At 36.2% G+C, this 1,153,433-nt stretch overlaps 2 protein-coding genes and 2 pseudogenes across 41 annotated transcripts; 1 reads left to right on the forward strand and 3 right to left on the reverse strand.

The window, feature by feature from the left end:
- Positions 1 to 10,046: 10,046 nt before the first annotated feature.
- LRRCC1 (leucine rich repeat and coiled-coil centrosomal protein 1) lies at positions 10,047 to 46,901 on the reverse strand. Of its 11 annotated transcripts, XM_072734383.1 has the most exons (20): positions 46,589 to 46,766; positions 44,023 to 44,228; positions 43,654 to 43,719; positions 39,678 to 39,845; positions 37,552 to 37,727; positions 37,252 to 37,458; positions 28,812 to 29,008; positions 28,387 to 28,534; positions 26,087 to 26,235; positions 23,699 to 23,903; positions 22,560 to 22,699; positions 20,386 to 20,587; positions 19,772 to 19,957; positions 18,781 to 18,955; positions 17,545 to 17,708; positions 14,026 to 14,234; positions 13,776 to 13,913; positions 12,297 to 12,432; positions 11,446 to 11,506; positions 10,348 to 10,564 (listed from the first exon to the last, which is right to left on the reverse strand). In XM_072734383.1, exons 1-19 carry the CDS (start codon positions 46,675 to 46,677, stop codon positions 11,477 to 11,479), a joined length of 2,991 nt encoding a protein of 996 aa, XP_072590484.1. In that variant the 5' UTR covers positions 46,678 to 46,766; the 3' UTR covers positions 10,348 to 10,564; positions 11,446 to 11,476. The 11 variants fall into 11 exon arrangements, with proteins under 11 accessions (XP_025868879.1, XP_025868886.1, XP_072590488.1 ...); XM_026013094.2 differs by lacking the exon at positions 11,446 to 11,506 and having other exon boundaries at positions 10,047 to 10,564; positions 46,589 to 46,836; XM_026013101.2 differs by lacking the exons at positions 11,446 to 11,506; positions 46,589 to 46,766 and adding an exon at positions 45,560 to 46,456 and having other exon boundaries at positions 10,047 to 10,564.
- Positions 46,902 to 115,508: 68,607 nt separating this feature from the next.
- On the reverse strand, positions 115,509 to 116,253 carry LOC112931509 (uncharacterized; annotated as a pseudogene).
- Positions 116,254 to 230,429: 114,176 nt separating this feature from the next.
- RALYL (RALY RNA binding protein like) lies at positions 230,430 to 929,237 on the reverse strand. 30 transcript variants are annotated; one of them, XM_072734397.1, is made up of 11 exons: positions 929,086 to 929,235; positions 719,582 to 719,734; positions 641,669 to 641,759; positions 599,459 to 599,737; positions 369,899 to 369,974; positions 344,089 to 344,121; positions 317,193 to 317,240; positions 306,026 to 306,189; positions 283,595 to 283,708; positions 268,589 to 268,761; positions 230,430 to 231,412 (listed from the first exon to the last, which is right to left on the reverse strand). In XM_072734397.1, the coding sequence occupies exons 4-11, from the start codon at positions 599,712 to 599,714 to the stop codon at positions 231,395 to 231,397; spliced, it is 882 nt and encodes a 293-aa protein (XP_072590498.1). In that variant the 5' UTR covers positions 599,715 to 599,737; positions 641,669 to 641,759; positions 719,582 to 719,734; positions 929,086 to 929,235; the 3' UTR covers positions 230,430 to 231,394. The 30 variants fall into 30 exon arrangements, with proteins under 30 accessions (XP_072590498.1, XP_072590499.1, XP_072590492.1 ...); XM_072734398.1 differs by having other exon boundaries at positions 928,995 to 929,100; XM_072734391.1 differs by lacking the exon at positions 929,086 to 929,235 and adding an exon at positions 928,494 to 928,742.
- LOC112930656 (dnaJ homolog subfamily A member 1 pseudogene) lies at positions 664,377 to 665,582 on the forward strand (annotated as a pseudogene).
- Positions 929,238 to 1,153,433: the final 224,196 nt, after the last annotated feature.

Genomic DNA, 1,153,433 nt, shown 5'->3' on the forward strand with positions numbered 1-1,153,433 from the left:
CAAGGTCACGCCCTGGGTGGAAGGCAGCACTAAACCGCTGAGCCACCCAGCCTGCCCAGTTAGAGGTGTTCCTAATGCCTATTGAAATCAGATTATACTGTTATTTAGAATATTAGGCGTTCATTGGTTTTGTGCCTCAGTGAAACGTCAAACCATTTATGCTAAATGAGGTGGCACCCAGATCTAAGGGGTTTTTTTTAACTTTTGAGGTGCGATCACAAACTTTTGAGAATAAGGTCTAAATTTTATTTTTTTTTAAAGATTTTATTTATCCATTCATAGAGACACAGAGAGGCAGAGACACAGGCAGAGGGAGAAGCAGGCTCCATGCAGGGAGCCCGACGTGGGACTTGATCCCGGCTCTCCAGGATCACACCCTGGGCCGCAGGGGGCGCTAAACCGCTGCACCACCAGGGCTGCCCTCAGGTCTAAATTTTAAATGAATTGTTTTCACAACACTTGGAACATAGTAGATGCTCGATAAATGTCTGGTGAATGGAAATTCCATGTCACAAAATTAAGAAAGCTTCATGCCAGATTTTACTTAAAGTAACAGCAAGCTAGCAAAAAAGGGGTCCCTAAAATGAAGTGAAATATTCAGGCAGCAGCATTCACAAGTAGAACTAGACAAACCATTTATAATAAATGTATGGTTCCTATTCATAGGCACAGAGCTTTATTAATAACCAGATAGTCTTTGTTTTAATGAAAGAACTCTAGAGGCAAAACTTGAAATTAAAAGTCTGAAGTAAAACATGAAAAATTCAGCTTAAAAAAGTCACACAACTTAAGTTATCTGAAAACGGTTTTTCCTGTGTGATTTGGCATTAGCAAAAGCAATGACCAGTTTTGCAAATTCATTTTATTGGTTAATAAAATTAATAAACAGTTGTGTTTCTTTCTTTTTTTTTTTTTTAACAGTTGTGTTTCTTAAGGAGGTTTTGGTTTTAATATGAAGAGGGAACGTTCTGCTATAGATGCTGCGATGGGAATTGATAAAAATAAAATTATTGTTATTTTTTTAAAAACTTACATTTATGTTGTGCCTTAGCTAAGGTTGCCATAACAAAAATACCATAGTAATTTTCACGGTTCTGGAGGCCAGGAAATCCAAGACCAGGGTGCCAGCATGGTGAGGTTTTAGTGAGAGCTGTCTTCCTGGCTTGCAGATTTTCTCCTCTTGTCCCCACAAGACAGAGACAGAAAGAGCTAGGAAGATCCCCAGTGTCTCTTATAAGGACACTAATCCTATCCTGAGGGCCCTATTCTCATGACCTCCTCTAAACCTAATACCTTCCAAAGGCTCCCTCCTCAAATACCATCACACTGGGGATTAGGGCTTTAAATATGAATTATGGAGGAGACACAAGTCATTCCATAGTCTGTAGTATTACTTTATAAAAGATATTTTGGTAATTTTGAAAATACCTTTTTTTAATTTCAGTTTTTAAAGGTTTTCTAAAAAGCAATTACTATACTGGTTTTTTTTTTAACATTTTATCCATCCATTCATGAGAGAAACACACACACACACACACACACACACACACACACACAAGCAGAGACACAGGCAAGGGGAGAACCAGGCTCCATGCAGGGAGCCTGAGGAGGGTCTCAATCCAGGGACTCCAGGATCAGGCCCTGAGCCAAAGGTGACACTAAACCGCTGAGCCACCCAGGCTGCCCTGTTAAACTGTTGATGATGCTAATAGATCACCTGAAATTTATTTTGCAGTATTTTTGTGTTTTTTGCTTGTTTAGATTAGCTGAGGTTCAACTAGAAAATATTCACAAATCAGCCATACTTTCAATAATTCTTCAAAATCTTGTGTCTGGGGCAGCCCAGGTAGATCAGTGGTTTAGCGCCACCCTCAGCCCAGGGCATGATCTTGGAGACAGAGGATCGAGTCCCATGTCAGGTTCCCTGCATGGAGCCTGCTTCTCCCTCTGCCTGTGTCTCTGCCTCTCTCTCTGTGTGTCTCTCATGAATAAATAAAATCTTTAAAAAAAAATCTTATGTCTGTCAGAGAAGCTAAAAATCACACCACTGGTTCCCAAATTTTAATGAGAAAAATGATCTACGGTATTTGTTAAAAATGCAGATTCTTGGATCCAAACCTCAAAGATGAAATCAGCATTCGTTACAAGAATTTGACTTCATGATCTGCAATTTTTAGTTTCAGGTAATTCTCATGCATATGGTCATTCTTTGAGAAATACTGAATAGCAACATGAAAATTAATAAAATCCTTTTCCTTAAAAACTGCTAAAGATCAGAGACTGATAATACAAAAAATCTCCTGAATATTGTTGAATCTTTTTTGAAATTTCTGCCAATGAAATTGTTTAGGAAACATGAAGTTAAAAAGTCAAAATACAGATAATCATAAAAAGAAAAGGGGTGCCTGGCTGGCTTAGTCAGTGGAGCATACATCTCTTGATTTTGGGTTATGAGTTCAAGCTCCACATTGGGTATAGAGATTACTTAAAAATAAAATGTTAAAAAAAAACAAAAAAACTTAAAAAATATTACAGTTATGTTATAACATGGTAGTTAAATGAGAAAATCCAACCCAAGTTTTTAATAAAAATTTTTAAAGATTTTTTAATTTTTAAATAATCTTTACACCCAATGTGAGACTTGAACTCACAACCCTGAGATCAAGGTCACAAGCTCTACTAGTTGAGACACCCAGGCGCCCCAATCAAATTTTATTTTCATCACTGATGATGGCATACTGATTTTTAAATGCAGGAACATACTCAGTGGTCATGATTGGTTGGAACTTCCAAATTTCAGGTCTCCTTTGCACTAACTTCCATCAGAAGGCTACCTCCAACAGCTTTGTTACTCTCTTGCTTAATCCATTCTAAGTTATTAAGAACACAATTTGGCTTTTTGTGGTCTTTTCCAAACCTTGCAACACTCAAACATCTATCTTCTGCACTTTTTAGGTAAAATAAATAAACAAGCAACACAATACTACCAAAAAACAACAAACTTAGTTAAGAAATATGTTTCAAGGATTATTAATCCTCTCATTATGATAAACAATATTATTCTTTGTCCACCAAAAACCTCTATGGTACAACAATATGAACAATAAAGACCTTGTTTTCACAAGTTTGTGCCCTATCAGTAGAAACAGGAAATGCAAATTACATTTTAACATATATAGAAATATGATTCACATACATTAGAATTTAAATTTGGTATGGTGACGTGTATTCTACTGTACTGCACTATCAAGGCAGTTTACAGAATGAGCACATATGTAAAAAATATGGGATGACATTAAAAGAAACAGGCACCTGGGTGGCTCAGGCGGGTAAGGGTCTGCCTTCAGCTCAGGTCATCATCTCCAGGTCCTGGGATTGAGGTCCTGGGATTGAGCCCCACATCCCTGCTCAGCGGGGAACCTTCCTCTCCCTCTCACTCTGCCGCTCCCCCTGCTTATGTGTGCGCTATCAAATAAACAAAATCCTTAAAAAAAGAAAAAAGAAAGAAAGAAAGAAAAGAAAAAGAACAAATAGTTTTCTCTAAAGTTCCTTAAAGAGCAATTCTTGGGATGCCTGGGTGGCGTAGTCAGTTGAGCATCCGACTCTTGGTTTCAGCTCAGTTCATGATCTCAGGGTTGTAAGATCCAGCCCCACATCAGGTTCTGTGTGGAGTAGTCGGCTTGGGAGTTTCTCTCCTCTGCCCCTCCACCACACCACCTCCCCCCCGCACTCTCTCTCTCTCAAAACAAAAATACCATAGTAAATATTTTTTTAAAATATTTTTAAAATAAATATTTTTTTAAAATTCTAATTCTCATCATCATAAAGTTAATGCTTATAATCTGATGTGTGGAGTCTGAATTACAACCATGCATGGTCAAATAGGAGAGCAAGAAATTCAAGTTTGTTCAACAAAATATAATTTGAGTATACACTGCAAGCTTCTATTTACGTATGCATGAACAGTCCTCCGACTACTCTTCTAGATAAAAGGGGGAGACAAATAGGGTCAAACATTTACTGAAATTGAATATCATTTAGACTCTTCTGAAAAATCAAGTCGCTTAGCAACTCTCGTCATTGGAAACATGATTGATAACACCATTTCTTTGAAATTTTAATAAGGTAAAAATGCTTATCACTATACTACCAAAGCTTAAGATGACAGCTTGTCCAAATAATGAGCCATCACATAAAGACCTCCTGTTCATAATTCATTGCCTCAATTAAGACACAAACTTATACATAGCACCCTCCAATACAAGCCCTTTGGCAATTAAAACCTTGTGTCAAATGAACGTTGAAAATTTTTGGATTTATTGCCAAGAGGGAGTGATTCTAAGTCAAAAGTGTTGTTGTCTAAACATAATTTCTCACCAGTAATGATCCCCACATCATTCAATTCCTTGTGCAGTACCAGGAAACCTATTCCCTAGAATGAAAAATAGAGCACTCTAAATAAATAAGTAAATCCTTCAAGATAAAGACAAGAAGTATCCAAGAATTATCTAAGCATAATATATGTACTATACTATTTTGTTCTGTAATTAAACTTTGTTTATAAAAATACATATATAATTATAAAACAATAATTTATTCAGCAAAAATTAAATTCGACTCATCAGTGGATATCTTCCACCTAATTCATGTTAGCCATAAACATTACCAAATCAAATAATATGTGATTTTAGAATCTCTGAGAAAAAATGCTTTGTAAGACAGAAAAAATGGAAAAGCCAAAATACTACCTTTGGGATCTTTCTTCAGTCCGTAGACCATCCCATAATTTGTTTTTCCAATGTGTGGTGCACATTCTACTAGTATTACACAGAATGATTTTAGATGGTCAAGTAGTTTTTAACTGTAATACTTGAGTGACTAATTTAATGTGAATTTGGAAAATTTTATTTTCCCTCAGTCTCTTTCTTTCTTTCTTTTTCTTTCTTTCTTTCTTCTTTCTTTTCTTTCTTTCTTTCTTTCTTTTTCTTTCTTTCTTTCTTCTTTCTCTCTCTTCCTTCCTTCCTTCCTTCCTTTCTTCCTTTCTTCTTTCTTTCTTTCTTTCTTTCTTTCTTTCTTTCTTTCTTTCTTTCTTCCTTTCTTCTTCTTTTTCTTTCTCTTTCTTTCTTTCTTTCTTTCTTTCTTTCTTTCTTTCTTTCTTTCTTTCTTTCTTCCTTTCTTTCTTTCCTTTTCTTTCTTGTATATGTTTTTATTGGAGTTCGATTTGCCAACATATAGCATAACACCCAGTGCTCACCCTGTCAAGTGCCCTCCTCAGTGTCCACCACCCAGTCACCCCATCCCCCCTCCCATCTCCCCTTCTACTACCCCTTGTTTATTTGAATTGGGAAAATTTTAAAACAAACACAACCAGAACATCGAAGTAGTGATTTGACTTATATTGGGGTGAAAAGAGGTAATTTTTAAAAAGATTTTATTTATTTGACAGAGAGAGCACAAGCAGGGGGAGAGGGAGAAGCGAGCTCCCTGTCAAGCAGGGAGCAGGGAGCCCAATTTCTATTGCCTGATAGTGATAAAAATCCTGGAAAGATTTCAAAAATTCTTGTGGTATTGAGGCCCTAAATTCTCAAGGTTGTAAAAACAATCATGTCTTTAGGTTTGAATAAGAGGATATTTCAAGAGTTTGATAAAATTTTTAAAAATCCAACTTCATTTATAAAGCGCTGCTTAATTAGATCTGTGTGTGTGAGAGAAGACTATAATTTGTACACTTCTTGAAGAAAGAGAAAGCAAAATTGAGTCTAATTACAGTTGTTGTAACTACCAACTAACTAACAGATATAACTACTCCTAAATATAATCTTTTTCCAAAGCCTGATAGGAGTCATGCTGGAAAACTGCACAGCAGCCTCTCGGAAAAGAATGTTCAGAAAAGAACATTTTGATGTGATGAGTCTCAGAGAAGACCGCATGGGTTGCTCCTCCTAAAATTCACTTCCAGTAAAACCAAAGAAAGCATACCCAGTATAAAAAGGAGATTTATATATATTACTTATAAATATTACATCTTAACTTATATATTGTTTCTATATTATATTTATAAATATATTATTTATATATTATAATATACATTTTTATATATTATTATATATAATCATTTTATATATATAAAATGATTACCATTTCCTGAAAGCCTGATCGTATCTTTCAACAAGAGCCCAAGGTAAGGATAAGGATCAGGGAAGATTTGTTTCTCTAGCTTTCGTTCTGGCTTTTGTCAAAGTTCTATTGTATAGGTGTTTGTTTTGCTTTGTAGGTGGCTGTGTGCCTGATTCGTCTTTCAGGGAGTGACAGTGGAGAGACTGGTCAAGGGACTTTAGCCAGGACAAGGCATAGCTATCTGACCGGAAGCAATCAGGTCAGACTGTGACTTATACTGCAGGGTGTGACAATAAATGTTGTAAACACCAGCATGACAGAGCCATAATAAAAGGATACAGTCAGACTCTACTCACTCGGAGCAGTAGTTTCATATTGCCAAAGTAGAGAAATAAGAGATAACTGGGGCCCACCATCAGTGGTAGTATCGGTAGCCCATAAATGACAAATCAGATGGGATAGCAAGACTTCTAGATGAAGTGAACTAAGTAGTCACAACTTTGGTGGTGGATTCCTCAAAATTATGGACTATTAAATGTTGCAGATTTATTTACTGGAACTTGTAATGATGAGCTCAACCTAAGGACATTACTGCCTCATCCACTGCATTGATGGTATTTAAATATCAGTGGGGTTTGGTAAAGGAAGGGTGGCAACTGCCGTTTATTTCCTGGTATCTCAACAAAAAAAGAGAAGATAAACTATCCCCCCAAACTCTCAGGGTTTGACCATGTGAGTGAACATTTTGGGATTTCAATGGATGACAGCAGGTAAAATATCTTTTCCAATTATCCCCCAGTATATTAAACTGGAACTTCTATGCCTAACATCCCAGCCTTGGAGGGGCTCAGTATTGAAGACCCAGATCTTGGTTTCAGGAACTTGGTGGCTGATACGTACTAACATAAGCTAGAAGACTAGTGAGTTTAAGCTTAGTACTTTTAAATCACAACTTTGGATCCAGGGGTGGGAGGGGGATTGAATGAAGGTGGTCAAAAGGTACAAACTTAAAGCTATAAGATATTTAAGTTCTGGGGATGTAGTATACACGATGAGTATAGTTAACAGTTGTATATTGCATATTTCCAAGTTGCTCAGAGTAGATGTTAAAATATCACAAGAAAAAAAAAACTGTGCTGTGTGGTAATGGATATTATTAAACTTGTGGCAATAACTTCACAATATATATACACATATGTCATTATGTTGTATACCTTAAACTTCTACAATGTTACAGGTCAATTATATCTCCATATAACTGGGGGAAAAAAAGATTTTTGGATCCAGGTTACAGTGTAGGCAGCTCTTCTTGGGCCCCACAACTCAGAAAGCCAAATGATTTTTTAAACCTCTGGAATCTTTCTTACTTATGCCATGCCCCTTCCCTCTGCCCCCAGACACAGCACGGGTCAATATACAGCCCATTCCTCTACCGTACCTTTTCTCTGTGATTTCTAATTTGACTCATTGGTTATTTAGAAGTTATTGTTTAATTTGCAAATATTTATGGACTTCTCACATTTCTTTCAGTTTCAGTATTTTTACTATGTGGGTGTGGCTATGAATTTTTCCTACTTTAAGTTAGCTCCTTTGGAGTGTAAATTCATGATTTTCATCAAATTTGGCAGGCTGAGGGCCACTATTTCTTCTTACAGGTTATATATTTTATTTAGAATTTACATATATCACTCTTTTCTCACTCCTCTCCTTTGGTATTTCGCTATATGATGGTGCACTTAATGCAATCCACATTTGATATTCTGTTAACTTTTCTTCAGTATTAAAAATAAGTAAAAATTTTTTTTCTTCAGTATTTTTTCTTTTCTTCAAATTACATAATCTCCAAATTCAGATTCTTCTGCTGGGTCAAATGCATTGTAGGACTCTTAAAATAGCATTTCATTAAAAAATATTTGTCTTTATTCTTTATTTGGTGAGCACTATTAACATGCCTTCCTTCACTTCTCAAGCATGCTTTTAGTCCTTTGAACACGATTGCTTTGAAGTCTTCTTTTATCTAACATCCGGGCCCTCTTACACATTATTTTCCTTGCCTGCTTTTTCACCGTCTGAAGGAGTCTTTTTCTATTTCTTTGCATGTCTTTTTTTTTTTTTTTTTTTAGGTGAAAACTAGGCATTTTAAGGAATCTATTGCTGTTCTTGCAGAGATTTAGTTAAGTTTTCTTGAAGGAATGTTTCTTCCTTTGCTGTATGCTCTTCAATTTTCAGACTTTAAATGGGTGCTTTAAAATATTTTACAGGTCGCCTGGGTAGCTCAATTGGTTAAGTGCCTGCCTTTGGCTCAGGTCATGATCTGGGGTCTTGGAATGGAGCCCCCTATTGGGCTCTTCCCCTCAGCAGGCAGCCTGTTTCTCCCTCTTACCTTCCACCTGCTCCTGTTCTCTCTCAAATAAATACAATCTTAAAAAGAAATAAAAAAAATAATAACTTTTTATCAGTTGTGGTTGTTTTGCTGGAAAATACATCCACAGAGTTCCTTGTGATGCCATTTTAAAAGTGGAAACTACTATGTTGATTTTTCTAGTATGATGGTTATTTTCTTAGTGGCTGTGTAGGAATTACAATATGCATTTTATCAGTCATCTTTAGCATTAATCTAGCAAAATAAATGACTTTAATAACTATTTCCTTCCCCCCGACTTTATGCTGTTTTGTCACACATCTCACCTATACATGCTGTAAATTCAATATAGTACTAAAGTTGTTATATACAATGTCTTCTAATTAACAGAAGAAAAATTATATAGTCGTATGAGAACTTAACTACATGTTTACTGTTCCAAATATTACTCATTTCTTCCAGTGGATTTGAGTTACTGTCTGGAATCATTTTCTTTCTGCCTTTAGAATTTCCAACATTTCTTTTAAGGTTGGTTGGCTAGCAATAAATTTTGTCAATTGTCTATAAACATGCCATTTTTTTGCATTTATCTTAACAGTTTTGCTGGATGTAGATTCTTTTTTGGGGATGTAGAATTCTCATACCTGAAGTATGTTACTCACTGCCTTCTGGCCTCTACTGTTTCTTTTTTTGGTCTTTACTTTCTGATGAGAAGTCAATAGTTAATTACATTGTTCCTTTGCATAAATCATATTTTCTTGCTGCTTTCAAGAATTTCCAGGAGTTTGACTATAAACTGTCTAGGTATGGTTCTGTTTATCCTGGATATTATTGAAGTTCTTGGATTTCTGGGTTAATCTTTTCATCAAATTTAGGAATTTTTTAGCTATTATTTTTCCAATTGTTTTTTATGCCCTGCCCTCCCACCCCCCCACTGTGCATGTTGGTATGCTTGATGTCATCCCACAGATTTCAATAAGAAGCTTGTTCTAACGAAATGGAGCCCTCTCTTTTAGAAGCCTTTACATTTTTTTTCTGATTGCATTTAATTTTTAAAACTTAGCTCAGGGGTGCCTGGGTGACTCAGCTGGTTAAGTATCCAACTCTTGATCTCGGTTCAGGTCTTGATTACAGCCCCACGATAAATAAAACAAAACAAAACAAACCCAAAAAACCCCAAACAGATTAGTTCAGTGGCTATTAGTTAAAAATGTGATATTAAAAAAAAAAAGTGATATTATATTCATTCTTTTAGAAATAGTACTTAGGTTTTTGTTCTGCATACATAGCAATGTAAGAGATGGCAAAATGAAAATCAGCTTTCTATACAGTGTGATTAGAAGGGAAAATAAAGGTGCAACAGTAGCATTCCTTTTGAGGAACGTACAATGTTTATAAAACCTTAAATGTTATCTCTCATGAAGAAGTCATATGCATTTATAAAAAAGAGGTCATTATGAGGGATGTGGAGATGTTTTGTTAAGAATCCCACATCTTTTATCATATAGACTTCAAATACTTTTCAGCTACACTTATGAGCATTTAAAAAAAATGGAGCTACATCAACTAAAGGATCAATAAATATAATTAGTTCTTCAACACAACAAAGTAACAACGATGAAAGTACTTTCCCTCATATAGTCCAAATACTAATGTTAATTTCCATTTACATATGTGAACGCAAATGTGTAATTACCAAACAATGTATAGCACAGAAACAAGAAAGTGTTGTAAGTCTAGTTATTTTGATAGGTTTTTCTAAAACACAAAATTAACAATTTATTATAAAAACCTACATATACAATTAAAAAATACTTCATCAAAAGTCTTTTAAAATATAATCAGAATGAAATGTGTAGAAAGAGGCATTTCAAAGTCATAGCAGTTACTACTATTACAATATTTAATAATTTTTACAATAGGTCTGCTGTTCCATTTCAATTAAATTCCTTCTCAGAACTATCACATTTCTTGCTGAATTTTAGTCAGAGCAAGAGCAAGTTGCTTAATTTTTTCTTCCATTGCTTTTTTGTTCTTGCATGTTTCTTGCAGAAGTTCACGCATTTCTTCTTCAACTCGATGAACCTAAATCAACATGTAAATTTTACATTTAAATTTTTTAAAGAAAATCTATTTTAAAAATGCATTCTGGGAAAAAAAAGTCAAACTTTACTCTCATGAATTTTGTAACTTGTAGTATTCATTTAAGGCAAAGAGGTAAGTATAACATAACTTGTTCAAATACTAATATTCTATACAAAGTACTTACAGTTATACTGTCTAGATCTCACAGGTTCTTGTGATGAGCACATGGTAATTTACTTTAACTGTATTTTAGAGCTTAGAAAATTTGTTCAAGGATGTGTAGTTTCTCAGCACATATGAACAGAAACTCAGTCTTCTGACTTAATCTTTCCATTGTCCTGTGCTACATATGAATGAGTCATGAGTTCAACTAAAACATCAGTTCCTTCTTATAGACTTGTAAAACCAAAATTACCTCCCTTCCCAAAGAAATGCTTTAATCTAGTCTATTGCATTTCTAAAATCACTGTTGGTTATATATTACCATCTTTTTGAGAGTTAATTTTATCATTTCTTCCTCTGTATTCTTCTAGGATTCTCTGTATTAGATACTATGAATTTCTGCTTAAAACTTTCTCCTATGACACAACATTCTGATAGTGCTATCAATATGACCATTCCTTTCTGTTCTGTTTCCTAATCTCTAATACAGATTTCCTAATCCTTTTCTCTTAGAAAACTAATATTTAAATTATCATCTTTATATAATAATTTATAATTGTTTTCATGATTATCACATTTAAGCTCTGGTACCATTTCTGCAACTCTCTAACAGATACATCCGTTTGATATTACACATCATAATGGCATCAGAGGTCCAAAATTAAACTCAGTATTTTCCTTTCAACTAAGGGCCTAATCTTATCTTTATTTGGTATTACCTGATGCACCCTTGTTAACACTTGGTAGATTTTAAAGAAAACTTCTGAAACATCTGTTGACCTGAAATAAAATAAAGAACTACATTTTGAACAAGTTATACTTCCTTATTGTCATTATTTCCAAAGATCTTGTTGCTGCTTTTTTTTTTTTTCACAGACTCCTGAGGGTAATGTCACCTAATCACACCACTGCCATTACAATTATATGGAGTTACAATTTGTTCATGAACTCTTTCCCAGTTAATTGATTTCTGAATCTCTGTCTCACAGCTCAGTTTCTAGTGCGATTAGTGCTGCTTCAAAATCAAGGGAAATTTATAACTGTCCACTCATCTAGTGGATATCAACAAAGGGGTCATATCAAACCAAACTGTTGAGTTTTAAAAATACCTGGATCTAAACAGAGACTTAAGAAATTAAAGTCTCTCAGGGGAAGCTCATGAATGTGTAATATTAAAAAACTCTATATAGATGTTTACCTCTGAGTTATAACATTACCCTAAATCCCTCTGTCAAATGATATCTCGATATTAAATGATATCATTCAAGATGATCAGTGATAGTCTTTTTTTTTTTAAGATTTATTTATTTATTTATTTATTCATGAGAAACACACAGAGAGAGAGAGAGAGGCAGAGACACAGGCAGAGGGAGAAGTAGGCTCCATGCAAGGAGCCCGACGTGGGACTTGATCCCCGGTCTCCAGGATCACATCCTGGGCTGCAAGCAGCGCTAAACCGCTGCGCCACCGGGGCTGCCCGATCAGTGATAGTCTTAAACCATAATTAATAAAATACTGTTTGGAAACTTTTTCTAAAATAGTGATGGACTGTACTTTTTGTTTATAGTACCTTTAAATTTGCAGAATCGATGTATTTCTGCTTTTCACTTGCCAGTTGAATTATTTCAGCGTGATGAGCTTCAACAATTGCATCAACTTGTTTTTTAAAGGCATCATCCATACTATGAAGCTTTTCCACCGCATCCCTTAAAAACAAAAAACTCATTTATCTTTGTGCATAAAATTAGGAATTTTTTCTTCTTAAATGGCAACTCTTATATTCAAATTTTAATGGAATTATAACTCCATTAAACAGCAAAGGGCTATCTTGGGTAACTAAAGATATAAGTAGTTCATCGTACATTGTACCATCTATGAAAATTTGTTACACTTTCTCTAAAAGTTAAGAGTACTTTGCTTCTCATTTATTTGGAGTCTAAGGATATGATTTATAAAAACATTCACAGATGACTATTATCAATCTTCTTTTTCCATGTGTTTGTAGTATGATAATTTAAGAGGTATATATTATAGGCAGGTTTAAATTTATGAATTATGTGTGTCTGACTTCTCTATGCTAAGGATTAACAGTTAACACCCTATGTTAGTCAATACATTAAGTAGTATTCACTAGGGCAGCCCTGGTGGCGCAGTGGTTTAGCGCCGCCTGCAGCCCAGAGTGTGATCCTGGAGACCCAGGATTGAGTCCCACGTCAGGCTCCCTGCATGGAGTCTGCTTCTCCCTCTGCCTGTGTCTCTGCCTCTCTCTCTCTCTGTCTCTCATGAATAAATAAATAAAATCTTTAAAAAAAAATAGTATTCACTAAATTTTAGTGCTAAGTTTCTTAGAGGCAAAAAACCAATTCCTTTACATTAAATATGAATAATTTTATTATAAAAAGTTAAGTCTAACGAATACATTTTCTGCTTTTGGAATAGCCCATAGTTAATAGTGGATTGAACATTATGTTCATGAATCAAGTCTTTTTTTTTTTTTAAAGATTTTATTTATTTATTCATGAGAGGAGAGAGAGAGAGAGAGAGAGAGAGAGAGGCAGAGGGAGAAGCAGGCTCCCCACAAGGAGCCTGATACGGAACTTGATCTCTGGACCCTGGGACCACACCCTGAGCCAAAGGCAGATGCTCAACCACTGAGCCACCCAGGCATCCCCAATCAAGTCTTTTTAAATCCCAGTTGCAACATTTAGTAGCCATTTGACTTAAGGGTAAGTTACAAGCTCTGCATTTAAGTTTTTCAACTAATGGGGCGCTGGGGTGGCTAAAAAACTCATAAAAGCTATATATATCTATATCTATATACATAAAGAAACATATACACAAAATTAAAACCTCACATCAAACATTTGAGGTAGGAATTGTAATTATCTTCATTTTATAGACAGAATAGAAATAAAGTACTTGGCAAATAACAAAGTCCAACATGTGTTTAGCCCTTTTCTCTTTCCTTCATTTTACATATCTCACCCATCCCAATTCAATGTATATTATATTAAAAGATCTCCCACATACTTTAGGACTTAGTGCTTACTTTTGTAGTTCAATACTTTTGTCTCTTTCTGCTTTAAGTTTCCTTTCCTTGTTTTCAAATTTTTCTTTCACTTCTTTTACTTGCATTTCAAGATGACTTAGAAGCTCTCCTTTATCATGCCATTTCTGATTAAGTGTACTAATACAAAAAGAAACAATTTAGAAATAAAACCGGTTATATGAAATTATTTAGCCACATTTTATTTCTCAACAGGAAATACTGCATAATACAGTATTACACTGTATAATACCTGTAAGCTTTTCTAATTTCCTCAAGTTCTAATTCCTTTATTTTCAACTGTTGTTTTAGTTTTTCTTTTCTTTCATTGTGTCTTTCTAGTTTTTCAATTATGTCATCCAGTTGTGAAGATTTTTCATCAAGTTGTTCTTGAGTACATTTCTGTATGTCAGTCATCTTCTCTTGTAATATTTTGATTTGTTCTTCTCGTTCTTGTAAACACTTCAAGAAAAAAATCAGCACTTTACTTTTATTAACCCTAAATGTCTCATTTTCTAATTGTTTAGATATGGCTTAACACTGTTCTAAAAATCTCAGATTAAAAAATTAAAATGAATTTTGATCGAATGTTTTCAAAGAGATTTACAGGACATTTTAAAATCACAATCAATAAGAAACATCACTACTACTTTAATGCTATTAAGAAAAATTAAATTTTTATCCCCTTCACATTTTTTATTTCAATAAGTAGCAATTATCAATCAATCACAGAGAGAGAAGAAAGGAAAAGAAAGCAGCACAATTACCACTTTTGCATTAGAAAAGATGCTTTCATGACAGAAACAGAAAATTCTGGGTGAGTGACTGATACAGCAAAGACTGATATTCACAGTTATGTATGGCACAAATTAAACTGCTATTTCAACTGTATTAAACAGAAGTGCTTTCTGCATCAGGATGAACAAATACTTTTCTTCAAAATAAAATATGATTTTATCACTATTAAAATGTCATAAAGGGCGCCTGGTGGCTCAGTTGGTTAAGAATCTGCCTTCAGCTCAGGTCATGATCCCAGGGTCCTGTATCAAGCCCCACACACCAGAGAACCCCACACATCAGACTCCCTGCTCTTTCCTCTCCCTCTGCAGCTCCCCCTACTTGTGCTCTGTCAAATAAATAAGTAAAATCTTTAAAAAAAAAATTAAAACATAAAATGTCACATAAAAACAGGTCTTATATCTCCCAAAACATTTTTTTTTTCTATCTTCTATACTGTGAGCCAGACTTTAGCCTGCATTTACATACAGGATACAAATCAAAGGATAATGAACGATCAAAACCACCGTAAGTACTGTTAAATGTTTGCAGGTACTAGGCTTCATATAGGTTATTTATTCCAGTGAACATTTGTTTGCTTTATGAGGGCATGACTGGATGCCTGAAATAGCCCTGTCAATATACCAACTACTGGTATCAGTCTCTGCGAGTAAGAAAAGATGAAATTGGTGGCTCTGATTTTTATAACCTGTTTTCTCTGCCCCCCCTTTTATCCTTCTGGGAAGAAGACAGAGGCAATCAAATATGGGAAAAGGCTAACTTAAGTATGTATTCATAAGTATTATAAGGAATGTGGTTCAATTCCTCGGTGTGTTACATATCTAAAAATTCTAAAGCGAAGATGTTGGATAGTCTTGTAGTCTTGACCAACAATTGCGTAAAAGTCATGAATTGTTTATTTTCTCCCCATGACTCTCTGAAGCACTTAAGAATGAGCAGTCTGGACACATATTACAAGAGTCCAAAAGAGTTATAAAAGAGTCTTATGAAATAACCCTATTAATAATAATAAAAAAAAAATAACAAGCATTGCATCACCGGAGAGTACTGTGAGGCATATATACAAAAAAGTATGAAAATAACATATGGGGAGAAAACAATTAAAAAAAAATTTCGGCTTCTGATTTCCATAGTCAGAAGCTAATTATAGAAACAATTTAACTGAAAATATCAAACTCCAAACTGAAAACGTCAAATATAATTATCATTTTCATTTGCCTTTTGAAGACTTGTTTTTCTACATAAACTTTCAGTCTGAGCCCCTACTTTCCCATTATTTTGGGCCAGAGACAAACCTGAGAAACATCAGTAACAAACTTGGAAAGACCAGGAGGATTTCTATTTTATGAACATCTAATTTAACAATGGTTAAGGGTCATTACTCATTTTAGGTATTAGTGATGAATTTACTGCTGAAAGAAATTATGCCAAACTATCTGTTATATGATTAGTGGGAAAGCACCATTGATCCTTTTATCTTTGAGGCTGATGCAATGTTCTTTAGAGTAAATGTAGTAAATTGTGGAAAAAAAAACAATGGGGTGAAGTCTTTTTTTTAAAAAAAAACTCCAAATCTAAAACTAAAACTCATCTGTGTTTCAGATCAACTGTATCATTCATTACTAGTCATTTCCTTCCCGCTCAGAGATTGACAAGACAGTAGTCTTCCATGGAAGTAGCTTTGTCAAAAACAATGTATTATGCCCAGCATATCATCTGCTTTGCCTTGTGAAATTTAAAAGCAAATCACAAGTCTTTGTGTTTCATATTTAGCTTAACTCAAAGGAAAACATGTTTGGCTAGGCTTCTAAAACAAGAAAAAAGGCTTACTGCACTTCAATAATTTTCACTGCAGTTTGGCATGTATGACCGATATATTTGAAATTATGGATATATTGAAGCCAAATTCAGCTGAGAGAATACTGATGTAATTATTTAGGGTGATACAGTTCAGGCATACACAGCCTAACTCTAACCATGGATATAGCAACACGGTGATAAATGTTTATTTTCTGTCTTGATAAAGTTCTCAAGGAGATTTTAAAAAAGGACTTAGAAAAAGAAAAGTAAATCTTAGGTAACCACTGCTACTTTGAAGAAAATTAATTAACTTCAATGGGTGTTAATCTCATTTAGAAGTTTCTTAAAAACTCTTCTCAGTTTTTATACTTTAAGAGAGAATCTCTTGAAGAAAATTCTGGAGCTCAATTTGATTCGGTGCTCAAGGTAACTTTCAAAAAATTCCCCTGGAAAATTTTCATGTCACATGCTTTTTTTTCTTTTTAAAAGATTTTTATTATTTGAGACTGTGTGCCCATGTGTGCACACACACTTGTACACAAACAAGGGGGAGGGGAAAGGGGAGAGAGGCAGACTCCCCACTGTGCAGGGAGCCTAACACAGGGCTCTAGCCCAGGACCCTGAAATCATGCCCTGAGTTGAAGACAGACACTTAACCAACTGAGCCACCCAGGCACCCATGTAACATACTTTGAAGCAAGGAAATCTCTCTTAAGATAGGCCATATTGAAGGAGAGAGTAAAAATGTTTTTCCCTGGGAACAAGCATGAATCTTTTACAAACTATGTTTTTAAATATAAAATAGTTTTTGAGAAGTGATTTAGCAACACTGGAAGATCCTAAACAATGCTCTAAAAGGGGGTGTGCAATAGGTAAAACATGAATTTTCTTAAGATTCCTAACCCTTTATTGACACTATTTCCAGTTATTTCACAGGCCACAATAATATTACCCCATAAAATTTTGAGGTAAAAGCAATTAAAAATTAATAAATAAAAGCCTTACAGTCTTTCTAAAAGGCAAAGGGCATATATTATACCAGGAAATACACGATAATCTGGCCCAAATTCTCCAACAGTCTGGATCCTTTGAGACAGATATTTATTGGATAATTTGATCCACAGATTTACAATCTGCCACATGCTCTTTTCCCAAAATAAGGTATCAAACTTACACTTTTTAATTTTCCAATGGTTTCAGTTTGGTCTTCTATGATTTTGCACTTAATTCTTAATGCATCATTATCACATTCATTTGTCTTTCTTAAAGACTCATTCTCTCTACATAAACTTTCAATTTGAGCCTCTAATTTCCCACGATTTGAGATGAGAGATGTACCTGAGAAATAAACATCATCAGTACCAAACTGTAAAAGACCCTGGAGGATTTGTATTTTATGAACATCTATTTTAACAATGTGTAATACAGTAAATAAAAAGAAAATCTGAATAAAAACTCAAAATATATAAAGCAGAATAGAAAGGGAAGGGGAAGAGAACCCAAAGGCCTTTTAAACACCTGTTGCTATTTGGAAAACCTACAACTACAAATCAAAAACAAGGAACTCAGACAGGTAATACTTAATTGGTCAAATTATGGCATTCAAACAAAAAAAATCATATTCAAGATTCTCATATGGAAAGGACAAATGAGCAAATTCTCCATTAAAATTAACATTTAGCTATTCATAATTTGTAAAGTATCTACGAATGCCATAAAACAGTGTCTATCTCTTGCTTTATAGTGATAGGAAAAGAAAGGAGACTAAGTAAATTTACCTAAACCTAAATTGGTTTTTGTTCATACACTATCGCACATTTCTCCACACAAGATAAATGTTACATTTTAGAAAAAAAATTTTTTAGAATACTGTATAATTTAAAATCACTATATTAGAAAGAGTTATTCCAATGACTTAGTTGTAGCACTGTAAAGGTATACCTGTTCAGAAAAGGAACCAAATTATATTGGGAAGAAAACCACCACCACCACCACCACCACATCAGAGCTCTAACTTCTTAACTAGTGTAATATATTCACACCTTAGGAGGCATATGATTTGGCTGTTTGGCTGGCAAATGCCTACTTACCTTTCCATATAAAGAGTCACCTTATTTTTCATGTGTATTAGGGCAGAGTTAATAAGCCCTCTTCTCATCAATACCCAGATTTTTTTTTTTTTAAGATTTTATTCATTTATTCACGAGAGACACAGAGAAGCAGAGACACAGGCCGAGAGAGAAGCAGGTTCCATGCAGGGAGCCTGATGTGGAACTCGATCCTGGGCCTCCGGGATCATGCCCTGAGCCAAAGGCAGACGCTCAACCGCCACCCAGGCATCCCTCAATACCCAGATTTGTTGGTCTAGAAGGCTTGGCTAAGTTTCCCTTTGAAAATTTGAAAATTTTACCCTGTTGTGCCAGCTCATGTCCCCATACTTTTCTTTCTGTCCTTAAACCATAAATTAGTGATTCCTTGGCAGCTAGCTCAGAAATAAGCTGGACTTTTTCATGCTTGAGAAGTTCTATTTGAATACTCTTCTGCTTGTCATCTTCAATCAAGATTTCAAGGGTGTTGATTTGATTCTGTATATCCCCAAAAACATTGGAGAAAAAAAAAGCAAAATAATTACTACATTTAATTACTTTTTCATTTTTTTGTGTTTATAAAAATGTTATTTGAACAAATACAAAGTAAATGCTCCTAAATTTTACATCAGAAAAAGTTTTGATTTTATTAAAGATAGATATGTCATAAAATAAAAAGTCAAATTTTAAGAGACCATTCCTTTAAGAACTCTTAATTTTTTTTCTTAATTTTATTAATTTTATTCTAATATCAGTATCTTAAAAAGAGCAACTATACATGTAATACTCAAATTTTCTCACCAAGCATTTATATTAATAATCTAAAGGTCACTTTTAGGAATTAAGTTCTCTTAGGCAAAATACCACTAATGTTTAAAATTGAAACAAGAGCATTAAAAAAGTTAATTTAAAAATTATTATAACTAGCTATATCTAAAACCAACCATCACCACCAAAAAATTATCTGCAATTTGTGTGGTATTTCTCAAACTTCAACCATCTGAGCATCACCATCACAATTTTTGCTGTTATACTGTACAAATGGCATCTATTTGCTTAGTACACATTTCTTAAATTCACTTATTTTACTTAAATACTATTACTTATACTAAATACTTACACTATTTTAGTGTAAGCTATACAATCTGTGAAATCATGGTTTAATATCCTGTATTACTTTTCTCATACACATCAAATACATAATTAGCATTATTTAAAAATTTATAATTTTGTTACTTTTTAAAATCATCACTATATACTTGAGACAACGATGTAAAAAAATCTAAAAAGAAATATAATGTTGTAATGTTTTACCTGTAAATTTGCTGCTGTTTCCTGTTTCAATTTCGAAACTTCTGCAAGTTTTGTTTTTTGCTCCTTCACCATACAGGTCAGATCTTTAATTAAAGAGGAAGATTCATTTTCTTTTCGTTGAGCCCAAACAAGAGCATGCTTGCTCTTTGCTAACTCAGTTGCAACATTTTCAAAACCATCTTTAACCTATATTTCAAAATTGCATTATAAATAGCAGTTCTCCAAATACTGAGAAACTATTTGTTTCTGTGGCTGTGTTCTAGTAAAACTGTATTTATAAAAATTGGCCCAGGGACTTTATTTTGCTAATCCCTGCTTATAGGAATAGAAAAATTCAGGCTGCCCCATTACTATCCTAGCACTTATTTACTTGACCATTTACAATTTCACTTATTGCAACAGCACTGAAGAGTGGCTATATTTATGTAAAGAAACTAAGGCTCAAAAAAAAAAAAAAAAAAAAAAAAAAAAGAAACTAAGGCTCCAAGAATTTAATTTGCTTAAAATCATATAGCCAACATGTAAATAGAGCTAGAATTCTAAAATGTAGTCCTCTCATCCAACTATATCTTGCTGATTCTGTTTTCAATAAAAAGCTAGATGCCAATTCTTACATCTTTAAATCTTCTGGCTTCAACAGTTAAAGCAATACGGAATTCATTTTCTAAATCCATATATTGTTGGTTTAACGTATCAATTTTTTCTTGGTATTCTTTTATATCTTGTTCATGCTTTCTCTCTTCTTTAGCTACTTCTTTAGCTAAGGCTTCCTGGAACTCGGCATCACTGAAAAACTCCCTTGTTTCAAGTTCTTTCCTGGAATGAAAAACAAATAGAAATCATAGCATTCTATTCACTTGGAAAGAAAAACATTCAAGGCCTTTAATTAGTTACTAAATATTCTATATTCTCTATTGTTAATTTAAAATCAGCTCCCCACTTTCAAGCACTGAAACTGCCACAGGAAAGTAGTTAGAGGAAGAATACAAGTTTTATTTGGTTGTATATTTAGTGAGGATGTGGATAAAAGGACTATGCCATATCTTAACTGAGATAGTTCAGAATTGTTGTATAGCTTCTAAAATTCTTTAGGTGCATTTGTAGAAATCAAGTTCTACTTCACTGTATCTTCTACTTTGGCTGAACCTTTGACATACAACTAATATAGTCTGTCTGGTACTGGTGGTTGGTTAATAGAAAAAAATCAGTTAAAGTGGGCAATTATTTACCAATCTTTCTTATCTTTTATCTTATATAAACTTTTTAAAAATTTAAATGTGAGTTCATTCTTTAGAGTTCTCCATTATTTTTCACGAATAAGTCAAACCCATGGTACAAAATTCACTATTTCTGGTTTTCATTTTTCTTTTCTTTTTTAAGATTTTATTTATTTATTCCTGAGAGAGACAGAGAGAGAGGCAGGGACACAGAGGGAGAAGCAAGCTCCTCGCAGGGAGCCTAATTTGGAACTCGATCCTGGGATCCTGGGATCACGCCCTGAGCCAAAGGCAGATGCTCAACTGCTGAGCCACCTAGGCATCCCTAGTTTTTGTTTCTTTTGAACTAGAACAAGAAGTTAAAAGATATTCCTAAAGGAAACTAATTGCAAAATTTTAGATTTTTACAATTATTTCCCCAACTTTTTTTTATAGTTCTTCTACCCTGCATACGATGACAATTTTCCCCAGTGCATCAAAATTTAATTTATACTTCAAAAATTTCATTTATGTAAGAGCAAAAACACAACAGGCTTGGGAATAATTAACCCATGGCAAATATACAATTCAACTGGTAGGGCAGTAAGTAGATAACTAGCTGTAAGTGTTTAAATTATCATGGAGTCCATAGAACAGGGCCAGCAAACTACACTGATGGACCAAATCTGCCTTGACAATTGTTTTTTGGGGGGGAAATAAACTTACTGGAACAGAGTCATGCCCATTTGTTACCTATGGCTACTTTTTTTAACTATAAAAATATAGTGAGTTATGGCCTGCAAAGCCTGAAAAGTTTTTTCTCTCTGGCCCTTCACAGAAAAAGTCCACTGACATCTGCAATTCAGAGGAATAGACTATTGATTAATTTAATAGGTAGTTACTCAGAGGTCAATTAAAACAGTTTTCTCTGTATTACAATGACCAACTTTTGGTTGAGCTTGGAAAAATGCAAAATAAGCCTGTTATAAGCTCTTACCTCAGTAAAGCCACCTATTTTTTTTTTCTTTTTTAAGATTTTATTTATTCATGAGAGCCACAGACAGAGAAGCAGAGACACAGGCAGAGGGAGAAGCAAGCTCCCTCCGGGAAGCCTGATGTGAGACTTGGTCCCGGCACCCTGGGTCATACCCTGAGCCAAAGGCAGACCCTCAACCATTGAGCCACCCAAGCGTCCTACCACCTATTTGTTTTTAAGCTACTAGTTCTTACTGTAAGACTGATTTTAATTAATTAATTAGTTAATTAATTAATTAAAGATTTTTACTTATTCATGAGACAGAGAGAGAGAGAGAGAGAGAGAGGCAGGGACACAGGCAGGGGGAGAAGCAGGCTCTGTGCAGAGACCCTGATGTGGGACTCGATCCCGGGTCTCCACGATCACGCCCCGGGCTGAAGGCGGCGCTAAACTGCTGAGCCACCCAGGCTGCCCTGTAAGACTGATTTTAATGCATACAAAAACATGTTATTTTCCATGAACTAGTTCTGTTAGATTTTACCACTGATCAATCAGTCTAGTTTTAGGTAAGAGAGAGCAGGGTTAAGGAGGAACTAAGCAGTTTGGTTTCATTTACCTGTGTTCTTGTTCTTTCAAAGCAAGAAGTTCATGAAGTTGCTGCACTTGTTCCTTTTCTTGATGAAGAGAAGTTCTAAGTAAGTTTATTTCTCTATCAGCAGCGGCAGCTTTGAGCTCCACCTCTTGGATAAGTCGCATCTGAGTAAATATACACAATTACTGTATTTAGATAATATTCTCCCTGCTTCTATTTTAATGCCAAAGAAAAGTACCTTCTAAATAATAGGACCTGGTGACTAAGTTGATTTTCAAAATTTACTAAGTTAATGATACTATGATCACATAAAAAATAGGCTTAGAAGCATCAAACATACTAACATTAACTATTGCTTAATTACATCATACATCTCAATCATTTCCACTCAGAAAGCATGAAAATGAGGGAGGCCTGGGTGGCTCAGCAGTTGAGCATCTGCCTTTGGCTCAGGGTATGATCCCAAGGTCCTGGGATCAAGTTCTGTATCGGTTTCCCTGAAGGGAGCCTGCTTCTCCCTTTGCCCATGTCTCTGCTTCTCTCTCTGTCTCTCATGAATAATAAATTAAAAATCTTTAAAAAAATAAAAAGAGGGGGGGGCAGCCCCGGTGGTGCAGCGGTTTAGCGCCGCCTGCGGCCCAGGGTGTGATCCTGGAGACCTGGGATCGAGTCCTATGTCAGGCTCCCTGCATGGAGCCTGCTTCTCCCTCTGCCTGTATGTCTCTGCCTCTCTCTCTCTCTATGAATAAATAAATAAAATCTTAAAAAAAAAAAAAGAAAAGGTATGAAAATGAAGTATCTATCTTCAAGCTCCCCAAAGAAACTTTTAAAACCTGGCTCTCAGAACACAAGCCTAACACCCTGTAATACTTCCACAGAGGGGGCAGGAGGGAGGCTCCTGACTGGCTCAGTCAGTAAACCATGAGACTCCTGATCCTGGGGTTATACGTTTGAGGCCCACGTTGGGTAAAGAAACTACATAAATAAAATATTAAAAAAGAAAAAAAAAAAAAAAGGGATTCCATAGGAATTGTTATGTTTAAATTAATTTTTGCATATAGCCTAATAACTTTTAAGTTTACTCTGTAACAATATAATGTTTCAAGATGAAAGTTATAATTTGTGTTAATTCATAGGACTCAGAGATTAAAGAAGAGAAATACCTGTGCTGCTTGCTGTTGCCCTTTCTGCCTCTCCATTTTTTCTAATGCTTTTTCCAGGGTTCTTAAGTGTCTAATGTGATCCTCTTGTTGATCCCTTGCTTTGATTAATTCAATAGTTAGTTTTTTAATTTCATTTTGAAGTCTGTGAACCATAACTTCGAGTTGTACTTTGGAATTTCTCTCTTTAAAAATAATTTCCTTTAGCCTAAAGCAGAAATCAAACATAGCTGTAAGTACATTATGCATACAAAAAGATAAAAATCATAGGTAAAATTAAAGATTACAGTAAAGAGGAAGATTTGAAATATGTTTCAGAAACTCTTTAGTAAAAATGGCTGAAAAACAGTATAATATGCTTCTCTCCCATCCCTGAAATTAACACTGTGCCAAAAGGGAAATTCTATATAAATTAATGAAACCTTATCTTATATGAACTTTACTATCCAACAGCAAAACTTCACTAAATACCTAATTTGTGTCAGACATTGTGCTAAGTATGGGCTTCAAAGCAAGTAAAACGGATTAAGATAAAGCCTGTGCCTTCAAGGAGTTCAACCTCTAGGAGAGGAATCAGACTAGAATACAGTTATAAAGCTGTAAGAGAAAAATGATACATAAAAAGATGACTAAAAGTTAACTTTGACTTCCTTGTATCTTTCCCAGACACAAAGTATTGATCCTAGCTTTCTATCAGTTAGAGCCCTTTGATTACAATTGAAAACTCTTAACTACTTTAAGTTAAAAGGGAGAACTTGGGGATCCCTGGGTGGCTCAGTGGTTTAACGCCTGCTTTCGGCCCAGGGCGTAATCCTGGAATCCCGGGATCGAGTCCTGCATAGGGCTTCCTGCATGGAGCCTGCTTCTCCCTTGGCCTGTATGTCTGCCTCTCTCGCTCTCTCTCATGAAAAAATATATAAAATCTAAAAAAAAAGGGGGGGGGGAGAGAACTTACTGACTTACATAACCTAATCAGAGGATGGGGTGCATTATTCTGAGGGACCACCAAAATCAAGGATGTGAAGGCCATGAGGACACTACTTTTTCTATAGGCTGGTTTCCATTTCTCCTCCTGTAGGCTTCCTTGTAAAGTATGAAGGAGAGAAGGAAAAAGCTACAAACATCCCTGGACTCACATTCTAACAGCTCTGAGGACCAAATAGAAAAGATTATCTTTCTCTAGTTCAGCTTAGAATTCTAGGAAAGGCTCTGATTAGTCCAATTTGGATCCTATGACCACTAGATATACCACTCTGGCCATGGACTAAGACATATTTACCCAGCCTGGGTCAGGTGTTTATCTCTAGACCAGTATTATAGGCAGGGAGGCGAATGATGATAGAATACAAGTCTAACTTTTGAAAATGAGACATCAAATAGCAAAGACAGCCCCACGAAGAAATTACTGAGCTAGGTAGCCACTCCTATATGCATCTACTGTAATTTCCAAGCCAAAATTGAAAAAGTCTATATATCCATCAGCTTCTGTACTAGTCATTTCTCCAATTCTTATCCTTACTATCTCTCATCTTCTTTACGATTAGTCTCTGAACTGGTCTTCCTTTGTTCACTCTCTCAACTTCAGTTTGGTATACTATAGAGTACTGGACTTTATTCTGTAGACTATATGGTGGATGGGGACAGAGTAGCTACAGAGCAGTAGAATTAGAGCAATCATTTAAGCAAGAGATAAGGGCCTAAATTAAGGCAGAAGTTTGGGATAAAGAAAACATAGTTCAACCTCTTTTAATAAGTAGAATAAAGAAGACATCAATGCCAACTGGTTATGGGATATGAGAACAAGAAAGGAAACAAACAAAAGATTCCTGAATTGCTAGCTTTAGTGGGTAACTAGATGAGACACCATTTATTAGGACAGAGAACACAGAATAAGGAGTGGGATAAGTATAGTTATGGATATGCTGATTTAAGAGACTTATGAGCAATGTACACAAGGTACTTCTAGTAGATAATTAGCTGATCATATCTCTTCATTAAGGAAGTCTAGATGATAAAGATTTGGGAGCTTATAGATTAGGTATTAAAAGCATAATAGAAAAGATTCAGTTTTTGAAATAATATATACTCATGGCACCTAGATGATATACTCTGTATTAGGGATGAGGAATGCAAAGTCCCTAACAAGTCACATAAGGGAATATGAAAACGTTTGAGGATCTAATGCCAAACATTTGAAGTATAAATAAAAGTAGAACCAGAAAAGACTGAAGCTGAATTTTCAAGAAAATAATGAATATGTAATATGGTAAATATGGACAACACAGACATTGCTTTTAATCTTACTATACCTAGTGTAAACTAAGGTATTCCAGTTCCAAGTTCAGTATTCTTTGCATTAGGAAATCTTTAGGTTTATAGACTTTTCCTTACCTATCTGTGGTAAGTAGAGCCAGGCTATGAAGATCTTTTTTTCCACTTGCATGTTTGTGCAGTTCGTCAATATAATCCAGAAGTTTCTTCTCAGCTTGTTCAGCCTTCCATCTCTTCTCTCTCTCTTGGTCTAGTTGTTCAACAAGTGACTGGAAGAAAACTAAAGTGTTATATGAACTTGGAAATGTTACCTAACTTTTCACTGCCTCAATTTTCTCATTTATAATATAGGAATAACAGTTATCTAATTCAAAGGGCTGTGGTAAGAATTAATAGAAGTATATAGAACAGTGCAGAACAGTGTGAGGTGCATAATAGGCACTCAATAAATGTTAGTGGTTATTATTGTTGTCCCAATGATAATTATTTTTCAAACATCAAAGTCTCTATACTTGAGAACAGGGGGAAGAATCCAATGGCATGAAAGGTTTGAAACTGTTAAAAAAGCAATCATACTATTGGAAGAACAGTGCACATTACAGTTGAAAGTGTAATTTGCACTTCACAAGTAAAACAAGGGCAAGTTAATGTTAGAAAAATACAAATCAATGTGTACTAAAAATTCTTAACATGAGGGGCAGCCCAGGTGGCTCAGAGGTTTGGTGCTGCCTTCAGCCCAGGGTGTGGTCCTGGAGACCCGGGATCGAGTCCCATGTTAGGCTTCCTGCATGGAGCCTGCTTCTCCCTCTGCCTGTGTCTCTGCCTCTCTCTTGTGTCTCTCATGAATAAATAAAATCTTAAAAAAAAAAAAATCTTAACATGAGGATTATTAAGGCAAATACTGAAGAATATTTAAATTCCTAAAGGCCTCTTCAGTTTTTTTTTTTCAAGTTCTACACCTAACATGGTGCTTGAACTGACAACCCTGAGACCAAGAGTCTTGTGCTCTAACGACTGAGTCAGCAGGGTACGCTTCTTGAAGGCCTCTTAATCTGGGATCCATGCACCCAAAACTAGATTTCAGCAGAGTCCATGAAAAACCTTGAAATTATACACATTTTTAGTGTTTGAAAGTTTCTCTGAGAAGGGATGCCTGGGTGGCTCAGTGGTTGAGCCTCTGCCTTTGGCTCAGGTTGTGATCCCTGAATCCCAGGATGGAGTCCTGCACTGGGCTCCCTGCAGGGAGCATGCTTCTCTCTCTGCCCATGTCTCTGCCTCTCTGTGTCTCTCATGAATAAATAAATAAAATCTTTATAAAAGGAAAAAAAGAAAGTTTCTCTGAGAAGACCCGTAAACTTCCTTATTTAAAAAAGGGTCTGAGACCCAAAAGTTTGGAACCACTGCTTTAAGAAGAATTTGAAAATTTTGATTTTTTTTCCTCCACAAGCAAATAACAAATGATTTCACTAAAATTTGACCTTAAGGGCAGCCTGGGTGGCTCAGTGGTTTAGTGCCGCGTTCGGTCCAGGGCCTGATCCTGGGGGCCGGGGATCGAGTCCTGAGTCGGGCTCCCTGCATGGTGCCTGCTTCTCCCTCTGCCTGTGTCTCTGCCTCTTTCTCTCTCTCTCTCTTTCTGTATCTCTCATGAATGAATGAAATCTTTAAAAATAAATAAATAAATAAATAAATAAAATATAATCTGACCTTAAATGTATAATTTCCATTCCTTTACAACTCAAAAAAATATACAAAATCTGGAAATCAGGAAGGGAAAAATAACCCAATCTATCACCCTAGTAAAAAAAAAAAAAGTTTTTTAAAAGACTTTATTTATTCATGAGAGATGCAGAGACACAGGGAGAGGGAGAAGCAGGCACCCCACAGGGAGCCTGATAAGGGACTCTATTCCAGGACCCCGACCTGAGCCACAGATAGACGCTCAACCACTGAGCCACCCAGGTGTCCCTCACCCCAGTAAGTTATACGCAATATCTTTTGCTCATAAAAACATGCATTATTTTACTGGGACTAATTTCATATTTAAAACTAAGATTATTCACGTTGATTTTTTTCTTAAAATTATTTATTTATTTGAGAGAGATGGAGATAGTGAGAGAGAGCACAAGCAGGGAGGAGAGGGAGGAGGTTCCTGACTGAGCAGGAAGCCGGGTGAAGAGTTCTATCCTAGGACCCCGAGATCCTGATCTGAGCCAATGGCTGACGTTTAACCCGCTGAGCCACCAGGCACCCCCCCCCCCGCCCTCTTTTTTTTAAAGTAGGTTCCACTCCCAGCATGCAGCCCAATGAGGGCTTGAACTCATGACTCTGAAATCAAGCCCCAAGCGGAGAGAGATCACAAGTCAGAAACTTAACCGACTGAGCCAACCAGATGCCCCCTTGACCTTTCATATCATACATACCCGGTAAGTGGTGTCTTCTGAACTACTCTTGTCTACTTTAATGATTTCAGTCTTCTGTTCTTCTGATTCTTCTAACATATTACAGTTTGCTAAAGATGATCTTACATATAATTCTTTAAAGAAAGGTTGTTTCATTTTACGATTACAACTGCAAAGAATAAAACATAGGTAATGACCCAAAGGAATAAACAGTACTTATACAACTTTTCACAACTTGGATAAATGGCAGTCTATCAAAGAAAAGGATCTTTTTGTATAATTTTAAATAAATATAGTGAACAAATCTGAATCAGCAAGGCTGAGAAGTCAAATCTCTGATATTAGAAGATTAAGAAATACCACTCTGAAAAAGCTTAAAGGAACAAGTTAACAGTATTAACTTATGCCTGTGTGCCTTATTGGATTTCTGAAACTAAAACAATTACCTCATAAAAGGGTTGTTGTTTTTAGTGTGGTGCTTAATAGTCTGAATAGTTTTGGAATAATATGGGACTTTTGATCTTCGAGAAATTCTTCTATTACATTCTTTTCTGTTGCCATAGTCGCTTTCAGATGTTATATCTGTATCTCTTTTTGGTCTGAGATCTTTCTCAGGAACATTATCTATGAAAGAATCGGAGGTCTAGAAAAAAAAAAGCCAACAAAGTTTGTTAAAAGTTCAATTAAGTGTAAAAGATTTAAATGTGAAATTTCCTAAAGTATTAGAACTTTTCACAAGATTAAAGGTTCATAATCTAGGTATGTTCAGAATTAAAGACAAGGAATTCAGCTTCTGGTATGGACAAGTAAGTTCCTAGAGATTGACTCTCAAGGTAACAATTATAACTCTAGGAAAAATATAAACAAACAACGAACAAAAGTATTTGGAGGCCCTGGACAGTGAACAAAAGCAGACTTATTCTGGAGAGGAGTTGACACTTGGAAAAATGATCAGAACAAGGTGCTTCTGCTTTTATGGTTTTTCACTTGAAAGCTTATCACAATCAGTGGTACACAGAGAGTCTTAAAAGTCAGGTAGACAAACCACAGACTTTTGGGCCTGAAGAATCATAGGACAGTACAGACTGTAAGAAGCCCAGTACAGGATGATTAAAAACAACAACAACAACAACAACAAAAACAAAAAAACCCCTGCTGCCTAAGAGACAAATTTATAGCTTAAGCGAAAGCAAGTTAAATGCCTGCTACGACAAAAGGATCAGCATTTTTTGGAGGCTATAATAGCATCTAAAACCACCAAAACATAACATTCCCAATGTCCAGGATAAAATCCAAAATTACTCACCATAGGAAGAACCAACAAAATATGACCTATTCTCAAGGGAAAACACAATCAATGGAGACCTACCTAATCTGAGAGGGCCCAAATGTTCAAATAAGCAGAAAAGAACAATGGAGTATTACTCAGTTATAAAAAAGAATGATATTGCCATCTGTGACAACATGGATGGATTCAGGGTATTTTGCTTGTGAAATAAGTTAGAGAAAGACAAACATCATGTTTTCACATAGAAGTGGAATCTAAAAAACAAAACATAGAACATACAAAAAACCCCATAAACAGACCCTTAAATATAAGAGAACTGGTGGTTGCCAATGGGAGAGGATGGTGGGGTGGATAAAATGAGTGAAAAGGACTGGCAGGCAGAGGTTTCCAGTTATGGAATGAATAAGTGAGAATAGGGAATATAGTCAATGGTATTACAATAACATTGTATAGTAACAGATCGTAGCTACAACTGTGATGAGTGTAATACATAGAGTTCTCAAATCATTATGTTGTACACCTAAAACTATGTTAACACTGTATATCAATTTACTTCAATAAAAAAAGATAAGGCCTTTAAAACAGTGATTATAACTATATTTAATAATATAAAAGAAAATATGCTTGTCATGAACGAAAAGAAAATTCAGCAGATAAAAAAATAAATCATAAAAAATGAAAATTTTACAACTGAAAAATATTAATATCTGAAGTAAAAATTGGCTAAGCTTGAGAAGAGAATGAGGTGATAAAAGAATAAGTGACCTTGAAGATCAGTTTATCAAAATTATTTAATATGAGTACAGAAGAAAGAAAGTCGATATGATGTATGGCCTCTCAGGGAACCATGGAAGAGTACAAAGGTCTAAGTGGAATGTGAGAAAAGGGAATATAGAACAGAAAATTATTTGAAGTGATGTCCAAAAATTTAATTGGCTAAAGGCCAATTTATAGATTTAAAATACTCAGAGAAACTTTAAGTAGGATAAAGTAGCCAAACTGCTGAAAAATAAAAGTAAATTCTTGAAAGCAGGCAAATAAAAATTACACATTACATATAGGAAATCAAGGATTCTCATTAATACTGACTTTGAATTCAAAACTATGGAGGCTAGAAGACAGTACTAAAAGAAAAAAAAAAGCTGTCAATACAGAATTCTATATTCAGCAAAAAATACCCTTCAAAAAGACAAAACAAATAGAATTTGTTGTTCTCAGATGGGTCCACTACAAGATTTGCCACAGAAGTTCAGGCTGAAAGTCCTGACTGAAGGAAAGTAATATAAGGAAATTTAATCTTCAGGAAGAAATAAAGGGTATCATATATGATTTACATCCAGGTAAATACAAATAATTTTTAAATATTTTTTTACTCTTAATTCCTTTTTTTTTTTTTTAAGATTTTATTTATTTATTCATGAGAAACACAAAGAGAGAGAGGGAGAGACACAGGCAGAGGGAGAAGCAGGCTCCATGCAGGGAGCCTGATACGGAACTCGATCCCAGGCCCCTAGGATCACGCCCTGGGCTGAAGGCAGGTGCTCAACTGCTGAGCTACCAAGGCGTCCCTACTCTTAATTCCTTTAAAGCAAAATCTAGAATATCTGTCTTCTGGAGTTTACAATGCATCCAAATGAAATACATATGGCAACTATGACTAAATGTAGTATATGCAAGAATTCTACATTTTATATGAAATAACATAGTATTGATATGTCTATTTTTAGAGCTACCACACACAGAAAAAAATGTATGACTAAAGAACCAAATACAAATTAAGATTTGACTATTAAAAATACACAAAAGAAGGTAGAAAAGGTGGAGAAAATGAATAAAAAAGAAGTGAACAAAAAGCAAACATGAAGTGGTATACCTAAATCCAACTTCATCAATGATTAGAGTAAATTTCAATGGACTATGGATTCTTCAAAGGGAGTGATGGGCCAGGCTGAATTAAAAAACAAGACCCACCTATATATAAGACTGACTTCGATATAAAGATATAGAAAGTTAAAAGTAAATGGATGCCTCAGTGAGTTACCACTTCATATCCAGTAGGATGGCTATAATCAAAACCACAGGTAATAACTAGTTGGTGAGGATGTGGAGAAATTGGAATATATTGATTGTAGGAATGTAAAATGGTACAGCTGCTTTGGAAACAATCTGATCATCCCATAAAAGGTTAAACACACAGTTACTATTTGCCCTAGCAATTCTACTATTAGATATACAGCAAAGAAAAATGAAAACAGATGTTCACACAAAAGCTTATACATAAATGTTCACAGCAACATTACTCCTAATGGTCAAAAAGTAGAAAATTACCCAAATTAACCAATCAAATGAAGAATGGATAAAATGTGGTATATCCATACAACAGATTACCCTACATTAAAAAAAACTGAATTACTAATATATGCTACAAAATTGAAAAAACCTAAAAAAAAAAAAAAACAAAATTGATAAAACCTGAAAACATGCGAAGCGAAAGAATAGTCATAAAGGGCAACATATCGTTGATTCTATCTACATGAAATTTCCAAAAAAGGCAAATCTATATAAAAATAAAATTCAATGGGGATCCCTGGGTGGCTCAGCGGTTTAACGCTTGCCTTTGGCCCAGGGCATGATCCTGGAGTCCCGGGATTGAGTCCCATATCAGGCTCCCTGCATGGACCCTGCTTCTCCCTCTGTCTGTGTCTCTGTCTTTGTCATGAATAAATAAATAAATAAATAAATCTTTAAAAAACTAAACTAAACTAAAATAAAATTCACTAGTGGCTGCCTAGGCTAGGGGATAATGGTAGTGACTGCTAGTGGGTATAAACCACTGAACTGTATGGTAAGTGAATTATAGCTCAATAAAGTTGTTATTCCAAAAATACTGACTGATGAAGATTTATCATATAAACTATAAGCATAAGGCTGAAACGGTTATATTAATATCAGCTAAAACAGACTTCAAGACAAAGATGGACATTTCATTAGAAAGACAAAGCAGCTATACACATGTATGTGCTTATTAACAGAGATCCAAATATAAGCAAATGTTAAGAGAATTAGGGGAGAAACAGACTAATCCACATTCTTAGATGGAGATTTTAACATTTTGGATGCAAATGATAACATCAGACAAGTAAAATTTTAAAAAATCAGTATCAGCAACTGATAGAACAAGACAAAAAAAAAAAATCAATAATGACAGGAGTCATATGAAAATACTACCAGCCATCCTGACTTAACAAGTGTACAAAGAACATCCACCAAGTTAGACCACATGCTGGGCTATAAAATAGATCTCAACAAATTTAAAAAGACTAAAATTATCCAGAATGTTCTCTGACAAAATATAAGCAATTTTTGAAAGAAGAAATCACAAGAGAAATCAGAAAAATATTTCTAGCTAAATAATGTTGAAAACAAAATTTTGTGAAATGTAGCTAAAGCAGTATTTAAAAATACTTAATGCTCTCTCTATATATTTTTAAATATTTTATTTATTCATGAGAGACACAGAAAGAGAGAGGCAGAGACCTAGGCAGAGGGAGAAGCAGACTCCATGCAGGGGGCCCAATGTGGAACTCGATCTTGGGACTCCAGGATCATGCCATGAACTGAAGGCAGAGAAGTTTAACCGCTGAGCCACCCAAGCATCCCAATATTTACTGCGGTTTAGCGCCTGCCTTTGGCCCAGGGCATGATCCTGGAGTCCTGGGATTGAGTCCTACATCGGGCTCCCTGCACGGAGCCTGCTTGTGTCTCTACCTCTCTCTCTCTTTCTCTCTGTGTCTCTCATGAATAAATAAAATCTTAAAAACAAACAAACAAAAAAAGATAAAAAAAAAAAAAAGAAGGGTAAATTCAAAGTAAGGATAAATAATAAAATGTCAAAATCAATAACAGAAAATAGAAAGCAGATAAAATTGATCTTTGTAGAGAGAAACAAAATGCTTGACTAAACTGACCAGGACAAAAACAATAAACAAAATGAGAAAGAGTGAAGACACAAATCATCATTATTAGTAATAAAAGAAAGGCTATCACTACAGATCCTATACATGTTAAAAGGACAATAAGAGAATAATATTGTAGTAACAATTTTATGTTGACACATCAGATGAAATAGACAAATTAAAAAACACAACTTGGGATGCCTGGGTGGCTTAGTGGTTGAGCACCTGCCTTCAGCTCAGGGCATGATCCTGGAGTCCCGGGATCAAGTCCCACATCAGGCATGGAGCCTGCTTCTCCCTCTAACTCTGTCTCTGCCTCTCAATGAATAAATAAATTTAAAAATCTTAAAAAAATAAAATAAAATAAAAAATAAAAACCACAACTCATCTAAAGCAACACACAATGAGATAGAAAATGAGTTGCCTTATTTAAATTTTTAAAAAGAATGAATTCATTATCATGAAACTTCCAGGCCCAGATAATCTTACTGCTGGACTCTATCAAACATTTAAGAAAGGATAATTCCAATCTTACAAAAATTTTTTTAGAAAATATAGAAAGGGACAACTTTAAACTCATTTAGGTAAACATTAACCTAACATCAGTATCAAATATGCTACTATAAAAGAAAAACAAATATCCCTCATGAGGAAATATATAAAAACCCTTATAAAATATTAGCAAACTAAATCCAAGAATACACTAAAGAGATAATTTACTATGATTAAATGAGGTTTATCCCAAAATTGCAGTATTTGTTCAACATCTGGAAATTGATCAATGTAATTCATACTATTATGTGAGTAAAAAAGAAAACCATATGATTATCTCAATACATGCAGAAAAATCATTTAACAGAAAAATTTAACATCAGATAACTCAGCCAACTGGGAACAGAAGTAAACTCCTTCATTTGATAAAGGACATCTATGAAAAACATAAGACTAACATTACACTTGTGAAATATAGAAAGCTCTCCTAAGATCAGGAATAAGACAAAGGTGCCCAGTCTCACTATCAATTGCACTGCAGACCCTAGCTATTGCAATAAAACAAAAAGGAACAGCATAAATGTCAGGGAATAAGGGGGAAAACTGTCTCCACATGACTGTTTATGAAGAAAATCACCAGGTATACACAAAATAAGGACTGGAACTAATAAGTAAATTTATTAGCAAGGTCACAGGATCCAAGCTATATATATAAAAATGGTATTTCACAAAGAAGTAGCAATCATGGGACATGAAACCACAAAAACTCTTCAATTTACAATTTATAAGACATAAAATACTTAGGAATGTATCTAATAAAAGGTATGTAAAACTTGTACACTAAAACAACTGCTTAGAGTAATGAAAAATATATCTAAAGAAAAGATATACAACACGGAATGATTTCAAAATGATGCTGAATAAGAGAGACCTTATACACAAGAGTGTATTTACTGTATGACTACATTTATACTAGATTCTGATAGAAGCATTCAATAATCTATAGTGAAAAAGGAAGAAAAGTGATTGCCTTGGGGGAGAAGACTGACTGGAAAGGGGTAATGTCGATGATGGCTATATTTACTGTCACAGAAGTTTGGGTGACAGGTATATTTTTTTTTATCAATTCAGGGAAAACACACATCAGTATTTTATATTAAAAAATGACTAAAAACATACTGAATCTATAGTTAATGATACATATTCTTAAGAATTTTGGGGGGGAAGTATACTGATGTAATTTACTTTGAATGTGTCATAAGATTGGTAACTGAATAAATGGATAGATATACGACAAAATAAGCAAAGTAAAATGTTCATTGTGGAATCTAGTTGGTGGGTATATTGGCATTCACTAAGAAATTCTTTCAAATTTCTTCTATATTTGAAAATTTCATAGTAAAACGGTATGAAAAAACTAAAAGACAAAAGTCTTCACAGACAATTCTCAAAATCGTAAAATAATTATAAATCCCATGGTTAAGAAAAATATTGTAGTATAGCACATTTTCAGTAATTTTACGATTTTTGCTTATAAATTGCTACTTTTGATATAACACTGAGTGTATACATCAACTGAAATTAAAACCGCATCATGTTTATCCTTCACACAAGTTAGCAAACAAGAAGTCATTCACCTAATTTTTTAATATGCAAAGCAATGAATCATGTTTCTCCCCCCAGATAGCTAGACTCGTATTTTTGGTTACCAAGTAGGAAGAATTATCACCATAACTGAGTGAGAAGCATGATGGTAGAAAAAATACCAGAATGGGTATCAGAGATTTGGGTCTGAAGCCTAACTCTGTCTTGCTAATAAAGGACACAAACTCCCGAGTTTCTTTTATACAAACAAGAACAATATATTAATCCCTAGCTACTTGACTGGGGTATTGTGACAATGAAAGAAGGATAGCATAAAAGGCGGCACAAAAGTTCACTTCAAATTTAAGTTACTAAATTTAAATCTAAATTCTGACATTGGTAGAAGAGTCAGCCATTAGAAAAGATGAACGATGAAATCTGAGGAAATGGAGAAGTCTAAGAACTCAGTGACATGTTATCAATGATGTCAAAGAATGTTTAGGCTGGCATTCTTATCCCAGTTCTATTCCTACCTACATCTGTGGCCCAAGTGAAGCATCTAGGGATTTGCAGCACACAAAGTCCTTACAGCTTTATTCATTTACTGACCTAGGGTAGACTTTTTGTTTATCCAGCATTGTTATGTTACTGTTATAACTATGATAATAATTCAGAATTATTAACAAGCCTCTGAACCATAATTCCACCATTAGTGTTTTCACTTCCCACCCCCACCTGATTTGGAGAAAAAAATTCTGAATATTAAAATTTAATTACAAATATGTAGGTCAAACTGACATTTGATTAATAGCTTCTTGGCCTGTACCACAGTATCTCTATCCTATATCCAGGTAGGGGCTAAGTAATAATCCACTGCATTCTGAGAGGTGTGGTGTTTAAGAAAACAGCTGTTACTGTACATCACAGTCAAGAATGCTAGCTAGAGCAAGGGTTGGAGACCCAAATAGCAATAAAATCTAGGCACTGTAGTACACCCACATAATTCAAAGATTCTAATAGCTAGTGGACCAGTAGCAGGGGTAAAAAAGAATTATCTAAAGAAAGTAGAGAGTAATTTCATGAGTTTTGATGTAAACAGAAATTGAAGCAGGACCTATATAAGTTAACCTGTCACTCAGCTATCAGTTCTAGAAGCAGTTTTGATCATTAAACAACTGAAAATAGTAGAGGCCCAAAGCAACTCACATATCCTCTATGTTAATAAACATTGAGTCAGAAGAGTTCTGTGTTTACTCAAGGTCAAAAAGTGGGTGCACAGAAATAATGTGAAGTACAGCAGAACAAAAGAATTACATAATCAACATTTGAAGGACAATAAGGAAAGTACATTTTTCTACTACTACTATTTTATAAAACATAATCCCATTTCTATAAAGGAAAAAATATATATACATATATGACAGTATGTTAACTATAAATTGTTTCAGGTTGGTTAGCTTGTACGCTATTTTTGTTTTACATTTTCTTTTTTTTATTTTACATTTTCTTAACGACTTTTTTATTTTCAACAAACACACTGCTTAGAAATAAAGGAAAAATAGTTACTTCAGTGAGAAGCTGTAAAATTTGATCATCTAATTTCTGAAGTTTCATGTCATTATGAAAATTGTTTTCATGATTAACTTTCTCCGGCTCAGAAGATGGACATATAGATATAAAGGATGTCAAACCAGTATCTGCTGGTGTTGCGAACTGATCCAAGGGAACTATCTCATCGATGGGTGGTGTTACCACTGGCATACTATCAATTATCTATGATACAGAAACAAACCAAAACCTTTAAAATTTATATTATTACTTAAAATTTGAAGGTATCTTTTATATTAGAAAAAAACAATACCATACCTCATCTTCACTTATATTTAGGGGAGAATCAGAAGAAACTAAGTTATCCAAAAGACCTTCTAAGCACTGTAGGCGTGATGAATTTATTTCTGATAGATTTACTGGCTCACCAAATATGTTCTTGCAATCTAGGATTCTAAGCTGTGGCAATGTCTGGAGCATAATTGCTCTGTACCCTGGAAACAAATCATTCAAAATGAAAAGTCAGGCATTCAAAAGTTAGTTATTTCTCAAATACACTAAATATATCACCAACCAGATATATCATCTGAATGATTAAATTAGTCCTGGAATGCAACTAATAAACGTGTAATAAAAGGTACTTAGTCTTTCAGTATGTAATCATTAAACATAAAACAAACAAAATACTCCCCATTATCCCTCTCACATAATCCTCCTGGTGAAGATCAGAAAGTTAGAAATCATTGCTGGATTTATCTTTCTAAAACTGCTTAAAGTTATAAATGCATGATACCAGTAACAGTTTATTCTGAACGGAAAGCCAAACGTGTCTTTTATTTGTAATATGATTAGCACAAATATAAATCAAGACAATGTGGGTAACAACTAGAAACCCAGAATTTTACTAATGAGGCCTTTAGTAAAATTAAATGCCCCTATCTTTCTCCCTTTTACATATAACTAAGTTTAAAATAATCTATCAACTATTCAAGAATATGCTTATTTCCCCTAAATACAGTTAAATATAAGAAATCTGACAAATTAACATCGATTTGGTGTTCATGCTAAAAAACTTTCACTTGCCTGACTATAATTTTAAAACCAAGTATGTAAACAAAAACAAAAACAAAAACAACCAAGTATGTCTAACAAAGGCCAATGATGTGATTGGAAGAATTCCAAAAGAAATAAAAAAGTCTGGCAAGTTAATATTAGAGATTTTGAAGGGAGAAAAGTAATTTTAGTAGTAAGTATCCCTTCGATTCTAGGAGGGAAGGCAACTGTGTTGAAATATCTCATTAAATAAAGTGAAAAACAAAGGTTCAAACTGTAGGAGCCAGAGATTCTTAAGATAAATTGTTAGGAAAAAATCCAACTTGGGTGGGTAAAGAAAAATAAAGTTGCTCTAGAAAAAAGGCTTTTTTTCAAAAACAGGGTTCCCCCAGAAAACTGAAATCTATCCTAATTCTTAGGGTGACTTGTATTATACGGCCTTAAGAAAAGAGTTCATCTCAAATCTATTATATTCTTCTGTGAAATAAAATTATCAAAACAGGTTTCCACTCTTGGAAAAGCCTTCATATAGTTGCATATTAAGGATAGAATGGAGCCAACTTTGTAGCAAACTACCCAAGCAGATCTTTAGAATATATATTCATATTCCACATTTGTTTCTTATTGCTAGGTTAAGCCATTGAAATAAGGGAGTTCTAGAAATTGCAGTCTGGTCTGCTTTGTACTTGCCAACTTCAGTGATTCTGAACTAGATCAAATGGCATTTCAGCAGCATCTTCTACATAGCATATTAAGTTTCCTTCCTTACAAAAATCATTAATAATTTAACACATTCACAAATAAAATTAAAAAGGTACACAGGAAAAAATTTTCCTGACATTTCCTGATTCTCAGCTCCCTTTCCATCCTTTCTCCATTTCCTGATCCTTAGCTACTTAATACTGGAATTAGCCATTGTTATCAGTTTTTTTTGTGTAGCCTTCTAGATATTTTATATATATATTCTGCAAATCCATTGCTCTTTGCACACAAATGGTAACCTATTATATGCAATGTTTTGTAACTTGCTTGCTTTTCTTTCTCTTAACATAAATATACCTTGGGAGATAATTGCCTATCAGTAGCTAAATATTCTATTTCTTTTTTTATGGCTGCATAGTATTATAAGACTATGTTATAATAGCATAATTTAATCATGAGGTCTTCACTTATCAAATATAAAACTGCCTAAAATTATTTATCTGTTTATCCTGTGTTCTTTAACCATAATTTATCTTAATAAGTTTATTTGCAATTATAATTTTCCAAATGTATAATAAAAAGTTACAAAGCTTAAGACAAATAAAAGGAGATCATAAACACCAGTTGCAGGAAACAAAGAAGTTTTGGATATTAACTGTTACAAAAAGCATTAAATTAATTGCTCATACCTGGTACACGACAGACAGGGTTATCTTCTTCATTTTTTTCCAAAATAAGATTAGTCAAGAAGTTTAATCCTACCACACACTGAAGTAAGTGATGGATACTATCTATACAATTACTATGTAGGTCAATGTATCTAAGTTTATGTTTAATTCCATGAAGGGGAATCAAACCTGCAGCAAGAAAAAAACAAAAAAAAAAACAACTCTTTTGATGCCACTGAAGTCATTTTTCCAATAGCTAATTAAAAATAATTTTTATATAGATTAGATTTTGATGCAAAGAAGCAGCATTAAGTTTCTGCAAACAGCTACATGTAATAAACTGAGTACGAGTAAAGACGATTGTTCTTTAGAAGAAACACGGGTTCAATTGTTCTTTTGAAGAAACACAGGTTCAGCATCACTTTTGAGGCCCTAGCCCACAGATTCCTGGTCTCTGGTTCTCTTCCAGAACATATGGATCTCCCAAGGCCAATGTACGTACTTCTATGAGAAGCATAAAGCTATGGCTTCAGGCTCTCAACACGTTATTCTTAATTAGCAGACATAAGCAAACACTGCAGTACCCTTCAATTTTATTGGTTTGAGCATAAAATACAAATTTGATTCAGTTCTTACATGAGTTTAACTAGAGCATGGCAATGTTAGGAACTAGGTTTGCAGCAGAGGTTACTGGTGCCTGGTACCACATCTCCTTGACCAGCCTCTGACTTCAGCTGCAGCTGCGGTGGATGGGGCCATGCATGCTGCCAGTCTGCCCCACTGCAGCACTTCATGTTTCTCTCTTTTTTTTTTTTTGCCTCAGAACTCTCCTCAAAATGGAGCTTTTGAGCAAAGGTACAACCGAGAAACGTAAGGGAGCCAACACCCTCAGGGGCTATCCTCAACAAAAGGGGAACTGTCAGTGTCAGTGAAGTCAGTGAACGAAGCCTTGGTCTCCCTTCTTTTGGAAGGACCGCTCTGAGATGCACTCTACACTGTTCCTCTTAAGATCTTATTTTACAATTTTGCTTCCTTTAGTACTCCATACATAAATTTAACTTTACCCACCTTCCCCTCTTTTACCCCAGTTTCTTCAACCTGACGGGAATACTCTTCTCTCCATCTTTCTTGGGTTAACTTCTACTTCTCTTCTACAGGGTTGCCTCTTTTCTTTTGTTTATAGTCCTCATCATTAACTTCTATTCATCCCTCATGTCCTCAGAAAAGTCTTCTCTGACAACTGTCTACAAGATCAGATTTCCTATCATGAGTTCTTATAAGCACTAGCAATTCTTAATTTACCACCGTATCTCTATGTTCTTGTTTCATGTTACTGTTTTTTTCTGTTTTATGTTCTTCTTACTATTCAATTTTAAAGTCTCATTCCTGGCTGCCCTTCTCTAGTCACATACTGTCCAGAACCCCTTATAGTTTCAGGTTACAAATACCACTGATGTGCCAAATCTACAACTCCAACCATAACCCACCCCAAACTGTGCATTACATATATACATATATACATACATATATAATGTCTTACAAGGTTCTCAAGTTTAAGATAGAATCCTTATTTCTCATCCTCTTATCTCTAAATCTGTTTCTCACCCAATTTTTCCTATGTCAGGAACCAGTCCCATCATCCACCTATTGCTACAGGAAAAACTCAATTATCCTTGATTCCTCTTTTCTTCATTTCCTTATCTCAATCTATCAGCAAGTCCTATGAACTCTACCTGCAAATATAACCATTTGCTCTTCTACCCTATTTCTACTCCAAGTCTCCATCATCTCACCTAGACCCCTGGAATAGTTTCCTAACTGGTCACCTGACTTCCACTCCTAGTCTCCTAAAATCCATTCTTGACCCATGCAGCAACCAAAGTGCTCCTTTAAAAACACATATATGTCACTTGTTTAAATCCTTCCTAAAACTTCCTATTTTACATAGAATAATATACAAACCTTTCTTTACCATGAGTGTGAAGCTGCGATCTGGCCTTTACCTACTTTCTCTTCTTTTTTCTTAGCACACTAATCCCTCATTTGCTATGCTCTGGCCATACTGCCCTTTCTGTCCCTTTATCAGGTTGAGGTTGGAAGTACCTTAGTGTCTTTGCAGCACTTAACAAACAAATAAATAATATTGAACATATAAAATATCATTTTAAGAATTATCAATTAGAATTTACAGCGTTACCTGTTGTATTTTCTTCATATTTATCACAATCTTATATAAAGTCACTAAAATACACTCTTTTTACATGTACAACTCAATGTATGTCAACAAGCACATACAACTGTGTAACCACTACTATAACTGAGATACAGACCATTCCATCACTTTTAATTCATGTGTCCCTCTTCTCATCATCAGATGTGCCAATCTGCCATTTGGATATCCTTCTGGGGAAGGGTCTGCTCAAATGTTTTGCTTATTTTTGAGGGGCTGACATGATCTCATTTTTTGTTTTTCTTCCCTACTACAATGTAAGCTCTAGGACAAGAACTATATCTATCTTTTTTTTTAATCTTTACAGAACACTATTTGATACAGTGATCTTCAATAAACATTTGCTGAGTAAATGAATGAGCAGTCTTATCCAAGATTCACATTTTTCAGATAAAAAAAACTGTATCCAAACAGTAATATTCTTTGCTCAACATCATATAGCAGTGACAAAGGTAAGGTTAATATTCAATTCTAGGGAAGCCCGGGTGGCTCAGCAGTTGAGCCTCTGCCTTCGGCCCAGGGCCTGATCCTGGAGACCTGGGATCAAGTCCCAAGTCAGGCTCCCTGCATGCAGCCTGCTTCTCCCTCTGCCTGTGTCTCTGCCTCTCTCTCTCTCTCTCTGTCTCTCATGAATAAATAAATAAGATCTTTAAACAAATTTCAATTCTAATACTTTCAGATCTTTTGGGGAAAATTTTTAAAAATTAAAATATTCTTGCTATTCCAGCTTACTGGTAGGGAACAGACTGCTTTAATTTTTTGTATATGAAATATCCGGCATAGGCTAGTTTTTTCCAAGCATGAGAGAAAAATAAACACATGGATAAGACTGCTTCCACTGCTGACAGGATGATGAAGGTAAGTAGAAGAATTTCGCTAATTTTGACAGATCACGAAACTGTGTTCGATTTATCAGTCTATCACTTTAATCAATTAAAAAATAGGTAACAATGTTTAACCTCCTCAGATCTGCTGAAGGTCAAACAGAAAGTCATTTGATGTTCAACGTATAACACGGCCTTTGGAGTGCGGTATGGTCCAATAAGCTACACAATCCAGTAGGACAGAATTAGTCACAAGCGGCTTCGTAAATTCAAGTTAAAATTTAATTACAAATCCAGTTCCTCACTGCGTTAAGTTGTATTTCCCGTGTTCTAAGGACACATCTGGCTACTTGCTGCCATGTCAGACGACACAGATATGTAACACTGTCATCATCGTAAAAGTTCTTTTGGAACTATTTTTAATTTAATTTAATTTAATTTAATTTACTTATTTAAAATGTTAAAGATCTTTTTTTTTTTTTTAAGATTTTATTTATTTATTTGAGAGAAAGAGAGAGAGAAAGAGAGGCAGAGACACAAGCAGAGGGAGAAGCAGTCTCCATGCAGGGAGCCCGATGTGGGACTTGATCCCAGGTCTCCAGGATCAGGCCCTGGGCCGAAGGCGGCACTAAACCGCTGAGCCACCCGGGCTGCCCTGGAACGATTTTTTAAATAACATATTGATCGATTATATAAGATTAAAACAGTATTCTCTTGAAGTAAGTCCAAGTTTTTTCTGTTACTGATCACCCTAGTTTGCATTCCTATTTGTTATTCAGCATTAGCTTTGGCACCAGCAAGAAAGAATTATGACTGAAGCACACTCTCTAGAGGTATTTTTGGTCAAAAACAGGATTATCCAGTTTTCAGCAGGCTGAGTTCAGCCTAATTCATCACATAGCAAACATTTAGCACTATAGAAAACGTAAGATTAACTACTTACCGCTAAGATCATTTATGTGGTTATAGGATAAATTCAGTTTAGTCAGATTAGTTAGTGCTTCAAGTCCTAAAATAAAATAAAATAAAGCCTTTACAGAATTCAAATAATTACTTAGAGCTATACAGTATTACGATACTATTTCAGATAGTTTTGAAGCAAATTTATACTCTGGTAACAGTGAATTCAATTTTCTTAGTATTTTGCAAAATACTTAATTGTTAACTTTTCTAGAAGAAAATTTTTTACGTAGTAAATTTTAAGGCCAGTTTTCAAAAGTTTATGATATTTGTTCCATTCTTTTGGGAAGAAGATAAGTGGACTTAAATCATCTTCCTTAAGAAAAGTATCACAGGAAAGTCACTTACAAACCTTCTACTCTTGTGATCAAATTGCAGGACAAATTTAAAGTGCATAGCTTTGTCAGTGTGCTTAGCCCTTCAATTCGACTTATTTGATTAGATGACAGGTCTAAGTGTCGTAAATTCCAAACATGATCAATGGCTTCGATTTTTGAGATGTTATTGCAATGAAGATTGATGGCATGAAGGGATGAATCTAAAGATAACTCTGACATGCTATAAGAGAAAATATATATTACCAAAACAAGTAAGAAACAGATTTAAAAATTATGACCAGATAATTAAAATTAACCAAACAGCATGTAGATGGTTAAGTATGTATTCTACTCATTCTATAATGAAATCCTTCCTACTCTTGGTAGCCTTTTAATATCTCGTAGGGTAGGTACAGTGCTTCTTACCACTAATTGGTATTTTAGACCATAAAGATAAACAAGAAACTCACTCAAAAGGGGTAAGAGACCCTGGGCATTTCTACCTTCTATTAGCAACCAAGTCATCAGCATATAAGGAAAGCTGTGATTCGGCGCCGGTCAAGGCCTTGGAACCCTAATACCCCAGTTCAAATCTGCATTCTATCACTGTTTTTCCTTTGTTAAATTACTTGAATAAAGGAGTTAATTTGTCTAAGCCTCCATTTACTCATTTCATTTAATCCCCACACCAATTCTAAGCAACGGGTATCATAAGGATACTGTAGTCTGCAGCAGAAATTAAATAAATTGTCCACGTTCTTGTCGTTATTACCTGAGGCAGTATAAATCCAGATCTGGCACTGTGGTTTATAGTCTTACTTTCTTTACGGACTCCAACACCTCTTTAACCCAGAATGTAGTTGATTTCAAAAGAAACCACTAGTTCTTGCTATTTCTAGTGAAAAAAATTTATCCTCCTTTCTATAAATCTGGAATGTACCTCCCCATTTCTCCATTCTCCCAAGTGCTGCCATTTATAATCTGAACCTCTCCTCAAGATGGTAGTTCCAAGAATAAAACCTACAGTGCATATAGTTCAGATATGCTGGAGGGAGGACTGTCAGGAATAGGCACACACAATGGCATGGGCATTTGTTCCATGTTCCCTAGCAGCTACTGTAGCGGAAGCTTAACTCTGGCAGCAGAGAAGTGAGAAGTTCAGTAGCCAGGGAGTAAAAGGGAAACAAGGAATTCTGGTATGCTTGCTTCCAAATTAGCATCGAGAATCTCAAATCCAAAATTAAAAAATCATAAACACTTTAAATTTGCCATCAGGTCATTTATCTCTTCCTTTAGGCTTCAGACTAATAACCTGGGGCAGATCAAGATAAAGCATTTGTCACTTTGAAACTAACAATCCCTACATGTGACTGAAATATTTCCCAATTACCTAGCTACTGTCACTTAACTGAGCTAGCCTTCTCTTATTAACACACGCTCTCGATGACAGCCACGTATGTTCTGACACATTGCAGTTTCTGGAAATCAGTACTGGGAAAATAATGCGGTACAGCAAAAAAAGGAAGACGGTGAAAATTAGAAACAGGTTTGGATTTGAACTTAATTGCTCACCAGCTGCAAGAAGTTGAGAACACGACTTAGATCCTCTGAGTCTCAGATCTGTCACTTGTGAAATTACTACGCGGCAGAATCATCGTGAGGGTCCGTGATAACATATATAATATGTACACGTGGATGGCGATCGGTAGGTGACATTTATTATCAAGTATATTCAATAATATTCCTCTATTATTTAATTAGGATTAAATACTTAATCCTAATTTAAATATTCCTTTAGAAAACATCTCCCTGGGGTCTTCTGGCCCATTTTTAGACCATGATCCGGGGCAAGATGGTTTAATTATGGGCAGCAAGGTTCTGCATGGAGCAGGGCGTGCCAGAAAGGAACAGTTAAGTGCAAAGCCAAGGAGAACCCTATTTACGGAACTGCCTGTAGCTCAGTACCGGCTCATCACAGACGTTAAATGGAGAAATGGTAAGAGTCGTATCCTAAGACCGAAACGATAAGGTAGGGGCCAGCCAGTAGGGCAAGAACCGAGAACCTCGCACGTCATGCACAGATTTGGGCTGCATCAAAGAGGGAATCCTTAGCCACGTATGGTTTAGCACTTTCACAAAGTAGATGGACGTATGCATCACAGCGCTCTGCAAAGGAGAAATCAGAATGGGGGGGGGGCAAAGAGAATTGGGTCAAAACCAAGGAAGAGCGGTAAACCTTCACTCCACGGTTGCCAGAGAGATGCAGGAGCGCCACTCTCTTGTGAAGGATGAAAGAGCAAGAGAGACAAGAGAGAACCCAGAAAACCGACCAGTGGAGAGCAGGCAGAGGAAGGCTCCTCAGGAAAGAAAGGAGAGCCAGGGAAGGGGGAGGACGGGCCAAGAGTGATGGAGGAGGAGGTCGGAGCGCAGCTTCCGGGCTGGAGGGCCCCGGAGCAGGGAGGAGGGCTCAGGGCACTTCCGGCGCAGCCCGGCGGCCGGAAGCCAGCGGCGCTGGGGCGGGTCTGCGCTAAGCGGCGCCGCCCGCCTCCGCGGCGCCCGGGGCGGGCGCGGGCCACTCCACACTGCGGGGCACACTCTTACCTCCGTAGGCCTTTGTCCATGAAGCACAGATCCCCGCAGCTGCTGTCGCCGTCCTCATTTTCGACTTCCGCCTCCACAGGCGCCTCCATGGCACCGGCGACGGGGAGCGTGGTCTTAACCGGCGCCCAGAGCTGGGTGGGAGAGCCCGGAACACGCCTCTTGAGTGGGCGGAAGTCCTGTCCGAGGGGGCGGGGCGACGATTCCCCCTCCCCCCGGCCCCGCCCTCCCTGCAGCTCCAACCGACAGCCGGGCACTCTCCCGCCTTGACAAGTGCCGCAAAGCGGGCAGCCTGCTTTCCTTCTCCAAGAGCTTCCCTCCCTTTTACGGCATCTACGGCGCGACTCTTGGGACTTTTTTGCCGTAAAGGGGAAGGTCGTCGCGCGCGCGCGCGTTTGTGTCGGCTGAAGAAGGTTGGGTCTTGCCTGCGAAACCCTTCGATGATTTCTGCTTTGGAGGCGACTGACTCCTGAAGGCGATTTAACAGCAGCGTGTCTTTGCAGAACTATGGTTGTACACACCTATCAGTTACCCGCCCCCCGTACCCCGCCGGCCGTTGCACATACTTCGGATTTAGTAAACACTCACGGGGTGTCCTGCGTGTGCCGGGCGGAATCCGTGGAAGGCCGTTCTCGTTCCTGGAGGCACTCGCAGGTCAGGGGAGGAGACGAAGCATCGCCGTGCGGCGGGGTGAGCGCTGGAAGTAGCCCAGCAGCGTTTGAGCCACCTGAGTAGCGGCGTGGGTAGCGGGGAGGCTTTCGAAAGAAGTTCTCAGGGACGACTGAGCAGAGCCTTGCTAGGTGAAGGGACGTTCTGGAAGCGAGGGGCATGCCAGGTAGGAAAAGAGTGTGGTAGGAAGGTGGAAGAGACCTGGTCGGGTTGCTCTCTAGGTCGTGGGGATATTTAACAGATGGAGGAGGGGCGCCCGACCGGCTCAGAGGGTGGAGCATCTGACTCTTGATCCTAGGGGAGTTCAAGCCCCGCTTTGGGCATGGTGCCTACTTCAGACAAAGGAACAAAAGGGCAGCCCCAGGGGCCCCGTGGCTTAGCGGCTGCCTTCAGCCCAGGGCATGATCCTCGAGACTCAGGATGGAGACCCGGGATCGAGACCCAGAGACCAGGATGGAGACCCAGGGACCCGGTTGGAGACCCAGGATGGAGACCCGGGATCGAGACCCAGAGGCCAGGGATAGAGACCTAGGGATCGAGACCCAGGGACCCGGGATTGAGACCCAGGATTGAGACCCAGAGACCCAGGATTGAGACTCGGGATCGACACCCAGAGACCCAGGATCGAGACCCAGAGACCCAGGACGGAGACCCACGATGGAGACCTGGGATCAAGACCCAGAGACCCAGGATCAAGACCCAGGATGGAGACCCAGAGACCCGGGATGGAGACCCAAGACCCAGGATCGAGACCCAGAGACCCAGGATTGAGACCTAGGGATTGAGACCCAGGATCGGGACCCAGAGACCCAGGATCGAGACCCAGGATTGAGACCTAGGGATCGAGACCCAGGATCAAGACCCAGAGACTCAGGATGGAGACCTGGGATCAAGACCTAGGGATCGAGACCCAGCATCAAGACCCAGAGACCCAGGATTGAAACCCAGGATAGAGACCCCAAGACTCAGGATGGAGACCTGGGATCGAGACCCAGAGACCCAGGATCAAGACCTAGGGATCGAGACCCAGAGACTCATGATAGAGACCTGGGATCGAGACCCAGAGACCCAGGATCGAGACCTGGAGACCCAGGATTGGACCTAGGGATCGAGACCCAGAGACTGGGGATCGAGACCCAGGATCGAGACCCAGAGACCAGCGACCGAGATCCAGAGACCCAGGATCGAGACCCGTGTCCGGCTCCCTGCGAGGAGCCTGCTTCTCCCTCTGCCTGTGTATCTGCCTCTCTCTCCATCTCTCACGAATAAATAAATAAAATCGCTTAAAAAAATATAAAAGGAAAAAAAATGTCAGCTCCAACCCCGTCACTATCTTGAACTAAAATCTTTGGTGGTCCCTGTTAGCACGCAAATAAAAGCCTAACCTAATGTTTCTAATCTAATACCGAAGGTATTTTCATACATAAATGTCGTCGGTCTCTGATTGTTTGGCTATACCTGTCACGTTCTAAAAATTGTAGCCACAATCTACTGTTTCCTATAATCGTGTGCTTTGCCATAGGTCTGCAGCTCCTTCCAACAGGAAGTGAAGGTGGAATTTTCTCAGTGGCTCCTTGATTCTGGAGTCCTTGTTTCTGACTTTTTTTTTTTTATTCCCCCAATAGACTTCATTTAATTCTAGTGCTGGACCTCAAAACACCTTGCATGCTTTTGCTCCCTGTCTTGGAAGTCTGGCTGACTTGCCATTCAAACAAAGCCAGGCTAGCCTGCTGGAGGAGGAGTGACTACGGGAAGCAGGAACAAGTCACTTTAGCTAAGGACACACATAACATGCGTGAGCCCAGAACTGCTTAGCTGAACCCACCCCCAAATTGCAAGTTAACAGAAATGTGAGCTAAATAAAATGTTTTGTGTTAAGCCAGTAAATTCTGGAGGGAACGTGTTCTGTGGGATTAGATGATTGGTAATAGTCACTGATCTAGGACAATCCATTAAAATAGAGATTTTCAGTGGGGATAAGTATTATAGTCTTATAGCCTTACCTAAAACAAATAATTGATACAAAAAACAAATCATGTTGTGATGATGTTAAATGTATTGGATCTTTCCTCCAAAATCATGGGCATCATTATTAATTGATTAATTAAAATATTGATTATTGTTAGTGGAGTTAAAAAATCCAGGTTGTGTCTGAATTGCCTTAGCACTTTAGAATTGACTTTTTAAAGTCAGAGTTTGATAAACTAATATCACTATTGTTTGCCTGTTTATTTTTTTTAGCACAAATGTTTGGAAACTGTGGTGTTGCTTCAAAATTCTTTATTTGCAAAACAGAATTTGTTAAATGTTTCCTTTTTTTAAAAAAAAAATATTTTATTTATTCACTAGAGAGAGAGAGAAAGGCAGAGACACAGGCAGAGGGAGAAGCAGGCTCCATGCAGGGAGCCCGACATGGGACTCGAACCTGGGTCTCCAGGATCACACCCTAGGCTGAAGGCCTAAACCGCTGAGCCACCCGACTTCCCAATAAGTTTCTATAGGAGACTTCAGTTCTCAAATTCAAAGAGCCTATCATTAATATTCTAATATGTGAACAACTTTACTATGTGCTTTATATTTTATTTTTAGCTTTATTTATTTATTTTTAAAAGATTTTTTTTGCTTATTTGAGAGAGCACAGGAGAGAGAGGGAGAAGCAGGCTCCCTGCAGAGCAGGGGCTCAATCCCAGAACCCTGGAATCATGACCTGAGTTTAGGGCAGACACTTAACAGACTGAGTCACCCAGGTGCCGCTGTGGTTTATATTTTTAAACAGCACTTAAGTTTGTCTTGGACTCACTTTTCACGCTATCTATAAAGTATTTGTGGGGTACAAAATGGGCAATATGTTTGAAATCTGTCTTACTAGTGTGAGATCAGGGATGAGATAGGCAGTCAGAAGGGGCAGCAAAGTAGCATTGTGGGGGAGGCAGAGATAATGGTCTATTCTAGAAATGGTAAGTTGTTTAGAAAGGCTGATGTGTGCTGAGGGTGTGTGTGCACATGAGAAAGCAAGAGCTGAGAATAGAAAGTTAGGCTTGACTCCAATCTTGGAGAACCTGCAATGGTCAGTTTAGAAGTTGGTATTTGGTGAAGGAAGGTGGTGATGGGGTAATAGTGTGATGGTTGCAAGCAGTTGTGAGTGAGGTAGGGAGGAGATGGAAGACCACAAGACAGGAGAGTATTTAAGTTGGGGTGTGTGTGTATGACAGGATTAAACTTGTGTTTTATGACATTATGTCTAGAAACTGAGTGGGGAGGCTGAATTGGAGGGAGATTAGAGGTATAAATTAAGGAGATGTTGCAGTAAACCAAGGGAGAAAAATGAATGGCTGGACAAAGTCCCTAAGAGTCAGAGTAATGAGAAAATACCTAAGGAGAAGTTAATAAGTTAGATTTTATAAGCTTTGTTTACTGATTTGAGCATAAGGTCTAAGGCAACCATAGTTGTTTCTCCTTCCTTTTCTTCATAGTGTTTGAGTGGCCGTTAGTGTTTTACTCATTCCTGTAGGATCAAAATGTAATGCTATTAATCTTTTGTTATCTCTATTTAGTCATGTCTATGCATGTACATATATGTGAACATGAGTATTTATAAAATTCATTGTAGTAAAATTAGACATTCACTGGACTACAAAGAAATTGTACCAAGTTCTAAAATTTATGGGACCAACAGGGTTCAGAGCAATCTCCTCAAAATGTGCCACTTTGGAATGTAGACTGTTTTGAGCTGAGGCATTTGAGACCCAATAGGCTCAAAACATTTTGCCCCTCCCTTAACTACCTAGAAGAATCTAAATTGGAAGAGTCTTTCCCCAAATAAGAGTTGAACAGAGGGATATTTTATCTGAATGGCCCATGTGTATGGCAGGGTAGACATCTAATTACCATCATCTGTTCTTATTGCCCTGTGCTTTAACCACCTCCACCCCTCTTCCATTCCTTAGTTCTGGATGGTATATATGTCTTCTTTAACCTTTCTATTTTTTAACTTCTCATGTTTGTGGGATTCCCATACATACAAAATTAAATTCGATTTTCTTCTTTAGGGAGAGGTTTCTCAACTGAAGGAAAAGAAAAAAAAAAAAAGGAGGAAAGAGGAAGTATTTGGAAATTGGACAAATGAAAAATTCTCTCTACAAATATTAGTAACTACAGATCTCTGTGTCTCTCTCTGTGTATGTGTATATATGTTTGTATATATATGTTATATATTGTATTTATGTGATATTTTTCTACAGATAGTATTGCCAAAGTTTGTACAGTAGTTCTATATAGTTGATTTGAAGGCAAGCACTTGTAAGGATTGGCTATTCTAAAGCCCTCAGAAATATAAAAACTAACCCAAACACTTTTTAGTTCATGTGATCTAGGATCAATCTTTAATGAATAAAAGCTAATTGAAGTATGTTGGTTTAATTAAAATAGACATGCCTTTAGAGTTATCAATATTAAATATAACACTTTTATGGTACTTGGGTTTACTAACCAAGTAAGTTTATATTATAACTCTTAAAAAATTTTAAACAGCAACAACAACAAAAACAAAAAAAAAAAACATTTTGGGAGAATGGTTGGCATTGTCTGATGTCTCATGTGAGTAATCTGAATGAAATTATTAGGAGCAATTAAATAGAATAGATGCAAATAAGATAAAAAAGTTTTTAAGTAAACTTTTAAAATAGTTTTACCAAACTGCTTTGGTAACTTAAAACTTTAAAGTTGCTAAGGTAAGTGATGAGTTAAGTTAAATTCACTGAATATCTAGATCACTTCAAAATAAGGTGAAATATTGAAACTTTAATTACTGAATATAAATTTATTTACTTTTGAATTCCTTATTACAGAGAAATTAAGGATAAGTTTGGATCTATTGGTAAACATGTTTTGTGCTTTATTGAAAGATTATACTATGAAGAAGCACATAGTAATGGTTCTAGAAATTATGAAAAGTATTAAAAAATTTGCCAATCTAAAGAAAGTTGGTATAACAGTACACAGTTGTTTACTTCATAGTTTTCATTAGAAATTAGGTTTCTAGGAGTTAAGGATTCTAATGTAATTAAAGCTACTAGAAATAATCATGGAAACATCGCTGTATGCAAAGAGAATATGATGTGTGTTTTTAGTAAGAAAGGATGTAAGGAGTAGAAATGCTTTTTTTTTGGTTAAAGAAAAAGAAAATAATTTTGTCCTAAAGTGAGGTTGACTTTGGGATGAAATTTGTCTCTATTTAAAAAGGGAAAACATAAGAAAAAATCTGACTTTAAAAAAGAAAATTGTAGAAGGTTTCAGGGAAAGGGATCTTCAGAAAGGAATTTTATGCATGGTCAGTGAGGTAAGAAACAAAAGCAGAAGAAAAACTATTAAATTTCTGTACTACCTATAGCCCATTGACAAGTTCTTGAAACAGACGTTCCTCTAAAAACTAAGCTGCTTCGTTGTTAATACTTTGCTAATAGCAAAGGCTATCTTAGCTGGACCCCCAGGACCCTTTTAAGTCTACTTTAACATATAAAAATTCCTTTGGAAACTTCCTTTATCTTTACCTCCCAAGGTATATGTTGGCAATCATCTTCCCAAGCATATGACCCATAAATATACATTGATGACCCAGGTTTTATTAGACAATAATAAATGACCTTTTCCCAACAATATCTAGCCCCTCAATGTCTTGGAAACCTTGCTTCCAAAATTCCTCAGAGACTTAATGCTATTCCCTAATCCCCTCCCAACTTGAAAATATATAGTGGGCCACTCTCTTCATGACCCCAGTGCAGCTTTTTCCGCCCAGGGGTCCAGTCCCTATGCTTTAATAAAACCACCTTTTTTTATACCAAAGACGTCTTCAATTCTTGGCTGTCAGCTCCAGGCTTTACCTACATTCAAAGCTGTATCAGTCAGGACTGGCTAAGATAGAAAGAATTTAGTTATGTAAATGAGCTTTACTATCAAAAGTATACTGCTGTAAGTTTAGAATTTTTTCTCTTTGTTAGAATGACAGTTTTCTCAGATTATTGGTCTATTCCTAATAAGATTGTAAACAAAGGTTTTTCTTTATCTTTAGCATAATATGTTTCAAAACAAAGATTCTATGTTTTATATTTATCAAGTTTTTGATTATTTAGGAAAACTGAATATCTTATCTTAAAAGAACTAAGTTTTCGGGGCACCTGGGTGGCTCAGTGGTTGAGTGCCTGCCTTAGGCTCCCTGTAGGGAGCCTGCTTCTCCTTCTGCCTATGTCTCTACTTCTCTCTCTGTGTCTCTCATGAATAAATAAATCAAATCTTTTTTAAAAAAGTAAATAAAAGAAATAAGTTTTGCTAACCTTTTATGTTAGCAAGGTTATGTATGTAACCTTCTGTAACCTATGTAACCTTCTGTGTTTGCCTTTAAAGTCTTTTATTGCCACATTGGTTGAATAGATAATTAAGTTTTAAGTTTTGTAATGGTCTCTGATCTTATTTAGGCAAGAACTTTAAAACCTTTTTTTAAAAAAATATTTTTGACAGCGTTGTCTGGGTGGCTCAGTTGGTTAAACATCTGCCTTTTCCTTAGGTCATGATGCCAGAGTCCTTGGCTCCATGGAGCCCTGTCAGGCTTCCTGCTGGGCTCCTCCAAGAAGAACCTGCTTCTCCCTCTCCCTCTGCCACTCCCCCCTGCTTGTGTGCTCTTTCTCTCTGAAATAAATAAATAAAAATAAATAAATATTTTTTTACAAACTTCCAGAAATCAAGTTTTGACTAAATTCTTTTTCATGTAGAAACTTACTATTGAGATATGAGATATTCCCAAGAGTCCCTGAAACATCTCAAAAGATTTGTTCTCTGACCTTATGAAGAGAGAGATTAAACTAGGTAAACTTATTTGGTATGTTAAATTATATGGGAAGCATTGTCAAATAAATAATGATAAACTGTCTTAGGTTATATTATATGAGTGAATACTAATATAATCTATTTATTTTTTTAAAGATTTATTTATTTATTCATGAGAGAGACAGAGAGAGGCAGAGACATAGGCAGAGGGGGAAGCAGGCTCCCCACAGGGAGCCTGATGTGAGACTCTATGTGGGACTGGATGTGGGACTGGATCCTCAGACCCATGATCATGCCCTGAGCAGAAGGCAGATGCTCAACCACTGAGCCACCCAGGAATCCCTAATATAACTATTTATAACATGTATGAAATTTTTAAAATTTTAATATGTCGTAGTATAATGAATGTTATCACTTGTACTTCTAATTACCGAAGTGTCGTATGTCACAGAGATAACCACATTTCCTTGTCAGGTCCATTATAACGAGTTCTCATCAGTTCTCTAATGATTACAATTTTTTAAAAAGTCTTTTGTCATATACAGACAGCTATTGTTTTACTCTGATACTTTTCCAAAAGCTTCCTTACAAAAGTGCTTCATCCTCAAGGAGATTCATGGAAAGAACTTTTGACAAATACAGGTTTTTCTTAACCTTAATGTCATACTACTGAACTGGGTAAGAATTTCCAGAACTGGTGGGAAAACTGGATTCAAACACAACAAGAATTAAATAACACAGGACTGAATGAACTGAAGAAGAGGATTATAATTTCTGTGACTTATTTGAAACATTGCTGGTTCTCTAGTGTTTACTTTTTCAGATCTAAAGAAACTTTTTCTTTTAAGCTATCTGTGACTTATAGCAATTTGGTAAAATATACCTTTGTAAACAAATACAAAACATTTATCTTTTTCTCCCTACTCGATCCCTCCAGAATTTGGACATTCTCAGAGGTTTTTCTTATTTTCATGGAAATATAGTTATTTGCATAAGTTCAATAAAATTGTGTTTTGTAATAGGATATAATTGGAGACATTGGTTATATTGTCAAGACTTGCCTATATTGTCACTTTTTAAAAAAGATTTTATTTGACAGAGTGCACATGCATATGCACAGGCAGGAAGAGCAGCAGAGGAAGAGAGAGAAGCAGGCTCTTAGCTGAGCAGAGAGCCGTATGTGGGGCTTGATCCCAGGACCCTGGGATCATGACCTGAGCCGAAGGCAGATGCTTAACTGACTCAGCCCCCCAGGCACCCTTAGATTGTCATTTTTAATAGAGATACAGAGACTCACATATGATCAGACAGCTTTAAGGAACTGTAGTGGACCTTACAGAGCCATGAAGCCCCGTGGAAAAATCAGCCTGGTACCTTGCTTCTCAGGTTCCCCTCAGCCTTACCAGGTGAGAAAGAAAGGTCACTTCCTGACAGGAACAGGTGCCTGACAGGCGCCTCAAGATATTTTGGGGACCTTGAGAAGAAGGAACTTACCCAAATATATAGATATTGCTGGCAAGTCTGATGGGAAGTATTTGGCTTAGGCCTCAGAGGCTGTTAAAAGTTCAATCTGAAGATTCTTTATAAAAAGTTCTAGCAACGTGGATTTAAAAAGAGCCTATATGGTCACTCACTCTTCTTGCTGCAATTATGTAAATAATCAGGCCAAGTTTTTTGAAACGAGACTTGCTTTGCAAATAAATTCGTCTAATTTGGCTATCTTTGGTGGAAATGAGGGTGATTTTAGAGAGAAAAACTGTGTTTCAGTAACACACCTTTGTGGATATTAGATCTTTGAGGGTTTGTTTTTGCCTATAAACTTGACTGGATCATGAATTCTGATTTCCTAAAATATCTGGCTAAGACTCTCCAAACTAAAATTTACAATTTCTCCTTTTTTAAAAAGATTTTATTTATTCATGAGAGACACAGAGAGGCAGAGACACAGGCAGAGGCAGAAGCAGGCTCCATGCAGGGAGCCCGACACGGCAATAGATTCCGCGTCTCCAGGGTCACACCCCGGGCCAACGGCAGTTCTAAACCACAGCCACCGGGGCTGCCCTCTCCCTTCTTTTTGACTTGGAATCATTGAGAACTAAAGGTGCCCTTTTTTTTTCCTGAAGTCCGGCAAACTCAGCTATATGACATGATACCAATGTCAGAGAAATCATCCCAACAGCCCATGTTTAGATGATCTTTGTACCTGTTACTGAATGGGCCACTCAGATCACCAGAGACATTCAAACTTCAAATCAGGAAAATCTTTCAGATTGCCACTGTCTGCCATTGCTCTCTCTGAAGATGCCTCTCGTCTGACATCTAGAAATCTTCTCACTGGCAGCACTCAAGACTCAGATCCTGGGTTCATAATTTGCACCAGTCATTAACGTTTGTTTTTATTCTGTTACCTGATTGCTTGCACAATATAGGCCTAACTTTGGGAGCCCACCTATAAGACTGCCTCCTGAAATGAGACACAATTATTTAACTTAACTGACTTATTTATTCTCAAGACTGAGGCTGATTTATTGAGATGGACTAATCTATCAGTTAAGCTTTTGGATTATGAAACTTTCTTCCAAGTTTCAAAGGTGGGGCTAAAGGAATTTAGAACAAGTTTCCCCAAAATGCACTGCTTTGGCAGATGTACTGTTTTGAGCAGAAGGTAATTGAGACTGCAGACTCAAGAGAAACTGTTGCCCCTTCCTAACTACCTAGAAGAATCTAAATTGGGGGATTCTTTCCCTGAATAAGAGTTATAACCAGAGATACATTTTTAAAAATTTATTTATTTATTTATTCATGAGAGACACACAGAGAGAGAGAGGAAGAGACATAGGCAGAGGGAAAAGCAGGCTCCATGCAGGAAGCCCACTGGGGGACCCAATCCCGGAACTCTGGGATCACACCCTGAGCCAAAGGCAGAGGCTCAACCGCTGAGCCACCCAGGCGTCCTAACCAGAGATACATTTTAGTGAACGGCCTATCTGTATGGCAGGGGAAACTTCTAGTTACCAAACATCTGTTCTTATTGCCTCATGCACTGACCTCCTTGCCTTTGATGCTATAGACTCCTATTCCATTCCTTAGCTCATGATGGCATGTATACCTCATTTTACCTTTCTGTCTTTGAACCTTTCATGCCTGTGGGGTTTCCATATATACAAAATTAATTTTTTTTTTTTTTTGTTAAACTGTCTCATGTTAGTTTAATTCTTAGACCAGTGGAAGAACCTTTAAGTGTGGATTAAATTTTTCTCCCAACAGGATACATTCACTGGCCACAATAATATACCTGAACAAAATAAAGACATGCTCATTGAAAAAAAGTCTGTGTAACTTGATGTTTAAAAACCATACTCCTGAATAAACGTAAATCACAGTTTATACTTTTATGATAATTAAAGCAATCCATTTCAACGTCTGTGGCATTTGGGGGCACTTGGGTGGCTCAGTTGGTTAAGCATCTGGCTCTTGGTTTTGGCTCAAGTCATGATATCAGGGTCCCGGGATCAAGTCCTGCTTTGGGCTCCCTGCTCAGTGGGGAGTCTGAGGATTTTCTCTCTCCCTCTGCCTCTCCCTCTGCTCTAGGGTGTGTGTTCTCTCTCTCTCTTTCTCTCTCTCTCTCTCTCTCTCAAATAAATAAATAAATCTTAAAAAAAAGATCAGTGGCATTTGGCCAAAAATTTCTCAGGAGAAAACCAGAACTTTGAATGAGTTTATTACATAACAATAAAACAGTAGGGACGCCTGGGTGGCTCAGCAGTTTTAGCGTCTGCCTTCGGCCCAGGGCATAATGCTGGAGTCCCGGGATTGAGTCTCATATTGGGCTCCCTGTGTGGAGCCTGCTTCTCTCTCTGCATATGTCTCTGCCTCTCTCTTTCTGTATCTCTCATGAATAAAAAATAAAATCTTAAAATAAAGACTGAAAATTAATGAACAAACTTAATTCACGGTAGAGAGGAGTGGCATTAGCACGATAGTGGAAAAGGAAGTTCCAGCTCTCATTTCCCCTCAGAGACACCGATTTAACAATGATAATGTGCCCAAAATACCTTTAAGTAAAGAGTCCAGAATGCAGTTAAGATTTTGCAATGTGGGCAGCCCGGGTGGCTTAGCGGTTTAGTGCCACCTTCGGCCCAGGGTGTGATCCTGGAGTCCCCGGATCGAGTCCTGCGTGGGGCTCCCTGCATGGATCCTGCTTCTCCCTCTGCCTGTGTCTCTGCCTCTTTCCATGTCTCTCTGGAATAAATAAATAATATTTTTTTAAAAAAATTCTCAATGCTTCAGAGTAGTACAAACCAAGAGCCACCATGTTGAAAAGGCTTAGAACAATCCACTTTATCTACTTCAGTCTCTCCCTAAGCCAGCACAGTACAAAGAAATCACGTTGGCCTCTTTCAGAGGAAAGAGTAGAGCATGCCACAAAGGTCTTGGCCTATCTGGGAGCTGTTGGAGGGGTTGGTTTCTGTCTCACCTCCATAGCACCAATGGACCTGCCATAGTTCATGAAGGCAGCTAAGAACAAAGGAAATGGGAAGAATGGCTTGCTGCATGCCCAGCACAGCTCTGCTAAATAGGAAGAAGTTGCAGAACTTGGGCTTCTCCACAGGAAGAACAATGGAGCATCTTTCCATGGCCTGGCCCTTGGTAAGGCAGTCAGACACCAGAGGGAGAAAGAGATTATAGGCTCCTCAAGAAAAAGACATAAAGGCTGGGTCGAAGGGGAGATCTATTTTTAACTCTTTGAGGAACCTCCACACAGTTTTCCAGAGTGGCTGCAACAGTTCACGTTCCCACCAACAGTGCAAGAGGGTTCCCTTTTCTCCACATCCTATCCAACATTTATGGTTTCCTGCCTTGTTAATTTTCCCCATTCTCACTGGTGTGAGGTGGTATCTCATTGTGGTTTTTTTTTTTTTAATTTTATTTATTTATGATAGGCACACAGTGAGAGAGAAAGAGAGGCAGAGACACAGGCAGAGGGAGAAGCCGGCTCCATGCACCGGGAGCCTGATGTGGGATTCGATCCCGGGTCTCCAGGATCGCGCCCTGGGCCAAAGGCAGGCGCCAAACCGCTGCGCCACCCAGGGATCCCTCATTGTGGTTTTGATTTGTATTTCCCTGATGGCAAGTGATGCGGAGCATTTCCTCATGTGCTCGTTGGCCATGTCTATGTCTTCCTCTGTGAGATTTCTCTTCATGTCTTTTGCCCATTTCATGATTGGATTGTTTGTTTCTTTGGTGTTGAGTTTAATAAGTTCTTTATAGATCTTGGAAACTAGCCCTTTATCTGATACGTCATTTGCTAATATCTTCTCCCATTCTGTAGGTTCTCTTTTAGTTTTGTTGACTGTTTCTTTTGCTGTGCAAAAGCTTCTTATCTTGATGAAGTCCCAATAGTTCATTTTTGCTTTTGTTTCTCTTGCTTTAATGGATGTATCTTGCAAGAAGTTACTGTGGCCAAGTTCAAAAAGCGTGTTGCCTGTGTTCTCTAGGATTTTGATGGAATCTTGTCTCACATTTAGATCTTTCATCCATTTTGAATTTATCTTTGTGTATGGTGCAAGAGAGTGGTCTAGTTTCATTCTTCTGCATGTGGATGTCCAATTTTCCCAGCACCATTTATTGAAGAGACTGTCTTTCTTCCAGTGGATAGTCTTTCCTCCTTTGTCGAATATTAGTTGACCATAAAGTTGAGGGTCCACTTCTGGATTCCTGGGGATTTACCCCAAAGATACAGATGCAATGAAACGCCAGGACCCCTGCACCCTGATGTTTCTAGCAGCAACGTCCACAATAGCCAAACTGTGGAAGGAGCCTCGGTGTCCATTGAAAGATGAATGGATAAAGAAGATGTGGTCTATGTATCCAATGGAATATTCCTCAGCCATTAGAAACGACAAATACCCACCATTTGCTTCGACGTGGATGGAACTGGAGGGTATTATGCTGAGTGAAATAAGTCAATCGGAGAAGGACAAACATTATATGGTCTCATTCATTTGGGGAATGAATTCATTTTGTTCATATAAAAAATAGTGAAAGGGAATAAAGGGAAAAGGAGAAAAAATGAGTGGGAAATATCAGAAAGGGAGACAGAACATGAGAGACTCCTAACTCTGGGAAACAAACGAGGGGTGGGGGAGGGGAGATGGGCAGGGGACGGGGGTGACTGGGTGACAGGAACTGAGGGGGACACTTGATGGGATGAGCACTGGGTGTTATTCTATATGTTGGCAAATTGAACACCAATAAAAAATAAATTTACAAAAAAAAAAGAAAGAAAAAGAGCAATAGATAAAATAGAAAAGCAATAGAAAAAACCAACAAAACAAAGAGTTGGTTTTTTGAAAAGATAAATAAAATTGATAAACTGTCATCTAGATTAGCAGAAAAAAAAGAAAATTCATTAAGCTAGAAAAGATCAAAATATACCTTAATTTAGTCGATTAAAGAAGAAATTGTAATTATCCTGAAAGAACCAAAGGTCATTTGGTAGGATCAATATTCTGTCATAAAGTTGAGAATAGGTGATGATGCTTTAATTAAAGGGCATTTCCCCACCACCTACAGCAAACATCATCCTAAAACATTGCAAGTATTCTCATTAGAGTCATGGGCAAGATAATGATTCCTGCTTTTAAAATGAACTTGAGGGGGATCCCTGGGTGGCGCAGCGGTTTGGCGCTTGCCTTTGGCCCAGGGCGCGATCCTGGAGACCCGGGATCGAATCCCACATCGGGCTCCCGGTGCATGGAGCCTGCTTCTCCCTCCGCCTGTGTCTCTGCCTCTCTCTCTCTCTCTGTGACTATCATAAATAAATAAAAAATTAAAAAAAAATTTTTTTTTTTAAAATGAACTTGAGGGATCCCTGGGTGGTGCAGCAGTTTAGCACCTGCCTTTGGCCCAGGGCGCGATCCTGGAGACTCGGAATCGAATCCCACGTCGGGCTCCCGGTGCATGGAGCCTGCTTCTCCCTCTGCCTATGTCTCTGCCTCTCTCTCTCTCTCTGTGTGACTATCATAAATAAATAAAAATTAAAAAAATAAATAAAATGAACTTGAACCAATGCTGTAAGAAAAATAGTTTTTTATTAAATTTTAAGAATTTAAAAAAATAAACTGCTTCTATTTGCAGACAATATGATTTTCTACATATATTCTTCTGGATTTTCTCAATTGACATAGTCACAAAAATTATAAATGTTTATGGAGTAAGTATAACAGGTGATGTGTAAAATTTTATGGAAAAACCTAAAGCTTATAAAAGGACCCCTTCCCCCCATAAAAGATTTAATCTAGAGAAAGCTATAATCATTTTTTTCTCTTAATAGAGTTTAATTTTAACACTTTTACATGATTTTCTAATGACAGCTATATTTATTTTTAGTTTATTACAAATCCATTGAACAGTCTGGAATGTATGGAGTCAGAGAGCAAGATCAAGAAAAATGGCTGAATAGCAAAAATTAGGAGTAAGTACAATTTTAATTCATAATTTATTTAGAAAGCAGTCATTTTCTTTGCTTTTTAATTTTTTGAGTGGTTTTTGGCCTCTTCTTTTTGAAATTTTTCTTTTTCTTGATGATACTTTTTACGTCTCTGTTATGTAGCCAGTCATCACGTTCAACCTCCCATCTAAGCTGTTTGAGACTTGCATTATCTTTGTTAGCCATGGCATTCATGCCAATGTTATCAAACTTGGATCCCATATTTTCATCCAACAGGTGGCCAAACTCTTCAGCAGTAAAGTTCTCCCCAAATATACTTCAAATAAAATTCCATCGTGATAAAAATCCCAACTTAATCTTTTATGGAACTTAACAAAATTATTCTAAAATGTATGTGATTTAAAAAATTAATTTTGGAGGTGAAAAAAGATTTTATATTTGAAATGACAATGCATTTTTTAAAAGATTCTATTTATTCATGAGAGACACACAGAGAGAGAGAGAGAGAAAGAGAGAGAGGCAGAGGGAGAAGCAGGCTCCATTCAGGAAGCCTGATGTGGGACTTGATCCCAGGACTCCAGGATCACGCCCTGAGCCAGAGGCAGATGCTCAACCGCTGAGCCATCCAGGCGTCCCTTGACTATGATTTTGATTTAATCATTTTTGATGATGGTGTCTTCAAGTTCTTGATGATCACCATCAATGAGAAACTTTGCTTACACAAGTAAACAATAAATTCACAAAATTACTTGTTTCACAGTCCTCTGTTGTGTACCTCCTCCAGCTCTATTCTAGCCTCTCTACTTCCCCAGCTGTGCTCCATGGACATCTAGAACCTTGCATAGAAGAGCTATGGTACATACATGCAGCCAGAAGGTAATAAGGTTGAGCAGCCATTCTTTAAGGATGAACAAAAAGTTTGATCCAAAGACTGAGGAAAGAAACAGAGGATCCAAGAGATCTTATGAAAAAATACCTTGGTGCTCTTCTTTTAGGGAAGGTTGTTCCCAGCCCTGCACGTCTAAGCATGGTGATGATAATCAGTATGGCACAAACAGCCAAAATACTCAGGGAGACAGCTAAGTTCAGTGAAGAATATTTTAATACTCTTTATAAGACACGCAAAGATTTCTGTCTCGTTGAGGCACTAAATATTAAAATATTTCCATGGAAGAGTTCTATTGCTCTATGGAGTTGCATATTTTTGCCTTTTTCCATTTTTTAAATTCTGAGAAGTAATTTTGAAACTTAACATGGATTGCAACTTTTTTTTACACTTTCTTTCTGTGTTTCTGAAAGGCTCTTCAAACATTGATGTTTCCTTAATTTAGCCATCTCATCTTTCCACAAGCATTTTATTATTGAATCTAATTTGGTTCTATAATGATTGATTAACTTGTGAATTGTTCTATGATTTTGTGATTTCTTTTAAGGCCATAGTTAAAGTGTTTCTCATGTTAATTATTATTATTGTTTTTTAAATCACATATGCCAGTGAACAAGTTAGTCATGGCTAATTAAGAAAGGAAGATTTTTAAAGTTCTGGGAAGAGAAGTCTCCTCTGGAGGTGTAACACTGATATTATTTAACCATGAAGGAATACTTTGTAGATGAGTACCAAGAGAAGAAATTGTAGTTTAATGGAAAAAATGTAAACTTTGCATTCAAGCGGGCAAAGATTTGAATCCCACTTTGTCACTTACCGGTAGCATGGTTTTTAGCAAGTTATGTTATTTTTTTTGGAATCCACATTTCTTCATTTATAAAATGAGGATAATAATTTCATATTGTGGGATGACTGGCATAGTATTGAATGAGATCCTATATGTGAAACATCTATTGGATTACCTCACATATTAGGATTAATTTATATATCTACACTGGCCATGGAAATATAACCTTGTCTAGTATTAAATGTATGTAGGCTAGTACTCTTCCCCTAATTTATCTCAATCTGCAGGTATTAGTCCACCTAATATGTATTCATTAATTTAAACATTTATTCATTCATTAATTTTGTAGCAGGATCAGCTATTCAACTTAATTTATTGTATTCTGCTTTTTTTCTATAATATTCTTGATGATCTCCATATTTCTGCTGCTAGATCTTGCCCTTTAGGAGATAATCAAAATTAAAGATTGCTTAGAACTTTTAAGTGTTTATTTTTAAATAGACGGATGACCCAGGTATGAATCAATGCAGCATATTTTTCTTAAGGTATGCAAAGAGACATACTGTGTATTAGAGGCCCACTTTCTTCAGGAGAATGGGGCAGTGTTTTCCCTCTGGTTCTGTGCAGCCATACATAAGGACATGATTTCCTCTGGAGTCAGGACTGCTAGGTAGGAAATGTTAACCAGTAGGTAAATCAGTAAAGTAAATTAGCCATAAGGGTAAGTGCAGTAATCTTATACGTAGGGATATTTTCACTGAGTATTTCAGCTCTCTTATACAAAAATAAAGGCCATTTATAAAAAATAACTTCTTACATAACCTTTGAAAGTGGCTTAACTATAACAAAAAATAAAAAAGAAGGTGACCTTGCAAACCTTATGAGCTTATTTGAACTTTTTTTTTTTGAACGCTTATCTTGTCCTGCGTAAATTATTTTTTCAAGAAGCAATGGAATCATGTTTTGTTCTGGAGTCTCAGTGCTATTTCCCTGATCCAAATATGAGCCTCTTAGATGAGAATCCAACAGCTTAGAAATGCTGGGCCATCTGAGAGAAGTGGGAGCTGGAGCTAAATTCTGAACTGTGGCTAACACGTTAGAATTGTAACTAACTGAAAGGAGAGTGTTGTCATGAAAATGGTGGAACAGGAGTTTTCTCCCATCTACCCCTCAAAGAACACTGATGTCACAGTCATCCATGGATGACAGAACCTTTGTGGAAGTCCAAGAATCCAGTAGTGAAGTTCTAGCACACTGTTGGAACAAGAAATTTCAAGATTTGACACATTCAAGAAGGTAAGATAAATAGCTTGACTCTACCCATGTCATCCCTCTGCCAGTACAGCACAGCTCAGGACTTCTTGACCTGTGATTTTTCCCACAGAATAAAGTGAGAGTGTGAGTGAGTGTCTAGCTTCAAGATACTGCCAAAGAGGCCCACTTGTCTCTTGCCTCATCCAGGTACTGAGTTGTGGGCAGAATGATGGGGAGAGTTCAGTGGCTGAGAGAATAGGAGCGAGGGTCCAGAATGTAACATATCAAAGGGATGTGGATCCTACTAACCACATCACAGTCTCCATCAGGAAGCCTGCCATGAGCTGCTGGGAATCCCCCCAACTCACTAACAGGTACTGTGTGTGCTCTGTGCACCTCACCTATACACAATCCCACTCCTTGGCTGGCTCCCTGTCCATGCTCCCAAGGGTGCAGAGAGCTTTTTCAGACAGCTAGTGATTATGTGCAGAAAGCTGGCTCAAACAGGAGGGCCTAGGAGAAACCACAAACTTGAGCACTCAGCATCATGCTAGGGAAAGCAAAGGGGAGACTGCAAGCCTGGCTTTTCAGGATCAAGAAAATGTGTACATGCTTGAGAATTCGGTCACAAGAGGGAATAAGAAGTGTGGGGCGGGTGTACCCATAGAAAAGGGCTGAGAAAAACCTCAGAATGGTTCTGTGCAGCCATACACAGCTAGTAGAGCTGAGAAGGTATTTCTTTCTCAAAGCCAGTCAATAAAGACTGAGGAGCTGAGAAGGTATTTCTTTCTCAAAGCCAGTCAATAAAGACTGAGGAGATGACTACTTCTTTAAATGCAAAGACAATAATTCAAGACTTCAAAGAACATGGAAAATGAGGATATATGACACCACCAAAGGAATACAATAATATTCTAGGAATCCAAAGAGTAGAGATCTGTAATTTACCTGATACAGAGTTCAAAATATCAGTTTTAAGGAAACTTATTTTTTAAAAGATTTTATTTATTTATTCATGAGAGACAGAGAGAGAGAGAGAGATACAGAGAGAGAGAGAGAGAGAGAGAGAGAGAGGCAGAGGCACAGGCAGAGGGAGGAGCAGGCTCCATATAGGGAGCCTGATGTGGGACTTGATCCCAGGTCTCCAGGATCACGCCGTGGACTGAAGGCGGCACTAAACCGCTGAGCCACCTGGGCTGTCTTTCTCTTCTGTCTTGACTAATATCTCTCTACGTCCCTTTTATAAAGATATATATTAATAATATATAAATATATCTATATATTTTTTATAAAATATATGTATCTTTTATAAAAGATATATATCTATATATATCTATCTTAGGGCCTATCCAGATAATCTAGTAAGATGTCCCTCATCACAAGATCTTTATTTTTTATTTTTTTAAAAAGATTTTATTTATTTATTTGAGAGAGAGAAAGAGAGAGCACACAAGCAGCAGAGAGGGGCACAGGGAGAAGGAGAAGCAGACTGCCTGCTGAGCAGGGAGCCCGATCCCTGATGCTGATGCCTGCCAATGCCTGCTGATGTGGGACTCCATCCCAGGACCCTGGGATCATGACCCTAGCTGAAGGCAGATGCTTAACCAACTGAGTTACCCAGGTGCCCATTTCAAGATCTTTAATCCCAACTGTAAAGACTCTTTTTGCTTATAAAGTAAGATACAGAGTTTCCAGGAAAAGGACCTGGACATTTTAAAGAATTAAAATGTAGTTTTATATAAAATAATTATATTAATTTCAGGTATATAATATAATGGCTTGAAAATTCTGTACATTATGCTCACCATGATAAGTCACCATCTAGATCTGGACATATGTTTGAAGGTCATGATTTAGCCTATTACACTATATAGAGGTGAACGCAAGGATTTGGAAATAAAACATATTCTTTAATTGGTATCACTATAAAGAATTTAGACAAAGTGAGTAAGAAGCAATATATAGTTTTTATTAATATAAATTTTGGACTTAGAATTATGCTTTTTTTTTTTGCAGGTGCATCTTACATTGATTTAATAAATGTTGATTAAAATAACTGTTATCTGTTAGACATTGTTCATCCATGAACTTGTCTTCCTGACAATGACTCTTTGATTTTGTTTGTTTGTTTATTTATTTGAGATATAATTGATATATAACAGTATATTGATTTCAGGTGTACAGCATTAAAATATTTTCTACACACAGAAGTAGGCATATTATGCTCTTTTATCTGGTGTGTGTACATGTGTGTGTGTTTGCTTAAAATTTTTGACCTGAAGGAAAGTGGTGAAAAACATGTTGTGCACTAGGAACTTAGGCTTCAATTACAAGCAAAAGAATTTGAATTGTAGGGATCCCTGAGTGGCGCAGTGGTTTAGCGCCTGCCTTTGGCCCAGGGCGCGATCCTGGAGACCCGGGGTCGAATCCCACGTTGGGCTCCCTGCTTCTCCCTCTGCCTGTGTCTCTGCCTCTCTCTCTCTCTGTGTGACTATCATAAATAAATAAAAATTTAAAAAAAAGAATTTGAATTGTAAAGAATTTGAATATGTAGCTGGAGGTGGATTTGATATATGTAGTTGGGGACTGGGCAGGAAGAAGGAGGTTTTGTGTATGAGTGTATACATTTTAAAGCAAATATTATCTTTAAAACTATACTTATTAGCCATTTAGAATTTCTTATTTACAAAAAGATTTCTTCAAGAATTTTTTTTCCTGTTAAAATACCATCATCCTGGTTTTCAGGTGGTGAAACATTAAATAGTAATTGTAGATAACAAATGATTTTGTCAAAACAAACATAATGTCAGTTAAGGTGAACATGAAGCCAGTAACACAGAAGTCCACTAAAAATGAAGATAAACCCATAGATATACTCTACTTTAGGATACTGAATCATTGGTGTCAAGATTAGAAACAAAGATACAGCTATGGATCCAAATACAAATGGCAAACGCACCTGAAAGTTTAAAAAAAAAAAGATTAAGATTAGTGATGACCTTTTCCTCAAAAGTTTCTGTAAACAACATAAGAACATTCCCTTTGTATTTGGAACAAATGTTTTCAAACACCAGGGAGAAAATTGCGAATATATTTTCACATAATATTTAAAGAGACAGGTCTCAGTATTATATTATAGAAAGTAAATCAGTGGCAGACTTAATGATTGTAAAAAAAAGTGGAACTGTATTTATTTATATTTATTCCATAGTTTTTATGAATGCCTACTCTATTCATCAGATATTGTCATTTATTTACTAAAATCAGTACTTTATTTTCTGGCATAGGAAAAAAGATACATTATAAGAAATCTTTGTCAAAAGTTAAAAATTAGCTATGTCATTCTAGTATTAGTTATTGAAGCTTGTTTAGTTTTGGGAATTTGGAAACCAGCCATGTTGGCATAACTGTATTTGGTTATAAGGCTTCTTTACTCAAGCACGTGCCAATTTTTCTTAGAGTGGCACTATTAAGTAATAAAAATAACAGAAACGTCGGAATCAGAAAAGTCTGATTGGAAATGCAAGCTCTGATATCTTTTTTTTAAAGATGTTATTTATTTATGAGAAAGAGAGAGAGAGAGGGAGAGCATGAGTAAGGGGAGGGGCAGAAGGAGAAGGAGAGGGAGAAGCAGACTCTGCTGAGAGCAGAGCTGGGTGCTAGGACCTTGAGATCTTGACCTGAGCTAAAGTCAGATGCTTTACCAACTGAGCCACCCAGGTGTCCAACAAACTCTGCTATCTAAATTGTTCATTCCTTCAAGAAATACTCACTTATTCCTATGTGCCATTTGCCATACTCAGACAGATAAAGAAGGTTCCTCTTCAGGAGCTTAGTGCCACTGTCTAGCTGTATAACTTTGGGCTATTTAATTAATCTGGTCCTCAGAACCATTTGCAGGAAGGAGCCAAGAGAAGACCCCCAACTGCCAGTCTTGTGGGTTCTCTACCACCAGTGCCCAGGTCACTGTCACTGCACAGTGAGACTTCTTGTTCCCTGTACTCTGTCTCAACTGAGGAAAGCTACGTGGTGGGTTGGTGAGTGCTACAAGATAATTGTGTTCATAGATTTTTAACAAAATATTCATGATATACCTGTGTTGTTGCCACTTAAACATTAAGTCTGGATGTTTGGGGGAAAAATGGGTCCTCTCAGACCCATATGCAAAATGAGGTTTTATTTAACGCTGATCTTTTGAAATCTTCTTGAGAATTGTATACAGGGTATTTCAGTAGAATGTGTTCAACAAAATGCCATTTCTTAATTAAATTTGTAACGGTGATTTGTATACATTTTTTACACTTCAGTGAGGCTTATAAGACTCTTGATTGAAAGATTCATTTTTATTTTTCTGAACTGCCTAGTAGAGTGCTTGAAACACAATGGATAGTTACCACATATTTCTTGAATAAATGGATGACTCAAATCCAAGATATTATCATTCACTGTTTTTAACAGGAGGCATGGCCAAAGAAGGAGCTATTATGAGGAGAAGAAAGTCAGGATTACCTAGACTAATGTTTGTTAAAATATGGTCAGTGGACTCTTGGCATAAAAACCCCCAAGGTAATTGATAAGCATAAATTCCTGGAGCCCAACTGACACCTACTGATTTAGAATCTCCAAGGGCAAATCTGAAAATTCAAATTTTAAAATGCACACTCAAGTGGTTTTTATGGTCACTGGCATGAAATATGGGACTCTCATTTTACTTTGCACACAATCCCTGCAGCCAGAAAGTATCTTAAAAATATCTTTAAAAATCATACCATAGTTATGATTAAAGAATAAAACAGACTATTTGAAACTTACTAGGATTTACATTATAGTAAGGTATGGCTTACATTATACCAAGACAAAATAAGTGAAAATAAGAAAGAGGCAAATAGACGTAGATAAAGAATGGATTTGGTTCACAAAACACATGCCACAAAGCCCCATATAGAGTCTGAGAGCAGGCCATCTATAATGTATAAGCAAATCAGTTATTTAGGGGAGGCCCAAATATTCCTGATGCTAAGATCAGAAAACATTTCTTGGTAAGTCCTTACAGAATAAAATATTCACCATTTTTCTTTTAGTAAATATAACAAAAATATGGGCTCTGGAATCAGAATGTCTGGTTTAAATTCCAACCCTGCTCCTTTTAGCTAGGATAATTACTTAATCTCCGAGTATTGGAATTCTCTTGGGTTAAACAGGGTGACGAGGTGAACCTCTGCAGGCTGTTTGGCCTGAATCTATTCATGCCTCCTTCTAATTCCTTCTCTACACTATTGTCAGAATGATCTTTTCAAATGAGTCTGATTTTATTTCTTATGCATGTGATTGCTTAGGTAGTCACTCCATACACAAGTGCTTCCATGTGAGGGGACTGATAGCTAGCTTGTGCTCTGCTCACTAGGCTCTTTGCCAGGGCACGGAGCTATGTCCACCTAGAGGAAGGGGTGCTTTTTTATATTTTACACAAAGATACTTTAGGCACCTGCAATGGCCCTACTGACATTACCTAGAAGATAGTGATTTTATTTTAAGTTCAGGTTCACAATTTTATAATCACCTAAACATCTTATAGAAAATGAAGACTCTATCAAGGACATAATCAAGAATGGAATGCCACATCACCTATGTTGGGTTGTGCACTGAAGGGATGATTTTGAATTGGGCCAATATTTCCCCCTCAAAAGCATTATTATCTAGTTTCTGAAAGATAGCAAAAATGATAACATCTATCATCCTTGTGGAGAATCAAGAACCATTTACTCCTTAAAAATCAAGCCAAAAGTAGCTCATACAGCCAATTATACATCAGTAAACTGGACATGCAAGTCCAGAGCAGAGGGTTCATAAATGAAACCTCTGCTCTGGACTTAGAAGCTTCTCCTATAGATTAAAAAAATTATATTCCTAGAAAGAAAGTAGAGATTTAATATTAACATTTTTATCTTGATTTACCTTATAAGGTCTGGGTAGATTGGGGTCCTGGTACCTTAGTTTAAGTAGACCTATCATACATAGCCCTTTTATTACCCAGGTTGCTAATCCTGAATATTTTATTAAATTGATTAAATCTGAGTATATAATAAGAAAGAAGCTAATATGATTATCTGGGTGGTAGCAACAGTTGGATTGAAGTACTTATTGAGCATAGAGAAGATCAAAGACAGTTGTCCTTCTTGGCTTGCTGTGTAGAACAGCCTTGAGGCTGAAAGTACTGTACAACACATGTTGCTAACTATTGAAGTTGAAATCCCAAAAGAGATGACCCATTCCATGGAAGGGAATACTTTGTTTATACAGGTGACAGCAACAGCATCTAAAAATTTTTTTCAAAAAAGTTAGTTACTTTTGCTTGATTGCAAATATGGAAATAATTCTTATTTCTTCTTGCATCTGTACTCTTTGTGATATAACTTTGGTCCTCCTTCCAAGAGGGAGAGCTTCTCTATCAATTCCTGAATATGAACTGGCCTTGTATATTTTGCCAAGTAGAATGCATTGAATGTAGTGGTTTGCCAACTATGAGCCTATGCCTTGAGAGGTATCATGGACTTTTTTTTGTTCTTTTGGGACACTGCTTAGCTACAATATGAACAAACTCAATCTAGTCTGTCAGAGACAAGCCGTAGTAACTCTGGAGCCATGAAAATGCACCTTACAGACTTCCAAATACAGGGAGCATAATTGATCTAGGGCCCCAGCTACTGCACAATGAAATCCACTGTGGCATTTCTACCAAAGCCATGCTCCTAGGTTGTTCCCAGCTAATGAGTGAGGTAGAGATACCAAGAAGTACTCATGTATCTGATGGCTGACTTTGGCTAATGGGCTCCCTGAGAGATGGCCAAACCTTCTCTATACTGCATATCAACCTAGGGTGTTTTTTACCTATCCTTACCTCTTTTTCTCCTTCACTTTGAGTCAAATTTGCCTTGTGGTTCTATGGCTCTCCTAGCCTTACCTGGTTTCCTTCTTGGTTTTTCTAACGCAAGCATTTCTCTTAATAAAATGCTTGCTTCCCTCTCTTTTAGCTTTACTGACCTTTCTTTCCTTTTTAAGATTTTATTTATTTTTTAAAGATTTTATTTACTTATATGAGAGAGAGAGAAAGAGAGAGAGAGAGAGAGAGAGAGAGAGAGAAGAGAATGAGCAAGAGAGAGAGCATGAACAGGGAGAGGGTCCGAGAGAAAGGGAGAAGCAGACTCCCCCCTCTGCAGGGAGTTGGACATGGGTTATGGGGCTCCATCCCAGGACTCTGGGATCATGACCTGATCTAAGGCAAGTACTTAACTGACTGAGCCACCCAGGCATCCCTTTATGATTTTAAATACTCTCTATACCCAATGGGGGTCTTGAACTCACAAACCCAAGATCAAGAGCATGCTTTATTGACTGAGCCAGCCAAGTGCCTCTGGCATTTGTTTTTCAAAGGACTCCAACTATCCTACCAACCAAGGCCCCAAAGAAATAGGAAAGCATGGCCAACCTCAATACAGCTGTTTACCGAAACTGCAGGGTATAGATACATGTATGACTTCAGCAGACAGCCAGAACTACCTCAGCATAAATTGTCCACTTGCAGAACTGTGAATCAACTAAGTGGTGGTTGGGAGCCAGTACATTTTTGAGGAGGCTTGTTTTGCAACAATAAATAAATGATACAGCCATAAATACTAGGATCAAAAATAAAAAAGGAAAAAGATTTTCAATGGGGGTAAGTATCAATGTTTAAGAAAAATAACTGATACTAGAAACATAAGTTCTGTTATAAGGGTATCAAATGTGCTGCAAAATTTCTCCAAAATTATTGGCTTTGGATTATAATTAAGTGGAGTTCAAAATTGTGTGATATGATTTCGTTATTTTACTACCTATGATATGCTGGTCTTTTTCATTGATAATTTGATGAATTCATAGTTCAGTTCTTTTCCTTCTTTTTCCAATCATAAGTGCTTGGACACCTACGGTTCTGCCTATATTTATTTGCAAAATTATAAGTGTTAAGCTTTGTTTCTATAGGTAATTTCTGTTCTAAGTTTTAGAGAACTTGTTATTAATAATGTTAACAATCCTAAAATTCATGGCAGGATAATTGAAATTTTATTCTATTTATTCATTATACTCCATTTCATGATTTTAAACTGCATTTCAAACATTTTTTTAAAAAAAGATTTTATTTATTTATTCACGAGAAACACAATGAGAGAGAGAGAGGCAGAGACATGGGCAGAGGGAAGAGAAGTGGGCTCCATGCAGAGAGCCCGATGTGGGACTCAATCCTGGGACTTCAGGATCACCTCCTGAGCCAAAGGGAGATGCTCAACCACTGAGCCACCCAGGCATCCCCATTTCAAACTTTCTAAGACTAGTTTTTGCATGGGATTTAGGAGGCACTTGTCAAGGTTCAAAGGATATTAAACTTAAACTCAACCTTACTAGTGTGATATCAATCACAAGGTAGGCATCTAAGTCTCTGGTGAGAGCATTGTGGGGAGAGGCTGAGAGAAGAGTGTCTATTCAGGAAATGGTAAATTGTTCACAAAGGCTGGTGTGTGGTGAGGCTGTATGTGTGCACGAGAAAGCAAGAGATGAGGACAGAAAGTTAGGCTTGACTCAGATCTTGGAGAACCTGCAATGAACAACTTAGAAATTGGTATGCAGTGAAGGAAGGTAGCTATGGGGTGGTTGCAGCAGTTGTGAAAATGAGGTTGGGAGGAGATGCAAGAACATGTGACAGGAGAGTATTTAAGCAGGGGAGTGACAGGATTAGATTTGTGTTTTAGGACATCTCTAGAGACTGAGTGGAGGCTGGATTGGAGGGAGATTAGAGGTAATTGTATAAATTAGGAGGTTGTTGTTGTGACTCAGATGAGAAAAATGAGGATCGAGGCATGGAGGGGGGGCATGCAGAGGGGGGAATACCTGATGAGCTGTTAGTGGAGTAGATTTTTATAGGACTTGCTGACTGGTTTGGAGGTGGATATAAGGTAAATTACAGTTCTGTCCCTCATTTTAATAGTTTTAAAAAACCTCCTTTGGTGTGTTATTGTATTCCTATGAGACCAAATTGTGGGAAGGTGTAATGGCAACATGTTAATGTTTACTTATTAAAATTTATATTTGCTTTTTAGAAGCAACATAACGTTTTTGTACTAGTGTCAGAGAAGATGCATAAAACCACCTTTTGACTTTTTGAAACTTGTGTAGTTTTTAATTTTTTTTAATTATTTTTTTAAATTAATTTTTATTGGTGTTCAATTTACCAACATACAGAAAAACACCCAGTGCTCATCCCGTCAAGTGTCCACCTCAGTGCCCGTCACCCATTCCCCTCCAAAACCCGCCCTCCTCCCCTTCCACCACCCCTAGTTCGTTTCCCCGAGTTAGGAGTCTTTATGTTCTGTCTCCCTTCCTGATATTTCCCAACATTTCTTTTCCCTTCCTTTATATTCCCTTTCACTATTATTTATATTCCCCAAATGAATGAGAACATACACTGTTTGTCCTTCTCCGATTGACTTATTTCACTCAGCATAATACCCTCCAGTTCCATCCACGTTGAAGCAAATGGTGGGTATTTGTCGTTTCTAATTGCTGAGTAATATTCTATTGTATACATAAACCACATCTTCTTTATCCATTCATCTTTCGATAGACACGAGGCTCCTTCCACAGTTTGGCTATTGTGGCCATTGCTGCTAGAAACATCGGGGTGCAGGTGTCCCGACGTTTCATTGCATCTGAATCTTTGGGGTAAATCCCCAACAGTGCAATTGCTGGGTCGTAGGGCAGGTCTATTTTTAACTCTTTGAGGAACCTCCACACAGTTTTCCAGAGTGGCTGCACCAGTTCACATTCCCACCAACAGTGTAAGAGGGTTCCCTTTTCTCCGCATCCTCTCCAACATTTGTGGTTTCCTGCCTTGTTAATTTTCCCCATTCTCACTGGTGTGAGGTGGGATCTCATTGTGGTTTTGATTTGTATTTCCCTGATGGCAAGTGATGCAGAGCATTTTCTCATGTGCATGTTGGCCATGTCCATGTCTTCCTCTGTGAGATTTCTCTTCATGTCTTTTGCCCATTTCATGATTGGATTGTTTGTTTCTTTGGTGTTGAGTTTAATAAGTTCTTTATAGATTTTGGAAACTAGCCCTTTATCTGATATGTCATTTGCAAATATCTTCTCCCATTCTGTAGGTTGTCTTTTAGTTTTGTTGACTGTATCCTTTGCTGTGCAAAAGCTTCTTATCTTAATGAAGTCCCAATAGTTCATTTTTGCTTTTGTTTCTTTTGCCTTTGTGGATGTATCTTGCAAGAAGTTACTGTGGCCGAGTTCAAAAAGGGTGTTGCCTGTGTTCTCTTCTATGATTTTGATGGACTCTTGTCTCACATTTAGATCTTTCATCCATTTTGAGTTTATCTTTGTGTATGGTGAAAGAGAGTGGTCCAGTTTCATTCTTCTGCATGTGGATGTCCAATTTTCCCAGCACCATTTATTGAAGAGACTGTCTTTCTTCCAATGGATAGTCTTTCCTCCTTTATCGAATATTAGATGACCGTACATTTCAGGGTCCACTTCTGGGTTCTCTATTCTGTTCCATTGATCTATGTGTCTGTTTTTGTGCCAGTACCACACTGTCTTGATGACCACAGCTTTGTAGTACAACCTGAAATCTGGCATTGTTATGTCCCCAGCTATGGTTTTCTTTTTTAAAATTCCCCTGGCTATTTGGGGTCTTTTCTGATTCCACACAAACCTTAAAATAATTTGTTCTAACTCTCTGAAGAAAGTCCATGGTATTTTGATAGGGATTGCATTAAACGTGTAAATTGCCCTGGGTAACATTGACATTTTTACAATATTAATTCTGCCAATCCATGAGCATGGAATATTTTTCCATCTCTTTGTGTCTTCCTCAATTTCTTTCAGAAGTGTTCTATAGTTTTTAGGGTATAGATCTTTTACCTCTTTGGTTAGGTTTATTCCTAGGTATCTTATGCTTTTGGGTGCAACTGTAAATGGGATTGACTCCTTAATTTCTCTTTCTTCAGTCTCATTGTTAGTGTATAGAAATGCCATTGATTTCTGGGCATTGATTTTGTATCCTGCCACGCTACCAAATTGCTGTATGAGTTCTAGCAATCTTGGGGTGGAGGCTTTTGGGTTTTCTATGTAGAGTATCATGTCATCGGTGAAGAGGGAGAGTTTGACTTCTTCTTTGCCAATTTGAATGCCTTTAATGTCTTTTTGTTGTCTGATTGCTGAGGCGAGGACTTCCAGAACTATGTTGAACAGCAGTGGTGAGAGTGGACATCCCTGTCTTGTTCCTGATTTTAGGGGAAAGGCTCCCAGTGCTTCCCCATTGAGAATGATATTTGCTGTGGGCTTTTCGTAAATGGCTTTTAAGATGTCGAGGAAAGTTCCCTCTATCCCAACACTCTGAAGGGTTTTGATCAGGAATGGATGCTGTATTTTGTCAAATGCTTTCTCTGCATCTAATGAGAGTATCATATGGTTCTTGGTTTTTCTCTTGCTGATATGATGAATCACATTGATGGTTTTACGAGTGTTGAACCAGCCTTGTGTCCCGGGGATAAATCCTACTTGGTCATGGTGAATAATTTTCTTAATGTGTTGTTGGATCCTATTGGCTAGTATCTTGTTGAGAATTTTTGCATCCATGTTCATCAGGGATATTGGTCTGTAATTCTCCTTTTTGGTGGAGTCTTTGTCTGGTTTCAGAATTAAGGTGATGCTGGCCTCATAGAACGAATTTGGAAGTACTCCATCTCTTTCTATCTTTCCAAACAGCTTTAGTAGAATAGGTATGATTTCTTCTTTAAACGTTTGATAGAATTCCCCTGGGAAGCCATCTGGCCCTGGACTCTTGTATCTCGGGAGGTTTTTGATGACTGCTTCAATTTCCTCCCTGGTTATTGGCCTGTTCAGGTTTTCTATTTCTTCCTGCTCCAGTTTTGGTAGTTTGTGGCTTTCCAGGAATGCGTCCATTTCTTCTAGATTTCCTAATTTATTGGCGTACAGCTGTTCATAATATGTTTTTAAAATCGTTTGTATTTCCTTGGTGTTGGTAGTGATCTCTCCTTTCTCATTCATGATTTTATTAATTTGAGTCTTCTCTCTCTTCTTTTTAATAAGGTTGGCTAATGGTTTATCTATCTTATTCTTTCAAAGAACCAACTCCTGGTTCTGTTGATCTGTTCCACAGTTCTTTTGGTCTCGATATCATTTAGTTCTGCTCGAATTTTAATTAACTGTCTTCTTCTGCTGGGGGTGGGGTCTATTTGTTGCTTTTTCTCTAGTTCCTTTATGTGTAAGGTGAGCTTTTGAATTTGAGATCTTTCCAGTTTTTGAATGGATGCTTGTATTGCGATGTATTTCCCCCTCAGGACTGCTTTTGCTGCATCCCAAAGATTTTGAACGGTTGTATCTTCATTCTCATTAGTTTCCATGAATCTTTTTAATTCTTCCTTAATTTCCTGGTTGACCTTTTCATCTTTTAGCAGGATGGTCCTTAACCTCCACGTGTTTGTGGTCCTTCCAAACTTCTTGTTGTGATTTAGTTCTAATTTCAAGGCATTATGGTCTGAGAATATACAGGGTAGTATCCCGATCTTTTGGTATCGGTTCAGACCCAATTTGTGACCCAGTATGTGGTCTATTCTGGAGAAAGTTCCATGTGCACTTGAGAAGAATGTGTATTCAGTTGAGTTTGGATGTAAAGTTCTGTAGATATCTGTGAAATCCATCTGGTCTAGTGTATCATTTAAAGCTCTCGTTTCTTTGGAGATGTTGTGCTTAGAAGACCTATCTAGTATAGAGAGAGCTAGATTGAAGTCACCAAGTATAAGTGTATTATTATCAAAGTATTTCTTCAGTTTGGTTATTAATTGGTTTAAATATTTGGCAGCTCCCACATTCGGGGCATATATATTGAGGATTGTTAAGTCCTCTTGTTGGATAGATCCTTTGAGTATGAGATAGTGTCCCTCTTCATCTCTCACTATAGTCTTCAGGGTAAATTTTAATTTATCTGATATAAGGATGGCAACCCCTGCTTTCTTTTGATGTGTAGTTTTTAAAATATAAATTTCAAAGCTTCTTGATTTTGTAAAGGCTTTGCACATCAGACTGACCTTGTTTGTGACCTCTACCTTGAAAATTCCTCCATTGCAGGTGAGTTCTAGTTACCCAAGTGCCCCACTGTCTTGGTTGTCATCACAGCTCTTCCTAAACCACACGCACTGTGTTTCTACATGGTCATATACTTCTGTGCATATCTGTCTATACAATATTTTTGTAGTTTATGTTTTTGTTGGTGTATTACTTGGACTTTATCTAGAATATTTAAAGAATGAGTTGCTCTCAGTAAATGAACTTTCTAGATAGCTTCTTTTCTTTCAGGAATAACTTCTTTAAAATTAAGATTTGTTGGAACTTTTTGAATATATTTCAAATACTACTCTGCCTTTTTAAAGTAAACTGAATATTGGGCAGCCCGGTGGCTCAGCGGTTTAGCACCGCTTTCAGCCCAGGGCCTGATCCTGGAGACTCAGGATCGAGTCCCACGTCAGGCTCCCCGCATGGAGCCTGCTTCTCCCTCTGCCTGTGTCTCTTGGTGTCTCTCATGAATAAATAAAATCTTAAAAAAATAAAGTAAACTGAATATAATTTAGCATTTTCTTTCTTTTTTTAAAAAAATATTTGTTTGAGAGAGAGATAAACAAGAGAGAGCATGAGTAGGGAGGATAGGAAGAAGCAGGCTCCCCACTGAGTAGGGAACCAGACTGGGGCTCCATCCCAGAACCCTGGGATCATGACCTGAGCCAATGGCAGATGTTTAACTGACTAAGCCACCCAGGCACCCCCATTTAACATTTTCTTAAAGACTTGGTGTCTTCATAAAAATTTATCATTTGAGTCTGTGGAAGTATTATTACTTGGCATTAGAAAATTGACATTTTTCTGATCCTAAGTACAACATGCAAATCATGGAAAGTATGAACAATATACAAAAAGAAATAAAATTAAAAACTGTAATCTTACTATTCAGATGACACCATTTACTATTAGCCTTTGTCATAGATCTTTTTTTTTTTTAAGATTTTATTTATTTATTCATGAGAGATACAGAGAGAGAGGCAGAGGGAGAAGCAGGTTCCCTGCAGGGAGCCGGATGCAGGACTCAATCCCAGGACCCCGGGATCCCATCCTGAGCCCAAGGCAGACACAACCACTGAGCCATCTAGATCCTGTAGGTACTTCTAACAAAATATCTCCTATCTTTGCTTTGCTTTCTTGCTGTGCTTGCTCCCGTTTCCCTCATCTCTTTCCCCTTTCTCTTCCATGGCCCTCTCCTCCTCTTCTTCCTCTTTCTAATTCTTGGTGTTTCACATTCTGCTACCCTTAGACCTTCATCCTTAGCATGTGCCCCTTCTTTATTTTATTTTATTTTTTAAGATTTTATTTATTTATTCATGAAAGACACAGAGGAAGGAGAGAGAGGCAGAGATACAGGCAGAGGGAGAAGCAGACTCCATGCAGGGAGCCTGATGTGGGACTCGATCCTGGGACTCCAGGATCATGCCCCTGGGCCGAAGGCAGGCACTAAACCACTGAGCCACCCAGGGATTCCCGTGCCCCTTCTTTATAGATTGTTTAGAGGATTGTTTTTCCTCTCCTTATAAAAACCAAAGCATGAACACATCATGTTTATATTCTTAATGGGTGTATCAAGCATATCTACAGTACAAAGAAGTCCATGTTTATTGAGGGTAGGTACTAGTAGTGACTAGTTCCCCTTTGTCTAGACGCATTCATACCTGCAGAGATGATTTCCTGAGGGGTCAAAACTGCCAGGTAGGATGTATTCACCAATATATAAATCACAGCCATCATGGGAAGAACAGTAATCAGAGATTTTGGAATATTCTCACCAGGATTTTTTATCTCTCCTGAAAAACATTAATAAACTAATCAGAAAAGGATCTATTACTGTGGGGCTTTTGAAGAATTCTTTGTAATGAAAAGGGGGAGAAAGTGTTGCTTCCTCATCTGCTGGGTTAATTCTGCTTTGGTCCACAGATTTTGCCTGAAAGCTTCTATTTCTTACCATTTTGTACCATTTTGTTGAAGATTATGATTCTGAACTTATACCATAAATAAAATGACTAATAGTTTTAATTGCAACTTTGGGAGATTATAAAGTTTCACATTAACATTACCACTTTTTTTCTCTTAGGAGAGAATAAAAGATAAAAAAAAATGCCTTAATTTGTGCCAACCCGAAGCTTTCTCATCTTTTTTTTGTTTTTATTAAAAGATTTTGTTCATTTATTCATGAGAGACACAGAGAAAGAGGCAGAGATGTAGGCAGAGAGAAAGAAGCAGGCTCCCTCCAGGGAACCCAATGCGGGACTCGATCCTATGACCCCAGGATCACAACCTGAGCCAAAGGCAGACGCTCAACCACTGAACCACCCAGGTGCTCCCACTTTCTTTCTCACTCTTTTCCCACCACTGTTTAAATGAACAGTATCCTTTGTAAAAGATTCCTTTGGGGATATTGTCTCTTGCAGTTTCTTACGATTGTCTCTTGGTTGCTTTTAATGTGGAAAATTTCTTGTGTCCCTAAAATGTCCCAGCTTGGGTCACATCCTTAGGACAAGGGAATATTGCCAAGTTTTAAATGTGTCCAGGGAAACAGTGGATTCTTAGTTTGTGTTTCTTGTCATAGCCTCTGATCTCCAGTCACAGGAGAGAGCAGCCTGTGGTAGGTGCCATGCCTACTTAGACTCTCCTACTTGGGTTTCCCATAAAACAAGGAGAAACTTTTGTCTAATGGGCATTTTTTCCCCTCGCATATGTACACTTCTGGTTCAGGCCAGAAATTGCCACTTGTTCTGAGGAACTGGTCACAAGGCTGGGGAACTGGTCTTTTTAAAAGTTACCCTAGATCTTGCTCTTCAGATCTTTGGCTGAGGGGTAGATGCAAATCTAAGCGGTGGTACCATAATTAATGCAACTTCCTTGGAGGGTCAGTCAATACTGTGTTTATCTATTCCCCTAAATTTCCTTAGTGCAATGGGAATTCTGGGAAGATTATGAAATCTGAAGATTTCTTTAATTTGATATGAAGAAATCACATCAATTGATCCTGATTTTCTAAACAGCATACCGTGTTATCTTCCCTAATGCTGTTTTGCAAGAGTCATACAAATCACGTTCTAGAAGCAAAGACCTTTTGTTCTTTTGCTGTTGAGTGGATAGAACTTGGCTCCTGACAGTTGTCTATGTCTAGAGACTCATTCCGATTTTGTCAGATCTGCCACTGGGATGGATGCACTGATGACTTTGAGGCCCAGTAGAATTCCTTATTTCAGAAGTAAATATAAAGGATGTGTAGTGGTGCTTGAGCTTCAGTGTTATCCCTTTCGGGGCCCTAGCTTAAGAATCTGGACACAAGCTGTCTATTCTATTTATACTTGATCAGGAATATGAAAGATCAGAAAATCTGAAGACCAAACTTGAGAGAAATAGTTCTTTCCAGCCAGGATTCCCCCCACCACACACACCTTTTTACATATATACTTATTTATTTACTTATTTTTTACATTATTATTAAAAAAATTTAATTCTGGTATAGTTAACATGCAGTGTTATGTTAGTTTCAGGTATACAGTGTAGTGATTCAGCAATTCTATCATTCCTCAGTGCTCATCAAGATAAGTATATTCTTAATCCTCTTCACCCGTTTCAGCCATCCTGACTTCCACTTTGGTAACCATCAGTTTGTTCTCTGTAGTTAAGAGTCAGTTTTGGGGGGTTTGTCTCTTTTTTATTTGTTCATTTGTTTTGTTTCTTAAATTCTACATATGAGTGAAATCAGGTGGTATTTGTTTCTCTGACTTATTTGGCTTAGCTTAATGCACTCTAGTTCCACGCGTGTTGCTGCAAATGGCAAGATTTCTTTTTTTTTTTTTTTTTGCTGAGTAATATTACATTGTGTATACATATCACATATTCTTTATTCATCTTTTTTTTTTTTGGTAACTATTTTATTTATTTATTCATGAGAGACCCAGATCAAGAGGCAAGACATTGGCAGATAGAGAAGTAGGCTCCCTGCAAGGAGCTTGATGCAGGACTTGATCCTGGACCCTGGGATCACACCCCGAGCTGAAGGCAGGTGCTCAACTCCTGAGCCACCCAGATGTCCCTCTTTTTTCATCTATTTTTTTAAAGGTTTTATTTATTTATTCATGAGAGACACACAGAGAGAGACAGGCAGAGACACAGGCAGAGAGAGAAGCAGACTCCATGCAGGGAGCCTGATGTGGGACTTGATTCCGGGACCCCAGGACTATGCCCTGGGCCAAAGGCCGGCACTAAACCGCTGAACCATCCAAGGATCCTCTTTATTCATCTATTGATGGATACTTGGGCAGTTTCAATAATTTGGCTATTGTAAATAATGCTGCAATAAACATAAGGATGCGTATGTCTTTTTAAATTAGTGTTTTTGTATTATTTGGGTAAATACCAGTGGTGGAATTACTGGATCATAGTGGTTGCACCAGTTTGCATTCCCACCAACAGTGTTCCTTTTTCTCCCCGAAGATTACCCCATTTTGAGACACGAGAAGCCAGATTTCTAAATTTGGTTTTGTGGACTTATAAGTAAAGTTAACAAAATGTTAGTTATGATAGCCAGCCCCATTCAACTAGCCACAAGATCTGATGGAATTGTTACCTCATTTCATTGGACCTACTGCTCTTAGAGTCTACAGAGCCAGAAAATTTCACTAGACCTTTCGAACACAACTGTATTGATATGAAGTCACTCACATTTCATTACCATTGCCAGTTGTGGGATGCTCATCCTTAATTTAAGGTTTACCTTGTTTGATAACAAACCAATGAGTAGGAGGAGAATGAGATGAGTACTCCAAATAGATCCCAAATTGGGTCTAAGGCTGCATTATGCTATATCTTCAGGTGATGATTACTATCAGGAACCTTTCTGTTTGCTGTAGTGAGATGCCCTACCTTAGCCAAGAGAGGCACCAACATCGAGGTAAGTCCCTACTGTAGAAAAGAGCTTTAAAAAATTGCTCAAGGAAATTGGATTCAGATGTGCAAGGACCATGGCTCATAACCCAACATGGCTGGGGGAGTAAGGTGACTAGGTGTCTACTTAAGGATGCAGATCCAGGTAGTGACCCATGAAACTCTGTCTTCACATATGTCCAGTATTTTCATTTTTAACTCATGTGCCTTTTTAATGTCCAAGCTAACTGCAAGATGATTGCTGTAATAATTCATTTGTGGTAGGTAGGTTAAAGCCTTATCATTATTTGGAAAACCTTGATATTGGTTTACTGCATTTACCTCAAATGCAGTAAAATGAGTTAATAACTGTCAACATTACATTTGTCAGTAAAGAAAGAAAAATGTTAAAAATCCTTAAAAATTATCTTAATTTTGGGCAGCCCAGGTAGCTCAGCGGTTTCGTGCCGCCTTCGGCCCAGGGTGTGATCCTGGAGTCCCAGGATTGACCCTGCTCCCTGCATGGAGCCTGCTTCTCCCTCTGCCTATGTCTCTGCCTCTCTCTCTGTGACTATCATAAATTTAAAAAAAAAAAGTTATTTTAAAAATATCTACATAAGTGAACAAAGTGTCTCAATAAATGAGGAATATCACAAATTTCAATAATTTGAGAATCAAGAATTTCAAGAAATCATTAAAGTTTTGATAAAATATTACAAATTATTCAAGTATAAAATCTATGATAGTGCTACATGTTGGGAAGCAAGCTCAGGTTTCTTATTAAAATTTTTGCAAAGATTTTGTCTGAAAGTTTTATACAACTTCAGTATTTAATATATTCCTTAATAATTCATATTCTTATAACTTTATAATGCAATGAAATATAGTGAATTGTTTTCTTTTTAATTCTTTTGTTTACTCTAGGATGCTGTGTAACTATTACCATATTCTCTTAGTACCATGACATTGACAGGGGGGCAACATTGCCCTACAGTTACAATGTGCACAGGGAAACATGGACATTACAATAATCCTTGTAATTGTGAAAAACTGGGAGCATTTTAAACACCCAGTAATGTGAAAGTGTGGTAAAGTCATACTTAAGAATATTATATAGCAGTTAAAAAATGTATTAGATAACCAGTATAGAAAGAAATATAGAACCAATATAGAAAGATTTCCATGACATGTTGTAAAATCAAAATTATGATGTGGCGTTTTTATCAGTTTTGGTAATACATAACAAATAATAAAGCAATAAAAAATAAAAAATGCTCTAAATATATACAAACACACACATATAAAATCTGTGATAGTTTTGTTTTTTACAAATAGATTATATTAATGTATTTCCTACATAATCAATAAAATGTTTTGAAAAAAATGTTAGAAAAAAAAGCAGTAAAGTCTGAGACTGGTCTTAATTTTCTTTTGAAAACTTTATAAAATTCCCAAGTTTTGAATAAGGGACATGACCTGAAGAATACTAATTTCCACATTTAAAAAAAAAAGATTTTATTAATTTATTCGTGAGACGCACACACACACACACACACACACAGAGGCAGAGACACAGGCAGAGGGAGAAGCAGGCTCCATGCAGGGAGCCTGACGTGGGACTCGATCCTGGGTCCCCAGGATCACGCTCTGGCCGAAGGCGGCACTAAGCCGCTGAGCCACCCAGGGTGCCCAATTTCCACATTTTCTATATAAATAGCTATATACTGAGCCTTAATGATGACTAAACTGTGATACATCCAACTGGTGCAGAGAAGAGTAAATCTGATTCCAAAATACAAACAAATCAGCTGTATCTTTCTCTATAGGATTATAGGCAATACTTTATGCTTTCTACAAAAGTATTTCAGAGATGGATTTACCTGCTACGTTGATCAGGATTTATGTACCAGCATATGCAAACAATCCTTGAAGTAAGGCTTCTGCAATCTGTGAGGCACCAGGAAATTCAGCGTCCGAAGCGTTCTCAAACCTGGCCACATTCTCCTTTTTCCCAGTCCCTAACTGCACAATCCCAGTAAGGGAAATGAAACAGAGGACAGCCATTTTCACCAAAATACTGATAGTTTGAAACCAAGCCACAGTTAGCACCCCTCGAGTATTCAGAAGTCCCAATGACCACAGAATGGCCAAAGCTAGACATTTCTTTGGTTGCTCTGGTGCTGGGCACCTGGTATAGAAAGGCTGAATTATATAGGTTGACATTATTAAGCTTTGAGTAGCTATTCCTAAGGGGTAAATAAAAAGTTTGATCCAAAGACTGAGGAAAGCGACAGAGGATCCAAGAGATCTTTTGAGGAAATAGTAAGGTGCTCCACTTCTAGGGAAGGTTGTCCCCAGCTCTGCAAGACTGAGAGCGGTGATCAAAGTAAGAACAGCACAAGCAGCCCAAATACTCAGGGAGACAGCTATGTTCAGTGAGGAATATTTTAATACCCCTTCAGGAGACACGAAGATTCCTGCACCTGTTGTGACACAAAATAATAAAATATTTCCATGGAAAAATCCTATTTCCCTCAGGAGTTGCATGTTTTTTTCTTTTCCTTTTTTTTAATCCTAAAAAATGCTCTAAAAATTTCATGTGGATTGATTACTTTTATACATTTCCCTCATGATTCTTCTGCAACACACTTTGTTGACTTAGCTATCATTCTTACATAAGCATTTTTTTGCACTTTGTTTTAGAAATGATTAACTTGTGAATTGTTCTAGGGTTTTGTGAACTCTTTTAAAGAGTTCCAGAGTTAAAACGTTTCACGTTAATTATTTAAAAATTCAAATATACCTCGTGATCGTTGCACAACATTGTGAATATAATTAATGCCACTGAACTGTACACTTAAAAAATGGTCAAAATGGAAAGTTTTAGGTTATGTATATTTTACTGTAAGTTTAAAAAGTTATTAATGTAATATACCAAAAATTCCTTCCAAGTGTACAATTTAAAGGGATGAATTGTATGGGTACAGGAATTTCAATAGTATAGGAATCTCAACAAATCTGTCTTAAAAATCACATATGCCACTAAAACAAGTTAGTCACAGCTAATTAAGAAAGATTTAAGTTTTGGGCAGAGATTTTTTTCTTTGGAGGTATAACATTGATATTATATGACTCTGAGCTAATACTTTTGAAAGTGTATTCTAAAGAGAGGAACTGTAGTTTAGTATAAAACATGTAAATTTTAAGTAGGCCAAGGTTTGAATCCCACGTCTGACACTTAGTAGCTGCTGCATGATTTTTTTTTAATAAGTTGTCTTATTTCTTTGAATCAATATTTCCTCATCTGTAAAATGGGGATAATAATTTCATTTTATTGTAGAGTCATTTCCATGGAACTGAATAAGTAACCTATGTGAAACACACATTGAAGTACTGACCTGTCATGGCTTAATAATTGCACTTGTGTGTACTGCTGCCTACTAAATTATCCCAAAAGTTAGTGACCTGAAAAAGATTCTCTCAGAGTTTCTGTGGGCAGAAATGTGGATGCTGGTACCTCGGACGCTTGGCTTTACGTGTCTCTTAAAGCTGGCTGGAACTGCAGTCATCTCAAGGCTTCTCTGGGGAAAAGTCCACTTCCAAGTTCATTCATACAGTTGTGATTCAGTTTACTGCAGGCTTTTGGACTAAGGGCCTCAGTCTCAAGCTATCTGCTGGAGGCCTTCCTTCATTCTTTCTGTGTGGGCCTCCTCATAGGGCCGATCATAGTGTGACATCTTGTTTGTTCCATCAGGGACAGAGAATGATAAGACAGAAGTTTTGGAAGTGACATCCCTTCACTTTTGCTGTATTCCATTAATTGGAAATAAGAATTCACAAGTCCTGCCCACACTCAAGGCTAGGGGATTACTTTAGGGCATTGATACCAGGAGGCAGAGGCCATTTCGGCCATCTTAGCAGTATAGATTAGGTTGTATATAATAAAATTATATTGTAGAAGTACTCATTCTTTTATTTTTTTATTTTTATTTTTTTTTAATTTTTATTTACTTATGATAGTCACAGAGAGAGAGAGGCAGAGGGAGAAGCAGGCTCCATGCACCAGGAGCCCGATGTGGGATTTGATCCCGGGTCTCCAGGATCGCGCCCTGGGCCAAAGGCAGGTGCCAAACCTCTGCGCCACCCAGGGATCCCTCATTCTTTTATTATAATTAGATTAGATATCAGTATTGGTAGATATAAACCTGTCTATTAATAAATATATTTAGGAGCTCCCAGGTCCAATGTAAGATCTCATATTTAATTATGTAATATCCGGGATCCCTGGGTGGCGCAGCGGTTTGGCACCTGCCTTTGGCCCAGGGCGCGATCCTGGAGACCCAGGATCGAATCCCACGTCGGGCTCCCGGTGCATGGAGCCTGCTTCTCCCTCTGCCTGTGTCTCTGCCAGTCTCTCTCTCTCTCTGTCTCTCATGAATAAATAAAATCTTAAAAAAAAAAATTATGTAATATCCAAAATATCCAGGATACAATAGAAAATCATTCATTATACCAAACACCTGGGAAATCTCAATTTGAATGAAGAAAGACAACAGACACCAATATTGAGATGACACAGAGTTTGGAATCATGTGGCAAGGATTTTAAAGTAGCCATCATAAAAATTCTTCAGTAAGCTTGTGCAAACATGCCTGAAAATAATGACAAAATAGAAGGAGCTGGATGAAATAAAATATATAAAGGGAAACTAAATGGAAATTTTAGAATGGAAAAAAATAATAAATTAAAAACTCAATGGATGGGTTCAACAGCAGAATGGAGAACACAAGGAAAGAATCAGTGACCTTGAAAATAGAACAGTAGAGGGATCCCTGGGTGGCGCAGCGGTTTAGCGCCTGCGTTTGGCCCAGGGCGCGATCCTGGAGACCCGGGATCAAATCCCACATCGGGCTCCCGGTGCATGGAGCCTGCTTCTCCCTCTGCCTGTGTCTCTGCCTCTCTCTCTCTCTCTCTCTCTGTGTGTGTGTGACTGTCATAAATAAATAAAAAAAAAATTAAAAAAAAAAAAAAAGAAAATAGAACAGTAGAAATACCCAGTTTGACAAAAGAAAGAAAATGGACTAAAAAAAGGAATAGAATCTCAGTGATTTTTGTGGGAATATAACACAATATCTAACACATTTGTCACTGGAGTTCCAGAGGAGAGGAGAAAGATGGTAGGCCTGAAAAATATTGAAAGAAATGACATCTGAAAATTTCCCAACTTTGTTAAAAGATACAAAGTTACATATATAATACACTGAGTCCTAAACATAATAAATCCAAAGAAATCCATCCCCAAATAAAATCATAATCAAACTTCTAAACACCAGAGATAAGGAAAAACGTTTGAAAGCTACAAGACAAATGACTTCTCACTTTTAAGAAGAGTTCAGTTTGAATGTATTTAGGCCACTAATGTCTAAATCACATGTGTAGCTTGTGTCGCGATACAAATGTTAATACATCCAACACATATTTTTTATTAACTTATACATTCATTCACCCATTATTTGTTTGTAGCAGAATAAACTATAGAGAAGTTAATTTATGTTTTTTTTTGTTTTGGTAAATTGTTTATTTTCTTTTAATTTTTCTTTTAGTAGATTTTTTTGTTTTCAACAAAAAGTTATTGAGCACTTGACTATATACAAAGCTCATAGCAGGCAAAGACTTTTTGTAATTCTAGTCAGGACAGACAGAAATACTTTTATATCTTAGGGGAAAGAGAAGTAAACACACAAGAAACACATGTGTATAATATGTCAGATGATGATGACTGATGAAAGATGATAGGGGTGGTAGTAATGGTGGTGTTTGTGTGGAATGAAAAGGTTAGCAGTTAATAGATAATATTTTCCTAAGCACAGGGATATTTGAGAAAAGTTTTATCCTTAATTGAACTTATTGCAATTGGAGATAATGAGCGTCTTGCTGATGTTTCTATTTGCTTATTTCTGATTGAAGGATGTTCTTGAGCATGCTGTAGCTGGCAGTCTGGGTTATTTCTTGTATAACTTGTAATTTTTTAATTAGAGCTTCACTCATGAAAGGGAGCTAGACCTGGGCCAGTCCAAGTATATAGAACTATGAAGTATTTAAGCTTAAGGGCAAGAATATTGGCATCGGAGGTTGAAGTGATTGAATATTCATATATTTTTAAAGTAGACACCGCACAATTGCTGATGGATTGGATGTGGGGTTGTGAGAGATGGACAAGAGGACTGACCAAGGTGTGTGAGCCTGGCAACTGGAAGAATGGAGTTGTCTTTATAGTTATCTATTGCACAAATACATCTATTTGCCTTTTGGAGAACATTTTTGCACTATTAAATTCAAAGCAGCAGTGAACATGCTTTACAGTTTATTCTTAGATACATGTTTGAGTTTCTCTCGGATATTCATAAAGGAGTGGAATTGCTAGGTGACATGGTACTGTTGTTTTATTAGATGCTTTCAAATTTCACCTCTGACAATACAATATTGTCAGACTTAAAAGTTTTTGTTGATCTGATGGATGTGAAATTATATTTCAAAAGTATATTAGTCTTTGCACATATTATACATTTTTATTCTATTTTCTGTATTTTCCATCTTTTCTCTTTTCATGCTTCTGTCTAGGTATTTTACTTGATGTTCTTCTAGTTCACCAATTACATGTTGTCAAATGCTTCTAGGGGAAAAGTGATGGTAAATGTCAGGTTCACCTCTCTAGGTCTCCTTTTTCTCTGGGACTCTGACTCCTTAAGCCCTTGCTGCTTTGATTTATTTCTAATGGTTTCAAAGAGACATTTTTATATTGAATACAGCTTTTTATTGTTTTTGGTGGGAGGTTTGTTTTGATAAAAGCTAGTTCACTCAGTTGGAAGCAGAAGTCTCTTTATCTCAAGCCTCAGTAAATTTCATTATCATGCCCAATTGATTAAACTATGTCCAAATAGCTTTGATACTTTTCCTTTACTCTTTATATCCAATCCTTCACCAACTCTTGATTCTATTTCCAAATCCTATCTATTTCTGATTAAATGTCTGATTCTCTGACAAGTATCTTGGTCTGAGCCACTATCATTTTCTTTTAGGTAATGGCAAAAACTCTTATCTTCCTGCTTTTAGCCCCTGTCTTTTCCTGATCCATTCTTCAGGAAAAGATAGAATATTCTAAGAGTAAATGTTTTAATGCCTTTTTATTGTTGTTGTTAAATTCAGGCTTAGCATCATGTTCATTTTGCTTTTATTTTTTAAAATTTATTTAATTTATTCATGAGAGACACACAGAGAGAGGCAGAGGCACAGACAGAGGGAGAGGGAGAGGCAGGCTCCTCACTGGGAGCCTGATGTGGGACTCGATTCTGGGACTGGGATCATGCGCCCTGAGCCAAAGGTAGACGCTCAACCACTGAGCCACCAAGGCATCCCCATTTTGCTTTTAAAGTCTAAACTTGTAAATTCTAAAAATTCGCTTGTCAATTTAAGCATATCCTTACTATTTGATGTTGGTGTATAATTAATAAGTGATCTTAAATTCAGCTTTATTACTTAATAATTATTTACCTAATGATAGAATATATTGATAATGATTTAGTTCATAGATAGTGAGTTTTGATGTCCTTTTCCTTTCTATTGTTTTTAAATCCTTTTATACCTAGATCTATCTTACAGAGACCAGTGTAAAAGAATGGTTATAGCAGTGTTGTTTGTCACTGTAAAAAATTTAAAGCCATGTAAATGTCCATCAGTAGGAAAATGAAAATATGAATTTTGCTACATTCACATGATGCAGTATATCAAAGTAGTCAATATGACTGAAGGTGAGATTAATGTTAGCATGTGTATATTTAAAAAACATAAAATTTAACAAAAAAGAACTTGCATAATATATATGTAGCACATAACCATATAATGTTAAAATGTTAAAAATGAATGTTATATTATGTATAAATATGTACATATGTAATAAAAATATAATGATATTCAACATAAGGATTACCTCTAGGGATACGTGGGGAAATGGGAAGGGAGAGATGGTGCATCAGGTTCTTCAACAATATTCGTAGTGTTTAATTTCTTGAGTGTTTATGGTATTTATTATATTATTGTTTATATTTTAAAAATGAACTATTACTTTAATCATCAGTTATATTCCCTGCTTCCAACTCTCCAAATGCTTCTATTGCCACTAGAATAATATCAACATAACAAGGTCGATGAGTTTCCTATTTATCCAGTATCCTCTCATTTTCTTCTCTTCTTGTTCAGACACTTCAATCACTTTATTCCTCACATCTTCCACCAATTCTTAGCTTTCATGCCTTAAGCAAGTTACTTCTTTATGTCTATTTGCTCATATGTAAAATGTGGATAATAAAAGTACCTATCTCATTGGGTTGTGGCGAGGATTAAATGTATTAGAATATAAAAAGTTCTTGGAACAGTACCTGGCATATAGGATAAACTTAGTAAATATATATTAACAGTTAACGTTGTTATTACAAATAACACTGATGACATAATTCAATCATGAAGGACATTTCAGGGGAAGTGATATATTTTTTTAAAATTTCTTTTTATTGGAGTTCAATTTGCCAACATATAGCATAACACCCGGTGCTCATCCCATCAAGTGCCCCCCTCAGTGCTGCCCATCACCCAGTCACCCCAACCCCCTGCCCACTTCCCTTTCCACCACCCCTTGTTCGTTTCCCAGAGTTAGGAGTCTCTCATGTTCTGTCTCCCTCTCTGATATTTCCCACTCATTTTCTCTCCTTTCCCCTTTATTCCCTTTCACTAGTTTTTATATTCCCCAAATGAATGAGACCATATAATGTTTGTCGAGGAAGTGATATTTAAACTGAGAATTTAAGTGGCAGAGAATGAGAGGGAGGAGAATTCTAGGCAGGAGGAAGAGCATATGCAAACCCTCTTAGATGAAAAACAACTTGGTGTGCTCATGTACTGAAAGGTGTGGCTGGACTGTAGAGAGTGAGGGGGCAAGTGACAGAGGAATAATCAAGTAGGGTCCTTTAGTTTATAGCTTACAAAATTACATAATAATGGGTATTATATTTGTACAGTAAGCTCAGGTAGGTCCTGATTGGGGTCATCAACCTCCAAAGTGGTCCATAATAATCCTTGCCTCCTGGTATTCACTATTCTTGTGTCGTTTTCTCTCATATTGTGCTAGTACCAGTGTTGTTCTGTGTGACAAAAGAATACAAAAAAAGAGATGGTATGTCAATTACAAGATTATGTTATTTTTTTTACAAGATTATGTTATAAAAGGCAGTGAAACTTCTGTTCCCCTTCCCCTCCTGTCCCATCCTCTTCCCTTTTTCTCTCTTTTTCCCTTTCCCTGCAGTGGAGGGGTCATGTCATGAGGACATTTTATGGGGAGATTCACCCGGTGAGAAACTGAAGCCTCTTGTCAGGAGAATGTGAATGAACCATCTTGGAAGATCTTCTAGCTTCAGTCAAGCCTTCAGGGTTGTAGTCCTAGCCTTCATGATTGCAATCTTGATATACTCTATTCAGACTCGCCCAGCTAATGGTCTTCAAATTCCTGACAGAAAATATGGGGTAATAAATGTTTGTTGTTTCAAATCATTAAGTTTTGAGGGTGGTTTGTTACACAATAATAAATAAATAATATATTCAGCATTGCTACAGTAGGAACTAAAGCTAATGCAAAGGGGACGGGATATGGTGAGTGTGATATGTAGTGGGAATTGGAAGCCATAAATTAGAGGTACCTTATGAGGTACCCAGGAAGTATCTCTGCATTCAATTAACAGTAGGATTTATTTTATATCTCCCTAGCTTGTGAATTGAAGATTGTGAATACATTCCTATTCTTGTTTCTACTGCTTCAAGAACTTGGCTGGCCATAAAAATGTTATTCTCAGCAGTTAGTGACTCCTTGTCAAGCCTCTTCCCACTTAAGATGACTAGACTTGGAACCTACCCAGGGGAGTAGTTGGCCATGCTGAAGTGAATTAGTTTTGTCCAGCTCTGGTATTTGTGTTCACTTGAGGTTATGGAATCAATATAGTATTAATCTCCAGAAGTCAAATGTTTGCATTTTTTCTTATTCTGTGGATGCTCCAAAAAGAGATAAAGGCATATATTGATATTTCACACCTATTTATGCTAAGAGTTGCTAGGAATTATTTCATTTAATCTGTATTCCAATCGACTTACTCTTATTTTAGAGATAGTAAATAGGCTCAGAGAACTTCTGTAATATGTCAGATGTCCACATATGAAGTCAAAGCCAAGTTTTAAACCTAGGTCTTTTGATTCTAAATTTCATACTCTAAACTGTTGCTCTATACTGTATCTCTATTGTGGTCAAAAACTCTTTCCCAGTAAGTGGCAAGATGGAAAGTTAATATATATCACTTGATCTGCTTTTCTTTCAGACTTTAAAATTATTTGTCTACACATGAACTTTTGCAAAATGATTTCTATTCTGTTCAAATTATTAGATCAGTTTCTTTTCTCACTATATGTTCGAAATATGGGCTGAAGCCAGATGAATAATGGGCTGAAGCCAGATGAATAATTTTTTAGTGATCTCTTCTGTATAGAGAAATTTTTTCTCTTGATCTTTTTTCAGTACCTCAGAACAGTTAATCTGCTGACTGTTCATATTTATAATGCTTCTATTAAGTTTTCTATAGATTTTTTAGATGCCTGGTTTGATGGTCTCTGGTCTATAGCATATATATGGCATAATAATTACACAGCATAATCATTTTAAGTGATTTAGTGCTAAAAGCAGAAGTACCTATTCTTTTTGTTCATTTGTACCTTGATTATTGGTTGGTGGTGGAGATAAAGGGACTGACTTTAAATTTTTGCTGAGCCAATTTTATATTTGCTTCAATGAGGATGAATTTACTTTATTTTATTATTATTATTATTTTTTCATGAGGATGAATTTAAAGGGAATACTAGAATCCTCATTACCAAACTCAGAGGCTTTGGACTTGTTTAGAGAGTATCTGTTCCCAACTTTTCCTCTATAAATGTATGAATCTTCAGAATATTGGGGCCTTTTCTGGAGTAGAACATTTGTACCATCCAGGGGTAAACACACCTATTCATAAAAATGTCAGGAGTTGGGGGAGCCTCAGGTATCCCATAGCACTGAATCTATAAACTTCTTTGACCCTGCACTGTATCTGTATCTTCTGTTATTACTGGCTTTGACCTGTGAACCTTGAAATATTTATGTGTGAGTCCAGTTTCCTGGTGAAGTATCGTGGCCACCCGAGATACCCTTTTCTTTTTAGTAAGCTATGAAATCTGGGGCCAACGGTGAACCATGGAGCAATAAACTAATTTGTATTTGCTCATGCCTGCTCTGGATCAACATTTTAACTGCCAAGTTCAGAATCTTTCTATACAGCTGAGTAATCCCCACCCTTTCACAACCTCTCTATAAAAAATGTGAAGTGACAGGTGATCAGTCCCTGTCCGAAAGTGGCACCCAGCCACTTGGTGCATCCAGCCCCATCTGCCCCATGCACAGCCAAACACACCTTCCTGGGCTGTACAGAATCTGTAAGATTACCTGTAATCTGCCAGTTTTGTACCTATAACTTAGTTTGAGTCTGCCACAAGTGTTAGATATGGTGTTTTCTTTTGACCTGTGTTTTAAAACGAGGCTTCCTACTTATCACTATAAATACCAAATTTTAACTCCAAGGCTTTGATTCTAGAGTATTTGAATCAACTTTCAAACAGAATATATGCTATCTGCTCTGCAAGATAACTGCTATTTATGTTTCTTTGCCAGACACATATCAATAGGTAGTAGCTGCCCTTTATTAAAATAAGGAAGCTCCCTTCTATCGCTGTTTTTTTTGAAAGGTTTTAGAAAATAATCAATGAGTGTTGGATTTTTGTCAAATGCTTTTTTATGAATCTCCAATATTATAATGCAATTTTTGTGCTTTAGTATGTTAGTAGAGTAAAACCTTAGTTGATTTTTGGATGATAAACCAACCTTGATGATAAATCTCCTTTGGTCATTGTTTATCATTTTTAAAAATATGTTGCTGGATTCAATTTGCTAATGTCTTTAAGAAGTGTTTCATTGTAGTTCATACAACAATATATGTTATATGTGGTATTTGTACGTAATTTTCTTTCTTCGTGTAAAGAATTATTCTGACTTTGGTATCAGAGTAATACTGGTTCCATAAAATAGATTGAGAGTGCTCCCTCCTCTTCTATTTTCTGAAAGACTTTGTGTAGGAGTAGTATTATTTCTTTCTTAAATGCTTGATACAATTCATCGGTGAAGCCACTGTCCTGGGATTTAATTTATGGGAAGATTTTGAATCAGTAATCTGTTTCCCTAATATGGATATATTTAGATATTATGTTTCTTTTGGAGGCAGTTTTATTAATTTGAGGTTTAAAAATATATATTATTTAGTGGCACAAAACCATTCTTTCTTTCTCCATGGCCATTCTCCTCCTTTTCCTCAACTGCAGGTATCTTGAGGGGAAGGACAATTAGGAATGTAACTGAGGTCTCCCTGGCTATACCCACTCAAATATTCTGGGAAACTTTGTGAAGGCTTTTAGATACAGGTTACAAAGTTATTAACAAACTTAGTCCTGTGAGCTACATGCAGCTAAAGGGATTTGGGTGGAATTCAATGTGGAAGGGAAGCCCTCCATCTGCAGAGGTTTCTTTGTTGATAAAGCCTTTTGGTCAATTCAATGTACTATATTTTTGTGACCTTCTCTGTTGAATGTATTATTGGTATTGGTATTTTATATGCTTGTAGTATGAATGATCAAAAAGTCCAGAGGTGATTCTCCTGTTCAGGTAAAGATGCATAAGGGAGTACTAGTGGGACATACAAGTTCCTCCCAAATTCATCTCTTTCTCCCTCATTATGTAGTTCAAATAGCTCAAAACAATGTAGAATCTGAGTAGAAGAAATATCATAAACTTGATTGAAGACTTAAAGGCAGCTGGAGTAATAAAAGATGCACATCTCAATACAACTGTTACTTATATGGCCAGCGACAAAAGCTACTGGGAGCTGCAGGTTTACAGTAGATGTATTGCCAACTGAATTCAGTTGTTCCTATAGCTCTGGTTGTTCCAGGCCTTTAGACTGTAATGGAAACCATTGTATAGATTGATGCTAGTTGGTATACAATTCGCATCTATTTGACAGCAAGTCACCACTGAGAGAATCCTAGAATATAGGGGTAAGGCTGAAGCATCCTCCTCCACCATGGAGATGAAGACAAACTACATTAGAAGGATAAGAGATGTGGCTACATGTTCACTGCATTGCCCTTCCCCTAGTCCAGTGCATCACCATGCAGAGAGGTCTCTCCTGAACCTCTAGTTCCTCTAGTGGGAAAAGAGAACCCCGGGGGACAGTCAGGAGTCCTCCGGTATTGTGGATCACTTTCTGAGAACTTTTACTCTGATGTTGCACCACAGAGATTTCAGAGGAATCTGTGGGGTTCAATCATTGGCAATATGAGTGTGATGAAGAAGTGGAGGACGGGCTTGCAACAACCAGCAATGGATTTTGGCAAACTAAGTTCATAACTGCCATACCCAAGGTATTAGTCCCAAGCAGTGGTTTTGCTCACCTGCAAGATCAAGTATGTAGCACATTCTTATCAGGAAACTCTTTGCGAGTGTAGATCTACCTGATTCAGATCCTCAGATGAGGAGTTTTGCCAGCCCTGGGTGCTGGTTTGCCTATGTCAAGATGGGGTGTGAGTCACAGCCCCACCTGCTGTGGAGAGTATCTTCCACCACTTCCAGCATCTGATCAGAGAGGCTGATGACCCAATGATACTCAAGCTAAGAGGCAGGTGGGCAGAGCTGATCACCCCCAGAAATAAGCTGGCACTGGGCATGGAGGCTTCCCAGGCAGGGGAATTAATTCATATCCCAGACTGAGGGTGGAGAGATCCTGTTTGGGAAATTGAGAGTAGCCTGGAATGTCTCCTTTCCTTCCTACCCAAACAAGGGGCTGAGACATAGGTCCACCCACTATAGAATGTTCCTTCTGGCTTCACCTAACCAGGAGGGCAAGTAACAACTCCTGTAAGCTGTGCAGCCCAAGGGTACTTGAGCTAAAATGAAGGTGGATCTGATAGTTTGCAGAGCAAAGCCAGTGGCCTTATTTGGCCAAGAAACTTGGGATGTAGGTTGGCTTGAGTTAAGACAACAAAAGCTTTACCAGCTTTAGAGTTACTTCCTTTTTTAATTAAATGTTTAAAAAAATATTTATTTATTTGAGAGAGACAGGGGACAAGCAGGGGAGGAGGGGCAGAGAGGGGGGGCGGCTCCCTGCTGAGCAAGGAGCCTGATGCAGGTTCAATCCCAGGATCCCAAGATCATGACCTGGGCCTAAGGCAGATGGTTAATCAACTGAGGCACCCAGGTGCCCCTAAAGTCACTTCTCTTCTGAGCCTGGCCAGAGAATCTAGTTTGTAGCCCTGCACATTGATGAATACAGCCTTTAGCCTATCTGGCCAGGAAACGTAAGCAGAATGCATGGGCAGCTGCGTAGCCCATTCAACAGCCCTATGGACAGTAGTGCTTTCACAGAGAGTACAGCCTGTGACTTCCCTCATCTGCAAGCAAAACCAGTGGCATCACCTGACCAAGGAATTCATTGCACATGATTGATTCAAGCCTCTAAACAATGAGTTGTACAGGTCACATCTGGCTGCCCTCCCAGGGTAGGGAGGCTAAATCATAGTCCCATCTATTACTGAATATAGATGGGACCCAGTCCGGACCATCTAGTAAGCCTGACTAGAGAATGCAGGCACCACAGAGCCCATCCTTCAGCCTCTGTTGGGTAGGGAACCAAGAAAACAGTCCTATCCACTTCTCAGCCAGAGGCACAACCTCTATCTCTGTCTTCAGAGCCCAAACGGTTGGCTCACTCCAAAATTGACCTTAATAGCAGGCCCCATCTCCCCAATGTCATCACCAGCAGACACACCCAGAAACCCAAACTGAGCTGGTGAAAAACTGTCAGAGTAAACCTGTAAAGTCTGGAAGAAGAGCCTGCTTACTCAAATGCACAGCTAACTAATGTGAGGAATAACAGATCACAAAAAAGTCAGGTAAATATGACCCTAAATAAATAGAGATCTATGAACTGACAAGAATTCAGAATAATCCTCTTAAGGAAATTTAGTGAACTATAAGAAAATGTAGACAAGTAAACAAAATTAGAAAAACAATGTATGTACAAAAAAGAGTTCGAAAAGGAAATAGAAATGATAAAACAGAAATCCTAGTTGAAAAAATACAATAACTGTGAAAATAGAGAGTTTCAAAAGTAGACTTGATCATGCAGAAGAAAGAATCAGCAACCTGGACTATAGGACTTTAGAAGCTACCCAGTCAGAGGATTAGACAGAGAAAAGAATGAAAAAGAGTGAAGAAAGCCTGTGGGAATTAGAGGGCATGCAGAAAAACCCCCAAATATTCACAATATGGGAGTCTAGACGGAGAAGAAAAAGAGAAAGAGACAAAGTATATTTAAAACAATAATAGTTAAAAACTTCCTGAACCTGGAGAAATGGACATCCAGTCAATGAGGCCCAAAAGATCCCAAATAGGTTGAACATGAATATGAATACATCAAGGTACATTATAATTAAATTGTCAAAAGTCAAAGACAAAGAAAGAATTTTAAGAGCAAAAAAGAAAAGAGAAATATTACATATAACAGAACTCTCATAAGACTGTCAGCAGTTTCTCAACAGAAAAGTTTGATGTTTGGATGACATTGTCAAAAATCAGCACAAAAATATTTCTGACTCTACCTCCCCCACATTCTTGTAGTCCACATGCCTTAGTCAGGTAGTTTAAACATTGAATATAACCTTTGTTAGAAAGTGAAACCATTCTTGGCTGCTTCCTGGGTAATAATCAGGAAGAATGGGATAGAGAGTTATATAGACCTATTCTGTAAATTTAGGAGGCTTTCCTGATCATTGCTGGTTATTATGCTACTTCCTTTCCTTACACAGCAACCTCAAGCTCACTTGGGTGGTATCACCTCTGAGTATCAGACTTGCCAAAAGAAAGCCTAGGGAATTCAAAATTAATCCTGGTTCATTTACCTGGATCCTCTTGTTGGATTGGCATGGTCTTAGACTATAAAGATAATGGCCACCTGGCTAAGTACACTGTTTGCTGAGTCTTTTCACAGTGGTCACTGTAGGTCTCCAGAAGAGAATATTTTAGATTCTGGAAAATATGGATGGATGGACAATAATAACTTTTTGTCTTCAGAGCCATTCCCGGGACCTTCCTCTTGGAGGAAAATACCCTGGTGCTTCTCTTTGAAACAGTTCCAAGCCAAATGGCTGACTATGATCTGATTGCTATCTCCCTTAACATTACCAAGAAGTCTATCCGAAACAGGAGGTGGTGGCCTCAACTTCAGTACCACCTATACAAAACAACTTTTAATATCTACAGATATCTTCTCTGCCTCCATCTCTATAATAGTTACTCAGCCATTCTGTTGGGATTTTTTTTCTTCATCTTCCTCCAACCCTATGGAGGAAGGGGGGGCAAGATTGAGGTCAGTACTACTTCATCTTGTTTGGGATCTTGTAAACAGCAGCCTTAATTAAATGCTCTGTGAGACAGAGCATGTGGTCCCAACCTCTGTTAGTTAGATTTATCAGAATACTTGATGGTTTGATATGCTCATGGGACAGTTCACTAGAAGCCAAATGTAGAAACAAATGGTGGGTATTACTGGGAGGCAATTGTCTATAGGTTTCTTGCATTTATGTAACATCTAGAGGGCAGAGACAATGACTGCTTTTGTCCTAGACTGTATTCTCAAGGATGTTTGTGTAGTGAACTGTCACAGACATAGAGATAGTGTTTCTATCTAGAAAAAAAGGCAAATTTGTTTACTATATAATAAAGACAGTGACTTACTTTGGGACAAAGGTAAAGGAGACTTACTATCCATTAAAAAACAATTGGATTCCCTAAGCTTTGGGTTCCTCTTTTGTCATGTGCAAGTCTTATTTGGCCTTCTTTACTTTGTCTTGTAGGAATTGAGGTGTGGGGAACCAACATAAAAATGGTATTTTTGCTACTGGTATTGCTATGAATTATAAATTGTTTTTGTCTCCAGTGCTGGCATTCATGAAATTGTGCTAGGCTAATGTGTGACCTTCCAAGTAGGGTTATATTGTAGATGCATCACAGTTCTTGAGAGCCTTTCTTCTTTGACCCATTAGTTATTTAGAATAGAGTTGTTTAGAAAAACAGAATTTCTTTCTGTTTTTTTTTTAGAGGGGGGAGGTGGAAAGGGAGAAGGAGAAGAGAATCTCCAGCAGACTTCCTGCTGAGCATAGAGCCCAACATGAGGCTCAATCTCACAACTGAGAGATCATGACCTGAGCCAAAATCAGGAGTTGGATGCTCAACCAACTGAGCAACCTATGAACCCCTAGATGTTTAATTTCTAATATTTGTGATTTCCCAAATGACATTGTTGATTTCTATTTTGATTGTGTCATGGTTGAAGAAATATTTTGTATGATATAAATCTTTTCAAATTAAAAAAAAAAAGACTATGTATTTGAGAGTGAGAGAGAGAGAGAGAGCAGGAGCAAGGGGAAGGGCAGAGAGAGAGGAAGACACAGACTCCCTGCTGAGCAGGGAGCCTGCCCTTGGGCTCAGTCCAGGACTCTAGGATCATGACCTGAGCTGAAGACAGACGCTTAATCAACTGAGGCACCCAGATGCCCCTAAATCCCAAGGCCCCCAGGTGCACCTAAATCTTTTCAAATTTTTTGAGACTTGTTTTATATCCTAGCACTTGGTCCGTCCTAAAAAATGATCCATATGTACTTGAAATAAATGTGTTTTCTGCTTCTGTTTGGTGGAGTATTCTCTATATGTCAACTAGATCAATTTGATTGATACTGCTGTTCAGATCTATATCATTATTAATTTTTTATCTAATTATTGAGTGATATGCTGACATCTCCAACTACAGTTGTTGAATTGCCTGTTTCTTCTTTTAGTTACATTAGTATGGCTTCATGTATTTTGGGACTCTGTTATTAGGTAGATATGCATTTATAATTTTTTTAAAAAGTATTTTATTTATTTATTCATGAGAGATAGATAGATAGATAGATAGATAGATAGATAGATAGATAGATGATAGAGGCAGAGACACAGGCAGAGGGAGAAGCAGGCTCCATGCAGGGAGCCTGATGCACGACTTGATCCTGGGACTGCCCAATCACACCCTAAGCTGAAGGCAGATGCTCAACTGCTGAGCCACCCAGGTATCCCATTTATAATTGTTATATCATCTTCATACATTGACCATTTTATCATTATGAAATGCCTTTCTTTGTCTCTAGTAATTTTTTTGTCTTAAATTTAATCAGTCTCTTGTTAATATCACTATTCTAGCTCTGTTATGGTTACTGTTTGCATGTATATCTTTTTCCATCCTTTTACTTTCAACTTAATTGTGGGTTTGAATCTATATGTGTCTCATTTAGACAGCTATAATTGGATGGATTATTTTATCCATTCAACCAATCTCTGCCTTTTTACTAGAGTGTTTAGCATATTCTCATTTAATATAATTATTGATATTATTGTATTTACATCTGGCATTTTGCTGTTTGTTTTTGATGTCAGTCTTTTTTGTCCCTCTATTCTTTTACTGCCTCCTTTACTGTTTTTTTTAAAGATTTTATTTATTTATTCATGAGAGACATAGAGAGAGGTAGAGACATAGGTAGAGGAAGAAGCAGGTGCCCCGCAAGAAGCCCGATGTGAGACTCGATCCCGGGACTCCAGGCTCACACCCTGAGCTAAAGGTAGACGCGCAACCACGGAGCCACCCAGGTGCCCCTGCCTCCTTTACTGTTAAACAAATATTTTTAATGTGCCATTTTAATTCTTCTATTGATTTTTTTTTTCTTCTATTGATTTTTTTAATCTACATTTTTGAGTTACTTTCTTAGTGGTTGGTCTGGTAATTACGATATGCACCTTTAAATTCATCAAAATAAGTTTCAAGTTAATTCTTACTAAATACCAGTAAAATATAGTAGCTTTGCTCCTCTCTAGCTCATTTCCTCATTTTTTTCTTTGTGCTATTATTATTTTTTTTTAATTTATTTATTTATGATAGTCACAGAGAGAGAGAGAGAGAGGCAGAGACACAGGCAGAGGGAGAAGCAGGCTCCATGCTCCGGGAGCCCGACGTGGGATTCGATCCCGGGTCTCCAGGATCGCGCCCCGGGCCAAAGGCAGGCGCCAAACCGCTGCGCCACCCGGGGATCCCTCTTTGTGCTATTATTGTTATGTACTACATCTGCATATTTTATAAAGCCTATGCTTATTTTAAACTTACTGCCTTATATAATCTCAGGGTTTTTTTTTTTTAATTCACAGAAAAGAGAAATATATATATATATACACAAGTGTGTACTCAGAGACCTGTGTACTTACCCATATATTTGCTGTTTCTGGTGCTCTTTCTTCCTTCCTCTTGATTTACGTTAGCTTCTTTCAGCTAGAAGAATTTCCATCAGTACTTCTTATAGGGCAGGTATGGTAGCAATAAAATTGTTTAGTTTTTCTTGTAATGTTTTTATTTTTACTTCATTTCTGAGGGGTGTTTTCACTGGATATCAAATTCTTGCTTGACAGGTTTTTTTTTTTTCTTCCCCTTTCAGCACTTTAACTGTGTTATTCCATTGCCTTTTGGTTTCCATTTTTTAATATGTCAATTGTCAATGATTGTTTTTCTGTGCAAATGCACAGTTGTTCTCTTGATGCTTTCCCTTTCTTTTTGCTTTGGTTTTCACAGTTTGCTTTGCCAAACCATTGAGCCACCCAGGGATCCCCTAATACAGTTTGCTTTGCTACATCTAGATTTGATTCTCTTTGTGTTCATTGTGGGTTCACTGAATTTCTTGGCTCCATTTATTGATTTTTTTCATAAATTTCTGGCATTTACAAGCCATTACTTCTCCACATATTTTCTCACGTTTTCCTTTCTTCAGTTTTTAACTTGCCTTGACTTAAACTGACATAATCTCATTTCCCTCATGATGTAAATCTACTGATGTGTCTGCTGATATTTTTATTTATTTATTTATTTATTTATTATTTTTTTAAAGATTTTATTTACGTATTCATGAGAGTCGCAGAAAGAGGGGAGAGACAGAGACATTGGCAGAGGGAGAAGCAGGCTCCCTCTGGGACCCTGATGTAGGGCTTGATCCCAGGACCTCCAGGATCATGACCCACGCCAAAGGCAGACACTCAACCACTAAGCCACCTAGGTGCCCCTCAATTTTAATTCTTTTTTTTTTAAATTTATTTATTTATTTATTCATGAGAGACAGAGAGAGAGAGGCAGAGACACAGGCAGAGGGAGAAGCAGGCTCCATGCAGGGAAGCCCAATGTGGGACTCGATCCCGGGTCTCCAGGATCACACCCTGGGCCAAAGGCGGCGCTGAACTGCTGAGCCACCGGGGCTGCCGACATTTTAATTCTTAATTTTAATTTTTATATTTGGATTTCTAGAGATTACTGTTGTATATTACTGCATATATTAGTTGTCAGTTAATAATTTGAACAGATGTTATGCTCAAACAGCTCAAGCACCTAAGACTTCCATCCTCACACAATCTGTGTGTGTTGAGAAGCAAATTAAAACTTAAGCCTTTTTGTTTTGTTTTGTTTTAGGGAGAGGGAGATGGAGACAGTGGTGGAGAGGAATGGAGGGAGAAGGTGGGAGAATATTAGGTAGGTTCCATGCCCAGTGTGGAGCCTGATGTGGGGCTCATTTTCATGATCCTGAGATCATGGCTTGAGCAGAAAGAGCTGGATGCTTAGCAAACTGAGCCACCCAGATGCCCCAAAACTTCAGCCAATTTTTTATTTATTTTATTTTTAAAAAATATTTTATTTATTTATTCATGGGAGACACACACACACACACAGAGGCGGAGACACAGGCAGAGGGAGAGAGCAGGCTCCATACAGGGAGCTGGATATGGGACTTGATCCCAGGACTCCAGGATCATGCCCTGGGTGGAAGGCAGGCACTAAACCACTGAGCAACCCAGGGATCCTCAACTTCAGCCAATTTTTAGGTCACCTTGGATTTTATTTACTGCTTGACTTTCATGGTCTTTCCCTGCAAATGTGTGCAGTTCCTCAGTCAATCAGAGATGTGTAAAGAATTAATCTAGGTCCTACTTTTATTGAAAACTGACTGGTTTGATGATAAACTCCAAATTGGACCACAAATTCAGGCTAACAAAGATGTGGGCTTTATCTTTATATTTCCTATTTAATTTACTACATCAGGCAGGCATTTTTGTGGGTCTTCACCTTCTGCCTAAATCAAGTCTACTAATATTAACATGTCTAAATTTTTTAATGTATGAAGCTATTTACTATCTTTCTATACTATAAATCCTGAGAACTAACAGGTCTGATTTCTTAACATTAAAGGGCTATTATTGGTGAAAAATATTACTCTCTTTTGGAGATTTAGGATCACTACAGAGTATATTTGTTCCTTATGTTTTGAAAACTACAACTAATGTAACTTGATTTTATAAATACTATAAAGTGATTTTTCATACTTTTACTTAATTTTCCTATGCAATATGAAAACAACAATTTTCCTCCCCATTCTGCTGACATTAAAATAGAAATCCTCATGAAATTCATAAATTTGCAATGTGTGAAAGCAATTTTTGGTATTTGGTCATTTTATTTCAGATATATGTCTGTTTTCATTAAACCATTGCTCTTTTCATAGCAGAATATTTGTGTGCTGTAGGAGTTCCAAAGTACCTTCACATATATTTTCACACTTGATTATCACCACTAATGTGTGAGGTGGGTGAATAATACATTCTTAGTTATTGAAAAGTTGCAAAGGGGGAGCAACAAGCTTGCATACAGTGTAAAACCTTATTTTTCTTTTTGATGAGAGCCTTTTACTGATTATCCTTTATTTTTAGGGCCTGATGATAACTGGAAATGTAAAGTTTAAAAGTATATACTTTATTAATGTGTCTGTGTGTATGTTAAGTTTAATTGAGATTGAAGCTCTTCAATTTACCTATCTTTAGGGCAAAAAAAATACAGTTTCTTTATCTTTGAGGTAGTAATTAAAACAAATTTTGAAAATCTGAATTATTTTTATAGTAAACTAAAATTATATGCTTGGAGATATATTGCAGAAGGATTTATACATTCAGTAATAGGAAAAGTTAAATAGTTAAGCTCTGTGTCCCCAGTAGGTTTTGAGGATATGCTTAGGAACAAAGCATATGACTTATATTTTCTAGGACCAAATGTTAACCCAGAATACCTACTGTGTCCTTACGGAGTATATTCTAATGAAGTTTGAAAAATATTCCCATAATTTCTATTCTTTTCTAATCAACTTAATCTATTCTGTTCTGCTTTTTTTTTCCTTTTCTAATTCTTTATGCTTTCCATACTTCTGCTGCTAGACTTTACGTTTAGTATATGTTCAAAAATAAGGATGGTTTGGCCTTTTAAACTTTTTATCTTTGAGTAGGTAAATAAATAACTGACCCAGACATGAGCTAATTTATCATAATTCTCTGAAGGTATGCAAAAAGAGCCACTGGATATTAGAAACTCCCATTAGGAGAATGGGACAAAATGTCTTCCCTCTGGTTCTATGTCACTATATCTGAAGAAATGATTTCCTTTGGAGTCAGAACTGCTAAGTAGCAACTAGTAACCAATATGTAGATCAGTGCCACAAGGGTGAGTTCAGTCAGTATTCACACATTTGGAGATATTGTCACTAGAATTTTTTAGCTCTCCTAAAAAAGAAAAAAGAAGAACAATCATGAAACATGATTATATAATGTTTGAAAGTGGTTTCAATATGACATACAGTAAGAAAAGGAAATGATTCTGCAAAAGAGCTCATTTTTGTTGAATGTTCATTTACCATGTCCTGGGTAATTTATTGATTCTAGTAGCAATAGTGTGTGTTAAATTCTGGGGTGTCAGTGGGGTATCCCTGAGATACTCAACATGAGCCTCTTGGATGAGAACAGAATGTTCAGAAACACTGAACTCTAGGCCAGAAGAACTGGAGTGAACCTTTTTCCTATCTATGGTCAACAGGTAGAATTATAACTGCCTCTTAATGAAGGGCTGGAATAGCGAATCTGTTAGTCTAGGATGTGAGTGGAGGTGCTCCTGTTCTTTTTATTCCTTGGAATAAGTCTGTAGGTTAGTTAAAACTTGGGTTAAATCTGAGTGTATATTGCCAACACCAAAACTGACACGGGTGTTTAAGTATTTCGAAAATACTAAGTTATATGGTTAACTTATACAACGCCCTCAAAGTAATTCATATGTAGTGAAGAGTAAAGTGTAAAAAATAAATTAAAGATACCATAAAGATTTAGAAAAAGAAGCAAAGATGTATATTAATCTAAATCTTGAAGTGGAGAAAGACTTTTCAAGTATGAAAACAATGAAAAAGTAAAAGATCAGTAGGGTGATACCATAAGTATTAAAATTATGATTTAAAAAAGTCTAATGAACAAAATTAAAAAACAAAACAGGGGCACCTGGGTGGCTCAGTTCATTGAGTGTCTGGCTCTTGATTTTGGCACAGGTCCTGATCTCAGGGTCATGGGGTTGTGCTCTGCCTCAGACTTTGCTCAGTGGGGAGTCTCCTGGAGATTCTCTCTTTCTGCCTCTCCCTCAGCTCATGTGCATACTCACTCTCTCTCAAATAAATAAATAAATCTTTTTTTAAAAAGAAAACAAAGAACAGATTGGGAAAAATATTTTCCTGTCTTCTTAAAAGGAAATAATATAAATCATCATGAACATTTGAAAAATTCGTCCTTCCCATTAATAGTCAAGGAAAAAGTGAATTATAATCCTGAGCTTTGATTTCTATAGACTAAGGGACAAAAGAATGAAAAAAGCATGATGATGCCAAGTGTAGTCATTGTAACTGACACTAATAGATTTATAGAGCCTTTCTGGAAGGCAACTTCTCAACTCATTTCTGAATATTTATATGTTTCACTTAGTAATTCTACTTCAAGATTTCTTTCTAACATAAGAGACTCCTAACTATGGGAAACGAACAAGGGGTAGTGGAAGGGGAGGTGGGCGGGCGGGGGGGATGGGGTGACTGGGTGACAGGCACTGTGGGGGGCAATTGACGGGATGAGCACTGGGTGTTATACTATATGTTGGCAAATGGAACTCCAATAAAAAATATACAAAAAATATTTATTTCTAATAAAGCAACATGACAATCCACAAAGATTTACATATAGGATGCTTATTGCAACAATAAGTTTAAAATTTTAAAGTGAAAAACTGGAAACAACTCTGGGATCCAACAATGGGAAAATGTTTGAATAATGGTCAAATTTCCTATGGTGGAATAATGTGTATTCATTAAAAGCCATTTATACTTGTTAATGCTTGTAAATTCTCACTAAGCACTTCAAATAAAACAAAGTTATTAGAGTGCCTGTGTAGTGTGATCCTTATGTGTGTACATACATACAAGATGATTGGTTACAGGCCATCTGTAATTTACATTTTTTGCATTTAAAAATTTTCCCCTGATGGGGTCTCCTGGGTGGTTGTTGGTTAAGTGCCCAGCTCTTGGTTTTGGCTCTGGTTGTGATCTCAGGGTCTTGAGATCAAGCCCCATGATGAGTCTGAATCTGACTCAGAGTTAGTGTGGAGTCTGCTTGGTTTTCTCTCTCCCTCTCCCTCTACCCTTGCCCCTGCCCCCGCGAGTGCTCTTTCTCTCTCTCTCAGGTAAATAAATCTTTTAAAAAATTTTCTCCTGATGAAAGTCTGTTATCATTAGGAAATATAGACTATTAAAATATTTGTTCAATGAGAACAATGCAATTGTCCTGCGGTCATTAAGTGGCTGGTTTCGTGTTTACTTGTTTGGTTAATATCTGGAAAATACTGTTTTCCGAAGTATGACGGCCACATTCATAGAGGGTTTAATGTGTTTCTACTCATTTGATAAAGTACTAGAGAGACACACATCATATGAAAACAATGTAGTATTTCTTTCTTAGATTATGGTGCTTGAGTGTTATATGTTTATAGTAGAGTGTTGGCTTTTATAATTTAAAAATTAACTTTTCCTGCTATTCCAACAAGGACTCCCAAGCCTGAATATGCATATAATCCTTGTAAGAAGGCTTCTGAAATCTGTGAGAAATCTGGAACTTCAGCATCAAAAGCTTTTTCAAACTTGGCTAAGTTCTCTTTTCTTTTTCTCAACAACACAATTCCAGTTAGAGATATGAAGCAGATAACTGTCATTTTCACAGTTGTACTGACAGTCTGAAACTAAGTCACCTCTTTCACTCCTCAAGCTTTCAGACTTCCCAAATACCGTAAAATGGCCCAAACTAAACATTTCTAAACATTTCATAAAATTTCTGAACATTTCATAAAACATCCAGGATGGAAAGGCTGTATAATGTATCCTGCTAGTAACAAGCCACGTGTAGCAATTCCTGCTGGGGTACTAAACAGATGGATCCATAGATGGAAGAAAGTCGTAAAGGATTTAAGAGATCTCTTGAGGAAATAGTACTGTGCTCCAGTTCTAAGGAAACTGGTCCCGAGCTCTGCATGACTAAAAGTAGCCATCATAGACACTATGGCACAGAGAGCCCAGACAGGAAGACCGCCCCCCACATTGAGTAAGGAACACTTTAATACCCCTCTAGGAGAAATCAATATTCCCGCACCTAGGATGATACCGAATAAAAATTTGTTCCATGGAAACATCCTACTACCCTTTGGAGCTGAGGACTTTCTCTCATTTTCATTTTCTTAAATCTGAAACTTAATTTTAAAAGCTAACATGAATTCACAATTTTTCATCTGTTGTGTTTCTGAAAGGCTTCAGCCAATCTTCTTATAGAAAAGCACTTTGCAAAAAAAAAAAAAAAAAGAAAAAAAAAGAAAAGCACTTTGCTTTTCTCCTCCTCTAGTACTCGAATATATTTTGTTACAGCACCTAATATAAAAAAATTAAGTTAATTCAACTAAAGTTTCTGAGGTCTTAATACTAGAGTTAAAGTGTTTTACATGTTAAGTATTTAAAAAGCTATGCACACTTAAACAAGTTAGACATAGCTAATTGAGAATGAGATTAAAAAAAAAAAAAAACCATTCCAAACCAGGTTATTTCTATGGGTATGTACCCTCATTAATTTTGACTCCTAACCAAATAATTATTTAAGAAAGCTTGTATAGGGGGGATACTTGGGTGGCTCAGCGGTTTAGGGCCTGCCTTTGGCCTAGGGTGTGATCCTGGAATCCCAGAATCAAGTCCCTCATCAGGCTCCCAGCATGGAACCCGCTTCTCCCTCTGCCTGTGTCTTTGCCCCCCTCCCCCTCTATGTCTGTCATGAATAAATAAATAAATAAATAAATAAATAAATAAATAAATAAATCTTTTAAAAAAAGAAAGCTTGTATAGAATGATAAAAAGTGCAAAGATCTGAATCACATATTTGCCGCTTCTTTGCAGATCTTGGTTTGAATAACATACACATCTGCCGCTTACTAGCAAATCTATGTGACTTCTTGATTTTGTTTTGAAAATGAAACTGATAATCCCTATTTTATCCCCTACCTTATTTTTTCTTCAATAAGATTAAATGAGATAAGAAGGCAAATACTATTAAAAAGCACCTAATAGTGTACCTAGTGTACATTAGGGATCCATAAATATTAGTTTTGTAGTCTGGTAATATTAATTATCATGACCTGCATTATAGAGAGACTGCATCAGCATCTCTTAAGGTGTTTTATTTATTTTTTTAAATTTTTATTTATTTATGATAGTCACACACAGAGAGAGAGAGACAGAGACAGAGACATAGGCAGAGGGAGAAGCAGGCTCCATGCACCAGGAGCCCGACGTGGGATTTGATCCCGCATCCCCAGGATCGCGCCCTGGGCCAAAGGCAGGCGCTAAACTGCTGCGCCACCCAGGGATCCCTCTTAAGGTGTTTTAAAAGCACTTTGTAGTTCATTGCAAACTAGATTCAATTTTGACAAATGCGTCACTTAGTATACATGTTTAGGGCTTTACATTTCCCCTATCAGTACTCTTACAGAGGCATGATTCATCTTTTCAACATTATTTATTTTTCCTATATTTACAGCTTCTTATTGATTAGGGCACAGTCTTTTGAACATCTGCCTTTTGCTAGGTACTATGCTATGTTAATCAATGCATGTCACAGAGATGATTGAGATGTAGTCTGGATCTTTTTCAACATTGTAACTCTGGCATCTCTAAATGATCTTGTTTGGACAATAAAAGTTGCAAAAGTGGAAACACCTATGGCTGGAGATCAGCATGCAGGAAGAATTGTGGTTCCTTTTTAAAATTTCTCTGTCTTGCTGATACCAAATCCAGACATGGTGATGAGAAAAACAGGGAGTAGAGAACTCAGGACAGGGGTATGTGTATGGTTGGAAGGGGAACTAGGAAAGATAATGTGTAGCTTACTTGGATCCATATGGTATATGTTCTGATCTCAGGGATTGGAAACTTTTGGGGAGATGTAGAAGCAGTGAGCTTGGGCTGAAGGTTCCTGTGTGCCTTCATCCTGCCAGAGAATAGACCTAAACAGAAAATCTCTGTAAAATAGCACTCATAGCAGGATGGAGAGGGTGATCATCTTGGGGTCACTTAATCAGCTCAATGGAGCAGATAGAGACTGTGGATTATGAATTAATACCCAGACCAGGGAGCTGAGGAAGGTAATTAAAATATTGCACCAAACTTTTGATTTCTGGTGTGGCATGTAAAAAGCTTAGACGTCTTCACTTTGTCCTAACAGCAGCTTTTACAGCTGAACAAAATTTAAAATCAACCCCTGTCTTTAGCTGTCAGAGAACTGAAATCACAGGGAACACTATTGCCCCCTAAATAGGAGAGGCATGTGGGCAGATACAGAGAATCACAACTTATCCAAGTGGAAATTCATGAGGAGCACCTTAACTAGGCATGCTTAGTTCAGTTACTGTTTCCTTAACTTGCTCAGTTTGTATATATAGTAAGTATCGTCCTCTGATACATTCTATATTTACTTATTTGTTTTCTGTCTTTTTATATGATTCTATTAGAATACAAGGTCTATAAAGGCAAGGGCATTTCTGATTGTTTTCTAATGTATCTCCAACTTCTAGAAGAGGACCCGGCAGGTAGAAAGCATTTTATATATATATATATATATATATATATATATATATATATATGTATGTATATATACATATACATATATATATACACATAATGTATATACATATACATATATATATACATAATGTATGTATATATATATATATATATACACACACACACACAGAGAGAGAGAGAGAGAGAGAGGGAGAGCAAATGTAGGAACAAAGAAAGGAAACTATATTTTGGGGAAACATATTTCCCTGTTGTATGAATCCAGACCTTCCGAGGTGCATATTCAAGGAATCCTTGGCCAGAAGCTTCCATACTCTTAGAGGCATCAGAAAGCTCATCACAGAGAACATTCACAAGCCTGCTCCAGACTCCTTTCTTCCTGTAACTGAGCACAATTCCAGTTAAGAAAATAAAGTGATGACATCGATTCCCGTACAGGTTGAAACTGTGTCTTGAAGTCTCAATCAAAATCCCTGCAAAGGGATCCCTGGGTGGCGCAGCGGTTTGGTGCCTGCCTTTGGCTCAGGGAGCGATCCTGGAGACCCGGGATCGAATCCCACATCGGGCTCCCGGTGCATGGAGCCTGCTTCTCCCTCTGCCTGTGTCGATCCTGGAGACCCGGGATCGAATCCCACATCGGGCTCCCGGTGCATGGAGCCTGCTTCTCCCTCTGCCTGTGTCTCTGCCTCTCTCTCTCTCTGTGTGTGTGTGACTATCATAAAAAAACAAAACAAAAATCCCTGCAAAATCACCAAACAAAATCCTGTCTTAGAAGGTCTACTTTAGAATACCAGGGATGGAAAGGCTGGGTAATAAACTCAGGTGGCAACAAAGTTGTTTAGGCACCACATGCTGAGAGGAAGGTAGGGGGAATCTAATGATAGAGAATCTCAGGACCAACTGGTAATGGAGCAGTGTGCTCCACTGCTAAGAAAGCTGTCCTCTGCATGACTGAATACCACTAAGCACACAGCCCTAACTGTTGGCATGATTTTCTTTCTTTTTTTTTTTTTTAAGATTTTATTTATTTATGAGAGACACAGAGAGAGAGAGAGAGAGAGAGAGAGAGAGAGAGAGAGAGACACAGGCAGAGGGAGAAGCAGGCTCCATGCAGGGAGCCCGACGTGGGACTCAATCCCGGGTCTCCAGGATCAGGCCCTGGGCTGAAGGTGGGCTAAACCACTGAGCCACCCGGGCTGCTTTTTTGGCATGATTTTCTTACTGACTGAGAAGTATTTTAATACTTCTTTCAAAAACAAAAAGATCCTAGCATCTGTTACTGAATAAAAGCCCTGCTTCCAGGAGAAAAATCGTATTGCTTTTGGGAGCTTAGTGCTCTGCGTTTTGTAATTTAGAAAAAATGTTAAGTGTCATTAGTTATAATTTTTTCTTATTTGGCTCTGAAAAGACCTTCCATTAACTATCTGAAGGGAAATACGGAAGCTTATTTTATAACTATTTTGTGTTAGGAAGTTTTATTTTTCTTAATTAGCATGCTTTATAAATAATTAAGTATGTAGAAGCATGTAGAATGGTAATTGATTCAGACAAGAATAATCAATGGCCAACAGTGCAAGAGGGTTCCCCTTTCTCCACATCCTCTTGAACAAGGGGTGGTGGAAAGGGAGGTGGGCGGGGGGGTGGGGGTGACTGGGTGACAGGCGCTGAGGGGGGCGCTTGATGGGATGAGCACTGGGTATTATGCTATATGTTGGCAAATTGAACTCCAATAAAAAAAAAAAAAGAATAATCAATGGCTTCTAAAATTTGGGTGAAAGTTTTATAACAGTTATTTAAACAGTTCCAAAATTTCTCCCTAGAAATTATTTACTAGTTTCAAAGGAAAAATAGTGACCACATTGGAGAAGGATCCCATCTTAGCCAAGTTTTCAAAGCTAACCTAACTAGTACTGCAATAACTGATAGCTATTGGTCATTCCTGCCAAAAGGCATGATCTGACTCTAACCACAAAGAAGCTTCTAAGAAACCTAAACTAAGGGACATTGTATAAAAGTGACCACACTTTTCAAAAATGTCAATGCCATGAAAAAAAGTTTGAGGTAATTTTTAGATTTAAGCACACTAATGACACATGACAAAGCAATGTGTGATCCTGGACTGGGAAAAAATGGCATAAGAGTATTACTGGGACAATTAGTGTTATTTGAATGTGGCTGCATATTAGATAACAGCATTGCATCAATGTTAAATTCCCTAATTTTGTTAAGTGAATTGTACCAAGTTTATGGAATGCCCTTATTCTTTGGAATTGTACTTCAAGTCTTTAGATGTAAAGAAACAAGTTATCTATGAGTAGGCTCTTAAATGATTATATATTTGAGAGGAATGATGAAACAAAGGTGATACAGTGTTAACAATTGGTGAGTCTGATTGAAAGCTATATGGGAATTATGTTTTAGTATGCTTGTAACTTTTTTGTGTGAACTTCCTAAAAATAAAAATATCACACACACCCACAGCTTCCAAAAGGTATTTTGTTCATTTGTTTATTAAAGGTATTTAATCTGCCTTTGACATCTATATTTACATTGTAGGGCTTGATATTTAGCTAATCTTTGAGTGATATTGGTCCAAATATCCAATTTTCTCTAAACTCTATTTAATTGAAGTTTTATGATGGACACAATCTAAAATCTCTATCTTTTGATAAATATTCGAGCAAATTAACTTAGTAACTTGTTTTGGAAAGATTAGAGAGAAAATATTTGGATCAATTATCACATTAAAAGGACAAAAATACATAATACTTTTTATTTGAAATGAAATTTACCTTTATTTATGCATTGTCTCAGTGAATCCTCTATGAAAAGAAATGATGGAAGGTTGGAATCTCTGTATTCTTTCTCTCTCATCTATTTTTTTCTTATTCCCACAAGTTTACTGGCTACATTTGACAAACTGAAAACTTATATTTAACAATTTGCTATTAATATCAAGTTATCTTTCTAAACTGATGTAGGAGTTTGAGAGTGATGGGAAATTTGTTTCAAAATTAACTTATAAATGATATCTCTCCTCTGCATATCTTCCTTAAAATGCATATAAAGCCAGAAAAGCAAAAGTATTTAAGAAGGAGGAAAATTCAAAAACTGTAAGATATTATCTTTGGTGGTATGTTATGTATCTATTGGTGTTATTTCACCATTTACTGGCTGGCAGGAGATGACTAGAGTATGTGTCTGGTGTGGGCTCCTGAACCTTACCTGGCATTTCATATAGCATTAGAAGGTTGCCCAGTCTGGCCCAATTTTATGTGACCAGTATGTATATCTGGTCTATAAAAAAGGACCTTTTTTCCTAGTCAACGATGTATTTAAGAAAGATTCAAATATATGGCCAGAGTATTTTTCCCCAGGGTATGTTTTTTGAGAGAGAGAGAGAGAGAGAGGTGCTAGCATCAGAAATTAGCAAATTAGAGATCTTTGAAGCAAATTAGAGATCCCCTTGTACCCTTGATTGATAAAAAATGAAGTGAAATTCTATTGTGCTGCAGTACATTTTAATAAATTAACTTTGCTTGATTAAGCTTTGGTGGTATTTTAGGAACTCAACGATGTGGAATTTCTACCAAGGTCCATGTAAGAAACCTTCGTAGCTATAGCCCAAGACTCTCAACTCAAAAACAGTATGCTCCCTGGAGCTTCTGCATCTCCTGCTTGGGGGCATCTGTGATCACAGTAGTGGCATGAAGTTCACCTTGGGTCTGACCTATGATTTGCTCTTTGTTGTGCTCTCAAATGCTAAATTAATTTTGCCTCCTCGGAAATTAGATCTCTTTTAAGAATCATTTGATTATGTGACCATATGTGAAATATGAGATCTGTTCTTCACGTCAGTCCTAGGACCTGGGGAGTTCAGATTTCTCCTTAGAATGGCATGGTTGCATTTTGTGTTTGTCACTTATCAAAAACCTTATGAAAACTGTTCCTATGCTTGTCTTATTTTGCCCACAAGAGTCTAGTCCTAGGAAAGATCTCTCCAATCTTGGAAATGAATATTTCTCAGGTTATCATGGTAGGCAGTCCAATATTTTGGTTGAGGAGACACAAGGTATGAGATGTGCAGGCCATATGTTCAACTGTTTTTGCCTAGAATATGACCTCTTTTCAGAGGCAAAATCAGCCCTCATGGCAGAACTTATCACACTTATTGCAAAAACATCCCCACAGAGGGAATGCAGTGGCCAGTATCCTCAAGTAACCATTGATGGGAAACAATTATAGAACTGGTGAAAGGTCTTTTGTGCTTGTCTTAAAATATTAAAAAATCTTGTCAGTATCATGTAATCAAGAGTTCTGGATGAAACCAAGTGAGGCTATTAACACTGGTACATTTTGTTTTATTGTATTGTATTTATTAATTGTTTTTTGTGGCTCTGAAAACTTTTTTCTTTATTGTTATTTTACAGTGTACCATGAACATCTCTTCCATGCACATGAGTGAAAAATCCCCTCCTGAAAGACCAAGAACACTTGTAATTGGATCAAAAGGCTGCTGGTAACAAGAGTGACACCTGAAGCGAAGGATCAGCCTGGCCAATGCCAGCCAGGGAAAGCAGGGTCAGCAATACTCTCATTAGAGAAGTTAGAATTGAAGGCCAAAGGCATTAAGGATATGGGATATCATGTAAACCCGTTTGGCCCCTACCTTGGCCCCTCATTCCTCTGACACTCCATTGCCTCCTTGGGGCAAATGGATCTTGTACATCTCTTTGCATCCAGTAAAAACCATCCCTTTTCTTTTTATTTTTCCTAGCTCTTCCTGAGCCTTTGACATATCTCCATATTCTCTCATTATCTCCTCACTGCTCAAATGCCTTTCCTGTAAGTCCTCCTGATGGTCCTTGGGGGGATTGTCCATCCCCCCTTCCGGTTTTCTTTTCTTTCCTGGGCATGTAATCTTCAGCTGGGCACTTTCCAGCAGCCGGTCGCTCACCCCCGGGCTTTGCCAATGATTCTGGCTTGTCCTCACCATCTGGTTGTTCCCTCATTCTCAGACTTGCCCTGCTTTTCCTGCTTTCCCTCATCTTCTGGTTGCCCCTCGTCATCTGGCTGTCCCTTATTCTGGAGCTTTCCCTCATGCCCTGACTTCCCCTCCACTTCCAGCTTTTCTTCCTCACCTGATTTCCTTCCTCTTCAGGCTCTCCTTCATCTTCTGGCTGTCTCTCAATTTCCAGCTTTCCCTCATTTTCATTGTAGAGTTTTTCCACGTTGAGATTTTCCCTTCTTTTCCTTGCCCTGCGGGGATTCTGGACAGGTTCTTCTTCCTTTTCTAGCCTTGCAGAGTGTTGGGGACAGACACACAGACTTGAGGGGCCTGGAGCAGGCCTGCACCTCCTCCCGCTTGCAGAAGCCCAGTCACCCCTCATGGGGCCCTCTGGTTCCATGCAATGCTGGTGCATCTTAGATAGAACTTGAAAATGTATTGTCTCATGCACCTCAGTGAGGGAATGCACAATGGGAAAAAAAGAAAAGAAAGAAAAATATATAAGATACCTATTTTTATTAAACTAATTAAAATTTTGTCTATACACTCCTAAATTACAAGTTAAGACATAATTAAGAGAAATCTGTCCTCAGTCACAGTCCCATTCACTCCTGATTCCTTCTCCCAGAGAAAACCACATTCTGTTCTTTTCAGACTTTGTCTCCATATTTTAAACGATATAATTTTATTGTTGCTTTAGAAAATTTTAATTTAGATATCCAAATATTTAGCGAAAGAAGTTAGCTCCTTTATATGCACCCACTTCTTCTTTCCCATGTATGTCTCTTCCCATCTTCTGAGTGTAGCTGTCACAACTGATTAAATCAATATTTAGTTTTTACATTACTATTACCTTTAAAAAAATATTTTATATATTTATTCATGAGAGACACACAGAGAGAGGCAGAGACACAGGTAGAGGAAGAAGCAGGGTCTCTGCGGGGAGCCCGATGTAGCACTCGATCACAGGACCCCGGGATCACACCCAGAGCTGAAGGCAGATGCTCAACCACTGAGCCACCCAGGGGCCCTATTATTACCTTTTAAATATTATTCTCAGCTGGGCCATTTATTGTGCTCATATTTTTTTTTCTGGCCTTTTAAAAATTTCTCTAAATTTTTTGTGTACCTATGACATTCATCCCCGAATATTCTAGCAGAGATTCGATATCTTCTCCATATATTTAAACAGCATTTTAGAAAGATTTTATTTATTTATTCATGAAAGACACACAGAGAGAGGCAGAGACACAAGCAGAGGGAGAAGCAGGCTCCATGCAGGGAGCCCGACATGGGACTCGATTCTGGGTCTCCAGGATCATGCCGAAGGCAGGTGCAAACCGCTGAGCCACCCAGGGATCCCCAAATAGCATTTTTGTTTGTTTGTTTCTTCGTGTCTTTTTCTTTTTTTCCTCTTTTTGATATTTCTTAGAGACCCTGTCCTTCTGCTCCAATTTACACTGGTTGCTTTCTTCACAAATGGAATCCTGAAATTTCCCTTTTTGACTATCCTGGGAGGGATGAGCCACCCAGGCATCCCTTTCCTTTGCTTTTTTAGCTTTCTCTAATGGCAGTGTGAGTTAGTATTCATTCTTCTCTGTTCTAACTTACAAAATTTTGTAATATCTCTTATCTGCTGAAATTTCTTATCCTATTTTATTTATCCTTAAATGTCTGTGCATATGTTATTCTTCTCCTGTTATTGTAGTGGGGTTTTAGGAGGGAGTAGGTGGCAGCATATTTCTTCAATATACCACATGAAACAGAGATCTCTCATCACAGTTTTAGTTATCAAAATTCTAGAATGACTAATGTCTATAAGGTGAAGGATAGAGGAAGCTGAAGAAAAAAAGTTATTCAAGTGCAGTTGATGCATTAAATTGCTACTGCCAGATGGAGATTATATATTTCTCACTATTAAGTATATTATGGGCTTTTTTTTTTCTTTTTTCTTTTGGCCTTATTTCATTTTAAGCATCAGTAAATAAAATGGACACTAGATGGCTCTGTAAAAGCATATATATTCAGAACATTCCATGTAGTTCAAGAATTTGAAGGCATCATAAAAATCTTTGATAGCAAAAGAAAATTAATTTTTTAGTTATAAAAAATGAGTTGTTTTTTTTAAAGATCTTATTTATTTTTTTGAGATAGAAACTGGGACAGAGAGAGAGAGTGCAAGAGCGGGTTGAGGGGCAGAGGGAGAAGCAGACTCCCCACTGAGCAGGGAGCTTGATGCAGGGCTGGTTCCTGGGACTCCGGGATCATGACCTTAGGTGAAGGCAGATGCTTAACTGACTGAGCCACTCAGGTGGCCCAGAAAATGTGTTTAAAATCACTGCTAGTTATTAAGGAGTGAATTCAGAAATTTGTGAATTTTCTAAGTGCTATTTGTTATCAATAAATATTTGTCAAATATTTGCCAAATGCCAAGTACTATGAGAAATAATGGGGCTATAGGGGTAAGTAAGATTGACATGGCCTTATCTATAGGGAATTTACTGGCAGTAAAAATTCAGATATGAAATAAATAATCACAAATGATATGTTAAACAATTTCAAGTATGCAGAGTTTTGTGAAAAGTTATAAAACGCTATTTGGAATATATATCAGGTTACCTAACTTAGACTGGGTCAGGGAATGCTTTGCTGAGAACATGAGGCTCAAGCTGTTTTGAAGGATAAATAGACTGTTAAGCAGTTGGCTGAAAAGATGTGTTTTCCAGGTAGAGGAATGGCATAATTCAGGCCCCAGTGACAGCGGGGGAGAACACAGAGCATGGCCAAGCTGCCACTTCAGGTACAGAAGTGGGCAGGGGGAGAATAGGACAAAGTAAAGCTGGGAAGATCCACAGAAGAAAATTATGAAAGGTCTGGGATTTCATAATGAGTCTAGGAGAGTTGAGAAGCTGTGAAGTGTTCTATGCACACTAATTATGTGATTGAATTTACATTTTTAACAGAGAGCTTTTGTTACCTTGTGCAGTATTATATGGATTCCATCTTGTAAAGTTTCCAACTTTTCTCAAGTTGTTCAAATCACTGGGTTGATAATGGTCACCCAGAATAACTGAAATCAGTGTATAGAAGCAGGGGCTTTGAGGATCTAACCTAGAAGACATAAAAGTCCCCAAAATGAAACAATCAAAGGGAACTTTAGAAGAGAAATATGTAGGAATGTATGAATATTTATTGTATGCATGTGTATGCATAAATGTATGAATATATAATGTGGTATATATATGTATATATATATATATATATATATATATATATATACACACACACATGAAGAGAGAGAGAGAACCTCGGATAAATGGTCACAGTCAACATGACCTGTATTAGTTATCATGATTTTATTTTTTCTGCTCTTACTTTATCTTCAATTGATATTTGGTTTGGATTATATCATGAGGTGGGAAGGGACTGATACTGAGTTACAATGGCATAAGTTTGCCTACTTTTGGTCATTTTTTTCTTTCTTTTTTTTTTTTTTTTTTTTTTTACAGAAATGGTCATTTCTTTTATAAGTAACATAATATTGTCCTCTGCTGTGTGTTTGTATTAGTTTAGCCTTTATCCTTTGAGCCTCCATGTGGTCTGATTGAACAACCCCAAGCATTAGGAACACCTTATAGCAATTTTCATCGAATTTTTAGAGTTGGAAAGAATATTAGTGATCATATTTTTGTGGATTTCACACTGTTTTGTGGAATCTTAAGCAGTTCCTTCAGAGTATCTCAGGATTGCCTAGGAGGTAGATGAAGGTTCAAGATGGCAATGCTCTACCCACCCTTCCCCTTTAACTGAAGAAGTTGTGCTTATCTGTTGAACTTTTGTGCAATATTTTCTTTGAAGAGACCTTTTTGCTACTGCAAAGATCTGTTATTGTCCAAATACTCATTTTCATGGGAGAACACAGAGGACAAAGATTGTAAATGGATTTTTCCAGGTCCTAATGAAAGAAACAAGACTTGCTCCTAGACTTCTAGTACCAGAAACTCACTAAGTTTATTCCCCACACAAATATGCTGGTATGTAAATGGATTTGTTTGAATTGTTTTATTTTATTTTTGTTTGAATTGTTTTAAAGAGAAAACCCTATTTTAATAATAAGGTTCCTATTTTAATAATAGAGCTATTTTAATAATAGAGTTCCCAGAGAAGATTGGAATTAAGAGTTATACAGTGGGCTCAAAAAACAAAAAACAAAAAACAAAAAACGTTGTACCAGTGCGTGCTAGAGTAGTTTTCTTTCTTAAATTATACTGTTTTGTTTAGGTCTATGATTAGGTATAATAGCACTTACCATCACCCCTTACAGGTAAATGGATGTCCATTAATTTTTTTCTGGTTCTTTTTAGAAGTATTTAGAAGGAAGCTGCACAGAAATTAGTAAAGAAGAAGGAGCAAAATATATCTCCGTTAAGAATTGACAAAATTGACAAAAGCCCCCAATTAGTGCACTGTATTATTTCAAAGTCACAATGTGTATATAAGGACCTCACTGCCCTTTTCAAATACTGGAATAACAGGATAAATACTCTTTTTTTTTTTTTTTTCCTAGAAGCAAATGGACTTCTTTTTGGTAGTTTTAAGAGTCTGGTTAAGAGCACCATGAAATATCAGTGGAGACATCCTGTGAGTAGGAGTAATAATCACAGTATTTAACCACGGTGGGATGTGGGCTTAAAAAATCAGAAAGTTTGTTGGCAATTGGGCTTCATTAATATTTATATGAGCAAGGTTTGGGGGATTCCCCTGCCATGTTGGATATTATCCTTCAGTTTTGGATACAGGGTTGACTAGGAGGAAGGGATGAGAAATTTAGGATAATAACCATTTACTAATAGAATAAAAATATTTCAGTATACTTATGTGTTCTGGATGAGATATAGCCCCCGTTATGGGAATAGTTTCTTTTAAAACCACTGTGCTGGAAATTTATGTGGATCTACCATATTTGTTTCTTAAAACCTCTTCACTTAGCCATTTGTGAATTTCTGGTTTTGCCCTTCAGATTCAGGTATCACTCTGACTCATGATCTCATTTTTGCATCTCCTCACATCTAATGATATTTTAGGATTTGGTGGATCAACTGTCTCTGCATTCCAGGTAACTAACCTCAGTTTATTTTTTTAAAATTTTTTTATTGAAGTTCAATTTGCCAACAAATAGCGTAACATCCAGTGCTCATCCCACCAAGTGCCCCGCTCAGTGCCCATCACCCAGTCACCCCAACCCCCCACCCACCTTCCCTTCCACTACCCCTATTCATTACCCAGAGTTAGGTCTAACCTCAGTTTATTGATTGTTGATTATTTTGCTATAATTTTGGCAGTTCAAAGTATGGTATTACACTATTCAATATAAAATGAGGAGAATATAGAGAGAGCACAGGGACCTTTGAAAGTTAAAAGATCCAATTAATGCAATTAATTCAGATGCAATTAATATTTATATTCCCATAAAATACTTAAGTGATTTAGGAGATAGTAAGTGGTCATAAATTTAGGCATATCTAAAAAAAGATTTGATAAACCTCCTGAGTTAAATAAAACCTAAATTAATGATTGTTTAATTAATTTAAGGGTACTCAAAACTGTATTTAGTTACAGGATTAGTTTCAGCCTTGCTTTAATGAAACACTTCCCAACTTACCTGATCATAAAAATCATGCAGCTTAGTGCTGTCTTCAACCCAGGGCCTGATCCTGGAGATCCAGGATCGAGTCCCACGTGGGGCTCCCTGCATGGAGCCTGCTTCTCCCTCCGCCTGTGTCTCTGCCTCTCTCTCTCTCATGAATAAATAAATAAATAAAATCTTTTAAAAAAATGTTTAATTTAAGGTCCCTTTCCATATATACTCAATGAGTCATTCCAGGGGACGACCTGGAAATGTGAATGTTAAAAAGTACCCTCAATTAAATCTTATGAATAAATAGTTTGGAAGACACCATTCTACTTTGTAGATTGTATTGTTTTAAGTCAATGTTGAAGAGTAATCAGAATATTTAGTAGGATAAGCAGAAAAAATACTAGCTCCTAAACTTTAGTGCTATAATATATCAATGCATTAGAAAGGTATAGGAAAAAATTGTGAAAGACTTAGAAATGGACAAAAAGATTGTTGGATGTCTTCGATGGAAAATTAGCATTGTCTAACACACACTTCCAGGTTATATACTATAGAGTGAAAGCTATTTTACAACTTTGTAAGTATAGAATATTGATAATGATTAAATGAATGATTATTTTCCATAGAAAGACAAATTGTGTTCTATGCAGATGTAGTTAGTTATTGTTTGACTCATTAATTCTTGAGAAAAAAATAGGGCAGGGAGAGGAGATGGTAGATATATAGATGATAAACAGTAGATTGATATGGACAGAAATATTGAAATAATAGATTTTCTTAAAACATGAAAAATTGGTCAATACCAATAGGACAATATCTTTGAGACATCTTCATTTAATATTTATATGACAGTCATAATTATATTCTTTAAAAATTTTCAGTGGGCAGTATGCTACCCACATCTTATTTATCCTCTCTGAAAAGAAGAAAAATCAAGCCATTAGTTTCTCTAATATTATTTTTCCAAAGGATCATGCATTCAAAGAGTGTGCATAGTGCCTGGGTGAAATTAACCACCTTAGAGCTTCCTTTTAAAAAGCACATCTAACAACAGATGGATGGATAAATATTACTCAGCCATCAAAAAGGATGAAATCATACCATTTATATCGATGTGGATGGAACTGGAGGTATTATGCTGAGTGAAATAAGTTGATCAGAGAAAGACAATTGTATGGTTTCACTCATGTGGAATATGAGAAACAGTGCAGAGGATTATAAGGAAAGGGAAAGAAATCTGGGAAGAAATCAGAGAGGGAGACAAATCATGAGAGACTCTAACTATAGGAAACAAACTGAAGGTTGCTGGAGGAGAGGTGGGATTGGGGATGGGGTAACTGGGTGATGGGCATTAAGGAGGGCACATGATGTGATGAGCACTGGGTATTATATGCAACCAATGAATAATAGAACTCTACATTTAAAACTAATGATGTACTATATATTGGCTAAGTGGACTTAATTTTTTTTTGTTTTTTAAGAAGATGAGGGGATCCTTGGGTGGCTCAGCAGTTTAGCGCCTGCCTTTGGCCCAGGGCAGGATCCTGGAGTCCCGGGATCGAGTCCCACATCCGGCTCCCAGCATGGAGCCTGCTTCTCCCTCCTCCTGTGTCTCTGCCTCTCTCTCTCTCTGTCTATCATAAATAAATAAATAAATCTTTAAAAAAAAAAGATGAAAAAAAGCACATGTAGGGTTAAGAGGTTTAAGGAATTGAGAAAACAGTTTCTAGGAGCAAATCTAGTCTAGTGTGATTTTCTCCAGTATGTCAGACAACATGACACATGGCAGTTTTCAGAACAGGAGGATCACTGTTAGGGTATTGTATAGAAACCTAAACTGGGTTTCCTGACATTTGTCTGTTTCCTGACCTGAAAGAGAAAAGCTCTAACATGTGCTCTGGTCTGGGTTGCCTGTGAATAACTGATGCAACTCTAATTCAACGTGTAGCCTCTCACATTTTGTTCATTCTTTGTAAGTTAAGTTCTTTGGCACGCTTATGGTGGAGATATATAGGACATTTTTCCTGTTTCAGTGACCCAGAGTAGAGGCAGATGCATAAACTTACTATGATATTAATAACAGAGGAGGGTACAGCTACTTGGTTAGCATAGAAATGCCATTGCATGAGCAAGGGTGAGTTAGGAAATTGTAACAGAAAAGTTAACGTTTAATGTGGTCATACTTTTTCTCTGGAGTACAATATTATTTAGTCTTTTAATTATAAAAGTAGTACATGAATACTTTCGAGATTTTAAAATGCCAAGCACTGAAGCAAGGTCTTTAAGGATGAATTAGGGAGATAGATGAATCCATGAGTAGGAGGTGAGTCTAGAGGGAAGAGGACATGCCAGGGAGTAGAAATGCACAAAGTGGAGCTGTAGGAGACCATGGCAGATTTGGGAAATAGGAATACGTAGTTCAATGTCAGTGGAACAGAATACTGTGGGGAGTGTTTGGAGATGAGATTACGATGAAGATTGAGTTAAGGTTGCAAGAATTCTGTATGTTTAGATGTTTATTTTTCCCCTTTAAGGCAGAAGAATAACTTTATTAAATCTATAATAGAAAGATCACTTTGAGAATGGGCTGAAGTCAGAGAGTCTGAAGGCAAGGAGTCTCAAGGAATTTTATACCCATGGTCTATTTTAAATCTCACGGAAATGGGATTTGGCCTCATGCCTCTTAGCCTTGCTGCTTTGGTGTTGTCTTTGTTGCCATTCTTCTGGAGAAGTTACTGGTTTTTAGGTAAGAAAGTGGATGGAAGGCATTGAAGGCAGGACAATGAGCATAAAACAACCAGGGCTCAGGTAAGTACAATAGTGGGTGTTACTGACTAGTTGTGGGATAGTGATCAGAGAGTTTTGGGCCTTGAATTCTTATCCTACCTGTGACCTTAACTGGGTGATTGCGGGAAGTCAGTGAAGCTATTTTGGAATTCCAACTCTCTCTCTCTCTCTCTCTCTCTCTCTCATGAGGAGGTTGATCAAGCTAATTTCTACTGTCTCTTCCAACCTTAAAGGTCTATGTTTCTTCATAAATATCACTGTGAGCTGGTATGTTTGGAGAGAGTGTCACAGAGGATATGAAGTTATTAACTATCATTTCCATTTCAATCTCGGATGTGACGAATATCTTCTCTCTCTGTTTCTGTGGCATTATATATGTGCTTTTAATATAGGACATACCACATTACACTGTAATTGCTTACAGGGGTGCTGTTTAAAGTATTTAATGGCCACTTTGGCATAGGTACTTACATAATAGAAGGAACCTAGCTATAAACAGGTGGGAAGGTCATTTGGTGCACACTAGTCAAGTATCAGCTCTGACTGCTTGCATGTCTGTCTCTCCTTCTGGACCATGAGTGAGTCAATGGCAGGAACTGTGTCTTTATAATTTTGGATCCCACATCCTAAGGCAATGCTTGCCTCATAGTAGATGCCTAATCAATATTTGTTAGATGAACGGACAAATAATTTTCAGTGTCTTCTTGGTGTTTGACAGGCTCATGTGCTCAGTGAGTGTAGCTATGTTGCACGAGCTTGTAATGAAAGGAAAACGATGCTTGAACAGCTTTGCTTTTAGAAGAAAGCTGACAACCCTGAGGGCAAGCAGTTACAAAAGTACCTAAGATACTGGGCACTCATTAATTTCCAATAATCTTTTATTCCTTCTTTCTAGAGTCAATTATATCATAAAACTGGGACGACTTTCATTTTATTTTATTTTATTTTTTTGTCCAAAAAAAAAAAGCATTTCAAGGGCAAAAACCTCATTACTTCTTCACATTCACTTTATAAGCTATGGAGTTTTCTAGTTATAGTAAAAAAAAAAAAAGTAATGTAAGTTTAAGTCTTATCAGCATCTCAAGGCTCTTCTTGCTTAATCTCTTCCTGACAGAAAGAGATTTCTGTCCTTTTCCTTATTATCTAATTATGTTATACTTTGATTGTGAGTCTTCCACAAGCACAGGATGGCTGACTCATCATTTTGAATTTATCTTGGAAGCAGCTGTAAGAATTAAAAAAAAAAAAAACAAAAAACAGAAAAAACCTTGGTCAAGACATGTTGGTTAAAACTCCTCTTATTTGTACCATGAATTGTACAATCTCCAGTTCTCTTTGTCACTAGAGTATCCTAACTATAGCATTGGTGCCTGGGTCAGACTGGTAAAATAGCTATATTGAACACATGGAGCTCCAAACAAATGTTTAGAAAATGCGTTTATTCAAACTGTAATGATTCCGTGTGATTTCTTTCATCTTGTTTTTAATTCTGTGAAATGAGGTTACTTTGTCCATTTCTCTTCTGTATTACAATATTTAGTTTTTCTCTAATGTAAACACTGGTGGATTTTTAATGATTTGAATATCTTCCACTTGTGCATTTTAGTATCTCTTATGGATTTTTCTCCAAATAGATTCAGTTCCTCCACTTTTTGAATTAATGGCATGTTTATGAGCTGAAACACGATGATGGATACATGACATGTGAAACAAAAGAATACAGGAACATAATTAAAGGTATGGGCTCTGGAATCCTCATCCTGAATTTAAATCCTGGCTTTGCCCTTACCCTCTCCTCCAACTGGTTGTACAAACTTGAGCAAATTACTTTACCTGAGACTTGGTATTCTGATATTTAAAGTGGGGTGGTAATGAAACCTAGGTCATGGAGTTCTTATAAAACAGCACAGGATTTGGAACACAGTGAGCTAAAAATAAATGTTAGCTTGAAAAGCAAAAACATAATGGAACTCCAAAGCTCATATACATACATATAACATATAAATAGTACTACCCAGCGAGAAATCATGGTTAGCTATTTCAAAATTCATTTAAGTGAATTTTATTCTTTGACACTGATTGATTCATTCCCATACTTTATTATTATGCACAGCACACTGTGAATACAAATGTAACCCCACTGGTTTACATGTGATTATTGCCTGGCTCTATCCAGTCTAGTGTTAGAGTTACTCTTCTTTTACTATTTATTATTTTTTTATTTTTATTTTTTTTAATTTTATTTATTTATTCATGAGAGACACAGGGAAAGGCAGAGAGAGAGGCAGAGGGAGGAGACACAGGCTCCATGCAAGGAGCCTGATGTGGGGACTCCATCCAGGACTCCAGGATCACACCCCGAGCCAAAGGCAGACACTCAGCCACTGAGCCACCCAAGCGTCCCTTCTTTTACTATTTAAATAGTAATGCCTTGGGGCACCTGGGTGGCTCAGTTGGTTGAGTATCTGTGTCTCAAGTCAGGCTCCTGCTCACCAGGGAGTCTCCTTCTCCCCCTCCCTCTGCTCCTTCCCCCACCCATGCTCACTCTCTCTCAAATAAATGAATAAAATATTTTTAAAAATATGTCTTGAATCCTTCCAGCCGTGATGAAGTACCCAACATCTTTCCCATGAACGTTTTTCTCGGGCCCTCTCTTGCTTCTACTTGTACTCCTTGAATTATTGGGTCCTCATATCTTGTTCTTTCTTACTGATCTTTTCTCTTCACTCAAGTCAACCCCAACATGTCACCATTCTTTTCTTTCTTTTCCTCAAAACACTACTCATGGAGGCATTTGTATGTATTAGATCTTTTATTTTCTGAAGGATTTCCTGTATCTTGGAATAGTCTGTTGGACATCCAAAACAGTATTTCGTATTTTTCTTCCCCGCTACAGGAAACTGACTTTGTTCCTAAATCTTCCATCCTTTTGCCTCGGGCTGCTCCAGGCTTTCCAAAAGGCTCACTACCCATTAATCTCCTTCTGACACAGACCCCAGGGCTCAATGTTTCTCCAACTCTATTATGTGGAGCAATTCAGTTCTATGCCTGTCTTCCTCCATTTTGGCCCTTGTCCTGAGGGCTTTATTTTTCTAAACAAATCTTTCCACTGCCAGCTTTAAAATAACATTCCATCATCACCCTTAACTCAAAGATAAACAAGCTACAATATTTGCTAATTCTCCACAGTTCCTTCTCAATAGAGTGAAACCTTAAAATTGTGAGTCAGTTCACTTAAGCCCTCTGGGGAAAAATGTGCCTGGCAACCAAACTCACTTAGAGTAAGTTAGGGTCTTTGTATTATTATTGAGCTGCAAGACCTGCCTGGTCAGCCTTCTGGCTTCATGTTGTCCTACTCTACTCCCCTCTCCTTCTTCTCAAGCACTGTTGGCTTTTTTGCTATTCCTTGAACACAAAATCTACTGGACACATATTTATCAAGAATATTTCTACCTCAGGACCTTTGTACTTGCTATTCCTTCCACCTGGAAAGCTCTTCACTGGAAAACTCTCCAGAGACAGAGGCAACAATATGTGTAAAGACATAGTATGGTGCTTTTAATATGGTCTAACTTAAGTTCTATATTTGTGTGCAGGGCAGCATCGATCCAAGTATTGGCTGCAAACCTGGTGTAGATTTGTGGATAAGCTAATGAAGTTTCAGCATCCCTCAGTTGCATGAACTCCTTTCGAGGACCTAAAGGAGGACTTATCAATGTATTTATTTATTTATTTTTAAAGATATTATCTATTTATTCATGATAGACACAGAGAGAGAGAGAGACAGAGACAGAGACAGAGACACAGGCAGAGGGAGAAGCAGGCTCCATGCCAGGAGCCTGATGCGGGACTCGATCTTGGGACCATGGGATCATGCCCTGGGCCAAAGGCAGGTGCTAAACCACTGAGCCACCCAGGGATCCCCTATCAATGTATTTAGAAGGTTATATGGTTCTGTAAAATTTATAAAAGGAAGATATTTTAACCGCAATTGGTTAGAACAGTGGTTTCTTTTCATTTTGACTCACTTTTATCACACTTCTCATGTTGAGTGGTAGGGATGGTTACAGGAGGTTTTGGGATCAAGTATCAGGGAAGATGGCTAGGGATTCTTTTATTTGACTTTAGTGACATTATGTGATTCACAGTCACTTCTCTGTATAGTTAAATTTTTGCTAGCTGTTTCTGAATAACGTCTGGGAATTCTACATACAATCCATTGTACCAACTCACTGAGCATCGAGACATGAAGATGTAGGGCTAGGAGGTCATACTGTCATGTGAGTGTGTCCTTTGGTGCCCAACACCAGCAGGAAGGTAGTAAGGAGGATCACATGAGAAATCATCAGAGCCAGAAATTAATCTTAGCAAAATTCATAAAATCTTCCAGCTTATATACAAAAGAAACTGTCATTTCCCCACATTTGAAAACAATCTACATACGTTTCCTACTAGCTGAAACAAACTCCATAAACTGCATTTTCCTTTTTTTCTTCCTTTCTGAATTCATAGTCCTGTGCTGCTGATGCTGGCAGGCCAGGTCCCAGGACCCAGAGGGGCTCCCACAGGACCTGCCAACAGGGTCCCTGACTGCATGCAGGATAGAAATCAAATGCAAACTGGCAAAAGGTGAAAGCAGAGTTTATTGAAGGTATAGAGAGAGTTCATGTCCAGATAGAGTGTTTGGGAGACTCAGGAAAGAAAGGCGGGGTTTTGGGGTCTGGGGTTTTTTACTGAGTATCCTGGTCAGGCATCAAGGAACCGATTAGAACAAATTCTTTGGAGCCAGGAGGTCTGGGCATAGAGATGTCTAGTTCTGGTGGTGTGAAATATGATGAATATGATCCAGTCATTCTCACATGGTCCTTCCTTAGATATTATCTCTTCTAAAGAAGTCACTAACTCCTTGATCCTTACAAGGAAGATTATACTATTTGGATTTTGAGGCATGCGTAAAGTAGAGGTGCAGGTCCTAGCAAAAATAGAAGCAGGAAAAGGAACAGAAAGCAGGTTTCTATGGAATCCTTCAGTTTCCCTGTCTTACTGCTGAGCACAAACCTGTGCAGATGACACTGTACTGAGTGACATTACAAATTCCAGCCATCTAATAAGATATAAAATAGCCCATCACTCTTACTCAGCTATTTATCCATCTTTGATGAACTATCAGGTTTCCTCATAAACTTATTCTAAAATTTCTTCCTTAATCTCACTGAGATAAGAACCCACACCCACATGACATCAGCAATTGACCCCTGATTATGGTTATCAACCATTCTGGTGTGCCCTGGACCAAGGGATTTCCTGAGGAATGGAGCATTTCAGGGTTAAAATGGAAGAGTCCTGGCTAAACTGAGATGAGTTGGTTGTCCTGTCTTATTTATCAAGAATAACAACCTAAGGGACAGCTTATGGGACTTTACCTTCTCTCTGCCACAAAATAATTTTTTCCCATCTGCTGATAATTTATTCCCACATGAGGAAAAATTTTTTTTCCTTCTTTACAAATATGATACCTACCGCCATGTCCTGATTTATTGGCCTTTCTTTTTGGAATCTTGCCTTTCCAACTGACATCTCCTTTCTGTCATTTTATTTTATTTTATTTTATTTTTATTCATTTATTTATTCATGAGACACACAGAGAAAGAGGCAGAGACACAGGCAGAGGGAGAAGCAGGCTCCCTTCAGGGAGCCTGTGGGACTCGATCTTGGGACCATGGGATCACGCCCTGGGCCAAAGGCAGATGCTCAAACACTAAGCTACCCAGGCATCCCTCCTTTTCATCTTTTTAAATGTTTCCATTTCACCAAGTTTCTGCCCTCCATCCATAAAGACTTCCCTTGGCCTTTTTCGTCTTAGCTATCATTTTTGTCTCTCTCCTTCCTTCTTACAACAGATTACTTGAGAGTAGGCTAGGATCTCTGAATTCCTTCATTACTTTTTCTCTTGCTTTTGTCCTCAGAATTTCACTGGAACAATTCTCTTAAGATTCTCTTAACAATCCTCTTAACAACTGCCAAGTGGTTCAACAAAGAGTCTTTGTTGTTTTTTATCTTTTTACTCATTCCATTCTCCAATGGATTTTCCCCTGTTGATTTTCTTGAAATGCTCTTCTATCTTGGCTTCTTTACACTGCCCCACCCTAAAACTCCCTTTAGCTATGATTCTTTCCTTTTGCTGCCTCTAATGATTTCTTTTTTTTCTTTCCATCTCCTAAAAGTTGGTCTTCATCAGTGTATTGTGTTTAATCTTCTCTGTATACAAACTACTCATGGCATTTTACCTATTATCATGTGTTTAAATTATTTCGAAGATGGTTCCAAACCCTGCATTTTTATGTCCAGACCCTTTCTTGAGATGGAAACATTTATTTCTAACTCTACCTTGGACATCTTTTACCAGAAATCCTTCTGAGCTCTAACTTTAGCATGTTTGAGTAGAGGATTAGGATATTTTTTTCTTCACATGAAAAAGCTCTTCTTCCTAAGTCCTCTGTTTCTTTCAATAGTATGTCTGGTTTTTTGTTTTGTTTTGTTTTTTTAAGAGAGGGATAAGAGGAGGATCAAAGGGAGAGGGAGAGAAAGACTCATAAGGAAGCTTTACACCCAGCTCAGAGCCTGATGTGGGCCTTGATCTCACAACCCTGATACCATGACCTGAGCTGAAATCAAGACTAAGTGACAGACACTGAGGTGGGAACTTGGTGGGATGGGCACTGGGTGCTACTGAACTTCAATAGAAAGAAAAAAAAAAAAGAGCTGGATGCTTAACCGATTGAGCCACGTAGGTATCCCAGTATGTCTGTTTTTATGGCCATTTGTGCTAAAAAAAAAAAATTGAGATTCCATTTGTCCATCCTAAAGAACTCCTTTCTCCTAGTGCAAATTTAACCAATTGTCAAACCATGTAGAGTCTGACTCAGAAATGGCTCTGGCATTTTTTTTTCTAATCCAGTCTTCCTGCCACTATCATCCTAGGTTAGGTCCTCATGACATATTTATCTCATGTTCTTGCCTGTATTCCTGTTTCTCATGTTTCACCCTCAATTCATTCTATGCTCTGCTTCCTTAGACTGACTTTCAGGCTTCTGAAATATGACTTACAACTACCTTTTTAAGCCCTTAGTCCTAGTCATCCCCTGAACACATCTGTATTCCTTTCCAAGTGGTCTTCTAGTTATTTCTTAAATATCTTCTATGATAAGTCACTGTATTGCCTTGTGCCCATGCTTCTATCTATAGTGATAGTATCCCATTGTAGACTTTTAACATTCATGTTTAAAATTCATGATTAAAATTAAAATTCCACTAATATCTTTGGAATCCTTCATCATCTGTGGCCTTCTGATCATTTACCTCTATTACTTTCTTCTGTTACCTTCTTTTGGTATGAAATTAAAATCCTGAGATAGCAGAGACTGTGTCAGATATTTTCATATGATCTTTATGGTGACCTGTGCCCAGTTGATAATCAGTGTTGCTTGAAATGTAATGGTATATTTTAACTTTATACGTTTCAGTCCTAGAACACTATTTCACAAAATCTTGAAATTGTACTTGTTTCTACTTGTTGATTAGAAAGGTGAAGCATAGCTGAACCAAAGAGTCACCAGGTGGCAGTGCTACAGAGCTGTTCTCAACCTGCTGCATTCTCTGATGTAATCTGGATAGAAATAATTTCCTAGGACATTTTCTGCCACAATCCATACAAAATCACAGATTCATAGCTATTAGCTTTGGAAGGGAGCTGAAAACCTTTCTGTCCTACATTCTAGTTGTAAAACGAGGAAACTAAGGTATATATATATATATATATATTTAGAACTAGAAAGGATTTTCAAGGTTATTTGGTTTTTTTACAGATAAGGAAACTGAAGAAGTCATGACCAAGGAGATGTATTAGTTGGAACACTTTGTATCACAAAGTCAACAGAAACTGGTCTTTAAAACTAAAAAGAAAAGAGGGTGTTTTTTAAGCCCAAGTATCTGCAGAGTACAGGGATAAGTCTAGCTTTTAGGCAAGGCTGGATCCAGGGTTACATTCTTTAGCTTTTTATTCTGCTTTCTGCTGTGGTGGCTTTACTTCAGGTTTTGCATTTCCCAGCCACTCTTGTCTTAAGCTATTTATTGGTGGGTGTCTCTGCAAAGAACATAATTTACTTTTCTAACAGTTTGAGTAAGAATCCTGGAATTGAGTCTCATTAGGCAGACCTGGGTCATGTTCCAGTTGGAGCAAAGGGAGGAGTTTGCCTCATTCATCTCTCTGAGGAATGGTGTGGGCAAGGTCAGCTTGCGTAGTTTTTCATGAATATTTTTGCATTTCAGGATGGTGCCCTGCAAGGCGATGACTAGGGACTGAAATCTAGCCTGGGCTCCACTTGCCAAGGCATGATACATTGGAGCTGTATCTGCTTGAATGGGAAACTTTTTAAAATTTGCCTCAGAACACTGTATTCAGAAGAATGAATGAAAGCTGAGTAGACCTAAACAAAAGAGTAGCAGTTTAAAAAAATCATGGGAGTGTTGGGTAGCTCAGTCAGTTGAGTGTCTGACTTTTGGTTTCAGCTCAGGCTATGATCTCATGGTTATGGGAGAGAGACCTGCACTGGGCTCTGTGCCAGCACAGAGTCTGCTTCAGGTTCTCTCTTCTTCTCCCTTCAGCTCACATACTCTCTCTCTCAAATAAATAAAATCTTTTCAAAATTATGGTTAAATTTGATTTTCTTTACTTCTGTTTTTTTTTTTTTAAAGATTTATTTATTTGAGAGAGGGAGAGAGAGAGAGAGAGGATGGAGGGTAGAGGCAGAAGGAGATAGAAAGAATCCCAAGCAGACTCCCCACTGAGCTGAGAGCCTGATCCAGGGATCCTGGAGATTATGACCCTCACCAAAACCCAGAGTCAGATGCTTAACTGACTGACCCCCACTTCTCTGTATTTCTAGATGGGAGGCAGTGTTGCATTATACAAAATGTGTGGTGATTTAGAGTCAGAATGCCAAGTTGGAATCTTGGTTCTGCTACATTTTAGTTGTGTGAATTTGGGAAGAGTTTTAATATTTCTCAGCTTCAGTTTACTTATGTATAATAATCACGTTTCAGGAAAGTTGGAGGATTAAGTGAAGCATAAAAGCCCATCATAGAGCCTGGGACATAGTAGCAGCTCAATTAATATTAATTAATTGTGGCAGTTTTTAAACATGAGCCCCAAATTCTTGAACACTCTTCTCAGAAAGGGATGGGGTCTATGTCCCCTTCTCTTGAGTTGGGGAATGCTTGTGACCACATCAACCAGTAGAACATGGAAAAGTGACACCATGGGACCTCTGAGCTCAGGTCATAAAATGTCGTGTAGCTTCCTCCTTGAATGCATCTTGAAATGCTTCTCAGAAGTTGCCTCTTGGGATACTCTCTCTTTGAATGAAGCCATTGTATTGTGAGAAGCTCAGGCCACAGAGAGAGACGGATTTCCCTGCAATCTCTCAGTGGGAGGAATGCCAAAGAATTTTAAAATGCCATATGTTGTGGTAAATACTATGATGAGTGTGATTTTCCTACAAGTACTTATTTCCTTGATTATGATAAGGATGTCTATAACGGTAATGGCTAAATTTATGTGTCAATTTGGCTAAGCTGTGGTTCCACTGGCTTAGTTAAACACCAGTTTATTTTTTTTAAAAGTCTTTTTTTTTAAATTTATTTATTTATTTATGATAGTCACAGAGAGAGAGAGAGAGGCAGAGACACAGGCAGAGGGAGAAGCAGGCTTCATGCAGGGAACCTGATGTGGGATTCGATCCCGGGTCTCCAGGATCGCGCCCTGGGCCAAAGGCAGGCGCCAAACCGCTGTGCCACCCAGGGATCCCTAAACACCAGTTTAGAAGTTGTCGTGAAGGTAGTTTTCAGAAAGATCAAAGATTGAATAAAGACTCTTGAGCTGAATTTGAGCTCAGGACCACAGCATCAACCACAGCACATTATCTGAATTTCCTGATGGTCTGGTTTATGGATTTCAGGCTTACGAGCCCCTATAAGTGCATGATCCAATTCCTTAAAATAAATCTCTCTCCCCCGCCCTACCCATAAGTGTCATTGTATCTATTATTCTTTTTTTCTGGAGAACTTTGACTAATACAATAACTAAATATAGTAATAACAAGACACAGACATCTTTTTAATATAGAATAATTTCATTTCCATCATCAGACAATTAAGGTACTTATTATCTGAACTCACATTTTTTCATTTTAATTTTTATTTATTTTAAATTTTTTGTTGAACTCACATTTTAGAACTTAGAGAGTACTTATGCAGTTCCTAAATTATTATACATGTGTTAAACTTTGTAGCCCTAATAAGAATTTTAGCCTCAAAAAAGAAAAAGAATTTTAGCCTCATGTCTCATAATGCTAATCTTATATCTCCTATAATTCCCATTGTACAGAGCTCAGCTCATTAAACCTCTGGGGATTATTCTTTAAAAGATGTGAAAAAGTTTGTCGTGTGGGGAGTAAAACTATCATTCTGAGGACTGTGTGCCTCCTTAAGCACATTTTTAAGTGACATTTTTTTTTTGTTGTTTCACTGTCTCATTGACTCATTATGTAAATGTCATTATCGGGCAATTAGTATTTGCAGATAGGTATGGGATAATAGTTTCCCCTATTGACATAGAGATTGGTGATCTGATGATTGGAGATGTTAGGTGACTCATTTACAAGTGTTCTCTTGGGGAAGTATATCAAAGATGCAGCTTCATGATTTAATGAATTGACTCAAATTATCTTTTTCCCACCTCTTACCGACCTTTATGAATCCTGTGTCTAGCTGTCTTTATTTCTCTCATCTGAGCCTTGCTGATGGAATCAACATAATCTTTTTCCAAATTTCTATGCAATCCTATTAAAATTTTCTTCATTTCGTTAAATTATACTGAACTTTTAAGAGGAGAAGCATGTGGTATAATGCAAAAATTAATCAAGATTCAAAAGACCTAGATTCTGATGCCAGGTGTTGGCTCTTTAAATTGAGAGGAGTCCCTAGACAAACATCCTCACAGCCTCAGTTTTTATCCAAAATGACAAGTTTGAAGATTTGGATTCTATTACTTGATAACTACAAAATTTTTTGCTTGGAACTGTTTCTGAAGAAATCCTTTTGCCAAGCTCCTACAGAGAGCCATCGCTAAGACATTGCTAAAGGGAAACAGCTGAGATGTGTCTAATTTATAATTTATTAATTATAACCAGCTGCAGGGAAAGGAAAGCAGCTATTAGCTAGTGGGGTGGGATGTAAGAATGAAGTTTTAGAAAGTAAAAGATGATAATATATATCCTCTAGACTGAGGGGTGACTGAAAAGTTGATCCAGAGCTAGGAGAGAGAATGTAATGAAAACATAAACTATTGTTAGCCAAGAAGATGAAAGATCTCTTTTAGGACTTTTAGACAACTAAACAATCAGTTGGAGCCTCAATAATACTACAGGAAATTCTTCCATCTGATGAAAAAGGCTGAAAGATTTGGTGGCATTAGGTTTATTGACTAAAGGAAAGCAGTACTAGAAACAACATGGATCCACATAAGTCTGCCTAGGATTTTTAGAATAAAAGGTTTCAGGACTGCTTCAGATAAAGATGGAACTTCTCTTCCTCCCATCTCCCTTATGATGAGCCCTTGCCAATTTTGTTTTTTTAGTGTCTGTCATTCCTGAGCCAGTGGCCCTGAGCCCTTTCTGAGTACCTGGCCCATCGCCTGCTCAAGCCTTGCATTTGGGTTTCAGTTCTCATTGGCAGTATTGCCTGCCCAATGGGCATCTGCATGATTCTAACTGATCTGGAGTCCTGCATGGTCAGTTCAGTTTCCTGATAGGGATAGGCTGTGTTGAATTAAAAATTCAGTTATGTCCAGCTGTATCTGTTGGAAGCAGAACATTCCCTTAGCCTGGTAATTAGGAAGACACTTGTAGCAGTCCACAACAAAAATTCCAAAGCTTGCTCTAAGCAGCAAATTCTCATTGAGAATATGAGATTTCTTTGTAGATGTCATGATGAATAGAGCCTATAAAGTGCTAGGCTCTTATTATGTATTGGTGTATCTTACAGCAACTTTGAAAGTATTTATTGCTATACACCATTGACAAAAAGCAACTAAAGGTCAGAGAGCTTAGGATGTCAGAGTTATAGATAATAAAAGGTGTCAGTATTCAAACCTAGCATGACTATCTCTTTTTCCCTTCTTTTCTAAGCCTGTATGGTTCTGAATATGCCACTTAGTTTTCTGTGCCATTTTACAATAACTAAATTAAAAATTGTGGTACTTGGTGTCTAAGGTTATCATTTCTTTACTGAAATGTATTTACTGTGGGCTAGGACTTGTAAGCCTAAAGATTGAAAGAACAAAAAAAGTAGAACTAAAAGATCAAGTACTTGGCTGAAAGAATGACTTTTTAATAAAAATTACTTCATGCCTCTGAAACATTTATTTATAACATATTTTGCAAAGTTTTTAAGTTTCAATGTGTTTAATGAACAAATTGCACCTCTCTTTCCCCATTCCACATCATCAACTGTGAAGGGAGCTCGTTTATTTTATTCTCTAGTTTTCTGGAAGAATCAATTTCTGATTCTGACAAACAGCATGAAACTGTTCAAATAACTGTCTCTAAAATGATAATTTTTATATTCATGGTACCTTTTGACTATCACTGACATATTCTCATGTGATGACTTGGATTGACAACACGAAAAAACTATGTTCCCTCCTGATTTGCTCTTTGTGGTAGACTAGGTTCCAAATGGATATGTTTACTTGAGTGCTGAAAGGTACTATTGAAATGATGTGAGAAAAATCCCATTTTAAGAACTATGTTACCAGATTACTTCAAATTTCTCCCAATGTGTTAATAAAATGCAGAGCTGGAACTAGGCGTTTTTGTGCTAGAGGCAATTTTTCTCTAGAGGTTTCTTTTCCCTCTGCTTTGCTTTATGGACCGTCAGATCATGGAAACTTCCTAGGAATCCTCAGTAAAGCTCTTTTGAAATAGGAATTGTTTCTTGCTTATCCTGGAATAAGCCAGTAGAGTGGCCATCTATCTGGCTTAAGGGACCTTAATTTTGGTAATCTTATTAGTGAATAATTGCCATGGACAGGTACTTTGCTAAGCACTTATCATGCATTATCAGATTTCTAGCAGACAGGGGCTATCGTTACCCTCATTTTATAGAAAATAAATCTAAGAATCAGAAATGTTGACGATTTGCCCAATTTTATGCAGCCTAGAAAGTGGTGGAGGTGGAATTTGACCAAGGCCTTTCCATGTCCAAGACCCAGGCCCCTAACTGTGCTGTGCTGTCATCCATGGCCACGGAGTCCCCTGTGTTTCTTCACAGATCTATTGAACTGTCTTCCTGAGACTTGCAAGAATAATTTTTAAATACGTCCTACGTTTTTAATTGAAAGTAATGATGCTATATTATTAGTTTTTCTCTCTCTTTGAACAAACTAAAAGAGTTTTTAGGATTCACGATTGATTTTAGAGTTTTACAAATGTTTTGCCTGAGCCTTTACACACTGTGTTTTTGGTTTGAGTACTGTCTTCCATGAATATTTTTATATGTTGGTCCATGACTCAATGAACAGGAAAATATAGTTACTGAATTGAAAAATAATACTAACAGCATAAAACTTAATGAGTTAGTTTAGGTCTTTTTGTTGGTTTGTTTCAACCAAAAGCTTAAAAAACTTTAGCTATTTCTGTAAAAAATATTCATGTTACAAGGAGAGTGAAGGAGCTATTAAAATATGAAGTCAAGTCATTAGCATTGGGTTATCATGTAAATTTTCCTTTTGATTTATTATGTGGGATTAGATAAATTTTCTTCTGCCCCTCTTACTTCTATTTCTCCTCTTCTTTCTCTCCCTCCTTCTAGTTGTTATTTCAATGTCTGAAAATTAGCCATGATATTTTTTCCAGTTTTATTGAGATATAAATGACATATAACATTGTATTATGCAACATAATGATCTGACATAGGTATATGTTTGCAAAATGATTACAGTATGTATAATTAACATTTATCACCTCACAGACTTACAATTCTTTTGTGTGCGATGAGAACTCATAAGATAGGTTCTCTTAGTGTAGCTTCACCAAATGAGAGTTTGTCCACCTGATTCACAGCAAGCCAATAAAAATGGATAGCAAGCTTTTGCAATGAAAAGAGACAAGCTATTTATTGGTGTGGCACTACCCAGGAGAATGGGGAGCTAATCCTTTAAAGTCCTGAACTCCCCAATGGCTTGCAAGTGAGGGTTTTAAAGGGCAAAAATTTAGGGCAGTGTTCTCCTGAGAGGGTGGACACCGTTGTTTGGAGACCCATGATTAATGCTAGCAGGTGCTCTGGTGTCACTTTGTCCGGTTCCCCAGAGGTCCTTTCCATCTTAAGAAACTTGGAATCTGAAAAATATAATTATTCACTATGTTAAAGATTTCATTAGGTACATCTGGTGATCATATCTTTAGAGTAGTGCTGATTAACTACTTGTAAGCTAATAGGATTACATTCCTATACATTCCTTGGCTGGTCCAGCCACACCTGGGGGAAATATGACCTTTAGTGTTCATTTTTTCATTTGAACTGACAAGATGGATGCTAGCTTCATTAGCAACTAGCAAATATACTGTATAGTAATATTAACTATAGTTACATCCCCAGGACTTATTTATAAGTATGTACTTTTTTTGTTTGTACTTTTTTTGTTTGTTTTGTTTCTTAAAGATTTTATTTATTTTTTCATGAGAGACACACAGAGAGAGAAAGGCAGAGACACAAGCAGAGGGAGAAGCAGGCTCCATGCAGGGAGCCCGATGTAGGGTTCGATCCCTGGTCTCCAGGATCAGGCCCTGGGCTGAAGGCAGCGTTAAACTGCTGAGCCACCCAGGCTGCCCCAAGTTTGTACTTTTGACAACCTTCATCCATTTGCCCCTGGTCCCTGCCCTCACCCCCTTGGGCAACTACTCATCTGTTCTCTGTTTCCATGAGTTGGGTTTTTTTTAGAGTCCATCTATAAGTGAGATCATACAGTATTTGTCTTTCTCCATCTGCCTTATTTCATGTAGCATAATGCTCTCAAGGTCCATCCATGTTGCTGTAATGACAGAATTTTCTTGACAGCAGAAGCAATAACAGCAGCTCATATTTATTGAATGATCACTATATGTCACATACTATGATAGATACTTTGCACGTGCTACTTAATTTACAATAATAATACAAGATAGGCAGTGATGGTATCTATATTCACAGATGAAGAAACAGAGACTCAGACAGGAAGGTTGGCTGGTAGAGGTACGCATAGTTCAGTCATTGGGACAGCCTGAAAAAGGACCCACATCTGTTCATTGCTAAAGATGGTGTTCTTAACCATCATGCTCTTCATCAAGGCTTTAAGAGTAGCCTAAAAGAACACTGGCACATCCTCAAATTAACCATCCTCTTTCCTTGGAATTAAATATGCAATTGGTAGTTCATTCCTATGAAATATGTTAAGACTATATACCAGAGGATGGAAATGTTTTAATATGTTAGAAACATATTTTATTGAAGAGCTTATTAACATGGGAAAATAATAAGCATTCAACTACTTTGAGTTAAAAAAATTTTTTTTTTTTTTTTAGATTTTAACAAACAATAAGTAAAACCTACATAAAATGTTCTAGCAACATTTTTAATGTTTGGAGAACATTAAGATTTGGAGGGACTGATGTTTCGTCACTACTGTTATAAAAGAAGCCCATGGCCAGTCCTGTTTACAGTAGAGAATTCTATTTAGTAATTTCAGAATGGAAGAAAAGCTTAGAGGCTTTTACAACTGGAAGAGACTTTAGAAGTCATTCAGACAAATAGTATGAAGTTTTCCAGACAGATGCTTATCTCATTTTTTCTTAAACACCTTCAGTGATGGAATATGCTTGTCTCCTGGGGCATCACATTTTATTTTAACAGATCTTGTTACTTCTTTCTTTCAATTGAGTCCAAATCTATATCTGTTATTTCCACCCCATTGCTCCCTTTTCTATCCTTTTCTTAACTACAGCCCAAATCTTCTCATTTTCTGGTCCTTTATCCCCCTTCCCCTCTTTTTTTTTTCTTTCCAGTTGCTACTTATGTAATGTGATTCTGGGTCACTTTGTCATTATAAAGGATTTTCACAGTATATCCTTCATTTAAAAAATGTTCATTTTTAAGTGTGTGGCTCCAAACCAAAGACAATACTCAAAGAATTGTTAGTAAACTGCAGAATGAAATAGTGCTGTCATCTTCCTTGATCTATATACCATGTTTTATATGAATAATTATACAAAAACTGAATGTGATAATTTCATGCAAACATTAAAAACTTTGGGCATTAAAAATATATATAAGGGATCTGGGACTGGAAAAAGAGAAAATTAGTGGAGTCAGGAACTAGGTTGTTGAGAAGTCTGAGAAGGAGGCTGCTGAGATGGAAAAAGCCTCTCTCATCTACCTACCTGAGTCTTGGGAAAATGTCCGTGAATGTGGTATCACTATTAATATCTCCCTGTGGAAAACTGAAGGCATACAAACACTATGTGAGTCACACTGATACCTTGGGACATTGTGAATTAATATTGATAAATCTGATTGTAAATGCCTTGTTTTTGTTGCATTTATAGCTGGCACTTTAAGGAATATTGTTCTGATTTACATACTTTTTACAGCACTGATAGTTGGTGTTAGCAAATATATTCCACCAAGCCATTCTAGAACCTGACAAGATACGAGGAGATTGTCAAGAGAATCAACAGTTGTTTTCAGAAAGCTGACTAAAATGTTTTATGCCAACTTTCTTTTCAAATTGTGACAAAATTTTGGAGCCAAGTTCTGATATGCTTTTGCTCATGGGATAAATTTTGGATTACATTATGTTACCAATTTAGCTAACCTACAAAATCTACTATCCATTCTTTCAGAGTATCTTTAAATTTAGAATAAGCCATTAACATGGGCTCCATGGAGACTAATATTCTAAGATCAAGCATAATGCTTACCTCTGGTCCAATCAAATGGTTAACTATAGTGAAGTCTGCTAAATAACACCATAACAGCTCAAGCATAGTTAGTTCACCAGGAGACAATATGGGCTTTACCACTGAGGCTGTGTCTGCAAAGTGGCTGGTGGCAGCAAGAATGTTCACCAATGGCAATGACTTGCTTCACTGCATAAATTACCATCCTGAACCATCCAGGCCAAAGCAGAGCTGGTTCTGTCTTTGAATTTGGTTTTATTTTTCTCATGTTGCTTACAAGTTTACTTGGCTTAAGGGGAGAATGCCCATCTTGCTAAGAAACTGAAAGAGGACTCAAATTCTTGGAAGCAGATAATGGCTCTGATATTGAGACATTTTCATGTAAATTCATGTATGTGTTGTTGTGTGTATCTTCAAAGTCTTGTCAGGAAGGCTGCAGGAGATGGTAAGAGACAATCTTGCAGATCTCTAGCCAGTAAGCTAAATCAGAAGAGTGACCTCAGAAATGTGTCTCTCAAATGACCATTCAAGTTTAATAGTATAAAATAGACAAATGATGACAGTGTAGTGTAAAAATTGGAAGGAAAAATGTTTGTGGATCATTTGTTTTGTGGTTATTGTTAGGTTTTGAAATCTGTAGTTTTAAGTGGAAACCATTTAATGAAAAAATCTTTACCAGATTAAAAAAATTATTTTGAAGATTTCCAAACACACAAAAGCTGAGAGAATCACGCAATAAACTCCCATATACTCATCCCTCAGCTTAATAGCTATCAACATCCTGCCATTCTCTTTTGCTTATTCATTTCCTTCCCTCTCATTTTCCAAAATATTTTAAACATATACATCATATGCATTTCTGATTGAGAGTTAATATTTCAGAAATTTCAGAACATTGAAACAAAGTTCAATACAAAGAAAAAAGAAATAGGTAAATATTGCTAATTATTTGCATGCATCATTCCATTTGAAAAAAATCAGGTGTTCTTTTTTTATGATCCAAAATAATAGCAGAAAATTAATATTATATTTTTTGAAGAAAAGAGATGAGAATACCACCATGCTTCCATGATGCATTCAGTTTAGAATTCCAGATGGTTTTTAAATCATATCATAAATTCTTCCACACATAAAAATAATTCTATATTTCTATAGGAGATAATTTTATGCTGAAGTTCTTTTTAAAACTCTACCATTGAATTCAGTAAAGTCACAGGATATAAAATCAAGATACAGAAATCTGTTGCAATTCTATACACCAATAATGCAGTAGCAGAAAGAGAAATCAAGGAATTATCCCATTTACAATTGCACCAAAGCCCAAAAGATACCTAGAATAAACCTAACCAAAGAGGTAAAATGAAAACTATAGAATACGTATGAAAGATATTGAAGATGACACAAAGCAGTAGAAGAACATCCCATGCTCATGGATTGGAAGAACAAATACTGTTAAAATGTCTATACTACCCAAAGTAATCTACACACTCAGTGCAATCCCTATCAAAATACCACCAGCATTTGTCACAGAGCTAGAACAAACAATTCTAAAATGTGTATGGAACCATAAAAAGACCCCAAATAGCCAAAGTAATGTTGAAAAAGAAAAGCAAAGCCAGAAACATCACAATTCTGGACTTCAAGCTATAATACAAAGCTGTTATCATTAAGAAAGCATGGTATTAGCACAAAAACAGACACATAGGTGATGGAACAGAATAGAGAACACAGAAGTAGACCTAAGACTATATGGCCAACTAATCTTCAACAAAGCAGGAAAGACTATCCAATGGAAAAAAGAGTCTCTTCCACAAATGGTGTTGGGAAAACTGGACAGTGACATGTGAAAGAATTAAACTGAATCACTTTTTTTACACTGTATAGAAAAATAAATGCAACGTGGATGAAAGACCTACATGTGAGAAGGAAACCATCAAACTGCTAGAGGAGAACACAGGCAGCAGCCTCTTTGACTTTGGATATAGCAACTCTTACTAGACACATCTCCTGAAGCAAGGGAAGCAAAAGCAAAAATGAACTATCGGGTCTCCATCAAGATAAAGGTTCTGCACAGCAAAGGAAACAATCACCAAAACAAAAAGGCTTCTGACAGAATGAAAGAAGATATTTGCACATGACATATCTGATAAAGGGTAGTATCCAAAATCTATAAAGAACTTATCAAACTCAACATACAATAAACAAATAATCCAGTTAAGAAATTGGCGGAAGACATCAATAGACAAAGAAGACATTCAGAAAAAAAAAAAAAAGACATTCAGATGGCCAACAGACACATGAAAAATGCTCAGCATCACTCATCATCAGGGAAAAACAAATCAAAACTACCATTAGATATTAACTCACACTTGTCAGAATGGCCAGATTAGCAACATAGGAAACAACAGATATTGATAAGGATGCAGAGAAAGGAGAACCCTCTTGCACTGTTGGTGGGAATGCAAACTGGTACAGCCACTCTGGAAAACAGTGACTGTTCCCCCCACCTTTTTTGGTTGTTTGTTTTTTCCTTAAAAAACTAAAAATAGGGCCACCTGGGTGACTCAGTGATTTAAGCTGCCTTCGGTTTAGATCATGATCCTGGAGTCCCAGGATTGAGCCCTGCAGTGGGATCTCTACTCATTGGGGAGTGTGCTTCTCTTTCTCCCTTCCCCTTGGCCCCTCACCCCATTTGTGTTCTCTTACCCACTATCTCTCAAATAAATAAATAAAATCTTAAAAAAAAACCCAAAATAGAATTACTCTACAATCCAGCAATTGCACTACTAGGTATTTACCCATAGGATACAAAAATACAGATTTGAAGAGGCATATGCACTCCAATGCTTATAGCAGCATTATCAACAATAGCCAAATATGGAAAGAGCCCAAAAGTGCATTGACTGATAAATGGATAAAGTAAAGGTGGTATACATATATACAATGGAATATTATTTAGCCATTGAAAAGAATGAAATCTTGTCAGTTGCAATGACATGGATGGAAGTAGAGTGATTATACTAAGTGAAATAAGTCAGTCAAAGACAAGTTCCATATAATTTCACTCCTATGTGGCATTTAAGAAACAAAACAGATTAGCATAGGGAAAGAGAAGGAAAAATAAAATAAGATGGAAACAGAGAAGGAGAGAAACCATAAGAGACTCTTAACTTTAGAGAACAAATTGGTGGTTACCAGAGGGAGAGGGTGGGGGGATAGGCTGAATGGATGATGAACATTAAGGAGGTCATTTGTTGTGATGAGCAGTGGGTGTTATATGTAAGTGATGAATCACTAAATCTACTCCTGAAACTAGTACTACACTATATGTTAACTAACTTGAGTTTAAATAAAATTTGGGAAGAAAGAACTCTGCTATTAGTCTTTTTCTTTGATTGTTGCTTTTTTTTTTTGTTGGGAAAATTGGTATGCCCAAGTATAAGTTCTTCAGCTTATTTCAAAAAGTTATCCAGGGAGAAACAATTTGTAGATATATTAAGTCCTTGTTCTATTTTAGGAACAATGAAAGAAACTGTATGTATAAATACATATATGTGTGTATATGTGCACACAGTTATATATGTGTATGTATCTATATATCTCAAGATACACATATTTCTACTATTATGTACTAAGAAGATGCACAGAGACACAGATACACACACACTGTCTTCTTGAATGTAGCATGTTTGCTTTGTTCTTGTTGACAGGTTGTATGGTTAACATATCTAACAACTTAAGAAACCGGGGAAACTCTTGGGCAACGTGTTTCTTTATTCCCAGCCCTGATTTCATCCCTGCATTCTTTCCCATGGTTCTACCTTGGCTATCCTTGCCTTGGCACTTGTGCCTTCACCTGCAGGAATTCCATCTGGGGACATCACAAGTCCCTTCTAGTGCATGTACTGACTGGAGTCTCACCGACTGGTCCCTTGTCTAAGGATCATGTGTGGAGCTTGGAGATAGTTAAACATTGGCTTAGAGATGGAGGGCAACAATGAGAATTCAGACAAAAGAGAAGCATATCTTTAATTATTTGCTGTATCTGTTTATAAGGTTTGATGAATGAAACTCTGATTTAAATTGTACATAAAAGGAAATCTATAAAACATATAACCTCTTTAATTCTGCAATTCAATTAATCAATGACAATGAAGTTTCCAAAGCTTTCAAAGACATTTTTGAAATTAAGGCACATGTAAAAGGGCCTTTTGTTTAAAATATTGTGATTTTACACTTACTCTGAAATTCCCTGTAGCTTCTTGTGATACAGAAATTAATCTATAACACCTTTTCTTGTTCTGCTTCTATGCTTCTTTTCCTATGATTAATGGCTTTATGGGATGAAAATCTGTTTCATTTAAAATTACTTTCTGTAAATGGTCAAAAATATTAAATTTTATTTGGCAAATCGTTCTGTTCCCACTCATGTCTATTTTTGCAAAATTACTTACTGTGCTCAAAAAGACCCTAAAAAAATCAAGTTAAAAAATTATAGCTACTTACTCAAAGATGATATATGTAGTTTCATAAAGAATCCAGAAATGACAAGAGCATTTAACATTTTTCCCATTTCTTCTCAAAAACCGATATAACTTTTGAATTTTACACATCAAGATCCAAAATTATATGATTATAAAAAGAAATGGGAGCATCTCCTGGGTGGCTCTGTTGGTTAAGCGCGTGCCTTCATCTCAGGTCATGATCCTGGGGTCCTGGGATCTAGCCCTGTGTAGGGCTCTCTGCTCTCTAAAATAAATAAATAAAATCCTTAAAAAAAAAAAAAAAAAGAAATGAAATGAGACTTTAGGGTAAGACATAGTAACCACAAAACACATAATAGGAATAATCAGTATGCTCTTTACTAAATCTATGTGTAACATAAAACTCAATTAATAATACAACAATACAATTGCTCTTTCCTATCAGTCCAGTATAAAAGCAAAATTTTTGACTAATGATAGATTAGTGGTAATTATAGATTAGGGATAATGCTTAATCATTAAAAAAAAAATGTTTTTAAGCTGTATGTGCATGCAAAAAACTTTTGTATTTTTCCATTATGATTTGTGATCCAGATTCCTCTCTTCTCACCAGTGCTTAATGATTGCTCATTATGTTCCTCTCACCTTCCCTGTCTGCTAGGAATCCTTCTATAAATATTTCAGATTTGAATAATCTTCCTCCTTCTTGAATTCCTGTGGAAAGTAAAAATTTTTGTCAAAAACAGCAGTTAACACCTACCACTTAAAATTATTAGTTAGTTGCTTTATGTTTATTTTGTGTACCATTTATTCATAACCTCAATATTATCATTTGTGAAAAAACTAAACATTTATTGCAAGAGAAATGTAAAATTCAACATATTACTGCTCTGTGGTTTTACAATGCAACCTATCATTTAATATTCCCAACTTGGATTAATTTTTAACACTTGAACAATGCAGCTTTAACCTCATAACTCAATTTTAAACACAATGAGTGAATAATTCTTAATATTAGGAATTCAGTAATTGGTGAATGTTATAAAGTAATGAGTTACATGCAATCAATTAGAACCATCTAACAATTCTTCCAGCAAATAATAAAATCAAGGCCCACAAGAATTTGTCTTTTGAGTTGTAAATTAATTAAAAGGCAGGCTGTGATCCCTTCCTTGTTTTCAACAAATATATTTATTCAATTCCTGCCAGTAAAAATTATTCTTTCTCAAGTATCCTAATTAAAATTCTATTTAAGTACTTATCCTTTTAACCTGTAAACAGTATACTTCCTTAATGTGTATTTGTCCATTCAAATTATAATTCAATGTGGGTATATAATCTCCCAGTGTAAATTGAAGTTTGCTTGGAAATAGTGTATTGCTTTGTCTATGGCAAGATTTCAGATGAGCATAGGGCCTGTAGCCCAGTTAATCTGAGTTAATCTGATGGGATGTTTATATTAAATATTTCTGTTTTGTTTATTTATTTATAGAGAGGGGTAAGGGCAGAGGGAAAGGAGAGAATCTCAAGCAAGTTCCAGGCCCAGCTTAGAGCTCAACATGGGGCTCAGTCTCACAACCCTAAGATCCCAACCTGAGCCAAAATCAAGAGTTGATAACTTGACTGACTGAGCCATGTAGGCACCCCGTGAGTGTATCTGTTTTATTCATACATATATAGTGCAATTTTGTCTTTGCCTGACAGATGATCTTTCTTATGAAAAATTTTGTCTGATAAATATAATTCAACCATTCTGTACCTCAATTTTTTCATCTATAAAATGAGAATAATAGTGGTTTCCTCTACATAGGATGTTATATATGTGACATATGTTTGTATAGAAACACTCTGAATGGAGTCTGGCACATGGTGAAGAAATGCAGTTATTACTACTGTTGTGGCTGGTGAAAGTGCTATCACAAAACAACACTAGTTAAAAATGTTAAATGATCAGCATGTCTAATTTTTTCCTCTTCACAATCTATAGTAATGAGGGTCATTTTGCTGGCATAGAATAACAATATTTTGGTGATTGTTTTTCTTCTCTCTGTTCCATGAAGACCTTTGAGTGAACTAAAAAATTCAACCTCCTATACAGAAGTATTTGAATTAAAGCACTATCAGGCAGCAAAAGTTTCAGTGGGTGGAAGTATATTAGAAGCAGAGAAGTTTGGTTATATCTTGCTTTTTTCATATATTTATATTTATTTTTATCATTTGCCATTAAAATTTTTATTTTGCTTAAATTTGTGTATTTATATCTCAAGTTATTCGACATCCTGGTCCATTCATTGATGCTATTGAATGAAAAGAACATTTTCTAGAGCTATTATGCACTGACCCAATCAGAGAGAAGCTGAGCAGTTAATGCAATAGTTTATTTTTAAAGGAATGAACAAAATTCTTCACATGAGAAAAAAATCTTATATTGGGTCCCAGAAATATTCCACATAGAATGAAAAGCCAAAATAATATCACTATTTTTAAAAAATAAGAAAGCAAAGTCTATTTTCATTAGGCTGTTTCACATGGACAGCTTCTGTGCAGTATGATACAACTACTACTAATTGTAATGAATGATTTACTTGCAAATGAAATAAATTATAAAAAAGATGTTATGTTTCTCTCCACTTGGCTATTGCATTCTCCATAATTAATTTAAAATATTATAGGTACTGTCTTAGGGAAGATTTACCCCAAAATTGTGGTATTGTATTAGCTGTATGAATTTAGAAAAAGTCAATTGAGAAACTCCTTGACTGCTTTCAGAAAATCTATTTGGTTCCTCTATTTCAGAGTTATTATTGTGAATGGGGATGGGAATGATATTTGCATTTTAACTTATAATCCTGACAATAGAAATCAAGATATGATGTGTCTCTATATTTGAATAGCTTTTCTTTCTTCCATCCATTTCTTTCTTTCGTTCTTTCTTTTTTTAACTTTTTATCAAATTCTAGTTAACATACAGCACAATATCGGTTCCAGGAGTAGAATTTAATGACTAGCCCATCCCCTTCTCCCACTTCCCTCCATGAACACCGAGTTTGTTCTCTATCTTTGAGTCTCTTAAGGTTTGTTTACCCATCCCCCTTCCCATAGTTAATCTGCTTTGTTTCTTAAATTTTGTTTCTTAAATTCCAAAGTGAAATCATATGGTATTCATCTTTCTCTGACATCTTGCTTAGCATAATACATTCTAGCTTCATCCATATCATTGCAAGTGGCAAGATTTCATTCTTTTTGATGGCTGAATAAAATTCCATCATATGTATATCCACCTCTTCTTTGTCCATACTTTGATGGCTGAATAAAATTCCATCATATGTATATGCCACCTCTTCTTTGTCCATACTTTGGCTATTGTTGATAATATTGCTACAAACATTGGGGTGCATGCATCCCTTTGAATCTGTATTTTTGTATCCTATGGGTAAATATCTAGTAGCGCAATTGCTGGATGGTAGGGTAATTCTATTCTTAACATTTTCGGGAAACTCCATATTATTTTCCAGAGTGACTGGACAACTTTGCCTTTCAACCAATATTGCGAGGGGTTCTTCTTTCTCTGCATATTCAAGGACATCCATTGTTTCCTGAGTTGTTAATTTTTAGCCATTCTGACCAGTGTGAGGAGGTATATAATTGTGGTTTTGATTTGTATTTCCCTGATGATGAGTGATGCTGAGCATTTTTTCATGTGTCTGGTTTTATAACATGCAACTTTGCTGAATTCAGGTATTAGTTCCAGCAATTTTTGGTAGAGTCTTTTGGTTTTCTACATAGAGTATCATGTCATCTGCAAATAATGAAGGTTTGGTTTCACCTTGCTAATTTGGATGCCTTTTATTTCTTTTTGTTATCTGATTACTGAGGTTAAGACTTCCAGTACTATGTTAAATAGTAATGGTGGGAGTAGACATACTTGTCTTATTCCTGACTGTAGGGGAAAAGCTCTCAGTTTTTCCCGATTGAGGATGATATTAGCTGTGGGTCTTTCATCTATGGCTCTTATGATGTTGAGATAGGTTCCACCAATTCCTACTTTGTTGAGGGTCTTTATCCACAGTATTTTGTCAAATGCAGGATCATATGGTTCTTATTCTTACTATTATTAACACGGTTTATCACATTGATTGACTTGCAAACATTGTATCACCTGGGCAGCCCAGGAATAAATTTCACTTGATTGTGGTGAATAATTCTTTAATGCATTGTTGAATTTGATTTGCCAGTATTTTATTGAGAATTTTTGCATCCATGTTCATCAGGAATATTGGCCTGTAATTCTCCTTTTCAGTGGAGTCTTTGGTTTTGGAATCAAGGTAATATTGCCTTGTAGAATGAGCTTGGATGTTCTCCTTTCATTCGTATTTTTTGGAACAGTTTGAGAAGAATAGGTATTAACTCTTCTTTGAATGTCTGGTAGAATTGCCCCGGGAAGCCAGCCCGCCCAGGCATTTTGTCTGTGGGGAGATTTTTGATTACTGATTCAATTGCTTTGCTGGGTATGAGTCTGTTCAAATTTTTCTATTTCTTCCTGTTTCAGTGTTGGTTATTTGTAAGTTTCTAGGAATTTGTCCATTTCTTCCAGATTGCCCAGTTTGTTGGCATATAACTTTTCATAATATGTTCTTATAATCATTTGTGTTTCTGTGATCTCTCCACGTTCGTTCATGTTTTTATTTATTTGGGTTCTTTCTTTTTTATTTTTGGTAAATCTGGCTAGAGGTTTACCAATTTTATTAATCCTTTTCAAAGAAACAGCTCTTAGTTTCTGTGATCTGTTCTACTGTTTTGTTTGTTTGTTTTATATTTTTATTCCTGTTGTAATCTTTATTATTTCCCTTCTGCCCACTTTAGGTCTTATTTGTTGTTCCTTTTCTAGGTCCTTTAGGTGTACAGTTAGGTTGTGTATTTGAGACTTTTCTTGCCTCTGGAGATAGGCCTGTATTGCTATATATTTCCCTCTTATGACCACTTTTGTTGCATCCCAAAGGCTTGGACTGACAAGTTTTCATTTTCATTTGTTTCCATGTATTTTTTTATTTTGTCTTTAATTTCCTGCTTAACCTATTCATTCTTTGGTAGGATGTTCTTTAGCCTCCATATATTTGTGTTCTTTCCATTTTTTTCTTGTGGTTGACTGCAAGTTTCATAGTGTTGTGTTTGGAAATACACATAGTATGATCTTGATCTTTCTGCACTTGTTTGGAGGTGATTTGTGACATAGTATATGATCTGTTCTGGAGAATGTCCCATGTGTTCTAGAAAAGAATGTGTATTCTGCTGCCTTAGAATGTTAGAATGTTCTTTTTTTTTTTTTTAACTAGAACAGTTGACAATTTTATTTTCACATTTCACAATACAAATGAAAATTGCCCTTTTTTTTGGTCCCATTACTCCCCTGCAAAAACTATTTTCTCTTTGATAGGAAGGGGAAGCAAGTCTTCCTTGTCATTCTGTTAAAAAACACCCAGAGTCCCAGCACCATGATCTCCTGGTGAAGTAGAACAAGTAATATAAAATGAATATAAAGAGGTTCCTGTCTCTCCTTATCTGTCTGGTTGAGTCATTCCTGGCTGAGTGGGCACCATCATGGGATGGGCAGGAAGTATCATCATTGCGGGCCCAGGCATCACTGGCATGTGATCTCCCATAGGTGGCCTCATTCCAGGAGCAGGTCCCACTGGCATCATTCCAAGAGGAGGAGGGCCCATCATTGGCATCATGGGAGGGCTGGCATCATACCAGGGTGAGGAGGACCCAGGAGACTGGGGGGAGGTGGGATCATTGCCCCTGCAGGAGGTAGAGCAGAGAATGGAGTAGGAGGTATCTTTCCTTGTTGAAATGCAGAAGTTTGTTGATCAGGCTCTGAGCCTGCTCTTCCATCCATTTCTGATAGTAGTCTTTCACATTATCTTTGTGTTTCCTACCACTGCAGTGTGTCTTCCTCACAGATGGAGAGTCATAGGTGAGGTGAGTGTCACAGTAGTCATAATAAAACTTAGGCATGTTGCTCTGCAGGCCGTTGGCCAGGATAGAATGTTCTAAGTATATCTGTTACTTCCATCAGGTCCAGTGTATCATTCAAAGCCATTATTTCCATATTGATTTTCTGCTTAGATCCATTGATGTAAGTGGGGTATTAAAGTCCCCTACTATTATTGTATTGTTATCAATGAGTTTCTTTATATTTGTTAATAATTTGTTTTATATATTTGGATGCTCCCAAGTTGGGGGCATAAATATGTTCAACTGTTAGATATTCTTGATGGGTAGTCCCCTTAATGATGATATAATGCCCATCTTCATCTCTTGTTACAGTGTTTGCTATAAAAGCTAGTTTGTCTGGGGGCAACTGGGTGGCATAGTTGGTTGAATGTCTGATTATTGGTTTCTGCTCAGGTTGTGATCTCAGGGTCATGAGATCAAGCCCTGCATTGGACTCCCCACTCAGCCCAGTGTCTGCTTAAGATTCTCTTATCCTTTCCCTCTCCTCCATGTTCTCCCTCTAAAATAAATAAATAAATATTCAAAAAATAAGTAAAATCTAGTTTGTCTGATATAAGTACGGCTACTTCAGCTTTCTTTTGACATCCATTAACATGATAGATGTTTCTCCATCTGCTTACTTTCCATCTGCAGATGTTCTTAGGTTTAAAATGAGTCTCTTGGTAGGCAGCATATAGATGAATCTTGTTTTTTTATCCATTCTGATACACTATGTGTTTTGATTAGACCATTTTGTCCATTTACATTCAGAGTGTTTATTGAAAGATGTGAATTTGGTACCATTGTGTTACCTGTAAAATTGGTGTTTTTGCTGATGTTCTCTTTCCTGTCTTTGTTGCTTTTAGGCTTTTCCCCACTCAAAGACTCTTCATTAATATTTCTTGCAGGGCTAGTTTAGGTTATGAACTCCTTTAGTTTTTGTTTGTCTGAGAAACTCTTTTATCTCTCCTTCTATTCAATTCCTTGTCCCCCCCCCCCCCGCCCCGCCACCTTCTCCTTCTATTCTAAATGACAGCCTTGTTGGATAAAGTATTCTTGGCTGCATATTTTTCCCATTCAGCACATTGAATATATCCTGCCCCTTTCTTCTGGCCTGCCACATTTTTGTGAACAGATCTTCTACCAACCTGATCTGGCTTCCCTTGTAGGTAAAGACATTCCCCCCACCCCCTTATTGCTTACAGCTTCTTTTCTTGTCTGTGTATTTTGTGAATTTTACTGATATGCCTTGGTGATGACTGATTTTTGTTGAATTTAAATTTAATGGGAGTTTTCTATATTTCTTGGAATTTGATGTCTGTGTCCTTCCTCAGATTAGGGATGGTTTCAGCTATAATTTGCTCAAATAAATCTTCTGTCCCTTTTTCTTTCTCTTCATCTCCTGGGACTCTTATGATATGACTGTTACTCCATTTTAGTATGTTGCTTAATTCCATAAGTCTACCTTTGTTTTCTTCTTTTCAGCTTCATTATTTTCCATAATTTTATCTTGTATATCACAGATTCATTCCTCTGTTTCATCCATCCTCATTGTTATGGCATCCATTTGGGATTGCATCTTGGTTATATCATTTTTAATTTCAGCCTGACTAGATTTTAGCTCTTTTATCTTTGCAGTAAGGGCTTCTCTAGTGTCTTCTATGATTTTTTTCAAGCCAGAATAGCATTCTTATAATTGTTGTTTTAAATTCTAGTTCAGACATCTTATTTATAGCCATATTGCTTAAATCTCTGGCCTTTGTTTCTTTCTGCTCATTCTTTTGGGGTGAATTCTTCCAACCTTCATGGGTGGTTTCTCTGTTTGTAGATATGCAGCTCTGTTTTGAAGATTTCTGATTGATTTCTTAGCTGTTCAGAAAAATTTCATATTTATCTAGCTGTCTTCAAGGTAGGAGGCAATTTTAGGGGCACCCTACTTCTCCACCATCTTTACTTCTTCCCTTCTCTTGCTTTATCTCTTTAGATAGAAGACAATAGAAAGAATGTACTGCTAACATGCCCACTCCTTCACATTGCACCACTCTTAGCCCACTGAAAAAAATCTTCCCCCCAGAAAACCAAACCCCATATCTGTCAAGTCTAGACTGGCATTCTGTTTAAGACTTGCAGGTATTTTAGCTTTTAGCTCTCAAGTTAAGATTTCTTTGTGATGAATAGACTTCTAAATATAATTCCATAGACTCCCAATACTTACTAGACTTGGAAATAAATATCTTTTTTATTGTTCCAAAAATAAAAAATAAAAGACTAACAAAAAATGAGCATTTGTCATCATTACATTCACTTAAGAGAATATGTCACAGACTTTGAAAGTAATTTTAAAAAGGGAATAGAAACAGCTTGAACAATAGAAGTGTTATAAGATTGTGTATGGTGAGCTGGCAACATCATTCACTTTTCATTTGTACATTTATATTCCACCTTATTTCCAAAAGGTTTGAGAAAGGCTAACACTTATTTGGAAATACAAGTTCTAATATCTTAAAAGAGAGTCACACAACTTTATTATAATATCACACATATACTGTAAGAATTTTTTACCACTGTGTATTAATAAGATAAATACAAGTTCTTTCAAACTATTATTCTTTCTGCTTTTGTTTTTGTTTTGTATATGGATTTATGAAAGCAGTACACATTGGTAATTTAAGTGATGTTATTTAAATTCTTTTGTGGGAGAGAATTAGATGAAGTGATTCATCTTTTTATTTGCTTGCCTTCATCTAAGCCAAAATGGTATTCATAGAAACATTACCTGTGAAGATCATTGTACAATCTCCTTGTTAAAATATTGTTTACCCTAGTTTACTAATAAAATTATTTAAAGAAAACTCCTGGAGGGAATCATACTTGACTTCAGTCATGACTCAAAGATGTTCTTTCAGGAAATTCAAGGATTATGTGTTATTGTAAAAGAATTTCTTTAATTCTATTTTAGCAGAACTTAACTGAGTTTCTTGTTTTTCTGTAATAAGTAAGAGGAAAACCATGATTAATGAGCTCCTCAGTCGCTCTTTGTCTCACCTGTGACACTGAAATAGTGCATTTGCTAAGTGTAAATTATTATTTTCCCAAGTTCAGTTATTAACAGATTAAATTTCTGTGAATGCTTCAAAGCAATTGAGGTAGATAAGGGTCATAATTCTCTGCCAGTTTTCAAATAACAAATGTATATTCATAGACTAGCATTAATAAGATACTATTCTCTATTTACAAACCCCTCAAAATTTTAAGGAATTCATCAAAAGCTTGAGTGTGTAGTAAGAAATGCTTTTTTAAAAATAAAAGATTTTATTTTATTTGTTCATGAGAGACACAGAGCAAGAGACAGAAACATAGGCAGAGGGAGAGGCAGGATCCTCGTGGGGAGTCTGATGCAGGACTCGATCACAGGATGCCAGGATCATGACCTGAGCCAAAGTTAGGCGCTCAACCACTGAGCCATCCAGGCATCCCAGTCAGAAATATTTTTCTAAAATAAAATTGAAAAAATTATTATTAGCACCAAAAAATTATCTTTTTAGAAGTGGTTGTTTCAGGATCCCTGAGTGGCTTAGTGGTTGAATGTCTCCCTTTGGCTCAGGTCATGATCCTGAGGTCCTGGGATTGAATCCTGCATCAGGCTTCCTGTGGGCAGCCTGCTTCTCCCTCTGCCTATTTGTCTTCCTCTCTCTGTCTCTCATGAATAAATGAATAAAATCTTTAAAAAAAAGAAACGGATGTTTCTACATGATTAGGATAATTCATATTTTTGAAAGGCCAGCTGATCATTGAATGAGTTCAAGGAGAACTGCATCACTGTAGGTTTACTGAGCTGGAAGCATCTGGTGGAAAAGACCCTGCACCTAGTGGGCTGTGCCTCTGGAAGTTTCAGTGAATGCCTAATTCTGCATTAATGTGATAATTTGATTAATATCTGTAAGCTTCAGGAAAAAAGGGCTATTGTGTTTTTGACTCAGCTGCATTCAAATACTTTGGTACAATGTCTGACACATAATTAATACTTAACAAATGTTGTTGATTGAATGCAATTGAGAGGAGATGAGACAGGAGCCAGATCACACCGGTCAGAATCTAGTGATTCTAGTATCAAAAAGACAAGAAATAGAAGAGTGGGGGGGCTAAGATGGTGGCGTAGTAAGAGGGTCCTACGCTTGCCTCTTCCCTCAAGCAAAGCTAGACGGCTATCAAATCATTCTGAATACCCAATAAGTTGACCTGAGGACTGAAGAACAAACTGCACAACTAGAGGGAGAGAAGAGACCACATCAAGGAAAGTAGGAACCACAATAGTGGTTTGGGGAAGAAATGGATTATGGGATTGATGCAAGATGGCAGAAGAGTAGTGGTCCGCTTTCATCTGGTCCCCCAAATTTAGCTAGATAACTTTTAAACCATCCTGAATGCCTATGAATTCAACCTGAGATGTAAAGAAAGAATGGCTGGGACTCTACAAATTCAAGAGTGATCACTTCTTGCAAGGTAGGAGTGCAGAGAAGAGAAACATTAGAGCAGGAAGTGAGTTTAAGTCAGTGAGCCCAGGAGAAGGCTCAGCTTGTTGTGCAATAAACTGAAAATAGGGGATAGATTGGGTGACTGCTCTCGGTGCTGGGTCCCTGCAAAGGACTGGAACCCAGCAACCCTCTGCTTTCTTCTGGGAGGCACTCTACTGGGTGAATGCTCTCCATGCCATGGCCCTGGGCCATGCCAGTCAGAAGCTCTACCCCTTCCTCTGGGAGGGGCAGAGTGGGTGCATGCACAGGTAGGCAAAGCCTCTCCCTGCTCGCACCCTCCACATTGCACAAATCAATGTTCCCCATCCCCTCCCTGCCTCCGAGGAGGATCTGAGTGGGCACTATAGATCTGCAGTTTGGCACATGCCAGGATCTCTTGGCTCCAGGGCTGGAGGTCTGGGCGTGGCTACTTTTGTTTTTACCTTTCACTCTCAAGAGAGGCACAGCTTCCAGGAACAAAGGCTTCACATGGCAAACTGCTTACACTGAGCCTGGCCACCTGGCAAGGGGTGGTGCATCTCCACCCAGGCACAGGCACCTGAGAATCAGTGCAGCTGGCCCTCCCACAGAAGACGAGCTGGAACAACAGGGAAACAGCAAGTTTACTGACCAAACAGCACTGGAAAACTCCAGGACTACAGGAAAATAGTATATAGAACTTGAGGGTTTTTGTTTGTTTGCTTGTTTGTTTGTTTTTAAATTATGATTCCTTTATCTTTCAGGTTAAAATTTTCCAATATTCTTTCTTTTTTCCCATCTTAACCATGATATTTTATCAACTCTTCATTTTTAAGTTTTTTTCCTTTTTTGACTTTCATATTTTACAATTACATGTTATAAATATATTTGTCATTTTGGCTTCCTTTCACTGTATTCAATTTTACTTTTGTATATATATAAGTTTTGCTTTTTTTTTTTTTTTCAATTTTGGATTTTAGTACCTTCTATCATACAGACCAAAATACACTCAGAACCAAGTGGATCACCATCTTGGTCCATTCTGTGAGATAATATTCTCTCCTCACTCTTTTTAAAATTTGTTTTTCTTTCTCTTTCTCTTTGTCTTTTTTCTTTTATTTTTTGGTTCCTGACCTCTTTGGAATTATGTAATGTGTATTTTGCTTGGGTTGTGGTTGATATTTTTGATTCCACTCAGTTACACAACCATTCTGCAGGGAATGAAATGACTAGAAGGAAGAATTCATCCCAAAAGAAAAAACCAGAGGTAATACTCTGCTACAGATTTAATGGATATGAACATAAGTAAAATGTTGGGGATAGAATTCAGGATTACAATTATAAAGTTATAATTGGACTTGAAAAAAAAAGCATAAAGGACTCTAGAGAATCTCTCACTGCAGAAATGAGATCTAATCAGGCCAAAATTAAAAATACTCTAACTGAGATGCAGTCTAAACTGGATGTTCTAACAGCTAGGGTAAAAGAGGCAGAAGAGAGAGTAAGTGACATAGAAGACAGAAGTCCAGGGAAAGATGGCTTCCCAGGGGAATTCTACCAAAAATTTAAAGAAGAAATAATACATATTCTACTGAAGTTGTTTCAAAATATAAAAATGGAAAGAAAATGTCCAAACTATTTCTATGGGGCCAGCATTACCTTGATTCCAAAACCAGACAAAAACTGGGTGATCGGCACTGAGGGGGCTGTTTGGCAGGATGAGCACTGGATGTTATGCTAAATGTTGGCAAATTGAACTCCAATAAAAAAAATTTAAAAATTTAAAGTAAAAAACTAAAAAAAGAAACGCAAAAAACAAAAACAAACAACAAACAAACAAACAAACAAAAAACAGACAAAAACCCCATCAAAAAGGAGAATTACAGACCAATATCCCTGAGGAACATGGATGCCAAAATACTCACCAAGATATTAGCCAATAGGATCCAATAGTACATTATAAGAGGATTATTCCCCATGACCACGTTGGACTTATCCCTAGGATGCAAGGGTGGTTCAACATTCATAAATCAATCAATGTGATAGATCACATTAATAAAAGAAAAACAAGAACCATATGATCCTTTCAATAGATGCAGAGAAAGCATTTGACAAAATATAGCATGCTTTTCTGATTAAAACTCTTCAAAGTGTAGGGATAGAGGGAACAAACCTCAATATCATAAAAGCCAAATACAAAAAGCCCACAGTGAATATCATTTTCAATGGGGAAACACTGGGAGCCTTTCCCCTAAGATCCCTGATCTTTCCCCTAAGATCCTTGATCTTAGGGGAAAGGCTCCCAGTGTTTCCCCATTGAGAATGACAGGGATGCCCACTCTCACCACTGTTGTTCAACATGGTACTAGAAGTCCTAGCCTCAGCAACTGGACAGCAAAAAGAAAGGGCATTTGAATTGGCAAATGAGAAGTCAAACTCTCACTCTTCACAGATAACATGATACTGTATATAGAGAACCTAAAAGACTCCACCCCAAATTGTTAGAACTTATACAGCAGTTCAGCAATGTGGCAGGATACAAAATCAACACACAGTAATCAGTTGCATTTCTATACACTAACAATGAGACTGAAGAAAGAGAAATTAAGAAATTGCAAATTTACAATTGCACCCAAAACTATAAGATACCTAGGAATAAGCCTAACCAAAAAGGTAAAGGATCTGTACCCAAATAACTACAGAACATTTATGAAAGGAATTGAGGAAGACACAAAGAGATGAGAAAACATTCCATGCTCATGGATTGGAAGAATAAATATTGTGAAAATGTCTATGCTACCTAGGGCAGTTTAGACATTCAAAGCAATCCTAACAAAAGACTATGGGCTTTCTTCACAGAGTTGGAATAAATAATCCTAAGATTTGTATGGAACCATAAATGACCCTGAATAGCCAGAGGACTGTTGAAAAATAAAACCAAAGCTGGGGGCATCACAATGCCTGACTTCAAGCTGTATTACAAAGTTGTGATCATCAAGACAGTGTGGTACTGGCACAAAAACAGACACATAAATTAATGGAACAGAATAGAGAACCCAGAAATGGACCCTCAACTGTATGGTCAACTCTTCTTTGACAAAATAGGAAAGAATATCCAATGGAAAAAAAGACAATCTCTTCAATAAATGGTGTTGGGAAAATTGGACAGCCACATGCAGAAAAATCAAACTGGACCATTTTCTTACACCATACACAAAGATAAACTCAAAATGGATGAAAGGTCTAAATGTGAGACAGGAATACATTAAAATCTTAGAGGACAACACAGGGAGCAACTTTTTTGATGTCAGCCACAGCAACTTCTTGCAAGACATGTCTGTAAAGGCAAGGGATACAAAAGTAAAAATGAACTATTAGGACTTTATCAAGATAAAAAGTTTCTGCACAGTAAAGGAAACAGTCCTAAGAGAACTAAAAGGCAACCTACATAATGGCAGAAGATATTTACAAATGACATATCAGATAAAGGACTGGTATCCAAGATCTATAAAGAATTTATTAAACTCAACGCCCCAAAACCAAACAATTGAGTCAGAAAATGGGGAGAAAACATGAACAGATATTTCTCCAGAAAAGACCTACATATAGCCAACAAGCACATGAAAGCTCCATATCACTTGCCATTAGGGAAATACAAATCAAAACCACAATGAGATACCACTTTACACTGGTGAGCATGACTAAAATTAACAAGACAGGAAACAACAAATGTTAGTGAAGATGTGGAGAAAGAGGAGCCCTCTTGCATGGTTGGTAGGAATGCAAGCTAGCACAGCCACTCTGGAAAACAGTGTGAAAGTTCCTCAAGAAGTTAAAAATAGAACTATCCCATGACCCAGCAATTGCACTACTGGGTATTTACCCCAAAGATACAGATGTAGTGAAACAAAGGGGCACCTGCACCCCAATGTTCATAGCAGCAATGTCCATAATAGCCAAACTGTGGAAGGAGCCATGATATCCTTCAACAGATGAATGGATAAAGAGGAAGATGTATAGATACAATGGAATATTACTCAGCCATCAGAAAGAATGAGTACCTACCATTTACATTGACATGGATGGAACTGGAGGGTATTATGCTGAATGAAATACATCTGTTGGAGAAAGAGAATTATCATATGGTTTCACTCACGTAAGGAATATAAGAAATAGTGAAAGGGACTGAAGGGGGGAAAAATTAGAGAGGAAGACAAGCCATGCTTCTAACTCTGAGAAGCATACATATGGCAGAAAAGGAGATGGATGGGGGGGATAGGGTAACTGGGTGAGGGGCATTAAGGAGGGTAAGTGATGAGATGAGCACTGGATATTATATGAAGGCAAATTGAATTTAAGTAAAAGAAAGAAATGGATTATGGGTGCTGTGGAGGCGAGGGAGTCTCATTCTTGGAGAGAGTGGAGCACACAGAGATATGCACAAAGGGAATACTTACAAAGCCATTCGCTTGGAAAATGAGAGGGGCTCAGTTTTGCAATGAGTGGAGTTCAAAGTCTGGAGTTTCAGAGGTCTCCTGGCTTAGATGGGACAGAGACCTGAGGATGCTGCCCTATTCCTGAAAAGCAGGCACATAAGCAAACCAGGGGCAAACCAGGTGATCTGAGGATTGCCTAAGGTGCAAGGGAGAGACTGTTCCTACTTTTTGGAACTCATCTCAGAAAGATGTCCCTGCCTATCTAGGGACAAAAGAGCCAATGAGGACCATTTCCTCCCTTGCCCCTTGGCATAGGTGCAGAAGCACCTGTTGAGGGTGGATAACCCAGATAGACTGCCATCTGGATCAAACCTGCATTTGTCCCAGTGCAGTGAGGCCCTTTCCCAGAGGACTAGTATAGGTCCTTACCACAACAGGTCCCTGAAGTTTGGAATTTTAAAAGCCAGGGGCCTGGATGGGGGTAAAGCCCAAGGGGTGCTGTGCTTCTCTAGACAGGCAAGTGACCCAGAGACAGAGAGCGTGAAATCAGCAATATCAAAAATGTCTATGATGTTTGAGGGGAAATTGTTTGCTCCTCTGAAACCACTTCCTTGAGAGCCTGAGACAAGCATGAACTTCCATCTTCAGGGGAAAAGGAGTAGTAAGCATAGACTCTCATCTCCAGGACAAAGTGCTATCTCCACCCTGCTGCCCCCACACCTCAGCATTAACCAACTTCAGTAAATGGCACAGCACCAACACTGGCTGCCTAAATCTGCTTACACCAAATCCCACCCCCTAAACTCTGTTGGTACTGCTTTTTCTCAGGCAAATGTGCCTAAGGACCAGAGCAGCAGGGTCCTCCCCCAAAAGACCAGCAGAAACAGCTGCATGCACCACATCTCCTGACCATACAATTCTGCAAAGTTTCAGTACTAGTAGAATTAGCATAAGGTCTCTTTCAGCGAGCCGACCAGAGCACACCTCATTAAAACTTGCCATAGTCTGGCCAAGGTCCAAATTCTCCCCTCTGCAGGCAAGGAGAAACTCTGCAGAGGACTGACCGGAGGGATAGAGCAAACAAAACACAGCAGCAGAGTGCACGCAGCATACACCAGAGACACTTTCTGAAGCACCAAGTCCTGGTCATTATATGGTCTCTTGTTTATAAAACCATTACTCTCATAAGCAGGAAATATAACAGGCTTTTCCAACATAGAGAAGATAGAGACCTAGATAAAAAGCCAAGATGGAGGAATTCATTCCTAAAGAAAGAATAAGTCATAAAATAGATAAAAGCAATATGATAATAGCAATATCCCTGATCCAGATTTTAAAACAACAATATAATAAGAATATACTAAGTAGGCTTGAGAAAAGCATGGAAGACATCAGGAAGACCCTTACTGCAGAGATTTTAAAAAAAAGCTAAAAAACAATCAGGCCAAAATGAAAAATGCAACAACCAAGATTCGAAACCAACTGGTTCTAATGGTCATAGGATGGAAGAAGCAGAACAATGAATAAGTGATATAGGAGATAGAATTATGGGAAATAATGAAGTTGAAGAAAAGACAGAAAGAAAAATATTAAATCATTAAAGTAGACTTAGGAACTCAGTAACTCCATCAAACATAATAACATTCGTGTCATAGGAGGCCCAGAAGAAGAAAACAAAAGGGGGCAGAAAGTTTATTTGAGGAAATTATAGCTTAAAAATTCCCTAATGTGGGTAAAAAGCATATCAAAATCCAAAGGGTACAAGGAACTCCCATCAAAGTCAATAAAAGCAGGCCAGCACTAAGACATATTGTAGTTAAATCTGCAAAATGTAATGATAAAGATAAAATCCTAAAAGCAACAAGGCAAAGGAAGTCCATTACTTACAAGGGATGACCAAGAAGGCAGCTACAGATCTGTTCACAGACTGTTGGCAAGCCAGGAGGGAGTGGCATAATATATTCAACATGCAGAATGGGAAAAATATGCAGCGAAGAATACTTTATCCATCAAGGCTATCATTCAGAAGAGGAGAGATAGAGTTTACTAGACAAACAAACACAAAAGGAGTTCCAACCCTGCAAGAAATATTAAAGGGGACTTTTTGAGTGGCAAGAAAAGACCAAAAGTGAGAAAGACTAGAAAGGAACAGAGAAAATCTCCAGAAGCAATGACAAAACAAGTAATAAAATGGCACTAAATACATATCTATTAATAATTACTCTGAATATAAATGGACTAACCACTCCAATAAAAAGACATAGGTTGTTAGAATGGATAAAAAAACAAACAAACCACAAGACCCATCTATATGCTGCCTACAAGAGATTCACTTTAGACCTACAGACACTTGTAGATGGAAAGTGAGGGAATGGAGAACCATCTATCATGCAAATGATGTCAAAAGAAAGCTGAGTAGCTATACTTATATCAGACAAACTAGATTTTAAACCTAAGACTGTATGAAGAAGGGCACAATATCATAATAAAAGGGACTATCCAACAAGAAGATCTGACAACAGTAAATACTTATGCTCCCAGCTTGAGAGCACCCAAATATATAAAACAATTCATAGCAAACATAAAGGAACTCATTGATAATAATGTAATAATAGTAGGGAACCTTAACACCCCACTTCCATCAATGGACAGATCATCTAAGTACAAAATCAACAAGGAAACAATGGCTTTGAATGACACACTGGACCAGACGGACTTAACGGATATATTCAGAGCATTCTATCCTAGAACAGTAGAATACACATTCTTTTTGAGTGCACATGGAACATTCTCCACAACAGATCACATACTGTGTCACAAATTGGCCCCCAACAAGTGCAAAAAGATCAAGATCATACTATGTATATTTTCAAACACAACACTATGAAACTTGCAGTCAACCACAAGAAAAAATTTGGAACAAAGCAATTCAAATATATGGAGGTTAAAGAACATCCTACTAAAGAATGACTAGGTTAACCAGGAAATTAAAGACAAAATAAAAAATTACAGGGAAACAAATGAAAACATGTCAGTCTAAAGCCTTTGGGATGCAACAAAAGTGGTCATAAGAGGGAAGTATATAGCAATACAGGCCTAACTCCATGTATCTCAAATAAACAACCTAGCCTTACACCTAAAGGAGCTAGAGAAAGAATAACAAATGAAACCTAAAGCCAGCAGAAGAAGGGAAATAATAAATATTAGTGTGGGAATAAATGATATAGAAACAAACAAACAAAAAAATAGATCAATGAGAACAGGAGCTGGTTCTTTGAAAAAAAATCAATAAAATGGATAAACCTCTAGCCAGACTTATCAAAATGAAAAAAGAAAGAACCCAAATAAATAAAACCAAGAATGAGAGAGTTAAATAATAACCAACACCACAGAAATAGAAGTTTAAGAGAATTTTATGAAAAATTATATGCCAACAAATCAGACAATGCAGAAGAAATGGATAAATTCCTAGAAACATATAAACTACCAAAAATAAAACAGGAAGAAATAGAAAACTTGAACATACTGATAACCAGCAAAGCAATTGAATCAGTAATCAAAAATCTCACAACAAACAAAGTCCAGGGCCAGAGGCTTCCCAGGGAAATTCTACCAAACATTTAAAGAAATTTTAATACCTATTCTTTTCAAACTGTTCCAAAAATACAAATGGAAGGAAAATTTCCAAACTCATTCTGTGTAACCAGCATTACCCTCATTCCAAAAGCAGACAAGGACTCCAATAAAAAACAAAACTTACCTATGATGAGCATGGATGCAAAAATTCTCAAAAGAATATTGGCAGATCAAATTCAACAGTATGTTAAAAGAGTCATTCACTGTGATCAAGTGGGATTTATTCCTGGGTTGCCCAGGGTGGTTCAACATTCACAAATCAGCCAGTGTGATAAAACACATTAGTAGAGGAAAGGATAAGAACCATATGATACTCTCAATAGATGCAGAAAAAGCATTTGACTGTGCAATATCCATTCATAATAAAAAATCCTCACAAAACGATTGGGGGAGCATACCTCAGCATCATAGAGGCCATATATGAAAAATCCACACCAAATATCATCCTCAGTGGGGAAAAACAGAGCTTTTATTCTATGGTCATGAACAAGACAGAGATGTCCACTCTTACCACTGTTATTTAACATAGTACTAGAAGTCCTGACCTCTGTAATCAGACAACAAAAAGAAATAAAAAGGCATTTAAATTGGCAAAAAAACAAAACAAAAACAAAACAAAACAAAACTCTCAGACTCTCACTCTTTGCAGATGACGTGGTACTGTATGTAGAAAACACGAAAGACTTTACCAAAAAGTTGCCAGAACTGATAAACAAATTAAGTAAAGTTACAAGGTACAAAATATACATAAATCTGTTGCATTTCTATATACCACTAATGCAGCAGCAGAAAGAAAAATCGAGGAATTGATCCTATATAGAATTGTGTCTCAAACCATAAGATACCTAGGAATAAACCTCATCAAAGAGGTAAAAGATCTGTACTCTGAAAATGACAGAACTCTTATGAAAGAAACCGAAGATGACACAAAGAAATGGAAAAACATTCCATGCTCATGGATTGGAAGAGCAAATACTGTTAAAATGTCTATACTACTAAAGCAATCCTCCTAAAATGTCTATACTACCTAAAGCAATCCTCCTAAAATGTCTATACTACCTAAAGTAATCAAAATACCACCAGCATTTGTCACAGAGCTAGAACAAACAATTCTAAAATTTGCATGGAACCATAAAATGATCCCAAATAGCCAAAGTAATGTTGAAAAGGAAAAGCAAAGCCAGAAACATCACAATTCTGGACTTCAAGCTATAATACAAAGCTGTTATCATTAAGAAAGCATGGTATTAGCACAAAAACAGACACATAGGTAATGGAACAGAATAGAGAACACGGAAGTAGACCTAAGACTATATGGCCAACTAATCTTCAACAAAGCAGGAAAGACTATCCAATGGAAAAAAGAGTCTCTTCCACAAATGGTGTTGGGAAAACTGGACAGTGACATGTGAAAGAATTAAGCTGAATCCTTTTTTTACACTGTACAGAAAAATACATTCAAAGTGGCTGAAAGACCTAAATGTGAGACAGGAAACCATCAAAATGCTAGAGGAGAACACAGACGGCAACCTCTTTGACCTTGGCTATGGCAACTTCTTACTAGACACATCTCCTGAAGCAAGGGAAGCAAAAGAAAAAGTGAACTATTGGGACTTCAAAATAAAAAGCTTCCGCACAGCAAAGGAAACAATCACCAAAACTAAAAGGCTTCTGACAGAATGAGAGAAGATATTTGCATATGACATATATGACTGAGAGTTAGTATTCAAAATCTGAAAGAACTTATCAAATTAAACATTTATATATATTTATATAAATAAATGAATAAACAAATGAATAAGTAAATAAATATATAATGAAATCTTGCCATTTGCAAGATGTGGATGGACCTAGAGTGCTTTATGCTATGTGAAGTAAGTCAGTCAGGGAAGACAAATACCACATGATTTGACTTATATGTGGAATTTAAGAAACAAAACAGATGAATATGAGGTGAGGGGACAATGAGACAAACTAGAAAGCAGACTCATAACTATAGAGAACAAATTGAGGGTTACTGGAGGGGAGGTGGCCTGAGGGCTGGGTTTTTAAATGGCTGATGGACATTACAGAGCACTTGTAATGAGCACTGGATATTGTATGTAAGTGACGAATCACTAAATTCTGAAACTAATATTACACTGTTAACTACCTGAAATTTAAAAAAAAAAAAAAAGAAAGAAAAAAAGGCAAGAAAAACAAGTGTCAAGAGGATGTGGAGAAAAGGGAGTCCTCGTACGCCATTATCGGGACTATACATTAAGTAGCCACTGTGGAAAACAGTATGGAGGGCCCTCAAAAAATTAAAAATAGAAATACTATATAAACCAGTAATTTCACTTCTGTGTATCTACCCAAATAAAATAAAAACACTGAATCTAAAAGATTTATACACTCTTATGTTTATTGCAACATTATTTACAATGTCCAATGTAGGGAAGCAACCTAAATATCTATTGGTAGATGAATGGATATGGAAGATGTGGTATATGTATGTGTATATGTGGAATGGAATATTACAATGGAATATTATTCAGGCATAAAATAAGTGAAATTGTGCCATTTGCCACATGGTTACTTAGACAGTATTGTGCTAAGTGAAATAAATTAGATAGAAAAAGACAAATGATTTCACTTATATGTGGAATCTAAAAATCAAAATAACAAAAAAAAAAAACCAGAAATGGACTTATGAATACAGAAAATAAACTAGTAGTTGCCAGATGGGAGGAGTGTAGGGGAATGGGCAGAAATTCATTTTTCAGTTCTTATTTTGTTTCCTGCTTACCTTTGTGACTTTGAAGGAGGTTTCTCAATGTCTTTTGCTGTGTCTCAGTTCCATTATTTCTTTTTCAGTTTTATTGTTTTAAAAATGGAAATGAAAATGGCAATAACCTTATAGGCAGTTGAACTCAGAATCATAACAATTCTGTGTGACTGTAAGGCACACTGGGTTGTTATTCACATTGCTATGAACTAAATAAAGCAACTCAGTTTATTGCCATCTTTATCACGGTGTCAACAATAGAAAGAGAGTTCCAAGTTGTCCTGTCTGTTATTCTACTTTGTCTGAGCTATTTTTAGATAATCACTTGGCAAATGCGCACCATGTTTACTATACACACTATAGGGAGCATAAAAGTGTATAGAATATGAGAGGCAGCCTGGTGTAATAGAAAGAACTGAGACTTTGAATCCTGGCTCTGCCACTTACTTGAACTGTGACCTAAGTTACCCACCTGATCTGAGCCTCTGTTCTCTTATCTGTAAATGGGATTAATAAATACTCATCTTATGTGATTGATGTGGATGTTAAAAAGCTGTGAATTGAGTCAAATGCCTGGCACATTGCAAATACTGATAAAAACCTAATAGCTATGAGGTAGCTATTTCTGTTCCTTTTCCTACCCTGGATTCTAGTCCCAAGCCATGTGATCAGGCATATGGCACTTAGATTTTTAGGCTTCATCTTGTTCATTTATAAAATGAGGGTTTTGAGTAAGTGAAGGCTAAGTTCCTGTGCATTCTTACATCTGGTGATTTCAGAAGTGAGCGGTGTGCTTCGGCAGACTTCCCTCAGATCTGTCCTTGAGATACTGGTGGTAATTTAGTCTGCTGTGGATATGAACAGATGGAGTTGTAATGGAAGTCCCAGGAATCTGAGGGCCAACAAAGAAGGAAGCCACAGGGTCATGACAATGGGAAACACAAAGCATTAGAAGCACAGTTCTTTAATTTACAAAAAAAAAAAAAAAAAAATTGGTGCCAGTTCTATGCAGAACACCCACAATTCATGGATGAGACCATTATGAAGCAGTTGTCTAATCAGGGAAATCCTGTGAAACTCCCTTTCTCTTTTGCCTACAGTGAGAGGGGTCAGAGTTTCACATGCCCAGTTCATCTCAGGCTTTCCTACATGGGTCTGTTCTCTTGCCAACTAGGAAACTTGTTATCCAGTACCACTGTTCAGATACCAAATGCTCATTCCTTTGAATTAGTCTGGATGCCTAGTGTGGAGTACTCATTAGGAACCAACAAGAACGGTTACCTTTTCCAATGTACAAAGTGCATCCAAAGTAAAGCAGATTTGAACAAACATACTGCATGCTTCTGAACAGACATGCAGATCTGACGGCAGCTTCACTGTGATCAAAGTTCCAAGTTCTTCTTTGACAAATGATATCATTAGAAAATGATGATTTCTGTGCCTTGTAAAATGAATATTGGCAATGATTTTCCATCTTTTTTTCTGCATCTAATATTCCTGACCTTTTAAATTCAAATTTCCTTGCATTAGACTATCCCACTGTCCACTTGATTGGTAGGTAGAATATACAGTAGCATAAGAAGGACCAACAAAATATTACATTTCATGTAATTTTTGCTCCAGAAAATCTAGAATATACAATGGCATTAAAAGGACCAACAAAACATTACATTTCATGTAATTTTTTTTGCTCTGGAAAATCAGTAAATGATATGAATTTACAATGTTATCCTTACACTCAAACAAGAGGAGCCCTTGCCTTGGTCTGTTTTTCCATTGGTTGTGATATTTTTAATGGGTCAAAGAGTCTATGGGACTAGTGGGACATGCCTTTGCAACTCTTGCACCATCTCCCCACCTAGACCAGGTTCTGAGTATGTGAGGGCCCAGAATTCCATTCCCAATGCTGAACTTGCTTGTAGAGTTAACATGAATCTTTTTCTCCAAATTTGGCCTCTGGAAAGATTAGTGAGACTCTGGCCAAAGGGGAAACAGCATCAATGGTGAGTAGATCCCTTTGGTCCAAGGGGTGACTAAGGAGTGGTTAGTTGCTGAATGAGGGATGTAGATAGAACTTGAATGTGTAAGTTGGGATAGAAATACCTGTGTCATGAGAATCCTCATGGTAAGAGACAAAGCCAGGTGCAAGGAAGTGGAGAGAGTGGTGGCAGGAATAGGAGCTGAGGTGGGTGTTGTAGGGATGACTTTCCCTACACTGTCATATTCCTGGGTGGCATTTTGAGAAGCCCAAGAAATGTAAAGACAGGAGGATATAACATATTTTATTTAGAATTTGTTGGCTCAATTTATAACTTTAAAAATTTAGATGTGTGCCATGTGAGTCTACTTTGTTCCTGCCTCAAGCTTCCAAGTATTGGGAGGTCACTTGGTCCTATTTAGAAATTCATCCTCAATGTGCAAATGAAGATATTATTCTTCAACTTTCTTGGCCTTCTCATAGACTACTCCTGTTTCTTATTTGAAAAAAAAATATGGAAGCTCAAAGTTGGTTTCACAAGTTTCACTTACTATCTGCTATGATTGTTGCCCTGGACTCACAAAGGGTTTTTCTTGTGACCCTAGAAAGCAAATATGTAATGACACAGGTTATCTATTGAGCCAGTCATAGGAATTGCAATATTGATTATTCTCAATTCCTAGACTTTGGGAAATATTGACTGTATGTCTCACAGTCAACTTTAATATTAATACTTGAATACCGGTCAAACTGACTGGGGCTTAGGTTTAGGGACCTGACTCAGAGGATTTTAAACATTTAAGGTTCAACATGATGGCTTTTCTCATATTGGGCCCTTGAAGAAAGGAGAGAATAAGAAAAACTGGTTAAAGCATAAAGAAGTGTTACTGGCTAACTTCAGAAGGATGCTAGAAAGGATGATCGATTTTTATAAAACATATTTGAAAAATCTGCAAGTTAATAATAGCATTGCTATCCAGAGTGGGAACATCTCTTTCAAAAACTCATTATCCTGGAGTCTTGCACATCAACGCTCATGATTTCCTAAGTATAGTAATAGCAACACCTATTTATATACCACTTGTCATTTGAGGCTCCCAAAATGGTAAATAGCTGCTGTTTGGAATCTGCCTGTAGTTTCAACATCAAAATGACAGTATAGTTCAGGACCTCATGGTTCACCTAAAGAATTTGTCTTGTTTACTATTTAAATGTTCTAAGCTTCATTTTTGTGATAATGGCAACTAAAAGGAGAGCTATACTCTTCACTGGTGGAGTTGCATTCACATCTGAATCTTCTTATAAAGAAAATCAAGGAATGACAAAGATTAGGGTTGCTTTCATATTCTGGGAATTACTTAGTTTTAACAACTATAGAGAAGCTATGGCTAGTGTGACCCTGGATCTTTTCTTTGTTTTTACTTTACCTAGCATTGCTTATTTTTATAATTTGTTGGTCACTGAATCTAGGAAAAGGGAGACTATCTTAATATTTTCCCCTCAGAAACAATATTACCTAGTGGATATCTCAATAAGTTATCCAGTTTTTCAAGATGAAAGCAATACACTGGTAGAATGATTATGCTACCATCTTCAGGGTAAGGGAGAAGGGAATTAACCACTAAAAAAGTGGAAATGGGAGATTAAGTGTGAGTAGAGGACTGCCAACAACTCCACAATGAGCCAGCAAAAATCTTTCACAAAGGATTCCAAAAAGCCTCCTTCATTGAATTTACATATGTATTTTGACCTTACAGATACTGTGAAAGTCTCAGGGTTTGCAGATCATAATTTGAACTGAATTTCTGTTGTGTACCGAAGGCTCTACTAGACCCATATTTTACCCTTCATCATATAGACAATGGGAGAAAACTCTAAAATTATAGCATTTCTTAAATACTTAAATACTTAAGATAAATACTTAAATCTGAGAGATGCACTAAATATCTACAGAAAATTCTTAGGGTGAGTTCTAGGTCATCTCTTTCTAAATAAATTATCTTGGAAAGTGGAAAGGAGGATAATAGAATATTTTTTTCTTCCAAACCAAAAAAAAAAAAATCATTTCAGTGTTTGAAAAAGTTATGTAGGAAAAATGTTACATTGCCTATTTTTTATTTGATCTGAAAATTGAATTTCAATGGCCTATAGAAAGTATTTCATTACACTAGTGACTTATTTAAAGTTGATTTTTCAGAATGTCAGTTGTCTTATGGTCTGGGAAAAAATTTCCTGAATGGTGTTTTGAAATACCACCCCCCACCATCGGTTATAATGACAATGGACTTTCTAGAAAATAGTATAATGAAGCTGGAAAAAGAAGGAGAAAGTGGCCCAGGAATTCTTACACTTAGAAAGAAGAAAGACATACAAGAAAGAAAACTTTTGAAGTATTAGCTTTCACTCTCTGTTAACTGATACATAATTAAGTTAGGCGATCTGGTAACTTCATCCTGAATAATCTTAGCCCATGTCTATCATGAAAACATGATTATCTGATTCCATACTTTGCCACATAGATTTATATGGATGCTTGTTAAGCTAGAACCTGAAAAAAGATACATGCCTTATGTTTATCACTATGCAATACACGTATTTGCCCCACACATACATGATCCTTGTTGTTTAGGGAAGTTTTCTGCAGAGCCTCAATTTCACTGATTAATTCCTGTTTCTTCTTTATACTGACCACTGGAGAATTGGAAAAGAGACATGGGAAATAAGGATTTTAAGCATATAATGTTACCTAATGGAACTGCTGGTATAACATTAGCAAGAGGTATTTCCAGTTTGAAATTCAAAAATTGGTATAGCTGCAACTGCAAACAGAAAAGAGGTCCATACACCAGAGTGGCTTAAATAAGACAGAAGTTTATTTCTTTCTCTCATAAAACAAGCCTGGAATTTGGCAATTCAGGGCTGTACAGAGTGTCCACTATATCATCAGGCATCCTGGTTTTAATATATCTGTTCTGCCCTTCAGTATGTGGTTTTATCTCGAAGTCCACATCACATTTGGTGGCAAGCAACAGGATGAATGGGAGATTATCTTCTCCCTTTAGGGACACCCACATGACATTTTTGGTAATATCTCATTGACCCAAATTTAGCAACATGTTTTAATTATGTAGCTGCAAGGGATGATGGAAATTTTTTTAGCTGAACACATGGATATAAAATTAATGTTCAATAAAATTAAAATGACTATTTTTCTGTCACAGAAATAGGCTCAGCTTTTGTAAACAACCTCATCATTTTCATCTGAAATATTTAAATTGGTCATATTTTAAGTGTCAGGACAAAATATCTTAACAATATATCTTAATATTTCTATTTAAAAGCATAACTCCAAACCTCAGAATTTGAATTTAGAACTGAATAACTCAACAGTTTTAAAATCTGAGAGCCACACACTACTTGAGTTTTAATCTCGGGATGAATATCTGTGTACTATCCTCTTCTTTAGCCATGCAAGTCAAAAAATATCTGTGGCCTTATGATGCCAGGTTATACTTAAAATTATGTTAAATACTGCTTGAATGTGAAACAGAATATCTGAGAGATGCACTAAAGTTCTAATAAAGCAGTGTATCATCATCATGAACGTAGACCATTCTTAGAAAATGAAGGAACCAAAGTTATTTCCCATCTCTGATAATATTTTTCTTGTTTGGGTTGTGCAGCCCTAGTACTAGATAATAGATATTTGGAAATGGTTATAAATATTGTTGATCAAACAAAAGATATGATGCTGATTCCTTCCTTCCTTTATGAGAAGGAAAAGTCTAATATCAAGATAAATACTAACCCTAGCTGCAAATGTAAATTACATAGCGAGCTTTAAATAATGAATATTTCATCATATTAGACTTGATTAAATTTTCTGGATAATCTTTTAGGACAACAGGATCTACAAATTCAAATTTATTTAAAAGGTTGAAGTAAAAGGAAGAACAGTTATTGAAAACCTATAGACAGGTAATGATCATTTTCTAATAGAGATCATAGTCTGAAATGCTGTTTTGGTGTCAGTAGAAATGCTGAGAACTATAACATGGGCATGATGAAGAATTAGGACTTTATTAAGAAATATACTTTTTTAAAGAAAGAATTTATTTGTTTGTTTATATTTAAATTTTAGTTGGTTAACATACAGTGCAATATTGGTTTCAGGAGTAGAATTTAGTGATTCATCACTTAATGTAACAGCTAGTGTTCATCACAACAAGTGCCCTCCTTAATGCCCATCACCCCTTTAACTCATCTCCCCACCCACCTATTTCCATCAACCTTCAGTTTGTTGTCTATCGTTAAGAGTCTTTTATGGCTTGTTTCCCTCTCTCCTTTATCCCCCCTTCCCATATGTTTGCCTGTTTTGTTTCTTAAATTCCACATATAAGTTAAATCATGTGGTATTTCTCTTTTTTTTGATTGACTTATTTCGCTTAGTATAATATATTCTAGCTCCATCCATGTCATTGCAAATGGCAAGATTTTATTCTTTTTTGATGGCTAATATATATTATAATATATATTATATAATATTAATCATACATTATCAAAATGTAATATTAATACATTAATATATTAATAATATATTATATAATTATATAATAATTGAATATATTAATATATAATTATATTAATATATTTTATTTTATTATATATTATATATTATATTACATTATTAATATAATAATAAACATATTAACATATAATTAATATTATATAATATATATAATCTCACCTCTTCTTTATCCATTCATCAGATGATGGACATTGGACATTTGTGGACATTTGGGCTCTCTCCACAGGTTGGCTATTGTTGATAATGTTGTTATAAGCATCAGGGTACGTGTATCCTTTTCAATCACTATTTTCGTATCCTTTGGGTAAATGTCTAGTACTGCAAATGCTGGATCATAGGGTAGTACTATTTTTAGTTTTTTGAGAAAGCTTCAAACTGTTTTCCAGAGTGGCTGCACCAGTTTTATTCCCACCAACAGTGCAAGCAGTTTTCCCTTTCTTTGCATACTTGCCAACATCTATTGTTTTTTGAGTTTTTAATTTTAGCCATTCTGACTGGTGTGAGGTGGTGTCACATCATGGTTTTGATTTGTATCTCCCTAATGATGAGTGATGTTATCAAATATGGCATGTGTAAATATCTTCTCCCATTCTGTTAGATGCCTTTTAGTTTTGTTGACTGTTTCCTTGCTGGGTGGAAGATTTTTTTCTTGATGGAGTCCCAATTGTTCATTTTTGCTTTTGTTTCCCTTGCCTTAGGAGATGTGGCTAGTAAGAAGTTGCTATAGCTGAGATCAAAGAGGTTGCTGCCTGTGTCCTCCTCTAGCATTTTGATGATTTAGATTTTTCATCCATTTAGAATTTATGTTTATGTATAGTGTACAAAAGTGGTCCAGTTTCATTCTTCTGCATGTTGCTGTCCAGTTTTCCCAACAGCATTTGTGGAAGAGACTGTCTTTTTTCCTTTGGACAGTCTTTCCTGCTTTGTTGAAGATTAGTTGACCAAATAGTTGTGGGTACATTTCTGTGTTCTCTATTCTGTTAATTGATCTATGTGCCTGTATTTGTGCCAGTGTCATGTTGTCTTGACGATTACAGGTTTGTTATATAGCTTAAAATCTGAAATCTTAATGCCTCCTGTTTTGTTTTTCTATTTTTGCTATTTGGGGTATTTTGTGGTTTCATACACATTTTATAATTGTTTGTTCTAGCTCTGTAAAAAATACTGGTGGTATTGTGATAGGAACTACATTATATGTGTAGATTGCTTTGGGTCGTATAGCAATCCATGAGCATGGAATGTTTTTCCATTTCTTTGTGTCATCTTCAATTTCTTTCATAAGCTATTTATAGTTTTCAGAGTACAGATCTTTTACCTCTTTGGTTAGGTTTATTCCTAGGTATCTTATGGGTTTTGGTGCAATTGTAAATGGGATAAATTCCTTGATTTCTTTTCCTGCTACTTCATTATTAATATATATAAATACAACAGATTGGAGCACCTGAGTGGCTCAGTTGGTTAGGTGTCTGCCTTCAGCTCAGGTCATGATCCCAGGATCCTGGCATTGAGTTCTGCATTTGGCTACTTGCTCAGTGGGGAGTCTGTTTCTCCCTTTACCTTTCCCCCCTGCTTGCTCTCTCTCTCTCTCAAGTAAATAAATAAAATCTTAAGAAATGCAGAGGATTTCTGCATGTTGATTTTATATCCTGTAACTTTGCTGAATTCATGTGTCAGTTATAGCAATTTTTTGATGGACTCTTTCAGGTTTTCTACATAGAATATCATGTCACCTGCAAATAATGAAAGTTTGACTTCTTCCTACAAGTTGGATGCCTTTTATTTCTTTTTGTTGCCTGATTGCTGAAGCTAAGACTTCCAGTACTATGTTAAATAGTAATGGTGAAACAAAGATAATGGATCATGAAGGCATAATTAGGGAACTCAGCATTTATTAAAATGAAATAACTTTCATATCATAGGAGTCCCAGAAGATAAAGAGGGGGAGAAAGGGGCAGACGTTTATTTGAGCAAATTAGAACTAAAAAACTTCTCTAATCTGGGGAAGGATACACATCAATATCCAAGAAACACAGAGAACTCCCATCAAATTTGACAAAAGCCAACCATCACCATGGCATATCATAGTCAAATTCACAAAACACACAGACAAGGAAAGAATCCTCAAAGCAACACGAGGAAAAAAGTCCTTCACCTACAAGTGAAGACAGATTAGGTTCGAAGCAGAAACTTGGCAAGCCAGAAGACACTGGCAGGATATATTCAATGTGCTGAGTGGGAAAAATATGAACCCAAGAATACTTCATCCAGCCAGGTGGTCATTCATGATAGGAGGAGAGATAGAGTTTCCTAGACAAACAGACAAACAAAAACTAAAGGAGTTCATGACTACTAAACCAGCCCTGCAAGAAAATTTTAAGTGGGACTCTGGAGAAAAAAATAACCAAAAGCAACTAGAAAGGAAGAGAGATCATTATCAAAATACCAACTCTACAGGTAATACAATGGCACTAAATTCCTATATTTCAATAATCATTCTGCATGTAAATGGACTAAATGCTCCAATCAAACGACATAGGGTATCAGAATGGAAAAACAAACCAATCACTAGATCCATCTATATGTTGCCTACAAGAGACTAACTTTACAACTAGAGACATATACAGATGGAAAATGAAGGGATGAATAACCACCTATAAATAAGGGCAATATATTAAGGGGTCTATCCATCAAGAATATCTAACAATTGTAAATATTTATGCCCCAATATGGGAGCACCCAGATATATAAATCAATTAATAATAAACATAAAAAAGAATTGATAACAATGCAATAATAGTAGGGGACTTTAACACCTCACTTGTAGTGATGGACAGATAAAGCAGAAAATCAACAAGGAAACCTTGGCTTTGAATGACACACTGGACCAGATGGACATAACAGGTGTATTCAGTACCTTTCATCCTAAAGCAGCAGAATACATATTCCTTTCAAGTGCACATGGGACATTTTCAGAATATATCATATACTAGGTCACATCAGCCCTCAACAAGTACAAAAAGAGCAAGATTATACCACATGTTTTTTCAGACCACAGCACTACGACACTTGAAGTCAACCACAGAAAAAAGTTTGGAATAACTTCAAATACACATCCTACTAAAGAATGAATGGGTTAACCAGGAAATTGAAGAAAAAGTTTTTAAAATACATGGAAACAAATGAAAATGAAACATGTCAATCCAAGACCTTTGGGATGCAGCAAAGGCTGTCCTAAGACAGAAGTATTTTGTAATATAGGCCCACCTCGAGAAGCAAAAGTCTCAAATATACAGCCTAACCTTACACCTTAAGGAGCTAGAAAAGGAACAGGAAATAAAATGTAAAGCCAGCAGAATGAGGGAAATAATAAAGATTAGAGCAGAAATAAACAGTATAAGAACAAATAAAACCCAGGAGAACAGGTCATTGAAAGTAAGAGCTGGTTCTTTGAAATAATAAAATTGATAAACCTCTAGTCAGATTTACCAAAAAGAAAAGAAAAAGGAACCAAATAAATAAAACCATGAATGAGAGAAGAGAGATCACAACTAACACCACAAAATACAAGCAATTATAATATTATGAAAAATTATATGCCAACAAACTAGACAATCTGGAGAAAAATGAACAAATTACTAAAAACTTACAAACAACCAAAACTGAAACAGGAAGAAATAGAAAATTTCAACAGACACATAACCAGCAAATAAATTGAATCAGTAACCAAAAATCTCCCAACAAACAAAAATCCAGGGCCAGATGGCTTCCCTCTTCCTTTCCAGCTTCATTATTTTCCACAATTTATCTTCTGTATCACTGATTCATTCTTCTGATTCATCCATCCTCATTTTTATGGCGTCCATTTTGGTTTGCATCTGGGTTATAGCATTTTTAATTTCAACCTGACTAGATTTTAGTTCTTTTATCTTTGCAGTAAGGGGTTCTCTAGAGTATTCTATGCTTTTTCCAAGCCCAGCTAGTATCCTTATAATCATTGTTTGAAATACTAGTTTAGACATATTCCTTATATCTGTATTAATTAAAATCTTGGCCATGAGTTCTACTTCTTGTTCTTTCTTTGGGGTGAATTTCTCCATCTCATCATTTTGTCCAGAAAAGAAAAGAAGGAAGAAAAAAACAAAACGAAAACAAAACCCTAAACACAGAAAAACTAGATCCTGGTTGTGTATTGATCTGCTTGTTAAAAGAATCTTGGTCCAAAAATTTAAAAAAGTAACATGAAATAAAATGAAATAAACAAAAATATATACATATGTCTATATACAAATATAAATGTAAAAATAAAGAAATAATAAAAATTTAGAAAGGAATTGAAAAAATAGGAAAATAAATGAAAAAAATAATAGAAAGTAAAAAAGTAAAAAAGAAGCTAGATCCTATTTCCCTTAGCACTGGAGCTTTGCAGCTCTCTATGATTAGAAGACTCAGTGCTAAGGGGGGGTGGGTGGGGAGATGGGATGACTGGGTAACAGGCAATGAGGAAGGCACTTGATGGGATGAACACTGGGTGTTATACTATATGTTGGCAAATTGAATTTAAATTTAAAAAAATGTAAAAAAAAAGAAGAAGAAGAAGAAGAAGACTTGGTGCTAGGGAGTTGTTTGTGCTGGTCTGGGACAGGGGCCTGTTGCCTTGATTCTCAGTTGGACTTGCTCTAGTGAAAATGGGCCTCCAGGGTTCAGGGAGGAGGGGCTTGAAAGCAGCTCCGGCCTCCACTAAGCAGCGTTGTTTTGCTCCCTGAAGCCTTTCATTACTATTAGAAGGTGGAATATGGTGTGCCCTGCTCTCTATCTCTAGAGCTGGAAGTTTGTTCCCCACCCCCCCCCCCCTTCAGGGAGCCATCAGTGAAGAGCAGTCAATCACCCCTCTTGTGTCCCTAATTTCTGTTAGAACCCTGTGTCTGACCTTTTTGTATATCAGGTGCATGACTGAGTTTCAAAACTTCAAATTTAGGGACTCCTAAATAGTATGAACCCATACTGATCCTCTGGAGGAGAGTCACACTGCACTTTTGCAGTCCAGTCCCAGGAAAGCAGTCCAACTACTATGAACAGGTTCTGAGTTTATGGCAAAACAGAGCAAAAAGCCAGCACCTAGACTTGCTGGCTCAGCTGGCATCCCTGCTCCTATGCCTGCAAATAGTGCAGCATGTTGGGGCACCACTCATTGTTCTTGTGACCCAGAGGATCCTCAGACCATGCTATAGTTCTTGGGACTCTGACTTGCTTCACCACCTGAGCACCTTTAAGCCTGGTACCTCCTCCAAGGTAGTTGACTTCTAAAAGTTAAGATTTTGCATTCTGCTGCTTATAATACTTTGCAGGAGCCTCAGTAAGCAGAGCTCCCTCCCCACTGCAGTACTCAGGAGTTATATCTCTCCCAGATCAACTCTCTACACCTCCTACTTCCCAAAAGGTGGTCGCTTTTCTAATTTATAGTTTTTATTTTCTCAGATTTCTGATTAATTTCTTGGGCATTCAGAATGATTTGATAACTATCTAACTGTTTGAGGGACGAGACAAGGTTAGGGTCCCACTACTCTTCCATTATCTTAACCTAGAAAGTATTTATTAATGATTCTAATAAGTATACAAAAAATAGTAGAATTTCGTGTATGACCTCATGACAAGTACTTAAACATTGCATATAGGGTTCAAGTCTGTTTCTCTCTGTCTCTTTGTGTTGGTTTCATTTTTATAAAGACTCTCTGTGAAGTTGGAAAATGGCCAGCAGAGCCTTTAGCCTTACAAGACTCTCAAAGCTGCAGATCCTTGAGAAAGTATATAATTTTCCTAAGGCTTTGTGGACACACCAGGGAGAACTCTGATTAGACCTATCTGATGGAAGTCAACCCCATCTCAACAAATGATATGAATCAGAGATATTTTCCTAAAGGAAGAGATGTTGCATCTCTCTCTCTCTCTGTCTCTCTCTCTCATGCACGCACACACACACACACACACACATATAGTGCACCAGGTCTGCTATAAGTATATTTTATTTTAGTTTGTGAGACCATAATATGAAGCCAATTTTGGAATTACTTTATAACCATCAAGACAGAGTGGAATATCATTAATCTTATCTTTTGAATATCCCAATAACTTTCTATACTCAGAAATGAATTGAGAATTAAGATAATAGTATTTCAATTTATTTGAGAAAATGACTTACTTTTAGGTCATTTTCTTTAATCTACCTTGTAATAAAAGCTTTACTTCAGGCCTTAAGAAGTGCTGGATAAAGGTAAAATTTACTTTGAATACTTCTGAAACTATAAAAATACTGCCTTTGAGTGTTCTATATTGATTATATATGTAGATTACCTTTTCAAACTGCCTTTCTTATGAGGTATTAATTTGTGCTTGGAATATTTTATGTCCTTGGTAACTTGATTGATTCTGAGCAAAGTGAGTAAAATATAGATTTCTCACTTAAGTAAAATTCAATAGAAAGGCTTTCACCTGACATCAATCAGATTTTATTGAGGTTTAATATAATTGTCTTTGATATCACATTTCATTTCATTAATAACGGAAATAGGAGTACATGCCAGATCTTGAAATGAATTAGAATCAGAGCTATGGATATGATTCCAGACGACATTCAAGTATAAATTTATTTTAGTTTCAACTAACTTGATAAATAATCATGCCTTAGATATACACAATTCCATCCATTACCTAACAACCTCAAGAAGTAGATAAAATTATATTAGCATAAAAATTGACATGAAAAAGTTATCTGCAGTGGTATGAAGTAATTGGAAGGGGCCAGGACCTTTGTGGTGGAGTGGGATATGAACAGTAGAGGTGGGAGGGCTTAGGTGCATAGAAGGGTACTGCTAGGAGCATAGAACACAATTTCACATTTCAGAAAGAACTTGTCAGATATATGGATTATGTATGAAAGTGTATGCTATTGATGATTGTCCAATATGTTCAGTTCCTGTGTGTGGGAAGGAGTTTCACTTGGCAGGAATATGATCTGGGGACAGGAAAGACTAGACTAGGGTGTCCCCAAGAAGGAGTGTGGATTTATAATTACTGGGAATACACTCACAGAGCTAGATAAACATACGATGTATTGTGTAAGTCTGGCATAGAGTTCCAGTGTATTTGTTTTAAAAGCCAAAGAATGATATACCTGGTCCATAGTGAAAATACCAAGTAAGTCAAAACTCAGTCTAGGGTAGCAGCATTCATGATGTACCTGGGAGCCAGCATTAAACTTTGAAAGCCAGGGCAGTAATGTCAAGTCCAGGAGATGAGGGAGGACATAAAGTTTAAAAAAGAAAACAATAATGAATTCCTTTTTTGGGGCAGGGGGGAGGTGCTGGTGTGAATTTACCAGTCTATAGGCATAAGGCTGTTTGAGGCATGAGGACACAGTTGATATAAGGGAGGTGAAATTAGTCTGAATATTTTGCAAAAATGAAGCGGCCAACAAGGGGCTCAAAATTCAGACAAGCAGTTAGCTTGTCTTAAAATTTCAGATAAGCAGTCAGCTTTAGGGATGTCCTTCATGAGTAGTAAGGCTTCAACTACTCAAAGGATTCAAAATCAAACACTTTAATTTTTTTAAGCGAGATATGGGAAGATAAGGAATTATGTTTATGTAATACATGTCTAATATGAATATATATATGTATGCAATAATATCTAATATCAGAAAGGGCAAAGGATATGTACAGATGATTCATAGAAAAAATACTAATAAAAAAACATGAGAAAAGATGACCAGCCTTTTTGATGTAGCAATAAAAAAAAAAAAAGAAGAAGAAGAAAGAGAAAAGAAAGAAAATAAGCAGATATTTTTTTTTAACTACTAAATTGGCAAAAATTAGAAAGTGATAGGATGGGGATGCCTGGGTGGCTCAGTTGTTGAGTACTTGCCTTTGGCTCAGGGTGTGATCCCGGAGTTCGGAGATCGAGTCCCACATTGGTCTCCCTGTGTAGAGCCTGCTTCTCCCTCTGCCTGTGTCTCTGCCTCTCTCTCTCTGTGCCTCTCATGAATAAATAAATAAAAGCTTAAAAAAAAGTGATGGGCTCTATATTAGTTTCCTATGGCTGCTGTAACAAATTAGCATTAACGGTGTGTCTTAAGACAACATAAATTTATTCCACAATTCTGGAGGCCAGAAGGCTGCAGTTTCATTGTATTAAAGTCAAGGCATTAGTGGAGATGGTTACTTGCGGAGAAGCGAGAGAAGTTGTCTCTAGTGTCTGGAGGCCACCTACATTCCCTCCTTGCATCATTCTAATGTCTTGCTTTTATCATCACATCTACTTCTACATCGAATCTCTCTTATAAAGACATTTGTGACTATATTTGGGGCTCTGATTGGGGGTCCATTCGGATAATCTAGAAAAAATTTCCTCAAGAAGCTTAACTTGATCACACCTGCAAAATGCACTTTCCATTTAAGGTAATATTCAACAGGTTCCAGGGGTTAAGACTGGGTTCTTTAGAGGCCATTTTTCAGATCATCACAGCATCTAATGTTAGTAAGATTTTGTGGAAATGTTTTTCTAGATCAATATGGCAGTAGGTAGCAGATGCCAAATATTTATACTTTCAACCTAGTAATTTAGCTTCTAGGAATTTATTTCACAACAATATACATGTAGAAAGACCGTTACACTTGTGAGTGAAAAAAATGGGAAGCAGTATAAATGTCTCTTATGATATTGCTTAAATTAATTGTACATTTTTGTGTAAGGGATGCACATTTGCAAGCACACGTTCATCATTGTAGAAAATTTAGAGAGTATGAAAACAAAAATAAAAATGTGAAAACAGAAATAAAAAATGACTTTGCTAACAGTTTAGAAAAAGCCCTTTCAGGGTTTCAAATGTATATATGCACATAAAATTGTGACACAAGATTGGGAACCTATTATACTTTTGGCATTGTAACTTGCATTTAAAATATTTTTATTATGAAATTCATACAGAAAAGTATGGAAAATAAAATATACAGCCTAACATTATATCTCAAAGCAAGCACCTTAGTAATCACCACAAGGGTCACATGAAATCTGACATTGTCAGCTTTGGCAGTTCAGAAACCCTCCTAAGCTTTCCTCCCAGTCCCAATCTTTCCCACCCAAAGGTAGCCACTATTCTAAATTGTATGGTGATTAGTTTTTTGATTTTCTGTGTAGTTTTATTGCCTAAGCATGATCACTAACACCAAAATTTAGTTTTGCCTGTTTTTGTATTTTATACATCTAGAATAATTATGTATGTGTTTTTTGTTTTGTTTTGTTTTGTTTTGTTTTGTTTTGTTTTTGTCTGGCTACTTTCTTTGAAACATGAATTTGCTGAGGTTTATTCATAGGCTATAGTTAGCTTACTTTCATTGTTGTGCAGCATTAAACTGTATGAATATATTATAGTTAATCTATTTTACTATTGATGCAAATGTGGATTGCTTTCATTTCTTTGACTATTTAAAAAATAATTCTGCTACACTTCTTTTCTAATGTTAATTGGTGTTTTTGTCCTCTCAATCATGAAATTTAGTACACTTTAACACCACTTATCCTTCTTCTGTCTTCTGTCCTATTCATGCTTTCTTATTTTAATCATCTTATATTTTAAATCTCTCAAGAATTAAAAAAATTGTATATAGTCATTATTCATTTGGATGTACCCACATATTATTTTTGTTTCATTTATTCCTTCTTGTATCTCTTTCTTGCTTACATGTCATTTTTTTTTGCCTAAAGAATACACTTTAATATTTTGTTTAGTGTAGTTCTGCTAGTAGCAAATCATTTTAGTTTTATTTATCTGAAAATGTCATTTCATCTTAATTCTTCAAAATGAAATAAATTCTTTGTTACAGATTTCTAGGTTAGTAGAAATCTTTCAGCACATTATAAATTTCATTGTTATTTATTGACTTTCACTAAATCTGTTGAGAAATTAGAAGTCTGTTTTACTTTTGCTCCTTTGAAGGTAATCTTTTCTTACTCTTGACATTTTCTCATTTTCTTTATTTTCACCAGTTTTATTATATTGGACTAGATGAATAAGTAGACATTAAACACTGTCTAGTCCATTTGGGCTGCTATAGCAAAAATATACACTGGGTGATTTAAATAACAAATATTTATTTCTCACAGTTCTAGAGGCTAGGGAAGTCCAAGATCAAGGTGCCAGCAGATTTGGCATCTGATAAGGTCCTTCTTCCTATTTTAGAGACTGCCATTTTCTCATTTGTCCTCACATAGTACAAGGCATGAGGGGGCTATTTGGGGTCTCTTTTATAATCCTATTTGAGGACTCTGCCCTCATGATTTAATGGTCTCCCAAATGCCCCTCTTTTTATAGCATCACACTGGGGGTTAGAATTTCAACATAAGAATTTGGGGGGGTATTCAGTCCATAACAAACCTGATCACTGAGTTCTCAATTTTGCATATTTTATTTTTTAATTTTAGATTTTCCAAAGGTACTTTTTCAAACATGCCATGCCAGTTGTGTGTATTTCTTAGTTATTTGCTATATTTACAATCTTTTTTAAATATATAAAATCTTTTAAAAATCTCTGTGAAGGTAGTATTTTGTGTCCTCAAACAAAAGCATCATTAATTATAAGCCTGTGTTTAATAATTCCAGTATCAGAAGCACTTTTCCATTATCTGTTTTTCTGTGCACTGTTCTTCATGAACTCTTAACTCCTGTGTGTATTATTTTAGACTATGTGCTAGACATTATATTTGAAAACCTACTTGTAGGAATAATTGGAGACTTAGTATGTTATTTCTTGTCAAAGAGGATTTTCATTTTCTTCTATCTAGCATGCAGAGTACAAGATAAAGTTGATCCTCATTATTCACTGTAGTTATGTTCTATAATATCACTGTGAACACTGAATTAGCAAATATGGAACTGTTGTTCCTAGAAGAAATACAGAAATAAGTTCTTGTGAACATCTGATCACAACATTAATCACCAACCAATCAGTATATAACCTTATTATTATTATTATTTTTTAAGATTTTATTTATTTATTCATGACAGACACAGAGAGAGAGAGAGGCAGAGAGAGAGAGACACAGGCAGAGGGAGAAGCAGGCTCCATGCAGGGAGCCTGACGTGAGACTCAATCCCGGGTCTCCAGGATCACACCCTGGGCTGAAGGCAGCGCTAAACTTTAAAGGCCACCAGGGCTGCCCTATATAACCTTATTTTATGTGTATTTTTGTTTAAAGACAGCTTAACTTTTTAAAAAATATTTATTTATCCTAGAGCCAGAGAGAACATGTGAGTGTGGGAAGGCAGAGAGAGAATCCTCAAGCAGACTCTGTGCTGACCGAGCACAGAGCCCAACACAGGGCTTGATCCCAAGACCTCAAGATCATGACATGAACTGAAATCAAGAGTCTGCAGCCTAACCAACTGAGCCAAGGAAGAAGAATGTTAGGTATCTGATCCTGAATAGAGGTGAACTACTAGGAAACTAGGAAACTCCCATTTTCATGATAGACACATCTTTTTGGGGGTTTGTGCTATATTATAAAATATAACATATGCAATGTGGGGTATTTATCAATTAAGTTTCAGTCAGGGGAGCAGAGTCACTATGAGTTTTGCGACAAGGGATTTATTATGCGACTTACATCTACACAAGTGCAGGATGTGGGGAAAGGTTCAGAAGGCGAGTTGGAGTTCAGGAAGGGAGTCATTAACATATCCATCTGAAAAAGCAACCACATCTAGTCACCAAAGTGGAACTGAAAGGGAAAAACTCGTGGGGAAAGGCATGGGAATCTGTTGCTTCTGTTTGGCTCTCACCGAGTACATCTACAGGCAAACAGTTGTTTTGGGTCTGGAATCGCTGTCAGCCAGGAAGTTGAGCAATTAGAAAAAATGACTAGATAGAGAATAAAGGATAAAGTGGGACCTTACCTGTAACTGTGTGTCATCATATCTGATGATGGAAACTTTCACTCCAACATTCCAAAATTTGCCTTAGCAACTCTTTTGGCCAATTCTAACCTTGAAATATATCGGGTGAGGGAATTCCAGAAACATAATTTTCATTTCTAACTACATGTCACAAGAGAAGGGGAAAGTTCTTCAGGGATTCACAAATTGAACATGAAGCAGAAATAAAAATTCATTACAAAATTAATGGAATTATAAGTAGGAGATCTAGGGAAGTTGCACTAAAGAGATTAGATTGTGTTATTTCATAGGCAAGGAAAGTTAATAAAGTGATCTATATTCACATAAGGCTTATGAAAAAGAAAGTAAGCAGTGCCTGTGACCTGGGTATAAAGATTAACTTTCCCTTTTGGAAACTGAATGTAACACTTAGGAGAATTAAATTATGGTTTTCATGTATTGAGCCACTGACTAGTTCAATATAGTCCAACACATATTTGTGTACAGATTTTTTGTTTGTGTAAAAATGTTTAACCAGGTCTTCCCTTCTTCTTTTCTCTACTTTCTTCCCTCAAAAGACCAGGTCATTTGTATTAGCATTTTCCAGAGAAGCAAAATCAATAGGATATATATGTATCTACATATTTGTTTGTGTGTGTGTATATACAAAAACCAATAGAATATATATAAATTAATCATATATTATATTTGTTAAGAGGAATTGGGGCATGCTACTGTGGAGGCTGACAAATTCTAAGATCTGTAGGGTGAGTCAGCAAGCTGGAGATCCAGGAGAATGACGTGGTCCCAGTTTGAATTTGATGACCTGAGAACTAGAAGAAGCAATGGTGTAGCTTTAGTCCAGAGGCCATTAGGATTGAGCTCAGGAAGAACAGATGTTTTTGTTATGTCAGAAGAAGAGATGTTTTGGTTGTGTCCCAGGTTGAAGGCAGTCAGGTAGAAAGAATTCCCTTGCTTAGGTGAAGGGTCAACCATTTTGGTCTATTTAGGCCTTTGACTGATTGGATGAGGCTTACCCACATTGTGGAGGGCAATCTACTTTGCTTTGTCTACCAAATTAAGTGTTAATCTCATCTGGAAACAGCAGGCTGGAGCTTGTTATGCCCTGGAAAGAGCCTCTGAGTGCTTTTATTATTATCTCAAATTAAAGATACTTGTTTTTTGTTTTGTTTGTTTGTTTTTTTTTTTTTCCATTTGAGTGTGCAGACTTATTTCTTCTGTATTTCCAATACAAATGTTAAAGAAAAAACTCACATTAATCCAGATGTCCTCAAGGGGAGGGGCTGTATTTATCCCAAAGGCACTTGGTAGTATTTGGAGACATTCCTGGTTATCGGGAAGCTAAGAACACAAAGGGATCACCCTTAGTAGATCACCTCTGGCAGAAGTCAAAGATGTTATTAAATATATGGTAGCCCCATACAATATAGAATGATCTGGCCTAAATATCAACATTACCACTGTTGAAAAACCCTAAATTATAATCTAAGAAAGATTTGAATATCAGTTTCAGTTTTGGACTACTTAAAGAGGTCTCTTTGTTCATCAAATAAACCCAAAAATTGAAAGAATAAATGATTTCAGGAGCTAAAATAAAAAAAAAAAATTCAACTGAGCAGGGTATTTCCAGCAAAGAAGGATCCTGAAAAAGATGACCAGAGGCACTTAGAGGTTTTAACGATCATTTTTCCTCCAATATCTGGTTGACTTCTATTCCAAGCTGGTTTACCAGGTCCTCATTCAATATGAAGGTTGAGAGATTCTATCAGCCTTGAATAGGAGATGCTTTTCTCCTAAGCCAATGCTGTAAAGGAAAGGGATCTATTCATATCAATTTGAAAGGTAGCTGGAGCATGTATGTGTAACTTTTGAGCAGTGATGATCCATCATTTTTCAAGTGATACGTAAATATCAAGCATGTTCTAATGAGATTATGTAATACTTCTGTTTTGTATCCTCCAAATGATTTTGGGGGTCAGGTACTGGAACAATGGTCATATTGGAATGCTATTTCTGGTGGTGTTTCTCATGGCATGTGTCGGAAGACGGTATTTTCTGGGGATGTTGTCACACTCATCTATCCTCTGTTTCACCAGCCCCTATCCCAATACACACATACCTATACCTGGAGAGTAGTGTTTACATTGTGAATATCTAGTTTAGTAACAAAAAAGGGAAATAAGAACATTAATTTATATAGGAAAAAGTTATCCTCTTTAGAACAGTAAGATTTTTCAAACCTTTATATTTGGGAATGCAAATCAGCTACTCTCTCCTTCTAATGCAAGAAACTAGCTCGTTAGAAAAGCTGCCCAATTTACTTTGTATGGCACAGGCATATTTTTTTTTCTTGTTAGTTTGGAAGCTCTAATGACCTAATTTTAAAAATTGGAGAGATATCAAGGTTTTCATCTGAGTATCTTATTTATGCTAATAAAGATTTCTATTTTACATTTCATCTAAAATTTAAGGTTTTGTCTTGTGTTTTGATAGAACAGTGTCATTTATTTCAGACTTCTTATTTATGGAAATGGCTGTATTGTAGATTTCTATTCTTGGAACTGGAAACACAGATAGGCAAGTCATAAAAATAGCAAAGCATTTATTTCAGAAAATACCCCGAACACGGTAATTGGTCACTAAAAAGATAAGGTTGTAATTATGGCTTTTCTGAGAAATGAGAACCTGAAGATTTTATAATGAGATCATTTCTAATATCTGGCAGGCTTCATTTTCACAAATTCTATTTTAATATACATATGGGTTATTTTATTCTAGGTTATTTTATTTCTACTATCTAGGGAACTATAGCCTTTCTTTCATCTATGAAAGTGAATGTATAATATCCTGATAAATTTAATATACTCTTTATATTATGGTGTTAGCCTTGCAGAAAAGCACATAAATGATTGAAATCTGTTCTCTAAAAGGAGACATTGTAATGTAATTAAATCATTTACTGTAGTGAATTGATTATATTTACAGGAATTAAAAATAATCTGTACTATCTTGGTGGTGAACTTCTAGATTTTATATCTAGGTAAAAGAAATTAGACTTCATAAAAATTTTCTGACCATTTTGGTGAGAAACTTGTTTTTTCTCTGTATGCTTATATTCCTATTTAATTCCAAAAAATAAATATATTTTTAAAGATTTTTATTTATTTATTTTTTGGGGAAGGGGCAGAGGGAAAAGGAGACAGTCTTAAGCAGACTTCTCATTGAGCGAGAAGCAGGACCCAAATCACGATTTGAGCCAAAACCAAGAGTCAGATATTCAACTGACTGCACCACCCAGGTGCCCCTCCAGTGAATAAATATTAATTGTTATCTTAGGTCACCTTTATGTGGGGCCATGCACTTTATGGTGCATTTTTCCCCATGAATTACATTTTGGGGTTGGGATGATGTGGAAGTCATTCATTTAACATTTTTTTCTCCTTACCACTATTTTCTCGTTCTTTTGGTATAGCATTTTATAGTATTTTAATTTGAAGCAAAAAATAATTCCCTGGATCCTTAAACAATTTACGACACTTCTAAATAGGTTCAGCAACTTTGGCTCCCTCTGCTCTCTGTATATCCATACTTCTATGATTGCAGGAAGTCAGAGCATCCTTGGTACCTTTTTTTTCATTATTTTTCTAAGTGAAAGAAAGTCTACTTTAAATGCCTTGGCTTGATGTCAGTAGACTATGTATTTGGCAGATGATCCATTATATGACTCTGATTTATATGCTATTAAGAAATGATGACATGTCAATTGGTTCCTGTCTCAAAGTAATGCATGGAAGCATTCTTTTCCCAAAAAACTTTTCAAACATTTAAAAGTTAAGCTTAACCTTAAGGTACCTCCTAATGATTGTATGTGTGATATTAGTTAGCTTTTATTATTGAAATAATAGAGGACTCTGTTGGCCCTCTGACCTGTGTTGTTTGAAGGTTTGCTAGCAGTATTCACTGTGAGTGGTCAGAATCACTGGATTCTAATGTATGCAAGTCTGAAGTTTTGCTAGATATTATTAATTGCTTCTCATAAATGTTTGCAAATTTACACATCAACAAGTGTGTAATATTCACTCCCAACATCAAGAGAACTTAGAATACTTTTTCCCCCTTCATTAGGATTAGTAGGAAGTGGCAATTCTTTAATGTGTAATTCCTAATTTTTATTTTTATTTTTTAAGATTTCTTTATTTGAGAGCGAGAGCAAGAATGCACGTAAGCAGGGGGAAGGGACAGAGAGGGAGGGAGAAACAGACTCCCCACTGAGCGGGGAGTCTGATTCAGAACTCAGTCCCAGGACCTTGGGATCATGGATGCTTAACCCACTGAGCCACCAAGGTGCCCTTAATGTGTATTTCCTAATTTTAAAGATATATTTAATGACTTTTTGTATTTTTGTGTCCTATGAATGACACGGTCTTATGTTTTATCCTTTCTTATATGAATTGTTGACCTTCAGTTTTGTTTCCTAGAGCTTTTTTCCCCAATTATATGAATTAAAAACTAATAAACTCATATGCTGCGACTTGTCTTTTAATAGTTATCAGTGATTTCCATTTTTTTCTTTTTAGGTAGGCTCCACACCCAGCATGGAGCCCAGCACAAGGCTTGAACTCATCACCATAAGATCAAGACCTGAGTGACATCAGGAGTCTGGCACTTAACTGACTAAGCCATGCAAGTGTCCTAGTAATTTTCATTTTCTTATCTTGTTTTATTGCATTGGCTAGAATTGTACATTGCCCATGTAGAGGCTAGAACTTGGGTATAATATTGACTAAATGAGGACAGATGCCTGTAGATTTTTGATAGATATTCTTTGTCAAGATTCACTTTGATTCCAACTTGAATGAGTTTTTATTGTGAACAAATATATTTTCTCAGTTTTTTTTCTGTATAAAATGAGATGTTCATAGAATTTTTCTTTAAATGGTGAATTTTTTTCTATTTCAAATGTTTCTTGCAATATTGAGAAGTAACCTACATGGTCACGAAACATTTTGTGTGATTTTGTTTTTTAAAAATTTCATTATGTCCTTCTTCATGCCTGTTCCAGAGATGGCTAACTTTCAACTAAAATTTCTCCTTTTTTTTTTTCCCATAGTGAGGAAATTTCACTGGAAGATACTTTTTCTAGCTCCTCCTGTATCTAACTAAGGTCGTGGGACTAGTTCCTGTTAGTGGAATTTGAACAAAAATGGTAAACGTCACCTATGAATCAAGCTGGTTAAGAGGATTTACTTTTTTTTTTTAATATATATATATATATACTTTCTCTTTTCTTTCATGTAGGTCAGAAATAGGCAAAAAATGACCTAGGGCCAAATCTGGTCTTTGGCCTGTTTTCATAGTTTGTGAGTTAAGAATTTTTGAAATATTTTCAAGAATTATTTTATAAAAATAGTATGCATCAGACACCATATGTAGGCTTCAAAGATGTTTACTATTTGGCCTTTTACAGAAATCTTTTAGTGTAGATGAAAAAACTCATACCTTGGGAATGTGTGACCTCTGAGACAGAGTAAATCTTGTTCTCTAAATCAATGAATGGAGGAAAACCTTCTGTACTCAGCTGTTAGATAAATGAGAAACTTTCATTTTGTTTAGTCACTGACATTTGAAGTTTATTAGCAGTGAGCATTACCTAAATAATAAACTAATCATTGCTAATATTGCTAATTTATCTATTTTTTATATTTATCAACTATGGCAGAGGTTTGTCTGTTTTATTAACATTTTAAAAATTTATTTATTTATTTATGATAGTCACACACAGAGAGACAGAGAGAGAGGCAGAGACATAGGCAGAGGGAGAAGCAGGCTCCATGCACCGGGAGCCCGATGTGAGATTCGATCCTGGGTCTCCAGGATCGCGCCCTGGGCGAAAGGCAGGCGCCAAACTGCTGTGCCACCCAGGGATCCCTGTTTTATTAATATTTTTAAGAAATATCTTCTGTGTGTGATTACTACACCCTATCATTCTTTGTTTTCTATTTTATTACTTCATACTGCCTTCAGTATTTCTTTCCTTCTATTTGGACTTGGTCTTTTGTTCTTTATCTGAGTTCTTAAATCACTATGTAAATCATAATTCTTAATATTTGTTACATTTCAATATACACATTCAAGCCTATAAATCATCTTCTACCTATTAATTTAACCGGATTTTACAATTAGAACTACAAGTAGTTCTAATTATTTAATAATTCTTGGGGATCCCTGGGTGCTCTGCGGTTTAGTGCCTGCCTTCAGACCAGGGCGTGATCCTGGAGTCCCCAGATCCCGACTCACGTCGGGCTCCCTGTATGGGGCCTGCCTCTCCCTCTGCCTGTGTCTCTGTCTCTCTCTCTCTCTCTCTCTCTCTCTCTCTCTCTGTCTCTCATGAATAAATAAATAAAATCTTTTAAAAAGAACAATTCTTATTAAGCCTTTTTAACATATGAATTATTCACATTTATTTTGTTTTATTTTTTTGATGAGTATGAGCTTTGGGGGCCCACTTTTGACATTACTTTCTAGTTGTACTATATTGTGTTATGAGAAAGTAGTTTTTTAGTATTTTTGGTTGAGATTTGTTTTGTGGCCTAAGCCCCCATCAGCAGCTTTTTAAATGTTTTATGACTGCTTTCCAAGCATGCATGTATCCTGATTTTTTGTTGTAGATTTATATATATATTTCTTAAGTCAGCCTCACAAAGTATATTATTCATCTTTATTAATTTTCTGTCTACATGATTTATCAATTACTTGTTTGTAGTGTAGGTTTGTTTAAATCTTTCATTTATTGTAAATTGTCTAAATTCTGGTTATAATTCTGTCACTTAGAGATATTTTGAGTTCATGGTAGGTTATTCTGAATTATATTTTTGATGCATTGCTTCTTTTACCACACTTAATGACCTTATTTGTCTCTAATATTTTTTTGCCTTGAAAGCAATTTTTCATGATATTAATATAACTATCTAGCTTTACTTCACTTAGTACTTCTTTTACATATCTTTGTCATCTCATTACTGGCAATAATTTCTGTGTAATTATGTTTTACTACAAAAAAAATTTAGCTGAATATTTTTCCTCTTCAGTTCTTTGTTTGTTCTTTTAAGATTTTATTTATTCATGAGAGACACAGAGGGAGAGGCAGAGACACAGGCAGAGGGAGAAGCAGGCTCCTCACAGGGCGCCCAATGTCGGACTTGATCCTGGAACTCCAGGATCACACCCTCAGCCGAAGGCAGATGTTCAGCCACCCAGGCGTCTCAAATCTTGGGTGTTTCAAAGAATGAAATCATCCACTATATTTATTTATTTTGCTTTTTCTTTCAGAAGAATCAAGTTTACGTGATAAAGTATTTTAAATATGATATCCAGCAACTTATGAGTTTAATTTTTGTGTGTGTGTTCATTTTGTGCACTTTTCTTTTAACAATGTCCTTTGAGTTTTCATTAACTATTAGAAATAATTTTTTTAAAGCTTTTATTTATTTATTCCTGAGAGACACACAGAGAGAGGCCGAGGCACAGGCAGAGGGAGAAGCAGGTTCCATGTGGGGAGCCCGTGGTGGGACTTGATCCCAGGTTTCCAGGATCATGACCTGAGCCAAGCCCAAGGCAGACACTCAACCACCAAGACATCCAGGAGTCCCATTGTTTTACTTTTTAATCTCTGTCACTAAGAACATACAAATCTGAAATGATCCTGCTAAATGGATGTTAGTGTTATTGACTTAATATGCAGTTAGGTTTATTTTGTTTGCATTAGTTGTCAGTTTTAGTAATTGTTTTATTTGATTAGAACCATGTCTCTTCTCACTCGCTTTTCATTCAGTTTGAATCAATGGTATTAGCTTTCTAAGTGTTTACTCATAGGTTTGATTCAGATTTATTATTTGATTTATCAGCTTATTATATTCTTTGATGCCCACCTTTGAGATAATTGATGCACATGTTTCTTCTTTCTCTCTCTGTACCTATTTCCCCATTTTTTTGTTATTTTATTTCCACATTGTTCAATCCTATGGCATTCATTTAGCCCCTATGTTATTTATGTTTCTTTTTTTTTATAAATTTATTTTTTAATTTGTGTTCAATTTGCCAACATATAGAGTAACACCCCGTGCTCATCTCGTCAGTGCCCACCTCAGTGCCTGTCCCCCAGTCACCCCCTCCCCCTGCCCACCTACCCTTCCACCACCCCTAGTTCGTTTCCCAGAGTTAGGAGTCTTTCATGTTCTGTCTCCCTTTCTGATATTACCCACTTATTTTTTGTCCTTTCCCCTTTATTCCCTTTCACGATTGTTATATATTCCCCAAATGAATGAGACCATATAATGTTTGTCCTTCTCCGATTGACTCATTTCACTCAGCATAATACCCTCCAGTTCCATCCACATCGAAGCAAATGGTGGGTATTTGTCGTTTCTAATGGCTGAGTAATATTCCATTGTATACAAAAACCACATCTTCTTTATTTATGTTTCTTAAAGATACTTTTTATGTATAACAAATTGCCCTCAAAACTTAATCTAAGATTAACATTTATTACATCACATAGTTTGTGAGGGCAAGAAATCTACCAGTGCTTAGCTGAGTGGTTCAAGCTTAGGTTCTTTCATGAGATTACAGTTAAGCTGTTGGCTGCAGAGTGGTCATCTGACAGCTTAACTGCCACTGGAGGATACATTTCTAAGATGATTCACTCACATGGCTGTTGGCAGGAAGCTTCAATTCCTTGCTAGTGACTGGGTCTCAGTTCTTTATCATATGAGCTTTTCTTCAGAGTTATTTGAGTATCCTCATTACATGGCAGGTGGGTTCTCTCTGAGTGAGTACTCCAAGACAGAACAAGAGGAAGCTGCAGTGCCTTCAAAGTCTTGATCTTGGAGTCACATAGCATTACTTCTGCATTTTGTAATATTTGTTAGAAGCAAGTCACTATGTCCAGTTCACACTGAGGGGAGGAGGCATTAGGCTGTACCTCTTGAATGGGGCCATATCAGAGAATTTGTAGACTTTTTGAAAACAAACAAACAAACAAAAAATCCACTGTTAATCTCTTGGCCACAAAGTATTCTTCTCATATTCAAGATACACTTTCTTCTCCCAGAACCTTTAACTGTTTCCTACCATTCAAATATCACCTTAAAGTTAAGAATCTTGTTGCTTAAATCAGCCCCAGCTAGGTACATGTGAGGCTCCTTGTTATAGTTCCTTTAGTATAACTCCTTCAGTATAGTTTCTCTAGATCTGAAAGAGACAAGTTATCTTCACCTCATCTACCAAATAATATGATGGTAGGACAGGCATCAGGGTAATGTCTCAAATTCTGGGGTTCCTGGATGGCTCAGGGTCCTGGGATGAAGCCCTGCCTCAGGCTCCATGCTCAGCGGGGAGTCTGCTTAAGATTCTCTCTCCCTCTTCTTCTGCCCCTCCCCATCTCATTATCTCTCTCTCCAAAATTAATTAATTAATTAAAAAAAGATAACCTTTCAAATTCCTGTTAAAAGAGGGAAGATGATTGGTGATTCAAGGAGTCACTCATCTACAGGAATTATGAAAACTCAGCTGGGCAAACATTGGCAATTTCTAGATTAAGACTCGGTTCTGTTCCTGCCAGGAATAATATCCATGGCTCTTGGCTAAACCCTCTGGACTGTTAGTTTCACCCTATGAATCATTCTCCTTTTCCAAGAATGGTAACTCATGCTTGCAGTTGCATAGTTTCTCGGCCATCTGCATGTCAGAACTCTGTGTCTAAAGAACTCTTTTCATTATATATTATCATTGTACTTTTTATTCTAAGTGGGAAGTGTTAATGAAAAATGTAATTCCATTAAAAACTCGGTGGGTTTCCTATGAATCTCACTACATTAGATAAGAGCCATGCCCACAGATCTCTTCAGGGTAAACACCCTCTCTTGTCTTTTAACCTTCTGTGGAAAGAGCTGAGGGATAAAGCTCTTCAGCTTCTTAGAAATGCTATTGTTGGGACACATGTCCCAGTGAGGCATATCCTTATGCTCTTTAGAGTGCCTTTGTCTGACTGAATGGTATTCTTAAGCACCACTTTAGAGCTTTCTGCAGTCTTGAGGAATAATTTTCATAAAAGTTGAAGCCATGTTCTGCTTCATCTTTAGACCAAGTGTTCCTGGTAGTGCCCTGGATTTCACTTTTACTTGGAAGGCATTTCTTAGTTTTAGCATTATTTGTGATCTGATGAGGCTGGGATTCTTCAAACTAGCAAGTCCTCACTCCTTTTGATTTACTAGTTCTTCTTCTTCTTCTTCTTCTTCTTCTTCTTCTTCTTCTTCTTCTTCTTCTTCTTCGTATTCATCATCTTTGTTTTCTTCATCTTGTTTGTCTTCTTCATCTTCATCTTTGTCTTCTTCATCTTCGTCTTCGTTGTCTTTGCTTTCTTCATCTTGTTTGTCTTCTTCTTCATCTTCATCTTTGTCTTCTCCTTCTTCTTCTTCTTCTTCTTCTTCATCTTTGTCTTCGTATTCATCATCTTTGTTTTCTTCATCTTGTTTGTCTTCTTCGTCTTCATCTTTGTCTTCTTCATCTTTGTCTTCTTCTTCTTCTTCTTTCTCATCTTTATCCTCTCTCATACTATTATAAGCATCAAGACTAAAACAGGTTTAACATTATGATTAAACCTTTGCTATATCATCCAGTTCATTAGGTATGTTTTTTCATTTCTATAGAGCTACAAGTCACATTAATGCTAAACTTTCTGTCACTATATAACAAAGATTCTCTTTCTTGGGTTTCCAATAACATGTTCCTCATTTCCCTTTAAGGTCTCATTAAAAGCCTTTCTACTGTATAGACTTCCACCCACAGTCTGTTCAAGGGACTTTATGGTTTCACTAACAACCTTTGCAAAGTCCTTGCAGATCTTCCCACTGCCAGGTTCCAAAGGCACACTCACATTTTCACTTGTTTCCTGTGAGAATACATCCACTCACAGCTATGAAAGTCTATATTTGCTGTCTCTTGCTATGTAAAGAATTGCCTCAAAATGTGGTAACTTCAAACAATGAAAACTTTTTCTCAGTGTTCAAAGTCCAGGAGTGGAATTAATTCAGTGATTCTGGCTTCAAATTTCTCACAAGATTATGTAAATTCAACATATTGGCCAATGCTGACGTCATCTGAAATTCTGATAGGAGTTGGAGCTTCCTCTGCTAAGATGGCTCACTCACATAGCTTTTGGCAGAAGACTTAGTTCCTTATTCTTTCCAAAGAGCTGCCTGAGTACTGTGATGATGTGACAGTGGATATTCCCCAGAGTGAGTGAGTCCTGAGAGACAGAGAAAGAAAGAGAGAGAGAAAGCCATGCTATTTATTTATTTATCTATTTATTTTAAAGGTTTATGTATTTATTTTAGGGGGCGTAGGGCAGAGGGAGAGGAAGAAAGAGTCTTATGCAGACTCTATACCTAACACAGAGCCTGATGCAGGGCTTGATATCAACCCTGAGACAATGACCTTAGCCGAAACCAAGAGTCAGAGGCTAAACCAACTGCACCACCCACTCACACCAAAACCCATACTTTTAAAAAATGACCTAGTCTCAAAAATCATACACTATCACTTCTACTTTTTTGTTTTTTACACTTGTAAGAAGTCTCTAAGTTCAGCCCTCACTCAACAACAGGGGAGTTAGGCTAGACCTCTTGAAGGGAAACACATAAAGTAATTTTGAACATATTTTAAAACCACCCAATTCCAAACTTTGTTTTGATCTTAGATCTGTATAGTTCAATAAATTCACTCCTCACCACCAGTTTTTTTTCTGAAGTTGCACAATGATTTATTGGTTGAATGGTTTTTTTTGTACTAAATTCTTCCAGAAGAAGGCAAATTGTCTTGTTACTGAGAATAGGCTGGGCTAGATAAAAACTTTTGCTTACACTCTTTGCCTTGAGTACCTTATACATATTGCTTGACTACACTTTGGAGTTCGATGTGTTTATGTGCAGAAGATTATAACAATCTAATTTTCTGTCCTTTACAAGAAAAGTGGGTTTTTTGTTTTGTTTTTTGTTTTGTTTAGCCCAGAGACCTAGAGCATTATTTTCTTTATATTTAAAGTCTAATAATTTTATCAGTCTAATAATTTTATAATGTGTTAATCAATACACATTAACATTATTGTCATTTTATTCAGTATACAGTATCTGGTTGTGGCATATATATACACAGGGCTTTTTTATTACTAGAAATTTTCTTGAATCTTAAATTATGATTTTAAATACTTATATTTAATCATTTTAGTTTCTTCTTCAGGAAAAAATACACATATATTTTATATTTATATATATTCTATATATTTATATATAATTTATATATATACATCTATATATATAAAATTGTTATGACTTGAAATGTGTCTTTCCTCCCTCCCCCATAAAGATATGTTGAAGTCCTAATCCCCAATACCTTAAATATGACCCTATGTGGAAACAGGGTCATAGCATATGTAAATTTTAAAGTTATGATGTTATAACTCTACTCTTACTAGAGTAGGTTGGGTCCCTACTCCAATATGACTGGTGTTCCTTCTAAGAAGATGACCATATGAAGATCAAGACAGAAAGCCATGTGGCAATGAAGATAGAGGTTGGGGGTATATATCTACAAGCTAAGGAGCACCAAAGATTGCATGCAAACCACCAGATGCTAGGAAGAGGCAAGGAAAGCCTCCCCTAAAGGTTTTAGAGGAAGTATGGCCCTGATGACACTTTAATTTTGGACTGCTAGCTTCCAAAACCAACAGACAATAAATTACTGTTGTTTTAAGCCATTCAACTTGTAGTACTTAGTACAGTCACCCCGATAAACTAATAGCAATCATCTTTGCCTGACTTTCATTTGTATCATGTTGTCTCTGATTCTTTTTATTATTTGTTTCAGTTTTTTTAAAGGAGTCTTTCTGTTGCTGTGTGAAGAGCAGTTCTTTAGTATAGGATGTTTTCTTATGTGCTCAGACTCCCCCTGATTTTTAGAGTCCATCTTGTTTCAGTAGGACCATAGTATTATCTGCTTCCTTCCTTCCCTTTCATTTACTATCAAGTGCTGCTTCTAAATGCACTGCCTCTGCCTTCCAAAGTGGGTCTCTTTCTCTACCCCAGATGCACTTTCCCGAACTCATTATAATTCCCCTTTTCCAGTGTTTGACCCACCAGGCATGGGACCTGCTTTCAGAAGTTTCTTTTCAGCATAGAGCATTTTTCCTTGGGAGATTTATTCTGACTGGTCCTGCATTCCAACTCTGCCAAGACTCCCCCGCCCCCCAACATTTTTGTGCATTTCCTGCTGGGCTCCCCAAACATCTCTGGTCTAGTGTTTGGGTATTGCCCCCCTTTTACATACAAATCAGAATTTTGTGGGACTTTTCCTTTTAGTAACACTGTGAGTGGCGGTTATAAATGCTTTTAATTAGAAGTCTATTTATATGGAAAGCTATAATTTGGAAGCTGTATTATGTAGAAAACCGAAGTGAAGCTAAAACAGTAGGTCTTCTAAGTTAAAGGATCGGTATACTCATTTGTTTGGAGTATACATGATGACTGTCTTGGTTTCTTGAAAATAGGCATCATTGGGATCCCTGGGTGGCGCAGTGGTTTGGCGCTTGCCTTTGGCCCAGGGCGCGATCCTGGAGACCCGGGATCGAATCCCACGTCGGGCTCCCGGTGCATGGAGCCTGCTTCTCCCTCTGCCTATGTCTCTGCCTCTCTCTCTGTCTCTCTGTGACTATCATAAATAAATAAAAATTAAAAAAAAAAAGAAAATAGGTATCATTGATGTTATGACAGTTCTTTAATTTTATGAAGTCAATATGGCCTCCACTTCTGTTTTTTTTAATTCACAGTTTTCGAAAGTCATAGTGGAATTTATGTTACTTGCATGAGATTCAGGTAGGTATGCATCAAAATAAGGACTCATATTTGACAGATGCCAAGATCCTGAACTTCTCCAAGCCCCACTTCCCTTACTTATAGAAAGGTTTTAATATTGGCTATTTTGCATTATTGCTCTTAGTTCTATATTTGATAATTTACATGAGCATAATGTTTTTAGCATGGAGGCTCATATATTAAAGGTATTCAAAAGTTGATAGAAGTTATTATTCAAAATAACATTAATAGTACAGAAAATCATATGTATAGGCTAGTTTGGCTTATTAGCCATTTTGGCATTATGAAATTGGTTTAAACCACAAAATCCTTTTGAAGTCTTGGAATATATCCACCAGTCAAAGGAAACCGAGAAGGTGATTAGAAAGCATTGGTTAGAAAAAGATACTTGCAAATTCATTTTCTCACATGCTGATACATTTCGTTTTGGCAGGCTTGATTTTTATAAAGCCTTGGACTAAAATGAAAACAATTGAATTGGAAACTTTGTATCACCCACTTCAGGGAATATTACAACAGCTTCTACTATGGACTCAAGTGCATTTAAAGGAAATATATTCCCAGGTACATTGTTTATATTCTACTCAGAAAATAAAATTATTTTTTTCCCACATCGAGTCTAAGGACCTCCTTTAATTCCTTTTCCAGGAATTCAAAGCTCATAAAGAGAACTGATGGTGTATGGTGTAGAAGACTGAACATTTTTATTCTGCAGTAAACAGAGGCAAGTCTAGTTGCTACCCAGTTTTTATTTTTATCTATTTATTTATTAAACAATTTTTTTTATTGGAGTTCAATTTGCCAACATATAGCATAACACCCAGTGCTCGTCCCGCCAAGTGCCCCCCTCATTGCCCATCACCCAGTCACCCCAACCCCCACCTACCTCCCCTTCCACTACCCCTTCTTCATTTCCTAGAATTAGGTGTCTCTTATGTTCTGTCTCCCCACTGATATTTTCACTCATTTTCTCTCCTTTCCCTTTATTCCCTTTCACTAATTTTTATATTCCCCAAATGAATGAGGCCATACAATGTTTGTCCTTTTCCAATTGACTTATTTCACTCAGCATAATGCCCTCCAGTTCTATCCACATTGAAGCAAATAGTGGCTACCCAGTTTTTATGTGAATATTTTGGTGTTCTCATATTTGCTTCCACCATAATGTAGGGAAGTGGTTCCCCAACCTGGCTGGCCAGTAGAACTACCTAAAGAACTGTTTAAACGTACATATCCTTGAGTATTTGCCCTATCTAATAAAACATCATCTATCTCTTACAAATCTCCTCAAGTGATTGATGAAATTGTAATTAGAGATGACTCAGATTAGTCTATACCTCTTTGTATTTGAATTAAAATAACCAAAGTAGGTTGTGTTGTTAGGGATGTTAGAAGAACAACATAGACCACTGCTTTTCAAAGTGAGGCCCATGGACCAGTAGCATCAGCCTCACCCAGGATCTTGTTAAAAATGCCGAATTTATGCCTTTGCTCAGATATGGTATATAATTTTAACATTTGCATATGCCTTTTAGCACAATCCCTAAGTGGTTGGTACGTACATCAAAGTTCTAAAAACACTGACAAGAAGTTTTATAGAAAGGGTTTTGACCTTTTTATCCAAAAACTGAACATAAAAATTTCACTTACCAACCAGAGTGAAGATGCAAAATCAAAAGGGAAAATATTTGTTGATTGTCCTATAGATAGCAAAGTTTATTGCTTAGTCTTGCTAGTTCATTGTTTAGTCTGAAGCTAATATTGAATTTGCCCACTCCCACTCATTATTTCTGTTGTTTATAAAGATTTATAGTTAGGAAACTGGAGGTCTTAGTTTGAATTGCACTTTATTCTTATCTTACTGATGTGAAATTTGTAATAAAGGCAGCATCAATTGCAGCAAAGTGAAAACTAAAAGCAAAACACTTATCATACCATTTCTGAGAAAAAACATTTTGCAATGTGGTACACTTTATTTGGTGAATAATTTAATTTACGAGTTTCTACTAGGTTTTCCCAACTAGCTCCACTAATCATCTCTGCCACATTGTGGGGGGACGGGAGGAGGAGAAAATGTCGTTCTTGTCACAACTGTATGTTAGAATGACTTCAATTTTTTTCATTCTTCAAATTGCAATTCCTCGAGGACAACTTGTATTTCCTGCTTTTTGTAGCTCCCAATGTCCTCATCTACTCCATCCCTCATTCCTAACAAAGTTCTTAATGGGGTTATGAGTAATTAGGGTGATCACATATCTTGATTTAACTGGGGCAATTCTAGAATAAATCTGCTGTCCCACAGTAATTATATATAGCAGCCACTTTCTCTTTCGAAAATGTCCTGGTCAGAACTATGCGTTGTATGGTCTCCTCTCAGTAATGAAGATGAAACTGAGCTATTAATTTTGTAAGGAGATCCTTTCCTTTAGAGGAACCTCAACAGCTGTTGCAAGGTGAGACTACTATTTGCCGGGCATCCCTCCAGTTTACCCTACTCCCCCATTGCTTCCTCCTTTCTTTGTTGTACCTGTCTTTGATCAATGTGAAAAAGCCAATGTTCAAAGGATCAAGAATGACTTGCCAAACTTGTTTGGCAATACTGTATACTAGAAATAACCCACTGTCTACTGTAGCCATTTCATTTTATTTGAATTTCTTATTATGATTTGATATTTTTAAAGTTGATTGTATTATACACACTGTGGTTTTTTTTCCAGCTTTATTGAGGCATAATTGAAAAATAAGATTGTCAGGTATTTAAAGTGTGCAATGTGATGATTTGATACACATATACAGTGTGAAATGATCCCCCCACTGAGTTAATTAACACATCCATCACCTCATATATTTAATTTTTGCTGTTGTCGAGAACATTGAAGTTCTACTCTCAGCAAATTTCAATTATGCAATACAGTGTTACCAATTATAGTCCCTGTGTTATAAATTACATCATCAGACCTTATTCATTTTTTTTTAAGAGGTGAGGAGGGGCAGAGGGAGAGGGAGAGAGAGAATCTTAAGCAGGATCTATGGCCAGCATGGAGCCCCAAGGCAGGGCTTGATCTCACAATCCTGAGATCATGACCTGAGCTGAACTCAAGAGTCAGATACTTAATCTACCGAGCCACCCAAGTACCCCAGATCTTACTCATCTTATAGCTAGTTTGTATCCTTTTACCAGCCTATCCTTATTTTCCCTACCACCAGCCCCTAGCAACCATTTTTTTTATTACATGTTTCTATGAGTTTGACTTATTATTATTACCTTTTAGATTCCACATATAAGCAATACCTTGCAGTCTTTGTCATTCTTTCTCTAGCTTATTTCACTTAGCATAATGCCCTCGGGGTTCATCCACATTGTCACAAATGACAGGATTTTTGAAAGCTAAATATTCCATTGTATATTTATACCACAATCTTTATCCATTCACCATTGGTGGACACATAGGTTGTTTCCATTACCTTGGCCATTGTGAAAAATGCAGCAATGAACATGGGAATACAGATATATCATCAGGAAATGGATTTTGTTTCCTTTGGATAAATACCCAGAATGGAATTGCTGGCTCACATTTCACATGGTAGTTCTATTTTTAATTTCTTGAGGAACCTCCATACTATTTCCCATTGTGGCTATACCAGTTTACATTCCCACTAACAATAGATGAGAGTTTCCTTTTCTCCACATCTTCACCAGTATTTGTTATTTCTTATCTTTTGGGTAATAGCCATCCTAACAAATATGAAGAGATATCTCATTTGTGGTTTTGATTCACATTTCTCTGATGACTAGTGATATTGATCACTTTTTCACAAACCTGTTGGCCATTCCTATCTCCTCATTGGAAAGATGTTTATTTAGATCCTTTGTCCATTTTTAAATTGGGTTACTTGTACTTTAGGTTGTATGAGTTCTTTGGTATTTTGGAAGGCATTAACCCCTATCAGATATGTAATTGGCAAATATTTTCTTCCACTCCATGATTTGCCCTTTCTTTTTGTTGATGGTTTCCTTTGCTGAGTAGGAGCTTTTTAGTTTGATGTAGTCCCACTTGTCTTAGTTTTTGTTGCCTGTGCTTTCGAGTCCTACCCAAAAAAATCATTCTCAAGACCAACGTCAAGGGCATCCTCCTCTGTGTTTTCTGCTGAGAGTTTTATGGTTTCAGGTCTTATGTTCAAGTCTTTAATCCATTGAGTTGATTTTTGTGTATGGTGTAAGACAGGGGTCCAGTTCCATTCTTTTATGTGTGTATATCTAGTTTTTCCAGCACCATTTGTTGAAGAGACAAATGGTCTTTCTCTCAGTGTATATTCTTAGCTCTTTTGTTGAAAATTAATTCATGTATGGGTTTATTTCTCTAGGCTCTCTTTTCTGTTCCACCAATTTATGTTTCTATTTTTATGCTGATACCAGAGAATTTTGGTTGCTACAGTATTATAATATTTGTGCTTTTTGTCTTTTAGGGCAATATTTTTCCCCATGCTTTTTGGTGGCTCCTCCTTCATCCTTTTCTTCATGCCTCCTCCATCTACAATTCATCCCCCTTCGAAGCAACTGATGTTAATAATTAATAACATAGTGGGTACCCTTCTCTATTTTCCTTCATGATTATAAAACAAATATATATGTATACATACATAGAGCATATATTGAGTATTCTTTGTCATTACTCTTTTCTCTCACCATAACCTTGTAGAAATCCATTTCCATAATTATTTCAATAGCTGCCTTTCCAGGATGTAGATATATTATAATTTGCCTAGTCATTGCTTTGAGATGATAATAAAGTTGTTTCTAGTTTTTCTTATTATTTGCCAGTACATACATTAGTATAGTAAATGTTCCTTGATATATTTCCTTATATACTGATGGCTTTATTTTTATGTGAAGTAAGATTGATGGGTCAAAGTTGTGTATGTGTGTGTGTGTTTAATTTTAATAGATATTTCTTTCCAAAATAATTGTAAGAGTTCCTTTTGTTGTTGCCTTTAACTCATTTGGTGCTCTCTGACCAAAATTGGACCTTGGTTGCTGGAAAGGCCCTATGAGACCAGGCTGCTACATTCTACCACAGTCTTTTAGTATAAATAAAACACCTTTTCAATATTGAAGAGAGAGTGATACAATTTGAGTTTTACATTAAATTAGTTGCTTTTATGAAAAGAACAGAATTACTTAAAATCTGAATTACCACAGCACACCTGGGGCATATGATTGCTGTATAATTTTGACACATAAATTATGAAAGCTGTGCATTGTGAACTGTGTACTAAACGGGTATGATATTAAGAAGTTAGAATTATGGTGAGAACACTCACTGATATTTATAATTTATATTTACTAGTTTGTTCAGGATCAAGTAAGGATGAGTTCTAAAGATAGTTTTGAGTGAAGTACAATGTAAATGATTTGGCGACTTTTTCCTAAAGGACAATTTTGCTTTCTTCTGATTTCATCCTCAAACTCACATTGCCATGGTGACCTCAATATAGGCTCTGCCTGGGCCCAGTGGCATGGATTTCCATTTACAGAGGCTGATATAGGAATTACTGTCTTTAAATGTCTAATCTGTCAGAAACAGAACAAAGAAGAGCCTCCCCCGGGCCCAATAAAAGGCACTATTCTTCAAGGATACCAAGCAGTTACTTGGTGGCAAGCTGAGTAGATTAGGTCCTTTCTATCTAATTCTGAGTGTGATTTGCCTTTCCGGCCTTCAAGAGCCTCTGCCAGCACCACTATCTGGGACTTATGGAATGCTTGGTCCACAGACATGGATCTCACATATCATGATATCTGACCAGGGGCCCCAGTACACAGTGAAGAAGGCAAGCAAGCAGGCCAGGACTATGGGATCCTTTGGTTGTATTAAGGCATAATATTCAGAAGCAGCTGGCCTCATAGAGTGCTGGTACGGCCTTCAAAAGGCAAACCTGAAGAAAGGATGGAATGCCATCTTTTAGGATATACATACAGAAAATATACATAAAACCCGACCAGACCTTTTATGGTGCTCTGTCTACAGTAGGAAAGATGCAAGGGTCCAAAAGACAAGAGGTAGAAACAGGAGTGAGCCATGTACAGTCATTCCCAATGATAATTGGGGAATTTATGCTTCCTATCCCTGTTAGTCTTCACTCTACAGGATTTGGGGTCCTCTTTCCTCCGGGACCACACTACTGCCAGGGAACACAGCAAAGGCTCTAATGAACATCAAGCTATGGCTGCTGACATGGCACATTAGGCTCCTGTTGCCCAGGGATCAGAAGGAGAGAAGGGGAGGCACCATTCTGAAAGGAATGATTGAACCTCATCAGTAGAATGAGGTAGGCAGCTTTTACATAAATGAGAATACATGTGGAATCTAGGTGATTCACAGACCTATTCAGACGCCTCAGGGATGTAGGTTTGGGTCATACCATCAGGAAAGTCGCCAAGACCTGCTAGTATAACAATTGTGGATGAGAGGAATTTAGAATAAATGGTGTAAGAGATTGGAGAAAGTACCAGTTGTAGCTCTGGGATCAGCTACTCCAATGGTGGCTATCAATTATCCTACTAAATTGCCTTTCAAATTTTCCTCTCAAGAGGAAAGATCCATAGGGATCATGGAATAACTGTGCAGGCCAGGGTAGACTGTTCTATGTATGCAAATATGCTACCCAAATTGTCTATGACTCCGCCACTACTTTGGCATGGAGGCCATACTTCTTACAGACTACTCTCCCCCAACAGCTGAACTGGCAGGAAAACAAGGCAGGTGTCTTCTTGTGGGGTTCCTCTCTTGGCTCAATGACTCTTCACTGGCTTGAATAAATCTTTCTTAGATCCGAGTCTGAGACTCATCATACTGATCTCTCCTTCCTCCTCTTTCCATCCCAGGGCTCAGACTTGCATCTCAGTCTTATGTCTCTGCCCTCCTTCTCTCTCCCTGCTTCCTCCTTTTTTCCCTGGTAATTCTCTTGATGTGTCTCTTGCATATCTCACCGTGTCTTGGTGTCTGCTCCTCCAAGAACCCTAATTAATCTGAATATTTATTAAATATGTTGAGATTATTTGAACTCATAGAGGAAAGCCTTTATCTGGAAAATGATGCAGGAAAATTTTTTTTCTTTGGAGCTTTGTTATAACAGATAATGAGATCTCCTTTTTGCAATTAGGAAGCATATGCTCTAGAGTAATATTTCTACATGCTCTAAGGGAAATTAAAGACTAAAGAGTTCCTGAGATTAAATATATTTGGAAAATACTACATATTCCCTTTTTGTTACTCTAGATACTTATGATGTGCATTAGTGTGTTAATATCTCAGTGACATTCTTTAGTAAAGAAACTTTATTTTACCTAGCAATTCCTCAAATCACTGGCAATGACCCTCATCTCCCTTTTTAGGAGGGCATCTATAATCCACTAAGAAAAAGCACAATTTGGAATTTATAGCTCTGATGATATCCATTAAGGCTAGAGATCATAATGAGGTACAGATTCAAAGCTCAAGTTTGACCTTATGTCCCAAACCTCAATTCATCCCATCTCTTTAAAGACCTTATCCTTTAATGATCTTTATTCTTCTACTTTCTCTTCTCCCTTTCTGTTGGTTCTTTCTCATCAACATGATTAAGTCCCTTTAATTTTGGGAAGAAAGTCCCTTATCCCTAGGATCCCCTTTCACTAAAACCCATAAATCAAACCCTTTGAAGATAAAGTCAGTGTTCACTGGACTTACTTTCTCATTTCCATAGTTCTGGTCACTCCACTGATTTTACTCTATCAAATGCTATGTCCATCTTCCTCTCTTCCTTGTTATGATGCTATTGGCAGCATTTATGTGTCCTGGAGACAGATGAACCTCAGTCCAGATACTGATTCCACAATTTTTTACCTGTTGACCTTGGTCAAGTTGGCCCACTTTACCTACTTGTAACATGGGAAATACTTGCTTTAGAGGCATGTTTTGAGAATTTAATAAAATGACATAGAAGAAAGCACATAACACATTACTTAATACTTTTATTGCTTCTTATTGTTTCCTCTTTTTTGGCAGGGGTGGGGTGGGGGTGGGCCTTTATCCCTTGGCACAATACTTAGCAAAATTGTCTGCTTTGCAATACTATCTTTCTTTTCAAATCCCTTCTTGGTTCTCTTTTCTTCTTATCTTTATATTACTTCTGGGTGAATTCATCTGTTTCATGGTTTCCTTTACCACATATATTCTCACTAACCATAGATACTTATCACTAAGCTAGATCAATCTCTTTAACCAGACTCAGCTGGCAAATTCTACAGTTAATTTAGAGATCAACATCTTCAAATCTGAATACTCTTTCATCACATTTGACCCATTTTTATATTTCTTTATCTAGTGACTAGTATCACTATCTGCCCAATCACACAAACCAGAAACCTGAGTCATTTTATACTTTATCTTCAATGGAATTTTTGTGTAACATGTTACTAACTCATCAGTTCTACCTTGTAAATAATTCTCAAATCAATCCTTACTTTGTAGTAATTTAGCTCTCACTTGTCTCTTAACTGATCTTTCCTCTAACCCCATGCCTTTGTAATCACTCTTCCATATTATAATCAGAATAGTTGTTTTTAAATACTGGGGCACCTGGGTGGCTCAGTGCTCGAGTGTCTACCTTTGGCTCAGGTCATGATCCTGGGGTCCTGGGATCCCCACAGGGAGCCTGTTTTTCCCTCTGTCTATGTCTGCCTCCTTGTGTCTCTCATGGATAAATAAATAAAATCTTTAAAAAATTACAAATCCCAGGGCATCTGGGTGGCTCAGTCCTTTAAGTGTCTGCCTTTGGCTCAGGTCATGATCCTGGGTCCCTTCTCAGTGGGAGCCTGCTTCTCCCTCTCCCTCTGCCTTCCCCTCACTAACTTGTGTGCACACACATGCTCTCACTCTCTCTCTCTCTCTCTCAAATAAATAAATAAAATATTTTAAAAATTTAAAAATATAGATCCCATTGTGCTACTGTCTATATAAAGGGTTGGTTTCAAACTACTTTGCGTGATCTACAAGACCTTCATTGACCTTGTCTTTGCTTACTTCTTGAACCCCATCTTATAAACCTTTCCACCTCTAGTCTCACACAATCATGCTAAACAACTGATAAATATAGACACCCCAAATTTTTTCTGTAATTTTTTTGATATGTGCCATATATGTCTATGATAACGCATCTACTTATTCTTTTTTTAATTAAAAAAATTTTAAAGATTTTATTTATTTATTCATGAGAGAGAGAGAGAGAGAGAGAGGCAGCAACATAGGCAGAGGGAGAAGCAGGCTCTCCACAGGGAGCCCAATGTGGGACTGTATCCCAGGACTCCAGGATCCTGCCCTGAGCCAAAGGCATACACTCATCTGCTGAGCTGCCCAGGCATCCCAGTGTCTACTTATTCTTTAAGTACATGCATAAATCTTAACCCTTTTAGAAGAGCTTATCAAAAATTCAGGTAAAATTGATCAGTCCTTCCTTTTGCTATCACCCTAATGTAAACTTATCTCTATTACTGCCATAATAAATATTTGGAGGAATAGCAACATTCTTGTAATAAATTAAAAATATCTTAAGATGACTATTTTGAGTGGTGACACACATTTGGATGCACACATTCTGATATGCTTGTTAAAAAATCCATTTCATTACTTTATATTCACAGTGTAAACACAAGTCTGTTATGGGACCTGAATTTGGAAAATTAACTATTGCTACTTAGAGATTAATGTTATTTATGGGAATATATTTTCTGTCATTAAATCAAGGAGCTGAACTCTGCAGTATTTCTGTGTTTAGGCTGTATATTTAATAATGTAATGGGTGGTTGCCCATTCTCAAAAAATAGCATTCTCAGAAGAATATGATAACATCCTGCTAATTCTAGTTTATGACTTTTTATAATATGCTATTTGGTAAAATGTTGATAGGATGATCAATGATTTGTTAAATATTTTCTACAATTGCCTAGTCAAAAGACTTGAGAGCTTTAAGTTTTAAAATCTGTCTCTTAAATTATTTCCTAGTTTTCAGTGAAGCAAATAAAGAAAAGAAAAAGGCAACATGTATTTTACCTGTCAGAAATGTAAATCTCATCAGCTCAGCTGGAACTATAAAATGCATTTTATCCTTCTTAGGCAGAAATACGCACAAGAGAATGACTTGACATACTGAAAAATAATGGGCACTTGGTTTTTAATCTGGAAATCTCTGATGCTTAATAACATCTGGTAAATATAACCCAATGAATGAATGAATGAATGAATATGAGGCCAAATAACTTTGCATATTTTCTATGTGTTTAAATCAGATTTATTCTTGAACATTATATTAATTTTTAATAAAGTATTGAACTGCCATGGCACACACTCTTTTTTCTTTCTTGGTCGATTAACCCCCCTTTTTTTAAATGTGCCCATATTAAGGGACATGCTGAGGATACATAAAAGAATGAGCAAAAATGGGGATCCCAGGGTGGCTCAGCGGTTTAGCACCTGCCTTCAGCCCGGGGCCTGATCCTGGAGTCCCAGGATCGAGTTCCACGTCGGGCTCCCTCCATGGAGCCTGCTTCTCCCTCTGCCTGTGTCTCTGCCTGTCTCTCTGTGTGCGTGTGTGCATCTCTCATGAAAAAATAAAATCTTAAAAAAAAAGAATGTGCAAAAGAAGTTCTCTGTGTTTCATAAGTTCACAATCTAGCATGGGCAACAGAAGCATATACAAATAATTTAAAAATGTGACAAGAGCTCCAAAAGAAATATGTAGAAGGAATGGTAAGAAGCTAATGTTCAGTGCCAGGCAAGTGGAGAAAGGGGATGGACTCTTTTTTTGTTTGTTTTTTGAAGATTTTATTTATTTATTCATGAGAGACACACAGAGAGAGGTAGAGACACAGGCAGAGGGAGAAGCAGGCTCCAAGCAGGGAGCCTGATGCTGGACTCGGTCCTGGGTCTGTATCTTCTAGATATGGCTTTTTTTTTTTCCTTCCCCAGGTTTGAGAAGTTTTCAGCTATTATATCTTCAAGTAAATTTTCTGTCCCCTTTTCTCTCTCTTCTCCTTCTGGGATCTTCATAATGCAAATGTTACTATGTTTGATGATGTCACTGAGTTCCCTAAGTCTGTCTTCATTTTGTATTAGTTTTTTTTTTTTCCTCTCACCTGTTTAGCTTGATTGCTTTTCGTTACTCTGTCCTTCAGGTCATGTATGCATTCATCTGCTTCCTTGATTGTACTAGTTTGTTTTTAACTTCAGTTACTGAGTTCTTCATTTCTGACTGGTTCCTTTTTACATTTTCTCTCTCCTTGTTATGGGTCTCACTGAGGGTCTCCACTCTGCTTAAGTTCAGTGAGTATCTTTTTTTTTTATATTTTTTTTATTATTTATTTATGATAGTCATATATATAGAGAGAGGCAGAGACAAGGCAGAGATAAAGGCAGAGGGAGAAGCAGGCTCCATGCACCAGGAGCCCGACATGGGATTCGATCCCGGGTCTCCAGGATCGCGCCCTGGGCCAAAGGCAGGCGCCAAACCGCTGCGCCACCCAGGGATCCCTCAGTGAGTATCTTTATGACAATTACTTTAAATGTCTGTCAGGCATCTTATTTATCTCTGTTTCATTCAGCTTTCTTGATATGTTTTTGTCCTGGTATTTCATTTGAGACATATTCCTCTGTCTTCTCATTTTGTCCCTCTCTGTTTCTATGTGTTAGGAAAGTCAGCCATGTCTCTTGTTCTTGAAGATGTCTCTAATGTGTATTGTGTGTGCCTTACTGTTGTGATTGAGCCACCTTTCTTCTTCAGTCCAGTTGTCTGCAATGGTTCTTTTTGCCTGTTGTGGACAGTATTAGGTCCCTATGTTGTTAATAGGCCAGTTTGGGGCTACCTTGGGGTTGAGTTTAGTCAGACCAGGCATTTTCCAGGGATGTAGTAGCACCAAACCGCAAGGTCCTTTCCCTTTGAAGTCTCCCAAGAAGTGTTAGTTGTTGAGCAGAGCCTGCAGTTAGACCAGATATCTGTTCAGCCCACTGCCGGGCTGCAGTCAGACTGGTGTGTATGGTTATCTCCCCCTCTCCCTGGGTAAAAGTCACTTTGGAGTGGTGCTAGCCTCTGTTTTGGCTGCTTGGACACTGCCAGGCTTGCGGCACCACTTTGGATGGGCTCTGGCCAAGGGCACATTGGAGGGGGCAGATCTGCAGGATGACACAGGGGCAGGGAATGCAATGTTAGCAAGGTTTGGTAGGGTGTGCTGTGAGAAGAGACCTAAATCTAAAGCCTAGCTGGAGGGTGTGTGTGTGTAGGAGAACATGGGGGCAGGATGTGCTGTTAGCAAATTAGGTGAAAAGTGTTGGTACTATGCTGGTTCTAGCAACTGTGTGTCTAGGCTAAGGGGATGGGGACAGAAATTGTGCCTGCCAACTTTGTTGTTCCTGGAGAAGTCTAAAGATCCCTGCCCCTCCACCACATCCCCTGAGACAAGTAAATAAATCTCCTTCCTGTATACCTCAGGCATTTTTCAAACTCCTACTTCTATGCTGTATCTCCTTGGGCTGTTTGTTGTGCTGTCTACTTAAGGATGGGACTCAGTTTCCTATCACGCTCCGCTCTCCCAGAGCCATGCCTGCTGATTTGTAAAGTTCCAGGTGTTAAGCTCCACTAACTGTAAGAACTAGTGAAATTAGGCTCCTCTGGTTTTCAAAGCCAAATGCTATGGGGGTTCATCTTCCCAGTGTGAGTCCCCCGTGGCTGGGGTAGCAGGTGTCAGGGTCTGGTCCTCTCCCCTTTCAACACACACAGCAGCATCCCTCCCTCGTGCAGACAGTCCGCAGGTCAGTTTGGCTCCCAGCTGTGTCTCCACCTTTCCTATCCTCTTTGATGTGGCCTCTTCTCAAGATTTATCTGTGGGGAGTTATCATCACAGAAGGAATGAAAGTCACCAGCAGATGGGGCACATCATATGATACACTGCATTTTACTTGTCCTTTAAAATTTTAGCTCCATGAAGCAGTTCACTGTTGTGTTTCTAGCACCAGAACAGAGTCTGACATCACAAGTGGGTTTTTAATTGTTACCTTACTTATCTTCTTGGAGCTCCATGAAAGCTGGTAATTTGTCCTTCACCTTGCTCAGTTGCTATTTCTTCAGTTGTTGTCATGTGGCTTCCATGAACTTGGCTACCATCTCCTCAGTGCCACCTGCAGTCTCTGCCCATCAGCCACTCCATGGATGTCACCATTATCTTCCTGGCCTTCACCACTTTTTGCCACTGCCCTAAGCAAAACTGTAGTTGATGGAAGACTGAAGCACCCAGAGCTTTGACTATATGTCTGTCAGTAAATGGCCAGTTGCAGCTGAAGAACTGACCAGATGTGGCACATAGAAGCAGAGAAGAGAGGACATGATGGTGACAGAGGGTGAAGGGTCAGTTCTACCTTTTTCCCTTATTGTTCAAACTTAGTGGCAGAGGGAACTGACAAACATAAACATATAGCTCACAGTGCTTGGTCCTCCATAAGAAATAAGGTCCATTGTACTTGACCCAGGAGTCTTCTGTCTCCTGTCAGTAACAATAAAATAGTAACAAGCTAACTTATCGGAGTAAAACTTGAGACCTTTCACAGTTCTTGACAAGGGTGACTCATTCTGATATTCCCTCCAAATAAACTTTCTAGTAAATTAGGTTTTTATCAACTATAATTAGCATTTTTCACTCTCAAAATGTGTTTTGAAGGCAGGATATTTGAAAATGCAAAGTCTTTGACCTCCTTACAGTTGAAATTAAGAAATAGTATCAAATTTACTGTGAGTTTATTAACAACTTGATGTACATAGATAAGCACTTGAGCTAGTGAAGCAGGTAACAATGACTTATTAATATTCAAAAACTCTAGGCTAATATAGTGATGTAAATTATTCTGTCTCTTTTCTCCCCTTCTGCAGTCATCCAAGATATAGTCGATGATTCTAAGTCTTTTAGTGATTTAAAGGAGAGATTTATTTCATCCTTGTAGGGCATTGTTCTCCCCAGTGAATTGTTCAATTTTTTCTTTATTCATTCCAGAATGTCTTCTATAACTCTATTCTAAATACATTTGCTTTTATATTATTTAAGATGAAAATAAGTATTTAATTTATTGAAGCACATATCAATTCTATGTAGGCCTGTTGGCAAAAATTGCTTTTTAAAAATTGATTTTTATTGGTAAGAAAATAACCATGAGAGTCAAGGGTTTGGAGATAAAAGATACTTTATTCATGATGACATACCATCTTTCTTGTTATCATTTTCTTGTTTTGTTTTTGGTTTCTGGAATAAAATATAATCTAAATCTTAAGGATATTAATTAGTAATTAGCAAAATCAATAAAATTAATTAGTAAAATCAATAAAATAGAGATACTTTTCAGACTTCAAAGAGCCTATGGATAGAAACAAAATCAAATGATTAATATATATAATAACCCACATTCATATAGGGTTTGCCATTTGCCATATTTGCCAGACACCGATGAGGAAATTAAGATGCAAAAAGGTCAAGTAACTTGTTCAGTGTCACACAGCTCGGAAATGGACAGAAAAGTTCTGATGCTAGGGTCCGTGTTCTTATCTACCTCACTGTGTTGTCTCTTAAATTTCATTTTGTTTCCACACAGAATCCAGAAACATGGAAATCCTAGCTGTTTCTACCTTTCCTTCATCCCACCTTAAATTATCATATTATTATTATTAACCACAATCTACTTCCCCTTCTTCAAAAAACTGTGCATTTTCAGTTGCACAACGCCATAATTGAACATAAAATTACAGAGGGTATATTCACACAGACTTTAATAAAGATAAGGGATATGTTGTAGGAGGAGAAAGATAACACAGATAAATATCAGAGAGGTGTGAAACACCTAGGTACAGTTCATAGGGCTCTTTCTTCCTTATTTTAAAATTTTTATTTATTTATTCATGAGAGACACACAAAGAGAGGCAGAGACATACTCAGAGGGAGAAGCAGACCTCCTTGCAGGAAGCCCAATGTGGGACTCGATCCCTGGACTCCAAGATCATTCCTTGAGCTGAAGGCAGACGCTCAACCCCTAAGCCACCCCGGTCCCCCCGCAGGGCTCTTTCTTTACACAAGATGTTCTTCATCTTCAGATCGTGCCACCAAGAAAGTGCAAGACACCTTGGTTTCAGGGAAACCAAGGCGCAAGTTTACTGTGGGTCTTTTACAAACCACTGGTCATGTAGTTAAAGCCACGGGTCTTGTAACTAAAACCAGACTGCATAACTGCTTAAACCAGGTACAAACTATTAATATATCTTTTTAAAAATAATATATGAAAGTGTTGTATGGTTTCCACTGATATGTATTCAAATTCACTATCTTTTTATTGTCCTGCTTCATCTGCTGTTAATCCTATCCAGTATATTTTTTATCTTTCAAATTGTATTTTTTCAATTATAGAAGTTTGACTTGGATATTTTAAAATATCTCCCATGTCAGGTTGCCTGGGTGGCTCAGTGGTTGAGAGTCTGCCTTTGGCTCAGGGTGTGATCCTGGGGTCCTGGGATCGAGTACTGCATCAGGTTTCTTGAAGGGAGCCTGCTTCTCCTTCTGCCTATGTCTCTGCCTCTCTCTCTGTGTCTCTCATGAATAAATAATAAAAGAAAAAAAAACTTAAAAAAATCTCCCATGTCTATACTTGGCACATTCAAATTTCTTCAAGCTTCTTGAATCTAAGGAATACAATATAATAATTTATGATGTCCTTGTCTACAGATTCTATTACCTCGGTCATTTTTGGTTCAGTTTTCTTTGGTTCATTTTTCTCCTGATTTCTCTTCTATATTTTATAGTCTGATGATTGTTTCAATACCAGAAAATAGTTTGGTTTTTTGAGTCTTGTTTTAAGCTTTGCTAGGTGGTACCAAAGCAGCATTGAGTCTAAGGCTAATTCTTTCCCATTATTGAACAAGGTCTTTTTTGATACTGTAACCAGCATCAAGTGAATTATGAAGTTTTCTACTGTGACTGTTAGGTATTGGCCCTATTCCTGGCACTATGAGATTTCCAGGCACTTTCCCTTTGTGGGTGGTTCTTCTTTAAACTCAGGTAGTTCCCTCATATGCAAGTGCTAATCAGCACTCAACTCAGTGCTCAGAGAAGAACCTTTGATGGTCTCTGATCTCTGGAGTTCTCTCTCTACAGCTCTGCTTGTTCTGTACACTGCTCTGTAAACAAAAGCCATCTTGGCTTTCCTGAACTCCTAACTCTATGTCTTCAATTTAAGTAGACTAACTTGGGGTTTTGCCTGGATTCCAACTCACTGCCACCACCTAGAAACTATCTCCAGACAGTAGGCTGAGGCAATTGTAGGACTTATCACATTTGTTTTCTGTGTCTTGGGCATTACTGCCCTTCATTTAGCCATGTCCAATGACTGGAAAGCTCCTTTTTCTTGTATTTTGTCAGATTTTTAGTTCCAATCCCTGTTAACTCAATCTTGAGTAGAAGCAAAAGTCTATTCATTTTCTTTTCTTTTTTAAAAAAGATTTTGTTTATTGGATAGAGAGAAGAGCATGATCAGGAGGAGGGACAGAAGGAGAGGGACAAGTAGGCTCCCCCCTGAGCAGGGAGCCCAATGTGGGGCTAGATTCCAGGACCTTGAGATCGTGATCTGAGCTGAAGTCAGATGTTTAACCACTGAATTGAACCATCCAGGCACTCCAGAAGTCTATCATTTTCAACAACGTGGACACACTTAGACAGATTGCCTTAAACACTTTCAGATTTTAAACAGTATATTTTAATCACAAGCTGGTACAACTTATTCTTTTCTTGACCAAAGGTCATTACAATGGCTCCAGGCTCCCCTGGAGACAAGCATAGATGTATCACAGAGATCAAATGCAAGTTATCCTTATTCTCACACAGTTCCCTGGAAATGCCATTGTTGTAGACTTCTATGTATTATTCGGCTTTTTGCCATTGTCCCCTTTTCTTCCTGGCTAGCCTTCTCCACCTGTCCCAAGCCAAACTGAACTTGTCCTACCACTATACCTCATTCACTATTCAATCATTACATTACTGTGCTGTATTATAATTATGTGTGTATATATCTATCTCTCTAACGACCAGATCCTTGCAGGCAAAGACTATGTCTCTATAGCATCAGTGCCTGATATTCTTGGTGCTTCATAATAATACATTGAAAGAAATAATGAATAGAATGAATGAATATTTGATAAATAATTTGACATAATTTTGACAAATAATTTAGCATACAGATATTTGGAAATTAATATTAAAACTGTTACATAGTATTTTTAAGTTGTTAATACAATTATGTTGAAATATCTGTATTGTATGGAAGGATAATTTTCATTTCATTTAGTTTTTTACTTTCTTATCAAATTATTTGATAGTTTCAAGAAACCTGGCCTAAAATAACCCTTACAAGTACTTTCTATTTCACAGACTCGACTAGCTGTATCTTCTCTGATGATTACTTCATTTAAGATTCTTGTATACAAAGTGGACAGATTAGATTTTACTATTATGGTGTTTGTGGTTTTGACAGACCATACATCTCAGAGGTGAAAAGCAGGATTTTATTTTATAACTGAACTTATTTTTTGTTGTCCTTGAGTCCATATTTCTTAACAGCAGAAAACAGAATGTTTTGTGCAATGATTCCTGTTATTAATCCACTAAAAATAAATACTTCACATATCATTTTGCTTCACAGGTAGACCCTGCTCCTTAATGAGGGCCTCACAGACCACTATATTTGAATTACTTGCCACACTGTGGAACCTTCCAAGAAGTTACAAGACATTTCACTTTGTTGTTCCCTAACACTGCCTAAAACTGTCATTCAGGAATCCTGGGAGGTAACCAAAATGAGTTGAACATCATTTAATTGAGCTATCCTGAAGCCTTCCCAGTTGTGAGGTCTTCTGCAATAAACTTGGGTTTTTCAGGAGTGAGGATTCAGACTGATTCATCTCCTTTTTGGCTACTCTTGATTTAAGGTTGCAGCTGGAATTCTTTCCTGACAGATTTATTTCAGGTTATCAAACATTTATATCCTTAGCTCTTCTACTTCTTAGGCATAGAAAGGGAAGCCCTTTTTCTAGAAACCAAATTGGAAAAAGTCCTTCTTATTTTATTTTTGCTGGAGGCTATAGCTTGAATTCTGCTTTGAATTGCTTTTTAGTATCCTTCCATTAGGTAGGGATCTACATGCAACAGGTGTTCAATAAATGCTTATTGGAAACAAAAAAGCCTCATTGCTCAATTTAAATTACATATAAAACATAAAAGTGACAATTCTACTGGCATATGAGAAAGAGGAACTTTAATATTTCATAGCTATCCAAACTTTTGTAAGGACTCAACTTTTGTTGATTATGTAGTGAAACAATTATCTAATCTAGTTCATTGTATGTGATGAATGAGCTTTACTAATGACATTGATAAGCTAATAAGTCCCAAATTTGACACAATTTAGTGTCAGAAGCATTTTTCACAACTATAGCACTGAAATTATTGATAGATTTTTGATAAGCCATGTTTTATTCATGGGGTTTGCGTTTCCCTGAGTGGTTAGAATCAAGCATGAAAGGCAGGCTTCATCAGCACTTCAAGTGAAGTCACACGTACGGTTTGTGCTTAAACTAGACATAAAGGGAGAGAATAAGAATGAGACTAAGAGAGTTGAAACAGCATCCCTGGGCCTGTTACAAATCGATAGGTACACACACTAGCCCAACCAGTGTATGACAGCTGATCTTTGGGATCCAAGCTGTGTGCTGCTTTCCCTCTTGGTGATTCATTTCTGGTTTATGTGGGTTCATCATCTCTCATTCCTTAGAGTGAGGGAGTGCCCTGCCAAGGGGAACTACAGGGGTCAAAGTATCACCAGGGATTTTACTCATTAGCTTATGTTTCTGTTCATCTCCTTAGATTTTAAATTCTTGAAAATGGAGATTTTTCTCTTACCAGCATTTGTGTCTGCAGGATGCACTCAGGAAATGTGTTTTGAATGAATAAACAATTATAAACAGTGCTTACCTTAAATCCTAATGAAATAGGGTGTATATAAATGCATATGTACAGATAGGGTTTTATTAAATGGAAGGGCAGGGGGGAATCTGAGCATTGGCAGCTCCCAGAGCAGAGAGACGTTTTCTAGCTAGAATAGTATATGTCAAAATGGATATTACATAAATAGTTTAAAATATTTGTTCAATTCTTCTGTGAGAAAGAGAGACTACAATATGTTCGTTTTTGCTATCAACATTTTGCCTACATGGGAAGAATTAGGAAAAGAGAAATTGGATGTGTATGTTGATTTCAGATTATTTTGGGCTTTAAATGCTGGATTGAGTATTTAGGTAATGGCAAGTCTTCCAGGTTTTAAAATGTAATGTAGGTTTTCTTTTCTTTTCTTTTCTTCTTCTTTTTTTTTTTTTTTTTTTGCAGGGAAAGTGATGCGATCATATCTGTGCTTCAGAGAGTTTTAGATGGCAAGAATCTGTATTCTATTTAATGGAGAAGGTTGCAGATTAATAAATTGAAAATGTACTGAAATAATAAAAGGCCTTTTTTTAAAATGCCAGACTGAGTAACTTGCACTGCATTACCAGTTAGTAGAGCAAGGTAAAAGAGAAAGTAATAAAGGTCAGTAAAAATGCATTTGGTTTCTGGGAGTTTCTGATAATAGTTTTGACACTTTTTAAAAGATAAAGCTTTTTGTATTAACCACAATGAGCTAATCTCATTTGAATTGCTTTGAATCCTACAGTTGTCAAGAAGGAATTTAATGCATTAGTAAAAATATAATTCGGGAAAGCTAAAAAGAAAGCCAATCTTCTACATAGACTTAGGATAAATTGTAAAAGACAGTGACAATGGCTACATATTTTTTTACTATTTGTCTATAAAGAATAGATGCTTTTGGCTTTAGAGCCCAACAAACAAAAATCATTAAAAAGTTCATAATACTTTCCCCAAAATATAAGGCTAAAACTAGAATTTTTAAGATATCTAAAAATAACATAAACAGAACACAATGCATAAAGAGAAATTATGACTCCAGAGAGGATTTTTACTTCAAAGATTCTTTCGCTAGAACAGAAAATTGACAGCAAAGCTAATCTTAGAGAGATGCTCTTTTTGTTTGTTTGTTTGGAGACGATCAAAGAAAAGTGAAGTTGAGAGGGATGAGGGGCTTCAAATGGGGCTTCTTTCTAAATTTTTAAAATTAGTTTGGCTCAAATAGTAGTAAAGCCATATGGCAAGGGATCAGAAAACTGAAATCCATGGATGGAATTCTTCCAAAGGCTTTTAGCCTCAACCTGAAAAGGAGCTATGTCTTAGCTCACTGGGGCATGGGAAAGACTTATGGGCAAGATCATATTTAGAAGACATACTTTGGGCAGATTTCAGGCTATTTCAGATTTTATTTGTGACCAAAATCGTCAGAGCAAGTATATCTTTCATAGGACTAGTCTTACCTATAGACCCTCTAGGAGGCATGTACCTGGGACAGGCTAATAATTTTGGACATTTTCTAGTAGGTGATTGTTACAGATTTCTTTGACACAATTATGTGTGTGTATGTGTGTGTACGTGTGTGTGTGTTGATGTGAAGGTGAACGAAAGAAGAATGCATAAAGATATCTGATGGTGTGAACCCTCTTTTAAATATTGCTTGCAAGAATGGAAAGATCTGGATTTGTAGGATTCCCCCTCTCCTTTGTTACTAGTATTACTTGAGCTAAGAGGCAGATCATAGTAATCCTTTCAACTGCCTACAACTCCCTTTCCAAGAGAAGTCATGGTAAATAAAATTTTGTCCTTCTTCCATTGCCAATAAATCAATTTAGCACATTTTATGGATTTTTGTTTTATTGTCTTTTTTTTTTTTAAACCGCTGCGCCACCCAGGGATCCCTGTTTTATTGTCTTGACCTTATCTTCTACCCTTAATTCAGCCTTGATCACCAATGAATAAGAACTTCTTTTTCTACTCAAGATTTGTTCCGAGTGTTGAATGGTTTCAAGGGGGAAATTAGACAGCAGGAATTGAGGACTGAGATTTGAATAAAAAATGCATTATCCAAACAAGAGTGTGAACTGACAGGTAAGTGGTACTTTGCTGTCTATACTAATCAGGCAACGTTGTTTGCTATGTCCTTAATTCCTAGGAGGGCTTTATTTCAAAAGTTCAGGAATTCTTGTAATGATTTATAACAAGATGTCAAAGCCTGCTGATTATTCTTTCTGATAGATCCCTTATCCCAATCCCAGTGATGTAATAGAATGACCATCTGTGGGTTCAATGTAAAGGTTTTCAGTTCAGTGAAACCAACATGGACTGCTAATACATGCAGTAGGGATACCACAGGTACAACTTTCTATTTTGATCACTCAATTTCTCTGCCTTCTCCATTCCTGCCAGTAAAATTTCAAGAGGTTAACTCCTTTACACTCTTTGTTCCCAAATCACTTAAGGTTTTATTCATTCCTTCAGTTTTCCATGATGTCTCTGTAGATGACTTTCAAAACAACACCTTCAGTCCTGGTCACTTTCATGGTATTGAATCCACATGCTAGGAAATTTCACACTGGATGTGTTGATATTCTCTAAAATCCAAAATGCCTAAAATAAAAAACATTATCTATTTCTTAATCTTTCTTTGATTCATCTATTTTTGTAAACAATAATACCATCTTCCAGTTACCAAGACTTGAATGACGTATTCAAAGTGCAGAGAAGTGTAAAGATGGAAGAAAAATCATATATAATCCCACATTTTTTTTTCTCGATGAATTTTGCTTTTTATAAAGGTGAGGTAACCCTGTGTATATGACTTTTCATCCTTTTTAATTCTAAATTTTCTACCCTATCATTGGAAATTCTACATAATTATAATTTTAATGGTTATACAATTAATGAATGTTCTTGAGACATACCTAGATATATTGTCAGATTAATTTCACAAGCACTTGCCAGTTAGTAGTCCCACTAGAATTCTATGGGAGTGCTTAAATATAAGAATTAGAGTTAACCTCCACTGCCTCCTAATCCTTTCGAATATTATTATGTTTTAATATTTGGTATTTTGTAGTTAAACAGAATCTCAATGTTACTTTAAATTGCGATCTTATATTTATTAGCTAGTTTTTTTTTTTTTGGTATTATAGTTGTGTATGGATAAGTCAGAAGAGATGACACAAACACATTGCTATAAAGTCCCAATCTGGCTAAGGATGCAGAATTTATCAGAAAAGACGCTATGTATATCCATGTAACTTTCTCATTAATCCTCATTCCTTGTGTGGTTGATGATTGTAGGGTTTTTCCAAAGGTGAGAGAGAATTAGAATTATCATTTCACCTAGGATTACATCACCACTGCTAAAGGATTATACTAACAACTTTCCTGTAAGGTTATCTTGACAAGTATCAAGTTCTCCTGGTTCCTGAGCCAAACACATCATTAGCAAAGCCGATTATCCTCTTCTGAAGGAAGAGGAAGTGCTCAGTGAGTCAGTGCTCAGGTGAACTTAAAGTCCCTGCCTCCAGCTAGCTGATGTTCAAGAAAAGACTGATCGTCTGATTGTCAGGTTTTGTGAATTGTCTATGCCATTTGCCCAGGTATCTATTGATGTGCTTAAAGTTTCTTATCATTTTGATCTTTTTCTAAATTAAGAATATCAATTTTAATGTTCAAAACTTCTTACAGTTTGATATTTTTAATTATAGATGTTCAATATTTTTTTGTAATAAAATCTTTTTCTGTGTGAGTTCTTTCTGCTTTTATGCATGAAAAGTTCTTCTCCATCCAGAGAAGGGATAATGTTAGGGAATATCTTAAACAGAGAGTTTAAAAAATCTGATTAAAAATATTGACTCTAGGGCAGCCCAGGTGGCTTAGAGGTTAGTGCCACCTTCAGTCCAGGGCCGGATCCGGGGGAGACCCGGGATTGAGTCCCATGTCAGGCTCCCTGCATGGAGCCTGCTTTTCCCTCTGCCTGTGTCTCTGCCTCTCTCTCTCTCTCTCTCTGTGTCTGTCATGAATAAATAGATAAAATCTTTAAATAAAAATTGACTCTAAAAGTAAATCTTTAATTTATTGTAATGAGTAATGTAAGGAGTGATATTAATTATATATAATTATAAATATATATGTAAAATACATACTTATATATAAATCATATAGACTTACTTACTTACTTTATTTATTTATTTAAGTAGGCTCCACACCCAGTGTTGAGCCCAATGCAGGGCTTGAACTTAAGGGCTTGAACCCTGAAATCAAGACCTGAGCTGAGATCAAGAGTTGTACACTTACCCAACCGAGTCACCTGGACACCCAATCTTTTATATATTTTTAAAAGTGCCCAAACAATTGCCCCAGATATATTTATTAAATATTGTAACATTGTCATTAATATAATAAATATTTGTGTTAAATATTAAGTTCTTATATATAAGGAGAGTGACTTATTCAAAAACTTATCTGCCATTTTTTCTTTCTTTCCTCCTCTTTTTCTTTGATTTCTTAACCTTCTGGTTTAATTATTATAATGAAAGGGCAAGTTCTCTTTCCTTCATTATTTTCCTTCAAAATTCTTTTATTCATTATTAACTGTATTTGTTTTTTATTTTATTTGTTATTAGTCCAAGTGGAATTTAGAATAAACAAGATTTCCATTAGAACACAAGAGACAAGTTCCATATTTTCATGTCTTTCCTCCCATGTGCAAGGCGTGAACTGGATGTTGGATGCTGGCCTTCTCAAGACCTGTCATGGTCTGGAAGACAGGCAGTTAAACAATAAACAGGTACACAAATTACAAATCAAGATGTTCAATGAAACACACAATCAAGGTGTTTGATAAAGAATAATGGGGTCAGGGCAGAGGATGGGGGAGACCACCTCAGAATGGCATTTACCCTTAAGCTGAAACTGGTGAATGAGTGCATGCTGCCCATATGAAGAGATGGAGGGAGAGCATTCTAGACATGGGATTAGCAAGGGCAAAACCCTAAAGTACAAAGGAGCTCAGCGCATTGAAGAAACAGATAAAAAAAGTAGGAGAGGTCAGCAGAGCTAGACATCAGAGCCTCATGGGCAATGACAAAGGGCTTTGGATTCACTCTAATGGCATTGGGATGGTATGAAGTATTTAAACAAAGGTGAAGCAATTTACATTGACATTTTCAAAAAGATGACATTTAGATTGCAGCTGCAAGTAAAATAGAAGCAAGGAAATGAATTAGGAAGCAGGTGATTTCTGGAATATTGGAGAAGAACTTGAGAAAAGTAGAGGGTTTCAGGGTATATGTGGAGGTAGAAACAACAAAATGCAACAAAAATATGGCAGACTGCAGATGGGAGGTGAGAGACAAGAAATCTGAGATGACTCCTAGATTTCTTGCGTAAGTAAATGAGTAGCCAGTCATGCCACTTACAGTGAGAGTACTCTAGAACTAAGATCCACTTTGGGTGGAAAAACCAGAATTAAGGTTTGGGTCATGAGACATCCCAGTGACAATGTCCGATGAAAAGTTGGCTGTACAAAAAGAGAGGTCAGGACTGTAAGTATACTCTTGGGACTGAGCATATAAAATGGCATTAAAAATCAAAGGAGTGGATGAAATCTTTGAGGGTTAGGGAAAAATGTATATTGAATTAGTGTATAAAGAATTGGTTTATTTATAACTTCAAACTTACCATCTAGGAACATCTTATATCTATTCATATATTCATACCTTTTATTCTATGAATAAAATTTTGTGGTATGTGTCTATGTAGCTTTGTATATTTCTTATCAATTTTATTCCCAAGTATTTTAACATTATGAAATGGAATATTTTTTATGAAATTTCCACAGTTATTATTTGAAAATTACAAAACTATGTAAGTTTTTACTTTTATTGGATATTTGAATTTTTTTTAAACTCATAATTAAAGGGAGGTGGGCAGGGGGTTGGGATGACTGAGTGATGGGACTGAGTGGGGGCACTTGACGGGATGAGCACTGGGTGTTATGTTGTATGTTGGCAAATTGAACTCCAATAAAAAATATACAAAAAAAAAAAACCCCTCGTAATTAAGCCTGTGTAAGTGTAAGGGTTTCTTCACACTTTCTTGGGCCATGGAGGTTAATAATCACATTCTACCCAAAGAGAAAAGATGTTCTCATCCTTTCTAATAGTCACACTATTCATTTCTGTTTTTTCTTTATTGCACTATCTCCTTCTTCCAGAATGAATTAGAGGTATTAATTTAAATAGACCGTATTCTTTATTTAAATGCAAGTTCAATTGTAACATCTTTTCTGGATGAAGTAGAATGTTGTTTTAAGATGCATATTTGTATGTGTGTGCTTGCATGTGTGCACATGCACAAGTGTGTAAGTGTGTGTGTGAGTGTAAATTTTTGTCATAAAGCCTTATTTGGTCATGGGGAATATTTTATATTTTGTTGGAATTTTTTGCTAGTATTTTATTTCAGATTCTTACATATATATTAATGAGTCACCTGTATTTTCCTTATGAGTGTTATTTTTTGGGTCAAATTTTTATTTTAGAGTCATGGTAGTTTCATAAAATGCATTGGGTAGATTCAGGTTTTTTTTCTGAGCTCTGAAATGGATTACATGGCAAGGAAGTTGACTGTTTCTTAAGTATTTAATAGGCAACACTTGTAAAACCTCTGAGCTTGAAGTTTTCTGGAGTGTTTATCCATTTATTTTTAGCTTCTTAATATTATTTTTCTTATGACTATCTTAAGGACCACTTCATAGATTTTGCTAACCCTGTGTTGGTTGTTTTGCCACTTGATATTGTGGTTTAACATATCATTTATTTATTGTTTTACTTTTTTAAAGATTTTTTAATTTATTTGAGAGAGAGAGAGAGAGAGAGAGATTAAGAGCAAAAGCAGGGGAAATGAGTGAGGGAAGGGGAGAAGCAGATTCCCCACTGAGCAAGGAGCCTGATGCAACTTGGGGTTAAATTCCAGGACCCTGGGATCATGAGCTGAGCCAAAGGCCGATGCTTAACTCACTGAGCCACCCAGGTGCCCCTTCATTTATTGTTTTGAATGGTATTTTTATTTACCATTTGGTGTTTAGGTATTTAAAAATATACTTTGCTTCACTTTCTGTTGCTTTGCCTACTTGCTTTCCTCCTTCCTGCCTCCATCCTTCCTCCTTCCTCTTTCTTTCTTTTTCTTTCTTTCTTTCTTTCTTTCTTTCTTTCTTTCTTTCTTTCTTTCTTTCTCTCTCTCTCTCTCTCTCTTTCTTTCTTTTTCTTTCTTTCTTTCTTTCTTTCTTTCTTTCTTTCTTTCTTTCTTTCTTTCTCTCTCTCTCTCTCTTTCTTTTTCTTTCTTTCTTTCTTTCTTTCTTTCTTTTTTTTCTTTCTTTCTTTCTTTCTTTCTTCTCTTTCTTTCTTTCCTTTCTTTCTTTTCCTTTCTTCGTTCTCTTTTGGGATGCAGACAATGTGTGGTGCTTGATTCTGTCATTTTTGAGGACTTGCAGGGTACATACCCTATTTCTAATTCTATTAATGATTACTTTTGTATGAAATATAGACTTGACACGTTAGTTTGTAAACTTCACCCAGATTGAGAGTTTCATCTCTTTTGTTGACTGACGTATCCTGAGGATCTAGAAGAGTCCCTTTGTCCTTTGCGGGCACCTATGCTGCTTATATCCGCTGGTTGAGCAAGGGTAATTCTTGAACTATTTCCATCAGAGCTGTAAGGAAAAGGACTTTGGCATGCAGCGTTCTTTTTAATTTGCAGTATCTTTTAAAAATTTCTTTATTCTTACCATCTTTATTCAGCTGTTTCCTAGCATTGTTAACTAGACAAAGGGCCTTGAGAAAAGAAAATGTGTCTATGTTCACCACTGCATGCCCATTGTCAAGTGTACGTATGGAATAAAGGCTCAACAAATATTTGATGAGTGAATGAGCAGGTTTCACACCAGCCTAGAATCAGACCAAAGTCACATAGTTGTTTCTCAACCTAGAATGCAGGGATTTTTAGATTCTCTTCTTCTTCATAGTCTATTCAGGATTTAACAGCCCAAATGGTTCTTTTAATATTTGAGTTAGATTTTATCATTTCTGTGCTGGCCATCTTCTGTTTTCCCATCTAACGAAGCATAAAATCAGTGAACTCTGAATCATCTCTAAGGCTCTGTGATCTGAAATCTTGGCTTTTCTGTGACCTCATTTATTTTTCTTTTCCTCATTTATTCCAATCCAGCTGCACTGGATTGTTGTTCCTGAACACACCAAGTATATTCCTGCTTCAGGGCATTTACTTGCTGTCCTCCCTGCTCAGGACACCTTTCCCATATATAGCCACATGGCTCACCCCTTACCTATTCCACATCTTTGCTTGAATGCTGTCTTACCAAAGAGTCTTCCATGATCAGGCTATTTAAAATACCCATGTAAAACCTCACCAACCTCTTTCCTTCCCTGCTTTGCATTTTCCTTTGTGTTCATCATCATTATCACCTGCAATATGTTACATTTGCTTGTTAATTATCTTATTATGTATCATCCCCCTTAAGAGTATTAGCTTTTCAAGGGCAGGAATATTAGTCTTTATTATATATAGCTGGACCCTGTATTGTCAGTAACAATGTTTGGCACGGAGTTGGTACTTAATAAAAAAATGGATGAATGAATAAATGATCGGCTCTCTTTACTTGGAAACTGGAGCTAACAATACCTATCCTGCAGTGTTCCTGTGTGCCTTAGTGATGATGCATAGACAGCTGTTAGCTTGGTACATAGTAGTCATTCAGCAAATTCCAGCTTTTAAAACTTTATATAATAAGGCAAAAACCTAGAACACACCCAGTTTCTTTTAATTCTCCAAACATTTATGGAGAAATAACCTGTTATGTACAAGTTAATATATGTACAGGATATAAAGGTAGAGAAGCTTCTGTCCTTATTCTTACAGATGCAACATAATAAACACGGGGACTCTTTTGCACGCTCAGGCGCCCCAAATTCTTACACGAACCATAATTAGATTCCAAGAGTCATTCTAAATATCTCAAAGGCTGATAGGAAGCCTTTTCAATAACAAATAGAAGATTCACTTATAAATTCCTCCTCTGCAAAAATGCCTTTGAACATTAGAGTAGTGTGTCCTTCTTTCTCTAAATCATACTTTTCTAGGAATCTGCACATCTTTAGAAAAAAGGTAGATCACATATTTGCAGACTTCTGATGGATCCAAAGGTTCAAATTTCTGCCTCTCAATATGCTACTTATACCACTTACATCTCTAGATAATCAATATATGTACATCTATATCTACCAATATATAAATACTGAGATATAAATCAATACTTTTTTAGGAAATATTAGAAGCCTGCAAAAACAACATAAAGAAAATATAATGAGCTGGTACCAGTATAACTTAGACTTTTTATCAAGCCTTAACATTTGATGTCTGATTCAAAATATTTGATTCTGGGGCACCTGGGTGGCTGAGCGGTTGAGGTCCTGGGATTGAGTCCCACATCAGGCTCCCTGCATGGAGCCTGCTTCTCCCTCTGCCTGTGTCTCTGCTTCTCTCTGTGTGTGTCTCTCATGAATAAATAAGTAAAATCTTTTTAAAAACCCAAAATATTTGATTCAAATATATTTCCCAATAAATTAAATATTACAGATGTTATTCAATACTCTCATTCTATTCTCCCTTCTTTTTCTCACTATAGGTAATCCTGAATTTGTTGTTTTTCATTATTGTGGGTTTACTTCTTTAACTTTTACAATGATTAAATCCTCGATATAAATCACAGATATGGTTTCCTTCACCTTTAGATTCATATTAAAACAAAAATAGAATGTCTCATTTAAAATTCTTGATATTTACCCTCTCCTAAAAAATCAGGCCACGTGGCCAATCTTTAGGATTGGTTGTGTTTCGGGGTCAGGCAGCCAGTTGGAACTGGGAGGTGGTTCTGTCCTTACCAGCACAGTGGTATTTAATGTCTACTAAGCAGCTTCATGCCTGTTTCTTTCTTTTATATTTATCAATTCTCTGTTGGCATTTATATTTGTAATTTCTGTTCTCTGGATTTTAATCCATTTGACAGTTTCCTTCTTATTTATCTTCTGCTTTATTTCTATGTCGGTTTACTTTGTTGTGTTCCTCTTTGAATTTTTATTTGAAAGATGCAAGCAAAATTTGTACATTCTCTTTCACATTGTTACCAGTGACTAGTTGACCTAACTTCACAAAGCAATGAGCCTATTTCCCCACATTTTTCTTGAATTGAACACAACTCCTTTAGCATTTCTTTTTTGATATAACTCCCTTCATCATCCCTTAAAAATTCTCTTTTAAATTATTACGCTAAATCCTCAGGTGTTATAATCCCATATACTTTGTTGATCTGGTATATGTTTTATTTCATCTTTGTCATCGAAAGAAATTCTTAAGCCAGGAATGGGTAAATAAATTAAGGGAAAGAGGCATGATTTCATAGGCCTGTGTGGAGAAAATGAAGTCCAATAACAAAGAATTATTCAGTTTAATTATTCATTTTGCTTTGAGAATAGTTAATGAACATCTGGGAAAGTATGATACTCTTAATTTATGATAATGTCTGTTGTAAATGCTACACTGTTTATTGAATATTAAGGACAGATAAATGGAAGGTTGGAAAAAATATCTACATGTGCATTTTCCTAATACACTGTACCTGCAACATTTCCTTTCTGGAGCATCAGATTATCCCAGGCAAATGTATTTAGTTGGCAGCAAACCAAGAAATCACTCTGCTGATTTTATTCTCTTGTAGAACCGTATTCAGGTTTTTTTCTCGGCTTCACAATTCAATTGCAGTAGTTGCAAATTCTCCAATACTCATTATGGCCATGAAAAATAGTATGCCACATTGTGATTTTCACATTTCTTCTAAAGGCAAGTACATTCCTGATCCAGACCCTATGTCCTAGTGTGCGAATTTTTAATTTCTGCTTTCACAATTTTAGTTTTAGGTAAACTTTGCTGGATGGAATTGTATAATTTTTCATCAGCATATATTTGAAACACATAAAGAAAGGATAGATTATCATTAAATTACAATAGGAAAATAAGAAAACATACCAAGGTGATTTTAGATTCTCTTGAGTTTCTTTGAAAAAGGAGGTCTCAATTCCACTAACTGTTCTTAGTGATATTACATGTTGTCTCTCTGCTCTTAATAAGGAGCTTGCAGCCATTAGCTGAAGACTTGCCTGACACATTATAAATGCCTTTGTTGAGGTAGTTTTGCTATCTTGAAATATTTTCTTAAAATTGCACATTTGAATGAAAAAATACCTTTTATTTTTATTTATTTATTTATTTATTTATTTATTTATTTATTTATTTATTATTTTATTTATTTATCCATGAGAGACACAGAGAGGCAGAGACATAGACAGAGGGAGAAGCAGGCTCCCTGTGGGGAGCCTGATGCGGGACTCAATTCTAGGACCCCAGGATCATGACCTGAGCCAAAGGCTCAACCACTGAGCCACTCAGGTGTCCCGAAAAATATGCCTTTTAGAAATGTAAACCAGAATGTGACTGGTTTGAAGGCCATCTTGCTTTCTATTACATAGCAAATTAATGTGTTCTACAATACAGGTCACTCCATGAAAAGTGTGGGCATATAAAACATATAAATTTTAGTAAAGTTATGCTACTTTCATTATCACACTAATTTTATAGCATTGTAATGATGTAGATCATTTTGAATCCAAAAAGTCAAACTGAATATTAAAACTTAAGTGCACCCCAAAGAAAAGATATACACCAACTTCATTTTAAAAGAAACAGTATTTATTAAGAAATTATATGCTGAGTTCTCCTACAGTCTGTGAAGATGGTTTCCTCCATTTCCACAGTACAAGATGACAGCAAAGAGCATCTGGAAAACACTTGCAATGCCTGGGAATGGAGCGTTCGTAGTACTAGGAGATGAAGTGATAGAAGCACTATTTAAACTTTTGGAACCAAAGAAAAGACAATCTTTCCTTGCCAATATAGTTTTCACCTTTATTGGCACTAAAACCTGTCCATGGGATCTCCTACCCAGACTGAAGTACTGGGTAATAGTTGGATCATTTCAGTTGAGTAGAGAATGCTCAATTTAATCACAGGTCCAAGCAACAGAGTCCTTTAGCTATGGAATCACATCTGAAATATTTGCATTCTTTATTAATAAAAATGGTGCTTATGGAGGGCAGAAATATAACATTTTCAAGTATTTTATCATTATGATCTGAAGTACTTTAAACTATAAATTAAAAATAAATTATAAAAACTAGCTTACGATGTATCTTTTCTTACGTGACATTGTTGGAAATAAGCTTTAAACATAGAATTGCAATATCACCTGACTTTATATATGATCAACAGTAAAACATGCTAATCATAAAAATAGCTTTTACAAATATACATTTGTATACAGTGTCTCCCTTACCATTCTTAAATGTCCTTCACATTTTAAGACTTTTAAGACTTAAAAAAACACAACATAATTAGCAAAGGGGAAAACACATTTACAGTCTAAACCATAGAAACCTGACAATTATATAGCTTAGAACATAGAAGAAATGGAATTTCTAAAATTGAACAATACTGTCCATTTTATTTATTTGGGTATTTTTTTTTATAAAGTGAACCAAAGATGCTGCTATCCAGTAAGAAACTTCCTTTCACATTTCTGGGGGTTGTCACAGTTTCTCTTTTCTGCTTTTGTGGCATCAGTCATTGCTTCAGATCACTTTATCTGTAGAAACTGAGAAAAGAAAAAAAGGTATTTTAAAATATTGAGATTTAGGTTTCATTGTTGATAGCATGCATATATGTAAGTTAGATTCAAGTGGGATTTTCAGGCCAAATTAGGAGGTGATAAGAGAAGAGCTGAGTCTTTAGGAAAAGTACTTTTGAGAAATTTAGGTTCTTATATCCTTTGCTGTAGACATTGCTAAAATTATTCACATTTACGGTATGCTAGAAGTTTTTAAAATCCAGTCCATTTATTGTCTGAAATCAGTAATTATCTTTCAGTTCAAGCTCTTGACCAAGTCAGGGGGGAAACGCTTGAGGTTCTTGGCTAGGAAAAGAGATTTGGGTTGCTTCGGAATTTCTGTGGCTCCTCACAAGAGTGACCGTGGGATAATTTTCCCCTCTAAGAGGTTTGAACAGGGCATTCCTAAGCCTTCTGCACCTGGAATAAGAGAAAAAGCAATACGGATCTCTGATCAGAGAGTTACATAATCTTGGTTGTAAGAGACGAAAGCTAGCTGTGGGGTCCCTGGATGGCTCAGTTGGTTAAGCGCCTGCCTTCAGCTCAGTTCATGTTCTCAGGGTCCTGGGATCGAGCCCTAGGTTGCATTCTCTGGTCAGTGGGGAGTCTGCTTCTTCCTCTGCCCCCTAACACGCAGTTGTGCTATCTCTCAAATAAATAATTTAAAAAATTTAAAGAAAGCTAGATGCAAGAGGGGCAGTGAAAAACTCATGGTGCAACCATGAGCCAAAAACATCACACAAGAGCTAAAATTCAATTGATAGAAGAATTGAAGTGAGAAATTGAATATGAATATGAGGATAAAATAATGCAAGATTTCAGTACAGGGAAATGCCATGTATTTATCCTAGAATCCTATCAAGCTCAAGGTTTATATTTAGATAGAAAATATAATTACACCTATTATCCCGTCAACTTCAGAGTTTTTGCAGTTATATGGAAAATCTGTGTATGTGTCTTAAGAGTCAAAGACAGGCAAATTGAGGTATCAATTAGGATGGGAACTGCTGTTGAGAAAAACATTGTGTGTCAGTTATTGGTCCTGGGGGAGCAAATACCATTCACTGGTTATCAATCCCAGCGAAGTTCTCCAAATGTTTTTGTCCATTGTAATTTGGTATTAGATTTGTCCAGGAAAACAAAACACAGCATTGGATGAAAACAGTGCTTTACAGGTCGAGTAGTGTGCTTTGATCCTTCGTGGCTAGGGAGTCCCTGAAACAGCAGGTAGATGTGGGGCAATTGGCCTATGCATAACCTTCTGCTGCCATGGTAGGACCCTGAACTCTCCCCTGAGACTTAAATACTGAAAATTGTGTCTGACAATCATTAACATCCATATTTAAATGGAACAAAGAAACTCTCCTCTAGTCTGGACAGAGAAAGATATTTCCATACAAGGTGATAAAACCGACAGGCTTTAGGGGTTCTCTGTTTCTTGGAAGTATTCAAAGGCCTGTTTTTATGTGACTGAATGGGTGTTGAAAGATTGCATTGGCGGGTTGCCTTTTCCAACAGTTACTGACTTCTGTTAATAGCCAGACAATTAGGTAACTTGGCCTTTTATTAAAGTTTTAAAGCCCATGATATAGAGATTTTAAAAAGATTGAGTATGGCAGCTGGGGTGGTGAGAATTGCTTTGGATATCAGTAGCTCCAGATCTCACCCAGCCAATGTCCCTGGTTGAAAGTTGCCAGTGATCTAGGATGGTACTTTCTTTTCCTTCATGGCTATGCATTTGTCACAGTCAAAAACATAAACCCCTGAGTAATTTCAGTTGACTGGGATGTCTTCTTCCTTAGTGAGTAAACATCTTTAATTCTATGAAGATGTAGAATTAAATATAAAAGATTTGGAAGAGTAGAGGCATAGTATTAATATTTTTGTGTTAAGAAAGCATTTGGATATTTGATACTGTAAATACTTGTTCTATATAGGAGGATTTAGCTGGTTAGTGTGACCGTCCTGTGATTTCAGTTTAGAAAATGACATTAAAAAGTAGATTAAGACACAGGATATTAGTTTCATGATTTGAAATCTTATGACCAAATCTTACATTTGTGTATGATAGTGGAAAGTCTAAGAAAGCCTTAGGCCATTTGATACATTGAATTCATTAGATTTTAAGAAATATTCTTAGAAAGATTTTGTTAAACTCGACAAATGAATTACTTAAAAACACAACATAAAACATATTAAATTCACAAATGCCCTCTACATTGTTTGAATGCTATTTAATTAAGCAATCTGGGACAACCATTTTTCAGAGGACTCTCGGTACTGTGTAAACCTTGCTATACTTAATAATAAATGCCTAATAATTTTGATTTTAAAACTTTCATAAATCAAACAACTGAAAATAAACAAAATATATACTATAAATAGTCTGTTTTCCAGCCAAAAGCATTGAAAACTTATATCCTTAGGAAAGAAGCTTGAAGGCCTAAGTACATTTTGATACTGTGATATTCTCTTTCTCAGTTTTGCTTCTCTCCCCCACTCCCTCTTTCTTTTCCTCCTTCCCCTCTTCTTTCTCACCTAATCTATACTATATGCTTACTGGTCACACATAACATGTATTTCTAAAAATGAAAACGTTACTCAAATGTGTTCTTCGTGCAGTTGCAAGAAGTGTTCATGGGAATAGAGTCAATGAGTCTTTAAAGCACAAAGTTTTGAACTTATGGTCCAAAGCAGGCGTGCCATGTGCTGTGTGGTATAAAGGGAATTTTATACATTCCCTGTACGCACATAACAAAAATGATCCATTCCCAATGTGAAAACGAAAACTTTAATAAATATAATTAAATTTAACCTGTAGAATGATGGGAACATAAAGCATAGTGGGTTTAGATTTTGACTGATAATACTTGCGTGCAGGGAGGAACTAAAGCTCTTTCTTTATATGACTGCAGTCACCTTCTTTCCTGTGAGGCCTCCATTGATCACTCTTATTACAGATGGAACATGCTTAAAATGCTGCAGCAGCTGTGTATGTAAAGTTTACTAATCATTGTGTTTCTTCAGGTTAAGTCATGGCAGATGACATTAATTTAGTATATTCTTCACCATCCTGCTTGACTCAAAAGAGGTAATGAACGGTTGTTTAGCAACTATCCATTTTAAGGAGAGAAAAACAGCCTGCAGATTTTTTGTACATATTCCATTACCCCTGGTATGATTTCTCCTTACCCCTTCCTTTGCTTCTTGATTGTAAATGATTACATAAAAATAATTATCTCGGGAAGAAGAAAAGGAGGTTTGAAAATAATTTATTGAAGTCTTACTTCCTTGCCATAAAGCTTCAAAGCATTTGCCTGTCCCTAGTACAAAACAAAGCTTCGTTAACTTTGCATTGTGAGGTAGGTGTTATTAACCATATGGATACAAGTCATGAATATAATTCTCCTTATCTAAAAGCAATGGCAAAATATATTCACTAAGCTTCCCATGGATCTTCTAGTCTGAGAAAAGGATTGCTTTTGCTTCTAAAGGCATGGGAGAAAGGGGACAACTATGACATTCTTGTTGCATTTTTCTCAAGAATGACAGTCACTTAAGGAGCTGATTGGTTTAACTATAATGTGAAACTAATTGTGCTTTCCTTTTGAATAGTGGGTAATTTATCTAGTGGCTATATGGGAGCCTGGATGCTTTTAAAACCAATTATCCTGATGATGAATGCTTTTCCAACTCTCAATCTCTCCCGTTTCTGAAAAACAACAAAAAAGAGATATTCAGATGGCCTGGATGGTACTGAACCAAGCAATTTACTTCTACTTGACAAAGATAAAAAGGACAGTATTAATCTAAGGGAAAGCACATTTAATTTTAAACCTAATGAATTAATATATATATTTATTGGTGTAAGATTGATATATAACATTATATTAGTTTCAGGTGTACAACATAGTTCAGTCTACATACTACAAGGTGAACACCAAAATTAATTTAGTTACCGTCTGTCATCATACAAGCCTTTCTATCCCCAAGCCTTCTTCTCCCCTATAGTCACCAATTTATTCGTTGTACCTACGAGTTTTCTTCTTTGTTTTTTAGATTCCAAATATAAGTGAGATCTCATGCATGGCAATTGTCTTTCTCTGTCTTATTTCATTTAGCATATCTTCACGGTCCACCTATGCTGTTGCAAATGGCAAGATCTCCTTCTTTTATGGCTGAATGGTATTGTTTATATATACCATAACTTCTTATTCATGCATCCATCCATGGACACTAAGGTTGTTTCCATTCCCAGCTATTGTAAATAATGCTGCAATGGACATAGGAGTACATATATCTTTTTGAATTAGTGTTTTCATTTTCTTTAGATAAATACCTAGAAGTGGCATAGCTGGAGTACATGGTAATTCTATTTTTAATTTTGCGAAGAACCTCCATGTTGTTTTCCACAACAGCTGCACCAATTTACAGTCCTACCAATGGCGCACAAAGGTGCCCTTTCTCCACATCCTCTCCAACACTTGTTCTTTTTCTTTTTGATAATAGCTATTCTAAAAGGTGTGAGGTGATATCTCATTATGGTTCTGATTTGCACTTCCCTAATAATTAGTGATGTTGAACATCTTTTTTACAGGTACAGCAATATGTGGAAAAATGCACTTTATTAATAGCTCCACAAAAAATCATATTTAAAAAATTTTAATATCAGAAATGCTTGCTATTTTTTCTAGTTGAGATCTAGAACTAATAAGCAATTAGAGAAATACAGATAATCATATTTTTAGATAACAAGTATAAAAGCAAAAAATGGTGAAAGGAAATATGTAAAAAATATAGGTTGTATAACATTTTATAGAAAAGCAGAGTCTTACGAACAGAAATTATCTATATTTATTGTCACCCAAAGTAGGAAAGACTATCCACTGGAAAAAAGACAGTATCTTCAATAAATGGTGCTGGGTAAATTGGACATCCAATCCACATGCAGAAGAATGAAACTAGACCATTCTCTTGCACCAGACACAAAGATAAACTCAAAATGGATGAAAGATCTAAGTGTGAGACAAGATTCCATCAAAATCCTAGAGGAGAACACAGGCAACACCCTTTTTGAACTCAGCCGCAGTAACTTCTTGCAAGATACATCCAGGAAGACAACATAAACAAAGGCAAAAATGAATTATTGGGATTTCATCAAGATAAAAAGCTTCTGCACAGCAAAAGAAACAGACAACAAAACTAAAAGACAGCCTACAGAATGGGAGAAGATATTTGCAAATGACCTATCAGATAAAGGGCTAGTATCCAAGATCTATAAAGAACGTCTTAAACTCAACAGCAAAGAAACAAACAATCCAATCATGAAATGGGCAAAAGACATGAAGAGAAATCTCACAGAGGAAGACATAGACATGGCCAACACGCACATGAGAAAATGCTCTGCATCACTTGCCATCAGGGAAATACAAATCAAAACCACAATGAGATACCACCTCAGGCCAGTGAGAATGGGGAAAATTAACAAGACAGGAAACCACAAATGTTGGGGAGGATGTCGAGAAAGGGGAAACCTCTTGCACTGTTGGTGGGAATGTGAACTGTTGCAGCCACTCTGGAAAACTGTGTGGAGGTTCCTCAAAGAGTTAAAAATAGACCTGCCCTACGATCCAGCAATTGCAATGCTGGAGATTTACCCCAAAGATACAGATGCAATGAAACGCCAGGACACCTGCACCCTGATGTTTATAGCAGCAATGTCCACAATAGCCCAACTGTGGAAGGAGCCTCGGTGTCCATCGAAAGATGAATGGATAAAGAAGCTGTGGTCTATGTATACAATGGAATATTCCTCAGCCATCTGTGTTGTTTCTACAACACATACCCACCATTTGCTTCGATGTGGATGGAACTGGAGGGTATTATGCTGAGTGAAATAAGTTAGTCGGAGAAGGACAAGCATTATATGGATTTGGGGAATATAAAAATTAGTGAAAGGGAATAAAGGGAAAGAAGAGAAAACGAGTGAAAATATCACTGAGGGTGACAAAACATGTGAGACAAATAACTCTGGGAAATGAACAAGGGGTAGTAGAAAGGGAGATGGGCAGGGGGGGTGACTGGGTGATGGGCACTGAGGGGGGCACTTGGCGGGATGACCACTGGGTGTTCTGCTAAATGTTGGCTAATTGAACTCCAATTAAAAATAAAAAAAAAACCATATTTATTGTCACCACTGATCCTGTTTATTGAATAACTGTTTAGCCATTCACTTTTTATAGACAATGTGAATACATTTGACTGTTACAAATCCTTTGTTACAAAAGAGATACAATTCAATTCAAATTTCTAAATAACATAAACAGATTCCGGGAAGCTACTGTTCAATGTAATTTAAAACTTGCCTTCGATTAATAAGCTCTTGGGACCAGAATTGCATTATACTTTTAGGTTAAAATAATCACATCACAAAAACTGTAAATGGCATGGAAACTAAGATGGCTACTAACTCACTGGGATGGCTACAAGTGAAGGGAACTCCAACTGTTCCATTATGTAGTTCTTGGAGGCTTAGTAGTCTCCATTCCTTAGTTGATGACCATTTAGGATGTAGGGGCGGTGGGGATACAGGAAACACAGGCAAAGACAAACACATAGTAGCCCATCAGAAACTTGGAAATAAGATGATCAGGTTGCCTTCTGAGATTTTAACTTTAAAGTCAAGACTTATATGATCAGGGTAGAGAATATGCAGTGTCACTTAAGAGAGGCAGAGAGTTTATAGGTTTTTGAGTCTTGATTAGAATATAACTGAAACTTACTAAATATATGAAAGAAAGGTGTTGGTCTAAAAAAGACTTGTTTGGCACTGCAAGTACAGAAAAATAGGAGAGTCTTGGGGCTCATGATCTTGGAGGTTGTGGGATGGAGCCCTACACAGGGCTCCATGCTCAGTGTGGAGTCTGCTTGTCTCTCTACCTTCCCGTCTTCCCCTTCCTCCTCTCTCTCTCCCTCTCTCTCAAAATGAATAAATACAATCTTTAAAAAAATAGAGAATCTTGGAGGGTCACTCTGTTGTGCCCATTCAGGAAAAGGTGTGTACTCCACAGGAGAAGGCAACCAAGTCCTGGAAGTAAACTTGGCCTGTGATGACAGATGTGGAACATTAGGCAATCTCAGCACATTCCATTAACTCTCCACAGGCAAAACTTCTGATTCTAATTCCTACCAGTGTGTCTAATTCCTACCAGTGTGTCATTCCTACAGTGTGGCCAGTGTCTCTTGGAAGAGAGTACTCAGGCCAGAGGGCACAAGACTGGACTCTCTTTCAGTGATAGGTCCCACTACAAATTCATAAACAGATCTTCTGATATACCAGATTGGTTACTTCACATTTGTCTGAGGTACTGTTCTACTCCCAGCATGCTGACAACTAAGTTCTGTGAGCCTATGAGGCTATGAATCCTTGTGGGTCTGCCTTGCTGGCTATCTCTCTTGGCTTCCAAGTACTTGCCATGTATATTTCAAGGTATTTGTTTTATTTTATTTTGAAAAAAGATTTTATTTATTTATTCATGAGAGACACAGACAGAGAGAGAGGCAGAGACACAGGCAGGAGGAGAAGCAGGCTCCATGCAGGGAGCCTGATGTGAGACTCTGTCCCAGGACCGCGGGATCACGACCTGACTCCAAGGCAGATGCTCAGCCACCGAGCCACCGAGGTGCCCCTTAAGGTCTTTAATATAGGAAATATTTATGAAGCTACATGTCAAGAAATATAGGACTAAATTGAATTTGAGCAATAAGAAATAAAAAATTATCTAACCTTCTCCTGTTATAATAGTAAGATATTAAGGCCCAGACAGTTTGAAAGACATGCTCATAGTTGGTGGAAGCTCTAACTAGACCCAGAATATTGACTGCTATTAAGAATTCTTTCCATTACATGTTTGGTTCTTAAACATTAATAGGTCTCAGAATTACTGAACGAGCAAATAAATCAGATTACTAAATTTCTGATTCATTAATGCTATGGTCTGAATGTTTGTGGCTCCTCAAAGTTCATATGTTGAAATCCTAACCCCCAATGTGATAATATTCGGAGGTAGAGTTTTTGGAAGGTGATTAGGTCATGAGGCCAGAGCCCTCATCAATGAGATTAGTGTCCTTATAAAAGGGGTCCCAGAGAGCTCCCTTGCTTCTACCAAATGAGGACACAGCAGAAGACTGCTGTCTATAAATTAGGAAATGGGCTCTCAGCAGACACCTAATGTTGCCATGATTTTGGACTTCTCAGCTGCCAGAACTCTGAGAAATAAATGCCTATTGCTTATACAGTTGTCTGTAGTCTTTCATTGTAGCTGTCCAAATGCACTAAGACAACCAGGTGTGGAGTGAGGCCCAGGAAGCTGCATTTATGTTAAGTTCCTGAGTGATGCTGATCTGGGCATCCCATTCTTGGAGAACTGCTTCACTTCACTGCTGAGCAGTAGTCTTCTGAGAGCGGGTCGCCTGCACTCCTACAGGTCTCGCTGAATGTGCTAACATCACGAAAGTCTGTTGCTTCCCCCAAGGAATATAGAATTATTTATTTGGCTGGCAATCCATAGAAGTAAGGTAACTCATCTCTGGAATGCACCGCATTGTTCTGCAATGAATCTTATTTGGACAAAAACAGACTTGCTTACTTCTTGGTGGAAAGCTGGATTCTCTATACTCAAAATCTCTCTCCTGTAGGCACTGCACTGGATGCAGGCTTCACCTGGCCTTCCATCTTGGAGTACTTGCCATGTATATTTCAAGGTATTTGGAGTTGGGTCTTGAGTTTGAGGAACCAGGACAACTATTCAGGTACTATCACGTCTTTTGCTATGAGTAGCACAGTCTTTTGTCTCAGGAGTCTCCTGTCTTCTGTCAACAGCCATAGAACTATGGATGTTTAACTTCTTCACTTGAATAGTTATTTTGGTAGGCATTCTCCTGTTTCAGTTCTACATGCAATCAAACTTATTTGAGTCAATTCTTGATTAACTATTGGGACTCTTGGCAAGTCATGACTCTACTGGCAAACTGTCTTTGGGACATCCTCACTTCTTTTCTGTCTCCATGTTACCTCCTCTCTTCTTATTTATTATTATTATTTTTATTATTATTATTATTTATTATTTTGCTTTTAATTCCTATTGGTTCAGTTTTATAATCCATACCCATTATTCTGCACAATAATTCCCATGTCTTTATCCTATTCTCCATCTATCTCTCAATGTTCAGGAAATAACTATGACTAAAAGACAAAAATGGTCTCATTATACTATAGTGGATCACAAATATTCAAATCAATAGGCTTTGTTATTCCATAATCAAATAGAAAGATGAAAAGACTGGAAAAATCAGTCACTTACTATAATATAATAGACTTAAGTTACTGCATGAGTAATGTTAAGATGTTTTATTTCCTCTCCTAAAACTGAAGGAAAACTTAATACTATAAGACAAGCATAAAAATAAGAGAAAAAAATTAATGTTAAAATATTTTAACTCTATGTACCAAGCTCAAATACATGGTGTTCCTACAAATATTATAAAGTGATTGCCAAGCTTTTGCATTATTCATATTTTAGTTTATATGAGATTTACTTATGGACGTTTTGATATTGAAGTGAAAATAGTGTGTTCACTAATGTAAAAGTGTAATTATAAATACCATGGATGTTTATACTTGGCCACCAGGGAAATACAAATAAAATCCACAATGAAATACCACCTCACACCAGTCAGAATGGGAAAAATTAACAAGTCTGGAAACAACAAATGTTGGCATGGATGTGGAGAAAGGGGAACCTTCTTATGCTGCTATGGGAATGCAAGCTGGTGAAACCACTCTGGAAAACAGTATAGAGGTTCCTCAAGAAGTTAAAAATAGAGCTGCCCTATGACCCGGCAACTGCACTACTAGGTATTTACCCCAAAGATACAAATGCAGTGGTTGAAAGGGGCCCTTGCCAACCCAGTGTTTATAGCAGCAATGTCCACAATAGCCAAACTATGGAAAGAGATGAGATGTCCATCAATAGATGAATGGATAAAGGTACATAATACGATAGAGTATTAGTCATCAGAAAGGATGAAATCTTACCATTAACATTGACATGGATGGAACTGGAAGGTATTATGGTGAGTGAAATAAGTCAATCAGAGAAATACAATTATATGGTTTCACTCATATGTGGAATATAAGAAAAAGTGCAAAGACTCATAGGGGAAGGGAGGGAAAACTGGATGGGAAGAAATCAGAGAGGGATACAAACCATGAGAGACTCTTAAACTGTAGGAAACAAACAAGGTTGCTGGAGGGGGTGTGTTGGTAGATGGGGTAACTGGGTGATGGACATTAAAAAGAGCATGTAATGTGATGAGCCCTGGGTTTTATATGCAACTGATGAATTACTGAACTCTACATCTGAAAACTAATAATGTACTATATGTTGGTTAATTGAGTTTAAATAAAAAAATAAGAAATACCATGGATGTTTGGTCTGGTGTGTGACTTACTATATGTGATTTTAAAAAAATCCACTCTTTTTAGAGTTAATGACATCATTTCCTATAACTAATTATAGCTCTAACAAGGACATTAGTGCAGTAACAGTTTTTAACATCTACACACAAAGAACATTTGTGTTTATGCACAAATGTAAGTAAGGCAAATAGTATGTGGTCTCTTGGATTCATTATAGGAACAATTTGTTTAGTGTAGTAGGATGCCGTGATGTCAGGAGCTGTATGCTGTCTATCCATTCTTGCTCTGAAGCATCAGAGAACCAGAGCTGCAGAGTGGTTAATTAAGCAGGTGACCTAGGATTGTAGAGCTATCTTGCCCACGCTCCCAATCAGAGCAGCACTGCTCCCGCATGGGAATCCTGGCTGATAGGTATGAAGCTTTGGGTTGATTATCGTAAGGGATACAGAACTCTTTGGCTCATAAAGCATCTTGCTCTATTTGCAGAGAATCATAGAAAAGAATTTGCTACCTTGAATTTCAATCTGCTAAATGGCTGGATTATATATTGAGTCAAAACCTAGAGAATGTGGTGACAAGGCAGGAATGTAGGCAGAATTTGAGTGTTACAGAAGTACTAGAAGGGTCCCATCTACGAGGTATGGATTCAAGTCAGACAGCCTAAGATGGCAGGAGAGAGAAAGGCAGAAATCTATTTCAGGGAGAAGTGGATTGGCATTAGAACTTTAAAACAGGCATCTGAAGAATAAGACTTTCTGGTCTTGAATTATTTATTCATTTATTTTTTTGGGACCCTGTTTGTTCCCAGGAATAAGGGAGGATCCAGTTATTAGAAAAAGTCACGAGCAACTGTAATAAGCTTAGAGCAAGACCGTCTGAGAGTCTGAGGCATTTGAATTACTCAGCTGAGGCTTCCTTTAATTCATTCCACATAGAGACTGGGTTTGGGCTATTCTTAGAATCTGGGACTGGGCTAAATCTGTGGGCATAGACCACAAATCATCATAATAACTCTTATTTATATAGTATTTAGAAGTTTATGAAACACCTTCATATGTATAGTCTCATTTGGTTTTCTTTATAAACCATCGAGGTAGTTTGTGGGGCAAGAATCATCCTCGTATTATTTATTAATCCTTGGATCAGAGAGTGAGTGTCTTGGCTAAATCAAACGCAGGCTGTTTTTATTTTTATTTTTTATTATTTTTTTAGGACAGTACTTTTCTTAATATTCTGTTCTGCCCAGTTGTGGGAAGGAAGATAGTAGGGAAGCAGACTGAATACATCATCAACTTTAGTACTGGTGATCTCAACTAGGATATGAAAATACACTGGTCCCTGATGATGAGTGGGAGAAAAGAGCCAGAATTACTGGAAATGTTCTAAGATTTGCATAGAACTTACTACCTGCCTTTCCCTGATTTGTAACAGATTTGCCTGGATTTTTCTTTTTTTAAAGTTCCATCTTGAACCAATTTAAAAACCATTTTAATTAAAAATTTGCTTTAGTCATCTGTCTAAAGGAGAACTTACGTGTTATAAAAATACATTTGGTTAAGAAAAAATAACATTTAACTTTACAGTAAAATTATCTAATGTGGGTTACATAATTTTATTTAAAATATCTGTGTAAAAATTTAGTTAATACTGAAAAAAATAATCCTGTTGCTAAATTATATGATTTACCAGAAGCTGGATGCTCTGTCAAACATATATTAACACATTAATATTTCTCTTATTTTTTCTCAAACTGTTCCTTGATATTTTCTGAAAATAATTATGATTGTATTTTGAATGTTCTGGGCTTACTGATAATCACATTTGACTAGTTGAATTGATAAATTACAGTGATTTTATTTGGCACATAACTTGTGTTTGATGATGCATCGATTTCTGACTTTTCATGCTAATTATATAGTGTCTAACAACTGTTAGTAACTCCCAGTGCTGGAAATGATAATGATAATTTTAGGATAATACTCAAAATTGCTTAAGTTAATTCCAGTGCTAGAAGCCAAATGTTGATTAATGCTAAGATTATTATGGACTTTGAAATTTCACACATTTTACTGCTTTCTGTAGTTCCTTTGGTAATTAGTTTTGGCACCACAAGAAGAAATATTTAGAAATCATTTCATGTCTAACGGAAAAATGTGATTAAAATTGATTGACTTGTAGTATAATTTAAAAAGTCTTTGGAAGTTGTATAGTTAATTCATGATCATTCAGAATAGCTGAGGCAAAGGCTGTCATCATTATTTAACAATTCTCATTTAATTAAACTTGCTGTATACACCAAAGTATTAGAATATAAAAATAGCTTCAACTTTGAGATTGAAAAAAGTAATATGAAAGATCAAGTGAGATAGTAAAGTGATGACTACGTATGCTATTATTCTATTAATAAACTCTTGTTTTTTTATCAGCATGTTTTAGAAATATAATTGATTTCATAAATAAATCTTAAGTTTTAAAGTTTTGGAATAGTTTCTAGTAATAGTATTAACAAAATACTCTTAGCACTCAAATTAAGCTGGATATTATAGAATCCTGGATGAATCAGAAGAGATTTCAGAGTTTTATAGTGTCTAGGATACCACGATTATGGAAAATCCCAGAGTTGTAACATAGAAAGAATAAGAAATTAGACTTTATCTGTTTTATGTATGACTGATTATGTCATATGCTCTGTAGGTTACTTTTTTGAAATAGGTTTTGGATATCAGCTCATATATCTGTGATTTCAAATCTCTTTTTTATTACAAAAGAATATAGAATTGAGAAACAGGGTCAGTTATATGATTCTATTTATCAAGATAAATAAGAGCTGGACGGATTTAATTCAATGAATTGATGAAGTAATTCAATATAAGTTGAGTTCTCTCCTGGAAGGCTTCTATGAACAGATCTTCCCCAAATCAAACTTTTTACTTGAAGTCTCTCCTTTATAATGAAATTTCTGTAGCAAGTCGCATTTTATGGACCTGAACAGAATGCTATATATAACATTATATGTTCATCAGATTTGACTGTGATAATGCATGGAAGGCTCATGATCACTATACTTTGCTGTGTGCTAAAGAGGAAGAGTTTTTGCTGAGTAAACATTGTGTGGTATAACTCGGCACAGAAATACATCTTACATCTGCACTGTACATCTGAAGTTTTAAATTATTTCTACAGCATTTTAAAGTCATCTTAATGAAGTTTTAGGCAGAATATTTCCACTGACTTTGTTTCTTTGGGCCATAGGAACTGCATTTTGACTAATGGGGTTTTGGTAGATGAGTTCTGGGAAGCCAATTGGGCAGGCACCTATGACACTATTTTAGAAACCTCTATTTTGCTGAGATAAATATGGGTAAGTGAAAGAGCACAGAAAATTCATTTTGGGTCACAAAGAATTGTTTTACTTTTATATGTGTACATAGCTGTAATAAATTTTAAATAAACTTTATTTTTTAGAAGGTGATGGACAATATTTTGTAACTAGATTTCTAGATATTTTTTTCTCATTGAGTGAATCCTTTTGGGATATGAAAAGAAAGACCAATTTTATCATTTTATATGCTGTAAGAAAATACCATACATCATACAAAAAAAATCAATTAAATGGCTGAACTTTTCCAACCTAATTTAGTTCCAGATATAGTTACTCAGTTTATGTTTACAGAGATGGCTTAAATAAAAATATCCTTGGTTAGCAGCAGTACATATGGGGATCAAATATGGCCTCAAATTTCAGAAAATAAAATATATTTTGAATTTTGAAACCAAGTAAAAGCTAAGAATAATTGGACCAGGTTTCACAGTTACTACTTTTCATGTGAATATTATGAGACTTCAAGCTATTTAAATTCATATTAACATTATTTTTCTTAGAGTAAAGGTTAAGGACAATTTTTAAAAACAGATGACATTAAATATTTTTTACAGGAACAGAAATTGTCACTCTTTGGTACACACGGATACATTTCAGAGGAATGAGGTGCAGTTTAAGCACTGAAAACAAGAGGCTATACATGTGATTTCAAAAGAGCATATTCAAATTGTCATTAGACAAGTCACTAATTTTGGGGTAGAAATCATACTTAATTCATATATACATTACTTTATAATCTTTCAAGCTTTCAAACTTTTCAAATCAGGGCAGATTTTTTTTTTGTCTCAAGATATGAAAGCTATCTTATTTACTTGTAATAACACATGGCACCTGTCACTAATTATGAAATATCTGTGTAACTAATTGTGTTTTAGGGAACCTCTGTTGATAATAGATAATTACTTTTAAGCTGTTAACTTCGTCCAACCCCATGGGTTTTACAGCCTCACCAAAAAAGGTGAGATAGTCATGTTTTTTGATAGTCATGTTTTTCTTTCCAGTTTCTATCTGGTTAAAAAAATCTTTTTAAAATAGATTTTTATTTTTAATTCATCTCTACACACAACATGGGGCTTGAACTTGCAACCCAGAGATCAGGAGCTGCATGCTCCATCGGCTGAGTCAGCCAGGCTCCCCTTTTATTAAAAAATTCTTGATAAAGGCACAGCATAAGGAATATAGTCAATGATATTGGGTTAGCAGTGTATGGTGGCAGATGGTAGCTACACTAGTGGTGAGCACAGCAGGATGTATAAACTTGTTCAATCACTATTGTGTGTACCTGAAACTTGTGTGTCATTTATACGCAAGTAAAAAAAAAAAATCCTTATTTTTCTGCTTGTTGCATACAAATAAAACTATGCCATGTTCAGAATTTACATATCCAATTTCATGTATCATTGTCCTTCATGTTTGATTGCAATTTTAAGTGTTATCAAAAAATGTTTTTCTCTTGATCCAAAGCATTATTATGTTTGTGTGCTGAGGGAGCATATTATAAGTTGTGTGGCCTACATGCCTCCCCACCTCAACATCATTTTCTAATGATGTTTTCTGCACCTCATTTTATTAAAGCCTACCTAGCTAGTGGCTGAAAGAAAAAAAACCCCTGAGTGTCTGATTCTCTTGGTTAAAATGGGAGATTAGCAATTGTAAATTGGTTGTTAAAAAAGAACTTCAAACTAAAATTTTCTCCTTAAAATGTCTGGCTTCTTTAAATAGTTTTGTCACTGTTTTTTTTCTCAACAATAAAATTTTTATGCTTGATTATTTGGCTAAGAATTAACATGTATGGAGGGCTTATTCTATGCCAAGCACTCTTTGTAAGTACTTTAAGTGTTTTATTCTTTTTAAAAAAGATTTTATTTATTTATTCATGAGAGATGAAGAGAGAGAGGCAGAGACACAGGCAAAGGGAGAAGCAGGCTCCCCTCAAGGAGCCCGATGCAGGGACTTGATCCAGGACCCCAGGGATCATGTCCTGAGCCAAAGGTGGAAGCTCAACCACTAAGACACCCAGGTGCCCCTAAGTGTTTTCCATTTTTATTCACACAAACACCATGAGGAAAGTACTGTTATTATTTCCACTTTACAGAAAAGAAAATTGAGGCACAGAGAGGTAAGTCACTTGCTCAAGTCACATAGTTTTTCATTTGTTGCTGATTCTAATCCAGGGCTTTATCTGTACAGCTTCATTCCTTAACATTGTATTATATATACTCCCTCCTACTTTGTTTAAGGCGATTTAAATCATGCCTAAGCCCTCAACATCATTTTTTATGGAATAGTTATACTGTTATATTTTAGCTGCTAATGCTCAACTACGTTTTGTGCTATACACAGAATGTTTATGCAAAATTAATCTTATGTAGTTCAGTATTTCTGGGTAATTTATTTTCCATTCCCTTTGGACATAGTCTATGATATTAGCTAGGAACACTGAACCTTTACCTTACATCTGCCAGAGTAAAATAACAGGCCTCTAAAGGAGGTATTTATGGAAGTATCCCAGGAGCATTTGGGCAAGAGGCCAGCAGCTTCTTGGTGGACAATCAACCTATTCTACAAAAACAAATGTGTTAGGGGCGCCTGGATATCTCAGTCGGTTAAGCCTCTGCCTTCACCTCAGGTCATGATGCCTTTGGCTCAGGTCATGATCCCAGGGTCCTGGGATGGAGCCCCATATTGGGCTCCCAGCTCAGCAGACAGCCTGCTTCTCTCTGCCCCTCATCCTGCATTCTCTCTCTCTCTCTCTCTCTCTCTCTCTCTCTCTCACACACACACACACACACTCACACTCATAAATAAATAAATAAATAAATAAATAAATTCTTTTAAAAATACCCAAATGTGTATAAAATATGTGTGTCTGTGTCCTTTTCATTTTACCATAAACTTTCCCTATGAAAAATGAGGCAGTCTGAGAAGGCAATGCCCTATAGTGATGGAAATTGTTTGGTGTTTTTAAAAGCAGGTGCCAGCTAGCAGCAAGGTGAGGGCTTCCCAACAGTGAGAATTAACCCAGAGGGCCACCTTCCTCCCGAGAGTCTCAGGGCTCTGGGGATACACCACATGAAAACGTTCTTTCATTTTATCAATTCTAAGGCATCTAATTCTATAGAGTTCTGAGTACTTTTCTAATGTAATCTAATAAGTCAAGTGGCCTGCAGAGTCTCTGCCCACTTCAAATAGAAAATGGGGCAAGGCACATGGCTGCAGGAGGCAACAGCCAATCGGGATGTCATCAGTTATCATTTCATCAGGCGTGAGGTACAGGTCTACACGGTCAAGCTCCGTGTTCCCAGAGTGATGCAAAAATTGCCAACACCCAGGATACTGTTGAACAGGAAGACATGGTAAAAACATTGACTCATGGAGTGAGAAAATGATCCTTTTCAGTGTTTTTCTAGTTTCAAAAAAACTGCATGAAAGAGGAAGTTTCTGCTGGTGCTAGTACTGACATTTCTCTAATATGGGTATTTTTTTTTTTTTTTTAACAAGAGAAAGATAGTGATCGAGAGACAGGCAGGTACAGAGAAAGAGATTGGTTGTGAGAAGCAGGAACACCAGGTTTTTTTGTCTTATGAAAACACTGAGCTGAATCTAAAAAAAAATGTTTTGTCTTTTCATGCTGTTTATCTTAAATATACCTCCTACTTCTGAAAAGGGATACTTGGTTTTTCATTTTTTGAAATGAACTAAAGTTTAGTTTTAATGATACATTTATGTTAAATAAAAAAAAGTCAATTTAATTTTTAAAATTAAGTTAAAATACTACCAGTGGTGTATAGATATGGAAAAAAATCGTAAGAGTGTCACACAATTTAAAATTAATAAAATGTGTAAGGACTAATATGTGAAAATATCTAAGGGCACTGGAATCTCATAGACCCTGCTTGAATCTTGAGTCTGCCTTTTATTGTCAGTATGACCTTGAGGAAGCTACTTAGCTTTCCTAAAATCAGTTATTTCTAAAAATAGCTATCCTTTATTTTAGGCAATAAAGGAAATTATGTATACAAAAAAGCTCAGCATTATTCCGGGAAGGCAGTGAAAATGAAAAAAAATAAAATAAAATAATTGTTTTCTTTCCCCTCTTTTACTTTTTTTTTTTTTTCCAACATACACACTTTATTTTAAATTATTCCGCTAGCATTTGGGAAAAAAAAGTCATTTATTTGCATTGCTTCCATTTTTCTCCTGTAGTGTTAGGACTTGACATAAGCATTGTTCTTCTACTTCCTATTTACAACTCATTCGGAATATTACTACAAATACAATATACAACTTTTAAAAACTTATGGGGAACTGCAGTTTTTTGTTTCTTTCCTCTTTACAGGTTTCTCAAAGGCATTCAACTAAAATGAAAATTTATATGGACATTTTCTGTACACATCTGAAAGGGCAGAGATCACACTGATAAAGCCAAAAGAATTTTTTTGGCTTGGAACAAAATAAAAATCATTGTCTCTCCTTCTGTGTGTTATGTGTGTACGTACACATTGTATCCTTTCTCAGCTTTTCTGCCTTTTAAAAATGAGCTATTTTCCCACGTTTCTGAGAAACCTAAGGCCCAGAGTGATCCCAAAACTTGTTTCATTCACACAGCTTTAAGTGGCAGGGGTAGATGTTACTTCCGGTAGACCAGTAGACCACAGGCTAGCAAAGTTTGCTTTTAGAAGCTGTCAGGGAACATTATTAAAATGTATTCCTAAAATTGTGACAAGATAGGAAATATTCAATATGCATAAGGCATCCAAAATACTTATCAGGTTCCAGTGTTGATGAGAATTCTTATCAGGTTTCCAAAGGGCTGTACTTGCATTTCATCTCAGGCTACCCTGGAGCTTGTGATTTTTCCACGTTCAGAGCCATTCTAAAGACAGCGAAGGTTTATAAAGGAAGAGCCTTAAGTAGGGTTTGGCGGATAGGGTGGCTGGGTTTGCACCCGTGACACTTTTAATGTGCGAGGGAAACCGCCAGACATAGTCCCTGACTGCTTTGGTGATAAAGATGCACAGTGCAGCTGGGTGAACTGAAAGTTGCCTCTGCACCTCGAATACTGCCTGGATTAAAACTTCCATGCATTGCATGAAATGCATTATTTAAGCAATTAACTTCTAGAATATGGGGTAAGAACTGTAAAAGGTCAGCACCATTTAAACGATTAGTCTCTTTTTCACTGTGCTCCTGTCTGTTGAGCTATGAATAAAATTGGAAAAAGAAGTGCCACTTTTTTCCTTTCTTCCAATTTCTGGTTTAATGAAGTGCTTTCATACCTTTTCCCATTTCTTCTCTCACAGATTATTAGATTCAGTGTAGCTTGAGTAGGTATCACATTAGTTCCATCAGAAATATGGCTGTTAATGACTTTCTTAGCTTGCTCAAGTTTTTTTTCTTTTTCTTGAATGATTTATCAAATGGAGGTAGTCTTTTATCTATTCATTTATTTGTATTCTGAAGAATTTTTAAAGTTCGTTATGCTCAGTAACTTTAAAACTAGCTAGGGGGAAAAGAAAAGATCAGTAAATTCCTATGCATGTAACACACTTGGTAATGGATCAACTGGATTTAGGGCATTAAAAAAGCCTGAAACTTGAAAAAAAAATTGCTAGTCATTTTGCAGATAAAATGCTCCACTAAGTTCAACAACCTCTGGAAAAGGCAATGAGAGGTGAATATCTCTAACTAACTAACCCTTCCCCAAAAGGCTATTAATCTATCCAGTAAATATAGTGTTGGAAAATGAATTCCTGTAGTTTGAATATACTTTAAGGCTTTAGATGAATGAAATGACTGATTTATCTAAGAAATGGCTTCTGATCTTTTCATATAGAATATTACTTGTAACATTTCAGATTTAGAGTTAAGAAACACATAGTTAAGGGTTCTGATGTGTTTATGAATTCAATATTATAGAAAAATAAGAAGTATCACTAATATGCAGATCCGGAAAGAATAAAATGCTGATAATTTTTTTTTAAATTTAGTATTCATATAATGGTAGTGCCAGAAAATTCAAGGACTATATCACTGTTGTGTCAGGAATCCAACATTCATTATTTAATAGGATGAATGGGGTTTCTTCTATGTGCATTCTCAGAATATAAAGATAGTTAGGCAAGGTCTAAGACACTGATTTTCACCTGGTTAAACAAATGTGATGAACGCACACTCCCCTGAAGTGTTTGTGCTTCAGTGTCCAGAGTCTTCACACAATTGTCCATAAAACAGGAAAGAGTGTCCACACTTCACTCCCCTGAAGTGTTTGTGCTTCAGTGTCCAGAGTCTTCACACAATTGTCCATAAAACAGGAAAGAGTGACAAAGCACCAGAGGATTGAACACAGTATGCATCTAATATGCACAAAGGCAGCATTAGAAACCAGGGCGGGAATATAGACAAAGTGTGGCTTAAATTTTATGACTCTAAATGATATCACCATGGTTACAATGCCATTTTTTTATAATGCTCTTTTAACCAATGCAATTTGTAGAAATTTTATGTCTCCCCCTAAACTGGAGGTAATTCTACTTAAAACGATTCTTTAAAAGCCAAATGAAGAAAATCTACGCCCACTAGGCAATCAGTGAATTATTTCTTTCTCATGAGTGGCTTAGAGAAAAATGGAAACATTTTCAAACATCGGTAATAAGCTTTGCTAAGCGTATTCATAAGAAAAGCGTTCACATATTATGGAATTATTTTCTTATGGAAATAAAATTCTTTTGTTCTCTTACGCTTTACATTAATTGCTCAAATTATCTTCATTTCTTAAAAATGCTGTGCAAATATTAGCATTTCAAAACTTCACATATTGTTTTAATACTTTAATACATACTGTCTCCTTAAAGCTAGAAATTTAGAAAGCACTGGTCAACTAGTGGCGGTTAACAGAATTTACCTTGTACTTATATTCCTATTTACCCTTAATAGGCCCTGTATTTAAAATATCTATCATAGCTTTTTTTAAAAGATTTTATTTAGTCATGAGAAACACACAGAGAGAGGCAGAGACACAGGCAGAGGGAGAAGCAGGCTCCGTGCAGGGAGTCCGATGTGGGACTCGATCCCAGGACCCCAGGATCATGACCTGAGCCGAGCCAAGGGCAGACACTCAACCACTTAGCCACCCGGGGGGCCGTATTATATCTTTTTTCTTCAGTGAATTCCAAATAGACCTTTTAATTGGCAAGTTCAACTTTAAGTAACAAAAAAGGGGTGCTTAACAACAAAAACACAGAAAAATAAATACTCAGGCATTGTATTAGTTTTATGAAATATGTACTGATTGAACAATACATTTTAGGACATAAATCTTTAACTAGAATGTAAGCTTCCGTCTGTGAATGAGGCAACCTCCATCCCCAAAAGAGGTCAGCTGGCTGGCTGGCTTTCTTTCTTTCCTTTTCTTTTTGCTTTCTTCTCTTTTTTCTCTCTTTCTTTCTTCCCTCCCTCACTCCTTCCCTCTCTCCCTTTCTTTCTTTCTTTCTTTCTTTCTTTTTCTTTCTTCTTCTTTCTTTTCCTTCCTTCCTTCCTTCCTTCCTTCCTTCCTTCCTTCCTTTCTCTTTCTTTCTTTCTTTCTTTCTTTCTTTCTTTCTTTCTTTCTTTCTTTCTATCTTTCTTTCTTTCTTTCTTCTTTCTTTCTTTTCTTCTTCTTTCTTTCTCTCCCTCCTCCAAGGGAACAGGGAAGGGCAGAGGGAGAGAGAGAGAGAATCTCAAGCAGTCCTCATGCCCAGTGCAGATCCCGACAGGGGCTCAGACTAACAACCTCGAGATCATAACCTGAGCTGAAATCCAAAGACAGACACTTAGTGACTGGCCACCCAAGCACCCCTAAAAGAGGCGTTTTCTTTCTTATTCACTGACTTTGACTAGTGCTTAGAATGGTGTCTGAGCATAATAATCACTTATAATAATCATAATAATCATTAATAACTATTTGCTGGTTGCCTGAATAAAAATGGCATGGATGGAAAAACATGTATCTAGTTAAACTGTTTCTGTTGGATAAAATTCTTAACATCACTGGGACTCTCTTTCCAATAGTTTGTGCCTTTTGGAATTCTGGAATAATTTATAGGAAGAAAAATATTTGCCTCTCAGAATCTTAGAAGACCTTTTTGATTTAATGTTGCATGGCTACACAACATCAGAACCATGGTGTGGGTTTTATCTATCTGGCATAAAAATAGGCTTTCTGAGCAAACTATGTGTGTGTGTGTGTGTGTGTTTATATTTATATGTGTGTTATTTAAAGAGCCCTATGTTACTGATATCAGTATGTAGCATCTTACTCATCCTTAATGGAAAAATGGAAGTTGCCTCTTAAGCCCCAGAATATGACACATCTATTCCATAGAACTCCCTATGTGTGTGTATATGTGTGTTTGATCACTTGGGTAGGAACCCTAGCCTATCAATTATTGAGTCTCTGTGTTCAGATCAGTGTGAGGAGACCAAGATCTCTTTGGTGAGGGTTAGGAGATGGAAGTTGAGTGAGATCTATAGATTAAAACACAAAAATCTAGAATTTGTCAAGTGTGATTACATATGGCTAAGTAAAGGATGGACAAATTCTTTTTCCTAAATGAGATCATTGTGTACCTTCTTTTATTTCTTGACTAGTTCCTTTTTTTTTTTTTTTTGGGCTAGTTCCTTTCTTCTTAGTATCCCCATAGGAATGAAAATAATTTCTCCAAATTTGAAATCAGTGTAACTTTTCTCAGATTTCAAATGGTTCTGTTAGCCTACAAATTCCTATCTCCGTTCAACAGAGATTCTCTCAAGAATATCTTGATGTATGCTAATAGAATATGCTGGCATTTTATGACAACAAAAGTTGAAAGGGACATGTATAAACATGGTAATGACATCATTTAAATGTTTTTCTCTCCAAGTTATTAAAACTTCTTACAACTGGCACTTCCATTAAATTTTGTTACTTGAGGGAAGAGATTAAATTTGCCATACACATACACTTACAGCAGAGATTTTTATAAACATGATCTTATTTAATCCCTTCAGTAACCTGCAAAAACTTCCTTTAACAGATGTGGAAGTAAGCCTCAGAGAGTCAGTGATTTGCCTAAGGTCCTGCAGTTATTAAAAGGCTTGCCCATCTGAATCTAAAACCCAAATAAACCTTTCTGAATCGCTAAATTTACATGTGGTGCTTTGTAAGAGTAAATGAAAATGCTTTTATCCATTTAAAAAGGGCAGAGACCAATTTCCCCTTGTGTTTTCTCTTAGAGGGTCTTTCTGGAGGTCTAGTGCATCTGGGTCTTTCCTCTAATCTTCGACAGAAAGATAAATCCCATTAGGGTTTAATCCCATTTTCCAATGTTTACAGTGTAGCATAACTTCAAGATCACTGGCTAGATAACCTCTGGGTATATGGTGATGCTGGATTTTACCTGAGCCCTCTAATCCTGAAAAACAGTGAACGTTAAGGACAACCCTCCTCCTTTCTCCCCCCATTCCACCCTTTGTGTTTTGGGAAATGGCTTACCACAAAGACCCATCCTTCCCCATTTGACTTAGGTAAGACTTAGTGATGCCTATGTTTACCTATGACACAGTCAGACACAGACCCTCCGAATTCCCATTCTTGGTCTCCTCAATGATTAGCTGAACTGTTCCATCTGTGATGATCCATGAGAATAAATGGTTTGTTAGCTAAACTTTAGCTAAGTTCCTCTTCCAGTTCCGGGACCCTGAACTTTGGCCCACTATCGGCCTAAGCCAATATACAACCCTTGGGGAAGGGTCCCTCCCAGAAAACAGGCTGGCCCCAGGGTAAAACATTACCCAATATATTATTCAATTTGCCACCCTTTTAACCCCATTGCCCCAGATTCAGTTAGCTCTAGCTTTGTTTATTCCTCTCCATAAAAGGAAAAACTCTTTTAGTTTAACTCTTAAGATGCTTGCAGTGTTTATGGTCATGGCTCTCTGGCAACAGCCTCATCCTCTCTTGAAATAACCCTTCCAAATAAAGCATCTGCTTACTATATTTATATTTAATTTGACATATGTAAAAGGAGTGCTCTGGATTTGGCTCTGAGACCTCTTTGGAGCTGTATAGGAGATTGTCACGAGAGTCAGCTTTTTGTCCTTGGGGGAGATAATTGTTCTTCTGTTTTGGTGCATAAAAGGCTCAAGATTTTTTCCTAATGACCAACATGGCCTTAACTCTCTCCCCAGCGTGGCTAAACTCTAGATGGGTTTCTTCCTGTCTAGAGTCCCCTGACCTTCATTTTCTTAGAGCATTTACTTAAGAGAACTTGTATTTGCAAATTCTTTCTCTGCCCCTTTGAGATGTAAATCTTTTTCTCAGCTTCTTGCCAGTTTCACAATTTAGTTATTTCTTTCTCAAGGATCTGAAAGCCTTCCCTTTGAAATTACTCATCAAAGAATATAGGACTCCCTAACTTCCAGTCTCTTTTGAGAGGGTAGGAGCCTAACTTGGATAAGTGACAATTAGCTAACATAGATGGCCTAATCACCTTGATCAACCTCCCTGCTAATGTCTTCTAGTATTTTTCCACCAACTCAGCCCAGGCTTAAAAACTCTGCTGTTTTTTGTTTTTTTGTTTCAGCAGAGCTGAGTTCAGTCTTTCTCTTCCATTGCCATAGTCTTGAATAAAGTCTTCTTTACCTATTTACTTCTATCCAGTGCAATTTCTCTTTGACACTAGCATTGTGGTCACTTTGGTGGCACCTTATGTGCAAGTAAATCTGTGAATATTTACTCAAAAATCATATTTTCTGTTCTGTACTGGGGGGGGGGGTCTTTTTGCTGGTAGGATTGTTTTATTTCTCCAACAACTTTCATCACTTGCTTTTGAAATCTGACAGCTTTAATACTTCAGATTGCTCTATTTTACTCCAGAACATTATAGCATTTCTAGAAAAGCAATTCCTTTTCTTTGTTTTTGCAAATTTAGGGTTTGTTTTTTGGACTGCCTCTCACTTCTAAGATTTCAGAACCTTTCTATTCTCTCCTCTTTTGTTTTCCACTGTATAGATATTCTGGGATGGTGAAAATAAGTTATTTTGTTTGGATGTACACTCTAGATTTATTACACTGCCTTTTGACATCATTACAGGCAGTTTGGAAATTACATGTCTACCACAATACTTTTCACATCTCAGAGGCTGTTAACTCTAAAGCCCATTTGTTAATCACCACGTTCTTGTCCTAGCTGCTGGTGGAACCATAGCATCTACATACTTACGTGGGCATACTTTAGTTTTGAATTCTCTGAAGTTTATATTCTTATGAACTTGTGACTTTCAGCTTTTTGTGGGCTTAAAAATTGCATATTGGGGATGAAAGAGAGGCTTATTTCCTGGTTTGTTTTATAACTTGATGTCTAGCTTTGCTAACTAAATTCAGGTTACTTTAAATTTGCATTTTTATCACTCACGGGAGATAATAACACAGAACCACTGAAAACCAACACAACAGAGTCAAAAGTGCTGTGTTGACTTTGATGTGTTGCTTTTAAGCCTCCTTCTGTTGTTCCTCCTCAGTGCCTTTAAGATGCACAGAATGCTGCCTGAATGACCTAGTGACTAAGTTATAATGAAAACTGTTTGCTTCTCTGCTTTGTATAATAATCCTCTAAATCACAGAGGGCATGCATACAAAAGTAATGTTTAGAACCTAATCTGATTAGAATACACAATAAAATGTGCTTAAAAATTAGGAGGGGCTCATAGTTTGAGGGAAGCTAAAAACATTTTCCTCTCTTTCTTTAAATATTCATTAACATTATAACATTAACACGAGCTAAGCACCATACTAAGGAAAACTACAAAATAAAATAAATCCCGAGAAATTCACAAATCAATAAGCCAGAAAGCAAGGAAATTGCTAATTACAATATAGCAAGTCAGTATGATGAGATATGTATAGAAAAAAGAAGCAAACCCAGATGTGTCCAGGACAATTTGGGGGCTTTGTTCAGGGATGGATTCATGACATGTGTGACAAGGATGTGTTAACCAGCCAGCTAAAATAAAGAGTGGGGAAGGGTATTCAAATTAGAAGGGACAGCATATACATATAGCATGACATAGCATGTCAAGGACCATCAAGTAATCCAGGATCCCTCTGTCTAACCCACCTCATCCACTCCTCTACCCCCCGCCATATGTGGGATACTGTGCTATGCGTGAGGGATCCAAAACCATAAGACATCCTCCAGAATGCAAGGGGCTTTTAGTCTAATTGGAGAAAGACTTTTTTGAAAAGTAAGAGCAACAATGAAGTGAGTGTTCTAACAGAAGTCTGTGTGAGCTCTGGAGGATTGCACTAACTCTAGCTGGGACTATCAGGAAGGTTTCTAGAAGGGGTCATTATTGGAGCTGAGGAATGAACTCAGTGTGGGTGTTCATCCAAATGAGGAACTGAATGACATTCCAGGAAAGTTAATCCCTGCCCTTAACCCTCTCCCCGCAGGCAACCTATGTCCATTTAAATGCAATCATGCAGTATTGTGCTCGTTGATACAAAGCATTTTTCCCTCAGCATAATTTTTTAAAAGGATTTTTCTGCATTGTTGCATTTATCAGTAGCTTGTTCCCTTTTGCTGCTGAAAAGTGTCCAATGTATGGATATATAATCACACTTTATACACCCATTTTTTGATTGATGGATTGTTTCTAGTTTTTGGATATTCTGAGTAAAGCTGCTAAGACATTCTTACACAGTTACTTTCCAGACATATATTTTCATTTCTCTTGAATGTTTAGCAGTTGAACTTCTGGCCCACTATGTCTAGTTTTATAAGAAATTGCCATATGTTTCTAAATGGTCACTACATTGTATCTTCCTACCAACCACGTTGGAGAGTTTGAGTGCTCTGCATCTTTGCTGATATTTCACGTTTGGCCATCCTGGAGGACATGCTGTGTTACCTTTTTGCAGTTTAAAAAAAATATATATTTTATTTATTTATTCATGAGAGTCACACAGAAAGAGGCAGAGACATAGGCACAGGGAGAAGCAGCCTTCCTGCAGGGAGCCTGATGTGGGACTTGATCCCAGGACCCCAAGACCAGGACCTGAGCCAAAGGCAACCGCTCAACCACTGAGCCACCCAGGTGTCCCTCTTTGCAGTTTTAATTTGCATATTCATGAAGACTAATGATTTGAGGGAGTTTCCATGTGCTTACTTCCTCTATGGTGAAATACCTATTTGCCCTCCTTCTTCATGTACCATGTGCTCTATCTCAAGGCTTCTCAATCCTGGCTACACATTGAAAGATCTTTGAATTTTTGCTTTGGCTTCACCCCCAGGCTGACTGAATTGTTACAGGTTGAGGCCCCTGTCATTGGTATTTATATATATATATAAAAACCGACTCTTAAAAAAAAAAAAAAAAAAAAAAAACCGACTCTTGATGATACTATGTACACCCAGGTTTGAAAACCTTACTGCTAGACCTGCCCTACGACCCAGCAATTGCACTGCTGGGGATTTACCCCAAAGATACAGATGCAAAGAAACGCCAGGACACCTGCAGCCCGATGTTTATAGCAGCAATGGCCACAATAGCCAAACTGTGGAAGGAGCCTCGGTGTCCACGGAAAGATGAATGGATAAATAAGATGTGGTTTATGTATACAATGGAATATTACTCAGCCATTAGAAACGACAAATACCCACCATTTGCTTCAACGTGGATGGAACTGGAGGGTATTATGCTGAGTGAAGTAAGTCAATCGGAGAAGGACAAACAGTGTATGTTCTCATTCATTTGGGGAATATAAATAATAGTGAAAGGGAATATAAGGGAAGGGAGAGGAAATGTGTGGGAAATATCAGAAAGGGAGACAGAACATAAAGACTCCTAACTGTGGGAAATGAAGCAGGGGTGGTGGAAGGGGAGGAGGGCGGGGGGTGGGGGTGACTGGGTGACAGGCACTGAGGGGGGCATTTGACGGGATGAGCACTGGGTGTTATTCTGTATGTTGGCAAATTGAACACCAATAAAAAATAAATTTATTATTAAAAAAAAAAAAAAAAACCTTACTGCTGTGGTCCAGTGGTTCTCATCCACAGGTATCAGAATCACCTGGAGGGCTTGTTAAAAAACACAGATTGCTGAGCTCCACCTCCAGAGTTTCTGATTCAGTGAGTCTGGGTCAGAGCCTGAGAATTTGCTTTTCTAACAAGTTCACACACGGTGTGATGCTGCTGGTTCTGGGACCACCATCTGAGAACCAAATTCTCAATAGACCCCAAATTATTTCAAGCCATTCTTGCCACTGTATTCTCTTACCCCTGTTGAGATGCCATATAACTCTTTGTGTTCCTTGCACATGCTTTTTTCATTCTCCAAGAACCAGCAGGAGAGTCACAACCTTCCTGAAGTCAGCTCAGATTCACTCTACACTCTACTGTCACACTCTATTGTCATGATTCATGTGGTAACTGTATTTATCACACTGGTTAATATGTGTTTATTTGTTCTGGCTGCAGCGCTCCCCTCTTCCACTCAGTGAGAATGCTATAAAATCAGAAACCACTATGCTTTGTTCTTTGAATCTTTAGCAACTAACAATATCTGGCACATTACCAAGTTTCTACTATTTTATTAAAAATTTTTTTGATTGTTGTTTTAATGAATGAGTGGCTGGATGACTAATAGGAAATGTAATTATGTAAGGCTTCTCACATACGCGGATTTTTTTAAACTACAATTGACCATCTGTCATTACATTGGCGCCCAGATCATAGGAGCCAGAGAGCAAATCTACAGCAACAACTAAAAATAAAGGCCACATATCATCACAGGCTGCAGTTAGCATTATCCTTTTTTTTTTCTTTTTTTTTTTTTTTTGAAGAAAAGAGAAAGCATAAGAAGGGGACTTGAAAGAGATTCTTTTGAATTGAATAAGCCAGCAAGTATAAAATCAAAGAAAAATTTAACAAGATAAAAGCAGTGTATGATTTTTCTGAGAATATTACATTTGTTTCCCAAAGGCTTTCTTATCAAATAAGAAGTGCTTTGTAAAAAATGGAATCTTCACAGATTTAAAAGAAACAAAGTTCCATATGGAAATTGTTGCTAGAAATGTTGTGAGGTTTAATTGAAAGATTCACTTGCAAGCTGAGATGATAATGATAATAGCAATGATAACAATCTCCTTGCTCACACTGTGTGTGCCCGAGACTTGAAGTGCCGCTCATGAGGTAGATATGATTATTCCGGTTTCATAAATGACAAAACAGAGGCTGAAAGAAGTTAAATAATTTGTTCAAGGCCAGTACTCAACCAATTTTTATGGAGGTTTGCAGATGAATTATGGGAAGCCCTGGTGAATTATGAATTTTGGACAAATACCAGAAGGGTTTTTGTTTGTTATAAACATGTCTCGTGTAATATGTGGGACATGATTATATTGAAAAATTATGCAGTTTGTTTGTAATTCAAATTTAAATGGGTGTCCTGTATTTTTATTTGCTAAATCTGAAAACCCTACTTGTATTACACTTCAGAAAAACTGGCAGCAGAGCACTAGGTTGCCTTGCATCCTAATTCTCTCTTATATAAAGGCAATCCCCAAATTACATGAAATTTATGGGCCAAGCTTCAAACAGTAAGCATGGCATCAAGGCCCTTTGTGATCTGGACTCCACCTTCCTGTTCTCCCACTCAGGGGTGTGACAAGCACCAAGGCTCTGAGGCAGGAGCTAGACCTGTGGGCCTGGAGGCCAGTGTGAGTGGGCGAGAAGTGGAGCCAGAGCAGGTTACATAATACAGGGCTTTGGAGATCACTGTGAGGACACGTTTCCACTCTGAGTGGGGTGGGCAGCTCTTTGGGAGTTTCCAACAAAACGACATGACCTGGCTTAAGTCTTAATGGGAGCAAACTGGCTGCTGTTGGGAAAATCATGTTGCAGAAGTGGGGATGTACTGCAGACAACTCAGGTGGCTACTTTTCTCGATGATGGACTTCTTGTCGGTGCGTTCGGGCCTCAAGTGGCGCTAGGCTTTGCTTTGGGTGTCTCTTCCAACTTGGAGCTAGGGAGAGGGGCACTGCTATTCCAGCTTTAAGGTGGACCCTGGTTCTGTTTCATGCAGAGGGTGATGTTTTCTCCCAAGGGAAGCAGCAAAAGCTGTGGTGAGACCTCACCCTCAAGGGGAGGGCAGCCAGTAGACAGGCGGCAGGAGCACACAATCAGACCTGTGCCTGAGCACAAATGAGACACTTCTTGGGATTCCTGGAAATGACTGGGAGAGATGTGGGGATGGGGCTGGCAAGGTGCCGCGTCTACACAGAGCTCCATGTGAGGCTGGAAGCCTTTTGTCATTAGTCTAACTGTGGCCTAACTTATAGCCTACCGGATGGGTGAGGAAACATTAGGGTCAGCGAAATTAAATAAATGACGTTCAACAGGATAGGAAGATACAGAACGAGATCTGACAGGTTGCAGTGCCATATAGAAACCCCACAAACTTCGCAAATTTTTAACTGCATGTCTCCTTTGTGCCATGCATGTGCTTTTTAGACATTACCTCATTCGTTGCTCACTGCAGTCCTTGGACAGACATAGATTATTACCAAGCCCTTTTTACAGATGAAAAAAAGTCAAGACCAGGGAGGACACAGGTAACCAGCTTGTACAGAGTCATGGAGATGTGAATTATTTCTGTCAAACTACAGGGAGAGTTCATTAAAAAAAAAAAAATTAATCTCTGTGCTTAACATGGGGCTCCCACTCATCACCCTGAGATCAAGAGTCAGTGCTCTCCTGACTGAGTCAGCCAGGCACCCCAGAGTTTGTGTTTTAAAAAACAACTAAGCCGTCAAGCCTCCTGGGGGAAAAAATTATCCTAATGAGCTAGGCATAGTTCTGTAGCTAAAATAAAAATGACTGAAGTCAAGAGAGATATCAAACAGAGTAAGTATGTTCACTACAAGGAACAGTTATTACTGAGAGACCGGAGGCCCTGAAGAGGACAGTGGGAAGTAGAGATGTGCACCTGTCACACCCCTTGCCTCCCATCTCCCACTTCTGTTGAGAAGAAGAACTGGCCAATTAGCTGTAGTGGCCCTAGCCATTCATGCTTCAGGAGCAGGCCACCCAGGCCGGGTCCCTTGAAGGACACATAAACCATGATGGCTTACCATGCCCCTCACTCTGTCCAAATTATACATTGACAGAGTTCAAGATGCAGGTGTCTGAAAGCTGCATGCAAATACACATCAAGCAGATGAAATAGCCATCTTCTTGCTTCCTTTGATGTAGTCTTCTAATGAATTCAGTTGACACTACCTTTGGGAGTGTGTCTCCCAAGTTCTTGTTGGTCCCCCAGCTAGCATTCAGCCCAAATGATGGAAATGAAAAGAGACAGATGCATGGTTGATAAAGGGGAGCATCTGGGTAAAGGATTTCATGGGGGGAAAAACCCATAAGGTTTCAGAAACAAGGAGACATTTTCAGTCTTGTTCATGAAGACCCCAAATAGCAATCAGAATGCTTTACGCACGTCAGAGCTTCAGTGGCATATCAGAGTGCTTGCTTAGAGGTCTCTTCAACTATGGGCTTCCATCTGGGGTCCAGACCTTCACCACCGTGCACAGAAATTCACTACCTTATAAGCCCAGGCGACTGGCTGAGTTAGAATGTTCTCTTAAATTCTGAATGACGTATTGCAACGTAGCACTCAGCCTGCATGCCTAAGTGTTACCCAATCCTGCTAGGTAATTCTACTGTGGATTCTTACTAGATTTACCTGATCTGATTGTATGTAGTCAGCAAAAGCAAAAGTAATTACAAGTAGGATTCAAAAGAGCTCAAATTCTTTATAATCCATTTAAATGTTTGGTTTGTCTATAGTTTCCTTTGTGAACTGATGGTTTAGCTCTGTGGTTTCAAACCTCAGCCTGATAAAAGTACAGATCTCTGGGCTCTTTCCCAGATAATCTATATCAGCATTTTCAGCAAGCACCTTAGGTATTTGGATGTAAGTCAACCAAGAACTTTGCTTTGGAAAACAATGAAGAACCTCTCTAAGGCTCTTTAACATATCTGACAGCTTTGTAGTGTCCTGGAGTGTACCCAGAAGCCTTCTCTCATAAGCCTGGTAGAGGTCATTTGCCCTTTTGAATTAGCAGAGTCCTAAGCACTTACTTTTCTAGAATATTTCCATTACGGCATAGGCTACTTTTATTTTGGATCATGTTATTTTATATAAAAGGCTGTAACAACTTTGCTGCATATCAAAAAAGTAAAAGAGCTTGAAAGGTCAATGTCTTGTTTGTGAAGTCTCTAGTAGTTTTATAAAAACAAAATATATCTATCATCTATCCATCCATCTGCCCACCCACCCACCCCCCTACCTGCCTATCATATGAAGTTTCTAACTTTGAATTTGAAATACGTATTTTATAAAATGATCTGGGAACAATGAAGGCTGATTTTTTGAACATTCTCTTCTCAACCTTAGCACATGCTGTCACTTTAATTTGGCATCCTTCGAGATAGAGTTCCAATCTGACTTTTGCCAGGAGCCTTTCTAGACCATCCTAGCCGTGTGTGATTCCCTATTTGTAAACTGTATCTTCGTATGGTTCTTACCATAACATGCTGCTTTTTAAAAATCTATAGGCTTTATCCTCAGTTTATATCCTTCCTGAGGGAAAACAGGATTTTCCTTCTTTATTTCCCTAGCAAAAGCCTCAGTGCCATTCATTAGTGTTCTATCAATAAATATTTGCTAATGGATTTATTCAGAAACAGGAGTATAGTAGTGGTGTGCTAGTGAATGCATAGTGTATTAATAAGGAGTTAAATTTTAAAGAAGTTCAAGTCTTAATTTCTATGCGGTAATGAAGTATGTAGGCATAGATGATTGTGGAATCACAGATGTTTAGCTCTGGCTGGATTCTTATAAATTGACAAGTGCAAGTCTATTTTTTTTTTTTACACGAGGAAATCAGTGTTCTGCAGGGCACTCAGCTACCCGAAAAAAGGAATCATTTACTTAAACATTTCATTGCATACCTAAAGCAATAATTTTAGTTGTCTTTGCATTTTTTGTAGCACCTGGTTCACATACAATAGGCACCCAAATGTCAGCTGAATGGATTGCTTCATGGAAATTGCTTTCTAGAAGTGGATATTTAGAACCAGACCACGAATGGACAGCTCACGCCTTCAGCTCCTCACATGCTCCATGAAGGGGAACCACCACCCACCGCTGTCCCGTTAGCTCATTTTGCTGGTCTCCCTTGCTTCAGAAAGAATTCGTGTTTCCTGTTCATTCCAGATTTTTCTCTGAGCACCTGCCTAAGCATGTGGATACTGGCTCTTCTTTCTGACTCCTACTGCGTGTGCTAAAAACCCAATTCTACCGTATCCTTGCTGAATCTGTAATCAGATCTGCCTTTCTAAGAGAAGATGTATGCTTTTACTTTCCTTTTCAGAAACCACGGATGATTTGATTCATTGGTCTGGAAAGGCGAAAACAGTGGACACCAGACAGAGATGGGTTTTCTTTGGGCCAATCACTACAAGGGACTCCTCAATCTCCATTTAGATTTCTCATCCTCATTTTTTATTTTCCAAGTCATAGAAACAAAAGTGAGATATTAGAGACAGGATTTAATTCTCCAGCATCCTAAGCCCCCAGTTCTAACACAAGGGGTAAGGGGGAAAACCCAAGTACCTCCAGGCAGCAATAGTGCTAGTCAGTTGCTTTCTGTGTATTTGGGGTGTAAACCAAGCACCATGGCTTGGACTTATTCTCTTGGCTACATGAGACCCTTATTCCTTCAGATGTGGTGTTCCTGGAACACAGACTGACTCAGAGTAAAGATCGAACAGAACAGAATTTTGAAATTTTTGATCTAGGCAACCTGGGTGGCTCAGCGGTTTAGCGCCGACTTCAGCCCAGGGTATGATCCTGAAGACCCAGGATCGAGTGTTTCTCCCTCCTCCTGTGTCTCTGCCTCTCTCTCTCTGTGTGTGTGTGTGTGTCTCTCATGAATAAATAAATAAAATCTTTAAAAAAATAGAATAAAATTTCTGATCTAAACCTTACTATTTTGCAGATAAAGCTGAGACTCAGAGAAGTTATTTGTTTTAAGGCGATTCATTTGGATTGGATAGTGACAGATCTGGGACTAACCTGGCTGTGCTGTCTCTTTCACGGCAGCTGACTTTTGGCTAACTGTCTCACTCTTTTCCTTCTTTTACTTACTTTTTTACTTTTATCTGATATGTGGAGTGATTTCATGCCCATGGAGATGACCAATCTTGCAACTGAGCCTCAAAATTCTTTGAATCCTTCATATGTAGTTACTTTTGCTCTGATCACACTTCCATCACCGCCTCCTATGGATCTTATCACTTAACTGTCACATGTCTGACATATCTCCACCTCTAAGCACAGCTTTCACTTCTCTCATATGAATTTCATTTCCACTCCCTTTAAAGGCATAGATTTTACCTTTCTTCCTCTGTTTTCTCCTGGCCAGCCTCTTCCTGTGTTTTTGACTTCCCTGCTCAGGTTCAATTCCATGATTCATCTAGTTAGCCAGTCTTTACTAACTAATGTCCACAGTACTCTTTATTTATTGTTTTTCTTTGCACTTATCCGACAAAAATCCAACTGAATATATTGGCTTTCTCCATGCTTCTATCATGGCTGAGATAAGCCAATGGAGGAAATCCCACACTCTGGGCTGATTGATGCCTCTACAACAGTGGTTTTCAAAGTGTGGTCCCCAGATGGGCAACATCAGCATGACTGGGAGCTTGTTAGAAATGCGAGGTCCCAGACTCACTCAGCATACTGCATCAGAAACTCTTGCAATGAAATACAACAATCTGTATTTTAACAAGTTCTCTAGGAAATCCTGATATACCCTAATGTTGAAAAATACTACTGTATGAAATCTTTGTCTTTAACCTCAATTGGCTATTAACAGTAGCTGTCAATCTTCATATGTTTTCTAAATTAGTGATCCCCTAAATTTTACATACTGGCTTCTTTAAATCTCCATTCTCCTCTAATCTGTGGTCCTGCCTGTCTCTTCTCACTCTCTAGAGACTATCCCCCTCTGACTTAGAGAGTTTGTGCTTGAACTCCCTCAAACAATGCCACCAAATCCTCAGACGTATTGTAGTTAGTTGCCATGGAAGATGTTCCTCTTCCTGTTGAAGGCCAGCCCCATATACCTGTGCTCTACATTCCTTTCCCTTCAGCATCAGGAATTTTCTCCCTTTCTCTTCATTAAGTTCTCTCTCTCCACTGGCATCTCTCACCCAATCTCATCACAATTTACATTCATACACTTGGGGACTTGAAGTGTCATAAAAAGCACTATAGGATTTTAAGCAAGGGAGTAACATTATCTGATGTATAGTTAATAAAGATTTTTATCTTTCTTGTGTGGAAAATGGTTTGCATGAGCTGAACCAAGAAAATCAGTTTGGCTGTAGTGGAGATGTAAGTAGCTTTGGGTTATGATTTGGAAGTAGAATTAACGGGGGAGGGTGGAGAGAATCAAAGGTAATCCTAGCCTTCCTGGTTTTAACAACTGTGTGGATAATGAAGTTGTTTACTGGAATGAATAAGACTGGGAAGGGATAAGATGACTGGAAAAAAACCAAGAATGTTTTGGTCATGTTGAGTTTCAACTGTTTATTGGAGGAAATCTATGAAGAGATAGGCATCTAAATGCTCAAGATGGAATTCCAGGAAGAAATTAGTAATACAAATTTAAATTTAGGAATCTTTGGCCTATAGGTGACATTTAATGCTCTGTTATTTAATGACATCAACCTGGAAAAGTGTGTAGAAAAAGAAGGTAGCCTATGACAAAGCCCTGGGCTACTCTAATATTTAAAATGTGACTAAGGAGTGAAAGTTTATAACATAGGAAAATGAGAATGAGCAATTGGTTATGGAAGAAGAATTCTGAGAAATTCTCCTAATCAATTCTTAGCCAAATTCTGCTAGGAAGTAAATGACAATAAGAACAAAGAGGTAACCATTGGAAATGGCAACACAGATGGCTCCAGAGACCTTGACATAAGCACTCATAATAGAATGGTAGAAACAGAAATCTGATTAGAATGGGCTGAGGAAATTAAGTTATTGAACTAAAGTCCAGCTTGAGGAAAAGCTGAAAGATCTGTCAGTACTTCACTTTAGTCCCTGCTTAATAGATTCCTGAAATCAAAACCATCCTAAAAAGGGACAAGTCCTTCTAACTGATGCCAACTTTTGGAGAATTAAGGGTGGTTATTAAAGACTCTAACGACTATGTGAAAAGTTTAAATGAAGGTCCCATACAATTTAAACAGAATTGTAATGTTAAAAATCAATATAGGGTTTCCTAAATGAAACTATTGATAGGGTGGTTACCATACCAAAACAACAAACACCATCACAAAATTAGTTAAGCAAGAATAGGTATTATAACAAATTAGAATCTGATACTACCTGGAATAAGTCAAGTTTAATATGATCAGTCCACAGATATTTGAGAGTTGACAACAGACACACACACACACACACACACACACTCACATTTTCCCTCATCATTTTTATTAGTCAAACCCTTTAAGATAGTATATTTAATTTCATGGATGATAAAATATGAGAGATTGCATCTTCATCAGCATATATTTACCAAGTCTCTGGTGTATGTATATAGGAAAGGACATCAGAAATGAATACTCTGTTTATCACATTAGGAAAATAAAGCATATAAAGAATCTAGTCTTGGCTAAATCCCCAGCTCATAAAAACTGGCTCCCAAACGCACCAAGGATGGTGAACTGGCCATATATGAAGGGTCATCTTAGTCTGCTGACTATAGAAACAACTGTTGGCCATACAGCTAGTAAAGATAATTATCATCACTGAATGCACTATTTAATAAGAGAGGGAGTCATGTATCTTCCACTAGATGGTCATTTGTTGCCAGGATATTATAACCACATAGAGTTCATGTATAACTGCTCAAATGCAAGATTTCTTCCAAGATAGAGCATTTGGGAAAGACAATCTTTCATTTCACTTTCAATATAATTAATCTCATATGTAATATTTCAATGGGCCATTCATTTACTCTGTCATATTTTAAGTTAGCAGAAATGTATTGAGCACTTATTATGTGCAAAGCACTGTACTGATGTTGCCTTACATATATGCATATAATAAAGAACTAAGCTCCAAATATTTAATCTTTATTTTAGAATGAATGAGCTGCTGACATGCTGGTGCTGTTATCAAAGGATGTGAACACCAAATGTTTAGTTCCTACCAGCTCATGACCCCCATCTTCATCGAAGTCCTCCTCTATCCCATCAGTCATTTCTTCTCCATCCGCATCTGGCCCTCCTTCAGCAGGCTCCTCTGTAGAGTGATCTGCATTCTCTGACACACATTCATCTTGGATCAGCTCTATACTCTCTTCCAATTGCTTCTTCTGAGCTTCTGGGGGGGGGAGAAAGCAAATGACTACTACCTTGGGTTGCTCATGAGCCATTTGGATAAACTATGAAAAGACAGTCTATGAAAGGCTAAACTCTGTGTGAGGAAGATAAGGTAATATAATATTCTAGATGAATTAATTTATTCAGTCATGTAAATTATGCACCTATACCTATGTGCATTTTCATGTAAGTAAATTTATTTTTAAACGGAATCATCAAAAATTAGGAAGTCCAGATGGTACTAGTATATAAAGAAATAAAGATTTACATATTAAGTAGATGGATCTTCCTGGCTATATATATTCTTTTCTAATAGGGACATTCTCTCTGAGGAAAAAAGTACAGCAAAAACAAAGGGCAAAAATCACATTAAACATAGAGCTTGTTCACTCAAGGAGGAAAGATGAAGAAAGCTCACTGACAAGTTCAAATCTAAGTGAAAAAGACAAAAATTCACTGAGGGAAAAAAAGTACAAAAGCACACGTGTTGTCTTTCAGACAACTTGTCTACGTGAACAATACTCTGACATATTAGAGTCTAAATTCTGTTGGCAGACGTGGTTAACTACAATGGTTGAGAATAAAATTCTGGTGTTACATTTACCAGCTTTGTGATGCAAAGCCAAAATGGTTAACCCTCCTTGTGCCTTAGTTTTCTCATCCATACAATTAGGATAACTACTTCTTAACTTCCAGGGTTTGGAATAGGAAATCAATGAGTGTAGTAGAGTTATTTGCAAATAATAAGTGCTCAACAAATGAAGCTACATCCTACATTAATAGAATCCCTCTAATTACCAGGGTGTGCACATTCCATTTACAGAAATTCGCCCAGATGGGAATTATGCTGACAACATAATAATTATTTCCCCTAGTGGTTGGTTTCATTTCCTGTGAAAATATCAAGAAGCAGTGGGTATTGAATAAATGAGATCATTTAATGTACCTCCTTCTCTAACTTGCTCCTATGTATAACGTGGCTATCTCAAAAGCTGTGTGGTTTGCACTCATTTTGGTTATTGTAATTTTACCAATTATCCCATTATTTGAGTTTTAAGAGATGCTACATTTTAAGTTATTTATTTATGTTTTATGGCATTAAAGGTCATTGATAGAGCCAAATAAATTGAGGCTTTCCTAGTCTTTTTCATAATGTGAGTTACAAAGAAAGTAAGCATTGATATACATATATTTTGACTCGGCATAAATCTTTTCAAATACAACTAACGTATAAATCAATAAACTGGTAAAAATGATATATAAATAAGCATATATCCTCTTCTATAAATTGTTTAAAATTTTAATAAATGTTACTCATAAATACATGTGTTCCTGTATTTTAATTCCCCAAATAATGAAGTTTATGTATTGAAAATAAGGCAGAAGGATAGGGTTGTGCCCTGACCCTGCTGTCAAAGGACAGGATTCTAGTTCCAGTTTAGCTACTTACCAGTGGAATCATGAGCACTTGGATTGAGTCTGTTTTGGCCACTTGGTCAAGACATTTAAACACATTAGGTCAACCTTTCTTCCTCTATATAAAAGCTTTCATGAGAATACCTACCTCTGGGGTTTGCTGTGAGGATTAACAGAGTTTATACTTGGGAAATGTTTTGCACACTCCAAAGGACTACGTGAATGTGCAACAGTACAGAAAAGGAGACTGCACGCTCTTCAGCGTGAATAGGTCAAGATAACAACAACAGTAAGCATGAAGCAAGAGGTGTGGTCCGATTAGGGAATAACAGTGAAAAACTTCTGGGGATGAAGCTCCATTTCAGAGGAGCTTTTTGGTTCCAAAAAGGCTAAAAATAATTAATTACAGGCATCTTAAAATGACAGAATCTAGGCTCTTTTACTTCACATTTACTTTTCACATATAGATCCAGCCCATGCATTCCGAGATGTTTTCCTATCAACTTGTTAGTTTCTGTTTTCTCCACTGAACAACATAACTAATGTTAGTGATGATGTATATTCTAATTTTAAAGCTACATTATTTATCTTTGTAAATGTGAATGTCCACATGAAAGCAAGTAGCATAAATTCCCTTTTCTCTGATGTCTACATTGCTTTTAGCATAGGAAGTCCTGTGAAGACTCTAAAGTGATTATTGTCAAACTTAACCAAAAAAGTCTAATCTGGAGAAGATGATCCAAGTATCTGGATTAAAAGGGAGGCAAATCGGAAAAAATAAATAAATAAATAAATAAATAAATAAATAAATAAATAAATAAAAGGCAGGCAAACCAGGCAAGAGATACAGACCAAACGTGTGCTGAACTTAACTGTTACTGAAAATTGCTAGGTTTTATTCATCTCACCTTCCTTCTCTACATATCAGCTCCCTCTACAGTTTTTTTTTTTTTTAAGATTTTATTTATTTATTCATGAGAGACACAGAGAGGCAGAGACACAGGCAGAGGGAGAAGCAGGCTCCATGTAGGGAGCCTGATGTGGGACTCCATCCCAGGACTCCAGGATCATGCCCTGGGCCAAAGGTAAGCACTAAACCACTGAGCCACCCAGGGATCCCATACAGTTTTTGACCTTTAACCATACCTACACACCTATAACCAGAACCAACGGAGAAAAAGCTGTGATGATCAGACTAGTCTGAGCACTGAAGAAGTTTTGAATCTTCTGAGGTTAATCACACCCTATGCTCTACCCTCTAGTCTCTACTACCACTGACCCCGTGGGCAGCACAATGTTATTTAGCAACTCTGCTTTTTGACCCTTCAGTCTTTCTCCTAAGAGTGATTTTTGTATTTATCACTTGGCCCCTCCCTTTTTGCCATTCTAGGTCACCACTACTTGTTCAAAATACTATTGCTCAGGGTGCCCGTGTGGCTCAGTTGGTTACGCATCTGCCTTCTGCTCAGGTCATGATCCCGGGATCCTGGAACTGAGCCCCATGTCTGGCTCCCTGCCCAGTGGGGAGTCTGCTTCTCCCTCTGCCCCTCACTCTGCTCATGCTTTCTCTCTCCCAAATAAATAAAATCTTAAAAAAAAATACCATTGTTCTCATGACCTGGTTCTAGTATTTAGACGATGAGAGAAGAATGGATGTTTGGGATTGGACAATTATTATCCTATACAGAATAAATGTACAGGAAAATTTTTACAGGAAAAATGTCTTGAGTCCTACAACTTTTCCTGAAGCCAGACTTTCTCAATTTTAGGTCATTATGTTTATTTTTTGTTATAATACACAACTGTATTTTTGCTTAGGATTAATATTATTTTGGAAATTCATTTGATCTGACATATACATTTCTTCTCTAATGATTTCAGAAATATTTTTTCTCTGGGAACCCTTACTTTTTAATGTTGAAAGTAATATTATTTTTTCCCCCCTCTGGAAAATCTTTGATCAAAGAAGCATGGAAGATTTTCAGAGAGCTCATGTAGGGTCAGAACTTAAAAGATGAGTAGCCCTCATTTGGCTTTGTATATCAATTTGTTGGGGTTATGTTTGTAATCCTAGCTGATTTTCCTGATCTTCCTACCTGAATGAAATCCCTTCTTTCCTGAGCAACAAAGGCCCAGATCAAATGCTGTGTTAGAGTCAGTCTACTGTTGTTTTACCTTTATTTTCAGGGGGCTAAAGTTTCCTTAATATTTGAGCTATTGTCTCAAAAGGTCATTGTCACAAAGAGGATAATATATAGATTAATCTTCTGTAAAGTGAAAAATGCAATACAGGTCAGTTATCAAGAAATAGTTTGATTTGCTCTGTACCTATTACGGAGTTCCTTATACACAAAAGAGATAATATAAGGATATAGGATTTGTGATCCATAATTCTGTTTATTACTAGTCCTATTAATTATAGCTTTCTTCTCTAAAAGATGAGCATGAAAATAAAATCTTTCCGAGAGTTGCTGTGTACTCAAATGAGGAAAGAGGTGAATGTGTTTTCTAAAGTGTAAAGGCCACACAAACATGTTATCATACAGGCTCAAAAATAGTTCTTGAGGTGAATCTGTATTGATTATTTGATTAATCAAATCAAATAATTTGATTTCTTCTTATTGAAGACAAACAGTTTATGTCAAAATCATTCATCACTTCTGATCATTAAGAATCATACATTACAAAGACAATTTTGGCCTTATTTCGGTTTAGATAGACATAGTGTTTTAAGTTATTCTCTGCTTTTTTTGTGTATGTTATACAATATACATGTAACTCCTCTGACAGCCTATTTCAAAGGCAACGGTGTATTAGAGTTCGATGCAAAAAACCTTAGGACTTATCCTCATTCATCCATTCATTAACTTGAAAGCTAAATGCATGGAAGACATTATCTGGTTTGAGAAAAAAACCCTTTAATTACAATGGTAGTCAATTCATAGCAGTTTAACAGAAATACAATCAACCTGTGCTTCAGTAATGTGTAGTCATCATAGATTTTTGTCATTGCCTCAGTGAGAAATGTTATAATCACTAAACAATGAGAGGTTCCAGGAATAAACTCACACAAGAAAGCACATCTTGTTTATTAAACTGTTGGTTCACAGTTTAACAAGCAGTTCTAGGCCAGTAATTATCTTGTTAAAATAGAAAGAAAGCAACTTGTTCTATTTTTTAAGAATGGTTAACTAATTTTACTTCTACTAGAAATGAGTAATATTTTTTTAGTTTACTTCTGACTTTGTAACATTCTCTTTTACCTGCATAATTCTTTGTCTACTTATCACTTTTCATTTTTATTGTGAATGTTGAGTTCATACATGGTATGTATGTGTGGGCATGCACACTTATGTCTCTACTTCTAAATTTCTTTGAGGTAGAAACATTTTTATTCATCTTTGTAGACCTAATGGCTAATTGAGAGCCTTACACGGCAAATGAAATATTTGCTGAATATATTCACGAATTGTTGTGGAGCTAAAAAATGAAAACAAATGTCTAAGTGTCAAATTCTTTCCATAGAGTCAAATTTGGCACCATGGTAGCAAAAATATGAAGTCACAGAAGTTAAAAGAAATATCCTTGCCACATTTTAAATGAGAGCCCCATACAACTAAGTCAAAGTTATCTGAGAGTTTCTTAGAAGATTGTTTTTACATGGATAAGTCTTTGAGAAAAATAAAATGTGAAGTCTGCAAAGGTTTCTTGGAAGATGGCTGGTTTCGAACACTGGCATCTTTTGAAGTCAGTTGTCTTCTTTAAAGTCAGAGTGATGGGTGACCACAGCATTTCTTTTGCGGGCAAAGTGAGTTTTAGAATGTATTAGGAACCACAAAGCTAGCAGCTTATGACTAAATGATATCTCTAATATTACATAAACTATGGATTTCAACAACAAAAAAAAGGTTTATTGTGACTCCAAGTTACTGAATGCTTACAAAGTGCTGACCATGCAATATTCATTAACTAGAGACCTTGAAACATCCTGCAGGGTAGGCGCTTCTTTATCATCTTACAGATGGAGAAATAGGTGCCCATGGTCACACAGTTAATAAGTGTAAGAGTTAGAATTCCTGCTTAATGTCTTCTGACTCTATAGCTTGAGCTGTTTCCTAATATATCACTAGAAGAAAGGCCTAATTTGACAGAGCTTTGACTCTTTTCAGTAACCAATTTTAAATTAAAGAATGAAGAAGTCTGTTTAGTTAGGGGCACATGCTCCAACTAAATAATGGTTATCAAAGGAAAAGAAGTGCAAGTGCTAGGCAGGTACTTCTGTTCATGGGAAAGTGCCTCAAGCTTCAATAAGCCATGAAAGAAAAGAATTTGTATTAAATTTCAACTCTCATATTCAAACGTTTTTTTGCACATCGCATTTCTATTTCAAAAGCTATATATGATCGAGAAAACAAGTTAGAATTGTTGGGATTTATGTTCAAAGCATTTTTATTAAATTCAGTTTGCTGCATAGCTATTATCATTAATATAACTCTGAAAATTGGTTGAGTTGGCAATTAAGTTTTTTGACAGACTGGCTTAATTGCTAGCTAATTGCTAGCTAAATTGTACTTAGCAGATGGTTGGAAATAATGTTGATACAAAACAGTCACATTGTTCATTAGAGCCAAGCTAGTATCCTGAAACTATTGTTTCTACATACCAGTAAAAGCTGTATTTTTTTTTTTAAATTCTACATTACAACACCTGTATATAATATGAATTTAACTCAATGATTTAAAAAAATGCTATTTAAAAAGATGCAACTTTTAATGGATGGTATGTACTAATCATGACACAAATTAGCATCAGGAAATTACATAGGAGGGTTGCTTTCTGGTTAAAATGTCAGTTATATAGGTATATTCCTGGGGAAAATGACCTCAAAGTCGTTCTCGTGGAGTACCTGGGTTGTTGAGGTCACCACAAATTCAGTATAAATAATTTTACAAATTACGGATACTGTGTTTATTTAAACCTCACAATAATTTTAAGGGATAGATCTTAATTTCCCCCCATTTTATAAATTTCAGAAGAACCTTCTCAAATATCACACAACTAGTAAGTTTTGGGAGGAGATCTCTAATAGGGTTGAGCCTAGTTCTGTTTGATTCTTAAGCCCCGGGCCTTAGATGTTTTGCTAGCGGGGAAAACAACTACCAGGTGAGGCTTTGGAGGATGAAAATGTTCTAACTGACATGTGGTGATGATTGTACTGCTTGGTAAAATTACTTAGGAGTCACTGAACTGCACTCCTGGGGTAGGTATGCTGTATGCTATGTAAAATATACCTCAATAAAGTTGTTAGAAAATAAGATGGGTGCATCAGAGCAAGTGAAAGATGATAAGGGTTTGGGTATAGGCAGTAGTACTGGAAAAATGGAGAGAAAGGATGGAATAAAAAGATGCTGAGGTAAGATTTTACAGCACTGGCTATAGAAGGAATAGAAGATACTCTGGCCATGTGATGGACAGGATCTATGCAGTGGTGACATGACAAAGACAGGACACAGAGAGTAGAGTATATTTAGATAAGAAAGTGAGGAGAAAGATTTCAGTTTTGAAAGATGGTGTGGAGTTATTACCAAGGACCTTCCTTAATGTGCCCTCAGCTTGACTGAACTTTAGACGGGCTTCTTCCTGACTATGGGCTCCTGACCTCTTTTTTTTTTTTCTTCTAGTGTTAACTTTAGAAAACGTGCAATTGTGAATTCTTTCTATACTCCTTGGAAATGTTGATCTTTCATAACCTAGGCATGTCTTTGTTAAGACCTAGAAGCCATTCCCTTGAAATGTAATCATCAAGAAAGATAGTCTCTGTGGGAGAGTAGAAGCTTATCTTCCATAATAGTCAATTAGCAAACACAGATGGCCCAATCATGCCAACCAGCCTCTGTACTAATGTCCTCTAATACTTTTCCATTAGCTTACTCCAGCATTTAAAAATTATCCTTTTATTTAAGTAGAGTTCAATTTCCATCCTGTATTGCACTAGTCTTGACCCTTACTGCAGTAGTCTAGAATAAAGTCTTCCTTGCCATATTTTTTTTAAAAAGATTTTATTTATTTATTCATGAGAGACATAGAAAGAGAGAGGCAGAGACACAGGCAGAGGGAGAAAGAAGCAGGCTCCCCGTAGGGAGCCTGACGCGGGACTCGATCCCGGGACTCCAGGATCACACCCTGGGCTGAAGGCAGATGCGCTTAACCGCTAACTCACCCAGGCGGCCCTTCCTTGCCATTTTAAATAAGTTTTCAGTGCAATTGTTCTTTTATAATTATCTGAGGGTAGCCATAGGAAGTTCTCCATTAAGCAGAGGGAAAAGTTTTGATCCAGTTGCTACACATGCTAAACACAACTTTCTTTTCATCCATTTCCATTTAGCTTCCTAAAAACATTTAATTTTTGTACTCAAATATTTCCACAAGACTTGTTATGAAAAATAGCAGCCTTTGTTCCTACCTGCTCCCCATTTTCAATTCCCTAAAGGCTTTACCCTCAGATCATTCTTTTAAATATATGCCCACATGTTTCTAAATAACATGTTTATATTGCTATTTCTTGATCAATTTTATGCTCTGTCTGTTGATATCATCATACTTAGAGAGCTGAGGATTCAGTTCTCTGTCCACCATTCCCTGTTTACGTCCCCATCACTCTAAGGAGTTAGACTGTAGATCAGGTCAATTAAAAAAAATAATTTTAAGAATTTCTTAAAATGCTCTGAGCAGCTCTTAGTATATAAAAATAAATTTTCTTTTCTGAATAATATTAGTTTCTTTGGTGTTAAAAACTGCCTTAGATTTTTTGTTTTGTTTTTCAAAATTTAGTTCTCTATGTACTTCTATGTAGTTGTGCAAACTTTAGCCTGACCTGTAAATCTCATTTTGACTAGGTCACTTGCCCATTCATTAGCCATTCAGTCAATTTCATCTTGAAAAAGTCTCTCCCAGAGATTTTGAGTAGTTCTGATTTGGACTTCTCTCTTTCTGGGCCTGCTGCACAGCTCAGATGCTAGAATCGCCTTTACCAGCACCCTGAGGATTCCCTTTGCTCTGGGATTTTCCTGCTTTGGGAAAGCCATGTTTCCCCTTCTTGGTTTACCTCCTTGCTTTGGTGAAGTACCTCCAAACTTTTCAGAGAAAGAATGAACTGGAGGAATATATTTTGATATTTAGATATCTGAAAATGTCTTTAATGCACCCTCACATTTAATAGTTTGGGTATTAAGTACAGAATTTTACCTTGTAAATAATCTTTCCTCAGAATTTTTAGGGCATGTTTTCATTGCCTTCCAGCTTTCAGTGTGGCTGCTAAGAAGCCCATTGGTATTGATTCCTGTTTCTTTCTATGAAAACTGTTTTCTCTCTTTTCCTGTCTCTCTAAAATTGGTAGGGACCTTCTCTTTGCCTCCTGTTCCGAAATATCACAATGAGATGCTTCGATGTACATCTATTTTCATGTGTTGTTCCAGGCACTCAGTGGATTCTCTCAATCTGATTAACTATGTTCTTCATTTTTTTTTTCTAAAATATGTTTTTGATGATCTCCCTTCTTTCTTTTTGAACCCTGCTATTCAGATATTCATCCAGTGAGTTTCATCCCTTCCCCCCCTATTTTTCATATCTATTTTCTCCTACACTTTCTGGGAGAGTTTCTTCAATTTTGTCTTCCAATCCTGTATTGAGTTATTTATTTGTGCTACCATATGTTAATTTCTAAAAGGTCTTTTATCTGTCTTCTGAATACTCAAGTTTTAGTTTCATGGTCTTATCTCATGAATGCAATATCTTCTTTCCTTCTGAGTGTATTAATCAGTGTGGGTTTTTTCTTTTTGAAGTTTTATTCTTCTGCACCATCTGTTTTCTCCAATCTTTTTCTTTTTCTTTTCTGATATCTCCTTTTTATGTTAAGTGTTTTCTATTACTAGGTGATGCTCGTCCATTCATATTACCAAGTAATATGAATAATATCAAATAACAATGGACAGCTTTGCAAGCATAGGGATATTATTTTTGCAAGGTGACCTGGTTGACCATTTATTTCCTTGGGTGGCACCTCTACCAATATCTTTAAATCTTTCCTTTTATGATGTTCATATTCCCAATTAAAACTTCTAGGGTCTTGACAGTACTCTGGCATCAGAGGGGAAGAGAGAATGCTTAGAATTTCTACAGTAATTGTCTAAAATTTCACTTCTCTCGTTATCTTCAACTGCACTCAAATTTGTTGTTTACCATTTCTGAGATCTACCATTTTAACTTTTCTATAGTAACCTTCTTCAGCTTTCTAGCGGGTCAGAGACAGTTGGGAATGGTAATACAGGAATTTGATTCCTCAACAGACTTGCAGCCATTTATACTTCCTTTTCCAGAGGAAGATGTCTTTAGTTTTGAGCCTTTTGGGATTTCTGTGGTTAAAACTAGACTCAGATTTCTAGGATATGCTAAGTTAAGTGTATTTCTCCATCTGCTGTCCAGCTTCTAAAGTTTTGTTCCCATTCTCTTTATGTCTAGGGTTTTTCATTTTTAACATTTATCATTTGAATGCAGTTTCAGGAGAAAAGAGCTCAATTCATGTATTTAATCCAATGTCTGTAACCAGAAACATCATCAACTTAATCCAGAGTGCAAATGTTAGCACTAAGGTATTCAGAACAGAAACATTTACATTATAGGTGACAGCACTCAGATCAGATATGGAGCAACATTTTTCTATTCTGAGTACCTCAACATGGTTGACAAACTACAGAATGACCAGAGAAGAGAGATGACAATGGTTCGAGATGCAAAACCAAATTATACGAGAAGCAGCTGAAAAAATTATTTATCAAGAGAAAAGAAGGCTTCAGAGATGCTGTGACAAAAATTTGAATGCAGCTAAATCAAACATCTATGGGCCAATTATGTTGACTTTCCATTCAGAGGTTGGGAGTGAGAATATTATAGCTCCTTTAAAATATTTAATTGTCTGTTACATTCACATGGATGAGACATTAAATTGATTTCAGGGGACATAAAAAGTATGAACAAATGAAGTGAAAACAAAAGACCTTTTGGTTTGGTGCAGTATGAGGAGAACCCACCACAGAAGTAAGAGACACAAATGTGAACAGGGACCAACCAAATAAATAACAATGTATGAGTTGGCTAAATAAAAATATTAGCAAACTGAAAAGAGTATGGCATGCATAACGTGACAGCAGAATTGAAAGATTCCAACTTTTCAAAAGAAGCTATGTATTTTAATATTTATTTGTAATATTACAATTCTTAAACATTATCTTTAAAAATTCCATATTTTTACCAAACATGTTGGGGGTGAACTTATCTTATGAGACCCAGTTTGTGACCTCTCCAATGCTTAGATCAAACTTTGGCTATTATCACTGGAATTGTCCAAGCAAGAATGGCGGGCCACGTATCAGGCACACCATACAGAATAAAATTGAATTAAATAACGTCCACTTGATTTTTCACATCAGAGCCCTTATGCCTGAAATTTTATTTTAAAAAAATGTAGTTCCTGTGAATTAATTGTGCTTCTTGTAGGATACCCAGTTTCTAGTTTTCCTTCTTGCCTCTTTTACTCTTTTTGATTATTTAACATCACTGTATAAACCACATGTAAATTGTGCTACTCATATGTGGCCATTTATATGTGGCTCTTTTAAAATAAGCGTCTAGGAATGAGGCACAACCGTAGGCTTCATTGGTATGATCTACATAGCTACAATGTCCCAAAGTTGTGTTCATTGAATTATTCAATAGAAAAAAATAACATATGCATCATGGATTTATGCTAACTGTAACTTAAAGCTTGGGATAGTATATTTGAGGTCATAATCCATTCCTCTAGTTTACATTTGAGAGGTCGAGACCTAGAGAAGTTAAATGACTTGTCAGGTTTGTGCCTGATACATAGTACATGGTGTTGGGGAGTTAGAGAAGGAAGAGAAGACATGACCTTATGCTCAGGAAGTTTACAATCTCAAAGAAAGAGACAGGACACCATACAAATATATCTATTAGAAGCAATTGAAGGTATAGAGAATTCAAAATCAAGTAGTTATGCTTCATTACAATTATTCCTCACAGCTTAGAAATTCACTAAAAACAAAAAGGAAAAAAAATGATAGTATGAAACTTGAATACTGGACAATCTCCATGTTGTGTGGCTTCCCCATCTTTGGTTCGTGATCTTCCATCTCCTGCCAGTACTTTATGCTGGAAACTTTCATTATCAAATAACTAAGATTGGGAATGAGAGATGTAGAAAAGAATAATAATGAAGAGTAAATATTAGTCAGCTACAAAATAATTAGCAATCAAATAAGCATGAAAATGAGTGCTCCCTTAAATTTAGTAAGGAGATATTGAGTATTTTTAAAGAATTTTGTTATATTTCTCTCCAATTCCCATAATCTAGTCTTGACTCTTTCCTTCCAACCCTGATTTCTTTTCATAAAGAAAATATAGAAAGTAATCATCTTATCTCCATAACTATGAATGCTGTTCAGGAGACAATTACTAAGTGAATGAAATTACAAATTAAATAATCCCATTTTCTTCCTAACATGTTAAAGTAAGAAAGACATAAGTATCAAAAGACTAAGCCTATCATTTTAAAAATAACTCTCTCATGACTGGGAAAGTTTAAACACATACAAAAATAAGGTGACAGCCTTTCATGAAAAGAAAATGCAAGCTTTGAATTTTGGCGTTACATTTATGGATGATCTTCCAAGAAGATATGTGAAAGGTATTATTCATTGCAGGAAACTGGAAGGCATAATATGATAGAATGAGGATCACATTTTTCTCTTTGAGGTGATTTATATTTAAATGAGTTCTCCATAATCCTTTAAACTGAAGTGCAAATTGGTTATCAAAGTCCTTTGCTGTAAGGGTTGTTTTACATAATAACGAATTTCACAGAAGTTCCTCAAAGGGAAATATTGATTTAGGCGACATCACAGGCTATTTCAGTTACTGCAACACTTTAGTGACATATAAAAAAACTTTCTAAAATCTAAATTTCTCTATTAAGAAGTGTAGGCAATGTTTTTGTTTTTTTCTTCAAATAAATACCCAGTAGTGTGATTTTTGGATCATATGGTAGTTCTATTTTTAATCTTTTGAGGAACCTCCATCTGTTTTCCATAGCGGAAAGTTAAAATCCCACCAACAGTGCACCAGGGTTCCCTCTTCTCCATATCCACAGCAGCACTTGTTGTTTCTTGTCTTTTTGATACTAGCCATTCTGACAAGTGTGAGGTGATAATACTTGGTGGTTTTGAGTTGCATTTCCCTGGTGATTAGTGATGCTGAGTGTCTTTTCATGTACTTGATGGCCATCTCTGTATCCCTTTATTAGAAAAATGTCTATTCCAATCTTTCCCCCATATCTTTTCTTAGTAGAAAATATGTTAATAATAGAACTTTTTAATAAAATGATTGTTTTATCTACTGTTTCTCATCCACATTAGTGAGAATCTGCCATCCATGTGCTGGGTATATGGCTCTTGTTTGTAAAAACTGGGTTGTGTGAAAATAGTAGAAAATGTTCATTTGCCTATGTATGTCTCTGTATGCCAAAGAGCTCCAATTACTGAGCCTTTCCTCCGTGCTAATTACTGTGCTATATAAGTTACATATGATAATATGATACTTTGTTTCTCACAATGTGAGGTAGGGATTTCTATCTTTATTTTATAAATGAGAATACTGAGGCTAACTCAGTGGCACAGGAGAATCTGAACCAGAGTTTATTTCTCTCATTCACTATGCTATAGCACCAAACTCACATCTGCCTTTTCATCTGAGTCCTATATGGCTCATCACCAGGAGGTAAAGCTCTAGTCCTCACCCCAGTGATACAGTGAACACATAGGCAGGTTCCTCTTTGCTGTATAGCTCAGGGACCCCAGGATCCCAACCAGTTCTCATCAGTTAGGAGGAACCCAGGGGGCCTCATGTCAATGAAATCCTCGCACTAGGCCCTGGGTGGAACCTGAGATTGAAACTATAAATGAGAAGGACACTGGATTCACTCATGAGACTGGGGGGTTGAGACCCAGGTCTATCACACACTAGTTAGGTGACTACAGAAAAATCAATTTACCTCTTTGAACCTTTGTTTTTTCATTTGTGAAGTGAGGGGGCTGGATTTCATCAATAGCTTTCAAAACTGTATTTTTTTTTTTTAAGTGAAGCTCTCTCTTTTTTTCTGAGATCAAGAGTTGGACACTTAACCGACTGAGCCACCCAGGCATCCTGAAAAGTGAAGATCTTTCAGCAAATGAAGTATTATGTTGAAATTCAATAATAAAATAGATACAGATAGAGCAAGGGCTAGATTTGGAGGAGGCATGAGTTCATCTACCTCCTGGGCCTCCTTCTAACCGTCATACTATTTCTAGGGAGCCTCTGAGGCATGTAAGGCCTTATAGAACATGATTTTCAAACTGTGCACTTGCTCATCTCTAACTTTATCCTGGTTTTCATATTCTATGTTAAAAAATATCTGTAGCCACAAGACCCACAAGACAAGGGCATTATTAGAATTATATTAGAAGAGAAATAGGGCCAAGGCTGATAATTCAAAGGAGAGGGGCATTAAATTGTAAAAGATATAATCAAATGACTTGACTGTGGGTAGTCAGGGGCATGTTCTTGATGTTAAGGATCCTGAAACTGGATACTGGTTTACAAGGTTGTAGCAATGTAGGAACTGGGCTTTATAATCATCGTTTTTGAAATCTCTTTTATTTTTGTAGTTAGTTTATTTAAATATGAGCATTATTTTAGTCTGACAATGTTATTCCAGTAATTGATTTTGTTTTCTTAAAGGATTCTTGATATTGAGAAATTAACTTTTAATTATTCTACGAATATGAGCAAAATATATTCTCCTTTTTAAAAAAATGTGCATTTTAGACAAATTGGTTCATCTTCATGTTATTCCAGTAATTGATTTTATTTTCTTAAAGGATTCTTGATATTGAGAAATTAACTTTTAATTATTATACAAATAGGATCAAAATATATTTTCTTCTTTAAAAAATGTGCATTTTAGACAAATTGGTTCATCTTCATGTTATTCCAGTAATTGATTTTATTTTCTTAAAGGATTCTTGATATTGAGAAATTAACTTTTAATTATTATACAAATAGGATCAAAATATTTTTTTCCTTTTTTAAAAATATGAATCTTGGACAAATTGGTTCATCTTCTCTAAAACGTAAAAACTCAGATTGCACTGTTGCAACTCTTGGCTTAAAGACTCTTCCCGTGTCTGTATTAGCCTGTTAAACTCAGCCAGTGTCCCCCTGGCCCTGCGTGCTGTTCCTGTAATTGACTCTGCCTCACTGGTTTAATTCTGGTGTGTCTGTGTCCACAGATCCTTTTCACTTACCTGCCTCCGCCTTCTGCTGCTTCTCAATTTTCTCCAGGCGCCCTAGCAAGGAGTCAATTTTCGTTTTGATCTGGGTTAATTCTTTCTTGATTGTCTGGAGCTCATCTGATTTCACTGGAAAGGGAAAAAGGGTAAGAAAGCAACAGAACGTCAGATGTACCATTACTCACGTAGAGCACAACTCACCGGCACCTTTCTCAAGACTGTGTCGAGTCACATAGGATACTTTTCAATCTTATCAGTTTCTCGTTACTTCCAGCGATCCTGGGATACTGGATGACATTGGCAATTACAGTGATTTTCAGTGACGTGAACATCTGATACTCAATCTTTTCACTGCAAGTTACAAAAAGGGATGGTGTAACCTGGAACTATCTTATCAAACAACTAAGTGATAGTAAACTCAGTTTTCGCAAGCAGTAGAGTGACTCTGCCCTGTAAAATGGATTCAGATTGAAGAGTGATAAAACCATGATAGGTATGTTAATACTACTTTGAGGTCTATGTTGTGATACATATTTCAGTCATCGGTGATGTTTGTAATCTAGTTCCCTGGTGATTTGTTGAAACCAGGATATCATGTTTATCCTCTGAAAAAATGTCTTGGACGCTAGAGAACTCTAACAGAACTCTTGCTAAGTCACCACCTCTTTTTTTTTTAATAAAAAGTGAGGCAATGGGCTGTACACGTCCCTTTTTAAGCTGTGGGGCTGGAGGGAGAAAATTCACCAAAGTTCCCACTGGCATTTTCTACAGTAGTGGTTCCCATTCCAAGTTTTTGGTATTTAGCATGGATTAAAAGAAAAACAAGTAGGGATGAACACAAGATGGGCAATTTTTCTTTTTGCCAAGTATGGATGTTAAAAACAACGACAAACATCCTACTATCAACTATAATAATTATCTCATAAAGAAGGGGCTTAAGAACAGGACAGTCTCCTATTTAAAGGACAACCCTTTAAATGAAGTATATTTGTTTATGAAAAATTCACTATACTGTTCCTATTTTCTCATTTTTTCTGAGAACCATTGGGAAATGTGCCATAACCCACAATAACCAGAGATTGAGGATCTCGAAGCTATCGCTGCAGAACATCTGCATCTGCCTGGAGCTTTCAGTAGGTGGGGATTCAGGGGTTCATGCTTCAGCAGAGCTGCTTCAAGATCTGGAGCACAGATCTTGATGTCAGCCTATTAATCCTTCTCTGTAACTTTTGCCTCAAGTTTATGATGATCTCAGCTTGGATATTCCCCAGAATTTTGGAATATAATGAGCATTTAGCTGGATTCTTTAGTATTCAGAAACTTTATATCAATACTAAATGCAATCTATATTTGTTTGGAATAGGGCTATTTGTCAACGAAGATATATGATATAATATATATGATAACTTATGCATCAATATACATTCATTGCTCAAAGGAAGAACAGACTTTTTCTTAAAAATGAGAAAAAAATTTTTATTATAAAATCAGGAATTTTTTTACAAAAAGCAGATTTTTATCTGTGATGCAACGTAGCTTGCAAAATAAAAACTGCAAGAATCCAGGGCCCTGTGGAGTGTTCCTATTATGAAGAACCAAACTGAAAGTAGAACACAGTCTAAAATAGAGAATTACTCCTTATGTCAATTATTTCAGAGACATCAAAGTGCCATTGTGGAACTGCAGCTAAATTTGAAAAACATCATCTGTCACAATTGCAAATTGATTCCACTTTGAAGAATGATTTTCATTTCCTTTGATGGAAGCACGTCATGTAGTTTTACTTAAACCTATCAAATTTAATAGAAAATATTTTATCTTATAACATTAGATTTCAACGCAGGAGAAATGGGACTGTGGCTGGATAGGATATATTTCTTAGTAAGTAGAGCCACTCCTCAGCTCAGGCATGCAGTTGACTAATTTTATTTATCTTCCTAAAAAATAAACAAAACCCCCATTTTATAGAAACTACATTTCAAACCACTGGAAATCTGGGCTCACCACATAGGAACTTACCTGTATCCAGGAAGCCAAGGTTGGCTTTAAGTCTAGACTTGTGTTTAGCACTGTAAGAACACTTTTTTTTTTTTTTTAAGATTTTATTTATTTATGTGAGAGAGGGAGAGAGAGGGAGAGAGTGCTCATCATGAGCAGGGGGTAGGGACAGAGGGAGAGGGAGAAGCAGGCTCTCCCCTGAACAGGGAGCCCACTTCAGGGCTCCATTCCAGGATCCTGCGATCCTGACCTGAGTCAAAGGCAGATGCTCAATCAACTGAGAGCCACCTTGGCACCCCTGTAGGGACACCTTTTATGATCAAGTCAGATCATTATAACATTTGGGTTTAATTAGTTAATGGTATTTAAAATTAGAGACAACAAGGATCTGATCTGCACAAGTTCTATTTGCCCTTTCCAGGAAATTCTGAAGCCATTTCTAGCCCTGTGCAAATTGCCCATCTTCAATCTTGGAATGGCTAGCAGCAAAGGCTCGTCAAGGTCCTGCAAAGCACCACTAAAAAATAGTTTTGGCTGGTTCTTGAGCAATTGTGAAAGCTGTTTTCTTACCGCACTTCACTGCTGTCCTTGAGAGAAGGCCTGCCACTTGCCTGGCCTAGTCGGCTATAGTCTTGTTTCTACCTTTCTTCAGTTGGATTCACTATGTACAGATTTGGTATAGTTCTGTGCTACTGTGTCTGGTTTCCAGATGAAATTCCTGGGATGAGCCACCTCCATATCTGATGTGTTTCCTTCTTGAACTCTTCTCTGCCTTTTTCTACTTCTTTTTTGGCTCCTGTTAACAGTATCTCTACTTCACTGTGGATTACATTAATCCCCTGCTCCATCAAAATAGATGTGTCTTTTAGTAGCATAGATTTCTAAACTTAGAACTTACATTTTTGCAACTTTAATTTCTGATGCTTTTCCAAAAAATAAAAGTGAGTTCAGAATTAAGGAGAGCCTTAGATCTAAAGCTTCCCACTTCATTTTCCTTTATTTTCACATTTTCTTTCCCCCTGTCCATTCTCTTCCCACTCTTAATTGGGCTTCTGTCCTCAATTTGCCCAACCTATAGCATAGTGCCTTCATAGTAATATTATAAGTAATAAACCGTTCCTATTGAACACTTCCAGAATGTCCCCATTTCTTTTTTTTTTTTTTAAGATTTTATTTATTTATTCATGAGAGACACACACACACACACACAGGGAGGCAGAGACACAGGCAGAGGGAGAAGCAGGCTCCATGCAGGGAGCCCGAGGTGGGACTCGATCCCGGGTCTCCAGGATCAGGCCCTGGGATGAAGGTGGTGCTAAACTGCTGAGCCACCCAGGTTGCCCGAATGTCCCCATTTCCATAGGAAAAAGGCTGGAAACCCACATACCTGTGCACAAACCAAACTCTATAAACTGAGATCCAGGGCTTGCTCCATAGTATATTTCCAGCTGTACATTCCATTTCCTCTCAAAGCATGCTCTTCACTTGAACAGAAAAGCTTAGTGCCTAATCAAACAGTGCATGGAAGCAGGTAGATTCTAGTTCACATCTGTGTCCTTTTGAAGAGTCACTTATAATCACTAAGATTCGAGTTCAACATCTGTAATTTTCATTCTCTACCTCAGAGGTTTGTTATAAAAATGTAATGAGGTAATACACATAAAGCACTTAGCATCATGCCCAGAACATCATCAAAACCAATAAATGATAGTAGCAGAAGATACTATTTCTCTTACTATTATTATAATTGCCATTCTTTTTATTTATATAGTTATCCCAGCAAAGACTCTCTCCCCCACCCAAATATGTCTATCAAAATCCAATATACCTTTTAGGGGTTCATTTAAGTCTTCCCTCTCCTATGGATTCTTCTTTGACTAACCCCCTGGAAGGTGTATCTCTCCCCTGTAATTTACTTAATGGCATCTCATATTTACTGCTAGATACGTACTATGTATTTTATTATTTAGAATGTCTACTTTTCATACTACATTGTGAGCTTCTTGAGAGTGAAGACCTGATTAGATATTGGTGAATTTCAATTTCAGGAGTCTTGCTTTTGAATGTTTTCTGTGTTTAATAAGCTCCTTCTTCCATTACTGATTGATGAGGCTCCTGATGCTTGCATACCATAAGGTCCTGGGCTTTGAAGTCTGTCCTCCTTAATTAGAAAATTACATTAACTGGTTTAAAAAGAGATCTTACATTAAGTCAGTAAATAGTGAAAACTTTCTGTTTCTCATTATAAACTAGATCCATAAAAATTATTTAAATTCCAGATTAATAAATTATTCTGATCTCTGACAAGACAATATTTCAAAAAGAAGGAATTGTGGACAGTTATGTGAAGCAAGACATATTAATGAATTTACCCCATCATAGGCTCTCAACAACCAAACTCTTTTGAATGGCGAGAAAACATCCAATTCATTCTATTTCTTCCTTCCTTCCTTTCTTCCTTCCTTCCTTCCTTCCTTCCTTCCTTCCTTCCTTCCTTCCTTCCTTCCTTCCCTTCTTTCCTTTATTCCTCCCTTCTTTCCGTCTTCCCTCCCTCCCTCCCTTTGTCTTTCTTCCTCTTTATCTTTTTTCCCTCTCTTTCTTTTTCTTATTCTTTTTCTCCTTGCATGCTTAATAGAATTCAGCTCAGTGTCTTAAATACAGCAAGAAATTAGCAAATTTCAGAAGATCTGTAGGTATGTGTATAAGTAGGTAGGTCACTGGATGCAGTTGCAACCCAACCAACAAATCTTAATTAAAGCTTTGTGTATGTATCAGACCCTAAATTGGTATTGACTGTCTAATGGAGAGACAGATAAGCAAACAAGAAGTTCAAGAAGAAAATTAGTATGGAAGCATACCTTTTCTTAATCAGAAGCATTATGATAGAAGAGTAAGAGAAGGACACATACCTTTGGCAGCCACATTTTTGTATTTTTCCCTATTTACACCTCAGTTCTTCAAAATCCAATATCCTCATTTTCCAAGACACATTGCATAGAATATAGTGCCTTTATTTTTATATAGAGTATTAGATCACAAAAGTCAGAAGTATTTTTTACTAAGAATAATATGGAATAATTTTAATGAACTTGCTGTTACATAGTTGTTATGTACAAGTAACCCAATGTAGACAAGCTAGGGGCTTGGGAAAATTAGGGTCAATTACTAAAGATAACAAATTCTACAATTTAAAATTAATTAATTTGAGAATTTGAGAAAATTGCTTTACTTCCCAATCAGCTCCAAATTATCTTCCCTTGACTCATCTGCTTGCCTTTCTAATTGGCTCTAGTCACAATTGTTCATTGTTCCTTTATGTGTCTTGTGCTTCCAGACATCTATACCTGTGTTTTTGTTGTTTTTATTTGTCTGTCCTACACTCTCATTTCCTCCACCTGGTAAGTGCCATTTAATTTCTAAATACTCAGCGCAAATGTTGCCTACAGAGTAAAGTCATCCTCAAACTTTGATCCTCTTATTTAAAAAGCTTATCCTCTTTGTACTCATATTTCTTTCAAATGATACTTTAAAAGATCCTTTCTTTAAATATCTCTCTCCGTGACAAGAGCGGGAACTGCTCTCATTTTTGACTCAAGTATCTAACATATTTATTCAACAATATTCATGAAGATCTGTTATTGCTGGGCTCCTTCTCAAGAGCTGGAGATATATTCATAAAGAAGAGAGACAAAGTCTCTGAAATGATGGAACATCCACCTAGCAGTGGAAGAAGACAACAAATAAATAGGGAAGACCTGGCTAGGGAGTAAAATTTGTCAATATATGTACAATGATAAGAGAAAGTTTCACTGATAAGGTGATATTTGAGCAAAAATCTCAATAAGAGGAGGCAACATGTCATGCGCATATCAAAGGGTAGTGAGAGGGATGTCTGGGTGTCTCAGTGGTTGAGCATCTGCCTTTTGGCTTAGGGCGTGATCCCTGGTTCCAGAATCTGGGATCGAGTCCCACATTGGGTTCCATGAGGAGCCTGCTTCTTCCTCTGCCTATGTCTCTGCTCTCTTTGTGTCTCTCATGAATAAATAAATAAATCTTAAAAAAAAAACAAAAAAGAAACTCCAAAGTGTAGTGAGATGGGATACTATATAAGGCTGAGGAATGATAAATGCAAAGGCCTGACATAGGAGTAGACAAAGTATGTTTCAGAGACAGCCAAGAGGGCAATGTGGCTAGAGTGGAAGGGGCAAGTGGGAGAAGAATACAAGAAGTCAAGAGGTAAGGTGGACAGTGGAGAAGAGGGAAAAGGGATATGGAGAAGATTATAGAGAGTATTGTTAGCCAAATAAGTATCGTGGGTTTTATTCTGAGTAATATAGAGGCAACATTTACAATTTAGCATTTGTTGGATGCATTTAAAATTTTTATTTTTTTAAACTCATGTATAAGTAACATACAGTGTTATATTAGTTTCAGGTGTACAATATAGTGATTCAAGAATTTTATGCAGTACTCAGTGCTCATCACAACAAGTGTCCTCTTCGTCCCTTTAGCTATTCCACCCATTCCCCCACTCACTCCCCTCTGGTAACCACCTGCAAATTTAAGAGTCTGGACAGCCACCTCCAAATTTAAACCACCTCCAAATTTAAGAGTCTGGACAGCCACATGCAAAGGAATGCAACTGGACCACTTTCTTAAACCACATACAAAAATAAATTCAAAATGAATGAAAGACCTAAATGTAAGATAAGAAACAATCAAAATCCTAGAGGAGAATATAGGCAGCTACCTCTTTGACTTCAGCCAGAGGAACTTCTTACTAGACACGTCTGCAGAGGCAAGGGGAACAAAAGCAAAAATGAACTACTGAGTCTCCATCAAGATAAAAAGCTTCTGCACAGCAAAGGAAATAGTCAACGAAACTAAAAGGCATCTGACAGAATGAGACAAGATATTTGCACATCACATATCTGCTAAAGCATTGGTATCCAAAATCTATAAAGAACTTATAAAACTCAACACCCCAAAAAACAAATAATCCAGTTAAAAAATGGGCAGGAGACATGAACAGACATTTTTCCAAAGAAAGCATAAAGATGGCCAACAGTCACACGGAAGAATGCTCAACATCACTCATTATCAGGGAAATACAAATAAAAGCCATGAGAACATACCACCTCACACCTGTCAGAACGGCTAAAGTTAACAACACAGGAAACAAGAGACATTGGTGAGGATGCAGGAGAAAGGGGAACCTTCTTACAGTGTTGGTAAGGAATATAAACTGGTGCAACTATTCTGGGAAATAACATGGAGTTTCCTCAAAAAAGTTAAAAAATAGAACTACCCTCTTATTTAGCAATTGTACTACTTGTTATTTACCTAAAGTACCCCGATGTTTACAGCAGCATTGTCAACAATAGTCAAATTACAGAAAGAGCCCAAATGTCCACAGCTGATGAATGGCAAAAAAAAAAAAAAAAAAAAAAAAAAAAAAGTCACACACACACACACACACACTGAAATATTACTTAGCTATCAAAAAGAATTAAATCTTGTCATTTGCAGTGATATGGATGGAGGTAGAAGAGTATTATGCTAAGCAAAATAAGTTAGTCAAAGAAAAACAAATACCATATGATTTCATTCACATGTTGAATTTAAGAAACAAAATGGATGAATGTAGGGGGAAGAAAAAAAGGCAAACTAGAAGACAGACTCTTAACTATAGAGAACAAACAGGGATGCTGGAGGGAAATGGGTAGAGGATGGTCTAAATGGGTGATGAGTATTAAGAAGGACGCTTGTGATGAGCACTGGGTGTTGTTTGTAAGTTAAGAATCACTCAATTCTACTCCTGAAACTAATATTACATTGTAGGTAAACTAACTAGAATTTAAACAAAAACTTGAGACAAACAAAAATAATACGATATTCAAAAGAAAAATGTCCTTTTCTCTTTTGCTTTAGATAGATTTTACAACAAAAAACTGCAAAAGAAAATTACAGACAAAGGAAAACAAAGTGTCATAACAAAAAATATTTGGTTGTCAGCTGATGACACTTTACTTTTCTATGGGTGATTATAGGGATTGAATTTAGAATTATTATTCAAGATTAGCAAAATGATAAATGAATAAAAATAAAGTTCCTAGACTATATTACTTTAGCTTGCTTTTAGGCAAGCACAATTCTACAGAAACTAGGAGTCAGTTTACATCATACAGATAATCTTAAATATTTTTCCAAAGCCATCACTGTAGTTAGTATTTTACTCAGGAAAAAAAGAAAGAAGCCACATTAAATCATTTCAGACTTGCTTTCTCTAAAGAGTTCATTGATTTGCTGATAAATGTTATTACATTCTGATACAGTCAACATGATAAAGTTTGTGGTTTTTCCTGCGAGATGAGATATAATCCCAAAAGGAAATTAGGCATACGAGATGATACCATCTGTTTATATAAAAAAATGTGTGCATATCTGATTTATGTGGTGAAAAATATTTCAATTTATTTAAGTCACCTGTGGGTCAAGTCTATTCAGGGACAAATACAGAATCTTCAGCTACCTGTCTCGATTAGTGGGTTTTTAACAGAGGGTAATACCTTGCATGGGATATTTACAATGAATATCTAGAGTCATTTTTGATTATCACAATTTACAGAGGGTGGTGTTACTGGCATCTGGTGGGCATCTGGTCTGCTAAACATCATACAACATACAGGATAGCCCCCTATACCACACCAAAGAATTATATGATTAAAAATGTCAATAGCATCAAGCCTTAGAAGCCCTGATCTAAATAATTATATACCCTCTTTGACCAACACCATGCTTCTTAGGAACTATTTAGAAAATTTCAAAATGTTTGTAACCATGTGGACTTCAACAATAATTCCATTAATTTGTTTCTCTTTTTATTTATTTCCCCCAGCCTTTGATGAATTATTTATATATTTAAAAAAGAGGAATAAACATAATTTGCATAGAATTTAATTTATCAACCATTTTTACATTTACTACTTCACCAGTAGAGAATCTTACAATGTACATGGTATTCTCAAAGTTGTATAATGACTTTGTGTAATGTAATGATCTGAACGTGCAGCGTTCAGGTTCAAACCCAGGTCTTTTGACTATGAATTCTGCACTCTTTATGGAGCCATGCACTTTATTTATTTATTTATTTATTTAAAAATTCATTTATTTATTTATTCATGAGAAACACACACACACACACACACACACACACACACACACACACACAGAGGCAGAGACACAGGCAGAAGGAGAAGCAGGCTCCATGCAAGGAGCCTGATGTGGGACTTGACCCTGGGTCTCCAGGATCACACCCTGGGCTGCAGGTGGTGCCAAACCGCTGCGCCACTGGGGCTGCCCCATGCAACTTTATTTAATGTGAAAAATATGACTGTCAGTTTAGCTCTTTACTTCATTATGCATTAAGGAACTATATTATTTTTAATTCAGTCACATCTAGAAAAAATGACGACCATCTATTTCCATAAAATAGATTTTAAGAAATCTTTATCATTATCACTTCAATTTGTCTACTTCAGCCTGTTTGTCCCTTTCCTCTTATTCACATATTTTAAGCTAGTTTAATTTGCCAACTTTGTAAATTGTTTTCAAAAGTCAGACTTTAAAACATTTTGCTAAAATAAGTTGGAGCAATTTGTGCAATTCTCCACTTATATGTGTCAATATAGTTTGACAATTACCACAGCCATGGACGGAATTTCCTAGAAAACAAGAATTGCATGTATGTACATATGAGTGTATTCATAATACCTATGCCTACATACATCTACACTAATTCTTTCTATATATTTTTCAAAAGAGAAAATGAAATGGAAAACGAATGCATTATTTTACTCAATAACTATTACTCAAATACCTGCTGTAGGAATCTATGCATCCAGCATATCATTACCAGCTGTACATATACTATCTTAATTAATCTTTATGATAAATATACAAAATAGATATTATTAAAATTGTTTTCTGGATTGGAACAGTGAATGTTGGAGAAGTTAAATAATGTGTTTAAGACAGTCTAGCAATACGGCTAGCCCTTAAACCCTAAGGCTAACCCCAAACCTAACACTCTTGTGGGGGGCAGTCTCTGAACTGCAAGGCACATACCCTTACCCCAATCCTAAACCTAACCCTAATATCGGCCCTAATCTAAGCCCTAACCCTAGATCTGAGGGAAAAAAAGGAAGATGAGGTGTGTGTGTGTATGTGTCTGTGTGTGTATACAGAGAGAGAGAAAGAGAGAGAGAGAGAGAAGGTGAAATGTACCTATCCCCAATCGCTTGATATGGAAGTTATCTCCTACTTTTTGTTTTCCCCCACCAGATTGTAAGAACCTGAAACCGTCTATTTCATTTACGGAATATTAGTTTGGCAGGTATGTAGTCATGTAGTAGGTGCTGATGAATTGAATGTATGTCAACACTGTGGGCAAACACAGGTAAAATTTGTTTTCATGGGGCTAGAGGGATGTGAAAATATTCATGAAAGAATGGGTTCTTGAACTGTGACTGGAAGGATGATTTGAATTTCAGCAAGCAAAAGAGATCTTCTAAGTAAAGGAAGTAGCAAATTTTGAATTCCAGAGCTTGTAAAGGAGCTTCAGCATCCTGGCTTTTTCTAGACCCGGGAATATAGGCCAGAATTTGTCCCTTTGTTTTACTAACTCAAAATTCCAGAACTAATTTTCTCTGAGTTGTAGCATTTCTAAAGATGTAGTTCATAGTCAATGATGAAATATATGAAAAATGAAAAGTAAAATGTGAAAGGCAAAAATAACGTTGGTGACAAATATTCCATAAGTATTTTAAGAGTATACTTAGTATACTTCATGCCATACAAAAGTAACTTGAAGAATAAATCTGTAATCTAACATGGAGAGAATAGATGCGCATACAAACAACTGTAACATGAAGCCAAGGGTGTAAGTCCCATAATGGGAAGATAAGCCACTGGTTTGGCTTAATGATGATGTCCTTGTAGCATAGCTGGGTCCAAATTTGTTTCATGTGAGTGGTATTACCTGAGCTGGACCTTGAGAACCAGGTAAAATCACTAATAATGCTTATCTATGTATAAGATAGATAACACAGTTGATAACACATTTCTTGAGATAAGGGAAGGGCTTTCAGGTGGAGATATATGGGTATGGGTTTAAAAGCATTTAAATAAGAGTTCAATTAAGCTAGTGGAAGGGTGGAGAGAACCCAGAAATGGAAGTACCAGATCTGATATATCTTAAGGAGTCACTGAAGAGTTTCAATTCTTACTAGGTAATGAGTAGCAGTTTTGAGTTTTGAATGAGGAATTGACAAAGTATTTCATTTTGAATAGTCCTGCAATTTGGCATGGAGTTAATGAGATTGGGGAAGAGCAAAGAGCCAAAAAAAAAAAAAACAACAACAACAACAACAAAAAAAACTAGTCAAGAGACCCCCAAGTGGTCAAAGCTCTGCTTGTCAGCACATGATCTAGGGAATATCAGCAGCAGAAGCAGCAGAGGTAAAAGCTGTTATTAAGATTTTCTTGATAGGATTTAACACTCACAAACTTTTATAATCCCACAGTGGAAAGATTAGATCCTTTCTGGAACTTTTAGAGGAGCACAAAGAAAAACATAACTTGTAGAGAAGACCTGAGAAAACGATCTCAAATGCTCACAAGCTATATTGGTATTAGGATTTTATCAAATATTTTGCTATTGGACTTTTTTTCTGGTTATATTAATGAGCCACTTTAATATCTAGTGAAACAAGCCAAGAAAAGATGCTCTCAAATGTATTTATTTATGATAAATACATTATAATTGTTTTGGTTGGTCTGTTTCGTATCTAAATATTAGGTTGTGATGTTAACAGGGATTTATTACTCTGTTTATACAAAGTGCTAGTCAGTGTTCAGACAGTAAAGGCATGTGCATCCGAGAAATTCAGTTATGTTTACCAAGATGAGCTAAATGGGCCTGACTCTCCTAAATTAATTACTGAACTAAGAAATATCCAAAAATTTGGCTCTTAAAATAAGAAATCGTTAAAGGATATGCCAAGATCTCCATACTTTGTTTAGGTTTCATATGCATATTATGTCCATATTTTGGGTTGAATTCTGTGCCCTGCAATATTTATATGTTGGAGACCTAACTCCTGATGCATCAGAATGAAACTGTATTTGTGGATGGGGCCTTTGAAGAGGTAAGCAAGTTAAAACAAGGTCACTAGATCCAATATTCTCTACTCCAATATGACAAGTGTACTTAAAGAAGGAAATTCAGACACACACACACACAGAAGGAAGATGATGGGAAGACAGAAAAAAGATGGCCATCTACAAGCCAGGGCGAGAGGGCTCATGTAGCACCTGCCCTTAAAGCCCCTGAAGAAACACACACAGCTTGATTTCCAACTTCCAGAACCCAAACTGTGAGAAAATAGATTTCTGCTTTCTAAGCCACTCAGATTATGGTGTTTCACTGTGACAGCCCTAGCAAACAAATATAGCCATCATATAGATTTCTTAAACTATTTTTTTTGGTCAGGTAGCACTTTGCTGAGGGTCTTTTCCCTCGAGCGGGGAATGAAATTCAAACCGTTCAATATTCTCTAAAGGGGCACCTGGGTGGCTCAGTGGCTGAGCATCTGCCTTGGGCATAGGTCGTGCTCCTGGGGTCCTGGGATCAAGTCCTGCATCAGGCTCCCTGTGGGGACCCTGGTTCTCCCTCTGCCTGTGTCTCTGCCTCTCTCTGTGTCTCTCATGAATAAATAAATAAAATCTTTAAAAAAAACAAAACAAAACATTCCCTACAATTTTCCATTGTCCTGTTAACCACCTTTATCTTTTGCTCTAATTATAATATCCTGTTTCTTAACTGACACATCCAGCAGTAAGTTTTTGCTTTAGGTAATATTAATAATAATACTGCTATTATTATTATTGCTATGATAACTTATTATTAAGACTTTTAGAACATGAGACACCATTCTAAGAGCTTTATGTGTGTTGGCTCATTCAATCCTCACAAAAACTTTATGGAGAGGGCAATAAGATTATCATTCTTATTTCCCAAACCAAGGTACAGCAAACAAAGCATCTTGCCCCAAAACACACAGCTAGTAAATGGCAGAGCCGCTGTTGGATTCCAGTTAAAGCAATTCCATATCTCATCCCTTTAACTACTGTACTCTGCTGTAATAACAACAACAACAACAACAATAATAAACCTTCCTGAACATTGACTGAGAAGACTTGCCTAAGACTTTACAAGCATAAGTAATTTAATTCCCACAACCTAGTTCATATATGGTATTGTTATTTCCATTTTCCAGAGAGAAAGCGGAGGTATACAGGGATTAAAGGATTTTCCTGAGGCTGAAAGTGAGTATGTCATCTAACGCGGGTTTCACCCAACGCAGTCTGACAGCAAGGCCTCTGCTCATCTCCACCGAGGTACTGTTCTTGGAAAGTAGGAGTCTGTCTCATTCTATCTTTTCAAATCCACTTATCCTTCTAAACTTAACTCAATATCTTCTAGTAAGCTTTCTTTAAATCCTCTGGCCAACAGTAATTTCTTTCCTTAAACCTAAAAACAGAATATATATTTTGGCCTAGATAGTGGATAGATGGGAATGTTTAATGATATTTTGCTGGGTATTTAACATTCTGTCTCTGGTTGATGCTTTGTCTCCATATTTAAGTAACATGCTTTTGAAGGAGTAAAAAAACACCCAACACAACACTTCCTTAGTCTTGGGGATAAGTTCTTAACAATTATTTCTTAAATTGCATTGAATTGTCTTTAACTTCCTATTAGGTATTTCAGGGCTTTTGTGTTAGTCCATCACCTATCCTAGTCATCAAACGTACATTGACAGGACCCCAAAGACATCAAAATTTACTAGGATTTTTCTTGTTAGTAAAAAAAAAAAAAAAAAAAAAAAAAAAATAGGGAGTCTGGTGGCTCAGTCAGTTAAGTAGTTGATTCTTGATTTTGGCTCAGGTCATGATCTCTCAGTGTTGTGAAATCGAGCCCCGGGTCAGGCTCCATGTTAGGTGCGGAGTCTGCTTATGATTCTCACTCCCTGTCTCTCTGCCCTCCCCCCTCTTGCTTGCATGTGCATGTATTCTCTTAAAAAAAAAAATTTTTTTTAAAAATGATTTTCCTTGTTAGATATTAGAATTTAAATTACTTAAAAATGGATTTAATATTTTTTCAGAGGGCACTCATTTTTCCACTAAGAAACTATAACCTAAAGCTTATAAGTATTCATGTCTACTCTTTTGCAAAATGCTTATTAGCAACATCACACCTCGTTTATCTTATGATTCTATGGGACAGGACAAATTGATTACAATAGTTGGGAGATACTTTCCAAGACCGCCAGTGGATCCTTGAAACTGCAGATAGTACTGAACCTATTTTACTATATTTTTCCATACACATTCATATCTTTGATAAAACTTAATTTATAAATTAGGTACAGTAAGAGGTTAACAAATAAAACAGAACAATTATAACAATATTCTTTTTTAAACAATATTCTTTAATAAAGTTATGTGAATGTGATTTCTCTCTCTGAAAATATCTTATTGTACTGCACTCATCCTTCTTGTGATGATGTGAGAAGACAAAATGCCCACGTGAGAGATAAAGTGAGAGGAATGATGTAGGTGCTGTGATGTAATGTTAGGCTACTATTGATGTATCATCAGAAGGAGGAGCATCTGCTTCTGCACCCTGGTTGGCCAAGAGTAACAAAATGGAAAGCCAAACTACCGATAAGTGGGGCAATTGCGTAGTTTTAGTTTAAGTTGATTTGCAAAGGGACAAATACCTAGCGGTAATTTAATTTTTTAAAGGAGAAATCCATCTTAAACACTTAGTATTCCACTTTGGCAAACTATAGTGTTAATATATTTTTTCTTTATATGATTTTTCTCCACAGCAGAATTTAGTCATATTAAATTTCTGAAATAAGAAGTGACACAAATGGTCCAAGCTATAATGTTAATTTCCTCTTCTGTACTTGCCACATCATTAAATACTAGGAAACAACTATTAATAAAAGAGCAAGATGAACCTCAGTAAATATTCATTCACTTAAGCCAATATTAACATAGTATATTTTACATTTCACTAGAATTTTTCATTTGTGATTTAAATTGGAAAATTATTGCTATTCCCAGGCAATAGGCTAATTATAAAAGTACTATTAAATAATGAATATTTATATATACACACATATATGTGTATATAAAATATAGCCTGCCTATATGATTTTATAAAATGTACAATTGTGATTCTAGTTTTGGTTGCTAGTGGATTATATATAAATATTGTTTAGATTTATATTTCACTAACACAAAACTAATCTACAGTTAATTTTTATGAATTGAGCCTCTGAAAGTATAGAATGATATGAAACATACATAGAATACTTGTTTTCTGTTGTCAGTCTTTCTACACTAATAATTTTGTTAAAATTAACGTAACTTGAGAATTACTGTATCCAGAGTAAATTTCAAATAATTATTTTACTGGATGGTTCTCACAAAATATTTTCATCCCATAATTTTTCTAATATCTCTACTTATTACTTGGCTTCATCTCTCCAGAGTAACAAACGTACTCTGGAATGCACACTTCCAAATGATTGCTGATAGAAAATAAAATACACTAAATTTATTTCAAGACATCTTTGGTTTATATTAAGAAGTCTAGCTTCGCTTAGTCTTCCCTGAAGACTATCACATAAGTATTCTTATGTCACACAAAACCAGGAAGAGAAGACCAAATTAAACTATTGGTTCCATCACTGGATTTAAGAATAGATTCTTACTAAGGCACTTGGGCGGCTCAGTGGGTTAAGGGTCACCCTCTTGGTTTCCATTCAGGTCATGATCTCAGAGTTGTAAAATCAAGTTCCATGTTGAACCCCGAATTGAACCCAGTTGAGCCCCTACCCCCCCTCCAGTCCCTAATTGGGCTCTGTGCTCTGCTGAGTCTGTTTGGGATGTTTTTCTCCTTCCCTCTTCCTCCCTCTCTGCTCCTCTTTGTGCTCATGTGTGCATTCTCATTCTCTCTCTCTCTCTCTCTCTCATATAAATAAATAAATCTTAAAAAATAGATTCTTATCTTTTTTAAAAGATTGTATTTATTCATTTGAGAAAAATAGAGAGCTAGAGAAAGCACAAGCAGGGGGAGAGGCAGAGGGAAAGGGAGAAGCAGGCTCTCTGCTTAGGAGGGACCCTGATGCGAGGCTCAATCCCACAACCCTGGGATCCTGACCCGAGCTGAAGGCAGATGCTTAGCCATCTGAGCCACCAGGGGCCCCAGATTATTATCTTACATGCAGTCCAGTAACAAACAAAATAAAGCTAGTTTGGATTATTTTTCCAAGTAGCTGACTTTAGAGATTTGCTTTTCTATAAATATCCTTTCAGTATTTATTTATTCCAATGTAAGAAGGAAAGTCATTAGATTTTTCAATACTTGGAGATTAATGAGTGATAGATACATGAGTATAGTCTATGTGTGGCTGACACAACTTACAAAAAATAATATTAATTAATTATAAAATAAAATTAATAAATTACAGCTGACATGGAAACTGGAAGAACATTCGTATATACCTAAGGCCTCATATCTCCTGAAAGGAGGTAGAGGTATGGGAACACAGCATTTGTATATGTGGAGGTGTTCTTTTCCAAACACAGGTGGTTTGGAAAAGAACTTACTTGCCTCTACCAGAAGGCAGAGAACAATGTTGCTGATCCCTGGGTTGCTGCGAGAGCAGGAAGGGGCTCCAGTAAATTCTCTTAGGGTGAACAGAACTTTACCTAGCACCTTGCAATATATAATCCTTGGAGAATCTGAAGGTCCCTTTGACTCCAGAGGCATTTCCTGAGGGGAGATGCATTCTTAGGGGTAGACAGCTTATCTCAATTTACACCTGAGAACAAAGAAGCCTTCTCAACATGTCAAAAGAGGGGTCCAGGACAACTACCAGTCAATTTTATAAAAAATTCTATTGGCTCTTAGTTTATCACTGCCCAAGAGACAAAAACAGCTTCACATGCGCAGATGTTGAGGAGTTATACAAGAAAGCAAACAATTAAGAGAGCACATCTTTTTGTAGGAGAGAAATGAGGCAAACAACTAGAATAGGTGGATACCACAGATGCAAAACCAATATTAGAAAATGTTAATTAAAATGCCATGATGACCCTTAAACAAAAACACCCGATTTATGATAGCTCCACTCATGATTTTTAAATTTTATGATGGTGCAAAAGCTACATACATTTAGTAGAAACTGTACTTTGAATTTTGGTCTTTTCCAGAGGTAGTAATATGCAGTATGATACTCTCTCCTGATGAAGGACAATGACAGTCAACCAGAGCCCCCAGTTGGCCATGTTTTCATGAGGGTAAACAACTAATATACTTACAACTATTCTGTACCCATACAATCATTCTGTTTTTACTTATATTCATGTAATTTAATATTCACTAAATTATTTTTTAAATTGAGTTAAATTACTATTTAATGAATACTAAATTACATGAGATTTTCAACACTTGATTATAAACAGGCCTTGTGTTAGATGATTTTGCCCAACTGTAGGCTAATGTAAGTGTTCTAAGCACATTTAAGGTAAGCTAGGCTAAGCTATGATTAGTAGGTTTCTACTTATGATATTTTCAATTTTCTAAGGGTTAATCACCAGAAGTAATGTGATATTAGAATATTTAAAAATGTTGAAATAATGTACAAAGGATATTAGGGAGAAAAGAAACATAATTCAAAAATTCTAGATCCAGCCAAAATATGCATATATGAGGGAAACATAAAGACTTTTTTGGACATGTATAAATTCAGAAATTATGTAATTAATTTACCCAAGAAAATTATTTAAGAAGCAACCTAAAAACTATAAATTAAGGAAGAATATATGTAAATAATAAGTTTTATAAAATTTTAAACTGAGTCCTATTGGATAATAATAACAATAGATACTGGGAGTTGGCAAATAAGCAATAGGTACAGAATATTTGAAAAGAAAATATGTATAAAATATAAATATGTAACAGAAGCCCGGAACTAAAACTCTAATATTCTTTTTTTTTTTTATATATATATTTTTTAATTTTTTATTTATTTATGATAGTCACAGAGAGAGAGAGAGAGAGGCAGAGACACAGGCAGAGGGAGAAGCAGGCTCCATGCACCGGGAGCCCGATGTGGGATTCGATCCTGGGTCTCCAGGATCGCGCCCTGGGCCAAAGGCAGGCGCCAAACCGCTGCGCCACCCAGGGATCCCTAAAACTCTAATATTCATGTATAAAACCTGAACTTAAAAAAAATAAAAAAATAAAAAAAAAATAATAAAACCTGAACTTTTTGGTGTGGCAAGGGGTATAGAGGTAAGGTGGCTGATGTAGAGACAGGGATAAAGTAAAAGCTTTCAAAAGTTCATGTCTTGGATGAGAGAATAGCTAGTTTTTGATTGTAAGAGATTAATAGGTAAGTATAGATTTATCTGTAACTGTTTAATACGTTAATATAACCACCCATGAAATAGAGAGGCCTAGTAGCTTATCCAAATTAAGGCAGTTATGGCAGAAGAGATAGGAATTAAAAAAAATTAATTAAGCAAGCATAAGGAAAAGTAAAAAAGAGAAAACAATAAATTATATACTTGAAATAAGGATGGAAGGAATATAATCCAATATATTAGTCATTAAATGTAAAATAATCAAATTTCCCTACAAAAAACACAGAGTTTCTTATTGCTTTCAAAAAAAAAAATCCAGATATATGTTGTTTTCAGGAAATAGACAAAAATAAAGTGACACTGTGGGATACCTGAGTGGCGCAGTCGGCTGAACATCTGACTCTTGATTTCAGCTCAGTCATGATCTCAGGGTCATGACATCAAGCCCCATGTTGGGCTCTGTGTTGGGTGTGGAGCCTGCTTAAGATTCTCTCTCTTTCTCTCTCTCCCTCTAGTCCTCCCCCTTCTCTCTCTCTTTCTCCCTCCCTCCCTCATAAATAAATAAATAAATAAATAAATAAATAAATAAATAAATAAATAAAATGACAGTGTTATGGGTTGAAATATGTTCACCTAAAAGATTTGTTGAAGTACTTGTGAATGTGACCTTATTTGGAAATAAATCTCTGCAGATATATTCAAGATGAAGTCATTCAAGGTAAGCCCTAATCCAATGTAACTAGCATCCTTTTAAGAAGAGAAAAGACACAGACACAAAGACTGAGAGAAAAGCACCTAAAGACACTGGAAGCAGAGATTGAAATGGTGTTGTCTGCAAACGAAGGAGTGCCAAGGACAGCCAGCAGACCAGAAACTAAGAGAAAGGAATGGAACAGATTTGTCCTCTAGAATTTCCAGAGACAGTGCACAGTTCTGCCGACACTTTGATTTCGGACTCCTAGGCTCCAAATACCCAAGTTTTAAACCACTCAGTTCATGATAATTTATTATATCTGCCCTGGGAAACTAACACATATAAAAAGATCAAAGAGCAAATGGATATATGAAGGAAATGTGAACCAACAGAAAGGCTTATCAGTAAAGGATCAAAGTATTAGACACAGCAGAAGTCAAAGCTAAAAATAGCAAATGGGATATTATATAAATGTAAAAATTACAATTCTCCAAAAGGTTACAGTCAGTATTGAAAAGGCCACAGACTCAGGAGTTTATACTCTGGAACCAGATGCTCTAGAATCTGGCTACAGTTCCTCACTCTGTTATTGAATGGCTCTGTGACTTTAGAGATACTACTTAACTTTTCTTTGCCTCATTTTCCATATCTATAAAATGGGAATTATAATAACACTCAACTTATAGGGTAGATTTAAGGAATAAATGAATTTATATATGTAAAATATTATAAAATGAATTAATATCTATAAATGAAGACTTATATTAATGCATGATTGAAATAATAGCTGTCATAGAGTAAACACCAAGAGTGTCTGCTTTTACTCTTTCTCCTATTATTAATATAAAACACTGTATAAAAACTATTCAAGCCATGTGGGATATATAACCAAACCTCGAGAAAAGAAAAACTTTATAAAGTCACTATCATTGTAGAGGATTTTTAGGTAATCACTTTTGGAATTTGGCATAATTTTCCACAAAAGAGCAAGTTGACAGAGGACTGTGTAATACAATCAACAAGGTAAAAACACACACTCTGATCTCTATGAAAAGCAGAAAATGTATTCTGTTTTTCATTTAGAAAATCTGATTATTATGGAGCCAAAAGAAACCCTCAATAATATCCTCAAAAAAAGATTTTTTTACAGTCCCTATTCTCTCTCCATGATCCAAGAAAATTAGAAATCAAAAAATAAAAGGGCCCAAACAATGTAACCATTGTTTTGTTTTAAATAGTAAAAGATATTTACTTTCAAATAACTTCTAGAAAGTACTACTTTTCTCTGCAATAGCGTGGTATATGACAGTCACATGGCTGAGTCCTACTCAGTTGCACTTGCCCCAGAATGGCCACCGACCAGTGGTTCGTTAACAAGGGTGGTGCTATCTCCTATGGGAAGATTTAGAAATGCACAACACTATGTACAGTTGTTACAAAGACTGAGGAATGCTACTGGCATTTAGGGTTTGGGGGTGAAGAATGCTGAAGTTCTACAAAGCCCAGAATACTCTTATACAATATAGAACTTCCATGGTCAAAGTGCCAATAAGGCTCCCATTTTCAAACATTGTTTTAACTGGGACAACAGGGCAAAGACTCCACAGATGCTTAAGATATTTCCATTTGAAATGAAGTTAGTATCACCATGGTAAAAAAGTCTTCTATAAAACTAGCAGGCAATTCAGTGTTCAATTTTTCACAGGAAGAACCAAATTCAAGAACTTTCTTTGCTTTTGACAATAATCTGAGAGCATATGAGACTCTTCAGAGATTGCTGCAGAAAGTAATTTTCTTTTATTACTAAGACTCAAAAAAGGGAATTCATATTTATCCACAGAATAGATAGATAAATGGATAAATAAGTACACAGGGAACTGTAAATCAATTTAATTTGCTATTTGGCTAAGTCAAATTCTGAGCAAACCAAACTGGAGTCATTTACCAGAAGCATCAGTGCTTTTGGCAACTATGTTTTGGCACATTCTTATGTGAAATCAAAATATTGTAACAGTGTTCTTTCCTAGTATTTCTTATGGTACTAAGGTAATGTTCTATTGTAGATAGCATGTGGGGATGAAAATAAAGAGACATGGGTTCTAGTCTTGGCTAGGTGACCTTATCTGTGTTTACTCACCAATTTAAAATTGGGATAATAGTTTGCCTCGTTGGTCTTAAAAGGCTGGGATGCAGAGTAACCGTAAAGTCCCTACAATGGCCCGCCCAACTACTCTGGAACTTGCTCTCCCTCTACCTCTTTGACCTTATTTCCAGCTACATCTTCCCTCTCTTCCTCTGCTGCAGCCACACTGGCTTCCTGGTTGGTCCTTGACTATTAACCTAAGGTCTCAGCACTGACCATTCCTCTCCCAGAATGTTCTGTCCCTGAGAACTTCAGGCTCACTCTCTCACTTCCTTCCTTCCATCAAGTCTCTGTTCTAATGCTACTTTCATCAGAGAGAGGTAAGCTATATACCATCCTACGAAACTTTCTCTTTTGCTTTATTTATTCTTTGACATAGGGATGATCTACTGTGTAACATCTCATATTCTAACTTACTTGCTTATTGTCTGTCTCTTTTCTGCTACAAAATAATCTCAAAGAATGTGAGAAAATTTTCTTTTCCTAATGAATGATATTCTAATAAATTAGTTTTTCTGAATCCCTCTCTCTAAAAATTTAGTGATGTCTTTAGTTGGAAAGTTTATATCTCTACTTTAATGTGAAGTGACGTTAATATTTTATTTTTATGGCATAATATATACTTTCAGACACATAACCAAGAGTGATTTAGAGTAGTGTGGGAAGTCACATTTTTCGCATCTCTATTATGTCATTTGTCTATCCTAAGTATCCCAGTGCTCAAATAGCCAAAGTGTGCACTATTTTGCATACTATTTCCTTGAAAAGATCGCATATGCCTTCTCTTTGGAAGTGAATTTTTTTTCTTCCCTAAAAGCAACATGTTGTATTTCACAACTTAAACATGTTACAAGCCAGGTGGGCCAAGAAGCATGTTACTTGCTCTCATAAAAGTTTTGAAATTGGTCCTTTTATTAGTCATGCTTGTGTGTGTCCCACTATGAGGAAAGGTTGAGTCCCTTTCTTAACCATTTTATATTTCTCTAATACTTTGTACATAACGGAAACTCCAAAATTGTTAACTTATTGAATATAGGCATTTGCACAATGACAAGCAGCCCCTCCCTTCTTAAACAGAAATCAAGTAAGGAAGAGTACTTACACTTAGAGCCTGATGAAGATGACCCACTGACGGTAGATCTTGATCCCCCTTTCATGGAAAAGACTCCTTTTCCCCTGCGAGTCGTTGTGACAGCCACTCTGGGACGCTTCAGTGGAATCACTGCACGGGGGGGTGGGGGCACACGCCCGTGGTAATCAAATAACCTTCACAAAACACAAGTGTGGCTGAGAGTTGGTTTATGCCTACACGTTCTATCAAATGCGTGAAACAATTAGAGAATGGCCTCTTAAAAAAGGTCGATAAATGTTCTTGTTATTGTTGTTCTCACACAGGCATTTATTAGAAACAGGATTCTTTTTTTTTTTTTTAGAAACAGGATTCTAATATAGTCTATGCATTCTGGGCATTAGAATCTGACTCTCCAATATCGCCTCATCCTTAAGGTATGAAAGGACAAGGAACTTTGCCCCAACAGTACCCGGCAATTTGTTGAAATCATGCTGACCTATGTTCTCAAGTATATTTCTTTGCGCAGTTTAACAGATTTACCCTTCTTAGAATAGAAATCTTCCTCTTATATAGCAACACTTATTAGCATACTAGCTTGAAAAGAGGAAAAGGTCATGCAGAATTAAGGACAAAGCAAAGCAAATTATTGTTCCATCACAAAACAGCTCATAAGGAAAATAATTTTGAAGTAAGTCTAGATTAAAGAGAACTGTGACACACAAATCAACATGGTGCCACACCTGTCTCTAAGGACTTTTTAAGTAGCAAAAGGCTCCTCCAATGTAGAAAAAGGAAGACTGGGTTTGAATAGAATGGCACCATGCTGGTATTAGAGTACCGGTGGAAACAGGTATCTTTTTATTATTCTGACCATTTGCTAGACATGCAAATTGAACTAGTGATATTTGTATGGTAAGCTACTGAAAATTTCTTTAACCAAAAAAAAAAAAAAAAAAAAAAAAGCCTACCAATAAAAATTCTAGAAGCTTACTAAAAAGTGAAAAATGATATTCAGCACAATCAATGCATTTCCACTAAACGAGAGGCATAAAAGTATGGGAATATTTACTCTTTTATATAAATATGTAATTCATAGAATCAAAAGCTTCATATTGTTCATACTGCATACTCATACACAACAAATTTTTTGCACACTTAGCACATTTGAGAAACATAAAAGGTCAGAGAAAAAGTATGAGCATATATTTACTCACTCACTCACTCATTTATTTATTTATTTAAATAATAAATTTATTTTTTATTGGTGTTCATACTCACTCATTTAAAAAAAAAAAAACTATTTACCCGTGAACCGGTGTTATCCACTATAAAGAGAATCGTGTTATTGACTTAGAATGATCATTGATACTACTTTATTGTGACACCATTATATGGATTACATTCTCATAATTGTTTTAAAACAGTCAATAGGAATATTCTATATGAAAGTCAGAAATGAATTTCAATAATAGGAAGAAAACAGTTTCTATAATAGGCCATTTTATAAAATTACATCTTATTTATGCATAGAGATAAATCCCTTTTTAGAAAATAATATATCAAATCTAACAAAAATTGAGATAGGTGCAAAACATTCAAAACTATGATGCTATGGAGGTAAAAATGTAGTATCTAAACCACACTTCAAGCTGAACTTAGTACTGAGAATGTCTCCTACTTTAGAGAGCTAAAGTGTTCAAAAACTATTTGGAAGCATGCTGGGGAGAAACTAAGAGATGTCTGGAAAGGAAAAGAAATGAAATGAGACAGAGTTCAAGAGAGGTGCCATCCTCTGTGAATAAGCAAAGTCCATTAGAGCCGAAGAACTGCTAGCAAAGAACAGGTCATGGATGTCAACACATTATAGTTTACTTCAAAGAGTATAAGCAGGATGAAGCTGAAAAGGGTTATGAATATCATCCATACCACTAGGGGCTGGAAATCAAAAGGGTCAACTAAACCTGCCCCTCATTTCAATCACAAAACAAGGACTACATTACTTATTTATAAGTTGAATTCACACAGCACCTTAAGCTAGTGAAGCAAAATACGAAAGTACTCTTTATGAGCTATAACACCCAAAGCTACTGAGGGCAAAAAAAAAATTTGGCAATTGACTCATCTCTTCCAGCATAGATGCTGCTGCTTCAGATGAAAGGCAAGCTCTTTTGGAAGGACCATTTCCCCAGGCCATGAAAGTGCAATTTAGCTGGTTCATTAATTAAGCTAATCTATAAGTAGCGTTAAGAAAATTTTGAAAGCACAACTAAAATATATAGCGAACTAAGAATGTCATAATGAAAATGCAGGCCAAGTAAAGCCACCATATTTGCCACTACTTCAGCCACTATGTAATTCAAGAATGTTTTACAGGAGAGTGAAATGTTTATCACTATTTCTATTGCTTCCCCCAGCCAAGGATTATAAAGCCTCCAGTGTTGGCCAGGCCTAATATTATGTTGAGAAAACAGAGCTGCATTCGTTCATTATATTTGTGACATACTTTTAGTCTGCGACATACATTTTAGTCACACACTCAGTATGTGTCGTGTCCTTTGCTGTCAATTCCTATAGAGCATAGCCCTTGTTCTCTGGATATTTTGGTGAGTTGCTTTAAAGGGCAATAAGTCTTCCTCATTAAGGAATCAGGTAAGGTTTTACAAATTCTTTTTGCCACTCTGATGGGAAGATATGCAGTATCAGAATTATATTTTAAAAAGGGATGTGTCATTTACAACCCCCCCCCCCAAAAAAAAAACAACTAAATAAGGATATGGGCACTTAACATGACAGTGTTATTCTGGATTTTACACAATTTCATGGAGTCGAGGCGTTGGTTCAATTTTCATTGGCTACACTCGAGTTTACCAGAAATAAAAGGAAGGAAGACTGGGTATTGTTCTAATGCACAAAACCTTAACCAGGCAAGGATGGGAAGCAGAGGCAGATTTTCTGGAATTCAAGACAGGATGTAGGGGTTCTTCTAAATGCAGAGGGAAGCAGGTGAGAGGTAACCCATGAAGGGAGATAGAACCATTGGACTTCTCATCAGAATTCTGTTTACAGAAAATCTAAGAAATTTTACCTTTATAAGGTGTTAGATCAGCAAATATTGTTGAGACATAGGAAACAGTCTAGTTAGCATTGTAGACTGACAACAAAGATTGCAATGCAACAGAATTAAAAGGAATCCAAATCTCAAAGGTTGGTTAAAAGCTTAAAGTTTCTTCTTTCTTCTTAAGTTTTTGGTTTCTTCCACTCTTAGAACTATATTCCTTCTCCTTTTCTTTAATGGTTTGCCTTTTCTTCAGCAGTTCTTCATTTTCCCTAATATGCATAGAATACTGTTTTCCCCCTAATTTTTATTGGTCAAATAAATAATGATTTATAATGAAGCCAAACACACATTTTTTCCTTCCTCAAGGTCTATTTTAAAATAACCCTAAGAGACCCACTCTCAAGCAGTAAATAAAGTAAATGCCACCAGATTTTACTAAAAACAACCCAATAAAGAAATCTGAGGAAATAATTTTCCTTATTTAATAAACATCTCCACTTTTCAAGTGTTCGTTTCTTGTTTGGAATTCTGTTTGCTTTAATGATAGCTGAGATACGTAATTTTATTACCTAGCAAAAGGTAAAATCTCGTAAATAATATTTATGTACCTGATAAAAATAGACGTACGTTGTCTTTAGGAGAACATGGATATTTGCTATTAAAAATTAGCTGTGTTTTGGACAAAGCAATATAATGGCATATTGGCATATAAAATGAATATACTTTGGAATTATTGTTTTTATTAAAAGCTTATTAGTATTAAGCTTAATAATAAAGCAACATTTTTGAAAAAATACACGAAAAAACATAACTCTCTATCTCATATTCTAAAACAACTATTATATGGAGCACCTGGGTGGCTCAGTTGGTTAAGCATCTGACTCTTGATTTTGGCTCAGATCATGATCTCAGGGTTGTGAGATGGAGCCCTCTGTCAAGTTCTGCCCTGGGCGTGGAGCCTGCTTGAGATTCTTTCTCTCCCTCTCCCTCTCTCTCCCTCTCAATAAATAAATAAACAACTACTATCATTTTCTAATCTTTTTTCCCCACAAGTATCCATTTTTTTCACATAGTTGAGAACATAATATATGCATAGTTCTGTATGTGGGCTATTCTCCTAGGTTTATATTAAAAACATTTCTCTAGCCTGCAAAATGGTCATCCTAATGTTTATTTTAATTGCTGTGGTGCATTTTCTCAAACAGATATATCATATTCTAATAATCATTACCTGATTGACTTTGACTTAATGCCTATTTTTCTTTCTTTCTTTCTTTCTTTCTTTTTTTTTTTTTTAAAGATTTCATTTATTTATTCATAAGAGACACACACACACACAGAGAGGCAGAGACACAGGCAGAGGGAGAAGCAGGCTCCATGCAAGGAGCCCGACAAGGGACTCGATCCCGGGACTCCAGGATCACGCTCTGGCCCGAAGGCAGGTGCTAAACCACTGAGCCACCCAGGGATCCCCTAATGCCTATTTTTCACTGTTAGCTACTGTGGTTTAAAAATTAAAAAAAATTTTAATGTAATATTTGCATAATATTTTGTTAATGAACACTAAATTTTAATTTTAGATAAATTATTTAGATAGATTTCAAGAATTGGTAATTACCTGTTTTTTCTTTTTCTAAATTTCCCTCATGAAAAGAGTTCTTCATTTTTCTTACTGTGAATCAAAGGCTATAGTCACCATGTGCTTAATGCTAACAAAAACATGTGGTCTGGACTAGGGGTCAAAAAAACAAGGCTGCCTATAGCTCAAAACAGAACAAGTTCAGAGCCATGTCCTCACTGGGGCTTTGTAGCAAGTGTGAATATCAGTAACCAGAGAATCAGAGATCTTCCTCTGTGTCTTGATTCAACCTCGAACCCTTCTCTTCTGCATGTTTAACTTCCTACAGATGTATAGTCTATAAAATCAAATTAAGGTGTCGATTCATTTTTTAAAAAGATTTTATCTATTTGAAAGAGTGAGAGAAAGTGGGCACAGGCAGGGGGAAGGGTGGAGGGAGAGGGAGAGGGAGACGCAGACTCCCTGGGGAGCAGGGATCCCAACTTAAACCTGGATCCCAGGCCCCTGGGATCATGACCTGAGCTGAAGGCAATGCTTAACAGACTGAGCCCCCCAGGCGCCCCAATACCTATTCCTTTTTAAGAAGGGATATATTTGAAATCCACATGAACAATTCTTACAGCCTACTCACTATATTTATTTTGTACCCTGCTTGAATTACTCAAAATTCATAAAATCTGTCTATAACTTCCACCTTGATTTCAAGTAAGCATTTGGTTTCAACTGAATTAGAACATTTCAAAGGCACACTTAACTGCAGAGCAGTAAATGAATAATTTCTATTGTTTTGTGTTATTAAAATTTTCCAAGATTTTCAGTGAAGTCTTCCTAGATCTTGTGCAGGTATTTCTTGAATATGCTTTTAAAGGCAAGCCAACTGAAATCTTGAATGATCTTTTCTGCAGTTTTTTGACCTTAATATAATCTTCACCCTTTGCACAACTCTGCTATCTGTTTTATTTTGTATACAGCTCTGGGTAATGAAAAAGTTAACACATTCAAATAGCATTTTTAAGGTTTTAAATAAGTAAAATGATTGTCCTATTCATTGCTTATAATTCTATAACGTGGATGAAGTGACTTGCCCAAGTTTAACCAGTCAGCACATATGCAATTAGGCCTGAAACTCATGTTTTCTGACTCTAAATCATAGGCCCTTTGTCAAGTGTACCATAATGTCATTTCTAAATGTTTTAAGTGGAATACTATTTTATTAGATGGTAATTTAAACTTGCATAATGAAACATTCATTGCCTCTTGCTAATATGTTTTTCCAATATTCATGAATATATGCCGTCCTCTATAATCAATGAAACAACTGCAACTTATTGGGGAATTTTTTTCATTAACTGCAACTCTAGTAGCTTCTCTTCTGTTAAGTTACACAAGGTCCAGGGACAGCCTGGGTGGCTCAGCAATTTAGCGCTGCCTTCAGCCCAGGGCCTGATCCTGGAGACCTGGGATGGAGTCCCATGTCAGGCTCCCTGCATGGAACCTGCTTCTCCCTCTGCCTGTGTCTCTGCCTCTCTCTCTCTATGTGTGTGTCTCTCATGAATAAATAAATAAAATCTTTAAAAAAATTACACAAGGTCCAAATTGTGCCAGAGTTGAACAATGCCCATTTCACATCATTTAATATGGATGTATGTTTTCTATATGGTGAAGCACTTCTAGCATTTCTTTTTTTTCTATTAACAGAAGTTTACTTATACTGGGGGTTATGTGCTTTTCCTGATACTGCTGAAAAAAAGACTGGATTAACACTGCTAATATCTCATAAATTGAAAACATTCCCTGGGGGGATTCAATATACTTTTAGGTATATATCCTTTCACTTCACTTGGAAGAGTATAAATATTGATGCTTAGTTTTAATAACATGTAATGTCCTTCATTTAGAGTCAGACTTGACCTTTTAGAAGAAAATGCCATTTAATGCTATAAATTATTGAGCAGTGCTTTGTGTAATACGAAAAAAGTTTAGAATAACACTCAGGTCTATTATTTAGTGATACTCTTCCTGATCCCTGAAACCACGAACAGACACTAACTCAGTCCTTAGAAAGTTATTGCTGGGCCAATGTATCAAAACAATGACAGTATGATGGCCCTTGGTGTAAAGTCCTTTTGTAAGCTGCAACTATCTAAGGGCTGAAAATCCCCAATCACATTAGAATCCCCAAACCTGGCAGAAACCAGATAACCATAGGATCTGGATGTATGGCAGTGACCAAGCTATTATCTCTCAGCTTCAAACCCACCTTTAGCCACAGCTGGGGTTGGGACTCCGCCAACCGCATTTCTTTGGGGGTCAGCTGGCTCCTTGCTGGGCTTAGCCAACAAAGGACCTAGAGGGAGACTGCAAGACTGGAGCAGGAAGACAAGACATGGTCCTTCCTCTTTGGCTGCCTATTCTAGTCGGCATCACTCCAGCCTCAGTTCTTCACCCCGGCAGCAGTGATGCATCCTGGGAGCAGCAGCTGAGTCCAGTATGAGTCATTTTGCAAGACCTGCACAAGAGTGTCTTCACATTCCCTCAAAGAAGTCTAGTTCCAGTCCTCTGGGTTCTCCCTCTGGGCTCAGAAAAGGCAGCAGCAGCTGAGCAGAACCTCCTAGTCCCAGTTTCTGCTCTATAATTTCCTTTATCTAGATGAAGTTTTGGTAATCCCAACCTCTTCCTCTGTTTCCTAGAGTTGGTACCTGCTTCCTGTAGTTGCTAAGTCCATTATGCCATAAGTGTTGTGTTTTTGCTTTTTCAGTCCCTTAATACCTAGTTGGAAAGTATTTTCGTACAATTATTCCTGTTAAATATAACTAAATGATTTCTGTTTTCCGAACCAAAACCAAAGCAGGTTGGGGTTAAAGGAAATAGCTGAGGATTCTTTCTTTGCAAGAAGTGTGTTGAAGATCCCCAACCACATTAGAATCCCCAAATCTGGCAGAAACCTGATAACCACAAGATACAGATGTATGGCAGTGACTAAGCTGTTCTGCTCTGGGAGCAGAAGGGAAAACAAGATAAACAGAATAATCCAGAGGTGTCACAATAGGCTATTTTGGAACAACTGACCAACCAGTTGATTTCTCAGTCATAGGGACAATGCTACGTGACTGTCAGTATAAGAAATGCATTCACCATCATGGTTAATGGTTACTGTTAGCTGTTACTAGCTAACATTGTGCAGTAAAAATATACCAGGCATAATGCAGATAGTTATTCATGTTACTTCATTTAATCCTCAGAACAATCTTATGAGGCAGGAATTAATTTCTTGCTCACTTCATGGATGAGACAACCTGTTTTGTGGTATTAAATAACTCGCTTAAGTTTGCACCACCAGTAAAAAGAGAAAAAATATTAACCGCAAATTCAAGCAGAGTGTAATTTATGAGAAATTACTGTGGATAAAACTGTTAGCACTTTGTAAGCTATTTATAACGTCCAGCCTCTCCATTCTGTTCTCCCTTTGCGACAATCTATTTTCATAGGGAACTCCTGACTCTATCCACTAGTGGCGGATGCTTATATCTTTCTTAGCCAAGTGCAAAAAATGGAAAATAAACTAACAAGGACACAGTCTGTTCAGACAGTCTGTTAACAATACAGCCATACTGATCTTTTGTACCTTAATAAGCCAAACAGATTTTTATATAAGACAAATCAATGATTTGGGGGATTGTTCAGAGTTAGCTTTTTTGTGTAGTGGAGAATCATCTGAAAGCTTCAAGCTCTATAACTCTTTGGCTGATTAAGGCTCTTGCTTTTTGGTAGATAGGATAGATCTCTTTAACTATCTATCTATCTATCTATCTATCTATCTATCTACCTACCTACCTACCTACCTACCTACCTACCTATCTACCTATTTATCTATCTATCTAATGATGTTACTGGGCTATAATTTAGATAGAAACTCCATTTCACATAGAAATTCTATAAATGTAGAAGGAAATCACAAGATAGAAAACACTTAAGAGAAGACAATGCTCAGTTTCATACTGACAGACTAAAAGACAATCTGTATTAATTTAAAACTTTATTCATAGCAATTAGGACAGTGTTCTGCATCCTGAAAAAAAAAGTTGTATTAGAAAATGTTTTTTAGAATTGTCAAAAACTAAAAGTTTCAAATAGTATGCACTCTATTTAAATGTTATCTTTTCTTAATAGTAAATGGGCTTATTTTATGCTGCCAGGTAATTTTTTAGGATAAGATACTATAAACTAATATTTATAAAAAAATACTGTATTTTGTAGCAATTATAAAAATGATTTGAGAAAACTGTCCTTTGAAATTTATATTTGGTCATAAAGGCATAACTAGTGGGAAAACTTTCTTAACTGAGTAGTTGAACATAGTGGTTATGAAGGTATGTTCTGGTCTGATACCCTTTTACGCAAGGCTTTCTCCTTTTATTTAACTCCATGGACTAATATTGCTCCCCCTCTGTTTTGCATATTCACACAGTTGGTTACTGAATCTATATGAATAGTTAATAATTGTAGTCTTGTCATGAATTTACTGTATGACCTTGGGAAGACCAAAGTCTCTCTGAATCTAAGGAGATGAATTAAGGACACAAATGCAGTATCTACTATGTTTGAGACTTAATGATATTGCCTGAGGATACGACAATACACAAAACTGAGCATCCTTCCTGTCTTCATGGAGGAAGAGAGGCAGACAGGAATCAAATCCTGTCATCACAAAGCAATACAGCAGTACAAAAGCAGAACTGCTGTGAAGGAACAGTACTGGGTGCTGAGAGAGGGGAACAGAGGAGCCTAATTTAGTTCGAGAGTGGTGTTCATGCTGAGATCTGAGGGATGAAGTCAAGTTAACTAGATAGCAGAAGGAGGAATGGGGAGAAGGAGAAGCAGAGAAGACGGTGCTGAGGGAGGAGGGTACATGGTGTTCTTGTGGAACTGAAAAAGGAGCTGCATGGCTGGACTGAAAAGAAGGCCGTTCCAAGGGAATATGAAGTTTCTTCCTTATTCAACACGCCCATTATGAGCTATTTTTCTGAGTTTGCATTTCTATACCTTGCAATTTTTTTTGTTTGACCAGAACTTGCAACTAAAAAGCTTAAAAGATATGTACCCTCATTGTTGTGTGTGTGGTCTAATGACCTATGTACAGTGTGGGCCCTTGATTGCATATCTCAGAATTTCAGTCACCAATCTTTAGTTAAATAGCACATCTCCCCACAGCACAAATCAAATTTCAGTTACCACCGTCTATTCATAAAATGATTTCATAAAGTGCAAACTTTGCTGCTGGTTTTGCAGTCCACAAATCACTGTGCAAATAAGAGAGGTGCATCATGGTCAGCGATCAGTCACATCACTTCATTCAAAGGGTGTCTGGTTGCCATGCATCTATTATTCAGGGCACACACACAGACAGCAACTGTGTGGCGTCTTGTCTCCTTCGTGCCAGTGACAAACCCACGTGGCACTTGACAATAATGGATAATCCAAAGAGGAAATGGGTCAACAAAGATGAGAGTACAGCAAAAAATAGAAGAGGGATCACACTGGAAGTAAAATAAGATGAAATGGATGGAATTGTAGGAGAAATGGCTGACTGAGAATTGTTGACTCTCTTCTATTAGAGAGACACTAGGTATGGAGCCCGAGGTACATCATGAAAGCAAGTATATTGACATGAATGAAGAATACAGTTGTGAGGTGATAAAAAGGGATGACGATGCCCCAGAAGAAGTGACATGGGCAAAAGAACCCTACTCTGAGGAACTCTCAGAGATAAGTCACAACACTGATAAGCTGCTAAAGTTGGTTCGGCCTTAGAAAGGAAGGTGACAACTGACCAAGGCACAAGAAGGATGCTGGTTCTGTAGTGTAAGTTGTACAAGAAAGGAAGCTCTGCTCAAGCTACTTTCAGATAGGTCTTTTTACAAAGAACCAAAACACACTAATTCTCAATATTTCTACTGTTTTAACTTATAGTGTACTTAAAACTATTTTACTGTATTTCTCTATTATTTATAACCAAGAGTAAGAGAGTTTTTAATATTTTTACGAACATTTTTTTAGAGGGGATGGAAACTTCTATTTTTTCCACTAGTTATTAACATCACTTCGTATGGTTTCCTTTATGATCCAAGACTACTATGCAAAGCAAGAACTGTCCGTAGTTTTACAAATCTAACCAATATAGCATTGCACTGTGTCATATTGAAAGCAGATGCATTTTAGAAGATTGGAGTCATTTTCCAAGTTTACAAAACTCTCAGTCTTTAATCCTAAGTCAACAACAGACCTGCAAAAACAATATTGGTTAATTAAATTTTTGGCATATTATTTAACTATTCCATAACCGAATTTTTGCCTTAAGAACCTCTGAAGACCTAAAAGTCCAAGATGTCTGTGCTTCAGTAAGCACAATGAAAATAAGAAAATCTGTCTATATTATACTTTTTGGGACTTAGTAAAGAATTTTCTTTAAGTATCAATCAAGAACACCTAGGAATGAAATATACAAAACAGTTAAAAGATAATTTAAATAAAAGGGAAACAAGAATAAAAAATTTACATACCGATTGTAGAAATCTTCTCTGTAGTAATCATAGTCAAAGACATAACCACTAAGGAGGGAAACAAAAAAATTAGTTGACATTTGTTCAACCACTCTAATTTTGATATTGTTATGAGGTTATAACAAGAAACTTATGCTTTTAAATATTTATTTTTCAATGTAATTATATATCTAAAAAGTTTTACAAAGTAATGTCTGATTGGATATAGTGCCACATCAAGCTGTTCTATGCCTGATACGCAAGGACTGAAAAAGGTTTGTATGGTTTGGAATGAAAGATGAAAGCAGATAGCAAAATAAAAATTTTTAATACGTATAATTAAATATGAATGAAGGCCATTTTTTCCAAATGAGGTATTATATAGTTATGCTTTTTTCCTAAGGTATGTACAGTAAGTATGAACAATGAACAAAAGGTTTGGAAAGGAAAGGTTTAATGACCCATTCACGATAAGAATGCTAAATAGAAATGTGGAAAAAAAATAGAAATGTGGTTTCCTTAGAAATTCAGCATTTTTTTATTCTAAAAAATATGATTTAATACACAGAGGAAAAAATCCACTTTGTCTGAGTCTTACCATCAATTATTTAATATTTTAGGGCACTTAAATAGCAATTAATAAGTACATTTCAGTGTTAAACTTCTTTAAGGAATATACAATAAAAACTGCTCCCATCTACTTAGATAATTGTTGGAATTTACAAAGCCCTCTATATGCATTATTTCCTTTAGTTTTAGTACTCAAAACAACTCTGTAGGATACTGTAATTAGAAGAAACTAAGGTGCAAAGGCCCTAAGTGACTTGCTCAATTTTTTATCACTAGTAAGTGACAGAGCTGAGACTGGAGAACAAGCATTCTGAATCCATGTCTGGGGCATTTTTCCATGGCACTGTGCAACCCTCCCCAGCCTGCAAGAAATTTAAACTCATGATGAATGAAGTGTCTATACTACATGGGAATTATTATTTTAAAAGTTTATTCATTAATTTTTATTGGTATGAAACATACATAACAAGGCTTACTATTCTAACCATTTTTAAAATTTTTATTATTTTATTATTTTTATTTTTTATTTTTAATTTTTTTTCCATTCTAACCATTTTAAGTATACAACTCAGTGGCATTAAGTATATTCAAAATGTTGTTTAAAGATCACCAATATGTTTCCAGCATTTTTCATTATCCCAAATAGAAATTCCATACCCATTAAACAGTAGCTCCCCATCCCCCATTTCCCCCTAGCCCCTGGTACTCTCCATCCTCCTTTCTGAATTCGCCTCTTTGAGATACCTCATATAAGTGGAATCATACAATACTTGTCCTTCATAGCCTGGCTAATTTCAGCTAGCATAACATTTTCAAGGTTTATCTAGATTGTATCACACATGAGAATTTCATTCCTTTTTATGATGTAAAAATATAATGTGTATGCACACATTGCTTTTTGTTTATTCCTCTGTTGATAGACATCTGAGTCGTTCCCACCTTCTGGCTGCTGTGAATAGTGGGAGTATGAACATTGGTGTGCAAGTATTTGTTAGAGTCCCTGCTCTCCTCCTTTTGGGGGATGCTGGATCATAAAGTAATTTTATGTTTAACTTTTTGAGGAACCACCATGGGACAGGCATGTAATTTTATATTTCCCAATTGATCAATTTAACAGTCCTTTAGTTTGCAACTATTCTTACGTCAGGAGAAATGAAAGAACATATTATTTAATCTTAACAACAACCTATAAGATGTAGAGCATTATCCCAATTTTATAGGACAATGAGATCTAAAGATTTTAAATATCCTACATAACACAAGTTAAGTGTTCTAGTACAGCATAGTCATTCAGGGGCTCATGTATCAGAATTTGATTAAGGACATGTGTGTCAGGAACAGTACTTGGCACTTAAGGTTTAGAAGCAAAATAGATGTCTAACTTTGGTAAGAGCCAATTAGCAAACACAGATGACCTAATTGTATCGATCCATTTCCCTGCTATTCCCACTAGCTCATTCCATATCTTACAAACTCCTCTGCATTTTGTTTCAGCAGAGTTAAGTTCAACCTCTGTCCTCTACTTAGATAATCTTGAATACGGTCTTTTCTTTACCTATTTAATTTTTATGTTGCATTTTTTTATTGGACAGTGATGGAAACAGATAAAAAGCTAGTAAGAAAAACATTTTAAACAGGAAATACTGAGAAGTAAATGAATGGGATAATGAAAAACAGAAAGAGAGGACTATTAAAAGAGATTAATCAGGGCTGGCTTCTCTGAGGAGGGGACATGTAACCGGCGACTTGAAGGATGAGAAAGGTCCTATCAAAAGCCAGGGGAGAAAGGGAACAGAGGGAACAGAAGCACAAAGACACAAGTCAGGAAAATGGATTCAGTGAAGCAAGAAGGTTGGTCCAGGGCTACTGCCATCACTCAGACAAGAAATAGCAGCATCCTAGGCAACACTGCAGACAGGATGGAGAGGGTTAGGCAGGTTCAGGACACATTTCGGAGGCAGACTCAACTGAATTTATCACCGAGTCAGTTTAAGAAACTGGGCAGACTGCGTTATCCTTTCACAACTGGGGAAAGATTGGTAGGAAGAGTTCTAGAGGAAAATCTTGAGTTCAGTTTCGGACAAGATAGCATTTGGGAGAGCGTGAGACAATCAAGAAACACTTCCACGGGTGACCAACAGCTGCCTTACTGAGGGCAGCCCCGAAGAGAGGGCCTGCTGGGGAAGTAAGTCCTGGAGTTGTGAGCATGCTGATAGCAATAAAGCCATTAAAGAGGTGAGATGTTTTGCAGGAGTGAGTGTAGAAAGGGAAGGGAGGCTCGTCCTAGGGATTCTGGAATTGTAGAGGTCAAGGGAAGAGGAGAAGAGAGCAAAAATGTCAGGTCGGATGTGAATAGGTGACAGACCTTGATACTATGTAGCTCTAAATCTGGGCCCTGACTTCCATTTGGTATGACATTTGTATTAGTTTGCTAGGGCTGCCATAATGGAATACCACACACCAGGAGGCCTAAAGAACAAAAATTTGGGCAGCCCAGGTGGGTTGGCGGTTTAGCGCTGCCTTCAGCCCCGGGGTGTGATCCTGGAGACCTGGGATCGAGTCCCATGTCTGGCTCCCTGCATGGAGCCTGCTTCTCCCTCTGCCTGTGTCTCTGCCTCTCTCTCTCCTCAATGTGTATTCTTATGAATAAATCAAATCTTTAAAAAAAAAAAAAAGAACAAAAATTTATTTTCCCACGGTTTGGAGGCTAGGAGTTCAAGGTCAGGGTGTCAACAGGTTTCTTCTGAGGCCAATTTCTTTACCTTGCAAGATGGCTAGCTTCTTGTCTCCTCACATGGTTGTCCCTACTCTCCTCTTCTTAGAAGAACATCTGTCATAGTGGATTAGGGCTCACCAGTGTGACCTCATTTTAACTTTATCACCTCTTTAAAGACTCTCTCCCCAATATAGTCACATTGTGAGGTACTGGGGGTTAGGGCTTCAGTAGGTGAATTGTGGAAGAACATAATTAGCTTATTGGCAACATTGAACACTGTATTTAATCTTTGCAAACTGCACCTGCAAAATGCAACAGCACAGTTTCTAGCACATTGTAATAAGTCAGTGAACTTTTATTTTTAATTTTTATTTTATTTTTTTATTTTTTAAAGATTTTATTTATTCATGAGACACACACACACACACAGAGAGAGAGAGAGAGAGGCAGAGACTCAGGCAGAGGGAGAAGCAGGCTCCATGCAGGGAGCCTGATGTGGGACTCAATCCTGGGACTCTAGGAACTCTAGGATCACACCCTGGGCCAAAGGCAGGTGCTAAACCATTGAGCCACCCAGGGATCCCCAAGTCAGTGATTTTTTTTTCATAGAGCTGATACTTAAACACAGGCTTTTCCTGAATCAAAAGTTGGTGATTTTTTCCTATTGTGTTACGTTTCATCAGACATTTGTTAATTAAAATGAGCTTAATATTTTAATGCTTTAGTATATATGTTTATTTTTCTTTAGATATTTAAGATAGTATTTTAAGGGTTTATGAACATGATGATGAGAATATTTAATTAAAGATGTATAAATTCGTCTTGATTTTTATATTTGTCCTCTCTCTCTTTTTAAATTCCCTGAGTGCCAAATATGACACATGGACTGATGAATAAATATGCTATTAATGTGGCTCAAAATGATGATTCCACCCATGTATTTCATACCTTTAGGAAATAGTTCAATAATTTAACAGCCTTCTGGAAATTTAAAAATGCATGAGAAAAAGGAAATCATTTTTGTTTTTCTTAGTCGCTGCTTAAATTATCTTGTCCAATTTGCTTATTTTTTTGTTCAATACTGACTGCTGAGACATATTTGCGAGAACAAGTTGTAGCTAAGCACCCTGAACTATCTGATCTCCAAGAACCACTGTCTGCCATCAGGAACTCAATTTTACCTGTCACAGTTCAAAATGAAATGAAATGCACAAACAGACCTGTCTTGGTAATCACAAGCCTGTTTTTGTCTTAATGGTTTGGGCTTTTAGCAGAAATACCATGGCTGTAGTTGGCTCAGGTCATAAGCTGTAAAATCAAGCTGGATTTCCAAAGAAGAAAGATTCAAAGAAATGAAAAGAGATAACCACAGGGCAAGTATGATTTGTGGCAATTATGCTTTCCCAGTGTTCCTGCCACCAGCTTTCTTTTTTTACCCCCTTCCCCAGATTTTGTCTCTCTTAAAAATCCCTTCTTTCTCTTTCTGTGTGAAACTATTTGAAATTACCTGTCAAAAAAATGGCATTTCCAGAAGTCATATTCAGGCTTTTAAGGCATCTTATGTATTCTAGGATTTTATTGGAAGGAAAAACTTGTCTTTCAAGTTAAAAAAAAAAAAAAGATAGCCTTTCCTTTCTTCATAAATTGTTTTGTTCATGGGCTAATTTACTTTTTCTTTTTTGGAGGAGGGGACTTTTACGGGAGGAACCTTTGCAAGACTCATCGTAGCAGCTCTTATGACAAACTGGTTCTTAGCCTACTGAAACAAAATGGTCATAAATCAGATGTGTTAGGCACTTTCCAAGAAGGAACGAAGTCTAGGAAATATCAGGCCTTCTGTTGTTTGGAGGGATGCTATGTGGCAAGGGGCAGGTCCTCAACGTTTTAGAAAAGTGGAATAACAGTTTTGAATATTTCACAAAAATAGTTCCTACTTTAAAGCTGGTATACTTTCATGACTTTTATTCTACTCTTCATTGTACCTTTATTCTAACTTCTCAGGTTCCCTCAAAATTTAATGGGAAATGGGAATTAGTAAAGTAATTGTTTAGAGTTGCACACTCATAGTCTTTATTTTATTACTGAGGATTAAATGACACCAAGTAACTTCCCTGGAATTTAATTTAAGCTTTTTCATTTACAGAAGAAGAAACCACAACTCATTAGGTTTTGCAATATATGAGATCAATTTTCTCTAATCCCTTTAAATTCATAAAACCAGCTTCATATGAATAGACTAATACACACAAGTATTTCTTTTTATTTTCTGTCGCCGAACTTCATTAAAATATAATCTGAAGAAAATGAACAAACTTCCCAGCACAAGGAGGGAACATTTTAATGGTTTCCTTACAGACATCTTGCCAATAGTAACTACTACTAAAGCCTTCTCAGTGACTCTATCTGGCTTCCCAAATTAAACTGGATAATCACTTACTGCGTATTTTAAGTCAGGCACAATACGGGGAGTTGTGGATAATAATATCAGCAGAACATGGCTTCTAACCTCAAGGAATCTCAACCTAAATACACGGGATTATATAAAAAATATACATATGACTCTAACTTAAGCAGAATTTGAAAAATGCCAAAACAGAAATAAAAACTGCTATGAGAGCTACGGGAAGAATAAATAGAATGTGGTTGGTGGGAGACAGGTCTCAAACAAGGCTTTATGAAAGAGATGGCATTTGAAATTGGTCTTTGTAAAGGTTAAGAATTTGACAAGTGAGCGTTCAAAAAGAGGCCCTTCCAGAAGGTCAAGAAGTGGTGGTAGAAAAATGTGGAATAAGTTTGCAGAACAGTGCTCTATGAAGATTATTCCCCGTCATTAGCACAGCCTTTCTTCAGAGTACCCGTGGAAGTCATGACTGCAGAAGTTTAAGGTAGGCTAATGCACTAAATTTCCAGAGCACACTTCTCCAAGGGTGTTAGTAGAAGTAGCCTCAGAGGTACCTACAGGATCTATTTCTAACTTGTCATAAAATCTGGTGCAGGTTTCCAAATGTCAGAGTATACACAGTTGAACAGATTTATAAGCTTTGTCAAGATAATATGTGGACAAAAATCTATTTTCTTTTAGGGAATACACAGAAAACTTTAACTTTTGGAGAGAGTGTGTGTGTATAGTGGATAGGCATATACACCTACATTAAAAATGCAAAAACAGTGAGAGAAGCTGCTTAGCCTCAGTTGCATTGACAAAATAGTTGATTTACCACCAAGGACTTCAGACTTGAGGGAGGAGGTGAGTGGGAACCTAAAGAATTATGACACATTTGCAGATTTCTGGCTAATTGTGGATCAGGATCTGGGAGCTCAACACGATGCAGTGACTAAGACATTGAAAAGGTTAAAAACGATCCATCCAGCCCAGTCATGAGTTCTGGTCTCTTACTTGCTGTGAGTCAAGCTTACTGTTTCACACACTTAAAGGATAGTTACTTTAATTAAGGGAGGTATAGACAGTGAATTCTGAGAAATTCTCAAGAGAGAAAAGGGAAGGGAAAAAAAGAATTATTTTTCTGTCTTCTGGCTGAGTTAACACAGGGATTGTGATTTTGGAAGTATCTTCCTGAACGAGATGTGCTTGTTACCCTTCTCTAAGCTGTGTTCTGTTAAGAAAGATGTTTACACACAGAATTCTATAATGGCATTTAGTTTCCACTTCTGTCTTTTCATCTAGAATAAATGAAAATAATTATTCTTTTTAATTCATGATTACTTGATAAAGCTACCATGAAAATGATTTTTTTTTTTTCAAACAGCATGACACACCTGGTAAGAGAACTACTATGAAAGCAGGAGAACCAATAATCTGGCTATTTTGAAAGTCTGGCCTAGAGATAAAGTCCTGTCTGGAGCAGTGAAATGGTCTCCAAACTGGTATTCCTGGTCCCAATATAATCACATCTCCCACCCATGATATATGTTATGAGTCACTTGAAAGCATTCTTTTCACAAGATGTAAAAAATAAAACAACAACAAGCTCTTCAATTACTCCTCATGGCCTACAAGGTAACATTCAGACTCTTCAATATTCAGTACTCTCTGAAATGTGGCTCTTTCTTCAAATATTCTTTAATAATTTGTTCAACTACTCTTTCAACCATTCAGCATTTTCCAGCACTTATTCTGTGGCAAAGAAACACTCCTTGCTGTCAGAGAAACATCCTTGGATCTCTACACCAGTCTTCTGTATTAACCCAACTGGTTGCTCAATAGTTTCTCATTATAGGGTTTCGCTCAAGCTCTCCGGCTATCAACATGTTGTATCTTCTTTTAGTTGAATATTATTCATTCTTCAAGGCCAAACTCAAGCCCCTCAGCTTCCCCAATTATAAAGCCTGTGGGGTGAAACTAAATTCCATGTATTTCTGTTATTCCTTGATTATAGTCTTTTTGTATTTACACTTAATTCTTGCTTGTCAGCTTTCTCCTTTTCCTGTCACTTAGCTAATCTATCTAACTTTATTTCTGTTAACCTTTCCCTTCACAAACCAATCTCTCTATTCCATTCATCATTCTTGTCTTCCCTCTTTGAACTTAATCAAATTTGTCTTAATTTCTTGACACTGACGTTTCCAGAGTAAAGTATTCCATGAGGACTCAAGTCAAAATCCTGTAGAGTATTTCTATCTCTGTTTTAAGTGAACTCAGCCATAAATATGCAGATTTAATTCTTAGAGCTTCTTATGCATACTTCTATCTGAACGTATTATATAACAACTGACCATCCAGGGGTCTATTTTACAAGACTATGCATTTTGTAAAGGCACAGTGTTTGCAGTTACCCATTTGAAATTTTTTGAATTGAATATTATGTGGCTGTGGCAATTTCTGCTATAATATTTGTTATTACTTTTTGTAGGAAAACAAGTATCTGTATTAGAGTTTTCAAATACCTGAATATTAATATTTCAAATACCTGAATATTAATATTAGAATGTTTAGACCATTGCAGGGGTGCCTGGGTGGTGTAATTGGTTAGGTTCTGACTCTAGGTTTTGGTTCAGGCTGTGATCTCAAGGTGGTAAGATGGAGCCCTATGTTGGGCTCCACGGTGTGGACTCTGCTTAAGACTCTTTCCTCTGCCCTTCCCCCTCACTCTCTCTCTCTCAAATAAATCTTTAAAAAAAATGTTTAGACCATTATGATGGCTAGGGTTTGTCAGAAGGCACTGGAGGAAAATCACAAGGCAAAGAAGCAGCAGCAGCTTTTTTTTCCAGGTGACCACATCCTTTTCTTCTCGCACACTTGGCACTGCTGTCAGCAGCATGTGAGAGAGCCAGTGATGCTCACTGGCACCCCAGTAGAAGGGTGCCTACCCTATGTCCCTATTCCACTAACACCCCAATGAACTTCTCTGCTATCCAGTAGGCAGCAGTCACCCCGTCTCCTATGGGGGTGTGAATCTCAGCCTGAGAGAGAGGCTCTTCATTTATTCCTTCTTTGGATACTCTCAGCCACAGAGATAGTGGTTGTTCCTTACATTTCCTATTCTGATATTCTTTTGTAGCCCTTTTTTTTTTTTTTTTTTACCATTTTAAAGTAGTTTAACTCTGTATTTTACCAGTTAATAATTCCTCATATTAAATTTACTCTGTTAAAATGACTGGTGTGGTTTCTGTCTGCTGTCTCCTGACTGGACATTGCCTGTTACAACCCTGTTGTATGAGTTAGTGTTAATATTCTCCCAATTGCGTAAAAGAGAGAACCAAAGCAATGATATGATTAATTAGAGTCCAGAGTATAAACCACATCTTGTATGGCTTACCAGATATGGGTGTAAGAAATATTAGGTATTTTTGCCAATTGCTACCGCTGCCAGAAGTAGAAGCCAGGAATGTGCTACCACTACCACAAGGCCATTGAAATCTTAGCAGGCATTAGACAGAGTGTAGTGTCTTCTAAAAAGAAGATAATAATTCCATTGGACTCTCACTTTTGGAACATCCCTGGAAACAGTTTAGTGTATTTCCGTAAAGTTTCATAAGGATATTAACCAACTGGAATGCATACAAATGAAAGAAATAAGGATGGCAAAAAAAAAATCTCAAAAATGACTGTATGAAAAGGGTTGAATTAAATAAGGCTGTTTGGTCTAGAGAGGAAAGCCTTTGGGAAAGAAGGCAGCTAACTGTTTAAATATTTGAAAGGTTGTCTAGTGGCAGAGCCATTGAATTTATTCATTGTGGTCCCAGAAGGCAAAACAAGTCTTAAAGAGTAGTAATTACAAGGAACAATGTTACTGCTAAATATAACAAAGAAATAGAATAATGAGTTCCAAATATCTTGAGTGCCTAGTAGTTTTGGAAAGAAAATAGAATCATAAAAAGAAAAATACCATGACAAAACACTCTATGATCTAGTATAACACAGTGTAACAGATACATGTGCTTCAAGAAGAGCCTGAAAATCATTTGTTAAGGATTTTGTAAAAAAGAGAATTGATGCATTACATAGTTCTGGGATATCTTCCAAGTTGAAATTTCATGATTTTATTAAATAAAATTACTTCATTAAAATGTAACATTTAAGTATTCACCTACAGATTTTGGGAACATAGTGACCTGAGTCTGGCTCCTTTTCTCTTCAGCACCAATTCTGGTCTTTTTGATCAAATTGTTGCAGAATTAAAGAAGAAATAAAAATTGGACTTTCATATTATCTAGAAAGAAATAAAAAGAATGCTTCTTCCAAAACCTATGGGACACAATTGGTACTTGACTCAGAAAAAGGTATAGCTTAAATGTGTTCATTGTTAAAGACTAAAGATGAAAAAGAAAGGAATTCAGTCTTAATCTTACTAGAAAAAGAGCAACACAATAAGCCAAAATAAACTAGAGAGAGGAAATCAATATCAGGCTCTAGTCTGAAAGTCTATTAGCATAATCTGGCTCAAAAACAAATGAAAGGAGAAAAAATATTATTTTCATTAGTAGATGCTAAAGGGGTATTTGATAAAATTAAGATGCATTCCTTATAATATATTCTAAATAAAATAGTAAGAAAAGAACTACTTAAATAGATATGTGCCCAAAACAAGAAGGAATACTGAATAATTCTTCCACTCTTTATTGACTTGGTTTGGACTCTGTCAATGACTACCTGTGTACCTTCCTTCCTGTGTACCTTCATGTATAAACATGGCTTATTGTCTGTATTTTATTCTCACTGAACTGCCTTAAATGACACATTTGTAGAAGAGATCGTCTCCTTCATAATTACTATTCTTCAAAATTTTGTTTATAATTTTCTCATCTGTAGATAAACTGTAAAGATATTGTCAAATTTTCCCCACCACTATCATTTTCCTATAGTCTTTTTCAACAAACCATTTTATCCCCTTCATGAACTTCTCAGTTAAAGAACATGACTACATAGTTGTTAAACATATTTTTATAAGTTGATCCTTATGATGCTGGTATCTAGAACCAAAACAAGGACAGTAGCTACATTTATAAAATTCCGTCTGGGTTCAGTATGTGGTAAAATATATTATCTCTTGATGTCTTTCTGTTACCCTCACAAATGAAAGATGATGTAGCTGAACACAAGATTCTTATTACAATCTTTTCCCTCAAAAATATCTGTTATTGTCTTCCCAGTAGTGCATAGCAGAGAAAAAACTGAGTCCAACTTTAGTTTTTCTCTGAAAGTTAGCTTTTCTTTTCTTTTTCTCTTTTGTCATGGATACCAGTAGTTTTCTTTATATTTTAAATTGTAAAAATCTTATTTTAAAAATCAATGAATTGTATTTTATCTTTCATGTTGACTCTTTTCATGTTCTGTAAAATTGTTCTTTGTGGCAATACCTATTATTTACAGATTAAGCCCTATGAACTTTCATCTATTTCTTTTGCTTGTTCTCATTTTGCTACTTTCCTCTATTTTACTAAGGAAATATTATCAATTTTTTTTCTAGTATCACGTATTGGGTTTTTGTCCCTAGTGTAGTATCAAATATGCCATTTACTTCTTCATATGAGGCTTTATATTGAATCTGGAGTTTAAAGAGTCAACTGCTATTTTCTAGATTAGTCTCTTCTTATTACAAGCTACAAATGTTTCTTAGAGGCACTTTCCTTCTGAGCACTATTGAACTAAGTTAACAGACATTTTATTTAATATTCTTCAGTTTCTAGAGTTAAATCTTTTGTTTTTATTTTTAAATTGAGATAAAATTGGCCTATAACATTGTCTTAGTTTTAGGTGTACAGAATGATTTGATATTTTGTGAAATGATTACCGGAATTAGTTTAGTTAACATCCATCACCACACAGAGTTACAAAATTGTTTCTCTTTGTGATGAGAACTTTTAAAATCTATCCTCTTAGTAACTTTCAAATATACAGTACAGTATGATTAACTATAATCACTATGCTGTATATTGTTGCATCCCCGGGATTTACTTATCCTATACTTGGAAGTATGTACCTTTCAACCACGTATTCATTTTGAATAGAATTAAATCTTACTCAGAGGAATGAGTTCTGTGTGAGCCCTCACAATATTACTGGGCTTATCTGTAGTGAAAAATTTCTAATAAGCTTCCATGTTTTTTTCCTCATTAGTTCTTTGTTGTTTTAAGTCAATGTTCAGTGTTTACAGTCAATGTTCAGCATTTACATTATTATGACTACGTAAATATTATTTAGAGTTAAGCAATATATTATGATTACATTTCCTTCTTATACAAATTGTTGTTTACTTGGCCTTTATGATGGCTTCACTTTTTCATCCTTACTGGAGATCTCTATTGTCCTGCTGTAACTCAGATGGCTCCTCTCAGGGTCTATAAAAAAATGACCATCCTGGTACTTCTCTTCACTAGTGACTTGGGGAGTTTTCTCTTTCTTGTGTTAGACCTTTCATTTATGTATTTATTTACTTATTTATGTATTGGTTTTATTCAATGATTTGGGTGAAACAAGCATCAGTAGATTTCTTAGAAAGGATTTGTTAATTCTTAGATTTTTGAAAATACAGTTGATTCTTATTCGTGGGTTCTGTATTTGTGAATTTGCAAGGATTACCTATAACCCTCAAATCAATGTTTGCAGTGCTTTTATAGTCATTCACAGATATGCACAAAGTGGCAAAAATTTTGAGTTGCTGAAGCAGCATATTTGACTGCTCAAATATACTCTCAGCAACTGAGACTGAGGTGATGTGCTGGTTTCTTTGTTCAGATATGACACTGCAAATAAGTATACTTTTCGTGGTCTACTTAGTGCTACATTTTTAATTTTTTTTTTTGCATTTTTGTGCTTTTTGTTGGTGATTTTCCTGTTTGCAATGGTCTCTAAACAGAATGCAGAAGCGCTGCCTAGTATTCCTAAGCACAAAAGGCTGTGGTGTGCCTTGGGGAGAAAATACATGTTAAATGAGTTTCCTTCAGGATGAGTTATAGTGCTGTTGGTCATGAATCCAATGTTAATGATTCAACTATATGTATGAAATAAACTGTCTTTAAACGGAAACACACTAAACAAGGCTATGTAGTAAGTGGTTAACAAAAATGTTGTAACCAGAAGCTCATGAGAACCTAATCCTGTATATTTCCTAGGAGAATGGCTCAGTATTCGCTAATGAAGTGGCTGAAGTGACTTTACAGAATAGAACTACCACAAAAATACAAGAATGGAGTGGATCTTCCCCTATCTTCATGCTTGACTGATAATGTGTTTGGCGGGACTAACAGTCTAGTTGAATATCATTTTCTCTCAGAATTTGTAGGGCATTATCGCATTGTCTGCAAGTTCCTAATGTTGAGAAATGTGATGTCATTTTGATTCTGAGTCTTTGTATGTGGCTTTTACTCCTCTGCTTGAAAGTTTAGGGTCTTTTTTAAAAAAGATTTTATTTATATATTTGAGAGAGACAGAGAAAGAGAGCTCTTGTGCATGAACAGGGGAAGGGGAGGGACAGAGGGAGAGAGAAGCAGACTCCCTAGACCCTGAGATCATGACCTGAGTCAAAGGCAGACACTTAAGCAACTGAGCCACTCAGGTGTCTGTTTTAAGATCTTATCTATAGTAATCAATCTACCTAAGTGTAGAACATCTTTCATTCACTGCGCTGAGCATAATTCTATTTGAAAACTTGTATGTTACAGTTAGGACATTATCTTGCATTACTTATTTGATTATGTCCTCTGTTTTCTCTTTGTGAAACAAGTATTACTAGATATTGATCTCTGGAAGTAAGCCTTGAATTATTTTTAAATCTTTTATTTACTATTTTCCATCTCTGTCTTTGTGCTCTTTTTATATTCTAGACTTTCACTGAATTTTTCATGTCTGTTATGCTTCATATTTATAAGAATTTTTTTGTTGTCCATATATTCCTTTTTAATAATACACTTTTTATATAGTTATATTTTTCTATCTCTAGGGATATTATTTATAGGTTTTTAAGGGCTTTTAAGGGCTTTATTTTTTTGCTTGTTTAGTTTTATACTCCTTATATTTCCTCTACTGAGGAGTTCTGATTTTCTCTGGGGTTTTTTCTTTCATGTTAGAATAGTTTGTCAAATATCTGATGATCATTTGCTGGTAGGTCGTAATTCAAAGCATGGTACTAAAAACATGAATGGAAGGTGTGTGTGTGTGCATGCATCCACATATATGCAGGACTTGTCAACTACAGGGTCTACTGGGGTGTGATGGAGCAAGGTCCTAAGGGTTTACTGGGATTGTAAAATGTCATTATCTCCAGATCTTCTGGGATGGTCAGTTTTCTGAGATGACAGACTGCTAAGTCTTAAAGAGAAATTTCATTCTGGTCTAATGTTGAAAAATAATAGCATCATAGGGTTGCCCTAAGTTTTCCAAAGGCCATTAAGATACAGGTGGGGTTTCCCCCCCAATTGTGAAGAGTTGGATTGCAGTGTTAGGAATTTATGTAATTTCTGTTTTTTTTTTTTTTTTACAGATTTTATTTATTTATTCATGAGACACACAGAGAGAGAGGCAGAGACATAGGCAGAGGGAGAAGCAGGCTCCATTGCAGGGAGCCTGATGCGGGACTCGATCTCAGGACCCCAGGGTCACGGCCTGAGCCAAAGGCAGATGCTCAACCACTGAGCCATCCAGGTGCCCCCCCTTTTTTTTCATTTTTTTTTTTGTGGGGCAGATCCATGCTGGAGTCACATCCCTTCCCTGAGCCCAACACTTCACCTCAGTGAACATTTCACATATACTAACTTTCCTCCTCATGGTGGAATCTCTTGCAAAAGCAAAGGGAGTAGCTGGAGATCAAACATGAAAACATAAGCTCCTTTTTGAAGGCATGCCTTTTTTTTTTTAAATGGAGATATGGGAAGAGAAAGAGAAGAGAGGGGAACTGGGGAGGTACTAAGGGGTGTAGGAAGTAGGAGATTGCCAAGAGGAAGAGAAGAAGAGAGTAGAAGGAAAAGGATGAGAGAGAGAAGGAGGAGACAAAAGAACAGAAAGAGGGAAGGAGAGGAAAGAGGAGGCAGGAGAGGGGGAGAAAGGGGTGGCACTGAAGAAGGTTGAACATGAACTTTTTCAGACTCCTGTGATGTGGCTACTGGTTCATTTGCCAGTTATGTCATTCAGTGTCACTTCTAAGATACCTCTGGTGCAGCCAAATGGTACTACTCGCTACTTCCACAACAGAAACTGAACCTGTCTCGTTGTGTCCCATCATGACTTTTCATTCATAACTTGTCTTTTAAGAATTATCAAGTATTGTCTCACATCACAAATACTTGCTTATTTTTATTTTATCTTCTTTAGCAGATTAGAATTGCCAACCCATGCCTTGTATTAGATACCAGCTTCTTTGTTTTTATCCTCTTCATGAGATGTATGGTCCTTAAAGGCAAAAACTTAGTCTTGCCCACAATTTCTCAATTATTGTAGTGAAGTATCAGCCTTTTATCTTAAAATTTCCCATTCATCACAGACTGATAATTTCATAAAATACAAGACTGTACACTTAGATGTTGAAGTGGCATAGAAATGCAATAGAAGTTTCTAAACGCTTTCTCTTACTTTTTGTATTTCAGTAGTCACACTGGTAAAAAAAAACAAACAGTCATGGACTGGCACCATTTTACTGAGTCTGCTATGAAAAACACTGCTCCAGGCTACCTTTGTACCTTGCTTTGCACCTAGCAATAGGATTCCAAAGAATTTTGTACTGAATAAATTAATTCTTATACAAATATAATTAAATTGATATTTAGAAATCAAGATAAAGATCCTGGATCTTGATTAGAATGAAATGGCATCTTAATATCGACTTCTTGCTTTTAACCCTTGGTTTGTACTTTGAATGTTTAAATGTTAAGCAATTAGCAATTTCCCCAAAAATAATGTGAATTGCAGAATATTTTCAATACATTCAACACTTAACTCTAAATAATTTAGTGCCACCCTTCATCTGTCATTGTCAAAGGTAAAGGTTTACTTTACTAAATTCTCCACCAATGGTAATTTGGTGTTGTGATCTTTGTGATATGGAAAGAAAACTCAATATTCAATCACAGTAATAGGAAACTATTTCTGTCTAGTAGGCTGGTTTTCAAACAGCAGCTGACATTGTTATCACATAATATTTTGCACACACACTTAGAGTGCCCTTCAGATAATGAATTGATGCACTTAATGCAATTAGACAGCTGTTCATTGTACAAAGGGCAGCAATGCTATCAAATTTTTTTCTCAGGAGCTTCAAACTAAACCCTGGTGACTGAAGAAAATTAGGAATGAATGCCTTTCTTTATTGGGAAGCCCTCTAATCTTTGACTTGGTGGTCTGACATGGTGACCTGACACGAGAATAACGTTGACAATCAAAGGCCCATGATTAAGGAACACATTTTAAAAAATAACTTCTTTAGAGAGCCTCACTTTTTAAAAGGCCTTCAAGATTTTTAGCATCCAACTGGGTGATAACATACACTTTACTGAAATACCACTTGTATGATATGATAATTTAACCAAGATCTGGGAGAAATATCTCATCAAGTGTTTCATCTTTTTTATGCTTTCATTATAATCAAGGGTTGTCTACTGTTGAGTTAAACCAGAGGCACTGTAATATTATTTTGAAGTTGAATATGGCCTGCAGGTTCTAATGGTAAGTTTTGAATGTGATCTAATTAAAATTTCACCAAAGAAATGATGTATCTAAAAACATGAAACATTTAGGGGTTGATTTTTCATTTTGATATTTTCCTTAGTTGGCATGCCAAAATACAGCTCTTCGATGCATTTTTCCCCGATAAGCTCCTAAAGCGTAAGTGATGTCTGGCTTTTGCTAATATTTGGTAGCTATCGATTATACTGTGATAACTGATTTGTTCTGCAGAGTTAAGTAGGGAATCTTCTGAATCAAAAGTATTCTGTACTTTGAAAATGTCATTAAAAGTGTTGAAAAGGTCATATTTTGAGATTGATGAAAAAAAGATCAGTCATTTTTGGCTGGATGAACAGAATTTAATTGGGAAGTGAGGCTTTAAAACTTTTGCCAGCACTTTCATAATGTAAATTTGCGATTCACACTGCCTCTGGAAGCAATAAATAACTCTTTATGTACATGATTATTTTCCTGAATAATTAAAGCTATTGTGTGGATATTCATGATGATTCAGATGAATATAAAACAGAGAAGACAGAAGTATTAGTTTGAATGAAATTGACAGCTCTTTCAGCAAAATCCCAAGGATGGACTCCATTCCAAAATGACTACTGATGTGCTGTGTGTCTTTATGGAGTTTACATCACATCTCTGTGTCTTAGTGTTCCAGTATTAGAAAACTTATAATATCTATATTCTCTATATGAGAATCAGTATAGATTCACTGAACAACAGAAAATAAAGGCTAATCAATACTTTGAATCCTTTACGAAGAGCTAACACTGCCAAGAAATTATTTAGGTAAGCAAGTATGATTCTGTTACAAAGCCCACTTTAGGTATATTTAAAAATAGGAAAAAGTTTTTTTTAAAAGATTTATTTATTTATTTGTTTGAGAGAGAGAGTGAGTGAGAGAGTGCAAGAGGAGGATTAGAGGGACAGAGAGAGAGAGAGAGTCTCAATCACACTCCATGCTGAGTGCAGAGCCCTACTGGTGGCACTATCTTAGGACCCTGAGATTACCACCTGAGCTGAAACCAAGAGTCCAATGCTTAACTGACTGAGGCACCCAGGTGCCCTGGAAAAAGAGTTTATTATCTTCAAGTAAAGTCAATTAGTTTTCTTTCCTTGGAGATGGACTGATTTTAACTGAGTGAAATAAAGAACTTTATTTATTTTGAACATTTAATTCTAGTGAGTGTTTTTTTTTTTAAAGATTTTTATCTATTCATTCATGAGGGACACAGAGAGAGAGGCAGAGACATAGACAGAGGGAGAAGCAGGCTCCTTGCAGGGAGCCTGATGTGGGACTCAGTCCCCACACCAGGATCACACCCTAAGCCAAAGGCAGACACTCAACCGCTGAGCCACCCAGGCATCCCTTAGTGAGTATCTTCAGGACAGATTTTAAAAGTATATGAAATGGAGATCTTACTTCCAACTGAATCAATCATGTAGTATTTCTACATATGACATCTAAATAATCTGAGCCACCATTTGTATTTTATTCATATATACATCCAATACACATATCTTTTATTGGTCAGATTATATGCTTAATGGAGCATGACACTTCTTCCCAATGGAGCTTGACACTTTAAAAACTCATGTTTCTCAAAAACAGTGCTGATGGTAACAAGGAAATCATGGTAATTGTGTAAGTTAATATACCTGTCAGAGCTTTAATTGTTTTAAATTTGATTCCATAACATCATATAAGATTAGTTCTTCTCATGAGTGAGATTTTAGGTATGACAAGTTTAATTATTTATTTTCTTATGTATGGGTATTTGGTGTCTACAAATTAGTTTGGCTAATTTAAAATTATATGATATTAAGTGATCATAAATCCTTTGTAGTTTTTTTTTTTCCCTTTGTAGTTTTTAAAGGACTTCTCATTAGGCTTGCCTTTTTAAAATAATTAAGTGGTTTAGGATTGCTATGACTAAGAGTTTAGAGGATATGGTGAAATTATTTAGCCAATTATTTTTTAAGTTACAATTTTAACAGCATTTTTATCTTAAATGGACATACAGCGTGTATGACATTAGATTTGTTATTGAGTTGAATAGATTTAATGGTTGAATCTCTCTCGTTCTTTCTTTCTCTCTCTATATATATACGATAAGTGGACTTTTAAATACCTTAATTCATTATGATCAAAGATCTCATCCAAATTTTGAGGGGGGAGGTTGCCTAGGATATATAAAAATACCAATTCTCAAAGTAAAACTGATACGAACTGTGACATTTGGCTTAATGTGACACTTTATTATATGAATGAATTAGACAGTAGTGGAAGTGCTGATAACACTCTTTTGAAATATCATCAGCTATAAAGTCCTGCACCACTGCTTTCTTTATAAGCAGAACTTAAATAAATCTATTTAATGATCCTATGTATTTTCTTCCCTCTAAGTAACACTATACTCCTGCCTGCTATAATCTGCAATTACTTTCTTTTCCCCGAGGAGAACATTTCACTGAAGAAATAAAAGTCGTTTCAGTCACCATGAGTCTCTCTGCTTCCTAGGACATTTTCAAATGGTAAGGACTGTTTTTGATGACTCTCCTCTATTTTATTATTGGAGAGTAATGAATTCTTGCTCCTTAAAAATGTGTTCTGGAACCCATGCATTCAAGACACCACTGTCAAAATATATACATACATGATTGATGACCCAATTTATTGGTGATATTGTATATGCTATCACAGTGCAGTTTAAATGATTTTGACAAGTACAGAAGAGTGGCATTGACAGGTGCAGAAATAAATAATGGGTTTAAGCTTTCAAATGTTTTTACAGCATTTCCCTGAGTGGCAGGTTGATAAATTAAAATTACAGTTGTAGCATCAGGCCTGAGAGCACAACTGCTTTAGATTACAAAAATAGCGCCGTGGAAACTTTGTGTACTCTCCAGAGAAGCAGCCTGGAGGGCCTTAGGAAAAAATGAAACAGTGCCGTTGCTAAAGGAATCATTAATTTTGTGGTAGCACTGTCTGAGTCTAAACAAATAAAAAAAATAGATTTTTAGAAGAGGAAAATTGGCTTTATCCCCTTATCACTTTCTCCCTAGAGACTCACAGAAAATCGAAGCCACATCATCAAGAGATAGGCACTGAGTTGGCCATTAGTAGTTTCAGGATGTCCGATGGGTGTATTTAAGAGCTGAGGGACAGTTTCTTGTTAACCTTCCCTTAGTTTTGATGCTACACCTGGATTTTAGCTTGTCCTACTCTCACCATGATTCCACAAAGTTCAGCTGAAAAACCCCTAAGTCATCACTCCATCACTCACTGATTCTAAAACTCTCCCCAAAATGTTATTTTCATCAGGCATTTCCTTTCTATTATTTTTCATTACAGATCTTAGTAAATGAAAATTTTATATATTTAAGGTGTACGACATGACTTTATATATGTGCCTTTATGTCATTTCATTCACTGGGAAATGATTGCCTTAATGAAAGCTAATTAACATATCCATCACCTCACCTAGTTACCTTTTTTTTTTTTTTACAATGACACGATCTGCTTTTAAAGCAAATTTCAAGTATACATTACAGTATTAGCTACAGTCATGTTCTGATTCCTGTAACTTATTCATGTTCCATAACTGAAACTTTGCTTTGCTAATTCTCCAACTCCTAGGCAACCACCATTCTACTCCCTGTTTCTGAGTTCAGCTAGTTTAGCTCCCACCTGTAAGTGAGATCATGCAGTATTTGTGTATCTATGTCTGGCATCTGACTTATTTCACTTAGCATAATGCCCTTCAGGTTCATCCATGTTGTCACAAATGGCAGGATTTCCTTCTTTTTAAAGGCTGGGCAATATTCTGTTATATAGCAATATATAATATTTCATATATATAACATTTTCTTTATCCATTCATCTGTTAATGGACACGGAGGTGTTCTTTGCTATGATAAATAATGCTACTATGAACATGGGAACACAGATATCTTTTCACATTAGTGTTTTCATTTCCTTTGTATAAATACTCAGAAGTGGAATTGCTGAATTATATGGTAGTTCTATTTTTATTTTTTTGAGGAACCTTCACACTGTTTTCTGTAGAGGCTGCACCAATTTTCATTCTCCCCAACAGTGCACAAAGGTTCCCTTTTCTACACATCATCATCAGCATTTATTATCTTTGGTCTTTTTGATAATAGCCACTGTAACAAGTGTAAGGTGATTTTGTTCTGCTTAAGTCATGGGTCTTTTCAAGTCATGCCTGAACTATTGCAAAAGCCTTCTAAACGCCTTCACTATGACCTCACTTTGGATATCATTACTCTTCGGTTAAAAACCAGACAAGCAAACATACAACATGCAATGACTCTACTGAATCCACAGAATGAAAAGGAAGCTCATCCTATTCCCTCTCTCAATTTTGTATTGAATTCTTTTTTTTTTTTTTTTTTGTATTGAATTCTTAATCTCACCTTGAGGATTAACTCAGGTCCTACTTTTTGTCTAGAAAAATTACCTGACAATCTGGCCATTTCCTTCAACCTCTCAGTTCTTAAGATAAACTCTTAATTCCTGAATGATTTTATAGCAGTCATATAATTCTTTTTTATGTTTTGATGTTCCACTGAAACCATCCCTAAATTGGTATTGCCTTCCCTTTTTCATGCTCTTATTATTAAAGTTTTTAGTATTGTGTGTGATGTTTCTATAAATCTAAGTACCTTCTGGAATTGTCTTCCTGTCTTAATGCTATTTTACTTTTTCTTATCTATCTTCCTCAAAAATCTCCCCCGTAAGGCAGGCCTTCATTCCTGTGCTGATTTCACTCTCTTTTGGACTTTTATGCCCAGAATTCACCTGCATTACCAGGATTTGGATATTCAGGTATTTGGGATTCAATTAATTGACACTTCTGTCATTTGGTGGGACTTACTCCTTTAGGAAAAAGGTATTAATATAATGTAATTATTCCACAGGATATTGATAGTAATTGGTATTTATTTCCTGTTTACTAGATGTCAGACACAGTTTTAAGCACTTTGCAATATTATCTCATTCAAAACAGCCTTAAGAGTAAGTTATTACCTCAGGTGAGGAGATGAGGCTCAGAAGAGTTAAACAAATTGCCCAAGGCACCCAGCTAGGAAGTAACTAGCTTGAATGGAATTCAAACCAAGGAAACCAAGTTACAGAATTTAAGCTCTTAGGCGTCCCTGGGTGGCTCAGTCAGTTAAGAGTATGACTTTTTCAGGGTCATGATCTCAGGGTCCTGGGATAGAGCCCCTGAGGTAAGCTCCTTGCTTAGCAGAGAGGCTGGTTCTCCCTCTCCTTGTTCCCCCCGCCCTTCCCCTGCTCATACTCTCTCTTTCAAATAAATAAATAAAATCTTTAAAAAGAGAGAGAATTTAAGCTCTTAAAATAGGTAGCTAACACTATAACAATGTATACTATCTATTAGTAAATATAAGGTCTCATACAAAACCTGGACAAAGTAAAATAACATAAGTACTGGACCTAGTAAGAGTGTCAAGATTTAATAATGTCTTCATACCAACAGCAGAAGTATATTGAAGATCCAAATTCAGTTAGAAGACTGGAAATAAAAGGGGAAAATATCTCTCAAGCAAAATTATTTTTAAAAATATAGCTACTAGCAATTATGTGAAGACCAATTTTAGATGTAAAGTGAGCTTTGCTGTCCTGGCAGTGTTCGTTCCCTCTTGTTTGGACTTAGTAGAATGGGTCCACTGTGTCTTAGGGGATATAGGGGATCCAGGCTTGCCTGGGCCTTGATTAGCTCACTCACTGAGCCTTGATAGAGATAAATATAGTAATTCTATTTTTATCCTTGATTTGTTTTGACTGTCTCTCAGACAAGCTTGAGAAATAATAATTCTGAGGTTTATCAGTATTATCTTAAAATTATTATGATTATTTATTTATTTATTTATTTAGAGAGCAAGGGGAGGGGCAGAGTGAGAGTGAGAGAGAGAACTCAAGCAGACTCCTGGTTGAGTGTGAAGCCCAATGTGGGTTTGATCCTTGGACCCTGAGATCATGACCTGAGCTGAAATCAAGAGTTAGACACGTTATTAACCAACTAAGCCACCCAGGCACCCCTTAGTTACTTAAATTATCCAAATACAGTGAAAAAAGTCTGAACAATTTTTTTTTACCCACGTGATAAATAATCCTTCTTATAATAAAGCTACTCGTGCAAAAATTCATCTTCTGAAATACTGGTATGAACCAAAATTTCGATTCCAAAATACAACTGACTCATATTTAAAGTCTTTTAAAAGGTCAACTTCATGCTGAAGAAGTAAGAAGAAATAATTCACATGGAAAATTTCATTTAGTGCCTTGAGTATATTTTTAAAGCGGCTCAGTGTCTGCAAAGTGTCAACAGTCACTTGTACTTGAAGAGAACTCATGCATTGTCTTGACATGCCCTTTTATGCTGTGAATCTTAAACGTCAAAGAACAGGAGCTTCCTTTCCTCTCATCTGTATTTTTCATTAAAAAGCTGTAAAAGCTTTTTCAAGGCAGGACTGGTTTTAAACTAAGATTTGTATCTTAGAATCTTAATTGAGATGATCACTTGGTTCTTGTTCACTTTCTTAAATGCAAACTTGATGCCTGTTTTCTCCCAGCTTATTTCCAAAATCAGACTCTATCTGATGCCACATAAAAGGAAACATTTGTCAGAAGAGTTTTCTTAATTGCTCTAAAATGGAACGTTTTGCGAGTGAGTAGACTATCACACACTTAGTATTCTTGCAACATGCAAGCCTAAGCTCCACGCTAAAAAACAAGTTTGCTTAACTGATGTGTTTTACTGTTGGGTGAGCGAGAGGGGAAAGAATTTTAATTTTTAAATCTATTATTTAAATTTATTTTACTTAAAATACAAATACTTTTGTATCATATATTTAATAAATGTAATGTATGTAATAAGTATATTATTATTTAATAGAGTATTTATTAAATATTTACATTATATTGTTTAATAATGTAAATATTTAATTAATTTCTAGCCTTTGGTCTGGGTAAACATCAGAAGGAGTCTTGATGCACCTGAGCATAGGTAGTGAGCTCCTTGTGTACCACGGAGGCTTCCATGGCATATCATCTGGTCTCTTTACATGTATTCTGGTCTCTGATGAGTGAACCTCAAGACAGTTCTAGATCAATGTGTCTACCTCCACCATATGCATCCCAAACAGGGAAAGACTGTGGGAAGTTATATTTCAAAGATTTTCTGCAAACATTCTAAGGACTGAAGATGTCTGTGAGAACAATCTGTGTATGTCTGTAAGAGAAGGAGTCAGGAGAATGCAACCATGATGAGACAGTGGTTTCCAGGCTTGGCTCAACAGCCTTGGAAAACACTGCATTTATTGGCCTAACCCTGGGTAAACAGAATCAGACTCTGGGATAAGCCTTCCTGCCTCACTCTAGGTTAAGGTTTGGGTTTTTTTTGTTTTTTGTTTTTCCTAATGACGTTATTTTATTAATCATTTACTGGTGCGTATGAAAGAAAGCTCCTTTCATATCAATCTTCGGTTGACGTTCTGAGATCTGAGGTTTCACTTAACCTCCTTTTACAATTCCCTAATCTTTTTCCATAAGCAAATATTTCCTATGTTATAACTTTGTGACAAATTTTTCCCCTGGTATATTCAGATTGAATTTACGTTGTGACATTTAATATTTTTATATCATAATGAATTAGTATAGCACATTTACGAAAGGAAGAATTTTGATCCCTAATGTATATTAAGAAGAGATATATTTTTAAATTTTTTCAATATTTCTTTCCATTAAAAAACTTTAATGACAATTATTAGTTTTCATCATTAAAATACAAAACAATTATCTGTACTCATCTTTGTTTGATAGCTTATTCCATTCCCAATTTTTGTTTTTTTTTCTCTCCATTATGAAAACAGCTTTTAGTTTCCATGTGTAACTCAAAGAAGGCCCTGTTAAAGTGGAGTTAAAGTGGAGTTTCATTCTCTGAACTACTTCAGAGCTCTCTGATTGACTCTTTGGAATGTTATAAGTGACTGTACCTTCCATATCTGTAATAAAAGCTAACACTGACAAGCAATTATGTACCAAAAACAGTCGTAAATACTTGATCTAAATTTTCTTATTTATTTTTAAGAGATTTTATTTATTTATTTGAGAAAGAGAGAGAGCACCAATGCACATGCACATGGGGGGGGGGGATGTTGAGGGAGAAGCAGAACCCTGCTGAGCAGGGAGCCTGATGTGGGGGTTGATCCCAGGACCTTAGGATCATGACCTGAGCCAAAGGCAGACCCTTAACTGACTGAGCCACCCAGGCGCCTCGAATTTATCTAATTTAATCTCCATATCACAAATAAGAACCCAAAGCTTGAGGGTTCAAGTAATTGCCTAAACCAATACACATAGCTTGTAAGTGTCTGAGCCTACAAAGGCAAAAGCAACTTCTAGAAGTACATATTAACAAGTGCTTTAAGACACTGGCAGGGAATGGACTGAAGTATGCAATATTTAGAATTGATCTACTCATTAATATGATTTTTTATTGCACACAGAATTAAAGTTATAATGTCAGGTGTGCAGGGTCCTAGAAAAACTCAGTGTTATGGACTGACAGGTCAACTCATACCAAAGACTATATACCATGCATTAATTCCTTTTAAGCGACAGAATTAAAAGTCACAAATTTGAATAATAGTTCTCTATATTAGACTACCTTTGCCCAATAGTCTCATATGTGTCCATTATGTTCACTCTCAAGGTCAGGAGAGAGACTCATCCAAACTTTAGACAATTTTATTTAAAATAATTTTCTTGGAGGAAAATGATGAAGTGTATAATAAAGTATCCCGTCTACAGAACCATTTGGGTTGCATGTTTTATCCCACTTAACTTTTAATACCTATTTAAGGGACAGCAGTATTTTCCTACTGCCATGCCAGTTTTCCCATTTCAGGCATTTGCTGAGTTATATGTCATTCTTGTTTGGAAACTTTTTTCAGGTCTATAATACAGAGTTTTAAGATACTGATAAGTTTAAAACAAAGATTACTTAGAGTCTGCCCTTGTAAAAGAGAGGTACAAAGTAAAAAATGAATTCTATTTCAAAGAAGTTGGGAGAACAGGAAATGCTGCAGAGAAACTGCATTAAGTGAGGCATGAAGAGAAGCTATTTCAGCCCTCTTGACTTGAGGGCAGGACACATATGCATTCAAAATAAAAGATCTCTTCAGGCTTAAAGGTTTTTAACAATAGGAGCTGATGATCAATGAAGGAAAGAAGCATGCTCTAACGATTTTTTTTGGACCAGATCACCTTGACCTTTAATTTTTTTCATAAAATCCTCTAATAAATGCATCTACTCCATTTTCTCTCCCAGCATCCCTAACAATTATTTTGATTCTCATGATTCAAATAGTTTTCTCAAATGCTTTTATGAGGAGTAGAAAGTGGAAAGGGAACCATATTGCTCAAGGAGTGACAGAAATATTCAAGGATTGTGAATAAAAGTCATAGAAGAAAACTAATGTGGTCATTTAAAAATCTACCCCATCCCAAGTTTCTGGTCATTAACCATGGATATAATGGTTGCCTATATGTGATTTTTCCCCCCATCAACTATGGAATGATTGCCTTTAAGCTACAGTATCTTCCGGAACTTTTTGAAACTTTATAACATCAACCATAATGCTCAGTATGCAAAAGTGCCCTAACGAGACATTTTAATATGTTAGTCAAAGGATTATTTGCTAATATCAATAAAAACAGCTTTGCTGACTCTTAATTAGCAAAATATAATAGTACAAGTCTATTCTTGTCAACAATATATTATTATTAGAACATGTATTGTGACTCAGAATGCTACCAGAGGAGGCAGGTGTTGGTTTTACTCAATTAGCTTCATGGCTCTCAGCTCTACATTCAGAAGAGTGATCAATGTGCGTGGAGTGGAGAAATAAAAGTGAAATGAGAGAAAAGGAGAAAGAGACAGACATAGATTTTGAAGATTTAGGAAAAAGGGGAGAAGAAATACTAGGTTAGATTAAGAGAAAGTAATAAAAAATGACTAGATTTAGGAAAAAAGGGAGAAGAAACACTAGGTTAGATCAAGAGAAACAGTAAAAAAGTAAAAAAAAAAAATTACTAGAGCCTAAGAATAGTGAAGTTGCGGTACAGAGGAATTAGTAAAACCAATCTGAGCGTTAACCTTACAGGGTGAGAATATAGAAAATTACTTGTATGCCTCATTTGGCTTTTGTAGAGGATACGGGCTGTTGTATGCATTCATTCATCTGCTGAATTTCCAAGGTCATCAAAGAGCTTGGTGAACATTTTGGTGAAGTCTTTATAAAACACAGACAGCAATACTGCTGAGGATATAACGCATCCAATGATATGGGATGACTTTGAAAATGGAATTATGTGACTGCAAATACCATCCCAGAAGACCTTGTTAAAAATCAATTACAGAACTGTGATTTAAAATCTTTAGACATATACTCACCCAACAGACAGGAAAGGCTCCTTTGACTCGAGTCTATGAAAAAAAATATGAAAAATGAATTGTAATATAACAATTTGCTATATACTTAAAATTGCTCTCATAGGAATCTGACAAAATTATTATACTTGTTTGGATGAAAATGCATACTTTAGCACTAATAAAAAGGTATACATAATATATGAAGATCTAATCTGGACTAATTTAAATTCCAGAGAGTTGGAATGGGAATGTAGTATTTAAATGACACATTAAGATAATAATACTGTTAGTCTAATTCTGATTTGCACTCTCTGTACCTTCTTTTTTACCATAATTTGAAGAAGCTTTGATATATCTATTTGTAGTTGTTGTAACAGTAAAGAAATTTATAATGTATTTAGTTACATATTGGCTGAGTAATTTATTTCCAGTAAATTTTCTGTAACAGAGAAGTAGCATGACATTCACGGTCATATACCAGCAGCAGCTTGTCTGGGGGTGAGTCTGAAGGAGTCAGGTCATACATTAGGATCTTAATGCCTTTTCTTAATGTCTTCTGAGAACCTGGTATTTTTTTGTACCTCCTAACATATTAAAGAAGAATTCTAATTCTGAAGCCTGTGATTAGTTGTGGCATCTTGAGCAAGCAACTTAAAAAACTTTCTGGGGCTTACTTTTTTCATTGTAAAATAGGCTAAGAATGCTTCCAGTTAATTTTATTTCATAAATTAACTTATTTGCAAAAAGCAAATCAGTCAGGAAACTTTTGACTTCTAAATATTTCCTAATTAATAATTAAGGAAGGGCAGCCCGGGTGGCTCAGCGGTTTAGCGCTGCCGTCAGCCCAGGGTGTGATCCTGGAGACCCAGGATCGAGTCCCACATTGGGCTCCCTCTGCCTGTGTCTCTGCCTCTCTTTCTCTCTGTATTTCTCATGAATAAAATAAATAAAATCTTTAAAAAAATAATTAGGGGATTCCCGGGTGGCTCAGCATTTCAGTGCCTGCCTTTGGCCCAGGGGTGATCCTGGAGTCCCAGGATCGAATCCTGTGTAGGGCTTCCTGCGTGGAGCCTGCTTTTCCCTCTGCCTGTCTCTCTGCCTCTCTCTCTCTCTCTATGTCTATCATGAATAAATAAATAAAATCTTAAAAAAAAAATAAAAAATAAAAAAATAATTAAGGAAACCAGTTGGTAGCTGTCTATTGGCCACTTCATTTTTATATGTTTCTTAACATATGATTATGCTTTAAATGTAAGCAAATATTAAAGACATTTTTATCTGAACCCTGGTGTTTAAGGTTATGCAATGAGCACTTAGATGCAACTGATGAATCACTAAATTCTTATATGTTATATGCACTTATATGTTATATGCACTAAATTCTTATATGTTATATGCAACTGATGAATCACTAAATTCTTCCTCTGAATCTAATTTAAAAAAAGCTCAGAGTTTAGAAATGTACATTTGTGCAATCTTTCCCTTTTCTGAACTCCTATTTTATTTGCACCTCCCTGTAAATTATTTGCCATACTGTGTGTTTGTTGTACCCATGTATTTGTGATATGAATAGCAAACAGATCTGGGGGAAAAAGGTTGAAGATAAATAGCGAAATATATTTGGATATGCTTGTTTTATAAGACATGACCAGCGCTAAGTGATCAAAAGAAGTTACCTTGAAGAAATGAGGGGGGTTCTACATAGTGTGATGCAGGGGACCATTTGCTTATTTGGTTCATCATGACGACATCACTTCTCCTTTACTTTCTCATCAGCAACACTTAATAAATCATTTGCTGCTGCCTACAGTGCCCTCCTAGCCTCTCACTGCTGCCCGATTTTAGTGGCAGTGACTAACCCAGTAAAAGAAACACTTAATATCTGACTCCTCTCTCTTTTTCATCTTCCACATCTCAATTAGCAATGTCCTGTCAACTTCTCCTTTATGTGACTTTCACATCTCCCTCCACACTCTATTCCCAGGCTAATTCTCATTACTCACCCCAGCCTAGCTGGTCTCTCCAAATGTACATTCATTGTTCACAGTTGCTCCAACTTCACACGGTTTCCCACTAAAGCTCCCTTCACTCATATCATTTGTTTAAGGACTGCATGGTCCTGCTTTCATTGAAGGTATCATGAACAATATGCATAAAAGAAAGATCCACTATTTTGCCTTTTCTGTATGATCACTGAAACACTGAGTCCAGAATGAAGTAGTATTTACTTACTGATTTTCCTTCTCTTCTCCTGAAGGCTTCAGACAAGCCATTGTTGGATTGAAGCATATAGGGGCATACGTTGCCCCAATGACACCAGGGATTAATATGGTCAGTCCTACTAACTAGTTAATTGTCTGTTTCCTCTTTTTACCACTTCACTCACTTCAACTATTTCCTCCCAAATTTTCAATAGAAGAATTCAGGGGAAAATTCAAAATTTTTAAAAATGATACTGGATTGAGATTCTGACTGACATTCTATAAACCAAGGGTTGGCAACTGGGGGTTGGTCTACTGGGCAGTTCTTGCTCACCACCTGATTTTATATAACCCACAAACTAAGAATGGCTTTCACATCTTGTTTTTTATTTGAGTATAGTTGACACATAATGTTAGTTTCAGGTGTACAACGTAGTGATTGATTCAACATCTCTATGGGATGCTGCTCTCACAGGTGTACATTTTTAAATGGTTGAAAAATGTCAAAAAAGAATGATATTTTATAACACGTGAAATTATATGAAATTCAAATTTCAAAGCCCATAAATAAAGTTTATTGGGACACAGTCATTTTTATTCATTTACATATTGTTTAAGGGTTCTTTTGTGCTACACAGCAAGTTGAGTAGTTGTAACAGGAACTGTATGTCCACAATTTGAAAATATTTACTATATGGCCTTTACAGAAAAGCTATGCCAATGCATGGCCTATAATTTTATTGTTGGAAGGAACTGGAAACTACCTTTCAAAATAGGCACTCTTTATTTTAATACATATCAAAATATTGCCTCAGAATTAGAAGTTCATAACAATTTGAATTCCTTCTCAACATCACCAATTCTCTGCACCTACTACTGACAGATCGACCCCCCCACAATGTATTTTCACATCACCATTTTTATTGACAATTTTGATAACCATAGGATGATACCCAAACTTTTTAGTGTGTCATTGGAAAGCTTTGTCACAAACATGCCTCACACTAACTTTCCTAGTTGTTCTTTATCACTTCTCTTACTAACCACTTTATTCCAGGAAATTTGTCTATTTATTACCTAAACAAATCTCTTTTGCTTTGGTGTCTGGAAGCATTCTATTTCTATACCATAATATGATTTTTTTTTTGCCCTATGAATGATCTATTTATCTTATGAGTTATCTAACTCCTTTATAATGCTAATTATGACACCTTCATCGTACAGGGACAGTCCTGTCACTAAATGTCTTCTACTTATTATCTCCATTACTATGATATATTCTCAGGACAATAGTCCTGGGTTAAACGACTAGCTTCAAGTTTTAAGACCGGGAAGAATGTTAAACTTGCAAGTCTGCTTAGACAAGAAGCTCCCGAAAGCTTTGTGTTAAATCTTCTAATGGCCCAGAGGAGGTGGTGGCTGATGCTCTATGAGCTGAACAGAAAGGAAAGATGATTGTCCATTAGTCATCCTAAGCCACTGAAGATGAACCATAGGTATCCAGACCCCCCAAGCATTTTCAGTGGTGACACAGAGCAGGAAATCTATTGAGAGCCACCATCAGGTCATCCTATATGTGTTTCATCTTCAAAACAATGACACATTATAGAAGAAAGTGATAACTGGCCCATATTGAATGATGCTCTGTTTTGATTCATTACATAGACTCAAATTCCCTAGCCTTGAGTTGATAGAGATTTTTACACTTTTTCCTCATTAATTATATGGCCAACATTATAGCCAACTCAAGAGGCTGTTGTGAAGAATAAGAGATTACGTACATCTAGCAACTAATATAGTTCCTGGTACAGAGGAGACTGTGATGTTCAAGGCTATGCCAAAGACAGGTGGTTTGTTCTAAGGGCTGAAACTGCCTGAATTCATGAAAAGCTCACTTTTGCAATTTTAGTCCTGAAAAGTGAAAAAAAATGTAACAGAGGAAAACTACCAGGAGAAACATCTCTTTGGAGCAAATTGTTTATCAATGTAATTCTTAGAAACAGAAGATTGCATTGTGATATGCCCAGAGAGAACTTTTCTGAGTTTTTTTTTTTTTTAACAAGGTTAAGTGTTTTGTGAAGGATTGATTTTATCTTTCCTAAGATTTACTTTTAGCATGAACTGAGTAGTGAATTTAATAATACTTCATTCAAGATCCACTAGAATGAGGAATAGAATAAGATAAACCATAGCCTTCAGAAAAATCAGCACAGTAAAGAAATAAAATGGATTGCAAAATGAAGATCAATATTTGGAGCTAACGGATTTATAACATTTTGTATTTAATGACAAAAAAATCTAAGCTGAATTTACTAAGGAGTAGGTGTTATTAAAAATGCTTTATAGGGATCCCTGGGTGGCGCAGTGGTTTGGCGCCTGCCTTTGGCCCAGGGCGCGATCCTGGAGACCCGGGATCGAATCCCACATCGGGCTCCCGGTGCATGGAGCCTGCTTCTCCCTCCGCCTGTGTCTCTGCCTCTCTCTCTCTCTCTGTGACTATCATAAATAAATAAAAAATTAAAAAAATATATTAAAAAAATAAATAAAAATGCTTTATAAACACTGATTTTTTTTAAGCACCAATTTTTTTTAAGCATCATTATATCCTCTGAGATAGATCTCATTTTACAGATGAAGAAACTGATACCCCAAAACGCTAAGTGTCTTGCCTAAGTTCACATGGTTAGAAAGTGGCTGAGCTTGGGCTTGAATTTAGGCATTCGGGCTCTAAAGCCCACGTGTTCATGTCTTGCATTGTATATTGCTTTTCATCCGTTTTTGTTTCTTTTGTTTATACGTGCCTTATGGCGCTGTCACATGTGCTTTCTTCCTAATTTCTATACTCTATGGAGAAATCTAACTGGGTTTGCATGCTGTCAACATGCTGGATATTTCCAACTTTTGTCTCTAGTATCACTCTATATATCATGTGTGGCTATATCTGTCCATCATACAACTCCAATTGTGGGTGCCTTCAACTTAATATGTCCCAAGCTAAATTCATTGTCAGCCTCTCTCATTCTTCTTCTTTATCCCCAACTCAATGGCCTAATCAGGCACTCAGGTGACCAAACCAGAAAGATCATAATCTTTCTCTTTGACTCCTTTCCAATGACACTCACTTTCAGGAGATCCTCCTAGCTCTGCTGTTTTCTATTACCAAAAGTCCTCTTAATTCTTTACTTATCTCTCAGTTATTATTATTACAGTTCAAGTGATCATCAACCTTTAGGTGGCCTATTAGAATAATCTCCTCAATGACCTTCCTTCTTCAGTATGTCTTTGGAATAGCCATATCTACTAGCACAATCATCTTTCTAAAATAACTATCATACAAATATGATCGTGTAATTCCCCTCATTATACATCTCTGAGTGCTTCTAGGAACTACTTTCTCATGAGGTACCTTAAGTTGGTTAGGAGAGCTTCTTAACAGTTAATCATGATGTATGAAACATTCCCAGTGTATTTTCCAAGTTCCCTATTAAGACTGTATACTCCTTGAAGGTCGAAACTCACTTTATTTCAAATACCTAGAATCATGCCTATTTTATGCCTATTTCATTAGGAGGCTCTCTGTAATGACTCTGTTAAATGAACTTCCCCTGCTTCACTCCCCCACCCCTACTTCCATTATTTATCTACAGAGTAAAGTCCAAATCCTTTAATATAACTTAAAGTTTATTCACAATCTTGTTCTAGTACCTTCCCAGTCTTTGTCTTCTACCATTTCAGCCTACAAATTCTATGCTCAAGCCAAGCTGAGCCAAATATTATGCTCAAGCCTGCTCACCGTCAGGGTGGCATCCTGCATTCTCACTCCCTGTGCTTGGGCATATACAGTATTTTTGCAGAAAGGACTTCAACTACCTTGTTTTTGTAAAACTAGTGGTTTTTTTATGACTCCAAAGTGACTTATAAGTATATTCTCCTAGGATAGTTATATGATTTTGCAGTAAAAATTGCTGAGCAGCAACACATTTACTACCATCAGATCTATCCTCTTTAGCAATAACAACCTAGGCCTGACCTACATTTAAGATAGATATTCCAAAGGGTTTAAGGATAGTTTCTAGAATCAGACAGCTTGATTCCAGTTCTGACTCTAACATCTTCTGGCTGTGTGGCCTTGAAAAAGGAAGGCATTTTTCTTTGTGCCTCAATTATCTCATTTGCAAAACGGGGTATTAATAGACCTAACTATCAGGGCTGTTGTGAGAATTGGATTAAGTAAATAACCAAACAGATTTTTTTTTTTTTGAAATAAAAAGACTTTATTCATGACTACTGGAATAAGGAAGAGAGAATCCAACAGAGATCCTGGGGATCGACTGCCAGGAAGTAGAGTGGGGTCAGTGGATGGGAAGTCACTAGGGACAGATACCAAGGAGGGGGGATCCTTGATAACACTGGGTGAGGCCTAAATTAATTAGATAAATAAATAAATGGATAGTAAATACTTAATAAATTTCTGCCATCATTGTTACTTTTTTATCCACGAGTGCTCTGATTGTTCTTGCATTCATGGCCATTTAGCAGATATAGGGAGTCCAGGTTGGGGAACAGTCTGGTGGAGCAGTTATATAACAAAGAACCATGTGGAGCTATGTTGGTGAAGGTATGCAACAGATGGAAATGTACACCTGGAATTCAGGCAAGATATTAGGGCTGAAGATACAGATTTAGGAATCATGTCATCAAAGCAGAGTCAGCATATGCCATCAAAGGAGAGAGTGGGCTCCGCCCCAGACAGAATGTGTAGAATAGGAAGAAAGGATGGAGAAGAGATATACAGGCTCATTAACAGGTTGCTAGGTGTGTAGATGCAAAGGCCAGAAAGGGACATGATGGCCGTGGTGGTCTGTGTCATTGTGAGTTAACATTTAGCTAACCAACTGCTTATTATTTATGGAATAATTTGACATGCTATTTTACAAATAGCTTAATAGCTTTTCTTGAATTACAGGAATCTTATTTTGATATTTAAACTTTAGTCTACATTTCATCATTAATCATTTGTAATCTAAACACATCCACATGACATTTTCTTCATTCCAAGGCCTTCTGATTTAAATAGGCTTTTTTTCCCAGATAAATGATTAAATGTGAGCAAAAGATGATGATTTTGATCAAAGCTAAGCACTTGTAAAGTGATTCGCAGACATCTTCCTTTACTGAACATTTCACATACTAAAATAGAACACAATTCTATCAGTATTCTTAAAAATTCATCTATCACCAGAAAATGAAAAAGCATAGGGGCAGGATATTCATTGGTAATTGTAGGTGACATACAATAAAAATCAGAATCTGTCTGTAGTACTTACCTTGGCTATTCTCCTCTCCTCACTTAAAGAGAAAAAAAAAACAAAAGCAAAAGCAGCCCAGGTTGCTGTGCTGGCCCACCAGGGCCTAGAGGCCTAGAAGCTCTTGCCTGGAAAGCAAGAGGCTTGTTAGGAGGAACACACTATGTTGGTGCATCACAGAAGAAAAGGCCTGAAGCCTACACAGGCAGCAACCTCCTCACCTCCATCTGCCCAAGGAAGCCTAAGTACGACTCATCAGTTAGTGTCTTTGGTTGAATAAGAGCTCAAGATATTTTTGTCTCCTGACCACGAGTAGGCCCTCACAGTGAATTCTCCTGCCAGCCACAGCCCTTTCCCAGGTGTGGCTCCTACGCGGGCATAGTGTTCTTACAGATGCACAGGGATTATCCCAAGGATAGCCTTTATGGTGTCCTGTCAACCACACTGAGAAATTTGTAGCAAAGCATGATGGCATGGTCTGAGATGGCTAAGAGTGGGAGCAATCCTTTCTTTCCTTAAAAGCTTATATGCTCTAAAGCTGAGAGGTCAAATAAGCCTTAATTTTTGTGTCAATTCTGACTAATTGATGGTAGCTGCTGGGAACAAAGTGTTGACAAGAATTCTAAAACCCTTCAGGCATCAGGATGGAAGATGGTTGTAATTAACCTATGTCTGCCACAGAAATATAAAAGGAACAAAGAATGTTGTGCACATATGTATTTACCAACCCTGGGCTAATAGAAGGTAGAGAAATTTGCTCAGACTTATAAAAGGAATAAAGAGGTACAAAGTTCTGCAGCAGAACCAAGGTTTCTAGATATACAGTCCGTATGCCAATGTGTATAAATAATCATGTATCCTTAATGCTTCACATATGACAATAACCAGTATTTTTTTAAAGATTTTACTTATTTATTCATGAGAGACACAGAAAGAGAGAGAGAGAGAGAGAGAGAGAGAGGCGGAGACACAGGCAGAGGGAGAAGCAGGCTCCATGCAGGGAGCCCGATGTGGGACTTGATCCGGGGACTACAGGATCATGCCCTGGGCCAAAGGCAGGCACCAAACCTCTGAACCACCCAGGGATCACCAGTAGCCAGTATTTTTAATCTGGCATGCTATCTTAAGCTTTTTAACACATTTAATCTGCATAACTTCTCTGTGAAGTTGGTACAGCTATCTTCTCTATTTTATACATAGGAAATTGAGGCAGAGAGAAATTGAGTAGCTTTCCCAAGATCTTAAAAAAGCTAAAAAGTCAAACTGCAGGATGATAATTCAGGCAGTCTGATGAAGACCTTATAGTATATTTGTATCACTTTCCAGTGTATCATTCCTTGGCCATTAGAAGAAAATCAAATTCACCTGAAAGCTGAGGAAAGACAGGCTCCTTCACTCCTAAGGTGAGATCTGTCTACAGTGGATTCCATTTCTCTGGAGTAAAAAGCTGCTTTCCTCTCAATTTCCCGTGATACCTTTTTGCAAGGGCTTTCATGCTCAATTGAAATTTCTGCTTAAAGCTATCATCAGACCTCTTGGTAAGTTTCATTTGCAGTTACCACCATCTGTGCTCCTAACTCCAGGGACAGCTTAATGGATGGCTGTGGTGTCAACCAAGAATCTCTGTGGCGGCTCCGGCACTCACAGTCATGACTTTTGCCACACTGGAAATTGAGGCTTCAGGGCTCATCTCCCTCACACAGGCTGTAATGCATCTTCACAACTGTGTCAGGAGGACTGAGCTGCAGTGAGAGGAATGGACGCGAAGGATAAAGAACAACCTCATGGCAAGAAAGATCATTAACCCCTGGCCGATTCTCCCGGGAGACTGGAAACGCTTACCCCAATAGCCCTGGTGGTGAGGCCCGGGGCAGGAGTAGGAGTACTTGATGCTTGGGGGCAAGGCAGAGTATAGAGTCTCACCCTTGCTCCACTCTTTTTTTTTTTTTAATAATACATTTATTTTTTTACTGGTGTTCAATTTGCCAACATACAGAATAACACCCAGTGCTCATCCCGTCAAGTGCCCCCCTCAGTGCCCGTCACCGAGTCACCCCCACCCCCCGCCCTCCTCCCCTTCCACTACCCCTAGTTCATTTCCCAGAGTTAGGAGTCTTCATGTTCTGTCTCCCTTTCTGATATTTCCCAACATTTCTTCTCCCTTCCCTTCTATTCCCTTTCACTATTATTTATATTCCCCAAATGAATGAGACCATATGTTTGTCCTTCTCCGATTGACTCATTTCACTCAGCATAATACCCTCCAGTTCCATCCACGTCGAGGCAAATGGTGGGTATTTGTCGTTTCTAATGGCTGAGGAATATTCTATTGTATACATAGACCACATCTCTTTATCCATTCATCTTTCAATGGACACCGAGGCTCCTTCCACGGTTTGGCTATTGTGGACATTGCTGCTAGAAACATCGGGGTGCAGGTGTCCCGGTGTTTCATCCTTGCTCTACTCTGATTCCAGAATTAACCTTACCACACCTCACGTTGGCAGGGAGTGTGGGGATCTTTCTACTCAAAGAAGAAAAAAATGATTTTCTGAAAAGAGATACTTTCAAACTCAATTATTTTCATGTTGGAAGATTTGCTCATCTCAGTTCCAAACCTACGTAGTGAAAGGCGGTAGATTTAATACGAAGAACTAGTGAGTGGCTACTCATCTGTCTCTTTCTCTCTTTTTTTTAAATTTAAATTATTTTTTTTTAATTGGAGTTCAATTGCCAACATATAGCATAACACTCAGTGCTCATCCCATCAAGTGCCCCCCTCAGTGCCCGTCACCCAGTCACCCCCACCCCCCTCCCACCTCCCTTTCTACCACCCGTGTTTGTTTCCCAGAGTTAGGAGTCTCTCATGTTCTGTCTCCCTCTCTGATATTTCTCACTCATTTTCTCTCCTTTCCCCTCTATTCCCTTTCACTATTTTTTATATTCCCCAAATGGATGAGACCATATAATGTTTGTCCTTCTCCGATTGACTTACTTCACTCAGCATAATACCCTCCAGTTCCATCCATGTCGAAGCAAATGGTGGGTATTTGTTGTTTCTAATGGTGAGGAATATTCCATTGTATACATCTGTCTCTTTCCATTGTCTTATTTAGTTGCTTGCTAATAACTGTTGAATCCTACAGAGAAACTATGCATCTGCCAGCAGCACAGACTGGGGAGCAGCTTATCAGTCAGAGTTATCCAGTTTCCAATCTCAATCCTCCACCCTGCTGTTTGCAGTATTATGATGTCATTTACCCCCTCCCCCCCAAGTCTAAATGAAGAGATCAGAGGCAATGCAGTGCTGCACAGTCTTCTGATTGGCAGTCACAATAAGCGGTACGGGGTGTGAATGGTGCTAATGGACATAAGGCGCGTACTCACAGGCCAGCTCCAGTAGGCTGACGGCAGCAGTTGACTCTTGTCCTCACCTGCCTCCCTCACAACACCGTCCCCCCCCGCCCCCCACCCAACACACACACGCTGGCTGCAATCTGGGCCCCATAGTCTCATACTCACTCAGTTCCCAGGCACAGCCTCATCCTCTCTTTTGCCCTCTTTTTAGTAAAATGCTTGAAACTCATTCAAGCCAAGGGGTAGTTAAAGGCTGACATGGGCCTGGGAAACAACCCTTTATCCCGTGCATGTTTTGTTGAATTGCACTGCTGCCCTCTTCCCAGTGACAAACCTGTCCAGTAGATGAACCTCCTGTCTGGGTAACCTCAACCTCTCTCAGACCCAGAGTACCACCACTCCCCCCATAATCTTTGAAATATTAAACCCTGGCATCAAATGTCAGGGTTGTAATGACCTCAACCACCACATGCTGACAAAATTGTGTGACGCCAATCACCTGCCTGGAGTCCTCCATATTACCTCTTCCTGGGTTGTGCTGGAAGTTCTAGTGACTCACAGAGCTGCATCTTGGCTTCATGTTAGTCTCTCCCACTAACTGCAGCTAGAACTATCTTACGAGAGCTTGGATTTATCATTCCAGGTCCAGTCTGTGTCTGGGCTGCTCCCTGAGTTAACTAGGCAGGATTGAGCCAGGACCCTAAACTTGGTGGTTACAGTCTTGTTGAAATCTCCAGCTGTCTCCACAGTGCTGAGACCGGTGGTGGTAAATCATTAGTTACCATGGACTTTGAAGACCACTTCACTGAACTGATTAATTCTTCCTGAAAATGTTTTTATCGCTGAATTTCATACTACTTAGTCTACCTCACTAGTTGTTTCTTTGGAGTCACCTTTGCTAGATGCTGACTTCAAATATTGGTATGGTCTTGAGTCCAGTCCTTGGAATTCTTCTCTCTCTCTCTCTCTCTCTCTCTCTTTAAATATTTATTTATTCATGAGAAACACACACACACACACACACACACACACACACACAGAGAGAGAGAGAGAGAGAGAGGCAGAGACACAAGCAGAAGGAGAAGCAGGCTCCACGTAGGGAGCCCGACGTGAGACTCAATCCTGGAACTCCAGGATCAGGTCCTGGCCCAAAGGCAGACACTCAGTCACTGAGCCACCCAGGAGTCCCCCCTCTCTCTTTTTATCTTTACCCCTTTGGTGTTTGCCATCAGCTACTGTCATGGTTTTGAAGACCATCTACCCACTGATGACTCCCAAATGTGTATATCCAATTCAGACCTCTCCCTGACCTCCAGATTATGTATTCGACATTTTCACTTAGATCTCTCTACTTTAATAAAAACCAAAATCCTAATCGCTACTGGCCACCTTGGCCTACTCCAATCCCTGCCATGAGTATTGCGCATCTCAATTGCAGCTTCATATGTTCAGGTGCTCAGTCCAAACCTTGGAGATTTCTAAGGGAGCTGGTCTTCTCATTATCAATTCTTTCCTTCCACCCACTAAGATCTGGAGTCTATATCCCCTCATCTTGTATATGAATTGGCCTTATACTTGGCTCTCAGAAGGATAATGTGGCAGATGTGACACTGCAGAATTTTCATCCTAGATTTTAAGAGGATGGGCAGCTTCTTCCTCCTTCATGAGCTCCATCACTATGTAAAACGGATTGGTCAGAGGCCACTGGGCCATAATAAAGTCTAAGCTAACCACATGGACAGACCAGGTGGAAAAAGATGCTTAGTCACCATGGCTGTTCTAGCCAGATCCAGCTGAAGTGCCAGACACGTAGCACGGAAGCCATGTGGACATCACAAAGAGCAAGCCCACTCAACCAAACCTATCCCAGATAACTAAATGTGATAAAAATACTTTTTTTAAGACAGTAAATTTTATCTAGCAGTAGATCTTATGATCCTTGATTTTGTTCCTTCTCTCAGAGTCCACATCCAATTTGTAATTTTGTTGGCTCTACTTTCAAAATATATCCACCATATAACCACTCTTCTTATCTCAGCTGTTACCGCTTTGTTTGAGTCATCTTTTGTGTGTTTTCCCATGTTCCTCCCTTGCTCTTTCATAACCTATTCTCAACATAAAGCAAAAGTGACTATTCAAAATTTAACTGTCATGGTACTCCTTCATTTAAGATCTTCCAGAGGTTCTCCATTTCATTCCGAGTTAAAGCCAAAGCACTTCAATGTTCTGTGAGGCTTTCCATGACTTGGCACCCTAATTGTATCTCTGCCTTAGCCTCTCGCCTCCTGCCAGCCCTCAGCTTTGCTTGATTCTACTCCAGAAACACTGGCCTTCCTTCTTTTTCTTAACACTTGGGTATGCTTCTGCTTTAAGGACTTTGTGGTGCTCATCACTCTGCCCAGATGCCTTTCCCCAGGTGAAACCTTACCTGATCATCACCTCCTTCAAGTCTTTGCTCAAATATCACCTTCTCAACCAGGTCTTCACTCACCATCTACTGAATGTTGCATCACTTCTCATCTTCCCACCCCCATCCCTCTTGTCTTGCTTTACTTTTATCTATAACACCTCCTGCCTTCTAATGTATGCTTCATTTAATTATTTATTTTTGTTTATTATCACTTATCTCACACTTGAAGGCAAGGTCAAGGATTTTTGTCCATTTTGTTAACTAATGTATCCTCAGTGCCCAGAAAACTGTCTAGTAGGTGTTTAATAATTGATAAACAATTGAATTAGTGATTCTATGTTTCCTTCTCCTCTACTAGATCCACTGAGAATCTCTAATACAGGCTGAATTTGGTAAATCTATGAGCCAGGTCTATTAATAGAGGCTTAGGGATAAGTTATCCTTCCAGGCTTGAGATGGTGTGGTTCACTCAAAATTGCTGAGATCAGAGATTCTTCTCCAAGTCTCTATCATTCCTCAAAAGAGTCTCAGGGCTGACCCCATGTGAAGTCTTTCATTTGTCTTTACCACCTCGTGCTGTCTCTAACTGTTGTCTAATAACTGCCTATCTGCATTATGCTTCATGTATACATAAAGCTGTTCTTTCTTGCTTTCTGTTTTCTTTAGCATTACATTTAAAAAATAATGTATTTGATTTTTCAGTTAAAATGGAATGTCTAATACTACTTATTTTTTATAATCTCTTTATATTTTTTCATGTCAAGTGTTTCAACATTTTTATATTCAATTTAGTCCGTATTTTCAAATACTGATAAAAAATAATGTATTTGATTTTTCAGTTAAAATGGAATGTCTAATACTACTTATTTCTTATAATCTCTTTATATTTTTTCATGTCAAGTGTTTCAACATTTTTATATTCAATTTAGTCCGTATTTTCAAATAGTGATTATATAATTTTTCTTCCTAAACACTCTGAACATTAAATTTACTATCTTGAGATTAGGTAATAAAGAGTAAAGAAAAAATGAGAAAAAGACAACCTTTAGCAAATTAAGAAATTAGAAGTCACAATTTGACTTCAATTCTTCCTGAATTCTCACAATATCACAAATAATGTCTATACCCAGATGTTGCTGGATAGTTTCATTAAGAGTTGCTAAGTAATCCAACCTCCAAATGCTATTTCACACATGATTATCTGTAATTTGTGAGTCATGCTCTATTTCTTTTTCCTTTTTTTTTGTAAATACATTCTAATATATTTACTGTACCCAGACTCATTACCCCTGGTTCTCCTGCATTGACTGATTCTCTCTGTTAAGAGTTTGGAACACAGAACCTATCCCCTCTTTTTTCTGTCATGTCCCACTCTCTGTATGTTAAGGACGTAACCTGGGCTTTATTCCAAATTACTCTGTTACCATTTGTAGCTCTCATACACTATGCTCTTTCAAAACATCAACAGCAGCAAAGTGACTGAATTACAGCTTTAAATACAAAGAGGGACCGTTATTGTCAGGCAAGCACCATTGTCTTACCACTGCTTCACTAATTTGTAGTCAGAAGAACTGCCATCACTATGCATTCTTGATTACTTATTTTATTGCATCACTTAAGGGCTCATAAATTTTGACTTTTCATTTTTGAAGATTAGATGACTTCAGCTGCTCTCCCCTGCACCCTGCTCCTCACACTCCCCTCTGCACACTGAGCTCCTAATCCCATCATGGTATTGACTGACTGACAGGCTACTTCCTGCAGTTAGCCCTGGCAGTTAACTGCTTCACCACACAAGGCTGCTGGCCTGCACTGAATGTTAATGAAGTTGCCCCTTTCAGAACACCAACTTTTCGAATAACCACAGTAACTAAAGAAGTGTAGTTCCAAAGATGAAGGGCTTTATCTATTGAATTGATTTTGCACAACACTAAGCACAAAAAAAAATCCTCATTGTTGCCTGTTTTGAGTGCTTTTGTGTTGTTTATCATCTACCACTGGAAAAATCTGGCTTTTAAATCTCTCTCTTTTTTCCCCTTAGGTTATAAAATTCTCATTAAAGAAAATTTGCATTAGGTATTAAAGTTACAAGAAAAATGTCACCCATATCCTCACTGTCCAAAGGATTACAGCTAATATTTGATCTCTATTTTTTTCTGCATATATTTGTTTCTTTTGTTAAATAGCTTTGGTCATTTGTTTATAAAATATATAAAGTTTGTGTAATTATATGCTGTTATATATGCTGTTTATATAATTTTGCTTCTTCATCTACTCAAGCCTGAAATTTTTCCATGTCATTATGAACACTTCGTGAGCATTCCATCTAATGGATGTTGCCATACTCATGATTGCATAATATTTTGGCTGGATCAGATTGTTCAACATTTTAAATAAAACTGCAAAGAACATCTTAAGAATAATTTCACATATTTTTATATTGTTTAAATATTTAGAATTATTTTCTTAGTTATACTTCTGGAACTGAAATTGCTTAGTCAAAAGATATGAATATTTTAAGTTACTGGATCAACTTTGAAGGAAAAAAAGAAATAAACTTGATAATAAAGCACTTTTGCCCTTCTTTTGTTTTTGGATCAGAAAATAAACAGCACAATACCCAGAATGTTAGAAATGGGAATCAACTAAGAAATGGTTTAACTTGATGCCTTCATGTTCTAAGAAAGTTGAACTTAAAAGAGGTCGTATTGCTTAGAATCACCTAGCTGGCATGGGCAGGTATTAGCAGATACATGATGTGGTTGTAAGTTTCCTAAATTCCAATCCATTGCTCCTTCTAATGACCCCAGACGTCTTTTCACGACAGTGATTCTGACACAAAAGCAGAAATTTGGCCAGAGAGAGGATATTTCAGACAAATATTAAAGGATAAAATATACAACATCTCAGTTTCATTTGCAATGTAATATGCTTAACTCAAAACAAGCCCCTTATCCTTTTATTCCACCATACAGCAAACCTAAATGAAATCTACTTCACACTCCTTGGGTTTGGAAGAAGATCCACTAGTATCTCGAGTATTCTATTTAACAATCCCAGTAAGTTTGAATATCAATCATGCCATCATTCCACTAGAAAGAAATTTTGAAAGTTTAATAGAGTTAATTAATTTCTAAAAGAACAAAGTTTTGTGAGAAATATTCATCATACATGGCTGACTAATAATCTAGTGAGACTATGCTGTCTTTTTCTGCCCTCATCTTTCTAGACCTCAAAAAAAAAAAAAAAAGAGGCACTCAGCTTTGCTTTTAGCACTTATAACTCAATTGGAAGAATTATTCTTGCATTTAGTTTATTAATTTTTGTAAGAAAATTTGTGGACTGATATCTAATTAATATATTTAAAGCCAACCAAAGCTAACAAATTTCCCTTTTTTTAGTGTGCAACTTTGCTCATAATTGAAACCTCAAAAAATTTTTTCTCTAACTCATTTTCTATTATTTTATAATTTGTGTTTTTTTGAAATGCAATTGATCAAATAGATTTTTACAAAAATAATAAAATTAGATACTTTTATAAAATAATTATATGTGATTTAAAAATCACATTGTAAAAGTGAGAAAAGATGATAGAAGAAAGAAAGCTGTTTGGCTTCTTATGAATCCAATCATTCCACCTAGATTATGAATATTCATTTCATCTTTTCTCCTCTCCCCATTTTTTTTAATACTCAGACATTCTTCTACGTCATGACACTTCTCTTATTACTATTTTTTTTCTTATTTAGAAGATAAGCAGTCAGTATGGTCACAAAGCATTCTTGTATGTGAGATGGGAAAGTTTCAGCATAAGCCCTGTACTTCAGAGGAGCAATCTGTGAGGTGGTACAAATCAAGTCCATAAATATCACTCTCAACTGAATTTTAAGAAAAATGAGATAAAACCCTTGAAATTTAAAACTCCCTCTTGAAAATTAGGGAAATATTCCCCTCCTTCCTTTTTCTTTGAGTATTTACTTTAGAAAATGTGTCATTGTAGACTTTCTTCCCTCTTTGGTACATAAATCTCTTTAAAAACTAAATAGGTCTTTATGACTTAAGTATGGTTTTTTTTGGAGACATAGGAGCCATGTTTTGAGATGTTTTGAGGACATCTCTTTGAAATGTAAACATCAAAGGAGATAGCATCCCTATCTCTCAGTTTCTGTGGGAGTGTAGGAGTCTAACTTAGGTGTTCCAGGTTGCAAAACTACCTGTCATAAAGATATGAGAAGTTTAATTTTCATCTGGATAAAGCCGACTGCCAATTAGTTAACGCAAATGGTCACCTCAGTTACCAGGTGAATTTACAATGAACTACACATGACACATGATGTTTTTATGTCCTCTTACCCAAGGATTAGTTATTGTTTATCTTGAGAACATGTATAGGATGGATTATATCTGCTTTGCTATATTAAAGAGTGAGATTTCTTTCTGTCTTTGTGAACCCTTAACAGATTATTTATGATACGCATCACATTCTGGGTACTTATTCAATATGAAAAGCTGTTTCCTTCTTTACTGTCTTTGTAGAAAGGATTTCTGGGTTGGGAAAAGATTTTGGTTTTCACTATATTAATAAAGTGTAAGGAGAGGGTACCACTCCCACACTAAAGATTTTTAAGTCTTTAATTTTGTTTAAAAATAAGACTTCAGGGATGCCTGGTAGCTCAGTGGTGGAGTATCTGCCTTCTACTCAGGTTGTAATCCTGGGGTCCTGGGATCAAGTCCCACATCAGGTTCCCCACAGGGATCCCGTTTCTCCCTCTGTCTATGTCTCTGCCTCTCTCTGTGTCTCTCATGAATAAATAAATAAAATCTTAAAAAAAATAAGACTTTAGATGCACTTCAATTTCTTTCATGATCCTTCCATGTAGTCTTGTGGAAAAGGAAGAAACATATCCTGGAATTGTGAACTTAATGTGTAGATTGAGACAACAGATGAGATATGAGCCCTCAGTGGGCAAAAAAGGAATGAAATAACTTTCTGAAACAAAAAACAACCAATTTAAATAATCTTAGGTTGGAATCTTAAGGCCCCAAATTCTCTACCCAGGACTATCCTAAAAAAACAGGTCATGGGATCTAAAAATAATGACCAAATAAATAAAATGATGAAAACAAACAAAGTCAACACTGACCGTGAAGACACTCCATTTAGTGAAAAAGAAGGACATTCTTTTAGAAGATAAAATCCAGAAAGCACCTTCCTCCCAGTCAGGGAGCACTTACACATTGACCCAGGAATGTGAAATGACCATCATCCTCCTACGCTTCCTGGGGACTAGTGGTATTTCTGTTGGTGCTCTAACCTTAATACGCCATCATGTAAAGCAAGAAGAACACAAACATAGTGAGACACAAAGAACATATAGCATAAAAGGCTGTAACACTTGAGTCCTGCTGATAAGGAGGCTTTGGTTCAAGAGAAAACCCTGTTTTCACAAATGATAGAAAGCAACTATTTTAGGACAGACTGCAGCTTCTAAAGTACAGTACAGTTGCCAGGTACAAGAAAAGAGTTGCACGTCTTCATTTGTACCTTCAAGCTGTGAGGAAGAGGTGAAATTTCAGCCCCTTCTATCCCATGCTAAGTTTATCGTTCCTTTTCCATTTTCCCCATATTAGAAGAGTATTAAATAACAGGTCAAGAGGCTCCCATGTAAAGGATCATAAAAACCAAGCATGGTCTTTTTCTTCCAGTCCTTGGGGCTGGATATATAAGCCAACCAAAGGGGTCATCCCACTCTTGCTTTCTATCTCTTCCTTGTATGCAGCTAATACGGGTAATTTGAATCCAGACTGCTCTGGACATCTAGCTATTTTGGACCATCACTCTTTTTTCAGTTTTTTTTTTAATTTTTTTTTTAATTTTTATTTATGATAGTCACAGAGAGAGAGAGAGAGGCAGAGACACAGGCAGAGGGAGAAGCAGGCTCCATGCACCGGGAGCCTGATGTGGGATTCGATCCCGGGTCTCCAGGATCGCGCCCTGGGCCAAAGGCAGGCGCCAAACCGCTGCGCCACCCAGGGATCCCTCTTTTTTCAGTTTTATGTGATTTGTCACAAGATGGTAAACTGCCTTGGGAGAAGCAGAAAAAAGTCCTTGTGGCTCACTCTTGGTTTTTATTGAGTGACTTCATAAGGAAAGTTCCATTAGTTTAAAAATACTGTGTGTGCATGAATGTGTGTGTTTATTGTATAACTAGTACTGAAGGTACTATCTACCATGCTGTTTAGATTTTTTTATATGTGATATGTTTATCAGAGAAGAGAGAGTTAGGGAAAAATGGTTTCTTATCACAAATTGGAGTACTTGCTTTTAGTAGATGGTTACGTACATTACCGTGCATGCCCTCTTTGCCTTGACTGCCCGGAATCTTGTAGCTAAGTCTGATGCCCACTTCTTATTATTGCGTAAGATTTCTAAGTATAATTTGCTTGATCCTATCTGACACACCCAACTCATAATTCCCTAATTCTTGATTCTTATGATTTACCTTCTTGTAAAATCGGTTGCATGGTTTGGTTTCCTTTGATTTTATCATAAATTACCTCAAATCAAACAAAAAGAACCATACTTTTTCAAAAAGCAAAGCCTTAGAGATGGATTCTCTGTGTTAAGAAATTGTACCATGCAGTCTCCCTTTACTGTTACCACGTTCTTTCCATATTCAAGAAGATATTTATTCATGGATATTTATGCGTTAAAAACATCACAGAAGACTGCAAATAGGCCATTCCTTAACCTAGCAGAGAACTGCCTGTAGCAGTACTATTTTAATGGGTATAGTGTCAGCATTTCTCCAAACATTTTAAATTAAAGGGTTTATAAATTACATTTGCTTAGTGTTGAAATATGAGGGACATACTCTAAGTAAACGTAGTATTTTTTTTCCCAAAAAATATCTTCTTAGGCAGTATAGAAAATGTTAACCTGTTTGACTGACTGTATGAAGTTTAGCAACATTATCGTAGCTCAAGGCTCATTTATTTTATTATTGTTTTTTTTATTTTTTTGCTCAGGGCTCACTTAAAATAACTTCTTAAAATACTTTATTATAGACCTTTTTCTTTGAACAAACATAATAATGAGAATAACTAAAATTTGTAGAGCATCTACAATAGTTCCAGATTACTTAAGCATATCGTCTCTGAGGAAACTTTTTCTTCCTTCAAGCAGCTGAATAGGAGATGGAGTTCAAATCACTGATAAGGCTAAGCCAATTTTAGGATGCAGACCTGTTTGATACTCTTTCCATCCAACATACTCATATAAAACATTTGCACATTTTTAAACCATCTTCAAAGTGAGTGTTTGGGACCTTTTCCGGTTCTACAGTGTTTCATGTTCTCTTGACAGGTGTAAATTAAAGAGAAGTCACCCTCAATTACCCAGATGTATGGGTATTCAGCTTGGGGTTTTAGAAGTGGATCTTTTTATTTTCTCTTGTGGATATTGGCCACCACACTTTTGTATGCCAGTCATTTGATTGCCCAAGATTGAATTAGGAGCTAGGAGACCATGATTAGACCCAGCAACAACTTACTTTCAAACTGAACCTTGTGGACGTGTCAGTGTTGGGGCTTGTGCCCACTCCAGAAGGACAGGGTTCATCATCACAGACGGTGGGAGTAACTGTCCTTCCCCCTGTCCTCCTCAAATTCTGTTTAAATGGAATTAAATAGAGTCCATTCCTAGATGGCTTTCTGAGTGGGCCCACCTGACCAGGTAAGTGAAATGGAAGCCTTTACCAGTGCGAAGGGAGCACTGACACTAGACATACTAAGCTTCTGAAAATGAAAATGTATGTGTATTATCCCTTGACATTATAGAAGGAGACAGATAAATAAATAAAATAATCAATAGCTAATTGGCAAACATTCCTTAGCAAACAGAGAAAGTCAATGAAGTGAAGATGTGCAGGCTGCTTTTCCTCCATATTGATTTTTGCTATTTAGCATTAGCTGAAATTAGCTGCTATTGCTAATTTCATTTCAATTGCCAAGGTCCTAGGGAACATTCTGGGTCACCTGAGGGTCCCCCTTTCCCATGATGTGACAGTCACCATGCGGGATGACAACAGAATTCACATAGGTCAAGTGGTAAACAGTCAGAGATATTTTGCTATAGAGTCATCTTACTAGGCCCAGGCTCTGAAAGTGTTTTGGTCATTGAACTTCCTATGATAATAACCTGCATTCATGGTTATCACCACGGTGATGGTCTTAAAAGAGTGATACTACAGAGGTCACCCTGTGACAATCTTAAGGAGTCCTAAAGTCACTTGCAGTGACAAGCTTGATTTCCACGGTCATTCTGTCAGGTGGGAAGGCTCCTATGAAAGACATTTGTATGATCATATTTGGCATAAAACCATATTTGGTAATGATACCTAGTAATATCCATGCAATGAGTGGGATGAAGCTTCATTTCATGTGTCTTACTGAGCTGAGCTCCCTGTGACTGGGAGGGCTGCCTCTAGGTTCATGAAAACCTGTACTTGGTCAGCTCTGATAAATAGTATCTTTGTTCTCTGGTTGTCAGCCTTACTCACATCAGAGAGGAAAGGTCTGTCTCCTTTACAAGCAGAAACAAAACCATCACATAATTCTCATTTAGCTATTATTTAGCATTAATTGGAACTTGGCATGCTGGGAAACTCACTTCCCGGGGGAGAAGAATTTTATTTTAGAGCACCATAGACACTGTGTAATGTACACAGCACATGTGAAGCAGAAATTTATTAAAAGTTACAATATTTTCCCTAGAGAATGGATTTGCTATTCACCATTAGGACTAGGTCCAATATTTATGGCATGTTCACAAATGATTAATTATGTTTCATTTACAAATAACCTCTAATGGGAGACATTTTTATTGCAAGTGCTATTTTAATGAATTGTCTGTCTTTATGAATTCATGTCCAAAACTTAAATAATTTCTTTTGCTTCCTTTCCCCAACCTTATGCCTGAGCCTACTGTTGCTTATCAGATATTTCCTATTTCTTCTATCAGACTCATCTGATAATCCCCTCAGTTGTCCAAGCTGGAAATCTTGGATGCGTCTGTGACTCTCACCCATCCCTCCATCCCATTTTCAATTGCATATCATTTTCAAATGGGTCCTTGTTGCTTGTAGAATAAAATCCAAATCTCCTTAATCTGATAAGCAGGCATATTAAAATCCTGATAGCCTGAGCTGCCACAGCATTCCAGTTATCTTTTCTTCACCAAGTGAACTATACTAGTTCTCGGCATGAGATGTTCTTCTTTTTTTTTTCTGTGCCAATTACCCTGTTCACATTTTCTTTGCCCATCATGCCCTTCTTTCTTTTTGTCTAGTGAGTGAATGCCTGCCTCTTTAGGAGCCGGCTCAGGTGTCACCCAGACTTTTCACTCCTAGGCAGGATCATTAACTCTCTCCCCCTAGGCAGGATCAGTAACTCATTTATTTTCTCACAGACCTGAATGTATACTTTATTTATGTTCCTTATTTATATGTATGTCTAACTCATGAATCACAGCAAATATTCGAAGGCTTCAGTATGTTTTAAAATTTTTTTGTGTGTCTTTCATGTATACCGTGTTAATTTAGCACATGATAAATGCTTGGTGAAGGTTGTTTGGCTAAACTGAAAATCTTATTAAAAGAAGTAACAAAGTGGGACACCTGGGTGGCTCAGGGGTTGAGTGTCTGCCTTCGGCTCAGGCGTGATCCCAGAGTTCTGAGATTGAGTCCCACATCAGGCTCCCTGCAGGGATCCTGCTTCTCCCTCTGCCTATATCTCTGCTGCTCTCTCTGTGTCTCTCATGAATAAATAAATAAAATCTTAAACAAAAAAGAAGTAACAAAGCAAGGTAATGCCTTAGTGTGTATTCCCTGTAATTACTACTTTGTGGTTGGTGATGGAGACAAAATGGAGACAGGTGAAGGAAAAAGTCTGATAGAGAATCATACACTTCCCCAACAGAGTAAATAGATATAGCGACATAGCAGTTTAGAGCACAAAGGTCTTTCAGAAGTTACTAATAACCAGAAAAATAATTTACTTTTATTTCATTTGTTCTCTTCCTGCCTTGTAGCCTTGGCATTATCTATGTCACTTGCCTTGAAAAGCAGCCACCATAGTACCTAAGCCATAGTGGACACACAATAAACATGTCCTGTATGAATGAATGAATAAACAAATGGAGAAATGTAATTATTCCAGCTCTTTCATTTCACAGATGAGGAAAACAGACTCAGGATACAAAGAAAAGGAAAGCAGAAACAATCTCTTTTCAAGCTGCTACCATAGGCTCTGCACTAACCTAGGTGCTTTTGCCTCAATTATTTAATTTTACCCTTTGGAGAAAATTATACAACCATTATATGAGATAAAGAACTTGAAGCTCAAAACCTATGCCCTATGATCACAGAAATTGTTTGCAACCATTGTCCTTATACTATGTCTAGTGTAAAGTCTTTCCTTTGCCACCTGCTGGCATGATTTTCATGGATAGAAATATAACTGATTATTGGTTTTGGTGGGCAGGAATCTCTGCTTTTTAATAATATCTATCATTTAGATAGTAGCAGGTGAGTAAATATGGGGAGCTGCGATCTTGTGGCAAGAGCATTATAACTGAAGACTGAAAACCACAGTTCAGTTCCTAATCTTGTTATTTTAGTTGGGGTGAGTCCTTTAATGTCTTGGAAACTTAGTTTTTTCATTTATAATGCAAGGCATATAATACCAACCTTGTGGAGTTCTGTGGTGAACAGATGAATACTGACTATGAAAACACAGTTTGCCCACATAAAAAGAAGGTATTACTATTATGAAGCTTATGTAAGAATGAGAAAGTGTGTATAAAAGGGCTTTCTCAGCTCTCTTTTGTTCTCTTTGTTACAGCTTTGTAATTTCACGACATCCTGGCCTTCACTTATGTAAACAGATGAAAACAGGATAAATAAGCATTTTTCCACTAATGTGATTTGTATACAATATATCAGATTAAATGAGCTTCTGCTTCTGATTCGTTTGAATTCACAATTCAATATAATTTAGCAATAGAGAAATAATAGTTAAAAAGACATCTGTTTCTTGTCATAAGCTTCTATTCTCATAAGGAAATCAAAACAGTCCAAGAACAGACAAAATGCGAAAATTAACATTACTGCACTGTGGTAACTCTTTGATGAGAAAAAAAAAAGCCACTGATAGTTTGTTTTGTTAATTTTTGAAAATTCGACTTTTCAAATGTTCTGCATTAGCAACAGTTCTGTGTATACATATAAAAATGAATCTGATCGAAAAAAGAAATTGCATTTTCCCATTTAATTAGTATTATCCTTTACCTCAAACAATGTACAGAAAGTATCACTTGCCTTTGGTGGTGACTTCATTTCTGACCTTTGACATCAATACTGCCTTATGGTCACTTATCAAATTTGTTAAGACCTGCACCTTTCCACTTTTATGTAAAACTTAAGTGAAAGTTAAATAAATTCACACAGTAAAAATAATAAGAGCAATTAAGACATATTTTCAATATATCCTTTTGGATCTCTGATACATTAGAGGGCTCTGGGGTGTTAGGCATGAACAGGACCTTGAAACTCATCTAATTCTGACCCTTTTATTTCATGTTTGGGAAATGAGGCTGCGAGTGGCTAAAAAAAAAGAGATATGCTAGTTCTCAGAGAACAAAGACAAAGAAACAGCTCCAAGCTACCTTTTGAATACTCTTCTTACTGTAGTGTATCAGAATATAATCAATTTTGACAAGCATAACTCAATATTTCCTTACCCAAATAATATCAAGGAGGGGCCTTGCTCAACACTTACATTGGCTCTTTGGATTTGGACACTGATGGAATGAAGATACGTATCTGGGAGAAGACTAAATAAATTGGATGATGGGAGACCTCAATAGCTTGGAACAATTGGTGAAGCATAACAAAAGGGAATTTAACAGAGAGAGATACAAAATCCCCAATTAACAATATGAAAACCACTGACAAAAGTTCATTAAGTGGGACACATGGCTTAGCAGCAGAACTTTTTTTCCCCCCAAAATAGATGTTTTTAAAGATCTAAATGTTCTATGAATTTACTCTTGTCTTCTTCCCCAAAGGAACTGAATTTTTAACAGGACAGAAGTTTACACGGAGCAATAAAGATGCCAAATACCGTCTAATCTTATCCCCCTAGAATTGAGATTATGGGTGTGGACACTGAAAAACTGGGCACGCAGAGGGGGAAAGACCAGAATGCTAAATATTAAAAGATACTGACCTTTCCACCATTTTGTCAGGTGGAGTTATGAGGGATTTTTATTAGATTTTATTAGAGGACTATCTTGTACAGGGGTTGTGTTAAGTGGAGATAGGAAGGTTAAGGGCACGGTATCCCTGCCAGTGCTGTGTAATATACTTATATATTGAAAATTAGCATTTTGTGCCTGGAAAGATAGTTCTTTGAAACATTTGATTCCATATAGGGTATGCTGCCTTTAAAGCCATAACACGTTTCCATTACTGTCTCTTGTAAAATTGCTTACTTACCTATAAAGTGCAGAAAGGGGTCTTTTGTTTCCAGGTTTGGGTCTGTATGGTTTGGGTTCTCCTGCCATGTTGATATCTAAAAGCAAACAATAATATAGTACTGCTTAGGAAAAATTAATCCATTTGAGAAAAGTAAATCATAAGGTTTTCTTTTTCCTTCTGCTATTTTTTTTAAATTTTTTTTTATGATAGGCACACAGTGAGAGAGAGAGAGAGAGAGAGAGAGAGAGAGAGGCAGAGACACAGGCAGAGGGAGAAGCAGGCTCCATGCACCGGGAGCCTGACGTGGGATTCGATCCCGGGTCTCCAGGATCGTGCCCTGGGTCAAAGGCAGGCGCTAAACCGCTGCACCACCCAGGGATCCCCTTCTGCTATTTTCTTATACAAATGTTACACACCATTCGTTTATTCAACGATTATTTACTGAGCACCTGCTTTAGCCCAGGCACTGTTAGAGCTATGTCATGTCCCAAACAGGCCAGATCCATGCCCTTGTAAATCTTACTTTCTCCTGGGGAAGAAACAGATAGTAAACAACAAACAAAATAAATAAGAAAAATATGTAACATATTAGAAAGTGATAAGAACTGTGAAAAAAGACAATGTTGAATGAGGTAGGGAAATCAGGAATGCTTAGTAAATAATGAGAGAATCAGTATCCTTCTAAATTGGATTTTTGCTGGGAATGTCTCAGTTTGCATAGACATTGCATGGAATAGAACTTTGTTCACAGTAGGAATTATTAATTTCCCACGACAATATCTTTCCACCTACGTTAGAAAAGGAACACAGATGGTGGGACTATAGAGTGTAGCAGGGTTACTGCGGGAACACAATGCACTCGGTAATCAGAATGTGCAGTTATAGTTCTGGGGTGGCCAGAAGAAGAGAGCACAGCCTTTGCCTTCATGAACTAATCATGAAAATATCTCTAAGATAAGACAGTAAGATGCTCAAGTACATGACAAAAGAGTATTTATATACAACCAATCCACTTCTGTCATAAATGTATAAAATTGTTCAGATGGGAAAGTTGGTGACAAAGGTTTGGAAAATCACATAAAAAACAAGATTGAATAAAGTTAAAATTCCTAAAGCATGATAAAAAGGAAAATCTAAAAAAAAAAAGCTTTTCAAGAAAAGCTTTGAAAAAAGTGAGGGACATTATTTTGACAGAAAAGAAAGGGAATGCTTCTCTCCCTTACCAATGGAATCAATACACTGGATTAGGGATGGATGAACCACCCAGCAGTTGAACACCACATCTGAAACTAGTGATGTACTATATATTGGCTAATTCAATTTAAATTAAAAAAAGAAAACCTGAATTTCTAGATAAAATACAGCTGACTCTTCAATACTGGTGTGAACTGAACTGTCCATTTATATGAGGGTTTTTTTTTTCAGTAAGTACAATAGTGCTGTAAGTACATTTTCTTTTTTGCTTTCCTTAACATTTTCTTTTCTCTAGCTTACTTCTATTGTAAAAATACAGTATATAATATATATAAGATACAATGCATATGTTTACTATTTATGTTATTACTATGGTTTCTAGTCAACAGTAGGCTATTAGTAGCTGAGTTTTGGGGGAGTCAAAATTATATGTGAATTTTTTTCTAAATATTTATTTATTTTAGAGAGAGAGGGAGAGAGAGGTGAGGAGGGCAGGGGAGAGAAAGAGGGAGAGAGAATCCCAAGCAGACTCCCTGCTGAGTGCTGAGCCTGACATGGGAGCTTGATCTCACTACCTTGAGATCATGCCCAAATCAAGAGTTGGTTGCTCAACAGACTTAGCCACCCAGGCACCCTCTATGTGTGAATTTTTGATGTGCAAGGGGTCAGTGCCACTAATTCCCATGCTGTTCAAGGGTCAACTGTATAATGTATCTCTTTTAAAAATAATACAACATTAAGCTAGTAAGAAAGTAAGGTGTTCAGAGAAGCCTACATCTGAGTAAAAACAGGAACTCAGATAGAAGTGGAAGACTGGCTCTGTCTTGTTACTTGAAGATGTTTGTTGAAACCAGGACTTGAACTAGAGGGGGAAAGAGACAGTGCCTACATGAAAGAAAATGAACTATATAATCAATGAATTCAATATCCATATGCGTTAAAACCCTTAAATAAGAAGAGACAGAAACTTCCTCCTTTTACCTAAGAACATCTACAAAAAAAAAATCTCTGGAAAAGTGTCATACTTAATAGTGAAAAACATTGGCCACATTTTTTTTAATATCAAGGAATTTATTTTATTCATTTTAAATTTTATTTATTTATTTATTTATTTATTTATTTATTTATTTATTTATTTATAAGTAATCTCTACACCCAACATGAAGACAAAACTCATGACCCCGAGATCAAGAATTGGATATTCTTCTGATTAAGCAGCCCATCTTATCTAGGAATTTAAAAGGGCATTCACCATTAAAAATTCTGTATAATGCTGTACTGCATTTCATAGTAAGTGAAATAAGACAGGAAAATGGTATCAGACATGAGAAAGAAGTGAAATTGTCACAATTGTTGATAAGTGAATCCATATGAAAAGTCCAAAGCATCCACAAATTAATATAATTAATGATACAAAATTAAACTCCATGTCTCTACACAGCAATACATATTTTTAAAATATAATTATAAAATATGTAATTTATATAAAGATGTAATTTATATAAAGTACCTAGGAACAAATACACTATAAAAATTTAAAGCTGTTTATAAGGAAAATTGTAAAGCTATACAGGAAGACCTTACAAATACCTTACACAAATAGAGAAACTGAAAAATATGCTATAACAGATATTTTAATTCTTCCAAAATTGATTTATTGATTCCATATAATTTCAGTAAAAACACCAAACATTCTTTTTATATCTCTGCAGAGTTGGATAAGTTGATTCTGAAATGTATATGTATAGAGCAAAAGGTCAAAATAACCTTTGGAAAAAGCCCCAAAGGTGGCAAACTTGCCTTATCAAGATTTACTTTAAGCTATAGTAATTAAGACTGTACTATTTGTATGGATAGAAAATGAACCACTGCAACAGAGTAGAGGACTTCCAAACGGACACACACAGATGTGGATTTCTGCATTAGAACAGAGATGGCATAGCTGACCAGTGAGTAAGGACAGGCTTCTAAAGCTGTAATAAGTGGTTACCAGTTACCACAAAGACAAATATGAAATTGGACCTCTACTGGGGAATCTGGGTGGTTCAGTCAATTAAGTGTCTGCCTTCAGCTCCAGTCCTGATCCCAAGGTCCTGAGATTGAGCCCCGCATTGGGTTCCCGGCTCAGTGGGAAGTCTGTTTCTCTCTGTGCCTCATCCCACTTGTGCTTGTGTGCTCTCTTTCATAAGTAAATAAAGTCTTAAAAAAAAAAAAGTTAGACCTCTACCTTACACTAACACAGAAAAGTTAATTACTACTGCATTAAAAACCTAAGTGTAAGAGGCAAACATATATAACTCGTAGGAAGAAGGTAGCAGAATATCTTTTTGAGATCAGAGTATGGAAGGATAATATTAAACCAGACATAAAGAGCACTAGCCTTAAAATACAAGACTTATAAATTCTACTATGTTACAATAAAATAAAAGGATTTCTGCTCATCAAAAGTCACATAAAGACAATAGAAAGAAGGGCCACAAACTAGATGAAGAAATCCTTGAGAAAAGATTTGTTTCTGGAATGTATAAAAACCTCATTTACACAATAGGAAAAAGAGACAAACCACCAAATAGAAAATTGGGCAAAAATCACAGGAGAGAAACTGTACAGAAGAGGAAAGATGAATGCTGAATAAACACATGAAAAGACTCAATCTCACTAGTAATGGAGAATTCAATTTTACTATATGTGCTGCTGAAGTGAGTACAGGAATGGAGAATTTAAACACTATGAAATACAATTGATATCCATTGAATTTACAATTTACAAAGTCTGACAGTATCAAGATTTGGTGAGGTTTGGGAGCAATTGGAATATGTATACATTGCACATATAAGCATAAATGAAGTACAATGATTTTGGAAGATAATTTCACAGTTTATAATGGACTTAAAATGCCCAAACTCTATGAACCAGGAGGTATGAACCCAAAGAAACTCTAGCATATGTGCCTCATAAGATATACTCCAGAATGTTCATAGCAGTACACCAAAATAGAAAAAATTCCTAGAAAACCCACAAATATCCATTGAAAGGTAACAGGATAATTAAGTTATATTTACAAATGAAATACTATACAATAGGTGAGAGAGAGACAGACAGAGACAGAGATTTAGAGTCATAGGCAACAACACTGAATCTCAGGAACATAACACCGACCAAAGAATGATGTCATGGTAAAACACTGACAGAATGAATTCTTTATGTTAAAAAATTTAAACAAATGTTACATAGGAATTAAAATACATGTAGTAAAATGAAAGAAGAGCAAGCAGAGAGAAACAATAAATTTAGGACGAACGGTTACTTTTATTTTTTTTATTTTTTTTTCAATTTTTATTTATTTATGATAGTCACACACAGAGAGAGAGGCAGAGACACAGGCAGAGGGAGAAGCAGGCTCCATGCACCGGGAACCCGATGTGGGATTCGATCCCGGGTCTCCAGGATCGCGCCGTGGGCCAAAGGCAGACGCCAAACCGCTGCGCCACCCAGGGATCCCCCGAACGGTTACTTTTAAAGGGCAAAAAGATGTGGAACTTGGGGAGAAAATCTAGGAGGCTTTAAAATTAATTATAATGTACTATGAAGGGTGCATGGGTATTGGGAGCATGAATTTTTAATACAACATCATTTTTTTAAAAAAGGATTTTATTCATTTATTTATTTGAGAGAGAGAGAGAGAGAGAACATGGGCAGGGGAGGGGCAAGAGAGAATCTCAAGCAGACTCCCCGCTGAGCCAGGAGCCCAATGTGGGGGCTCCATCCCAGGACCCTGGGATCATGAGCTGAGCTGAAGGCAGACACAACCGACTGAGCCACTCAGGTACCTCTAGGGCCATTCTTTATAATATAAATTTTATCTTGTATATACCTACTAGCTAATAATGTATTAAAAAAGAAAATGGGAAAAATGATGGTAAGTTGTGGATGGATCAATGTTCAAGTCAAGGGCAGTGGGTTTTAGCAAACAAATAGTTTCAGCAAAGATTGCGAATGAGGAAATATCAGGAAAGAGGAACAGGTGGGTGGGTTGGTGTGTGGATTATTGGATATGAGAAGAGACCCCAAGTAGAACTTTACATCTAATGTGACTGGGATATAATCTTGGGTTCTGAGCAGAGGACAGCTGTGACAATGAATCATGAAGACAGTGATTCTTCTATGATTTAAGATAAAGCACAACCAAGATCAAGGTTATCTGAATCTTTTGCATGTGACAGAGTTGGAACAAAAAAGTGAGTGAAACAAAAGCAGATTTCTATTATTTTTATAAGCTTTGTAATTATGGTAAAGGATACACATTCATGAAATATAATTACACAATGTGTGTGTCTCTAGTTCAGACTCCAGGAGTCTTTATTATGAACTGAAAATGTAAAAATATTCTCATATATAAATAAAAAGCTTGAGACTTAAGTGTCTCAACACAAATACTGTAACATCTTTTTTTTTTTTTTTTAATATGGTTCTGAGGATAAACTTAGGAGTTTGACAGCATACACATACAATGGAAAGCCTTTCGTGAAAGGTGGTTAAGCTCAGTATTTCCATTTCATCAATGGAGATGAAAATATTTTGTTTCTTATAGACATAAAATAGTGTTCAAATGCATAATTTTCCTTAGAATTTATTAAAGGGGGATCCCTGGGTGGCGCAGCGGTTTAGCGCCTGCCTTTGGCCCAGGGCGCGATCCTGGAGACCCGGGATCGAATCCCACATCGGGCTCCCGGTGCATGGAGCCTGCTTCTCCCTCTGCCTATGTCTCTGCCTCTCTCTGTCTCTCTCTGTGACTATCATAAATAAATAAAAATAAATAAATAAATAAAATGGAACAGTTTAAAAAAAAAGAATTTATTAAAGGAAGTACTTATATTTTATATATTTCATTTTTCTGTAGTGGAAACAACTTGGTGTTAATGGACAGGGATGAGGGTGAAAGGGGTTGGATGTGGTCCAAAGAGAAGGGATGGTGGGTAGTGAGCTCAACTAGTCAGTGAACATAAAGTCTTGCCTAGCTCTGTATGAACGAGCATTTCCATACTGAAATTTATAAATACAAGATTTAATTGTGTCTTCAGGATAACCATGGTTTATTGGGAAGCCAAGGCTCAGGATTTCGTGTCTCAAGAGCTTTTGGCCTTGAAGGGGCCATGCAAATGACATCTGAACACTAAACTCTGGTCAGTGCTGGAGAGACATCCTGAAGTTCCTTCCCTGACTGTTGGGCACTGTGTAGGTTTCCCATAGGTAGGGCAAGAGGAACAATGACCAAAGTTCAGTTTTCTGCCCCCTGTATAAGATAGGGGCTTTGGAATAAAACACTGAGATACAGAAAATAAAGTGTTATTTTTTAAATTCCCAGATTTGGAAACAGAGTCATACCAAATACTAATATTGAGAAATAGTATAGTGTTCTCAAGAAACACTGTAGACTCAGTTATCCTCAATGCATTTTTTTGAGATCATTTAAAAAATCCTAGTTCAATTTCTACTTGTTTTGTGTAAGTACCAATAAAGGAACCTATATATCGAGAAGGTGGACTCTATTATCTAAGTATTAGAATTATATTCTTCTAGAGACAGTCAGTAAAATTAGGTAAGGACCATTAAAAAGAAGTCTCTTAAAGTGTTCTGTTTGGGTACAATATACTCACATCTGTGTAGAAGAACTCCCCAACCTCTTTCTGGCCTTAGGGACAAAGCAGAAGGAGCTAAACTTTTACCCATGGATAGGAGATTACTGGAAATAGCAGAGCGCCACAAAGAAGGGGGGGGGGGCATCTGTATTTTGTCCTATGACATTATGAATCTCAATAAGGACCAATTAAGAGACTTTCGAATTTGCTCCAAAATTATTCTTCTAATATTAAACCTCAGAATCAAAAAACTGAAAAACATCCTGTTGGGCTACTAAATATCTTTCTTCACAGTAAACTACTTAAAAAATATATTACACATTCTAAAAAATTAAATCAGTTTTCCTTTCTTCTTTATCTAAGCCAAATAAGCAATGCCGATATACTATGACAGAAATAACTGTAAAGTTAGAGTGCTGGAAAAAGTCAATGAGCTGAACCTATTCTGGTTTGAGGTAAATGAGATGAGGCAAAGAGAGACCAGGTACTGCTCCAAAGTGTCATTCTCCGAAATGATATCCAACACATGTTAATGTATCTGTTTGACCAATTCCCGTAAGGCTAGGGTGATGGTAAGGGCATTCTATTAGTTCATGCTTTACGGCTCTTGGAAAGGTATCTCCAATTCGACACCCAAACACTGTAACTCTCCCTGTTGGCACCCCCATGTTATGTAATTACATCCAATAGCACAGATTACTGAGTGTTTCCCTTTGACTTTGGACTTTTATCCTGCACAGTGTTGTTTATCCAATTGGTGTTCAATGAGTCTACTGGTTGATTCAACTCACACAGACCAGAAGGTATATCCTTGCACAGGTTGTAGTGTGGCTAGCCAAACACATTTTGTCAGCACATTTCCTAAAGTGGTTATTTATTTGAAGTACGTTTTGGAAGCCGTTAATAGGTATGTTGCCAAACAAATAAATCATGGTAAAATAAGCTAGGTAAAAATGCTATAATATATCTCTTTCTTGGATATTTATAATGCATATTAAAGGACAAGACTCTGGACAAAAGAAATACTCAGTTGTGTTTTAACTTATATCTATCATCTATCTATCTATCTCATCTATCTATTTATCTATCTATGTATCTATCTGAATACATAGTATATTTTGGATGGCACACCTGTGAACATCTAGCAAAACAGTGTGCTCCCAGAATACTGGTTTATGAGATACCTGAAATATTTAGAAAAAATATTTTACTTTTATTTCTTTGCCATGTTTCAACTTGGAATATCCTCATATGAAAAGATAATTTAATCTTTTCAATCACATATTATTTACACTACTACAGTAAACAGACACTTGCTACTTACCTCTACCACTAGTGATCCCTGCTGGCATCTGTCATTTCTTTTTTCCTTTTTCTCAAGATTTTATTTACTTATTTGACAGAGATAGGGAGAGAGAGAGCAAGCACAAGCAGGGGGAGCAGCACAGGGAGAGAGAGAGGGAGAAGCAGGCTCCCCTGATGTGTGACTATATCCCAGGACCCTGGGATCATGACCTGAGCCAAAGGCAGATGCTCAACTGACTGAGCCACCCAGGTGCCCTGGCATCTGCCATTTCTAGAAGAATTTCACCTTGATATCAAAGTCATGTCTAACTTATAGCATAATAAAGCATCCACATGATCAATATCATTTTTTAGATGGAGAAAAAAAATTAAATGAAATATTTTTCAAAAAGAATCAATCCAAAGTAATATCTTTATTTTTGAGATTTTTTTTTTGTTTTCTTTTGTTTCCTTCCCCAGGTTTAAATAAAAGTTTAAATAATTCAGCCATGGCATATAGACTGCCAGGAAAAGTCATTCAGAGCCTTTTATTGTTCACATTTAAAAGATTTAGGGATTCATTACCATTCCATTGAATAAAAATGCAGGAGATAAAGAAAATAGTCTGTTATGTTTGACAAGTGAATGCATGAACCATACATTTCCCCAGTGTAAGCTCCCTCTGTTAAAGAGTGTTTGTGCATTTATTAGTTCAGACCCTCAAAACAATCCTGTGAAATAAGCAGAGCAGGAATCATTATTCCCACATCATGTACACAGATGTTTGAGGAACTGAGAGATTAAACGGCATTCATAATAATATCACTAGCTCAGTTCACTACAACTGTGTCTGTTACTGGGCATGGCCCATGTGCCAGGCACTGACTGATCCCCTGCCCCTGTCCCGAGAGAGAACATTGAGAGCAGCAGCCTTGAACTAGAGTTGCAAGACTCACCGTCTAGAACTTCTTTTACTCTTTCATTGCTCATAATCAGATTTTGGATGTCACATTTTCTGTGCCACTCAATCCTGGTTTGGCTGTGGAAAGTAATATACTCTGCGTCCCCAGGAGTTTTAGCATCATGGGGGAGGATGCATGATTCAGAGAATGCTGTAAGATCTGTCTGGCAGCAGTGGGGGAAATATACTCGACCCAGTGGATGGCTTGAGATTTTCTGGCCAGGTAGGTTCACAACACAACTCCACAGTTTGTTGGAGCTGCCCGGAAGTGCTTTTACTCCAAGGGAAAAAATGCACCAGACTTGCAAATGCAAGTATAACCTACCATGTGCTCTAAAATATGGACATTTGAAGTATTTTAAGCCTAAAGCGGAAAATGGAGCTAATTTGGTACAAAAGTAAATGGCTTTCTAATCTTGTTGTTTTTCCCTTCACGGAATCAAAGCTAGTTTTAACACTTGAAATATGTCTTTAATAGTATGTTAAAATATTCACTGTTATGGGAATAAAACTATAGTCTAATTTTACTGGGCAGTCAGTGAATTGTGACCATTTTAATGAGCCTTTGGACCTGGGTTCATAAATTAGTTCTGACACAGCACTATGGCACGTTGGCCTCTGGTTATTAGAATGCTAATGCAAAGATCACTGGTTGGCCAGATTCCCATTTGTTACCAGAAAATGCTCTATGCTTCCAGGCTCTGTCTGCAAGGGCAAATAAAAGTGGAAGCTTGAACGTATTACTAATTACTTGGTAAGTCCAACCACTGTATGTGACTTATTTGGATTCAAATGGTTTTTTCCCCAATAGAAACTGAAGTGGAAAGAGTGGGCATGTATAGTTGATGCCCTTTTTAAATTTACTGTCTATTGTGTTCAAAGGTTATATTAAGAAAATAAAAATGCCACAAATCATTCATTTTCATTGATCAAATAACTGTTGAACCTACAGAATGTGCCAAGTGTTGTGCTAAGTATTGGGTAAATGTATATGAACACTATGTTCTCTGGGATGTCACAGAGAGAGATGAACTACAGCAAATATGAGAAACATCACAATAAAGATGAATACTTTGTGCTTTGGGAATGTGGCACCCCACCCCCCATGGCTGAGAAGGCTCTCAAGAGTTTACTCTTGGTACATGATGTGGTTTCCTCCCAAGACACTGGTTATAATGTTAGCAGTTTCACAGACCCCCATCTACCAGCAAACTGCAAAAGCTTCAGCTCTATCCTTAAGCTGTAGAGACCTGTTTCTGTCTTTTCCTTTGTTTTATTTTGCTTTTCTCATCAAAACTCCCATTAGCTAATGGTTAAAATACTTTTGATTTCCCTGAAGCATAGTGGCCAGGAAACTTGAGGAAACTGTGGCATTGGTGCATGTTTACTCGATGTCCAGTTTAAAGTTCTTTAAAAAAATAATAATAAAAGATAAAGTTCTTGGGCAGCCCCAGTGGCACAGCGGTTTAGCGCCGCCTGCAGCCTGGGGTGTGATCCTGGAGACCCAGGATCAAGTCCCATGTGGGGCTCCCTGCATGGGGCCTGCTTCTCCCTCTGCCTCTCTCTCCGCCCCCCACCCCCGTGTGTCTCTATGAATAAATAAATAAAATCTTTAAAAAAAATAAATAAAGTTCTTTAACAGAGAATACCAGCTCATTTTTCACACAGGTACAAAGCAATTTTTTAAAAATCAAATTTGAATTTATTTAATTCCTAGAACTATTAACTTGCATAATCTTTTCTCTGTCACTTTCTCTCTTATATTACCTTGGGTATTTTTTTTTTTGAAGAATGCTTTTCTATATTCTATAAACATCTCTAAAAATCTCTACAAAGGTAAAAATGAAATACTATATGTTTTATTAAGGCATTAAGGCTCCAGAAACCAAATGAATCAAATCTAAAATTTAGATAAATTATGTTCACCAGCAGCACTGTGAATTTGTTTAGGACCTTGCTTACCAATTTTACAAGTATACTTAATGACCCGTTGACATTAATAGTAGAGACAACTGCTGTGATAATTAAGACCAAAAATACCTAGTGAAAAAAAAACCAAAAATACCTGGCTAAAAAAATTTCAACCATGTGTTTATTATCAGTGCATGGGTTTAACAGCATTCATTTCTTTGCATCTCAAGAGTTTATTTAGTTTCATACTTGAGGGCAAAATGTTCCTTAAGGAAAGTAAAATTCAACCACAGAATCTGGATTAACAGTTTCCTTGAGAACTCTTCAGATTTCCGTCAGTGTAGTAAAGCAGATCCCAAGCTTTGGGTATTGTTTCTCTCTGTTCCCTTCTTTCTCTAGTCTTGCTCTTTTTATATATGTATAGATAAATTTATTTTCTGAGGTCCTTTTTGTGTTGACTTTGCATTCAGCATAAAAAACACCAAAGCTACTGTGTTCAGAGTATTTTATAATTCATAAATATAATGAAACGCCAAAGCTAACGTTAGGTAGCTAACTGCATTCTACATCCAGATTAGTATAAAACTCTAACACTCAAAGTCTGGTTGGCAAACAATAGCATCTGTATTCTGTAGGAACCTGGTCATATTGCAGAATTAGGGTTCCATGTCAGACCTAATAAATCAGACTACATTTTAACAAGCACCCAGGTAACTGCTCTACACATTCAAATTTGAGAAGCAATAGAATCTAACACATTTAGCTTACATCCTTTCTCTTAATTTTTCTTTAAGGATTTTACTTTTTTAAAAAACTGTTTTGAAAAGAAAGTATTAAGAATTCTGAGCAGACAGTATCACTAACCATCAGAGAAATGCAAGTCAAAACCACAATGAGATACCACCTCACACCTGTCAGAATGACAGAAGAAATCAAAACCAAAAGAAGCAAATGTTGGTGAGGATGTGGGAAAAAAGGAACCCTTGCGCATTGTGGGTGGGAATGGGAATGGGAATGGGAATGGAAACTGGTGCAGCCACTGTGGAAGGCAGTATAGAGGTTCCTCAAAAAGTTAAAAATAAAACTAACCTAAGATCTCATAATCACACTACTGGGTATCTGCCCAAAGAATACAAAAACACTGATTCAAAAGGATATATGCACCCCTATGTTTAATTTAGTTATTGTAAATAATGTTGCAGTAAACATAGTGCCCATCTGCAAGATGAATGGATGAAGAGGATGAATGGATATATATATATAATATTATATATATTAGTATAATGCAATGCAGTATTACTCAGCCATAAAAAAAGAATGAGCTCTTGCCATTTGCAACAACGTGGATGAATCAAGAGAGTATAATGCTAATTGAAAGAAGCCAGTCAGAGAAAGAAAAATACCATATGATTTCATTTATATATGGAATTTAAGAATCAAACCAAAAAACAGACTCTTAACGATAGAGAACAAACTGATGGTTACCAAAGGGGAGGTGGGTTGAGGGATGGGTAAAAAAGGTGAAGGGGATTAAGAGTGCACTTAATCCTGATGAGCAGTGAGCAATATATGGAATTGTTGAATTGCTATATTGTACACCTGAAATGAATATAACACTGTATGTTAACCACACTGTAATTAAAATAAAAATTCGGAGCAGAAAAATAAAGTGTTTAGGGAAGAAACTTGAAAAATGCTTTTCTAAAGGCTTAGTATGGATAATGATATCTTAATGTCATCTTTGATGATAAATATAGTTGCTAGCATTTGAAGATTGTTTAATATTTGATCACATTTTCACAGACCTTAAAAACATTTTCACAATAATCTTGTGATGTGGGTCTTATTGCAGATTCACATTTATACAAATTAAAGTTAAGAACATGTAAGTTATTTACACAGGGTAACATAGCTAGTGGTAGTGGTGCCAAGACTCTGAGTTCAGGAGTTCTCACTATAAATAAACATGTTTTATAGGTGAAGTTTGACTTTTCAGTTAAAAATAAATATATCACTTTTGGCATGGCTTATAGAATTTAATGACAAATTACTAATATATTTCATAATTTCATTTATTAAAGAAGATAAATTTTTCACAAAGTCTTCATGAATATACATAAAGTAGAAAACCATTACATGCAATCTTATTGTTAAAATTTCATGAGAAAGCAAAACTTCAAAGAGCTCTGTGACCAAAAATGTAATCGTAGAAGAGCCAGAAATCAAGGAAATGCAAAGGATCTAACTTCCTTCACCAAGAGCAGGAAAAGAAATAGATTACCTGATATTTAATTAATAAAGCCAAGCTAAGATAAAGACAAGAATACACAGGGTTTAATCAGATAAAAATTCTTTTAGCTATTGCTATGCAACAGTAAGTAGAGGAGATGTGCCTGGGTGGCTCAGTAGGTTAAGTGTCCGTCTTCAGCTCAGGTCATGATCTCGGAATCCTGGGATCTTGGGGTCCTGCAGTCGAGCCCCATGTCAGGCTCCCTGCTCAGTGGAGTCTGCTTCTCCTTGTACCTCTGTCTCCTCCCCCCTGCTCATGCTCATGCTCTGTCTCTCTCTAAAATAAATAAATAAAATCTTAAAAAAAAAAAAAACCTCAAGTAGTGGATTTTAAAATTACTCCAGCTGTATCATATTCCCTCTCTATCCAGCCACATTCCTTCTCTTGCTCTTCACACCTCATACCCTACTATGATCCCCTACCTTTCTCCTCTCCAGGTATACTGGTCTCCTTTTCTCAGGCAGTCCAGGTGTGTCCTTCTGCCTTTGCATTAGCTGCCTCCTCTCTCCTAGCCTCCTTTCCCCCTATAAATCCATGGCTAATTCCCCCAATCCCTTCAAATCCTTGCTTAAATGTCACCTTCTCACCTATTTAATGTGCAGCATTTCATTTCCCCATACTTCTCACACTCACAATCCCCATTATGCTGCTTGAATTGTTTTCTGAAGGATTTATCACTTCTTAATTCATAGTACAATTGTTTATTATGCCTATTGTTTATCACTAGGCGATGCCCTGCCCCCATGCTAAATGCTGGCTCCATGAAGCCAGGGATCTTTGTTTTGTTCACAGATATATTCAAAGCACCTAGAATATCTGGCTAGTAGATGGAGCTTTATAAGTGTTTGTTGAATATATGAATGACTTAATCAATGAATTCGTGTCTGTTTTATCTGAACTTCAGTGATTCAACATGGCTGTCAAAAGCAGAAAGTTACAGTCAAGAACAAGGTTATAGTTATAGTGACCATGCAGTTTAGTATCTACACGAAGCACTTTTGGATGTTAATAGGGCATTAAAATTATTAAAATTATGTAATTAAAAATTTATTTAATTGATCAACAAATTGGTTTATTATATCACTGGTTCTATAAAAGGGGTAATTAAAATATTTTTAAAAACTCTTAATCTGTTTAAAATAAAGACATATTAAAACAAATTTAAGTTGATTATCTGAATATGAAATATAACATGAACTGAGTAATTTTAGTAATTTTCCCTGGCACTTTGATCAGTTTATACTATGCCTCTTACATTTTTCCATAAAATTTGTTTCCAATTATCTTATTTTAAATTTTTCATAAAATTGCACAAGTCTTCCTCAAAGTTGCATTTGCCATTACTAGTTTTGACATTATTGACACTCTCAAATTATTCTGCTCTATAAATACAATATTTTTAATTGAGAAAATACTTCTACAGGTACTAAGGAAGACCAGCTCAGAACTGTTATAAGTAGAAAATATCCTTAATTCTATTTTTATGTTGATATATGTAACTGTATCAGACCAAATATTTTCATAGGTATTGTCTTTTTTACTTCCATTCAGAGTACATTTCTTGACATATTTTTATAAAAGATTTTATAAAATCTTTTAAAGTTTTTATATCTTATAAAAATATGTCAAAATGTCTTAATTTTCTTTTGAATGTCTTAGTAAGAGCGGATGTCATACAACCATCAGCATTCTCAGTTTCATTTCTTTTTGATACAAAATAAAACTCCCTAATTATAAATAGGACTTTATAAAGAGTCAAAAGACTTTTCCTTCAAGTTGAGACATTTCAAAGCATTATAATAGAAAAATGAAAATTAAATCTTGTATATCTTTAGAGCTGTCACTATGTAATTTATTCCATTCATTGCTTCTGCAAGAATTGTTTTCTCACTTATGAGATTTGCTTTTAATAATAAGAATTTTTTATAAACTTCCACATTTGAATCCTGCTGAACATTTTGATTAGAGATTTCCAACTAATTTTAAAGAAAATGTAACCCAACTTTATAGAGTAGTCACAAAGTACTTCTTTAAAAGATCAAACATATGAAATTCAATTGATGATTGGTAGCAGGGAGAGATTTTGTAATGATAAGCTGATGTCTTTAGTTCACAATCAGATTCATCACCAAAAATTTTGTAGTTCTGTTTCCTGACTCTATAAACATAAAAAATATTTATAAAATGTAATATTTACAGGTCAATTTGTATAAACTAGTAAAATAGCATAGCTTATTTGATGCAATTATGAATTATTTATATACCATAAACAGTTCCAAGTATATTTCTGCTCCACAGCTTTCATAATATGCTAAAAATGTTATTTTTTACCTGCTGTGCTCTACTCAAATTTGTATTCATATTATCACTGTAAAAATCATGTAATTTTATCTTCAATGTTGAATTTTTAAACTAAATATTACAATGCCTGGGAAACGAACTAGGGGTGGTGGAAGGGGAGGAGGGCGGGTGTTGGAGGGGAATGGGTGACGGGCACTGAGGCGGACACTTGACGGGATGAGCACTGGGTGTTTTTCTGTATGTTGGTAAATTGAACACCAATAAAAATTAATTAAAAAAAATAAATATTACAATGCCATTCACAAATAATGTCATAAATTTCATAGTTTTCATTTAATACTCAAAAAATAAGGGTTTTAATCTTAAACATTTAAAGATATAAATAAATTAGCTTAGGGCCTATTAAAAATGTATGAACAAAACAATCATTGTTATTAAAAGACTTTCAGAATAGTTACTAAGGCTAGAAATTGCCCATAAGGTGGGAAGCCAGGACAATGTGATTTTCAAAAAGAATTGTCTGTTTCTGAAATTTTAATTTATTTTTTATTGAGATTTAATTAGGTATAGCATTATAATAATTTAACATATGCATATAGGTGAATTGATCATGACAATAACAGTAGTTAAGGTTCATCCATCACCACACAATTACAAATTTTTTTCTTGTGATGAGAACATTTAAGATTTACTCTTTCAAATATATAATATAGTACTAATATCTCTATCTCTTATTGTCATGCTGTACATTACATCCCCATGCTTATTTATTTTATCATTAGAAGTTTGTACCTTTGACCATCTTCACCCATTCGGTCCACCCTCCATCCTATCCTGCTTTTGGCAACCACCAATCTGTTTTCTGGATCTATGAGCTTGGTAGCTGATATTTTTTTTTTTTTAGATCCCACGTATAAATGGTATTATCTTTCTTTGTCTGACTTATTTCACTAAGTTTAATGCCCTAAAGTTCCATCCATGTTATTAACAAATAATAGGATTTCCTTCTTTTTTATCGATGAATAATATTCATATATACACACATATGCAATGGTATATATACAAATGATATATCTAAATCTGTATCTATCTATTCCACATTTTCTTCATCCATTCATCCACTGATGGATACTTTTGTTTCCATGTTTTGGCTACTATAAAAAAAAATGTTACAACAGATATGGAGTTACATATATTTTCCAGCTAGTGTTTTTGTTTTCTTTGGAAAAATACCCGTAAGTGGATTTGCCAAATGATATTTTCAATTTTTTCCTCAAAAGGAATTCTTGTTGGCTGGAGCCTGAGCCACTGGCTCAGGGGCTCAGAGGTACAAATCACTTGCAGAGGGTTTAAAATATGACTTCAAAGACATATTGTTTATTAGTGACTTATGGGCCTTAAAAGAAACATTAATATCAAAGATTTATAGTGGGGTTAATGGTAGCCATTTTATAAAAATTTGCTAGATTTTTTTCTGATAAATTTCTGAACTGTAAACTAATCTGCATAGTACCTATGTAATATCAATACTGCTTTCCCCAATTTACAGAGACTAAACCTTTAGGCAAGAGAGATGAATAACCTGCATGAGGCCATGCACCTAGTATTCTGACAGAACCCACATCAAACTAGATTATTTGTGACTCCAGAGGTACATTCCTCAAACTACCCAATTACCTGTTCCTGCTTTAAGGGTAGAAATTTGATCCTAATGCTCTTGGCAACCACAAATGCCTGAGCAAAAGAAAGATAGAGATGTTTATCTCCATTGGATATTGAATAGTGACAACTGCAGGCAATTTGCTACTTGGGTTAGCGCTTATTAGCTTTTGATGAATATCCTAAAGAGACAGGATCTTCAACATGTTGTATTTGGGAAAAAGGCATGTCCTAGGGGCATTTTTTAATAGTGATTGATTACAAGGCAGTTCAGAAAATATGTCCACAAATTCTTTCACACATGTAGTAGTCAGAATAATAGTGCCCCCTCCCCAAAGACATGCAGAGCCTAATTTCCAGAACCTGCAAATATATTACATTTTGTGACAAAGATGAAATAAGCTGATTTTAAAATAGGGAGAGTATCCAAGGTTATCCAGGTGGGCCCATTGTTATCACAATGGTCCTTAAATTTGGAAGAGGTAGGAAGGAGAAAAGGTCAGAGTGATGAAATGTGAACAGGACTCAGCTCACCAGTGTTGGCTTTAGAGATGTAAGGAGGGAGCCATGAGCAAAGGAATGCGGGAAGCCTTTAAAATCTAAGAAAGGCAAGGAAGCAGATTCTCCCTGAGAGTCTCCAGAAAGGAACACTGCCCAGCTGACCCCTTTACTTTTACCCAGTGAGACCTATGCTGGATTTCTGAGCTACAGAATTCTAAAATACTAAATTTGCATTGTTTTAATCCACTAAATTTATGGTAATTTGTTACAAAAATAGAAAGCTAATACAATACCCCTTCCTTCAAGAAGCAGAATATAATTCATGTCTGCTTGAGTGCGGGCTGGACTTCCTTCTAATCAATAGAATGTGAGACTTGGGCAGCCCGGGTGGCTCAGCAGTTTAGCACACCTTCAGCCCAGGGCCTGATCCTGGGGACCCAGGATCAAGTCCCACGTCGGGCTCCCTGCATGGAGCCTGCTTCTCCCTCTGCCTTGTCTCTGCCTCTCTCTCTCTCTCATTAATAAATAAATAAAATCTTAATTTAAGAAAATATAGAATGTGAGACTCACTTCTAATGAATAGAATGCAGCAGAAAATGGTGTACCACTCCCTAGATTAGGTTATAAAAAGACTGTGTCTTCCACTTTAGGGATACTCTTTCTTTCTCTGAGATTTCATCCTCATTCTGCAGGAGCTGGATGCCATATCACTAGGCACTCTGTGGAGAGGCTACTTGGTGTAGAGCCAAGCCCTGCCAGCAACCATGTGGGTGAAGTTGGAAGAATATCCTTACCAGTCAAACCTTTATATGGTTGTAACCCTAATACTTTGATGGCAGCCTTGCGAGAGGCTCTAAACCAGAGCCACACAGGTAAGCTATGCTAAGATTTCCTGACCACAGAAATGGTAAAGTAACAAATATTTGTTATTTTAGGCTATAAAACTTTGTAATAACTTGTTACATAGTGATAGATAGCTAATATAATGACTCTAAAGTTTGTATTTATCTATCAAAAGATAAGAAATAAGCAGAAAAGGAAAAAAATACTAGTTAGGTGAGCAATGCTCCATTTCTCCAAATAAACTCTAATATGAATGTGCATGTTTCATTGGAAAGTTGTGAGAAAGTCAATATTTTTAGTGTAACAAGTACACCTATAAAAGTTGTCACTTCTATAAATATAATTTAGTCATTCAGATTATAAATGAAATTAAAACCTCAATGTTGAGAATAAAATTTTTCAAAACATGCAAATTTACTATCAATAATTTCATCCATTTTACACATATTTTAGTGGATGAGAGCTGTCAAAACTACTGAGATCAACAAAGGTAATTAACCTCTAATTTTTCCCCTGTTCTTTCTTCTATTTTGCTTTTCCCTTGAAGTCTAAACTTAATGGAACAAAGCATGCAATAAACTGAGGTTAATTAATAGGTTTCTTACTTAGCTATACAGAAATATTCTCTAGACTGCAATTTATAAAGTTTAATAACTTTTAGTCAAATATATGTATGTGTGTATAGAAACACATACATATCCATTAAACAAAGAAAAATAACCATTTACACTTCATGATATTTTCATGTTGAATTTCAAATTGAATATGATTATTGAAATAGAGTATCATTTTTTTTTCCTCTAGGAGTCTAACTTGTCTTGGATAACCGAATACATGCACTAGCCATGCTAAACCTAACCACATGACAAATAGCCAGGTTCTCTCCTCATCCTCTTTTTTAGTTTTGCTAACATTCAGATAAGGTTTAATACTCACAGCTTCTTTTAAATGTGTTAGTTAATCAAATCCATTTCTCCAGCATTGCTAAAATACAATTCCCCAAATCCAGCTTAAAAATTGACTTGTATATAAATCATCTGTATGTATGAATATAAAAAAGATACACAAACTGCACACTGGGGATCTTTTTTCATAAGGTTGAATGAGTTTCCTTATTTAAATGTTATAGTGGGGGAAAAAGTATTTTTAAATAGATCAGTGTCCATTACATTCTCTGTGAAATCAGAACTAGTTTTACCTTTTGAAACTAACTCCTAAGGAAATTTCTAGTGGATAGTGATTATGTGTTTTATTTTGTAATGGCCCCTACTACTATAGTAATATTTTATACCACATCTGATCTGAGTTTAATTACCATTGTATCATCCAATAATCATGCTATTGAAAATATTCCTAAATTCTATTCATATTCATCAATAACAAATTGGGATTTATACTTCTATGCAGAGGATATAGAAGCCCTTTTCTCCTTAATTTAAATTATCCTTATTACAAAGAAATAATCCACAAAAACAGGGACTTAAATTCACTAGGGACACTAATTCATATCTTTCAATAGTTACTCAAAACGTGAATTGGCTAAATGATCCCATCAAAAGATGCAGAGTTTCAGACTGGATAAAAAAGCACAACCCATCTATTTGCTGTCTACAAGAGACTCATTTTAGACCTAAGGACACCTCCAGCCTGAAAATGAAAGGTTGGAGAACCATTTATCATTCATATCATCCTCAAAAGAAAGCTGGGGTAGCAATCATCATATTAGATAAATTTAAGTTCATCCCAAACATAGTAGTAAGAGATGAAGAGGGACACTATATCATACTTAAAGGGTCTATCCAACAAGATAGAGCAATCATGAATATATATGCTCCTAATGTGGGAGCTGCCAAGTATGTCAATCAATTAATAACCAAAGTAAAGACATATTTAAATAAAATACACTAATAGTAGGAGACTTCAATGTGGCATTTTCTGCAAATGACAGATATTCTAAGCACAACATCTCCAAAGAAACAAGACCTTTAAATGATACACTGGACCAGATGGATTTCACAGATATTTACAGAACTTTGCATCCAAATGCAACTGAATACACATTCTTCTCAAGTTCACATGGAACTTTCTCCAGAATAGACCACATACTGGGTAGCAAATCAGGTCTCAACCAAGACCAAAAGATTGGGATTGTTCCCTGCATATTTTCAAACCATAATGCTTTGAAACTTGAACTCAACCACAAGAAGAAATTTGGAAGAAGAACATGGGGAGGTTAAAGAGCATCCTACTAAAAGATGAATGGGTTAACCAGGAAATTAGAGAAGAATTAAAAAGATTCAGGGAAACTAATGAAAATGAAGGTACAACCATTCAAAATCTTTGGGATACAGCAAAAGCAGTCCTAAAAATCCCTCAAAAATTGGAAAAAACTCAAATACACAAGCTAACCTTGCACCTAAAGGAACTGGAGAAGGAACAGCAAATAAAACCTACACCCAGCAGAAGAAGAGAGTTAATAAAGATTCGAGCAGAACTCAATGAAATAGACACCAAAAGAACTGTAGAACAGATCAACAAAATCAGGAGTTGGGTCTTTGAAATAATTAGTAAGATATATAAACCATTAAGCAGCCTTATTAAAGAGAAAAGTGAAAAGAGTCAAATTAATAAAATCACGAATGAAAAAGGAGAGATCACAACCAATAGGAAGGAAATACAAACAATTTTAAAAACATATTATGAGCAGCTATATGCCAAAAAATTAGGCAATCTAGAAGAAATGGATGCATTTCTGGAAAACCACAAACTACCAAAAGTGGAACAGGAAGAAATAGAAAAAGTGAACAGGCCAATAACCAGGGAGGAAATTGAAGCAGTCATCAAAAACCTCCCAAGACAAAAACTCCAGGGCCAGATGGCTTCCCAGGGGAATTCTATCAAACATTTAAAGAAGAAACAATACCTATTCTACTAAAGCTGTTCCGAAAGATAGAAAGGGGCAGAATACTTCCAAACTTGTTCTATGAGGCCAGCATCACCTTAATTCTAAAACCAGACAAAGACCCCACCAAAAAGGAGAATTATAGACCAATATCCCTGATGAACACAGATGCAAAAATTCTCAACAAGACACTAACCAATAGGATCCAACAGTACATTAAGAAGATTATTCACCATGACCAAGTGGGATTTATCCCTGGGAACCAAGGCTGCTTCAACACTCGTAAAACAATCAACGTGAGAGATCATATCAACAAGAGAAAACACGAGAACCATATGATCCTCTCAATAGATGCAGTGAAAGCATTTGACAAAATACAGCATCCATATATCTTTTTTTTTTCAGCATCCATTCCTGATCAAAACTCTTCAGAGTGTAGGGATAGGGGGAACATTCCTCTGTATCTTAAAAGCCATCTAAAAAGCCCACAGAAAATATCATTCTCAATGGGGAAACACTGGGAGCCTTTCCCCTAAGATCGGGAAAAAGACAGGGATGTCCACTCTCAGCACTGCTATTCAACATAGTACTAGAAGTCCTAGCCTCAGCAATCAGGCAACAAAAAGAAATAAAAGGCATTCAAATTGGCAAAGAAGAAGTAAAACTCTGCCTCTTCGCAGATGACATAATACATAATACTGTACATAGAAAACCCAAAAGATGCCACTCCAAGATTGCTAGAACTCATACAGCAATTCGGCAGTGTGGCAGGATACAAAATCAGTGCCCAGAAATCAATGGCATTTCCATACGCTAACAATGAGACTGAAGAAAGAGAAATTAGGAGTCCATCCCAGTTACAATTGCACCCAAAAGCATAAGATACCTAGGAATAAACCTAACCAAAGAGGTAAAGGATCTACACCCTAAAAAATACAGAACGCTTCTGAAAAGAAATTGAGGAAGACACAAAGAGATGGAAAAATATTCCATGCTCATGGATTGGAAGAAATTAACATCGTGAAAATGTCAGAGCTACCCAGGGAAATTTATACGTTCAATACAATCCCTATTAAAATACCATGGACTTTCTTCAGAGAGTTGGAACAAATCATCTTAAGATTTGTGTGGAACCAGAAAAAAACCCAAATAGCCAGGGGAATATTGAAAAAGAAAACCAGAGTCGGGGTCATCACAATGCCAGATTTCAAGCTGTACTACAAAGCTGTGATCATCAAGACAGCGTGGTACTGGCACAAAAACAGACACATAGATCAATGGAACAGAATAGACAACCCAGAAATGGGCCTTTAACTCTATGGTCAACTAATATTCGACAAACCAGGAAAGACTATCCATTGGAAAAAAGTCTCTTCAATAAATGGTGCTGGGAAAATTGGACAGCCATGTGCAGAATGAAACTAGACTATTCTCTTACACCAGACACAAAGATAAACTCAAAATGGATGAAGGATCTAAATGTAAGACAAGAATCCATCAAAATCCTAGAGGGCAACACAGGCAACACCCTTTTTGAATTTGGCCACAGCAACTTGCAAGATACATCTATGAAGACAAGGGAAACAAAAGCAAAAATGAATCATTAGGACTTAATCATGATAAAAAGTTTCTGCACAGCAAAAGTCAACAAAACTAAAAGACAACCTACAGAATGGGAGAAAATATTTGCAAATGACCTATCAGATAAAGGGCTAGTATCCAAGATCTATAAAGAGCTTATTAAAGTCAACACCCAAGAAACAAACAATCCAATCATGAAATGGGCAAAAGACGGGAACAGAAATCTCACAGAGGAAGACATAGACATTGCCAACAAGCACAGGAGAAAATGCTCTGCATCACTGGCCATCACGGAAATACAAATCAAAACCACAATGAGATACCACCTCACACCAGTGAGAATAGGGAAAATTAACAAGGCAGGAAACCACAAATGTTGGAGAGGATGTGGAGAAAGGTTAACCCTCTTGCACTGTTGGTGGGAATGTGAACTGGTGCAGCCACTCTGGAAAACTGTGTGGAGGTTCCTCAAAGAGTTAAAAATAGAGCTACCCTGCAACTCAGCCATTGCACTGCTGGGGATTTACCCCAAAGATACAGATTCAGTGAAATGGCAGGACACCTGCACCCCCATGTTCATAGCAGCGATGTCCACAATAGCCAAACTGTGGAAGGAGCCTCGGTGTCCATCAAAAGATGAATGGATAAAGAAGATGTGGTTTATGTATACAATGGAATATTCCTCAGCCATTAGAAACAACAAATACCCACCATTTGCTTCAACGTGGATAGAACTGGAGGGTATTATGCTGAGTGAAATAAGTCATTTGGAGAAGGAAAAATATTATATGGTTTCACTCACATGGGGAATACAAAAAATAGTGAAAAGGATTAAAGGGGAAAGGAGAGAAAATGAGTGGAAATATCAAAGAGGGTGACAAAACATGAGAGACTCCTAATTCCAGGAAACGAACAAGGGGTAGTGGAAGGAGAGGTGGGCGGGGGGATGGGGTGACTGGGTGACAGGCACCGAGAGGGGTACTTGACGGGATGAGCACTGGGTGTTATGCTATATGTTGGCAAATCGAACTCCAATAAAAAAATATAAAAAACCAAAAATCAAAACAAGACAAAACAAATAAATAAATTCTCCTTCTTAGTGCATCAATACATATATTTTTACTGCTTAATTAAGAAAGGATGAGATATAGCATCACAAGAAATTTCAAATAATAATGGTTGAGTTAAAAAAGAAATGAGCAAAGAAAAAAGAGAGAGAGAGAGAGAGAGAGTGAAGCAAACCAAGAAACATGCTCTTAACTAACAGAGAATAAACGGAAGGTTACCAAAGAGGAGGTGGGTGGGATGGGGGCATTGGATGGGGATTAAAGAGTGCATTTGTGATGAGCAAAGGTGTTGTATGAAGTGCTGAATCACCATATTGTACACTCTATGTTACTGATATTACACTCTATGTTAACTAGCTGGAATTTAAATAAAAGCTTAAAAAAACTGGTTGAGTTCACATTCATTGTCCTTAAACCAAGTAAGAAACTGTTAAAGAAGAAAAGTAATTTTTGTACATCTTAAAAAGGGAACAATAATTGTGATTTTATTCACAGAGTAATCCAAATATGCTTCATTATGTAAAGGAAAATGTGCTTGTCTACAGATCAATTAGTTCTGCTAATGAAAAAACAGAAGAACAGCCTTTTAAAATGTATCTTTTATAATGTCTTTGCCTCACATAGGAAGCTGAGATAAGAAAGCATAAGAAAGCATCATCAGCAATATGAATATTAAAATGTGAATATAATTAATTATGCACAACTACTCTCCTCAGACTGGGGCTTGAGGATCAGCAGGTGACACTATAGAAATTACTATGTTAATAGTCCAGTTGTTGGGAAGATAGACATGTGTTACTAGTGAATTCCTAAAATATACATATAAATAAAATGGCACTCAGCCATCAATATTTCTTTTTAGGAAATGGAAAGTGTGGTTTGTGACTATGATTTCATTCTCATCAGTACATTTTCACATGTTTTGGCTTCTATGGGAAAGCGTAAAGGGACCACCACTGATGGGCTGTCATGTGCCCTACAGGATTTTATCCAAGTTGTCTCTGTAATTCTGTGTGCTGATCTCATAATCTTTTCCTTTCATTTTGAGGGCTGCCTATCAATAAATTTATATCTCCTTGCCTCAAATCTCCCTTATTTGGTTTACTCTGTTTCTTTTCTTCTTAGAAAATAAGAAGCACTTAAAAAGATTTTATCACTTCATATTTCAAATATTCTTATTATATCTTTTTGGTGGATTGTGGATGCCACGGGGTAATAAAGTCCATGGTATATTGGTCCAGATAATGTATGTTCCTTATATGTTATGGGTATATTACTAATCTCAAAAATTCAGAAAAATGTAGGTTGCCTGTTGTGTCAATAAATTATAACAAAATTTTCTGTAAACCTTTTTGGAAGAGCCCAGCTTAACTACAGCTCACATGATTTAAAACTCTGTCTTCAATACTTTTAGCTTAATAGCACTGTCAAATGTCAAGAACACTCAGTAAGAGGCTTTTTAAAAACAATATGCTATATTTTACCTTTTTTTATAATAGCTGTCAAGTCATAAAACACTTGCCGTGAAGAATGATTAAACTAAGTGGATTACAAATTTAGTCACAATATTATAGAACTCGAATCTTCTTGGATTTCTACTGTGGCCACATAGTTCTACTATTACCTTTGTATTAATATTTACAACACTGATGGTTCAATATTATAAAACAACATAAGATTGACAGGTTACTTTTCATATCTTACAGAGGCAATTTTTTGTAGACAAAATACTCACACACATACTCTAATTCAACCATGTTGCAAAATCCACTAATTCAGCAAAAACAATGGTTTGCCAATTCTATTAAGAAAATATTTAAACATTGTAGTTTGACCTCACAAAACTGAATTAAAAGTCCAGTTGTGTTTTTTTTGTAGTTATGGTGTGTCTTGGACATGTGTGCACAGAGATACCATAAACATAAAGGAGGGACAATGGAGATTAAAGTCCTTGCTATATATCAGTGTAGTTGTGACAGAAAAGACTGACATGGGGTTAAAAACGTTTCAGAGTATGTCTATACAAAAGGACTACTACTTGCTTTGGGAGACACAGCACCTGTTCATAGGAGATATCACTGCTTCTTTATCTGATGGGCCACACTGGCATTTTATTCTGATTCATCCCTTCTCTGGTAGCCTTATAGCATCCTTATGTAGCCCTGCCATGTTCCAACAACTCTTTCAAATTGCACATCTGCCCTCTCCCTATGTCATCTTGACCACGAAACCTCGATGACCAAACAGTGACATATTCATAGCTGGTCTTAGCACCAGGCTCAGGAGCCTAGACACCTGGGATTAAATTCTAGCTCCAACACTCACTAGACTGGAAATCTGGACAAATTAGCTAACCTCATCCTTCCAAAAAATGTATTATCTCAAAGTGCTTTAGGGAGTAATTACATGAATTAGTATTTATAAAACATTTGGAGAGAGCCTGGCATGAATGTAAGCACTGATTAGCCGTTGTTGTAGGTATTATTATTTTAAATCTTCCTTCTTTTTCTTCTCCTCTCTTCATTCTTATAATCATCATTGTCATCCACCTCTCCATAGCTCCTGGGTGGGGCCATCTATCACTCCTCTTTATTCCTCATCTCTCTGTCCCTCATTTAATAAAAGATTAGATGTTGGGATGGGAAGCATTGCCTTTGGGTAGTATGCAATACTTGTGAACTATGTGAACTAGCCTTTCTTTTCATCATCACACTGAAAAAGAGGATAGATATACCTAATTGGATTATCTCTCCAAAGCCAAGAGAAGGACATCCTAGGAAAATCATTGGAAGTGTGAGGATTTTGGCATGAAAGGAAGAATGATATTCAGCTTTGACACTGAATGTCTACATAATCGCTAAGCTTGTTTGATTTTCCTGGGGTTACCTGCAGAAGAGAAAGGGAACTGAGAAGGCAGGTGGAACGGTCAAGTAAAGAGGGGCAAGAGCATCTTTTCAAATTCACAGTTCAAATCCAGATTCTGCTTGGGCCCATCATCACATATGAATTATCCATCATGAGGGGTTGGGATTTGTAGTCATAGGCTTGACTAAAACTTTCTCAACATGAGGACAAGAAGATGCATATATCAGAACATTATGAAGTGATTCTACTAACTGGGTATTAGACCAAAGACATGGTCTCATCAGAGACCTTGTCAAGAGAGCCTGTTTAGGCCATTACTATACTTATCATAAACACAGAAAATAAGCTTAAAAGAAGAATGATGTGGCCATAAAAGGACTAATACTTTTCCAAGGTCAGATATGTAAAAGGACAATGCCTAGAGTCCCTATGTCTTTTCCCCACATGAGCAAAATAAGTGCAGGAAAGAAAGAGGGTATATAGAAGCCGAGGACTACAGCCCCTTCCCCAGGCTAGAATGCTGGTTGACCATTTTAAACCACGAGCAGAAGGGCAATATTGTAGGGATAACATCATAGTAAAAAAGAAAGTGCCCTTGTCCCCACACAAGCCACAACATCAGTACCGGATAGATTTGTTCAGACTTTATTTTATTTTATTTTTTTAAATTTTTATTTTTTATTTATTTATGATAGTCACACACACACACACAGAGAGAGAGAGAGAGAGAGAGAGAGAGAGAGGCAGAGACACAGGCAGAGGGAGAAGCAGGCTCCATGCACCGGGAGCCTGACGTGGGATTTGATCCCGGGTCTCCAGGATCGCGCCCTGGGCCAAAGGCAGGTGCCAAACCGCTGTGCCACCCAGGGATCCCTGTTAAGACTTTAATGTGTGAAAGGGATTTCTATCTTGGTAAAACCACTGCATTTTGTTATAGTAGCTTAATCTCTACCTAATATAGTATTGACATATTCTTTTAAAATGATCCTTCTCTTTCACTATTTAACCAACAGCTCATCTTAATTATGTTCTTGTGGGCAATTTTCCCTGACTTCCTGGTAAAGATTTTTTGTCTATGCTGTTTGGGTTTATCTCTTTTGCTGTGTATAGAACATGATACTTACTGGTGAGTTACCCTAAAAGATGGTGCCTAAGAGTTTCTTAGCACATTGCAGGTGCTCAAACATGGTTTGTAAAATAAATGAACACATGACTCAGAAGAAGGATAACAAATTCATAATTGTGTTTAAGGCAACGCGATATGGCTACGAATCTACGTTTGTTATAAGTAAATACATCAGACAGCAAGATCAGTTAAGACACTATTAAAATCCTATGAATGCAGAGTTAAAAGGCTATAAACACTGGTAACATCTGGGGTAAGAAACACTGCAGAAAGGTAATAATAATTATTTTCCTACAACTCCCATAATCAGTTGCTGAAGAATTCTTCTGTCTAGATTTCAATCTGCATTTCATTGAACATTTGGCATATAATTTTTTTAACTTCACTGCCTCACTTAACTAGTTATTAGACAATGGGGAGGTTAACTTATTGTGCAGTTCAATCCTCAGAGCAATGCTGCTGCCATTACAGAGAATTCTCTTTTCAAAAAGTAGCAAAAGCAAAAATGATCAAGTTAATTGCAGAGAAGCAGATGTTAGGGCAACTGAGAATTGCCAGGGAAAGTAGAAAGGAAATGAAGGATGTAAAGGACAGGAGTGAAAACTGGTGAAAATGCCTGCTTATTGATATTCTGCATTGGATCAAAAGCTACATCAAAATACGACCAATAGGATAAACACTAATGTCTTGTATTAATAACAATGTTTGGGGACCTCTGAATGTGGTTACATACTTCCATATTATTATTCAACTATTAATTAAATATTTGCATTCAACCAGAAGCAGATTTTGGATTCTGGTCAAAAGATTAAATATTAGCATAGTTTGAGGTAAAGATGCATAGACAATGTATTTGAAGTGATCTATTCATGTAAAATGCTAACATGAGAAATATATGTTTTTACTGGAAGCTACTTTTTCTTTTTTTTTTTTTTTTTTTTTTTTTGCTATAGTAGCTACTGGCTTCAAAAGCTTATCAGACAACATATTGCTCCCTTTGTTTTTTAAATAACTCAAAGAATTTCAGATGTAGGAACATGGGGAAGGATTATACTAGATCATCTTGACTCTAGAGACTTTCCAAAGATTAGATCTAAGAGCCAGGCTAGACCTAGATCTGCTCACTTTGCAACTGAGCTGCCCTTCTTCTACCTTACTCATCTTACATTACCCAAATATGATTCAAGCTCTACTATGATGCCTGGACGTCTCACACTGTGTTTGACAATTAAGTAAACTGTCCACCAGTTTAACATTCCACCACCAGATCTACTGTTTCTAACTGCAAATAAATGCTTGTGTTACTAAAACCCAGTTGAATCATGGCCAAGAGTTAGAAAAAAAAAAAATATACGAACAGAAGGCACAATCCTTCCAGACAGTAAGATTAGATGAATTCGTTGAATTGGTGCTGGAATTTACCTGCCACCTAAGTAGGGCTACAGAATTATACCTTCTTCCCCAATCAGCTGAAAGGAGTTTAAGGAGAGTAAGATAAAAAGAGACAAGGAGAACTAGTGATTCACTAAGTTGCGAAACTAACTCTCACCTGAAATATGAGAACTTGGCTTTTATTTTTGGCCAAAAGATATAGAATTCAGCTCTAAGAAAAGTTTCAAGGGTGTTTACCTGTAACTTGGTTGGAACCTGAAAGATCGTAGGGTCTAAGGTTTCTTTGGCCTTAAATATTTGGTTAAGAGATAATATTTGTCATGATCTTAGATTGTATCTAACTATAGTAGTAATTGTTCTCCCTTTCTAAGTATCTTTAAATCTCTGAAAAGAGGAAAAAATAAGTAGCAAAAGGACAAATTAAATCATCATTAATATTATTTTTCTATTAAGTTTTTAAACATGTAGTTCAATCTATTTAATTTCATTAGTTAAGGTATTTGAAATAATAATTATAACATAATATTTACAGGATCTACTTAGAAAAAATTTACAAGCTGGATTTGTAAGTCTTCCTTTTCAGGCATTTGAAATATCAAGGGAGCCAGAAACACTAACATTATATATTTAATGTCATAAATGTTTAATACAATATAATTACCTGTTTTTAAGTGGGATTACTCTCATAGGAAAATTCAGTCTATTAAAAGAGAATTAATTTGTACATTAGTCAAAGAATAAATAATTATTACTATTTTAATACAATTACCAAATGTATAAATTAAATTTCAAAGTATGTAAGATGAATCAACCTAAATCTTAAGAAAATTAAGACTCGAATGTGTAACTTTAATGGATTGAAAGTTAATTTAAATAAAAAATAACATTTAATTATCTACATACAAAATTCGTGGTATACACGAGTATTTTAAATGTTAACTTACGATTTGCTTATTAAGTCAATTTTACTAAATATTTGAAATGACTCTACTGTTGAGTGTATGAGACTCAGGTATATTCCGACAAATTTTTCTATATTCCTTCAACTTCATGCATGGAGTAGTTTCTGCCGAGCTATCTTGAGGAAACACTAGACCATTTTTATGTAATTTCCTACTAGGGAATAAATAGAATTTATTTTTCTACCTACAAACTATGAGAAAGCATGCCTTTCATGAGTTGTATTTGGTGGTATAGTCCAATAAAATAAAAAGGCCACAAAATTCCCCTTTATGGACCATCACTGGTCCCCTTATTTTCTTTTCACAGAATACCACACTTGGATTATAATACGATGAAGAAACTCCTATGCCCTTTCTGGAGTAAAGAATTAGTCCTTGCAAATTTGTCTGATATGAATCCAAGAATTTGAGAAAGGTAATTTTCTCAATATGCTCAAAGCTTCACTAAAATTTCAGTTCTCTATATTTTTTAATATTCATATATGTTCTCCCTGATATAAAGTACTGTACCTATGCCAACTCAAATAGTCACACTTGTGATAGAACCAGCATTTGTTTAAAAATGTATTATTATTATTGTTGTTCTTCTTGTTGTTATTATTTGAGTGACTTCCCCCATCCTGTAAGAGGTGTCTATATTGCCTTTGGAGAGGATCCAAGTTGTTGATGCAGGCATGCGATGAGAAAAGGAGTCAACTTGTAAGTTTTGATATCCAGAGTAGGATTTTTGAGACTGCAGCTAGAAAATAATCTTGAAAACCAAGCTTTGCTGGGAGATAAAAGGATTTTCTCCATGCCTTTCCTCTTCCCTAGTAAATATTGAGATACACCTTGCAGGCTCAATCCTGGGTTCTTCCATAGCCTGGAGTGGCTACTGCTTCTACTAATCTGCCAGAACTCTGAGGCTACTTGCTTCTGGAAGAGGAATACCGTGTATGAGAAGTCCAAGCCCAAAAATACAGACATGGACATCATATGCTTTTAGCCTCATGGAGTACAGAAAGATGATGGGGACAGAAGTGGGAGGGAGGCAGTGGGACATGCACACCAGAAGTCCAATAGCTGGGTTGAAGGAGAAGACCAAATTACAAGTTTTTTGCCTCATTTGTTTGGGCTTCTGGAAGGAGAGGTCCCAGAAGGATATTACTGGTGTAAGTAAGAGATGTCTCATGAGAATAAAATTCTCCGTGCCACCTAGCAAGTGGGAGGCAAACTGGACAGTTGCGGAAAAATAAAGAAGCTCCATTTTCTTTGCATTACTGAGCAGCAGACAGTAAATCCTGCGACTTACTTAATGACTATACCATCACTTCTCCTATAACACACGTATGTTCTTAGCAACCACTGTACAGAGCCACAAAGCACAATGAAAACTACAGGGCTTCTGGGAAAATTCAAGTGTTGCCAGCACTCCAAAATTTCATCAGCGATACATTTAAAACAAGTAAAAAAGACCCTATTAAATATGATAGCACAGTTTTACACATGCTGGGCCATTAAGAAATCCATAAACATTACAATTAAACATGGCATTGTATTTTGAAAAAAGACCTGACGTTTGCTAGTGGAAGTGGTCTTTGGAAAAGCTGCAGCTTTTGAGTTGATATGAAGTGGTGGGAGGAGGCGGGTCTGAGGTCATGAGGAAGGTATGGATATGGATGGAGTAAGGTGACCAGTAAGCTGAGGTGGTTGGGAGATGTCTGAGGGGTGTGTGTGTGTGTGTGTGTGTGTGTGTGTGTTTGGGCGGTGTGTGCATGCTCCTCCTTGGCTAGGTTCAGCTGGGGGTTTCCTACACTTACCTAATTTTCCCTGGATGAACTTACATATAGACAAGCAGGAAATCTGCTATGCCTAAATTATTCTCTAGTATATCCATTACTTTGGAATGGATTCACAATTGCAAAACAAGCCTGCTAGCAGCACTGCCTGTACCTTAGGGTTTTAATACTGTCATCTATCATTCATCATCTCTCAGATGTTGAAAAGGTCTAAATCAGGAGCGCCATCCTGATACCGATCCTAGATCTCTGCTCCTCCAAATGAAATGATTCACCGCAACGAGTGTCGCAAAATAAAGGCAACTGTGAACTAGAGTTATTGACTTTCCTTTAAAAAAACCCTTAAATAACCTTGATCTTTCTGTGAATAGTTTAGATCGGCAGTTTTCAAAGTGTGGGTCACAAATAGTACTGGGGCTGATGCACACGCCGAGCTGTGTTTTTTAAATGAGGCTGTTGGACAGTTAAATGGAATCTAGTTTCTTCCCCCACAAAGATGAGGCAGTTGGTGCTCTGGGTGCACTAGGATGAGTTGAAATTTGTCTCTTTAAAGTGTGGCTTCCTGCATTGCCTGAATGGGACCTAATGAGAGAAAAGCAAAGGTAGGAGAACATCTGGCTCAATCCACCAGCATTTTTAGGCAGAGCGTGGAACGCTTGGTTTGAGTCTGGGAACCCATCACAGCGGGATTCAGACTCCTGCCCTGCACAGAATGGGGACCAGAATCTTTGAGGTCAGGGGTATTTGAAGGAGCTTTGAGCTTAGAATTACAGATATTGGTGTACAACAGTCACCACCATCTATTTCCAAAACCTTTTCACCTTCCCAAACTGAAACTTCATACCCATTACAAGGTAACTCCCCCTTTGGACCATCCTCTGGCAACCACTATCTTACTTTTGTTCCTACCATACCAGGTACCTCATAATACAATAATAATTGCGTTGTGAAATGACTGTGGAATAATACAATATTTATCTCTCTGTGACTGGCCAATTTTACTTAGCTTATGTCTTCAGGGCTCATCTATCCAATAGCATGTGTCAGATTTTTTCTTTCTAGGACTGAATAATGTTCCTCTCTTTAATTTCCTTTGATGTCGACCAAACAAGTATATATTTATTTCTAGACATTCTGTGCCTGTGTCGTGGTCTTTTTTTGTTACAGCACTTACGATAAATGTGACCAGATGTTCTTGGTTGTCTTAATAAGCTTCAAGCTATTCAGTTACTCCTCAGGCTGTTTTTTGTTGTTGTTGTTGTTCAGAAGAAGTAGTTCCAGCTTCTCTAGCACTTGGTTCTATGGAGTGACTCTCCAGCTCTGAATAAAATTGGTGACAAAAATATTGGACCCCTTTCCTTAGACCAATATATCCTCAAATATTGAGCATAAATTGACAGCATTTGCTCTAAAGGCACTTGTAGGAGCTTGGCTGAGGAAGACAATCAGCAAGAATGAGACACGGCATTTCCTCCAGTAGTATCTTTTATATTCTGATGCTCATTGTAGTCAAATTCTGTTTCAAATGGAGGAGAGCTCAAATGCAAAGTGACCTTTGAAGCTGAGGAAAGAATAGAAAGTAAAAACCTTCTCCATTTAGCTTCATCCTGTGTCAAGGAATCACTATCTTATTTTAGAATGCTGTCATTTTAAAGCTTTGAAATGCTTTCTATAGAAATGATTACATTAATCCTGCAGTCAATTTGTCTGAAGTTAGCAAGTGTTACAGCTATCAAAAGTGCTACAAAAATAATTGAATACTATTTTAAAACTAGTAGATACTGTGACTGTAATTTATTTTCTTAGGATTGCCATGACATAGTAGAAAAGAAAGAACTCAAAAAAAAAAAAAAAAAAAAAAAGAAAAAAGAAAGAAAGAACTCTATCAAGCACCAAAAAAAAAAGGGGGGGGGGATGGATAAATTAAATAAAGCCAAACTTAATGTTATTCAATGATCTCACTTGGTCAATAAGTAGCATCAACTTCTGCTTTCAATTATTTTTTCCCTTAGGAGCACAGAGAATTTAGGACAACTATCTGTTCTTTCCCAATTTAAACGATATGTGCACAAGTCAGCCTGATGGATAACCTAATCCGACTGCTGAAGGACAGACTGATTCTCTGTAACACTTCACCAGGACTAATGTGTAATGGATTATCCTAGGAAATATATTATTTTCCCATGGGGGATGTTCCATTATACCTGCATTTCCTTGCTTTTAATGCTTGGTGCACATCAAAATCATTGACCTGTAGGAATTGGTGTCTACGTCTCTCAATTTCCTCTAGATCTTTCTCACTCCCTGGAGCCACACTTATGACCCAAGTAAGTGAAGGCAGAGAGCTGAAAAACCCTGAAAAAGGAGGTAATCAATTATGTAGATGCATTGCTCTTCTTTCTTTTTTGCATATTTTTTCTTAAAAAATAACAAATACTTTGTTTGAATTAACTTCCTGGACTATACTAATATTAACAATTTTTTCATTTATTGATCATATATCTCATGTTTGTAAGTTATACTATATGCTAAGGATATTTCTCCAGAAAGTACAATTTAATGGTAGTATGAAATGTCTAAGAAAAATTTTAAAGTACTGTGTTATTTGAACACTGACTCCTTTTGTTAGCAGAAGCTTTTGCTATTATATATGAAAATGCTAACCCATTGTCTATAAGGGTATTTGATGTACTGGATATTTATCCATGAAATTGATAAGGCCATAGACTACCCCCTGTCTAGAGCTTTGTCAGTGTTTCTCTATCTAAATGTGTAATGGACAAGGTTATCAAGCACATTTGAGCTTGATGTGCTTAAAAAAGTAATCCTTGTATGACCATTAAATTCTAGTTAACATCTTTTCACCTTTGATCTGTGCTGTGGCACAAATTCTTTTTCTTTTCAAAGTCCAATTTTCACAGCAGCAACGTCTACAAAAGTCAAACTGTGGAAGGAGCCCAGATGTCCTTCGACAAATGAATGTATAAAGAATATATATATACATATATAATAATGTATATATATAATGTATTTATATATATCTAATGTGTGTATATACACACACACACACAATGGAATATTACTCAGCCATCAGAAATGATGAATAACTACCATTTACATGGAATTGGAAGCAACTCGAGGATATAATGCTAAGTAAAAAAAGACAATCGAAGAAAGACAATTATCATATGGTTTTGCTCATACGTGGAATATAAGAAATAGTGAAAGGGCCCATAAGAGAAGGAGGGGAAAGTGAATGGGGAAAAATCAGAGAGGAAGACAAACCATGAGAGACTCCTGACTCTAGGAAACAAAGTGAGGGTTGCTGAATGGAAGGTGGGTAGGGGGATGGGGTAATAGGATTCTGGGCATAGAGGAGGTCACATAATGAGGTGAGCCTGATGTAATATGTTGGCAAACTGAAATTAAATTTTCAAAGAGTGACATTTTCTTCTGTTGATACCGAGTCATTCTGGGGAATGTCCCCTGGAGGAGGCTACAACAAGTGGTACCCAGAGGGGCTAACAGTGCTGTCACTCATGTCCACACAGGACATGATGTCCTTTCTTTCCCAGGCTTTTTCAGAGTCTCATCCAGGCTATGAGACTAGTGGAGTATGTGACGGGGGAATCACACCCCTTTAAAACAATCATTTCCCCCAAGTCCATTTTGGGGACAATGCTTGATAAACCATAAATCCTTTTCTGATGGTTCCCTAATGAAAAGAAAAAAAAAAAACCTTCCTTGCTTTCTTTTTTCTCTCCTTTCTTCCTTCATTTTTCTTGCAAGACTCTTCAGGCCTCAGAGGACATACTATATTAGTGTATAATTATAATAGTAGCCCAACTTGGTGTCATCTGGCACTTCAGTTACATTAGGAACATAATCCTCTCATTACCTATGCATTTCCAGGTGCTTGTCATCACTGAACCATCTAGGTAAGACTAGGATAGCTTTCAATTACTGAAAGCTTGTGCCAGAATAATACAGAAACTTCTCAGCCATGTGTGCAGAGCCTTCAACCTTATACATTATACAATTCAATTTCTGTGATTCATTTTTTTAACCTCTGGAGTTATAATGCCAGTTCATAAATGTATTGATGTGTTTTGGGGATATAAATGAAACCTTAAAATGCTCCCTTTAAATTACAGACTCTTTTTTTTAAAGAATAAATTATATTCTGTTGCTTTTGCTCTGCAACCAGTGAGAGAGAACTTTGCTCCATCTTTGTTCTCCTGACCTTTAACAATAACCCTCAGTACTTAGTTTTTCGTCCTTCTTTCTCAGAGCTTCAACCTGCAGAAGAGTAATTGATTCTCCAAGTTTCAACACTAACTTCTCATGGATAAATCTAGATCTTTCAAAATCTTTCACTGAGCTTTTGAAGGTGTCTGTTTCCAGAGGAACATTATGCATATCTAAAGTATAATACAGAAAACTAAGCTCGGTGTCTTCTTTCACTAGACACCTTTTTAAAGTGCTCTTTCATAAGCACTATGTGGCACTTCCTACAATCATTGTTATCTGCATATTTTATTTGGCTTCGAATTCATCAAGAGGAGGAATCCTATCTCATTTGGCCACATATCAAGACCCAGCACAATGTCTGACATAGAATAAGCAATCAAGATGTTTTTAACTTGGCCACAGTAACTTCTTGCAAGATTCATCCATGAAGGCAAGAGAAACAAAAGCAAAAATGAACTATTGGTACTTCATCAAGATAAGAAGCTTTTGCACAGCAAAGGATACAGTCAACGAAACTAAAAGACAACCTACAGAATGGGAGAAAATATTTGCAAATGACCTATCAGATAAAAGGCTAGTTTCCAAGAGATATAAAGAGCTTATTAAAGTCAACACCCAAGAAACAAAGAATCCAATCATGAAATGGGCAAAAGACATGAACAGAAATCTCACAGAGGAAGACATAGACATTGCCAACAAGCACATGAGGAAATGCTCCGCATCACTGGCCATCAGGGAAATAACAAATCAAAACCACAATGAGATACCACCTCAGGCCAGTGAGAATAGGGAAAATTAACAAGGCAGGAAACCACAAATGTTGGCGAGGATGTGGAGAAAGGGGAACCGTCTTGCACTGTTGGTGGGAATGTGAACTGGTGCAGCCACTCTGGAAAACTGTGTGGAGGTTCTTCAAAGAGTTAAAAATAGACCTGCCCTACGACCCAGCAATTGCACTGCTGGGGATTTACCCCAAAGATACAGATGCAATGAAACGCCGGGACACCTGCACCCCGATGTTTCTAACAGCAATGTCCACAATAGCCAAACTGTGGAAGGAGCCTCGGTGTCCATCAAAAGATGAATGGATAAAGAAGATGTGGTCTATATATACAATGGAATATTCCTCAGCCATTAGAAACGACAAATACCCACCATTTGCTTCAACGTGGATGGAACTGGAGGGTATTATGCTGAGTGAAATAAGTCAATTGGAGAAGGACAAAGATTACATGGTCTCATTCATTTGGGGAATATAAAAAATAGTGAAAGGGAATAAAGGGGAAAGGAGAAAAAATGTGTGGGAAATATCAGAAAGGGAGACAGAACATGAAAGACTCCTGACTCTGGGAAACAAACTAGGGGTGGTGGAAAGGGAGGTGGGTGGGGGGTGGGGGTGACTGGGTGATGGGCACTGAGGTGGGCACTTGATGGGATGAGCACTGGGTGTTATTCTGTATGTTGGCAAATTGAACACCAATAAAAATAAATTTATAAAAAAAAGTAAAGTCAGATGTCGAAAATAAAAAAAGTCAGCTTGAAAAAAATGTATAATTGATTTGTATAGAGTAGATCTGAAAAAAAGTTATTATATATGATATATGTAATAATATAACAAAATAATAACTGTATATTGCACAAAACAATATAACAAAATAGTAATAACTGATAGTTTTTCAGTGATTCTGAATTTTAAAAACAGTCCTACCTGAGTGTGTGGTAATTTAGATTGTGGTATTTGGAACCAAACAGAGAGTTTTTGTTTTGGCTTTCTAAATATTATCTTTGAGCTACTTAGCATTTTTAAGTCATAGTTTCCTCATCTGTAAAAAGTGAATTGCCTAGGATAGAACATGTCAAGTCAGAACTCTAAATCTAGCACTATTTTAGCAGTAATATTAGTATTTTTTTAAAAGATTTTATTTATTAGAGAGAGAAAGGGAGAGGGGGAGAAAGAGAGATAGAGAGAGAGCATGCACACAAGTGGGAGGAAGGGCAGAGAGAGAGGAAGAGAGGGACAAGTAGACTCCCTGCTGAGCACAGAGCCTGATGGGGAGGGCTTCATCCCAGGAGATCACCACCTGAGCCCAGGTCAGCCCTTAACTAACTAAGCCCACCTGAGCCCAGAGATCATCACCTGAGCCCAGGTCAGGCCTTTAACTAACTAAGCTACCTGGGTGCCCCTAGGATCTTCCTGTCTTTCAAAATCTGTAGGAGAGCTGAATAGGCTTTAAAAAAAGAAACACATGAAATATTTCTTTTAAAGATGTTTTTATATTAAGGTTTGGTGAAGGGATAATATGATATCTATCATGAAGTAGGTAACAATAATTATTCTAAAGATCACGGAAAAGGGCTTTAGCTAGACATAGCAAGCAATTCTGGATACTCAAAAACGACTGGAAATGGTCAAATATTTTCTCAAGGGTGTATAATTCAGAACCAACAATCAAATTCAATTGTGAATTACCTGAGGATGGGCTTCTAAGCATGTTGCTTGGAGGAATTACAGTTCAATGGAAGTGGAAGTGTTTACCTAACAACATTCATATATGGTAGACAATAAGAAACATGAGACATTTCACAGATCTGATATTTCAGGTGCCTAAGCCACTTTTACATACTTTTCATGTCTATAGATACACACATTATATATATTATATATATAATATTTGTGTATTATATCGTCTTGTAGGTCATAATTTACAACAGCATTTATACATTAGTCTTCTCGAAACCCACGTGTTTAATTAATTTATGCATAAGTTAATTTATTTATTGTTGGTTCTTTCCATTTTTCTTCCTAGATTTCTTGGTATAACTTATCATAATTACTTTACTGTAATACTTCCCAAAGTACCCATGTTTTCACGTTTATCTGTACAATCAGCATTCACATAATGAATTCCTCATGCAGCATTTTCCCCTATTTCATGGATAGTGCTATTTTCAGTTAGAACAGCCAGGATACAGGGACTTAAATGAGACGATTCTTATAAGAATAATCAACATGTCTTTAGTGACTGACAGGAACAGAATAACAAAGAAATAGAGTGCATTTTGGCATTCCAGGACTAAATATATTGTTTCTAAAATTCTATTTATATATACATATTGAATGACATAAACCTCTTTGCTCTTGCAGCTGGTTATTTCTATCCATAATGCCCAAGATACAGCTCTGTTATACTATTCAATTTTACCAATAAAGAAACAGTAAATGACAAATTTTTATAAGCCTATACCTTAAAAATGAAAGATTAATTCATCTTTGGCATAAATATTTTTTAAGGTAAAACTAATAAATACAGAAACTATAACCAAATTCATTGTTTCATTTTTTTCAGCCAATTTTAATATTTTTAAAAGATGAATAAAGATATCTTTTTTCATTCTAAGAACTATTCCATTTAGTAAATTAGTTTGTCAGAGATTAAAATTAAGTGGTGATATGTACAGTAGGAATAGAAAATGCAATTAACAATGAAAGCTATTCAAGGATAAGCAGAGATAAATCTGTCTGCCCACTTGCTTATTCAAATAGACAATGCAGAATTTGTATGTCACAATCTGTGTGCATAAATCATGTGGTTCCTAAACAAAAAGTAAGATTTATTTGTAACAATATCCCCGAATAAAATGATCGCGTATATTTTCCAACAAAAAATATACTTTGTATGTAGGTCAAAACTCACATTTATTTCACAGCAATAGCAAGCACTCATTCTGCCTTTTAAATATTTCTGTTAGTCTCCTTTGAACATTTAATCCCGAGGTGGGTGACATCTTCTATCAGGCAAATCATTCACATCTCTGGGCTTGGCTGACTGTAATGGGTCAGTGCTTTCAATGCCGACCACCATTCTGTCAAGTGCAAATTGTGGCCTGTGCATAGGACTAAATAAGGATTTTACAGATATTATCCCATTTAACAAAATAACCATATAATGTAAATCCTGTTATTATTTCTAATAGATAAATGAGCAAACAGGCTTGTGGGGCAGGAAAGGATTCTAACTTTGGCCCAACTTGATTCCTAGACTAGCACTTTAAAGCCCAGACTAACTTTTATCTTTTTTTTTTAAAGACTTTATTTATTTATTTATTTATTTATTTATTTATTTATTTATTTATTCCTGAGACAGAGAGAGGCAGAGACACAGGCAGATGGAGAAGCAGGCTCCCTGCAGGGAACCTGATGTGGGGCTTGATCCCCAGACCCTGAGATCACACCCTGAGCCAAAGGCACACGCTCAACCGCTGAGCCACCTAGGCGTCCCAACCTTTAGCTCTTTTTAAAATAAATAACACAGTATTATTTCCCCACTTTCTCCATCTTGAGAATTAAGTTCATCCTTCTGTTTCCAGAACCAATACCAATGTTATATATTTTTTATTATATGTCCTCACATGAAGTATTATGCAGATAAACTCAACTTGATGAGGTAGACAGATAAGGGATAAAACCATGGAGAGTGTCAGAACGAAAAGGAATCCTATGTTTTAGGTTAGTTTAATTTTTTTTTCTTTTTCAAGTTTTTATTTAAATTCCAGTTAGTTAACTTATAGTGTAATATTAGTCTCAGGAGTAGAATTTAGTGATTCACTACTTAGCGTACAACACCTAGTGCTCATCACAAGTGCCCTCCTTAATGCTCACCACTGATTTAGCCCACCCCCTACCCAGTCCCCTTCAGTAACTCTCTTTGTTCTCTATAGTTAAGAGTAGTCTGTTTTCTGGTTTGCCTCTTTTTTTCCCCTTTCCTCTATGTTCATCTGTTTTATTTCTTAAATTCCACATATTAGTGAAATCATATGGTATTTATCTTTGTCTTACTGACTTATTTCGCTTAGCATAATACCCTCTAGCTCCATCCACATCATTGCAAATGGCAAGATTTCATTCTTTTTGATGGCTGAGTAATATTTCATTACACACACACACACACACACATATATTATATATATACACCTCATCCTCTTTCATTCATCAGTTAGTGGACATTTGGGCTCTTTCTATAATTTGGCTATTTTTGATGCTGCTGCTATAAACATTGGGGTTCATATACCCCTTCAAATTAGTATTTTTGTATCCTGTGGGTAAATACCTAGTAGTGCAATCGCTGGATCATAGGGTAGTTCTATTTTTAACTTTTTGAGGAACCTCCATGCTGTTTTCCAGTGTGGCTGTATCAGTTTGCATTCCCACCAACAATGTAAGAGACAACATGTGTTAGGATGTGGAGAAAAAGAAGTCTCTTACACCGTTAGTTTAATTTCTTAACTTGGTAACATTAAGAAATTTTTGTATTGCATAGGTGAATGAGAAAATATATTCTAGGGCTCTGAAACATATGAATGATAGATGCCAGGGCACCTGGCTGGCTCAGTCAGTAGGGCATGTGGCTTTTGCCTTTGGGGTTGTAAGTTTGAGCCCCACATTGGGAGTAGAGATTACTTAAAAAGAAACTCTTTAAAAAAATAAAGTTTTAAATGACAGATGACAGGATGAGCACTCAGTATAACACTGGGTTTGTTGTCCTAAATTTATTTCCTGAGCCATAGCTAGTGATTCATTTGAATGTTCTTCATAATTTCCTTATGTCTGATAGCAGGAAGCATCAGCATACCAAAAAGTTAACTTAATACTATGATGGGCCACTGTCTTCATTTTTATTGGTTTTTCTGACTTTCCCAAAACTAATATTTAATTCTGCAGTGCATAAGGACTGGCACAAAAAGCATATCAATTTTTCAAAATAACCATTTAAAAATTAGGATTATAAAATTAGTTTTGTCAAGCAAATTATATATGTCACATCCCTTTTAGGCATTACTGAAACATGAAAATGTATTTTATTTCAACTGATTTACTCTAAAAGACCTTTTCCCTGTCAGCAAATGTTCATTTTGTTCTTTGAGATCTCCGATGTTTTTGTAGTATAATATTTTTTTGGATTTTTTTAAGTACTTTCTATTAGTGAAGGGCCTTACATGAATAATCATACTCATTAGATTGTAACTATCCTTTTTTTCCCTGATGGGGAAAGAAAAGCTTCTTTAAGAAAGTCACCCATTTAGTAAATGGAGAGGCTAGTATTTAAACAGAGACAAGGTTATTAATCATTCATGGTTCATTCAGCAAATATTTACTAGACACCTACTTCATCTTGGGTGCAGGTTTTAGGGATAAAACAGGGGACAAAACATGTGATTCCATTCTCATGGCACTTCTAGACAAATAGGAGGGACAGATGCAACAAAAACACACTTGTGAATACACATTTGCCAACAGAGGTGAAGGATACACAGGAAAGCCAAGGGGAGTTAGAAAAGCCTATACAAGGTAAGTCTTCTCTATGCTGAGCATCAAGGACAACATCCGAGGAAGTTATATTTGACCTTAAGTCTGAAGGACTAAAAATATGTGTTAAACCAGGAAAGAATGGAGTGGGCAGCTGAGGATTTAAGAGCATTTTATGAAAGGGAACATGGTGAATGAAGTCCCTGCTTACTGAAGGAGGGGAGGAAATGACATCAATGTGTCTGAGGCTCAAGAGCTACATGGAAAATAGGCTGCTGGTCAGAGATGGACATGCCTGCCTGTAAAATACCTTCCAGGTCGTTGAAGGACTTCACTCTTTTTCTAAGGGCAATAGAAAGTCATTAAAGGTGTTTTATATTACCATTTTATTATTTTTTGGTAGTTGAATGTGAGGACTAGATTTGCATTTTACAAATATCACCTTGGCTAGGATAATAAAAAGCAAACTGTATCCTGGAAGGGATGGAGGTGGGAGGCACTATTTGGAAGGCTGTTTCAGCCGCCCGGATACAAGATATTTAATGCTTGCAATAGGCTGGTTGCTGTGAGGGTGGAGAGAAGAAGACAGGTTATAGAACAATTTAAGAGATAAAATCAGTGAGGTCTGACGATGGATTAAAGATGGAGGATAAAGGAGAAAGAGGCTTCAGGAGGATTACACATATACATTTGCATGATCAGCATGTATGGTGTTTTCTGTACTCCAAAATAAAGATTATAAAGCAGAAGACCTCACTCTTTGCTCTCAGGTAAAATACTGTGGGAGCCTTATCCTTAAAAGAGGATTAACAATCCCACTCTGCTCACCATACAGCTATTGGGGGGAAGGCCGGTGGGCATGAGGTCTGCCATCCAAGTCTGCGAGCGCAGGTCTCAGTTTCATATCCTATGGGCTCTGTGGCCACAGGTAAGCCACGTGTTCCAAGCCTTCATCTCCTCTTCTACAAATTACAGATGATAACTGTTATCATCATAAAAATTAAATCAAATATTCCATGTGGCTTACTTGCTTACTTTTTGTCAAATAAATGCTTTTTCAACAAATAAATGCTCCTGCTCTTCCTTCTCAATTCCTGTTCTCCTCTGCCCCTTTCTTCTGAACCTGTTCTGCCTATACCATCTCTATTTTCTCTTCTTCCACCACCAACTCACCATCATTAGCACCCTTCCTCTTCTTCTCCTCCCTCCTCTTCTTCTTCTTATTTATTATTATACTTATTAATTCATCTCAATATGATGTTTTTCATTCCTTCCTTTATATTAACCTTTTTATTTCCATTCTCATTATCACGACCAACTATTGGCCTTATTATTTTATTCCTCTACTAAGATAAACTGCATCAGTGCTTCTAATCCTGCCTCCTCCAAATCATGTGACACACTCCTGTCAGATCAATGTTCCTTAGCTATTTTTCATTATGTCCCATGGTCCTGCTCAGAACCTTTCATAGCTCCTCACTGATGGTGTGTGGAATGGAGATATGGTGGAGTTAAGCCTTTGGAGTCAGAAAGAGTTGGTTTTTTTTGTTTATATTTGTGTGTGGGGTTTTTGTGTTGTTTTGTTTTTTGCTCAGGCACTCAACAATTTGAGGGAACTTCTTGCATGTCTCTAATGCTTGATGTCTTCTGCTATAAGATGGAGATACTAATTCTCCATAAGCTTACTGTGAAGATCAGCTGAGATAATGCCTTCAGATGCTTAGAATTGTGCTTCATTCATCCTAGGACATGCTCAATAGTTGGTATCATTACAATCATAGAATGAATGTCACACTTGAAAGCATACAATTGAAAATCTTTCCATCTGACATTTGTTTATATTTACATCTTATGACTTTCTTCCCAGCAGAGCCATTCAAGAAGAATTTTAACTTGGGAAATAAATGTAACCCCTCTTCATTCTCAAAAACCATACTATCTTCTATGTCTTCTTCTCTGTTTCATTCTATACCTTCCTCCATACTTTGAATTACCCACAGTCTACCTGTCTTTAAGGTTTGAATACCAATGCAGAAATCATCTTACGTTAAGAGAATTTTGTGACTACCCTGTGTTGTGTTAGTGTAAACTTCTCGAGAATAAAGACTACCTCATGTATAGCCCCTACAAAGCCTAGAAGATTTACCATTAAATCTTCTTACCAATCTTACCAATGAATGGTAAATTCATTTACCATTAAATAAATGATTGCTAAATATATGAATGAATTCAATGAAGACTACCTCATGTATAGCCCCTACAAAGCCTAGAAGATTTACCATTAAATCTTCTTACCAATCTTACCAATGAATGGTAAATTCATTTACCATTAAATAAATGATTGCTAAATATATGAATGAATTCAATGCTTATCACTTAAAAGCTGAGAGTAACTTGGGCAGCATCCATGAAAAGGACTTGGTAAATCTGACAAGAACATGAAAAATTGAGCAAATTCTTGGAAATTGGCTCTCTTATACCATGGGCAAGAAAATAGATTCTTTCTGAAATATATATATATGTATATATATATATATAATATTTTATATGGTATTGAATATTTTGTTTTCAAATGTGGATTGAAGCCAATTTCTGTTCTATAAACACTGCTGTTAGAAATGACATAGTGCTGTTTTATTTCTCTTTTGAAAGTCTAGAGTTTAAATCATATTGGATTAATGATTATCCTTTAGTTATACAGTCCACAAAAACTCAAGTAAACTGTTAAGTTGTAACCAAAACACCTCTATTGGACTTGCCCTGGTTTTTCAACCATGAACTGTAAGAAAGGCATCACAATAGGCCTACACTTCCAAAAAGAAGTTATAAAAGTGGAATCTGGATCAACTATGATACCAGTGAGCAGGTTTGTCTAAGAATGCAGTTACTCGAAATAATGGTTATTTGAGGATTTCTTGATTTTATACATTGAAGTTGTTTTACAGCCATTTTATGTATCTGGATTAACTTTTACAATAAAGAAATACCTTAGTTGTGTTCAAATTTTATAAAGAGGTAGTATTTTATTGTTTTATGTCCAATGAAAATATAAACCTACTTGCTTGTAAAGCATAATTATTTTCATAATCTCATTTTAAATTGAAAGGAAACTGATGATTTCAAACTAAGATTGCTCAATATTATTAAATGAGTTTGCTACTTCTATATGCATGCAGGAGAAAAAAACCATAAAATATATTTATGCAGGTTGTTTACAACTAGATTAAGCTTTTCATCATTTCTAATGTTTATGAGCAGAATATATAGGAATCTGTATCATTCATTATGAGCTTCACGTATCTGGGTTCTGGCAGTTTTATTATCTCTCATAGTAACTCGTATTTCTAAATTGAAGGACTCATAGACATATACTACATAATGTTCACACTCAACTAGAACACGGTGAATGTAAAAATTACTGTTATTAAAAGAACTGGAAATTAAGTTTTTTAAAGAAACATCATTCTTTTATGTGTGAACAGATGTATTATCTACTAACAGACATAACAACACTGCTTTGATTAAAGCATGCATTGAACTAATTAATCTATTTTAGTAGTCTATTCCAATCTTATCAAGAGTTCTTGTTTAATACTCTCTTTACTCTTTTTAGTAAACTGACTAGATTGATTGGATTCATTGTCCAAAGTAATTAACTACCATTATCACAAATCAAGTTTCTACTGTAATGGGAAAAGAAACAAGTATGGCCTATATCCATTCTTGGTTGATCTTTTGTCATGGCAATGTATCTTCCTATATTATTTAATGACTTTTGCAATTATATCTGGAAAGAAAAAAATTGTGCTTAAGCCACTTCCCGAAAGATGAAAATGACATTTTTGACACAATACACCTGAATAACATTGGTACTCAGATGATTAACAAATAGTACTGGTTAAGGCAGTGGGAAATTTATAGAATATTCATTAAATACATACAATTAAAGCATATATAACCTCTTTATCGGCCATGAAATTCAGGCCATGATAAAGAACAGGTTGATTGCATATCCAGGAAAAAAATGAATAAAGCTATGCTTCCTAATTAATAGGTGATTGCAAAATGAAATATTCTTAGAGCTCATAATACTATTCCCATTATGAAAATAGCATTAAAGTGCTCCATTGGGGAAGATTAATTAAGCATTGTGAAATATACAGAGTACTTCTACTCCGAGTTTAATTATGGACTATTGATTTGACAGTTGTCTGGTGAAGTTCCAAACACAAATTCCAGGGAAATGAGGAACTTGACTATAAAATCTCAAACAACATAACGTGCATAGTGGGGGGGGGGGGGGGGGGATGATGAAATAAGGTCCAAAGGAATAACTGAGAATTTTGGTTCTTAGATTGATAAAATATGGAGGATTTTTACCTCCATTGGCTCAGTTTTAGAATGATTTGTTAAATAACAGAGTAAAGGCCATACCAGTTGCTTTAGAAGTCCTCAACCAATTCCTGTGGCTCTGGGCCAGAAGGGATCGAGGAGATGAATTCCAAATGAATGCCAAAGATGGAACTTTTTAAGTTTGCCAAAAATTGTAGTAGTAGGTCAAGGGCCTTGGACATTTTCCCTCTAACACAGATAAATAGATGGCTAACTGAAATCTTTAACAGATATGCTTAGCACTCTAAGGGGTGAATAAATGATGATGAATTATTCCTAATTCAAATACAGAGCCTACTTTTTATATTGTTATTGAATGATAATCAATGTAAAGTTTTTAAATTATGAATTTGGAGTAGTCATTAGATTACCAACTGTAAAGAGGAGTTCAGATTTAAACCTTTGTAGGTCATGCACATTTTTAGAAACTGCCAAGAATATTATGGCTCCATCAGGTGCAATTTTATTAGAAAGATAAATATATGTGTTAACTGATCTGTGTTATTAAGTGTACATTTAAAAATATAATAAAAATATAAGATCAAAAACTAAAACCAAAGACTGAAAGATATTAATGAATTCATTCATTTATTCATTCATTAAATGCCCACTGAGATTGTAGCATGAATTAGATACAGAGCTAGGTAAGATGATGCAAAGATTAAAAAAAAATCTAGTTTTAGTTCTCATAGTTTACTGGAAAAAGCTACAGAAAGAAAGAAATATAGTCTATAGTGTGTGAATCACTTTAATAGAAAATAAAGGATGATGGGAAAGCATGTAGGAAAAGGTTATGAGAATGGTGAGTACAAAAAGTGGACATAAAAAGAAGAGGAACTGTTGCAATAATAAAAAGAACTACTTAAAAATTTATGTTGATTCTTTAAATAAAGGAGAATATTATCATGTGTGTTTCTGTTAAACTTTAACTTTTCAGTAACAATTATTATTCTTTTAATGAATTAACCAGCGCTGAATCAACACTTACTCCCCCAAAGAAGGAAGGTGGGCAGGTACATTTATTGATCATCATTTATAATGGATGATAAAACAAACCCATTCCTTTCCTACCAAATGAGGAAGTTAGCCTAGGTAACTGCAGGCTTTTTGCTTGATTCTATGTAATTGTTAGGTTACATTTATAAAAAGGTGGCGCATAAAATTAAATGAACGTCCTGATAATTCTGTCCAACCAGATCCAAGTCTATGAAACACTGATTGTGAAGAACACAACAAAGTTTGTTCCAAACTGGAAGTAAATCAGTAGTTTATGGTCTGCACTATTAGTGGAGGTATAAGATATTTGCTTATTTTAAAAAATGTCATGGTGTACTATCATCATAACTAGATAAAACTGAAAAATTTCCTACCAATTCTACTTGTAGCAGTACCTGAACCCATCCTAAGTCTTCCTCAATTAAACGAATCTTAGATTCTTAGAATCTTTCATGGTAAGTAAAGCTTCTTAGAAAAATTTAATCACACTCCTACTAATGCCTGAGAGAGAAGACAACAGCATACTTTACTAGTTAAATGTCTTTTTTTTTTTTTTTTATGTGGGATTGGATTCTAAGACCCAGAGATCATGACCTGAGCCAAAGGCAGACACTGAATGAACGGAGCCACCCAGGCACACCTCAATGTCTTTTAAATTATCTAAAATTTAACATGCCTGATAAAATAAAAAGGTTATAGTAAAAGATATTGAGACTAACTTCATATCCCTCTGTGAAGCGAGCTTTTTTTGAAATGGTAGATATTTTGTATTGTGTTAAATTCCAAGTGTGTGAACTTGACAATAAAAATAAAGCTAATTTAGTTTTATTGCCTTCATAAATTAAAATGAAAATAAATGACGCTTATTCAAACATAGATGCATTCTTTAAATGGAGGTGTCACAAGCAATATGACACAAATTATAAATAATACATACATACTTAGGTAAACTAGCAATATATCCTTTTTGAGATTTGTAGTTCTGATGGCCCTAGTCGATCTGTCTTCTCTCTTTCATTAGTGTTATCCAGGAACCAGGTCCTTCTTTGAAGGATGGCTGGGCAGGATAACAACAGTGGTCTGTGATTCAGAGAGAGTAAACTATCCACACCACAGAAAGCTCAAATCTATGGCCTTGGACTCATTAGCCTGGCATTCTAAACAACTCAGGTGAGAAGCTTGGGATAAACTTATCAAGCATATAATACTTTGTTTTCAATTCTTTACCAAATTCCTTATTGCTTCCCTAATAATTTTATCTTTTTTTCAATAGTTAAGTCCAGAGAATAAAATGACTTCTCAGTAAAAATTCTTGGAAATCTCAATTATACTAAGAAAAACAAGCAAACAAACAAGCAAAAAAACCCCAAAACAACAACAACAACAACAACAAAAAACTCCCAAACCCACATAGCATGGAGATCCTTTCAGAGTCCCTGAATTATTCTAATAGCTTCTCTTCCAATGTTCCATTCTAAGCTTTCATGGCAGAAATTTGCCGATGCTAGAAAAAAGTTTGTGCTCTAACTATTCAGGTCAATTTAATGTGCAGTATTCATTATTGACACAGATTGTACACCCATATTTGAAGCATTGAAAGCCCTTGAGAGAGCTTTCACCTGTAATAATTTTAAATGCTTTGGAAATGAGGTCACTTTTAGTTACAATTCAAGAATTTCCAGTTGATACAACTAATGAGTAGCAAAAAAATTATAGAAAGGACAATTAAAGAAGAGAATTTAAAAGTAGGCAGTGAAGTGACTTTATATGACCATTTTAATTTATATTCCGAAATTTACATGTGGCATAACAAATTAGTGACAGATTTATGGTAGATGATGCAAAGTCTTAAATTTCATATTTTCAGCCAGTATATCCTGGATTTGGTTAAAGTTACTTCTCATAATCTATGTCTTTGTGATGTTGAGGTTTTGGAGAAGGATCAATCACTGAGTTACTGCTGAGATTAATAGCTACAAATCTGAGAAGAAACAAACAAATTGTTCTTCTAACTGATCCAAAATTGATCTAAGAAATAATGAAACCTCGCAGCAGAGCAAAACCTGGCTAGAAGAAAAAAAAGAATGTAGAGAAGAAAAATTTTAATTCTGAATGTGTTTTTGGCCATAAGTCTTTAGTTCTTAAAACGTAATGATACCAAAAATCTGGAAGTTTTAAATTAACTAAAAAACTAGCATAGTTGCAACAGAAATCCTTGAGATTCACATCATTTCTAAATATTGGGGAAACATTGTTTTGGGGAAACATTGTTAAATAACTAAAGACAAAGTGTTTTTAGATTCCTTCTAATACTCCTTAAGAAATAAGTAAAAATAGAGTGCTTAGTAGACAAAATAACTCTAAAACCTGACACCAAAAAGACCTTAGCACATGAACATCATCGAAGAACATTTGTCAATATGAAAAGGCAAAAGATATTTTAATAGACAATATCATAGTGATTTATTTGTGGCAAATGGTCACAATTTCTACTTGTTGAAACAGATACATAAGTAAGGCTGTCTATTCCTTTCATCCTTCGGCAACTATTGATTGAAGGCTTTCTGGGGCCAGACCATGCTGGGGCTACAGCAATGAACAAAGCAGTCTGGTTTCTGTCTTCAAGGGTTATAGACAAATGACTGGCCACATTACAATTCATACACAGGACACATGTAGGGTAGAAAGGAATACATAAAAAGATCAATTCTAGTGGCCTCTACCAGCCTCTACTCATATATGAGGAAAAATCAATTCAGTAGCAGGTGATTGTCTAAGCCAGCACCTGAAGGATGAGTAGTAGTTAACTAAGAAAGGAGGGCAGAGTTTTCTAAATAGAAGCCACACAAGCAGCTAACGATGAAAATAATTCCTCAGAGAACAGAAAGAAAATTCAGTATTATGCACTAAACTGGAATATGCAAAGTGGGATGGCAAGAAATGAATCTGCAGAGTAAGATAATAATACCTGATCAATAAATGCCTTCTAAGTCTTTTTAAGGTAAACAAACAATGCTTTAGTAACATACATTTTTATGCAATGATAGAAAAATCTGTTTCCTACAACAACTATTTGATGCAGTTTAGATGAAAAAATAGTAGTAAGGCTTTCAGGTAAAAACTGACCCAGAGGGGATACCTGGGTGGCTCAGTGGTTTAGCGCTGCCTTCGGCCCAGGGCGTGGTCCTGGAGACCCGGGATCGAGTCCCACATTGGGCTCCCTGTGTGGAGCCTGCTTCTCCCTCTGCCTGAGTCTCTGCCTCTCTCTCTCTCTCTCTCTCTGTGTCTCTCATGAATAAATAAAATCTTAAAAAAAAAAAACTGACCCAGAATAACTGATAGGAACAACCAATAAAACTTTTAGTTGATAGGACAATGTGATGATACTTGTCACTGAAGTTATGTCTAGAATTACTTGGTTTTTCAGGAAATTTGGCAGTTAAACTTTATTAAAATTAGAACCAGCCATGGAAATAGATACAATCCATAGAACAAAATCTAAATGAACTGCGTAATAACCTGCTTGGAGATCTCTATTATTTAACTTTCCTAGAAGGAAGACAATAAAATATCCCAGACAAAATGACCAATAGAATTCTATACATGTTAATCATGACAAATAACCACAGGGGAGAAGTTTATAATTTCTCTTAAGTCATACCATTTTATAGTAGTCATAAAAAACTCAATAATGCCTGAAAGCTATAAATGACTTCATAAAGAGTAACTTAAACTAACTTTATTGCCACATAAATATGGCAATGGTATTTGTTATGAAGCTACACTGCTTTGAAGCACATGAAAAGCTACAAGGTATAATATGTCCACCAGAAAATCTCCAAGGACAAAAGCTTGTTCGACAGTCATATTTTAAGTGTTGTTCTACAGCAATGATTGGAATGCTAGCTCCAAAGATTAATGGGATATAGTCATCATTGTAGCATATGTTACATATTTCCAGATTTAATGATCTGGTCCCAAACTGAAGGTATATTATCATAACTGATGTGGTTACACTGAATTACAATATTTAGGACATGTGCTTTGAAAAAGAGTATTACAGCACAATTTTTTTTTAAGAGACAAATTATCAAACTCTTACTCTACACTGGAAAGGCGACTTGAACCCATTTTGCCACCCAGATCCCCTTGGTGAAGCCACCAGTGGTAACAGAAGAAGGGGGGCAAGTTTTTTTTTTAAGTTTTGCTTTCTTCAATGTGGAGCCATATGGAGAGTGTTCCAGTCTTAGGCTGCCTGCCTTAGTAGAATTTAGCATTTGTCTTTCTTCCTTTGGAAAGCCCTCAAAGAGCATAGCTACTAACCAATGGGGTGGATGCAGGATCCCGAGGGCGCCAAGTGGCCCTGGGTTAATCAGATTCCTTCCAGAACATTCAGAAGTTTTACACAAAACCCACGTCACTCAGAAAATTTTGGCAACTGGAGTTATAAGGTTGCATTCCTTGACAAAGGCAAAGAAGCACAATTCGGGTCAGACTGATGAGAATGCTTCCTTACCCCTTCTTCCCTGTCACTCCAGAAACCACCAAGACAGTAGAGAGCACCCCAAACTGTCACTTCTGAGCAGGAGGCAACACTTCTCCATCCAGAATCCCAGTCAGAACTTTTTCCTGGAAGAGGATCCATGCCTCAACCATGCCAGGGGTGAATTCTAGCCAGTAGAAGGGCTAAAACTCATGACGGGATTGCCTTACTTTCCATAAAGTCTTACCTCAGAGGTCAAAGCACTGGATGGCTGGTAAAATGCATGGCTCTGTCCAAAGAATCAAGGGAAGGAGGCACATAAGAGTGGTAGCCCAACCTGGACTGAACTGGGAACACAGGGCACCCATTGATGCCCAGAATTGTTTCTCTTGCAGAGAAAGAGAGGTCCTGCAAGCTGGAACTGAAGGCAGCTCTGCGCACGGCCAGGCAGTTGTCCAGGAGCCAGAATCCGGCCCCCTGGCCTGGTGTGCCCAGCTGTGTGATCCCCAGTGCACCTCTCAGCGGCTCCATGCTTCAGATTTCTTTCTCACCTGTAGGACATGTCCTACTCCTCACTGATATGTCACTTTTGGGGATGTGCTCCTGTCTGGGCCTGGGTACGGCATCATCGGTACCTCTGATGATTAGCAGGAAACCACAAATGTTGGAGAGGATGCGGAGAAAAGGGAACCCTCTTACACTGTTGGTGGGAATGTGAACTGGTGCAGCCACTCTGGAAAACTGTTGGTGGAGGTTCCTCAAAGAGTTAAAAATAGACCTGCCCTACGACCCAGCAATTGCACTGCTGGGGATTTACCTCAAAGATGCAGATGCAATGAAACGCTGGGACACCTGCGCCCCGATGTTTCTAGCAGCAATGTCCACAATAGCCAAACTGGAAGGAGCCTCGGTGTCCATCGAAAGATGAATGGATAAAGAAGATGTGGTTTATGTATACAATGGAATATTACTCAGCCATTAGAAACGACAAATACCCACCATTTGCTTCAACGTGGATGGAACTGGAGGGCATTATGCTGAGTGAAGTAAGTCAATCGGAGAAGGACAAACAGTGTATGTTCTCATTCATTTGGGGAATATAAATAACAGTGAAAGGGAATAGAAGGGAAGGGAGAAGAAATGGGTAGGAAATATCAGAAAGGGAGACAGAACATAAAGACTCTTAACTCTGAGAAACGAACTAAGGGGGGTGGAAGGGGAGGAGGGCGGGGGGTGGGGTGAATGGGTGACGGGCACTGAGGGAGGCACTTGGGATGAGCACTGGGCGTTATTCTGTATGTTGGCAAATTGAACACCAATAAAAAATAAATTGATTATATATATAAAAAAGGAAGAAATCTAATTTTTCTTATATTAGGGAAGAATTGTCTGGCTGTGTGTCAGAGTCCCCGAGGAACAGTGCCTTAAAGAGGATAAAAGATTCTTTCTCTCTGGGTGAAGGCCCTTTAGTGCAGTAGAGGGCTCTCCGCTCATTCCCAAACCAGGCTCTCCATGCCACCTGTGCAGGCATTCGGAGGGCTTCGCTTTGAACCTACTGTCCAAGGTGAGCTGTGACCATCACATCACTGCCCTCAGAGCAGGACTGAGGACATGGTAAGGAGAGATACGACCCCTTCCTTTTAGAGATATTGTCCTAGATGTTGCACACATCCTTTTTCACACTACACTGGTCAGCAGTCACCTGGCCACAGGAAGGCAGAGAAATGTGGCCACAAACCCAGCTAATTATTGATGAATCTATTATTGTGCAAGAAAGGGTGAATGATTATTAAGGGGACAGCAATCAGTCTCTGCCACTTTTATTTTCATTAAACTTTCTACTATATTTATTCCCCCCCCCCCCCAAGTTAGGGAATAGGTATATGCTTGTTGCCATCTAGTTGATTGTTTTATCACTGATTTTGTAGTTCTTCTCTTCTCTTTCTTCTCTTGTGGTTTCATGACTTTCTTTGGTGTTACACTTAGATCCCTCTCTCATTTTCTATTGTGTATTGACTGTAAGTTTTTGCTTTGTGGTTACTGTGAGGTTTGCCTGTATCATCCTGTGGATGCAACAGTCTATTTTAAGTTGGTAGCCACTTAATCCGAACACACTCCAAACTGTATTTTCATCTTCCTCATTTTAGGTTTTTGGATGTCACATTTTTAGATCTTTTTTTTATTTTATTTTAAGTATACCTTAACTAATTGTCATAGTTATAGTTAAGTATAATTTCATCTTTTAACCTCCTCAGGAGATTTATAAGTGATTAACCCACCACCTTTTCTATGTATTTATCTTTCCCGGTGAGACTTTTCCTTCCCTATGTTTTCTTGTTACTATTCACTGCCAGTTCGTTTCAGCTTAAAGAGGTCTCTCAATATTTCTCATAAGGCCGGTTCAGTAGTGAGAAACTCTCCTAGCTTATCCTTACCTGAAAAACTCTTAATTTCTCTTCAGTTCTGAAGGATCACCCTGCTGGGTAGCATATTCCTGGCTACAAGTTTCCAGACTTTCAAGGTGTCGTGATACTCTCTTCCGGCTTGCAAAATTTCTGCTGAGAATTCTGCTGGGAGTTTTCTGGGATTTCCCTGTACTTAATACTTTGTTTTTCTCTTTATGCTTTTAAAATTCTCTAATTTTTGACATTTTAATTATAATGTATTTCAGTGTGGCTTTCTTTGGATTCATTATATTCAGAATTCTCTGTGCTTCCTAGACCTGCACATCTGTTTCCTTCCCTAGGTTAGGAACGTTTTCAGCCATTATTTCTTCAAAGAAGTTTTCTGCCCCTGTTTCTTTCTTTTCCTTCTGGGGCCCTTATAATGAGAATGTTACTTCACTTGATGTTATTTGCCTTATCTTCATTAAAGTTCTTTTTTTCTTCTTGCCCCTGTGTCTGGGTGGGTTCCATTGCTTTATCTTCTGGTTCACTGATCCATACTTCTGCTTCATCTAGTCTGCTGCTGAACCCCTCCAGTGCAGTTTTTGTTTTGGTTATTGTATTCTTCAATTCTTTTTGGTACATTCTTATTCCTTCAATCCTTTTTGGTATGTTTCTTATGCCTTCTCTGTTGATGTCATCACTAGGTTGATCTATTCTTCTGCTGAGTTCAGTGAGCACCTTTATAAACCATACTTTGAATCCTCTACTAAGTAGATTACTCATCTCCGTATCATTTGAATCTTTTCCTGAAGATTTTTTCTTTTGTTTGGAATATACTTCTCTGTTTCCTCATTTTGCTTGATTTTCTGTCTGCTTCCATGTATTAGACGAAACAGCTACCTCTCTCAATATTGAAGGTGTGGCCTTGTGTAGGTGATGATCTTTCTGTTTCAACCTTGCCCTAGCTCATGGGAAACTTTGAGACTGTCTAAACTGCCTGGTTTATTCTTGATATGCCCCCATTGTTGAGGGTGTGCCAAGACTTGTCAGTGATTCAAGGAGAGGAATCTCATCTTACATCTAGTTTCAGGAAGAATGGAAGCCAGGCCCTCATGCAGCAGCTTTTTATTTTTTTATGTTTAAACATTTTTAAAGATTTTATTTATTTATTCATAAGAGACACACAAAGAGGCAGAGACAGAGGCGGAGGGAGAAGCTCCCCGTAGGGAGCCTGATGTGGGACTCAATCCCCGGAACCCAGGATCACGTCCTGAGCCAAAGGCACTCAACCGCTGAGCCACCCAGGCATCCCATGCAGCAGCTTTTAAAGTATGAAAATACTTATAGTCCTGTGAGTCTGCAATTGTAAAGACTGTTGGCCTCCAGACCAGGAAATCTGGAAATGTCTCCTGGGTAAGTTGCCAAATTCAGGGCCCCAGGTGATCATGTAAGCTCCTTTCTGGGAAGTCTCATTGGGTTGTGGTGAGGCTGAAGGTATGTTCAAGGATGATGTCTTTCTGCTTTTGCTCCCTATGAGTGCCTCTTTAGCCTCTAGATGTGTAGGAAACCTGAAGCTTGTCCCTGAGGTTGAAGCTCCACACTAAATGAACAGGCTATTTTCAGAGGAAGCCCAGGGTTGTTCCAGTCTGCTGTGTGCAATACCTTGGAGTTGGTGGCCTGCCAAGAGCTATTTTTCAGATTGTTATAGTCCCACAAGGCTCTGGAACACCAGCCCTCTTTGCTACCAGGGACAACTGATTCAGGGGTATCCTCTGTGGACTGCACATGCTGTTGGCTTTAATGAGGCAGCTGGAGAGTGTAGTGGGCAAGGCACATTCCAAAAATGTTTCTAAAGTCCATGGGAATATGTTTACTTGTGCTTGAAGACCTCAGTGATACAGCAAGAAAGAGCCTTTTCTCTGTGTGTGTGCTGGCTTCAGGTTGGGAATGGAAGGGTGATCCGACTGCTTGTCCCATCCCACCTGTCTTGGCAAGGTGGTGGGGACGTGTCTTCCCCATATTCTCAGCAAGTGCCACAACCACTCACCCCTTGTGGTCCAGCAAAGTGGTGGGAGGGTGCCATGTCCTTGCTTGCCTACTTATGTGAGGAGACTGTGTGGGGAATGCAGCAATGGCATCCACCATCTCTGGGGAGCATCTCAGCTTTCCCCACCCTTCCAGTTTATGCCTCCAGAACAGCAAACAAATCTCCCTCACATATTATTGTTTTATTTTTTCTTTTCTTTTTTCTTTTTTTTTTTTAGATTTAGGTGTTTTTCAAACTGCTGTTTTTTTGCTGGGTCTCAGGTCAAGCAAGCCCTCCAAGAGAAATCTCCATTTATTATAGCACTTTGGGATGCCCAGACATTAGTACCATTGGTCATCCAAGCCAGCTGTTCTGGAGCTTGTCTTTTCTGGTATAGATCCCGGGGCTCATCATTCTGATAGAGATCCCAATGTGGGGCACCAAAACTTCACTCCCCTGGAAATACTGCTTGTCCGGTGAGATCCTTCCTTACTGTGTATTGCCATGCTGAAATAGTTTTTTTGCAAGACCATGTCTCTGCCTCTGTTGCCAGTTTGGATGTTGTTCTTTTATGCTTTGTTGTGGAGAGCAATTGATCTAGTTTTCAAATCTTTTTTAGAGGGAAGTGATCCATATGTAGCCTTGGATGTGAGTGAGTGCATCTGTGCATCTGTGAGAGAAGGTGAGTTCAGGATATTTCTATGCTACCATCTTGGATGCCCCTCCCAAAAGATATTTATCCTACTCTTCAACCTAAGTTAACATTGGTAAAAATTAATAAGACAGGCAACTTACTGAGAATTCTAGGTCCCAAGCCACTTTATCCTTTAACAGCCTGATAAGCAAGGCAAGACTTACTTAATTGGGCCTGAAGTATATGGCAAATTGCTACAACTGTTGATTTAATTACTGTCAGTAGTAATCTAGGAGAAATAGTATTACTAATGATTCGTAGCTTCTTCAAACAACTAAATATGTTATATGGCTGTTTCCATGGGATGAAAACAACTCCTACTGTCTTTAACCTGATGGGCAATTGCGGTTAGTATAAGAAAACTGGTTAACTTGCTTAGCATGGTTTTAATCTCCAGAGAACCATTTCCAGAGACCTAAAAGAAAATCTCAGCAACAAACATATCTATGATCTTCATAAGATTATGTCTTAATATCTTGTTCCTGTGCTTGCTAACTTCTTTCTTAAATATTCATGTAACAATGAATATTTTTAAAGTATAATTTAAATGATTTGTTTTTCTTCCAATTTCAAAAAAAATGTCACATCCATTCAAGTCAAATCTTCTCTCAAAATCCAGCTTGGTTTGGAAAACTGGTCTGATAATCTAAAAATATTTGTCTAGTGCATAAACAAACTCTAGAAACCTTCATAGAGTTTCATTGCTAAAGTCTCTTTGGGAGATTCTATACCCATTAATCAAATTTGAGTGTATCATGTATGTTAGAAATGATCATTAGAAAAAGGCTAGTATTATAAAAATAGTTCTTGGAGGACAAATTCAGTGCTGAGAAAAATTCTATGACCACTTTTAAAATTCGAGTGACCATTTTTCCCTTGCTACCTTAGCAAAGCTGACAGTGATAAAGCAAATGAATTTTTTCCTTGAATTCCAATTAAAAATAAACTATTTCTGAGTCTGTGTGAGTGCATTTTTATTTAATTATGAGCCAGTCTCTCGCTAATAACTGACACTATAAATTAGGTAGAATCAAATGGGGGCACCTGGGTGACTCAACTCAGTGGCTGAGCTTCTGCCTTTGGCTCAGGTCGTGAACTTGGGGTCCGGGATCAAGTCCTGTATTGGGCTCCCTGTGAGGAGCCTGCTTCTCCCTCTGCCTATGTCTCTGCCTCTGTGCCTTTCATGAGTAAATAAATAAAAAAATTTTTTTTAAGATAGAATCAAATGTAATGCATTTACAGGTATCACATATTTTTGATATTTTATTTTTCATTACATTTAATTATCATATAGAATAAAATATTAAAATATTATAAACTCAGAGAACAGGTAAAGAATAAGTTATGGCAACATGCTGTTCATTTATAGACAAACTGGAGTTGAAAGATACTGTTCAAGTATGAAAAAAAAAAAAGGTATGAAATAGTCAGATATCTACATGAACCCAGCAGAGGTGACTTCAAAGTCAAGATTCCCATTGCCTGTGGAGCCTATTAAGAAGACAGATACCAGCAATTTGAAGAACAATGTGTGTTTATTTAAGGAAAAACAACCAGCTGTTCCTCTAAGGCAGTTTCAAGTTCACTAGGAGTCAAAAGAATCATATAATATAAAATATAACACTTCCCAATGATAAGCAGCCTAAGGCATGAAACATTACAAAAATATATGCCACACTCTCTATAAGGCATTTCACAAAATAGATGTGGATTTTATTTTTATTTTAAATACAAATGAAATTCTAGAGATAATATAAAGTCAATGATAAAAGGCCATTAAGGCCTTAAGTCAATATTAACACATATATAATGTAACCCTATATAACAAAAGGTGTCAGAAAGTCCATAGTCAGAATGGGAGTGCAATTCAGTAAATAATGCCAAGAAAATCAATAAGTACAAAGAAGAAAATGAATCAAAAGGTTATGCCAAACAAGTTAGCTGTTCTGGACCAAAAAGAGTGTAACTACTCACAATGAATTACTAAATCACTGCAGAGCACTTTGATTTTCTAAGTCCTGGAAACCTTTTATTCTTTTGCAGAGAAGATGGCACACCAGGCAAATACAGTTGTATGTGAATATTCATTTGCATATATATGTAAAACTTTTCCTCAGGATATTTTTTTCTGTTTTTATATGATTCAAAATGTAGGAATATTGGCCAAACTATGTATTTTGCTTTATACAGTTAATTTCTTCATTTCCTCAAGGGACATATAAGCTTATTCTTTCACCCTAGTAAAGATACATATTTTAGTTTAACTTCATGTGTTCAATTTCCTAGAGATTAATATCAAAATTATAAATAACATTTTAAAATTGGAATGGAAATTAAAAGTGCCATAGATTACTAGATTATTGCTTTTACATGTTCAGTTATATTTCTATTAAACAAATTGCATTAATCATATATAACAAAATGCTTAAAAAAGTACCTGGCATAGAGTAATAATTCAATAAATGTCAAATGCTATTTTTATCATTTTTGGTATTATTATTGATTCATTTTAGTTGTCTCATTTTCCACTTGTAGAAAAAATGAGAGTCTAATCCTAAAATCATGTAAAGGTAGAATTCAAATTTTTATAATAAACATTTTAAGTTTGATGGAAGGTGGGCAATTTCTAAAATTTTGATAATCTTCAAAGCCTAGTTAGATGTGTCACTTGGAAAACAATGTCATCTAGCTATGTTGAGAAACCTGAATACATTTTTTATTTTTTGTGTGAAAAGTTTAACTTTACATATCCTGAGGAACAACAATGAATACATTTCCCTAATTATATTCTTTTAGTACAGCAAGTGCTCATCCTTGGCTTAACTATCATGCCTTTTATTTTATTTTATTTTATTTTATTTTATTTTATTTATTCATGAGAGAGAGGGAGAGAGAAAGAGAGGCAGGCAGAGACACAGGCAGATGGAGAAGCAGGCTCCATGCAGGGAGCCTGACGTGGGACTCGATCCTGGGACTACCAGGATCATGCCCTGGGCCAAAGGCAGGTGCTAAACTGCTGAGCCACCCTGGGATCCCCATGCCTTTAATTTTTAATGCCAACCTGTGCTGGCGCTATGATTTTTCATTTACCTGTCCCCTTCTTTTTTTTTTTTTTTTTGCCCCTTCTGGGACAGCTGGTGTTTATATTTAATAATATGAAACTGTGTTATTTGACTTAAAAAAAGGACAGTTTAATGTGGCTCAACCAAACAGATAAACTGTCCAAAAAGCATAATAACATCAGATCATGGTTTTAAGAAAGTTGCTTTCTAAATTTCCAAAGGTAGGACACGTTAGACTATATAAAGACTACTTTCTGTATTACCTCACTTCCCATCAATGCTTTTGAATAGTCATCTTTTCTTATAATCATGTAAAAATCCATACATTCATGATAGTGTTTTAAAGAGATATATTAACATCTACTTTAGCACCAATCTTATTTTGCTGAATGCCTACTTTATTCACATGCATCATTTGCTCTCAATAGATACAAATCGACATTATTTTTAACTGTAACATTCTTTGATAGATGAATGCCATTCAGTAGAGAACATTTACGTGAACAACTGGGGGTAGAGTCAATGTTGTGGCTTTTATGTAGGTCTAGATATAAATCTAGACCAGCAGCACAGATCCTCAGAAGATAGACACTAAAAGAACAGATGATATAGGGTAGCCACGTTGTTTTCTGAAAGTAAATATGTTAAAAGAAAATGTATAAATGTTCACCCTCTACAAAAGTGACCTCTGACTTTGTGGAGTGTTGTGAAATAGAAAATACATGGAATAGAATGAGAGAGGGAGAGAGAGAGAGAGAGAGAGAGAGAGAAGAAGAAGAAGAAGAAGAAGAAGAAGAAGAAGAAGAAGAAGAAGAAGAAGAAGGAGGAGGAGGAGGAGGAGGAGGAGGAGGAGGAGGAGGAGGAGAAGAAGAAAAGAAGAAGAAGAAGAAGAAGAAGAAGAAGAAGAAGAAGAAGAAGAAGAAGAAAAGAAGAAGAAGAAAAGAAGAAGAAGAAATAATGAAGGAAGGGAGAAAGGGAGAAAGAAAGAATATAAATAAGTATTTCTCCAGGTGGAACCAGTCACAGGCTACAGCCTGTAAAAGCAAAGTAAATCATTAAGGTCATGAGGCAGACCAATTACGTATCTTTACATAAGGTCAATCTGTATCAGGGGTGTTATTAATCAGCTTTTGTTCATGTCTACTCTCCAACTGGTAACTACCATCCCTTTGGGCATGCACAAGCAGAGAACCCTGATTCTATCCATGTAGATGTGATTCCATGGAGGAATGTATAAAGTTACAAGCTCTCAATCCATATAATTATATAATTCATATTAGAAACTTAAGGGAAAAAAGACTGGACAAACTTCAGACATCTGAACAGAATTCCCAACAAGCATCAATAATAGAGAAATCAAAGATTGAATGTAATGGTGTCCTCCAGAGAGCATTACTTATCAAGATCAAGTCATTTTTTTGGTGTAAGCTTAAAAATTGTTTTTTAAACTGAGACCATATGAATCTTCAAATAGTTCTATAATAAATAATGTCAACAGTTGAGATATAAATAATCTGTGAATTAAGATTAACTTCTTTTTTTGCTATTATATGTGGTATCAATATTTGTTTTAATTAAGAATCCATTTTATCTTTGATATCTGATAGAATGTAATAATAAAGATGTATGTAAGAGCTAAGACAACTCATGTTCCAACAATCATACAACATTAAACTTGTTATCCATCTTGACCACTAAGACACCAATTCTACATCAGTTAAGCCTGGCAGCAGTCATTTCTTCCTCTGAATGCTTAGAAGCTTTACCATTCTCAGGGCACCTGGCTGGGTCAGTAAGTAAAGCATGCAATGCCTGATCTCCAGATTGTGAGTCTGAGTCCCATGTTGGGTGTAGAGATTACTTAAAAAAATAAAATCTTTTTAAAAAAGGAGCCGTACAATGTTATTAAACTACAAATTATTTTTTTCCTCATGGTTTGATTTTTTTAAATATTTATTTATTTTATATATTTATGATAGAGAGAGAGAGAGAGAGAGAGGCAGAGACACAGGAGGAGGGAGAAGCAGGCTCCATGCCGGGAGCCCAACGTGGGACTCGATCCCAGGACTCCAAGATCATGCCCTGGGCCAAAGGCAGGCGCTAAACCGCTGAGCCACCCAGGGATCCCTCTTGGTTTGATTTTTAACGATAGAAATAATATACCAAGGATACAAGGATATTTACAAGAATTAATCAGAAAATATTCTTCAAATAATATTTCTGACATCTGGATGATGTCAATTCATATGCATGATGAATCAAATCACAATTTGATTCTCTTTCAATTATGACTGGATGCCTCACCTAGTATGAAGTGTAATGCTTTTTAGAACATCATTTTTATAATTTTCATTTTAATAAAAATAATGCAAGAGTCTCTTAGAATGGAGCACCTGGGTGGCGGCTGACTGTTGATTTCAGTTCAGGTTATGATCTCAGGGTCATGAGATGGAGCCCTACTTTGGGTTATGCTCAGCAAAAAGTCTGCTTGAGATTCTCTCCCTCTCTCTTTCCCTCTGCCCCTCCCACCCACTCGTGTGTGTACATGCATATATCCTTTCTCTCTTAAATAAATCTGAAAATAAAAAAGTCACTTAAAATTATGGGTATTATTTCTGAAAAGTTAATAAATATCTTAATTCAGTTACAAATGAAATATATTGTTTAATTTAATTTTATGTCTTACTCCACCCATTCAATGCCTCAGTGCTTTTTTGACCTCTTATCTTTTCATTAACTCTCTATTACCTCTTTTGTGGTCCTCCAATATCCCTCCTATCCTAGAGACTTTCCACATGCTGTTTCTGTCTGGAATATCCAGTAAGGAGCAGAGTTTGCTCCCTCTTTTTCCTTCAAATGTCTGAGTAAATGTCACCTTAACCAGAGTGGCTTTTCTGGACTACCATATAGAAAAGAGCAATTCCCCATCTTACCTTTCAAAACTTCCTTTCCCTCTTGCATGCATTATTTTTTTCCATAGTACTTAGCATCACCTGGCATATTATGTATCTATTTGTGTGTCATCTTTGTTTAGAATTATGTTTAATTCATTGCTATAGCCATAGAACTAGAGCAGTGTCTAGAAAGTAATATAATAGATGATCAATAAATATTTCTTTATTTAAAAATTTTTTGAAAGATTTTATTTATTTATTCATGAGAGAGACAGAGAGGGAGAGGCAGAGACACAGGCAGAGGGAGAAGTAGGCTCCCCACGGGGAGCCTTATGCGGGACTTGATATCAGGATCCTGAAATAATAACCTGAGCCAAAGACAGATGCTGAACCATTGAGCCACCCAGGTGCCCCTATAAATATTTCTTTAAATGAAGAAATTTCACTAGACAGTTATGGACTGTTATGGCCAAAGCATTGCATTATACTCTGAGAATGCTTCAAACAAGAATTAAAGGTACCTTACCTGATGAAACCTTAGATAAAACATTAAGAAGTGTAAATGAAATTATAAAATAGCATCTGAAAAGTGAGAAGAAAAGGATAAATTTGATGTGGAAATGGGAGAGCCCTTTATAAGGGATCTGACATTTGAGTGAAACCTTGACTATGGATTATTTCTACACATGAAGATGCAGGTGAGGACCACCCATCAACAGGAAGATGTATGGGCAAAGGCAGAAATAAGAGAATCTATAATGAATTTTTGGGATAAGCCAGTAGCCTGATAAAGGCTAGAACACAGTGGTATCAAGAAAGATGTATGCAGTGATGTAAATATGTGTTTATAAGGTCATGATTGTATTTCATTTTTAGTTCAGTGATTCTCAACATTTGGAAATATGAGAACACTTTTTTAAAACATTGAAACATAAAATCCCTATGTGCTATAACTGGCCTAAAAAACATATAAAATATATGCTGTTAAAAATGTTACAAATTTAGTACCATCTTTTATTAAGCATATCATTTTAGAACCGAAAAATAATATAAGTGTATATATGTATGTATATACATACACGGGTGATACACACAGGGGTATATATACATACATACTTCTTTTCATCATTATTATTAGGCAATGATTGATATTCATATGGATTGTAGAGTCTCTTGCAGTAAATTCATGGTCACATGGATCTGAAGCACCTGAGCCCAGAGCCACAGTCGAGGCAATGAGAACCCATAAAATTTCTTTGAGTAGAATAATTACATGATAAGATCTATGTTGTGGAAACTCTGGGGGTTAGAGATTGAAGACACCTTAGAAAAAAATCTCTGCACAGTCTGCTAAAGTTGTAGAAAAAGAAACTGCAACCCACAGAGATAATAGACGTTGGTCAAGATTACAGGTAGAGGACTATGGCTAGTGTTCAGGTCCCTGAAGTGATCTCATCAAGCACTTCCATAATGGGATAGATAAAATGGATAAGCATCCAAACATATCTTTGATAATAAAAAGTGAACATCTGTTCTTATTTGGAAAATAAAATGACATGTTACACACCTAAAATTAGATGTACACTGTTCTCTTTGCTGTGGTATGGGGATTATGGTATTTTAAAAATTCTGCATCTAACAGCATGTGGATCATACTCTAGCTTTTCTCTAGGTCTGTGTTTCAAAAGCATATTCACTTTTAAAAATGCATCTCAATGTCTCTTTTAAAAACCAAAAAATGTTTGCTCAAGGTCATCTGGACTTTTGGCAAGGGAGGTTACAGGTATACATTGTTTTATACATAATATGACATTTTGAAAATTTAAACACAAACTTCATGCTTTAATAAAGAGCATGATACGGTACGTATGAAAAAATGCAACGTTAAACATTAAAGAACAAAGTTATTTGTACTAATGATCATTCCTGCCTCCACCCAATTTGTCAAAACAGGTTTACATATATTTGAGTTCCTTAAAGTATCTGTTTGGCTCCGGCAAAATCAATGTCCGACATATGCAAACATTTCTTAATACCACTCAACAAATTCTGTATCTAATTGAAAGTCATTATGCAGCTGTGCACAGGTGAGATCTGCTGTCTGACCGCACACCGAAGCTGTTTCATTTTCCACAGCTAGTGTTCCACCAGAATAAGGGAAAGGGCACTCTTCCCTCCCTTTCCTTCACCTCTGTAGGGAATTATAAATAATCAATCTAGACATGAGTGAGAAATGGATTTCGACATCCCACATGAATTTTCAAAGGCTTAGTGTAATTTATACTTTAAAATGTTGGGTTTTTTTTTAAGAACTATTTTGGCTCTCCCACCCCCTCTCTTCGATTTCCTAGCATAGCCACATGCACTTTTCCTATTCCTCTCACCAGGTCCTCTAAAACAAAGTTGCATTATTTTTACTAAAGGATATTATAGTAAGGCTTTAGGGAATGAGGAAATTAGGAAGTTTATTTATGTACTTTTTCGATTTTAAAGAAAATCATAGGAGCACTTTCCTTCTTTCTAACATTGAGGTTTTGTTAAGTGTGCAATTATTGCCTTAATTGGATTACAATTGCCTCTAGGCTAGTTTATGCCTTTTACATGATCAAAAACACACACATAAAAGATATGATTGAAAATGGAAATGCACTGGTTTTTACTGATGAGATAATTCAGATATTTTTATATACCCATCGGATAGCAAACAATTGCATTACCTTCCACTTTTGCAAATATTATTAGTGTAAAATAGAAATTCATTTAAGGATTCTATTTGCCTTTATTGCTAACCTCTCTGTATACTTTAATTTTATCATATTCTTGCTCTCCAATATTTTATATGATTAGAATATAGAAACAGTTAACACGATATAATATAGCTGATACAATTAAACATAAGTAACACATTAGTTTTTTTTTTAACTAAACCATTTAGTACACCCTACTGTGTTCATCCCTGTATAATTATACATCTTCTGACTTGTCTCATGTAATTCACAATTTCTTCCTGCTGCTTAATCGCAGACTTCAGCAAGCACATTTTAGGGGAGAGACTCAGTACAATTTTTCTATAATCTTTTATTTGCCATGTGCATTAAGGTGATGATTACCTACATGGGAAAAAAATGAGGGGGTGTATAAAAGATACAGGAGTAAAGGTATAAGACGGTTTTCAAGTACATGCATAATTTAGATTCATTCTTGTGGGAGGAAATCACAAGGAAATTAATCAGCCATATATATGTAGACTTTGTACCAATTATTTTTATAAGAAACAAGCAGCAGTTATCATATGTTGTTTCTCAATCACTAGAAGGAGAGGCATCAAAAGGCAATCAGGCATACAAAATCAAACTGGCAGTCCTGGCCCTCAGAGCTTTCTCTGGTGCATAAAACTTCTTTGAACAAGAAAAATGTTAGTGTTCGGGTCTCTGGTGGAAATTGGCCAAAAATATTATCACACTCAAAAAATATTTCATTTCTATCATATTTTGGTCTTTTGATAGAGTCATTGTTGCCAACAGCCCTTCTGTAATATGAAAATATTTAATGTTATCTAAAGATATCATAGGAATAATGAAAAAGTATGGACTTCGACTATAGAACAACTTGTAGTCACCTAAGATGGTAAACAGAGTCAGTGATAGGACGCACTGGACTGACTAAGGTAATATTTACTTTACTTTAGACAACAGGGAAGATAAAGTGGTAACGAATTGGGCTTACTAGAAAGAGAAGTGATTGGAAAGCTTTTCATGGCAGGCATATTGCTTTACCACCAAACACAGTTTTATCATAAGACTTGGATTTTTAGCTAAAGCTAATGGCTTTCAGTTCCATAATCATCTTTGTTCTGGACTTTAGGCCAGGGTAACTGTGCTGCTCCTTTTCAGTTGGAATCAATTCCTTTAGGGTAGATAACAAATGACTTCTTTTAACCCTTTAAAATGGTGCCTGTAGTGAATTATGTTACAAATATGCTCCGGACCAAGAAGTTTGGCAATGAATATCCTGTTACCTATTCAGCTTGTCATTCACAATGAACTCTCTCCCCTCTATTCTAAACTGTTTTATTTCTCCTGAGAGTTATAATTGATATTGGATAAATAAATAGAAGTTTTAGGCTAGCTTCCGAAACCCTTCAGTAGACTTCCAGGAAAGAAAATCTATCACTTCTGGAAAGAAAAAGAAAAGAGAGAGAACTATCCAGTGATCATGCCTGAATGAAGGCTGCTGAGCTAGACTGAAATGCATTTGATCTGTTTCTCTGTTGATTTTGTAAACCTTTCCAAAGGTTTCCATAGTAACAAGTGAATTATCCCCTCTCCCCCCCAACATTTTCCAAGCATGTAAGGGGGGTAAAGATAAAGGTTAGAGAGAAAAGAGCTACAATATTTTTCCTACTACCAGGAGAGATCTGGAAAAGTCATGATTAGTCTTTTAAGGAATCAAGTATGTTTCTCTCACCACAGTCATAAGAAAAAGTTGGGTCAGAATTTACTTACATCTCTGATGTCTGCGTTTGCTCCTGTACATGGTCATTCTGAAAAAATCCGACTTTCTAAGAAGTAATTGCTTTGACCACGGAGACAAAGAGACGGGTTGTGCTTGTGCTTTGCAGTAAGACTTGCTCACTGACAGAAGGTAACCAGCAATCACACAGTGAAAGCCAGGGTAATACCATTCTCATAAAATTACAGGGGAGATGCTACAGCCTGTAACTACTCTCTCTAATGCAAATCTTCTAGAGAAAATTGTGTTCCTTTCACCTCCCCCCAACTGATGTCAGTTAAGTTCTCGAATAAAATCTGCACTATTAAAGTGCTGTGCTTGAAGCAATGTTGTATTAGAACAGATTCACGTATTTAGCAAGAACAGTAAAACTGAAAATACAAATATGAAATACAAAAACCCTTGTTCGATATTTATAGAAATTAGAAACTATCCTTTGGGTGCATATGTCTGTTAGCCACCCTAGAATGCTTAGATTTGCATTTTGTTTTCGAAATTCTGCGCAATTCTTTCTCTGAGCTCCCAATGCACTTTGTATGTTCAATTATTAAAGCAATTATCACTTTTAGTTTTGTCTATTTCTCCAAACAGACTGCTTCTCAGGCAATGCAGGAATTACAACATTTTCACATTATCTCCCCAGGCCTGGAAGAGAAAAGGTGTGCGATAGGGTCTCAGAGTCAGTAGGTGCCTACTATGTGTTAGGTGCTCTGTCCCCTCCTGAAAGAAGCCTCTCCTGAATCTTTTGCCCACCTTCGCCCCTGTTGCTTCACTTTTGTCCTCAGACCTCTATTTTCACAATATTGTGGACATAACCTTATCTGAACACATTTCACACTGTCAACTGGACAGCATGGAAGCTTTGTCTTCACATACCTGTGCTCTCCGCTCTGAGAGCAACGCGCGGCACCCAGCAGAAGCTCAGGAGCACTACCTTTCCACCAAATGCTCCAAGATTGTGTATGATTTCAGATCTCCTTCATGTGGTAATTAAGGTGTCTGAAATGCAGTTTTATTTAAAAAACCAAAGGATTTCTACACCAGCGAATAACTTCTATGTAATAAGACTTCCTGATTATACATTAAGCTTCCATCTTCCAGTGAAACGCAGAAGACGTTTTCAATTGCCCAAATTCTTTTTTTTTTTGGTGTTAACAAACTCAGTCTACTTATTGATAGTAGGAGATATTCTTTTTAATAGAAGGCCTATTTCACTGTCAAGAATATTTTATATTTAAGTAATTACTACATTTCATGATCATAGATTTCAAGAATAACGTTTCAGCAGGTTTTTAGCAGTATTCCTTTCTAGTTTCTTTTACTTTTGAGGACCAAACTGCAGTGTTTAGCAAAATCCCTTGTCAAACACCACTATGGTTATATCTTACTATAAGACATAGTCAATTATGAAACACTGGAAGGATTTCCTTTTGTTTTCTCTAATACTGAGATTAAAATCTTTCAATAAATAAAATAAGTAGGCCTTTGCTTAATGACATATAATACACCTTATATTCCACAACGTTTAACCTGCTTAATTTTTCTCCATAGCACTTCCGTATTTACTTGTTTTTCTGTCTCTGCCTACTACAGCATTAGCTTTTGGATGACAGGCTATCGTTTTTTGGTGATACATGTCTAGAGGGCCTATCAGTGCCTGGTATAAAGTAAGCTCTTGGTAAGTGTATGCTGAATAAAAGCCTTTTTTATAAAGTAATTTAAATTATAAAGACAATAACAGCTATAATTTATTTTTCAATAAATCTGGACAATAGTCAAATTTATGTTTATGGACTGTAGTTACTTTCTTACTTGATGCAAATACTTGTCATTTCATGTCTATCTTTTGGCCCCAAAGTTAATTTGGATTAGTTCACTGTTTGGGGTGGAATTGTATATACTTAGGTGTAAAGATAAATTTCAAATTTACTGAAACAAAGACACAACCACTAAGCAAGTTCTCCTTTATAAAAGTTACTCACTCCAGAAGACTAACAAATTATAAAAGTCTATTACAACTAAACAAAGTTAAAACCATTTGTCCTACATACATTATACATACCTATGATACCAGTAAATATGTCATTGGTGATTACGAGGCAGAAATAGCCTAATGATATAATGATATAAATGGTACTGATTTGTAATATTATTTATATGGTTCCAACACATGTGTAATTTTTCTCTTTTCACATGGTTAGTGCTGTAGTATCTGCAATTAATATCAATCTGAACAATTTTTGAAGAGGCCATGTAACAATTTAAATTGGTTTCATATATACTACAACACTTCACCCAGCCTCACCCATCTCACAGTAAAACAAGTATCCTGACTTGTACTCCTCAATGTTTGTACACTGTTGCCTTCCCAACCTTATACCATGATTGACTTTCTTAGTTTCCACACAGGGATTTTCATGTTGTCAACTCTTTCATACATTACTTTTCTTATCTCAGGGAATACAGAGGCATCCACTCTCGGATCTCACATCTGTGTTTAGTGTTTTAAACCATCAAAATTGGGACCTCAACTATACCTGATGGATGAAGACCAACTTCATGAGCACCATGTTGCAGTACAGGTAGGAAGATGAGAGGGTGGTAGAAAAAGTAGCTGAGGGAGAGGGGAAGGTCTTAGCTGGGAAATTTTCAGCTGTAAGAGTAGGGAGGAAGAATGCAGACATACAGGACAGAAAAAGTAGCTGAAGAGAGCACACAGGTCTGGGTATCTCATTCATTACCCACCCCCCCCCCTTTAAGAATTCAGACAGAGTACAGTTGTTTTATGTTTAAAATCAGCTTTATGCCTATAATATCAGAGGCCAAAAGAAGTATTACTTGCCTTATAAAATCTCTCTCTACTCCTTGCAACATGATTTCCTTTAGTGGACTCAATCTTTTTTGTTTAAGATTTTATTTATTTATATTCGAGAGAATGAGAGCATGAGCTGGGGTAGAGGACGAAAAAACAGACTTTCTGCTGAGCAGTCAGTCCAACAAGTGGAGCTTGATTCCAGGATCCTAGGATCATGACTGAGTCAAAGGCAGATGCTTAATCAGCTGAGCCACCCAGGTGCCCCTACTGGACTCTTTACTTAAAATACATACTTTAAATACAAATGTAATGAATGCTGATAAATGAGAAGGATGACTGAATCTAAATCTAAAATCAAATGATTATGCCAATACCTTTCCCTTTTTCATGGAAGGAACCATTTAAAAAATTAAAGTATTTGGCAAAGTAAGAGACGATGACTTATAACATAAAAGAAAAATGAGAAGGAAGGAAAGAGACAGAGGGAAAGAAAGAGAGGAAGAGAGAAAGAAAGAAAATGAAAGGAAGGAAGGAAGCAGAGAGAAAGAAACAAGGAAAGATGGAAGGAAGGGAAGGAGGAAGAAAGAGAGAGAAAGAGTGTATTGTGCGTGTGTGTGTGTGTGTATGTACAATGAGAAATAAAGGAAGTACAAGCACTCTGCTAAGTACACATCACGTCACATAATCTTTGCAATTCCATTACTTAGCTATCCCTGCCTTCCTTATAAAAATGAGCAAGCTTTCCCCAAATGAGGGCAGGTGCAGGTAATAATATTCAGGGACACTATGTGACTTCGGTAGTTGTGTTGAGATTGCTTTATTGAAAAATAGACCAATTTGACTTTAGGACTGAATGAAGGGACAATGCACTGGGTAGCTGCTGGAGAAGACTCATGTAAAAGTGTCATTATAATTTCCCTAATAATGAACTGAAATTTAAAAAAAAAAATGATGTTTGCTGGAACTCATCACAGGGAACAAACACTGCGGCTTATGGAGAGCTAACATTCATCCAGGGAGTGTGCATTAGGTGCTAGGTTGTTCTCTAAGAGTTTTACAGGATCACTCACTGAATACTAAAAACAATCCCATGATGGATTCCTCCTCCTCTTATTATTATTTTGTTTTTTTCCCTTTTTTAATGTTGCAGTAAGATAAGGCTGAGAGATTAAGTATTCTGACTGAAACCTCACAGAGAACAAGAGGCAATGCCCTGCTTTGAACTGGTTGATATTTCTCTTGAGCCAGTGCCATGTAAGGTTGAAGCGATGCTTTCTGGTAGCTGTTTAGGTGACAAGGGATGAAGACCCACAGAGGGATATTTCCACAACAGCTAGTCGTGCTCAACTAACTTCCAAGAGGGATGAGTGCGGTTAACCACAGGCTCATGCTCACAGTGAGAAGCACCATGGACTCCTTGGGATGGCAGAGGTCTGCTCGATTCTGCAGGAGGCGTGACTTCACCTTCTCAGACATCACATGACCCACCTCTCCTCCCGCTGCCCCAGCCCTTATCATCCTTTCTTCCACATAGAACACTGCAAGAACATTTAAAGACTACCCAGAGTATCAAATGATTAGTCCATCCAGAGTTCTGACATCCTTACTAGTTTAAAAATTACAGTATGTACGTAAGTCATGAGTCACTAAGTCCTACACCCAAAACTAATGTTACACCGTATATTAACTAACTAGAATTTAAATAAGAACTTGGAAGAAAAAATACATAAAAATTAACAATATGTGTTAATTTTGACAGAACTTCAAATAATTTTATCAAGACTTAGTAGGTGAACTGTGTAGCATTGTTTAACTTGAATTGCATGATGCTTACATTTCAGAGACTTGCTAGAACAATAAAAATGTTAAAACTGAAAAGGTGTAAGGTGTGAAGTTGCCCAAATTCCCCATTTACAGATGTCTGGTCTACCATAGTGAGCTTTTACAAGTTTGCTGGATGGAAAACTGAAGGGAACCGAGGGGCAGGTCCTGGGGCTACTTGAACCAGGTACTCACAGCAGGGGCTTCCATCCAGGACTCCCCAGAGGTAGCCTAGAGCTTTTTCCCTCTGAACACCCTAGTCCAAAATTATTTCTTTAATTGATCTGAGTGATAGCTCAACTTCCCTTTGGTCAGTTTTTCTCAGGTTCGCACAGAAAGTTACCTGTAGTTGACCTTTCTCTTCTGTCATTCTTGTCACTCTGCGGCACAACATTCAGATGTGGACCTTCTCTACCTTTCCCTCGTTAGCACGTCAGCTGCCCCGGAGGGAACTCCTCCTTTTCTCAGCTTAGCTCTGAGCACTGCCTTCTTTACTAAAACATCTCCTTGCTGGTGCAGTCCCTGTAAATTCTTGACAAAAGACCTTTGCTCAGATATTTCAGGGATATCACCCAAATATTTTCAACCCCAGCACAATCACTGATCCATCTTTTTGGCAGTTTAAGAAAATGTATCTGTATTTTCTGTGCATGTCTATATTAAGTGATTTACTATCTTGCCTAATGTCCTGGAACTGGATCCATACCTGTTTGCCCAGAGTCAAGTGCCTTCTCAATAGTGGATAATCTAAAAAAAGAGTTATTAATTAAAATATTGAGTGGCTAACATATTAAAAAATCTTGTCATTTTACCTAGCACCTCATTTTACCATCAGATTTAATCATTGCTCTTTTTTAAATCAGAGAAAATATAAAATTTCCTAATCTTCCGTCCAAGTTTTCACTTGTAATATTGGTTCAGATGAGTGAGAAAATTTCCAGAATGATGCTGCTTTATACTTGACTATTTGTACTTCACAAACAAGTCAACTGTATATTCCTCAGTTTGGTTCACTAAATATTTTTATGTATCTGGAAAAGACTTTTCTAAGATTTTTTGTAAACAAGAATTGGATTTTATTATTAAGTCTTTATTCATTTCTTTGGACTTTCTCCAGTTCCTAATGCTCTAATATCAAAGAAGTCTTTAAAACCATTGAATTCTAAAAGAAATATTTAATACTTTAAAGTATTCAACACAGTTAAATGTTTCTCCTTTATCACTCACACAACAGTTGGTTTTATTTTCACTGAATCTCCTTACTGGTCATTGTTGTTGAGCATCCTTGCTTTTGCTTAATTCCCTTTCTTTGTATGGTTCCCATTCTACCTTCTCTTAGTTTCATTGTTCTTTTGCCTTAGCCTAAATTTGATTTTTCATACTTAGTTTTATCTTCTTAGTGGTCTTATTTTCCCATTAATATCTGGATAAATCTATTTGCATGATTTCAAGGATAATGGCATTCTATCTTTTTAATCACATCCTTTGAATGGGCCCAAATATTTAATGGCTCCTAAATGACTTTTTTTTAAAAAAGGCTAAAACATACAATTAGATTAGTTTTGAGTTTTCTACAGATTATAACTAGAAATATGAAGTAAGGTATATGTGCCTGTGTACATAGTCTATTTCACTTCAACATATCTTAGAAAATGTTGACTGTTACACACTAAAAATGTACAAGTCTCTTAGGGTGACAGCCACATAAAGAGTAGTATATCTGTAACAAATTACCTCACAGACAAGTGAACACAATAATAGAGTTTATTGGATGTGGGCATCATGTGCGGGAACTGCTGAACCATGTTCCCTAGGGGTGTTTTATTTATGAAAAAGACTTCCTCGGTAGCTTACAACTTTGTCTCAGACCTAGCATCCTCACTGTGTCCTGAGATGGAAGGATACTACTGAGTTGACAAAGAATCGTGGTGAGACATTAAAACATCCTTAAAATCACAATAGTTATTATGTTCATGAAAATTATGTGTAGAATTTCACTATAATAGAATTAACAAAATTAGAAATATATCTCTCCTTTTCTTTATCTATATACCTATGTATCTACCTATCATCACCTATTTACCCATCTATCTACCGATTAAAAACCACAGAATTGTGAGTTGGAGAGCTAGTGTCTACAGTGCTTGGAGGATGAATCTTCAGTGGCCAGACTCTAGTTGGGGAAGATCCTTAAAGGAGCAGAGAAGATGCAGGGTAATGGTGGTGACCTGAGGCAGATGAATACAAAATGTAGAAATGTCCATGGAGAAATAAAGTGCTATAAGTGCTTTTGCACAAATTGCTGATTACCCAGCATATTTCCTTTTTCTTTTTTTCTGGTTGGTTCTTATCTCCATCAACTTCTTCCATCAGACTTGCCTCTGAACAAGAACATTTGGTTTTCTCTTCCTATTTTTTCTTCTGCTATCTTTTATCTATATAAAATATACTCTATTGGATATATGTGGTAGTGAAGCATAAGTAGGGGGTAAGTCACCTTAAATTCTTATTAGTATGAGGCAGAGGATAAGTACATTATGCTAAAAAAAAGTACATTATGCTGAATCGCAGGATTTAGCATTTTATGGTATGTTGCCTTGCATTCTCTGCTTTAAAGAGTATTTACCACATTGTGGTTAGGACCACATATTTTAATTTCACATCATCACCTCTACAGTTAACCAATATTTGTTTCATAGTGCAAGCAATATAAATACATATGAGATCTTTTAAATGAAAATAGTTCATTGATTAATTACAGAGCCAAATGAAAACATATCAACAATTACTATGTGTTTAGTGCCAAGGATTTTACTTACGTTGTCTTATTTAATCTTGAAACAGTTATGTGAGAAAGGAATTGTTATCTCATTTTGCAGATAGGAAAACTGAGGTTCAAGTGAGGTTTAGTTCACAAAGCTGGTGAGAAATAGAGCTGAAATCTGCATCTACGTTTGTGAATTGCAAAAGCCATGCCCAATTCATGATAGTATTATGATACTAGTATTATTCATCTTAAATGAATAAATGTCAGACGATGAAATCAAATTCAGAAAAAGTAGAAAACAGAGCACATTATCTAGAATTTTACTTCAATTTGAATTGCTGGACCTACTGCTATTCTTTTGGAAGATATACCTGCTTTTAATGTGTGAAACAATGGGAGGATAAATTTGACACATAGGATTTCAATATGGTATGCATTGTGATACCCATTCTAGGACTCCAAATAAAAGATTCTAGAGATGCATGAACAAGGATTCTAAAGATACTAATGTAAAGGCAACACAGAAGCCTAATAAATGCATATGATATATGCATATTAACTTAAGATCCAGTATGGATTTGGAGAATGTTCTTCAAGGAAATGAATCAAGTGGGTTAGGATGACCTGGGGGAAATTTCAAATAAAAAATAGATAAAATTAGGGGCACCCGGGTGGCTCAGTGAGTTAAGCATCTGCCTTTACCTTGGGTCATGATTTCAGGGTCTTGAGATCCAGCCCTGCATCAGGCTCCCTGCTCAGCAGGGAGTCTGCTTCTCCCTCAGCCTCTGACCCTTCTCCTTCCTTGCCTCTCCTCCCTCCACCTCACTGTGTGCTCTGTCTTAAATAAATAAATAAATAAATCTTTAAAAAAAGATAAAATTAAGTCATAAAGTTAAGTGTACACACCACACACACACACAATCTTAAAAATATTGGTCTAGATTTTATTATGGTTTGTGTTTTAAAAATGTAGTATTTAAAATGAACAGAGAGCAATACTAAGATGTGTGATTATTTACGGACTTTTAAGACTTTTTGGCTAAATATGAATTTCTATTTATGAATCATGTTCAGCATATATTTATTTCTGATGATAACATCAAAAGTTACTTCAAAATTTCTAATAATTTCCAATGTAAAATGTGCATAAAATATCTTAAGTATATATTAATAGAATTCATTTCAGCCTGTCTACAAAAGTGGTATACACAGTCCTGTTCTCCTAATTTCTTTCCTGTTCATATTTAGTTATAATTATCACATTGATGAGCGACTTCAGCCTGCTGAGTTGAATAGATTGAATTTTCAGGTATAATTTAGCATTACATAGCCCATGGGTATTTCAGGAATCCAGCTCCAATCCTCATTTTGTGTGTATTTGTGTCTGCTAAAGAGCTCAGAACCACCTGGATAGTCTTTGACCTCACATATGTGTTCAAAGACAACTATTTGAATAAACTCTGCATTTGCCATTACCAGCACAGCAGTATGTGAACAGTAAATATGTAAATGAAATTCATGATTCTCTTACTGTTATAAAAACCATTTTTAGATGTTTACTTAAACGGCCTTAGATACAGAAACAGGACTGTAAGTGGAAAAAAGAGTCTCAAATTTTATTTTCCAAACTGTCTCCTTTAGTTTGATGAACACTAAATCTCAAGTTATCTTTAAACCCTGTCTTGGAAAGCTTTAGAAAACCCACCTGGACTGTGCAGTAAATACATAAATGAGTCATTAGGGCTCACAAAATATGAACACAAATACAGCATGTGAAAAGGTGATTATTCAATTTCAAAAGCCTTTGGTTCCCAACTTCTAAGACTACTTAAAGAAATGTTTGTAAGAAAGTAGCATAGCAGAGAGGGAGCTGGGATTTCAGCTTGCAACCACTTTATCTTGATTCAATGAGAAAAAAAATGTTTTACTATTTTGGGGGGAGTTTATGGTATGTGCTTCCAGTACCACAAATACCTTTGTTCCCACCAGATTAATCATATTAATCCAATTTTTATTATAAAATTTAAGATTCTATGTATGATTTGTCACTAAAATGAAATTGACTTTCATTTTTTTCATATCTCCAATATATATATACTTCATGCACTCAGACTGTGCCATGTGGGTAATGTGATGGTGAGCAAAGATAGACACAATTGGTATAGTTTTTATTTTAGTGAGGGGTACAGACAATAATTGAGTGATAACATTAAAAATATATTCTGTAAGTTCAAAAATAGGTGGTCTGAAAGTAGATGTACAGGTCCTATGACAGTGTATTAAAAAAACAGCCCTTGACAGGAAGTTGATTCATTCTTCTCTAAGCTCTGTAGATGAGAGCTGTGCAAGGAGTGCTGAAAGAGAGAGTCCCAAGTGACCACAGGTTATTAGTGAGAGATAGACCAAGATTGGAAGCTTGCAGGACTATGTGGATGTATAAAGTGGATGATGGTACACAATTGGTATTCAAGAAATAGTGCTGATAGAAGTTATTCTTGTGTTAACTTTGTTACCAAGTTGTAATAATACTCCAAACAGTTGTTCATTACTCAAAGTAAGACAATAATAGTTAATAGAATTCTATGCCTCATTACTCCATTCCATAGATACTTATTAAGCATGTACTTGCATGAGCTAGGAGGGGGCAGAGGAAGATAAAATAACCATGGTTTTAATCTTGAAATGTTATTCACTAGTAGATATTATGTGAATCCAAAGGTTCTTAAAAATAATGTTTAATGCAAATGCTAGTTAAAAATATCTGTCCATATCTAACAGGATAAATGTATATGGTACCCTGATGCTCTAAAAGCTGGTTTGAGTTTTGCAGAAGTGTCACTGAAAGATGACAGAAAGCTGTGTAGTATGTCAGTAGGTATCTGAAGGAGCTAATTTCATGCACATCACTGGACAAGACATCTTGAGAAATTTCAGTGGAAGCAAAGCAAAATATATCTATGCTGGAGGACATCATAGGAATGAGGCCAAGATATATGTATGTGAGTTGGAGCCCATGGTCTCAATGGGTTAGTGACAGCTGTCCGAATATACTGAAGCAGCTGAAACTAATAAATTGCTGAGTGCAAAGGCCTGCCACATTCTGAGAAATAATGGTTAATAAATACAACTTCCTAAAATGGTAACAGGAATATTTTTATAACAAGAACACCAAATCAAGGCATTTCTGGTTAATAGTCATTCCACTTGACATTACTCAATATCTGACAATGTTAATTATTATCTTTTTCTCGAAAACTCTATTCCTTGACTTCTATGCCACTGTTTCTTATTTGCCTTATAAGCGTCAAATTTATATTTATGGATCAAACTATGCACAATGACAGATTCAGATTCTAGAGTTGCTAAAAAGTGTTTTAGCTTGGAGCCAGGCTGGCTTACTTATTTGGATATCAGTTCTGTCACCCAGGTGCATGAGCTTGGGCAAGTTGCTTTACATATCCATATCCAGTTTCTTCATCTATAGAGGTTTCCTCATCTGTAACACTATCCCAGGATTATTATAAGAAATAAATGAGTTAATGTATAAATAGTGCTTAGAACAGTGACCGGCATATGCATTAGCTGTTATTATGAAATGTATCGATGTAGATGTCCACGAATCATGCATATCAAAGCAAGCATGTGGAAAAAATCACACTTCTCTTCCACTGTTTCTGGCCAGATTACAAACATGTAAAAGTAGAATCCACTATATCTACTTCATTTGTTACTATATTCCTAGCAGCCAGCTTGTGTCTGAAATATACTAGCTCTTCTCCAAATATTTATAAATGAAGGAATGTATTAGTTTTCTGTTTTGGCTCTAACAAATTACCATAAACTTAGTGGTTTAAAATTGCACAATTTTTTTTCAGATTTTATTTATTTATAAGACACACACACACACACACACACACACACACACACAGAGACATAGGCAGAGTGACAAATAGGCTCCCTACAGGGAGCCTGATCTGGGACTTCAACCCGTGACCCCTGGATCATGCCCTGAGCTGAAGGCAGATGCTCAACCGCTGAGCCACCCAGGCGTCCCTAAAATAGGATGAATTTATTCTCATAATTTAAGAAGTTAGAAGTTTAAAATAATGCATGGGTCTGGTAACATCATTTCTGAAGAATTCAGAGGAGAATCCATTTGTCTTTTCCATCTTCCAGAGTTGCTTGTCTTCCTCATCTCATGGCCCTGTCCACCTTAAAAGTATGTCACTCTAACCACTGGTTCCATTGACACATCTTTTTCTTCCTTTGACATGCCTCCCTCTTACAAGGATACTTGTTCTTACCACCGGACCATTCAGAAAATCCAAGATAATACCAGCATTTTAAGATCCTTAATTTAATCATATCCGCACAATCCCTTCTGCCATATAAAGTAACATGTACATACAAGTTCTGGGGATTAAGACGTGGATATCTTAGGAAAGTCATTATTCTCTCCATCACAGTCTACTCCGTAGCTCCCAAAGAGTCATGTCCATTCCTCATAAATAAAGTCTCAATACATTTTAGTAAAGACTCAAAGTTCAAAATCTTATCACCTCAGAAATCCCACTGAAAAAAAAACTATGATGTTTCAAGGATGGGGGATAATCCCTTGTGGCTCTTGGTTCCTCACTCCAGGACCATAGCCCTGGCCTCTGGACCCCCTGGCTCCATCCTCTGGGCCTACATTCTGCCTTCAGAGTCATCTATGTTGTTTTGTTTTTTCCTTGAGAATAGTAAAAGTTAATAGTAGAGGAGTTTTGTCATACTATTTCCTGTCTGTAGAATTTTGTTGAGTCCATCAGTCTTTATTTTGCCCTTTCTCTATCCTTTCCAGTTAAGATGGCAGTATTTCTGCTTGCATAACACCCTCAAGAACCCTGTGGTTCACTCCATTAGACAAGCAGATCCTTCACAATTCTTTTGGAGAATTCTCTATTCCTGGCTTCCGCTAAGATGGCTGAGAGGGTCCATGAGACACAGGCCTATCTCTTCAGTCACCTCTGTGTGACTGAACACGCCGATCTTTTTATCCTTTCAAAGTGTTAACAATAGATTGGCCAGTCACACTCTGTAACATCTCTGGAGCATGCTTTCCTGACAGCAAATCTCCTTATTTTGGCATCTTTTGCAGTCTGGATAGATGGAGAATTCCTCACATTATCAAATCCTAGTTCCTTTTTGGTTAACAGTTATTTCCTGAATTTATCTCTTTCTCCTCACATTTTACTACAAACAGCAAGAATAAATCAGGTCATACTTCAATGTATTGCTTGTAAATTTCCTCAGCTAAATATCCCAATTTATCACTTACCACATAACTGCATTACAGGTACCACATAACAGTTCATCTGCTTTCCACAAAACTGTAGGACATAACTTAGCAAGCTTTCTACCATTACATAACAAATAACTCCTTTCCAGGTTTTCAATAACATATTCCTTATTTCCTTTGGAGTCCTCACCAGTATCCCTCAACTTAACATTTAATGTCCTTTCTACCAACAGTCTGCTTATCATGAGTTAAGTATTCCCTAAGGCAATGTAGATTTTTTTCCTACGTGCTCCTCACCTTCTTCTGTGTCCTTAAATATCCTTTCTCTACTCACAGTCTGTTAAAAGTAATCCAGGTTGGTTTTTTTTTGTCATATTCAAAATTCCTCCAGCCTTTAACCATTACCCAATTCCAAAACTACTTTCTGATTTTTAGATATGTGTTACAGCTACACTCTACTGCTAGGTACAAAAATCTTTATTAGTTACATATTACTGCTGTAACATATTAGCATAGTAATAGTGACTTAAAACAACACAAATTTACAGGAAGATACATTATAATTAAAACGTCAGAAGTTAGAGAGAATCTTAAACAGCAAGAAAAAAGCAACTTGTTCTGTACCAGGGGCTATCAGTTGATTTCTCAGCAGAAACTTTGCAAGCCAGAAGGGAGTAGTATGATAAATTTAAGTACTGAAAGCAAAAAACTTGCAATTAAGAGTTCTCTATCTGGCACAGTTATTGTGTAGAATAAAGAAGAGATAAAAGGTTTTCCAGACAAGCATAAGGTAGAAGAGTTCATCACTCTTAAACTGGCCTGAAAAGAAATGTTAAAGGGATTCTTTTAAGCTTAGAAGTCACTAATTAATAACAAGAAAACATATGAAAGTAAAAATCTCACTGGAATTAATCTAGCTTTCTAGTATGAAGAGTTAAAGACAAAAATAGTAAAAATAACTATAATTTTAAGTTAAAGGATTCATTAAGAGATGTAAACTCTGACAAAAACATAAGATCTCCCAATAAACAGAAGTCCAGGACTAGATAGCTTAAATGGTAAATTCTATGAAACATTTTTTTTAAATTTTATTTATTTATTCATGAGACACACACACACACACACAGAGAGAGAGAGAGAGAGAGAGAGAGAGAGGCAGAGGCACATGCAGAGGGAGAAGTAGGCGTCATGCAGGGAGCCTGACATGGGACTCGATCCCAGGTCCCCAGGATCACGCCCTGGGCTGAAGGCAGCACTAAATCGCTGAGCCACCTGGACTGCCCCTATGAAACATTCAAAAAATATTCAATACCTATCCTTCCCAAACCCTTCAAAAAATCGAAGAGAACAGCATGCTTTTAAACTTATTTTTACAAGGGGGTAGTGTTATCCTGATACTAAACCCAGACAAAGATATCACACACACACACACACACACACACACACACACACACGATTACAGGCCAATAGATGCAAAAATCCTCAACAAAACATCAGCAAACTGAATTCAATAATACATTGGGAGGATCAAACACAATGATCAAGTAGGAATTATTCCAGGGATGCAAGAATGGCTGAACATCCACAAATTAATCATCATGAATCACCACATTAACAAAATGAAAGATAAAAACCGTGTGATTTTTAAAAGATTTTATTTATTTATTGATGAGAGATACAGAAAGAGAGGCAGACACATAGGCAGAGGGAGAAGCAGGGTCCCCGCGGACAGCCTGATGTAGGACTTGATCCCAGGACCCAGGGTCACGACCTGAGTCAAAGGCAGACCCTCAACCACTGAGCCACCCCAGTGCCCCTGGTCAGTCCAGTTTTCACATTGCTACCAGAATGCCCTAATGCCCTCACATTTTTGGTTCCTTGCTAACTGGCTTCCAAATGACAATAACATCTAAAACTCTTAGCATAGGCAGCCCTGGTGGTTCAGTGGTTCAGCCCGGTCTTCAGCCCAGGGCATGATCCCGGAGACCTGGGATCGAGTCCCATACCAGGCTCCCTGAATGGAGCCTGCTTCTCCCTCTGCCTGTGCCTCTGCCCCCGACCCCTAATCTTGTCTCCCATGAATAAATAAATAAAAAATAAAAATAAACCTCTTAGCATGATATTTATGATCTTCCAAACTCTGGCCTCAATTTTCTTCTTTTATAGTCTTAAGCTTCCACCACCCCCCATAATATGGGAAAGGCACATAGATTTAGGTTGTTGTATAAACCTATCCGAACAATAATAGCATTTGTTTATGATGTTTATTTTTGAAAGGTCCTTCCTCCTATTCTATTTACCTCAAACAAGCTTCTCCTGAAGCTTCTTCTAGCACCTTCATTTGGAATTTGTTTCTTTTTCTATACTTAACATAATAATTTATTTATAATATTCACCACAATCTACTATAACATACTATAGTGTGATTTGTTTTATAATTAAAATTAAATATTTCTCTCTGCCTTTCCCATAAGATTAATTATGAGGATAGAGTCAGTTTCATACTTAGCTTTATATCTCTCATAGTGCCCAATACTCTGTACTTAGTGGGTGCTCAATAAAACATTGCATGAATTGTGAAATTGTGAATTAAGAAATAATCCATCAAAAGGCAAGCATATACAGAGTTGCTTAATAGCCATTATGCTGCAAAAAAAAAAAAAAATAGTGCTTAATGTGGCTTAATGCCATGAGGGAAAACTAAATAAACCACCAATACCCTCTTCTTTGATTCTTAGGAAAATAATTCTTTACTCCTTTAGCTAAAGAAATGGTCAGGATATGCAATACTTCAGTTTTTTAGTAGACCGGATTATTTCTCCCCCACCTCTGTGTGTGTGTGTGTGTGTGTGTGCATACATGTGCGCACGTGCACCATTATAACTTTTACATTTCTCTTCTATTCCTGTATGGGAGTATAGTAACTCTTAATGAAATCTAGTAAGATAGAAGAGCCTTGCAGCTATCTGATCCACTAATACAGGGCAAACACAGCCATATGGCCTAATAAGCAAATGGAGAAAAAGGGTAAATTTCAACTGCAGATTCACTATTTAGTGGTACAATGACATTGGATGGGTGCTTCTCATGCAGAATGTATGATGATACTTATAATTACATGGAAGATCTTACTGGACTTAATAAAAGTAGAGCTTGTTACTTGAAAGTCTTCAAGAGTGGTGATGCAGTTGAACCAACAAAATTTATTTTCAGTTAACATTCCATGTGATCATAGGTAAGAGGGCCAAGATTAAACTCTAATTGTAGAAGAGGATAAAAGTTGTTCATCCATTTATGTAAACTTTTGCTCCTTATACAGAATGCTGACCACGTTATTCTAGGTTACCAACTAAAAAAACAGCTGCAGAAAACAGACTCACAAAAAAAGAGAAAAGAATAGAAAAGAAAAGAAAAGAAAAGAAAAAGAAAACAGACTCAATTCTAGGTACTTTACTACAGAAAGGAATATACTACAAAATATTAAATAGGTTACATGAACATTGAGAAGGATGAAGAAATAGATTTTAAATTGAGCTTTCATCAAAGCTCACTCAAATCTACACTGCAGAACTGAGCACCCAGATAAGCTGCCGCCTTTCTCAGGAAGTCACTTCCCGAGTACAAAGTAGGCTCCTTAACTGCCTAATTTAGAATCACGTCATTGCTGCAACTGATACACCTTGAGGATTAGGACACAATAGCTCACTCCTAAACCACGCTGTATCTGTTACAATCCAAACCAGCAAAATAAATGACTCATACTTTGCATTTTTGGTTTCCCAGTGTTTGAGGCAGAGCAAGTATTACCAGAAAAAGTTTGGAATAGATGTCGTATCCATGTCCATCATAGTCATCATCTGTGGTGAACTGGAATACAAGAAATGTTATAGTATGTCCACTGAATGCATTACTTTGCCTCAAATAGCATTAACTAGATAAAAATATGAAACTTCTCTGAATAGCAATAGCATTTTAAAAACAAAAATCCTGTTATGTTTCTCTGCACGTAAAATATCTCAGAGCTTCCATTAGATTAATTAAGCCCATGGGAATGGTACCAATGGATTGCACACAAGGTACAAGTTAGTCTCTGCCCATAAAAAAGTTGACAACTTCAGCTGGGAAGATAATGACTAGAAAAAGGTGACACCAAAAGCCCAGACTGATACTTCTTTATGTAAAACTCATATGAATAGAATTTATTGGGGAAAATGACATACACAAATAACTGTACAGAAGTTAAATGTGGAGTTGGTACATTCTTCAAAGTGCACACGCTATGTAATCAGCACCAAGATCCAGAAACTGCCCCCTTCTGTCTCTTCCCAATCACTTCCTCAAGTTACCAACCATACCAACTAATAACATTATAAATCAGTTGTTTTTAAACTTTATATAAATAGAATCATGCCCTGTGTACTCTTGTATTTGGTTTCTTGCACTCAAAATTATGTTTGTGATATTTAAGTATGTTGGTGGAGGCCACAATATTCTATTCATTTTAATCACTGAAGAGCATTTGGTTATATCAATACACTACAATTTTTCTTGTCCATTCGAATGTTGATGGACTTTAGGGTGGTTTCTAATTTGGAGCAACTGGAAATAACACTGTGAATATATTTGTATAACTCATTTGGTAAGCATATATATTTGTTTTTACGGGGTACAGATTTATGTCTAGGAATAGAATTACTAATTCATAAGATAATATATCATCAGCCTAATAGATTTGACCAAGACTTTGCTTTAATTATTGTAGCTATATAATATTTTCCAAAGTGCTTATATCAATTTACACTCCCACCAGCAATGCATGGGAGTTCTCAATGTTCCACATCCTTGCCAATGTTTGTCAGTACATTTATTTTAATCATTTTGGTGGGTGTGTACTGGGATATCACTATAGTTTTAATTTGCATTTCCCTAGTGATTAATGAGGTTGTTAACCATTGTGTTTTTGTTCATTTATATATTCTTTCTTTAAAGTGTTATTTCAAGTTTTCTTCCATTTCTCTGTTGACTTTTCAGGGTTTTTTTTTTTTTCCCTCTAATTTGATTTGTAGGAATTCTTGACAAATTTTGGATAGGAATCCTTTATTAGATATAAAGATATGAAGATAGAGATAGACATACCAAATATCCTCTTCCATACTATGGCTTGCTTTTCACTCTCTAAATGATACATCTGATGAACACAAGTTCTTATTTTTAATTAGGTCCAATTTTTCAATTTTCTTGTTGTGGTTATTAATTTCTGTAACCTTTAAGAGAACTTTGTGTTCACCAAGATAATGAAAATATACTCCTCTGATTACTTCTTGAAGTTTAATTATTTTCACATTTTGATCTCCAATATAACTGAAATTAATTTTTTGTATGGTGTGAGGTATGGATGGGGGTGGTGGTGTCAAGATTAACATTTTTAAGTGTTACACCAGACTTGCATTTTTAGAATAAATCCAACATGACCATTATACATTATCTGTTCTATAGATCATTGCATTCAATTTGCTAATATTTTGCTCTTGTTTAGATTTTTGGATTTATGTACATGAAAAAAAATCAGAATTTTCCCATTCCACTGATTTCAGCATTGCTTCTCTTGCATGTGCTTTGTTTTTCTGTGCTGAATCTTTCCTCTCTGTTCCTCCTCCAAGAGAGTTAGAGCCACTTTCCTTTGTGATTTCATAGTACCTGGAGCATCTCTCTGCTAAAGGCCTTACCATTTCCACATTAGACTAGAAGGGTAAAAGAATGCCAGTATTTATAGCTTTGGAGGTGCACTATTAATCTTTCTTAAATTCAATGGGGCTGGGCTTAATTCCTTAGGGATATAACCAGATAATTTGGAAGTCTTTTTATTTTTGCATCTTATTGTATCTCTTCTTAATTTACCCTCCCCTTAACTACTTAACGGCAAAAATAAACTGTTCTTATTAAAATGCACAATTTAATTTTCCTCTAGCACAAAGATTTAGAAAGCCAAAATATAATATATAGTTTCAGTTAACCAGAGACGGCTAGAATGTCCCAGATTTGATCTCAAGAGAGACATGTAGAAAAAGATAACCCTCCTTGTAATCTAGAAGGCCATACTTTATGTATGACAGAAACCAAAGTCCCTTTGGCTCTCCTTCTGTAATGGTTGATCAGAAGCACATTTATCATTTCTAAATCTTTTATAAAGTTATCCTGACAAACAATACAAAATGTTTGCATTGCAATAAAACTGAAGAAAGTAATTTTAACTTTTAGGTTTAATAAATATCAGCCATGTGGAAATTCTCCAAACAGTGCTTTAACCTGCCTGTAAAAATGTTATAACTGTGAAATGCTTACAGATGCTATATTTCTTTTCCTTTTAACCTCAAAAATCACTTTTATAAGGATAAGGATTTTGGCAATCACACCATTCAAAAGCAGCTATGTCATTTTTTCCCCCGTGAATTCATATTTCTCTGACTTAGCTTCACTGATAAATTTATTAAAAAATATATGAAATAACAGATGCTATCTCCAAAACCTGGGTCCTCACAATCCAGCTCTTTGAACTTCACCATCTACTTTCTTTCTCTTTTTTCTAGATGTGTCTCAATTGTTTAAAATTTGGCTATATATAGAACTTAGACTGATTCTGTCTCACATACTATTTAAATGTGATAATGACACATAATATTTTTAAAGTACAACTGTTCTTCATATTAGCAATTTATGAATTATTTGCATCTTATCATTGGACCTATAATTGGCTCCTGTTGGTACCTTGTTATTTTGTCCCCTAACCTTCTTATTAAGATAACAGGATTCCAAGGTCTCTTCCAAATAAAGTCTACATTGATGAACACGATCTATTATTTAAAACATAAAGGAAGTTTTATCCAGATTGTCTTACATTACAGATACTCTTTCTAAAGTTTGAAAAAAAAAAGAAATAAAAACTATGAGGAATAGAGAAGTAGCTCACTTATAATCAATGGCACTTGGAAGGAAGAGCTGAATACATGAAGGAGAGTCTTGTTTATTCATTTTAATATTTTTATTTGATTGATCCCAATAAAGAGTAGTAAAATTAGCTTATATGAATTTATTATCTTTCTCATTTTGTTCCCATCTTAAAGTATCAGAATGTGCAAAATCAGTAAATGAATTAAGCAAAAGGGTGAGTGGAAAAATGGAAACAGAAAACAAGAATCAGGGTGGCCTGGGTGGCTCCGTGGTTTAGCACCACCTTCGGCCTAGGATGTGATCCTGGAGACTCAGGATCGAGTCCCATGTCAGGCTCCATGAGGGAGCTTCTCCCTCTGCTTGTGTCTCTGCCTCTCTCTCTCTCTCTCGCTGTCTCTCATGAATAAATAAATAAAATCTTTAAAAAAAAAAGAATCAAAAGACTTACATAATGGTCCTTCAAGAATATGAGTCACTACAACCATCTTAGAGATTTCACCGAAACAAATGCCCTCAAGATGACATGGGAGAGATGATAAATACCCAGACACTAAAATGTTACTGCATTTTTGCAGAAAATAAAAGAAGTATTTAGAACACTTCAGAACATTTTGTAGGACCCTGAAGGAGACAATGTACTACACATACTTTGAATAGGTTCGATGATTTTGTTGATTAAGCAACACATTTTTCATTATTACAATACTCTATCTCAAGTGACTGCTCCGCTCCATCTAATAAAGATATTTACCAATATAAAACAGAAAGTTATGGAAAAACTTAGATTGCAGCGTCCTCAAAGGATTAGACTCTAAAATAAATTTGATCATCCATGTGGAAAAACAAGGCCCGTGTCTATGGGAAAATCAATTAACACAATCATTTGAGTGAATTAAATAATATTGTTGTTTTTCATGGAAGTTTTTTTTTCTTTTTTCCATTTAGTGTGCTTCCATCAGGAGTATTCTCAGTAAATACAATATTCAGTACAGGAGGAAGCACTGCAAATCATAAGATATGAATTGAAATGAAACAGAATCATAGACCCAAAGATCATATTATGCATATGGCAGGTATTAAATAAGTGATTTTAACTGACCTAATGGATCTGTGTAATATAAGAACACATATTTTATTAGCTTGTAATTAAGTTAAATTCAACCTCTAAAATTGGCTGAATTAAAAATTTTAACTAACATTAATTTTAGCCTTTAAGTTTGTAATATTTCAGAATACAGACAAGATGAAGACATGATTATATCTGGAGAATTCACAAAGTTACCATTTTAGTTGGTTCCAGTATGTAAATGATGTTGTTTATTTTTGGACCTGAAAGGACTATTTATATATTCAGTTGTTAGGAAGGAAGGCATGAAATGTATACATTGTTCTGTTATCTGGTGAATTACACAAAGATAAAAGCACATGTACAATGAAGATTTTAGATATCACATGAAGGCAAGTCATTTTTCTTTTCCCCAAGTTATATGAAATAAAAAATGAAGTGCTAGAAAAGGGAGGCAAATTAGTTCAATTACTATGAGGAAAAGAATTTTTTTTAAAAAACCCAGTAGAACAGGTTAATATAGGAAAATTACACACTGGGCCATTTCTAAAACATGACATTCTCTTTCACACCTAGTCCTCTCTATGTATACTGTTCTATTTGTCTAGTTCTCTTTCCTGTTTCCTGCTAGTACACACTTGTTCATGTCTCAAGACTCAGGTCACATGGCACCACCTTTGTGATGCTTGTCCCAACTGTTCTAGGCACAAGTATACTCAGCTCTGCTGTAATGATTGTGTTGAAAATGTAAACTTGTACCAAACCAATTGATACGAAGGAACAATTTGAGATTGTTTCTGTGTGATTTTCCCCCTGAGGAACGTGAAGTGAATGCAAAAGACAGTGCCAGCTGAATCTGAGCTGATTAGGAATACATGAAATGCACCCATATGCACACTTTAAATATGCTATCTCAGTTCACTAGGTTAGGAGCCACATCCCTCTGCATTTGCTACAACCTTCCCTTGGATTTCAGCTCACTGTCCTTCCTTTACCCCCAGTAACACAGCTACAACTCTTCCAATGTCAAAGCAAACTTCAGATTTTAAAGTAAAAATACCCTATGTATTGTGTCACTTATGTATTTCTTAACTATTAGTACATATAAATAATGCCACCATTTTTATTAGGTTCTTATTAGCATTTTAAAAAATAGGCCTTTAATGAAATTTTTGAGTGTTGGGCTCTAAACCTTTATTTTCTCATTGGTTTAGTAGTTATCTATTGCACAATCCAAGCACAATGCTTTGATTTTTAGAAAAGCAAATGTTGAGTCATAGCAGATGCTTCCTCTTCTGTGATTCAGTGGTGCTTAGTGTATTGGGTTGTGTTTATTTGTATACTATTTTCTTCTTTATAATATATAAATTACTGAAGTGGGAAAGAATCAGGTACTTGAAAGAAGCTGCTGAATTTTGGCTGGAAAGTTTTGAGTAAGGCAGTGTGGTAAGGGGCAGCAGTGTAGAAACAGGTAGGAGTTGGGTAAGGGCATAGCCTCACCTGGTGGCCTGGAGTTGATGGGTGATTATGGAGCTCCAAAAAAAAAAAAAAAAAGAAAGAAAGAAAAAAGAAAAAGGACTGCTTTTTTCTCCCTCAGCTCCAGTCAATCACCAAAATCCATTCATTTCACTACATACTTAATCTCATATTCCTTTTGTCTGTGTATCTTACCAGTTCTTAACAGTTCTAGCTCAAAGTCTCATTATCTTGCCTCTTGATTACTATAACAGCCTTATTCTCTTCTGCTATGGACTGAACGTTTGTATTCCATCCACCCTCCCCCACACACACCTCACACCACACTTTCACCCCTGTCAAATTCATGTGTTGAAGCTCTCACCCCCATTATGATGTTATATTTGGAGATGGAGTCTTTGGGATGTAATTAAAGTTAGATGATGTCATGAGGGTGGGGGCCTCCTAATGGGAATAGTGCCCCTGTAAGAAGAGATACCAGAGAGCTTTCTCTCTCTCTTTCTCTCTGTGTGTGTGTCTCTCTCTCTGTTCAAGCACAAAGAAGAGGTCATGTAAGCACACAGTGATATGGTGGCCATCTAAAAGCCAAGGAAAGAGACCTCAGATTTGACATCTACCTTACATCATCCTGATCTTGGACTTCTAGCCTTTAGAACTGTGAGAAAATAAATTTCTGCTGTTTAAGTCACCCAGTCTACGGTAATTTGTTTTGGCAGCCCTACCTAATACTATCTCAGAAATACAAACTCCACCCTGACATGTATATAAGATATGCATATAAGCTATGCAGAACTTTTGAAACTTTTGACTGGCTTCCCAAACCTCTGGGATAAAATATAAATATCTTAACATGTCATACCAGTTCTGTCATGACTTTAACTCTACCTACCTCCCAGCCTTAACTCTTGCCAGGCCTAACCCCCTCATTGCCAAATTATCTGTAGTTCCCTAGACAAATATCATATACTCTTTTGCCATCAATACTCTGTTCACACAACTTTTCTGTTTACAGTGTCATTTCTCTTTATCTGTATGTGCAAATCATCTAATCTTCAAGCAGCTCAATCCTCAACTTCTCCAGAAAGCTTTGCCTCAAGGTAGTCTCTGCTTCCATAATTCTCACTTCCTATCTTCATGATTGCTTTGGATACAACTTTTTAAATATTTGATTCTAAGTTCCTTGAGGGCCGTGATCATTCACTTTCCTTTTCCTAATTCCTTCTATCCTACCACATACATAGTGGATACTCAATCCATATTTATTGAATAAATGCAAGTGTGCCTGGCAGAGTGACTTTGCAGAAGTTTCCTATCTTCAATAAATGACAGCTGTTGCCATTATTTCTTGAACATGCTAATGTTAGTTTAGCATTCCATTTCCTCAGGAAATGTGAAAATAACGGAAGAGTCTCAAGAAAGAACTCTGTGTTGAAGGAGATTCAAGTACTTTTTCCAACCTTTTGTAGCCTCCTTTTGAATTCTTTATTACACACTTGTTGGTTGTATTAAAAAATGCTATACATTGTGTAGGACAGAGGAGGTCTTGTGTATAGAAGGAAATCCACATAGCTGACAATAAGCCATAATGATTAGGAGGTGCCCATTCTTATAGAGACAAAATTAAACAAAAGTAAGAAAACCAGGTGGTTTTGTATAGCTTACAATATAGATGGACTTTGAAATTTGGAACTAATGATTTTGTTTTTTCAGTTGGCTGATAATTTGAGAGAAAAGTAATATCAGTTGACTTCACTCTAAAGAACACATTCTGAAAAATCTATAGCTCCAGCAATCCAAAGAAGTTCAACCTCCCATAAATGGAGAATTGTAAAGTGTTTTTATTTTCTACTTGTGCTGTATGTCTTTATTTCTTGAAAAATGCTATTTGAGGTGTGTAAAAGGAATGTAGTTCAGGCTAATAATATAAACTAGAAGTACATGCATTGAAGGTACGTTCAAAATGTTATAAAAAAGGCATCTCATATGGGAGCCAGGCTAGCCATTGCTCTAAGTTTTCCTTAAAAACTTTTGACTGAGAAAGTAGCTGAAGTAATTGCATCTTGTATTTTCTTTTATTGCATAAAATATCAATACATGCTGCTGGTTTTAAGCATTTTCCATTCAGAAGCAATCTTGATTAATAATTTAATTAGATCTTTTGGTATGATTATTAAGAAATAGGCAATTTATTTATTTTTCATACTACAAAATAATATTTCTTAGACAGTAATCTCTTCTTATTTTCACATACCATACTTTCTTTTTACTTCCTTTTAAGATTATTAGTAGTACCTTGACCAGGTTTAACTGTTTAGTTCATCTCCAATCTATAGTTAGTACTGTCTGAAAAGAATGGAATTATATTATTCATAATGCATTTTACTAATGTCAAAATTTTAACTCTTTTTTAACCTATTTAATAGGGCTAACCAAGAGCAAATTTAATCCAGGACATGGAGAGCTGGAGATAAACAAGTAAAAACAGCCATAGAGGCTGAATTCAAATGTCTCCACCTTGATGAAATCTTTCTGCTTCTTCATTTCCTTAATTCCTCATTTCTTCCTCCAAAATGCAAAATTGTGTGACACTTATCCATGTATATGCAATCAAGCCTATGCACCTGACAACATTTTGAAAGAATTACAACTTTTGCATTCATTTTGTGTTCCCCCATAACTCGCACAGAAGGTCCTTAATAATAATTTGGTTGAGACTTACCTATAGCATAATTAGCTATTATTTAGCTTAGAAGAATCCATCACACTGTTTTAGGATCTGGTGGGGACCTTACACTGTCATCCACTATTAAGCATAACATACCGAAAGCCATGGAGAGAGAGAGATTCAGATATCTCATGGATTCACTGTAAAATCCGTCTGCTCATCTGATGAAATGTTATTTGGGACATGGGATTTGGGATATGGTTTTGATTGCAACATGCTCATAAAAATCTCATAGGGAAAAAAACACTGTGCTTACAATCAGGCTTTGCACATTTCATGTAATCCACAAACTAAAACTTATTTCTGCCATGTGGACATCTACAAAATCTTGCAATCACTTTGGAGCAAAGAATGAGCTACACTCAATTCAATATCCATATTTCTAGATTAGCGATTCATTGACTTTAGGATTCCTGGTTCAGAAAAACTCCAAAATGGAAAATATTCCTTCAGGTAAGGACATTAAGATATAACATCTCCTATCACCACTGTTTCATAAAGAAAAGACCATCCAATGTCTATGAACTAAAATGAAGCATACAGGTAGCACAGCATCTATAGAAAGTGGGAAACTGGAAAAGGCAGACTTTTTCTAAGTGTCCATAACCATGAAATATTAGGTTTGACAGTGAAGACAAAGTTAGCCTTCCAAAGGAAAAGATGCTTGAATATGATGTTATTTGTCCTTGAGGTATGAATATTATCAAATATTTGTTCCCTGAGTCAAATATCAACCTCTAGAATTTCTTTATTTATTGAGTACCCAGTATATGCCAAAAAGAAAAAAAAAGTCAGGATAAAAGATAAATTGTCCTCTCTACCAGGATTATTCAGTCTCGATAAGATAATGATAATAAAAGTGACCTTTTTAGTACTTATAAAGTCCTGTATAATCATCCCAACTGTGCAATTTGGCTGTGAAAGAATTACAAAGAGCCCCGAGAGAACTACAAGAGGAGGGAACATTTAGACTGATGTTGAAGAATATAGTAGGATTAGAGAGAACAGTGGGCAGGGAACAGAAATCTAGGTCTAAACCCAGCCCTCCACAGGAACCTGCATAATCCTCTGTGGACCTCAGTGTGATCACCTGCCAATGAGAAACCTGATCTGTCAAACCTCGGAGTCCTTGCTCAGTTCTATAAATTTTGTAAGTCTTTTCTGATACCATAGCCAACTTGTATAAAGCAAGGTCTTAGTGATTTTCTCCAACAGAATTAGATAAATGCATTTTTAGAAACCATAACTTCTTGGTGAGACTACATCATTAAAATTCTTACTTTTTTTGGAGTCAATTCTTTAAAAAAATAAAAGAACCCTGATGTTTCTTTCCTGAAGCTTTTTCTACAGGGAGAGTCCAATCATAATTGATAACTGGTTTACATGCATTGTGTTCAAAATGAGTTGAACGCCAGGCAGAAAGAATTATGAATAATTCCTTAAATGGGAAAAGCATAAAAACTACACAAAAAATCTTTTAAGTCCTTTAAGTGTCTCCTCAGGGGAGAAAAGTTAGAACTGATCTTGAGCACAGTGTCCATACCAGGATCCCAACAGCAGTGGGGAACCAGTGCAAGGGTTGGAAGAAGATGGGTTTTTCTTTTTTCTCAGTAGGAAATAGTTAAAGAAGATGTCTTAAAGTGAGAAAATTAAACCCTGCTGTAGAGGAACAGGCTCTCAAGAATTTTGATATCAAATAAGCAAGAGTCAGCACCAACCGCCTAGGGGTGTTTTGAGACTAAATTAAGGAAGATGAATATAAAAAGAATGAAAGGACTAAGAATCAGTTTAAACGCACACTTTAGTTTGCCAACTGCTCTATTTACAGAGATGCATTAAGAAGTAAAGTATTTAAAGTTAGTGTCTGGTAGAAAATAAATGAAGTCATGCTTATTTAATAATTACATAAATTTTAAAAGACATTGTCATTTACTAGTGTATGGTGTGGAGCTAGGTCAAAAATTAGACATACTTACTCTAGTAGTGATGGAAGCATGCCATGTTCTTGAGGCCCGTATTACAAAAGGTGAACTGTCCTCTTATATTGAGAGACTATTATAAATTCTTAACATTGACTTTAGACAGAGTTGATCATAAACATGGTCAGAAGCATAGGAGTGTTCCAAAACGGTAACACCCAAATGGCTCTGCCCAAGCAGAGACTATTACAATCTGATGTAATGTCAACATTTAGCAAAAGGGGGCAAATACCATGTCACTTTTGGTTTAAAATACAGAGTCCAAGAGTGAGGAGTAGACCCTGTGAGATGGGACAGAGCAGGGATGGTGTGACAAAGCCAACAGTACACTGGGAATTCTGGCTGCTATTCCCAGCTTTCTATCACCTGCTAGCTGTGACTTACCACTGTATTGTAAAGCTCCAAGGGCAAGACCAAGTTTTATGTTTCTTGCATATAGTATGGTACCATGAACATTACAGTGATCTTAGAGTTGAAAGAGTAGTTGATCTCTGTGTGCTTGCAGTATAAAGTGCCCGTGGATGTTTGAATATTATGCTGAGAAGACTGATCTCGGGGCAGAAAGAGTAAATGTGAGTAAATGTGATGATTCATTCTTATAAATGAATAAATGAGATGTTGAAGAAATCACTTAACCTCAATCAGTCCTCCTTCCAAATAACTCATTTATTAGTGAATCTCTCTGATTCTCTCGTTTACTTCTTGGCTTCTTTATGGTGTCCGATTTGTTAAGTTCTTTAATATTATTCTCTTATATTATTGTCTTACTCGGTCCTTCCTGAACTCTAACCCTCGTTTGGTCTCACTCCATTATAAACCAACCTATATCAGTCATCATAAGTAAAATAACTTTGTCATCTTTAAAATCCTCACCCACATTCATCCACCATGATGACTACTTTATACAGTGTCTCAACAATCTGCTTCTCTTTTTACTTCCCACTGTAATTACCCAAGTTTAGAGAACAATTCTGAAGGTCGCCTCACTGCCTTAACAATCTGATCCAAAGTGTTCTCTTGGCATAATATTTGAACTTCCGCCCTGTAGAAACTTGGCACTTTATACTGCAACCACATGGATCAAATACCCTTTCGACTTTGAAATCACTGGGTCTTTATCCTGCTGCTCTGTTTTAAATGATAGCCTACATCCTCTTCTGCAACATCCTACCCTTACATGCATCCCAGGGTTTTATTCCTTTCAAGACCTTTACTCAAAAACTTCTTATTCCATGAACACATCTTTCTTTCACTCAAGCAGAATTTATTAGTTTTTCTCCTGGGCTCCCACAGTAGCTCCAGCTCTGCTGAAATAAGCTGAAAGAACAATGTGAGACAAAGTTTTAATCATGTTGAGTCCCCTGTGTCTAACACAGTGACTAGTCAATAAACATTTTCTGATCATCATATACTTTGACAGACACAGACTTCCATGGTATGCAGTGGTAGTAATTTATAAAATAACTACCTGCTAGTAGCACATGTCTTTTCTTCATCTAAGGAGGTAAGCCATGGGAGAAAGGTGACAGCCTATAAATATTTGCCTAAAAGTCAAACATAGTAATGAGAAGGCTTAGGGAGGAATGCATGTCGCAAAGACACTATTTCCTCACAGAGTGCCATATTCACCACAGCCTCTGTGGAAATAGCCATTCTTCCCAATTCAGTCTCAGAAAAGCACCACATCTTCTGCAGTGTTTATGAATATAGGTGCATGGCTTCAGAAGGGATCCCTATGCACCACTGCCCACTAAGGCACTTGGAAGGCTGGCTTATTTTGGATGTGGATCAGGAAAGGTACAAGATAGGCTAGTTCCATTCTGTGATACCAGAAACAAAGAAGCCATCAGACGACTCAGATCATCTAAAATTAGAGCTAACTTGAAGTAGTTCTCACTGATTAAAGTTGGAATTGTTTGAAGGGGGAAAAAAAGAATAGATGTAATAGATTAAAAACATTAAATATTTAAAAACATGAGTTCATAATGATGGTAGGAAAAATGCTTCATCAGTCACCTTTAAATGATATTAAAAAACCAACTCATTATTTTGAAAACTGATAAACAGTCAAGCATTTATCTATCTTGATTTTCCTAAACTCACTGCAGTGCAGCAGAGCTAGAGCTGATCAGAGAAAATTTTTCAGAGAAATTTTATAGCAAACAAATTAAGAAGAAATAATAGAAAATCAACATTTTGGAGTCCTTGATGAAACACTATATTCAGGCAATGATCATAAATGGCCTTAAAATCCAAAAAGAGGGACAAATTGCATTAGTGTCTTGATGGAAATACTCCAAACTGTAAAGTATTCCTGTCAAAACTTGAACCTGAACCTGATCAAGTCTCTAGATTTAATTAGCAGTTTATAGGAAATACAAAGGCAGTGGAAAAATATTTTTAAAAATTAGAAGATCAAAGTTAAAGGTTCTATTGGTCATTCACCCACCTTGTCACAAATAAATTAAATTTAAAAAAAAAAAGGAGAGAGAGAAAGACCCGATCTCTCTGTTCAAATAAACCTACTTTACCTCCCTTTTACCTGACTAACTTAAATTTATCTTCACTACTCAGCACTTAGCATGAAGGTTTGTAATTAGATTATTTACCTGTCTCTCCCAATAAACAGAGACAGTGACTTATTAATTTTGTATTATTACCAATTACCAGAGTGCCCAGTACAGAGCACATAATGGATGCTCAAAAAGTGTTTGTACAATAAATAAATGAATGAACTCCAAGCACCATCAACTTCCCATTTCTTTTAACTTTTTAACTCCTTTTTTCATCTTATGTGATCTGGGAGTGGGGAGCTAGAAGAAGTAGCGATGGAAGGCAAGATGGTAAGGAAAAGTCTCTCGTCTGATCTCAGATCAAGGTTTGCAAAGTTAACCTCTTATTAGTATTCTCAATACTTGCTACAAAATGTGATACATTGGTATCACCTGGGGAAATTTTAAAAACACAGTTGATCACATCTTCAGAGATTCTGATTCATTTGATTTTGGATGGGACTCAGGTATAAGATTTTTTTTTCCAGCTCTTGAGGAGAAACATACGGGGGGGGGGGGCAGTATGAAGAACTGCTTTGTGTCCATTTTTCATGCCTTTCCACCCCACCCTGTCTCTCAAATTCTAACCTCGCTTATGGAGGAGGATTCACTGTTACAGCCTCAGATCCTAGGTATGTGTGTGGGTCTGTGAACACATGTACACTCATTTCAATTTTATGTTTTGTTCATGTGAATGAATATGAAAGCTCTTTTTCAAGAGAGCACCTTCACTGGTGCTTCTCAGAAATAACTAACATAGGCCAAGAAGCCAACAGAGAGAAAAATGGGTATTTCAGAGCAGTGCAAAATGTGTTACGGTATGCTAAAGCTAATTCCTGATGTAAGAATAGAATCCCCCATGGTTGGCAAAATCAAAGTTCTGTTATCTCTGCTTTACCAAGAAAACATGTGGTTCCAACGTCTGTCAATGCTTGTGCCATTAAGGTGGTTGCTGGTTCTCAGTGTGCTAAGCCCAAACACATCTACATTCCAAAAACTACTAGATTAAGCAAAAACTGGTCCGGTATTGCTTTCCATTTTTTCTTACCAGATGGTTCCTTTCAGCATGATCTCTCATTTGATGATATAAGAGAGCTGAAAAATAGCTTAAATCAGATGGCTTAATCAAGACCTGAGCTCTTCTTTATTTTTTACTACGGGAAGTTTCAAACATAAGCAGAAGTCAAGAGATTAGTGTAATGAATACCACACACCCATCATCCGGCTTAAATAATTATCAGCTCAAAACAACTTTTTTTTTTAACTACTGTCCCACCCCAGATTACTTTGAACCAAATCCAGATGTTACTTTATGTTTTCCATAAGTATTTCAGCATGCATAACTAAAGAATAAAATTTTTTGTTTAACCAAACCACAATACTATCATAACACCTACAAATAGTAGCAATGATTTTTTAATATCCTCAAAAATCTAGTCAGTAGACAACATTTCTTTGCCTTGAAACTATTTTTTACACATTGTTCAGATACAGATCCAAATAAGATCCATAAACTAATAACAGAGCTAAAATGTGTATTAGTGTGGGCATAGCATAGAGTACAAGCAGTATATAGAAGCAAGGTCAGAAATGAAAGCATATTCTTATCATGAAAGGCATGATAAACCATGTGAAGGAGTTTGCACTTTATCCTGGGAGCAATGAGAAACCATTAAAATATTTTAAGGATTGAGAGACGTGAGTGTATTTTTATTTATTTATTTATTTATTTATTTATTTATTTATGTTTATTTATTTATGTTCATTTATTTATTTACATGAGTATATTTAAGAGGAGAATTAACTGAGTGAAGTTAAGGGAGCTGGAAGAGAGGTCACAGGTTGAATCATGGGTTTCATAGCTCATAAATTTCTGGGTGGGCACTTTTGTTTTCTGTGAGAATTGAAATTGGAGGTCTTGTAAGATCATGAAGAAATCAACTTTTAAATTTGGATACCTGTAATTAGTGTGGGTCCACAAGAAGAGAATAAAAGAAAAATCTGAACATGACTAAATAGAGCTGCTTCAGCTCAAGGAAAAGAGAGAAATAAATTTTGCAGAATTCCTTCTATGCTAGGCAGGCCAGTTTATCTGGGAACAAAAGGAGCAAAATCAAGAAATATATGAGCATACAATTAGGTGAGGTTCTCTGTTGTTCCTCAAAAAATGTATGTAATGAAAGAAAAAGATGTTAAAAGAAAAACCCTATTGCTATAAATGATATCCATGCCTATACCAAGAGAACTCAGAAAGTCTAAAAATTAATACTGGACACATTCACACAAAGAATAGAGAGATTGTTACAATAATAAAAATCATGCTTGATTTGAAGGCCAAATCATTAAACAAGATGGGACTACATAAACTGTATACATCACAATAAAGATTTGTCATACAAAATTCATATAGCAAAAATGGAAGAGAAACCCTAGTAGAATGAAGTAGATTTATCCAAAAAGTGGGGGACTTAAATTCATATTTCTTGATCTATGGCCCATCAAACAGGCCCAAAACAATGAGAATTGATAAGCTACATGTATAAAATAAAATTCATACAGTAAAAGGCATTTTAGGTGTACATGAATATATTAAATGGTATACCCTGAACATAAAATAGGCACCTTCTTTTCAAATTTTCTTGGACATATATTCAAAATCTATTCTATAGTAAGCTTCAATTATAACTTCAGTGAATTCCATAATTTACAAATAATGTATACCTGGTTCTCTGATTACAATTTCAAATAAAAAATCAAAAACTAAAATCCCCTTCAATATCCAAGATTTATAAAGAACTTATTAAACTCAACAGCAAAAATCAAACAATCCATTCATGAAATGGGCAAAACACATAAACAGAAATTTCACAGAGGAAGACATGGCCAACAAGCACATGAGAAAATGCTCCGCATCACTTGCCACAGGGAAATACAAATCAAAACCACAATGAGATACCACCTCACACCAGTGAGAATGGGGAAAATTAACAAGGCAGGAAACAACAGATGTTGGAGAGGATGTGGAGAAAGGGGGACCCTCTTGCGCTGTTGGTGGGAATGTGAACTGGTGCAGCCACTCTGGAAAACTGTGTGGAGGTTCCTCAAAGAGTTAAAAATAGAACTGCCCTATGACCCAGCAATTGCACTGCTGGGGATTTACCCCAAAGATACAGATGCAATGAAACGCTGGGACACCTGCACCCCGATGTTTATAGCAGCAATTCCACAATAGCCAAACTGTGGAAGGAGCCTCGGTGTCCATCGCAAGATGAACAGATACAAAAGATGTGGTCTATGTATACAATGGAATATTCCTCAGCCATTAGAAATGACAAATACCCACCATTTGCTTCGACGTGGATGGAACTGGAGGGTATTATGCTGAATGAAGTAAGTCAATCAGAGAAGGACAAAAATTATATGGTCTCATCCATTTGGGGAATATGAAAAATAGTGAAAGGGAATAAAGGGGAAAGGAGAGAAAATGAGTGGGAAATATCAGAGAGGGTGATGGAACATGAGAGACTCCTAACTCTGGAAAATGAACAAGGGGTAGTGGAAGGGGAGGTGGGAGGGGGGTTGGGGTGACTGGGTGATGGGCACTGAGGGGGGGCACTTGACAGGATGAGCACTGGGTGTTATGCTATATGTTGGCAAATCGAACTCCAATAAAAAAATATACAAAAATAAATAAATAAAATCCCCTTAAAAATATCTTCAAATAAAAACCTGGAATTTAAGAAAAAGAAAAAACAAAATTATAGAATATCTATAATATAATGAGTAAAAAAACACTAAAAAGCAGAATCTATAATATAGGTCTAAGAAGTTGTCACTATAGGAAAATTCATAGTTTTAAATACTACACATCTAAATAAGAAAATACAAAAAAAAAGAAAATACAGATTACATGAATTGATTAGTAAACTAAAAAAACACTAAAACTAAAATAAAATGAGTGTAATGAAACATAAGAAAAACTAATGAAGGTGGAAATTAATGTCATTTAGAAGGTAATGAATACTGTAGAATTAATACCTAAATCCAGCATGTGATTCTTTGTAAGAAAAGATAAATTAGATAAGCTACTTAATAAACTAATTATGAAACAAAAGGAAAAATCAGTTAGAAACATTAATGAAGAAATAAAGAGAAAAAATAATTCTCCATGTTCTACTCTATGTACATAAATTTGAAAATTTACAACAGGTATCTTTTTTCAGAAGGAATATTTAGGGGCACCTGGGTCGCTCAGTTGGCTAAGTGTTTGACTTCGGCTCATGCTAAGGGTCCTGGGATGGGGCCAGAGGAGTTGGGCTCCCTACTTAGCCAGGAGTCTGCTTATCCCTCTCCCTCTTTCTCTGTCCCTGCCTCTGCTCACATTCTCCCTCTCTCTCTCAAATAAATATCACCAACCAGATTTCCATGGAACAGACATTTCTACTATTATTTACACAGATTCAGAGCTTATGGAAATTAGAAAAAAATTTTAAAACTCCGAACCTCATTGAAACCAACACCTGATAAAGATATAGCCACAAGAAAAATCCAAGTAAAAATTATGTGTCAATCACATTTATGATGATTGATGCACAAATTTCATACTATAACCCCTAAATGAGTATTTGACTAAACAGCCCCATATACTTTATTCTTGGATAGACAAACTCCACTTTGTAAAGTTACTGATTCTTCTGTTTGCATTTATAAATCTGACATAGTACTCCCTCCCCCTCTAAAAGCAAGCAAGCAAACAAACAAACAATAAAATTCTAAATATTACATTGAGAGACCTCAGAGGTGATCCACAGATCAAGAGGAAAGATAAATATGTAAGAACAGATATGATTTTGGGTGAGTGGGGAAAAGGGGTAGAAATAAAAGGAATATTGAACGGGAACAGTCTTATCAGATGTGAAAACAAACACATTATAAAGCTATTATACATAAACTAGTTGGTAGGAGTGTTTATATGGATAAGTGTAAGTGAAAAGCTGATAATACTTAAGAAATTGCTGCAATATCATCTAACCAATATTGCAAAAGTAACATTTCGTACAAGTTAGAAAGAGATGTTTTATTGAAATAAATCATGTTGGGACAACTAAATTGACAGAGAAGAAAATACCTTATTTCTAACTCTAAAATGTCTTCAAGTGGGTCTCGGTTTTAATGATAAAAATATAAATATAATCACAATCACAGTCACCTTTTTTGGTCCTTGCCTCAGTTCCTCTCTCAGTGCCTCCCCTTTTGATTACCCTAGACACAGAATGCCCATCATTTTTAGTTTTCTACTTGTCTTCATCGGTTTGGATCACTCTAACAAAATACCATAGGCCAGGTGACTTATAAACAACAGAGATCTAGTTCTCACAGTTCTGGAATCTGAAAGTCTGAAATCAGGGTGCCAGGATAGTTGGCTCTGGTGAGACCCCTTTTGTGGGTTGCAGATTGCTGACTTTTTGTTGAACCATCACAAAAAGGGTGGAAGAGCTCTCTGGGTTTCCCTTTACAAGGCCCTAATCCCATTTATGAGGATGGAGCCCTCATGACCTAATTCTCTAAGATCATCACACTGGGCATGTGAATTTTGAGGGGACATAAGCATTCAGTTCATAACACTATTTGCTTCACTTTTACTTATTTGTATCTTTTTATAATTATTAGGATCACACATAGAAGCTTCATCTCCCATCTCTTCATCAGCTCTGGGTGGTCAGTCCTCCTGGGCAGTCAGCCAACCCATCAGCTTACAACAAATGTTAGACTTGCTCTACTTCCACTGGGACTGGCCACTCTCCAGCCTTGTTGCACAGCCTCATCTGGAATTGAACCTGCAATTCCTGGATCTCCTCTTTTCCTCCTTGGTTAATTCTCCTATTTTTAGGAAAGACGGCCTCAGTGATTCCTTGCCCATCCATTATAGTGTGTTTTGCTTGCTTGTTTGTTTGCTTTGTTTTGTTTTCTCAGAATAGGATTTTGCTCTGGTTCCTCACCTTGAAATTTGTTAAAGGCATTAGCCTTCAGATGGACACTCTTCCATTCTTTTAAAATTTGCTCATGTATACTCTTTTAAATCCTCTTACTCATGTATTGTGAGGGGAAAGGTTTCCACGTGAATGCTTCCTGCCAGGAGACTGATCACTTTCATCTGCCAGTAGGGCTGGAATTCTAGGGGGAGAGGGACATACCCTTCTTATTTCAATGCTTTTTAGTTGTTGGAAATTTTTACCGTGAGAGTGTAGTCTTTTGTTTTTCAATAAAAGAAAATTAATTTGACAAATGGTAACACATTTAATAAACAACTACTTTGTACTAGGTGTTGCTCTAGACAGTTTTTGAGGCTGCAAGAGAGTGAGTAAAATTCAACACCGGTGTACAATTCAAAGAAGAACTTGCCATTGAAACAGCACAGCAATTTCTGGATTTGTCACTCTATGCTAGATGTCTGTTGAAGCCTATAGATTTTTTTTAGAAGTTTCAGACTTTTTTTTTTTAAGATTTTATTTATTTATTCATAGAGACAGAGAGAGAGAGAGAGAGAGAGAGGCAGAGACACAAGCAGAGGAAGAAGCAGGCATCATACAGAGAGAGCCTGACATGGGACTCGATCCAGGGTCTCCAGGATCACGCCCTGGGCTGCAGGCGGTGCTAAACCACTGCGCCACTGGGGCTGCCCGAAGCCTCTAGATTTTTAGTATGCTTTAAAAGTACAGTGCAAACAATCTTTAGTTTCAGTAGCTGAAACTTCTTACACTCACATAATGTGGTCTCCGAAATAATTTTTAACTTTATGTAAAATCTGAATCAGCAGCTTACAGTGAGCTCATTTTTGCCACGTTAAACGTTTTTTCCATTGTCCTATGTGTTTTAGAATAACTTCAGCTATAAAATTATAATCAGAGTCAAGCAAAATGGAGGAGAAAATCTCTCAGGCTACTTCAGATATTAAATGAGAAAATAGTCAATTGATTTATCTCATATGGTTCCTTAAACCCAATGCATGGTAAGACATAATGGGTTTTTACTCATTTTATATGCATCTAAAGCATACTTAAAAATACATAGACAACACTTTCTTTAATTTTCACAATTTCTCTAATTTACTGGAAATCTACTCTCAATTTTTGGTAAGTTTATATGTTTACATTCATTTTTCAAGTATAATAATAGAATGTTGGGATGGCGGAAGAAATAAAGGCACTGGCACTTTTTGAATGATTACTAGTTACCAAGCACTGGGAAGCTATTTTCTAAACTGCTGGTTCTCTCACTATGAAGTCAGAATACTAATATCTCATCTCTTTGGGTTCAAATGAGGACTGAGTATGTCTAACACACAGTCAGTATTCAGTCTGTGATGTTACTTCCCTTCACATTCCCATCTTCATGGATTAACTGAAATGAGATGGGTCATATTCCTATGAATGGAAACAGCTATTTCAAGGAAACAACTATTTTTCAAGGCTTCCAATAGAGTTGCTTATTAATACTGCCTATCAAATGAGAACCTCAATAAATTAGAAAGAAAGCAGTCTTGAGCCTCCAGAAAGCAGCTCTTTATGTTCACATGGTGTAAGTAAAAGGATATGAGGCTGCATCCACGATTCAGGAGTGAAAACCAATCTTGTACCTTATATTTGGTTACACTGCAATTATGTCTCATTACAATAAGAAAAGCAAAGCAAAACATATAAAAAAAAACAACTGATTGGGTTTTAACTGATCCTCCTCCCCACACTTTGGAAACACTGAGAAAAAGGCAAATTACTTAACTTCATATCCAGCTCGTAGCATCATGTGAGATTCGATCATATGTATATGCACATCAAGTGTTAACCATTGCTGATTCTAAGTGACCGCTAACGTAAGGATAACCAGTAGATCACACTGCTAATCTGAACACATTTCCAACACAAGTCAAAGCGCCACTTCTAAGCTGAAATTCAGTACATTCATAATCTATTTCTTCCTTCTCTTGGTCAACAAATATTTATTGAGGACCTACGATATGCTAGACACTGTGTTACATACTGCATTAATATTGGTGAAAAAAGATGGACCCTAAAAACCTCCCCCCGCCAAAGCAAAACAAAATAAAAATCTACTTTCAAATGGCTTATCTTTTAGAGGGTAAAGATGGGAAGTATAATAAACAAGAAAACTATACAGTATGTTAGAACGTGCAAGTTCTATGAAGATTAAAGTGGCGGGAGCACAGAATATAGGTGGAAAGTGGGAGAGTTGCTATTTTAAATCGATTAAAGAGGTCTCCACTAGATGACATTTGAGCAAAGACCTAGATGAAAGCAAAGTATGAGGATTTCAGAAGGAAAAGCACTTCAAATACAGGGAACAGCAATTGCAAAGGCCATGTGGAAAAAGAGAGCTTCCAGAGAACAGGAGAGCTAGAGTGGCTGGAGCAGAATGAGCAAAAGAGAGGGAGAAGGAGGCAAAGTCTGAGATGAGTGTGTGTGTGTGGCTCTACAGGACATTTAAGGACTTCGGTCTCATCCTCAGTTTGCTTATATTTATGTATAGTTAATTATTTTTATGGCAATATTCATAAAACTCTGTTGGCTAAAACAAATAAACTCTCATTAAAAAAAATAGTGGCAGAGAATTAAGAGTACCTGAAGAAGAGTATCTTTATTAATACATTTTACCCAGGGACAATGTTTTTTCTAAAAAAACTTGCTTTTAGCATGCAAAAATTTCTAATATTAACCTCCAGTACCCACCCACAAGTTTCATACCCTGTTTGTTTTTAGCATCGGACTAATTGGTGTACACAGTGATATTTATGCAAATACGTTGTAGACACTGACTTGAACAGATGTTCAGATTTTCTTTTTTAAGGCACTGAAAGTAGAAACCACATTTCTTGCTTTCCAGCGAATCGATGCAATGTCTGAATTCTGATTAAATGATCCTGGTTTCTTAGTGTGATGTAGAGTGGCCATATAATTTATCACCCCAAGTAGGACACTTTGGTGGAGGGCAAATGCTAAATTAGAAGGGCATAACTCTAGACTGTCCCAAACAACCAGAATATATGGACCCCCGGGATAGATCGAACAATAGTTTTGGAGTTAAGCAGATCTAGAATTGAATCACTCCCTCTATAGATTGAAACACACTACACAGGCTGTTTTACACTCATTATGTGGAGTTATAAATCCTAGCACACTGTTGCTTGGGAGGATTTATTCAGATGAAAACACATGCAGGTCAAGTACATAGCCATTAAAGGAATGGGACCTAAGCAAACATGGGAAGTAGGAAGAATTATAGAAATTACTGAAAGGGGATGATTATAAAACTTTCCTTGGCTAAGTTACCCTACGGCCATAGCAGTACAGAACTATAGTTAACTCAGTGAGAAGCAAAGTAACTAGTAGTGATTCTGAGCATACTCTGGCATACATAATAGTACCATCCTTATTTCTTTTTTTTTTTTCATCCTTATTTCTTTAACTAAAATCATGATAATTGAAGTGATGGAATCATGAAAAGTAGTCTTACCACTATGAACAATGAACCTCATAGTAGAGAAAATAATCTTTAAGTTTTTGGGTAGCAGATTGATTTAAAATGGTAAGTTTTGATAACAAAAATTTCTTTGGCAAGAAATTTAAAATTTCCCTCTCCTCTTAAAATTATGATACAATGCTGTATCTACTTGGAGAAACACATCTGGCACCAAACTGTCTTAAAGTTCAGATTCCTATGGGTAATTTACGGGACACTAGGCTCTTGAGATTTAATAACATGTTCAATTTTCATGTGAAATACAAACTTGAAGGTACTGGCAAAAATTCTAAGATGCTTTCTACACAAAGACATTGAAATGGTCTCATTTTCTGAAATTAAAGATATCCAGACCCTTTCTCTAATCTTTTAAATTACCTTAACCCAATCTACTTGCTTTTATTTCCCAAGCTTTATCCACAGAATCTGACATTATGCTACATCTCAACTATAATTGGCTCAATCCATTACCTACTTTGCTCCCCAAATCTACTTCAGTAGTTACCTTTTTTTAATCTTATGACTAAACTGTCTATTTTGAAATTTTAACTATTTCACACACAAGTTCTCCTAATTCAATGACATATATTAGATATATATTCAAATGATGTATTTTTTTTACTAAATGAAAGATGCTTATCTTGTGATTATAAAACATTGGAATTATTTTATTTTCCCTTCTGATTCATTTGCAATGTATATATTTAAACAGTTTTTGCAGAGATTTGTAAGTATCCACTTCTTGTATGGCAATGTGAATCTAATACAAAATTTTAAATTTTTCTTATGTTAAGAATTCACCATGTATGACAAATGCATAATACAGACAGAAAAAAGAAGAATCCTCACACAAGAAGAGTATTTTCAACATTCATTTTAGCTTTGCAGTGAGAACCTACCCTCTGGCACCATCTATTGACTGCATTGCTTTACTTTCTCATCAAACCACATGCAAATTAATAGTGAATGAATAAAACATAAACTTTTCTTCCTCATTTTTCATCAGTGATGAGTAGCCTGAGCCATTGACACTGACAGTAGTTTATGCATTCAGATATGTCAGTAAATTTAATGTGCACCCCTGGAATCTGAGACTGCCTTCTCATCACTAATGAAAACTTACCTTAACATGCCTGCAGGAGTCCACCTCCACAGGTGCCCACCTCTACAGGTGAAATTCATGCTGAAATGTCTGATCAGAGGCCAAAATAATCTTCCCCAGGATTAAATGGCTCAGTTAAATCTCTCTCTCTTTTAAAGCATTTAAAATCATCTGTGCTTCTGACTCTGAACTGGGACTTAAAAAGACAACTCTGTGAAGAGCACCAGTTGGGTGCTATTATTTAGCTAGATGTTTCGTCATGGACTGTTCAATTTAATACCATTAAATAATATCCCTTCCCAAATTACAGATGAGGAAACTAAGTGCAAAAAGATTAAGCATCTTGCATTAGGCCCTCAACATTTTTCAGGTTTTTAATTCAAATTAAAAAAACTAGAAGACATTTTTTCAGTCTTTCCCTAGCTTTCTTGCCTAAAATTTTTAACACCACCCACCCCTAAGGATTCTTATCCTCTTCCACTGTTTAGTGATTATCTCTATAATATATTTTGCTTATGTATCTTATTTCTTGTCTATCTTTCTCTACAGGATATTGACTGCATGATATCAGACATTATGACTATCATCTGAGCCCTAGAAGAGTGTCTAGCACAGAGTAGATGCCTAATAAACATTCCTAATGAATGGAGGAGTAAGTGAATGAATATCCAGTCAGTGTTGCAATTAGGACTTGAATCTAGGATTCTTTAAGTGCTCTTCCTATTGCCACAAGCTATGACACTTCAATCCTGTATGAAACAAAAATATCTCCAATATCTCATATTAACTTGAGCCATACAAGGAACAAAGTTTTTTCTTGCAACTTTTTCTGAACTAACTAGAACAAGGAAGCATTTAAAGTGTTCCTCTGTGACCACTCATTTTTCTAATCTTCAATATATTTCTGCTAAATGGCTTCTATGTACTAGGTGCATGTTAGGAAATGCTCCCTCTCTTTTCTGCCTTTAGTATATATATGAATGTGTCACTGTATAAAATATCTGAAACTTTGACAAGTCTCTATACTGACTTCTTGCAGGCAAGAGATCCACAGCTCAATGGTGAGGATTTAATGGAGTATAGTTATGAAAAAGGTTCCTTCACTTATCTTTTTTTTCAGATGTTCTCAGTGCTCATGATGAGAGTTCATTTAACCTAATGAACTACAAGGCAAAGTAAGAGAGATAAATATTTTCTTTTTCAATGAATGCAGTGACTAATTAGAAGCAAAGACATAAGAAAAAAGAAACAAACACAAGAAGACAGATTTTACAAGCTCCATTAGGTTACTTTAAAGGCAACCTACAGAATGGGAGAAGATACTTGCAAATGACAGATGAGATAAAGAGCTAGTATCCAAGATCTATAAAGAATTTACCAAACTCAACACCCAAAAAACAAATAATCCAGTCAAAAAATGGGCAGAAGACACAAACAGACATTTCTGCAAAGAAGACCTACAAATGGCCAACAGACACATGAAAAAATGTTCAACATCACTTGACATCAGGGAAATAGAAATCAAAACCACAGAGAGATACCAGTTTACACTGATGAGCATGGCTAAAATTAACAAGACAGAGAACAACAAACATTGGCAAGGATGTGGAAAAAGGGGAACCTCTCACACTGTTGGGAATGCAACCTGATGCAGCCACTCTGGAAAATGATATGGAGGTTCCTCAAGAAGTTAAAAATGGAGCTACCCTATGACCCAGCAATAGCACTACTGGGTATTTACCTCAAAGATACAGATGTAGTAAAACAAAGGAGCATCTGCACCCCAATGTTCATAGCAGCAGTGCCTACAACAGCCAAACTATGGAAGTAGCCGAGACATCCTTTTACAGATAAATGGATAAAAAAAGATGTGAATATATATATATAACTCAGCCATAAGAAGGGATGAATATCTACCATTTATACTGACGTGGATGGAACTGGAGAGTATTATGCTAAGTGAAAAGACTCAATTGGAGAAAGACAATTATTATACTGCTTCACTCATACGCAGAATATTAGAAATAGTGCAGAGGACCATAAAGGAAGGGAGAGAAAAACTGAATGGGAAAAAAAATCAGAGAAGGAGACAACTCATAAGAAACTCTTAATTCTGTGAAACAATGTGAAGGTTGATGAAGGGGAGGTGAGTGGGGGGGATGGGGTAGCTGGGTGATGGGCATTAAGGAGGGCACTTGATGTGATGAGCACTGGGTGTTATATGAAACTGATGCATCACAGAAAACTATATCTGAAACTAGTGATCAGTTATATGTTGGCTAATTGAATTTAGTTTAAAAAATTAAAAGGGTAAAAGATTCCACAAAGTCAAAGTAATATAAACGGCAACATGATTTTTTTGAATTCTTAAAAAAATAAAGAAACCCATTCCCTTACCCAGTTTATTTCCAGCAAGAGTGCTGCAGAATTTATTTCTTTATGGATAAAAGGGAAGAACATACCCTTTGTAAGGAGACAGTGTCATATGGTAAAGAAGATTTTATCCTAGTGTCAGTTATCAGGGAATGGGGATCAGAGGCAAATACTCTGATAGAAAAAAGGCAGCCAGAAGAAAGGACTTAACCTCCTTCAAGGGTCCAGTAGATTTTGTGGAAAATATACCTACACTTCACTTGGATGAAGATCTGGATTTAGGAAGAGGAGTAGCGAGGACAGGAGATCTTTATTCTATAAATCAGATCATCTACATTCCTAGACAGCCTTGGGGAATTAGCTGTGCCTCAGTATCTTCATCTTTAAAGTAGGATTAATGACACCACATCTAGTTCTCAGGGTTGCTAAGAAATTAATAATTTAATATATGTAAAACACTTACAACAGTTTCAGCACATCCTGCACTGTGTAATGTCAGTAATACAGTTTTTAGTAGTATTTATTTCATTGCTTCCTCTTTGCTAGAAATAAATCTTTGGTTTATTGTCCCAGTTGTATTTACTTTATTTTTAAAAGGCATAAAAGGTAGAAAATAAAGAATTACCTATTTGTTGTGAATTCCATACTAAAAGGGTCCAGTACTTCCTTAGAAGTGTGTATGGGATGACCGTGGAAATGTATGTGAGGTTAAAGGGAAAGGTGACTATGAGATAAGTTGTGTCCACCCAACCCTATCCTGCTCACATACTAGATTATTTTACCAATACAAAATTGGATATTCTGGTTTGTTGTTTTGTTATGGATGAAATTCATAAAACTCTTTGTCAATACCGGCACTACACTGCGCAAAGAACACAAGGTATGGAAACAAATTTGGATTTGAACACTCCCCACCCCCATAATCCTTAGGCAGGACAATTCATTCCTTTACTCTGACCTCTTATTCTACTCTTTCCCCCAAATCCATATCCATATCCATATCCGTGGTCCACTCCAGCCTCTTTCATTTCTATTCTTCAAACATGCCAAACATGCTCACACTTCAGAACCTTTGTGCTGTTTTCTCTGCCTGGAATATTTCTCTCCCCAAATCCCCATAAATAACTTCCTAATCTCCTTCAAGTCTTTGTTTAATATAGCTTTCTCATTAAAATCTCCTATGCTGACCCCATTTCAGATCTTGAAGTTCTATGGGTTTGGAAGACAATAGTTGCTGCTCAGGTTTAAATCTCCCTACTTCCTCTCCCCTCAAAATGTGTAAAATCCACAAGGAAAGCAAATAAAAGCACAGATTATCCACACTCTCAGCAGCAGTAGGAACCAGAAAATGCAATAATCTTTCCACTGTTTGTAAGTAAAAGAAAAGACATTCCAATAGCGTTTTCGCCGCTTTCCCTGCAAGCACATGGGTGCAGAGATGAAGACAGAGGAACTTTAAAGGACTCAGTTAAGAAGAGTAGAGGAATGAAAATGTCTGAGATAAAACACAAATGAAACCATCAGTAAAGACAGAATGTTCAATACCAAATGCCAAAATACTGAATGAACACAGGTCAGCACTTGGAGATTCCTAGCACTGGGCTACGGAAAAGTGAGTGACAGTAGAAGTGGCAACTTCAGGGGGGTCATAGCTTCTGGGGATAAAGGAGGAGATAAATTAAGATGAAGAAGCATAACTTGTATATACAGACATGCAGGAAAAGGAGAACACAAGTGGTAAAAGTTAAAGAAATGAAAGAAAAATACCCACCATCTCTCCACTCACCATACTGCCATCAAAAACATGATTCATAAAAGAAGCTGCACAGATTAGGGCAGAACTAGAACAAGTGGGCACTTTTATAGATGAAGGATACAGGAATACAAAAGAGCAGACTTTCCCCATACAAAACTATTGTGAAAAATCAGTAAAAGTGAGTCAAAGTATTTCAGCTGATGGAAAATTCTCCCCACAAAACCAAAAAACTGAAGAGAATTGTGACACAATATACCAAACTGAATTAAATATCCTCAAATACCACTTTGGAAATGATTTTAAGATATTTAGAATGGAATTATAAAAACTGAGAGCAAAATGAATAAAAAGATGAAGAAATAAAATGAGAATTAACTGAACCCAAAAAAGAAATAGAAGAAATAGTAAATATCACAAAAAAAGCCTAAATCACATGATGTCCAAGAGAGAATGGATCCTAATGAGAATTTATCAAAGGCCTTGATGAAATAATGAAAATTATATAAAAAAGGAAAATGCAAAGGGTCAGAAAGTGAAAGAGATGGGAAGCAAAGGATGTCCAACATTTGTATATCTGGTGTCCTTGACTATGAAAATTGAAACCATGGAACTGAACTCATATTTAAAACCATAATCCAAGAAAACTCACCAGAAAATATAGTAAAACCTGAATCTGCATATTGAAAGGGCCAAATAAGTGTCAAGAAAAACTGAACTAAAACAAGCAACTCCATGATATATCTTGGTAAAAACTATTAGACTTTACAGAAAAATACAACATCCTCAGTACTGCCAGGTAAAGAGATGACAAAGTACAAAGGCATGAGAAGTAGACAGGCAATCAGATTTCTCAAAAGCGAAATATAAAGCAAGGGAATATGAAGTGGCATTTTCAGGAAACAAAGAAATCCCGATAACAGCTAAATTCTTTTAGTGTCAAAGCAATAAAAAAACAATTTTGAATGTTCAAAAACTCAGAGAATACATATGCTCTTCTGAAGGAATCTACTAGAGGATGTAACTTCATCCAATCAAGTCTTGACTAGAGGAACATTTGCAAAAGCACTGATGATATTTCACGTTCTTAATTATAGGACTAAGACAAGATTTAGTTCTATAGACTTATAAAGTTTAGTTCTTTTTAAAAGATTTTATTTATTTATTTGAGAGAGTGAGAGAAAGACAGAATGAGCAGGGGGGAGGAGCAGAGGGTGAGTGAGAAGCAGGCTGCCTGCTAAGCAGGGAGCCTCACACGGGGCTCAATCTCAGGACCTCGAGACATGACCTGAGCCAAAGGCAGATAATGAGCCAACTGAGCCAGGATCCCCTAGAACTTTGCTCTTAAACTCAAAATCTCAGTCATAGGTAGAAGAATAATATGTAAACATGATATGTTCTGATGAATAAAAGAAAGAAACACACAAAAGAGGAGACAGGAAAGTAGGATTAGTTCATTGACTTTTGTATTGTACCTGTATTAGGTACAAGTCAAAAGATTAAAAAAACTGACAAAAGAAATACTAAATGTTTTTTTAAAAAGAGTAAAAAAAGAATTAAGATCACCATGTATTTTTTTTTAATTTTTAAAAAGATTTTATTTATTTATTCATGAGAGACACACAGAGAGAGAGAGAGGCAGAGACACAGGCAGATGGAGAAGCAGGCTCCACACAGGGAGCCCAATATGGGACTCAATCCCCGGACTCCAGGGTCACGCCCTGGGCCGAAGGCAGACACCACCCAAGTGTCCCTCACTATGTAAGTATTAAAACAAAGGTAGCCACCAGTACAAAGGTAGAAATCTTTATCAAGTTAAAGAAAGAAACAATATCAAACAGAAAGGATACACAAAACAATGGGAAAACAGTAAACATTAGATAACATAATATGTATAGTAACTACAACAAAAGATACTATGACAGAATTGAGACCCATCTTATCAGTCATGTCAATAAATTGCATTAGGGGGATTCCTGGGTGGATCAGTGGTTTAGCGCCTGCCTTTGGCCCAGGGCATGATCCTGGAGTCCCAGGATGGAGTCCTGCGTCGGGCTCTGACGAGTAAACTTTATAGTGCTGAAATTCCCCTGCTATCACTCCGGCAATACAGATCTTCTTTATACTGACCTACTTTTTTCCTTTTTCCAAAGAATGTATGAATTTCTAATATGTAACTTACTCACTTATGTCTAGTAATAAGTGAGCAAACTTAAAACTAAAATGTCAGCCCATGAAGATAAGAATTTTAGCTGTCTTTTTATTTGGTATATGCCAAATATTTAGATAAAGCCTAACACATAATAAATGCTCAATGCATATTTGTTAAATGAATGAATAAATTTGATCAGTTTTTCTTACCTGTGAAATGGTAATAATTATAATGTCCTTGTGGACCAGGTGTGAGAACATGTATATCTTCCAGCAATGAGTCACTTAACTCTTGCATACATGTAATAATAGCAATAATAATAATGATGATGATGATGATGATGATGACAGTTTCAAATCTAACTCCTGATGTCCTTAGATACTTGGGGATATTGGTTTGAAAAGAGAAAAACTAAAAAAAAAAAAAAAAAAAACTTATCTGATAGAGTTTTATCTAATTATGGTTGTTTAGATGAAATGTCTACAATTTGGTGCTCCAGATTTCTCTATGACATCCATTCCTCATTGTTAGAAACACTGTCATATTGAGTAGTAGTAAAATTTAAGAAATGCGTAATACTTCTTTGCTCATAGAGTTCTAATTTCCACGGCACACATCATACTTCTATTCCTGCCTTTCACTTACCAACTCACCATAAATTAAGACAATGCATTAATACAAGAAAACACATGTGGTAAGCAACCATGAAATATACCAGTGACCAATGTTGAGCCCTACAGTTCTCCTCTAGCCTCAATCATTTCTCCGTTTTCATTGTATCTAAGTCTATGGAAGAATAAGTCCTTTACAACACTGCAGCATGTTTGGGTGTGTCAGTACATTTAGGATCCTCTGTATGCGAATTAGTGATAACTAAAATACAAGAAGTGAAATAATACTTTGTCTCTCTCACATGAGAGAATCACAGACTTACAGAATTCTAGAACTTGAAGTATAGAAACCATTAATATTATAATGAAATTTTACAGAACATATCCATAGCTCCATGTATATTTTGGGGGGTAAAGTAGTTTGATTAAATTCCTATTTTAATTTTCAGATATGACAGGAAACTCAAACTTCACGTGGATGGAGACAAGCAATAGCAGAATAGTTAGAAAGTCAGGATTCCTGCCATTCCATCTGGGTGAAAAGGTGAGAAATAAGCTGTGAGGATGTTTTTCTGCAAGGAACATAGATATTATCTTATCCTTAAATAGATTTGAAGATGCACTTCAATACTGTTATCTATTTTTCCTGCTCCACACATTCTAAAAAATATATGCCACTCTGGGTGAAGGATTTTCTTTGTGCAAAAGAAACCAATCTAAAAAGTAAGTGTAGAATAGCCCTGTTTGTCAACAAGATCAATACCTGCAAAAGATCCAAGAATCAGTGGGTGGAAAAAGGAGAGGAACATTTCGGTGACAATGGGAGGAAGTGAGGTGCTATTCTTGTGGGAACAATTTTCCATACAGGCCGGTCTGCTGGATGGAACACATGGTGATCCTGTGCTACCATAGAGCACCCAGCTGACAGAACCAAGATGTCACAAGGGGAGAGTTCTTTTAGGGTTTATTCTGGATACTTTGACTCTTTAAAAAGAAATGTGTGTATTTTTTAACTTGTCCTACTTATATCTCTCAAAGGAAGGGTTCTTCCATGGTACTAAAAGCCACTTGGCTTGCACTTAGCACATTACAGGAGAAACTTATGTTTCCACTTTGAATCTATATGATCTTGAAAGGAATCACTGATAAAGGTTATAATTCCAAATTTTAGGAGAGTACCTTGTAGAAATCTTGGAGCAAATATCAGAATGATCACTTTAGGCAGTACTGGTAAAAAGGCAGGTGTTTCTTTGGGGATGTGTGCAAAATTAAATTTTGGTAATACATGGCAGATAATCCTAATAAGCAAGAAAGAATCAGAGGTTCTTAAGAAGGTGGGTAATACTACATGGCTCTCAAATGGACTCCTGTTGGAAAAGTACACTCTACATTATAAAAAGAGGTCAAATAAACTGGGAAGAGTGGGATGGGGTGAAACAACTGGGAAGACAAGTGGTATCTGAGAGTCTCAAGTCAGGAATAAGCAGAGGTTCATAAAGCCAAAGTTAGTTTTAATTATGCTCAGAGTGAGAATGCCAATGATGCAGTAAATCCACAGATCGGGTCATAAAGGCATCAAGCTAAACTGTTGAACTGCTGAGAGTGAGAAAGTCGTATTATCCAGGTTCTTTATGTCTAAAACATTAAACTAAGACTAATAGGAGCTAAAATTATTGAATACCTGTATTTCAGGTATCATGCTAAGATCCTTAGGTTGAATAAGGTCCTTCCTCTATTTCTAGTACCATTTTGTTATATCTCCTAGATCTAAAAAAACCCAGTGACCCCCAAATTATTCATATCCAAGGACAAGTTAACATCATTTCACTTCATATGAAAAGACCTACACAGTTTTACGACCTCTAATTTAAAGCACTCTACAGCATATGTAACTGCTACAAAGTTGAATGCAATGGGAGTTTCCACCAGAAGGGAGGTGATTATCCTATCGCTCTTAAAAGACTATACTCAGAAATGCCTAAAAAGAGATCGCTGTGCACACATATCCTGATATAATTATCCAGGAAAACAAAAGGCCTAAAATCTTTGTCATGAAAGGAATAGCTCTTCTATAAAAATAGTACTGAGAGGGCATGACAGCCACTATAAAAAAATTAGAAAGGATGTAAAACATAAGATAATTGGATTTATTTTATCTTCTCCCAGCATAGTATATCAATTAAATACTCTTTCAGGTTTTATTTGGTCTTCAGTAAATACAGATAATCATATAACATACTTCCTCAGAATTGCCATGAGGATTAAATGAGAAAACATATATAAAGCACTGAGCACATTAACTCATTATAAATGTTCAACAAACACCACTCTCAGTAACAAGGATGTATACTTCAAAATGGCAGAAATCAGGAATCATGACTATTTCACATACTCTTATACCATCATTATCTGGAAAACAGCAGGTTCTCCCTAACTACTTGATTAATAACTACTTGATCTGGACTTTCTAGCATCAAAAAAAATTATGAGTGTAATTTATACGGTTAAAACTTCAACTCAATAAGCGTAGTAGAATCGAGATAGAGAAACAAAGCAGTATACCATTTTCCTACCATCTGAGTATCAGCAGAACAAATTCATGAAAATTGTAGTGGTTATCAAATTTAGTATGTTGACCTCCCCCAAAGCCCTAGGGGTTCTCTACTCAGTCTGTAACATACTGCTCTATAGTTTCCTTCCTACCTCTTTTTTTCTACCTCTTTCCAAATTTTTATTGAACCGTTCACACTGTTTAAACCTATTCCTAGGAGATTCCCTGTCTTCACATTTTATTCACCCTATCTGGTGATGCCTGTATCAAATTCTGTGGCTTCCACCATCTTACATGCTAATAACTCTAAAAACTTCATCTCAAATTGACTTCTAGTTGGTGAACTCAATGTCTAATCAACTTATCTACTAACTATATAGTAGATAGTATGTGGTGTATACTAGAATATCAGGTTGACCATTATTAATCTAAAGCAAATATCTTCTAAGTACTGCTAAGCACTTCTCAGAAGCCAGGCATATGGTAGCCTTCTTCTCATTTTATGGTGTAATGCCAATTTCAGGCTCAACAAAGAATACAATCTCAAATTAGACAGAAGACATTTGGGAATTAATCCTAAATATTGCTAACTTCCACTGTTCTTGTTGAATGCACAATTGAATTCTATGGTGTTTCAGCCAGCCTGGGTCTTGATGGCTGAATTTCTCCAATATATAGAATATTTCTTTTAATTATCTATGAAACCATAATCAGTGAAGTTTTATTTGCCTATAAAAAATCCTTTATAAAGAGTTAGAGGATTCTTGTTTTGGTAAAGAGAGCTTACAAACAAATATGAGAGTGTTCTCAACCGTGATGATCCTCAGTTCCTGTGTAAACTCTGTGGGGTTCATTGTCTGTGGTCCTTTCCTGTTTCTATAACTATTTGTCATGATGATTGCATTCATCTTAGCTGATGCTGAATAATTTTATAGCTATCAAAGGACTGTTTTCTCAAGGCAAGCTCATCCTTGGTGATGTATATTTCTATCAAATGTGAGCCCTTTGGAGTCTATTGATATGGAAAGAGTTAGTTGCCCTCCCATTGAAAGGCCCAGCTTGCCATTCTTCTTATTATTTATTTGATATCATCCCTTACTATTGACATGTTATAATGCTGTCATCCAGTGTGCTCGAAGTGGTTCTCACTCACTCCTAAGTATAATTTATGGTCCCTGGAACCTAGAAGGAACTAATGGTTGCCAGTGGAAACCAAATGACTAATATAATCCCTTAATTTAATTTTACTTCTTTCCTAAGTCAGTACACGCTGACCTGAGTGCTGAGCTTCATACAGAGTAGCCATGGTCTTTATGAGAATTGTTTTCATTAGTATTTAGAGACTTTCCCTTTTCAAGTTCAAGCCATGTTTTTCATGGCAAAGGCTGCTGGAAATATGACTACTAGAATAGGAAAATCTTTAGTGCATTTATTTGTTATTATTACCTATTATCGTGGATGTCTTGTATATTGTTGCATCCTCAGTGTCTTGCACATGGAAAGTGGTGGAAAATGTTGTGGTGAATGAGTAAATGTACTGGGTACATGAGGGTGTGTTATGAGCCATGGAGAATATAAAACTGAGCACATGTAGTATTTTGGCTCCAGCAGCTCATGGTGTAATGGGGCAGACAAACATTTCATAAATAGCTATAAATATTTAAGAAATGACAAATACTGGGTAGTGACAGAGGGACAGATTTACTTAAATTGTGATATCTGAAAAGGCTTCCTGGAAGATATAGTGGTTCAGCTGGGTTTCCATTAATGCAGTAAGGCCTCTGAAAAGCAGATATGAAGAAGGGGAGAAATGGGGCAGACAGAGGATATTGGTCAAAAGCATGGAGAAAGGAAGGATAAATGAAGAGGATATGTTTAGGGGCAACACATAAAATCTGTGTGATTACTGTGTATTATGTTATTTATATATGTACTCTCATTTCGCTTTGGAAACCATGCATAAAAAAAGATCTAATAATAAAAATTTCTAATCTAATCTACTTTATTTATTTTTAAAAAATCTAGTTTAATATTAAAACTTGACATCTAGGCTGGATCGTCATCTCAAATGCAATCTTTACAATGACCACGATGGCTATGACGACTATGATGAGGTATATTTTGTTTGGTAGGAACTGTGCTAAGCTATTGACATTCATTATGTCATTTGATCATTAGTCAATCCTCCTTAGAGTTATGCTTTGAAGACGAGGCTTAAAATAGTTAAGTAACTTGCCCCAAATCCAAACAATTGTAAATGGGGGCAAGATCCAAACCAAAAGACTGACTAATTGCAGTCTTTGGCAGCTCTTTCTATACTGCCACGTGGCTCTGTATTAATAGTACAACAGCTGAGATGCACACATACTCACCTGCCCTCATTTGGAAGAATATAACCAGTAAAGTTAGCATCTATGCAAAAATAAGCTATTTTGTCTTTATTTCTCAAACATCACTTGAAATTCAATCTTTAGTGTTGACTCATAGCTTGTTTTTATTTGTCATCGTTGTTGTTGGTATTTTATGGTTTTAAATACACATGATGTGTTACTATCCTCCCTTATCTTAAAAGAAAAAAAATTTACCAAAAAATTTTATCTATGAAATTAACTAAGGCTTTGTTTTGTAAAGTTAGTGTATTTCAAATATCATGTACATTTTAAAATGCGATTTTTATTGAAACAGTTATCTTTTGTATTTCAAATTGTGCAACTAAAAATAAAGACCCAGGAAAAAAGAAAAAAGAAAGAAAGAAAGATGAAGTTTCTACTTTATATACCTGATAAGTAGTCATCACCCAACATCCAAACTCTAGGGGTCATCAGCTTGTGATTTATCTAGCTATGAACTTTACTTTTGTTGTTATTTTATTTTAGGATTTTAATTATTTATTTGAAAGACAGACAGAGATAGTGACCAAGATAGCACAAGCAAGGAGGAAAGGGAGAAGCTGGCTCCCAGTGAGGGGAGCTCAATGTGAGGCTTGATCCCAGGACCCCGGGATCATGACCTGAGCCAAAGGCAGGCGCTTAATCGACTGAGACACCCAGGCACCCTTGAACTTTACTTCTGAAAGAGGAGATTTTGAAGTAATACAGTTTATAGCATATGTCTAAAAAAGTGCATTAAATGGAGATTCACCCACGACCGAGTCTCTAGAATTCTAACCACCACAGTTAATATTCAGGGGGAAAAAAATTCAATTCTATCAGTTGTAGTGAAGAAATTAATATATGCTATCTAAATCTATGGCTAAACTCTCCACAATTTTATGACCAGAAGAAGTGCATCCAATTTCAGTTACTATCATAAAAATTTGTGAGATAGATATTTAAATTGAAATCTATTCTATTTTGAATGGAAATGTGATACACATGGCATAAAGACATTACAGAGTTGTGCTCTGGAAATAGTATCATATTGAGTCAGTTACTTATTCAAGGCCACAGGAGTATGTGCAGTGGGAATTCAATGTCACTGAGATGAAAATACTGTATATTCCTCTGGGAAAAACTTTCCTTCATTCCTATTCAAAATAATGCTTGTTTGGAGATATTCATAAGGCTTTCCACAAAACTATCTTCTAAATAGTTTCTGTGCAGTACTTTACAAAATAATAGCATTTAACATTGCTTTCAGCCAGAATAAGACAAGGTCAGTATTATATTGGAATATACAAAATATAAAGTTCATACAGAAGATAAAGAAAAGAGTAGATTGTGTGTCTATATATTATTATATATAATACACAAATTATATTATAAATGTATATAAATATGAATCCTACTGGATTTTCAGTAATCAAAAAAGAATATCATTGGATTTTGTTAAAATGCAGAGATCTTATAAAGGCATTTATTAAATTTATCAACTTAGTGACACTATCAGTAAAAGAAATGGGGTGTGGGGTTTGTGATGTTATTCTGTCATGATCATCACTTTTCTTCTAGTATGTTCTAAAGCCTTTTATGTCTTCTAGAATTTCGCTTGGGAATACTGTCAAGTTCATCAGTCTGTTGTTTACACAATGATTTTTATTGTAGTAAGAGCATATAACATGAGATCTATCCTCAACACATTTTTAAGTGTACAATACCCAGTGGCTAACTATAAGCATAACACAGAACAGCAGATCTCTAGAGCTTAATCGTCTTGTATAACTGAAACTTTACCCCATTGAATAGAAAATTCCATTTTCTCCTTCCTCCAAGGCCTTGGCAATAGCCATTCTACTCTCTATTTCAGTGTGTCTGACTATTTTAAATTCTTCATCTAAGTAGACTTTTTTCAGTGTTTGACTTTCTGTGATTGACTTATTTCACTTAGCATAGTATCCTCCAGGTTCATACATGCTGTCATAAACAGCAGGTGGGCCTTTCTTAAGGCTTAATAATATTCCATTGTATGTGTATGCCAAATTTTCTTTATCAACTCATCCATCAATGGATATATAAGTTATTGCCAACATGTTGACTATCATGAATAGTGCTGCAATCAACATGGGAATTCAAAGATCTCTTTGAAATCTGGATTTGACTTCTTTTGAATAAATACCCAGCAGTGGATCAGATGGTAGCTCTATTTTTAATTCTTTAAGGAATCTCCATATGTTTTCCATAGTGGCTGCATGATTTTACATCACCAAAGATGCATAAGGGTTTCAATTTCTTCACATCCTCACCCACATTTGTTTGATAATACTCATCCTAATAGATGTAGGGTGGTATTTCACTGTGGCTTTAGTTTGCCATTTTCCTGATTAGTGATGTTGAGTACCTTTTCTTTAAAGGTTTATCTATTTATTTCAGAAAGAAAGAAAGAGAATATGCATGGGAGGGGCAGAGGAAGAGAGAATGTCAAGCAGGTTTCCTGCTGAGCCTAGAGCTGGAGGTGGGGCTTAATCTCAGGACTCCGAGATCATGACCTGAGCTGAAACCAAGAATTGAAAACTCAACCAACTGTGCCACCCAGGCACTCCCTTGAGTACCTTTTCATATACCTGTTGTCCATTTGTATGTCTTCTATGGAGATCTGCTTATTCAAGTCCTTTGTCCATTTGTGATCAGGTTATTTGTTTTTGCTGTTGTTGTTGTTGTTGCTGTTGTTAATTTGAAAGAATTCCTTATGTATTTTCCACTCTTCCCCTTATCAGGTATATGATCTGCAAATATTTTCCCTGATTCTTTAGGTTGCCTCTTTGCTCTGTTGATTATTCCCTTTGCTAAAAAAGAAGCTTTTAGAGTTAGTGTAGTCCTACTTGCGTATTTTTGCTATTCTTGCTTGTCTTATTGGTGTCACAGCCAAGAAATCATTACCAAGACCAATGTCATGAAGTTCCTTTTATTCTCCTCTAAGAATTTTACAGTTTCAGGTCTTATGTTTAAGTCTTTGATCCATTTTGAGTACCATTTTGTGTATGGTTTAAGATACGGACCCAAGGTCATTCTTTTAGATATCTAGTTTTCTCCACACTATTTGTTGAAGAGACTATTCTTTCCTAATTGCGTATTCTTGGAATCCTGCTGAAGATGAGTTGATCATATATGTGTGGGTTTATGTTTAGATTCTCTGTACTGTACCATTATTCTATGTCTGTCTTCCTGCAGTTACATTTCTATAACCTAACAAGACACTATCTAAAAAAGAAATTAAGAAAGCAATATTATTTATAAAATCCCATTTATAAAATATCAAAAAAGAATAAAGTATATAGGAATAAACTTGTAAAATAGTGAAAGGCTTATATACCATTTATAAAATGTCAAAAAAGAATAAAATATATAGGAATAAACTTGTGAAATAGTGAAAGGTTTATATACTGAAAACTACAAATCACTGATGAAAGAAATTAAAGAAGGCACAAATAAGGGGAAAGACATCCCATGTTCATGGACTGGAAGAGTTAATATTGTTAAAATGTCCATACTGCCCAAAACAATTTACAAATGCAGCGCAATCCCTATAAAATCCCAATGCCATTTTTTCCAAAAATAGAAAAAAATCTGAAATTTATTTCAAGCCACAAAGAAACTCAAATAGCCAAAACAGTCCTGAGAAAGAAAAATCGTGCTCCCTATTCCAAAATATATTATAAAAGTACAGCAACTCCAACAGTACGCAATCAAATTTCATTTGAGCTATTGATAATACAAACATTTATTCAAATAAACCTCCTCTCTTCATCTCCTAGAACTCCTATGATACTAATGTTATTACATTTTACTGAGTCACTAAGTTCTCTAAGTCAACTTTTGTGGTCCACCTTTCTTTCCCTCTTCTTTTTGGCTTCATTATTTTCCATAATTTTATCTTCTAAATCATTGGGTGTTCCTGTACTTTATCCATCCTCATTTTTATGACCTCCATTTGTGTTTGTATATAGGATGTACCATTTTTAATTTCAGCCTGACTAGATTTTAGTTCTTCTATCTCTGTAGTAAGGGATTCTCTAGCGTCTTTTATGTTTTTTTTCAAGGCCAGCTAGTATCCAAATAATCACTATTTTAAATTTTTTTTTTTTTTTTTTTTTTATTTATGATAGGCACACAGTGAGAGAGAGAGAGAGAGGCAGAGACACAGGCAGAGGGAGAAGCAGGCTCCATGCACCGGGAGCCCGACGTGGGACTCGATCCCGGGTCTCCAGGATCGCGCCCTGGGCCAAAGGCAGGCGCCAAACCGCTGCGCCACCCAGGGATCCCAATAATCACTATTTTAAATTCTAGTTCAGACATCTTACTTATATCTGATTGACTAAAACTCTGGCTGTGAATTCTACCTCATGTTCTCTCTTTTGGAGTGAATTACTCCATTTTGTCATTTTCCCCAGAAAAGAAAAATAGATAAATAATAACTCCCCCCAAACAAACAAAAAACAAAAACAAAGCAAAAAGCAAAGAAAACAAAAACCAAAAAGCCAAGAAAAACGAAAACACAAAACAAGAAAACCAAAAAAATAACTAGATTCTGGGTGTGTTTTGGTCAGCTTGTTTTAAGAATCTAGATCCCAGAGACACTTGGGTGGCTCAGTGGTTGAACATCTGCTTCGGCTCAGGGTGTGATCCTGAGGTCCCAGAGCAAGTCCCACACTGGGCTCCCTGCAGTGAGCCTGCTTCTCCCTCTGCCTATGCCTCTGCCTTCTCTCTGTGTCTCTCATGAATGAATGGATAAAATCTTAAAAAAAAAAATCTAGATCCCAAAATACAAAATATAAAATAAAATAAGACAAAAATAAAAATAGAAAATATATACATAAATTAAAAATAGTAATAATAAATAATAAAAAAGGGAGTTGGAAAATATAAGAAAATAAATGAAAACATAAAAAAAGAAGTAAAGAATAAAAGTAAAAAGGAAGCTTAATTCTATTTCCCCTAGAGCTGAAGCTTTGCAGCACTCTATGATCAATAAATTTGATGCAGCTAGTTGTTGATGCTGGTCTTCCGGGGGAGAGGCCTGCTGTGGTGATTCTCAGGCTGACTTGTTTGAGTGGAAATGTTTCTTCGGGGTGCAGGGTGGGGGATGGGGCTTGGTGTACGGGGCTGTGGACTCCACTAGGTGGCGATTTTTTGCACCCTGAAGGCTTTCAGAACTGATGGACGGATGAAAATGCTTCTGTCCTGCCTCTTCAGCCTCAGAGCTGAAAGTTCACACCCGCTACTAGTCTTCAGTGAGCCCTCACAGAAGACCAATCACTTTACTTGTTTCCCTGGTTTTGATCTGCACCCTACATTCACTCTACTCCAGTTGTAGCTTTTTTATCTAAGGTGCATGACTGAGTTTCAAAACTTCAAATTTCAAGGATGCCCCTGGGGTGGATCCACCCTGTTCCTCTAGGATAGAGGATGCCACACATGCCTGCTAGTCACAGAAGAACGGTCAAACAGTCCCGCAGAGGATGGAAGTTTATAGAAGAAAGCTGGCACCAAGACCCACTGCTCTCAGCCGGCTTCCTGACTCTTACGCCTGGGAACAATGTAGCACCCTGGCACCACCCATTCTTCCTGAGACCCAGGGGATCTTCAGACCACCCTGCCATTCTTGGGATTTAGCCCCTCCTCACCACCTGAGCACCTCAACATCACAGAGGCCATATATGAAAGACCCACAGCTAATATCATCCTCAATGGGGGAAAAACAGAACCTTTTTCCTATGGTCAGGAACATACAGGGATGTCTGTCCACTCTCACCATTACTATTTAACAGGGGACTGGAAGTTTTATCCTCAGCAATCAGATGACAAAAAGAAATAAAAGGCATCCAAACTGGCAAGGAAGAAATCAACCTTTTACTACTTGCAGATTATAGAATTCCCTTTGTAGAAAACCCAAAAGACTCCATCTAAAAAAGTGTTAGAATTCATATATGAATACAGCAAAGTCATAGGATACAAAATCAATGCATTGACATCTGTTGCATTTCTATACACGAGTAACAAAGCAGGCAAACAAACAAACAAACAAAAAAACCAAAGCATTGATCCCATTTGCAATTGAACCAAAACCAATAACATACCTAGGAATAGATCTAACTAAAGAAATAAAAGTTCTATACTCTGAAAACTATAGAACACTTATGAAAAAAATTGAAGAGGGCACAAATAAATGGAAAAGCATTCCATACTAATGGACTGGAAGAACAAACATTGTTAAAATGTCTATACTATCCAAAGCAATTTACACATTTAATGCAATCTGTATCAAAATACCATCAGCATTTTTTATAGAGCTAGAACAACAATCCTATAATTGGCATGGAACCACAAAAGACTCTTAAGAGCCAAAGCAATTCTGAAAAAGAAAAACAAAACTGGAGGCATCACGATTCCAGATTTCAAGTTATATTGCAAAGCTGTAGTCATCAAGATGGTATGGTACTGGCACAAAAACAGACTCATAGATAATGGAACAGAATGCAGAACCTAGAAATGGACCCACAACTCTATGGTCAACTAGTCTCCAACAAAGTAGGAAAGAATATCTGATGGAAAAAAAAGACAGTCTTTTCAACAAATGGTATTGGGAAAACTGGCCAGCAACATTTAGAACAATGAAACTGGGCCACTTTCTTACACTATACACAAAAATAAATTTGAAATGGATGAAAGATCTAAATGTGAGACAAGAATCCATTAAAATCCTAGAGGAGAACACAGGCTGCAACCTTTTTGACCTTAGCCATAGCAACTTCTTACTAGACACATCACGATAGTCAAGGGAATCAAAAGAAAAAACGGACTATTGGGACCCCATCCAGATAAAAACCTTCTTCACAGCAAAGGAAACAATCAGCAAAAGTAAAAGGCATCCTACAGAATGGGAGAAGATATGTGCAAATGACATATCTGATAAAGGGTTAGTATCCAAAGTCTATATAGAATGTATCAAACTCAACACCCCAAAGCAAACAACCCAGTTAAAAAATGGGCAGAACACATGATTAGACATTTTTCAAAGAGGACAGCCAGATGGCTAACAGACACATGAAAAGATGTTCAACATCACTCCTCATGAGGGAAATACAAATCAAAACCGCAATGACATACCACCTCACATCAAGATGGCTAAAAGTAACAATACAAGAAACAACAGGTGTTGGCGAGGATGTAGAGAAAGAGAAATCCTCTTGTTTTGTTGGTGGAAATGCAAACTGGTGCAGCCACTTGGATAACAGTATGGAGGTTCCTCAAAATGTCAAAAATAGAACTACGCTATGATCCAGCAATTGAAGTACCAAGTATTTACCCAAAGGATACAAAAATACAGGTTCGAAGGGGTACATGCACTGTGATGTTTATAGCAGCATTATCAACAATAGCCAAACAATGGAGAGAGTCCAAATGTCCATTGACTGATGGAAGAGCGGTTATATAAATATTATATATATGTATATAATATATAATGAAATATTACTCAGCCATCAAAAGACTGAAATCTTGCCATTTGCAATGACACAGATGGAACTAGAGTGTCTTATACTAAGTGAAATAAGTCAGAGAACGACAAATACCGTATGATCTCACTCATATGTGAATTTAAGAAAGAAAACAAATGAATATACAGGAAGGGGGGAAAGAAAAAAAAGGAGAGAGGGAACAAGCCATAAGGACTCTTAATGACAGAGAAGAAACTGAAGGTTGATGGAGAGAGGTGGATGGGGATGGGCTAGATGGGTGATGGGCATTAAGGAGGGCGCTTCTTATGATGAGCACTGGGTGTGGTATGTAAATGATGAATCACTGAATTCTACTCCAGAAACCAGTATTGCACTGTATGTTAACTACCTAAAATTCAAATTAAAACAAAACAAAACAAAAAACAGAAAAGCATTTATGTTTCAGTCTTCTAATTCTATTCCATACTCCTTGATACTTTTTTTTTAGAAAGTCTAATTTGATGTGCAAGTTTTCCTCTCTACATTGTAAAATTTAATTCTTTGGAAATGCAGATGGATTTATTAAAATATTTATTAGTTTCTGATAATTGGAGTGCAGATTTAGTAACCCACACTTCTATACCTCAGAAGTCCAGGAGAGCCAGGCTGGCTCCTCTGCTCCAGGTTTCACAGAGCTGAAATCAGGGTGTCAGCCCGGCCTAGGCTCAGGGGGCAAATCAGCTGCCAGGCTCATCCAGATTGATCAGTTGCCAGTAGTTGTAGGGCTGAGGTCCCATTCCTTGGGAACAGCTGTCACCTGGGGGCCTCAGCTGTCACCTGGGGGCCTCCTCACAGCTGCTTAAAACCTCCTGCATTCCTCATTTGCATCCTTTGTTGCTGGTTGCCTGCAAGCAGCAACAGTGCCTGGAGTCCTCCCACTTCAGATGTCTCTGACCTCTCCTGCTATTATTATATCTGTGCTTCCTCCACTCCCAGAGAGTCTTCCTCTTTTAACGACTCATGGGCTCATGTAATTAGAGGGCACCCACGAGAATATTCTAGTGTAATCTCCATACCTTAAGGTCTCTGACTTAAATTACATTGGCAAAAACCCTTTGCCAGCAGTCACAGGAACTTATTCGCAGGTTCTGGAAACGAGGATGTAAACACCTCACGAGGGCACTTTCCCTATGACACCATCTATGAAAGGTATTTTGTAAACCCCCAAAATGTCCAGAGTTCCCCTGTAGCAATCCCTTGGTTTGGCCTAGAATAGATATTTTCTCAGTAACATAGAGTGGAAAATTGGAAGTATTCAAAAAATAAAGCATGCAAACCTTTTATAACTGGCTAATACTCAGATGTTAAAGATCCAAGCAGGTTGGTGACTACAAGCCCTTCAAACAGCAATGGTATCTTGTGTATCACATTTATGTTGATGGGTAAAGTTAACAAAGTAGACTTTAATGAAACTTGTAAGTTACATACTATTAAATAACAAGGAGAGCCTACTATTTTAGGTGAATTCTTTCATTAAATAGATTTTTCTTAAATTAAAAAAAAACCTTTGCTCTTACTGAGGATTGCTACATCTCATCTTTTATATTATAAAAATGTTGAGGTGAACATCCTTGTATGTTTATTTTCCTAGGATAGATGCCTGGAGACAGTTTCTGAGCCCAAGGATATGCATATTCTTGAAGTATTTTTTCCTACACCCTCATAATTATTTTCTCTTTAATATTTTCCAATATGTAGGTAAATACTGTCATTCATTTTTATTTCTATACACTCAACAATTGTTGAGAATCTACTATCTAACAGGGTAAACAAAATAGATGAAAATTCCTACTTTATGAGAGCCTACTCGCTAATAAAACATGACATACAATAGTAAAATAAATGTTACACAGTCTTAGAAGGTGATCTGTGCTACAGAGAAAAATCAGAGAGGGGATTAACAGGATTTGATTTTAATAACAGGCTAGATTCTTTCTGTAGTCACCTTTAATATAATTCTGAGCCAAAGTCCTAGACACAATTAGATGCTCTGCTTTTTGCTGACTCAATCAGGAATTGGAGTAATTGATATGTTTATAATTGCAATTATATTTTATATATATGCCAGTTACATGATGTCAGAAAATAATCTTCCATATTTCTCTTACTGGCCACTCCACTGAAATGGGGTATTTCACCATTAGTATTTTTGGTTTTTCTCTCTATTTTTGCCAAATGTCCTTAATCTCTCTTTCAATCTGAGACTGTGTATTCTCATGCAAATTGCTAGGTATTTTTCCATGAGGCTTCTCTTTCTCCCCCTCTTCTCACTTGGGGTTTTCTTTGGCAGCACCCTAGCTAAATGATCCTCCCCATAGGCAGCTGTCTATCCCAACGCATTTGGCAATAAAATTTTATCATCTTGCTTGTCACTTTCCATGGTGATTCCTTCAGAATTTAACTGCCACGTGGGCTGATAAGAAAAAAAAAGACACTCCCCCAAAAAGACATCTACTTACTCTTTTAGTGAATATTAATAATTACCTACTATGTAGGATTTAAATGCTTAGTGAGCAAAAGCCATTAGTCTACCTTCAAAGGCATTTATATTATAACTAGGGATGAAGACAAACAAATGCCAACAAATTAGGAAGTACTGTAAAGAAAATAATCATGTCTACTGTTGATCACAGTGGGTACTCAGGAAGGTTGTTCTAAAGAGGTATTATTAAATTTGAAAGATGAGAAAGAGCCACGGGGAATGCATCCTAGTACATCCTGTGCTGGAAGGAAATACTCTGTGAGCTGAGAAGACACAAAGGCTGGTGGCTATAAAATAATGAGAAGAGGGAACAGTGACTTGAGATAAAGGAGAAAAGGTAAGTACCAATTAAACCCTATTAAGAGGTTGGCAGTTAAAGTTTTACTCTGTATTCAACAGCCATTGAAGGGTTTTACACAATAAGTGACATCATGTTTATTTATATTTTTGTAAGATTACTTTGAGGTTCTAGAGAATGGATTGAAAGATGGGGAAGAGAGAAAGACAAGGCTGATAGCACAGTCTGAACTCAGAAATGACAGAGTGGATCAGCTGCTGGCAATGAAGACAGAAAGAAGTTAATTTAGTGGTTGTCTAATTTGAAACAGGATTGACAAGGTATGTTAATGGAATGGAGAGGGTGTGGGTGTTCAAGAGAAAGGGGAATCAGATTTCTGACTTGAACAAAGGAGAGGATGGATGACTGTGTCATGATTCAATCTTGGCTGTAATATTTGCGCTTAGAGAAGAGGTGTGAGCTAGAGAAATAAACTGGTACTTATCAGAATACAAAGTCAGAAGTGAAGGAGGCAGGGAAAAGGCACCAAGAAATGGGGACCTGAAGTGTAGCAGGAAACCTTCGAGAACGCAGTATTTCAGGAAGAAAGAAATGGTCTTGTGTATCAGCGAGACTCTGTGAGGAAAAATTAAAAATTGTCCACTGAGTTGTCACTCTGGCCAGTTGGTGAATTCAACAAGGCTTTTTTTTTTTCCCAGGGAGAAGGATCTTAGGTGACAGGACAGGAATGAATGCATTACCGCTGAGGAGGCTTCCTGGAATCAATGCCTTAGCACAAAGAGGTCACTAATGAGAGGAATATCAGAGACCTGAATTCTGAATAGAGAACTGGAAAAGTATCACAGGCTTAGGAGAGGGATCATTCCAAAAGAACTGTACCACCTATGAGAAAAAAAAAATGGATCTTTGAACCGGAGAGAGGAATGCTAAATTTTCAGGTTTCAGAAGCCCTTTTTAGGTCATTCAATCCAGTCCAGAAATGACACGAACCACCCCTCTACTGCTGAAATAATTTAAAGGCTTTGTAACACACCTAGGACACCAAATTAAAGATGTTTTGTTAAAGAACCAAGATATACCGCAGATAGTGTAAATACATAAGGTGAAAGGAGGTAATGGTGCCAATTTCTGCTTTGTCCAGAATCTGTCAGGTGTTTACATTTTTCCCAGGAACATGGTCCTTCAGCATCCCATGAAATAGAGCCCATGAAAACACAGCTAACTGTAAGGTGCTCACCAATCTCAACAACTATAATATTAATTTATTCAAAAATATTATTAACCAAAGGTCAAAGGCTGATAAGCTCTGATAATATATATTAACACCTGGCAGAAACACGCACATAATAACTTGATATGTGTACATTCTATTTTAAATACATTCAATACTTGATTCAGACTTTCAAAGTTTGTATTAAGTCAGTCATTGCTAAATAGTATTATCTTCTCAAGAGGTCATATATTTATGGTTCTTTTTAGTGTCTTTCAAGGAATTATTAAAATCATTATTCCTAAATTACTATTTTTCAGCGATCTCAAATTTCATCTGAAATCATCTGTGGCCGCTTATGACTGCTTCTGGAAATTTCATTTTCCTTGTCAAACAGAACCTACATTTTTCAGTGGAATATTCTAGTAGTTTAAATGTCTTTAATACATCTAATATTTACTTGGCTGAATCTTCTTGAAAGAAAAAAAAAATCCGAATGAGGAAATGTGGGGAAAGGACTCCATCGTGTGGCCAGAAGCTAATAATACAACAGCAGTTGAGAATGAGAGTTTACTTTCCATGTTCTTTATTCAGACATTCAGAACGGCACCGACTCACCATTCAGAGGGTAAAAGAAGGTAGACTTAGTGCAGTGCAGGCACATCGACTGAGCTGGTCGGTGGCACATTCTGGAATTCCCACATGCAGCTCTGTATGTCAGGATGTTCAACATTAACTTATTTTCTGCCCCCACATGTTCTCTAACTTAAGTGAATGACAAAAATCCTTTCAAGAGTGTTTGTAATCTTTGATTCCATGTTCTCACCTCACATTCTCTCCTTAATGCACTCAAGTGGAGAATTCTCTCCCCGTACCTTTCTAAAAGAATTACCGAGGTCAGTAATCTCAATATTAAGAGAATATATTTGAATTCTGCTTACTATCAGTGACTTACCCCTGGGCAATAGAGAGACCTATGGAGTAAAATCATTTTCCTTTTTTTTTTTTTTAAAAAAAAGATTTTATTTACTTATTTGAGAAAGAGACAGCAAGAGAGAGCACGAGGGGGGTGTCATGCATGGGAGAAGCCAACTCCCCGCTGAGCAGGGAGCCCAACACAAGGACTGGATCCCAGGCCCCTGAGATCATGACCTGGGCTGACGGCAGGTGCTTTAAAGGTTTCTTTTTTAAAGATTTATTTATTTATTTATTCATAGAGGCACACACACACAAAGAGAGAGAGAGAGAGAGAGAGAGAGAGAGAGAGAGGCAGAGAGAGGCAGAGACACAGGCAGAGGGAGAAGCAGGCTCCATGCAGGGAGCCCAACGTGGGATTTGATCCCGGGTCTCCAGGATCACGCCCTGGGCTGCAGGCAGCGCTAAACCGCTGCGCCACTGGGGCTGCCCTGAAGGCAGGTGCTTAATGGAACTGAGCCACCCAGGTACCCAAGTATAATTTTTTTCAAAATACTAATTTGGGATATCATGAAATGCAAGCGATGAGAATGCTTGAAGTGTGAGGAGGCAGTCCACAGACTCAAATAACGTGTAGGAACAGTTTACATAAAGAGTTTACTAAATTCTTCACCAAGATAAAAAATAATAGTAATTTAGGGATTTATTAATTTCATAAAACACCTATCCTCACCATCAAACTTCCCATACACAGCAAGGAATGCGTTTAAAATCAAATATGGGTAAAAGTTACTATTACATGTGGTGAACTAGCTCAAAATAATGTTTCATGCTTTTAAATAATACTATAATTTGGCACGTTCATTCTTTAATAATCTGTTGCCATTGAAGTTTTAACTGATAAATAAAAGAACAAATCTAACATTGTGTCATAGTTGAAGAATGGAACTGAACTAATATTTGAAGACAATAAAATGAAGGGCAAGTTATTTTTTCAAAGCCACACTTAAATTTCTGTTAGAGCCATCAGCGTTCTTATCATATGTTTGTAAAAACTGTGCATATTGTAATTCACTTTTAGTTAGCCATAAGTAGCTTGAATTTTTAAGTGTATGTGATGTGTACTATATATTTTTTTTAAAGATTTTATTTATTTATCCATGAGAGACACAGAGAGATGCAGAGAGAGAGGCAGAGACACAGGCAGAGGGAGAAGCAGGCTCCATGCAGGGAGCCCGATGTGGACTCGATCCCGGGTCTCCAGGGTCACGCCCTAACCACTGAGCCACCCGGGATGCCTGATGTGTACTATATCTTAACATGAGCTATCCATTTAAAATTTTACATGACTATGTCAGAAAGCTGAAAAGAAATGTCCAGCTAATTTATATTTTTCATAAGACTTCAGATCTTACACTAATACATTTAGTTTTTTCCCACCCAGGTAATAACTTTAGGATATATATCTTATGACTTGAAACATGGACGTCTATTTTTTTTTTAATGATTTCTTTATTTATTTGAGAGAGAAAGAGAGAGCACATGAGTGGGGAGTGGGGCAGAGGGAGAGAAATCTTCAAGCAGACTCCTCACTGAGGGCAGAGTCCAAAGTGGGGCTTGATCTCGTGACCCAGAAGATCATGGCCTGAACCAAAACCCAGAGTTGGAGCTCAACCAATCGAGCTACCCCAGGCACTCCATGGATGTCTACTTTGCAAACGAAAAAGTGTTTCTGCTTCCTTTTCCCCCCAGTATTTTGTACACGGACTTTTCATGACCCACAGGACTTCACGTCGGGAGAATCTATATACCACATTGGTGTTTTGATCTTTGCCATAGGACAGTAAGGAAATTAGACAGGGATTTATTTTATGACCTTTGAAAGGGATTTCTTGAGAAAAATTATACTAATACACATGAGCATATGACCTGACCCCAGGACATGTGAACTCTAAGGACACTCTCCATCTTCCCACGTTTGTTGCTGCCAATGTTTCTAGGAATGACAACACACTCTGTGAAAATCAGCTCAGAGTTCAATGGCCCCTATTAGGTTCTAAAACTTTCAAAGCCTGGAACATAGTCTGGCCCAATAAATACTAAATGTTCATGTCTGAGACTGAATTCTAGGCTCAAGAAAAATGATTCTTGGGAATTGTCTGACATTACCAATAAAGCAAACATTTCTATATTCCTCCTAGACTAAATTTTGAACAAGCCCTTCATGCTAAAATATAACTGAAATAAGATTCCCCTTTCTCTCTCTAGGTGATTACCACCCACTGTTCTCTCTGCTTCGTGGCATCAAATACATCTTTCTCTTCATTCTTACAGCAGGAAAGCTCTAATTTTCACACATTACTACTTTTACCTTGAATTGTTCTCTCCAAATTCCATAATTGATGCAATAATATTAACTCACTGTGGCTTCTTCCGATTAACTCTATGCATTTAAGGTTTTAACTCAAACATTTAAATTAAATTATTGATGTTATTAACAATAATTACACAGATATAACTTGAGGAATATCAAGTGCTATGACCTGAGAAGCTTTTGCCAAGCAACCAAAGATCATTTCATAGAAAAGAAACTTGAAAATAATGATTATATTAGCACTCGGGGGTTTAGGAATCTATACATTACATGTATTTATAACAGACATGCCTTGGTCGGGGGGTTGGAATTTAGGACCCACCCTTCCCAGTGGAACCTCTCTTTGTGTCCTTGGGTTTACTGACAGCTATAGTCTAAATGGGTACAGCAAACATTGAAGTAATTTAGAAACCTTTTGTTTTAGTAATGATACTGTTTTTATAAGGTTCATGTACTTCATGGAAGTTCTACAATTAGGTTCTTGTAGAAACCATTGACTTAGGAGTTGTAGTAGATTGTTTAAGCTGCGTACTAAACCTTAACTCTACAAAACTTTTCTTGAGAGTTTCAGCAGTTATTATTCTTTTCTGGAAGAAGGTAGTATGTAAATTCATACGGACACTGACTACCTATTTGTACAAAAGCCCATTCGCTAACCACTAAACACGATCTGATTTTCCTTTACTTTTCTCTTTTTATTTTTCTTAAAATTTTTTTTCCCAATATGATAGTAGGGAAAGGGGTTTTGAAAGTTGATGTAGTTCGGAAATAAGAGTTAAGAGGTGAGAAGGAATATGTAACCGTTCTCCAGGGTGAGTTAAATTATGTAAAGTTGGAGCACCTGCGTGGCTCAGTAGGCTACGCATCTGCCTTCGGCTCAAGTCATGATCTCAGGGTTCAGGGATCGAGCCCCAATTTGGGCTCCCTACTCAGTGGGGAGTCTGCTTCTCCCTCTCTGCCCTTCTCCCCACTCATGCTCTCTCTCTCTCGCTCTCCCACTCTCTCTCTCAGATAAATCAAATCTCTAAAAAGTTATGTAAAATCAGTTTAATAAGAGTATAGAAAGAGAATAATCGTCGATCTTAAAAAAAACTCCACGAAATATTACCAAGTATCTTAAAGTGGAACTTTATAAGATGGTTCTACTTAAAAAGGAAATGTGCTTATATATATATTCAATAATATTTTTGAAGCAGCTATTAGCTACCAGGCACTGTGAAGAAGACTGAAAATATAGGAGCACACAAGGAAATAAGCGGCTTCTGCTTCTACTGCAGAAGTGGCTTTTGCCTCTATTGATCTTACAGGAATTTATGCTGTCATTCTTCAAGGACAGGTATCAGAGAGATGTGGTTTTACTGAGGTTAGGAGACGCCATGTGCACCACATGCATGGCCTCCTCTTTACCACCTAAAATATGTAAATGTCAGAAAAAGAAAACAAAAAAAGGAAAGAAGGGAAGAGATATCTGACTGTGGTCCTCCTGCTTTTACTAAAGCGAGCTCACTCTGATTTTACAGCCATCTGCAGAAATAAGAAGTCGAATTAAATGGCATCTAAGGTCCCTTCCAGATTTAAACTTCTAAGAATCTACAAACATTCTATAGGTAAGTTAAGCAACCTATTCCTGAGGAAGATCAAAGAGGTAGCACTGGAGTCTACCTGGAAAAATGGGGGAGATGGGAAGAGTAGGGACCACTCCTCATGTGCCAGAATCCCTATGTGTCTTTGAGATTCTGCAAAGCAACCTCAAGCCAGGGAAGACCCAGACTGCCTGGTGGCCTTTGTGATTTTATTGGGATAAGTTTAGCACAAAATTTGAGAGTAGAAAGACTTCTACTCTGTTCTTGTAAGATTAAATCTGATACCACCATCACTACCTACACCGACAATGCTACTACTACTAACAGCAACTAAGAGTCTCTACCGTGTGTAGGCATGGAGAGGGTGCTTTAAATTTATTGTCTTTGAAAATTAACCCTAACAAATAATAATGCTTATTACCACTTCTATGTGGTAGGTACTCCACTCGTGGATCTCGTTTTACAGATGAGGACCCTGAGGCTTGACAACTTAATTAGCTTGCAAGAGCTTCAGAGCTGTGGAGCTGTAACTTGAAAGGGAAGACTCCTTGACTCAAGATCCTACACTAGGGGATCCCTGGGTGGCGCAGCGGTTTGGTGCCTGCCTTTGGCCCAGGGCGCGATCCTGGAGACCCAGGATCGAATCCCACGTCGGGCTTCCAGTGCATGGAGCCTGCTTCTCCCTCTGCCTGTGTCTCTGCCTCTCTTTCTGTGTGTGTGTGACAATCATGAATAAATAAAAATTAAAAAAAAAAAAAAGATCCTACACTACGTCACCCAAAGACAGAAGTTGATTGGTAGGCCTCAAATTCTGGAACTATTATAGTAGGAATGGCAATCTTTATATACTGCATTTCTCCACTGTTCTGAAGCAAATTATTCTGAGTAAAAACTCAGAGGTTTCTGACCTTAGGTCATGATTTTTGGTCAGTTAGGAAAATACTTGAGAGGCAGTAAAACCTATCATGACATTAATGCTTTACTTGTGTAAGGCATTATACTTTTTTTTTTTTTTTTTAAGGACTTACTCTGTTGGGGTCAACCAGATTTCTGTAAGTAGTAAGAACAGAAAATACGAATATGTTAGGATGAAGTAAATGAAGCTCAGAGAAGTTAAGGAAGATCTCCAAGGAAAAAAGAATCTAAACTAGGTCAAGTAAATTCTATGTGCCAAGCACAGTAGGTGCATGAACCTGAGAAAATCTCATGTGAGAGATAAGGATGGAAATCCTTTATTTATAATGGATAGCTAAAATTAAGAAAAATTTGATTTATAAAAGATGTTTAGTGGTCTCCCATGACAGCCAAGCTTGTATAAAGAACACTAGCTAGATCCAAGAACAAGGCAGACTTACATGTCACAGTGATTTCTGCTCCCAGCGTGGTGGCCAGCTCCGTGGGCCTAGACACAGGGCCTGTGCTCAGAAGGCCTTGTACTTGATTTAATGCTCTGCAGTTCAGGAATTATTAACCAGGTGTGCCTCACACTGGACACATACACATTCTGCACTGCACCCTGCCAGTTATGTAGCTGGCTTTGACTAGAAGCATTGGCATTGCCCAACACGTTTGCAGAAATGTGTAGGCTCCGGCTCTTCCCAGACCTGAACCAGGATATGCATTGTAACAGGATCCCCAGGAGGCTGGTGTGCACAGTCTTGACAAGGCCTGGCACAGACCCCAAGTTCCCAGGCAGACTGCAACTGGTTCTGCATCTTCACTTTGCCTATTACTTTGTGAGTTTGGGCAGATCACATAACTTCTCTAAGTCCCAGATCTTCAGTTGCAAGATAGAGAAAATAATAGTTGCTAAATTAAATAATACAGCAAAATACCTGGCACAGTTACAGGTACACAGGAAGTTATGGTAAACCGTAACTTAGTAGCGACATTGTTATTACATTATGGCCTCATCACTTCTACTTTGAGGCTTCTGTAATTATTGGCTAAGATATTCAGGGGCTTAAAATCTTGCCTAACTCGTTCTCCAATGCATCATTACCACTTTAACGAATACTGTTGGTCGAATATTATTTGTATTCACCAATGAGTCTCTTATCAGCTTTTTTAATAAAGTACATCCCTTTTTCACTTTTAGAGAGATCCCAAGCAACTTCCCTGTGTTTCTCAACAAAGCCTCCATTCTCTTTCTTAGCAGACCTCTGGAAACAAAACCTGCCCAGTGTAGCCTGCAACCAACCCACTTGAGTACAGCTAATTGTCTTCCACTAAGGCCAACTAACTCAGAATCTCTAAGGGTGCAGCATTGGAAACTCGTTGTTAATTTTGGTTATGATGCTTTTTTGCTTACAGTCTGAGTTCGGTCAGGGCAAATGTGAGAAGCATGGTTAGTGCTTTGTCTAAGGGTAAAGCAGAGCTAAAAATGGGGGAAAAAATGGACCCTGAGCTCAGAGACAGAAACAATATACAACTTGTCAGGAAGGAGAGTCCAGTGTAGGTCTGGAAGGTGGTTCAGAAGGGAGTGAGTGATGAATGGTGTAGGGCTTGGCGGCTCTGAGTGCTTGATGCCTCCTGCTCAGTGCAGGATGACCTGGTCTCATAAAAGTTCTCAGGAGGGGCAGGTGGACCTAAAATCTTCTGTGCCTTCTCCAGGGTGGATCTCGACTTTACCTTTTAGGCATGTTTCTGACTTTTTTTTTTTTTTTTTTTTTGGTGGGGAGAGGGGAGAGAGGAGTCTAATTTTCGAGCCAGATGATCTAAGTTTGAACCTATGTCCATTTACCAATGAGCTCCCTGTGACTGCAAGCAAAGTATTTCTCTTCTTTTGTCGTCAGTTTCTGATATGGAAAATGACTGAATGTTGCCTATACTTTCTTCCAGGCTCAACTTTCCACCATTTACCGAACTGGCAGTTCTCCCTTTTTGTTAATTCTGCGCAATTCAAGGGTCTTTCTGAGATGTCCTGTGGAAAACTTCATTTTTTCTAAGATTTTATTTATTCATTCATGAGAGACACAGAGAGAAAGGCAGAGACACAGGCAGAGGGAGAAGCAGGCTCTGTGCAGGGAACCTGATGTGGGACTCGATCCCAGGACCCTGGGATCATGCCCTGAGCCAAAGGCAGATGCTCCACCACTGAGCCACCAAGGCACCTGGAAACCTAATTTTTAAGAGTATTTGCATCTGTGATTCTTTTACACACCACAGTTAAGGAATCATTGCTTTAGGGGATGTCTCTAGTGATTAAAATACAGTTCCATGGTTAAAAAAGAACAATTTAGAACTTCTTTGCATTACACTAGTTTCACGTCTCTCTTTTGTATCTTTCCTAGACCTCTAAGGTAGTGTTTACTGGGGCCAGTTTCCAGCTATCTACATTGAACTGCTATCTACTCCAGTCACTGGGTGACTTACTTAACCTCTGTGTCTAAATTTCCTCTTCAAAAATGGGGATAATGATAGTAGCTCATTCATGAGATTGTAAGATGCCAGAGTCAGTGTCTCTCACGTGGTGAGTACTCAGTGGAGTCTGTTATCATGATTATCATCATTAAAAGTCAAGAAAATACCACATGAGTTTTCTGCCAAAATTTTGGGATAACATTTAGAATCAATTACTTCTTGAAAGAATCAATACCAAGTCAGAAGTTCAAGGATATATATTTTTAAAGAATATCTTATGTTTCTGCTCTGTTTCCAACTAAGAGTTTACTATGCTAAAATTGATTTTTTTTAAAGGATTCATTTTCAGGTCTTATGGAAATAGAGGCTTTAGGGTTTCTGATTGTAATTCTGCAAGACAAGCATAACTCTTCCCACTTAAAATCTTTTATATTGAAATTATGTGTTTACCAAGATATTTTATATTTTCCAGCATTTGATTAACTTCTTTACCTAAAGCAAATCATAAGCCCCTAATCTTTTCAAGAGCTTCCACACTCTGTGAACTTGGATCACAAATAAATACACTTTGCAACCACCTTCAAAGGAAAAAGTGAACAGAATCCTTTCTGCACAGGGCATTTTATTACCATAACTCAATTACATTTACTGGAAAATACAAGCAATTTACATGCAGTGACATTTTTTTTCTTTGTATAGTGTCACTGTGGATTCATAAGCATACATCTTAAAGTGACATTAGCAATGCTGTTCTGAGCATATTGAACAAAAGGAGTCTTGCTCTTTTTATCCCTTGTTTATTCAGAGGACATTTAACTGATTTTTGCAGTTCTCCCCTTTACACCAAAACCACACAAAGCCGTACTCCCAAGTAGCTGTACATTTTCTGAAAGTTTTTTATACTGTTGTAATAGAAAGAAAATGAGATACCTCAAAAATAAAAGAATCATATTCTCTCAATCAGAAATACTGAAGCCTATTAATTGTAAGAGTTCCTGTTAATGTTTCCTTCTGAAATACAGTAAAAGGTTGGATCTATTTTCTTCCCCAAGCAGGTTAACTCATAGATAAGCACTATATAGACTCTTAGGAAATCCTACAAATGAGATATTTTGAAACAGGGACTATGCTTTTTTGCTATGATTTTGTGACATTGGTCATTCTAGTAATGGGATATGGCCAGGTATTCATGGCTTGGGTACTACATAGATAACCACATAGGCCATCTGTGGTGCTGTTTTTGGTAACAACAAGACCTTTTTTTTTTAAGTCTCACAAATTACACCAAAGCCAGAAACAATTCAATCATAAACACACGTGACTACTAGAAACAAACAAAAATTCCTCAAATGGAAATCATCTATGTGGCAACAAGACAAACCATGATCTGAGAGAAAAAAATTCAGTGTCCGTTAGAAGGCAAGCTAAAAGTATTATTAGGAAAAGAGTTTTTACTAATAAGACACATGTACAATTTTTTTTAAAATGGGAATGGTAGAGTGTGTGACTCTTGATTTTGGGGTTATGAATATGAGCCCCATGTTGGGTATAGAAATTACTTAAAAATAAATAAACTTTAAAAATGGGGATAGTGGGATCCCTGGGTGGTGCAGCGGTTTAGCGCCTGCCTTTGGCCCAGGGCGCGATCCTGGAGACCCGGGATCGAATCCCACGTCGGGCTCCCGGTGCCTGGAGCCTGCTTCTCCCTCTGCCTATGTCTCTGCCTCTCTCTCTCTCTCTCTGTGTGACTATCATAAATAAATAAAAATTAAAAAAAATAAAAATGGGGATAGTAAATTTATTGAAAAATAGAGACACATAATCAAAAACTTAGGGAAAACCATTCAAGTTCACAAACACAAATCTCATATTTTGTCTACTGGGATGATTTGTACTTTGTGTTACTGGTGATATGAACCCACCAGAGATGTGGCTGTAACAGTCAAGTTTTTAAACTATCCTCAACAGTGTAATAGATCTACAACACAGAGAAAATATGGATAGGCTGAACTACTATGAAACAGAAAAACTATGTATTAATATTACTCAAAACAGCAATATAATATGTAAATACTTAACAGGATGTTTGGCCATATAATTATTGCATTAATCAAACATGATATGGATTCATTAGTTAACATATATAATCAATCACTCTTTTAGTTTGCAAATATTTATTGAGTGCACACTGAGTCATGCATTAAACAAAGGATAGTGTGATTAAAAAATTCAGACATATTCCCAAATTTCATGTAGTATGCATGTGTAGATGTATACCTACATGTGTACAAATACACATACTTATGTATTTCTACCTAAGCCTCCCCATGCCCAATGCCTAATTATAATTGGTTATAAGAGCTATGTATAAGGTGGCCACCTCTCATCAGTGCTTTCTCAGGGCTTTCCTGGTTTTAAAACACGAAGTCCTGCATTCTGAAAACCACCTCAGTCCCAGAAAAAGTAAGATGTGGTCACCCTTGGGAGAAAAAGTGTTGACAAAATGGGAAAAAAATCATTTTTATTTTATTGTTACCTATAAAACCTATATTGTTTATTGTTACCTGTAAAAATAATCATTTACCTCTTTGATATATATAATAACTCCTAGGAAGTTCACAACATTTTCTACACATCAAACCATAAGATACTTACTAGAAAACCCTATGTGAATAAAATATTTCCAAAAAGGACTCAGTGGTATTTTCTTAAAATACCATTTTCCATATCCTGCAAGGTAGGATAACCTGTGATAAAATAATACCACGAATGTGGGCATTAAAATCCAAATGCCTAAAAGAAATGGCACTCGGGTGGCAACAAGACATCCAGTACTCAGATATTAGTTTCTACTGCCATTCTCCATTGAAAAGAATAGCTCCTTGTAGAAATAGGTGATTCCAGGACTGGGGCAGGTAACAGATGATGTGAGCCTGGAGCATCTTGTGTCAGAGAGTAAGGAGATATTAAAATACACAGACACACACACACACACACACAGACGCGCAGCACGCACACACCCGATGAGGGTATGTCAGAGTACTGGAACCAAATCAAAGATTTCCCACTAGGCAAAGCTGGAACAATCTGAGTACAAAACAAAGTAGTATTGGATTACAACCCCCAGATAAAAATAAATATCCATGACTCAATACAAATAAATATACATGCCCAGTACTCCTCAAAACTAACAAGGTCATCAAAAACAAGAAAAGTCTAAGAAAATGTCACAGCTGAAAGGACCCTAAGGAGATAAGACAGTACGACATCATGTGGTATCCTGGATGATATCCTGGAGGAGAAAAAGGATATTTGGTAAAAACTAAGGGAATCTGAAGGAACCATGGATGGGTGAATAATAATGATCCACATTGGTTCATTAACTAGAGCAAATGTATCCAATGTTAATAAAAAGAGAAACTGTGCATGAGGGGGCTGGAGTTATACAGGTACTCTGAAGTGTCTTCTCAATTTTTTCTATAAATCCAAAACTATTCCTGCAAAAAATAGTCTAATAAAAAAAATCCAGTATTGAACCAGGCACCAGTTACAGTGAATTTGCACCCCCTTCCCAATATTCTTAACATATGCATTCATACCTAATGGGCTCAAGGATTGGGATTTCAAGACATGGATGAGAAAGAGAAAGGAATTTTCATTTATCAAGTTCCTAATATAACACAGCATCAGTGATAGGAACTTTCACATTGACCTTTATGAACCCACCACATATTATTCCCATAATACTATGAAGTAGTAGACAGGATTCTCACTTTACAAATAAGGAAACTGAGGTTGAGAGCTTAAGCTGATTAAGGAGAAACTGTAAATTAAGATGCTGTTTAAACCTGAGGGGTGTGGCATCCAGCCTCTGAATCCTTCCGCCACTCCATGTCCCCAACAAATTGGAAGGGTTCTAGGAGATCTAGTAGACCCTCCTAATTATATAGATCTCTTGAATGCATACAGTATGCAGTTAAGACTGACATAATTGGACATTTTTGCTAGCTTGAGGAAGAATGATAATAAGAAAGGTCCCTGGACTCTGAGCCAAGGTCCTGGTTTGAGGCTCCTCCTTTCACACACTGTGAAATTTGGGGTAATTTACCTCAACTGTCTGGACTTCCCATTCCACATCCATTTTAAAAAGGCCAGTTAGGTTTGTACACTCCTTGGTCTTATGCAGCATTATACTCCCAGAACCCAATGACATGCCCACCCCCTTGCAAGCTATTTCTGCTGAATTAAGCTGAACTGAGGAATCACGGCAGACCAGGGTCCGTGGCCAGAGCCTTCCATAGACCTTTCAGAGGCAGCTTGGCAAACAGGTGTTAAAGCAGGTAGAATTTGGAAAATTTGTGTCATTCCTACAAAAATCTTGGGAACTTATGAATTTAGGATATGCAAACTTTACTTCCATTTAAGAACCTCCATATTGTTTAACAGGATCATGCTCAACTAGAAAGAAACAGAAATAACCCTAGATGGAAATACAAAACAAATGCATAGAAAATGAAAGCCTGTAGCCCTCGGGGAAAGCAACATGACAGGTGGGAGAGAGGATTGGTCCAGCAGTTCCAGGGAGACTGGACTCAAGAGCCAGCAGGGTGGTCAGTAGCAAAACCCTCTGAGGCACAGAAGTACTGACAAAACACCGATGCTAACTCAGCCCGACTGTAATGTTTGCAGGAGGAAGGGCAAGGAGGTAAAAGGAGGAACTGCTAGGGGTCTAGGCCCTTCTCTTCTCATCCTAGACATAGCCCTTCCTGCATGAGGGGCTCAGGTCTGCACAAGGAGGACACCTTGGCCCATAGGCCCAGGTTCCAGCCACCATCCCACAACCTTCACCAACATCTCTCCTTGGGCTACCCCTGCATGTAAAGGGTTCATCATGACCGTCAGGAGAATGACCCTAAAGGAGGGGCTGTTGGAGCCAGCTTGAGTAGGGAAGCTGGTGGAGAGGGGATTTTGGAGTCTTGCATATGAGATTGTGGTTTATGATGGTGCTACTCAATGCGTATTCAGGGGTAGTTGCTGTATATAAACTTTTCCTAGAACTCAAGAAGATCTAAAATCGAGAGTAAAAGCTTAGGAATATTACAGCAATGTGACAGTAATTTTGGGTCTGTTGAGGCTAAATATAAAAAACTTAGAAGCTTACAATTTATATATCTTTTAAAATAAATTTTATGTCTGTATGAACTTATCTTTATAACGTGTTATCAAATGATCTAACAGAATGAGGGACAAAAAAAAATGAGCCCTTCCCTCTTCAGCACTTGAGAAACACCTGCTGAAAAGAAGGAGACAGGTTCGGAGTAGGTACACACCTTGGGCCTACATATTCCTCATCAGGTGAGGACAGGTGGATCCCCCTATAGTTCAGGGTGAAACAGTTGCCCACGTTGACCAGATGGCCCTGCTTTTGCTTCCAGAGGATAGCAGAACTTGCACAGTGAAGGGGACTCTGTCTGGCTTTGGACTGCAGGCATATAGAAACACATTTTTGAGAAAACTGTTGGAAATCTGACCTGATTTCAAATTTTAAAGATTTTATTTATTTGACAAAAAGAGAGAAAGCCAGCAAGTACAAGCAAGGGGAGCAGCAGGCAGAGGGGGAGGGAGAAGCAGACTACCCCCGGAGCCATCCCAGAACCCTGGGATCATGACCTGAGCTCAAGGCAGACGCTTAACCGTCTGAGCCACCCAGGCACCCTGTGATTTCAAATTTTAAGTGAATGTACGCTAGGGAAATATCCTTTGTAAATTAGAAAATTTCTTAGCATAAAGAAGGAGTATTATTGGCCAAAGTGTGTATTCATGAATTGGCTTCATCCAGAATCATACTAAGGAAAAAGATTTCCAACTATAGGTCTTAAATATGATACCCCCAAAACACTAGTTCTGGATCTAGTAAGTGTCCAAAATTAATACAGCAAACATAAAATACTGTATCTCTTAAAGAGATCTCTAGACCACTTTGGAGCAATGTGGATAGTTTGGTGGCTCGCCAATCTTCAACTGCCGGCAAATTTGACATTATTCAACTTTGATTTAGAAATTATATTAAAGATACATATTTTTACCATTTGTATGGGTTTTATGTTATGTGTATATATACATATAAAACTGTATTTCCTTAAAATTGGTCTGTCACCAATGTTTCAGTCTTTCAGCATAAATTACTTCCATGCTTTTTACAAGGTGATTATCAAATGCTCATTAACTAGCTGTATATTTAAATTAAATAGGAATTAAACAGCCTTAGAAAGCTTGTTTCTTTTAAATACAAAAGAAGTTTTGTTAAAAAAAAAAAAACAACCCTGTGTTTTTATTAACACACACAAAAAAGCATCACAGGAAGGTCTCAAAGTTATATGTGTTAGGGAAAAATGAAATAAAATGGTTAGTTTCTCTTAATATTTTGAGAAAAAAAGATCTTAAATTGTACCTTTATAAGCACTTTCATAAATCATTATATGGTTAGAGTACCTCATAGTTTCTAAAAACTGTTCAGATGTACTGGGTTTGTCTTATTTCCACAAGAACTGCATCAGATAGAGTAAAAAGACAGCCTGTTTTACATGTTCAGAAACAGAAGAAAAATAGACAGTAACCTGCCCAAACCACACCCAGGCCTGCTGACCTGCCAGTGTCCTCTCTTCACTACTCAGTCTCCTTCTTCTTGAACTGTCATTTTGCTAAATCAATACATTGCTGATTTGTCTTTAACCTGGAACATAAGAGATGCATTCCTGCAATTTAAAAATCAGTTTGAGGATCTGAATTAATATTTAATTACTCTCCTTCCAAAATGGCCATTATAAACGTTCCCAAATTTAGTACTGAATTACCACAGTTCTTTTCTGTACTCTGGCCAGAGAGGGCCAAAGGAGATTAAGCAGTTGGGTCCATAAAAGTGCAATGCATATTGCTTCTTTTTCATATTCTATTGTTTTTTTTAGGAGGAAGAAGAGGGAAGAAAAGAAGAACACAAGAAAAATTAGCAAGATCTAATCTAATCTAGTTGACCATGATCCTGTTAAGAGAAATGCTCTTTTAGTTTTATTAAACTGAGTTTAAATTTTAAAAAATCCATTATAGACCAACTAAAATGTAGCAGTCATGTGTATGACACTTTAGATTAACATTATGCACACGTGCACACACACATACACACACACAAATATACTACTTCCAGAAAGATACCGTTTTTTTTTTTCAATTTAAATAAAATGTTTTTATCGAAATAAAATGCTGGTAAGTCATTAAAACAGTTAGAAGCAAAATCAGAACCCAATTCTGTGACTCCAAATCTTTCCGCTATACCACACTGAGTTTTTTCCTCTATATATAATTATAGGGCTCAAACATATATATTATATATGGTATATTGTTAATGACTAGACATTTTTATAGTCTTCTTGCAAAAAAATGCATTATCATAAGACAGCATCTATTAACTGTACAAAAACATGGCCATGCAAAGTCAGGTCGGATAACATGTAGCAGCATACGAATTATGTGCATGCAATGGAAAGACTCTTCTGTACAGAAAAGGTTAAAACATATTGGTACCTTCAAGGGAGAACTAAAACAGTATCCAATTAAATTGTTCAGTACTTCATATTATTTTCTGTATACACAGAATGATACTAGGCTCTAAAGCTAGTTTTTAGTTAAAACAACATTAAAAAACACCATCAGTCTTTCTCAATTTCAAGATTTTAGACATACAGGCAACTGAACACTACTTGTAGGGGATTTTCTCAAGAGCAAGAGCAAGGTCACTAGTGCTTATGGCATGTTCCTGCTCAAAGAATTGAAGAATTTTTGCTGGCAATGATATATTCCAATTTTTGTGATTGAAACTTGTAAATTCTCCACCTTAGGTTAATTTGCAGAGAAAGCTGTGTGAAAGATAGAAAATATCAGTATTTTAAAGCAGGGGAGGATATCTAATGTGTGTGTATGAGGGTGGAGGGGCATCATAGGAAGAGGGCAGCACCCAAAACAAGTGGGGGTGTTAAGCAACACAAAACAATGGAGAAGATGTAGGCCAATCAGTACGCAAAGCCTACTGAGATCTTAATAACAAGATGTGCTGATGAGTTACGAGGGGGTCAGAGACTAGTAGAATGGACATGTGAGGCCAGCTTGTTCGGGGCTTACCCACAGACTAACTCCACAAAGAGCTCTAGCTATCTAAGCTTGGCTCTGGTAGATCTAACCTGGGAGTGGGGGCATTTCAATAGAAAGGTGGATGTCAACTGGCCACAGGCACCATAGAGTTCAGTGTTTTAGAGCAGGTCAGAAACCAGCGTAGTGTTCTTCCCCACTGGAGGCGTGGTGTGCTAGGTTACCGAGGCAGGACTTCATGTGGTTGGGCCAACAGCAGAGTAGACAAGAATAAGACCACCAGTTGAACTGAGCATTTATAGGTCTTGTCACTAGCACAGCAGAATCTAGGTTTGGACCAAAAGGACTAATAATGGATCCAATGTACCGAAAGATCCTGTGTCTACCAACATGAACCCAGCTACCCTGGTTGGGATCATCTAAACAACTAACCTGAGTCCTGAAAGACTACAGATGTTAGAGGCTGATAGGACTGAGCAGCACGTTGGCCATGGCAACGTGCGGTGGAGCAAAGTCTACGGAAGAGGGAGCGCAGGGGTTAAGTGGAGTCTGAGGATGATGATGGTGTTGGTTGTGGTGACAATACCCACCATCAAGAGCCGTCAAGAGGGTTAAATGCTAGTGTTTTGTGGCTTGCTTAGAAGAGTGCCCAGTTCCTGGTAAGCCATATCAATGTTTGTAAATAAAAGGAGTCAGAGACAAGACGGTCTTTGATTAGAACTCAGAGATACACATGCCTGAAGTTGTGTCGATGGTGAGAGGTATTGACTTAGTTCAAAGATAATGTTCTTTTATTGGAAATAATTAAACGAAGCTTGTATGGTAGGACTTTCTCCCTATTTAACATTCAGAGGGAAAAGAGAGAGAGAGAGAGAGCGAGCGAGCACTTTGGCTGCAAAGGTAAATGTTCTCCAAATCAATTTCTGAGACTTCCCTTGATTTACTTTATAATAAAAATTCACCTTTTCAAGGATAATGGGAGAGCTAGATCTTAGGAAGGTAATGGAACAAAAATTGTGTATGCAGGTAGAATGTTTGAAGAATCCAACGTCCCAGGATAGTTTTTGGAAAAACCGAATCTCCACCACATGGTGGCACCAAAGTGCTTTTGAAAGATCTACCTCTCTGCCTTCGCGCATTTGTTGCATTTGCTGTTTTCCTTCATCTATCACATATAATAAGTAAAAGCTACACAGCATTCTTTATCCTCTAAAAGGGAACAGGAAACCTGACAGTTAAGTTTCTCTTGGAAACAAATCCAGACTGTGACACATCGATGGATTTCAAATTGATGTGAGGTTAAGGTAGGGAATAAGAATAGATGGAAAACAACCCTATTAAAACGTGCTACAATTTCAGAGACAATAACCTCTTAAAGAGTGTGTGGTAAGTCTCGCTGTATTTGCAATACATATGTAGAAATACCTTAAGTGCTTTGCAGACACTCAAATTAGAAGGATGTAGGAATTCTTGCAAGGAAATCCTATTACACCCCACCCTGCTGGCAGATGCAGTAAAATGGAATTATGTTTTTGGCACTAGGGGTACAGAGAACCCCGGTGTATTTTGCATCAACCTCACATCTGCCTGGAAGGCACTGGGATCTACCTTACTGTGTGTGTGAACGTGTGTCCTTTATGTAGGTAGCGAAGGTTTTAAAGATAAAAGTGGTTGACAAAACAAAAAGGCAGCCAAAATGGAGAGCCTGTATTGACAGACAATAAGCCTCATGTTACTTGGTGTGTTTTCCCAACTTCACAGCTTACAAGCAACCCAAAACAAAACATCTGAGGAAGCAGGACTCAGAAACTCATTATTCATCATTAGAGGTTGGAATAGATTAGTCTAAAGCCCTGCCATTGGGAGACAGGCACTCTGTATCATAAGATGAGGAAAATATCTGTCTTGCTTTGTTTTGTTTTGCGTCTTGTTTTTAATTGGTCAAAGAAAACTTTGGAACGAAGAAGGAGGTACCTATTAGCCTTTTCATTCAAATCACTGGCTCCATAGAGGTACTGACCTCCACGTTCTGCTGTTCTAAAGATTAGGCAAATGAACAGAAAATGCCAGCTAGGCATAAATGTCACTTAAAAAAAATAAAAACCTGGGAAAGAGGGTCTTGGTGCGACGGTGAGGTTTTCCTTAATGTAGGCTCAGGGCAAGAAGCATTTCTCACAAAGTGACATTTTAGCAGAGACCCAAATGGGAGGACAATGAGCCACACAGATACTGGGTTTAATCAAATCATCATAACCAGAACGTAGCCTGTTTAAGTGTGAATATCCAAATATGTCAGAGCTTACCTGACACTTGTTATTTAAGTCACTTCTTATTTAAGTCTTGTTTTTAATTGAAGCCTCACTTGCTCTGCAGGCAGCCAAGCTCAGGGTCACATCCCAGCCCCATGACTTCTTCTGGTGCCTATTTGGGGGGGGGGAGTGGCTTAATGGTTCACACCTGTGTTCCCTCTGCCCCAGAGTGGACAGAATGACAGCTGGCACCTCACAGCGTGATGATCCTGAAGCAGGTGAAATATCACACAAACAGCCCAGTCCTCTCTGCTCTCACATTCTCTTCCCAATGCTTATATTTTCTCAACCATCGTACGGTAGCAGGAGTATAATGTCCTAATTCTCCAATTACTTGTCCACCATTTGTCCAACAAGCATTTATTATGTTCTTTTTTAAAAAAAGATTTTATTTATTTATTCATGAAAGACACACTGAGAAAGAGGCAGAGACTCAGGCAGAGGGAGAAGCAGGCTCCATGCAGGGAGCCTGATGTGGGACTCGATCCGGGGACTCCAGGATCATGCCCTGAGCTGAAGGCAGATGCTCAACTGCTGAGCCACCCAGGGATCCCTGTTTATTAGGTTCTTTTTTTTTTTAATTGGAGTTCTATTTGCCAACATATAGCATAACACCCAGTGCTCATCTCGCCAAGTGCCCCCCTCAGTGCCCATCACCCAGTCATCCCAACCCCCCGGCCCACCTCCCCTTCCACTGCTTATTAGGTTCTAATGGAATACTAGGCTCCCTGGTAGACCATTGCTATTTTAAAGGTGAAGAAGGCCCAGTGTAAGCCCTTCTAAGGCACTTAGTCTGATGGGGGAAACAAATAAGTAGTTACATTAGAATGGGATAACTGCTATGGAAGTCATTCACAGTGTCAGATGAGAAGATAGAGAAGGCTACTTAATCCCTCCACCCAAAGGAATTTGAAAGAAGATGAGAACTTAACCTGACAAAGGTAAAAGAAGCTTTTTCGGGGTAATCATCACCACCACCATCACCATCATCATCACATAAAAAGAAGAAGTAATAGAAAGTGTATATTTTTGGGGGGGAAATGATAAAACAGTTCCTTTTAACACGATTCCTCCTACCATTCCTCCTCCCAGATTGGCTTTCTGACAATTTCTAAGACCTGCTAGACTCTATCTCATTGGGACATTTATAATTTCTGTTCTTTATGCCTGGATAACCTTACCCTCAACACTTCATGTGGCTGAGTCCTTCTTTCTTTTAAGTCCCAGCTTAAACATTATCACTCCAGTGAGACCTTCTCAGACCATACGATACAAACCACTCTCCCTCATCACTGTTCTCCGTGACAGAAATCTGTTTCTTTTAATTTACTGATTGCGAGCTGATGTCATTTTGTTGACTTTTTAAATTCTGTCTCCCCCACTCAACTGTACATGTAATGGCAATCAAGAAAAGTGTCATCCCAGCAGTTACTGGTTCTCACACGTTTCATGTGCTTTGTAACTTTAGTAGATAAATGGAAATGAGTGCAAGAATCAGAACAACAGAAGAACAGATTAAATAAGCAGAGGTGAGAAAATGCCACGTTAAACGTTCACACCATATCCTAAAGGCTCTGCAAAGTCCTTCAAGGATCTCAGTAGACAAACGGCACCCGTGCATTTTTATTACAGAAAATCACCCTGCTGACAGTGTATGGGAATTGATCAGAATGAGTGAAGACTAAGAGCCTGCTGCAGTAATGCAGGTGAGAGATATTACAAAATCTTAGGCTAAGTTAGTGGTGGTAAGGATGGAATAAATAGATTCAAAGGTTATTGCAAATGGAGAAAATTTGATGTGCAGCTGATATAGAGAGATTGTGAAGAAAAAGTCTAAAAGGACTTCAGATTTCTGACTTGGGCAACTGAGTATATAAGAAAATAAGATTTGTAATAAGGAAAGATGAGAAGTGGTTATTGGGTGTTTTGAACTTGAATATATTTCAGTCTGGAGCTTTGTGGAAAGGTCTGGGATACATTAGGGCACATTTATGGAAACAATACACGGCTATTTGACAATGAGAGGTGGATGAGTTCACTTAGAGAAAGAGTATGCAGTGAGAAAATCAGAAGGAAAGGTAGAACCTTAGAGGTGACATCGGCATCAGAGCTGAGAAACACATCTCTTGTTTTTGTCTCACCTCAGTCACAGTTCGGCACCCATCCATAGACAAAGCTGTCTGTGGGAGCTGGGGGATGCATCTGATAATAGGCATAGAGACCACAGTCCCACGGTGGACCCTGCAGGAGCCTATGATCTGGTTCGAGCACCTCTTGATCATGGTCTGGGAGCCCCTGGGAAATACTGTCTTAAACAATCAATCACCCATGGATGAGAGAGCCTTTGTGGAAGTCCAGTTTCCAGAGAAGCTCCAGCATACCACTGAACCAAAAAATATGATTTTGGAAGCTTTGGAGAAGGTAATGACTTTACCCACATCTCCCTCCCACCTCCCTTCCTGCCTCAAGGTGGCATGATGCAGGGCCAAGAGAGGTATTCTCAGCCCATGATTCCCCTCACGGTGGTGGTGGTGGTGGGGTCACTCAACATCACTAATCATGAGGGAAATGACCATCAAAACCATATATCGTCTCAGTGGGAGTGGGAAGGAGAGGTTACTGTTTAATGGGTACATGGTTTCAATACTGTAGGAATAAAAAGTTCTAGACATGGATGGTGGTGATGGTACAAAACAAGAGGAGTGGGGGGGGGCAGTGAGAGCATGTCAATGAGCCCCCAGCCTCCCCAGCTGTGTGCAATGTTGCCTAAGAGGCTCATTTTTCTCTGGTCTTATCCAGAGTAATGAACTGCATGGCTAGGGCAGGAAGGGGCCAGGAGAGGGGACACAGGACACTCAGCGGGCATTCAAGCAAGGTGGATCCGATACACTGCATCAGGGACTCCATCAAGAAGCCTAACCACGGGCCACTGGGCACTCCTCGCATGCCACAGCCACCCCCAACTGGCCCACAGGCACCCCTACCCCTCCATGTACCTTCCTCACAGGATCCTCAAATTCTGCAGCCAGATCCCTGTGCACACTTCTGACGGCAGAGGGAGCTTTTACCCTGATTGTTAGTGAGCACCCAGGAAACCTGGAGCCTGAATCTGTGAAGCCAGTGAGACCACAATCTTGAGCTTTAGAGCCACCTCTCAGTACTAAAGCTTCCAGCACCCAGCTTGGTGCATTCATCACAGGATTGAGAAAAGGCATACTGCTTAAGAATTCTGCCCAAGAGGGGGTAAGAACTGTGGAGGAGCTGTATCCACAGAAGGTCAGAGAAGGCCTCCGAAGCCCTACTCCTGAGGCTGCTGAAAGGGGTTTCTGTCCCACGGGCAGTTCGTGCAGACCCGAAGAGGTATCTGCATCATATGCAAAGACAACAATGCAAAACAAGGAACAGAAGTCAAGGAAACATGACACTACCAAAGGATCACAATCATCTTCCAACAAGTGCTCCCCAAAACCTGGAGATCTAACACATACCTGATAAAGAATTCAAAGTAGCTGTTTGAAGGAGACCTCATAAACTGTCAGAAAGTACAGAAAGGCAAGTCAATGAAGTCAGAAAAACAACACATGTACAAAATGAGGAGTTTAACAAAGAGATAGAAGTCATTAAAAAAAATCAGACAGAAACTCTGGAGCGGAAGAATGCAATGAAAGAAATAAACATGCAAGGGAGAGTACCAATAGCAGAGCAGATGAAGCAGAGAATGAATCTGTGAAGTGAAATCAGGACCTTTGAAATTATCCAGTCAGATGAGAACAAAGAACGAAGAAGAGTAAAGAGACTGCATTATCCATAAGATGCCTTCAAAAGAAACTCATGTGTAAGTTATTGGAGTTCCAGAGGAGAAGAGAAAAAGAAAGGCTGATTTAAAGAAATAATGACTGAGAACGTTCCAAATTTGGGGAGAAATTTGGAAATCTTTCAAAAAAATGTGCAGGGAGAACTGGATTAATCACATGCAGAAGAACGAAATCGGACCCTTTTCTTACACCATTCACAAAAAAATTAACCTTCGATGTATTAAAGACTTAAACATGAGACCCAAACCCCATAAAATTCCAGGAAGAAAATATAGGGGAAAAAGCTCCTTGATATTGGTCTTGTGGGGATATAATTATTTGGACACCAAAGCACAAGCAATAAAATCAACAAGAGCAAAATTTAGTAAGTGGGAGTGCATCAAACTAATAGGTTTCTCCACAGCAAAAGAGACAATCAAAATGAAAAGGCAACCTATAGAGTGGGAGAAAATATTTGCCAATCATCTATCTGATGAGTGGTTAACATCCAAAATACATAAAGAATTTATATAACTCAGGGCCCCTGGGTGGCTCAGCCAGTTAAGCATCTGCCTTCAGCTCAGGTCATGATCTCAGGGTCCTGGGATTGAGCCCTGCATCGGGCTCCCTGCTCAGTGGGGAGTCTGCTTCTCCCTCTCCCTCTGCCTGCCACTCCGGCTGCTTGTGCTCTCTCTTGCTCTCTGTCAAATAAATAAATAAAATCTTAAAAAAAGGAATTCACACAACTCAATAGCAAAACCACAAACAATTCAATAGAAGAATGAGAAGAGGCATTAAATAGACTTTCCCCTCCCCAAAAAAAGACATACAAATGGCCAACGAGTGATGTTTATCACCGTCAGGAAAATGCAAACAAAAACCACAATGAGGTATCACCTCACATCTGTCAGAATGGCTGTCATCCAAAAGACAAGGGATAACTAGTGCTACTGAGGATGTGACAAAAAAGGGAACTCTCAAGCGGACTATCGATGGGAAGGTACATGGAAAATGGTATGGAGGTTCCTCAAAAAATTAGGAATAGAACTACCATTTGATTCAGAAATCCTACTTCTGGGTAAATATTAAAAGGCAACGAAATCACTATCTTGAAGAGATATCGGCACCCCCATGCTACTGCAGCATTAGTCAAGATAGGGAAAAACAACATAAGTGTCCATCAGTGGATAAAAAAATTAAAGAATGGAATATTGTATATATTATATATACTGTATGCTATCATTTATATGAGGAATCTACCAAAGCCATACTCCTAGCAACAAGGAGTAGAATGGTGGTGGCCACGTTGCTTCCACCAACAAGACATTATTATTCTCACTTAACAGTAAATGCGGAGCAGGACAGCTCTTAGTGATGGTCTTCAACTTCTCTGAGCCATGGTCAATTCTGTTGGCTTTTTTGTTTGTTTGTTTTTCTCAGGTTGCAAGGTGGCAGCAGCAGCTTCGGCCACTGCATCTGTGTGTCATGCAGGGCCACCGAGCAGAATCGGCCTCATCTGACTTAAAATCCTCTTGGTAGACTGACGCCTGCTTAGAAACTGTCTGAAAATCACTGTTTCAGGAAGGCTGAGAAGTGGGTGTTCAGTTTTTACATTTTCTCTAATGGAAGTATTCATTGGCCAGGGCATCAAACTCATTTTTGGTTTTCCTCTTTTCTGTCTTTGCTTTCTGTAGGCAACGTAGTTTATTGTAAATACCATATGTATAGGGATAGGACAGACAGGCCCCACTCCTAACTATCTGTCAGACCGGGTCACAATTTCTCTGCATCTTCAATTTCCTTCCCAAGGATATAACTTGTCATAAGATTACATTTAGAAAATACAGAATGTCCTTCCCCCCACCTTCCTTCTTCCCCTCCTCCCTTCTTTTCTTGTGTTTTTCTATAGGAAATAAATAGCTTTCTATTTATAAAAAAAAAAAAGAAAATACAGAATGCACTTTAGTGAAGTTATAATATACAATACAGAGATCTAAGTGGTATCAATATTATAGGATCAAATATATGAAATGCATGCATCTTGTTCTCTGAATAAGTGCTCTCTCTCTCTCTCTCTCTCTCTGTCAAAGAGACAGAGAGAGCTCTGTCTTAGCTCTGCCACACTCTAGTATGGAACATTCTGGAGGGAAGAAACCACATCACAGACATCTTTGCATATTTACGATTTTCTATGACCTTGCTGTATACGTATAGGACCTCACTAAATGCTTCCTGAACCTGTTGCTGAATTTAAGTTCTTAATAACCGGCAGTACCAGGATGCAAATTGTTGAACAGTACTACAGATAACACTAAAAAGAACACCTTTCTCAATATAAACGGGCATTTCAACAGGCTCTGCTTGATGTTTATTTCTAATACCATGTTGTCAGTTTGTTCAGGATGGCAGAAGCATGTTCATTCCAACAATGAGGTTTTGCATAAAAAACAAAGATTATGAAAGTAATTTTTTTCAAATTCCCTCCTCATTCCTCTCAGACATATCCAAATCAACTTGGCATAGGTCTGCTCCAACAGATGGGCTGTGCATGGAGCCCCAAAGGCCTGCAAATTTAGACTGTGAGATATGAAAGGAAAGCAAATGTCAGAGATGAGGATCCTCCTAGGAAAACATTTTGCCTCAAATACCAACCTCTCTTTACCTATTAACTTCTTAAAGAGCAGACCTTTCCTCACAGTGTGCAAAAGCCAGAGTGTGTGCTCAGCAGGCAAATAACAGGAAGTGGATGTTATAAGATAAACTAAGTAAGCCAAGCCAAGAGAAAAAGTCTAGCAGAAACCAAAAATGTGGAAACATAAGCTCACAATCAGTCTATGATTTGTACAAAAAAGAGCCAAATGCTTCAACTCAGCCCCTGGAGAGTTGTTACTGTTTCACATAGGTTAAAAAAAAAAAAAAAAAAAAAGTACTACATTTGATAAATTGAAGATGAGCCCTACTTAAGGGACAGAGAATAATTAAAGATTGCACTAGCTGTTTGGTTTTTAGAGGGGAAAAAAAGGAAAATAATAAAGCCAATATTAAAGCAAATTAGTAACAGCAAGTTTTCAAATTAAAAGTTTCAGGAATAAATAGGTCAAATAATGATAGGAAACACTGAAAATCCACAAGGATGTGTGCTTAGGATATTACCTATAAGTTTGGCAAAGACTGGCAACATCAAAATCAGATTCAAAACTGAAAGTTGACCCCATCATCAAATTAGATCAGGCCAAGAGAATTAATGGGGTTATGCAGGTGATGGCATAAGCAATAATACACGTGTAGCCTTCTAAACCCTAAACCAATTTCTCACATTACTCTGCAATAATGAAAGAAGAGTGTTCTTGGGATAATTAGTTTTAAGATAAAGCACTTAAAAAAATATCTGAAGCAAAACTTTTAAACAGATGCATACACATATATTTACAAGCAACTAAATCAATCCAAATTCTTATTTGAGGGGAGAGAGGCAGATAAAAGGAATGAATGACAAAACATTTAAAAAATTAAATTTCTTTTTCTAGTTAGGGATTTCAAAGGAAGTAATTTCTTTTTATATTTCAATAATTAAGAGATAATTTTAATCACAGTAGTAGGTTCAATATATATACATCATCTTAGATTTTTTAAAATGACATTTCATTAATATTTAAAGAGTGATATATTTACTATTGCTAACTTCTATGGGAGAGAAGCAGCTTATTTTGCAATATAATCTCTTGACTTACAAAATAAATACAAAATATTGTCTAGAAATTTAATGCTATCATACTAACTCTTTTCTTCTAGCTAAGATGATACATATGATATTTCAGCTACATGAGGTTTGAATATTGTCTCTTTATAATCATAGTGCATTTATGAAATTTTTAATGGTCAATGATACATGATAATAAGGGATAATGGCAAGCTGGGTTGTTTAAATATTTATTAAATGTGTTATCCAGCCCTATGATAGAAATTTATTTTTGCATATAAAGAAATTAGCTTAGGTTATATATTTCTTGCTGCAATGCTCCCAAGCCAAAAATTAGGTATTTTTGTCATAAATCAAAATTCAATGTTTTAAAATAATTAAAGTTAAGCGTTTTAAAATAGTTTTAATGCTACATTTTGGTGCAGAATGGTATTTTTTTATAATCATATATGAAGTCGTCTGTTAAACCTGCCAATTGTTAACTATATGTCGGGTACTTTAATTTACTCAACAAACACTGACTGAATCAATATTAAGTGTGAGAAAAATAAAATCAGACCCTTTTCCAGCTAACGGGCTTGTAATCCAGAGTTTGTTATTTACTTATTTATTTTAGGCAGAGAGAGAGCATGTGTGCACGGGTGGGTCAGAGGGAGAGGTAGAAGCAGACTCTGCACTGAACACAGAGCCTCATGTGGGGCTCCATCTCACAACCCTGAGATTACAACCCTGAGATCTCCACTTCAGCTGAAACCAAGAGTCAGGCACTTGACCAACTGCGCCTCCAGGGCTGGCTATTTAGGCAAATGCAGAAATCAGTATTTGCAAAATAAGGTGCTACTTAGGACAACAGAAGTCAGGGAGGACACACCATTCCAGGGCAAGTCTAGGGAGACTCCCTGGAGGAGATGACCCCAGCACTCTGTCTAGAGGGATGAGAAACATTTAACTCAACAAATTGGAGAAGTACAGCAGTGTTCCAGGGAGGTAAGCACAGGAACCCCAGCAGGGCATTCCTGATATTGCAGCAGGTACCACTCAAGGAGGCTGAGTCAGGAGAGACGTAAGGTGTAGATAACAGGGGTCTGTATGTCACATTCAGGAGCCTGGTCTTCTCTTGCAGGTGATGGAATATCACTAAAAGATTTTGAGCAGAGGAATGACGGGGTCATCTTTTTACTTTAGGGCCTGACAATAAATATTTTAGGCTTTGTGGATCCTCTGGTCCCTGTTACAAATACTCAACTCTGCAGGTTTGTTTGTTTTTTTTTTTTTTTTCAACTCTGCTGTTAAAGCACAAAAACACCCACAGACAATAAGCAAATGAAGAAGTGTGGCTATGGTCCAATTTATTTACGGACACTGAACTGCATATAATTTTCATGTGTCATAAAATAGTATTCTCCTTTGATTTTTATTTTTTTATTTTTATTTTTTAGATTTTATTTATTTATTCATAGACACAGAGAGAGAGGCAGAGACACAGGCAGAGGGAGAAGCAGGCTCCATGCAGGGAGCTCGATGTGGGACTCGATCCCGGGTCTCCAGGATCACACCCCAGGCTGCAGGCGGCACCAAACTGCTGGGCCACCGGGGCTGCCCCTCCTTTGATTTTTAAAAATAAAACATTTAAAAATTCAAAACCATTTTTTGTTTGTGGGTCGTATGAAAGTAAACAGCAGGTCAGATTTGGCTCACAAGCTGTTGTTTGCTCCCCCTTGCTTTAGGGTTATCACTCTGGCCAGATCTACGGAGCATAGGTTTCAACGAGAAAAGGCTGGTGTCACAGACGCCTACCAAGAGGCTATTTCAGTCACTCAGTAGAAGAACTAGGTGAGTCTGAAAAAAGATTGGTAATAGAGATTGCAAAGAAAGGGGGAACATCAAGAATACGTGGGCACTAAATCAGCAGAATTTGGTAATTTGTGGAGATGAGCATAAGGGAGGTGTCACACAAAATATACAGGTTTCTGAGGTGAATGACTGAGTAGATGTACTATTCCAAATATGACAGAGGATTAGGGGAAGAGGTACAGTTTAGGGCACACAATGATAGATTGGGGGAAGTCAGAAGCTCATGTGCCATGGAGATCAAGCCTCATGCCACTGGATCCCCTAAAGCCATGTTTCATTCCTTTACAGACTTTGGCCCATTCTCTCTGCTTTTATACTTATGAATATACTTTACCGTCCCAGGCAACTTGCATTCTTTCAAATTTTCTTACTTCATTACAATGGTTCATTTTTCTACCGAAGTTTACACTCAGTTTACTAAATCTGGAACCTCTTGTTTTGTATGTCGGGTACTTTAATTTATTCAACAAACACTGACTGAATCAATATTAAGTGTGAGAAAAATAAAATCAGAGCCATTTCCAGCCAATGGGCTGTAATCCAGAGTTTGTTATTTACAAACTACAGTAACTGATACTACCTTCAGTTCTCATCCTGCTTCTTCAAGAAACTCTACCAATCCCTTCCATTCCCTCCACTGACACCAGTAGGAGTTCCTCTGTTACTATATACAAATCAAGTCCCAGGGAAGAAGGAAAGGCAAGAGCAAACCTCAGAAAATCAATTAAATAAAAAATGCTTTAAATTCAGGGACTCCTTTCCTATTTCCCTAACTGGGTGATTCAGAAGTATCTGGGGGAGTTGGGACCAGTAAAAATTTGTCGGTAGGTATCAAAGAACAGGTTGAAGAGAAACTAGAGACCATGGGGAAATAGTAACTCACTTCTGCTTCTCTAACACGGGTTAGGTTGGCCTCACCGAACCCTTGATCCCACCAGACTGTCTGGTCACAGGGGTGTCAGAAATAAAGCAATTGAGGCTAGTAAATTTAAGGTTACTTAAATTGGCAAGAGGCATGAGTTAACAAAAATGTAAGTGGAAAGAAGGTGTTTTTTGCTGTGCAGGATTGTTTCTCCTAATGCTGGAAAACTAATGGCCCTGGCCCAGACTCTCCTGAGAATTTAGAATGAGGTGTCAGAGAGGCACATATAATGAGACTTTGCCAGAGAGGAGCCACACGGTTTTCAAATAATAGTGTCACTGAGAATAACAACACAATTGAAAAAGCTAAAATATGGATCAATTGAAAAATAGTAAGTGATGTGAATACAAAGAACACAAAACTGCCAACAGCAATAATGCGGACAAATGGACAATGGAACACAACAGTAATTGCACAGACCTGTTTGAAAGCATCAGTATATTTGAGCTGTACCCAAATACCCAGAGTTTTCCTCAGTCTTTACACAGAGCCCAAGCAAACGGAATTGTGACTTACGTGCCACAGCTTACATAGCTGATTTTCCTTTGTCCACTTGCGAGTAATCTAATAGAATGTCTAAGAAATTATTAGCTGAGTAACTTCTCACATCATGTGTAAGAAACACATGGGTCATTTGAACTTTGGTGGCCAGAAGGAAAGGATGAGTGGGTTGAGAAGGTTGTCTGAGTTTCTCCAACCCTGTAGGGTGACCCTAAAGATTCCACCTGCTCAGTTTATATGAAAATTTTTCTATTTTGAAGATACCTGCCTTAAACATTAGGCTCATAGTATAAATCCCTCTTCATCTGATTTCTTGGGGGGAAAAAACCCAAAAACAAACCTAAAAAACCCAAATTCCAAACCTTCTGATTTTAATTTCATTCCTGTGGTTTTCTAGCAGGGGGAAAAATACTGGTGCCAGAAGATGGGATTTTTGATGGTCCTTGGCACCTATGTTTCCTATTTTATTGTCATCACTTACACAGTGGCTCCTTTTTTTTTTTTTTTAGAGAGAGAGAAAAAAGACATTATTTAAGAAGGAGACAGCGAGAGAGAGCACAAGCTTAGAGAAGAGGGAGAAAAGGACTCCCTGTTGAGCAGGGAGCCTGATCCTGAGCTCAATCCCAGGACCCTGGGATCATGACCTAAGCCTAAGGCAGACGCTTAACCCAATGAGCCACCCAGGTGCCCCACAGTGGCTCCTTTTTAGACAGCACAGTTACAAACACTGTGTCTAATGTTCATATCCATGAAAGGGCATGTTATCCATACTTCAAAGGGCTACTGGAGGTTAAGAAACTTACCCAAATACCCATATCTTTAAGTGTAGCTGCCAGGATTCAAACCTAGTTCTACTGAGCTCCCAAGCTGCATTCTAATTACACCCCCATGCATCCCCACTGTAAATCAGTCACTTACTTTGCTTTCCCGTAGGTACTCCAGGCCTCTGTGAGCTGCTCAGATTAATGTAGTTATCCCGTGTCCAGTTAATTCTTAGCACCAAACTCTGTAAATCACATCTCAACAATGCCCTTCTCTTAATGAGTCAAGAGGCAAGACATATAACCGCTTGCTCAAGGACATTTTCAACTCTTCATAAACATGGTTCAGTAATTTATTAACTTGGAGATATCATAATTTGGTGAATGAAAGTAATCATTGGGGAATTACCATTTTTATTGGAGTTTTTTTCTTTATTAGAGTTATCAGTGTTCACTGTGTCCTAGCACCTATTGAACAGTGCTTATTTCCTACTTACTGCTCTACCTGTTATCTAGCTTGCATATTTAAATATGCACATTGCTCATTTTGCTTGTGTGTGGGGAGGTTATACACCACAGAGTTAGTTAGCTCTAATGTCCATACTCTAACTTGTCAATGCTATAAAATGTTACTGGAGATGATTTCTCTTTCTCTCTCTCTCTTTAAAAGCAACCATGCTCTAAAAACTCAAGGTTAATAAAAGTGTGACTGGAAGATCAATTTTCTAAATGGAGGTGGTTCATTCAGGCTGAAACCCCAAGTTGATAGACTTCTCTAGTTTAAATATTCCATTAACGAAATAAATCAGTTTTATTTGAAGATTTCAATCTAGGATCAATAGTTGGAATCATTTAGGTTAAAAAAAAATCTCACAACTGTTAACATTAAAATGTCTCTTCTTTTATGTTAGCCAAAAGCACATTTGGTTTTACCTGAAGTAATGATTGTGGCAGACAGAAGAAATAATGATTTGTGCTGCTATAGTAAAATGTATTCTCTATTAAAATTTTCAAGTTGATCGCTGTCAGTACATTTTTTTAGGTAAAGTAGAATGCTTTAGTTATTTGTTCCCTAGAATTACTAATAGCAATATAAATATTATGAATACTGAAATTGTACCAAATTATGTTTATTTTTACTTACATATGGATTTCAATATAATCTTGTTTATTAAATAAATCCTTTAAAAGTTTCCAGTCAAGGGGTGCCTTTGTGGCTCTGTTGGTTTGGCATCCAAGTCCTGGTTTTGGCTCAGGTCGTGATCTCAAGGTTGTGGGATGGATTCCCACGTCGGGCTCTGCACTCAGCACAGTCGGCTTCAGATCCTCTCTCTCTCTCCCTCCCACTCACTCTCTCTTCCTCTCTCAAATAAACAAATAAAATCTTTTAAAAAAGAAAGTTTCCACTCAGGACCAAGAAGGAAATTTTTTTTTGTCTTATGATGAATAATTTCATAACAATTTTTTTTAGTATATCATTAAATGTTATGCAACATGAATATAATGATCAAATATCCTATTTTGTCTAATTTATTGTACACTGTATCATGATTCTTTTTATTTCTGACTAAAAGTTACTGAATGAGAATAAATCTTTCAGAAATGTTAATGTGTTTTAGGTATTAGGATTGATTGGCAGATGATACTGAAAAGGGCGCTGGAAAATTCGAAGCCTAATGAGGACTGGGATCAAGATATGAATGTAAAGGAAGCTAAGTAAAAAACGTTGAGATCTGTAAGAAGACATTGTCAGAGTTGATACAGAAAGAGTTACAAAGGCCTTAAAACGGATGCAAGTGCTACCATGAATGAGACTGTGAAAAAAGAATGATGACAGGTCAGGAGTCACAGCCACATGGAAACTGAATGTAAACAAGTAGGTGGGAAGGTTCTAAGAAAGAGTGGTGCATTCAGTGGTGTGTTTAATCCAGGAAAAAGCAGAGTAGACCTGAATTTAGGAAGCTCTGAAAGAAGATACTCACTTTGCAAAGGAAAAATTCATCGCAAACCTCCTCCCCTAGGCCTTAGGTGAAATGAATAAGCTATTGTGGCCTCTCCTTTAAATGAATCAGTTTGGAGACAAAAAATTCAATCTATAAAATTATGAAAGGTCTCTGTATAGCTGTTTACATTGGGTACATAAAATCATACAAATGATTGATCTATCTGAAGCTTACTTTCAAACAGGTGCTCTGTGAGAAGGCACATGGCTACACACTACGTAATGCGTTAAGTGTCCACATTCTGTTTCATATGATCCCTTATTAGAGGGTAAATGCAAAAAGTGTGTGCCTTCACTGGAGAAAAGCTAACTGATAAACTACCATGGATCTTTCCAAAGTTCTGCCCAAATAGAGAGCACAGTGTTTAGTGGTGGCCATATTTTCTTTTGCAGGACCCTGACTTGGAGATTGGAGATATATAGAGAAAGTCTATTAGTTGAATAGACCAGAAGTCAAGGTCTGTAAGACAGAATACATATAACATTAAACAGCTGAAAGCTTGTGTTGCAGAAACTATTTAAGTTAGAAGGTATCAATGAGCTGAGTTCATGAGGTAGAGAAGATCAGATGTACAGATCAGAGTCTGAATTAAGTTGTGATAAGTAAGATAAGAATTACAGAAGCAGAAAGAATTAATTTGGACCCCTACCTCATACCATATATAAAAATCAACTCAAAATGGAACAAAGACCTAAGTCTCAGGGCTAAAACTCTTAGAAATTTTACATCACTGTAAATCTTCATGATACTGAATTAGGCAGTTTGCTTAGATATGACACCTAAAGTACAAACAATCCTCCAAAATAGATAAAACTGAAGTTTATCAAAACTTTAAAATTTTGTGCTTTGAAGGACACCAACAGGAAAATGAAAAGCCAACCCAAAGAACAGGGGAAAATATTTGTAAATCACATACCGGATCAAAGTCGGTATTTCTCCAGAGAAAATATGCAAATAGGCAAAAAATGCATTACAAGATGCTCAATATCATCAGCTAGCCTTCAGAGAAATGCAAATTGAAATAATAGTGAGGTAATGTTTCACATCTACTAGGTTGGCTATAATCACAGGCAGATAATAGTAAGTGTTGACAAGGATGTGGAGAAATGGGAACACTTATACACTGCTGATGAAAATGTAAAATGGTGCCACTCTGGAAAACAATCCTGTCATTCTTCCCAAGGTTAGACATAAAGTTACCATATGATTCAGCAATTCCATTTCTAAGTGTATACCCAAGAGAAATGAAAACCAACGTACACTAAAAGCTTGCACATGAATGTCATAGCAACACTATTCATAATAGCCAAATAGTGGAAAGGCCAAAACGTACATCAACTGTCGAATAAATAAACAAATTCTCGTCTATCTACATGCTATATCTTCTATAAAACTAAAATATTATGCTAAGGGAAAGAAGCCCAACACAAAAGACCACATGCTGTCTGATTTCATTTATATGGAATGTCCATAATGGACAAATATATACCGACAGAAAGTAGATTAGCTATTGCCTAAGACAGGGTATGGAGGGAGGTCACTGCTAAAGGGTATAGGGTCTCTTTACTTGGGCGATGAAAATATTCTAAAATTGATTATGGTGATAGGTTCACAACTCTGGGAATATTAAAAAAAATCACTGAACTGTACACTTTAAATAGGTGAATAGTATAGTATGTGAATTCTACCTCAAAAAGCTATTACAAAAAAAGCTGAATCCCATGAGTTTCTTAACGACTTTTTAGTGTCCATAAATTATAGGAATGTCTTTTCCTGTTCCCTTGAATTTTGGCTATGTAACACAGATACCTATCTTCCTCATTTCTACATTTTCCATTTGAAGAAATCATCCTCGTTACCATACAATGTAAGATTGCCTCTATTATATGAATCCATAACATACTAATAGAAGGTCTTACATGAATATATCTGCAATTTCACAGTCTACACTGTCTGAGTGTGTGTTATGAAGTTATGCCATTATGTAGAAAGATCTTTCATAAACCTTAAAGGGAAGATCCCCAAGTCAAAGGAGCAGAAACCATTCCTGTCTTGGGTGTTAGCAGTGGATGTTCAGCAGAAAACTCCTACACGCTTCTCTAGGGGACAACTCAGTTCAAGGGAAGATTTTCATATTTTACCACAATTTACAAATTTTACTTCAAAAAGAATCAATATATTTCAATATATATGATAGGCATCTTCCTGCTCTTCTTTCTTAACAAATTAAATTTTAAAAATCTACAGAAAGGGTTAAGAGACTAGTCTAGATTTCATTATTCATGCTGTCAAAGGCATCTTCTACTGCAAAATCAGAGGTCTAGACTGCAAGCTCAAGGATCTTTCTATACAACCTGCTAATTCATTTAAAACAGTTTTTTTTTGTGTGATTCTGATGTGTGCTATGCCCAATTGTTCTCTTAATATAAAACTGATATACCAATGCACATAGACAAAAGACCTTGAAACACCCAGCATTGCTTCTTAGTACAGTTAAAGCTCTGAATTTCAAACAGTGGCTGTCTTTGTTTTTTTCTGGTCTTGGAATTACAAACCCTTACTCAGTCTTCAAATGCTGCCTGTTAAGGGTTGAACTGTGTCTGCCAAACACATATGTCCTGAACACATTTGTGTTTGATATGAATAAATTAGTTCAAGTCCTGATCCCAATATCTAGTATATGTGACTATATTTGGAAACAGGGTCTTTGACGTAAGCAGGTTAAAATGAAATCATCAGGGTGAGTCCTAATCTAACATGACTAATCACTTCAAAAGAAGAGACACAGATGCACAGGGAAAATGCCAGGTGACAAGGCTGAGGTTGTAGTGATTCAACAACTACAAGTCCAGGAACACCACGGTTGCTGGCTGTCACTGGAGGCTCAGCATGAACCAATACTGCTGACATCTTAACTTCAGACTTCTAACCTCTAGAACTGTTAGAAAATAAATTTCCATTGTTTTAGCCACCCAGCTTGAAGTACTTTGTCACAGCAGCCCTAGGACACTAATACAGTGTCCAAAGGTGACACATCTTATATAGAGAATAAATCCACGTGGCCTCAACTTTCTTTTAAGGGAACCAATTTCATCTTGGGAACCCTGAGGTTTATAGAAACACAATTTTTAAAAGTGTGGAATTAAAGATATCATGGGGAAAGTTTTTTTATTATATAATTATACTTTAATGTGAATATTTGTAAGTAACAAAATTATAACATTTGTTCAATGTATGCTTTCTCTGTCGTTAGCATGCAAATCACTTCAGATTCAGAGATAAATTTTTATTTATGCGATATGGTAAAGAATAAGTGTTTTTGGAAGCAGAAATATTCTATAACCTTGTGGCAGTAACCATCAGCCAATTCTGAGAAGAGCAAAAATATTTCTTTCTTTTAAGAATAATATAGGGTAGTGTTAACACAGGAGCTGGTTCTTTAGAAATCTTATTTGGTAAGTCATAATTTTTAAAGTTCTCCATTCTGTTCATTATCATATGGGCTGGATGCAAATGATCATGAGAGAGCTTGTGGTTTGTTTGTCCCTTCTACTCCAAGGAATCTGCTCAATCTACGGGACTCAAAGAAGACATCCTCGCTCTGACATTACCAAGAGATGTTGGCTGTTGGCTGAATGAGGTGATCCACAGTTTGACAAAGGAGACAAAACAAAGATAACAGGCTATATCACAAATTCATGACTACCATAGTACAAATGTTTACAAAAACACCATTAGCTGAGAGGACACTTAAACTAGTTGTGTAGGGGATTTCAAGAAAGCCTGATGGCGAAAGGGATATGTTATAAGGTTCTTGAAGAAGAAAGGTGAGTTCCTCATGTGATGGAAGTGGACCAACTTATTTTTCGTGTAACAATGAGATGCTGAGATAGAAGACAGAGAATTTTGATTGAAGCCAAGGAAAAAAGCCCAGTGCTACTCAAATGACCCCCATAGGTCCCGACCTAGGAAACCACTGAAGATCTTTCAGAGAAAGAATCAGTTTTTAATGAATAAAACTATATAAAATTTACAGAAATATTTTAAAAGACACTATGATATTCATTTAAGAGATGAATAGGACTTTCAAGATCTTAAGATAATAGAGAAAATTGAGTGACCAACTTCATCTTGTTTCAGCACGTATTCACTCAGTGGCACAGATGATGGGATTTTATGTATTCCAGGCTTCTATCAATGACTAAAATATAGTCCTCTAGCTACTAATAATATAGGGAAATGAGTGGGATATATCAGATATATCAACAATGATTTAATACAAGTCTCAAATTTGTAAGTATCTTGGCATGCCAGAGAAGAAGCCAGCTGAGCTTCTGCATAGCACGTTGGCTATGTGGTCATTAGTTATTTATTTGTATATATATTATTCTTCTCACCTAAAATTAAAGCCTTTACAGTTACAACCTCAAAAGATGGATATACGTTTTATTAAAAAGGTAATTATTGAATAATATGGCTCCCATATAAATCTTAAATTCCTCTCTGGCAATTTTCTTACTAAGGATATTAGAGACACCACTTATTGCTGTCTTTCACGCTGAAAGAGGGTTTCTAAACTTGTTTAAGTGTCTAATGTAGTATCAGATATGTCTAGACTTTAGGAGACAATGGAGTTTACTACTTAACATTTGGTCAATTGGCCTTTACAAATGTGGGGTTCATTTCCGCATGTCAAGAGCTGTTCTGTGGAAACAGAATCTGCAGCCCAGAACTCTAATTCTGTTGATGTCTATAGTGCCTGTCATACCCTGTCCCCGTTCTTTATAATGATAATCTCAGAGTATCCGAGCTGTGGAATTCTTGACATGTTCAATCTCAACCCTCTTCCCTGACATCTTCCCTATCTCCCTCTCTCTCTTTATCTCTCTCGCCCTCTGGTCCTCATCAGTGATTTAGTCATCAAAGGTGAACCAGAGTCAGGAGAGTAGCAAGATTATGCATGAAAAATGCTCACATGCCATGTCTGGGTATTAGATATCTGTCATGATAGTATGGAATATATATATGATCATACATTTATGTTCTATTCCCCAGATCCTACAGAGTCAAAGGATTAAAAAAATTGCATTAGAAAGATAGCAAAACTGAGCAGAACCACGGGCAACAGCATTGAGGAGCCCCAAGTAAAAACCAAGAGAATGCACAAGTTTGCATATGAAGTTAGAGCCAGAAAATCCTTAGAAATGATATAGTCTAACCCTATTTTTAGAGTTGAGGAAATTGAGACCCAGAAAAGCTGAAGTCATATGGTTTAATGTGTGCAAGAAGCTGTGCTCAGTCCTTTGTATATATTGTATTGTTATGTATGACCCTAATCTGGGAGGTATTGTCCTCATTAAACAGGAGGAAACTGAAGACCAAATTGGTATGATGAAGTAACTTCCTGCAATTAGCACAAAGAGTGAGGGACAGACTCAGAATTCCACTCACTTTTCACCAATGCCTGTGCTCAGAACCACTTCATTACTTTGAAGATACAAGGGCCAGTCTGTAGGTTTCTGGAACCTCAGTCTAATCTTTAAATATATTATTTTTTTCCTGAAATGAACAGAATAGTAATTTCATTATTCTTATTTGAAAGTGAAAGGATAAGAGCCAAACAAATTTTAAAAATTATTATATGTAGATGTAGTGTAAAAGTAGTCACATATGATAACCTAACGCGGAGTCCAATGCTGGTGCTCTTAATGTAGTTTTAGAGATCAACAATGCAGTACACTCACCCAAGAAGCATGTCTCAGTGATTCTCAAATAGGTTATAGGGTAAAAATGTGTATATTACATGGGGCAATGCTTATCTATTCGTGGACTATGTCTTTATTCTTTTGTGTGAACTAGAGAGTGATAAAGGCAGAAATAAACTTAACAAAAAATATGATATGCCATTCTTTGTATGATTACTGAAACACTTTATGAAAGTTCTCATTTTAATTATTTGTCCTCACAAACCCAGTAAGCTCAGTTCAACCAAAGTTACTGGCTCTTTCCTCTGTTCCAGGTGCTAATGTGGAATAATATATCCCATTACAATCATATACTTGATTTGGGGATCATTAACTATCTTTGTTCAATATTATTCAGAGGCCCACATTCAATTGAGCATTTCATTAAAGTATTTGATATTAATGATGACGATAGATTCAGTGAGATTAAAATTAATGATTATTTGTATCAAAGAGTTCAACAGGGTTTAAAGAAATTTAAATCAAACATTTTGGATATTCTAAATAGTCAGATCTGTATCAATTTATAAACTGTGTCTTTTTACAGAGAAAAAAACCCAAGAAGAATAAAAGCCTTGGTTATTTCTAAGTAGAATAAACACTGTTATTTTTAAAAAGAAACTTGCTATCTCTAAAACTTGTAAAACAAGAAAGAGTTCTGTCCCTGTGTATTTTCATGATAATATCTACTGTCATCTTCTTACAGCTTTTCAATAGAATTGCTGGTGTGAGGTATGGAAACCAAACAAATTACAGAAATGCTTATAGAAGATCTGAGTTTTTGGAAATTGTGTTTTATAGATCGTGGTTTTTTGTTTGTTTGTTTGTTTGTTTTTTCTTTTTCTTTCTTTTTTTTTTTCAGGTCTTCTATCTTGATTAGGATGACCAGCCCTCCCTCCCCCACAAATGCTCTGGTTAGCTGCTCATCTACGTGGCCAGTAAAATAAAAGCTATAGCACAGACAAACAAAGGTACAAGAAGTAGCAACTGAACAACAAAAGAGAAATAAACCACTGTGAAGGTAGAATCAGAGGTTTTCCAACAATAAATAAAAGCCACAAATATCATGAGAGTCAATAGACAGTCATGGCAGATACTAAGCTCAAATTATTTATCTAATGATAATTCACAGTCTTGAGGTCACTTCTGACACAGTGGATGTGTAGATTTCATTTTCCATGATTTCTCCATGCTCCTTCCTTTTCCCCATCATTATCACACAGTGCACATCGAAGTCTGGCTCAAATAGTGCCCTCTTTTGGGGACAATGCAGAAGGATTTTATAAATGATATGGTTGGGAGACAATTCACTACGGGTGTCTTGTGTTTGTGTGTGTCTTATGACACAACTAAACTTTCTTTGAACTACCTTATCAAAGACTTTGTATAGCAAACAGCCTAGGAAGATAGCATCCCATTTCTTCCCTTTGGAGCAGAAGAAAACCAGTTCCTACTCAATATAAAAGAGTTGGGATTCCCTAATCAAGCTCAGGTTTCTGTCCTGTACGTAATACAACCTGGGCATGCATGCACTATCTTGGCTCATCTGCGTTACTTCTCTGCACTCTGATGGCTTGAGGAACTGACTTGGGCTGATTTCCATGCTCTTTGTTATTGTGAGTAAGAAATCCTCTGTTTCTAATCCAGGAATCTCAGGGTTTCCCTTAACATTTATGAAACTGTGGTATCCTCTGACCAAAGAATCTTGGGTGTTCAGAAAGCATCCATAAAACTGAGGCAGGCTGACTTGTCAGCATGCAAGTTAGATGAAACTTCAGATTCTGCATTGTTCTTACAAGATATCTCTCATGAAAATGTCATTTTAATACTGTGGTAAGTATTTCTCTTATATGTTGTTCAAGAAAGTGCTATTGTTTATTAATTTCATAATATACCCAATGCTTTTGGTGTGCTTTTAGTTCAAGGCTTCTAGACATCCTATAGGAGGTAAGGATGTAAGTAAGATGCAGGTACTAATCTTTCAGAATTTACTGCATAGGAAAAAAAACTCTAGAAATGAACTAAACATCTAGGTAAATACCTATACTTAAAACAACACAATGTAAATGCCAATGTGAGTGCTGGGTCACATAAATAAGAAAAAAATACGATGCAGGAATCTTAGAGTTAATTATTTCTTTCAGATTTGATTGCAGAAATGACTTTTATATAATCAGCTTTCATGAAATATACAAGTCATTGCTTGGAAGTTTCCAAGGACACCGTAGAGAAGGCACTCACCACCTTGCAAAACACTCATTTCCGTATTTTTTTTTTTTTAGATTTTTATTTATTTATTCATGATACACACACACACACACACACACACACACACACACACACAGAGGCAGAGACACAGGCAGAGGGAGAAGCAGGCTCCATGCCGGGAGCCCGACGTGGGACTCAATCTCGGGACTCCAGGATCACGCCCTGGGCCAAAGGCAGGTGCTAAACCACTGAGCCACCCAGGGATCCCCTCATTTCTGTATTTGATAGCAGTGGTTTTTAACGTATTATTTCTTGAATTAAAAACTACTAAAGAGAAATTCTGTAGTTTCACCTGTTTAACAGCTCTAATCCTCCTTTTGCAGAAGCATCCTTCAAATGTGTAATCTCATTCTCAACTGGGCTTACTTATTCAGCCATTCATTTCTCAGCATACATCTCTCTATGTGACATTTGCACAAATGATCATTTAAGCCCAAGTACACAAGTTTTCATTTCCCCTGTTAAATTTCATCCTACTGATTTTGACCTTGAATTCCAGCCTGTTGATATAATATTAAATCTTAACTCTGTTTTATGGCTATCACAAGGTTACAACATAATTTTATGATCACAGGACATGCTACAAAAATTATTGAATGAACTTACAATTATATATTGAACCAATGAGTATGCATAGGCTTAATGTTTGTTACCTGTGGAAGTTTAGCAACAATGGAAAAAAATTGAAGTACAAAATCTGTGAATACTATTGTATGGATTTCATGTGGTATTTCCCCGTTATTTTTAGGAATATGATAAATTAATTATCTGACCTCTAAAGAAATGAATTAGGAAGATTGTATGTTCCAAAATGTTCAGAGCAGAGGAATTAAACCACATAGTGTTCAGTGTTATTAATGATAATGTATGGCCATTGGAGCTAAAGAGCTTTCATATGTTCTCTTCATTTCTCTAAGTAATTAGATCCTTTCATTAGAACACAATCAATTTATCATGTTCAATGTACAGATAATATGATGACTGGTGTCTTTGCCACCAGCTACATGATACAGAAATATTATATACAAATTTTTAATAATTTTACCAAACAATGTCTGAGTTTATTATATACTCATATGTTTCTTTCCCCCTTTTGGCATTCTTATTGTTCTTCTAAAACTCGACACAGATAGTTAATTTAAGTTGCCATTAGCCCTCTGGTTCTGACATTAACAGATATTATCAGCTGAATATGATTAATATAATAATTGGGTTCTTAGCTATGAATTAAAATAATAAAATATATATTAGCAGTTTTATTTTCCTGATACATAATCTGATGTTCTAAAATAGATATTTTCACAATGAATTATGTCCGTTAATATTTCATAAAGTATTTTATATATATTATGCACTTGTATATAAAATACATGCTATTTCTAACTTTGTTGTAGAATCAATCTCATCTGAAGTTAGTAAATTTGTATTACTGTAACTAAATAATACAATAACTTGATAATTTAACATAAAATTAACAACATGGAAATTAAGCATAGTCTTTAACTGGCATGTTAGGCTGAGTCTAATAAGAAACAATTTAAAAAAGCTTTATTTTTCTCAAATCCATGTTCAATATGCTTTTGGGGAATCCTTTTCAGGTCCCTGGAATACATCTCCATGAGGTCTTATAGCATTATAGTCATTGTCAATGGTCAGAACAAGTCCTATATTGGCGGTGAGGGAAAGGACAAAAACAACTCGGCTATTAATAACTCTGGTACTAAATAAAGCTAAAATTCACACTTACAGTCAGTTAACTGTATTTTACCCCTCTCTTCATTTTGGGTTTGAACTTTGGGTCTGTAACCCCCAGTGGGGAAGGGGGTAGGGCTTAGTCTTTAGCTTCTCTAAAGGGTCAATGCAAGGAAGGGGATTGCAGGTAGATGTGCAGAAGTCTTTTTGTACTAGTTCTGTAGTTTCCACTTGGCTAATGCTTGATGACCATCATGCCATGCCCCCCACTATGGCAAATCTACAAACACTGGCTTTATTGTGGGGCACATTGGTGACTTCTTCAGAAACATTGCCCTATAACATACTCCCTTTGTAAAGGATTGCACAATTCCCTCAAATGGGCTAGGTGTGCTCTAACACACAACCCACCCCAGCAACTGTTCCCAGTGGCACACCTTATGCTTATTTCTGCCTTATCTGGTAGTTCTCATGTGCCAGCCATCTTGATCACTTGAACCACTTCATCCACTGTAAACTTGTACATTGTATATATTCTGCAAATATATCCTGCATCCTCCATCTCTTTTTTCCCCAAAACTGCTCAAAACTTGGGAAAAAAAACAAGGCATGATAATTAGGTAATAGTCTCTATGTTCATGTATTTTCCTTGATGTAATGACCTGGGCCTAGCTCTCTCAAGAATTGTTTCACTGAGTGTCCCTCAAATGAAATGTTAGTCTAGCACATTTCCATAACTGAGCAACTTCATCAACTGAGAAGAATGCTGATGAACTGATGTTACCCTGGACCTTTCAGTACACCCAATGGTTTAAAAGTGGTTCCACTGGCTTAGATGAGAAAGAACCATTCTCCTATGTGTGTTCATATGTGGTGTGTGTGTGTGTGGGAGGGGTGGCATCAGGAGAAAACATAGGTGGGCATATGAAATATTACTATATTCTCCATGAAGCTGACAACTCTACTTCCATGGCTTTCTGCCACCATTCTGTTGAATTTCTGGCCCTCTCATATGGGTTGATGGAGAGTTAAAAACTATTGAGCACATCTATCGTTAGTTATGAATGTATTTAGACATCCTTAGCAGATTACGGACTATTTATTATCTGCTGTTCTCAATTTTGGAGTTTCAGCAATAATCTGAGACATCTATTTAGTCTCATTAAATTCATCCATATGTTTCATATATATATAAGTACTTAATTTAAAATTTCAGTTAATAATTAGAGCATATCACAGTGTCTTGCATGGAAAATCTTCATTTTGGTTTTTAGTCATAAAAGTTCTCCAACTAAAATCAGTTGGGAAATGCTGCATATTCTAACTCTTCCCTGGAAATGAAAATTTCTGAAAAGTGTTATAGAAAAAGAATACTTATTTAATTTTGTTTACACAACACTTTTCAAATGTAAACTACATTTTTATTTACTATATCTTATGGAACATGGACAGCTACAACACAATTTGGGGAACAAATATTTTATTTTTTTTTAATTTTTTATTTTTTTTAAATTTTATTTATTTATGATAGTCACACACAGAGAGAGAGGGGCGGAGACACAGGCAGAGGGAGAAGCAGGCTCCATGCACCGGGAGCCCGACGTGGGATTCGATCCCGGGTCTCCAGGATCGCGCCCTGGGCCAAAGACAGACGCTAAACTGCTGCGCCACCCAGGGATCCCGGGAACAAATATTTTAAAATAACATTTAAAAGGTAACATAATGCTTCTGAAATTCAATGTGATCACTCTGAATATGAAACAAATTGCAGGTTAAAGTCAATTAACAATGCCTTAAAAATAAGTGATTCTCTAGGACTTACTCCCTTGCTATTCCATCTCAAAGAAGCTTGAGACTCCAAGTTAACCCAGAAAGTAACAGAAAATCTAATCTGATACTCTAACATTTAGCTGAAAAGGCCTATATTTCAGTTTTGCCATCAGAATGAGGGAAGAAAAGGTCCATTTTTAATGTGTTTTTATTCTATAACCCTATGTTCTATGAACAGATGAAATGCAACATCAAGTCAAAATAAATTTGCATTTAAAAGTGCTACATCTCTACTTTTTCCTTCTCAAGCAGGAGCATTGCTACTTTGAGTCTGTGCTGAAGTTACTGATTGTCGTGCTTAATGATACGTTTAGTAGCAATCCATTTTTCAGGCTTGGACAGCTGAGACACCAATGTTGCTCCTTAATCCAGACAAAGTGAACCAAAATGAGTCCTATAATTTTCTTACAGAGATGCAGGGATCACAAAAATATATTATGTCGTACTCTAATAATACTGGGTCAAAGCATGTGAAAGACCATGCCTCTCCAATAAGTCCAGAGCATTATCAGGCCATGAGATACATTTATAAAAAATAAGTATATGAGGTAAACCTTTAGGCTCATGACCAGCAGAAATCTGCAGTGGACAGTTTTTTACAGAAAAGAAAACAGTACTCAGTATGATTTTGCAGCTCAGCTTTACCATATTAGCTTGAGGCTGAGCATTTAAATAGTTGCTAATCTTCTATGGACAATAACTATCAATAATTCAAATTATAGGTTCATTATACATTTATTAATACATCAAATGAGGGAAAGCTTCCTAATTTTCTAACTGATTGGATCTTAAGGCTTCATTTAGGGAGTTACTAAGGAAACAAAGTTTAGGCCTTGAATGGAGTAAAACTGGATTCAAACTTCTGCTCTGTAGTCTTGTATGTTCATCACAAATTCTCCGGAGTTGGTTTTCTTTTCTCTTTTTTTCCTTCTGAGTTGGTTTTCTCACGTAAAAATGGAAATCAAATACCTCCTAAGGTTCTTTTGAAGCTTAAATTTGACTAGTACATGGTAGTGCCCAACAAGGCTAGTCCTCTGCTGGAATGAGGAAAGTAATCTAAAAAAAGCCAATTTTCTAAGGCATTCCACATCTTTTCTTTTTCCACACCTGAAGCCCTGTCTCCAAATTCAGCAGCCTGGGGTGCAAGTGCTTACTCACTTGTGTGCAACTTGCATGATGGGCACTGTGACAACAGGGGTTGTTTTTTGTTTCTCTTTTGTTTCTAATGTGCAGCAGATTACCAGGTGTGTTTGGTATAGGTTAACACAGAAATCATAAGCATTTTCTAAATTAACTTAAGTGAAAATGCGACCAACATTTAGATGTATCTTGGCTTATTTTCATGATTATTAAAGTGTATTTAACTGAAGCATAAAATGCTCATCTAAAAACATTTTCTATTCCAATGTGGACATGAAAAACAATATTTTTTGAATACCTATACACATATGTGTATATGTATACATGTATGTGTGTGCATTTGCACGTAATGTATACACACGTTAACTGTATTTCCTTCATTAAGAAAACTTAGATCTATCATCACTACTTTGAATCAATAATATCCACTAATAATGTTGACAATTATATTCATTAATAAACATTTACTGAGCTCATGCAATGACTTTAGAATGTACACAGCACCAAATTAGACTTTTCCCAGAGGGCTTTTATTTCAAATTAGACAGACAGACCAGACACAAACACAGAGAATGAAGGTTAATGCATTCAGAGAAAGAATGAGTGACATCATGGCATATACATCAATACTTAATACTTAAAAGGAAAGTGAGAGATTCTAAATTGCTTAATGCAATTTCATCACCATTATCAAAAAATAACCCATAACAGCCATAAGAACTCAAGCACACACTCTAGGAGGTTGACACAAATGTCTTAAGTCAAGGAAGGAGCCTGAATACTAATCACTGAACAAGTAGTAAGGCAGAAACAAGGATTGGATTACCCTAGATTCTGAGTAATACGGCATAAAACAGAGTTAACTTAGGGAAAGCTGTTCATACAAAGCTTTTAATGGAAGTAAAAAATAACCTTTCTAGCAGTTTCTTTATGATCCTAAGAACATATGAAGAGACGAAAAGAGATATGGTTTAGTGGATCTATTATCACTATGTGATCGTTTTTTTTTTTGACTCATGAATTTTTAACACAAGCTTTAGTCAAGTTTCTTTCACTTCTGCATATGTCAAATGACTACAAAATGATATTATTTCACAGAAAAAGAAACTTGAAAGAAAATACACTTAAATATTAATAACTTTTTAAAAAGAATAAAAAGAATAAAAATGATTAAATCCTCATTAAATTGAATATATCCCTAAGTATATTTACTAAATAGTAAATACCTAAGGATATTTAAGAAAGGTAAAAAAATTCGTGACTGTGGTACATTTATTTCTACAATTCCTGTGTATGTGTTCTATACATTGTTGTGATGTCATTCAGATCTTTTTTCTAATTAAAACTATAACCACTATCATTAAATATGTGAGTAATCTAAATTTTGCAATTGTGGATTATATTCAAGCTCTGAACTTTTCCAACTGAACGACTGCAGCTAGCGAGTTCACCATTTCTAAGCTTTTGTTTTCTTGACTCTTCAGCAAGGATGTACATCATAAGTTATTGCAAGGATTTAGTAGTACAAGGCATTTTAGCATCTAATCAATTCCTGGCATCCAAGCAATACTATTTCATCAAAAATATTAGGGTTTTTTTTTAGTAAGTTTTATAATTATACAGGGATGCTTCCTTCCCTCTATCAGAAATATAAAACAATTTATTATTATTATTTTGGGGGGGCAGATGGAGAGGGAGAAAGGATGTTAATTAGGCTCCATGTCCAGCACGGAGCCCAACATGGGGCTTGATCTCTCAACGCTGAGATCATGACCTGAGCCAAAATCAAGAGTCAGACGCTTAATTGACTGAGCCACCCAAGCACTCCAGAAATATAAAACAATTTAAAGATCATTATAAAATGTGAAAGTAAATAGATAGGAAGAAAGTTTACTACATACAGATAGAGCTTTCATCAAGTGATTTCATTACTCATATTCAGTAAATCAACAATTAATTTGGAAAACAAACCCTGGAAGCATTCTTAGCCTAGGCAGTCCATAATCCTGATTTCAGTAAGTTCACATGTGAACTAAAGAGTAAGAAACTTATAACGTTATTTTATTTCATGAAAAGAGCATTGTTATTTGTAAGAAGAGCAAAAAAATGTTGGATCAGTTTTACCAGAAAAATAGAACACAGGGACAAGGAAATCAAAGGCCAAATCACTATCATTGATCTCTGTGACTAACACAGCTCAACGTCTTAGTGTGCAGATGAAGAGAGTCAGGAAATAAGTCAAGAATGTCATCGATTACTTAGGAGTAAAGGAAATTTAAATTAGTGCTTCACAGAATTCCAAACTCTGTGTAGCTTTCAGTGTAAAGAACTTGTATATTTAATATTGGTAATTACAATGAGACACAAATCTATAGCATGTTTCATGAAGTTATTTGTAGGTAATTGTCCTTACAGGTTCTTGGCCACACTAACCATTATGCAGGGGTTGGGGACCAGTTCAATGTCAGCTATTTTGTTAGCAGCTGAGAAAGGACTAGAATGCAGCTCGCTCTCACTGGTGTTTTCACTGAACACCATCTAGATTTTTAAATAGCTTTCTTACCGTCATCTGTGATCTACAAATAGGAGGATAATAGCAATGTTCCAGGAAATATTCAATATTTGTAGCAATACAAATCAAATGGGTCATGGGAGGAACTGACAGCCCAGAGATCCTTTACAAGTAAGTTCACTATGTTTCAGTTACACTGTAGGATGGGGAAAGAGCTGAGGTTACCGTGCCAGCCTGATATACCATTTCCAAGACAGTATGATCCTTCATGGACTTATGCCTTTGCACTCTTCAGAAAATAAAAGTATAACTTGAACGAAAGTCCAAGTTACATTTGCCGTAACAGTGGTTATCATTACAATTCAAGCATTCTTTAATATTTATTGGTCAAAATCAACCAGTTTGAAGCTGTGATAGTCATTGCTGGAAGATGAAATTATGGTCATACAAATATGAACAGCCAAACCACCAGGAATTTCTTAGTAATTTAGGAAGGACTCGGATACATGGAAATTTATAGATAGGGAAATCATAATGAAGCTTTGCGTGGAAGTATTTTCTTAACATTTTATACTAAGATAAGAATCGGTCATGTGAAAAGACATCTAATTATCCTAATTTTACATAAATGTTTTCAATAGGTGCCCAGTGATTATTAATACCAATTTGGAAATTTACTTGATTTGATTAGTCTTAGACTATTTCAAGAATACAAATGATCTTAAATAATAAAATACATCATAATTAAACTACTCCAGAATTGTCCTTTCTCTATTAATTGGAATAGATGACCACCCCATTGATGAGTAAAAGTCTTTTCTCTGTGAAAAAATCTATTGAGAAATTTGAAATATTTAAAACTTTTGGACAAATTTTCATAAAATATATTGCTTACTGTGTACCAGACACTATACTAAGTATTTTATATGGATTATTCCATTTAATAATATTAATATCCTATAAAATGGGCTATCATTATCTTCAGTAACAAAAGAAAAATAGAGGCTTAGAGAATTTCAGTAATTTAACTAAAGCAAAACTTGTTGCAAGAGGTGGAGCTGGAACTTAAACAAAGATTCATCATTAGATTAATAGCTCTCTAGGACACTTAAACCTAAGTTATTGAGCACATACAGTGTGCCAACCCTCTGCAGAATACTTACCATGTTATCAGTGAATGCAGTCCTTACAATTCCATAAATTAGGTGTGCAATAGGATGGCATTATGTCAAACTCTGGGCATACGGAAATTAAATCTCTGGTGAATCTCTGTGTACTGTGGGTGAACATCTGGAGTTACAATAGATAAAAACCGAGCAGATTTCATACATCACACATAACCATCAATATGAGGAAGCAATGTTTCAGAAAGCAAAATTATGTGGTGATTTTAAAACATGTTCTCAAGTTCTTTGACACCCAAATGCAGAGGTGAGGCCTATGTTAATACCCTTTAATTTGGCTCATCTAGGACCAACAGAAAGGAGAGGAAATGTCACCATGGTACTTCTAAGGCTAAGCCCTATGAGGCAATGCAACTTGGGTCTTATTTGCTGGGACATCTGCCCTTGGAGCCTTGAGTCTGCATGTGAAAAGCCTAACCACGGTGTGTAGCCATGCTGTGATGTGAGAAGGCCAGACCACGCTGAGAGGCCAAGAGTAGGTACTTTGGGTGGCACTTCCTATCTTTGCGTTATCTCAGATTAGACACCAGATATGAGAGTGAACACAGATTCTAGATGACTCCAGTCCCCAGACACTGAGCCATTCTGCAGCCTTCTATTCTTGCGTTCAAGGTGTACCTGAATTTGTTATCAGAAAGACATAATTCCTGCTCTGTCCTTTTAAATACTGATATATGGGACACCTGGGTGGCTCAGCAGTTTAGAGCCTCCCTTCGGCCCAGGGCGTGAGCCTGGAGTCCCAGGATCGAGTCCCACATCAGGCTCCCTGCATGGAGCCTGCTTCTCCCTCTGCCTGTGCCTCTGCCTCTCTCTCTCTCTCTCTCATGAATAAATAAATACATAATCTTTAAAAAAAATAAATACTGACCATAGAATCTATGAGCATAAGAAAATGGTTGTCATATCCTGATAAAATTTGGGGATAATCTGTTATGCAGCAATAGCAGCTGGAACAATTGTTTTTAACAATTTTAACAGTAATTGTAATGCTAAGATATGCATATAACATCAGGCTTTCTTTAGCAGAACTATACCATTACCAAAAATAACTTGAAAAAATGGTTTTAGTGTGGATTATAGACCATAAGATACATCTACAATTAATTAATATTTTATTTATGTATTTCAAGAACATAATGAATGAAAGAATGGAATCAAAGTAAAATGTTCCAGGGACGCCTGGGGGGTTCAGTGGTTGAGCATCTGCCTTCGGCTCAGGGTGTGATCCCAGAATCCCAGGATCGAGTCCTGCACTGGGCTCTGGGCTCTCTCTGCAGGGAGCCTGCTTCTCCTTCTGCCTGTGTCTCTGCCTCTCTCTGTATGTCTCTCATGAATGGATAAATTATTTAAAAAGTCTTTAAAAAAAAGAAAGTAAAATGTTCTAAATCTGTGCTGTTGATTATGGTCAGTAGCCACATGTGACTATTGATTATATTGAGATGTGTCTAAATGTGAAATGTGCATGAGTTTGAAACCTTAGTATGTAAAGAGATGTTAAAAAAAAACCTCATTAATAATTTACTTTGATTCATCCCCAAAATAATATTTTGGACATTGTCTCAGTAGTTTTTGTATGGACTACACATTGAAATGATAATATTTTGGATAGTGGATCACCTAAAATATATCACAAAGTAATTTTCACATGTGTCCTTTTATTTATTATTGTTATTTTGACTCCCAGAAGATTTAAAATTTAACTGTGCTTCAACTGATATATCTATTGGACAGAACTAGACTAAATCATTATTCTTTCTTGAAAAGCTATTAAGATATTTAGTAAATAAAGAAATAGAGTGGAATCTAATAATCCTCACCTTGCCACATTTTTCAACAATTGTAGTTTTTCTAATGACTTCTATAACCCAAGTCACTAATAGGTGAACTTTAATTGCTATCGCTCTAAAATGAGAAAAAAAGACTTGGTATTAGAAACACACACGAAGCTAATGCTGTCACATTAGATGGTGAATTCTATTAAAGCAAAGATGCTTTATTTACTTTTTTGTTGTAACTATTTACAATTCTCATTATTTTAAATTCTTTATTTTTACCCTAAAATAGCTTGAATCAAAACTTTTCACGTCTTATCTTCTCATTAACTTTAAATTTATTTTCTCTCATCTCTAATCAATGTAATTGATTTATATTTTTTTAAAGCAGAGATCAGAATATAAAAGTGTAAAATAAAGTGATCTTTAAACAGAATCTCAATATCTTAGGAACTGTTAAAAAAAGAACACATTAACATTTCAAAAGTAAGAAGATTTCAAGATTTATTTTAGTTAAATCTCAAAAGTTTTTCTTTGGATGTTAAAATAGCTGCGCACACGTAAACCAATATACATTTTAGCCTTTCTACCCCTAATCAAAACCCACGAACCACAGGCTGACTTCTTTTTTTCCAGCTAACACAGGCCTCTCTTTACCACTCGCCATTCGTTCTTCTGTCACTCTTAATTCCAGACTTCACTCTGTCTGCCAGGCTGCTTGAGAGCTGCCACCCGTTTCATCTTAAAAGCCTGACATTTAGCCTTTTCTTCTCAGCTTCAGTCAATCAACTATTTGAACTTTGTGAATGTACCTTGCAAAATAGGTGGATAGTGTCAACCTGACTAAAAACTGTGAGATTGACTGTTTCCTTCCCCCGAGAAGTGTGTAATTATGCCAAATGCAACTGTTGGCTTGCTTGTCTGATGGCCTTTCCATCATGCGCTCTCCTCAGAAAGACCTGAACGCTGTCAGATAACAGCTGTGTGAAGCAGTTGGTGTCACCTCTGGGAAAACACCTGTCAGCCTCTATGTACAGTCAAAAGTTCAGTGAACAAGAGACAGTCAAGGAGGTGCAGTTACAGAAAGAGAAATAGACGCTTGTAGAACAGAAAGCAGATTGGCCAGGAGTTTAGCCAATAACCACCAGTCATTATGTTCTGGAACAGTGTAAAAATCCGACTAAGGTTTAGAGCTTCTGTCACAAATTCAAATGTCTTCAGGAGTCAAGCAGCTAAAATATATTTCTATTATTATTGCAACCAATCCTATTAGAATTGTTGCTGCCTTATGATATACCAGGTATTATTTCAGGCCACATATACCATATTCATTTAACTCTTACACAGATGCTAGAAGGTAGATACTATGATCCCCTACATTTTACAGACAAATAAATTAAGACACCAAGTAATGCGCCCTAGGTCACACATTAAGCAAATGCGGGATTCAATTTCGAGCAGTCTGCTACCAGAGATTGTGACTTTAACCTCCAGCTATGCCGCTCCAGGGAGTGGTGACACCTGTGTCACCTTGAAGAGCAAACATACTGCCTGAGGCATTCAATTCTGATCACAAGAAGTCCAAATGCATCTGCCATCCAATTCAGCTACTGATTTGTCTAGAGTCCCAGGCAAAATAAGAGTTGGCTCAGTTTTTTCTAAATTCCAGCCATGTGTTCTCATGTAATTTGAAACAAACCTAAACATCTAGCTGTAAAACTAAATTTTATTTATAGTAATCAAAATACATACTTTCAAAGGTCTTTTCTATGCTTAGATCTTCCTTACAGTACTCCTTAATCTTTAAGTTCACTACTTGTTTTATTTACAGTTCTAAGGTAAAGAAGCAACAAAAATTTTACAGTAAATATACATACATACATAAAAGTTGTTCTCTTCTTCACTCTAAAATGAAAATGGAAGTTTTAATGAGTCTTTTTCTTCAAACCAAGTAAGTGATTGAAGAAAAAATACACTGATTGTTCCTTACAGTACATTACTTTATGGTTAAACCTATGACCGTCACTGTACTTTTGTAATATTAACTACTGGATAAATTATTATAAAATATTCCTCTTTTTTACAATTAAGAAAGGATGTGATAGAATAGTCACTTCTTTACGTCTAGTATATTGATTTCTAAATCTGTAGTAATCAAAGTTGGAGGTGCCTTCAATCCCTTGTCATCTCAGAAGCTAGGTTGCTGACATCACTTTCCTTAATTTTCTTTCTTTCTTTTTTTACTTCTCTTTATTTTCCAATACAGAGTCTTGGATATGCAAGAGAGAGTTCTCTTCCATCATCTTGACATGATTAATAAACAAAGAAGGGAATGTCCAAGTCTGTATCCATTATGGCACAAAGGTACTTGCTGAGATACCTGCGCATTAAGAGCAAGCTTCTGCTGCATCAGCAAGACAAACCCCCAAAGAGTGATCCTTTATCGACCAAACCATCCTCCTCCATCTTGTGAGAAAACTTTCCATGCTGCACTAGACAATTATTGACCACTACTAATCCCTAAAAATGTAAAGTAAATTGTCTCATGGAAAAATGTATTCTCAAACCAAACCAAAGAAAAACAATTATACCGTTCTGGGATTCTATGGAAAAAATCCAGCCTTTCAAACTATCTTTAGTTACATTTTAAAGGATTTTTAAAATGAACTTTCACTATTATATAAAAGCATATATTTCAAATATAGTATTTTCTATTTATATTTAATTATAAACAAACAGTACTCACATATACTTAATTTTGGCTTATAATTAAGCAACAGACATACACGAGATTTTAATGGGAGATTCAGTAGCAAAATAAACAAAAATTTTAAATAAATAGAAAGACTTTTAATTTCAACAGCAAAGTAAAAATAATAATGTTATTATTATAAACCATAGTCAATTCTTTTTCCTTCTTAATTCACAAATCTGAGGTTAAAGACCTCTGCATTATCAAGGAGTAAAAACCTTATTGTGATTATTGTGATACTGGATGGAAACAGAATTTTCTGCATTCCAGGAACTGCTATATGTCACATAACCAATGGTTCAATTATGGACACAAATGATAAAAATATGATGAGAATTTTTAACCAAGTTTAGTCTGATGACAAAATAATGGAGACATAGGAGACATACCCAAATAATTAGTTTTGTTGATGGTTTAAAAAATGCAAAATAAAGCATTATTTACTCCCATTTTCCAACCATGACAGAGTTGGTACAATTGCCTTGCCCTACTGCCATAAACAACAAAAAAACTGAACAATATATATTAAACAAACATGTTCAGACATTGAACGGTAGACAACACAGGGCTGAGAATACCATGAAAAAGGAAATGTAAAGTCAATCTTATAATAACCACCTCAGCTTTCTGCCAGGAGGCACTTTTTAGATCATTGCATAGGAAAGGTAGTCAAGGGATGCAGCTGAGCAGAAACAGTAGGCTTTTTCAGTTGACATGGCAGTTGGGATATCTAGAGCAAAGGACAGGAGAAAATGGAACTCTTGGGAGAAAGAGATCCAGATGTCTGCAAAAGGTCTTCTTGAAGTTGTTGGCAAGGTGTAGTGTAGTAGTGTGTAGTGGTAGGTGTGTAGTGGTATCTCATGGTTGTTTTAATTTGCATTTCCATGATGATGAATATGACTTTGGTGAAGTGTTCATTAAGGCCTTTGGCCATTCGTAAATCAGGTTGTTTTCAGCATGGACTTCAAAAGAGATATTATAAGCATGCTCAAGATATAAAGAAAAACACGAATATAATGAAGAGGCAATGAGAAGTATATTAAAAAAAAAAGCCAAATTGAACCTCTTTGGATTAAAAACACAGTATCAGAAGTGAAGGACTTAATAGATGGGATTAATAGCTAACTGGACACTATGCCCAAGCAATCACTGAAGACAGAGCAATATCAAATATCCAAACTGACTTACAGAGAAAAATAAAGGGGAAAAATGACAAGTACTTCAGAAACCTTCTAAAAAGTGTCAAGATGTTTAAAATACATAAAATTGGAGTTCAAGAAGAGGAAAGCAGAAAATATATTTGAAAAAATATTCTAAATTTAATGAAGCCAATAAAACTGTCAAAACCCTAAACTAGATAAACTAAAAGACAGCCATACCAAAGTGTATCCTAATCAAACTGCTAAAAACCAATGTAAAACAAAAAACCTTAAAAAGCAACCTGATGAAAACACTTTTTTAATACATGGGAACAAAGATTATTATACCCTTCTCATCAGAAATTATGTAAGTCAGAAAGCCACAGAATGACATTTTGAAAGAACAGTTTAAAAAAAAAAACTCATCAAGGGGATCCCTGGGTGGCGCAGCGGTTTGGCGCCTGCCTTTGGCCCAGGGCGCGATCCTGGAGACCCGGGATCGAATCCCACATCGGGCTCCCGGTGCATAGAGCCCGCTTCTCCCTCTGCCTGTGTCTCTGCCTCTCTCTCTCTCTGTGACTATCATAAATAAATAAAAAATTAAAAAAAAAATCTTAAAAAAAAAAAATAAATAAATAAAAAAAACTCATCAAGCTAAAGTCCTATATCCAGCAAAACAGTCCTTCAAGAATTCAAAGTATTCAGGGAACCAGAAGCTAGGAGATTTATTGCCAGCAGATCTACATGGTGTTTTTTCAGATGGAGGGAAAAAGTCATAAGAAGGAAATCTGGGTCTACACAAGAAAATGAAGAACACTGGAAACAGTAGATATGTGGATCAATACAAAATATTTTCCAATTTTAAGTTTCTTAATTGCATAAAGCAAAATGTTTAAAACATAGATAATAATATATTATGTGTTAATAATATATGTAAAGTGTAATGTAAAAAAATAGCTGAAAAAGAGCAATAAAAGGTAATGGAAGTATACTGTCGTAGCATTTTTATTTTATGTATGGAGTGATATAACAGGACATGAAAGTAGATTTTGGTGGTCCTACAAAAAAGATTATATGTTGAATGCTTGTCCTGGTTTGTCCCAGAAGTTCTGCTTTATGCCTTTCATACTGACATAATTATTAAAGAGAACCCTCTTTCACTCTCAAATGAGCCCTAGTTCAGAGAATATATTATATGAGTGCTCTAATCAAATGGGAAGATGTGTCAATATTTAGGCCATAAATACAGGTTTATAGCAATAGGTAAGTAAGATGAATCAGAATCTAGTAGGGAGCCTGTTAAAAATACAGTTGTTGTGTGCTCGCTTTTGTAGCACATATACTAAAATTGGAAAGATATACTTGTCTCCCCTCTTCAAAACACTCCGCCCACCCCAGTAAATCTAGGGCAGGAATTAGGTCTTTAAAATCTTAACATATTATTTGATATAACTCAAATTTTGAGAACCACTAATCTCTATGTTGCAAAAAACTTTCAATTATACCAATAGCAAACACCAATGTAAACATTTTGTGCAAAACAACTGCATACTCTACCACGAGGCTTTCAAGGGGTCCTGATGGCCTAAGATTTTTCAAATACACTGTGTAGCCCAGAAAGACCTTGGCAGACCTTTGAAACTAAATCATTAGTAGGCCTCTCAGTCCTATGGATATCATGAGGAAAAAGCGTGAGCAAGTAATGATGTAGTTCAATTCTTAGGCTGATAATTAGAATTATTCTAATATGTGATGAGGTCCATATTCAAGGAAAATGAGGAACAGAAAGACATTGCTCTAGAAGATGGGAGAAGTTTGAAAAAGAACTGTAAATAAAACAATAATATTCAGACACATAAACAGAGTCACTTTGAAAAATCTAATATAATCACAGACTCAAGAGTACGTTGGTGGTAGAAGATAGCATCAACTCTCTTATTTTAGAGAGTTGGGGAAATTGAGGCCCGGTGAGTTTCAATACTTTAAATTACTTATCCAAAAATAATTCTTGGTTTTAGAAAAAACTGTATAGTTTCGGCTGGCTCTTATTTCAGTTTTTTAAAGTAAAGATTTTATTTATTTATTTGACAGACAGAGAGAGAGCACAAGCAGGGGGAACACCAGAGGGAGAATCAGGCTTTCCCACTGAGCAGGAAGCCTGATATGGGGCTCAATCCCAGGACCCCAGAATCATGACCTGAGCCAAAGGCAGACGCACAACTAACTGATCCACCCAGATGCCCTTCATTTTTTGGTTTTAAATCCCATATTGCCCAGTAAGTTTTAGTTTATTTACTCTCAAGACTGGCTGAGTCTGTCCCTTCATTAGTTTTAAATTATAAAAGTCTGCACCATTTGAAAAAACCATGGGTATGAAATCTCATTTAGTTACGTTATTTCTGAATAGACATCCAGAGTGTCACAATATGCTTTTTAAAGTATATGAATAAAATGTCTAAGGAAAGCCAAAGTGCCTACAGTTATATAATAAGAATAATGTATACCAAACAAAATTAAGTGGCTCTAGCATATGTAAAGAAATAAAACATCCTTGGTTTTGCCATAGTTTCAAAAATCTTTAGCCATTTAATATTTAAAATCAGTTTTTAACTCAGGAGCATAGCCTACTTTTTTGATTGTTTCATCATAGTCCACACCCTGTCCCATCACTTTTTCACAGTGTGATTTATTTGGGTGTTTGCCAGTTTTTTGTTCCAATATAGCAAAATATCGTAAGAATATAGCTTAAAACTTCTGTTGCAGCAGTACCTTCTCTTAACAAGGCAAAGAATAAGGAATACAGCATTGAGAAAGCTTGAAATGTTCTATGCAATTCAAGATCATCATTCTTTCTTCTAAAGACATCCAAATGGTCTACAGTTTAATGGTCTCTATGAAAAAATACACACCATAATACTTCCATTATTGATAGATACTAGTAGCCAAATGACTGAACTTTTGCCTGACCTAATTCAAATGAATTGGTTTTGTGTTCAACGTATTAAGGCACAAGGCAATTAATCCTTTTCTTCTCAAGTTACTAGAGGAGGCATGGGATAAAGAAAAGAAGGAAACTAACAATTTTGTGATGCTATACTTTATATAAATTATTTAATTTTAATGATCCTTTGAGGTAGGTGGTATTACTCACGTTTTAAGATATGGAAAAAATTCAGTAGTTAATTTGTCCTTAGGAATAGCTGTACTTCAGATATTTAAAAAAAATACCTAGTTATGATCACTATATGGTTAATGTCAAAGGATCCTGAAATACCTACTCTAGCAAATCACTTTACCTCCCAGGACTTCCTGAATCTGCCCAAACTTGCTATCTTTTATACCATTTGCATTTCCTGGCGATTACTGCTGCCCATGCCCCACCTTCTGGCTAAGTGAGTCAGACAATGGCCCTTTCATGTTGGGAAGCTCAGGCTGCATGGACACTTGATATTTAGTACGCCGTCTCTAGCAAGGTCCCATAAGCAAATCAGAGCTGTTTCTCAAAAGGAGTGTATTAGTGGAAGATGGCATACACATATATAAGCCCAAGGTCTGCTTGCTAGAGGTTCCATGTAACAATCCTCTTTGCCATGGATACTTTAGTATCCTTATTGGATCTGCTGGATAATGAGGCCTTTTCGATAGGAAAGCTTAAACTGCAGCCTGAACCTCCTACAGAGCTTTCTCTTTTTCTGGGCCCCACCAACACTAGCAGCCTGTCACTTTGTAAATGGGTCAAAATTACACATGTAGGTAAATGGTCCACATCTTTTTGGAGAAGGATTGGAGGGAGATGTTTAAAAAAGACTATTTATTTATTTATTTATTTATTTATTTATTTATTTGGGTGGGGGTAGTGGAGAGAGGGGCCGAGGGAGAGAGAGACAGAGGGAGAAACAGACTTCTCGTTGAATAGGAAGCCTGATGTAGGGCTCAATCCCAAGACTCTGGGAATCATGACTGGAGTCAAAAGCAGATGCTTAACCATCTGAGCCACCAGATGCCCTGGAAGGAGATTTCTGTTGGGTACTTTCACCAGTGGTGCTAGGTACTTCCTCAAGAGGACTTGCCCTCCCCTTAGGTCAAGGAACTCTGGATCTGTGAACTGACATAGGTCTGGAAAGGGAGTGGGTACTGGAGGGAAAGCTACTTCTAATGGGATGGGAGTTTCAAAGTGATCTGGAGGCTCAAGAGCGTCCATTCATTTGTGTCCAACAACAGATGTACCCATTCCAAGATTCAGAGTCCCATTCTTTATCAATCAATGCCCTAACTTTCACATAAGAAATTTGCTGAGACTGTGAATTCAACTAGCACTATAATAGAGCAACTCACAGAGTTACATTTTGTGTTTGATTTTCAGCAATACCAACCCTGCAACTACCAGAAATAAGAGCTTAGTTTAGGGCTAGTATGGAAACTCTGTGATTCTCAGATAGTGATTTAAGTTTAGAGTTAACAAGCCTGAGCTTGTCATTTTCTCTTTGTTATTCTTCAAGTGCGCTCAAAAGAATCCACCCCACACCAGAGTTATCCTTACAGTTAGATCAGCCACATCCGGTTCTACATGGGCTTCCAAGGCACAAGCTTCAATTAGTACCTTATCATAATCAACTACAGGCATTCATTCATGCATTAATTCCATAAATATTTATTGAGATTCGTTACTTACTAGTTCTTTCTCTAGGAGTTGTTAAAGATTCTAACAACTTCTCATCAGAAAGTTTAATGTTGTTTTCAAGAAAAATTTTAGAACAGATTATTATTAAGCAGGTCTTTTTTCAACCCTTAATGATGTCTTATAATGCATTTGTATTTTAAAATTCCAAAAACTTTTTTATATACAGAATAATCTTATTTAATCATAGGAATCCTCTTTAGAAACCAGTATGAGTTTAGTAAGATTAAATGACACTAAAATAAATATTTTCTGCTTTGATACTAGAGAGTACAAAGTTAAATGATACTGAACTTAAAAATCTTGATTTTGGAAAAGTATTTTGTAAATTTTCCTGGCCAGCCAAATAGGTACCACTAGAGAAATTTGGCTATATATGCTTATAGACTAGTGGATTTATAAGTATTTGAAATTCTGCACTCAAATGGTACTCATTAACTTATCATCATCTACATATATAATTTATATAGAACTGGAGAGAGATCTTCTAGGATATAATTTACCACTATCCTACTCATGAATCACCAGAAGGTAGGTTGCTCAGTCTGGGAGAGGTTGCTAATATATTAGAAAGCAGAATTAAGATCTTAAAAGAATTTTTCAAAGGGAAATTAAAAAACAAAACAAACAAAAATGAGTGTCAGCAGTGAAAAATATAAAGCCTTGATTTTATATTCAGATAAATAAATTGCATGAACACAGCATGAAAGTGCACTTGCCTAAATTGTATTTTATATGAACAAGATTTTAATATTTTTTTGATTGAAAAATCATTATAATGTAAAATAAAAGCATTGCTAAGTATGACATCCATTAAGCTTGGGTCTCATTAATATAAACATGATAAAGTATAAGCTGAGAGATTCAGGCCCTAGGAAAACCTTCCCTTCTAGAGTTCAGATAATAATTGAAAAAGCCTATATATTTAAAGTCCCCACTGTTTATATACTTACCAAAAATTTGGCAAGAACAAGCAGGGAAATAATAAAAGGTTTAGAAGCCATTCATGGGGAAAACGTTGAAAGGGTTGGAACTGTTAGCAGAAAAACGACAAGCCTAGGGCAATGATGGCAATCATCATACATCTGAATGGTATTAACTGGATGAAGTGTTAAGGCTTCTCTAAAGATGCAGATAGATGGTGAGCTTCGGACAACGGACAACGGTAAACATTAAAAAATATAGAATTAAGTGCAGTCCAAGGATATATTCAACAGTAATAGTACTCGTCTCAAAATTGTTCAAAAGAAGCCAAATTACTATTTGTAACAGTACAGAGAGGCATTTTTATAGAGTATGAGATTGGGCTGGAGATATCGAATGTCCTCTTCCTTTCTAAGATTCATTATTCTGAGTACACAAAACACCCACTAAAAGGAGGTTTATAGCAAGAGATGATAGAGAAAGGCAGAACCTACTTAACTTATATTTTTGGACCACTTTTTTTCATCAATTATATTGATCTTTAGGCTGGAATTGATAGAACAAACACAGTTAGAAAATTTAAATCTGAAAGAAGTTAAGACAACTGTAAAATAATACCCAGTCACTTAAAATTAGTTTATGTGAAGGCATTTTTTTTTTGTATTGTATAGATATATCTTCAACTTTCCCAGGAAAATGTTCAAATACACTTTCACACAAATGTAAAAATCTAGGAACTTCTGAATACATGCTGAAATCTTTTTATTGTTAAACTTATGGCCTTCCAATGTAAAAATAAAAAATAAAGCAATTAAACCTAACTTTTGGCAAAATCTATAATAAAGTATATCTCCCAAATACATACAGAATCATGTTATTAAAATAAGCTACAAATTTATAATATTATAAGCCTTAAAAGTGAAAGAACAGAGAGGCTTCCTTTAAAATATTATCTTTAACCACCGTTTAAGGAAAAGAAGGTTTATTTCTAGCAAAGCAATTTCCTGCACATAAAAACAACAAAGAAAAGATCTAAGTTCACCAGAACATATTGACCGCTGGGAATTAGGGGGAAAAAAAAGTTACCCAGTTTAATCACTCAGGTTTTGCTTACACTAAATGCTTTAAATCTGTCCCAAACTACTGGTGTTTCTAAGATAAAGCACAGAGTTTTCCCTTTGGTTCCTCTGCACAAATTGTTCCAAGAGGGTCAGATTAAATGCAGAATGAGTATACTCAACCATATGCTTACTTATTTAAAATACATCAAATTGAAAACACAATTATATTAATTGTAATTATTTTTTCATTTCTAATATCAGTTTCTATGAGATTATACCTGTACTTCATATTTCAGCCGGAGTTTATTAATAATTACATGGGGTTGCTCGATGAAATTGCTGTGATAATTATGGTAACTACGAAGTAAGGAAAAGATTTCTGCTTTTATCAACCACGTCCCATCCTTATCCCCAAACCCTTCCATGTGGTTAGGTGATTTGTGGCAAATCTGTGGAAAATGGATACATTCAGCATTGTTAGGTTTTCTCCATTAAGACAGCTCTTCTTGCTCCTTTTTTGAGGTAGAGATCTCCGTCAGTCCACTAGGGCCAAGACATGACATGACCTTGACACGTTTCTACAAAAGGAATTTCCCATCCTCTGGCCTCCGTGGCCTTGGAGGATCTGATTAAGCAGGGGGAAGCAGCAGAAACGCAGATGTGAGAATGGAGACTAATCAGATTATTCACATGAAACCATTATTCCCATTTTATAGCTGAGGACACTGAGGCATAGATGAAGACATTGGGATCGTGTACAGTTACATCACAGGGGCATGCATACTCTTTATTTCCTGAGAACCTTCTTTACGAGTTAAATGTAGTCTCTGATCTAGCCAAGTAAACATTAGGAGACTTGATCTAGAGGATTAAGAATCACAGAGACTAACAGGCTACTATTTGTTTTATGTCTTACAATTTTATTTTTAAGTAATCTCTACACCCAATGTGGGCCTTGAAATTTATAACCTTGAGATCAAGAGTCGCATGCTCTACCAATTGAGCCAGCCAAAGTGCTCCACAAGCTACTATTTGAAAGAAAATCTGAACAAGGCCATGAAAAGTTTAGAATCATTTCAGATACGCTCAAACTGACTTTTCAATGTGTATTCAAGGATTCTAACCATAAATATGAGAAATTATCTTTTAGTGACAAGTCATCTGAAAACTTCTAAAAATAGGAATTTTTGATTTACTTTTTCATATTAATGATGACTGCTGAAAGTATTTGCTTCTATTCCAGAATCCAAACCACGAGAAATCCCAAATTACCAGAAATGCTGGAAAAATAAGATAAAAACAGTGTCCATCATGTTTCTAGTTCATAATTGTAAAGATGTAATTACTAGGTTTATTAAATATTCGATAGTAATATCAATGCTAAACATTTGCCTCTATTGTCAACTTAGAAAATTTCAGTAATTCTATTAACACAACCCTCTGAATCCTGAAATTAAATTTTTATTTTATTTTTTATTTATTTTTATTGGTGTTCAATTTGCCAACATATAGCATTTTACCCAGTGTTCATCCCATCAAGTGCCCCCCTCAGTGCCTGCCACCCAGTCACCCCCACCCTCTGCCCACCTCGCTTTCTACCACCCGTTGTTCGTTTCCCAGAGTTAGGAGTCTCTCATGTTCTGTCTCCCTTTCTGATATGAAATTAAATCTTCCTATGTGATACTCCAGTCCTACTCAGGATAACTGAATTTTTATGGGGTAGCTGTCTCAGAGGCACTAGTCTGATGACTGATAATTACCTTGTACCCAGTTGTCTTTTCCATTCCATGAGATGTTTGCTCCCTACTTCCACAATCATATCAGACAACATGTTTGTAATTTATGAAAGTAAAATATAAGCTATATCTGTTTTCCCCCACCTACTGAATAGCTCTACCCTCCCTCATTCTTCTCTCCTCTTCCAAGTCAATGAGCTTTAACATGTTTTCTTCTCTGCTTTTCTTCGTTCTCCTCTCCTTCCCACAGTGCACTGCTTTCACCGGACGGATGCTCTCCTCTTCTAACACACCTGGGCTCCACTGAGATTGCTTAAAACTCTTAATTCCAAACAATGACTAGGTTTTTCCTTAAGTCGATTTCCTCTATAACAAAAATATGTTTTTAGCAATTTTATTGTAAATTTACAGTCTAATATTACCCATTTAGATTCACATACACACATATACACACACAAGCGTATGCGTGGGAGTGCACACACATGAACTTTGCAACTATTCACTGCTTACCACTATCTCCCTATCATCACGTTTTCCTTTCTTAAGGTCTTTGTTTTTAAAGAGCTTATTTATTTGAGGGTCAGAGAGAGAACATGGAGGGAGAGGGGCAGAGGGAGATAGAGAAACAGACTCCCTGCTGAACAGGGAGCCCTGGGATCCCAGGACCCCAGGATCATGATTTGAGCCAAAGGCAGAAGCTTAGCCAACTGAGCCTCCCAGCCACCCCTTATTAAGAATACTTTTAACAGAGTAACTTTAAGAGTATTTTAACAAATAATAGGCATGATGGATATAGTTTCTAGTCCTTGTTCTCTTGCAAGTTTATTGTTTGGTTGGTTTTGTTTTTTTTCCTGACAGATAAATGGCATTTTTGCTGGGCCTATACTTGTCAGGTAACTTTTTTTTCCCTTCAATATTAGTCTATAGATGTTACTCTGTCGGCTTCAAGCTTTCAGTGTTGCAAGTGAGAAGTCTGATGCCAGACTATTTTTTCTAAGTTAGTTTTAGCTTTGATTGGAAGTTTACAACTTCTATTTTTAGGTGTGTATTTTGAGAATTGTATCTTGATGTGTCAAAATCAATTTTTTGTATTCAAGCCTTCCTGGAACCATTTCAATATGCAGACTGAGAGAAATTTTCTCTATCATGTCTTTCCTTATTTATTTTTAAAATAAGTTTTAAAAGATTTTATTTATTTGAGAGACATACAGAGAGAGCAAGCAGGAGCACAAGTGGGGTAAGAGGTAGAAGGAGAGGGAAAAGCAGACTCCTCACTGAGCAGGGAGCCAGATACAGAGCTCGATCCCACGACCCTGGTATCATGACCTGAGCCGAAGGCAGACACTTAACCAACTCAGCCATCCAGGCGCCCCTATGTCTTTTCTTGTTGATTTTCCTCCAAATCTAACTTTTCCTTTGTATAAAGTGTTGCTTTGAAATGCCCTGTCTCTTACTTTTTCCCTCATGACTTCTATCTCTTTGAAACTTTGCTCTGTTTTGAGATATTTCTTATTTTAGATTCTTACTCTGATAAGATTCTCAGCAATATTCATCCTTTTCTTTAATTCACTTACTGAATTTTTAAATCAAAATATTTTTGTCATTCCAGTGTTACTTTTGATGTAGATTCCCTTAGTTGCCTTTGTTACTATTTTTGTTTGGTGAAAGTCACCATTTGCCTCCTCCAGTTGTTCTTTCTTCCCAGCAGATGCTTGTGGTGATTATTGCTCTTGGTCTTCCTCTGTACAATTTCGCACAGTGCTTTTAAGGGGCATTGATTTTGGTTGTTTGTTTTTGTTTTTCCTTGTGAGCCTATTTTCTTTTGAGGATCAGGTCAAGATGATACAGAATCTTATGTAGAAACAATCTGCACATTCTGTTCTATGGCTCTGTTATGCACCAGCTGGCAAGCTACTAGTCTTCTGCTGAAGGCATCAGGACGTTTCTCTGTCACAAGGCCACCACTCTCCCATTCCTCAGAATCAGTAGAGATCTAGCTCCTCTGTGTAGGTCATCTGTTATAAATGAATCATCAGGGAGGTATGCCCATTGACCTAGCACTGCCCATTGACCAGTGACTGCAATTCCTTTCCAGAGGTCACACTTCTCTGTGGGCCAAACTCTTTCCAGGCATTCTGACCCTCACATCCCAAGGACTCTGCCATAAAACCACAGGTTCCTATATTGCACATATGGTGATTAAGGCCTGTGTCCAAGATTTCTCTGCATGGTGTCCCCAGTGTCTAATCATCTCAGGAGATTAACATACTGCTTCTTCTAATTATAATGTGCATAAAAATTACCTGGAGATTTTATTAAAATAAATCTGGTTCAGTAGGTAACCATTTAGACTCAGATGTTTCTCAGGTAAGTAGATATTTTTGGTCTGCAGACCATACTTTGTAAGCAAGGAGGTGGTTAAGGTAATTCGTAATGATTTATAAAGAGAAATGTGGCAAGGAGGTCTTCACTTGTCTCCATCTAAATTAGCTTCCTTCTCCAAATCTTTAAGGGCCTTGCCTGCCTGTGCTCACCAGGAGAGGTAAGGCCCCTGGGTAACAAGTGTTGCTCATTGTTGAATGGTGGTCAGTACTCAAGCTGAATGCCTGAGAACCTGGTCCCGTTATCATCATTCGCCCACTTGCCAGATCCCTAATTACAACTGGTTGGAATTCATGTTTTTTTTCCGTAACATTGTGATCCTATCCTTGGCTTCTTTGACTCGATTCTCCAGTCCAGTCAGAGGTAATGACCTCTACCAATTTGCACAATCTGCTCTGATTGTCTGGGCCACATCCTAATATAAAACAGGAAGCTGACTTAGCTTGCTGGTGCTGCTGTGGACATTTCAAGTAAAACAATTGACATGGATGCCTCAGGTACTTATTTGCTTGTTTAAATAAGAAGTGTTATTAGACCAAATAACTAGCTGATAAATCAATGCTAATTATCCTCTAAACATTGCTGTATACCAAAACCTAAAGATATCCATGCATTCTAGAACATATCATTGCTTGATTCATCTCATTAACAAATACACACTAGAAATATATTATGTGCCAAGCACTCTGCAAGGTGATTGTGCTTTAAAAGTGAGCAGGACAGGTGTTGTCAGCAATCCTTAATAGTTAATATTGATTAGAGAGGTTAAGAAATTTATTCTACTAGATTAAGGGAATTCATTCAATTATATAACATGCATAATAAATAGAATTTGGTTAAAGAGGGTATAAAGAAATCTCATAATTCTTGCTGCTCTGGAATGATTTGTAGATTATGTTTATGTAAGCGTATTAGGAGAAATATTAAAGTGGTGAATCTGGAGTATATGTGGTCATAATGTGGATGAGATAGGTTTTGCTTCTGTTTTTGACACCATTAAAAATGGAATGCCTCAAAATCAGTGCTGAAGATGACTACAAGGAGGAAAGGCTGGGCAGGTTTTAACCCTAACAGTCAGCTCCAGTTCTTTCCTTATACCTACAATGTGGCATTGCCATGAATAGCATCACAGGCAAACAAAATAAATCTCAGGGATGGGGTTACATGACAGCTGGCAAACTTTCCTCTGCTGGAAGGAAATGGGCAAATTTGGTAGATCTGAAGAGGTGCCTTAGGGGAAGAATTGGAAGGTAAATATAAGGTGCTACAGAGGACTTGGGAGCTGCAGAGCATCTTAAGCACCATGCCTGGGATGTCTCTTGTAGGTGATGTTATGAAGGCACGAACCAAGTATGTCAGAATGGCCTTTCAGGTTCTGTCTTTCTGCATTGCTGTATTATTGAACTCCTCTACCAAGAGATGGCACAGTTCATTCCCTTGGTGGCTTTTCTGAGTTGGTGTGAGTTGTGGGCAGGAGTAGCTTTTTTTTTTATGATTTTCTTTCTTTGAGAGAGAGAGAAAGAGAGAGAGAGAGCATGGGAGTGAGAGCACAGGGTGGTAAGAGGGAGAGAGGGAGAAACCGAGCCCCCCTCCCCACTCAGCAGGGACTCTAATGTGGGGTTCAGTACCAGGACTCTAGGATCATGACCTGAGCTGAACACAGATGCGTAAATGACTGAGCCATGCAGGCATCACAGGAGTAGCTTTTTATTGCTCTCCTTGGCTTTGCCTTTGAGGGTCAAGCCCATCTGGGGTAGGGTCATAATATGGAAGTTAGAAAATAACTGATACATGACATTGTGAAGATGATAGTCCAAAAGTCATACAATGTCTTTAGACATCTACACTGTAAATACTTGAGTTATTCCTAGGTCTAAAGGATATCAAAATTGTGTATATACCTGTACCAGGAATGCAATTTGTAAAGCCAACATACTTCAGGAAATATGCAGAATGATGCTATCTTTTTATACTGCACAACTGATTCCTAATAATCAAACAACAGGAGATAACAACAAAAAACTGGACTAGTAGGCGAAAATGTTAACAAAATCATGGAAATGACTATGACCAATCTTCTATAGGGCTCTTACTGAACATTAAATAATAAAGTTATATCAGTTTTTTATAATTACCCAATTTATGAAAACAAAAACAAGGTCACTCAAATGGAACTCTTCTAGAATAACTCTATAAGAAGAGAAGCCAGTTGAACTGAACAATGATGTAGGAGCAGCTAATACCTTGTTAATGCTCACTGTGGACTAATACCCAACTAACTGTTTTACATGAATGTGACAGGTACTTTTTAGATCCACCATTTTGCTAGTTATAAAGGAAGCTGACTCAGAGGCATTATGGTTCATGAAGTTGCACAACTTATAAGTGGTGTGGTCAGGATTCGAATCCAAGAGGGTCTGACTATTGAGTTTACACATTCAATCACTAATGTTAACCAGGGAAGATGAGCAAATGCTTGGAAGTTATAATGGGCTACAGCTTCTGAAGCTAGGCCTAATTGTGTGTCTCTAGGAAATGTCAGTAGACAAAACCACCTTTCATACTGAAATCAGAGAATCTCTGTTGGGGGAAAATCTGAAAGGCCTAGTTGAAAACAGACTTCAGTAATACTGCAACATACTTGGATGATTTTCTAATGACCTTAACAACATAGTTCCTTTAGTCATTAGCTTTGCAGAGAGAACCACAGAATGAAACACATTTATGTTTGCTATTTTTTTCTTTACCAGAGCCATTACCTAAGACATTATTCTTTGAATATTATTTAAGTTTTCATATACACCTAGTTCTAATTTCAAAAATAGATGAGCTACATTCGGTAACGTTGGTCTTTTCAGCGAGAGGTTTTCACGGTCTTTTTCACAGCACTGCCATTTACCGAAGAGAAAACATGATTGCATATGCAATCTTAAATCCTACAATGGCCAGATCCCTAGTTTAAAAAGGATTAGATTTTCAGAGATTGGCATTAGTTGACACAATTCTTGATCCACTCCCTGACCTAAGTATTTAATAACAACTCATTAAAAAAAGAAAGGCAGACTCTTCTGGAAAACACAGAAGAACTTCTAAGATTTCAGAGTGCTATTGCACTCAACCCAAGAGATGATACCTTTGCTTTGTAGACACAAAATATAGTAGAAAGGATTTAGTGATGGAGAGATCCAGAAAGTGAGAGTAGCTAACTGATCAAACCAATCGTCCTGAAATCTAAAAGTCCTCAGACTGAGTTGAAACCTCTCTTAGAATACCTTTCCCCAATCAAGTAAAAACAGGGTACTGGACTGCTTCTCTGTGACAGTCCCACTGGGCATCTATGCCTATGCTCTCTCTTCTTGACTTTGAAATCTGCCCTCCACTCTCTGTTGCCACAGATACAAGGTCTACCCTAATCTGTAGGACACTGGACCAAATTATTTTTGAAAACAGAGTAAGCAGTAAGTCTCTCAGGAGAAGGTAACTCTCTGGCAAAGAAACACACTAGATATCAGGGGAAGAAAAGCATTGCTACAGAAACTAATCACAATTAAGAAACTGAAATAGCACTGAATAAATGAATGAAGGGTCATGGTGGATTCCTTAATAAAAATATCCTTATTTCCCCATACTATGGTGCTTCCCTCATTGTATTATTCCTCCAGAAGTTGTTACATACCTATCCATTTATCCATGGCACTAGAGAGCTTGTGCCTTTTGTTGCTATTGTGATTATTATTATTATTATTATTATTATTATTATTCTTTGTGGTTGTTGTTGTGGCTGGTTGTTATTCAGCATCCACCTCACCTTTGTGTTTTTGTTTGTTTTGGTAATTTCTTCTTTTGAGAAATTGCCTCTTCTCCTATGGTTTATAGCCCAGTGTGTTGCTCTTCTCTACACAGAGGTAGATGGGTAACTCAAGATTTGCATTTGGACACTCTCTATAAATCTAAATTGCACAATGAAAGAATGAAAATCGAGGGGCACTGGGGGTAGCTCAGTTGGTTAAGCATCCAACTCTTGGTTTCAGCTCAGGTTGTGATCTCAGGGACATGGGATCCAGCCCCATATTGGGCTCTGATCAGCATGGAGTCTGCTTGAGATGCTCTGCCTCTTTCTCTGCCCCTCTCCCTACTCTCTCTCTCTAAAATAAAATAAATAAAATCTTTTTTGAAAAAAAGAATGAAAAATGAAAATGGGTCCCTGTGCGTCTAGAAAGCAGTCATACTTTTCATACTTTGGATTATCATTTTTCCATGCTTGTTTCTCCCACTTTCTTATGGTTGCAGTAAGCTCTCACAGAGCAGTTCAATAAATTCTTTCTTTCTTTTTTTTTTTTTTTGCTTAGGTTAACCACAGTTTAATCTGTTTCTGGCAACTTAAAAAACCCTAATAACTTGCTTACATGTGACTGGAGGTCAGTGCTCTCTCTCATTATGCCTCTACAGCTCCCTTGGAACTTATTACCCACCCTCCCTGTACATGAGTTGTCTCCTTTTCCTACACCTCTTGCCCCTTCATAACTGACCTGTGTTAGCTCCCTGCTCTGACCTGATTTTATCTATTTTAAATACTTGACCTTAGTCTGGTCACATCCTGACATATCTAATTTTTCCCTACCTGCATCCCCTATATTTTGAAATAAGATATCATTGTTGTTGACAGTATTATTATTTTCATCAGCCCGATCTTTGCCTTTTACTCTTTACTCAGTAATCATATACTAAGATTTCCCATTCTATTATACCACTCTTAATGCTCCCATTATTAACCAGTGGTCTAATCTAATAAGCTAAAGTCAAAATGATTTACATGAAAAGGGCATCGGCATGAATTGCAAATTTAATTCCGTCAGAAATAAGTATTTTCCAAACTGCTGATGGGTTATAGCAAAGGCTTGGTTAATGGCTTCATAATTTTAAAAGTAAAGGACAAAAGGAGTATCATTTCTGCCTTTTGAGATTATCCTTATATATATTTTGTGGTTGTATAGGAAGTTCAACATAACTCCCATTTGCTTCTAAGAAAATTCCATGCCTACTTCCATAAGTACAATTATTTCTATATGTCTTTATACCGTGCATTTGCATGGTTTCAAAACAATTCTTACATTAAATACTTACAAACTTGCTATAGAAACACTTCATGCAAATTACTAATATGAAAATTAAAAATACTATTTTTATCATCTTCTTCCCAAATAAGTAAAAAAATACAGTTCAGTAATTCCAACAAAAATTGTTAGATGAAGAACTACATGAATGAATGGAAAGTGCTATTTTGGGCCTCTGTTAATGAACATTTTACTAGTTTCTAGGAAGACAGATGATAATTACATGAAAATGTGATCAGTGTTCAATGCAGTTTTATTATGTTATTTAGGGCCGAAAGTTGTTGATTGCTATTGTGTTCTTTCACAGTCGAAGTACTGTGCAGAGGGTAAAGGCTAGTGACCTTCACAGGGAAGAGAATGATGTGTTTCAGGTGCTGCTGAGCTCAAAGCACAGTACCAAGGGCAAAAATCAGAAAGTGCTAAAAGTAATTATAGAGGACAATCCTCACTGAAATTTACAGCACGGGTTGAAAAACTACATCCATACTACCTAATTATCTCTGTAGGAGAACTTTCATCTCCAGCGACCAGAAATTTTAAATTCAAATTTTTAGTATATATAGGTCAACATAAACCCAGGGAAAAAAACATCCTGATAATTGCAAAACTGGGAAGTAAATTAAACCCACAGAAGTGATTTCAGCCAACAGAAATAGTACAGAAGTCAGTTAGGCTAACAGAAAGAGTGACTATCATTCCAAAACAAAATTTTAAAACTATTCTTAAATGTAATATAAGAAATGCACTAATCTACAACTAAAAAAAAATAACAAGCTTATAAATAAAACAACTAGGCCTGTTCACAATTAGTGACTTCTCACCTTTTAAATGTCAGTTGTGCTGAGTCCATATCTTTTCACAAGGAAACAACAGCCTCAAATGAATCATAAAGGTCAGTGGAAAGAAGAGAAAAAGGGTTTGATGTATTTTTTTTTTCCAAAAGAGAAAGGTTTGGGTCACTGGTGGTAATCAAGGGGAATTTGGCCAGGAACACAGGTGCATCGGCTGGATTAATTTCAAGAAAGAGATTTCAGTGTATGAAATCCATATCACTTTCAAAAACAATTTAACATGAGCACACCAAGAGTCTGGGCTACTTTAGTCACAAAAATATCCAACTATTCCAATGAACAACTGGTACTATTCTAGGGAGAAGACCATGATGCAAAGGAGTCTCACTCACTGAGTTCTGGTGGGGTTGGGTTCTGGGGGGGGGGGTGCAGTCCAAGAGCACCACAGGGTATCTAATGGGTACCCAACTGTGTAGGAGAACGTGTGATTAGTTTAACAGCTGTGTGCATAACAAACCAAGGAAGTCAGCAGGTAAGGATAAACTGAACTTAGGCCAGGTAACTCTTTCTTCAGCGTGACAGTGTAAACACTTTGAGCGCAAGGCAACATTCTCAGAATTTGGCATAAAGATGCCAGTGGCTGGGATCAAAGCCTTTTATTGCTATTGCTGCACTGAAATGAATAATTACATTTAGAAGATTCTAAACTTTACTAGGGATATCTAGATTTTGAGCACAAAAATCGTCTCATGTATCATTAGTTTAGCTGCTATTATTAGATATCAGAATTCACATAAAATTTAAAAAGGGCTTTGTCAACAGTAGGCTGTGTCACAACCACTTCCCAGGCATATATGTACTTTGAAAATAGCATCACTTCTAATGAGCAGAACTCTAGGAAAAAAAGCAATTTTTTTTGCAAACCTTAGTGCTGAGTTAGATTATATTTATAATACTACTTTAAAAATACAAATATGGAAGTAGGTATAAATGCTATATACATGAATCAGGTACAGACTCTTCAGGCTATGACTTATGCATATAAAATAAAACTCAACTTTGCTGTCTGACACAGGTTCCTTAGACTTCTGCCCCTTCTAATACCCCAGAGGTCTCCTAATGTCTCCATTATATGGCTTTTCTTGTTAAACTATTGCAGATTCTTCCTTTGGCCAGTGTGACTTGAAATCTTATAACTCTGGACTTCGCTTACGTGTATCAGTGGCCTATTTCAGCATTGTCTGTTTTCTCATTAGCCCAGGAAATTACAGCTGTGATGCTTGCTGCCAAATCCAGGTAAATACAAACGTTTGCAAATTCAAGCACTGAAATGGTTTAACAGATGCAATTAAAAAGTGGTCAATTATTTGATCTAGGGTATGCAGGTATCATTCATGTATCATAATAAATATATTAAAATGCTCATAGAGAATGTATAAGCTCTTAAAATTTATTTGCTAATTATTGACTGTGATACTAAGTGATCACAGTGATAAAAATGAAGTCACAATAGTTCTTTCATTCCTCAGCTTTTGCCACTTTTCCCTTTTGTTTTCAGACTCCCATCCTTTCCTTCTATCTAGGAGGTAGAAGTGTTTGCTCTGTGTCCACCCCAGGCCTGACCAACCATGGAGAATTTTACTTTGATAAACACATGCATAGTAAAACTTTGCTCACATAATGAGTAACCACTCCCAGTAATATTTATAAAAAGTGCCTATGCAGAGAAAGTGATGCTTAAACAAAATGAATGAATTTCTATCACCTGATACTACAGTGAGGATATATATTTTCATAGAAGCCTTTCCCAGCATCAGGACAACCAAATTATGCTGAGAAGAGTATTCTGTGTAGGATACAAAAATATTTTTAGAACAACTTTGTGCTTTCCATATAAATTAAAAGAGAACTGTGACAGGTTATTTAGTTTAGTTTTTTAAATTGTAAAAATGCTAGCAATTATTCATTTAGGTCTGAGACTATTTCCTGGATGCTTGGTAAATGAATTAGTTGCTTCCTCAAAATTATACTGTGTATCAACTAACACCCAAATATCAGTGGCTTTAATATTTCTTTCCCATCAAATCATATGCCAGTGGTGGGGGGTTCTGCTGCTGTGCTCCTCTCAGGCTTCGACTGGTGGTGTGGGTCTGCACTAATGCCTCACAGACTCCGGCTGAAGCAACGCTGGACCCAAGACATGCTGTTGTCTTCACAAAGTGTGGCAATGGAAGCAGCAAAATCAAATCATGTGAGTGCATTGACACTTTCTCCCTAGAAGCACCATGTCCTCTTATGTTGTAAGTAGTCAAAACAAGGTTTATTGGCAACCCTGACAACAGGGTACAGACAGACTCTGCCTATAGGGACTTTATCAAGGGAGTGGAAGGAGTAAAAAAATTGAGACCAATGTTACAAAACTTAACTGTAAATAATGTGTTGGGAATGTGATTAAACAGTCAAGATATTTTCTTGTCTTTTACAAGTCCCTCATGGTGGCCAGAAGCTCAGTCTTCTAATCAAGCAGACTTGATAAGACCCCAAATCTGATGCTCATAAATTCTGGTCTTGAGCAAAGCCCTCTCTGACTCAGTTTTCTCATCTGAAAAATTAATTAATATTAGCTCTCTTAGAGATTTCTTCTAGGTGTTTAATGAGGTAATGTAAAAGTCTTGAATATTCTTTTAAAAGTTTTAAGCTACTTCATATGCTTTCCATCTCTCCCTCATCCATCATCTCTACACATCATAGCGCTTTGTTTTAATTCTGAAAAGTACAGGCAATGTACAATTTAAATAGTCATTTTTAATACTGTTTTGCATAAATCACTCTTGTCCTTAATCAAATAAAATGACCTTATTTTGTTTTTATCATTTGTCACATTGTCCCTGCAAATATATAAGATCTGAAAGCAATTAATCTGGGAAGAGAGTGAAAAAAAATCCCATAAAAAACATGATGTAGAGGCAAGTATAGGTGAACAGGTCATTTTAAGTTCTGATGGTCTTTCTAATGCTCATCATTTTTTACAAAAGCAAATTACTAAAACAGTGAAGGTTGTAAACACTATCCTTGGCCTGTTCTTTCTATAATGCAAATCTCTACATGTCGTTATATTTATTTCACTCTAAACTGTTAGCCAGTGGCTTGATTGTTATGGATATGTCATTGGGATATCTAAATGTAAAAAAAATGTTATATAGGTTACACTGATCCTCATAGACTTACCAGAGGATCTACTTATTTAGTCTGGGGCTATTTCCAGAGGACAAGAGGTCACATTTTAGAAGTCAAATCTCTTTCCAAAGACTAAAAAAGCCTTGAAACATAGTAATAAATGAAAATTTCTAACCAAAATTACTTTTATTCATTTATATATTCATTGATTAGGAAAATATCTCTAACCATTGCCAGTTAGTGAAAGAGGGAGATATCTCTCCTCCAATGACACTGTGGCATGCCACAGCCTAATGCGATTCCACAGAATCCATCAAGAGTCCAACAAATGAACAGGTATGCACAATGGGCTACTTTCCAGCCACCAGGAATGCACTGGTGTATAAAACAGACACTGGAAGTGATAAATAATTATAGGAGAGTAAACATATTATATGAAGTGAGGATCTAGAGATAGCACATAAAAGCAAAAAAATGGTATAGACTCAAAATCATCCTTGAAAAATTCCTTAAATAGACCAAAATATAGGACTCACAATTTTTTGGAAGAAATAATTTATCAAAAGATTCTATAATGGGCTTAAAGAACACCTTTGACATTTAATTTTTATTTACTTGTATTTATCTAGGATTCTAGGAGCAAGGTACCATTGTAAATGAAGACCTGTTGCAAATAAGTTACTAAAATGAGGGGAAGATGATTGTGATTTGGTTTTTGATAAATAATGGAATATAATGTGGGTAAAAGGAGGATTCTTCTGAGGCAGGAAAGCAAAACTCCTCCAAACTACCAGGTGCTGAAGAAAACCATAGGTTAGACAGCTTATAGTATAACTGGATCTATGTGTCTAGAATCTCTTTGACACTTGTTGACTGACACCAATAGTAATCAGAATATAATATGGAATGTTTTATATTTTTGATACTTTGAACTGTGTTCACTTGAAAATGTTCCTTGTATAGACAAAGACACCTGGTACTTGGATTTCTTATTTTATATTTACTTATAATAGAAACACTGGACAATAATTAGCATAGTCATTTTGGTATTACTTGCTTTTCAAAAGATGTATGGTCACATTTGAGTGAACACATTCTGGCTGAAAAGCAAAACACAATGAATTGCCAGAAATTGCAATAAATTGTTACATTTTCAGTTTCTTAAATGTATGATAGTCTAATTAACCTAAAGTGAAAAATACTGAGATGATTTCAGCTAATGATAAAACATTGTTGCCTACAAACAGGAACAAATGTATTTCAGTCATGATTACTTAATTTTGCAAAGAATTTTGTTATTATAAAACTACTACTGCATCATGATAATCAGGTTTCTAAAAGAAACCTATTAAGTTTCAATTCAGTAAGAGAATTAAAGGAATATAAGAAAATAAAACTCTATTAAGAAAGCGATTATGTCACATTAATTCTTTGTTTTAAGGGCTTTTTTTAGAGTTTAATTCAGCATTCTAAAGTATTTTAAAATAGTTTGTATACAGAGATGATTCTTCTCTCAGAAAATGTTTCCACAATAGTTATTTTTCCTGCTTCCACAAGTTCCTATCGTTAGGCTAAGAGTATATAAATACCTACTAAAATAGATACATGTACAGGAAAAGGAAATAGGCAGCAAAGGCCAAGAACATTAATTTTCTTAAAGGTCCACTGTCACCTATAGCTTGATTTTACTTGGGTTTATGACCTGATTTTCATTAAATTCTCATTCATTTTTTTTAAGGCACAGGGGCCAGGAAACTACTAATTTTCATGGTGTTCTGAATACCTCAAAAAGGTTACTCTAGTTCCTTTTAGAGATTACTAAATAATTTATTATATACTCTTTCAGGAAAACTTCTAATGTTCAGTTATGCTATTTCTACTTTGAAACAATATGAAGTACCTAGCCGAGTACCCAAGACATGCCTCATTTGACAAGTGGTGTGAGACTGAGGCTCTGGAGTGAGATCTTCAAGAAACAACTTTCTTAGCACCAGTACATGCACTGGCCTTTTCTCCACACGTGGCAACAAGGACAAGTGTCTGTACCTCAGAAAATTATTTAAAATTTGATTGCTTTTGCTGAAATTGTTTAGAATTTGTATATTTTAACATGTAAGCTTTTTAAAATCACTAGCGTAAGATTCTTTTTTCCTCATACGGTTCATTTGTGTGTGTGTGTGTGTGTGTGTGTGTGTGTCTGTGTGAGTGTGTGTATATGTGTACGGACTGTTTTTCTTGGACTCCCCATCTCTTCCTCATTTTTTAACCACTTTATTCACTAGCCACTTCTTTGCTGTCTCTCCGTCTTAGGTTGAAGGCTCTAAATACTATAAATATAATAACTCACTTATTTTGAGAGCTACTTCTCATATAAAATGATTTGATGGAAGCATTTTAAACATGAGGACATGCGGCTGGTGAACTGAATTGAGTCAACATGAGCACTCCATTACATGAAGCTGCAATGAGATGTCAACAGTTGGAATGTGAGGAATAAAGTCGAAGCTGAAGTTAAAGACCCAAAATCAGAGCAGAGAAGGTTAGATCAACAGCTCGGATTGTAAGGTCAAGTAGTGTAAAGGAAAAAAGCACAGGCATCAGGAACAGCCTTGTTTGCTCTCGCTTATAAATGCTGTTATTCTCACCTGTAAAATTGGGCTGGTTTGCTTTATCTTGTAAGAACAGGATGAGTGTTGGGTGAGGCCATATTGGGAGATGGTTGAGCTAGTTAATCTCCAACAATGGCCCCGTTTCAACATAGCTACCTCGGCTGCATCCCCATTCCTCAACCAGATAAATACACATCTCTCCGTAGTTTCCACAGCAAATTTGACCAAAAAATGTTCTAAATTTAATTGGAAGTATAACCATCTTATTTCTATTTCCCAGAACTTTTCTGAAACCACATTGTTCCCAGTTCTGCACAACTTTGGAGTGATTTTCAAACTCACTTTCTCTTAGTATTTTTTTTTTTCATTTTCTATACCTAATAACCAAGTCATAAAACTTCCTCCCCTAAAAGTTTCTGACAGAGTTTCTCCTTCTCCTTTATTCAACATTCTACTTTTGAACTCATCAAAATTCACTCAAATTATATATATTTCTGTCATTCTATAGCCTCCGGAAAAATGTGAAGATCTGTAGAACCAGGGCAATGTTTTATTCCCTTTGTGGCAGGCAATGAAAGCAGAGTTGAGGATAAATGAATGATTAAATGATTCCTTTTTATTTACACAGTTCTTATTTTGGTCCAACCATGGAAGAAATGACATGAATTTATTTCAACAAATATTTATGCAGGGCTGCGCACTAGCCTAGGACATGGGGATAAAACCCTGAACAACCTAGATGCGGTCCTCAGTCCCCAACATATCTCCACTATCTTTCTATAATTATCTTTCTTTGCTCTCCAAAGTAATCACTCACTGCCATTAAGTACCTCTATGTATTACCCACTTCTGAATTTTTCTTTACAGCCTTTTCTTGCTCAGGCTATTCCTCTTAACTAGAACATTCTCATTAATTACTTAACATTTTAACTCAAAAGTCATCTTTTAGAGAGGAAAAGCTTGACTCAATTAACCCCATCTCAACTTCTTCTCTTATTTATACCATGTTCATCCAATATGCATAGACAAAATAATCTATTCACCCCATGACTATAGCTAGATCTGGAGTTAAAGTTTTCTGAGGCAGAAATTATGTCTTATATTATTCCCATTGTCAAGTCAACAACAACTATGCTAATCATGTTTTTAAGAAAGGCTTGTCAACTGAAAATTTTGTCACATAGTTTTATTGTTAAAAAAAAAGCTTGATGTTTTTGATATAATAATTTCAAAAAGGCTGATTTCATGTGCTATTTGTATTCTCCACTAAGCTTTATGTGTTATCAATCTAAATTCCAGTAAGAAGACAAATAAGAGTGGAATCTATAATAAATATAATAAATTAAAATTTAATGAAACTCAATTTTAATAAAAAAGTTGAGTGATCTGGTGGAAAAATTAGGTAAAATTGCCATATTCTCTTGCTAGTGTATCCTTGGTTTTGTCTAAATGTCAATAGCTTCAAAAATTCTTTCACTTTCCTTGTTTTCCTTTTAGATATTAGGTTATACTTATACCATGAGTGATATTATAGAACTAATATCAGTGGTATAATTATTTTCTTACTTGAAAAATTTTGTTTCAATGTTTTTAAATAATATTGCTAAATTTTAATAATATAGCTATTAAACAAAAAATGTTTAAAGTTCACTAAGAAATTTGGAAAGCCTTTAATTTTTATAGTAACCTTTATTTTTAATATTGGAGAAATTTTTCAGAATAACAGTACTTCTATAACCTCTGTTTATAATTTGCATCCTCTGAAAATAATGACTACTTTATGAGTTTCTAATGGATTATATTACTGTTATAACATAAACCCACTTTTTGTTTTGCAAAGTAAAGCAGGAAAACAATAAATGAAATATATGATTGCTTTAGAAAAGAATTAACATTATTTTAACTAAGTCTATATAAGCAAGTTTTTAAGTTCATTTTTAGTGATTGAGGCTCAACAAGAAATGGCATAATACAATTAACGTCTACATATAAATATTTTCAATATCATGGAAGCAAATAATTTTGTTCACATATCTTGATTAAACTTTAATCATTATGTTACCAAGAATGTTCAATTTTTAGAAAATATCTTTATTATTTCCTATAATGCTTCTTTGGCATCTTTAAAGTACTGAAAGAAACTAATCACCCATTTAAGTTTTTATAACTTGTGAAAACAATCTTCAAAAGTGAAGCAGAAGAGAAAAGGGAGTGGGAGGAGAAACTGATTGCCAGAAAAACAAAAAAATGAGATAAATTTTTACTATCAGACCAATATTAATGAAATATCAAAAGGAGCTCTTCAGAGAGAAAAATGGAGAAGAAAGGAATGGGAATAATAGGAAGCATACATATTCAGGTAAATTTAATGGATATTGGCTGCAGAGAACAATAAAAATCTAATGTTCTTTAAAATACATATAGAAAATATATTCTGGGTAGGTGGTGGCAGCATCATGGGTTTTTGGTCTCAACAAACACTTCCATAAAAACACACAAAGCGACTAGGAAAAAGCATAAATTCTAATACAACATACACGAAATTATCAGTAACAGTATATTTATCAGTATATTTATCAGTATATTAACAGTATATTTATAACACATTTTCTTTATTCATTCATCTATTGATGAGTATTGGGTTGTTTCTATATCTTGGTTATTGTAAATAACGCTGCAGTGAACAAAAGGAGTGCAAATATCTTTCTGAGATCCTGATTTAAATTCTTTCAGATAAATAGCAGTGGGACTGCTAAACTGCATGGTAATTCTATTTGAGGGGCCTCCACACATTTTCTCTAGTGACTGCACCATTTCATATTCCCACCAATGGTATATGACAGTTCTAATTTTTCCACATCTTTGTCAACATTTGTAATCTTTTGTTGGTCTGGACTTTTTAAAATTAATAACCATCTTAACAAGTGGGAGGTGGTACCTCACTGTGGCTGTTATCTTTATTTCCTAATGATTAGTGATGCTGAGTACTTTTTAATATACCTGGTGGCCACATGTATATATATTTTTAAGAAGTATCCATTCTGATCCTCTGTCCGTTTTTTTACTAATTAATTATTGGAGATTCTTACATGTTTTGGATATTAACCCATTATCGGATAGATGGTTCAGAGTATGTCCTCCAATTCTATAGATTGTCTTTTCACCTCTCTTGATTGTTTCTTTTGTTGTGCAGAAGCTTTTTAGTTTGATGTAGATGAAATAAGCCAGGCACAGATGAACAAATACTTGATGATTCCACTTAGGATCTAAAAAATCAGACCCAAAGAAGTGAAGAAACGAATGGTGGTTGCCAAGTCCTAGGGTGTGGTGAAATGAGGAATTGTTGTTCAGGGGGTGTGAAGTCTCTAGATGCAAAACAAATCAGTTCTAGAAGTCAGCACTGCGACATAATTCCAATAATTAGCAGTACAATATTGTGCACTTTAAAATCTGTTAAGAGTATAGACTTCATCTTAAGTGTTCTTACAAGAAAAGAAAAGGAAAAAAGGGGAAAGAGAAGAAAAGTTTATCTCACAAAAAGTATAAGGAAATTTGTGGAGGTGATGGATATTTAGCATCTTGATTGTGGTAATGATACCATAGGTATATGGATATGTTCAAATTCAACAGATGTATACATTAATTATGGGCAATATTTTCCATATCAATCATAATTCGGTACAGCTAAGACAAAAAAGAAAAGTAATCCTTAATAATCAAACATTATAACTGTGTCTACTTGGTGACAGAGCCTCACAGAGAATGGCTCCAAGTGACTTTAAAAGTTTTCTGCTATTACCTGGTAGGATATTCTTTATGGAAAAGAAACCCATTAAGAATAAGAAAATACTAAACCATTTTTGGAAACCATAGTAATGTTGGTGCTGATGGTACTGATTTTGTGAGACTCATTTATGTATATTGTGGGATAATCAGATAAGTTATTACAAAGTGTTTAGAAATGAGATTTTCAGCAATGCTGAAAGGAGATGTAGATAAAAGACTGATGAAGTTAACTAAAATTCCTGTAGACCTGATTTTAAACAGGATGGAGAAATATAAATGTGAACTAATTTTTTCTTTAAGGTCTGTGTGTGTGTTTGTGTATTTGTGTATGTTTGTGTGTGTGTGCATTTCCTAGCTCTACTTTCTGAAACAACTGAGAAACAATAATGATTCAGTAGCAACAAGCCTCCTCCTTATTAGTACCCAGAATGTTGAACTTAAGTAACTCTTCCCATGGTACCAAAGCTCTTTGGAAAACTGGCTGATTCCCAGTTTGGAGCAGGGAATTCTGATCCTGGAATATTTTATCATATCAGAATAAAGGAAATTATCAAAGAAAACTAGAGTTAAATCAAAATAACCAAGAAAACAATGTGAATATGGCAGCACCACAAGGCAAAGTCATGATAATTTGACCATTAATTGAGAAAAAAGCTGAAAGGGATAGATAAGTTATCAATTATGCTTAATTACTGAGCTCATCAAATTATTAAAGATTTTTAAGGGCATCTAGCTGGCTCAGTCAGTAGAGCATGCGACTTTTGATTTCGAGGTTGTAAGTTCAAGCCCAATGCTAGGTGCAATGCTTACTAAAATTAAAAATTCATTTTAATCTTTAGAGAATTCTAGGGAATCACTTTACTCCTCTGAATACTGGTATAAAGGAAAAAAAAATCAAGATACCCTTTTTCTTTCTATACAGTAGTAACTCAGGGTAATCAAATACATAATGAAAGAAATTTCTCTTTTAGAATATTCTAGCTAATAAGCAAAGAAAATAAATGATAGAAGTAAATTACCATAATTATTATATATGTATATATATAATATATATATATAGAGAGAGTAACTGTTAACATCACAAAAGGAAAGAAAACAACAGTACTTTTTGATGAACTTACACAGAGTTACCTACGAAAAAATCTTCAAACATTCCACCTGAATTTGACCAAGGCTCTAGATATAATAAAAAATTTTCAGGAAATACATGGAACAGAGAAGCACATTAAATGATACCACAGGGTGCAATCACCAAATTGCAGAAGTTATGCAACTTTTAAGACAAATGACCCAATTCTTTCAACAGATAAAATGCAAATGGAGATGGGGAATATATTAGGAGAGACTATAAATTAAGAGACTCAGTGATATATCAATGAATCCCAATCTTTGTCTCTCATTTGGATTCCAATTCAAATAAATTAATAAAAAGAACAAATTTTAAAAACAGGGAGTTATTACTATATTTATGGTAAGGAATTGTAGAATTTGCATTTGGTGAGATCATGATATTGTGGCTATGTTTTCTTTAAAAAATTATATTTATATATATATATACATATATATAGAAATATTTGCAGATTAAATATGTCTGGGATTTGCTTTAAAACACTCCAGGGAGTAGGAAGGAAATGGTTGAGGTATAGAAAAAATAATATGGTTGTGCTTTGTTATTTTGCTAAGATAAGATCATGTGTATATCTAACTAATTAGGCTATTCTCTTCACTTTTATATATACTTGAAAATTTCCAAACAAAAATGTAAGAAATCAGGCAAAATGTGCAAAATCAAAATTCATGTCAATTATAACACAAAAAATAAGGGGGTCTATGAATAAAAACCATATTGTATGAACTCAGGATTATTTGGAAACTAGTGTGAAGGATAATTTCTATTACATTAATGCTCGAAGATATCTGTTGCAATTTGTAGAGCAATGCTTTAAGAACAATAAAAGTATGTATAACATACAAGCTAACAGAATGGAAACTACAAAATAATAATATATTAACTTAAAAAAGACAAGAAAGAAAAATTAACATGCAACACATATAGAAATAGAAAAAACAGCAAACTTATGGACATAAATTCAAATATGTAACTAATTAAATATGAATAGATAATTATAATTATAAGAAAAAGGCTATCAAGCTATGTTTTTAAAAGGATTATATTTTGCTTATAGGCACACTATAATTATTAAGATCCAAAATTACTAAAATTAAAATGGATGAAAACTGACATACTATGCAAACATTAATCAAAAGAAGTAAAGTTAACATACTAAGTTTAGACAATGTTTTTCTATAAGAAATAATTACTAGAGATAGAGATATATCAAGCTACTACAAGAATTAATCCATTAGAAATATACAATTTCAAGTTTGCATTTACCAAATATTCTTGCTTCAAATATGTAAAGCAAAATAATTAAACTAAAAAGATGAAGAAATCAATCTATAGTCCCCACTTCTCTAAATAACTGATGGAAAAGAAGACAAAAATCAATAATGATACAACAAATCAGATAAATTTAATTAGTGATTTTTGCCTGTTTGACACACTGAGACGGTTGTATAGAACAATATGCCATCTGTCAACTGTACATGGAACAATTATGAAAACTGACCATATGGAGAGCAAAAAATAAAAAAATAAAAAAATAACAGTCCCATTGAATTTAACTGATTTATTCTCTAGGTATAGTGAAATTAAGCTAACGTTAATTATAAAAATTATAAATTCAATAACACACTTTCTAAATAACCAATATTTCAAAATAGAAATATCCATTTGAGTTAGCAAATACTTATCAACTAATTGATTCTGAAAGTATGATGTATTAGATCTTGTAAGATGAAACTAAAGCTGTACTCAGAGAGAACTATAGAATTAAATTCAGTTTTAGAAAACATGAAACGCTGAAAATCAGTTACATAAGTTTTCATTCATGAAGTTACAGAAAAAGTAGCAAACTAATACAAAACAAGTAGAAGAAAAAAATAAAGATAAAGCTACAGAGTAATGAAACAAAAATAAATGTGAAGCAAAGAAAATTCACAAAGCCATAATTCTGGTTATTTGAATAGGTAACTAGAAAGAAAGAAGGCAAAAATTGCTAACATTAAAAGTAGAAAATAAAAAGAATCACTTAAAGATCCTAATGACAATAAAACATGAGAACATTATGAATAGCTTTATGCCAATACCTTTGAAAATGAATAATCAAATTAGCAGGTCCCCTGTAAAACTTTTCTCTCCAAAACTGGCACAAGAATAATTATAAAAATCTGAATAGTCTTATGTCCATTAAAGCAACTGAATCTGTATAAAAGATCTGTCCACAACATACTTTCAACACAAATGGAATTAATGGTGAATTCTCCAAATGTTTATAAAGAAATAACACAATCATGGGCAAACTCATCCAGAGACATTAAAAGAAGGAATGCTTCCCAGTTCATTTTATGAAACCAGCATCTCCTCAATAGAAAAATCAGTAAGAACATAACAAGAAATAAAACTGCAGGCCAATATTTAAATCTCTATTGCAAACACAGAGGTAACAATTAAAAAAAAAAAAAGGAAAAAGAAAACATACTGCATTGATTTCAGGAGTGTGAAATCGATTTAACATTAAAAGATCACTTCCAGTTCTTCACATTAACAGAATACAAGAGAAAAATCAATTATTCATTTCTATACAAACAGAAAATATATTGGATGTAATTCAATAAAAATTAATAGCAAAGTTTAAGAGCTTCCTTAATTTGGTAGGAAGTTCCCACAAAAATAAAATCCTATGGTAAGTGTTAATAGCAAATATTGACATCTTTCTCATGTATGGGGAAAACATCTGCTACCATTACTACTCTTCAATATTATTCTGGAGGTACTAGCCAATGTAATAAGGCAAGGAAAGAAATGTGTACATTCTAGAAGATAAATAAAACTCATGATTTCCAAGAGATGTGGTTGTACACACAGAATATCTCCCCCTAAATAAGCTGTTAGAATTAATAAATGAATTTAGGAGTGGAAAGCTGAGATTCTAATACAGGAAGCCAGAGTCCAGAACCTATACACCTAACCATCATCCTTCACAAGCACTGGAAGTTACAATTTCAATTTATATGTTTTTAGTTTCCATTCAAATAAATTAGAAATTTCAGTATCTAAAAATGTTCTTTAGCTTTAATATTCTAATTTTTTTTTGCCATCTATTTCAGATGGCTTCTAAACTCTTCAAATTCAAATTCACATACCACTCAGTCCTTTTTCAAAAATTCTTTTTTTTTCTTTTCAAAAATTCTTACAATACTGCGTCCCTTTTAAAAATTTCTGTAGCATTTGATATTGTGCATTACAATATGCTTTATCTTATATTTTCCACCTTCTAGTGTATGCTATTTCATATGTGCATATTTTATTCCATAACTGAAGTGATTAACTTATAATATTTTATCCTTTAATAGTACTTGATCTGCATTATATCATGCTTTATATTATATTTGGTATCTTCATTTGCATGGTATTTTATGGGTACATATTTTACATCACAATTACAATATTTTCCAAGGGCAGCCATCTATTGTATTGTACTGTATTATTTTACTTTATATTTTACTTTACTTTTATTTTTTTTTGGCATTGTGTTTCCATGCTGCTTTAGGGCTTAATACATATTGTCAAACATCTAAGACAATTCCACACAACAGTTGGAAAAATAAATGGTCATATTGTACACAGTCTTCTGAAATCAATTCACAAATGACTTTCAGACATTTTAGTAGCAAGTTTGAAGGATAATTTGAAGTACTGTATTTTATCTATCATTATGCTCAGCTTTGCTCTAGGGAATAAGTTAGAACTAACAAGATCCTTCTAAGTGTCACTCGGGAGTTTCCAGCGATGGTCTTAGTGACGAAATTGATGCATTTGCCACTGCTTTCACTAATTTAGGTTCAGTGATTGAGTCAAATAAATAATTTTAAAGACATAAAAAAATCCCCTAGGCTTTCTGTCACATGTGAGGCCATGTATTTCCCTGGCCAACAGACCATTGGTTCTATAATTTACTTTATCATATAAGTTTGCTAATTACCATTTGTTGACAGCATATAAAGTAGCTCTGTTTAATTACTGAAAACCTGATATGTGTATTATGCTTTTCAGTCCTCAGAGTGTTGTTTTTAATACTTATTATCTGAGAACAGTGGAGGATAAGGATGAAGATAGAAGGCAGAAGAGGATGAAGACTTTCTAAATATTATATGTATACTCTGGATGGTAGAGTTAAGTAAGGATAACTTACAGTCATTTGAAAAATGTTAGAAGGATGGTCCAAGACTTTTGTCTTCAGGAAAACATGCTCTTTTTAACAGCCAGCATATTATACATTTCCTTATACACAAGACAGGGTGAATGAAAGGAATTATCTAGCATTCATGAGGGATGTTGGAAAGAAATTTTTAAATAATCTCTTTGAAAATTTGAGTGAAAATTACACAAACATAAACATATTATTACTAAAACCTACTGGTTTAGAAAGGCAGTGTATCTGTCAACCACAGAAAAGAATATATAAAAATGAATTTACTGAATATTATCTCTTAAGTAATTCTTTACAATTCCCCTCACATATACTATTCAAGACCCTGTACAGCCTTGTGAATAGATTTTTAAAAACAAATATAATGGTCATCTAAACATAACATTGTGCACTTGATAACCACTATGAATATCTGGATGATATAAAGTTTGTTGGGAAATGGTTTATTCAAAATAAAAGGATGCGCTGGACATTTCCTTAGTGGGGGCAACAAAGCTGGAATGGGCAAATAGTTTCCAAGGAAGGAAAATTCAAAGATTTACTTAATTTAAATTTCACCTAATTTGATGGGTTAATTTATGATTTATACCCCGGGAAATGAAAACTTTGTTAAACTATCAAGTTGAAAAAGTATGATGACACTATTCGCCCTGGATATTGAGGAAAACACTAAACATTTTTCCTTCTTTTTTTTTTTTTTATCAGAACAAATGGTAACATGTTTATATAATAGTGCCTTGCTAAAAGTGTTCTTTACTACTGGCAGCATTCTTTGGCTGTTTTCTGCAAGATTTAGACCCCTCCCCCCAAGGTCTGTGCACTTCTCAAAGGGCTCTGCAATAGACTACATTGTCCAAAATGATTATCCGTACTCATCATTTTAGCCCAGGCTGTCAATCTGTCCTTACTGGATGTTCAGACATTGATCTCATTTGTATCTAAAAGGATCTGCAGGAGAAGAATACTTACCAAATGAAGTAGAATAGATGTAGTGGTAGATCTAATTATCTATTAGAGAAACATCAACTAGAATGTGGCAATTCTTACTTTCTGTGTTTTAACAAGCTTTTAGTGGTATTGGTAAATAATAAGTATTGAACATCATCTTGAGCATCTGAGTAGTCTCAGAACTCAGTATTCTTCACTTAATACTTTTACAAGGCTTTCTTTTGCTTCATCATTTCTAGCAGTGATCTGAAATGTCTGAATGGAAGATTTAATGAAAAAAAAATCACATCTCTAAAAGGCATTATATTCAAGATATAAAGAAAAAGAACTTCTAGAAAAAGTCTGTTGGTTTTTTGTTGTTGTTGTTTAAAATTAGTAAACATGTCAACTATACAGATAATCCTGTTCCTGGTGTTTGTGTTTTTAAGGATTAAAACAGACTGGTGATATAAATGGTAAACTACACTCATAAACATATTATTATAATTGCTATGAAAGGTACATATTGGGTTTTGTTTTCTGGGTAACTGGAAAAGATTTGTTCTTATTTCTTTTTAAAGATTTTTATTTATTTACTCATAGAGACACACACACAGAGAGAGGCAGAGACACAGGCAGAGGGAGAAGCAGGCTCCATGCAGACAGCCTGACGTGGGACTCAATCCAGGGTCTTCAGGATCCCTCCTTGGGCTGCAGGCGGCGCTAAACCGCTGCACCACCGGAGCTGCCCAGCTTTGTTCTTATTATAAGCTATGAGTTATTTTCAAAATAATTCAAAGCATTGTTTTCATATAGTTTACTTTGATTAAAGCTAATATAACATTTCTGAATCAATAGAGTTTATTTTACTATAATTGCTCTAAAGTAGTAATTCTTAACTAGTAGTCATTTTGACCCTCAGAGGACATTTGATAGTATCTGGACATATTTTTGGTTGTCACAATTAGAAGAGGGTGCTACTGGACGTTTACTCATAACAACAAAAAGTAAGTAAATATATGATATTCAGCAAATAGCTTGTAACAAGTGGACTAACTCTGAGTGTAATCTTTATACCCAGAGGACCTCACCCAATGCAATGTCCTGGCTAGAACTGAAAATTAATCATTGACAACTAAGTGAAGAAGTGAATGAGCAAATTAATGTGCATATAAATAGCATGTTACATAATTAAAATGTGGTAATAGCAAAGGGTGCCTGGGTGGCTCAGTCAGTTGGGCATCTAGTCCTTGATTTTGGCTCAGGTCATGATCTCATGGTTTTGAAATGAAGCCTTGAGTTGGGCTCCACACTGGGTATGGAGTCTGCTTAGAACTCTCTCTCTCTCAAAAAAAAAAAAAAAAAAAAAAAAAAAGAACTCTCTCTCTCCCTCTTCCTCTGCCCCTCCCCCCTTCTGAGAAGAAAGAAAGAAAATGTAACAGCAAGTCAAATAATAGTTACCAAATAAAAGACATTCTTTTGAAGCCAATATTTATTTTACTGAACACATATTGTAGGTATTTCTATACACTTGGATTCACCAGTATGACATTCAAAACCCTTCACAGCCTGACACTGATCTTACCTCCCTCCACTCTTCTCCATGAGCCCACTTCTTCATCCACAGGGTAGATCATTCACTTCTGCCCAAATCAGGACTCTAGGTTTAGTAATGTTTCATCACCCAAAATTATTTTTCTATATCTGTCCATCTTTTTAGCACAGATTTACAATTTCTCCTTCCCTGGAGTCATCTCTTGTCACACCTATAATCACTTTAACTAATCTCTTGTTCTCAGCAATTACTGACTCTACCATAATGACATGCCTGTACCACCTTTTCAAAGTCTGTTCAGAATCTTACAGCCAAAAAACAAGTAGAGGATTTCTCCTAGCACTACAGGCTGTGATCTCTCTATGCAAATTTTTACCACAAGGCATATACCACATGCAGGCAAAGTTCCAAGCACTTTACAAACATATGTGTTCTGCATTACAGTGTGAACTAAGCACTATTTCTATTTTACGGAAATGGATTCTTAGTGATTAGCTTCTTCAAGCTACTCAGCTACATGCGGCAAAGAGGCTAAATGCTCATTAAAGATGACAACCTGCTTACATGGTTGCTGGTGGGAAGAGCTGCCCAGCCTCACCTTGTCTAGCTGTGTCAATGGCATGTAAGCAGATAGGAGGAGCACCACTTCCAGGATTGAACTACAAAACTGTCAAGAGTCTCGTCCTTCCTCTCTTTTCATTTGTCTGCCAATTTGACTTCTTTCAGGTCCATGGTAGCTATTCACTAAAAGATACCAGAACTTCCCACTGCCTGGTCCCTGAGTGAAAGAGGACAACAGAGCCTCCGCCTGACCCTGCCCATCTTTTCTCCAGGGTACTGACTGCATTTTCTGTGAGGAAGAAATAAATTTCTATTACATTGCCTATTCAAATGTCAGGGTGTATCTGATACTGAGGCTGGCATTCTTTAACTAATATACTATGCAATATTTGACCTATGAGAAAGATCAAGTAAGTTGACAAGTCTACTTTAAGTACAAATGCAATAGAAAATGAGGACTGTACATTCAAGTCGGCCCCAGATCATCCTGGTTTACACCTGCTTTGACAGCATAAACTTTAATAGCACCTCTTCTCACTCTTAGAAGTATTTTGGTTTAGATGGTAAAGAATACAGTCACCCTACTGATATATTGATATGAAAAGAACTGCTGGCAAGAATAAATAGTGAAAATAATTAGGGTCAGGATATACTGAGCTTGATATACTACAAAACCATTTGTGTGATTTAAGGCAAGTTAATTTCTTTGAGCTTCAGTTCCTAGCCAGCAGAATAGGCATAAATACTCATATTACTTATCTCTCAGTGCTGTTCTGAGAATGAAAGAAGAGAATCTGTGCTTGAAAGAGCTTTCAGAATGATAAGGTACTAGGGAAATATTTAGCTATTAGTAAGACAAACCTATGAGAGCATGCCATTTTAAGGACCACAAATAAAATCTCTCTTAAAACCAATATATCATTTACTATAACCTTTGAGTAAAATATGTATCTTAATATTTAATGCTTATTAAAGACTAGATTATATTTAGAAAAAAATTAAACCTGGCCCACTGAATAACTACCTCTAGGGTGTCTGACTTTAGAGAGAATGAATACCTAGTTGCCTTACAAAAATATTTCAGTGCCTTCTCTTTAGAGCAGCCCTTAATTGTAACTACTCTCTTTCTAGGGAGCTTGCAACTGCAGCTTCTCCACCTTTATCCTCCTCCTCCCCTTCCAATTCCTTCTCCTCCTTCTTCCTCTTTGTCTCCATCTTCCTGTATTGCTCTTTCAATGGGAGGAAAAAAGCCCCTCAGGGAAACCCGTCTGTTCCTCCAGCCATCCAACCACTCATCCTGCCTATGTGCCATTTGCCATGAAAGTATCAATACTCTGCTCAGTGCTAAGATGATTAATATAAACATACACAGTCAACGTTATCAAGGAACTTAGCTTAGAGAAAGAAGAAACAGATCCCAGTTACAAAATAGTAAATACAAAAATGTAATTAAGAAGAAGATAATGTGCTAGAAAGGGAAGTAAAACATTTCAACTATGTTTGAGGGATCAGAGTAGGTTTCCTTAAAGTAAGGATATTTGATCTGAAGGATGAATAGCCAAGTGAAGGGAGTGAAGAAGTGAGGAAGTAAGGTGAGGTGGTAGGGAGTTTAGTAGGGAAGAACATTCCACACAAACAGCATTTGCAAAGGGCAGGGGAAGGAAAGAAGATGATCTGCTCAAAGAATTGAGAGGAGTCAATTCAGATGGAACACGGAGCAAGGCTGAGAGGGTAGTGGTAAGTCTGCAGATGAGCCAGAAACAAATCACATAGAAACTTGTAGGCCACAGCAAGGGTCTTTTTCTTCTGAGAACAATGATAAATCTTTGAAAGTTTTTATCAGAGGGTGACAACATTAGATTTGTATTTTGAAAAGATCACTCTGGATGCAAAATGGTAGCTGATGATAAGAACACATTTGAAATCCACTACTCCTAAGGCATGCTTCATAGATTGTTACAAGCATTTGTCTGTGTTTTTCTTCTTTCCCGTTACTCAGTATGGATCTCCAGTATCTTCCTTTCTACCACTGCAATTCCACTACTTCCTTCGCGACCAGGATTAAGACTATCCATCAGATTTACTTTAACATTAACAATATATTCATCATGTTCCTTCTCCGAATTCCTTCAGCATTTGCATGACATTTATAATGTAAAGAAATCAATTCTCCACTTTACATATTCCTTTTCTAAGCTAGATTCTGCTCCTCAACAACAGAGACCTATATTCAGGTTTCAGAGCAAGAATGATTTCTATAGATAAATTATGCTTTTGTTTGGGGTTCTTCCTATTACTAACAGTTGACTTGGTAAGTTCATATATAATTGTGTCTTTTGTAAGCATCATAAGAGTGAAATCATCTAAAAATAAAAAACACATCACAAATATTTATTTATAGCATGTGTGTAATCAAGCCAGTGTAATCAGTAGGAATTTGCATTGATCTAGACTTAGTCTCCAACCTCTGCATAATATTTTAGTACAAAAGGACACTTTAGGCGTGACCTCTCACATAAAAAACTGTCAACATTAAGCACTTAAAAAGTGTGTTTCATCTTACACATAATGTATTTGAGGAAAAAAAAATTCCAATGACTAAATTTAGATTAGAACAATGCAACAAATATTTCCAATATTATCAACTTAAAATACAAATTCAATGAAATATTAAGAAGAGGATACATTAGTATTTCATCTTTTAAAATTTAAATTTTAATGAATAACCAAACAGATTCATTTTTATAAGGAGCTTTACCTTTTAGAGACTGTGTTTTTTAGAAAAAATTATTCAGAGCTGGATTTCGCAGCTGGACTCTGATTTTTTTAAGAATCCCAACTAATGTGAACCAAGAGGCAATCAATTGTTCTTTGCCACAGAGGCTTAGAAATCCTCCATTACATATCAAAGGCATGAAGCCAGGGATAAAAAAAGGGATATCCTTTTTATAAGGTGGTGCAAAAGATGTGCGGAAAAACTGAACACATATAAAGGCGACTACGTTAAGTCATGGCCAAGTTTCCTTTTCTGTACAACACCCACAGGGTATGCTGTGATTAGTATTTGGAAGGCAGCAATGCCAACAATCCATCTTTCCACCCAGTTCATTTATTTGAAATGCTTTAATGCGTTCAATTATCATAGCTCCAAACATATGATTAAGGGTATTTATCAGCTAAATATCCTCAGAAAGCCAACTGTGACCTGGGAATGAAGAGACATCAGTGGGGAAAAGAAGAGAGGGCTGATTTTGAAGCATGTGTCACAGCCTGGCAGCAGAACCTGGCATGGAGTCACATCGCACAAAAGTCTGAATGAGTCAACTTATTCGGAAATGGGAGAAATGAGAGAAGAAGGAAATGGCAGGGAAGGAAACATGTCTACCTCACAATTAGGTCTGGGACATACCTTGGTCACAGGTAGAGTCTTTATTACTTGAAGTCACAGGTCGTGAAGTGCCCTTCACTGGATACCATCAAAGGAGTTAGGGAGACATTCCAGGGGAAATTTGTTAATTGGGAAACACTTTTTATTTCTGTACATTTACATACAAATCTTCCCCCAAAGTGCAACAGATGTGACATCATGCAGATGTTTAGCTTTGAACTACAGTTCTGAACTCAGTTTAGGCTTATGTTATGATGATTGAGCACCTCCAGAGTCATCCTAGTCGGTTAAAAAAAAAAAAGGAAAACGAGATATTTTTTGGAGTTTGAGGAAATAAGTATATTTGTTCATTTTTGTTTAATCGCTCTTGAGTAGTAAATATACAGAAGTCTAAACTCAAGGAAAATACCACCATCTTAGTTATTTGTTTATGTGCCATATGCCTATAAGGGAAATAAACCTCAAGAAGCAAACTTTGTATTCAATAAAACATTTGTTGGGTTCATTAACATGTTGATAAAATGAATGAACCACTCAAGGCATCCAAGGCACCTTTTCTCTTGTTATGGTATGGAATTTAGGAGTCTCTGCCAAAAATGTAAGAATAAAAAATCCAAGAGAGGGAAGTTAATCAAGACGTTAGACCATGACCTACTTTCAAAATCCAGATTAGAGTTCCAGTATTTTGAGCTCCAACTTCTGAGCACTATAATTTTTTAGGTAGGATTCAGCAACTTTTAAATAATTTCCCATTTTATCTGAGTTTGAAAAGAATGCAAAATATATACTATTTAAAATTTCAATTCAGAATTTGATGACAATTTCATGGTGAAAGATGTTTTCTCCAAAAGACACGGAATGTTTTATAATACAGATATATAGAATTATTGGTCTTACATTTTCACGTGCCCTAACATAATCAAGTGAATAAAATCATCCTCCCTGGATCTATAATGGTTGACTTGCATTTGGTTTGAGGAACATTCCTATTTTTGCCAATGGTTTTATTAAAGAAAGACAATGAAACCTGGCAAGGTAGATAAAGCTTTCTCTGCTGCTCAACTGGGCAGATGGCCTTGGGTATAGAAGACACTGATATGGAAAGAAACTTTAACATTAAAGATAAGGTGCTTAAGCTCTCATAAATGACATTTTAAAATATTAGAATCAAAAAAATATTCGCATCTATGGCCTTGGAAGTTTGGAAATCAGTAGCACTTTAAGGGACGTGACTTGAGGACTGTGCAGCTAAGAGTCCTCCAATACAGGAGGTTTAGGAAGGCCATGGTCAACTACAGCTTAGAGAGCTTAGAGCTAGGAGAGGAAATAGCACTGTAGAAAATACTTTGGACTTAAATTTTCAGAGGGCTTATCCAAAAAGTTCTTCTTTTTACTGACCCCAAGTTTTCTCCATAGATCCATTTTAAGCCAAGAGTCTTATGACCTTATATGTTTTCCCTGGGTCAGCTTATCCATTTCTATAGCTTCAACACTATCTATGCTGAGAATACACACGTCTCTAGTCAGTCCAAATCTCTCCTCTTAGTTTGTACTTGTGTATCCAAGATCCTATAGATCCATACACCTCCATATCCTTAGGCATACCCTTCAAACTTAACACATGTATTCAGTCCTGCACTCACTGTCTTAACACAAAAACCTTTTTCCTTAGGAAATCATTATCTGTCCTGGTGATTTTCAAGACTATCCAAAAAAAAAAAAAAAAAAAAAAAAAAAACCCCACAAAAAAAGCAAACCCTTAACGCAGAACATGGAAATCATTCTTGATTCTTCTATCTCTCTCTGTTTCTGTCTCACCCACTGTGCCAACCAGTTATTTAATCTTAGTGATCCTACCTGCTATTCCTCATTTTTTCCTCTTCATTTCCATAATTTCCATTCCTCTTTTGGTAGTCTCCCAGCATATGTTCCATTTCTAGTTTTATATCACACTAATCCATCCATCAAACTGCTGATGGATTTTTTTTTTCAGTAAAAGACAATTCAACACACTGTTTTCTTTTTTTTTTTTTCTTTTTTTTTTTTCAACACACTGTTTTCGAAGTTAAAATCTTTCAGTGTCAAAACAGCCACTCATATTTCCATTTATTAAATTTTGGGTTTCATCATACTCATAGCCTATTCTCAGATTAAGGATATATTTAGAACCTCCATAGAAATATAAGGTCTCACCTATTCTATATAATGTTTAGTTTTTTTCTGGTACTACTGATGTTTAATATCTAAATTGTACATAAAGATTTTTAAATACATAGTGAAATGAAAAGATTGTTTCCATTTAGAAGTTATTTAACTATGCATTGAGATCAAATAAGATAATACAGGTAAAGTACTAACCCAGTGCAAGGATTCCTTCATCAGTATTAATTTTCTTCTGACTCTAAGAGAAAGAAGAATGCTTACACAAGTTGTGGTATATGAAGCTAATACCAATTTCATATGATGGTCTATTATTTGATCATAAGCAATTCACTTCAAATTAAGGGCTTGTAGGGCTTGATGGGGGCTGCAAATCATGAAGGCTTTATCTGAGAGTCAAAAAAAATTCAAGAAGCAAGTGATTTACCTAAACCCAAGTTTTGCCTCCTCACCAAAAACAAAAGTACAATATTTAAAGCCAGAAACAAATATACCTCCTGGAAAACTAAGTCTTCTTCAGGACTTGACTGAAGGACCTGCTCTCACAAGGAACAATTCGAAGACTTGCCTGATTTTCTAAAAATATAGTTTTAGAAAAGGTGGGTACATTCAGACACTTGATCTGAAAAGCAAAGTTATTAACCATTATAAAGCACTTGCTTTGTATGAAAAGAAATTCGGCTCAGACACAAGTAGTGAAAGACTTGATTTCAACAGAAAGAATAAAGTCTTTCACTTGGATTCAAGCAGAAAGAGTGATTATGGCTGATCAAGATATATGCTACAGAGATTAACCTGAGGATACAACAAAGAGGATCTGAGATGAATGACTAGAAATGAGAAATGATATCTTATTAGAAGCACAATTTAATTCTGTGCTCTCAGAGCATAGTGATTCAGTGTCACCATTTTTTTCCCTTGGGTTTTTCTAAATAAGTCACAAAATTTTTAGTATTGATGTTCTCCTTGCTTTCTTCTCAACAGGAGAGTAATCAACTGAGCAGTAGGAGGACACCAGATTCTGGAAAATTAGCTATAATTCACTGGTGAGTCAAGAGCATGCAATTGTTGATCTCAGGGTCTTGAGTTCAAGCCCCACATTGTGAATAGAAATTACTTAAAAATATATGGTTCGTGAATAAGTGAATTAGACTTTTAATTGACCATATATTGAAAACTAATTTCTAAAAAAAATAATCAAAACATTTCTACAAGTAGGTACTATTTTCATAAAGTCAGGATACAGGCAATAAATGGGTATTTCTCTGACATTGCTGGAATGTGGCCTTGAAATAAGAATTTCAACTTAGAAAGAAAAACAAATATCAGAAAATTTCCATTTCAAGGTAAACAAGCCGATTTGAGACATTAAGGGAAATAAGAACAAATAAAAAACTTACCAGTGTCTTTTGGAAAATCTTACCTTTCTTTAAAATATAAAAAAATGAATTAGAGAAAGGTAAATAAAAAGTGTATTCCTATATGAAAGTGATTATTTGTGGGTCTGTAGCAAGCAGTTATGTAAAAATCTTTTCCCCCCTTAAGACTATCATCTCAGAAGTCACTCTCATTTTACTGAATTCTATGGCTTCCCCAAAATTTGTTATAACTATATTATGTCTGGATAATACAATGTTCTTTTTTTAAGATTTTATTTATTAACTCATGAGAGACACAGGGAGAGAGGCAGAGAAACAGGCAGAGGGGGAAGCAGGCTCCCTCCAAGCCCTCTCGATCCTGGGACCCTGGGACCACGCCCTGAGCCGAAGGCAGATGCTCAACCACTGAGCCACCCAGGCGTCCCTAATGCAATGTTCTTAACATGCTTCTAACTTGATTTGTCTATGCTTTGAGCTTGTTTCTTTTATATACTCCTTCATATCTTTGTGATCTGTGGACATGATAGAGGTACATCATAAATTATGCCAGATACTGATGAGTGCTATGAAAAAAATATATATAAAGTGCAGTCATGGAATAGACAATGTAGGTAAGAGAGTAACTTATTTTAGATAAGTTGGTCAGGAAAAGCCTCAGGCAGGGAAATTTTGAGTACAGCACACAATCAAGTAGGAAGCAATAAATTAGCAAAAATCTGTCTTCTTAGCAGAAGGAAGAGCAATCCCAAAGCTCCAAAGTATTAACAATCTTGGAACATTTGAGGCATATCAAGATGGCCAGCATTACTGACTTGGTACACAAAGGCAGAGAGGAGGAGATGAAGTTGAAGATGCAGGTATAGTATAGAATATATAAATCTTACCATGGGTAAGAAGGAAAAAGCATTAGAGTTTTAAGAGCATGTTAATGGCATCATCACATTTATGTTTTCAAAGGACACTGGCAAGAGTAGAAAGTCCACAGACCAATTGGATGGTTATTTGAGTAGTCTAGATTACATATAATGGTGGACTGGATGAGATGGCCATTGGTATATATCTAAAAGGTGATTGGGTTTGGGATATATCGAAGGCAAGAAACATGATGATGGATTATATCTGGATTGTGTGGAGAACAGAAGAATCAGAGCTGACACCTTAGTTTTTGTTTGAAAAATTGGATTAAGTGAGGGTTCCAGTTACTGTGATGGAGAAGCCTGGGAATGAAGGAAGTCGAGGTTGTGAAAAATCAAGAGTTTTGTTCTGGGAATATAATGCTGAGAGAAGATGTTGTATAATCAATCTAAAATATGAATCTGGACAGGCTAAGAGATACACACATTAAGGAATCACTGATGTATTAATTATGCTTTTTCCTCGTGTAGAAAAATAGACTAATTTTTATTTTTTAATTTACATATTTAGTATGAAATATTTCCTTGTAAGTATATTCACATCTTACCTCAGACTATATTATTTACTTTCCTTTGAAAAAAAACTATATATCCTTGGACATTATTCAAAAATTTGATCATTCATTGCACATGACTGCACAGGCATGATGTACAAGATTCCACACTAGATAAGAAAGAGTGAATTATATTCCTTTTCCAGTACTCAAGATTGACTTCTTTTTACTATTTTCTATCCCTTCTCTTCAAACAATAAAAACAGGAAGTTAGGAAAATATGTTAGCCCTCAGAGCAAATGCTGTCAGTATAAAAGGCAGAGTTATTATTTCACTTGGCATAGTATTTCCTGGAAGATAGATATCATTTCAAGTCAAATAAAGTTAAATATGATGCATATTTTTTATTTGCCTGGCCCTGTTAGGCTTGATGGAGGTAACAAGTACTACGAAGCAGACTTGATCACAAGTTTATAAATTTGTAGAGAAAATAAGAAACATGTAAAAACAAAATGAAAACTTGAAAATAATATAAATTATAAATACACAAACACTATACTTGGTTAAATAACAGATAGATATTATGCGGTAGTGCCAGCTTTTTAACAGTAAAACTATATGCAGATATGTGCAAAAACTAGAACACCATGTGAAAACCATATGTGAGCGTAACTTACCAAGCGGTTGGCCAGCAATGATTCTGGCATTTTCTCCAGCCACTGCAGCTCTTGCATGTCGTTCACTCATGTACTGTACAAATGCATAGCCTTTGTGAACTGAGCATCCAACTATTTTTCCGTACTTCGAGAAAATGGCTTCAATGTCAACTTTCTTGACAATGGCTGTATTTAGATTGCCGATGAAAACACGGGAGTTGATGGACTTGGGGTCATTCTTATTGGTGACATTGCTGGTCTGTGTTTTGCCAGTCATGGTTGGCTCGCCTTGTTTTAATCCTTGAAGAAACAAACAAAAATAATCAAAAGGAAAATAATTAGTTTTAATGGATACTACTGGCTTTTAACATTTTTCAACAGTGTACCAGGTAACCTCAAATCCCTATTTACTCCTGATTTTCTTGAGAAGAGAATTTAATAACATAAAAAGTGAAGATTACATTACAGAATGCAGTTAAGAAAACACTTATAAACACTTAGCATACAGTTTTAAATAAATTCTTAATAAAATAAAATAAAATAAATTCTTGATTTATTTTTCCAAAATTCAGTATAATGACTAAACCTTTTGTAGTTGTTTTTATTTTAAGTCTATCAGTTTTTCAGAAGCAAGTCTGAGGTATAGGTTACCTTATATTGCTGAGTGCATGCATTTTTAGATCTACATTTTCTGTAAAAAGTACATATATTGGATATTTCATTATCAGAACCTTTCTATCAGAAACTAAAAATTACTTCCACTAAATGCTGTAGAAGAGAAAAAGAGTTTAAAATTAATTTAAAAATTGAACATAAGAAAAACATAATTAATTTATGTTTTTCTTTACTTACAAGAAGCAAGTAAGAGATAAGAGTTAATTCTGTACATTATCTTTAACTGAACCAATATCATATACTGGTTTAAAAAAAGAGACAGTATGTGTAGCTAGTTTTCATCAATGATCAGCAAATTAGTAGACTGGGTATCTGTGTTGAAATTTCTATTCTCAAACTCATTTTTAATTCATTTAACTAACAGTTCCTATGTTGCCTAAGGACTGCCAGTATTTTAAAAACTGTTTTCTGAGCTTGGCAGAGTATTTAATTGTGCTTAATTAAACTCAATGAAACTTTTATTTCTACGTACTCCAGCACTTATAGATTTATTTTTGTAAGGTTTTAAAAATTCATTCATTCGTTTATTCAACAATATTTTCTAAGCATCTTTTTTCTTTCTTTCTTTCTTTTTGTTTGTTTTTGGCCAGGCATTTTCTTCTAAAGTGACTACTAGTTTTAAAAAACCAATATGGTGAAACTAAAAAAAAATTTTTTGAAACTAAAATTTCAACAAGGATACAATCTCTGACATTGATGATCATTGTCAAACATTAGCTAATTAATACATTTTATCAGTGATACAGATATATACACACACACTTTTATATGAATAATCTATTTCAAAACCTTATAGCTATAAAAGCAATTAATAAATACATATTTTTAAAGTAATTTTAATGACATTTCTAAGTTGAGCATTAAGGTGGAAGTCTTAAAGGCATGTAAATTGAATATGTTTGAGGATGTACACACTATGCATTTAAACCAGCTACTTCTGAAATCAAGAGCAACCAAATAACATAAAAATGTTTCAAATTAGGTTGTTAATGATCACACCTTGGATTATTAAAATTTTACTAAATATTGAACAGTCAACACTATACATAACTCTTTATAATGAAGGTTGAGTTCATAAACATTTAGATATTACATAAAAAGTAATAGCATGGCATCATTAAAATCAAGGATTATATTGCTGCCTTTTTTGTTTCCATTTAATTAGATTTCGGTGGTTGCTTTATGAATTATTCAAGGTTAGGGTTAAAGGAAAGTTGATTTTTTTTTATTTTGCAATGTGAGTTATTGCATACCTCAAGACAAATGCTCTGAGAATCAACTGAACAAAGAAAAATCAAGGTGTACATACGTATTTTAAACAAATATTTAGCTTCCTCATATAATTTTGTGTATTTTAATCACAATGAAAGGGAAAAATATACTAAAGATCCATTTTGGGGTCTCCAGAATCTCTTATCTTTCTTATTACTCCAGGCTAACATCAATAATGCAATCCATAGAAATACTACTATTTTCTTTTTGCTCTTATGTGATCAGTATTTTTAGAAATATCACAGAATTACTTTCAGTAATAAACAATTCCTAAGGTTGATGTTTTATTTCCTAAAAAGGAATGAACTGGTTAAAATGCAAACTCAAGAACTGTTACATTGGGTCAGACCCTTGGTTGATAGAGCCCAGTGGTCTGCCTTTGATAATGACCCCAAGTCAAATTTAAGATGAAGACACAGCTGCACTAGACTTCTCACTGTAAATAGCAACATGCCCTCTCTGACTTCATCCTTTTCCTCTATGCAAATGACTCTCAAAACTGTAAGTCCTGGTTGCCAACTATGTAATACTACTTATTGACTCTTAAACATCTTAAAGTCTATATGTATCTACTCTCTCACATAAGATTACTTGAGAGTTTCTTTCAGCATTTATAATAATATTGTCATTAACATTTCAACATTCTCTGCAGAACTGTCTTAATTCCTAGTGTAATATTTAGCTTGTACTTCTCTATACATGAATCTTCAATCAGTTGAAGGATTTCACTTTCAGACACGATAGAATAACAAGGGTTTTAACTTTCTCGACTCCAAAAACCAGAAAACTAGGCTAATATAGATGAAACAACTGTTTTCAGACATTAAACCACAGGCATTGCAGAGCCATGACATCTTAGAGAAAAGAAACATATTTCAGGTCATAAGGCTGAGATATGTGTGTGTTTGTGTGTATGTGTGTGGGCACACATATGTGTGTATATGAAAGTAGAAACAGCTACCTAACTGAGTTGAGGCAACAGAAATTACAGTTCAAGAAGTCTGAGGATACAGGAATTTGTGAGGCAGATTTCAAGAAAGAAGACAATTAGGGGATCCCTGGGTGGCGCGGCGGTTTAGCGCCTGCCTTTGGCCCAGGGCGTGATCCTGGAGACCCAGGATCGAATCCCACATCGGGCTCCCGGTGCATGGAGCCTGCTTCTCCCTCTGCCTGTGTCTCTGCCCCTCTCTCTCTCTCTCCCTGTGTGCCTATCATAAATAAATAAAAAAATATTAAAAAAAAAGGAGGCAATTAAACAGAAAATTCCAGAAATAGTCTTAGGGATCCTTTGAGTCTATGTTGGTTCCTAGAATATGCATGTAAAAGGTGAGCTTTTATGAGGTTGTTTAAAAATTTATTTGAAAGCTGTGAGTTTCCAGACCCATAAAAGGCAGAGAATCATCCTGGTTCCTATCATCAACAGTGGAGTGTCCAACTGGCCCCCTGAGCATGAAGTTCAGATATCAGAAGGACCAGGCCTTAGTAGTGGGGATAAATGATCCTTTACAGTAAAAGGTACTCTGGGACTACCCTAACAAAATTTAAAAACAAGTCTCAAGATGATCAAACTAAACCAAAACCAATCTAAATGTCTACCAGAGCAAGGTATAATAATTCTTTAAAAAAATAAAACTTAGACACTCAACAACATGAAATACAAATTTTTCAACATCCAATAAAAAATTCCTAGAGACCTGGGGCACCTGAAAGGCTCAGTCGATTAAGTGTCTGCTTTCAGAACAAGTCATGATCTCAGGGTCTTGGGATTGAGCCCTGCATCAGGCTCCCTGCTCAGTGGGAAGCCTGCTTCTCCTTTCCTTTTGCCACTCCCCCTACTGGTGCTCTCAGGCTCTCTCTGTCAAACAAATAAATACAATCTTTAAAAAAAATTCCTAGAGATCTTATGAATTGGAAAATATGACCCACAACCGGGAAGAAGATTAATTATATATATAACAAAAATCAAAGAGTATATCCACAGATGAAAATTAGATCTAAAATAAAAATATATACTTAATGGATATTACAGGTGATAAGAATCTGCATAAAAACAGATCTGTGAATTTGAAGTTGTAGAAATAATGAATATCCAAAATGTAACACAGAGATAAAACACTAAAAAAACATTAAGCAGGGCCTCAGTAAGTTATACGAAATTTATTTAATATACATATATGTGGAGTCTCACAAGGGCAAAGATATTCAAAGAACAATAGCCAAAATCCTTCCTAATTTGACGAAAATTATATCATCCCACAGATCCAAGAATCTCACTGAATTCTAATCAGAATAAAGACAAAGATACCCAGACACATCATAAACAAATTCCTAAAAACCACTGATAAAAAGAAAAATCAAGGAGCTCTGTCTGAGGCACTGGAAAAATGCTTACATTGTAAGAAGAACAATCAAGGAGATGTTATAGCTACAAAACAAATGACAAGAGAAAAATGAATTTTTTGGTGAAAATGCAACTAATCCTAGAACTTGTCTCTCTGCTTTTAAGCTAGAAGTTGGAATGGAGTTAGTGTTGTTTATGAAGGTTGCCAGTGTGAGTGAGGCACTGAATTTTTAATTTTACTTAGTTGATATTAAAGTGATATTTTAATGGGTTTCTGTACCCCTAAAAAGCCAACAGGACTCTGGTCATCTAAAAATATAGAGATTTACTCTATAAATCAGAAGAAATTTGGTTATTTACATATTATGTAGTATGCTTTTGGTCCCAGAAGTTTACAGAAAATATGATGGTATTAGATGTATTTGAGAAGAACAAGCAAAAAAATTAAACAGTTGCCATATGAAGACTAACTTAAGAGTAGGGTTTTCATTCTGAAAATACCACACTCAGAAGGTGAATACTCTATAAAATCATAAAAACTATGTTTAGAATAGTCAAAAGCCTTTCATCTGTCTTCAAAGGAGATTTCTACCCTTGAATCTAAGGGGGATATGTTAATTGTTAATTAAAGACAACATTATAATTTACTAAAGAGAAAACATTTTTGGAGCAGACAAGATTAACATGGCAGTAAATTCTATTCTTCTCTTGAGTTCATGGTTCTGAATTTCCAACCTAAATTTGAGATTTACTTAGACACTCATACTGAAAAAAAAAAATAGCAGCATGAAATATACAAATACTCAAGAAAGTCAGCCAACAATAGTAATTCATGCTATATTTAAAAGCCTAGGAAAAAAATGAAAGGAACACAAAAATGAATAAGGAAAAAATATCATACCCTAAATATTATAATCTGTTAAAATCTAGAGCTAGTACTCAAATAAGTCCTATAATATATGGTAAAACCTTGCAAATGCTGCAAGATTTACAAAACTAAAGTTGTAATTTCTGAAAAGAAAGATCCTATCCAATTGAGAAGACCAGAGAAGACTTCTTGAATTAGAAGATATCCGAATTCATCATTAAAGGACATTACAAAAATTCAGTTAGCATATAGTTCGTTAATTTCTTAGCATTCAAAAGAGGACAGTCATTTTCCACATACTTGTAACTCATCTAAATGTACTTGAATGTTTTTTTCCATTTAAAAAGTTGGTATAAAACTGCTTAGATTTATAATTCTAAAAAGGGAAAACACTGAACTGAAATAACTGATTTATTTAAGCATCTCTTCTTTTTTTAATTTTTATTTATTTATGATAGTCACACACACACAGAGAGAGAGAGAGGCAGAGACATAGGCAGAGGGAGAAGCAGGCCCCATGCACCGTCAGCCCGAGCCCGACGTGGGATTCGATCCCAGGTCTCCAGGATTGAGCCCTGGGGCAAAGGCAGGCGCCAAACTGCTGCGCCACCCAGGGATCCCTAAGCATCTCTTCTTGGACAAAATAAAGCATAAGAAGGTCCCCCCAAAAAGTCTGAAATTTATTCTTCAGAAAACCATCCACAGTTTAGGAAGACATAACATATCTACCAGGGCAGTGAGAGACAGTTCTTCAATAGAATCCATAATATTGCATAAACACTATTTTGTGAAAAATCTTCAGAAAATCAAGTCCATGTGATGATATCTCTATCATTCATAAAGAAAGACATTATAATTACAGTGAATATTTAAGTCTTAAATCTCAAACTACTTCCTGAAATAAGCCAAAGCTAGCATTATAAAAGTAAGTATGTTAGGGAATATGTACATATGAAGGGAAATATATACAAATGAAGGAAAAAAGTAATTCTAATCTGAAGATATTTACTGTTAAAATTTTGTGGGTTGTCATTTCTTTCCAGTACTTAGAAGAAAATGAATTGCAAATTAGAAAAAAAAAGTCATCAATCTACATACCAATTGCCATTACTTATTATTTCAACACTCATTTTATTATGCTATTAAATCATCTTATTGGATATTGAAGTCACATACTAATAAGCTATATACCATTTTCTTCATTCTCTTGATGAGCATTTAGCTTGTTTCCAATTCTTTAAGATCACAAACGTATCTCAGATAAACAATGACAAATTTAGTGAGGACAACGTTCTTTCTTTCTTTCTTTCTTTCTTTCTTTCTTTCTTTCTTTTCTTTCTTTTTTCTTTTCTTTTTTTTTTGTTTTTTTGAGGACAACTTTCAAATACTAAAATTTCCTGGTCAAATATGAAAGAAAAAACACTGTAATTTAGTTATCAATACTCAGCTATTTTCTAGAGACTTTAAACAGCTTTCTACTCTCACCTGTATTGGCTGTTAATACACTCAAAATAATTTGATGCCTTCCAGTCTTCCCTAAGTACTATTTTCAAAATATTTTCTGATTCGTTAGGTTGAATGGGAAGAATGGGCGAACAGACCATAAGTGAAATAAGAAATGGATATCCTATTCTCTGAGATGAAGTAAATGAAGTTTAAGGGCTTAGCTAGATTGTCACTAGCTAAAAATGGAAACAGAATTCTCTTGTACTCAGAAAAAAATGAATTAGTGTTTGGAGCTTCCCAGGCATATCAGCAAAGTCATTATTATTTAAAAATATAATAAAAAATATTATTCTGATTTCTTTGTTAAATGTATACTTTGTTAAGCCTACATATTATATTTTAATAATTAATACTACATAGTATATGTTCAATGTTTATTAAAAACTAACTGTTGATTATAAAGAAATTAAAAACAGTATTAAAATATTTAACTTTCAGCAGCCCTTCTATCACAGTATTGCAATTCAGTTACTACAACTATCAATAACATTCAGAGCAAAAATGAAACTTCCAGGGCACCTGGGTGGCTCAGTGGTGAGCTTCTGCCTTTGGCTCACATCATGAGCCCAGGGTCCATAGGGATCAAGGCTCCCTATGGCGAGCCTGCTTCTCCCTCTGCCTATATCTCTGCTTCTCTCTCTCTCTCTGTCCCTCATGAATAAATAAATAAAATCTTTAAAAAAAATGAAACTTCCTACTCATTAAGTTTTGCAAACACGTGAATTGTAGTCACATCAATGCATTCTTTATAAAACTTTTTCTTTTCTTTAAACTAGGTACCTGAAACACTGAGCGTAATATTGTGGCAATACCACCCTTTCAGAACCAAGAAACCCAGTTTCCATTTTCCTTTTAACTCCTAGTTTTTGTGTGTAAAAAGATCTAAAGATATAAAATAATTTGCTTTTAATAATTACTCACTGGTAATAAAGATGTATAATAAATTTCATAGAAAATTAATATGAGATAATTTAGGAAGAAAAATGGTTTAAAATGCCACTTACTGGGATATAGAAGGTTTTAAAAATTAGGCAAATAATAGTATTTCTTTTCCCTTTTTTTTTAAAGATTTTAATTATTTATTCATGAGAGATACATAGAGAGAGGCAGAGACATAGGCAGAGGGAGAAGCAGGCTCTCTGCAGGAAGCCCGGTGTGTGTCTCCATCCCAGGACCTCAGGATCACGACCTGAGCTAAAGGCAGATGCTCAACCACTGGGCCTCCCAGGTGTGCCAAATAATAGTATTTCATTCCACAGCCCAAAGCAGAACATAAAAATTTATAAAATTATTGTAAGCAATAAAAAAATAAAATTACTATAAAAATAAGAATGGCATTAATTTTGTAAAGCAAACAATTCTAGCCAAAATATCTTAATAGTAGTGATTAGGTTTGAATAGAACCATTAACTACTAAGAAACAAGTACTTTTATTCTGGTAATTAAGATTAAGTAGTTGACAGGAGAACAAAAACAAATAAATATATAGATATAAATAATGTACAGCTGTAGTTACAAAAAGGTAGCCATTTTGCATTAGTTATTGTAACTATAAATTGGAAATCAATGAGTATTAGTGAGTCAACATTTTGAACTTAGTTAAGAACTTGAAATATTAATCCACCTCTGTGTTAAACTGATTTAAAATTATTTTGGAAAATCTAAATTAGTAAATGATTGAAATTTTAGAAGTAAGGAGTAATGATAAATGTTAAGCCACCTCTGGTAAAGCGTTTAACAAGCTGCAGCAGATCTAACCATCATTTGGCAGAGGGTTATGGTCTAAAGAGACCATCACCTGGGTTCATGAGAGGTCAGACACATCCATGTGTGAATCATGATCAATCTGAAAGAACACTGGTTAAGCCAGGCCGAGTAGCAACAGTAAAGTAGGGTACAGATAATCAGTTTCAACTCCTTTCTTTCCCCCTGCAGTAGTGGACTTGGGCTGCTGTAACAAAATACTACAGCCTGGGTGGTTTAAACAACAGACATTTATTTCTCATGCTTCTAAAGGCTAGAAGTCAAAGGTCAAAGTGCCAACTGATACAGTTCCCCGTAGGAGCTCTCTTCCTGGCTTATAGAAGGCCACCACCTCTCTTTGTCTTCCTTCACATGGTAGAGAGAGAGTGAGCTCTGACCTCTCTCCCTCTTCTTAGGAGGATACCAACCGCATCATGGGAGCCGTACCTTCATGATCTCACCTAAGCCTAATCAGTCCCCTAACATCTCATCTTTAAATAATGTCATGCTAGGGGTTAGGGCTTCAACATATGAATTTTGAAAGGACATAATTTAGTCCCTAGAAGATCACATCACCCAAGAGTAAGAATCTACTTGTGTTTGGAGTTTCCACAAAATGAAGCAAACTTTCTTTGAGACATTAGAGAGACTGTGACTGGTGTTATATCTATTACATCAGGGATCACGTAAGCATTTTCTCTTTGTCTTATCACCAAATTCAATGTATAAGATTCCAGTGAGATTTCTACTAATAAGGAAAATTAACCATCAACTTTAAAAACAAAAAGAATTCAAAGAGATAAAACCATATGGTGATATAACTCAAAAGTATTCAATTCATAAAGCTATCCCAAAGTATACTCAATTCTCTAGAATATGAACAAATTGGCATAAGTCTAGGAAATTTATTGCATGCAATGTTCTTAAAAGCTTTCTCCTCTACAAAATAGATCCTTCAGTCCCACAAATTGTCTAAGATGGCAACGGAATTATGCTTCCAAGATAACTCCACTGGTCAACGTGACCTAGGCAGAAGACTGGCTGAGCTATATAGAGTTGATACAACAAAATTAGGCTCTTTGTACTTGACTAGGGAAAAGAAGTCATTCAAGGATAGTGCCCTTTGTGATATAAGGGATGGATTGTACTGGTTGATTTTGAACCATTGTTTGGCAGAGGGCTGTGGACCATGAGGCCCCATTACCTTGGTTTCTGACTGGTCAACCCACATTCATGTAAAAACCAAGACTTATTTGAAAAGAACCTTAGCGGGCTACGGCCACACAGTCAGAATAAAGTGTGGAACAAATAATCAGTGTCACTTCATTCTTTGTCACATAACCCTTCTTTTTTAATGCCTGTCGTAAACATTGCTAAAAGAAGTTCCATTTTAGAGATTTTGAATTTTCAAAGATGGTCTATAAATCATTAAATGGATTTCAAAAGCAGTTCTGCGAAACTTCCTTTATATTTAACAAGCACATAGCACTTACTATATACTTGCCATTGGTTTATGGGCTTATTAAATATTCAGTCACTTGAAGTCGTTAGGAGAGGGTTCTATCTTTTCCCTTCATTTCCTCTGGGATCATATTCAGAAAAGTGTTTCAACTTACAGGAGGAAGACACCAATTTGGGCTCTGTATCAAGAATACTCACCACCCTGTAACTTTCATGTTATGCAGAAAGAAATAGCCACAAACTGCTATGACTTAGTCTGTGACTTATATTAAGATTATATGCAGGATCCTAGGTATCACAGTATCTTATGAATGCCCAGAGATGGTTCTGGCCAATTTTCCCTCAGAATGTATAAGATCCAGCAATCTATTGACTCCAACTAGTTTCCCTGAAATAATACAAAATAGAGTACAAAACATATAAGCTTTTATTCACTTTCTTCTGCAAGTCACGCAATAATAAAGGGTATGCTACAGTTCATTTTAATAAAATTTAATAATCTTGGGATGCCTGGGTGGCTCAGCAGTTGAGCGTCTTCCTTCAGCTCAGGGTGTGATCAGGGGGTCCTGAGATCGAGTTCCTCATTGTGCTCCCTGCAGGGAGCCTTCTTTGCTTCTCCCTCTGCCTATGTCTCTGCTTCTCTCTGTGTCTCCCATGAATAAATAATTTTTTTAAATAAAATAAATAAAATTCAATAATGTAAATATGGACATTCAAAGCAAAAGCATCATAATATTCACTTTGAATCGATGTATTATATGAGGCAAGCAACTGCAAAATAGTAAGAGGACTCTTCTTGGTTGTCCACTGGGATAAAACTATGCTTTCTGTTCCCCATATTCCCCCCTCTGAATAAAACATCTTTCTCCATTTTTAAACTCTCAGGCCACTTAAAGCTAAATTGTAGAAGATAAACACTGTCATGCCCACAGGAGAAATTCACTCACTCCTAGTTCACAGGTCCATTCCATTCTTGTCCTCTTGGTTCCAACTGTCAATTATGACAGTTCCCTCAGCAGTTCAATTCGGACCACTAAGTGATTTCATGTAGGCTACTAAACTGCCTGCAGAGCTGAACAACTTTCAATCATTACTGATGTGGCTTTGAAAGACTGGCCCTGGAGTAAAAGGTTTTAAATCCCACAACCAATCCCCTGACGTTTTCTGGGCTCTCCTGAAATATAGATAAATGCCCTACAGTAGGTGCAATGGTGAATTGCCCTCCACGAAATTGAATATTTAGGGTTGTATTAAGTAGCAATAAAAATGATATAGTGAAAATGCCTACTGTATGTCTAGATCAGATAAAGTTCCTGTTTACAAATTCCTTAAACTCAGCTGCTATGAATGCAGATGCAGTGTTATAAATGATAGCATCTAGCAATCCAGGTATTGCAAATAACTGACTCAGAGCATAATTTCTCTTTGGTGGAAAAATGCTGTCCCCATTGCTGCGACAGTCTATGAAAATACACAAAGCATTCCAATTCTTCCCTACCCTCGCTACATAATGCAGAATCGCTACAGAACCTTAGAAAGTCCCAGGAAATGTAGAAATTGAGAAATATGGATGCCCTTTCCTGAACAGAAGCTATAGGGTTACTATTAATTATCACCTATTTATAAGCTTAGTGAAAAGTTCAGATTTGTTAAGCTCTTGTGCCACAAATAATAGAAAGGAGAGAGTAACTGTAGGTATAAGGTAACTAAGCCACTTAAGTGTCTTAATTCACTAGATATTTGTAGTCTCCATATAGACTTTCTACTAGCTTTTTTTTCTCCAAAATTTTAATATTAGCATAACTAGTATAGATTATCAGACGGTGAAAAAAAAACAATCTTCCTTTTTAGGAATGCTGCAGTTGGATTTATACATACGAGAATCTCTAACATTTGTAAACTAGCACTATAGGGTACGATACAAATTTTCCACAACATTTTTTTTAAAGCTGATTAAGAGTCTTTTTTTTCATGACGAACACTGAGTGACATATAGGATTGTTGAATCACAGGGATGCCGAGGTGGCTCAGTGGTTGAGTGTCTGCCTTTGGCTCAGGGCATGATCCTCAGGTCCTGGGATTGAGTCTCACATCAGGCTCCTCACAGGGAGTCTGCTTCTCCCTCTGTGTTTCTGCCTCTCTCTCTATGTATCTGATGCATAAATAAAATATTTTTAAAAAGAATTGTTGAATCACTATATTGTATGCCTGAAACTAATATGACACTGTATGTTAACTCCACTGGAGTTAAAAAAGAAGATGAATTTTTCAAAGTTTGCCTTGTGATTGGGTTTCATCCTATGAACGGTATAACCTCCTCTGCCTCTTTCTAGATGAATAACTAAGCAGTTATGCAACCTCTGGGATGCTCAGTTTTCTATCTGATAACTTCTCTGGAGCTGGATTTGGACTCTGATTTCTAGTGCTTTCTACTAGGTCTTTCCCAAATTGCTTCTGCAGGGACCAGTGGAGATATGAGAAAGCTTCTAATAATATTATATCTGAAATCACTGTAATTTTGAAGTTAGCACGTTTTCTCAAAAGAGGTTCTTGTGAATCAACATACTGAAGAGGTTTTAATTAACAAGTGACACATCACAGCCCTGGTTGATATTTATCTTATGGTGCAATTGAGATTCTATAGGTATCTTGCCTTTGGTATTATGGTCTAGTCCTTGAGTATTATGGCATATACATAATGAAGACCTGATATCATAGAAGTTCTGGCATTTTGGTCATACACAGACTTTCAGAAATGACTTTCATGTCTCATCCGTCTTCTCTTTGAGTCCTTGACTTTGCAAGTGAAACCCACAATAGTTGCAGAGGAGCCAAGATGATTATGTGGATCTATGCTTCATCTGGACTGTACATTTCATGTACTCAGGTAGTAGCATTCAGTATTGGCAAGGGCCCTTTTTCAACATCTGTTAGAAATTTTTGAGATAGTGCTACAAATAATTTTTATGATTTCTGATACAAATAATGAGATAATCTGTCGGAGTAATATTCTGGGAAGGTCAGACTCCAGAGATTAGCCAATTCTACACAGACTGCTATATTTATTCAGAAATATGACATATTAGGCTCTTAGCTTCCAAGGTGATGAAACAGATAGAAATTAATATTCATATGGTAAATTGCACACACACACACACACTGGTAGCAATGGTTTGTAATTTACAAATGTCCATACTAAAGCAACATGACAGGATGTAGCCTGAACAGCTCTATGTCTCTCGGAACAATATGAAAATTGCATCTGCATCTGGAGAGAACCCCACCCTGGATAGGGAGACAATCTGCAGTGAGATATCCTCCCGGGGACTAGATACACTAGGAAGCCGATAATTTGAAAAGTAGACAATGGTGTTGAGTCTCCTTTTATAGAGTCTTTGTCTTACAGTTAATGTCTTTTATTAGAAGTGTCTATTTTATACATTTGTATATTTTAAATATATTTGGTTCAATAGTGTGGTCACTGAAGGGTTTCAAAACAAATTCCACCTACAAATTTTTCTCAGAATATGTTATTACTTAAAAAATTTCAAACTATACTGCTGAGAGATCATGTAGGTACAAAATATAAACAACAAAATAAATTCTTTGGGCTATTGTTTCATTTAAGATATTTAAATCTCTGGTCAATGGGTTATACGAAATTTGGCAAGGAGGGATAAATTCGTTCATTTGATTTTATACATAATTTTAGTGAGAAATATGTAAAAATAAAGTGAGCTACTTATGATCTTTATCCTTTCACGTAGCTCTTATTTTCTTACTAAGTTAAATGTAGAGATGATGTATATTATACATTATATGTATATGTATATATAAATACACATGTATATAAATATACAAATGTCTAAAACAGTTTAACACTGTTTTATATAATTTAGCTCAGGGTTTTGAACACATTAGATGCTTAACTCTTCTTAAATTCATTTAAATTTGTAAGTGAAATGTTTAACATGAACGAATGGGTGGACAAATGTCTACTATTCTTTTTGGTTCTTATTGATATTATTAGTTTGATTTAAATATATACATCTACATCAACACTACTACTCCAACTTCTCAGCTAGGCAAATAACAATTTGATTTTTAAAATAATTTTGAGATAATTTTACAAGACAGTATTAATTGGTAAATCCATTGCTTTCAATGACTGCATGATGAATTTTATTGGTGGCCAAAATTCCTGATAGAAGCAGCCAGAGATTCTGTTGGAGGAGAAAGTCTGACAGGTTAACATTTGTAAAGGGCTCTGTCATAGGCAAGAAATATGTTTTTCCCTTCTTATGTCAACTGAAAAATCTATTCCATCTTGGTACATATATATTCCATCTCTGTACATATATACTGTATAATCACTGCCTTTGCATTTATAGGATAAATACATGCATTTGCAAATATATTTTCATAGCTTTTCTGACACACCCATCATCTAACTCAAATAGAAGAGCCTATGTACATTAAATACATGTAAACCAAATAGGCTGGAATACACTCTAGAAGGAATTATATTTCTGGAAAGAAAAAGCACAATTTTGAGAAAGATATGTAAGAAATACTTTTGACTACTACTGTTAATAGTACATATTGGTAACTATCCTCACAATTTTTGTGAAGTTCTGAAAGGAATATATGCTCACTACTGAATTAAGGGCCATGTGGTTCTATATTTGGAATGGATCTCATTATTTTAAAACGGTGTATAAAGACATTCCTCTTTACAAAAACATTTCAGCATCTATGAAACACGACAGATTCAAAAAGGAAAGAAGAGCTATTTAAAAAATTGGTTGGGGAGTGGCTGTCTCCATTGTATAAAGAAAAAGCTTGTATTTTACTAAAGTATAGTTAGAAATAATAGCTATCACTATGTAGCTATTGTTTAGCTGATAGCTGTGTAGTTTATTTGGTAAAATAAAACTGAGTATCGCTTAGGGTCATAAAAACAAACAGTAATGACCTCAGCTTTGCAAAGATTTATACAGAAAAACATAGGTATTATAACTACATAAGTAGGTTTTATAGGCTTGAGAGTCCAGAAGCCAAAATGATTTTTAAAAGAGTGTTGATACTTTCTTACCTACTGCATATTCAGCAGGCATTATTTGTAGTGTTATCTGATTATCTCTAAGTTCCCATAAAACACTTACATATAACAGCCACTTTTAGAGGACCATCTGCTAGAACTCTAACGGCTCTCCAGTGTAATTCCTCATTTATAATGATACAAGCAACTGCGAAACCTGGCTCTTTCTGGGGTGACCCATGTCTTTAGGCCACGATCCACACACCACACAAAGTCTGCTAAGAATTTGGGCTGAGGGCATTTAATGTGTATCCTTGAGACAAAACTGATGTGCACTCTTAAATTTTAAAAACACTGGAGATCCAACAAAACTTAACACTCAGAAGACTTTAAGTCACTAATAGTTATTACGACCCTTCAATGATAGCAAGTTCCTAAGTACACTATTATTTTTAAAAGAAACATTGTGGGCAGCCCAGGTGGCTCAGGGGTTTAGCGCCGCCTTCAGCCCAGGGCCTGATCCTGGAGTCCTGGGATCGAGTCCCACGTCGGGCTCCCTGCATGGAGCCTGCCCATGTCTCTGCCTCTCTCTCTCCTCTCTGTGTATTCTCATGAATAAATAAATAAAATCTATAAAAAAAATAAAAGAAACATGGTTCTTCCTCATTTTGTAAAGGTAAAATGAGTGTGAAAATCCAGGTGAGTGTCACACACGGGTGTTTCCTATCTTCAAAGAAGGAACTTATATTAGATAACTTTTATATCTACTATTTTATATTTTATGAGACAAGGAATTTATTTTATACCGCTTATCAACATGAAAGTTAATTATAGAATATATGCATAAATTAAAAAAACTGAAGCATCGGAAATTTATTTAAATGTATCAAGATATTATATTTCCTGATATCAAATATCAAAGAAGGATTTTCAGGAAATGTCCCAAGATCATGAGTTTGTGCACGGTGAGAATCAACAGCCATATCTTGACAGACACCATCATATGCTAAATACTAACTCTCTGCCTGGTAAGTTACTTCACTAAAAGACAATGAAAAACAAATCCTTATTACCTTTAGTCATTATGTGCATTTTAAACACTTAAAATAGCTATATTTCAACAATGTCAGGGGTTACACTTGTTTTGTCCTGCACATGTAGACAGTGTGCCAAGACAAGGAAGAGGCATAATTTAAGTTGGGTAGATTGGTCAGAACTAATAACCTCTAAGCAGAGAAATGACAGTGCGAGACCGGGTTCAAAGCTAAAACTAACAACCAGAAGGATGAAAACCTTTCAGAAGCCTGAAAATTAAGAAGAGGAAATGAAAGAGCATCCAAGTAAAAAACAAAACAAACAAACAAGAGGACCATCAAGATTTTAGGTAGACTAGCTCCTGCCATTTACCTGTTGGGTTATTAACAGTTGCCCTCTGGTGGGCTCCGATATTTGTCAGTGCTTTCCTAGATGGTTCATAAATTATCACTGAATTCAAAAATATAGCAAGCAAGCTAGTCTTACCCACCTTCTACTGACTTGATAAAATTATGCACACAGGAGCTAACTTGCCCAATAGTGGAGTCTGGATTCAGACCAATGTCTGCCTCGGTTCCATTCCATCATGCTATTACTTCTTAGCTGCACAACACATTTCAAAATTTTAATACTAGAGGATTAGACAAGGAATCAGAGGGACACAACTGAACTTAACTGAAGGTTATCCTTTCTCAATCTGAGAAGATCTTCTCAGATCATGAAGTATCACACTAAGGCACTAATATCCACCCCGGCAATCCAAACTTCAAATGATGTGTTGATATGTCCATCCAGGCAGATGACCCCAGACCTTTTTAAACTGTAGCAAACAATGCATTCTATTGTTTTAAAAATATTGTCTATATCTATTTTATGATATAGTATACATGTAATCAACATGGTATGTATATTTTTTTCTGCAAGGCAAGCAAATATATAAGTAGAAAAATATTTTTGTAATCCCAAATTTAGTTAAGAAATACAGTCATTATCATGTTCATTTCCATGTTCATGGATATTTATCCTACTTTAAAAATCTGGGTATAAGTAACCCTTAAATTCTATAAAATATATCTACCTAGGTTGAAAAGATCAATCCTTTAAAATGCATCATCAGCCTGTTATAATAAAACTAGCAGTGGCCTAAGAGTCATGAACTAAAGCAAAATGCTTAGTTTCTTTGGATTCTTGATTTCTTACTAGTAGAGTAGAATGGGTTATACTTTTTATGAGATAAAATCCGATCACAAGGAAAACTTTGAGAGATTCAGCTTTAAAAAATATAGATTTGTATAGTACTTAGCATATAGTACTAATTTAATAAATGTTAACAATCAGCATATCTGTTGCACTACAATCCCTTCCAAGATTTTGTATTTAAATTATGTTTTGTATTTATATAGCAACTCAAAGCTCACAAAAATGCTTAACCATTATTATCTCGCTTATTCTTATAATAATATTGTGCTATAGATGGGACTTGTACTACTGGTGCCATTTACACGGAAAGCAGCTAAGGCTAAGATGTTTGGTAATAATGATCATATAGCTAAAGGGCCGGGTCTTAGGCCAGCTCACACCTACTTCAGCTCTGATGTTATACAACACTCCTTTTCTTTGTGTTTTATATTAGTATAAATCACAGATTAACTCACTTGTTATTTTAGTGAGGGTTTCAAGTACATGGAAAAGTGTTTAACCTTGCTCATGAATTAGAGGATCTTATTTTCTTCCCAAGGTGTATGAACTTGGTACTAAAATGTTATTCTGAAGGATAATAATCTTAAAAAATAGTGTTTCTGAAATACTATAAGACCTTTCCATGTGCTAACATGCCGTCCTTTAATTTTTTTTTTCTGAATCATTTCCCTTTACAATGATAGCGACAAGAACACATTGACGCTAATGCATCAAGTTAACAAGTGTTTATTTAAATTCTTTGACACACGGTCTTAGAAATGCCAGTCATTAATCTACTGCCAGGTATCAACTGGTGAAATATGTCCTTAATTTTCCTCCTTCAGAAAGGATTAGCATCGTACACAGGCCTGCCAGAGCAAAAACTCTTTGAGCTAATTGTAAATATGTACTGTCATCAAGACCTAATAAATACTGTGAAATACACATTCAAACAAATTGCTTTTATCTGTCTACAATAGTCTTTAAAGTCATTAGGTAGAGCTCACCTGTACGAACACAGGGTAAGGCCATCTTTGTGCCAAACACATGCTGTGCCCTACCTCTGGAAGGTAAAAGAAACCTCCCATACCTGTTAAGTCACCTGAGCTTATCTCTTGCGTTACAGAGCAGCAAAAGTGGCAAACAAAAACCTTACGTGCTTAATGAGACTGGACAATCCATCCTTGATGGCAAACTAAGATATTTTGTACTTACGCAGATCTTTTTATTTCCTTCTAAGTGCAAGATCCTGACCAGATGCCACAGCTTGAATTTCAGACTGCAAGCCTATTAGTTTATCCCACCCAACCACAATTTCTGCATATTGGTTCACTATTGAACTGCATACGTGAAGAATCCATAATTGGATTTTGGTATCTGATAATTAAATAATTACTTTTAGAATAAAATGGGTCATGCGTAGCCCAATGATGCCTGTGTCTCATGAACTGAGAATTATTAATTCATTTCCGTGAACGTGTAGTCAATAAGAATAAATCTGAACAGAATTCTACTTGCACTCAATTCTATTTCTAGATCTCATGGATAAATAGGCTATGGGGATAGTATCCTAGTGATGCTAGAATGCCTCTGTTTAAGTAAAGGAGATAGGGCAGGAAAAATGCAGAGTAGAAGCAGTGGAGGGCAATGCAAACTCCACCATCATTAATTTGCCCACACAATGAAAAACAAAAACAAAAAACCCCTAGAGTTCTTTCTACAGTATTTTTTAGACACATTTTTCAAAGTACAGAGGTTTCCAGATAAATATCAGCTAGATGACAGCTTTTCTCTGATTACATAAGTATATACAATTTTTTGTTAAACTGAGCTCTGCCTTGTGACAGGTTTCAGATGTAGAAACTTATATTACCTTTGTTACCTTCAAAAGAGAGCAAAATATCTGATAACATAAAAATTCAAAGAGCAGATTGATTTAGGCTGAAAGGATTCAATCTAAAAATGATATTTCAACCAGGTAAAATTTTATATGTATTCTAGATCAACTAATATATTTAAAGGCCACACACAGTACAGGCTATCTTAAAAACGTAGATTCTTTTTGTCTGTTGAATAATTTAACTCATAGTTTTGGATAAAATACAAAGTAACTGGAAGTTAATCTACCGTGATCTAATACATTATTTTGCTTGAATTTCAAAACCATTTTTAATTCTAATGAAATTCAGAAAAATGAAATATTTTCTTAATACATTGTTTCATTTAGCTAAATACATAGATGTTCAAACTTGAAAAATATCTAATTATCACTTCACAAAATATTTTGATTATTGGTGTTTAAGAAAACAATAATTCAAACTAGAAACTTTGTAACAATTAATGACAAATAGTAAAACTTGGAAAAATTCAATCTTCAATGAACTAAATTATAGATATGGAGACAATAATAGAATGCTAAAAGCATAGATTCTGAAATCAGGAGACCTTGGTTCAAATGGCAGCACCATTTTCTGGCACCTGTATGCCCTTGTGAAAATTATTAAACTTCCTTCACCTTCATTAACCCTATCTGTAAAAGCGGAATAATGATAGCATTTTTCTCACAAAATTGGAATGGAGATGAAGGCAATTATTATTATACTTGGATACACAGTAGACACTTAAAATATCAGTGACAGCATGGTGATCTAGTTGGAACAGAGATGGTCATTACAGAAGAATAATAATGCTGCATAGAAATAAGCCAGAAGTTCCAGAGCATAGTATTCTAATGTCATGGTTAATTTGTTCAGTATTGACTTTGTCATTGCTACCATTAAATAGTGATTATGGAGTTCTGTGTTACAATATGCTAACAAATATAAAGAAGATACAAAAAAAATACAAACACATAAAAAACCTACAATAATAATAGTTACACATGAATAAAAATGGCAATAAAAATAGCCACTGTATACTGAACATTCCCATGTGCAAAGTACTATTGTCAACATGTTTATGAACTTTATCTCTTTAACCCTAGTGCCTAATAACAATTGTTAAAATTTTAATGTATTTCCCTTTATAGCTTTTTATTTATTCTTTTTTGAAGTTACCATTTTAAAAATGTTTTTATTTTATTTTATTTTTTTAAGATTTTTATTTATTTATTCATGAGAGATGCAGAGACACAGGCAGAGGGAGAAGCAGGTTCCCTGCAGGGAGCCTGATGTGGGACTCGATCCCGGTTCTCCAGTATCAGGCCCTGAGCCAAAGGCAGGAGTCAAACCGCCGAGCCACCCAGGGATTCCCCTAAAAATATTTTTAGAGTGTCTGGTTGGCTCAGTTGTTTAACCTTGATATAGGCTCAGGTCATGATCTCAGAGTCCTGGGATTGCTCCCTGGGTAAGACTACATGCTAGGTGGAACCTGCTTAAGTTTCTTCCTCTCCCTCTCCCACTGTAGCTCCCCACACTCACCCCTCCCCCTTTGCTCTTGTTTTCTCTCTCTCTTTTGAAAAAAAAAAAAGATAGACATTTCCAATCACATTCAATTTTAGATTTTTTTTATTTAATATTAAATCATCTAAAAATGTGTATATTATTCTATGTTCCTTTTGATTTTAGTTATTTCCTTTCCTCAAAAGATTTTCAACTGGTAAAAGGAATACAATTTATTGTTAATATATAACAATGTAAAGCAACACTGATGGGTAAAATGAGTAGCTAACTGTTATTTCCCTGTACGTTTCTCCATTGATTATTTTTAACACCATTTCATATATTCCATTGATTATTTTTAACACCATTTCATATATTTGTCATCCATTTGCTTTCCCCCATTTTAGAATTGCTTGTTGGTATCATTTATCTATTTTTTAAAAACTGGGTTAACTATATTTCCTTATCAATTTTTAGGTGTTCCTTGCATAGTAGACACAATAATTCTTTATTTTACTTAAGTATTTCCAAAATTATCTTTTATCTTGGCTTTATGGTGCCTTTCATTAGCAAGATTTTAATTATTTTTTTATAAAGATTTATTTACATGAGAGAGAGAGAGAGAGAGAGAGAGAAGGGGGAGAGGTGGAGGGAGAGGGAGAGAGGGGATCCTCAAGCAGATTCCCTGCCAAATGAGGAGCCCGATGTGGGGCTGGATCTCAAGATCCTGAGATCATGACCTGAGTTGAAATCAAGAGTCAGATGCTTAACTGAGGTGCCCTCCAGGTGCCCCAAGGAATTTTAATTCTTATGAAATCAGATATATTGATTTTTTCCATTAAATTGTTTAGGTTTCATGTCTTGATTAATATATACGGCTTCATTATTTAAACTTTACTTCTGGATCTTTACAATCTTCTGTATATTTTTGGTCTGTATTCATTATTTTTATAGGGTTAGAGGTAAAATTAATTATTTACAGATGGACGGTCCAAAATGTCAATGCTACATATTAACTATACTATTATTTCTTCCACAGAAAACAAATGAGTCCTCTTAACATATTAAATTCTCATGTATAATTTGATATTTCTCTAGAATTTTTATTCTAGTCAACAATATTTTCTCTAAGGTTGTGGTAACATTTGTCATTATTCTGATGTTAAAAAGGATGGGTCAAAGACTCCTTAGTATTCTTCTTCTCAAATGCATTCTTGAAAATATACGTAGCGGCACCTGCATGGCTCAGGTCGTGATCCAAGGGTCCTGGGATAGAGTCCTATATCAGGCTCCCCACAGGGACCCTGCTTCTCCCTCTGCCTATGTTTCTGCCTCTATGTGTCTCTCATGAATAAATAGATAAAATCTTTAAAAATTTTTTGAAAGAAAAAAAAAATACTCCAAAGTACTTTTGACAGTCACTCTAAGGAGCGGGTCTTTTATAAATGGGTATTCAATCATCACATTGTACCCCTGAATCTTACATGATACTATATGTAAATTATAAGTCAACAAATCCAGAAAAAAAATGAACATTAGACATCACTTTTAAAGATGGGCACTTGAATTTCTTCCCTTTATGACTGGGAATGGTCCAAGAATCTTTCTCTGATTACTCCTAATCTGCATGTCACTGGAGATACCAATCAATTACATAAAACAAAGTGATAATTACACACACAAATACACATGAAGAGCGAGTCTTTGATGGGAGTTGAATGAAATATATAGACTTCAAAAAAGACCATTTTAATATTAAGTCTTCCCAAACAGCAAAATTTTCAAAGCTATATTTTAGGTAATTTTATGATATTCAGTGACGTTTAAAGCTTTTATGAATAACAACTCCAATAACTAGTGTTTGAAATAACTGGTTTTTGTTTTTTCACTCATGATAAATTCATGTTTGTTTAAAAATATATAAAAACTGAGAAAATTAAACACACAGAAATCAAAAAACTCAAAAATATAATTAATTTTCTCATATTTCCTCCTAATTTATTTCTTAATCAATTTTTGCAAATAAAATTTTAGCATTTATTTTTGAAACACATTAATAATATTCTAAGATTTTTCTTAATATTGGTCTTTAAGTTTTGCTTATTGTTTTCTTATTACAACCATTAATTAAATCTATATCTTTGTGAATTTTAATTTTTATCTTTATGCTGGGTTGCTCGAATAAAAATGACTTGGTCACAGGATTTATGGGATTTATAAATTTTCATCATATCGAGTGAAACTACATCTGATTTTTTTCCCCCTAAGAACAGCCAATTATTCTAGCACCATTTACTGAACAATCATTTGTTTAGCTAATGATCTGCAATACATCCTGTAGGATCTGTAGGATCTGATATATTCTTATATGTTTCAGAATTATGTTAATTATTGTAGGTATTGATCTATGAGTGTGTGAACATCCAAAGGTGCTGCTCTTCCATTTCTTTTCAAACAGTATATAGAAATATAACCACATATTCATATATAAGAGCTTTAGAATTGTCATTTGCCAAATTGTTTAAAAATATTTTTCAGGGTGCCTGGGTGGCTCAGTTGGTTAAGCATCTGCCTTCAGCTCAGGTCATGATCCCAGAGTCCTGGGATCCAGCCCTGGATCAGCTCCCTACACAACAGGTTGTCTGTTTCTCACACTCCCTCTGCTCTTCCTCCTTGCTCTCTCTTTCTCTTTCTCAATGAGTAAGATCTTTAAAAAATATTTTCAACAATTTGGCAAATGAGAAATAATCTAAGTAAAAAATGGGCAGAGGACCCAAATAGACATTTTTTTCAAAGACATACTTTGAATGGCCAAAAGACATGTTAAAAATAGGCTCATCAATCACTAATCATTAAGGGAATGCAAACCTCACCCCACAATGAGCTATCGCCTCATATGAGTCAGAATGGCCAGTATCAAAAAAAGCAAGAAATAACAAGTGTTGGTAAGGATATGCATGGACAAAAGGAAATCCTTGTGAACTTCTGGTGAGTATATAATTTGGTGCAACCACTGTAGAAAACAGTACAGTTTCCTCAAAAACATTAAAAATAGAAATGCCATACAATTCAGTAATTTCATTCTTGATTATTTACTCAGAGAAAATGAAAACATTAATTCCAAAGGATACATGCACCCCTCTGTTTATTGCAGCTTTAGTTACTATGGTCAAGACGTTGAAGTAATCTGTGTTCACTGATAGATGAATGAATAAAGATGTGGTGTATACTATATATATATATATATATATATATATATATATATATATATATATATCAGAATATTTCTCAACCACAAAAAAGAATGAGATCTCGCCATTTGTGACACAAATAGAGTGTATTATGCTAAGTAAACTAAGTCAGACTGAAAACGTCAAATACCGTATGATTTTACTTATATGCGGAATACAAAACCAAATGAAACAAAAACAACCAAAAACCAGATACAGACTCTTAGGTACAGAGAATAAATTTGTGTGTGTGGGGGGGGTGGGTGGGAAAGGTGACGAGGATAAAGATGTATAAACTCCCAGTCATAAAATAGGTTATGGAGATGAAAAGTACAGCATAGGGAATATCATCAATAATACTGTGATAATTTGGTATGATGACAGTAACTATACTTATTGTAGTGCGTACTGTGTATTGTATAGATTTGTCAAATCACTATACTGTATACCTGAAACTAATGTAACATTGTATGTCAATTATATTTCAAAAATATTTTAAAAATTGTATTTTGATTGGATTGCTATACAAAGTACAAATTAATATGGAAAAAACTCCACAGCTTTATAAATGCTAATCTAGTCTTTAGAAACATGGCTGGTATATTTTCATTTGCTTAAGACTTCAAAAAAATTTGAGTGAAACTCTAATATTTTTTAATACCTATCAATCTCAGCTCTACAAAAGAACCACTTAAGGAACTTTTTAAGAAAATGACACGTGGAAGGTATCCTCAAAGGTATTTTATTTTATGAGACAAAGAGAGAGAGAGAGAGAGAGAGAGAGACACACACACACACACACACAGGAAAATAGATGTAGATTTAAAAATTGACAAAGATCTTCTGCACAGAAAAAAAAAAGAGCTAAAGGCAACCTTTGGAATGGGAAAAGGTCCTTGCAAGTGACATATCTGATAAAGGTTAGTACCCAAAATATATAAAGAACTTATAAAACTCAGCACCCCAAAACCAAATAATTCAGTTAAAAAATAGGCAGAAGACATAAATAGATATTTTTCCAAAGAAGACATCATCCAGATGCCTAACAGACATATGAAGAGATGCTAAACTTCAGTCATCATCAGGGAAACTACAATAAGGTATCACCTCACACCTGTCAGAATGACTTAAAAAAAAAAATATAGAAGGCAATAGATATTGGTGAGGATGCCGAGAAAGGGAAACCCTTTTATACTGTTGGTGGGAATGCAAACTGGTACAGTCACTCTGGAAACAGTATGGAGTTTCCTCTAAAAGTTGAAAATAGAACTACCCTATGATCCAGCAATTGCACTACTAGATATTTACCCAAAGAATACAAAAATACTGATTCAAAGGGATACATGCACTCTGATGTTTACAGCAGCATTATCAACAATTAGCCAAATTATTGAAAGAGTACAAATGTCCATTGACTGACAAATGGATAAAGAAGAGGTAGTGTACACACACACACACACACACACACACACACACACACACAGGGATATTACTCAGCCATAAAAAATGAAATTCTATCATTTGCAATAATGTGGATGGAGCTAGAAAGTATGCTAAGCTAAACAAGTCAGTCAAAGATACCATATGATTTCACTCATATGTATAATTTAAGAAACAAAACAGATGAACGTGGTGGGGAAGAGAGGCAAACCAGAAAACAGACTTTTAACTACAGAGAACAAGCTGAGGGTTACTGGAAGGGAGGGGGGTGAGAAACAGGTTAAACGAGTGATGGGTGTTAAGGAGAGCACCTGAAATGAGCACTGGTTGCTCCATGTAAGTGATGAAACATTAAATTTTACACCTGAAACTAATTTACATTGTATATTAACTAACTGGAATTTAAATAATACCTTGAAGAAAAAATTTAAAAATAAAAATTAACATAGATTAAGACATCAATATAATTGAACAGTCTTGTACCCTCATTGTTATTCTAGTGGTTTTTCAATTTCTATGTTCTGGTTTTCATGTAGTCTGCAGGAAATGATCATTGTGAAGTGTATTATGTTTATGTCTTATTTCCTAGACCAGAGACTTACAAAATAATCTTAAATAGGAAGTACTTGATGACTTTAATTGGAACATCACCAAAGTTTCACAGTTTTATATAGAACTATGTAGGCTAATAAATAAATTGTGTTCATTTGTGAGTACATACTGACATGACTCATTATTTCTAGCGTTCCAAATCATCTATGCACAAAGTTAAATTGGATGTGTAATGACATTTGAAGGGTAAGTAGTACGTATTTTTACAATGTTATCTAACTTTGGAAAGCAAAAGAAGCACAATTTACATAACTGTACCATTAAAAAAAAGATTTTATTTATTTCAGAGAGAGAGAGAGAGAGGGAGAGCATAAGCAGAGGGAGCGGCAGGGGGAGAGAGAGAGAGAGAGAAGCAGATTCCTTGCTGAGCAGAGGGGCGTGATGCTGGGTTCTATCCCAGGACCCTGGGATCATGATCTGAGCCAAAGGCAGATGCGTAGCCGACTGAGCCACTGAGGCACCCCACAACTGTACCATTTTAAAGAGCTTTAGAAAATAATACATTAAAAAAAGAAAAGATTTTATTAAAATTTGAATATAAGCTTAATAAAAGTTATCTCCTGGGAAACTGCATGTTTTTATAAAATCACTTCCTTACACACAAACACAAAGATTCAATGACTACAATAAATATCCATATAGAAACAGCATTATAGACAATTAATTATGTGTTCCATTCAAGGTTATGAACATGAATCTCAGAAGCACTAAAAGAAATGATCTGATCAAGTTTGACATCCAGAATTGAAGATTATTGTTTGATATCATCTTGTCATTCCAAATAATTATAATATATGTAAGAGAGGTTGTATATTCTCAACTTAGTCCTGTCAACAAAATTAATTATTTGACAGAACTAATTATTTTGAAAATCAAAATCTGCTCAGGGGATGGAAATTGCACTTTTACATGCAAACCTAGTTCCCAGGCCACACTGCCAGAACACAGGATCACATTTAATTTCCATTAGTGAGGCCAGTCATTGTTTTAATATGATTACACAATGTTGTAAAATGTCCCTTTTTTATGAAAAGCAATTAATTTTCATTTAGTAACATTTTGGATGCCAACTATTTAGAAGTGACTCCACAGAATGCAGATTTTTCTACAAACATCCATAGTAACCCCCCTAATCATGATTAGATTCAAGGAGAGGACAAACAATATGACACAAAGACCTGGATTTAATTGTCTTCATTAATACCACATTAGTTTTGAATATTCCCATTTATACTAGGACATCGATACCAAAAAGAACTTTCCTAGTTCCAGAACAATAGGATAAGATGTTAAATAGCAACATTTTAAAATAGTTCATTTAGGGACACCTGGGTGGCTCAGTGGTTGAGCATCTGCCTTTGGCTCAAGCATGACCCTGGGGTCCTGGGATCAAGTCCCACGTTGGGCTCCCTACATGGAGCCTGCTACTCCCTCTGCCTGTGTCTCTGCCTCTCTATGTCTCATGAATAAATAAATAAAATCTTTAAAATAAATTAAAAAAATAAAATAGTTCATTTAAAAATTTTATCTATATCTATATATAGAGGAATGAAATAAGCATGTGTAAATGTTTTTTCATCAGATTTGATTACATACTGATTGTAGATGTTATAAGTTATTCAGCCTTGATTATCAGCAAAGTTTACCAGATGTCATGAACTAAACGGCCAGAAAAAAGGTTGCAAAATAAATACTGCAGTTCTAAAAGACTGAAAAGCAACCATTTGCAATATTTTGAAAACTAGGTTTTTTAAATAATGTTTCACTTTTTTTTAAGAGTTTATTTTATTTTATTTATTCATGAGAGAGCTTGCAGGGAGCCTGATGCAGGACTCATTCCCTGGATCGGGATCATGCCCTGAGCTGAAGGCAGACGTTCAATTGCTGAGCCACTCAGGCGTCCTGTCATGTTTCGGTTTTATCTTTTTTATTATTTTTTTAAGATTTATTCTTTTTTTTTTCCAAGTACAATTTTTTAATAAAGATAATTACAAAAGATGGAAAAATCAGCTCAGAAAGGCCAATTACTTCTTTAATAGATCAGTTTTTGACATAATAACTCACATCAATTTTAAATACTATCACATAAAGCATGGTGGAGAAAAGAAATTTTGCTTCATAATTAGAAAACTCACAATAAAACTTGCCAAGAAAAACAAAAACAAAGCCATTTTGAAAATAAATACAGTCCATGCCAAAGTAGTATAAAATGAAGCCGGAAGTCTTCAAAAAGAAAAAATTTTTCTTCCCAATATTTTCTCACTCGTTTATGGTTTCTGAACTTGGTGAGACATTCAATCAAATTCAAGGGTTGCTGAGCTGTTCTGATTTGGCTCCTTTGGTATCTGTTTTTTCACCACTACTGTCCTTGGATTTATCTTCTTCCTTAACATCTGCTTTTTTGTCCTCTGTTTCCTTCTTGTCTTCTTCAATTCTAGCTTTCTTTGCTCCTTTCTTATGATCGGCCACATTTCTACGTCCTCCTTCTCCTTCATCCTCCAAATCTGAGAATTCTTCATCACAAGCTATCTGTTTGTCTGATGCTCGAATAGAAATTCTCTTGTCTGGATCTTCTCCATCTTCATCTCCGCTGTCTTCATGAACAGTGTCTTCTGGGATTGCTTGCATCTGGACGCCAGGTGCATGAGGTAACATGCGTAAATTTTCAAATAAACGCTGTTTTATCTTTTCCATATATTCTGGAGTGTTCTGGTTTGTCATATTTGAAGGACTAATGAGAGACACAAAGAGACAGGCAGAAACCCAGGCAGAGGGAGAAGCAGGCTCCCTGAAGGAAGCCCAGTGTGGGACTCTACCCCAAGACCCCAGGATCATGCCCTGGGCCAAAGGCAGACACTCAAACACTGAGCCACCCAGGCGTCCCAATGTTTCAGTTTTATTTTTTTTATTATTATTTTTTAATGTTTCAGTTTTATAGAGAGTTGTTTTAAGTATAAAATACATGGCAATAAGTTTATACTGTTTCAGATCATCCCGGATGTAGAGGAATTTAAAAATCATCTTATTTATAAACTCTCAAATCAAGGGGATACGTCATTACTCAAGAAATGGGAATAGGTTTTATGACCTCTAAGTCCGAGGTTAGACCTTTTCCTTGAAAATGCAAAGAATCACCATGATTTCTTCTTGACTGGCTTTGCCTTGCCTGAGAGCTCCCTAAATCACACTGCAGAGGCATAACCACAACAGGTCTCCACTTGCTGTGTTCAATGCCTTAGATAGGAAACTGCTTAACTGGTTAAAAGGTAGTAATGAGTGTAAATAAAATTTACATAAAAATAATTCTCAGATCTTATTAATGATATTCAATAGCTCCCATTTTAGCCAGTTTTACTGAAGTATAACTGACAAAAATTGTATATATTTATATTTTGATATATGTATACATCGTGAAATGATCTCACTTATATTTATAATCTTAAATCATCAAACTCCTCGAAGCCGAGAGTAAAATGGTGGCTGTTTAGAGGCTGAATGGAGGCGGAAATGTGGAGTGTTGGTCAAAAAGTACCAAATTATCATTATTAATACCACATTAATTTTGAATATTCCCATTTATACCAGGACATCGATACCAAAAAGAATTTTTCTAGTTCCAGAACTGTAAGATGTTAAATAGCAATACTTAGCTTGATTGTGGTGATCAATTTGTTTCCTTAAGATTTGCTAATAAGCTTCACAATTCACTAATTTAAGTTTTCCTCTTTTTTTTTAAAAAAAAACAATATTTTACTGATAACAAAGAAGAACACCTCGTTTGAAGAAGAGAGTAAAAAATATTCTTTAAGCCCCTCCACCACAACGTAAGATCGACTTAGGAAAGCTGATCTCAGAGGTTATTACAGAGTCCTTTCTATTACAAGGCAGTATGAAACTAATGAAGATGAGTAATGGTGTCCTGAAAACTTCCTCAAGTTTACAGGTGTGCCCAATGTATAAGACTGCTGCAATGGAAAGCACCGAGCAAGAAACAAGTCTTCTGGATATTTTTTCCCTACATATGCCATTCACAATGTGAGAAGGCGAACTGAAAATTTATTCTCTATCTTGGTTTCCTAGAAAAGATATTATAGTCTATCATTAAGCCAGTCTTTATTGAGCACCTACTGTGTGCCAAGATGTCAGCTGTCCTTTATGGACAGGCATTTTATATGTCAGGGATCACAAAATGCTCTTAACATCATTACATAATTATCACAGTCAATTCTACTAACAGTGTATAAGGCTGGGATTAATACACCCTTTTAAGTGTATCAGGACACTGAGACTCAGAGATAAGGTAAGTTACTTAAGGTAGATCCTAGGTAGCTTTTGGCAGAAATGAAGTTCAAATCCAGGTCTGCACCAAATTTGGGGTCTGCACACAATATTGTACTGACACTCAATTGTCTTTTAAAGTCTTCACTCTTTTTCAGCGGATTTAATTACATTCCATAAAGAAAAAAAAGATTCTTTGCATATTCTCCATATTGTATTTCTACCTTTTTCTTTGCATATTCTCCATATTGTATTTCTACCTTTTATTCACAAGATTGTTCTCACAGTAAATGCTTAAGTTTTGCCTAATGAAGCATGCATTGATAAAGTAGCATAAAAAGAGGAAAACATCAGTAAAATATCTTTTATTCCCTGAAAAAGTAGGAGTTCACTAATCATAGGGAAAAGAAAAAAAAAGCTATGAATATAATTAACATGCTGGATATTTTTTGAACTTGTTCTTTTGGGATTGTATAGTTTGTCTTACCCCTCAGGAAATATAATATTTCAGCTCTGAGTATTGTGACCATGATTTGCTTTCATATCTTTCATAATATGTAACAGTTGAAAAGTATGTCATCATTACCCTATTCCTTTTAAAAGAATAGACTGAAAAAAGGCAGTTCTAATTGGATATGAGTAAGAACAAAATTTATAGAGCTCTATGAAGCTTTGATGATTAAACTTAAAACATATATCAATTCCAGCATCTCCTACTTTCCCCACCAGAGGTTAAAAGTATTATTAATGGGCATAGTCACTACTAGGAAGGTTAGATGTGCATCTTGAGTGCTTCATTTGAGGTGCCATGTTAACAAGCCCTGAAAGGAGATCCATTAGCAGCTGCAATGAGGCTTTTTTAGTCAAAGAAGGTAATTAATGGAATTATGAATAATGGTTATTATTCAATTCAATCACAGAAAATGACATTGAATATGAAAAGAAGGACTTGATATTGCCCAATAAAGTAGTTAGAATTTTGAAGAGCTGATCATATAATGGAAATAATATCCCAGGGTTGTGATACTCACTCTACAACACACCAAATCAAGACAGCTTATTCATTTGGAGCATGAAACTCTTTTATAAATTTCTCCCCCCCCATTTATTTATTTATTTATTTATTTATTTATTCATTCATTCATGAGGGACACAGAGAGAGAGGCAGAGACATAGGTAGAAGGGGAAGCAGGGTCCCCGCGGGGCACCCAATGTGGGACTCGATCCCAGGACCCCAAGATCATGACCTGAGCCACAGGCAGACGCTCAACCACTGAGTCACCCAGGTGTCCCTATCAATTTCTAACTTACAAATCTAGGTATAATACTAGCTTCTAGAGGTCATATGATAATCACATGAATGGTATTTATTCAATATCACTGAGTTATGTTGACTTCTAGCAAAGAGGAAAGACAATTTCTTTACTACTCCAAATATAAGCAAACCTAAATATCATTCATTAGCTCTTCTAATATTATGTACATGATATAAAGGAAAGAAAACAATAATATATATAATGTTTTCCCCCGAACATAATCTGAATACTTTGGTATATTTTGAAAGGGTAGAAAGTTAACTTCCTTATCCAAACCCCACTCTTTCCACCCTACACATATGTGCAAATCAAGAAAGAGTAGTTAAACCAGTGAACAGATTTTGAGTCATCTAATAAACCACAGCTATAAGTAGGTATAGTCACTATGTTGTGAAAGGTATAAGCCCATACTTAGCTCCCTCTTTTACGGATCTGAGTAAGTTGGTGTAGGACTTACAAAGGGCCTTGTAGGTTCCCTCTCTCTTGTTCTGCCTTTATGTGCATGTTTGAGAGTGGTTACCACTGAGGTAAATTTCTATATCATGTGGTAGTACTTATTAGTTCTCTACTTACTACCCAAAGGTAGGATCTCAAGATGTGAATGGAAGTTTTAATGGATGGCAAGAGACTGCATCTCAGACCCTGAGCATAAGTGGTAACCATGGTCCAGGTTTTTCAGAGTTTGAATTAGAATATTGAGCACTCAAGCAGCTATTACGAGGGCATACTTGGATTCTTACCATTTATCCTTCAAGCGTTTATCTTCTTTTGGAACTCCAGTGGAAACAAGAAGAAGATTTCTATTTTTGGGGATTTAGGGGCCATAGAAAAATATTCAAACTCTCCTAACACTACACTGATTACTTATAATAAATGCCAAAAAAGAATGAGAAGGTTGAAGGTAAAACTGTAATCATATTACCATGGATTCAACTGAATGAGGTTTGAAATGTTCTTGGAAAATCTAAGCCAGGGTTAGAGGGATATATGTATAGATATTTAAATATATGTATATGTATAGGTATTCAGATATATGTTCATAGATATTTATACATAAGAATATAATCACAATTTTTCATAGATACAGGTAATCTAATTTTGCTTTATTAAGAGGCTCATTCTGAAAATTCTCTTATGTTTTCAAATGATTGAAGTATATGCTTAGTAGCTTCATTTGCTTGGTTAGAGAATTATGCCAACAAAGCCATGGTTATGAGTAGATTACTACAGAAGCATCTAAACAAAACTGAAATGGACAAGATCCCACCCATCTTGTCAAATTTCCTTTTGAGGGAATGTACAACATTCCAAATGTAGTCATCCAAACCGAAACTGAATACCTGGTGATAGTACTAATAACATTGGGCCATGACTGTGTGTGTGTGTGTGTGTGTGTGTATTATATTTAATATTTTTAATCTCCCAGGCAGAGGGAGAAGCAGGCTCCATGCTGGGAACCCGACGTGGGACTTGATCCCAGGTCTCCAGGATCACGCCCTGGACCAAAGGCAGCACTAAACCGCTCAGCCAACCGCTGAGTCACCCCATGACTATATCTGATATGCCATATATAACCAGTCCTTTTCAAACCTTGCTTGTTTGCATGGAAAAGAGACTGGAGTCTGAACAACCCAAAGGAAATGAATACCACGGTTAAACCCAAAATAACAAAATCAAAAGAATAATGAATTCGGTATAGCTTTTGTTGGTTTTTGCTTTGTGATTAATAGTTTCACTAACTGAAATCCTTTATTTTACCACAAAGAGAAACTTTTCTAGTAGAAAATGCAGATAATAATACTACATGTGTCAGACATAGTGCTTTCACTGTGTATCTTTAAGTATCTTAAATCTCACCAAACTATATAAAATATTTTAGAAATAAACAGATGAAGACTCAGAAAGGTCCATGACTTTTTAAAAAGCATATAGTTAGTGAGCAGTGAAGTAGTCTATCTCCAAAGTCTATTATTTTCAAATACAAAATACCAAATACTAACTAGTAACTGCTAACTAGTAGTTTCCTCATTCTCCCTGCTTCGTCTGAAGGGATGCCTTATGCATTTGCCTCTACTCATATTGGTAAAAGAGACACAAAGGTTAAAAAAAAACAAACACAAAACTCTGCTTAATTTTAGGATTGTAAAAATTAAGACAAACATAGATAACTACCTCAAGTTTTCAGAGTGGCGGTAAGTGAAAATGAAAGGTCAGTGAGGGAGTTAAAACAATTTCCAAAGACCATATGCCTTACATGAATAAATTAGCTACCTGTTCCTAAAAAAACTTCCATATGCCAGATAAATACAGAAAATTATGAAATTGCCTATTTTTATTTCAAGGTATGTTTCTTTAAAATGCCATCTTTTGATGAATATTTTTGAAACGTAAAAAGCAGTGAGTACTAAAAACAAACTTTAAAAAAATCAACAGTTTTTTAAATAAACCATCACAAAATCAAAATGACACTTTTCAAATTGATGTCTCACAATATATTGTATCTCTCCAACACTGTTCCAGTTTTCCCGGAAAGAGGCAGAAACTATGTACCACTTTAGGAGCTTCTTTTTTTTTTTCCACTTTAGGAGCTTCTAATAAAGGCATATAAAGCAGGTACCATTTGCTCCTTCGCTGGTCAGTTTTTAGGGGGAAATTTGTTCCTCAAGGAAAACCTGAAGTGAAAATCTTAGTCTTTATTGTGTATGTCAAAGATTAATGTGTGTTGTGTTTGCTCTAAGTAGGAGCTGAAGTTATATAATAAGGGGACCCCTCTGAGAGTTTTACAATCTATTAAAGGGCAAATATAACCATAAATATGAGGATAACACAAGAAACTATTATATGTAATGCCTTGTTAAAGATGTATTCATTCATTTATAAAATATATAAATACTATTTGTATTATAAGTATTCATAGAAGGGGAAAACACAATCTCCTTATGGTATCCAGGATAGTTTATGGAGCTTGAGGCATTTGAATGCTGAGTTAAAGAGAAGGGATTTCAATAGATTAAAAAAACATGAACAGCTTCATAGAATATTCAGTTTGATGTGTACAATACATCCATATAAAGAAGTACTTTGGAGATCTGCTGAAAAGATAAATTAAGGTCAGACTGTGCAAAAGGAGTCTGAATGTAATTCAGAGAGCAAGGAGGATTTACTGAGGTTTTTGTTTGCTTTTGGAGCATGGATATAATACAGTATATAAATATTTGCAAAAATATTTTGTAATCAAGTCTCTTAAAAGCTCTGCTTTAGAATACAATTGAATTATATGATAAATTTCTTAAGAGTGGTTGCTTCTAAGGGCAGGGATTATTGTTCTGGGTTAGAAAGGAAAGTTACATTTCATTATGTATCATTTATTTTTATTTTTTTTCAACCATGAGTCTGTGTTCTCTGCAATTTAAAAAGTAAGGTACAAGAGAATAAAAGCCTCACTACAGTATACTTGAATCTTGCCTTCTCTTAAATTCTTTGTTTTTGTCAAGTAATAATGTTAGAGTTCTAAAAAAATTGGATGTTTTATAATTCTGAGTTAAATACTTTTCTATAATAATTTTGTGTGACTTCCAGAAAGCCTTATTTGTATGAAAAATTTTGCCTGTACAAGTAAGATTATTTGGCGGGTGCCTGGGTGGCTGGGCTGGTTAAGCATCTGCCTTCGGCTCAGGTCATGATCTCAGGGTCCTGGGATTGAGCCCCACATCAGGCTCCCTCCTCAGCAGGGAGTCTGCTTCTCATTCTCCCTCTGCCTCTACTCCCTACTCATGCTTTTCTCTCTCTTTCTCTCTCTCTCTCAAATAAATACAATCTTTTTTTTAAAAAAAGTAAGATTTCTTTCGTAATTTTACAACAATAGTAAAAGGAAAAGGATCTGGGAAGTAAATATAAAGGATTGAATTTAATGCTTAAATAGAAACACAGAACAGAAAAGCAATCCATAAGTACTCTTGGACTACTTGCTTCTTAACTGAGGAATTGATTCTATGGTACCTATAGGAGATTATCATCAAAAATCTAAGACTACACACCAATTAGAATGGCCAAAATCCAGAACACTAACAACACCAAATGCTGGTGAGGGTATGCAGCAGTAGGAATTCTTCATTCATGCAAAATGGTTACAGCCACTTTGGAACACTGGTGGTTTCTCTCGAAAATCAACATACCGGGGATCCCCGGGTGGCCCAGCGGTTTAGCGCTGCCTTCGGCCCAGGGCGTGATCCTGGAGTCCCAGGATCGAGTCCCACATCGGGCTCCCTGCATGGAGCCTGCTTCTCCCTCTGCCTGTGTCTCTGCCTCTCTCTTTCTCTCTGTGTCTCTCATGAATAAATAAATAAAATCTTAAAAAAAAAGAAAATCAACATACTCTTATCATACCATCTAGCTATCATGTTCCTTGGTATTTACTCAAAGGAGTTGAAATTTGAGGTCCACATAAAAATCTGCACATAGAATATTTATAGCAGTTTTATTCACTCTTGCCAAACTTGGAAGCAGCCAAGATGGCCTAGCAAACCAGTGCATCATAAACTGTGGTATATCCAGGTAACAGAATATTATTCAATGCTAAAAAGAACTGAGCTATCAAGTTATGAAAAGACATGCAGGAACCTTAAATGGTATTACTAAGTGAGAGAAGTCATCTGAAAAGGTCACATAGTGTATGATTCCACCCATATGACATTCTGAAAATAGCAAAACACTAGAGACAGTAAAAACATCAGTGGTTGCTAGGGGTTGAGAGGGTAGTGAATAAGCAGAGCATGGAGAATTTTTAGGGCAGTGAAAATACTCTGTATGATACCATAATGATGGATGTTATATATTTGTCCAAACCCACAGAATGTACATCAGGAGAGAACCACCATGTAAACTGTGGACTTGGATAATTATAAATGCATCAGTGTGGCTCATTAATAGTAACAAATGTAGCACATTGGTAGAAGACATTAATAATAGGAATGATTATGCATGTTCAGGGGCAGAGGGGATATGAAAATTGTGAAACGTGGACCTTCCTCTCAATTCCGTTGCAAACCTAAAGCCACTCTAAAAAAAATTATCTTTAAAAAAAATCTATAGACTAATTCTGATCATAGGTAACTACATATTTAATAAGATGTCAAAAGTAATTAAAAAGAGTACCCCTAGATAGTAGAAAGTTTTTTTTTTCCTGGAGCTCTTCCCCTTTGGTTCTTGTTAAAATGAGTAGTGACCCTGAGAAAATGTTAGTGCCTCTTTTCAGAGGCCCCCTTCTTACTCACGGAATCTAGCAACTCTCCTTTGAGACGTAATACAAGACTAACAGATGGGCAGGCTCTGTGCGTGGAGGGTCTCCCCTCTGCCATGTGCAGGGAGAGTGACTCTGTTGCCCCGTGGACCACACAGGAACAATGAGGACCATGGCAGAGTAGCCTGGGATGAAGGTTCAAGTCTTCCTGTCCCACAAGACAGGATGGTAGCATTACAAACACCAGTGTCATCAAAATCTATGCACATGGTGGCCCTTGCAGTGGAGCCATGCACAGCCTGCATGACCAAACCTGGCAACCCTCTCCCTGAACGGAGCACCTACTAAGTGTCCTTGGCTTGGTGAGAACTGCTCTGAAAACTTCCCAAATAGGTTGAGTTCTGTCCTATTCCTGAGCATGAAATTTGTCTAAACTCTGAGACCAAAAAGACCTGAAAGCTTACAGGCTGCTCAATTGGGGTCAAAGAACCGATGAGTCGGTACGTTACCAAGCAGCAGAAGACAGTGTTGATCCTCTTTCTATGTGTTGGTTTGTTTCCTCTCGAGACTTCTCACCAACTTAACCTGCTGCCAGCTTCATCAGAGACATGAGTAGATACAAGAGAATAACAAAGTGCCTGAGACGTTAGAATTAGGGAAAGGGGAAAAGAGTCCTAGACTAAATGGCTCCTAATAAAGCAACAATGGTAAAGGAGAAGAATAACAGCTTTCTCAAACAGGGAATAAAAGAAAGGAAAGAAAACTGGAAGGGAAGGAGGGAGGAAGGAAAAAGAGGAAGTGAGGGAGGAAGAAAAAGCAAACAAACAACTATCTTCATAGTTCTGCCTTTTCCAGAACATCATATGGTTGGATTCCGACCTACAGTATGTAGCCTTTGTAGATTGGCTTCTTTCACCTAATTATATGCACTTAAGTTTACACCATTTCTTTTTGTGCATGGAAGGAAGGAAAGACAGAAGGAAGAGCCCCCTAAATAAAAAATCTAGCATAAAGACTTGAGAACTTCAGGAACTAAAAGACAACATGTTGTTCATTCCTGAGTGCAAGATATATCTCAAAACACAGCAAACATGCAAAAAGGTAAAAATAACTAGGGGAAATAGAATAATGAGAAGGTTATGAAAAATCTAGGAGACAGAAAATGTGAATACAAGACACATGAGAAGGAAAAACATGAACACACACCCAGAAGAAGAAATCCAAGATAATAATAAAAAATTTCCAAGTTTAAAGAAATATTTATTTTTGCATCACAAACAGATTTGTTTTTTTCCCAAAAGGACATTACACATATTCTGGTAAAGGTCCAGAGAAAGTGCTGTGATATCTAGACAAAAGTAAACAAAGTTACTTACAAGGAAATAATCATATAGTGTAAGATTTCCTTCATTATATCCCAGGAAATGGGAACATGAATATGGAAGTGAGAATACTAAAATGATTCTAAGTCACAGACAGACATATATCATTAATAGTGGTTATCTGGACTGCAGACAGATAAAGTTATAAAGTGCAATGAAATAAGTAAAAAAAAAAGTGAGCCACGTTTTAAGGCTATTTTTAAAATTATGCTGATGAAAATCCCACATATGATATGATCCCATTTACCTCACCCATATGTATGGGGATATTTAGAGAGAAAGCGGTACGGAAGAGAGTTAGCAAAAAGACTTTTTATATTGAATATATAAATATTTTTTATCTGAATATAAAACTTCAGAGTTTTAAATTTTTCTTACCTATACTGTCCTTCATGTCTTAAAGTTATTATCATGCATTAGTTATATAATATCAAGGGAAATGATACAAACTATTCTTATTTTGGAGGGAGAAAAAAGTTCTCCCAACTTTTGATTCCTCATGACTCCTCCCAGGGGTCTTCAGTTCTATTTACCAAAATACCATGAGTTAAATGAAATCCTTCCTGTACCTGAAGATCTCTAAAAATATGAAGGAACATTAGAAATGTATTTGAACGTAAATTTAAGCCGTTTTGAATGATCCCTCCAGGACTCTACTAACTACACTCTAGAAACTCTTGCTCCCTCCACCATCTATCAACATTCTTAAACTTTATCCTCATCTTAAATTATGCTCACATTTTTCTTCCTAAAAGATACTCTTTAAGATACCCATTTCTTTTACACAAGAAATATGCATTCTCATTCCAAATCCTCTTCTAGCCCCCGATTTCCTTTGCTCCTTCTTCCCACGGTCAAATGTCTTAACCGTTTTGTCTCTTCTCATTTACTGTGTGTTCTTACTAGACAGTGCCAACCCTCAGTGTCTAGAAGAAGCAGGACAACACCAACTCAAAGTCGCTTGGCCTAGGAATTTTTCCAGGTAATACCTGTGCTGCGGATGTTAAATACTATTTTGGAAACAAGAAGCTGTAGCCCACTTATTGCCAAGGTAGGTGCGGGATGACCTTGGAAATGATCTCCTTTATAGGAGTCCACCAAATGACCCTCTCCGTCATGCAAATGTATGGCAAGTAATCATCCTTCTGAGACCAAGGGAGCAGGGAATAAATCGACCTTCCACACTCTGACCAAAGCTGCCGCAACCAATTGTTCTTCAGTAATGAGAAATGAGTCTAATGGAGGAAATACCTCAACTTAAAGAGTCCAAGAAGCCTCCTGGGAAGAATGAGGGCAAGGCTCAGAAGCTTTCCCAGGACCCAGAGGAGACTGAAGCTTTATATTCAGGAACAAGGACAACAACAAGGAACCAGGGCATTTGAAAATGGGCACCTCTTGGGTACTGGGTTTCCGACTACCCAGCACTGAAAAAGCCTCAAACCCACAGCGATCCTGGATGTTAAGGAAACCTCAAAACGTTGGTATTAAGCTTTCTGCTGAAGCGTATAGGTGATAACTCATGCAATTAATTGGACAAGTACAATATTCAACCACATTTGTAGCACTGAACTTTGTGAAGCAGGTCATACAACTTATGCTAAAGGAAAAAAAATCACATTTGTTACAATCATTTCCAGATATGAAGTATTTGTACCATGAAAATAACTGTCTCTGTAAAGTGAAGTTATAAATCATCTCATGATAAATTATTTCCCGTTACTCTACCTTGCACAGATGCTAACACTTCAATCATTCTTTCTCTATAAATGCTGTTTTGTTTCCAATATTAATGCAAACGCAGAGTTAATGTTTCATAATCTCACCCCATGGATATAAACATCCTTTCTCTGCTGACTTCACAGTCATGTTAAAAAACACTCTTGATTCAATCATGCTTTCCTCTGATAGTAAATTGCTTGCTGCAAACATCTTAGCCAAAGCAGATCAATTTTATTTGCTTTTGTTTCTCATTAACACAGTTCAATAAATAAATTATTCATTATAAAGTTTAACACCCAATTATTGTACACAAATGTAATACAGAAGATGTTTGCAAACTTCTCCTGTAAAGGCACAGATAGTCTAAATTTCAGGCTTTGTGGGCCATTTGATATTTGTTTCAACGATTCAATTATGCCACCAAAGGTTAAAAGCAGCCCTGGATAATATGCAAATAAATTAGCATGGCTGTGTTCCAATAAAACTTTATCTACAAAAACTGGTGGCAGGCCAGATTTGACCTGTGAGCCATAGTTTGTTGACCCCTGCCCTACATAAAAGGCTGAGAAATAATTTCACACTTTAAAGATCTTTTCGTATTAACCAACCACCAGTTACAGAGTGTAGTTATTATAAATCAAAGATTCAGCCAAAGTAGAAGTGCAATGAAGCTGAACTTGACTTCTGTAAATGTATCCAAAGAATTCCACTGAAGTGTACTTGTCTCAGTTTTCTTATTATACCATAATCCAGGAGCCTACTAAGGGTAGAGAGTGGGGGCAATATACCAGGGTGCAGACCATTCCAACAAGTGCCAGTGAACAATAACTTTCCTGAAAAAAATTTTCATTTAAGTTCTAAACAACTGCTTTGGTTATTTTTGAATTTTAATGTTTTATCATTTCAAATAGTCATGTTTTATAATTTGTCCTTAAAAACAAACAAAAAAAATCCATTGTATTCTACATTGATTTAAATAGTTTTGTTAAACAGCCTCTGAGACACCCATAGGTCTTCAAGAGAGTTCATTTCCATTTGTGACGTTTTAGACCATTTGAACCCACTTTAGGCACAGTTTGTATCTCTAACCATTGTGATACTACATATCCCTGCATTTAAACAGTAGGAAGAATGATATGGATACAGAAATAAACCAAATGGGAGTTGCTTCACCTCTGTCATTCAATTAACCATTAACTCCTTGTTCTTTTTATGCATTTGTAAATTTTTTGGAGTTTATTGTGAAAACTTTTATGCATCTGTTTCAGATTTAGTCTCATGTTAAGAATTTCTTCTCTTTTTGTGTGTATCTTCTGTTTTATGTGAAACTTTTTGAAATCAAAACTAGTAACACTGTTCTTTCACCAAATATGAGCATAGGTAGACCAAGGAATACATTTATATTGCCTACTGAGCATGAATATATAAAGAAAATTAATTTGGATGGTCATTGAAAATTTGTAGAAGTTAAAACTAGAAAACAGAATGTTATTAATTATTGATTTAACTAAAATGTTGGCACATTTCTTTTCTTTAATATATTAACACAATTTAGAAGTAATGCTTTTTTGTACTGAACACATCTTATTTTTTAAAATCTTTATATATACTGGCCTGATAAATCTATGTATATACATGTATATACAAGAACTTCACACAAGAAGTTCAATAGAAAAATGTCACTGTTTTGGTTTCTTTTTTGGCCATTATGATTACTGGTTTCATTTCATGATTATTATAAAGCATGTTTTGTTGAGCAGTCAAGAGGGAAGTCTTAATACTCTACTCTGTGTGTCAAATATACTAGGTACGCTACTGGCATACACTGGAACATGAAGAGTTAGGGGACAGATTACGTGGGGCCCTGTAAGCCACTGTCAGAATTTTGACTCTTATTCAGAAAAAAAAGGAAGCCTTTTTTTTTTTTAATTAGAGGAGTGGCATGATATAACTTACATAATAAAATTAACACGCTGGAAGCTTTCTTGAGAATGCTTTGTAATGGCTTACCAGGGAATAAGCACAGATGAATGGAGACTGAATAGGAAGCTACTGCAAAAATACAGACAGTACATAATGGTGGCTTGGGAAGAGTAAAACAGAGAAAGCTGTGACAGCAGGATTTATTTGGATACATTTTTTAAAAGATTTATTTATTTGTAGGGGGGGAGAAGCGGGAGAATAGCAGATCCCCACTGAGCTCACAGCCAGCAGTGGGACCCCAGGACTCTGACATCATGATCTGAGCCGAAATCAAGAGTTGGCCGCTTAACAGACTGAGCTCTCCCAGTGCCCCATTCTGGATACATTTTGAAGCTAAACCCATTTAATATCCTGGGAGGTTTGGGATCTGAGATGAGAAAGAAAAATGAGAAAAACTCCAAAGTTTTGTCCTGAATAATTTGTAAGAATTGGATTGTCATTAACTGAGATGATAGACTATAAAAAGAACAACACTGGTAAAAAGATCAGAAATTCAGATTTGGATGCATTGAGTAAGAAATGTCTACTCACCACTCAAGTAGTGATGTCAAGTGGGTAGCTTAATATATGAGTTTGGAGTATGGGAGAGAAGTCTGGATTGCATATAAAAATGCAATGGTTCCTAGAGTATAGAGAAAAATGAAATGCATCAGACTAAATGAGATTACCAACAGAGTATATAGATGAGGATGAAACTCTTAAGCACCCCAACATTAGGAAGTTAGGACAAGACAATAAATCAGCAAAGATGGGGGCAGCTGGTGGCTCAGTGGTTGAGCATCTGCCTTTGGCTCAGGTCATGGTCCCAGGGTGCTGGGATCGAGTCCCACATTGGGCTCCTTGCAGGGAGCCTGCTTCTTTCTCCCTCTTCCTATCTCTCTGCCTCTCTGTGTCTCTCATGAAGCTACTTGAAGAATTTTGCCAAGAGTAAGGCATTGTCAGAAAAAAAGTTGGTGCAGTGTATGTCTGTGTGTGTGTTTGTGTGTATGTATTCAAAATATGCACTCACAAACACCAGCCATTGTTAGTCATAATTATAACATTGTCATATTTTAAGATAGATTGACTGGCCTATCCAATTCACAGATCACTGATGAAACTAGTTAAAAAACTAGTTCATTTGCTTCGTTGGGGCTCACCATGCTCCAAAATAACACTCACATATCACTTTAAATTATTGTTGATAATTAGGTTTTAATTGGTTTCATAATTTTGTTCCCATCTAATGAATAAACATGTTTGGGACTTTTATTGCTGCAGAATAAAAGAAATATCATGTATATAAAAATTTAAATATAATTTGAGTCAATCCTACAGATTGGCAAGATATTTCTTTCCTTTTTAAGTGCTCTGTTCATTATTCATGTTGAAGAGAAACAGTTCTACTAGACTACTCATCATTCCCTGTACACACCCTGACATTTCACACCTCCCTGCCTTGGCTTATGTTCTTTCCCTTGCCTGGTATCCTTCCACTTGATGAGTTCTTTCTCCTCTGAATAGCACATCCAGAATTATTAACTTCCTCTTCGGTTATCCTATAGCATTTTAAATATCTCTGCATTAAGCTGCAGTAGTAATTTACTCGATTGTATTCTATTTAATTGTTTATATACAGAATTTACTTTACCTTCTACAACTCTAAGAAGATTGAAACCTTGTCTGTCCTTGTTACAGCTTCCTTATTCCTGGCAGAGTAGGCGCTCAATAGTATTTCTTAAATGAATGAGTTTACTGGATGACCCTTTCTTCTTGATTTCTAAGGTGCTATTTCAAGAAAACCTGTCTACTCAATGAAAGTTTTTCTGGAAGAAGAAAGAAGCTGCATTCAGCAGGTGCCAATTTAAGAACAGATCTTAATTTAAGAAATATTAAGGTGGAAAATTATTTTATTTACATCTCTGAATTGATGTAATTCAGTAATGCCTATTCAAAAGGCAATCTATACATTAAGACAGAAACAGAAAACACATTAAATGAATGAATAAAAGAATGTATGAAATATTTCACAGTAAAACTGTATATTTTACCTTGGAAAATGACACTGCATATAAAAATGGCAGGCTCTTGTTCAGAAATGGCTTTAATTCCAACCTTGTCTGTTTTTCCTCTTAACAATTTTGAAAAAAATAATAGCTTCTATCCTTCTGTTCTCCGTAGGTGATAACTGCCCTCCCAATTAATCATCTCATCCTTTTTCATCAATTATTACATTCCCCACTCTCGAGTTGATGATGTCCTTGTGTGGTTACATACAAGCAGAATTAAGCTTAAGGACAAAGGAACATTATTTAAGCGATTTGCAATCGCTTTTTAAAAATTTTGTGTTATTATTAAATAGAGAGCAGAGGACTATTAAGGGGACATCAAAGTGTTCAGAAAATTTGCATCCTAAGAAAGTCATCAATCAGTTATAGCATCATGGCCTGACTGATCACAAGCACTCCGAGTCTTGAGTGACTTCATAGGGTCTATCTACACTGCAGTGGCAACTAATACTCTACATCCCAAGAAGAAGATGAAAGGAAAAAGTGATATACCAATGCCAGTGTTTCAAAATCTGATCTCTAATCCGCAGAGCAAAAATTTTAAGGTCTACCCTTTTAGAGTATTAACATAGCAACATACCATGTCATGAAGGGTATAAATTAAAGGTAAATAAAATCACATTTAGAGGTAACACTGAAATCTGCAATTGGGAATTGGAACAAATACCTTTATCCTTATTTTAAATGCTCAATCTCTATGGATACTAAATTTCATGTTGATTTTATTTCAATTCTCTGGTTTATGTTTTCTCAAGATCTTTTAAAACTATACTGTACAGTAAAGAATTACAAAACTACCATCATTTTACATAAGAAGGCTTAGACACAATACAAAAAATAATATATTAAATATCATATCAATCTAAGCACAAAATCTAAAGGGCTATGTTCACTGGGAAAAATCTGCTTAGGACTTTTATTTATAAATAGTGAATCAGTGACTTACAAGGGTGTCATTATTTCTGATAAAAGTGCAAATGCTATTAAACAAATGCCATGGCACACCAAATTATTTAGTTATAATGCAATTCTTTTCATCATGAGTGCTTTAGTGGAGATCATTTTATATTTACAAAAATGAAGATGAAACAGACACAAGAGTTCTCTACAGCAATTTTAAAAATAAAAGCAAGTGCTGTGAAACACTATTGAAAGTATATTCCTTGACATGCACAGCTCTTTGTTGTACAATGTCTATGTTCTGTGGGTCTCTTTTCATGACGTGTTCAGCTCTTTGAGTATAGCAATTACAGGCTGATGGAGATTTTTAAGGTTGCTAAACTTGAATGGAACTTAAGAGCGGCTACTTGGTGCTGAAGAGTACAGATAAAAAAGTTCAATCATTTACTAGTAAAAAACAAATCTCTTCTTTGATAATAAATGAGCATACAACAAAGTCACAGAGTAACACTGGTTGTGCTCAATAGTCATTATAACCACACCAGCAAAGCGCTTTTACTACAGACCATAGGACTGAAGATAGAAATAATTTTGCTACACAGGATTTTTTTTTTTTCAAAAATGTTATCTACTATGGAATAGTAAAGATGTTGTTATTCTTTTGTTCTCAGTGATTCAATTCATCTATTGTTTTTTTAACTTTGTGATTTTGTTAATTTCAGGGCTTAAGTACTAAAGTAAAAGCATAAGCATATATGAACTAAAGAAAATCCACTAATGAGTGACTTTACAAATTTCCCCTAAAAAGTTTTGGATATAAGTTTCTAGAGCAATATTAGAACATAGTTCTGTTTTTTAAAATTTCAGGTTTTTTTTTTCCTTTAAATTAGGTCTTATTAACCTACATTAAAATTAGGACATAAATATTCAATATTTTGAGGGTTGACAATTGCATACATGTATACAACAGTGTTCAAGTAAGATGCAGGGCATTTCTAACACCCTACAATATTCTTTTGCCTTTTAACAATGGAAACTTCCAAGAGACTGGATTGTGACCAATATATGGATTCTCAATGGTGAAGTATAAGATTCTTCCATGAAGTGTATCTTAAAAAACAAGTAAGACTAGATCCTGGTCCTTCTTACCTTTGTTAGTGTCTATACTTTAGCCAATATTAAATGTTTGCTTACTCCATTTAGGGAATAACAAAGCAGTCGTTGAGTAGACCACTGCCTCTTTAAATCAGAGTGGACCACTGACTCTTTACATCCAAGCAACAATTTTATTTAATGCACTCATTTTGTTAATAATATATATTTAGGCATAGATTTTAAGTCCTAGAGTCACCATTTTGGCTAATGCTCAGGTATTTACTATGAATTTTTTTAATAAGTAAACTAGAAATTATCTAAGGATATCTAATTGTGTGTGTGTGTGTGTATATATATATATATATATATATATAAGTTTCAAATTCAAGTATTAATAAATTTAACTAACATAGTGCCAAATTCAGGTTCTTAAAATTTGTCTTTAAATTAAATTAAGCATATTTTTAATGGAACCTGAAAATTTGCAAATGTATTAATAACCTAACTTCAAAATCACTGGAAATCTAGATTAACCAAATTATGCTCAGGTATGTATCTATATTCATTTATGGAGGTCACTGACTTTAATTTTTTATTTAGTTTATTTAAAGAAAAACAAAAAACCCAGTTCATTTATTTATTTTCTTGTCAAGTCTCAAATTCCACTGACCTTTTTTTTTTTTTCAGTGTATACATTTTTTTTTTTTAAGTTGAATATAGCTGACATGCATGTGATATTACTTTCAGGTTTACAACACAGTTATTTAACTTCTCTATATGTTATGCTTTGCTCACCAGAATTATAACTATCATAAATACTGTCACCACCATACTTTTACAATCTCATTTATTATATTCTCTATACTGTGCCTTTTATTCCCATGATCTACTGATTTCAAAACTGAAAGATTGTATCTCCTGTAGCTTCCCTTCATCTGTTTTGCCCATCTCTCAATCCCCTTCCCTCTGGCAGTCATCATTTTGTTCTATGGATTTATAGGTCTGATTCTACTTTCTGTTTATTAATTTGCTTTGTTTTAGATTCCACATATAAATGAAATTATATGATATCTGTCTTCTTCTGACTTATTTCACTTAGCATATCTTCTAGGTCCATTCATGTTGCTGCAAATGGCAAGATCTTAAGAAATAAGACTAGACTCTGGTCCTTCTTATCTTTATTAGGTCTATACTTTAGTCAACATTAAATATTTGTTTACTCCATATAGGGAATATGCATGCACATGTATCACTTCTTTTTTGTCTATTCATCAGTGAATGCATATTTAGGGTGCTTTAGTAGCTTGGCTACTACTACTACTAGTAGTAGTACTGGATCATACAGCATTTATATTTTTTAAATATTGAGGAACTTCCATGTTCTCAATAGGCCTTATACAATTTATGTTCCCATCAACAGTTCAGAGAGTTTTTTTTTTTTTTTCCCACAGCCTCATCAACACTTGTTATTTCTTCAGACAATCTTTTTATCTTCAGATTTCTTGAATTATTTCTAGGTCATCATACAAATGGAATGTAATATGAACTCTTTGCTGTCTAGATTCTTATGCTTTGCATAAAGTCTATTAAATGTATCCATGCTGGTACATGTACCAGTATTTCCTTTCTTTCTTTCCTCCTTTTTTTTTCCTTTAGGAAAGAGTACATAAAAGTGGTGGGGGTGGGGCAGAAGGAGAGAGAGAGAATTTTAAGCAGGCTCCATGTCCAACATGGACCCTCAGATCCTGAGATCTCAGACCCAGGATCATGACCTGAGCTGAAATCAAGTCAGACACTGAACTGACTGAACCATCCATGCACCCCGCCTTTCTTTTTTTATTGCTGAAGATTTTGTAGTATGAATATTCACTATTTTTATCCATTCACTTTCCATCCATTCTTTTGTAGACATATAGTTGGATTGTTTCCACATTTGGCTTATTATAATTTGGACTTCTGTGAGCTTTGATGAAAATATCTTTATGATAAAATTAAGAGTGGGAATAGAAGAGAACATCCTGAATCTAATAAAGGGAACCTAAGAAAAACCTACAGTTTAATAGTTGTGAAATATCAATCCTCATTCCCTTACGAGAAAAGAAACCATCCAAATAAATAAGCCTTATATTATCACGTCTATTTCAACACTGGAATTTCTAGCCAGTGCAATACTCTAAGGGGAAAAAAAAGAGGCATAAAGATTGGAAAGCAAAAAGTAAAATGGTCATTAATCAGAGACAACATCATTGTTTATGGAAAATATCCTTATGAATGTTACAAAAAAATCTAGAAAACTAATACTTCAATTTTGTAGTGTTATAGGATGCAGGTCAACATACAAAAACCAGTGTAATTCTATGTAATCTAATTAACAATTGAAAAATGAGATATAGAAAAACACAATTTACAACAGCATCTTTCCTTCTTTTTTAAAACCACTCTATTGAAGTATAATTGATACAAAAATATGTACATATTTAATGTATATAATGAGTTTGGAGAGAAGTGTAATGAATAGGGAGGGTAAGAAGAAACTTTCAGAGGTGATGGAATGTTTATGGCACAAATAATCTCTTACAGATGGTTTGTTCTCAGGTTCTAATTGTCCTTGCTCTGGCCAAGACTACAGCGCTTGCTGTTGGCACAATGAACTCCATATTGCTGCTCTTTGTAATAGCTGGTGCATATTCTGTAGCAAATATGCTCAGAGATCTGTAAACCCAGATGACATTAAACATTATACTAATATGGGGGTGCCTGGGTGGCTCAGTCAGTTAAGCATCTGACTCTTGATTTCGGCACAAGAAATCAGAACCTTCGTGATCTCAAGGTTGTGAGACTGATGTCCAAGTTCGACTCTGCACTGGGTATGGAGCATGTTTGAGATTCTCTCTCTCTCTCTCTCTCTCTCTCTCTCTCTCTCCTGCTCCCCACCCCCACTCACTCTCTATAAAAACAAAAACATTACACTAATGTAAAAAACATTAAGGGAATATGGAAATATTCAACTTACTTTAAACCTTTTTCCCTGACCACTTTTATTTTACTACCTCCTTGCTTTATAAGGCCATCCATCAGTTGCAGAGGAAACTAATTACAACCAAGATTATTAAATCTACCTTGGGCACACTTTCCTGGTTGTGTTTTATTGCTCAGATTCAGCAATCTGTAAGGATATAAAAGTCATTTCTATTACTGATCCTTCTGCCTTCTAGTAGGGTCTCCAGAAAATGGCTTCTCTTTTAAGACCAGTAAGAACTCCAACACTCTCTTTCTGTGTTGAACCCCCAGCCTATCACTATTTTTCTTGACTTTCTTCTCCCCATACCCTCTTTTTTTTACCCCATACCCTCTTAACTTATTTGCCTACATCCTCTAAAATTCCCTGTATATTTTTTTACAGAGTAATTTCTCCTACAAGCTTTTAAGTTGTTTTTCTTCCTCCATCCAATTTAGGATGTGCACACAAGTCCTTAATTACAAAGCCAAAGGCAATCGTTAAGGTGCATTCCTAAACAAAGACAGTTGTCTTCCTAAGGGAATCCTGAAGATAGATCTTAAAGTAAGCATTTTTTCCCTCACTGAGACAAGATCATTATAAGCACAAATGTACAGTCAAACTCAAGATCATTAACCCATTTTAATTTCCTTTTGATAATGACAATGAGTCATAGTCATAAGCTACATACATATATATAAAGTGCATCTTTCTCTTTTATCTTTTTCAGCTATTCATAATGTTCCAAATTTGAACTATATATGAGATGGGTATCTCTTGGACAGTTAAGAATAATGTTATTGCTTATATAGCTTTAAATATAATTAATAATCAAAGCCTATTTATTTGACAATAATAAATGCGAGTGGTCAAGAGTTAAGCACCACTGATCTATTAGTTCATATGTGCTAGACAATTAAATTAGAAAACACTGTTAATATTGCAAGCAGGATCTATTATAGGTGCTCAGGAAATATCTATGAATTAATTGATATCAATTCCTTTGGAAACAAAAATGGTTCCCAGTATGTGCACACTCTTGTACTCACCTTGTATTTCTCTCTTTTCAATAAGATTAGTTCATAATGTTATCATGCATGAGTATTCATTTTTCAAATCAGCTTTGAATTCCAAATCTCAGGATGCAAGTTCCAACTTCAATCAAATTTTGTCTATAACAACTGCTGGACATTAAATGATGCCCTGATGATCTGAAGTGCTTAATATTTTCAAACCCGTGGCAAATTCAATAACCTATTCTGAAAAGACTGGCTCAAATGGAAAACAGCTAGATTGTTATTCAGAGAATACTTGAGGATTATAATAACCTTGTTTTTAATGTCTAGAAATCAGACTTGGGAGGTGGGGGCAACAGTACAAGCAGTAACCAAATATTCTACAAAGAGTAAGTGGACTTCATGCTGCGCTACATATCTTCTCTCATACAGGAATAACTAATTATACCAACAATATACTTATCATATAGGAATAACTAATTATACCAACAATATACTAGTTTCCAGAACAAAGACACCAAAAACTGTCAACTGACTGACCATCTTAAAGATGTTAAATAAGATGATTTGAAAACATCTACATTTATTATTTCCCAAAGTGAAACTAATCCTTATTTTTTGAATGTCAGGCTCTATGAATCCTAAGCACAGCTTCCAGTCATTCTGGGAAAATAAACTTGTACCTGTATTGTGGTTAATAAAACGATTGGCCCATACTTTGCTTTTAATATATAAATGTTTATGCTATCTTGTCTCTGATTACAGTGTCTAACAGAGGAAGCATGAGGGATTGATGTCTGTGTTCAAAACAGGATACTCATTTTAAGCATCCAGTCATCATGTAACTGGTATAGAATGATAATGTACAGTCCAGATATTTGAAAAAAGGATGGTATACATAATTGGGGGTAGTTTGGGAGAGTTTAATAAGGGATTATTTGCAAAGGGTGTAAGATTAAGATGGAATCTATGAGAGATGTGCAGAGCCCTACGTGAAGTATCTGAAGGGACAAAGGGAGGCCTTGGTAACAGCCTGCAGAGAATACCTGAAGGAGAGAGCCCCAGGGCAGAAAATGAGCCAGAGAGAGAGAGAGCGAGAGAACATGAGAAAGTCCCAAGACTGTCTTGAACAAACAGGTATGTGATCACTTTAATTAGAGAACTCATTAAAGTAGATCTAGAGTTTTTCAAAATTACAGAGGAACAGTTTATATCCCCAAGAATTCTGATTTGTCTTAAGGGTAAGGCCTAGCATTTGCAACTTTTAAAGCAAAAATAGAGATGATTCTGACATGTAGACACTATTGATAAGACTTCTTAGCATTCTTGCTTGTGCAGAAAGTGATTATCATAGAAAAGTTAATATTATACTTATTTTCATTTAGACATGCAATTAGATTTCCTTTTCTGTTCTCCTATGTCACTCACTTGCTTCCCTCTCTGTCAGAGCACATGTTATACTGCTTTGTATTTTTAATTTATTCATCATTGCCTTTCCTCCATTTGGCAATAAATTTTCACTATTGGGGACAATCTTTTTACCACTTTAATAAAGATGCATCTACAGTCTTAGTTCCGAGTGTACACAGAGGTAGATTTTGTTAAGGAAGTCCACATATACAAAACTCTTGGGTTTTATATCAAATTTATAATCAACAACATTAATATACATTCTGTATGACAAAGGCTTTAACCGACAATTGTTCACCAAGACTTTGTGCTTGAAAAATTGAGAAGGGAGTCTCAAAATAGGGGGGAAAAAAGAAATGTTTTATCTGTGAAATTTGTTAAAAGTTTAACAAACATTTTAGCTGGAAATGATAAAAAATTAATCAGAATTATTCCTCATCTGTGAAAAAAAGGAGTTTCAATTCTGATATTCTTATACTGGAAAGAAATACGGTCTTTGCTCTGAGAATCAAGATGAAATGTAAAATCACTTTCTGTGAAGCTGTAATCCAATTCTTTCACTGAAATTCAACTTTCAAAAACTGCTTAGTATTTTTGTCATTGCATAAAGTGATTATGCCAGGAAACTAGAGATCCCCATTATTAAATTTAGACATAAAGAAAAAGTGCTTATGGTGAGAAAGACACAGGGATAGATGCTAAAGGAGATACATGGTCTTCCAACACTTAAAATGTGGTCTAAAAAAAAAAAAACTAAGCTACATAAACGATGTAAAGGAATAGAAGGCCATGTGTGAGTTAGTTAAAATGACAAATATGGCCATCATGTAGGCAATAAGAACAAAAAGAATTGGGGCTTTTCATCAAGAAAATAAAGCATGAGTATAGTTTGTACGTTACAAAGGGATAAGAGAACCAGACAAAAGCAAAGAAAGTGGCATAGTATGATCCCAAACCTTTAATCACAATGTTTTACCCCTTGTAAGGAACATAGAGGAGTTCTTGGGCTCCTTTTATTCTGCATTATCTCTCTCAGTCACCTCACCTTCCAAAACCATGCTTTAATTACTACGTAAGAATCTAATGCTGCAGAATTTGTTTTGCTACAGATGCCTTTACACCTGAAGTCCAGGTGTAGTTATGGCAGTTGCCTACTGGATCTTTTCAAACTGAAAATGTTCAAATCTGAACTAAAACTTCTTTCTAAAATTGTACTCCTTTCTGCAGTTGCTACCTCACTGCATAACTCCAACATTTTCCCCAAATCAGTAACACATCAGAAGCCTGGGAGAGGACAGCAAATGTGTTCGCTCTGGTTCCATGGATATCTTTATAACTAGAGTGAAATGCGGCAGTAGGGGAATAAAGACACTGTTATTGATAGATATGGTTTGGAAAAGATAGTAAATGTGAGACAAGAACCTCCAGGTATCAGGAGAAATAAGACATTGGCTCAAAATCTTTAGAGATTATTATCAAGTAAACCTCTCTGTTAACCTCAAGGGGAGAATGATAAAAAAGCTGAAGGAATGGAAATTTGAGGAGATTTTTAAAAACGTAAAGAATAGAATACTTCAACTTTCTTGATTTTGATCTTTTCAGAAAAAAAAAAAACAGCAAGATTTTCCACAAAAGAGTTATGGCATCGTGCACAGAAGTGGAAGCTTGAAAAGCATTTTGACTATTTGGCAGGTTGATAAAAGTATTATGTACTTTTTCAATGCTAACTTTTTTGCAATGTACCTAATCAATTGGACATATGAAATAGAATGACATTCATTTCACATTTTAATCAGCATAGCTTCTGACCACTCCATTCAGGTCAAAATCCTCCACCACAGGCTCCTTTACTTCCATGTACCTCCCTTTACTGGCAATTTTCCATATGCACTGTTCCATATGCTTGTATGTCTCCACTACCCATGATCTCAGACTATAAAATGTAGGAAGTCAGAGATGGTATCTATTTTTATCCACCATTTCACCCCTGACACATGGCAATAATAACTCAAAGATTTGTTGAACAAATGTCTGTTATTAGTATAATACTTCTGACCTCTTAAAGTGATTTATATATCAACATGTATTATTTAGTAACCTCGGTGCCAAATTGAAAACCCTCTGTATTGTAATTCCTTTGACCAGAGAGTTAGTACTTTTATATATCATGCATCCAACCTAGAAATGCCAACCTAATATGCTTTCTTGAAAGTGTTTATTCATTAATGCAACTGACTCGATCCACTCCAAAGAAATGAGACACCAGCAAATGCAGTTAAGTTTTTAAAAAGATCCAAGACCCTACCTCCAATTATACTTTTAGCCACAAAGTACAGAAAACATATTCTTTACCAGAAATTTATTTTCATGCTAATTGTCTAATTTACCAGCTAACAGTTTGTCATAATTCACAATCCTCATAAAAGAAACAATCATAAATCACAATCCTCATTGAAGAAAAGAAATTGAGTTTCTTTTGTATATGTCTATGCATATTTTTCTCTTTCTAGCCCTTTACTAAGCCAGAGCTATTTGCCCTCAGAAATGTTATATTAGGGGCACCTAGGTGGCTCAGTGGTTGAGCATCTGCCTTCTGTTCAGGGCATGATCCTAGAGTGCCGGGATTGAGTCCCATATCAGGCTCCCCACAGAGAGCTTGCTTTTCCCTCTGCCTATGTCTTTCCTTCCCTGAGTATCTATTATGAATAAATAAATAAAATCTTAAAAAAAGGAAATTTAATATTAGACACTTTTCTGTCTAAACTTGTTTTATACATTTTAAAATATTTTTAAAAAGCAGTTACCTTTACATCAGTGGGTTTTCTATTTACTCCCTTCAAGGAAATATAGCAGAGTACAGTGTGTATCACATTCACTACACAAAACTTAGTTTAAATAAATAAAGATACTTCTAAAAACCAAAGTTTCCTCAGCAAACGTACTTTCAGGAAGCACCCTTATAGAGATTTTCTTTTCTTTCCTTTCATCTTTTCTTTTCTAAGATTTATTTATTTGAGAAAAAGGGAGAGGGAGAGGGAGAGGGAGAGGGAGAGGGAGAGAGAGAGAGAGAGAGAGAGAGAGAGAGAGAACAAGCAGGAGGGCAAAGCCAGGGAGGGACAAAGGGAGAAAAGGAGAGAAAATCTCAAGCAGACTCCCTGCTGAGTGCAGAGCTCAAGAGTGGGCCTCCATCTCAGGACCCTGAGACCATGACCTGAGCAGAAATCAGGAGTCTGATGCTCAATTGACTGAGCCACCCAGGCTCTTCTCTGAGATGTTTCTTTACGTGCCACAAGACTGGACTTGTTACCTTTAAAACTCAAGAAATAAAAAAAAAAATCAAGATAAAGCCTGAGGGATTATTACATACCGCAATTGCAAATATATTTTATGGGTAGTAACACACAGAATTTGAAATTCCACTGAAGAAACTTACTCCACACATACAATGCTTTACAGAGCTAGAAAATGTACTGAGCACCATCTGACTTGCTCATAAATATGTATTCATCCAATTTCCTGGTTATGACAACAGATTATAATCAATTAATACTCATTCTTAGTGAGGAAAATAATAAAAAATTTATTTTTTTCTAAAAGATTATTATTATTATTATTATTTTTACTCAAACAATTCTAAGGACTTCTAATATTTTGGGCAAATACAGTAACACCTTTAATGAGCACAAGCTTGAAACTACTGAGGTGGAAAGTCTTCTGTTAAAATTTTGTTCCCACGTGATTTAACCTTTCTACATTGAAATAATCTTCAGTCAGTAGTTGAGTTTAGCACTCACCCTCTATTTCTTTCCCATTTTAAGTTTTGTAGTAAAGATGGTGCCTGTGGTGATGAAATTGGTAAACATCTGAAACTAATGCAATATTGTGTGCATTAGATGTGACACAATAAATCAATGTGACACAATCAAATTATTAAAACAGCAAATCAACCCATCTTTTATTTTATCCCATACCTCATAATAAAGAGAATCTCATGAGAAAGAGATTCTTAATGCAATCAGAAACAATAACTCCCTGAATTAGAAGTCACTTTAATAGGAACAAGAATTTCATTAATAAATAAATTCTACTTTACTTTTTTAAGCAGAGATTTTTCAAAATTAATCTTATTATAATAGCTTAAGAGTGACAATGTTATTTATAATATTAATATCAACAACCTAATCAGTTCATATAAAAGGAATTTATTTGCATAATATGCAGGATAAATAATTATGATTTAGAGACTATAAATATATAAATATTTCATTTCTTGAAATGGCATTGATTTCATCTTAACTTGAAATGTTAAGATTTTTCTCAATTTAAAATGATTCCTAGGGACACCTGGGTGGCTCAGCGGTTGAGCATCTGCCTTTGGCTCAGGGTGTGATCCTGGGATTCAGGATCGAGTCCCACATCGGGCTCCTTGCGAGGAGCCTGCTTCTCCCTCTGCCTGTGTCTCTGCCTCTCTCTGTCTCTTATGAATAAATAAATAGAAGCTTTAAGAAATTATTTCTAGTAGTTAATGAAAACTCAAAGGACATTGTTAAAAGAAATGTGCACAAAATGAACACACACACAAAAATTAAATTCACAGGTCGCTGGATATCATGTTTAAAATACTTTATCACAAAAAAATAAAATAAAATACTTTATCACATAAACTTGATTCTTCTGAAAGAAAAAGCAGAATAAATAAATATAGTGGATGATTTCATTCTTTGAAACACCCAAGATTTGGGACACCTGGGTGGCTCAGCGCTTGAACATCTGCCTTTGGCTCAAGGCGTGATCCTGGAGTTTCAGGATAGAGACCCACATCGGGATCCCTGTGAGGAGCCTGCTTCCCCCTTTGCCTATGTCTCTGCCTCTCTCTCTCTGTGTCTCTCATGAATAAATAAATAAATTTTTAAAAAAAGAAACAGTCAAGAATTTAAAAAGTTAAAAAATCTGTTAATAAAGGTAATAATTAAATATGATTTGCATTTGAAAATTTCACACTAGGGGATCCCTGGGTGGCGCAGTGGTTTAGCGCCTGCCTTTGGCCCAGGGCGCGATCCTGGAGACCCGGGATCGAATCCCACGTGGGGCTCCCGGTGCATGGAGCCTGCTTCTCCCTCTGCCTGTGTTTCTGCCTTTCTCTCTCTCTCTCTCTGTGTGACTATCATAAATAAATAAAAATTTTAAAAAAAAATGAAAATTTCACACTAAACATTTAAATATATTACTTATATTTAAAGTAAATATATTAAAGTAAATATATTACTTTTAAATTTCCACTTAGCTCTTTATAAAAGTATTTTAAACATTATTAAATGTTGCTATTATTTTATTATTATTATTATTATTATCATTATTACTACTATTAGCTTTTAGGATCTAAGATATCCCTTCCAGCAGATTCAAACATATTCTAACATTATTGACCTAACTGGATTAGCTAGTAAATGCAAAACCTTTTCTTTGATATTCTTTTATTTGTAAGTACAGAACTTAGAGTCTTCTTATGATGAGCACTGATTAACATATAGAAGTGTTGAATTACTATAGTGTACTCCTGAGACTAATATAACACTATATGGTAACTATACCAGAATTAAAAAAAAATTAGTCTTTCTACGAATTTGTAGCAAAATGGGGTGCCTCAGTGTCTCAGTGGGTTGAGCATCCAATTCTTGGTTTCAGCTCAGGTTGTGATCTCATGGGTCGTGATCTCATGGGTCATGAGATAGAGCTCTGTGCTCCCCACTCAGCAGGGGGTCTGCTTGACATTCTTCCTCTCTCCCTCTGCCCCTTCCCTACTCTAATTTCCTCTCACTTTCTCTCAAATAAATAAATATTTAAAATAATTTGTAGCACAAATATTATGTTACATATTGAGAGTTTAATTCTCTCTTTTTTTGTTCTCTCTTTTTAGAGTGAACTCTCCATCTAACATGGTGCTTGAGCTCACCACCCTGAGATCAAGAATCAGTCACATGCTCTACTGACTTAGCCACCCAGGTGCCCTGAGAGTTTAATTCTTTAAAAAATCTGAATAAGGCAGTTTCAAATGGCAGAAGAGGGGGTAAAACTAAGTCATACTATTAAGGTATCTATTATTCTAAAGGAACCTGAACACTCCTCTCCTCCCATCCCCCACCTCCATAGATATACACAAGAATGTAAGAACTACAAGAAGTTAATTTAAAGCTTCCTAAGTTTTCCTTCACTTTTGGCTGAAAGAGTACTAAAGCTCTTGACTCACCAAGGTCAAGGATTTTTGTATGCCACAAGAAGAATTTGCAGCATCGTTTCAGACAATCCCATTAAAACAAATCTTGTAAACGACCAAACTAGTAGGTAATCCACATAAAACAATTTCCTGAATAAAATAATGCTTTTGGAGCTGTCAGAAAAAAGGAGAGATTTGGGGAAAGAATGAATAAGTCAAAATGTATTTTTCTTTCTCATCCAAACTCTAGTGGCCAGATCGATTCCACAGCATGATCTGAACTCATCTACTTTTTTTTCCCCCAGATTTGACCACACATTCCCGGAAGTCTCCTCACGGACCACTAAATAACGCATTAAGTCTTCCCTTATATATTCGAATCCCTCTATGATTTGATCTCTTTCCAACCTGCTTTCTCCCAGCTCATTTATATATTTTATGTACTCCATTCAAACGGAGTATGTCCCAAAACACTAAACAATTTTCTTGACTCCTTAGTTCTTATTTAGTTCTCTTTGCCCGGAATTCTCTTCATATGTTACAATCCTACCTCTCCTTTGGCTCAGTTTAAAGCCTTTCTCAAACTCTCAGAGAGAATAGATCCACTTTTCTGAACTCCCTTGGGACTTTTCATCTTTCTTCTGCTATCAATTGTCCTCTTATGTTATAAAAACTCATATATTTATCTCTCTTAAGGGAGAAAATTAGAGGCAGCAAACCTTACACATACAGATATGTTACAGCCAAAGACGCAAGAGCTTCTGATTGAATAAATAGTGAACGATTTTAATGATCAAATGAAGGAATGAATTGGAAAAGCTATTTTTTTCAAGTCACACGTACATGACTGCTCAGTGGATGAGAAATCAGCCAATCCAGAGTAAACTGTTAGAATATGTTATAGAAAAGGACAAAGATTAAAGTGCCAATCATGAATAAAGCCACAGAAATGTTTCTACTGAGAAATCTGCAATTCCATGTAATAGACACAACAATTTCTACGTATAAATCTTACCCAAATATTATAACTCGATATACCCACAGAATTACCAGATTTATTTTATATCCCTAACACTGCAGAGTATTCTCTTTAAAGACAGCCTAGTAGATGTCCCAAGAACTTTACCAGTAATATTCATTTTATCCTCACAATATCCCTGTGAGGAAGGCTAGTATCCCTATTTTATAGATGCAGAACTGACACTTAAAAAGGTTAGGAAATTGCCCAAAGTCACAGTTAGGATATACAATGTCTATGCTGCATCTTTCAAATAAGGTTTGCTCTATAAAATGCCTGTTTGTTTATTTTTGTAGAGTGTGGGACAATTCTATATGTCCAAATTTATGGTAATGTGACATTTGGGAGACTGAGAAACTTCTAATCCTTGCTGTTATTTCTTGTTTTATTTGAAAAAGCTTCAAATAAAAACCTCTGTTTTAAAAATCCATATTTCTGTTTATATCAATTATTTTCCAATATGTGAATTCAATAAATTTTTCACCAGGTGTGGTGTTTATATAGAAAATATAAAAAACAACTAGAAAAATCAACATAACTTTTAGGAGAAAACACACGTCTGATACAACGGCCACGCATTTATCCCAGTTTCACAAAAGAATCTCAAAGTCAAGAGGCAATGCTCAATGTTATGGGAAAATGACAATGGTGAACACATGACACCAAATATGCTCATTCGGATACATCAACAGGGTTCGATTTGAGGAGGCCTAACGTGACATCTGCATTTCAGGGAGGGTGAGCTCCTGCTTAAATGATTGTGATCAACAACCAAAGCTTTCTATGCTAACAAGCCGAGTTTGATTGTAATTCGTTGGTGTGTAATCATCCCTCTAACAGATAATTATACACAATGACTAGCGAATTAGGAACAACAACAACAAAAAAGGACATGAAATAACTTTCAGATTTAAAGAGGCAGACCCTGGAACACAAGCTGGCATTCTTCTGGTGCACTGCTGGGGTATCATAAGAGCCACTCCACAAGATCACTCAGAGAATCATTGGAAAAAGACGCGGCATTCACATCTGATGTATCTCACAACAGGCCGGCAGGCCACAATGTCAGTAAAACATCAAATTGCCAGCAAGGTTTCATGTTGCGACTCAAATTTGAAGTGTGCAATTACTTTAATTTTATACCTTTCTTGTTCAGCTCAAAAAGGCTTTTTTTGGCAACAGGAAAAAACTGCCTCACGATCAGTCACACCTTGGCCTTTCAATCCCACATGTTTCAAGAAAACCACCTCCTGTTTTTAATTTCATCTCAAACTATATGACTACAAACATTACAAAGTTATATTTTTTGAAAACTAGGCCCTTGGGAATTCAGTGTTCATCTGAAAGCAAGAGATAAATATTTCCAAAATCATGGTGCAGGGCTTAGGAGGACTGTGAAAATGCTTATTGTCTATATTCTACGTTAAGAGATATATATATTTAATCAACTTAATGATAACCTATTTTGTAAAAGAAATTATTTTCATTTCTTCTTTAATTGGATTTCCATGCAATTAAAAACATATTTTCTTCATATATCAATAAAAAGGAACAAACTGCTGATAAATACAACAGCATGGATGTGATTCGAAGAATATTATGAAAGGTGAAGGAAGCCACATCCGTATGATTCTATTTATATAGCATTCTGGAAAAGGCAAAACTATAGGGACACAGAGTAGATCAGTCATTGCTAGGGGCAGGAGACAGAGAGGCCACTGGGAACATGTGAAGTGATGGAATTGTTATATACCATGATTGTGGTGGTGTGGACATAACTCTATGAACCTGTGAAAACCAACAGAATTGTGTACTCAGTAGGGTGACTTTTATTGTATGTAAATTATTCTCCAGTGAACCTAACTTAAAAATTATTTTCCTTTTTTTTAAGATTTTATTTATTTATTCATGAGAGACACAGAGAAAGAGAGGCAGAGACACAAGCAGAGACACAGGCAGAGGGAGAAGCAGGCTCCATGCAGGGAGCCCGATGTGGGACTTGATCCTGGGTCTCCAGGATCAGGCCCTGGGCTGAAGGTGGTGCTAAATCGCTGAGCTACCCTGGCTGCCCTAAAAATTATTTTCATGTTGCCACACTAATTTCTCAAAACTCACTTGAAGAGATATGGGACAAGCATTGTTACCTTCATTATCTTGCAGAGGAGGAACTTGATACTTAAAGAAGATAAATAACCAGCTAATATGTATGAGATACCTTCTAAGTCTGGGTCTTCCCAATGCCAAATCCAGTATTTTTCCTATCAGACTACACTATCTCTTTGGATACTCTGGAATAATGTTCAATTAAAATTAGTGAATTAAAACTAGTCCTCCACCCCTAGATTACCTCCTCAAGGCATCTCATATTGAAATTTTCCATACTGAAAACGCAATATTGAATATGACCACCAGGCAAACTTTAATTTCATAATGAATTTAATATAATGGTGCATCATGCCATTTTGGCAGCAAACATACCAGTGATTTAAGGCTTACTTAATAGGGGCTGTTGTCCAGGTCACAGAAAATAAATAGACCATTGTGCATTATATCAGATGGATGACTTCTAGAGAAATATATTTCTCTCTCAGTAAATAAAATGTTGAGAGGAGCAACAAAAACTGAAATTGCACTCTGATAAATGCATATCAATATTGTAGTAGGGATGTTTGAAGGAACAGGACAGGGTTAAAATGAGAGAAGGAGTGAGAGGCACTCTAAGACAATATCAAAACCAAAGATACAGAAAAAGAAATGGATGTTTGTATATTGCTCAAGAGCATGGAACCAAGATCTTATCATTTTAGGCTAAGTAAGACTTCTTGGATAAATATCTGACAATAGTGAGAATGCAGTATGTGTTGAGTAAATGAATGAATGATGACTTGAGTTATTCAACACAAGGATGGCTTGCTTTATGAAGTTGTCACCTAACCACTTCATGAGCTGCAGGGATGTTATGGAATTAGACAGGTTGTTAGAAAACCATGAAGGATTTTTTTTTGTAATTGTGGTATGGTGGGGAAAAAAAACTTGGAGTAGAGAATAGAGATGAGCTTGAATCCATGAAATTCGTGAGTGGGACTAGAAAGTCAGAAAAGTTAAAAAAAATTAAATGAAACCTTTCTCAACAAATGATGCTGGAACAACTGGATCCACATGCAAAAAGATGAATCTAAAGACACCTTACTTTTTTAAAAAAAGTAACTCAAAATGGATTATAGACCTAAATGTAAAATGCAAAACTATAAAATTCCTAGACAACATAGTTAAATACCTAGTTGATTTTCTAGATACAAAACCTAGACGTAAAATGTAAGACTATAAAACTACTGGGAGATAACATGGCTTGAAACTCTAGGTTTGGTGGCGACTTTCTAGATACAAAACTAATAGCATGGCCCATGAAAGAAAAAAAAATAGGCTGGACTTCATTAAAATTAAAACTTCTGCTCTGACAAAGGCTCTCTTGAGAGAACAGAATGAGTCACAGAATGGCTGAAAATATTTGCAAAACATATATCTGAGAGAAGACTGGTATCCAAAATGTACAAAGAACTCTTATAACTCAACAATAAGAAAGCAAAGAATCCAATTAAAAAATGGAAAAAATACCTCTGTAGTCACTCACCAAAGCAGATATACAAATGACCAATAAGAATGTGAAAAGACACTCAACATCATGTGTCAACAAGAGACTGCAAATTAAAACAACAGTGAGATACCACTACGCAGCTCTCACAATGGCTAAACTCCAAAACACAGATAGCACTGAATGCCAGCAAGGAAGTGGACCAGTGGGAACTTGCATTCATTGCTGGCAGGAACAGAAAATGGTGCCGTAATTTGGGGCAAATGTATTACTAGGGCAGTGAAAATATTTTATATGATCCTGTAATGGTGGATACCTGTCATCATACATTGGTCAAAATTCAGACAACATAAAGAGTGAATGCTACTATAAACTACAGAGTTTAGTTAACATCAATATCAATATTGATTCATCAATCTAACAACAGCCTAAAGCAAGATGCTAGTAAGAGAGGAGCCAAAGAGGGGGAGAATAAAAGGCTCATATATAATATTAATGCTTAGGAGTTAACAAAAGTTTCTAAAAACATTAAATTAAATGATACTTCAAAGCATTTAATCCAAATTATAACAGATGCATTAAATACAAACTTAAAAAATAATTATTTTGTGCCATGGACAACCTCCCTTTCTGATCTCTTTCATGACTATACATTTAATAGGCTTGCAAATCAGCAGGTAAAAAAAATACAATGTTATTTCAAATTTTATTTTACAATTTTCTAAAGTTCTTAACTTCTTTCTGAAACCAAGATCTTGCAGACACTGCACTTATAGGATATGCTCATTTATCTAAATGTTTAACGTAAGTTATTTCTTTATTGTCAATTATGCTGAAGATGTAAAACAGAATGGCCATTCATTTTAGTTGTGAATCATGTGGGCCTTTTAACAATGTATATTATTCTTCATTAGATTTCTCTAGGAAGACTCATTCTTATAATATTCTCTTAATTTATATCAGTGAATATATTTTATTTATGATAACAGATAAAAATTCCTAGTAGGTACATCTGTCAAGACTGGTCTTTTCCAATGAAAGATGTTACAGAAGACTCCACATTTATATTTATTAAATTTTATTGCAAATTCTCTAAAACATAGTTTGTATGTTTCAAAGAATGGGAGTTTTGAGGATTATCTAAAAGCGTTTTTTAAAAATACTTTCAAAAAATAAAATAAAAATACTTTCCCCTTTAGTAGTGGAATTCATGATACATTGGTCCATTTCCAGCATATGTAAATAATGCACATGCACTGAGATATATTCAAAATGCATGTTAACAAAAAGAATAAAAATTGCCTCAATCCAATCCTACCACCTGTTATACCCACTATTGATATTTTGGAGTGTACTTTCTTATCATTTTACTATACACATTATGTAGCTTTATACATAGAAGTATCATATATGTGTATGTATGTATATATGTATGTGTGTGTATATAGATATGTATATATGTGTGTGTGTGGGCATGTATTTAAATATACACATAAAATTCTCTTTCCCTTGGCCTCAAGCTCATTATTTTGAACATGTTTCCAAGTCAGTAAAAAAAGTTTACAATTTTTATACTTAGATTTGTTACATCAATAGTTTGATTTTTAAAATTTCCAAATGGTAATGCATTTTTTTATTTTAAATCTTTTATTTAAGTGTTGTTGACAATGTTACACTAGTTTCAGATGTACAGCATAATGAGTCAACTTCTCTGTACTTCATGCTATGCTCACCACAAGTGTAGCTCCCACCTGCCACCACATAATCTTATTACAATCTCATTGACTATATTCCCCGTGCTGTGCCTTTTATTCCCATGACTTACTGATTTCATAGCTGGAAGCCTGCATCTCCCCCTCTCCTTCACCCATTCTTTCCATCTCCCATTTCCCTGCCCTCTGGCAACCATCAGCTTGCTCTGTTTATAGATCTGATTCTGCTTTCTGTTTGTTTATTCACTTGTTTTGCTTTTTAGATTCTACATATGAGTGAACTCATATGGTATTTGTCTTTTTCAGTCTGGCTTATTTCATTCTCATGATTCAAAATTCATCAAGAATGAAAAGATACATGATAAAATGGCTACAAAAGTTTGTTCATTGCTGTCTCCCTCATCGCCGAAATTCTCTTCTCACCAGCAACAAGTGCTATTATTTTCTTGTAAATTTATCTGAAAAAGAACTTATATATGTAAATACATGTGTGAACTTTCCCACTTTCTATATAGATGGCATTATACCACCCACTCTGTTCTGAACTTTGTTTTTCTTTTAATTAATAATGTATCATGGAGGAGGAAAACTCAGTAAAGAGTTTTCCCATTATTTTTTATTGTTTCATAATACCCATTTAATGGATGTACCATAATGTGCCCAGCCAGTTCCTTACTGATTGGCATTTTATCTTACAAACAATGCAGCAACAAAGAAAGTATTTTGTGTCTTCTTGATTTTAACGCTTATAAATATATCTGCAGGGTATTATTTTAGAAGTGGAATTCCTGATCAAATGGCATTTGCATTTAAAATTGATGGACAAGATCAAATAGCTTTCATAAAGGTTCTACCAATTTATCCTTCCACAAATATTTTGATTTATCATAATTTTTAAAGCCCTCCTCTGTTATTGCACTTCTAAGCTATTTGCAATCATTTGCTATTATTTACAAGGCTCTAATGAACATCTTAGGTTGTTAATAATTGTGCCATCCTAAATTATTTCCTGTTGAATAAATCCTAAAAGCAAAAACGATGGGATTCTTTACAACCATTGATTGTTTAAATTAATTTCCGCTACACTCTCACAAAAATATGCCATGTGGAACTTTCCAGAATGCTTGGTGAGACGCAGAGAAGTAGTGGCTGCCCGAGCTGCTCCCAGCAACCTGGCTGCCCGAGCTGCTCCCAGCAACGTGCTCCTTCCCGCTCCCTCACACCGGCCTTGGGCCTCTCACCGGCTGTAGAAAATGGTGAAAGAAACCACTTACTATGGTGTTTTGGGGGTCAAACTCAATGTCACCCAGGAGGAGCTGGAAAAGGGCTAGAGGAAACTGGCCTTGAGGTACCACCCTGATAAGAATCCAAATGAAAAAGAGAAGTTTAAACAGATTTCTCAAGCTTATGAAGTGCTCTCTGATGCAAAGAAAAGGGAATTATATGACAAAGGAGAACAGGCAATTAAAGAAGGTGAAGCTGGTGGTGGTTTTGGCTCTCCCATGGACATCTCTGATATGTTTTTTGGAGGAGGAAGGATGGAGAGAGAAGGAGAGGTAAAAATGTTGTACATCAGCTCTCAGTAACCTTAGAAGATTTATATAATGGTGCAACAAGAAAACTAGCTCTGCAAAGGAATGCGATTTGCAATAAATGTGAAGGCCGAGGTGCTAAGAAAGGAGCAGTCAAATGTTGTCCCAAATGCCAAGGTACTGGAATGCAAATAAGAATTCATCAGATAGGACCTGCAATGGTTCACCAAATTCAATCTGTGTGCATGGAGTGCCAGGGCCATAGGGAACGGATCAGTTCTAAAGATAGATGTAAAAGCTACAAGGGAAGGAAGATAGTTCGAGAGAAGAAGATTCTAGAAGTGCATATTGACAAAGGCATGAAAGATGGCCAGAAGATAACATTTCACAGTAAGGGAGACCAAGAACCAGGACTGGAACTAAGAGATATTATCATTGTTTTAGATCAGAAGGACCATGATGTTTTTACTCGACGAGAAGATCTTTTCAAATGTATGGATATACAGCTGGTTGAAGCCCTGTGTGGCTTTCAAAAGCCAATATCTACTCTTGACAACCGAACCATCGTCATCACCTCTCATCCAGGTCAGACTGTCAAGCATGGGGATATCAAGTGTGTGCTAAACGAAGGCATGCCAATTTATCGTACACCATACGAGAAGGGTCACCTAATCATCATATTTAAGGTAAACTTCCCGAGAAAGGCTTTCTCTCTCCTGATAAACTTTCTTTGCTGGAGAAACTCCTACCTGAGAGGAAGGAAGTAGAAGAGACTGATGAATTGGACCAGGTGGAACTGGTGGACTTTGATCCCAATCAGGAAAGACGGCGCCATTACAATGGGGAAGCATAAGAGGATGATGAACATCATCATCATCCTAGGGGTGGTGTTCAGTGTCAGACCTCTTAATGGGGCCAGTGAATAACCTGCTGCCATTTTATATGCAGTAGTGAATGGGTGAAGGACTATAATCATAGCTCACTACTTGCTATTGTTTTTTTTTTTCTTTTTTTTGGATGTTTTTGATTTAATATTCAACTATAGTAGTATTTTAAAAGTTAAATGAAAAAAAAAACAAAAACAAATAAAAAATAAAAGTTAAATGAAGAATAAACTCAAATATTAAAGCCAAAAAAAAAAAACCAAACAAAAATATGTCATTGCTTCTAATAGTTTTTCAGGTGAAGCTCTTGAACTTTTCCAGAATTCTTCCACTCTTAGAGTGTTAAACACCAATATTCAATACTTTCAAAATACTCTTCTACCCTTTGAAGATTCTTGTACCCTTGCTCCTTTTACACATGTTCTAGACTATTCAGCGTTATTTTTTTTAAAGATTTATTTATTCACGAGAGAAACACAGAGAGAGAGGCAGAGACATAGGCAGAGGGAGAAGCAGGCTCCATGCAGGGAGCCCAATGTGGGACTCAATCCTCGGACCGGGATCATGCCTGGAGCAGAAGGCAGACACTCAATTGTTGAGCTACCCAGACATCCCTAGATGACTCAGCTTTAATGCCTGTCTATCTGCTCCATCTTATAGTCACTCCCTTCTCTATCTAGTCAGGATCCCATAATTCATTATCTTGGTTGCTCTCCAACATCCTTAACCTTTGTTCCTATTTCCTATATCTGGTAAAACTAAATTTCAGATCAACCTAAGACCGAGATTTCTATGCTTTAGGGACTTAGCTGGCAGTGCTTACTGGCCTTTCCTACAGACTTCCAAGCAAGAAGAAAAAGTTGAGCCAGTGCCAAGACAAACTGAAGAGGTAGTTTTATACTGTGCACCAATCACCTCTTACAGCTTCCCTGGTCTGTTCTCTGTCTTATTTCCCCAGAGATGATAATTTAAGTCTTCAGCTCATTCCTTAAACACACTACTCCACACTCTTCTTTCTCACTCACAAGAGATAATTTCAGGATTTTATAGAAAAAATAGAAGACATTAAAGGGGGAAGTATCTCCTTTCTCTCCATGCTCCCTCCCCTCCCCCTTTCAAAGTTACAAACATCTTTGTCTCCATTCCTCCAGTGAAAGGGATGTAAAACAGACACTGGCTCTTCTGCTTAAGCTCTTTGAAGGACTTCCCTGCTGCTTTAAGATCAGCTCTTAAGGTGACCTACAGTGTTCTTGGTGATTTGAGCCTTTGCAGCCTCATTTTTATGTCTCTTCACTTCCATTTATAGTTTATACTTCAAATCAATTCCCTGATTTGCCACATTTGTCCTAATATCTTAATCATCTTTTTAAAATGCATTTATTCCCCTTCCCTTTACCAGTATACCTCCTATATTTTCAAGACTCAGCTCAGATATAAGATTTTCTAGAAAATTTTCCTAGACTCCTCAGGCTTGGTTGGTGTCCCTTCTAGATGATCTTACGGATCTTTTTGTTAGACTTTAACCATAGCATTTATCACATAGTACATGATAACCTGTTTCATATCATCTATTCCATTAATTAAAATAATTAATGAATAAACTGGCTTTTATTTGTTGTTTGGTTTATTATCTTTTTCTAATTTTTTATATCTTACTCTCGATATGTTTCAGAGTTTCTAATGCAGATGCTTTGATTTGAAAATATAATCAGATTAACTGATCATAATGATTTTTGTCCCCCAAAGAATTCTTCATTCTCATGCTTTCTTACTTCACATTAAGAAAAACATACATGCTGCATTTGAGATGGAGGGGATCTGCTAAAAATCATCTGCTTATAAACTAAGAGCTACATAAACAACCATTAATCAATACCATTTTATGATTTTTTATTTTAATGCCATAATAAAATAAAATATTATTTTTATGTTTTCAAGTTAACTAAAATATTCTTTATGTGATACATATTTCTTCCTATCAGTCATAAATGTAAGGTAGCATTACAAAGACTAGTAGTAGGTTCCAACTTTGACCTATGTTTTATCTTTCTATGATTGCAAAATATATTTTATATGTGAAATATTTTTTTCCTCAAGACAAATGCTTCAATGCGTTTTTTTTCCTTAAGAAGAAAGCATAGAGCAGCTCTATAGCATAGAAGAAAGCATATAGCAGTGTCATGTGAAACCAAATTTGGAAGGAGAAATAAATGTCTGTTCCAAGGTTCAAGACTTGATATAATCAACAATAAACACAGGAACAATTTTAGATTTGGAATAGAATTTTAACAGCGTCCTCTGAAATGACTGTAAAAGGATTCAATGTTACATCATGGTTGGAAATAGAGAATTGTACTTTTATGACCTGATGGCTTAACCAATATGGAAATTTCTACAACTATCTACTCTGCACTAGGATATGAAGATGCAGGACTCCAAGTTATCATTTTGACATTTGCAATATCATTTAAATAGAAAAAGAAGTCAACCTCCACATTTAAGTAAGTATTAAAATATAGTTGAAGTTGACTATTCCAAGAAATTCAAATGTTATTTCCTGACAAATTTAAGAATTAAGTTAATAGGATGTTAATTTATTTGGCTATACAAATTAATTTTTGAGCAGATGTCTAAGGTTTTTTTTAATGCTATTTACTATCTGACAGTTTAAAAATACTTATTAAGAATCTGCTATATGGCAGACACTGTTTGGCACTGGGCTAAGAGCATAAGTAAGATAGAGTCTGGCATCTTTGGATGTCATCATGGAATTCAGAAGGCAGCTACCTAAAACAAGTTCAATACAATGTAGTTAAGTGTAATAACATCTAAGAACTAAAAGAGTTACTGAAATGTCAAGAAAAAAAATATAACATTGATTGAACTAAAATTCAGTTCAAAGGTATAATTCAAGTTCATTCAAGATGAACAGAAAGGGGAAAGGTATGCGCAAATGAGGCAGGCTGAAGACAGTACAAATTTAGATCCGTACCAAATATAGGCATCTGTAAGCACTGTAAGTCAACCATAATCCTTGACATACGTGGTTACAAAGGACAAATTAAACTAGTATTACTTTTAGTTACTCTTTACCTAAATACCAGACACTATAATTTAACATACCTTACCCCTAACTTATATTATTCATTCTGGAAGGTGAGATAGACTGCTACCTATCTCAGAAGCTTAAGGGAGTTAACTTCCAAGTGAGAGCACAATACACACATCAATCATATTTTCAACACTAAAATTCTGAACAAAGCATTACATCTTACCTCTTTCCTTGCTAGTGGTAACTCAAAATATAACCATGTGGTCATTATGAACCATCATCTCAAAATATAACCATGTGGTCATTATGAATCAGTGCTTCTGTGACTTAACACAGTACACTGCAGTCAAGGCTCATAGAGGATTTATTTTAAAAATATTTTTTTCTGAAAAGATTGATTTATAATTGGCAAATTATTAACGAATTATAATTGCACTTTGGAATAAAATTGTGTTTGTTATCATAAAAAAATAAAAGAGTGGAATTAATGTTAAGAAAAAAGGATGTTAAGAACAAGCAATAGCTGAGTGATGCCCACAATGGGGGTAATGACATAAGACAAGGCATAGAATATGAGGGAAGGTATACAACACACAAGCCACAAAGTTTTATAAGCCTACAATGATGTCACACTACCAGCAAAATTATAAAGCAATTCTGTTCTTGTACATAAATATTTCGAAATGTTAATATGTCCTTTTTCTGGAATACTGCACAAGAGCATGCCATATGTATTTAGAACTCCTCAGGACATTTGGTAGAGAGCAAAATGGCTAAGCAGATTACAGTTAATTCAGGAAAGGAAAATGCTATCCATAAAAACAAAAATGAAAACGACTCCTATCATCAAGGAGCATTTAAAAATTTTAAAAATGTACTCCAATGTTTATATTATCCATAGCAGGGTTTAGAAAAATGCTGTGAAAATGACATCTTGTAATATCCCCTTATCTGCTCTATGAGTCATTGCTACATAATTTAGGGATGGGAAAAAAAAACAGCTTTTACTGCTTTTATTAACGCAGAGCAAATACAACTTCCAAACCCTGTATTACATTTATTCATCCGAATGACAATTGGAAAGGAAACGAAGATTCTAAAAGTGTTAAAGTTGTGCTTGGCTATGAAAAGGGAATAAAATAAGATTTTTTTTAGATAAGCATTTGCATTGTCAGTACAAAAATAAAACAGAGATTCTGAATTTTAGATTAGCCCTTATATTTTCTGAGAGTTTTATAAATTCTGTGTATTGTAGAGAAATGTATGGATGCTCAAGGCAACTCCTAAAATTGAACATCTACAGAGGGCAATTATCATAATTCACTATGAAATGCACTTTAATATCTTTGTCAGAGTCAAATGCCTAAATGATAGGGGATGAAATTGTTAAGAATTTTCTGACTAATGCAACTGCACTTATTCCCAAAGTTCCCACGATGCAGTGTTAACAAAAGATTGTTAATAATATGCTTTGCCCTCATGAATCTCAGTCACCTGTAAGTCAGCATATCTCTTGTTCAGTTGTATATTCCTGGCTCAAAAAGGGATGCAATAAATATTGAATTAATGACTAGAAAGAGATCAATAAATACTTAGAGCCTGTGTGATAAGCAATAAATCAGTCATCATTCTCTTTTGAACAAGGTCAACAATCCAGCCAGTACTTTCTTTCTTTTCTTTAAGATTTTATTTCTTTATTCATGAGAGACACACAGAGAGAGGCAGAGACGCAGGCAGAGGGAGAAGCAGGCTCCCCGCAGGGAGTCCGATGCAGGACTTGATCCCAGGATCCCGGGATCATGACCTGAGCTGAAGGTAAGACGCTCAACCCCTGAGCCACCCAGGTGTCCCAGATGTGGAAATTTATAGAGAAACTGACTTATGGATGATTTCAGCCAAGTTGAGTTAGAGCTCCAAAAAGCAAGAAATTGAATAATTGAACTCATTAATGTTTAAGAAAATAGGTAAATATAAGGAAGCTTTTGATATCTGATTCTCCTAAAGGTTTCTGATTGATTTTGTGTTCTACTAGATTTAGTTTAAATCTGTTTTCTGTTATTTAAATCCTCTATGACAGAATTCTTCAATATGAAGAAAGTGGTCCACAATCCCATAAAATACTATATTTTCTCTACAAATACCCAAAATCTGAACAATTTGGGGTGCTTATTTGAGCAAAAATCAGTTCTTTTGGGAGATGGCTAAGTTGCAGATTTAGTCTATTCTAATTTCTTTTCCTTTGCTCTGATTAGAGGTTTCTTTTCCTCTCATACTGTACTCTTTTTTCCTATTGGAAACAAAATAATCCCACTTTTCTGGTTTGGTATTCCACACTAAATGCCTTATCTTTTAGGCCAGACTCAAGGTATGCCTTATGCAGTCCTGAAACCCTGAACAATTTCAATAAGAAAAAAAGGGTTAACATGAAGAAAGCACAGCCTGTTTTGAAATGACTTTAGCTGAACAATCAGGGGAGACCAATTAACTCAGTCAGAGATTTTACTCCCATTATAGGCCTCTACTTCAGAATTGTTCCCCAATCAATGTTCCCAAATTTGATGCTTGGCTCATTTTGTTCCCCTTTGCATGGCAGTGCGTTTTATATTACACTATGTATAGCTTTCCCAATTGAGTCCATATAAAATAGCTTGTTTCAGATAATATGAATCTTTTATGCATTAATTTCGTCTTTCTGAAGCTGTGTATCCTAGTTTCTGGCAGAGCAAAACCTGCTGTACACAATTGTTGGCTTTTATTCATTCACAAAATAAAGATTTCCTAAGTACCTCCCACGTGCCTGGCACTGTGCTGGGAACAGGGATTCAGAAATGAATGAAACATAATCTGGTCTCTGACAAAGCTGTAACTCTATTATAAGGGAGAATTACAGGATAAAAAAGGTACCAAAGACTAGACGTTAAGGGAGAGCTTCCTGAAGATTTTGATGTGCGAATCAATTCTTAACCTGGGTGAGAAGGAAAACACCAAGTGAGGGGGGACACCAACAGGTGCCATCAAAGATTCGGCTGGTGCCTGTGGCCGGTCAGTTGAATAATCACCAGTCCCAGGCCTCTGGCTCCCGGTTTTAACTCCAGTTTCCATCTGGGACAAGGACATGACCCTGAACACCAGTCAGGTTGATGTGAAACGTGAGGGTCTTTATCAATCTTTCCATCATTCCCGCCTCTACTTTAACTATCGGTCCTCAACCTAGCAATGGTTTCAGGTGGTCTGTGAAGCCCACTAAAGTTGTATGCAGCAGTCTGAATGTATGTGCAATTTTCTGGGGAGACTTCGAAAGCTCTTATCAAACTTTCAGAAAGGTTTGCCCCATGCCTCACTTCCCTAAACAACAACAAAAACCAGAAAACTTCTAGATCTCTAATAGCGTGTCTTACCTGATGCTGACTACTACCATCACAACCTTGCATCTGTAGAGTGTGACTCTGGTCTGGCTAAGCATTCTGTTCACACAGCCTTCCCTACCTGGAAGAAGTTCTCTCTCTCTCTCTCTCTCTCTCTCTCTCTCTCTCTCTCTCTCTCTCTCAGTGGTACCCACCTGGCAGGACCCTCACCTCACAGTATATTCATTTTGTTCCTGGTAGTAGCATTCAGCCTACCCTGACCAGAGTTATGCTACTTCTGACATTGGAATTTTGCAAGTACACGAAATTCATTTATTGTATCTAATCCTAAGCATGATTTTGCAACTGAATCTTAACGTCTGTCAGTCTTATATTGAAGACTGAATTGGTCTACATCTGGGTTTGGCAAAAATAAACAAACAGATGAATAAAATGGTACAAGATTTTGCAAAGAGAAAAGGCAGTTTCATTTCCACATAAGGTTCTACAACGTTCTCTTTGCCTGCTTATACCTACATGCTCCCAAAGTGCATAAGATTTTTTTTAAACCAATGAAACTCATTTGAGATGATATTAATGAAACTAGCAGGCTTATTTAATTCCTTTCTGAATAAGAGATGCTCATGTCATTGACACTGTGCCCCCAAAGAAGGACAATATTACCATCAGTCTGAGACAATTGTTCAAGACTAAATTAATTGTCCTTTCCTTTCCCTGGCTGCCTTAGCACTTTGAGTATATTTCTCTGATTGCAGTTTCTTGTTTTGACTGTGTGTATATTATATGTGTTCATTTCTCTCTCTTGTTAGCTTTTAAACCCTTAGGTTTGGACTCTGGCTTGATATTGTTTATATTCCTTACGCCGGAAACGTATTCTTGGTATGCAGTTTAACAAACTTAATAGGATAAATTAAGAGTATGATAAAATGTTGTTTCCTTACCAATCACCATAACCATAGTCATTGTTCTCTCAGTGTGTTACTTTCACAGATATCATGTCTCAAGTGGCAATACTGAAGAGTCTTTAGGAAACTGTTAAGCACCTCTGGATGTTGTCCTTGTAAACAGCTAAGAACTCTAATTGTCTAAATATGTGTACACACACCTTCACACACATACCTCTACATGTGTAAAAATATTACTTATTCATATAAAGTAATATAATGTAATACAATATCACATATCAAGGAATTAAAAAGAGAATTATTAGCCTCAGAAGTATCAAATTCTATGACGGTCTAATTCTTTAAAAGCTCTGATAAGACACAATATGAAATATTGCACTGTACCTATTTTAAGCAGTATACTCAAATCAGATAAAAGCGGTCCCTTTAAATCAAATTTATAAGAGCAGAAGATCGATTAACTTTTCCACTGAAAAAAATTTCTAAAAATAACTTAATTATAAGTACATACATACACAGAAATGCAAAGAGGAAAATTTTTCTTTTAGATCTTTGCATCTAATCATCTATTATTAGATCATTTATATTAGAAAAGTCAAGGTCAAGAAAGAAGCATAGAAAAATAGATGGAAAGTTCAAGACTGAATACAATAATGTTGTGTGAATACAACACAATTCTGAGAGCCATCGCAAAATTTCCTTAACTCTTAAAAAAATTTTCAACTGGCTGAGACTCATAATGTGAACAAAGATTATAGTATCTTCCTTCCAAATAGTTCTATCAAGAGCTAATTTATTGCAACATACCAAATCTATATTAATAACTAATGTTTCCCTATTTCTTACCAATGGGAGGAGAACCAAAATAAATTCATAATATGAACAAGAAAATCATATACTGCTGAGCTTCAAAATACTGGCAACAAATCTAACCACAGTAAATTCTGTCCCTTAACTTATTACTGGTACATTTATATACTTTAAAACAGCTGCATCTTATTTTAGGAATTAAACAATTATTATTGAGATCAGGAAAGCCGAATGAACTACAGACCCGAAGGCTCTGGCAGCACAAAACTCTGTTAGAGCTCTAGTTAGCAACTTAGGAAAAAAAGAAGTGTCAACAACCAGCCAACTGTCACCCTGAACAAAGTTGGAAAGGTCAATATGATGCTTTGATGGTTAGACAGACTGCCTTATGGGTAAGAAACTTTTTTAAAAAGCATCTATAGAAAAAAGGAAGAATTGCACGGCCATATCTATGGGGAACCATTTATTAAATGGGTCAAGGAACACATATTTCAAGTAAGACTGTTGGCAATAAAGGGCATAGATTCAGCCTGTAATAAACATCAGCCTGATGTTCACTGAAATAACACTGTCAGGGCTGCCCTTTAGAACATTGATCCAGCACTGGTGAATATTGGATACAAGAACAGTTTGGCAAGTGAAAACCATGGGCATTTTGTAATTGTATTACAAGAAAAAACAAAGTACCAAGTGGAAAGCAGTAAGGAGTGACAAGTCATTGCCAAATATTCTTAATTTTGAGATGCTAGAGAAAATCTCTTAGCCATGAGGCATGTGTGTCTGGCAGCATCGACTAATATTAAAAGCATTCATTTTAATATATTAAGGATAGCAAAACCAAATGAACAAAATGTGAATTTTTTTTTGTTATTCCAAGTCCTTTGATGCTTCCTCTCACAGCAAGAGTTATTGCGCTGATCTTAAAGTTGCACCTTTTCTACCAGCTGCTCAAAATTCAAACCTCATAATCCAATATTGAAATACAGCATTACCGAAGCCAGATCTTAATTCATGGTTTCGCTCAACAGTTTGGCAAGTGCGTCCACTACGTACACAGATGAAATAAATATGATTAAACTGAGAGTGTCATGTGAATCCCATTGATCAATGTTGCCTTTGGGCTGCAGACCAATTATATTGGAGTCATAGAAATTTCTTAGCATACCACTGTATCAACATTTCCCTCTCCCTCTCCTGGATTTACTTTCTTATCACTATCTGAATTAGGGAAATAGCTTAAAGCTTGATGGGAACACTGAACCAATAATAAAAGCTTATAAAAGATGACCAGGTATTTTAAGAAAATAACCACCATCTTACCACAAAACCCAGCAAAGTAGCTGGAATATTGGAGGACTGGAAGTGGATTCAAGAGGGAACTGAATTAAGGCCAAATTTCACCCATAGTGACTCACTCTACTTTCTTTGGCTAGAATTCATCACATCAACTCAAATAGGAAAAAGAGGAGATGATGTCAGAATTCTCCTAAGGTCTGAGAGCTCTTGGCTTGTTTGGGCACCACATAAACAGAGCTCATCCTTGCTGTAGAAATGTGTAAAAAGGAAAGAAGGTAGATTATCAAATGCTCAATGTCTTTTTGGAACATGAAATTTGGCAGCTGTTAAATTGAGTCACTTGATAGAATCTTTAAAAAATTTTCACCCCTTTTGCCCAGAAAATTGGAAAAATGAAGCATAATGAAACAGGACTTAATAAGATGTTATTTTCCTGCCGTTTAAAGTTAAATAAAATTCCATAAAGTGCCTAAACTTTTGCATGAAATACACGTGGGAAAAAATGTAAGGATTTTTGCTCTTTTATAGGCCTTCAAAAAAGCAATTTAAAATTGAATAAAAAAGAAAGATATTATCTGAACTGTAGGTATTGTGAAAATTGTACTGAGAAAATTAAAATACTAGTTTGCGCCACAGCCATAAATTACTAAACTAATTATCTAGTAGCAGGCATAACTGAATCATTCAAAGGGGTAATTAGCAATCAGACATAATGAGTGCTGCTACTATTTCTTGTCATACTGTATTTAGCTTCCATGCAGCCTGAAGGAACTGAATTATTTCCTATCCTTCTCAGAGGGCATTACTGCTATATTGAGTGCATCAGCCCATATTATTACTCCCAGAAGTTTAATTCTTCACTGGACTGCACATTTCTGATTTCCCCTGTCAAAAGTTTCCCAGTTCTCTCAGGTTCCTTAAAAGCAGTCATCTTCTTAGTCATCATTCCTTAATATATATGTAAACTGCATCAAAACCAAATTATAGATTTCCTTTGCTAGTTTGAATGAATTCAGATTTAGTAGCTTCGGCTATATCATTTTAAATGGTATTTTCTGGAGTAATAGCTAAAGTTTTATTTATTATAAATCAAAATACTTGGAGAACGTTTCAGAATATATATTTTTTTAAACAAAATCATGAACAATGCTCTCATTCTTTTTTCTTTTTTTTTTTCTTCTTTTTCTGAACAGCTTCTGCAGGCTCAGACTCAGGCCTGTGTCCTGAGACATGGAAATGAGTAAGACATGGTCCCTGCATCAAGGATCACACAGTCTATTAAAAAGAGATATGTACTTAATATTTGCATGGGGGAAAGGCTACCAATGAGGCAAATGAGAGCAACGGCATGTATCAGCACGCTATCCTCTGCCCTTTCCCTCACTGCCTCTTTATGCTATGAGCCAATGTGAAAGATTAGGTGGAGGACTAGAATCGATAAATGCAAATCAATTAGGAGAAAGAGTTTATTTTTGAGAAAAAAAATTTAATTCAGTCCACTTTTTTTTTTAATTCAGTTGAAGTTTACTAAACACCCACTACATGAAAATGCATTGGTTCTGAACCTTTGCTTCAGAAAGCTCACGTTCCGAGTTACTGATCAGAAATTCTCAGGTGGAGCAGAGCTGGGGAGCCAGGCCTGGGAACCACCGCATGAAGGCACTGAACAGCTTTAAAAGCAGCAAATCCCTTGCTCAGTCCCCCGGTTTAGCCAAAGAACGTGCAGGGACATTTATGGTAGAAGGCAGGATACAACTCTAAAGGAAAGGGTTTTGAATAATGAGAAAGAGCTCTGCAAGCAGCACTCAAAGAGGATCATATGATTTTATTTTCCAGAACCCATCAAGGAACATAGCATCCCTGTCTCTCTCTGCTGCGGAGGGTGCTAAGTGCTTCAAAGCCCACCACTTTTGCATCTGGGGAGAGGACTGCATCTCTTGCAATCCTGTTCTGTCTGAACTCAAACAGCACTGAATAAAAACAAAAAGAAAGACTGATAGAAATACGGACATATTTTGGGAGATGCAAAGTTCTGTCTTTAAGGACTTAGGTTTTAATATACTGAGAGGACATCCTTCTGCAATTAGCATAGAAACAGTGAGACCGGGAAGAAAATCAAACCGTTCACAAGCAAGACCTGTGGTATGAGCTTAATATTCTGGTTTCATTATTTGGACAGAACAGGATCACAAGTCGGCTGGATACTTGCATATTATCATTACATTTGAAGATAAAAGTGGCCCATTATAGTGCTTCAGATTCTGAATGTCTTTTGAAACAGTGCAAAGCAGAGGGAAAGGGGGAAGAAGTAAACAAGAGCCCAGCATCCACCATGCAGCAAGCATAACACTCAAAGCTTTTAAATGCAGAGACATACATGAAGCTATCAGGAGATTCCAGGTCCAGGTTTCACCGTAAGAAAACCAACCAACTCTACTGCTCACCCATGGATCACACAGAGAGGCCTCAGGCTGGGAGAGGTGAGGCCCCAAACCCTAACTCAAAGTACAAATCCTCAGGATTCAGGAAAGGCGTGCCAGCTGTTCTCCTTGTCTTCATTTGGGGCTTTTTACCTAACTAGGGTCAATGCTTTTCCAATCCAAAGAGTCACAGAGGCAATACTCTGAAGTTATTCCCCTACTGCAGAAAAAAAGAACTAGCTTCGAACAGTGCTTTGTTAAGTGAGAACAAATTCTAGTGTGACTATAATCCCATATGCAGGTTGTTCATCATCTCTCTTCATAAACTGTACACCATGTGAGGAGCCAGAACCTGAATTGAGGCAAAAAAAAAATCTTTGTTTTTAAATTAACATTATTTTTAACAAATCGAATGGAAACCCTGTCGGTTGTTCATCAATTCAAACGTTGTCAGCAACCAAACCACAAAACCTCTCACCTCAACCTCGTGTGTGTATATATATATATATATATATATATATATATGCATGTGGTCCCCCACTTAGACACAAACACCAACCATATAACACTTAGGATAAGGAACTAGGCAATGTGGTGGGGTTGGTGAGCTGGAGGGTAGTTGGTAAAAATGCAACATCCCTTCTTCCCCTTCCTTACTAATTTATCTGTTTGAACAACCAGCACAACAAAAATTGGCATTGACTCTGGTTATTTGTGCATAATCACATTTACCTATTAAGCCATACAAAATCTTTCTCAATACAAATGCAATTGGACAGATTGAGGGCTCTTGCTGGCTGCTGATCATAAAATTTTGTACAATCTACCACCACTACCCATGATGCAATGTACATTATCAATATTTGTTTCCTTCATGTCTTTCTCAGTAGAATCTCTTTTTTTCCAGTACAGTTAACATGAAATGTTATATTAATTTCAGTTATCCAATATACTGATTCAGTACTTCTATACATTACTCAGTCCTCCTCACCAATTTCCCCCATGCCCCCATCCATCTCCCCTCTGATAACCATCAATTTGTTCTCTACAGTTAAGAGTCTGTTTTTTGGTTTGTCGCCTTTTTCCCCCTTGTTTATTTGTTTTGTTTCTTAAATTCCACATAAGAGTGAAATCCTATGGTATTTGTCTTTCTCCGACTGATTTATGTCACCTAGCGTTATACTTTCTAGATCCATCCACATTGTTGCAAATCTTAAAACAATATTCAACACATAGAAGGCAAACATCAGGTGATCCTGAATGAACAAAACCATATGTGCATTTTTATTTCTGGCTGTCTACATCAATATACACCCATATTCATCTTCTTTTTTCATCTCTCCCTGAACAATGTGAACCAATTCTCTGTCCTGAGCTTCCCACAAAGGATCTTCATGTAATACCAAGTTTCTTGAAGCAAAAGGGATCTAATTACTACATCGCAGTCATTTAATAAATATTATCTGTCTGACTGAAGAACGAAGGAATGATACCAGGCTGCAGCCACTCGCAGTTATTGCTCATTCTTAGCTTGATTTACCTACTCTCTCCAATGAATCAGGACTGGAATAAGGTATAGCGTAAAGAGAAGGACTGGTCTATGGGCCACAGAGAGAGGACCTGTGTATGCTCTGAAATACGAAGTTCAGAAATAAAAGGAACCTCAGAGGTAAGCAAGTCATCTACACAGGTATCACTCAAAAAAGAGAGAAACCCAGGAGCATGATAAAAAGAAGCCAGGCATCCAGGCAAGAGGCTTCCACAACCAGAGCACATTCTGAGAAGGTAAAGAACGTGGCAGCTGCTCCCTCCAGGAGCCTGTGGCTCACCCTGAGTAGGGGCAGATGGCACATGAGTTCTCGGGGCAAAATACAACACCAGCGACATAGGTAATGGAAAACAGTTACTGATATGTCAATTAGAGCCACAAACTGAAATGCCTCCAAGTCACACGAGTAATATACATGACTGAAGGAGGCCTGTGCAAAGAAATGTCGACTGACAGGACTTGGAGGGGGAAGGAGAGCTCGTGCCTTGAATTTTAAGTTGATACAGCCTATGGTTTATGACTCCAGCAAAGGGCCAGGCTATCTGTGAATTATAGAGATTTAAAAATAATAATAATATACAAAGGGAGAGTGAAATTCCAGTGCAGGTTCTCAGACTAACCACCAGTATGGCACTGCCAAAATGTTTTAGTCTTTACAGAATCATGGAAGATGAAACCGGGGTTCTAGCTTATTAATTATTCCTTAGTAGAAAATACTCCTTCCATGGCACCCCTCAGTCCCCAAACATCATGCTCATCTGAGGCTGTGCTTTCTCAACCCTCACTCGCTGGGTCTATATTCACATACTGACACCACCAAAGTCCTTTTCTGTCATTCCACAGACTGCCTTAATAATTAACACTCAAAATGAGCCATGGAAATATGTCATTTCCCACAGATATGGTCCTGCAGAGAAGAAGTTTTAAAGCACTGATTTAGACTAATTACCTTATTATGCAGGTAAGAAAATAGACATTCCAAGAAGGAAAATGACTTGCCCAAGGCTATACAGGTACTCATGACAGAGCCATGACTAAATCTTGTTCTTTTAATTCACAGCCTGGTATTAAGATGACCTTAAGAGACCCTTTTATAGATAGGTCTGGAAATATAACTATTAGGTCTTCCTTCTTTTTTTCTTCTTTTCTTTTCTTCTTTCTTTCTCTTTCTTCATTTCCTTCCTTCCTTCCTTCCTTCCCTCCTTCCTTCCTTCCTTCTTTCTTTTCACCACACTTTCTCATGTACATACACACACTAACACAGAGGCATATGGAAGCACAGCATATAATTTTTCATTTAAAAAATAACTGATTTTTATTCTTGGTTAGACCATCTCGTTGTGGGCATTTCCAATAGTTCAATATGCATGCTGCTTCCCTGAGGAATGCAGAAACAATACACACTAAGAGTGTGCAGGCCAAAACAGAGGAAAACCATGCATTTTAAGAAGTATAAGCACAGCTATCAAGCATGAGGAACATACAGAATATAAAGTTAATTGTGTGTATAGCTTGGAGTGCCAGTCAATTAAAATGTTACAAGGACTAATTTAATTTCTCCAGAGAGTTTTCAAAAACATCTAACAGCACATATAAAACACAAAAGAACAAGAGCTAAATTGGTCTTTCCTCTTCTCCCTGATATTGTCAATACAACTTCTATATTATTTATAGTTTTAAACAGACAGTAGAATCAAATATCAATTTGTCTTTTTCAAAAAACTAGAATAATTTGCAGAAAAAAGAAAAATATTAAGTAATTAAATAACTGTATACATAATATTATTTGAAAGCAAAAGGGCGTAGATGTGTGACTTAGTTTGGCATAAAAAAAACACTTAAAATCATTGATTTTGTCACAAGAGGGAGCCCATGTTTTCCAATCAAATCAAACACACTGCAAATAAATGAAATGAAGGTAATCTGATCCTGACTAAATATGAAACTGTTAAGTTTCATAGCATAATCCATTATTGATAACAGAATATAAATTAATATTAAATATCAGTAGTTATCTCCTCTTCATTTCAGTTTATCTGGCTAAAAGATGAGAAAAATAACATTAAATGATTTTTTCCCGATAAGGTCTATGATATGCAGGGTGCAAATGAAGTCTATAATAAAGTTTTAATACAAAAATTAAAAATTCAAATATACTGTTTGGGTACTGTGCTATAGAGTACAGACTAGTTATTCTTGGTTCATAATTATGTACTATATATCCTTCTAGATTATCTTAAATTTTTCTAGAATAACAGTTGGATAGATAGCAAACAAAAGGAAAAATATTGATTATCAAGTCATGTAGCTTCCTGAAAGATATTTAACTTCGACGAAACGATAACATCTTATAACAGAAGGATGTTTAGCTACCTTTTAGCAGAATTGTAAGAATTAATGAGATAGCCTGAGAACATCTGGAACTGACATTTGGTAATCATTAATAAAAAGCAGTTTACCTTTTGAGTAAATATTATACAAGTTTCCCTGGTAATAAATCCCTTTAAATCTCTTTTATAAAAATAAACCCTTTCCTGGTACCTAATTCCCTTTCTACCCACTGACTTCTAGCACCTATTCTTTCTTTTCTAATCTTAATATCTCAAAAGACTAGCATGCTACACTTTTATAATTCTTCCACTGTACCAAAATCTCTTGCATTCAAGGTACCAAAACTAAAGGACTTTTTCAGCCTTTATTTTACTCGATCTTTTTGAAGCTTATGATTCTTTTTCCCTCTGAAGCTTATTTCTCCTCTCTGATGATTCTTTCTGTTTCTTCCATAGGCTCTTCTCTGATTATTAGTTATGCCCAGGGTTCAACCATGGACTCCCTGATTGTTCCACTTTATCTATGTCTCTAGAAATCTCTTCTTTCATAGTTTCACTACAACCTCTAGGAAGATAATACAGGCAGACAAATGGGTCGGCTAGCATGGTCTATCTAGCATACAAATCTAACCATTTCTCTTTCCTGGTACTCCTTACCTAGATAGAACCAGGTGCCTGAAAGGTCAACGTGTTTGTCCTGGCTGGTTCACATATTATTGACTCATATGTTTTTTGCTTCATATTTTTATTTTAATTACTTATCCACAAAAAGATAAGTAAGACAAAACACAAAATTCCACTCCTCTAGCTTCGGTTGCAAAAATGAAAAAATGAAAATATTAGCTCCTCGATGTCGGCAATGAAGCAGAACTACATAACATGTTCACTTAGGTGTGGCATATTTTCCCCAATTCATCAGTATCCTCAGCATACTTTACCAATTTGCTGGCATTGGAGGTCGCTATTCATCATCAGCTTTGGGTTATTTTATTTAGCAGGCTAGAATTAAGAGGAAAGTAAAGCACTTTTTATATCTATGCCAATATCAAAAGTGGGAAAATTAAAGCGAAGCTCGGAGGTTATGTATCTCAAAAAAAAAAAAAAAAATTCAAAGAAAGACATTCTTTGTCCAAAGAGTCAACTATTAGAGAATCAAGCCAGCTGCTTGATCCTGGGATGTTGTGATCATAGAGCATGGCCTGAGCACCCACTCTTGTTCCAACAGGGAATGAAGGGTTTTACAGGCAGACATGAGTGATTGTGCATGAAGCTCCAATATCCTAAGATCTTAATCTGTGATGAGATTCCCAGGCCATGTTTCACCACAAGGCAACCAACCAGCTGCTCTGATCACTGATGGATCAAGCAGGGGCCTCAGGTTGAGAGGTGAGATCCCAAACATTAACTGAAAATAAAAATAACCGGGGTATGGGGCTTCATTTGAGGCTTTTTACCTAACTAGCATTAATGATTCCTCAGTTCATAGAGTCACAAGGCAATATTCCTGGAAGTTATTTCCTTGTTGTAGAAGATCCTCTAATGGTGCTCTGTTGGGTAGAACCACTTGCTTCCTATGTAATGTTAGGCTTGTCACTTAACCTCCCTCGGTATGAGTTTCTCTTCTGTAAAGTGGGGCATAAATGCCCATCTCATAAACATTTCAGGGAGCCAACCAGCATAGTACAGTCATTGTACTGTACCTTGCTTTACTGTGCTTCACAGATATTGTGGTTTTTTGTTTTGTTTTGTTTTACAAATCAAAGTTTTGTGGCAACCCTGCGTTGAGCAAGTCTATCAGTGCCATTTTTCCAAAAGTATTTGCCTATTTTGTGCCTGTGTCATGTTATGGTAATTCTTACAACATTTCAAACTTTTCCATTATTGTACTTGTTATGGTGATCTGTGATTAATAATCTCTGATGTTACTACTGTAACTGTTTTGGGGCATTACAAAATGCCCCTGTATAAGATGGCAAACTTAATCGATAAGTGAGTGTGTCCTTACTGCTCCACCGACTGGCTAGTCCCCTGTCTCTCGTCCTCTCTTCAGGTGTCCCTATTCCCTGAGACACAACAATATTGAAATCAGGTCAATTAACAATGCTACAATGGCCTCTAAGAGTTCAAGTGAAAGGAAGAGTCAACAACAGATACAGCGAACTTCACTGTTGTCTATTTTTAAAAATGACCACAACCACTTCAACCTTCAGCAATCACTACCCTCATCAGATAGTACCTATCAACACTGAAGCAAAGCTCTCTACCTGCAAAAAGGTTATGACCTGCTAAAAGCTCAGACGATGCTTCGCACTTTTTAGTAAACTAAAATTAAAGATGTACTTATTTTAGAGAGAGCTCACGAGCAGGAGAGGCAGGGGGAGAGGGAGATAGAATCTGAAGCAGACTATGCACTGAGTGCAGAGCCTGCCGTGGGGCTCGATCTCACTGCTTGGAGATCACGACCTGAGCCAGTAAGTCACTCAGGAAACCAAGAGTCGGCGACTTAACGACTGCACCACCAGATGCCCAGAGGTATTTTTAAATTAAGGTATGCACATTGGGTTTTTTTGTTTTTTGTTTTTAAGACACAATGCTCTTATATGTTTAACAGACTACAGTACCACGTAAATGTAACTTTTATATCACTGGAGAACCAAAAAAATTCTTTCACCTTGCTTTATTTCAATATTCAATTTATTGCAGTGGATACTCAATATCTCCCAGGGACGCCTCTAACGTAATGATGCTAGCCTGCGTGTACTATTTAACAATGTGTCCACGACCTTCTCATCTTTACAGGCATTAGTCTAGTGTACAGCAGCCCTATAAAGTATGTTGTACGGCTACCTCCCTTTACAGCTGAGGAAACTGATGGGTAACGGGAAAGGCCACACAGCAGAGAAGTGTCAGAACGGTGTTGGAAGCCAGGTGTTTTGAGTCCACAAATCCAAGTACTATACCCTCCACCAGGACAGCAGGCCGATTCCCACTCAGTAAGCAGTAGGCATGCAGATATGCCACTAGCACAGCATACAAGTTCTTTCATGATCAAACTCTGGCTGTTTTCTGTTATTCCCTGCCTTGATTTCTGCAAAACAAAAACATGCTCAGAATGTCCACCTCCCCAAGCCTACGTGCAAACACGCAGCTCAGCTTTCCCTTTCCTCTGCAAATGCTGTCCCCTGTGATAGCAGGTCTTCCTAGTGACTGTCAATGCAGCCCAGAAATTCCTGAGTCAACACCTGTCTCTCTCCTTCCATATGAGCTCCTGTGGATTAGTTTCCACCTGTGATGGTTAAGCACCTAGGAGTTAGGAACAAGATTCTCATTTGGTTTTGTGTCCTCAGGACTTTTTATAGCTCTAGATATGTAGAAGGCAAGCAGAAATGTCGTCCTATGAGGAATAGGGCAATGAACAGCTAATACAGGCCCTATAAAGATTTTGATACTGAGGAAAATAGATTCTATATGCAGCATTTAAATGTGAGGCATTTAATTAGAATCAAATTGCAAGTGCTAAAATAAACTGATCCTAATTTAAAAGCAGAGTACCCATAAAATATTTTAGCACTGAAATTCAGCTATGTCATCACAATGATGTATATTTATAGCCTTCTTTCATATATATAAAAATGGGTGTGGAAAAAAATTTTTAGAGTTTAGAAAGTAAAAGCACATAAGACAGTAACAAACATCTCAAATGCATTTCCATAGCTTTTCCTGCTTTTCTTTCTTTTTGCCTTTTTTGCTGCAAATGTCTACACATTCAGTGATATCCCCTTCTGTTTAAAGTAGCATATGTTTATAAGGCAATTCTTTTTTTCCTCATATTTTTACTTAATATCTAAGTTCGGTTCATTTCTAAGTGGTGGTTAGAGTAGCACGTACCTGTATCCGGCAATGAGAAAAACATTTGGGTATAATTTGTCCCAGATGAGAATTTTCTTTTCTTTTCTTTTTAAAAAAGATTTTATTTATTCATTCACGAGAGACAGAAAGAGAGAGGCAGAAACACAGGCAGAGTGAGAGCAATCTCCCTGCGAGAATCCTGATGCAGGACTCGATCTTAGGACCCCAGGATCACGACCTGAGCCAAAGGCAGATGCTCAACCACTGAGCCATCCAGGTATCCCCAGACAAGAATTTTCAAAGCCAACTGGAAATTGCTGTTTATGCCTTAACATTTTAAAAACCCAGACAAATGACTGCAGGACAATTCTAAGGACAGGAGTCAACACTTTAGGACCATTGTCACAAGTGAAAACCTATTTATCCTGAAAAGGCCCTAGTGCTTATCAGCAAATGTGACTTGCGAGAGGCAGGACGGCAGGGGCCTGAATTAGAAGATATTAAAAGGGGCAGCCTGGGTGGCTCAGCGGTTTGGCGCTGCCTTCAGCCCAGGGCATGATCCTGGAGACCTGGATCAAGTCCCACGTCGGGCTCCCTGCACGGAGCCTGCCTCTCCCTCTGCCTGTGTCTCTGTCTCTCTCTCTCTCTCTGTGTCTGTTATGCATAAATAAATAAATCTTTAAAAAAAAAAAGACATTAAAAGAAAATAACAGAAAGCCCTTAATCTTGGAATTCAGATAAACCACTAAAATTTCTATTACTATTATTGATAATTAAATAAATCATAATATGAAAAAATTTCCCAAATTAAGATGATACAGACCTAAGGTTTTATTCAGTACACTGCTCTTTTTATCTTTTTTCAGTTTTTCTATTTTTCTGGAACTCACCATTCTCCCTCCTCCATAGATTCGAATACACTACTGTCCCATGTTTAAGGGTTTTAAAACAAACTGGAAAAGAATAAATGTTGTTGCAGCTTGTTCAACAGTGAAGACAATTTTGAAACCCAAGTCTAATCTTTCAAAGCTGTCTTCTGTACTGTCATAAGCATTCCCATAAACATCACAACAACTGGTCAATTGGTATTGACCAATTAAAATCCATTCATTCAATCACCAGACTGGGCTATGGCCTCTCTACTAACTATGCCTAAGCTTGCGTTCGGGGGTCCAGCTCAGCAATTCCAATAAATTTTTAGCAGCTTGAAGACAGGAACATTTCTTATAAAATTTTGAATCTTCAGAGATCTCACGGTGCCTTATAAAGCCCATAGAAAATGAAATTAAACAGACAAAGCTTCTCCCCGTGAAAAGTCTGAAGTAAAGGGGAACATGTAAAATTCTCTTAAAACAAAAATGTACACATCTTGTAATTCCAATTAGTTTGAAGACCATTTTATACTTTCATATGCTTGAAAAAAAATATTTTTTTCTTATTTAAAAAAATCATCACTTACATAAGTATTTGAATTGCAAAGCAGATAAACAGACAAAATCCTGATAATACTAAGTTGATGATAAAAAATGTGCAAGAACTGAAACTCTCATTTATTTCTGGTGAGAATGCAAAATGGTAAAAGTACCTGAGAAGATAGTTTTTTTCTTATAATAGTTTTTCTTATACTATTAACATGCACTCACCATATAACCCAATCACCACACTCCTAGAGATGTAAGCAAGTTCAACAAGACCTATGTTCACCTAAAAGCTTGTACAGAGATATTTATAGTGCCATTGTCCATATTTGCCCCAAACTGGAAAAAAACTCAAATACCCCTCAATCAGGAATGGATAAACAAACTATGGCATATCCATACAGTGGAATACTAACCCAACATAAAAAGGAAAGGATTCCCCATACATGGAACAAAACGGATGAATCTCAAATGCTACATGAAAGAAGAAGCAAGACTTTAAAAAGACTACATACAGTATGTTTATATTCATATGACATTCCTGCAAAGGTAAAGCTACAGGGGCAGAAGACTGATTTGCCTTTGCCAGGGGCTGGTGAACACAGCAAAGTAATTATGAGAGGGACTGCATTCCCGAGTGCTTGCCATGCAGCACTATGTGAGAAGGTGGAAGAGAGACAGGAAGGTATCCTTCAAACTGAAAAGGTGCTTTGAGCCTAAAAAACAAAGCAAGCCATGCCACACCATTTACAGTTTCATTCAGCATAATTTACGCTGGGGATCAGATGAATGGAAGATCTAAGTGCCATGCAGCTATTCTCTACAAGGCCCAGAGCTTGCCCCACAGATCTCTAGTTCTCTATAGTTCTCTAAGGTGGTGCCATCTGTGTGCCAGACAGGAGATCAGAACAAGCCCTCCAGCATTCTGGTCAGGGCATATATTAACCTCCATGAGGCCTGGAGCTGGTAGGCCAGAGGGAGGTCATTGCTTGGACATGGACAGGATGGAGGGCCAAAGAAGGAGTCAGTATTCTCAGCACTCCGACAAACTAGATTATTCAATCCCTCCAAAACAATCCAATATGAACCTGAAACTTTTAATCTCCTTTTCTCAGAAGACATTGAAGTTTTAAAGACCAGAATCCAAACTCAGGCTTTTGCTACTAATCACTTCACTCTTCTGTCTCTCTCAGAGTAGGGACATGTCAAAATTTTAGCCATCAAAAGAGAGAGATTACTGTGACCATTAATAGATAAATATTTTTTCTATTCTTGAAGAAAGTATGCAAAAGTTATGAAAATAAATATCACTAGTGTTGGCCAAATGAATACTCCAAATTATTACCTACCTAAAACTCTAAAATTGAAAATTGCTTATATATGATATGCTGTAAGCATTCTCTGTCTCATAAAATTTCAGAGTAAGTTACTACATTTTACCTTAATTATGATTTACAAGCATAGCATTATATAACTTGAAGGTACTATGAGTTAATAGTGATTCTATTGTATTACTATACTGATTTGAAATTTGTTTCTGAAAGTAATTATGATTGCACATAACATTATGCATCACATTACTTCAAAAAGTTTGAAATTTAGGCCAAACAGTGAAGACTATAGGTATGTATAAGTAAAGGATTATCAAGTATATCAAATATATCAAGTATATCAAGATTATTAAGTATATCAAGCTTATCAAGTATATCAAGATTATCAAGATTGTCAAGTATATCAAGTATCAAGTATAAATCCCACATAGCCAATTCTGATTTTTTAATTGCAAAGAAAGCCAAATATTAACAGATTTTCAAACACTCTTAAGTGTGACCCTAAGAATCTGACAAGTTATTAAATATGGCTGTAGAAAATACTAGTTTAGTCAATCTGTGTTTCAATAATTAAAAATCATGAATGAGTCAAATGGAAACTATGACCAAAATAACATTACATAATACAAAAAACAACAAAATATCAATCACAAACTAGCCTCCATGGTGCAGAAAGAAAAATCCTGAAATCAAAACTACAGATGACACAAAGAGCTTATAGAAACTTTATAAGAGCCCCCCCAAAAGGATTATATATATAAAAAAAGCTAAAACAGCACTTACATCAACATGCACACTGAGAAAGTCTTCCATTGTTGTACAACTGTTCCAACTATATATAACCTAGGCTTGAATTAGCATTTAATCAAGTTGGCAACCTCTAGACAGATCCCCTATGTCATATAGAACAGGGATGTCCCTACCAGGACAGGGTAGAGGACACATCAGAGAAAAAGGAATAAGTTGGAATAAAAATGACTCCTATGAGTGCTGGAAGGGCATCATAAATCCACGCTTCAAAGAATCATTCTTTCTGTCCAATCTTACATCTCCATGAGAAGGAGAGCTCTAAGGGAGTAAGTCTGGGGGATACCGTGCCAAGAGGAGGTAGAAAAGACTAGTTCCTGGACTGAAAACACAGTTCAAAACCTGTTTTACAGGAGTGAAAGAAAAAATTAGTTCTAACACTAAGGGTTAATGGGTTTCAGGAAGGACGGCCAGCCCGTCCAGCCAGTCTCTGCTGAGCATGGCAGAGATTGCCCTAAATATCCAATTTCTGGGGAACAAAGAAAATGTAGGGTCTGTGATATGTTGAGATAAAAACAGCAAAATCTAACTAAAGCTCCTCCTATGACCCAGTCTTATGGGCAGTATAAAGTAATTGTGCCATAATTAGTTAATTATATTAATGTACGTAACTGAGTCAATTAAAAAAACCCTTCTAAATAAAAGATCTCCTATTTTCTCTGAAAATTCTGAAACTTACAAATGATTATATAACATTTTTCTTTTCAGATACTGTATGATGGGAATCAATATACTCAGTACCATAAATCTGCACTTTGAGGAAAATTTTTCATCCAAGACTTGTAACATCTCTACCACTAAAAGAATGATAATGTTATGTCTACACTAGATATATTTTAGAGAAAGGAATCAGATTCCTTTTCACATACAGAAATAACTTTGAGTTACACATAGCTATGAATTCTAATATCTGTGTAGGCTACTAAGCTTTAGTACAGAGAGAAAGAATCACAGATTCTGAGAATCTCAGTATCCTAAGCATCAAAGAATGTAAAAGCTTTCTTTTTCCACACTAGCTGTTCTTCCTACTCTTTAAAATTCCTCAGATGAGGATTCATGCATTTTCATTCCATCTAAATCCGATTGGGGTAACTGAAGAGGTCATGTCATATTCTTGGAATAGCTGAATTAGTGTCTTCCAAGTATCAGCTCATCACCTCCCCATTCATTACTTTCTAAATATTATTCCTTGAAATAATAGAGATTACCACCAAGGAATCTAAACATTTACTGCCAGTTTGGTCAGGTGTTTCAACAAAATAAATAAAACAAAAATTTCAAATCTCAAATCCCTCAAATAAGTATACATATTCTTTTTTTACCTCAAGAAAATTGCCAGGTTGAGGAACAATTCTATTGCTAATATACTGACTCTTATTGAAATGATACATTCACTTTTAAAGAAAAGTGTTAGCAGCCCATATAGATTCTACATTCAAATATTTCACAGGGCTTTCTAGTTAGGTAGTTCCTCAGCTAAAAATCTGTACAGACCAAGCTTTTTCAGGTTTTCTGCTTAGAGCTGAACGGTGCCCCCCATTCATATGTTAAAGACTTAACCCCCAGGACTTCAAATTGTGACTACATTTGGAGCCTGGGTCTTTGAGGAGATAATTAAATTGAAATGAGGTCATTAGGGTGGGCCCTAACCCAATATGATTGGTGTCCTTATAAAAAGAGAAAATGCAAAAACACAGAAGTTGTTCATCTATCAGCCAGCAGAGAGGTCTCAGAAGAAGAAACCAATCCTCCTGCCAACATGCTGATCTCAGAGTTCCACTCTCCAGAACTGTGAGGCAATGAACTTCTGTTATTTTAAGCCACACAGTCTGGTAGTTTGTTATGGCAGCCCTAGCAAACTAATATACCTTCCTGCAATGTTCTTGAGAACAGAAGACACCATTAAGCTGAACGATGGAGGTCCCCACATACAAATATCTGATATGAATACCACAGATTGAAAAAATATTCTCATTGTCATGATATAAGAATACATATATGTGTATATTATTTATATTTATACATATATAAAATACACTGTGTAAACATCATCCTTTTTTAGGTGTTATGTATTTTACAAAAGTATAAAATATAATCCCTTTGCTCTAAGAATTCATGATCTAAAAATGCAGGAAGAAAGTAACATATATGAAATAAAAATAAGTAGTACACTGCAGTTACAGACCTAAGTGCTCACCTGACTGCTATCAATTATAAGTGCTGTAAGAATTATGAATGGTACATTCTGGGAACATTTGCTACTTGACTCAAAGGAAAAGAGACAGCTGTGTCTACAGAGATATATATCTGTCTCCTGATGGAGTATACAAGAATTCCAAGGTTTTATAGATTTTTTAACTTTAGAAAATGATATATAGGAAGAGTTTGTTTTTAAAGATTTCCACAAGCACAGATTTCTATACCACTAACCTATAAAAAGATAGGAACGAACATTTGTTGAGTGATGATTATACCTGACACTGTCCTCACAATTTTATGTAAATACTATGGAAGTGTATTGGTTTCCTGAAGTTACCATAACAAAAAAACCCCACCAACTAACAATCTTAAAACAACCGAAATTGATGGTCTCAGTTCTGGAGGCTAGAAGTCCCGGAACAACATGTCAGCAGGGTCATTCTTCCTCAGAGACCGAGTCTCTTCTTGGTTTGACTCACAATCTTTGCTGTTCCTTTGCTTGCAGCTGCATCACTGCATCTCAGCCTCTACCCTCACATGGTATTTTCCTTTGTATGTTCACCTTAAGTTTCTACACCCTAAGGGCAGTCATATTTGGGGCACCCGGTAGCTCAGTCAGTTAAGTGTCTCTTGGTTTCAGCGAGGTGGTGGTGATCTCAGGGTTGGGAGATTGAGCCTTCACGCTGGGCTCTGTGCACAGCAAGGAGTCTGTTTGAGATTCCCTCTCTCTCCCTCTGCTCCTCTTCCCACCCTGTGCTCTCTCTCTCTACGTCTCAAATAAATAAATCTAAAAAACAAATAATAAAAAAAAGTCTTATTTGATTAGGGGCCTGCTCTACTCCATCATGACCTCATCTTGATAGGGATTGCATTAAACATGTAAATTGCCCTGGGTAACATTAACATTTTCACAATATGAATTCTTCCAATCCATGAGCACGGAATATTTTTCCATCTCTTTGTGTCTTCCTCAATTTCTTTCAGAAGTGTTCTGTAGTTTTGAGGGTATAGATCCTTTACCTCTTTGGTTAGGTTTATTCCTAGGTATCTTATATGCTTTCGGGTGCAATTGTAAATGGGATTGACTCCTTAATTTCTCTTTCTTCAGTCTCATTGTTAGTATATAGAAATGCCCCTGACTTCTGGGCACTGATTTTGTATCCTGCCACACTGCTGAATTCCTGTATGAGTTCTAGCAATCTTGGGGTGGAGTCTTTTGGGTTTTCTATGTATAGTATCATGTCATCTGCGAAGAGGGGGAGTTTGACTTCTTCTTTGCCAATTTGCATGCCTTTAATGTCTTTTTGTTGCCTGATTGCTGAGGCGAGGACTTCCAGTACTATGTTGAATAGCAGTGCTGAGAGTGGACATCCCTGTCTGGTTCCTGATCTTAGGGGAAAGTCTCCCAGTGTTTCCCCATTGAGAATGATATTTGCTGCGGGCTTTTCGTAGATGGCTTTTAAGATGCTGAGGAATGTTACCTCTATCCCTATGACCTCATCTTAACTAACTATATCTGCAATGACCCTATTCCCAAATAAGGTGACACCCTGAGGTAATGTGAGTTAGGATTACAACATATCATTCTGGGAGACACAATTCAACACATAATTAGATAGAAAGATAAAGAAATAGATGATGGATAGATATATAGATAAACAGATTTTTAAAGAAATGTAGTGTTTTGTAGGTGGTGGGCATCCTCATACTCTATTGGTCAAGTGTATATAGTACTTGGCTTCCAACACTAGTTCTGACACTTCTTTGTTATGTGACCTCCCCTTTGCCCATCAGCTTTCTCCTCTCTAAAAGGGGCGGCCATGAAGACATACCTTATGAGGCCACTGTGATGACTGCAGGCCAATAATGTCTCTAAAGATGAGAAGACTGGATGCGTTGTCAAGTACTTAGTATAAGCCAGTTGCCATCGTTACATTACTACCCTGGCCGGCTAATTCTCCTAGTAATTTTTATGAGCTCAGTGTTAATGCCCTATCTTGCAGAAGAGAAACTCATACTCAGGGAGGGCAAATGACAGACCTAACATCACAGAGGAAGGAATGGAATATCATGGAACCCAGCTGAGGGACTCCGGAGCTCACACACTATCTGCTGTTGCATGCAGTCTGGACAGTGTGGCAGGTGTTGTCCCACCTCAGGAGACAGTAGGAAGAAGTAAAATTAACCCCAGTTATAAAAGGTTACATTAGAAGAACACTTTCCTCATCACCATAACAACCTACTTTGAAAGTTAGCAAGCAATTTACATATTTTTTCTTTATTTTATATAAATTTATTTTTTATTGGATTTGTTTACATATTTTTACTCATTTATTCTGAATCTATCTAGTGAGGAAAGTTTTCAATCCTTGCAATATTAAAAAATTCAAAAAACAATCATTCATAATTTTATTGTTAAAAGGACACTTATGGGGATCCCTGGGTGGCTCAGCAGTTTAGCGCCTGTCTTTGGCCCAGGGCCTGATCCTGGAGTCCCGGGATCAAGTCCCACATCGGGCTCCCTGCATGGAGCCTGCTTCTCCCTCTGCCTGTGTCTCTGCTTCTCTCTCTCTGTCTCTCATGAATAACTAAATAAATAAATCTTAAAAAAAAGGACACTTATGTCTTGTGTTCACATGGCTTTTTCCACAGTCAAATCATTTTTATTTTATAGCCTCAGAATATTTTTTGAGAAATAAGGAAGCAGAAGCATCGTCTCTGGGAAAAATAGAGAATTGTATTTGAATGTCTGCTTCAAATGGGCAACTCTCTTAATGTTGGTTACTTATGCACTTAAACCCTAACCTGGACTGAGAATTCATAGATAAAACATAAAGTTTTTAATTTCTAAGATTTCCCTTCTGAAAACCCTTTCATGAAATAATTTCAAATTTTACACTAGAGTAAACCACTGATATACACTGGTCTTCTCACAGTGGTTCCGATTGTCTATATAAAAAGCTGGGTCTCAGGTGGAGAATAAGAATGCTTTTCTAGTCTTTGCATGTAACCACTTTGTAAGCGACTTACTTTCCTCTGAACAAAAAGAAGAGTTCATTTGTGTTTGAACTTAACAACCGAGTACAGAAGTAAAAGGAATCTCAGAAAGCAATGAATATTCCCTAAAGATAAAATTGTCTTCAAATATAACTAATGCTTAAAACATGTGACTGCATGACAGAGGGGAAGACATGAGTGTGAGTTACACAGAACTGGATTGAAATCCTGGCTATGGTGTCCCTGAGAAATTTTTATCACTATCTGGGTTTTCCATTCTCTCATTGTAAAAATAAAGAAAAGGTTATTGTGAAGAATGCATTAAATATATGATTAAGGTAACTAGCAAACTGTCTAGCACAAAGAATGCACTGAACAAATGTTTCTTCTGAGTCAAATTAGCAAGGGTAAGTGGAAATCTATGTTGTAAATCTCCATGAAAAATGGGGCAATTTGTTTAGTGAACTCTCTTAGAAATCTGTGTTCTATCTTTTGTTGCCTCCTCCCGCTTTTCAGAGCAAAACGCTAACATTTGGGGCAAGAGCAATATATGCTATTTATCTGGAGGTAATAATTTTGACCATATTCATGACATAAGAATAGTGGGTAGGTAAAAGAAGTCTAGAGCACATGTTAATATCTCTTTGCTTAGCAAATGCAATGTTTTACTTAAAATTTTTTATGGGAAATTTGGAGATTTTAAGAGGCTACCAGCCAGCCTTCCCCACCTCAGATACTAAGCCTCTCCTACCACATCAAAATAATGTTTAAATGCTTACTGTGCACCAGTCACTCTATTTACATGAAAGTCTGAGGACATAGAAATCTTCTAACATTTAAGACTGGCAATTCAACTGCCTTAGAGGTACACATATGGAACAAACTAAAAATAGAGATGTATACCTGTCCACATCTATTTTTCATACGGAAGTATAATGTAGCCTTTGGGGGAAAAAGTTGTTGTTTTTTTCTCTAAAAGCATTTAAAAGGTCTCATTTATTTCAGTCTTCATTTAAGATATTGGTCCAAAATGCACTGGGACTTTATTCAACAAAAGAATAAAGATCAAAACTACAGCTACAATATCAGGTTTTTAAAGATGTCAAATCTCAACAGCACTAAACCGGTTCTTCATTGTTCCTTATGTTATTCTTATTTTGTAAGTACTCAAACAGCCTGTGCAATTCTTCACTGCTTCTTTTCTGCAATGATTTCCTTTTCAATGATTTAAGCAGTCTATTCTCCAAAGCAATGCTCAGAAATCCAATTACCATTCCAACACCACGCTTTTGTAAGCCTGGAGCATTAAACCATAGAATACGCTTCCTCTTGCCCCTTCCTTACACCTCTCACTCGGGAACTCTGCTTTTCCTATCAAAAAGGGTTCTGGTTTTGTTTGGCTTTGCTTGGCTTTCTCTGGATAAGGAAAAGTGGCCATAAATTACCTTAAAACAAACAGAAAAAAAAAGTATAAATCTTTCATGTGAAAATAAGTCCAAGAGAATGTATAAAAGAAAAATTGAACAACAGGCCATTTCTTCTTTAAAATAGTGTTTGTCTATCCTACCTTAAGGGTGGTTTATGAATTATAAATTGCAATGTATCAATAGACATTAACTAATACTTAATTCCTTTCACATTTAATTTCGTTTTTCAGATCCCTGAGGAGATGGAAAGTAGAGGGTCCCCTGCTAATTATATTATAAAAACTAATTTCCCATTTATATATGTTTTCTTTCCAAGTTCTTTAATCTCACAAATTTATAATATGTGTGTCTCTTTGTGTATCTGTGTGTGTGTGAACATATGTGTGAGCAAATAAAGGACAGAAAATGAAAGAGATATAGTAAAATTTCTAATTTAATTTCTGGAAGCAATAGGAAAAGACACTGACAAAAGGTCAAGGAAGGAGATAAATCTTTAATGAATTAATGCTGGCTAAATCCATTTAGAACAAGAACTCTGTGTTTAAGATTTCGTTTAGCCATGAGCTGTTTCTGACGAGCTGTACTCTAAAAAAGACAAAAGAATGTAAATCATCTAAACTCTAAATATGAACTGAAACCATTTTTCAAAGCCCGTGTTAGAATGAAGCCAAGACACGTGTGGGACTCCTTAGAAGTGATGGAAATTTTATGAATACAAAATCAAAAGCCCTTATGATCAATGACCATCTGGCCACCTGAATATCTTTTTAGTCTGACATTAGCTTTGGGAAGGAAAAATATGTTAAGGTAATCAAGAGACTATCATTAATAAATTAAGAATTTATATATTCTACAGAACTCTTCATTAGTAAAATGACATCAATATAAACTTAAAATATATTGAAGTGCTTTATGTGTGTATATGTACACATATGTGTATGTACGTACAAAGTGGAGAGGGAACCTGGGAGGTAAGTAAAACTGAAGCACAGGGGCAGCCCAGGTGGCTCAGCGGTTTAGTGCCGCCTTCAGTCCAGGGCCTGATCCTGGAGTCCCGGGATCGAGTCCCAAGTCCGGCTCCCTGCATGGAGCCTGCTTCTCCCTCTGCCTGTGTCTCTGCCTCTCTCTCTCTGTTTCTCATGAATAAATAAATAAAATATTAAAAGAAAACTGAAGCACAGGACAGGTCAGAGCAGATAGCAGAAAATGACACTAAAGAACTGACTATGAAGAGGTCTTTTGTGTAAATATATTGGACATTGTTCTGTAGGTCAGTGTTATCTCAAAACATGATTTTGGGAGTAACAGCAGTCAAGAAATACAGAGTGCTTAATTAAAATGCAGATGATGGGGGTAAGCCCAGTATCTAAATTTGTAGAAGGCACTCCAGAAATCATCATTTTTCCAAGTTGCCCAGATGCTTTCAGGGAAGTTTATATCTGAGACTAACTCTTAGATAAAGTACAATAGGGACATGGCAATATCAGTTCTGTTCCATACAAAGACGACTCTTCTTTTGGTTTTCATCTTACTTTTTTTTAAAGATTTTATTTATTTATTAATGAGAGACACACACAGAGAGAGAGAGAGAGAGCAGCAGAGACACAGGCAGAGGGAGAAGCAGGCTCCATGCAGGGAGCCTGACATGGGATTCAATCTCGGGTCCCCAGGATCACACCTTGGACTGCAGGCGGCACCAAACTGCTGCGCCACCGGGGCTGCCCAGGTTTCATCTTACTAAATGTACCTTTATTTTTTTTTAAGATTTTATTTATTTATTCATGACAGACACACAGAGAGGGAGAGAGAGAGGCAGAGACACAGGCAGAGGGAGAAGCAGGCTCCATGCGGGGAGCCCGATGTGGGACTCGACCCCAGGTCTCCAGGATCCGGCCCTGGGCTGAAGGTGGCGCTAAACCGCTGAGTCACCCAGGCTGCCCTAAATGGACCTTTAAAACTAAGAAAATGTCCCTGGATCTCAGTTCAAGGAGATATTTGGTCATATTTTCAACCAAAGATAAATTAAAATGATATATGTATACTATAATCCTGGCTTTCTTGATATTTTGGGTAATATATGTAACATGTTTTTCCTGTTTCCTGATGCTGCACAGACATTGCATTGTTAGCAACCAAACCCAGATTAACTGTCATGCCAAGTTCTGTCAATTGCTGACAAGCATCACACACACAGACACACACACACACACACACACACACACACACACACACATCTTGCTTCCTAACAACTGATGCTGCAATTAGATCCCATTTGCTTGGCTGATCCGTTTCCAGAGATCCTTTGGAGTGACAACGGTTCAGTGGAGAGTCAGGATAAGGTATCAAGTTTGATAATTAGCTGGAGAGAAAAGTCTAGAATTGCTTGCTATTTTGCAAAATTAGACAAGGAGCCATTTGAAGAACATGTAAAACTTAACATCATCAATTTGTGTTAGTGGTTCTAATGGGCCTCTCGTTATGGGAAAAGTAAATTATTAGATTAAGGCAGATCTGAAGGACAGTAGGAGCAGAACAGGGAAAAGCAGTTAAAAGGATTGGACAGACAGTGAAGTCCAGACAGAGCAAAGGAAGCAAATTCAGAAGCGATGACAAAGAGTGAGTTTGCTAAAGCAAAATGGAGTTAATGGACATTGATACCAACGGGGTTAAGGGAGTATACAGGGCTCTCTAGTTATGGCACAAATTAGGGTAAACAGGAAGAATATGAGACACAAAGCAAAGTCGTTCAGGTGTCTATAAGAGGGCCACAAGAATAAGTAAAACAGCCTGGGGAGAGAGCATTAGCCACAGGGATGGAGGAGGGCTAGCCTTAAAAGCTAGAATGCAGCCATGGGAACTGAGGTGCTCACACCATGCTCTTTACAGCTCAACTTTTCCATACGTGGAGCTGGAGAGAAAACACAGATGCCACCAGAAAGGACAGCAAAGGAAATTATGTATAAAGGAGAGATACAGGTTGTACCTAGCTCAAGAGAATGTTGGAAATTATTAAGAAGATATTAAGGCAAAGAAAGGGGAGGCTTACTTAAGATTGAAAGGAGGTTACAGGCAATAAAATGGAAAGGCTAACAGATGCCAGCACTAGGAGAGAGGTAAGGAGATGAAGGAAGCAAGAGCTTCTCTTTCTGTAGGGAGACCGGAAGACATTGAGTTTACTAAACTTAAAGATTCTTACTGGAATTACATCAAAACTAAGAGACTAAATTCAGGGTCTCACTTATATTTAAGTGTTAGTTAAATACTAAATCTGGAGTCCACAGACTCTTTTTTTTAAAGATTTTATTTGTTTATTTGAGGGAGGGAGAGAGAGAGAGAGAGAGAGAAAGACAGAGACAGAGACAGAGAGAGAGCACCAACATGGAGAGGAGGGGGCAGAGGGAGAAGTAGACCTCCTGCTGAGCAGGACCCTGGGGGTCATGACCAGAGCTAAAGGCAGATGCTTAACTGACTGAGCCACCCAGGCGCCCTGGAGTTTATAGACTCTTTACTGTATTCTAACAGAAAGATCCATTTCTATTGGGGAAGGAGGGCTTGGGATGAGAATTATCCATCATTCCCCTAAACTTATCCTAGTCAGATACCAGCAGTTTGAAGTTGTCATTAAGCATTTGTAATAGTAACTAACATTACTGATTGCCTAATATGTGCCAAGGACTGTGTGTCATAAAGACTGCATCATTTTGTCCCCATTAGAAACCTATGACAAAGGCTTTTCTATTACTTCCATTTCCTCGATGAGGAAACAGAAATATAGAAAGAGGTTAAATAATGGGCTCAAAAGTCCCATAATCAGTAGAGACTCCTGATTCCACAGAGTCAGAATTCAAACCCGTCTGTCTCCAGACTCCATATTTTTAATCTCCATGCTGTATGAGGATGCCTCCAACAGACACTATAGATCTTGTCAAGTGCAAGTACTTGGGGACTTTAATCAGAATATGAAGTAATCAGCAATTACTATGTACCAGGAACACCAGGCAACGCATTACAGGATAAATAACTATTCCTGTACTTTCTTTAGGTAGTTTGATCATCCCCTGTTCAGCCACTTAGAAAAAGAGATGTTTATGTCTTCAAGAAGGTGCTTTTATTGCAAAATGAGAGAGAGAGAGAGAGAGAGAGAGAGAGAGAAAAGAAGAGAAAAAGAAAATTCCAGGCTTTTGATTTCCAAAAGCTGAGAGGTTCAGAGACAAATATCAGAATTTTTAAAATACTTGTTAGGATTTTACTACTTTCCCAACTGAGAAGTACTAAGGGTTCTCTGTAATAGAGAATAAAAGAGGTAACTGAAGAGAGGAGAAATATAAATATGAAATGTGTATCTAATGTGGAACTTTTGTCTTGCCTCTCTCCTCTCTACTAAGGTAATATATCTCCTAATGATATTTAAATGTGGGGAATTCAGCATAGAAGGAATCCATACTTCCCTATCAATTTGGTATCTGCGCCCTACTTAACTATATGGCAAGAGTAACAGAGATGACTATGGCCCCAGCAGTGAGGGCTATGAAAAAGTCTGTTTAGGAAAGTACACCATATAAGAAAAAAGACAATGGAAGACTGGTATCTCCATGTGATTTTATGACACCGTGTCAACCTCCTGTGTTTAGCTGTGCCACGCCAGAAAAAAGACTGTCACCACCAAATACATACATACATACATACTCCATGCTTTACAAGACAGTGTTCCCAGTATTTTTCCTGTATCTACTAAATACTGGGGATCTGAATTTCAATTTTCCAATCTCTATTCTCCAAAGAGGTCTTAACTTGCCAAAGTAGTTCTGGATTTGAGGCTTTGGGTTGAAGAATCAGAAAGAATAGACTTACTTCATATTTTGGGAATACCAAGAAAAGGGCTTCAAGAATCTCCAATAGTACTTTTAAAAATGTCCTTCCCGGGCAGCCTGGGTGGCTCAGCAGTTTAGTGCCGCCTTCAGGCCAGGCCTCATCCTGGAGTCCTGGGATCGAGTCCCACGTTGGGCTCCCTGCATGGAGCCTGCTTCTCCCTCTGCCTGTGTCTTGCCTCTCTCTCTCTCTCTCTCTGTCTCTCCTGAATAAATAAAATCTTTAAAAAAATGTCCTTCCCACCCCCCATCTTCTAATCAGTATACATATTACAGCTGTTCTGATGCTCTCTCAAAAGCCTCCTCAAATTCATCTTGTTTCCTTTTTTCTGTTCTAGTTTTTGCCTATTTCACTACTGTATATTTCACTACTGTACCATTCAGCCAGACATAGCATAGACAATCTATAAATGTTATTTCCACTTTAAAAAGGAATAAGAAAAGAGAGGAAAGGGAAGAAAGAAGTAAAAATGTTGGTTGGTTATTTGGTAGTTTATTGCTCTATAGCAAGAAATTAAGCAAAACAATATCAAAGGTGGTGGTGCCCTCCTAGAGTATGTATTCATGGGTACTCCTTTCTCTGTAACTTGGTCTAAGAGTGAGTAAACAGTATCGACTTTCATTTTAGATAGGCAGACTATAAAATTTATCATTCACACTGGAACACATTTAAGAGTAAAAAATGACTACTAATACTTTAACCTAGAAAACTATAGCACCTTCACGTTTATAGCAGTGCTATCAACTATTGCCAAATTATGGAAAGAGCCCAAATATCCACTGACTGACGAATGGATAAAGAAGAGGTGATCACACACACACACACACACACACACACACACACACACACACACAGAGGAATATTACTCAGCCATCAAAAAGAATGAAATCTTACCGTTTGCAACAACACGGATGGAGCTAGAGAGTATTATGTTAATGGAAGTAAGTCAGAGAAAGACAAATACCCTATGATTTCATGCATGTGGAATTTAAGAAAGAAAACAAATGAATATTGGGGGCGGGGAAGAGACAAAAGCCAAGAAACAGACTCTTAATGATAAAAAACAATCTGAGGGTTAATGAAGGGGAGGTGGATAGAAGGATAAGTTAAATGGGTGATTGGTTTTAAGGAGGACACTTGTGATGAGCACTGGGTATTATATGCAAGTGATGAATCACTAAATGCTACACCTGAAACTGTAACATACATCACACTGTGTTAGCCAGATGGAATTAAATTTAAACCTAGAAAAAATTTATTTTTTATAAAGATTTTATTTATTTACTCATGAGAGACACAAAGAGAGACAGAGAGAGGCAGAGACACAGGCAGAGGGAGAAGCAGGCTCCATGCAGGGAGCCTGACATGGGACTCGATCCCGGGACTCCAGGATCACGCTCTGGGCTGCAGGCGGTGCTAAACCACTGAGCCACCCGGCTGCCCAGAAAAAAAATGTTAAAATAAAATTTACCAAAAAAAGGAAAAGTGTATACCAGCAGTGTTAGACCAGGGCAAATTAGGTGAATGGGCACCCTAGTTTTTGATGATCTTTAGCAAAACTGAGCTCTTACAATTCAATACATTCTCTAGACAGAGCTTTGAGTAAATCCTGCAATAAAATATATTGAAAAATGGTTTAAGTTTACTACTTATAAAAATTCCATTTGCCACATTCCCTTTCTTTCTTTCAGATCCTTGAGAATACCAAATCTTTGCATTGATTCTTCTCTCTTCATGCAAGATCCTCTTTGCCTATTTACTGTCTCGTTATCATTTGGAGCTTGCTAAAAAGCCATCTTCTCAAGGAAGCTATACTGGTTCCTGGTCTCCTCTATCCACCCCCACTCCTGCCACAGGCTACATTAGTTCCCTTGGTTATTACACTTTTACAGGTGGAACTCCACATTTATGTTTGTTAAGAGTTAATGTCAGTCTTTACTGGTAGCTCGTATGTGTAATGAGGACCATGAGGTATAATTATAACTTTATAATTATACCATGAGGTATAATTTTGCTTATCTTTGTATTTCCAGCTCCTAAGTTGCATTTTGGCTCTAATAATTGCTTAACAAATATTGAGTGAATAAAAAAAAATTAAGTGGATAAATGAATAGGAGTCTCTATCATTACCAAAGGGGGATAATTATGTAAGAAGTCTCAAAGTGCCAGATAAGCGGTAAATTTATAGGATACAAAGATATCCAAAAAATATTTAATTCATATCTAAATGACACTTAATCATTCACTTTAGCTGGCATTAAACAAGTCTAACGTTGGTGTCCTTGAGCATTGACAGGTATGTTAGAGGTTTAGCACTTCTTAGATGAATAAATAAGTAAGAAGGAAATATGGCAATAACAGAGAATTGGCCATTTTCTATAAATATATATATATACACACACAAATTCTATACACACATACTAAGATTAAGAAAGTAATATTGCCATGGCAATACAGTAATTTATTTTTGTTAATTATACAAAAATATCAGATTTTCATTTCTAGATGTGGTCTGCTCATAAGGCCAGAGTACCTGCATGGCACAGAGGAGTTTAAGAATTAGTCAGAATTGGGCGTGCCTGGGTGGCTCAGCGGTTAAGCATCTAATTCTTGATTTCAGCTTAGGTCATGATTTCAGGGTAGTGAGACTGAGCCCTGTGTAAGGCTCCACACATAGTGGGAAGTCTGAGATTCCTTCCCTTTCTGTCTGACCCTCCCCCACAACTTGCACACTCTCTCTCCCCCCATCTGTCTCTCTCAAATAAATAAATAAATCTTTAAGGAGAGATAATTTATTCAGAATTGCAGAATGTGCTGGTGGATCCAGGCAAAAGAACTTTAAAAATAGAGACAATACATTATAGTGAATGGGGAGTATCAAGTAGCCTAATTCTAATTCTGGTTCTGCTGGTAAGAAATCATGTGAACCTTTCTGGAAGACTAAATGCACAAAATAAATATTTTCTCTGTTGATAGTACATCACAATCACTGTTGGATTTAAAAATCAGGGAGGGCTAAGACCCACCCTGAATCTTGTATTTCAGTGTTTCTGGAGGTTAAGGGCCTGCTCTTATGTTTCAAGAGTTCCAGATGAAACCCAGGACAGAGAGGCATGAGAACTAGAATGGACGGAAATAGTGTGCTCACTTCTTTTACTGGAAATGACCTAGGCTGTCCAAGTGGTTCTAGTATAGAACTCTCCTGTCTCTCAATATTTTTATTATTTGGAGCAAAAATGAAGTCTAAACACTAGCAATCCATGAAAAAACGCGGACAAAGAAACCAAATGACTTCAGATATTCAGGAAACTTCATATGTAGCAATAAAATGGCACCATCACTTTTTAAAACTATGAGATTGTTAATTAAAATGTAAATGCTAATAGTTGAGTCTTAAATGCATCTGCACATCAACTATACTCACAATCATTTATTTGAGATACGATGAAATCATAATGGAAGTCATAAAAACACAGTATGAATAATAGACGATTTACTGATGCTGTGCACAAGTCAACTAAAACATTTGGTATATCTCTTCATTTACTTCCCTTCACCTGCCATGATAGAAACCAAATATATTTAGCATTTGAAACAGATGTAGGGAACCTTTCTGAACCACAGTCACATATGGTAAGAGGGGCTATTTTTAGCAAACTTTCTCCTAGGAAATTCACATTAATGAACCCTGAACAAAATGGAAATATGACCATCAGAGAGGCCAAAAGTGAATAAACATAGCGAAATGTTACTAGCTTTTCTTTACTATAAAAAATGACCATTGATGTAGAATTTACATTAACAGAGATATTATTTTCAAGAAAATTTACAAATTAATAAAATGGCATCACGAGATTATGAGAAAATGATCAATCTCATTGGAGACAGAGAGGAACATTGTGAAACTTTTTCTTCTGAATATACTAGAAATTCAGTTTAGGTCTGTGGTTTTATTAATTTGTATTTAGATTCCTTTATCTTAAAAAAGGATTTGAGGTTGTATTACATTCTTTTTTAAAAACTAGCACAGTGTAGTGTGATTTTTAACAAATATAAACCTCTCTGACATACATGGCATTCGAAGAAAAATAAGGTTAGAAATGATAATATATGCCAGCAAGCACACTCTATGCTACAGACTTAATGATGAAGGATTTGGTTCATGACTTAAAATAGGAAATAAGAAACTGATCTTGATTACATTAGGAACTCCCTATAATAACACTCATTCTATATGTAAATCATTTGCAAAATGAAGATTATCTATTCAATTCCTATAAAACCTTATGCATTTCTCCTTCGCTTTGAGTAAAGCATAAGGTAAAAGTTATAACAATTTGCACTTTTACGCATGTTCTAACTGAAGATTAACTGTGTTTGACAACTCTAAATATAAGGTTTTCTACAAGGAATATATTCCAGAAAGCATTAAAAAATAAGGCAACGTGAGAGAAATTCTCTATTTTCGTGTGCAAAACATACAGTGAAAGATACTGGAATGTCTCAATTAATTTGTCCATCCAAAAACATATCTAAATGTATAGAATTTAGGTATTGACATGGCTGTGTCTAATAAGAAGAGGGAAGTATTTTTCCCTCTATCTGTAAACATATAGTGCCCAGTCAGTGTAACACTTACCTTTTTTTCCCAAGAACCTAAATATTTCTAAATAAATATACATCATATTAACTTACAATTCTTTAAATTCATGAAGTTGTTGCACAAGATATAAAGGTAGATGATAAATAGATAACTGAAAAAATATTAAAACTTCAGAAAGCAACTAAATCTTTTCAAATTTCCAGAACTTGCTCTTAGTGGTCTTAAAATGGTCAGTTTTGTTAGAGATTTCTAATTTTGACAATGCATTTTGAACAACTAGAAAAATTTCATTTCAATTATGTATACAATTATATATCTGGTTATTTATACAGTTATATGTATAATTGGCATTATAAGATGGCAGTGAGAAAGGATTAATAAAGTAAATATTTCTTTATTAATAATTAATGTACAATCTTTATTCTTTTTATATCTCTGTTGCATTCTTTCTTATTTTTTCTTTTTGTTTCCTCTTCTCTCCTTCCCCTTCAGTAAACTTGCCACCTATCCTTCAAAGTCTGTAGGGCTTTGCTTTCCTAACCTCTTGTTACGCTCACCCTTTATGGAGTACACCTTGGAATTTGGGGTCAAGTATTTTTGCTTTGTAACATGCACCTCTACTCAAGCCCCATTGCTTGTACCACTAACCATAGTTACTTAAGCCCTTTAATGGCAAAGTTTTTCCTGCATGTCTAAATCTATTTTCTCTCTAAGGAGCCAAGAAGATATCCAATTGCTTTTAGCATTAAAGTTATTTGAGAGGGATTGAAGTTTACTTTTATCATTAATATAAAGGCTGATATTAAAGGAAAAAGAATCTATAGTTAGAAGGTTATTAAATAAGTAAAAATGGGACCTTAGTATCCCGACTACTGATAACATTTTACAGTATAAAAGCCTTTGGGATTAACAATTCGCTTGTGATATATAAATGAAACCCACAGTAAAATCTCCCTAGACCAAAATATCCTGCTTTATTTAATAAGGTGTCCATATCAAAAGGAGAATCTAAGTGAATTTTCTGGTAAAGAACATGAAGTTTTTGTCTCTTATTATATTCAGAAAATAAAACATTACCACTATCAGAGAAAAAAAACAAAACAAAATAAAATTCTAGTGCATGTCTACTCATCCATAGGGTCTCAGACTTGCCTTTTTTTCCCCGAACTTGATCACACCCCCTCAGTCCACTTTCCTTCCTCTTCGTAGTTTGTAGTTTTCTTTGTATTTGTTTGCTTAGTATTTGTTCCTCTGTTGACTAACTGCCTTTGCACTCTAAAACCAATCATAGTGAGTAAGAACTAACAGTGTTTCCATAAATATTTGCTGAAATAAGGATTGTTGAATACAACAAAATTAGTAATAACTAAAATTTTTTGAGTGCACACAGATGCCAGGCACTTCCAAGCACTTTACACATATCCATGGACTTTCTCCTTTTTCCCACACTGGCAATGGATTCTCTGATAACCCCCATTTTACCAATGAGAAAACAGGGGCAAGTTTACTTGTCTGGGTATTTGTCACACAGCTTGTTGAAGGCCAGAGGTGAGATTTGAGCATCAGGGAGTCTTCCCCTTGGTTCCTCATCACTATTTTATGCAGTTATTTTTGGATATTAGAAGACATATGACAATTTCCAATGGTTGAAAAAATAACTTGTTTTCAAAAGCACTGGCAATCATACTGAAAGAAAGTATTTAAATAAACAATCCATGGTTGAATCTTTGCCCACTATTTAAATAGGGAAAAAGAGAAGTAATTGTTGCCATTATTATGTGCCTGGCCTTATGCTAAGTGCTTTACATAGATTATGTCTTTTAGGCCTCCCTGCAGTGAGGGCCCCCTGCTCCCAAAGTAACTTTCAGACAGACACTTGCTAGAAAACCAGTGAATGCAACTGCTCCTTCTAAAGAATCAAACCAGGAATAAAGTGAAAGGAGTTCAATGTTCCCCATATTGAGGGATTGAGATCAGCTGGTTAGAGGGAGAGGGAATAGAAAGGGGTAGGGAGTCTGAAGGGGAGCCGTGAAACACTGGAACAAGATGAAGTCCTGAAAATAAAACCAAGAAGGAAAGAACCAAAAGATAGTGAACCACTGGCTGATCACTAATCTGAAGCTGCATGGGTAGTGGATTCCACCAGCAAGAGGTTATGTCTTCTAATCAAGCTCTGCAGTTCTGGCATGAGAGTGAAAAACACAGATGCCTGAGTGAGTATTCTTAATGACAAGTGCATGGGGAAAAAAGTTAAGTATAAAATATTTGATTTGCTCATTCCGCAAAGAAGATATGTTTTTGGTTAAAAAAAAAATCTGAGTATTGCCAATTCCTATCCATATGGTGTTTATTTCATTCTTAAGCAAATTTGTGGGGAAAAGTGTTATCTTACTTTCTAATTTTAGAATAAGATCATTTATTAATTTTGGATGCTTTTGAAAAAAGAAATATCTTTCCGTTTCAGTAAAAAACATTGAAACTGACTGAAACAAGGTTCTCCTAGAGTCTGTCATAAACTGGGAATTCAAGCAGAAAATAACTGCATTCTCTTACTTCATTCTTAATAATATAGAGTGAAAAAATGCAACTTAAACATTTGTGTAATGTTTTGTGACTTAAGAAGACAATGATAAAATAGATGAACTTTTCTCAAACATAGGCAATGACTTACTAGATCAATTTTTTTTACTTAATTTATCAAATACTCAAGAAGTTAACATAATATCACCATAGTATGTTCAAGGGGCCATCTGATTTTAGAATTTGATCTCAACAATTAATAAAAAACTACATATTGCAAAAAACAATGTCTTGCTATCTTAATTGGCTTACTATTTACAAGTTTATACTTGAAAAAAAGAAACCAGGGAGACTGGGCTGCTTGGTTGGTCAAGTGTCAGACTCATAGTTTCGGCTCAGGTCATAATCTCCACGTTGTGAGATCTACCTGCTGTAGGGAATCTGGGCTCAGTGGGGAGTCGCCTTGAAGATTCTCTCTCTCTGCCCCTCCTGCCCACACTCCTGCACACCATCTTTCTCTCTCTCTTTAAAAAAAATAAAATAAAGTAAAATAAAAATAAAAAGAGAAAGAAAGAAGAGAAACCAAAAATAACAGGGCAATGAAAAGAGAGCTCTATTTTGTTGAAAAGAAATCATATAATGAGAGTTTATTTATTGTGTGCTTAATAGATGACAGAACCACTCTTTTAAGTATTTTATATTAATACATTAAATACAATCATCTATTTACTCAGAAAAATTATACAGTTATTAATATTATAAATCTTGCTTTACAGATGAGAATACTAAGGAGTGGAGTGGTTAGGAATCCACTAACTAGTCCATGTCTCACAAGCTAAGAAGTGTTAGCATTAGGATTTTAACCCCAGCAGCATAATTAGAGTATAGATATGTAAAAATATATATATATATATTTATGTATTTATTTGAGGCAGGGAGGGGCAAAGAGAGAGGGAGAAAGAGAATCTCAAGCAGACTCCACAATGAGAGTGGAGCCCACGCTGGGCTTGATCTCATGACTCTGAAATCACGACCTGAGTCAAAACCAAGAGTCCGAAGCTTAACTGACTATGCCACCCAGGTGCCCTGCCCTAGAGTACATATTCTTAATATCATTTAATACCACCTTTCTAGGGGCACCTGGGTGGCTCAGTCAGTTAAGCATTTGCCTTCAGCTCAGGTTGTGATCCCAGGGTCCCAGGATCAAGCTCCACATCAGGCTCCCTGCTCAATGAAGAGCCTGCTTCTCCTTCTCTCTCTGCCTCTCCTCTCCATTCATGCATTTTCTCTCTCAAGTAAATAAAAATCTCAAAAAGAAAAAAAATACCACTACTCTTTCACATTACTGAGAACGAAAGAGAACACTTAAATATATGTAAATTTTGGAGTAAATAATAAAGCATGTTTTTCCTGTTTAACAATTAAAATCGTATGTCTGGTACTGAAGGAGTCATCTATAACTTCATGTAAAAATAATATTTAATTACCTCTAAAAATATCAAAATAGATGTATTTTTACTCTCATGCTTTCCAGAGACCATATTAATGGGAGATTCTGAGGTTCTGTGGCTTGGCCATTTCTCGGTTCAGCTCCACAGTCAAAGAATGACATGCCATTTGTTCTACAACATTATAGAGTCATTAGAATATAAAAGAGATAATCTGCACTGTAAGATGAAACTTCATAGAACACATACTTAATTCTTAATACATTCAGAAAAAGTGAATTTATGCTAAAAGAATGAATAGAGATATCTGTCGTTACTGTGTTAAGATATAATTCTGGCCTTTAGAGCCTTAGCTGAAGTGGATATTTTATAGATAATCTTACGTACAGAAGGAAGTGAATGACGGGACAAGAGTCATATAAATCACTCCTTTTTTAAAAAAAAATGCCAGCAGGGTGCCTGGGTGGCTCAGTCAGTTAAGCGTCCAACACTTGATCTCAGCTCACATCTTAATCTCAGGGTTGTGAGTTCAAGCCCCATACTGGTTTCCACGTTAGATGTGGAGCCTACTTAAAAATAAATAAATAAATAAACAAACAAACAAAAAAAACAAATAAAGTAAGCCAACCATCAACTCAAGTAAGAATCACTAATCTATAGAAAATATTGTTTACTTTCATTGGGCCTTAGATTTCTTGGTCTGTAAAACAAGACTACATTAAATGAGGTGTATGACAGCTCTCCTACTCCCTTAACATTCTAGGACCCCAAACCTTCAACAAGGTAGCCCACTGGAATAACTATTCACCCCGATTTGCTTGAAACTATCCCATTTTTTACCTGTTGTCCTGAAGTAATTATTAAAAGCATCCTTTCCTCTCAATATTATTCAGTTTAGACAATAAATTATTCACATTGTAAAGAATCAGAGATATAGTAGTATTAATTTTCACTTTTTTATCCTATAGTACTTAGTATAATATTCAAATAACTTTGTATATATAATGGATAAAGTAATACATATTATACATGAGTAAACCCAAAGAAAATACAAAAATCTGCCCTGATACACATTTAATATAACTTCCAATATTAAAATATTTGTCACTAAAGATAGCTTATGCAAGATTATGCATGATCTAGTGATAGATAGACACGGCTTTTGATCCTAATCATGTGCTCCCTTAGGGGAGTCAAACCTACATTTTTCCCCCATAAATCAATATGGAATTACGCAGCTATTTTTCCACGTGAGGATGGCTATAGTTAATCATATCATAATACTAAACATTCAAAGGTGACATTATTCCAAATATTAATAGAAAAGTTAAATGCATGATTTAGTAGTTTCCCTTTTTTTCCTAGACTAATGCTATATGTAGGATTGCTAGATTTAGCAAATATAAATATACAACGTCCAGTTAAATTTAAATTTCAGATGAACACTGAATACGTTTTCAGCACATGTATGTCCCAAGTATAGCATGTCCTCTATTTTACCTGGCACCCTACCTACATGAAATTCTTATTCTGAGATTTCTTGACTGATGGCTACAAATACTCTGAAAAAAAAAAAAAAACAGATTATGTCCGTGTCTTGGCTCTGCCAGATAAATTGGCTCTGTACCCTTAGGTAATGTATATGACCTTATTAAGACTCAGAATCTACATCAATAAAGTGACAACATTGGTCTCTAACTCACAGAGCTGTGGAGAAGAGTGATGATATGTCTAGTCCATAGTAAAGACAATGAGCTATAATATTATTCTGAAGAAAGACATACAAAATATTTTAGTCATTTTTCTAGGATGAGTTTTAAGAAACTCACCAAAATACATATTCTCCTCTTTTTCTCTTGGTACATAGCTGGACTATATTTTCCCGATTTTCTTTGTAGTTGAATGTAGTGCCTCATGGCTGAGTCCCAGACATGAAATGCCAGAAAAAGTATCATACACCATTTCCAGGCCAGTCCCATATGATTCTTTCATGATTGGACCCATGAGCTTTTGGCCCTTTATACTAACTGGAATGGAGATTCCCTCCCACACCTATTAGGTCAACTTTGCAAGCCTTCGACTTTCATACCAGATTAAAAAAAAATCACATATCTCATCCAATATAAAATTTTACTAATAATTTCCAGAGTACTAGTAATTATAAAAGGCAAAGGAGGGCAACGTCTAGGACCATGCTAGGACTCACTCTTGCTCAGATTTAACATGGCTTTTTAAGAGATAAATGCAGTCATCACATATAAAAAAGAGCTTTTGTCATGAAACATTTCCATTGTACTTCAACTGATTGGCAGTTTATATGACATTTTCCAGTGAGACATGCTCCATAAATGTATAGATTTTCATGCAATCCTAGTCAGATCAGGAACATTTCATAGATTAAAGAAATTCCCATGATGGTAAATATCATCAATATAGTGTTTTCCAGGAGGCTGGCCACTAATCAGCTTACTTATAAGAAATTTGACTTGTTCATCTTTCTTTCTTTTGGGGGATCCCCCAGTGAGGTAGACTAAGCATTACAGACTTGAAGCAAACCAATTCCTGGCAAAAAGCCAGTTGATGAAGATGCAAGAGCCTCAACCTGCCTGGGTTCCTGAACAGAGGAAAGATGTGATGGACACTTGTTTACCCACCCCATGATAACAGAATGAACAAGAAAGAACTTTTTTTTTTCTTTTTTACAGATCTTATTTATTTATTTGAGACAGAGCAAGAAAGAGCACAAATGTGAGCAAGGGAAGGGGCAGAGGTGGAAGGGGAGGAGCAGAGAGGGAAGGAGGGGTATAGGCTGACTCCACATTGAGTGTGAAGCCTCACGGGGGCTGATCCCTGGAGCCTGAGATCATGACCTGAGGGAAACCAAGAGTCTGACACTCACCCAATTGAGCCACCCAGGCTCTCTAAGAAAGAACTTTCTATTACTGTGTGCCATTACATATATTTGGGTCTATTGAAAGTATACTATACTAAAGTATAGCAGCCATCCCAGCCTAAATAATATATAGTTTTTAAAGTAATATCATTACAGGTATAATTAAAATGATTAATACATTACAAACTTTCTTTTCAAATAAGGCAATATTTCATAGCTTTCTTATTCTTGGATTATTAGGCTAATGGTTGTAAAACATTTTGAGATATATTGTAATAGCTAAAAATGGTCTCTGGACAGTGCCCTGGATATATTTTATTTATATCTTGTCATTTGTCTTAGACAATTTATTTACCAGGGGTAATTTCTCCATCAGTATGCATAGCTAATATTATTACTGAGATTATTATGATGAAAGATGTATCAAAATATTTTACTGATAGCACTAGTTTCACAAAGTGAACAAACTTTAAAAAGATGTGTATATCTTACATATATATATATATATATATATATATATATATGGAAATACAAGTCTTTTTTTAACTTTTACTTTAAAATTTCATTTTCCATTAAAAGTTGATTCCACATCCAGAGAACTGTACCTTCCCTGCCCTTGCAGGTAAAAATAGAACATAGGTATATATATATGTATTGTGTGCATGTGTGTGTGTGTGTGTGTGTGTAGTAAAGTTAATTATATCAAGAAGTACGTAAAAATGCATGGGACACTAAATCTGTTCAAGTCTTTATTCAAAATATTCTCATTACCTCTACAAATTATTTATCCTAACACTATTTGCCACTGGATCACTGTTGAATCTGGATGGGAGTTATAGGATTCCTTCAATCATTATCTCTACTTTTAAATGCTCAAAATTTGCCATAATAAAGTTTTTTTTTTAAGTAATACTCAGTTCATGCTTTTTTGAAACTCTTTGAAACTCTGAAACTATTAGCCATGATGAAGAGAGGCAGCAAGCTGTGCAGTGGCATGGTCTTCCTACCACCAGCTATGCTAACAATGAGAACAGAAACCACTAAAGGCACTTACCACTGAAAATATACAAGTAGATGTATAAATATACCACAGAGACCACGTTGTAACACTAGTCTAGGATACATTTCTGAAAGAACAATATTTAATAATTATAATAACGAACAAGTACTGAGCATTTATCATTTGTCAGGCATTCTTTTGCATGCCATTCATGCAGTGCCTGATTTCACCATCAAACAAAACCTATGGTGTATATGTTATTATCATCCCTATTCTATGGAAAAAGAAATAGAGAAATAGATTGCACAGCTCATCCATAGCCACATAGTCTAGTTCTAGAACACTTTTACACACAAGAATAGCTAAATACTGTATCACGCTGTGTATTGGTTTCATTTAGAAATGTGTTGGAGATATATTAAAAAACTATTACAACTTAATAACATACAGATAAATAACCGAATTGAAAATGGTCCAAGGGAACCCTTGTTCACTGTTGGTGATTTTAAAATGACACAACTGCTATGGGAAACAGTATAGTGATCCACAAAAAATTAAAAACGGAACTACCATAAGATTTAGAAATCCCACTTCTAGGTGGGATACCCAAAAGAACTGAAAATGAAGCCTTGAGTAGATATTTACATACCCATGTTTACCGAAGCACTATTCACAAGAGCCAAGAAATGAAAGCAAACTAGATGTTTATCAAAAGATGAATGGCTAAAACAATGAGGTAAAAACAAGATAGAACACCACTCAGTCTTACAAGTGAAGGATGCACCACGACATGCTACAACCAGGGTGAACCTTAGGAGATTATGCTAGGTCAAACAAGCCAGTCACAAAAAAATATACATACTGTGTGAGTCCACTTATATGAAGTATCTAAAGTAGTCATCTTCATAGAAATAGAAAGTGGAATGGTGGTTACCAAAGACCAGACTGTCAAGTGGGAGAAGTCAGTTGTTATTTAATGCAGACAGAGATTCAGTTTTGAAAGACAAAAAGTTTTCAAGATCTTTTGTACAGCAATGTAAATATACTTAACGCTACTGAACTGTACACTTAAAAATGGTTAAGATGGTAAATTTAATTTTATATATATTTCATCAAAATTAATTTTGTTTAAAGTGGCCAAAGGATCTAAGTAAACATTTCTCCAAAGAAGCTACGTAAATGGCCAATAAACATAAAAAGATGTCAGGGAGATACCAATTATAGCCACAATGAGATACCACTCCAGACCTACTAGGATGACTATAACAAAAAAGATAACACATATTATTAAGGATATGGAGAAATTAGAACCCTCATACACTGCTAGTGAAAATGTAAAAAGGTGCAGACTATCTGAAAAAGAGACCGGAAATTCCTTCATAAAGCTAAACAGAGTTCCCGTGCTATCCAGCAACTCTACTTCTAAATATACATCAAATAATAAAAAACATATGTTCACATGAAAATCCATATATAAATGTTTACGGCAGCATTATATATAGTAGCCAGAAGATGAAAATAATTCAGGTATCCATCAATTGGTTAATGGATAAATAAAATATAATAATATATCCATACAATTTAGCAATAAATTTAGTGTTTAGCAATAAAGAGAAATGAAGGTCTGATACATGCTACAACATGGATAACATTAAAATGTTATGTTAAGTAAAAAGCCAGTACAAAGGACAACATATTATATGATTCCATTTTTATGAAATGTCTAGAAAAGACAACTCTATAGACATTGTTGAATAGTTGTGTGGGGTGAAGACAGATGGGGGTTGGTGATGCCTGGGGGATACTGGAAAGGGTGCAGAATTTCTTTTTTAAGGTAATTAAAATGGCGTAAATCTGACGATAGTTGATAAAGGTCCAACTCTGAAATCCTAAAAACACAGAATTCTATATTTTATTTTATTTATTTATTTATTTCTTAAAGATTTATTTATTTGAGAGAGAAAGAGAATGAGCAGGAGAAGGGACAGAGGAGAGGGAGAGAAATCCTCAAGCAGACTCCCCACTGAGCACAGAGTCCAGTGCAGGACTAGATCCAAGGACCCTGAGATCATGGCCTACGTGAAATCAAGAATTGACAGTTTAATCAACTGAGCCACTCAGGATCCCTGAAATAAGTGACCTGGCTATCTGAATTCTATCCCAATAACGCTTTTTTTTTTTTTTTTTTTTTGTAAAGGAAAGTGTTGGAGGAAGCTTTCAAAACTTAAAACAGAGAATAAAATAAAGTTTGATATATATATTAATAACATTCAAGGAAAACAAATATAAGTAATAGTGTGGAAGATGATTTTTCTATTACCTATGTATACATTAAAGCACATATGTGTGTCTACACACACACATACACACACACACACACACACACACACGAGTGAGGTGGGATGGGAAGGGAGGAGGGAGAAGGAACAAACAATAGCGACAATGTTCCTGTGTTATTATGCAAGTTTTCTTCTCTGTTTTTGGATATTCCAAGGTCTTCTAAAGTCTATTAGAATTATTCTATGTCTGCCCCAGCACTCCTTTGAAGATTATATTTGAGAACTAGAAGCTTTGACAGTATAATCACCCATCATCTCCTTCCAATGCCACAAAGGACAAATTCCAGCAAATGCTGAATATATGAGGTTCTATAATGCTTCTAGAAAGCACTGGTATTTTATTTATTTCAACATGCCTTAAACTCTTAGGCTCAGGGTAGTTGAAATGTTTCCTGATTACATAAACTTAATTTAAATATTCAGTTTTGATGTTCCTGGGTAAGAGGTTGTATGCATATGTTTGTGTAAATCGTTTATTCAAAATGGTGATATTATATCAAAAGAAAATGTCCAGAAATGCCACCTCTTATTTTCCACTTACCCAGCACTTTCTGATCCCGAATATATTTGAATATATTTACCTAATATGATATTCCCAAATGTTATTTAGTATACCAAGAAAAAGGTAAGGGAATTTTTTTTCATTTATTATCATTACCATCCCCACCTTTATCATCACAACCACCACCACCCATGACTTCATATGGCCAAAGTGATTTTCAGAATGGGTGTATAACCCAAGGTCACAGAGGAACTGCAACTGGACTTCCTAAATCCTAGAAATTCATACTCTAACTGGAAAGAAGAAATAATAAGCACCTAAACAACACATACATACATAACACTTAAATATTCATACAGAATCCCAGAAGTGTTAATTCAGCTATTCAACTTGATACTATTTGTGTAGCCATTTAAGAATGCAAAGAAACCAATGTTCTAAAGGTACATTAACCTGTATCTGATAGTCCTTACTTAAACAATACACTGTGGACCAAATTTAGAATAAAACAGATGGTATATAGCTAACTGAACTTTTCATATTTTTTTCTATTTTCTTTTAGGCACTAAACGGCACGGAGTCATCTTGCTTCCTTCACATTTAATAAAAACCTGTAATTCTCTTGCATCTTTTTTCTAGCTTATCATCATTACAAGAACGAAAACCCACGTGGATCATTAAACTAAAATTTACAATAGTTTCACCCGTATCATGGTTTCAAACAATATTCCACAAAAATAGACTAGTATGTTCAAAGTAACAATTCTATTTTTATTAAAACATTAACATCCAAAACTATCTATCTTTAAAACTATAGCCCAAAGGAAATACGAATCTTGTGAGATGAGTTGAAAATCTTAAAGTGCATGTAGGTTTCAAAAGTAAGTTCTAGAAATGATATTGGCAGCAGCTACCTTTACAACCAACATCTAGCAGGAGTCAAGTACTTCCAGTCCCTTAAAGCAGAGATCATCAGGCTGCAGGATAATGTTGATTCCTTCATTGTGTTTGAACTAGGGCAGTGGACCAATGATACCTGATCTTATTTCAGACAACTGGTATGCAGTTAATTATAAATTTTAAAAAAATTAGAGAAGTCCTGAAAGCTACCTTTATTTCTAGAAAAATCTCTATTGCCATTGGGTAGTCTATATACTGAAATTTAAGTCATGTATTCAAGCCACATTCAATCATAAAGGATATTAAAGAAGAGGTTTCAAAAAAAAAAAAGAATAGGTTTCACAGGAGCTCCTGAAGTGAATTAATCATAAATGAATAAAGTTAGGTTGCAATCTCAGGCTAGTTTATCTCAAAGCATGTTTATCGTGGTGATGTCTTGGTGGGTGAGGATAAATCATTCTTATTTCAATATTTATTGTCTATTTCTCTATAGGAGCATCACTTCAATATAAATAAAACAAAACAAAACCTTATCTCTGACTCTTTTCAAGGTCCTTTGCCAAATCTGATATGGAAAGCAGAAATGAAAAAGCGAGCAACATTTTTCTCAAGTTGCCTATGGCTTTGAGATTATTCAAACTTGCGTTCAAGAGAGAGAGATTACATAAAGGCCATCAAGAAGTAGGAAGATCTCTGAGGTTAGAGTAAAGTGAGAAATTTACAAAAGTGACTTCAAAAAAAGAGAGGAGATCTGAGCTGAGCAGTAAAAAACAAACAGGATTTCGACAGGGTATTTGGGAGAGGTACTTAAGGTAGAAAGCACATGAGCAAACCAAGAATGAAAATCCTAAAATCCTACTGTATGTTAACTACTCTGGAATTAAAATTTTTTAAAAATGAAAATCTTAATCGGAAAAGAAGTTAGCTTTATTATAGTGTTTTTCAAACTTCAAGGACATGATCCATTACAATATTTATCAAAAAGGATACAACTGACCTTTGACATGAGAATTTTTCCCCATCTACAACAAGATGGTTAACAGTATCCCTGGTCTCTAGCTACTAAACACTAGAAACACGTCCCCTTTATTCTTTTAGTTTTGGAGAAAACCCAGAATTCCCTCTTAGGTTTTCAAATACCCCTGGTGGTGAGTAAGCCTTCCCTATATGCAACCACTGAGTCAGGAAATTTATGAAGTTCATTTACCAATAGAAGGTAATAGAATGGAAAGAAGGAAGAAAGGAAGGAAGGAAGGAAGGAAGGAAGGAAGGAAGGAAGGAAGGAAGGAAGGAAGGAAGGAAAAGGAAGGGTTACTAAGTAATAAAGGAATAAAGTCATAACTGACTGTTGACCTGTTTAATTTTAGAGATGACAGGGTTTTGATTAAGCACACAATCTCAGTGATTAGCAAGTTTCATATTTTATCTGCATATCCGTTGGAAAGAAGTATAAAAGTCACACACCCGACTTCATGAAAATTAAGCATCAGAGAACTTAAATAACTTATCAAATTAAAGGATGGCTATTACAACTAAGATGAGCTAATACAGATTTTTGAGAAGGAATAGCTTAATTGCATATATCCAGAAGAATTTTACTAATTCATGAAAATATATTTCCTTAAACAATCAGACAAATAGTAAATATTTTCTCACCCTTCTCCGTTAGTTAACATTTAAAGAATGAAAATCCCTTCAGAGAACTTAAATCAATGGTACCTCCATAGCTTTTTCTTACAGGGTTTAAACATTTTATCTTTAAGTTTTATATGGAGGGATGCCTGGGTAGCTTGGTGGTTGAGCATCTGCCTTTGGCTCGGGGCGTGGTCCTGAGGTCCCAGGATCGAGTCCCGCATGGGGTTCCCCATGTAGAGCCTGATACTCCCTCTGCCTGTGTCTCTGCCTCTCTCTCATGGATAAATAAAAAAAAAGTTTTATGTGTAGTACTGGCATACACTTCATCCCACATCCCTTAAAAATGACCTAAGTCTGCCTTAAAATATGTCTTGTACAATTGCAGACCAAATACAAGGCTGGTGTTAGAAGTATTGCCTAGCTCCCTTCAGCAGCTGCCATCTCTCTCATATTCATAGCCATAAGACCACTGGTGCTGTAGGCTGGATCTTAATACATTCTTCTAGCCCCTTTAATTTATGTCCCTCCTCAGAACTCAACTTTCCCCTTTACTTTTGAGTCTGAACAGTCTTCTTATTTCTGTATCTCCCCCAGACTCAGACAGGAAGCTCCTTCTTTTGTCCTGACACCAGACAGACCACATGACCGGGTAAATGGGTAGGTATCTGGCACGCAAGAGTAATTATGACACTGTAGTTCTGCCCTTTGCACACTTACAGTCTCTGATAAAACCTGAATAAATTGAAATGAATAAAAGAATAATTATGTACATAAACTAATGCCTTTGAAAGCAGTGTAGCTTTCTGTAGAGTTTGAAACCGGAGGCTGAAAGCTGAAAACAGTCCACAAACACGTTAACAAAGCTGTCCAGTCCAGTGTATATTTTTAATGTAAATGGATTTAAATTCATTCATTATACTGGGTAACTTCATAAATCTATGTTCTTACACGTTTGAATTTGTAATCACTAGCCGAGTACTGAAGAGCATGGACTTTGATGTCAGACAGACTGATTCAAGACTGTGCTCTGCAAGTAACTTTCTAGGTATAGGATGGGATGCTACAAAAACTATATCATAGGGTTACTGTGAGCATTCCCATGGATGATTCATGTAAAGTACCTAGCACACACTCTAGCGCACAGTAATTATTAAATATTAGTTCTTATCATTCTTTAGTAAATGGAACTCCTGCTGCTAAAAAAATCATGTTAGAGCAGAGTATGTGAATAAAACACTTTGCCTAAAAGCAGTACCACCTGGACATAATTTCATGAACATAATTTTATGTAGACTGCTTTAACAGAAACTGACATTAGAGAAGTGAATTTTAGCAGACGACAGAACTATAATAAGATTTCCTTGGATTGGTTTTTAAATGTGCTACGTTGCACTCAACCAATTCTGCCCATTATTTCCAAAGCAATGTAGTTTCCAGCCATGTGTTCCATATATCAGTTTTTCAGGTATGTAAACTCCACGAGCTAAGTGTTTAAAAGTTAAAAATAAGACACAGAATCCAAGGAAGAGATGACTACTATGAAAGAAAAAATCAGGCTTACCTTGAGTTATATAAAAATGAAATGTTTCCTAGGTCCTCTTAGCTTTCACATTATTTGTTGAAAGAAGAACTCAAAACTTACAACCTCATTTTATCCAAGAGAAACATGCAGGCTAATGTGTGTTTTTTTTGTTTGTTGTTTGGTATATATTACCTGAAAAATAATAGAGATTAATAATGCATTGGCAAGGTTAAATAAAAAAGGGAAACTTTACCTTGTAAAATCAAAACATGTTCTGTAAACTGAGAAGTGGATTAGAATGTTCAAAGTGCTTGGGGACCAAGAATTCTGTAAAGTCTGATTTATACCACAGGCATCATAATGCCTACCTACTTCAGAATGACAAATAGTACCAAGCTGAAGTCGCAAACAGCAGCCCCAGAGCGTTAACAGCAAATGTCTTCCATCTTAATAGCTGAGTCTGTGCCATTCTGTACACTTAAAATTCTGAGCATTTAACACTTCTTGTTGCATCTAAATCCAGATACAAAAACCTTCAAATCAAACTATTTACCTCAACTGAAATCTGCCTTGAATAATTCATAAGAAAGAAGAAAGATGGCAGTGAAGAAAGCCAAAAAGAGTTTTAATGAACTCTAGAGTTTCAAAAATAATGGCACAGAAGTTATTACAGCTTTTTCCCCTCCCCTGTAAAATAGACTATAGGTCAGTCTAATACCAAATACTCCCAGAAAACAGAAGGAGCAATAAAGGGTTCAGCTTTCTGCTTGTCTGCAATTGATATAGTAACAGCACCACACAGATTATTACCAGGAGAGGCTCTCTTGGAATGTGTGACAGTCAAGGAAGCATCTAAAGTATTCACATTCAAATATTTTACTTTTATGTTGTTTCTTAAAATTCCAGTGGTATCTGGAGTCTCCATTAAAAAGAAAGTATGAAAATCAGTAAATGTAGTGGCTCTGGCCTAGGCTACACCAGCACCTGCTTTTATGTGGCTTTGCCACCCTTGAAGACTTATTTGACTTGATGGGTAGAATTTGCAGCTATCCTACCTATGTTTCCTTGGAAATAATAAAAAGGTTTCACATTCTGCTCTAATAAATAAGCATCTCTTCAATGATTCATCTGGTGAATGAACCTAGGATTTTTATTAATTTTTTTTAAAGGGGGCCATTTGAAGGGTTACTGCTATGCAGGTTTTCATTAGTCTCCTATTGCTGCTATGTAACAAATCATCACAAACTGGGTAACTTAAAACAACACACATTTGGGGTGCCTAGTGGCTCATTAAGCACCTCCCTTTGGTTCAGGTCATGATCTCAGGGTCCTAGGATTGAGTCCCACGTCAAGCTTCCTGCTCAGTGGGGAGTCTGCTTCTCTCTCTGCCCCAACCCTTGTTCCTGTGCATGTGCGCACTCTCTCTCTCTCTCTCTCTCTCTCTCTCAAATAAATAAAATCTTTTTAAATACTCACAAATTTATTCTCTATAATTCTGGGGGTCAGAAGCCCAAGTCAAGTCTTCTGAGGGCTAAAATTGAGGTACAGACAGTACTGCATTCCCTCTGGAGGCTCTGAGGACAATTCTGTTCCTTGCCTTTTACACTGGAGAGGCCGTCCACATTCCCTGGCGGGAGCCCCTTCCTCCATTTTCAAAGTATATCATTCCAACCTCTGCTTCTGCATCCCATCTTCTTCCACCTTTGATCTTCCTTCCCTCTCATAAGAACCCTGTGATTACACTGGGCCCCAACTGGATAATCTGGGACTATCTGTCATTTCCAGATCCTTAATCACATCAGCAAAGTCCCTCTGCCATGCCAAGTAACCTATTCACAGGTGCTGGGGATTAGGAGGTAGACATCTTTGTGTGCTGTAAGGTAAATGCTTAAAGGAAATAAATTTACATATTAGATAATAGGCCACATATGGCTTGATTATAGACAAAAACAGAAGACAATCTCAGTAATCCTAACAGGACCAATTTTTTTCTAAGTGATAGTTTTTAAACCATGTTTCATAAAACTCTAAAAAGCTTAATGACAAACTTTAAAAATACATATAATAAGTGTATGTAAGTTTCTGAGTTGCTATTCTCTGTTAATAAAGAATAATGGATGCAAATCAAAACTTCAATGATATATCACGTTATACCAGTCAGACTTAGCTAGTATCAAAAAGATAAGAATGATGTGGAGAAAAAGGAACGCTTGTGATGGTAAGAATGTATATTGGACATTCACTGTAAAAAACAGTATGGAGGTTCTTCAAAAAGTTAAAAATAGAAATACCATATGATTCAGTAATTCCACAACTAAGTACTAAAAAAAAATTAAAACACTAATTCTAAAGACATATGCACCGCTATGTTTATTGCAGCATTATTTACAAGAGCTAACATAAGGAAGCAACCTAAATGTCCATCCATAGATAAATGGATAAAGAAAATGTGGCGTATAGACACAATGACATATCAGTCTTAAAAAAATGAGACCTTGCCATTTGCAACAATATGGTAATACCTAAAGAGTATTATGCTGAGTTAAGTAAGGCAGACACACACAAAAAAACAAATATATGATATTCTGTATATGTGGAATCTAAAAAAATAAAATAAAACAGACAGACCTATAAATAAAGAACAAATAAGATGATGGCCAAAGGGGTGGTGAGTGGGGGGATGGGCAAAATGGATGAAGGGGAGTGGCAGATACAGATTTCCAGTAATGAAATCAGTAAGTGATGAGGATGAAATGTCCAGCACAGGGAACAGAGTCAGTGGTACTCTAATAGTGTTGTGTGCTGACAGATGGAGCTACACTTGTGGTGAGCACAGCATAACATATAGAGTTGTCAAATCACTACATGTACACCTGAAACTAAGGTAACACTGAGATTCAGTTATATTTTTGCAATAAACAGAGAGAGAGAGAGAGAGAGAGAGAGAGAACTAGGCATTTCAAATATAGGTAATATCAAAATATCTATATCAAAGGAATTTTCATTCTTTGTTTGTGTGTACTCACATCTGCCTGTTATTTCCCCTTCTGGTCTGCAAGTGCTTGGATCCCTGGTTATGTTTAATGTTTATTGAATGGACTAAAAAATGAATGAGTGAATGAATGAAACTATTTCAGATGGTTATACGTTAAAAGGCAAAAATCAACTTTATTTTTCCAGATTTTTAAAGCAAAATAAATTGCTGGTTGAAATATTAAATGCAGACCTAAAATTCAATCAACTTCTAAGAACTAGGGATTACAGGTGCCTGGCTGGCTCAGTTGCTAGAGCATGAGATGCTTGATCTTGGGGTTGTAAGTTCAAGCCCCAAGTTGGGTGTAGAGATTACTTAAAATCCTTAAAAAACTTTTTTTCTAAGATCTATATAAATGCTTTTTTAGACAAGCTTCATTTCAAATACATGACAGTATTTTCTAAAAGAAGTCATCATACAAAATTAAATAATAAATTTCAGGTATAGTTTATCCACACAAAAGGAAAAAAGAATGAATGAAAAATAAATAAATAAATAAATAAATAAGGCATAGATAATCTATAATTATTGAATAGTTTTAAGTAGTTAGATTTTAACTAGCACAGTAATATTCATGAGTGTTCTTTTTGAAAATGATAGCTTACAAATGGTCTAATGGTGATTTTAATAATTATTTAACTCTAACTTATTTTCACAGTTTCATCAAAATAGGCATGAAATTGAAATTGAAAGCAAAGTACAGGAACATAGTTTCGGTACCTCATGATTCTTTATATATTTCATTTAACATGAGTCAGATGACTTAGCAATAAGATAATGAAGGTACTTAGAGCAAAAATCTCCACCTTTATCACTGCTCAATATTAATGCAAGTCTAAAAGTGACCCCTAAAACTGAATTGCAGAGAAAGAGATTATTTCTTATTCTTTGAATAAAATGTGTCACCAAACAAAAGCATTTAACAGCTTGCTCAGATTTTTTTTTATAGTTATAAGTATACAATGTTTATCAATATGCTATAATGAAATCTTCACAAAATAGAAGTATGATGCTTAATTACTTAGGATAAATCTACAAATATTTTGACTTTGAATTTTAATGACTTAATAACAAAATATACTTTCTTTGATAATTCACCATTACATACAAAGGATTTCCACAAAAAGAAAAAAGTAGGTCTAAATACATTTTTCCCTGGGGCCCCTGGGTGGCTTGGTGGTTAAGTGCCTGCCTTTGGCTCAGGTCATGATCCCAGGGTCCTGAGAGCAAGCCTTGTGTCTGGCTCTCTGCTCAGCAGTGAGCCTGCTGCTCCCTCTGCTTTTGCTCTCTATCTCTCTGTCAAAATAAATAAATAAAATCTTTTTTAAAAAGAAAAGTTTGCCCAAGCCAAGGCAGATATCTCTGAACAGGGCTTCTGGTGAATAAATTTAAAATAAAAAAATTTATTTTAATTTAATAAATAAATTTATTTTAATTTAATTAATTAAATTTAAATTAATTAATTTATTAATTAATTTTTCCCTAAGTGAACAATTCTTAGAAGTACACAAAGAAAATAGAAAGTACTACTTTAAAAAAATAATAGCATTTTCTAATTATTCTCCTTAAGAAACATAATGAAACTAAGTTCATTTTTATTTTGGTTCACAGATTTAGCACAAAATATATTTTTAATGGAAAGATCAACATTATTCAATTCTGCTTGTTAAAGCAATACATGTTTCTGGCAAAGCATTCAGCATCATTGAAGAAAATAAAAATCATAACCCACAACCGCTGTCCCCATTTAATGCATTCTTATCGACTGTTATCATAAGCCCACTTTTTCTATTGGAATACCAGTATTTATTTAATGACCATGCCCATGGAAATTAAGCTTTATGCATTCTTTGATTCTTTTTGTCATATTTTATTTCCACTGCAACCACTGCTGCATTTCCAACAAAAAGGTAGAATGAAAACATTGAAAAATATAATTTTCAGGGGAATCCCTGGGTGGCTCAGAGATTTGGCGCCTGCCTTTGGCCCCAGGGCGCGATCCTGGAGTCCCGGGATCGAGTACCGCGTCAGGCCCCTGGCATGGAGTCTGCTTCTCCCTCTGCCTGTGTCTCTGCCTCTCTCTCTATATATATATGTCTATCGTGAATAAATAAATAAAATATTTAATAAAAATAAATAAATAAATAAATAATAAATAAATAAAATTTTCTATGTATTTTTTCAACAAATTTTTGGAGTTATTTTCAATAACTTGGGATTTGAAGCTGAAAATACTTGAGGATTCCTATGACCAAGTATTTATACTTGTTTTCTTTTTGAAGAAGAAATGTCAATATAACTAGTTCTAAAAAAAACTTAAATTTAATCTATAAATGAAATAATTCATCAGCAGCACCTGCATTTTTCTTTACAACAGAAATTCAAATAATGACATTTTATTAGTTTTCTGTTGAATAACATTTAACATATTAACAATATTAACATGATCACCAATAATCCTTATAAATATCAAAGAAGCTAAAAGTGCATGTTGTATCCTAAGGTAGAATCTATTTATAGAGAACATTCATATGAGGATAAATTATTTTATTTAAATGCATCATCTTCCCTTTTTGAAGCTGATTATGAAATAAAAATTCCAAGAATGAGAAATATCAATGGTGAAACACTTAAAATTAATTACTGCAAGAATGTTACCTCAGACACTTTTTCTCAGGGATGTTAAGTTTAAGCGTATTAATCTTTTCCCTTTTAATTTTTTTATTGAAATACAATTGATATGTAACATTGTATTTAAAGATACTAACCTTAATTTATAGGTCACTTGCTTAAATGCTCTTGTTCTAAAAAAAATATTGAATTCTTAATAGGATCATGTGTTAATCTGGAAGTTAGCTAAGCAGTTTAAGAAGTAAATGTATTTTTTTGTTGTAAATATATTCCTTTTATGTAGTTATTGCTTTGTTGTACATAGATTTGTTATTTATCAATTAAAATACTTCCCTTATGCTTTGATATTAATTTTTGCAAAAACTATACTAACTGTTCACAAATTCAGCAAGCCTTGAGAAAGATGTTTGACCTGGTTATACGCATCTAGATTAGGTCCTAGGTCAGGATGCTTATGAATTAACTTGAGGTAAGAATAGCATCTATGGATTATCTTCAGTGGAAAAATTTTCTTCTGGATGATTGACTTGTTTTATGGTTATTCAGGTTTGTGTGATGATTTATAACCTAGCAAGTGTATCCAGAATACATGCTTTGGAGGCCTTGCGATCATGTTATGCAGGGAACATTTCTGGAAACTGAGAAGCTTGGAACATACAGGGGAGGAGAGAATACAAAGGGAGCACGTGCATTGTCTTTCGATGTAAATTAAAGGCAGGGCTTGCGTTTGGAAGTGAATATCACTTGATTAGTAAGCCCCAAGTTTTTCACCTAAATTCAACAAGGAAGAAGTTTCAGAGATGTAGATTTCAGGTCAGGAATAAGATTTGTACAAGGATAATAGAAAAAATATAGTTATAACCTTTATTGAATGCCTGCTATTTGCCAGATACCGTGCTCGGAACTTTACTTTCATTATTGTGTTTAATTTTCACAGTGACTTGATCATCATGCATGTACCATTTTATGGTGAGGGAACTAATTTTTAATAATTTTTTAATAAATTTCCAGCTCTCTGACTAGAAGTCATAGAAGCAGAAGTTAAAGAGTCTGGTTATAAAGCCTGCACTCTTATGTATGTACTTTTCTGTAAAATAAAAAGAATTAAAGCACCTGCTGAGTGATTCCTTGACGGATTAAGCCCAATAGTTGAATCAACGAGGCTCCTGTGGGAAACAGTTTTTAAGATGTCTGACAATGATACCTGCCTCCTAGGATCGATGTCCTTGTTAGTTCTAATGAGTAAATTCTTTCTTTCTCTCTTTTTTTTTTTTTTTTGTTGTTGTTGTTGTTAAGATTTTGTGTATTTATTCATGAGAGACACACAGAGAAAGAGGCAGAGGAGACAGAGGCAGAAGGAGAAGGCTCCCCTGTTGGAAGCCTGATGCTGGACTTGATTCCAGGACCCTGGGATCACTCCTTGAGCCAAAGGCAGACGCTCAACCACTAACCATCCAAGTGCCCCAAAAAACTTCTCTCTAACCAAGGGTATGTGACCATGTTGAGGGGATATCATTTCTGTGTTTAAGTTATAAAAGGTTGTGACTTTATCTTCCAAGCTGACTCTATTATCTTCTCTGTCTGCACTCATTGATGAAGGGGTCATATTGGAAGGGGTCACTTGACAAGGAAATGAGAGCGGCTTTCCAGCAGCAGCCAGCACGTAACTGAGGCCGAGGTGAACAGCACTCCATGTACTGTATTCGGCCAACAGCAACGTTAGTGAGTTAGGAAGCACACCTTTTACCACTTGAGCTTTTAGATGAGATCCCAGGCCTGGTTGACATTGTGATTGCAGCCTTGTAAGACATCTTAGAACAGAAGACCCAGATAAGCCGTGTCTGGATTTCTGACTCACAGAAACTGTGATGTGATAAATGTGTGTTGTTTTAAGTTACTAAATTTGGGGGCAATTTGTTACACAGTAATAGATAAGAACTAATACACTTCCCCAAGGCAAGCATTATGCCTTGACTTAATGTATCCAGCAACAAGCGACTAAGTGAAGAGTGAATGAAGAGTGAAGAGTGAATGAAGGAAGGAAGGATTACACTAAATGGTGTTTAAGATCATTTGAAACTTAATATTTTATTATGCCATGTAGAACATAATTAAAGTAGAATATTTACCATGGTCCTATTCAATTTATCAGAAAAATAAATAAAAATGAAAATCTAAATTCAATAATAAATATTTTTTTCTTTTTCTCTTCCCCAGGTTTATTGAACAATAATGTAGATACAAAAGATTCGCCCACTATATTATTTGATGTATACTATTTGATACATTTGGGAAGTGGAAAATATTCATGTAACCACCACCACAATCAAGATATAGAACATTTTCAACTCCTGAAAGTTTCTTGTGCTCCTTTGCAGTCAATCCTCTCCCTCTCATGCAACTACTGATGAGCTTTCTCTTACTATAGTTTTACATTTTGAAGAATCTCATATATGGAAATATATTTTTAAGTGTCTGATATGTGGTATTAAGTGCAAAAATATCAGATCATATAAAATAGCTATAGCTGTTTTTAATATTTCTGTTTTTCACACATAATTTTATATGTACATCTCTTCAATAGGTTCTCTCTATAAATAAATAATATCTATAAGAAAAGGACTAAACATTTCCAATGGTATTTTTACTAATTGATCTTTAATAAATTAACCCGAGAGAACAGTTTCTAAAATTCCTAAAACATCCCTGAGATTTATCCAGATTTTCTTCCCATCTGAACGTTGAGGGAAAAAGAATAACTATTGTACAGTATTACGCTATTCTTCAGTGGCCATTTGCCAGTATTTTTTCACTTAAAAGCTGAAAGAAAGTTGAGGCTATCATGAAGCAGGAAAGGATTCTATTCAAAGTTAGAATTCTCTAGATTTTGCTACAACTTAGCTCTTTTAAATTGGTTCTTTCTGATTAAATTTTCAACTCTGACACAATCAGCCTTCTTTTGAGAGCTGGGTATTTCTCCTAGTTGCATGTAAGAGACATGCAGTCATCCAATAAAAATGCTAAAGACATTTTCTTGAACATAAGGGTTGATGATGGATGGATGAATAACAGGGAGACCTACACAATCAAACCACTCAACAGAGCTCAACACTGGCCACAATTTGCTAGGAGTAGTTGTATCAGCTGAGTTTGGATTCCTACAGTCTTTCATTTAACAAGTATTTATGGAATTCTCACAATGAGCTAGGCACTGCTTTAGCTCCATCAAAGATTTCTTTAACTGGCGGGAAATTACCAATAGTTACCAGCACAAATACAAGAGTCAATTAAGTTGGATAACCCTTGTTACGTCTACAGCATCAAACCTCCATTTTACATTGTAAGTTATCTAAATAAATCCCAAAGAGTGCCATCGCTGTCTATCTCAACTTAGAGGTGCCTTTGGTAACCATTTACAATTGAAAAATCACATTCTGAAGTAAACAGTACAGTGAACAGAGCAGTCAGTTTGGGATTACACTAACCTGATACAAATGAGGTTTGGACTTTCACTAAATAAGTTTGGTGGCCAGAGGAAAGATAACCTGCCTTCTAGAATCATGGTTTTTTCAGATGTAAATGAGTGCTTTAGATATACAAAGGTGTGGAGCAGGGCTTTTTCTGTTGTTTCAAATATTTCAGCTAAAGCCCTAAATGGTGAACAAGAGAAAAGGTAGTGAAGAGCAGCTGTTCCTACCTCTCCTAGGGTTTCCTAACAAGCAGCCTAACTGGCCACTGACATGACACCTCACCTGGCCTGTCAAGAGCAGAATTATGGAGTGCATTAAGGGCAAGTCATGGAGGCAGTGAGACGTTATCTAAGGGAGGGGTTTTGGCTTATCTCCTCTCGTGCACCCACATTCCACATACATGACCAAGGGTATGAGATCTCAGATGTCCAGAGCTAGGAGATCTCAGAGTAGTGAGTAGGGCACTTCTGAGACAAAAGACTAGCAGTATTCGGATCACAGGCTTGGGAACTGCACAAATGCAGAGGCCTACTGCTGCATGACCACCGTGAAGAAGGTCTGCAAGGGGCTGACACGTGGCACCTGGAGTTTGGAGGCACTTGTGAACATTGACGCCTGTCCCTTTCTCTCCTGGAGAATGGAGAAAGCAGGATGCTGACTGGCACAGTCGACACAAGCAGAGCAAGCGGAGAGGACAGCAGAAAGACAGACAGATCTATATCCTGATTCCTGACACGACAAGAATGCTTGCACCTCCTGTGAGCTCAGGGTATACCACAGAATGTAATCCGCTATTTTTATGGGATCTCCTGAGAAGAACCACCTGCCAAAGTAGGAGAACCGGGCAAAAGGGGGCTGTGAGATTGGCTGCTGTGTGCTGGCTCTGGGTGAGAGCTAGACTGCTTCCATCCCTTGTCCAAAAGCTGGGGTCCCAGGTAGTGGTGGCACAGGCGGAAAGGCAGGGCTCTAAAGGGCCTACCAGCACAGCCCACAATGCAGCCAGCTCCTGCCAATGACAGAGGCACTGCTTACTGAGAGGGACTAGAAAAATCCCAGTCAAGTCCAACACTATTCTGAAATGCAGGGCAAGAGCCGGTGTCAGGCCTCAGCTGAGGGAGAGGGAGACATTTTGAATTTCATTTGCATTAAGAATAGCTTAGAAATTTTAATGACAGAAAATAAATGTTAATTATTGAAATTAACTTGTGTTTATAACTGATAGTCTGAAACTATGGCCTCTGCCTAACATGTATCAAGTTGCAGGGTCATAAGATTTGATAACACTGTTGAAGAGAAAAAGTAAAAGTGCTTTCTGCTTATTCTGGCTTTGAGTTCAGGCCATTGAATAAAATCATTACATAAGAATTACAGATAATACACGTTAAATGCCTACCATAGTACCTGGCACACAGAAAATGAGTTTAATAAATATGAGTTATTGTTAGTTTTATTACCATGTCTCTGGCACTGTTAGTTACTTTACTTACATACATTACCTCTAATCCTCCCAATAAATCTACAAGGTAGCTATTATTATATTTATTTTATAAATGAAGAAAAAGAGGAAACAAAAACGAAAGAGGCAGTCTGTACCTGCATAAGCTTAATCAAAGGCAACCAGAGTTGGTACTAATGGCTCAGAGATTGCACAAGATGTTGACTGAGGCCAACTCACACCACACATAAGCCTTCCCAATGGATCCGGCCCCCAAAACAGGCCTCAGTTACCCAGGTAGAAGGGAGGGACAGGATATGATGGCTGTACAAGAGGCTCAGAGCGGATGAAGCACAGGAAGGTAAGAAGGGAAATGAGTGCTCGGATGGCAGGATCTAATAAAAGGCCTTGTGACTCTCCTTTGTCACTTCCTCTGAAAACGAAGTGGAGCTAAGGGAGAAATCTAAGCAAGGAAGTGGTCACCAAGGGGTAGGAATCTCTCCATGGAACTCAGGAGTATGGTATTGCCATGTGACAGTCCTCAGTTGCTGAATTAGGCAAACCTGTGAGCTCTCTGACCTCCAGTGTCCTCATCTGCAGTGCCCATTAAGGTCCACATTTTTTTAAATGGAGTAAAGATTATACCTACTTGGTGGAGCTACACTGAAATGCTAAATTAGAAAGCCCTACATTAGGGCCCCTGGGTGGCTCACTCAGTTAAGCAACCAAATCTTGGTTTCACACAGATCTTGATTTCAGGGTCATGAGATCAAGCCCCAAGTCGGGCTCTGTGCTCATCATGGAGTCCACTTGGGATTCTCTCTTCCTCTTCCCCTCTTTCATGCTCTCTCTCTCAAATAAATAACCTTTTTTTTTTAAAGTGCTACATGCCTTACTTACATCATGAGCTCAAACAGTGAAAGTGTTAGTCAACACTTTTATTTTATTTCATTAAATAAATAAATTTATTTTTTATTTTATTTTATTTTAAGTTTTATTTTATTTTAAGTTATTTTATTTTATAAAATAAAATTTTATTTTTATTTTATTTTAAGTTCTTTTTTTTTAAATTTTTATTTATTTATTTATTCATGAGAGGCACAGACAGAGAGAGAGAGGCAGAGACACAGGCAGAGGGAGAAGCAGGCTCCATGCAGGGAGCCAATGCAGGACTCGATCCTGGGTCTCCAGGATTTCGCCCTGGGCCAAAGGCGGCGCTAAACCGCTGAGCCACCAGGGCTGCCCTCTCTCTTACTTTTATTAAAATAATAGACTAATTATATTGGCACCAATTACATTTCTCTGCACTTTGTTGTTGCACATTAGGCATCAAAGAAATTTTAAAAATACATTCTTTGTACGACTCTAGGAATCTTCAGCTGGATTCTTAAATTTCTATTTCTACTATAAATTCTAACAAAAGCAAAAGTAGAAAAATATGGCAGGAAAATCAGGATGGTTAAGGGCAAAGGCTAACTATGGAGGCTTCACTTGAAGTTCCCAGAGTGGCAACGGTAATTACAGGTTTGGTGCTTCTGGCAATTATAGCAAATTCTCAAGTGTAGTGTTTCTCTTTCCACTATAAATCTGCAGTGACTTGGTGACCTAATCCAAGTATCAGAAAAGACCCAGTTCTGACAGGGTGCCCTCTTCCCTAAGTGGATGTTTGTGCACTTCTTGTGTAAGTGCCAAGAAAAAAAAAGAAAGTTAGAGTTAACTTTCTAAAGGAGAGGAGGTTTCCTTTTCTAAAAAGGAGAGTTAACGTCATCCGGGTGAAATATAACAAGGGCATATTGTGAAGCAGCAGAATGATACGATGGGAAGAATGTGGCTTCTTGTTCTGGACGTGAATGCCCTCCCAGATACGAAGCATGATGGAACTGGCTAATAAACTTAGATGAGGAAGGTGAGCAGACAAGCTCAGGGCCATGCCCAGGCCACCTTACAGATGCAGCGTAGGATATCTGAGGTTTATCTAACACCGTAGACCTGGCCCTGGCAGGTACAGCTAGCAGAGCCACAATGGAGAGGCCAAGGGGCTTCGTTAACTTAGAACTGTTTGGTCAAGTTCTGACATAAAGAGAATCAATCATGAGGAGAGGACATGGGGAAGATTCCAGAAAAGGGCTATCAAAGAATGACGACAGAAGCTAAGCAATGGTCCAGAACCATGTGGCTATTCCTCCCGGGGTCTAGGAAGCTAGAGAGAAGCCCTTCAGAATTGCAAGCATCGGGGCTGTTCTAATTTGATAAACAGACAAAAACATAGAGAAAGTTAAGAAAAATCAGAACTCTCTTCAACACAACAGTTTCTGGGTTGGCACCAAGCCTCAAACCCAACTGCACTAAATCCTGAGACTCACAGCATTGTGTTTCTACACCTTCAATGTCTGGTTTGATCACTAGGCCGGACCAGTGCCAATGGGTAAAGCCCATGGGGAGTGCTTTTTAGAGAACCCAAACTCAGAGAGTGGGAAGACATGAAGTTAGGGGAAGAGAGGATGGGATTGACAGTTAAGTTTTTATAGGATACTTTACCTGATGAAGTCATTTTATTGCACCCATGTAATACGGGGAAAAGGAAGCTATAAAATGAAAGAGATAGGAAAAAATTCTCAGAAGTATAATGGTCCTTGAAATGTGTATTAGTCTTCATCCAGAGTTCAAAGAATATCTATTATAGAAACAATATTATGCTTTCATGAAAATGCATTGTCGTTGATTAAAATAGAGTCCTATGATAAAAATCTTGTGGGACATGCTCTACAGGAATTAGAAGAGTGACATGATAGATGAAAATTGAAAATTGTTTCAGGTTCATATAGAGGGCACTGTATAATCACGATGATGATAGCTTGCATTTGTAAAGGATTTTAGTTTTCAAAGAGCTTTCATACCCATCATCTCTTCTGATCCTTACAACAACCCTCCTAGCTAGGTAGGGCAAGAATTATCATCCCCATTTTAAAGGAAAGGAAACTTTATGTCTTTCTCAAATAGGTAATTTTGTATTAAAATGACTGCATAACATTTCACTCTTCTTGATACCTGCACTAGCCCACTGAAGTACTTAGGCATTTATAAAATAAATTACAAAAATGAGAGTTTGTGAAAACTAAATCCTGTAAGATGAAAATGTTCTAGAAGAAACAGGCACAATTAAAAAGAACAAATGGTGTGAACATGTATGTATATTTGATATAAAAGGTGGGACAGGGAAATTATTTCACATGATATAGTCTGAGTAACTTCCTTATTCTTTGGGACATTTCCATTTAACTACTTGGCTACCATCTCAAATTTTGTGTGTCAAAACCAACCCTCATCTTTCAATTTCCCTACCTCTGCCTAGAGCACCTCAATTCATTCCTTTATCCATATTTGACAGCTTGGTTGTAGTTTGCCTCTTCTGTTTACTTATCTAAAATCAATCACTCCATCTTCTTCTTGCCTTCATCCCTGCTACCTCCACCTAAATCCAGGTCTTCACTCATTCAATCTTACACTATATTTCAGTGCATCCAATTTATAAGCTACTGCAATATACCATTAGCTGTTTCTTTTCCTCACAAATATTCATTAATTCTTTTTTTTTCTCCCCAAAGTAAAATATACTTAACCTGCCTTTCAGAATCCTTTATTATCTAGAAACAAATGCCATTCAATTCCCCAAACATCTTCTTTTTGTTTTTAATGAACCCTGGGTCCTCCAAGCCCCTCCAATGCTTTATGATCTTTCCTTCCTCAAGCCCTTAATATCTTGTTCCATTCATATGTTAAGCAACCTGTTTATTGCAAATACTTCTTCTCTGAGATTCATCCAACTATCGTTTCCATGATTCTGCTTTTCTTTGGAAGGCCCTCTTTTATGAATATCTACATGATTTATACTTTGCAATCAATATTCTAGTAGGATCTTAATTATATAATGTTTTCTGCTGATTGATATTCCTTAATCTGTAACTTCAGTTAAATGGAAGGCCTCTGACGGGGGCAACATGTATTAACGTTCCTCTGACAGCCTCAAGTACCAAGTTGTGATGAGAACACAGGGGTAGGCCATTTAAATTAATAATTATATCCAAAAAAGTAAAGAAAGAAATTGAAAATAAATGCATTCATTCATGTTAACCATGCATTGTGTTAAGTGCTAAAAATATAATGGTAAATAAGAAAAACTTACTGCTGACCCTCACTGAGCTTGTGGTCTACTACCACAGAGAAAACGAATAAACACCCTCACTGGGGACTTCTGACCGATTACCATCATTTAAAGTTACAAAGAAAAATAAAAGAAGTTCAATCAGTTTATATTACAAAATGAGCTCACAAATGAAATAACACCTTCTGCTTCAAGAAGCATAAAGGGTTGATGAATATTGCTGTTTCTCATATGGCAGCACAAGGACCACAAATGGTTCAACATCACATGAAATAATGAAGATCAGTGAAATATGTGGCATTTCAAGTTGGCAGCTGGAGGCAAAATCATTTATAATTCAATGATATATATTTTTATATTCAGCAAACACTGTATGCTTAACGTTGTTTAATTTTTAAATAAAAATGAATAATTATAATTATCCTAATAAGCGTATAAAATAGCTTGAAGAACTTTAAAATTTTGGTTATTCACTAACGGAACAAATAAATTATGTTAATTTCAGTTAGTTCTTTAAATTTATACAGTAATATTGAATTTAACTTGCAAATGTCTGATAGTCCAAGCCATCACAGAACAATCTGCTTAGTTGATACATTTTCTTTCATCAGTATGTATTATGTACAGATTTTTGCAAGACGAAGACCTATTTGAGGATGTTAAACCATGGGGAAAAAATCAAAGGCAACCTTAAGAATAACTATTTCAAAAGAGCTATGTCAGTCATATTTCAATTATAAAGAAACTTCACTACAGTATTTTATCCTAGTGCTGGTTTAATGTTGATAAAATATAATATATTTAGGGGCATTTGGGTGGCTCTGTTGGTTAAGCAGCTGACTTGATTTCGTCTCCGGTCAGGATCTCAGGGTCCTGGGACCAAGCCCCACTTCAGGCTCTCTGCTCAACAAGGAGTTGGCTTTGGGATTCTCTCTCACCCTCTGTCCTTCCCCTGCCTCTGCTCTCTTTAAAATACATAAATAAATCTTTAAAAAATAACCTATTTAATCCCTATCCCAAATGGGGTATTTTAAGGAGCACATGTTCATATTTTGATATTCTTATGCACGATTTTCCCAATCATTACACAGACAAAAAAGAAGAGTGAAAACATCTCTAATGCAAAAATAAAATAAATTTCTTGATGATGTTAATTTGGTCATATAATCTATTTATGATTTAAGCATTCAAAAGCCACATTTAGATAGCGATGTTATTTTCAATCACCTATGGAACTTTTGTATTCAACAGATCTTTTTTTTTTAAGATTTTATTTATTTATTCATGAGAGACACAGACTGAGCGAGAGAGGCAGAGACACAGGCAGAGGGAGAAGCAGGCTCCATGCAGGGAGCCCGACGTGGGACTTGATCCCAGGACTCCAGGATCTGGCCCTGGGCTGAAGGTGGTGCTAAACCGCTGAGCCACCAGGGCTGCCCTCAACAGATCTTTAATGTTTCAAAAGATGATCTCTAGTTTTTTCTTATGTACACATTCATTAATATCCAGAGGAGAGAAGAATAAGGAAAAAAGTCACAGAAACAATGATGAGTTACATAGAGAGAAAATTAGAGAACAATAGTGTTCTAGAAACTAAGGGAGAACTATATCAAGAAGGCACAGGGACATGGTGCCTGGGTGGCTCAGTCGATTAAGTGTCTGCCTTCAGCCCAGGTCATGATCCCGGAGTCCTGGGATCAAGCCCCATGTGGTTGGGCTCCCTGCTCCAAGGGGAGTTTGCTTCTCCGTCTTCCTCTTCCCTTCCCCCTGTTCTCTCTCTCTAATGAATAAATAAAATCTTAAAAAAAATAATAAAAAGAAGCCAGAGGGCCATGTTAGATGCACCAAGATTAAATTGAATGAAGGATGGAAACAGGGTGATTGACTTCGTAATTAGGTCACAGGTAAACTTAGTACAGTTTAATGCAATAAGGAGGGAGTTGTGGTCCTGAGCATCAAGCCTTTATAGGCTTCAAGAAATTTCATGTAAATAAAGAAAACAGTGGGCCCACCTCAAATGTGAATGCAGGCTGAAGGAACTACAGGAAAGAGGCATATGCCCATTTGGAAGCAAAGAATATAGAAATAGTAGAAAAGAAGATATAGATCAAAAATGAAATAAGGATAAGTACTGGAGCAGGATCTTCAAGACGTTGGGAAGAGTTCAGCGAAGGATACTTCTTACTTTAAGTTAAAAGGAGTGTTGAATGAAGGAAGAGATGCACATGTGCATTGTGAAGGGAGGAAGAGGTGAGAACAAGGTCAAATGCTGAGACATGGGGGACCTGAAACAAGTTAAAATAATCATACCAACAACTATGCAGCATGAAAACAGGAAAGTAAAAAAATGATAAAGTGATGTCTGCTGAGTATAACTCGACAGGAGAAAGTAATATTTCATTTAATAGGTTAGGAAAGGAAAATCAGGGACACCTGATTTTGGCTCAGTCGGTTAAACATCTGCCTTCGGCTCAGGTCATAATCCTGGGATCCTGGGATCAAGCCCTACATCAGGCTCCCTGCTCAGGAGGGTGTCCGCCCTGGCTTATGTCTCTCTTGCTACCTCTTTTCTCAAATAAATAAATAAAATCTTTTTTTTAAAAAAAAGGAAAACCATGTAACATTCTCAATAAAAGGAAACAAATACTGAATAAAATACATTGTCTATTGGATGGAACTACTCTTAGGAAAAAAAAAAAAAGTTAGATTTCTTAGCTTAATAAAAAATAGCTATCAAAAATGTAAAACAGTACTTAAAGGGGACATCTGAAAAATATGCCCATAAAACTAGGAATATAATAAAGATACATCAAAATGTCTATTAATATTAACATTGGTAAAATTATATTTGTAAACTCTAAGTAGTGCTTACACATAAAATCCCAGAGAATCAGGAAAGTATCAGAACTAGTGAGATGGGATCCCTGGGTGGCGCAGCGGTTTAGCGCCTGCCTTTGGCCCAGGGCACGATCCTGGAGACCCGGGATCGAATCCCATGTCGGGCTCCCGGTGCATGGAGCCTGCTTCTCCCTCTGCCTATGTCTCTGCCTCTCTCTCTCTCTGTCTCTCTCTTTCTCTGTGTGTGACTATCATAAATAAATAAAAATTAAAAGAACTAGTGAGATGGCTGCAAAGACACTGGACACACTATCCCCCCACAAAATCAACAGCATGTCTTTATACCAGAAATAACTGTTTAGAAAGAATAAGCAGGATAAAACCCCACCCCTTTCATAATAGCAACAAAATAATAAGGTGCCCAGGAATGCTCAACAAAAGATACGCCAGCTGTCTTTTGGAAATTCACAAAATATTACTGAGGGACTGTAGCACACCAGAGAGAGAAGAGAGTGAGAATGGTATGCAACGTTGTTAGATGGAGTACACTCAATATTGCAACTATGCCCAATGTCCCTTTATTTACCTACATACTGCCATCAATTTTAATCAAAATCTTAGCAAAGTTTCCCACAAAATTAGAGAAACTGATCCTAAATTTCTAGAAGATTAAACTGCCAAGAAGAGTTGAAACATTTTTCAATTTGGAAGAAAAGAATGAAGTTAAGGCTCATTCCCTGCCAGATAGCCCAGATTAATTTTTTACACTGTGGCAATAAACAAACACGGTGTGCTGAGTTATATGAGGATGGCAAATAGACCACTAGAATAGACTAGAATCCACAGATAGATAAATGGTAGATGAGAGAGAGAGAGAGAGAGAGAGAGAAATACTCTTTGATAATGGCAGCACTATAATTCAATATGGAAAGAAATGTCTTTTTAATAAATGGTGCTGAAACAAGAAGTTATTATCCACATGGAAAAAATGTAATATTAGATTCTGACTACACTTCATACAGACACACACACATACACAAATCATAGTGGATTCAAGACCAAGATATAAATAGTAAATCTTAAAAGTACAGAAAATACTATAGGAGGATCTAACTTTGGTAAAGAAGGATATTTAAATGCTCTCCTGGAGAGGAGCACCTGGGTGGTGCAGTTGGTTAGGCAACCGACTCTGGGTTTCAGCTCAGGTCATGATCTCAGAGTTGTGAGACTAAGCCCCTCGTGGTGTTCCACACTCATTGTGAAGTCTGTTGGGTCTCTCTCTCCTCCCCCCTCTGCCCTGCCCATGCCCCCACCCCTCAAATAAATAAGACTTTAAAAAAATAAATAAATGATCTCATGGAGAGTAGAGAAGACAGGGCCTGGGCTATACATTGGGTCTTCCCTTTCTCTTTGGTGATTTCCCTTTACCACCTGGTCTAGGGAGTCTTCTGGATTCTCTAGTTGGGATCTGTTCCTAATGGAATCTTGTGGTAATGTACCACTGATTTGCTCATGTGGCCTCATCTGGACTTTCAGTGGCTTTGGTGGACCTTCTGAAATTGACCACATCTTTCATCAGGTCCTGCCAACGCTGCCCAATCCGTCAAACACCTCACACTCCGTTATGGAGAATTTGATGGAAGCACACTGCTTCTCAGTGCACACACTCCTCCCACAGCAAAGCAGGCAGAGATTTCTGTATCCTTCTAGGCCACGCTGGGAGGGCTAATTTGACTCCTCTACTCTTAACGAGTTGTGATATTGCTGTTCTGCTCTCTTTGGGCCCCTGCCGTGGAGGCCGGCGTATCCCATGCAGCTGCAATCTTCTCCCCAGTTGTAACAGGAGACACAGGGACTTGCCCTGCCTTTGGCTTCCCCCCAGCTCCTTTCCACTTACAGGATTTTAAACAGTAAGAGACATGTGCTTGGCTGCTTGCTTTTTTTCCTACACTCTAAAGGAGCAAAAGAACAACGTTTTCTATTTTTCTTCCCATCTGATCTAAATTTATCTTACATCATCTGATCCTCATTCTTAGGAGCAGGAAGCCTCATGGCCTGGTGAACTCAGGTGGAAAGATTATCTTTTCTTTAATCAAAGGTCCACCAGGGGCGGCTCTTGATATAGAATAAGGATAACCAGACACTACACATTGCCAAGAAAATACACTGGCTTATATCTGAGACATATGATGCTTCTTATATATATATTAGAGGAAAAAATTACACATGGATTGGAAGTGAGGAATGAAGGAGTCTATGAGACAGACATCATTCTTCCCATTTTGCAGATGACTAAACCAATGCTTTGGAGAAATTAAGTAACCGGTACAACATTAAATGGGGCAAAATCAGAATTTTAACCAAGACCTGACAACAGAATGCATATTCTTTATATAATGAGTTACTTGATACTTTGAGAAGCACACAGACTACCAGCATTTAAGTTTCTTAACACTTGACAGAGTAATGGATGAAACACAATTAGCTAAACAACTTGTGAAATCAGGTTATCCACGAACATTCTAATGTAAACCTCAATCAACCAGCAATAAAGCAGATAAAAGGCATATTTTCATAGGCCATGAAGGACAGTTTAGATGAAAATATATTCTTCTTTAAGCTATCACCTGTGGGAAATATTTTAAATTGTCATTAAATTTATTTCAAGTTGTATTTGTTATTAAAGCTGATATCAGGAATATATTTAAACACATTGCCAGAGCAATAAGAATGCTAGGAAGTACTACTTTCTTTTTTATTTACAAGTACGTGCATGTATAGGTTTAATGACTATAACCTCACTGTATGGGAGTAAAAGTTGTACACTTAGTCAAGGTGACATAAACCATTGCTTTCAACCCAGTGAAAAAACACTTTAATCTAGTCCTAATTTGGTCAGCTCTCTTACCACTGTTATTATCAACAATAAGCATAATTAAATAATCATCATTAAGCAGTCCACTGGAGGATTACTAAAATTGTAAGGATCTTCCCAATGCCTTCTAGAGTAAGATTTTCCCATGGAAGCAATCTGAATTTTCTTTTTCTTTCTTCTTTTTTTTAAATGTACCACTCAAAGGTAAATTTCCTTGTTCAGGTTAAACCTGATCTAAATGAGAAAGTGATCTGGGACATACCCACAGAGGATGGAGCTAAGCCTGAGAAAATAGACAGCGACTAACAGCAGAACAGGTACTGAATAAAACAGGCAGCTTCCAAGAGCAAAACTGAACTTGAAATCCAAGTTCACAGACTACCAGCAGTTTGATGTAAAAGGTCAAAAACTGGATATACAGAGCTAGGGCCCTTGATCTGGCATGTGGTGAACACTTAATAAATGAGCAAATCATATGAATTCATCTGAAACAAGAAAATATGATGTCAAAGTGATCATATTCCGTTTAACAGCGATCTCAATGCAGAGTAAGGGGCTATACTTTGGAGGTCAATGAAAAAAGCTAAATGAAGCGTCTCAAGGACAGAAGTCACTGTCTCAACATGGCATGTCAGTTAGGTCTTGTAGGCACCATATCATTATCGTAATTCTAGACTCTGCTTGCTATTATGAAAAGATATGGTTTAAAAAAGAAAGAAAAGAAAAGCTATGGTTTGTAATACATTTTGATCATTTTATAAATAAATAACTCAGAAAAAAACATCATGAGATTTTATGAAGGCCAATTCTCCAGTCTCCCAAACTCATATATTCTTCTCAGAGGGATGCTGGTGTCTGTGAAATTGAATTTTAAATGTACATATATTATTTCTTCTTAAGTGTCTAAGAAGACATACTACTAAAGAAATTAAACTCTCAGATGCACATTTACTTTTGAAAATAGGAATTTGTCTAATTCACAGACTATATGTGTTAAAGGGAGTTAAATATATGAAGATATTATTATTATTATTTTAGTAGTTTGAGTCCATAGCACCAGAAATAGTAGTAAATGGCTGCCTTTATGATATAAATAATTTAAACAACACTTTGAAATTTATGTTGCAGTTTACAGAGAAGTAAGAAAGTGTTAAGGAATATAAGCACAAATGTAATTATCCTGAAGGTAAAACCATTAAGTGGATATCTGTTTTTGATTACAGTTGTTTCGGGAAAATTAAGAAAGAAAAAAACAGTTCACCTTTCCAAACAAAAACTTCTCAAAATAATGTGCTCCCAAAAGAGGCTACCATATTAAACACTAGTTCAAAGGCACCCAGTGAGTAGTTATCACTAGTCAAAAATATTATTGCTTTGGGGCACTTGGGTGGCTCAGCAGGGAGTTTGCTTGATATTCTTTCCCTTTCCCTCTGTCCCTCCCTCTCTCTAAAATAAAACAAATAAATCTTTAGAAAATCTTATTGCTTTGTTAAATTTTTGAATAAATCATAGGAAGATATTCACTCACCATTCTCACATTTTATCATTTCTTCTTCAAGCTAACGTATACTGATACCTTTAGTAGTATCAGTAATTATAATTTATTTCTATTTTGAAATTTTAGGAGACCTCTGGGTTAAGCATAAGGTCAGCCAACACTGGTTTTAAGGATCCGGAGTTTTGTCATTTGCTTGAGATGTAAATTTGCAAGCCTTCACATGAAAATAATCCCATTTCATTAGCTCCTAAAATGAGTGGGATGTATTTGAAGAGTGGATGGATAAAATACAAGAATGTTTCCAGAAGCATTAGCAGGAAAAGGACTGTCTCAAATGTTCAAGAAAACTGAAACAAAATCTATCCCTAAAGGCATAATGTTCCACACTTACTAGAGAACAGATAAGTACAAATTCTTATGGTGAAAATAAAGTAAATATTATTTACGACGGAGTTGGGATGGAAGAATGGATAGTAAAGATACACACACTGTATTTACACAATGGATTATACAGCCATTAAGGTGGTATCTTGTCATTTGCAACAACATGGATGGACCTAGAAGGTAGTACATACTAAGTGAAATAAGTCAGAGAAAGACAAATACTACATGATTTCATTCATATGTGGAATCTAAAAATTAAGACAAATGGATAAACAAACAAAAAGAAGCAGACCTATAAATACAAAGAACAAATGGATGGTTGCTAGAGGGAAGAGGAGTAAGAGGATCAGTAAAATGGGTGACATATAGAGGGGGATAAAGACTTCCAGTTATGGAATGAAAGTCATGGGAATAAAAAGGCACAGCACAGAGAGAAACAATGTTGTAATAGTGCTATATGGTGACAGACGGTAGTTACACTTGTGGTGAGCACAGCATACCATACAGAGAAGTTGAATCATTATGTTGTACACCTGAAACTGAAATAACATTGTGTACCAGTTACACTCAAATTAAAAAAAAAAATAAGTAAACACATAAAATAGTTTTAAAAAAGAGTTGGGAAACCCTGAAGGGGGGTGCTCTCATGCAAGTACCACTCATTGCAGCCTGTATAACCAGCAGAAAGAAGGAAAATAAGAATTACTGAAAGGGGAGGGCATTTTTCACACAGGAATTTTATCTCCTGCTGTAAAGAAAAAGACAGAAGATCCTTTTCTGCCTCAGCAACAACACACTAACCACTGCTTGCTGCCAAAGAGAAACTGCCACAATCTCAAACTAAAACAACCTTCCCAATTTCCCCCTAAAACCTAATAAAAGGTGATCTTCCCTTTGTCTCTTTGGACTTGCGTATGGTTCACCACAGCTTGCACGTTCCAAGTTGCAATTCCTCTGTTATTCCCAAGAAACTCTTGTTGGTACAATTACCTTATTTTTTTCAGTTTTCTTTTTTCTGGCTACTTTATTTTTAAAGTTGACTCTATGAAAGGCAGTATTACCTATAAAGAAAAATGTTTTGTGGCAAAACAAGGTTGTCCTTAATGATGTCCCTCAAAACATTAAGGCTGTTTGCCAAAGCAATATATGCAGCTTCTCCTAATAACCCATTATGGATAGAACTATGCCATCCATTAATTTAAACTCTTCAAGATTCTATTTACTGTTCAACGTGCACCACATTTTGAGGGTCATGAGATTCACAAATTAACATATACTCTGTACGTCAGTGTCTCAAACTTGCGTGCTCGTGGAACTCAAGGAACTTAATTCAGACTCCCCAGCCCTTCAATACACTGTACTCCAACACACCACTCCTGAGCCTTAAAATAAAGAGTCTAGAACTCACTGATGTATTATTTTTTAACAAATGATTCCAGGATCTAGAGAATATGTCTATGTTCAGTCTATCAGTATTAGTCACAATCTCATGGACTCTCCACCTCTTAATCCTAAAATACTGTATTTTAGATTATTTTTGCATTCTTTCCTTATTTGAAAACCATACTCGTTTCATTTCAGTGGTTCTTTTGCAGATACACTTTTTCACTTTTCTCCCCCCCATCTAAGGCCTAAGGTTGCTACAGTATTCCAAGGAGTGTAAACTGACTTGTCCAAATGCCTCTCCCCATTACACAACACTATTCTTAGCCAGAGTCAGTGATGCTGAAGGTAGAAACCAGTCGGTCCCCAAGGTCAGAAACTAACATGAATGTTAATCAGAAAGATAGGAAGATGACCTTTATGAATAAGAAACGAAGAAATTCATGAACATTAGAGTGAAGTGAATCTGCAATAAGTTCTGCTCCAACGTTGGATCATTTTTCCACTGATTTGGTCATTCTGTTGTACCCACATTCCATTAATTAAATTTATTTCATTCCAGTCATTTGAGAATCAATTTTGACAACTTAACCAACTACCCTTCTTCCTCAACAGGAGAGACCATGCCTTTTATGGGCCACCTTCCCCATGACCTGGATTTCTGTCTTTGTCTTACTCTTTGTCATAGGTCCCACTGTGTACTAGCAATTGCCTTTGATGTAGGCAGCTAAGCAGTAAGCTCCTAGACTTACACATATTGCCAGCTTCCAAAGAATTAGCTTATATTTGTTGACAATAAAACTCACATACATTTATTCTCCTCACTCAGATCCACTTGAGATATTTCTATCATACCTAGAAATCCTTAGTATTATCTGTCAAACTACAAATTAAACAGGACCCACACACTGTCATCAAATGTTTTATAAAAATGTAAAAGGAGAGACTATTCCCAGTACTGGGCTTTAGTTCACATTTTTCTATGCAAAGAAGCATCTGTTTTATCCCTTGTTTCTTGCAGGTAAGTCAATTCTCTACCCGTGACAAAATAAGCCATCCTACAGTGACTTAAATTTTAAATGGTCTTTGGTATGTGGCCTTTAGAAAGGGCTTCTTTCAGCTGTAAATACATTACATACGGTAATCATCATTGTAAACATACATACTTACTCCTTTAAAGAGTTCTAGAAGCTTTCTCTGAAATGGTTATTTTTCCTCGATCTGTTTGTCTTGGTCCATCAGTTTGCAAGATAAGAAAATGGAGATCACCAATCTTTTTTAGAGCCCTGATGGCTGGCAGTCACATTGCATAATCAGCCAGGACTCTGTTACTATTGACCGGAGTACAGAGTAGTGGATACATTTTGGCTCAGGACTTCACATTTCACCTTTACATATTTTTCTAAGTACTTTGTTGGGAGATATTATCTTTATAAGTTATTTACATCTCCTTTAGCAAATTAGGTAGAGTGTTCATTACTGTTTATTACAATATTTATTAGCAAAGTGATTCAAAAGCATTAGAAAAGAACAGTCTTTAGTAAAGCATGTGGTGTATATTTGCATACCATTGCTGCACCATTAGTATCCCGATGCTCAATTTTTACAAAAAATGTGATCAAGTCATGTTCTCTACAGCTTCCTGTTACTGGCTTTAGTGTGTTCTATAAAATAGCTGTTGGTCTTTTAATCAGTAGGGATATAACATCCACTGAATTATGCATAAAATGCTTACTTCATTTTTTAATTTAAGAACTATTTGTTAAACATCTCTATGTGCTTTCTTTCAGATTTTAAATAGTCAAAATAAGGTTAAATTATAATTTTAAACTCTAAGAAGCTCAAAATAATAAAGAGTCATATCATATAGTTAATTAGAGATCTGGCTCACAGAGGAAACCAGGACTATTTGTATCCACTACACTATTTGGGTATTTTATCTGGGTTACAGTCAAGATTCTTGATGACAAAGAAGAGAAAATTACCCTGGATATCTTGAGTATGATCTTGAAAATGACTTAATGGCTAGGTGATGGGCAGCTCACAGAATCCGTGGGAATGAGGGTGATTCCAGCTTAATAATGTTCAGCAATCGAGGGAAGCCTGATGGTTAGAACCACGGCTAAGATGACCTCACAAAGACTGTGTTTTTAAACTACTCTGGTTCCTTTGCTCCCATGTCCACTACTGTATGCAGCCTGTTGATGCTGCTGCCAGATGCAAAACATATTCTATGCTGTTCCTGTTTCTTAAGGATATATCCAGACTAAATAAACACCAGGAACATACATGTGATTGAGTAGAAGTCAATGTCTCCCCTTGCCGGCCAAGGTTCTCAAAAGACCAATATCTGGCCTTTCTTTTTCCTTAATGGTAGATCACAGTCATCAATGTTTACAGAGATGGGTCCAGTGATTTTGATTTGATGGTGTGGATCCAAAAAGGAATACTGGGCATCCCCTATTAGCAATCCAGAGGTGCCATGTCTCCACTGTTTTTCTCTCTTTAATCTTGAAATGTTTAGTATGGTTCACACATAACTTACCTCAGTTGCTGCCAAGTACTTTCAACATTTGGGATTTTTTTGGTTTGTTTCTTATTTTTAATGTTTTTAATATTCACATAGAAGACTCAATGCTCAGGCCAGGCCTTTCATAGCTGTTAGGGTATCTTAGATGTGTCATTATCATCTTCCACAACACCAAATTCTCATTGACTGTGTTTACTGAATTCATCAAAATTAATTAAATTTGCCAATTTTAATTTTTTTCAAGAATGTTATTCATTAGGGCAAACATCTTCAAAGGGTTTACCATTAAGAACAGTTCCCCCACACCCCTGGGTGGCTCTTGATTTTGACTCTGGTCATGACCTCAGGGTCATGGGATTGAGTCCAGCATCAGGCTCCATGCTCAGGATGCAGTCTGCTTGTCTTTCTCCCTCTGCTCCTCCCCCGTTCACATACGCTCTTTACCCTCTCTCTAAAATAACAAAATCTTTTTAAAAAGAACTGTTCTCCAAACTGTTGATGAATCTAAAGATTTCTCATTTTTAATGATTTTTTTTTTAATGTTATGAGACAGTGTTACAGAATTTAGCCTCCTTAGGATTTCGGATTTCAGTGTCAAGTAAGCTTGCTTAAATAAGATATCAAAAATTTCCTCTATAAACATATGTATGATTACTACATATCTTTTTGTTTTTAAGATTTTATTTATTTATTTATTTATTCATTAGAGACACAGAAAGAGAGAGGCAGAGGCCCAGGCAGAGGGAGAAGCAGGCTCCATGCAGGGAGCCCGATGTGGGACTCGATCCCGGATCCCGGGATCATGCCCTGAGCCAAAGGCAGACCTTCAACCACTGAGCCACTGAAGCGTCTCTGATTACTACAAATCTGTTCTCCATTCTTCCTAAATTTGGGCTCCAAGAGTCTTACATTGCTTTATTTCTCTACAGTTACGGTCATAATCATAAAAGATCCAATATAGAAATATAATGAAGTACTAAGTTATGAGTAGTTTTATTGTTTTTGCTTTGCTGGTTGGTTGGTTGGTGGGAAGAAGAATGGGAGGTAAAAAATGCTACTAAATATCACTAACTCACAACAAAAATTTCTAAATATCTCCCTTTTAGAATATTGTCCACAGACATATTTCATGGTGAGGAATAAACTAATAACAATGCCTGTTGACACAAATTTGCTTAGTCAAATAATAGTAAATATGTTAATGTATTTAGCCAAGCCGTTAGCATATAGTAAACCCTGAAAAAAAAGGGAGTTGAAAAAGTTTCCTTTAACAGGGAATTGGAAGACAGTAGGTATAGAAATTCTGGAAGACTTTTAAGAAACTACACATAATGCAAGATCAACGGGCTTCTGTGAGGAGGCATGAGAGAAATGAATCACGAGTAAAAGGGAGTAGCACAATTGATCCTTATTCTCAACATCATAGATCAGCTTGCGTTATTTAATCTTTCAGCATTAGCACTTTTTGAGGATTTTTTTTACCCAGAAATTATAATAATGATCTCTTAGTGAGATTTTCATTTCTCTGGAACAAGGCAACTCTGTCTGGGATCTCTGATAATCTAAGGTTTTCTATACTTATTGTCAATATAGCAACCCTCACCTTCTATCCCTCAAAGTAAACAAACTGTATTGCCCTCATCCTTCTGCTAAGCTTCTGCAGGTTTGCTCATTTACAGTACTGAAAATATTTCTGACCACCTCTCCATCTGCACTTTGTGTAATTATTCAAGTTCTAACACATGGAGCTAACACCACCCACGTCTAGCTATATGGAAGATTCTACACTGGTATTCCTCTATAGCACACTTACTGTTTCCCAGCTTGTAATTTTCTTTGGTTTCCTTGTTCCTGTTTCTGTCCCTCACCACTCTAAAACACTAATTTTACTGAACAAACCATATGGCTCTCACTTATAAGACCCATGGTCAGTACACACTCAAACATAAAACACTTGGCTGCTTTGTGTGCGTGTTTGTAATGTCTCATATTCTAACTATTTTGAAAACACCTTTTACATATGTGAAAGTAAAAACATATTCTTGACAATTTTATTATTTCAGCAGTGGGTTCAGAAGGTTAGACAACTTATTTTAGTCTCCTTGCTTATTTAAACTTTTACTCATAACCAAGTGAAATAAGTGGTATTTCCCATAAACACATTGCAACTAAATAATCGGCTGTCTTTTGAAACTTAATTCTTCAATGCCCACTGGGAGAAATATTGAGTCACTCACCCTAGCAAAAGTCCATAAACACATACCCGTAGAAACAAAATGGTGACAAAGATCACAATTATTCAAAACTCGCAGGGCTTTGTAAAGCATCACTGTTGGAATTTTTTGTGTCCCATTGCTGTTAATGAATTTTGAAATTTATGGAATTAAAATGAAAAAAAGCCAAATAAGACTCCCTGCTGAAATCATAGCTTGTTGAATGTTCAGTATCTGAGTGTCTCTAATCCTTCTGTTTTGAAACTGCGCCACCAAAATGATGTTCTATTTTAAACCATTATATTAATTGATTGAGTGCTTAAATAGTTTTCTTTAGGAACAAAAGGATTCATTAGGATTTTTTTAATAGTTTGCTATAGACTAACATATTCTAATAGGAGAGCACTTTCTTATAACTCTGAAACTAAAGCGTTATGTGAGCGATTGGTATTTTCCATTTACTAGTAGTATTTGTTTTTCTTGTTCTTTTAGAATAGGAAACTCAGCTGGTTCATTTGCCGTGTCCGACGGTTCAAAATAATCATACTCCAGCAACATACTTGGGGCAAAATAAAAATAAAACTAGTGATTAAAACAGAAAGAAATCCTCCTGGAAATGTTTCTGCAATCTACTCCCGTTCCCCAAATTCCCTTCATCTACCCTTTAAATCTATATCAGAAAATCTACAGGAAACTGCTAAACTAGATTGGTGCGTGTCACTTGTGGCACAAGCATTTCAGTATCATCCCTGGATCCCTCAGTTCCTTTCTCCTCTCCATGGCAACTAGGTGGCCATGCTCCCCAGATGATGCAGGTAAGAGATGGTGGGACCTCTCCTGTCTGGCCCATGGGTGACCAGGTGAAGCAGAGCTCTCGGCAAACTGACTTAGATATATTGTAAACAAGAAATAAACTTTTCCTGTGTTAAGCAAAGGAGATTTCAGAGTTCATTTGCTACCAAAGAACTATCTATGATTAAACAGGCATGCCATTCAGAGATGGAAAGCATTAGTGGGCACCTGGGTCACTCTCCAGGACTCTAAGATAAATGGAAGTACTCAAATATCAAAATGAATACTTACAGCTCAACAACAACAACAAAAACTTCCACTCTTGGTTAGGGCTCTTTTGAATAAAAAGAACTGATACCCAACTCAAATTATTATAGGTAAACAGATATATGTTGGTTTGTTAAATCCACGGAAACCGGCTGGCAAGGAGAGGGCTGAAGATGGGATGCTTCAGGAACAAGAACCAGAGACTGAAATGTTGACAGGGAACTCTCCACTTGTCTTCACTGCATCTCTATATAGGTGCCCTTCATTCTCTCTCCATGCACCCAAACTAGTCCCACAAGCCAAGAAACACAGCTCCTGAAGGTTTTCAGACCTCTGCCACAGAGAGAAAGTGACCCATGTACTCAAGACTTTGTGCACTAATTTAAAAATCCCAAGGAAGTATAGGATTGTTCTAGCTAGAGTTAAATTTTCCCGGTGCGCCAAGCAACTGTGTCCAGCAAAGGATGTGGCAGGGAGGCACCATCAAGGTTCAGTACAAAACATATAGTTGAAATAGAACCAAACCTAAAAGCTGTTACCACAGTGGGGAGGTCTCTGGTCTGAGAAAACATCCATGTTCAGAATCCCTTATGCACATAGCAGAACTCCAAAAAGTCTCTTAACTAAAGGTTTTGTTTTCTTTTTTTTTTTTTTTTAAGGTTTTGTTTTCTAATTCATGCGATGGCAAAACTTGACAGGTTTCCTAGTCTGGGAAACAAATTTGGCATTAATTTGATGTGAAACTACTGTATTTATTTTTTTAAGCATCAAAGTTTTGCTTTCTAAACAAAATACTCTTATTAGTATTTTGATTTTAAGTGTAATATGTGTACACGGCAGAAATTCAAATGCTACGTTTATTTGCGAATACTACATACATTTCAATTAGAAATATTTGCTTGATCATGAGTTGCTGCTCAAATGCTCCTGGGGTGTTATATAAAATATGGTATATGCTTTATATTACTTTTCTATTTATAAATTACAAAATATGTCTCTAAGGGTTTCAGATAAGCGACTGTGTATTAGAATTATAATAGTGTAAATATAAATATCCATGAAAGTAAGTTATGTGTACCTTGGTTTAAGAACACATGCGTTAGTACACGCAGTGATCTATCTATATCTGCATTTCTCCTTCCGAAAGACAAAGTGAAAGAGCTTGTATCCAAATGGATACACGAACATTTGTGTTGCTTACACATTTAACTTCCTGTTTTCAGCTAGTTCTTAACAAGAGAGACTTAAATATGTCAAGGAACATCAACTCAATGCAACTTTTGCACATAGTGCAAGTTTGTGACTTGTTGAAGTAGGGAGTGGTGTGATAATAGAACCACACAGATTAGGCATGAGCACTATCTTAGAAATATTTAGGACATTTTCTCATTGCCCCATAAGAAAATTGAAAAAGGAATAAAAAAAGAATGATTGTTCTAGCTAGAGTTGTGCTAGCGATTGTTAGTTGTGCTAAGAATATGATTGTTCTAGCACAGAGTTGGTGATAGCATGGATCTAGAATTTTTTCTTTTAATTTCCAGTCAGTGACACGTGGCTTTTTAAAATTCCAGTCCACTGTAGTATGAGTCCTTTCGATATTAGTTATTTGCTTAGATACTGTGACTAAATGATGAAATAAAGCAAAAGGATGGGGAAAATTATAAAACTCAAGCAGTCTGGAGTGAAAGATGCTATAAAAGTGTTATTTCCTATCAGGAGAAAAGTATGGGAGATTTTATGCCTTGTAATACAATTTGCAAAAATCAAAAGATTCTGACATATACTCAGATCCTGGAATACTATTTCTTTCTTTCTTTCTTTCTTTCTTTCTTTCTTTCTTTCTTTCTTTCTTTCTTTCTTTTTTTTTAGATAGAGAAATAGAGAAAGAGCACGCTAGAGTGCCCAGGGGTTGGGGGATGGAATAGAGAGAGAGAATCTCAAGCAGGCTCCACATCCAGGGCAGAGTCCCACTCAGGGCTCGATCTCAAGACCCTGAGATCATGACCTGAGCTGAAATCAAGAGTTGGACAATTAACTCACTGAGCCACCCATGTGCCCTAATACTTGCTTATCTTAATCTTTGGACTTCTTAAGACATCTGAAAAATGTTTTTTTTTCTGACAGATGTAAACTATACTGAAAGATATGAAGAATTATGAAACGACACATAGTGGTATTGTGAGAAAATGAGATATCTTTCTCTGAAATTACTGTATAAGTGGCTTTGTTTTCAAGAGGATTTCTATAGAGTGTTTTTCCCCAAACTCCACCCTAATTTTTATAAAATATTTTTCCTCATACTCCACAGTACAGTTTGCTCCATTTTCTGTTGTAGATAACCTGAAAGATTACTATGTTATGTCATGTACAGTCTGTTTCTTGCCATTCCCCCATTTTCTCATCCTATTCTCCACTCTTGTGAAAGTTTGCTTTAAAAAGTAATAATATCTAGCTGTTATTATGATGTTGCATGGATATGGTGAATAGTACACATGATGCGGAAACAGAGCTGACGAACCCCAAAGTTACCCTGGCCAGACATCTCATGAGTATCCTCTCCCATCTATGATATCACTAGCACAGAAGTTTTCGTTACTCTTTCATTATCACCCCCCTCACCCCATTCAGATCCTTATTCATTGTTGTTGTTGTTTGCACTGTGTGTCTGCATTATCTTTCTAACTGAACTAAAACCTCTGCTTTAGGGTAGACATTACCAATTTCGCAGTCTTTATTTTGCTGGTTTGGAAATTGCATCCAGAAATTCAATGATTTGCCCTCTTAGATCACACAGCTTTTTTTTTTTTTTTTTAATGGCTCTAGTGCTTACTAATCATTTTGATACATATATACCCATTCTAATTTTGGAGAAAATGGCTTCCTACATGTTCTGATTAGAGGGAGGGTCTTCCCTCTCACAGCAGAACCTGAAAATTCCAGTTAGTTGCTCACTCCAACTCCAGGTTCCAGAGCATAAACGTGTAACTCAAGTCATCAACTGTAGGACATAACCTAGGACTTTGAATTTAGAGCAAATAATACAAAGAATTAAGGGCAGTTAAGAATTGGGTACCACAGCAGCTGTGGTGCAACATTCACCTGTGGTGTCAACACCAGCAGCATCAGTGGGGTCAGTGTGTCGTCCGCTAGCAACAGCAGCAAGAATAATCGAGTCACTCTTTCAAAGGCATGATTTTACCAAGAGGCTGCTTTAGTTTCCCCACCATTTTTTAATTCTGTCGTTTTAGCCAATTTTCCAGTCTTTCATTATATTCTATGAGCTAACCATTTTCTTCCAAAAATTTCCTTTTATATTTAAAATCCATTATTGCTCTCTAGTTTTGCATCTAAGAACCCTGATTAATACAATGTCCTAGCACACAAGCTCAATGACCCTTAAAGCTTTCTTCTTCCTCCTCTGTATGTGCCTCACTGCTTTCATAAAATACATTCACTTTCATGTTCTAAACACTATCAATGGTAGGTTTCACTGCCAGTAATTTCTTTTTAATTGTTCAATTTTTTATCCCTTTCTTTAGGATATAAATTGGGTTACAATTACTAACATCAATTTTTTTTATATAAATAGCTCATAGACTGTAGGCAATGTATTGACTTTTGTGGCCCACATTAGTTTTGCAACAGTGTAAATCTGTTTCATCCTACAGATGAGAACTGATTTATAGGTCATTAAGACAACTTGACAAGGAAAAACAGGTAGTGCCTAGCTGGAATGGAAAAATACTGGATGAATATATAAGTGAAATATTTGTATCTTCAATATAAAAGAAAGTAGTGGAATCTTCAGTTAGGTATAAAGTATATCATGGGAGTATATCTCAGAACTCCCGGTTGTTTTTTTCCATAACTGACTAGTAAATAATTTACCGTTAAAAGGAATACTAGGTAAATCATCAAAAGGTAGAAATCGATCATTTATTTGTTTATTCACTCATTTACTTGTACATCAGCAAACAGTTCCGAAGCACTAACCTTGTGCCAGTTGTCATCCCTGGTTTATCACTTATAAAAGTTTAATAGTGTCTCTCACTGCCAGAGGAGATTTGCACGGTGAAATGCGTGAGAGGGACCTACAGCAAGTTAAAAAGAAATTCAAAACTATTTATTAGCGCTGAAAATAAGGTGCTCTCTGAATTTCTGTATCCCACGTGTGGTAGACTTCTCTGAACCATATATTACTTTCTCTTAAGATGTCCTCTTCTAGTTTTTCATGGGACACGTTACAACATTTGAAACACTTAATCTGAATTTTTAAAATGTGAATTAAAGAACTAATACAGGGTGGCTCATCGGTTGACCGTCTGTGAAACTGGAGTCCCAAAAGGAGAAACGAGAATACAGAAATATTTGAGAACAGAGTTGGGAATTTTCCAAAACTGAAGAGAGCTAGCAAGCCACAGATGTAAAAGCTCTATGAGGGGCACCTGGGTGGTCAGGGCATGATCCCAGGGCTCTGGGATCAAATCCTGTATTGGGCTCCCTGCGAGGAGCCTGCTTCTCTCCCTCTGCCTAAGTCTCTGCCTCTCTCTGTGTCTCTCATGAATAAATAAATAAAATCTCTAAAAAAAAAATCAACTAATACAGATTATACTTTCCTGATAAGTACTGTTTGTAAAATAAAAAAAGCAATGCAATGTTTTATAAGTTAGCATTTATGAAAGTATGTCTTTATCACAACATAATTTGTATTAGCATAAATAATTCTGAATCATCTACTCTTTTAGTAACTTAACCGTAATAAATGACATTTTGCTCAATCCCAAATCACAATCACACTTTATTTTAGAGGAGGGAGAAGCAGAAGGCAAGAGAGAGAGAGAGAGAGAGAGGAGGAGGAGAATATGAATCTTAAGCCCCATCTCCAGCACAGAGCCCAACTCAAGACTCTATATCATGACCCTAAGATCATGATCTAAGCCGGAATAAAGAGTTGGAGGCTTAACTGACTAAGCCACTCAGATGCCCCACACAATCATACTTTAAATGTTATTAAAATCTTAATATTTGGGACGCCTGGTGGCTCAGCAGTTGAGCACCTGTCCCTGGCTCAGGGCGTGATCTGCAGTCTCAGGATCAAGTCACACATCAGGCTCCCTGCCTGGAGCCTGCTTCTCCCTCTGTCTACGTCTCTGCCTTTCTCTTTCTGTGTCTTTCATGAATAAATAAATAAAATCTTTTTAAAAATCCTAATATTTTATTAGTTGGAGGAAAAGAATAAGACAAAATTATATATTAAGATGCTCTTAATTTTCCTCCAACTTATATCAATAAGTTGTAATAAAGGACTTTTTCCAGTAAGTCATATGCTACTTCACTGAAATATTAAAACATTTTTATTTTAGTTTTAATTAAAGGGTTATTGTCAAAGCTGTTAGATATCTGTATTGCTTACACACATCATTTTCTGGTCACAGTATAATCCATAATAAGTGACTCTTTAATATAAGTCACACTGAATAGACATTATGTTCCTACTAACAAAAGTAAACTTTATGCTGTAAAAATGGCAATGTCCACCACTCCCCCAGCCATGATGGCAAATGGTGTGCAAAGGTCCCCAGCTGTCACCATACTAGGGGTGGGGCAGGTGGCAATAGCATATGTGGGTTTTTTGGTCTCTCCCTCTACCAATCTCCCTCACTCTCCATCCTCTCCCTCCCTTCCCTCTCTCCATCTCACTGAATGGTGTTAGGTTAGGTAATGACTACTCTAGTTCCAGCACTCAGCTCCCACCATCCTTTTCGGTCTCACATTTGGGTTGTATGCTGGCTCTTGAGGGTACCTGAGTTTGAGAGCTGAGAGTTATTCCCTAACAAGACTACACCAGAAGGTGTGGGGGAGCATGTAGAACAGAAGAAAAGCCATATAAGACTCTCTTCCTGTCTTTAAGGAGCCAAGAATCCATTAGTAAAAAGAAACAAATACTACTATAGACTATAAAATAGTGGTTCTAATCTTCATTCCACATAGATCTACCCAGTGAATGGAGCACATTTACACCAGTATTGCTAACTTGCTATGCTATGATTTTTCAGCAGCAGCAGCAGCAGAGCAAGTTCTCTTCCTCTAAATGAAAATCTGTAATTAAAATCTCAGAGTGTTGGGAAATGAAGAAACAGAAGCAAACGTAAGCAGTTAGAAAGTTCCCCAAGCGATTCCTGGGTGCCGCCACTTATTCAGCTGGCTCTACTCTTCCCAACTCCTCACACCTCCTATAGAATCACCAATGCAGAGAGGGTTACATGACATCACACTGCACACAGCTGCTCCCTAAGGATAATGATACCACACGTCTTCCCTCTTCTCAAGGGTGGTTTTGCACTGCATCAACCTAGCAAAGCTGACAACTAAATTTCCCAGAATTCCCTTTCCCCTGTGGTATTGGTCAGGATGGTCATACAGGAAAATACACAATTATTTGGAAGGCAGAGATAAAGCAGCACTCATCATCCTCACGAGGTTTGTGCAGGGCCCGGGAGTCCTGCATTTCACTCACATTGTGGCTGATCGATGGCTCACATTACTGGCACAGCAAAGCGGCCAAACTGGTAGTTCAACCAAACTTGCCCACTTCTTCATCCTCTTTGTGTCTTTGTGTTCTGGGTGACATGTGACTATGGACCCTGGAGAAGGCCATCAGCTTCTTCTGCAGATTACGAGCAACATGTAGTTTAGAATGTGGTGATAGACAGACGTGACTTCTGGTTTGTCCCAGTAGGTTGGAGTTTGTCCATGTGGGTTCCAGGTGGGCTCCAGTTTGTCCTCACGAGTCCCATTGTACCATTGCTTTGACTCTACTTTATATCCAGCGAGCCAGCTGACCTACCATGACTTCATTCCTTATCCCTGCATGCACAGCTAGAAGCCTTCCAAAGAACTTCACCGTGAATTAGCATTTATTTCCCCAGTATTTCCCACAATTGTGTGATGTTTAATCTAATAAAATAAATACCTTAGTCTAAACCATTCATGGTGATTCTCCTTTCCTACTTAAATTCTGATATATATATATATATATATACACACACATGTACACACATATACATATATATACATACCCACACACCCATACATGCGCATATGTATGTATTTCACATATAATATGAACGTCTTTAGTCGCTCCTGAATTCCTATAGGACTGGCTGAAGTGCTATTACCAGAGAAGAAATCCCTCCAAAGGGGAAAATTAGGGACCCATGAGATACTGAAATGCCTGAAACCATTATTATCCCAATAAGAACAGGTACACAACTTGGATGCAACTCCTCTCTCAACCTCACAGAAGTCTTGGTGCCACCCTCCCCACTACAGCTGGTACCACGCTCAAACTTTGCTTCCAATGATCTATACTCAAAGGGAAGTTTAACCACGGCCAGGCAACTTAAGAACTAATAAACTATCTCCTGGTTGTATCCTCCACCTCTAGCACTCTCTGGCATTCTGTATATATTCAAGAAATATTTACTGAAGGAACCGAAGGAATGAAACAAGGACCAAGTGAATGAATGCAGTCCCCCCGCCCCCACTGAAACCTCAACATAATAACACTGATTCTCTACTGCATTATCAGGCATGGTAATTGTTTGATTTTAAATACAACAATGGAAGATAGGAACTAGTACTGGAGTTTTACAGATGAAGAAACAGAGATTAAGTATCTTGCTCGGAATCACACAGCGTGTGAGAACAGACTGGAGAATAAACTGTGTTTGTCTCACCCCAAAGCAGGGGCTTGCTCTGTTCCATCAGGCTGCCCATCACATCCTCTTTTGGTGAAGCTTTGCACAGATAATTTATCTTGACTTCGTCACCCACCCCGTCTCCCCTGAGAGTGTTTTTCCAGTGTCAGTTTTCTTATTTTTCTTTGTTTATTTGGTGGCTATTCTCAAACTGTTTTCTGCAGATTTAGAATGCCATCTGCCTCCAGCCTTTGACTCCTGCTTCCCCCAAATTTTGCCTCGTGAGTGTGACTCAGCCTGACCTGCTTCTGCTTTCCATTTTAAACCAAGCTAAGAATTACATCAAGGGATGAAAAAAAAAATAGTCATTGGCTTTTCAGGCGAGTTATGGCTTTGGATTTCTTCTTTGATGTACATAATATGTGACTAGATTCACTGCAATTCTAATGCAGCCACGTCATCCTCCATGGCAGCAAGCTCAGCTCCCTTGTCCCAGTTTCCTCCAACCAATTCCTTCCAATGCTTCCCTAGTGAGTGTTCTTGGGCCACTTCCAACTTCCTGGTTCTGTGTGGCTCTGACCTGGGTGCCCACTGCCTCCTTGCTAGCACAGCCCCAGGCTTGAATACTAGAGTGCTGGAACAAACTGCAGGTAGCTACAACACCAAACTTGGGTAATTCTAATGGAGTATTTCACACAAAGTGACAAAGAAAGCTTATCATGTGTAAGACTGATGCAGTCATTCAGATTAAAGTCACAGATATTATTTCATGTGTATTTTCAAATCACAGTGAAGACAGTTTTTCTTCCCATTGGTGGCATAAGAAGAATTCAAGATTTCCAATAGCGGGATTTTCCTTCACCAGGACCCAAATCATTTCATTCTTCCTAGAGGAGAGGAAATACTAATCAACCCCAATAAACACTGCTTCTTAAAATGGGAGAATACTAGCATTTTTTTCAGGTTTTTTTTTTTTTCTTTCTTGTATTTGCAAAGTTGTTGAATATAAGGTATGTAAGGTAATATTTTGGCACTGATTCACTGTTAGAAAAAGCAGTCAGGAAACCTGACTCCCTGAAGAACACAGTGAGAATTATCCAATTTTATTGTCCTCTACAGATTCATAGAACTGTTGGTATGAAAAAACCATGGCAATGAATCTAATTCATCCCCACACTCAATGACTGCAGGCATATCACATACCTCCCCAGAGAGATCGAAATGTATTCTATTTTTAAAGATTTCCAAAAATCCCACAACCTCACTCAATAAATCCTTGCAATGTGCAATTACTTTCCACACCAGGAAACATTTCTTTACATCTAACTAAAATCTCTTATTCAATAGTATCTTTGCGCCCTCTGCTTCCTCTGGTCCTATTTGTAGCCAAGATTAAGAATGAATGCTTACTGTACTGTCTTATTTACTGACCTTCAATCTTCATTGAAATGAACAACTCTGTAAAACTTTCTTGAATGGGGCACCTGGGTGGCTCAGTGGTTGAGTGTTTGTTTGCCTTCGGCTCAGGTCATGATCTGGGGTCCCGAGATCGAGTCCCACAACCGGCTCCCTGTGGGAAGCCTGCTTCTCCCTCTGTCTACGTCTCTGCCCCTCCCTCTGTGTCTCTCATGAATAAATTTTAAAAAAAAACCTTTCTTGAACATTTCAGTCTCTCTTTCACTAGAAAGTTCCCGAACACTTCAACATCTTTTACAAGTAAGAAGATTTTAAATAAATTAAAATCTTAGGTGGCTCAGTGGTTTAGTGCCGCCTTCAGCCCAGGGTGCGATCCTGGAGACATGGGATCGAGTCTCACATCAGGCTCCCTGCATGGAGCCTGCTTCTCCCTCTGCCTGTGTCTCTGCATCTTTCTCTCTCCGTGTCTCTCATGAATGAATAAATAAAACTTTAAATAAATAAACAAACAAACAAATAAATAAAATGTCTTGTAAGATTCATAACAACATTTATGGGGTTGATACAAAATGTTCGCCTTTACTGTCCAGCACAAGTGCTTACCCGGTAGGATCTTAGAAAATTATTTGGTAGTTGACAAGGTATGGAGTTTCAAAATTCTAACACTAGCTTCAATGAGGAAAGTCTAAAAAGATCAAACAGTATTCAAGTAACAATCTTGTGGCTCCAGAGCAAGAGATGAATGCACACTATTTTTAATTGTATTCAATTTTCATTAATTTAAATTTAATGAGCCATATGTGGCTGGTGGCTACTGATTATACACTGCAGATCTAGTAAATATACATATAAAATTGTGTATTAGAATTTTATTTAGAAATTATTAAGTTTTAGAAAAGTGAGGGGTTTGTTTTCCTCTCAGAGCACACCTTTTATGATAGAAGTAAATTCAAATTAAAAGTGATCAATTGGGCAGCCCCGGTGGCGCAGTGGTTTAGCCCCGCCTTCAGCCCAGGGCATGATCCTGGAGATCTGGGATCGAGTCCCATGTCGGGTTCCCTGCATGGAGCCTGCTTCTCCCTCTGCCTGTGTCTCTGTCTCTGTCTCTTCTCTCTCTCTCTGTGTCTCAATAAATAAATAAAATCTTTAAAAAAAAGTGATCAGTTTACTACATGCAAACTGAGAGTCTAGTCTTTATTATATAATTATGTTGATGAAATTAGTATTTTCAAAGTGATTAGACAAAATATGAAAATGTATAATTATGATTATTAGCTATGAATAAAATGCTTCTATTTATTTATTTATTGTATTTATTTAATTTTTTAAGCAGGCTCTGTGCCCAGCAGGTAGCCAAACTGGAGGCTTGAACTCAGCCTGGAGATCAAAGCCCCGGCTGAGATCAAGAGTTGGACACTTAACTGACTGAGCCACTCAGAAGCCCGTGACAGGTTTCTATTTAAAAGAAAATAAAAGAAATGATTCCTGGAGTTAAGGACATTGAAAATTTAAATATTAAACCCAGGGGCACCTGGGTGGCTCAGCTGGTTAAGCTTCCAACTCTTGATTTCAACTCTGGTCATGATCTTAGCATCGTGGGACTGAACCCAGCATCGGGCTCTGTACTGGGTGTGGAGCCTACTTAAGATTTCTCTCTCTCACTTTCCCTCTGTCCCTCTCTTAAATAAATAAATAAATAAATAAATAAATAAATAAATAATAAATATGAACTCCATATGTAAGTAAGTATAATATTATAAACAGAATAAATGTTTTCTTGCTTCCCTAAGACAAATTTATCTTTTTTTTTTTTTAAGATTTATTTATTTATTTATGATAGACATAGAGAGAGAGAGGCAGAGACACAGGAGGGAAGAGCAGGCTCCATGCAGGGAGCCCAACATGGGACTCGATCCCAGGACTCCAGGATCACGCCCTGGGCCAAAGACAGGCACCAAACCGCTGAGCCACGCAGGGATCCCCGACAAATTTATCTTTGATTCTGCAAGTAACTGATTGCTAATTCAGTAGCTAATTCTTTATTCTATTCACTTCGCAAGGATATATGGTTAATTTAACAAATGTGGTTTATGCTGATTCAGTAGAAACCTATGAGACAAAGCATTAAATTATGGCAATTTTTGTCTGGGTTTATTTGCACTTTTAAAAAAACCATGTCTCAAAATAATTTAAAGATCATTACCTTGCAATTATGAATCCTTCATCCTCACTCCCTTCCCCAAAAAAGTAAAATTAGGATTATATACTGTGAAATACTTGGGAAAATATTTGCTTTAATTTATATTTAATAAAATTGATTAATATGGTTAATAATATGTACATATATATCACACAATTATATATATATATATATACTTTTTCATTTTTCATTATCAGATTCTATTTATATTATCTATCTATATATATATTTTTTTTTGCCACTGGTCTAATTACTTAGTTCTTGATCACCTGATAATTGAACTACTTAACAAATTTATTTCTGTTCCCTCTAACCCTGCCCTCCTCCACTAAGATACCAGAAAAACTGCCTCCCATATAACTCTTATAATACCACCCTCTTACCTACAGCATTTCTAGAAGATCTTTACATTTTTATCACCTGAATTTTAGGACATGAAGTCAACAATCTCTTCGTTCTCTCTTCAAACTTTTAAACATTTTTCAATTCCTCATTAACAAAGTTTTACCAGTACAGATCAACCATTTTTCTTACATGTTTGGTCCTGGTCTGTTATTTTCTCCATATTTTTCTCAGCCTGCAATAGTGAGAATAGTATTCTCACTATTATATATCCACCATTTTCTTCCAGTCCCTGCTAAAAACCATGCTCATCATTTACTAACCCATCTTTCAATATTTTCTTCTTTAATCTTTTACTAATCAATCCTACTCTATAGTTCCCTTATCTCAAATCACATAGCAAAAGTTACATAATTTCACATATTCATAGAGGCATACACTTTGTTATTTTGTGAAACACACATGGCATTCACATTTACGCACACACACACACACACACACACAGAAGATTATGTCTTCCTGCCTAAAGGCTATGATTCTGGGGTATTCTACAAATCCCACCATAAAGTCCTATTCCCCAAATGTTTCACTTTTGCATGATGAATTAGTAAAATAGCCATATCTTATCTAAACTGATTTTTAAAGGGATTAAGAAATTTTAAGTCTAATGATTTCAATAAAAAATTCAAAATGAAAAACAATATGACTCATCATATTTAATTCATTCTTCAACATCTTTTCTTTATTTGCTACATGAAATTGTTTGATTTGGTGAAATAATTCTAATTTACATTAAATGCATCACGTAATATGAATGGCTTTTAAGTATACTAACATGTTTCACAAAATCCTTTTCCCTACTTTTATCAGGCCCTCGTGGAAATGGAAGAATCAGATCACAGAGAAAAATTCTTATTTTTCATATAGCGTAGGAATAAAGTCATTTGTACCTTAGAGTTTGTTTTATTCACAATGTTACCAAGACTTGTTTAACATTTTTGAAAAGTTGATGGCAACAACACTCATTCTGTTTATCACACCATCGTGGCACACATGTGTCAGTCTGCAACACCACTGCTGTGTTGTGGTGATATCCTACATATTACTGGAGACACCATTTACCCATTATTCTACATACAGTTGCAAACAGCCAATTACCTAATTTTGAATCTGCCCTAAACATTTACATATTCCTTAATTTATCTATTTTATGACAAATAAGCATTATATGTTTTTTTCTTGTGAGGTTATATAGGTAGGTAAATTATATCGCCTATGATTTTCATTTCAGATTATGAAAGGGTTTTGGTGTCTAACAGAAGTAAAGACCACTGTTCAGAGCCAACTATGATCATCTCTTTCACCAAACATAGATCCTTTGCAGCTGGGAAAGGCTAAGGCTGAGGAAACCTACAAGGAAGTCTTCTGGTGGTCTTGAGAGAAAAATGTATGCTTATTACTTATTCTAAAAGGGAAAAGAATAAGAGGAGAGCTTGTTAAAACTATACTCTTCCTTGATCATGCCCTCAATGAGAACATGACATTTGTTGTAGTCATTTTGTGACAATAGGTAAGAAGCTTGAAATAAAAGCACAAGTGCCACTGAAGCAATGGACCACCTTGAACTACTCTCTCAATCTTCTTGATATGTGGGGGGTAGGGGAGTTTATGTGACTTAAGTGCCTGTTATTTGGATTTTATGAAGCCTAAATCAGATTGTGTGGTACAAAACTGAATTTAATATCTTACCTTCAAACCTGGTTATCATCCACTGATTCATGTTACTATTTTCCCAGCTGTTAACCTTAGAGTCACTTTTATCCCTATCTATCCCCCCTGAGACATCTACTCAGTCTTAAATACTACTGATCTGACCTCATAAATATGTGGAAATCCATTTGTACTTCTCATTTTCAACTTTCAACATCTTAAGCTAAATGACCATATCGTTCTAATCTGCACGTTTTTCTAATTGGCTTTACTGACTCTCTCATACTCTACCACATACTTTACCCATAAGAGATTTCCTTTTTTAAAATAAAAAAAAAGTAATGATATTAGTCCTATCAAGAAAAGAAGCCGCCTCTTTCTGCAGAACAAATTCCCAAATTTTTAACCAGGTATATAACATCAACCCCATGATTTATGCATAAGCCATATTGTTACCCTTAACTGAAAAAATCCTGCTCCCTCCCCATACTACTACCACCACTTCATACACAAACTCATTTTTCATCACTAATTCATAATCACTTTCAGGTAAATCAGCTTAGGCCATCATTTCCCTGGAAAAGCCTATTTATTTATTTATTTATTTATTTATAAGATTTTATTTCTTTATTCATGAAAGACACAGGCAGAGGGAGAAGCAGGCTCCATGCAGGGAATCTGACACGGGACTTGATCCCGGTTCTCCAGGATCATGCCCAGGCTGAAGGCGGCACTAAACTGCTGAGCCACGCAGGCTACCCTGGAAAAGCCTTTCTAACCCACATATGCAGTCAGCCAGGAGTTACTCACTCTCACCGAACATTCTGATTTTTCTTCAAAATTCGTTTTTGTAGTTCTTAATTTAGTGTTGGCTCCTCCACTAAACTAAGCAACACAAGGCCAATTGATGTGACATATTTATCACTGTAGTCCTTGTTCCCTGCAGAACCCCTGTTTTAGACTAAGTGATCAAATGATACTGCTAGAATGAATGTAAGAATGGGCTATTTAATCCCTCTTGTTCCAATTCAAGGCAGAGCAAACAGTTTTCCTAGGATAAACTCTGGCTCTCTCCCTAGATCTTCCTCAGGGAGGAAATGAAGTAGGTATATCAAACAAAGAGTGTGGTCCTCTTAAAAACTGTATTTGCCAATATAAATTAATTATTCTGATCTACACACTGGTCTCAAGTAATTGTGATTTGTATGAAATAGAGGTACTCTTGGTATCTTGACAAAAATTAAGATTCATTACAAAGCTGAGGGCTATTCCCTGGAAGACAGTAAATTTATCCAAGTAAAGCTATCTTGTGAGGCCTTACTGGTATGGTTTTCCCAAAGGACTATTAACCGAAAGTAAATGTAAATCTTGGACTCTGACCATGATAATAACAAAAATACCAAAGTATAAACAGACACAAGCTTTTGGCTACCCATACCTTCTAAGGAGGACTCTTCTATTGCTCAGCTTGCGCCAAGGACTTTTGTGCTAATTTAGGAATTTAATACAGAGAAAAATTAGAAGAAGCTATAAGAGGCTAAACTGATTTACACAAGAATGAATCACATGCCATATACAAAGAAAGTCAAGAATGTGAGATTAGAGGGTCAAATTAAAATGACCATGGAATGGAGCTCAAGCTAGAATTTGAAAAACAGACTGAGGAGACATTGAGCTGGCATGGCTATGGAGAACTGTCTAGATGAATCTGACTGGAGAGAGAGGCAGGAAAAGGATTTCCTTGGATGTTTGCTTCATGGTGTGTGATATATAATTCCAATCCAACTACACACCAAAAACACAGAGTAAAACCTTACAGGAAGTGTTCAGAGTTGGTTTTATATTTTACTTTTAGAGGAAAGTCTATCATCCTTTGGGGGAGAAGTATAGGATTACAAAGTTTCTCCAATAAATTTAGTGAAGTCCCTTCAGAAACTAGAAAATTCTAACAAAATGTCTTCAATCAGGGTGGCTTTCAGTAAACTGAGTTGAAGGAAAAATTAATATTGTATAAAATTAGAATCCTTAATATCGCTTCTAATAATTTCTTCAGGTAGCCACAATAAATTCCCCTTTAAAAGACCATGTAAAATAACAAAGATCAGACTGAAAATAAATTAAACAGAGACTAAAAGGGCAGTAGAAAAGATTAATGAATGTAAAAGCTTTTTAATTTTTTTGAGAAGACAAACAAAATAAACGTTTAACCAAACTTACCAAGGAAAAGAAATGAGAGAAGGTGCAAAGAAATAAAATTAGAAGCTAAAGAGGAGATGTTACAGATACCACACAAATGCAAAAGATCATCAGAGAATATTATGAACAATTATACACCAAAATTTCCTAGAAGAAACAGTAGAGTCTTGGAAACATACAACTTCATGAGGAAATGGAAAATCTGAACAGATCAATGAGGAGTAAAAGGACCAAGAATACAGAGAAAGAAGAAAAGCTAGTCTGTTCACTGTTCAATGAAAGAGAATGAAACTGGACCCCATCTTACACCATACAAAAATATCAACTCAAAGACTTGATAGGCTCAGCTTAAACACAGGAACTGAAAATTGTAAAACTTCTAGAAGAAAACACAGGGAGGAAGCTACTTGGCATTTGTTTTGGCAATGGTTTCCTGGATTTGACACTAAAAGCAAAGGCAACAAAGGCAAAAATAAATAAGTGGGATTACATGAAATTAAAAACCTTCTAAACAGCAAAAAGCCATCAACAAATAAAAAGACAGCCTATGGAGTAAGAGGATGTATTTGCAAATCGCATATTCAATAAGTAGTTAATACCCAAATTTTACAAGGAACTCATACAACTCAAAGTAAACAAAACAAAACTGAACTAAAAACCAACCTGATTAAAATATGGGCATAGGATCTAAATAGACATTTTTGTAAAAAAGACATACAAATGTCCAACAGGTACCTGAAAAGGTGTTCAACATCACTAATCATCAGGGAACTACAAATCAAAACCACAGTGAGGTATCACACCACATCTGTTAGGATGTCTACTATTAAAAAGACAGGAAATAACAAATACTGGTGACGATGTGGAAAAAAGGGAGGAACGCTTAAATGCTGCTGGTGAGAATATGAACTGATAAAGCCACGATGCAAAACAGTACGGAAGTTCCTCAAGAAATTAGAAATAGCACTATCATAACATCCAACAATCTTATTTCTGGGTCTAGGTCCAAAGGATATGAAATCAGTATCTTCAAGAGATGTACACAGTCACCTGTTCATAGCAGCAGTATTCACAGTAGCAAGGCATGGCAACAACCTAAGTGTCAGTTGACACAATGAGTTGATAAAGAAAATGTGATATATATATATATATATATATATATATATAAACATATATATATATGAAAATGTGATATACATTTTCATACAGTGAAATATTATCCAACCTTAAAAAAAGAAATCTTGTATTTGCAACAACCTGGATGAACCTGAAGGCTATTATGCTAAGTGAAATAAGCCAGACAAAGACAAATACTACATGGTATCACTTATATGGGAAATCTAAAATAGTAATAATAAGTTGAACTCACAGAAACAAAGAGTAGAATTGTGGTTGCCAGGAGCCAGAGGGATGGAGGAAATAAAGAGAGGTTGGTGAAAGGATGTAAGTGTTCAGTTGTGAGATGAATAAGATCTGAGGATCCACTGTATAACATGATGACCACAGCTGGTAACACTGGATTGTATCACTGAAATTTGCTAATGCAGAACTTGTCAATTTGCACAAAAATAATAATAAAGGAAAATATGTGAGGTGATGAATTTGTTAACTCAAAGGGTGAGGGGGAATCCTAACACAATGCATATATGTATATCAAATCACCACGTTGTATACTTTAATTATTATATAATTTTTTTCAATTATATCATAGTAATGCTAGAAAAAGTAAGTCCTGAAGAAAGGTGGAATATAAAAATTTTTATTTTTTAAAATATGTTAGTTAACTCAGGCATGCAAATAAAGGCTTACACAAAAGCACTCTGTCATTAGTCACTTGCACATCTTCAAAAACTAGCCTGAATATTTAATGACAAATGTATCTGCGTTTGACACTAAAGTCTCTTACACAAAATAATTATTTCCCAATATAATAGCTTTCAAAGAGAAACAAAAGCATTTTAGTACAGTATTAAATATGAATTTTTATATTTCATTTGAGAAGGTATCAAGAAAGAATCATTTACTCAGTGCTGTTAACCCGACTCAGAGGCACAACTCCTAGTTCCCTAACAAATGCTCATGAACCCAATTTTTTAGGTGTTTTTTTCTAGGATACAAAGTAAATGTCTAGTCTTTTCCCTTGCAACAAATCTCAGTGTGCACTATAACCAAAAGAATAAATCGAAAAAAAAAAAAAAAGAAAAAAGAATAAATCGCACTTTCTGAGTGATTCATTGATTAATTGAAACTTGCATTTCTACAAGTAGAAATTTGATAAAACTACAAGCTACAGGGAAATGATAAACAGTGTCACAGCTAGAATCTATTTAAATGGAGGGACGGATTTTAGGAAACTGTACGTCATATGTCTATGTTGAAAAAAGTATAAAAAGGGAATGCAGTGGAAATACTGCTGTGGTCTGTGGGAGATACAAAAGGTAATAAAAGACAATTTCTGTCCCATGGAGGCATAAAATCTAGCCGGAGATGAAATGTGTGCCCATATAATCAACACAGTATTCCAAATTACTCATTAGAGTAGTGATAACAGTAAAACAACGGAAGCCCTACAAAGGCCCAGAATTTGGTTTTTACATTCTCCAACAGCTATAAGATAGCTTGGCACATAACAGGTGCTCAATAAACACTTATAGGATCAACAACGGTATGGGGGAGAACTGTACATGTACATATTAATATGAATGTGACTGTAAAATTATTTGTAATTGGAAACTCTAACAGGCTGGAATGGCTTATCACAACATGACAGTGTGGGCACTTTCAAATCTCCAGGTCCCTTGGCAAAGTCTGGGGTTGGCCCAACACGGAGACCAGGAGAGTGGCATCTTATCCACCTTGGGTTTTCGTAAATTAGTTTGAAAGCTTTCCTGCTTAAAAGAGTTTACAATTCTTATGTGCGGCAGAAAAAGCATAAGTTTTGCAGCCAGAGCTCAATGTTCAAATGCTAGCCTAGGCAATGTGTGAAAACGGCTTAATCTCTCCAGGCCGGTTTTATTCTCTGCAAAGTGGAGATAATATCTAATCCACAGCATTATAAGGAGAAATAACTGAGCATCAAATGAGAGCAGATTACTTGTCATATAGTTTGCATTCAACAGATATTAGTTCCCCTTCCATTTCACTAGTGCTTTTTAAAAGCAGCCTAATTCCACACTTAAATCTATTATCTAGTCTCTCAAAAACCTGCTAGTTTTGTGGCTGCGGGGAAATCTTTAAGCTCTCCGATCCTCAGTTTTCTCATGTATAAAATGGGAATCAAATGGGATACCCACCCACAGGCATCACAAAAGTACCAAAGAGCCTTTCAAATATCCTAATTTTATTTGAACTGGCTGGGATTTTTGAAAATTTGTTTCTTCTCAGTATTTATCAGTTCTGTATCTCCCATTGATTGGATATCATTATTAATTTCTCATTCCTCATTCATTCTGGTGCAATTTATATAAATGAGGTGAATAGAATAAAAAAAGGGCAACTAGTTAAAGGGGCTCAGCCTTTTAGAAGTTCTCATCACTGGGGTGTCTGGGTCGCTAAGTCAGCTAAGCATCGGGTCATGATCCTTGCTCAGGGGGAGTCGGCTTCTCCTTCTCCCTCTGTCCCTCTCGCCTCGCTTCTGCATTCTCTCTCTCTCAAATAAATAAGATCTTTTTTAAAAAAAGAAAAGAGGTTCTCATTTCTGAAAAATATATCCAGGGAAAGAACCAGATAAAGTAAGAACATAGGGGATCTTTCCCCTGGACGTAGCACAGGAGGATTTGTATTGCAAGCTCCGGAATAACAAATTGATGGGAAAAGAAGACTTTCCAGTATCTCTACTAACAAAGTAAGAATTAATTTTATGTATGTATGTATCTATGTATTTATGTACATGTTTATTTATATTTTTATTTTTCTAGTTTCACGGTTTTATTTAAATTATATTAGTTAACATACAGTATAATATTAGTTTTGGGTGTAGAATTTAATGCTTCTTCACTTACATACAACACCCAGTGCTCATCACAAGTGCCCTCCTTAATACCCATCATCCATTTATCCTATCCCCTGCCTACCTCCCCTTCAGCAAACCCTCAGTTTGTTCTCTATAGTTAAGAACCTGTTTTATGGTTTAGCTCTCTCTTTTCGTTTTCCTTTATGTTCATTTGTCTTGTTTCTTAAATTCCACATATAAATGAAATCATATGGTATCTGTCTTTGTCTGAGTGACCTATAACACTTAGCATAATACTCTCTCACTCCACCATGTTGTTGCACATGGCAAGATTCCATTCTTTTTGATGGCTAGTAATATTCTAACGTGTGTGTACATGTGTATGTATGTCTGTGTGTGTATATACATATACACACAACATCTCTCTCTTTTTTTAAATATTTTATTTACTTATTCATGAGAGACACAGAGAGAGAAAGCGAGAGGCAGAGACACAGGCAGAGGGAGAAGCAGGCTCCATGCAGGGAGCCCAATGCGGGACTCGATCCAACATCCTGGGATCATACCCTGAGCCAAAGGCAGATGCTCAACTGCTGAGCCACCCAGGTGTCCCGTACACAATACCTCTTTATCCATTCATCAGTCGATGGACATTTGGGCTCTTTTTCTATAATTTGGCTATTGTTGACAACGATGCTATAAACAACAGGGTACATATATCCTGCAAATCAGTGATTCTTTAGGTAAATACTGACTAGTACAATTGCTGGATCATGAGGTGGCTCTATTTTTAACTTTTTGAGGAACCTCCATGCTATTTTTCAGAGTGGTTGCACCAGTTTGCATTCCCATCAACAGTGTAAGAGGGTTCCCCTTATTCCACATCCTCACCAATGCCAATTGTTTCCTGTGTTATTCATTTCAGCCATTCTGACAGGTGTGAGGTGATAACTCAGTGTCGTTATGATTTGATTTGATTTGTATTAAACATCTTTTCATGTAACTATTAGCCATCTATATGTCTTCCTTGGAGAAACATCTGTTCATGTCTTCTGCCCATTTTTAACTAGATTATTTGTTTATGTGTGTTGAGTTGTATAAGTTCTTTATAGATTTTGGATACTAACCCTTTATCAGATATGTCATTTGCAAATATCTTCTCCCATTCTGAAGGTTGTCTTTTAGTTTTGTTGATTGTTTCCTTCACTGCACAGTAGCTTTGTATCTTGATGAAGTCCCAATAGTTTACTTTTGTTTTGGTTTCCCTTGCCTCGGGAGACATATCTAATAAGAGGCTGCTAGAGCTAATGTCAAAGAGGTTGCTAGAGCTAATGTCAAAGAGGTTACTGCCTGCATTCTCCTCTAGGATTCATTTCTTTTTCTTTTTCTTTTTTTTAATTGTATTTATTTATTCATGGGAGACACAGAGAGAGAGAGAGCACGCAAGAGGCAGAGACACAGGCAGAGGGAGAAGCAGGCTCTATGCAGGGAGCCTAACGCAGGACTTGATCCCAGGTCTCCAGGATCACACCCTGGGCTGCAGGAGGCGTTACACCACTGCGCCACCAGGGCTGCCCTCTCCTCAAGGATTCTGATGATTTCCTGTATCACATTTTAGTTTTTTCATTCATTTTGAATTTTTGTGTATAGTATAGAAAGTGGTCCATATTCCTTCTTTTGCATGTTGTCATACAGTTTTTTCAACACTATTTGTTGAAGAGATAGTCTTTTTTTCCATTGGGTATTCTATTCTGCTTTGTCAAGTATTAGTTGACCATATGGTTGTGGGTCCATTGCTGAGTTTTCTATTCTGTTTCATTGATCTATGCATTTGTTTTTATGTCAGTACCATAACTGTCTTGATCACTACAGCTTTGTAATATATTCTGAAGTCCAGAACTGTGATGCTTCTGGCTTTGCTTTTCTTTCTCACGATTGCTTTGGCTATTCAGAGTCTTTTATGGTTCCATACAAATTGTAGGATTGCTTGTTCTAGTTGTGAAAACAACAACAACAACAAAAAAAAAGCAAACAAAAAACCACTGGTGGTATTTTAACAGAGACTGTATTAAATGTATAGATTGCTTTGGGTAGTATAGATATTTTAACAATATTTGTTCTTCCAAGCCATGTGCCTGTAATATTTTTCCATTTCCTTGTGTGATCCTCAATTTTTTTCATTAGTGTTTTATAGCTTTTGGAGTACAGATCTTTTACCTCCTTGGTTAGGTTTATTTCTAGGTATCTTATAGTTTTTGGTACAATTGCCAAAGGGATTGATACCTTAATTTCTCTTTCTGCTGCTTCATTATTGGTATATACATATGAAACTGATTTCTGTGTTTGATTTTGTATCCTGAGAATTTACTGAATTTGTATATCAGTTCTAGTAATTCTTTGGTGGAGTCTTTCAGGTTTTCTACATAGAGTATCATGTCATCTGCAAATAGTGGAAGTTTGAGTTCTTCCTTGCTGATTTAGATACCATTTTTTTTTCTTTTTGTTGTTGGATTGTTGAGGCTAGGACTTCGAGTACTACACTGGTGAGAGTGGACATCTATCTCTATCTTATTCTTGACCATAGAGAAAAAGCTCTCAGGTTTTCCCCATTGAGGACGATATTATCAGTGAGTCTTTCATATATGTCCTTTATGTTATTATGTTCCCTATATCTCTACATTCTTGAGGGTTTTCATTAAGAATGGATGCTGTTCTTGTCAAATGCTTTCTCTGTGGCTACTGAGAGCATATGATTCTTATGCTTTCATTTATCAATGTGGTGTATCACACTGATAGATTTGTGAATATTAAAACACCCTTGCAGGATCCCTGGGTGGCGCAGCAGTTTGGCACCTGCCTTTGGCCCAGGGTGTGATCCTGGAGACCCAGGATCGAATCCCACGTCGGGCTCCTGGTGCATGGAGCCTGCTTCTCTCTCTGCCTATGTCTCTGCTGCTCTCTCTCTCTCTCTCTCTCTCTGTGACTATCATAAATAAATTAAAAAATAAAATAAAATAAATAAAAATAAAACACCCTTGCAACACAGAATAAATCCAACTTGACCAAGGAGAATGATTCTTTTAATGTGTAGTTCAATTCAATTTGCTAGTATTTTGTTGAGAAGTTTTGCATCCATGTTCTTCAGGGATACTGACCTGTTGTTCTCTTTCTTAGAGAAGTCTTTGGTTTTGGACTCAAGGTCATGCTGATTCAATTTCTTCTCTGATTATCAGTCTGTTCAGGTTATCTATTTCTTTGTATTTCAGTTTTGGTAGTTTATATGTTGCTAGGAATTTATCCATATCCAACAAGTTGGGCAACTTGTTGGCATATAATTTTTCATAATATTCTCTTATAATTGTGTTGGTTGTTAATTATTAATTGCTAGTTAACAATTATTAATTGTTAATTGCTATTGTTTGGTTGTGATCTCTCTCTCTTCTTTCATTCATGATTTTGTTTCTTTGGAATCTCTCTTTTTCCTTTTTGAAAAGTCTGGCTAGGAGGTTTTCAATTTTATTAATTCTTTCAAAGAGCCAGCTCGTGGTTTCATTGATCTGTTCTACTGTTTTTTGTTGTTGTTTCTATATCATTTATTTCTTTTTAAAAGATTTTATTATTTACTTATTTTAGAGAGACAGAGTACGGTGATGGGCAGACGGGGAGGAGGAGAGGAGAAGGGAGAGGGACAAGCAGACTCTTCATCAAGTGCAGAGCCTAACTCAACCCTGACATCATGACTGGAGCTGAAACCAAGAGTCAGACACTTAACTAACTCAGCCACCTAGGCATCCCACTGTAACATTTATTTTTGCTCCAATCTTTATTATTTCCCTTATAGCGCTGGTTTTAGTTTTATTTTTTTTTCCTTTTCTAGCTCCTTTAGGTAGTTTATAGTTAGGATGTGTATTTGAGATTTTTCTTGCTTCTTGAGGTGGGCCTGTATTGCTATATACTTTCCTCTTAAGACCACTTTTGCTGCATCTCAAAGGTTTTGGACTATTTTGTTCTCACTTTCATTTGTTTCCATGTATTTTTTAATTTCTTCTTTAATTTTCTGGTTGAACCATTCATTCTCTAATTAGATATTCTTTAGCCTCCATGTATTTGTGGTCTTTCCAAATTTCTTACAGTTTCTTCAAGTGTTATAGTACTGTGGTCAGAAAATTTGCATGGTATGATCTTGATCTTTTTGTACTTGTTGAGGGCTGATTTGTGATGTAGTATGTGACCAGTTCTGGAGAATGTCCCATGTGCACTCAAAAAGAATGTATATTCTGCTACTTTAGGATGAAATGATCTGAATATACCTTTTAAGTCCATGTGGTGCAGCCATTCAAAGCCATGTTTCCTTGCTTATTTTCTGTTAAGATGATCTGTCCATTGCTGTAAGTGAGGTGTTAAAGTTCCTTACTGTTATTGTATTCTTATCAATGAGTTCTATTATGTTTATTACTAATTGTTTTATATATTTAGGTGCTCTCAAATTGGGGGACATAAATATATACAATTGTTAGACCTTCTTGTTGGACAGACCACTTTAATATGATATAGTGCTCTTCTTCATCTCTTGTTACAGTCTTTGGTTTGAAATCTAGTTTGTCTGATACAAAAAATGCTACTCTGGCTTTCTTTTGACATCCATTTGCACAGTAAATATTTTTCTATCTCTTCACTTTCAATCTACAGGAGTCTTTAAGTCTAAAATGAGACTCCTGTAGACAGTATATATATCGGTCTTGCTTCTTTATCCATTCTGACACCCTATGCCTTTTGCTTGGAGAACTTAGTCTAGTTACATTCAGAGTAATTATTGATAGATATGAATTGAGTGCCATTTTATTACTTGTTTTGTCATTGTTTCTGCAGACTTTCCCTGTTCCTTTCTAGTCTTTGTTGATTTTGGTCTTTCTTTCCCACTCAAATTAAGAATTAAATTTATAAGATATTAGTGGATAAAACTTTCTTAATTGGAGGCTCTCCAAATCAACAAGGTCAGGACAGCAACCTTCTCTGTTCTCCCTCTCTAATGCAGAGTAAGTCAGAGTAAGTCAGAATTGCACATATATACGCCCATACTAATTAACAACCATGCTATGGTTGTGAAACCACATGCTATGGTCATGTATGCTGTGAAATTAACTTCTTTAGGTCTTCTTGCAAACTCTCACTCCCATCCCATTCAGTCTATATGGACTTAAATTATTTTTTTTTCTTAAATTGAGAATATAATCAATGTATTTAAAATGCCAAAAGTTAATATGAATGTATAAGTACAATGCTTATTTCAAGATACCCTACAATATCAAATACTTATACACCTACTAATAAATTCAAGGAACAACCATATTATACCACAGGTAGACAGCAAAAAACAAACAAAAATTACTAATCTTAAGGATACTAACAAAGACAAATGAGAAGATATTGCTAAGAGAAGAATTTCAGAGTAATAGAGAAAACAGTCCAAAGATAAAATGGACTATATTCAAGACTAGCCCAGTGGCCACATTCCAGGGATATGTAGAAGTAAGTCCAGTATCCACTGGCCAGCAATGTAGTAGAAGGAAATTCAAGTCAGCCTTGAGAGGTGGAAAAATCCCTTTGTATCACAGGATTCTTTAATGTTAAGTACAAATAATAGAGTCAACCACCTTTTAGCATGAATACCCAAATACAAAATTCACAATCAAAATAAATCACATTAAGAAAGAGCCTGAGGGGAGGAAAAACATGTGAATGTAACAACACAGTATTATGATCACTTTTAGAAAAGGAATATGGGAAAATGAATTCAGATTTTAAATTTCCTCTTAGTTACTCTTCAGTTTAGGACATTCTGGACAAAATATCTACTTAATCAGATTCTAGTTGATAGAAGATTATTATTCAGTACTGCATGATTTTAACTGTTTATCATAAATAAATACTTTACATTAACACAATATTGTATGATATTTAAAGTTTAAAAGAAGAGTAATGTAGACCAAGCAAAAGGGAATACATTTTCATTCTTTTTTGGATAGTTTGTTTTGCTATTAACAATATGATTTCAAAAAACCATGCCAGAACACAACCACCCCCTCCAACCCCCACCCTGACAAACCCTCTACCTATTATGAGGTGGTCTCAGATCCTTAGAGCCTCAGGTCATTTTCTACTCCAAAATAACTCTATTTTAGCACTGAACAAAAAGCTGAAAAAGCTCTTCTGAGCAGAGAAAATAAGTCTTCTATTGATCCTTCTCCTTCACATAGTGCTCCAAATCCTCCCTTCTAATTACAGCATTTTAGTCCCCACAAAGCTCCTTGCCCCTAATTATTCTTCACCATTTTCCCACTAGAGAGTTTTATTTGTGTTTTGCTTATTTAGCAATATTGTCACAATAATAATGAAAGGGGCCACTTGTCATTGTGAATGGTGCAGCACACTGATTAATCTGCCTTTGTGAAGTTTACTAGGGCCCTGATTCTAAAGCACTGTACCCATGACATGCTTTTATTCACTTACCTACTTACTTACTTATTGGCTTATTTATTTCAACTCTGGGAGAGCCCCAGGAAGACTGGTATAGTACTGAGTGAGCCAGAGAGCAATATAAAGATTTCAAGAGCACATTATAAAACCAAGAAAAATAAATGTAAAACTTGAATTCATAAGCAAATATTAGGAAACAACTTTATCATTTTACAAAAAAAGCCTTGCAAAACAGCGCTCGACCACAACTGCTTCTGCAACAGTTTGGCCATACAGCCAATGATTATTAAAGTTGGCATCTGGGGCCTGATTTATATTTTAGATCACTATGAAATGGTTGACTGGAGGAGATATTTGGGAGTGAGGGATATATGAGAGTAAATGAAGTTGTAGGGCTAGCCAACTGTGGTGAACGTCATCACACACAGGGCTGCACAATGCCTTTTGAGAAGCCTTTAGTGTTTAAAGAAATTTTCAAAATATGACTTTCACCAATCCAATTCTGAAGCGCAAATTGACATTTCTAGATTCCCCTTACAGTTGGGAGGCAGGCAGGTGATCTAGGCTCAAATGCAGTAATCAAGAGACACGTGGATTCAAAAAGAAATAATGTGAAAAGGAAGCTTCGACCTCTGTAGGGGGTTTGGGGGCTCTGCAGTGGTGTCTGGATACTCCTGGTGACAGCATCAGAGGTAATAATGACCTAAATGATGCAAGGTCAAGTTCTTGGCTCAGACCTAACCTCACTGGGATGGTAAGCACCCCTCCCACTTATTGCATAGTAGCCTCTGGGCGAATGGTCTTATGAAGCCAGTGTTGTGGCATGCTTCTAAGTTTATTTCCTAAAGACTTAGCCTCAAGTCCAGTTTTCTCACCAATTTTCTCAAGCCCACCAATCCTGTAAGCCACCAAATTCCTTATAGCAAACACCTTTGCTACTTAGAGTCTACAACTATTGATTGCAATTGAGAACAATGATATTGATTAGATATGGGACTGATATGAGATATGAGATATGAGAGAAAATATCATGGCAGACTCCAGAATCTGAAGATAACTACACATGGTTGACCTGCTACCAAAGATGTCCACTCTTCTTTGGGAGGATGTTGCAGCAGAAGTTTTAGGGAACTTATGGTACCCCAAATTAAGTCTGATTCTGATGTGGTTGTGGATCTTAGCCATTCTACTTGTTCATTTTCTTAAACTGCAAAATGTAATGTTATTGTGAGAACTGGATATAATCTATGTAAGTGATTAGCACAGTTCTCAGCACAAGCTGTGGTTATACAGACAAGAAAGGGGCAAGAGTTTGGTCTGAGTAAATAATTTGTGGACATAACCCCAGACAGGAGCACATGGTAACTACTAAACAGATTTCCTGGAATCCTAACCAAACAATGTGTGTTTTAGGCCCTGGTTCTGGTTCTATATGCAGTCTGAGAATATGATCAAATTTAGCTAAGAAGGCAAACCCAGGAGAAGTCAGGAAATACGGCCTCTGAGTGGTTGTTCCTTGCACTTAGGGATCCCTAGAGACTAATCTCAGATACAGTGATATCAAGGCATAAAGCAGCAAATCTAAACCAATGATATTACCCTGCTCTTCCCTGCCAGCCTATGCAGATTTGCCTGAAAAACTGGGCAGGATTTAACCTGCAGGTGATGGCAACTTTAACCATAGGTAAGTGCACCAGAAATGTCATAACTCTTCACTTATCTTAATTCACACACACACACACACACACACACACACACACACACAGAGCAAACCTTTACCCATAACTTTCTATCATTTACCTGGAGTCTGTAAACAAGTTTGTTCTCAATAAATATTTGTAGGATTGGATTAAATGTTTAAGTTGAATACCTCTGAGAAGCTGCTGGAACATGGTTTTTTTTGTTATTCTGAACTCCAGAAAAATACAGAAGGTCAATAAAGCAGCAATAGTTCCTGGTGGTTTAACTGCCTGGCATTGTACAATGATTTGATCATTTGTACCCAGACAATTCTGTACATTAAGTAGACAACTCATTGGGTAAAATACCCAGGTCTGTAAATTATGCTCATGGCAATCTGGCTGCAAAATGGGCTGGGAAGAATGGATGTCAATGGGACATTCAATGAGTTCTTGCAAGATGACTGAAATGGAGCACCAGGAAACAAAAGATACAGGAAACAAATGCATGCAAGATATTGCAAGTTCAGTCATAGGTTAAAAAAGCAAACTCGATCTCTGGAAAAGCCACAGCCTTTGACAAGATGGCCTGGCACAAAGATATCAAATGGAGAGTTCTTTATTCAGAAGTACTTTTGGCAATAGAGACGAAGAAGCAACTCAGTAGACAATAATCCTCTGCAGAGAAGCTAGAGTTGTCAATTCCAGACAAAGCTAAGTAACACAAATGATTAAAGGACTAAAATATTCAGATACAGCTTATGCATACTTTTCTGCTCAGACAACAGCCAATAGAGATCTATGCCTTTGCCTTGAGTAAGGACTAAGGTGAACCCATAGGGAAAAAGTAGTTTTGGAGAAAATAAGGAGGATGAATTAGATCTAAATTAAATAGGAACAGATTCAACAAAGGATAAGATAATCTACCCTAGGGAGGATAGATGAGGGTGCCTGCTCTGAAGCCCAGAGTCAAAGGTAAAGCAAGAATAGATGGAAAGTGAAGTTCCCAATGGTTAGAGGAGGAAGGACAAACCTTAAAGGTTAAAGACACTACTCACTTGATGGGGTAGCAGAGAATGGCTGAGTATAGGATCTGCACAAGAAAGAGGAAAAGATGGAAAACAAATGCATTAGGATAGCAAAGCAAAGAAGTCCAGAGCTTAGAGTTCTTAATAAATAACATCGAGGGGCTAAAAAATACTATGGTAGTAAACATGTTCATTTCATAAAAATAGTTCGTGTCAGTTCCTTACTATTACACTTTCTATTTGTGTACACAGTCTTATCTCTTCTGCTGTTTACTTTCAAGCTATGGACTATATTTTCAAGTTTCCAATACAATCAATATTTTGTCATTAAAATTCCAAGCCTGAGAGGAACATTAGAAACTCTCATCTAGGGAATCCCTGGGTGGCTCAGTGGTTTAGTGCCTGCCTTTGGCCCAGGGTGCGATCCTGGAGTCCCAGGATCGAGTTCCACATCAGGCTCCTGGCATGGAGCCTGCTTCTCTCTCCTCCTGTGTCTCTGCCTCTCTCTTTCTCTCTCTATGTCTATCATAAATAAATAAATCTTTTTAAAAAGAAAAAAAAAAGAAACTCTCATTTATCAGGTGCCTGGGTGGCTCAATTGGTTAAGCGTCTCCCCTCTGCTCAGGTCATAATCCCAGGGTCCTGGGATCAAGTCCCCCATCAGGCTCCTACTCAGGAGGGAGTTTGCTTTTCCCTCTCCCTCTCCCTGTTCCCTCCTGCTCATGTGCACTCTCTCTTTGTCTCTCATGCTTTCTCTCTCTCTCAAATAAATAAATAAAATCTTTAAAAAACTCTTATTTTTCAATTTCTCCTACAACAAGAATAACCATTCATGTAACCATTTATAATGACAAGATACACAATAATAATTTATAATACAAAAATCCACATGAGTAACAAAATTTTGTTTTAAAAAGGCCAGCTTGGGGTGGCTAGGTAGCTCAGTGAGTTAAGTATTTGACTCTTGGTTTCTGCTCAGGTCACCATCTCCACTTCCTGAGATTAAGTCCTAAGTGCCTCTGGCTCTGCACTTAGCAGGAAGTCTGCTTCTCTCCCATCCCTCTACCCCTCCCCCTGCTCAGCTTCTCTCTCTGTCTCTTTCTCTGAAAGTAAATAAGTACATCTTTAAAAATGCATAAATAAATAATAACATACAAAAGACCAGCTTGTCAGTTAATCATTGACACCATTGATTGAAACATTTCAGGTTGTAAAATCATCGGAACTTGGCAAATCCAGTCAGTTGCTGGAAGTCCATTTGTTTACATATTTATATATAATTTTAAAACTAAGCAATGTGGTATTTATTACTCAAACATTCACTGAATACTTGTGGAACCAGACACCTTACCAAGGTCTGTGGCTCCAAAGGAAGATAAAATAGAGCATTTGCCTTTAACAAACTCTAGTACAGAGATAGAGATAAATGGAAATAGAGGTAGAGGTAGAGGTAGAAATAGAAATGCATAGAAGGTACAATGGTAGCCCCAAATAGTAAAAAATTAATTCAGGTTGGAAGGTTGAGAGAAGGCTTCACAGAGGAAAAGGCAAGCAGAAGCCATTACAGGTAATTTGAAAAACTGCTGTTGTACATAGTGCCTGAACATTTTCATTGCATGCATCATAATTATAATTATTAGGTTAATGCCTGTCAACCTCAGCAGCTTCTGCAAAGCTCCTCAAAATTGGGACTGGTGTTTCTGGTTCACTGGTTCACTGACAATTAGCACCACCCCTAGCACAGTGCCCGGATCGCTGTTGGTGGTCCATTTCTAGTAGTGGATAAGTGAATCGACGTGCTTCCATATTCTAGAACATGGCAGAAGGACAGACGGGAAGAAGTGAGATGAGAGGGAGATGCTGGAGGATGCTTGAAAAGGAGATTTCAGTCACACTCAAAAACAATATAGACTATGAATATGTTACCGTTTCAACCAAGTAAGTTCAATAATTGCTTACAGTAGACAGGAACAGACTCATGTATCCAAAAGATAATATTGAGTAAATATAAAGTGTGTATGGACTGGTCAGGAAGAGACTGAGGTAGACATCTGTTAGTAGAGAAATTATGATGGCATTTTATTTCACTTCTATGATGATGGTTTTCCAAACTGTGTTTGTGACAAGAGGCTAATATTTCCAAAAGGATACAAGTTACCATTGATTTAACAGGCTCTAAGTGCATCGTCCTGAGTAACATTTAAACAGAAAGCTCTAGTTGGTGCCTTGCTCTACTCAGCCCAGTCTACCCTACAAGCATATTCCCAAATAATCTGTCTCCCAAATAATTTTAATAGAAATATAATGAGGCAAGTGGTATGCTGGTCAAGCTACAACTAGGTTGGTGCCAAAATTTTGCACATTCCCCACCTGAGCCACTTACTCATTTATGTCACTGCCTGGTTCCTGAAAGTATGCAAGAATACTATCCTACTTTTAAAAAGTTAATCTTTTATTTGTTTTTTTAAAAGTAAGAAAACGAAAAATGTAAAATTTCAAAGTATACTTAGAGAATATTTCTTTTGGAGAACAGTACGGTTCTCCAACTTTTATGTAATAAAATGTTCTGTCTTGATTAGCTGTCAGAATCACAAGCTTTCCTTAATAGGTTAATTTGTATTATACTTAATCATGTACTCCTCTGTGAGGTCAGGGGTTGCAAGTGCTATAAAATACAAGCTGAAGAGAAAATAAATTCCATTCCAAAGTTCCCTCCCACTAATGCCTTTATATAAAAAAATGAAACTCCAGTTATGCAAGACCACATTCTTAACCATAAGTAATAACTTTAAGAAGTACTGGTCATTTTAATGTGAAATTAGATACACTGGTGATTTTTCTAAGCATGATCAATAAACCAGGTGCCATACCTGTGTAGGTTCTAAACAATGGCGTTTAAGTTTTTCTATAAGTTGTTTTTGCTTTATTCTCAACTCTAAACAAAATATCAGATGGTGGTTAGCCATCTGTTTGTACGGAGTTCTTTTAGAGGGAGGGAATTAAGAAAAGAAAAATAAGTTATTTAAATCAGGGTAAAACTACTTCATTCACTTATCCCTTCAAATATTTCAATTATAAAATGTAAGACTGCTTGTTCCGTTTGGCCTTCCAGTTTTTCAATATTGTATTATTTAGGTGATTCTTTGCTGAGCTAGGTGGAAGGGGATCAATGTCAGGATTGATAAATGTATGTACTCTATTTGCTTTTCAAAGTGCAAGGAGGATGTATCCGATATTCTAAGTGAGCACAGCAAGGCTTATCTGCATTGCTGAAGGTCTGCAAAAGTCCCATAAATTGTAAGAAGCTGACAGAACTAATATTTCATACCACTGTGAATATAACTCGTTAATAGTATAAACCTACCGGCAGTAAATATCCTTCGTCCCTTTCTTTGAGAGGATTTTCCCATGAATTTTCATTAAGAAGTAACCTATAGAATGAAATCTTTAAAATACACTCCTCTGATAGAAATTATTCTTGAATGCCAAGACTCACGGCTCTGAATTTGTGATCCATTTTGAACGTAGAAGGACTTAATCCTTTACTTCTATGATGCCTGACAAATAATCAATGGCTAAGCATTTTATATCACTTTGCAGAGTTTCTATGCATTCGAGAGAGATCTGCACACTTCCACTGTGGCCCTGTTTCAGATTCCAAACAGTAGAAAAAGCTAAAGGCCTAACTGGGCTTTTGCCTGTCCACGTATTATGTATAGTGATTACAGACAGGATAAAACACCTGCTTCATCAGATTTTCCCACCCAGTTCATTTCTTTTTTCTGTAACTTATTGATATACCAAAGAAAGCCAAAGCAAAGCACAACTTGACTAAACAAAATATTACCCAGGCACACAGAAGTGACATGAGATGAATCTGCATTACCCTGGCAAGCTGGATCCTGCTGTACCACATTTAAGAGTAACTGGCATATGAAGTCTAGGTCAAACATTTATCTGTTCAGTAAGCAATTACAGAAACCATTGGCTTATCCATCATCATTTAGACATAAACACTTACTTCAGTGATTTCTTTAGATAATGGAAACTCACTCCTTTATTTATTTATTTATTTTGAAACTCCTTTAAATGCTAAAGCTTTCAGTTTGTTTAATTTTCAGTTTATGTAAAATGTAATAAATATTCCTCTGTTACCTGTGTGTTGACACCTTCACAGCAATTAACGTGTATTCACTTGGCTATTGTCACACTAAATAATTTGGGAAGACTATATCATATATATGTGCATTTTATATCAAAACATCAAAATATAAATATATTTTAAACAAGGTTCCTTGCCCTTGCTTACTGTCAAGGTATTGTTACCAGTTTTTGCTACTGTGAATTTACCTGGCTTGTGATCAACTCTTCTCTTGTTGTCTTTCTATTATTTTCTAAGTAATGCTTTTCTGAGTAACAGTGTAGTTCCCCTGTAAGTAAATGATATCAACTTTGGTGTGTGTATATTTTGTGTGTTTATATTTCACTTAACTTGTTGGTTAAATATGGTTAACAATATTTTTGTCACCTGTATAATCAGGATGACAATAATAACATCTAATCTTTACTATGTGCCATGCTCTGTGTTAATTAATTTAATGTGTAATTTAATTAAGTCCTCATTACAACTGTGTGAAATATGACCCTATTATTGTCTCCCATATTCTACACATGGAAGAGAAAACTGAGGGAAGAGATACTAAGTGAATTTTCCAGGTTCCCACAGCAGTTAACATTAAGAGAAACTCAAAAACCCAAGGCTGACTCCAAAAACTCTACTTCCAACAACTTTCAAATGATGAATATTTATTCTTATGCTATAGTGATGGGAAAAGTGACTTAAAATATAGCAAAATATATCTAAACAGCAGTGTTCTTTACAACTGGTTTCCATGTCTACCAACCTCATTCATGTCTCGAACAATTATCTCAACTTTAGAGTCAAGGAAACTGATTCAACGAGCTAGAATTTGAACACAGAATTTCTACATGCTAACCTGCATGTTTAACCAAAAGGAAGGTTATTGTGATTCTGTAATACTAAAGACCATGCCAGATAAATATATTTGAAGAAATGGTAATGTTCCATCTAGAAAAAACAAGGCTTAGCAGTGACATGATACCTGTTATAAAGTAAAGGAGTGACTTCATAGAAAAGCACTTGCATCAGGACTTCCTAGAAGCAGGACTAGAAAAGCTAAAAGTAGACTTCAGCTAACTGCAAGTTTCCTTGTCATTTCCCTGTGCTGATGGAGAAATTGTTTTCGCGTCTATCTAGGTGACAGTCTTTTGGTAGTTCACATTTATGCAGTAGACAAAGCTGCAATTTTGTTCACATGGGCAAATGGGAAATCACAAGCCTCTGGATGGAGACTGACCCCAATTCTGCTTTAGCCATAGGTTCATCTCACCTTCAATCATGTCTGACTCACCCTGTTTTGGGTATTTAGCTTCTGAGGATGTCTCTGAATTATTTGTGAGCTCATCTACATTTTTATAAAAGAGGTTTCTTCTACACTATTTCGAATTTTGAGACCCTTGTTTTCGAAAAGATTTGGGGATTACCATTTTTGACATATTTCAGGAAGCATCAAAGTGAAATTCCTCGTAAAACACTCACCTTCTTTAAAAGCAGAAGGTGCTATCATTATTAGGGCTATTAAATGATAGTCTAAATTATTATTACTGGAAGTTTTCCTGAAGATATGGATGATTAGTGGCCAGACAATGTGTTAGTTGGCATTGGACCTCTTTTTTTTTTTTTCATGGACATATTATATAGCATCCTTATAAAACAGATCAAATAGGTCTGGCTGATTTGGAAGGTTGGCAGCAGTTGTACTGCCTCAGCTATAGGAGCTCAACACTGAGTTTTATCTCCACTCAAAGTTTGTAATTTTGTGCTTGTTTTAATAGAAGTCTTCATGTAGAATGTTCCCTTAGAGAATGAATTAATACTGAAAATGGTAATAATCAGTTCAAGGTGGGGTTTTTCATTCCAGTATCACAATTTCAGGCTGTTAACATTGTTAAAAAAATACTTCTTGATTAATTTTTTTTAATTTTTTAATTTTTATTTATTTATGATAGTCACAGAGAGAGAGAGAGAGAGAGGCAGAGACACAGGCAGAGGGAGAAGCAGACTCCACGCACTGGGAGCCCGACGTGGGATTCGATCCCGGGTCTCCAGGATCGTGCCCTGGGCCAAAGGCAGGCGCCAAACTGCTGCGCCACCCAGGGATCCCCTACTTCTTGATTAATTGATCTTAACATCTTTAGTTTTCTTTGGATAACTCTTTTTCTAGAGCTTCCATTTCCCTAGTACAGTTAGATTAGTTTTTTCTATCACTTATTAAAAATAGTACTATGTATTAAAGCACAAGCATTTGCACTATGGTCCCACTTTGTGACTAGTATTCATCCCTCAGTAACTCCTCTCATCAATAAAACGAGAATAGTGCATAAACTTCCTATTTTGCAAGATTATCGCAAAGATTAGCACTGAAAAATATTCTTTAAAGGTTTCTAAAAGTTGGAGGAACGTAAGGTATCTTTTACTTTCTAAAAATAAATTATATTGAAAAGAGCAACAAAGACCAGTATTTCATAGGAAAACATTTTAAAGAACCTACAATTTCTTGGTGTACTAATTTACTATTTTAGCCAACTCAGTTTCATTTTTTTCTTTGAGCTGATTTGAGGTGTAATAATTATCCAAAGAAGAGTATATATTACGGTACCTGGCATGATGCTGGAATTTATTAAGCAATCTGTGAATGCTAGGCTTTGTTACCTTCCCCTAGAGGAAAGTTGATACAACTTAGAAAGACCAAAGAGAAAATGCCATGTGCTTACATGGGGAGTTGAGAATCTTTTACCAGTTTTTACAAGGTGTATCACATTCCTATTTACAAAAGTAAGGAAACTGTCAATTTGATGAAGTACAACTCACAACTCATTAGTGTTGAACACAGAAGAAATATTCCACATCAAAAAAGACTGCTAAAATATTCACAATTACCAGCTGCTCAGAAACCATTTTATATGGATAAAAAACATGTCACATTTAATTTATCAGATGCTTTCTACTGTCATACTTTTCTTTCGTTCAATGTACTGAAAAGTTATAAAAACAACTTCAGTCTTCACTGTAGCCATGTATAGACATTAAGAATAACACAAATCCATTATCTACCACAGTATAATTGTATCTACATGGATGAATAATCTCCTGCAGCTTCTTTGCACTCAATTCTGAATTAACTATTCCTTTAAAGATACTTGAATACACAACATTCAGTATCTCTATTAGAAAACTACCATTTCAATATGAAGGAAAGAAAAAAAGAAATCACATTCATTCCTGAAGCTATATTCTTTGAATGAGCTGGCATTATTAGCCTCATTTCTATAGTGACTACAATGGGAAATATCATCACAGAAATAATGCCATATTAATTTTCTAACAACACTGAAACGAATCAAATATGCACTCAAACACTGAAAATAAAATAGTAATCGTCTCGCTTTCCACTGTGTGTAATCTGTGATGTAGGCTTCAAGTAAAAATGTAATAATTGAATTAACCCTTTGCAATGACTATCAGACACCAGACACATCCAATCGCTAACTCTGCTTTGAAAAGCCCACCAACAAGCCTATCAAAACAGCCATTGATATAGACACAGATGTGTACACACACACACACACAAACACGCCCAGCATCAATATCACCAGAATTTTAAGAAATGAGCAAACAAACAATAATCCATGTGTAGGTTTTAGTTTTATATTTAATCCATTGCAAATTTAGTGTTGTTCAAACGAATCTACAGAGGGCTCTTCTCTCTTGAGCTCAGGTAAGAAAGTGTGCAGTGTAATTTCTGCTTCTGCTCCACTGCACCACACATGGTTCAACCATGGACCTCACGAAAGGGTGGCCCTCACTTACAGCTTAAGTGTCAGTTACAGTTATGGCTGTTGCTCTTTTGAAACTATCAGCAGAAGCTGTTTAAAACCATTAAAAAAAAGAAATAAACTTTTTCATTGTGTCATCTAAAGGCACACAAAAATTTCCCGGTAATTACTGACTCGTCTTGCCATATTTTAAAATGATTACCCCGCCACTTAGCTTTTATATACTTTAAAATGATCCTATCCTGTCCCTAAAGCATGTGGAAAATGGAAATGAGGTCCTTTCCCAATATGAAATAAAATATTAATATCTATCCTTCCAATAAATGTATGCACGCTTTGTTGCAAAAAAATGATTTTTTTCAATGCCAGACTGTAAGTGAAAAAAATGAAGAAGTTCAAAGAAAGATAAAAGAAGTAAAGAAAAATAAAATAAACCTGAATTTTAACTAGAGACAAAACATGTATCTTGCGATTTTGCACATTTTCTAGACATGAACCACCATATTAGCTCCAACGAGTACAGTGGTCATCACAGGTGAAAAACATTCAATCGCAGTGTCTTTAATATTTTTAAAAAAATCTGCTACTGAGGAAAAGTATAATTATTTTTTGAACTAAAGACTGAGAGAAAACTGCTGTCTATGCAGAGAAGTAACTATAACATAAAGAGTAGTGTAACCAAACATCTAAAAATACAGAAGGTCTTATAGGATTGTTTTACACTTCCACTTAAAGTGCACAAATATGATCTGCCAGATGATTAGGGTTATTAGTCTTAATGTTTTTATTCATGTACAAGGATATCCCACTAGAAGGCTAAACTTCATGTTTAGTTTTCTCTCTGGGAAGACAGGAGCTGCACAGGTTTACATAATTATCTCTGGAAGAGCTAATCACTCTACTGGATGTTACTTGGGGCTCTATCTCAGTTTTTACTAAAACCCCCAAAAGCAGTGAGCAAAATAACAGGGCATGTACTCCCACATTCCAAAGTGCAATGCTCGATCCGGTAGGTAGGGTAGGTGAAGTATGTGGCAAAAGTGGGTCTTGTGACACTCAGACCAATGCTCCTTTCCTGAATATAGGTTAAAGAAGGTTAGAAAAGATTTATGTCAAGGCAAGTAGGTGGCTCAGTTGGTTGAACATCTGACTCTTGATTTTGGCTTGGGTTATGACCTCATGGTTTGGGATCGAGCCCTGCATGGGGCTCCAAGCTGAGTGTAGAGCTTAAGATTCTGTCTCGCCCTCTGCCCCTTCCCTCACTCTCTCCCTCTCTGAAAGAAATTTTAAAAAGAAGGATGAAAGAGGAAAGGAAAGGAAAGGAAAGGAAAGGAAAGGAAAGGAAAGGAAAGGAAGAAGAGGAGAGGAGAGGAGAGGAGAGGAGAGGAGAGGAGAGGAGAGGAGAAAAGAGAAAGAGAGAAGAGAAAAGAGAAGAGAAGAGAAGAGAAGAGAAGAGAAGAGAAGAGAAGAGAAGAGAGAGAAGAGAAGAGACAGAAGAGAAAGAGAGAAGAGAAAGAGAGAAGAGAAGAGAAGAGAGAGAAGAGAAGAGAAGAGAAAGAAGAGAGAGAAGAGAAGAGAAGAGAAGAGAAGAGAAGAGAAGAGAAGAAGAGAAGAGAAGAGAAGTCAACCACAGGACAGCAGTGAAATATGGCTTTTGCTACTGCTTGCCCCTCTCCTCTCCCCACTGCTAACTCAAAGGAAGTCCAGAACAAGAGGTAACTGGGTACAGAAGAAGGGTAGTAAAAGGAAGAGTAAAGAAGTACAGAGAGAGGATGCCTGGTTGGTGGTTGAGCACTTGCCTTTGGCTTAGGTCATGATCTCGGGTTCCTGAGATCCAGTCCTGCATCATGCTCCCCCACAGGGAGCCTGCTTCTCCATCTGCCTGTGTCTCTGCCTCTCTGTGTCTCTCATGAATAAATAAATAAACTCTTTAAAAAAAGAAGAAAGAAGAAGAAGAAGAAGAGGTACAGAGAGAGACAAGCAGAAAATGAGCTGACCTTGTCTCCTTTCCCTACTATTGTCATCCAGTCAAAAATAGGCCTGAGTCGGATCAGAGGAAAGAGTTTAACTTAGGAGACATTTTGAATTTTGACTGTAATACAAATGGACTAGTGAATGCACTAATAGAACAAAACGTCAAACATTTCAGAATTTATTCTTCATAATGCCGAAAATGTCAAGGTCAAGAAAGACAAATAAGACCTGAGGAAATGTTCCAGATTAAGATAAAATAGAGATATGACAACTAAATACAACACGTGATCCTGGATTGGATGGCAGATTTGGGTAGAAAGAATATAAGGCACATTAAAGGTAAGGTTGATGAAATTTTTATGCAGACTGTGGATTAGATAATAACTGTTGTATCAATGTTAAACTTATTGATTTTATAGTCATACAATTATTTTATTATTATATAAATTGTATAAAGATGATCCTTGAACAATGTGGGGCTTAGGGGTGCCAACCTCCCCCATAGTTAAAAATCCATGTATAATTATTAACATCCTCAAAACCTTACCTTCCATGGGGTTGGCCAGAAACATTACTGATAACATAAAGTGTAGATTACACACATTTTGTATGTTATATGTATTATATGAATACAGTATACAATAAAGCTATAGAAACGTTATTAAGAAAATCATAAGGAACTGAATAAATTTACAGTACTATACTGTAAAAAATCTGCAGATCAGTGGATTCACACAATTCAAATTCATGTTATTCATGGGTTAACTGTATATAATTCAATTTAGTACTAAACACTAAATTTTTAAATTAAAAATTAATATATTATTATTTATAAATTTCTAATTATGGGGCCACCTAGGTGGTTCAGTCGACGAAGTGTCCAACTCTTTGATTTCAGCTCAAGTCATGGTCTTAGAGTCATGAGATCAAGCCCAGTGATGGGCTCCATGCTCAGGAGGGAGTTCGCTTGGGAGTCTGTCTCTCCTTTTCCCTCTGTCCCTCCCCACCATGCTCATGTTCTCTCTCTCTCTCTCTCTCTCTCAAATAAATAACTAAATCTTTAAAAAAATTCTCATTATGTATGAGAAAGTGTCCTTGTTCTTATGAAAAATACACTGAAGCATTGATATGTAAAGGAACATGATGTTTGCAATTTACTCCCAATTTACTGTTAAATTATATTATGTCAAGAACTTTAATATTAATATATGTGTAAGGAGAGAGAAAATGATAAAGCAAATGAGACAAAATGTATACTAATGGTGATTCTAGGTAAAGGCCATGTAGTTCTTTGTATGAGTTTCGCACCTTTTAAAGTGCAATCTATATCAAAATAGAAAGTTATAAGGAAGAGAGAAATGAGTACTATTTTTTCTTTCCTTTGTCTTCAAGTCTGCTGCCAAAGAGGATCAAGGTCAGAGAAGCAAAGATTCTCTATGTTAGGTTATGTGTCTCTAAATAGGTTGATTAAGGAGAGATTAACTTTCCTTAGGAAAGAACTGTCACCCTAAGATTTGTCGCTAAGGAGGGAGGTACAAAGGAAAGTGTTTCTGGAGAAAGGAAGATGATCAAGTTGGGTTTGGGATATGGACCTGTATCCTTCCTCTTTCCTCACTCTATTTCTCCCTCTTTCCTCCATATTTCAGTAAGCTCAGTCGGTCATAAGGAAATACCAGAGACTGGGTTGTATAAGCAACAGAAACGTATTTTCTCACAGTTCCAGAGGCTGGAAGCCTAAGATTAAGGTGTCATTAAGGTAGGTTTCATTCTGAGTTCTCTTTCTTGGTTTGTAGTTGATTCCCATCCCACTGTGTGCTCACACACTCTCTGTGTATGTGCAGAGAAAGTGACAGCAAGAAAGCCCTCTTGTGTCTCTTCCTGTGAGGGCACAAATCCCATCAGGAAGCTCTACTGTCAAGACATCATCTATCCCTCATTACCTCCCAAAGACTCCAATTCTGAATACCATTGAATGAGGTGGTTAGGGCTTTAACATACAAATTCCAAGGAAACTAAACCATTCAGCCCATAATACCCAACAATAGTCTATTCTTGGTTTCCTTAAAACAACAAAAACTCACTCCCCAGTGGAATGGAAACCTTTGAAAGGAGTTAGGAAGTCAGACTGGATAGAGGAAATTACAAATAACACACATAAGAAGTCCAGCTTTACTTACAGCCAGAAAATGATTAAAAATCAAACCAAACCAATGACAATAACAAAAAACTAAGATATTCTGAGGATTTTAACCTGGAGAGGGATGTTGTTATAATGCTTTATAAGTGGGTATAATATTTTTTTTTAAGACTTATTTATTTGACAGAGATAGAGAGCAGGCACGCATGTGTGCATATGTGGTGGGGGTAGGGGACAGACAGAGAAACTTAAGCAGAATCTGCACTAAATGTGCAGCCTGAAGCAGGGCTTGATCTCCTGACACTTAGATCATGACCTGAGCCAAAACCAAGAGTCAGACACTCAATCAATTGTGCCACCCAGGCAGCCCTAAGTGGGTAAACAAACTCAGTAAAACGTCCAATGAACATCTATTTAGGAAATGTTTCTTTTTTTTTAAGATTTATTTATTTTTGAGAGAGAGAGAGAGCACATGCAGGTGCACTGGTGGAGGGATAGGCAGAGGGAAAGAATCTCAAGCAGACTCCCCATTGAGCACAGAGCACAATGTGGGCTCAGTGTCATGACCCTGAGATTATGACCTGAGACAAAATCAAGAGTTGGCCACTCAACTAACTGAACCATCCAGCCACCCCCCACCAATGCTCCTTTCTAATGACTCCTCTAAGACAAACACGTCAACATTAAACTAAACAAAGTGAGTTATAGTCTAGGGTTTTGTGTGTGTATGTGTGTGTGTGTGTTTCTCTTAAATCAGTTAAATATTGAGAAATATCCTTCTAAATGTTAAACATTATTCTGGAACAGCACATTTGGAACCCACTCATTTTGATCTTTAATATTCATTAATTATTTCTTGGGCAAATGTTCACCAAGAATCTATTGTTTGCCACACTGTTTCTGGTGTGGAGAAACACCAGTAAAGGAGATAAACAAGCTCAGTTTTCCTGAAGTTTATATTCTAGGTGAGAGCAGCAAAACAAAAGATGGGAAAAATATACATGCAGAGGAAAGTTTATGGAAAATAAAGAATTTCTTCTACATTTATCCCACATGCTACATAGTGGCATGTGGCTAGTGGCTACCATATGGGATAGCACAATTCTAGATAGTGCTAAGTGCTGTGAAAAAAATAAAACATAGTGAAGCAATTAGATAGTGGTGGGTGGGGCAGCGGGGGGGGGGGGGAGAGTATGATGAGAAGAGATTACGTTTGAGTCTAGTTCTAAATCAAATGAAAAAGCAGCTATTTGAACAACTGGGGCATGACAATCCAGAAAGAGTGAAGAATAAATACAAAGGCCAAAAAGCAGAATAATGAGTGAAGAGACAAATGAACATGAGAAGTTGAAACAAGGCCCATGTTACTGAAAGCTTAAAAGCAAAGGCTGGATTGGGACAATAAAAGGCTGAAGAGTTGACAAATTACCTTATCTATTTGTTATATTGGATTTTATAGTAGAACTAAGAGGTTGTTTTTAAGATTTATTTGAGAGAGAGAGAAAGAAAGAATGAGCAGGAGAGGCAGAGAGAGAGAACCTTAAGTGGACTCCATGCTGAAATGTTAAGCCTGATGTGGGGCTTGATCTCATGACCCTGAGATCATGACCTGAGCCAAAAGCCAAGAGTCAGAATCTTAACCAACTGCACCACCCAGGGGCCCCTAACAGATTGGTTCTAAGAAGACACGAATAATCTGAGTTCTATACTAACTTCAAAATCCTTACCCACAGATTCCTTTCCAAAGAAAAAGAACCAGGTAAAATTTGGAAGGCACTATAAATAATATTGTTCCTTTTGACTTTCTCCACAAGTGGAATGAATTTGATTAGAGCTAGAAAAAGTTTGTTGTGAGTCTATCTTCTTTTTAATGTAGGAAATAACATATTTTCTATGTTCATAAGCTAGATCTATAATTTGAGGGTAATCATCAGTTAGTTCTTTTTCTTAACTATAAAAAAAAATCACTCTTGGAGTCTCACCAAAGAGGATGAATCTAGTAAAGCTAATACAGGAAAGTATTGGATAGGACAGAAATTTACAGGATTGAGCAGTACTTCTAGAGACAGGACATTTTCATGGGATGCTTTATTTAGCATGAAGCTTAACCAACTGGGCTGTATGAAGGAGCAATCAGATGACAGCCTGTAGTCCACAAAGTTCAAGGTAGTTGAATTTGGAATGTAAAGATAGGGGGAAAATATTTTCATCAGTCAACGAGAATCTGGAAATCCACAGCCTGCTCATCAAATTCATACCTTGAGTGATTATGTCAGAATTTCATTACCAAAACTACGAGTTCACCCTTACCTTGTATTGTATCTGAATCTATCCCCACAATGACATGTTTGTAGTAAATCCTAATATGACCCCAGGTAACCACTTCTGATTTTTATTGTGTGTGTGACTTCACTAATCTGATGAGGGCTTTTGTTTTAATGTCATTCGTACCTCTTAATATATTTTAACAAATCAAAAATAAGAGGGTTTAAGTTTACATGTTCTAGATAAGGTAAAACATTCATCGAAAACAGGAAGACACGTGAGTTAGATTTGTTTTCTTTTGTTGCTAAATTTCTTGAGTAGAAAAAGCTTAACTCTCTAATTCCGTAAGTCAAACCAAATTGGAGAACAGCTACATCAAAACTGATAGTGAGAAGGGCAAGTTTAATGTGGAACAGAGGGTATCATTTAGAGGACATTAAAGGTAGAAAAAAAGCTAATTAAAATATATTCTATGATGTTGGCATCCAGGATAAAAACACTGTAAGAATTTCTTCTACATTTATCCCACATGCTACCATTCATCAATGTCAGATTATTTAAATATAAATCTAAAAGGAAATTTTCTATTGTGATTAATGCCTTTAATTCTAGAAGAATGGCCTAAAAAGTAATTCTCTTTCCTCAAATTCTCAATGCTCCCATTGTACCCAGAACCAATGCAGAGATAATTAATTCTGCAATAGTGTGGATAGAATAAGTCAAAGATACCCCATATACGTCCGATATCCATGCAAATGGCACGAAATTTAAAAGGCAGAATGTAGGTGTCAAAATGAAAGCATATTCAACATGACAGAAGCCAAGTGCAATCAGGAAATGAGATTTTCCCCCCCTGTGAATAACAGGGAGCTGGCTAGCAGCTCCATTGAGGTAGACAAAGGGAAGGCAGATGAATTCAACCTTCTACCTGCCAATATTGTCTTTTCTGATGATCAAATATATAAATGATTTCAAATGTTGAATATGGTGAGCTAAAAGTGCTAAAATTTAAAATTAAAAAAAAAGATAAGACACAGACTCTGGTAGAGTTAGTCTTTCTGGTCAAATTCTAAAAAAGAGATCTACTATTGAAGTGTATACTCTAGAGATTAACTATATCCAAAAGTATGCAAACCACTGACTTTTTCAAAGATGGCTATAACAGCATCCAATTTCCATATAAACTGTTGGACTCAATTCTAGAAAGTGAAACTCATCTGATCCAAGCCAGAGCATGTCAGAACTTTTTCTGGAAATAAAGGAGTCAGCAAGCTTTCTGCATGAACTCACCCATATGAAGGAGGTGATCACTGCTGACCTAGCCATAGGGATAAGGAAAATCCCTATGGCCTACTATTAGGAAAATGAGGATAGACAATGGATAGTCCCAAGTCAAAAGACTTTATCTGATTCCCTCCTGTTATTTTTCTATTTTAGCGATTTTTAATATGCACGCATTATTTTTCTTATTAGATGGAGAACTTTTTGGTAATAGATGCTGTTTTTAATTTATCTTAATAGTCTTCATAATGCCTAACACAAGGTTAGGCATTACATTTTATTTACAAGAAGAGTATATATATATATATATATATATATTTTTTTTTTTTTTAAGATTTTATTCATTTTTTCTGAGAGACCCAGAGATATAGGCAGAAACAGGCTCCCTGTGGGGAGCTCAATGCAGGACTCAATCCCAGGACCCCAGGATCATGACCTAAACCGAAGGCAGACACTCAACCTCTGAGCCACCCAGGCGTCCCACAAGAAGACCACTAATATTAAGGGCATAGATGACCTGTCAGGTTTTTACTGGGCGCTTTTTCTGGTATTCATGAAAGACTGATCAATGAAGTTAGGTGTCCAACATTAGCACACAAGGCAAGGTTATGAATTGTTATTTAAAATGTGAATCCAGGGGGAAGGGGAAAATGTGGAGTCATTAATCACTGGGCATACAGTTCCAGTAAAATAAGATGAACAAACTCTAGAGACCTTCTGTAAAACACGGTACCTACAGTCAACGGTAATGTATTTTATATTTAAAATTTGTTGGGAAAACAGAGTTCATGTTAAGTGTTCTTATCATAATAAATAAAAATAGCATTAATTCTAAGTTGGGTGAGACTATTCTCCTGGCAGAGAAAAGGAAAAAAAGCAAAAAAGGAAAGACACACAAAAAAGCAGCACATAATCAACCAAAGGCAAACGGAGTCTAAAGTAGCTATGATTACTTTTCAGTAAAATATTTAAGAGTATTTCTGTTTTCCTCTCCCCTTCTGGAAATTTTGTTCCTTAGCTCAAGAAGGTACTAGAATACAGTCTGCTTTCATGCCTAAGTGGCTTAAAATAACAGGACTGCTGATATATTTTTAGGTAAATCACCCAGGGACCTTCTGCAAGATTTAATTGTCTGGGTTCACTTCTGGATCTTAGTTTAGTTTCCAGGTCACCCCTCCTCCCCTCTGGCTCTTCTTTGAATCCAAAGAATGGCCTCCGGGGACTCATCTTTGCTGCCATTATCTGGGCATACTTCCATTTGAGTCTTTCTCAGCTCTTAGATCCTCTTTTAAAGGTCACTAGGAAGACAGACACAGCATCCAGCAATAATAGAGAAATACATGAGAGTTTAAAAACCATAAACTTAGAGACATATTTAGGGGAAATCCTTAAAAATCTGAAAGATTATTATCAATGATGTTCAATAAATATGGAGTTACGATTGCTTTTTATTAGCTTGTTCTTTCACTGACTGGTTGACTCTGTTTTTTTAATAGGATTAAACCTTGTATAATCCTTTTATTTCCATTCTTCACCTCCTAAGTCTACCTCCCCTTTGTCTTGTCTTTGGTATCAGACTATATACATACAAGAATGATACACACTAAGTCAAACCTTGTATAATCCTTTCATTTCCCCTTCTCAAGCTGAAGACTCTTCCTCTGCCCATGTGCCTGCTGTATTTGCTTATTAATCAGACCTCAAAGATACTAAAAAAATTTTTTTGAAGTATTTTAGAGGCAACCAGATGCCTAAGGCTCAAAAAAACTACAAAAACAAAACAAAACAAAAACAGCGAGATGACATTTCAAACTAACATTTTAACAAAATGTCCTGTTTTACACACAAAAGGCATTGCCTTTTCCTTACAAATAAGGGCATTATTTGAGAAAGCCACATCGCCTAGCACTAAAACAAAGTAAGACTCCCGTAAAACTTTGAAGGCAGAACACCTAAAAAGTTAGTTTCAAGAATCCCAAGATGTTGAAGAATGAGGCTATTAAACGTGGATCTAATAGATTCAACTATTTTAAGACTTGATAACATAAACATGCAATTTCACATCATTCAAATAATTTAACATCTACCTATTTAGCATAACGCATTACATAAATTTAAGGAATTATGATTTGCAAAACTATAATGGTGATGCTGATTCATCAAGAAAAGATGGAAGCTATGTGTGTAACTACAGAATATTACTTAATAAGTCAGGGCATGTGTAACACATTTTAGAATTTATTCAAGCATTGTCACAGATATGAAAATACAAGAAAATGATAAATCAACAAACTCTATTTCTGCCATGCTTACTCATAGCTAAATTTGCTTCTATGACAAACACTGTAGGAGAAAATTAATTTGCATAGGCTTTCCAGATAAGTTTTTCTCTTACAGAAAGTGTCCCTTCATCCCTGCTGTGGACTCACTAGGAGCAGAGTATTTACCAAAACTTAAAGACACAAAACAAAGTACAAGCTTTTATGTGGTTTCTAAAGATGGCTTCAAGAAAACCGTGGAGGCCAAGTTTACAGAGTCTTAAAACCAGTCCAAAATAGTAACTGTTAAAAGGTAACACTGGACTTCACGGAGTCCAGATAATACGAGGATTACCATCATGATCTGATGCTGTGGCTTCAGAGTTAACACACATCATAACTGTACAGGATAAGATAAATACTCTTTTTTGTGCGTGTGACTCAGAGAAACATACTCTGGGCTTCTGGTTTAACTGTAAAGATCACAAATAGGAGGCACAAATACAACTACCCTGAAAGTACAATGATGGGTATTATGGTGACTAGCTGCTTGAATAGGTCCTAACAGATTGCTGATATTAACTCAGTCTCTACAGAGATTTTTGGTGAGCCTGGATATCCCCCTAGCCATCAAGATCTGTTAGAATGTCTTATTTACATTTCCGCTAAATGGAATATATATGCACTGTTCTTTCTGCTTACAGAGTGTAAATCTATTAAACTCCTCAATAAGACCCATTTTAAAATATCACTGTCTCTTTATCATTTTCAGGATAAAATACTACCCATTTTGCACAACATACGATGGCCCCCCTGGTCTTTCTCAGCAGGCTTAAATCCCAGAACTTGTCCAAACGAACAGTTTAGTTTTACAGAATTTCTTGAAATCCCTCAAACAAACCACCATTTCTCTATCTTTGCCCACACTATAGCCTTTGCAGCAAGTGTTTAAAATGTTGGTTATTACTCCTTACGTTGATTCACACCTCAAGACTGGCGTGTACCCACAGTTTGAAAATATATATATATATGATCAAAGGAGAAAGTATGAAAAAGGAAGTGAATCTTGGGTAGAACTTTGTGAGATCCAAACTTTAACTCCTAGTTTGGGAAGAACAAACCTTCAAATAGGAGCAAAATCCAGAGACATTTGAGGAAAATATAGGTATGCCCCGAGGGAAGCAAAGGTGAAAGTATTTGAAAAGGAAACTATTTTTTTCCTCATCATTTATAGTAGCTGAATACTACCCGCTTTATGAGTGTGCCGTATGATATTCAGCAAACTTCCAGCAAATGATAACCACTTGGTTGTTTCTAGTTTATTCTGAGTACCAGCAATGCTGTGATGAGCAGTATTCTGCATGCATCTTTATGCTCCTATATCCTAAGGTTTCCTTAGTATAAATTCTTATGTAATTACTAAAATGGGTATGTAAACAGTGTAATACTTAAAATGTGGTATATATAGCCAAACTCTTTTCCAGAAAGACTAAAAACTGTACTCTTGTGAACAGTAGATTAGAGTGTTTATGATTTTATGTACTCAAAGCTACCACTGGAGCTAATATTTTATTCACCTTGACTATCAGGTAAGTGGAAATACCAATATTTTATTATGCTTTTAATATGCATTCCTTTTATCCCAGTGAGATTATGTATTTCTTCATATATTTATTTGCTACTTCCATCAACATTGTGAATTGAATGGGCACATTTTTTGTTTAATTCTTATTTTAAAAAATGAATTTGTTATTTTTATTAATTCTTGACATATTCATAATACACTTTTCTCTAATTTGCCAGTTTTTCACGTTTTAACTATGAAATAATGTTTTTTAAATAAGTCTTGGGCAACCCGGGTGGCTCAGTGGTATAGCACCACCTTCAATCTAGGGTATGATCCTGGAGACCCAGGATCAAGTCCCCATGTCGGGTTCCCTGCATGGAGCCTGCTTCTCCCTCTGCCTGTGTCTGTGCCTCTCTCTCTCTCTCTCTCTCTCATGAATAAATAAATAAAATCTTTAAAAATAAACTCTTAAGGCAATTTATCCAATATATTTTTTTCTAATAAGGCAGTTTCCTGAAAACAGGTTATAGGCATCAGATTAGTCTACATGTTCATTGTACAAAATAAAAGCCAATTCTATATTATGATTGTCATTTAAAATCCAAGGACCTCGTGGGATATCACATAACTATGAGGAATATGAGAGTTCTATCAGAATTTGCTTGTTTGGGCAGCCCAGGTGGCTCAGTGGTTTACCGCCGCCTTCAGTCCAGGGCCTGATCCTGGAGACCTGGGATCGAGTCCCACGCCGGGCTCCCTGCGTGGAGCCTGCTTCTCCCACTGCCTGTATCTGTCTCTCTCTGTGTCTCTCATGAATAAATAAATAAAATCTTAAAAAAAAAAGAATTTGCTTGTTTAATAATAGGCCACAGTGATTTGTATTGCATTAATACAAGAGAAAATATTTTTATTTAAAACAATGAGATAAAAAATTACATAAGTGAAAGTAAACCTTAAAAAGTTACTTAAAAAGTGCTATTATGTGAAGCAAACAAAAGTGCAAGAGTTCTTAGCTTAAGGCACTACCTTTCAATTACACATTTGTCAAGGCAAGATATTTTTATATCTACAAATATCACACTCCAAAGTGATTACTGTTGACATGTGAAATTAAAGCTCACAAAGGACAAAGGTAATGCAGTAGGCAGTAATTATTTAAAGTATAATGTCTGTCAGATTAATGTAGACTTAATGAATGATGCTCATTGTGCATTAATACCATATGACAACTTCATGAAGCGCTCTTAAAAAACTGCAAGTGTAGGAAAATCGAGGGATGGCTTGTTTTTGAAAGAAGTCATCCTGAAAACTGACAGATTTCTAGATCTAGAGATGGTGAACTAACTCAAATGTTCTCTGCAGTTGTTCAGTATCTGACATGGCCCGGAACTGCTTTATTTTAACAGCTCCTATTGTGTTGATACGACAGTGAACATAGCCAAGATGATTCCCAATAATTAACATTACTGTGAAAGTTCTCAATGGAAGGCAAACTGAGGTATTAATTAAAATAGTAGCAACCAAAGCCCATCCATTTTTTCAATATTAAAGTTCTGGTCCCTCTTTTTTTTTTTTTTTTTCTTTTTTTTTAGTTTTGGTCCCTCTTAAAGCAAAGTCTAATACCTTTTTGGCAAACTCTTTAATCCTTTTTTGAATTACTTTCCCCAGTTGCAGTAAACAAACTATTTATAGTGCATTCTCTTCTGATTCCTTTGTATTCTGGTCTTTAAACACAGTCTGCATTAACAATAAAACAAAAACACAGCACAACAAAATATATTTCATCGAGATAGCCAAAATAAGTAAGTTGTTATTCCACATACTCTCAAAAGAGCTCCATTAGTGGGTTTCTACTGCTTTAAAACTTCCAAAGAGAAATCATTGTTTACTTTTGGGAGGTTAGCAATATTTTTCTATAAAGGATCAGATAGAAAATATTTTAGGCTCTGTAGACCTCACTGTGTCTATCACAATATCTACAACTAACTATAACTCTGCCATTGTAGCAGGAAGGCAACATACTCAAGGCAATGTAACTGTGTTCCAATAAAACTTTATTTATAAAAACAGGTGGCAAGAAGGATTTGCCCCCTAGGCCCTAGTTTGTGGACATCTGATTTATATAATGAAATTCAAACATACATGACCCTTCACGTCACACCAAAAGATACCTCCACAGGCTCATCTCTATCACACTCCCTCTACATATCCTCTAATACAACCAAATTGAATTTCCTCTTGTTCTCTGACATTTCATGTCACTGCTGGTTTTCAAAGCATATCTCATTAACGGGGGAGAGGAAAAATAATTTTCCTCCACACTTCTGAGTTCTTGGCTAAGAGTCTTGTAATAAAAGATTGATTAACAAGAGAAGAACAAACAGGAATTTATTAACATGTATACATTATGTATACACGGGAGGTGCTCAGGAAAAAATGAGTAACTCCCTGAGGTGGCTTATAATTCAGGATTAAATATCATCTTAATAGGGAAAGGGAAGGGAGTATGTAGGTCTCTTAGGGGACAGTAAGTGATTTTTAGAAAAGATGAATGGGGCCTTAAAAGAATAAATGGGAGGTATTATTTTGTGACAAAATTTATCTGGGCTCAGTGTAGACTTCCAGTTTCCTCTCCTGCAATAAGAATCAATCTTGCCTGGTTGACCGAACTTCTGGGTAGGGACTGTAGATAACTGAGTTCCTTTTGGAGGATCTGTTTTTAGGTACATAAAGGGAGTTCAGAGAAAGCCTCTAGCTGAATTTATTGTTTTTCAAGTGTCTACAGCCCCAAATAATAGATCAAAAGGAGTATCTTGAAGTCTCTTATTTTACTTCTCTCCACTACCCAGAAAGTCTTAGCCCATTCTTCACTTGGGAAATTCTAAATGTATTTAAACTCACTTAACTAATGCCTTATCTTTTTTGAAGTGTTTTTCAATCCTCTTCACACCCCAAACTGAGTTAATAACACCCACTCTTAAGCTAACAATGCACTGTAGTCCTATGCCCTACCAGTTCTTTCACAACTACTTCTTATAATCTTCAGGTATAAGATTGTATTTCATTCATTTTTAAATCCTCTGAATCTGGCATATGACAGAAGTTGAACCAAAAAAAAAAATTTTTTTAAATATGACTGGAGAAATCTTACCAACATAGAAGGTAGACACTACTTGTTGCCTCTCAACATCCATTAAAACGTTAGTCCTTAGACTCACTATTTTAAGTCAAACTCACAGCTGCTTAGAAAAATGACAATTTGAAATTTCCTTTACCAGTAAATTCTGTCCAACTGTGGGATCAACACAGAAGTAACCTATGCAAATTCTGGGTCATGACCTTAATGTAAAGGGACACAGACTTTTAGGTGAAAAAAAAATATGTTTTTAAATTACTCTCATTTCGTTGTTTGTCATACATGATTACATTTTATCTTAATTATATAAAAACAAACAAAATAGTTAATAATAGTTAAAATAGTTAATAATTAATATATTTAATGCCAATGTTTTTATCTACCAATATGTTTCTAAAGAAATATGAAAATATTGTAATTGGGCTGGCATATTATTTTAAAATATATGACATTATGCTACTATGACATTATTTTAAAATAAAAACAGCTAAATATTCAAGGCATAAAATTAAAAAGCAAAATTTTTAACTGTCTACCTATTATAGAGATTATTTCAATTAGGAAAAGTTAAGCAATTAGCTAAGTGCAAAGAGAAAATACTCTACTTTTATCTCATAGAAAAGGAGTGAACAGTCCAATTAGGATAGTAAGTGGTCATTAGTAGAGAGTCAATCAGAAAGACTAGAATCTGATACAGTTTAAAATGGACCACGAGAGATGTTATCTAAAACAGTATATTAAGGATTGGAGTCATAAATAAACAGAATTTTCACTGAAATTCAGAAACCATAATCTATATAATCAGATGTAACACTATAATATATGCAATCATATACATATATTAAATTGCTAGTATGAAATAAATCTAGGAGTTTATAATAAGTTCATTACTTATTGTTTGCAAATAAACAAGTGGAACAAACATTTTTATTGTTTATATATTTCTGTAAGAGACACAGATCAAAAGTTACTTGCTACCCAGACAGAATGGTGTTAGCAAAGTAGAACTTTTGAAGGCCAAGAAGCAAGACATCTTGAGAAAGTAACTGAGTGTTGTTAAAACAAATTATCTTCATCTCTGTGTTAGGAATAGAGGTGGATAAATGAAAAATATACAGGAGGGTCAAATTTAGGTTCAAATTTGCCAACTGTCAGTTCAGTGTTTGTTAGCTGGCAAGAACATGAAGAGAGATACAGTAGTCCTTGTAGATCTTTGAGGCTGTCAGCTTGAAGGTGGAGTACTTCTGAGGGATACTTTTCAAGACTTGACATTGCCACTAGGTGACTGAAATGAAGGAATGTCAAAAGCTAGAGGAGTTGAGGATATAAGAGAACTAGAAGTTCAAGATATTTCATCAGTTATAAAGAGTGATTTTGTAGTTACTGCAGGGGCTATCAGGAGGACAATGCAGTGAAGGAATTATTCAGGAAAGGAGAAATCTAAAACCCAGTGAGTGAAACTGATGAGGACATCAAGAATGTGACATTAAGGGAATCATCTGGTGATTAAAAAAACATGTATTGTTTCAAACAATGAAATAATGAAAGTAGTATTTCAGAGTGAGCTGGAAGGTGCTCTCTCCCCATAATAGGGAATCTATAAAAAATCTATAAAATCTATAAAACTGGTAATCTCCCCTGAAAAGTTCCATAGAAATATGGACATAAGACATGTAAAGGGTGACGTCACTCTTTTCCCACTAGTATAACAATCCTTATGCTACAATGAAAAAGGTTATTAGAAATCTGGGCGTGGATATACAGTTTAATTCAAGCTTCATAGAATTAAGAGTATCAGAGAAAGCTAACAGTGTACGAGGTAAGGAGCAAAAGAAGTCCCCCATAACATATTTAGGAATATTTCCTGATGAAAACACATTATCATGGGTTATGGAGGAGGCAAATGTTAAGGACAGAATTATGAATCTAACACCTTCAGAATCAAGGTAGGAGGTAAAGTGGCTGTAAGCAGTCTCCCCAAATGAGAAATATTGCTTAAGTTTACCTTCATGGACCTGTGCAAGTACAAAGATAGGAGGATCTAGAGAGGCATTAATAATTGTATAATGGTTAATACTAAATAATGTAAAAAAAAAAGCTCATACTGTACCAAAAATTAATGATTTTGTAAATAAAATGTTTACTGAAAAAATAATAAACAGGGACTTGAAAAAATCCAAAGGAATACAATCCTTGTATGAAATTCCACTGAACTGGTTCTCAATATATTGGAAATTTTAATATGTTTCAAGCACTCTTGAAAAGAACTAGATGAAATTAGTTCTACATAAGGAAACTGAGTCAGGAACAGTTAAGAAAGATCACTAGTAAATGGCTCAAAGTACCACTAAAAGTTCATCTTGTTTGAAATACAAATGGAATAATGTTAACCACAACGGAAGGAAGGAAGGAAGGAAGGAAGGAAGGAAGGAAGGAAGGAAGGAAGGAAGGAAGGAAGGAAAGAAGGAAGGATATATATAGAAGGATATATATATCCTTAATGTTTATATAACATTAAAACACTTGACTGATTCAACAGTAAAACTGCCAAGATATTCAATAGTCAAATAACCAGTCTACTTAGTTAAATAGCCCAAACCACCAATCTACTAATTTTAAAGCACTTAGTGAAATAGACATTTTAATGCATTACTTGTGCAAAATATATTTAATCTTGTATGCGATATATTTATGAGCTTTTCCAAAATTGCGTGGCATGTTTTACTATTTTAAATGATAATGAAGGATTATAATTCATGTATTGAAACAACTTCTACTTACAAAATTATTTTTTTTTTAATTTTTATTTATTTATGATAGTCACACAGAGAGAGAGAGAGAGAGAGGCAGAGACACAGGCAGAGGGAGAAGCAGGCTCCATGCACCGGGAGCCCGACGTGGGATTCGATCCCGGGTCTCCAGGATCGTGCCCTGGGCCAAAGGCAGGCGCCAAACCGCTGCGCCACCCAGGGATCCCCAAAATGTTTATTAAAGTATCATCATTCACAATACAGACACTATCACAAATATACACACTTCAAAATTCACTGCATCACAGTTCTATCATTTCACATATGCTATTAACTATATTACATGATTCAACTATATAACACAAGAGACTCAAAAAGAAAATATTTAAAACGTTGATTACATAACTTCTGTAGTGACATTCAAGTCTCTTTTAACACATTCTAGTATTCCAACCCTGTGATTACCAGAATAATTGCTGCACTGAGTCATATTGTAGCACTCATCTGTTGCAAGATGGCATGTTTAAAATTTTAACTGACAAAACACTTGTTTGATGATGGATGATGGAAATCAGAATACAAAAGAAACTCCCCTTCTTAGTAAGTCCCTGAAATTTAGTATGTGTGGTCATATAGGCAGTCCATGATTTTCCTCATTTGGTTTATTTGAAGACATTTAATTTAGAACTCCATTTCAAGTGCTTTTACCTACTAATGTGCTGGTTTACCAATTTAACACAGTGCATTGAATTAGAAAGAGGAAAACAGATTTTTTTTTTTTTAAGAGCTCAGCTCTAGGCCAAGAAATGGAACGGCTTTGCGTTTGTTAAGGTACATATGCTGAGAATAAAGGAAAGTATTATTGAAAGTTCCAAGGGCAGCCTTCTTCAGAAACCTAGGCCATCTAAAACCTTCTAACAAACTCTATTAAATTTAAATAAATGGATTGAATAAAAAAAAAATGGAAATGCTTTTTCTAGCTAGCTTGTTAGATGTGGGCCAAATTTATGATATAATACGGCTATATTATTTATGTGTTACATGAATACTGTACTGCATTCCTTTGTATAAAATATACTTAATTTTGCATGCAATATATTTATGATATATTCATGAGCTTTTCCTAAAACTAGAGGCATGTTTTACTATTTTAAATGATTATGAGAGATTATAATTCATGTAACATTTATTAAAATAACTTCTATTTATAAAATCCCTAGTTGGAGTAAACAAAGATGAATAAGTTATGGTCTTTGCACTTAAGAATCATGCAATATACTACAGTATATCTTTGCTATGAGGAATACTATGTCACAATTTGGAGGGTAAAAGGCTTTCTGATTTTAACCATCTCCTCTAACTAGCTTCTATTCCAATCCTGGTCCCATTTCCCAAGAATAATGGATACTCGTAACTTCTATTTGTAGAGAGTCACCAACTTTACTATAATAGCCTTTTCACTACATTAAATGATTATGAGTGATGTCTGGGGTGGGGGCACTGATAAGCACATCCCTGAAGTACCTCACTGATCTGCAGTGGAAAACAAGATATATACCAAAGGAGAGGAAGAGCTGATTGCCAAGAAGGTTGGCTGGAGTCTGGGAGGCTAGAGTCTGATTAGGGAAAAGAGCTAGTAAAAATGGGACTACACTATCAGGCACCTGGTACCCTGTAAAACGCTTATGGATAAATAGATTCATTCTAGATTGAGCCATCTAGTACAACTTTGTAAAAGGTAGCCTTAACTCCATATTTAAAGAATCAACAAAGCCAAGTATTGGTTGAAGTAGGCTCTCTGGCTTTGAATCTTGGCTCTGTCACAAATTAATGACCTTCTCTGAGTCTCGGTTTCTTTATCTGCAAATTATGATGAAAGCCCAAATCAGAGCATGTGAGGATCAACTGAGATAATGTATGTAATGAGTTTGGCACAGAACCTGCACATATACAGCAAAAGCTCAGTAACAGGTAACTCTAATTATTTGTTTTTCTTTTTTTTTCCCTAGCTTTCTTTTCTCTTCTCTTTTCTCCTATCATTGTCTTCTTGCCAAAACTATTTCCAAGTAAATTTCTTCCTATACCATTTTTTTCCTTTCTACATTTTACGCCTGTCTTTTACCAGCCCAGAATGTGATCTATGGTGGAGAATATTTCATGTGAGCTTGAGAAGAATGTGTACTCTGATGTGTTGTACGGTATATTCTAAAAATGCTAACCAGATCAAGTTGATTGATAGTGTTACTCAGGTCAACTAATTCCTTACTGAATTTTTGTCTGTTTGACCTGTCAGTTCCTGGAAGAGGAGGGGTGTTTGGATGGGATGGAAATAATGTATGGAGAAGAGGAAGAATTTCATAATCATATGATCAAGTCTCAGTCTTCTAGAGTTATCTGCCAACCCAAGTGACACAAGAAGATTAAAGGGGCTATAGTGGGAGAAATCCCCTTCGCAGTTGGAATAAGGCTCTGGGATGGACTATTCTTAAAGAGAACAAGGTCTTTGTGATGATGAGTGCTCTGGACATACTTTACAATGATTACTCTTCTAGAACCTTGATAAGGTTTTCCTCAGCTCCTCAGGAGGAAAACCCGTGACACTATGGGCATATCCTCAAAGACTGAATCTCTAAAGCGTTCACAATCACGCTAGTCTGTACCCTCTGCAAATTCATCAAAATTACCACTTGGGTGATCCTTAACCAGTTCTTGACTCCAGTGGCTTCTGCTACAGGTAAGCTGATTTTGGAGATGCCTCTCCGGATTAGTTTGTTTCTAGATTTCAGCATGGAAGTTTGCCTTGAGATCTCATTTTTCTGATGTATCCAAAAAAGCCACCGATTTTCAGTTAGTTTGGCTTTTCTTATAAGGGCAGAATAATAACTTCTAAGATCATTACCTGTTGAAATTAAAATCATAAGTCTCTTCTGCTTTCAGGTCTCTTCATTTCCTCTTTACTTTCCCTAAGATTGTCTTTCTTCCCTTCTTCTTTCTATTACTATACTCAGAAAAATCTTTTCTCCACCATCCAAAATATAGTCTTCCTTAATAAATGACTTATCATAAAGGAAATGTAGATATTCTGAGACATCTCAAAAAATGAAAAAAAAAAGTTGAAAAATGGCGCCATGATAGTTCATAAAATCTAAGTAAGAATTACTTTCATGGAAAACTCCAGGGCAACACTTTTTCTTTGGCTCCTGGAAGTTCATAAGTTAAACAATAATCAGAGGCACTGCAGAACGTGACAAAAGCTTAATAATTTTAGTTGGAACCACAGGAACGTAAAATCATGTTTTAGTTTCCTAACTCCAGTTCCCACTTGAGTCAGACAAAAACAGAGTACCCAAAAACATTAGGAGAAGCCTCTCTACCTACACACTGGAACAAAGTTTTTGTGTTCTGATACACAGCAGATATCAAGTAACCATTTGCTGAATGTATGAGTAAATGATTCCATTTCATCTTAACTTCAAAAGCAACTACAAATAAATATTACGGTCCATATTATTGGTATTTCCATTTAATTCTGTTATGCAGCCAACACTCAAGGCATATATGTATATAAATAAATCTATAATTCTCTATGGAATGCTCTTTTATTAGAGTGAAATAAATTGAGTAAGGTTTGTGTGTGTCTCATATACATAAATGCATAAATGCATATATACCACAAATACATAAATATGTGTAAATATATATGGTACACACACATATATAAATAGAAAGGGGCAGAGTGGAATGACAATGCATAAGGGAAACATCAAACTTAGAACACCCATGATATATCTACCCATATTTCATATTACTCTAGTTTAGTAATAGTAAGAATCTAGTAACACAGATCAACAGTCGGTATTATTTGCTTCATGAAAAACCTAAGCCAAATACAATAAATCTGATATCATTATTCTGACTGATGAAGGTGTATGCTTTCCTGTAAAATCATTACTACTGTAGATATTTGGAATTTCAATCCCAAATGGTGGAATTAGACTGTGGAGAAGTATTTACCCAGCTCATGTTTTAAAAGGAAAAAATATTTTAGTTAAAAATGTACATACACTGACACCATTTATGCATTTTAAGTACAATGCAAGGATTTAACATATACATTTAAAAATAAATTGTAGAACAAGAAAGAGAACAAAACTAGTTAGTTACATATTTGAACTCCATTTTCACAAATTACCTTAGAGAATTTGTACCTTTTGAGAAAAACTCTTTTATGACTATCACAGTTCAAAAGATACATTTTCCTTGGAAGTTTAGCAGGAACACATTCTAATATATTTAAGTGATAAAAGGATGAGGGAAAAAAATGTGTTTCTTCACCTCAAATAGCTCCATCTTTCCTAAGCTTTTGCTTCTATGCACCAATGACTCAAAAACCGCTAATAAAAGCTTACTTACATTTGGAAAATATTGAAGCTTCCTAAAAGACCTCTCTTCTAGCTATGATTAAAGGAATGTGAAGTTAAAAAGACAGCCAGCAAAGCCCTTCTGAGCATGTCAGCTGGTATCTGCACCAACCTTAAGAAGTTAAGGAAGCCTTCCCTCTGCCTTGTCATCACAAAGAAAAGGAACAACCATTCCCTCTTCTCAGCAGGAAAGAAGGTTACACATTTGGTCAGCTACTCATAACATAAACGCAGTTTAGATTCTTTCTAATAGATGTATTAAAACTACCTTCACACCAAGGGCAAAATCTGACCCTTTGTAAAAGTCCAACAGTTCTTGGAAAAACTGCACATCTATCTATATTCACCATGAAGACAGTGAGTACCAGGACAAAATATGGAGAAATTCTTTCCAGCTGGATCAGTCTTATTTAGCATGAATAAATACCATTACTCCATTTTATACATAAGTGGAACCACTCTATTTTTTCTATAAATGTAGAATGGAGATACACCTTTTTCAAGATACCCACTCAAACACTACGTTCAGGCTCTTGACACAACTGCATTAATTGGCTGAGATTCAGTCACATGAAGATGTATACAGATGACCCTTCAGCAACACAAGTTTGAACTGTGCAGGTCCACTTATACATAGACTTTATCAATGAACACAGTACAGTATTTCAAATATATTTTCTTTTCCTTAAGATTTTAATAACATTTCATTTTCCCTAACTTGTTATAAAAATACAGTATTTAATACATACAACATACAAAACATATGTTGTTCGTGTTACACGTAAGCCTTCTGGTCAATAGTAGCCTATTAACTACTAGCAGGGAGTCAAAAGTTAGACATGGTTTTTTGACTGCATGGGGGGGCGGGTTGGCAATCCTAACCCCTATGTTGTTCAAAGGTTAACTGTATTTCAAATTTACCTAAGAGAATAAGTCCTGGTTGAGTATCAATGCAAAGAGTGTGCTAAGCACTTTAATTCACTTAACTCTTTTAATGGCCTTTCCTAAGTAAATGTTTTATCCATAGCAAAACAAACACGTGTTGGCAGGTCATTCTATCCCCACAAAAAAAGCCCAAAAGAATTTAATAAGAAGAAACATATTAATGAACCACCTTTCATTCATTTCAGTCAAAATATGTAAAATTTTACAGATAAGGAAATTGATGCATTAGCTTCAAAAAACCTCCCTGTTAATTTGGCCTTTACCATAGATATTTTGATGGCAAAGATTATATTTGTCTGATTCACTCTATTCTCATCACTCCCCATATTGCCATTCAATTGTTGAGTATTTACTGACCTTTCTATATGTGTGGCATTGTGCTAAGCAGTAAGGTTTTAACCAACAAATAAAACACTTAAACTTCCTGACCAAATGGCTGGTAATATGGTAAAGAGAAATTAAGGTAGTGTGCAAAAAAAGAACTTGTGTTACAATTGCTACAAAAATAAAACCAAAAAACCTACCACATGATAGAAGTCTGCCACCCTTATGAAGTCAATGAAGATTTTAGGAGGATGTTACGAGTGATGTAAGTTGAAAGATAATTAGGAAAGGAGGGCAGACAGAGAAAACAACATATGCAAATGGCCAGTGGCACAGTGATGTGAAGGAAAGTGAAAGAAAACTATTTTGGCTGGAGAAAAGATTGAAGAGGAGGCCCATATGTTATAGATGTAGGTGGAGAATTCGGTTGGTAACATTTAGCTCATATTCAGGATGTAGGTCCCCATTCTAAAAGCAACAGAAAAGATCTCTGTGCTGTTCCACACACCCACATTCTTGGTTTAATGCTCTGCTATTGTCATATTAAAGTTTAATAATTTCTGGGAAAAATCTTTGCACCTTCATTTTCCACTAGAACTAGAAAGGACGTAGCCAATCCTATTGCAGGGAGTTAATGGTGGATTCAGGTATACATGTTTTGTGGCTATTTTAGCTGTCTACAAAAGAAATAATGGTAACAGACTAAAGTGAACCTGGAAGGAAATGGTATTTAGAAGGAAAAAAGGCAAGGATTGGTAACAGATATCAATACTTAACAATTTAAATCATGATTGAATAAAGAACAGAGAAGAAAGGAAAGAAGGAAGAGGAGGAAGGAAAGAAGAAAAGGAAAGCATAAAATAGTCAGTTTCTATGAAACCTAAGATCGTGCTTTTACCACCATGGCAAATTCCTTTTCACTTGCCATGACACAAAGCATGGCCCTGATCATGACACCTTTTTCCCCCAAAATTTTCATTAACACAGCACACACTGATAGTTACCCAAACAAAATCTACCCTCTTTCCTCACCCTCCTTGCTAGCAGAGGACTGATTTTGTTCAGTTGAAACCCTCCTTTACAGACCACGTGCTTCGGTAAGCCAGTCAGTCAGGGCAAACCCATTCCCTTTGTGAGTAATCGGTTTAAAAACCAGGCATGGCACAGTTCTAACCAATATGATATAAGGAAAAATAGACTTGAGAGCTTTCCTCACTGCTAAAGAAGCACAGGCGATGTCTCCTCCTCCCCTCTTCCACTTGATCCTGGCACATAACCCCAGAATCAAGGTAGCTGTCTTGACATCATGAGGAAAGGGACAATAAGCTCAGGATAGCAGGGAAGCAAGATGGTAAACCTTACGGTCAGCTGCTGAATTACAAAGCCTACGAGCACCTACTTTGGAAATTCTAATGTGCAATCATAAAATTCCTTTTGTTTAATCCTACTAGTTTTAATATCCTTGAGGTCAGAGGCTGTTTTATTCATCTTTACTTTGCCCTTAGCATCTAGCACAGTGTTTTCAATCTCCTAGCTGTGGTTACGTTATGAAAGATGAGTTAATTTAGGAGCTAAGGATTATGTGTAGCTAAAATATCACAAAATAATATTTGGTACTGATTTACATGTACTTCATCCCTGCTGTTCTATCTTCCATTTAACATGGGATCATCATGTTGAATAAGAAGTGGGTATTTTTGCTCCTATGAATCATAAAATCTAGCTTTGGAGTACTTTTGAGAATACCTAACCTAATTAAATGAAGTGTTATTAAATTTTAATTAACGTGCGCTACTCAAAATTAATCAGATCCATAACTAAAATCATGCTTAGCAAATGATCACACACAAATGAAGCTCTCTAGTAATTTCAAATTAAGTTTTATTTTTAAAGAGTTTAGTATATTATTTTTTTCTACTGAAATAGCCCCCGATCTGTGCCTATTTTTTACCTGACCAGAACAGAGACTGAGAAACATTCTAGATGTAAAGATGGATAGTGTCTTCAATTTCAAATTCTTGAGAAATGCTGAGTTTAAATCACTAAATTTATGGATACAGAGTGAGAATAAACATTTGAGCATTCTGAAATATAAAATATAAATAGATCCACTAGAAAACAACTACAGTTAAATTTAACAATGTTTAAGCAAACAGGACAAAACAATAAATCACTAAGATTTTGCTTTTACTCTAACCATACTTGCCAGAATGGATGTGTTATTGAGTGAAAAACACCTTTCCTACTTTTCTACCTAATTTTCTATATCAAGTGAAAAAACATGTAAACACAAGTATTCATAATAACTTGATAAAACTTATGGAAATAAAATAATTTATCTTTCTCATTTTGAGCATGATATGACACAAATATTTTTGAGAGAAGTCTAATGAATGACTTAGAGTACATGAAACATCGTTATAGAACAAGAGAAGTACTTTTCCATGTCTTTCTTAGTCTGAATTTCTATAAACTATAAATGTGAATTGCAAACCAGGCATTTAAGCAGATTTAGGAAAGAGATGCCTGAGAGTAAACTGAGTAGCAAGATAATAAGTTCTGGCAAATCAGAGTAAAGATGTCTTTGGTAAAGTCATGATAGAAACACGTGTTTAAAGAGCTTTCTGAATGTATGATGATCAGGGTCTAAGTTAACAAAAAGTGAAGGACACATGTTTTATACACATTAGGTAATCACAGGCATGTGCAATTTCCCAAACTGAAAATAATAATAGTTTTACAAGATACTAAGATTCTTTGTATTTTAGTCAAGCAATTGGATAAAACAGGATCAGTTGTGTTAAAACCTAAGTCTTACTCCAGCTTTTATGAATTATCATCAAGGCAAACTATTATTTTCATTAAATGTTAAAATTCAGGGAGATATTCTATATAATTTTAATATTTGTGTCCTTGACTCTGAAAAAAAAATTGCCAGACAGTGGGATCGCAGAATGAAGACAATTTCCTGCCTGATTAAATATTCAGAATTGGCTATCAACCATGCAGCTAGTGGACTGTTCTATGTTCTTGGGTTACATTCCAAAGAGAGGCTACAGGAATCCTCATTGAACTTTAATACACAGTCTACGTAAGTAGGCTTAAATTAACAAGAAATTGGGCAGCTAATTCAGCCAATTTTAATTTTTTTAAGTCAGCCAGTTTGACCAATATGTAATTCCTTTGAAATTAATAATCATTATTTTGCTTAAGGTAAGGCAAGGACATGGTTCAAAATTCAGGAGGTATGAAAAAGACACTCATTCCAAAGTCTCCTAACATGAGATTCTCCTTCATACCTACAACCAACCCTCTTCCCAGGAGTTGCACATTGTTATCAGTCTCTTCCATATAATTATTTAAGTATACATTTTTGCATATCCAACAAATATGTATATATACTCCTTTCCCTCTTTTATAGTTTTATACAGACGTTATAAAACTAGGTAAGCACACTTTTGGCATATCATTTACTATGACCCCACATCACTACATACTTCCTTAGTTCTTTCTAAAGGCATCTATTATTCTATAGTGTGGACAAATATAAGTTATCTAACCACTGTTCTCTTGTACATATAAGACTTCACATATAGAGGGGTGCCTGGGTATCTGAGTCGGTTAAGCATCTGCCTTCCACTCAGATCAGGATCCCAGGACCCTGGGATCGAGCCCTGCATCAGGCTCCCTGATCAGTGGGGAGTCTGCTCCTCCCTCTCTCCCTCTGCCTCTTCCTTCTACTTGTGCTCTCTCCTTCTCTCTCAAATTAAGAGAATCTTAAAAGAAAAGAATATATAAAAAAAACAAAAAACAAAAAACAAAACAATAAAAAGAATATATATACACATATAGAGAGAGAATATATAAATTCTGAGATGGACTGTGTGGATAGAATCTAGTTTATTTTCTTCTTGAAGGACATTTCGTTTGTTTACAGTGTTTTGTTATCCCAAATATTAAGTGAATAAATTTTAATCTATATCCTCTTATACATATATGAATGTACCTATACGAAAACTCTTGGATGTGCATGTAATTTCAATAATGGACTGCCAAACTACTTTCCAGTTATACATGAGTGCATTTGCCTCTCTAAGGCCATACACCAGATGATTTTTAAAGCCATTTGATATGTCTAAGAGCTATTTATTTTTTGTGAACTGTTTGTTCATATATTTAGCCTATTTTTCTATTAAGTTTTTAATCTTTTTCTTGCTAACTTGGAAGAGCTCTTTATATGTATCTTAAGAATGTACATCACAGTCTGTCGTTTTTGTCATTGCATTTTGCTTATGGTAACATGTCTTTTAAAAACAGGTTTTTAAAAAACTCTTTTACATATTATTTTTAAATTGGGGTTCAAGTTTTGTTAATATACTTACAAAAGCCCTGTAACACTTACATGTTTTATATACATATTTATGTATATTTAATCATTTTTCTTCTAATATTTCTCCAGCTTCTTTTCTTTTAATTATTTGATTTTTTTCTCAATTTAGAATGTTGAGAGCTTGAGGTACTACTTATGGTTCCAAATTTATTTTTTTCCTTGTAGACACAACGTTGTTCCAACTCCCTTTATTGTACAATCCACCAGCTTTGAATGTCATTTTTAAATTCTTGTATGTATTTGCTCTATTTCTTTGTTTTATTCTTGCTGTTATTCCAGCAATCTCTCTGCATGTATATACAGGAGTACATTTCTCAGATGACTGAAGCTTTCTAATGAATCTCAGAATCTAGTAAGGTTAGTTTCCCCTCACAACTCTTTACTTTCAAATATTTTCTTTTAACTCATCATTGTTTTCATTATTTAAAAATACTAAAATTTAGAAAATAATGTGCTCAGTTACTAATACAATTCCCAATATTATTTTACTGGGCTCATGAGAATTTCATAAATTTACAGATAATCAGGGGATCCCTGGGTGGCTCAGTGGTTTGGCGCCTGCCTTTGACCCAGGGCATGATCCTAAAGTCCCGGGATCGAGTCCCAATCAGGCTCCCTACATGGAGCCTGCTTCTCCCTCTGCCTGTGTCTCTGCCTCTCTCAATCTCTCTCTCTCTTTGTGTGTGTCTATCATGAATAAATAAAATTTACAGATAATCAATCCCCTTTTGTAAATTCAATTGTCCAAGTACAACAGAATAACCTTTATACAGGTCTTGCACATTTCTAGAGGCTTATGTATATTATTTTGGTTTCACTAGTAGAGTAAAAAAGATGTCTTTTCTATCATTCTGTTTACACTATCTGGTTTATGAATAGAAAATCTTATTTTACTTGCTAAATTATTTTGTTTATAATAGCTTTTATATTTTCTTGATGCATTTTTCACTTAATTGATCATTATTTGCAAAGATAATGACTACATATCTAGAAAACATTTATAATAGATAAAAAGCATAATATATATCAATATATGTAAATATGTGAGTATGTATAAATAATATACATATGTATTAATATTTTTATGCTTGTGTATGCTTATTTCTCTCATAATTTATTTATTTATTCACTTAGGGTCATAGTTCCTTCTTCCATTTTTCTTACTTGAGTGAGCCAATTTTTTTTCCTTCAAAACACCTAGCTCTGGGATTTCTCAAGAAATTGTATTGTTTTTCTTTTAGGTTTTTTTGTTGTTGCTCTTGTTTGTTTTGCTTTGATTTTCACAGAGGGAGAGAGAGAGAGAGTGTGGTGGGAAGCGGTATAGGAGGAGGAGGGAGAGAGAAGATTTTAAGCATGCTCCACACCCAGCACAGATCAGATGAAGGGTTCAATCTCACAATCCTGAGATCACAACCGAGTTGAAATCAAGAGTCAGATACTTAACTGACTGAGCCACCTGGGTGCCCCTTTTAGATTTTTCAATTCATTATTTTCCTTTTTTTTTTGTTAAGATTTTATTTGTCTATTCATGAGACACAGAGAGAGAGAAAGGCAGAGACACAGGCAGAGGGAGAAGCAGGCTCTATGCAGGGAACCTGATAGAGGACTTGATCCTGGGATTCTAGGATCACACCCTGGGCCGAAGGTAGGCGCTAAACTCCTAAACGACCTAGGCATCCCATTATTTTCCAATTTTACCTTTACTAATGCCTCTTGCATTTCTTTAGCCCATTTTTTCATAAGTTAGATGCTCAATTTATTAAAAAAAGATTGTTTGCTAATATATATGTTGAAGTCTGTGAATAGGTCTCAGGTTTCTTGCCCCTATTCCAACAGTTCAGATATTAAGTATTTCCATTTTGTTAATTTTCTAATCCTAGAATGTCTTATGTAGGATTACTTTTCCAAATAGGAGGTTTTTGCTATTTTTTGTTTTTTAATTATCAAAATGGCCACTCTTTTACTTGTTAATGCATTACTTCATATTATGAATTTGTTTTCATTGTATTATTAGAGAATGCCTTCTGCACTACTTCTACTTTGACTGAGGCTGTAATTACAACCTCAGATGTTGTCAATTCCTATTAATTTTCCATTGATATTAAAAAGAAGGTATATTTAATCTTTTAAGGCTATAGCAGTATAGAAATATAAATTTAATACAGCTATTTAATTATATTAGTTATTCTATATTTTTATTTATCTTTGACTGAGAAAGGTATATTAAAAGCTTTCTACTAATAAAGTGACTCTGTTCTATTTAGTTTTATCTTCTATAGGTTTTGCTTTTATAAATGTTTATGCTACACTGTTTGTAGACAAAAGAATTGTAATTGCCATACCTTCATTGTGTCATATATACTTTAACATTACAATTGTATGTTAATTTGTGGTTATTGGCCTTAATTCAACATTCTGTAATAGGACAGTCACAACTCTTGATATTCATTTATTGGCGTTTGTTTTGTATATCACTGGCAAGATTTTTACTATCAATCTTAAGAACCACAGAAAATCTTTTGTTGAGAGGACAAAGTTGAGGATTGTGATCAAATACATTTATGCTAACTCCATTTTTATGTATTTATATTACAAATGTTTGGGTTCTGAAAGTTCATTTTAAGATGTTCTGCCAATTTTAGGTCATATATTTTTTTCACATTTTAACATCTCTAAAATTTGGATGCATACTGAAATCTACAGGGTAATTCCATCATCAGCCTCTGTATAATTGCTCTTGGCTAGTGGCAGTTGTTACAATTTTACTGCATGTATAAACTATCTGAAAAGTACATTGACTTCTCTGTTATTCTGGATAGCATGATGAGACACCTGCAGTAAATAAACCTTTTGAAGACCATTTAACCACTGTCTGAAAACTTCTATTGACCATGTTAGGAAAAGACCTAGAAAGTGCCAGCATCCTACAAATCAAAGACATGAAAATACCTGGGAGGGATGGAAGACTGTGCCAGAATTCTAAAAGACCTTAGACATAATAATTATCTTCCCATACATTCTATGAACTCTTCCTTCTCTGTCTTTGGTACTTGCTCATAGATGTATACGATTTTGAATTTTTGGCAAGATGATCAAAATTTGTATCTGCTGTGTGGCCAGATTTATTTATTTAATTCTTTCTGTTTTCTACCTTTTATATTCATTTCCTTGTTCGTTCATTTCTTTTTTATAGAATCTTTGCATAGACATTTGTTGATTCTTTGCTGATTACTCATCCTTGCAGTTTTCTGAGTTTTTCCTTGCTGATCTATTCATATGCAGTTTGTGTTTAGGAGGGATCAGTTATGGTCAAGATACATGGGATTTTTTTCTGACCCAGAATTTTGGGTGGAGGCTCAATTAGCATTTACTTCTTAAGAGTTAATAGACATAGGCAAATAATTTTTTTTCACAACTCAAGGACTTCCTTAATTCCTCCACTATGGAGAGAGATTTCTTCCTAAAAACATGGCTTGGGTGTATCTTCTTTATTTATTCCAGCCCTCTGTGGGAAACAAACTATTCTGGGAAGTTACTAACTTAAGCCAAGCGCCGCATTCTGACCTATTGAAATAAAGGATCTGGTTTTGTGTCTCCAAATGTGTCCTGTACCTTTGAAAAGTGAATTTCACTGGCCTTCTGAGATGTCCAGCTGTGGGAGCCCTCTCATCTCTTTCTTTCTCATTTATTTCCTTCCTCTCTAAATGAATGGCAACCCTTCTAACTTAACTGTCACCAAAAATATGAAGTTTGTTTTCTAATATCTTTCTGGCCTTGAGTAATTTTCACAATGAGAGAGAGGAAAATTTGTTCTGAATGTCATTTTTAAAATAATACTACTGTAAGCAAAGACTTTAACTTAAAAAACATATATGGTGGTACATTCATTTAAAAGATGTGTTTATTTTAGAGACAGAGAGAGAGAGAGCACATAAAAGAGTGGAAGGGGAGAAGAAGAGGAAGAGAATCTCAAGCAGACTCCCTGCTGAGCATGGAGTCTGACAAGGGGCTCTATCTCATAACCCTGAGATCATGACCTGATCTGAAATCAAGAGTCGGACACTTAACCAACCAAGTCACCCCTAAAAACATATATGGTTGTACATTTTTAAAATCTGGCTATGAAGTCTGAAAACATAAACTAGAATTGAGAGGGGAAGGAAAACTTTGTACTCTCTTTAACTTTCTGTTTGATCCAGATTAACTCTCAAGTGAGGCCCTGACTTCCTCAGTGAAGACTCTTTGTTTGCATTTCTCGAGGTTTTAAAGCAAAGATGCCTGTTCATGTAGGTTTTAGATTGATTTATTACATTACAGACCAGAATGAAGTGTACCTATAAGAGGCTGAATCAAAAGAAAAGGATGAAAGGCAAGTCTAATCTCTGTATAAATACACAGAGGAATTTCTGAAAAGGGTTTTTACGTTCTTTCTAATGCAGAGAAGAACTTTTTTGTTTTTTGTAAAAAAACATCATGGTAGCTGCCACTGTGTTCCTCAATTATTGGTGGCCTCAAGCTTCAGTTGCTACTTCTGAGGCAGTTAGATATATCAGCCTTGTTCAGTCACTGTAATACTCAAGATGGAAGAAATTAGAAGGCTTTCAAATGGTCTCTTTCCATGCATTATGACGTACAAGCTAAGATTAGAAAAAGTTTCCCCCAGGGCAATTTATGGTGTCTTGCCCCAGTTTTCTTGATCTTCATTTTAGCACCAGGATACAAAACTCTAGTAATTCAACTCACTCCCTTCGGGATAAGAATTCTACATTTGTAGAATAAGTCTCCTAAAATTATGGGAAGGCTTTGTCATTCACCTTTGTCCAAGATCCTGAAGCTCACATTCTTTGGGCCAAGTGGCCATTCCCAATGATCTTCACTGTCAAGCAGTGGTAGTTTCTCCAGAGTTGTCCTGAACTAAGGCAAAAGGGCCAGGCATTTGCATCCCTGGATCAGCCTGTCACTGGCTACAAGCTGTCCCCTGAAAGGACGTTTAACCTTGGCCCAAACAGTTTTCTCAAGTTGAGTGAGGCACTGCTGATTCTCTAGGCAACTACGGATGGGAGCACTGGTTCTGAAGAAGGGTCAAAGTGGAGTGCCATTATATCTACTATAACACCAAAGACTGACCTATATTTCTTAGAAAATGGTCTGAAAACACTTAGCTAAGTAAACATGGTTCCAAAACAAATCTAGCTAGTAGGCCCACCAAAAATCTAGCTTTACAGAGAATATTTTCTTTTTATCATTTGTAAGTGTCCCAAAAATTCATCCAGCCAAAATATTTGCTTAAGAAATCTAATTTAAGCATAGTCACAGAGATCTAAGATTTACTGTGAACACCGCTGGAATAATTTTTGCCGTTCAAAAAGGTTACTGGTTTCTGAAAAATCTCTTTCTTTGCCTTAAGACACTAAAGCAACCTGCTCTTCTTCTCTTTTCTTCCCCTACAGATTGTAGAATGACTTCCTTCATTTCATATTAGTATTTTACTCTACCTTCAGTTTCCCAACTCAAATCATCCCACTGATGTTGAACTATTCAGTAAAGGAGACTCTAATACTTCATGGAATGAATGAGCACTATTATATTCAATTATCAGCCAGTGTGGTTTCCTTACCATTAATGGAGTAAGAGTGAAAATGGATTTAGAAAGTAGAATATAGACGTTTTAATAAACTATATGACAAATGACACATTATGAGTCCAATTTATGCTCCTAAATTACCTATAAAGAAAGAAAATAAATAGATACAATTCAAGGAAGTTGGAAAACATGTAATTTTTTTATTTGCTTGTTTCTCATGCAATTTCTATTACCTTTCCTCAAAAACTTGACACAATTAAATCCATAGTTTTTTTCTAATTATCTCCTGTATATTCCACTAAATTAAAGCTTATTCACATTTTCTAAATAACTGCATATGTTTCACCTCTCTCAATTTGTGAACATAGTGTTTCTTATTTTATGTAAATGGGCATCTGTTGCTGAATAAATATCAGTTGAATGACTAGATGAATTATTAAAAGAAGGATTCTCTGAGAGCTAGAGGTATGATTCTTTTATTACTCCATGTTAAGAATTTTTAAATGAAAACAATTTACTCTGAAACAAAAGCTCTCTGATTCAATTTTCACATGAGCAAATATTATATGCTTAATAAATACTGATTACATGCTTGGATGAAAGAATGAATAAATGAGTGGCATTTTTTTTTTATACAAAAGTTCATATATCTCCAAGGGTTTAAGCTTAAAACAGAAAACCTAAAGCTATCTTCTAGTTTTATCATCTCAATTTCTCACTCTGTTAGGTCCAAGTACTTTTCACAAACCAGCTCTGTAACTTTTGTTTCCCAAAAGTCAAATGAAAAGTAGTTTAAATTAAAAATAATATAATTTGACAATAAGTGCCTTTGTCACTAGTACATAAAAATTTTAAGATCAGAAACTGTTCATTGAGTTTTCCATAAGTCAAGTCAGCATCTAAAATTCCCTAGAGGGGATCGATCCCTGGGTGGCGCAGCGGTTTGGCACCTGCCTTTGGCCCAGGGCGCGATCCTGGAGACCCGGGATCGAATCCCACATCAGGCTCCGGGTGCATGGAGCCTGCTTCTCCCTCCGCCTGTGTCTCTGCCTCTCTCTCTCTGTGACTATCATAAATAAATAAAAATTAAAAAATAAAATAAATAAAATAAAATTCCCTAGAATAAATGTTCTTATCTCAATGTACATAGTACAAACATCAGTGTAATCACACATCATCAACATTCTGCTTTCATTATCACACAATCCCATCTATTGACTTATTGTGATAAATGTTAATATTAAGAAAAATAAGGCAGCAAAGTGTTTAATAAAATGTATACCTATGTTGAAGAAGCAAAATAATTCTATGACTTTTCTTTGAAATTTTATAGAACTGTGAGAGAAGTAGAAAATTGGAAGTCCCTTCCTTTAAAAAAAAAAAACAGCATGAAATATTTGTGGGAATTCATTTCACAGAGAACAGGAAGAGTAAGATTTAAAAGTGCTGTCGTTTTGAACCGTTTAAAAAGAGAAATCATTTTCAAAAAAAAGTAACTCAAGTTAAAAAAAATGACTAGGTAAAGGTTTTCACTAATATCCCATTATATTATATTAATAAATAGTTGAACAGAAGTACAAAATTGATTTAGATTTTAAAAATACAGCTTTAGGGGCACCTGGATGACTCAGTTGATTAAGCTTCTGCCTTTGGCTCAGGTCAGGATCTCAGGATCCTGGGATCCAGCCTCACTTCAGGCTCCCTGCTTCGCAGGGAGTCTGCTTCTCCCTCTTCCTCTGCCCCTCCCCTTGCTTGTGCTCTCTAGCTCTCTCTGTCAAATAAACAAATAAAATCTGTAAAAAAAAAAAATACAGCTTTACAACATGAAAAAGATATCATGATTTTTATATTTTATTGGCATATTTCTAATAACAAGTGGAAGTGTCAGAACTGAAATGTGTTTAATACATCCAGGCCATAGAAATGTGCTTACTTCTGCTAATCTAAGATTCAGATGGAGACTGAAATATCCTTCCAACCACAGATGTGTACATGTGAGATCTCTTCATCCAGTGGACCAAAAAGAAAATGCTGTTATTCTCAAAAGTAAATAGAAATATTTACTAGAAATAGTAATAGAAATATTAAATTGCAACTATTTTACTCATTATTGAGTACTACCTCTTCAGGAGCTCCTCCACTGCTAGGCTTTAGTTTCCAGTCACACATTTCTGTGTTAAATTTCTTAGCATGGTTTAATGAAAGACTCCTAAATACCTACATCTCTCCCTGATTAGCTATCTTGGAAAACTAATTAAGTAGTCAATAAACAGAAAGAGTATAAGTCAATAGAACCTCTGATAAGCATGCGTGAGCTTCAACCTACAACAACACAATTGTCAGCAATTACAGGGGAAGCTATATCTTAAAGTTCATTAAAACACACTTGTAAAGCTATTAAATGTTATCTGGAAATGGTTTTGCACTATTTATAATGCAGTTCTTCATTACTAAATTTGAACTCACACAGTTTATTTTTAAGCAAGGTAATAAAAGACAACACATTTTACCCCACTATGTACTTTGAATAACAACTATATACTGTATCTATAACTTATTCATTTATTCACTGGCTGAGGAATACTTACTTACTTTGTTTCTGATATGTGCCAAGTCCTGTGCTAGGACATGACAGAAACATCAATATATCACTATCAACTACTGGTCAGATTGTAGCTTAATGGAAGAGACAGACACATATACAGAATAATTGAACTATTAAAAGTGAAAATGTGCCCTGAGTATTTCTTAACCTCAAAAGAAGGTTGGTAACAATAAAATTACATTAGTATTAACATTCAATTTCTCTGGTTCATAGACTCCCATTTACATAACCACAGGACTCAAGATTCTCCAACTCAAAGGCTTCCAAATTATTTCTGGGAGTCCCTCCGGTGTCCAAACAAGTTCTTGACCAGTCATTTCTTATGACTGCTTCAACACCTTCATAAATGGTTACGCTTTGAAGCATTTGGAAGACTCCCTTCAGCCATCTGTCTCTTGCCAATGCTATTTTTTAGAACCCAGTGTCTCCCTTCCTTCAGGTGCTGTCTTTTGTTTTCCAAAAGCTATTCACCCTAAGCAGCCAATCATGCTGATTTCACTTTTCATTGTGCCAGAGCTAGATTTTATTTTGTACAGGAATGATGAGAACACTGCTAACCCACAGTCTGGCCATACATACTCACTTTTGTACCAAAGCACTGATGCCTGAGTTACCAAGTTCCTCATGAAAAAATAAATTCTGCTTTCATTTACTGCCCTCTTTTTCTTTTTTCTAAGACTGTGATATAGTCATTAGAGCAGAGTCAAGAAACAGATTTCATGTCACTCCATCATCCCTGACACTGCCCGCAAGAATCTAAGCAGAAAAATATCCATTTTCCAAAATTCCCAAACCCACTCCATTCACATACAATTAATTCGTACATATCAATACCCTGGGGCCCACCAGGCCCTACAGTCATTTTGCTGTACAAACCTGCTGAGCTTCCTGCCTCGATGCACAGCATGTCCATATATTCCATTGTCTAAGGTTACACGAATGAATTCTTCTCCCTTCTCTCCATGTCCCTCATTTGATTCATAGCTAAACTCCCTCCAGGCCCCATTGCCCCTCCCCAACACCATTCCATTTTTTAAAATGCTGTACAGATATCTTTATAAAAATTCAAGGTTATTTATCGCATTTTTCTGTCTACATATAAACCTTAGATGGCTTTCCATTGAAGGTATAGGACAGTCTGGGTTCCAGATTCCATTAAAGAAACTCTTAGATATATTCTATGATATGGCACGTGCAATGGATAAAATATTGGTCTCTGATTCAGACTTAAAAAGGAATATGACAATTTGCAAAGGCAGAGAAAAGATGTGCACTCGGTAATGCAAGCTGTACGATGGTAAAGAGGAAGGCTGTACTATTCAACCTATAATTAGATTATTTAAAAGAAATAAAACACTTTAAACCTCAACATTTCTAGTTTTTTAAATTACAGTGTGCTAAATAAATATTGGTTTTCCACTTTGTATTTCCTTATATGTTTACAATTTAGAGTAAGAATTCTTGATGTTTTGACAAAAATTTAAAGGTTACAGAGCAATAATTTCCCCCATGGATTATTAAGATCACTTTGCATAATTTCAGCTGGCACAGTCATTTATATGGTCTCATACTACCGTACAAAGTAAGAAATACCAGTATTCCCTTAATTCTAATCTTACAACATTAATCCACAAAGTCTTCCAATATCTTCCATACTATCATGTGTAGAAATGTTTGCGTATTTAGCCTTCTCATCGCATGTACATCTACTCCATAAAGGCAAAAATGTCAACATTTCTAGGTTCTTTAGGCAACAGGTCAGAGTAATAATCAGCTGATTAATATTACATATTCATTTGGTTGTACAACAGTGTCTGGGTGTCCCTACAAAATCTTCATTACCTAACTGATTTTTTTTTTTAAGCAAGAACAACTACTGATTATTATAGATTTGGTAAGCATCAGGTAAACTTGAGGCAGACTGAATTTTTCCTACATGTTTTTTGATTAGTGTACCTCTCAGTGAAACAAATGCAAGAGAAGGAGGTCTCCTTTTCTAGGGATTGGGTAAAAACAGGACTTTTTTAGAACTCACCAAGCCACCTTGCATATGGAGCTCTGGAAACTGGGTGGAATAATTAACATAAGGAGCCTGGGGCCTTTACAAGGGAAGGCAAATAGGGATGTGCTGAACAGGATAAGATGTCACAGGCCCAGGAAAGATGTATCCTGAGATAGTATGTGTGATTAAAAGCATTGTTCACTAAAATAATACCCTGGTTGGTTGGGAATCTTTTGGCTTTGAACTCTCTGATCTGAGTTTATCATTGTGGAAATTTCCATGCTTTGAATAATCACTACTTCTGTAGGAAACCTCCATTTGGACAGTATCAGGCGCTAAATTATGGTTTTGAGGATAACAAACCTTCAAACTACTTGAAAAACACAGAGTGTAAAAAAAAAAAAAAGACATGGCATGCAAACAAAACTTGAAATATCTACTTCATAGTCATTCTGGAGACCCCTACTCTTCCCCCTCCTTGAGGACAATACTACGTTGTGACTACTCACCAGAGCTAGGGCTGTTCCCCACCTCAAGAGCTTTCCCCCATCCAACTCTGACTTTTCCTGGCACCAGCTAGAGAAGAAAGTGTAGTTTATGCAACCACACTTTAGACAAAGAAACTTCATTGACCAATTCTGCCCCAGAGAAAGGGTCCCTCTGTCATCAACAGAACTAAACAAGGTCAAATTCCAAATGAAACAAGGATCCTTTGATCTATATGGGAGACACTTAATAGTATTTGCAGAGAATACTACTGTGCCATGGAATGTCCAACAACTTGCTTTGTGTAAACACGACTATGAGTTTAACATGGCTATTTCATATGTCATGCAAACTTTAGTACAGACAAAGGCATCTAAGGGAAGCAAAGATACTATAGTCCAGCTAAAACGAGAGAACAAAGCTGTTGGTTTACTCCCACACTCAGCTTGCACGCTGAGAACCAAAACCACACTTTGCTGTCTTTGCTAAAAATTGTCCAAGAATTCTGACTTTAACTGGCCCCCCCAGGTCAAGATACCGCCAAAACTTTATGAGGCTGCCTTCTCCCTTAGCCAGATAAGCAATACATTCAGCTGCGTCTTATCAGCAGATTCTGCTGGTAATGTTTGGGGAGTGAGAGACCATGTAGGACAATAGAACCCTGACCCACAACGTCTTTAGCAATCAGCTCAAAAGGGTCAAGACTTGGTCAGGGACTGCCAACTTCCCAGCTTTTTGGCCCCACTTCTAACTCAGGAGGGAGTAAAGAAAGTCAAATGTGTTCTCATATCAATCACAAAAGATGCCCCCACCCCCATTCTAGGGAGTCCACCTCCAGCTTTCCATACCAGCAGCTTCCAAGCAGAACAAAAGGGACACCTTCCTGGATTTTTTTTATTACTCCTGTCTGCCTTTGAGTCGCTGCCAAACACAAGAGATGGTGGCTGACTCCATTGTTATAACAAGCTTTGACTAAAGGGCCTCTTTCTGTTCTCATTTTGGTGGGCCTCCTTGCTTCCCACAGGAGTCAGCTTTTGACAAAAGGATCTGAAAATACAGGAGAAGCTTTCAGAAGAATTGGCAGCACATTCTTCAGAACCACTAATTTTTCAGTCAAGCTTATAATAGAGATCAGTGCTTCCTCTGCTCATCCAAGAGTTTAAAAGTCAGCTGAGCTCTGGATACTACTGATCGCCTCATACAAAACTGAAGATACCCGTAAGCAAGCATTCCTGAGCAACATAATCTAGTTCACCTGTAAAATTCAGTGTCAAATCCTGCCACTTCTAAAAAAGTAACTGTCTTCTCCACCCCTCATCTTTCATTTTTCAGTTCAATACCTGGTTATCTAATCACGATTCGCTTTCATCTCCTTGGGCACCACTCACAATTCACAGTAATGCTGTATAATCAATTTATGATCTTTAAATCCATCTTAAATGCCAGTGACATTTTCTACTATCTAATTTTTTTTAAAGTTATCAAAATAAATTTTTAGAAAAATATAAAGGACTGTATTTTTTTCTTTCCTTTAGAGAATGGAGACAGGGAAAAATACTCCATAATTTCTTATGCAAGGAGAGAGAACATACACTGTGCCTGCTAAGAGAGGCACATCATTTTTCTTCAGGGTGGGTGACAACACAGAAAAATAACATTATGGGCTGTTTTAAGTAAAAAATAAATATCAGAACTTTCTGCAACAAGAAAAATAGAGAAGTGCTATATGTATTATTCATACATAATAAAATGTGAAGAAACAAAGAAGCGCAAGTAGGAGAAAGGGGAAGGTTTCAGCTTGGAGGATGGGGATCGTGAATCTCAGCAATTATTGCAGAAGGAAAGGAGATGAGGACATTGATGCCTGGTGACAAATGACAGCCTGTGAGAAGTTTCATGAGTGAAAAAGACTGTGAGACCATCAGGAATACAATTTCAATAAACAATTTGTTATTATTTTTCATACTGTACTATCCAAAATGGTTTAGAAAAACTGTACTGGGGGTGCCTGGGTAGCCCAGCTGGTTAAGTGTCAGACTCTAGGTTTTGTCTCAGGTCATGATCTCAAGGTCACAGGATCAAGCCCCATGCTGGGCTCCAGTCAGCAAGGAGTCAGTCAGCTTGGGATCCTCTTCCCCTGCCCTTACCCTCACATGCCTTATCTCATTTTCTCTCTCTCTCTCTCTCTCCCTTTTCTCTTTCTCAAAATAAAATAAATCTTTTTTAAAGAAAAACTGTGCTAAATTCAAGAACTCTGTGATCATGATTGATTTGGGGAACCAAACGAAAAAGAAGCCCGTGTTTACATCAGCACAATGTACAAAAGACATCAGAAGACAGAGAATTTAGTGAAAATGTGAAACAGGCAAAGAGGTGACTGGAAGAAATGTAGATCCCAGTATTCCTATAGGTAATGTGGGAGAGATGCTGACTTTTCTATAATAACTGAGATGGAAATTTATCTGAACTTTACTACACATTAAAGGAAGAATAACCTCAGGAGGCCAGAGGATTTGGGAGCCCCCAGGCAGCTGACATTTAGGTGACACATGATTCTGTAATTATAAATGTTAATTAATAGAGACTCACAATTGGGATTTGTTCTTTTTTCTCTATTCCCCGTATTTCTTTTTACTTTTTTTCCTTATTGGTGAGTTTACTGGTATTTATAGTTAATTATCTGCTTTGCATTTTAAATCTTAAAACTAAAATGCATTTTAGTTTCAAGTCCTCTTTTCACTTTTTCTATTATCATATTAAATAAGAAATGTAATACTGAAATAATTTTGCAGAGGAATGTATTAGCTTTACCAATATTCAAAAGACAGGAACATGATGTGGAGAAGGAGGAGAGAATAAGGAGCTATTTCACTGAAATCTGAGGCCAGGTTTTCCAACTGAGTTTTCTCCGTTAAGAATCCCATGCTGGTAAGAAAAATCTGAGGCTCAAATTTTAAATCAGCCATATGTGGAAAATAGAATGGTACCCATTTGTTACTTAGAACCTTAACATAGGGATCTAGGGTAGATAGAACAAGTGTGTGTACATATATATTTATTTGTTTATTATATATTATATGTTATTATTATATGTTCTACACATATATTCTACAAACACAGCTAATCATACTCCTAATATGCACATTATATACTAAACATAATTCCTAGATATATAGATTATATATATATTTACCATTTGATTTCACTTACTTTCTCAGAATTGAACCACAGGAAATTGGTGATAATATTCTCCTTCATCTAAACAACTGATGAGAGAAACTCACATCATTTATTGTCCATTAACTTCATCTAGACTCTATAAGGATGTAATGCCATTTTATTGGTTATGAATTGAGACAAAAATTGTCATTTTTAAAAAGACAAGCCCTCTCCATTCAAATGATAAGTGCTACTGAAACTCGATGCCATTTATACTTAGAATAAGCACATTTTCATTATTAATATACATGACCTAACATTTAACTAGTTTAAAGAATTCTTAATCAGCAGTTTTTAACTAGTCAACAAAACGTCAGCTTCAGTTCTCTAGTACCAAAAGTCAACATTTTTATAACTGGTATTTATTAGAGACAGAAATACAATTCAATGGATATTTTAGATGTTCATAAAATTATGAAAGCTTATATACTCTGTTAAAAATAAAAATAAAAATTTTTATTATGCATATCCTTTAAGACCAGCTCAAATGTCCCTTGCTTCCCAAACTTTTATACATTTCTACTCAGCAAACATTTATTTAATGCACATGTGCCAGGCTCCCTGATAAACTCTGAGAAGACAAAATTAAATACAAAACCATTTCAAACAGATCTTTCAGGGGATAGTGTTCCTTATTTAAATGACATTGTACTTCTCTCAATGTGGTTGGCAGTTAGAAGATACCAAGAAACTTTAGTTCCCTCTCCCCTTACCTTATTTCATATTTTCTCCCTTTAACTAAAGCGTATGTTTGAACTCACTGAATTAACATTACATGCTTGTAGGATTGTTTCCTCTAGAATGGATTTGTAGGGCTTCATTTTAGTATTTCAACCTGAACAAATAGTGTCTATTCCAGAATAGATAATCAATTGATTATTTGAAAGCAGACACTAAGCAGGTGGTTAAGCATCTGCCTTTGGCTCATGTCATGATGCCAGGACTCATGATCCTAGAGTCTTGGGATCTAACCTGGCATTGGGCTCCCAGCTGCCAAATAAATTAAATAAATAAAATCTTAAAAAAAAAAAAAAAAAAAAGAAAGGAGACAGTAGGATAAAAGTAATAGACAAAGAAGAGAAAGAGACCTGGAAGATCAGAATTTAATGAATGTGTAAAGAAGAGGATTCCAAAAGAAGTGATCAGATGTAAACAAGAGGTGACAGTGGATCAGAATTTAAAGAAAACAAGTTGAAACATACTGTATGATACACATCATGGTGTGCTGACATGTGGGTGGTTTGCTGCTGGGGGAGAGAGGTTTGGGTGGGCAGCCACAGAGAGAAATGTCTGTCTTTTTTATTCATGGCTTTGTCATTGAACATAAAAAGGGTCCTATAAAATATTTACCCCCTTCTTCCTCCCTCCAACAAGCCCTGATTGTCTTCCAGGCAACAGAACTGTCAGGGCCTAATATTTTCCTAAAGCTAAGACATAGCAATTCCTTTCGCCTAAAAGCCAAAATGAAGAAAATATCCTCGAAAGAGACATATTCTTCTCCTGCAGTCGTTCTTATTCATAACTAAGGAACCCACTGGAAACTGAGGTTTGAAATTCATACGAAAAAACAAATACCTAGATTTGTAGTTAGTGCTTGGTACATGGTACTGATTTTTCTCCTATTTATGAACCATTAGGCAAGATAGCACTGTGATTTTCTCTTAAAAATAATATAAACACTGTAACACAAAAATAAAAAGCTTCATGAAATGGCAATCCCCAACAAGGAATTGCAAATGGACAATAAATATATTTCTGAAGTTCAATCTCATGGGTAATTGAAAGTGTGATATTTCATTTTTCTCCTACAAATTGGTCAAACTAGAAATCAAAGTTGGAAACAGTCTGTTTTAACAAACCCATGTTGGCAGACACATAGGAAAACGGAAGCCCTCATACTTTGCTAGTGAATATAGAAATTAAAAAAATAATAATAATTCTGATGGTGAGTTTCCAACACGAATCAAATGTCTTAAAAACATTCTCGCCCTCATCTAGCAACGCACGACTCGTCCTTAAGAACTATCATGAGATATACATTGATCAAAATAGCCTTCACCACCTCTCAGCTTGACCAATTCTGACTCAGGGCCCCTTTTCTTAGATCTTCAGAAAACTTGCTGTTGTAAATTCTCTCTCTGCCCTTTGAGATCTGAATATTGTTCAAAAGCTTCTTGCCCACTTTATACAACCCAGGCAGATCTTTCTCAAAGACCTAGGAGTCCACTCTTTGAAATGTAAACATCTGGGGAGTGAGTGCCCCTGCTTTCCAGTTTCTGTGGGAGGGTGGGAGTGTAACTTCTGCTGATGCCTTGCTACAAATTCTAAAACTATGTCTTGTCACAAAGATAAGAGAAAGTTTACTTTGCCTTTGAATAAAACCAACAGATGTAAACACAGAGGGCCCCTGGTCTCCCTCTCACTCCAGCACTTAAAAGTCTTTCTGCCCTTTGTTTCTTAAGAGTGGAATTCAGTTCTTGTCTCTCCCTATTATATGGGTAGCTTGAAATAAAGTCAGCCCTGCCAGTATAACTTTGTCCTGTGCATTATTTTTTACTTTGAAAGCATAAATAGCTAGGCATTATCGAATTTATTAATGCGTGATTTATGATAGCAAAAAAGAAAAAAATATATCAAATGTTCAATGATACTAATTGCTTAAATAAATTACAAGTGTTGTGAAGCAAATTAAGATACATCAGAAAAAATACTTTCCTTTAACAAATCTCAAATCTTCACACACAGGGTTTTAGATGGGGAAGCAAAGAAACTATAAAGTGAAAATATCTTGCATCGATTTCCATTCTTGGGGTCAACATCTTTGTCAAATAATTATGGCTTCAAATAAGGCAATAAAATGCAACAGAACAGAAATATGCAACTAAAACACAAAGGGAGTGCAATGTGACATTACAAATCTTCCACAGACATAGAATTCCATGTAATTGATGAATGTGAGGTTTTGTAACTATTTATATAGCAAACTAAGCCACTGAAAAATGAGGCCCTGTCACAGTTTGAACAGATAACAAGTGAAGTAGGGAGAATCAGCAATGATGACATGACAGATGCTTTCAATGATTTGAATATCCTAGGATTAAGAGATACTGTGGCACAATGGTCCTCAAACTTGGCTGCCCACTGGAATCACTGTGGAATGTTGGGGAAAAAATACTGATGCCCAGAGGTATGACCTGGGTGTTAGGATTTCTAAAGCTCCAAGTATTTAAAATGTGCAGAAATACTCAGAATCATTGCTGTAACCGATACTCTTGGTGGCCTGCAAACATCTCTCAGCACCCAGCTCTCTTTCCAGGCATGCACTGGGCCTGATTTCCAACATGAGACTCAATCTGTGGGTTTTATCTGTCCACTGGGGTTGGATTAATCTCCTTGTTCCTTTTATTTCAGATTACCAGCAGCCCTTTGCTTTGCCCAGTTCAATGATAACTGAGACTTGATGGTAACATGATTTGATCTCACTGTTCACAGAACTGGGCCGAATAAGGACTGCTTGGTCATCACAAGAAGCCTGGGATCCAGGGTCATCCCTCAACCCCAACAAAAATCTTTAACAGTCATGGACATCCCCAAATGACTCCATCACCCACCACTGTCCAGGTCCTAAGACCACTGGATCTTCCAGAATCCAAGTACAATTACCAGCAAAATTCTTTACTCACACACATTCTTACCTGGATATTCCCAACATCCTCCATTTTTAAAAAGATTGTATTCATTTATTTCAGAGAAAGCATGCGTGATCAAGCATGAGGAGCAGAGGGAGAGGGACAAGCAGACTCTGGCTGAGCACGGGGCTGGATGGGGAGTTCCACACAGGGCTCCACACAGGGCTCCATCCCACACTCTGAAATCATGACTTGAGCCAAAATCAAGAGTTGACACTTAACCAACTGAGCCACCCAGGTGCCCCTTCCATCATCCTCTTACTCAAATTAAATCCTGTCCACTCCTGAGGATGATGCTTCTCTTAGAGCACTATTAAGGAGGCTGGTTTCTCTCCTATGGCCTGTAAAACTAAAGCTTTATTTTTCTTTTTGCCACTTCCAGTCCATTTCCCTCTATTCTTCCTAAAATCTCCTCTTCCAAATGTCATGTGATCAGATACCACTCGTGACCCCACATCACTTTTTCTCATTTACCAATTGCTTAATTTTCCTCCTTCCTGGAAGATTTTAGCTCCTGGTTTACTGTCACGTTCTCCAGCACTAACTCATAATTGTTGGTGATTTCAATGATCTTGCCAGTGACCTGTCCACACAGTCTCCTGACCTCTTATTTTCCATGATGTCATCTGAATCTGATGTCATCCACTCCCACTCCATCAGAACCATACATTTTACTTATCCAGATTAAATCATTTGGTCCACCCTAATGATAACTTTTTTGCACGTATCCCCAACTCCTTCTTAACATCTCTCTTGCCTCATTGTGCTCACATAGCAAAGTCAGTCTTGGTTATAACTAACTCTCTTCATATTTTGTTTGCTTGCACATAACCAAACACGGCTGGACAAAAAGACACAGCTATGCCATCTGTGACACTTCCTTTCAGTTATGCATGCCAAAAACATTCAAGTCATCCTTGACTTTGCTCTTTCTCTCACACCATAAATTCAATTATCAGCAAACCCTGCCAGTTAAACCTTCAATAAATATCTGGAATCTGGTCATTTGTCACTATCCCACTGCCACTGCTATGGTCTAAACCACCATCATTTCTCACTTTTATTATGGCAAAAGTGTCCTCAGTAGTCTTGCTGCTTCCATCAATCTGGCACACATAGGTATCCTCTTAAAATTTAAGTCAAATTGTACTACTCTTCTACTCAACACTGTCCAATAACTTCTATTCTCACTGAATAAAACAAAAGATCCTGAACGTTGCATTCAATTCTCTATTATTCTGTGTGACCTTATTTCTTATGACTGTTCTCCTTTACTTAGTCCCCTCAGTCACACTGACCTCCTTGATGTTCCTCCAACATGTTAGACAAGCTCTCACCCCAGGGCCTTTGCACTTACTGTTCCTTGAGGTTACGATCATCTTCTCAAAGGGCGCCTGGGTGGCTCAGTCAGTTAAGCAACCTTCTCTTGATTTCTGCTCAGGTCATGATCTCTGGGCTGTGAGACTGAGCCCCAAGTCAGGTTCTGTGGTGAGCACAGAACCTGTTTAAGATTCTCTTGCTCCCCCATCCCTCTCCCTCTCCCAGTCCCTTCCCACCTCTGCTCACATCTGCTTGCTCTCTCTCTCTCAAAAACCGAAAAACAAAAACAAAAAAAAATCATCTTCCCACGATATCCATAGAACTCCTCCTCTCGCCATCTTCTGTACTTTATCAAATGTCGCCTTAATCACTACCTTGTTAAAAATGGTAACCTCCTCATCCCAGCACCCTTGGCCCCCCTTTCATGCTCCACAGCACTTATAAACTTTCATCACATTACATGATTTATTTCTGTTTATTCATTATTTGTCTCCCACTAGTATGCTCATCCTTAGGCCTACTGCCACCATCTTAAAAACCTGTGGTGAAACTCAGATCTTAGTAATAATTTTTATCATCCAGTAATTAATCCTCTATGCCTTATTAGTTAATGGTAACTCTCAAGTCCAAGACTTATTTATTATCTATTATCTGGAACATATATACTTAACTTTTTAAATCTCTGAACTGCTGTAAGAGTATTTTTTAAATTGTAACACTTTTAGGCATCATTGAGGCTACTACTGGTATCATAGTTGTGATCAGAGTTCCTCGCTCCTCAGAGGTATAAAATAGAGCCATATTTGGAATTTGAACAATAACCAAAATCTCATGAAGGCTAAATTAATGTGCTAAAACTTAAAAAATAATAATAAGATTTTTTTTTTTGCTTTCCAACATCATATACAATTATATTTCTCTCTTATTTCTCCTTTCCTGTCTCCTTTCAACACTCTGCTCCTTTGTATTTCACATTTTTATCCTTTTTTTTCCCACAGAGAAAGGAATTCGTTTGACTATTTCAGTTTAAATACGGACACTCTAAGCAGGCCTTGAGTTGAATATGCTCCTAGCATTAGAAGTGACACTAATTTTAGGTTCCCAAATTATTATATCTTTCACTGTAATTAAAATAATTCAAAGTAGGTATTTTATGATAATGGAAAAAAATACTAGTTATAATGAAAGAGCTTGGCCCTAACTATCTTTCACTATTATGAGGTGAATGAAGGGTCTCTGCCAAATGAGTTTTAACCCATGGCTCTTTCAACTAATGACTTCACAGCCTCCTTTAATCCAAAAACCTCTAGGGAATGCCTAGTCTGACTATGATAAGGTCGAATATGGTTAGTGATCTATGAGTCCTTTGTATTGGAAGTCTCCATATCCCTGCGTAGTTCTCCTTGGACAATCCTGTTACAGACTAGCAAAAATATCTGTAAACAAGAAAAGATTGAAAGCTACATAACTGGCCCTTAAATATTTCTAAGTGACTTATTTAAGAAACTAAACATTTCATTATTTAGCTGGAAATGCACTGGCTTGTTAAACAAAACACCAATGTCACTATTATAAAAGAATAAAAATGAACTTTATATAGCCTAACATTATACATTTCTCTAGCGTTGAACTATGGATGACTTTAGAAGCTAAAACACAATCGTTCAAACAGAGCAATTTTCTGCATTACTGCTTGACTTTCTGAGAATAACTAACCTTTTACATAATGGAGAACTGGAAGAAAATGGTATTACTAAATACAATATTTTCACACCTGGTAATCTAGGGAGGGAAAGACTTTATGCCTATCATTGAAAGACATTGCTTCTCATTGTAATATTTGCTTTACCCACATTTTATTATCACGCAAGAATAGTTCTCTAAAGCCTACTATGTCAAGTATTTGCATCTATTTGATTTATTGTTCCTTCTTTTTAAAAACAAAATTACAGGGGATCCCTGGGTGGCGCAGCGGTTTGGCGCCTGCCTTTGGCCCAGGGCGCGATCCTGGAGACCCGGGATCGAATCCCACGTCGGGCTCCCGGTGCATGGAGCCTGCTTCTCCCTCTGCCTATGTCTCTGCCTCTCTCTCTCTCTCTCTCTGTGACTATCATAAATAAATAAAAATTTAAAAAAAAATAAAAATAAAAATAAAAACAAAATTACAGTACGTATTAGAGAATGATATCATATTTTCGCTGATTTCCTTAATTTGCTGTCCTGCAATTTCTTTTTATTCTTTTAATTGTCCAGAAGTAATGATGCATTTGATAAATATAACCAACACATTTTATTAGCCCACTAGAATATATATTTATATCTGGGATTCTGTTATTTCAGTATGAGAATTACATGACATCATCTGTGCTCCATGCCTCTATTTCTGAGCAAATTTTGAATCTCTCAGATATGTTATCTCCTGACCTTGCCTTGAGTAAGTCCAAAATCCTGGGTGATAATAAGAGCAACAAATCTGTAAGAGATGTTTTTAGCTACAAATTATAGAAAGCCCAACTAACCGTGGGGTAAATCTTGAGAATATTAATTGATCCCTAAAATTAGGTCTGGCTCCAAGATTCATTCAGTGATTATATAAGGACCTAACCACTTTTTACCAACTGCAATGTCATGTTCGAATTTCTTCCTCAGGTTAATTACATATTGGTCACAAGATAGATGCTACTGCTCTGGGATCCTGTCCTCAAGCCACCATCCCCTGAATAAAGATGGAGCAAAGGAGACAGCCTCTCTCTTTATGAGGCTATTCCTTGCTATGGAAGGGAGCTTTTGTCTTTTTCCTTCTAAGACTCCTTTTAGGTAGCGCTGCTGAGAAGCTGAGCAGGCCAATAACACGATGCGCAAATACATAACTTTTGCAGACAACAACTTGGCTAAAGTCAGGAGAAAAAATCAACAGGTCAGCAATATGCAGGGGAAGCATCCAATAGCAGGCTCAGGTTAACATTTTTATACATAACTCACAATTTACAAATCACTATCATTCATTTTATCACGAATCCTTTCAAAATTTCTTTCTGCAAACTTTTTCCCCCAAAAAAGAAACTAGCTGGAATACCATGACACTTGTAGTTACTGTTTACCACATTTCTTTGTGGAATATTGCATTATGCTATTAAAAACAGGGGAGAGAGGCACCTGGGTGGCTCAGTGGTTGAGTGGCTGCCTTCAGCTCCAAGGCATGATCCCAGGGTCCTGGGATGGAGTCCAGCATCAAACTCCTCCGGGGGGGAGCCTGCTTCTCCCTCTGCCTAGGTCTCTGCCTCTCTGTGTGTCCCTCATGAATAAATCAATCAATCAGTCAGTCAATCAATCTAAAAAAACAGGGGAGAGAAGTGACTGACCTCTATGCCAACCAAGAGTGAAACATAATTCACATTTAATTGAATACTCTGCTCCATTTTGTCAAGTTTCAAGGCTTTCCTTGTCTCACCTCACTTTTGAAAACTAAAAAATAATAAACCTTTTGTCATCTCTCCTTATGTATTTGGCCTAATGCATAAAGCATGGGTGACCTATACACAATCAACTGATTTCGATGACCTCACATATTTTATTCTTATCTCTTGCTCGGCTGCCCGCTCCTTGCATGTTAAAACAACAGTCTCCTCTGATCAATACCACAACTTCAATAAAAAGAGCAAAACAAATAAACAGGACCTTGCTAATATGTGGTGGAGTCTTTGAGGTGTTGAGTGATGAAACTTTAAGTTAGCAGCCACCTCCCATCCCCATCCCTTGCTGCCCTTTTACTCCCAACTGACCAAAAAGTTCACAATTTGAAAGGGATGTAATAAAGGGTAAGGAGGGAAAAAAAACTTTTTTAACTTACTAATTCATCCATACATGCCTTAGCAACTATTTGCCAGCCATACTTCCAAGCACTGGGCATGTACTGGAGAACAAAGCAATATGGTGGTGACCTCATGGAACTCACAGCCTACAGAGACAAAGGGGCTGCAACTGGCTTAACAAACACACATAACTGAAATGTGCTCAGTGCTAGGCGGTGTATATATGCCACACAGTCCCTATAGAGGATAACAGAGGGGAGCCACTCAGGTAACACTCCTAGCACAGGCAGGTCTCTCTGAGAATGCACTTCCTTAGAAAAGCCCTGAAGCACGACAGGAAGCCAGACACATGCCAAACCCGGGCAAGAGCTCTCCAAAGAGAGGACACTAGATGTGTAAATTCAAGAGGCCGCAAAGAACATGGTATGCGTGGAGAACTGAAAGGATTCTTCCGTGGCTGAAGCGCAGGACACACAGGGAAGAGTGGAATTAAGAGAAAACAGAAAACAGAAGCAGATCCTAGATCCTGGCAGAGTCGAGGGTTTTGTTCAAGTGAAATGGGAAGTCACTGGATGCCTTTGGAGGGAGTGTTAGTGGGGAGAGTAAACTTAGGGTAAAATATACATATCAGATAATTTTATTCATACGTACATATTTCATATATGTGTTGTGTATGCATATGATATAGCTTTTATTATTTTTCCTTCTTTCAGGAAGATTGATTAAAGAACAAAAGTTTGGGGCCGGATCTTTAGGACAGACTAGCTCCTGCTGAGCTTTCCATAAATGGTCTGATACTTCATATGCTGGAAAGAAGGCCAGAGCCAATGTCAGGGGAGTGCATCTCCACAGGGAAACATACTCAAGAGAGGACACTCGGGGTAGAGTTTTGTTTGGCTGAGAGTGCTGAATTCTTTCATTCATAGTACGTAAAACCCTACACTTTTTAAGTCATCGTTAGGGGTAAAAATACACTCAAATAGCTGTGTGTTTGAGAAGTGCGGAGATAATCAAATATCCCATTCCACTTTTCCTTGCAAGGGAAGATGGTATAAAAGACAGAGAGACAGCAAAGCTGGCGTAATTAAATCAATATGAGAACAACAACAAAAATCTGAAATAGCTTTGTGTCTGTTCATACAGCTACAAATTCTCTAAAGATGTTTAGGATATGCCAGTGTCCTAAGGGGTTTTAAGAAATTACTTGTTAGATCTCCCACCACAAGTTGGGTCTTCAATCGGAATAACACTTAGAAAGCAAGCCAGAGTCTAGGCCTATGAAAAATCTCCTTGTATGTGTGTTAACACCCTTTCCAGTGCTAATGAAAGTGCTGCGTAGCTATCGGTGAGGCCTTACCCCTCACACAAGTCTCTGTCTTGGTGATAACACACTTCCTCCTCATGCACGACAAAGTGTGAAAACACTGACTCACAGCATCCCAGAGTTTTAAAGCTGGGAAATAAACCGAACTGAAAAACGCAGTTTGACTACTCCCCATGGTTTTAACCTCATGGGATCACAACAAAAAATATTATCTCCTCCCAAAAGATTTGTTTCCATGCAGACTAACCACTTAGGGGAGGGAACACACCACCCTTCTAGTTTGACAAAATACATACATAAGAAACTTCAACCCAAATTCCTCCCCCCTCAAATTGTATGGATCGCCTCATACTCACCAGTGCGATTCTGGGTCCTATCACTTCAAAGCTGGGCTATATTCAAGGAAGCAAGATCAATACACCGATGAAGTCAGGCTCTCTGAAATCTCACGAACCATTATTTAATGTGTCTGGTATTCATTGTGTATGTGGTGGTAAATCCAGAAATAAAAAGATATTACCAGGCTTCTTATGATACTTCCAATAGTAAATTTCCAACTCCCTAGTTTGGGAATATAAACATATTTTGCCATATATGTGGCATCGTGGCATCGTGTATTCTGGTGTTTCAGGGAAAATAAGTCAATCTATTACATCTTGCCTTTCAATGAAATCTTTAAAAATATCTCTAAATCAAAACTTTCTCTGTGGAAAGTTCAGCATATTGTTTTCTGCCCTGTGAGCTGTTCCTATCTAGTGACTTCAGAGATATCATTAGTTGTTGAGATTTAATGTAAATATTTTACTGTTGAAAGCTTTCAAGGGCAAACAAAAGAATACTATTGTATATTCATGATTGAGACACAGATTTAATGATGTAAGTCAGGAGAAATCAGTAGACTCTATCTTCTCCTATGTATTAATAATTCTTTTCAGAGAAAGCCACTACAATGTGAATTCCTAAACCCATATAACTGATGAGACTTTCACTCACCAGTACAATTATTAGGGCCCAAGATGTGTGTTCCTCTCCCACTCCTGAGGGCCCTCAACACTGGTTCCTGGTGATGAGGAAATTGTAATCACAACATATTATACACTAATGTGATCAATCTTTATTTTTTTACAAAATATATTTTTTTAATTTATTCATTTGAGAGAAAGAGAGAGCACGGGCAGATGGGAAGGTCAGAGAGAGAGGGAGAAGCAAACTCCCCACTGAACAAGGTGCCTGACATGGGGCTCCATCCCAGGACCCCCAGATCATGACCCGAGTCAAGTGCAGACACCCAACAGACTCACCGAGCCACCCAGGTGCCCTGCAATTTAATCGATCTTGATTCTATTAAGAAAATGATGGCCAAGTGCAAGTGCCTTATTTTTTCACATTGAGTTGTTTAATGCACACGAAAGCTTTAAATATATATTCTTTCAGCATTTAAACCTCAGCTCAACTGTTAGCACTTCAGATAAATCACCACTATCTCTCTCAAGTATCTTCACCCAGTAGGTTGAACAATGGCCCCAACCCAAGATGTTCATGACTTAATCCCAAGAACCTGTGAATGTTACCTTATATGACATAAGGGATTTTGCAGATGAGATTAAGGATTTTGAGATAGGAGGTTATCCTGGATTATCTAGATGGACCTCAAATATAATCACAATTGGTTCTTGTAAGAGGGAGGCAAAAAGTTCAAAATCAGTAGTGGAAGATATGATGGAAATGAGAGACTTGAGAGATGTAAGGGAGGGAGCATGAGCCAAGGAACGCAGGGATTTTCTCAAGGCCAACAAAGCTAGGGAAAAGATACTCCCCTGACACCTCCAGAAAAAACAGCCCTGCCAACACTTTGATTTTAGACTCCTGATCTCCAGATTTTTAGGAGAATAAATCTGTGCTGCTTTACGCCACTAATAGCAACAAGGAAGCCAATACACTTAATTTGCATTTTTCAGTTACCTCTACCTGAAATGCCGTTAATTCCGCATTTTATTGTTTAACTGAATTTCTTCCCAAATTTGAATATGAATTCCCTAATATGGGGATAGAGCTTGTCTTGTTAGCTGCATAAATCCCAGCACTAGGAAGAGTGTCCTAAACATGACAAGTGTTGCATAAATATTGGAGCTACAAAAAGAACTACAAAGGGACAGAGAGGTGAACATCAAATCTTGTTTTTCCAATCCTTATGGCCTGCTTCACTATTATGTCAACATTAGCTTTATTTCTTAGGGGATAAAATGATGTTGACAGACTGCTGAGGGTAAACATGTGTTTTAACATATATTTGAATTTAGTAATTGTAATTGCTGCGTTGAAAAGTCTAAACTTTCCTAAAGTACAAATATGAAATATCTTTATTTTATTCTCTAACCACTATACTGCTCTTCCCTGTCTCTGAAGGGTATCTAGAGCAAGTCCAAATTTAGTCTAATTTCAACTTTAAATATCGTACCTAATTTAACACTCACTTTTCAGTGTCCCGTGATTCTCCTTAGATTCCTTTTTATCCCACTGCCCTCTGTATATAAGGACCCAAGGACTGAGTCCATAGGATGAATGCAGCAGGCCTAGTTCAGAGATAACCTTTTAATAAACTCTCCAAAAGTATACTTAATGTCTTAACTATTTTCAGCTTGGTTTCTCAATTTAAGAAACAAATGAAGCAAAATGTAGATAACAGTTTTTTTTTCGTACCATGTAAAGAAGTTGTGAGATGCAAAAAAGCACAAATGACAAAAAAGTGCTTTGTAAAATGCAATGTAGTAGAGCTATAGAAACCAGAGTCGATTAGGATGTGGAAGGGAAATCACATTTGCTGAGTCTTGTTACGTCCACAAAGATGCCTTCTTACACATGCAATAGCACTTAATCTTCCCAACAACGCAATTAAGTATATGATCATTTGAGACTCAAAGACAGTAAGAATCATGTCCACATTCAACTTTGGCTAATATATAGTAAGAAGTCAGCTGGCATCAAAGTCTCCAAAGCTCATCTTCCTTCCAAAATAATATAATTTTTAACAAAGAAACAAAAAAACAAAACAGCTTATTATCAATGGGCTCTCCTGACTTCAAAGGTTATGATACATATATAGATCATAATGTTTTAAGAATAAATGCTAACGATGAAAGCAATATGATTTCTTATATGCCAGTGAGTGTAGGCTAATGAGCTTGAGGTGAATGATATCATATTTTTTAAACTAATTTGATAAAATAAACTTAATTTTTGTTCTTTAGAACCAAAATATAAAGACCGCCTCAAGGCCACTGACTCCTGGTCAACTCATTTCAAGCATGACATCTGTAAAGAACTTGCTAAGGAATTGGAAAAACTAACGAGAGGATATTTTATCTTCCAAAAGGCTATCCTTGAGAAAGAAATGAATGCTCAATTGAGAAAAACTAGTACTGATTTGAGAAATTTAAACTGTTTGTAAAACAACACTAATATTGGTATCTGGGGTGCCTGGATGGCTCAGTCGATTAAACATCCAACTCTTGATTTTGGTTCAGGTCATGATCTTAGGGTTATGAGACCAAACCCCATGTTGGGTTCATGTGCTGAGCATGGAGGCTGCCTGAGATTCTCTCTCTCACTGTCCCTCTGCACATCCTCTCATAAAATAAAATAGAATAAAATAACTCTAATATTGGTATCCAACCTAAATATATTCACCAATTCCCAAAATAGGTATGAAATATTATACTAGCAGGTTGGACTGGATTTAATTTGCACAACATATTCAACAAACAGTAGGCTGTCTTCAAGAACATGAGTGGTTTAGAGATGAAAATGGATTTGTTTTTTTACTTCCCAGCATTCCTTCCTTTGAAAACTGTTCCTCCTTCTACTCTCTTATATTCCAGTGCAAGTATGGAGAACTGAGAATGTTTGTTAGACTTTTGATAGAATTCTTTATAAAAATGTCTAAAAATACAAAAAATATATTAAGAATAAAGGCCAAAAGATGATGATTTATAACCTTCAATATGTATTATACCACCTGCTAGATTGTAGCTGACTGGTACAAGAGAAACACCAGACCCAGGTCAATAAAAGGATCTTGATTCCCTGGACAGAGATGACTGATCCAGGGTGAACCCCTCAACCCAACCTGAACTTTAAGATAATATTTCTGGGATTTTTCACTCTGGTGGTAGAGATCTATCTAAATTGTGGATCTTTAAAGACTGTTTCTCATAGGCTATATGCTGAAAATCTATAGAGAAGATATAAGAAAGAGTCTTGTCAGCGTTCCAGTTTTATATACAGTTTTTTATATACAGTTTTTATATACAGTTTTCCCTTTTAATTCTCTCCTGAGGAATATAGAAGTCTTTCAATAAAATCTCAAATTTGCCTATGCCCATTTGAATTGGATTTCCATGACTTACAGGCATACAATTCCTGAATTATAAAAAAATATATCAAAACCAAAGCAACAGTCTCTCATGTGGCAAATACTTGGCCAACAGCCAAAGAGGACCTGAGGCCTGCTGAGGGCCACATTTGAGTGAGCTTGGAAGTGGGTACTCCCTCAGTAGGGCCTTGAGATGATCTGAGTGCCGCCTTGTGAATGGCTCTGTGTCAGAGGCACCCAGACCCTGGACTCCTGATCTATAAACACTGAGATAATAAATGTTTGGTGTTTTTAGGTACTAACCTTTGATTATGTAGCAAAAGATAACTAATAGAAAAGCAGTTAAGTTCTCCCTATGACTATAAAACATTATGATTATCAAATTAATTTTCAGTGCTGAAAAATGCAAATCCACCTAAGTGAGCTGAATAATTGCTAGATTGAAAGGAATCAATCAAGCAAACGTATTTAATTATCTCCGTATCTATATCTCTATTTATATCTATACCATCTATCTGAGGGGGCTGGTTGGCATGACAAATGCCATCCTGTTCTGAAATAGAGTGAACAGGCTATTGTATCCTGATACCAGTAAATATCAACTTTATCTAATTAACTGCACTAGTTTTGGAGTCTGTGTTTATCAAGCAATTTTCTGATGATAATATAGCTTATGAGCCATTCAAATAAGCTGAAATTATTGCCTCTGCTTTTCCACAAAATATCCCAATGTATTTTCATGATGATTTATAAGCTAAGTTGTCATTTTGCCTGGTACGTAGTTCTACCTACAGTGGTAAATAAACCAGTTATATGTATACTAATAACACTCTGGCCCATGTGACAATGGTATTTCTCATTGTGCTGATAAAATTAGGTTTCTCAGCCAGATGTTCCATCACAGTAAATTTACTAAGTTCATGAAAGCCACTCTGAAATCTTACAGGTAGGAGCCTGCTAGTCTTCTTGCCAGATGGATGCTTTTGCCTTCAATGTCTCGCTTTTAATTAAATATATAAACACTTTACCCACTAATAACAGAAAATAATCTTCAAATCTCATTTTGAGAGTAGCTTAATTTTTAACAGCTCTACTGTGTTAATACCATAAAATTCACCTATTTGAAGTGCACAATTCAATTTCAGGACATTTGTCCTGTTGTATAGCTACTACCACAATACAGTTTTAAAAATGCTTTCATTACCCCAAAATTGCCTTGTGCTCATTTACAGTCATTTCCCACTTCCACCCCCAGCCTCAGGCAACCACAGATCTACTGTCTGTTTCTGCAGTTCTATCTTTCCTAGGACTTCAAGATAAGTGAAATAATAACAGTCTATAGTCTCTTGTGGCTCAATTCTTTTCACTTAGACAATACTTTTGATATTCATTTATGTTGTTGCATGCATCAACACATAGTTCATTCTATTTATTGCTGGATAGTATCCCTTACTTACTCAAATAAATTGAAAACTTATATCATCACAAAACCCCACACATGAATGTTTTAGTAGCTTTTGTATATAGCTGCCAAAACTTAGAGGCAACCCAGATGTCCTTCAGTAGGTGAATGAATGAATAAAACGCGGTATATCCAGATAACGGAGTGTTATTCAGTATTAAAAAGAAATGAGCTACCGAGCCATGAAAAGACGCAGAGGAACCTTAAATGCATATTACTAAGTGAAAGAAGCCCATCTGAAAAAGTTACCTACCATGTGATTCTATGACATACTGGAAAAGGCAAAACTATAGACAAAAAATAGATCAATTTTTGACAGGGTGGAGGTCGGGGGAGAGAGATGAAAAGGTGGAGCACAGAGGATTTTTAGGGCAGTGACATACTCTGCACGATATCATAATGGTAGATATACGACATTATACATTTGTCTAAACCTACAGAATGTGCAACACCACGAGTGAACCCTATGGTAACCTATGTACTTTGGGTGATTATGATGTGTCATTGTAGGTTCATTCTTGGCAAAACAAACAAACAAAACACTTTTTTTTTTTTTCTGGTGAGTCATACTGGTAATGGGAGAAGCTATACATGTGTGGAGGCATGAGTATATGGGAAATCTCTGTACTTTCCTCTCAATTTTATGGCAAACCTAAAACTGCTTTTAAAAATTAACTCCTGGAGGGATCCCTGGGTGGCGCAGCGGTTCGGCGCGTGCCTTTGGCCCAGGGCGTGATCCTGGAGACCCGGGATCGAATCCCACATCGGGCTCCCGGTGCATGGAGCCTGCTTCTCCCTCTGCCTGTGTCTCTGCCTCTCTCTCTCTGTGACTATCATAAATAAATAATAAAAAAAAATTAAAAAAAAAAAAGAAAAAAAAATTAACTCCTGGAGTGCCTGGGTGGCACAGTCAGTTGAGCTGAATGTCCAACTCTTGGTTTCGGCTCAGTTTGTGATCTTCGGGTCGGGAGATGGAGCCCTACATTCAGCTCTGTGGTTAGCTGAGAGTTGCCTTGGATACTTTCTCCCTCTCCCTCTGTCCCTCCTGCTTAATCTTTCTCTGTCTCAAATAAATAAATAAACCTTTAAAAAATTAAGTCTGTCTTTCTTAAAAAAAGTTCTTTACAGATTTTGGAATTTTAAAAGTTCTTTGTCAGATACACATTTCACAAATATTTTCTTCCAGTCTTTCTCTAGATTTTTATTCCTTTTGTTGTTTTTTGAAGAGCTAACAATTTTTATAAAATTCAATTTATCATTTTTTATTTCTATGTGGGTTTTTTTGGTCACACTGGAAAATCTTTGTCTCATCCCTAGATTACAAGGATTCTCTTCTATGGTTTCTCCTAGAGTTCTCACCCAAGCTAAAAATCAAGGTGTCACATGGTGCTACTTCCTTCTGTAGGCTCTAGAGGAGAATCCATTTCCTTCTCATTCAGGTTGTTGAGAGAATTTATTTCCATGTGACTGTAGAACTGAGGTCCCTGTTCCTTCTGTGGCTATCAGGTGAGGATTGATCCCAGCTTTTAGAGCCCATCCATATTCCTGGCTTCAACCTGTCTTCCCTCATCTTCAAAACCAGTAATGGCAGTCAAGTCTCTCTCATAATTTGAACCTTTCCTCCTCCTGACCACAGCCAGAAAAGATTTGTTTGGGGATTTTTTTTTTAAAGATTTTATTTATTCATTTGAGAGAAAAAGAAAGTGCACACAAGGGTCTGAGTTGGGGGAGGGGAAAAGGAAGAGGGAGAGGGAGAAGCAGACTCCACACTGAGCATGGAGGCCCACATGTGGCTGGATCCCAGGACTCTGAGATCATGACTTAAGCCAAAACCAAGAGTCAAGAGTCATACACTCAACTGACTGAGCCACCCAGGGGCCCTCAGAAAAGGTCTGCTTTTAACGAATAGTGATTAGTTTAGAAGTTTCAAAATTTTAGTTTTATGTTACTTTAGTCTTCTAGCCTTTTAGATGCGGACTTGAATGGCATTCTTACTGACTTCTAATACTATTTCTGGATTGTATGTTTCTAGTTTTCATGTGTGTAGTCTGTGACCTAGTCTGCCATAAAAATTTTGTATAGAAATGATACACTGTTTCAACAAAAATATAAACATACCAAAGAGACAAAATTAAAGACATTTAATTTTAATGTGAAATCTATAGCAAAAATGGATTTCTTCTAACACTGTAAGAAAAAAAATCCGAAAAAAAATCTGTGTAATTTTAAAAAATTGAGTAAGGAAAGTCACAATGAAGAAAGAAGAGATAATATCCCTAATCACATTGTGAATTTATGGAAGACTCTGAAAGTCAGCTTCATAAAACTGTGCTCATACTTGCATCCTATGAGACCTCCAGATTTACCTGTAAGTTGTTCACTGATAATTTATTAGACTCAGGCATAAAAATTATTTTTGAATTTTAAACATGCTTAACTTCCTATCCTCAAATCTTCAAGAGATGTACAAGGAACTTCTTCTAGTTTCCCATTTTAAATACTAATAATTAAGAATGAAAATGTTGAGGGGCACCTAGGTGGCACAAACATCTGACTCTCGATTTCAGCTCAGGTCATGATCTCAGGGTCCTGCAACTGAGCCCAGCATAGGGCTCCATGTTCAGCAGGGAGTCTGCTTGGATTTTCTCTCATGTCCCTTTCCCTCTCTCTAAAAAATAAATAAATCTTATAGAATGAGAATGTTGACTGACACATTTTATAGCATCCACTTCATCCTTAGGCCAGTACATTGCATAATAATATTTTATAGACAGATATGTGCATCATCAAGAATCTTTCAGTAGCATCTTTGAAATCTGTTATTTTATGATGAGTTCCAACATCACCATTCCCGTGGACCATCATTTATGTACTTCTTCCTCCTCAGGAACAGTTCTCTACTCTCCCGCAGTTGGCACAAGGCAAATATTAGTTGGGGTCTTGGTATACACAGGCATAAAAGACAATTTTCTCTTTGACTTGTCAAGAACTGGGCTCTCTCATGGTTCAGTTCTTTACTATGAGTGTTTAACCCTGCGTTCATGCAATGAGACTCAGGTAAGTGCCAACATCTGAGTCTGTGGTCCTTTTTCCACAACAGTATAATAATAAATAGTAATGACAATAGTATAACAGTATTACAATAAATAGTGGCATTCTAACAATGAGATTATGCAATAAAAAACTAGCTTATTTGCATTCATACCCTTAAAAATTTTTGTAAATAACCAAGGTAAATACCTCTTCTACAATTTTAAAATATCAATGATCAAAACTACGTGCTTCAACTAAATGTCTACATTATTCTTTAACTTTCCAATAATATATTTAGATATTTATTTCTATCATTCACTAAGTATTAACATCCACTTCTCACAAAAAATACTTATAAAAATAGGAAAAAATATTGACCAGAAATATAGTATTGAATCACAAACACTTGGTTGATGACCTTTCTTAAAATAATAATTAGAATTGTTCGTACATATTAAATATATTACTGAAGTCACTTTGATATTACTCAGCCATGGCTAATCAGTCTGAACTATTAATTAAACTTAATGGGCTATATTTTCCTGTCACCTACAATATGTGGTTTACAATTCCTGAAGAATTTAAATTAGATATCAGAATTGAAACTGAAAGAACAGAAAGCCAAAACAGCAGTCTTAATTCAGACAATCATTAAATAATATATTTTATAAGATATAATCATTAAATAACGACTAAAGAAAAAAGCAGCCTCGAGCTCCATCTGTATTCATGACAGGAGACCTGCATCCCCACATCTGTCATTCACTCCCACTAAGACTCCCGTTGAATTATGCAGTTGCTTACTAAAGCATTCAATGTGTCACAGCGTAAGTGGCCACCAGTCCATAAATTTCAAATTAATTAGTTTTTAATTTATCTGTATTCACCAATATACCTTTAGTCTTACTATGCAGTAGTCATTCTTTCCCATATTAATTATATAATTCCTGCAGTGTAAAATAACAGATCTTGCTCTTACCGAGCTAAAGCATTTAGAGAAAGAATGAGTTATAAACTCCTATCAATCACCTAAAAAGCGGCAACACCAGCGTACTACATCTGCAAATGCAGTGTGATGCTGTCATTTGTGTTCAGCACTGATTACTTAGGGCTTAGGGCTCTTTCATGTTCTAGATCATACGTAGTAGTGAGAGTGTTATAATGACTTTTTAAAATGTCCTAAAATAAATTTAAAAAATAAAAATAAATAAAAATAAATAAAATTTAAAAATAAAAAAAATAAAAATGTCCTTAATTTGACTATATACACTAACATATTCCTGCATAACATTCAAACTTTTTCTCCCCCTTTCCCTGTTGAACAATATGTTTCCTTTGTCTTAGAAGAACTCATATGCTAAAGAAAGTAGGGAACATTCATTAAGATGAGAGCCAGCAAAGCAACCATCCAGTTTTCCCTTATTGCAGAAGGGTATGCAGCACAGGACGGGACGGCTAGTGACACTTGTTACAGAAACTGCTTGGATGGGCTGGACAAAAACACCATCTTGGCAGAAAGGAGCTGTCTTCAGTGGCCTCTGTTCTGCATTTTTTACTTCCAATCAACACTGAAAATTGTACCTTTACTGTAATTGTTGTAGTTTCTGTTAATTTGTAAACCATCACTACAGTTTAGTGAAACAAACATAGAAAGGAAATAAACTAAAAATTAATATAATCAACTACAGAATACTGCATTGATTATTAATGGTTCTCCCATTAATTAATAATAACAGTATTAATACTATTTAGGGGATCCCTGGGTGGCTCGGCAGTTAAGCATCTGCCTTCAGCCCAGGGAGTGATCCTGGAGACCTGGGATCAAGTCCCACATCGGGCTCTCTGCATGGAGCCTGCTTCTCCCTCTGCCTATGTCTCTGCCAACCCCCACCACCGCCCCCCCCAAGAATAAATTTATTTTATTTTACTATTTATTTTATTTTACTAGATTTTATTTTACCTGAGGCCAAGTTAACCCCCCAACAATTCCCTGAAAAACACTAGTATTTGAATCTACACACTATACATTGGATTGCAAGTTGCTTTTCCTCTTTTTTTTTCAACAACTCAACACAATCAAGTTGTGACTAATTTCAAGACATATTCATTGCCCCTAAACAAAACCCCATGTCCTTTAGCTGTTGGTCTCCATTCCCCTTTACTCCAAAACCCCTGGTAACCACTCACAATACTTTCTCTATGGATTTGCTTGTTCTGGACTTTTCACAGTGGCAGAATCATTAAATATGCGGTTTTGTGACCGGCTTCTTCCACTCAGTTTAATATTTTCAGGGTTCATCAGTGTTGAAGCATGTATCAATACTTCATTCTATTTTTATTTTAAATAATATTCAATTCCACAGATATATCACATTTCACTTACCTATTCATCAGTTGATGGACATTTGAGTTGTTCCATCTTTACCTATTATGAATAATGCTGCTATGAACATTCATGTACCAGTTTTTGAGTGAACATATGCTTTCGGTTTTCATTAAGTATATAATTCAGGGTAGAAATACAGAACCACATGGTTAATCTCGTATGTTTAACATTTTGAGGAACTGGCAAACTGTTTCCCAAGAAGGCTGTATCATTTTAAATCCCCATCCACAATGTATGAGGGTTCTAATTTCTCCACATCTTCACCAACGCTTATTGTTATCAGTCTTTTTAATTACAGCCATCCTAGTGGGTATGAAGTAGTATTTAATTGTGATTTTAGTTTACACTGGCTAATGTAAATTTATGTAAACTTTAGTTTACATGGCTAATGTTGTTGAAGATCTTTTCACATACTTATCATTCATTGGCTTATCTTCTCAGAAGAAATGTTTATTCTTATCCTTTACTCATTTTTAAATTGGATCCTTTGTCTTTTTATTGTAGAGTTGTAAGAAATTCTTTCTGGGTTCAATTTCCTTTACACTGAACTATGATCTTTAGTGGCTTCTTCTGCCAGAATTTTTTCAATGTTAGACTCCCTTTGTTTGAAAATGTCTTTTTTTCCCCCACTTTTACCCCTTTTCTCTGTCTTCTGGTGACTGTATACTACCTCTGGGTTGTAGAAATATCCTTGCAGGGAGTTTTCATGTTTGTTTCTGTTGGTGCCAGAAGTTTAGATGTTTCACTTTGGGATCTCCGTATCCTGCAATGATGTTAAACCAGTCTCCACATTCATGCATGGCCTAACTAGGGGCTGACATCGCCAACAGAATCCTCTTTTTGTACTCTGAGCCTGAAGAAATAATCAGATTCCTTGGACAGAGGACAGAAGCCTCCTTTTACTGGAGGGTCCCAGATTTATGCAGGAGTGTCAGTTTTAGGTGCTTATCTCCTGTGAACCCAAGCCACATCTTGTCCTCTTCCAACTAGAGTGATAGTCCCTGGGCCAATGTATCACCTTTTTCTACTGTTCTGCCTACAAGTTCCCACATCACTTCTTGCATCTTAAAATTTCCTATTATTTCTCTGGCTCTTACTTTTGTATTATACATTTCTATGTGCTATAATATGAGAGATTAACATATTATACACATTATACATTGGATTACATATTGCTTTTAAGAGTGATGCCTCCCATGGAGGTGATTTTGATTTAGAAGTATAGGAGTATGGCTGAAAAAGGCAAAACACTAATGGCCTTCTAAATAACCCCTATAACGAATACCCGTTGTTTGCTTCAACATGGATACAACTGGAGGGTATTATGCTGAGTGAAGTAAGTCAGTCGGAGAAGGACAAGCATTATATGGTTTCATTCATACGGGGAATATAAAAAATAGTGAAAGGGATTATAGAGGAAAGGAGAGAAAATGAATGGGAAATATCAGAGAGGGAGATAAAACATGAGAGACTAACTCTGGGAAACGAACAAGGGGTAGCGGAAGGGGAGGTGGGCAGGGGGATGGGGTGATGGGCACTGAAGGGGGGCACTTGACAGGATGAGCACTGGGTGTTATACTAAATGTTGGCAAATCAAACTCCAATAAAAATATACAAAAAATAAAATAAATAACCCCTATAAATAAATGAAATATCATTGGTTTACAACTGCCACTACTTGAAGAACCTCTCACCATACCTGTCTCTTAGTCCCAGTCTCCCGAAGCATTTGCTAAAAAAGATGTACCCTATTCCTGATAGTTTCATTTCATATAGGATTAGCCCTAAGGTTCACAGCTGCCACAAATTATTTAAGTTATTCCCAGGGATCCTCACAGAAGTTTCCCTTCAAATCCTCGCTTGAAATCATTCTACTGCTTATCCATTTTTTTAAATGACCTGCAAAAATGGAATAAGTTTGACACTGGTAAACATTGATAGTCATGGTAACAGGCCTTCAGTAAAATAAAATCAGCAACAGAGTAGGCTATCACATAATACCAAATCTGGTAGAGTCATAATTCTTGGAATTCTTTCTAGTCCGATTTCAACTGCAGTGATGCAGTTTATGTAAACCTTGGTCAAAAATAGACCTCAGTTATTCCACTTAAACTCTGAACTATTTTGCTCCAATCAGGCATGTCATAAGGTACTCTGTGCAAAAAAGTCAGTGAACATTCAAGGAGCAAGCACATACTTTTTTTTGTTTCAGTTTTCTGGGTCTGCCTTTTTGCTGACATATATTTTTAAGTGGTATTCCAGAAGTCAGAAAAAGAACCTAACACAAGCCAGACGTGCGTGCCCAAAGCAGTGCCTGATTCATAGTAAATGCTCAGTAGATGTTAAGTGAGTGAAAGCGATGGGTGAACACCTTTGGAGAAACCGCAAGAAATACGGAGCAGTGGCTACTTTCAAGGACCTTCTAATTTTCCTAAGGAGGTGTGACAAAAATTGGTAATAATGAAGACATTATACGATCTAAATAAGGGTGAAAGGTCATAAAAAAGCAACATTAGCCACTCTACACTTAATCATTACTGTACATTTAGGTACTTCCTATAGGCTTCTGGAATTCAGAATTTAGGAAATTTTAGACAATAGATCTCAAAAGGATTTAGAATTAGAACTGCATATTTTGAAGGATCCTTAGGAAAATACTAAACTTGATCCTAAAACTCACAGATTACCATGAAACACTATTTCTTTCATCAGTGAAAGATGAAAAGAATAGATAATGGTCATCTTCCTTTATCAAGACTGCCAAGCAAGATCAGGCTGCCCTTCCCTGTACAATTACTGCAGATTTGCTCCGAGAGTGAGTAATGAGCACATCTGCTGCTTAAGGCCCAGTGTTCATCCTCTTTCCCAGTATAAGTCTCTGAATACTGATTAGGGAGATAGGTAGGTATCCTTTGTTTCCACATCAATTCAAAGGATTGGCATTTACCTATTGAGGTTGTAATTTCATTTCACCAGGAGCTCTCAATCTCTGTCCCAGGTAAAGTAAATGAAAAACAAAGGGTCAAAACACCCCTTGCCAGAGGGCTAACCTCATCTATCTGATCCAGTTTTGAAGTCTAGGGTTGTTTGGTGATTTGCAGAGTCCCACCTTTAGGATTAAAGATGAAAGTGATATGGGAAAAGTCCTAAGATTATCTGGCATGGCATTTGATAGGGAAGAAAGGGAATATTATATCATTGATCTTGTTGGATCAATGGATCCTTTTGGATCTTGGAGCTCTGAAGTTTCCTTTTCACTGTTTATCGAAAGAACAGGTACACAATCTTCCAGAGACAAAACACTCCCCAGTTTGAGAGATACTGAACAAAAGAGGCCTGGGGTTTGAATGGGCAAACATGTGTCAGGGAGCACTCTGAAGGTGAGAGGAATGAAACGAGCAAAACTCACTCTGGCAAGAAACCAATGGGCATATTTAGGGGATTCTGAACGAGCCAAGTTGGCTGGTGAGGATGATTTCTGTAACAATATAATGGGATATGAGGCATGATAAATGGAAGTTGAAACTAGGCTGCAGAGTGCCTTGAAAGCTATGCTATGGAGGATCCTGTAAATGTCAAGGAACCATTTAAAGTTTCTGACTCAAGAAGCAACAAGATCAAAATGAGTTTTAAAAGATAATTGCTGAGCTCTATCTGGGTGAGACTAGATGGAAAAGTTGAAAGAAAGGAGAGTCAGGTTGTTGGCAGATCAAGATATCATCAGGCCACAGTACGGATTGTGGGGGGAAAAGGGAAGAAAGGAATGGATTGGTAGAAGGGCCTGAATAGTAGATTTCAAGGCTGGTTAACTACCTGAAAAGGGGTGGTTAAACCAATAGGTGGTTACTTATTAAAACCAATCTCATTTATTATCAGCTGCCTAAACCCTGAACCAAGTGACAAAGCCACCAAGGCCTCACACCTGAGACACTCCAGAACAGAAAGAACAGAGACCTACCCATCACTGTGCATTCCTTCTCCTGATTTTATTATCCCTATGAAATGATACTGGCCTGGGACAAGTTACTTGTCACAAGCGTAACTTCTCACATGTGGTTTCCCAGATCAAAGGTCTTGAGCTTTGTTGGCTATTCCTCCATCTTCTTCTATGATTTTTCTTTCTCCCTTCTTGGCCTGATTTCCTCTTTCTGAATTCTCAACATTCAGCTATTTACACTGGCGTTGTCAAAGACTATTCCCAGATAACATTCATGCCTTATTTAGGCTTGTTGGGTTTTAAATGAAGAGTCTTTTAAATTAACCCAAAGGAAAAAGAGTTATGTTGGAAGAATATATATAAATTACAATGGGAACTGGAACTCGCAAGAGAGCATTCCCTCCACCTCTACATCAAAGACAGTGAAGTCTGCTTTTTTCTCTACACCTACTCAAATCTTACCTCTAACAACCATCCTTCCATAGTTCTTAGTTCCTTACTCTCCATTCATCTGCTTTGCAATTCTTTTTTTTTTTTTAATTTTTTTATTTATGATAGTCACAGAGAGAGAGAGAGAGGCAGAGACACAAGCGGAGGGAGAAGCAGGCTCCATGCACCGGGAACCTGATGTGGGATTCGATCCCGGGTCTCCAGGATCGCGCCCTGGGCCAAAGGCAGGCGCCAAACCGCTGCACCACCCAGGGATCCCTCCATTCATCTGCTTTGTATCCGGGCCCTCATGGACATTCAGCCCTGACTTAGCTCATGTTCTTTCAGATACAGCTTTTTTTCTAACATTTTTTTTTCAGTACAAAGTACATCATCAGTTCTCATCAGACACCTAGAAAAAAATCTTACCTAGTACAAAATACAGAGAAAGAAACTGAGTAAATCTAATTGGCTCAGTCTATTTTTGAGGTAGGACAGAGTTTATATGTCACTATTCGACACAGAGTTTTTATACAATAGGTTAAAATGTGGGTTAAGTATATTTAAATCCTTCTGCTACAGAGAGATACAGGGAGAGATGAAGTATTGTGAAACAAACCATCATTTTGTTAGTGTACGCTGCTTTAGCAAATTAACCACCAACTTACTGGCTTAAACAATACAAACTATCTTATAGTTCTACATGTTGGAAGTCTGACACAGGTGTCATAAACCCCAAATCATGGTGCCATATGGCTACATTTCTTTCTGGAGGCTCTAGAGGATCCAGTTCTGGGCTTATTCAGGTTGTTGGGAGAATTCAGTTCCACATGACTGCAGAACTCAAGTCCCTGTTCCTTTCTTAGCTCTCAGGTAAGAAATGCTCCCAGCTTTTAGAGGGCACTCACATTCAAGGTCCCTTCCAGTAATGGTGATTAAAGCCTCTCCCATAGTTTGAATCTTTTCCTCTTTCTGTCAAATTTCTGACCACAGTAAGAAGTTACATATTTTTAATGACTCGGGTCATGAATTTGGGCCCACCTGGAAAACCTAGGGTTATTTCTCCATCTCAAAGTCCATACATTTAATCATAACTACAAAGTCCCTTTTGTGCATAAGGTAACACTCATAGGTTCTGAGGATTAGTGTGTAGACAACTTTAAAGTGCCATTATTCCGCCTACAACAACCACCGAGATATCAAAGCCTATGAAGAGAGCTGTTTTCCTTTGGAAAAAGAAAAAAAGGTAAGGGACAGGCAAGCTTTATAAATACATCTAGTTCATAAGAGTAGTTTTGCTCATGCAATCTCCCCAGTCTAGAACTCATCCCTTTCCTTTCTTTAAAATTCAGTGTAGTGAAATCTCCTTTAAAACCTTTTTTGAAACACCTGAACTCCTATTGTAGCATCCTTCATCAGGCTACATTTTAAAATCATGATCAATGCCAGTTTCCCCCACATTATTTAAATTAATTAAATCATCCATTCATTCAACAATACTTACTAAGATTTTGTTAAAAGAACTCCTAGTGGTATAATGGCCATAAATATGAACATACATCATTATTGAGGAGCTCATGTATTTTATGATCACTTATTTTGTCTCCTTAAAAATGCTAGCTTCATGAAAGAAGATGCAAAATGCTAAACCAAGGCACAATCATTAAATACATGAATGACCAATTACTAATAATAAAAAAAAGTCCGTCTTCAATCCCAAAGTGATATAGTTAATCTCTGATTAAAGACTACAGACATTTAAGCACAAACTAGTGGTTTAAATCACATTCAGAATAGAACTGGCATTATTCACTATACTTCATCTCATTTGGAAAGTACCTTGTCAGGTCAAGATTACATAAAATTATTAGAACCTCACTATTTCTTGACATCAAAACTTTTTCTGTCCTGTAAATCAATACATTTACTCCTATCAATGGGAAGTTTCCTGTCAAAATACATCATGAATGACTGGCAGCTGTCCTATGGTTATGAAGAATAAATTGAAAACTTAGAGATAAATCAATAGTGAGTCACAGGCAACTTAATATTAAAGAAAAAAATATATGATACACAAGGCCGATATCTAATTAAAACTTGTAAAACCCTAATTCCACTCTTTTTCTGATATTTATCTTTAACATAATCTGTGGTTCATCAAAATACAATTGGAGACATTAAACTTAATTCAAGAGTGGTGCTTGTATTTGTTATTGAAGAACTAAAGTTGCTTTGAAAAAGGTAGGTTTCAAACTGATTTGACCAAAACCCTCAGCTTGAAGCCTATTTTATTTACACTGTGACCTATTACATATAAATGCATAAAACAGGGGCACCTGGGTGGCTAAGTCCCTTATGTATCTGCCTTTGGCTCAGGTCATGATCCCAGGGTCCTGGGATCAAGCCCTGCATCAGGCTCTCAGCTCCATGGGGAGCCTGCTTCTCTCTGCCTCTTTGCCTCCTTCTCTCTCTCTCTCTCTCTCTCTCTGCCTGTCTCTATATCTCATGAATAAATGAATAAAATATTTTTAAAAACAATGCATAAAACAAAAACAGAGCTTTCATAAAATGTCTACTCCTTATGACATGCCCATGCTCTCTATTTTCTTTACTCAATTCTATTCCACTCTTGTAAAAATGCTGCATTTAACCTAGAAAAACTGATTTCATCACCCATTAATAGATCACCAATAGTTTGGAAAAGTGTTATTCCAGAACATTCCACGCAATTTAGCAAAGAACTTAAAAACATTTTTTCTCTTTATTAATTCAAAAATCTATGAAATACAACTCAGGGTAATTATTTTACAAAACAGGATAGGGCAATTTATTAAATTACACTTAAATGCATTATCTTTCATTATAAAAATAGTTGTAAAAGCCAATAAATTATAGTTTTGTTTACTTTTTATTTATAGAAATGCTCAAGAAACAGATTCGGACTTTGTTCAATATTTATTATTTGGTGTCAGCAGAGAAAGAAACTATAAACGTTTGCTAAACACTGAAAGACTGTCTGTTTTCAGTTTAGATTTGTAAATACTCTTAGCTCATAAGTAAACTGGAAATGTTATTTTGAGTCTCCGGTGTGAATCAGAACAAACATTCTAATGCATATAAAAGCCACAGTAAAAAAAAGTGCAGTATATTTTTCCAAGAGTGAAAGAACACAGTTGCCAGAATGAAATGTTAAATCAGAAAACTAGGCTTGAAACACAGAAATTAATAACATCTACAAATAGAAACCTTATCAAAAACTTCTGATCTGGAACCATAACTCCCCCAGTCACTGGTGTCATGCAAATTTCTATCAACAGAGCACAGTTGACTTGATTCCCATGAAAACATTCTAAGTATGTTAGTGATGAAGCAGAAGATTTTTTTGTTTTTCAAAGCTTTGAGTTCAGTAAGTGATGAGATAAAATTTCCTGTTGAGTGTTTTATTATATGAGGTCTATTTTGCTGGACAATTAATATATAAAGATATATGAATTTTACTTTTTAAACTTACAAAAACCTGAATTGATACAATGAACTTCACCAAAACAATCTATACATCTTAAAATCACTAAGATGGCTATTTTAATGCTGTATCGTAACTAAAGCAATATGACATGTTAAAAAAGGAATTTTTCAAGTATCAAGTGCCTCGAAAATTAATAAGCCCAGATAGAAATAAGGAAAACAAGCCCAGATATTTTGAACTAATATTATAAAGCCACATTTTCAGATTTCAAAATAGTATGAAGAGAAAAGTAAATTTTTGTTATATATTGATCAAAAAATAATACATGAAAATTGATGTGACTCAAGTTTGTTCCTGAGATAACTCATAAATAACATATTTATTACAGAGTTTGACTTAAAAATTTATTCAAAATTTAATTTAATTCTATCTGAATACAATTCAGCAATCAGTCTAAAACTAAGTACTCCATTATAATAGTAACAAATGAATCTTTGGAAACAACTGTGTAGTTACACAGTTAGTCAGACCGATCATATTTAAACATAAGGCAAATGTCTTAAGGCTGCACAAACAGTTAAATAACCAATATATGGATGACATAAATTTTTCAATTTCCAAACTGTCATTTGCTGTATGTTAAAATGTTTATCACACCCCAAAATTACAAAAGTAACTAAATAAATGGGAAAAGAACAACCATAAAATAGAATTAATGGCAATTTGGTTTACACTAAGAAAATCAGGATTCTTAGGGCTTTTTTTTTTAGGATTCTTAGGGCTTTTAATCAATATATAGAAAGATTACTCACATAAGTTTTAGATGACTATTTCTATGATCCTATCAAATGAGCAGTGTAATTCCAGCGCTCACTCTCTTCATGTTACTATTTTCCTGGTTGGTCACTGTAACGGGTTGTATATAAGTATGGCCACCAACAATCTTTCCTCCTTTACACATACTATTTCAAAAATTGAGAGATGCAGTCAGTTTCTAACCCCCACCCCTTCAATCTGAGCTGACAGTGTAGGTTGCTCCCATCAACACCATGAGGCTGACACACATAGGGTGACATTCTAAAGTTCAGATTCAAGTCCTCAATAGGATTGGCAGCCTCCACTTCTTAGAACCCTCAGATCTTGCTGCGAGATTACCACCAAGTTAGCCATCTGGAGGAGAACTAAGGGTCTCCGGCTGAAATCCCAGCCTGACCACCAGGTGAATGCAGCTTCACAAATGACCACATCCGAGACAGCAGAAGTAAATCAAATACACAGAATCATGAGAGAAAAGAATTGCCACAGTGTTCAGCCACTAAGTTCCAGGATGCAGGAATAGGAACTGAAAGGATCAGTTTACTCATATGGCCTTAACTTTACTTCAGGAAGAAATCTAACTTCAAGCACAACACAGCTAAAAAAAAAAAAAAAAAAAAAAAACCACTGCTGCCAGACTAGGAAACCCAGATAGAATAAAATAAAATGAAGTAAAATGCATCATAAGTATGATGCAATCCAAAACAACCCCCATCTCCAGCCTTTCCAGGGAATGTATTGAAGCCAGATACCTCTGCCAAATCTCATCACTGACCTACAACGTCAAAGGCTTCACTCTAGGGGTGCTAACATGGAAGGCAGTGTGTGCACTAACGTATCGTACACACCCAGACTTTTGAAATACGTGGTATGCTACCAATGTTTCCTCTTGGGTACTGTTTTAGAGTACATGCTTTCCTGTGTTTTTGTCCTAGCTGTTCAAAACCATCAATTAAACATGGCATGAAAAGGACTAATGGTGGTTTGAACATTTTGTTTTCAATTAAGCGTATATATAAGCGTAAGTAGGAAAAAAACATATTTCTCTTTTTTGGGAAAAAATTTATTTCTTAATGAATATCTGAATGACTACGTGGAAGACAATATTCTGGTTTTAAATTTAATGCTGACGGAGTATCCCTGTTCAAGTCGCTTAACTTCTTTATGCCTTATTTTACTGAACAATTAGAATGATAATACCTGTCCGGACATACATCACAGGAAATTTGTTCAAATAAATGAGATAATATATATGAAGGCACTTTTGAAGACTACCCAAGAGGGTAGTTAATGACACATGAGAAAAATGTAAGGCATGGAATACAGGAGTTGGAGAGGAATTTAGAGGTCAGGCTATGCAACATCGCTTCTGCATTATCATTCACCTTGTGCTTGACCTACATTGTAAAGGCAGGTCATTTCGTTTTCAGACAGCTCTAATTGTTAGTAATGAGCTTAAATAATCTGTGTCCTTGTTACTTCTGCCCTTTGGCCTTATTTCTTTCCTCCAGAGCACCACAGAACATTTCTATTCTATCCCCGATTCAATTCAGTTCAAAAGCATACTGTCAGGAATTGAACTAAGTAAGACATGGGCTACAGATATGAACAATACTTTAGTAAGACAAGGCCTGTGCTCTGATGTCCCTCGCAGGCTAGTGGAGACAGACACATGACAATAAATTAATGTCCTTCAATGTGGAGAGAGCTGAATCAAACTATAAGGTTCGGCAGAGACAGAGAGCACAAAAGAGGCAGTGGTTTACCCACCTAGAAACATCAGGCAAATCCACACAGAGATGGTATCTCTACAACTGAGTCTTAAAAGATAATTATGGGAATAAGTTTATTCCCATAAGTGAAGACACATTAAAAAGGGAATTTATGGAGAAATATAAACAGTAAGAATAAACTCAATTATTTCCTGATATGCTCCCCTTCTCATCCCCATAAAAATTCTTGAAGAGTCTTTGCATGAACTTCATGGTACAAGATTTACAGATCCATTCATGACACAATCAGACTGGTATCATTTTTCTAAATGTTACAAATCTGAAGAAGAATGAGGAGATGGGATAGAAACAGTAAACCAAGTCCTAGACACGAATTTTTTTTAAGATTTATTTATTTATTTATTTATTTATTTATTTATTTATTTATGATAGACATGGGGGAGGGGCAGAGACACAGGAGGAGGGAGAAGCAGGCTCCATGCCGGGAGCCCGACTTGGGACTCGATCCCAGGACTCCAGGATCGCCCCTGGGCCAAAGGCAGGCGCTAAACCGCTGAGCCACCCAGGGATCCCTTAGACACAAATCTTAGAACGTCTTTTGTTGAGACAATCCAATACTGCAATTTGTTTATTGGGTGGTTCAAGGACAGGGGAAGAGAGAGGCAGAAGAAAGAAGCATATGTGTATAAAAAACACCTCGTCTATCTTCCTATTAAGCCTTTTAAAGGCTGGCTGGCTTTGTCATCCTTTCTGGAGGGCTCTATTTATTTCAAGCTAAATGTAAAATGTACTATTTATTTCTCTACATTTTCATTTTGTTTTCAGACACTGACTCCAAACAAATGAAAATAACTGAATTGTGATTTTTTTCCCATTATGGATCTGACTTATGCCACTCATTTCTATGATATCTTACTTAAATCCTGAGAAAACTGTCCACTTAAATGCTCATCCAAATCACTATTGATTTAAAAATAGAAGAGGGCCTAAGCAAATCCCATCATCACAATCCTCCACCTTCTTGAAAATCTGGTAAACAACACTGTGCATGTGGCTACCTCAGTTCTCACACTCCAGGGACCAGAGAAGCTGATGATTCTCAAAGAGATGTCTATATCATCTTAGGAGATCTAAAAAAGTACAAATCATTGTGGAAAGGTGAAGAGGACCTACATCAATGTAAAGATATCCCATGATCATGGACTGGAAGACTTACTAATGTCTAACTCCTCATGTTTACATACAGATTCAATGTAATCCTATAAAAATCCAATTACCGTTTTATATTCTGTGGGGGGGTTTTGGCAAAAATTGACCCTAAGGGCTGAAACAATATATGAAGAGACCAAAGTAAAAGGCCTGACACTTCCTGATTTCAAAACTGACTTTGAAGCAGAACAGTGTTGTGCCTGCACGAGGTTAGACATCGAGCAAAGGAATAGAATCAAAATATAGAAATAAACTCACCTGTGATTTTCAACAAGGGCCCCAGGGCACCATCCAACAGTGAAAAAAGAGTATTTTTCATAAATGGTGATGAAAAAAGTGAATATTCAACATGCAGAAGAATGAAGTAAGAGCTTTACCTCACACCACATACAAAAATTAACTCAAAATGGACAAATACCTAAATGCATGTGCTAAAACTATAAAACTATCAGAGGTGAAATAGACATCAGTGTCAATTATTGTGACTTGAGATTAGTCAGCAATTTCCTAAATATGACATCAAAGTACAGACTACAAAATAGGAGAATCAAAACTAAAATAAGATAAAACAGACAAATTGAACTTTGTCTAAATTAAAATCTTGTGCATCAAAGGACACTCTCAAGACGATGAAGACAAAACCTATATTAAGGTAAGTACTTTTGACAATTTATACATACCTAATAAGGATAAAATATCCATGGAATGTACAGAGTTCCTCCAACTCAGCAACAAAAACACAGTCAAATGTTTAACTGGGCAGTCTGCTCTATGTTCCAAAACTGTGTGTCTAGTTACCTTCCAGAATTTTCAAATAGATCCACAACAAGAACTCTTAACTCAGTGCTCCGAAACACCTTGTTATTTCCATTTATTCTTTAAATCTGCCTTCCCCCCACTGTTATTATTTGACTTGCTTAAAGGCAGCCTTATTCTAATAGTTATCATCTAGCAATCATGATTGATTAATTTTTTTGGTCACAAAATCACTTGGTCCCCCAAATAATAAATGAGTTTAAAATACCGATAGTCCCCTATCCTTAACAGACATTTCTTCCAGGGCACCTGGGTGGCTCAGTCGGTTAAACATCTGCCTTCGGCTCAGGTCATGATCCCAGGGTTCTGGGATCGAGATCCGTACTGGGCTCTTTGCTTGTGGGGAGCCTGGTTCTCCCTCTCTTCCTCACTTGTGCTCTTTCTCACTATCTCTCAAATAAATAACTAAAATATTTTTTAAAAACCACATTTTTTCCTATTCTATTAAATCTCTACTGGGAAAATCAAACCTATGTAAATTCAGGAAATGTATCTATCCAACTAGGAGAGTTTATGGAAACATGCTTTTGGCATGATGAGAATCTACTGCTTACTGTCCTGGAGTCACTCCTAGCCAGCCAACAGTGGATCACAAACCAAGCTTGATGTAATTTCTGACCTAATATTAGAAGGCATATGTTAGTATCATCATGATGATATTGATGAAAATTTATAACACCAAAAGATTTGCCTGCTATGAACTTTTGGGATTTGATGGCTGTACTTGGCATTTTGCAATCCCATTAAATAATTAAGTAGGTCTTCATTTCTTCCAAGTGTCACTGCTCTAAGTATGACCCTTCAACTCTAGGTATACCCTTTGGTAATTGGAATTTAAGTAGGCAAAAACAATGAAATCTGGCATAAATTTTCCTCTATAACTCTAAGATTCAATAATCTGTGACCTAATGTTCCATAAAGTAATTCAGGCTGAAAGTAGGTCTCCACCAACCACCTGAATGTTTTCCAATTACCTTTCCTGGCCACATTACTCATAAAACCTTTTTCTCAGTAAATTTTCTTTATTTTATCAAGAATAATTTTTTTGTTAAAAAACCACGTTTTAAAAAATCTGTACTTTCTGTGGCACCTCGGTGTCTCAGTCAGTTAAGGAGCCGACTCTTGACTTTGGCTCAGGTCATAATCTCAGGGTCCTGGGATTGAGCCCCATGTCAGGCTCCGTACTCAGCATGCAATCTGCTTGAGGATTCTCTCTCTCTCTCTCTCTCTCTCTCTCTCTCCCTCTGCTCCCTCTCCCTACTAATTCTCTTTCAAATAAATAAATAAATACATCTTTTAAAAAACCATACTTTCCAAACGTTTATATTCAGAATCAAAAACTATTTAATAGACACCTATTGTTATTACCTCACTTAAACCTCAAAGAATTCTATAAAGTAGATAGTGTTCGACAGGTACAGCAGAAAGTGGGTAAGGTTATGGCTCAAGGGACAGAAGCCTCTTTCAATTCCTGGGCTTACATGCTCTCCACTGGGTAAATTACTTAACCTCTTTGTACCTTAGTTTCTTAATTTAGAAAGTGGGGATGACTGTGAAGGTACCTACTCCCTAGAGCAGTCTGAGAATCGAATAAGTATTTCATTTAAGACTCCTAGAATAAGAAAAGTAAATTAAGACACATGAAGGTTAAGTTGTTGAAAGTTATACAATCAATATGCAGCATTCCCCTGTTTCAGGTAACTTTCTCTTACCCACATCCAGTTCATTTTTTCTACCATGGCTGCATGACGATCCGATGTTTTTAATAGATGTAGACAAGATGGGACATCATGTAGAGAGAGCCAAGATTACTCTAAAGGTCCTCAAGACAGCAAGCATGACCTTCAGAAATGGTTTTATCTCAGAGAATGTCTTTTAATCTGAGTCACTTGCACTTATTACACAGGAAGCACTTTACCTGCTGTTGAGTTAAGAAGACACTTGACTTAATGAAAACTGTTACACGTCAAAATAAAGGTTTCTGCTGGCAAATAAAAAGTCTTTTCCAGAAATAAGAAATGTTTTTCTCCATGGAAGAACATGTGCTCAGAGAAAAAAAAAACTGTACTTTTGCACATAACTCCAGTCTTGCCTATCTGGGGGATATTGTATTAATGCTAAAAATTAGAACAGAAAATGCGGCACCCTGAAACAGCTGACAGATGTTGGCAAACAAGCCAACACATATTACCCTTCTCAACCTCAGAGATAATTATACCCTTCACCAGTAAGTAATCAGACATACCCTCTGCAGCTCTGGCCTTTGGTGGACCTGTATAATTGTGGCAAATTGCTTCCTTTGCCATGACACTAGGTATTACATGATATTTAATGTGTGTCTTTCAAAATATTTTTAAATGAAACCTTACTCATGATGATAATAATTTTGTTAAGTGGTATCCTTATTTATGCTCCTGCTTATAAAGGGTAAAATCTTCTCATTTGGTCTACAGCAAAATTATAGGCAATACAGTAGTCCCCCTCCTTATCTGCAGGGGTTATGTTCCAAGGTCCCCAGTGGATACCTAAAACCATAAATAGCACCAAATCCTATATGCACTATGTTTTTCCTACACATACTTAGAATAAGTTTAACTTAAAAAGTAGGTACACTATGAGACTAACAATAATAAAACAATTATAATAATATGCTTATGATAAAAGTTACATGAATGTGGTCTCTCTCTCCTCAAAAGATCTTCTCGTACTGGGCTTACCCTTTTTCTTGTGATGATGTGAGATAAGAGAATGCCTTCATGTGAGATGAAGTGAGATGAATGACATAGGTGTAGGCTATTACTGACCTTCTGACAATTCTTCAGAATAGGATCATCTGCTTCCAGAGCGCTGTTGACAAAAGGATAACTCAAACTACAGACAGTCAAACCATGGATAGGAGGAGACTACTGCAGCTCATTCATTCATCCATTTCCACAAAACTGGTTTTGAAAAGTCATTTTTTTAGTCATAAGATAAATTTTATTTTGTTTTATTTCAAGTTTTTATTTGATTTTGAAAAATCAGTGGAATTTTTGAAAAAAGAACTACATAGTGCATTTCAACACATGCAAAGCCATTTCAGATGTGCAGTTGCACTTATTACTTCACTTTCCACATACATTGTCCTGAGTGTCTACTGTTAGGCAGTATTTTATAGATAGAGATATAAACAAGGCAAAATTTATCTATTAAAAAGTTTAGGCGAGGGGCACCTGGATGCCTCAGTCAGTTGAGTGTCATCGTCTTGATTTCAGTTCCGGTCATGAACTTGGCTTTGGTCATGATCTGTGGGTGGTGGGATTGAGCCCCGAGTTGTTGGGCTCCAAGCTCAGCAGGGAGTCTGCTGGAAATTCTCTCCTTCCCTCTCCCTCTATTCCTCCCCCCAGTGGAGTGCACATGTGCACCCACTCTCTCAATAAAAAATTAAATCTTAAAAAAGTGATTAAAAAAATAAGTCAAACCCCTAAGTCAGGATTTCAAAACCTTATACTGCTAGTTTTAACAGAACTTGCTAGAATAACTTGCACTAACCTTCATCAATGATCTGAAGCATTAGCTAAATCTAGCTTCTTTTGAATTTTGAAATATACCCTGAACTTATGCATTCCCATATATTTTTTTCTAAAAGTTTTTCATGTGCTTCTTCCAGTGCTGTCTACCTAAATTCAACATATCTTTTAACATTATCTCATATTATTCTTCTCTGATCGTCACCAACTTGAAATAATCTTTTTTTCTAGCATTTCAAATCACTTTTACATGATATCCCAGGCTTTGCAGTCTAGTAATCTGGGTTTGGCAACTTACATACTCTAAAGGAAAATGTGTGAAGATACAGTCTGTATCTAGATTTTTTTGTGCTAACACTCTGGTATAGTATCTTACACATAGAAGGTATTTGTAAGTATTTTTAAATTAAAAAATAATTTAGACTTTCAGCTTTAAGCATGCATAATTTTGTGATACAAAACTGACATACTTGAACTTTTTCATTTCATTTAACACACACGAACACACACACACACACACACACTTCAGAATTCCCATAGTACTGTTATTCTAGAATTCAGGATATATTTCCAAAGGTCAAAGGTAGTTGGAACCCCAGCAAGGGTAATCAGGTCAGACTCAGATGAATCAGAATTTGCCCATCTCTCCCCCATAGCATATCCCAGTGTCAAAGGCACAAGAGCTTCATTGATCACCAGGTCTAGAGACCACATGAGCTTTTCTAAAACAGCTAGTTGAATAGATTATATTAGTCAGCATTCTCTATAGAAACAGTCAATAAATATACATAAACTCATATACATACTCTGCCCTTTTGCTCTGTTGGGGCCCTCAACATTGTGGGTGATGCTTACTCATCTTGTGGAGGGCCCTCTGCTTTACTTGGTTCACCAATTCAAAAGCTAATCTTTACCAGGAACACTTTCACAGACACACGCAGAAATAAGTCTTCCCAGTCTCTAGCCATCCCTTAGCCCAGCCAAGACGACACATAAAATTAAATTTGGTCCCCTACGAGAACCAAATTTCAGCTTTCCACTGTTTCCACCTGTACCTTTCTGTCTACACCCTCTGAGGCCAGGTTGGGCAAGCATTAGAATTGCCTATGTTGGAAAGCTATGCATAAGTTGAACAAGTATATCCAACATTAGGAATTAATCTGATGGCTTTAAGATTAAAAAAAAAATAGCTCGTTGCTTTCAGAATAGAAGCAACAGATGATAAAATCAACTTAGCCTAGTTGACACTAAAAAGATAAATAATTTTCAACAAAGGTAAAAGGAAACTGGTCCACGGGAAACAGCAGAATCTCTGAAAACTTAGGGATTTTATGTTGGTTAGAAGGTAGCATAGGTTGCAAATAAAGTAATCAATGGTTCCAGTCTCCCTAGAACTATGGATGTCCCCGGGATGTGCGACTTGCAGGGCTAAACCCGGTGAAGTCTCAGGCAAATCGGAACGAGTCTGTCACGCTTGTTACAAACGAATGAGCAATAATATTTTCATCAATTCATGAATATTCTCCCAAAGACAGTGTGGACTGGGCTGAAGTAGACAAGCAATGGCGTGCTACACCTCAGACCAGGGAGTTGACACCAGAAGGAAATGGAACCATAAGAAACAGAGAAGATGCTTTTCTCTTCTGTATAAATGATGTCAGAGGAAGAAATATTGATTTAAATTATCTGGGTACAACAATTTGTACCCAGTACAATTACTCTAATAGCCAGACAGTGGTAAAGATTTCCTAGTTCAAGACACCCATAGTAAGCATGCAAATGTAAGATCCAAAAAGGACAGCTAAGGCTTGGTACATAAACAATTTTTCAGGACGCCTGGGTGGCTCAGTGGTTGAGTGTCTGCCTTCAGCTCAGGTCGAGATCCTGGAGTCCAGGGATCGAGCCCCGTATCCGGCTCCCCCCAGGGAGCCTGCTTCTCCCTCTGCCTGTGTCTCTGCCTCTCTCTCTGTGTCTCCCATGATTAAATAAATAAAATCTTAACAATTGTTTTTTTTTTCCTAATTTAAGATCTAACACAAATACTGCAAGAACATCCAAGGGGGCTCAATGACAGAACAACCAGGATCTATCTTTCCCAATTACTTTTCAAATACCAGGCATAGAAATGTCTCTTTTGGGATCCCTGGGTGGCGCAGCGGTTTGGCGCCTGCCTTTGGCCCGGGGCGCGATCCTGGAGACCCGGGATCGAATCCCACATTGGGCTCCCGGTGCATGGAGCCTGCTTCTCCCTCTGCCTATGTCTCTGCTTCTCTCTCTCTCACTGTGTGCCTATCATAAATAAATTTAAAAAATTAAAAAAAAAAAGAAATGTCTCTTTTCATTTAACAGTAAATAAAGCAATATGAGGCTAGACACACACATACACTCACACACACACACTTTTAAGGACAGTTACAGTAGTTGAGAGGTAAATGCATGTCAAATAAAAAGCACAGGAAATTAAAAAAAAAGTTTTATTCAATGTAAGTAAAATGGAAAAATTGAAATCAGAATTTAAAGCAAAAATAAGATACTTATGCAAGAGACTAAATCTATAATGTAAATAACAAACTTGAGAGGCTTCTTCGATCATGCAGGGGAAATAAAGATATATAGAAGAAAATGAAAAATGGGACACTGATATTCTGAAAGAAAAGACCAAACAGGGCAGCCCTGGTGGCTCGGCGGTTTAGCGCCGCCTTCAGCCCCGGATGTGATCCTGGAGACCTGGAATTGAGTCCCAGGTCAGGCTCCCTGCATGGAGCCTGCTTCTTCCTCTGCCTGTGTCTTTGCCTCTCTTTCTCTCTCTCTCTCTCTCCCTCTGTCTCTCATGAATAAAAAAATAAAATCTTTTTTTTTTAAAAAGACCAAACACATAACACAGGAGTAACATTTAAAAACAGAATAATTCAGTTCAAAATTTGAATTTGAAAATTGAAAGGAGTATTTATTTTAAAATAATTAAACAAATCAATACGGTATATTCTAGGGATTTTTTTTTTCTCCAAGGGATAAGAGGAAAAAAATCTAGATAGAGAAAAGCAGGTCATGCACAACAGAAATCCTATTTTCCAGACTTCTCCTCTTTATCACTAAATTATAAAAATCCTTCAATGTCTACAGAAACACTAGCTATCCATGAGTCATATTTGGCCTACAGTCATTTATTTCACCATCTCTGCTTAAAAAGAAAGGAAAAAAAAGGTAATATTCCATTGTGTGTGATGGTGTGTCCATCAAAAAGAATGAAGTCTTGCCATTTGCAATGACATGGATGGAGCTAGAGAGTACTATGTTAAGCAAAACAGGTCAGAGAAAGACAAATACCATATGATTTCACTCATATGTAGAATTTAAGAAACAAAACATATGAACATGGGGGAGGGGAACAATTTAAATTCCTGACTTGGACCCTATAGACTTTTGTGCATCTTCTTTAATCTGGGGTCTATAGAGACTTTATAACTAGTTCATTTTGTGATCCTTGTCTGAAGCAAAAGCATTTTCTTCCGATGAAATACTTTCACGACACTCTTAAAAATGAGCACCATCTGTCTAGAATTAAAATAATAAGAATAGGCAAGACATGATCTATTAACAGTGTGTATAGAGTATGGTGAACACAGTAAAATGTAAAGGTTGTCCTTAGTGTTTGTCATTAATATGGTGCACCGCAAAATAAAACTGTGAACATTTGTGACTTGAAGGTAGGAACATGAGAGTTAATTTTATATAATGATATATCAACAAAATCTGTCAAACAGGGAAAGGCAAAGGAAAAGAATGCCAATTCTCTCATTTTGCATATAAGGGGGTTGATATAATTTCCTTCGTAACATTAACAAACACAGGTTCCAGTACGTTCTCTCATAAAAGTAAAATAGAATTGGAGAATCTGCAACAGCCGATCAATCTCTTCAAATCTTCCCTCCAAATCATCAGAGAAAAAGTGATAGGAATGAAAAATAATTTCCACATATCCAAAGAAGAAAACAAATGCATTAACAAACAGCAAACTAAACATAAAGGAGGAAAGAAAAGAATAAATATAAGAGCCTATCTGCTGTGACAGCAAAAAGTAAATAGACTGATGCCCTTATAAGACAAAGATTTGCAGATTGAGAATAAAATCAAGTATATGTACTCCCCCACCAAATGACTTGAAATAAAATGCATGCATGGGTCAAGTTTAAATACATACCTAAGAACAAATATATTGATTTCAAAGTGGAATTTTTAAAAATAATTATTTATTGTTTATTATCAGTCCACCTAACTAAACTCTAGTTGGAAAAGGAGAGAGAAGATGTCTTGTTAAGTCACAATTTAATTCCCTCCAGAATGGGAGCTCATTAAATACTGAACAGATGAGGGAATGGATGAATGAAAGGCAGAGTGAGCAGATGCATGAAGCATGGAGCCCTGCCTAGCTCCAGTCTTAAGGAATTCCTCCCTCACTTGTTCCATATCCCATCCTCTACTTTCGTAGACCTTCTCCATAACACTTTCACCAGCTGCCTTTATTAGGATGCCTGTTTTGTCGGTCTTTCCCACTAGTCTATAAATATCTTGGAAGCAGGGAACATATTTTATACCAGTACTTCCGGCCTTCATGTTCATTAAATGAACTTCCTTACATCTGGGTACAGCTTCCCACTCACCACAGGGAGATTCTACAGCCCACATAAATAAGAGATATGAATAAATGCAACATAAAATATGATGAATGTTACCATAAATGAATGGCTAACTTATACAACACAATATGCCAAGTGTTGTGTAATATGCTATGCTGAGTGCTTTGTATTAACTCGTGGTCATTCCGAGATCTTCAGGCTGAAGGTAGTCTCTATTATTCCCATTTTACAGAAGAGGTAGTTAAAACATAGAGAGGTAAAATAAATTGACTTAAGGCCACACAACTAATAAGATGCAGAGTCTAGATGCCAACGCACTCTGAACTTCTACAAGATGACTATAATTCAAAAGTGGGATCAAGAAGAGAATCTTCCTGTTGTACGAGTTCACATATTTTGTACTAGGAAATTTTTACTGTTTGACATTAAGAGAAAATTACTACCGAAATTCAATGTAAATACAGCAGCATCTTAAATTTGTTTCTGTATCCTGATGCAGTATTATCACAAAAACAGTCTGGTTATTGTTATTTGATCTGAGCAGCAGAGTTTCTGTGTTCTTGTCTGAGAGCTGCATTCCAGAAACTCAAGGCTGCAAACTCTTCATTTTGTTGCTTGTTTACTTTTTCTTCAGCTCTATTGATATATAATCAATATGTAACACTGGAAAAGTTTAAGGGGTATAAAGTGTACAAAGTGATGACTTGATACATGTATAGATGCATATACTTGGAAAGGATTACCACACTGAGGTTACTTAACACATCCATCACCTCTCATAGCTACTTCTGTGTGTGTGTGTGTGTGTGTGTGTGTGTATGATAAGAACATTTAGTATCTACTCTGTTAACAAATTTCAAGTGTATCATACAGTGTTGTTGATTATAGCCTCCCTGTCATACAATGGATCTCATCTTATAACTTGAAGTGTGTACCCCTTAACCAACATCTCCCATTTCCACCACCCACCTACCCCCAACCTCTGGCAACAACCAATCTACTCTCTGGTTCCTTGAGTTCTCCTCTTTTAGATTCCACATATTAGTGCGATCATAAAGCATTTGTCTTTCTCTGGCCTATTTCATCATCATGATGCCCTCAGGGTTCATCCATGTTGTTGTAAATATCAGGATTCCCTTCTTTCTCATGGCTGAATACTATTTGTGTGTGTGTGTGTGTGTGTGTGCGTGAAAGAGGGAGAGGGAGAGGGAGAGGGAGAGGGAGAAATCACATTTTGTTTATCCATTCATCTGTAGATGGATACTTTGGTAATTTCCATATCTTGGTTAATGTGAATAATGCTGCAATGAACATAGAGATATAGATATTTCTTAACGATCGTGATTACATTTTCTTTGGATATGTACCCAGAAGTGGGATTGCTGGATCAGATGGTGGTTCTATATTTAATTTTTGGAAGGATACATGTATTATTTTCCATAGTGGCTTTACCGACTTTATATTCCAACCAACAGTGCAAAAGGGCAAACCAATCATTTAAATGTTATGTGCTTCAAGGATTCCTGGGTGGCTCAGTCGTTTAAGTGTCTGCCTTTGGCTCAGGTCGTGATCCTATGGATTAAGGCCCGCATCATTGGGCTCCCTGCTCAACAGGGAGCCTGCTTCTCCCTTTCCCTCTGCCCCTAACTCATGCTCTCTCTCTCGCTCTCTCTCATATAAACAAATGTTAAAAAATTAAATAAATGTTATGTGCTTCAGTTTTCACAATTCCATAAACAGAATATCAGTCTCATCTACATTTTTACAAGAGTATGGTGAAATAAAAAGGCACACTAGGTACAAACGACTTGTAAACATCACCTAGAGCTTCCTTATCTGTCACTCTGGGTACAGGAAACACTCTTTCAACATTACTTCTTTTAGAACTTTAAGAAAATATTTAATATTGGAGAATTAGGAGCAAATAGCTTTGCAAAGAAACAAAAAAAAAAATGTGTAAAAATCACCTGGCATGCTAAAACCTGAGTAGAAGTAGGAGAGGGAGATCCTGTTTCAAAGTATGACTTTAAAATGGTTATTTTCTAATATACTAAGATGGGGAGGGAAAATTGGGCTGCTTGGTACTGTATTTTCTACTTGTTTCACCCTATTTTGCCTTTAACTTATTGATAAATCTGTAAGAAAGCACATGACAGACTCTGGTTTAAAAATCACCTTCTGCAGTAACTAAGGAAAATCAACATTGACTACAGTATTAAATTTTCTATGTAGTTTTTTTAAAGCACTTCATCAGTATGTGGCATACGACCTGTTTCCACTGCTTCTAAGCAAAATCTATGTAATTCTGTATTCTATCTTGCAATTTCCTATAATTAATAAACTAAGTTTTGTCCATAACAATAACATATGGCCATTATTTCTCCAGGCTAATAGAAAAAAAGGTCATTTAAAACTGGAACATAACACACTAAATCTGAAGGTAAATTGAACAGAATATGTATGAAATACAAATACAAATATAAAGGTAGGACACACCTTAAGTTCTGCTTTATACCAACTGCTCAGTTGCCCTATCTGAATTTGGAATTCAAAAACAATTTTTTTTTAGTTCTACACCAAGATGTTAGCTGCCATTTGACTATCATGTGAAAATTTTTGAGTGCTAAGAAGCCTGTTTCTCTAAAAATAAAGAGTATATGTAGGTAAGTTGATTTTCAGTTTCCTATCCATATAATCCTAGCTGTTAAATGGAGTAAGATGTTGGACTTTGTAATAAAATAACCCAAAATAACTATAAAATCAGAAATTATTAATAGTTTTGTAAATTCTTGGACTAATTTTCAAAAATATTTTTCTTACTGTACAAAATATAGTTTTTTAAATTTTCCTGTTACTGTGGTATTTACAGATCAATTATGTACATACAAAGAAAATAAACCTTGAACTTGAAGCTAATAATAAATTAATCTAGGTGTTATTGGTTTTAATAATTTTCTGGGAATTTTTTTCACAACTTAAGACCTTTCAAATGCAGTACAGTAGAGTGGAAAAGGCATTCTGTAAGATATCAAGAAACCCGAGTTTGGTCCTTTGGAACAATCCATTGGTATCCTCTGACTTCTAGAATTCAGGTTAGTTTACTATAAAATGCAAATACTCATTCTTTTTCAGTTTCAAGACTACAGAGTCCACATCTACCTTTTATTACTTCTTCAAGTCACTGTCTTTTGATCTTTGAAAAGAACTGAATTGCAAATTGAAAAGTTTCACTTAGTATCTCAGAAATGTGTTAGTAAATTTATGAATTTTAATACCTTGATAATAGTGAAGTTGCTGGAATATATTAAAGACAAAATTTACTTTTATTTTAAAGATTTTATTTATTTATTCATGAGACACACACACACACACACACACAGAGGCAGAGACACAGGCAGAGGGAGGAGCAGGCTCCATGCAGGGAGCCCCATGTGGGACTTGATCCAGGGGCCCCACGATCACACCTTGGGCTGAGGGTGGCGCTAAACTGCTGAGCCACCCGGGCTGCCCAAATATCTTTCTTATATTTTTATATTTAGCTGTTTCAATACCGTCTGGACAGTTCACTTTGTTCATCATGTTGTCCCTTTTACCACAATGAATAAATACTTGTGTTCAAAAAACAGTCGCACCAGGACCACGAAATAAACAAATACATAGAAAGAGAAGCAGGACACAACATGATGTTTCTTTCCTCCTCTTTCCTCAGCTCCCTCTCTCTTGATTTTCCACTCAAAATCCTCACAACCTCTGAACAGATGAGAAGAGAGAAGGCTGAGAGGAAGAATTTCCTTGCCATTTGCAGCTCTACAGATGCAAGGCTGCAACCTGGAGAGACAGTTTTGGAGAACACAAGATGACGAAGGACTATGCAAAAGCAGACTGTATCAGCAGCAAGAGAAGAGAGGATCAAATTATTGCTGTTATCATTTTGAAGAAACAGTATTAGAATAATCATTAATGATGCATGAATTCTGACAACAGAGAGCTCTCAGGAGAATTAAGAGGGCTACATCAGGTGTTATCCCCTGGGAAAGGCATGGCATTGTTTGACTATTAACGATTATTTGATCCAGGCTTGATACAGTTGCTGAGTAGGACCATTACTGGCTAATCTTTACTTTTAATTACTCCCATGAGCCCCTGAATCGTTCCTGAAGCTGTAAACCTAGACCTGGCCAATTTCTTTATGAGGATCCTGAAGAGATGTCTCATGACAGCCTGAGGTTCTCAACCGAACTTGCCTCAGATATTTTAGTACCTAGCATCTAAATTGGTGATCCTATATTTTTCCTCTTAGGTACATAAAGGTATCCCCCCAAACAAATTACAAATAAAGCTACATCTGTCTTACTGATGAGTATTGTTTTTATTAATATGATTGTAATAAGTTTAGTAACCTTAAATATAAAAATCATTTATATTTTTATTTTTTTCACTCAACAAAGCTTTTAAAAAATACATTCATTTGACATAACAACGCATAGAGGGATTGTTTCTATTTGGGTGTCATTTTTGAGTGTTGTGAGTTAATGCAAATTAAGGATAGTCTGGGTCCCACCATTTATTTGTTTACATAACTGAAACTCTGGCAGATTGTTTTTACTGTTATCTCTGCCTAAATAGCAGAACTGTGAGCAGATGGTGAGCTGGTTCACTTAGTTTAGACATGTCTGGATTATTATACTTGAAGAGGTACTTTATTATAGGTCCTTGGAAAATAATAAAAGAAATTCTTTTTTAGAATGAAATTTTAAAATAGAATTTACAATAGCCAAAACTAAACCACAGATTTATTTAATGATTCACTAATAATTAAAGCCTGCATTCTATCATGCATCATGATTTTCCAAGCATGGGCCAAGTTTTTTTATACACATTTCCCCATTAAATTACTGCACACATTTGTAGGAATAGACTTCGAATAGGGCTAAATCTTTGACCTGCTAAGGGACACTACACCAGGTGCACTAATCTTGGGGAAAATGCAGTAACATGCTGGGAGTATTACTACCAGTTATATGCATCTAATGAACGATACATATATACTGGAACCAGCCAAAAGGTTTAATACCTCACAGAAGAGTGACAAAGTAAACATCAAGAAAGACCTAATGGTCAGGTGAATGCTAGGGCACAAGTGATGCACTTCCAGGCATGGAATAATTGCTCCTCTATTGGAGATAATATGGAAAGGCTCTTTCTTTGTACATCCATTGGAACCCAATTAAGTTCTTGTAAACTTCCTTAAAGAAATGTGTGCATTCTGCCTATGATGTCTTTCCAGAAATGACCACCATCATGCTGATAATCTCATAAATCTTATAGAGCAGATCTTTCTACATAGCTAAATTTTACAGATGATGGATCTGAAGGTCAGATTTGCCCAGGTTCATGCAGCTAGTAGTGGAAAAGTTAAGATTTGGACACAGCCAGTCTCCCTCCAGAGCCTGTGTTGTGAACCATCGTGCCTCATGAGGGCCACAGACAACTGATGACAATTAGAAAATAATACTGGTGCACATCAGCCTTTTTTCCTTGAAGAGCGGGTAAATTCTTCTAGTCAATGGTGCTGAAAAGCACTCATCCATGTCTCTCCCCCTTCAAGGCCAGCTCTTTGGTCCATGCCATCAACGCGTGCCACCTGGACTGTGCCAACAGCCCCCTGGATGTCCATTCCCTATATTCACCTACCCGCTACCTATCAGGTCTCCAAGCAGATGCAAACTTCAGCCTTGGGACTCTGCCCACCTCGTTCTCCAACTTCATTTCAAATCATTCCCTGCATCATTTGCTCCGACCACAGGGGCAACCTTTCCTCTGTTCCTGAATGTGCTAAGGCCTTTCCCATACTGACTTCTGTTAACAGTCCCCTCTACCTTTACCTGGCAAGCTCTCACTGGCTTTAGATACCAAGTTTTTTTTGGGTTTTTTGTTTGTTTCCTTTTTAGATCTCGGCTTTATTTTTTTAAAAGATTTTGTTTATTTATTCATGGGAAACATAGAGAGAGAGAGGCAGAGACTCAGGCAGAGGGAGAAGCAGGCTCCATGCAGGGAGCCCAATGCAGGACTCAATCCTGGGACCCCGGGATCATGACCTGAGTCAAAGGAAGACGCTCAACCACTGAGCCAGGTGTCCCTAGATCTCAGCTTTAATACTACCTCCTCAGTGAAACTTTTACCATTCTCCTAACCTAATTTAGGTCTCCCCATGTACGTCTTCCACATCACCCTACTTCCTTTAGAGTATTTATGCTTTGCCACCATAAATTTGTTTCATTTCTCTAACTTGTAGGGTTCTTGAAACTAAGGACCGCAAATTCTGTTCAGTATTACAGCCCTCTTTGCACAGTGCCAGGTACAAAGACCATGACTGGATTATTAAAGGTAGGGGTGGGGGAGGAAGAGAAGAACAGGGAGGAGGAGTGAGAAAGAGAAGGAAGAAGGTAAAAGAAAAGGGGAGTGGGGACAGGTCTCACTTCTGAGTCCACTCAAACCTCTTCAGTGCTGTCCTCTGTCCCTACACCCTGATCCCTGCCTGCTAACTTCGGGCCCTACGCCGAATTCAGTCCTTCACTGGCTAACTTTAAACTGAATGAATGCTTGCTGCTCTTACAAAAGCAGTTCACTCCTAGGGGCACGTCACTGCTAACATCTGACGATCTTACTCTGGCTTCTGAACTGACACACGACGTCAGAACATGCAGGTGTTGGTTTTCCACGCGCCCTTTCCTGAGCAGCTCTCTGCATTTGCTTTCAAAGTTCCACTTTCTCTCTGTCAATTAGGATTCCTCCAAGGCTCTGCTTTAATTATTAAACGGTTCTTCTGTGTAGGGAGGCTACATCTGCCTCCCCATAACCTTTATTCATTGATCTGGATTCTGCATTCTGGAGCAGACTGCACCTCCTTCCCCGCCACCCTCCGGCATTCCTTCACACTATTTCAACATGGTATCGTGCAGACCCCTGAGTCTCTCCTTCTCCAGGCTAGACATCCACTTTAATGTTAATAAATGTTCTTATGAAAATATGCCATCCCAAACTACTCAAGCATCTTAGATGTGATAAGTTACACGCATATGCACAAAGAGCCAGTGCCAGTGATAACAATAACAGGGCAGTGGAACCTGTGCAGATTTCCTCAGTATCTGATTTGCTTGCTTCAAGCATTTTCTATGTGAAGCCTCTTTTCAATCAAAGTCCCCGAGCAGAATTTGTCAGTCTTGCCTTCAGGCCACCGATATAAGAAGCCCAAATACCTTTCTACTTATTATACCGTGGTAAAATGATTGGTTTATATCTAACGGGGTCCTAACAGTGTGTCAGAAGCTGCTAATTATTTTTTCAACATCCATTCTCCTCTCCTTCCTTTCATTGAAGAGAAATTTCTCAGTGGGTCTTTTGTGTTTCTGCACGTCTTCCTAGTAGAGACCCTGGCTGTCCTTTGTTCCTGATTCTCTTTCCAAGGATGTTTGTGCGGCAAACATGCTTGGGAGTTAGAGACAGTCTCTCCCTCTGGAGAAAGGGAGGTTTGGGACTGACCAGGATAGTAATAAAGATCATGCTGCCCTCTGGGGCAAAGTTCAGGCAAGTTTGTTTGCAACTCCTTAAACATATTGAGGTTTCCTAAGCTCAGCTGTGATGTGCGCCCACTACATGTGCAGCACCTGCCTGGGTCACTTCAGGTCTCCCTCCTAATGGGTCTTTGGGACAAGAGTAACGATGTGGCCTTGAAAATCCATCCTGCTGTGCCCTGAGTAACAAACTGTCTAGTCTCTGACTCAGGAATTTTGTACCTTCTGCTCTCATCCATATGATAGTTTATACATCAAATACAGTCTCAGACCCTTCACAGTTCTTCGAGTCCAAGCAACAGCCAGAAGTTACCTTCAGGTTTGAGCAAAGGAGATTCTGGTGACTCCAGCTTCTAACCTTTGATTTTTCCCGCTCATCCCCAAACACTGTGATAGAGAGGCAAGCCACACCTACTCTGCTGTCTGAATACATGATCCACAAAATATGAGAGATAATAAATGATCGTTATTTGTTTTGAGCCAACAAGGTTGTGAAGGAATTGGATTAGCAACAAAGACAACGCAGAACTAGTAATGAGGTGTTGCCCCTAACAAAAACACAAAAATGTTTCAGCAGATGTGAAACTGCACGGTGAGCATAAACAGTAGGAGAGTTTTGAAAAAAAAATCGGTTAATGGAAGCTTGATGGGCTTCAGGATGACTTACCGGAAAGTACGAAAGCAATACTGAAAACTTGAAGAAAAGAGACCCTTGAGACCATTGTCTTGTTGGACACCTTCGGCTACTCACACTGTTTAGAAACTGTGGCTATGTATTTGGGTGAACATAAAAAGGGAAAAAAATCAAATGGTGTATAATTTCATATATACAGTTGGCTTAGTAGATAAAATTATTTAAAGCATAGAATATAACAGGAATAATAAGCAGTCATCCCTAATACTAAAAAGTTCTAAATCCCAAATTTTCACGCTCTTTGATTATTCCTGGGAACCAGTGGAAAAAGCATAAGCTTTCGAGTCAAATCTCTTTACTAAGCTATTTAACCTTAGTTGGATCTGCATGCCCTCATACATAAAATGGGATAACTTCTCAGGGAAACATCCTGGGACGTTTGGAAGAGATAGCAAGACTGAAACACTTGCTTCTAATTTCATTGTAACAGATGGAAAATGCATGTCCATCTCCTGACTCTCCCCTCAATTCACTAACTGGTGATAAGGAACAAAACGTTTATTAAACTACATGGACAAAATGGAAAGAAGAAAGGAAAAAAAACCAGTAAGTAAACACTCACTTCTGTTGATGGGAAGCTCTTAGAAGAATGGCAGCTGAGCTAGCAGAGCAGAGGCGGTCTGACTTCAGAGAGAAATAGCAAAGAGAGGGGGACTGACTCATGTCATCCCAGATCCACTACCTCAAGAGTGCGGGACCCTAACTTGTATGGTCAGGTAATGATTCCTTGTGCCACCACACCATGTCCATGCAATCCTGCAAAGGGGGCTGGTTATCTTTGAGAAATTAAATCTGAGTGGAAGAAATTCAGCACAGCAAAGAGACGAATAAGGCAAATGAGGCAAGGAAGCAAACTGTGTGTGTGTGTGTGTGTGTGTGTGTGTAGAAGGGAAGTAGATGGTGGGAAGGAGTAATTTTCTAAAATCTGTGTATTTAACTACGGGACCCTTAGTTCTCTTTTCTCACTGAGCTTCCAGACCATGGATAGAGAGGTGCACACCTCCCATACAGAAAGCTAGAGTACCCCACTCTGGAAAATCTGATGAGACTCAAAAGCAAAAGTCTGGGGGTATGAAACTTGGAAGACCTCCTAGATAGGTTAATCCAGATTACTGATCATCCTCTCGAAACCCCTTCAGCTGTCAAGCCTGCCATGTCCTCTGTTCATTCTCCAACACCTACCCCAAACATAAAGAGCCTTTAGTGTCTTACTCTTTAATATGAACATAACCAGGGGCTATCAGACATTCGAGGAGGCTACCAACACACAAAAAAGATACCAAGAGAAGCAAGCAGAAAAAAAACAAAACAAAACAACAACAACAAAAAACCCAAGAGGAAACAGGCCAGGAAGTGAAAGAAAAAAATTACAAGGAGAAAATAGCAATTATACTGAAAATGCATTTCAATAAAAGTTGTGGAGAAGATGTGGAGAATGGGAAGTTATCTGTGTTTACGCACATATGTACTCGTGTGTATACACACATGAACACAAAATATACACATACATATATACGCATATACATATATGCACATATATACATATATACTCATATATATATACAAAAACCTAGTATCTATTAATATACTCAGGTAAATATTAAAAGAAATACGTAATGATAACTAAAAACGCTTTTCCTTTTTAATACAGAGAGGTGGAGAGGTGGTGTAGGTGTCTGCTATTTTTCTTTATAGGCCTATTACTACTATTTTATTTTTAAGTTGTGTGCATCTATTACTTTAATTTTAAAATTTCACATTTTTAAAACATTCAATGCTGCTCCTAAGACGTAATTGTTTCTCAAATTAGAGTTTCTTTACTCCACCCTTTCTATTGTTCTCTGTTAAGGTGAAAAGACTGTAACTTAGCTGGAAAGAGTGTTAAAAGTACTGACTGAAATGTTCCCATAAATGCCCAATTCAGGTCAGGCTTGCCATGAGAATTGTTATTCATGGTGATGAAGTGAAGTCTGAAGAGCTCTCTCCTCACTCAAAAGCTCAACAGCACTTGCTGTCTACTTTATTTATGTGGCAATGAATCATGTTATGACCTTGTGACATTTCTCTTATCATCTTGAAGAATTAAACTTTCCTAAAAGAATGCATGTTCTCTAAAGACATTTATTTCTTTGTAGGAGTGTTACAGTTAGTAGGTGCTCAATAAGTTTCTCTTGACTGAAACTGTAGCAAAGAGGGCAGGACTTTCAACATTCTAGATCTCAGGAAGTCAAGGGGGGTCAAAATCAGCAATACCTCAAATGACACTAATTACCATTTTGGAAGAGAGCCTACCGTACCAGATCAGAACCAAATGGAATTCTAGACAGAACAATTTCCTGGAAAATCCAAATTTCACATCATTTAATTCATAAATAAAAGTAACTGATAAAAATAATTTAATTTTCTACAAACTTCCAGGTACAAGATGTGTAAGTTCTTGGACCACTTTTTATACCTCACACAAAAATAAACTCAAAATGAATTAAAGACCTAAATGTAAGACCTGAAAGCACAAAATTCCTAGAAGAGAGCACTGGTAGCAATGTCTCTGACATCAACTGTAGCAACATTTTTCTGGACATATCTCCTAAGACAAGATACAGAAGCAAAAATAAACTGTTGTAACTACATAAAAATAAAGAGCTTCTGCACAGCAAAGTATACAATCAATAAAATTAAAAGACAACCTACTGAATGGGAGAAGATATTTGCAAATGACATATCTGATAAGGGATTAGTATCTAAAACATATAAAGAACTTAATACAACTTAACACCAAAAAAAACCTACAAATAATCCAATTTAAAAATGGGCAGAAAATATGAACAAACATTTTACCAGAAGAGGCATACAGATGGCCTATAGACACATGAAAAGATGGTCCACATCACTAATCATGAGAGAAATACAAATCAAAACCACAATGAGATATCACCTCACACCTGTCAGAATGGCTAAAATAAAAGCCACAACAAACAAGTGTTGGTGAGGATGTGGAAAAAAAGAAACACTCGTGTCCTACTGCTGGGAAGACAAATGGACACAGCCACTGTGTAAAATTAGGAGATTCCTCAAAAAATTAAAAATATTATTATCATATGACCCAGTAATTCCACTACTGGGTTTTTATCCAAAGAATACAAAAACACTAGTTGAAAAAGATATACGTACCTCTGTTTATTGTAGCATTACTTACAACAGCTAAGATACAGAAGCAAATGTCCATCAGAGGATGAATAAATAAAGAAGACATGGGGTGTATGTATGTATAATGGAATATTACTCAACCATAAAAAAGAATGAAATCTTGCCATCTGCAACAAAATGGATGAAGCCAGAGTATAATACTAAGTGAAATAAGTCTGAGAGAAAGACAAGGACCATATGAGTTTACCCATATGTGGAATTTAAGAAACAAAAGAAAGAAAAACAAACAAACAGATTCTTAAATATAGAGTACAAACTGGTCTTAACCAGAGGGCAGGTGTGTGGGGGGATATCTGAAACAGGTGAAGGGGATGTGATGAGCACTGAGTAATGTATAGAATTGTTGAATGGCTATATTGTAATACTTGAAACTAATATAACAGTGTATGTTAACTATGCTGAATTTTAAACATAAAATTTTAAATATCACAAAAATTTTAAAAATTAAAGTAAGTTTTGGGGATATAATGTACAGCATAGTGATTATGATTAATAATAGTGTATTATGTACTTAGAAATTGCTAAGAGAGTAGGTTTTAAGTGTTCTTCACCACAAAAAAAGAAATAGTAATTATGTGACATGATGCAGGTGTTACCTAATACTATGTTAATAATAATATTTCAATATATGCATATCAAATTAGCAAGTAGACAATAGGGGATCCCTGAGTGGCTCAGTGGTTTGGTGCCTGCCTTTGGCCCGAAGTGTGATCCTGGAGTCTCAGGATTGAGTCCCGCGTCAGGCTCCCAGCATGGAGCCTGCTTCTCCCTCTGCCTGTGTCTCTGCCTCTCCCTCTCTCTCTCTGTGTGTCTATCATAAATAAATAAATAAATAAATAAATAAATAAATAAATAAATAAATCTTAAAAAAAAAAACAAGTAGACAATAAACTTACCCAATTGTTATATGTCAATTATATCTCGAAAAAGCTGAAATAAGTAGGTAGGTAGGTAGGTAGGTAGGTAGGTAGATAGATAGACAGACAGAAAAAATCTTACAAATTAATAATTAAAGGATGAATGCATTATAGGCATAAATGGTTAAAGTCACAAAAGATAAATTTACAAACTAAAAAAAAGAGAGATGTTGCAAATTTTTAAAAGGTTGACAGAAAGGAAAAGATAATCCCAACAAATGCAAATCACTCAAAAGTGATAGCTCTTTTCACAAAAGGAAACTGAGGCTCACAGAAGTTAAATAACTTGTCCAAAGTCACACATTTGTATCAGTTATGGAAGAAATGCTGAATTGTGTTAAATCTGATAAATCAATCTCTCTCTTATCATTACAGACCAAGTGAAGATGTATTTCTGTGGGAGATATGAGACATGTCATTTTATCACATAGAATAAAAAAGATAAAAGTTATTGTTTGATTGTGCTCTTAGAAGTGAGAATTTTTTTATTCCTTTCAGATGAATCAAAAGACAAATGAGACAACCTGCAAAGTTAAGAAATCGCTGAGGGGAAAGGACTAATTAGCAATGACTAGATTCTTGAGAGTATATGGACAATTTAATTGTGGAATTTTTCTAGAAGTCCCCAATGCCCTGAAAATTAAGGGAGTTATCTGGCTTTCCTTTATATTTCTGTTTCATGGAAAGTTACAAAAAATAAACAGGTAAAAAGGCTACCAAAAAAAAAAGGAAAGTAATAAAAAAATGCAGCAGGTTATTCCAGACAAATGAGACTGGACAGCCAAGGATGCATCAATGGCACATGGTTACCCAACCAAAAATTAGTCAACAGATGAAGCACAGAAAGAAAGAAAGCCACTCTCCAGTAGGCAGTAAGAAGTGACTACAAGAGTTTGAGCTGAATCATGACATGTTCAAACATTAGTTTAGCAGCGGTATTCGAATAAAGAGAAAGACACAGACCAGTTGGAAAGTTAGTGCATCATTAACATACAGGAGAACCCAGAATATGATGATGTTGGTCCAAGTGGACTTAAACAATGAATGAAAGAATTAGTCTTGGTAAGCAGTGAGGGTGACTCACACAAAATAAGGGGAAAGTAACCTAGTATTTAAGTGTTTTGAGTTTGAATAAGTGGTACTTTTATTGTTTGGGTTTTTACAATTAAATTTTTCAGGCATTTGGAATCCACAGTGGAATAAGGAATGAAGCACTGCCCGGGCATTTTTTTTCTTTACCCCCAAATGACTAGTTGATTTTATCAAAGCCTGTTTTGGAGTATCTGCTTGTCCTATGATTAGCAAAGGTGACTAGTGTCACCTTTATCATATACCAAATACCCACATATAAGATGTAATTGACAAATCCACACAGTTGTACTTTTTTCTCAGTCTCTTGTTCTGTACTTCAAATTCCTGAGTTAGAAGAGGAGACTGGGCCCAGATCCCTGAAATACTTAGCTGTCCCCTCACAAAGAGTATTTGAAAAGGATAGAAATGCTACCTTGAGAGAGAGTATTGATGGACTTAATGATATTCCAATATCTATGGAAATATTTGCAGCTATAGACAACGGAACTAAAGTATGCGAGGAATAACCAGAATTTTATAAATTTACTTAGGAGCATATAACCAAAGAGTATTTTTAAGAACAAAAAATAAAATACTTAGAAATATCTACTCCTCCTCTTGAACCACTTTCACAGTCTTTTTATTGGTATTCTTCCCACTGGGGAGGTTTCCTTTCATGATACTGCACATTATATCCAGATATATCCATTCTATCCACATTATATCATACAGAAAAATGTGGCTATTTTTTCAATGCTATAAAATCTTCAACAGTACGATAATAACTATGGATTAGTTATTATCCTCTTCCTAATTGGATATAGGATAATTTATGATATAAATGCCCTTTTCTCTAGTTTTTTTCCCCCTTCCTTTTCTCTAGTTTTATTTCTTGCTTCAGTCAATCTGAAAAATATTCTTTTCCCCATGCTGTGTCATGGTTTCTCATCTTTTCCCAAATCTAGACAACCCTTTCCTCTCTTATCCATCCAACACTTATTTTCTAATCCCAACTCAAGTTTATCTCTTCTTACACAAAGCCTTTCCTTGACATTCCTAGGTAGAAATGATATGCGTTATCCTTTGCCCTCACTCTGTTCTAATGATTTTTTTTAAGATTGTATTTATTTGTTCATGAGAGACAGAGTATAAGCAGGGGGAGAAGCAGGCTCCCTGCAGGGAGCCCACGGTGGGAGTCGATCCCAGGACCCCGAGATCATGACCTGAGCCAAACGCAAAGGTTCAACCAGTGAGCCACCCAGGCATCCCTTTTCTAACATCTTTATGCCATTCTCCCATAGCATCTGTCACTACAAATCTTTCTTGAAACATCCTCTCTTCCTGGAGAAAGTCTGGAAGGGTCAAAGCTATTATTATATATCCTGGCATTCCTAGCATCTCAAAGAACGCAAGCATGTAGAGGCTCAATAAATAATTGTATACTGAATAAATGCAGATTAACATGGAAACTAAGATCACAGTCTTTGGAATCAGAAAGGCTTGGGTTTAAGTACCACCTCTGTTGTTGAATGGTTGCTTGACTCAGAGTAATTTCCTTGTTCCCTGTGAGATTCCATTTCTTCATCTGTAAAATGTAAATAACGATAACAAATTTGCAAGATTATGTTCAGACTGAAATGAGATAATGTAGGTAAAAAATCTAGTACAGTATGCGGAACAAAATATGTGCTCCATAATGGTATTATTAGTAAGAAATAGTAACAACTAGAACATAGTAGTAACTGAACTAGTATGAAAGTTGAAAAAAAACTTTCATTTCTTTCAGAATTTGTTAGAAATCTTTCTAAACAGAGTAACTAGAGAATCACTGTACAGCCAATATATATTTTAACATGTCACTACACAAATTTTACACGCTAAAATTTTCTTCTATTCACATTATTTATAGAAAAATTCATGAAATCTATGAATACATTAAATTTAAAGAAATAGAAATTCTGTTTATGCATGTTATTTTGCTATTTTTCTCATCCAAATTAAATGAATGAATCTGTGTCATTTTTATAAGTTGTTCTGCAATATTTAATAATGAGGCTGGTAATTACTCTCCACTTATAAATTATCTTGTAAATTTTACAAAAATTATTTAATTAACATACTGAACAAAATGCAAATTTCCTTAATTAAATCAGCTACCACAGAAAAATTCTGTGAGTCATTATATAGGTATTTTTTTTTAATTAGGAATTTGAATCAATTTAATCATACATAACCAATAACATTATATAGTCTATTGGCACTAATGGAAATTAACAATAAACCCTGTATCAGTGAACTATATTAGGTTAAATATTGTTTAGCCAAGTATAAATTATTCATTTGTAACTTATGTCCCACGTACTTCTCAAATTAATTAGGGGTGGCACACAAAAAAGGGATACACAAACACCATTTTAGTGATTGTCTATTTCACTTATATCATACTTCAGTTCTCAGATTTTAATTTTTTAAAGTTTTATTAAACTGTATTACATTATCAGATTTTCTTATCATGGGGAGAAAGGCACCAAGAAGGCAGGAACCATGGGTTCTAGTCCTGGCTCCGCCACTACAGCAGCATACCACATCATGTGTCAACATAACTTCTATCCTCATCTATAGTATCAGAAAGTGGGACAGGAAATACCTCAGGGTTCAGGCTAATTACCATTTCTCCTTCTTCTCAAAAATTTATTATGCTTCCCAACTCTCAAGTCCCTATTTATTCTCCAGATAGTCAGATTTTTAACCCAAGTCATGTTGACATTTAGTGAGAGATATGAACAGCTACACATATAATTATGACAGAGGGGAATGAAAACAAGGGTTTTTGGGTGACTGTGGCTTGTTATGGGAGTCAGTGAGTCTCAAGAACTCAAAGGGGATGCTGATATTACAGAATAAGGTATTCCAAATTCTCTCCTGGCTGCAGCAAATACAGGAGGAACTTGGTTATTGACATTAGACATGCATTTTCCCTCTGCATTTACCACTTGCTCATTCTTTACTGTGCATGTGTTCAAATCTTGCTCATTTTTCAAGACCCTACTCAAATCCCACTGCTTCTGTGAAAAGCTTCCTTGTGTTCCTTACAAAACCCAGAGCAATTTATATAGACTTCTGTCATGACTCTGAATACATTCTATTTTCTCTTCAAGGACAGAGAACATTTCAGATATTGTGCCTACCAGGAAACTGGAAGGATGCCTTGCTCTATAAATTTTGCCCAAGAAATGGCTCAATGATTGACTGACTGAACATATGTATGTATGCACGCATGCACACCAAGTATGAATAAATCCATGAATGAGTGAATGTATGAATAGCATGAGATGAAACTGCAGAAATATCCGGGACCTAAGATTAAGGGCCTTTTAGAAGGCACACTGGCAGAAGAGGAGGAAACCATAGTATGGGAATAGTAGGACTTCCTACATCTATCTAGTGTGTTGTTGTCTGTGTGTGTGTAAGAAATGAGATTCTGATGAGCCGTTTATATTTAACGTAGCAAATTTCCCACCATCACCAGGCAAACAGAGATGCTCCCTCTCTTTGACAGTTCTGGAGACTCCCCTCCAAACACTGATCTTTTTACCATTCCCAACTGCACACAAAAGCTGCAGGATTTCGGGAGTTGATACCCTTTTTGTCCAGTGTTAGTCTTATTCTCAAGAGTCTAATACTAACTCAACCATTTATGGTCAAGTGTACTTGGGTTAGCAGAGCTATCAAAATTCTTCTATGCTGGTAATGTTGTGCATGCTCTCTCATCTACTTGAAAACTTCCTCTACACCCAGGATGGAATCTAATTTCCTTACCGTGGCTTACCCTGGCCACCCCAGTTCATAGCCCTCCTCCACCTTCTTTTTCCCACACTATGCTATTTTTCTCTAACTGGAACATTAACTACCACAATCACATTTTTCTTTTTTGTTTTGCTCACTTATACTCATCCTTCATGTCTCAGATTAAATAACACTTACAGGACAAAGAAATTTTCACGGAACTCTCAAGAATGAGGGAGTGCCTCTTCAATCCACTCCCTTTATAGCTCTATATTGTGCTTACTGAAGCATTTATCCTACTCTCTGATCTTCTCTGTTTACCAGTCTGTATCCTGTGCTTGAATACATGTTCCTTGTAGGCTAGGAAGGTGTCTTTTAACTTGTAGTGGCAGGCACAAAGCAGTTCATTGATTACTTTTTGATAAATGGACCCCAAAATATCACATAGCACAGTAATAATAATTTTAAGAGTCAAAGGGTAAAAACTGTTTTCTAAATCACTATTACAATAATGAAACTAATTTCTAAGACTTGATGCATGGTGCTTAATGACCCACAGCTATTGTAACCATAATTAATTCATATCAACTTTACATCATTCCTTGGCAGTAATAGGGAGTCAGGAGGAATAGTGAATTGGAGAAAATCTCATTACAGAGTGTGACTCTGACCTGACAGAGGAATTTTCAGATGAAAATACCAAAAACAAAAATTCAGATGAAATTCAGAAACTACAATTGTGGAAACGAAGATTACATACCTTTTGTTCAGTAAGTTCTGATTGAATTATCATTTTCTGGTTATACTCACAAGTGTCTATTGAATTCCCCCCTCAGTGAAATTATGCATGAGATTGGGCTGGCCAGAATTATACACAAAGTTTTTAGAATGATAACACCTAGAATATGCAGCCTTTAAAAGTTTTTTGCAAACCTTTACAAGAAATGCATTTCTCTTGAGATCCAGTAGAGACACGTAACATAAATACATACAAACACCTAACTGGATCAAGTCTTCATGAAACAATACCTACATACGAGGTAGTTTACTTTCCTAAATAATCCCTGCAGATATGCATGAGTTATTATACTTTCTTAACAGACTTCTGAACAATAAGTTCTCCCACGTTAAAAATTTTAAGTTGGGGCAGCCCGGGGATGGCTCAGCGGTTTAGCGCTGCCTTCAGCCCAGGGCATGATCCTGGAGACCAGGGATCGAGTCCCACGTCGGGCTCCCTGCATGGAGCCTGCTTCTCCCTCTGCCTGTGTCTCTGCTTCTCTCTCTCTCTCTCTCTCTCTTTCTCTCTGTGTCTCTCATGAGTAAATAAATAAAATCTTTAAATAAATAAAAATAAAAAAATAAAAAATTTAAGTTGGGTGGTTTTATGTTTCCTTTCTCTATATCTTTTCCTTTATTTATATTCTTTATTTTGACTGACAGGTTGAGTAATAGTTGTCTTTTAATGATTGAGAAGAAGAATACATTGAAATAATAAGGATAATTGAAAGTGTGAATAAGTCTGGTACTCAGCAAATATTGAAGTAAAAGATTAAGCTCTAATCTGAATAACCATATGAAATCTGTGAAGATTTAAAGATTGAGATCTTATCTGAATGTACGGATTATCTATCCAATCAAAATAAACAACCAGCCATACTTAACCCACTGTACATTAGTATCAACGTCACATTTTGGGGATGCTACCTATAGTGATCAGCTCCTCTTATTAAATTCACTGAAAAACCTACTTTTCATTTCCTCTTAGTCATTCATTCTTCCAAAAGCATACTGACTCTGCACATATATCAGGCATGGGCCTGGTGAATACAGACACAATGTAGAAAAAGGGAGAAATGGTTTCTATCTTCATGGAGCATTCCTTCTAAAGAAGCAAACTGAGAATAGGCAGAAACAAGCACACACAGTCTAGACTGTGCTAAGTACTACAAAGGACATATACAGGGTGCTATAAGAGAAAAAAAAAAAAAAAACAGGAGTGAAGAAACACACAAGGTTGAGACCAAAGAGGTCCTCTTTGAGTAGCTGCAATAAAATGTGAGACATCAAAAGTGAAAAGAAATTGGTTGTGAAAAAAGGTAAGGGCAGAATTTTCATGCAGAGAAATGGCCAAGGGACTGGACAAAAATAACGCTTCTTTGAGGAATGAGAAAGCTTCTGTGGCTGAAACATAATCAGCAAGAAGGAACAAGACAAGGTTGGAGAGATAAGCAGGAGCCAAATCAGGCAGGGCCTTGTAAGTCACCGCAAGGAATTTGGATTTGTTCTAAGTATAATGAAAAGCTGCTGAAGGGCTAAGCCAACATGTGACATGATCTGATTTACATTTTTTGAAAGATCACCTCTAAATGCTATGTAGAGAATGGATTAGAGAACGTAAACATGAAAGTCCAGTTAAGAGACTATTTCAGGAAACCTAAGCCAGAAATGATGTAACTTGGCCTAGGATGGTGGCAATGGAAATGGGGAAAAATGTGGAAAAATTCAAGATCCATTTTGTAAAGAGAACCTAGAAGACTCACGCAGTACTAGAAAACAGAGGAAAGGAAAAAAAATAATCAAGAATAACTTCGAGGAGGGGCAGAGGAGGGGAAAGAAGAGTATCTAAACTTCTAACTATCTGGCTTGAGCAACTGGGAGGATGGTGATGCTATAAACGGAGAAACGAACATTTGTTTAGAGGAAGGGAGGCACTTCATCACATTTGAGGGTCCTAGGCTAGAAATGAAGGTACACAAAACACCTGCTACCTGTCATTCATTCTATATCACACTGCTTAGCTCTCTCCTGCTTTTCTAATTGTGAACATTCCAAACTCTTACCACTGTCCTTACCCACACTACCTGGCCGGTCATCCTTCTGTGGTACCAAAGAGGCAAGCACTTTATCTAACCTTTTCTCATTCCGGGTGGCCACTTTTGAGCTAGCCAGAAGCACCAGAGAGATAAGAGCCTATCAACATCCTCCTAACATAACTCACTGGCCAAAACAGCATTCCATATTAAATAGGAGAGGCTAAGAAGGGAAGGAGGCAGGAGCAGAGAGAGAGAGAAAGAAAATGAAAGAGAGAGAGAATGAGAAAGAAGACTCCTCCATCCTACTGTTCCCCCAAATCCCATCTCAAGTTTGAAGACACCACATTCTGTTAATGGAGAAATTCTCCAAAGTAGATGTAGCAGGCAGTGGATGCAACAGTAAGGACTCCCCTGCTCCCAGGGGACTTGTATTCCTGCAAGGCTCCCTGTTCATGTATTTATCTGAACCAGATATAAGTGTCAAGACCAATCACACCACTCTCAGCTCACAACCCAAGACCTGATCTTCTTAAAGCATTCCCCACACCCCCCTCCCTTCACCCCTGCCTGTTACATTAAGAAGCTACTTAGGTCTCAGTAGCATATGAACCTTAAGGGTCTCTTGTACATCAGGGGCCAGATAGATTACTATCAAAGTGATGGAATACATTCCATCAGTGAGGTTTTATTGAGCCCATGAAATAATGCTATTCACAAATTTCCACTCTATGTTCTCTCCTTATCTCCTGAGGTGAGATAAAGAAAATTGTTCTGCACATCTTCCACCTTGAGTTAAACATCACTGTCTAAGGAAAACCTCCCAGAATCTCCTAATCAGTAAGGTAAACCCATGTCTAGGCTTCTGTGACTCATGGCATTTACTTCCATTATAGTATCCAACATTCTGCACTTTAATTCATAGTCAAGGCTATGGCATTTGTTTCTGTATCTGTGGTAAACATGTAAGTATTCTTAAATATGCACTGCTGAATTAATAAAGTTAATGAGTGCATGACTACAACATAGATGTATCACAGAGGACTGAACACACTAAGTATTATAATTTGATTTTTTTATTTAAATGGACAAATTTCAACTTATAACAGATTGTCTGATTTATTTTTCTTAAGTATGATAAGCATAATAATTACTTACCTCTGCATAGTATCTGTAGTTTACAATGTACTATTCAGAAGACAGATAAACTCAAATGTCCCTCAAAAACCTACAGGCAGACTGATATTAATGTACCCATTGCACAGATGATTTAGAAACGGTCATTTACTTGCCCCAGACCACAGGAACAGTATCCATTTACCTCAAGTATTTAGCCTACTCATACTACATGGAAACCCAAAAATTGTTAGTTCAAATAGATTATACAAAAATAAACACAGGTATGCCTAATTTTATTGCACTTCACTTTAGGTATTTTGCTTTGCAGATATTGTGGGTATGCTTTGTTTTGTTTTGTTGTTTGTTTTTTTTTTTACAAATTGAAGGTTTGTGGCAAATACGCCAAGCAAGGCTATTAATACTTTTTTCTAATAGCGTTTGCTCACTTCATGTCTCTGTTACATTGTGGTAATACTCACAATATTTCAAACTTTTTCATTATTTTATATATATATGTATATTACATATATTTTATGTATGTAAACATATCATACATAACATATTAATATATATATTTTTAAGTGGGTTCCACACCCAGCATGGAGCCCAATGAGGGGCTTGAACTCACGATCCTGAAATTAAGATGTGAGCTGAGATCAAGAGTCAGATGCTTAACTGAGTCATCTAGGCACCACTTATTATTATTACTACATTATAAATAACAACAAAAACAAGGCTGGCAGGTCCTAGGAATATGGGCTTAGCAGTATAGATTTTATCCCTCCAGCTGCACTCCAGCTAACCTACATCCAAGTATATATAAAACAAGAAGTGTTATGTTTTTCTCAATTTCATTTTAGATTTCCCTTTGGGTCATGATATGATTGTGAAAACACATTTATATCACTCTAGTATCCAATAATAGCAGGGGAGAGTCATTTAGCATTACCACAGACATTTAACAATACCCTGTTTAATACAAGGTACTTAATTACATTACTTTGTTTATAAACTTTTTTTTAAGATTTATTTATTTATTTGAGAGAGTGAGAGAGAGATAGTGTGGAGTGAAGGGAGAGGCAGAGGGAGAGAAACTCAAACAGACTTCATCCTGAGCGTGGGGCTTGAAGTCAGGCTTGATCCCAAGACGTTGAAATCATGACCCGAGCTGAAATCAAGAGTCGGATGCTTAATGGACTGAGCCACGCTGGTGCCCCTTAAACACTGTCTTTTGGACGCTATCTTTATTTCATTACATGTTGACAAAGCCTAGGTTTAGTGAAGAAATATAACTTGCTTAAGAGTTCCCTGCTAGGAACCCTCTTGCACTGTTGGTGGGAATGTGCACTGGTGCAGCCACTCTGGAAAACTGTGTGGAGGTTCCTCAAAGAGTTAAAAATAGACCTGCCCTACGACCCAGCAATTTTACCCCAAAGATACAGATGCAGTAAAACGCCGGGACACGTGCACCCCGATGTTTCTAGCAGCAATGTCCACAATAGCCCAACTGTGGAAGGAGCCTCCGAGTCCATCGAAAGATGAATGGATAAAGAAGATGTGGTCTATGTATACAATGGAATATTCCTCAGCCATTAGAAACGACGAATACCCACCATTTGCTTCGACGTGGATGGAACTGGAGGGTATTATGCTGAGTGAAGTAAGTCAATCGGAGAAGGACAAACATATGGTCTCATTCATTTGGGGAATATAAAAAATAGTGAAAGGGAAAAAAGGGGAAAGGAGAAAAAGTAAGTGGGAAATATCAGAGAGGGAGACAGAACATGAAAGACTCCTAACTGGGAAACGAACTAGGGGTGGTGGAAGGGGAGGTGGGCAGGGGGTGGGGGTGACTGGGTGACGGGCACTGAGGGGGACACTTGACGGGATGAGCACTGGGTGTTATTCTATATGTTGGCAAATTGAACACCAATAAAAAATAGATTTATTAAAAAAAAAGAGTTCCCTGCTAGTAATCAACACAATAATATTAAAACCCAAGGTCTCACCAGAGTTTATGCACTTAACCACATGCTGTGCTGATTCCCCTCACCATCAAATTCTATTCCTTGTTACTTATATTCCTATGAAGAATTCCTGAGTTATAAATACTTATCCCTCAAAAAAATAAATAAATACTTGTCTCTCCATGAATGTGAAAATAATAACTTGCAGGTTTGCTTCTCTTTGTAATGTGTGTGTGTGTGTGTGTGTGTGTATTCTACTTTCTATTTGCCTATAAGATTAATATATTTTTTAAATGTTGTTTATGGTAGTACCAAAATCTCCCAATGGAATTAATTAATGAATATTCTCTATTGCATTGTAATATGCAAAGTAATAAATGCCTTCTCAGATTAATAGCTGAAGCAAAACTAAGGTGGTTAATGAATCTCAAAGCCTATTTACTCTGAGGCAATAGTGATTATTGTTCTTTTACAGTCAACCATATCATTAAGGAGGAAATACAAGAGAAATATATTTTACCTCACCTGAAAGTGTTGAAGATGGTGTTTCTATATAAAGTTCAGCAAGATACATCCTGATACCATATGATATAGACATACTTGAATATTTTTAAATGATTTATAGTTCAGTGGGATTTACTAAGATGATACAATTTAGATTCATAAAATGAATACATTTGAGAAAAAATTTAATAATGTAAAGGAAACAAAAAAAGTAGTTATATTAATAATGAACTCCTAATCATTAATGTACGAATTCTATTTTACTTTTCCGGACTGTGGTTTACAGAAATTGTTCTTCTTGTTTGGTTTAATTGCATAAAACTCACTGTAGAAGAAACTCAAATGAGTGGCTATTTTCATCACCTGGGAGAAATAAAATATTGGCTAATATGGAAATCATTTCAAATAGCTATTATGTGAGCATAAAAATTATGCTCTTATGTAAAAATCAGGAAGACATTTGGAAGTGGGTTATATTTTTTCTTCGTTTTAGTATCATTTACCATAATCTTCAAGAAAGTATTATAAAACAATGAGCTCTCTGTCAATCATTTCCGGGATGAACAATGTTTCTCACAAGTTAGTGTTACAAGAATATCTGTTTTCCAGCTGTAAATCTGTTAGAAACAAATTATACCATATTTCACCACGCACAGAAATACTGGCTTTTAATTCACAGTAAAATTATGCATGTTCTATCAAGCAAAATCATTTTAAAATGTATTACATCTACATAGATGACAAAACAAAGAATGAAACATACAAATATGAAATAAACATGTTTCAGTCTTAAAGAAATTTTGAGTGTATAATTTTTTTATAACAGTAGCAGCATCAACCTATTAAAGTGGTAATGCAACATTTTTAAGAGATGAGTAATTGATATAATACCTAATTACAATTAGCTACCTTGTTAATAAGATTTGTATGACCACATCAAAATTATGCATACAAGGGTGTCCAAACTTTCCAGAATACCCTAGTTAAACATTCATCTAGATGACCAGGCTAGGAATATTGTGATATCCAAAATATCTAATCTTTGTCATTGCCATACCTACCCAATAAAGGTCCCTAATTCTTTAGTTTCATATCATCCCAGTCATAGGAAGAGTGTGTGACCTATCTCATGATTCCTCTTTGCCTGTCTACATGTCTTTACTTATCATTACTTTTTCAGGAGAATGAGGATAGCAGTAATGTTTTGCTTCCAATGTCTTTAGTGCCTTACCTCGTAGATCCTCCTTTCTGTGTTAGACCCAGTTATAGTTACTAGTACTTAATAATTTTCAAATATTAGAATTTCATTTTATTTCTTGTTGTTCACTTCTGCTATTCTCCACCCTGCATCTCATCCATTTCTCTTGAAAAAAATATGCCTACTTCCACCACTTAAAGAAAAAAATAGAAAGGTCTTCCTCATTTTTAAGTTACACTTATTATAAAGGGAGTGAAAATTAGGAAGTGGATCATAAGACTGAAAAAAATCTATACAGTACACAGTCTCAACTTTGTTTGCCTATAGTTTTTATGTTCACCGTGATTAACTCTAGGAGTGTCTCTGATGTCACATCAACCAAGGTATGCACTAAATTTTCCAGCTTCCAGCTTAACCTGAAAATGTCACTGAATTATAATTCAAATGTAGGAAAATGATACTGTTAGTCTGTTAGAAAAGTCTAAAAAGAAGAATTTCATTTATTATTGTGGCTACCTCATCAGCACCCACTTGTTTTTATTGTTCATCTATTTATTCATGAGTCATTTAACACCAACTGTACACCAGGGAGAATGCTAGAAATTTGAATAAGCTCTATCAAATGCCTTGATGCTCAGAAATTATATGGTAGGTACAGAAAAGCCATAATCTGATTGCTAAGTTAAGCTTCCATGGAGCTATATACTGGTATTGTGGGAGCCAAAAGAAAAGGAATCTGAATCAGATGTGGACATAGGAATATTCTACAGGGCGACGAAATGTCACTAAAGTCCTAACCTATAGGACATGAAGTCTTCCATCAAAGGATTTCCATCAAAGGATTCTCTGTTTGTACTAAAATTATTATCCTATTTTAGAGGATTTTAGGCACACATTTTAGGCATTTTTTAACATCTCTGAAAGAAAGCCATTTTATACAAGTAAAGGCATATCATAATTTAATTGACAGCATTTTCCATGTTATCAGTACATAAAATAATGATGAATCTTACATTTGAAGGCATATTAAATTTGATAATATACAAGAGGCTATCATTCTGCAAGATAACAATGCTTAAGCAGTATTTCTACTGAAATGGCATAACTAGCCCTGATTAACTCCTCCCCAATTATAAAGGGTTACATGCCCCACTCACTCTCCACAAAGAATTAAACACAATCATCATCTCTCCTATCAACTTGGAAAGTGGCTCAATTAAATCATCTATGACTGGTGTATCCACCTAAAAGAAATGGCTGTAGCTTGCCCATACTTTTCACAAGTAGTGAAATACAATGTTCTAGAATCTATCTTCAAAAGAGTCTAATCTTTTTCCCAGAAAATATGTTAATACAATGCTTAAACTACTGGATCAGTGATTAATTTATAGAACATCCCACTAGTTTTATCCTCAACCATCATTTTACAGCCTGATTATGCAGAACACATCAAAGACAGGCATGTTTATGAAAGAGCAGGTAATGAGACAAACTATTTCCCAGGATAATGTATCATAAAATCTTTCCAAGCCTTCTGCTTTTCTGGTGGATCTGAGAATGTCTGTCACATACGGGCCAATCTGTACAAGCCTGAAAAAAAATATATGCAAGTGAGCTATACAAGTGGTTGAAAAAAGCTTGCGTTCTCAACTGTCATTCAAAATGATTTCTTAGTGGTATCACTGCTCTTGCTTTAAAGTGGTAAATAGACTCCAGTTCTTTAATATTGCATGGGTATCCTCTTTTGATAACTATTTAATTTAATATAATATTCCGACCATATATCTTGAAGGAAGAATAATTTCGAATATATTTATATTCTAAATACTTTGCGATGTGTTTGAAATTGATTTTGAATATGAATTTCCCAGTTTTTAGTTTAGAAATTATAATAGTCTTTTTTTCTAAAAGAAAATATTGACCTTAAATCGCACAGTAATTTCTAAAAACTAAGCTCACGCAGTGAATTAAAATGTAAAATGTGCATGTCTGGAACGATTATTCACAGGGAAACAAGAACACGCTAAGTGGATCACAGTTCTGAAAGAGCTTACCTACCAAAGGTAAGATTTACATATTAATGAAACAGAAAGTTTGCACAAGCTCAGAGGCTAAGCTGTGTTCAGTGATGGGCAGGCTTCTACTGAAAAGGACTCTAACCCACTACAGTCCTTTGTATTACTATTACAGATGCTAATCTACGAGCAGTGTATATAGGTAAGCTAGTCCCAATTTAATTTCAGGACAGAAAACAACATACTGATTACAAGACCAGTCATATCTGCTGCACCACCTTTACCTAGAAAGTGAATGAGCTCAAATGGAATAGTGAACAGAAGACTGATATTACTATAATACGGAAATCAGTTGGATTATTTTATTTTTTTTAAATCTTTTATTTATTTATGATAGTCACAGAGAGAGAGAGGCAGAGACATAGGCAGAGGGAGAAGACATAGGCAGAGGGAGAAGCTCCATGCACCGGGAGCCCGACGTGGGATTCGATCCCAGGTCTCCAGGATCACGCCCTGGGCCAAAGGCAGGCACCAAACCGCTGCGCCACCCAGGGATCCCAATCAGTTGGATTATATCTGCAATGTCCAATGTGGTGGCCACCAACTACATGTGGCTATGTAAATGTAAACGAACTAAAACTAATAAAATTAAAAATTCAGTGTCTCAGTCACAGTATCCACATTTTAAGTGTTCATTAGCCACACGTGGCTACTGTCCTAAATAGTGCAGATACAGAAACACTTCCCTCGTTGCATAAATTTCTATCAGATAGCACTGATTTATACTTAATATTTCCCAAGAAGTTAAGGGTCTGTGCCACCAACTAGCAGCAAGTGAACAGAAAGTCCATTACAGACCCAAGCAGCAACAATTTGATAATGTATTACGCCTCTTTCATCCTCTTGGCTCAACTACTCAGTCTTGAAAGTGCTTATTTCATGCTTTCTGATCTTTGCACATTTTGCTCATCTCCATAACTTCACAGTGTTATCCTTTTCTTATTCCCCCTTCCACCTGCCATCTTCTTCACCGTTTCTTAAAAGCTAATTCTTATTTTGTCCTATTGTTCCTTTATTAGGAACTTTATATTCCCTTTTCACTCTGCTGAGATTTTTATTAAAATAATACTGTTTTTCTTCCTGATCTGGTTATGGAAACACAAATTGCTATAAACCAAGGTCCACTTTCCCCATAAACTCTAAAGATTTTAGTTCGTAACTAAGCAAAATGTTAGATTTTTTTCAAAGATGTTTTAATCAAATTAAACCCGAAACATTTGTACAGATTCTAGGAACAGACTTGTCATGGCCCAAATTCAGGATGTAGCATCCCTGCAAACTCGACATGTAAGACTGACTTTCCCCTGTACACCAAGGGTAATTATCCCTGGATCACAGCATTAGGCTGTGGGGAGGAGGAAAGGTGATGTGCAAGTGCAGACGTGTGACATCACTCACAAAAATACTCATTTACTTTCACGTTTCAGTGAGACTATCAATTCTGACTTCATAAAGGATTTTTTTTGTGAGTATATGTCTTTATATGGGAAAATATACTTTTATTTTCTTATACAAGTAGCTGGCAATGGTTTCTCCCAGGGAGCATGAGGAGGAAGACGTACATTTAGTTTATACCTTTTCATACTTTTTTTTTTTTTTTTGCCACATGCATATGTTATTCAAATGAATACAAAGAATTCAAATGAATTCTTTCAAGATTCTTTGTCTCAGGGCACCTGGGTGGTTCAGTCAGTTAAGCATCTGCCTTCTAAAAATCTTAAAAAAAAAAAAAAAAAAAAAAGAGGGGGAGGAATCCCTGGGTGGCTCAGCGGTTTAGTGTCTGCCTTTGGCTGGAGACGTGATCCTGGAGTCCGGGGATCGAGTCCCACATCAGGCTCCCTGCGTGGAGCCTGCTTCTCCCTCTGTCTGTGTCTCTGCCTCTGTGTGTGTGTGTGTGTGTGTGTGTCTCTCATTAATAAAATAAATAAAATCTTTAAAAAAAGAATAAATAAAAAATCTTAAAAGAAAAGCATCTGCTTTCTGCTCAGTCGTGATCTCTCAGGGTCCTGGGATTGAGCCCTATGTGGGGCTCCTTGCTCAGCGGGGAGCCTGCTTCTCACTTTCCCCCTACCTCTCCCCCTGCTTGTGCGCTCTCTCTCTCTCTCTCTCTGTGCCAAATAAATACATAAATAAAATCTGAAAGAAAATTGTTTGTCTCTTCTCTGCACACTCTAGGGTGAATGAGTTAGTGTGGGTAGTTTGACCCAGAAATCATAAAAGTGAAGTGAACATCTTTAGAAGTAGAGAATAAAGTATTGGTTGGCCCAGGGATTAAAGATAACAAGCCACTGTCTGTAAGACAGGGAGAGCCTATCTAAGACAACAGTGAAGGTTAAAGAGCCAAAGGCAGAAAAATGAAGAAGCAAGTTGCACAAAAGATAAATTAAAAAATATGGTCCAGGACTTTTTTCTATAAATAATTAAAATTTCAATTTATCTGTACTTAATATATTCATTCCCATCAAATGAGTATTTTTAATGTAAGATCATTTACATAGTTCAGAATCAATAAATAATAAGGTGTAAATATTCTCTTTATAAACAGAAAGGATCCATCTGAGCGCTGATGACCATTTTGATAAAATGTTATTATTCAAGTGGTAATGCCAGTTTTTGCATTTTATATGTCAAAAAAAAAAACTTTATGGACATGACATTTACTCAAGTAGTAGGATTTTTCCAGCTAATAATATTAAACTTTGTATCATATTTTGGTCGTACATTGAACTTTTTGAATCATGAATCAGATAAATCAGTGTTTTTTAAAATGCAACTAATGAAGGATAGGTCTTCTTCCCTCCTCCCCACAGTCTGTGGTGGACTGATAAAATAAAACATAATTAGTAGAAAAATAAAATAAAACATGACACACAAAAAGACAAGCCAAAATGTTCATCAGACTCAATCAGTAAAATAAATATGTTGCTTTGCTTCTCTACACACTCTTAAATGTTCACTCTCCGTTTCAAACAAAACTATGGAGCAACTAGGGTCCCAAAACCCACACCTAGAATAACACTGAGTTAATTACAACATGTTTTTTTCCTGGAAAGGGGCTAACATACAATTCAATAAAAATGCCTCAAACAATTCTTGCCATTTATGTGTGTACATATACACACACATATATGAACATATATATTACCAGAGCTAGTATGGTAAATAATGTTAATTAAATTACTTCTTCCACAATTATTTGAAAATTCTAATACATAGCTAAAAAGGCAAAATAAGTTTTATTGCATATTTTAGAAATATTCAGGTAAATATTGGGCTTTTTGGTAAATATGTGATTGCATTCATGCCAAATACATGAAGATGTATGAAAATATAGTATTTCCTCTTAGTTTATATAAATTTGATAAAGCACAAAGACATACAGTATCTCAATCTATACACATGCACCCAATGATGAGAAATGAAGTTTATAAACACACCCAAAATTCTGGCTTATTTTATGTATGTAAAATGATACAAATTACTTATATGTAACTTACCAATTTTCATTATTCAAAGCTGGTTTACATGGTGTCTGATTACTTTGTCTTATGTTTTCCACCCAAGGTTTAACAACTGTAATATGACCTAATTTAGCATATTCTGTAAATAACTGACCTAAAATATCAGGTAAAGGTTGTGACAATTGATAACAATGACAGATCATACTATAGCAAATTAAATTAGCTGAAGACAAAGCAAACTGAAACAGTGGTAATAATGTAGAAATATAAATATAGGATTTTAATAAAACTTTTATTCCACTCTGCAGAACATTATTTTTTCATTCAACTTCCAATAATATTGTGAGAGTGTATACTTTTATATAAGGGAATCATTATTACACTAACAAGATATATTAAGGATATGTATGGTACGTACATTGGTAATTATATATATATATAAAACTGTCCATAGTGTACATATGTTAATTTTGAACATTCAAATATGTATTTTCAAGACAAAATCCAAATAAAAATGTGCAATTATTATATTTTTCAAATGTAATTAGCGAGAAACATGAAATTCATGTCATGGATTTATTTTGAAAATGATGAATATGGATTTATGAAAGTTGACTGTGTCAACTTTCTGTGTTCTGTCATAGTACTGTGTTCCGTGTTCTGTGTCAGTACTATAAGTGATAACACTTATCTTGAACCAAAATACACAAATCCACACCTATGATTTCCTTTTGAGAAAAAAACATAGCTTATTTATTCCAAATAAAACAAATTTAAGATATATAAGGAGCCCTTAAATGGATTCTGATGCCTATTTTCAAAATAATATTCAATTTAAACATAAAATAATATTTTAATAAGTGCAGAAATCTATATCCACACAATAAAGCAACTACTAATTATATCTTTTTTAAAAAGATTTTTTTATTTGAGAGAAAGGGGGAGAGAGGGAAGAAAGCACATGTGCAAAGGGGAGAGAGTCTTTAAACAGATTCTATACTGAGCCCAACACAGGGCTCAATCTCACAACCTTAAGATCAGGAGCTGAGCTGAAACCAGGAGTCAGATGCTTAACTGACTGCACCACCCAGGAACCCCTAATTATATCTCTATTCTGAGAATAATACAAAAAGTAAAGAGAACACAGATAATTCTTGACACAGGTTATAAGAACAATTCTAGAGGTTAAAAAAAATCCATTCTGGTCACTTAAAGTAAATGAAGAACTTCATCTTCTTACTTAATTACTACTGAAACATCATTCTGTTACGTACTTAAATCTTCCTATAAAATTCTTCATAATAAAAATTATTAAAACAGCTTACTTTGAAATATGAAAAGGTAATTTTTTTTAAAAAGCATGTTTAGGAGAATACTGGTCTTTTTCAATACTCATAAATATTTTAGCCGGATACAGAAATTATGTCTTATTTCTCAATAGGGGAACATTCCTATTTGTACAGTTCTTCCATTTCCTTTACCTTATTTATACTACTTGCATCTACAGCTTCACATACTGCTACTAAAATCTTGTTTCTTGAAGCCTAAAACTATTCCATCAAAATTTGGATGATGCAATAGCCTTTGCTTCTCTGGAAATCAAATTCGAGTTCTCATTCCAAACCTCAAATTCACTTGCTGGTGATTTTGTGCTACCCATTACATGTCTCTATGATTAATTTCTTTGTTAATGGATTTAGAAAAAACACCTGCCCCAAAAACACCTGATGTTATGAGAATTGCATCAACTTACATCCTGGAAATAGTTTTGAAAAAATAAAACATAAAGAAACAAAAGATACTAATCCTATGGCAGGACAAAAAGGCTAAAACAGCATTTTTCATGTAAAAAAATATAACACAAAATAAATAAATGTTCTGTTTACTTATGAGGAAAAACTATGGTAATTCACAAACATACTTTTTACTCAAAATTTATATTCAGAATTATCAGCTTCTGTGCTAGAAATCCTCACGTAAATTAAATCTCCATTTTATGCTCAGAACTACACTTATGTCCATATGAGGTTTTATGAAAGACAGAATTCACTATGGTTAAGAACAAAGAATCTTAAGGTGATGGATACGTTAATTAGCTTGTGTTCATCATTTCACAATGTATCATATATGAAAACACCAAGTTGAATACCGTAAATATACATAATTTTTATATGTCAATGATGACTCAATAAAACTGTTAAAGAAGAAAACCACACAGAATCTGGAATAAAACTGCCTGAGTTGCAATCCTGGCTTTGGTACTCTGTGACCTAGGCTTATCTTCCCTGTACCTCAATTTCCTCACTGCTATGGTATCTACTAAAGGTATGAATACATGCGATGTGCTTAGAATATTGCTTGGCAATAGACAGGTACTAAATAAGTTCTTGATAATGTTGTTGTTGTTGTTGTTGTTACCCTGCCTTCATAGATTTTTCCCTAGGGATGGTGCTCCAGCTCTATGAATTCTCTCTTTTCCTGGGGCTCTGACTGAGTGCGAATGTTTATACACAGCCACGTCAAATCATAACACGTTAGTGTCAGCCAACAAAGCAGTTTCCTGAATTTCACGGAATTCATCACTATTCATCAGTATATAATTTTGGATCAAGGTACAGGCAGTTAGTGGATTAACCCAGCAGCCAACTTCAAACATGGAACAGAGAGTTTCTTATTGCTTAGAGTGGAGAAACTACGCACACTAATCATTGACATTGTAATCTAATCACCATATGATAAAAACATCATGGGAGGAAGCAAAATCTAAGTGCTAGATCTAATTACGTTACTATTCAGTAGCTTGATGGAGAAGATGGCAAGTTGCTGCAGTCATTTATACAACCAAACACTCAATAGACCATTTTGGGCTCCAGTCCAAACTGTGACTGGAAAGCTAGTAGCTGTGCATTTCAAATCAAGATGAGTTGTTAGAGAATTAACTAAGGGGCTCCGGGAACTCTAATTTTAATGATCTTCGGGTAAAAGCAATCCTGAAGTGGAGGCCGAGATGGTAAAATACGATTGTTTGCGAGAAAAAGGTCAGGCATAGAGTCAGACAGATGGATTTTCAAATCTCTGCTCTGCTATTTGCTTAAGTGACACAGGCAAGTGACCTAAGCTTTCAGTTCCATCATCTATAGAGTGGGGATAGTAAGACGTCTACCTTTCAGAGATGGTACCAATACTGGACACAATGACTACATCATACCTGGTACTCTGTTAGTATTCAAGAATTGGTGTTGGTTTTTATTGGTAATCATGAAATGATAAAATACATTAAGGAAGAAACCAACATTTACACATCATTACACAACTGCATTATTACTCTCTAGAATTATATAAACAACATGGAGATTATGCTAGTCGTTCATGTATCAGTGCCTAGAACACCATAGGTACATAAAATTGGTTAGGATCATGCTGCTGATGATGATGTAATTTACGAAAACGGAGTGAAATGAATAATCCATGTACGTGTGTCTCACAAATAGGCATAATTGGTACAGAGTAACATTTTTATAAAGAATTAAGGTTGTGAAAATAAAAAATAATAAAAATGCTCAGCAAACTATAAAATAAAGTTTCAGTGGCCCATGACCTTACAACTTGGCTTCTGCCAATGAATAAAACAAAACAGAGTATGTTGTGAACATTTCTTCATTTTCTGCACTGGTAGAGGGAATGATCCAGAACAGCAGGTGATCTACACTTCATTTCTACTCGGACTTTTTAATAAGTGCTTGTATATATTTTGTTTACATCACACCATCCTTCTTATGTTTGCTGGAGCTAATGAGATATTGTTTTGATGAATGACCCATTAATTGAGAAAGAGAAGCAGCTCATGCTAGCTCTAGCATTACTAAGGCCTCTAGCGATACAAGCAGGCTGTTAAAAAAAAAAAATCCATTTTGAGAAATCTATACTTGTATTGGAGACCAGTTACCAAAACATTAAACACAACACCTAAAGGCTTATCAACTGCCAAAATAAAGATTCTGGAAAAGCAATTTTAAAAATTTGAAAAATAATGAAGATACACACACATTTATTTGTGACCAAGCATGTACAGTTCTGAAGCTATAAAACTAGACAGCACATAAAGAAGTAGAATTCAGGGCAGTCCCAGTGGCTCAGTGGTTTAGTGCCTGCCTTTGGCCCAGGGTGTGATCCTGGAGTCCCAGGATCGAGTCCTGCGTCGGGCTCCCTGCATGGAGCCTGCTTCTCCCTCCTCCTATCTCTCTGCCTCTCTCTCTCTCTATGTCTATCATAAATAAATAAATAAATCCTAAAAAAGAAAAGTAAATAAAATGAGTAATACAACAATTGATAGCTACCTCTTCAAACGCTGTCATTGTATTGGAGCATGTGTGTGCACACACTCACAGAGTTGGGGTTAGAAAGGTGAAGAAGACACTCTACACCAGAATGCTAAATTTACTTTGTAATGTTTTTGAATTACTTGATATAGCACCGGTTCTCATCCCAATGGCACCTTAAAATAAACTGAGGAACTTCTATTATGCAGATTTCCAAGCTCCATCGTAAGTCCCCATAAACCTGAGTTTTAAGGCTGCAATCAGAGCACTGAAATTTTTTTAACACCCAGATGTTTCCAAACTGTACGTAAGAGCCACAGAGTGAAAAGAAAAGAAAAGGAAAGAAGAAAAAAGAAAAGAAGTCATCATTAACTAATTAATCATTAATTAAAAACATTGTGGTGGTTCAGTTTATTAAAGGTGATCCTCACTGCAGCCATTAGAGTAGATGTTACCTTCCCCCCTTGCCAGATGACAAAAGAAAACTTTTAGAGGTGGACGCAAAGCCAGTATTTGAGTCCAGACCTCTCTGATTCAAAAGGTGTGTTTTATATAATACACCAGATTTAAACCAAAAAGCTTTCACAGAGTTTATAACTGGGGCCAAAAAGGGGCCAGTGAATGGAAACTCACAAAAAGCCAGCACTCATCTTTTGTGAAGTCAGCAGTACTGTTGTTTGGAAAAGTGCATGCAAAATAGTTGGACATCAGGAAGTATCAAAAAGACAATATTTGAAAAATACCTGGAAAATAGAGTCTCTTTGTAATATCTTACATGGGTACCTTTTTTGAGAAGAGGGAGTATATTCGCAAAATCTGTTAATTTATTAGTTAAGTCTTTTTAATATTTTTGTTATTATTTATTACTATTATTTATGCATTCAAGTGTATGTGTGTATATAAGATTCACCAATTCAAAATCAAAGCAAAGTACTGCATACCTCCCACAGGCATGGTAGCTTCATGTAGCTGGTATAATCTTCCAACTAAATGGCCTTCCTATTTATTTTTTACCCTGGGATGCTATATACAACAAGGTTCATATTTAGAAAGGGCTGCTACTCCCAGGTAGTCATGTTAGAGAGCCCTCTTATATCACAAAGAGTCAATTTCAGCCTCATTTGAGACCCTTGCTTAAAACTTCCTTATTTTGGGAGCACCTGGGTGGCTCAGTTGGTTAAACGGCCCACTCTTGGTTTCAGCTCAGATCATGATCCCAGGGTCATGAGATTGAGCCCTACGACAGGCTCCATGCTCAGCGTGGAGTCTGCTTGGGTTTCTCTCTCCCTCTCCCTCCTAAAATAAATAAATAAATCTTTTTTAAAAAAAGTAAAACTTATTTATTTTTGTGAAATTTGGCATTTGTTTAAGAAATCATATATTTGAGGGGCACCTGGGTGGCTCAGTTGGTTAAGTGACCAACTCTTGATTTCAGTTCAGGTCATGATTCCAGAGTCTTGGGATGGAGCCCTGCATGGTCTCCAGCTAGTTCCAAGCTCAGAAAGCAGTCTGCTGGAAACTCTCTCCCCTGCTCTCTCTTTGCCTTCCCCTGCTTGTGCTCCTTCTCTCTCTCCAAGATGAATAAATAAATCTTTTTTTAAATAACTAAATCTTTTTTTTTTAATTTTTATTTATTTATGATAGTCACAGAGAGAGAGAGAGAGAGAGAGAGAGAGAGAGAGAGAATGAGGCAGAGACATAGGCAGATGGAGAAGTAGGCTCCATGCACTGGGAGCCCGACATGGGATTCGATCCCGGGTCTCCAGAATCGTGCCCTCGGCCAAAGACAGGTGCTAAACCGCTGTGCCACCCAGGGATCCCTAAATAACTAAATCTTAAAAAAAGAGATCATATATTTGAATAACACAAAGTGCTTTTTTTTTTTTCTATCCATCATTCCAATAATCACACAGGGCAAAGAAGCTGAACTTTCTACAGATGGGCAAACTCATCTGCTCAGGTATGCAAACGTGATGTAAGCTCAAAAGCCAGGGGAGGAATTACACACAGGTCTTTGGTCTTCCAGGTTCTCTAGACTCGAGGGGCTAAGAACCCTCCTTCTAGAAAGCTGAAGCTCCTTCTGAAGAGATTAAGAAACATCATAACTACAACAAAAGAGCTCATTGCTGACTAGTAAAAAACTTACCAGACACAGATAAGCTCTTCCGGCTCCAACAGTAAATCTAAAAAGATGAATGTGCTAATCATGTTTTGAAGGGAAAAGGATAACTCATGAATCTTTTTCTAATTTATTAGTGTATCTGATTTACTTAGATATAAAGACAGAAAATACTGATCTTTAAAAAAAACTAATTATTTTGCAAAGACATGAGAAAAGAATCAAACTTTTGGTCCCTGTGGTAATGATGACTCTCTAATGCAAATAATTTTATATCTGATTTCACAATTTACTACTCTACAGAAAAGAACTTCATGTAGCCAATCTTCAGTATTACTAAAAGACTATCAAGGGATATGTATACACTGCACATAAAGAAAACTCAAATTGTTGACCAAAAAAATGGTGGATTTGACTCATATCAGACAGTCGTTAGTAGGTTTTGTGGCTAAAAAGTCTTCCCTCTCAAAAATACTCTAACAAATAAATTGTATTTATAAACTTTTAAAATAACAAACTGTGAACTCTGATAGACTCTACTTTGACAGACCTCTTTCTTGATAATTTCTCTCTCCGCTTCCACTGACCTATTCAATCTTTCCAACCTCCTCACTGGTTTGCCTTGCTGTGGCTCACTAACACTGAGCATAAATGCTGTGAAAGAAGCACTTTCCTGCCTAAATTTCCTTATTCTCGGATTCACCCATTTCCACTTCAAATATACATATCACCTTCACCGAGATAATTCTAAACTTGTTCTTCTTATTCCTCACCTCTTTCCAGATCATCAGTTATTCTGACAACTCAAACTCCCCACTTAAAGGGCTAAATTCATAGCCTTCTAATTAAATGTGTACACCATTAATTTCAGCTCTTAATCATATGCTCCCACTGAACTCTTTTCCCAGTGTCTCATACATGTAACCTTAGCAAAATATTTACATTTTCTAACAAGAATAGTGCTCTCTTAAAATGAAAAGATTCTGAGTCACTGCAGACACCTTCCCAGCTACTCAAAAGTCACCGGATTTTAGGTAGCATGAGAAAGGCTCGAGCCACCCCCAGACCAGGCCAAGTGTGCCAAGACACACTCATGGCAAGGATCGCTTATCTTATGCCACCAAGGACTGCAAACTCCTTGAAAGCCAGAACTGTAAACCATTCCCCTAGTATTTACCACAGTGCTTGAAATGATTGACACCTGTTAAGAACCGCATCCTGTCCCACAAAATGTGTACGTTAAAGTCCTAATCCCTAGGACCTCAGCTTGTGACTGTATTTGAAGATGGGGCCTTTAAGAGGGGCAATTAAGGTGAAATGAGGTTACATGGGTTAACCCTAATCCAGTATAACTACTTTTCTTATAAAAAGAGATTGAGACACCAAGGATGTGAGCATCTACAGGAAAGACCATGAGAGCTCAGAGCAAGGAGGCTGCAAGTTAAGGAGAGAGGCCTTAAACCAAACCTGCCAACAACCCTGTGATCTTAGACATCTAGCCCCTGGAATTGTGACAAAATACAGTTCTGTTGGTTAAGCCAGCAATCTCCAGGATTTTGTTAGCCCTAGCTAACTAATGCAATACTCATCATTTATTTGTGGAACTGATTACAACTTTCAATTACCTACTGCTTTCTCCTTCTCAGACCACACTTTTAAATGCAGATTCATAAAGATAAATGCCTTGAAATCATGGACTTCCCTTTGTTCTTTTTATTGCTAACTTAGTGTTTTTGAAAAGGACTGCTATTTCTAGCAGCACCACCTTACCCCTCACCAAAGATGTCCTGAATTTAGGTTACTCGTTCCTTCAAGTAATAGGCTTCAGTTCGAAGTCAAGGAATATTGAAAAGAAAAAACCTCCAGATAAAGAGTGTCAGTGGTTTTTCTTTTTAATACCCTGCATATGTGTTGAAGGGGAGATTGTATAATATTTTTAGTTTTATAATATTTTTGGGATCCTCTCCAATTCAAATGTAATCGATATTTAATTTCTAAACAGAAAAAAACTTCGTGAGGTTGATTTCCAACCATATGGCTTTCTTCACGTGATTGTTTATTTTACCAAGATAACAGAAACAATGACTGCAGTGGGGGGGGGCCTCTTTATACTTATAGTGGTGTCACTTTACCTGTCGTCAGCCAAGGGAGCAAATGCTCAGTACTTGTACCCTGAGAACAGTATCTGGGCTCAATGGCCTCAAAGACTTTCTCAAGTGTCAACACGCATCTTGTTAGAACAAATAACGAACATCAAATGACAGGGTGTCATGGACTTAATGTTCTGTGTCCCCTCAAAATGTGTATGTTGAAATCCTAACCCCCAATGTGATGGTACTAGGATGTAGGGCCTCTAGAATGTGATCAGATCATGAGGATGGAGCCCTCATGAATGGGATTAGTGCCAATATAAAAGGGACCCTACAGAGCTCCCTCGTACCTTCTCCCATGTGAGGACGCATCATGAAATAGCCCTCTCTGTACCAGAAAGACAGCCTCCTCGGACACTGAATCTGCTGATGCCTCGATCTTGGACTTCCCAGCTTCTGGAAATGTGAGAAATACATTTCTATTCTTTATAAATCACCCAATCTATGATATTCCGGTAGAGCAGCTCACACAGAATAAGACAAAGGGTAACATGTAAGTACTGAAATCCTACCTAACATAGGATGTATTATGAAATGAGAGTAACCTAGTGGGTCAGAATTATAGACTTTCATCAGATTGACCTGGGCTGAGGTTGTAGATTTGCTACTCAGTAGCCCTGTCACCCTGGGCCACTAACTTAATCCCTCTGATCCTCCAGCCCAACGTCTATAAAATAGAACTTTTAAAAATAACAGACCTCAGAAATCTGGCATACTTTGTATGCCTATGCCTTATAAAAGAAACTGTTATATTATTTAAACCTAGTAATACTGAACACTGCTTTTGCTTACTAAAATTATGTCTTGAGAGTAAATTATTTTTGGAAATGATAACGGAAATAACCACAGAGGCTTTATGAAGAAATCTGAGACAAGAGCTGAACATATGGCATGCACAAAAAAGATACATTTAAGAATCCACTAAATATTTTTAAAAAAGCAAAATGGCACAGTGGTACTTTGGGGAACACAGCATGGCGAGATAACATTTCTGTAAAAGCAAACAAAAAATAGACAAAGATGAAGAAAAGTAACTAGATTTAGGTAAAACTGATGTTAATCAAGGATATGTAAATATAATGAACCTGCAGGCAGTAATAACACGTGATTTTGCGATGCAACTGTGTATGCATTCAACATAACCTGATAGTCAAAATATGTAGATCTTTGCAAATAAAAAAAATTTAAAAACCTGTATTCTATCTTTTAAGACAATCACAGAATACTATTTATAGATTTGAACTTATCAATATTTCCCAGATATTTTCATCTAGAAAGAAAAAATTTTTTCATGCTCCTCTTTCCTTATTTTCTTTTGCAGAGCTGTAATTCTGTCAATAATGCTTCTGATATTTGCTGAGATCTTTTGCGTGAATACTCAGAATATCAATATTAGTCTCTCTGTGACATTTTTCTGTTTTTATTCAGAATTATTACATTATAATAAGAGCTCAATGTGACTCAGCTGTGTAATTTATTTTGAAGTTTTAGGCAATTCTTTATAATGCCAGAGGTTTAAAAAAACAAAAACATTAGAAGTGTTATATATGTATGAATATATCTACATATATGTATATATACTTAAATAATATAATTAATTCTAGGAATGTCTATTGGCTCGATAAACACTGGGGCAACTACTCTCATAGAGTTAGGTTTCCCTGGAGATTGTGAGCCCATTACCAATGGGACAATGTTTTTTGTATCGTGTATGAGTAACTTAACACTGTGTCAGTTGATGTTTATAAGCAAATGAATAAATATGAGTAGTGAATGAATTACACCATCTTTATTTTCAAGATAAACATAATCACACATCGGGCTCCTTGCAAGGAATGTGCTTCTCCCTCTTTCTATGTCTCTGCCTCTCTGTCTCTCATGAATAAACAAAAAAAATCCAAAAAAAATAATAAAAATGAAAAAATATGCACAAGTGCAATGTGTTACGTTTTAGACCAATACTTCTCAAGCAATTTATGGTGAATGACCTTTTATGAAATGTTACATTTTATAAAATACAACGAATATGTACTACTAAAAGGGTGTTTGGGTGGCTCAATCAGTTAAGTGTCTGTTAAATGTCCTACTTTTGGTTTCAGCTCAGGTCATGATCGCAGGGTCATAAGATCAAGCCCCACATGGGACTCTGAGCTCAGCACAGAGTGCACCTGGGATTCTCTTCCTTTCCTTCCCTCTTACCCTCTACCCTTCCCCCGCTCGTGAGAACTCACAGGCATACTTCCTCCCTCTCCAGAAATAAATAAAATCTTTTAAATATATATTACTAGAAAAAAATAAGGAAAAAACAAAAAGACACAACAAGATATAAAATTATTCTGTCAACTGTAGGAAAGTCTCAATTCCTTGTCTTCAACCAGCAATCACTAGGCCACAGATACTATTTTGAGTAGCACAATTTTTTACTATTGCCATTAACAATGCAATAGGAGAAAACCCTAATTAACCCAAGAGTAAGTGAAAGAAAAGCACTTGAAAACTTCCATTAAAATTAGTTCAGAATAATATACTGAGAAAATTATTCTTTTCTTCCTGTACTTTCAGGATTCTACTGTGATTCACCCAACAGACAAAACACACACACACACACACACACACACACACACACACACACAAAAGAAAACAAAAAAAACTGGGCACCAAATGGTTCTAGTTCTTTTCTGCAAACTCTAGTCATCCTGGCAACTTTGGAAGACTCCAAAGGAGGCTATGTTAGTACAGTTTGTCTCCCCTAGAAAAGACTCACAGCATTAAGCACTCTTTTTTTCTGTGTTTTCAAGATTTCTGTTTTATTTTATTTTGAGAGAGACAGAACACAGGGGGAGAGGGGGAGAGGGAGAGAGAGAATTTTAAGCAGGCCCCACACTTAGAGCAGAGCCCAATGCAAGGCTCGATCTCAGGACCTGACCAGAAATCAAAATTCAGATGCTTAACCAGCTGAACCACCCAGGTTCCCCTCACAGTACCAGGCACTCTTCTTATGGCAGGTAAAAAACCCAATTCCCCTGAGTGATAAATGATAAATGCCACAAGCATCTTTCTCATTTCCATTTGTTTCTTCTTCAAAAAAACTAACATTCCTTTGTTGTATTGCTGGAAATAATTTCCAACTACAAGAAAATACTGATGTCTCTACTCCTTTCTCATGTAATTCTGTTTTTATGTTATGTTTCGAGTAACTTCCATGTGTGAGAGATACATTACTAAAAAGTGTTGTTATTTGTGCTAGTAAGCAACCAGAGTACTCAAAACATTAATACATATATATGTGGTGAAAATAGTAAGAAATCATTATAACATTTTAAACTTTAAATTTTAAAAGCTCTGGTAATTTTTTTAACTTAAGTGTTCAAAAATGTCACTGCCCATGCAAGAAAAATATTCTACAAAATACGATTACATAGCCTATTTCTTGGTGGTTAGGTTCTGAAGTAATCATGAAAGGTATGAAAAAACTGCTCCTGAAAATACCTTCAATAGATTATATACTACACGTGATCTGGGGTTTCTTAATATCATCTACAACTTAAGTCCAAGAGTTTTTCTACCAATATTGGACAAGAAGATAAATTTCCTGAACACTGGGCAAAGTGCTAAGGTTTTGTTTTCATTAAAAATATAACCAAAAAATTTATGAATTCAGGATGCCCGGGTGGCTCAGCAGTTAAAGCATCTGCCTTCAGCCCAGGGCGTGACCCTGGAGACCCAGGATCGAGTCCTGCGTCGGGCTCCCTGCATGGAGCCTGCTTCTCCCTCTGCCTGTGTCTCTGCCCTCTCTCTCTCTCTCTCTCTCTCTCTCTCTCTCTCTGTCTCTCATGAATAAATAAATAAATAAAATCTTTTAAAAATGTATGAATTCATACAAATTAAAAGTGCATGTAATGTTACAACACTGGACTAAAATAAACACAAAAAGATGTTAAGTATGAGAATAAACACTATTTGAAATAAAAATCAAAAGGAAATGCAGAGAATCAACTCAAATATTCACAGTGGGGTATAGCAAAATATATTGTGAAATTCTATATTGCCATTAAAATTATGTTGCAAATAAGAGTTCATGACAGTGTGTTTAAAGTTTATTGTTGGGACGCCTGGGTGCTCAGCAGTTAAGCGTCTGCCTTCAGCTCAGGGCATGATCCTGGAGTCCGTGCATCGAGTCTCACATCGGGCTCCCTGCATGGAACCTGCTTCTAAACCCTTTGCCTATGTCTCTGCCTCTCTCTCTCTGTGTCTTTCAGGAATAAATAAATAAATTTTTTTAAAAAAAGTATATTAAGTGCAATTTTTTACTAGATATACAGTATATGTATAAATGTTTATAAGTGATTATCATGCATAGACTTCATAAAATGAGTATTATATAATTACAAATGTTTACTAAAAATTATATCCTTACTTATTTAAACAAAAATGGTAAGGATTGATACCAAACAATATGAATAAAAAGGAAGATGTAATTTTGAATTTTCTCACTAGTATGTGATTAAATTTTCAACATCAACACTATCATAATAACAATGCTTCTTTTTAAAACTGAGCATTTTCCATTTTGACTTAATTTTTTTAAAGATATAGGTTTTTTAGAATATATGCATCAATTTAGTTATTTGGAGGAAATCATCTAATAGAGTATAAAAATAAAAATCTGAATTTTGAGAATGAGTAATATTCTATACTGCCCCTTATTTTATTTTTTTAAAGATTTTGTTTATTTACTCATAGAGATACAGAGAGAAAGAGAGGCAGAAACCCAAGCAGAGGGAGAAGCAGGCTCCATGCAGAGAGCCCCGACGTGGGACTCGATCCTGGGTCTCCAGGATCATGCCCTGGGCTGCAGGCGGCGCCAAACCGCTGCGCCACTGGGGCTGCCCTATACTGCCCCTTATATTAAAGGAAATTGTAAGACCAAACCATTTATTTTCACCTGTAAAAATCCAAACTTATCTTCTCTCTCCCAGGTATATTGTAAGCCTAATATGAGATTATGGGATTTCAATATATGGGATTTCAATATAGATACATTAACCTCCTTCTCCCTCACCAGAGAAAGATCAAAAAACAACTAAGGATTAATCTCCTAATTGAATGTCTGATAGACACACCAACATAATGATCACTAGGTAAGTAAAAATACCAAATTCACATTTTTTGAAATGAAGGAACATTTTTGAAATGAAGGAGAAAAGTTTGATTTGTTGGTTAATATTTTGAGATAAATTGTTTTGCAGTTACACAACTGAATCAAAACCATGGCACACTCAGTCAAAACCTTTGAACCCCAAATCTGGAATTAGTATGCTTTGAGTGTTTCCAACTCCCTGTATAGGTATCAAAAACAACAAATCTATCCCATAGTAAAACTTATTTAAATTTAATAATCTCATACATGCATCTTTAAGGACAAAGGGACATGTTTTCAAAAAAAATGGACAAAGAAGAATGAGAGCTACTCCTCTAATTTGATTCTATATGGTAACTAATGCCATTTCCTACAGCTTCTTATAAGCAATTAATTCCCTTCCTACCCATTCCACACATTCACACAGTCCCTCTCACTTATAAAAGAACACACTTTGGAAGGCCTGTAAAGAGAATAGGGAAAACTGATTTAGGCTTAGCTCTGAAACAATCAAATAATGAGACATAACGGGTCAACATTCAATGTTCATATTCTTAGTGACTCACAAGTTATAACCAAAGATACTAAATCACTTCAATTTTGGAGACAATACAAATTGTTTAATACTCTATAAATTTGTGGTGTTCTTTTCAAATGTATCATTCTACATACAGTCATCAAAAAGTGGTTTGACTTTACCCACTTTATTATGAGTTATATTTTGTGAGTGGAGTTACATATGGAAGCTAATCTCCTGATTTAATACAAAATAAGATACCATATTAACCCTGAACTTTATTTCAACCTCTTAGGGGATTTATCACCGTCTGTCACTTCTACACCAAAATCTCCATTCTCTTGCGTTATAAAGTATCTTATGGGCAGCCTGGGTGGCTCGGCGGTTTAGCACCTGCCTTCACGCCCACGTCGTGATCCCAGGGTCATGGGATCGAGTCCCTCATTAGGCTCCCTGCATGGAACCTGCTTCTCCCTCTGCCTGTGTCTCTGCCTCTCTCTCTCTCATGGATAAATAAATAGAATCTTTAAAAAAAATAAAAATAAAAAATAAAGTATCTCATGACACACAGAATGGTGAAAAGCAAATTTTCAAGAAATAGTTATTGAACAAATATTAATATTCCTTAGCCAATTGAACATACTTTGACGCTTAACCAACCGAGCCACCTAAGCACCCCAGTATCACTTTTTAGCAAAGATGAACTTCAGTGGACTTTAGTTTAGATTCTTAATAGAAAGTAAAAGCTAAAATTGAGACAATCAGAGAGTATTTCAAAATGTATCTTGGCTAGTCTCTGCTAAGGAGCAAGATATCAAAGAAATTCTCAAACATGACATAGTCTTGAGACTTCTGAACCCTCTAGATCTGCATTATCCTAGTCATAGCTACTGGCACATTGGCTATTGAGTACTTTTTAACCTTGGCTAGTTCTGTGCTGTACATGTAAAATACAAATTGGATTTCAAAGACTTAGTACCAAAAAAAATGAAGGATGTGTAAAAATAGTTTTATATTGATTACATGTTGAAATAATCATTTTGATACAGTTACAGAAATGTATTACAAATATTATTTTTATCTGTTTCTTTTTACTTTTTAATATGTCTTCTAAAAAATTTAAAATTACATACAGTGGCTTGCTTTCTCTTTCACCTGCACAATGCTGATCTTGAAAATGTCTTGCCATTGGCCTCCTCCTCTATTTCTCTTCTTGCCTCTTCTACATTTTCTTTTTTCTTTATTTCTTTTTTTTCTAAATTGCAACAATGTCAGGAGGGAGGTCTAGAATACAGAAGGATAGCTCTAGCAATTCTGAAATAAAGATTATAGACGTGATGGAATACTAGAAATTTAAAAATATCTTTATACTACTGACTCAGTAATCTAAATTTTTTTAAGACTTTATTTCTTAGAGCAACAGGATGGGGCAGGGAGGGGCAGAGGGAGAAGGAGAAGCAGACCCCCCACTGAGCAGGGAGCTGGACCCCTGAGGTTAATCCCAGGACCCTGAGATCATGATCTGTGCCAAAGGCAGATGCTCAACCAAATGAGCCATCCAGGTACATCACTAGTATAAATTATTAATAAAATGACAGCTGACTGTTTAACAATGTAGGGGTTACAGGCTCTGATACCTGTGCAGTTGAAAATCCGAGTATACCTTTTGACTCTCCAAAAACTTAACTACTAATAGCCTCTTAACCAGAAAACATAAATAGTCATGGGGCACCTGGGTGGCTCAGTCGGTTAAGCATCTGTATTCAGCTCTGGTCATGATCCTGGGGTCCTGGGATCAAGCCCCATGTTGAGCTCCCTGTTCAGTAGGACCCTCTTCTCTCTCTGCCTATTGTGCTCTGCCTACTTGTGCTCATGCTCTCTCTCTCTCTCACTCACTCTCTGGCTCTGTCAAATAAATTAATAAAATCTTTAAAAAAAACAATCAATGCGTATTTTGCACATTACAGGTAATATACACTGTATCCTTACAACTAAGATAGAGAAAGCTACTAATAAAATCATAAGGAAAATATACTTACAGTGCTGTACCGTGAAAAAAAATCCCACACATAAGTGGACCTGAACAGTTCAAACCTGTGTTGTTCAAGGGTCCACTGTATATTGTTGTCCACCTAAAACACCTAAATATTCTTTTTTTTAACACCTAAATATTCTGAACTCATTTTATAAGTTTTCTAGCATTGAAGCATTTCTAATAAGGTATTTTTATTTAAAATTTTGAATAAAAAAAATAAAAAAATAAAATAAAATAAAATTTTGAATAATCTCAATACATTCCAAAATGAAATTCATTTTCCCAAATAATGAACTCATTTTAGTGAATAAAATATGAATACAAAGTTATACACTCCTATTACCCATACCTCTTTATTGCTGACCTCTTTTTTTCTTCAAAAGTCTATCATTCCTTTTCATCTCCCAATTTCCTTTCCAGGTGACCCTCTCTAGATCTTTTGGTTGCTGTTGTCCTTTTCATTGGCCCATTTCCTTTCCTGCTACTCATTTCCCCTGTATGCACTCAGGTATTCCTAACTTTCGATACATCAAGAGAATACTGTCAAATCTCTCAATCTGAGGACCTTGCAAAGACACTGGAAGAAAGGCACTGCATTCCAAATGTTTGAAGTGCCTTAATAATCTAAGTAACCATAAGTAATCATCTATACTTTTCTTAATTCTGATTACTGTCACTTTTCATATGCACCATTTCCTTCTTCAAATACGCTGTCAGTTCATGAGGACAGGTTCAGTGTCTTGTTTTATTCTCGGTTTTTAAATCTCCCAAAACACACTTAGATACAACAGACCTCCAATAAATGGTGGAAGAATGAATGGACAAATGTTCAGAATCTCACAGCTACGCACAGAGTGGAGACACTTACAGCAGACTCTGAGAAGGATAAGAATCGCAATCTAATGCAGCACCATTCTGAATAAAAGCATTGTGTACTTAAATCTTCCATACACAGGGAACTGTTGTAGTGTGCCTATTTTATTAGACAAATGTCATTGACCTAATGACATACATACAACTCAAATATCTCTTTTTCTCCGTTTTTTAAACAAGGCACGGATGCATAAGTGTGGAGCAAGAAGGCTTGTGTTCAGATCTTTAGTCAGACATTTGACAGCACTTTTGACAAGCCATCTGTCTGAATTTCATGTCTTCCCAGGTATTACTATCTGGGATAATAATATATTCTTCCGAGGGGTAACAAAGATGAGGCACAATATGACTAAGCACTTAGCAGTCAAGTCTGACCCATAAGGGCTGGTCTATAAATGGAATGAGGTCGTAGCCCGCTGCAGCAAGGGATCCAGCAGTAACAATAGCATTGTCTGTCTACCTAACAAGACTTCTGGCTTAAAAAAAAAAAAAAAAGAAAAAAAAAAAGAAGCTTGACCTAGACAACAAAATACATTAACAAACACTCTATAACCTTCTTTAAATTGGAATCACTTGATGTTATATTTAGAAAGTGTTTAATTGCAGGAGCCTATGTTAGTTTCCCTGGTTCTGATCAATAACTTCCTTACAAAACTCAACTCTGGGTTGCAGTCACCACTGCAGAATTTCTGTATTACCTGAATAGTCTAACCAAATATGATCAAGATGGATGCAAACATTATTTATCTACAGCTCTCATCATAATATTCCAAAAAAGAGAACTAAAATTACATAAGTGAAAAAATTCCTTTATGGCATCAGTTGAGTATAAACCTCTAGAAATGTCACTGATAGGTTTTAACACATTTTAAAGTTTTCCTTTCCACCTTTTTCCCGTCTGCAATTACAGATTTAAAAAATCCTTTCTCCAGGGGTGCCTGGATGTCTTAGTTGGCTGAGATTCGGACCCTTAATTAAGGCTCAGGTCATGAGCTCAGGGTCCTGGGATCAAGCCCCGGTGGGGCTCTGGGCTCAGCCTGGAGTCGGCTTGAGATCCTTGCCCTCCTGCTACTTGAGTGTGCACGTGTGTGCGCTCTCTCTCCTTCTCTAAAAATAAATAAATCTTTTAAAAACTCCTTTCTTTAAATTACACTTTAACGTTCAGGCTCTCCTCACCTTGCTTTAGCTTCTCAATCTTAGCAACCTTAGTTAGCCACATGCCTTCCCAAACTCTAAAATGTATTCATTATTTGACTCTGTTCCACTTCAAAATCTGGAAGAATAATATTCTCCTCTTTTTTCATCTATTAAAAAATAGTAAAACTTGCTATTTATTAGTTTTCATCCTGACTTCAGGCTCTCAATTCTTGCCTGTCCTTAGTTTATGCATCTTCTGGAACTGCCCTTGCCTCCTTTCTCAGCCCAGATTTACCACCCTTCTTTTCTGTAACATAATCAACTATCCTTAGAAAGTCCAGGTGTTTGTTTTGCATTATTCGTGCCTTGCTAATCTTCTAATCATGTAAACCTCAGTTGTTTGCTGGAGCCATTCAGATCACAGACTAAGTTACTGCTAAAGAAAATGATGTAATTGTGTTGACTAAAATGTGATGAATTGTTGTTCATTTTGCTATGTTCCCCTTTATGGCTCTAGAATCTTTTGACAGACCTTTTGCATATTCTTGGCTATATTCCCCAAGCTCCTATCCCCATACCAGTTCATCTCAACCTATGACCTTGCACTTACCTGAGAAGACTAAAGTCACCATTACATGCAACATTCCCAACAGGCAGGGTCCTTATTAGTCTTATTACCACTGAATCCCCATCCTCCAGAACACGGCTGAATAAATAAGGAATTCAGTTAACTAATAAACCGACTCAATTTCTTTCCTCTTCTAAGATGTGAACCTCTCCCTTTGGCTAGCACTGATCACACCAACTCTTTGGAATGTTCTGAAACTTGCTCCTGAAAATTACCATCCTCATTCTTACAGTTCCATCTCTTCTTGCTGGGGGATTCCATCCTGGAAAAAGTAAATATGCATTCAGATTTTGAGTAAGATTTTGGTCCCACGATTAGCATTAAACTTCATTTACTTCTTGTCTTCATACATTCAAGACCCCATATGATCTTAAACATGGGCATTTGGACTTCTTTCTGCTTCTGTTCAGCTCTAATATACATGCTTTTTTCCAATGACAACTAACTGACTTTTCAACATTTTAACTGAAAAAAAAATCAGATAATCTGAAAGAGTACAATGAAATCCACATAACCTCTCCTAGGCATTCAAAAATTGACAAACAAGGGGGCACCTGGTTGAGAATCTGCCTTTGGCTCAGGTCATGCTGGGGTCCTGGAATAGAGTCCCACATTGAGCTCACCACAGGGAGCCTGCTTCTCCCTCTGCCTGTGTCTCTGTCTCTCTCTGTGTCTCTCGTGAATAAATAAATAAGATCTTTTTAAAAAATGAGTAAGTGATGATTTGTTGCAGATACAGCACACACACATTTTATGATGACTCATAAGAATGCATGGCACTTATCACTAAATAACTCGTTATGCATCTCCTATTATCATTTATTATCTAGTCTCTATATAAACTTTCCCAATTCTACCAAGGTTTGAGCCTGTTGTGTGTGTTTTTTATTAATAGGATATCAAATACAGCTTCCAGCACTGCCTTTGTTTGTCTTTTGCTCTCTTCTAATCTAGAAAATTCTCCCTACCATGATACGACTTTTAAAGAAACAGGCCACATGTCTGGTATGTTCAATGCAGAATACTAAACCTTGGAAAGTTGTCTATTTCCTCACGTTAAGTTTAACCTGTTCCTCTTTCCCTGCATTTTTCTGTAAACTAAAAGTTAAGTTTAAACAGGTTTTACTAGATTCGGCTTAAACATTCTAGCAATATTTCACAAATGGTGCGGGATGGAGACTTCATATTACATCCATCAGGAGGCTCATGGCATCAGGCTGTCTATTAATGAAGCTAGGTTTGATCACTTAGTTATTTAAAAAGACAACTGCTAGAAGCAATTAAGAAGGAATATTTGAGCACCATGAGTATATGTTATTTCCCCAAATACTTTTAACTAATGATTTTAGCACCTGTTGATGATAGTTGACTGAATTATTTATTTCACTGTGAGTTGTAAACAGTCATTTTCTAATTCTAGCATTTCTTACAGAAATCAACTCCTATTGATCTAGTCCCTCATCAACTAGAGTAGAGTTCCTCCTTTAAAAAAAAAAAAAGCTAACTATTTCCTTCAATTTAATTATCATCAGAATTGTTTTCTGCTTTTTGTGTGTGGGTTGTTTTTTTTTTTTTTTTTTTTGAGTTTCACTATGGACTCAAGGATTTTACTTCAATCAATGTTTTATAATTTGTTACAGTCACTCTTGTTGGAGCAGATCATTGAGAAGTGACAGCTGGATGACCTTCAAACTGGACCCAGACAATCAGATGCTCCTTACCTCCTCTAACATCCTTGAAATGTACTTTCCACCCACCATCCCCACACTCTCCTCTACTCTTCTAGTACACAGTCTTAAGAGGATAATGTGCTGGTGAGCCCATCCAGACTGGATATGTGACTGAACTCCATCAAGGTCTCCATATAAACTTTTAAGATGCTGGTGGGTAGCTGCAAAGATCTCCTTGTCTTGGGACCACTCTATGTAAATTCCCTTGTTTATTATAACTGCCACCCACAATCTGGACTAATGTTGATGTGCCTCTAGCTTCAGTTTCTCCTTACCCTCTGATTATGGGGGCCAGTTTCAAATTTCACCCAAGAAACTCCTGAAGCTGCAAATCCAACATCTGTTGTTCAAACTTATCTGAATTTGGCAAATGGAAGGCCCTTCAAGCTGGCTCTCTATATATATAGTTTACAAATAAAAGTTGATATAGTCTTACTCATCTTTGGATATTTCCCTACCTTCTGGCATGATGAGATATCCCAGGCTCATCTTGTGCTTTTTCTCCCCAGACTTAAAATCAGCTAATTCTCTATAAAGCTCTGGACCCTTGAGTAGGAAATGGTATTTAGAAACCACAGTTTGAGCATTAGATGTGCTCACTGCTGCTGGATTTTAGAAAAAACTTTTTAGGAGACCGAGCTAGTAAATGGATTTATTTTTAAAAGCTCCATAGTATACTTGAATCTTTGACAGCTTAGCCTCATCTTTTTTGGAACTATCCTGGCTATCTCTGATTTTTTTTTCCAAATGTAATTCAAAATCAGCATACCTAGTTCCATGAAAACTTCTCATGGTCTTTCTATTGAGATCATGTTACATGCACACACACAGAGAAACACACACATAAAAGCACATGACACATACAATCTTGGGATCTGACCTCTCTGATGCTGTCACATCATACGCAGAATTTTTCATTTCAAGTTCATTTTAGTTCCTTTTTAAAATTAGTGGATTTAAAATTAGTGGATTTTCATCACCGATTCCACCCACCATTCCAAACTAGAATTCCCACAGCTCTCCCCAAGGCTCACCTTCCTGTAACCTATGCAGCATTAGCCCTGCTGAGTAACACTTTTCCTTTACATAAACACACATACGTTCCTAAGCTTCAGAGAGGACTCTTCCCTTCCTCTTTTTTTCTGCCTTTAACCAGGTCTTTTTACATCCACTCAAAAAACTGCAGATGTTTCCCAAATATTTGCCATTGGGTGAGTTATTCCCTCCTAAAGATTTAGCATAGATATGTGTGTGTAATATCTCTTTCAGTGTGTTTTCTAGCTCTAAAGCTGAATGTCATTGCACGCTGGTCATTTTATCCAGGAATTCATATTGGAACTTTAAATCAGTTTTATGTCCAGAACTGAACCATTATCCCACCAAGTCAGGCTCTCCTCTAGATAACTTTATTTTCTGGTTTTGTTTTATAACACTTGTCTTTCTTTCTTTCTTTCTTTCTTTCTTTCTTTCTTTTTCTTTCTTTCTTTCTTTCTTTCTTTCCTTGCTTCCTTCTGAGAGGTAGTGAGAGAGAAAGCAAGCACCAAGGGGAGAGGGCAGAGGGAGAAGGAAAGAGAATCTTAAGCAGGCTCCATGCCCAACACAGGGCTCAATCTCAAGAACCTGAGATCATGATCTGAGCCAAAATCAAGAGTCAGCTGCTTAACCAACTGAGCCACCCAGGCACCCCATACCACTAGTTTTCAAGTTATCTAGAATCCAAAACACAAAGGCAGCTCTTAAGAGTCTTTCTGTGTTGGCCTTCAAATCCACTGTTTTTATGGATGTGCAGATTTATCAACATTTTTGCAATCCATTTCATCACATTCATTCACACTGTCTCCGCTGTGGTTTATGTTTCCTATTCCTTATTGAAAAATATTCACTGTTTCAAGTTTCAAGGAAACTATTTAATAATGGAAGACTCTTTCACACATCTGAGGAAGCAATTAAAAACAGTATCCTAAAATAACATCTTGCAGTTATATGTGTTTTATGTTATTAACAAATAGATAAAATAAGCTTGAAAAAGCTGTCACAACCAAATATGTGCAACAGTGAATTCTGAGGTGGAGAAGATGTTGATAGTGAGATGCTGGTAGACAGAAGAAACACCTATATTTATAGACTTGCTGTGTTATGAAAATTGGTGGTTCTGTTTTCCTTGTGCAGAGGACTAATTTTCCACTTGACACTGCAAAAGCCTCAAATATAGATTACATTTTATATTTAGAAAGTAAATATTTGTTGACTGTTTTTTCCTGGTTATCTGCAAAGCTACTTATAGACATAGAACCATCTAATCTTGTCTTGACCACAGAGTACCAGAGACCTCCTCACAAATTTCCAAGATTCAGTTCTCTTCAGAAAATACTACTGTCATAGAAAGATTTGTGATGCTGTGGTTACTTGAATGTCCTTCCAGGACCAGTAAATGTCTCAGTGTAAATGGTGCCATTTTCTATTATTTCTGGCCACAGCACACACTACTGACAGTGACTACAGCAGTTTTAAATTATGTACCAAGAATACGGATGTAGCAGTTGTATTAGATTAGCTAAAACAAAACAAAACAAATTCCTCTCCACAAGTGGAACATAAGGGGGATATAAGGTGTCAATTCAGACATTCCTGTCACTTTACCCTATGCTAGCTGTGGAGCATTAAGCAAGTTACATATCTAAGTCTCAGTTTCCTCAAAAATATAAAGCAATATCATTATTTTACATTATTTACTATATTTATATCATTTACTTATAATATTACCTATTCATGGAAAACAAATGGAACTGTACTCACTTCAAGTTCCATTTGACTCCAAAATACGTTTTACCTTTTACAATTACCGTATGACTCTTAAAATGTGCCTCTATACACATGGATTCTGTGTGAATGCAATTAATTTCCACTCTTAAAATTTAGAGAAAATATTCAACTATTTTATTCTAAGCAAAATATATATAGAAAAGTTGATGAGTTAGATGTAATTTCATAAAACATTTATGCAAATAAAATCTCTAATTTTTCTTTATTCCATTGCATCTTTCAGAAAAGCAGGACAGGGTTCCCATGTTCTCCACTATAATTCTCTTCGTTTAGATTTATACATGGCTCAAGGAATAAATCTTACAGCCTTGACCCCAGCTGAAGAGTCTCCAAGGACAGTCTAGAACACTTTTATCCTAACCACTAAGTAAGTTCTCCCACTGCCTTCTCTGCAGCTTGGAATAGACAGAAAATGAAATCAATGCCTTTATATTCTCCAGGTTTCAGCCCCAGAAGACAGCAAGATAATGCAAAACAAACAAAAAAATGTAATTTGTGAGAGAATTGCAGAACATATGACATCAATTGTCCACAGTATAAGTTTGCTATTTAAGAGAAAGAAGTCTAACAAAACAAAGAATGACAACAATGAAAAAATGCCCCAATATTTTCTTGAAAATCTAAAAGCTATGAGAATAAAGTAAAACTAGCAGAAGCTGGCAATGGCTGGGTTACATAGATCTCTTCCACAGCTCAAAAGTTAATGATAAAAATAAGTGTGATAACAAATGTTAAATTTATGCAACGCTTGCTAAATATGTAACTAGATTTCTATACATACCTAAATTTTATTTAATAATTATTGTTCTCAAAATCAGCATAGCAAAACTAATTATCCTTGTCATCAAAAACGCGCAAGTTTATGTTGCCACTGCCAATTACTAAAGAGAAATTTATTAAATTAAAAAATCATATTGAGTTATGAAAATGGGATTTTAAGGGCAGCTGTGTAAATCACTAGAAGTAGCAAATAATAACAATACGAAAGAACAAGAAAATAATAAAAGTAACTTCAGATCAGTGAGGAATTTTTTAAAATTAGTTTTTAATTACATTCCAGAGCTCCATAAACAAATTTCAGGAGTAAAATTCATCATTATCACAGTTTTTTATGCAAAAAATAGAATTTTTCTTAAGGGCAATGTGATAAAAGAACTGAAAAAATAAGTATTTTTTTTAAATCACAGCTAATAAGCATTTAAAAATAAAAGTTTTCTAAAGTCAGAGAGAATAAATAAATGCAACTGAAATAACATATTGGCCTCAATTTCCTTTCTACCATGCAAACAATTCTCAATACCTGCTTCTCTTCTGCTTCCAATGTAGAATTCTACTTGATTTGATACACTGTATGATTAGTTTCTTGCAATACCAGTAAAGAGTAAACAAAGCATGACCATACACCAACTCAAGGTAAAAGCTTTCAAGAATGTAACAGACATCAGATATTTTCCACACACTTTGTACTAGCTCATTTAAAAAATGATTATTTTTACCTAAGAAATAGTTATTCGTATAGCACATGATTCTTCTAACTAGGAAAATACAGTATTTTTGGCATATCACATGTATGTGCACTACTTATTACTTTTCTATTCCATTGTTTTTATATTCTAACGGCATCATTTGTTTGCATAGATACAGTAGTTCTTCTAAATAGTAATCTTTCATAAAAATTAGAGAAAATAACTGGCAATCTTTTTTTTTTTTTAAAGAAAAGGCAGTGTTAAGAACATAAAGAGTGCCTCTGTAAGTATGTGTTTGAAACTTTCTGCCCTTATATAATAACACCACCACAGTGTGGTCACTTCATGCAGAGTAAGAAAAAATATCTGTATACTACTCGCTTGCTTTTTAATCACATAAGGGTAAATATTAGGAAAATGTGTTCATTTTTAACGACAAAAATTTCATTCAAAAATGTTTGGACAAACCACACACCCAAGACAGGACTCCAACTAGGGGTTTCTTTCTCTACAATGTTCAAGATTGGAACATAAACTGTGAAATCAATTCAGTAATCAGGATTTTTCAAAATGTCCAAACGTTGGCATCCCATAGAAAAGTTCTAGGAAATTTAACAGGCTGTTTTAACTTTGTGATGATTTGTCAAAATTTAAATGCAACTCACAAGGTCAACTAATGGTCCAGTAGCCCATTTAATTTATTCAACTTCTTGCCTTCACTCTTTACCTTTATCTCCCAAACTCTTTCTCCCAGTGGTTGAAAATAATTTGCATGATTAAGCTGATCAGAATCCAAGTGGGTTCCTTACTACATCAAAGAACAGTATTTTTCCATAAGAAACCAGTAGGCGGTGCTAAATCTAGGTTACTACATTCAAAGATTTTTTAAACCAAAACACACACAGAATAGGTGATCAGTTTAAAGAGCTGTAGTATTCCCAGTATGATTCATGAAGGAGGAAACTTCAAAAAATTGCATGTAATAGAACTTAACGTAGGCATGAAATACAACGAATTATGACTACTAAATAAATGAAACCCTAACATGACTTAAAGGTTCTTAGTGTGATCTTCAGAATTCAAAGCACAGCTACGTATTTGTTCCCACCACGTTAAAATCCCGTGAACATCTTTGTGTGCCCCCTTATAGTTTCAATCTCATTTGGAAACATCATATAGTAAGGCTGAAGGGCGGCTCCAATCTTGACTCGATTACGCCCACCTTAGGGCAGCAACTAGTCTTCTAAATGAAAATTCTGGTTTGATTACTCAAGTTTTTTTCTTTCTACTCACTCTTTTTCTCTCTTTCAAAAGAACTCAGTGATTCACAGCACATATAACCTGATAAGAAATATTATACTCATGCATTAGTTTGCATTTTAAATAAATGAGCACTTCTATTTTTATCTACATATGATAAAAGTGGCTTTTTAAATGCTTTTGCTAGCTGCTGAAACCATATGAAAGATTGTATTTTATTAGTAATGTGCTCACTATACACCAAAAAATCAAAACTTAAAGCTTAGTAACATAATAACACTTGTGTCAAATATTAGAACGAGACCTTTCACGGCATCAAGTCTGATAGCCCAAAGACCAGACACGAGCTATCTTCCTTACATTAATGCAACAGGACTTCAGCAGAGAAAAGCTACAGAGTACAAAAATAACTGCAACTTCCAAAGACCACTGAGAGTGCACTGTGAAATTTTTTTTTAGAAGAAAGCTTTCTACACATTGCAATAAATTTTCATCTTCTACAGATAAATGATCATGTGTACTCCTAACTCTTTCACCACAAAGAGTAAACAAATATAGGCATAAAACTTTGCATTCTACCCACTGAGGTTACAGACTTAGAGAAATATTTGCTCTAAAAGCCATAGCGTATGTAATTAACCCATTTGTTATGGGCCCTTTTGCATGCTGGAATCCGTTTGGTCTATAGATACCCTAGAAGAAAACTTAATCTTAGAAGTAAGTGATTTCCTTTGCTTTCTATCTGCCTTCACAGAAACTGAAATCACATACATATGACAAATGCAAGGCTGAACTTTTCATTTACGAAAAAAGAAAAAGAAAAAAGAACACCAAAGCTTCAAAATCAAATCATTTAAACAATAGTCACCCTCCAGATTTCAAGATTTAAAGTACGACAAGGAATTTGTTTGGACAGCAAGTTTTCCAGCAAACCCTGTCACTGTGTTTGAGGACAGAGAAGCCTTTTTATTACCAACTGGTACACCTCCAAAAAGCAGTGCTAGATGATACTGGAAATCTCTTAAAACTCCACAGACTATTGTCAACGCAACTGCAAAGCTGCCAAATGCACCGAAATCCGTCACAGCATCAGCAAGCCCTACTCCCCGTTGCCCGGCGCCCAGTTCTCAGGAGTGGGGCGGGCGGGGGGGGGGGGGGGCCTTTGGCACCACTAGCAGGTGGCTAAGAACAGGAAAAACGCTGTCCCTTGAAAACTTAAATAAAAGGCTATTTTTGCACCTTAGGGGTTGTAGGCTCTTGAACGCCAACCTCGCAGCTCCAACTGCCTGCCCACCACAGAAAGTAACAAGTTCCCCACCCCCTGGAGGACAGGACGCCAGCCAGCGAGCGCAGCACGGCCAAGCCGCACGACGGGGGTGGGGGGAGCTCCGGGGACCCCGGCGCTAGGAAAGCGAAAGCCCTCGGCACGAGCGACGCGGGCTGGGCTGGGCAAGACCTACTGCGCGGCGAGCCCGCGGCCGAGGGGAGGAGCAGGAGGCGGCGGGCGGGGGCAGGTGCCAGCCCCGGGCTGCCGCCAAGGTGTGCGGGTGCAGCCCCTCCGGGGAGGCCGCCCCTGCGCTCCCCGCGCCCCGCCCCGCCGCGCGCCCTCGGCCCTCGCCCCTCCCGCTCCGCAAGTGGCCCTCGGAGAACTCACGGGGCCCGCGGAGCTGACCTGGGCGCCGCCTGCGGACCCGCCGCGCCTGGCGCGCGTCCGAAAACGATCCCGAGGCAGGGAACGCACTTGGGCTGCCCCGGCCCCCGGCTCCGGCTCGGGCTCGGGCTCCCGCTCGGGCTCCCGCTCGGGCTCCCGCTCGGCGCGGCTCGGACCCGGCCCGCGGACGCACGCGCGCGCCCACACTCACACGCTCACACTCACACGCGCGCGCCCCAGCGCCTTCCCGGCCAGGACCGGTGCTGCCGTCGCAAACCCGGGAAACGCCTCCGAGGGGACCAAGTACCTGCTCGCTGCGAGCTGCTCAGCTGTTCACTTCGTCCTCCGTTGACAAGGAAACCAAACCGCACTTCGCTTTTTTTTTTTTTTGCTTTTTTTTTTTTTTTTTCCAGAAAAACCTTCCACTGCCATCATTTGAAAATTGATTTACGGGGAAGGGAAAGGGGAGGCAGAAGGGAGAATATATAGATATCAGGATAGCGATCGTAAAATTATCTCGGGGTGGTTCCTTTTTTTTTTTCTTTTCTTAAAAAAAATTTCAAACGTGCAAAAGTCATAGTTAATATAAAGAAGGGGGAGGAAAAAAGTATCTTGCTTAAAAATCATCCCAGTAACCAGCTGCAAGAAAAGTTTCACGTTATCAAGGGGTGTCAAAAACAGGAGGGGGGGGGAGAAAAAACGGATTTGTTCTCACCGGCTTCCAAAAACGGCACCAAAAAATAAAAATAATAATAAAATAGAAGATGAAGGTCTTTGCTCAGTGGTTTGTATCGCAAAACCACAAACTTGTAAACATGCCGTAAAATCCCACCTAGACAAAAAAAAAATCTGATCAGAAAAAAAGAGTATGCCAAAAAAAAGAAAAAAAGAAAAAGAGTTAGAAACATGCTTTTTTTTTTATTATTTTTACAAAGGGGGGGAAAAATTAGGCACCGTACTTCACATCGCTTTCTCCATAAAACCAGTTGCACATTTTGCTGGACTCGGGAGACGCTCCCAGCGGGCTCGGCCGCCGCGGGCTCCCGGACACAGCGCCTCGTCTACAGAACCATCGCCTGCTAGAAAAACTTGCATTCAGGAAAAGGCTCAAAACCACGCTCCTCCAGCTTTCCCCAATAGAAACAATAATCAAAGAAGTGGAGAAAAAAAAAGAAGAAGAAGAAGAAGAAGAAAAACAAAAAACAAAAAAACAAAAAAGAACCAAAAAAAAAAAAAGGACAAAAAAAATAAAAAAAAAAAAAGAATAGGACAAGAATGCCACTGAGAAGGTACTCACCGAGCGGGAGTAAAATGTTGGAATAAAAATGAGATTTGGTATAAAATACAGTATGGCGGTGGAAGAAGGAATGAAGCGCGTTTTTTTCTCCCAGTCTCTGCCTCAGGCACTGACACGTGACTCGGAGCCAGGCTGACTTGCAGGCGGCGGGGAAGGGCCGAGGCTGGAGGGGGGAGCCCCACGGAGCCCGGCTCCCGCGGCGGCGGCGGCGGCGGCGGCGGCGGCTCCCGGCGAGGCTGCGTCCGCGGTGAGCCCGGCCGAGCAGGTGCCGCTCACGCTGAGGCTGAGCACACGCACACGCACACGCAGGGCGGGCAGGGCGCGGGCGAGAGGGGGAGCCGAGCGGGGTTGGGCCGGAGGCGCGCAGCTGCCGCCGCCGCCGCCGCTCCCGCCGCCGCCGCCGCCGCCGCCGCCGCCGCGGGCAGCTCCGCGCGTGCAGACCCAACGCCTAAGGAGGGGGGCGGGGGCGGGGGCGGCGGGGGTCCGCAACTTGCGGCTCACCTCCAAGTTGCCCGAGCCGGCCACTTCCCCAGGCACGCATCTATGATCTCGTTTTATTTATTTATTCCTTTTGCCATCTCTTGGTAGTTACCTGGGGAAGAGATCCCGCCCCTTTCTCTCCCGAAGTTTCACTCTTAAAAGCCCGATTTAACTCCTTCATTGTAGTCCTCCCTGACTCCCCTTGCCCGGCCTCCTCCCTCCGAGGCCGCCGTTCCCCGCCTGGTCCCCAGGTCTGCGCCGCCCCCCGCGCGGCCCCGGGGCGGGGATGGCGGGGATGGAGCGGGGCGGGGGGGCGGGGGGCGCGGCGCGATGCCGGGGGCGTGGCCTCGGGCCCCGGGGGGAAGGTGGGCTGGGGGGTTCGGGAAAGCCCGGGGCGGGTTTCCTTTCTGCGCGCCGGGAGCGATGGTGGGGATGGGGGGGGTCGGGGGGGGACATGGGCGCCGTTCGCGCGTCCGGCCGCCGAGCGAGCTTTGTTTGTCGGGTCCGCGTGAGCGCGCGTGGCTCCCGGCGCGCGGGGCGGGCTCCGCGGGGCGCTGTCCGCGGCGGGGGCGCCCGCCCGACTCTTGCTCAAGTTGCGGGCTGGGGCTGCCGGTGGGCGGAGAGGTTCGAGGGAAACAAGTGAGTCCATTGTGTGGGTGCGCTCCGGGAGGGGGAGCCACGAGGGAGCGAGCCCTGGGCGGCCGGGAGGGGGAGCCGTGCACCCGGAGCCCGGCGGTGGCGCAGCCCGCGAGCCCCGGTGGCTGCGCCCCGGATGGTGGAGGTGGAGGTGGAGGTGGAGGTGGAGGGGCGGGGCGGGGGCGCGGGGGGGCGGTATTTCTGCACCCAGCACGCCGGGCTCCGTGCAGGCCGCGCGAACAAAGATGCCATCGGCCAACTGCAGGCTGCTTTGGGGTTCTTCGGCGGCTGCCTGTAGAGGAATCAGCTTTCTGGGCGCTGGAGCACATGGACTTTCTTCCTGTCTGTGCCCTGCCGACATCAGGACCAGTGTCCCCCACCCCACCCCACCCCACCCCCGGGTGCTGCTTTGAATCCGGGGTGACTTGGCATCGCTGTGCTGGAGCATGAGCAATTAACACAGCCCCGCAGTTCACAGATTGCCGCCCCTGATCTTTTATCTCCGTGTTTCTGATGTTGACATTTAAAGATAAAATGCCTCTCCATCCGAGATGATCTAACCTGGACGGCTCTGAAAATTAAGTACACATCCATTACAGAGAGCTTCCACTGCAAATATGTTTCTCAAACACCCTGGTCAGAATTCATTGACCAAATAAAGTATTAATCCCCAGTTCAAATAAAAGAGGTTTAAAATAACCATTAAAATGTCATTAAACATTTATTTTGGTGAGTTGCCAACCCTACACCCACTTATTATACCTACATTAGAGTTAGGATTGCTGATTAGAAATAGTTACTGAAAAAGATGAATGCATCAAGGTGGATTTGGTAACTTCGGAAGCCTCTTTGAGTTCTGTTGGGGAATCATAGGATTTTAAACTGGATGGTACAGATCAACTGTGCTTTTCGCAGCAAAACATGTTGGGCTTTTTTTTTTTTTTTTTTAATAAGCTCTCTTCACATGTGGTCTTTTTCTTCTCTGAATCATGAATTAATTTTGTCTGCCATTAAACCTTAGTTTGCTGAATTTTCCAAATCTTTTTTCTTCCATGTCAAGAAATATCTGATTCGAATAATTTAAGGAGAAAATACTATGTCAATGCATATGTTCCATCACCTGTATCACAGCAGTATCCAAATGTGAGAACCTTCATTTTGAAAATGAGTTCTGAAACTTTCAACTAGCCTGGGCAATGCCTGGGTTTTGAAGAGTTATGCAAGAAGAACTTTGAGAAACAAGCTGTTTAGAATTACACTGCAGTGATGGCCGTCAGCCAATCACAGTGATTGTCAGGCTTTTATTATTCAATAAAATGACTCCCCTTTATGTTGAATGCAGTTCTGCTGAAGAAAAAACAAGACATCAATATCCTCCCTGCACATTTCCCATTTGCTTACATAATTACAGTATGGTGCTCAAACTATTCCACTTATTTTATTTCCATGTGCCATTCCTTTAGGTTGCATCACCCCCCACGAAAACCAAGAAGACTCGAAGTTAGATAAAAAGAACTAGTAATTACTAAGCATTGCTTCTCATTTGGTTTTTGTGACTGCTCTAGGAAACTGATATTACTATACTTATTTTACAGGTTAGGAAAATTAAGTTAGATAATTAAAGTAATTTGCTAAAGATCCCATGGTTAATACATATTATCTAATTTTACAGCTAGAATAAAATATTTACCAAAAAAACCATGATAGACAGTAAATATTTTCAATTACAGCTACTAATACTAATTAACAAATGCATAATATTCTGAATAAATGAAGTAGATCTACACAAAACAAATTTGTGGGGATCGATCTGGCTATATTATTCACCACATGTAATATTAGTAGTACACGTTACTTTCATGCATTATTTTGATTCCACAAAACACAAAGAAAAGAAACAAGCCTTCAAAAGGAGAGATTTAAGAAGTTACTTTTTTTCTTTAGCAAAAATCTGAACACAAGACGTGGTCATATACTTCCTGGTCACATTCTCCGGGGTTAACTATAGAAACATCATAAAGAAAAGTTGCAGCTGTGAACTGTTCCTTTTTTTTTTTTTTTTTAAGATTTTATTTACTTATTCATGAGAGACAGAGAGAGAGAGGCAGAGACACAAGCAGAGGGAGAAGCAGGCTCCCCACAGAGAATCCAGAATGGGACTCTGGGATCACACCCTGAGCCAAAGGCAGATGCTCAACCGCTGAGCCACCCAGGCATACATCAATGTATGCTTTTATATCCAATGTCCTCAAATCATTTTCTCTTGTTTTGCTTAATAGTTTTTTCACAATTGGGTGATTTTAAGTATTGATTAATTTAATTTTTCCCATTATATGTCCTATCCCTACCAATGAACATCCTTCACTTACGCTTTTCTTTAAAGTTTGGATGGTGTCCTTTATTTTTTCCAGTATTTTCATTGGAGGAACTATAAATATTACAACTCATGAAATAATTTGTACAAATAAAGAGTGATTAGTAGATAGAAAAATAAATAGTAAAGATATGAGTAAAATAAGAAAGAGCTATCAAAATTTCCATGTAATTTCATTTTTAATACTTATTTCACTCTTCATGTAATATAGTTTATGGAATCCAAAAAATTCAGGGATGGACAGTAAAACACATCAAAATTTCTTATGATTTATGTACACATGTTTATTTTCAAACAAATTAATGAAATAATTATATTACTAGGAAAATTAATTTAAAACAAATTAATATGCCTACTATTATTCTTACTTTGGATGTGTTTATTTTGCATTACATAGATTGAGTGTAGTTTTATTATAAAGTGGCCTCTGGCAAAAGTGATAAGAGGGTATACACAAGAAAGCTCTGATGAATTTCCTCATAAATACAATTTAGGCACAGAGAGGGGGAAGAAAAGCAGCACATGACATGTTCAGTGTTCTGCACCATTTGTTGTTTTTCATTGATTACTGATCTGACAATCATTCATTCTAAAGGGGCTATAAAATATATCAGTTCATAAATTTATAAGCTATACATCCAAGATATCTCTTAGATTTGCAGAGTTAAAGATGAAAATATGGTAATCCCAGGGCCAGAATTAAACCTCTGAAAAGGTACTAAAGGTTAAAAATATTAAGTTAACTTTAAAACATTTCATTATGTTTTAAGAAGCCTGAAGGAAACAAAAAAAGAAAAGGGATTTATGCAAAACAAAAGTGGGAAATATCATAAGAAGGAAAAATGCGTGCCATTTAATATTTACGTACTGCATTTATATGCTTGACATATATACTCTTATAAAATCCTCATAATCAGAAACTGAGGTTCTGAAAGACTATCCTATATCAGGGATATAGGACAAAAATGGAACAGCAAAGAATTTTCATTTCTAGTGAGACCGCTGTAGACCATGCAACAGAAAATGTAACTCTGATGACAAAGTTACACATGTTCCAGGGCCAAGAAATTGAGGAAATGATAGCGAGTGAGGGGTGGAAGGGAGGAAAATAGAGACAAGCAAGAAGGATGAGTAGAAAAGAAGGAAGAGAGGAAGCAAAGAGAGAGGAGAAGAAAGAGGAAAGGAAATTTTAAGGCCAAAAGCATTGGTTGTGGGGGGAGAGCTGGAAAAATCTCCTTTTAAAAAAATACATGAGAAATATAAGACAAGTGCAAACACTGGACAGATTTAGGTCATACAGATGAGTCCTAAGACATGTGACAAAAAAGTACATTCGAAAAATATTGCAGACTTTACACTATGTTTCCTTAGTGAAACTAAATGTTGCCTGAAAACTCTAGAAAACAATCTTGCTGAGGTTAACAAAACTAGGTACCAGATGAAGTCACGTTTTTAAAAAGGAAGAATCAGAAAGAGCTATCTTCATGTGTGTTTAAGAAATTAAGAGATTCATTTATCCTAATGATCCTGCCTGGTAACAGGAGACAATATGAGTTCATTGGGAAATTAAGTTTGCCTAAGAAGAACAATCTTGAAGATGCGTGAGAGAAACTGACGTTTTATTGTCTACCCACAAGATCTTAGACTGAAAGATATGAAGTAGCTCCTTTATAGATAGTGATTTTGTACAGTTATAGGTAGGATTCTCCTATTGATTTTTTTCTCTTTGTTTACTTGCTTTAATTTTTAAAACCTGGGTTTAGAGATGATATGGATTTAAATGTCAGTATTAACTTGTCTGGATTTTTTTTTTCTTTGAAGTAAGGGTAATTCATTTGTTATTTATTTAGAGATTACAGCATTCAAGAGGTGAAGGTATGAGATTAGTTGGTTATTATCAAATCTCAGGCTCCTATTAATAAGAAGCACTTCTAATTTCCATTAAGTTTTGTAAGTTATTTATTTCTATTGATACAAAGCTTACATTATGAAAACAAAATTTCCCTAGGAATGAAATTAAGCGTTTTCGGAAGCCAGATAATTACAGTGGAATCATTTTATGCTGACAAATCATGTGACAACATACTCTGTAAGCCCCTCCTATAGAGCTGAACACTTGAATAATCAATACTTGTTCATGCACATCTTCTGCACTAATGAATGTATGAATAGACTTTTGCTTAAAAACGATGATAAGAAATAGTTATATATGATATGTGGTATGCATAAATCTGGATTTTCCAGACTCTATTTTTGGTGTCATTGAAAAATAAATAAGTTATTTTTGTATGACTTTTGTCTTTTATATTTTTAATTTGCTCTGATATTCTCCACCCTCTTTTTTATTTCTGTCTCAGAACTCAGATCTCTTCTGTCTTCTTATATATATTCTGAGCATCTATATGGGTCAGGGTTAGGACATACTAATACATTAATTCCTTGACTTTTACTTTTATTTGATTCGTGGATATCTTCTGTACTAGCAAATGTCTGAATAGACATTTGGTTAAAAAAAAAACTATTTTAGGACATCGTCAATTATGTATGTGTTATATATATGTGACTGTATTCCCCAGATTCTTTTTCCCCCCACGTATGTCTCCCTCCTCAATGTAGAGAGGGGTCAAACTTGTTAAGTTCTAAAAAGATCACAGCTCTTGGCTGTTTGGCTTTAGGGTAGTAAATTATTTGTTATTTTATTCATTTAAAGCTCTAGAGAAAACAAGAGCAAAGATCAAACACAGACTTTCCAAATAAAAGTATAATGATCTACTAGTAGGCCACTGGGCAAAATATGAATATTTCAAACTACAAACTTATAAATACACAAACATTCCAGTTAGGCCTCACATCAGAGAAAAGCACCACACCGTTTATTACAAGTACTCATCTGTCCTTGCATGAATGCCAGTCTCAGACACATTTATCTGTACAAATTACATAAAATCAGATGAAGGACTTTTCTCTATTGTCACGTAACTATAAAAAGATTTCATTCAAATTTGATATACATCATTTTTTACTTGTTTTCAAAGAGAATTAGTAACTGATTTTTTTTTTCAAAAAAAAAAAAATAGAAGTAGTCCCAAAATCGACTACGTTCAAAACCCAGGAGATTTAAAAAAATATGTAAATTCCAGACAAAATTTCATCTTAAACTTGATACTTTTTTTTCTTACAATTAAAGTTAGTCTGTAATTTTTTTTTTTTTTTTTTTTGGTCATTTGCCCAACAGATGATATAACACGGTATAGGGCTTATAAGAAGAAATCAACATTCTTCAAACATGTATTGAGGCACAATTAATTTTAAAGACTTATCAAAATACTGTAGTATGCTAAATGAAAGTTAACAAAGAGAAAACAAGGCTAGCAAATTAAAATTCAAATACGTGATTCAATAATATATTACTTTTGGGGGGGGAGGAAATTTTGCAGATAAAATGTTGTCGAAAAGTAACACATCTTCCAATTTTCTTCCAGCAATCTAGTGCTAAAAGACGAAGCTCTATTGCTTAATGAAATGTTTCTTGTATCGAGTATAGTCACTGATAAAACTAGAATCATTTGTGCTTGGGATAGGATCATTATTAGAATCCTAAACCATAATACACCATAATGTTATGTTGACCTAAATGTTATTTATAATTTATTTTTCTTATCATCAAAAAACTCCGGTAGTTACGACAGTGAATTGACAAGTATAACACTCAAGTAGATAAACAGATCAGGTAGGTTAATACACTATCAAAACTTACACAATTTACTCATTCACATTCTGTCAAAACTTACACAATTTACTCATTCACATTCTGTAAGCTGTGTACAATTTAAATAATGATTATAAAAACATTCATTTGCTATTATGAAATAAATGCAGGGTGTTAGAGAAATGTTACTTTGGTATCCTAAAATATGTGAGTATTTGCAAATTATCCATCAATATGGAGAATTACTTTTTAACCTATTCAAGCAAAGATAGGGATGCGTGACAGGTAAAAAATTGATGAAATAATCTCATAGCTGAAACTTTGTTAATGTGACTCTGAAAATGTACTCAAAGATACCTGTGCTTCAGTTCACTTCTCTAGGAGGTACTGACAATATTGATCATAAAAGACATTTAAAACCTCAGAATTGGATTTCTTTACTCCAGTCTCAAAGTTAACTAAAATGGAATCATTGTATATCACACATATTCTCGCTATTTAAAATTCAGTATAAAATATAAACTAAACCTTTACTGATCCTATTTCACTCATTTGCATTTTTTATTATTTTTTTAAGATTTATTTATTTACTTATTTATGATAGACATAGAGAAAGAGAGAGAGAGAGGCAGAGACACAGGAGGAAGGAGAAGCAGGCTCCATGCCGGGAACCCGACGTGGGACTCGATCCCGGGACTCCAGGATCACGTCCTGGGCCAAAGGCAGGCGCTAAACTGCTGAGCCACACAGGGATCCCCCATTTGCATTTTTTAGAACATAATTCTTAGAACGGATTTTTTTTAATAACACAAAATTTCTTTAAAAGGTGGAGAGAAATCAATGTACCAGGCACATGGCCTGAATAAGTTTTCTGAACAAGATATTAAATTTCCCTCTGAATCTTTGTCCTCATTGACTGATCAAGGAAATACACAGGTTGACTAGGAAGGATTAACTTTATTCTAATGCTGAGTTCCTAAAGGAATTTATTTCTTTGTATCTTTGTAATGATGCTTTTGTAATAAAAACAGAATATTTTTCAAATAAATACTTTATATTAACTTTCTATAAACAGTAAGGACCTAACCTTAAAATGAAAGCTTTTCTGCAGGAATTTATCTCTTCCTATGCTCTAACCATGGAGGGTTAGGTTTTTGAGAACCTGGAGTTCATGTATCCCTTACACATTCTTATAAATAGCAGATTTTCAAGCGAGCCTTTCCCGAGTACTGGATCATAGTCAGATTATGGTTGAGTTCTTTGACAAGTACCTGAAGTGCTGATAGAGAATGTTCCTGAATAGATATCCATATGCTTTAGATACCAGGTGTTCAGACAGTAGAAATGATATTCTCTGTGAAAATTCAGGGCTTGATATGTATCTTTCACACAGGTGGAGAAACAGGCCACTTCTCCAAAGTGTGATGGAGGGTATCTACCAGTAGATAGGTGCAACTGCTTTACTTTGAAAAAAAGCACTAGGTAATTTGCCTGTGCATTCTATGAAGACCCCAAATCCTGCCAAGAGGGGCAGAAAAAAAGAGTAACAAGGGCCTGAACATTTTATGGACAATTATTTCAGTAAGTTGCCCAAACAAAAAACAGCTCTGATTTTTAACAGAACTGCATTCTAAAGAATCTTCCAGGATATTGAGCTTAAAAGCGTTCCCAGAAGTATCCAAATCCATGTGCCTATCGAATGAAATTACTTATCATTATCCTTTTAACAATGCAAGATGCTTGTCCCAAATGGCAATTCAACAATATTATGAAACGTTTATTTCTGGTAATAATTACCCAAGACTAGATCACTTTTACAGATGCTGCAGATTTGCACCCCTCTAACATGCAGGGAGCAACACATCTCAGAGGCATGTGTACCATCATTTATTTATTCATTTATTTCTTTGCTCATCTGTGTGTTTCTTTTGAAATGTAAAGATGGATGGAAATTCAGATGCGCACATTAGTGCTCCAGCAAAGCTTGACTTTAAACTGAATGAAATTTTCTCTTCTTCATTCTTAAAGCTTCCGTCTCCTCTTTGCTTGTTGTTTGTAGAATCCTTTGTTCCAGGAACTCAGTATGGATACTGACATGTCACTGACCCCAGCGTATACTTAGTAACATTACTCAGGTGGCCAGCATCAGGGCTGGGCCTGGGATGACCTTGAAAACCTGACTAGTGCAGCTGGCAACGTGTATCAGATTCCTATGGAAACCACCCAGATCCTGTATTTTCCTATCAAACCCCTCAGCCTTTAACCCTGGTTGGGCTTACACTCTTAGAAGCATTGGCTGCAGCCTCTTTTGTCTGACAAAGTAATGCAGTATCTTCCTTCTTTATGCCCAAGCTCTGTCTTCAGGTTATATGTTTTTGGCTCTGGTGCACAGAGGTCGGTTGCCACAACACCTTCTGTCATGGGAGTAAGTTTTATTTCCATCTACACTGTGCTCAATGCTGGGAAGACAGAGAGGAGCAGCTGTTAGGCCCCGTGGCTCTAGATGAAGGGTGTCCAATCCCAATTGTGTGGCCTTTTACAAATCCTACTTATGCTCCCCATTCACTAGCTCACTCTCTCTCCCACTTGCCACATTAGGAACCTGCTTCTCCCATTCAGCTGAAGTCCTTTACCTCTCACTGCTCTCTTGTCTCTACACACGATCTCATCTCCTGCATTATGGTTATAACCAAGCTAACCCTTATAGGATAGTTTGGAATTTTCAAAGGTAGGAGGGAGTATAGATAAGGCAAGTGAGGGCAGGTGAGGGAGGAGTGGAGAGAGAGAGAGAGATGGGAAGATGTCTGTGTGAAGGATCCAAGTGAAAGTCTGCATTGTATAATTGGAAACACTTATCTGGAGCTCAGAAGAATGATCTAAACTAGAGCTAATAAATATGGATAAAATCAGCTAACGTTATAACAACCATATGGCGTAGATATTATTAGTATCCTCATTTTACAGACGAGGAAAGTGATATACAGAAAGGTGATGTGATTTGCCCGCGGTTACACACTATTCCAAGGAGCCAGAATTCACATTCAGGCAGTGTTACTTCGTGCTCTTAACAAGCTCGCAAGGAGCACCAACATTTAAGAAGACTGCCAAGGGAGCTGTCAGAAGGAATGGAAAGTTTCAGGAGAGTTTAGGAAGGCAGGAGTGGTCAAGAGAGGCAAATGTTGATGATTTTTCAAGGGAGAAAAATGATTTTGTATTGAATCAGATGATATAGAAGAAGAGCTTTAGAAAGGCTTTAAAAATATCTCATTGATGAAAATTGTGTAATCTGGACACCATAGCTGCAAGAGGAGCTTGTTGCTATCACCCGTGCTTGAGAAAAAAAAACCTCACTAGGGTTGGTAGGAGAGGGGACGGAGAGGACATGACTGCTGGTTGATCCCTGAGCTAGTTGGGGGGGGCTCCTTACCCCTCCCATGTCTTTGTGTTTTTTTTTTCCTCCCATTTCTTTGGAATGTACACTGTGCCCTCCATTCCCTTACTAGGAGCCATTATAAGAATGCTCGAGAAGGTGATATGTTGTTTGAGACCATCCAGACTGTACACGACTGAATGCTATTAAGGCTTCTTTATAAACTCCAGATTCCAGCGGGCAGGTGCACAGATCTACTCAGTTTGCAGCTGCCCAACACATGTAAGTTCCCTTTGCCTATTAAATCCACCACTTACGGGTCTGGCTTGGCTATTTCTTCTGTCTCTCCTTGCCCTTGGTGTATGGCAACAGTTTTAAATTTCACCCCATGTGGGCTCGACGGGCCCACATCCCACCCAACCCTGAGGACCTCAGGCTGCTCTCACACACCACACGTGTGGGAATCTTCCAGGTGCACAGCAGGCCTGAGGTGAGTGCCAAGGGCCCCAGGGATGGCAAGAGAGCAGCCAGCCCACAGTGCAGCTGTATGGCCTGGGGGGTGTGCCTGGCCCTCTGAGCCTGCATTTCCCCATCTGTAAAATGGGCCAAAGAAAAGTGTGGCAAGGCCTCAGTGGGCTAACACATGCCCACACATGGCCTGGAAAGGGGGCTTGCTGGACGCTGTTGGCCCCTCATCCACTGGCAGTGGCTGACAATGGCTTTAGAAAGGTGTTAAGGGAACACTTGAAATGACTTTACAACCAGATTTTGGAAGATGTAAAATAAAAGAAAGATAATTTGATGCCACCTATTTCCTGGAAACAGAGATATCATTGTTTTTGTTTTTATTTTTATTTTTTTTAATTTATTTATTTATGATAGTCACACAGAGAGAGATAGAGAGGCAGAGACATAGGCAGAAGGAGAAGCAGGCTCCATGCACCGGGAGCCCGATGTGGGATTCGATCCCGGGTCTCCAGGATCGCACCCTGGGCCAAAGGCAGGCGCCAAACCGCTGCGCCACCCAGGGATCCTCGTTTTTGTTTTTATTTTTAAGGAGTAATAAGCTGGTGTTGGAAAAAGTTGTGCATTGTTTCATTATTTTGAGGACATACTGTACTAGATGTGACAGCAAGGTATACAAATGGAATTAGTAGATAAAAAGAAAAGTGTTTTTAAAAAATATTTTATTTATGGGATGCCTGGGTGGCTCAGTGGTTGAGTGTCTGCCTTTGGTTCAGGTTGTGATCCCAGGGTCCTGGGATTGAGTCCTGCATCAGGCTTCCTGTGGGGAGGCTGCTTCTCCCTCTGCCTATGTCTCTGCCTCTGTGTGTGTGTGTGTGTGCGTGTGTGTGTCTCACAAATAAATAAGTAAATCTTTCAAAAAAGAGATTTTAAAAGATTTATTTTTTAGAGCACAAGTGGGGGGAGAAACAGACAGGGGGGCGAGAGAGAGAGAGAGAGAGAGAGAGAATCTCAAGCAGATACTGCCACTGAGTGCCCTGCCCCACAGGACTTGATCTCATGACCCCATGACTCTAAGATCATGACCTAAACCAAAATCAGGAGTCAGAAGCTCAACCAACTGAGCCACCCAGGAGCCCTGAACAGTGTGCTTCTTATGATCTAAATTTCTCAGTCATGTCTTCAGAGTCTTAAGAGTAATTACCATAGACAGATTGGCACAGATTTTTGAAGCTCTTTGAACAAATGAGGTCTCCAAAGAATATACCTCAAGATACCACAGGGACTAAATTTCAGCAGTCTAGAGTTAAAGACAAGAGGAGGAGAAGGGGTAAATGGAAAAAGCACTGTTAGAGAGTGTAAGTATAGAGCATGGATATGACAATAATTATTTTTTTATTTTTTTCAAAATTTTTGTTGCTCAAATATTGCCAACTGCGTATAAAGATGTTCTTTCCAGATTTCTGTGATTATAAAAAGGATGTTTTCACCTGTTAATATGTTTTTTAAAGATTTATTTACTTATTTTGAGAGAAAGAGAGAGAGAGAGAGAGAGCACTCATAATGTGAGTGGAGGGAGAGGCAGAGGGAAAGAAACCCATACAGATGCCATGATGTGCGCCCAGCCTTTGGGGCTCCTTCCCAAGATCCTGAAATCATGAGCTGAGCTGAAATCAGAAGTTTCATGCTTAACTGACTAAGCCACCCAGGCTTATATTAATATTAATTATTATAGTAATACATTCTAATTGACCTACACGACAGATGTATATGCTGAATATAGAGGATTTTTAGCTTTTACTAAAATGGTGTTGCACCTTCTATTTGATAGTTTCTTCAGATTTCAAAACATATTTTATTGGTATTCAGAGATTTCATTTATGATATCTTATTACTATAAAGAAGAGAGACTGTTTGTTATCCTTTTGTTAACTCACTTTATGTAAAGAGTGGGAGGTCATAACACATTTAGGAATTTAAGATGCATTAATAATCTATTCAGGGCTCCAGCGGTGGTATATGAGTATGGATGCTGAGAGTCAAAGGAATAAGCTTGTTTTTTTTAATGCCCTAGTTTCCTGCTATGCAAATATCTAGGAGCATTAAAAAGATGACACGCAGATATCTGCTACATATATTGTTAATACTGCCCACATTTATAGTGTGGACAAGTGATGAGGAATAATAATTATAATGAAGCAGTTTTAAACAGGTTCAGGAAGAATTAGCCATAAGGAAGATACTGCTGAGATGCTTATGAAAGCTATGGAGTTGTCCCTTGTGATGTGCTTTGTCAGGCAGAACTAATTATCTGTGGATGATAAGAGAAAATATGGTGAAAAACAGCAGCCATTTCCCATAGCGGGAGTATCCATTTAAAACCCAACAACTCCCTGAACCATGAGATAATTGAAACAGTACCAAAGCTGGCATGAATAACAAGGCCTGTACTGTCTTTCTTGGAAAGTTGGAGGTGGGGGGCGAGGGAGGCAGTGAAAATAACTTCAAACACATCTCAGAAAAATTAAATTTTATTCCAACTGATCGACGTTATCCAATTAGAAAAAGAAGGGAGTTATTAAACGTACCCAAAGTAGGCTTTCTAACCAGAAAATTAACTTAGCTTCCCCCAGTTTGCAGATGGCATAATCTGATGTCTCTCGACTTCATACTTTGCAATTTTAACACAAAAGCGAACCTTAAAGATTTTTTTTTAGTGTGTCTTTGCCTGTGTATTCAGCAACCAAAATGAACATTTAAGGGTCTTGATAAATGTTTTTTCCAAATGAAAAGAGATGTTATCTCAGAATACTTACATATTTTAACCAAACTTTCAGAATCTGTATCAAAAAGGAAGTTATTTTTGAACTCAGGATTCCTGTAATAGCAGCAAAGAATGATTTACAGACTTGATGGCTGCTGATTCAGTCTCATACTGTCCTGCTTCAACATCTCAAAATTTCCAGAGCTGGGACATTGTCTCAGGAAGTCCTCAAGACCCAGCAGCCTCTATGGATCTTTTTGCTCTACTTAGACTGCAGCTTTTTTTTATCCTGGTACCTAGATGGCTGCTGCAACTCCAGGCATCACAGCAGCGCTCTGCTCAAGAGGAAGAAGAGAAGGTCAAATGGCAAAAACGTAAGGGAGGCCAAAAAAGTGACTGTGTTTAACTAGCACTTTAAAGGAAATCTGGGTTTGTTAACAAAGAGAGGAAGGAAAAGTATTATTAAAGCAACTGGTCCTGTTTGTAAATATATAAACCTATGGTCTGGTACTAGGAGAAATAAGAGAACAAGGATTCTGTTCTTTTAGAATGTTTAACTAGATTTATGTGTGTAGCAAAGGAACTGCCATAGTAGCACTAATACTTGTTTATTTAATAAAAAAATAGTCTGCTGAAAATTTAGGGGAAGAAATGTTTTAATAGAATTACTGCTGAAAGCATTTTTGAAGTCAAACGTGAAATTCGAAAGGTGAATAAAAATGGATATTGGAACTTTATCAATTTATTTTCTTTGTGGTTTATATTGATTATCCATTACCAAAGGTAATGAGAAGTTAAATATAAGTGAAAACACTGGTAAGCTAGATTATTGATAGAAATTGAAAAGTGACTATTTCTATTATGATTATTAGAAAAATTCAAGATTTTTTTCCTGTAAATTTAAAATAATAATGAGATATGAATAAGGTTTTTATGTGTTTTGTTTTAAATGTTCATTCCTTTGTTCCTGCTGAATTCCTAGAGACAGAGTGAAGTTTTTGTGAACTTCATTGCTATTCATGTATTCTTTTCTTTTCTGCTGCCTATCTCTGCATCTCTTCAAAAAAGCAGCATATTCTTTGAGTTTATAATGACACCAATAGTCCGCTTAAATGCAACCTGCAAGTAGCAATATAAAACCAACTTAAAATCAGGAGATTTCACAAGTCACTTCTTTAAATGGGATTTTTTTTTTAAAAAAAAGAAGAATGCACATGATAAGGAAAGATTGAACTTATTAGAGTATTTGCAAACAATCATAACATTAAAATATTAAAAAAGAATAGTCAGTAGAGTACAAACTTATTGATGCTGACTAGCATTGTAATTATAACAGCTCACATAATTTTCTACGACAAGTAAATCTACTCTTCCCAAATATGACGCTTATTTAGGAAAAGAAAAAAATACTCCTCCACCCCCTCTGTCACCAGAGACCGATTGTCAAAATATTTAAGGTAAAATATATGTATATAAAAGGATCTTTATAAATTTCCCTGAGTTATGGAAAAATAATAAAACTATCTAATAAAAAACCAGCTTTTTAGTGAAAAGAGTCAGATTTTCCAGCCAATCTTTGAAAAATAACACAGTTTTGTAATTCCATTGCTGTACTTTACGACCTCCGTGTGGTAATTTTAAACGATATTTCTTTCTTTTACTAGACTGGTATTTATAATTTATGGTATTTTCTACAGTATTTGCATTATGATGCTGAAAATTAGCCAGATACAAAAATGTTGGTGAAATGAAGGGCATAAATTATGCTGGCACTATTTTAAAGACACCTTATGACCAAACTAAGTCCATAATGACATTACTAATGCAAAAAAGTTTTGTTTTTTTTTGTTTGTTTGTTTCTCTAAATGAGGTATTGTAAAGCTGTAATTAGATTTCAGCTTTTAGATATTTGTAATACAAAGCTGTCCAAACAAAATTTATACACACACACATGTAATTTTACCACAAAGAAATCCTACACACTTAAGAGGAAGATCTTTGCAGAAGAGCATAGAATATATGCAAAGGAAGACACCCTAAGTTACATGAGCTGAAAAAATGAAACAGACTGAGTAGTTGCCCGGAAAGGGATCATTGAAAGAAGGAGTTAGTTTCTGTGTGGTTAGGAAAGAGTCTACTGAAATGCAGAAAGAAAAGTCCTGCCTGAGGGGGAAAAAGCAACTAAAACAAGATTTAAAAACAAACAACAACAACAAAAAATAAATAAAAACAAATAAAAATAAAAACAAACAACACCCCCGCCCCCAAGATTTTAAACATTGTTTCATTTCATTAAAAAAATAAAAATAAAAACCTTGTAAGGATGGATCCAGTGTGGTTTGGAGAAGGGATGGGTCGCTTGATCTTCCAATGAAACAAGGTAGGTGAATTTTACATTTAGAAGTTGCACTGTGGGGATCCCTGGGTGGCGCAGCGGTTTGGCGCCTGCCTTTGGCCCAGGGCGCGATCCTGGAGAACCGGGATCGAATCCCACGTCAGGCTCCCGGTACATGGAGCCTGCTTCTCTCCCTCTGCCTGTGTGTCTGCCTCTCTCTCTCTCTGTGACTATAATAAATAAATAAAAAAATTAAAAAAAAAAAAAAGGAAGTTGCACTGTGTGGGGGATAGTATGCCCCTTCTTAAGTAGCAGAATTCATGGAGATATAAACTTTAGGGAATTACTCGACCGGCATTTGGGAATTTGGGAGGTGAAATGAACTGAGATGTGGACCAACATATCACAAATGCATCTGTGTCATAACTGAACAAAATGGTCTGGCTTGAGAGTCTACAGTCAAAACAGGTTATTTCTTTGTATCTCTTTCCTGGTCTTAAGAAGCTTTACTCCTTGTCTTTTTATTCTAAAGTAAACACATTTTTTAAAAATTTAATTTAATTAATTAATTTTTTAAATATTTTATTTACTTATGAGACACACACACACACAGAGAGAGAGAGAGAGAGAGAGAGAGAGAGGCAGAGACACAGGCAGAAGGAGAAACAGATTCCACGCAGGGACCCCGACGCAGGACTCGATCCCGGGTCTCCAGGATCAGGCCCAGGACTGAAGGCGGTGCTAAACCGCTGAGGCACCCAGGCTGCCCAGTAAACACATTTTAAAGACCCAAATTCAACTAAAATCACAATCCAGTACACTTACAGTCTGGTTAATTTTCACAATACTGTTTTTGAAATTCAATAAACCACAATTTTAAGTGAATCCCTTGCTCTTCACTTTGGAGTATGCTTCATGGAGTTCCAGCTCAATTACAAACCCACACCTACAAATTGAAGCACCTGCCCTTTTGACTTTTAACTTGGGCCTCATGTTCGGAAACAGTGTTTTTCTCTGTCCAAATTATCTAATCACTATGGCAGGTCGGCTGCAATTAGCATCCACTCAGGACTCCTACTTCCATGTCAGCTACTCTTAGCATTATTGTGAGCTCTTTGAGTTACCACCTGGGTACCCCAAAGTGAATTCTATGAATGCTACATAGGCTGTACTTTAAGTCCCAAACCTACTCTCCATTCAGATGTTTTCGTTTTATGCAAAAAATAGTAAAACAGTAATTTATGTGTGCCACACATTTTGAGTATCTACTGTGCTGTTCTATTTGATTTACCTCCTTACTTAACTGTGTGTGTGAGAGAGAAAGAGACAGAATTTGGGTTATCTTCGAGCTAGATTCTGAAGTCATTGGGAGTAGATGAGTACTAAATACCTTGAATTATGTCACCCATAATAGTATCGGAAAGAAAAAAAAATAATATAGTATCGTAGTTGATAGGAAGCTGAGGGATGAGGTCTGGGACACAGTGTTCTGATATATTGGAATTAATCCTTGGCATTATTTGGGTATCCTTTCAACCTCTGGAACACACACACACACACACACACACAATCTCTTTCACACACATGCATACACATTTTAATTATTTAAACACTACCAAAGCATAAATCATACTTAATGAAAGGAAGCCCACTCCGTTACACATGTGAATGCCCACCTTTAAACAGGATATTATGCAATCTCATGCATTGCACAGAATTTGAATAAATGCTTGTTTAATAAATATTTTGGCTGAGTGAGTGATCCTTTAGGGACACATGTCAGGGATCCATCATGTTGAGTCAGCCTGATGTTGGTGAAAGTGGTTCAGAGTCCTAAAGACCTCACCAGCAGCTCTATTTTGCTGGTACATAGAGCAGTGGTTCTTACCTCTTTGATTTTCTATCAGAGAGGGCTGTTCACATGCACATGACACTCCCTAGGGTTACCAGCTTACTAAGTGTAAGCACAGCTTTACTCCTCCTCTCAAGAAAGCTTATTGCCATAGAAACGAGTAAAACATTGTTTTATGAATATGTTAGAAAACGTGACTTATCAAACATGTAAATTATTTGCATATTTTAGTTCTTTACTAGTAGTAGCAAATTGTAGCCTCAAAAAATGAGTGTATTACACCAAAGCTTTGCTATACAGCAATCAAGGACAACTGCATAAAGAAACAGCATTGCATTTTGATCATTAGGTTTTCCTTAAAGTGCTATCACATTGATTCTATGATCACTTTTCTGTCATGAGAACTGTGATACTTTCTGTGTTGATGTTTACTTTGGAATTCATTTTTCAGTAGTTTCAGTAAACCTTGAGAGACCTCTTTTGAAGTCTTTCATTGCTCCAACACCCGCCACAGTCCTAATAAAAACTTAGAATATTGGTGTGATCAAGACACTTTACTTTTGAATGCTTTTATTCCATGTCAGGCTTATGCCAAGTATTCAAACACTAATAACGGAAAAAGCATAGGCCCTTTCTTCTTTTCTTTTCTTTTCTTTTCTTCTTTTCTTTTCTTTTCTTTTCTTTTCTTTTCTTCTTTTCTTTTTTCTTTTTTTTTCTTTTCTTTTTTTTTTCTTTCTTTTCTTTTTCTTTTCTTTCTTTTCTTTTCTTTTCTTTTCTTTTCTCTTTCTCTTTCTTTTTCCTTTCTTTCTATCTTTCTTTCTGTCTTTCTGTCTGATGGTATGGGGTATATGCGTAAAAGAATTATAAGAGTTGAATAGCATTCATAACAAAATTTTGTGACCTCATGTTAGAGGATAGTTTTGAGAAGACAAAATTTGGGACAGTGACACTTTTAGTACTGCCCATGAGAGCCGGTAAAGTCTAGAACTAGACCAGAATGAGGGAAGGTGAAGCAACAGGAAGGAGAAGGTGGATCTGTTCATCTTTTATGAAGAAAAATAAACAGGTCTTGATTATTGGGTAGGAGGCACTGTGAGAGCCATGGAAGGGACTGAAATGACTGGTGATAACAGATTGACTGGTAGACAACTGTGTTATTAATGGAGATTGGGAGAAGAGTAACCAATTTGGTGAAAAAAAAGATGAGGAACTCAGTTTTGGAATGTCTGTTTTGAGGTACCCTTGGAATTCAATCATTTCTGTTCATCAGGCAGTTGGAATCTTTAGTTCAGAGAAGAGGTCAGGATATAGAGTTGGGAGCCAGCAGCATAGAGGTGGTATTGTAAGACATAAATGTAGATGATATCCCTCAAATGGCTTGTAGAATGGGAACCATAGGGATTGTGGATTAAAAAATACCAACATTTGAGGGGCAAGCAGAGGATAATCTGAAACAATAAGTAGTACTAGAAGCTGTCAGTGCCTGGCAAAAGAAGAGGGTCAAGATTATTTATTTATTTATTTATTTATTTATTTATTTATTTAGGGTGGGGGTCAAGATTTTTAAAAGCCACCAGTCCACACAGCCCCTAATATTGGTTTCTAATACCATTCTCTAATAAAATATACCAGGACTCCTTGGAGAAATAGCTGATTTTAGAGTTAGGGTAGGGAATGCATAAGTGATCTTAGAACATCTCATACCGCCAGAAAGGAAATGCTAAAACACACACAGATGTACGCATCGAAAAAATAAAACAAAATAAAATCCCACAACACATTGATAAAATTAAGTCAAAGGAACATGGAAATCAACTGAAAAATTTCCCAGTGGCCAAAGATAGAAAAAAATTTTTTTTAATTTTTTAATTTTTATTTTTTTCAAAGATAGAAAAATTTGATCAAGAAAATAAAATAGTATTGGCTTATAACTCATAATATAAAAGAAATATCCACCAGCCCATATTGATATAATTAAATGATTGAGCATGTAAAGAAATGCAGGCAAATGGACATATCTCCCACGCAGAATAATTCTAAATAATGCAGATAACTGTCCTCAAGGAAGGGGAGCATAAGTCCCCCATTCCTTAAGTGCAGGCTGCATGTAGTATCTCTTTCTCAAAAGTATAATGCAGAAAGGGGCAAGAGAGAAGCTTTGTTATACTACCTCAGCCCAGTGATCAAGGTTAACATCAACAGTGATATGTCATGTTGATGGCATGTATCCTTGTCTTGATGTGATGAGAATAATGTCTTGCCTATGATCTTCCTCCCTATGAATTCAAACCACAGTCTAACCTTGAGAAAAGGAGTACATCCTGTAATATATCTTACCAGTACTCCCCAAAACTGTCAAGGTCATCAAAAACAAGAAAAAATCCTTAACAAGGAATGTGAAGACTATATAATAAGCAGGCTCTCAAAAATGTGAACTTCTCTTCCCCTCTCGTTCTTGCTCTCTCTCTCTTTCTTATTATCAACATTTAATAAATGGAAGTCTCCCTCGCAAATGTGGTTGTGTGCATTGCTTATTTGAAGATTAAAGACGGAAGGCTTCTGAAACATTTCTCTTAACATCATACCTACATATCCCTCTCCCAGCACATCTTTATTTATTCTTTTCACATCTTGACTATAGATTAATTCAGGAAAACTGGAAAATAAGATCTCATCTGTAATAACAAATCTGAGACCGTCTCAAACAGAACACTTTCTTCTAACTTCCAAGGAGTTGAGATAAATCAAAGCGATTGAGAATGCTTACAGCTTTAGAACTGTCCCACCCATGAGACGTGGTATGTGGCAGAGATTAACTCCTAACCTTATAAAAAGTGATTCTTCCTGGATTTTCTGGACAAAATCTTTTTAGCTATAATCTCTCCCTTAAGATCACCTTTCCCTTTTAAGAAGTGATTATTCCAGAAGAATAAATACAGGAAGCTGAGGCCAGCTATATATCTTGTAAGATGCTTGTCTAGAGCAAAGGTCTTGATATCTGTGATGTAGAAACCCTGAGAAGCAGGCACAATGTGACTTGAGCATCCCTTTACCTCTTTTATTTCCCCTGTTAGTGCTTCTGTGTATCAGTTGCTTTTTATGCCTGCCATTTAAGTAACCAAAGCCTCTCATTGAATCTTAACACTCAGATCTGTTTTTCCTCAACTGGCCCTGCACTCTACTCACTCTCCCTGTCAACAGCAAAATTATCTGTCTTTGATCTCATTCCTCCACACTTTCTATTTTGTGATTGTGTAAGTAGTTCCTCTGCCAGGCAACTTAGTAGGAGAGTTCTACAAATAGCGTTATGAGTAAAAGAGATAATTCTGAAGGCAGGGATCTGAAGCCATTACTCATTAGATGAGAGTGATAATTTCATTCAGTTGAAATTTTTAAACTGCAGGTCAGAGAGCAAGAGGGGAGTCTAGGTAGGTTTCTGTGGGTGCCTATGTGGATCACATACATGAGATATATATCATGAAAAACTGTACATATATATATATATTTATCTTCCTTTCTTGTGCACATGTAGTATGCGTAAAGTTGCTTATTTGAAAATTTAAGGCTGGAGCCTTCCAAAAGAGATTTCTCTTAACTTCATATAGATATGCAAAAAGGGGAAAATATATATAATTCCTGCTTGCTAAGCAGAGTTCTTGAATGAATTCAAGATGAATGTTAAAAACCAAAAGCAAAGGGATTCGAGCCTTAACATTTTTTGAATCACACAGAGATATACTGAATTTTTTTTGGTAAGATTTGTGGGAAATGATGTAGACCATTTGAACAACTTGTGTAAGCCTCGCTTAGATTTCACCTATTTGAAGTATAAATCAACAAAAATAAATTCAGCAACATGTTATGGACAGAGCATTGAAAATACAGATAATTCAGTCAATGAAGAATGAACCCTAAGCATAAAGTACATTACCACATCCTAGCAGAACTCTACAAGTTTGAAGCCAATGCTGGATCATTGTTCCTGGATCCTGTTCATCCAGGAACAAAATCACTTGTATTACTTGGAAAGGTAAAGTGTGAATGGCTGTAACAAAAAGACTGGGGAAAAAACACAGTGGTTTAAACAAGATGAGAGTTTATTTCCCTTTCATTTCAAGTGTCAGGCATTTTCTAGGTTGGTGGGGATGTCTACTTAGCAAGACCATTGTGAGATCCAGGTTCTCTTTCTCAGTTTGGTTTGTCCATTCATCACTACTGTCCTGGTCTTCTGGGTCTGCAGTGTATGTGTTCCAGCTCAGAGGAAAGGAAAGGCAGGAAGATGTCCAGGGCAAGCTATTTGCTTTTAAGCAAGTATGGCAGAAATTTCGCACATATTTTGTGCTCATATCTTAATGGGTGAGAACCTGATTATATGGCCACAGTGTAAATACTGAACTTTGTAAGATGAAACCTGATTTGTTACATTCAGTTTAAAGAATTGAATGCAATGAAAAGAACAATATCCTATTATATTTTTTGAGAAATAAACAAAATGATCGTGTCTCCTTATCAAAGCATGTAGTTATCATTCACTAAATAAATATCAGGCTTCTCTTTTCCTCCAGAAGATTTGGTCAGACCAAGTAATCTAGGGGAAAACTCACAGTTTCTATGGGCCCAAAGAAAACAATCCTGGTAAGTAAATCATGATTGGTAAACAAAGGCTTCACTGATCAGTGCAGTAATTTTCTGCTTTTTTAGAAAATCATTCTATCCTGTGTGGCTTTAATATCTAATTGAAGAGGATTGTATTATTATGTTTATATTATTTTGAATTAGATAGTTCCAGGTTCCCATAGCTTAGGATCCCTATATAAAATGTTGTACATTCACCGGACACTTGTCTGGTATTTTCTATTATTATTTAAGTCCTCATAGATTTATTACTCATTGTATTTAAAATAAATGCTCTGTTTTATAATCTGGATTTCAGCTTACCTCTTACATATTTCACATCATTGCATTTGTCTCAGTGTGACATATTGCAATAGATATGTTGCTAATGAAATAGACATGTTTTCCACTGTGGTTCTAAAAACAGCGAAAAAGTCTTCTTTTTGTTTCTGTTGAGTGCTGTGAAGATGCCCATGGTCATGGCTATTACATAAATCCCTAGGGAAATCATGGTAAACACTGAAAGAAATCCAATTCTAGGTATGCAGTTATTACTGTATAAAGATTTCGAAGAAAACATGGCTGAAAGATGTTTTCTATTTAGTCCAATAATTATAATAGTAAGTTTAACATGATTAGAAAATAAATTCTTTTTCCCATTTCTTTCTGCATTCTGGTTAGAATTTGCATGCGAGAGACCCAAAGCATAGGAATAGCACATGAGGAGTCTTTGGTAGCCCATACATCCAGACACCATGAGGGGTAATCCTGAATCCTGATTAAAAATGTTAGCAACATTAAGTGAATGGTATCAGGGACCTGTAAGAGAAGACGGCCCCTCTTGTTTCAGTATAAATAGGGTCCAAAAAGCCATGGCATTATGAGTAATAATAATGTTGCTATCTTTTTCTCATAGTAGGAGAGATGAAAATAGCACGTAGTGATACATTTAACAATAAAGAACAGGAAGAAATGGTTTCTAGGCATAACCAGGAGCCTGATCACCAAGAAGGAGCCTTATGGAGCATTAAAAAAAGGAGACTTCTCAAAGTGTGCCACTTGGCATGCAGATTATTTTGAGCTCCAGACAATGAAGGCCCAGAAGACTCAGAAAGAGCTTTATACCTGCCTTTTAACTGCCTCTAAGAATTAAGAGGGCTTTGTCAAAGAAGAGAGCTATCACCAGAGGTAACTACAAAGAGTATGGGTTAGGTATGGTATATTGGCAAGAGGTTGGCAAGGCCTGTTTGTTCAAAATCCTCTCTGTGTCCCGTTGTCTCTGCATGGCATGACAAAGGCTTGTTCATAGAACATTTACTCTTCTCATCTTCCTGTAAATTATCTTTCTTCTTTTTGTAGCCCCAGACCTCTACCCCCTTCTCCTTAGCTCAGGATGGCAAATAAGCCTCAATTGCTAGACTGCCTTTGATCCTCTCATGTCTTTGTGGGCCTCCTGTACATAGAAAATTAAATTTGTTATTCTCCTGTTACTCTGTCTTATGTCAATTTAACTAACAGACCAACCAATGGAATCTAGAAGGGTAGAGTTAAAAATGTTTCTTCCCCTACACTCAAAGGTATTGATTGAACAATGAACTATGCAATCCCTTTTTTCTACTCCCTAATTTAAATATATATTGATACATAGTCATACCTCATATAGACTCATGAGTTTTGGATTGCATATTTTAATTAAATTGTTGATATTGGCAAGAGGCCCACAAAAATATTTCCTCAGGGCCCTTCATATGACTCAGGGAACACTGCTTTCTAAAATATTGAGAGATAGAGGAAATAGATATTAAGAATTCTTTTGTATATTATGAAAGCATTTTTCTTTTGATACCCCATTGAGAAACTTGAGTCATGATTTAAATTGTTTTTCTGTGTGTCAGACCAATATTTCTTTTAGAAGCAATACCAATTTCACAAATGAGAAAATGCAGACAGAAAAAGTGATAATCCAGAGATTACCTAGTAATAGGGCTGAGGTTTGAGCCAAGTTGTATCTGACTCCAAAAGTCATTCTCTTCACTACACAACATATGTGGTTCTTCATCTGGTGAGGGAATATTTCAGACTGTCCAATTTTGGTGATAGTAACACTAAAGAGTTGTGCTATTTGTCTTGTTTTACCGTGGTATCAAAACAATCTCGCTTTCATTTGATTACTAACTCTTTACTAATAAAGAATAAACTTGGGGATCCCTGGGTGGCTCAGCGGTTTAGCACCTGCCTTTGGCCCAGGGCGCCATCCTGGAGTCCTGGGATCGAGTCCCACATCGGGCTCCCTGCATGGTGCCTGCTTCTCCCTCTGCCTGTGTCTCTGCCTCTCTCTCTCTCTCTCTCTGTCTATGTCTATCATAAATAAATAAAAATAAATCTTAAAAGAATAAACTCACTGCGATCATTAGTTTACATAATCTTAGCAGTTGTCTTATAAATCAACATTGCTTGCTGTGGGTTGATTGGGTGAACATGTTCTCTAGAGTCAGACAATTGCCTTAAATGACATAACTGAGTTTCTTTGTGCAAATATTGAGGATTGGAGTCTAGATATAGACTAGTTCTCTCAAGTTTCTGATTCCTCAGGCAAACCTCACTAATAGGCATCTATTGACCTTTCTTTTTTTTTTTAAGATTTTTAAAAATTTACTTGAGAGAGACAGAGAGAAGGAGCATGAGCAGAGAAAGGGGGAAACTGACTCCCTGCTGGGCAGGGAGCCTGATGTGGGGCTTAATCCCAGGACCCTGAGATCATGACCTGAGCCAAAGGTGGACACTTAACTGATTGAGCCATCCAGGTGCTCCTAGATCTTTGTTTTTATCACCTTAATTTCAACACAGGTAGTACCTGTCAGTCTCTTGCCCATATGTAATTCAATAAACACACATCGAATGAAAGAATGAATATGTCTGAATACTTTTGCATTAACACTCTGACCTAAGATGAAATGAAACTTTATTGAGTAAACTATGTGCCAGATACCATATCAAAAAATTAAGGGGCGCCTGGGTGGCTCAGTGGTTGAGCATCTGCCTATGTCTCTCTCTCTCTCTCTCTCTGTGTGTATGTCTCACATGAATAAATAAATTAAATCTTTAAAAAAAATTAAATACACATTTTAAAGCTAATATTCTGGTTGAACAGTAAAGATTCAGTAGAAAATAAATTAGTATATTATTATGACACTTAAAAATTTTTAAATGTTACTCATAAAATATATAGCTTAGAAATATGGAATAAATATTTTTAGAGCAGAAATAATTAAAATCCTCTGATATATCGCCGCTCAAAGATGACATAAAAGTCTATGCTGAGGAGAAAACCTAACACAAGAAAACCATATGGATACATACTATTGTTTATTTATAAAAACATTTGAATTAAGCATTGTATTACTTTTTTTAGTAATGCTTAATACTGATAAAATTTAAAAATCATGCAATCTAACATCAGTAAATAAATACAAAAGGGATTTTTTGTTTTAATTGAGTTGGATTTATTCCAGAGAAGCCAGCTTGTAGGAGGCGGGCATGGGATCTGACTTTCATTTGTTAATGAATCATTTTATTTGTCAAAGATGTCTGTGGGTAGTAAGGGATCAAGGTGAAAACCCTAGCTGATCCATAGTATAGACTGATCAGTGGGAAAGCACAAGGGGCTCCCAGCAATGAGCATTGTTTCTACCAGTAATGATCTAATTCATCATCATCATCATCATCATCATCATCATCATCATCATCATCAAGAATGGATTTGCTATTATCAAAGGTTGTATTTTTCCTAGAATAAGTAGGGAAGAGGGAGTAGAAGGAATCAGGTCTGTGCAAGAGGTTTATGCTTAGAATTTGGTCAAATAAGACACATGCTCAGTTCAGTCTGTATCTCTTTAGGCCAGCGCTACTCCTAGCCACACTAGTAAAATTGAGTGGCAGTTTGCCACTGAGCCACTAATATTCTCAGGTGCTTTAGAAAATTCTATTTTATTACAATATATTCTGCACAGGAACCAGAATAATGATTATTAGCCAGTAGTCTCTCAAATAAAAATTCAGTGAATGAATGAATTGATGGATAAAGCATTTTGCAACTGGCATCATAATGGTTATTTGATTTATTTATACCATTCAACCTTTAGAATATTAATTACCTAGGATGCTTAGGTAGACGTCTAATTGAAATGATGAAAATGTTCTACTACTTAGCTTTTTAATCACTTGAAATTGTTTTGATACATTTCTTATCTCTTTTTGTATATTTATTCATATTTAAGAAAGGACAAATATATAATCGTGAAATTAAAAATAATTCCTGGCTAATAACTAGACAGTCTTCCTGTTATACCAGAATTGGTTGTGGAAGAATTATTTATACCACTTGATTGAATACCATCCTGAGAACAGATATGTATTTTCTTAGATAACTGGTGTTGGGGAAATAAAACTAAAAACAAAGTCTTCTCCCAACCCCCCAAATTCCCCCTCAAAGTAGCAGAGAAAGAAAAACAGTTTTTTTCATTGCTTTTCTTTTTACCTGGCACTTCGCTCTTCTAAAAGAATGGAAATGAGGGATCCCTGGGTGGCGCAGCGGTTTGGCGCCTGCCTTTGGCCCAGGGCGCGATCCTGGAGATCCGGGATCGAATCCCACATCGGGCTCCCGGTGCATGAAGCCTGCTTCTCCCTCTGCCTGTGTCTCTGCCTCTCTCTCTCTCTGTGACTATCATAAATAAATAAAAATTAAAAAAAAAAAAAAAAGAATGGAAATGAAAATAGCATCAAAAAGAAATAAATAAACAACAATTACTGATGAAAAGTGATGTCTTTAGAAGAATAAAATACTGTTTGTCACACACACACACACAATCAGTTTTACTATTAAATAAGCATTAAATCAGAAATTGATATTCATCATAGGAAATCAGTTAAGAGGTTGCAAAAATGGAAAGTAATCTCACCCTTTTATATAGCCAGATCAAAAATATTCCATACATGTTCTCAAGATAAACAGTAACTAGTCCTCAGGTAGGAGGCCTTGCTAGCACTCCTACTATGCAAAGTTCATCCCAGATCACCTGGTAATTGGCGTGACTATGCTAGCTAACTGACTTTATCCAGAAGAAAAACAAACTTCTCAGATCTTCATGACAGGAGTTAGTTTTACAACTTGGAGCAAGGTACCCAATAAAGTTAGCCTTCTACCCTCCCGTAGAAACTGAGAGATAGGGGTGCTATCCTTTGATGTTTACAATTCAAAGAGAGGGCTCTCTGGTCCTTGTGCATGGCTTTTTTTTGGAGGGGTGGGGATTGTAAGGCTGAAAAAGGCCTATCTATTTTCAAAAAGAATTTGTATACATTTGAAGACAGGAAAAGATACTTTAAAATTTTCTAAAATAAGTGCTCTAAAAAAAAAAAAGGGAAGCAAATCTTGTCCTTTATTGTCAACAGGGAGAATGAAACTTCTTATTTTTAATTTGTATTTGTCCTTACACTGGTCGTATGCTGTTTTCTTTCAGAATTACCTTGCTGATGGCAATAAGTTCAGAGCATAATGAATGCCATCATTTCTTTCTTGGAATGTCCTCATTTCTTTGTTTATTTCCTACTTAATACCATACTGGTGTTATTAAATTAGGATGCTCGGTAGCTTTGATTTTTATAAGCTGTTAATTTCTGGGCTATTTGATACTTTGAGCCAACTTTGTATGAACCACATATATGCACACACATTCATACACGTGTTACATATATAACATTTATATATAGTATAATAATATATATTTCTCATCCCTATGGATAATGAACCAGCAGGTGCTAGAGGACCTTAATATCTGAGGGTCTCTGATTTGCGCTATTCTAATCACCGCAGTAAGCATTTTCCTTATACCTACTCTCCATTTTGATAAATGGAATTATTTTATAGTTGGGATTGGTGGTACAATCAGAAGCTTAGGAAAAATATAGGCTTCCTAAATCTTGATTTACTCAATCTTAGAAATAGAATTTTATTTTATTTTAATTTTTGTTTTTAAAAAAAATTTTATTGGAGTACAATTTGCCAACATTTAGCATAACACCCAGTGCTCATCCCGCCAAGTGCTCCCCTCAGTGCCCATCACCCAGTCACCCCAAACCCCGCTGCCCACCTCCCCTTCCACTACCCCTTGTTCATTTCCCAGAGTTAGGTGTCTCTCATGTTTTGTCACCCTCACTGATATTTTCACTCAAGAAATAGAATTTTAAATGACTAATATGAATAGAAGAGTTGCTTAGTGCCAGCCATATTTATTTATTTATTTATTTATTTATTTATTTATTTATTTATTTTTATTTTAAGATTTTATTTATTTATTCATGAGCGACACAGAGAGAAGCAGAGACACAGACAGAGGGAGAAGCAGTCTCCCTGTGGGGAGCCTGGTGAGGGACTTGATCCCAGGACCCCAACCAATCCAAGTGTCCCATGCATAATTCTAAGCAATTTGAATGTAGTAACACATTCAATCTTTAAAACAAATCTACATAGTGTATAGTACTATTATTATTCTTTTTTTACAGAAAGGAAACAGAGTTTTAGCCACTTTCCCAAGCTCACATATAAAACTAGCAGCAACACTGGAATTTTGATTCCATGTCCCAAATTTTATTACTACTATGTTATATCCACCTTACAGAGTGAGGTAAATTAGATAATCCATTTAGTGCAATGCTCGGCACATAATAAATATTCAGTGAATACAATCCACTACTGCTGTTTTGTGGTTCATCTGTTGTTGCCATTCTAAAGATGCCTTATTCAGGCTTCCAGAGTAACCTTTGTCTTTTTTGTTTATTAACTTCAAAAAGTTTTCATCCATCCTGCTCTATTTATTAATATTAGTAATATTACATAAGTGCAGAATTTTAAGGTTGGGAAATTCTGAGTTTTTTTATATTGCAAAGTTTTTTTAAAGTTAACAGGACCTAATGTAAAACCTCTTCTACATATGGAGAGACTGAGTGTGGCTTGGGATTTTCTGATCCTAATAATTCATTTGTTCATTTATTCATTGATTCAGTCATTAGCTATCCATTGAGTACCTACTAAATGCTAGTGCACTTCTCTTGGCGAGAAGTCCATGTTTTAAAGATTTGAGAATTAATAAGTATTAGAAGTTCAGGCCCAAAGAGATTGAAACCTATTATTAGAGCTTAATCTTCAAACAAAATTGCCATGAACTACATAGAAGACTCAGAACCTTTTGAATCTGCCTTGTCATCTTTCCCTAAGCAATTTGTCCAGATAATCTGTTATTGTTTCCTCAAGGCAAAATAGACTTGAATGACTCAAGGTTTTCATTAATGGTTTTCTTTCTTTTTCTTTTTTTCTTTTCTTTTCTTTTCTTTTCTTTTCTTTTCTTTTCTTTTCTTTCTTTTCTTTTCTTTTCTTTTTTCTTTCCTTTTTTTCTTTCTTTCTTTCTTTCTTTCTTTCTTTCTTTCTTTCTCTCTTCTTTCTCTCTTTCTTGTCTCAACTAATTGCTCTGGAATATCTCACAATCTGAGATATTTGGATAGATAATATTGTAAGACTGATAAAAAAAACCTTAGTTTCCTCTTAGCAAACTCAAAGCCTGTAAAAGCAAAACGTTGAACTTATGAATGATGTGAGCAAGAAAATCTGATGTGGTAAAAATGTTCATATTTGAGTAATTAATCATAAAAAATATACTCTTGAAAGTTTCTTTTTGTGCTACTCAGTTTTTGCCACAATCCCCAGCAGTAAGTGGTGTGGAAATACTGTTGAGCATGCATAACAGAATTTGGGTGGTTTGGTTTCATATTCCAGTTCTCCCTCTTTCTGCGTGATTTAGGGCAATTTATTCAACCTCTTTACATCTCAACTTCTGCATCTGGAAAATGGGTTGATATTATAGGGCAGGAAAAATAATTTTCACTCTACCTTTCTGGGTTCTTGTCTGAGACCCCTTGCAATAACATACACAAAATATCAAAAGTGTAATAACACATATACTTCCTGTATACAGACACATGGGAGATATGCAGGAAAACTAGCTCCCTGAAATAACCTAAAGCCATCACCTTAAATATCATCTCTAGCTAAAGACAAAAGATTTTGGGGGTAGGCATTCAGGTATGGGAGGTTATCAGACAACTCACAGCAAACAAGGGTAAGGTTGTTATGCAGATTTGGGCCCCTGCCTTCTCCACCGATGAGAGTTTCTAGAGTTTCAACAATCTCTCTCTCTCTCTCTCTCTCTCTCTCTCTCTCTGTCAAATATTTTATTATTTATTTATTTATTTGAGAGATAAAGAGTGCACATGAGTGTGAACAGGGGATGGGGTGGATGGGGGGAGGGAACAGAGGGGAAGGGAGAGGGAGGAAGAGAGAATCTCAAGCAAATTCCACACTGAGTGCAGAGCCTGTCTCCGGGCTCAATCTCAGGATGCTGAGATCATCACCTGAGCTGAAACCGAGAGTTGGATACTTAACCGACTGAACCACCGGAACTCCTAGAGCTTTAATGATCTTGATACAAAGAGGAAGACACCCTTACAAGTGGAGATTTTCCTTGCAAATGTAAACTTCTCTTACAAAAGAGTAACTTCTGCTGGTTTTCAGAGCTTCTCCTATGTCTGTCTGCTGTCTCTTAAAAATAACCAGCTGAAGATAGTCCTTATGCCAAAAAGACATATCACGGAGTAGCAAATTCTGCTCCCCTTTAATATTATTATGTGCTTCAAATTTTAGTTGTATTAGTCAGGTAATGTCTATAAAAGCAATTATTAAATACTAACTGTGAGTGTTAAGTGAGAAAATTAATTCATAAGTGCTCACTAAATCATAAGCCCAATTAGATTCTGAGATTCTATAAGCCAAAGCCTTTCTGTCTCTCTTTTCATTTTCCCCTTTGCACTATTTCAGTACAGCTACTGGAATGATCTTGCTGAATTAAGTCAGATCAAATTATGCACATCCTTACCTTGATCTATATGTACTTACATGGTGTGCATTCCATGGGCTCTTTGACCTCATTTCTTTTTACAGTCTTCTTTGCTGTCTCTGGTCAGGTCACATGGGCTCAAGACCTTTTTGCTCTTCTTGGAACAGGAGAGGTACAAAATCTACCACACCCTAACCCACCCTTGCCCCCCAAAGCCTATGGAACTAATGTACTGATGTTGCCTCTTTGGGAAGCCTTTTGACCTACTCCAAAGCTTGCTCCTTACTTTCTTGAGGTCTTTATTTATATGTCACTTTCTTTTTTTGAACTTTCTATAACCATCTTATTAGGAATAGCAATTCCCCTCTCAGCACTTTCTAGTTCTCTTGTAAGCTTTGTTTTCCTCCATTAACACTTATTACCATTTAATGATAGGATCTATTTATTTATGCTATTTATTATTTGTCTCCCCCACTAGACTATAAACACTCTGAGGGCAGGGGTTTGTGTCTCTTCTGCTCAAAACGCAAGAAGAGTCTAGTATTCAGGAGGCATTCAATAAACATATGTCAATATAAATTGTCCAAGCCAAAAACATACACATCCAGAATTATTAGAGTGTGAATAAAAGAAATACTGTGGGAGGGAGAAATACATGTTGAGGGAGACCTGAATTGTACTTCAGAATGATCTGCAAAATTTGAGATAATGAGAGAGTGGACACCACTTGGGAGGAATATAAAGTTATCTTATATCATTGATTATCTCAGTTGCTTACCACTTATTTTAGGTGATACCTAGATATTTAAACAGCAAACTAGGTATTATCATTGATCTTAGCCAATTTGTTATCATACTTATGGTCCAGTGCCACACACTTTCTATGAAACTGAAGTGTCCCAGAATATGTAAATGTGATAAACTGATAGTTAAAAAAACGATCAGATTTAAAAAAAATCACAAGGAATGGTTCAGTTAAAAAATTATCAGATTTAAAAAAAAATCACAAGGAATGGTTCAGTCTGAGAAACCTTTCAAGGAAGACCCTATACATTTATAGGTAACAGATAAATTCTAATTTTAAATTAAGTAGTAGCCACATCATTCGAAAATCCTATGGACTTTCTCTTCCATGTCTATTAACTACATTAAGTTAAATTATTAAATTAAACCAAAAATTTGAGAAACTACAGAAAAGTTTCTTTTTGCTTTCATTAAATGAAATATGAATCAGTTTTGAGTAATGGGAGAGTATCTTTATTTGTGCAGTGCTCCTATTGATTCAAAAAGTGGTTGAGTGTTGTTCTGTACTGTATGTGAAATGTAGTTACTAATTTGTGATATCCCCATCTCACTCTCAGAAGTATTTATGTCTAAAGAAAATTGTAGCCCATAAAAATGACCTGTCCTAAACAAATATATGGTGTAGAATAAAAAAAAAATACTGTGCTTTTAACTTGGCTTACTTTTATTTCCTTGCTTATGTCTTAGGTATTGGATGCCTCAAATGAAATATTGTTATTGGTCTTAGACAGTTTCATTGCTATTAGCTCTACTCTGCATATTATTCAATGACTTGCATTTTCTGTTGCATTATCAAATGATATTTACATTTGATAAAATGTGTTAAATATATTCTTATTGAATTAAAACTAATTGCATTTGTGTCAGTTACTGAAACCACATTCTGAGCATTCTGTGCATTTATGTCTTTGTTTTTATTATTGAAACTTAAGGTTTTCCCTGAGTAAATTAGTGATAAGCCAAGGAATATTTATGGAGAGTTATATCATTAGGTAGTTAAGGGAGTTTAACAAATTATTTTCAATGTTAATTCTTTTCAATCTTTCATATTAACATGCAACCTGAAAATTTTATCACTTTGTGAATTAATCAGCTTTATTGAGGACCCATAAAATTGCTTATCCTTAATCTAAAATGCTTTGAATTCATTTTTGATTGAAGAAATAGTCACATACTTTTGCCCTCATCTTTGAAGGGAGGAATTATATCTAATTTAATCTCCTACCAGAATATTTGACCATGTCAAGTCCATAATAGTTGCTCAGCAAGCATTTGTTAATTAAGTGCTTAATAAGCATATAACAAAATTTTCTCTAATTTTTGCTATTTTAAAAGGAATTGCAGTTTCAAAAATAGCACAATATCAGATATATTATAATCATCAAGAAACCTACAGTCTGATAAATGTTTCAGATATTTTAAACTTTTGATTTTCCCTGAGATATCCTAAAATGTTTTTTTCTTTTCATCTTCATGTGTTCTGATACTAAGTTCAACTCAGGCAACCCAATATGGTGGAAGGCAAACCTGGATTGACAAGTGTGTGGATAGGTTCCTTTCCTGATTCATGTTACTTTGAGCTAGTCTGGAATTATGCATTGGTTTCCTTTGGCAAATCCTTGTTAATACCTGCAGTGCTGGTGTCCATACGTTTAAGCATTTTCACTCTTTAATGTGTTCCAATTGAGTTGATAAATTGTGTAGTCACTCTAGTAATGATTCCCTCTTTCCATGATGGCCAGTTTGTTATCCAAATTTTCTAAGTCCCCACCCCTGACTACCTAAAATGTGTAGGGAGATTTAGAAAGCTGACTCTAGTTTGAGAAATTCTAAAATTAAGTATAAATAAACACAAAAGTCATGCAAATTACCATTTCTTAGTTCTTTCAAGAAGTGAGTTTACAGAGCAGTGCCTGAGATCTAATTCATCTATTGTTAGGACAAATTCAGAAGCTTCAGTCCAAATGTACCAGATGCTTCGTGTCAAGCACCAGCAGCAGCATTGCTATTAGCATCATAATGAAGGACACGATGACACATTAGATATCAAAAGAATGGCTTATATTTTTCCTCTCAGAAAATTACACAAGTTGCCAAACATCTAAATTTGTATTGAAAACTTCACTTCTTTTAGCGGAAGCTGGATATTGCCCCAACTCTACTTTTCCTTAATTTGCAAAATATTCCTCGTACATAAATACTGGGCATGTGTACAAGTTTTAAATATTACAATCACGTCCTAAAAATAATTTATCTTTTTGTTACAATTTTGATTTATGCATGATATAAGTGACTTTGTTTATGGCCTTTTGATACCCAAAACTTTATTTTGTCTAAACAATCAGGATAACAAATATGATTATTCAAACCAACCCATCTCATTTTGGCAGAAAGGAAACTATAAACTGAAATCTGACTGCTTAGTTTTCAATTTGATCATCATGAGGCCATAAGGATCATTTAGGATTTGATGCTTTTTTTCAAATGTGTACCTTAATGGATACAGGGTTAGTTTTAGATTCAAACAGATCTGGGCTTGAATCCCAACTCAGTCAGTTACTAGCTTTGTGTGTTGGGCAAGTTATTTAATCTTTTTCAGCTTCATTATCTTTGTTTGTAAAATGAAAATAACAATGCTCCCTTTCAGGAGGTTATAGGATTATGTGACATGATGCACTTGATGTGTCCAGCATGGTGCCTGGCACATATTAAGGATTTATCCATTTGTCCCTCCCATCAAAATTACCAGTGCTTTGAAGGAAAGAACTGTGTTTATTATTCTCTGTCACATCTCTTTCTTTTTCTTCTATCCTGGTTCCTTAAAAGTGCCAACTACATGGTACTTAATAAATAAATACTAATCTATTTAATTTCTAGAATCTGACTATAAACTTGATGTTTCTTAAGATTTGCCTGATAATACCTGTCGCATTCCTTTACTCTAAATCCCATCCTCTCCAGTCTCCTCTGACAATCTCAATTTGTAAAGATTGTCCCATCTCATCTTCACTTTCATCACTTCTATACCCTAGCACTATTCTTTTAGCATGTAAGTATTTTCAAACTAATATTTCCAATCTAAAAAAAGTTGAAGAAAAAGAAAAAGAAAAGGAAAAAGAAGAAAAAAAAAAAGACTCCCCGTAATCTACATTGTAATCTAGGATTCCAGGGTTCTTCTAGCCCTAGAACCATGCTCTTTTCAATAACAGTTGACATTCCTGTCTTGTCTTTGTCACCAACTGTTTTTTCCTCAAGCCTTAGCAACATGGACTCTGACTCACTCTGCAGTATTTATGCTTTCTCCAAAAGCACTATAGCCTACTATTTGCCAGATCCAGAAATATTTATCAGTCTTTATCCAGCTTTGCCTCTTGACTTCTCTATTGATTTGACTTCTTCATATCCAACGCTTAACTTAAGAGTCAGAAGTAAAATCCAACCTTCCATTCATTAGTTAAACCAACCAGCTACAGATGAAAAACAAATCCAGATATGCTTGGTTATTGCATTTTCCGCTATTATAATTGTATGTCTGCTTAAACTAATATTGCCAATTAAAGTATTCTCAACTCAGGTAGTGGCTTCTACCTGACAATGTTTTCTATTGATATTGATTAGATTTGATTTGATTATAGATGTTTTCTATTGATATTGATTATTCAATATTAATTATCTTCCTTGACAAATATACAAATTTAACATTTAAGATATTTTTGGAAAAATTGCGTAAAATTATTTGATGCTACCAGAAATTTATCTTTCAGTGTTAATATTTTTAAAAGATTTTTTTATTTATTCATTTGAGAGAGAAAGAGCATAAGCAATGGGAAGGGGAGAGAGAGAGAGGGAGAAGCAGACTCCCAGCCAAGCAGGGAGCCTGACACAGGGCTCCATCCCAGGATCACAACCTGAACCAAAGACAGACACTCAGCCAACTAAGCCACCAGGCTTCTCCCATTCAGTGTTAGTATTGTGTATTTCCTGATAATTGTTCTACTTCCTAAGTGATCACTTTTGTTTATTCAGTTAAATCTATTTAACCAAAGAAAATGAGGAGGATTTTCCTTTAATGTTTACCAAAGAAATTTCTTAAGCATATTATTATGAGTATTGATAGTTTTTTTATATCAAAAAATACCAAGTGCCATTCTGAAGGGAGAGCAGCAGCTGAGTGGAGAGAGGACTAAAGAGGAAGGAGGGGGTGGGGGATGGCCTCTTATCCTGAGGCAGGTGGGAGCATGGGCCTTTCCAGGAAAGGAAGGGAGGCTAATGAACCAGAAAAAGTAAGTAGGGAATAGATTTTGACCTTTGGAGCATTTAGAGATTTAGGTCTTTATCTCTGAAGTAATGTAAATCCTTAGTAATACCTTAAGCTTGATGAAGGTGGGATGAGGGAATTAGATGAACTTTATAAAAACATCAGTTTGTCTACAGCTAGGAGAAGAAGCAGAACAAGTACAGAAACAGCTGTAGGGGCTACTGTAGTTGTTCAAGAAAGAGATTATGATAGTTTGGAAGACTAGAACTGCGGAAAGATTTAAGATAAATTTAGAAAGTATAACTTCCTCAATTACTGAAAGTTTGTCTAAAGGGGCATCAAGGTAAGGGCTGTATGAAATATCTCATCAAAATATTTAATTGAGGAGCTACAAGTACATAGCTGAATAAATAATGTGAAGGAGAGAGAGGGTAGGATGAGAGAGAATATGTAAATCAGGACTTTTGATAGGAGTAGAGGTGGCACAGATTGAGACTATAAGGAGGATAGGAAGAGGAGAAGGAAATTGGAAACAACAGATATCTTCCATTTGCATCTACTTCTCCATGCCATATGCTTCCTCGCCCAAATCCTCTTTTTTTTTTTTTTTTTTTTTTTTTTTTTTGAGAGAGAGAGAGAGAGAGAGAGAGAGAGAGAGAGAGAGAGGACAAGTGAGGGGAGGGGCAGAGGGAGAGAGACAGAATCTTAAGTAGGCTCCATGCCCCTAGTGTAGAGACAGATGCAGGACTTGGTCTTAAGACCTTGAGATCGGGATCCCTGGGTGGCGCAGCGGTTTGGCGCCTGCCTTTGGCCCAGGGCGCGATCCTGGAGATCCGGGATCGAATCCCACGTCGGGCTCCCGGTGCATGGAGCCTGCTTCTCCCTCTGCCTGTGTCTCTGCCTCTCTCTCTCACTGTGTTCCTATCATAAATAAATAAAAATTAAAAAAAAAAAGACCTTGAGATCATGACCTGAGCCAAAATCAAGAGTCACACACTTAACCGACTCAGCCACCCTGGCACCCATCCCCCAAATCCTCTTGAAGTGTCTTCTTTCTTCATTTCTGGTGACCCATCTGGAATCATTGTATGTTTGCTGGGATACTTGCTATTACCAGCCTAATTGTGCAGGAGGAAATTATGCTCTATAATTCCTATGGCACCATTCCAAGAAACTAAATGTATGTAATAGACTTTCCTGAAGAATTATGGTGTATTTGTGTATGTACACACACACACACACACACACACACACACACAAATCCAGCTGTTTAGGGACTCTTGTATTAAGGTTCATCTTTAGCATTTCTCCACAGACAACCATTATTTGAACAAACCTTAGGAAATCTCTGTACACAAAGTATAGCTGTATAGTCGATTCAACATCATTTTAGGGACTAACCATAATTCATCATTGTGTGCTTCTTGTATTTGATTTTGACATTCAAAATAGGAAATAAAGGGCAGCCTGGGTGGTTCAGCAGTTTAGTGCCGACTTCAGCCCAGGGTGTGATCCTGGAGACCCAGGATAGAGTCTCATGCTGGATTCCCTTCGTGGGGCCTGCTTCTCCCTCTGCCTGTGTCTCTGCATCTTTCTCTCTCTCTGTGTGTCTCTCATGAATAAATAAATAAAATCTTAAAAAAAATAAAAATTAAAAATATCGGAAATAAAAAATGATAGAAAATTCCACATGATTTTTTTTAAGATTTTATTTTTAAGTTATCTCTATGCCTAATGTGGGACTCAAACTCACAACCTTGAGAACAAGAGTCACATGCTATGCCAACTGAGCTGGCCAGGCACCTCTCCAAATGATTGATTTATGGTTAATCACAATTAGTCAATCACTAATCAATCACAAGTAGTATTTAATTTTGTGTCTTATGCAAAATATTACATTAGAAAGCACAGCATTAGATACAAAAGATAATCAGACTTATCCCTCTCCTCAAGAAAACTTTACCATAATCAAGTACATGAAACGCACACATATATTCACCCAAGAAAGTGTCCATTTATTTTTCAGCTATTTTTTAAACATTACTGTTGTCAGGCAACTGTGATAGTCCTTCACACATGTCACGTCTAATCCTCTCAAGGTAGACATTTTTATCTTCATCTGACATATGAAGAAACTGAAGCCCACAGTTGTGGTGATAGAAAGTATTTTCAGTATTAATAAATTAATTCCTTCATAGAATAACATGTTTATGATAGTAAATGGCATTTTGAACCAGAGGTAGTAAGCTTAAGTGCAGAAAACATAAAAAGAAAGAAAACATGCAATGGTATAACCACTGTAGAAAACAGTATGGAGATTCTTCAAAAAATTAAAAATAGAACTACCATATCATCCACTAATTGCACTACGGGATATTTACCTAAAGGAGAAAAAAAAACAACTAATTTGAAAAGATATATACATGTTTATTGCAACATTACTTACAATGGTCAAGATTGACTCAAGTGTTCATTCACAGATGAATGGGTAAAGTAGAAGTGATATGTACAGACACGCACATGCACACACACACACACCTACAATGGAATATTACTGAACCATACAAAAGAATTAAATCTTGCCATTTGCAGCAACATGGATGGACCTAGTGAGTATAATGCTAACTGAAAAAAGTTAGACAGAGAAAGACAAATACCATATGATTTCACTCATATGTGGAATTTAAGAAACAAAGCAAATGAAAACAACAAACAAAAAAGACAAGCAAAAATCAGACTCCTAGGGATCCCTGGGTGGCGGGGGTTTGGCGGTTTGGCGCCAATCCCAGCGGTTTGGCGCCTGCCTTTGGCCCAGGGTGCGATCCTGGAGACCCGGGATCGAATCCCACATCAGGCTCCCGGTGCATGGAGCCTGCTTCTCCCTCTGCCTGTGTCTCTGCCTCTCTCTCTCTCTCTCTGTGACTATCATAAATAAATAAAAAAAAAATTAAAAAAAAATCAGACTCCTAAATACAGAGAAACAAACTGATGGTTGCCAGGGGCAGATGGATATGGGGTTGAATGAAATAAAGGAGATTAAGAGTACACTTACCTTGATGAGCACTGAGAAATGTATAGAATTATTGAATCATTATATTTTAGACCTGCAAGTAATGTACAGTATTAATTATATAAAAAACAATAATATACAGAACTTATTGACAGAAATAAAATGGAGTTAGAAATGTAAAAAAAAAACCAAAAATTTATCTGAAAAAAATAATTCTAAATAATCAATAGCCAAGTTAGAATCAGTGCTAGCGTTTAGAAAACACTTAGCATTAGTCATAATAAAAACTATCCAAAGCAAAACTGAAGACATGCATTAAGGTGGAACATAAATGTTCTCATTAGAAAAGAAGATCAAATAATGTATGAGCTAACCATCTAATTTAGAAGTATACAAAAAAAAGTAAACACTAAAACAAATAAAAATACAGTAGAAAGAAAAAATAAATAGAAAAGCAGACATTAATTTTAAAAAGCATTTTGATTTTTTACATAATGGAATCAAGAAAGTTGAATCTTTTTGTTTTAAATATTTATTATTGTTAACCTCTGGCAAGACTGATAAGATTAAAAGAATATACCTAAAACTATATTAGAGGTAAAGCCAAGATAAAGAGATGCAGCAGAGATTTGCAAATGAGTGATTTTGAATAACTTCATGGCAATATATATTTTTTTGCTTTATTTCCAGTATAGTTAACATACAGTGTTGTATTAGTTTCAGGTGGGCAATATAGTGATTCAACACTCTCATATATTACTCAGTGCTCATAAGGATAAGTAATATTAGCAAACTAAATCTTGTAACTTAACAATACAACTAAATTGGTTTAGGGATCCCTGGGTGGCGCAGCGGTTTGGCGCCTGCCTTTGGCCCAGGGCGCGATCCTGGAGACCCGGGATCGAATCCCACGTCGGGCTCCTGGTGCATGGAGCCTGCTTCTCCCTCTGCCTGTGTCTCTGCCTCTCTCTCTCTCTGTGACTATCATAAGTAAATAAAAATTAAAAAAAAAAACAACTAAATTGGTTTATACTAGAAATGGAGATCTAGTTAACATTAGAAATATATTAATGTAATTTATTGCACTTATAAATTAGAGGTAAAAGTATGATCATCCCAATAGAGACATAAAATAATCATTCATGAATTAAAACACACATAGTTACCAACATAGAACTAGAACCTCTTTAATGTGATAAAATTTGGAGAAAAAAATAACATTTAATAGTAAAATGTCAAAAGCAAGCATTTCTCTTTTAAATAAAGAATAAGGGATCCCTGGGTGGCGCAGCGGTTTGGCGCCTGCCTTTGGCCCAGGGCGCGATCCTGGAGACCCGGGATCGAATCCCACATCAGGCTCCCGGTGCATGGAGCCTGCTTCTCCCTCCGCCTGTGTCTCTGCCTCTCTCTCTCTCTCTGTGACTATCATAAATAAATAAAAAATTAAAAAAAAATAAATAAAGAATAAGACAAGGATACTCACTGTCCTAATTTCTATTCAATGTTATTCTAAAGGGATTAGCAAGGAAAAGGAAAGGACAAGACATACTGTTTTGAAAAAGAAATAGACATCAGCATTTGCAGATATATGATTTATAACACAGAAGTCCCAGAGAATCTACAGAAATAATAAGAAAGATTAGTGCAGTTGCTAGATATAAAATGAATTCTACTGCATTCCTCTACATCAGAAAATAAAAGTAGCTTCTATTTAAAAAACATATTATCTGAGTACCACCAAAAATATAAGGTACTAAAAATAAATCTCACAGGATATGTGAAAGATTTTTCTCAGAAAATCATAATACTTTATTGAAGGACATTAACAACCTTAATAAATTGTATTACCTGAGGGACGCCCAGGTGGCTCAGCTTTTTAGTACCTGACTTCTGCCCAGGACGTGATCCTGGAGTCCCAGGATTGAGTCCCATGTTGAGCTCCCTGCATGGAGCCTGCTTCTCCCTCTGCTTATGTTTCTGCCTCTCTCTCTGTGTCTGTCATGAATAAATAAAATAAAATCTTAAAAAAAATTGTATTACCTGCAAAGATGGGAAGATCTAGAAACATAAAGGTATTAACTCTCCAACAAAGAATATAAAAATTCAATGCAATTCCAATTAAAATTTGCACAGATTATTTTCATGGAACTTGACAATACTTGACAAACTTGAACTGATTTTTATACAGATGTGAACCATTAAAGTAGCAAGGATAGACAAAATAGTTTTGAAGGACATTTTGATAGTTAACCTAACAGATATTGAGATTTAATGGAAATCTCTAGTAATGAAGACAGTGCAATATTGTCACAGGGAAGAAAAGAGTAAAGATGCAAATCCAAATATATATGGAAGTTGGTAAGAGGGATTGAAAATGAAAGAGATAGATTTTAATAACTGAAGTGAGAAAAAGCTAGTCAAGCATATTGTTGGGGCCAAGAGTAGGCTGCTCCAAGATGGGCCACTTTGGCATAAAGATTATATTGAGTTAAAAGTAATCAAAACTTAGCAGATGCAGGAAAAGCTCTCTGCCTCCCCCTCTATTGCCTAAATTTACTTTGGAAAAGAGAGCCTATATGAGGAAGAGAGCTATTAAGAGAGACTCCCTTTATCTAGGAAAATTATCTGCATAATAGGGCAAACTTTGTGTTAGAAAACATATCCTTTCCAATGGTCTTCTCCTATCTGTATCCTCAGACCCTTCTCCTTAGTTCATTTAAGCTTCTTGGTGTCTCATTGTCTTTGGAATTTCCTGTCTATATAGATGCCTACTGAATTTGACTTTCTCATACTAATCTGTTTCATATCAATTTGATTCCAAGTCCAGGTGGAAGAACCATAGGACAGAGAAAAGTCTTCCTCCCCAACAATATGAACAATCCAAAAGAGAGAGAAGGAGAGAAAAAAATACAAAAATAAATGATATATATGTAAACAAATAAGAAAATAAATGTATAAATATAAATAATATATTAATATTTATTATATAAAATATACATAAATGCTATATATTATATATGATGCCATACACACACACACAAACATACATAAAATACTAAGTGTTACGAAGCAAAATAAATCTTAAAAAAAAAAAAAGATTAAAAAAAAAGAAAAAGGGCAACCCCGATGGCCCGTGGTTTAGTGCCGCCTTCAGCCCAGGGCATGATCCTGGAGTCCTGAGATCGAGTCCCACGTTGGGCTCCCTGCATGGAGCCTGCTTCTCCCTCTGCCTGTGTCTCTGCCTCTCTGTTTCTCTGTGCCTTTCATGAATAGATAAATAAAATCTTAAATAAAATAGATTAAAAAAATAAATCTATAGAGGGTTAAAGAGTGACAAGAGGAAGGTACTAGTTAGGATTTCCAGTGAATACTTCTCTGAGCAGTGAATTGAAATAGAGAATGAATTACGTAAATATCTCTAGAAACATCAAGTGTGAAGGACCTGAGGGAGAAGTCTTTTTGACAAGTCCCAGGCACAGCAGGAAAACAGGCAGAATGAGGGAGAGTGAATGGTAGAGGATGAGGTCAGAGGTAGGTGTTGAATGAGGGAAGGGTACAGATCATATAAGGCCTTGAAAGTTCTGGGAAGAATTTTGGACTTATCTGAGAGAGAAGGGAATGTATTGATGGATTTACTTTTTATCTATATTTTTTAAAAGATTTAATTTATTTATTCATGAGAGGCACACACAGAGAGGCAGAGACATAGGCAGAGGGAAAAGCAGGCTCCCTGAGGGGAGCCTAAGGTGGGACTCCATCCCAGGACTCCAGAATCTGACCTGAGCCAAAGGCAGACGCTCAAGCACTTTGCCACTCAGGCATCCCTCTATTGATGGGTTTAAAGGAGATTTGATTTTGATTTTTAAAAAAATTATTTTAAGTTGTGGTAGTGTTAAGTATATTCACATTGTGGTACAACTAATCTTTAGAACTTTTTTGTCTTGCAAAGATGAAAATCTGTTCCCATTAAACAACTCTCCACTTCTCACTGCAGCTCCTGGCAGCCACCATCTCCTTTCTGTTTCTCTGAGTTTGACTACTCAAGATAACCTCATATAAGTGGAATCATACAGTATTTGTCTCTGTGACTGACTTATTCACTTAGTATGTCCTCAAGAGTCATCCATGTTGTAGCATGTATTGCAATCCCTTTCCTTTATAAAGCTGAATAATATTCCACTTTCTCTATATATTATATTTTATAAATCTATTCATTTGTTGATGGGCATTTGCACAATAAGCTTCTACCTATTGGCTATTGTGAATAACGCTGCTTTGAACATGGGTGTACATGTATATCTGAGACTCTTTCAGTTCTTTTGGATATATATCCAGGAATGAAACTGTGAGATCTTATTTGATTTGTTTTAAAGGCATCATTTTGGTTGCTGCGTGTCAGGAAGACAAGGTAAAAGCAGGGAGAACAGTAAGGAGGGCTTATCCTCAAATCCAAGAGAGTGAGGATGTTGTCTTGGCTAGAACTGTAATGGTGCAGATGGTGGTAAAATGGTCAAAATATGACAGAGTCAACTCAATGGGTTTCTGTATTAGGAGAGGGATCTAAGAGAGAGGAGTTCTTGATCGCTTTAAGAGGTTTGAGTTGAGCAATTAAAGGAAAGGAGGCATAAAGCAGGGAATATTGGGAGGGTTACTTTAGAGTGTGGGGTTGATCAAGAGTGTAGTTTGACACTGAAGGGGGCATATTGAGTGGTGAATTTTATATTTTTCTATAATTGAGGATAAAGTTAAAAATGAAAGATACAAACTGGGGAATTGTCATCAGTGTGTCAATGGTATTTTAACCCAGGAGACTGGATGATATTCCCTAGTGAATGAGTATAGGTGGAAGAAAGAAGATGTTCATAGACTGAGCCCTGGAGCTAGCTGACAGGAGTTGAGAAGAGGAGAATAATTATCTGGCCTGCAAATGAGAGTGGAAAGGGCAGTAAGCGAGAAGAGAAGTAAGTTGAGGGTTATGTCTCCAAAGTAAAATGAAGAAAACCATTTTATTAAAGAGGTAATGATAGAACCTTTCAAAAGCTGCTGAGATCAAGGATACTTAACAAAAGAAAAAGTGAAATGACCTTTAAACCTGTAAAAATAAGTTAATTTTACACAACTGAAGGAAATGCGATTTTAACCTGCATTGAAAAACCACTTATCTATCGGGTTGGTAAGCATCCAAAGTTTTGACCACATTCCCCGATGAAGAAGTTGTGAGGAAACAAGCACACTCATATACAGCCAGTGGGAATGACAAATGGTTAAACCCCTACGGAGAGAAATTGAACAATAATTAGAAAAATAACACATGCATTTATCCTTGACCCACTCATATCGAGAAATCCACTCTATTTTGCTCCAGGAAAATTTACAAAATGTGAATGTTGACTAATTTTCAGTGCCATTAAAACAACAACAACAACAACATCAACAACCCATCACTATAACCAACAACAACAACAAGAAAAACCCAGGAGAGGGATCCCTGGGTGGCACAGTGGTTTGGCGCCTGCCTTTGGCCCGGGGCGCGATCCTGGAGACCCGGGATCGAGTCCCGCGTCGGGCTCCCGGTGCATGGAGCCTGCTTCTCCCTCTGCCTGTGTCTCTGCTTCTCTCTCTCTATGTCTATCATGAATAAATAAATAAAATCTTAAAAAAAAAAAAGATTTAAGAAAAACCCAGGAGGAAGCAAATTTGCTTAAAAGAGACATTAAAAACAAAAAACAACAACAAAAAATCTAAGTACCAAATTTAGTGTGTTGACCTTGTCTGGATCCTGCTTAGAATAAAGTAAGTATGCAAACATGTTTTTGAGTTAATTGAGGATATTTGGTCATGGACTGGATTTTATTTTATTTTACTGTTAATTTCTATACTGTTCCTTCTGTTAGACGTGATCATGTATCTTTGAGTTTTTGGAGGAAAATGTTCATAGTTTTAGAACCACATATTGAAGTAGATAGTGATGAAATACTATAATATTTGAAATTCGCTTCAGCATATTTCATCTTCATGTATTTTAAATACTTCAGCAAAAGGAAAAAGGAAAATGTGACAAAATCTTGATAATGGTTGGATTTGAGTGATAGGTAAGGGACATAGTTTGAATATGTAAGGGCTTAGCATTCTGTCTTTTAGATTCATCCATGTTTATCAGATTTGGCAGGATTTCCTTCTTTTTAAAGGCTAAATAATATTCCATTGAATGTGTAAGTCACATTTTCTTTATTGCTTTATCTATTAATGGACATTTAGGTTTTTTCCGTGTCTTGGCTATTGTGAATAATATTGCAATGAATGCGGTAGCACAGATAACTCTTTAGGATTCTGCTTTCACTTCCTTTGGTTATATACTCAGAAGTGGGATTGCTGGATCATATGGTAGTTCTATCTTTAATTTTTTGAAGAAACTCCATACTTTCCTCCAAAGCAGCTGCACCATTTTACATTTCCTCCAATAGTGTACAAGTAACAGAAGGACAAATACTGCATGATTCCAATTATATGAGGCATCCAAAATAGTCAAACTCAAGGAAAGGGGAGAAGGAAAAAGGGGAGCTGCCATTTAACTGTATGAAGTTCCAGTTATGCAAAATATTAAATTCTAGAAATCTAATGTACAATATTATGCCTGTAGTGAGTGATATTATATCATGCACTTAAAAATCTATTGGGAGTAGATCTCTCGCTACATGAAATCTTACTACAAAACAAACAAATATGTAAATAAAAGAATATGTAGAGCTATATGGGGTTTTATTGTATTACTCTTTCTACTCATATATTTGTGAAAAAAATAATAAGTTTTACAGTTGCTGATATTAAGCAATAAAAGTAAAAATTGACTGTTGGAATTGGCTTTGCAAGGGTGACCTTCACAAGAGCTGTTTCAGTAGCCAGAAAGGGGTAAAATTCTGTAGGTACAGAAGAAAGGAATTATCAAGAGAGACTGTGGATGAGTTTTTTGAAGAATAATGTAGAAGGGGCCAAAGGAGTGGAGAATGATATGTGAAATCAAATTCTGTTTTTTAAAAAATTTTGAATTGAGTTATTTCAACATGTTTTGATGAAATCAGATTATGCTCTCCCCATAAGAAAGCATAATTAGAAGTTCTTTAGAAAACGTATAATCAGTATGAAGAGGTTAGAGAACTTGAAAAGGCTAACCTTTCTGTGTTTATCTCAAAATGGCAATAGTTTTGCCAAAAGAGAGCAAAATACCTGAATCCCCTCAGTTAAAATGCTCTCATCCCTGGACATGCAGATATACCGATGTTGCTACCCTTATTCTTTCTTTAGTTTTCTGTAGGTTACTAATACCTTTTTATTTGTTACATTACTTTCTTTAAATAAATGAATGCATTCAATTTTGTCAAATAATGTCTTAATCTTAAGGGTACTGTTTCATAGGGAGACTTTACATAACTCTTCCCTGGACCATTATGAGTTAATCTCAACTTTAATTCTCCAACATTGATACTAGTTTCTTTAAAAATAATGGCACAGAGTGATCCCTGGGTGGCTCAGTGGTTTAGCACCTGCCTTTGGCCCAGGAGGCGATTCTGGAGACGTGGGATCGAGTCCCGCATGGGGCTCCCTGCATGGAGTCTGCTTCTCCCTCTGCCTATGTCTCTGCCTCTCTCTCTCTCTCTCTCTCTCTCTCTTTCTCTCTGTGTCTATCATGAATAAATTAAAAAAATCTTAAAAAAAAATGGCACAATAGTGACCTATTACTTTTTTTCCTGTTATTTATTTAAAAAAAAAATAGACTCCATTCCCAACATGGGGCTTGAACTCACAATCCCGAGATCAAGAGTCATAACTCTACCAACTGAGCCACCCAGGTACTCCAGTGACTTATTACTTCTTGAAGAAGTCCTTATTTTATCCCCTGTATATGAAAAACAAATGAAATTTGGTAACAAACTTTATTAATCAATTCCTCAATATATAAATGAGCAGGAATTGAAAGTCATCAGACTAATAATCATTATTAACTTGTGGGCTATAACTAATATTTAAACATGTTTAAATATTATGGTATTAAATATTTTTTCATGATGCTATCTTGTCAAGAAAATGTTAACAAGAATAGGTTTGCTAATTTCAAGTTTCTTCTGTTGCTGGTTAGAAGATTCAACTTAAGTATAGTTTTCCTCCTTGAAATTCCAAAGTTAAATAGAAATGTTTAAATATGGGATGAAAAATCAGTTAAGGTGTAATGAATTTACAGAGATGGAACAAGATAAAGACTAAAAAAATTTGAGTCAGGGAAATAGCTATTCCTGAATGTATTTAACTTGTTTGTTATACTTTTATCTTCCTCCTTATCATCATTCTAAATATGTGCACCTGGGTGGCGCAGTCCATTAAGCATGGGACTCTTGGTTTCAGCTCAGGTTGTGATCTCAGGGTCATGAGTTCGAGCCCTATGTGGGAACTCTGTGCTCAGAGTGGAGTCTACTTAGTATTCTCTCTCCATCTGCCTCTTCCCACTCCCTCTCTAAAATAAATACATTTTTCAAAAAACAAATATAGAGTTGCTTCTTATGCTTGTTCTTATACTGCCTTCCATATTTTTTTTTACTGCCTTTCATATTAAAAGTAATTTCACAATTACTTTATTTTAAACAACAGAATACTATTTAGGTAAGGCTCTTGTAGAATGACTTCAGTCAATGACATTATTCATTTTGAATAAGATCATCAGTTTAATTTAAAAAAAAGTCAAAGGAATTTAACGTTGATTTTTTTCCTAAAGTACTAATATCTCCATTGCAAATAGGTACATAATGTTTTAATTAAGTTCTTTAAAGAACACTTGATAGAACTGTTTTAGGGTTTATATAATAAATGGTTTATATTTTGAGGACACATATTCACACTTATAAGACAATTTTTTTTTTAAAAAGGTCTTTATATTATACACATAGGATCAAATCTCCAGGGGCAGTATCAGTCCTAACTTGAAAAGGTGCTATTTTTCACAGCACAGATAGAAGTGAAGATTATGTATCCTAAAAAATGTGTTAGATGGCTCTAAAAATTGCCCTTATTTTGATGAAGCCTGTGACAGTAAAGATGCATTTGCAAAGATTGACTACAATTTTTAATGAAATGTAGCAGTAGGAAAATGAAATATTTTAAAATGAATATATTTTAATATAATTTTAATAATAATGATGAACAATTATGCAAACGTTAACATTTGATTTGTCCCCTGATGACTGGCACCTCTCAAAGTCTTCATCATCTCAGGAATTGCCATGTTTTTTTTTATACTTGCTCAGGCCCAGGACCTTGGGATAGTCTTGAATTTTCTCCTTTCACACCCTACATCTAACTATCACAAAACCCCACTGTACATCAAAGAGTTGTTTGGAATTCTCCAATTTCTCCTCCTCACTTTTGTGCTTATGCATGTCCAAGTGTCCACCAAATTGTGCCCAGATTACTGTAGCAGGCTCTTCCCTGGTCTCCTTGCTTTAATTGATTTTAGCGAGAGAGGGGGAAGAAGGGCAGAGGAAGAGAGAGAGAGAGAGAAAGTGAATCTTGAGCAGATTCCCTGCTTTGCAGAGCCCGATGCAGGGCTTGATCTCACGACCCTGAGATCATGACCTGAGCTGAAACCAAGAGTCAGACACCTAGCCGACTGTGCCACCCCAGTGCCCCACCAAAGTGATCCTTTAAAAGCAAAAGTCAGATCATGTTAATTCTCTGTTTAAAATAACTCTGTGGGGATCCCTGGGTGGCGCAGCGGTTTGGCGCCTGCCTTTGGTCCAGGGTGGGATCCTGGAGATCCAGGATCGAATCCCACGTCGGGCTCCCGGTGCATGGAGCCTGCTTCTCCCTCTGCCTATGTCTCTGCCTCTCTCTCTCTCTCTCTCTGTGACTATCATAAATGAATAAAAATAAAAAAAAAATAAAATAAAATAACTCTATGAACTGTTTCTATCAGAGGAAAACCAAACTGTTGGAAATGGTCTACAAAACCCTTCTGCTCTGGCCTACCTCTAAGCCATCTGTCCATTGCCTGTCCTCATTTTCCAAGCTGCCGCCAGGAAGACCTCATTACTTTTTTTAATACAACAAACACAATCCCACCTATGGACTTTGTACTTGCTCTTTCCTCTGTCAGGAATGTTCTGTCTTAGAAACCCAATTTATTCTTTCCCTCATCAATTATATCTCTGATCAAATGTCTTGTTATTAGAATGACCTTCTCTGATAATCTTACAGGAAAATACTATATTGTACATTTCCTGTCTGAGACCTGGAATTATCCAATTATCTAAGTAGCCCTGATTCCTTTTAGTGGGAGATGGTATACAGAAATCAGAGTTTGGATGAAATAGTGTCATTCCTGATAACTTGACCATTGTTTCTGTAATTTTCCAGTAAAGAGTGCTAGAAAATATGTATGCATGTCCTATCTATCTATCTATCTATCTATCTATCTATCTATCTATCTATCTCTATCATCTATCTATCATCTATCTATCTATCTATCTATCTATCTATCTATCTATCATCTATCTATCATCTATCATCTATCATTTATCATCTCTTTACATAAATATAGACCTACATGAAGAAGATATATATTTAAAAAGAAAATATCTGAGTTTCTATTCATATTCATATAACTTAACCTTTCCTTTTTTATATGTTTATCTCTTCTCCCCCACATTGAATATCCTGAATTGCAAGGGTACTGGGGATGATAAAATTAGAATTGTTGATTTTATCCTACATTACACACACAGCATCCTTAGAATAATAATACCAACATTAGCACAATTTAGTTTAAAAAGAGGCTTTTGCAAATGCTCTAACCATTCTGTCCTATTTATTCACAGTTGTGTTATAACCAGTGTCAGAACATGCAGCCAGCACATTCTATACTTTCTTCTTTGTGCCCTCCATTAATTTTGATTCTATAGGTAAATCACTAATCTCTAATCTTCACTACCAGTCCTTATGTCAAAGTCTTTGCAATCGTTTTGGTTGTCTGAAGGTCATTATTAGTAAATTTGAAGTTAAGGCTCATCAGGAAAACATCACCTGAGACCTTGCATGCTGATGACAAATTTTCTGGAAAATGTATACTTGACAGTAATCTTGACTACATAGAAACGCATTATCATTTCTTTTGATTTATAAAATGTTTCTGTTTTAAAAAATTTTTTCTATTTCCCTTAAGATACTGCTTACTTACTTAATCTTCTTATTCTTTATTTCAGACACAATGCTTTTTTTATTTCTAATTCATCCCTGATTCCATCACCACATTTCTGAGTTACACTGCTCTTTTATATTTTATTTTATGTTATTTAATTTTTTAAAAGATTTAGTTATTTATTTTAGAGAGAGAGAGAGTACATGCACATGTGCACACATGAGTGAGTAGGGGGAGGGGCAGATGGAGAGGGAGAGAACCTCAGGCATACTCCCTGCTGAAAGCAAGCCCCATGCGGGGCTCTATCCCACAACCCTGGGATCATGACCTGAGCCAAAAGCAAGAGTCAGATGCTCAACTGACTGAGCCACCTAGGCATCTCATTAAAAAAAAAAAAAGACTTATTTATTTGAGAGATAAAAAGAACTTTCATATTTTAAATGACTTTTCCTTTGTCTTTTTATTTATTTTGATGTATTGATGCTTTGTGGCCATTTCTTCATTGCCTTCATTTTCTGCCTTCATTGTCTTTATAGATGTTATTTATTTTGTCTCTTAGTCTGTCTTTCTGTCTTACAATAATTTTGGATGGGAGTCACTTTTGTTTTATTTATGTTTATGAAATTAGTTTCAGTTTCATTCTTCTGCATGTGGATGTCCAATTTTCCCAGCACCATTTATTGAAGAGACTGTCTTTCTTCCAATGGATAGTCTTTCCTCCTTTATCGAATATTAGATGACCGTACATTTCAGGGTCCCCTTCTGGGTTCTCTATTCTGTTCCATTGATCTATGTGTCTGTTTTTGTGCCAGTACCACACTGTCTTGATGACCACAGCTTTGTAGAACAACCTGAAATCTGGCATTGTGATGCCCCCAGCTATGGTTTTCTTTTTTAAAATTCCTCTGGCTATTCGGGGTCTTTTCTGATTCCACACAAATCTTAAAATAATTTGTTCTAACTCTCTGAAGAAAGTCCATGGTATTTTGATAGGGATTGCATTAAACGTATAAATTGCCCTGGGTAACATTGACATTTTTACAATATTAATTCTGCCAATCCATGAGCATGGAATATTTTTCCATCTCTTTGTGTCTTCCTCAATTTCTTTCAGAAGTGTTCTATAGTTTTTAGGGTATAGATCTTTTACCTCTTTGGTTAGGTTTATTCCTAGGTATCTTATGCTTTTGGGTGCAATTATAAATGGGATTGACTCCTTAATTTCTCTTTCTTCAGTCTCATTGTTAGTGTATAGAAATGCCATTGATTTCTGGGCATTGATTTTGTATCCTGCCACGCTACCAAATTGCTGTATGAGTTCTAGCAATCTTGGGGTGGAGGCTTTTGGGTTTTCTATGTAGAGTATCATGTCATCGGCAAAGAGGGAGGGAGAGTTTGACTTCTTCTTTGCCAATTTGAATGCCTTTAATGTCTTTTTGTTGTCTGATTGCTGAGGCGAGGACTTCCAGAACGATGTTGAACAGCAGTGGTGAGAGTGGACATCCCTGTCTTGTTCCTGATCTTAGGGGAAAGGCTCCCAGTGCTTCCCCATTGAGAATGATATTTGCTGTGGGCTTTTCGTAGATGGCTTTTAAGATGTCGAGGAAAGTTCCCTCTATCCCAACACTCTGAAGGGTTTTGATCAGGAATGGATGCTGTATCATTAAAGTTTAAGATAGCATTTCTAACTTGGATCCAAATTTCTCTCATCTGTTGTTTTTGCAAAGAGTTGAAGAATAAAGCAAGTTTTTTAAGACTATAGCAATTTATGTCATGAGAATTCCTGATTGATTCTCTCCTTTGATTTATTCTTTCTCCTTTTTCTTTTGCTTCTATTGTTTCCATTTTGAATTTTAGTCGTAGCCATTTCTCCTGAGCATAGATTATTGTCATGAAAAAAGGATTAGACTATTCTCATAGTTCATAGAACGTAGAATACTCTACATCTTTGGATCTTATCATAGACATCTTCTCACTCAATCCTACACCCTCCTATTCTCAAAATGATTTGTTGAGCTCTCATGTAAGGACCTGTCGGTCATTTGGTAGTTCTCAAGTTGTATCAGATGTTCCTTTGCTTCCTTCTCCTCTTGTCATGGAAACATCAGGTATCAGGGGTCCATCCCCCCAACCTGCTTGCATTTTGGTAATCATGAGGATACATTGTCATTGTTTCCCCTATAGGTATTGTCCGTGTCTTTTTGTTTGCCTATCCTAGTTGCTCTATACATCTGATCTCTTTCCAGAATTCTCCTCTCACTTTAATAAACTGAACTGATGTTATATGATACCAAATTATGAGGAGAAAGAACTACAAATCTAGAAAAAGCATGATGTTTTGTTCAAAAGTTGTGTAATTAAAAAAAAGTTGTGTAATTATGGATATCTGTGAGCATCTTATTGCTTGATTAATATTATTTAATTGTAAAACATCACTGACCAAAAGGTTGGAATTAATTTGCCTCCTTATATGGAAAACAGAGTAAAAAATATAGAGATCTCCACTACTGTTTGACTACTGGCCTATTTTTGTTGCTGTATTTGTGTCTACCTGGTGTTGAGGAGAGACTTATTTTGTTGTGAAATTTGACAGAACAATAGAATGCTTGCACAGTGTCTTTACATCTTCCCTCTCACCTGTGAAAAACACACTTTCTGTTCTGGGCTCTCATACTTTTTTTTAGCTTCCATACTTCAAGTTTTACAGATGCATGCCCCTAAATGAAGGGGCTGGAGTACACTGATGTGTCATGTTTCAGGTCTGACCATATGCAATCATAAAGACCTTACTGGCAGGCTTCGTGGAGGAGAGCCACCCTCCCCACACCAGACATTTTTTTTTTACACTCTGCCTCAGTATTCTATTCTTTTCCACTCTTAGCCCCCCCATCTTTTCCCCTTCTGATGCTTGAGTCCTTGAAATGTCCTTGGCAGTGAAAGGATCCTTGCATATGTGTTGATTCATCTAAGAGTGTTCCATAGGGAAGAATGGAACACTGTGGGAGCTTGCACTGCCTCCCATTAGCCTCCTGCTTGTACTATTGCAGTAAGTAACTGAAGGCCTGACTGCTACTTTTGAGTTATCTTTTTTTTTTTTTTTTTCTTTTGAGTTATCTTGATGAACCACTCCAGCACTTGGCAGTTTGGCCCTCTCCAGTGCAGTTCAGCTCACTGACTGGTGAAGGGGTTCAGGACAGGTCCCTCCCAGAATGTACCACTTTGTCATGTGGATTATTCTGAGCCAAAGGAATTTGTAACCCTGTAGGCTCAAGAGAAACTTTGATTTCTCCCTTCACCACACAGAAGAATCTAAATTGGGGGTCTTTCCCAGAATCAAGGCTATTATCTGTATCATAAGGCAAACCCCCTTAATTACCAAACATCTGCTCTTCTTACCACCATGTGAAATGCATTCCTTTCCTCTGAAATCCCAGACCCCCACTTCCTTCTTTTTGGTTCAGAAAGGCATATGTATACCTCATCTTGCTGGATCGTCTTTGGAATTTCCATGTCTGTGTGGATTCCTCATGTGTACACCTATTGAATTTGATTTTCTCCTATTAATTTATCTCATGTCAATTTGATTCTCAGTCCAGTTGCAAGGACTTTTGAGGGACAAGAATTCTTGCTTCTAGTCAGGAGTACATTTTTCTAATTCTGGGCATGTGTATTAAGAAGGCTACTTGCCTGCATATGTCTTATATTCCTAGTAATAATCTGAATTTGTCTTATTCTTTCTTCTTTGGTTTAGAGCTCAAGTGAGGAAAAAGGAGCATTATACATTGACCTCCTCAAAACCCTAACATCTGCTGCACTGGGCTGAAATCTTGAGGAATAAACAAGAGTAAAGTTTGGGAAACAAAATGATACTTTAATATTAAGGTTTTGTTGGGCTGGCAGAGAAGGGTCAGGATTCTGGCAATTTATAGCAGCTCATATTGTGCATTACAGCTGGTTTTAATATAATATAACAGCTCGCTTTTAACTGATAAGGCCTGCACCAACACTCTTTGGCCTTTGGTCACCTGTGAGTTTTGACTTCTGTGTATCGTTTCAGCTTATGGCCGCTTTAACCACAGGCTAGGGGGTATTTTAATCTTGCTTGAGTTGACCTTAAACAAGAATGTCCAGGCCTCAGCAATATCATGGTTTGCTGGGAGTTCTTGAGGACTGTGGGGGAACAAGTAGGAAGTGAAACAATGCCTCCACTCCCACCACTTGAGAAAAACTATGGCAGAATAAAATGGTTCTGAGAGCTTGGGATAGACAAGAGCTGAGGAAAATCAAGATTTTAATTCGAAGGATAGGAGTCAAATAACCGGTTATCAGCTTTGTCAATAATAAATATGATTTTTTTTCATCTGTCTTACTTTTTAATCTTGTTTTATAATTCTTAAGTTGGCAGGTAAGAGAGAGCTGTTATGCATTTATCTCCTCAAAATCCCAACACTTACCTGTCCCTGTTCATCTTATGTTGTACACTTTTCCATTCTTTTTATTCCTGGTCTTTTGTGCCCAGCTCCACATCTTCTGCACTGTAGTCACCACAAGTGGCCCATAATTCCTTCTACATTCCTCCTACTTTTTGTCCTTGCTCAAAGTAATCTAATGGTTACAGTCTTTTTTTTTTCCCCCTAAGATTTTATCTATTTATTTGAGAGAGAGAGAGAGAGAGCAGGAGCAGGGGGAGGAGCAAAGGGAGAAGCAGGCTCCCTGCTGAGCACAGAGCCTGATGTGGGGATAGATCCCAGGATGATGAGATCATGACCTGAGCCACCCAGATTCCCCTGTTACAGTCTTCATTACCGTCTGTGCTCATAGAAAAATTGCTTATCTTATGAAGCTCACTACAAAGGCATCTTCACTACCAGACTCTACTTCATGTGTTCCTCGGTCAGAATTCATATCTCCCATGTGCTCCCAGTTCTCCTTAGGATGCACACTGCTGCCTACCTGAATTGTCCTTAACTATAAACCTGCTATAGTAGTCAGCTCAAGCTACCATAACAAAATATTATAGACCATATGGCTTAACAAAATAATTTTTTTCTCACAATTTAGGAGGCTGGAAGTCTAAGATCAGGGTGCCGGCCTAGCTGAGTTTTGGAGAGAGTTCTCTTCCTGGCTTATTGATGGCTCCTTTTTCCTTGTGTTTCCATGTAGTGGAAAAGAAAGAGAGAGACGTTTCTTTTTTTTTTTAAAGATTTTATTTATTTATTCATGAGAGACACACAGAGAGAGGCAGAGACACAGGCAGAGGGAGAAGCAGGCTCCATGCAGGGAGCCCAATGTGGGACTTGATCCCGGGACTCCAGGATCACACCCTGCATGTGAAGGCAGGCGCTAAACCACTGAGCCACCCAGGGATCCCGAGAGAGACATTTCTCATAAGGCCACAGTCCTATCAGATTAGGACCCAACTCTTATGACCTCATTTAGCCTTAAAAATGAAAAGATTCTTTCTCCAGACAATCACATTGAGGGTTATGGCTTTAACATGAATTTTAGGGGGTACAATTCAGTTCACAGCACCTGCCTTGCATGGCAACTACAGATACGTTTCACAAAGGCAGAGATCACCTCATCTAACTCTACTTATTCCAAAGCCACCAGCACAGGTATCTGTGTTGATTAGGGACATTGTTTTTTTGTAGGTACATACCATCTTCATTCTAATTATAATGACTAGTAATTTAATGATTGACTGATTGATTGATTTTTAGGAGAGAGAGAGAGAGAGAGAGAGAGAGTGCATGCACAGGCAAGATGGAGAGAAATCCTTAAGCAGGCTTCCCACTGAGTGCAGAGTCCCAAGTGGGACTCAGTCCCAGAACTCCAAGATCATGAGCTGAGTCAAAATCAAGACTTGGACACTCAACTGACTGAGCCACTAAGGTGCTCCACCATGATGATATATGCTAAAGCTACACATATCCCCTTCTGTGCTAAATTTTTCTTGTTGTACTGTGACTTTACATGTAAGAACTATATTGATATTTATCTGTTTGGAAGTTATGTGTAACTTAACACGACTGCATAGGAAGGAATCTCATCAAAATTAAAAATAGCCAAATTAGAGCTAAAACCGTTTATGACCAAATCACACATACCAAAAGACAAAATGAACAAAAATGTCAAGAAGGGCATCTAAAGAAAGGCTCAAACTAAGAATTCTAATTTTCTATTCTAATTTTTGTTTTTCCAGTGTGAAAACTGCCTACTATGCTTGGTGCTTTTATAGGATTTTGTTAAATGATGTTGCAGGTATCCTTAAATTTGTATAATACAACAGAAAATCTGGGTGACATTCATCCTATTAGACAACATGAATGTAAGAGCTGCATGAAAAGATTGAAATACATAGAACAGCATTTGTTATTATCGGGAACTGTTGATATTATAAAGTAACACAGAACACATTACTTAAGAAAGAAAAGAAAGGTGAGATTTTTCTTGCGTAGAGAATACTTATGTTTCCTAAGTCTATAGTTAGCGTAGGTTGATTTCCTTAAAGATTGACTTTTCAAAAAAAAAAAAAAAAAAAAGATTGACTTTTCACAATTATCTGATTTCTGTGTAAGTTCTTGTCTGAGCTTTTAGTGCTTTGAGAGATACACAGTTTGTGATTATTTTTAATACTCTAAGACATTAAAAGCCATGCCAGATTAAAATTATTAAATCTGGGGATCCCTGGTGGCTCAGCAGTTTGGCACCTGCCTTCAGCCCAGGGTGTGATCCTGGAGATGCAGGATCGAGTCCCACGTCGGGCTCCCTGCATGGGGCCTGTTTCTCCCTCTGCCTGTGTCTCTGCCTCTCTCTCTCTGTGTTTCTCATGAATAAATAAATAAAATCTTTAAAAAAATTATGAAATCTGATGTGAAAACATAGGATGTTTTTTTTGTTTATAATAGTCAAAATTCGCCAGTACCTTTTGGTATTTAGTTTCCAGTCCTATATCATTTTTTACTCAAGTCCTATAATTATTTGGGTTATTATTATGACATACTCACTTAGAAGGAGCGCATTATCTCTGCCTTCACACTCCCTCCACCTAGCCTGTATATCTTACAGTGTTTCTTTCTGTATTGATTGCTGGGATGCCATCCAACCAGTCAAGCAATTCAGACATGTGGAGTCATTCTTCAAGGTTTTCTTTCCCTTACCTGCTATATTCAATTGGCCAAGCTGTTTTGTAGATATTTCTTATTAAATATTTCTTATTTTTTTCTTACCCTTTTCTACAGCCATTATAATTATGTCATTATGTTTTATCTGGATTACAGAAGGGAATTACCATTATTCTCATTCCTTTGTCTGTCTCTTGTACTCATTCTAATCTATCTGCCTCCCTCACTGTTGGCAGAATGATCTTTCTAAAATACAAATGATCATATTAATCTTGTCATTTGAGCCACTTGTAGGCCCTCTTTACTAATATCATTAAGTTATATTTATAAGCTTGGCATAGAACAGTCTCCAAAATCCAGTATTTATCTGCAATTCCAGTCCCATTCATCATTTTTCTCTCTTTTATATCCTATGCCTCAGGTATAGAAAGCCATGTTTAGGTCCCAGAAAATACACTTATGCTTTTGTACATATTATATTAGACTGGACTTCTTTTCTTCCTCTGATTGACTTCGATTCCGTTTGTCCTTTAAGATCTATATTAACTTTTTCTTTTCTTTGAAGACTTGCTCTGTCATCCAAGCCAATGTCAGATGGTTTATAGTATTTGTCATACCCACTTAGCTTGATTTTTTTTCGGGGGGGGGATTCTATCTCTCCTGAGTTCTACTGGGTCATGATTTATTTATACTCTTGTCTTGCCATATTATCTCCAATTTCTTATATCCCTACTTTGGTCTTTTGGTTTATAAATTTATTTTTCATCTTAGTTTGTATTTTCATGACTATATTATGGGCATAGTTTTTATTTACTGTGTGAAGAGATTTTTTTGGCTGGTGTTTTTTTATGTGCCATCTGCCTTTCCTCCTTCCTTTCTCCTTTTTGTCATTGGAACATCTTACATTCTCTTTAGTTTCTTTGTAACTTTTACTTCCCTTTCTGTGAGATGGACAGAGATAAGACAGAGATGTTGATATTGAGAAGGGGATAATGTTTAATTTCTGACTAGCGAGAATTGTCAGTGACACAGATTGTGTGTGAGAGAGAGACAGAAAGAGAAAAAGAGAGAGGGAGGGAAAGAGAGAGAGAGAAAGAGGGAGAGATAGAGAGAGGAAATATTTCTTAGACTTCACTCTTCTCCATGCAGCAGAGGTTGGAGGCCATAGGTATGCTCACAGTATAGTCTTTTTCACCATGTTTTACTTACAAACTTTTCTCTGAAAATCTGATTTGTCTGTTGAGTGAACTTCATTGTTCTAAACAAGGAGTTATTTGCTGTTAGGTGTGTGACACTTTGCTCCGAGTAGGATTCTTTACCGTACTATCTGATGTCAGCAGCAATGGGAGTCGTCTCTTAATGTCTCGTGACATTTCTTTTTTATCTTGATTGCTATTCCTATAGTCCAGGAATCTAAATATCTCAATTTCATAGAAGATGATATTTGGGGTTTTAATCCTTGCTCCTCCAATCAGTTTTAAGTTATTTCTGAGAAGGGAAGTGAGTGATGCCATCTTTCACTGTAGTATTAAAATAAAAGTGAATTCATTGTACTAAAAATATTACTTTCAGGTGGATTTCATTTTATAGACTGAGCATCTTGAGGATAGGAAACTTTACATAATATGATATTTTTATATATATGTATACACACACACACACATATATATATGCATATATACATTTTTTCAACCACATACCATGGTCTAGATCATGCTACCTTGAAGAATTTAATGCACACTGACTGTTGAAGGATCTTAGACAAGTCAAAAGGCTGGTGGTAGTTGAAGCCATTATAGTCAGAAGAAAAACACTGCAGCACAGATACCAGTTAAAAAGTGTACAGAGCCTGGGCGGGGTGGGGGGGCACCTGAGTGGCAGAGTCAGTGAAGCATGACTCTTGGGTTTGGCTTAAGTCATGATCTCAGGATCAAGCCCTGTGTGAGGTTCTCAGAATCTGTTTGAGATTCTCTCTCTCTCTTTCTCTCTGCCCCTCCTGCTCCTATTCTCTCTAAAATCAATCAATCAATCAATCAATCAACTTTTAAAAAAACTATACGGCATCTAGGAATCATCCTATTCTGTGGGATTTACCTTACTGTTATTTTGCATTTTTTCATTTTCTCAACTCTAAGAGTAACTATTTTTTTTTAGGTTTGAAAAAAAATTAAAGCCCTTAAATCATTCAACCTTAGAACCACAGTCCCCTTTCCCAGGCAGACTTCCTTAAGTATCAACTTTCAAAAGCATATTTGCCACATGTTTTCTCTGTCCCTTTCTGAACTTGTAGAGAAAAGCATATTTTTTTCCTCTGTGATATTGAGTACATAAAAGTCCTCTGTTGTCCTGAGTTTTAGCAACTCTTTGATGAACTGATAAAAATTATATTTTTAGGTTCAAAGTGTCTATAACACATGAATCTTTTCTGTGGGGTCTTTTGATATCATGGGAAGTATAGAATGTTGGTTAAGAGGCTAGGCTCTTGGGATGCCTGGGTGGCTCAATGGTTGAGCTTCTGCCTTTGGCTCAGGACATGATCCCAGGATCCAGGATCAGGTTCTAGATCCAGCTCCCTGTGAGGAGCCTGCTTCTCCCTCTGCCTATGTCTCTGCCTCTTTCTCTGTGTTGCTCATGAATAAATAAACAAATCTTAAAAAAAGAAAAGAGACTGTGCTCTGAAATCAGACATTCTTGGTTTTAAATTCAGACTCCCCTACATTCTGTTGATCCTATGCATGATTTTAACACTCTTCGTTCCCTTATTTATAAAAGGAGAATAATAATACCTATTTCATAGGGTTATCTATATTATGCTTGCATGTAAATATTAAACACCAAGGTTAAAATATACTTCCACAATTCATACTACCTGAAACTTATTTACTATTGGCACCTAGTAATATTTCATTTGGAAGTGATTGTTAAACTCAGGGTTTAGTTAATTATAGAAAATCTTCCTAATAAAGGCTGCTGAGATTTATTGCTAATAATAATACTTTACTTTTCTCCTCAAATTCTTCAGGGGCTCTGTTCATTCAGACATTCTGTTTCAGCCAGTCTCAGTATTAAAGCTTCTGGGCATTGTCGGTCGGACACTGAGTCATTGTTTCACAATAAAAAGAGTCGTATTTTGTTGTTGTTGTTGTTGTTGAACAGGTGAGGGAAAACATGGGATAAGTGAATTTATAAATAAAAATACATTTTTGTTTTCTTTAAAAAAATTTTTTTTATTTATTCATGAGAAACACACACACACACACACACACAGAGAGAGAGAGAGAGAGAGAGAGAGAGGCAGAGACACAGGCAGAGGGAGAAGCAGGCTCCATGCAGGGAGCCCAACGCTGGACTTGATCCCGGGTCTCCAGGATCACACCCTGGGCTGAAGGCAGCGCTAGACCACTGAGCCACCCGGGCTGCCCACATTTCTATTTTTATGATCAGATATCCCTTTCAAACTTTAAAATGTAAATCTTAAGTTTTATAAAAAAAATAAATAAACCAAGTTCAGTATTATGGTATTCTAAGAAGTTTATTACAAATAAATTATTCCTATTGCTGTTCAGAAAGAATAAGTGGCTATATATTATAAATAAATATATTTATTTTATAAATTTTATATATTTAACATAAATGTTAACAATACATTTATAAACATATTTTCATTTTTTAATTATTAAAAAGATTTTATTTATTTATTTGGGAGAGTGAGAGTGAGAGCACAAGAAGGGGTGGGAAGGGGCAGAGGGAGAGGGAAGAGCAGACTCTCTGCTGAGCGGGAAGCTGGACAAGGGGCTCCATCCAGGACCCTGACATCATGACCTGAGCCAAAGGCAGAAGCTTAACTGACTGAGCCACCCAGGTGCCTCTAAGTATATTTTCTATGTTCCTTAAATGATACTATTTCTGCCAAATTTAGATCTAAACATATAATGTATAAAAATGATGTAACAGTTCTCCAGTTTGAAAAATGGTCATGACTTACTATATTTTTAAATGTTTAATGTGTAACATACATACAAGAAAGGACACATATCATAACTCTACAGCATGATGAATATTTACAAATTATATATTCCCACCTAACCAGCATCTGAACTAAGAAAGAACAGTGCTAGCACACCAAAAAAAAAAAAAAAAAAAAAAAGAAAAGAAAAGAAAAGAAAACCCCATTGTATCTCTTTCCAGACATTGACCCTATTCGAGTTACTATATACTGACTTTTAACCACATAGATGTTATAACCCCTTTAACCCCTTTTGAACTTTAAATACAAGGACTCCTTGCAGTATGTATTATTTCACACTAGCTCCATGCTCTCAATATTATGTTTCTGAGAATCAACCATATTTTGCATAGTTCCTTTCATCCTCATTGCTGTATATTGTTACATCATGTCACTACAGTCCATTTATTTACCTCTTAAGCTGTTGATAGACATTTGGGTGGTTTACACCTAGGAATATTATGAATTGTGATGCTATGAATATTTTAGCAGAAGTCTTAAGATCAGCATATGAACTAATATCTGTTTGAATATAAAGTAGGAATGGAATTGCTAAATCACAAGGTGAGTACATATCCAGCTGTAGGAGATACTACTAAACAGCTTTTCCAATATGAATGTACCACGATAAGGAGTTCTCCATTGGGTCCTTGTGCTCTCTTGACTGAGAATAGTCAGAATCATTTCATACCCTTTCTAAAATTTTGAACTTCAAAGGGAAAAGTGAGGCTTCTTATCTTTTTCCTCCCAGGAGTCCATGCAAAACGTTTTTCTTCTCCAGAACTGCATCTCAAAGGATTATTGGGAGTGAAAGTCCCTGAGGACACATAACCGGTGTTATTACATTTTTTCCCTCAGAACAATAGGTGCATACTTGCCTTGCATTATCATAACTAAGATATTCTTCAAACATTTCTTCACAGTGCATAGAAAATATGCTGAAAAGTGACAGTATATATGTAATCTCCAGATAGCAGGTAGATAAACAAGCATCAGGCAACTTTTAATTGGCACCTTTACAGAAGTCCTGCTTAGCCAGGCACCCAGAGATAGATGGAAATCTCTGATCTGTTGGAATCTTCCCAGGCTATATTTATGCTTACCTTATTCAGCAAATATCCATGAATAGTATTTGATGAATCTCAAAGAATGTGCCAGCTTGATATTATGTGTGAATTTCAAGAACTCAGAACAATAATATGGCCAAGGCTAAAAAAATTACTTAAAATTATAGATGTGTGATTCTATTCCAAATTTCTTCAGGAATAAATTCCTGTTATCCTATTCCAACAGAAGTGTTTGCTCAAATAAAGTTTCCAGGAGATTACATCATATCCTCTCTTATTAAAAATACTAGCAGAAGAGAATGAGTGTGGATAATACCACATACTAATGCATTTATATGAACTACTTATATGGGGATTAGGAATATGGTTCATTTTTCCGTCGACATGTTCTATTTTGGCTTCTCAGCTCACACTAGTCAATGAAACCATTCTCTGACTTTTGTGTAGGAATCAACAAGATTTTCAGTTTCCTTTATTTACCTCAATCAGAAACTCACTCTGCAGTAAGATATATGGTTCTCTCCCTTCCTCACCGCCTTGCTCCCATCTCTTTTTCACCTTTCCAGGGCATTGAGTGGTTGTGTGTTTGGGTTTAAAAGGACTTTCTTGCTGTATCCAAGTAAGAGCTATGCTGTCAATAAAGTGGTTGATAAGCCTTTGGTTAGGCATTGACAGTGTCATGAAGAGTCCAATGTTAGATATAAGTTCAGAATATATTCTCAGTTATATATATTAGAGGGGATGTTTAGTTATTTTATGACACAAAATGTCAGGCAAGACTCTTACTGAACCAAAGTCACAATTTTGAATTGCTTAGGAGACTGAGACTGAATGATATGGATTCTGTGGGAACAAGACATGTGAAAGAGTTGGGGCCTAAGTTAGCTGGGCAAAATCAAGTTCCAGAGGTAGGCAGCACAAATGCATGGATGGTAGGGATTAATTTAAGATTCATAAAATCCTGATATATAGGTATAAATAATCAGGAATGTTCACTCATTAGAAAGTAAAATTTTAAAGAAAGATTTTATTTATTTATTTAACTGAGAGAGAGAGAAAGAGCGTGAGAGAAAGAGAGCACAAACAGGAGGAGCAGGAGAGGGAGAGGGAGAAGCAGGCTCCCCACAGAGCTTGGAGTCAGATGTGGGGCTTGATCTCAGGACCCTCGGACCCTGACCTGAGCTGAAGGCAGATGTTTAACTGACTGAGTCACCCAGGTGTCCCTAAAGTAAATGTTCCATTGAAGTAAGACATAAATATATGGCTTACATAGGGATCCTACATAATTTATACATATTTTATACATATGTATATATATCTCACACACATGAAGTCAATGAAGCTCCACAACATGAGCACACCTGTAACCAAATGAATTATCAGAACATTATCAGCACCCACAAAACCATTCCTTTGTTCCCTTTCAGTCACTACCAGTCCACTGCCATGACTTAAAGCATAGTAGATTAGTTTTGTTTTGCTTTGAATTTCATACAATTGAATCATCCAGTAGGTACTTTTTATTGACTAATTATGCCTAACATTACATTTGTGAAATTAATTTGGATATTTTGTATTTGCAAGTTACTCATTTTTGTTGCTGTATCATAATCATTATATTAATTTGTTAAATTTATATTTTCTTCTGTTAAAGACTTGGAGTTGCTTATTGTTTGGGGCCATAATAAAGAATGAAAGGAATGCTCATTCTTTTTTATAATTTTGGTAAATATATTAGCTCTTTTATACTGCATATATGCCCAGTAGTGGAACTGTTGTTGGTTATAGGGAATTGACTTTTATGTGTGATGTTGGGCAGGGATTATATTCTATTATTTTCCATATTGCTATACAATTGATTCAGCATCATAAATGAAAAGAGCATGTTTCACCCCATATATTTCAGGGTTGCCTTTGTCATATATCGAATGGTCATATTTGTGTGGGTCTGTTTCACTGTTTTGTTTTTGTTGTTTCTTATGCAGACACATTACGTCTCTGTTAGTTGATCCATAATTGGCTCTTATGTTAGATATGCTAGTAGGGTGTTAATGCAATTTTTCAAACAGTTAAGAGCACTTGTGAAAATTGTATTTCAAACCTGCCAAATCATAAGCTTCTCCTTTGGTAAATACATTTTATAAGAAAATTAGATTACCTAGACAGTCATTATTAAACTGTATTTTCCTCCCCTAAAATGCATATTGGTTAAAGATCACAGTCTCTTTGTAAGACTGGTTAGGCTCCTCTCAAGTGGTCTGGTTTTCCAAAGTAACTCTGAAATCATTGACATCTCACAAAACTGCTCATTCTATCAAGAATTCTAATTATTTTCCAGAAGAGATAATAAATCGATAATAAATAATTATTAATAATATAATAATTATTAATAATAAATAAATCAACTTCCAAATTCTATCAAAGACCAGTTTTAGGACAATTTTCTTTTTTATAAATGTTTTTGCAGCAAATACCTATTCATGATCAATTCCAGACTCCTGGCCAGAAGTGTTCTCCTAGATTTTGAAATTGTAGGCAGGCTAACTTCTTTTTCTTCAGTTTATTCTAACTTTAGTCCTCAATCAAGTCATATAAAAGAGGATTACATTTTAAAAATTTCTTTTCCTCCTCCTTTTCATTAAAAAGGCTGCAAAGCTCGTGATTCAAACTTGGTAGAATGGTATTGAAGGAATTTTAAATTATCCGTATGTTCAACATTTTTTAATATTTCAGCCAAATATGAAGTTCACAATCTGGCTCTGAGTTTTCCAAAAACAAAAATAATTCATATGAGGAAAATAAATAACTGTCAATAGGTAAGCATTTTGCCTAATTCATTTTTACTTCATAGTCACTATCATTTAAAATATAATGTGAAAATAAAAGGAGTGGGAGAAAATATGACTCATTGTATATACTTTTCTCACTTTACAACTTACTACTAAAAACTCTACCATGATTAATGAGAATTTTTCAACCTGCGTAAGGATTGTTTTGAGGTGTTATTAGGAGACATCTGTTTATATATTAATTTATTTTAAAAGTCCATTTTATGGGGTAGTGACTGGACCCTCTATCTCCTTCAAAAATAAAAGACATCATATTAAGCAAAGATGTTAATATTGTTTTAAAGTTCCTTCAATTTTCTTATGATAATGGTAAAGTCAAATTTAAATGTCTTTCAAAATAACTGATAAAGCAGCACATTTATTTCTATAGTGCAGAATTCTTGATATGCCTACGATTAGCATGATTTTTACAATTGAACTGGTGCAAACAGAGAGTAAATCAGTCCTATAATCTCCAAACATGCTCCCTGGGCCTCGCATCTAAAACCATCTGGACACTATGACAGCATTCTATTTATTACATACAAAAGCCTGGATCCTGCCGATGCATAAACAGTAATTAAACACACAAGCCAACCATGCATGCCAGATCGGCGAGAACTATCCTTTGAGTATCTTAGAATTTCCATGCCAATGAGCTTATTGAGAAATTGGCTGGTGATTAAAGATTAATGATTTATGGTTGCAAGTGAGGTTCATTTGGTGCTTACTGAAATATGTTTGACAGCAGCTTTATGATTTTTCTAGAATCCAGTGTCTTAGAGGTAATTATTCTTAAGGAAATACCTCAATTTCAAACAGAAGTTTAAGATGCCATCATATAAAGTATTATACCTTCTTGGATATGCAAGTTTACCTTCTTATGCTTTTAAGCATAATTCTTAAACTTTACATGCTGGACTGAGGAACTGTTCAGGATTTCTTTTTTCTAGCTTTGCATCTATAATTCATATCTTCTCCACCTAGTCAGAGCCTGTGCTTAAAGCCAGTGGACATGATGCCTGAAAAAGAAATATAAAGAGACACTTGCAGCTTGGTTTTACCGTTGGTTAATCAGCATTTTACTTTTTAAAAATGTTTAGGTTTTTAAGAATCTGTTGATTCCCGCGAGAAAGTAGGTGTTGGGGGAAATTATTCGGTTAAGTGTTAAAATAAACCAGCAGATGCAGTTGAGGTTGAGGGGGAGCTCATCACTGTGTTTCAAAGTAGGAGAGAATCTTGAGCGCTACACCCTTACAGCTTTTGGGATCTGTTAATTCACTCATAGCAACGTAACATATAATTTCCTTTATAAATGCTGTAAAGTATAACTGAAAATATGACTGACCCCTTCATAACCTTAATGGTTCTATAAATACAGAACTAAAGTAATTTATAAAGCTGTTAAAATTAATTCTGCCATTAAAATAAACTCCACAGTACATTACATTATTACTGTAGTAACCTAACTCTGAACTTCTCTGAGTCAGCAAAGTGAATCAATGGTGATGAATGATGATCACTGCTGAGCAGCCCGTGGAGTAAATGCTTGCCTGGTCTGGAAGGCACTTTCTTCCAATACAAACAGGCTTGTCTTCATTGACTAATCTTTTTCTGGCCTGTGGACTTTCCCTTCCATGAAGTTGTTTAACTTGGGAGGTGAAGCCTTAGTAGGCACGTATTTGGCTCCAGCTGCTTCCCCTCTTAAACTTTTCTTCAAATTCTCAGCATCAGCTTTTACTCATGGTAGTATTTTGTACAATGGCGGGGTTTGTGCAGTTTCCTGGATTTAACTGAACTGCATTTTCTTTAAGAGGTTGGTGTGCTGCGAATATCCTTAAAATATAGGTTAGTAATTTCTTAAAAGATTTTTAAATTTATTTATTTATTTATTCATGAGAGACACAGAAAGAGAGAGAAAGAGACAGAGACACAGGCAGAGGAAGAAGCAGGCTCCTCATGGGGATCCCAATGTGGGACTGGATCCTGGGACCCTGAGCCAAAGGCAGACACTCAACCCCTGAGCCACGAGGTGGCTAATTGACTCAGTGGTTAGGTTAGTAATTTTTAAATTCTCTCAGGTTTTACCTCTATATTGATGCACTATATTGTCAAGGCCCTTGTTGGAAAGTGGCAAGAATCTCCCTGGTTTCTCTACTCAGCATGAGATCAATATAAAAATAGCTCAGATAAGATCCACAACCAAATTAGAGTTTCTGCCACGTTATTTAACGAAGACTTCTATTTTCTCAACAATATCCATAACCTTTATTTATTTCTTTTAAATTTTTACTTATTTATGATAGTCACACACACAGAGAGAGAGAGGCAGAGACACAGGCAGAGGGAGAAGCAGGCTCCATGCACCAGGAGCCCAACGTGGGACTCGATCCTGGGTCTCCAGGATCGCGCCCTGGGCCAAAGGCAGGCGCCAAACCGCTGCACCACCCAGGGATCCCTATCCATAACCTTTAAAACTCCATTGTTTCGTCTGTTGTTTCTGCTCCAACTCTATTAGGTGATTTTTTTTTCCTGGGCCCCATTTTTCACAGTAAAAAAGAATTAGTGCTTCCCTAGAGGTACCAGAGAAGAGTCTGCCAGTAAATAAAAAGTGCAGAGAGATGCAGATGCATTAACTAAATGACTCACTCCCAACCCAAACTCACAGTGCCACCATTCAAATATCTGCTTTGGCAAAATTTTCAAAAATTGTGTGACCTGGACCTTAATGGTTACTGTCTAGTAGTTGAAAGCAGAAACGCTAACTCTCCAAATCATAGGGACTGCTGTGTAGTCTGAAATAGTTTGAAGCTATTCTAGAAGAGAGAGAGAGATAGAGATAGAGACAGAGAGAGAGAAAGAGAGAGAGAGAGAGAGAGAGAGAGAGAATAAAAGAAGGCAGTGAGAAACTCAAGAGCATGGACGTTTTCCATATGAAACCCTGTAAGCTGCCAAATTGAACACATTCAGACACTTTTGCATTATGTATCAAAGTATTAAGTATAAAATGGAAAGTGAACAATTATTACCTATAGTCCAGGTAGAGAACTGTCTACATAAAGTCTGATATAAACTATGAAATAGACTCTGCCAGTCCAGAATCGAGCTAATATTTCAGCTAAATAAGATCTGAGAGTGACGCCTGGGTGACACAGTCAGTTAAGTATCTGACTTCAGCTCAGGTCATGTTCTCCAATCTTGAGATCAAGCCCCACGTCAGGCTCTCTCTCTCTCTCTCATAAATAAATAAATAAAATCTTTAAAAAATCAGAGAAATAAAAGAGGTGAAAACATTTTGGTAAGTAATACAATCCAAATCAATAAAATTATCAGAGGGAATGTTGGTAAAATACATTAACAGCTTTAAAAGTATTCATGTGTTTGACCTCAAAATTTATCTTCTAGGAATTTCTCTTTAGAAATCATGGATACTGGGATCCCTGGGTGGCGCAGCGGTTTGGCGCCTGCCTTTGGCCCAGGGCGCGATCCTGGAGACCCGGGATCGAATCCCACATCAGGCTCCCGGCGCATGGAGCCTGCTTCTCCCTCTGCCTGTGTCTCTGCCTCTCTCTTTCTCTCTGTATGACTATCATAAATAAATAAAATTAAAAAAAAAAAAAAAAGAAATCATGGATACTATAAAAAATTTAACTAAAAGGACAAATACAAAGGAATCTTTGACTGTCAAAGAAAGTTGCAATCAGCATAAACGGCAAACAATAGGTAGCTGTTCAAATATTGTTGCAAGTACTTAATAATATGGGGGAAATAACATAATTGTAACTGGAAAAAAGTGGTTTATCAAATATGCTGCTTGATTTTATTTTTGTTGAATATAAGTGAAAGAGACAAAACATTAAATTTTAAATTACAATAACTTCATTGTCTATGAAAGCTGAGTCCCTAGTATGGTCTTTAAAATTTTTTAAAAATTTTATTTTGCAAACTAGTATATAGAGATGCACATAGGAGATGCCAAAAGAATGAGAAGATAAGACTCCTCAAGAAAACTCATGTATCTACTCCGAATGTGTGTGGGGAGGCTGGAGACCCCATAAGTTAAGATAAGAAGAATGTAATAGGGCTGATGGCAGTTTTATGGCTTGAAGAGAAAGGGAGGAGAAAATTTAGTGGAATGAAGCCTTTGTTGATAAGAAAAGATGACTAAAAAGGCATCTAGGAAAGCTCTACAGTCCTTGCCAAGGTTATTTGGAGTGGGATTCATCTTTTTTGTAGTTGTAGCAAAGTGCTGAACCTGGTCATGAGGTGACCCAGTTTTGTTTAAATCAATCCACTGCCTATGTGCATTGTGAATGGCTGGCCAATTCCTGGCTACATTTTTATTGTCTACACCTGTGGTTTGAATTTTCAAGTTAAAATAAGTATGTGACTCAAAGTCTTCTTAAAAACTTGTAATTATTTCTGTATTTAAAGTGTAGCTGGGACACCTGGGTGTCTCAGTGGTTGAGTGTCTGCCTTTGGCTCAGAGTGATCCTGGGGTCCCAGGATTGAGTCCCACATGGGGCTCCCCGCATGGAGCCTGCTTCTCCCTCTGCCTGTGTCTCTGCCTCTCTCTCTCTGTCTCTCATGAATAAAAAAATACAATCTTTAAAAAAATAAAATGTAGCTAAAGAAAATGATATTGATTGATCACAATCTGATTAATGCTAGATGTTTAATGGACATTCAAGAGAGTTCAATTTCCTCTTTCATTTATGAATAAAATATGCTTGCTAATCTTATAGTGCTTTGTGCATTTGGAGATAGACAACAGAGTAGAAGCCTAATAACATATACTAAGTAAATCATGCTTTTTTTCTAATATTTTATTTCAAATAAAAACCTGATCCAAAAGGTCAATTCCTTCTTGGGGAAGTGGTTGAAATAGTTTTGCAAGTCGCCTACTGTAATCCTGCCATTTAATTTAACAGATGAGGTCATTGAGAACCAGAGACATAAAACTGCAACGTGTTTGAACTGACCTACTGGATTGGTAGCTCAACTCCTGGTCCAAGGTTTGTTTTTACTGGATGGCCTCTCCTAAGACTCTTAGACCAAGTAAAAATTTATTCAGAATGCAAAATAGAAAGAGAACAAATTCAGGAGTGTCCCTGACTTTATTCTTTTCTTTTTTTTTTTTTGCTTGTGACCTTTTTTTTATTAAGTTATTATCTATTGTGAAAGAATATATAACCAAACGTATATCTTTTAAAAAGAAGTACCTTTTTTCCTGGGTTCGGTGAAGCAACCCTGGTTAGAGAAGCCATTATGCTCTCCTGAGCTCTGGAGGTCCCGGGTGACTGATTAAAGATTGGTGTCTAAACAATTTGGGTTCCTATCCCCATATCCCAGCTTCAAGTAAAGAAGTTTTGCCTTTAACTGTTTTATATGTTTTCTTCCTAGTAATATATTATTTGTACAAAGGATTCAATGACTTAAAATAAAAGCTAAAAACAAAACAAAACAAAACAACTTCACTGTCCTAAGTGCTAACGTTAGGGCTGCTAGCCTAACTCCTAATACACAGCAGCTTTTGTTGCCTGAATTATTCTGGGATGACAGACTCTTTCAGACATTAAGTGTTTGAAAAAATTTTGTACATACTGTTTCATATTTTTCCATTGCTCTATAATAAGCGTGTATCATAATCCAAAAGGAAAACTTAAAAAATGTTCTTGGTTAGCGTAGCATAAAAATCCTTTCTTCATAGTAAGGAAAATCTTGCAGAGGGGGAAGAAATGGTTTTCTCTTTTCAGTTGTTCAGTTTGTCTTTTACTCCCTATGACATTGACATAATACAGACTCCCTGTCACCCTGGGTCTGGTTTTTTTTTTTTTTTTTGCCCCTGTGGCTAGTCTGGTTAATCCCTTTGGCAGATGACATATTATTTATTTACATGTGACAAAACATATTTAAGATAAGTATACTTTTCACCTCCTCCATCACTATCCCACTAGCCCAGAGTCCTGCCTTCTCTCTTCTGCAGCATTGCAATCCTTTCCTCACTGGTTTCCCTCCTGTCCTTTTATCTTATAATCTACTCTTAACCAAGCGACTAGACCAATGCTCTAAAAAAGAAATCAGATTATGTTAGCTAATGCTCAGAAACTGCCAATAGTTTTCCATCTCAAACACAGTTAAAATCTGAAGTCTATGTACCACCCTCTCTTCTTCCCAATGTATTTCTGGTTTCTTAGCTTGTCTCCGTTGTGCTGGGAGTGTTCCCACTGCAGGATTTTTGGAACATTGCTGCTTCCTTCCTGGAAATACCCTTTGCTTAGAAATTTCCATGATTAAAAAAAAAAAAAAAAAAAAAAGAAAGTTCCATGATTTGTGCTCTCACTTCCTTCAAATACTTGTTCAGTTATCACTTTCACTGAGAGGACTTGTCTAACCACTCTATTTAAAAAATTAGTTTCAATTCCCGCATTCCTCATTCCATTCTCTTGCTTTCTTTCTCTCTGCAGCCATTCTCAATTTTGGGCACAATATATCTTACTTATTTTTGTATTTTTTCTGCCCCACCTTAGTGTAATTTACCTGAGTACGAGATCTTTTCGACTGTATTGTTCATAAATATATTTCCATGTCAAAGTAAAAGTACTCTCATGTAATATCGAATAAGTAATGTGTTAAAGATTTATTCACATTATCAGTGAAAATACCATATGGGTGATAACACTGGTAAAACATTTGAGAAACTGAATGTATTAGGCACTGAAGAAGGAATAATATTAATAGCTTAGAAACAAAACTGGTTAATTTATTATAGGATAATATAATAATAAAATTAGGGATACATTTGTATCAGGAAAAAAATCATTTGCTTTTCTTCTAAACAAGAATCTACAAGTATCAAGTAACTCCCTAGCATCTGAGCTTTAGTCAATAGTAAGTCAAACAAGGCACGTTCACCTAGAGTTAATAATCCTGGGTGTGCCTGTTAAACCATATGTTCTTGAAACAATATGGCCTTGAAAAGGTAGTAATTTTTCTTAAAACTTGAATGTCCAGAAAAGTGACTGCCATGTAATATGTACTCAATAAACCAATAAAGAAGGCAAAACTGTCTGGGTTGGAATGATAGGAAAATCTTCATTGAATTGCTGTTTTCCTCTGAAATTATAATACAGCTAAACATGGATTTTGTATCCAGTGAAAGAATCAGACTCAAAATTACTTTGCAATTAAGGACAATTATGCACTTTAAAATGTATTTTGGGGATGTCTGGGTGGCTTAGTGGTTGAGCCTCTGCCTTCGGCTCAGGGCATGATCCTGGGGTCCTGGGATCGAGTCCCACATCAGGCTCCCTAAGGGGAGCCTGCTTCTCCCTCTGCCTATGTCTCTGTGTCTCTCTGTGTGTGTCTCTTATGAATAAATAAATAAAATATCTTAAAAAATAAAAATAAAATGATTTTGACTCCTCCCCTTCCCCACTGAGTGTTGGCTGCACTTTATGACTGCTTCCAAGGAAAGTGGAAACGAAATTTACAGTGAAGAAACCTGGCAAACATTACCTTGGCTAGGTGACCAAGGTGAACATTGTTGGTGATAAGTCATGTTGATAACATAGACTCTTCTTAGGCTATAAGAAGCGTCCTTTACTTCTATGCAGTTCTTCTCAAAAGTCTTTCATTCTAGTCTCACCATGAGAAAAACATCAGACAAACCCAAACTGACAGACATTGTACAAAATACCTCAGTGGTATTCAGGAAACTGTCAAGTTTATGAAAAACAAGGAAAATCTGTGAAATCATGACAGACAGGAGGAGACTAAAGAGACAGGACTACAGAATGTATCGTGGTGCCCTGGATGCCATCCTGGGACAGAACAAGATTTGTGGAAAAACTAGTGAAATCTTAACTGAGTTAGTAGTAATGTGCCGATGTTAGTGTCTTAGTCTTTCCAAAGTACCTTGGTAGTGTAAGATGTTAATCACAGGGGAAACTGGGCAAGGGGATAGGGAACTTGTTTTCCAACTTTTCTGGGAATCTGAAACTAATCTAAAATTTAGAAACAAAGTCTATTAGAAATGTGTTAGGACAGCCCTAGACACATCAACTTTCTAGAAAGCAAAAGAAAGGACGTTCAGAGGAAGAAATAAATGATACAGGAGTCAATAGTTGAAGGAAAATTGCCAGAAAACTGTAAATATATTTTTTATTATCAAGTGGTAAATCAGGGTAAAGCTGCCTTGTGTTTTCAGATCCTTCCATCAAATTCCAGGTCTTTTAGCATATGCTTGTTAGTGTTTCTTCCTGGAGGAAGAGACTTGCCTTCTGTAACCATATGTTAAACAGGAATTAAAAAAAAAAATGCCTTGTTAAAAAAAAAAAAACAAAAAAAACAGAACCCAAGAACGTTTCACTGCCAAAGAGTGGAGCACTGGTTTGAGATGACTCCGTTCTCCGGAAGCTTTCTACTCACAGTCTGTGATTGTTGTTATCTGGGTATTTCAGGGATTATTTCAGCAAATTAGACACGAATGCTCAAGATAATTGTTTCAATTATCTACTTCTCTTTGGTTTCTATACATATATTGTGCTTCGTTTTATTGTACTTGGCTTTTGCTTGGTATCCTAGGTACCAGAGTCATTATGTAAGCCTCCAGAAATACTTAGAATCTTTATATACTCTTATCCATTTCCAAATCACAAGAAACAACCATCAGTTTAATCAGTGCAGTGTGTGTGTGTGTGTATGTATGTATGCGTGCGTGTTTATGTGTGTGTGTGTGTGAAGTGTGTTGCTGAATATTATAATTTGACTTCAGGGAGAAAATTACTCAAGTTTTGCCCTTTACTCTTTATTGTATTGACTTCTTTATTAAAATTAAGTATATTGATACGAGTGATTTATTATTTTACCAGGATCATATATATATATACACATATATGAATATAGCCATCCCTGGATATTATGAAGGGACCCATCCAACTTACAGGGTTCTCTGTCATTATAATCATGTTTTCATTTCAGATATGATATTTTTGTGCACAGGATAAAAATCATCTTTGCCCCATTATTAATATTTTAGATGTCAAAATGGCACCACTTTTGTCTTAGTTTTGTTGAAGCTCGAAGGGCAAGTGCAAATGTACAGGTGATAAGCACTGCCGCTTTCTAAATAAGGTGGTGGGACTGGTGAAGGAGATGTATGAAGACAGGTTTGGGGGGTCACTTGCCCGCTGGAGGTCATAAAGGGTTGACGTTGAAGTGGTCTGGAGATCAGAAAGAGCTTTAGACAACTTTAGACAAGTTGCTGCAGTGCTGTGATGTGATCTCCTCCCTCTCACTCCCATGGGGATGAACAGTGTGCTTACCAATCACTCCAAGTGTGAGAATTAATCTGTGACTCTTGGAGTTTGGGAGGCTCAGTAGACAGATGTCTGAGTTAGTCTTGTAACCCAACAGAACCCCAGTAAGAGCAGCAGAAGGAGGAGGAGAGGTTCTGTGGAATTAGCTCGCTTGCACTGGTGGTGAGTCCAAAGTGTGTGACTCCTTGGAGCCAGATGTGGAACACTGTCCTGGTCAAGGGAGGTGACAGATGCAGACTTTGATGGGGAGATTTAAGCAACACCCAAAGAAGAAGTTGCCCTTTCTCAAGGCAGCTGCAGTCGGTACCATCCAGAAAGGAAAGCTACTGAAAGAACACAGAGTCTGCTTTAAGTATCTGGTCAGACCATGGGGAAATGAAAAGCCAGATTAGATTGACCCTGGTCAAGGGTAACTTTTTCCCTCCCTGCCCTCCATCTGTCCCTTCCCTCCTTCTCTTCAGCCTTGGGGAAGTCAGAAGAAGCCTGAAGGTCAGAAGTGGAGTGGAGAGAGAAATGAAGCTAAGGATGCTCACCTCTCACCTTGCTAGCCTGAAGCAGGTCCAATAGGGCGGGACTTCTTTCTTTAAATGAAGTTGGGAGATTTTCCTCTCTTCCTCATCCTTCCTTTTCCTTCACTTTCCTTAACTGACTTTTCTTTCCTTTTTAAAAATCAAAGGCCTGGAGATAGAGGATATTGAGCATAAACTGGAGATTTACCTTAAGATGAAAAGCTGGGGTTTATTTATTTTTGTTATACGGGTCTGGATATACCAATCATCGAAACTGGAGGCCTTTTTTTTTTATTACCTGAGGATGAGTAGAAAAGCAATCGGGTTTGCACTGGATCCCACCCAGGGGCAGGGAATGAACCTGTCCCACAGAAAGGGTATGAATGGGCAAAGGGAGGAAATGAAGTTTTGTAAATCCTCCTGCCAATCTTACTCACTCATCCTGCTAATTATAGCTCTATGCAGCATGTTCTACGTGGTATATATTATTTGGAATTGGTTTTGTTCCTCTTTAGTCCACTATTCTATAGAAACGTCATGCTTAATTTTGATCTTTCGGTACAATCGCCTGAACATGTTTTTGTATCATATATTATGTACATCACGCAGTTTTCAGTGAATAAACTGATTTTTAAAGACTTATCAATCTTACTTTGCTCTCTTGTGCCTTCTGCACACCATAATTGTGTTATACAATTGTGTATTCAAAATCTGAGGTTTATTTCTATAAGGTAGTGATTATGGACATGTGTTCTTTTTTGCTTTCTTGCAACATGGCATTGTTAGTTTTTTCATTAACTGCTGCCAGCATAAATCTTTGCCTTTTAGCCAGGGTAAGCTTTAAGCTCTGGATACTTTATTTTTTGTTCTTTCCCCTTTCTTTGCTTTCATTGTTCACAGACTTATCTCAAGGATTTGGAATACTTTAATTCCTATTCAACTAAATAATACTTGTATACACTAGGGTCTGCTTGATATTAATATTCTCAGTTCTAATTTTATTGGTCTTTCCATATTTCAGAAAAGTGATTTTTTACACTGTGTCCCAGAGGTATTATAGATGGTGCAGCTGGGAGGTTGCCACATTCTTATTTCAGCAATTGCAGCTCACCTTTTGCCTGTTTTGTGTTTTTGGTAACCAGGTATAATTCCTTTGAAGGAAGAGGTCCACATCTAAATAGATTTTGAAAATAATTTCTTCTTCTATTTTTAAGATTTTATTTATTTGACAGCATGAGAGAAAGAGCAGAAAGTGCATGTACAAGGAGGGGAGGTGGCAAGCAGAGGCAGAGGGAGAAACAGGTTTTCTGCTGAGCAAGGAGCCCCATGTGGGGCTGGATCCCAGGACTCTGGGATCATGACCTCAGCTTAACCGAATGAGCCACCCACGTGCCCCAAATCATTTCTTTTAAGAAAGATTTTTCTTTCTTTTTACGTAATGTCTACCTCCAATGTAGGGCTCCAGTCTACACCCCGAGATCAAGAATTGCATACTCCACTGACTCAGCCAGCCAGGTGCCCCGAAAATCATTTCTTTAGAAGAGTTGCTTAAACACTTCATTGGCTCACCTTTTCTTTCGCCCTTCAAAATTTGCTTCTTATTAAATAGCTTTCTATAGTTTCCTTTAACTTCAAGATGTTTTATATCAAAACTTTTGCTATTTTTTGATATTCCTTCATAGAATTTTTAATGGCTAACTCAGCCTTGTCACTTAATGAAAGTAGAAATCTTTTATCTTCATTTAAAAAATAATGTACCAATGATTCTTTCAACTACTTTAATTGTACTTAAAAAGAAATAACTAAATTGACTTCATTATATTCCTTTAAAAATGTAATTTTTGGACATCATTTTGTATTTTCATCTTATTGTAAGAGTAATACATGCTCGCTCTGGGGAAAGTAGGAAAAATATGAAAAGAAAGAAATCATTTGCAATTCTACAACTTTGAGAAAAACTACTATTAATATTTTAGTGTATAATCTAATGTTTTATTTGAGTAATATAGTATTGAAAAGCATTGTTATATTGCCTTTAAAGCATGGAATTTTGCTCTTTATTTTAATTTAACGTTTAGAAACTTGACTGAATTTCATGTTGGGAAAAATGATTTTCATTTTTACATTTTGTGTATTGACCCTCAGTAAAAAAGTATCTACCAGTCATTTTGTAAGTATTACAAATTTTTAAAGATTTATTTATGTACTTTAGATTGAGAGAGAGAAAGAGAGCATGTGGGGAGGGGTAGGGGGAGTAGGACACTGAGAATCTCAAACAAACTCCCCACTAAGTGCAGAGCCTCACATGAGGCTTGATCTCATGACCCTGAGATCATGACCTGAGCCTAAATGAAGAGTTGGATGCTCTACTGACTGAGGCAGCCAGGTGCCCCACATTATCATTTTTCAAATGCAAGAACTCATACAGAAATGGTAAAAAGCACCCTCCTTTTGATGTATTTTTATTAGGTTAATAAATAATTTTAGCAAATGTAATTAAAATCTCCATAGTGTTTCAGTCTGAAAAGTCTGTCATGTAGAGCCATGAACAGAATTTATATACACAAACTCGGTAAATACAAATTCTATCATTTATATGATGTTTTTATATATACACAGATTTTTTTTAATGATTATAATTATATCTATAATTCTATTTGCCTTCTTAACAACATAGTCATGTTCTAGTCATACATGATACATTGCTATTGACACAGACAACATGGCATTTTGCTCAGGAAAAAATAGTAGCTAAAAAGGGAAATATGGGGATAATTGTAGGCATAAATTGTGATCTAAAGGTTGGTACTGACAAAAAAAAAAGGGAGATAAAAGAGGTCTTTGCATGACAGTATATGCCCAGGTACAGTTTAAGAAGCAAGAACCAAGAAGAATCTGATTTGGAAAAGGTTTAAGTATTGGCAGATTTTGAAATGAGGAGGTAGTGGGAGGACTATGAAACAAAAGAGCCAGGCCACGATAGCAATTCTACTGAAATAAGACGAATGAGAACAAAAGCATAAATAAAGCTCTGTGGAATGTCCTGAGCAAGACTGTGAGGAAAAAACCAGGACCTGATAGCTGTTTTGGGTCTGGCATTTTAGATTTAATACATTACCTTTGGCCTGGAGACATACTATATCCCCAACACTTTGGGACCTTCAAGGGATCCAGCCTCCTGTTTCAAGTGCCTATTTTTTAAAAAATATTTTATTTATTTATGAGAGACAGAGAGAGAGAGAAGGAGGAGGCAGAGGGAGAAGCAGGCTCCCCATGCAGGGAGCCCGACGTGGGACTCAATCCAGTGTCTCCAGGATCAGGCCCTGGGCTGAAGGTGGCGCTAAACCACTGAGCCACGGGGACTGCCCATCAAGTGCCTATTGTTATAGAAGGTTAAGTGTAGATTGTGAGCACGCTTCTCGCAAGCTAATGGGAAGACATAATTTCTAAATAAGTTAATTTCCTGGCTGTTACTCAATGGCTTGTTGGAGCCAGTAGGCATGTCCGAGAAGGCAGTTGTGTATATCCTTTCCTGTATTCACTACCTGCAACTATACATGTGACTTCATGTTCAGTGATAACTTTGGTAGCTTATAACTTTCTCTGTGATGGGAGTATTTACACCATGGAAATTAGCAAACACTACAATCATGCCTTTCTTTCCCCCTTTCCTTTTTTCTTTTTCTTTTCCTTTCTTTCTGAGAGATCTGGTTCATTGTCACTGTGCTGCCACTTATATGTTATGTATTAATTTTCTGAGATGGGGTAGTGCACCTAGGAGATAGTTGAATAGGATCTAGAGGAAGCAAGTCTTTGAAGCTTCAGGGCAAATTTCCAGTAAGTTCAAATGTCATGACACCACGGGGATTCACTGCTATTGGTGAGCTATGGAGATGACCTTCCCAACAAAATTTGTATCTCAGCCCTTACTTCTTACTAGCCAATCTTTTCTTGTTTCTTCAATCCCACATTGTCCTGTATAGTTAATAATTCTGATATTCTGAGGAAGTCTGTTTATGGACATTGGTCTATCTCTATCTATTGGTCTTTCTGTGTATCTATCTATCATCTATCTATCCATCTATCTATCTATTATCTCTCTCTCTCTCTCTATCATCTATCTATATCATCTATCATCTATCATGATCTATCATCTATCATCCATCTCAGTATTCATCTATGTATCTATCTATGTATCTATGTATCTATGTATCTATCTATCATCTATCTATCATCATCTATCTATCATCTATCATCATCTATCATTTATCTATCTCAGTATTTATCTCTATATATTCTTTTTACAATCAATGGAAGATCAACAAAGAATAATAAGAATCCTTACTGATAGAGAGAGGGAAAGAAAAGGTTGGATGGATGGGGACAAAGATGAAAGCAAGATTTGTATAATTTGTATCTTTTTACAGATCTGACAGCTGAAACATGTCAGCAGCTTACTCAGTTATAAACAAAGTTAAATCAAAAAGGAGAAAGAAAATTCATGAAATTTGAAACAAATTGAAAACAAGGAACCTAACTATGTGAAGAACTCTGAAGGATCTGAGGTTGTAGCCAAGTTAGACTGCCCCAGGTCCAAAAATGCTGGCTAGAGATAGGACCTTCTAGGACAGAGACAAAGGACTTTATAACTCATGTCACAGCTAGAAGCATGAGCATCATGTTTACAGCAGTTCTTCTTGCCTCCCAAGTCCCACAAAGGTGATAATGAGGGAACCAGGTGAACACGAACACAACACACATAGTAGGCTTCCTTTTCAAATTTTCTTTCTTTTCCTTTCTTTCTGGAAGATGTGGTTAATTGCCAACCACTGTGCTGCCACTTAATATGCTATATATTCATTTTCTGAGAGGGAGTAGTACACTCAGGAGATGGTTGAATGGAATCTGGATGAAGGAACTTCAGTTTAGTAACCCCTAAATCTTGGAAGATGGCTGTTAGCAAGCCTGCCCAAACTTTGCTCCAAAGACAATATTACCTTTAAAAAAAATATTGGTCAGGAAATAAATCTGCCCTCTGGCCTGGAGGGTGATGTTATTTCTATCTTCCAAGTAGGTCTTCCATAAAAATCTCCTTGAAAAGGTATTTGAAAATTAAAGCTAATCAAAACATATACAAATACCATGAATAACTATTGTAACACTGTATATATACATATATAATATATAGAATACAAGAAAATCACTTCAAGTAACTATAACAAAGTATTTTGATTTAGGATACCCAGTAGGATATATTCAAAGGATAAAACTAAACAGCCAAGATGTTTTAAAGTGCAATTGAGTAGTTATTATTAGCAATAATACCAGTATTTTATATGAAACTATTAGAAGAGGAAGATAAATAAAAATGCCAAAGACTTTAAGAGCCAAAGTTTTTAGTACAAATTATATATATATAATATAATATATATTTTTCAAAGTTTTTTATTTTGAGAGTAGTTTTGGTTCACAACAAAATTGAAAGGAAAGTGCAGAGATTTCCAATTAACCCCTTGTCCCCATACATGCATAGCCTCCCCATTATCAACATCCCACCAGAATGGTACATTTGTGAACATTAATGAATCTACATTAACACATCCTTTGCACCCAAAGTCCATAGTTTTTATGAGGGTTCACTCTTGGGGTTGTATGTTTTATGAGCTTGGACAAATGTATAATGACGTATATCTTCCATTAAGTATCATACAAAATACTTTTACTGTTCCTAAAAACCTGTGCTGGGGCACCGTGGTGGCTCAGTGGTTGAGCATTTGCCTTTGACTCAGGTCATGATCCAGGTGTCCTGGGATCGAGTCCCACATCAGGCTATGTCTTTGCCTCTCTCTGTGTCTTTCATGAATTAATGAATAAAATCTTAAAAAGATAATAAAATAAATAAAATATTTTAGGCAGAGGGAGAAGCAGGCTCTGATGTGGGACTCGATTCCAGCACCCCAGGCACCTGGATGGCTCAGTTCAGTTTAGCTTCTGACTCTTGATTTCAGCTCAGGTCATGATCTCAGGGCATAGAACCTGCTTAAGATTCTCTTTTGCACTGTTCCTCTGCATCTCCTCTCCCTACCTGCACCCATATATATGTACTCTCTCAAAACAATTTAAAAAATTAAAAAATAAATAAAAGAGTGCCATACACCAGGTTCACCTACATTTTCTCCTATGTTGTCTTCTAGAGTTTTAAGTTTTGTAGTATTCATTTAAGTCTGGTGGAGATTTATAGTAAGTTTTGAAGTCCTTCGTGTCAATCCTCCAACCTTGTTTTTCTCCAATATTGTGTTGGCTATTCCGGGTTTTTTGCCTCTCTGTGTAAAGTTCAGAATCAGTTGGTTGATATCCACAAATAACTTGCTGGGATCATGGTCGGGATTGCATTGAATGTATGTATCAAATTGGGAAAAAGTGAAACCTCGACAATATTGAATCTTCCTATTCATGAACATGGAATATCTCTTTATTTAATTCTGATTTAACTTTGTTTCAATTTGTAGTTTTCTTCATATAGATCTTGTTTACATTTTGTTAGATCTATATATACTTAATTTTTTGAGTACTAATATAAATGATATTGTGTTTTTAATTTCAAATTTTACTTGTTCATTGCTTGGATTATAGGAAAGTAATTGACTTCTGTATACTAGCCTTGTATCCTGCAGCTGTGCTATGATCACTTATTGGTTTCAAATTTTTTTTGTCATCGATTTTTTTCAGATATTTGACATAGATGATCATGTCATCTGTGAATATTTTTGTTTCTTCATTTCCAATAGCAATCTTTTATTTCCTTTCTTCCCCCATCTTATTGCATTAATTAGAATTACCAATATGATGTTGAAAAGGAGTTGTGAAAGAGAATATTCTGTCCTTGTATTTTTTGTTTTTGAGAGAGAGAGAGAGGGAGAGAGAGGGAGAGAATAAGGGAGGGGACAGAGGGAGAGGGAAAAAGAGAATCCCAAGCAGGCTCCCCACCTAGGGTAGAGCCCAACAAGGGGCTTGATCTCAAGACCTTGAGATGATGACCTAAGCTGAAATTAAGAATTGATCACCCAGCTGACTGAGCACCCAGGTGCCCCTCCTACCCTTGTTTCTGATCTTAGTGGAAAACCTTTGAGTTTGTCACCATTAAGTAGGATGTTAATTTTAGGTTCTTTGTAGATAATTTTTCTCAAATTGAGAAAGTTCCCTTCTATTTCTAGTTTCTTTAGAGATTTCAACATGAATGGGTGTTGGGTTTTGTCAAATGCTTTGCATCTGTTGGTATGATCATGCTATTTTCTATTTTAATCTGTTGATTCAGTAGGTTACATCATTTGATTTTCACATGCTGAGTCAGCCTCACAAAACTGGATTAAATCCCAGTTAGTCATGGTGTGTAATTCCTTTCATACATTGTTGGATTCAATTTGCTAATTCCTAGTGGAGGATTTTGGAATCTATGTTTATGAAATATGTTGGTCTGCAGTTTTCTTTTATAATGTTTTTGGTTTTAATTTTCTTGTCTTTTTCTATTTTTTTTAAGGTAGAAATTTAGATGACTGGTTTTAGGCCTTTTTTCCTTTGTAGTATATACATTAACGCTATACATTTTTTTAAGAACTGCTTTTGCTACCTGCCATCAGTTTTGATAAGTTGTGTTTTCATTTTTACTTAGTTCAAAATATTTTAAAATTTCTCTTGATATTTCTTGTTTGATTCTGTGTTACTTAGAAGTGTGTTGTCTAGTCTTTATAAATTTTGGAGATTTTACAGCTGTTTTTCTGTTATTTATTTTTAGTTAAATTTCATAATGATTTGAAAGCAGACATTATATGATTTCTATTTTAAAAATTTGTTGTGGTGTATATTATGGCGCTAAATGGACCCTAAAGGGTGAATGTTCTATGTGAGCTTGAGAAGAACGAATTTTTTTTAATTTTTATTTACTTATGATAGTCACAGAGAGAGAGAGGCAGAGACACAGGCAGAGGGAGAAGCAGGCTCCATGCACTGGGAGCCCGATATGGGATTCGATCCCGGGTCTCCAGGATTGCGCCCTGGGCCAAAGGCAGGCGCCAAAGCACTGCGCCACCCAGGGATCCCGAGAAGAATGAATTTTTAAATGTGTTTTGCTGTTTATGAATGAAGCATTCTATAAATGTTCATGATATTCAGTCCAATTATTGTATGGTTGAGTTCGACTTTATCCTTACTGATTTTCTGCTGGTAGGATCTGCCCATTTCCCTCTGTGATAGAGGATTATTGAAATCTTCAATTATTATAGTGAACTCATCTATTTCTGTTAGCAATTCTGTTTTTAGCTATCATGGTTTGATTCTCTATTATTAGGCACATACAGGTTAGAGATTGTATGTCTTCTTGGAGATGGACCTCTTTATCATTTTGTTATGCCCTTCTTTGTCCCTGATACTCTTTTTTGCTTTGTGATCTGCTCTTTTTGAAATTAATGTAATGATTCCTGTTTACCTTTTATTAGTATTAGGATAGTATACTTTCCTCCACTCACATATTTTTAATCTCTACTGTGTTTTTATAGTTACATATTTATTTATTTATCCGAGAGAGAGAGAGAGAGAGAGAGAGAGAGAGAGAGACAGCATGAGCAGGGCTCTGTGATCCCATGACCCTGAGATTATGACCTGAGCCAAAACCAAGAGTCGGAGGTTCAAATGACTATGCCACCCAGGTGCCACATGTTTTTATATTTAAAGTGGGTTTTCTGTAGACAACTTATAGTTGGGTCTTGTTTTTTGATCCAATCTCCATCGTTTAATTGGCACATTTAAACCACTGACATTCAAAGTGATTATTAACATTGGTAAGTTATATTCACCATTGTTGTTACTGTTTTCTATTAAATGTCCTTGCTCCTAATTTTGTCTTCCATTGTCTCAACCTATTGTGGTTGTATTATTCATTGGCCCCTAATCCAAACCCACTCATGAACAATACTGTACAACTTCATAGGTAGAGTGATTATCTTATAATAAAAAATAATCATAATTATTTCTTCCCATCCTTTGTATCAGTACTGTCATTTTTCACCTATCTGTAAGCATACATAAGCATATATTTATATATAATATGCATATACATACATAATTTATCACAGTGTTTGTATTAATATTTTTTTAAAGATTTTATTTATTCATGAGAGACACAGTGAGAGAGGAGAGGGGCAGAGACACAGGCAGAGGGACAAGCAGGCTCCATTCAGGGAGCCTGATGTGGGACTTGATCCTGGGTCTCCAGGATCACGCCCTGGGTGGAAGGCTGGTGCTAAACCACTGAGCCACCCAGGGATCCCTGTATTAATATTTTGAATAAACCTTTGTTAATCCATTAAATATAAGAAAAGTAAAATTAAAGCATTTTGACCAAGAATACAAATTCATTCAAATTCAAGACTTATGCAATGCATGTCACCATATCAAAACTCTACAAATGAGTTGTAGAGTTTAGAAATATCTCAAGAGATACAAAAAAAAAAAACTTGACAAAATTTAATACCAATTTATGTTAAGAATGCTACACAAGCTGGTAATAGATTGGAACTTCCACAAACTGATAAAGGGCATCTCTCTCTCTCTCTCTCTCTCTCACTTTGTATTGTCCTTTATATACATAATTATATATAATTTGCTATGATTTACTTAAGGATTTTTGTGCTCATTGCTCATGAAGAAAAATGGTCTATAGTTTTCTTCTTGTAAAGTCAGTATTTTTGATACCAGTGCAAGGCTGGACTTCTGAAATGTTGGACACTTGTCTTTATTCTTCCATTTATCAGAAATTGTAAAAAATTGATATTATTTCTTACTTAAGTATTGATAGAATTTCCCAGCGTATCCTTTTGGCCCTGAAATTTTGTTTGTAATAAGTATTTTTTTTATTATAAATTCAATTAAAAAATAAATACAGAGCTATACAGGGTATTTATATTCTCTTGAATAAATTAAGGCTGTGCCTTCCAAGCAATATGATTCTTTTCATTTCTTTTTTTTAAAAAGAGAGTGAGAGAGAGAAAGGAAAGAGCACAAGTTGGGGGAGGCGGGGAGAGGGAGAGAGAGAGAATCTTAAACAGGCTCCACACCCGGATTGTGCCTGCTGTGGTGCTTGATCTCATGACTCTTAGATGATGACCTAAGCTGAAATCAAGAGTTGGTCATTTAACCAACTGAGCCAGCCAGGTGCCCCAACTTGATTATTTTCATTTTACTAAATGAAAATATTTTTATTTTATTAAATTATTGAATTGATTAGCATTAAATTGTTCACAAAATAGCTCTATTATCCATTTAATGTCTGTAGAGTCTGTAGTGATATTCTAATATAATAGTACTAATACTGGTGACTTGTATATTATCGATTATTTTTTAATTCATTGAGTTATAATGATCTTTCACTATGTAATTTCTTATTTGACCATGGATTCTTGAGAAGTGTGTTTAATTTCTAAACACTGCAGATTTTTCTAGGTATTCTCTAGAATACAACTGTCTTTAAAAATGTATATCTTAATGCCAGTATGCTCAGAGACCATACTTTGAATAATTTCAACCTTTTAAATTTACTGAGATTCATTACATGCCCAGAATATGGCCTATCTTGTGAATATTACAGATCACTTGAAAATGATCATGATAATTTTTTTAAAAATTTACTTTTTAAACTATTACTGAAGATAACTTGATTGGTTGTGATATTATATAATCTGCAACATATTAATTACCTCTGTTTGCTTCTATTATCCGTCAGCTCTTGAATGTTCTATTTTGTTCTTGTTTTACTTTTTTTCTCATTTTGTTTCAGTTTGGGTAATTTCCATTGAGCTTTCTTTCAGTTCACTGATTCTTTCCTCAGCTCTGTCAAGTACCAGTGACTCATCAAAAGGATTCTTAATTTCTTATATGGTGTTTTTCATTTCTGGCATTTCCTCTTAACTTCTATGAATATTTCCATCTCTATGTTCAAATTCCCCTATTTAGTCATGCATGTTTTTCACCTTGTACCATACATGATGCAACATATTAATCATGGTTACATTAAAGTATTTATCTGGTATTTCCAACGTTTTGGTCTGTTTCTGGGTCTACTTTTTTGTTGTTGGTTTTATTTATTTTGTTTTGCTCTTTTGTTTCCTGGCCATGGATTACACTGTGGGCTTTGCTTTTGTGACCGTCTCTAAATCTTGGTGGGATGCTAAACACTGAAAGTAAAAGGATAGTAGAAGCTGAGGTGAATAATATTCACATTTAGAAATATGTACCCCTGTTCTTTTTTCTTGCCATCAGTGGGGGAGGATCAGTGTTGTGCCAACCAGTCTGAGCGAGCTGGAGCCTAATGTGTTTGTCATTGCTAATGTTATCTTCAGTGCACCAGAGGCTTCACATCCCTTCAGTCATGTGCTGCTATTACCTGGTGCAGAATATGAGGCCTGAAAATCCTTTGAAACTGTCCTCCCCAAAGTGCAGTTTTCAAAGCATTCTCATGCTTCTTACAGTGGTAGCAGAATTTGGCTTCATATCATCCCAAGATCCTGGTCTAAGCTGTTTTTTCCCTGTCCATCCCTCCCCTTAGAGGCAGTATGTGTGGTAGCAGAACTCCTCGGTGTATTATTGCATATTGATCAATGCATGAGGGGGGATGGAGAGCAAGTTTCCTGTACATCCCCTGGGAGGTCCTTAAGTCACATTTGAGTTGACAGAAATAAAATCATAACCTTCCTAAATTGTACTTATGACTGATTTAATTAAATAATGGTTCCTGGGTGATATATTTAAAATAGTTCAAGGCAAATTCCTAATGCCTGGGTTTCTGCATTACTTCAATTATCCTCACTTTTGAAAATGGTGTGCTCATTAAAGTGCTTGTTTTCTCAAAAAGCTTATGGAGTATAATTTTTATAAACAATTAGTGCAATGAAGAGGAACAAAATCAGCCAACAATGCCATGTTTTCAAACACTAGTCTAATGAAAAAATCTCAAATGATTTTATTGACAAAAATTCTGGAGGTATTAGAGCTTGCTTCATAAACTGAAGTTAAATTTATAGTGCCAATGAATAAATGAAATTCCCAGTTGATAAGCAATTATCATAAGGGGAAAAAGCCACTGTAGTAAGTGCCAGTTGGCAAGTGGCACCCTCGTTGGCAGTCTCTGTCAATGCTCAGACTGAATCAACATCCTCACTGAACTATCATCTCACCCATAGAGGTGTTCTGTGTACAACATGGTTGACACATTTTTTTAGGAGACTACTAGAATGCTCTTTTGCTATGCCTATTCTGTATCTATTCTAGGAAAACACAATGAAAAATAAAGAGGATTTCACTTCATTAAAATATATTTTGTGTGTAGAAACCCTTGTGGGTCTACTTTTCCAAATTTCATTGACATGTTTGATATGTTTTTAAAATGTGAACATTACTACAAACATAGGTTTGGATTTAAAAAAAAAAGACTTTACTTACCTAGAAACCTGAGGTTAACTTCATGCCAAAATTTCAGGAGCAAATGTTTAATTTACTGAAGTTAAGTCAATTTGAGTTGCTAAACTATAGTGAGCAGTCACCTTGCAAAACAGTAACAGAAAAGCTTCCATCAGGGGAAATTTTAGAAACAAGTTAGGTCTGACCCAAATGGATAGACCCTAGCCACAGAACAGCTGAGCTGCATATTTGTAATATTGTGGGAGCAGTTTCTAGAAAAATAGGAGATTCCACACAAGAAGGAGCAAAAGAACTTACCTCATAGTAGGTAAACTGGATCCAAACTGACTTACTGAACTCAAGAGATACTTTGACTGTGGTGAGTTGACATGTTTATATGTTTGATATAAAGCCAGTAACAGAGGAGAAGATGCCTTTAAAAACAAAACAAAACAAAACACCAAGCATAAAAATGCCATTCCCAGATGGTTCCTTCCCAAGCTACATTTAACACCATCCGTGCCGTTCCTGGGTCAGAACATCGTGGCCAACCCTTTTATCTGCTCTTTGCACATGGAAATAACCTGATTTGTTAACATTGAGTAGATATTCGTAGAAAGAACTTGAACCTTGGTGACATCATTTATGATTTTGTCCTGTATCTATGTATCCAAATTAATTAATATTGGCTACCTCTTACTTAGAAATATTTTTCAATATCTTAATTTATTTAATATCTTTTAACTTTTATGTAAGCATAAGATGAATGGATAGAAAGTACATACATACACCAGGACAAGTAGATTAAAAGAGCTAAAATATGCATAAAATATAATGTTAATGAAAAATATTTTTTTAAAGTGGTAAGAATTACTTTTTCTAACTTGTGTGCTTATGTAATCTATTTAATTTTATTTTTTTATTTTATTTTATTTTATTATTTATTTTTAAAGATTTTATTTATTTATTCATAGAGACACAGGCAGAGAGGGAAGCAGAGACACAGGCAGAGGGAGAAGCAGGCTCCATGCAGAGAGCCTAACGTGGGACTCGATCCAGGGTCTCCAGGATCACGCCCTGGGCTGCAGGCGGCGCTAAACCGCTGCGCCACCAGGGCTGCCCTATGTAATCTATTTTAAACAGAAAAAACAAAAAGTGTATGGTTATTGCCATACTGTTTTATAATTTTTTTCACTGAATAATTTGTTTAAAACATCTTTTCATGACCATATTGTACTCTCACAACAGCATTTTGTTGTTTGTACAATATTCTGTTTTATGGTTGTATTGTATCTTATTAAACATGTCTTTAGTTATATGTAAATATACTTGAATATTTGTAAATAATGGGATGGACATTTCTTTTTTTAAAGATTTTATTTATTTATTCAAGAAACAGATAAAGAGGCAGAGACACAGGCAGAGGGAGAAGCAGGCTCCATGCAGGGAGCCCGACGTGGGACTCGATTCCGGGTCTCCGGGATCACGCCCTGGGCTGAAGGCAGCGCTAAACTGCTGAGCCACCCAGGCTGCCCAGGATGGACATTTCTTTAGCTGGATTTTTGCATATGTCACTTCTTTAAGCTATATTTTTAAAATGGATACAAAATATAACATAAAGTTTTGAGTTGACATAAAAAATTCAAAGTTTACTAAATTGTCTTAAATTGATCCATACTTGGATAATCCCTTTTTTCTATATTTTCAAATTTATCCTTTAAATTATTTATATTAAAGTTATTTCATTGTACATATAGTTCAAATGTGAGTCTTAAGGACATGTACCAGGGAACTTTCTTCTTCTGTACCTAACACAGTACCTGGCACACTAAAGCCGGGGCAAGGGACAGAGGAAGACAGAGACAGAGAAGTGGACTCCCTCCTTAGCAGGGAGCCCAAAGCAGGACTGGATCCCAGAACCCTGAGATTATGACCTGAGCCAAAGGCAGCTGCTTAACTGACTGAGCCACCCATGGGCCTCTTAAGGCAACTCTTTTAAAATGTGCTGTTATGTTTCTTTTTTTCTGGATAGTACATATTGTTATGGATATATATGCAGGTTAAATTGAAAAAGTGCATATGGATTATTATATACTAACTCAGCTTAGTGAAGATGTTTTGAACATCTACCATATGCAGGTGTTAGGTATTCTTGGACTTTCTAAGCATGAATAAGCTGTAACTCTCAACATGATTTTTAACATAGATAGAAAGCTAGGAGAAGCTACAAAACTATGATATAAGGTAGATTTTATTATTTTTTATTTTTTTATTTCTTTATAAGGTAGATTTTAATAAGTAAAAACAAATATCATGAATTGCAAGAAAAAGTATGATTAGTTTAGCTTTGGAGGTTAGGATATATTGCAAGTCAGAGGTGTCATTCATGTTAAAGAATGGCTCATGTTCTGAGAACAAATAGAAGTAGAGATGGGGTTGTCAGATAAAATATAGGCCTCTCAGTTAAAGTTCCATCTCAGAGAATCAGTATTATTTTAGCATAAGCATGCCCCATGGAATATATGGGACATATTTTGAATTCTTAAAAAATTGTTTATCTGAAATTTAAATTTAACTGATGATCTGTATTTTCATTTGCAAAATGTAGCAGTCCTGGAAGGGGAGGGTTGGAAAAGAACAAACTGTATTTTAAAATGCAGGAGGCTGGTGAAGAGCAAGGACTGTTTTGTGAAAAGAACACCATTCAGTGTTGACACAGAGAAGTGATGCTGGTAAATGGGTAGCATCAGAGGAGCTGAGTTTAGGTCTTAGGTCCAACAGTGACTAGCTGAATGATGTTGAACAAATTGAGAAACATCTCAGTTTTGTCTGTTTTGTTCTTCATCAATGTCAATAATAATTGCTACCTTCCTTACCTCACAGAGCTATGAGATGGGGTGGGATGAGTTGTGGGATGGGGTGAGTTATGCAGTATTGTAAATTTTAGTTACCATCTGTACCATACTGTAAGGGAAGGAGGAACAGAGACATACCCTTTTTTAAAGATTTAATTTATTTATTTGACACAGAGAAAGAGAGAGCACAAGTAGGTAGAGGGGTAGACAGAGGGAGAAGAAGAAGCAGGCCCTCTGCTGAGCAGGGACTCTGATATGGGGCTTGGTCCCAGGACCGTGGGATCATGACCTGAGTTGAAGGCAGACACTTAATTGACTGGGCCACCCAGGTACCCCGGTGAAACATACTCTTGAGCAGAATTTGATTTCTAAATTTAAAGCAAGAGAATTTGAATACATTTTATAGTAAGTTTACAGTAATAAATGATATGTAGAATTTTTTGACAATTGGTATTACACAGACACTGACCAAGTAGAATAGATATAATAAATAATCAGTTTCTTTTTTTCTTTTTCACACTGGTCTGTCTTGTGATGGGCAAAGATGGGGAACCTGGGCGGTGTCTTGATTTCGGCTCAGGTCATGATCTGTGAGATGGGGCCCTGCCTTGGCTTTTGCTAGGTATGGAGCTTACTCAAGATTCTCTCTCTCCCTCTCCCTCTGCCCCTGCCCCCACAAAGCCGTGCTTATGCATACTCTTTCTCTTAAATATTTTTTAAATAAAAAAAATTTTTAAAGGATGAAGGATATGAATAGGAAATGCAAGGTAGGAGTAAAAAATGGCCAATAAATATATTAACAGTTGTTGAACCTCATTGAACATATATAAATGCCAATTAAAAATCAGTTTACATTAAAAACAGAAAACATATGAATAATAATATCTTTGTTGTTAAATGTATGAGAGAATGGGTTATCCCTTACCTGGATGATAGGGCAAATTAATACATAATTTTTGAGAATAACTTGAAGTAGCTACAAAAATTTTAAAGGTACAAACCCAAATAGTTGATCACATGGGAGTCCATTTCACAAGGAAAAAAAACCTTTGAACAGACATATTTATATGACTATTATCTGTAACATTAGTGGTAATAGTGAAAAAAATTGGATATCCCTAAACATCCATTATAAAGAAATATCAAAATTAATTATGGCATATCCATATACTATCATGACATGAAGGTAATAAAGACTGATACAGATTTGTGTGTGTTACTCAAAAAGGTGATTATGATCTCTTTTACATAAAAAAATCTTTATTGATGCATATATATCAAGATATATTACATTATTCTGTGTTATATATAACATGACATTTTAAATATAATATGATAAGTATATATTGGGTTATTTTAAAAATCGATAATGTGTGTGTATGTGCATTTCTGTGTAATGCATGTGAGCATTTATACATGTAATGTAAAATGCTCCCTGGGGCTGGAAAATGAGGAATTGGGGCCCTAAAGTAATAAGGATAAAAAGAAAAATAGCTTCGGGAGACAATGAAAACAGAATCTTAAAACTGTGAAATCTTTTTCAGTAGATGTGTTAATGGGACTGGATGAGAAAGAGGATGTTATCAAAAAAGACTTAATTTTCATGTTTTGACTTTCATAGAAATACGGATATCTGAGGTTGAAAAGAAAAGCTATTGAGCTTTGAAAAATAAATAATAGGTTTATGTTAATGGTGTGAGGCTCTAGAGAAATAATTGACATTAGAACTTTGGATTGGAAAGCCATCTTCATAGAAATTACAGGCATGTGACCTGATTAGTTTGGAATAGAGGCAAAAAGAACATTGAATACAAAAAACTAGGAACTTATGGCATGGTGAAATGCAAGAAAGTCAAAAGTTTGGAAACTGGAAAACTAATCATATTTATCATCTCTTACTGCTTCTTTTTCCCAGCAGGTAAAATTATGATCTTGCTGAGAAGGTTTCCCTTTTTAGAATGCGGTCTGTCTTTGAAGCTTAGTAGTGCATGTGGACTACTTTGCTCAGTGTTGCCAACTAGTCAAGATTGCTTACAAAATTTTGAAAACACTTAGACCCGGACATCATATTCCTCATTACTTATGTCAATTGGTACAACCTCTCATAGCTGATGTGTATATGTATTGACTACCTGATAATGAATCCTTCGATGATGAAAATGTAATTTGCATATCCTACTTACCTTATATGGTTTAGTCCAGGTTTAACATGTCTGTAATTGACAAACTGAAAAGAAGAAAACACCATCTTGTGGCAACTTCTTCAAACTACCATGAGGCTTTAAAGACATGCTCCAAACACTCAAATGGCATAACTAAGCAATGACGTTCCACAATAAATTTCAATATTGTAGACTGCACAACACCGTATAAGAATAATGAGGATCTGAACTAAGGAATTATTTGCAACAGAGATAGAGAGGAAAACACAGACATTTAAGAAGTAGTTATTCAACATATTGAGAGAATGTTAGGTTAAATTCCAAGTCCCCATCACGGATGACTGTTAGGGTCTCTAATTAAAATAGACAATATAAAACAAGGATAGGTTCCTGAGACATAGCTGGAATTGCTTTGTTGAGAAACCAAGAGAAATGTCCAGCTAACTCTTAAAACCTGAGCAGACAAAATTGGGGTGGGAAGCTGGGGGTTGGAAATGGAAATCCAGATGTCATGGCCATCAGCTTCAGCCACCAGAGAAGTCAACAGGATCAGATTGTGAGTTTGTAAAACTAGAATAGAATAAAACATACTATACAGAGCCCTGACAGTAGAAAAGCCATAATCTAATATAAGAGATGGAGATGGACTATTCAGGACAAACTCAAATATTGTATGTAATACCTAATATCATTTATTTTGTCCTTTCGCTGCTCTTTGAGATTGAAAAGCTTTTATCTGTTATTTTACTCTATGATAATCAGTAATGTTTAGAGTCCAGCCCTGTTTATGTCTAAATCTATTGCTTAACAATGGTCTTTTTATAGTCAGTGGAGTGATTTGCTAGAAATTCCAACAAAGACTATTAATTTCATTCATATGTGTATTGTATATCTTATTTTAAAGGAAACATTAGCATTAAATTTCTGTATTATCAACTCTTTTTATTGTGTCCACATTAAAGTTAGAGCACAAGACTTGGAAATTTATAATTTAACATAAAAGATACCTACTTACTGTAACTTGCTTTATGTGATAATAATAAATGAACCAACAGCAAGTGAACTGATTAAAAAAACTTTTCAACAAAGATATTATCATAGGAATGCTTTTTTCTTAAAAAAAAAAAAAAGAGTAATTTCACCAACCCATCAAAGGAGACAATGTATGTGGAAATACCTACCATAGTACCTCCTGAATAGAGGGGATTAAATAAAGCTGCAGAACCAATGAGGTGATTGAATCTTCCTTCAGGATATTAAGAAGCCAGACCGTGACGATTGGGAGAATGGGCTGAATGCAATGGAGTGTGCGTTACTCTTGGAAAAGAGTGTGAACTACTGGAACTGCACAAACTGGCCACTGATTAAAATGACCCCCACTTGTGTGACTTCATTGAGACTCATTACCTGAACGAGCAGGTGAAATCCATCAAAGAATTGGATGACCATGTAACCAACCTGTGCAAGATGGGGGCTCCTCTTTGACAAGCACACCCTGGGAAACAGTGATAGTGAGAGCTAAGCCTTAGGCTGTCTTCCCATAGCCACAGGGTGACTTCCCTGGTCACCGAGGCAGTGCATGCATGCTGGGGTTACCTTTACCTTTTCTATAAGTTGTACCAAAACATCTGTTTCTTTCATTTGTATCATTCCTTCAAATGAAGTAATTTGGTACCCCCCCAAAAATTATATTTATAATTGACATATTACTGTAATTTTACAAAATTCCAAATTTCATAAGATTTTATAACTACCACACAGACATACAAAAAAATTCATTTTTTTCATAATGTGTATATAATGACAACTGGTGCCAGGATTGTTCCGTCACCATTCCATATACTTTAATAGTTTTCCTTATGAACAGTGAATTTATGACTAGAGAATATGATTTAATGTTTCTACATGTATCAGAACTTGTCATTTTAAATCAACTTGAGTGTATAAAAACTTCATATATCTTGAATCATTATTTTGAGAATAACCGATATTAACTTTGTTAGACAAAACTCCAGGCCGCAAAGGACTTCTTCTATAGAGAACTCAGTTTCAAACACACTTATTTTCCATGGGGCAGTCTCTAAGGCCATTGCCTACACATTTTGGTTATTTTGATCAAAGCTACCAGTTTTCAACTACTGTTTAACTAGGACTGGCTGTTTATTTGTCTAAATTATCCAGATTATTAATTTATTAAATAAAAAAATACCTATTCCTCCCTCAAATATCAAGACAATTGTATACATCCACGAGTAGAATCTCTGTGACTGAGCCATTGCACTGTTTATCTGGGGCTTCATAAATTAAAAAGCTGAATTTGTTGTTCAAGTTAGAAAGATGTTCTTGACTTTGAAAGAGCCTGATAATGATGATAATTATGCTAATAGTCTATCTCGTACTGACCTGGGACCTGTGTATGCTTTGCTTACAACTCTACAGTGTCTTGAGAGGTAGATCATAATAAGTTCATATTAAAGGTGATAAACTGAGATTCAGAGATGGGGTGTGACTTATGCTAAATAATATAATTAGTAACAATGGAGAACAGATAGGGAACTCAGATTTTCTCTTCTTAAACCCAAATTGAGAGTCAAAAAAATACAGAGATGGTGATTTTTTCATGTGTGCTTCTTAGTAGATGGGGTTATTGAATTAGTGGACCAAACAGCTAATTCAACCAGAAATTCCATATATTTGAAAGTTCTGAATGATGTTCATATAAATCTCCCCTTTATGACTACATATGTAAACTGTTTTTGCAAGTCCCTCACTTAGAGAAAAAAATATATGGGTTATCGTATGTTCTGAAATGTGGAATCTTAAATTCTTACCTTTCTAGCCATACATTAAGGTATTTGGGGAAACTGCCTACTTTATGTAAGTTTTCCTATTGGCATGACTGCCACTGTACTTTGAAGTAAATTCAGTAAAACAGTGAGAAATTCAAAGACTAAACAATGAATTTTTTTCACCCAGCTGTTTGTGGCTGGCTAGGAAGATTACAATTGGGAAGCATTATGCTCTAACTGGCCCCACAACAATACAAGATGATAAAGAAAATCAAGTACTACAATGAATCAAGAATCTGCATAAATTTAGCTACTATGCAAACAATCAGACAGCAGTGTCTTTGTTTGTGAATAGAGAAAAGACACAAAATCGTGCCTCAAATGAGATGAGATGGTGGGTTTATCAAAAGCAGGAGCCCTGCATCAGAGATTTGTTACATTGTACTCACTTACTAGTACTGCAAAAAGTTGAACAGTTATTTCAACTGAGTTTAAAGCTTCCACCTTTTAATAAAACATGAATACTGTGTGCCCTTTTCATTAATTTTTCCAAAAATGTGGGATAATGCAAGAGGATAAAGTGAAATGTAAAACTACCCAAGTTTAATTAAAATGCTTCAAAAGGAGAACTTTATTAATATTTAACTTTCCTCTTCTAGCAAAGATTCCTAGCACATTGAAAACATTTCAACCAAGAGTGAAAGAACTCATTATTTCCAAACTCATGATAATTATATATTTGAAATATAGCATTTGCCATATCATATAGCAGATGATAGTTTGAATCATAGCATTTACACTAAAATTATACGTGTAAATATATTTGCAAAGTAATTAGCTGGTTGTCCTCTAGTTTGGGGATAAGGTGTAGGTCATTGTAAACCCCTAAAAAGGGATGCAGACATAGGCTTAAGAAAGATCATATCTCTACTCTAGTAGATCAAGTATATTAAAGGTCCCAATTCTCTGCTCCCCACCATATTCATGCTCTTTGCTACGTGCCTGGCAGGGTCACATACCACCACCACCATGAATCTAGATGAGCTTGTGACTTGCTTTGCTCAGTGGGATGTGTTTAGATATTATGCTAGCAGATGTGATGCAAAAGGAGACATGGAAATATACTTGTGCATTTCCACTTGTCTTTTGTTCCGTTGAGAAAGATGCCTGAACTAGTCTGTTGAGGGTGAAAGATCGGTAGAACAGAGACAAATTGTTTAAGTATTCAGCTGAGGACATCCTTTACCAACCTGTAGTTATGTGAATGAGACCAGACAAGGTCATTAGAACTGCCCAGCTGACCCACTTCTGACCACAGAAGCATGAATGAGAGTTGTCAAGATCAGTCGAGGCCTGTCCAAATCAGCTGAATTCTGTAAAGTCATGAGCCAAATACATGTTTATTGGTTCATGTCACTGATGCATTTTGGTTCTCTGTTACTCAAAATTATTGTGGCAGTAGATAAATAATATATCTACCTGAAAGCATTAAGAAATAAAATCCATCTTCAGGTATTTCCAAAGGGAACCATGTGCTATTTATTTATTATATGTGAGGCAGAGATAGCCCTTGTAGCTGATAATAATTCCCTGATTCTGATTGACAGGACTGTCCTCTTTGACTCTTTCCACCATGTCCACTTTTCTTTGGAACCGTGAATGTTTCTTTCCATGGGAGAAAAATAACAAATAAGGAATAGCTTTATCAGTACCTACACCTACTCTGAAATGACTTATCACTGCACTATCCCTTTGTGTGTGTGTGTGTGTGTGTGTGTGTGTGTATGTGAGTGTGCATGCACGTAGTCTGCCAAGAGTAACACTCATACTTAAGTGAAACAGATACAGGGGAATGTCAAAGAAAAATCGCACCAGACAAGATAGAGGCAAGGAAGTCTTTATTCAACACTATTTAAATATGGGAGATGTCAAACTCAGATCTACTGAGACATAAGATGAGGGAGATTTTTTGGTTTTGAAGATTTTATTTATTTATTCATGAGAGACACACAGAAAGAGGCAGAGACATAAGCAGAGGGAGAAGCAGGCTCCAACCAGGGAGCCCGACGTGGGACTAGAAGCCAGGACTCCAGGATTCTGACCTGAGCCCAAGGCAGACACTCAACAACTGAACCACCCAGGGAGTGTTTTTAAAAACTGGAGTCAGGTAGTGGACACATGTTGGAGGACATCAGTGGGGATTCCAGTTCGTGTGGTCAGGCCATCTATTTCTTAACTGGCACCGATCTTGATCAAAATTAGACTCTTACCTACTTACAGATACTGGGAGACAAGGATGCTACCTTCTCGATAGTTACATTTGAAAGGGATGACTTCCAGGTCCTTGAGGAAGACATTCTTGGGTTGTAAAAGTGGTGAGAGGCTGGGAAAAGATTTATATCTCAAAGGGGCTGAAAAATAATTTATAATTCCAAGTTTCCTAAAATCAGTGCTCTAAGAAAAGCAGGTCTAGAGCCTATCGTCAGGAAGAAACCTGTCTAAAGTTTAATCAGGCTGAGAGACATGTTAAGGCTGTCTTGGTTGGAAACAATTTTGGAAGGGGAACAGGAAAAATCATATTGAGCTATGTTCTTCTGTCTTTTTCAATTTGGGTATACTTAGTCTCTGTTCCTTCTTCTCTTTGCAAAGGAACTACATTCCACTTGGCATAGGATGACTTTTTCTGGTCATTCAACATTTCTTACTAGCAACATCAGCTAGCATATGATTTTTATGCATCAAGAATTGACACTGGCCCTGACTCGATATGTAGTGTGGATTCTTGTTGTTTGTGACAGTCACGTTTTATAAAGTCACCACAAGCACTGAGTCAGTGAACACTGAGCCGTTGTTCCTAGGGAACATACAGGGATAGATTCCTGTGAGCCTCAGTCATATTTTCACCAACCAATCAATACATTACCTTGTTTTATGTGCATTTCTACTTAAAGACACCTTACTTAATATATACTAGAGTCAGAACCAATAGCACTTTTTTATTATTTATGTTGCAAAAAAATACGTGTCTCACAAAATATAAAGTAAGAAAAGAGAACTCTCATGTAATCTGAAATAAAACAAGTTAATAGTGGAAATACTATTGAACAGTCTAGAAATTTAGGTAGAAGAGAGTTTACTTCATATTGACTTACATGATAAAATGAATATTTAAATTTTTTCCTATAATAGATCGGTCACATTCCTTTCAGAATAGAATATCATTCGTGAGCTTCAATTAGAAGTCACTTTACTATATGTCCAGCAAGAGGTACCAAGATAGCGCATGCCTTAGCTTAATTCTTTGTTAAGCAAAAATTCTGTGTATTTATTGTAAATTTAAATTGGTCCTGCTTGGATTGACATTATAATCAAATATGAAAAGAATAGAATGTCAAAGTGTAGGAGAGACCTTATTCCGCATTGTTTGATGATATATAGCTACTATTCGAAGTGTAGTCATAGATGTTTGCCATTGCCAAAACCATTACTGACTTGAAAAATATATGGATATCAGGGCACCCATTACATGAAGCACATTCACTTCTGTTGTAAGATATAAGGATCATATAACATAACTGAAAATGTATCTCTACCCTCGTGATGGATTACCTTGAAAAATCTTTTTTTAAAAAGATTTTATTTATTTATTCATGAGAGACAGAGAGAGAGAGAGAGAGAGAGAGCGCGCACACGCGAGAGAGAGAGAGGCAGAGACACAGGCAGAGGGAGAAGCAGGCTCCACGCAGGGAGCCCGACGTGGGACTGGATCCCAGGTCTCCAGGATCAGGCCCTGGGCTGGAGGCAGTGCTAATCCGCTGAGCCACTCGGGCTGCCTTTGAAAAGTTCTTACAGGATTATCTACCAAATCATGTTTTTCTGGAGGGTATTATGCTGAGTGAAATAAGTCAATCGGAGAAGGACAAACAGTGTATGTTCTCATTCATTTGGGGAATATAAATAATAGTGAAAGGGAATATAAAGGAAGGGAAAAGAAATGTTGGGAAATATCAGGAAGGGAGACAGAACATAAAGACTCCTAACTCGGGGAGGAGGGCGGGTGTTGGAGGGGAATGGGTGACGGGCACTGAGGTGGACACTTGACGGGATGAGCACTGGGTGTTTTTCTGTATGTTGGTAAATTGAACACCAATAAAAATTAATTTAAAAAAATCATGTTTTTGATAGCAGAGAGATGATAGAATTCAAAATAAAAACAAAAACAAAACCCTAAAGGGTGCTATTTCTTTGAAGCTTAATACATACATTTTAAATACATTAAAAAAATTCAAAGCTGAAAGCAAGAAGTGATTTAAAAATAGATAACCTTAACTACAGAAGTAGGTGAATTAGCTTATATTTGCAAATGTAAAACAAACACTTTTAAAGAAACTTCCTTCTGAGCTGTAAGCTTGCTTTTATTTTTTATTTTTTATTTTTTTCTGCAAGTTTGCTTTTAAAAATTTAATTCAGAAAGCATTTCTAATTAATCAAGCATCTAGCAGTGATCTTTTAGTTGTGCCTAAGCAAGAACAATCACACATACTTAGTCTGGTCTTTCCAAAAAGTCTGTTGGTGGGGCAGGCAGATAGACTTATTTGGACATATAATAGTGGTGACACTTATAAATGCACATAATTCAAGAGGTTTTACATTTTCAGATGGTAAGGTCAGGAGCTACAGATTAGGAAGTTATCAGATATTGTTTCAACTTTGTCCAAAGAACATTTCCAAGTTATTTACAGAGTATATGAATTGATTGTAAGTTATTTAGGTAGAGTTGACACAACCATTATGATTATTGTTTGAAAAAATATTAATATTAATGATATTTTGATTATAACATCTAATCGTGAAGGAATAAGCAAACATGCACATATACATACACACATATGCACACATATATTGATGCATATGTATATATGTATTAGGAAACTTTTTTTTTTTACAATTTATGTATTTGAGAGAGCGTGACGGATTGGGGTCAGGGGGAATAGACAGAGGGAGAGGGAGAGAAATCCTCAACCAGACTCCCTGCTGAGTGGGCCTTGATCCCAGGATCCTGAGCTCAAAAACCTGAGCCAAAATCAAGAGCTGGCTGCTCAACCGACTGAGGCACCCAGGTGCCACAGGAAACAATTTCTTTAAAAACTATATAACACACATAGAAATAAGTTATGTGACTTTGTAAATATCTATGTATCTGTCAATCAATGAAAATTGAGATTTGGACAGTATTGTGTATACTTCTTGTTTTTCACCTTAAACAAGACAGAACTAAAAGCTGTTATATGTATTAATATATGGCAGGGATTATACATCAGGGAAGCCAAATATGGCCTGCCACCTATTTTGGTACAGAGAGGTAAGGCTAGTTTTTATATTTCTAGATATTATTTTTTAGATTTTGATATTAATTTACAAAAATTAAGAATATTTTGTATGTGAAAATTATGTGCAAATAGAATTTCAGCATCCACTAGTAATGTTTTATTAGAATACATCCACAGTCATTCATCTACATGCAATATAAGCATGCTTCTACGCTAAAATGACAGAAATGACTTGGGACAAAAATTGTATGACTCACAAAGTAGAAGATATTGTTGGCCCTTTGCAGAAAAGTATGTCGACTCATGTTATACATTATAAGTGTGCACATAATTTAATAGAAACAAGCTTTTATTTTACCTCAAGTTATTACAAGTGAACATGCATGCTCTCCTATCTCAATTCTCTCAGAAATGCAAACAAATAATAGGAGACTGAGAGCAAGCAGGTGGAGAGAAAGTGGGAGGAAGTCAGTATTGATTCAAATCCCTTTTTCTCTTTAAAAAAGCATGAGACTTTTCTAGAATAATTCATCTAAAAGAAAGGAAGAAAAAAGAGAAAGAAAGAGAAGGGGAAATGTCATGTGAGAATAGAATATTTGACTTTTCCTATTTTCAAGTAATACAATTTAAGGTTCCTGTGATTATGTCACTTGATGGCAGAGGATTTTAATGAATTAATTCTGAAAGCAAGTAGTTTCCAGATTTCTGAAAATGTGCAATGTATTTCACAATATGGATGATTGATCAATTAACTTGGTGGAGATGAAATTTCAGACGTGCAGCCTTAAAAATTTCATGTGTAGCTATGTAGTTACTTCAAAGATAGTTTTCTCCTCCTGTGAAAATCCTTGTGGCAGCATAACTATTTAGTAAGGACAAACTGCTAAGCCTGGAAAAGGAAAATAATGTGAATAATCAATTTGTCAAGAACATGTAAATAAAAGTGTTATTTAACTTATCTCATAGACCCAGAGCTTATTTATTAATCATTTCTCTGAGCCAAAAAATGAAAATGTTCAACTGGAGCTGAAAGTTTTTCTACCTTCAGTATAAAATCTCCACTTTCACAGGTGTTAATGAAAGAAATGTAAGTGTATGAAAAAGAGAATAGGCACTGAATTATTTATAAAGGTGAGCAACAAAGAAGTGTAAAGAACTGGGTGCCTCGGAAGATGGTGATGAAATATGGATCTTTTTTATGACTTTTGATCAGCACTTTGATTAATAGGCCCCTGTAATCATCAGATTAAACCAGTTCCCTTACCAGCATGCATATATAAATTTGTGGTCAGAATGACTAATTTGTTTTACTCCATATGAATAGTTTTTGTTACATTATATTTAAAATTTGCTTTGGAAACAAGCATACATGGCAAATTAAAGCAGATATATAGTATATATCAAAAGGCAAAATAATAAATATGCATTCCTAACGTGTCAACCTTTATATTATGTGCAGTCTTATGAATACTTAAACAAACATTCACAATTAGTTCTTGTTTAACAAGGTTATGTGACAGAGAAAAAGAAGCCACAGGTTAGGGATCCTCCGGCAACTGTAGATCAGTGCATATGGTACATCATTACCAGGCTGATTTTAATGGGGTTTTAGAGCTTTAAATTTCACATCACAGTTGGTGCCGATATACATTTTACTGTTATTGCCTTCCCCTTGCCAAATAAAAATAATTGATGATTTTAGTGATTTTGAGATTTCAAAGCAATGTCTATATTTAACTTTGATTTCTGTTTTTGCATTATCTTCATTTATTACCGAGTCCAGTTTGTGTGGATAATTGCTAAACATTTAATTTGGAAACCTAGGAATTCAGTCTTAAAATCATCTTAATGTTTTCTTCATTTAGTCTCAATTGGACTGTCTAACCCAATACCTTTTTTTTTCCAATACCTTTTTTGAAACTAGCTATACATATATGTACATAATTATTATATATAATTCTTTCATGTTACCAAATGTATTATGAAAATTCTAAAATTTTATTACAATCTTTTTTGCAGACTTCATATTAATTCATATGGAACAATTTAAGGAATAAATATACTAAAGCAACAACTTATTGTTTCTAGAAATTTGTACAAATCAGAATAATTTCTATCTTTGGGAACTCCTAAGAGATGTACATTTAATATCATCTATTTATTACAAATTATATGCCTATAAATGTGTTCCAAATTACTTACATGTGTATTCACAATGCTTCCATAATAACACTGTGATTTATTTGAGGACCAAGAGAATATATCATACCACTTTTATATTTCTTACAGCAAATGACACAATATCTGACATATAACCTTTTCTCAAGGAATTTCTACTAGAAAGGGAATGGATCAAAGGAAGGTATAAAGGAAGGCATAAAGCTCCACTCTGACCTTTCTATTTGAAATAGCAAAATCACTGGAATTTACGAGGAGCACATTCCACCTGAACTTCAGGATTAGCTTTTCACTAAAGGAAATGAAGGGAGAAGAAAAGACTGGCCATTGTTTGAGTAAGGGTAGGAATGAGAAAAAATGTTCCCCATGAATTTTCTCCACTCAACTTTGAAATAAGTATAATATTCTCCACTTAACTTTGAAATAAGTGTAAAATCATGTCAGGCAATTAATGTGTTGCAGTGGGCTGCAGAAGAGGGACCAATACAAAAGAACCATGATGACCTGAGATGAAATGGGGGCTACTGTTGTAAACCATGAACGTGTGTCTTTCCTATTATCACCTTATTTTGTGTCACTTCATTTTTAACCACATGTTGGAGGATTTAGGAGTAAACTTGCAAGAAATAAGCTCCCTAAAGAGTTGTGTCTGAATGAAACTGTTCAGTTATTTGCAGCTGAAATACATCCTCACTGAAGCTCCAGGAGAATTTGTTAGAGATATTCATAAAATAGTAATAATAACTTATTGAGACCTTACCATTTGCTAAGCACATCTGCATGTTGTAAGTGTGTTATCTCAATAACCTCACCAACACACATAAGCCAAGAGATAGGTATTATTTTTATTAGTCACATTTTATAAAGAGAAATTGGGACCTATAGCGGAAGATAGGGGCAGAACTGAGATTTGAACTGTCAGTTTGGTTTCAGGGCTTGAAGTGTGCTGGTGCTCCAGAAGGTTATCTATTCTAAGAACAGACTCAAAGGCTCATTGAGGTTATAAATTATTGCAGGTGTGGAACTTGCAAGTCTAAAAAAGAAAGAATCATTGAGTAGGAATGCAGGTGGAATTTGAGTTGGAGCCACAGAAAAACAGAGGTGAAAACAACCAACATATAGCAAGAAAGATATTTCAGGGCCAGGTAAAAGGGTAAGAAACAAAGGTGGAAGTGAACTTGTCACTCTTTTTTTAAGGAGCGGTGGGTTGTGGTGCCCAGATTCATGAGAAGATTAGAGATAAAGAAAAAACTGGGAGGAAAGGTAGATAACATGGTAGAAAGATTAATGTCTCCCCTCCCTGCAAGATGTGCGGACCATAATCCCTGAAACCTGTAAATATGTTGCCTACATGCAAAAGGGACTTTGTAGATGTGAGTAAGGTCTCTAACCTTACTAAATGGGTGTTTGTCCTGGATTATCAGGGTGAGACCAATCTAATCACGTGAGCCCTTAAAAATCAGAGAAGTTCCTCCTGCTGGAAGAGTGGAGAGGTGAAACCAAAAAGGGGGTCAATGATTTGAAGTGTAAGAAAGACTCAACCCACCAGTACTTGCTTTGACTACTGTGAAGGAGCCCTGAACGAAGGAATGGAGATGGCCTCAATAAACTAAGAACAACCCCATGCCTGACAGGGACCTGAATTCCTGGAAAAAAATCCTGCCATCAACTTGAATGAGTTTGGGAAGGGATTTAGCTCCAGAGCCTCCAGAAAGGGACACAGACCCGCCCATACCTTGAATTTGGCCATGTACAATGGCCAGAGCAAAGAACTAGCTGAGCTAGAGTATTCTAGTACTCTGACCTACACAGCTGAAGATAATAAAAGTGTTGTGTTATTTTTAACCAATAAATTTGTAGTAATTTTTTACAGGTAGCAACTGAAAACTAGTAGAGGCACTAAGTAGGTACAAGAGATTGAAACAACAAATGCAACAAAAACATAAACTAGTGTCTCCTATAGGCTGTTCTATAGGAAATTAGTCCTTTAAGAAAAATACGGAATTAAGCAAAATTAGCAAAGTATTAGTTTGACTTCTTGCATTTTTAATGTGGTGATGAAATGCTAAGGTGAATGTCCAAAACAAAAAGTATCTGGTGTTCTTAAGACTCACTTAGATTTAAGATACCTTGGATTTATTATTGTAAATGGTTGATATAATCCTTCCTACCATAAACACATTCAATTAAATATTCATTTAAAAATTAAGCTATATGTCATCTATTAATTCATTTATATGATTTTCTAAATTTATTTTTCAAATTATCTGATTATTTTCCTAGATCTTCATTTTTCTTTTTTCTCATATTTTCATCTTTCCTCTTCCTTGTCTTTTATTTTATTCCTTATTTCATATGATGCTTTTCCTACTAGCATTTTAAAAAGAAGTTAGAAAGTTTCTTACCTTTTATAAACATGTAAAATACTGCAATCATCACAGGACAATTCCACAATTTCTAGGTAGATATGTATTGAGTATTTCAGGCTTACAGAATTGTATGGCAATAACAGCACTAGGATGCAAGATTTAATATGATTGTTCAAGAGTTTCTGATGAAAAATAATTAGAGCTTAAGCTGTACTGAAATGAGTGAATATTTCCTTCTGGCTGAGATTTCAGCACATTTAAATACATGTATGCTAGGGGAAAGTTTTAAATGAATTATTAGATAAGACTAAAGAGTCTCAACAGAGAATCATCCAAGTAATGAATAAAATGATGTCATGCATGAATGGACAGAAGAAGCAATAAAAATTTATTAGGGCAGCATATCAAAGATCAATTGCAATATAATTTTTATCTGTCAATGTGAGAAATAATTTCAGGTATTAAATGACTTAATAAGATATCAGGTTATCAATCATACATTTTTATGCATATAAGCTAAATAATCCTGAATTACATGTTTTTTAAATTTCTAATTAAAATACTGGGAAAAAGTGAGCTTTTAACATAATTTCCATGAACTATCTATGCTGAAAAATGCAAACTGTTCTAAATCAAGCATTTCTCTTATTTTATGTCCCATATGTTTTTTTTTCACATTGATATTATCAACTAATTAATATGCTGGAAAATCAGAATGATTTTTCTTTGTTTCCTCTTTCTTCTCTTTTTGGTTTGTTAACTTTCCCAATAGCTCCTCTTATGCATAATTAATATACAATTTTTGCTACTGATACAAATAAGAAATATTAGGCAATAAAATAAAGCATTGATGCTGAATATAATCAAGGTAATCAAACACATACAATAAGTCTTAATTTTGTTCTTACATTTTTAAAATGGTTGCTTCTGAGTATTGTCAACATTTCTATAATGTGTGGATCTATAGATAAAGCCTTTATAAATATGGTAAGTCTCAAATACAAAGCACAAGTTGTATAATTGATAAAATAGGTCCAATTATTTTGTTTTACATCATAGATATAACATTTATCTCAGATTAAAGTTGATAATTTATATTAACTTATAAAACATACATTTTGACATAATTTTTATGCAGTTTCTTGCCAAAATACGTGAAAATTGCAAACTCATTAGTTCACTAGATGTAAGCATTGATAGGTACTGATACACTTTGCAGAAATCACAGAGGGCTTCCACAGCATTAATAATTAGGTCTTATCTCATAAGAGCTTTTATTCATGCATATTTACTTAACACAGTTTGGTTGTAAGAAGTACCAGAAATCATTCATAAAATTTAAATCTAGATATTTGCAGACATGATATAATTTTTATTAGCCTATATTTAAATTTTTCCAGTAATTATGATTGCTCCCTACTCCCTATAAGTTTCTTTTTCTTTTTTGATAAAAGGTAGCATCATTTATAACTATGTCTGTCCTCCACCTGTCTCTCCTGGTTGACTTCCTTTTTTACCACCATGCTTGCCCTATACATATATAGGAAACTCTGCCCCTAGGGACTATGAAGAAGCACTGCTTTGTAGCAAGGTCTTAACTTGTAGACGTAGTGCTTCCTACCAGCACGTCCTCCACACACTGAGGAAAATCAAGGTTCCAATTTGATGGAATCTGGTGGAGAATGAGACACAGAGAAGGTACGGCATATGCTGAAGCTCTACCACTTGCTTGCATACAATGGACTAGGTATCAGGAGACATTGACAATACCCTATAAGTTTGGTAAAATAAAGGTTGAATGAAGAAGGGCCCTTTAAAACCAAATTAGAAGCAAAACGATTCACTTACTATTTTTCCTCTGGTTATTCTGAGGTATAAGGTAGTGAAAGGTGGGGAAGTGTTCATGTGATGAGGGGTGATGAATCATTGAAAATAACTGGCCCAGAAACAGATGTCAGCATTTGGAGAAGTAAGTAATTAGACTCTGATTGAGCAACAACCACTCTGGGATGATTCAGTGACCAAAGCCAGCCTTACAAATTGAAAAGAGGAACTCATTGTGTAAAGTAGAATGAGTAGAAAAATAATCTCAACATATCTGCTTAAATTTTTAATTATTATCATACTTATGATATCATTTCTATGGATCATATTTTAAATACTTATCCATTTAAAAAACAGCTTTTCTATTGAGAAAAAGCAAAATGGTCTCTATTAAGCTGGGTCATTGGTTTTCCCTGCAGTCTCTAAAATGATGTATAATTATAATGTTTTATAGTTTTGAACTTAAAATTTGTGAGCTGTGGAGACATACTTGAGCTTCAGTCAGAATCCTGGATGGGGTGGGTTGCTGGGCTCCTTTTATCCATTTTCTTTCTATATCCATTGTCTGTATTTTTCTATGATGCTCTGTCCTGGGTGCTTACTTTTTTAGACTGCAATATCTGAAGATCTTTTGCCTTGTTTCTAGTAAGTTTCAGATAATAGGAGGAAAAATGGAGAGATATTGGACAGAAAGAGAAAGAGACTTAGATATTTCTTCTCCATTTCCTTTCCTCATGGTCTGACAGTAGCTGAACACTTCATTGATGACAGCTCCAGCCAAAGTCCTCCTTCTCCATCTCAATTATCCCTGGGTTCTGATAACACTTTTTCCTCCCTTTGTTCCTATAAGACAAATGGTAAAAGCTTACCAATCACTGAATTATTAGCACCTCAGGGACAAAACATTTGTTGAGTCCCCCAGCTTTGCTTTCATCTCTCTGGTTTCTTCGTAATTCCATGAGAATGTGCCTCTGTTTCTCTCTAGAAGTATGACCAATACAGGTTAGGACACTGCTGGCTGATAGGAATGTATTAAGTGAGGAGAAATCACAAAATATTACGACTCTAGAGTAACTGGTGAACATTTCATGATTGATGTGAGATTACACCTATATTCTTAAGGTTAACTGGTTTACTATCTAAGGTAAGAAACTGATTTCAAAGGAACCAACTAAGAAAATAAAAGAAAAGCAGAGCAGGAAAAAAGAAAAGCGAGATAACCTAGAAGAGCCAAAACAATTTTGAATAAGAAGGATAAAGTTAAAGTTAAAGTTGTATAAGTCACATCAGCTGATTTTAAGAATTGCTATAAAGCTACAGTAATCAAAACTGTGTGGTATTGCTGAAAAAATTGGAGCATTGCTCAATGGAACAGAAAGAGAATTCAGAAATAGGTCTATGGTCAATCGATGTTTTATAAAACTCTGAAGGCAATTCTATGGAGAAAGAACAGGGCGGTCAGCAAGTGGTATTTGACTAATTAGATATCCATTTGTAAAATAATAAACCTCAACCCATACTTCACACCATATGGAACAATTAACAAAATTAATCATAGACCTAAATATAAACCCTCACACTATAAAACTTTAAGCAAAAGACCAATAAATTTATAATCTTAGGGTTTAGGAAAGATTGCTTAGATGCAATGTCAAGAGCACAATTTGTTTAAAAAAGAAAAAATGGGGATCCCTGGATGGCTCAGCAGTTTAGTGCCTGCCTTCAGTCCTGGGTGTGATTCTGGAGTCCTGGGATCAAGTCCCACATCTGGGTCTCTGCATGGATCATGCTTCTCCCTCTGCCTGGGTCTCTGCCTCTCTCTCTGTGTCTCTCATGAATAAATAAATAAAATCTTTAAAAAAAGATAAAAATGAAAAAATGTATTTCACAAAATCAATAATTTTTGTTTTGCAAAATGTTCTAATAATAGAGACAAAACCATCTGGCTGGTAGAAAATATTTGCCAAAAGTCTCATAAGGAAGTTGTATTCAGAATATTAAAAGAACCCTAAAAACTAAAGAATAAGACAACAAACCAATTTAACAATTGGGCAAAAGGTATGAACAGACACTTCATAAAAGAAAATATAGAGATGGCAAATAAAGAAAATACACTCAACATCATTAATCACTAGGGGAATTCAAACTAATCACAATCGGATGTACTATACCCTTAATAAAATGGCTAAAATCAACGAAACTGCCAGTAATAAGTGTGGACAAGGATGTGAAGCAACTGGAAATTTCATACATCATAAGCAGGAATCCAAAATAGTATAACCACTTTGCATAACAGCCAGTTTCTTGTGAAGTTAAATATACACTCACCATGTGACTCAGTAATCCCACTCGTGGGTATTTATCTCAGAGAAGTAAAGACATATGTTCACATCAAAACTTGTACATGGATAATTATGGTCACTATGCTCATAATAGCTCCAAACTGGAAACCACCCAAATGTCTTTTCATTGTGAGTGAATAGAGAGCTGTGATACATCTGTGCAGTAGAAGACTACTACTCCATTAAAAAAAAAAAAAAAAAGAGAATTATGTACTGATGCATGCAAAAAAAAAAAAAAAAGAAATAACAATTTAAAATGCTAAGTGGAAGAAACCACTATAGTATTTATATAGTATTCTTGTCAGAACAAACTATAAGGACAGGAAATAGATTGTTGGCTTCCAAGGGGTGGCATATGGGGAGTGATATAGCTAAAAGGATTTTGAGAGAAATGTTTGTAGTAATATCAGTTCTATATATTGGTTGGAGTATTGATTACACAACTGGATGCATTTGCCAAAAGTCATAGAAATTTACATTAAAAAGTGTATTTTATTGTAGAGAATTCTAGTCTTTTCAATAAATGGTGTTGGGAAAATTGGACAGTTGCCAGCAAAACTGTTGTCCATTCATGATGCTGTACTTACCCATCTCACATTCTTTTTGCAATCCATGCCAAGCAGATTTGTTCCCTCCACTTCGCTGTAGCCTCCTTTCTCAGGGTCACCCACAACTTCCATCCTGCATTAAGGAAGTGAACATGGACTTTTTAACTTTTTAGCAAATAGGGAGAAAATCAGTCTGGTGAAAAGCAAATGTTTACATTCAAAACTGCTGATACAGTCTGACCAGAGTATAATAAAACACATATTAAATGTTTCATTTGGGGAAGATGTATTTATTAATGAAGGATAATATTGTGCTAGGTTTTGGGCTACTAACCCAAATATGTCTGCTAACATTGGTCCTCTAATCAACTCAAACACAAACACGTAACTTGTTTTTCAACATGATTAATCTGTTTTTTAAGAACTTAATTGTATGTCTTAATTTTTTTGGATTTTCCTGGTTTCAGACTGTTATTTCAAGTGGCAAATATGTTTATAATTATAAATCTGCTATTAAATATGTTATTTATTTTCTTCTACTCTTGGTAATCTTTATATTAGGCAAATAAAGCTTATGAATCTTCATCTTAGGCCATATTCATAAATCCTCATTGCCTTAAAGATTTCTCTTGGTAGTTCATCTGTTTGAATCAAGACAGAAGTCTACACATTTCATGTCTTTTTTTATGTGCATATGTGCATATTCTATTCTATTCTATTTTTTTTCAATCTATGACAGTATTTCAGCATTAGCCTTTTTAAAATTTTGACCCATCAAGCTTTTGGTGAAGCCAGGTTATTTAGACTACAGAATAGTCCACATACTGGATTTGGCTGAGTGTTCTTTGTAGTATCATTTAACTTGGGTCCTTTATCACAGCTGGTAGCTCCTATAAAAAGAATGAGACCTAGAGGCTTGGTGTATTCGGGTTGGCTCTTTTAGACTTTCTCTTTCCTCAGAGAATTGAATTTCAAACTTCTGCCGAGGTGGGTAGGTGCCATCACCCACCTGCTTGGTATGATGAGAGGTGGCCAACATGCTTCCTTAAGCAGACTTCTTCCAGCCATCCTAATTGTATTGCAGCTTTCCTTCCTATTTTCGGGATCCCTGTTGCTACCTACTTCTAGGTCTGTTACAGGTTCTGCAGAGTAAAGGTATCCTCTACTTTCTCTATATTACTAGCTTTAGATATAGCACCTTGCCTCCCCAATTAGTTCTCACTCTTCTGCCTTCAGAGTCTAAACTTTGGTGTTATTATCTCTTTTATGGATATATTTGACCTGACAGGTTAATGTTTTTGGAAAATATCTTTAAAGCTTGGTTTCGGAAGAGAACATACTTACATGTGTGCTTTTGGTCTGTCATATTTAACTGTTTTAGAGTAGATATTGTTCTGTTTTTATTGATGGGAGAATACAAAAATATTTTTGTTGCTCTCAGAGACAGTGATACAATCTGTTAAAGTTTAAAGGAAAAACACTGCATGAGGTAAATGTGCTTCCAGGAAAAGACGGCGGTCAGATTGCCAAGAAGACTCACATGTCGTCAACTTACCCTGTGGGTGGAGAATTTACTTTATCTAGCCCTCTTGTCTTCAGATGCACAATATTTATCTTCTTACCACGGTGCATGTGGATCTACACATATGCAACGAATAACTTTCAGTCCTTACCACGCATCAGAGTGTGGATTCGATATATATATCACAAAGAATAATATGTAGAACCAGATTGCCAATTGCTGATTTCCAAAAAGAAATAGAGCTATCGTGTGAACATGCATATTTATAGGAACAAGGCCAGAACAATAACCCTTTAAGCAGATTTACATTGGAAGCCAAATTATACATAGAAGTCTGGTGAAGCAGGACAGGAAAGTTGTGTGATCCAGATATTTATTGGCATTTGAGTAGGAGAGGACTAGATTTGCCAGAGGACCTGGTGTGATTGAGTTACTGGCAGGGAAGCCATCTCCTTTGGACAGGGCTTCAGTGCATCCTGCCAAATCATGCTCTCCAGTGCTTATTTTGTATATACTTCTACTGCTAACATATGAAATAAAAAAATTTTCATTTCAGATTGACCCTGGACCTTTTTTATATTTTAATATTACTTTGCTTATTTCTCCAATGATATATTATGCATTTTTGATAACTAGAATCTTAGATGCCAATTTTATATCTAACTTGTTAGAATCCCTACTATGCCCCTCATACTTGACTGGCATGTATTGTGATTTATTAAATTATTCCATTCTATACATTATAATATGATTTTATTTATCTGTAAAACAATTTAGGAGTGTCTGGGTGGCTCAGTTGGTTAAGATCCAACTCTTGATTTGGGCTCAGAGTCGTGAGATCAAGCCCCAGTTCAGGCTCCATGCTCGGTGTGGAGTATGGTTGAGATTCTTTCTCTCTCTCTCTCTCTCTCTCTCTCCCTCTGCACCTCTCCTCATCACATACATACACACTCTCTCTCTTTCCCTAAAATAAATATTTTTTAAAAATTTAAATTTTACCTCTCAAACAAAAGTAAGCAGGAAATTATTTAAAATATTTTGCATAATTCATTCATCTTGTTTGGCAGCTATGATAAAAATATACACAAACATTAAGTTGTGGCTTAAATATACTTGTTTTTAAAAATGGAAAACGTGAAGTAGATCCACATAAAATATGTTATGATTACTGTAATACATTTTAAGCATCAAATTAATAAAATTTTAATCAATATCACAGCTTTCATAAAATAATCTTAAGAAATGGGAAAAGTATTATCAAGGAAAATCTTTGTATTAATTTACTTTTGTTTTTAAAAATGTAAGAAAAAATAACTGAATGATTCATGAAATAGAGCTTGAAGGCTGAAAGTGAAACTTTGTCCTTAAGGCAATATTCTTTAAACAAAAATCTACTTGCTCAAATTAGGAAAAAAGAAATCTGATGATTTTACATTTCTGCCTCTAACAAATTTTGATTTAATACTTGTTACCATGTGAAAACAAAACAAATATTGAAAAATTGGTTTACAAATTTTGTAATATCATTAGCTTTATCCAACTTTATCTTGGCTTCTATAATGAAATTTAGGTACAGATAATCAAGAGATTCCACAAACAGGTGCAGCTTCATGTTTTCACATCTGGTAAGGCTACATCAAGCTCTTTTTAGCTTAGGAATCAGGACTTACAGAAACCAAGAGGTTTATCCTTCTGTTTCAGTGTCCAAAATTTCAAAAGGAAATATATCCATAAATGAATCCAAGATACATAGTCACGTGAGCTTTGACAGCACAATTCATTTAGCATTCCTTATGTTTGGTAAGGAATAACAATCACAGAGAGGAATTAATTATCTGAAATCCACTCTAAAAGATTGTGAACTTCTGCACAAATAAGGGATTCAGAAGAGAAATTAATTTTATTGAAAAAATTATTATATATTATATATTATTTTAGAGATATCACTGTTCAGATGGATCATTTAGTCATCTCCGATGTTGCATGTATTTAAATGATTTTTAAAACATGAAACCTCTAGCAAATTTTGATAGCATATTTTTATTCTGGTTGCCAGATTTTTCCCACCTGTGTGAGGTTTATCAGACTGTACACAATAAATGACAAGACCCAGGTGCTACTTAGTGAGGAAAATGATTACATTTTCTAGAACAAGCTTTCAGTAACTAAACTTTTTTTTGTATCATTTTGAATAAATGAGGTGTTTGTATTTCAGAGGTAAATGAAAGAGATGAACTTTAAAGATGGAAGACTATACTTATATGTAATACATTGGGTTTAATGTTTTTCAGAATCAAATAAAAAAAAATGAGATGTTTTTCTAGATTTAGGCTTTGAACATATATATTGACTTTTAAAAATATTCATAATTTCCTTTGCTAGCATTGATTTTAGCCTTGGTCATCTACATTATCTCATCTGATTTATTTTCACTCAGTAATTAATTAATTGATTCAGCAAACATGTATGACATGCCTGTTTAGGTAGGTAAGCTATATAAAGAATATGTAAGGGATATAATGATGAATACAAAGTCTCTATTGTCAAGAAGGTTATTCAGGGTAGCTTACATTAGAGATAAGTATCCAAGGGTGTGTGTGTGTGTGTGTGTGTGTGTGTGTGTGTTTGTGGTGTTAGTTTGGGAAGTAGGGCATGGGGAAAAGGTATTGCATCCATGACTCTGACTTCAGTAAAAAGATTTATTTTTAAAAGAACAAGCCAACTCCAGCCACAGTCTTATCACATGAAATGTATAGTTAGACAATGTCTGAACCATTAAAATTTATTACATACTTACTCTGTAGGTAGAGATGAATAAAGGAATAGAGTCCATTTTTCATTTTAAGTACAAACTCGATGATTTTCAGTAATTTCAGACAAAAGCCTTGGCAAAATTTCTTAATGCTTTTCTTTCTGTGATATTTCCCAATAGAGTAGATCATTCCCCACATTTGCAATCCTTTGGGGGGAAAAATGAGTTTTCAGTGACTGTTGTGAAATGAATTGCCTTTTGTCTCACTCTTTGTTTTCTCATCCAGAATGAGTTTCTATTGAATTTTTGGTACATTATTAAAGGTCCTGATTGGGAATGGTGGGGAGTCATCATTTCAGGAAAGAACCAGAAGGTCACTGAATCTTTTTGCACAGCTCCAGGGAGATGCTTAAAATATTTCATTGACTTCTTGTCCCTGAAACAAAATAAAATAAAATTAGGGTAGAAATCAGAAAAGAGCAACACAAGAGAAGTAGCTGGGGGTATTGACTTAAGAAGAAAAATTAAAATAATTGAATATGCATAGTTTCATGGAAAAACTCGGAGGCTATGGCAGCTGACTACAAAATATCCACGCTTACGACGGTTCTCACACACACACACACAGCTTATAAAGCATTATGAAGTGGAGTAGGTGTGGACTAATGAAAAGCAAACATAACCTCAAGATTAGTGATTTTTTAAAAAATTAAAGTGTACCAGTTTAAGGAAAAGAAAAATATTCCTTGGGGAGCATCTTGAGTTGTTCCAAAAAAAAAAAAAAAAAAGAGGAGTGGAACAGAATAAGCTGTTGGCTGTTTTCAGTGAAAGCAGAAGACATGCATTAGTCCAGAGAGAATTTATTTCTTCTTTGGTTTGATTATTAGTAAATTTGAAAAAGCATAATTTGGGGAAAACTTTTGAAGGCCAAAAAGATAATGGTAACACGTAAATATTTGGAGACTATCAGAGTCTTAAAAAATTCATGACAAGAATGATCCGTGGTAAGTCAAACCTTATAATTTAATACAATCAAACCTTGATCATGCGTTGTAATGCATTTGAATACAGCAAGTGGCATGTCAATCATAAGTGATTATCAAACCTCATTTTATTACCTCTATTCAAGCTCCTTCACAGTGTTCCTGTGCTGTTAAAAAGAGCCAATTAACTGATGGATATTTTTATCTCTTTTTATTTCTTTGCTCACCCACTTGGGTAGTTTTGGATGAGTAGTGAAATTGCCAAAGTGGAAGATATCCTGAGAATGAGAAGAAGAAACAACAGGTCAAATGCTCCACAAAGCAGACAACTACACTTAATAACTTAGAGGTGGCTGTGGTTCATTACTACTCATAAGGGACATTATGAAATGTCTTCTTAAGAAGAGAGAAGTGAGTGATTCTTTTAAAATAGAAAAAAACCTGTACTGCTCTTTTTAAGCCAAACTGTGTGATATTGCACTATATTATAGATAGTGTCATGCAGTAACATCTGGAAAAAAATATTATTCCCAAAGAACAAGTTAGGCTAACAAATCTCCTTCTGGTTGAATTTTTATTTATCAGCAAGTGGTATATGAACTTATAATTTTAATGCAAAATGTAAATTGAACATATATTTCTTTTAAAAATCTCCAGTTACCTCTTGGATATAGGTTTATGGCTGTACAGGCAGAAAAACCATCTCTTTCCAGAAGGAATTTTAATGCCATATTGCTTCTGAATGGTGGCTCTAAGGGCAAACATGGAATCATAGAAGCACAGAGTGAGCCATGGAGAGATGCCAGCATGTAATCCATTCCTCTACCAGCACCATAGCTTGGCCTGAGCTACCCCAGACAAGGAAGCAGATAGCCCCTGAGAGATGTTCAACATGAGGATCCATCTCCCCTTCAATGACCTCTTACGATGTTATAAACTAGAACTATTCTTATTCTACTTTTTGTGAAGGTAGAAACTAGCTCCTCATTATTCTGTATGTAATAGTTTTTCATATACTTGAGGCCAGTCTAGTTTATCTAACATTTTCTTTGACAGTGACAGCAGGATGTTCCTCTGAGATAGGAAAGGATCTCTTTTTGTGCCTGATTCCTTTCATTTCTATAGACTACTAGGCTTGAAATGACAATTCTTGGTTTTGTTCTGTGTAGTCAGTATGGCTGGCTTTATCCAGTGCCTTTGTCTCTTGGGAATGACTAAACACTAGGGCTGCTCAGTATTTGGGTTCTCCCATCACCCCAAGGGAGATGCTTACTGCTGAGACTATATCACATCAGGGGAATAGACTGCATATCAGAGATTTCTAGATCTAATTTCTCCTGTGTGCGTTTTATCTGAGGATGTCTGGAAGAGAATTTAGCAAAAAAATTTTAATAGCTACCCTGATACGTCTCCAATAATGTATTATGCACTGCCCGAAACTTTTTATGTTTTCTCTTATTTAGTTTAATTTATGATCCTTTGAGGTAGAGATCTTTATTTCCATTTTTAAAGAAAAAAAAAAAAAACTTGGGTTGGACATGTGAAAAGATTTGCCCAAATTTACCCAGCTGGTTATATGTTGGATGCAGCTGTCAAAATTCGTCTGACTTTAGTACAAAGTGGTCATGGTCTCTTGGTTCTATGAAGGAGTCAGAATTCAGCATTTCTAATTCACAGGAATGGCTGACTCAGAACTTATCCATTCATGGATGAGTAAGGAAGTAGGTAGGCCCCTCTCCTGTAGACTGCAGTGTGGGGAACAAGTCATATAGCAACTGACTGATAAAACTCACACTCATTTAGAAAAAAGTCTTCAAGAACATGATTGATGAGTGAGAATAATGGCCTATGAGACTAATCTTATCATGAGACAAGAATTAACAAAAGCAATCCAGAAGAAAGAACTATGTTGAGAATTTATTTCCTTGTAAGTCTAGCGTTTGTATCCTATCTTCAGCTGTAGATCCTAATTCATTAAGTATACATATAATCCCAAATTAACTTTGCAAAAGTGTGTGTTCCTGTTTTAATTAATCTTATTGATAATACCATGTGGTCTAAAATAATACTCTTTCTTTTGTAAGGACAGCATAATGGCAATTTTCATCAATGGCCTGGTGCTCAGGATGGGTGAAACTATAGCCTTTCTCTGGAGCTATATTGTCAGCATTTATGTATACAAGTGTTTTAGGCCTCATCAAAATCCGGATTTATTTACTTGTCTAGGCTTCACTTCCTTAAGCAATTAGGTAATATTTCAGGACCATGGAAAGTTCCCAGTCCTCCCACTCCTGTGGTCCCTTTATACATTATCTAACATGATATTAAAACCAATTTTTTAAAGGTCTTTTCTCAAACTTCACCTTCTCAATGAGGACTACCTTGACTGTTTTATTTAAATTCTAACGTCATCCCCAGCCCTCCTACACCCGTTTGCCTCCTGACCCTCCTCTGCATTTTAACTTTTCAAGTCTACTACTTATTACCTTCTAATATGTGTGCATATTTGTTTACTTATACATATGTAGATTACCAATTAAATATTGTATTAATTGTCACTACCACCAGAATATAAATACTATAGGCCAGGTTTGTTTGCTTTATTCACTCTTATATTTCCAATGCCAATAATGCTTGGCACATAGTAGACACTCAGTAAATACTTGCAAATGAATAAGCAAACAGCCAGTCATTATCATCCACACTAATTAGAGCTCTCCTCCTAAAAGATTTATTATTGTTATTAATTTTATGTTTTATAGAAGGAAAATAATCTTATTGATTTCTGCTTACCACTGGGTAACTACTTCTAAAGGGGTAAATATTCTGACTCTTTTTATTGTTCTTATTTTACGAAATGTTAATCTTCTATATGCAGATTCACATGCAGGAAGACTTTGAGATAGTCCAGGGAGCATATCCTTTTCTGTTTGTATTATTTATATGAAAACATCAAGCAGGCAGAGTTTGTAAAGGAAGCAATTTTGCCGAAAGTTTTTTGCAGGTCTAATTTTTTTAAGTGATATGCTCCTCACAGCTATCCTGTGAAGTCTGTTCTATTATTGCTTCCAGTTTAAATACCTTACACAGCGTGACTCCTTAATAGTAAGTGAGGTAGCAGTCTGCTTAAAGTTGCCTGGCTTGAGTCTATTCTTGTCTACTATACTGTTTCACTTTATAATTTACTGTTTCTGAAAATGGAAGGGAAATTAATTGTATGGTGAGAGTTGGGAAAGAGGGCATGTGCTATCTCTTTTAGTCCCATCTGGGGGAATTTCACCAAGGGTCTTCCAGAACACTGAGCTACAAGTCAAACTGAAGAAGACATGTATTGATCTGTAGAAATTCTGAGGTTAGCCATCTGGTCAATTCAAAGTACTCAGAGTTCTCCTATTAAGAAAAGTATCAGTTTTGCACCAGAACACTTCAAGTTGATTGGCTTATATTTATCTAAAGAGAAATATAGGTGTATATCGATTATCAGGCAGTGAGAACAGGAGATTAGAGTCAATACCAGATGCTTTCCAGGAAGACAAACACAAAACCAAATGCTGCTGTGTCAGTTCTGACAGGACCATATAAAATGCCAAGGCCAGGGATGCCTGGATGGCACGGTTAAGTGGCTAAGCTTCTAATTCTTGATTTCAGTTCAGGTCTGATCTCATGGTCAGGAGATTGAACTCCACCCCTAGTGGCCTCCTCACTCAGTCGGAGTCTACATTAGTTTCCCTCTCCCTCTCCTCCCTCCTCTTTCTCTTTCTTTCAAATAAGTAACTAATTCTTAAAAAACAAAAAAATAAAAGCCAAGACCAGCAGGTAAAAACTTGTGTGTTACAAAGTCCTAGATCTTTAGATACTCATTTTTTTAATGATGAAAAATTTTAAACAACTGTATTAGAGACACTTTGTTGCAAATTAACAAGGTCAAAGGCAATCTGCGAGGAAGCTAAATATATCTTTGAAAACTCACCAAGATTTTTAAGATAACATAAAATTGTAGGCATTCACTTGGACTCTGCTATTGATTAGTAATCCGGTTGTGCTGAAACGTCCACATAGTAATTAGTATGTACTCTAATTAGTTCAACCTTTCTCTGCCTCTTCTCCTCTTTTGAGCATTCCTTAGCAATACAAGAGGTTAAGAGGTTATAAATGTAGAACCCTGTATAATTTTGTTATCATTAAGTGTGTTTGATTCAATTACAGCCTGGAAAGGAATGGTGACTTCCTTAGCTCTTTCCCTATTACTTTAAGGCTTAATTACATTTACATATTTCAGATTTATTTATTTATGTATTTATTTTTTTCATATTTCAGATTTAAATGATAATACATTATTTACTTCATTTATTAGTGTAAATATATTTTTATTGTAATAGAAACAGTTTAAGGATGACTTCAAGTAAAATGACATCTCTTTAGAAAGTATTTTCTTAGTCTGAACCAACTATCACCTACATACCTATGAGGCTAGAATGAGGATAAAAACTTCTAGCAGCACTGCCCATGAAGTTTTTTAAGGGTCAACAGGTTGGCAAAATCTGAGATTTTTTTCCTACTAACTACGGAACTTCTGGTGCTGAAATGACTTCTGAAATTGATGATGCATGTGTTTTGCCATTTGACAGGCAGCAAATCCAAATATACTTACCTTGAAAACAAGTATAGTTAAGTAGTATCTGCTCTTTGTTGTATTGGCCATGTTTCAAAGATTCTCCCAACATATGTCTAAGAAGTCAAATATTTGTTGTGTTGGTATTTTTTGAATAAGAACCCAAAAAGTATTGTTTCCCTAACCCAAATTACATTACCATCTCATTTTATGGTTCATTTGGTTAAGTGGGGTGGGGGTGGGAGACCTAAAGGGGAACCTGATAGTGAATCGCCACATACTACTTCAAATAATGAAATTCTTCATACACAGGTTTTAGATGGCTGGGTGTGTCATGGAAGGCCAAGGAGAAGTCCTAGTAACAATGCATAGTTGGTATTTTGTGTTGTCCATCCATTCACTGTTACAGAAATTCAGTCAGAGCAGGACACTGTACTTTTATTTAGCAGAGCTGTACAAAGGGTCATATCAATCAACATATCCTTGCAAGAATATTTTTACTCACATCTAAGTGGATCTAGGATGAGATAAATAGAAGTTCATATTACTATTTATTAGTGAACAGTTATCTGGACAAATCTATTCTAATTTGAGGAAGAAAAAATAAAATAATGTGTCTTATTATCAGAAGCTATGAATTAAAATTGAAAACTTATCGTGAAGATTTAGAGGGAGAGAAAGCCTCATAAAATAGATTTATCTTAGAGATCCAATTTTTTAAGAAGGTATTTTGTGTTTTTATGGGTTAGAAAGATGTTATCTCTGTGAGGCAAAAGCAAAAATTAGAAGCCATATGGACAATATAAACTATGGAAAATATAAACTAAGAAGCATATTGTCAAGGATGGATTTCAAAGTCAGTGGTGAAGATGAAAAGAGGTGAAATAAATTAAAAGAAAAGGGAAAAAACAAGATTAATAGAATACTCAAAATCAACATTAGACGATTTGTTGGGTATTATTATTATTATTATTATTTTTAAAGATGTTGGGTATTATTGATCCTGTTGGAAAGAGATCACTACGGAGGTGACAAACTTGAGAACATTTTCCTGATTTAGAGGGAAAGCAGATAGAAATAAACTTAATGAATGATAGTGATTGACATGGAAATTCAAATTACAGGGCAACTATGAAGAATCCAAAGCACGAACACTGGACAATTGTTTTTATAAACATTTGAAAAATAAAAAACAAATTGTAGATCCTATAAGCATCCAAAATATGTTAACTAAAAAGAAATACAAATTAAGGTCATTTTAAGCTTCTCTCATGCTATAGTAAATTCATGAAGTTATGAAGAATACTAAACAGTTTTAAGAGAAAATATTGTCAACCAAAAATATTATACATGGCTAGGTTCACCCCTAATTAGCATAAGGGGGAAATAGATGTTAATGTATGCAATAACTTAGAAAAGATGCCTATTCAACATCCACTTTTGAACAAAAAGATATTCTGAAACCAATCAAACTTATTTAAAGGTAAAATAAAAATATTAAAAATAAAGATAACAAAAATGAATATTTACTGAGTGGATGCTAAAGACATTGTTCTTATTTTTCTCATTAATTAATTGGACTCACAAAAATAGAATCATCTTGTTTTTTATCTTTGTTTTATAAATGAAATAATCAAGATAAAGTTAGGTAATATAACATGCTGCATTCATGTTATTTAAGAGGCAAGATACATTTAGGCAGCCTGGCTTCCTGACCTCTGTCATTCTTTTATGCTGTCTCAAAGAGTCATTGAGTAGGGCCACTGAGACTAGATAAATACGTCTTTGCAGAAAACGTGCCCTGTATAATTACAAATTATTCAAATATTTAAAAAATAGTTGAAAAACAACTTTGAAAGTAATATTTTTGACAAGAGACTAATTCTTTTGTTGAAGTCCTCTGTATGTTGGTACAGTGTGTGTGTAACTTTGCTTAAAAAATTTTAAAAGTGAGGCATCTGGGTGGTTCAGTGGTTGAGCATCTACTTTTGGCTCAGGTTGTGATCCTGAGATCCTGGGATCGAGTCCCACATAGGGATCCCCACAGGAGGCCTGCTTCTCCCTCTACCTATGTCTCTACTTTTCTCTGTGTGTCTCTCATGAATAAATAAATAAAATCTTTAAAAAATTTAAAAGTTATACTTGAATACAACCTCAATGTAAAAAACATACTGCAGTAGGGCAAGACCTCAAGATGATCCTTAGATTCAGTGATTCATTAGTGGGACTCTCAGAACTCAGTAAAGCCGTTATAGTTATGGTTCAGTTTTTACAAACTAAGGATGCAGATTAAATCAGAATAGGAAAAAGGCATAAATTACAGCATCCAGGAGAGATTACAAGCTTCCAGGTTTTCTCTCCCAGTGGAATTATATGGATAGCACTTACTTCTACCAGTAATGATGTGTGACAACATGTACAAAGTATTCCCAACTGGGGAAACTCTTCCTTCCAGAGGTCAAGGTGACACCACGTAGCTCAAGGCCTTCAACGATATATTACATGGTTGACATAGACTGTATGTCATGGCTCAAACCCCTCATGAAACAAAGACAATCTCATCAGGCAGGGCATTCCAAGGGTTAAGAGATTACCTCCCATGAGCCAGGCACAGGTGCCAAACCTGTCTGTATGATATACACAATCTAGATGAAGTGAGCTAATTTTTTTACTGCACCCATACCAATAATATATTAATTGATGATTTAAAGAGTGAAAATTCCCCTTTACCATTTGCTTGTTGATGCCATTTGGTCATTTCCAGATTAAAAAACAATATTTTGATAAAACATGCAATGTCTGAATGTCCTGGCATGTAGGTATGCCCATTTTGTCTTACTGAGTCTTAAGGGGAGAGCTGGGGCAAAGGGTATGAGCATGAAGACTTGATTGACATTTCCATATGATTTGGGGTTGACATTTCTTTATGATTTGATAAAATTGAGTCTTCTGAAGCAGAAGCATAGTATTTCCATTTATTCATATATTCTTTAGCCTAACTTTTAATAATTCTTTGTATAAGTAAGGAATATTAAAGTTTTTCACTCTCTTATTTCTTATAAATTTGACCTTTACCCTTTACACTTTATAATTATTTATCTGTTTTACTGATATCAGAAAATGATTTATTTTTCATGTTGATCTTAATAAAAATCATTTTAACTCTAACATTACTTCTTAAATTTCCAGTCAGTTTTATCTTATTTTCTAGGTGCACAGATATATCATTTGCATATACTGATGGCATATTTTCTTCTTTTTCTTTATTTGTACCTCAGTACTTTTCTTGCCCTTTCTTTCTTTCTTTCTTTCTTTTTAATTTTTATTTATTTATGATAGTCACACAGAGAGAGAGAGAGAGAGGCAGAGACATAGGCAGAGGGAGAGGCAGGCTCCGTGCACCGGGAGCCCGACGTGGGATTCAATCCCGGGTCTCCAGGATCGCGCCCTGGGCCAAAGGCAGGCGCTAAACCGCTGCGCCACCCAGGGATCCCGCCCTTTTTCTTTCTTTCTTTCTTTCTTTCTTTCTTTCTTTCTTTCTGTCTGTCTTTCTTTCTTTCTTTTCTTTCTTATAAGCACTACACTCAGTGTGGGACTTGAACTCACCACTGTGAGATCAAGAGTTGTCTGCTTTACAGACCGAGCTAGCCAGACATCCCATCTTTTTGTTTGATATGTGTACTTTTCTTGCCTTATTACATTGGGTTGACCTTTAAGCAATATGAACTAGTGGCTACCTTTATCATTGCCCCTGATTTTTAAGTGATTGCTTCATATTAACTCTATTATTCCCCATGGTTATCTATTAGGGAGTCTTAATCAAGATAAAGATCTTTCCTCCCTTTTCAAATTTATTAACTTTTTTCCTACCAAGCTTAGTTGTTAAATTTTTCTCTAAAGCTTTCCTGTGTCATCAAGATGTCTATATCATTTTATTTTTTCTTAAAACTATAAAGTAGTGATATCTGATGTTGGTTTCCTAAAAAAGAATTTTCCTTTCCTGGAATGAAATATAGCTGTAATATACTGTAGTATTTTATTTGGTGATATTTTATATTTATGGAGTGAACCCATTACTTATGGAATATTGTCAAAAACCTGATAATAATGAAAGTGATTTAAAATAAAAGCAAACATTTGTGAACAAACAACGAAAGCAAAGTCTATTTTGTGAATCACAGATAATAAAAACAAATTTATGATTTATAAATAATAAAACAAGGTGGCAGGAGTTAAGCCAATTAGATAAATTATGTCAGTTTAAGTGATAAATTTCTTATGTTAGAAGGCAGAAAATTTCATATTGATTTGTAAAAAATCCAACTAAAGCTGCTTAGAGAGACTCTTTAAAAATAAAACACATGAGATTATAAATAAAAGATAGGTTAAAAAATACTGGCTAAAGAAAAAATATAATAAGATCACTCCAAGAGCAACAACCTCCATATTTGAGCACTTCATATGATATAGGAGTTTACATACCTCATCTACCTTAGTTTTCACAACTATCTCCTACTTAGGTATTTATTATTATTATTATTTTATAAATAAAGAAGCTGAGATTTAGCAGAATAAAGTAATCTGCTAATGACAGAAGTGTATGTGGACCAGCAAAGGTTAAAACTTGGGACTATTTAGCTCAAAGCTGATGTTCTTCTTTCTTCTCACTGTCTTAGATTGGGCTGCCATAACAAATACCACAGACTGGGTGGCTTAAACAGTAGAAATTGATTTCTCACAGTTTTGGAGCCTGGGAAGTTGAAGATCAAAGTGCTCCCTGATTCCACTGTGGGTGAGAGTGCTTGGGGTTGAGGGGAAGGGTGAGTGAGAAAGAGAGAGGAGCCAGGAGGGATAAAGGAACTAAATTCTTCTTAAAAGAATACTAATCCCCCCCGCCCCCAAAAAAGTATACTAATCCCACCACGAGGGCCTACCCTCAAGATCTCATCTAAACCTATGTACATCCCAAAGACCCCATTTCCAAGTACTATTGCCCTGGGGATTGGGGCTTCAACATGTGAATTTTGAGGGGACACAAATATTCAGTCCATCACATTAGCCTGTATTGATAATCAGCATCTCTACTTAGAAACACATGATTGGATTTTGGATTTGAGGAAACAGGACCAAGCATGGAGTACTAATACTCACCTTAATACAGACATTAATGCAATTTGGGACACTAGATATGGGAAAGAAAAAGGCCTAACAGACAATTTAGTACATTTTCAGGCAATTGATGTTGTGTGGACTTAATTTTATCTCTGCGTAACTAAAATGATTAGTTCCATGCCATAAACACGAATAATAAAGGTAAAGTTATTTTGCCCTGCATAGCTCATGTATTGACAACATGACTCAATAAACCAATCCTTGGTCTCATAATTAGAATATATCTTTAAGTGTAACTTTCATGTACTTCTTGATTTTTTAAAAAGTTTTTACTTATGATAGTCAGAGACAGAGAGAGAGAGAGAGAGAGAGAGGCAGAGACATAGGCAGAGGGAGAAACAGGCTTCATGCACCGGGAGCCCGACGTGGGATTCGACCCCGGGTCTCCAGGATCGAGCCCTGGGCCAAAGGCAGGCGCCAAACCGCTGCGCCACCCAGGGATCCCCACTTCTTGTTTTTTTGAATTGTAATTCTATTTCCCAGGAAACTGAGCACTGAAGTTTTCAAGTATTATAATCTTATAAAAACTATTAAATTACTGTTTTACTATAGAAATTATTTTAGCAGAATGTCTGGGTGGCTCAGGGGTTGAGCATCTGCCTTTGGCTCAGGTCATGATCTCGCAGTCCTGGAGTCGAGTCCCATATCAGGCCTCCCACAGGGAGCCTGCTTCTTCCTCTGTCTGTGTCTCTGCCTCTCTCTCTATGTCTCTCATGAATAAATAAATACAATATTTTTAAAAAGAAATTATTTTAGCTAATTCATTTTTAAAGAATTAAAATTGGGCAGCCCGGGTGGCTCAGCGGTTTAGTGCCGCCTTCAGCCCAGGGCATGTTCCTGGAGTCCCTTGTCGGGCTCCCTGCATGGAGCCTGCTTCTCCCTCTGCCTGTGTCTCTGCCTCTTTCTCTGTGTGTGTCTCTTATGAATAAATAAATAAAATCTTTAAAAAAATAAAGAATTAAAAATTTTCCAATATATTTTTCAATTTAAAAATAAATTTTAAAAATATAATGCATTCTTCACTTAAAATCATATATTTCAATTTTATGTTACAGCCATTTTAAGTGTATATTTACACCGTAAAATGTGGGTTGAATAACAGCAAAAGGGCTCAGAGGCATCTGATTCAGCACAATGAGAATTCTCTCTGACTGTTTACATTGACAGTTTGCATCTCCTTCCAAAGTAATATTGGAATCTCATTTTTTTTTTTCAGATGATAAATCATTGCAATATCAGAATGTTTATATAGCATGAATTATTTCATTCTATATAAATGGAAAAATGACAATATTTTTATTGCATCAGTATGGAACATGGAACTAGTTGTCATGAAGGCTGATTTAAGAAATGCTCCTGCTTAAAATCCATTTAAAGTGACTTTGCAAAGTCTAACATATAAACATGAAATGACCAGAACACAGTAGAGCCAATGTGACTATTTTAGCCATCTCAGTAATTGATATCAGTGGCTGCTGCTGCAGTAGTTGTGTGAAAGTCAAATCTATCATTAGGATAGCCCACATGATTAAATGGGCAACTCCACATCAGATTGTACTGTTTGTGTGACTGTGTGTTTGTATTAGTGTGTACCCACATTGTATAGCTTGGCTGCTGTCATCAAACATGGAGTTCATTGGGATGACCTGAGTTTTTGACAAGGAACAAGCTCTGGTTGAATTATTATAACAATGGGGGATCCCTGGGTGGCTCAGTGGTTTAGCGTCTGCCTTTGGCCCAGGGCGTGATCCGGATGGAGTCCCACATCCGGCTCCCTGCATGCAGCCTGCTTCTCCCTCTGCCTATGTCTCTGCCTTTCTCTCTTCCTCCTTGTGTTTCTGATGAATAAATAAATAAAATCTAAAAAAAAAATAGAATTATTATAATAATGACAGAATTTGGGAAAAGGTCAGATTTCTCAGATATAGAGGTATCAGTAGGAAGACTTTCTAAATTTGAAATACATTTTTTTTGTCGTTTTGCTGGTTGTTTTAATATTCATCAGTAAAAATGTAGGCTTTCCAAATTAAAATAGAATCAGATAATACCATCTGATGCTATAGGAACAATTAAAAAGATGTTTATGGGGATCCCTGGGTGGCGCAGCAGTTGGGCGCCTGCCTTTGGCCCAGGGCGCGATCCTGGAGACCCCGGGATCGAATCCCACATTGGGCTCCCGGTGCATGGAGATGGAGCCTGCTTCTCCCTCTGCCTGTGTCTCTGCCTCTGTCTCTCTCTCTCTCTGTGACTATCATAAATAAATAAAAATTAAAAAAATTAAAAAAAAACATGTTTATGTGTCATAAATAATTTTATTTTTTTAAATAAAAGGGGAGAAAATTCTAATATTTTATTGCTTTACAGCGTTTCATGCATGTCAAATGCAGTGAAGCTTGGGTGCAGAAAAAAATAAGATTATTAATAGAACTGGAGTACTTTATATTTTGAAAGATGTGGAAGTTAAAATGTCACAAACTACATGATTGTGATGACAAATGTTTATTTGCAGCATCATTTTCCCATGTAAGTTGGCCTAGCATATAGACGTTATGCTAGGTAGGAAAATACTGAACACCATTTTTATTGGATTTCATGCATTTGAGGACTTACTTTATGTATTTTCATTTTCCAAATTGTGTTTCACAGAACATAACTGCTATGAGAAGTTCTGTAAAAAAATAATCTATGGTCAAATAATGTTGAAAAACACTGCAATCCTTGTCCTCATCTTGGAAGGTCATAAGGAACATTAACATATTAAAGGCTCTGAGAATTACTATAATAATGAAAACTTGTAGGTTCAATGACTGATGCTCAAACTTATTTAATTATTGCATATTTTTAAAGTATAATGTTACATAAACATAAATGTAGAACACGCTTTGGAAATGCTATTATAAAGGATAATCCTGTTTTCTAGGATATGAAAAATATTAGATATTAATATTTATAAGCATAGAAAATCATGACTGGAAGGGATATTAAAAGTGAGAAATTATAACCTTACATTAGGTTCTAGAATTTTTTCTTCAGCTTACTGTCAGATAGTCTTCCAGCATATTCTTTGAAGCTTCCTATGTAGCTCAACTCAGTTTTTCTATGACATCCTTCCTTTTATCCATGCCCAGCTCTGATTCTTATGTTGTTTCTAACACTGAGTTGGATATACCTCTCCATAGCTTCTCATTGGCCCTCGGAGGTATTGGTGATCTAAGAGACCTATTATCCAATTATCCAAGATGGTAGGTTGATCATGCTTCTCAGCTTTTGTTGGTTTGGTTAGGGGGTTGAGGTATAAAAGGCCTATCAAAGTTAAAGCAATACATTATATAAGAGATTGTTTGATATCCTCAAAGAAAAGGGACTTACAGGAATCAGGAAATGCTCCCTAGTTGAAGAGAAAAGATGGCCTCTTCCAAATTCAAGTTGGATGAGGAGACCAGGGAGTGTTTCTATAGCTGGGCAGGAGGCTCTTCAGCCTGAGACTTTAATGTACCTTTTAATCACTCAGAGATGTTAGTAAAATGCCTATTAATAGTATGGATTTGAATCCAAGATTCTGAATTTTTAAAACTCTTCTATGTGATGCCAGTGTGATAGGTCCTCTGACCTCACTTAGAACAGTAAAGTTCTAAGAGACCTGCAAGCTTCCTGGTGAACTAGATGAGAAACCATATTTATAGATTCCTACCTTCCTTATGTACACTTCCTTATGTAACACATTTTAGGGAAAAGGTCTAGAATTTTAAAAACATTTTTAGTAAATACCCCCGGTAGTTCTCATTTTTAGCAATTTTGTGAAACATAGAGTTAATGCAACCTTTTTCTGAGTTGATCTTCAGACCACCGCCAGGCTGATCCCATAAGGATGGGATCTGTTCTGAGGAGTTTATTGGAAAATGAGCTTGGATATCATCACTAAATGTCAGAATTCAAATTTCCCTAAGAGCCTAGTGCACTGCACAGCAGTGATTATGGGTGCTACTCTTTGATGTGAGTAAAGAGATATTCCCCCAGACCTTACAGAAGATGTTGAGTATCTTAGCCTCCCAGCGTTCACCCAGGTAAGAACGCTGACACAGTGCCCCTCTGAGGTCACAGTAGCCATAACAGTGGTAATTAAGAGAAAGTATAGAGCGAAAAGACTCCATAGGGAGAGCTGTGCCTTTACCAACCTCCATTAATCTGAGAAGTTTGTGTATAAGAGTATAAGAATGATACAGACAAGGTTTCTTATGTTAGCAAGTCCAGCCAACTTGCTGAGTTGAGAGCAGAATTTTATTATCCACAGGAACTGGAAAGGATTGGGAAATAATTACAAGGTGGGAAATGAAACTTCTTGGTATACTTGAAAACACATAGACTTTTGAGTTGGATAGACTTAGTATTCACTCTGCTTCTTAATGATATAGCACTAGGAACAACAGCTAATAGTTATTCAGGGCTTACATGAACCAGGCACTGATCTAGGTGCTGGACATCGATTTGCATGACCTTAAGCAAGTGATTTTTGCCCATCTACATTCTTTCAGTCTCCTCTTTTGGTTTGCAAACCATTATTTGACACCCTCATGCATAAAAACCATCCTGGAGCACCTGGGTACCTCAGTTGGTTAAGCATTTGACTCAGTGTTCTAAGTTCAAGCCCTGCATTGGGCTTCAAGCTGAACATGGAGACTACTTAAAAAAGAAAGAAAGAAAGAAAGAAAAAGAAAGAAAGAAAGAAAGAAAGAAAGAAAGAAAGAAAGAAAGAAAGAAAACCATCCCAAGTGTCTTTATTTTCAGTGCCAGTGGCCTCTGTGCCACTGCAAATGCAGTTCCATAGTCTGTTTCAATTGCTTTTTCCTCCATTTCATTTTATCCACCTATTCCACACCACAGACCTACAGCTGCTCCATTTCACATATTTCTAAACACTTAATCCATAGTTAGGCCTGATCTTCTATATGTTAACCTCAAATATGTCCTTGCTATGTGTCCTTTCACCCTCTGGTTGTGTAAGTCCTGTAATTTTGTCCAGTCTGGATAGTTTTTGCTTCTTTTTCAAGATTTTATTTATTTATTCATGAGAGACACACAGAGAGAGGCAGAGACATAGGCAGAAGGCGAAGCAGGTTCCCCATGGGGAGCCTGATCCCAGGAACCCAGGATCATGACCTGAGCCAGAGGCAGATGCTCAACCACTGAGCCACCCAGCCATCCCTGGCTTCTTTTCCTTCCTTCCTTCCTTCCTTCCTTCCTTCCTTCCTTCCTTCCTTCCTTCCTTCCTTTCTTTCTTTCTTTCTTTCTTTCTTTCTTTCTTTCTTTTTCTTTCTTTCTTTCTTTCTTTCTTTCTTTCTTTCTTCTTTCTTTCTTTCTTTCTTCTTTCTTTTTCTTTCTTTCTTTCTCTTTCTTCTTTCTTTTCTTTCTTTCTCTTTCTTTCTTTTCTTTCTTTCTTTCTTTCTTTCTTTCTTTCTTTCTTTCTTTCTTCTTTTTCTTCTTTTTTTTTTTTTTTTAGATTTTATTTATTTATTCATTCATGAGGGACAGAGAGACAGAGAGAAAGAGAGAGAGGCAGAGATACAGGCAGAGAGAGAAGCAGGCTCCATGCAGGGAGCCCAATGTGGGACTTGATCCGGGACTCCAGGATCACACCCTGGGCCAAAGGCAGGCACTAAACCCTGAGCCACCCAGGGATCCCCCTGGCTTCTTTTCTTAACAAACCTGGTCCTTGTTTGTCACTGTCACTATGTCTCAACAAACTCTGTGTCATCCCATTAGGCCTCACCGTTCTTGGAAAATCTTCTCCTCCTTTCTGGTTGTGCAGGTGAGTACCAACAAAGAAACCTGAATGACCTGGTGGGATGGTTCAATTATCAACTGGGTGGTGGTGGTGGGGGAGGTCAGTTTCCACAGGGCTGTGAATACAACCCATCAATCCTTCCACTTGTTTTAGGATCATATCCCTGAAACATTACAGGAATGATTCCAAAACCTCATTGCTATCCTGAAAGCTGTAACAAAGAGTTCTTAAGTCTGACTGAATTTTTGAGTCACCTGGGAGATTCATATTCTGATGCTCAGGCTCACACCAGAGCAGTTAAATAAGAATCTGAGGGTAGACCCAAGCAATAGTATTTAAAAAAAAAGAAAAAAACAATCTCCCAAGTTGATTCTAACATGCAGCCATGGCTGAAACCATTACTTTAATATGACTCCTAATGTTTCTGTTTTCAGTAGAAAGATTTAATTTCATCTTTTCAAAGATTTTAAGATTATCACACTTGAATTCCCTTTATTTCTTTCCCTCATCTCCCTGTAAATTTACACGTATCAACACTCAATTTAATCCCTCTCTGTTTTCAGAGATGAGATCCTTGATCCTGCCCCTACCCGATTCCACCACCTTTGTTCTTGAAACCGTTTATTCTTATTCTCTGTGTCAGTCTGTGTCTCTTTGCGTCTGTCTCCTCTCTCTTTGCTTCTCACTCTTTATCTGCTTCCGACTTTCTCTATGCAGGGGAGTCTGTGTGTATGCATCTGTTTCCACAGGTGTTTTTTTCTATGGCTTTGTGCTTGTGTATGCGGTGCTCTGCATGTGTGTTTTCTCGGTTTCTTTAAGACTCTTTTTCTGTTTCTTTGTCTTCCTGTATCTCTTTCCTGCTGAGTTTGTTTCTCTATTTTTCTACCTTTATGTGTATCTACTCTCTCTGCCTCTGTCTCTTTTTCCTCTTATTTCTCTCTCCCTCTCCAACTCCAAGACCAACACTGCTCCCTGTATCTGTCTCTATCTTCCTGTCTATGTCTATCTCTCCAAACTTTATCTATTGGATCCTTTTCCTAAGCCTGCATATATATCAATTTCTCTCCCATTAAAATAAAAATACAAACCATTACATGATTCTTAATCTCACTCCACACCCTTCTCCCCTAAAATTCTAGAAATAGCCTAACATGACTATTTCCATTTCAAACTTCCATCTACTTTCCAATAAATTTCAATCTAGTTTTTATTTTTGCTCACCACTAAGGCTTTTCTCATTTTGTTCATCAATGACCTCCAATTCCTAAACCTAATAGACACCCACTCATGAAGTCAAGTGGTAATTTAATTCTCTGGGAAATTTGACCCTGTTAACCAATCTTTTTTCTTTTTAATGTTTTTTTCTTCTTTCGTCCTCCATGACATAATTATTATAATTGGATCTTACTTTTTTAATACTCTTCTTTCTAGATCTACCTTTACATACTGGTGTTTCCCAGATGTGGTGGATTAAAAAAATATGTCCATAATCTTTTGCAGCTCTTTCCCAAAAGAGGTTGAGTCTATTTCCCCAAACCAACCTGAGCTAGCTTTGTGTCTTACTATACCATGAGAATGTGGTAGAAACGAATAAGTGACAATTGATATCTGGAGCTTAGACCTCAATAGTCTTTGTGGGGCCAACTTTTGCTTGGAATGTTGAGAAGCAGCATAATAAAAGATTGCATAGAAATAGAGACTGGTGGATCCAGGTGTCTCCCCTGTGACACTCCCCAGGGGAACTGTAAGTCACATGAATGAGTGCAGGTAAGATAACCAGGAGAACAATTTAATTAAACCAAAGAGATGTGAAAAAGTGTTTCATCATTTTAGTTTTAATTGATTAAGTTTGGGGATGGTTTTTCATGCAGCAATAAAAAAAGATGTGAAATTTCTACTTTTGCTAATTTCTCTTCACTTTCTTAAACTACCCCAGAATAATCTTTCAATGTTCTAACTATAATTTAAATGTTCATGACCTTTAAGTTAATTTTTTTAGCTCTAACCTCTCTTGAGGGTCCCAAAGCCATAAATTCAAATTTTAATCAGTCAGTAATTGAATATCCCACAATTACTTGTAAGTCAAAACATCTAAAAACTGAACAATATCATATGCACCCCAAATTGTTTTTAGAAACACTATCCATCGAGTTACCAACCCTAAAACCCACGAGTTAATCTCTAGTCCTGTTTTCCCTCAAAATTCTCATCTAATCACTCTCCTAGTATAAATCTGATTAAATATTTCCTAGATAGCTACCTTCCTTCCATTTTTGCTGGTTCTCATTACTCAGACGTTTGCCATCTCTTGCCTGGACTTTTATAATAAAATCTGCTCATTAGTTTCTCCAGTTTTAGCCTCAGGTCTCCTTGAATTTTTACTGCATAGTAATATTACTAAATTAAACATATGACTATGACCCTACTTCTCAGTTCACCTATAAAATAAAATAAAATCTGTTGGTGTGACATATAGAATCCTCCAATTTGACCCCTCACAGCCTTACCATATCCATTTCCTGTCTTCATGACATTTTCTATATAAGGTATGTATATAGATAGATAGATAGATAGATATAGAGAGATATATATAAAAGAAGCCAAATCTAGATTTCAAAGAGATATTTGAATTCCCATGTTTATTGCAAAACTATTCATGATAGTCAACATGTGCCAACAACCTATATATATAGGTTGATGTTTCAAAGATTATTTTTAATACTATCTTTTTTTATTGGAAAAAGTGGGAGGATATTTTTGTTTGTTTGCTTTAGTCCCATTTAGCCTTCAAGATGAAACTCAGAAATTACCTTCCCTAAACTCCTGCAGGCTGGGTTAAGACAGTGGCTTCTGCATTTTGCTATAACATTGTATGCGTATTTCTATCATAGCAATATCTCCACTGTATTGGAATTATTTGACTTCCCATCTGTCTCCTTAAACTTCTATTGGCTCCTTGAGGATAGTTAGCACATTTTCCTCCCAACCCAACATCATGCTCATTGCCTGATTTAGAGCTAACTCCATATGTGTTTAACTTTCATTTTGAACTCACTTTTTTTTTCCATCTACGATGTGTGGTAGTAATATGACTTCATATCATTATCTTTGAAGTAAAATTGCCTAGTGTAGAGTAGATATGAAGTAACACTGGCAAAACTATTAGTTTCCCTTCCTACTGCCCATTGACAAAAGAAAACTAGGGACTGGAACAAAAAGGCAAAAACTAGCCACAAGGCTGCCTAGATATAAGAATGGGTTATATGTTACAAAAAGAATATTAAAGATATTATAGGTATCTAAGTTCTTGGCTATCAGACACTCTTCTCTCTGAGAAACTAGACAAATGGAAGCAGATTCTTTGGATACTCCCTTCGCTTTTATAGATGTTTCCTAATGTGCTTGCAGGCCTGGATTATCAAGGGTCAATATTCTACATAAATTGGATAAAGCTGGATTAGGAAGGGACTAACACAGTTGTGCCAAGTCATGTATTTTTTGGTTCTTCGAATTTTTTCTGTCCTTGATTCATTTATATGTAATACCTTTATATTTGTCTTTTTTTTTTTTATATTTGTCTTTCTATATTTAACTCAGAAGGCCTATCTCTCCAGGTAGTTTTAATTTCAATTCTTAAAAGGCAAAGAACATGACCATTGTAGGGAGGGACATATTTGTATCTAGAGATGACATAAAAAGTTAGATTTTTTTGCAATTGCTTTTGCTTGTGTTTAGTTATTTTGAGTAATGTATTTGGAATGTCAAATCACTTTTTAAAAATGGGGGAAATATTTGAGTTTATCAAGGTAGATGTTACAGACTAAATGTTTATATTTTTCACTTCCTAATTCATAAATTGCCATCCTAATCCCTAACGTGATGGTATTAAGAGATAGGCCTTGGGGAGGTAATAAGGCCAGGATGGTGGGGTCCTCATGAATGAGCTTGGTGTCTTTATAAAAGGGACCTCAGAGAGCTTCCTTACCCTTGTTACTCCACCATATAATGGCACAACAGAATTAGGTCTGCAGTTCGGAAGAGGGCCCTCATCAGAGACCACCATGCTAACACTCTGATCATGGTCTTCCCAATGTCCAGAACTGTGAAGAATAAATTTCTGCTGTTTATAAGTCCTTCAGTCTGTGGTATTCTGTTTTAGTAACCTGAACTGACTTTAAAAAAATGACTGACTTTTTAAAAAATTTTTATTTATTTATAATAGTCAAAGAGAGAGAGAGAGAGAGAGAGAGAGAGAGAGAGACATAGGCAGAAGGAGAAGCAGGCTCCATGCACCGGGAGCCTGATGTGGGATTCGATCTCTGGTCTCCAGGATCGCACCCTGGGCCAAAGGCAGGGGCCAAACTGCTGCGCCACCCAGGGATCCCTAAAAAAATGACTGACTTTAAAACAAGTTTAGAAACAATATTTTTAACCTATGTTATAGGTTCTTAGAATAATCTAGAAAAGAAGCAGCTAAAGAGAGAAGCAAGGTAATCAGGAAGTGAAAGGACCATATCGAGTAATTTTCTTAAAAATCAGGATAAATTAAAACGAAGAATATGGAACAACATTGAATTAACTAACATACCTTCAGATGATGAAAGGGAAAATGTCTTACTAAGATGTCTTATGTTCGGGAATTGAATAAGTAACAGTATGAAAAATCTTCATAACATTAAAGAATTTCTCTTAAGATTTCAGTTAGAACCATGTGTTATTTAGAAGTACTGTTTAGTCTCTACATATTTTAAAACTTTCCACTTATATTTGTTATTGATTTTTAGTTTAATTCCATCATGTTATGAGAGCAGACACTGACTTCTCTATTACATTTGCTGAGTTATGCGAGTTTTATGCTTAGAACATGTCCTGTCTTGGTGAGTGTTCCATGTGAGCTTGCGAAGAATGTGTAATCTGCTGTTGTTGGATGAAATACTCTGTACTGTGGGTTATATTCAGTTGGTTGATGGTATTGTTGACTATTTCCTTACTGATGTTATGCCTACTGGATCTGTCCATTTTTGACAGATGAGTATTGGAGTCTCCAACTCAGTGCATTCATCTGTTTATCTTTGCAATTCTATCTGCTTTTGGCTATCATAGATAGATGTTCTGTTAGGTGCATATGTGTTACGGACTTTTAAGGACTGTTTTTGGTTTTTCGTTTTTGAGAATCTATCCTTTTATCCTTATATAGTGCCCCTTTTTAAATCTCTGATCACTTTCCTTGCTTTAAAATCTGCGGTGTGAAATTAATATAGCTACTTCTGTTTCCTTTTGAATTGTACTAGCATGGGATATTTTTTCTCCATACATTTACTCCCCCTGCCAGTGAACAATGCCCCCTCTTTTATTGTGGTAAAATCCATCCACTTACTTTTAATCGGTATGTTCCTTTTCATTGCATACAACATATATTTGGATCTTGTTTTGGCACATTCTGAGAATCTGTGTTGTTTAAATGCTGAATTTAGACCATTTATGTTCAAAGTGACTATTGATACAGCTGGAGTAATATCTGACATATTTGTTACTGTTTTCTATCAGTTTCCTTTGCTTTTTGTTCATATTATTCTACTTTTTTTTCCTACTTTTTTTAGTTTCAATGGATCATTTTGAGTGATTCCACTTTCTTTTCTTATCATATCAGTTTTATTTTTTTATTTTACTTTTTAGTGATTGCCCTATACTTTACAATATCCATTTATAGCTAACTCATGTTCAAATTAAAATAATATTATACTGCTACATGGGTGGTGTAAGTACCCTATAATAAGAAAATAATCTTAGTTCCTTCCTCTCAACCCTTATAATATTACTGTCATTCATTTCACTTATATATAACCATTATATTATAAGCATATATATTCACATATACATAAGCATATATAATCAAATACAGTGGTGGTATTATTGTTTCGAACAATCTGTTATCTATTACTTCAATTAAGAATGAGAACAGTAAAATTTTTTATTTTATCTTCACTTACTCTTTCTTTGATTTTTCCCCTTACTTTATGTGTACCTGATTTTCTGATCATATCATTTTTTCTCTCTAAAGAACTTTAGAAATTTTTCTTGCAAGGCAGACCTACTGGTAACAAATTTCCTCAATTTTTGTTTGTCTGATGAAGTATTTCTCCTTCATTTTTGAAGGATAATTTGCTATATATGCGATTCCAGATTGGTAGATTTTTTTTCTCAACACTTTAAATATTTCACTCCACTTTCTTCTTGCTTACATAATTTCTGAAGAGAAGTTGGAAGTTATTCATATCTTTGTTCTCTTATATTTAAGGTTTACTTTTACTTTTGGCTTCTTGCAGGGTATTTTCTTTAACTTTCATTTTCCATAATTTGAAAACAATATGCCTAGATTTTTTTTTTTGTTGTTGTTTATCTTTTGTCATTTCTATTGTTAGGTGTTCTCTGAGCTTCTTGCATCTATGATTTGGTGTTTGAAATTAGTTTGGGGAAATTCTCAGCTGTAATGGTTTCAAGTTTTTTTTTTCTGTTTCTTCTCCTTTTGATATTCTCATCATACATATATTACACTTTTTGACATTGTCCCACAGTTCTTGGATATTCTGTTCTCTTTTACAGTCTTTGTTTTCATTGTTTTTCACTTTCAGACAACCTACTGAGAAATCCTCAAGCTTAGAGATTCTTTCCTCAGCCATGCCCAATCTACTAAGCCCATCAAAAGAATTCTTCATTTCACTTACATGTTTCTTTTGTTTTGTTTTTAAAGATTTTAATTATTTATTCATGAGAGAGAGGGAGAGAGAGGCAGAGACACAGGCAGAGGGAGAAGTAGGCTCCCCATAGGGGCCTGATGAGGGACTTGATCCCAGGACCCAGAATCATGCCCTGTGCCAGAGGCAGATGCTCAACCACTGAGCCACCCAAGGTGCCCCTTACTTATGTGTTTGTGATCTCTAGGCTTTGTTTAGTTTTGTTTCTTTTACTTTTTTTTTCTTTAATTCTTTCTTAGGACCTCTATCTCTCTGATTACATTGTTCATCTGTTCTTACATGCATTATGCACTAGAACTGTTAGCATATTAATCATAGTTGTTTTAATTTTCTGATAGAAATATTCCGACATCCTTGCCATATCTGGCTCTGATGCTTTCTCTTTTTCTTCAAATTGTGTTTCTGTCTTGTGGTATGCTTTGTAGTTTTTTCTTGATATCTGAATATGATAAAAGGATCTGCTGTAAATAGGCCTTTAGTAATCTGGTGAGGTGTGAAGGGAGAAGAAGCATCGTATAGTTAGACTTTTGGTGGACTGTGAATTTCGCAAGTGTTTCTTAGTGATTTTTTTCACTCTTAAATGGAAGAGGAGTTGGGTTGGAGTGGTGTCTTTCTTTTTCCCCATGTCAGTTAGGTTCTGGTAATACCCTAGTTAGACTCTGGTTTCATTTGAAGGAGGGCCTTGTTTAGAAGAATTGTTTCCTGGTGTATTTCAAAAAGATAACTTTCCCCTTAACCCAGCTGAAAGCACAAGGGGACTCCGCCCCCCCCCCCCAAACACATATTTCCTTTGGGATTCCATTCTAACTCTTGGAGGTAAATCTCACAGTATTGTGGGGACCCTGATGACTGAGTCCCCAGGAGTTTTTAACTGAGACTTTCCATACTGCGTCTCTAGCAATTGGTTAATTATAATTCTGGTTTTCCTATCCATGCATTGTCTCCCATTACCATCTCAGCTCATAAACCACTGCTCTGGTAAGCAGTGATTTCTGTATTTATTGTCTGTTTGTCATGGAGGCAGTAGTTTGCCCTGTGTTCTTCCCCCTAAGGATCCTAAAAGAGTTGTTTTTAGACTGCTTGGATTTCTGCATGTTGTTAGGATGGAGTGGTGACTTCTAAGCTCCTTATATGTGGAACTGGAGACCAGAAGTCTTTATCTTTTCCATAAAAATTTTGAACAGGATAGGATCAGGAACAGAGTACTATGGCTGTCCATCTAACGACTTCTCTCACTTGGTCAAATTGTATTAATCTTCTTGCTACTAGATTGTTTAACCACATATTAATCAGCATAATTACCATGTCCATACTCCTCCATATAGAATTTTTATAAATATATCATGAGAAAACTTATTAAATGCTGTACTTTATTCTATGTATTCCTTATCTCTAGTAACCTCCTTTAAAATAAAAGAAACTGTTTTTGGTCAAGTGTGACTGTTCATTTATTCAATTCATTAAATTGTTCTTGAATATCTGATATTTACTTTCCACTGTAATGGATACTGGCAATATCAAAATTTCTCCTTTGCCCCTCAAATAATTTATATAATACTCCATTACATACAAAGCAATTGCTCCTGGGCAAAGCATTCTAAACTTAAAAATTTTAACCAGCCAATTTTTTCTTTCATTACAAATTATGGCAAATCAGGCAATATAATTACCTCAATTAACCTTGGAAAATTAAAAAAAATCTATGTAATAATAACAAAGCTCAAATGTTATTGTGTTGAATGAATGCACATGAATATACACACACAGACACACACAAGATAAGGAGTGTTACTGGTGGAAAATGAATAGTCTTGTTGGTATTGACAAAGTGTAGGGATGAGTAGAGAATCTCTCTTAGACTTCTCTTGCTAATTACTGGCCAGTGATCACTGATCTTTTCCCTATAAGGATTTGATTATAAACTATTCAAGTAATAAAAATCAATTAGCAGTGTAATATAATGCATTCAGGTACTCACATCAAGTCAACAACTATATCTTTTAGTAAAGAAGTTGGTCAAATTCCAATTTTTAGCATGTCTTTTATCATCCATGAGTCCTCAGTGTTCATAAAGAATGAGTTGTGATAGTGTTAAATAACTATCTGTAACTTTAATATCTATTTAAAACACTGGCTCATAGTTTTATAACCATTAAGAATATTCTGTCTCTATGTTGAGGATGGGAAAATATGATCATTTAATTAGTATATTTGGTATCTTTTAAATATTTTAATTTTATAATTTTATAGAGGAGATTTGTATTTGAGAGAGAAAAGCAACTGGAGAAAATTTGAAATGAAATTTATTATTCTAACAAAAACCTTTTACAATAATAATCAGTCACACATATAATTTTATAAAGAATATGTAGAAGGAAACACAATTACAGCCTGAAACATTGGATAACACTAGATATGATCAACATTTTACTTGATATAATTTTAATTATTTAAATACATTTGTTTGCATAGGTATACATTAGAATTTTATTCCTGATTTTTTATTTTTTAACATTTTATTTTATTTAATTTTTTTCTGATTTTACTTTAAAATTAAATTCTCATATAATTCTGACCATCAAAATAACTCTCTCTTTTTTTTACTTTAAAAAGTTATATCAGATATTTTGACAAGTTAACAAAAAAAATCTTAAGTTCAATATTATTGGTGCTAAATGAGTATATTCAGTTATCTTGCATTCAATCTGTGTTCTAATTAGTTTCCTATTTAGTTGATTTTTCAATCTATGAAAACTGTTTTCTGTGTGTGATTATTCTTAGGATTTATTTTTATAGAAAATTTAAGGGCATCTTTTGTGCATCTTTCTCCTTAATGGTTCCCTAGGTATAAATGTTATCAAATCATTGCCCTTTAAGAAACCATGGAAATGTTGGCAACTCTCCAATCTAATTTTGAATGTTTTAACTATTTTCTAATAAGTAAGACAGCCATACCCTTATAGTATAAGGCGATATGGGTTTTACATCTAAAATATGTTCCAGTTAGGCATCTAAGCATGGAGTCTGGACAGCCAATAGTGCACAAAAAGCTGCCAAAGTACCTTTTCTACCAAAGTAGAAAAGGGAAACATATTCTTCTTGGAAGGCAGAATTGATGTTCATTTTTTTTTCATAAGATACCTAAGATATAGGGCATCTGGGTGGCTCAGGCCAGTAAGCAGCCAATTCTTGGTTTCAGCTCAGGTCATGATCTCAGGGTCTGGACATTGAGCCCCATGTCAGGCTCTGCACTGAGTGTGGAGCCTACTTAAGATTCTCTCTCCCTCTCCCTCTGCTCCTCCCTTTCCTACCTCTGCTCACACACTCTCTGTCTCCAAGAAAAAAAAAAAGGATAGCTTGGATATAATAATTTTAAAAACACTCTTTGGATTGCTACCTAATTGCTTCCTCCCTTTTAATTTATAAGTTGATTTTATCTGGGCTCTCAAGAGACAGAACGATTTTCTGAACCATCAGTGCAATTACCTATCAAAGTTTGAAATTGTTTATAAAATGACCTTGCTTAAAGAAAGCAATTCTTTCAAAAATGAATGAGGTCAAGATAGCAGTCATAATAATCATATAATTGTACAATGTAAGGTCGATTACTTATAACATTTAGGCAAAATAAAATCAGGTATAGTAGGAAGAGAATTCACCATTTTTGTATAAGTAAAAATTCTTACTGAAGAGTAAATTATTTTTTCCTGATAGTTATTACTGGGTAATAAAAATGACAAAAGTATGAAGATCATAATAACTTTAAACATTTGGGAAAAACACAATTTTTAATGGTTGGGGTAGTTACTATCAGTGTAAATTATATGGCATAGTGTCACTGTAAGATATGAATGTACATGCATTTTTTGGTTTCACCAGGAAACATCATTTAATATTAGTCATCAGATACTCTTAACATTTTCCAAATTAGAACTTCATTACTTGAATGTTTATGAAATGCTTGATCTTTAACTAGACATTTTTAAGCACAGCAGATAAACTAAATTTTTAGGTTTTTTGTTTGTTTTTTTGTTTTTGTTTTAAAGTGGGTTCCATGCCCAGCATGTAGTCCAACAGGAAGCTGAACTTACAACCCTGAGATGAAGACCAGAACTGAGATCAAGAGTCAGACACCCAACTGAGCCACCCAAGTACTCCTAAATTTGTTATTTATATAGAACATGGAGTGTTTTGGGATTATAATTGTATAATTGAACTACCATTCTAGTTTCTATGAATTTGACTACTCTAAGTACTTCATATAAGTGGAAACATAAAATATTTGCTTTTAATGACTTACTTAGTATAATATCTTCATCTTTCACCTATGTTGTAGCATGTGTCAGAATTTCTTTCCTTTTTAAGGCTGAATGACATGTCATTTTTATGTACATATCACATTTTATTTATTCATGCATCCATTGATGGACACTCGGGTTGCTTCAATCTTTTGCCTATTGTGAATAGTGCTGCCATGAACACGGGTGTGCAAACATGTGTTTGAGTCACTGCTCTCAATTCTTCAGATATATAGTGAAAAGTGGAATTGCTAGATTAATGTTAATTCTATGTGTAATTTTTTTGAGGACCGGCTATTCTGTTTCCCACAGAGGCCAAACCAATACATCTCTACCAGCAATGAATACAGAAAATCTCTAATTTCTCCACATCCTAGCTACTTGTTATTCTCTATTTTTTATACATCTATTCTAATGGATATGAAGTAGTATGGAATAATTTTGAATATGATTTTATTCATTCCGTTGCTAACAAATATAAAGTTATAAAATCCAAAATAAGAAGATAGACATAAAATAATTTAAGCAATTAAAAGCAGATATTTAAATCAACCAAAGTTCAATGCACAAAGTATTTGAGACTAAGTTGAAGACATTTGCATTATTTCTTTTTTTTTTTTTTGCATTATTTCTATGTAATATATTAATACATCATTTCTGTGTAATATATCACATTAGGCTTCTATTTATGAATAAACATAGAAAAATGATGCATCAGAGAATTTAGAATTAATTTAGATAGAAGATGAATTGCTTTTTTCACATTTATGTCCAACAAGATCTCCCATTGCACACGTCCCTTGTAACATGATATCTAATCTTCTTCTATCAAGTAGATAATCTCTTTCCTTTTGTCCAGTATTGTTTCTCCAAGTAAAATATGGCCACTCAGTAAAGGTTACATCCATTTTATGTCTATAAGACTCTTTGTTAAGACCTTAGAAAAATTTGAGATGGTTTCTAGTAGATCATCTCAGGTAGACATAAAGACTTCTGAGAATCTGGATGGCATTTCCCAAAGTATTCTCACACATACAAAATAGAGCTCTGTACTGAAAAAAATTAATAGATATTGCTTTTAGGGAATGAAGTGGATTATAATAAGATTTATAGAAAAATCTATAAATTTTTAGGAGCCCAGTACTGTCAAAAATACCACCTGACTGGCTAAAAGGACATAGATAGTTCAAAATGCAAAGAGCACCCATTTTCATGGGATGAGAAGCAGGCTGAGTGATTCACTGTTAATACTGGCTATTTCTTCTAGAAAAGGAGGGATGACAAAGCAAAGACAAGATTTTTGAAAAACAATGGATTAAGGACCAGACCCACAATCTATTTGCCTTTCAAGTTGGAATAACTGGTAACATGTGTCCAGCTGTATTTAGAATTGCCATGGACCAGTGGCAAATCACTGCCTTCTTTAAAATGCAAGTGTCTGTTGTAATTATTTTATCTGTGCTTCATCAGTGTGTATTGCAGGCAAATGATCTTTTCATTTTCACATGTCTCTGGATCAAGAGCAGTTGAACCCAAGCAGCTGCATCCAAGAAACCTCAGGCACATATGGATATAATTTAGATAATGACATTCTGGATTTTGAGACAATACCTTAAGGGTATCAGATTTCTGGAGTAGGGAGGGGTGTATTTTGCCTGTGGGAGGCCTGTAAATTGCTGTGGCCAGAGGGTTCACAATGGTAGATGGTTTCCAAATATGTGCACAACTCTCCTTCTTGTCCTATGTGTGTATTTGCTGCTATGTGAATTTGCTACTCCTTCCATTAAAGAGTGGAATATACTTTCCTTTCTTTTTAATTTATTAAGGTTCAATGACTTGTTTTGACCAATAGAATACAGTGAAAATGATATTGTGTAATTTCTGGCTTTATAATTTAAGAGGCCTTGGAGCTTCATATTTTCCCCTAATTTTCACCCTTCCATTTTTAGCCAAGCTGCCTACCATATAGAGAAACTTCAGCTAGGCTACTTAATGACAACAGGTTATGGGAGAGAAATGAGGGGGTGTAGAGAGATATGGGGAGGGGGTGGGGAGATTGATGGATTGGTTATATTCAGGGGAGCCTTGGGACCCCAGCCAGCTCCAGCTGAATGTAGCTGTGTGACTTCAGTAGATCCTGTGTGAAGTAAAAAAGCAAAACTTGTCCACTAGATACAGCAAAATTTTGGAGTGTTTTTATACAGATTTAAAAGCATCCTTGTACTATGGCATCATTAACTTTCCTTCCATTTTTTTTCCACCAACAAATTAACAATACTATTTTTGACTACTAAACTGATTTTAGTAATTTCTTTGGAATTACAGCCACATTCTTTTCCCTATTAGTATAGTAATGATTATTCCATTTATATCACTTAGTTTGGTTCTTTGATCCCAAACTAAGTACCAAGAAATTCAACTTCTTGGAGCCAGTACTAAATATCATTTTTTCCTGCTTTCAATTTTATATATAAAAGACAATAAAAAATGCTTTAAAATAATGAATGAATGTGGCATCTGATCACAATCTTTTTTTTTTCTGATCACAATCTTAAACTGCAAATTTACAATATAAATTTATTTTTAAAGTAACCAATATTTAAAAAAAATCACAGGATTACAATTTAAACAGCAACTCAGTAAGATGGAATAGTTTTCATAAATACATAAAAACTAGAGTTGTTTCATTGGATATGCATCAAGCTGGTATTTCAGGATAAAAGGGAAATTCTAATGAATTCTAAAAGGCAAATTGCGGGAAATGAATCACAACTGTACCTGTTTTTTGTCATAATGTCTATTTACTTAACCAAGATTGAATTAACTTCTCTATCCTTTTAAAATTTGAGCAGTTATTAATTTACTAGCTGTGCTCAAGAAGAGTATTAAAAGATACTGACAATTTTACAGATTGCCCAATCTCATTTTAGAGGACGAAACTAGACCACTCTCTTGCACCATACACAAAGATAAACTCAAAATGGATGAAAGATCTTAATGTGAGACAAGATTCCATGAAAATCATAGAGAAGAACACAGCCAACACCCTTTCTGAACTTGGCAACAGTAACTTCTTGCAAGATTCATCCATGAAGGCAAGAGAAACAAAAGCAAAAATGAACTATTGGGACTTCATCAAGATAAGAAGCTTTTGCACAGCAAAAGATACCATCAACAAAACTAAAAGACAACCTACAGAATGGGAGAAGATATTTGCGAATGACATATCAGATAAAAGGCTAGTTTCCAAGATCTATAAAGAACTTATTAAACTCAACAGCAAAGAGCAAACAATCCAATCATGAAATGGGCAAAAGACATGAACAGAAATCTCACAGAGGAAGACATAGCCATGGCCAACACGCACATGAGAAAATGCTCTGCATCACTTGCCATCAGGGAAATACAAGTCAAAACCACAATGAGATACCACCTCACACCAGTGAGAATGGGGAAAATTAACAAGGCAGGAAACAACAAATGTTGGAGAGGATGCGGAGAAAAGGGAACCCTCTTGCACTGTTGGTGGGAATGTGAACTGGTGCAGCCACTCTGGAAAACCGTGTGGAGGTTCCTCAAAGAGTTAAAAATAGACCTGCCCTACGACCCAGCAATTGCACTGCTGGAGATTTACCCCAAAGATACAGATGCAATGAAACACCGGGACACCTGCACCCCGATGTTTATAGCAGCAATGTCCACAATGGCCAAACTGTGGAAGGAGCCTCGGTGTCCATCGAAAGACGAATGGATAAAGAAGATGTGGCTTATGTATACAATGACAAATACCCACCATTTGCTTCAACGTGGATGGAACTGGAGGGTATTATGTTGAATGAAGTGAGTCAATCAGAGAGGACAAGCATTATATGGTCTCATTCATTTGGGGAATATAAAAAATAGTGAAAGGGAATAAAGGGGAAAGGAGAAAAAATGAGTGGGTAATATCAGAAAGGGAGACAGAACATGAGAGACTCCTAACTCTGGGAAAAGAACTAGGGGTGGTGGAAGGGGAGGTGGGCGGGGGGTGGGGGTGACTGGGTGACGGGCACTGAGCGGGGCACTTGATGGGATGAGCACTGGGTGTTATTCTATATGTTGGCAATTGAACACCAATAAAATTTAAATTTATATAAAAAAAGAAGATTCCTTTCTTTGAACTAATGCTGATTTGATATTATGAGTCAAAAATATTTCTCTTTTGGGTTGCTTCATTTTACTCTAATCTGTTTAGTATATTTAATTTTTTTTTATAAAAAGATTTTATTAGAGAGAGTGCACACACGAGTCAGGGGAGGAGTCAGTGGCAGACTGACAAGCAGACCAATGCAGGGCTGGATCTCAGGACCCCAAGACCATAACCCAAGGGGAAATCAAATCATCCACTCAACCAGCCAGTCAGGCACCCCTGGGTTGCTTCATTTTCAATTAAGATTAATATAATCTCTTTAAACGTCTTTAAGATATCTTCTAAATGATAACATTTCTTTACCAAATTACAACAATAAAATGAAGAATCTTAGATGTTTAAAATTCTTATAAGTCTTTTAGAAATGAAAGAATAGATTGTGTTTAGAGAAAAAACTCTGAAGGTCTGTTTTTTGAATGATCTTTTTGAAGTAATTGTTTTATTAATAAAAGATTAATATCTAAAGGGATCATATGGTTTCCTACTACCCTTCAACTTCAAGAGTCTTCTCCATTTCTATGTATTAGGAAAAATATTGCTCTTAAACACATCACTTGGTGCTCACTAAATGGAATCTCTGTAAGTTAAATTTTAATTACTATATATGCATAAATTATTTTAAACACTTTTGATCTTCCTACACAGCTAAAGTATGACTAGAAGGAATTGAATTGGACTAGGCAAGAAAGTCTCATAATGCGGCTATTTGAGTGGTAATTATAATTACAAGTTTAGACAAAAGACATCATCCTTTCAAAAGAAAGTAAACATAGTCAAAACATCCTAGGGTAAGAGCAGTTCATTACTGTACTTTTCAAAAGAAGTGTTAATATAAAAGATAATGAAGAAATATCCCTAAAACAAACGCTGTCCATAACTATAATATAAAAATACAACTAAATATAAATAAACTATATATAGCTAAATATAAGCTGAGATCCAGGAGAAAAGAAAATGCGGTTTCATTAAGGTTGGAAGGATGTCAGAAAGACAAAGGAGGAGGTTAGAAATGAGAAGAGTAACGTTATCCTGAAAAACTAAGCAAAGTAAGTAATGCAGGTAATGTAGTAGGTTGAGCATCAACAGAATAAAGAAAATTTTCAGTTTTGATACAAAGGCGGGAGGAGCCAAAGAGGGGAGTACTTTTCAAATTATTGAATAATATGTAAATCTAGTAATCTTTGGGGGCCACCATCAAAATAGATATATTTTCTTGTAGCATGTGAAAATGGATTTCTTTCACTATTATGAAGTATGACTATATGAAATATAGTCAAATAAAATCACGACCTAGAAAATAAGTTCAAGACTAAAATCACTAGCTTTCATCTAAGCCTGGTGAATGGATCTATTTTTTCCATGAGTAGTTTTTTGCTTCTTGCTCATTCTCTTTTGCCATCTGCTAGATGGCAGAAATCACCAATGCTTAAGACAAAAATTTAAATAGAAAACTTAAACTTGAGGATATTCTAGCCAATAAATATTTTTCCTACGGTTTACAAAAAGGGTCTCATTAGATGTATTATCAAAATAAATTTAAATGTTCCACATCTTTTAGTTTATAACCACTGCTTGATAATACACGAACTCCTTAATTAACATTCAAAATTCAGCAACTATTCAAATTAACTTGCAACAACGACTCTAATTTAATTATATTTTTAAATTATATTAAAAAATCTTTGACTTTTAATAAATACTTAGTGAGTACTTAATAAATACTTAGTGAGTGAGTACTGCAAATGGATTTGAGTTTACAACCTAGCTACTTTATTTACTAGTTAAGTGTTCTTGGATAAGTATTTAACATCTCTGAGATTGTTTCCTCATCTATACAATTATCAGATTAATACTGAATCTCATGAATTTTGTCATGATAAAATGAGTTCAGCTAGTAGTATCTTTAGGTTTATAGAAAACTCAACAAATATCAAATCCTGAAATGTATTACATATTTTTATATGAAAACATACCAAAATTTCTACCATAACCATAATCTCAAGAAATCATTCTTTTTGAGTTTGAACTTCCACCCACAGTTTATAATGCTCCTCAGTTCCCACTGTCATTGCCTGGGTGATAACAGACACAGATTTGTTGTGAAGCTACTGAAAAATCAAAGCTCTCCAGAACTCCTCATCTGGAATACCTACCTCCACCTCTGGCTCCGGATTCACATATAGGACTTTGTAAAATGTTCAAAAGAGACATCTATTTGCATTCTTTTTTATAGTGAGAACCCTCAACTTGTTTTAGTTTTGGATTTAGAGCTGATAGGACTGTTTTTCAAGGTTTATTTATGTCTTTGTTTCACAAAGCCAGTCTGATAATTTTTGTTTTAATTGGTGTATTTAGCATATTTCTTCCTCAATTCGTGTTTAACTCTACCATCTGATTATTTGTACTGTATTTCTCCACCTGTTTTATATTTCCTTTTTATTTTCATTTTGTACATTCTTTGGATGACTAATGCATTTTTGATATTCATCCTCTCATCTGTCATGTTTTTAAAATATTGTTTGAATGATTACATGAGAAATTACTATATGAATTATTGATTTATTGAAACCTGATTTAACTTAATGCTTTTAATGCTCCTTTGACAATGCAGGGACTCTAAAACACTGTAATTCCATTTATCACCTCCTGAATTTTCTTCTCTGTTTGGCATTTACTTTCATTATTCATAATTTTAAATGCACTCAAGACAGTAATGTTGTTGTTATATGCAGTCAGTATTCATTTAGATATATCTACATATTTAGACTTTTTTAAGTCTTTATTTCTTTCTGAACTCTAGGCTTTCACATGAGATCATTTTTCCCTCTATTTTAAGTAATTATTTTTGAGAGAGAGGGAGAGAAAAGGTAGAGGAGGGGCAGACGGTGAGGAAAAGAGAGAATTTCAAGCAGGTTCCATGCCCAGCGCAGTGTGCTTATGGGGTTCGATTGCATGATTCTGAGATCATGACCTGAGCAGACATCAGGAGTCAGATGCTTAAGTGACTGAGCCCCCAGGTGCTCCCCTCCATTTTAAGTATTTTTTAAGTATTTTTATTTGTGTGGATCTGACAATGATAAATTTTTTCAATTTTTATATATCTGAAAAGTCTTTACCTTCATTTGTGAAGCAAATTTTCTCTGTGAATAGCATTCTATTTTAGTGTATTGTTGTCAGGGTTTTTTTTAGTGTATTACTTTTTTTCAACTGTATTATCCTCTGCTTCTATCATTTCCACAGAAAAGTCACCTACCTGTCAGTTCTATTGCTCTTAGTTTAGGTAATGGGTCCATGTTTTTCTACTTTCTTGCTTTTAGATTTTATTTTTTAATTTTTTTTTGTCTTTGGTTATCCTATGGTGTGCCTTGGTGTTGTTTTATATCTATTTATTTTGCATAAACTTTTGTTGTGTTTTTTGAATATGTGTTTAATGCATTCAATCAGCTTTGAAAGATGATTTGTTTTGTTCTTTCAAGTATTGCTTTGTAGTTTTCTCTTTGACTTTCCACCTGAGACTCTAGTTACAGGTTATGTTATGTATTTTAATATATCTTATTTGTCTCTTAAGTACTGTAGTATATTTTCCATCCTCCCTCCCTCACCCATCTCTCTCTCTCTCTTTGTGCTTGAGTATGAATCTAATGACCTGTCTTCCACCTCATTAATCCTTTTTTCTTTTTTTTTGGAGTGAAGATAGTGTGGCTAATCTGCCATTAAACTCATCTATTGAAAAAATAAAAAAAAAATAAACTCATCTATTGAATTCTTTATTTTAGTTATGACATTTTCAGATCTGTAATTTCTATTTGCATTTCTATTATATATTCTCATTTTTGTTGAACTCTTATACCTTCTCTATTTTCTTTAATGTATGTGTTATTGTGATTGTAAAGATATATCTGATATTCTAGTATCTGGATCAGCTGTGGATTTCTATATCAGTTTCTGTTACCAATTTTCTCTCTTTTTCCACATCACCCTTAATCCTCTATTGAGTCCTTTATTGGTTTTACCTGAAAAACGAGACTATTTACAAGGCCTTCATCTTTGGGATCCTGAACTCCACTTTTTGTCTTTCAAACATGTAGGGTTGCCCGAAGTCTGTCTGTTTCTCAGTCATAGCTAAGGCAAAGGCAAATATTCATATGAAAATCAATAAATGAGACTATTCAGTGACACTTTTTTTCTGTTAGGGGTGTCCTATATTTACTCCTTAGGGGACCCATTTTAAACCCAGGGCTTATTCCCAGAGTGCCTGTACCTTGGTGGGTTCTGAGCTCTAACTCTTGCTTCTGTGGTTGTGTGATATGGTTGCTGCACTGCCCAGACTCTCAAATGCCCATCCTGCCATTTGTAGGTTGGGTTGGCGAATGCCTTCAGAGAAAAAGTCACACCAAGGATTGGTCTTATAAATCTGCACTTCGTTTGTCTTCAGAATCTTGACATTTTTGGATATAGCTAAGTTGGTTCTCTCTCACACCTTCAATCACATAACCTCTAACTTTTCTTTATTTTTGGTGATGAGATTGATTAAATAAAAGCTAATCTTCCTTAACTAAAAGCCCTTATATCTAGTACTAATAATATTATGAAAATAGTATCTTATTTTTAAAAAGAGGTTTTGCTTTTCTCATTTTTGTCTTTGAATTAAATCTGGAATTTATGTTTTACATAGTATAAGGATATACTTATTAATGCCTTTTCATATGGACCTACAACTAAACAAACACAATTTATTAAATAGTTCATTACTTTTTCCCACTCATGTGTAACGCATCCACTGTCACACACAAAATTTTCATTAAACTGTGGGTTTGCAACTGTTTTCTTTATTCAGTTTCATTAATCTAGCTATCTCTTACACACTGTTTACAATACTATCTTTTGTTTTGAAATACAGTAGAGACAATTTTTACCTTAAAATATTGTTGGCTATTATTGGCTCTGTCATATAAAATTTAGGCAGATCTTTTTAAATTTTGTGAAAAACACTGAATTCTATTAAATTGCATTAAATTAATAGTATACTAACGAGAAACTAAGATATTGAATATCTCAATCTATTAGCACTATAGAAAATTCACCATTTATTTTAATTAATAAATGTAAACAATTTGTTCATGAGTTTTATGCTTAATTTTGGTCACACTTATTATTAAGTAACATTTAAAAAATAAGATCTAATTTTTATTTGGAGTTCATTTTTGTGTATGACAGGAGGAAGGGATCTACCTTTATTTGCATATTAATATCCAGTTGTCCTGTCCTAGTACCATTTGTTTAAAAGACTATTTTTTCTGATTGAATATTCTTGAGACTTGTCAAAATTCAATGGGCTGTTGATATAAGATGCTATTTTGAGCTCCAAGTTCTATTTCACATATATATGAAATATATATATATATATAATTATATATATATAGTTTGTTTATTCATGACAGACACACAGAGAGAGGCAGAGACATAGGCAGAGGGAGATGCAGGCTTCCTGTGTGGAGCCTGATGGGGGACTGGATCCCAAGACCCCAAGATCATGACCTGAGCCGAAGGCAGATGCTCAACCACTGAGCCACCCAGGTGCCACAGCACCACACATTCTTAATGTAGTTTGTTGTAAGTTTTCAAATTGAGAAGTATAAGTCCTCTAACTTTCTTCTTTTTTAGTACTATTTTGGCTTTTTAGTTTTATTTATTTATTTAATATATTTTTTTAAAGATTTTATTTATTTATCTGAGAGAGAGCACGAGTGAGCATGAGTGGAGAGGAGGGGCAAAGGGAGAGTCAGAAGCAGACTCCTTGCTGAGCAGAGAGCCGGATAATACCAGTAATGCTGGGAGCTCCATTCCAGGACTCTGAGATCGTGACCTAAGCTGAAGATAAACACCTAACCAGTTAAGACACCCAAGTGCTCCCCATTTTGGCTTTTTAAAGATTGTTTTGCATTTCCCTATAAGTTTTAGGATTGGCTTCTCAATTTCTGCAAAAAAAAAAAAAAAAAAAAAAAAAAACCTGCTGGGATATTGCATTCACTTTATAAATCAATTTTGGGGAAAATTGCTATCTTAACAATATTAAGTTTCCAGATCCATGAACATAGGCTTTCTTTCTACTTATTTAAGTCTTTAATCTCCTTTGGTAATGTATTCCGGCTTGCCGGTTATAAGCTTTGCACTTGTTAAATTTATTCCTAAATATTTGTGGATGCCATTTGGAATTGTTTGGAATTATTTTTTGATTTCATTTTTTAAAAAATATTTATTTATTTAAGAGAAAGAGAGTGAAAGTGCATGAGTAGGACAAGAGGGAGGGGGCAGAGGGAGAGGGAGAAGCAGGCTCCCTGCTAAGCAGGGAGCCCAATGCAGGGCTCAATCTCAGGACCCTGGGATCATGACCTGAGCCAAAGACAGATGCTTAACTGATTGAGCCACCTAGGAGCCCCTCTTGATTTTATTTTTTGATTTCTCTTTTTTTTTTAAATTTTTAATTATTATTTTATTTTTTTATTTCTCATTGATATTGTATAGAAATACAATTGATTTTAAAAAATAAGTATAATTTATTTTAAAATATTGATCTTGTCTTTGGCATCCCTGATGAACTTGTTTATTCTAAGAATTTTTAGTGAGTTCTTAAAGTATTTTATGCAAAAGATCATATCATCTGTGGCTAAAGATGATTTTATTAACTCCATTCCAAAAAGACATTATTATTTGCACTATAAAGCAGAGAAGAATGAGAGTTAAAGGGCTCATATGCATACTAACAAGTGGCACAAGAGAATATGGATGTGACTCTTAGAGATCATAGTCATTCTTCTTTATAGATCTCTAGCATAATACCAAGAAGAAGAAATACTATAGTACTTCAAGATCTATGAAAAGAATGTCACCTTTGAAAAAGAGTACATTGATTTTCCACTGCAAGACCCTGCTTGAGTCATTCATAACTTGGTTAAGGTTGTAGCATCTTTACGATGCTGGAGTAGAGGGTACACATCACTCATAACCATTTCTGCCAGCACTCTATTAAACAGCAATTACCTATTCCCGTCCTCTCCCAGCCCCTGGCAACCACCCTTCTACTTTCTGTCCCTATTAATTTGATTATTCCAGGTGCTTCATGTAATTGGAATATATAGTATTTGTCTTTTGTGATAGGCTTATTTAACTTAGCATAATGTCCTCAAGGCTCACCCATGCTGTATCATGCATCATAGTTTCCTTTCTTTTCAATGCTGAATAATATTCCACTGCATATGTATATTACATATGTATATTATCATTTTGCTTATTCATTCATTCTTCATAGAATACTCCAGTTACTTTCACTTTTTGGTTAATGTGAATAATATTGCTTGAACATGGGTGTACAAATATTTCTTGAGATGCTGCTTTCAGGTCTTTTGGGTATATATCTACAAGTGAAATTGTTATATGGCAGTTAATTAAAGGCTATTGAACAGTGCATTATATAGGGAAGAGACTTGGTCATTTAAATACAACATTATTTTCTTCAGTTCCAAAGCAAGAAGCAGTTTGTGGAGGTAGACCTATGTAATGTTAACAATAAAATGGAGAACTATGAAATGTCAAAAAAAATCTTCTTTTAACCTAGAGTATTTAACTATATTTTAGTATAGCACCTTATGGACAAATACGTCTTAAGATACATGGTGAGGGACTCAGCAGTAATGGTTTCTGTAATTTTCTACTCAAGCAATAGGAAAACTGCATTAGATGCTCAATAACTATTTGCTGAAATAATGAATGACAAATGGATATAAACCATTAACTGATAACCACCACGGTCTCAGATAACATTCTTGTTGAAAGGAGAGTTAAAAAAGTTAACCACCACATGGTAATATTCCTGGTGGCTGGCCCTATCATAGCCAATTCTTTTTTAGTCAGTGACTAACTGTCAAATGCAACAACATAATCTTTTATGAAAATTCATTATCCAATAGTGAATAAAAACTGTATTCCCATATACTACATAGTGAAAATACATTAAAGAATAATAATATCTTTCATTGTATTAATTAACGAAAGTATTTTTTTTTTTAAGATTTTACTTATTTGTTCATGACAGACACACAGGGAAAGGCAGAGACATAAGCAGAAGGAGAAGCAGGCTTCCTACTGGGATTCTTATGTGGGACTCGATCCTGGGACCCTGGGATAATGCACTGGGCTGAAGGCAGATGCTCAACCACTGAGCCACCCAGATGCCCTAACAAAAAATATATGATATTATTAACCAAAACAAAAGGTACGAAAGAATCTGAAATGCATCTTCCGGAAACACGGCAAGCTCAGATGCAGTTAGAAGAGTTAGCAGTACACCCCAATGACAGACAAACTAAAGCATATATTTCTTTGTTTGGGGAGTGGCTTTATTATTCTCTTACAATTTTACAAGGAAAGTCAAATCAATAGCTTTGTTATCTTCATGAACAGAGAAATCTACATGCCATCGTTATGAAGATTTCAAAAGAATTTCTCTACTGCTATCTGCAAGACAGTATGATGAAAATGTAGTCTCTTTGGGCAAAAGTTGCTTCTCTAATGAGTTCTGCTGGCATATTACAGGGCATAGTTTTGTAGTAGAAAGCACACAAATGTATCTCAGAGCTTATGTTCTGATCTAGCCCATCCATTGCTACCATTGCAAATTTATAAAATGCAAAAAGGAAGTATATGATCTTTCCTGTAGCTTCAAAAATCTAAAGTTTTAAGATTCTCTTTTCATTATAGACACTAAATCTGTATTCTAATTGTCTTCTCTTTATGATGTATAGAATATGTATGTTTTGTGTATGTATGTATGTTACTTGCAGATTGACTAGTGATGACTATACAACAGATACTTTCATTGCATAAATATAAACAGACTTGCCAAACAAGAGTGTTTTGTATTGAAAGTCAGTGCTGATGGAAACCTGTGTCCTTGCTCTCATTTTTGCCCTTCAATTTTGTGTTTAGCACATCTCCCTTTTGTTCTACCTCAAAGAGAATCTTAAGGGCTGCTGATTAGAGAAAAGACATCCAAAGAAGACCAGAAGAATACAAGGTCTTGGTGTTAGATATTTAACAATGCTTCAATTATAGTTCCTTAAATTCTACAGATATGTAGAAAGGTTTTAAAAATATTGTATCACATAAAATGTGATACATTAAGAACAAATTCCAATGAATTTAGCTACACTCACAACAGTTAACAGCATGGTGTAATGTTAATGCTGGGTGAAATATTATAAACTATGAAGAAAAATATTAACTTATAAGAAAAGCACAATGCAGATTACATTTAAGTATTGAGAAATCAAAAGTAATAGTAAATGGAAATGTAGAATGTAAAGAAAACATCAAAATACTTTCATCACACTTACCAATAACCTGCTTTTGTTTTCCCACATTCCCTAAGGCCTAAGGCATAGCTGTAAGCAGCATTATAATTGTGGTAGATAACGCATTTATTTGCCTTGTTTGGGGGGGAAGGGACAGAGTCATTTTTAAGATAATATTTTGAATAACCTTAAAATTTTGAAGTTGCTTTCTAATTAAAAAAAAATCAAACTACTTGTTTGCCTGCTAATCCAATAAAAAGGAAGTTATAATGGAAAAACATGATCATAATTGTTATTGATAATATCACTGGTTGGTATTTACCTAATTCACATGACCATTTGACTGTAGCTTGAGCATGCACATAAACTTTGTAGCTTCCTGATTGATATTGATCATGGAACAACCAATTTAGCTACAGTGATTTGTACTGACTACTAACCTAGCTGGAATGCCTGTACTGATCTTGATTCTGGTTGATTTGATCTCTGCATGGGCATGGAAAAGATGAGTTCTTTTGAGATAATAGAAATCCAATCACATCTTTATATTTTAGAATAATAATACATAATATTTTAAAATACTATGTAGGTCAAATTTAGTCCTCAATTACTACTTTATTCTGTATTATTTTTTTGGTCTTAGTTTCTAATGTACAATGATATTGTGATTATCATTCTAGTCTCATAAAAATGCTAAAATGAGCTGAAATTCCAGACTCTTTATTTGGAAAATGTTAAAGTAAGAAGATCCTCTTGGTATATATGTACTTCTTGGCATGTGCATGATTGGGGACTGGTGGTTCTTTCAGGAGTATTGTGAAATAAGAAAAGCTCTTCCTGTACATGAAAATCTGTAGGTGATGGTGGGGATCCTAGAAAAGTCAAATCTTGCCTGGGGCTGAGGCTTTTGAAAATGGTGATCATTATTCTTCTGCCCTGTGTACCCCAGGAGGCTTTCAGCTGGGATAGAACTTTTCAGGAAGTGGAGTGAGTAACAAGCTTTAATGTCCCAGAAGAATGATAGAGAAAAGAATATTAATAAAGCTGGAGGAATCTAAGGCTAAAGATCCCATGGAGATTCAAGATGCCATCTTAACATGATTACAAATACAAAATATTCATCATTTCAGTAAAATTTTTATCCCATTCTGAAACCTTAATAACAACATTTTTTTTTTCTGTTTCACAGTAGTGTGCAACTGTAAAAACCTTTTGAGAAATACTAAATTGGTGCTGGAGATTAGCTGGGAATCGGCAACAGTTTCACAGACTTTCTTGGAGGAGGGAGCAGCTTTTAGATACCGATAAATACTAAATCTCTATAGCATATGAGGTGAAGCAAAAATGATAGGACAATCTGCCCACCCTGACCAAAAATACACAAGTCTAGGAAAAGAGGAAGGAGGTAACAGAGTAAAAACAAACAAGCAAACAAACAAACAACCCCAAAGAATTCCTTGGGGCAGTGAAATCACAAAATGAGAGGGTAGCAAATCATAAACCTCAAGAAAATTTTGCCAGATACAAAACGCTTCAGATTAATTAATGAAGACATTAGGAGTTGATGTATGAATTTATTTCCTGGGAAATAATGACAGTTTTTCAGGAAGGAAATTAAAGTTTGGCATGTTCTATCAACATTCCTTGTTTTGGAAAGATTAGTGAAAGATGCATGGGTAGACCATAAAATGACTGAGATATGTCATATGTTTTGTTCCTTCCGTCATTATGGAGAAACAGCATTTAATGGCTCAAAGGGAGGTCTAAAGGAAAGTACAGGCCTGCTTCTAGTCATTTGTCTTTAAGCCAGTTTCTTAAGTGACAGGGATTTACTGTAGACAGTGCTGCTTAGTCTAGAAGAGCTAAGTCTGGAAGAAAGAGTACAACACTGAGAAGGTGGCCCATTTGGACTGTTTCCGAAGGGGAGGGGACAAGGCACAAAGGAACTACATTCAACTTCACCAAAAATGACTTTAGTCCATGGGGATTTTTTTTTCCCAATTAGCATCATTATTTGCAGATGTCATAACATTTGCATTAAGGAGAAGCATCACAAAAAACTATTCAAATGAATAAAATGGTTCAGGATTGTGGTGATGTACAAACATTAATATTTAAAAAAAATATCACCAATGATTGCTTAGAAAATAATACGGAAATAATTATTTTGGATAGCAATAATGACAATGATATAGCTGGGAATGCATTTTTAAAAAATGTACGGGACTTAGACCAACAGTAAACACATACCATTCTATCAAGCGTTCTATTGAGCTTTTGACATATAATTAGTGTGACTGAGGAAACAACTTTAAATTTTGTAAATGAAACATAGGCCTTTTCACATATGACCAAGAAAAAAAGTTAAACATCAAAATTTTTAAAGAAATCTGGTCATATGCACCAAGTTTTCCAAGTATTTTCTCTATGACCTAAAAATTCTGCATCTAACATTTAACCATAGGAAAATAGCATGGAGTTCATCAACACTAAACTGGCCTTACAATAAATATTAAGGGTTTTCTTTAAGGAAGAAAAGGCCTTAATTAGAAGATCACTGTGTTACACATTTGAAACTAATACAACCTTGTATGTCAACTATACTACAATAATAATTTTTTTAATTAGTAAAAAAAAAAAAAGAAAATAGCATGGTAAGTACAAAAATGTGTTTGTAAAAATTTTTATTGAATTGAAAAAATAGAGATTATATAAATTGCCTAAAAATAGAGGAAAAAGTTAAATCAATTTAGTGCACAAACTCATCACATCCTCCACATAACATAATTTAATGTTGCTTCTCATTTGTGGTCAGTGTCCTCTGGAGTTTCAGATACAATGAGACATAATAATTAAGGAGCAGTATGATCAATGTCTGGAAAAATTCTATTATCCCTTATCTTGTTCTGGAGACCACTATGCTATTATAATTCCTCAGTGAATTTTGTATGAAGGCTCATCATACTTATTTTTCATATTGATTTCTTAATTACTGAAACTCTTAAGCTTTTTCTAGACACAATAAAAGTGGAATTTTGAAACTTAGGTATGCCATATAAGTGAATTGAAATTTCTTTTCTCACTGTCTCTGTTAAATTATAGACTCACCAAAAGGGAACATATTTTAGTCAATAATATTCACCAGTGTTAGCATACACATAGTAGCCACACAATAAATATGTACTGAATTGATTGAATAAATGACTTTTAGTCCATTGGAGACCTGCCCTTTGAAATAGAGTAAAACTGTAAGACTGAAGAGTTAGTTCCTCAAAACCTATTTGTCGGGATCCCTGGGTGGCTCAGCGGTTTAGCGCCTGCCTTTGGCCCAGGGCGTGATCCTGGAGACCCGGAATCGAATCCCACGTGGGGCTCCCTGCATGGAGCCTGCTTCTCCCTCTGCCTGTGTCTCTTCCTCTCTCTCTCTCTCTCTCTGTGACTATCATAAAAAAAAAAACCTGTTTGTCATAGATGAGTGCTAAATTAAAATTTCTGGTCAAGTCATTGTCTAATTTTTTTTTTTTTTTAGATTTTGTTTATTTATTCATGAGAGGCACAGAGTGAGGCAGAGACATAGGCAGAGAGAGAAGCAGGCTCCATACAGAGGGCTCGATGTGGGACTCAATCCCCGGTCTCCAGGATCACGTCCTGGGCTGAAGGCAGATGCTCAACCTCTAAGCCACCCAGGCATCCCTCATTGCCCACTTCTTAATCTTGGTCTGTGTATCTATAATCAACTCTGTGTGGCATTTTATGAATTCCATGATGATTATTAAGTACACAAATTTTCAAAAATAAGTAAGACAGGGATTATGTAAAATTCAGTAATTGTAAAATTTGATAAGCAATTCTGATAATTTACTAGTAATCACTTACACATTTTTTATTGGTGAAGCCGTAAATCACCCTATTGAATTTTGTCCTTTGATATTTAAGCAACAGATTACCTATTACTAAAACATATACTGTATCTCCTACAACTTTTTCCCCCCCTCTGGAAGTATTTGTAAAGAATGAATTTAATTTAATTTAATTTTTTTTCATTTGTTTTTATTGAAGTTCGATTTGCCAAAATATAGTATAACATCCAGTGCTCATCCCATCAAGTGCCTCATCAGTGCCCATCACCCAGTTACCCCAAGAATTTAATTTTAAATTTAAGAATGCTTTACTTTGCTTTTTTATCCATTAATATTTTAGTGATACAAGTATGATATTGGTAACAATGTAGAATTCATCAGAAAAATGTTGGGATTTTTCCCACGGGAAAAACATGAGAAACAATTGAAATGTAAGTAATTGAAATGTAAAAAAAATGGAAAGGAAACCAGTTGAATTAGTTTAGAACAGCTGCCACTGAACAGAGAACAGAGCAAGCTCCTTCAGAGAGATTTAGAGCATTCTTTCATCTCTTCTTTTTATTTTTTTATATATTTTTCAACAACAGATGGATTAGGACTAGCTGTGTCCCCATGCATGAATGTTTTATATAGGTATGTGATGCTTATTTTGGCTAGGTATGACTGAGTACTTTCGATTTCACCTGCCATGTATTTTTTTTTAAAGTGACTTTTAAGATTGGCTTTTAGGTTGTCTTGTTCTTGCCTCTTATCGGAATCTGGAGTTATGAAAGGAAAAACATATCATCCAGTCTTGCTCTTGAACTCACTCTTTGAATACATGTGGTTATCAGAAAGTTAGGCTCTTGGAGGTCTTGCTTTTTTTAAGTTTAAGGTATTAACTGTGTAAAAATCAGTATCACCACCTTATATAAATGAGGCTGCTGTGAGTGTATCCTGTAGTTCTTTTTCTAAATGTACATTTTTGTTGTTGTTGCAAATGCAGTAAATATTTCATGTTTTCTAAAAAAGCATATTTTACAATTAAGCTACTTCCAAATAAATGTTATAATTTATAAATTTATAAACGTCTATAAATACCTTCAGGGCATACAGACCTTATGGTAATATTGTCTTGTTTACTCATCAATTAAGACTGCTTCCTGCATATTCTTTATTTACTGGAATTTCTCTACATTTGGAAGAGGCTTATCCTGTCTTTGGACAAATCTTTATAACTGTAGTTGGGAGTTTAATTATAAGCATTCTAGATCCAAAATGCTTGGGTTGAAATCTCAAATCAAATACCTACTAGCTGTGTGAACTTGAGCAAATGATTTAACCTCACCTTGCTTTTAGTTTAATAATCTGCAAATGGGGGTAATATCCATACCTACCTCATAGGATTGTCTAGAGATGGATTTGTCTCTTGTTTTTTGGGGATTTTTTATAGATTATCTAGAGATTTAAAGTAGTTACATATGTGATGGGCTTAGAAGGATTCCTGGTGCATACTAAGCATTTTCTCTATTAGTTATTATTATCAATGCTAATCATAAATAATGATCATTATTAAACCTATTAGTATTTCAGACTATGCTATTTGATCAAAAGTGACTCACCAACCATTTCATAGCACGTTTAGGTTTTCTCATACAGTCTTTTCTGCAATCCCATCTATAAATATGCTACTTTTTTTTCTGATTATGATGTTGACAGTCAAAACTATGGATATATCTTTAAACCCACCTTTTTTGCTTAGCTTCTCATTTGGCTTTAATGCAGAGAAAAGGAAGGGATCAGTAGAAGTGGAAGGGAAAAATCCAGAAATCTCTTTTCATGTAACTGAAAATTAATAACATTTATCTGCAGAATCTTTGGCTCTGAAAGCAAATATATTTCATTGCTATCAATGAAATATATTTCATTGTAATCAAATGGATAAATGGATTTAGCATACAGTAGACATATTCTAAATTATAATGGAGTAAAATTTTAACTAATTTATGGAATGGGATTAAATCTTCCTTAAAAATTTTTTTTTTGAGTCTGTGGTCCACAAATCTCAGCATGCTCCTGAGTTGGCTTCACACAATACCAGTCTAGCTTTTCCTGCTTCTTACTAGTATTTTCTACAAATTGTGTATCTAGTTGTGGTGGCCTGATCACCTGGTTAAACTGGGATGGCCAATATTTGCACTTATTTTCCTGGTGTGATTACTAAGAGTGTCCCTTTGTTACTCTCAAAAGTGTTTGAGTTTCAATGATACTTATTTAGTTGTTCTAGTCAACGACAAATCTCCAGATCACTAACTTTCCACTTAGTCAAAATGTACTAGGAAAGACTGACAAGGATTTATTATATTCTCCAGTTGAATTAAAAATTTAAAATATTTATTCATATTTTTCTCCCCAGAACTTGTGAGCTAATGTCATTTTCCTGTCTCTCTACAATGCCTTCTGACTAATTCGTAAAGATTTCTTCCTTATTATCTGGCAGGAAATAGCACCAACATTGCAAATCTAGTTTTATGGAAATGTACATGTTTTAAAATACATCCACAAATATTGGCAATATTTGGCCCTGGTTTGGATACTGTTCAATTTGTGAAATAGTCTTAAGATAGTCTTGCAAATGTTTTCCTTTGGAAGCTAATGATCTAGATTTGATGCTGTTATTTTAAAATTTTGATATTATCACCATAGATATATGTCTGGGAATTTTTAGATTAAGAGTATTTTCCTTTTTTATATAAATGGTTTGTTTGCTAACTAATAGATTGAAAAAATGGTTGGTAATTATGTTCTGGAAAACATTTTAAGATGAATTTGATTAATCAGAGTAGGGTCAATTTCTTATATTTTCATGACATTGCCATAAAAATGTTAGAATGGGCCTTTCTTATCTGAAAAATGGCAGAACTCAATAATTATTAAAATAAAAGACACCATAGTGGCAAAATTAAATAGGTCGGAAGTTTTGCTAATGAAGAATGTAAATTTTATGGTAATTTATTTTAATAATTAAAAATAACTGAGAAATAATGTTATAAGAAGATTAATGCTAGGTCAGTGGAAGAGATAAAATTTTAACAGTACCAAAAATTTAAAAATTAACACTAGTACTAAGAACAAAGAATGGGAAACGTGTTTGATTTTATAGCTAATGATTCTGTTAAACACTTGTAGAATTGGTCTCAGGAAAGTGATTATTATTTTTTTTCTACCTTGTAGCTTGAAATGACTTCATCATTTAGCCACGTGATGATCATTCCTTCATAAGATGCGTTCAAAAATAGTAGGTATTGCAAAAATATCAGAACCAGTCATGAAGCACGCAGACCAAAACACAGCTGTTCCAGCTCTCATAGTGATGTGGACTGTCTGACTCCTGTTCCCTAAACAATGAATAGTAATGCATTTTACACTGAGACACCAATAGAAACTAGTGTAACAAATGGTGGGAGAATTGATCACTTCACATGTTCATAAAGAAAATATACCAATGACTATGTTAAGTTTGCAATATTTATAGGTTTAGCATTAAACAAGCACAGTATTCTCCACCTAGTTACTCATTCCAAGTAGACAAGACTCTAAATGACAGAAGGAGGCAGAGTCTATATTTGAACTTAAAATATACAGCCCAGGAGAACATCCTGTCAAATATAAGATGACAGATAATTTCTCTTCCACCAAGTGCATGAAGTAATGAGTTTAAATCTGACTGAAATAGGACCATATCCCAAAATAGTTATAAAGTCTGTAGCAAGAAATAAGGGCAGGGGTAATATATGATACCTGCTATGTAAGGGAGAATTGGATCTATAATGTTATACTAATGAACTACTAAATCTCTTCCTTATTTGTAAAGTATTAATTTATAGACATATACCCTGTAGATTTATGGTTTGCTTAACCACACAGAAAATAATTTTGAAAAGAAATGCCAAATAATGATCCAAAATATTTATTTGCATGTATGAGTCAGATCTATCCTTTGTTATTTCTTCCTATTTGAAATTGCTAAAATCTCTCGTATGCCTACCAAAAGAGAAGGTGCTCTCGATATAGAAGAACCTTTTTAGTCACTGTCTAAAAAGAGGATTATTTTTAAATATAATATTTCCATATATTTAGTTTAATTTTTCTATCTTTAAAATTGCATGTATTTAATTTGTACAACATGATAGTTTGATATACGTATACACATAATGATTACTACAGTCGAGCTAATTAACATATTCATCTCCTCACATAGTTACCACTTGTTTATGTTGGGGGTGGGTGGGTGGGTGTGGCGAGAACCCCTGAGAGCTACTGTCTAAGCATATTTCCACTATACAATGCACTATTAATAACTTTAGTCACCATGTTTTACACTGGTTCTCCAGAATTTATTTAGTATAATTTTAATGCTAATGAGCACTTGTGCCATTCCTTATTGTTAGGAAACTTCTTAAAAGGTCAATTATGTAAATATCTATGAGGACAAATCTATTATATTTTTCTTTTTTGATGAGTAATGAGTTCACATCATTGGATGAGCTACAATACAGTAAATATAAAGTCTTAGCTATACAAATAATTCTAGAGAATTTTTGTTTGGTATCAACCCAGGTCCTTCCCACTAAGTACCTAGTTGAGCTCTTACCCAGAAAAGAGGGAAATAATGTTTCCTTCCTGCTTTCATTTGGATCCTGTTCTTCCTTAATCTTGCTGGTTTAGTCTCATCCTTGTCTTTTCTTCTGTTCCATGTTGATATGCGTTCATTCATCTTGGGATGACACTCTCCTTAATTAGATTTGATAGATTATTAGGGGAGTTCTTATGTCTCCAGCTGTAATTTCTCATTATTTAGAAATTCAGGGTTAGAGTATTCATTGGTTGTATTTATTTAGCAATAGTTTATTATTTCTATTTGCTTTTTGAAAACAGAGCCATGAAATCGCTGGAGGTTAGGAAGATGCAGGCTGTCAACCAACATGTGCATTTTAATTATGTGCACTGCAGCTTTTTGGGAATGCTATCATCTCTAGGCTTCACCACTGTGTGAGGGGGAAGTAATTTGGCATTTGTTACAGAGAAGATGATATCTGACCTGAGTGGTGTTTCAGGGGTCTTCATCTATTATGAAATATAAAACAATAGTGATAAAATCCAATCCACTCTTTATTTCCTATGCAATTATAAACATCTTTTTAATGTAGCGACATGTGGCTTTAACATTATATACTATCTATACTTGCATAAAGTAAGGTGTCTTTGTATTTATTTATTTATCTTTATTTAAAAAATTATTTATTTATTCATAAGAGAGGCAGAGACATAGGCAGAGGGAGAAGCAGGCTCCCTGTGGGGAGCCCAATGTGGGACTCGATCCCAGGACCCCAGGATCACAACCTGAGCCAAAGGCAGATGCTCAACCACTAAGCCACTCAGATGCCGTAGTCTCTCTGTAGTTAATATGTTTACCATAATTAACCCCTGGAAGCAAAAGAGAAGAACAGAGTAAATTCAGGGCCATTTTTCTTAACACAGAAACAACCATTACTTGAGTACCTGACATATGACAATTTACTCATCTGTTCTGTCTAGATATAATATTTTTGCAAGATTTCTATTATTTTTGTTTACTGTATAAGAAAAGTGAGGGTCAGAGTGATTAAGTGACTCCCTGATTGATTCAGTAAGTATTTATTGATTGCCTACTGTCGCTTACTTAGTTTGTATTGGGCATGTTGCTAGGCGCCAGGTCTGGCCATTGGGTGTGTTGCTGGGCGCCAGGTGGTGGAATGAGCAGGCCTGGCTCTTGTTCTTGTGGAGCTTAAAGGGTGGCATAGTGTTTGGCAACATCAATAAGGCTAAGTTGGCACTTGTGCCCTATGGTTTTCCAGTTGAGCGCCATTAGCAAGTCGTTTGTCACTTTCTGGTTGTGTGCAGATGCCTCGGTGGCCAAATTTCTTGTTTAATAACCATCAACTTACTTCATCTATCCTATGAGGATTATAGTAAGGTTTGCATTACGTAGTTTCTGTGAGGCTTTAAGTGGGTTAATAAGTGGGAATTATTTAACAAGATGACAGGCACAGTTTAGTGCTTAATAAAAAAGAAGTTGTGTTAATATGTTTTATAAAATCCTATATAGTGTCAGAGACTGTCGAGCCTAGGTACTGCATGGATTTTATTCCTAGAGTCAAATTATATTCCAAGATGGATGCTGAAGCTTCAAATCTTTCATTGACATTTCCACCAGTAGGAAGAATAGAAGCTCATGGTCTCTGCTTGTAAGAACATGTCCTGAAGGCTATTTGACAGTTTTGCTCAAATCCAGTGGTCAGGAATTAGTCATGTGGCCAGCACCTAACTGAAGGTGCCCAAATTGTGAAGTCCCTGAAACTTGCCCCTACTTGCACGTAAAACATTTAGCCTGCCATCGTTTCATAGATGCTTGCAGAAGCCACGAGACTCTGGGGAAAAGGCAAAGGGCTGTATTACACACAGCAGAACAACAGGGGGGGCTTTGTGTGGGCATCAGTTTCCTTTGCTCCTGATGCCCACAGGGGAGCACTTAGGCCATGGACTCAGTGGGTCTGTGTCATCAATGAGGAACCCTGTGCTTAGGAAACCCCAACCTTACAAGGGGAAGTCTAGAAAACTTCTTCAAAATTTGTCCCAGAAGAATACATGATTTCTATTATCTGGCTTGGAAACAAATCTGTCTGTTGCCTTGGAGGGAGAACCTCTGTCTGTCTTTCAAGGATATATGCTACACGACCATCTCTGAAGTGAGATGCTGGAGCCAAAGATCTGCAGAAACATGGGAGACCTGAGGAGCACTGTCTTCTAACATATCCTGGGGGATGGTGCACTCAAGTAGAAATCACGGAGGTCGGACTAATGGAAAGGAAGAATTGGAAAGCAGTTATTGGGGAAAGCTGATAGCAAATGTCATGTCCCATAAGGATTCACAATGAGATTTAAATCCTGTCCCTACTATTCTGTTTCAGAGAAACTGATCTTGTCACCACATGTATTCCTAGTCTCCTGCATCATCTTTATTCCTTTTTTTTTTTTTTTAACTTGGAATTTCCGTCTAAGGAACATATACTGAACACTTGCCAAGTTCCCAGCATTACGTTAGGTCTAGGAAAATCATAATACTGAAGGAAACATAAGCTCATCTTTCTGTGGCAGTACAACTTGGCCAATACAATTTGCTCAGTGACACAATTATAAATTATCTTAATTGTGGTCTCCAATTCTGGCCTATTCTTGTCGCTGCTTGACTTCTCTGTCATTTGGCTGTTGGCCATTTTTACAGTCAAGATCTACACATCTCATTTCTAATATTGTTTTCAAACCCCATTGAATGTGCCACTTCCTTCTGAAATCCATCCTGCTTCAGAGCAAGTTTAGGGAAACGTAGCCCTTTCACACGCACAGTTGCTTTGGTTGCCTACATGGCATCAGAGTAAGGAGGTTGTATGCTCCATCTGGAAGATGTTGACACATTAAATCATATTTTTTTCCATGTGTACTTATGGCATTTTTCACACTTTTAACTTAATATTTAATTTATTGATAAAAAGTCTTTCCTCTATCTGTATCATGTGCTATATGTTCTGGTTGCCATCCCTTTTCCTCGATCCCATCTTATGGCTTCAACCTTTGCTGCTAACATAGCTTCCTGCTTCTGACTGTGGACTCTTCTTCTCCCACCAGTTACTGCAGTCCCAGCTTCTCTCCTGCTCTGCTGACCACACCAACTCACAGCCTCTTGAAGTTTCAAATCAGCAACCAGCAATGGGGAATAATGCTAAGGCCTTTTACCTGCCCCCCTGGCCCCCCTAATTTCTCTTTTAAAGTTTTACAATTTCCAAAGAAGATAAGCAATGTATGAATGTTATATGAATATTTAGTCCACAAAAATTTGAAGGTAGAGTTCACATTTCAAAGAAAAAAACACACTCTTAAATATTTTTGACAGACCTGGAATATGAATATTGAATAGAAAAATAAGCCTATAGCTTTGGGCTCTGTGGGGACATAAATTATTGGGAGCAAGTTCAGCAGACCTAGAAATTGAGTGTGTGATGTGGTCCCTGGGAGAGAAGTGGGACATCTTCCTCTATTCTCTTCACTGTTTTCCTCAAGTATGTCCCTGCATGAGCCCTGAGAGGCATGGAGCTGTACGCTTCATAAGAGGGCATGGAACAGGAAAAGAAACGGAAGCCTTTAATTACTGCAATAGAAAAATAATATGTTTCAGTTTGTTTGCCCTGTGGTTTCCAAGGTAATTTTGATGTAGCATACATGTTTAAGTAGGTAAATTAGACCTATTCATCATTAAAAACACATGGAGTTATGCTGGGATGGTCAAGTTCCTCATTGAAAGAAGATCTGTGTGTTTTTGAAACCAGGTATATTGTCAAGAACGAACTACAGGAATGAGAATAACCCATGATCAACCGGATAGAATAGTGTTTCACTGGGGTTTGGAACAATGAATGTCAAAGATTACTCTGAACATCCTGTTGATTGGTTGTCATTTGTAAAAATGGTGGAGAGATAAGTCACAAAACATGATTCACTGAAGGAATATTGAGGACATGTTCTGTTAATTGTTTGTGGTTTAAAACCAGTTGGGTCAGGAGAAGATACTGGCGGTGTGGTGACTGTGTGTGTTTCTGGATCTACAACACATGCTTGGAGAAGGGATAGGTACACATTCTCAAAATTGATCCTACATACCTTCCATTGTTAAAGAGAAAAATAACTGTTTTCTTTAAGACTAGTATTTTTCTCCGGATTGCCTGGTACTCTGTAACTTTTGTAAGCTCACTGTGCTACCTCTCTCGTGGGAACACGGTCCTGGGGTGGGGGTGGGGGGCAGTCAGGCACTGGGCAGTAGATTCAGTCCTATGGCTCTGAGAATTTGAACCCCTCTCAGTCATGCTAATCTTTGTTTTTCTTTAATTTGGCTCAGAGAAAGCTCCAGTTAATTTCCCTTTAGGTTTAAGTAAAAAGTTGCCTTGGTAAACTTTTGACTGGTGGTTATTATTTTGCATTTTTAAATTTGTAAGTGCATTTAAAAAGAAAGCATGTATATTAATGTGTCTTATATAAAAATCAAACCAACTTAAATCTTTTTTTCTCAGTAACCAAAGTGTTTCAAAATAAAAATACTAAGAGCATTGTTGAAATGGAAGTATTAATTTAATGATAATGACACTAAAATTAAAAGTGGATTTTTTATGTAGTTTTACCAAATGGTGATAGGATAATTAGATAATTTTAGATATTGAAACTTTGAGGCATTAAACAAATTCATAATAATTTCTTATGACTTTTTTTTTTTAAACTGATATCTTACTGTATGTTGCTACAGTGTCTATGTATTTAGGACCTAGGCATATATATCCTACTTGGGATAACTCATGTTGGTTAATTTCTAAACATTGCAGTCTTTTCTACATTTGATATGTATTACTTTAAATACAAAAATTCAATATGATTAAATCTGGACCTAATCTTAATCTGTGATTTATCTATGTTACCACATTACTGCATTAATGAGCTCATTATATCATTTCTTGTGGCTAGTCAGGAGTAGATGTATAAATTCATAGCTAGAGGGTGGAAATTAGATTGTTCATTTTATTTACTTAATATTTCCACTAATTAAACAAGTCTCTTCTTTGAAATCCTTTGAGGGCGTACGCACAAGGAAATTTACTCCAAATGTCATTTCATCTATAAAATTAATTTAACATCTTTCTCCTCTACTAAAAAGACTATGCCAAAGACAAAAATCCAGAATTACTTTTTCCTCGGCATCCAAGGTTCTTCATGCTGACAGGGCATTGATTCAGGAGGCTTGAAGCAAAAGAAGTATCTCCAGGTCTGCATTAGCAGTCGTTTTTGATCTCTCCTAGTTAACCCATGAGTGGCGAAGCTCTGTAATTCTTTGATCCATCAACAATAGCTCCAGTTAGGGCCAGTTGGATCACCCAGACCTGATTAAGCCAGACTCTTGCTTGAGAGGTTTAAACCCATTGATTGTCCTATGACTTCCCTAGAGAAATGTATATATTTCTATTTGCTATCTGTGTAATTTTGCACATGGTGTAATCATACCGTTAAACCATGAAAGAGAAGCTAACTTTCTTCCCTGGAGAAATATCTGTGGACTTGCCTGTCCACTTGAGTAAGCATTACTAGCATAACAGCTTACTAGTATTTTCAGTTGTGAGCCCGTCCCTCCCTCCCTCCTTCCCTCCCTCCCTCCCTCCCTTCCTTCCTTCCTTCTTTCCTTTTCTTCTTCATTCCTTCCTTCCAATTCTCACCTTTCTATGTCTCTCAATTTCTCCCTCCCTTCCTTCATTTTCCTTTGTCATATAAAACAAATGAACAGAATAACAATTCATTCATTCAAAAATACCTGTTAAACATTTACTACATGCCATGGCAGGCAGTAAAGATGCACCAGTCAATACAATATGGCACTTCCTATGTACAGTGTAATGGGAAAGAAAAACAAACTAATAAAAAATTATGAGAGAGTAATTTTTCCTATCCACCAAGGGACTACTGATACTAGGTAATAAATTGGGCTCTTTGTCAGTGTTCATGTACTAGCTGGATGGAAGAAGCCCATTGTGCTGCTCTTCTGTTGATAGTAGACTCATAATTCAACAGAGGCTCTGAGCCAGAGGGGATATGGTTTAACATGTAAGATTACTTAAAGATAGCAGAGTTCCTGCCCAATAACAGGCCTTCAGCAAATGGTGGTGTGGCAGGACATGGCACATGTTTTGGTTTCACCAGAGCTATGTTCCACTTCACAGCCCAGTCTTCCCCTAAACCCTCATGCCATCTTCCCATCTTATATACAAGAAAGACCAGAAGCTTTACTTCTTAAAGCCCAATATTCAGACTTCTGCTCGGCTTGATAGCTAGATACCACCAAAATAATCCATCCCCAAAAGCACCTCAAAATCCTTTCTACTGTTGAAAAATAACCCATAAGTTTAATTTGGAAGTGTGACTAAAAAATCCAGAGCACTATTTATATTTTAATTTTAATGAGATGCATATTAAAGATAAGAAAGCTGAAACACTATATTTACCAGGTATGGTGAGGTGGAGCAGGTATCTGGAAGGTATAGATATTTAGCCTGAGTTATTCATGCTGAAATGTTTTCTTTTTCCTTTAATGGAAGAGACATTTTCTCCTGAAGTTAGGCAGATAAATTTTCTTAACTTTCAATTTCCCTTTGCTTACTTAGATATAGCTATGCTTCTAACACCCTAACAGGTTTTGGAGGGCAAAATCGTATCTTCCTTTTATTAATTCTTTAACTTTTAGGATGACAGTCATTTCCACAAGGAGAATATTTAATAAAAATATACTATTCTGAATTCAAAACCTATGAAGTCAAGTGTAGCAAAAGGTAAAAGGAGTCAGACTGTTCCAGACTCCTTACTAATTTGTGTGCTGTCACTTGCTTCTATCGCTTCTTTAGGATTTCAGCACTCACTAAACTAGTAAGGAAAAAAAATATTACAGCATCTGGGCATTCAACCAAAGCTCACATGCTGTCATTAAAACTGAATCACCTTGTGAAAAAGATTTGCTTAAATGATTTTTTTTTTTCTCAGTGCAGGTGCCTAAATTTGTCAAGCTGTCTTTTTAGTTTGGTTGATTATTTTGGCTCTTGCAAATTTACTTATAACAATATGTACCATCATTAACAGTGTGAGGTGGCATATTTATTGTTTTGTTTTGTTTTGCACAAGGTAGAAATAAAGTGTACGTCTTGAATGAGGTGGTCACACTTTTCTACCGAATTGACCTTTCTACTGTAACTTTATGTAACAGTTTCTTAATGATTGTTCTTTCTTGATTTTTAAGCTTAACAGGGAAACCAATTTTCTTAAGGGGGAGAAAAAAGTAATCAGTAAAACTGTACACCTGCCAACTCTGTATGAGCTAAATTTCTTTTCCAATTAAAGCGCAATGCCTCTTACATTTCTTCAGATGAGAAAAGTGTTAGGAATAAGTGCCACTTACAAGTAAAATTGAGAAAATAGGACTTAATTAGCGAGGCATTTTTCACCCTGAGAATCCTTACCTGGTGTCAGAAACCAATAGAATGATGACATAGCATATTTTGTATTGAGATAAATATTAACAAATTAATACTTCAGGTCCTCTTAATGTAAAACATATATTAACTTCAGAGAGAGAGAGAGAGACTTCTTAAAGAATTCTAAATATTTGCTGTGCACCACCACCCCTCTGAAGTTTTCAAAGACATTCATTTTTGTCAACTTTAACTTCTCAGGTCATGGTCTCCTCCCTGCTTGGAAGAAATAATCTATTTCATCGTAATCCTACCAAAAATTATACTTTGTTGCTTAAAAATCTTAATGAAATCTCACTGACAATTTGACAATTTTAGAAGAAGTTCATGTTAAGATGAAATTCTTTAGACTGATTTATATGCTATTTGCATCAAGAGAAAATAAGTCTTGTCTCTGTTGTAGGTGGACACAGCCTATTTGGAGAATCATTCAGTCTTTTTAATGTTTGATATACTTTATTTATTTTTTGTCTTTGTAGAAATGAGTGACTGACAATGCTGTATTCTAATTAAGTTAAATTCCAAAGTCAAGTCCATGGACCAAATGAATGCTTGCTGCTTAGTGCCTTATCCATTTCTAATAATCCCCTAGGCAGTATCTGTTTTGTCTGTTTTCAGACACTTCTTTATCCTGCTCTTTCACTTTGTAAAACTTATTTAAGGAAATAGCTATGCTTTTGGTTGTAAGAGATCTTGTAATAATCACTCAGTAGTGCTACTGTGCCCTGATACTTCTGTCTCATTCTCTTGAATTATTGATGAATTTTTTAGGACTGAGTCAGGTTTTTCATAATTTGTCTATTTGACTACATATGAAGAAACACTGCTACTTAGCTGCACAATTAAATTATATTTTTCATCATAATGCATCTTTTCATATTCTTAAATGCAACAAGTAATGGGATTTATATTGTTTTTATTCAGACAAAATTGTCATTATACTTTCTATTTTATACATAATTATCTCATTCTTCGTTTTATTTTTTAACTACACAACATTTCTGTCATTTATGATTTATTGAACAAGCTGCTCATTTGAGATTCACAAAGAATTAAAATGAATCAGGAAAATTTGGAAATGTTAGTCTTTTACAATTAGTAAATACTTTGCAAAGTAGAAAAACGACAATCTTCTATTTACTCTGAAACATTCTAGAACATTATTAACAACTTAATATTTTGGGACCAGAAATAAAATCATTTTCAATATAAAAATACAGACCTGTTTCTTTACTATCCTTTGTTGACTGTGGTATGTGGTTTTTAAAAAAGATTTATCTATTTATTTTGTAGATAGAGTTCAGGGAGTTGGAGAAGGCAGGGGTGAGGGAGAGAGAGAATCTCAGGCAGACTCTCTGCTGAGCACAGAGCCCAATGCGGTGCTCAATCTCACAACCTCCATCTCACAACCCCGAGATCCCGAGATTGTGACCTGAGCCGAAATCAAGAGTCAAACGCTTAACTGACTGAGCCACCCATGCCACATGCAGTATGTGATTCTTAATTTGAAGTGGAGACACTTTCCTACCATGTTCCTCTTAGGATTTTAGTTTTTGAAAAGAAAGACCAAAAAGCACAAGTAAAACGAAGAAAAGCCTTTTGCCATTTTTTTGTTTTATGGTCATTATTCTGTTGTCCATAACAGAATGAGAGCCAATAAAATGTCACAAAGAAAACAAGGCAAGTGCACTTGCTAACTATATATTCCACATAGTCTTATCTATGCCCTCCGTGACACAAAGGACACTCACTGTATGTATCTCTACACTAGGGATTTGTAGTTACTTTGATAAGTGAATCTTCTGACTCATGCTGCTATTTCAGGAAAACCAAGATTCTCACTTTACTTTAAGAACCTTAAATAAGAGGTGCCTGGGTGGCTCAGTCAGTTAAGCTACAGACTCTTGGTTTTGGCTCAGGTCATGATCTCATAGGTAATGAAATCGATTCCTGCATCAAACTTATGCTCAGGGTAGAGTCTGCTGGGAATTTTTTCTCTCTCCCTCTCTGCCCTTCCCCCCACTTTTGTGGTTTTTTTTTTCCTCTCTCTGTAAATGAATAAAATATTTTAAAAAGAAATAAAGAACTTCAAATAATAGCTAGTTATTTTACCTGGAATGACCATTGCTGTAGGTTGGGGACAGTACCGTCTCAGAAATCTGGGAGGTAAAAGAAGTAAGAGAACTGTGAAAAGACGTGGACAATGAAGAACACATTTCCCGCCATTTAACAATTTTAACAGAATCTACCATGTATCATATCATACATGCGTCTCTTGAATCATTAATTTCTCAATGCTAAATGATTGTGGCTGAGCCAGAGATCTTTCCTATAAACCCGTTGAGAAGGAGGGTACACCTGGCTCTGTAGCTTCCCACCTGAGTGCTTTTGTTTTGTGTTGCTTAACATCTCCATGAATTCAAATCCTCCTCTACGAAATGATAATCTTGAGAGTGTCTACCTCATAAATTTTTGCGAGTGATAAATAGGACAATACATACATAGTTCCTAGCATATAGAAGGCATTGAAACAATTACTTAAAATATGGACCCAAGTTAGGAATAAATGGTCTTCTGTGATATTTCAGTTTAATGAGAGAAAATAACAGATTTCCACCAGAGACTACGATATTGCTATTAGCACAGAATTTATATCAGAATTTGTTTGATTGATCAATTTCTTGTTATTGTATATTTGTTTACTTTGCTCACATGTGCTGAATTCTTAATGATATAACATGTTAGTAATAATTTATAAAATACTAGTACTTCAATATATATGCTGTTAGACACCTCTACAAACTTCATTTTACTAACTTAATTTACATATTATGCATCCTTTTATGAATTTAATTTTTTAAATATACTGCTTACAATAAGATAAATATAGTAAAAGAGAAAATCAGGGATCAAAAGAGAGAAAGGAGGTAGTGTGGATAGTAGATTAAGAGTGCATGTATTTCAGTGCCGACTTGGGAAAGATAAAGGAAAATAAACAAAATGCACCTAGGACTCAGAACCATGTTGGAATTCAGTGTGCTTTTGGTTAAAAAATCCTTGGTTCAAAAAGAATTCTAGGTGATCCTCAGAGTACCTTCCTTCTGTCTTTCTCCCCACCACTCTCTACTCCCCTAAGGGCAAGGCTGTACCAGAGGTAATTAACTACTCTACTTAAAAGGAAGAAGAAATTACAGGGAAGTTAGGTAACATTTTGAGATAAAATATGAATAGAATGAAGATACATAAAATGAAACATATGGAAGGCAGATAAGAGAGTGCTTAGAAGTAAAATTACAGGTGTAGGCATCTAAATTAGAAAAGAAGCAATGACCTAAACTTCTACCTTAAGATCATAGAAATGAAAGCAAACTAAACTCAAAGCAAGCAGAAGGAAAGGAAAAAAATAAATATTAGGACAGAAATTAATGACATAGGGAATAGATAAACGATTTTTTTAAGAACTCCACATAATTTGGCTCTTTAAAAAGATTTAAAGAACTGACAAATCTTTGTATAGATTGACCAAGGAAAAAGACAGATGGCTCTAATTATGGCTATCAAGAATGAAAAGAGAGAGATTACTGCCAACCATAGAGAGATAACAAGGATTATACTATAATACTATAAACAATGGATACCAACTAATTAGATGATTTAAATGAAAGGGACAAATTCCTAGGAAGACACAAACTAGTAAAACTTACTCAAGGTGAAATAGAATATCTGAATAGACCCATAAAATATATTGAATTAGAAATCAGAAAACTTTCACAAAGAGAAGCCTGGACCCAGATGACTTAACAGCCAAATTTCATCAAACATTTAAATTAGAATTTCTTCCAATTCTTCACATACATCTCAAAAAAGTAAAATAGAAAAGAACACTTCCTAACCCATTCTATGAGGCCAGTGTTCCTCTTTAATACCAAATCATTCCAAAATGTACTTACAGAGCTACAGTATTCAAGGCAATGTGATTCATTCATAACAATTAGACATGCAGATCATTGAAAACGACTTGAGGGCAGCCCGGGTTTAGCACTGCCTTCAGCCCACTGCCTGGAGACCCAGGATCAAGTCCCACATCGGGTTCCCAGCATGGAGCTTGCTTCTCCCTCTGCCTGTGTCTCTGCCTCTCTCTCTCTCTCTCTCTCTCTGTGTGTGTGTGTGTGCCTCTCATGAATAAATAAATAAAAAAATCTTAAAAAAAAGAAAAAGACTTCAAAAATTTTTTAAATTTTATTATTTTTTAATTTTTATTTATTTATGTTAGTCACACACAGAGAGAGAGAGAGAGAGAGAGAGAGAGAGAGAGGCAGAGACATAGGCAGAGGGAGAAGCAGGCTCCATGCAGGGAGCCCGACGTGGGATTCGATGCCGAGGCTCCAGGATTGCGCCCTGGGCCAAAGGCAGGCGCCGAACCGCTGCGCCACCCAGGGACCCCAACACTTGAAAATTTAGAAACAAATCCTTCTATTTATACTTGATGGGTTTTTAACAGAGGTGCTAAGGTAAATTCAATGGGTAAATAATTCAACAAGTGATACTGGAAGAACTGAATATATATATATCCAGTTGGGAGAAAATATTTGCCAGTCATATGTTTTGTAAAGAACTATGTCAGGATGCCTGGGTGGCTCAGTGGTTGAGCTTCTGCCTTTGGTTCAGAACCAAGATCCAGGATCCAGGATCGATTCCGGCCTCCTGTGAGGAGCCTGCTCTCTCTCTGCCTTTGTCTCTGCCTCTCTCTCTTTCTGTGTCTTTCATGAATAAATAAATAAATCTTAAAAAAAAAAAAAGAACTGTGTTAAGATTATATAAAGAACTCCTACAACTAAATAACATATAAATAAACCTATTAAAAATAGGCAGATGATTTGAATATGCATTTCTCCAGAGAAGATTTACAAATGGGAAATAAGTGTACAAAAAGTGTTCCATGTTCTTGGTTATCAGGGAGTACAAATCAAAAGGACAATGAGGTACCACTTATTACGCACTATGATGGCTACAATAATACCACCACCACCACCAAAACCAATAAAAAACAAACAAACATGATAAATGTTGGTCAGAATATTGCATGTGGGAATGTAAAGTGGTGCAGCGGCTTTGGAAAACAGGCAATTCCTTGAAAACTTACACAGCTACCATTTGATCCAGCAATTCTAGCGAATTTGAGAGAAATGAGAATTTATGTCCACACAAAGACTGGTATACGAATGTTCCTAGCAGCCAAAGAGTGTTCCTTATAGCCAAAGAGCAGAAATAATTCAAATGTCCATCTATTTATGTAGAGATTAAACAATAGTGGTATGTCTGTGTGATGGAATATTATCTAGCAATTAAAAGGAATGAAATGCTTATGCGAGCTTCAACATGGATGAATCTTGAAAAAATTATACGAATCTAAAAAAAGCCAGTCTCGAAGGACCAGGTATTGTATCATATCCTACTGATATGAAATGCCCAGAGTAGATACATCTTCAGAGACAGAAAGTAGTTTAATGTTTTCTAAGGACTTGACAATGGAGGGTGGGGAATGGGAGACACAGCAAATAGGTATGAAGTTTCTTTTCAGGGAAAGAAAAATGCTCTAAAATTAGATTGTAATGATGGTGGCACAACTCTCAGTATGCCGAAAACCACTGAATTATAATCTTTAGATGGTATGTGAATTTTATGGTATGTGAATTATATCTCAATGAGTCTGTTAAAAATATAGAGAATGATTACATTTCCAGATAATACTCTAATTTTTGTTCACTGTATAAAATCACTGAAAATAGTATGAAAACATCATATTCTAATTTCATTGCTAAGCTTTCTTTTTTTTTTTAAATTTTTTTATTCATGAGAGGCAGAGAGAGAGAGAGGCAGAGACATAGGCAGAGGGAGAAGCAGGCTCCCCACAGGAGGAGCCCGATGTGGTGTGGGACCAATCCCGGATCCTGGTTCAGGATCAAGCATCCTGGGATCATGCCCTGATCCAAAGGCAGACTTTCAACCTCTGAGCCACCCAGGTGTCCCTGCTAAACTTTCTCTCAAACAAAACATATGAACTGTAGGACACTGTCTAGAAGAAGATATAAACATTGCCTGATGCCTCACAAAGAAATTCTTTGTGTGTTATGTTTCTATTCTCCGTTGATAAAATAACTTTTGGAATCCCTGATATTATCTCACTCTCCCACATAGAAACGAAGTTACACTCACTTAGAATGGTAAGAAAACCAGAAAAATAAATGAAGATATTTTCACTTAGAGGCTTGGTATAAGGCTAGTTGCTTGATTATTGAAATCAAGGATTTATTGCTGGTCCTATTGTGTTCTGAGTTTTAAAGGCAAAAGCTACCTGTTTTTTGTTTGCTTGAGAAGGATTCTTGAGAAGGAAACAAAAACACTGATACCCTAACACTGGGTGCTAATTATCCTAACAAGAGCTGACAGCTTTCTCCTGCCAGCTTTTACCTTGAGATGGTGCATTATGGGTCTTAAATATGATTTACACAGAAGCTGTTATCTTAGAAAGTCAACCATGGGACTCTAGATTTATGTCAGAGGTGAAAGATGGGAATGTTTATCTTCTAAGAAACTTTGAGGCCTGTGCTTGGATGTGATTGGGTGAAGAGTAGAGTAGCACCATCTGCTCCTCCTTAAGCAGGACCAGGCTGCTGGGGTGAACCATACAACAGCAACAGTGGCTTGAGGGCTTGAAGGCTCACTCTGCTGCTGAAGTATGGTCTCTGCTCTACCCTTCCTGGCTCTCTGCTGCCATTGCAGTGTGTGGGGGCGTCAGGCAATCGTAAAAATGTCTGAGTGCTGACTGTGTTTATACCCAAGATTTACAGAGGTATTCACATTAGTTATATGAACAAAATAGTATTTTAAAATTTGAATTCAAATAAAATAATGGATGTAAACTAGGTTGCAAGGCGTACTTAGCTGTTTTAGCTACAGAGAGTTTAAGAGGCATTATTCTCTCTTTATTGGACACAAAACCTATTTGAAATTTCACTTCTACTATTAATCATGTTCTTTTTCATCTTCTTCACCTAATATAAAGATAGACAATGACTTACTTTCACCTTGACCAATAATAATGCAAAATTGGCTTTAGCTTGCAGTGAATGTAGACTATATTCAGAGGGGCTGAACCACTGTTCCTTGTTCTCAGGAGATATATTGAACAAGAAAGAAGGGCAATATATTTTGACTTTTTAATTTTCTTTTTAGAAACTTTGAATTCTTTCATTCTCATACAAGTGCTTCCTTATTCAGTGAAATCGAATAAATAACATAGGTTTTTGGGCAGTTCCAAAGGATATTTTAGTGATAACCTCGAAAATCTTTCTACAGAAAACAATGTAATAAAGATATGGGAAGAGTGATATAGGAAAGTTCTCGAAACCATGAAGGTATATAGAATCAAAGCAAGAATTTATAAAAGTTATTGCCAGTTAAGCAAACAAGTCTCTATAACCTAGGAACTAGTTATTTTGTCTAGATTTTTCCCTGTAGTTTAACTTGTACCTGCTTCTATTATGCTTGGACTCTTTAAATGTAGTATTTTCACCTCAAGAAAATTGAAATGGGAAGAGGATATGTAAATCAATGCATTTTCTTGGCAAAATCTCAATTGAAGTAGATCTAGTGTACAATATGATGGCTATAGTTAATAACACTGTATTGTATACTGGAAATTTGCTAAGAAGTTTCAGGTTCTCTCATAATGAAAGGCAAGGAGATGGAATACAAATTTGCTTGACTCTAGTAAACATTTCACTATGTATATGTATATCAGGACATCATGTTTGTGTATATATATATGTGCTTTTATTGAAAAAATAATATATATAACTGCTTTTATATATAAATATAAACCTGTTTTTATATATATATAAACAAGCTTTTATTGAAAAGATAGTTTTTTTTATTGAAGAATTGGTAAAGGAACTCTTTGTACCAATGGATAACAGAGGTTCATATTATATAATAAATACAAATTATAAGATGCTTGAGATGTTATGGGAAATTTTGGTTAAAACAGTTTTGTCATTATTATGTTATAAACATGTAAAACACTGCCATGAATATACAGCTTTTTGACAGAATCCATTCAAACTTGAAGTAGATTGTAGGCACAGTGCACAGATAAGTATGGCCAATAGTCACAAATATTATCAACTGCTGATCTAGAGTTTAACCTTGGACAACACAGACTTTCAGTTATGGGCAAATACATTAATATAGCTATAACTCTATTGTAGTTTTCTCACTCAGACAAGTGAATCAGAATGAGAGTATGAAAGAGTGACTTTGATCTAGTCAAAGTTTCACTAATTTCAGTATTTTAAATATTTTAAAACATTACATTTTTAACATTCCTTTAACCTTTTTAAAAATAGTTTTCTTAAAATATAATTTACTTACCATACAGTTCATCCATGTGCCGTGTGCAATTTAATGATACTTTGTACCAAACCGAGTTGTGCAACCATCACTTAATCACTTTTAAAACATTTTCATCACCCTCGAGCTAACTCCCATACCCATTAGTAGTCACTCTCCATTTCACCCCAACCTTTCTTGACATAGAAACATTAATCTATCTGTCTCAAAACATGCTTATTGTAATCATCTCATATTAGGGGAATTATATGATATATGGTATTTTATGACTCATTCCTTTCATTTTGCAGGATATTCTTAAGTTTTACTGTCGTAGCATGTATTATTGCTTTACTTTATGAATAGATAATATTCTAGTGCATCTATTCCAGATAACTGATGAATCTTCCTCTAGCTGTTCCCCTATTTCACTCTTACAAAAAAATTTTAGATAAGAGCCTAGTTTCTTGATCTTGATTTTCCCTTTTCCTTGGTTTAATGCATTGAAATGTATTCTTCTCTTCCAGGGCTTTACTGAAACTATCCTCATGAAGGGAAGTACTATTCTCCTAGTTGCAACATTTTGTAATCCTTTCTTCTATTTGCATATAAAACTTTTCTAGATTTCCCTTTAATATTCTTTATTGTTGATGCAATTTTGAGCAATTATGAGACATGGAGTCTACATTTTTGAACCAGCTTGGTAACACCGTATTTGGTATCAGATTTAAGGAACCACACTTGACTAATTGCATGTTTGTGTACTGTTTCCCAGAATATTTCTCATTGCCCACACTAAACTCTAAACTTAAATTTTCAGCTTTCAGCCATAGTTTGCAATTTTAAGGGGTCTCTGCAATTGGGTACTTTTTCCTCAAGAAAACTACATACTAAATAAAGCCGTTTCAGCTGCAAATTACCTTTTATGAATGAATGAATGCACCCTTTTGAGTGAATGATGAACATCACAGAAAACCAAATTTCTGAGTAAGAATATTTGCTTTAAACAGGATGCAAGCATTGCTGTCAAATTACATATGTATATACAATATTTTCATCACTAATTAATTTTTTCTTTAGTTAACATTTTAATCTTAGTGAATGTCCAATTTTTCTTTTATAGATGAGTTCTAACAGAGATGAGTATTGGTTTCCTTATCTTAAAAAATTATATCATTTCATAGTTAGAGATTAATGAGTCCAGTTTTATATCTCAAAAAATTATAAGTCTGTTCAATACTAACATTGACTATGACTTGGATTCTACAGGTATTTTAAACTCTCGTATTTGTTTCTATGATTTTATAGAATGCATGGAGCATTGATATATTTGCAATATTAATTATATTCTGACATAGACTAAAATACTACTGAAATGGTAATACATTTTTTAAAGATTTTAATTACAGAAGGAGAGAATGAAGAAGGAGAGGAGGGAGAAAGAGAGGAAGAGAGGGAATCTCAAGCAAATCCACTCTGAGCTCGGAGCCTGTGGGGCTACATCTTATGACACTGAGATCATGACCTGAGCTGAAATTAAAAGTTGGATGGAAAAAAAAAGAGTTGGATGCTTAACTGACTGAGCCACCCAGGCACTCCAAGACTTTGAATTTTTAAAATAGGAAGATAAGCACTTGTGTTATAGTTGTTTTTAAAATTAAGCAATACAGATACTTTAAAATGAGTATCTTCAGGGCAATTTAAACCTTACATGCACACAGCTACAACATACACATATACATGTGCCTGAATTTATAATCAAAAAAATAATTTGATCTAATTATCTCTCAACTTTTCTCAAAAGTGTTGGAAATCCTGTACAATAAACCAAGTGGGACCTTATGAAACTCTAACACATTTGTCCCCAGAAAACTCAAGCCTAGAAAATAGAGCCAGCAGAAGATTTAAATGAGCATATGATCTAAAACAGTGTTATTTTCTTTCTTTTTAACATTTAGTTTTCTTTTTGCTGTTTTTGAAGATCAAGCATTCAAGAGTATCTTATTTTCTGATCCATACATTTATATGCATGATTCATTTCATTTTTAATCTTAATCTTGCTGTTCCTCTTCCTTACTTGTCTTCCCTTGAATTGTTTTGCCTTTTTCTTTCCAGAAAGAGATAGCTATTTTATCTCTGTTTCTATACCTTATGGCTTTCATGTGTTCCTATATTCTCTTTCTTAAGCATATTTTGTTTTACTCTATTGCTGTTAAGCTTAAAGCATGCTCTTTCCTTAAAGGCTGATGAATAGCTGGAGGCATTGAAGAAGAGGGGAAATTATTTAATGACATCTTTAACAAATGTAGACATTCACTCACAGCTAAAACAACAACAACAACAACAACAGCATTAGTTTTTTTTTTTTTCCCTTGTAGAGAAAATATCCCTGGAGTTGTTATGCAAAATATTAACTTTCTAACTTATCATCTGTGTATATTTTCAATCATAGAAATTAAAATATTTAAGATATAGAAATTAATATTTCAGAATTTAATATTAAATTTTGATAGGTCATATAGAGCCTGGAAAACAGTAAAATATAGGGACACCTAGGTGGCTCAGTAGTTGAGCATGTGCCTTCAGCTCAGGGTGTGATCCCGCAGTCCCGGGATGGAGTCCTGCATTGGGCTCTCTGCGTGGAGCCTGCTTCTCCCTCTGCCTCTGTCTCTGCCTCTCTCTTTGTTTCTCATGAGTGAATAAAAAATCTTTTTTTAAAAAAAAGTAAAATGTAGAGCACATACTGTAATAAGTATAGGACTTGTTCTTGGTGAACATTTAATTGGAATATAGGCCCCCTTGTGTTCATTTTGTTAGATGAAGATCATTAAATTAAAATGACTAAAGTTCAACAGTACAGTACTTAGTAGCATGTATAGATTGTATAGGACAATAGATTAGACAAAATCAGCAAGTTCATACCTATTTCTTGAGTAACAGAAACCTTTGTAGAAATGGCAGTTCATCTTTTCTGAAATATTGCCTCTTAAATGATCTCAACAGTAAATTTGAGTGATGAAATGATGGCTTTTGTCCTTATTTGTATGGCCTACAGAGTGTCTGAATTTTTCCCAAGAATTCTCTTTTGATACAGGGAAAGTTTTCCTTAAGATCCAGGAAGAGACTCAAACCCTGTTTCTCAAGAAGACAACAGCAGAAACAGTATATGAGTCAATGCCTTCTTGAGGGAGCATCTCAAGGTTGTTTATATGTTTGTAAAACAAAGAGCCAAGAAGAAATAAATGCCTGAAAAGACAGTATAGGCTATTTTTAAAATATCTAATTGATAGGCTTTCCTGCTAGGTTATACATTTCTTGAGGATAGGTATTAAATCTGCCCATTAAATATAGTTAGTTCTCAGTAATTATTGAATTTATGAATAAATTATTATGAAACTACATATATATGTAACCATAATGCCTGTTACGAAGAAATACAAAAGCTGTACCCCTTATTTATTTGGGGGGGGCTGCTAAAAAGTCTTTAAAATCTACATACAAACCTGTTGAAAGCAAGGACTGGAGAGTGGAGCTGAGCTCTGTTGACTCTGCAGGAACTGTGGCACAATATATTTAAATCCTCAGTTCTGGTGATTGACTGAAATATATACTTACGCATGTGATAACTGCTCAAAAACTGGGAGTGCAAAATCTACTTTTGATACATACTGGCCATGGTAGAAATTGCATTCTGCATTTATATCTACAAATGTTTTTAGCATATCATTTAAAGTATACCCTTGGAATTCAAATCTTATTGTGAGTTTTTGTGGAAATGTACCAAAAACCCTTTCTATGATCTCCCTTGAAGAACACGATCCATGATCTTTAGTATCTTATTAATGGATTCTGCTATTTTTTTAAGCACACTTATTATAGTTAATGACCACAATAATTGGTCATCATGACTTCACCTTGGGCACCTGTGTTACCTACTTAACTCTATACATTAATCCTTCCCAGGAGAATCCAATTATTGTCTTCTTGTAACCCAAGTGTCAACTGCCTGAGTGTCTTTTTGGTGTGGTCTTTCAGGTAATGGTCACGTTTACTGCCTTGACTTTCCATTTTAGAATTGCCATCTTCCACTGTTTCTGAGGAGGGTGGGAGTTGGGTTCTGGTGGTGGTAGACCATCTGTGCTTTCAAATTCATATTGAATTTCCTCTCTCTCTTTTCTCTCGCATAACGTAGCTCTTCTTTTACCTCTATCTCACTGATTTCCCCTGAAGCAGCACCCTCACCTCAGCGGTATGTAGCAGGATTTTACCAAAGGATTTTCCTCAGGGAAAAACAAAGGAGAGAATACTTCCAGAACTATAACAATTTAAAATGGACTGATGGACATCATCTTTCTTTAAAGTCCTTCTGTCCTTCCTGCCCTCAACAATTTCTTCCCAGCCACCTTTCTCTTTAGGCTACATGCTCCTGTCAGGGGTCTGGGCCTTCTCTCCATTTTCCTGTGACTTCGCTTCTTTGTCTCCTTTTCAAGACTTTCTTCCCATCATGTGTCCTGTAAAGGAAACATCAGATTCCTTATTTTATTATGCAAAAGATATTTTATTTTTTTCAATTCTTTTCCAGGTCTGCCCACACTGGAGTTTATCTATCTCTAATCTAGATGTTCTAATCAAGATGGGTGGTTTAATAAAACAAGGTTCTTACTTGGGAAAAATGCGGCCATTATTTTGCTTTAATATCTGTGTCTTCCATTTTAACATGATCGAGCTATTGCTTAAGACTAAACAGCCAGTAAGTGGCAAAGCTGGGATCTGAACCAGGCAGTTCCCTGTACTCAGTGGATGTACTCTGGAAATGCTACTTGAGAGGTAATAGTGACAGGCCCTTGGCAACCTGAAAGCTAATCTGCTTTATGTCTAACCAAGACTAAAAATTCGCCTCCTCTTGACTAAATTTTACCCAGGTTTCCTCCTGATGATAGGCTCCTGACCTCCCTTTTCTTAGGCCACTTACTTTAGAAAAATTTGAGGTACAAATTCTTTCTCTGTCCCTTTGTGATCTAAATTTTCCAGTTCTTTGACTATTTTATGTTCTAGGAATGTCTTTTTCAAGAATCTGGGAACCATCCCTTTAGAATGTAATCATTGAAGGAGAGAGCGTCCCCTTACTCCCATTTCCTGTGGGTGTAGGAGCCTAACATTAACAAATGATAATTAGCAAACACAGATGGCCTAATCACATTGATGAACCTCTCAATTCATGTTCTCCAGGACTTTCTCACTAACTCATCGAATGTTAAAATTCCTCCTGCCTTTTGTTTTGGTAAAATTGAGTTCAATGACTCTTCCCTATTCCAATATTCCTGAATGAAGTATCCCTTGAATGTTTAACTCTCTACAGTGTATTGTTCTTTGACATCTCTCATGCCCAAATATCTGTGCATCGCTGAAGAATGAAAGGTGCATACCTGATATCACAAACACCTTCAAATGCTTTTTTGTTCCTTGCAAATTGCCCTGCAGTTGTAAAAGTATTCTGTTGGTTAGCCAGGTCAAAGTTACTATCCTGTTCCTGTTGTAGGACACCCTGTGGAAATTTTTTTCTTTTTTAAAATGAGGTTGAATATGTCTTTCTTTGGCTAAAATACACATAAGATGTCAGTATTATGACATGGGTGAGGAAAAATATGGCTGCCTTTTTAAAAGGTGGTTTCACATGTATGACACTTAGGTTATGTTGCAAACCACTGACACAGTTGTCAAGTTCTCTGTACTGCGTTTTCAAGTAATTCATGCCACATTTACCAAGTATTCAATTTTAATTCTTTTCTAAAATGGAATCTGTGACCTAATATGTTATAAATTAACTTTTACAAGGAATTCTTTATGCTAGATTCTCTCAGATAAGGGTGCTGAATGCTTTCTTTATAACCTAAAATCTAAACCATGACAATCTCTGTTATCAGTTCTGAGATGGCTTCTGACAGCAACAATAAAAACAAACAAAACACTCTCCTATTATTTTGAATTAGAATCTATTTCTGGAGATCTGCTTTCTTTATGAAATAAAGCTATCAATCTAACAGTTTATCCATGTGTATTTTTCCTCTCAATGCCAGTGTCAGGCAATAGAATCCAAAGCTCTCTACTAATGGTTTCTTGAGCAAAACCTTTGTCTACCTGCCGTGCTAATCTCTATCTTTAAATTCAGGATGAGTCTTTTGTTTGGTATTTATTTTTTTCCTTCCCTCTTTTCTCCTTCTATTTTTATTTTAACAATGTGATGGAAAAATATAACTAATCCCGTGTGACAGCAGGCTTTAATATCTACTTAGTTTTGATCAGCCTCTTTGAAATCATGTTTCACAGCAGTCTTATTTAATTTCTGAAGACTATTTTAGTCCCCTGATTAGTGAAACCTCCAAAACCAGAATATATATATATATATATACATATATATATAAAACTATATATACATAAACTATATATAATCTAGTTTCATAAGTGTGATTGTGTTTAAGTGTGTATAAGTGTGTCTGGTTATGTGTATAGCTAGTTATCCAAAGAGCAATATGCACTATGAAGATAGGTATATTTATTTGTATGTAATGTTTTCTTCATGGATTGATTTGTGTGGATCATTATTAAATAATCTTTAGAGGTATTTTCTAAACATGAAGAGAATTGCTTGATAAAATATAACTTTATTTTCAGTGTTTTGAAATACTACTATAAAGTATACTATAAAGTAGTGAAATACTACTTTATAGTATACTTTAAATTTGATGTGCTGATATCATATCCTTTTAATATCTTAATCAGGCATTGTGTCAGAAACTAAAACTTCAAAGAAATAAAATATATTCTTTTTTTTAAAAAAAGATTTTACTTATTTATTTGAGAGAAAGCAGAGCAAGAGAAAGAGCACAAGTGAGGGGGTAAAGGGCAGAGGGAGAGGGACAAGAAGACTCTCTGCTGAGCAGGGAGCCAGATGAGAGGCTCAGTCCACGGACCCTGAGATCATGACCTGAGGCGAAGGCAGACATTTAACCAACTGGGCCACCTAGACACTCCAAACATGTTCCTATTCCAAAGGTTGAATGGCAGTGGCATCTTAAACCACTTGGAGGGCTATGAGATCTTCTGGGCCCCATCTCGGGAGATGGTGATTGGCTTAATTTTAATAGCTCTGTGATTAATTTAAATATGCCTTCACTATTAGATCCACCATCTTTAGTCTATAAGGGAGACTGGAGTACACATAAACAGATACCCAGGTCATGTGGTAGGAGCATTGAATAGACTTGCATAAGAACTGTAGGAGGTGAAGAGGATAAGAGGAAGCCGCTGGAGTTGTTTGTAGGATGTCTATTAGGAGAGAGGGGCAGAACAGAAAGTGGGTCAATAAGTGGGTCCAATAAGGTCAATTAAACCATCACTGGCTTTATTGTTACCCTTTAAAAATATTAATGAAATATGTACATTTCTGCATCAGTGTGAAACAAAGAGAACATATTTTTAACTTTCTTCCCTCCTGAGAAGTCATTGAGATGATATTAATAGAATAAAAAGCATCTAAATTCACAATGTTGAAGACAAGGGGTTGATGACCAAGGGGGAAAAATTCAACATTCCTAAGATATATTAAAAAAAAATGAGGAGTAGTTACTCATGAAATCAAAGCTGTCAGCTAGGGTACATAAATAGGGGGTTGTAGCCAAGGGGGTAGCAGAATGTTTTTGTGGATCCTGGGTTGCGGGAGGGGATGTGACATGCCAACTAAAGAATGGGAATGAAAATGGGGTGAGGGAATTCATTACAAATCAATAGGTGGAATGATTCACTAATCACCTTTCTCCACTCCAGACATTTAACACCACTCATATCACTAATTAAACTGAATGAACTCTGATGAAAACTAAGGTAATTAGTATGGACATGGGAGACTCAGAACATTTTTGTTTTAGAGGTCCTCATTCTTTTGAGGATGATTGGTAAGCCATGCCCAATACTTAGAAGTCACATTCAGCTTTTTATTATCTCATTCTTAGGACTGAAAGTCACCGAGTTTTAGGCAAAAATTTGTGCAATGAAAGAAAATTTATTCAACAATACGAGATGACTTTGGAGTAGTAGTGCTAACTGAGGGATTGAAGAAAAAATTTTTAATTCAAAAATTTAAATTTGTAGCATTAGACAGACTGAAGGAGTTATTGTATCTTCACAAAACAAAACAAAATAAGGGTAAGATGGCTTAACAATGGAATGATTGGAACACAGGAAAAAATTATTTTAAGTGGGTTAAACAACAAAAATTCAACTAAGTAAATTTAAAGATCAATTAGTTTTATTCAATAATTTGTGAATTTAGCAGTATCCCACTGCACAATAGGAAGGAGCTTTTCCAAACTGTAGAAAAAGAAAAGTTCTTAGAGGCAGAAAGAAGGTGTAAAAAGGAAATTATTAGAAGGAATTCATTGTTTCAGGCAAGGTTATTCTTCTAATGGAAACAGAATAGATCTATAGAGTAGATGATCTCATTAGAGCTGAACAAGTAATTTCAGGTTGACTGGTTAAGTTACATTCCTGGGACAGGTTGAAGCTGCAATTAGATTAGATATTAAGTCTTGGTCTGTTGACATGGGGTTTAGCACAGTGACTCCATTTAGGTATATTTTCTTTTCTTTTTAACATTTATTTATTTACTCATAAGACACACACACACACACACACACACACACACACACACACACAGGAAGAGGCACAGGCAGAGGGAGAAGCAGGCTCCTTGCAGGGAGCCCGGATTCTGGGATCATGCCCTGAGCCCATGGCAGATGCTCAACTGCTGAGCCACCCAGGTGTCCCATCTTTTTTTAAAAAAGCAAACGTTCAGTGTGCATATAGAAATAAAATTCAATGGGATGGCTGGAGGATCAGGAAAATGAAATATCCCAGAAATACATGTGACAAAATAAATTAGGAAATATTACTTAAAAATTAGAAATATAGATAATTAAAGCAGGAAGTCAAGCTTCCAACTAAATTGGTATTTGAGAAAGACATAAGGGAAAATCATCAAAGAAATAATATGGGGAATTTTCCAGGCTGAAGAATACAATACTTTAGAGGAAAAGACTATGTAGATTAAAACACCCATTCACTATAATGGGAAAGTCAGGAATACCAAGGCTAAAGAAAAGATTCTAAAATTCCAGAGGGATAAAGCAAACAAGTGAGAAACAAACCAGATCACCTACACAAAAAGGAAATAAATTGACTGTCTTCAAAATTTCAAAAGCAACAGTGTGTTTGAGAGGGTAGTAAAGAATGCTCCCATTCTGGAGCCTGGCTGGCTCTGTTGGTAAAGCATATGACTCTTGCTTTAAGGGTCTTGAGTTAAATCTCACGTTGTACACGGAGTCTATGGAGTTTTCAAAGGTCTTTACTTTTCTATTGATAATTCTATGCCTGGAGAAATTATCAGTCAAGTGTGAAGACTGCGTAGAAAACTCTTTAGACATTTAAGAAATCATAATGTTTATTTATTATGCATCATATTTAGCATGATATTTTAAGAGGTACTTCAGTAGAATGAAAACAAAAATAAAAAAATAGATTTAAACTGGTAAAGCAATGAAGGAAAGTCCAAAGTGAAATGGAAATACAGGTCTAAATGTCAAGATTAGGTAAAAAAAAAATGCACTGGGTTTGGTTTTGGGAGTAGAATTTAAAGATTCATCATTTCCATATATTACCCAGTTCTCATCACAAGTGTCTTCCTTGATACTGTATAAAGAATGTATCAACCTCAACACCCACAAAACAAATAATCTAGTAAAGAAAGGAGCAGAAAACATGAATAGATATTTTCCCAAAGAAGACACCCAGATGGCTAATAGACACATGAAAAGATGCTCAGCATGACTCATCATCAGGGAAATACAAATCAAAACTACACTGAGATACCACCTCATACTTGCCAGCGTAGCTAAAATGAACAACACTGGAAAACAACAGATGTTGGTGAGGATGCAGAGAAAAGGGAACCCTCTTACATTGTTGGTGGGAATGCAAACTGCTGCAGCCACTCTGGTAAACAGTATGGAGATTCCTCAACAACTTAAAAAGAGAACAACCCTACAACACAGCAATTGTACTACTATGTACTTTTCAAAGGATTCCAAAATACTGATTCAAAGGGACAGATGTACCCCAATGTTTATGGCAGCATTATCAACAATAGCCAAATTATGGAAACAACCCAAATGTCCATCAACTGATAATTGGATAAAGAAGAGGTGGTATATATATATGTATGTATATACAATGGTATATTACTCAGCTATAAGAAAAGAATGAAATCTTGCCATTTGCAATGACATGGATACAGGTAGGATGACCATAGGTTTAAATATCATAATGGTGGAATTTGGAAATACAGACTATGTGAAAAAAAGCAAATAGATTAAGATTTTTCTTAAAGGCAATTAGTACATCAAAAAAACAAAACCTTCTAAGAATTGAATTTAATAGTAGAATTAACAACATTACAATAATCAATATTTTATATGTATAATACCATGAAAATACATTCATTACAAATATTAAAATCAACTAAAAGCCAAAAAGCAGAGAATGTAATTTTACTGAATTAATTGGCTCAACCTTGACAATAGGAAAGTAAAAGTACCCATGAGAGAATTGGATAGTAAGAGGAGAAAGGAGAAAGAAAATTATAAGGGTATTGATATCCTTATCCTGAAATTATAGTGCTTAGTATCACTAATACTATATGTATTCTGTTGAATGAAGCATAAAAAATATAAATAACATTATTTAAATTTACCAAAATAAAGCAATAGAGCATCTAAATTTGGTGATGTAATTATGCTGAGACTTAAAAAACGCTGGGCTTGGTTGAATACATCATAACCAAAAAAAGCCAATCTCATACACTACATTGATAAAAGAAGAAAATATCACATAAATATGGTATTTAAAAATATGGGAATAATCAGCAGGGGAAACAGTTGTGAGAGATGAACATATCGGGGATGAAACAAGATAATGCCATATCTTTTAACAATCTTTTGTTTTAACACCAATTCATATATTAATTTAATAAGCTGCTACACTTTTTATTTATTTTATTTATTTATTTTTTTACTGTTACATGTTTTAAAATATAAATTTAGATGTATCTCTGTGGTCTTGAAATTTATTAAGGCAGCCAAGCTCTAGTCTCTGGCAGTTATTTTCTGATCGTAACCAGATGGCAGCCACCAGAGGGAATAACTGACAGTCTAACCATTTTGTAATCTTTTTTTAAAAATCTAATAAAATTCAATGAAATTCATCTTCAGTTTATTTGATCCTCATTATTCTGACTACACCTTACTTATCATATTTGTATCTGTTACTGATTTTTAAGTATATTATAATGCTACTGCCTTTAAAAATTTTTTAAAGTATAATTAACATACAGTGTCATATTATTTTTGAGTGTACAATATAATGATTCAACAATCCTATACATTTCTCAGTGCTTATAAACATAAATATTAATTCCCTTTATTTCTCAATTGTTTTTTTTGTCTTTAGCTTAAGATATTAGAATGGTGACAATATTGATGAAAAGACTCGAAAATCGTGTTCCTTTATATTCTTGACATTATTTTCTTCTCATTCTTCTTTTATTTTTTTGTTAGATTTTTATTTATTTATTCATGAAAGACACAGAGTGTGAGGCAGAGATATAGGCAGAGGGAAAAGCAGGCTCCCTGTGGAAAGCCTGATGTGGGACTCGATCCCAGGCCCCCTGGATCATGACTGGAGCTACAGGCAGATGTTCAACCACTGAGCCACCCAGATGTCCCTCTTCTCATTCTTCTTATACCTTTCAGTTTCTTTTCTGCTGCTTCAATCAAGTTCTCTGTTCAGTGTTTATTTTTTATATTTTTAAAAAGATTTATTTATTTATTAATGAGAGACACAGAGAGAGGCAGAGACATAGGCAGAGGGAGAAGCAGGCTCCTCATGGGAAGCCAGATGCGGGACTCAATCCTGGACCTGGGATCATGCCCTGAAAGGAAGGCGGACGCTGAACCGCTGAGCCACCATCTCTTTTTCCATGCACCCTTTTGGGTTTTCACTGTTATAAACATGACTCTGCATAATGACTCCCAAATCTATATTTAAAGTCTGACTTATTCAAAGCTAGTCTCTATATAAAATTAAACCACACCTCTACATGAATAACTCACTAGCACCTTAAACTCAAAGTGTCATGAACTGAAAACTATTCCTCCTCTACCTGCCCCATTCATTCAATCTACTATTTCACTTGAAATACACCTGTTATACATTTGTTTTACACCATTGAAGAAAAACAATGCTCTGGCGGCTGTCACTGGGTATTCATTCTTACTGACCTTCCTTCCAGTCACTAAACCTGTTGACTCGTCCTGTGTAATAATGTCAGAATAAGGGTTCGTCAACCTGTTGCCCTTCATGTTGTTTTAGATATCAGCCCCTTTATTTATTTTTATTCTTAGCTGTTTCTTTTGAGACGAGGGGAGGGTCAGAGGGAGAGAGAAAGAGAGAACTTCAAGCAGGCTCAATGCCCAGTGCTGGGTTCCACCTCATGACCTTGAAATCATGACCTGAACCAAAATCAAGAGTTGGACATTCAACTGACTGAGCCACCCAGGTGCCCCTAGGTGTCACCCCCTTTATAAAAACCTTAAGGGCTCTCTGTCTTTCATTTTTCCCCTTTACAAATGATCTGTCCTAGATAAAGTAGGTCTTTGAGTTTCCCTACAAATGTGATGGTCATTTTATTTTCAAGGTTTTTCTTTAAAAAAAAAAAAAAAAGATCTCTCCTTACTTCATTTGCAATCTTCAAATAGAGCTTGATCCAATTCCCTCCGTAAAATCTTTATTCAATCTGCCCGTACTTGGAGATTGCTCACTCCTTTGAAAATTGTAGAATTCTATCCATACCAATTACTTGGCAAAAAAAAAAAAAAAACTGTACTATGTGTTGGGCCATAACATTTTTTTCCCTGAAAAATGTTTTTTTTTCTCACAGATGCTAATGATTTATTAAGGATAAAATGTATCATATCCTCCTTCAAATTACCAGCATTTAATAGTGTGTCATATATATATATTATATTCTTACAGTATATTTTTGTAGAAAGGAATAAAAAATCTTTGGGGAATATATTTTCCCATTTTTTCCACACAGTTTATACACTTAGAGAACTATAATAAAGCATTAACTTTGTATGGAAAAATGATTTTTATCACTTATTGTATTATCATGTACTAGGATAAAAAATGTTAACAGGTACAGCTTATTGATTATGAGAAGCTTAATATGCAATATAGCTGATTAAGATATCCTAAAAATATCCTTCTGGGAACTATGGCTGTTACCACGCCTCATTGAATTATATTTTTAGGTTGACAAAACAACACATATTATTGAAGGATATATCTTTCTAGGTCTCCACTGAAAATAATGGTAGGTGATTATTTAAAAATTCCTTTTTTACTCTCTGTCAATAATGTTCTAATTATTGTTTTTTGAGATGCATGGATCAGGTGTTTAGCCAAATTTTGCTGAGTAAAAATGATTTTGGCTTGAGAATATGAGGATAAAATTCAAATGAGATTTTTTAAAAAGGTGAACTAGAAGCAATTTAGAAGATTGGGAAGGCATATGGAGGAAAATAGCCATCTGAATCTTTCTTGTATCAAAATTGTCCATATAGCCATGATCAGCCTATTATCAAAGATAAGAAAGACTCAAGTAAACTGGAAAGTGGTTTATGCATGTAAATATTTCAGTGTTCTTTTCAAGGCTGAGTCCTTAATTTGCACCTGAGAGGGATAATTTCTTCTCAGAATACTGGGTTTTGATTACTTCAGGAATTTGTAATTCAGCTTAGTTTATGTTGCAATTAATGAATAACACTAGAATCTTAATATCTTATAATAAATATTTATTTTCCTTCACGTTCCATACTGATCCTTGCTCCCTACAGTACTGCTGCTCATATCTTCATTCTGTGTCCTCAGCTGTTAGAGCACAGACTCTAAATAGGATAGTGCTTTCATTACGCCAGAAGAAAAGGGAAGCATGGTAGTGCTGCATGATGGATTATAAGCTTCTGCTTAGAAATGATATGTGTCACTTGTACTCTTTCCAATAACTGAGGAAAATTCATGATCTGTCATCCTCTGGGAAAGGACAGTAAATAATTTGAACAATCATATATTCTCCCACAATTTATTCCCACCATCACATATATTCATTTACCTTCTTTCTGCATAAAACACCCCACTTCCTTCCCAAGAGATGTAACTTAAAAGTCTCATCCATCACAGCACCAGGCCTAAAGTCCAAGGTCTCAGGATGATCCCTACATTGGTTTGGGATGTGGACTCTCCTGATCTAGAGATTTATGAACTAAAATGACAAGTTATATTACCTAGACACTCAATTTATAATGGTGGGAAGGTAACTTGAATAAATATTCCTATTAAAAGAGGGAAGAATGGGCAATGACTTGCAGTCATCTGTTGTTACATATCCATTGAAGTCCAGTTGTGGGTCAGCTCCATGTGTTTTCACTTTGGGACTTAGGCAGATGAATTAGTCTCTGGGCCATTCCTGAGCTCAGAGAAAAGTAAAGGGAGGCTTGAAACATGACTCTTAAAATTTTTCTTGGTAACATACTCATAATTTCCACTCATATTTTATTGCCCAAGGAAAGCCACATAGTCAAAACTGACTTCAAGAGCTCAGGAATAGGTACAACATATTTTGAAAAACAATAAAGTATATCACCTTAAATTAGCCTAAGGCCAACACAAGTTCAATACAGTACACATGGAGATTTGTGTATATGGATTTAAATATACACACTGCAGAAAGAGCAAGAATTTCTTCAGTTTTTCAGTAAAATATGTGATGTAGACTAGTTTCCTTTAAGTAGAGAAAATATTTAGAAATATATAAAAATTTACCTTTATATGTCTTCATGAATTCCTGGCTTCTTTGATACATGTGATGATTAAACAGTAATATCTCTGCCCAAGATGACATGTCTCCATTATTTATAATTGATCTATATTATCTCATTGAAAATAGGCTAATCAAAGTCCAACTCCATCTCTCATTTCCTGCCTTCCTTCATTGAGTATACAATACCCAATAAAATGTATAAGAATAAAACATTGTTTGCCAAAATAAGTTGTTCAAACAAGCTCAAGTTGTATTTTTATGATGATTTCACTTGTAACACTGGTGATAATGTTGAGAACAAGCTCTTGTAGAGATTGGAGTTTTTAGTAAATGCTTTTGAAATTTGATAGTTCATATGCAGTGACAGAGGATCGCTCTGAATACTTTGGATTATATTTTTCTGTCACACTGATCAATAATCTGCCTGAAAAGCAATATTGTGAGAATAACTGATATTTACTGAGTATTCAGTAGTTCAGATATCATAATGAACTCACCAGTAACTGAAATGGAAAGAGTCATTCTGTGACAGTTCTGCTATCTTATTTGTAGTTTCACCTTTGGTCTCTAATAACAGTATCTACTCAAAGTGAAACTAACATGATTTGGCTTTAAAATGCAATATATTTCAAATATATAAACCAGTCTGGGTAACAAATATTCTTAGATTGCAAGAAAATTATGATAATTTAAAAAATAGCAGTAACGAATATTAGCTAAAGACGTTTGTTTGACAATGCTAACATGTTTTGAGAAGCATCTCATTTATCTTTTTTTTTTTTAAATTTTTTTTATTTATTTATGATAGTCACAGAGAGACAGAGAGAGAGGCAGAGACACATAGGCAGAAGGAGAAACAGGCTCCATGCACTGGGAGCCCGATGTGGGATTCGATCCCAGGTCTCCAGGATCGTGCCCTGGGCCAAAGGCAAGCGCCAAACCACTGCGCCACCCAGGGATCCCGCATCTCATTTATCTTAAAGAGATCGATTATTATTTACCTTGTCATTGAGCTGCTATTTTGGATAAAAGTGAAGTATAAAAAACATTTTGAAAATGCAGAGAATGAAATTCAATAGAAAAATTGTAATACAATGTGTCATGAAAGCTTCACGTTATATATTATATAAAATTGAGTCATAAGTCTGGTGCGACAGATAGATTTTTTTTTTTTGCCCATTATCATCACTTTATGATTGCATTTACTAGGATTGTCTTCTCTGTAAGGCACAACTACCTAAAAAATAATGAATTAAACAATAAATAAATTATTTTTTCTTTTTTTATAAATAAATTTGCTTCTACTTATAATATCCATGTAAAGAACATTGCAACTAAAATTAGTAGAATTCTCATTTGTTTTAATCACACATGGAACTTTTTACCACGTTCAAAACCAACAAGCCAGCTTCATCACATTTCAGATTTTCTGAACATAATTTATTTAGAAATCAACAATAAACTACAAGAAAATGTGTATATGCTTGGAAATAACAAAAAATGAACACTGCTAAATAAATCATGAGCTAAAAAATAACTGATATTAGAAAATATTACAGTAGACAATTGTTAAAATATCACATATCAATATGGGTGATGCTTCTAAAGTGGTACTTGAGGGAAATGTATAATATTAAATATTCATATTAAAAATGAAGGTGGAAAATCAATAAGCTAAGCATTTAATTTATTTAAGGAGTAAGAGAATGAACAACAGAGAAAATAAAAGAACATGAAATAAGTGAAATAATAAACATAATTATTAATGAGTTTAGAAACAGACATTCTAGAGAATGTATATACCAAATCAAAGTTTGGTGTTTGAGAAACAAATAAAAGACACAATACTAGCTTAAATTAATCAAGGACTACAATAAACAAGAGGGTAAGTTTACAAATAACTAATCTAATGAATAAAAAAATAGAAGAACTATGCAGATATAAGAAACTAAACATGGGGCACAGTTTAGTGTCCAACTTTTGATTTTGGCTCAGGTCATGAACTCTGGGTTGTGAGATCAAGCCCTGTGTTGGGTTCTGCACTCAACATGGAGTCTGCTTTTCCCTCTCCATCTTTCCACTTGAGCTCTTGAGAACTCTCTCTCTCTCTCTCTCATAAATAAATACATACATACTTAAATAAAGTCTTTAAAAAATAAACTAAACATGTATTTAGGGTATGAATAATTTTGTGGCAATAAACTTGAAATTTTAGATGGAATAGATCATTTTCTAGGGAAAGTAAATTTCAAAGGCTATCTCAAGTAGAAATAGAATTAAGGAAAAGCTGGGGTGCCCGGGTAGCTCTGTTGGTTAAATGACTGACTCTTGATTTTGGCTCAGGTCATAATTTCAGGGTCATGAGATGGAGCCCTGTGTTAGGCTCCATGTTCAGTGTGGAGTCTGCTTTTCCCTTTCTTTCTGCTTCTCTGCCCCATTCGTGCTCACACACACTGTCTCTCAAATAGATTAATTAATTAAATCTTTTTAAAAATTAAGGAAAATTATATAGTATCAAATAAATTAAATAAGTAATTAAAAATATTTCCTCAAAGACACTAACTTCTGATAGGTTTCTAAGTGCGTTACTCTAAACATTTTTATTTCAGATATTTCCTATTTTATAGTCTCTTCTGAAGAATAGAAAATAGGGAACACTTGTCTCTTTATATGATGCTGGACTTTAAAGTTAAACAGTAGGACAAAAATTGAAATTATAAACCAATCTCAGTGGTAAGCACAGGTGTAGAATTCCTTAACAATAGATTAGCAAAACTGAATAAAATCAGAATATAATGACCAAGATTTACTTATCCCAGAAATTCATACTTTGTTTAATATTAGAAAATATTTTATTGCAATATACACATTAAAAGAGTAAGGCTAAAAGTTAAGAAAACACATTAATATATACTCAAAAATTTAAAATAAATAGTATCCATTTGTCATAAAGAAACTTAGAAAATCATTTGCCAAACATGAAGGAAGGTGTCAAATAAAAAGCATCTTTCAAAGTTACATATGAATGTATTTCTTTTAAATCATGAAGAAGATCATGATATCAATCTACAATATTAATCAACATTCTAGTTTCCTAGCCACTGCAGTTAGACAAATAAGAGGAAATAATAGTCACAAGAAATACACTAGATGAAAAAGTCATTATTTGAAGGAGGCATGGTTGTTTACATAGAAATTTTCTCACACTAAAATGTAAAGATAAATTACTATAATGAGAAATAGAATTTGGTAAGACTGATGAAGAATGCAAGAAAATACAAAAGTAGATAGATTATATGTACCAGATTGGGGTGGCTAGAAAATATATCAACAGAATAAAAATTTTTGAGCCTTTCATGACAATAAAGTAATAAAACTTTGCTAAATGAATGGAAGTATCATCATCCTGAATAAAGAGGTACAATATCTTTAAAATGTAGAATTTCTCACTTGTTTTTTATATTTTATAAACATACTTCATATATTTCAAAGTGAAGAAAAGAAATGGAGGTCTTGTTTGGCAGTTCACACTGTCCCTGGCTAGACTTGATTGGTCTATCAAGTCTATTGATAAGGAAATATTGATAATATTGATAATCCTGGAACAAATAACTGTAAATACATTTCACTTTGTTAGAAATAGCAATAAAGCCAATATAGTAACAGAATGATATACTAAAGACAAATAATTTATTCCCAGGATGGATGAAAATTAATAAATATTAAGCCCATGAAAAATTAAGAAAATTGATGAATGTAAGAAACACATCATAAAAAACAAGTATCAGTAAAAATAAGTGTATTTCTATGTTTTTGCCTAAAAATGAGTTTCTTGCCTAAAATAAATATTTTGTCTGGTTTACAAAAGAGAAATCAATCATAAAATATATTTGGATGACAAATAAGAATGTTTTTATGATTCTTGAATACTTACTGGAGAGTGATTTGATAAAAGCTAAAGCCCACCCTTGTTTTAAAAAAGATAAACAGTAGGGGCACATGGGTGACTCAGTTGGTTAGGCGTCTGCCTTGGGCTCAGGTCATAATCTTGGGGTCCTGGAATTGAGCCTCATATCAGGCTTCTCCCTTTCCCTTATCCCCTCCCCCCTGCTTGTGCCCTCACTCTCTCTCTCTTTCTCTCTCTCCCAAATAAATAAAATCTTAAAAGAAAAGAAAAAGAGCCATTAAAGAATTGCACTTTTAGCATAACGACATTAACATAATCATTATTACGTGATCATTATTTGTAGTAAACTGGCAGGTAACAGCTGTACTAAGAAGGTTTGAGAGCATAGCTACTAAGCTTGAAGACAAGATTGTTAACCTCCCCACTCCCAGGTTCTACTGTGTACCAGCTGCATAAACCTTAGCAAGCTACTGTGTTGCAGTCTCTTTACTAGAAATATATGCATAAAAATAGTATTCTCTCCCAAGGTTTTTAATTAAAGAGGGATTCTGTAATATAAAAGGGGGATTCTGTAATACAAAGAGAAAGTCCAAGAGAACAATCCACAAAAACAGGGACTGAATAGGTATCACGATGACACTAAAGTCATATCTTTCAATAGTAACTCTGAACGTGAATGGGCTTAATGACCCCATCAAAAGGCGCAGGGTTTCAGACTGGATAAAAAAGCAGGACCCATCTATTTGCTGTCTACAAGAGACTCATTTTAGACAGAAGGACACCTACAGCCTGAAAATAAAAGGTTGGAGAACCATTTACCAGTCAAATGGTCCTCAAAGGAAAGCAGGGGTAGCCATCCTTATATCAGATAAACTAAATATTACCCCAAAGACTGTAGTGAGAGATGAAGAGGGATACTATATCATACTTAAAGGATCTATCCAACAAGAGAACCTAATAATAATGAATATTTATGCCCCAAATGTGGGAGCTGCCAAGTATATCAATCAATTAATAGCCAAAGTTAAGACATACTTAGATAATAATACACTTACACTTGGTGACTTCAATCAGGCTCTTTCTATACTCAATAGGTCTTCTAAGCACAACATCTCCAAAGAAACGAGAGCTTTAAATGATACACTGGACCAGATGGATTTCACAGATATTTACAGAACTTTACATCCAAATGCAACTGAATACACATTCTTCTCACGTGCACATGGAACTTTCTCCAGAGTAGACCACATACTGGGTCACAAATCAGGCCTTAACCAATACCAAAAGGTTGGGATCATCCCCTGCATATTTTCAGACCATAATGCTTTGAAATTAGAGCTAAATCACAAGAAGAAATTTGGAAGGATTTCAAAAACGTGGAGGTTAAGGACCATCCTGCTAAAAGATGAAAGGGTCAACCAGGAAATTAGAGAAGAATTAAAAAGATTCATGGAAACTAATGAGAATGAAGATACAACCATTCAAAATCTTTGGGATACAGCAAAAGCAGTCCTGAGAGGGAAATACATTGTAATACAAGCATCCATCCAAAAACTGGAAAGAACTCAAATACAAAAGCTAACCTTGCACCTAAAGTAGCTGGAGGAAAAAAAAAGCAAATAAATCCTACACCCAGCAGAAGAAGAGAGTTAATAAAGATTCGACCAAGTTTTTTAAGTAATAGGCATAATGCATTTAGGACAATCCTTAGAGATGGTAAATTCTCAATAAATACTAGCTTTTAGTGTTGTTGTGGTTTAAGCTGGATTACTAGAATTATTGATGTTAAAACCAAGAAAGGAAAAATGTTACTGTAACTGTTAAAATTAACATTGCTCACATTTCAAGATAATGTAAAATTTGGTATTTTTAATGTAATAATTAAGAAAAACACAATCACACTAAATGTATGTAACAAATATAATATTACTCAATATTTCAGAAGTGTTTAAAATATGAGAAAGTATATCTTAGAATTTAAACAATATAATATTTAATATTGGCAATGTTCTATGTGGATTGAATTGGATTGAGAGAAAAGGATACATAGCATTATTCCAAATTGTATCATTTTATAGCTAGATAACCCAAGAAAACTAATTAAAAAACCACTTGAGTTAATGAGCTATGAGTAAAGATGAAAATATATATTTGTAAAAATATATTTACAGTGATTAACTATTACTCAGCTGAAAAAATAATATTTAAAATGCATTCATTCAGTTAATATACTTTGCCATGATTATTTACCCATAATCCTATATGGAATAATGCATTGTTAATCTTTCATGAAGAATTAGGTTTGATCCTATATAACTCAATCAAAATTATAACTCTGTGGAATCTATAAAAGCAACATTGTTTGATCTTTAGGTAGTATTTGGTGTTGTCTCTTTAAAGAGCGTGAAATGTTTCCATACTAAGAATGCTTAAAATTGTTAGATAAGATTATAGTATGACTGTGAAAAATATGTCATAATTGCAATTGAAGGTAACTTTCTATCACAACAATGTATTATGTTTTAAAATTAAAATATTATCTTCAAGATGAGTAAATCAAATGTTTGCAGTTTAGTATGGTCATAACCAAAAACCAATTGCAGGTATGGTACAACGATTAGAAAAATAGCCACATTTTAGAAAGCATTTCTGAGTTGTAAATATGGCTCTTTGCACACTCTCATTTTTATAACTAATAGTTTTATATTTGAGTTTTTAACTTTCTTTTCTTTGGTATGGGAGTCACTGGAAATTTATGAAAAAGGAAGGAAACTGTCAGGATATTAAAAACAGGATGTTTCTTATGAATTTCTGTAAAATAAAACATAGACCATAATAAATCCCATAATCTTTGTCTGAAGCCATATAATTCAGTGCAAACACAGCAAGAATACAGATGAGATGATTTAGGCAATAAAAAGTAATGTATCCCCAAATAAAAAATATAAAATCTTAAGGATTATTTCATCAAATAGATGAGCTTAGGAAACTTCACTTTAGAAACCAATGATGTCATAAGAAACACTCACATGAATATTCTGGTCATTCAGTTTGACACAATTTTGGGAACAGATTCTATATAGTTTTTGATTTTTGGGGGGGCAGTAACATCAGTGTGAATAAACTTTACTAATTTAGTTTAACAGCTGTAATAAGGTAGCTATGATTGGTTTGTACTATTTTGATGAGTTATTTAAGAAGAAAAAAAAATCTATAAATGTTATGGAAATTTAACATTTAGTTACATTCAAGAATATAAATATAATAAATGTATTATACATTTGTTTTGAACAAAATATGCTAAATTACTTATGTAGTCTGAAATTTTTTGAAAATATTTTCTAGGAGACTTTTAATAGTTACATATTAAGTGATGATTGTTTCCCTTAAATTTTGTAGTATCTTGGCATTTTAGAGGAAGTGACATAAATATTCTTAATGAGAAGTAATTACTAAATTATACGAAGTCAATGATTTAATACAGTGGATGACATAATAGGAAGGAAAAGGTGTGAATGTAGGATTTAGAACTATTAACATTTTTGGGGGGTGCCTGGGTGGCTCAGTTGGTTGAGCATTTGACTCGATTTTAGCTCAGGTCATGATCTCAGGGTCGTGAGATGCAGCCTCAAGCTGGGTTCCTTGCTCAGAGTGGAGTGGCTTGAGATTCTCTCTCTCTATCTCCCTCAGTCCCCTGAGTTGCTTGCACTCTCTCTCTCTCTCAAATAAATAAATAAATCTTTTAAAAAATTAAAATTATTAGCCGTTATTCTCACTAATTATGCTTTCATTCATTCTCAAAATAGACATTTCTGTGTTGGTGTCACAGCTTCTCTGCCTTTATCCCTTCTTATCCTTCATAAAAAATTCCTTTATCTGTGAGATATTTTCATTTATGTCAAGGTGTAACTGATAAAAGTTATCCTTCCTGAGAATAAATGTCTTTTAATCAAACAACTTAGAGTTGGAGATGTACCAAAAAATATATTTTGAGGACTAAAATTTCTATGTTACTAATTTTCAAAGCTGTTCAATTCCATCTAGATTATTCAAAATAAATTAACAGAGGATAGAATCCTTGAAAGTAGCCCTGGTTATTATCAGGTGTCTTTATGTCTCCATCTTTGCATAGCTTTCCTCACTCCTCTGCCCCATTCCAAAAATATAAAGCATTGCTATACCTGTGGTTTGGCACAGTGAATATCCAACGTATTAAAAACAAATAATCCTTTCATGGTAAATGCACTTTGTATAATTTTAGGTTAAATTGCGGAGATTCCACAAACAATCTATTTACAGCATAATGAGCAAATATCAACACGGAGTTGTCATTGAATTAATTTATATTTTGATTTAATTTGACATGTTGGGAGCCAAGTCTCAACACATGTTACCTTGTAATACATTAAGCAGTGTCAACGGAATCTAAATGTAATTTTATAAAATTACGAAAAACCTTGACTACGTATGAGAACTTAAACGCTGGCGCAATTATCCCATTTTAGGTTCAGTGACAAATTAAAGCTGACAAAGTAGAAACGAAATTAACATACTTTGAAATGGAAACATGTTCACTCTAATGGATTAATTTCTACATTCACCTGCCATCTTTCTGTTTCAGCAATAATAAGGGGAAAAAACTTAATGAAGTTAGATGAACCTGTAAACTTCAATACAAAGTGAGTTCACTGATGTGATTATGGCTTCATCATTTCCTCTGTTAGAAGACCTGGTTTTTAAAGATTTGGACATTTACACTGAGTATTCTTTATAGATTGAGAATCTCACCTACAGCCTCAATTCAGCGCTGGCATAAAATGTATTACATTGATCTGTTCTCCGTTTTCATCTAAAGACATTTTTCCTCTGTGTGCAGGACTAAAATAATATCAATTTCTTGAGTTCTATTTGTGTCTTAAATTGACCCACTTTGTAGCTAAGGAAAATATTTTAAGTAGATTTTTTTTACTGTGTCTTTAATTATCATATTTAGAAAATAGATTCCATAATGCTAATAATTTATTGAAGTTTTATGGGCCACTCAATTTTCTGTGAACATTATTTATTATTAGAATCATCTTAATCTTTTCCGAACAGGAAAAGCCACATAGCAGAAGTTTAAAATTATTTTAACATTTGAGTCAATCTAGTATTAAAATCAGGATTTACTTTCTATATTATTAGCATAATTCTTTTTTTTTTTTAAGTACTACACACCTTATTTCATCGCCTTTAATGCCACAGAGATCTAGCAGCACTACTAGGAAAAAGGAATGCTCCAATGAAGCCCTAGCATGCCCTTTATCCCAAGGCCATAGTTGTTAAAATGTGAATCAATGCTTCTTGGAATCCTGATCTTGGTCTTGTGGTTTGCTGCAGTCTGCCTGCAAGGATGTGGTGGTAATGTGATTCCTCAGGCCAGGGTTGCCTACAGAGCTGTCAGCAGCTAGCCCAGCAGCAGGTACAGTAAACACTAGTAAATGAACCAGCATTGGTTTTTGAACACCCATGTCCCCTCCTGCAGCCTGTTACTTCCCCCACCAGGCCTTGGGCAAGACTGGTCCAGGGGCTCTTGAGGCATCCACCAGCCAGGCCTTGCTCCTGAGTGAAGGATAACCTCTGCAGTGGGCAGGAGGACAAACTGGCTCCCTACTGAGTTATCCACCGGGGCCCCAGTGAGCCACCATGAGGACAGGGCCCTGTGCTGGCCTGTGGTATCTCCAGGGCAGGAGAGGCAGGTGGAGTAGCACAGGAGCCTCTGCATCCAGCTAGCTGGGACCTCAAATGGAAGGCTGGGAGCTGGGTGTGACAAGTAGCCTCTTCTGTGGTCAGATTCAAGCCTTGCCTGGCCCAGATAGAGGCTTGTCTCCCGGTCACTTTCCCAGGCAGCCCACCAGGGAGGCTGCTGTCCCTAAACTGATGCTCAGAGCCTTCTCTGATGATTGGGCTGTGTATTCAGAGCCTGTGTGCTCCAGTGAGGTAGGATCCCACCCGATGCCTGGGCAGGGCAAGCCTAGTGGGAGAGAGCAACCCACAGCAGCAGGGAGGTCAGAAAGCATCTTTATTGTGGGGAGGGAGCTGCTGTGGGCCACAAAACACATGCAGATTGTCCAGGTGTTGGGCACAGAGCCCAGCTGCAGCCGTCTAGGGAGCCCTCCTGAGGGCCCTCTGCTCAGCAGCACACACAGGATGGGGAGGCCTCAGGTTATTAGCATAATTCTTAAGGTGATAAATTTAAGAAGTAATTTACTAATGTTTTTAGTAGCTTATTTTCCTCCTAGAAACTTTAGGTACTGGAAATATCTAAACATGGGATATACTTATTCCATAATTTCTCATTGATTGATACTTCAGCTATTTGTCCATTTACTTGGTAAATTTAGAATTTCATACTATGTCCACTTTAAGCACAATTAGTTAAGTCTAAAGTGAGACATTTAATTTCTGTTTCCTCTTACTATGTGAGAATCCAGGCAGTGATGGTTTGCTCTCTGCCAAATCCATCCACTTCTCTTCCACTTTCATAGGATAGTAGTGGATATGTGGATAGACTGTTTCCCAGGCTCCCTTGCTGTAGGTATAGACCACATCCTCTCTCTCCTGTGTAATGTGAGCAGAACTGATGTGAGTCATTTCCAGGCCAGAGATGTTAAGAGAAAGCATGTGTCTTCTTTGCGCTTTCTTTCTCTTCTGCCTTTGGGATGCAAATGACAATGAGTCTTTAGTGGATGAGTAGAATAGAACAAGACCTCTTTTGTCTTCAACCTCTATTGTCTTCAATCTCTTATGTAACTCATAAAAATGGAGAAATTGGTATTGGGTGGCCAGTTTAGTTGGTGGGTAGTGCAGGAAAAAAAATTTTGTTTTCAGGTTTAGAAAGTGACAGTCTTGTCAAGCTGTGATAAACATTTGATATAACTGTCATATGATATAACTCAGAAGACAAAGCAATTATTTGTGGAGTTTTTAGATCTATGGGAAATGGCAAAAAAAAAAAAAAAAAAAAAAAAAAAGCAGGTCACCATATGTTGACTGCTGCCTACAGCTTTGGCAAGATATTTTAGGAGATGGGGGGATCCCTGGGTGGCTCAGTGGTTTAGTGCCTGCCTTCAGCCCAGGGTGTGGTCTTGGAGTCCCAGGATCGAGTCCCATATCAGGCTCCCTGCATGGAGCCTGCCTTTCTCTCTGCCTATGTCTCTGCCTCTCTCTGTGTCTCTCATGAATAAATAAATAAAATCTTAAAAAAAAAAAGATATTTTAGGAGATGAGTTTAGGTGGGCATGATATAAAGAGAGGGAAGAAAAGACAGGGACCAGAAATGGGGCCTCTAGAGAATTTGAAAAACTGAGCTCCTTGTTTCACATAGCTCCAGGGCATAGCTACTATCAAGTTTAGAGACAGAATGAGCAGATTGAGATTAAAAAAAAAAAAATACAGTAGGACTAATATCACTGTCTAAGAAATTGGTTGTGTCACTAGCACATAGAACATGGTGGAAACATAACCCATCAGAGAAATACCAAGGTTTTGAGGGGGGATTTATTGCCAAATAAAATGACCTTTGCCTAAAAAGCCTGAGACTGGTCAGATTTTAAATCTATCCTTATGCTACCAAACTTGTACCAGCAGAAGGGAATTAAGAAATCAGTGTGATCCTCCAAGAGGACATATTTCCACATGCTCCTTCCAGATATGGCCATGGAGTATCATGGACAAGAAAGGACCTTTGAGAGGGCAAAGTTGAGAGTCAGAGAGCATATAAAGGATCTGAGGGATAATAGGGGGTCAATATAGGGTTTTATATGTCATTATAAATAACTTTCACTTTGTTCCAAGTGAAATGAGGATATTTGCAGAGTTTTGAGCTGAGTAGTGAAATGATCTCAACCAAAATGTTAACTCTTGGTGCAGCCCTGGTGGCTCAGCGGTTTAGCGCCACCTTCAGCCCAGGATGTGATCCTGAGGACCCGGGATTGAGTCCCATGTCCGGCTCCCTGCATGGAGCCTGCTTCTCCCTCTGCTTGTGTCTCTGCTTCTCTTTCTCTCTGTGTCTCTCATGAATGAATAAATAAAATCTTAAAAAAAAATTAACTCTTAGAGGGATTACTCTGGCTGGTGTGTTGACAATAGGCTATAAAAGGCATCCTGGACACAGTGAGGTGGTTTAAGAAGTTATTGAAATACTGTAGACCAAAGATGGTGGTGGATTAGATCAGGCTGTGATGAGCAGAAATGGTGAGAAATGCTGAGGTTCTGCATTTTTTTAAGGTAGAATCAAGCATACATTTTCTTGGTTTAATGTGGAGTGTGAAAGTGAAAAGAGTCAAGGATTTCCCTCTCTGTCTCTTTCCCTAGCAATTAGAAGGATGGGATTCTCAATAGCTAAGCTGGGGAAGTTATGAAGAGGACCAGATTTAAGAAGGGAGAACATGGAGTAAGTTTTGAACATGTTAAGTTTGAGATATACATTATGTATCCAAGAAAAGAGGTTGAGTGTGTAGTTTGATAAAAAAGTAGTTGGAATTCTTGACAGAGGTCTGAGTTGGATACTTTTGGGAGTTGTCAGCATATATCATACACACCTAAATGAGATCACCAAAGGACTGAGGATTACAGGTAGAGAAGATGGTAGATTGAGAGGGTTGGTCATGGGCAAGTCTAATATTATGAGGCTGAAGAAAAGAAAAATAGTGAAGGAGAATGACAAAGAAGGGCCGGTTAGATAGGAACACAGTTAAGAGAGTATGGAATCCTAAAAGCCACATGAAGAAAGTTCACTAGGGAGAAGGGATGTGTTTTTGATACCAGGAGTTTCTAAAGGGCCAAGTAAAATACTGTCTAGGGAAGGCTTTTTCCATTACTGTATCCATGTGGCTACACTTTCCAGTGGAACATGAACAGAAGTCATGTGGTTATTTCTATACTAGGACTTTTAAGAGAATGCCTATGTTTCAACCACACTGTTCTTAAAAAAAAAAAAATTCAAAGATGATAAGGTTCTAGAAGAGTCTGACCCTCCCCAAATGGAAGAAGCCTGAGTCACAGAATTAGCACATGGAAGAGAGGCACAGACAAATCTAGAATAACTGTCCTGGACTGTCATATGAGCAAGTAATAAAATTCTATTGTTTTCAGTGATTATATTTTCAGAATCAATTTTCACAGGTTAGCCTACCCCAATCAATGCGGTAAGTTAGCATAACTCTGTCTCAGTTTTTTCATCCGTGAAGAATAAAACAACCTTCGCTGCCCAGTAAGATGGTCATTTATTGAGATGTTTGCATACAGTTTTATATGTTTAAATAAGGAAATCAACGCCTCTTCTATTTCAGATGAGATTCATGGCTACCTAAAGATTAATATTTTGCTTATAAAGACCATTAAAATAGTATTCAATGGTTCTACATGGCACAATGATTTCAAAAAAGGGAGTAAGTCGAAGTTATGAGTAGGTTTAACAAGATCACATAGGATCTCATCTCTGAGGGGCTTTCCTCTACCTTCTCCCATATTTTGCTTCCTATATGCTTTTTCTCTATTTTTAACTTTACCTTCTTTCTTTTGCTTGTTTCCTCTATCATCCCCCTTCTTATTTATTTATTTATTTATTTATTTATTTATTTATTTATTTATTGCTCTTTCCCCTCATTTATTTGTACTTTTCTTTTCCATTCCTTTTCCTTGTTTCCATCACCTCCATTTGTTTCCCAACTATATGGCCCTACCTTGTTTTGACGCACAAGAAACAGAAGAATTATCACAGGGTTGTGACTGAAATGCAGGTTGAGTGTACATTGATTTTTTTGGATAGCCCACCGCAGAGACAGTAGAGTCAATCAGCCAAAGCAGCAGCTACCTACATATATTTTGATACAGTTTCCATGGAATGAAGGGCTCCCGATGATTTAGAATAGATTCCTTCCTTACTCTGTTTGAGTTTTCATCCTGAAACCTGGTAAATATATTTTACCAGAGGGTCTGGTGCTTTCCTCTTACAAATATGTAGAAAAATCGAGACATGAAAGAGTATTTTGAAGGTAGATATTATTTGTTTTGCAGTGTCTCCCAGCATATCAGTGTCCTGAAAAGAGTGAGATTATGAAAAGTCACTCTCATAAACTGAAAGGAAAAAATGAGCTGTTTTAGCTCCAAGATTTCAGACTATCTTGCCATGTACCACTTTTAATTTTCACTGCATCTTGTACCTCCTGATTTCACATTCTCCTTAGTAATACTTTATCCTCCTACAATGAAGTGTTAATGTTCAAGGTTCACCTGTACTTGTGGCAAACTTGCTATGTGCCACTTTGCCAAGTCTAGGAATACTAAGTTCTTAAAGCTCAGAGAAGGTTGCAGAAATATAAAGACATAATCAGAAAACACACAGGGTACATAATTTGTGAGTTCAGAGGAAGTATTCAGGAAAGGGTTTCAGGCTTGAATATGATAGAGGTGATTTGTTGCGTATCATTTGCACCCCTAATTACTCCCAAGGCATCTCTTGATGGCTTAGTGACTTGCTGTTCACACCCTGAATCTCCAATTTTTTTTTTCTGAATCTCCAAAGTTGAAGTCTTTTTACAGCACCTCAATTCTGCACACCCTTATATTTCTTCCCGTCTTCGGAACCCACTTCTCCAAAGTGAGGAGTAGAGAACTTGCTCTCAGAGATTTTTTGGTCTTCGGACTCTTCTTGATATTTGCAAAAACTGCAAATTGAATTGCTAGTAATGCGACAAGCATCCCACTTTTCTTACAAGCATTTGGTGCAGGAGGAGGCATCATGTGGCTCTTGCTTTTCCCATTTCTTCTGTGAACCTGTTTCATTGCCCAAATCATTTAGGCAAATATTAAAAACACAGTCTCCACCGCCAGCCTCATTTGCCAGTAGAAGCCAGCACTGATTCAGCTGTCTTATTACAGGGAAGCTGCGCTACACATTTTGGCCTTATTCTTTAACTTTGATTAAGCAAAATAAATATGCTCAATTATCTTTCAAATTAATATTTAAAGAGATGCTTCTGTCCTTTGATCTCCTTGTTCTTACTTTCTTTTGCTATTTCACTGTAATATTGGCCTGTAATTTTCTTTCCTTGTAATGTTCTTTTATGGTTTTGGTATTGGGGTAATGCTGGCCATGTAAAATGAGTTTGGAAGTATTCCCTCCTCTTCTGTTTTTGGAAGACTTTGAGAAGGATTGCTATTAGTTTTTCATTAAATGTTTGGTAGGGTTCACCATCTGGTCCTTTTCTTTGTTGGAAAGTTTTGATTGCTGATTCAATATCTTTGCTAGGAATTGTTCTGTTCAGATTTTCTATTTCTTCATGGCTCAGTCTTGATAGATTGTGTGTTGCTAGGAATTCATCCATTTATTCTAGATTATTTAATTGGTTAACATATAATTGTTCATGGTAGTTTCTTATGAACTTTAGTATCACTGTATTATCAGTTATAATGTCTCTTTTTTCACTTCTCATTTTGTTTATATGAATTATCTCTATTTTTCCCCTAGGCTAGCTCTAGATAAAGTCATTTATCTTTTCAAAAAAACAAAACAGAACAAAACAACCAACAACAGCTCTTACTTTCATTGGTCTTTTCTATTTTCCTTTTGGTCTCCATTTCACTTTATTTCTCTCTAATCTTTGTTATTTGCTTCCTTCTGCTAAATGTGACCTTAGTTTGTTATTCTTTTCCTAGTTCCTTGAGCTGTAAGGTTAGGTTGTTTATTTGAGATGTTTCTTTTTCATCATATAGACTTTGATTGCCATGAACTTCCCTTTTAGAACTACTTTTGCTATATCCATTAAGCTTTGATATGTTAGGCTTCCATCTTCATTTGTCTCAAGAGATTTTTTGATTTTCCCATAATTTATTTGACCCATTGGTTGTTGTGGAACATGTTGTCTAATCTCCACATGTTTGTGAAATTTCCAGTTTTTCTCTTATACTTTATTTCCAGTGTCATTTCATTGTGGTTGGAAAAGATGCTCGATATGATTTGAATCTTCTTAAATTTATTAAGATTTGTTTTATGACCTAACATATGATTGATTCTGCAGAATGTTTCATGCTCACTTGAAAATAATGTGTGTTTTGTGGCTGTTGCATTGAATGTTATATATATATCTGTTAGGCTCATCTAGTGTAATGTGTAGGTTAAGTCCAATGTTTCTGTATTGATTTTCTGTCTGAAAGATCTATCCATTATTAAAAGTGGAGTATTGAAATCCTCTACTATTATTGTATTTCTCCCTTCATATCCGTTAATATTTGTCCTCTATATATTAAGGTGCTCTAATGTTGGGTATATAAATATTTACAAATGTTTTATCCTCTTGTTGTAATGGTCCCTTTATTATTATATAATGAACTCTATTGTCTCTTGTTACAATTTTTGGCTTAAAGTCTATTTTGTCTGATATGAATAATGCACCAATCTACTTCTAGAGAGATACTGGTGGTCTGGTATTATTGTTAAAGTGCGCCAGAAGGATAAGAAGTGCCCACCAGCTTCCTCAGTCTCTGGGGAGGATTGCAGCCAGCCCCTACATGAGTAGTACATTATAAATCAGAGCTTTAGGCAGCATCTTGTAAGTATGTAGTCAAACCTCTTTTAGGGAAATACCAAGAGATGAGCCTTTTTGCCTGTTACTTTTGAATTGAGCCTTGGTGGGGTGGGATAGCCACAGCAAATACTTGTAGGCCTGTTAAGAAATGCTTCTTTGTTTGTTATAGTCTTTTGGGTCTCATAGATGCAATGCCTGTTGGCTTTCAGAGCTAGATGTTTGGGGAACCCATCCCTTAGATGAGAATCTTAAAAGCTGGGTGGTAGATGTGTGGTCCAAACTCTTTGCTCCTTGTGGAGAAGCTGTGAATTGTGATTTACCTTTTGATTGTATGGTGCTGTGTTGGGTATGGATTTTATGGTGAGAGTGTGTATTGGCCTTTACTACCAGTTTAGATATGGAAATTTTCTCATTTACCTGATATGTAAGAATCATATTAGATATGAAAGATTTCTTTCAGAGGTCATTTTTCCATGTGTAGCTATACATTCGGTGTGTCTGTAGTAGGAAGGAACTTCAGGAATCTCCAATGTTCTTCTCTCAGCATACACTGTTAAATGTATATATTCATTATTCATTTCATTCTTATAGAATAATTACAATAGTTCTTGATTTACAGAGGAGGAAATTACTCTGTGATTGAAATGTGCAGATTTGATCCTAAAAAATGTGATTTCAAAATCTTAATTTTTATGAAAACATAGCTATAACAATGTACTGAGAAGAGAGACAGAGAGAGGAAGACCACTTGCTCCTCCAGATTAGATATCTCAACAACCTTGCCCATTAATGGAATGAAAGATGCCACAATCAGCTACACTTCCTACCCAGCATGTATGTTATATAAACCTATGTTATATAGAAATATTCAGTCAGCAGGCAAGAAGTGGATAACCCATTCTTTTCTTTCTTGGCATTGCAGACTTCTATGAATAAGATTTCCAAAAATTACAGAGGTCTTACCATACTGGGGATTATAGAATGAGGACCAGGAAAAAATGTGGAAGTAAAGAATGCAACAAAAAGAAAAAACTTAAAAACTCCAAACAACAAACTCAACCCCACTTTTAAAAAAATGAACAAATAAAAAGTATACAAATTATTTACTTTCATTTGAAGTTGGAAATGTCAAATAATTCGTCACTATGGAGTAACAAACTTAACTTCAATTGTTGAAATTTGATCTACTGTAATATAGACCTATGATGAGGCAGATATGTTTCCTAACATAATTTATTAGATGTAGTAGAATGAGCCTTATGTGAAAGCTTGTAAGAAAGCATGTAGACAATCAGGTTGCAACTGAGCCTTACTGAATCAGAATCTGCATTTCAACCAGATTCCCAGGTGATTGATATTCACATTCAAGTTTGTATGCATGATCAAGAAAAAGTCATGTTAATTTTTATCAGAAATCTTATGCTTTCTAAACTATGCTCTTCAGCCTAATATACAGATTCTAGCCATGTTGTTCACATCATTTTCTGCCTATAATGGAAGTTTTCCCCTTATTTTATTGATGAATTTCATTCATCTCATTAAGCCTAGGTTCAACATTGCCTCCTTGGTAAGACATTTGAGACTCACGTCAAAGTTAGTTGTTCTCTTATTTATGTGTCTATAAAACATAACATAAGTAGCTCTAGCAATGTGATGACATTGTGTTGTGATTCTTTGTGTTTTTATCTACCTCAAGAAATTATTCCTCTTTTGAAGATCTTGATATTGTCATTGCTTTCCTGAGGCTTCATACAATGCCTGACAATTAAATGGTGGTTGGTATATACTTTTAGATGTAAATTAATGAATATTTTATTTTTTAAAAATGTATATTTTTAACATGATGTAATTATTCCTTTTTTATAATTGAGGTGTGATTTAATTTGATCATTTACTTATTTAGCATACAGATTATTTTATAATAAGGAATTGTGGTAGAGGGTTAGGTTTTATTCTCTTATTTAATGAACCCACATGATTGAAGCTTTACTTTGAAGGAATAGAAAATAAATTAGGTGATTTTGTGGGTATTTTGAAGTCATTTGTATTGTTTTGCTATGGATGGGGCTACTTCTATCTTCTACATTATGTAGAATATAGGCTTGGGTAAATAACTCAGGCATCACTGATAAGTATTAAAATGGAAAGACAGGAATTTATGTCTTCTTTCCCATTAACCTAGTTCTACACCCAAGAGGTAACTATGTTAACAGTTTGGTGTGTATCTTTTCTCACTTAAAAAAAAAAAAAAGATTTATTTATATATTTTTGGGAGAGAGAGAGAGAAGGGAGAGGAACAAAGGAAGAGGGAGAGAATCCCAGGCAGCCTCCCCATGGAGTATGGAACTTAATCCCAGAAATCCGAGATCATAACCTGAGCTGAAATCAAGAGTTGGAGGCTTAACCGACTCCACCCAAATGTTCCTTTCCTTGCTTTTTTTTTTATATGCACTGATGACATACAAAATGTTATTATTAACTAAAATAATTGTGCTTAATTCCTACATCTCTGTTATATGCTTCTTCAAGTTTTACATTTTTCTTTTGCATCTGTTTATAGCATTTTTTGTAACATGGAATTCTAAAGTTTTTAGGCATTAAATTATGTCAGTGTTTACTTTTATGGCATCTGGCTTCAATTTTTTTTGCCTTTGACTCTGCCAAAATTTTACCCCCCTGGACTGTAATGACAGAGATGGTGTCTGTTTTGTTTAATACTGATTTAAAATCACCTAACAAGGCCGTTGGCACATAAGAAGGACTTAATAGGCATTCTGGACTGACTCTATATTTCTATTAAATGAGTTTCCTCAATTGAGCTCACTTTAAATTCTATACCAAATCTCACTCTTTTAAATTCTATGGAGCCTTGAAATATTAAGAACACTTGAAATGATTAAGCAAAACCTCTATAATTAAGGCAAGATTTATTATCCATCATTTTGAAAATTATATCTTAATCCATATCAGAACAAACTTATCTTTCAAGCTTTGAAAGATTGATTCTGAGTAAGCTTATTATCAGAACTCTTAAATGAGAGGCCAGATACCTACAAAAGACTATTTACAGCATAACTCTCATGCTGTGAAATAAAATTATAATACAAGACTAATTTCATTTTCTTGCATTTGCTAATTTTAAGGGAACCCATAATTTTTTAAAATATAAGAGGATTAATAGCCAGTGATATTATTAAAACATTATAGGAAACCTAATAGGCATTATTTAAGCATAAATAATTATTATTATATAAACATTATTTAAACATAAATTTTTATTTTTGACCATTGCTGATTGTTACGATATTTTCTATAATTGTCCACTACTGTTAAAGGTGAATACCACTATTCAATGGTAAATAGAGGGTAGGGATTCAGGTTTGTATGAAGTATGGGAGAAACTTCTCTCTACTGACTAGAAAATTCTCCCATCAACACTTATTAATCTGAAATTATTATTTTTGTGTTTTTAGACAGTTCAGTATATTGTTTGCCATTATTCACATCCATAGATGTAATACTATTAAGATTTTATTTATTTATTTATAAGTGAAAGAGAGGGAGAGAAAGAGAGCCCGGGGGGAGGTTGGGGAGGCAGAGGGAGAGGGAGAGGCAAACTCCCTGTTGAGCAGAGAGCCTGACACAAGACCCTGTGATCATGACCGAGCCTAAGGCAGATGCTTCACCCTCTGAGCCAGCCAGGTGCCCCATAACTATAATACTATTAAACTGCTCTGTGTGGCTGCCACTACACTCGACAGGCTCCATGTGTCAGCTCATTAATCTTTACAACAAACCTAAGTGATACGTGTTTCCATATCATTTGACATTTGAAGGAACTGATATTTGAAGATATTAGGCAATTTGCCCAAGGTTACATGGTGAGTAAATAGAAGACCTAAAAGTAAAACTTAACTCTGTTTCACTGCAAGATCCATGCCATTTGTTTTATACTCCCAAGAGTTTCTGTTCTCCCTATGGTGGTAAATTCAATTCTCTGCAAATCCAGAATGAAGACAGGCCTGGGGTTTTGAAGTGGCTACTTGTGTCAGAGCTCCTGTGGTGGAACAGGGTTGATGCACAGCAGAAAGCCTAGGATTGTCTGTTAGAATTTGGTATGGGGGCGCTTAGGTGGCTCAGCTTGAGCATCTGCCTTCAGCCCAGGGTGTGATCCTGGGTCTGGGGATCAAATCCTGCATCGTTCTCTCTGTGAGGAACCTGCTTCTTCCTCTATTTCTCTGCCTCTCTCCCTCTGTGTCTCTCATGGATAAATAAAATCTTAAAAAAAGAAAAAGAAGAATCTGGTGTGGTGAATAGTGTGAAGTCTTTCCACTTCAGTGCCATAAACTTGTAATCAAACAAAGAGTAAAAAAACATGACATATTTGTTGGGAATAATTCCTATTGCTTAATTTATTGAATTCTGCAACAAGTTGTTTTGGGCACTTTTTAGAAAATTAAATAATCTAAGCAATTTGAGCCAATTCAGAAGCAGAGATTGTGAATAAAAATATTTGAAAGTACTATATGCCCCGGGGTTTTGAAGCTGTAGATTTGAAACAAGATTTTCTAAATCGTTAAAATACTGGGAATCCTCAATATGTTTTTATATCACATTTAACACTATGTATTTGTTTTTAGTGAGAAAGAAAGCAGTGAGATCATTCTGTAAGCAAAGAGTATTGATTGGTTATCTATTAAGCTATGGCATTGTGTGAAACTCTGGAGGTAAGTGATGACTGAGATGGGCAACAGGTTCAGGACTCAGAATATTTCTCAGATGAAATGAGAAAAAAAAGAACATAATAGCAACTGTCATATGAGAGCAACTGTAGAGTTCTCCTAGAACACACCACATTCCTTCAGTTGTAAGAAGCCAAAAATGGTCTGATGTACCATTGATTTAATAACATTCAAAACTTTTGTAATATAGGAAAGATACTATATTGTATGCACATGTCATCTGGAAGAAGAATCCAGATTTTAGAGATGTTTGAACGTGCCTAAGAATTGAGGACATCAGGGAAGACTTCCATGGGAACTGATACTTAATTGGAGACCAGAAAGATGACTAAAAGCTAAGGAAGCAAAAAATTGAGGAAGAAATGCAGCAGGTAGAAACAATAATTTAGGTAATGTTCCTAAGATCAAAAAAAGCAGTGAGTTCACTGGCACTAAAGGGTAGGCAACTCCCAGGACTAGTCCTATCTGTAACATTTCCAGGTAAGGTTGACTAGCATGTGAGGGCTCAGTATATGAAAAGTAGGTAAACAGTGACATGGATTTCAGACCCAATCCACCAAAAGGTTTCAAGGAGGGGAATGGCATGATCTAACATCTATTAAAAATATTCTGACTCCATTGTGAAGAAAACACTAGACTGGGAAAAAATTTAGTTTGGGGAAATACCAATATTTCTAGTGTCTACAATGATATTATGCATTCTTTAGTAGGCGCTGAATACCTATTTGTTGAATGGATGATTGGCTGAGTGGTTATCCCTGTTGAAAAGTGAGGAGTTGGATTATCTACAAGAGATTTTAACTATGAACTCAACAGTTTTCTTTCTTTCTTTCTTTCTTTCTTTCTTTCTTTCTTTCTTTCTTTCTTCTTTCTTTCTTCTTTCTTTCTTTTTTATAATAGGAGTCAGTACTTTTAGGCCAAATCAACCTCTGCCTGACTTTTATATGTCCTGTGAGCTAAGAATGGGTTTTACATGTTTAAAGAGTTGATGAAAAAATGGATTAAGACTATATGGCCCACAAACCCTAAAATATTAACTATTTGCATTTACTAAAGAAGTAAATGGCTCTTTACAGAAGTAGTTTACTGCCCCCTGTGTTATAGAATGAGGTAATATGTCCCTTTGTAAACATTCTCTAGAATAATGATGATATTGATGTGCTTTTAAAAATGGCTACTTGTGTACTGCGTCTTTATTGCTCTTCCTGTCAGTGTTATGATATAGCTGATGCATTTAAAAATCCCTTTTCCTTAAATGATTTCTCATTTATTTATGTTAGCTTTTTTAAAGAGCAGGGATATAAACTGGATTATTTCTTTTTTCTTTTTGGGCTGATATGATTTTATAGTAATATGACCAGATTTAAGGTATGAAGACTTACTATAATAAAAATGTGGGGAAAAAAAAGAAAAATGGAAATGACACTTCCTAAGTTTGCTTTTTTTCATAAATTATTTTATTTTCAACACAATGCCTGAAACAAGTAATAGTACATTTGTCTGCAATTATGTTTCTAGTGCATCCAATACAGTTCCTTATACATCATAGTTATCAAATTAATGGCTAGTGAATGAATGAATGAACTGGATGGAGTATTTTTGGTCAGAGAGGTTAAGAAACTTGGTCCTAGTCCTATAACTAGGAAGTTATATAATTGAATGCTTTGACCCACGGCTTCTCCTTTTTTACTAAAGCCCATAACACTTCTGTGGTGTTTAAAAATGGATGTCTTTTATCTTAAGTAACATGATAAATATGTTATGTTCAATTATTCCTAATATTAATATTTCTTAACAAAGGCATTAAGAACTTTTTGCAAATATATTAATTTAAAACTGCACAGACTCCTATGGGGTAAATAATATCACCCCAATTTTAGAAACTGGAAATGGAGGCAGAGAAGAATGAGACATTACCCCAAATCAACTCACACAAAGTCTTGATATGAATCAGTTGTATTGTCAGAGCTCTCATCCACAGTGGTATGCAGCTGAATACTTACTTTAGTGTATACATTTACTGGTTTGTGTCTAGCACTATGATAGGTAATGTTTGCCTAATGATTAGCCTTCCTTCATAACCAATAGTGTAGGTCAGCATAATTTTCCTCTTTTGGAAGCTGTGCAATGAGTTTATTTGTAAATCAATACAAATTCTATGGAGGATGAAATTGAAACTTAGAGGTTAAGTCATGTATTTACAAAAGGATATTAGTATGAGTAAAGTGGATTTGTAGAGTCATGATCTCTAGGAATCTTCTTAAAGAAATATCCTATATCTTTTTCTCACATTAACTACAAAATATTAGTTATTAAATTAGAGATGTTTAGAATTATGATTCTTTCATTCACTATTTTCAACTTGATGATAAAATATGCACTTGATAATTAATAAAGTCCGCAATATTTGAAGAATGCACAGCTTCAAAGTGATAGCAGGTAAGCAACCAGACACTTTCACCAAAGGTCACTTTATTTTTTGTGTGAACAATAAAACCAGTTATGTAGCACAGAATATATTTTTAGCACTGAGAAAATTATTTGGTGATATCAGAGATACACAGGCAGTACACTGCAGAGATACCAATGTTTTACACTGTGAATATATGTGCACATCCATTTTATACAGTCCCTATTATATGTAGATTAGAAAAATATGTAGTAAAATGTATCTGGGTTAAATTTCTGAGTACAGATTATGAAAATAAAGAGCGCATGTATATTGCTATCTCCAGAAAACCAATAAAGGGCTGGGAAAGGGATTTTTAAGAGACATAAATCAAAAGGTCAAAATAATAATAAAAGAAAACAACAATAAAATTATTGAAATGAAACTTCAGTTAAAAAAATGATCCCTGAATTATAGGAAAAAAGCATATCTCAAGGAGACAAGATGAAAGCTAAAAAGTGACCCAATTCATTCCACAGAATCTTTAAAAGTTTCAGATATAAGTAGCACTACCAATTTTTGAAATTGAGATTACTGTCTGGAAGTCTGAATAAGGAACAACTAGACACCAAAGTCACCTCTTTTGCTTCTATTTATTCTATAGGAATGGATAAACAAAATGTGGCATATTCAGATAATTGAATATAACTTAGTAATAAAAATGAAGTACAGTTGCACACTACAGCATGAGCCTTGAAAACATTATGCCAAGTGAAAGAAGCCAGTCACGAAAGACCATAGGTTGTAGTATTTTACTGATATCAGATATGCAAAATAGACAAGTCTATAGAGATAGACTTAACATTTGCCAAGGGCTGAGGATGGCGAACAAGAGCAATGGAGACAAGATGTTTTAAATTTAGAATATGATACATGCATAATTCTGTGAACATGGTAAAAAATATTGGCTTGTAAGCTTTAGTTGGTTAAATAATAAAGGTATTTGAATTCTATCTCACTAAAGCTGTTAATAACACACACAAAAAGGCTTCCTGAGCATTTGTTCTGTGGAGAAGGTAAAGCAAAGGGTCTTTGAATGACGGAAAATTTAGGTACAGTCGAGGATAGGAAATCTTGTTGAAAATAAAGGATCAAATGAATACTGATATGCTGACATCCAATTCTCTCCAACCCTTTTAAATCACCTAGTTCTACAATGGCATCCAATTGTGTGGTCTCCTGAGATCTTCTCTGGGGATCTGATCAGCCCCAAAGGAACTACCTTTAAATAGGAAGAAACATCAGGGATTCTCCAAACATTGACCAACCAAATTGCCTTACAGTGAAGGTGAAAGTGATCAATTGCGTTCACCCCACCCATTCAAAACTCCCCATTAGCTTTTAATTAACATCCTTAAAAATGAGTAGACAATTGAGTATCCCAAAGATCTGAGAAAAATCCTAACAAATGTACAGGATAAAACAAACAAACTAACTAAACAAGACAAAGATCATGCAGGGTTAAAAAAAAAAAATCTCACAAAACTATCAGTAATATTTTTGGAGAAATAAATGTTACTGCATCCATGAACTCATACAAAAATTCAATTAAAAGTCATTTTGGAAATTAAAAGCTTGAGAGCAGAAATGGAAAATTCTCAAATAGTAGTAAACAAAAAGTAGAAGAAATCTTCCCTAAATCTTCCAGGAATTAAAAGAAAAAAATCTCAAATAGGGAATGTGGAAAATTTAAGACATTATGGTATCCATCAAAAGGTTTATTATGTAACTCCAAGAAGCAGAGAAAATCATCACTGAAATAATTCAAGAAAGTATTCCAGAACTGAAGGACAGAGAGGATAAATGCTTATAGACACGAGGTCATTTAGTAAAAGAGATAAAGAACAAGAGTTAGAGATTGCAAGATCGATGCTCCAAACTCTTATTTCCAGTAGGAAATGAGCATAGGCAATGAATTCAGTGCATGTGAGAGCATGCCTAGAGTTTGTGGGATGGCAGAAAAGTGAGGGTGGGGTGGGAAGGATAGTCTGGAAGAAACAATGGAAATAAAAACAACTTGTCTGGGTGGAGCTGACCTCCTGGCTTTAAGATAAGAGGGGAATTTGGGAGGAAAAATGCAAAGCAAAAGAAACAAAAAATAGCCGCTATTTAAGAAAAATGCATGGGAGGCAGTATCATCAAAGGACAGCCAAAAATTTAAGACAGGGTGGTGAAGGGAATCCTTGAGGGCTATTGGGAAGATTTTAGTGAAAGAGAACTGGAGGACTTAGGTGAGATTCCAAGATGTGCCAAACCTCACAAAGATGTATGCTGAAATGGTAACGGATGATTTGATGAGCCTAAAGCTTCTAGTAGTGGTTGATGTAAATGAAACTGAGCTATAATTTTTAAAGTTACTTAGAGGAAGGGGAGCAAATAGTGTGGTGGTATGGAATGTTTTCCTTGGTGGTTTATAGGGTACCTAATCACAGAAATACTTGCATGATGCTATAGCATTGATGCAGCAGCTATACTGTAAAGTTTCATGTGCAATTCTGACCATATTTAAGGAAGCATGAGGCTAATAATACTGCCTTTTGTCCCTTTCTTCTTAATTATGGTCTACTTTTCCTCTGTTAGGAACACCCACTGTATTGGGAATATTAATTCCAGCTATGTATTTTCTTACTATACTTCAAAGGTCTCAGTACAATACCATGCCAGTGTTAAGGTTGATTTAGGAAATTACTTTTAAGAGATGAGTCATATACATATAGTATTTGGCAAAAAGATGTCCGAATTTTATATAGAATTATGGAATTAGATGGAATTTTATGGTGTTTTCAATTCTGAATTTTTCAAATAGGCATTTCCATAACCCTAAAGAATATCTAAATATTTGGTTGGCAAGGTGGAAATAATAACTTGGAAGAAGCAGATGCAAGATAAAGGAAAACAAATGAGCAGACTAATACAATAGTGAAGTAAATAATCAAAGGTGACTCCCTGGAATAATGATCATATTTTATAATTCATAAGGATAAAGCCATTAATGGGGTTGGGATTAAAAATAGGAAGAAAGTTGTTTGGACTCAGGATTTGAATTTTGATTACCATAAGAATGCTAACTGAAATATCCTGCAATATTAACCTGTTATCAAAGAAGTGCAAATTTTTTATTTGAAAGAGCTTTAAAATTTTATTGAGAAATATGGAATGATAGTATACATATTTATTAATTATTTTGGACTTACTTTATTCTTAAATTATTAAATATGAGTACTTTATTTCCTAGACAGAATATCCTCCTAAAAATTAGAAAGGTATACCTCAGTTATTTTAGGGCTCCTGAAATTCAAGATATTTGAATATATTTGCCAGTAATTTTGCTGCTCATTCATTCAATTTGTTAATTCATGAAAGACATTCATTGAACAAGTACTGGTTAAGCAGTGGAAATAGATGTACAGATAGAAGTATTGTCTGCCTTCATGAATCTTAGTTATGAAACTAAAATATATATTGTTTAAAGGTTTTAAAAGTGAGGAAGGATCAGGTTGATTTTGGAGATGCAATTTCTATAATTTATTTTTTATTTTGCCTTATTTTATCTTGATTTTTGATTAAGCTAAAATTTGACTCAAATTTCACTGTCTACCAGTGGTTAAAATTTAATTTTTTTTTCATTTAAACACCAACATTTTGCCTCAGAGCAAGCTGTTCATTTAATTTCTTATTGTTGTGGAAATGCTAACCGTGAGCAAGATAAAATAAATCACAATACTCTTTAAGCAAACCATCACCATGTTTATAAAGCAGAAGGGAAAAGCAAGTTATATCTCTGTTGTGAAATACACATGACAAGAAAGAGTAAAATAAATTTGAAGTTATTAAACTCTCATGGTTTGAGGAAAAGGATAATAGATGTAGAACAAACTTAGGTGTAGATAAATATATATATACCATTTTAATTTAAGATCTTGAGGGGCATCTGGGTGACTCAGAGGTCCAGCATCTACCTTTGGCTCAGGTTGTGATCCTGGGGTCCTCGGACTGAATCCCACATCAGGCTCCCCACAGGGAGCCTGCTTCTCCCTCTGCGTGTGTCTCTACCTATGTCTCTGCCTATCTCTGTGTCTCTCATGAATAAATAAGTAAAATTAAAAAAAATAAGATCTTGAAAATGTTATATGTTACTACTTTTTTATATAATTAATTTAATGATAGTGTGTAAAACTTGAAAAATAGAGAATGGTACAAAGAAAAAAAATGACCCTGAGTGAAGGTCCTCACCATGTGGCCTTGTTTAAAGATAGTTCTCGGGAGTTCGATCTTACCAAAGAGGAGGATCTTGCAGCATTAAGACATGAAATAGAACTCCGAATGAGGAAAAATGTGAAAGAAGGCTGTACTGTTAGTCCTGAGACCATATCCTTAAATGTAAAAGGCCCTGGACTGCAGAGAATGGTGCTTGTTGACTAACCAGGTGTGATTAATACTGTGACATCAGGCATGGCTCCTGACACAAAGGAAACTATTTTCAGTGTCAGCAAAGCTTATATGCAGAATCCTAATGCCATCATACTATGTATTCAAGATGGATCCGTGGATGCTGAACGCAGCATTGTTACAGACTTGGTCAGTCAAATGGATCCTCATGGAAGGAGAATGATATTTGTTTTGACCAAAGTTGACCTGGCGGAAAAGAACGTGGCTAGCCCAAGCAGGGTGAGGGAAGTTCTCTACTGTCACGGAATAGTCTCTAGAGTACAAGCTTCAGCTATGACAGGGACTCGTTATACAAACAAAAACAAGCAAACAAAAACTTCTGTGGATTACTTTAGTGGGATTTTTCTTATGAAAAACAAAGTATTAGAAAGTCATAGTAAATTCCTAAGTGCAAATTTGAGATATAAATAAAATCCCATAATTTCAAAGAAAAATTCCTTAAACCTATCATAGTCATTGAATGTATTTTTTTGTTTCCTTTGAGCATTTTTTTTAGTAAATGTACATGTGAGTATATGGATGCATGTTTTTTGTAAGTATAAAGATATATTTATATTTAGTTTTATGTCCTAAAGTTTTCAGTGTAGATTTATATAAGGATTTTTCAAATCATTAAGACTGTAAAAAATATAACTCAAATTATTGCAGAATAGTCCATTTTGTAGCTATCTCTATTACATTCACCATTTCAGGGGATCTATCTAATGTGGTTATTGCAGGCGTATTTGCAATATTATGCAAAGTGTGTTCTTAGTCTTTGATTCAAGGATGACATCATGTGCTGTATTTCTTATATTTGTAACTGATGGTGAAAGGAGGTGATGCATGTACTCTTGATCTTTATCTGTGCAGTCATTAATTTCATAATCTAACACTGGATATGTTCCTGGCAGTGAATGTTTCCTATCAGCTGCACAGAGAATAAACTCATCTCTGATCTATCTTTGATCCTTTTCTTACCACAAGTTAGACACATATGTTCATCCAGTATTATCATTTCAGCTGTTATTTCTGAAATTTTTTATTAAGTGACCATCCCATGTAGTTAGAGCATATTGTTTGCTTTGGAATTTGGAAAGCATAGCAATCTATTTAATTCTCTCCCAGAAGATCTCAGACCCTTAGGCCTGGCACAGGGAGCAGAAGGAGCACTTGGAGCCTATGGTTCTATGGATAGTCTTGATTTTAAATCTCTTCAGAGTCACAATCTATTGATCCCGAGCAGTTCATTTAATGTCTTTAAAATCAGTTCCATCCACTGTAAAATCCACATATCTACAGGTAGCTTTGTAGAGAGCACATAAAAACAATCATTGTAATTCCTTTATAACACTGGCTGACACATAAAAGAGATGCAACAAGTGGTGATAATTATGTTTAGTGTGATTAGGATCTATAGGGATTAGGCCTACTTTCTGGAACTCAACATCAGATCAGTTACAGATGAGAGACCATAAGAGGATACTATAGAAAGACAAATGGTTCCCTGTGAGGATGGTAATGAAATCTATGACTGTGTCATTTTATAGCAATATCACTCTT

This window comes from Vulpes vulpes, chromosome 13 (assembly GCF_048418805.1).
Source record: "Vulpes vulpes isolate BD-2025 chromosome 13, VulVul3, whole genome shotgun sequence".
NCBI lineage: Eukaryota > Metazoa > Chordata > Mammalia > Carnivora > Canidae > Vulpes > Vulpes vulpes.

Bases quoted from the DNA above. Each gene is read 5' to 3' on its own strand.
- RALYL (XM_072734388.1), bottom strand. From the start codon at position 929,034: ATGCGTGCCTGGGGAAGTGGCCGGCTCGGGCAACTTGGAG. The intron at 599,738-928,994 runs GTGAGCCGCAAG...TGTTTCTTCAAG, and splicing joins CCGGCTCGGGCAACTTGGAG to GATTAAAACAAGGCGAGCCA. The intron at 306,190-317,192 runs GTATGTAAATTT...TGTTTTGTGAAG, and splicing joins AGAGAAGATTTCTACAATCG to GTTATTTGATTACCACGGGC.
- LRRCC1 (XM_026013094.2), bottom strand. From the start codon at position 46,677: ATGGAGGCGCCTGTGGAGGCGGAAGTCGAAAATGAGGACGGCGACAGC. The intron at 39,846-43,653 runs GTAAGTAGTTAA...TTCTTGCTGCAG, and splicing joins CCACATAAATGATCTTAGCG to GTTTGATTCCCCTTCATGGA. The intron at 19,958-20,385 runs GTAAGAATTGGC...TTTGAAATATAG, and splicing joins AAGCCAGAAGATTTAAAGAT to GTTAAAGATGGTTTTGAAAA.